Source organism: Artibeus jamaicensis, unplaced genomic scaffold (genome assembly GCF_021234435.1).
Source record: "Artibeus jamaicensis isolate MK-2021 breed Jamaican fruit bat unplaced genomic scaffold, CSHL_Jam_final contig_944, whole genome shotgun sequence".
Classification (NCBI taxonomy): Eukaryota; Metazoa; Chordata; class Mammalia; order Chiroptera; family Phyllostomidae; genus Artibeus; species Artibeus jamaicensis.
Window position 1 is genome coordinate 1,357,762 of NW_026522020.1, and position 1,125,690 is coordinate 2,483,451.

Consider the following 1,125,690-nt stretch of genomic DNA (forward strand, 5'->3'; position numbering starts at 1 on the left):
CAGCACCTGCTCCCGTGTGGCTGCCCTCCCCGAGCATCTAACCCACCCAAAGGCAACATTTAAAAGAATTCCAGAAGGGGGCCGCCAGCCATGGTTTCCACTGCCTTCTAACAGAATTACAGATCCATGCCTCCATCCATGAAGGTGCGGGAAGTGACCTGGCTCTCAGGGGACAGGCTGGTAGGACTGAGCCTGCCTCCTCTTTGACTGGTGTCTCAACTGAAGGGCAAACGTCACCTTGAAGGCCTGGCCCTCAGGGCAGCGGACTCCAAGCCTGGGTTTCAGGGGCTGTCACGGAAATGTGGGTGCATGGTGGAAGGAGGGCATCGTCAACCAGGCTCGCTGAGTCGCCACCCTGGCAACTCCGGCACCAACCGCAAAGTCCCGAGTTGGAATACAGCTATTATTTCTGTTCCCTCGGGGTCAGTCCATTGGCCTTACCGACCGGTGGGAGGTGCCACGTGTGTGGTCCGCGGGTGAACCCAAAACCAACGGTAACCCTACATTTTAAAACTGCACAGGTTTTATACCTGGCGGTATGGCCCAATGGATTGAGTGCTGGCCTGTGAACCAAAGGGTCACCGTTCAGGGCACATGCCTGGGTTTCGGGCCAGTTCCCCTGGGGGGGGGGGATGTGACAGGCAACCACACATGGATGTTTCTCTCCCTCTCTTTCTCCTTCCCTTTCCCTTTCTCTGTAAATAAACAAATAAATCTTAAAAAATAAAACTCCACAGGTCTTAGAGACAAATTATTCTAGAGTTAATGCTGATGGCCACACAACTTCAAACATTCTAAAAATCATTGAACTGTACACACTTTAAAGGTTTTACGTATTTTCTTTTAGAGAGAGGGGGACGGACATGGGGGGACACGCCTACCGGCTGCCTCTCACGCGCCCCCAGTGGGGGAGCCGGCCCACCACACCAGCCAGGCCATGAACCGCATACACTTCAGAAGGGTGGATTTCATGGTATGTAAATTATACCTAAATTTTATAACACACTTTCTACTCCCAGGTGTTTTAACATGAGGTACGACAAGCTTCACTGTCAAAGGCAGGTTGGCTGCAAGGTCTCAAGTCCATGGAAACATTCCTCTGCTCCACGGGGCGGACCCACGAGAAGCACAGTAACTTTTTCATTGGGTGCCCAAGACAGACTGGCAGCTCTTGTCACCTCAGGACATGACGGGGCATTGTAGATCTTGAGATGGGAAGGTTAGGAAGAGCAAAGAAAACACGACAGCCTGGTTCTTGGTCATCTGGAAAGTGTCCGTGGTCACAGACGTCCTTGTAACTGTGGGCAGGACCCCTCACCGGCTGGGCCCCTCCCCAGAGCTGCTCGGTAGAAGGATCCTGGGACCCCTTGCGTGAGCCAGCAGACAGGGCAGCTCTCGCCAAGTCTGACCCCTGGGTCTCCCCCTGCAGAGTGCACAGGGGCCGGGTGGTGAGTGTCCCGTTCTCAACTTAGACAAGGAGAGAAAACACCTGTGGAACTAGCTCTGCGGACGCAGTGACTATTAGTTATTTGGAATGAGTACTCTTAGTTTGGGGTTGTTTTTTTTTACCCTTTCCTCCTGGGGTCCCAAGGGCTTGGCATGTCTGTCTGTCTGCCTGAGACAAGCAGGCTGTCAGTTCTTTCTTTTCACCATCAGTGGGAATGTTCTGGAAGATAATAACCTCCGCAGTGGTCTAAAGGCCATCGAATGATATGATACTGCCAGAAATATTCACTGTTTGCCCTGGTTGATGTCTGACGAGACACGTGAGAGTATTTTGTAACTGGGATCAGAAATTTGGCCAAACTGGAAGCTGAGATTCAGAGCCCGACAGGATTTTATTTTTAATTTGGACCTCCTCCTTCAGGTTAAACTGAGACTGTGTAGTCAGAAGGAAAGAAGACCATCAGAGATAATGTAGTTGGACAGGTCGGTCAGCCTACGAAGCCACTTAAGTTACCCAGCTCTGTGGGAAACTGGGCCCTCCCTCCTACCCGACATTTCTTCGTGACACCGTGGATGCCCTAGAACCCATTCAGAGCCCGCCCGCCTTTCCCGTTCTCAGTTCCTAAGACTGAAGCAAAGAAGAGTGAGGGGGCAGTTAAACAAGGAAAAACACAGCTATAGACGCACCCTCGCCGAAAATGCAGGCCACAGCTTCTGTAAGAGTAAGTGTCTTCCCACCGGCATTAAAGAGAACAAGCCTCAGCCCTGAGTGAATACCTTTATTAGCCGTCTTACGGGTAAAATTGTAAAAGGAAGCTGGGGGTGTGTTTCTGCCTGGCTCTGTCTGTACGTCCACGTGTGTTGTGTGGTATTTTCTACCTCTGGATGATAGGGCTAATTTGTAAAAGAGCTCTTATAAACGTCTTAAATCAACAAGTGCTTGTACAGAAATGTTCAAAATATAACAGAAACAAACCCCAATGCTTTTCGTGATCATGTGACTGGGAAAATGTTTGATATTCAAACTAGTTTGAGTCTGGTTTGGTTAAATAGGTGTGTCTTCAGAAATTATAAGCATTGGCCTGGCTGGTGTGGCCCAGTATATTGACCGCTGGCCCGTGAATCAAAATATCACCAGTTCGATTCCCAGGCGGGGCACATGCCTGGGTTTCGAGCTAGATCCCCAGTAGGGGGCGCATGAGAGGCAACCACACATGGATGTTTCTCTCCCTCTCTTTCTCCCTCCCTTCCTTTCTCTCTAAAAAAAATAAATAAATAAGATCTTTAAAAAAAGAAAACCTACATACAAGCTTTTCCTTCTTCTTTTAGTTATTTATTTACTTATTTTGGTGGCTACAAGATGAAAGCTATCCCCATGCCGCTTGGCAGGTGCCAAAGAATTCTATAAGATCAAAGATGGGGAAGGCACTAGTCATGAACACCAGCATGTGAGAACTTCCAGGAACGGAAATCACCTACATGCTCGGCCAGGCGAGGACAACGACCTGTCGCAGGGAGCGCCTGCAGGGGCAGGTGGCGGAGGGACGTTTGACTTACTGCAGAATGACCAGACCGTCCAGAAGGCCGGCGTGCGGTGAGCAGTCTGCGCCTTCTGGCCCAGGTCCAGCAGCGGCCGCCCCCCCCCCGACCGCCTCCCACAGTCACCTGTGCCCCATCTTCAAAAGGTGTCCCGAGTGGTCCGTGGGGGGCTTTAGGAGTGTGGAGGTAGCTCGCACAGCTGCCGACGGGCCCCACCGGAGACTCAGTCCACAGCAATGGTACAGCCACGTATAAGAAAAGAGGCGGGTAGAAGCGGTCGGGCATCAGGGCCGGTGTTCTCACCGTGCCCGCCCAGGCCCTGAACCAGACTCGGGACCGGGTTATTTAGGGCCTATGTGTTATCACGTGTGCTGACAAAGAAGCAACATTAGCAGGTGCATCTGGCATCAACGCATAACATTTGGTTTGGATGACGGCACAGGTGCGCCCCTGACCGGAAGCCACAGGAGCAGCAGAAAGAGAGAGTCAGAAAGACGGGCAGCTGGTGGGCACTTGGACCAGGAGGCCTCCTGCTACAGGACGGACAGGTGCGGCCCGATCCTGAGACGTCGGCATGGCCGCACTTGGGGAATTTGACCAGGCCGTATAAACCACAGCTGCGGGCCAGGGGCGGCGGTGCTCCCTGGTGTGCAGACGCGAGTGGGAGGGGCACTGGGCCAGACCAGGACCCCCACTTCTCCCCTCTGTCCATCGTGCCCATCTCTGCATCGCGAGTTCCCACGGGTTCCTGTTGTGTTCGGGCAGCAGGATCCCACCAGAGACTGAACAGCCCCTCCCCCAGCCCCCGGGGGTGCGGAGGGACTGGCCCCTCCTAGTCGGAAGTCCCATTGCGGATGCCGGCAAACTGTCCCCGTTCCAGAGGAAAAGGGCTTTGCGCCCTCGTCACCGTGGCCCACTGGTCCGTGGCAAGCACCAGCCCTATTGCTGCGTCCTCTGTTTCCAGTGCCTGTACTGTCTTGGGCGCCGCAGTCTGAGTGCCCAGCCTGGCGAACAGGTCAATAGGCGCTCGTGCCCGTCATCAAACTGTGTCGGGAAAGCACCTTCGTCCCTCCAGCCAAAGTAGGCTGGCCAGTTAGTAGCTCTGTCTGTTGCTGCAGGAAGCCGACTCCCGTCCCAGCGACCACCTGTGCACTCTGGGGGAGGCAGGGCCTCTATTCAATGTCCCTTTCTTTCGCCCATTTCCAGGAGTGCCCACTGACATGTGGCCCCCGTCGCTCTCTCTTCACCGGGTGTGCCATCTGCAGTGCCCACACAGGGCTCAGTCGCTCAGGTCACACTCATGCCCAAGCACCTGCTCCCTGGTCAGCTGGATGCGTGGACATCTGACAGTTGGGATCATGGAAGACAAATCTGCATCAGGCTCTTGTAAATGAGCCCAACTACCTTGTCATATCTGCGGCCACCGTGAAGGTTTGCTCAGAATTGCTCACCCCTCTGTTTCCCACTGTCCAAGCCACAGAGTCCATTCTTGTAAAACAGCCCGACTTTCCGTACATAGCATCAGCAGTCAAGGTTCGAGTGTGATTGCCACCCAGGCGGCTCTCAACTCAGTCCATTGGCTACTGTGACTTGTTCCTGTTTCCATCCACATGGCATCAGGGGACGGTGTGGTGACCAGTGCCGTCCGGGTAGACAGATACCTAGGGCGGTGGGTGTCCCAGGCTCCAGTCAGAATCCCCTCCTCCTTCTCCGATGTGCCATTTACCCAGCAGAGGCGTCTGGGCAGGACACGCTGCGCACCTGCCCCTTGACTGGAAGGGGGTTTCTCACGGAGACTGGCTATGCCATTGCCGCGTATGATGACCTCCGCCCCCTTCCCGCTGGGATCAAAGTGCAAGGGGCACTCTCTTCCTTTGTGGTTTTTGTTCTTTTTCCCCTAAGATCTTATTTACTTATTTTTAGAGAGAGAGGGGGGAAAGGGAGAGAAACATCAATGTGCAAGAGAGACATCAGAAACATCCATCAGCTGCCTCTCCCTCCCCCACACCTGGGGACCCGCCTGCGACCCAGCCTGTGCCCTGACCAGAAACTGAACCAACAACCTTTCTGTTCGCAGGCTGGGGCTCAGTCCACGGAGCCACACCAGCCAGGGCGCTGCTTTTCTTCTGATGCCCAGCCTCCGCCTTCCAGGGTCACGGACACGTCTAATTCAAATGGCAGCCCCGCCTGTGAGACTCCAGTATTTTTGCTTTCTCAGACGCGGCCTGGTGTCCAGCACCCCCCACCCCCACCCCACCTCACACATGGCCCTTCCTCACGGGGCATTGCACTAAATGGGGGACGAAAGTTCACCAGTACTCCCTGTAGAAGCCTGGACCTCTTTCACATTTTTTGATGTGGGACAGGAGTGCACTTTGCCCATGACTGTCTCAGGGACACGTGGTTCTTACCCGACCACATGCCTCCCAAAAACTTTACTCTGGTGCCTGGACCTTGAATAGCCTGTGGATTCGCTGCCCATTCTCCCTGCGGTAGGGGGTCCGGCAAAGCCCGTGAGGCTTCCGTAGCAGAGGCGGATCTTCGCCGGTCAGCGCCATCGCCAGTATCATTTCACAGGGGTCGTCGGGAAGGACAACAGAGGCAAGTCCTGGGCCACCGTGCCAGGACAGGCGGGGGGCCGTGGAAGTATTTGGAAGTATTTGGAAGGTCCAACGTTGCCCTTCCTGGGTAAGTGAAGGTGAGTGGTCTCAGGGCTCGGGGAGCCCGGTGCGTGCCGGAGCAGGCAGGTCTGGCACTAGCAGGGTGGGCTCCACCGCCCAGCAGTGGGTCGGAGGGCGGCGTAGGTGCCGCTGCGTCTGCAGGAGGCGCCGCCTTATTCAGCTTCTGTAGACCCTGCCATTCTCCAAGGCTGTCTGGCTTTTCCACGGGCCTCACCGGGCTGTTGAAGGCGCTGTGTCGGGGCCCACAAGGCCCATTCAGGGGAGCTCCTCACGGCCACTTCCTTGTCTCCTCACGGCCACCGGCATCACCTGACCATCGCCACTGTCTGGCGGGGAGGCGAACTGACTGGCTCTCAGCGGGCATCGCCTCTCAGCACTGATCCCATCACTCACACTCGGGGGCGGGATCTCCCCCCGGAGGTTTGTAGGGTCTGGCCCTGCAAAATGTCAATGCCCAGTGTGTCCTCCAGGACTGGGGAGCTAAAGGCGCGCGGTCCCGAAGGGGACAGCGCCTGGTCTGCCGAAGCAGCGGGACCCTCCTCATCACTCTGGTCTGGCTTCTGTAGTCATTCACGACACCCGAGGAGGGCAGAGCACGTTTCTTAGGATGACCGTGTATTAGGGTCCATTCAGCACCGGTACCAGCCAAAGCAGTTACTCTGTGTGTGTTTCTGGGGAACCAGTGACTGGTGAGCTCCACGGCACCTCCCATCACCGCCGTGGCCCCCAGCTGCCCATGACGCCACCTTTCATCCTGCACTCGGGGTGGGGGGATGAGACCCCAGAGGGCTCCTCCTGTCTGGGGTGTGGCCTCCAGCAGCAACACTTTGAATCAAAGGCAGGGGGCGTCCTCCGTCTCACAGCTCCTGGTTTCCCTGGAGAGAAAGGAGGGTGGATGAACCTGGACCGTAAATGCAACGGAAGGGCAGTGGCAAACCGGGAAAAGGTAGAGGCACCTGCTTCTTCCCCGCTCCCCAGAAAACCCCATTTCCAGGTTCATGCGCCCCTTCATCCGCCATGGTGCATTTAAGCCGGAATCCGTTAATCCACCACTCAGTTTGGGTTATCAGCACGCTCTCGTCGCCACAGGCCTGCTTTCCCAATGGGCGGGAGCCTTGCTCTGCCACAGGCGGGGGCCTCACGGTGACAAAGAAACTGGCGGAGGATGCGTTTCCCACACGGGGGTGTGCCTTCCGCCGTCCAGGTGGTCAAGGCACTCACTGCACAGACCAAGTCAAGGGAGCCCCGACGTGCAGCAGCCCTGCAAACTTCTGGGGACTGTCACCAACCCTGCCACCCTCAGCTGCCAGGCAAGGTTGAGAGAAGTAATAATAAAATAAAAAAAAACTGGGTTAGAGTGGAGTCTCAATTTCATGGGACTGAATGAGCTGAAGGGGGTGATTTCAATTTTATGACTTTTTGTTTGAAACATGCTGGTTCTTTCTTTCTTTTTTTTCCAGGTACAAGGAAACCTTTTTCCCCATGACAGAAATTTGGTAAATTACACTTTTGTATGCAGCACCGAAGCCCTCCTCTTTCCCTTTCTACTTAATTTCTCCAGGAGGCAGAATCCGTGTGTTTGTTTTCATTGAAGTATTGCTACCTGCACGGGCTCAGTAAGAACGCGCTCTCCTGGGGGTGGGAGACGATCGGAAACCAGCTCCATTGCCAAGGCTGCGACTGGAATGTCACATTTGAGAGAGACCACGGGTAGACGCAGACACGACCAGACAGCTAGAAGGAATAGAGAGACTGGCTTGGGGAAGCTGATAAAACCCCTGGACACAGTGGCCTGGTACCTCGCTCAGGGTTCTTAGCAGCCTAATCAGGTGAGTAAAGATGGTCGCTTCTTGGCAGGTGCAGGAGTCTCGAGATATTTGGGGGACCCAGAGAAAAGGGGAACTCGTCCAAATCTGTAGGTATCACAGGTGAAGTCTGAGGCAACTGCCCACCACTGGAGGCTTTTTAAAGTCCAGTCTGGAGATTCATCATGAAAAATTCTGGCAAAGCAGATTCCAAAGAGCCTATATGATCAATTGCTATTCTTTTATTTGTACAAGTAATAGACCAGGATTATTGAAACTGTACTTTTTTGCCCTGGCCGGTGTGGCTCAGTGGACTTAGTGCCAGTCTGTGAAGCAAAGGGTCACCAGTTCAATTCCCAGTCAGGGCACATGCCTGGGTAGTAGGCCTGGTCCCCAGCAGGGGGCATGCAAGAGGCAACCACACAGTGTTGTTTCCCTCTCTTTCTCCCTCTCTTCCCCTCTCTTTAAAAATAAATAAATAAATTCTTTTTTTTTAAACAGTACCATTTTAAACAAATTAGTCTTATTTGGCTACTTGTGGTAAAAACAGTGGTGATTTCAGAGAAAAAATTATGGTGCAGTAATGCACTTGTGTGGCTATTAGATTCTGTTGCTGTTCATTGTCTTTTTTTTTATCCACACCCAACACTTTTTCATTGCTTTTAGAAAGAGAGGAAGGGAGAGAGAGAACATCGATTAGCTGCCCCCGTACGTGCCCGGACCGGGGTCCTATGTACTCAGACCAGGGTTCAAATCCATGACCCAGGTGTGTGGGCTGACCAGCAATGGAACCCGCAACCTTCCGGCTTGGGGACAACACTCCAACCAACTGAGCCACACTGGCCAGGGCCTGCTCATTGTCCTTTGGGGGTTTGTTTTTGTCTGTAAACTAGACCAGATCCTACTCTCCCCCAGTGTCTAGTGATGACTCCCCACGCTAACCTGTCCAGCTCTTCTCCCCCCCCGCCTTGGAATCACTGAGGACCAAAACCACCTTTTCAAAACCATGCGAGCCAGAGTGGACAACTTGAGAGGGCTGCAGAGAAATCACGGAAGCTCGACTATGGACAGTTTCCATGCCTGTGGCAGATCAGCAGAGACCTCAAAACCGTGAACCAGGAGACTGGCAGACGGCCCCGCCTGCCTTCACGCCGTCGTGGGGTGATCCCCTCTGGACATCCGGAAATCTCCCACCCACAGCCTCCGGAACTCACAACCAGGGGTGCAGTCAGCTCCAACCAGCAGCCGGTGTTCCCCTGCTGTTGCCAGAGAGATGCCTCTTACTAGGTACCTGACTGCTGCTACCTCAGGGCCTGACTCTGGGGGTCGCCGGCATCGGACCACCGAAAATGAGACAAAACCGTTTAACTGAACTGCAAGACAGGCTGGTTGATGAGCTGTGGAACAATTCAGCAGCACGGCTTCTGGAAGGTGAGACTCTAAGGGAGCTTCAAAGGCAGGACCGCAGGGGTGCAGAACAGGCGTCCGGAGCAGCGCCTCTGCCATGTGTGTTATCTCAGGCCGAACCCAATGGTGACCTTTCAGGTTCATGAGAAGCTCACCTCTCTCCCTGGAAGAATCCTAATTAGAGGCCTCGCCCGTAATAAGAGTTATCAGAAGTAGTGTTTCATGGCCTATAGACAGGGCAGGGCAAATTTCTAATTACCAAGTATCTGTTCTTCTTATCGCCCTGCAACGGCCCTCCTTCCACACTGAGGCACCAGGCGCTGGCCCTTGTCCCTCGCTCAGAAGGCCAAGTGCACCCTGTTTCCCCTTTCTGTGTCTGAACCTCTCCTTTGGGGGGAAGGGTCTCAGGCTCCTCTGTGTGGGGGGGTCGTCCCCTATGTACGTATGTAACTAAATTTGGTCATTTTCTCCTGTTAATCTGTCTCATGTCTATTTGATGATTAGACCATCCAGAAGAGTCTAGAAGGGAAAGTTCCCTCCTCCCCCACACCACCAAGTATAATGAGGCTTCTACTCTGCTAGGACAACCTTGTTTTATCAAGTTCATGCCACGGAGGCTCCCACGGCATTTTATGGGCCGTCAAGGCTTCCAGCCCTTTCCCGAGGCAGTTTGACCGTGCATGTGCTGCTGGGCGAGTTCTGCGGGTGCTGCTGCCTCTGCACCTTGTCCTCCTGCAGAATCCCTTACAACAAAAATCCTTCTGAGTAACCGTTCCGTCAGCGGGTACGCCTTCCCTGTTTCCCCCCACGACACTGTTTTTATGAAACAAGACATTTACGGTTGGGAATGTATCTTCTCTGCTGTTTCTTTCCATTAGTAGCTCAGGGGGAAAAAGCGGTTTGTGTGTTTCATTATTGGAACAGAATTCAGCAAACACCTTCAGCTGAGACACGGTAGAAGCAGCAGCACTTTCAGCCGACTGTGCAGCAAACCTCCCACACTGGGTAATTTGCTTTAACATTTTCTTTCTAATCTATAGCAGTGTTTTCTCTGCATCTTCCCACCGTATTTGCTGACAAAGAAATGCCTTTCGGTTTGTCGACAGATCATTTTTTGTTCATTGTTTCTGTCATTTTTACTGCAGCAGGGAGAATAAGTGGTTGTTTTTTTGTCTTCTGCTATTATGCAAAATATTTAGAAGAGCTTTCCAAATATTTATCACCACTGAGGTAAATGGCCAGAAGGACTCATTGGACAGCCCACAACTGCACCCATCCCTGGGAGAGGCTGCAGGGCGTTTTCTCCCGGGGGTTTGTCTCTGCGTTCTCAAACCTTCCTCTTTTTTTATTGAATTTTGGAGAGAGAGAAACACTGATTTGCTGTCCCACTCATTCATGCATTCATTGGTTGATTCCTGCATGGTCCCTCACTGGGGCTTGAACCCACAACCTGGCACATTGAGGATGACACTGCTTTTCTTAATGACACCAACTGAGCCACCCGGTCACAGCTCCTCCCAGTCACGGCTCCTGAAAGCTTTTTATTTTTAAATAGTAAATCACTTCAGGTTGTCCTCTTCTGAATTTTTTAAAAAGATTTTATTGATTTATCTTTACAGGGGAAGGGAAGGAGAGAGGGAGAGAAATATCAATGTATGGTTGCCTCTCGTCCGTCCCCTGCTGGGAACTGGCCTGCAACCCAGGCATGTGCCCTGACTGGGAATTGAACCAAGATCCTTTGGTTCGCAAGCCTGCACTCAATCCACTGAGCCACACCAGCCAGGCTGAAAGCTTATTTTTTTAAATGTCTTGCTGACCACGAGGATCCTATGTTGTCACTGACAAATATGTCTAGGCATGAGGCACCGAGGCAAGATTCACCAGGGGTGACGGGTGGGATGCGGTACTTGAAACAGTTTGGTTTTACTCACCGTTTTTATTTTTAAGGTTTTATTTATTTCTTTTTAGAGAGAGTTGAAGGGAGGGAGAAAGAGGAGGAGAGAACCATGAGTGTGTGGTTGCCCCTCGCACGCCCCTTACTGGGGACCTGGCCAGCAACCCAGCCATACGCCCTGTCTGGGAAGTGACCCTTTGGCTTGCAGACCAACACTCAATTCACTGAGCCACACTAGCTGGGGCTATTTACAGTTTTTAAACAATAAATTTTATTGATTATGGGACTGTAATAACAGTTGTCCCATTTCCCCCCTTTATTCCCCTCCGCCCTTCACCCCCCTCCCACCCACATTCCCCTCCCTTAGTTCATGTCCATGGGTCATACAGATAACTTCTTTGGCTTCCTCATTATATACTAGTCTTAACCTCCCCCTATTTTCTACCTACCATGTACGCTACTTATTCCCTATACCTTTTCCCCTAATCTCCCCTCCCCACCCCCACTGATAACCGTCCATGTGATCTCTGTTTCTGTGATTCTGTTCCTGTTCTAGTTGTTTGCTTAATTCGTTTTTGTTTTTGTTTAGGTTTAGTTGCTAACAACTGTGAGTTTGTTGTCATTTTACTGTTCATATTTTTATCTCCTTTTTCTTAGATAAGTCCCTTTAATATTTCATATAACAAGGGCTTGATGATGATGAATTCCTTTAACTTGACTTCATCTGGGAAGCACTTTATCTGCCCTTCCATTCTAAATGAAAGCTTTGCTGGATAGATCAATCTTGGATGTAGGTCCTTGCGTTTCATAACTTGGAATACTTCTTCCCAGCCCCTTCTTGCCTGCAGGGTCTCTTTTGAGAAATCAGCTGACAGTCTTACGGGCACTCCCTTGTAGGTAACTCTCTCCTTTTGTCTTGCTGCTTTTAAGATTCTCTCCTTCTCTTTCATCTTGGGAAATTTAATGATGATGTGCCTTGGTGTGTGCTTCCTTGGGTTCAGCTTCTTTGGGACCCTCTGAGCTTCCTGGACATTGTGGAAGTCTATTTCCTTTGCCAGATTGGGGAAGTTCTCCTTCATTATTTTTTCAAGTAAGTTTTCAATTTCTTGCTGTTGTTCTTCTCTTTCTGGCACCCCTGTGATTCAGATGTTGGAATGTTTAAAGTTGTCCTGGGGGTTCCTAATCCTCTCCTCATTTTTTTGAATTCTTATTTCTTCATTCTGTTCTGGTTGAATGTTTTTTTCTTCCTTCTTGTCCAAACTGTTGATTTGAGTACTAGTTTCCTTCCCATCACTGTTGGTTTCCTGTACATTTTTCTTTATTTCACTCTTTATAGCCTTTACTTTTTTCTCTATTTTGCGACCATACTCCACCATTTCTGTGAGCATCCTGATTACCAGTGTTTTTAACTCTGCATCTGATGGTTGGCTATCTCTTCATTGCTTAGTTGTATTTTTTCTGTAGCTTTGATCTGTTCTTTCATTTGAGCCCATTTTTTCTTTTTTTCTTTTTTTTTTTTTTTGTCTTGGTGCACCTGTTAAGTAGTGAGGGGCGGAGCCTTAGGTTTTCACCAGGGTGGGGCAACTCACATCACTGCGTTGTGACACTGTCTGTGGGGGAGGGGTACGAGAGGAAACAGTGCCGCTTGCTCTTCTGTCTGCTGGTTTTCAGTCACCTCCCACAATTTCCACAATCAAAGTGGACCCTTCTGGTGCTGATTCTCGGGTGGGTGGGCTTGTGTACATTCTAGGACCCTGTGGAGCTCTCCAACAAACTCCTGTGAGGCTGGGAGTCTTCCACCACCACCTCAACCCCCACAGGTGTTTTCAATCAAAGGTTTTGAGGCGTTATTTCCCCTTTTGGAACCCTGGGTGTGCAGTCTGTCCGGCTCCCCAGTTGTTCCTCCCAGTTTATCTGCATGCAAATGTGGGACTGCCCTTCCACCAGCCACTGCCTTGCTGAGTCCCCTCCACCCCGGCTACCTGTCTCCAGCTCGCCTAACAGTCTGGGTGAGTGTTTCTTCTTTAACTCCTTGGTTGTCGGACTTCCATACAGTTCAATTTTCTGTCAGTTCTTGTTTTTTGTTTTTAAATTGTTGTTGTCCTTCTTTTGGTTGTGTGAAGAGGCACAGTGTATCTACCTGTGCCTCCATCTTGGCCGGAAGTCTTATTGACAGGAATGTTCTGTGAGCCACTTGATTGTTTTGGAGGGTCGTTTTGTTTAAAATTAGATCATATAACCCATAAATGCACACCGGCAGACACACTAAAGTCTAATACATAGCAACTCACTAAAAGTGAGAGAATGGGGAAGGGGTACAGAGTCGACCTCCTGCCTGTGGCACCCACGTCCTCCTTCCCAGGACACCTGACAACATGCCGGGTGGGTGCCAGGAAGACGAGGCAAAGCTGCTGGCCTGGAGCTGGACTTTATGCCCCAACAGTGCTGCTTCCCTGCCATCTCAGCGCGCCCCCAGCCCGGGGTTGAGGTGAGGCTGCAGAGGGGGAGGCCCCAGGACATACTAGGCCCTCAGGAAGACCTGCTGTATCTTTCACCAAAACCCTAGAGGTCCGGGTGGCCAGAGGTGCTCAGCCCCGAACCAGACTCTCAGGCCAAACAACTCCCTGCAGAGCTCAGACTGGCCTCCAGAGGGCGCCATAGGTCCAGTCACAGCTATACCAGGAGCCCCTGCTTACCCAGCCCTTTTGAGCCCTTGCCTGCCCTGCGCCCAGCCCGCATGGCTCTGGTGGATGACCAGGAAGCATCCTGATAGGTAAAAACAGGCCCACTGCCTCACGGACTCTAGGAACAAGGGGATGCTAGATGTGCCATGTCCTGACCTTGGGGCTGACATTACCACCTCACTCCATCATCTCCACTGGAACCACCTCCCCACCCCATTCCAGAAACAGGTCTCTCCACCTGGTCCCTTAGAAGATGCCTCCCAGGGTCCCTGCCTCCCTGCTCGCAGCTGCTCAGCACCCTTCATTGCACCCTCTGAACTCACTGTCGTCAGGACCAGCTTACCCCAGCGGGGCAGAGCTTCCGCGCTTGCTCCCAGTGCACAGACCAGGAGGCAGCCCCTGCAAAGCCACTGGCATTCTCCGGACGTAACCTTGCCATGGGCAATGCACCGTCGGCCTGGACACCCTTGGCACAGGCTGGGAACCAGTCGCTTTCTCCCCAGCTGCCCCTCGGGGAGGCAACTGCTGCCCCCTGTCCCAAAGTGTCCCACAGGGGAAGGGAAGCGGGACTCCCAAGCCCTGCCCGCTGCCTGTCCTGCTGCAGGGCGGCCTGAAGGGACAGCCAGCAGAGCACAGACAGTGCTCAGGCCCCGGGCCAGGCTGGGGCAGGCAGGAGAAGGGCAAATGCTCTTTTAATAAACCAAGAAAAGGGGGCCTTCTCAAGCTTATTTAGGGGAGGGGTGAGGAGCCCAGAAAGGGGAGAAAGGAGAGAGGGGAGCAGGGAAAGGGGCCACGCCCCCTCCAGCAGCCTAGCCCCCCAGCAAAGCCTGTGCCTTCACCAGCCTGTGCAGCAGCCCCTGGGGAGGGGAGTAAGCTGGGTGCTGCCCCCACAGGGAGCGTGGGGTAGGAAAGGGCAGCCCACCCAGGGGAGCCTGAGGAGAAAGCTGAGCCCCCTGAAAACCCACCGCTGAAGGCACTCACATCTGGGGACCTTGGGCTTTCCAGCACATTTGGAACAAAGGCTCAAGCCATTTAAAAATATTGCATCTGGGGGACCTCACCAGCTGGGCACTTGGGACCCCCAGGGTGCCGGACATCTGGTCAGCAGAGAAGCAACCACACAGTGACAGAAACTTGACTCCGGGCTCCCCAGTCCTGGGGAGGCTAGAAAGTCCTGGGCTCTCAGCCGCTCAGGGGCACCGGACACTCTGAGCCCCTTCCTGGGGGCCCAGAAACCCCAGGTTGCCATGCTCGCATCTCCTCTGAGACTGGAGGCAGGGACACCTGGGCACAAGCTCCCCTCTCCGGTTGGCCTCCAAGGCTTCTCATGTCTGTGCAGAGCTGGCACTCACGGGGGCCTGGGCCCGAGGGAGACCCCAGCAGCCTTGGCCCTAAGGACGTGGTGGGGCTGGGCAGGGGTGAGGGAGGGCGGGCTCCACTGCACGTGAATTAAGCCCAGGCCCGCACCCCCAGCTCTGCTGTGATCCTCCTGGGGAGCGAGGCAGTGAGTCATTTGCCGAGGTCACCCAGCCATGATCCCCGGGCTCCTGGCTGCTGATGGGCTCAGCAGGGCCCCAAGTGGAGGTGGGGAACCTGGAGACCCCTCCCCCCCCTTCCCGCCCACGACAGGCACACAGGTGCCACCTGGGAGCAGCAGGCGGCTGTAAACCATCCCATTGCCGGTTCAGTGCTTAGCTGGAGTTGCCTTCTCTCACCCCTGCGGGCTGCGCTCTGAAGATGCCGGCTGCTCGGGCAGCCCACCCTCTGGGAGACGGTGCAGCCAGCCCTGCGTGGGCGCCCGGGCAGGGACCAGGCTCACTGCATTGCTGCTGGCAGGGCCTTCACCACTGTGCTCACACTCCCCCTCCACAAAAGGGAAACTGAGGCCCTGAGGGCAGCTGTGCTGTTTGCTCACCTCCTCCACCCCAGCAGAGCCAGTCAATCCAGTGTGGCTGCCGGGACCCATTTCCTAACAGACACACTGAAAGCCGATGCAGAACATGGTGTGGACACCCGGGGCTGGAGGACTGGGCGGCCTGGTCACACCCATCAGCTGACACAGTCAGGGACCCCTCAGTCCCCATCTGTTAAAGAGGCTGTGCCTGCCACCACCCACCTCCCCAAGTTGCAGTGAGGAGGCTCTTGGTGGTCTGTCTGGGCAAACACTTTGGGAACCCCTTGGAGACACAGAGTGTCACGGCCTCACCCCTTGCGCTGCCCCGCCCCATGGCTCTGCATTCCACAGCTGTGTCTGAAGGTCATGGACTGTGTCTATGCATCAGGACTCTGTCCCCCAGATGTCCTGGGCTTGGTTTCCTTGGACCCACTGTCTCCCTCTGTCCCCCCAAAGGAATGTGGGGAGCCCCAGAGCCCTGGGCGGCAGCGCATGGACACAGCAGGCAGGCCGGGACCCGTCAGGCTGAGGAGTCTCTGGGGGCCTCATGGCCTGTTGGACACAACCCTGCCAGCAGAGTGGACATCCCGACTGGGATACACACTGGGCATCAGGCCCCCCCCCCTGCAGTCTGGACCAGCCTCCAGCCCAGGAGCCTGGTGTCCTCCTCTCCCAGGGCCCCTGGGCCCACTGTCTGCCACATGTCCACCCCCAGGGGCCCTCCACTGGGCACAGATTGGGGGGGAGTATCCAGACTTTGCTGTACTTCTCACTGTAGAGAAGTGACCTTACAGGCCCCCCAACCTTGAGCCACCCCCCCCCCAAGCCAACAGGGAGACAGGAGAGATGGATCTTGGCCGGATCCGGAGAACTTGGAGAGCCCTGGGTGGGGCAAGGCTGGGCCTGGAGATTCCGGTTCCAGCCAGGTCCCAGGCCAGAGGGTCCCAGACACCAGGCCCCACGCAGGTGGGTGGTAGATGGAGGAAGGGAGAGAAGAACTGTCCTTTTACCCAGCTGCCCAAGAGCAGTGACATGTATGCGACCAGCCCAGGGAAAAGGGGGCTTCGAGGGGAAACCAAGGCAGGCTCCTGTCAGCGCCCCCACAAGGTTGACCCCTGTGGGTTTCACCTCAGCCCTGGACAGGCGCTCTGAGCGGGCTCCCTGCCCGGACTGATTAATGAGGGTGGCCGCTGCAGTCTTCCCCAGGAAGAGGCCCGCCCCTCGGGGAACTCGGCGGCTCCTGTGGGGTCCTGTCTCTTGTCTGGGGAGCCTGCCCGCCCCACTCCCCCGGCTCCACTGTGGCTCGGTCGGCTGGCTGGTCTCTCGCTCTCCAGCTTCATGCAGCCGAGGCTCAGACAACAGGCTTTTTCAACCTCACTCAAGCCTGGGAGGGGATCAGACACCCTCTGACCATTGTGACAGGGACTGGCTGGCAGGGAATCCCCACTTCAGCGGGAGATGGGGACAAGCACCATCTCCCTCAAGGTCACCCCTGAAAAAACAGACCCCAGGAGGAGGGGCAGGTGGCCCGCAGGCCCCCCTCACGACCCTGCAGGGCTGCCCCCCACGGGTGACAGGCTGCACTCCCTCCACCCCACCACCCCAGGCTGGAGGGACGGCCTCCAGGTCACATGTGAGGCCCCCACCTCTGGATAAGTGACAGTCAGGGTCCCCCCAGGCCAGGGATTGCTGCCTGGCTGAGGGGCCCTGCGGACACTCCCCCTGGGGGGAGGGGAGGTGCCGTTCTGCACTTCCAGGGGAAGTGAGTCCAGCAACACACTGGGGTGCAGTCACTAAGCAGGGAACCCCCAGAACTGGGCAGGAGCCCAGGCAAGGCTTGGGGGAGGGAAAGAACGGGGGACTGGTGGGAAAGACAGAAGAGCCTGGGGAGGCAGGACAGAGGCAGCTCAGCCAAAGTCCCCAGGAGGGTGACAGGAACGTCCCTAGGCTCCTGGTGGTGCTCAGGGCCAGAGCCTCCTCCCGGAGGGGTCCCTCCAGCCCCACCTTCTCGGGGGCCCCTGAAGAGGCCGAGGTGACAGTGCAGCAGCTTTATTGACCGGACACAGCAGCAGAAACACGGCAGAAGTGGGGCCTGGGCAGCCCAGCCTGGCCAAGGGCTCCGGCCGCCTGGAGCCAAGTCCTGGGACCTCGGCAACTCTCCCGGCGCCGACCTGGAGCCCAGCCTCATCCCTGCTCTGGGTCCCCGCCTGAAATAAGGGGGCCCTCAGCGGGCCAGGTCCCGGAGGGGTTGGGAAGGCGTGTGGCACCCAGATCGGGACCAGCACCGGGTCCAGCGGCTGGCAGGAGGCAATCCGTGCAGGGTGGTGGGGGCGTGCGGGTGGGTGGGCGGGCGAGCGGTGGCTCACCACACAGAGCACTTGTGAGCAGGGTTCATGGGCGAGTCTTTGGAGCAATGGAAGGCCCGGCCAAACTCCTCGAACTGGGACACGCTGCCCAGCACCCTGGGTGGGAGGACAGACCTGCAAGTGTGGGTCCCAGCACCCCCAGCTGTCCCTTCCCACCAGCACCTGCTCCCATCGCGGACACAGGGAGGGGTGCGGCCCAGGCAGCCGGGGGGCGCACCTGTAGTGCTCAGGGGCGTGCTTGTCGGTCAGCACCTGCAGGTAGATGGACTGCGACCGCCGTTTGATGCACCAGTTCTGGGTCGGGACGATGTGCAGGGCAGGAGAGTGAGGGTGAGGCCAGGCGCCTACTGCCCGAGCCCTGCAACCTCCCCCCCACAAACCCCAGCACACTAGGTCTGAAACTCCCACCAGAACCCACAGGGCCATTCCCCACCCCGACCCCCTACCACCCTCACATGGCCCACCTGAGCAAAGGCAATGAAGAAGAGCTGGTTGTGTGTGTACTTGAGCCGGTGCAGGGGGTGCTCCGGGCCATGCTCCCGCACCCACTTCTGATAGGCCTGGGGGTGCAGAGGGCAGAGCTGCGGTGCCCACAGTGGGGCAGCCTGACTCACCCTCCACCCAGTCAGCCCCGGCTGCACACATCTACTGCACTGAACCCCCATCTCCAAGCTGTGTTCCCTCCCATGAAGGTTAACCCCAGGCAGGTGCCACCGCCTCCAGGCAGCCCTCCCTTCTCTCCGAACCAGGGTCTGGGAGTCCTTCAGAGGACCTCTTGCTTGGCACAGGCCCCAGCCCCTAAGGCAGAGGGCAGCAAGATAGGGAGAAGAGGTGCCTTCAGCCCCCAGCCCTCCCCCCAAAGAGTCAGAGGCCCAGCCCCTGCAGCTCACATAATAGGCCAGCTTGAGACCCCCCATGTCTGCGATGTTCTCGCCAAGTGTGTGCTTCCCATTCACCTGTGAGAAAGGAAAGGGCGGGGGGGGGGGCTGTGTGGGGCCTCACTGACCTCCCTCAGACCTCGTACCGGGGTCCCCTGCCCACCTGGCCCCTTTCCCAGAGCATTCGGGACTGCAGTCCCTCTGTGCCTTGGGACCCTGGGGAGCCTGTGTGAGCACATTCACCCTGAGCGTGTGCGCACAGACCTGCACAGGGTTTGCTCAGGCGCGTCCCTGTGTGCAGCCAGGCCCGAGGGGCCGAGCAAGGGCGGGGGGCTCACCCGCTGGCTGTAGACGGTGAAGTTGTCGTAGAGACGCACGATGCACTGGGCCTTGCGCAGGAAGCGGCTGTAGGAGGCCTCCGTCCACCAGTGCAGCAGGTTGCCCGAGCGGTCGTACTGGCCCCCTGTGCAACCGGGCGGGGTGCGGTGAGCCTGGCCCTCACCCCCAGAGCCTGAGCTGGTGCTAAGTCAGTCCCCCACCCCCACCAGCCAATGGACATGGAGGGGCCACCCGGGGGGCCTCAGTCAGCCCATCAGCACCCTGCCCCCACTGCCTGTCTTCCCCTCCCCCGCCATCCCCTCAACCCTCGGGCCTCACCCCAGTCATCGTAGCCGTGGGTCAGCTCGTGCCCGATGATGGTGCCGATGCCCCCGAAGTTCAGAGACCTGGGCCCACGGCAGCAGCGTCAGGCCCCACCCGCCTTCTGAAAGCGCCTGGCTGCTGCCCAGGCCCCACGAGGCCCTGACGGGGCTAGGGGGTGACCCAGGGAGGCCCTAGGGGTGTCCGTGGGTCCCAGGGCTCTCCCGCCTCAGCTTCCTCGTGGGACATGTGAAAGGGACCGCTGGTAACTGAGCACCTGCCTTTTAGGAAATAACATCTCCCAGAGCGGGGGATGGGGGCAGAGACCAGGATGGAGGGAGGCAGGAGGGGAACTGAGGTGCCCCACTTGGGATTTGGCCTTTTTCTTCGTCACTAGCATCGCTCCACTTTTAAAACACTTAATGACACCTCAAATGAGGTAAGGGGGGACTCAGGACATTCGAAAGAAAAAATCCCTACACATTTCCCTAAATTACCAAGGATGAAGTAGAACTATGGGGACCTGGGGTCTGCAGATGCCATGACTCCCAGGCCCAGCTCCAGGTTGGGGGCAGGGTGAGCAGCCCCACCCACCGTGGGGACAAGGCCGGGTTCAGTACTCACTGTGGAAAGTCGGGATCATACAGCGTGGGCTGCAGGATACCAGCGGGGAAGACTGCAGGAAGAGGGTGTGGTCAGCAGGAGACCTGCCCACCTCCAAGCCCCGCCCCTTTCAGGACCCACCCCTTACCCATCTGGTTCTTGTTGGGTAGGTAGTAGGCGTTAAGGGCTTGTGGGGGAAGCAGCCACCTGTGGAGGGAGGCTGAGGTCAGCTGGGGGGGCCACACTCCCGCACTACCCTCACCTCCCAGCCAACTTCTCCTTGAGGGCTGCTTTTGCAGCCCAGCCTACAGCCATGTCCTGGGCCTCCCTCAGCCTGATCCCCAATGATCCCCAGCCCTGACAGCACCCACTCATGACCTGCACAGGCCTTGTGCCCCCTGCACCAGCACAGCACGAGGCAGTTTGCCGCACCAACCTCCTGGCTGCAGTACGGTGCCCTCTCCCCATGGCACCTCCCACGCCCCCCCCAGCTCTGGGCCAGGCACCCACGTGGACTTGTCCACCTCCTGCCGGATCTTCTTGACTGAGAGTTGGATGCTGAAGCGGATGCTATTTAAGATGTTCTTGAAGTAGGTCTTCTCGTGGACCTCAAACTGCACAGGGGACAGGCAGCGCTCAGCGGCAGGCCGGGGCAGGGCAAGACCAGCGCCTACCAGGCCACGTGCCCGCTCCCACGCATCCGCTGAGGCCTGGCTCTGGCTCCTTCTCTGCAGTGGCGGTGGGCTCCCTGGGGGTCATGGCAACAGCCCTGGCAAAGCCCAGCTGCTCAGGCTGGGCAGGAACAGGCTTGGGGGCAGGCCCACCTCATACTCCTTGTCCACGGCCTCGGGTTTGAGCAGGAAGTCTGGGTAGCCCACCATCACCATCATGTGCTGGAGCTGCAGACGGGGCAAGGGCAGTGAGCGCAGGCCAGGCCTCGGGTGACAGCCCCCACCCACCCAGGAGCAAGCTCTAGCTCCAGCCTAGGGGTGCCGCTCAAAGATCAAGAAGAGGAGGAGGGTGATGCCAACTCCACCAAAGGCGCCTTGGTCTCTGCTGTTGTCCCAGAGCTAAGCACACAGTAGGTACTCATACTCAGTAAGTATGATCCAACAGACGGGAATGGGGTCCCACGTCACCTTGGCCCGAGCTGCTGCCTTGGTCTCGGCGTCCATCCAGTCCAGTTCCTCCAGGCGCTGGCCCAGGATATACTTGATGTCCTCCACCAGCTGTTGCACCTGCAGGGTCCAGGCTCGTGGCTCACAGACTGGCCAGGAGGGGCTCAGCCTGGGGCCCCCAGCACCTGGCATCAGGGGTCCCCCAATCCGTCAGCACCACTTCATAAGTTCAGGACTGGTGTTGAGCATCAAGGGAGACCTTGGTGGTGGGGACCCAGGCCCTGCACCCTAGACAAAAAGCTCCCAGTATGGAAGGGGGCAAGCTGCCCCAGCAACGGTCACACACACCCCTGAGGCCATGCCTACCGAGCACGTTACAGAGGGTGAGAAGGGCTCAGTGGGGAGGACCTCCTGTGGCCAACAGACCAGGTAGGCTTCCTGGGGGAGGAGGTCTAGGGAAAGCAGCGCGGAGCCTCAGAGAGGGCAGAATCCTAAGCTGGGTACAGGGGCATGTGCGGGGCTCTCCACCCGCAGGCCGAGGCCATGCAAGGACTCCATGCCCGTCAGCACCCATACTCCCACCCCCAAGCCCAGGGCAGCCTGACCTTGGCCTTGCTGGCGGCTGAGAAGTGCTCGTGTACAAAGAGAGCACCTAGAGCCATGCCAAAGTGGCGGTTGGCCTGGCCCAGGCAGACACGGGCCAGCTCCTGGGGCTTGTCGCTGCCCTCCATCTCTCGTGCCAGCTCATGCAGTGCCTCTCGAAAGGGCGGTGACAGATGCTCACTCAGGACCACCACCACGCGCCACACCAGGTAGTTGTGCAGGATCCTGAGGGCCAGGTGAAGCAGCTGGGTGTCCAGACAGGCTTGCCTACTGGGGCCACCCCAGCGCACCCCCTGCCCTCATCCATACTCCACAGCCTGGGGTGGAGCCTATCACCCCCAGGAATGAGGGTCATTCCAGGCACACAGAGGCAGAACCTGGAGTGGGCTAGTCAGGGAAAAGGGTGGGGCCCACACACAGCAAGACACACCTCCGGCCACTGTGCAGAGCCCCTGACGCTGCCAGGTCACAGGCCAGCATCGTTTTCTGACTTGCTATGGGGAGGGACAGTGGGCACTTTTGGTGACCGCCTGCCGCAGAGCTGACCTTGAGAGGCCTCTGCTTCTCTTTCAGGCAGGCAGAGAACAGGCTTTCCCCTCAGTGTCCCTGGGGTGGCGGAGCTGTGGCCACACTAGCCCTTCCCAATGTGCAGACCCACTCAGGCCTCACCGTCCCCAGATGCAGCTCAGGAAGCCCACAGCCCTGCTCAGGGTGCCGCAGAGCAGGTGGCACAGCCATGTCTGAACCTGGGGACAGGACCCCCACTCCAGTGCTCCTCACTCGCCCCCCAGTGCGGCTCCCCAACCGAGGAGAAGGTGGGGGGTCAGGCTGGGTACGGGGCGGCAGCCGCACCTCCGGGGTGTGGAGCGGATGAGCTGCGACACCTGCTGCATGTAGTCCGTGGCCAGCAGCACTACCTCCTCGTCCTCGGAGAAATCCTCCTGGAAGATCTGGTCCAGCAGCCACTTCCACCGCAGCTGTGGGGCCGTGGGCGGGAACGGTGGGCTGGGGTGCCAGGGGCCACGGGCAACAGGGAACGGAACGGGGACATACAGCAGGACACCGGAGCCCTGGGGAGGGGAGGCCTCGGGGCTCTGGCCAGCACCTCCCGGACCACGGCCTGGCCGCACTCACGTGGGGGGTGATCTTCTGCAGCTGTCCCAGTGTCACCTTGTTGTACATGGAGCTGACGTCACGACGAAGGTCATCGTACTCTGACACCGTGATCTGCGGCGGAGCAGGTTGAGCCAGCCCTGCCCGAGGGTCCCGGTCCCCCAGCCCTGGGCAGTCCCCCTGCTCACGTTGGCCAGCCGCTGCTCCAGCTGCAGGATCTCCTGGGCCTTCTGCTCCACGGCGTCAGCACCCAGCAGGCTGAGCAGGCGCTCCATGAACACCCGGTACGCTGCCAGGATCTGCACCGGGTGGGCCGTCAAGGGCGGGGGTCGGCGCTAGGCCCTGGTTCACCCTGGCGGAGCCCCACACCTTCCCTGCACCCGGCCCCCAGGCCCCCGCACCTTCTCACTCTCCTCGTCCTGAGCCAAGTACAGGGTCCTCTCCGGCAGGGTGAGCCCATCTTGGTCAATCTGGGGAGACAGGTGGGTCAGAGGTCAGAGGTCAACAGGCCACGTTTAGACAGACAGACTGAATTCCCACTCCGATGCTCAGACAGACAAGGCATCCATTGTCATAGCCCCTCCCTCTATGCAGAGAAAGGGAGTGGAAGCTCCCGGCCCCTACCATCCACTGGGGATGCGCGAGGGGAGGTCCCCGCCCCCCAAGTCTTTCCTCCCGTCAGCTTTTGCCCTGCCCACCTGTGAGCGACCTGCCCCACCGGTGAGGGGCACTCACACCGACATTTGGGGCCCGGTATGCAGCCTGCGGCGGCGGCGCAGGGCTCAGGGGCGCACAGCCCCCTCCGTGCTCCCAGTCTGCCACGGGGCCGCGACACTGCCGCCCCCGCGGCGCCCTGAACACCCCGACCGCTCGCTCGGGGAAAATTACTTGCGCCCTCCTCCTGCGCTCTGCCAGCGCACACCCCTCTCCTCCCCTTCTGCACAGGTCCCTGGGATGCCGGGCCGTGCGCCCCGAGTCCCTGGCCGCTGGCGGGGGTGCCTGGGGAGCGGGGGACACTCACGCGGATGACGTAGCGTGAGGAGTTCCTGTCGTCCAGGCTCACGGTGAGTGAGAAGAGCGCGGCGGCGCTGTACACACCCTGCGCCTTGTACAGCAGCCGGTTGAGGTCCCAGCGCGCCGCGGACCCCGGGCCCTCGGCGGCGCCCCCCAGGTCCCAGCCACCGCAGTCCTCGATGACCTCGAGCATGGGCCTCGGGCCGAGCCTCTCGATCTCACGCATGTCCAGGCAGGAGCGGAAGAAGGCGCGCACCTTGCGCTGGGCCGCGCCGCCGGGCCCACCCCCCGGTCGCGCCAGCAGGCGCCGCAGACGCTCCTCGTTCTGTTCGCCGATGGCCGCGATGGTGCCGTAGGTGAGCTTGTCGTCGGGGATGGCGTGGCGCCGCAGCCAGCCACCGCATGCGAAGGAATAGAAGTCCTGACACGGGTCTATGCTGGCGTCCAGGTTGGCGGCCAGGAAGCGGGCGGCGCGCGCGAAGGCCTTGCGCTCCGGACAGCCCTCGGAGCAGGCGCCACCGCCCGCCGCACCCGGGCCCAGGTACTTGAGGGCCAGCATGGCGGCCAGGATGGCGCAGAGGCCGGCAGCGAACACCAGCCCCGACAGCAGGCACACCTCGCGCCGGTTCCAGCGCGGCAGCCCAGCCCGGGCTCCGGCGGTGCTGCGCCCAGCGCTCAACGGGAAGCCTGGGGGCAGCGAGGTCCCGCGCGCGCCCCCCGTGCCGCACCGGCTCACGTACTTGACCTCCTGGAACTCGTCATAGTGCGCAGTCATCGAATACGGGGCCTCCATGGCGCTGCCGACACCACCCCGCAGCCCTTGGCGATCTTGGCTACAGGATCCACCGGGCTGCGGGCCTCCCGTCTGGCCCCCACATGGCCCCCCAGGCCGCAGCTGCAGGAAGGGTAGACACAGGCTTAGAGGGGCACTACCTCTGAGGCCCTCAAGCACCGTGGGAAGGGGTGCAGGCGTAGGTCCAGAGACAGGAGGTCACCCTTGTCCCCACCAACGAGCAGGCCTGGCGCTTCACCTGCCTGCGCCGCTGGGACAATGAGGAAAGGGGAAGAAGGCTCGGTTTGGCCGCCACCTCCCCGTTTGCGCAATGGCATCCTTTGACCTGTCTCCTCCCTCCCTGAATGCCTGTCACAGATTTTGGAGTCCCCTGGTGGAAAGCTAGGGGCACGAGGCCTGGCACATAGTAGGCCTTCAGTGAAAGGCTGTTTCTCTTCCCTTTGCCTTTCTTGTCCACGTCCTGCTACAGAGAATGCCAGGTGGGGAGGGGAGAGCGGAGGCTGGAAAAAGGAGGCGCGGTCAGTGTCGCGTCTATGCGGACCCTGAAGCCGCCTTCAGCTCTGCGAGCCGGAGCTGGATGTTCAGGAAAGAGGCTAAAAAACCAAACTTTGCCCTGGCGGATGTCAGCAGGCAGACTCGCCCTGTCCTCCTTCTTTCTGTCCATGAGCTAGAATGTCCACCAGCGCCTTTCCCAAGCGTCGCCTGCCGTCGGGGCCCAAGAAGGGGGAGAACCCCCGACGGCCCTAAAATCCTGGACCCATTACTGTCCTCACCCTCCCCGTCCCCACCCTGGGCTACTCCCGGCTTCAACAGGTTCTCCCTGGAACCCAAACTTGGGCGAAGTTTCACCCCTGGCGCGGAGAGAGTCGGCCCCGCGCGCCCGGAGCCTGGGCGCTGAGCCACGCAGTCCGCGGAGCCGGAGAGCCCAGCCGGGAAGTCGCAGGCGCAGCCGGAGCCGGAGCTGCGAGGACGCAGACAAAGCCCAGAGGCTCGCGGCGGTGGAGGTGGCTGCGGTGCTGGCCGCGGCAGCGGAAGACAAGGGTGCCACTTACCCATCAGGTGCGCGTCCGGGCCAAGCGGGATCAGAGCGGGTAGAGCCCGAGCCCGAGCCCGAGCCCGAGCCCAAGCCCGAACCGAAGCCGGAGCCAGAGCTGGGCCGGCGGCCGCTCCCTCCGAGCGCCCGCCGCTCCTTTGCTGCCGCGCCGCGCCGCGCAGCCCTCCGGCCCCGAGGGAGGGGGCGCGCAGGCTGCTCCACCCTCCTCCGCCCGCCCCCCTCACCCCCTCCTTCCGCTCGCCTCCATCCAGGCTACCTGGCAGCCCGTGGAAGCTCGGGGGCGGTGGTGACGGCTGTGGGGACACGCTCTCCAGGGTCTCGCACCGACTCCGGGCTCGGGGCTTCCAGTTCCAACCGCGTCCCGAGAAGAGTGAGGGCGCCGGCTAATCCCGGGAAGGGGTCCCTCCGATCTCATGCCCCGGCTCGACACTGCCCACCAGCCCGCCGATAAGGGGCTCAGGCGGGAGGTGCAGCTCACGGGCGGTGCCAGCACAGCCCACAGGCCTGGAGCCCCGAGCGCCCAAGGAGGACTCCCCGAAACGCTGCGGAACGCGTCTTCACAGCGCCGGCGGAGAGCGGGCTTCAGTTAGGGGACTTCCCTGGCCTCCGCTTCAGCCCCGGCCCACCCAGGCCTCCCCTGGGGACGTCTGGGGCTGCGGTCGCCCTCGCAAACCCTCCCCCAGCCCCTGCTGCAGGAAGGGGGCCCCCGGGATGAGACTGCACCCCTCCCTCCGCACCCTGACTGGCCTTGGCACCCACTGCTCGGGAAGCCCCTGACCAGGGGGGAGAAAAGGACTGGAGGGTAGAGAGCAAGCCCGCCCTGCGGGAGTCAGGGAGCTGCCTGGCAGGCCCTGGGCCTCAGGACCCGGGCATGCGACCTGGTGGGAGGACTCCGAATTTATCTGCCCGCTACCTTCTTCCCCTACAACTTGCTTCTTAAAGAGGGAGCCCCCTCCCACCGCGCCAGCCTCTCAGGCAGAGCCCACTTCTGCCTGGCTCGCCAGCGTATCCACCGCAACTCGGAGCTACTGTTTCTGGGGTCTCAGCTTTCTTTGCCCTGCCCGGCGGGCCCCTCTGCTCTCGCAGTCCTGAGAGGGGGCCCCCGCAAAGCACCAGCTCTTCCAGGCCTGCAGGACTGGCCTGGTCAATATTGGAGAGCTTCAGGCTGCTACGAAGCCCCATCTGATTAGAAGCATGCAGAGCCAGGACGTAAAGGATCTATTATCTTGTCCCCTCCCCACGGCTTCTCATCAACCCAGCCCCTGGGCCCCTACCCTGAGTGGTCACCTCTGTCCACTTTCTGCCTGTCCCGTGTCTGGCCACCTGTCTGTCCATCTCTAAGCCCCCGATCTGGATACTCTCTGCCTCCACCTCTGGTCAGCTCCAGTCCTCCTCTGCCCATTATGCTCTTCTTGGGTCTAATTAATTCCACAGAAGAGAGGTGGAATTATGTAAAATGTGGCGATTCCACGGAGTGGGGGGGCGGGGAGGGCAGGGCGGTGGCAAAGTGGCTCTTTGTGCTTTTCATCTGCGTTTTTCCCTCAACGACGCGTCTCCAGAAGGTAATTTCCCAGCCTTTTCAGGCCCTGATTGGTATCATTTCTCCAGCAATGACAGCTTTTATTTTCCCCGAAATGAATGCCGTGAAATTTCCAAGAAATATAAAAATGGATATTGTCTCAGGGAGCCGACACTCTTTCGACCAAAAGGCAGAGAGGCGCAAAGGCAAACCCGCTTGCCCGAGACCTGAGTGTCCAGCTTCGAGGTGCAGGGGGAGAGACCCTCAGCTCCTCCTGTGCCCTGCCCTCCCTGGTCAGCTGTCTGAACCTCCTTCTGGCCACCCCTCTCCCAGACTCAGCCGCCATTGATCTGTCCCCTCCCCGCCAGGCCGCCCAGCCTGCAGGCCTCACTGGCCTGCTCTGTGAGGCACCTCACCCCCCACACCCAGCCCTGGGCTCAGCGGCCAGCACCACCCCCAGCCCTGGGATTGGGCCTGCGACCACTCAGTCCTGGTGGCCCTGCCTGCCCACCAATGACAGCAACGCGGCCGTGCCTCCTTCGCTCCGCTCCCCGACCCTGCTACGGAGGGGAGGGGAGTAGAGGTGCCTGCAGCTCCCTCACTTTCTTTTTGAGGCTTCCCAAGCTCTTCTCCCTCATGGTCAAGGAGACCCCCGAAGAGCAACACAATGACTGGACGTGGCAGCAGCGTCCTGCCAAGCCCCAGTGAGGCCAATGGATGTCCCAGCTTGGGGGGTGCGGCAACGGGAGTGAGGGGGTGCGGCCAGAGCTGCCTTGGAAGAAGCCCTGAGCTATGTGAAGGGCAGAGAGGTTAGGGGTTCTGGTCAGCTCCCAAACGCCTCCCCCCTTCCCCTTCCCCGACCCTAGCCCCAGCCCAGCCCACCCCTGCCAGCATCGTGTTCTGGGGCAGGGGTGCAGAGCAGCCCCAGCAGCCTGGGGCAGCTCCCCTCACCCTGACGGCTCCCCTCTATCCAGGGGCGGGCAGGGCATGGCAAAGTGGTGCTTGGTGCTTTTTTTGGTAGATGTACAGGGTAATGTGTAGTTGCAGAAACACCACATTTTTTTCAACTACATTCAGTGTAACGATTCATGACTCGTGTCCTCCATCCCTGTCCCTCAAACTCCTCTGCTTTGTGCCTTTATTTCGCACTTGGCAGCAAGTGAGGTGCTCAGTGCTTCACTCCAAAGGGGCGCTGATGACCGGAAGCCAGGCCTGTGTCGATCAGAAACAGTTTTGTGTCCCTCCGGGATGCCCGCGTTGGGGGGATGGACTGGGCCCCCTCTGCCTGCCGCTCCAGCCCCTCGGGAGCTGAGCCCCAGCGCTGCCCCTGCTCCGCCCAGCCCCCCCCTCTCCACACTGTCTTCTGTGCCCTGGAAGTCATCCCCCAACCAGCATCCTGTCCTCCGCCCCGCCTCCCGGGGCTCATCCTATCTATTATTCACAGCACAAAATGGATTTTTAATTTGAGAAATGAAATGACTCTCCCAAGTGGCCTGAGTGGCAGGGAGGGGGTGGGGAAGGCTGGAGACACAAGGCAGCCACCACGGTGCTGACTCAGCCTCCTCCTGGAAACCTGGGTGCCCAGGGCAGACGTGGGGGACTGCAGAGGGACACCCCACCACCCAGCCTGCTCCCTCGTTGGGCCCGGTCGCTGTGCTCCCTACTGCTTTGACCAGAGTAGGCAAGTGGGTGCCCGTCGGTCCTGCCTGAGCAGTGGGCTCTGCTCCGAGGGCCGACCCTGTGCTCCACCTACTTCAGAGTCTGGGCCTCCAGGGCAGGCTTGGGCTCCCTGGCCTGGTCCTCCTTTCCCCCAAACTTCCCGGACCTCATTGGGCTGGGCTCAAGAGTCAGCTAAGCCACTCTGCTGGGTCCCAGTGCCATGGGATACCCACTCCGGCCCGGACAGCTGCCCCGTTTCCCAGGGTCCCCTCCTCACTCCTCATGATAGAATTCGCACACTGAACAAGGCCCGCGTGGCAGTGGCCTCTTCCCTGTCCTCTGCCCACCCCCTGCCTCCCTCTCTGCTGGTCACTCTGACCTAGTTTCGTTTCCCAGAACTTAGCTGGCTCGCACAGCTCAGGGGCTTAGCACCTGCTCTTCCAGCTGCCTGGAACACCTCGTCCCATCACCTCTTCCGCTGGCTTATTGCCACTCACCCTTCTGGGCATGTCAGCCTCCTCGAGCTGCGGACTTGCCCTCCCTGGGCTCCTGCGACACTCACGGCATCTTAATCAGCTGTGTGGCCCAGAGCCCGGCAAAGACAATAGACAGCCGTTCTCACACTGCAGGGTCAGCTCAGGGACCTCCTGCATGTCGGGTCCCCCAGGCCGGCCTGACACCGGGCGCAGCACCCCCACCCACACACCGGCCCAGACTCCCAGATCGACGCACACCTTCCCTTGGCTCTGGGACCCATCAGACGACAAGGGGGCCACTTCTCACCTCCTCTGTCCCCCTCACTTCCACCCTCCTGCCCTGTGGCAGGTTCCATCCCCGCTGGGCACACACTCCTCTGGAGTCACCCACTAACCTCTAGATCCGGTTTTTATTTCATACAAGAAATAGAGAAATATGCCCTGGCTGGTGTAGCTCCGTGGATTGAGCACGGGCCTGAAAACCAAAGGGTCACGGGTTCGGTTCTCTCTCCAGGACACATGCCTGGGTTGCTGGCCAAGTCCCCAGTAGGGGGCATGTGAGAGGCGACCACACACTGATGTTTTTCCCTCCTCTTTCTCCTCCCTTCCCCTCTCTCTAGAAATAAATAAATAAAATCTTTTTAAGAAGAAGAAAGAGAAATACAATCTCCATTGAAATACAATCTCCAGTGAATCCAGGGTGTGTGGAGGGCAGGCATGAAGGTCCTTCCGCCCACACGCCCCCCCCACGGGCTCCCCTGGGAAGGGAGGGAGGCTCTGCCACCACTTCAGGCGAGCACCCCCACCTTGCTGGCCTCTCTGTGTGTTAAAAAAATAAATACAGTTTCGTGCCTGGTGCCCACAGGCCTATACCAGCATCTCCCACACAGAAGTCCTCAGCATTACTGTCCCTAACTAAGGGACACTTTGGTTGCCTTGTCACACCTGTCTGGTCTCCAATTCTGAGGCCATACCTGGTGTCCTGCTGCTCCTCTCACTCTGGGCCCACCCCCACCCCACCTCTCCACCCCCTGGAGGCTGCGCCCAGGTGAGGGCCACGGCTCCAGAGTCCCCCCCCCGCCCCGCCCCTGCCCGCACCAGGAGCTCGCTGCACCCCCATCTCACCTTCCACTTTTCCTCGTCTTCCTCCCTTCAGTACATCAGGGCCGAGCCCTGGGTTCTCGCCCGAGAAAGGCTCCCGCTTCCTCCCCTCCATCCCCTCTCCGTTCTGGTCCTCGGACAGGCCCCTCAGGCATCGCTGCATCCTGCCCATTCCTGTCCCACACCCGCTGTGATCCCACCACCTGGCTTACTGTCCCCTGAGTGTCCCTCCTCCTCAAGGGGACTGCGTCCCCACCTCTTTCCTTTGCTCAAGCCGTCCCCTTTGCCTAAATGCCTCATCCCCACCCCGCCTGCCCTCCTTTAGGCCCGTGTCCAGCTCCCAGAATCCCTGGATAGTCAGTCCCACAGCTGCACAGGGCCGCCCCCAAGGAGCCCTCCTGAGGGTCCCTCCCTAGGGGAGAGAGGCGCGTCCCTGTGGGGCCCAGCAGAGCCTGCTTCGGGAGGCCTGGGCTGGATGGAGCAGGCCCCACTCCGACCTAGATGGGCCTCCCCCAGCTCGGCCGGGACCCCCACGGTGACCTATGAGGCACCTGCTAAGGGCCACTCTCTCCACCTGCTTCACCGTGGTGAGCTTCCCAGTCACCCCCGCCCCCCAGTCTACACAGGAGGACACCGAGGCCTGAGAAGGAAAGAAAGGTGCCCAAGTCCACCCGGCTCACTGGCACTGAGCTGAGATGGGACCCGCGTCTGCTGCCTTCAGGGGCTCGGGGACAAGCACGCCGTGGGCCAGGAGCTGAAACCACTGCTCTGCAGGAGGACAGGCGGGACAGTCAGAGCCACTGTGGAAGCAACACAGGAGCCCAGCTGTGCCCTCAGCACAGAAACTGTGTTGGGGATGAGGAGTGGGGGATGGGGAGGCATGCAAGTACCAAGGCTGGCCCTGCCCAGGTACCTCAGGGGGAACCCGGGGGCCTGCAGCTGGGCCTCGACCTCCCCACCCCGGGGGTCCTGCCTGGATCCTCTTCTGAAGTGCCCACACATTTTCTATCTGTTGCTCGGGGCACATCGTCCCTCACCGCCCTCATCCCTACCCGACGTTGGCTTGTAACTTGGTGTTCTCATGGTCTCCCTTTCTCAGCTCTTTTCGGACCCCTGATTTCCATGCCCCACCCACCCTGTCCCTTCTACCCCAGCCTGAGGGAGCAGGCTTCAACCACAAAGCAGCTGGGGACGGGCCGGATTGGCAGAGACAAGCAGGGTGGCGGTCATGGAAGTAGGGAGGTAAGGGGGAGGAGAGTCTGAGGTCCGCTGGGCTCCCTGTTTGATGGACAGGCCACAGCAGGCCTCTCGGCTTCTAATGCAAGCCGCGCATCAGGCCACAGGGGCTGGGGGCACATAGGAAGGTGGGCCCCTTTCTGTCAGAGTCACCAGTGGCCTTTGCTGGGGACTAGCAAAGGGAGGAGGGAGGCTCGGGATGGGCAGGGCCCAGGGAGGGCAGTGGGACCTAAAGGGCCTCTTCGTGGTCTCCCAGGGTCACCGGAGGTCCCCTCCCCCAGCACTCCGTCATCATTTTAAGTGACTGGAGCTGAGGGGGATCGTTAGCTAATGAATGAGGCCACTAATTGTCCCCTATAGGAGACAGAACAGGGCTGCAGAGGGGAGGGGACAGAGGGTCCAGAGGGATACAGGGGCCCCTGGCCCTGGGTGGGGCCTCCTCCCTGTGTTCTGTACCTGAGCGTTGTCAGAGAGTCCTCGGAGTGGAACTGTGGGACAAAGGACAGAACACCAGGTTTGGGGGGCGCCCTCTGACACTGTCTGCCCACCTCTGCCTACTGCCAGCCCGCCCTGGGGCTGGAAGGGGGGACTTGGGTGGTGGGCGGCAAGGGTCCCACAGACATCCTGTGGAGCTGGCAACTGGTCAGATTTGAGACCCACAGAAGGAGGCCAAGGCCCTAGCCCCGGGCTGGCCCCAGCAGGAAGCCTGGCTGCCAAGTCTGTGGCCTCCCCCGGCCCCCCTAGCAGCCCTGGCCCCTCGTAGCAGAACCAGCTGGGGCTGTCCACAGGCCAGCCCCAAGAGCCCCTCCGGTCAGAGCGTCTCAGGGCCTTCCATCAGAACGACCGAGAGGGTTATCAGTTTTCTGTGTCTGTGTACCAAATCTCCACAAACCGGGCAACTTAAAACAAGGCAACTTTATTATCTCAGCTTTGTAGGTCAGAGTGCAGGCGCAGTGGGGCTGGAGTCTCCGCTCAGGTCTCACTGGGCTGACGTCGGGATTGGCGAGGGCTGGGCCCTCCCCCCAGCGCTTAGGCTGCCCTTCCACGTTCACCAGAGGCAGCAGAATTCAGCTCCTCCCGTTGCAGAACCAACCTGTCCGTTCCCTGGGGGCTGTCAACCTAGGGCTGCTCCCAGCTCCTAGAGGCCACCCACTTTGCTGGTCTCGTGGCTTCTCCATCTTCAAAGTCACCCTTGGGAAATCTACCCCAAAACCGATTCCCTGTCATGCTCGGAGTCTGTCTTCCTCTCACCAACCAGCTAGAGCAACTCGGCTTTTAAAGGGCCTGAGGAATCACACCCGTGAAATGCCCAGGTTTGTGTCTGACTGGGAAACAGGGGGGCGTGTGTACCTGCTCCCACAGGGGCCGGAACCTCGGGGCCCCTGAGAGTCCTGCCTACCACGGGGGCCGTGAGCCAAAGAGCAAAGACCACTCTAAGAATGCAAGTGCCTGAGCTCGGGCTGGCCCTGAGCTTTGAGGGCTCAGCTGTCTCCTTGGTCCTCACGACCACCCCAGGAGGGGTCCTCCCATTGCCCCCACCTTACAGAGGCAGCAACGGAGGCCCCGGGAGGGTTTCCCAGGTCGCTGGGCCGGTGAGCGGCCAAGCTCGGGTCCCAGGGCAGCGGTTTCCGACCTTTCCCCTCTCCTGCGTGGCACCGAGAAACGACTGACTAAAATGCTGGGGCGCACCAAACAGTGTATCTTTTGCCGATCTGACCAAAAACATAGATATAATTTTGAGTCATTCACACCAGACGGCTGTTGTGTTGGCTGTTTTCATTTTTTTATTGGACATTTTTTATTGTCATTTTTTAAGGGGAAAGGGGCCGTGCCTGCCTGAATAGTCAGTACAGCGTGTTTCAAAAATTCCCCGCGGCGCTGCTGCGTTCCCGCCGTGGCACACGGGCAGAAAATTGCTGTCCCAGGTCAGCGCAAAGTCTGACTCAGCGTGGCTGTGTGTTCTTGGGAAAGCTGTGTGAGCTCTCTGGGCCTCTGCGAAGTGAGGGGCGCTGAGGCCTGTTTCCCATGGACAGGTAGGCCACACTCCTGGGCCCAGGTCGGAGATCGGCAGGCCACCCACGGCTAGTGGGCGGGAGGGGTATGTGATTGGCACCTATGACGCCCAGTTAGATGAGGTGGGGTCAGGGTCCCTGCTGTCAGCTCATTGCATTTCCTGGCCTCTGCAGTTCACGGTGCCTCTGGTCCCAAGGCTAATGGTCAGGAAACGGCTCCTCACCGGAGGGGCTGGGCCCCTTGGAGAAGCGAAGGAGGCTTTTAGACCTTTGCCCGGAGGTGGGTGTGTTTGTTGGGAGTCACCCCTCCCACTTCAAGCTCCGCTCTCCCCACTCCGCTGGGCAGGCTCCTGTTGGCTACAGCTCCGGGGGTGCAGGGGACCGCAGAGGTGGCCGTGGCTGCCCGCTCCCCTCCCCACGAGAAAGGCTGTCAGCCAGCCCCTGTGCAGCTCCCCGCCCCCACCACAGCCGGCCTCCCCTGTCCCCACCCCCACCCCCACGCTTGAGCTGCCTCCCTCTGTAATGGGGCTTAATCATAACAGGCATTAGCTAGAGCCTGCTGCCTGCAATTACCGCTTCAATCAGCCACCCACCACCTGCCGCCCCCAGCCTCAGGCCACCTGTGGGGACAGCCAGGCCCTGCACTCTCTGGCCCCCTCCCCCAGGGCAGCACAGGTGCCCAGGCTGTGCGGAGGGACAGAGAAGGGACCGAGAAGGGACCCTGGCAGCCGGGGGCCTGGGGTGGGGCAGGCAGTGGACAGGGAGCTACTACTCAGGGTCACAGGCAATTATTGTAAAAGCCTGTGGGAAACGGCAGCTTTCCCAGCCTGCGGCCCTTCCTGGGGGTGGCACTGCCCCAGCTGCCGACGCGCGTGTGCACACACGGTGCTCGCACGTGCTCTCCACACACTCACACGGGACAGTGGATTCCAGGGCACAGCAGCCATGGCTACTGGCTGTCTGTGAGGTGTGCGCGCCCCTGAGCGACCAGCCCCCAGGCCTGTCCCCTGCACAGACGCCTCCTGCCCTTTGTCCTCTGCACCTCAGGCCTCGGGCACAGGGAGGTTGAGCTGATCTGGGGGCTCCCTCAGAGCTGGACGGGGGCTGGAGCTAAGGGGAAGAAGGCAGACCTGGCGGGGCCGGGGGGAGGGGTGGAGGGAACTGCTGTTTTGCTGTGATTTTCTCTAATTGCTGTTTTGCTGAGAGGTAATTAAAATCCCTTTTTATTTCACACGTCAGAGCCCTCGCCAGCCTGTAGAGAGGGCGCAGGGGGAGGCCAGGATATGGGGGCCTTGGAGGGCCAGGCAGCCTGGCGCGGGGAGGGGACGGGAGGGTGGGGCAGCCAAGCCCAGCCTGCCCTGCCGGCCCAGCCCGGCTGCCGAGGGCCCAATGCAGGAGTCCCCGCCCGGCCCCGGGCCCAGCTCAGGAGTACCTGGACCCAGGCCAGGGTATGTGCAGGCCACCAGAGTCACCCAAAGCCAGAAGAATGAAGGCAGGGACATTTCCAAGTGCCTCCTCCATGCCAGGTGTTTTCCTGGCTCCCAACTTATGGTAGTTGCAAAAATAATGACTGTCAGGTAGATGCCATCATTGTCCCACATGTGGAGACAGCGACAAAGCTGAGACTCCGAGAGACGAAGACACAGCCAAGGCCACCCAGCCTGTCAATGGTGGAAGTGGGTTTGAACTGGCGACCCCAAATTCAGAGCACTGGGCCCACCATCCCCCTCCAGTCCACAGAGCTGCCCCTCCTGCAGAGCCTGTCGGACTTCCACAGCCTGACCCTCACCCCCTCCGAGCCCTGAGAGAGGGACCACAGGCTTGGGACACCTGCCCAAGGCCGCCGCAGCAGTGCCATGGCTGTCCCCATGGTGGACTGCTGATCAGGTCATCGGGCCAGGACGCGTGGGGCCCACCCTGTCCATTGGGAACTATGGGTGTTCCCTAGAGGCCTGGATGTAGCCACAAGGCCATGGCCAGACCACAGCCCGGACTCACACCCTGCCAGAGTCAGGCCAGTGAGAGTCCCTGAGTGGCACCTCTGTGCTTTTCACTCCCCCCCCTTTCTCTCTGTTTTCCCCCTTTCTTTGGTCCAGGAGTTGCATCTCTACCCTTTTCATCATCCTCACCCCCCCACCGCCACCACTGCCACCCACCATGTCACCATCATCATCATCACGACCACTGTCAGCTTGGTCATCACCACTGAATTCCAGTCACCATCACCACCACCTTCTCTACTGTCATTTTGCCACATTCAGCATGGTCATCATCTCCACTCACCACGACCATGATAAGATTATGACCATCACTTTCTTAGTTATCATCACCCTCATTTTCACCAAAATCACCAGCAGCAGCAGCACCATCACCGCCATTGCCATCGGGACTCAACGCACCAGGCACTGTTCTGAGACCACAGGCAGTTCGTCTCAGTGAATCCTCACCATCCCCGAGAAGTGGCTGCCAGAGCGATCCTCCCATTTCACAGAGCGGGAAACCAAGGCTTACCGTGAAGGAGTTTGCCCAAAGTCACAGAGCCGGGAGGTGGCAGAGGAGGACTTGAACCTGAACAAGAACCCGAAGGACTTCTGGGCTACTAGAGCCCAAAGTCATGACCACTACGCTCACCACCTCTCCGTCGAGGAGCCTGGGGACAAAGCCAGAGGACACGAAGAGAGACGCTTGGTCGGAGTCAGCAATCCAAGGCGCCCGTCCTCCTGGCCTGGCCGACTTTGCCAGGCGGCAGTAGGAAAAGGGTCCCAGCAGCCGTTAGTCTCTAGCCGCACGGAGGTCACTGTCCCGCTGCCCCGAGAGTTCCCTCCTTTTCTGGCTGTGGCTTGCCCCAGGTACTCGTTGGCCTCTGGTGGATGAGCAGTCAGGTCGGAGTAGAGGGTGGGGAAGTGGCAGCCCCGCGGGGCCTCAGCGATGTCTGGGGACACAGGACCAGATGGTGGCCAGGAGAGGAGAATCCTCACAGCTGCCGGCCACCCTCTCTTCAGCTCAGGGTCTTGGCCTTGATGTCTTGGTCACTGGACTCCCTGGGTCCATGGGAAGGAGGCGGAGCCGACTTGGCCAACTGCAGCAGCTGGGGCAGGGCAGGGTCTTCTTCCTTATGTGTTTCCAGGGCACAGAGCTGGCACCACGAGGTACTTAATGTATTTATGGAATAAAAGAATGAAAACACTTTTGAGATGAAACTGCCCCCAAAGGACACCAGCAGCGAGGTAGGTCCCCGTCCCTGGAGCCCCAGGAGCCAAACCTCAGGCTCTGCAGTCTGGATTGGGGGCCACACCGCACTTCCCTGCCTGTGAGCAGGTCACGTGGCCTCGTTAAACCTCAGTTTCCTCATCCAAAAAAGGAACTAATGAGCCCTGACCAGCCTGGCTCAGTGGGTTGGGCTCCATCCCACAAACCAAAATGTCACCTGTTCGATTCCCAGTCAGGGCACACACCCGGGTTTCGGGCCAAGTTCCCAGTTTGGGATGTGCAAGAGGCACCTGATGATGTTTCTCTCCCTCTCCTTCTCCCTCCTTTCCCCTGTCTCTAAAAATAAATATATGTATATTTAAAGTGGGGATAATGAGGTCTGCCTGAATCAGCACAAGGAGAGCCAGGTAGCCTGGTCCCATGACCAGGCCTCTAGGCTGGGGAATGACCTGGTGGGCAGCGCCCATCTGAGCGACCCCGGCGGGGGGTGGGGGCCAGCCAGAGATCCTGAGCCACCCCTCCCATCCCCTTTGGGCACCCCATGACCTGCTTCCCACACCCCATTTGTGTCCACTGAGGGGCTCCTGGACACAGCTGATCTGAACCAGACAAACTCCCTGGCCAGCTGTCCCTGTGCAGCGAGAAACCCCCTTGGGGCAGGGCCAGGGGGCTGGAGGCTGGAGGCTGGACAGAGAGCAGAAAGGTAGGAACTCCACCCCTGGGGTGTTTGGGGTCTGGGGATACCTGGGAAGGGGCTCCAGGGAAGCCAGTGGAATCTCAGGCCAGGGGTTGAGTCCTCTCCCCAACCCACGGGGCGACCTTGCTCAAGCCCTCCTTGTCCCGGAGCCTCTGTCTCCTGTGACACTTGCGTCACAGGAGTAGTCACAGGGCCAACCTTTCAGGGCTGTCGGTGGGTTTGTACGAGGTGCTGCTGGGAAAGCCCCCAGCAACAGGTCTGGCAGTGGCACCCTCGTCACACCCCACAGCCCCCCCCCCACCACATCCCGGCTGCTGGCCCAGGGCATGGCTGCCCCCCTGGGACCCCGGATCCCCACCCTCTGGTCCCCCTCCCCCACACGTCTGTGGCAGAAATGCACACTGCTCTTCCCTCCTGTCCATGTTTCCTGCCAGCTAATGGGCCAATTTTTTAGCATTACGGAGATTTGGCCAATTTGGCCGCCCTGACAGAAAGGCGGCGTGAACAATCGCCTGGGGGCGGGGAGAGGCCGGTAAGCAAGGATGGCGGAGGAGGAGGAGAAAGAGAAGGGCACAGTGGGCAGCCACCTCTCTCAGGTTGCTCCCAGCTGCCCCTCCAAGTCCTGGGCAAGGGGGGTGCAGCAGTGGGGACATTACAGAGATAATTAGCCGCACTTACGCACCCCCTCCCCACCGTGCACAGACTCTGTGCTAAGCACTTTGCATATATTTTCTATTTTAATCCTCCAATAACCCTCTGAGACCAGTCCTGTTATTTGCTCCATCTTTCCCGGTGTGGAACTCAGGCACAGGAGCTGGGAGCGGGCCCAAGGTCACAGCCAGGAAGTGATGGAGCTGGAATGTGAGCTGAAGCAGAAAGCTGGCCTTTTAGCCATAACTGCGCTCAGTTTTTAACTACAGGCTGAGAATTAGGCCAGGACCACCCTGACCCCTCTGCCCTCTAGCCCCTGCCCCCCACGCACAGGGTCTGGAAGAGCCTCATCCTCCCAGCACCTGGGGTCCCTGCGCAGCACACATGCCCCTCCCCTCCTGCTCCAAGGGGGCTCGACGGGAAGGCATCTCTGCAGGGAGATCCCAGGGCAGCACAGCTGCCAGGCGTGGGCGGGGGTTCCAGCCTGGAGCTGGGTTCTCCCCTCCTGGCCAGACTGTGGGCTGGGGACCCCGTGCCCACTGTGGTTTCTGGAGCCCCCTACCTGGCACCAGTGCCCTCCACCACCCACCCTGGGCCCTCTGGGAGCAGAGAGGCAGCTCTGCCAGGGAAACCGGGAAAGGAGGGGAGAGGGAGGGAACTGCCTCTGGGTTGGGGGAGGGGGCTGCGGAACTCTGTGCATTAAGCGATCAGAGAGCACAATATTTCATTGCCGGCAATCGCAGCCAAGACATCAACTACTTGGGGAGAGCAGCCTTAAAAGCCTTTTGATTTTATTTCTTCCACTTCATTTTTTTTCCTTTCCTTGCTGGTGTCCTTGACAAGGCCTCCCTTCCCCCTCTGCTGCCCCTTCCTCAACCCCCTCCGGAGGCCCGGGAGCCTAAGGAGGGGCCAAAATGGGGGGCGTTGGGGGAGCAGCTGCATGTATGTGCACCCGAGAGTGCCTGTCGGTGCACGCGAGGCTGGAAGGCGCGTCCCTGTGCACCTGTGTGTGCTCCTGGCTCCACTGTGCGCATCTGAAGTGTGCATCCTGTGGGCACATATCTGGGTGCCCTGGTAGGCCCTGAGTGCACACTCGTGTGTGCATGCTTGAGTGCGTATGCACACGCGAGGACCTCACTGTGCACGCACCCACCACAAAGCTTCACCAAGGTGAGAGACCCGAGGCCAGGGCCACGGAGCATGGCACATCCGGAGGGCTGAGAGGGCAGAGCAGGGCTCGGACGAGAGTATGGGGGGTCGCACTCTTAGGAGTCAGCCTAATTGGGCCAAACCGCGGACCCAGCGGAAGCCTTTCGAGGCCCGGGACGACCCCGAGAGGTGCGGACCCACACGCACACCCTGGAGCCCGCACTCCCTGCAGAGGGCGGGCACTGGCCTGCTCGCTGCGGGACTCCTGGCTCCGCGCCCAGGACGTCAGCGGCCAGGCCGTGACGTCACCGCCGCCCCCGCCCGCGGGCCTCTCACCACCGCCTGGCGGCAGGCGACGCGGAATTGCACGTCTGTCTTATCGGGAATTAGTTAATTGGATCCAGCGGCTCGAGCTGCCGTAGCGACCTCCGCGGCGCAGGCCCGGGCTGGGGGCTGGGCGGGGGGTGGGCGCTGGGCCCGAGGGCGGCGGGGGCCGGGGCCCACCGGGAAAGGCGCGGCGAGGCCCAGCTCTCCCCGGAATGCGGGTCGGGGTCGCGCTCGGCTCCCCGGCCCCAGCCCAGAGAGGACGCGGACCGAGGGCCTGGCGCCCACCGGGGGACTGCGGGCTGGCCGCGGCCCTGGCCCTGCGGACGCGGCGCGGGGGCTGCCCTCCCGGAGCCCGCCCTGCCCCGGAGCGCTCGCGCCGCCGGCCCCGCCTGTCTCGCACCTGCTCTCTCTGTTCTCGCCTCCGCCCGACGGTGCCGAAAAAAGCGGCTAGTTCCCGAGCTCCCCCCTCTCCCACGGCGGGCCCCCCTCGCCTTCTCCCTCCAGAGAGCGTTCCCGGGGTGCCCCGACCTGAGGAGCCGCCGCCAGGAGATTTGTCAGAACCGGCTAGGCGCCCCGGAGACGTCCTCCCACCCTGGTGCTTTGGCTGGCCCTGCATCCTGTCCCCTACACCTGCGTCGCTTACCTCGGGTGCTCCCAGGCCTGTCCTGCAGGGCCGTCTTCTGATCTCCCTTCCTCCTGCCTCCTTCACCTCCCTCCTTGGGTCCCCCCTCCCTCCCCACTCTTTCTATCCCAACTCCTCGGACACAGCAGGGATAGATGGGGTCAGGCTTTCAGAGACACCCAGGTTCCAGGCCTGGCTCTTCTCCCCGGAGCTGCGAGACCTTGGCCTGCAACTTAACCTCACTGAGCCCGTTTCCACATCTGACGCTGGGAAATAACGAGGGGAACCTATTGTGCTGGATACAATCCAATTCGGGGAGCTGATGCATTACAGAGAGTGAGGGGAGGCAGAGCTGTCATGGGTGTGGTTTGTCCGGAAAAATCCATGGGCTCTGGATGACGGGAAGCACCACACTGAGGACTGGAGATCTGAAGGGCCAAGGAGTCTGGATGGGAAAGCCTGGTGGGCCAGGCTGGGGTCCCTCCTGAGGAGGCCCGCCCACACCAGGCTCCCACCTGGAAGCCAGGGCCACCTTCCTCTGCTCCCGCCCAGGCTCAGCAGTGTCCCACTGGCCTCTGTCGTTAAGCCCACACTTTTGCATAGCCCCTCATGTTTCACTGATTGCCATGTAACCCAAAATGCTTAGTTTGTGCACATCATCATCCCCATTAAACAGATGGGAGAGCAGAGTCTCAGAGAGGTTAAGTGACTTGCCTAACACCTCACAGCTATGGCAGAGCATAGCTAGGCTTGGAACCCAAGATCTCTGCCCTCAAATGTCAGCCACTCCACTGCTCTGCCTTCCCCTCTGAGGACCACTCAGTTGCTAGGAGACAGCAAGCCAGTGGTTACTATGGGAACCGAGCTGATGTGGAAAGCGAAAAGAGCTGGTGTCCAGGCAGCAGTGGGCAGGCTCCAGGTGGGTTCCACAGCCTCTTTCCTGCTCCTACCATGGGGTAGCACCCAGATTTTAGCTCTAGGGCCTGGGTTTAGATGGCAAGATGCCCAGTGACAAGGCCCAAAAGAGGTGTGACGATGGTGGGTAACCCTGCAAACCTAGAGCCCTGGTAGAGTATGTGACCCCAGGGCTCGGGGCACACAGGCCAGGCCAGGGAGCCTCATGCTCCTGCTTCCCCCAAACTGGCTGCAACCATCCCTGCTCTGCAAACAGCAGTGTAGAGCTGAGCCTGTTCTTAGGAAACGAGAGGGAGGGGGCTAGACCTGGGCGAAGCCCCGGTTTTCTCATCCATACACAGGGGCAGATACTAGCCCCTCTCCCACAGATACAGCGTTGAAAAGACCAACAAGGAAACAAAGCACTATGCCTGACACCAATTCCACTAGCTGTGTGACCTTGGGCAAGTCACTGAGCCTCTCTGAGCCCCTGTAAAATGAGGATAAAAATAGTGCTTACCTCACAGGGTTGTGGTGAGGATTACATGAGGGAATTCAGGTAAAGGGCTTCAAACAGGGTCTGGCAGGCTTTAAGGACTAGATATGATCATATGTTGGCTGTTCTGTTTTTATAGTAAATCCTCAACAGCCTCCAAGGGCCCGAGTCACTCTGGACCCAGCTTCTTTTCTCTCTTCCACAGAAATTGCTCCTGCTGTCCCTCAGCCCTGCCTGGACTCTGAGGCAGAACAGAAATGAGCAACTGCGCTCTAAGGCCTCACACCTCCCGACTGAAAGTTCGGGGCCTGGTGCCTGGGAGGCTGGGGTGAGGGGGCGGGGAGCGAAGAGGCGGTGTCGTTGGCGGCTACATTTGTTCATCGGGCCTGTCAGTCCCTTAATCTGATCCCCAAGGAACAAAGCAGAGGTTTCACTCCGGATGACAAACGAGAAGGGGAGAGGCCTGCCCTGCCTGGGCTCCGGGTGAGTAATGGCCTTGCATTAAGATATTAGGCCTGGACAACACGAAATGTGCTCGGGCTCCCCCTCTGCCCCCACCAAGGCCGGGAAGAGAGCTTGGGGAGAGGAGGAGGGGCTGGGGCTTGGGCAGCAGCGGGGAGAGCACAGAGAGAGAGAACAAGAGACACAGAGAGACACAGAGGGAGGGAGGATGCGGAGGGAGAGAGAGACCGGAGATGAGGGTGTCAGAGGGAGACAGAGAGAGGGGAGGGGGTGGCAGGAGGAGAGGCACAAAGGGAGAGAAGAGAGGGGCAGAGAGACGAACCAGGACTCTGAGAGAGAGAGGATGGAGAGAGAAAAGCCGCCTGCACTCACACAGGGTAGGGCGGCCTGGGGGAGTCAGCCTTCAGGGAGGGCCAGGCTGGAGGCCCGGGGTCAAGGCAGGCCCTGGTCTGTGATGTTCCCCTGCTCGATCCCCAGCCTCCTGGGCCGGGAGGGCACTGGGCAGAGATGGTGGCCCTGTCAAAACTGGCTGAGGTCCACAGGCAGGGCCTCCAGCACAGGGGCAGCACCCTTTCCTAGGCAGCTTGTTGCTCGGAGGAGAGGGGACCAGACCTCCCAGGGGCCATCAGGACAGCGGCCAGTCCAGAGAGTACAATCCGGCGGCAGGCTGCTGCACTGCTCACGGAGCCCCTCCCTCACGGAGCCCCAGGTGTGCCATCACCGGGGGGCCCTGTGATGCAGCAATTCGGGGTGGGGGCTCTGGAGGGAGAGGAGACAGGCTGGGCCCAGGGCAGGACTTAGGACTTAGAGACAGTGCAGCTCAGAGACGATGGGCCCAGAGAGAGCACAGGGGGGTGGAGGTGACACCCAGACAGGCCGAGGGACAGCCTGTCCCCCTGTCACTGGGGTCAGCCTCCCCTGGCACCCTCAGATGTACACTGCGTGCTGGCTCAGACAGCAGGCCTTTGCCATCAGGGATTCACGTCCTGGCCCCTCCTTTCTGTTGTGTGACCCTGAGCGGGTCCTCACTGGGCCTCCTCTGTCCCCATCTGTACAGTGGAGTGATCGTGGTCCCTCCTGCGTGATGCTTCCGGGAGGGACCCCTGGGTCAGTCCCTGCAGGGAGCCTGCAACAGGCCTGGCCGGTGCTAACGGTTCAGGAGCTTCCCAAACCAGTCCTACTGTCTCCTCCAGGCACCAGCCGTGGGCTGGAAGCAAGGAGACCCAGAGCAAATCGCTGCTCTAGGGGTCTGCAAGTCTCCCCAGTGGTTCATGCTCAGACGTGGATCCCCTGCTCACCTTGGTAAGCCATCAACCTCTCCATGCCTCGGCTTCCCCATCTGCAAGGCGGACATACCATGAGGCTCGGTGGAGCTGGTCCATATAATCACTGAGCAGAGCTTACAGTGTGGCCTGTGCCGATGCCCCAGCCCTCTGCCCTGAGGACCCACCTCTCCCACCAGGCGTGTGTGTGTGTGTGTGTGTGCGTGTGTGTATGTGTGTGTGTGCGCACGCACACGCACAGGCGGCGTGGCGCAGGGCAGGTCTGGGGGTCCCCAGAGCACACATGCACAGACGTGGGGGAGGCGAGTCCCAGGCCCAGAGCCTCCTGTGCAGGGGCAGAGGTCAGGAGCCCAGTTACCCAGACCCTGGGCACCCCCCTCTCCAGCACCCCCTTGGCCTGTGACCCTGGCCTCTGGTTCCGCTCAGGTTCTTGGATGCCTGGCTCCAAGGCCCTGCTTTGTTTAACTCGCTACTGTGCTGTCCTGAAATTCTTCATGGTGGTCAAGCAAGGGGCCCTGCAAATTATGCAGCTGGCCCTCCACCTTTCTCAGTCAGGGTTACACAGGTGCCAAAGCTAAGGGGGGGCTGTGGTTTGAGTGGGGGGAGGGGGGCATGTCAAAAAAGGAAGGGGCAGCCTTGGGGAAGAGGGGGCAGGGTGGGACCATCATGGGAGGGGCAGAAAAGACAAAAGACTCACTCCCAGGGCCCCAGAAGAACAGAGGGTAGAGGCTGTGCCCTTCCACTGGGGAACAAGGCCCTATCACCCTCTGGGCGGTGCTTCCGAAAGACACTCCCACAGCCCATCGTCTGGGGAGTCACTGGGCGGAGCCACGATCACCGAGATCTTCTGTCCACGGCCCTAAAATCTCCCTCTGAATCGCCCAGGTTCAAATCCCTTGTCCCAGTTGCGCGACCATGTGTTTTACAATACTTAGTCCCCTATGCCTCCATGGGGTGCTGGGACTTGGTCCATGGGTTCCGGTCCTTCAGGGCCTGCAGGTCTCACAGAACGCCACCAGGAGGCGCCCCACGCCTGCTCTACCCTCGTGGCCCAGGAGGGACTGCCAAGCTGGACAGTTGGGGAGGAGGAGTCTCCTCTGGGTCCTGGTGGGAAGGTCTGACCTGCTGCCCCAGAACGAGCGCGCGCTGCGTAAAGCCGCGCACCTTCCTGTCCCCTGATCCCTCTGCGGCAGCGGCGGCGGCGGGCGTCCCACCAGGCCCTTTCCACGGTGCTGGTCCAGCTCCGTCTGCCGAGGTCGGCTCGGCCACTCCTCCAGGCCCCACCCGCGGAACCCTCGGCCATCCAGCGCAGCGAGACAGAGCTCCAAGTCCGGTTGAGTCCGGGGTCAGGACCACTCCTGGGGCAGGTCACTAGCCCTGACACTCTGATCTTTGAAGGTTCGTGGATGAAATGTTTCCAAATCTGGTTTGTTTAGAATATTATTCCTGAACCACCCCAGCTTGAGGATGGGCCTGGAAACTAAATTTAACCAACTCCCTCCCCACTCCACGCTCCCTCACTGCCCCCACCCCTTGCTTTGTCCTCCAGGAGAAAAACATCACTTAAATATTAGTTTTTTATATTTTGGTAGAAAATACATCCTAGTGATTCAAAAATAAAAAGCCTTCCTGCTACCCTGTCCCCATCCCCCTGATTCCTGCCCCCTCCACACACCCCCAAGGCCACTTGTAGTAATTTCCTGTGTTGTTTTCTAAAGAAAATAAAAAATCGGTGCCCCTTCATTTCTCCTTTCTTATGTAAATAGCAGCATACCGTGTGCACTGCTCCGCATTTTGTTTTCACTCAATCTATCTGACACTTGTTTCATAAACAAAGCCCATGGTCCTTTTTCCTGGCTGCATAGTATTCCAGTCTGTGGTTGTACAGTTTGTTGAGTTCAGCCCTTTCTCAGCCCCCCATCCTGTTCCTCTGGCACTGACAATGTCGCAGTGAACATCTTTGCATGTCCGTCATTTCACCGGCGTGTTTTTGCACAGACTAGTAGGATGAAGTATCCTGGGGGGCAGCGCTGGTCACAGAATGGGAGCCTTTGTAATTCGTGCAGGTGTTGCCTATTGCCCTACGTGGGGCTTGAACTCCGGGGCACGCCCCCAGCAGTGATTAGACTCAGCAGCCGTGGCAGCAGAGTGTAGCACTCAGCTTCTGGGTTTTCCCACAAATCCGATTGTAATCTGTGCTCCCAGGAGGTCCACCTTGACCTGTGGACTGGAACACACTGCCTGTGTCACCCCAGAACTAATAATGATTTATATGTTATGTCATTATTATTTCTTCAGCATTTGCCTGCTCTGGCCTACACACTTTATGCAGGCAGGGACTGCCCCCAGGGGCTGCATGGGCACATCAGAGATCGTGAATGCCCTCTGTTTAGCTCAGACAGCCCCCTGGGTGCCCCCCACCCTTGCAGGTGCTTTGCCGGGGCGGCCCAGCTGTGCCTCACCACCCTCTTAAGAGGGAGGCCCTGGAGCTAGCTCTCTGAACAGAGGAGGAGGCTGAGGATCAGAGGTGGGAGGTGATTTGCTCAAGCACTCACAGCTGGCCAAGAGGGAAATCCTTTCTCCTTATCCCCTGTCACTCTTCCTGAGACCCTGGCCTTGCATCCCTATCTGGCTCTTGGGGACCCCCAATATCCAGAAGCAGGGAGGCCCAGGTCAGGGGCACTCCCAGTTCAAGATCGGCCCCCTCTGCACCACCTGCCGTGATGGGGAGCCAAGCTGGGGACTGGCCCTGAGTCCCCCGGGGGCCTGGTTGGCTTGTAGGCTCAGACCCCCTCTTTGGTGGCAATGCCAGGGCCACAGTGACCCCCGCAGCTGTGCAGTGGCCAGAGCTCTTTCCAGAGGCCCCACGGCTGTGCTGGCTTTGTGCCCGGCTGTCACTCTGTTCCCCAGAGACTCTGTGTGGCGGCTGCCTGCCTCCCTGTCTCCCGTTAATCACGTCTGTGCAGGATTTATTTTCTCCAGCAATTTATTTCAGCAAATGCAATCGGGGTGTGCCCGCAGGTGGGCAGGGCGCTCTGCTGCTGCCAGAGTCACGGAGCCTGGCTTCATTGTCAGGCTGACAGGCACGACTTCCCTGCGACCCCACGACAGAAAGCAGGCCTGGCAGAGCCCTGGGAGCCCAGGGATCAGCCCCCTTCCTGAATCACCACGACCTCAGGGTCCCAGCAGCCTGGGGGGCCCGTTTTGCCCCACTTTCTTTTGGAGGCTTTGCTGCCCCCACCCAAGCTAGCTGACTAAGGGGGTGGGGGGGCGTCCTCAGCCAGCAGCAGGCACTCAGAGGCCTTTTCCAAAGACCAGGCGGTGGCCCTGTTTAATGTTGTCTGGTCTGGGGGTGTCTGAGCTCCCTCCCGCACCCCCTCCTGCCTGGCACTGCTGTGCAACCCAGCCCTCATTCCCACACAGGGAAACCATCGACTAATTCCAACTCTTCCACCTACGTCACCACCCCCACAACATGTGTCCTCCTCCCTGGGGTTCCCTTTGGTCCCTTTGTCACCCTGGGCCCCTGTCTCCAGGCTGGAAGCAAGACACAGCCCCGGGGCCGGAACAGGAGCAGGGAGCTGCTCGGCCGAGATTTCAGGGCCTGAGTCGGTGCCCCTGGTTATCTGTCCACCTCTAGGCCTTGGAAGCAGGAAGGAAAGGGCTGTGGGCACTGGAGGGCGGGGGCTGTCCATGTGGCCCTACCACTCCTCTGAGCCCCTCGAAGTCTTTCCGCTGCCTCCCACCCCTACAGCATCCCCAGGGGCCCAGGTTCCAGCCCATGGGCACCTACTTCCTCTTTTAGAGAACTCAGCCTGTGCCCTCCCCACCCAGCCTGACTGCCTCTAATGCTGCAGATAATTTCTGCTGTCGCAAAGCCATTACCCTGAAAACAGGCTGCGTGTGTGCGTGTGTGTAGGGGAGGGGGTGGCTGCTGGCAGGCCAAGCGCCTTGTTTATGCCTCGCTCAGCGCCATGGTTGCCTTGGGGGATATAGTGGCTGCCTGCTCCACTCCCCTGCCTCTTGTTCCCACTGTCCTCTGCCCCGTCTTTGGCCTCTTCTGCCCACAACCCCCCCTCCCTGGTGATGGGTCCTGGAGTGTGGGGCAGGGAGCAGAATGCCCAGCCGAGCAATCCCTGGGGGTCTGTGCACTCCCCCTTCTACTCCATGCTTGGCAGCTGGGCTCCAAAAGGGTGGCTGAGGTGTCCCCAGACGGCCTCCCAGCCCTCAGGGGTCCTGGGAGGTAAAGCTGCCTGGGGGTGCGGCATGGAGGCTGGAGAAACTCAGGTGGCATCCACATCCCCTGTTGCTCCTCTTCCCCCTCGCTCCATCCCCTCAGGGCCCCGGTCTCCCACCCTCTGCTTTGTTTGACATTGCAAACCCCCACCTCCAGCCCCAGGTGCCTTCATAGCCCTTGCTCCTCAACCCTCCTGCCTTGGCACAGCCGTTCTCCCCCAGGGCAAGGTAAACCTTTCTAGAAGAAACTTTGACCTTGTGTTCCTGAAAACCCAGGCAGGCTGCACAATCCGGGAGCATCTGTGGACTCAGGAGGTGGGGGCTGGGCAGAGGTCAAAGGTGTGCTTCCACACAGGCAGCATTGCTTTTAATCTCTGCTCCGCCAGGTTCTAGTGACGCAGTCTCGGGCCTCACTCAGCTTCTCTGGCCTCAACAGCCTCGTCTGCAAAGTGGGTCTAACACCTGTCTTCAGTGGTTACCGTAAAGGTTTATAATACATGGGATTGTAATGCATGGAGCCACGCAAAATTGCCTGTATTTAACCAGTTTTTGACATTAATATTCATCGGGTGACATATTGAGTCAACAGGCTTCGTGTCGCTGATTTGGTTTCTTGTCGAGGCAACTGAACGTTTCTTTCATCCTCTTCAGGTTTTGCACTTGTACAAGTGCTACCTGCTGGCTTTAAAGAATTCGAGCAACATGCAAAAGCACAAAGAAGACAGTAAAAAGTGAAACAAAATGACATTAAATCTCCCTATGGGAAGTAGCCCTGATGAATGCAAAACCAGCACGTCCAGAAATCTCTTCTGCACTGATGCAGAGAGAAGCTTAGAGAGATAAATTGATAGAAATATTGCTATAAGGAGAGATCCGATTGAATGTTTTAACCATAATTTCTTAAACCTGATTTTATTTTAGCAAAAGGAAATAAAGGGGAGGAGCACCAGTGGAAACCACAGCCCCCGTGAGTGTCTCTTCGCTAGGACGACACTGTCTGCTGGAAAGGTCATTTCGTGCTAACAGAAAGGTCGGGAAGCAATAAGCATAAAACATATTGCTGAGGGAGGACCTAGCATGTAGAAGGAGGAGCAATCTGAATATTACGGTAAAAATGGAAGGCGTCACATTGGCAGGTCTCAGAGAAACACAGCTGACAGCGAGACGACAAGGGGAGGGAAGACCAGGGAGAGGATCACGAGCCGGACGGACAAAGACGCGCGGAGAGGGGCAGAGACCGGCCGAGTCCCGAGGTGGTTTGTTTGCCTTCTCGAGATCACAAGGTCAGACAGCGATATTCAAATTTGGTGCGTGTTCAGCTTAAAAGGTTTTGCCTGGACACACCCTCCTTCCCTAAAGGTGTCCATCATGCTTAGATAGGAAGAGGGACAGAACTTCCTGTGTGTTGTAAATATTGTAAATACTGATATATATTTATATAAAGCTGTTTCAGTGCTCTTTGGAATCATTTTGAGGGAAAGAATGTCCATTTCCTGTGGTTCAACCTAAGGAATGAAACACCCAGCCCGGGGCTCACCCTGGCAGCTCTTGGGCGGGTCTTCCTTCCATTGGCCTTGGCCCATCCTCTGGGGGCAGCTGGGAGGTCAGGGTGGTGTGGGATGAAGGGGGGACAAACACAGCCATGACTTGGAGGGGTCTGAGGAAGAAAAAGAGAAAGGTCCTTGCCCGGAGGACAGTACAGAGGCCTGGAAGGCAGTTTCTGTCTCCAGCTGACAAGTGCCTGGGCATGCCCTCCCCATTTCCAGAGGCTGGGGGTGTGCCACCCTGCTCCTCGAATCCTGGAGAATGCTTGTGTTGGCAGGGAGGCCGAGGGCCGGCTCCCCCACGGGTGCCTCCTGACCTGAGTCCGCTGGGCGAAGAAGTCCAAGGTGCTTTCCCTTCCTCCTCCCTGAAGTGGGAGGTTGCAGCTGAGACTTGGCCTCCACCTACAGGAGCGATCAAGGTGCAGCCGATGAGTCCTCGGAGGACCAGGGCAGAAAAGTCAGCCGATGGCAGAGAGGGCCGGCTTCCCTCCCAGCAGGAGCCTGGAGCCTGGAGGGGCAGCGGAGCATCCAGAGGCTGCCGATGTCACTACCGGTCCCTGGAGCCCCTTCTGCCTCCTTCCAGCACTCTGACAGCCACCCTGACAGCCATCCACACACCCTGAAAACTGGGGAGGCCAAGAGGAAAGAACATGGGAACGGCAGAGGACTGGAGGCCCCAGCTCTGCAGCCTGAGACTGGGTGGCCGCATTCCAAGCAGAGTGCTGGGACCTAAAGCCTCCTGCCCCCCCCAATGTCGCCTCTCCCCGGGCTGCTGTAGGCGGACTGAGGTTGACTGCAGGAAGCAGGGACTCTGCCCTGAAGCAGGAAGATGGCTGCTCCTAGTGCTGATCACTGCTGTCTTCATTTGTTCGATAGTGTGTCAGGCTCTGTCCCCGGTGCTGGGGACACACAGGGGGGGACAGAAAGCCCTGCTCCATTACAGCCGGCACAGGACACATGTCCAAGCTCACACTGCCAAGGGCTCTCGTCCCCTTACTGGGGACTCTCCACATGTCGGGATGTAGATTTAAGATGATGTGATTTTTCCAGGCACTGCCCAACCAGCTGGGCGAGGCTTCTCTCCCACCGGAAGGGGCAGCTTTCTTCCCAATACGTGGCCAGATCTGAGCCTTCCCCACCCACCAGGTTGGAACCTTCTCCTGACCAGTGTCCATTGAAACTCCGGTCTCTTGCTTGCTGCAAAGCCCCCTTCCTTCCCTGGGCCCAGCTCGAGTTTAAGAAGCTGTAGTGGTGGGCAGGGCATGGGGGGAGGGTCTCCCCTGACCCTCCGTTCTTTGGTAGGGAAAGAGGAAAGGGCACCTGCCCTTGGCTTGCCTGGGCCAGGGGGTCCCAGAACCTCAGCCACAGCCCTGTCCCTGCTCCAGCTCCTTTTCTGTGACCAGAAGAAATGCCAGGGGGCCAACCTGCCCCCCAAGAAAGGGTCCTTTGGGCCAGCTGCCAGGGCACAGGGCCCTTACATGCTCAGAAAGACCCTACACTCAGTTTAATGTTCTGCTGCCGCTGTCTTTAAATTCATAATTGTCGAACAAGGGGCCCTGCATTTTCGTTTGCACTGGGAACCCGGAAAATTACGTGGCCGGTCCTGCAGGCCAGACGGGTGCAAGGCGTCCCCTCCACCTTCTCTGCTTTCTGGGTCCCCGGCCTTGGTGGCTCGTGAAGCCACAGATGGCTGTGCTTTGGACACTGCCTCACACCTCCGTTGGTGCTTCACAGACAGGCCTGTTGAGCTAACACCCTCCCTGGCTGGGATTTGCAGATTATAGAGAGAAAGTTACACCCTATCTAGGGACGCTCTGTATCTAGGAGAGATACTCTGATGAACACAGTATTATCTGACTCCACAAGGTGCACTCACAAGGGTCCGTGCCCAGGCAGTAGTCCTGTGGGGTCCCGGATCAGAGGTACTATCTCTATGAAGTGCGATGTCGCCCGGGGCGGGGACCACCACGCCTCCTCCCTGGGGAGGGTGTGTGTGACGTGTGCTGATGAAGCCTGAGACCTGGCTGTCCAGGGAACAGAGCACTGGTCTGTGGTGTTTGCTGATCTCCATGCTGTCAATTCATGGCTGAGTTCGAGCTACCAACATGATGTCACCGAACACAAACTTGGGAAGAGACGCCAATAATTGTCTTGCAGTAGGAGCTGACTCCAGCGAAGCATGGGATGAATGGCAACCTCCAGGGGAGTTCTGAGGGGCGGGCAGTGCCCAGAGAGCTGGAGAACCAAAACGATGGGCATCTGGGCGATTGTGGGGGAAGAAAGTTTCGGGGGGGAGGGGCCGGGCCCATTCTCCGCTGCCCAGCGGCATGGAGGGGAGAGGCTGGACAAGCCGCTGGGTCTGGCTGACCCATCTGCACTGCTCACCCGTCACCTCTGCAGGTTGGGGCTCTGACTTATAAAGTGGGGCGGGTTCCCATTCCAGGCTCGTCTGCCTGTGCAGAAGGAGCAAGGGCTGGAGAGGAAAGGATGCTGCCGAGGAGATGCCGTGACAGAATGGACTCCGGGGAAGGGCCAGGCCTGCCAAAGCCACCCCGGAGTCGCCAGCAGGAACTGGGTTCAGGATTCCCTTCTTGGTCCCACGACATTTTGTGGGGCAGAGGGTATCTTCCCTCTGTCCCCAGGTGGGGCCTCGTCCCAGAAAAGCTGTCCATTTGTGACCCTTCCAGGGAGACACCAGAAGACTCCCTCCGCCCAGTCAGGGTCGCGGCAATGGAGGACAAGGCCGGGCAGGAGGAGCAGGCCCCACCGGGGCGGGGGGTCTGGGAGAGCGTCAGAAGCCGCTGGGGCCTCTCCTCCCCAAACTGGGCCACCGGCGGGACTTTCATCTCCCGCCTTCCTCTCTGGGCCACTCCTCTTCCCACCCCACTGCCCCCAGTACGGCAATTACGGCACTAATTGGGGCGCTTTGATCATCGTTAGAAACAGCCACGTTGGGGAGGGGCTCTGCCAAGCAATTAGGGGCAGAGGAGCTTGGAGCTCCGGCACCTAGTCAGGGGCTGGGGCTGCCGGGGACCCTCAGACACTCCCTGCCCTTCTCCCTCCGAGAGTGTCTGCCCCCAGCATAGCTGTGGACTCTTCAGGGACTTCAGGCAAATGGGAACCCCCCTCCCCTCTCTGAGCCTGGAGACAGAGCCAGCCCCTGCCCATCAGTGCCCCTTCTTCTGGCCCCCAGCCCAACTGTCAGCTCTTCTGGGCTGGCCGGGCCCCTTTGATGGAGCCGCAGAAACAAGGGCTCCTTTGACAGAAGGGGGGGCCTCAGAGCTGGGGGCTGAGGCTTCAAAGGTGAGGGTCGAGCCCACTACCCCGTGCCCTCTCTCAGCCCCGGCCCCTCCTGGTTCCCCGCCAGTCTGCCCTCTATATAGCCCCCCAAGGCCCATTCCCCTGTGGGCTCTGGGAGCTACGGGCCAGGTGAGGGATGACCACGGGAAGCGTTAACTTTGATTAAGAGGATCAGGTGGTTCAGGAACAAGAATTCAGCGCCCAGGGACAGAAAGGCAAGCACCACAGCATAAGCACCTGGAGGGTGGACCCCCAGGGGGAAACAGGACAGGGTCAGGTCGGTGCCCGGCTTCCGGTCACCATGCTGCTGGCTGTGCTGCTGCTGCTGTCCCTTCCAGGCCCCCCGTCTGCCCACGGGTACCCACCGTACATGCGCCTGCCCCCCAGCACCCTGCAAGGTGAGCCGGGCTGGTTTGAGGGAGCAGCCAGGGAGGGAGGGGCAGAGAGGAAGTGGGTCCCGGGCAGAGGAACGTGAGTTTACCACCTGCATTCACAAGGGCCTTTGGCTTCTTCCTTCCACACTGCCGGGAGAAGGGGCCAGGGACACAGAGAGGAAGGGAGGAGATGCGGGTGGAAGGAGACAGGAGCCAGCCAGGGCTGCACTAGGGCCCAGAGCATCCCCTTGGTTTTCGGGACCCAAAGGCGGGTGATCCAACCACAGTCATTTGTATCAGTGAGTCTTCTGAGTTCCGCGGTGTCTGCACCTTCAGGGAGCTGTTTTTCCTTCAAGGTTTTTAAGGAAAGACCCTAATCGAAGCTTCCGGCCCAGCTCGGTTGAATTACAGAGATGTCTTGGGCTGGGAATCCGGAACCATCAGCTCTGAGTGCGGGGCCCTGGGGCCCTGGGCCTCTGTCTCCCCCCATTCCGCCACAGTGCTCCAAGAGTCTGGCCTGTTCCCCTGCTGTTCTCCCAAGGCAGGGCTCGGGGCTGGGGCTAAGAGGACAAGCCTTCCACTCTTCCCCAGCCATTCATGGCTGTTCCCCACGTCCCAGCAGCTTTGTCGGCCCAAGGGACAAAGGCATTGCAGGCGGCCCAGAGGAGCGCCCGGCGGGCAGTGAATCTCCTCGCGACGGAGATCCAGCACAGATTGCAGGAGTGCCGGGGCTGCGCCGACCACACGACCCCCTGCGCGGGTGAGCTTGCCCGTACTGCTCGGCCCGTTCTCCGGCTGCCCCTTCCCCTCCATTCAGACTTGACTCCCTCTTGGAGACAGACTGGGCGGGGCTAAAACCGGGACAATGCTTGTGGATGTCTCTCCAAGTGGAAAGGGCGTCACACTCGCGGCGCAACTAGTGCAAGGGCAGGAGCAGTCTGGGCTCATCTGCGGCTGCTGAAACAGGTGCTGGCTGCTAGGGGCCGGGCAAGAGAACGGGAGCCCAGGCAGAGACTGTGGGCCCAGCCCGGGGTGGAGGAAGGTGGGAGGGTGGCAGTGAAGCTCAAAAGGTCTGTTTCTCAGCAGGACCTGGGGGCCCCAGGCCTCAAGCCCCCCTGCTCCAGGATCCACCTGAGCCAGGTGAGGCTGAAAAAGTTTCAAGGGGACGGGCTGGGAGGAGGTGGACCCTGGAGGGGGCTGGATGGTGAGAACCGCCAGGACTCGTCTCTCGTGACAGCGGTTCCACCTTTCTAGGGCAGTGTGGCGAGAGGCGTCGGGACACAGTCAATGTGACGCTGGCCCGGGGACGCATTGTGGGCGGCAGAGCGGCGCCGCCTGGGGCCTGGCCCTGGCTGGTGAGGCTGCAGCTCAACGGGCAGCCTCTGTGTGGCGGTGTCCTGGTGGCAGCGTCCTGGGTGCTCACAGCTGCGCACTGCTTCGCGGGGTAGGTCCGACCCCCAGGCTCCTGCCCAGTCGGGTTCCCACCGCAGGGTCCGACTCCTCCCCGATCTCTGCAGGGGGGGGCGACTCGCGCGAGGGCCGGTCTCTGCTGCCCCCTGGCGGCGGCGGCCCGCTCCTCGGCTCCTCGGCTCCCCGGCGCCCGGGCTCCTATTCGGTCCCCGGGCTGCAGCGGCCTCTCCCAGGCCCGCCTTCCCTCCCGCAAGGCGGAGAAACAGCTCGGCGGGAGGCCTCGCTGGATGGTGACCCTGGGCGGAGCCCCTGGGCGGAGAGCAGGGTCTCCCGGGTACTTCGCGGCACCCTTGTCCCGAGTTACCTCCCAACTTTCCGCCCGCAGCGCCCCGAACGAGCTTCTGTGGACGGTGATGCTGGCCGAGGGGCCCCGGGGCGAGCAACGGGAGGAAGTGCAGGTGAACCGCATATTGCCCCACCCTGAGGTGAGAAGGCGGTCCCTAGGACCCCAGAGCTGGGAACAGCATCTTCACCCCACACCTCGCTGACACTGCGTCGCCACTCCCATCCTAGTTTGACCCGCGGACCTTCCGCAACGACCTTGCCCTGGTGCAACTGTGGACGCCGGTGAGCCCCGCAGGGGCGGCGCGCCCCGTGTGCCTGCCCCCGGGACCCCGGGAGCCCCCCGCCGGCACCGCCTGCGCCATCGCAGGCTGGGGGGCTCTCTTCGAAGGTACCGGCAGGACCCGACCTAGGCAAGCCGAGCATGTGCCTGGGAAGAATGGGGGCTGGGGTGGTGGAGTTTGGGGAGGCTGGCGAGCAAGGAACAGGACCTACGCCTAGCTGTCTTCGCAAAATGCTGCCAGATCTCGCAAAAGGGAGGGACTCAGGGGACACAGTAGGAAAGGGGACCCTCGGAGCGGAGCCCTTGCCCCCCCAGCCCTGAGCTCCCTCCACTGCTTCCCTGTAGACGGGCCCGAGGCAGAGGCGGTCAGGGAGGCCCACGTGCCCCTGCTCAGCGCCGATACCTGCAGGAGGGCCCTGGGGCCCGGGCTGCACCCCAGCACCATGCTTTGTGCCGGCTATCTGGCCGGGGGCATCGACTCATGCCAGGTATGAGCCCCAGTTGACCGTGGGGCACTGGATGGGCCACTCTACAGGCACGGACAGCCTACTTTCCTTCTAAGTCAGGTCGTCACTCAGCTTCTCTGAGACTAAAATGGGTACAAAACCGGTGACCCCAGTAGAGCTCAGAGCTGCCTTATCCTGCCAGGTGTGAGGCTGACATATGGGGGGCAGGTGGATGCAGTGCCCTCTCTCTGGGCTCATCTCCTGCAGGGTGACTCTGGAGGCCCCCTCACCTGTTCTGAGCCTGACCCCCACCCCAGGGAGGTCCTGTATGGAGTCACCTCGTGGGGGGATGGATGTGGGGAGCCAGGGAAGCCTGGGGTCTACACCCGTGTGGCCGTTTTCAAGGACTGGCTCCAGGAGCAGATGAGTGGTGAGTGCTGGATTTCCATTGCCCCCTCGGCAGAGTGTCCCGCTGTGGAACGAGCCCAATCTTGTTTCCGTCCCGCCTACCCTCAGCCCCCTTCGGCATTCCGGTAAACCCGACTCTCTCCAGGTCAGGGCTTCCGGGGCTAGGGCTCAAACCGGGGGTGGAGGGAGCGGGTGAATTGGACCCTGGCGCTCTCCGCAGCGGCCTCCTCCAGCCGAGAGCCCAGCTGCAGGGAGGTTCTGGCCTGGGAAGCTCCCGAGGAGCCGCTAGCAGACGCGGGGCCTCCCTGCACCTTCTACGCCCACCTGTGCAAGGGACCCAAGAGTGTGTGTGCGCCCCTAGCGCATCAGCAGTGCCTGCAGCGCCGACAACGATGCGGTCAGTTTAGTTCCTGGGGCTGGGCCTAGGAGCCAGACGGGGGCCTGGCCCACGTCTGACCTCCAACCGCACCCTTGTCCGGCCCACAGAACTGAGCTCGCTGGCCCACACGCTGCTGGAGCTGCTGCGGGGTGCCCAGGAGCTGCTCGGCCCGCGCCCGGGGATATCACACCTGGCACCGGCCCTGACTCGCCCCGCTCGTTCACTCCAGGAGCTTCCTAGGCACCCTGCCCGAGAGCAGCGGCTGCACCCAGGTACCCCAAGCCCTCACGGCCCAGCTTCTTCCCACCCCTGTGCGAGCAAGGCTTTCCCCTAATCCTGTGATTCCCCAGGGTCGCTGGCTGCAGGTGCCCGTTTGCCAAAGCGGAAGCCAGAGCAGCGCGGAGAAGCGCCTGGTAACTACGCCGCCTGTCGGTCACCGCTAGAGGAATAGGCTGAAAGCTGGCAGAGGCCTGGAGAGTCTGCGATCTGCACTGGGAAGCAGTTACCCGATGGGGCAAGGGGCAGACCCCACCCCCTCTTCCCCGAAGCAAGGGGATGATTCTGGCGCTACTGTGGCTTTGGGCCTCATTAGTGTCAGGAAATGCTCGGCTCTGTGTTACCACTTCACCTCTCCGAGCCTCAGTTTCTCCATCCGGAGCTTGAGAAGCTGCCCCCTGGGAGGTGGTCCTGAGGTTCTGATGGGAACCTCTCCACTCCCCTCACTCCCTGCTGGCGTCTCTCCTTCCCTGCAGATTGCCCTGGCCTGGAGCCCCTGCGGCAGAGGCTGGCCACCCTCCAGGACACCCATGCCTGGATCCTGCAGGTCCCCTCTGAGCGCCTGGCCATGGACTTTCAGGAGGTAGTTGACCAGGCTTCTCCGGCTCCTTCACAGGGGCCTCTGAAGGCGGACCTGGGTCAGCCCTGACTGGTAGGGGACAGAGGGGCACCCTTCCCACCAAGAAGGAGGACCTTCCCCTGCAGCCTGGGGGGTGGGAGCAGAGTCCAAGTGGAAGGGGCAGCTGGCCGCGAGCTGGGGCGCTGGGTGGTTGTGAAGGTGTGCTGGGGAGGGGGTGGGGGGAGAAGAGGGGCTTGTGGGGGTAAACAAGTGAGCAGGGAGTGTGCAGGGGTAAGGAAGGGGGTGGGTGTGGGTGAGAGCTTGGAGGGCCGGGAGGCGGTGACCAAGAGCAGGGTTGTGGGCCCCTGAGCCTCCTCCTCCGTCCACAGGTCCTGGCGGATCTGGGCTCCAAGACCATAACGGGGCTCTTCCAAGCCTGGGTTCGGGCAGGCTTGGGGGGCCAGCATGTGGTCTTCGGTGGCCTGGTGGGCCTGGAGCCGGCCACCCTGGCTCAAAGTCTTCCCCGATTGCTGGTGCAGGCCCTGCAGGCCTTCCGCTTGGCTGCTCAGGCCAAGGAGCCCAGGAGCTCAGCCCGAGGAGGCCAGACAGGGGTGGGGCAGAGCTGGGGGCTGGTGGGGAAGGACGGCCACCTGCCTGGCCCTCAGCTTCCGGAAGCCAGGCAGCCACAAGCCACGTCCGAGCCCCCAGCCTCTGGTCAGTACCTACTGCTGCCAGGGGCTGGGCATGTTCAGGGAGCATGATGACCAACTGCCACAGCTGGCCCCGTGTGGGGGGCGGGGTGGAGGTCCGGGCCCCATGTGTCTTACCAGATGTGTCAGCAGAAAACCACAGCTGCTTTAATAAATGTTATTTATGATGTAAACAGAGACAACTCTGGAGCTTTCTTAGGGTGGGAACTGGGTGAGGGAGTATTAGCCCTCTAGGAGCAGGGCCATGCGGGGGCCCGGCCTCAAGAAGCAGTTGGCAGCGGCCAGGACCACACAGGAGAGGGCCTCCAAGCTCCCGTCTGAGCAGCCCTGTCTTTCTCCCTGGAAACGGCAGCTGACTTGCCTGTCGCCACCTCCGACCCGTGGCCGACCAGCACTGCCCCGGTGTCTACTGCTCCCCCCCCCCCCGGAAGCCAGCGCTCACCAAGCTGCTAGCTGTGGGAACTCGTAGCCTGGGAAATTCACCTCATGTCCTTGGGCTCCGGCCCTGCCAGCCAGTCCCTGTCCCCACCCCAGCCAGTCCCCGTCCCCACCCCCTCGTCACCTGCCCAGCGTCTTCTACCCGGCAGCAGAGCCTAGAAGTATCAGATTGCATTTCCGGATGCCTCTTCCCTCGGACTCTCCAACCCCCCCTGCACCTGTCCCCTCTGCCACTCACCCACATTCCTCAGCCCAGTAGACAGGAGGAGCAGACGCAACACCTAGCTGGAGGGGCAGGATGGAGGGGCCTGTGTTAGCGCTGGGGCTGCTGGCCGCCCTGGTGGTGTGCGGTAAGACTGGGCATCATCCCACCCACCCAAGCCCCCACAGCATGGTCCCCTCCTACCCTTCCTACAGGGTGCTCCCTACCCCCTAGACTCAGGCCCCTCCCCCTCCCGCTACCAAGCCTCCCTGGGGGGCTGACCACTCCAGGGGGTGGATGGGTACCCCTGCAGGACCCCAGGGCAGCTTCCTTCCCAGGCCCCTGCCCAGCACCCCGTCCCTGTCTCCATCCGTCTCCAGGCAGCTGGGGTCTCAATGAGGAGGAGCGGCTGATCCAGCACCTGTTTAAGGAGAAGGGCTACAACAAGGAGCTCCGGCCGGTGGCTCGCCCAGAGGACAGTGTGGAGATCACACTGGCCCTGACCCTATCCAACCTCATCTCCCTGGTGAGCGGCCCCCCTGGGGCTGGGCTGGAGACCAGGGGCAGGCACAGCTTCCTCGAGGCCTGCCTTGCTCCCAGACAGGGATGGCCGTGGAGGAAGCTCAAGGCCACAGGCTGGCCTATGGCAGCTTGTCTGTCCATACCCTGGGCTGCCCGAGAGCCCTCAGGCTGATGCCCCTCCCCTGAAGCTGCCACTCTGGGGTGCCCCACCCCCATATCACACTTCAGAGGCCATGTGTCCTCCCCGCTCCGTGATCTGCCTACCCACTCCAGGGTGCTTGGGCCATTGCCATGGTTTCCCTGAGGGAGGGTCGTGGCAGCAGGAGGAGGTGCCTGGGGAATGCCTGCAGGCGAGAGCATGACGCTGGCCCCTGGGGACGGCCTCCTGTCTGATTACAGAAGGAAGTCGAGGAGACCCTCACCACGAATGTGTGGATTGAGCACGTAAGGAGAGCACCCCACTCGGAGCCGGGGGCGGGGTACAGGGAGGGTGCAGGGCCTAGACTCCCCCGCGCCCACTTCTGCTTGGGGACCCCCAGCCTGCCTGAGACAGGGTGGGGCTCCTGCTGGCAGAGAAACCTCCCCCCCACCTAGTGGAGCCCCCCAGCCCAGACAGCCCTGAGGGGGGTTAGGGTTCTTCAGTCTGGGAAGATTGTGGCAGTATCCTGATCCTATTAGAAGACACCCTCTGTCAGCTGTCAGTTCTACGACGACTACGGAAGTAAGGTTCCCTAGCTGTGTGCGTGTGTGTCCTACAAGGCCACGCTGACCCACCCGAGTCCTCGCTCTCTACCCACCTCCCCAGACCCCTTTGGTCCCAGCCCTGGACCCTGTCCTGTCTCCCTCAGGGAAGTCACAGGGAGCTAGGGGCAGGGATGGCAGCAGAATCCACTGCTAACATCCCCGTCGGTTTCCAGGGCTGGATGGACAGCCGGCTGCAGTGGGACGCCGAAGACTTCGGGAACATCAGCGTGCTGCGCCTGCCGCCTCACATGCTGTGGCTCCCGGAGATCGTGCTGGAGAACAAGTTGAGCCTGGCTCCCCCTCCCCCCTCCCCCCTGCGCCCCACCTCGCCCCTCCTCTCCCCACTCGGCCTCCCCTCCCTCCGGCCCCAGCTTCCGGCTGCCCTCTCTCTTCTGCTTTCCCCGGCCCTGCCAGTGTGAAGCTGGCCCTTACTCACTGTGGCCCTTGTCCCTGCCCCCAGCAATGACGGCTCCTTCGAGATTTCCTACTCCTGCAACACGCTGATCTATCCTTCGGGCTCCGTGTACTGGCTGCCGCCCGCCATCTTCCGCTCTTCTTGCCCCATCTCTGTCACTTACTTCCCCTTCGACTGGCAGAACTGCTCGCTCAAGTTCAGGTGCACCCACTGCTCCAGCCACCCCTCCCCTGAGGGCCCTCTGCCAGGGGCCACCTTCAGAGCTCCCCTCCCCCTCAACGGCCCCTCTGACCTTGGGCCTTTCCCATGAGTGGCCCCAGCCAGTGGCTGAGGACCACCCTCTGCCCACTGCCCACCCCAGTTCCCTCAAGTACACGGCCAAGGAGATCACCCTGAGCCTGAAGCAGGAGGAAGAAGGGAACCACTCGTACCCCGTGGAGTGGATCATCATCGACCCCGAGGGCTTCACAGGTGCTGGCAGCGCAGCAGGAGGGTGGGCAGGTGGCCAGGCCCCTCGGGACCTCCCCCAGGGATACACATAGGGTCACACTGCCATCTCTGCACACACACATTTGCACTTACGGATGGATGCAAACCCAGCATGTTGAAAGGAAAAGAAGCCCAACTTGGGGGGACTGTGTCCCAGAGGCAGAGACAGAGGGGCACTGTGCCCACCCCCACCTCTGCCCAGGCTGGAAGACCCTCTGGGTCTCAGCAGGGCCCTTGGGAGGGGTGTGGCTGACAGGTGAGGTGGGTGTTAGTCTTCCCGTCCCCGGAGCACCCAGAGGTGTGGCTGGGGCTGTAGTTATCCTGATAGTGTGCATGTCACCACCTGCCCTCTGTTTGGGACCAGGCTCAGACCCTTTACAGGCCCCCACCGCTTGCCCCTGTCCATCAGAGGAGACCCACATCCTGCTGACCCACCACAGGCTGGGGGAGGGGTCTTACTCTCCCGCCTGTTACTCTCAAGACTCCTTGTTTGAGCCACCTACAGCCTCTGCTTTTATTTTTCCCAAGGAGAAAAAAATCAATCCTAGAGGCACATTTCTCCCTTGCAGATGGAACCCTCCATCCCCGTCCCTGGGAAAAGACCCACAGATAGAACCTGAACCCTCCTTGAGTGCCCCCCCCCACCCAGGGCCTTGCAGACAGGCCTGGCTGTGCCTTGGGGTGGCTCACTCCACCACCCCCTCGTCCTGCCCTGAGGCCCCCGGGACCCCCTTGCCCGGCCTGACCCCGAGACGTCTGCGTGCTGCCCTCAGAGAACGGGGAGTGGGAGATAGTGCACCGGCCGGCCAGGGTCAACGTGGACCCCAGCACCCCTCTGGACAGTCCCAGCCACCAGGATGTCACCTTCTACCTCATCATCCGCCGCAAGCCCCTCTTCTACATCATCAACATCCTGGTGCCCTGCGTGCTCATCTCCTTCATGATCAACCTGGTCTTCTACCTGCCGGCCGACTGTGAGCCTCCGCGCCCAGCCCGGGGCTGCCTGGGCAGCCTCTCCTGTCCTCGGGGTCCCCGGGGCACTGCCCCCCTCCGCCCAGACTCACCTCCTCCTGGGGGCCACCTAGGCGTGACCACCACCCAGGCTCCAGGCATGAGGGGCATGTGGCCAGCCAGGGGGAGGGCTCTTTGGCCCCAGCCCACATCCCCCAGGTGGTCAGGGCCGAGGACCCTAGACTGGCTCTCTGCCAGGGCAGAAGTCAGGTCTGTCGTGGCCGCCTGGTGTGACTGTGGACCTGGCACACAGGGGCTGTCAACAGTTACGGGGTGGGGGTGCATAAGGACGGCGCCTCCGGGACACCAGGCGGTGGAGACAGGCGCCCACCCTCTCTCCCCTGGTTCTGGAAGGGCACGCGCCATCACCTGGGCTCACCTGGCTGCAGAATGTTCGCTGCGAGCAGGGCACAGCGAGTCCCAGAGACGAGTGCCAGCCAGCCCCGGCCCCCGGCGGGGACAGGCACACTGCGCACGGGTAGAGGACGATGGGGCAGAGCCACCGGCGGCCACCACACTGGCTCAGGAGGTTGGGCGGGCAGGAAGGGCAGGGCACCCAGGGCCAGGAGGAGCGGCCAGCGTGTACCGCACCCTCTCACCTGGCCCTCACGACATTTAACGGTTGAGAGACCTGAGACATGGAGAGGTGAGGCTATAGCCCAGGGGCCCCACCCTGCCAGGAAGCGTCAGGGCTGGGATTTGAACCCAGTCACTTTCTCGCCATAGCCTATTGTGTTAAAGAGGGCACCGTGGCACTTTGAACAGGGGTGCAGGGTCCCCAGCAGAAGTCACAGCTAAGTGCAGGCTCCCCCAGGTGGCGAGAAGACGTCAGTGGCGATCTCAGTGCTCCTGGCGCAGTCTGTCTTCCTGCTGCTCATCTCCAAGCGGCTGCCCCCGACGTCCATAGCCATCCCCCTCATCGGCAAGTAAGGGCCCCTTCCTCCTGCTCCACGCCGCCCGCCCCGCCCTCTGCACCCTGGAGGCTGCCCCCGAACGTGTGCCCGCAGGTTCCTGCTCTTCGGCATGGTGCTGGTGACCATCGTGGTCGTGGTCTGCGTCGTGGTGCTCAACATCCACTTCCGCACCCCCAGCACCCACGTGCTGTCCGAGGGCGTCAAGAAGGTGAGGCTTGTCCTGGTCCAAGGCTGGACACTGTCCTCTGGCGCCCCTGGAGGAGTCTGGGTAAAAACACTGTGCGGCGCCACACAGGGGAGCGCCCTGAGCCTCACCAACACGCTGCCCACTGCTACACCCCCACCCTCGAGTACGACTCTGCCACGGGTGGGGGGGGGTCGCATGAGAGAAGCCCCACACAAAAGAGCAGACTTCGCAGTTTCCTTTGTCTGAAGTTCAAGGGCAGGCAAAACCAGTCATTAGTGATTGAAGTCAGGGTGCTGGTTACCTCTGGGGGTGAGAAGGGCTTGACGTGGGAGGCGTGAGGGGGCCTCTTGGGGGTCGTGCTCCATAGCCATGCTGGGCGGTGTGCCCAGGCTGAATGCGTCTGTGAAACTGCTACTCTGTAGCAGCCAGAAACGGAGCCACAGGTGTTCGCATGTGTGAAGGCAACCCATGTTGGTTCAGTGGCCTTCCCGTGTCCCCCTGGCCTGCCACAGCTTTTCCTGGAGACCCTGCCCAAAATCCTGCACATGTCCCTCCCGGAGGAGGGCTCGCCCGGCCCCGGGGCCCTGGTGCGCCGCAGCAGCTCCCTGGGCTACATCTCCAAGGCCGAGGAGTACTTCTCCCTCAAGTCCCGGAGCGACCTCATGTTCGAGAAGCAGTCGGAGCGGCACGGGCTGGCCCGGCGCCTCACCGTGGCCCGTGGGTGCCCGGTGGCTTGGGGTGCGGGCTGGTCATGGGGGGCAGGGTGGGGGCGGCCGTGCCCACCTCTGGCCTGTGTCTGCAGGCCAGCCCCCAGGGGGCTCTGAGCAGGCCCAGCAGGAGCTGTACAGTGAGCTGAGGCCAGCTGTGGAGGGCGCCAACTTCATCGTGGGCCACGTGAGGGACCAGAACAACTACAGCGAGGTGAGTGGCCACCGGGCTGCCGTGGACAGGGGTTCCCATGGTGACTGAGCCAGTGTGTCCTACCTTAAGGGGACACAGTTCCCCTTGGAGACACATGCCAACCTAGATAAAGGGTTCCCAGGGGGTGCAGAATCCGCCCACCCCACCCCCTTCTGCAGCCAGGGAGCCCCTGCCCAGAGCCCAGAGCAGGACCCGGGGCCGGGCACACGCTCGGGGGCAGGCACAGCCTCACGTCTGGGCAGCCCCCAGGCCCCTTCTCGCTCTTGAGTGCCGGTCATTTTCTGCCCCTGCTCACCCTCCAAGTCGGGTGACCCGGGCACAGCCACACCTTTAAAAGGTGGCCTCATAGGGTTGTTTGATAGTACACAACTTTCTGAAATTTCCTCCGGAGGAAGGGGCGCCTTTTTCCAGTTCACCCAGGAGGAGAGCCTGGGCCCTTGCTGGGGACAGGCAGCATGTCCCCTGTGCCGTAGACCCAAGGTGGCCCACGCAGACACACCAAGGCTATGCCTGTCACTGGGCCCCAGCCTGGGGCAGAAGCCTGTGGTCCCGGGGCCTCCTCACCCCACCGCCTCCACACCGTCCACAGGAGAAGGACTGCTGGAACCGGGTGGCCCGCACGGTGGACCGACTCTGCCTGTCTGTGGTGACGCCCATCATGGTGGTGGGCACGGCCTGGATCTTCCTGCAGGGTGCCTACAACACCCCCCCACCGCAGCCCTTCCCCGGGGACGCCTTCTCCTACCGGGAGCAGGACAAGCGCTTCCTTTAGAGCAGGCCGCCCTGCCCGCCTGGCCCCGCCCCCAGGGCAGCTTCCGTGGGGCTGTGGGCCTGAAGGGGATGGGCCTCCAGGGGTGGCAGGGATGCCTAAGGAGGGGCGAGCTCTTCAGGGAGGTGCCCCCAGCCCTGAGACTTGACCCCTTTGGTCCTGCAAGGCCGGCATGAGATTCACTCCTGAGACCCAGAAGAGGCAGGAGAAGGCCCAGTCTCAGTGAGTGAAGACAGGAGCCAGCAAAAGTCTGAGAGTGGGCACCAGCTGGGGGGTGGGCAAGCAGGGGCCTCGTCCAGTGCCACTCAGGCTGGTCTTTTGGGGCCCCTCTGTGAGAAAGACAGAGGCCTCTTCTTGCCTCCCCTCCCGCACATGGGGGTAACGGTGGTGGGCCCTCACTTCCTGGCTCCTCAAGCTTCCCTGCTCCTGCCTCCCCTGCAGCCTTGAGGTCCCGCCCCCCGGAGGCAAGGTTGGGGGCACCTCCCTCTCCAGACCCTTTAGAAAAGCAGGTTTGGGGCAGGAGCTGCAGAATGGCCTTTCTGCCATGGCCTCTCTGGCTGGGTCCCTGTGGGAAGCTAGGGGCTGGGGTGGAAGGCTGGTCCAGCAGCCACGGAGGCCAAAGGTCAGCCTAGAGCCTCAGGACTCAGCCCCTCCCCCACCAGTGGTGTCCCCTCTTTGTCATCTATTCTCCTCCAAAGTAGGGTTGCCAGGCAAGATTTGAGATTACTTATACTAAAAAATGTATTCCTATTCATCCGAAATTCAAATTTAACCGGGCATTTCATGTATTTATTTGCCAAAACTAGCAACTCTACCCCAAAGGGATCTCCCACCAGTCTTATCCCAAGGGCCAGAGGCCGAGGCTGGAGGAGCTGGGAGATGCGGCTGTGAGAGGCAGCCCACCTCCAGGGCGGCCCCAGTGGTCCCTGCCTCCTGGACAGCGCCCTCTGCACCCGCACCATCGGGGTTGGTCTGTGTGACAACAGAATGAGGGGGGAGTGACGGTGTGTCACTCCCGAGGTCAGGTTGTAGAAGACATGGTGGCACCCCCTTCTCGCTGTCCTTCCTTCCCTCTCGCTTTCACCTGGGGAGCCAGGAGGCCCCTGGTGCACGCTCTGCCAACAGCCCTGTGGGGTGAACTGGGACCTGGGCCTCCAGCCCCCGAGGACCCTTGGAGAAGGTCTCGCCCATGACCGCCCCAAGCTGCAACTGCCCAGCTGTGATGCTCCTGGGATCCTGGCCCCCACACACCGTGGGAGATAATAAATGTTTGTTGCTTTATGAGACAAAGTGTTGAGTGGTTGGGAGCAGCGTGACCTTGAGCAAGCTACACCTTGTCTCCCAGCTTTAGTTTCCTCATCTGCAAAATGTGCGTAAATAGGTCCCTCCCGAGGGGCGTTGTGGAAACGGAACTCGTTAGAAAGCGTGAGGGCACTTACATGTGTCCTGCCAATGAAGGGGTGGCTTTTTGTCTCATTCCTCATCAAGACAGACAACCCCTCACACAGGCGGGGCCCTGGGGGCTCTTGTGGGGGCCTCCTGCCTCCAAGGCCTGCACAGTGGGGGCTGAGAGGGCTGGAGTGGGGGCAGCAGCCCCACCGCTCACCTCCTGGGCCCAGGATTAAGGCCGCGCAGCTCACCGGTTCCCTTCAGAGGGCGTCCCTGAGCTCAGAAGCACAGCCACACAGATGGTGACATGCTTGGTCTTTCAGTGGAACTCGGGGGAAAGAACAAAACTGACCTTACTTCTGCTTTCCAACAGGAATCATCCATAAGTTTCGGGTATACATTTTTTCAAAGACTGTATTTATTTACTTAGAAAGGGGGGAAAGGAGGGAGAAAGAGAGGGAGTAAGAGGGGGAGAAACACTGATGTATGAGAGATACATTGATTGGCTGCCTCTCGCTTGCCCTTAACGGGGAGCCTGGTTGGCATCCCAGGCCTGTGCCCTGACTGGGAATAGAACCAGCGACCTTTTGGTTCGCAGGTCTGCAAGCAGTCCACTGAGCCAGGGATCGAGGTACACTTTTTTGTGTGTCTTCTCTTTGAATAGGAAAACTAGCGGGCACTTAGACTTGTCAGGTGATCAGGAAGGCCCCGCCTTCCCCGGAATCTTCCACCAACTCCATCCTCTGTCGTCACTTCTCTCTGCCACACGGTGGCGCTGCAGGCAGGTGAATCCTCAGTTGCTTTAGGCCCAGCTCAGGTAGCTGTGAGCCTTGCGGAAGAGACAACCCCAGATGCCACGCCCAGCCGAAACTACTGGTTGTGCAGGTTCCCAGAGTCACAGCGGGTCCCCCAGCAGGCGCCCATTCCCCCCGGCACTCCAGCTCCACAGTGCCGTTGGGACAGTCCACTCTCTGGGCGACATGGAACTCTCTCATCTTCCCTCCATAGGAAGCCACAGCCACGGCCAGCTCCCCACGAAGCCAGGGCTGTCCCTACACAAGTAAGCTTTCCTCTTTCTCCCGTAATAAGAATCACGGGGCAATGGTGGCAACATGGCTTCAGCCATCCCACAGAGCTATTAGGGACCCAGGTTTGTTGCCCTGCGGGGCAAGCTGGCTGCCACAGCTCCGCTCTTCACACCCATGTTTGGGGCAGGAAAAGGGCCAGCCATTTCGGACCCCTCTTATCAGGAAGCAGAAGCTTCCCCGGAAGACCCTGAGCCCCCTTCTGCAGACACACCATCATCCATCCAGACATTCTCCCACGGCCAGTACTATCTGCAAGGGAGCCTGGGAAATGAGCATTTCGCTTCTCCAGCCTCCAGAGTAGAAGGTGCTGGTGGGGGACTTGTTAGACAAGAAGTGATGCCTACGAAAGATTTTCTCTTGATGGGTCCCATACCTCCCCCTTAACCCCACTGGGCAGAAACTCCACTCCTCAGAGGCAATGCCCCCACCTGAGAACCAAGGAGATGCTTCGGCCTCTCTCCCTGAGTGGCAGGAAGGGGGAAGGCAGGAGTTTGAATCTTCATACAATGGGAGGCGGCATAATTCAAACCAGAGGGCAATCGGTCTCCAGCATCTCCCTTTTCCCTCCCTCCCAGACACTTGCAGGGACGGAGAACGGCACAATCAGGACCGTGAAAGCATTGGCTGGGCCACCTAGGCCTGGCATGGTGCCGGGGGACGGAGTAGGCAGCCTATTATTGAGCAGAAGCCCTTAACAGTCTTTGACAAAGTGTGGTTTTAGAAGGGAGTGGAGAGGGGGGGAGAGATCGCTCTGCAAAATGGGTGAGGGAGTGGGGCCTGGGGGCACCAGAGGGCAGAGTGGGGAGAAGGGGCCGTTGGCCTTGTGAACTCCAGAGGAAGTGGCCTAGATACATGGAGAGGTCAAAGCTTGGGGGTGGGGGGGGATGTCAGGGAAATCTGAGCGTGGGGCCCAGAGGACCGAATGTAAGAAGGGCAGATGAACCACCCACAGCACAAGGAAGCAGATGACCAGGGAGGCCACTGCCACTCCCACCCCCTGCTCCCCCACTTCTAGTCCTGGTGAGGACAGGAGGAGCTCGTGGCCCCGCTGCAAGGGGCTGGGGTCCGAGCCAACCTCACTGGGATCTGCAAGGACAGGGCATGTCAGCTGACTTCCAGTTTATTGAAACACGTTGAAATGCCCAGGTATGGTCATTTGTGGGGTGGGGCACATGTTCTCAAATGGTGTTTTCTGCCCTGGAGAGGCAGCCACACATTGATGTTTCTCTCCCGCTCTCCTTTCCTTCCCCTCTAAAGATAAATAACTAAAATCTTAAAAAAAAAAAAAAAACCAGTGTTATCTTCCAGACTTCAGAGGCATCTGCCTCCCTGTCCCCCGGGGTGCAGAAGGGTGGGGGGCATGAGCGGGAACCTGTGTTTTCCAAATTACCCATGAACTAGGACACGCTGACCTGTCTGCTTGGAATGGACGGTCAGGGGACAGGTGGCCTGAGCCCGTGGTCACGGCCATCAGCTCCCAGATCAGCCTCAGCCCCGCCCTGCCCCTGACCACATCTGACGCTCAGGGGGCCATGACTTCCATCTTGTTCACCTGCCCCACTGGACTGTGGGTTCTCGTGAGCAGCTCAGGTGTTTCCTGGGTCCCCCCGGCCTAGCACTGTGCCTGCCATGTGCTAGGGACTCCCTAAGCCTATGGGTGACTTAGTAACTACTGAGACCTCACAGAGGAGCCCCTATTCAGGGGCTGTGCTATTCACGACAGCCCCAGGCTCTAGATCTTTCTCGGCTCTCCCTCCTAAAAGCTCGCCAGGCTGGGACCCAGGCCTCAGAGGCACAGAGGATCCTGATCTGACACCCTAATTTGCGTTAAGGTGTGAAAGCCTGGGGGACATGGCGCATCTTTCTCATGGGCATATTTTACCTGCCACTGGTGCCCAGTGGCCCACGGAGTTGTCAGGCTGGTGGAAGAGGTTCAGGGTCCTCAACCACGTCCCAGAGAAGCGCAGGTACAAACCACACCTAGCCAAAAGCCTTCCCACCGCCCCAAATCCTGACACGCTGGAAGCAGCGGGCGGAGGGAGCCTGCCTGAGCAAGCACTCTGCCTTCTCTCTGATACCCACACAGCCCTGGCTGCCCCCTCAGCTCCACAGCTGGGCCATGAATTGGGGACAGCTGAGTCTGAGTGGGGATGGAGGCTGGCCCATTTCTATTGGGGCAGCCAGGGGCCCCTCTGTCCCCTCCCCAGCCCAGGTAATCTGAGCCCGGCATTTTGTCCACCCTGGAGCAGCTGACGGTGTTGAGGTTGGACAGCTGGTGGGGCTGGGCTGGCCTGGCTGGGGTGGGAGCGTGGGCTGCTACACGAGACCCGGAGTCTGCATCTCTTGGCCTCAGACCCAGGGAGCTGTCGTCCCACCCCTGGCACTGCGGAGAACTGGGCACCATGCACGGGAGTCAGGGGCCACTGTTCCTCCTGGCGCTGCTGGCTGTCTGCCTGGGTGTGGACCGAGGGGCCCGGGGGAGACCGGAGCTGGGGTCCAAGGCCTCGGGAGGCAGAGGGACTGGAGGGCTACTGGAGCCTGTCCCACCCCAGCTCCTCATCTTCCCATGTCACCTCTGCCCACAGCCTCCCCCTTTTTCTGCCCCAAGTCCCCCCGTCCCGGCTCACCGCTGTCTGTTGCAGGAGCCCAGGGCCGGAACCAGGAGGAACGGCTGCTGGCGGACTTGATGCACAGCTACAACCCCCACCTGCGGCCCGCCGAGCGTGACACGGACGTGGTCAACGTCAGCCTGAAGCTCACCCTCACTAACCTCATCTCCCTGGTGAGCCGCAGGCCTGCGGGATGACGAGGGAGGGAGGGAGGGCCAGGGCACTGGGCCTCGGGCCCCGTTGGGGAGAGGAAGGGGCTGCTCCAGCAGCCACAAGGGGCGGGAGGAAGGCCCTACGGGGGAGAGAGAGGCCAGGATGCCGTAACCACCTGTGGAGGCTGCTAGGGAGGCTGGGGTCCTCTGGGACCCCACTGTGGCCTGTGGGAACTAACATCTGGGGAGGCAAGTGATGGGAGCTTACACTTGGGTCTGCACCCCCAGAATGAGCGAGAGGAGGCCCTCACCACCAACGTTTGGATAGAGATGGTAAGAGATCACTTCGTCACCCTCTTTCCCTCTATCAATCCCAACTCAGGCCCCAGGTCCTCGGAGCTGCCTGTAACCCTGCTCCCTGCCCCTTCTGTGCCTCCTGGGCTGGGCTCCTGTTCCTGATATGGCACAACAAACGGGGGGGGGGGGTCCAGTGACACTTCTCTCCCTGCAGCAGTGGTGTGACTATCGCCTTCGCTGGGACCCACAAGACTACGAGGGCCTGTGGGTGCTGAGGGTGCCATCCACCATGGTGTGGCGGCCGGACGTCGTGCTGGAGAACAAGTGAGAGGAGGCATGAGCAGGGTGGGGTACAAAAGGACACAAGGGCAGGGCCTAGCAGAATAGGGAGGGGTGCATCTAAAGAAAGGGAAGCGAACAGAGGGTGCCAGCCCGGGGTCCTTCAGGGCATGGACTACCAGGCAGAGCAGGTGCTGAGGGCCCGCCGGGCTGCCCCACTGATTGTAGGCCTGGCTGCTGGGCTGGGCCGCCTGTGTGGGCACCCCCCTCCTCTAACTTGGGGGTGAGGGCAGCTCCTACGGAAGCTGTCAAGAGTTGAGGGTCAGCAAGACATGAAAAATGCTGCACTCAGCCCTGGCCCTTCGCAAGACGTGAACAGGTGACAGTGGCCATTCTGAAGGGAGCTACTGAAGGAAGCCGGGATCGCAGCAGGGCTTAGGAGACGGCTGGGGAGCCTGGAGGGGTGGGCGAGGCAGGGCAGTGCTGGGGAAGGTGGTGGGCCGTGCGGCCAGTGGGGATCGGGCGGGGGCGTGGCCCTGGGAGGGGTTGCTGTCCCCAGGCCCGGTCCAGGCAGGGCAGGCAGAGGGCTGGTGCTGGTGAGGTTCCGACAGCCGTGTGGCCTGTCCCGTCCACAGCGTGGACGGCGTGTTCGAGGTGGCCCTCTACTGCAACGTGCTCGTGTCTCCGGACGGCTGCGTCTACTGGCTGCCACCCGCCATCTTCCGCTCCTCCTGCCCCGTCTCCGTCACCTACTTCCCCTTCGACTGGCAGAACTGCTCCCTCATCTTCCAGTGAGGCCATGCATTTGCGATGAGGGCATCGTAGGCAGCTGCCCTAAGAGGGGCCCTGGCGGGGTGGGGGACACAAGAGGCCTCTGGCCAGGGGCCTGGCTCCATCTTCCTGGGGCCTCTGTGCCCATCTCAGGTCCAGACGCCCAGAGTCACCCAAGTCCCTCCCTGCTACGCCCCTGTCCCCTCACTCCTTCACTGCCTCAGTTTCCCTGCCTGTGCCCCAAGGGGAGAAAAGAATGGGTTGGTGGTGAATGGGGGTCAGTGTATACAACATATGTGGTCCACACACATGTGCCAGGGCACACATGAGGCCGCCACCCCTGCAGCCCAGTGGAGAGGCCGGGCTGTTTCCTCACCCATCGGTGCGGAAGGGGGTCCGGGTGAGCCTCTTCCGGAGTCCAGAGGAGCAGCCTTCTCACAAGGAGACCCTGCAGGGAACCAGCCTCAGTGGACAGACCTGAGCGGTGCAGGCAGGCGCTGCTTTGACCTCTGGTCCCTCCCGCCCGGGAGGCAGCGGAAGAGCAGAGCACAGTGACCCCAGGCCCTTGGGCACCGGGTGACCACACTGAGCCGCAGTCTCCTGGCCCTTTAATTTAAACTCCCTCGGGGGCCCGAAGAACCCAACCCCCCTCATCTCGCCACCAGGGTTTTGTGGAGGACTGAGAATTATTGGCTGTACTTTTTTAGGCAAAACTGCCTGCAGTGGCCCCTGGTGACTCTACCACACACCTCACAGGTCGGTCCATGCGCATCCGCCCTCTCCCTGTCCCGTCCCCAGGTCCCAGACCTATAGCACCAACGAGATCAGCCTGCAGCTGAGCCAGGAGGATGGTCAGACCATCGAGTGGATTTTCATCGACCCCGAGGCCTTCACAGGTAACCCCCCCCCCAGGACCCCTGCTGGGCCTGACTGTGGGGACAAGGCTAGACCAAGGTCACACCACCTCCCACGAAACTCAAGATGAAACTGAGCAAACCATAAAATGGGCTTTTTAACCGCCCTACAAACCTCTGACTTCCCCAGTGATAACGACTCCCAGTTTGGAGGGCAGGGCATCGAGGGTCCCACTTCCCTCACTGTTCCTGTCCCTGTTCTTCGGGCACACATGGGCTGCGGGGGTCTGCCCGGCCCACTTCCTGTGCCCACAGAGAACGGGGAGTGGGCTATCCGGCACCGGCCGGCCAAGATGCTACTGGACGCTGCGGCCCCGGCGGAGGAGGCGGGCCACCAGAAGGTGGCCTTCTACCTGCTCATCCAGCGCAAGCCCCTCTTCTATGTCATCAACATCATCGCGCCCTGTGTGCTCATCTCCTCCGTCGCCATCCTCATCTACTTCCTTCCGGCCAAGGGTACCTGCCGCCGAGGGAGGGGAGCCAGCAGCCCGGGCCAGGGGCACAGGGGACAGCTGGCAGGGCGGAGTGGGCTGGAGCAGCGGGCTCCTTGGGGGGGGAGGGGCCCCACAGCAGGGAGGTTGAGACCTGCTCTGAGAGCCTCTGGGTCCCCGGCAGCGGGTGGCCAGAAGTGCACTGTCGCCATCAACGTGCTCCTGGCACAGACAGTCTTCCTCTTCCTCGTGGCAAAGAAGGTGCCCGAGACCTCCCAGGCTGTGCCCCTCATCAGCAAGTAAGGCCAGTCCTCAGGTCTGCCGCCCACCTCCTCCCCCACGTTCTCAGCACTGCCCTCCCTCCAAGCCCCCTGCCAATGTCAGCCTCTCACCCATGGGACCTGGGGGGAACAGCTGCTAAGGGCAGGGTTGGCATCTGGAGATGCGGTGTCAACGGGCTGGCCCCGCCTCCTGCCCCCCTCCCCAGGTACTTGACCTTCCTCCTGGTGGTGACCATCCTCATTGTTGTGAATGCCGTGGTCGTGCTCAACGTGTCCTTGAGGTCCCCCCACACACACTCCATGGCACGCGGGGTCCGCAAGGCAAGGCCTCTCCCTGCCCGTCCCAGCACCACCCCCAGTCCACTGACACGCCCTTTCCTAGGCACCCTGTCCCTGTGCCCACACCTCCCCTGCCACATTCAGCAGCAAATCTGCTCTGTGTGTATGCTGAAGCATGTACCCGAAGGAGTTAGTAACACTGAGTGCTTACCACGTGGCAGGTACATTACACATACTAGCTTATTTAATGTTCATAAAACCCCTCTGTAGTGGGTATTAGTATCATCTCTACTTTAAAAAATATTTTTATTTACTTATTTTTAGAGAGCGGGGAAGAGAGAGAGAAAGAGAGGGAGAGAAACATCAATGTGTGATTGTCTCTTGTGTGCCCAGTGCCAGGGACCCAGCCCGAAACCCAGGCATGTGCCCTGACTGGGAATTGAATCGGCAACCCTTCGGTTCATAGGCCACTGCTCAATCCACTGAGCCACACCAGCCAGGGCTCATCTCCATTTTTTAGATGATAAAATGAAGCTCAGAGAGGTTAAGTAGCTCACCTAAGGTCACACAAGTAGAAAGTGGAGGAGGCGAGATTCTGACGCGGCAGTCTGGCCCCAGAGCCTGCATAACCTGCAACCCGCCTGCAGCCCTCAGCTGAAGCCGTCACAAATGCAGATTCCCAGGACCCCCCCACCACACCCTGGGCCAGAATATTGGGATGGGACCCAGGGGCCTGTGTTTGGAACCTGGTGCTTGCGATGTGCACGGAACTGTGGACACCGGCCCCAGTGTCTGGCACAGAATACCCAAGCTGCACAGAGCCCTGCCCCGCCCCCACTGTGCTGCCTCCAGACCCCGGGCCACGCGAGCCCTTCGTGTTGGCCTCTGTCTTCTGCTCGGACGCGGAGCCACCCAGAACATCCCCTCTGCAGGTGTTCCTGCGGCTCCTGCCCCAGCTGCTGCGGATGCACGTGCGCCCGCTGGCCCCAGCGGCTCTGCTGGATGCCCGGCCCCGGCTGCAGAATGGCTCCTCCTCAGGGTGGTCAGTGTCCGGTGGGGAAGAGGCAGCCCTCCGCCTGCCTCGCAGTGAACTCCTCTTCCGGCAACAGCAGCGCAATGGGCTGGTGAGGGCAGCGCTGGAGAGACTAGGTGAGGCAGAGGGTGTGGCACTGGGGGCACTCGTCTGGGCTCCCCGGGCAGGGAGGGACGTCTCTCGGCCAAAGCAGCAGGCACCGCAGGCGAGTGTTGGGCAAATGTCCAGGCTGGGGACTTGGGTCCCTCAGGAGAGGCCACCTCCTCTGCCTGTTTCTCCTCCATTCTTCTCACCGTCCTGACCCTCTCACCTTGTCAGAGAAAGGCCCGGAGCCAGGGCAGAGCCAGGACCTGTGTGGCAGCCTGAAGCAAGCCGCCCCGGCCATCCGGGCCTGCGTGGAGGCCTGCAACTGTGTCGCCCGGGCCCGGCGCCAGCAGAGGCACTTCGACAGTGTAAGCCCGTCTGGGGGCGGGAGCGGCTGTGAGCACCTGGTGAGGGGCTGGGCCCTGACATGTGGGGGCAGCATAAGGGGGTGACCATGGAAGGGCAATGGGAGGGGAAAAGTAGACTTGGGAGTGGGGAACATGGGGGACATCAGTGCCAGGGGACCCTGGAAGAAGCCAGGTCAAGGGCTGGAAGTAGGTAAGAAAGGCCCAAGGAAATGGAGACAGAGGCCGGAAGGCCGAGGAGTGTCCTGGGACTCGGGGCAGGCTCTGTGTCACTGCTGGCCGTCCCACGCCCTGCCCCCTGCCCTCAGGGGAACGAGGAGTGGTTCCTGGTGGGCCGTGTGCTGGACCGTGTCTGCTTCCTGGCCATGCTCTCGCTCTTCGTCTGCGGCACCGCCGGCATCTTCCTCATGGCGCACTACCACCGGGTGCCTGCCCTGCCGTTCCCTGGGGACCCTCGCCCCTACCTGCCCTCTCCTGACTGAGCCAGCTAACGGCTGTTAGCCATGCAGAGTCTTGTCAGCTGCGTTCTTCTGCCGAGACCACGAGTGTGCTCTCTGGGAAGCAGCCTTCAGGGCCATGGAAGCCAAACGGCCCTGAGAAAAGCTGGAGAAATAAAGAGACAGAGCTGGAGTCATGGAGTGTGGTTGGGGGTGGGCTGTGGCCAGGGCGTGCCATGCGGGTCAGCCTCTGGGTGCCAGTGGCTTGCTCCTCCTGGCACTTGCCTCACTTCAGCAAAGCTTTATAAACTCCCATCATTTTTGAAGCCCTAACGACTGCTTTGCAGGATGCCCCCAACTAGGTAAGGTCCTATCCTTCCAGACCTGGGCCTTTCTTCTTTTTGATGAGTTCCCTGCAGGCCCCTGAAAGAGGAAAGTCAAGAGAAATGTGAAGAGTAGCAACCAGTGCTCTCTTAAAAGATGGTAGCCATGGCCAGTATGGCAGAGTTGGTTGGAGTATCGTCCTGTAATCAGAAGATTGCAAGTTCGATTCCTGGTTAGGGTACATGCCTGGGTTGTGGGTTCAGTGCCCAGTGCAGGCTTGTGCAATCCCTGGTCTGGGAACATATGGGAGGCAACTAATCGATGCTTCTCTCTCTCTCTTCCTCTCTCTCTAAAAAGCAATAAAAAATAGTCTTCAGATGAGGATAAAATAATAAATAAAAACTTAAAAACGAGGATGGCAGTCCACTCTAGCTGCCATCTCCCTCCCATGCCTTTGGGCGCAGTAAGCACCCAGTACTCACCTGCACCAATGATCTATCCATAAGCATTTATGCCACTGATTACAATTTCATGAGTCTTAGTATCTTTTTCCATCATTAAGAGCTCCTCACAACATCATGAAAAGCAAGAGTTGCTATATGCCTACGTTTTAGATGGTCAAATTGAGGCTGAGTCAGAAGGACTTCCCAGAACACTGGTGGCTTTATGGTTTGGAGCCCAGAGTCCCCAACTCTTACCTAACCTTAGACACTCCAAGACCCCACAGAGAATCTGTACTGGTCCCACCGGATGGTCAGGGAAGAGTGAGGTAGGGAGGCTGAGAGGTAACAGGGAACCTGCTGGGCTTTGCCTCCTGGGGGAAGATCCCGCCTGGCCTCCCTGGACCCCACTTAGGAGACAAGATGGCTAGCTGACATCTTCCTGGGGAGAAGCAAGACTCTGCTTTGAGAGTACAGATGGGGCCTGAGTTCTGTTGGTGACAAGAGGGAAATTTTGGGCAAATCATTTGTGCTCCTTGAGCCTCTGTTTCCTCATCTGTAACTATGGGCACAGATATCAGTTCATATCTACCCTCATCACGGGATCAAAGGTGTGGGTGAAGGTGATTCAAAAATGTGAAGCTCCCATACGAAGACCTGACAATGGAACATTGTTGCGGGGAGGGAAGAGGATTCCAAAAATACCCCCCTTTCCTAAGTACAGGGATACTGGCTTTGGTGCTCAATCACCAGCAGCTTCATAGCTTCGTTTCCTTTACTCGGGGGCGGGGGGGGAGGAGGAGGGTTGGTGATGGTGATGGGGTATGTGTGTGTCTGTGTCTGTGTGTGTGTTGTAGCAGACTTAAATCCAGGAGGCAATTTGATGGCGAAACCAGGTCTGGTTCCTGTGTCTCTTACTAGTTTTGTCACCTGGGATGAGTCTCTCAACCTTTCTGAATGCGGACGTTAGCTCTTGCAGCTCCTGGCCCAAGTAAGCAATGACTAACAATAGCTACCACTTAATGTATCTAGCGCCCCAAATGGATTATTTCCTTGGATCCACACGGCAACCCGAAGAGGCAGGTACTACAGTATAGTATCGCGAGTATCAAAGAGGAGGAAACTGCTGGGGCGGGGAGTGTTAAGAGTGAGGATCGGTCAGCCCGCTCCGGGGCTGGAGTTGGGATCTGTACCAAGCTCTGAGTCCAGAGCCCGCACCTTCGCCGTGAGCGCCTTTCTCCGAGGCTGCCCAGCACGCGCTGTCTCGGGCGGGGAGTGATTCCTTGGAGGCACAGGGCGGGCGCCCGGGCAGCTGGCCGGCCCGCTGACTGGAACCGACCTGACGCCAGCGGCTACTGCGGCCGGCAAGCTCAAGCGCCTCGGCGCAGCCGTCTTAGGCTGGCGTCCCGGGATATCCGCCCCCCACTAGGCCCGCGCGCCTACGTTCCGCTGAGCCCCGCGCAACCGGAAGTGGCCGGGCCCTAGCTGGAGGGACCGGGCGAAGCGGAAATCATTCCGTGAGGCAGTGGCGACGGCAAGAGGATGAACAACAAGTTCGACGCGTGAGTGGCGTGCGGCCGCCTCCAGGGGCCCCTTCCTTCAACCGTTCCCTGCGCCTGCCCTCGTCGCGGCTGGCGGCAGCGCCAACTCCACGGCGCTGGCCTCCGTCCCTGGCTCGGGCTGCGGGCTGGACCCGGCCCAGGAGGCCGGCTGGGAGGAGGGAGCTGGGAGAGCGGGGTGCAAGTGTCCCGGGGACCCCAGGGCAGCCCGGACCGAGGGCGAGACGCCGGGACCGGGGAAGGGGCGGTTGTGCCGCCCGGAAGGAGATTTTCGGACGCCCCGCCCCGGCAGGCGCGGGGTGCGCGGCGGCGTGGAGGGCTTTGGGTGTTTCCGCAGCCTGGCCGCTTCTGAATTTCTGAAACCAGCTTCCCCACACGCTCATTCTGGCCTGCGCTGGTCACCTCTCCTCGCCGAGTCTGTTTTCTCATCTGCAGAGTGGGGACGGTAAAGAGCCCAGGTCGTAGAGTTGTGAAGATGCAGTGAGGTAATGCGGCCGGCGGCCGCTCTGTTGGACGGAGTTCTCCCCGTCTTCCTGAGACTCCTTCCTATTTCCTTTCTCCTCCCCCTCCTTTTCCCTTCAACACACTCCGGGAGTTGCTCGCCGCTGGCCCGGCGGGTGTACTTGTGGCCCCGTTCCGGACTTCTCTAGGTACCCTGAGTCCTAGTTCCAGCAACACTGTGGAGATGCAGAAAAGAAATGCGGAGTAATTTCGCATATTTCCCTCCAGCGATTGTTATCTCGAGGTAGATTATGTCTTAGCTGTCTTATAGGAATCTTGTAAATCTGTCCAGCAGCAGAAAAGTTGCCCAGTCTCTGAGACATCGTTACCCGAGCCACCTCAGTGCTCCGTTGTCCCTATAAGGGGCTTTATAAGGGTCACACCGCATACAATATGGTTTAATGCGTAAATCGCTAGAGCGATGTACAAATGTAAAGTGGAATGATTTAGTTCAGGTTGCGACCCACTGTTGCTGATGGGGAGTTAACTTCCCAGTGCAGTGAGCGCTGGTGTGCATATTCCCAGGTCCTGATCCTAGGGCTCCCGGTCTCTGGCAAGCGCCCTGCATCGGCCCCTCCCCATCACAAACCCCGCAACACCCAGCTCCAGACCAAAGTTCTGCTTCAGTGGAGCTGCCTGCCAGGCCTGCACCCTTTCCTCCACTAAACTGAACAAATCCAAATTTTATCTTAGGACACTTTATGGGTCATCTGGCCCAGTCCTACCCGAATTATTTGGAGCTCTGCAGTCAGCTAATTTAGGAATGGTAATCAAGGTTTCCAAGGGCAGCTTTCTAGGTACTTTTCATACAGTCTTTAAGAAAAAAAGATTTTATTTATTTTTAGAGAGAGAGGAAGGGAAGGAGAAAGGGAAAGAAACATCAATCAGTTGCCTTTCATGCTTCCCTGACCTGGCCTGCAACCCAGGCATGTGTCCTGACAGGGAATCAAACTCGTGACCATCTGGTTCTCAGTCCGCTGAGCCACACCAGCCAGGGCTCACATATTATTTCTAGCACTAACAATCCTGCAAAAGGGACCCTTGCCTCCTTTCACAGGTGAGGCAGATGAGGTGCTCTCAGCCCAGGTAGCTTGCCCCCAACAGCAGGAAGGACCATGTGGTGGGATTCAAACCCAGGTTTGTTGTTTAACCTTGGTTCAAGCACCTCTTGACAAAGATTAACCTGGGTCATTTATAATTGGTTCTGATTATTAACTATAACTTATACAGGGCCAGAGTTTTTTAATGTCCATCTTCCAGCTGTGCAGGGAAAAACCCAGCTTTCTTTCATTTGAAATTAGCAATTGAAGATAGCATTCTTGCCCCTAGTTTTTCTGTTGTTTTTGTTTTTCGTGCAAAAAGTCTGCATTCCCACACCATTGTGACATACTTGGCATACTTCTGCACCCTGCACCAGTGGTTCTGAAGGGTTTGGTTCAATTTTTAAAAGCCCTGTGCCTGGAGGTGAGTGCTGTAGCCTGATCAGGTGGGCTCAGATTAATGAAAAACTTGAGCCTCCTTCACTGCGTGGGCTCCACTTCCACAGACGTAACTGAAGACTGTAATTGCATCCTGCCCCTTTCGTCTGTCAGCTTGTCAGCTGCCATTGCCATTGATCCTGTTCGTGTGAAAGCCCTCAGGTCCTTTCCCCTGTGCTGCAGTCCCAGCTGGAGAAGCTGAGTTTTCAGATCCAGATGCCAGACCTTGATTGGTCCCTCCTCCATCTTTGTTAGCTTTTGGTTCATTCCTAACTGTTGTCTGAACCCATGATTTGGCACTCCTCTTACTCTGCTGGGTATTGCGTTGATTATAGAGATCCATTCACTAAGCATGTATTTTTTTTCTCCCACTGTCTGATGATAGACATAGAAAGATGAATTAGACTAAGTTCTTACCACAAGGAATCTGTCTAGTCCAAAAGTGTGAGGATGTACCTGGGCAGGAGCAAGTAATAGGTGCAAGTAATTTGCCTTAAGTGTAGGCTCCAGAGGGTAGGGGGGGTCGGTTAGCTCCACCCTCAAGAAATAACTGCACAAGGTGAAGGTCATTAGGGTTTCCCATTACTGTCTTAGAAGGGAGTCGGAAAGTATGGTGGAGTTGTGTTGTTTTTTTGCGACATAATTGTTTTTGTTGTCATTTTTTTCTTTTCTAGTAGTGATTAGCAGCAAAACCACTAAAAAGAAAGGACGTCCACGCTCTGTGTGGAATAGCACAAGGAGGGATGCTGGGTGACTGCCCCTCTTCAAACAAGACTTCAGGGAAGGGCACCCAGAGGATATAGTGGGGGCGGGGGCTGAGGAGAGAGGGAAATGGCTTATGCCCTAAGGAGGAGAGAGAGCCTGGGCGTGAGCAGTAGAAAAATCCACGACATGTTCTCAGTCAAGAGACAAAAAAACTGGCCATGCCAAGTATCCCTGGGACAAGCACAAACATTTATTTGGGGCTGTCCAGAAGAGAGGAGCTAGGCTCAGCCTAGGGAGAGACTAGGAAATATCTCCAGGAGAAAGTGGCCCTCAGTCACAGCTCTGAAGGACACTTTAAGAAGGGAAAGAGGGCTGACTCCGTAACAGGGCAAGGGGAGGTTGGGGAGCTGCAGATGGTGCACACTGCAGTGAGTGGAGCTTGCGGGACCAGGCAGGAGATGGTGTTGGCACTCGCAGGAGAGCTGGGCCTCTGTACCATGTGAGGCCCGAGTGCCTGTCCCCCACAGGCACTTGTGGTGTCTGATACTGACAGTAGGTGCTCAGTAAATGTCCTGGCACTTGGGTGCTAAACAGGCTCCTTTCGGAAAGGAAACCAAACCAACCCAAGTGTCACAAGGGGAAGGGACACAAGCACAGATTAGGTCTCCCAGAAGTGCAGGGAGGCCAGACCAAGCTAGTGAAATGACAGCATCACAGATACAGCCAGTCTCATCCCTGCTCTCTCCGCTGTCTGTTCCGTCCCCTTCCCCAGCTAGCTCCCTCTGCTTTCGCTCATTGTCTTTATTCCTTTGTGGCTTTTCTTGTGTGTTACCTACATGCCTGCTCCAGCTCTGGCTGTGTGCAGTTGTTCATCTTTTGGATGAAAAACTGAGAAGGAATCTGCTCATAACTTTGGGCGAGGCCCTGAAGTGTATGTATCGTCGGGGTAGACTGTCCTTTTGTCAGATGCCCTTCGTAGTCATGTCGTGTCTGGGGGTGGGGGCATGAACAGCAGTGCACGATCACCTGCGTGTATATCCTACAGCTGGGCCTGTGGAGTGGGCGGAGCAGGGGCCCCGACACGGGGCTGGCTCTTGAGTTCTGACACTGACAACGCTTTTCTGCACGCTAGGCAGTGAGGATTCGCAGGCCCAAAAAATAAAGTGCCTGACAGCAGGCTTCTGTTTCCGCATAGAGTAACATCTGAATTGTAATCTGAGTGTGTCTAGCACTTTCCTTGAGAATTACCTAATTCCACTCGACTAGGTAGTTATTAGGGCCAGGAAGGTGATTTCAAAGAATATCCTTGATAAGTTAATGGTCCAGCTCTAAGCAGCATTCTTATCAAATCACCTTCTGCTTCTCTTTCTGTCTGAATCTAGTGAACTTTGGGTGTGCCTGAAAGCTGTGGGGTAGTTTCACTCTTCAAAAAAGTGACCACTTGAAGGACATTTGACTGCTTATAAGGTGGAAAGGCATTCATTTCTTCTTTCAGTCATTTTCTCCCATTTATCATTAATGCAGCATCTTCCTGTCCTAGGTGCTGGAGATACAAAGATTCAAAGACACTGTTCTAGGGGATCCCTCCATCTAGGAAAAACAGGTGTGGGAGGCTGTGGGGGGAGTGGCGCCGGAGGTGGAGGGGTAGTATCTGCACAGAGCACAGACGTGGGTTGTAGATTGCTCCAGGGGGGCGGGGTGGAGGCCGGTAGGCAGGAGTCAGGTTCCAGAGTATCTTACATTTCATTGTACTTTGTCCTGCAGGGTGGGCATCAAAAGGAAAGGAACAGTTGAGAGTTTTGGGGTTTTTTAGCCTTTTTTTTTTAATCCTCACCTGAGGATATGTTTATTGATTTTAGAGAGAGAGGAAGGGAGAGACAGAGACACTGACATGAGAGAGAAACATCGATTGGTTGCCTCCGGTACACACCCCAACCGGGGATCGAACCCGCAACTTAGGTATGTGCCCTGATCGGGAATCTAGCCCGCAACCTTCTAGTGTACAGGATGATCCTCCAACCAACCGAGCAACCCGGTCAGAGCAGAGCGACAATGGAGTTTTGAGCATGGAAGTTAAATGGTCAGTTTGCATTTAGAAAGACCATGCTCGTGGCTGTGTGGAGGATGGGTAGAGGGCAGAGATGACTTGTGTTGGGGACTTACTGCAATAATTGAGGTGATGGGAAGCAGGCCTGAACTGAGGCAGCAGCAGTGGGGGAAGGTAGGAGAGGTGGTTAGAAGATGTGGCGAGAAGGATAGGTAAGTTTTTAAACTTCATTTGAAATGCCAAAGCAGTTGTTTAATTCGGAAACTCTTCTGATTATGGACTCTTTATTTTTGAACAAGAAAACAATCCTTAAACTGTTTACCTCTTTAAAAAATTTTTTTACATGTTTATCTTTAGAGAGATGGGAAGGGAGGAAGAGAGGGAGAGAAACATAGATCCATTGCCTCTCGCATGCCCCCAGCTGGGGACCTGGCCTGCAACCCAGGCACATGCCCTGACCAGGAGTTGAGCCTGTGACGTTTGGTTCACAGGCTGGCGCTCGATCCACAGAACAGCACCAACCAGGGCTAAAATGTTTACCTCTTGCTTCTTTGTGCAGCCTGTTAGGAAACTGGAAGATGATGCTTGCTGGAATTCACACATTAGCCGATGGGCATTTCATTTTTGTTTAACCCTCCTAATTGATTCTCTGCATCCCCTGGCCCTTCTCTGGTTTCATGGCCATATTTTGAGTGACTTCCGGCTGGTTACATGGTAGCGCATTTGACCTGGTAGCTGTGTGAGGTGAGTAGGAGTCAGTTCAGTCATGAGATAACATTGTTTTGCCTTTCCACATAGATTAAAAGATGATGACAGTGGGGACCATGACCAGAATGAAGAAAACAGCACACAGAAAGATGGTGAGAAGGAAAAAACAGAACGAGACAAAAGTCAGAGCAGCAGCAAGAGGAAGGTGAGTTCCGTGCTGGGCAGAGATAGTTGCCTTGGGACTCAGGCTCAACTGTCTCGCGGAACCTGTTTATCTGGAAGAGTCCAGATTAACGCGACTACTCGCTGTTGTGTAATAGCCGATTCTGTTCTCAGGAAAAGGTTACGGAGCCACTTGAGTGCATTCTGGGATGCAGAGTATTGGGGGGGGGGGCTCTGTGCACAGGGTGCCTCCCACCCCCACCCCTGGCCACCGCTGATGAGAATAAGTCAAGACCTGATCTGCTTGGGGAGGAAAGGTGGCAGATCTTGCAAAGGAGAAAGGTCAAGAGCCTTTTCCTCAGTGGGCTTTTATTAGGTTCATTTTACACAGGAATACAGGGAAAGCTCAGTAGTCATTGTCAGTCAGTGAGGATCAAACAATAAATAGCATACAAAGGACAACTAGGGCTTATTCTGAGTCAGGGTCTGTTAGCTAAAGGGCTACAAAACTTTGGGAAACAAACTCATTTCCTGCTCGGACCCTTATTAGAAAACAACATTCTTAGCAAAGCACGTTTCACAGGATTTTATGTATTCTTTCTTAGGCCTGATCGCCCCTGGAGAACCCGCCCTTTGCAGCACAGGGCTGCACCCACCTTCAGCGTTGTTTCAGGTTTAAGTCAGGCAGGGGAAGTAAGGCAGCCAAGAGATTAGGAGACTTCTCACAGGCAGAATGAGGACTCAGGCTGTGTCAAAGCCAAGGGGTGAGGGTCCATCACCCCCTTTTGCTATAGCCCCCCAAGTCCTTCTCTGGGGCTCCCTGTGATTGTGCCTGTCTTAGGTTGTTACTTCCTTGAGGAATCTTACCCATCCTTGGCTAACGGATTATGCACTGGGGGCCAGGCAGGGTGAAATAAAAGGGGCTGAGGGGGAGTCCCTGCCAGGGAGATAAGCTTTGTCTCCTTAGTGGCTTATGGTTGCTCACTCAGCCTTAGCCACGGGGCAGCGTGGTTCCCAACATCGTGGAGCTCCTCCCTTAGCATAGGACCCAGAGGTGCTGCCTTGCTTTCCAGTGCCCTCCTGGCCTGAGGTAGGGGAGGATAACCCTGGGGTTAACACAGCTGTTTGCTTCATAAGCTGCTGCTGAGTGTTTCAGATCCTGCACATCCCTTGAAATTAGTGACTTAGAAAAGAGACAATTTGGAGAATTAGCTGGGCCAACTTCTTGAAGAATCAAAGCAGCCCTAGCCTGTGTGTCTTGGTTGGAGTGTCATCTGGTAACCAGGGGTGTCCACCCTTTTTGGTGTCTCTGGGCCACACATTAAGTACATTGTGACACATAATCACAAGAAAAATCCTGTAATGTTTTAAATGTATTTACAGTTTTGTGTTGGACTTCATTCACAGCCATCTTGGGTGGCCTGTGGACTCCAGGTTCGATACTCCTGTGCCCCAAAAGATTGCAGGTTCATTTCTGGATCGTGTCCCAGGCCTCAGTTGCAAGTTCGGTCCCTAGTTGGGGTGGGTATGAGAGGCAACCATTTGATTTTTCTCCTCCTCCCTTTTCTTCTTTCTAAAAAAGAAAAATCAAATAAACATGTCCTTGGATGAGGATTTTTTTAAAAATCAAAGCAATCATTATTGCTTTATTCAACAATATTGAGCCCTGGCTGGTGTGGCTCAGTGGATTGAGTGCTGGCCTGCAAACCAAATAGTCACAGGTTCGATTCCCAGACAGGGCACATGCCTGAGCTGCAGGCCAGGTCCCCAGTGGGGGGCACATCATCGACAATGACATATTGATGGTTCTCTCCCTCTCTTTCTCCCTCTCTAAAAATAAATAAATAAAGTCTTTAAAAGAACCCCAATATGGAATATCCTATAGATACAAGCATTTTAGGTGCTAAGGGGACACAGAGATGAATGAAACTGGATCAAGGAGATGACATTTAATAGTGGTGATAACAGTAGCTGACATTTATCGCATGCCTACTATGTGCCAGTCACTGTGCTCAGCACTTCATTTCTGTTCATTTCTTTGATCCTCTCAGCACCTCTATGAGATGATTATTATTATTTTCCTCGTTTTTCAGATAAGTAGCTGAGGCACAAACAGGTTAAACAGCTCGCCCTAGGTCACTAGCTAGTAAATGAGAGAGTGTCATAGAGGAGGAGGTGCTGGACCTAGGACTCTGTTGAGATAAGGCATAAGCACAAACACTTGCGAAGGAGAAAGTTACAGAAGCCGTCAGAACAGAGATAGACTGTTATAGGGGCTTGGAGTCAGGTAACCAGCCGCTGCAGCAGGTCACTGTGTGAGCAGCACCTGGGGCGCACGGTGGGCCACAGACCAGGGAGGTGGTCGGGGCGGTGCCAAAGTACGTCCTCCCCGTCCCAGAGCACGTGAAGAAGGGCCAGTTCTAACACGCCTCCTTCAATTCCCAGGCTGTTGTCCCTGGACCAGCAGAGCACCCCCTGCAGTACAACTACACGTTCTGGTACTCCAGGAGGACCCCCGGCCGGCCCACCAGCTCCCAGAGCTACGAGCAGAACATCAAACAGATCGGCACCTTTGCCTCAGTGAGTATTTAGTGAGCCTGTGGTGCATCCATGCCTGTCGCTGTGTTTCCTCACCCTCCCGCCACCTCTCTGGGGTTCTGGGTTCCTTATGTCTCAGGTCAGATTTGGTCATTCTCAGGTTTCCCAGTATACACCCATAGGCAACCAGTATGTGAATTGTGGGGTTGATTAGCAGGGGACCACACGAAAATGCAGGTTTGTTTAAGTAGATCTTTATTGAGTCCTAACTGTGTGTAGTGTTTGGGGTAGGGGAGCTATAAAATTTTATAGTACATGATATACTCACAAGGCTTGATGATTAAGTAAAGAGTAAACTTCAGAAGGTTCTTTTGTATTTTTTAAAATATATTTCTCTAAGATTTCATTTATTTGTGAAGGGGAAGGAAGGGAGAAAGAGAGGGAGAGAAACAGTGACCCCCAGCCTGGGACCTGGCCTGCAGTGCAGTCATGTGCCCCGACTGGGAATCGAACTGGCAACCTTTCAGTTTGCCGGACAATGCTCAATTCACTGTGCCACACCAGTCATGGCGATTCTTTTGTGTTTTATATAACCTCCCGCCAGGGTTTTGGATCTGTTAGTGATGTGTGTATAGAGTAGCATCTTCCTTTCTGTCTTCAGAAAGAAAATGAAATCTCTTAAAAATATTTCTGTGGGTCCCGACGGCACAGGGAGCCCAGCTGTCTTGTCTCCCTCCCAGGTGGGTAGCTGGATTTGCATTCCCTGAGACGCTGTCTGCAGCTCGTCGTGTGCTTCCTGTGTGCTGCACCTTCCACGTCTGGGCAGAGTCAGATGCGGAGTTTGTTGCTTTCTTGAAATTATTGGGGTATTTGCCCTGTTTGAAATGCAGACATAGAAGAGGCACTGATAGACAATGAGTGTTAGAGTAGAATAGTGAAGAGGGAGTACACAGTAGCAGCCACTCTGTGTAACTGCCATTAAGCGTTGGGGTGGCCCTGTGAGGTCGGCGGTGGTGTCCAGACCGTACAGATGAGGACGTGAGATTGGACTAAGTGCTCTAGGTCTCAGCGGTAATGTACTCGACCAGGTGGGGCGGCTGCGAGAGCCAGGCTGCAGAACCCGTACACTCTCCCCATGCACCAGGATTTGATGGGAGGCGCCAGTTTTCAGATACGGGCTTGCTAGACAAGCTCTACTTATTTGTCCGTTTACTATTGGGTATAACTGGTAGGTAGTTCATCTTATTACTGAGAGAAGAGATACATGCTCTGTCATCACTGGTAAATGTAGGCTCTTTTTTAGCTTCTTTTTTTTTTTCTTTTAAGGTTTTATTTATTTATTTATTTATTTTTGAGGAGAAGGGAAGGAGAGAGGGAGAGAAATATCAGTGTATGGCCGCCTCTCATGTGTCCCCTGCTGGGAACTGGCCTGCAATTCAGGCATGTGCCCTGACCGGGAATCGAACCGCCATCATGTGGTTCACAAGCCCATGCTCAATCCACTGAGCTACACCAGCCAGGGCAAATGTAGCCTCTTTTGAAAATTAAAGACAGCTTGTGCACTAGAGCATATTTGGTTCAAGGAACGTTTGTTGAGTTAATTCAAGGCACGAGTGGGGTTCTAAAATGATCCAAGACCTTGCGCTTAGGGAAGCAGGACCTGGCCAGGAATTTCCAACACAGGAGACAGCCGTGCTGTTGAGAAGAGCTGCAGGGCCACTTCCACGCACTGTGTTTCTGAATGGCCCGGGCAGTCACTCCTGCAGTGTTCAAGGTCAGCTCCGTTCTGGCTCTTCTGAACTGGTCACAGCCGTGTTGTGGCCTTTTGTGCAGGAGTGCTAGCCGTCACAGTGCCGTGGCAGCCTCGGGGCTGTGGACAGCTGGTTGAGCATGTGCGGGTCAGAGAAGACGCTGAACTGGAGAGGGAGCTCTCACCGGGGTCCTGTTGGTGCCCTTTGTGGGAACCATAGATACTTCTCGCCGTTTTCTTCCTCTTTTAAGGAAAGCCTAGTTCACCCACCTTGGGAAAGGAGGGTTTTTGTTTTCTTTGGTGCACATATCAGGTTGAGTAGATATTCTCGTTGGTGCCGTCTTGGGTTAATTCTTTCATACTTGCTGGATGGGTGATGTTGTTCAAGTTCACTGCTGTGTAATTCAAGGCAGTAAGAGATGGCCCCCTATATTAAATTCCTTGCAGGGAAGTAATTACATTGTGAAACCCTTTAGTAAATCCAAAGTGGTATTTCCCCTTTGTCCTTAATCATAGTATTTAACAACATGTAAAAGTTCTCGAAATCAGGTGACTCAGAAGGCAGTGGTTTAACATGGAAAGAGCAGTGGGCTTGAGGGGGTCACAGGGCATGTTCTCTGGTGCCTGACTCCATGGGTGGGGCAGGTTCTGACACCCTGTTCTCTACTCTGTGCAGAGGAAGGTTGTTCTGAAGTCTTTTCTACACCTCATTAATTGAGTCTGAATACTTTTAAAACATTTTTTTCAATTAAGAGTTTCAGAAACCATAATTGCCTGGACAGAAGGGGGGGAAAGTCTCTCAAAGTTAGTTCACGTTTTTGAGCTGCCTGCCCCACCTCCCATGGCTCAGATGTGAGGTCGTGATTGAGACCAAAGTCTGGCCTGAGTGCAGAGCAGGGCTGAACTGGCCGTGCAGCGGTGCTCATCGAGGAACTGGGGTGGCTTGTGCGCCTTCCCTCCACAGCCCTCCCCAGTCCCTAATCGCAGCGAGCCGCAGGGCCTGGGGGCGCGCTTCCTTCCTTTCCGCTCTGTCTGGGTGGAGAAAGGTGACTGCTTGTGCACCCTTGACCACTCAGCGTCCCAGATCACCTTAAACAGGTGTGCACAGCAGCTGCCAAGATGAGATGCTGCCAGTGGCATTCATTCCTGACTTGGCTGTCACATGAGGCACTGCCTGGGTCCTTGTCCTGTAGAGGAGCTGAAGGGACCTTGGTTTCACACAGCGGGTGGTCCCCTTCTCCTCAGTTGCCATCCAGGTCTAGAAACATGGCCTGAACCTCTGTTTCTCTCCAGACTGGTCCACATTTTTTTTCTTTCCTCCTCTAAAATGTGCCCCCTTCCTGGCCAGCACTTAGTAGGTGTACATGTGAATCACAGAGGAATCGGGAATCAGCCTCTCCTCTCAGCACCCCGCTAAGGAACGGGACCAGCTGCACCAGACAGAGAAGCGTTTCTGCTTTCCCCGCAGGGCTGTGGAGGAGGGTCAGGGAGCCCCAAGAGTGTTCCAGTGTAAAAGGGGCTTCCTGGGGACAGGCTGGTGATCTCCGGGGCAGGTGCAGGTCGAGGGCTGGCTGGAACAGGTGAAGGATCAGTCATGGGGACATTGACTGTTTTTGCACACTCATTCACATAGTAATAACTGTGCCGGTGCCCAATGGGTACTGGGACCACTGGGGGTTACTTTGTAAGGGGTGCAACTGACCACTGTGCTATGTACCTGAAATGAAACAGTACTGAACGCCTGCTGTGACTGAAGTGAGTGAAGAGGGACTTTAGCCCTAAGTGTGAGAGGCTGAGTCCTGCTCGGTTCCGGACTGTCCTGGCCTTACCTGAGGCACCGTGGGTGCTCCTATCATCAGGCTTAGTAACTAACAGGACTGAAGTGCATCTCATCGTTGCTGATGCTGGATTTGAGTGAACAGTCTGTGATCAAGGGGACGAAAGGGTTTCCCTTGCATGGAACAAGGTCCCCATAGCAGGTCATGGGTGTCCTGCCGCCTCTGCAGGAGGGAGGGCGTGTTGATGGATAGACTCTGCAGGAGGGAGGGCGTGTTGACGGATAGACTCTGCAGGAGGGAGGGCGTGTTGACGGATAGACTCTGCCAGCAGAGGCCCTGGCTGAGGCTGGCATTTCTCACCAAGAGGGGTTGTTCTTGGGTCAACAGTGTTAGGTTTTTCTTTCATCCAGCTTACCACACAAGCCTCCAAATGAAAATGTACCCTTCAGAAGTGTAGCCTGAAACTGTGTCTTCTGTGTTTATTCTCTCTTAGGTAGGGCTTGTGTTCATTCATTCATAGGAAAAAGTCCCATCTGTTGCATCCCGGGCCTTCTCTCCACAGGTGGAGCAGTTCTGGCGGTTTTACAGCCACATGGTGCGTCCCGGGGACCTGACTGGCCACAGTGACTTCCATCTCTTCAAAGAAGGAATTAAGCCCATGTGGGAGGTGAGGATTGAGGGCCTCACACTGTTTTTCTGAGCAAGTTGTTTTTTGTTTGGGGTTTTTGTTTTGTTTTTTCAGCCTAGCCAAGGCTTAAAGTGTTTTAAAGTCTTCTCTCAAAGTTGCATCGCTGTTTGGCACCTCCTTCGGACAGGGACCTCCAGGGAAAGGCACGGTGCCATCGCGTGTTGGGGCTTGGCGCTGGGTGGTCTGAGAGGGTGTTGCAGTGACATTTGGGGGTGTTTTTTATATTACCCTTATTCCCATAGAGCTGGCAGTGTGTGTGTTATATTACCATGGCATATGTAAGATTAAAGTGGGTAAAAAATAAGCTCATAGGCAAGAACGGGAGCCCTAGAGCTGAGCTTTGTGATCTCGTTGCTTTGCTGAAATCCATCTCTAGTTTGGTGCCATGGTGTTTTTCTAGAAGACAAGTGCGATCACACCCCACACCCTGCCCTGACCGAAATTTAAAATGTCACACGGCTCTCCCTTGCTCACATGCTCTTGCAGCTGGTTGGCCTTTCAGGCCCCATCCCCCATCCTCTCTGAATCATCCCTTCCCTCGTCCCCATCCCCGTCCCCATTCAGGCAGAGTCTGCGCTGGACGCGCCCCGCAGTGCCTCCAGGCCCTCCGCCTGCTCTGCCTGGCTGACTCCTGGGTCCCTGGAGGCCCAGCTGCTACATGCTTCCTCCTTTTTATTTTTATTTTTTATTTATTTATCTTTAGAGAGGAAGGGAACGAGAGAAGGAGAGAAATACCAATGTATGGTTGCCTCTGGTGAGTCCCCTGCTGGGAACTGGCCTGCAACCCAGACATGTGCCCTGACTGGGAATCGAACCGCGATTGTGTGGTTCGCAGGCCCACGCTCAATCCACCGAGCCACACCAGCCAGGGCTGCTTCCTCCTTTTGAGTCTTTCTTTCTTTTTTCTTTTTCTTTTTCTTTTTAAGAATATGGTTTGTTTTTGTTTTTTTTTGTAGATTTTATTTGATACAGCAGTGCTGGTCAGACTATACTGCTATAGTTAACGTTCTCGTCCGTCTGTCTCCTCAGCTAGACTGTGTCTGGGAGAGACTGGCTTCCTGTCTGTGTATTTGTGACATGGTGACACTGGCACACTTGTGGCACACTCGTGGCAAATGAAGTGAGGAGTGATCTGTGTTTGGAATCTGACATCATTTCGATTCCTAGTTGCAAAAAAGAGGGTCCTTTTTAAAGTGTCTGTTGAGCCGTTGTTTGAACTGGCTTGTATCAAGACCCCCACCCACCTTGTTTTTCTCTCCTCTCCCTACCACCATTTTTCCTATAAAGTTGGATAACTGGAAAGTGACAAGACCTCTGAGGGATCACACCAAAGAAAAAAGAGCTGTGAAACTATATTTTAATTTTTTGCTTTCTGTCTTTTGATAGGATGATGCAAATAAAAATGGTGGCAAGTGGATTATTCGGCTACGGAAGGGCTTGGCATCCCGCTGCTGGGAGAATCTCATCCTGGCCATGTTGGGGGAACAGTTCATGGTTGGGGAGGAGATCTGTGGGGCTGTGGTCTCTGTCCGGTTCCAGGTAAGCCCCCCGTGGGCAGGTCTGGTTTCACGTGCTGCCTCTCCTCGCCCCCTGCTCCGGCTTGCTTTGATGAGCCCTCTTGTCCTCCTGCAGGAGGACATCATTTCGATATGGAACAAGACCGCCAGCGACCAGGCAACCACAGCCCGAATCCGGGACACGCTTCGGCGAGTGCTTAACCTACCTCCCAACACCATTATGGAATACAAAACCCACACCGACAGCATCAAGTACGTGTTGGGGAGGGTTGGGGGGACGTGTCCCTGAGCTTAGCAGAGGTCCAGAGGAGTGTGGTGGAACAGGGGACTGCCTTATGGAGAAGGGACAGACCAGTCTTCCCCTCTAGTGCTTCTGGCCACTGGTAGCAGCTCTTTACTGGTGAGGCTCCTGCACCGCAGCAGAGAGCGCCCCCTGCAGGACCCCAGCTGCAGTGTCTGGGCTGGCTTTCCTCACACGTCTTTCATGGGCTGGCTGCCATCTTCAAGCGAAGATGTCTTCAAGGGCTCTTCCTTTTCCTGCCATTTTTTAAGGTCACTTCACTGAACAAGAAAGTCCTCCCAGTCCACTCCCGCCCCCACTTTTGCATGTCTTTTTAACCTGTTAGCTCCTGTCTGTCTCTGTGCCCCGTGGAATTACCTTCTTATCAGGAATGTGACTCCATTTCCTGGTGTGCAGAGCTGAAGTCCTAGAGGAAGCAGAATAGTGTGTTTGTGCGGGTGGAATCCCAGGAAGCACGAATGCCAGTGGGGAGATGAGCTGGGCTTTGTTCTCTGCCGAGGGCTCTGGGCAGTGGAGCGGGCGTCCACACACGGCAGTCACTGGCCAGGGCAGTGAGCGAGTCTTAACTGCGGCCAGGCCCTCTGAAGGAGTTGGGGGCGTGGCCATCAGACTTCTCAAGGCCGTGGGGAGCCGGCGATGGGGAGTCAGGACGTGTAGGTCCAGGTGCTCTCCTTTGACTCCAGCATCAGCATGTGTCTTTGGCAAGTCTCTGCCACTCGGCCTCAGTTTCCCCCTCTGAAATGGGGCTGACACTACTCCACCTGACAGGGTTGTTGGGAGGCTCACTGAATCTTTGTCCTGCGAGGTCCTCAGGAGACTGCGCTCACAGGGCCAAGTATTAGTATCGCTGTCATCGTCATCATCATCAGACATGATACCATCATGACGTTCCGGTTAAAGATGAGTGTCAGCCCAGTAGTGGTGTTCAGCAGACAGCCCATTTGGGAGTGTTCCGCATGCATTCACAGATGGCGGCGTTAGCTGGAAGTAGCCAAGGGCCTGTTTTTAACCCTAACCCTGCCACAGGAGTTGGTCCGTAGGCAGAGGGTTGGGTGTGACTCATCGCAGTCCCCAGGAGCTGGACTGAGCGGTCCTCTGTTAGCATTGTTTCCTCTGAGGAGGTTTTTCCTATTCGTTATTCTGAGGGTGGAAATAGTGTCTGCCCTCCTGGCCAGGTTTAGTGCAGGATGGCGGCATCCACACCTGCCTTTTCTAGGACTCTGTGTTCAAGGTTCCCAAACTGCCCCCCAGTTCGGCCCCCACCAAAGCAAGCTTTTCACTGGGATAGGAAAGGGAAAGAGGTATTTTCCAGCTCTCCCCTCTCCACTGGTCTCCCTCTCTCATACCCTGAGGCAGTTCTTCCTGACTTCTGCAGCAATGTGTTCAAGTCCTTAAAGAGGCTGGGGGAGCCTGCGGGCTTTTGCCTTAGTCTGCTGCGCTGCTTTATCCAGCCTCTGCCTAGCACTCCAGCCCTGCAGCAACAGGGACCGGAAAACCCTCCTTGACACCCAGATGCTACTTTCCACGCGTCTCCCTCCCTTTCCTCCCCCAATGTGCCGACCTTTTGCACTCCCACTAGAATGCCAGGCAGGCTGGGCCCCCCAAGGCTCCTTTTTCAAAACCTCTGGAAGCCGCGGTTGAATGGGCCATGACCCTCTCCCTGTGTGGATGGCACCGTCATTGAAGCTGGCATCATCGGAGCCCCTTGTTCTGTTGGCGTGCTACCTGGAAGACCCTTCTGTCCTGGACAAGAGGAATCGGAGGAGCACTTTATGTTTTAAGAACAGGCTGACACAGCAGCTACCACAACAGCTGAGATCACTTAATAAATGGTGCTAAACTAGCTTGTCTCATGCTCTTGCTCTTTGTGGCGCATCAAAGGAGTGGCCTTTCAGACTGACTGTCACCATGTTAAGGAACGGCACAGACTTCTCCCTGAGGGCCATTGGGGGAATGCAGCCTCATTTCCATAAGCCCACCGCACAGTGTCCCGTGGTGTTTCGTTCCACTTCCGCTGAGGGCTCACATAATGAGGTGACATCTAACCCAACATGAGACCCTGTTTTCTGGTACTTGAACTTTAGTTTCCATCTGGCCACACTGATGAACGAGAACCGAGTGGTTTCTGAGGTAGAGTTCAGCTGGAAGGTCGTTAAGGTTGGAAAGGGGGGTCCTTGGCTTTCGCTTCGCTGGCTTTGTTTGCCTTTACTTCAGAGACAGCTCTTGCTTGGAGGTGAAGTCCTGCTTCCATCTGTGCGTGTCTGTACGTATGTAGCTTCCTTGCTTGGTGCTGACGGGGTCTTCTCACTGCCAGAGCTGCCTAAGCCCCAAGCTCTCTGCCAGCCTCTCCCTTGCGCTTTCCCTGTAGAGCCAGGTCGTCATCCTCTTTGAGCCCCCTCTGCCGGCAGGGCCTCCGGGGCCCAGCCCTTCCCTTTCTCCCAGGCGGTTGTGCCTCGGGAGCCGGGCTGGGGTGACTTCTTCTTCCTCTGTGAGTCTGCTCCTTAGGGTTGCTGACTGCAGCGCGTGCCAGCCCCTCACGTGCTTTGTGGCTTGGCTTGTGTGGCCCACAGGCCCTGACCTGCATGCACAGATTGCAGTGAGCCTCATGTTACTTTCGGCTTTCTTGAGAGCTACCAACTAAACCAAAAATAAACGTTTTTGCAGACCCTGGGTCAGGTTGCCTAACAGCATCTGTGAAGGTGGCCGTGGGCAGATATGGGGGTTTCCAAAGTGGCTGTTCCATTTGGCAGCGCCACCCTGGGCTTGTGCCATCCTGATGGACCATCGGGCTCCATGTGGCCTGGCGTCCCACAGGACACAGTTGGGAGCAGTGTCCTTGGCTCTGCCCTCAGGAGCAGTTTGTGTCATTGCTGCTTTCCTGGGAAATGGGAGGTGTGTTGGTTCGTGGAGGTGCCTGTTCTCTGATCTCAGCATTTGTGATTACCACTTAGGGCCTTTCTCCTCTTGCCTCCATTAGTGTGTCATGTGTACCGGCCTTCATTTCAGCTCGTGTAACCGGTCCAGGGGATAAGTGTAACGTCACCTTCCTGAGCCAGGGTTCATCACAAAGCACCAAACTGAGCTTGAGACCCCTCTGGTCCTTGCCACATGTGAGCAGACATCAGAACCTGCTTCGTGCCCTTCCTCATGGCTCTCGCACAGGGATGGCTTTGTTTAAGCCAAGGGACAGCAGCTGCTGGGACTTGAGAATCAAGGAAATGAAGGAAGAAGCACTCTGGAGAACAGTCCCAAGTATTTTGGAAATGGTGAGGGGACTCTTAAGAGTAGCCTAGATTCTCAGGCAGATGGACCTCTACCTTGCTACATTTCTGTCCAATTTCCATTGTCCTTTTTTCAACTGCTCAGTTTCTCCAGCCTGCCCCTCACACTGCTTGTGGCCTTTTCTTGCTGTGCTTGCGCTCCTAGGAGAGCTGAGGGGCAGTCACTGCCACGCTCAGCACCCAGGCTGCTTAGCTGTGGAGGGGTCGCCTGCCTGCTGCCTCCTGCTCTTGTGTTGCCAGCAGTGGGCCCCATAAGAGTGAGCAGGTCCCAGTGAGAAATGGGAGACCAGTTAGACCGAGTGTTCACCCAGGTGCATGGCTCCTGTTAATGAGGCCAGTCACAGCTGAGGCTCTGTAGGTTTGGGTCCTTGTAGGCATGAGGTGACTCGCTGCATCCTTCATTTTGAAAAGCAGTCTCCTAACACAGACTTGCAACCCAGAATCATGGGCACACCGGGCTAACACTGGGCAGAGAGCCCACACAGCAGCAGTCTTCTGTGCTGCCTCTTTGGAATAGGCCCATGATCCCTTTGTGCGTCTGGCCTGGAACGGAAGCGGGGAAGACAGGGCCATCTTCACGCAGGGGCCACCGTGGTGGGGAGACTGACAGCTCCCTCTGCAGAGAGAGTTGAGGGTAGGTGAGTTCTCTTTATTTCTTTATCCTAGAGGAGAAACGGATCAAGTCATGGGGAATTTCCTTAGCCTTGTCCAGATTTCATTGTACTGAAACATCAGCCTTTGTGGGCCAGGGCCAACCCTCCCCTCCGTTGTGGCTAAATCATAGCCCGATGGTTCTGGGCCATACTGGTGCAACTGCTGGCCTGGCTTAGGAAATGTGTCCCTGCTGATGTTCCAAGTAAAGGAAGCCCAGGCTAGCAGGAGGCTGAGCTTGTCCTGTGGGTGTGGAGGGCCAGCTGAGTGCGAGGCTGTGAACCAGGCCTTGGGGGTGGGGGGTGGGGTGGGTGAAAGTTCAGGGCAGCACAGAAATGAGCTCTCTGCTCCCAGAGTTTGCTTTCCAGTAAGTGAGCTGAAACAAGAGTGGTCTTCAAAGGACTCTGCTAACCTGTTATTTGAGTTTGTTCAGAATTCCCTGTGGGCTATATTCACCTCAGCAATTTTTTTAGAAGCTTCATTCATATGACACTTTTTTGACATTTAACTTTTTTCTTTCACCTTTAAAAGAAGCACATTTTAGTATTACCTAATATGCCTGTGACACCACGTGGAAAATAGGCCGTTTTTCCTCGCTTTAGCTTGTTGGTTTGCTCGTAGCCAGAGTGATGGATGGTCCCAGTGAACGTGACCAGCTGCTTTGTTTCCACCGAGCCCGTGTGAGGGACGTCCTTTACCTGGGTTCTTCAGGCCAAGGTTTAACATGAGGACGAAACTTGTGAAGGAAGAGGGAGGGCGGTTCTCTGCGGGAACGGGTCAGAGGGCGTCTGAGGTCCATGTGTCTGCAGGTTCTGGACACACAGCTGCTCTGTCGGGACTAGTGTAGGCCTTCCGAGAAACAAAGGAATAAATGAGAGTAAGCTTCCACATAACCATGTCATTTCTTGTGGACACTGAAGTTGCTTAAAACAGAATTTAAAGCTCACTGTTAAGACGAGAGGGGTTTCCTGGGTCATTGCCCCAGCGTCGGATTTGCCTTTGCCTTATGTGCCTTCCTTAATTGGGAATGAAGAGCGAAGTGGCCTTCTAACGTCACACATGGACTCACAGAGCTCCTCCCTGCACGGCCATCACCAGAGCGGGCTGTGGGACAGATGTCTCGCTGTGGAAGCTGCACTGACGGACTGGTGCGCCTGCCAGGCAGGCCTGTGCTTCTCTCAGCTCAGTCCGTGTGTGTGCGCAGCTTCGGTGATGCCGGCTGAAGAAACCGTCTCCGCGCGCTGCCCCTTGTGTGAGAGGCGGTGGGGCGCTGGCTTGTGAGGACACCGACAGAACCGCGTCGGTGTTGCCCGGGAGAGTGGGTTTGCACTGCCAGGTCTCTGTACTCAACCCCTCCCCCGTTTAAAAAGAAGAACAAAAGCTTCCTGTAGGAGTCCTGGTAAGAAAGTGTGCTTCAGTGGCTGTAGCCTAAACCTGTCGAGAGTGACAGTACGTTGTCACTCCTTTAAACTAAGGGTGCAATGATTCACAAACGGGAATCTTCTAAATTTAGATTTAGAAGCCCCAAACGACCCATTATGTGCATAATTGCCAGGAAACTTAGCAGACATCTCATCCATAATGGGGCCGAAAAGTGGCCAGGATATTTTCTCGTAGCTCTCTGACAAAATTTGAGGTGTATCAGGGCTCCAGATGCCTGAGGACTCTGCTGTCTTTGCGGCCGGCAGTCACCAAGGACCTCTCTGGGGCACCGGCCTGAGGGGCTGTGCCCCTCGGTCACACTCCTACCCCTCCCTGACCCCAGTTTCTGCATGAGTTCATCAGCCTGGAAGTTGTCATGGGCCTCGTTCCCTGGAGATCGAGAACTGCTGTGGCCTACACCGCTTGAACTTTAAGATGATCACACGGGTATATTCAGAAATGACCGGTATAAATTTGGGGTCTGATGTTAGAGGGTCAGAAAGTTGGAAATGTGAGAGCAAAGGAATGCAGAGCAGTGTCCCCCTCGCACCTCTAGACGTGATGCCGTTGGGCACCTGCCTCTGCCTTCAAGGTGAGGCCTGGCGCAGCAGAGCCGTTCCTGCCACCCGCCCCGCCTCCCTGCTGCCCTTTGCCCCAGTGAGTGGGAGGTGTTGCCCGTGATGGTGGAGCTTAGCTCTGCCCTCATTGGCCTCCCTGGTGGACTCGTGGGAGGATGGGTTACAAAACCTCGAGGGAACAGTGAGCGAGGGCCGGAGTTCACCAGTGGAGCAGCCAGGACAAGTGCCAACTGTCCCTGAAAGGCACTGCCCTCCCTGCAAATCTGAGGGCGAGTCCAGGTGGGAAACCTCACAGCTGTGCTTCCGGGTATCGGATGGGCTGCACTCGACCTTGAGGGTATCTGAAGCGGGGTGTGGGGTGATGTGTCTTCTCTTTGTTGTTAAAAAGCTTTTGATCTGAATGTGCTATTGTGTTTTTTTGTCTCTGGTTTGCCAGGGCCTGGGAGGAGTTTCATGGCCTGGTGAACAGCAGCGGCCGCTGATCGGACGCTCCCCTCTGTCTCTCACACTCAGGGTAGGGCCTCGTCTATTCTCTGTAACCCCGTGACGTACCTCTCAGCTGTAGGGCCCCTCTTCCCAAGGGGCTGTGCTCTCCCCATGTACCCCCCAGCCTTGATCTGCCCACATTATTGAGTCAGCTCCAGCCCCTCCTCTGGCTGATGCTCACGGTCTCAGTCCAGACCCACTGGACTGCGATGCTCCCTGGGCCGCATGTCTCCCGGTGAACGCCTGGGCAGGTTGCTCAGCCTCACCCTACCTCCCTTCTCTCGTTTGGGAGGGAGGGTCCACGGACTAACACCTCTCTGGCCTCCTCCGATGCCAGCATTTCATGGTGATGAATGTGCCACAAATCCTTTTTCTTTGGCTCAGACGTGGCCATTTGTAAGCTATCTGGCAGTATCCTGTGACTAACATGGGGCAGGTGAGACTTTTGTCTCTTGTCTGCTGGGGGTTTGTCAGTTGTGAGGGGACAGGGGTAGAAGGGTGGGTTTGCACAGTGAAAGGCTGGGGCGGATGCAGGGCTCTGTGGGAGATAGAGAGCTCTGGGTCACACTGTGACTGTACCATCGCATGCTGGCAGGCAGGGAGAGACCCTGGGACAGCAGCATGGGGTCAGCTGGAGCGTTCACGGACATTTGCATTCCAGTGAAGGGCATGCCAGGTTCAGGTCCGCCGCTTTAGAGAGGACACTGGGAGCACTTACTCTGGATGAGGAGTGGACGGAGAGACAGTGTCTGTGTGTGCTGACCCAGGAGCGTCTTCCTGGACCGGACCAGCCCCTACTCTCCACCATCCCTGAGAAACGGAATTTCTTAGGGTGGAGCAGAACATGTCGACTGTAGTAGCTGCTTCAGAATTCTGCCTTCACAGGGAGGAAATGAGACTTTTCCAAGAGAAGGAGACCTGCATTCCTCAGGTGGGCTGGACGAGCGGATGACACAGGGATAGAAGCAGGTGGCCAGGGGTCTGAGGACTGTGTGGATAAACAGTCCCAGAGTTGCCGCACACAGGATGATGCCACTCACACCTCCTATTGTACTAGTTTAATTCCCCTATGATAAATTCCATTTTAGATGATAATGCTAGATTTTTTAAGTTTTTTAAAAAAAAACGTTTATTGATTTAGACCCTGGCTGGTGTAGCTCAGTGGATTGAGCCCAGGCCTGCAAACCAAAGGGTCGAAGTTCCATTCCCGGTCACGGCACGTGCCTGGGTTGTGGGCCAGGTTCCCCAGGAGGGGGCGCACGAGAGGCAACCACACATTGATGTTTCTCTCCCTGTCTCTCCTTCCCTTCCCCTCTCTCTAAAAATAAATAAATAAACTCTTTAAAAATGTTAATTATTGATTTTAGAGAGAGGAAGGGGAGAGAGGGAGTGAGACAAACATTGATGTGAGAGAAACATCCGTTAGTTGCCTCCCACATGTGCCCCAACTGGGGATTGAACCCACATACCTAGGTAGATGCCCTGACCAGGGATTGAACCTGCAGCCTTTTGGAGTACAGGCTGATGTTCCAACCAATTGAGCCACACTGGTATGGGCTAGATGATAATACTAGGTTTTTTAAAGTTGAAATGTAAAAGGTTTCTCTGCCATTTGTGGTCAACATGGAATTCTGGGATGGCTGCTAATATGCCAGAAAGGATGGAAATGACATCAGCTGTGCAGTTACATATACTGATTTGCAAGCTGCAGAGCAGGCGTTTGAGGTACATTAAGTTTAATTTCCAGAGGCCTGCGTCTATGATGGAACTGTTTTAATTATGTTACCATATTTAATTATGTGTAAGTTTTTTTGCTTTTAATATCCCTATAATTGGAATGCTTACAGTGAAAGTGATAAGAAAGATTTTTGTCCCAGTTTAATTAGCAATATTTACTTCTTAAAGTACATAAAATGACACCTTAGAAGTCAATAGCATTAATAACATCTTAGGTTCCATGCAAAAACACTTTAAAATGAAATTGGAATAGTCAGAAAGAGAGAAAACTTATTCCCTCTCCCCTTAGTTACAACTAAATCCCCCAGATAAAATATCGAATTGCTTTGGAAAGTCCTATCTTTGCGTGATTGCCATTTTATAGTCTCTGTGTTCTCCCCTTCCCCCGTTTTTTTTTTTTAAAGATTTTATTTATTTTTAGAGAGAGGGAAAGGGAGGAAGGCAGGGGGAAAGAAACATAGATGTGTGAGAGAGACATCAATCAGTTGCCTCTCACACGCCCCCAACTGAGGACCTGGCCTGTAACCCAGGTGTGTGTCCTGACTGGGAATTGAACCGGTAACCTTTTGGTTTGCAGGCTGGTGCTCAGCCCACTGAGCCACACCAGCCAGGGGCTCCCCACCCTGTCTTTTTTATGGGCAGATGAAGGGGGTACTTATGCTTCGTGATGTACAGACTTGGAGGTCTGAGAGAAGTATTAGAGTCCAAACAAAAACCCAGCTCACTCCATTGTCTTGTTAGACTTGAAAGGGCCTTCTTCCTATTTCATGTATAGATTTAACCTTGGATTTGGTGCTCGGAGAAGCTGCACGTGTCCAGCTCATGTTGCCTGAGCAGCCGTTTCAGATGCCCCTGACATTTGGCCTCTCATCCTCTCTTTGTGTTTTCCCCTTCCAAGGAGGTCATGATCTGTGATGAAATAAAAACTATTTAAATAATTCTTATTGAACCACGAGTGGTTCCTCAGTTTATTGGATATTTTTTGCCATTATATATGGCTGCTAATACTGGAGGATCATTTCATTTGGCTCCCATTGTAAGTGAGAATTGACCTTCCCAGCACGGTGTCCCTAGAAGCCCCCGGTAGCTGCTGAGAGAGGGTTCTGGTCTCTTCTGTGTCTGGGCTGGCATGCACAGAGCAGTGGTCTGTACTGGGGAATGAAGTTGGTGTGGCCACTCAGTGGGAACTCAGGCATTGACATGGCCCCGCTGCACCTAGGGGGTTGGCTTTTTAGTTAGCATGTGCTCAGGAGCGTGGAGGAAGCCAGAACTGGCTGGGGCTGCACAGCTGAGAGCCAGAGAATGTTCCTGTGGAGAACATGGGCACTTAAGCCTGCAGCCTCTCTGTGGCTACACTCTCAGAGGCCCTGGCAGGGCTGATGCTCAGGGAGGGCTCCTCCTGGCCGGCGCCCAGCTTTCCCCAGGGGACCCAGAGTCACTTTGGTGCCCAGCTCAGGGGCAGGTTTCCATAAGAACAGGAGGCATTCTGAGGGACCGGCCACTCTGCTCCTCCGCCATCCACTCTCAGGAGCTAACTCTGCCCTAGCTCATTCTTTCTAGAGTCTGTTGTACTCTTCCATTCCTCTGAAAGGACAAGAAGGTGATCATTTTGAGGCAGAGCAGATTAGAAAGTGGTTTGAGATATTTGGGCAACACTTTGTTGCACGTTGCCTGGAAGTGTGAAGTTAGGAGCCAGTTTTGATGGAGCTCTGCTGTTCCTGAGGCTCTGTCATCCCGACAGAGGGTCATCCAGGGGGGAGAGAGTTCCTGTGGCATTGTGGGTCCTGCAGCCCCGTGTCCTGTACCCTGGCATGTAAACGTCTGCTGGGAGAAGTTAAGATGCAGTGGGAATCTCCATGTCTGAGGCTCAGTCCCAGTAGCTCATGTTACATACATTCGCAGGTGAGGACGTAAAGTTTCCCTCACTTCCTTCTAAAATGTCTTCCAAATCAAGAACAGCAAGAACCTTCCCGGTAGCCTGTGCACCATCCCAGCCTGGCTGGGTGGCTGGGTGGTTGGGTGGCTGGGGGCTAGCTTTCAGGAGTTCTCTCCAGATTTCTGAAATGTTAGTTTGCTTTTAAAGGAACAGAAGCCCTTCTTTTTGCACAAAAACAAAAGTCACCTGTGCCTCTGCCACTCCTGACCCCACTCGCCCTTTCCCTGTCTCCTAATCTCTTGCAGCCTGGGAGGGCGAGGGTCGGTTCCCAGCTGGTTTGAGGTGAACACATTCCGCAGACCGAATGGGCCCCAGGCTGCTCTCAGCCCACTTCTTTTTTAGAAAGGCTGGACCAAAGCCACCAACTGTCACCAGCCTGTCATTGCAGGAGCCTGTCACCCACCCTGTTGCTCTTTCTCTTCCTTGACGACAGACTCTGGAGGAACAGCTGATTGTCCTGGCCCCCTGTTTTACACACAGGCTGAGTTAGGGTGTTGGTGGCCTCTCCCGTTTTCTGACTCTGTGGGGTTAGCAGCAGCAGTAACACCAAGAAGTATGTAGAGCTCTCCAGCTCCCCCGCCACAGGAGGAATTTGTTTCTGGCCAACCCCAGCACAGGGCAGGAATTCTTCCCAAGAAGGACGCTTAGGGTGAAGATGTCCTGGAAAGGCTCTTCCTTACATCACAGAACAGCGGCCAGGGCTGCTCCAGACCCTGGTCTGCCCTCTCCTCCAAGGCCGATGGGTCTCCCGAAGGCAGACCTTTCCCTGGCTCTCCTTCCTGCACCCCCGCCTGCCTATCACCTGCCTCATTTCTCCCTGCTGGTTTGTGACCCAGTTGCTCAGTGGGAGTAGAGGTGGCATGGGAAGGAAAGAGGTGGAACAGAACAAGCCACCCCTTCCTCACGCTTCTTTGTTGTTAGGCTCGTGCTCTGTCCTGCGGATTCGGTGGTAGCACACCGTCCCTCAAGGGACTGCGAAGTAGTGCACACGCCAGTTCCGCTTATTGCTGTCTGCCTTAGGGTCGTGTCTATGCCTTGTCCCATGCTAGCTACTTGGTGGCATCTCAGTGGGGTCTGTCCTTTTGAAAGGCTTTTTAAAAAAGATGCACACCTTGTTGAATTCCCTTTGTATTTGGCCTTTAGCTCCTTAGATCGTTGGAGCGCCCGGGAGCCATTGATAAATGAGCTACTTGGGCACGCACGACAGTTACGGAAAATGCCGGTGGGCTTTTGGATACTGTCGGTTTCTTCTGTGGGCAGAGGTCGCGCACCCAGCCGCAGCTCCTGGTCGGTCTGTGTCTCACACTCACTGCAGCCTGTCTCTGCGTCAGAGGGGCCATTAGTCCCTGCCAGCCTGCCCCCGGCATGGAGGAGAGCCCACGGCCTGTGGCAGGAGGACACTGCTGCCTGGCTGGGCTGAGCGTACCTGTTCGTGTGGACCCGTTGCCCTGTGCTCAGTCAGGGCCATTGAAGCCAAGTTTCTAGAATGTTCCATTAAAAATCAAAGGGAAATAATGGCTTCAGAATCAGGTTAATGAGACTTTCTGTTTTGGAATTCAGACAAATTGAAGACATAAGCACTGGGCTAGAGCAGTAAATAAGGTGACCTTTAGAGCCCCTTCCAGCCCTTAGATCTCAGTACTCAAATGGCAATGTGAATGGCTGAGGTGTCGCTGGGTCCTAGTGGGGGCAGGAGTGGGCGCTAGTAGGTGGCCAGACTTGTCTGCACACTAAGAAGGCCACTGGCAGGACACATCCTATAGTTCGTTCCACACACGTGCTCAGGCACTCACGCTTCTCTTTCAAGAACTAGAACTAAGTTTCTCAAGTGAAGGGTACCCAGGTTTCACCTCTGGGGATATCCCTTTTAAGCTGCTGTAAGTTTGAAGCCCAGGGTTGTTTGGTTGATCTTTTTGAGTATGTAACACAAATTCAGTTTGTATGTAACAAACTGAATGTGGTTCAGTTTGTTTTTAAAGTGTGTGTGTGTGTGTGTGTGTGTGTCTGTGTGTGTGTGTGTGTGTGTGTGTGTGAGAGAGAGAGAGAGAGAGAGAGAGCGTGAGAGGCCTCCCCTCCCACCTGACAGCCTCCGGGCAGCCTCTGCCCTGCCCCCTTCCCCTGTTTGGGGAACTGGCACTGCTGGTTTCTTGTGGAGCCTATAGCCTTGCTTCACGTGCCGTGAGCAGGTGCGGACTATGACCCTTCTTCCCCCGCCCCTGCTTGCACAAAAGGTAGCATCCTATGTGTACACAGTGTTCTGCACCTTAACTTACCGATTTCTCTCAGAGATGTTTCCTTATTAGCAGAGAGTTTCCTTTTAGTTTTTAAGCTAAACAGTGTCCCATTGTATGAATGTGCCATTGCATTAATATTTAACTAGTCCCCTATTGCTGTGTGTTCAGGTGGTTTGTAATCTTTTGCTATTGCGGACAGTCGAGTTGCAGTGTTTGAAGGGACTTGGGGGGGCCAGTCACAATGCCGGCAGTAGGACAGCGCAGTGGGGGGTGTCCCGGGCTGTGTCCCAGGCAGGCGGGCACCAGGGCTGCTGAGTTCAGGCCTCCCCTGTGTGTGTGTGTGTGGTCTGCAGACGGCCTGTGAACTGAATGCTGTTTTCTCCATTTTTTTCTTCCAGGGACAATTCCAGCTTTCGAAACACAAAAATCACATTGTGAACGTGCACAGCTGGCAATAATCCTCTCCTGTGTGTGTGTTGCCCGAGAGGACAGGAGGTCTCCGGCTGGCCCGCCCCTCTGCTCATGGAGGGCACCCCCGGGCGGCCTGCTCCCTTTTGCACTCACCCCTGGAGGACGGACCCCGCTAGACACCCTCCAGCAGGGCTGACTTTATAAAGCGGAAGAATGGCAAATGTGACTTTGTGACAGACACACTTTTTTAATGGTTTCTGTGGGGGGAGTCTAGCCTTTCATTTTGCCGCGTGCTGTCTGGGTGCCTCTCGGGCCCCCTGCTGTGCTCCTGTCTGCTGTACGAGGGCGCCGTGGCCGAGGGCACCAGCCTGAGCTGCGGACTGGGAGCTGTCAGTGTTAGGGACGCCCGTGCGCCCAGGAAGCCCTGTTTGTTGGAGAGTCCCAGGGTAACTGTAAATGCTGTCTTCTAGCTTTGCCATTAAATTATTGGGACGTTTTGTTTATTTTGCTCCCCTTTCCCCCAAGCCCACCACCCTCTGACAGTGTGTTGCTGACTGTGTGGTCTCCTGCCTCACGCCCACCAGTCTTCCCTGGGGTGGGACTCTCCTGCTCAGGTGCTGCTGCACTCAGAACTGTGCCCCAGAGGTCCACCACCTTCCCTGAGGCACCTTAGAGGTGCGACTCTGTACATTAAACTAGAGCAGAATCCAGCTGGGTCAGGAGCAAAATGGCAGCAGAGGTTCTGAGCAAGACTGGGAGCCGAGGGCAGCATCTGAAAGAGCCTGTTTACACAGAGGGCTGGGGCCTGTGTGTCCAGCCAGTGTCTGTGGGTTCTCGCCTGGCCCTCACCCAGGGACAGGAGCAAAGGCTGGTCACAGCCAGGTGCTCACCCTTCCTGTGATGAAAATTCTGTGGTTCTGAAACTGGGGCATCCAAAGAAAAGGTGACTGTGGCAGATGGCTTTGAGTGGCTGTGCCTCTCTGGGGATGTCGGAGACCTGGTCAGTCTTCATCACCTGGTACCTATGTGGCAAGCATGTGCCGATCCAGGATGCCCACAAACTTATGGCAGGCTCCTGCAGGCATGCCCTAGAGAGGTCTCAGAGCACGTGGGATTGACCTAAGTACTGAGGACCAGTCCCCTCACAGCCTGGAAGGAGCTCTGTCTTACTAGGCTCTCGTGAGCAGAGATCCAAGTACCTTAAATTAAGGTCCCTCCTGAAATCTTGCAGGCCAAAGGGCCTCAGCCACCTGGCCTCAGAGAAATTGCGTGCGCATGCGCATGACGGGCATTTTCTCACTGCTCCCGTCACTCCCACTTCCCATCCCCTCGACACCCTCCGATTGCCACTGGCTGGGATGCTTTCTGCTGAAAGAACAGAAGTACAGGGGCCACAGGGAGGTGCTGCTTCTGTTATGGGTGAGTTAGTTCAGATAAGAAGATCCAGCAGTGATTTAAACCACAGGAACATGAAGGATGAATTCTAGTGCCCAGGCCTTTGCTGAGCACCCAGGCAAACAAGCGCAGGACTGACTGCCTGGGGGGCCAGGCTGCCTCCAGAGACCTGCTCAGCTGCGCGGGGGTGGGGGGCGGCCTCCCCCTTGCCGGAACTCGGATTTGCCTGGGAATCCCGGAGAGAGCGGGCACTGGGGCTGCCCTCCTGTGGGCATCTCCCGGGCTGGTGTGTGTGTGCACAGCGTGTTCATGAGTGAGGGTTTTGTCATGCCTGTGCTCAGGTGTTTTGTCCACATTCATATTGTTGCTTTCTATTTTGGTCTCGTTTGTTCAGATTTTTTACTCTCCCATGTTCCTGGAGCTGCTCGTGTTTCCCCTTCCTCTTTGTCATCGCAGTATTTGATAGTGGTTTTTCCCTATCTAAAACAGGCTGGCCCTGTGCTGGGTAGGCCCCGAGCGGCTTCTGTCTGACAGCGTCTCCCCCGCCAAGTGCTCCAGACACTGCCCGCAGCTTTCAGCTGGCAGGGAGCTGGCAGGGTCGGCTGGTCCCACCCACTCTCCAGCCTCGCCCGGAGGCCTCTTCACCTCTGCCCTCGGAGGCCTCTGCTGTGCCGAGGTGGGACCCAGTTGGCCATGGCACCACCTGTTCTGGGTGGCCGTGCACCTGACAAACAGGGATGTCGCTGCCCGGGCCGAGGACCTACTTTCCACTTCACGCAGGCGCGCTGTTTTCCCGGGCCCCTCCGCCGAGTGTCCGGAACCGGCCCCTCCCCGCTCCAGTGCCGTGCTCCTCTCGACTGGTCTCTGTGTGCTTCCGCTTCCCCTGCCAATGTTCCCTATTGGCAGTGGCAATAACTTTCCACCCAGAGATGCTTGTGGTGCGCGATGCTCCAGGGATGAGTCTCCAGGCGTCCACCAGCGGAGGAGGAAGGCGGACAGGAGGGACCCAGTGTCGCACTTTCAGAGCCATTTCTGCTCAATAATAAACGGAAAGTATCAGCAACAACGGGCTGCAGACTCTTCAATAGAGGGCGACGGGGTGTGGTGCTTTGTTGCTGCCAATGCTGCCCTCGCAGGTCTCCGCTGGAGTGTGGATTGGACAGCACCAGGGGCGTCCAGACTGCCCCGGGATGGTGGGCATAAACGCGCGTGGGAGTGTTCTCTGATTGGCAGGCATCACTGCCAAAACTCAGTTTACATTTTTAATACCACAGTGTCGCCGTTAACTCTTCTCAACTTGGGGAAAGGAATATTGATTGGAATGGAAGGCAGCTCCACGAATTAGACTGAAGTAAGACAGCCCTGCAGACCTAGGCTTAGAGTGTCAATTTAGATTAAATAGCTCAGCCCAAAGGCGGGTGTGTGGGTGGGCGGGCGTCCTGCTGCCCGGTGCCCATGGGAGCACCCAGAGGGGCGAGACCCGCGGAGCCTCAGTTACTATGCATGAGGGTTTAAAACAATGCGTCGTGAGGCCCTGTTTCAGCAGATGGAAATTTTCCTTCTGTGTGTATCAGCCATGGTGCAAATAGGGGACAGAAAGCCCTGGAAGTTACTTTTATAGTGCGACAGGCAGCCGACTCAATAACTGAAAAAGGCAAGAAGGGAACAACTCAGGGAGGCAGCAACTCCAGGAGCTGCTGCCCGAGGCGGGAGGCTGCCCCCTGGTGCCAGTGCCCAGTATGAAGTGAGGCTGGCTCGGAGCCTGGACGGCAGCGGGGCGGCTGTGGGGACACCGCGGCTGCGGAGGTGCAGGAGCAAGCCCTTATCTCCAGCATCAAGGCTTCCCTTGGGGCACCTGGTGGGGTGGGCTGAGTCCTCGGCCCAGTACCCCCAGAACAGAGGAAGCCGAGAGAATGAAAGAGCTTAGTGACTGATTGCACGGTTCTCCTCTTTTTCCACTCAGCACCTAGACACACCCTTCCACACATCCCAGAACTTGAAGAGTATCTCAGGAGCAGCCCTGTTTCTGCCCAGGGTAGAATGAATTGTAGGACATTCTTACCCTCTCCCCAAACTGAGGATGGGTAAAGCCCAGCCTCCCGTGGATGCCTCTGATTCCGTCCCAGCCTCATCTGGCTGGAAGGGAGAATAACAGGACGGTACCTAAAGATGAAAGAGACATGTCTGCCAGTCTTGGGCCCAAGAAGGCAGACGGAGCTGTCAGGTGTCTCTGGGCCAGCAAGCCTTCCTCCTGTCACTGACCAGAGGGACTGCTCACGTTGATGCCCGAGCACCAGAGGCCCGTCCCAGCCTTGGCCTCGGCCTGCTCCCCCAGGTCCCCCCTTGGACAGTTCCTGGAAGGGGCTGAGAGTCCTACAAAGGCTGCAGCCCATCTGTTGCCAGGCCACCCTGGCCCTGCCCAGCATGCGGTTCCTAGGGGGCCTGCCTCCCTCAATGCTCCGCTTTCTCAGGTCTATTTTTCATGCCCACTGATTCACCATGCCCACCACACCCCCAGCCCTGGGCACCCTGGCTGGGGTCCTGGCTAACTCAGTGCTAGGCTGCTTTGCAGTTGCTAATCTAGCCAAATATTTGCCCCAGCTCATCCCCACCCACTGTCTCCTGCCAGTTTCCACTTTCCTCCTTGCCTTCTAAGACTCCTCACAAAGGGCAGGGGTCTCATCCCTCCAACTGATAAAATGGCCCAGGCCAGAGGCAGAGAGACCCCACCTCTCCTTAACACAGTGGGTGCCCCTTGGGAGGTCATAGGGGCAGATGGGACCATGGCCTTTGCCTGGGTTCCTGGCTCACACAGCTCCCCAAACCCACGGGATTTCCCGAGCTGTGAGGACAGGGGAACATCTTTTGTTCTGAGTTCCTGAAATCGCCTAAGAGCTAGGGGCTGACTCGGGTGTGTTGTTATTGGTAACCAGCCCCTTTCCAGCACAGCTGGGTTTATGTTTATCGAGTGACTTTTGTTTTTGTTTTTTAAATTTGTATTTATTTTTTAGAGAGAGAGGAAGGGAGAGCAAAGGAGAGGGAGAGAAACAGCCAACCACCTGAGCCACAGGGTCAGGGCGATCAGGGGACTTTTGGAAGCACCTGAGGATAGGGCTAGTTGCCAGGGCAACCATCTTGGAATAGAGGGGTGCAACTTTCAGTCCCACCCCCTGACCTCTGGGGAGAGGAGAGGGGCTGGAGGTTGAATCAGTCACGGATGGCCAAGGATCGAATCAACCCTGCCCACATGATGAGGCCTCCATGAAACCCAAGAGAGAGGTGAGGAGAGCTTCCACGTTGCCACTGCGTCAGGCTGAAGTCTCCACAGGGAGAGAAGCCCCTCGGTGTAAAATCTTGCCATGGGCATCTCTTCTCTGGCTGTGAGCTGCTCAGGCAAGTTGGTGGAGCCCGAGGAGGGGGTTGGTCAGAACTGCAGGTGACAGCCTGCCCTTGTGATTGGCATCCTGGACGGGGCCATGGGAACCTCCAGTTGGCGGCTGCTCAGTCAGAAGTGCAGGTGGCAACTTGAACTTTGTGATTGGAGTGTGCATGGAAGACACAGTCTTCTTGACTGAGCCCTTCACCTGGGGGATCTGGATGCTATCCCCAGGCAGGCAGTCAGAATCAAGTTGAAGTCTAGGTGCCGGTGGCATCACGGCATCACTTATGGGTGCGGGGAAGCCTCCACTCACTAGAATCGGGAGCCATTTGCAGACGCTCACCGAGAAGAGATCACAGAAAACTTTCCAATTTTTGCTAATTCTGATAGCAAAAATCTCTGATCTCAAATCATACACGTGTAGTTGAGTTTTCTTTCATGTATTTAAGAACAATTTATATTTGCTGTTATCATCTGACCATTTGATGGTCTTTCTCATGTTGGTTTCTAGGAGATCTTTCTGTATGAGGAAGGCTGTCCCTTTGTAGACTGAGCTTGGCCGGTTCAGGGGCCAGCGCGGAGCCCAGGGCAGCTGCCCACGCTGTGGTGCACGGGGCCTCCATTCTGCCAGTGGCCAAGGACGGGCTGTGTCCTGCCAAGAAGTGTGCAGACAAGCTGGGCTCTAAGGCAGGTGTCAGTACGACTTACCTGGGACCTCAGGGTGCAAGGAGCCCAGGTGCCTTGACAGTGGTGGGAGCATTCATCCCTTCCTCTAGGTGTTTGCATGACCCAAGCCTTGTTGCCGTGTATCTGAATGGGTCTGTCTGTCCCTGCATGGCTTCCAGAGTTTGAGTCATATTTGAAAAGCCTGCCCTGGGTCTTCAAGGCAAAGGCAGAAAGGCAGAGAGGATCACAGGCAGGGGTGAGGGGTGGGCTGACCGCAGAGCAGCAGGGAGGGCTGCAGGCCCGCTGAGGCTGCTTGGAAGACTGGCAGGAAAGGCTGCAGGCACCTGATTCCAGAAAGAGGGTGATTCCAGGCGATGGCAGAGACCAGAGGGCAAGTGTGGGGCCAGCAGCTCAGAGAGAGGATCAGGGAGGCCGAGAAACCATGAGGGAGGGGAGATGGGCGTGGGCCGTGTCATCCAGGTGGTGACATGTGCTGCAGCCCAAATTGAGCCCAAAGCCAGGGGTCTCTGCACCAGCACATCACAGCCCACTCCCCACCTCCTCACGGTGCATTGTGCTCAGACAGGTCAGTATCTATTCTGACTTCAGTCCCTGTTTAACTTCCTTCACACAGACTCTGGGGTGGTGCGGGGGGAATGCGTGGCTCAAATCAAAGGACTGAGAGCACGGAGAGGTCCCATTGGTGCATCTTAGGCCTGACCCCAGGGACTTGTCAGCCTTTGCCTCGAGCCTCAGCCATGCCAGGGCTCACAGCCCCAGTGCAGGCTCAGGCCCGACTCCCTAGCCCTTAGCTGAGGTCCTGGGCCGCCACAGCAGGGATCCGGGCGTGAGTTCAGGCTCTGGTGTCGTTCTGGCAGCATGTCACCTCGTCCTGATGAGTCCACTGTCAGGGAACAGAGCGTCTGCCAGGTAGAGGGTGTGTGGAGGAGGAAGACTCGGCGGCCCGGGGGACAACTGCCGTTCACTGTCGCCTTCCTGCGGCATCTGACCCTGAGTGCTGCTGTAGAACAGCCTCTTGAAGTCACAGGCAGTGCAAGGGTTAGACCCTGACCCCTGTGCTCTGGGGTAGAGGAGGAGGCGTTGGTGTGAGGTTGCGTTTACTTCCATACAAGCGCACACCTACTCCGGGAGACAGCGAAATAACCACAGCTGTGGGTGCGCATGCGCATTGGTACACACAGACACAACACGGGGCCCGGCACCAAGAACGCCCGTTTTATTGTAAAATCTTTTACTACAAAATCATAAGCGTGTCATTTTCTAACATACCAATGTCACACTCATGCACACCATATGACATTTTAGGTGACATGTTCACATTAAAACTCTTAAGTCATTACACCCGTGTTATTACCCTACCAGCCACATTCAAGCAGGCCGGCCCCCTCTGTCTGCCCCAGCTCTCTCCTCTGAGGGGGCCTGGAAGCGACGACACCCCAGGGGCAGCGAGCGCCCTGCACCCAGACCTTAATGTCTACACGCCACTCTCCAGGAGGGCCACCTGCTGGGGGACTGACCACGGAGGGTACAGCAAGGGTAGACCAATGGCCCTTTAGGCCCCCGGGACCATGGAGGGTACACCAAGGGTAGACCAGAGGGCCCTTTAGGCCCCTGGGATCTAGGCTCTCAGGATGAGGGCGAGGGAACTAACTTCTGCCGCCTTCCACAGCTACTCAGGCCCTGGGGACACTGTGCTGTCAGACAGACTCTCAGCTGTCGGTGGCTGATGAATTATGCCCTAGCTGCCGTGATGACCCGGCAGCCTGCCAGTTTGGCCACAATGGTGCTAAATGTCCGAGCTCTGAGCCCCTGGCGCCTGGGAAGTGCTCCGCAGTGAGTTTTCCAGACCGCAGCTGCCAGGAAGGCGTGGTGGGAGCGTTGGAACCCACCATGAGCCGGACAGGAAATTCCTCAAGGCATAGGTCAACATGAAGTGACACGAGATGCCAACCGCTCCTGCACCTGTCGTGCCTCCGCCGCCAGTGCCAAGACCCAGAGGCCCAGAGCCCCAAATAACTACCTGCTGCTGCTGCTGCTGCTGCTGCGCCCGCCTCCCGCAGCCCCTCTCCCTCCCAGCGCCGCCCCGCCCCTCGCACTGCCCCGCTGCTCCGGTCTCCCCCGACCATTCACACACCTTTCCTTCTGCCCCCTCTCCCCCAAATACGCTTTACTCCCCTTGCTAAGGGAGGGGGGTTCTTTCCTGATTTTAACCGTGCTCATTAGGTAGACAAACTGGTGCATTCAAACAACGAGATACGAGATACGATTCAATGGTAAAAAGAAATGAGCTTTCAAGCCATAAGAAGACATGCAGGAAACTTGAACGCACGTGACTAAGTGACAAGAACCAATCCGAAAGGCTACACGCTGAGTGACTCCGACTACATGACGCTCTAGAAAAGTCAACTCTGCCCACAGTGGAAAGATCCGCGGCGGCCGCGGGTCGGGAGCGGGGCGCACGGGCGGAGCGCAGAGGACGGACGTGCAGGGCGGCGAGACCCCTCTGTGTGATCCTCACAGGTGGGCGCCTGGCATTTGACACGTGTCAAAACCCACAGAGGGCACAGCGGCCAGGTGGACCCCACTGTGCACGACGGGCTTTAGTTCATAGTCCCGTGTCGGCACTGGCTTCTCAGTGGTAGCAAGTGAGCCGCGCGGAGGAAGATGCTGACAACAAAGAAACTGGGGAGGGGATATGCTGACCCTGTACTCAAAATCTCCTGTGAACCTAAAACTGTTGTTTTCACGTTTTGTTCAGAAGTAATTTTAGTCTCACCGGGAGCTGCAGAAGTAGTGCAGAGGCCGGGATCTCCCTCCCGCAGCCGTTCCCCTCCCACCAGGACACAGTTGATGCCATGACGGGACAAGACGAAATCCGGTGCCCTCCGTCTGGCGGCGGCTTCGGGTGTGTGACAGTGCGCCGGGGGCATCTTTCTGCGTCAGTGGCTACATTCCTGTAGGGTTGCGGGGTTGCCATGGCCACGTGCTGGCTCGTCCTATGAATTGCTATAATATATTCAACAGTCCCTTTGGCTGGACCTTAGTTTATTTCCAACTTTTTGCTGTTACAAAGGTCATTAATTTTTTTTTAATATTTTATTATTTATTTATCTTTAGAGGGGAAGTGGGAGAAGGAGAGAGGGAGAGAAACATCAATGTATGGTTGCCTTTTGTGCGTCCCCTGCTGGGAACTGGCCTGCAGGGAACCGGCCTGCAACCCAGGCATGTGCCCTGACTGGGAATCGAACCGCGATCGTGTGGTTCGCAGGCCCGCGCTCAATCCACTGAGCTACACCAGCCAGGGCCAAAGGTCATTAATTTTAATGTCAGTTAACAGGAAAGGGTATTTAGTCCGTGCGTGTCCCCATAGAAGCCCTTCACGCACAGAGACCCATTTAATCCTCCGACCACGCCCCCGCCCCCGGCCGGCAGGCGCAGGACCTGAGGCGCAGGAAAATGAAACACTGGCCGCCAGAGCCCGGGCTCTTGCCCACAGAGCCTCTGCCCCGAGAAGACTCCCTGCGCTTCCTTAGGGTAAACGCCCATCAGTGGGAGCGCCCGGCCGCGGGGGACACATCTTGTCTCTGCCGCCAGCAGCACAACCAGCTCAAGCCATGCTGGTGCCCGCAGCGCCCGGGCCTCTGCGTCTGAGAAGGCACGTATCTCTGCGCTGGGAGGTTTCTTCCTGGCTGTGCCAGCCCATCAGCCCAGGTCACAGGCAAACTGGAAGTCCTGGCAAGTGGATGCCCCGGAGGCGGCCTCCGTCTAATGGACCTGGAGCTGCTTAGTTGCCTCTTGGTTGGTATAGCGGGGAGGTGAGGTCTGCGCTGTACCCCAGAGCTGCAGGGTGGGACGGGGCTCCTGTTGCCCCCAGTGGCAAGTGATTTCATAATGCGCACTGCCCTCCCCTGTCTCTCTTCCACACTCTCCTGCGGGTGTTGCCCCGAATCACTTCTCAGGAAGCCATTTGCACGGAACCCTTGTCTCAAAGCTGCCTGCTTCTACGGAGGCCCAAACCAAACCACACAGAGGACGGGCGCACAAAACCAGAAGGCCCAGAGGCAGAGAAGGCTCTGGGGCTGCTGTGATTCAGGGGTCCCACACTACCATCAAGAGCGCAGTCCTGCCGTGGCTGGTGTGGTTCAGTGGATTGAGCACTGGGCAGGTGGAAAGGTCGCCAGTTTGATTCCCAGTCGGGTCACAAGCCTGGGTTGTGGGCCAGGTCCCCGTGTGAGGCTGTGAAAGAGGCAAACCATGTTTCTCTCCCTTTCCCCTCTCTCTAAAAATAAACTCTTAAAAACAACAACAACAACCAATCCTTTTCTTCTCTCTCCTCTGCCTCTCTCAGGAGAGCTTCTTCCTTGGCACCAACCCTCATGGTGGCAAAAAGGCTGCAGCACTTCCAGGGTTCTCAGTGCATTCCAGTTTTCCCAGAAAAAAAGGGAGAACAGGAATCTGGGTGCTCTTGCCAAATGGGCATGGAATACTCCTTCCCTGGAGCCCCAGCAAAGCTCCCTGTGAGTTTCTTTGGCTTGAATAGGGAGAAGTGGCCAAACCTCTGCCAGTCATCTGGCCGGGGGAAGGCATCTGAGTTACCCTGCCCATCTCCATGGCAGGAGGGTGCTTTGAGATGCTCACCCCTGCTCTCTCCACAGTGCAAGGCAGGGAGGCCAGGGACATTAGGAATCATAGGATGAACCACACCCCCTTGGAAGGTGTTTGACATGTCCTGGCAAACTGCTGTCTTCCTGCACATTCTCCTACTCTGGGTTTTATTAATATTTTTAAATCTCTGCCTATTTGATATGTAAGACATGTCTTTGGGTCCTGGCTGGTGGGGCTCAGTGGATTGAGCACCGTCCTGAGAACCTAAGGGTCATGGGTTCGATGCCCAGTCAGGGCACTTGCCTGGGTTGCAGGCCAGGTCCCCAGCAGGGGATGAGTGAGAGGCAACCACACACTGATGCTTCTCTCCCTCTCTTTCTTCCTCCCCTCCCCTCTCTCTGAAAATAAATAAATAAATTTAAAAAAGAAATGGCATTGGTCTATTGTCTATTTTGAACATTGTGTCTGCTGGGTATTCATACTGTTTTTCTTTTGTAAATTTCCTACATATGCCCAGAGACAATATTTCTATTATAAACATCTTTTAGATTAATTTTTGAAGAGCTCTTTAGCAGTTAAAAGTATTATTCTCCTGCTTATCTGTCACAAATGTTTTTCCAGGTTGTCATTTGCTTTCGAATTTCATTATGGCATTAAAATTTTTGCTTGATTAAGTTCATCCAATATTTCTTTCTGATATTTGCTTTTATTTAGTTCCCCTAAAGTTCTGTAAACATTAACCTGTAGGGTACTATCTTCCAGTAAATCTGGTGCTTTTTGTTGGTTTGTTTTTGCATTTAAATCCTTAATAAATTTGGCTTATGATAATAGATAAGTATCTACCCCTGTTTTCATTCTGCGATGTTGGTCAGGTTTTTAAAAAACACCACTTGTTCAAGCTCCTTCTCCCTGAGAGTGTCACAGGCTCCCTACCACATATTCGATGATCACACTTGCGTGAGCTCGCCTGTGGGCTCACCATTCAGCTCTGAGTCCCAGCCGCTACTTCCACAATGATGACCCACAGTTTGAAAGTCCTCTGCTGCGACTTCTTTTTTCAAAAACGTCTTGGCCGTTCTCATATAAGTATCAGAATTCATTTTAATATAGTGATTAAACTGAGTATAGAATTAAAATCTGCATATTTTTATGACATTGTAAATTATTTTCGGGGCCACACTGTGGATTTCTAAGTAAGTCTGTTAAATCTCTCTGCAAAGCTGCGTTGTTTACTTTTATTTCTGTTTATTTAAAAATGAAGTTCCTCCACATTTTGTTACATTCGTTCCAAGGTACGTTATATTTCTTCTTGTTATTGTGAATACATATTTTCATTATATTTTAACTGAAATTGTGGTAGAGAGAATAAGTAGTGTTCCTGTATATTTTTCTAGAATCACTTTTTACTGAAAACCAACTTATTATTCAGATGTTTATGGTTTTGCAGGATGTGGGTGTGTAGGGTAATTGATTCTCTAGAGTTTTCCTGGCAGTTAACCAGTAGCATCTTCAAAGCACAGTAATGGCTGGCTCGCTGTCCCTTCCCCAGTATTTACTCTGCTTTATTATTTCTTGTGTTGTTATGCTGACCACAACGTCTGGAAAAATTGCTGAATGATGGCGCTGGTTCCAAGCTTCCCCCCTGTTCTGACTCAAGGGACTGCTTCTGGGGTTTCCTACACGTTTCCTAGAAGTAAATTCTTTTCCCACACAATCAAGGAACCATCTATTGCTGATCTACTGTGAGTTTCTGTCAGAACCAGTTTGACTTTCACACACTGCTTCTCCATAGGAATCCAGTGATGTTATCTTTTCCTCTTCTCTACCCGTGTGACGGATCCATGGGCGGGCCGTCCAGAGAGGAACTGTCTTTGCAGTCCTGGACCAGCCTCCTCAGTTGGGAAGTTTCACTGTTGGAGTTCCGTGGAGGAGTTGGTTCACATCCCCACCCCTTGGCCCCCTGCTGGGACCGGCTGCCTCAATTTCCCTCCTCTTCACCAAGTAGTCATCTTCACTGGTTTTTCCCTTCTCCTAGCTAAACATAACTCACCAGACACCCCCTCCTTCCTCCTCTTTCCTCCTCCCAGCCTCAGAGGCCAGCAGGTACCACTTCTTTGCTACCCGCTGTGTCCTGGACCCTGTAACCCACCCCGAACCCTTCTGCACGCTCGCTGGTCTCAGAAATACTCTTCTCCCTGGGCTCCGGGGAATGTTTCCTGCCCTAGTTTCCCTGTCTCCTCCCACAGCCCTGAGCCAAGCCTCCCCGTCCTGCTCCTGTCTCTCCGCCCAGCTCAGGTTGGGGCCACCTGGGGTGGCCGGGCCTTGCTTCCTCTCCCCTCCCCACCTGCCCACTGGACATAAGATTTCGCTGTCACTCCAGAGTCCGCAGGTCTTCTGTAGAGTCACCCTGTTTCGTCTTCTGGGACAGGAATAGCTCCTCTATCCAAGCCCCGGGAGTGAGATTATTGCCGTCCCACTTCACAGATGAGGAAGCTGAGGCTCCAGGGAGGCAGCCGTGTATCAGACTGGGCATCTGGTAAGTGCAGAGTCTAGGGAGAGGTGGGGATTGCCAGGCACTGGTCCTCAGCAGGCCCTCCCTCCAGGGTCTATCCTGGCCCCCCGATGTCTCTCTGTCCTCCTTTGTCTCCTGCTCCATTCTCTTCCTCAGCGGGTGCTGGAGTCAGACACCCAAACACTAGGCTGCAGGGCCCACCCCGTCCCTGAGCCTTGGCAGGGCGTTAAAGAATTAGGGAGCAACTTGTCAAGACTCTGTGGACCCTGAAGTCCCCCACCCTCCTTCATCACAGGGATATGGCTCATGTGCCCCTGACTCCCCAGTATCTAGAAAAACACCTTCCACAGGGACGCTGAACACCTGGGAGCCAGCAGGGTGGGGCAGCGGGGGAGGGCACGGGCTTGGGGTCAGGCTAGCTCTGTTGCCCTCCAGCTGTGTGAACTTAGGCAAGTCACCAGACAGCTCCAAGCCTCAAGCCCTCATCTGGGCAGGTAATGATTTCCTACCCCGTGAGGGTCCGTGAGCATCGAGTGAACTAAAGTCCGGAGGAGCACAGCGCAGTGTCTGAAACGTTCTAGGGATCGAGGAACGACATGGTAACCAATAAATGTTAGTGCCAAGGGGGACAGACGATCTTGGCAACAAGTTTTGGAGCGGAATGTATGTGCTCGGTGGCGCCATCTGGTGGTGGCTTGGCTTTGCTACCTCTTGGCCTCCTCTAGGCAAAGGAATAGAAGGAAAGTTGAGGGTCTGAGACACCAAGGGACCCTTTACCCAGAGGCCTCAAACTCTGGGAGCTGCTGTGAGGGGACAGGCAGGGCTTGGGCTATATGGGTGTCACCTGGGACAGGGTACAGGCTCCGGTCTTCTCTTCCCACCCTCATGCTAGACACGAGATTCCATTGTCACCCCCAATTCAACAGGTCCACAAAGAGCTTGCCCTGGGCCTCCCATTCGCCCTCCACCACTTGTTAGCAGGAGAGGGATTAACTGACTAACTGCACATCAATTCTTTCACTTTTAAATGACTCTTCAAGTAGCAAACCTCTTAAACAGACCTTAACGTATTATGCATATCTTACTTTAGTGTATGATATGGTGGTGTTTCAAACCACTGAAGAAGTATTACTCAATAAAGGGGCTGGGGTGACTCATTTAATTAACTGTTAAAAATGAAATAATCTTATCCTCTTCTCCTTTCCTTTTATTAAATATTAATTATTGGCATTGTTCTCTCCTTTGTCAAAAAGTCACGAGGCAGGTCCACGTGAAGTCTTTGGCCTGGGGTGGGGCATTTTGAACCGGGGAAGGTGCCACAAATTTGGGGGGCCCCGCATGTGGAGGGGTAGCATCCCGGAGGGGTAGGGAGGGCGCTTGTACAGGGAAGCGTGAGCAGGGGGCAGCCGTGTCGAGGGCACTGGAATCAGGTTCTCGTGGTCGGAAAGGAACTACGACCTGGCAGGGGAGCTGTGTGCAGCGGTGAGTGTGAGTGTGTGTCTGTGAGTCCCTGTGCTTGTGTGCGTGCATGTGTTTCCCAGCTCTGCCTGCTGGCAAGGCCTGGGAACATGACACACCTGTGACGGCGGCCACACCCACCGTCCGGGCCTTGGTTACTGAATGGCACACTCCACTAGTGGGAGCCAGGCTCTTGGGACACATGGAGAAAAGGGAACTCGGATGAACCGGGAACACCCCCAGGGCCAGAGTAGCAGGAAGTGCCCGCAAGTGTCAGGACATTAAGAAAAAAGTCAGAAAAGCTACCTTAAAGGGGCTACCAGCAGCCAAACCTGGGACAATTGGAGCATCCAAATAACTAATGACAGTAACAGATTATAATCCACTAAATAAAATAAGAATTCAGGAGCCCATGCTGATAGAAATGAATGAACGAATGGGTGAGTGATGTGAGAATGGAAAGCTATTTCTCACCAAAGAAGGGCAGCCAACCGCTGCAGGAGCGGCGACGTCAGAACATCACTGTTGGGCAGACACCACTGTGAGGATTCATTCTGTTCTGGCAGGAAGCAGTAAGATGCCGAAAGGAGTGGTGATGGGCAGGGGGCGGGGTGTGTGTGTGAGGGGCGGGGTTTTACACAGCCTTGAAGAACAGTGCGAAGACCTGGCGTGTGCTGTCCTCGTCATCGGGACAAAGGTACCACCATCGTCGTGGGACAGAGACAGCAGGTGGCATTTTTTAAAATAACTTTTTAGTTTTCCAATTACCGTTGACTACAGTGTTACATCAGCCCAGCATTTGTGATAGGCACCACCTGCCTCCGATCATGAGGAATATGGGACAATCCAAGTTGAGGGACGTTCTACAGAGTGACCGGCCTATACTCTCCCAAGGTGTTGAAGTCCTGAGAGTCAGAGAGACCGAGCGGCTGCTTCTGACGGGAAGTGACTAGGGAGGTGAGAGGACAGGGCGCAGCGCAGGGCCCTGACCTGGAACCTTTGCCCCCGTGACGCCCCTGGGACACCTGGGGCAACTGAGATAGTGTCCTCTGCTGAAGGGTGTGTGAAAGATCTTTGTACTATTCTTGCGACTTTTCTGTAACTTTAAAGCTGTTAACACTTTAACTTTATTTTTAAAAGACTTTATTTATTATATTCTTTAAATTTTATCTTTTTACGTCTCACCCAAGGTTATGTTCATTGATTTTAGGGAGGAAGAGAGAGAGAGAAACATTGATGTGAGAGAGAAGCATGGATTGGTCGTCTCCCATACGTACCTCAACTGGGGACCCAACCCGAAACCCAGGTATGTGCCCTGACCAGGGTTGTACAGGATAATGCTCCAACCAACTGAGCTACCTGGCCAGAGCCCTATTTATTTATTTTTTTTAGAGAGAGGGGAAGGGAGGGAGGAAGAGAGGAAGAGAAACATCAACTGTTTCCTCCAGCATGCCCACAACTTGAGCACCTGGCCCGCAACCCAGGCATGTGCCCTCACAGGGAATTGAACAGGAGACCTTTGGGTTTGCAGGCCGTAGCTCGATCCACTGAGCCACACCAGCCAGGGCAACCTTTCAACTTTCAAATGTTAAAAACAGTCACAGGACTGACCTGCCTGCTCTGGTCAAGAATAGAATCTTCGGCTTCCTGTCCAGAGCGTCAGGTGACTCGCCCACAGGCTCCTACCAGAAACTAGACAACTGGACGAAACACCCACTGGCGCTGGGAAGCAGGCGGCCCAGGAGAAGAGGGGAGAACACGAGGTGAGTCCTACTCTCTCCCAGGCTTCCCACCTGAGGTGAAATCCAGACTGGGCACCAAGAAGGGAGACCCAAGCAGAGCCCAGTGATCTCGCAGAGAGCAGAGTGTGGGGCAGCCAAGACAGCAGGAACTGACTGGACAGAGGAGGTGGGGTAAGCAGATAGAGAGTTCCAGAAATCTGCATAGGGTCCCTGGCGTCTTTGCATGAAGACTAGACTTTCTATACACCAGGCCCTACTGCCTGGCATTTTGGTTAATTCCAAACTTCCATTTCAGGAGCAATGACACCTCCTACAGGAAGCCTTCCCTGACTGCCTAGGGCAGGTCCTCTCCAATATGTTCTCATTGCTCTGTTCTTTTATCCCGGACATTTATTACAGTTGGTGTTAATTTATGTGAATGCTTTATTAATATCTGCCTCCCCCATGAATGCTCAGAGCCCAAGAACTGGGGCCAGGTGTATTCCCTAAAGCTCCAGCATGAGGCGCAGTGCCTGGCACAGGGGGTCATCCATAAACATCTGCTGAATGAATGAAGAGCAAATGCTGTGGGCATTATTATTCAGTCTTTGAACCGGTGGCGTCCAGAAGGGGGCGCTCCAAACTTGTGATGAAGTGGAACTGGCTGGTTTAGCCCTAAATCAGCTTCAGAAAGCACACTTGGAGCAGGGAACATGTTCGAGCTCCGGTCTGACTCCCTTTGGACGATTCAGTCTTAACAGGACTTTCTCACAGTGTCTTCGGGTCACAACCTGTCACGCTGACAGCACTGTCCTCATGGGCGAGAGAGCCTGCCCCTGGACGTAAAATGGGACGGGTGCAGCGGATGGTCTTTAAAAGCCCTTTCAACTTTCAAAGTCTATGATTTTGACGTTAACCAGTTAATTTTTGTATTTTTTTAAAAATCAGCTTTAATGAGGTATAACTGACATTAAAAATTATAAAATATTTCAAGTATACTTCGTGGTGATTTGATATATGTACATACTGTGAAAGGATTCCCCCAATCTAGTTCGTTAGCACATACATCACATTATAATTATTATTACTGTTACTACTGCTGCTGCTGCTGCTGCTGATTCTGCTGTTGTTATTTTGCAAGACATTCGTTTATATTCTACTCTTGAAGCAAATTTCCATTTCAATTATTTAACCATCCAGGTTGGTTCTAGTCCAGCGTAAGGATGCAGTAATTCTTCACTGCCGCCACTAGGTCGCACCTCCCTTTTAAATTCTCTGCCTGGCGGGAGGTTTAAAATCCTTTTTGATTTAAACCTGTACTGGGGCTTGTCTTTGTAGAAGAGAGAATCGGGTAACTAAAAACTTGTGGGGCCGTGCAGCCTCCAGCAATCCAGGGAGGGGTGGGGTGGGGTGGGGTGTTGGGGGAGTCCACCGTGGGACTCACCTGGAGCGTCGGCGAGTTGCACTCTCTCCCTCCTGCCCACCTGACTCACTTGCGTCTCTCTGCGGCCAGGCCACCACGTACGCGCTCGGAGAGGCCTGTCGGGGCTGGAGGGGCCGTGAGCAAGTTCCTTGTCCGCACCGACCCTCGTCTTTAAAGGTAGGTTAGACTGGGGACATCCCAGAACATCTTGTTTCTAAAATAGATTCTGATGCATGGGGGAGGGGCGCGGGTGGAGGTGGAAGAGGGTATAAGGGGGTTAAATGGTAATGGGAAAAAATACAATAAAAGGAAAATTAAAATAAAATAGATTCCCAAGCTTCGCCCCCCGAGATACTGATTGGGCCTGGCTGAGGTTACGTCCCAGGGTCACTGGCGAGGTTAAAGAAGACAAACGCAGCCTGCAGGATTTATGGGAAATTAAGTGAGGCCGCGTGGGGAAAGCTCATAGCACCGTGTGTAGTGCATAGTGAGTGTGGCTTAATGAGAGCTTTTATTGGTTTTGCTGTTAGCAGTTCGCAGCCCGAGTGCTTGTACACGGACGCCCAGGAGATGCTGTTGAACTTCTGGGAGAAAATAGGAAGAGAACATAAGTGTGCCAGATCTCTCACTATTCCAGGGGACAGTCACGAAAACTGTTAATTAAAAATATATAGGTTCAGATGTATTTTTCTTTCTTCTTTTTTAGTTGAGGGTAACCACCAATACCATACCATTGCACTTGTTTGTGGGAAAACAGAAAAGATATTTGACCTGAATAGGAGAGAAAAGGAAAAGCCAGGGAATGAATGCAGGGTAGTGCCAGGAAAAAAATCTCCAACACCCATTATCACAACACGTTGATAGGCTTGGCTCTTCTATCACAGGACAAAGCTGTTGTCTTTTAAAGCATGAGAAGCATAAACTCTTTAATGAAAATGCAGGTAAACATGTCATCTGCAGACATATTCTGCTCAGAGAAGGCAAGGTTAGGTGAAATATAAAACGTCTCTTTATTCATCAATTCCTTCCTCCCTTCCATCACCTCCTGTGATGTTTCAGTGTGCCAGGCACTGACTTGGGGACCAGGGGTCACAGGAGGAGGGTGCTTTCACCCGTCCCCCCAGGGGAACTCGGTCCGTCCCGGACACCCCTCACAGGGGTTCTGCGTGTGGGAAGGCTACTGGCGTGGGGGAAGCTGGCTCCTGGACCCGGAGTCCTGCCCAGAGGTGCCCTTTCCAGGGGAAGTCCAGGAATCCCAGGGCCAGGTGTGTGGAATGAGCCTGGCGCTGCTGAGGTTTGCAGCGAACCCTCAGGCTGTGTGCCCCCCCCCCCCCCCCCCCCCCCCCCAGTCAGGGCTGCATTCTCCCTGCCCTTTGTGCCAGAGTCTCTCTACCTGGGGTCCCTGGACCCCCGAGGCGACTGTGGACAGAGTGAAATGGGTCTGTAAAAGTGGATGGGGAAGAATTCTGCCTCTGTCTCTACTGACCCCCAGTGGAATCTGGCATTTTCTTAAGCATGGACACTGGCAGCCTCGTGGGATTTTGTGTCACAGCTCACGGTGGCGGGCATCTGGCAATACCGCAGACATTATTCTACTTCCAGACAGCTGGCACTTTGAGGCCTGCTGCTAGAATGTTCCCCAAGAGGCACCACAGAGCACACGTTTTCCAAAGCTTTGGTCACTGTATCTCACCACACTTGGTTTCCTTTGTTCCCCTATGTGTGCTGTTTTCACACTGGATAACATTCTGGACGAGTCCATAGGTGAAGAGGCCAGCAGAGTCCAGGGCCGGGGCAAGGTCAAGTCCCCAGAACTCCATCTTCTTTTATTGTTTTCAAGTCCAGGTGAGTCTGGCTGCAGCTTGCAGGGCCCAGCCAACAAGTCCCAGTTGGGCCCAGAAGGCAGAGAGGCTCCAGACCCTGGCTGTCCAGGCAAGGGAACTCCATGGCCCCTGTCCCCGCCCCCTGTTCCCCCCCTGCCCTTGCCCACTCAGTCTTCAGGGACCTCTGGGCCCCACAGGCATCCTGGGCAGGGGATCCATTCTGAGATGAAGGCGCCCCTGTGATTCAGTCTGAAGCCCTACAGCCTGGTGAGTTCTCCAGCTTTGCAGCCCCATCCACAGTGGCATCATGGGAGGGGGTGGCCGTCTACCCCCACGTCACACATAATATCTTTGTGCTAAAGGCCTTCCATTGCTAGAAGGTTCTGGTCACCTCGGGCCCCCAAATAGGACGAGTGTCAGATCAGTTGTGGTCATGTTTTAACCCTCCCACAAACATAATACCAAAAAGTACACAAACCATGAGGGTCTTGCTTGATGAAATTGGCAGTGACCAGCTCAAGCCAGAAACGTGCCTCCAGCCGATCACTCCCCCTTCCCTGCCCCCCCCACCTCCAACACTGAAGGTTACTTTTGCTTGAACTTCGCATAAATATGCAGGATGCATCCTTTTGTGTTCACCTTCTTTCTTTCCACCTTGCGTTTTTGAGATTCACCGTGTTTTCATGTGTTCAAGCTGTTCATTTTCACTGCTGAATACAATTGCACTGTATGAATTTGGCACAATTGTATGTGTCTCTTTAACTATCAACAGACGTTTGTGATGTTTTCAGTTCGGGCTTTTATGAATGAAGTCACCATGAACGTATTATACACGTCTCGAGGTGCACAGGTGCGTGCATTTCTGTTTGGTATGTATGGTATTGTTTTGCAAACTTTTGAAAAAGATTTTATTTATTTATTTATTTTCAGAGAGGGGGAAGGGAAGAAGAAAGAGAGGGAGAGAAACTCAGTGTGAGAGAGAAACATCTATTGGCTGCCTCTCACGCCTGACAGGGGACTTGGCTGGTGACCCAGGCAAGTGCCCTGACCTGGAATCGAACTTGTGACCTTTCCCTTTGCAGGACGATGCCCAACCCACTGAGCCACAGCAGTCAGGGCTGAAAACTTTTTACTCCACATTAGTTTTGTCAGTCACTCAAATGCCCGTCATTTATTCACTGAGGTTGATTCTGTGTCGTGCCTCCTGCAACAATATGATGCAGAGAAGGAAAAAATTACTTTTTTCCTTTTACTCTTCTAGATTCTCAGCGGGGTCCCGTAATAAAAGGCAGATTAAGAAGAAAAGCATGCATTCTTAATGAAAGTCCTATGCGGCAGGGACCTCGTAAGGACAGGGAGACTCGAAGCTACTCTGGGGAGTTTGTCCGCTGGGTGTGATGAGGAGCAGACACCATGGAAGACGGGATGGAAAGGGGTGCGAGCTGAGTGTTGTAAACCGGGGGACAGCGAGGCCCACTCCTTCCGATCCCTCTCCGCCCCCTCTGTTGTGGACGTGAGGTTGCTCCTTCCCTCCGGTGTAGAGAGGGCGCCCCTCGCACGAGGGTTCTGTGACCTGCTTCGGGGGAAGGTCAGAAAGTCCTCCTGGCACCTGCCGCTTCTTAAGTTCCTTCAGCTGGAAATATTCAGTGTTCCAAGGGGCCCTGTATGGAGGCAGTGTGTCCTGAACTCCACCAGTAGCTATAAATACTTTTAAACATGTCTCCTTGGGTTCACAGCTCGGAACCCGTGTACCTTTCTCTAAGATGTGCCTGGGCCCGACCGGCATGGCTCAGAGGGTTGGGTGCTGTCCTGCAAAATGAAAGGTCACCAGTTTGGCTCCCGGTCAGGGCGCACGCTGGGGTGACCGCCCGGTCCCTGGTTGGGGTGAGTGTTGGAGGCAGCCGATCCGTGCTTCTCTCCTTCCCTTCACCCCTCTCTCTAAAATTAAATGAAACAAAGAAAGACACACCTAGAGTAATGGGCCACGTGGATATTCACAGGGGCGTGCCCATTTGCACACATAGCAGTAGCAGATGAGCGTGCCTATCGTCCACACCCAGCAGCCTGGGCTCTGTCAGATCTTTCACCGTGCGTGACCCGCTGACGAGGACACGCCCTTTCCCGTGGCTGTGACATGCGTCTTCATCCCCTTTCTGTGAGGCAGAGCACCTTTTCTTGGTTGGGGCCACTCAGGTGGCCTCTTCTGCAAGCTGCGTGTCCCTGCCAACGTCTGTGCTTTGCTCTGACCCCCTTCAGCACAGCAATGAGTGCAGCGTCGGGAGGCGCCAGGTGCTGCTGCTTGGCTCCGTGTTCAGAATGTGCAGCCCAGGGGTGCGGAGAAACTGGGACCGTCACACACGGCTGGCGGGGACGTGGAATGGTGTGGCCCCCGTGGGAAGCAGTCTGGCAGCTCCTCGGGACGGGTAAACGAGGTGTTTCTGCAGACCCAGCAGTTCCACTCCCGGGTACACACTGGAGCAAAGTAAACTCAGACATCCTCGCGGAAGCAGAGACATGCCTGTGTGTGTCTGCAGCAGCACGGGGACAGTGGGAAATGGCCACAGGGAGTGGGAACCCACCCGCCGTTCCTTTCACGTGGTTTCGTTAACTGCAGACTCCGACTAACATGTAGCTTGCAGATCAACGGCGTGTTTGTACAAGAATCCTAGGAACTAACTCCAAAAGATACAGACCCCGACCTTCAGGCATCCCAGCTCCCGGAGATGTGCTGACCTTCAACAGTGGACACAGGGTGACGTGCAGCCGGATGACTAAACCCGGCCGACATGCACCGGACTGTCCCTGTCCTCATCGGAATGGGCCGGGCTCGTCTGTGTGCACGTGGAGAACTTCACAACCCCCTCCCTCCTTACAAACACCTCTATCTCCACTGAGGGGGGAGGTGGGCTCTGAGACCTGAGTCCCCCGTGTTCCAGGTGGCCGGCACCTGCAGGGGCAGGTGTCTGAAGGGAAGAGCGGGAATAGTTTATTATTATTAGAGCATCAAAGGTTCTCTTATCCTGGGCTTTGTGTAGCGACTCTCAGAGAAGGTGGGGGATTCAATGAAGTGTAATATCTTGTCAAGATAATAAACTTGTCAAGACACACTCCCACCTGCAGGGGCCGGGAGGGGGGTGGTTCAGACCAGAAGGAGTCGGGCGGGAGGATGGGATACCGGCCAGGTGGCAGCTTCTCGGCAGCAGAGCCTCTATCCCAGCCGAGGGTCCCAGCGAGGCAGCAGCGACCACCTGAACTGCCCCTTAGCCCAGTTATCCGAGAGGACGGCCACCGGCCACGCGGTGGCTGCAGATGTGGCTCGGTTTGCATTGTGATGAGCTGCGAGTATGAAGTGTGCCCGTGTTTTGAAGGTTTGGTATGAAATACGTGAATGCAAAGTATGTCATGAATGTTTCCATATTGATTACATGTCAAGGTGATAATATCTGGCATGTAATGGGCTAAAGACAATACATTAAAATGAATTTCACTTGTTTTTCTTTCTTTTACTTTTAAAAATGTGACTACTAGAATATTTCAAATACAAAATTACAGGTAAAATCACACACTTTCTAGTTCTGTAGGCTAGCAGTCTTTTGGACCAACTCCTCCTGCCTGGGTGAGTGAATGAAGGACAGATGGACAGAGGCTGGGATTCCTGAAGAGAAGGGCCCTGATTGCCAACTACAGCTGACCTTGAACTGGGGGGGGGGGGCTAGGGTGCCAACCCCCTTGCAATTGAAAATCCGTGTGTAACTTTTGACTCTTCCAAACTTAGTTACTGTTGACCAGAAGCTTTGCTGACAACATACCCAGGCAATTTAGCATGTATTACATGTACTGCATGTTATATGCTTTATAGTAAAGGAAGCTAGAGAACCGAAACTTATCGAGAAAGTCATAAGGAAAATACATGGACTGCATTTATTGGAAAAAAATCCCCCCACAAGTGGGCTGTGCAGTTTGAACGTGCGTCGGTCAGGGGTCAGCTGTACTGCCCTTCGTGGAACAAACTCAGTGTGCGGAACCGAGAGTTGACCGACTTAGCATTGGGGGGAAGGACTCCCAAGAGTGGGAAGAAAATGGAATGGGGATTATTTTCTTCAGGCCAGGCCGTGGGACCCTGGGGTGGTGGGAGGGTCTGGCTTGCCCCCGCTGTACCTGCTAAAAGGGAAAGGTGAAAAGACCCATTTAGAGAATGCCCCAGGACTCCCCTGCAGGGTTTCCCAAACAGGAACCCGAAAAAGATCTGAAATTTGCCCTCCAGAGGATGTCCCTGGAGAAAAGGAAGAAGTCATGGAGGGCCTTCTGGAAACATCTGTAGGGGAAGAGTGGGAAGAGAGGAAGGTGGATGCTGATAACAAGGGGGGAACTTCTCCAGCCTCCCTGTAGGTCTGCTCTGAGCCCCGTGTTTGACACCCTCACGTCCTGCTGGTCATCGTTTTGGTGTCTCGGCCCCAACGAGGCTGTGTCCTCGCCCGGCTACCCATCCAATCCAATTGTTCAGTAGGGATGTTAAAAAGATCGTATTTGATACCTTTCTTTCTAAACTTAATATTTTTACTAATACCTTAAAAAAATAGCCCTCCCCTCCCCCACCAGACCCTTACAGGTGCTCACAGCCGCTGCAGGACCCGCCTCTGCGCGTCCTACGCAGACGCGCCCGCAGCGGGGCGCCCCCAGCCGAGCCGGCTCGCAGGCGCCCGCGGTCAGCCGCCCCAGAGGCCCTCGGAGCGGAGTCGCTCCGGGCAGGGGCGGGTCTGTGTCTACGAGACCTTTCTCAGCGCTCGGCTGACGCAACGGCCACCCGCATTAGCCTTCCTTAGGGAGCATGACGGCGGTTCTTGTTTTCACCCTCTGGTTGAGAATGCCGAATGGCTTCTTCAAGTTAAAGCTTCTTTTTCTTTTCCTTCCGTGTGTTTCACAGAAAAAGCCGGAACGGAACCCCTGAAGCTGCGCGGGGGTCTCTTCCGGGACAGCCACAAGTTTCATCGCGCTCCTGGCCCTCTTTGCTTATTTGTTTCTAATATTTTCGGTATGTTGTGCAAACATTTCTTTCCGAGCGTGTTTGAAAAGCATCTCCCCCGCCCCGCGCTCCCTGCGAGCGCCTCCCACCCCCAAACCTCGGAACCCGTGGGAGCCACCGTGTTCCACGCTCGGAATCGGAGTGGCGGGGGCACGCGGGTGACACCGGGGCGCTTGGCTCCCCCCACCCCTGGCCTGTCCGGGCCGCGAGCGCCTCCAGTCAGGGCATTTCTGGGGGAAGAGAAAGGAACCGCCCGAACGGCCGAGAAAGTTTGCCCCGCTGCGGCGCCCCCGGAGCGGGGCTTGGCGGTGAGCTCCGAGTTGGTCAGAGGTCCGGAGCCTCCGGGAGGGGCGAGCCGGACGAGGTCCGGGACAGGCAGACACCTGTGGCCTCCGGCGAGGCGGGCGGTCCCCGAGCCTTGGCGCCTCCTTAAAGCCTCGGCTCCGCCCCGCCCTCCCCCGTCCCCAGCCGGCGGTTCCACCCAACCGCCGGGTCCCCGCCGCCCGGGCAGAGCGTCGCAGAGCCGCGAGCCCGTGAGGAGCGCGCCGCCCGCCCAGTCCCCGCGCCGGGTCCCGAGTTTCCGCGTCCCCGACCCGCCGCTATGGCCAGCGAGGAGCTGGCACGCAAGCTGCAGCGGAGACTGCAGCGGGGGCCAGCGCAGGAGGGCGACCCGGAGCCCGCGTCCGCCGCCGCTTGCGCGCTGGAGCCCGCGCCGGAGCCGGAGCTGCCCGCCGGCGCGCCCACCGCGAGCCCCGACGCGGAGCTGAGCGCCCAGCTGAGCAGACGGCTGGACATCAACGAGGGCGCGGCGCGGCCCCGCCGCTGCAAGGTCTTCAACCCCTACACGGAGTTCCCGGAGTTCAGCCGCGGCCTCATCAAGGACCTGGAGAGCATGTTCAAACTGTGAGCGCCGCCCTGCGCCGTGCGCCCCGAGTACCTTGCGCCCGGGACCTGGGAGGGAGAGAAGAGGGAGGTGGCAGTGGGTCGGTCTTTCGGGCCGGGGGTCCCACGCCCGGGTCTGGGGGAACAGGGCAGGGTAGTGCAAGGGTGCCGGGGGCGCCCTTGGCATTTGACGCAATGCTCCCGACCCTGCGCGTCCGGAGTCTATGGCAGCGCGCGTGGGGACCCGACCGTACTAGGGGCACCCGACAGAGCAGGACTCGCAGACCCAGCTCGGCAGTCCCCTGGGGCAGCCGAGCCCGAGTCCGGGGTCCTGCGTTCCCGGGCTCCCGGGCGGCCACCGCGGCTCCCGCCCCCTCCTCGGGCTGGTTCCGAGATTTGCTCAGAGCACAACTTCTAGGAAACCGAGACGCGCCGCGCCGCGCCGCACCTGCCAGCTTTTACCTCCCCAGGGAGAAATTAGCCCCGTTGTCCTTTATCTTTTAAAATAAAAGGGGAAAGTTATCCTTGGCTGTCCCTCGGGGTCCGATGGACCAACAGAGGCTGAGAACTGGGAGTTGGTTAAATTCTTTGCGGAAGATCAGGACGTTCCTGGATCGAGCGGGTCCCGGGAGCCTTCCAGGGCGTCGCCTTGTCTGTTGGCGCGCGTCGGAACCAGATTGGGCCGCTGGCAGCCGGTCCCTTGGGGGCTCATTCCTGCCCAGCTGAGTAGGCCCCACCAGGCGGGAAGTCCGTGTAGAGAGCCCCCACTAGTCCGGCCTTGGAGACTGGGGGCCCCTGGGGCTTCTGTTTCCTCATCTGAAGAGTGGGAACAGTAGTCGTTCCTGCCTTTCAAGGCCACACATTATTTTGCACACCGTAAGCTCCTAACCAAGCTATTAATATTATTTCCAGAATATAGCTGAGACCAAAAAAATGCCTGGGGGAGCAGAGGCTGCCGGCCAGGTCATGCTTGGGGCATTTTAAAAAGTGCTTGGAATGTTTGTCCTCGGCATGAAGGTTCTATTTAAGGGTGCTGTGTGGCGGGCGCTCTGTGCCAGGGCCTCAGCCCCTGCTTGGGGCTGGGCTGTTGTCCAGACCAGCCACTGTGGGGAGGTCAGCAGAGACTGGCACCCGGAGGCCACCATGCCTCCCCCACTCCCCTGACACTCCGACTTCCCAGTCCCTGGCTTCTAGGCACTGTCCTCTGGTGCTCACACCTGGCGGCGGAGGGGGGGCTAGTTTGGGCCATTAAGGGAGGCTGAGTTGGGGCACAAGGGTGCAGGCGACTGGGGCAGAGGTGGGAGAACAATGGGGTGGGTGGTCTGTCACAGCCCCTTGGATTTGTTTGGGATTGCACCTTCCCTGGGAGGACCAGCAGGTCCCCCGTCCAGCTGAATTTGGGGACGACATCTGGGGACCTTCAGGTTGCTTTGCAGTGCTTTGGGTTTCATTTATTTATTCGTATTACTGTGTTTTTCTTCCTGCAGAAAGGTCTTTGAGAGGATTATTTGTTAGTTGGCTACCTAAGAGTAACAAAGGGAATCCCCACAGTACTGAGGAATTGGGGTCAGGTATGGCTGGATCTAGGTGCTCAGATGATGCCAGCTGTACTTAGTTTCTCTTTTTCTTAAGCCAACTACCTCTTTTTCTGTCCATGTCCAAGACCACCCCCCAATTCTGCCACACCCCTAAGCTTGCAAACACTCAGCATCCTTTAATTGAGCTCGTCGGTTTTCCCTGCTGGTGTTTCTCCCAGTTTCCCACACCTGGGAGGCGGCCGAAACCCCGCCTTCCCCACCCAACCAGTGTTGGGGGCTCCTCTGGCTGGGAGATGTTGTCACTTGGATGCCTCTAGTTTTAATTTTCATCCACCCTCAGTGCCAGGATCATGGCAGTGGCTCTAGTGGAAGGACACACCCCTTGTCTTATGCTGCAGGCAAATCCCCAAATGCCAAGCTCCACAGCATTCTTCCCAGGTGGGAGGGGGCCTGCAGCCTGCCCCAGCCCCGGCAAGGGCAGCATGGTTCAGGCCGCCCCTCTGGGCCAACAGGCTGAGGCAGAGAAGGTCCAGAAGATACCAGAGCTGGCTGGCCACTCAGAGGGGCCTCGAGGGGGCAGGAAATCAGGGGGTGGCAGCGGGTGCAGCTCTGACCGCTGCTCTGACCTACTGATCACAGGCATGTCAGGGCTCTGGGCTCTGCCTTGATAGGCACGTGGTCACGTGGTCACTAGTCATCCTCACCCACTGTGACTTCATCTTAACTTATTCCCTGCAAGGACTCAGTGAAGGTCACATTTGGAGGAGGTTCTGGGTGGCCATGAATTTTGGGGAACCCTGTTCAACCCATCCTGGGGGTGAGCAGAGATGCCTAGACTTTGGGGCATCACGACTGTCTCCTCTCCCCCTCTGGGGGGGTTAGGGGCAGGTCCTTCCAAGGAGGCTCTTGGAAGGCTGTCAGATTTAGAGATGTCAGACTGAGAGAGAGGGAAGGGAGGGAGAGAGAGGAACATCAGTGTGTGGTTGCCTTCTACACACACTCCCTACTGGGGACCTGGCCTGAAACCCAAGGATGTGCCCCAGCTGAAAATTGAACCCAAGACTCTTGGGTTTGCAGGCCAGGGCTCAATCCACTGAGCCACACCAGCCAGGGCAGGAACATCAGACTCTTAACCAGTGTAGGTTATCTAAGTGAGTTAGGCACATCAGAGACCTAACCAAAGCCAGAAGGGTCCCACCCCCAACAGAAGGGGCATCGGGCTTTCCAAAGCCCAATCCCAACTCAGATGGAGTCACCATCTAAGTACAAGGACAAAGCCAGGCTCGCAGATCCCCCACCCCCACTGGTGCCCACGGTGCAATTACTTTCAGCAAGAATTTCACTTTTACTCAGTTTCTAGATCCAGATTCTGATGTCGCCTCGGAGTTCGCTTAGAACCTGACTTGACCGGCATGGAGCGTGCTCACTCTTTCGTTTGGGGCCAGATGGATTTGGGCAGATACTGCCAGACGTGCTTTGATCTCGAAATGTGATTTCTCGTATTGAAAAGGATTTTGCCTGGGGATTTCTTACATTTTCAAGATTAAAAAAAAACACCCCAAACCTGGATCCTTCCCAGACTGTGAGCACGTTCGGTCTGGGGGTGGGGGAGGTCCTTGGCTTTGTATCCTGGCTCCTCAATGGCGAGTTGTAGGAGAGAGAATTTTCTAATGAGTGTGGGAAGCCGGAGGCCACGACAGCCCCGCCAGAGAAAGTTCCCTCTCCGTGTCCAAGTGTGTTACTGGATAGCCTGCGCCAACAGAATAGTGGCCTGATTTTCAGCGCAGGGTGAGAAGGCCCAGCAGAAACTGACTCTGCGGTGCGTGTCCAGAGCTGTAATGCGAGCTGGCAGAGTGGTCAAGGTTAGGCAGGAATTTCAATTACCCCGGAGCTTATCCAGGGGCCTCTTTCAAAGGGGGAGGTAATGAGGGCAGCCACTTCAGGGCAGGACCCAAACGCAAAGTCTCAAAACGCAGCTGTGATGTGTTTGCAGCATTTTAAAAGCGTCCGTTTCAATTCCCCAAAGAGAGGGTGGGGAGAGGAAAGCTGGGCGGCGGGAAAGCTGTCTTTTTTATGAAGAATCCGAAGCGATGATGTCATGGAGCCCTGCCAACACCCCACAGCCACGTCACCAGGGAACCCCAGAAAGACGAGGTTGTCCTGGAGCTCTTCACTTCTCGTCTCTGTCCTCCTCCCAGTCCCCTCCGGTTTCTTTTTCTCCTCCCCAGGCTGCTCTCTGAGGGTGGAAAAAAGGGGCTGAGAAATCTGCTAAAGATGGGCTGGAAGGGAGGTGCCCGCCCATTCTCACTAGTATCTCTTGAGTGAATTGACTTTAAACGGGGGAAAGGAGACACAAATAGAAGTTGTGCTTTTTCCTCCAGTCTGTGGGGGTCGCCTTAGACCTGAAATTCCCTCACCTCCCTCGCCTGCGCTGCAGCTGCACACTGGGCTGTTCTGGACCGAGGGTGGGACAAGGGGCCCTGGGGCCTGTCCGATGCCCTCGGGGTGCCCCAGCAGGACCCAGGCTGGCGCGGTCTCTGGCAGGAAGGCGGCGTGACTTGGAACTCTCTTCACCCGGTGGCAGCACTGGTCGTTTCTCTTTGCCAGCAGGTGTGGTGCCCGCCATGTGGGAGGAGCTCATGAGGTTGGCAGAGCCTGGCGCTTTTTTAATAAAAAAGATTTTATTTTTTTACTTTTTTAGAGAGAGGGGAAGGGAGAGGGTAAGAGTGGGAGAGAAACATTGATTGGTTGCTTCTCACAAGCCCCCAACTGGGGAACCTAGGCTGCAACCCAGGTATGTGCCCGGACTGGGAATGGAACCGTTGACCTTTCGGTTTGCAGGTTGGCACTCAGGCCACTGAGCCAGACCCGCCAGGGCGAGCCTGGCACTTTTATCTTTGCAGGAGTTTTCTCCTTCCTCATCTCTCTCTCTCTCTCTCAGAAGTCTCCTCCACCCTCCTTGTTACAGAGCCATCTCATTCTGTGAGAATCTGAAATCAAATTATTAAAGCCTTCCATTATGTTAAAAAAGAAAGTCCTTTACCCCTTCTTCCTTAACAAGTGCCTGGTTTCAAGGCTGTGTGGGCCAGGGGACTCTAACTGCGCTTACATTCTGGGGCCTGTGGTTCCCCCCAGCCCCCGCCCCAGTCTAATGAGGAAAGAGCTATACCTTCCCCACTGAACTTGGGAGGGTCTGGTGCATGAGCCGGTGGGTCTGTGAAGACCTGCCAAATGCATCAGGTCTTGGGAGCTGGCGATTGCCAGGCCGGTCTGACTCAGGGAAGAGATGCTGGGGTTAGGAGCACACCCCCTAGGCTTTGCACACGCTGGCTCTCCCGCCCTGTCTCGTGCTTGTGCACGGCGTGCACCCTTGCACTGGTGCCTGCAGGCCTGCTGACACCATGTGCTCTCTCATACGTGTGTCACACACTCCCAGGTGCTTGGCCCGCACCACAGCTTGCAGTCCTCCTGGGAGAAGCTTCTGTAGCCTCTTCGCGCTGCTGTGTCCCCTGAGGGTCGATGGTGATCCAGGGCACTGCTGGTCCTAGACCCTAGGCACTCCTCGGGAGGCCTGCACACAGCGTCATCCGAGTGTTGGAGCGTAGTCTGTACCATCCTGCAGGGTGGAACCCGATCCGTGCTCTGTGACCTGCCAAGACATGGATCTGAGGCCCCTGAGTGACCCGGTGCCAAGGCTACGTGACCTTCTGTGGCCCCTCCCTAGTCCCTGTGTGCTCCCAAGGCCAGTGCCACCCACACTCCTTCGATACAGTGAAGATGACGATGATGCTCCTCCTGCTTTCTCACCTGCTCTCTACGAGCTAGTCTTTCATTCATTCAGCTAAGCATCTGTCAAGGTCTGGGATTATACAGGTTTGTCCAAAGGGGGCTCTGCCCTTGAGAAACTCAACAGACTCTTAACAGTGACTTGGATTTAGCATGATGCTGCTGCTTAACAAGGGGGAGAGCAAGTCCTGGAAAAGCCACCCAGTACCCTTGGACAAGGCGCCCGTGCACCTCAGCAGACCCTGTGAGGGCGCTGGGGGACTGGGACGTCAGGCCGCGACATTCCGCCGCCTCCGTGGCAGCGGGTCCCGGTATTTCTGGACACAGCTGGAGAAGAGCAGCCGGCCAGGACCGGGAGGGGATTCGGTCCCTCGGTGAATTGCTGGCGTGGGAGCCAGAGGAGGGGGGCTGAGGACTTGAAGTGTGGCGGGGCCCATGCGACCTCAGAGGGTGGAGGTGGGGGATGAGGGTGCAGTGGAAGGGAGCTACAGTGCTGGTTCAGTGGAGAGAAAAAAGAGCTTTCTTACAGCTGGAGCTGTTGAGAAGTGGAAAGAACGACTTCTTGGAGCGAGGGGTTTGCAGCCAGAAAGGGGTGAAAGCCCGTGGGAGGCTGAGGGGTGGTTATGTGACCTTCAAGGTTCCTCCTGGGCCAGGTGTGGGCAAGCGTGGTCCGTCAAGACCACATGGTAAGTGTGTTTGACCTTGTGGGGTCTCTGTTGCCACCACTCAGCTCTGCCATGGTGATGGAGAGGAGCCACAGACAGCCCCTAAACGAGCTGGCGTGGCTGTGTCCCCATAACTCTTGTGGAGTGAGACGTGGCCTCGGGCCGTGGTTTGCTGCCATGTTCTAGGCAGTGATTTGGGAGCCGTGCGATTCCGTAGTAGTCTCACGACCCCTCCCTCGCTGGGGTTTCTCTGTCCGGGGCCGACCTGCCACACCCTGTGGGGGAGAAGGAGCAGAAGCCGGAGTCCCTGGTGGGACATTCTGCACCCTCGGGAGGGTTGCCTTGGTGTTACTTCCCCTGAGATGTGGTCCAAGGTGTGTTTGAGCCGGGAAAACTTGGCAGCCCAGAGGCCTTGGCCTTGGGTGTCTGCCCCCTCCAGCCCCGTGGTTAGAGCCGGGGTCCCTCCCTTCAAGTCTTTAGACCCTCTGAAATCACCTTCTCCCCAAAGTTGAGATCCATTGATTTGGAGAAAAGCAGGAAATTCTCACAGCTGAAAGAAAACACTTTTTTTTTTCATTGTAAAAGTATGATGTGTCCTGTTTCCGTTTTCTGGTAAAATAGTAAAGATATTTTTATACGACTTGGAGATGGAAGCCTCGTGCTGCTCTGTTCTGTGGGGTCACTGCCAGCAGGCAAGGCGCCTGCCCTGTGCTGTTGGTGGGAGGCTTTGGCCCCAGGGATGGAGAACCCCGCCCTGAGCTCACTCAGGAGGAGAGAAATGCACCGTCTCACGTTGCAGGGAACCCGGAGGACAGGGAGGGCCCTGGGTCGAGGGCTCAGGTCAGGTCCTCCCCTGCCACCTGCCACGCTCCCTGTTGGCTTCGTCCATGGGCTGGCAGCGAGGTGGGGAGGTTCTCCAAGTCACCGATATTATCCAGTCGTGAAAATCAGGGGCAGGAAAGACCTGCGCTTCCTCTGAACAATGAGGAAACCTTCCCCAGCTCTCTCCAAAGCCAGCCTCTGGCAGCCCACGGCCGGTGCCAGCTCATGTGCCCACCCAGGCCAGCGACCGTCCAGAGGAAGGTGATGACCACGGTGGGACCACGGCTGGGTCCCCTTCCCTGAGGGGCTGGTACCTGGCCCAAACGGGAGTGCAGTTACTGAGGAAGGTGAGGGGCCCTTTGGGGGCCTTTCCTGAGAGTGCACTGCGGCTCTCTTCCGTCCCTCTGTGCTCTCCTGCACACAGGAGGGGCTTTTAGGCAGACAGCAGGGAGCCAGCTGCCCTGCTGGGGCTCCTGGGTGCCGGAGAGCGGGGAGCGGAGGCCTTTCCTCTGGAGACTCGCCGCCTCCCTCTTCATCCTGCTGCGCGTTCTCTCTGCCCGTGCCTGTGGGTCCCGGGCGGTGTGAGTACTGGGGGTGGGGGTGTCTGTGTCGGCCGCTCCCCGGGCCTACTCTCGGCAGAACGACTTTTGTCCCCAGCAGCTCTTCTACCTTAGAGAGCCTGGCGTTGCTGAGGCCGCCACCGCCTCTGCGCATTGGCGGTTACACCCCTCACCCGCTGTGTCTCCGGAACCCCTGCCGTCGCTGTCCCTTCTCCTTAGCCTCTCTCCCCAAACCCCCCTCACCCTTTTTTATCATCATGAGTCTCAGGCCTCTGAGTTCCTCCTTTTAAAAAAGTATATATAGTTTTAACCCTCACCTGACGGTGTTTATTGTTGAGAGAGAGGAAGGGGTGTGTGTGCACGAGGGAGAGAAACGTCAGTGTGAGACAAACGTTGACTAGTTGCTTGCTTCCCATACACACCCCGATCGGGATCGAACCCACGACGTTCTGGTGTACAGGACGGTGCTCCCACCAACTGAGCCGCCTGGCCCGGGTGAGTTCCTCTCAGAAGCGGCTGCGGATGGGGAGGCAGTGAACTTGTGGGGCCGCCTCTCTGCCTGGGGGTCACATGCGTTGGTGGCCCTCCCGCCTTTCAGGGCCCGCCTGGGGTTCTGTTGCCAGGGCCCCTCTCTGGGCACGGAGGCCTTTGAACAGGCGTGGGTGAACGGTGTGTGTAGGCGCCTACACCTGCTTTCATTTTCTCTCTGCCGCAGCCCGGCAGCCACCCCCCCCCCCCCCCGCTGTTCTTGGACTTGGAGAGGAAGACTGCGTGGCCGAGCCTGCAGCAGCCTCCTCGGTCAGTTCCCAGTTACAGGCCCCTGCAAGTGGTGGGGGAGCCGGGACTCCTGCCTCACTGGGGTCTGATTCCGAAGGGATGACGCCCCCATCTGCTGGGGGGTGTACCTGCCCGGTCTCTTGGGATGCAAGGCTGCTGGTGGGTCGACAGCAGCCCTTTAGCCCTCTGCCAGCGTGGCTCAGCTCTGAAATAGAAGGGTGTGCTTCGGGGCTTACAAACTGCCCCAGGCCCAGGGCTGGCCCCTGCTCCTGCCCGAGTCTGCCGGGCTTGGTCTCTGCCCCCCCACACTCCTACCACCCAACCTCACTGCCCTACAATGACCAACTTTGCTGAGCTCCGGGCTCCCCAGCAGCGGCTAACAGCTGCACTTACAGAGCACCTACTGTGTGCTGGCACTGTTCTTAGTGTTTACACATCAGAATTGCTATGAGGTGGATGCTGTTATCACCCCCCCCCATGTTACCGCTGAGGAAACTGAGGCACAACGTTGCTGGGTAACCTGCACACAGTCCCGCAGTGCAGCCGGTGTGGTTTGGACCCCGGGGGCCTGCGCTCTCGTCCCCTGTGCCGAGGAGCTTCTCTCGTTGACGTTGTCCCACCGCCCAGCTTGTCGGGCTCCGGACCTCAGCCATCTCGACACCCTCCCTGCCCCACGGCCACGCGTGGCACAGCCGCGGCAGGCCACCTGACCTCCGGCCCCACTGGCCGCCCCACCCCAGGCCTGGGCAGCTGCCTCCTGAACTGCCGGCCTCGTCCGTCCTGCATGTCGGACCGCTGCCAGAGCCCGGATCTCGTTACGCTGCTCTCCTCTCCAGAAGCCTCTGTGGGTTGGGGACACACGCAACACTTGGTGGCTCCCGATATAGTGCCCGTGGAACAAAGGCCAGCCTCCTCGTGGTGACCCTTAAGGCCAGCCCCAGCTGGCTATGGCGTTCTTCTCTCTCGCTGGCTCCCCCAGCCAGCCCCCCGCCTCCCTCCTGTGCCCCGCACTGTCTGGTCCGTTACACTGAGTTATTATATCTGCCCGTTATTGCCCATTATTGCCCGTTTTGTGTGGCTCCCCGCCTCCCCCGCCGCAGTGTGTGCCCTGGGAAGGCAGGGGCGGTTCTTTATGGCGTGTGGCCAACTTCTTCCTCCGGTTCCCCTTCGCCCAAGGCCGTGGGCGGGCAGGGGTCCCTTGACCCCTGTCGAGGGTCTGAACTCAGCCTCAGGAGCTGCACGGGGTGCCCGTTCAGTGCTCCAGGGGAGCCCACAGCTCAAGGGGCTGTCGGAGCCCTCGATGGAGTGGCACAGTTCCTCCGAGCAGTGTCACTGACCACATGCCACCTGGGCACACGCCTGTAAGTGAGATGTGGAAAAAGGTAAGTGACCACCTTCTCAGGTTGTCCCCAAGATCGCGTGACTACTTGGTGTGCAGTCACAGCCTTAATTAGGTCACTGCAGGTCCAGCCCCACGTTCTGTCCCCTGAGTGAGCTGCAGGTCCCTCGGCGCCCCCAGCAAGCAGGGCCGCTGGACTTAAGGTGGCACCAGCTGGAGCAGGGGCACAGGAAAGGACTGGCTGGCAGGGAAGCGGGGCCAGAGGGGCAGCCCTGGTGCTCTTCCTTCCCCTTTGGAGGGATGGCCTCATCCCCCACTGTCCACTCCAGCTGGACCTGCGGCCCTGACCTCCCCCGACACCTGTGCCTCCCCCTGGCCACTTCCCTCCCAGACTCCTCCTGGTCTTGAGGGTCAGGGAGGGTGAGGGTTTGGGCCCTGCCCCAGGCCTGACCCCAGGTTGTTTGGGGGTGCCCAAGACTCTCAGGGCTTCTGGGAATTCTCAGAGCTATGTTTCCAGGGCCCCCTCTGCCTGGTGTTCTGGCCCCTCAGTACTTTAGTGGGGAGAGTTAGGAGCTCAGGAGAGTTAGCATGTGCAGAGCAAAGAACCGACCCTTGTGCACTTCCACAACCCGGATCGGACGGGCCCTCCCCACCATCAGTAACTGCTCAGGGAGGCTTCGCTGGCTCCGTGTCCTGCCCTCACCACCTCAGCCCTTCTTGACCTCCTTTCTGGATGGATGGCCTGGAACTCAGAATCCCCAGATCCTCTCACTCCCTTTCCCTGTTCCCAAAGTGAGTCCCCAGCCACCTGTACCTGCCCGAACGCAGCAACGGTGCCTTGGTTTCCAAAGGACCAAAGGGGGACCCCAGGATTAGGGTCTCTCTCTTTCTCTTTGAAGATTTTACTAATTTATTTTTAGAGGAGAAGGGAGAGAAAAAGAGTGGGAAAGAAATACCAATGTGTGAAACATCGATCAGTTGACTCTCACGCATCCCCAACTGGGGACCTGGCCCACAACCCAGGCATGTGCCCTGACTGGGAATTGAACCAGTGACCCTTTGGTTTGCAGGCTGGTGCTCAATCCACTGAGCCACACCAGTTAGGGCTGGTGTTTTCTCTCTCTCTCATGTTTATTGACTTTAGAGCAAGAGGAAAAGGGGGAGAGAAAGAGAGAGAAACAATGATTCAAGAGAAAAACATTGGCTAGCTGCCCCTAAATGTGCCATGACTGAGGACTGAACCTGCCACCTAGGTATGTGTCCCGATGGGGAAACGAACCTGAAACCGGTGCACGGGACGATGCTCCAGTCAACTAAGCCAAACTGGCGAGGGCTGGGGTCTTTCTCTTAATGAGATGATATCAACCAAAACTAAATGCGAGCCTTCATTGATAAGCTGAGAGTTTATCTGCCTCCTTTAATTTTGTCAAAAACTGGACAGAGGAGGAACTGGGAGCCCAGAGAGTTCGAGTAACTCACCCGAGGACGCACAGTACGTGACGTCAGCAGGGCTTTGAACCATGGGAGTCTGCCCCAGCAGCCCACCCCCAGCCACTGCCATCTCCCACCTTCCTGGGGGGGGGGGCATTTGGCCTCCAGCAGAAGGATTGGTTACTGTTACGTTCGCACTGCTGAGTCAGAAGCTTTCCAAGGCTTATCCCTCCCCACGCCATTGCTGGTGGTCAGAGGGTTCTGGGTATTTGTGCCTTCAGTGCGGCTGAAACCCTTTGCACCACTGACCTGTTATCACACTATCTCTGGTGTGTTCCTCTGGTGATGGCCATGGGGACTGGTGTGCTGTATTTCCACTCTGGGTTGCTGGCATCAGCGGGAGGATTTGCATGGCGCTAAGCCTCCTTGACTGAGGTCTTCCCGCATCCAGTTGGAGAGCATGAGGTGGGGGGCGGTGGGGGTGCGGAAGCTCGGCTCAGTCCTGCGTGCTCACCCCTTGCCATCTCTTCTGAATCCACGCGGCAGCCCCTAGTCGGGGCACTCCCAGACGTGCGTTTGGGGCAAAGCAGAGTCCCCTGGTTGTGCAGCTGCCCCCCGGCTCTGCCTCCCCTGTTTTCTTGTGAGGCGCTGAACACACAGTGGGTGTTCCATGGTGGGGGGTGCCCTCGGCTGTGCCCCCGCTTTTCTTTATGAACTCAGACGTGTGCGGTGTATGGAACTGCAGGGCCTGTGGTTGAGCGTCGGGTGGGACCCAAACTCCCCTGGTCTCTGCAGCCTGCCAAGAGGTTGGCCTTTTACCAGAAAAGGAAGGAACTGGCCGGAAGTGAGCCCCCACGGCTCTGGCTGCTACAGAACAGGTGAGGCTGGGGTTCACCTGCGCCCGGGGCCAGCCCCACCTCACCATTGCCCCCCAAGTCCCTCGGTGTCTAGGACTGTGCGCACTCCCCACCTGGGTCCCTGCCTTAGTCTGTTCACCCGCCACCGCCCAGAAAAATCCATCCTGCACACTGCGCTGAGTGGTCTTTCCGAAACAGCTATCTGATTCACATCGCTGCCCTGGACTCTTTGGGGGTCGCCCCCTGTTGCTTTTCGGCAGACACCACTCTTCTAGAATGCTTTGTGGGAGCAGGCCCGCCACCCTTTATGAGACACCCGGCCCCTCTGGACCGGACTGGCCATGGGCTCCCTCTCAGCACGTTTGCTCATCTGCCCCAGACGCCTCCTTCCACTCTGGCTCTGCCCGAGTTCCGGCCTTATCACAGCTCAACGGTCTCTTTGTACCCCTGCCTCCCCGCTGGGACTGGCCTTTGTGCTTCCCTTCTGCTCCCGAGAGGAGAGGCGGTGCAGGTAGCTGGGAGCCAGGTGGTGAGTGAGAGGGTGAATGGAGCTCATCCCAGCAGCCTGATTGGAAATCAAAGACTTTGGGCTCAGGCTTTTGTACTTAACTCCTCAGACTCCCCCAACCCTCCCCCGCTCCCCAGCCCAGCCCTTCTCAGAGCCTGCCTGCTCTCACTTTGCTGCAGTCCTAACACACTTGGAGACCTGGATTCCCAGCCTGCAGCAGACAGGGAGGGCTGGAGGAGGGAAGGAGCAGAGGACTTGACAGCTGGGGAGGGTCCGCACAAAGGCAAGGAAACCAGAACCTCAGAGAATGGGCAGCCAGCGGGGTCTGGAGGAGGAAGGGCAGTCCTGTGACCTTGGGGAGTCCTGAGGCTCCTGTAGATAGGTCCCGTTAGGGACACTCACAGGAAGAAGGGGGAGGACCCGGGAAAAGGCCGCCTGCTCTGGGGATAGCCTGGCACAGTGCCTTCCTCCTGCTTGAAAGAGCCTGGGCCCACAGAGGACCTTATACAAGTGCAGCTGTGATCCAGCAGGTCTGGGGCAGGGCCTGGAAGGCTGCACTTCTAACCACCTCTGGCTGGGCTGGTCCGGGGACCACAGTCTGAATGGCCAGCCCCTGCCTGTTTGAAATGCATGACTCCCTTACCGGGCCTTCTAAAGAAAAGCAGGGTATTCCGGTGCCCCAGTGGGGCCTGAGGTGGGGGCAGTCCCCCAGCACTGAGGCATTTTCTGGGGCACTGCCGTCCTCCTGAGAGCCCCACTCTAGGGATACCTGGGGAGTTTCTGATGGCCCAGCCACAGGCAGACAGAGGCTGGCGCCTTCTTTTTTCCTTTAAGGCAACAGCATTCTGGTGCAGTGAAAACAAGAAAACCCAGGGGCTCGGTCCAGTGGAAGCCGAGAGGGAAGTGGTTCATGGGAAGAGGAGGGACCAGCTCCGGGCAGACCCTGGAGACCGGCCCTTGCCCCCTCGCTAGTGGGCCTTCCGTGGGGTGAGGAATAGGTGCCAGTGGGGCCCCTCTGGCCAGGGCTTTCCCACGTCGTGAGCACCCACAGCTGTGGGCCCTGTGTTCAGAGACCTCAGCCTGTCCCCGCTCACCCCACCCCACCCCACCAGCCAGTGCTGGCCCCAGCAAGGAGCCCTCAGAAGCAGACCTGCCCCGCTCACACTGGCCGGGCTGGGCTTGTGGGGATTCAGCACCATCAGCCACAGCAAGCTGTGGATGTGGGCCCCCTCCAGCATGCCGAGGCAGTGGAACCGGAGGCCCAGCTGCGTGTGGGCAGCTGTTCAGAGCAGGAGCCCTGGAAGCTGTCTGCGTCCTGTTCATGGCTGCAGTCAGGTGCTGCTTTTAGAAACAGCCCCCTCTGCTCCTTGGCTGGGCTGCGGGCTTCCCGGGTGCGGGACCGTGCAGGCGTGCTGTCTCCCGTGCCGCCCTCCCACCTTGCAGGCGAGGCTGGCCTCTCAGTGCCCCCCAGCCCAGGCCTCTCCCCAGTGAGTGGCAGGGCTGGGCTCAAACCCCGGACTGTGTCTGCAGGGACAGCTCCAGGGGTCCCATGGGGGCCTAAGTCTCCCTGACAAGTCCTGGGGAGTACAAATATGACAGGGACCGAGGACATTTTAAAGCAAAAACGTGGGAAAGATCACCAACCCAGAGGAGGGCTGGAGGAAAGCAACAGGAAACAAACAAGGGCAGGGGGTCTTGGGATTGCACCTGGTTTTTCCTTAATATCCTGGGTTGTCTTAATGTGAGAAATCTGGGTTAAATTTAAATTCTCAGAACGAAGGCGCTGTTCGTTGTGAGCAGGCAAGGGCTTAAGGGCACTCCAGTATGCCTGCAGGCAGTTGAAAGATGTAAATAAACTACAGGGAGGAAAAGAACATGCAGGGTCTGTAAATAATGCCCCCTTTTTACTGCAGAATCTTTTATTACAAAGACATAAGAGTGTAATTCTGTAACATACCAATATCACACTCAAGCATACCATATGACATTTTAGGTGAAATATTCAAATTAAAACTATAAATTATTATACACATATTATTACTCTACGGACCACACTCAAGCAGGCCTCGCTTTTGCTGGACCCTGTAGTTTGACATGGGGGTGGGGGGGTTGGTGTGAATGCAGGTTGAGGCCAGGCTTGCAGAGAGAGAGAGAGAGCCCCAGACAGACTGAGGACTGGGACCCTGCGGGGTCTCACTGGGCGGGCCCCCTCCCTCTCCAGACCTTCCCCTTCCAGGCTCCCCTGGGACCTGGTGGCATATCCCAGTGCTGGGAAGTGCCGTCTGTCTCCAGGGGGAGATGCCTGGCAGGTGGCCCTGCCAGCTGGGCAGTGCAGGTGGGTGCGACCTGGGCAGGCTCTTCTAGGTGCTGGTCCTTTTTCTCAGGGCTGGATTCCAAGTTGCAGGGAAGGTGATAGTGTTTCCTTGGGGGCAGGCAGCAGAAGGGTTTTCTAGAATAAATCCAACATATCCGATGGTGTTCACCTTTCCCACGGGCCCAGAAGTTTGGAGTAAGATCTGCGGTTTGGAGACAGCCCCTTGTCTGAAGGGGCTTCCACTCTGCAGTTGCTTGGGGAGAGGAGCTCTGAGCACCTTGAAGAAGATGATCGTTTACCAGGCCAGCCCCTGGCGCCTCTGCTCCGGGACCTGCAGCCGCGCCCACGACGGGATGTGGTTCTGACGTAGGAAGTCTTACAACCTTCAGAAAGGCCTTTACCTTTTTGACCCCTGACTTCCCAGCAAATTTCTCTCTGCCTTAGCTTTGGCTAACTCGTCTCCATCTTGGTTAACTGTCACTGGGGCAGAGGGGGCGGGGGTGGCAACCTGGTAGTGAATCTTCCTTCCCCAGAACCTACCTCTGGGGGCCGTGTCTCCCAGCCTCGGGGTCGGGCTGCAGGCTCGGGCCTCCTGATGGAGGTTCTCCCAGTTCACCACACTCCTCCTCAGGACCTGGGGCTGGCTGACCTTGATGTGCCCGGTTTCTTCGTCAGCCAAATGGTACTACATCTCTCAGAGGAGTGTTGGGGGTTTAAATCAGTTACAGTTTATGTGAAGAGCTTGGCTGGTGAGACTTTGTCCAGATGTTTGCAAGATGGCAGCACCAGTAACATCTTGGCCATAAATGAGTGACTTGGCACGTTTGGGCGGTCCAGAGCGGGATGCTCTAAGACCAAAATCGGCATCTTTCACGTTCAGAACTGAGCAGCATGGCTCCCAGAGTGTCTGCCGAAGGCCCCAGAGATAAATTGTAGAGGGTGTAAATCTCACAGAGATAGCAGTGGTCTGTTCATTGGCGTGTCCAGGATGCCCTGCCCCCCCAGCCTCCCTCTGCATTGAGGGGCGCGTGGTGGAAACCCAGTCAGTGACCGTTCTTGCGTCCCCTGCACCCGTGGAAAGCCACGCTCCTGCTTGGAAATTCCCAGGTTCATCCTGGCCCACAGGAGCTGGCTTTGCTGCCTGCCTCAGCGGTCGCGTCTGCCCACCGGGGTGAGTGACCGACCACCACTATGCAGCACTGTGGAGCCAAGGGAGGTGAGTTAGCACAGGGCTGGGCCCTCAGTGGGCTCCCAATAAAATGATGCATGCAGACGGCCATCACGAAGTCTTCACAGGGCTTGTCAGGATGAAGAGGACCAGTATACGAGACGGGGTTGTGAACTGCAGAGCAGGCTGGTTTGGGGAACTGGGCGCTGTGAATCCCGCTGTACGCACCTCACACGTCTGTAGTCCCCGATGCTTTCAGAAGAGCAGAGCGCGCAGGGAGGTGGCCACGGGGGAGGCTCTCCTGCCTCTTACAAATGCTGGCCCTGAAGGAAGAAGGGGCTACACACAGACCCTGATAGACGGTTCGAATTCTCAATCCAAGCTCCACAGGGAGGGGTGCAGATGCCACCGATGTGACCGCTTTATAGTCCTGCCAGGACTCACAGAGATGGCACTTGGCCCGGGCTTCCCGCAGGGGCACGAGAAGGCTGCCTCTGCTGAGTCCCTGGGAGTGAAGGCGGTGGCTGGCTCGTGACCCCGTTCTTCCCTGTCTTTCTTGGCCTCGGAGATGTCCCCTCTTTGTGTATACACCGTCTATTCCTGTGCCAAGCTGGTGGCTCCCAGCAGGACACCATGGGGCCGCCCCAGCTGCAGCTTTGGCCCCTTTCTCTGTCTGGGACCTGCCCCCAGGGTGGTAGGCTTCTGCATCCAGGCGGGAAGCAGGCGTCCAGCCAGACTTTCCTGCCCAGTTAAAGAAATTGCGTTTCTTTTAACCTGTTCCCAGGCTTGGCCAAGGCCCTTTCTGACAGAAAGGCTTGAGGACCTAAGGGAAACATTTCCTAAACCTTCTGGGCTCCTCTCAGTTAGAAACCCAGATGAGAAATACAAGAAGTCACGTCTCCCTCCCCGCACATGGCCTCCGACCCACAGCCCCTCTGTGCTGGGGCGGCCTTGTCCCTGCAGGCGAGGTGATGGGAACCCTTGGTCCCCCTACCCGCCCCCACGAGGACAGATTCCTGCCTTGTTCCCTGACCTTTCTTATCTCCACCCTCGCCCCAGTTTACCTGCTCTTCCCGGGCCCTCCCCAGTCTTTTCACCTGAGCTTTGTGGCTGCCCCCTTCCTGCCTTCTCTTTCCTTCCTTTCTTTTCTGCGTTCAGACCGTAGTCCTCTTGGCGTCTGTGCCGCGCACCCCTCCGCCCCCGCCCCTGGCTTGAACGCACCATCCTTCATCGCTCAGTCCCCTCCACGGCAGAGGTTGCCCGGCCAGGCACTGTGCACTGAGCAGTGCGTGGAGGACGTTTCATCCCAATTTCCGCACGGAGCCGGCTGTCGCGGTCGCTTAACCGGCCACCCTTCTGGAGTGGCCCAGGGACGTGTTTCCCCGAGTGTTCTCCGTGGAACACCGGGTTGCCGGGTGCCCTTCCTCGGGTGGAAATTCCCCAGACGCGCAGAACTGTGTGGTCAGGCGAGTCCGTGTGCTGTTTCTCTCTGGTGCGTCTCAGACACATGACCGCATGGAAGGCTCTGGAAAGTTCCACACTGAAGAAGCCTGTTTACCTTGACTGAGACCGACTCCCTGTAATGGAGACTGTCCCTGCGGCCTATTTGTAAGAGCTCTCCTTTCTCAGGTCTCCTTCTAGTTGCCTGTTTTTGCCAGAAGCTCTTCCTCGTAGTGGCTGGAGCTGTCCCTGTGCTGACCACACGCAGCCCCCGAGCTGGCCGGCCTCTGGGAGGGCTCCCGGGAAGTGGAAGCACGCAGTGTAAACAGCTCCCTGCTTCCCGGGGCCGAATACTTCCTTCTACTGTAATCCTGGCAGGGGCCTGGGAGGCCATTCACCTTCCTGGATGCTCTCCACGGACCAGGCCCATGTCCCCCAGTGTGTGGGGTCAGCCCGGAGGGGAACAGACTGTCGGGGGTGTGGACTGTGAACCCCCTCTGTCCAGGATTCGGAACTTTTTTGCCCTTGCTGTCGCGATTTCCCCCTGAGGGTTTTCGGGCCGCCCCACACTGCCTGCAGTCCCGCAGATCCCCACGTGCCCTCACAGGTCCCCGACCTCTGGCCCTTAAAGCTGCGGTGGAGAAGCCGGTTCGGGGGACCTAGTTTCGGACCTTGCCTTTCTTAAAAGACGGTGATAAGGTCTACACTTTACTGTCTTACCCACTTTGAAGTAAGTGTCCAGTTCGCCGGCATTAGATGCGTTCACGTCACTGTGCAGCCATCGCCGCCTCCGTCCCCAGGGCTCTTTCATCCTGGGACTCAAACTGGGACTCAGATAACAGTCAGGCCGAAATAATGACGCCCCCTCCCCTTGCCCTCCCCCCACCCCGTTCCACTCTGTCTCTGTGAGCGAGACTCTCCCGGGCACCTGCGTAAGTGGGATCCCACAGTATCTGTCCGTGTGCCCGAGTTTTCTCTCTTCCTAAAGCTGAATCGTGTTCCACTACACGAACACAGAGGCAGGGAGACCGTGGGTGATGTCGGAGGGCCGGGGAGGAAGGGGGCAGCTCCCCAAGCTCTGGTGTGTAGAAAGGCCACCACGGAGAGTCAGGGGTGTGCAGGTGGTGTGTTCTGGGTGGGCGCATGGCATCGGTCGGCCACGCTGGCTGGAACGGAGCACGCTGGGGAGGACGGGCCCCATCTCCGGGCCAACCATGTGAGCCTCACAGCGCCACCAGCCCGCAGAGACAGATTTCCGGTGCCTGCAGGCTGTATCTCCCCATGGGCGGTGGTGCAGCTCCCAACAGTGGTGGGCATTTATTGCCAGGTCGGGGGAAGAGTGAGCTAGATAGTGAAGAAACGGACTTGATTACTTATTTAATTGCTTAAGCAGAAAAATAAATGTAGAATTGACCATCTTAATTATGAGCTGCACCTTCACATTCTCGTGCAACCATCACAGCCACCCATCTCCTGAACCCTTTTCTCCTCCCAGACCGAAGCTCCAGCTCATGGACCAGTAACTCCCCTGCCCCCCTCGCCCACACTCCCTAATAAGCGCCGTTCCATTTTCTGTGCCTGTCAATGCTGGATGCCTCTGTAAATGGAATGGTGCAGGGTTCGTATTCGTGCCTTAGTTTAACTTTAACATACTGTTGTCAGGGCTCATCGGTATCATAGCCTGTATCAGAATTTCACTCCTTTTCATCGCAGATAACATTCTACCGTATAAACACGCCACTTCCCATTGTGTGGATGTACCACGTTCTGCTTCTCCGTTCATTCATCAGTGGGCACGTGGGTTGTTTCCGCTGTTTGGCAATTATGAACGGACTTGTGTTTTCAAGGCAAGGGGTTCCTACCTGAGCAACAAGGGGACTCTGGGTAGCAGGAAATCAGACGGACTGGAAGGAGGCCACAGAGTCTGTAAGAAGAGGCTGTAGCGGCCCAAGTGCGTGCAGAAGGGGAGTGGAGTGGTCAGGAGAAAGCAGAGGACAGAAGGCTGAAGAAGGTCCTGTTGGGCCATGACTGGTGTGGCTTATGGGTTGGGGGGTCATCTATAAACCAAAAGGTCGCCAGTTCGATTCCCCATCAGGGCACATGCCTGGGTTGCAGGGCCAAGTCCCTAGTTGGGGCACGTGAGAGGGATCCAATTGATGTTTCTTTCCCTCTCTTTATCTCTCCCTTCCCCTTTCTCTAGAAAGAAAGGGGAAAAAGAGAGAAATGAAAGAAAAAGAAAGAAAGACCTACTGTGCGGACCCAGACATTCAGGAGTGGAGAGCAGGGCTGGACCCCCACATGGGCGGCTGGGGGCGGAGGGGCAGCCAGCAAAGGTGCTGGCTCTGTGGTTAAAACTTGGCCAAGAGGGCAGAGCCTCTCTGCTGTCACTCACACAGAAGTGACCATTCAGACCCAGAGACTGGACGGGTGAGCCAGAAGGCAAAGCATGAAACCAGAGCGCCGGGGCCGGGCCTGAGTCACAGCCTGGCGCAGGGGCAGGAAGCAGGAGCAGGAGACAGGGGGATGGGAGGAGGGGTTGGGGGGATGGGGGCGCGGACCCCCCAGGAGAGGCTTTGGTTGCTGCGCGTAGACAGTGGGTGTGTGGGGTGTGTTCCTGCAGTTCCTCTGCGTCCGGCATCGGGAGGATCGGTTGATGTGTATTGACTGAAATGGGGCGGCGGGTAAACAGGAATATTTCTCATCCTCAAGAAACTATGGCCCAGTTGTGGAGCGGAGACGTGGAAACAAACACATAGTACAAGACCCGCTTGGAATCGCAGCATGCAGTACCCGAAGGGATTTTGAGGAGAGGGGGGCAGGTCCCTTCGGATGTGGTGGTCAGGATGCTGCAAAGCAGGAGGTATTTGAGTCGTCTTTCAATAAATGAGGCCAAGGACTCACCGTGTAGCAGAGTGACAAGTGTTCCCTTGCCCTGGCCACCCCTCATCGATGACCTTCCTTTGACTCCACAGGTATGACTCCGGGCGGGACGGCTTCATTGACCTGATGGAGCTGAAGCTGATGATGGAGAAGCTGGGGGCCCCCCAGACCCACCTGGGCCTGAAGAGCATGATCAAGGAGGTGGACGAGGACTTCGATGGCAAGCTCAGCTTCCGTGAGGTACCTGTGTCCTGCCATCCGAGCCCTCAGGGGGGCAGTGTCCCCGAGAAGACCCTCAAATTTACAATCCCCTGGAGCACAAATGGTTTTGGCCTCTCTAGAGTGCTGTTTGGATATTTAACCTACAGTTCTGTTTTTCTAAATAATGTAAGGGGCTGGTGAGCCTCAGCTTTGCTGGGGGAGATGCCCAGAAAGCAGACCAAAAGCCAGTGTGGGTCGGACAGCCCCATTTAGGTAAAGCCGTGCATGTACTGAGGAATCCGGAAGGATGGTCCCCAAAGTATTCAGAGTAGATATTTGTGGGTGCAAAGTTTTGGTGGTCTTATAATTTTATACTTTTTTATATGAAAACATTTCATTTTTATAGTAAGTATTTAAAAATAGTAACCCCCCCAAAAAAACCTGAACAATTAAACACCAGGTCTTACCCTGTGCCTGTGGACAACTCTTCCCAAGCAGTCCAAAAATGGGTCTTTTGGCCTTTGAACCTTGAAACCACAGGCAGAATTTTGTAAATACAAATATATCCCTGAAAGCGGGCCCATAGATTCACCCTTTTTCAGCCCATAGGATCCCCCATGGGTGATGAGACCATTTCTGTTTTGGGAGAAGAGTCTCAAGGCCAGGTGGTTTCTTCCGTGGTGAAGATGCAGCCCCAGAAGAAAGGGAACGCCATGCCTCACGTGTCCGAGTTTATCGACCAGCCTCTAGACGCATCAGTGTGGCTAGTGTTAGAGTAACTTGCGGACAACTTTCGGGCTGAAGGCGTGGGGCGTTAGCCCAGCTTCTGTGATCTGCTCTTAGGTGCATCTCAGCTGGTCCCACAGGAGTGGTGGGTGGAGAGGACTGTCATTCTTCTTGGTGTCTGCCCTTGGCTATTCCAGAAACAGGGAAGTGCTGGTGCCCTGTTTTCTGATGGTGAGGCTTCAGCCAAGTCCTGTCTTCTGTCCAGGCTAGACAGGGCTTTGGGTGCTCTTCCCGGGGTCTCTGCAGCTGCCCGGCAGCCACGAGTCCCTGCCCAGCTGCAGTGAAACTGGCCTCGTCTCTCACTGACCACAGATCCCCTCCAGATTCTCCCATCTCTTTCTCTCCTGAACTGGCAGACGTGGAGACCATGGTCACGGAACACTTGTGTTGGGCGTGACCCTGGCGACTAGGATAATCTAGTCTAGGCTCTCATTTCAGAGCTGGGGGCCAAAGGACCACAAAGGTCAGACTGTCCTGGAATCAGGCCCCGGCTCAGGGCTGGGCCTGGGTTGCAATCTTTGTGCCACACAGCCTCCCGTTGTCACTTGCTGAGGTCACCTCCCTCTGGCACCCTCACCCATCATTTGGTTCCTGCAGATCATGTGTGCTTGGGGCTGAGCCCTGGCTCTTCCCAACTTGCAGGCCCCTGGGGTGTAGAAGGTAAAAGCTTTGGCCTTGGTGAAACTTTGGAGGCAGCGAGCGCTGGGGAAGGAACATCCGTGGCAAAGCTGTGATCTCAGGAACAGAAATCGAGAGGGTGATGAGAGGTCTGTGCAAGTCACCAGCTGAGTAAACACAGTCCCTCTCCTGCGTTTGACCCAGGGGCTCCCCAAACGTGTTCCTCCCCAGAGCCCGCGATGCTTGGTTAGCTTCTGGGAGCTGCCGGCTTGGCTGTTGCCCCCAAATGGTGGACAGCAGAGGCCTGGACAGCTCCAAGGGTTCCGTGGTGGGTCTTCAGCCCACCTGCAGAGCTCAGTGACCTTCATATTCAGAGCCCTGTGTGGTCCCACCTCCAGCGGTTGTACCCAGCAGAGTAGGCACGTCCGCCATCACCACGCTGTGCCCATGTAAGGGAAGGGAGCTTGTAGTCAGACCTTGGGCTCACACAAGTTGCTGAATTTTTGCACATTATTTTCCTTCTGAGCCTCAGGTTTTCTGTCTTAAAATGTGGATGCTAACAGCTTTCCCTTGGGACTGTTGGGAGGACCATGTTCTCTTTCTGTGCCCGTGTCAGTTAGAACTCTTGGTTGTAAGTGATGGAAAGCGGATGCCCATTAATGTTGATGAGAAAAATCAAGTAACCGTTGGCTCACACACCTGGGAGATGAGGAAGAAGAAGTGCTTTAGGCACAAGAAAGCCAGGGTCTTTCTCTTGCCATGTCTTGACATCTTGGCTGTGCTTTTCCTCTGTGTCCCCCTCCTTCCACACATGGGGTTGTCACAAGGCCTGCCTGATGGCTAATAGCTGCTCCAGATCCAGTGTCCCAGGTTAGTAACCCCAGCAAAGAGAGGGCCTCTTTATCCCAGAGTCCATACCAGTCCTGGAGGAAGGCCTGTGATGGACCTAACTAGGGATGCGCACCCACCTCCTGGACCAATCAGTGCATTCAGGGGACTGTGATTGGCTAAGTCCAGGTCATGTGCTGCAGGACACCATGGTCAACAGCCCCACCATCATCACATGGGATAGGGATTGCCATGGAGACAAAATTGCTCACTTCTACAGTTCCTCTCTCACAACCTGGCACTTAGTAGGAGCTTCATAAACGTTCCCTTTTTCCTTGAATGAATTCTACCAGGCAAGTCACACCCAAATAAAGCTTTTAATACAGAAGGTAGGTCTGTACTCAGTACTGTTTTGCTGCTTTTCCCCAGCATACAAGGAAATTGGGCTTTCTCTTAAACCATTTCTTTTCCTACTGTGAGAAATAATGCATGTGCACTAGCAGTGTTTTAGAAGACGGTATAGGTGGAACCATGTGAAGTGATGATGCACCGCAGTGTTTCACGGCCAGGAAACAGTTGTTGACAACGTGAAAAGTGCGGACAAAAGGAGATGACTCGGCTGTATGTAAAACATGATTATTTGCACGTATGGTGTATGTGTGTGCACAGACAGGTAGAGGAAGTCCTGCAGATGGACCAGCGCTAGCTAGCAGGTCCACCTCCGTAGCTCTAGTGACGAGGAACCCGATTGCAGGCATGCCCCACCTTGTTCGGACCACAGAGCCTTCCCCTCCTGCTCTCTTCTTCTTGTACCCCTCCCGAGTTCCATCACATCTGTCTCAGAGCAGAACTGCTCGGCCAGCCATGCAGTGCTTTTATGCAAAGGTTGGGTAATGGGTAATGTATTCCTGGGAACTGGGGGTTCCGTCCCCTCCTCTCACCGAGGTCTCCCTGAGGTGTGTCCTGGCAGCTCTGGCTCTGCTAGGCTGGCCGCCTGACCACGGCTGGACGCCTGGCAGGTCTAGGTTCACTGGCTCGGCAGGTGGCTGTTCCTGGAAGAACAACTCAGTGCGGGGTGGCTGTTGCTACCACATGGACCAGAGGAGAGCTGGAGAGGGAACATCTCCGCCAGTTGCGAGAGCATTTCCTCTCCCAAGGCCCGCCCTCTCCCAGGTGACTGTGCATTGACCTTGGGTTCGTTCAAAACATCCTTTTATATAATGACTACCTCCTTTTTGCTTAAGCCAAGGTTGTTTCTGTTACTTACAATCTAAGGGCTCTGACTAATAATACACGGGACATGTTTGCATCTCTTGTTAAAACCATGAAGTTAAACATTTCCTAAATTTATCAGAAGCATTGACAGCTGGTTTCTGAAATTGCATTTAGCTTTGTCGGTTTTCACTCGGTTTCTTTTTTTCAGCTTCTCATTCGCTCTCTGCTCTTTGCCCACAGTCACGGCTAGGACACGTTCTAATTCCCCACAATGCACCAGTCTCAGTGGACCATAAATAGGAAGACACAGCTGGGCAGTTGGAGAAATTATCATTCAGGGGTTGGTGATGGTAATAAAACTAAATGGGAATGGCTGGTATGCTTTGTGGAAGGCTGAACACATTCAGGTTGAGCTGGACGTTCTTCCTTTTTTAACTGGCTGGGGCAGTGGGCCCTGGAGTTAAAGTGACAGAGCTCCTGCTGGTCACCTGCTGAGCTGGCAGAGTGAACACAGGAGGCCAGGCCTGGATCTTCTCCGGGAAAAGTTCCACGAGGGACCCTTGAAGCCATTCTGTAAACACAGAGGAACATTGTCATCTCCACTATGGGCGTGACAGACCCCCCCCAGTCACCTGGGTTGGGTTGTTGCTAGGCTGGGGGCCATGGTCTCTCTTTCCTGGGCTGCCTGCCTCCCTGGGCCCCCCAGGAATGGTGGCTGTGGAGGGGCGACCGGCTTTTGTGTTTGCCTTACAGAGCAACACGTGTGTGGGAGTGGGGGGCGACTTCTGTAGCTAAATGCTAGAAGGACAGGCAGGGCACTGAGGATGGCACTTCACTCTGCCCCTCTTCTCGGGGCTCCCGGTCGCAGCACCGAGTCTTCGCTGCTTCCGTCTCTTCTGTGACAGCCCGACCACAGTTGTCCCTATGTGCCCCTTGGGGGTCCCACCTCCTTCAACAGCTCGTTTCCTTTTATGTTTCAAAGCGAATATGTATGTATTTATTTTAAAAAATAGTTAAATACATTCCTTTCATACAAGGTGGGGCAAAAGCAGGAATACAGTTACTCATAGGAAAAATAATACAGTCATTGATACAAAAGTAAACTGTTTCGTGTACTCACAACTAAAAACCCACTTTTGCCCCACCCTGTACCTGAACTTGATTCTCAGACATAGAAAGTGAAACACTGAAGTGTCTTTATGTCCAGCATTTGATGAAGCCAATGGCATATATACCTTTAAAAGAACTATGCTTCACGTTTTCTGAGACGTCTCTGGAGCAGTGTTCTGGCTCCGACAGTCTGCAGCGAGCGGAGTCTCTGCCGGCCCCTAGTGAGAGAGCGTGAAGCTGCAGCTGGACGAACGGGGCATTGCTACCCAGCCCACCAGTGGCCTCCACAGGCGCAGGCCAATGCTACGCGTCCTTGAGCATCTTGCTTCATCCCTTTCTTTGCATCCAGCAATGCCCACAGGGGAGTTGGAACCCCCAAACAAGAATTACAAAGAAAGCTTTATTAGTGAGGTTTTGGAGGGCTGGTTGGGGCTCAGACTTGGGCTGGATGAGGCCCACTTCCCTCCAGAGATTGAGAGTCTTGGGAGTAAAAGCTTCCCCGGGTTGGAATGTGGAGAACTTGTCGAAGGCGTTTTACCTCTCACTCTGCTTTCGGTGATTAACGTTTTTTTCTCTTGGGAAGCCGTTCTCTAGAGACGATGGTCATGAAAAAAGCCCCAAACCCAGAAACCTCCCTGTGTTTTCGGGAGCACCTGAAAACCCGGGAAAGTCTCTTACTGGGTTGACTCGGAATGCATGATTCACACTCCTTCCAAGTGGAAACATAAATTCTTGAGGTTGGACAGCAGTTATTCGACCAATAAATTCACAAAAATTCTTTCAAGGAGAGAAGCAAAAAGCCATGAAACTGACTTGGGGGGAGGAAGATGGAGAGACAGGAGGACTGACCTTCTCAGCTGGGCCTGGTCACTCGTTTTGAAATGTGGTCTGCGGAGGCCTCAGTATGCGTTGGCTTTGAAGGTCAACTCACTCAGGTCACACTTGAATCCAGGGGAAGGAGATGGATTATTCAGTAATGACGTGGGGATTACTAACTAACCGTGTGGAGGAAAAGAAGGTTAATGATCAACATCACATGACCGAGCAGAATAAATTTCAGAGATTAAATATTTACAGATTAAAAAAAAAAAAGAAGTCCTAAAAACAGTAGACAAAACCATAGGCAATTGTTTCTCTAACCTTGGTGGCAAGGAAGGTTTTTCTAAGCGTAGCACTGATGAGAAAAAAAGAAGAAGATTGATAGATTTTATGTAAAAATTTTCAAAGTCAAAAAGTACCATAAGCAAAGGAAGAGAGACAGAGTTAAAGTACTTGAAACATATCCATAAAGGTTTCGTAAAAACCACTCAGGAGGGTAAACAATTAATGGAAAATGGGACACAAACAGAAACTAGAAATGCTTGAAAACATCCAAAGATGAAATTATTTGATTTAAAAAAATAGTACATACAGGCCCTGTTGAACTTTTTCTTCATGGCTCTAAACTATGGCATTGCCAATGTTTTGCTTTAATAGATAATGCGTCGGAAAGGATTGTGTGCATTTTTTTGAAGAACAGATTCCCAGCGGTGGAGTTGATGGGCGGAAGGGTGAAAGCATTGCATTGTGGGTAAATGTTTCCAAAGGGTCCTCCCAAGAATTGGAAGTAAAGTTTATACTCTCATCCCCCAGATATCAGGGTGCCCGCTCCCCTACCTCCTTGTGAGAAAGGGCATGTGTGCCTTTTTGACAATGAAATAAGGAAGAAAATAGTGGGCACGTGCACACGTCTCCACGCTTTTTTATAGGCTTGGCAATAATGACACTAGTGTGGGCCAGGGGATGGCTGTCAGTCTCTCAGCAATGTTGACCTTGCCCCACAGTTCCTGCTCATATTCCACAAGGCCGCCGCCGGGGAGCTGCAGGAGGAGAGCGGGCTGCTGGCCCTGGCAAAGCTGTCCGAGATCGATGTTGCCCTGGAGGGCGTCAGAGGTGCCAAGGACTTCTTTGAAGCCAAGGTAGGTGGCTCCTTCCTGTGGCGGACAGTTGCCCCCTCCCTCCACCCTGCCCAACAGGAGGTCCCAGTTAGTGACTATCTCATCCACTCCCTCAGGGCAAGATCACGTGTGACTGCAGGGGCTGAGGGTGTGTCTGTGCACAGAGTGCAAATTAAAAACCAAGCAGGAAAACAGCCAAATGGTAGATGCGCTGAACCCTGGTTTCAGATTCAAACGGGTTTGGTAGTACAACACTTCCCAACTGACTCTTTAAAAAAAATGTGTTGTTTTTTTTAAACATCCTCATCCAAGCATACATTTATTGATTTTTGGTGCAGGACAGAATAGGAGTGAGAGGGAGGGAAAAAGAAAGGAGGAGAGAGAAAAACATATGTGAGAGAGAGAAACATCGGTCAGTTGTCTCCAATAAGTTTCCCAACCAGGGATTGAACCTGCAACCTAGATATGTGCCCAGACCGGGAATTGAACCTGAACCTTTGGTGCATAGGACAATGTTCCAACCAACTGGGCCACCCAGCTGGGGCCCAGACCAACTCTTGCTCCAGACTTCCTTGAAGAATTCCCCCAACCCCAAAACACAGCTGAGTCACTTGCACGGCCACCTCCATATTTGCATCGTACACACCCCTGTGTAACCAAGTGAGTAACGGGGCCAGAGGAGGGAGCCTGGGCAGCTTGCCCCAGATTCGCTCCTTGGACAGGGGCTGGGCGTTGGGGCACAATCTGCAGGGCGTGGTCTCAGGTCTCTTCTGAGTGCTTCCGCCCATTCACACGTTCACCCAGCCCCCGAGCGTCTGTCGAGAGCCTCCCCTCGCTGGGTGCTGTCACCTTCGCCCCTGTGGAGCCGGCCTGCAGACAGATCAGGAGAGCCCTCCCAGCCCCGTCCACCACAGCACTGGGGTGCAGTGGGTGAGGCTGCCTGGTTTCAGAGTCTGCCTCCTCCTGTTACCGCCGGTGCCTCAGTTTCCTCATCTGTACAATGGGGGCTATAATGGGGTTGCCATGAGGATTACGTGAGATCACATCTACAGAAAGTGTTGTGCGAGCACCTGGCTCACCGTGACACCCCATCGGTGAGTGCGCACGGTGATGAGACTCCCTCCCACTCCCGCAGGGGCCGGCCTCTCGTGTGGTTTTGGGCTATTCCTGTAGTCTGCCCAGAGAGGAAGTGTCCCGAGGGACACATTCCAACCTGCTCGGGCCCCTGAGCCCGACTCTGTTCTTACTTCTCTGTGATGGTGCTTGGGGAGGTGGCCAGTCGTCCTTGTGCCAACACGGAGTCTGAGTCCCGGTCCCCAAGGCCCGATTCCGGCCCTGTCCTCCGACGGCTCCAGTGGCAGCCGACCGCTCTCTGCACCCCCAACACCAGCCTTGTGCGGCCATCCCTGGAGGTGGTTTGGCCCTCCCTTCGTGGGGCTCCATCGACTAACCCAGTTCCCCCGGCCATGCCAGCACCACATCAGCTCAGCAGACACAGGGGTGGCAGACAAAACTCTTGCTCTCCCCCGAACACACACAGGCTACTGAGGACAGCAAACTGTCAGCCTGGGTATGGGGAGTGGAGAGGAGGCAGGGCTCATTCCGGTGGGATGGGTCCTTCCCAGTCATTGATGTCTTATGATGATGCCTCAGGCAGGGGCCCCGGGACTGAGACCCAGCCTAGCAGGACGCTGTTTCCCCCTCCCAGCCCAGCACTTTCGTCAAAGTCGTGTGAAGTCTCTGGGAGCGTTTTATCTGGGCAGTCAGACCTTTTATAAACCTGTTCTGGTCCCTTCTCCAGCCTCGTCCAGCCCTGTGCACGTTTCTTCAAATCCTGCCGTGCTTCTCACAGTGGGGCCCCGGCCGGCCGCCCCCTCTGCCTGGGAGGCCCCATCTGAACACCTCTTCCTAGAAAACTCATCTCAGTCTCTAAGGCCCACGGCAGAGGGTTGCCTCCTCTCGGCTGCTTTCCCTGATTATGCTGGTCAGGAAAGTCTGTCCCCTGCCGTGCGCCTCTGGCATGAGTGGAAATGGTATTACAGCTTGTTCAAGGCTTGTTGGACACGTACTTTTGGTAAGTGTGTAAAGTGACCTAACTCTCTGGAGAGTGCTTTGGGCCTGGCTGTTCACGTTTCCCATCCTTCGCCTCTGGAGGTCTGCCCCGGGATGAGCTTCTAGAGACGCTCATGCTGATGCACGTGGGGACAGACAAGGAGTGTGTGCAGCTCTGTTGGCGACAGAGAAAAATCGGAAGCAATGGAAACTTCCAGCACCAGGGAGTTGAATCCGTCTGTCACACCTCGTATTTGTACACCCCACAGCCACATATGTGCATGGACAGACGTCCAAAATGAAGGAAGCAAAAACTTTGTTTGAAGCCCTAGTTTGTGAATATGAAATACACCCTGGGTAATTATACACCAAAGGATGAATCACACTTACGTCTGAGGGAACCTTTAAAATACGTTTGTAACGTCTGACCATTGTGTAGGTTATTTTTGTAACCGGGAGAAAAGATGAAAAGAAAATGAGAAAATTTTGGACTTGTTATGTTTATATGTCTGCTTCCGCACCTAGACTCAAAGGCAGAGTAGGTGTTTTATCTTCGTAATTACAGTGCCTGGCATATAATGGCCCTCAATAAACGTTTCATGAGTGACAAATGGAGGGAATCGTCACTTGAATTTGGGAGAGGGCCGTAAAGGAGCTGACGTTTGCAACAGATGTCCAGAGATGAATGGGTACTCACCTTGTAATCAAGGAAGGGAAGGTGTTCCTGCCATGAGAACCGTGGGAACCACGGCAGAAGCAAAGGCTCTCAGGCACGGAGGCAAGGAGTGTTTGGAGGCTGGCCCTTGTCCACACTGGACACAACCAGACAGGGCATTCTGGGTCCTCCTAGAGGTCAGGGCTTCCCCAGCTTGCTGACCCCCAGAACCATCTGCAGGCCAGCCTTTTAGGTCCCACTTGGATCTACCAAGTATGTCTCCGGGGTGGGGCCTAGGAAGCGGGGACCTGAATGAGCTCCTCAGCTGGTTCAGTGCGGCTCAGAAAGTGCAGCTGCAGGTGCAGGCGCAGGCGCAGGTGCGGGTGTAGGCTTGGGCAGGGGAAGCCCCCAGAGGGGTCTGAGTGGGGCTCTGATATGATCGGGTGGGCACTATGGGGACCAGATTGTGCAGAAGGAAGGAATCAGAGGTACAAGGAGGCCCTGGAGAAGATGCAGTTCTGGAGGACAGGGGCGTTTTCAAGAAGAGATTAAACCATCTGAGGCCAGACCAGAGGTTCTGAGACTAGTGAGTGGTCAGTGGAGATTTTTGAGAGACCAGGTTACTGTGGAGGGCAGGTTGCTACAGGGTAAGAGGTGAGCGGGAACTGGGAGGAAGAGCTCTGGCAGCTGATGCTTCTCTCTAGAAGGTTGGCCGAGGAGGCCCGGACGGAGTGGGGATGGCAGGGAAGAACTTGGTGGTTTTTTTTAGCCTAGACATGATAGATGTGGGTGTGTTTTGAAGGGTCCAGGGAGAAGGGAACCCGAAAACGGTGTCAGCCCGTCATCGTTTAGGATTTCCACTCTACAGACAGGATGAGGACTGGGAGGCTGAGGAATCAGGAGAAGAGGTGACGGTAGAAAAGAGGAGGATCCCAAGTGAAGGAGTTGCAAGCGCCCCGGCCCTCCGCCGGCCGGCTGGGAATGGAGGGGAGGTGGGGCGGCTCACAAACTGTGGGTGTGGCCGATGGGCCAGACCCGCTTTCTGCTGAGCCACCCCTCCCCAGGGAGGGGGTGGGGTCTCCCTTTGCAGATGAGGAAAGTGAGGCTTACACAGGAGTTTGTTGGTCAACGTTTAGCATTTGGCTCTCTGAACAAATGCCTAAGTTTATTATGAATTTTACTGATCCAAAGAATCTGTAGCGCACAATTTAGAAATAGTAAAATGCTCCTACACACCACTTTGATTGTCAATTCCATGTAGCCTGCTGACGGCTCCTCGCCCTCTGCGAGATTTTCGAACCTGCAGCCAGCCTGTGGTGACAGCTGACAAAACAACAGAGTTCCAAGGGGAGCTCGGCAGATGCTCTGTGTTCAAGTTGATTTACAAGAAGAAAGGGAAAGGGCACATCTCAGAACTTCACTCGTTTGTCAGCAATGTGAACAACTTCTTTGCTGAATTTGATAATAGTTTTCAAATACCGGCAGAACATTCTCTTCATTTTCGGGGGGTGGGGGGGTGGGGAGCTATCCATACATAACATAAAGGCTAAAGACACTACCCATTTTTAAAATTTAATATGCATTTTTAACATTTCCCCATTGCTTTCTTTTTTTTTTAATTTATTTATTTTTTGAATTGATTATGCTGTTACAGTTGTTCTATTCCCCCCTTCATTCCCCTCCACCCTGCCCCCCCAACCCCACCATTACCCCCCTTTAGTTTATGTCCATGTGTCTCAAGTCCTTTAGATTCTATATTTCCCATACTATTCTTGCCCCCCCATCTATTTTCTATCTACTGTCTATGCTACTTGTTTTCTGTACCTTCTCCCCCCATCTCCTCCTCCCACTCCCCTGTTGCTAACCCTCCTTGAGATCTTCATTTCTATGTTTCCACTCCTGATCTAGCTGTCCTTTTAGTTTGCTTTTGTTTTAGGTGTGGTTGTTCATAACTGTGAGTTTGTTGTCCTTTCACTGTTCATGTTTCTTTAACTTCTTTTTCTTCGATAAGTCCCTTTAACATTTCATATAATAAGGGCTTGGTGATGATGAACTCCTTGAATTTGGTCTTATCTGAGAAGCACCTTATCTGTCCTTCCGTTCTAAATGAAAGTTTTGCTGGGTAGAGCAATCTTGGTTGTAGGTCTTTAGATTTCATGACTTGGAATATTTCTTTCCAGCCCCTTCTTGCCTGTAAGGTCTCTTTTGAGAAATCTGCTGGCAGCCTGATGGGGACTCCTTTGTAGGTGACTGTCCCCTTAGCTCTTGCTGCTTCCAGGATTCTCTCCTTCATTTTAATTTTGGCTAATGTAATGATGATATGCCTTGGTGTGTTTCTTCTTGAGTCCAACTTTTTTGGTACTCTCTGGGCTTCTTGGATTTCTTGGAAGTCTATTTCCTTTGCCAGATTGGGGAAATTTTCTTTTATTATTTGTTCAAATAGTTTTTCCACTGGTGGTTGTGTCTTTCCCCCTTCTGGTACCCCTATAATTCAGATATTGGAGCGTTTAAAGATGTCCTGGAGGTTCCTAAGACGCTCCTCATTTCTTTGAATTCTTGCTCCTTGACTCTTTTCTGTTTGGCCATTATTTGGTTTCTTCTGGTCCACTCCATTGATTTGAGTCCCAGTTTCCTTTTCATCTCTGTGGGTTTCCTGTGGAATTCCATTCATTTCCCTTAATTTAGCCTTCATATGTTTCTCTAATTTGTGGCTATAATCCACCAGATCTGTGAGGAAGCTGATGACCAGTGTTTTAAACTGTGCGTCTGAGAGTTTTGCTATTTCTTCGTCACTTAGATTTATCTCTGGGGCTTTGAGTTCTCCCTGCGACATTTTTGGTCTGTTCTGGCCCTTTAAGTGGGAGAAGCGGCGCCTTGGAGTCCCAGGTCGCTGGGTTGTGACGCTGTATGTGGGGGCGTGGTCAGAGCGGGGAAATGGCGGCGCCCTCTATCGTCGCCGCAGCCGCTGTCTATCGCTGCCGCCGGTCCAACCGCTCACTCCCTCACTCGCGCGCAACCAGGCAACCACAGTCAACACGCTGCACCGCCTCCCCACTGTCTCCTCTGCAGTCGCTCACCCAGTGGGTTGCTCGGTCGCTCACTAGGTCCAATCCTGGGTTTGGAACCCGTGCGACTGGATTCGCGTCTGGATTCCGCGCCCGGGTCCAACCGAGCCCTCCTTTGTAACTCCTCACCCGACGCCGGTTTCGCCCCTTACCGGTCGGGCTGAAGAATTTGTTGTTAGCGGACTTCCGAAAAGTTCAGTTTTCCGTGTTCTGGTTGTGTTTTCTGATGCTAATATTTAGTTGTCCCTAAACTTGGTTGTGTGAGGAGGCAGGCACATCCACCTAAACCTCCATCTTGGCGGAAATCTCCCCCATTGCTTTCTTAAGAAAAGTTTGTCTGGACAGTCAGTGAAGCGCTAAACCAAGCCCTGACTTGAAGGGCTTGGCAGTTTCCCGGTGCCAATGCTCCCACAAGCGGCACCTGTCGGGTGAATCGGGGAACATTCCCAGTAGCCCATCGTCACTGCGGGTTTCCGCCTTAGGGACAGAACACTGGCCATAACCTCAGAAGCACCGCTCATAGTAAAATGTTGTACAAGAATCAAGAAGTAACAACTTTTTAAGTATCTATTACCTTTTGCTTTTAATATAATTTATTGTAAATTCCTATGACTTTATTTTTAATAATTGCTATCATTCACAACCAGCCCATTAAACTCCCGCAAATCGAACAATTGGCTTGCCAGCCAGAGCAGATTGTTCCAGAATGTGTCTGGGCCCAGAGGTGTGCAGACCCTGCCCAGGGTCTCGCACCCTGCCTACCCTGAAGCACAAGGAAAGGGAAGAAGGATAGAACTGGTGGGAGAGGAGTCCAGAGAGGAAGGGCTGCATTTCCCTGTGTTTCCTAAATGGGGGGGGGGGTGGCGGGAGCAGCTGAGAGTGTCAGGTCCATCAGTGAGAGGAGACATGGGAGGGGCCGAGCCCTATCAGAGGACCAGACCAAGCCAGAAATCTTCCCCTCCCAGTGGATCCAGACACCATCCTTGTGAGACTTCTAAAGATGGATTGTGTTTTCAGCCTTGCTGGCAGCAACAGACAGAATCGGTGACCCCAGGGTGGGACCCGGCAGGATGAGAAGAGAGGCAATAGGTGAGTGAGGGCAGAAGTGCAGGTCCTGGGAATTCAAGGTCCAGTGACCGGTGTTGCTCGGAGACTGGCCGAGTGTCCATGCCAGGCTGGAACATAAACCTAGGTGAGGCCATGCACCCGGGATGGGGGGTTCTGCAAGCACTGAGCCCTGGGCAGGCCTGGTAAATAGCAAACTCCAACTTGGACTTGTTGCTGTAGTCTAGGAAGAGCAGGCAAGGAGGAGAGGTGTAAGGACTAGAGGAGGGGAGCCGGCGGTGCGAAGTTTCAGCCAGGCCGTGAGAAGGGTTGAGGGCGAGCAGGTCCTGAGCTGGTGTCGGGGGACTTGGACTTGGGAGCCAGCGGTGTGAACCTGGGGGCTGGAGGGGAGAAGTTGGGAAGCGGGGGCAGAGGCTCCAGTGCCTCAGAAATTCCTGGGAAATTTGGAAAATACAACTTCCCGGTCTCTCCCCCAGGGCTTCTGATTCTGAAAGGGCAAACACACGCTTCCTGGTAACGTTTTCAGAGTCCCATGTCTTCAGAACCAGACCCCTGAGAAGTGTAGAGAGAATGTAGAAAAAGGACAATGACTTCTCACTGTGTGGCGAGAATCTGCACTGGGCTACAAAGGATGTAACGGAATGAAAACCTGAGTAGGCTGAACAGCATTGCAGGAAATGGTAACTCTCCGTGGCAGAAGTACCACAGAGTCTGGACCAGGAACGATACTGACGAGACACTGAGCACAGAGAGCTAGTGACAGAGAAACGAGAGAGGCTGCGGGATGATGGGTACAGCACCAGGGCAGTTAGTTAAAAAGGAGAGATCGGGATACGTCAACTTAAAGTCGTCAAAAAACTTAATGAAGGGGATGCTTTTCTACAAAGTTAAGACAGTAAGTAGAAAATGCGATGAATTATAAAGACGTTGAAAACGATTACATATCCCATTTACTCTCTGAAGCCAGTGTGATCCCGATAACAAAGTGAAAAATAACAGATCAGAACTTTTTTCTATCAATCTAATAAATATTGCTGCATCTGAAAACATTAACAAATGGAATGCAAGTATAACATTGGAAATTGATGTTGAGACCTACAGGGATAACTTTTCAAATATCAGTGTCATAGCTGAAGCAGACGAGAAAAATGCGACCATTTCAGGCAGATTGCTCAGAGACATTTGGTGAAATTCGACATCCGTATAACACACTTTAAAGTGAAACAACGTTCTTCTTCAACATGATAAAAGAATATTTACTCTCCTTATAAATATCAAGGAATCCTGTAAAGCAGTAATATTAAATCATCTAGTCCAGGTCCAGGAAATAAACAAACCAGTTAGTAGAACAGGGGAGACAATAATGAAAACATCCCCTTCATGTGGGAATTTAATACATGAAAAATATCATTTTCAAATTGGTGGAAAATAATGGGTTTTAAGACAATTGGCTACCCACTTAGGAAAATGAAGTAAAGTCCTCACTAAATATTTCCTTACTGAAGTAAGTTGCAGGTGAGTTCAACAGCTGAAAGTGTGAATAAAACCACAGAAGTACGAGGAGAGCCCTGGCTGGTGTGGCTCAGTTGGTTGGACATCATCCCACAAAAAAAGCCTTGGGTTTGGTTCACGGTCCGGGCTCACACTTGGGTTCCAGGTTTGGTCCAGGTTGGGCGCAGATGAGAGGTAACTGGTTGATGTTTCTCACATCGATGTTTCTCTCCCTCTTTCTCACCCTTCCTTCCCTTCTCTCTCTTAACAAAAAAATAGTATGTCCTCAGGTGAGGGTGAAAAAAACTATTAGGAGAAAATACAGAAAAAATGGGTTTAGAAGCTTGGGTGTATAGAAGACCTTAAACATGACAAAATCCAAAAACCAGAAAGGAAATGTCTGGAAAATTGATTGCATCAAAATTTAAGAATATTTGTATGGCTTAAGCTACCTTGAAGTTAAAAGACAAAAAACTGGGAGAAAGTAACTGAAAAATATAATCAGGGATTAATACCTAAATTCTGTAAGGTAAAACAAGAGCAGAATAGAAAAATGGGCGAAGGATACAAATGAGTAATTCACTAAAGAGGAAATAGAAGGTGCCAATTTTTTTTTTGCCTATCAGATTGGCAAGTAGGGAAAAGGTTCATTATAAGCATCATCAGCAAGGCTGTGGGGAAGGGAGACCTGGTGTTCCATGATGGTGGGAGAGTAAATGGGAACAGCTGCTTGGCGGAGCGATTTAGCAGCCTTAATTAAATGAGGCACGCACCCACGTGTTTGCAGAGTTTTCCAAATTGACCAGACACAGAAAAAAAAATCAGTTCTAGAATAGAGGATTTAAGATGAATTTATCTGCTATGGTATTATCAAAGATAATTTTTTTTTAAATGGCACCAAATCCCATTCGCAAAAACCAACAAAACTAAAAGTGTAATATTTGGCAGTAAGTTTAAAATGGTCTGCTTAGAGAAAAACTAAAAATTTTAGTGGGTGCCATAAAAGCCGTTTTGAACAAAAAAACTGAGGCATTCCGTGGAAACTTACATTGTAAAGAAATCCCTTTGCCACAGGAGGTGGATGCAGTCCCAATCAAAAGCCCAGCAGGGAGGTAATTTTGTTTCTGTTTCCCCTAGAACTAAACAATGCTGTTGTGAAATAAAGGAGGAGAAAGTAGAAGTGGGTATAATAGGTGGGGATGTTGAGCAGTATCCTGGAAAAGGCGAGACACGTGGGAAGACCGACCCAGGACAGCCAATAGAGCGATCGTGTCCTTGCTGCTACAAGGCAAACCTGGGGAGACCCCCCGGGAAGGAGCGGTTGCTGGGGGCCCCAGTCTCCGCGGTTCCCTTCCTGTCTCTCACTCTATCCGCTGCTTTTGGCTCTTTCCCTGCAGGTCTACGCCCTGGCCTCTGCCAGTAAATTTGAAGCTGAGCTGAAAGCCGAGCAAGAAGAGCGGAAGCGGGAGGAGGAGAAGAGGAGACTCCGCCAGGCAGCCTTCAGGGAGCTCAAGGCCACGTTCAGCACATAGTCGGGAGACCTGAACCTCTGTCCACAGCTGTGCCTCACGGATGCCCGGGGGAGAGCTGGCCGGGCATCCTCACCCCACCCCAACCAGCCTCCATACCCACTGATATACAAACTCCTTAGCCTCATTGGGGCAGCAGGGGGCGCTCTCCCGATGGGAGTCCCTCCGGGAGGGGGGTCCTGGCACAGGCCAGTGGCTCTCCTTGCCTCTCTCTCCTGCCCACCTTCCTCTGCCCATCTCTACTTGGCCACTTGTACCTTCTCTTTGCTCCTTTACCTTCCGCATCAAAAAGTGGAAGTTAATGGTCCGATACTTCTTTCTTGGGTGGTCCTTATAGCAGACAGTCCCTGGGGGCTGTGAGGTTAATGCGGCCTATTTTCTTGGGAAATGCTCCCTCCTGCCCTGTTTCTCATCCAGCCACCCCGTTCTCCTCAGCTGAATTCTTTCAGTCGCCTGTGCATCTTTGCCCGCCCTTGCTGGTGGTCAGGTTTAAGGCAGGCCAGGCTGGGCCAGTGCCCATCCCCTCTCCAAGAGGAGCGTGGCATGCTACCAAGATGACACAAAACAGGGAAAAGATAAGTTCTGTTCCTTCCCATCGCCCTTCCGCTGTCCCCTAGCACTCCCCCCAGGCCCACCCTCTTCACCCCCTTTACTCACGTCTCCCCATTTCAGCCCTTTTCCTACTCTTAAATGCTGTGCTTCTTCACTGTAATAGTGAAAGAATAGTCAGAAGTCATATTGAGTAGAAGAATTCCTGTTAATGCTGACTCTATGCAAATTATATTACAGTAGACCCCTGACATTCCCAGGTGACAAACCTAGAGCCTTTTCAAATCCTCAAGGTCATGTCCATCCATCCTCACCATGTAGAAAGTGTCTAACATCTGCTGCAAGGTGGTGAAGCTGTTCTTACTTCCAGCACAAACTTTTGTATGTTGTGAGCTCTTGGGCTTGCGCACAAATGCCAGGGGTTTATTGTCTTTTTAAAAAATAATTCCTAGTATCGTATTTATTCTCTGTCACAACTGCTGTCTTTACAATTAAGAAAACATCTGCATTTCTATCTTGTAGTGATTTCTTTTTAAATAAACTGTGCAAGTAGACTTTGGCATCACGTCCTTGTGTGTCTAGTCTTCTTTCAGGGCCACGTCCAGCCCAGGCTCCTGTTGGCCGTCGAGTCCCTGAAGTCGAGTTGGAAGTGGTAACCAGAGGGTTGGTTTTCACTCCAGGGCAGCTGAGAACTGAGGTTGTCTGTCAGCTGCTCTTTCGCTGCAAGTAAAACCTGTTGCTTACTTTCTCTTGCTTCCTAGAACCTTGAAACTCTGATGAGGGCCGATGACCCCTCCTTCCCAGGTATAATTCTGGAGTATCTGGGGGACCCCTGTCCTCTGAGAACACCCTGGGTTCCCCAGTGAGGATCATTTCTGTTTTTGCACAAACCCAAGACCTATTTAATTCTTCCAGGACAGGTCACCCTCTAACCTCCTTACCAGAGACAGTGGACATGAAAAAGGAATCGAGAGACTTATTGTATGACCTGGTGATTGTGCGTGTTGGTATTTATCCAAATAAACTGTGGACCTTTGTCCACACAAACACCCTGTACCCAAATATTCATAAGCAACTTTATTCATAATTGCCAAAACTTGGAAGCAACCAAGATCTTCTTTGGTCCATGAAAGGGTAAACAGACTGTGACATCCACCCGACAGAGTATTAGTTTTGTGATGAAAGAAATATTATTCGATAACTAAAAGAAATGAGCTATCAAGTCACAAAATTCTATGGAGGAAACAAATGTGTTTTGTTAAATGAAAGGAGCCAGTCTGGAAAGGTTGCATCTGTGTGATTCTAACTATGTGACATTCTGGAAAAAGCAAACCTATGAAGACAGTAAAAAGACCAGCAGTTGCAGGGTGGGGAGAATTCTCTATACGGAGAATTTTAGGTAATGAAACTGTATGATACTGTCATGGTAGATACACTCATTATAAAGTTGTCAAAAACCATAGAATGCACAACACTGGGAGTGAATCCTTATGTAAACTATGGACTTCAGTTAATAATAACCTATCAATATAGGCACGTCAATTGTAATGAGTGTACCACAGTAATGCAACATGTTAAAAATAGGAAAAACGAGGGGGAGCGGGGAGAGAGGTTTATGGAAACTCGGTATTCCCTGCTAAGTTCTTCTTTAAACCTGAAACTGCTCTTAAACAATAAAGTCTGTTAAAGAAGAAGAAAAAGAAGAAGAAGAAGAAGAGGAAGAAGAAGGAGGAGGAGGAAGGAGTGGAGACAACAGTATAATTACTTCAAATATTCATTTGCTTCTCTGTACAGTGAGGCCCATGTGAAATTGAAAACTCTTGATTGCAATGACAGAGAATGTAACGCAAGAGGACTTCAGGCAAAAAGGACAAATCCTGGGCCCTGTAACTTTACAGACCAGGGACAGGGCTTCTGGGCCCCGTCTTGGTCATGAAGTCCCGCAGATGTTGTGCCTTCCACGCCTCTCACTCACCATTTCCACCCTCCATCTCCCTGACCTTCACCGGTTCTCCCCTGGGTCTCTGCTGTACTTTCCTCGCCCTTGTTTGCCCTGAAGGTCCACCCTGTGGCTAGAATAGTTCTTATAAGCTGCAAATTCTTCTTCACAGCTCCCTTCAACTTATTGGCCCCCCATTTTGGGGATATGGTCCCTGCTCTCCTTTCCTGCCCCATCTTTTGACCCACCTCCTCCCCTCTCTCCTTCCGTATGGTCCAGTCCAGGTGGACATAACACCAAGCAGTTCCTAGGAAGTACGTCTGCCCCAGTTTCTGCCCCTGCTGTTTTCTCTGCCTGGCGCTTCCTCCCTCCCTCCCTTCCCCTGGCAAACTACTTCTCATTGTTTGTGGCTCAGCTCAGTGATTATCTTCAGGAAGGTTTTTTTAGAATTAAACTTATTGGGGTGACATTGACTCAAGTGAACAGTTCTGTGATATTTATACACCACCTGTGTATACATTGTAGGCCTGTTGCCCAAAGTTTAGTCATCCTTCATCACCATATACTGGACCCCTTCTACCCTCCTCAACTTTCTCCCCTCTTCCCTCTGGCAACCACCATACTGTTATCTGTGTCCACGAATTTTTGCTCGTTTGTTGCTTTCTATTGTACATCAATAGATGTACCATATTTCACCTATGAGTGAAATCATATGGTTTTTGTCTTTTTCCATCTGAAATATTTTGCTTAGCGTGATAGTCTCAAGATCCATCCACGCTGTTGCAAACCGCAGCATCTCATCCCTCCCCGCGGCTGAGCAGGGTTCCTCCGGGTGCCTGGACCGCATCCGCTTTCTCCAATCACCCACCAAAACACTCGGGCGGCCTCCGTGTCTTGGCTGTTGTGAATAATACTGCAAGCAACACAGGCGTGCATACATCTCCACAAATAAGTGTTTTCAAAGTTTTCAGTTAGATACTCAGAAAAGGGATTGCTGTCACGTGGTAGCTCTATGCTTCATTTTTTTTGAGAAAACTCCATACTGTTTTCAGGAAGCTTCCTTTTTTATTTTTTTAAGATTTTATTTTTAGAAAAATGGGAAGGAAGGGAGAAGGAGAGGGAGAGAAATATCGAGGTGAAAAATAACAATCGGTTGCCTCTCCGATGCGCCTTGACTGGGGACCGAACTTGCATCCCAGGCACCTGCCCTGACTGGGAATCAAACCGGCAGCCTTTCGCTTTGCGGGATGACGCCCACCCGACTGAGCCACCCTGGTCAGGGCAGGAAGCTTTCTTGACGCTTCCAGTCTGGGGAGGAGCCCCTTCTCAGGGTCCCAGTTTCACCTGGAGTGTTTCTCTGTTGTCTCCCTCCTGGCATTGCTCAGCAAGCACCCTTCTCCTTACTTCCTCCTCCTCCTCCTCCAGACTGAACTCTCTGAGGGGCAGGAAGTCTTTCTCGGCCACTGTAGTAGGGTGGGCATGCTGCCCAGCGGGTGGCAGGGACCTTCTGGCTGTTCGTTGCACAAGGGCTTGTTGGAGCAGAGCCACTGAGCCAGGGGCCTTCTAAGTGCCCTGGCACCTGGGAGTCTCACCTGAGGGGACAGCTCTGAAAGTGAGCACAGCGGAGGTTGTGGTGACATCATTCTCATTGGGGAAGTGTTGAGTCCACTGCCCAGAGGCCACCAAGCAACAGGGAAAACAAACATACAAACAAACAAACAAACAAACCAGTCTGCCTCTGCCCTCGAGTCTGTGGGTGTAATGGGATTTGGAGCCAGACACAAAGCTAGTAACTAGTCTCCCTGAGCCTCAGTTTCCTCACCTGTCCAATGGGGATAATGATTGTCTTTCTGGCAGATTCCATGCCTGGCCCATACTGTGTTTGGGACATACTGGTCCCCTCTGTGTCTTCCACCTTCCATGGCTGCAATTCTGTTTCCTCCTGAGGCCTGGGTCTCTAAAGTCACTTGCTGGGGATGCAAAGCCAAGGCGGCTCAGAAATGCTCAGTCCTGGCTGCTGCCTTGGCCTCAAGCCCAGATGCCCACTTGCTCAGCTTCTCAGTTCTTTGGAGGCCCCTTTCCCAACCAGCCTGGGGAGATTTCCGCCAGCCCACCTAGCCCCCTGGCATGCCCCCCGAAGCTGGCACTTGCTGAGCCTTCCCGGCCTGCTCATGTGACCTGATGCCTGGGGGCCTTGCCCCCAGTCAGATTGCTCCTTGCTCACCCGGCCCACAGACCAGGCCCGATTCTGACCACTTGCTGGGAGTGGCAGCCGGCAGTATCTGGACTACGTGTCCTCTGTAAAGAGAGGTGGGTTCCATCTCCCACCAAGATTTTAATTTTCCCCACGTGAAAAGTATTTCGGATGCAAAACTGTCATGTAAGAGTACCAGCTGTCCACTGCTGAGATACTTAGGAGCTTCGACCCAGGGATTTATGTATCCTATAGATAAATATAAATATGAACAAGGATATATTTAAAGGGCTACTCTCCACTGCACTGTCAGGAATGGCAAAAACCTGGAAACAACCAGCATGTCTATAAGCAGGGTATTGATTAAGTACAATATGGTGCATCCCTGCAAATGAACTCTGGTACACAGCCAGTTACAAAGGATGTAGAGGACGCCAAGACGGATTGTTTTTCAGAGAAGGGCCAGGGGCAGAGCGGCGTGCATAACAATGCCCAGCCTTTGTTTTATATGAGGTAGGAAGCCATGTCAATCGGGCCTTGTAGACTGAGCTGTGTGAGGCCAGTGACCAAGTGGATTTGGGGACAACCATAGTGTGCTCAGCCCTTGGAGGCGCTGAGGGTGAAGAAGCACATCATCCTTGTTTCTGCACACAACGTTTTGTAGAAAACCACACCAGAATCTGTCAGCGGCAGGCTACCTGGGAGGTGGAGAATCTGAGGGTCCTGGCTAGGTCTGAGGGCAATTTCAAGTTTTTCCTTCCTGTGTTTTGAACTCAAAAATATTTTAAGCCCGACCTGATGGGTGTGGCTCAGCGGGTTGGGCATTGTGTCACCAAGCAAAAGGTCTCTGGTTTGATTCCTGGTTGGGGCACATGCCTGTGTTGCTGGTTCAGTCCCCAGTTGGGGGTGTGCAAGAGGGAATCAATAGATGGTTCTTCTGCACATGGTGGCTTCTCTCCTTTTTCTCCCTCCCTTTCCCTCTCTCTAAAAATAAATAAATAAAATATATAAAATCATGAACACGTATTGTTTTACTACGGATGCTAATAGCTAATAAAAAAGAGAGGGGACACCCTGGTCACAAAGAAAGTGAGAAGAGCAGTTGAACGTGCATGTGGTCCCCCCCCCAGGGGACAGCCGAAATACAGAACCCTAAATCTGCACAGGCTCAGGAAAAAATGAGTAACATTTTGGGAACACAGTGTGGTGTGTTCATGTGAAATGATATGTTTACTCCAAGACAGTTTTTACAATTTGTCTTATTATATATCCAGAGGTTGTAAATAAGAAAATAGTTTAAAACATGCAAGTACTTTTATAATAAAAAAATGTTTTCAACCGTGAACATGGATCTCCCTCTAGGGTCAGCATCTCAGCAGCCTTTCCCTGACATTTGCTCCGCTCTCTGGCTTGGCACCTTTCCTCGCTTATTGTGCTTTCTCTTCAGGGTTCCGCTGCATGCCCAACACTCTCAGTTAGGGTCCCGACTGGAGTGGCACTGCCCTCTGCCGTAACAATTCTGTCCTGCTTTGTCATCCTCCTTCAGATGTCTGCGCCTCCCCTTCTTCATCACCCACCCTGTCCTAGCCCCCTGTTCTCCCTGCTCTGTGGATGCTCCCATCACCGAGTCAGCAGCCTTTTCCCAGACCAAGCCCCCTTGACGACCCTGCAGATTTGTCATCGCTAAGCACTGCTTCCTCTCTCTGTTCCGAGACTGGCTCCTGCCTCTCGCCTCATCTCACCTGTACCTTCTGTCTGTCCACCAGCTGCCCCTGGTCTTGCTAAGGGCCTGCCGTAGTCCCACTTCCCCTCTCCAAGGGTGTTGGGAGATCCCCCACTATTTCAAAGGTCTCAGATTTGTAGCTCTGACCCACGCTTCATTCCAGCTCTGACCCATCTCCTTCATTTCAAATGGCCTCTTCGGACTTTTAGGCGATTGTATCAGTTTGCTAGGGATGCTATAACAAAGTACCACTGACAGGTGGCTCACTGGAAATGGATCGTCTCGCAGGTCCAGAGGACAGAAGCCTGAGAACAAGGAAACTGGCAGGGTTGGTTCCCTCAGGGAGCTGAGAGAGAGATTGGATCCCAGCCCTCCTCCTAGCCTCTGCTGGTTCTTGGGCTCCATAGTGCTCTCACCAGGATTACAAGAGAGAACACAAGTGAAGTGCTTAGTAAAGTGCTGAATTCCATAACAAGCATCAGCATTGCTTTTTTTCCTTCAAAACAACAGTTTAAGGAATACGTTCTTTGATCTGCAGAAGAGGATTAAAGAAGCCTTTGAGCCCTGGCCAGGCAGACTGTTGGTGAGAGCATCCTGATATGCCAAAGCGGCATCAATAAGTGGAACAACAAATTGATGTTTCTCTCTCTCTGTCCTTCCTCTCTCTCGAATTAATTAATAAAACATAAAGTAGGTTTCGGAGAGTCACACGACTTAAACTTTTAAAGATGAGCAGGCATTAAGCAGGTTGGCACGAAATGTGGTGTCGGGAATGGCATTGTAACGAGAAGGAAGAGCCGGTTCAAAGGTTAGGTCAGGATGACGTATTTGAAGACCTTCAGCCGTGGGTATATCCGATTCTATGTTGGGGGGGTAGAAAAAGGGGAGGGAGAATGGTTAAGGGTCCATTTGAGATTCTGCGTTTCTAACAAACTTCCAAGTGATGCTGATGCTGATGGTCTGTTGATCTCACTGTGAGTAGCAAGGGCATAAAGGTCAAGGGAAGGAAGTATTTCAGGAAGTAGAAAGTGATCAATCACATAAAAGACTCGGAAGCATGAAATTAAGATGAGGGCTGAAAAACTCCATTTATCAACCTGTATATGTTGAGGTGTCCTTAGAGCGAGTAATAGGTGGATGGGTCAGGATAGAAGTCACATTGAGGTTAATGATTGCTTGCCGGGGTGTGGGAATTGGAAAAGTACTCATAAATAACTCTTTTGTGTATAGTTTGACTTTGAAAGGGAATGGAGAGATAGGAGGTGTTTGGCGGAGGAATTGTAGTTGGTAACATTAACTTTTAAGAGGGAAGAACATTTGAGTATTAAAAACTGATGGGGAGGATCCCGGAAAAAATAGGTTGGAGATACTAGGAAATAATGGAATGACCTGAGTAAGGTAGACTTGCCAGATTTAGGAAATAAATACAATACACCCAGTTAAATCTGAATTTCACCGAAACAATGAATGCTTTTTTATTGCATGTCCCCAATATTGCCAGAGTCCTGTATTTTATCTGCCAACTCCCATCCCAAACAGGAGATTTTTAGGTAAAGGGATTGTAGCCCCCGATGCAGTAGGAGGGGGTCAGAGCTCTAAAGTCTTTCCAAGCTGTCACACTGCAAGACTCTAGAATGAATTCCCAGTTCTATCAGCACCGTTAATAACTAGAGAAACTGCTTGGAACATTAGCTTTTGCCGCTTCCTCATTTTCTCTAGGAGGGCAAGCGGGGCAGAAACATGCTGGATGAAACTCTGGAAAAGTTCTAGTTTGGAAGCTCAGCTCGTAAATGATGCAGAGCTTTTTGAACTGCGAACCAGCTCTGGATTGGGCACACAGGACGGTGAGTCACAGGGTGCTTGGCCCGGGCCCAACTCTGGGCACCAAGTCTACTCAACTCAAGGGCAGGAAGTAAGCCCCGGCCCCAAGTCCCGCTGGCGCCTGCGCCCTGCTGTTGCCCCGCCCCCCTCCAGCCCGACATCCGGGGCTCAGTCGGGGGCGTGTGTGGGGAAGAGCAGCAAGAGGCAGCGGAAAGGAATAATGTCGTGGGAGGCTGGGGATGAGCCGGGAGGGAGGCCAGGCGGGGCAGGAGCGGAGCAGGGGGCGTGGCGGAGCGAGCGCGCTGTCACGTGACGTGCGTGGCGACGTGTCGGCCATCTTGTGTTGTTGAGGCTGTGGACTGACTTTGGTTCTGAGAGACTCCTGTCCCGGACCGCAGGTAACCAGCGGCTCCGTCTCGCTCCCCAGCTTGGCTCCGCTCCGTGCCCTGGCTCCGTCACTTTCGCGGGTCGTCTGGGCCTGACGCCCGCGCTCGCGTCCCCGCCGCTCCGGTAGACTTGGTGCCGCCGCATGGACACCCGCAGGCCGCCGGGGCTGCGGCCGCGGCTGGCTCGGGCGTCAGGCGAGGGGACAAGTCAGGTGCGGGGCCGGAGCGACCCTCCTCCCCGGCGGGGGGCACGCCAAGCCCGGGCGTGTCTTGTCCTCGGAGCCGGGGAGCCCCCTCCTCCCGGGCCTCTTGGTGCCGCGGTGGGGAGAGAGGAAGGGAAGGGGGCGGTAGGGTGGGCAGTGTCAGGCCGGCTTGCTCGGGGCCAGAGGTCTCGCCATCCGCTACCTGCTCCCCGGAGCCAGCCACCCGCCCAGCCTCCAGGTGCCGGGGTAACAGCTGCTGCGGCCAGACAGCTGCTCCTGCCGGCCTTCCTCCCCACACCTGGCCTCTGCGAGGTGCTCCCTCGCCTTCCTCAGCAAGCATCTACCCTGGGAGACCCTTTCCGTGGCGAGAGGACTGGGTCTGGACCAGGCCTGAGGCCAGGTGGAGCCATGATTGGACGGAACCTGGGACAGAGATTGGGAAAGTAGAGCTCGTGGCAGCTTTGGGACCCGAACGTGCACATCAGGTTAACATGGGCATTAGCGTTCAAATGTCAGCAGTATCCCACGAAGCATTCGGAACACTTCAGTTTTGAGGCGGAAACGTAAGTCAGGCGACCAGGGAAGGAGGTCTGAAAGAAGCAGGTTGTATGACGGTGTTTGGGAAGAAGTAACGTTGCTTTGCATTTACTTATCACTGTTTTTTAAATTCCTCCCCTCCCTGAAAGTCAAAGCACTTAAGCACACCTAGTGTCTGTGTAGGAAAGGTAAGTATTTCAGTTTAATTTGCAAGAAACTGAGGAAGGGGCCAAAACCTGAGAACAGTTTCTTACCCAGCGTTACCCAGCCTTGATGTAGGCAGTCTTCGTTGCCACTGTTAGGTGCAGGGAAGACAGTGTTTGCCTGTGTGGTAATTTCCTTTTAGACTTTGAGGTTAAAAAAAGAGTTTTCATGCCATCCTTTCTGTACATTGACTGTCATCTTTCTAATATTTGCAGCTCTGGCTTTACAGAGTGTTGTCCACTTTGGTTAGAGCGTAAATGCATTCTGTCACTTAGGTTTCACTGTGTTTTAGCAGTTAGTGTGGCAGCTTTCAGAGTGCTGCAGCTGGAATGTGTGCTTTTCTGTTACATCAGATGTTGACATCAATGGGAGGCACTAGAAAAAAAATTAAGTGGCACGTATCTGAAAAAATGTCACAGTTCTTCCTTTGACATTTAACAGGGAAGGATACACGGATGGTGGTAGGGATTCACCAGAAATGAAAGGGCCTCACAGCTTTTCTATCCTTGATGAAGCACTTAAAAATTCTGAGACTGAGGAGGGAGAAGGGACCATGTGTCTTTGTCCATTTATTCATTCATTCATGCATTCATTTATTTGACAAATATTGAGGCCTTGCTGCACTGTTGGGTGCTGGGAGCAAAACAGACCAAAAATTCCTGTCTCCATGGAGCTCATTTCCAGACAGATACATGAACACTGAGCTAAAATATACATTGCAGTGGTAGTGATTTGGAAAAAAAAGAGACAGGGAAATAGGATAATAGGGAGTTGGGGGAAGAATTAATTTTGAGTAGAGTACCCTGGGAAGGCCTCATGGAAAAGCTCATACTTGAGGAAAGACCTGATCCAGGTAGAGGAGCTATTCCTGTAGCTCTGTGGGGGAGGGATGCTCCTGGCTAGGGACGCCAGGGCAGAGACCCTGAGGCAGGAGCTGAAGTGGGGCAGATCTGGGGTGGCTAGTCCAGCCAGAGAGGCGCAGGTGAGAAGTAGGCTGGTGGGAGACGTGTACCCAGGTCCTCTCTCCTAAGGTGAGGGGCGTAATTCAGTGTCCTGGAATCTTTCGCCACTTCTCTTTGCCTCTTGGAAAGGGAAATCAGATTCTGGAAATTCGGGCACCTGTGCCCAACCCCGGTGCTGCACATGACCCCCTCGTGCCCCACGCTACCAATTTGGAAAAATTCAGGATGCTCAGAGAACATATTTCAGGAAGTTCTCATGAAATAACTTTCTCTAAAGTAAGTTTTTAAAATGAGGTTGATAAACTGCCTAAAGTGATTTTTCAGAATGAATTGCTTTCTAAGAAGGGGACTTTTGCAGTACTTCAGAATATTTGAACATGTGAAGAAACGAATTTCTTTTGAAGTTTAGATACAGATCGGTTATGAAGGGATAGGACCTGAAAGAAAGGTGAAGTCAGTGTGTTAATGCGTGTTGTCCTTGATGTGGTTAGTAAGGAATTCTTAGTTATTTCTCTGTCCAGCCTATTTCCAATTACTGGACTCTTCCACTAATTTGTTTGTGTACCTTTTATAGCATTTTACAGTGTGGAACTTCTTGTGCTGGGTTTTTTATTCCTCCCCTTTCACCTTTCAGATTAGTTCTCCAATTCGATAATAGACTTTTTCATTGGAAAAAAATTTTTCTGATTTTTTTTAGCTTATCTCCATATTCCTATTACTGAGCTTTCATAAATGCCCTTTCATTTTAATTCACCTTATGAATTTAATATCTTGGTTTTGAAATATTTTTGCTTGTGAATTGCATGTATGAAAGATAATGTGATACGGGCTTGCCTGAATATCATAAGACAGGAATTACAAGTTCAAGGTGTGAGTGGACCTCCTTGGCTCAAAAGAGACATAGTGATGATAGTGACAAGGGTAGTATTTTCCATGAATCACTTTTCTCTCTTTTTGTTCCTTTGTGGAATTTGAAATGACATTTCTAAATTACAATGTCTTTGATGTCATACCAGCTCATTTGTTCTCATGACTGTGCATTTTAATATTTCATGTGTCTGTTCTCTTTTTGTTGACCTTCACGTTGGAAAATGACACTATTGATAATGATTGCTATCCAGGGGAATCCTTTTGGATGAAAAGGTGATGACTGTCCCTTTTACTCTTGTCTTCCTAAGGGATCTTAGATTTGTGCCGTTTTGAAAGACTGACTTCATTTGCAGTTACCCATTAGCCCCAGCTGAGTCAGTTTCCAGTACTTTCTTTTTTTTTTTATAATAAATTTTATTTAGTTACTTTTCAAGTACATTTTTTATCTATTTCTCCCATCCCACCCCCCGCTCTGTCTCCCCCCTCCCTCCAATTTCCCCTCCCCCAGTCTTCAGTTTCCAGTACTTTCTGTGTTACTGTGTTCCTCATAGATTACAGCGGGGGTGGGGTGGGGGGGGTGGGCTCTGCAGCCTATGTTGGTGTTAACCCGGGTATTTTAGAGGCAGGTTAAATATCCATTTTTCTTCAACAATTTGAATTGCCTTACGTTATTTGATTTTAGCTAAGAAGCCACTTGAAGCTATTGTGGTTCATTTCATTCCTTGTCACTAGAAGTATCACCATCTTTGGATTTTTAAGATACTATCTCAACAGGGCATTTAAATTTTGCAACTGAAAGCACACCTGGAGCTTTGCTCTTGGATATTTTGACAGTGGACATACTTCTTTGGGGCTCACTGATTATTTGTGTGGTGTACGTGTTGTATTGCTGCCTGTCATTTTTCTGTCATATATGTTTAAAAAGTTAATACCAAGTCTCAGCAATGCAAATCCTCAATAATCACTTTATGGAAACCTTATAGTGGTGCTCATTTGTGAGCTTCGTCAGATTCACTAAGAACTTTCGGTAAAAATATGTACTTTTTGATCTCCCTTTAGAGCTACTGAGAGACATGCTCTAGATATTAGGACAGAGAATCTGGTTTATAAGTATACCAGGCAGTTATGATATTTTAACCAGGTTTGGGATTCATTTTCTGTAAAACATTCATGATTTAAAAAAATGTTTTTAAAGTTTCATAAGAGATTGCTGGATCATTTACTGTAATACTTTTATTATTTACAGTGTTAAAGGGGCCTGAACAAAGTCTGCTCAAATTGCCTGCTGTGAACCAGCAGAAATTTTGAACAGGTAAGTGTTGAAGGAAAGTATGAAGCTGAAGAGGGTTAATGCAAATAGATGATTTTCGCTTTTAAGATTTTGGTTATTTTTATCCTATTATTTCTTCTACGGTTATAGACAATGAATAAACAACTTCTCTAGTACTAAGATCCTTATGAATCATAAGAATAATCATACCCTTTCTGCATTGATTCTGGTATAAATTTGTGTCTTAAACCATCATTAATGACTTTTGATGGCATGAAACAGAAAGAGGAATGCTTTGGGGGCAGGGATAAGGAGGTATCTTAACCCACCAGCAGTTGGCTTCATGAAGGATTTAATCGAGAAACTGGGAAACATTCAGGGACTAAGGCTGTCCAGGTAGCACTTTTTTCCCCTCTTGCTAGTCACTGCCCTCTCTTGTCTCTTTTTGTCCCGCTTTGCTTGTCTTTCCACACTCTGGCCTTTTATGTTTTGACAAACACGTGGAAGAAAACTGCCACTTCATTCCTGGAGCCACATGTGAGCTCAGGCTCCAGTGCCACTAGCTAGCTGGTTACAGTTGTGTCCACATTTCAGGTTCCTGAGAAGGAAAGTTTGTTTGGTTTAACTTGGTTTAGTTCTCTAGCATTGGTCCATTTAGTATAGCCATGGGGTTGGGGTCCAAAGTGCAAACTAGTAGTTAGTTGAAAGGTTCCATTCCAAAGAGTGGGGTCAGGTCTCAGAGAAGGTGGTGTGTTGGCTGTTCTAATCAGAGATCCATCAGAGAGCCACAGAAGCTTCTCAACATTTTTCCCTTCCTAGAAAAATTTCCTGTATATAGCTCAGCAGTTTAAATTTGTGTGTCCTGAAGAGTTAAAATATATGCATATCTTCTGGTGAATGAGGGCCAGTAGCTCTCATGAAGTATCTTTGTTGAAACTTCTTAGTGCAGGGTTTTAACAAAAGTTCTTGACTGGAGCAGGGAAAGGATAGGAGCTTCAAATGAGCATCTGAGATAAAGGTTTAACAAAAGAACATAAGCAAATGAGCAGCTTGGTGGAGAAATTCAATGGTTACTTATTTTTCAGTGATTAGTTTTGTAAGTTTTCATTTCTAGGTACTTTTTACATTACTAAGCAACACAAGCATTAGAAGCGGTACAGAATTGAAAGGTGGGACTTCTATAAGTGAACCTGTATTCACAGTATTTGAGTGGTAGAGGGACTTTTCATTGTTGGTAAAGGGTCAGTGAGACAGTATATACTTTTGTATTTACATGTTTTTGTAGCCTATAGTTATTAGGCAATACAGAAGCAAACTTTTTAAATGGACATTTTGAAGTCCTATTTTTATTTGTAACTTGTATGTCCTTGGTAACATCTAATTGCTTAAGTAATTTTTATTCCTTAAATCATGTTAGTATATTAGCATATTGAGATTTTTGATGGAAAGCCTAAGGATTGCTAATAAAAGTGAACTATTATAGAGTGATATATCGAATGACAGGCCATAGATGGGACTTCCTATGATACTGTTTTTCAGCCAGTGTTTCTTTAGTAAATCAATGGCAGCTGAATTCATTTTTAAGGTAGAAGAGTCTTATCCTGTATGTTTCCTTTAATCTGGATGTTGAGGTAAGGCTTATTCAGGACTTTGTGAGGGTTAAAAAGATTTCCACATAATCTGTATAAAACTATCACAGACTCTGGCCAGCCCGCTCTGTAAAACATTGGCTTGTGGTGAGATTATCAAATGACATGGTAATATTTATGACACTGTCTTTTTCTAGAATAGTTCAGTTGTTAGTTTTGTTCTTGTCCTTTCACCAAAAGGGTAAAAAAGAGAAACATTTACGTACTGTTCAGAAGCAGTGGGGAGAATGATAGTAATAGCTTTTCTTCTAATAGTGATATCGTGGCCCGTATGTTCCTGGGAACAAAGCTCCTTTTATTCCAGTTGTCCTGGGCCTGGAGGAAGTCTTGGGAGCTCTGGACCCTTCAGTGCTGGTCCTATGGTTGTGGAACCTGGCAAGGAATTGGCAGAAGCCCTGATACTTTCTAAATGGTCAGTCATGGCTCAGGTCTTGAAGACATGGCCACATGCAGGGGCTGCTCATGACGAACCCCTGGGGAATTGAGTGGTGCTGCCCAAACCAGAGCCAGGTGAGTTCTGGCTGGGTGTAAGGCCATCCTGCCAGATCCGTAGGACAGAGAGCCTTAATTCGTGTTCTGGAATCTGATCTTCTCCTTTAATCTTTTATATTACTCCACCATAGTTAATGAGGTTTCTGATAGTGTGCTATGAGAATACATAGTCTTCCCTTACCAAAGGGCTCACTGCATCGCTTGCTTCAAGTGATGCAAAAGGGTAGAAGTTGGAGGATAGTGGAACAGAATGGGAAATTGTTAAGAGGAGAAAAAGGACTTCCACAAGATGAATTCCTCTGGAAATTGGAAGGAAATAAGGAGAAAAGGTAACCAAGCAGTACTGAGCACTATATCAGTATGTAGTGAAAAGCTTGTGGCTTTTTAAGCAGAGAAATGTGGATTTAATTTTCTGTCACTTGTTACCTATAACTTTAGGTAAATAAGTTAACCACTTGGAGCCTCATTTTCCTTACTTGTAAAGTCTGTCCCATGGTGATTGTGGGAATTAGAAATCTGAAATGCCCAGTACCATGCCCAACACACAGTAAATAGGCTCAGTGAATGGTAGCTTGTGTGATTATTATTATTATATAGGTAGGTAAGTTTTGATTGTAAAATTTCATATTTATAATTTGAATAGAGACATCATTGGGTTCTGTTTGTAAGCCTTTTTGTTTTGTTTTCAATCCAACAAATATTTGATTGAATACCTCCTTTGTGCCAGGTGTTGGTCTAGTGGTGAGACATCAACGGGTATGTCTTCATGGGGCCGTAGCCTAGTGACAGAGACACTTAAAAAATACTGAAGTAAACTTCAGAATGTGAGAAGTCTCTCTTTCCTTGGCAAAGGTATATTTTTAAAATGCTAGATACTTTTAGAACAAGCGTCATGCTTGGATCATGGTGCTTTTGTGGTTGGTATATTGTGCTCCATAGTGTGCTTTCCAGGGCATGTATGTTCGTTCTGAGTTAATGGTATTTCCTTTGTCATTTTCCCCTCTTTCTTTGAGATAGATGTTCTCAACTTTTTGATCTTAGGACTCCTTTTCCCCTCTTAAAAGTTAGAGAACCCCAAAGAACTTTTGGCTTTTTAACTACATCTATCTATATTTATCACATTGAGTAATTTAAAATGATTTATTAACTCACTTTAAAATAATATTCTTATTACATGTTGACAGATGCATTTTTGAGGAAAAATACCCATTTTCTAAAACATTTCTAAATTTATAGAAGGCAGGTGGATTCTCTTACCTGCTTCTCTGTTCAGTCCATTGTTTATTACTTTGGTTGAAGTGTGTGAAGAACACTTATCTCCACAAAGATATGTATGTAGTTGGAAAAGGGAGGAGTATTCTAAGAGCTTTTTTCAAAAAATTGCAGCTGTTCTTTGATACTACACTGAAATTCAACAAGTAATGGTTTTTAAAGGTCAGTTGCAATGTGAAATCTGAATTATGTCAATGCACCTTTGTATTCTTATATTAAAATCCATTGGTGTTGCACATTTAATGGATATTTTATCTTTTACAACGGGTATTCAAAAAACCCATTTATTAATATCAACACCCATCAAAAAAGCCTTCAGCTACTGAGAAAGTCTGAGTACCAGAAAACGTGTCAAGCTCATGGTGGTGAAGAGAAGTTTCCTAAAATTTTAAGTTTTGCTCAAAAGTTCAAATTTTATCATTGGCAACAAGTACTGTCAATTGTTTTCCTTGAAGTGACAGTTTCATTTAGTTCATTTTTTTCATCCTCACCTGAGGACATGCTTATTGATTTTAGAGAAAGGGGAAAGGAGGGAGAGAGAAAGGAAGAGAAACATGGATTAGTCACCTGACTGGGTGACTGTCCACGCCCTGAACCGAATCTGCAGCCTAGGCACACGCCCTAACCGGGAACGAACCTGCAGTCGATCCTTTGCTTTACAAGACAGTGCTCCAGCTGAGTCACACTGGCTGGGGCTCACTTTGTTCATTTTTGAAAAAAGTTTGCTAAGTATGCAGGTCTGGATAATCATATTTGTGTATCAGCTCATTTTTTTTAAGTCAAAGCGATGTTCCATGGAAAACAGAAAGCAGCTAGTTGAGTTTGCAACTCAAAATTGTCTCTTACGGCCCTGGCTGGTATAGCTCAGTGGATTGAGCGTGGGCCTGCGAACCAGAGTATTGTGGTTCGATTCCCAGTCAGGGCACATGCCTGGGTTGCAGGACAGTTCCCGGCATAGGACACACGAAAGGCAACCATACATTGATGTTTCTCTCCCTCTCTCCTTCCCTTCCCCTCTAAAGATAAATGAATAAAATCTTAAAAAAAAACACCCCCCCCCCAACAACGGTCTCCCACGTGCCTTTCTCTGAGTCAGCGGTTTGCAGCAGAAGCACATTATGCGCATTTCATCACGTGGAATATTAAAAAGATGTTTACACAGGGGCCAGCATTAAAAAATCAGTAGTTTCTACTGCTTTGTCAAGGGCATTCTTAAGTAAAACAGGCGTTTCCCCCTCCTGTGAGTATGCGGCAGAGGCTGTGAAGAGTGTGGTAACTGCTGGTCACGTTTGGTGCTGTTCACTTGAATGGTGCTGAGGAGACAGCAGCTTTATTCATCACTGCTTTGCGTGATTAGCACAGTGAAAAGTGCAATTAAACTTTAGTATTATTGTGAAGGTTGTTTTGACATCATGGATACCTTGGAGTTTTGGAAGACTGGGAGACCTTGTTTTGAGAATTGCTGCTCTGGGGAACAGGCAGTTTTCAATGGTTATGTTTACATATGCTATGTTGATTAAAAAAAATATATATATATATACACATTTATTTATTTATTTATTTATTTATTTATTTATTTATTTATTTATTTTGAGAGAGAGAGAGAAACAATGTGTGGTTGCCTCTCAAGTGGCTCCCCACTGGGGACCCAGCCTCCAACTCAGGCTTGTGCCCTGACTGGGAATCGAACCAGAGAGAGAGAGAGAGAAACAATGTGTGGTTGCCTCTCAAGTGGCTCCCCACTGGGGACCCAGCCTCCAACTCAGGCTTGTGCCCTGACTGGGAATCGAACCAGAGAGAGAGAGAGAGAAACAATGTGTGGTTGCCTCTCAAGTGGCTCCCCACTGGGGACCCAGCCTCCAACTCAGGCTTGTGCCCTGACTGGGAATCGAACCAGTGACCTTTCGGTTTGTGGGACAACGCCCAACAAGCCGAGCCACACTGGCCAGGGCTTGATGTTTTTTCAGGATTAGTTTCAGTTCATGCATTATTGTCAGGAGTTCAGCATAAGTGATGCTGTGTCCTCAGTGCATCATATCAGGAGGCACATGGTGTCAGTTCCTCTTACTATTATTTTTTAAACATTTTATTTACTTATTTTTAGAGAGAGGAAAAGAGGGAGAGAAACATTGATGTGAGAGAAATATTATTCAGTTGCCTCTCATACTTGCGCTCAAACCGGGGACAGGACTTGCAGCCCAAGCACATGCCCTGACTGGGAACTGAACTAGCGACCCTTCGTGTTGCAGAACCATGTCCAACCAACTGAACCACACCAGTCAGGGCAGTTTGTCTCATTATTAATTATGTTTCCTAATTCAGTAGCAACCAGATAGAAGAGATGCAGAGAGCAAGGTATGTAGGAAGGGTTTGGAGCTTTAGTGCACTCTCTGGCGTGCCACCCTTCCTCCACCTTGAAGCTTCACTACAGTTTGTTTCATCATTCACTTTTCGATGGACATTTGTGTTGATGAGCACAACTGCCAAATTTCAGTTAATTATGAATAAGCTACTATGAATATCTTACATGTACTTGCCTTTTAATAGAGATTTCCCTCAAGAATGTCTAGCAGTGGATTATGGGATCATGGGTTAGACATATATTTAGATTTAATAATGCCAGACTGCTTTCTGAAGTGGTTAAACTAATTTGCAGTAATGCAGCTATTAATCCCCTGTTACCTTAATCCAGATGTGGCCAAGGTAAAAATGGCAGCTTCTGGAATGGAGGTGGGCCGGTTCATTTACTTGGTGTATGTGAAGGAGTGCTAGGGGAGTAGCTCTTTCTTCTGCTTTTGGGAGAACGGGGGAGAGGAGATGCGGGGGCAGATTGGGTTCCGTGGCACTCGCGCTGTGTTAGTCTGTTGGCAGATTGTGCTACCGGCTGGACTTAATCCCAGATTTGCCATCGTTTTTTTCTGGGTGAATTTTACATACCCAGGTTAGTGGAGATTTGTAGTACCAGGTAATTTTCTTTCAGAAAGATTTAGGGGGTTTTCAAGAGTGTATGTGTTTTGAATTGTCAGTAGAGTAGGGGTACTCTACTTAGTAGACTCATCAGTCTACTAAGACTGCTCCTGGGAAGCGGCACTGGAGACACGGCCAGTGTCGGGCTGTCAGCCACCGTGCGGGATTCCCATGCCGCTTTGGCTTCTTGCTGTGTTCGGGCAGGACTTGTCACATAGATCTGCAGCTCCTGTGTGTTTGATAACGACCGCACGAGCCCAGAAGTCATCAGGTTCCTCGACACTCTTGTGGGGGGTAAAAGGGTAGATTTTAGAGCTGAGAGGCCAGGGTCTCCCTTTCCTTTGTTTCAAACCCAAGAGTGAGAAAGAGCCAGGTTGATCTCTTCTACCTTGAACACGCGCTCACGTGTGCACAGTGATGGGTGAGGTCCCAAAGAGGAGTCGAGGAAGCCAGGAAAGTAGAAGAACACATAGAAAAAGAAATATAATTATAGTAGTACTAGAGATAAAATAAGTTAGTGAGGGCTAATTTAGCTCATAGTTTTTAGGAAGTTGACAGAAGGCCAGGCCAGATTTTACCACATTCTTTGTCAGGCACAGGAGGCAGTTTATTGAAGACCAGCTTCCTGGTGTCAGTTACCGAAGGAGTGTATTACTTGAATTCACTCAAGGAATTTTGAATAATGAATGGTCCTGAAGTGGTGGTTGTGTAGAGAGAGATTCTCTTAGCTATTTTTAAGTTGACTTTTAAACTCCGAGGGTGGACTTTTGAGGTCTCTATCCCTAAATTGGAGCAGCCAGAGAAGAAGACTCGGTCAGAGGAGGGAGGTGAGCACCTTATCATCTGCCCCGTCACCTGCTCTGGGGCAGTTGCTTTTGGCGTGAGGAAGATGTGCCGATGGGGTGAATCAGAGCTGACGGGACATTGTGCTCACGGTGTCTCAGAGGCACTGCCTGCCGGCACGTCCACCTGATGACCTTTGGGACTGCCTCCTCGCGTTCGAGTGCTCCTCTGCTTCCGAGCTGCTAGGCTAGGGCTGGCTCTCCCAGAATCCTTGAGGCCTGCTAATTCTACCGTGCCACGTGTCACTGTCATCTTCAGGAACTGAATGAAGGTCCATCTGTTTATTCATCTTTTTTGTAGTCCCATCTTCATACCACCCTGAGTTTCTGCTTTTGACTCAGTTTTAGGTTCATTCCTTTCCAAGACCTTTCTACTGAGGACTCTGAAATGTCACCTTTGTGCTCAGTCTTTCCTTGCGTGAAACTGACCACAGAATTTTCTGGCATTGTTAAGGTAGCTGCAGGCCATCTTGCCCTGACAGCTTTGCCTCTTCTTTGGCTCTCTGAGTCTACCAGCACATTTCCTGCCCAGTGGCAGTAGCTCTGTCAGCAGGCAGGGTCAGTGTCTTCCTCCTTTCCCATGCACATGCCTGTCCTGTGCCTTTCCTGGGTGACCACCTGGCCTGCTTGCTGCTGTTATCTCTGTATAATTACTGATACCCTTTCACAGTAACATTTTCTGGGTTAGCCAATAGGTTATGTGTAGTCTCCCTAGCCATTGTCCCTCCATTTTTGTGTGGAGTCTTTTTCTCTGGGGTCCATGCAGACAATACAACCATCTGTTCTTTTCATTATCATCAGATATAGATCCTGTGGGCTTACCCTTTGATTCATTGTCTTTCTGGTCTGTTTGTCATTATCCTGAGGTGACTTCAGAGTCCTTCCAGGCTCTTGGTTCCCTGCCTTATTTCCATCTTTAATTCTTCTAGTGCTTTCACTTTTATCCCTACTACATCAGCTTTTTGATACCATCAACATTTCAAATTTGTAAACTCTCCTGTTTTTATTTGGTAAATTAAGGAAAATCCAACCTGAAGATATGCTTAGTGATTTTAGAGAGAGCAGAGAGGGGAGAGAGAGAAACATTGATCCCGTGTGTGCCCCGACCAGGGATTGAACCCACACCTAGGTACACAGTATGTGCCCTGACCGGGGATGGTACCCGCAACATTTAGGTGCATGGGATGATGCTCCCTCCGACTGAGCCATCTGGCCAGGGCAGCTCTCCTGTTCTTACTTCCTTTCCTGCTGTGTGTAAAACACACTTTTGCTGGAGGCTGTGTAAAAGCACCCTCTAATTGTTCTCTTACTCTTCCATTCACTGTTAACAAACCTGTAACCTTGGTTCAGTCCTGTGGTCAGCTCACTCTGCCCTAGACCTAGGCTGCCGAGTCAGGGAAAGAAAATCACAACCATGCAGATAGGTGTCATCTCCATCTTGATTTGGCCTTCAGTGCTGCTATCACTGCCTCCAGGGGAGTTCTGGGTGAGAACCTGGAACAGCACAAGGACTGTTGGGAAAACTGGTGAATTCTTAATAATCAGCTCTGGAGATTAGTTAATAGTGAAGTACCATCAAATTGGAATTCCCCTGAACCCCCTATCACCCCCTGCCCCCCCAAAAAAAACACCACAAAATAAGTTTGGAGGGATCCTAAGTCTTTTGGCTCTACTGCCCCCTTATTACAAGTAGATGGGAATACAGTCATTTTTTTCCTTTCTTGTTCTCTGAAACCCCATTCGTACTGCCTTCTTAGAGACTTCACGTCCATTATATTTTTTGATAGATTGTTTTCTTCACTTTTTAATTCTACTAGTACTTTTCTATTAAGATACTTTTATCTAAAATTTTAAAAAATGGAAAATTTCTTTCCCCTGGCTTTCATCTCTCTTTGCCGTTTCACAGCTAGGGTTCTGTAGAGTTGACTGCATCTGTAGTTTTCCCCTACTCCCTTTCCAGCCATTTCTCATTCCCCAAAATTGGGCTCTGTCCCCTGCCAGCATTCTGTACCGCATTCAGCCAGTCACCAGGGATTTCACTGTGGAAGCTAGTGAAGACTTTCCAGTCTTTCTCTCTTTTGACTTAAGTATCTGAGACTTGTGAATTTTTCCATTGAAAAAAATTGTGCCAGAACTACATTTGTTGTATACACAACAAATCTTCAAATTAGAAACTTACTAGGAAAGAATTACCCATAATTCCACTACTCAGAGGTAAAAATACTGACTTGTCCTTCTTGAGTTCCGCTTTGGGAGAGTTTCAATCAAGTTTTGGTTGCAGTTATGCAGATTTACTTAAAAACTTCTGTCTCCCATCCCTATTCTACACTGGAGTTCAAGTTCTATATGATAGTCTTTTAGATGTTTTTTCAGACACCTCATTTTTGTCCAAAACTGTTGTGTCCTTCCTCTCAAAAGTGTTTCTTTTCTATTTTATTCTTCCTTTTGAGCTTTAATATATACATTCAAAAGGTACATCATCTAAATTTTGAATTCTGTATATTCTATTAAAAAAGATTTTATTTATTTATTTTTAGAGAGAGGGGAAGGGAGGGAGAAAGAAAGGGAGCGAAACATCAGTGTGTGGTTGCTTCTGGCATGCTCCTCACTGGGACCTGGCCTGCAACCCCGGCATGTCCCCTGACTGGGAATTGAACGAACGACCCTTTGGTTCACAGGCCTGTGCTCAGTCCACTGAGCTATACCAGCAAGGGCCTGTAGATTTCATTTTATTTTTGCATTCTCTGTTCAGATTTTCTTTCTAGACAGAGCAGTACTTTCTCTAGTTTGGGAAATATGCTATGGAGTAGGTTATTTGAATAGAATCTTGGTTTTGTACAGGCCATTGTAAAGGAAAGAGGGAGAGCATTTTGGGCAAAGGGCAGGGCATAAGTAGAACCACAGAAAAGGGGAATGCAGTAGAGAGTAGAAAGTTCTTGTTAAGTTTCGAGTTTGGAAGTGAAACAGTAAGAGATTAGTTGAGGAGGTATGAGTTGTTAGATTGGTGTGAACCTGAAATACCAGGAGTTCTGGTGATACACAGTAGGTTTAATTGACTGTTTTAAAGAGGGGCAGGCATGACTAGAGCAGTGCTTTAGGAAGATTGATCTTTTTGCACGTGAATAGTTAGAGGCTGAGTCAGGGAGGCCAAGCAGAAATTTTATTCTAATAATGCAGACATGGGTTTACGAAGGTTTGACTCTTATGAAAGAATGCAGGAGGAATCTTGAAGGAGGAATTGACCATATTTGAGACAAGATGATTGGATGTGAGGGATAGAGAAACAGAAGGAGTTTGAGATAACTTTGGGCTTGTGAGCCTGGCTGGATGGTGAACAGTGGTGCCTTGCTCAGTTGTTGATGAGATGGATTTCCAGGGGGATCAGACCTCTTGGCATGCCACACAGGCCGTGGAGAAAAGAATCAAATCTGTAATTTACAGTAGCAGCGGGGCGCCTCCCCAGGGGTGGAGACAATTCAGAAATTCGTAGGATATTCGCTGTTGTTATAACAACACCCCCACTCCCTGCAGGCCACCTGTTACTCTCCCGTGATTTAGTAGGCAGAGTTCTGCCTAAAGTGTTAGTTGAGAAATAACAAAAGGTTAGAAAAGAAGAGAAACTTTTGGGGGATACTGACTAAATAGGAAAGAAGTTATATTGTGCTGGTTTTAGAGGATAAAAGAGGAAATGGTTTCAAGAAAATGCAGTCTAGAGAGGCAGAAGAGTATGGTGGGAACACAGCATCCAGAGTCTGGGTCAAATACCCACTTCTGTAAAAATCCAGAGCTGTTTTCTAATGGTCACAAGTCTCCTAGGGCTTTGAGTTGTCAACATTTGGCTGGAGGTCTATGCTAGTACTAATACCTCACTGCATCCTCAGAAAGGACAGTGGAGAAAAAAGGCCCAGCTTCCATTCTACTTTGTAATTCAGAGGTGTCATGTAAGAAAATCCCTCCAGTATGTATAAATACATTAGAACTGGGCTCATTTAAACTGATTTAGAAGGAGCAGTCTGGGGTGGGGAATTTGGAATTACTAGTTACAGTACTTCAAACATTTAAATTAGATTTCAACAGTCACAACTCTTATATTTCCTGCTATAATTCATAAAGGAGAATGAGCAGAACACCACTCAGAGTAATACAGGTCTTTTAAGTTGTTAATTAAATCGTTTGGATTATTATTCTTAGGTTTTTAAGAGTTCAAGAGAAATCTTTACATGTTACAAAAACCATGTTGTAAATAGTAGTTAGGTCCCTAGATCAGGGCATTAAACTTTTGAACTTTGAATGTTGGCTCAGTATGACAGTTTGTAGGTGGAATGATAAAGACCACTGGAACAGGATTTCCTTTTTTTGTTTATTTGTTTGTTTTGTGCTGAGAGCATTTAAGACCTACTCTCAGCAACTTTCAAATGTATAATGCTTTATTATTAGCTATAATCACCATGCTGTACAATATGTGCCTAGAATTTGTTACTTTTTGTCTTTTAAAGATTTTTATTTAGCCCTGGCTGGCGTAGCTCAGTGGATTGAGCATGGGCCTGCGAACCAGAGTGTTGCGGTTCGATTCCCAGTCAGGGCACATGCCTGGGTTGTAGGCCAGTTCCCAGCAGGGGACGCATGAGAGGCAACCATACATTAATATTTCTCTCCCACTCTTTCTCCTTCCCTTCCCCTCTCTTGAAAAATAGATAAATAAAATATTTAAAAAAAAACATTGTTAAAAAAAGGTTTTTATTTATTTCTGTATTTGTTTATTTATTTATTTTAGAGAGAGGGGAAGGGAGGGAGAAAGAGAGGGAGAGAAATATCAGTGTGTGAGAGATACATGGATTGGTTGCCTCCTGCACACCCCCAGCTAGGGACCTGGTCCACAACCCAGGCCTGTGCCCTGACTGGAAGTTGAACTGGCGACCGTTTGGTTCGCAGGTTGTGCTCCATCCATGGAGCCACACCAGCCAAGGGCTGTTCATCTTATAACTGAAGTTGATACCTTTTGGCCAACATCTCTCCATTTTCCTTACCTCCAAGCCCTTGGTAACCACTACTCTACTTACTGAGTTTGGCTTTTTGTATTCTATGTATAAGGAATATCATACAGTATTTGTATTAGCCTGTCTGACTTATTTCATTTTAAGCTCTGATATCTTAAAATTGTTTTTGAAAGGTTACTTCTGAAATTCACTAGCTTGTTACTTTAACTTGATGGTCCAAGATATTTTAAAGAATCACTAGAGTGTAAAGTGCTAAGCAGAAAGTGGAGAGAGCTGTGGTGGAAGCTGTGAGACAGGAATGGAGTGGGGTCTGATATATACCTCATAGTGATGGGAGAACCATTTCAAGAGACTAAATATAAATTAAAATGGAAATCTGTTACCCTTCATTCTCCCCATTGCTCTAAGGCAAAAAAAGAAAATCTTCAGTTCCCACTGCCCTGCATGATCTATTCTCACTAGCTTCATCTAATACTATGCCTCCTTTCTGTAGATAAACATGAAAAGATGGTGCATTGGGTGTCTTAAGCAGTAAGACACAGTAAGGGTGGATATATTCATTTTACTTTGCTTGCTGGACTCTCGTTGAGAGGGGCATAAATAAAACACACTCCCTATCTACACTTTCTGGGCTGGGATTCTGCATTCAACGTTAATTAATTATATGGAGAAATTTTTCTCTTTAACAGGTTTCTCCAATACATAGACTCTTGTAAACATAAGGAAAAGAATGGCAGCGGAAACACAGACATTGAACTTTGGGCCTGAATGGTGAGTTTTCAGATGTCATCTCTTTTGTTATTGGATGACTAATACAGTAGTAAGGTATTTTTATGGGTGTTGGATGGTTTACTTTATGTGCCTAGTTGAAAACAGTGTAGCTAGTCCAGGAATAAAATTACATTTGGTTAATGACTGTATTTATACTTTAAAAAGTTTCTTGGTTTGCTTATGTTACTATAGTGGAATTAAAACTCCTCACAGTTCCAGTACCCCATCAAATTATGTATTCTTTGTTTGACCCTTTGTCTGGGTGCACATGTAGTTTTATGTGGTCGAAACATTCATACATGTATATGTTTTCTGCTATAATGTTTTGTGAGTGCTGCTCAAAGACTCAATTGAAAAGTAGTTTTTATTGAATTATTATTTGAATTTTATCTTATTGATGGGGTAGGCAGGTGATTTAGAATTGTATTGGCTAACAGTAGCCCATCTAGGATTGGGTTAGCATTTGCCATAATAATAACTGACCTTCGAGTCTCTTACAGATATGTTTTTGGACCTCAAATAATGGAATTCTTACAGGATTTTGAGATCTATCATATTGTAGTGTGACTTTTATCTAGAAATGTTGATACAAGTACTGCTGCACCTGTTTTAGTTCTTGTTTATATTTTAAAAATAATTTTCTTACTACCAAAGCTGTATAGGTTTTCCCACTATCTCAAAGTGGAGTGTTCCTAAATGAAGAAGCAGTTACTTTGGGGATACACGTTGCTAACAGATGCACAAAGTAAACAGCGATAAAGCCCAGATGCTCACAGACACAGTGCAGAGCCATGGTGGCGGCTGCCAGGATGCGAGTGTAGTTCCTGGGGAAGGAGCTCAGGGCCACTCTCACTGCTCATTAACTACTCATTGCAAAACAAATGCTGAATGCTGTTTTACTTTTTGCCTTTTTTCATAAAAGGGAAAATCCTCTTCAGATTTTTTTTTTAGTTGGTGAAAACAGGTACTAATGTAGGTCTTAAGTAAAAGTGAAGTGGCATAAAGTAAACTTTTTGAAAAGTGGGGAATATCTGTATGTTTCTAGGAAAATTAGAAATTAGAAGTAAGCCAGAAGATATAATCACCATAATTTCACCATCCATGAAAACCACTATTAATAGGTTGATATATCTTTCCAGGTGGTTTTATGTATTCTTGTGTATATGTACATTTATTTTCATAAAAAGTGGGATCATACTGTACATTCAATTTTGTAACCTGCTTTAAAAAAAATAGCCACATCAGAAAATCTTTTTATCAGTATTTCCTGTTGCCATAAATGGTGTCGTTGTATGGATGTAGCATTTATTTAGCCCTGGCTGGTATGGCTCAGTGGATTGAGTGCCAGCCTCTGAACCAAAAGCTTGCCAGTTTGATTCCCCGTCAGGGCACATGTCTGGGTTGTGGGCCAGGTCCCCAGTTGGGTGTGTGTGAGAGGCAACCAATTGATGTTTCTTTCCCTCTTTCTCCCTCCCTTCCCCTCTCTAAAAATAAATCAATAAAATCTTGTCCTGAATTTTGTATTTGTCAGTTCATTTTGTTTATATGCTTTTGCTATGCTTTATATGTGTTCTTAAGCAGTATAAACCTATTTGCAAGTTTATATGTTTATAAGCTTCTGTATTTTGCCTTTTCTTTTGTGTAGCATACTTTGTTTCATATTTTATTAAATATTAATATTCGCATATTATTCTTTGAAGTAGTTGTTCCAATTGATAATACCACCAGTACACGGGAATTATTTTACATCCCTTCCAACAACTGGTATTATAAGATTTATTCATTTTCATTAATGGGGTAGATTAGTTAATGAGTGAAGCGAGACCTCCCTTTGGTTTTAATCATATGTTACTTTTATAATTTGGCGGAAATTGTCCCCTCCTCACTTGCGAAGGTTCTGAAGGACATGCCGTGATACCTATTAGGTTAAATAATTGCCATGTGGTTGTCTAGTTATGTCTCAATGAACTGCTCTCTTAGCTGTGACAGCAGGTTTTATTAAAGATAAAAATCTTGGACACCTTGAAAGAATGGTATTTCACCATAGAATTTATGATTTAACAAAGCAGGATAATGGGTTCAAAAACATTTGTTGTATTCTTTTTTTGTATTCTTTATACCTTTCTGTTTGATCAAAATAGTCTATTAAAAACACAACTAGAAGGGTATCAGTGTGTCCTTGGTTCCACCAAAAAAAAAAAGAAATGAAGGGATTTCTTTGTTTTTTTAAAAAGCTAAAATGAGAAATTGTACAATACATTATATAAAAATAAAAAGCTTGTAGTGCCAGAGTGTTTGACATTTTGTTTTCTGTGTCTCTTTTTCTGTAGGCTCCGAGCTCTGTCCAGTGGCGGGAGTATTACGTCCCCTCCTCTTTCTCCAGCATTGCCGAAATATAAATTAGCAGACTATCGTTATGGCAGAGAAGAAATGTTAGCACTTTTCCTTAAAGACAACAAGGTAAGAAAGTAGGAAGTAATTCAGAATTATTCGGAGTGAGTTGTTCGTGTATATACGGTCATATTCTGATGGACGAGATACCATGGTTTTCCTCTCTCCTTACCTTTTGAAGTTGTGCTTTGAGATCTTCAGTATTTCACAGAGGCTCTTCTAAGTGTAATACACTCTTTGTTTTTAAAGAGAAGGCCTAAAATTTCATTATAGGAGTAGAAAGCTTCATGGAAATAGGAAGAATAGTCAGCATTTAATGCTTTGTCTAAGTAGTTTCTTCTTAACCCTCTTTCCATGTCTGTTTCTATTGCAGTTTAGTTTGATGGCTGAGAAAGGAAGAATTTTTTTTTTTTTTTTAATCTTCACCCAGGGACACACTCATTGATTTTAGAGAGAAGGGAAGGGAGGGAAAGAGAAACATTGATATGAGAGAGAAACATTGACTGGTTGCTTCTTGCATGCTCTGCAACTGGGGATCGAACCCACAACCTAGGCATGTGCCCTGACCTGGAATTGGACCCATGACACTTCAGTGCACTGGACAACACTCTAACCAGTCAGCCACACTGGCCAGGGCCTCTCTTCTTTTTGTTACACCTCTTAGTCCTCTTTCCAGTTAGAAGTTAGGGGAGAGAAAAATAATTATTTCTCTTTCTTTTCCCTTTTATGCTAAATAGTGGAGAGAAAATCTTAAAAAGGTCATGTCACATTTGTCTCACTTGTAAATGATCAAAACTCAAGCAGTATAAAGTATAGTGTTCTTATCTGACTAGTGAGAAATAATATTTTTATTTTAAAGGTATGCTTTGTTTTAAATTTTATCAATGGGTTGAATTTCAGATTTTAATGATGGTTGCTAAGGTTACAGTTGCTTATAAAACTTTTCTTACCACCTGTGCTTTGAGTTAAATGGGGAGATTTTTACTTTCTTACTGTGCACTCCGGAATACCCGAGTTAGTGCTATATCAGATCTGAAAATGGTGTCTGATGGGATGATCGCGGGGAGGTGACTGGGGTTTTTCACCTTCATCACCGAGAATGCCTAAGTATCACCAGTGTTAATTGTGGCTGTATAAGCTTTTTTCCATATTTATAATGATAACATAAAACAGGAGAGTTTTTTCTTGTTTCATCTTCTTGAATTTGAGGGATAGCATTGATCTTACATGGTCATGTGTCTCATCTAACAGATCCCTGCAGATCTTCTGGAGAAAGAATTTCTGCCTATCCTGCAGGAGGAGCCCCTGCCGCCGTTGGCTCTTGTACCATTTACAGAAGAAGAACAGGTTTGTGCCAGCTTTGAGCCTCAGTTCAGATCCTTGTTCCTTCCCAATGAGGCATGAAAATACGAGGGCACTGCTTAGGCCCTGTAGAGTATACTTCGTCCCCGCAGGTCTGCTTCCTTCTTACTGTTTTCTTGGTATGTGGGTGTTTGTCTTAGTTTGCTGGATTCTGCTTAGATCTGAATCTGGTGAGTATTATGTAGAGACAAGGAGATGGCTCTAGACCTTTAAGGACTGTGGGAACCATCCTTTAGAACTTACTCGAGTAGAGAGAGGGTGTTATTTTCTAGGGCAAAGGGGTCCTGCTTTTCAGAAAAATACAGTTTTTCAGAAGTAATTGGCATCCTAAATTTTTACCAGTGTACTCAACCGTTAAAGAAAGATGTAGATCGTCAGCTTAAAATGTGTTTAAAAATACTCTTTTGTCACCAGTTTTTTAAATGATATTAAGAGAAAATTAGATGTTTAGGCTGGAAAGTAACATTTTGTGTTGTCCTATTATCGTATACTATGTCTAAAGATACATAAAAGAATTTCTGATTTCAAGGAACTTATGTGATTGTGGTAAAGTAGAGAAGTAAGAGCTTTGTTGGAACGCTGCAATGCCACCTGAATGAAGAGTCATTACTGTTAAAAGAAAAAGCTCTATTGAAACATAATTTACATGCCATAAAGTGTACCCTTTAAGGTATACAAGTCAGTGGTTTTTAGTATGTTAACAGAGCTGTATAACCAGCACAACTCTCTAATTCTAGAACATTTTCTTAATTACTTTTGTGACAATCCAAACTCCAAACTCTTGCCATATTTTGTATGAGGAAGTTACTCTGTTATGAAAGAAAAGCTTATTAAAAGAACTCTATTCCAACTGTGTTAAGTTCTAAGAAAGATGTGATAGTCATCTTTGGCGGTTTTCAGCTTCATACTTTCATAAGCAATTTATGGTTTCTTCTAAATTGGTCTAGTTCCATGTTTATTCATGAAACCCAGTATTGTCATCTAGGGTCGTCAGCAGGTATTTTTATTGACCAAATGATATTTATTCTTGTAAAGAGAACACAGGGAAGAAAGGGTCCTAGGAAACATTGCTGGAATGTTCTTTTTCAAAAATTGACATTTGGCTATACAGGGTGGGGCAGAAGTAGGTTTACAGGTGTGGGTCTTCGAAACACAGAGTTTATTCTTTTACAGTTTATTAATTATTATTTCTCATACAAACAACTATAAACCTGCTTTTGCCCCAGCCTGTATTTTGGGTTTTATTTTTAATTTTTAAAAAAGATTTTATTTATTTTTTAGAGAGAGGGGAAGGGAAGGAAAAAGAAGGGGAGAGAAACATCCATGTGGGAGAGAAATATCGGTCACGTCTTGTGTTTGCCCCCAGCAAGGAACCTGGCCTGCAACCCAGGCATGTGTCCTGACCTGGAATCAAACCTGTGACCCTTCACTTTGTGGGACAGTACCTAACCCACCAAGCCACACCAGTCAGGGCAGTTTTTATTTTTCTTAAAAATATTTTTATTATGAAGTATTTCAAATAGACAAGTATAGAGCATATTATTATAAACACCAGTATGTTATAATTCATTTATATCAAATCTTAAAATTATGACATATTTGTGCCTTTTATTTTAAGAAATAAGATTTCTCATGTAATTGAGATTGCCTGAGGTATAACTGTCCCTTTCTTTCCAGAGATTACTGTGAGTTGGGTTACTTTTCTCACTTGTTTAAATACTTCATTACATATTTGTATATCCATATGCCATCCTAGTTTCATTTTGTAGGGTTATAAATTTTGCACTTGATCTTAGACAAAAGGCCAAGAAGCAATAGGGTTATAAATTTTATGTTGAAGATAGCACACTGTAGTTTTTATTCTTCAGCTTTTTTCCTTTCAGTAATGATTTTTAGATTTATCTGTGTTGATGCACATGGTGTTAGTTCATTCATCTCTGCTGTATAGTATTTCATATGTGAGAAAATTCATAGTTTTTAAAGTCTCCTCTGGTTGAATATTTAGGTTGTTTTGAATTTTTGCTATTATAAATTATGTTGCCATAAGTGTTCTTAAAACATGGTGTAAAAATGAAATCTCTGGGTTTTGGCTCTTTGCGTTTTTTGAAACTTTACTGCTATTGCCATGTTACTTTACAGTTGTTTAAGCCAAGTTGCATTCTTGCCAGCAGTGTAGAAGACATTTTATTTTTTTATGCAGCCCTTCAGTTCTTGGTTTTTAAATTTTGGCCAAAATGATGGCTGTGACAGTTGTTTTTAATTTGTATTTTACTAGTTACTAGTGAGGTTGAGCATCTTTTCATGTGCTCATGGGCTCTTAGGGTCTTTGATTATCTGTGTCCTTTGCCCATTGTTTACTGAATTTATGATTTCTTTATATTCTTAAAAACCAATAAAATACTTTTATTATAAAATTACTTTATTGTAGAAAATACAGAAAGATATAAAGAAGAAAATCTCACTCATAAACTTACCACATAGAGATAATTATTTGTTAACATTTAGTATGTCTTATTACAGTCTGTTATCTTTGTATATCTTTAGTTGTCAAAGTATACCAATGCAGTCAGAATCCAACTGCATAGTTTTAGAATTATACATCATGATCAAGTAGGATTTATCTCCCAAATGAAAGGGTGGTGCAACATAAGAAAATCGGTGTAAGATATCACATTATTAGAACGAAGGGAAAAAAACCCACTTGATCATCTCAATGGACGCAGAAAAAGCATTTGACAAAATTCAACACCCTTTCACAATAAAACACTTATCTAGGAATGGAAGGGAACTTCATCAATATGATTAAGGGTATTTATGAAAAACCTATAGCTAACATCATACAGTTAAGTATCATTTAGTTATGAGGACATGTTCTGGGAAGTGTGTTGTTAGGTGATTTTGTCGTGGGAACCTCATGGAGTGCACCTAACACAACGTAGGTGGTGAGCCTACTGCACACGTGGGCCGTGTGGTACAGCTTGTTGCTCCTGAGTCACACAAGCCTGTACAGCATGGTGCTGTGTGAGAACTGCAGGCACTTCTAACACAATGGTATTTGTGTATCTAAACATAGAGAAGTTAGAGTAAAAATCCATAAACCAGTAGCATAGTAATTATTACTATTATCAAGTATTACGTATTGCACGTAATTGTATGTGCTGTACTTTTATATGACTAGCAAGTCAGTAAGTTTGTTTACACCATTATTAATACAAATATGTGAGTAATGCTTTGCACCACAGCATTACGACTGCTAGGACCTCACTAGGTGAAAAGGATTTTTCAGCTCCATTATAATCTTACGGTACCAAATATATGCTTTCTGTTTTTGACTGAAACATGGTTATGTGGTCCATGACTGTACTTATTGGTGAAAGACTGAAAGCTTTCCGCTTAAGATTGGAAATAAGATATGGGGACCCACTCTACTGCGGATATCCAACATTATGTGGAAGTTCTACCCAGAGCAGTTTGGTGAGAAAAAGAGATAAGAAGCAATCAAATTGGAAGAGAAGTAAAATTTATCTCTATTTGCAGATGATACTCTACTACATAGAGAAAATCCTAAAGCATCCACAAGAAAACTGTTAGAACTAATAAATGCATTCAGTACAGTTGTAGAGTACAGGATCAACACAAAGAAATCAGTTGTATTCCTGTACACGAGCAATGGACAATTTGCAGAGGAGATTAGCATCAGAAACAATAGAATACTTAGGAATAGATTTAACCAAGGAAGTGTGAGATTTTTATATTTAAGAACCACAAACCGCTGTTGAAAGGAACTAAACAAGACCTAAATAAATGGAAAGGTTCCAGTACTTGTTGAACATTCTAAGATTTAATAATAATCTATTGATTGCCAGTGCAATCTCCATCAAAATCCCCATGGCTTTTTGGATAGAAATTGAAAAGCTGATTCTAAAATGCACGTGGAATTGCAAGGGACCTGAAATAGTCAAAAATAGTTTTGGAAAGAACAAAGTGGGAGGGCACAGACTTTCTGATTTCAGAACTTACTACAAACTACAATAATCAAAACTGTGGCATAAAGATAGGCATATAGGTCAATAGAGTAGCCCTGAAAGTCCGAAGGAAAGCCCAGTTACTCCATACTGCTGAATTGCTTTTCAGAAGCTTTGTATAAGGTTTTGTGTCATTGCTGCCATAACTATAGTATTTTACTATTTTTGTCATGTTCAGTATTTTTATTCTTGAAATTTATTTATTTTTTGACTAAGTATAAGTCACATGGTTTAAAAGTCAATATTTACGGTATCGTATGTAATAGAAAATCTATTTTGTTTCTCAGCCACCTGTCTCCCTTTGCCAAGGGCAGGCAGTGTTAGCAGTTTCTTGTGTATTTTTCTGAGAAAATATTATATATTTCCCCCTTTTGTACAAGTGGCGGTGTATACTAAGTGTTCTTTTGCACTTCTAACTTTGAGTATTTCTATTGTAAAGATTTTTTGTATATTTGGAAATTTTTTTTCTATTTATATTTCTCCACTTCAGTGCAAAGTTATCAATTGTTTGTATTTATATTTCTTTTATTTCTTTATTTTTTTGCTCTATGCCAATTTTTCTTTTGGATATTAATCTTTTTCTCCTTGATTTATACTGTTTGTATGAGCCAACCCTAACTTGTTTCCTAAATTTTTAAATGGCACTTAATTGTATGATTATTTTTAAATACAGAAGCTGCCCTTGCTGGTGTAGCTCAGTGGACTGAGCGCGGGCCTGCGAACCAAAGGATCGAGGTTCAGTTCCCAGTCAGGGAACATGCCTGGGTTGCAGGCCAGTTCCCAGCAGGGGGCGCAGGAGAGGCAACCATCCATTGATATTTCTCTCCCTCTCTCCTTCCCTTCCCCTCTAAAGATAAATAAATAAAATCTTATACAGAAGCTAATTTTTATATAGTGCAGTATACTAGTTTTAATCTTCTGTGATTATTCTTCTAAAATTTTTAGCTGTTCATACCTATATTTAATAATTTCTTTGTATTTTTTCTTATATGATTTTCTAGATTTCTAGAGATTTCCATGATTTTTTAGAGATTAAATGGGCCAGAAAAGCTTTTTAATAAGCAGGGAGACTCGTTGAACGTGAGTGCAACTCTTTGTATCCTGGTCTTCACCTGCCGTGCATATGCTCAAGCAACAGTGTCTCAGGAACTTGCATTTGGCATTGATCTTGACAGTACCTACTCTAATGTGAGTGTCTTCCAGCATGGAAAAGTGGAATTAATTGCCAATGATGAGAGAAACTGAACCATCCCAAGTTATGTTGCCTTTATTGATACTGACACATTGATTGCTGATGCTGCAAAGAATCAAACTGCAATGAACCCTACCCACGTGGTGTTTGATATCAAACACTTGACTGGACGTAGTTTTGATGGTGCTGTTGTCTGATCTGATATGAAGCATTGGCCCTTTATGGTGGTGAATGGTGGTGGCAGAATTCCAATTCACTTGTATCCAAATAGAATACAGGTGAGAGAGGAAAAGTTATTATCCAGAAGAAGAGGTGTCATTTAATGGTTTTGTCATAAATGAAGGAAATTGCAGAAGCCCACCTTGGGAAGATTGTTACCAGTGCTATTGTCACAACACCTGCTTACTTTGATTGGCTACCAAAGATGCTGGAACTATTGCTAGTCTCAGTGTACTTCGATTTATCAGTGAGCCAATGCCTGCCATTACTGGCTTATATTTTAGACAAAAAGGCAGGAGCTGAAAGAAATGTGCTGATATTTGACTTGGGTGGTGGCACTGTTGGTGTGTCAATTCTCACAATTCAGTTTGGACTCTTTGAGGTCAAGTCTACAGCTGGGGCTGCCCACTTAGGTGCAGAACATTTTGACAACTGAATGATCAACCATTTTATCGCAGAATTCAAGCAAGCATAAGAAGGACATCAGTGAGAATAAGAGGGCTGTTTGTCACCTGTGTACTGCTTACAAATGTGCTAAGAGCACTCTCTTTTGTACCCAGGCCAGTGTTGAGATTGATTTGCTCAGTGAAGGAATCTACTTCTTTACCTCTCACCTGTGCCTGATTTGAAGCATTGAATACTGACCTTTTTTGTGGTACCCTGGACTCTGTAGAGAAAGCCATTTGGGATGCCAAGCTCTACAAGTCCCAGGTCAGTGACACTGTCCTGGTTGGTGGTTTACTCATATCTCCAAGATTCAAAAACTCCTGTAGGACTTCTTCCTACAGGAGTGGAAGAGTTGAATTAAGGGTATTGACCCTGATGAGGCTGTTCTTAGGGCACAGCTGTCCAGGTAGCCATACTGTTTGGAGGCAAATTAAAAAACATTCAAGATTTGCTGCTATTGGATGTCAGTCCTCTTTCCCTTGGCATTAAAACTGCTGGTGGAGTCATGGCTGTTCTCATGAAGTACAATACTACCATTTCTACCAAGCAGATCTGCTCTGACAACCAGCCTGGTGTGCTCATCCAGGTTTATGAAGGTGAACGTGCCATGGCCAGGGATAACAACCTGCTGGGTAAATTTGAACTCAGGCATACCTCCTGCACCTTGTGGTGTTTCTTAAAATGGAGTTCCTTTTGATATTAGTGCCAGTGGCACCCTCAGTCTCTGCTGTGGATAAGAGTGTGGGAAAAGAGAGTAAGATTTTACCATCACTGACAACAAGGGTCATTCAAGCAAGGAAGACATTAAGCATATGGTTCATGAAGCTGAGAAGTATGGAGCTGAAGATGAGGAGGAGCAGGACAAGGTGTCTTCCAAGAATTTACTTGAATCCTATGTTTTCAACATGAACCAACTATTGAAGATGAAAAACTTTAAGGCAAGATCAATGTTGAGGACAAACAGAAGATTCTTCACAAGTATGATGAAGTTTACTGGCTTAATGAGCAGACTACGGAGAAGGAAGAATTTGAACATCAGCAGAAAGCTGGAAAAAGTCTGCACCGCATCATTACCAAGCTCTTCCAGAGTGCAGGAGACCTGCCAGGAGGAATGCCTGGGAGCTTCCCTGGTGGTGGAGCCCCGCCATCTGGAGGTGTCCCCTGGGCCCACCATCGAAGAGGTTGATTAAGCCAACTTTGACCTTAGATTTAGCATTGTTCTACACAAAATATTGAAGGGACCCAAATTGGTAGCAAATTCCATAGCAGTTTTAAAAGCTGAGCTGCTCTATAGTAAATAACTGGGCATTCTTGGTACTTGGACATGGAACATGTGCACTGGGAAAGGAAATAACAATGCACTTATAGGCAGTGTATTGTCAAGTGGAAAATGTGATCTTAGAGAAAACTATTTAAAATTGGCACCTCTCCTCCCGAGAGAGATAGATACAGAGACAGAGACAGAGAGAGAAGCACAGAGCGCTTGATACCAAAACATAATCAATAGAACGAGTGATCAAATCATTCAGAAGTTTCCAAGAAATTAGTAATTATTAAGTAGCTACACAAATTATTTGGAAAAACCTAAGACTATTCAACAGATGCTATTAGGAACTGTTGGTTAAGAATTTGAAAAAAGAATAAAGTTAGGTATGCAGTATACCTATACATACATATCAAAACTGGTTCTGGCATGACTAAAGAAGCAAATCCTCATTTTGTTTTTGTAATTGGAAAAGTTTTATCTTAAGATGTGCAGGTCTGGATGCTGTAACGACTGTGCTGCCTATGAGAGTGGGAAGCTTTCAGGCCATCACAGAAGACCATCAGGGCCTGTTCTAGAGGCATTTGCAGTGCATCATTTAGATTCCCGACACTTATTTGTGGCATTTATTATTTTAAAAATATGATAGAGGAAGACATTGATTAAAGCTGGCAAGGGATTAGTGAACATTTTGATGTTTGTGCTGTGGATGGTCAGGCTCACTTTAGGGATTATTTAGATCAGGAGTGTCAAACTCATTTTCACTGAGGGCCACATCAGCCTTGTGGTTACCTTCAAAGGGCCGAATGTAATTTTAGGGCTGTGTAGATGTAACTACTCCTTAACAGTTAAGCAAGAGATTGGCACTGCTTCTGGGTAGAAACAAGGTGCCTGGCCGGATAGAACAGCTGGAGGGCCGGATTCAGCCTGCAGGCCTTGCTTGCGTTTGCCCCCTGTGATTTAGATCTTTGTAGACTAGAGTTTCATTACTTTTTTACCCATCACCCCTATGAGTGATACTTCTAACCTGAGTAGCTTCCTGCTGCCTATCTTAAGCTTCCTGAAGTCACCTGAAATAGGCATTTTATCTTTAAAATGAAAGTTAATTTTGTGCGTGTGCTCTCTCTCTCTATGTATGTATGAATGTATGTAGGTATGCATATATGTATAAAATATAACTAGGGACAAAATTGTTGCTCAAAGATCTTCTACTGTTGCTCCTTTGATATTTCCCTTCAAATGTATGATCTCATTTTGGAAAGCATGACTGTACTTCACACTTATAATTTAGGCAGTTGTTACCAGATTGATACATTTTGTTTATTTTTCATTAAAGAAAAGTATTTCATGTATGTGTTTTTGACTAGGTAATTACCTCATGCATCTGGTTTTGAATAGATAATACATGTATATACATACATACATACATACATACATACATACAAATTTCAGAAAGCACATGCAGTGAGAGGTAAGTCTGTGAGTCACCCAGACTCTGCCAGTTATTCCTCCTCAGGAGTAACCACTGTTTCCATGTTCTTGTTCCCTTCCAGGGATATTTAGCACATCTGTAACTATTCATACAGTTGACCAAGGCAGGGGTTGGGGGTGCTAACTCCCATGCAGTCAAATCCATGTATAATTTTTGACTCTCCAAAGACTTAATTACTAATAGTCTTTTGTTGACCAGAGCCTTACTGATAATCTACACAGTTGGTTAACACATATTTTGTGTACGTGTGATGTACTGTATCCTTAAAATAAAGTGAGCTTGAGGAAAAATGTTACTAAGAAAATCATGATGAGGAAAAACTACATTTACTACATCTATTGAAAAAAATCCACCTATAAGTAAGCCTGTGCAATTCAAACTGTGCTGTTCAGGGATCACTTGTATATTGGTTCCTTTAAATACACACACATGCACACACAAATGGTGGTGTGCTCTGCACACTTTCCTACACTTCATTGTTTTCACTTAAGCATCTGTTAAGGAGGTAATGGCAAGTATTTATTTAGCATTTAATAAGTGTCAGAACTGTTCTAAGCATTCATTTAATGTAAGTGCTTGCAATAACCCAGGAAGTAGATAACGAATGTTATTCCTGTCCACATTATATATACAGTTGAGGAAGGTGAGGCACAGAGAAGTTGAGTAGAGGAGCCAAAATTCATTCTTGGGCACTGTGGCTTCTCCATGTTCCTAACTACAACTATGCTTTATATCTTCATAAGCTAGGTTGACCATATGAAATTGCAGATTTGTGGATCAGAAATGTGGTAGCAGTTTCATGTGGTTCAACCTAATAGAGTTGCCTCATGTATTAAAACAACTGCATAGAATTCCATGTGTAGATGACCATGATTTTTCAGTTAGCTTCTATTGTCTGATCCTAAGCTGGCTTCCATATTTTGCTTCTACAAAAATGCAGTACTGTATTGAAAGATCTTTCTGCTTAATGTTATTTTTCACAAATGTAAGAAGAGCAATTGTTTCAAAGGTTATGGACCTTTAAATACACTTTGAGAAATTGCTTTGCAGCAATTTCTCAAAGGTTGTAGCAGTTTGCACTTCAGTGGCAGTGTGTGAGGGTGTGTGTAAACATATGAGAGTTTTCCCTGCACCTAATAGATGGGTGCATTTGAGCTTCATACATGTGACAGTTAGGTGGCCAGGCATTCATCTGCATGGGGTCCTGCCATACATAATGCAGTGAGCCCTGACCTCTGTTTTTCCAGTTGTGGAATATATTAATTTAGATTTCGAGACTTCATAGTCTTGCTTAATTGTGTCGTCAGAGGCATTATTCAGTAATTCCACTGGTTTCTCTGAACTGAAAGGTAAGTTAATGCATTGTTTTAACTCTTCACATATAGTTTAAAAATAGCTTTTTAAAAATACAGTTTGAAATAACTGTTTTTGGGTTGGTATCTGCCTCTAATTTTTAGTTATTGGTTACATCTTAAATCTTCAGTTTTGAAGTTGCATGACTATGTGTTTATATATCTATGAAACTCAAGTAAAAAACCTAATTACATAAATAAGTTTCTAAAATTTACCTGAACAAATTATATTGAATACAAGTCCGAAAGAGACAGGTAATGAGGTGATGAAAAAGGTTATTAAAATAAGAAATTTAATGAGAGATGACTTTTACCAACTACACATTAATTTCTTCAAAAGAGGTATAGACATCACATGTCAATTGATTTTTGAATCAGAACAGCAAATTAGGAGTTTTACATCCAAACAATTTGAATGTAAAATATTAGTTGGAAAAGAAATTTTTCAACCCATTTCTTAAGTCTTACTTCTTTCCATTTTCCCAGGAGGGTCCCTTGGTATAGCCATGCTTAAGTTGCATTTTCCTCAGACACTTGTGCTCAAGTGTTTGTTAGGTTTTATGTGTATAGGAAGTATGCAGGTGAGGATATATTCCAACATTTTCTGTGTTTAGAACTCCAGTGAGCCCTGGCTGGTGTGGCTCAGTGGACTGGTTGCCAACCTGTGAACTGAAAGGCTGCTGGTTTGATTCCCAGTCAGGGCACATGCCTGGGTTGTGGGCCAGGTTGTCACTTGGGCGCATGTGAGAGACAACTGATTGATGTATGTCTCACACATCCACATTTCTCTCCTCATTCTCCCTCTCTTCCCCTCTCTCTCTAAAAGTAAATAAATAGTCTTAAAAAAAACCCTGAAATTCTCCTTCGAATTAAAGTTGAGCTCTGAACAATGCAGGGGTTAGGGGTGCCAGTGCCCGGTGTGCACTCTAAAATCCGCTTATAACTGCTGTATTTTATAGATCATTTTTAAAGATTTTTATAATTACTCTTGCTTTACTTTTTCCTAACCCTACAAACATTCTTGACTCCCAGGCCTCTTGTCTTTCTCTTCATGTTTGAAGGATGCCTACCCATTATTATCTCATTGTACTTGACCCTGTTCCAGATTGGCTGTGGGTGTAAGTGCAGCCCAAAGACCGAGTGATTGGGTTTTTTTTTTTCCAAGCACTTTTTCCCCTCCCCATGAAGATAATTGATCTTATATAGATTTTTATTTGGCCCTTCCTCAATTCACTTCTGATTTCTGTCATTCTAATAAATACTACTTGGAGTGGCTAATTTACAGTGGTGAGCAAAATGAGTCAAAAATGGTCATTCATTTTCCTCTTTATTATGCTACTCTTGAGCCAGACCTTTTTGTGACTCCTCATTTCTACCTGTCACTAATTAAAGGACCCTTTCAACTCAGGTCTCTTACCAAGTTTTATGTACTACGATGTATATTTAACGTGTACTTTGGAGTATTTACAGCATTTAGAGTTTGTTTAATATTTCCTCACAGAACCTAGCATACATAGTATGAGGCATTGGTTGCCAGTGTTTGTTGATTTGAGATGTTTATTTAAAATTTTCAGCTAAAATCAGGTTTTGAACCATCCTGGTATATTGTGTAGTTATGGTTTCCCATTGCTATTAGTAATTAGATGCCATTTTGTAGATGCAATGGGAGACGGGGAGAAACATGATGCAGTCTTATCTATTTTATCCATTTTTTTCTTTCTTTTTAATTTTTTTTGGCAGAGAAACTTTTCCATGTCTGTAAATAGTGCTGCTGTCCTGCGATTGACAGGACGAGGAGGAGGAACAGTGGTGGGGGCTCCTAGAGGTCGAAGTTCTTCAAGAGGGCGAGGTGAGCTTCCGTGTGGGACAGTCACAAGGGCGGAGGCGGTGGCGGACAGGAAATCACCTTACAGATATTTCAGTACCTGCTCTTTAAAAACTGCTCTTTGACATTAACTGCATACTAAATATCATAAACATTTGTTTTCTGAACCGTTTCTCAATATATCTGCTTTATACCCCTGATTGGGAGCAGAGGAGTGTGATTCTAGCTTAGAAATTTGAGTGTGAAGGATTCTAGATGGTCCTACTTAACTTTTGAAAATGTTTGTCCCCAGGGAGCTTTGCAGTTGGACAACCAGAGCTCTCTGAAATGCCTTGGCTGCTGGAGCAGCATCAAGTCCCACAGGCCTCTGTGACACAGGGTGTCTATATAAGGCCATGTGCCAAGGGTGTCCCCAGCTAGAGAGAGACTTCATGAAAGCTGTCTCATCAATACTAGGGCTGTTTTAGGGGGTAGAACATGAAATAATTATGCAGCAGTTATTTAACCTAAGTTTAATAGATTTGTGTCTTTTCTTCGAAGAACAATTCTTATTTGGATATTGCTTGTTTCTTTGATATCTATTCTCTATTTTGGGTTCATTGATTTTCTGCTGCATAAGGGCATTCTTGATGTTTGTCATGTAAATATTTACTTCAGCACTTACCTCTGAGTTGATTAAATCATAGTAGTAGACCGAACATCCCTAGTCATTCTATTTGCGGTGCTTTAGAAACAGAAGAATTGGATATCTGCAACAACAGAGGCCATTGTGTCCACATACCGCACCACCTGGATTGGCATGAGTGTGAGTGTGGAGTATCTAAATTCTTTTTCCTTCAAGTTGTGCCTTATGAATAGAGTAAGTTATAATCAGTCTTTATAGAGAACAAAGTAAATTGTACATGCCTGTGAAGGGGTTTCTTTCAGTAGTCCATTCAGAATGTGGGAATGCAGGTGCTAGGAATAACGGAAAGGTTAACTAAAATTCTCCACTTGTAGGCCAGTTCCTGTAACCAAGTCATACATGTCGTACATGTTTTCCTCTTCTGAATTTATTTGTCAGTCTTTGTAATGGTGGTTTTTAACCTGGGGAGCTATTAGAATCATCTATAAAATCTACCTCTGAGAAATACCTCTGAGAAATACCTCTGAGAATACTTGGATGGTGAAATTTAGGCATCTGTGTTCTTCAAAATTCAAAAGTTCCACTGGCCATTGAGATTTCCAAGTGCAGGTAGGTTCCACGGGTCTGGAATTCGACTCAAGGTGCGTGCATCTCATTGGTGCGATGGTGTTTGAGCATACAGTGGGGTGTTTCCTGCATTTCTCTGTCGTGGGCTGGCAGCTAGGAGAGGTTGCATGCACTCAGCTTTGTCTCCAGTGATTTTCAGGGCGAGTCAGAGAGAGATCTTATTGATCAAGAAGTGTGGCCCACCTTCAGCTGCTCTGTGTTCCTCCAGTGGCTCTCACCTTTGTGTGCTGTGAATACCAGCCTTTCCAAACAGGCTTACACAAAACTCCATATCGAGAAACGGATGAAGAATCGATAAATTTCTCCCTGCTTTCTGGTTTCTTTGAGGTATTAGGGATATCACACAGGACAGAAGTCATACATTCAGAAGTTAAATGGGGCATGTAAAAAGATAGATATCATGATGAAAGCAATGACGTTTTAACATTGATGTGAAAGAATTGGCTTGAAATAGTCAAGTGAGTGTACTGACTTTGAAACGTAATTCTAACACAGTTGTCCTCAACTGTGATTCTTTTTATTGGCCTTATGAAACTACTAATCTGTGGTTATTTTGTCTCTACTCATTACTGAATTTTAATTTGTTGGTTAAATAATGATGATTGTGGCTTTTGGGGGAGACAGAAGCGTGGACAGAGCTGCTAACATTAGATAACAATCCTGGCTCTTTCCACACTGAGGAAACTTTGATATGAAAATTGACTGACTTCCAGACTTTTAAATATCATTAACTAATATAATGTAAACAAACAGATGGAGGGGGAGACAACATAATTGTCATCTTTCTCTTTTATCTGGTTAAGATATTTAGCAGCAAAGCAGATTCACACAGCTGTCAACTACTGTGTTTATTAAAAGGAAGTATATTTTAATCCCCTGAAAGAATAGGGTGAAATCTCAGAAACAGGACAGTCCTTTAAATTGCGCCTTTGAGTCATCATAGTATATTTACTTGCTCCTTCTTCTTTGGGAATTACACTTACAAACGATGATGGGCCTTGTGTTTTTCGAAGATTGTTTCTGTATTCTACAAGCTGGAAAGCTCTAGAATCTCATTTATGTGCCCACTTAATAAAGCTTTGGTCTCATAAGGAGGTCCAGTGCACTAATGAGAGCCATACCTGGCAGAAAATCTTTTACCTGTGTTTTGCTTGTTTTCCTGGCAACCTGGAGGCTATTTTTCATGTTCATATATTTTCAGAATAAAACACTTTTTCAAGGTGATCTGTACTTAAGGGTTTTTCCAGAGAAAATTGTTCTCTAAAAGGACAGGGTACTTTTTTCTTTCACTCTAAAAATTATCATTGTAGGGATCACCCCAGTGTTGTATAATAATTTTTATTACACTGTTTTAGCATCTTAAATAAAATGTATTCATTTTCTAAGGAGAGAGGTACTGAAACTGGGAGTTGACTTTCATTTGACTTAAAAAGTTGGCAACTAGAAGATAAGTTTAAGATTATTACAGTTCAGCCTTAGCCCTCACCTACATTTTACAGATAAAGAAGTGAATGTTTGGGCTATTAAGAAGGTACACATTGTTCCTGAGATTACATACAACCCTGTCTGTTATATTTGAATTTCCTAGTAATACGTTAAACTACAACTGTATTTCGAGTTAGTTCTTGAGAAATTATAACTTAGATGTAGAAATACTGTGTGGATATTTGAAATAATTCTTGAACTCATTGTATTTAGTTCTGGAATGCATCCATGCTTTTATTCAAGATTCAGCATCAGTTTTGTTTGGGTGGTGTACCCTGTTGGAGAAGTTGAGCTAGGGATGATGGCTTAGACTTCATCTAGGTTAAGTACATCCCTAGATCCCTCCACTCTCTTGCAGTTTCCACGCTGTGTGTTGGAAACATGGCACATATCAGTTGGGAAATCCTCATGCTGTACAGAAAGTATAAAGCTGAAAATTCATAACTGTCTTTTGCCCCCAGACTCAGCAAGTGGGTACATAACCTCCCTGACCCAAAGTACACAACCATGTCATTTATATAAGCGGAATTATTTTCATATGTATTTTTCTTTGGCATGTTTTTGTCATTCAACAGAATAATGTAGATTTTAAAAAAATGGCAGTACTTTATCTTTTGTGGCTTCATAGTGTTCTACTGAAGTGTTTTATCAGAATTTATTTAGCCAATCCTTTATTGATTAGGTTATACTTTTCTTTGATTACAATGAACACCTTTATATATATGCAGTTGTATATCTGTGAGAGTATTTATATCTATTAGGATGAATTCTAGTTAGAGTTGTCGGTCAGATTTTGATCTAACCAGTGACCTTTAGGAAGGACCAGTTTACACTTGAACCACTAGAGCCTCTAAACCCCTCCACCCACACACTTGTCAGGCCTGTGGGTTGGTTTTGCGGTGGTACTTGTCGAGGTTCTAGCAGTGGGGAGAGAGCACCTGCAGTTGCTGAGGGATTTGCTCCTACCTTTAGGGGGTTCGTTCATAAAATTGATAGTTTAGAGTCGACCCTGTTAAATTATTCTTTATCTGAGTTAGGTAAATTATTTTAACACTTGTGCTTGGCTTTTGTGCTTTATCTGTTCTCAAACTCTCCACATCTTCCATTTTTGTTGCAAGTAATTTAATAAAAGGTTTACCTTGTAATTTTTTAGTGATCACCTTAGAATTTCGCTATTGAACTTTTTATTAAAGATCTTAATATTAACACTGTTTCTTGTTCAGGACTGGGACTGGGACTCTTAACATCAGTTTACTAACTTGTTTCTTTCAACCTCCTGTGGTCTAGCTACTTCGGTGCTGTCATTGGTCTAACAGGTAAAGATCCATTGGGCCTCGCTAAATATTAATGTACACGTCTTGCTTTGTATAGAGACAGAACTTCAAAAAATAATCTTTGGTGTTGAATGTGTGCCAAATGTTGACATGTAACTGATTTTTTCTGTTTCTGTTTTTTTCTTAAATTTCATTTTATTTTATTTTCAGGCAGAGGCAGAGGTGAATGTGGTTTTTACCAAAGAAGCTTTGATGAAGTAGAGGGTGTGTTTGGTCGAGGAGGTGGCAGGGAAATGCATAGGTCGCAGAGCTGGGAGGAAAGGTAACTACTTAAGGATCCACGTCTTGGTATAAAGGTTTCTTAGTGTAAAAACTTCTTTTCTGCTTTCTGTAGAGGAGAAGCTGTTATGTACTGTTACAAGTTTTCATTTTTTAAAAATGCTGTTAATAGTTGAATGTCAAGTTCTATATTAGAAATTTAAAAGTGACCTGTATTTAAAGGAAGAAGCATTTCAGATAAATAGGTTAATATGTTAGTGCCTGCTTGAATATTTAATAGTTAGATTTACTATTTGATGAGGATTCAGTGGGAAGCATTGACATTATTTCATTTATTGCTGTTAATCAAAGCATCTGTATATTGTTTATGAGATTATACGAGGTCGATGAAGATGAGCAAGGACAGTTGTACAAAGATGTATGTGCAGAGATGTCCACTCTGATATTTATAATCTAAAATAATTGGAAGCAAGCCAAACAGCTTAATGTCAGCCATTAAAGTTAGGGTGATTTTAAAAATATTTAATGATGTAAGAAAACACATCATTAAACACATTTAAAAACTGTGTGCAGCATGTATTTAAAATAAGTATCGTATTTGTTGGACCAGAAGATGTACCTAGGTTTTAGAGGAAAATAGAAAAAAAATTCTTGAAGCAAAAAATGTAAATATTTAATAACATAAATAACAAAATATTTCACCAATGTAAATGTAAACAGAACTCAACAGCAGCATTAACAACCATTATTCTTCCCAAATTTGAGGGCAGGATGTGCGTCTTATAGTCTGAAAAATATGGTCTGTGCCTAATTTAAAAATGTATCTAGTTAAAAAAATAACATTTCTGGGTCAGAAGCTAGCTTTTGGTGTGTGAGATGGTACACATTTTTGTTTTCATATTTGCTTTTCTGTATTTGTAAAATATTAGATAATAACCATTTATTTGTTTTATAATTTGAAAAAGAAATGCTGTTAAGGAAAGATAGGAAAGTGTGTCATGGGTGGGAAATCTGTATATTACTCTCAAGTCTTGTTTGAAACTTGTTTTTTTTCTAGGGGTGACAGACGTTTTGAAAAACCAGGACGGAAAGATGTAGGTAAGGCTTTCTTACTGTTTTGAAGTATTTTTATCTGGACTCCCACGATACTAGTTTTTAACAAGGCTTCCACATAAGGATACACTTACTGAGAATTGACTCAGTTACTTGCTCCTCTCCAGTAGATGGGGATATAGTGTTGTTGCATTGGGAATTCCATGGCTGTTTGAGGGCTCTGTTGCATGAAACCAGGACTTAAGCATACCGCCCTGAAGACTTACTTGATTTTACTTTTTGGGTCTGTGTGTTCTCTGCAAGGCATGCATTCTTTATGAAGGTTGTCTTATGAACTGAAGTTTCAAGTTAGGAACCAGGCTGTTAACTTCTTTTCCAGGGTAAATAGCATCTTATAGGTGAGAAGAAATAGAATGCTAGAATGTTGGCTTTTGTATTTGAGAGCAAAGCCAACACTTTGAATGTTCTTTCTTTGGTCATTTATTTGGTCTTTTTGATGTATAACCTTTTTTCCTTGTTTTTAAATGAGAGCAGTCAAAATAAGCTATAGTTAATGTAGCCACTGAATTAAAACATAGCAGGAGAACAGAATTTCAGTGTTTATGGTGAATCAGTCATACTTTATGTTAATGATCTGTAATGTTAAGACAGATTCTCTGTCTGAAGGTGCTACCTTACAGACTGCTGCAGGTATTATTGATATCTGAGAGAAATTTTAGCTCAGAGCAATATTGCAGTTATGAAAATTACTATACAAATCCCAAATTCCTATAAGTACCAGGCAGAGTCTCCAGAGCATGATTCTGATAAAGCTAAACATTTCTCAAAAATGTATGTTAAATACATAAATACTCACAGATTGATTTGCAGATTGTTTTTTAAAAACTAAGTAGTTATAATGTCATAATGTCACTTTTGTATCATTGTTTCCATATCAAACTCATTGTAACATATCAGTTACTGAAATTTCTCGTTAGTCATGGCATCAGGACTATAAATAAAAAAGTCATTAAATGAATGTAGCATGAATTTTTGAACAGACTGGGTGCATAATTTATTGCTAGTTAAATGGCTTTACTCATATTGTAGACCATTGCAGAAGTACTGTCTTGGGGGATCTGTGCTTCTGTCTTTGTTTGATTCAGCACTTTTCTCAGTGAAGACCGAGTTAATGAGTAAAGAGCACAGCCTTTGGAATCACAAGGTCACCAGCAGTCTAAGCTCTCCGGTGTTCAAGAGTCTCACAATAAATGGAGGTGATAATGCTTTACAGAATTTTTAGGATGGAATAAGAATATGTGAGCTCATTTATTCATTCAATGATTATTGAAATCCTACTCATCTGATAGGCCTTGTGCTAGGTGCTAACTAATTATTCCTTTTCATTGGATGACAATGTTGGTGTGTGATCATTTTTAAGTGATTTCTGTCTAGAGGGATAGCTGCAGAAAGGAACATGATCGGAATTAAGGGGGAACAAGAGACCAGATTTAATCAGACAGAAGTTTAACAACAGAAAATGCAGTCTCACCTAAATAAACTCTCTAGTTTAACATATAGAATGATTGTATGACAGCAGCCTTCTGGGGGAAAGGCATAGCCCCTCAACTGACTCTGCTTAATGTTTAGCAGCAGCTCCAGTTCAGTGTCCAAGTGCAGCATTTACTAGAACTCCTGTCCTCAGGGAGTCAGGTGGTAGAGAGGCCCACTCTTATGTTGTCACAGAGAACTTAAGTGCTGTGTTCAGTATTGGAGTCACACTTTGAAAGGATCCATACATTGGAGCAGGGTGGTTGGGCATGTGAAGCCCCGTGGTGTGGAATGCATGAGGGAAGTGGGTCTGTTTGCATAGGAGACTAGATTGTGGATGGGGCAGAGTAGAGGAGAGTTTATAGGGTCATTCTCTGCAAATATTTGCGTAACAGTCATGTGAAAGAGGAATTTGACTTGATCTTTATGAGTCCTAAGGACAAGTTTAAGGAGGCAGATATTCGACCCAATCTTTAAAAGATCTAATAATCAGAGTTATCTGAAAGTGACTTGGGCTGCCCAGTAGCGAGTTCCCTGTCATGGGACTAGCCTGATTTTAACTGTCGTTACACTCCAGTGGTTTGGGTGAGATATGAGTATTAAGTTCCTTTTTACCATTATTTGCCTTTCTCATATTTTAACTCTCATTAATGCAATAGAGTAATTTTCCCAGTCACCTTCTGTTAAGAATATAGGTTTTTTTCTTTGTAAAAGCAAAGCAGAGGTGTATATATATATATTTTTTAAATTTATTTATTTATTATTGATTATGCCATTACAGTTGTTCTATCCCCCCCTTCATTCCCCTCCACCCTACCCCCCCGTTCCCACCATTACCCCCCCTTTAGTTTATGACCATGTGCCTCAAGTTCTTTAGATTCTATATTTCCCATACTATTCATGCCCCCCCCCATCTATTTTCTGTCTACTGTCTATGCTACTTATTTTCTGTACCTTCTCCCCCCTTCTCCTCCTCCCACTCTCCTGTTGCTAACCCTCCTTGAGATCTTCATTTCTATGTTTCCACTCCTGATCTAACTGTCTTTTTAGTTTGCTTTTGTTTTAGGTGTGGTTGTTAATAACTGTGAGTTTGCTGTCCTTTCACTGTTCATGTTTTTTTAACTTCTTTTTCTTAGATAAGTCCCTTTAACATTTCATATAATAAGGGCTTGGTGATGATGAACTCCCTTAAATTTGATCTTATCTGAGAAGCACTTTATCTGTCCTTCCATTCTAAATGAAAGTTTTGCTGGATAGAGCAGTCTTGGTTGTAGGTCTTTGGATTTCATGACTTGGAATACCTCTTTCCAACCCCTTCTTGCCTGTAAGGTCTCTTTTGAAAAATCCACTGACAGTCTGATGGGGACTCCTTTGTAGGTGACTGTCCCCTTAGCTCTTGCTGCTTCTAGGATTCTCTCCTTCATTTTAATCTTGGCTAATGTAATGATGATGTGCTTTGGTGTGTTCCTCTTTGGGTCCACCTTCTTTGGGACTCTCTGAGCTTCCTGGATTTCCTGGAAGTCTATTTCCTTTGCCAGATTGGGGAAATTCTCCTTTATTATTTGTTCAAATAAGTTTTCCACTGGTGGCTGTTCCTTTCCCCCTTCTGGTACCCTTATAATTTGGATGTTGGAGTGTTTAAAGATGTCCTGGAGGTTCCTAAGCCTCTCCTCATTTTTTTTGAATTCTTGCTTCTTGACTCTTTTCTGTTTGGCCATTATTTGCTTTCTTCTGGTCCACTCCATTGATTTGAGTCCCAGTTTCCTTTTCATCGCTATTGGTTTCCTGTGCAATTCCATTCATTTCAATTAGTTTCGCCTTCATATATTTGTCTAATTTGTGGCTATAATCAACCAGTTCTGTGAGGATCCTGATCACCAGTGTTTTAAACTGTGCTTCTGAGAGTTTTGCTATTTCTTCATCGCTTAGATTTATAGGCTCTGGGGCTTTGAGATCTTCTTGAGCCATTTTTGGTCTGTTTTCGCCCGTTAAGTCTGAGGAGTGGAGCCTTGGACTCCCAGGTCGCTGGGTTGTGACTCTGTATGTGGAGGCGGGGTCAGAGCGGGGAAATGGCGGCCCCCTCTGCTGTTTCTCGCAGCTGGGTGAAGAGCAGAGCCTTAGGTTGTTCACCGGGGCAGGGCCACTCAAGTGGCTGGATTATGACGCTGTATGTGGAGGTGGGGTCAGAGCAGGGAAATGGCTGCGCCCTCCACCTCTGCTTGCCGCTGGGGCTGCTGGCTCTCGTCCAATCGCCCACTCCCTCGCTTGTCTATCCACACACTAATGCGAGACCACAGTCAACCCGCAGCCCTGCTCCCTCGCTGTTTCCCCGAGGTCGCTGGGTCTCTCACTAGGTCCAACCCTGCGCCTGGGTTCTGTGCGCCCAAGTCCATCTGACCGAGTTTTGCTGTGCAACCCTGCTCCGCCAGCTGCTGGTTTCACCCCTCTTACTGGTCAGGCTGAAGACTTTGTTGTTATCAGACTTCTGAAAAGTTCAATTTTCTGTGTTCTGGCTGTGTTTTCTGTTGCTAATATTTAGTTGTTTCTAAACTTGGTTGTGTGAGAAAGCACGGCGTCTCCACCCATGCCTCCATCTTGGCAGAAGTCCCAGAGGTATATTTTTTAAAGGCAAGTTCCATAAAACTAAATCAATGCAAGGTAGTTAAAAATATTAAGAAAGTTTTTCCTACAGAAGTATCAGGGCAAGTGCTACTCATGTATATTCAGATGTATCATAGTGGCTTTTATTGAATGCTTTTTGATAAGATACTCACTTTTGGGTTATTCATTGTGCTAATGATTCTGAGCTGTTTTTGTAAGTAATCCACTTGAAAATATTATAGGTTTTTTTTTAAAACGCTTATAATTGTGTCTTACGCTGTTCAGGAACAGCAGTACTAACACTAGTTTGTTGGGATACTGATGTCGTGATCAATTGTGAAATGTCCTGCGATGTTGAATTAAGATAATTTGAGTACAGAAGATTTGTTCTTTTTGAAATTGGAGGTGTTTCTCATTTTGTATTTGCTTCTTCCATGGAGAGAAATATATGCAATATCTGGGTAAAATCAGGCATAAGCCCTGTGAAAACACATGGGAGAATGTGGAAAGAGGTCTGTGATAATGAAATTCCTATTCATTGGGAATTGATTGCACCATAGGGGGAGATCAGTTCCAGTGATCATCTTATAGTACTATGATTCTGTGAGGATGAAATTAAAAGATTATTAAAAAATAAGGAATGGTTTGCCCTGGCTAGTGTAGCTCAATGGATTGAGCACAGGCCTGTGAAGCAAAAGGTTGCCGGTTAGATTCCCAGTCAGGGCACATGCCTGGGTTGCAGGCCAGGTCCCTAACAGAGGACACATGAGAGGCAACCACACATTGATGTTTCTCTCCCACTCTTTCTCCTTCCCGTCCCCTCTTTCTAAAAATAAATAAATAAAATGTTTAAAAAAATAAGGAATGGTTCAGATGATACGAGGCCTGTGTGACACCAGTTAGTGTGTTTGGTATGAAATTTGTTGAAGCAGACAAAAAAGTAGTTTTTGGTTATTAGGCTGCTGCTGGCAGTTGGTAATATGGGCTTGTATGGAAATAAAACTAGGCCTTACAGTTTTTTGTAACTACTTGTCATCAGTTGGTGGGCACTGTCTCAGTATCTGTATCGGTTTGCAGAAGCACTTCTTAAGTTCGGTCTGACAGGGTCTTCCTGGCGATGTGTCTGAGGCTCGTCACTGAGGTGTGGGGTGGCCTGGGCTGGTGAGCTGCATAGCCAGGAAAAGGGGTTGTCGTTTCCACCTCTCGATTAATTTCCTCCATCTTTCTCTTTGCACTCCATTCTCCTGAAAGGGTAATGGTGTCTTTGCAGAAAACTTAATTCCTAACGTAGAAACTGTGATTCTGTGAAGGGAAAGACTTGTGAACAGTGCTTTTGGACGCTTTCAGTGCCCTAGACCAGTGACATGTGTAGGTTTCCTCTGTGCGCCCCAGCCAGGGACTGAACCTGTCTCCTAGGCATGTGCCCTGACTGCAAACCAAACCTGCGACCTTTTGGTTTATGGGATGACGTGCCAACCAACTGAGCCGCATCAGCCAGGGTGTGCTGCAAGAGTTTTTAAAACATACAGAACCTGACTATTTATTTAGTCAGGGGCACTGACCTCTTTTCCCTCAGATTGTCAAACAAAAAAATGACAAAAGTCAACACAACAGTAGCCATTTCTGTGAACGAATCGAAATTATACCTATTTTTTTGGTCAGATCAGCAAAAAATTATATTTTTTGGTGTGCTGCAGAATTTTAGTAATTAGTTTATGTGTGCCATGAGAAAGGTTGAAAATCACTGCCCTAGCCAAAAGTTTTTATTGCATTTCTTAGTTGTCTGTTTTTGAAACATTTTAAAAATAGCATTAGCATACCAATAGAGTGTTTGAGGGGTGTGTGCAAAGTGAAGTCACATCTACTTGTCAGATGTGAAATTAGCATGTGAACAGTGCACTCATGTGGAGAACATGCTGCATTTGTGGGGCAGCTGAGACCCCAGGGCTTGCTCAGTCCTGTGCTGTGTCAGTTTGGGCCACTTCACTTAACTGTCGGATTGTGATCTCTGGAAGGGACAGAGAGCTCTTAGGAAAAAACATGCCATGTAAATCTTGAGACAACTTTTATTTTCACAGGTTAGGTGAATCTCATTACTTTATTGTAGAAATGAGAATTATTGCTGTCCACGTGTTACAACAACAGTTTTGGGTCAGAAATACCTGTTGGTCTGGCTAGTACTTAAAGTAAGAAGACTTTCAAAAAGCAGGTTCACAGTAATTGAGTTTCTGTGTCCTTGACATTCTTCTGCTATTAGACAACTCGAGAATTCTTCTTAATTTCTTTTCCTTTTGGTCAAAGAGTAGAAAAATATGATCACTGCTGTGCCCTGCTCTTCACAACTGCTTGTTTTTACTCAGCTAGTGTTTATTTCAAGCAATGGTTCCTGCGTGGGTCATCATCAGTGGGGAGGGTCAATCTTTCACTTTTCCCATGTAAACCTAAATACAGGAAATTTCAGAAAAAGAGCAGCCACAAATCCAATTGAAAATTGACAGGGTGACTTACTTGGTTCTTGTTTTGTTTGAGGACAGTTTTACTTTTTTATTGGAATAGAACGTTTTACAAAGGATAGTCTTAAACTGTCTTAAACTGGATGTGTAAGGAAAAGGGTTCATCTTAGTATACATAAAGTAAAAATTGGAGTGGAAAAAGCAGAATTTTCAGCAGATACTAGATTTGGAAAGAAATAGTAGATTCATGTAATCCAGCCTCCTACTGGTGAATAAACACTCATTTTGTGTTTATAGAAAAAACTATTTGAAGTTGGAAACAGGAATTTGGGTTTGAAAATATTTCATTCCTTAATTATTTTTTGCTTCATCTATTGGAGATTTTTTCTTTGTTGAATTACATCTGACTAAACCTTTACATCTGTAAAAACTTAAATATATTTGCATTTATAACTTGTAGGTATTTTTTTTTTTTAGTACCATTGAATGGCTTGTCGGTAGGAAGGGAATGGTTTTACTTAGGTTGCAAGCCATTTAATGAGCAGTCGATACGTTTTAAATTACTGTTTGATTATCGTGCAGGGTAGCTTTAATGTAGATATAACTTGGTATCTCTTTGCCCAGAGTACTACCATGGGTTCCATCAGGCTGGAGCTTTTCTTATTTGCTCTGATCACGTTCTGCCACAAATACATGAACATGTGTTTGGGTGTCATGTTGAAATGCTTTTGAAGTTATGTATAAATCTATACTTTGTTGTTTTTCTTGCAAAGTATTGTTCTTAGCTGTTAAAAATTAAAGGGATATTACTTACCCCAGTTTTGTAGTATAAAGAACCAAAGGAATGATTTTTGTTGTCTTGGAAAAAATAACAGTTTTAAAAGGATGTTCACTAAATATTGTGAAATCATTATCTACCTAGGGAGCTAGGTTTGAAACTAAACTCTTGCTTTAACTTGCAGATGAAAATGAGAGATTTATGGTTAATTTTCTTAGAGTTCAGCTGTGTTAAATTTCACTGTTCATTTTACCTTCATTGGTAGTCTCAAACCACATCTTCATAAATTCACCAGCATTTCTGCTATGTTGAGAGGCACTGACTTCGGCAGATAACCACAGGTACAAACTCTGTAAAGTGGAATGTTATATTTCCATAATGTGTATTGTTAGCTCAGCCATTTTTTATGGGCATAGGCATGATGTAATCAGAGAGATGTAATCCGTGTTGGGAAAAAAGAAAATATGAGATATGATGAAGGAAAAGTAGCTGTATAAGTCGCTGGATATATTTAATACATTAAAAAATAGGGTGCTGTGGATACATCTTACTCTGTCAGCCCTGTTTCAGAGATCTGAAAATTGTCAATGCTTCGTCCATTGATACGGATGTCCAGGTCAGTCCTGTTTGGGCTCTTAGAGACCAGGGGAGTGGGAAGTTCAGGAATAGTCTTGTCAAAATTTTCCATCTTGATTTGATATTCACCTTTGGAACCTCGGGTCAGCAGAGATGCAAAACAGTGGTGTAACATGATCTCAGAGGGTAGGTAGGATGTCCTCCTTTGGCATATTTCTCCAGTGCCTTCTTGCATTGCTGAGAGGAACACAACTAATTCAAAGTGGGGAGGATTTTCATGCTGGAGCAGAGTGGCCAGAGGACTCGAAGGTGTAATGGAGTGGTAGTAGGTTAGTGGAAAGATAAAGAATGGACATTCCTCAGAACTGATGCCATCAAGGTGGAAGTCCACACTGGTTTGGTAGAGCTCCCCGTTTTCTCTCTCCTGATAGAGGATAGCTGAGACCCGCACACTGGTTAGAGGGCTAGGTCGAGTGTTGGCCACTTGGAAAATGAGATTAGGTTTGCCATCTACGTGAGTCACAACTGCCAAGTCAGTGAAGCGAATTGAGAATGCTCGATTTTTTGGCCGGGCAATCTTCGCCACAAAGGCACCTAAATTAGAAACCAGTAAGTTGTTTTAGTATGAACACTTGGCATGTCAGTACCTTTTCTGAATAAGGAAGTTATATCAGATAGTTATACATTTCTTGGTACCGTGCTTTAGAAATGAATCAGGAATTGAACTTGTTAATTGGGATAGTCTCATTTGTCTGAAGAATTTTTGAAGGTGTACATACACTCTTATTTAAATATTATGAATTCAGAAGTAGGTAAGCAAAATTTGTTGTTACACAGAAATGTAAAACTTTATCCTCTAGTATGTTTTAAGGTCAAGCAATGGTTATTTTCTGTATCCTGGCCCCATTTTTTTAAAAAGTAACAAAATAAATGCAGTTTGGCTGCAAGCAGACTACATGCCTAAATAGAGATGAGATTCGAAGTAGAATGATTTGGGGTAGGGGAAGGACCCCAAGTCTTCATTGGGGTCAATACAATGAAGAATTTCTTAACTTTGAAACTCATCTTCCTCACGCCTCACCCTGCCCTTTCTCTGAACAGGATGACTCTGGCTCTAAGGGTCTCAGCGCACCTTTTGCCTGAGTCATTGTTCCCAGGGACTCTGGGTTGGGGCTTCCTAACCGCTTTTGTGCCACAGATCTTTTTGGCCTGCAGGTCTATGGAATTGTGCTTTAAATACATAAAAATAAAATATGTAGAAGGAAACCAAGTATATTGAAATCCAGTTGAATATTCTTAAAAGTTGTGTTAATAGGACTGTATGTGCTCCACTAACACATGAACAGAAGGTCGCGGTGTGTTGAGTACTGCCGTGTGAAGGGCTGTGGTGCGCCACGGAGATACGGGATTTCTGTTTGTGTTAAACGGTTGCTGACACTGCTGGGTTTTGTTGCCTACATTTATAATAAAAGGGAACACCACATTTTAGTTAACAGTTAGTGAAAAAAGATGCAAGTTTTTCCTGTCCAAGCCCACAGATCCCCTAAATTTCATCTAACGATGAATCCAGGGAAAGAACTCTTGTTGTAGAAGTTTCATGGTTTGTTGCAGGTTGTGGAGCCACTTGTATATGTCACTTACGTAAAACACGTCAGTGCCTACTTGTGTGCTACTGCTTTATAAGTAAAATTTCATCATCTTTTTGGCAATATTTTGCTAAGAATGTGTAAGCTTATATGTGTACATATAGAGCTGACTTTGGTGCTCTTGTCTCACTCCTATTGAGTAAATGTTGAAAGGTAAACTCAGGAAAAAATTCTAGCTGAGCTAAAAAAATAAAATTCTTCTGTTAGATAAAATATGAATATGTGTGCTGATATTTATTCATTTAACAAACTATTTAGCTTTTCTGAAAAATTATTTTAGACCTTAAAAAATTTGTTTTGGCATTAAGATGTTGCTAAAAGTTAGTGTCATAATGATCCTTTTTTCTTAAGAAGTTCCATTAGGTATAATTTAAGTACAGAGTCATGTTTCTTATCATCTCTCCTATCATTTGTTCTTAGCTCTCTTTTTCAGTCTCTGGCATTACCTGCGAATAATGCAAAGACATGATTTTATAACACAGTTGCTTATAACTGACCATACCCTTTCCAAAACATTCATAATATTTTTAAAGAACAAAAACAATTACCTGTGATGAAAGCCTCCAGCATGAGGCCTAGGAGCATTTGTATGGCAAGTAGGGCGATTGCACTTGGACAGTCACCACTGGGGAACATGGTACCATAACCAATTGTGAGTTGTGTCTCCAGGGAGAAGGAGAATGCAGCTGTGAAACTGGTGATGTACTTGACACAGATAGTGTGGTTTTCAGGTGGGACGTCATGATCTAGTTCCAGATCACCATTCATCTCAGCTAGCACATACCAGAGCACTGCAAAGACAAGCCAGTGGACAACAAAAGAAGCAGAAAAGACCAACATCATCCAGCGCCAGCGCATGTCCATCAGGATTCCCCAGGCGTCTCGTAGATATACAAGACCTCTTTGCGCACCATCCATCTGAAGTGTGCTGTGGCCATCCTTGGTGACCATCCTCCGGTATCTCTGAGTTAGGAGAGGAGCAATAACTTTGCAATTACTGCCATCCATCTCAGGCTGTAAATCTCTGCAATCAAGAGATTTACAGTTAATGTGAATAAATTCCGAGACCTTACTCACTTTGTAGTTTCTTTGGAATGCTTTCCTGACTGCTGGACAGGCTTTTCCAGTTTCTCTGTCTCTCTACTCTGGTTACAGAAGACATCATTTTCTAAGTCATTCACTTGATAGCTAATCTTGGCATATCACTTATTGTTTCGTAGAATGACTGTTAAAATATTGTTTGGCATTTTAACATTTCAAATATGTGTAAAAAATTCCTGAGGGTTGAGATTATGGTTCATGGCTTACTGACATCCCTGTATCTTTTTGCAGAGATCCAGGGACTAAACATTATGTATAAATAAAGACTTTTCATTGTTAATGATTTATAATTATGAAAACTGATAATTAAAAGGAGTGTGTAAATAAGCAGAAATCATTTGGAAGTGTAGTGTTAAACTAAATGTTTTGATACCAAAGTTAGTACTGGGACAAGACTAAGCTTTTAGAGCATCGTAGTCTAATACATGTTTTCTAGTTAGCGTGTTGAAAGTTTTATGATTAGGTTTTATTTGTTCTTGTCACTTGGTGGTCTTTTTCATGGATTCTTTTCTTCCATGGTTGATGGATTGCTACCCTTCTTAAATATTCTAGATGCTGATTAGATTGTGGGGTAGATAATTATTTTCTTGGCAAAATAAAGTCTAAGTAGAGATTCCTAGATAATATTAATTTTGAAAGTAGATAAACTGGAAGATAAAGATTCAAGGTTAATGAGCTAAAATAATCATTATATCAAGTGGCAGTTTTTAAAAGGTAATTAATTAGTTTTTAACTGTAAACAGTTTTTTTTTAATCAGTGATTACCCTTTTCTCTGTGAGTAGAAATAATACTGTGTGTTTTCTTTGTGACCATCCTCACATATAACAGAGGAGTCTTGAGACCTGTGTAGAGGCCACCAGGAACTGAATGGGAAATGCTGCTTTGCTCCTTCTTTGCCATAATTCAGTAAAAAGAATTACAGTTAACTCTTTTCTTTGCTGCTTCCTTTAGAAGCAAATGCCCTTAGAAGTAGTGCATATCCCGTCCTGCCATTTGAAGGACAGTGCTGCACTAGTGGGCTGGGGCATGCAGAGTCAGCTTGTTGCTTGGGTTTGCTGGACCCTGCCTATGTCTGGGGACTTGGGAGACTGCCTTCCTGTGCTGTTGGAATTGAACATTGGCCAGCTGGGCATACCCTTTCTCTTTTGTTAGGAGGCTAATTTTTTATTATTGGTGATAGTAGAGAAATTCTCTCTTTTTTTTTTTTTTTTTTTCAGATTTGAGTTACTAATGGGACGCTGAAATGATTGATAATTTATTTCGATTAGATGGCCATTTAAGTTTCATATTATAAACTTAAAAAAAACTTAGGGCCCTGGCTGGTTAGCTCAGTTAGTTAGAGTCTAGTCCCAATAAGCCAAGGTTGCAGATTCAATCCCCAATTAGGACACATACAAGAACCAGCTGATGAACACATAAGTAAGTGGAACAGCAAGTCAGTGTTTCCCTTTCTCTCTCTCACAAAACAATTAATAACCTGGCCATTAATGTTTTATAATTTGCTATGCTTAACAAGTTGTTTTACTTAGTGTATTTTTCTTGGCACAGTTATTTAATAACTCATTTTGCTAGATTCTTTAAATGTTTACAAGACTTGATCTGTCTCCTTTTGGAAATAACAACAACAACGAGGAAGTATTCACAGGCACTGTGCTAAGTGCATTTATATTGCATTATCTCTAACTAGTACAGAGTGAGATGGACATACTATCCCATTTTTCAGATGAAGTCACAGAGGATCAGGCAGATAAAAAAAATTTACACAAGGCAGTAAGTAGAGGCTTTGGATTATTTGAATTATTAACCAAGTCTGGCTAACTTCACAGCTGGTAAAAATTTTTCTTTTTTCTTTTTCCTACAGGAAGGTGTTTGTTTAGAGTTTGGTGAAGTAATCTTTCAAAAGACAATTGGTACTGCATTCACAAAATAATTTTTAATAGCAGATATTTTTAGCACCTTTAATAGATGCTCTTCTTTCCCCCTAGTTGTCTCAAGTATCTGTTTTAAACCATTGTTAACTTATGACTCTTATGACAGTCACAATTAATAACATTAGTTAATACATGTTATGTGTTCTGTGCCAGGGATCATACTTACACTTCACATGTATTAATTGAGTGCCTGGCCAGAGCAACCTCAGTAAGCATTGCTTGACTGTTACTAATAATGGTTTTTTCCTTTTAAATCTCACTGTAAAGGCACCATTATTATGCCCACTTTACAGATAATGAAACTGAGGCACAGTGAGTTTCCTAAGATCACAAAGGTGTAGTAAGTAGTGGTGAATCCTGGGATGAGTCTGTGGTTCAGAGTTAGTGCTGTATTGCCCCTTTGACACTGGTTAGCCTTCATGAGTAACAGTTTTATTTGACAAATTTTGTTCAAGAGCCACTACAGAATATTTGTTCTTCAGTTCAGGAATGCTTGCTTAGGTTCAGACCTATGATTTGTAGGCAAGAAATAGATTTTCAGTTAAGGAAGACATCTTGCAAGATTTGAAGATTAGTACAATCAGAATTATTACATAGTCAATCTAGGATTCTGCAGACCAGTCATTAAAACAAAATATGGAGAGGAGAATTCTTAAATAGCCTTGCCAAATTTGTATTTTGCTAGGTGAGAAAATAATTTTTAAAATGCAATACTATCATCATAATTTTAAAAAAGACATGTAGGCACTTGAAGAGGAAGAAGGGTGTAAGAATAAAAGGATAGTTGGCTGTAAACCACACGTGGTTCCGCATCCTCCATGACATTCATTGTTTCCTCCTGCCTGTGTGGAAGTGCCCACCAGGGACCTCCATGCCAATGCTTATTTCACCTGAGGAACCACTGATTGCTTATTGTTTCACAGTAATTTTCAGGGGAAAGCTACATGATAATTTTTAATTTTCAACCTGCTTCATTAAGTTCTAAGATGCATTACCTGGGAGGTAGCCTTTCTCTACAACACAGGTAGGGAAATACAAGGCCCTCGGGCTGAATGCAGCCCTCCACCTTGTTTTGTCTCTATCCTGGGGGGCAGCTCCGAGCTCTCACTTAACTGTTTAAGGAGCAGTTACATTTATACAGTCCTAGATAACATTCAGCCCTTTGAAGGCAACAGCAAGGCTGAAGTGGCCCCCAGTGAAAATGAGTTTGACAGCCTTGCTCTACAACTATAGCTAACAAAATTAGTTATTATTATTTGTTTCTTTTCGGGATTGTTAATTGTAGCACCCATGCTCTAGGCTTTTGCAAGTTCATTCTTTTTCTCTTGCTGCTAAATAATTTAGTTAGAAGGCTAATACCAGCACAGCAAGGCAGTAGTATCTTTTTATGTATAAAACCTTGCTAGATCTTGTTCAAATTGTGTTGGGGAGGGGAGTAGTTGAGAGAAGATAAGATTCTGATCCCCACCTGTATGACTCCTTTCTTTGGACTCAGTGGTTGGTTTAGTGTGAGGAAGACACACTGGGGAATCTAGCTGGCCAGGCTCTGGCTCTGCTGATCACATAGCTTTGTCAGTGTGGGCAAGCCACCGAATCCCCTTCTAGGCTTCTCCCCCCCCCCCAAGATTTTATTTATTTATCTTTAGAGGGGAAGGGAAGGAGAGAGGGAGAGAAATATCAATGTATGGTTGCCTCTCCTGCACCCCCTACTGGGAACTGGCCTGCAACCCAGGCATGTGCCCTGACTGGGAATCGAACTGTGATCCTCTGGTTCGCAGGCCTGCGCTCAATCCACTGAGCTACGCCAGCCAGGGCCCCTTCTGGGCTTCTTTGTATCAAAAAAGGAAAGAGAAGAAGGAATTAAGTGATACCTTAAAACCGTACATGTTTGTAAACTTATTGCCATGTTCCTCAACCGGAAGGTTCCTCAACTGGAAGGTTTTTCTATATAATATGTTTGCTTATATGGCGTTTAAAAGATTATTGTTGCCTGGTACATGTAGATTTCCTTTCCACCCAATTTAGAAGTACCTGATGGGGCCCCTGGCTGGTGTGGCTTGGTTGGGACCTCATCCTGTGGGCTGAAACATCACAGATTTGACTCTTGGTCGGAGCAGTATGAGAAGGCAACCAAGTTGATACCTCTTTCTCACATCAGTGTTCTCTCTCTTCCTCTCCCTGCACCTTTCCCTCTCTCTACTCCCCTTCCTCTCTCTCAAAGCAATGAAAAAATGTCCTTGTATGAGGATAAAAAATAAAAGTGTCTGATGTGTAGATACTATGTTTATGCTATTATGTTCCCAAGTAATTTTCATATCACTGTAGGCACAGAAGTATATTTTTTTAAATTAAAGTTGACATACAATATTACAGTTTCAGTTGCATAGCATAGTGATCAGATGTTTTTAAACCTGATGACATGATAACCACAATAGGTGTAACTATCTGTCACCTACTACACGTCGTTATTACAACATTATTAACTATATTCCCCATGCTGTAATATATCCCCATGAATAATTTTGTCACTGGCGTTTGTACTTCTTCATCTCCTTTACCTTTTTTGCCCATTTCCCCCACCTGCCTCCCATCTGGTAACCATCAGTTTGTTCTCTATATCTGTGAATTTGTTTCTGTTTGTTTTTATTGTATTTATCTTGGTTTGTATTTATATGATTCTCATCAACTGATTCCAAAAGAAAGTAGACTTAAAGCTTGGGAAGGTTTGCTTGTATCTCTCTGTGTGTGGGCTGTAAAATTTTCCCCATTTCTAAACTGTTTGGTGGAAGAAACTACTTTATACAAATGATAGTTTGGCTGCTTCATTGGTCATCACAGTAATGGATTCATTCTACTCATTGGATTGTAGCTCTAAAAACCGTCTCTTACTGCCATGTAATGTAGCAGTGCAGTTCACACTGAACAGTTCAGATACGGACTGTAACAACAAATACTAAAGGATTACAGTGTTACTGTGTATTTGTCAACATCTGATATAAACACTTTAAGATCAGATAGAGTTTTAATAATCATCTCTCCTGTCCCTCCATAATTAGGGCAAACAGTGTGAGTTCTAACTGTATTACATAAGCTCAGAGATTCTTTTAAATCCTTATTTGCAGAAGCATCTAATTTCAGTAATCCACGCTTAAAACACAATTTAAAATTAGGATACTCATCACTTCTTTTTGTGGATTAAAAAAATACAATTTTTTTTGTAATTTGTATGCTCATTTGGGGTTCTTTAAATCCCTTTAGAAAGAAAACGGTACATTTTTGTTAAAAGTTACTGACCTTTTTAGGGTTTTTCTCTTTACTCATTTCTATATTATAATGGAGAATTAGTATACATTCAATAAAACAAGAAGAAAATTTTCAGTAATGCTTTCAGTAGGACTGTTATTCCATTTCTAAAATTTAAGGAAAAAAATAAAGAACATTAAGGTATGACCCTGAAGGTAATTATCTTTGTTTTAAAGCTCTATTGGCAATATCTAGCTCTGTCCCTATTTGCCAGTCATTTTCTTTCTCTGTTCCCCTTTAAGGAAAGAAATAAGAATGAATATTATTTCATGTACTCACCAGTTTTTTGTTTTTTTTTTTTTGCTGGGTCAGCCTGTATGCACAGGTAGGTCTTGAGGAAACTCTCAAAGCTGGCCTTTTTGATGAGGTAATTTTACTCTACAAGTCTGGTTTGTAGGTTCTCTTCTTGGACTGGTTTTACAGTTCACATTCCTCTGTTTATAATGTTGTGGGGGCTGGTTTCAGCTGAAGCTGATGTGATTGGTCACTTAGTCTGCAGGGGGGCCAATTAGCTCTGATCATGTGGAAAAGAATGCTGGTTTGTTAGGAGGTCTTTCTTTACCCAACACAAACCTTAACAACTCTGGAGAAAGCCTCCAGAACTGACTTGGAGAAGGGTTGCATTTTTTTCCCTCTAATCTGGACCGGTCTTTAGTAAGTTTGCATAATCTTACTTAAGAGTTTATTTAAAAGTTCAAAGGGATAAAATTCCCTGCAAGATTTCTTTTCAGCAGTCGTTCCTCGTATAGCATGTTGAAGTATAAGGTATTTCCTTTACTAATCTTTTTTTCCCTCCATTTCTTTGGGGATGATATCCTGGAATAAGGACTTTATAGGTATGAATTAATGAATTAATTTTTACCAGTTTTCTTTTCATATCCCATCTCATCAGAATGGCTGTCACTAGTTGTAGAACTAGTAATACAGGTAATTTAGTTACCTGAAATCTTTTGGAGGTGGGGCGTAAGGAGGCAGACTCTTTTTTAGAGGTTGTGTACAGAGACTTTGAATAAGAATAAACTTGTTTGGTACCTTGTACTTATCTTCAAGAAACACACCTATGTGAAAAACGGAAGAATTGTCTTAAGGCATGCTTCAGTGCTGTCGAGGAGCCGCTTCCCTCAGAGGTATGATGACATGCAGTAAATCAAGTGTTCAGAGCTCAGGAAATTTAGCTTCATATCTAAATAGTGTTTGGCTGGAAAACATGTGTGATCCAGCTTGTAGCAACCTTGAAACGAACTGTGAGATGACTTTGTGTAATATGCCTTAGTGAGCAACACTTTTCTCCACGTCCATTAGCTGCTGATTTTAAAACTTTGATCAAATGTCTCAAGTAAGAGGATCTTAGGAACAAAGGCTGCGATTATTCAAAGTAAAGTCATGGAAGGCCTGCTGGGAAATTTATTAATGTAGACCAATATAATGCTACTTAGAAAGTGAAATCCGTCTTTGTAGATTCCTTCCCTGCCCCCTACAATTAAAAAGTATATTAATTCCTTCTTTGTTTTATTAATGCCAAACATTTCAATACAAGTGCAGACACAGCATTGGAAACTTTGACCTTCAGAACTAGAGTAGGTAACAGCATAAAGGAGGGACTTGGGATGTGGTGCTGGTTGCCTGCCTGTGCTGGTAGGAATTATACTTGATATATGTCAGTTGCCATTTTTCTGTTTGTGGGGAAGAAGCCAGAGTAAATAACAGTGTAACACTGCCTTTCAAAAGGCAGAAGTACTGGAGTTTTACCTTCCTTGTGTCTTGAAGAGACATAGCAAGTAAGATAGTAAAGAATTTTACCAAACTTAGAAGCCTCTTTCTATAATACACTCCATTTCAGAATATATTGAGGCAAGAATTATTTGGCAAAAAGATCATCAAGAAATGTCTCAAGTGAAAATGTGTTCTGATTTCTAGATTTCTATTATTTGAAAACTTGCTATGGTCTGTACACAGGGATTCCTAGTTGTTGACTTCTAATTGCTAATGGTATGGATAATGTAGACCAGCTTTGGAGTGCTACCAAGGAGCATAGCACTTTCATTATAATAGCCTGAGCAGTTACATCCATTTCTATTTGAAGTTGCCAGGCTAGCTGAGATTAAACTGATTTTGGAACAGATGATATGCCAATTTCATTCTGAAACACACAGGCCCTCCCATCTAAACAGAATTAATGACTTCAGTTGGAGATGCCTCTGAAGCATCTCCTCTGTGAATGAACATAAATGCTAGATATGTTTATTGATGAGTTTTTTATTCGAAATTATAATGACTAAGCAAGGTGCCAGAACCAGGTAGGTTATTTATTAAATTAAATTCTCTATAACTGAAGGTGTTTGATTTTCTTTTTGGCTGAAGTAATTTAGTATATAATACAAAACTGTACTGCTTTGTACTTGAAAACAGCAAAGCCTTTGGTGGGAGTGTGATGGCCTGCCTGTGTACGTAGATCATCTCCCAACTTCAGGACTTCAGCCGTGGCTCCAGTGTTCTTTTTCTTTTTTTAAATTGTATTTTTCCCCCATTACCATTTATCCTCTTACACCCCACAACCACCACACTGTTGTCTGTGTCCATGAGTCCACCCCCATAGCCTAATCATCCTCCAGTGTTCCTGCTTACACAGTGCACTTAGCTTTCTTTAGAAGGTGCCTGAGGTCTTCTCAGCCCTGCATTCAGTCTCACCCACTGATAGTCTTCCCCGGGGGATTTCAGGCGCCGACTGGGTGTGTACCAGCAGGTGACGGAGCAAGAGAATTTTAGAGATACAGAGCACACTCAAACCATATGCCTTTTCCAAAGAGGTTCTGGTAATGCTTGCTGCAGCCCCTCCAGTTTCTCCCAGCCAGCCAGGAGCTGATCTGTTTTCTGGACCCATGTTAACCAATGGGGCAGACTGTTGCCCTGAGGAGAAAAGTTGGAGTCTCTGGATATAGAATTTAAACTATACCCTAGCGTTCATGAGTTTTGTTTACAAGTAATTGTGGGCAGCAGGGAGGGGGGAATACCAACATCTGGATGGGATTCCCTTTTACCCTTTTCTCTGGCATGAGAAAACATTTTTAGTGTTGATCAGAGAATATATACCTGCATAGAGCAATACAAAATTACTTGCTGGAAGAATTTGCACATAAACAAGCTTCAAAGTCTGTCCCATAATTCCACTTTTGCTTTTGGAGTTCGGGCACTTGTAAGTTCCAAGTCTCACAGCTGTAGATTGTGTTGGCTGAGCGCCTCCGTGCTCCATCTGAAGTTTTCCATAAACACCGTGTTTGGCGGCATGTCAAACACGCACACAGGTGCCCTTTCGCTGCTCTTTCTCCTTAGGAAGTCCACTCAATTAGACCAGAGTAAAACCAATGCTGTGTTTTAATTTTGTTTTATTTTTGGAAGGATCCTATTCAGACTTAATACTTTAAGACAGAAACAAGTATTTATTGCCATTGGGGAAACTGTTAAAACATGTAGTACCTGTGCATTTTAGCATCTTTTAACATCTTAAGTTACTGTGATGTAAGAACAAATGTATTACACAGTATGGGTTGCTCACAAAGTGGTCGTGTTTGTTATAGTGAATAGGAAAAAATACACTCTAAATTTGTGTTTACCTTTCAGGGGCCTTAGACATCTTTAAGACTGACAGAAACCTTCGGCCCTTTTCCTTGAAGAGAACCAGATGCTGGCTGTCAGTGCAAGGGCTCACACCCCATGCGCCTCCTGACCCCGAGCTAGAGACACATGCTGGGTTCAGGCATTTTTTCCAATTATATATTCAGTTGCGTTAACTTTTAAATCATCGTGTTACAAGTTAATTTGTTAAGATTTTTAAAAGCCAACTAAAATATCTGGTTGCTCAACTTTGTCATGGTGCCGATGTTACAGAAGGAGGAAGACTTTGGTTTTAAATGTTAAAAAAAGCATGTGGCTGTCCCTCACTCATTTTAGCTCTGGTCACTTTGGAATCCTAGAATATTTTAGACATGAAAGTAACTTTAGATATTCAAAGTAGCTCATGAATGACTTTAATATTATTTTAAATTATATCAGTAATATATAGGGGTGGGCAAAAGTAGGTTTATAGTTGTGAGAACATAAAACACCAAGTTAATAAAGCTGTTAGGTCTTTTACCAACCCTTCCTTAGCCCATTCCTGTACAAATATATCCTTTTTTAAACTCAAACTATACAGGTGAAATTTTCTTTAATACCCTCACTCCCCGCTCAAATTTATGTAGATATGAATCTCTTTTAATCATCTGGGGTATAAAAGGTTGAATATTTTAGAGCAGTTTGTGCATATAGTGTAAATTTTAGCTGCATTGGTAGTAATTGGAAAGTTTATTTTGTTAGATGATGCTTGAAGTTACTTTCCTCCCTCAAAGTAATTTCTAGAGGTAAATTTTTATATTGAATAAATTGGTCTTGATATTTAATATCATTTCTGCTGGAAGATTTAACAAATTTAGTTTCATCTCCCCTTTTAAAGATGTTGTCAGTCCCTGTCCCTAAGTTCCTTTTTTTTTTTTTTTTAGATTTTATTCATTTATTTTTAGAGGGGAAGGGAAGGAGAGAGGGAGAGAATATCAATGTATGGTTGCCTCTCATGTGTCCCCTGCTGGGAACTGGCCTGCAATTCAGGCATGTGCCCTGAGAATCGAACTGCGATCCTTTGGTTCGCAGGCCCTTGCTCAATCCACTGAGCTACACCAGCCAGGGCTCCTAAGTTCCTTTTTAGAGCTTATTAAATTTAGATCCCAGATCTTTCTCTTTCTCCTTTAGTTTTTCTAGAATTTCTGGTTGCTTCTGGTGGGCTTAATTTGTTAGCAAACCCTGGATTAGGAGTTTAAACACCTATGTTCTATTTCCGATTTGCTCACTGCTCAGCTATGTGACCTGGGGAGACTCCCTGCAGGCATCCTTTCCTCCCAGGAACAGGAGAGACCAGATGTTTGACTTCACTCTGTTTACTATGAGGGCTAGATGAGATATATCAATGTATTTTGTCAACTGTAGTGTATTGAGTCATTTATTTACTGTGTGTCCCTGGACTGTGGACCAGAGGCTAGGTGCGGTGTGTAAGTCTCCTGATTTTCAGTTCTGTGTCTTCAGTTTGTCCATAGAGGAGGAGGGTACTCATGTTAATGTTTACTGGAGGGCTGAGTGCGAGTAAAACAAACAGGCAAAAAATGGTAAAGTAGTACTATTTCTCCAGGAAAATAGTACTATTTACTAAAGTTGAGTGTATCTATGATGTAGCAATTTCACTTCTAGGTAAATGCCAAGGGAATGCAAACATGCTCATCAAATAATCATATCCAACCAAGAATGTTCATAGCAGCACAATTCATAACAGCAAGAAAAAATCAGAAACAACCTAATCAGCGGGAGAGAAGGGAAATATGTTGTGGTTTATTCATACAGTGAAACCGTTCCTGTGCATTATTGCAAAAGAACAAGCTAAGCTACTGTTTGTAACAATGTGGATGAATCTCCCTTAATGTCCAGTGAAAGAAGCTAGACAAAAGTGAATCTTCCATTTTTATTTTAAAAAAAAGTTTAAAAGCAGGCAAAACTAATCTTTGGAGATTGAAATAAAAATAGGGCTTACTTTGGAAAGAGCTGATTTAGAGGATGTGAAGGCTTTTGAGGGTTCCTGATATTCTTTTGCTTTTTGAAAGTCTTAAAAGTGGTAGTTATGTGGATATATTTACTTTACGAAAACTCTTTGAATTGTACATTAGTGATTTGTGTACTTATAAGAATTTTACACTTCAATAAGTTCTTTTAAAGGTAGTGGGAGGACATAATTAGAATTCATTTAACAGTTTTTGAATCTTTTTGTACTTTTCCCTTATGAAAATGACAATGATATCCCTAAAGATAGAAGTCCACCTACCATGCATTTACACATGGAATAGGCTTGGCATGTGAGAATTATGTTATTCAGGTTTTCCTTGGTTTACCAGAAAAGTTGTCACCTAGAGCTTTCCATTTCCATTATTCACTGTGCAATAATGATACACCAGGAAAATGCACTGCAATTTTTAGGGAGTATTTTGTAGAAATAGGCATTTATTGATAAAATCTGAACTCCTTTGTAATAGAATTTTTAAACTAGCGTGGGCACTAGAGTGTCCATGTAAAATCAGGTGGTTTCACTGAAATGCATGTGCATGTAACACCTGCTTTCAGGTTAGAGATTGGATCTTCTCTAGTCAAGATGTGTACATCAGAATTAGAGCCAGAATTTAAAATCAGGTCTGGTGACTCCCAAGATTTTTTGGGGGGAGGGGTACTATCCTCTTCTTTATTTTAACAATTTCTCTCAAATCCTTTTTGGAACAAGAAATACTGTAAGTAGTTACTCAAAAGTATGTGGTGCAGGTTTCCCAGCAGGTTGAGAATTATGAAATAGTTTACAGTGAGTAGAAAAGTCCCCAATTTTTTTTCTGTAGTCTCCCTATTTTATTAGCCGATTTTGTCTTTAATTTTCTTATTCCTGGATACTAATATGAGAAGTATATGTATGACTTGACAGTTACAAAGGTAAAGAAGATGCTAGTTTAGAAAAAAATGCAAACAATTCACCTAAAGGGAAATAATGTCAGTAAACATAGGAAATATCTTTGATATGAAAATTTCATATTTGAGCCAAGTTAGTATACTATTTTTCAACTAATAAAGTAGTAAATGTTAAAAGGTTTGACCCTTTTTGTGGGGGAAATAATCTGGTGGCTTATGCTATGGCAGCAAGGTTTATTTTGTACCCATTCGTATCTTAGGAAGATGTTTAATCACAGAAGAATTTGCTGTCATCAATGAAGGTAGATTACAAGATAATAGGTATACTGATTGCAACTACATAAAAATACAAAGTTACATAAAAGCTAACCACAGGTAGAGTTCTATTTCTAGATTTAGGGATTACTAATATTCTTAGTAACTTAATTTTTGCAGTTTATTTGTTGGAAAAAATTATAATTTCAGTTCTTGATAAGTTAAGCCTTTTGCCATTAATGTGATTTTGCTTATTTGGTACCTCCATTACAATTTCAAAGACTCAGTGTAAAAGGAGGTGAAAGTGAGTGTGATTGCCGCTGTGTTCCCAAATCAGTGTACAGTGCTAGGCACACACTTGTGACTGAATCGTTACGTGGGTTTACAGTTCATTTCCCATCGTTTGTCAGTTTATACACATTAGGGGTTTCTTTGTTTTAGATTTGTTCCTCTTTTGTAAGTGTACCTACTACATTTTTAATCAAGTTATATAATGAATGTGGTACTTTATAAAATGGATTGTCCTCTCTTAATTCTGAGCAAGAGAGCCTGCAAGGTCTTCTAGCCCTTCTAACACAAGGGCAGATGTATAGAATATGTATGTACTCAAATCCATAAAACTTGGTATTTTCAGTGCACTAAGTATGTGTTGAATGGAGCCAGAAGATTAACTTTTGAACCCTGGCATTTAAACAGCAGCGTGTGGCTTTAGACAGTTTTCATGGGTTATCTTTTTGAGCCTCACTATTCTCAGCTATAAAATGGGAAAAATGTCTAATATTGAAAATTGTTATAAAGATTAAGTCAGTTTAAATGAGTTTTTATTATCTATGGCTATGTAACAAGTTAGTGGCTGAAAACAGCAAACATTTATTATCTCAGTTTCTGTGGGCCAAGAAGGAGCTGCTTGGCTAGGTGGTCCTGGCCTGGGTCTGCAGTCACAGAGTCTGCCAGGGTTTCAGTCAGCTTAAGGTTCAAGGGGGCTAGCCACTTCCCATCTTACTCATGTGGCTGTTGGCAGGCCGTAGTTCCTTGCCAGTGGGCTTCTCATGGCGTGGTAGCTGGGATCCCTCAGAGAGTGTCCTAGGTGGAAGGCCACAGTCGTTTTTAACTTAGTATTGGGAGTGACGTCTCATCACTTCTGGAGTATTCCGTTTGTCGGGAATGAGTCATTCAGCCCAGCCCATGCCTCAGGTGAGGGGCAGAGGGTATTATTGGGGGCTGTGTTGGAGGTGGCCCCCAGAATGAAAAAGCAGACAGTGTTTGCCCAGCAAAGAATGGCATCCCACATTCTAAATTATTTTATTCTTTAAAATAATTTTAATTCTTTAAGATCTGATAAAAACCTAACATCCATTTGGGCAAACAGGATTTTGAATCTTAATAAGAATGGACTGTAAGAGGATTACCAAAAATTAAATTTCCTCAGTTTCAGAGGCCACTGTATGGTTTCATTCTTCACTTTTAGTTCGGTTTCATGGAAAGAATGAGGTTGTCACTGAGAGAATATGTAACTTCTGTTGTTATGAACTGAGGACATTGGTTATATGTTCTGGGTTTTCAACTACTTCAGAGATTTTATTGAAGTAGTTGAAATTTTATTTATGTAATTTGTTTTATTTATATATGTTAGCACATGTGGTTTATATATGTTAGCACATGCGGGGTGGTGGCTAAAGAATTTGCATAATTTAGAACTGTGGTGTCCTTTAGAAGTACCAGTTTGGGTTACTTGATATACCAGGTTATCTTTTACCGTTAATGTAGCTCTTGAGTTGCATCAGGTTTTAGATATAGCTTAGCTTTGAATTCTGTTCAAAAGCAATTTGCTGTATGCCTTTAATATACTAGGTGTTAGAGTAAATGAAATTTTATAGCTCACAGTCTCTACTTTTGAGTTGACAATCTGTTTTTGGAATAAAAGAGAAATTGAAATGTACAGATATCCTGTTAGGGCAGAATTACCAGTCAAAGTTGATTAAATTAGGTTATAGCATATAATTAAAAATATTGTATGCCTTAAGAAAAAAAAAACTATGGCTGATTAAGGAAGGCTTACCAGGATACACAGTTAAATGCAAACAGCAAGCATATAAAGCCAGTGTAATATTTGGAGGGGATGCAGTGGGAGTGTGAGGGAGGGAGCTGTGCATGTGCGTGCACACGTACAGCTGTGGACAGTTTGGGCTCTGAGAAGTTGCTGCTGGGGGTTACTTCCAGAGAAAAAGATAGGGTCTTGTGGAGGAGGAAGTTGGTTCTCTTTTCATTGCATGCCTTTTTTTGAATGCACATATTATTTTTGTTTTAAAAATAACCAGTCTGTGAACATTGTGCTTTAAGAAATATGTCTAATAATCTCTGCATATATCCATGGTTTACTTATACTGCCTGAACACTGAAGTGGACACATTTGCAGAAAAGCCGGATTTGTGGAGTCAAGTCTCTTTTCAAATTCTTCACTGGCTGAGGCTTATGCTTTTTTTTTTTTTATTTACAGGAAGACCAAATTTTGAGGAAGGTGGACCAACATCAGTGGGAAGAAAGCATGAATTTATACGATCAGAAAGTGACAATTGGCGTATTTTTAGAGAGGAACAAAATGGAGAAGATGAAGATGGAGGATGGCGACTAGCGGGATCACGAAGGGATGGAGAGAGGTGGCGTCCTCACAGTCCCGGTAAGGGTTCTGTTGAGGCTTTGGTGGAAATCGTTGGGGAATAAGTGAAAAGATAAACTGTTGTTTTCTTTTAAATGTGGAGTCATTATTTATGTCATCACAGTTAGTGTTATTACTACAAAAAATTTCAACATAAAAACTTCCAGACCTATTCAGTTGATTAAATCACTTTTATTTTTCTGGGGCAAATAGTGTGGTTTCACAGGAGGTGCCTGCCCTTAACTGCGCAACGGAGGAAGGGTTTCATTTGGTTCTAACTCTTACAAAGTCTTTTTTCATCACGCTTTCAAACTTGTAAGTGTATAATTACATGCTCATTTAGGGACATGCGGTCCACCTAAAATGTTTTTTTCCCCCTGTATAAGAAAGGATTTATTCTCTCCTTTCCTTTTTTTTTTTTTTGGTCCTGAAAATGTGATTAATGCCTCTTTGAAGAATAAACTTTAAACCCAGGTCAAAAACATAATCACAAGTTCATTCTTTTGTACCTCTAAGTTTAAAAAAAGGAGAGAGAATAGTAGCGATTAGTGGTTTTGTAAGTTCCTCTATTTGACTCTTTAAGATGCTTCCAACTGTTCTTCCCTGACATTAGATATGCTGGTAACTGAAGACACTGGTGCTTTGTGTCAAAGTTCATCCCCTGCCAAAGTGCTGATTCCACGCTCATGATAATCAGATGCCACCGTAGTTTGAATCATGGGGTCACGCAGAAATGAAGCATACAAGAGGGTGTACATGTCTTTTGAATTTCTTGTGCATCACATTTTATCTACCAACTGTATGCCAAGGGAGCTTACCTTTAATACAGGACATTATAATAATGTAAACTGTTTTCATTTACTTTTTAAAGTCAAGTTAGTAGCAAAACCACCAGCCTTGGTCAGCATAAACATTCTAACAGGCATTTAGAGGTAGAAACTTTGTGAAATCAGTCCTTGGATAAAGTTAGGATGGCTTTGCTCCAACTCTTCCTGACTGCCTCTTGGGCGAGTTTTCTGTCATTAGTGGGCATTGTTTACATCACAGTTTTCTAGGCAGTTCTCATCAATCTGTGTCCTGGGCAACCAGATGTTATCGTTCTCTTCAAGGCATAATGGCATTTTGTACTGAGCTTGCCTGTAAGCAGAGGGTTTGTAGACTTGTGTTCCCAACAAGCGTTCAGTGAGAATGGACAGGATCTGGGCCGAGCGAGAAGAAAAATTCCAGCTGATCAAAAACAAACAAGGTGAATGTTTTGGAAGATAAACAGTGTTTCTAAGCCCAAATGTCTGACGTTGATTCTCTTAAAGGGAGTTGAACAAAGTAAAATTTTAGTATTATATTCTACCAGTGAATCTCTTCAACCAACAACTTAGATTTTGGATATATATTGTCTTTTTCTAAGTCTGTCTCCTAATATTTGACTTTTATGTCAGTTTTGCCATCAATTTGATAATTTTTTCAAAAATTTTTATTTATATTTACAAATAAAATATTTACATATTTTAAAAGATAGTTTAGGGCATACAGAGATATATGGGGCTGAACAACACTGTAAATTTATGCATTTTAAAGATGTATACTGTCACCCTGGCTGGTGCAGCTCAGTGGATTGAGCACCGGCCTGCAAACCAAAGGGTCACTGTTTCACTTCCCAGTCAGGGCACATGCCTGGGTTGTGGGCCAGGTCCCTAGTAGGGGGTGTGCAAGAGGCAACCACACATTGATGTTTCCCTCCCTCTCTTTCTCCTTCCCTTCCCCTCTCTCTAAAAATAAATACATAAATCTTTTATCTACCCTTTCAATCCAACCTATTAAAAGTTGGTCCTGATTTGACCAGTTGTTTTTAAGTTACTCTTAACATTTCTTAGATTTCAGTTAATCTTTTATTAGGATTTGATTACAATTTTAAATATAATGACTTTGACTGATTTTTATCTTTTGATAACAGTATCAAACTAGTTCTGATGTAATGTCTTTAAAGCAGTGGTCAATCTTAATAAGCTGTAGATATGTTTTATCTGCTACATTTACTTTCATGAATAAATTTTTTTTTTTACTGTTGGTAAGACAACAAAAATACGGAATCTAGTTCTGTTAAAGTAGGGTGCATATTTGGGTATGTCTAGAGATGAATACATTAGGACTGCTAAGCACCCACTCTGGGGGCTGAACTTATGGCACTCAGCACGAGGGAGCCAGGAGCCAGCCGCCCTTATAGGCAATTTAGAAATTACTGTAGACGGAGCACTCTGGGATTCAGCATTTGATTGTGAATACTTTTGAGACTCCAGGTTTATGTTCAAGCAATCTGGGCATAAAATTCCTTTGTTTTCATAGACAGTAGTAAATAGTGTTTTGTTGTTGTAAGTGCTAATGGTGGGAGATGTGGAAATAATGTTTTCCTTACCGTTTTGTGAGTGGCTTATAAGATGCTACCTGTATTTGGCATTTTAACATTTTGTCCTTGGGTTTTCAGTTTAAGTTTTAGATTGCTAATTTTAGCAAATTGAGCCTCAGTAGTAAGAATACTTTACCTTGGTCTCATTTCTTTGTGTACCTCCCACAGAGAAAGCAGTCAAGGATAGAAAATTCTAATATGTTAAAACCTGCCTCTTTTTTTTTTTTTTTTTTAATTAACTCTCTTGGATTCGGGCTTCTCAGATTTTACCAAGTTTCCCTGTTCTTTTTTAGAAAAAAGTACTTTAACCTAGGATCTTCTAATCTTAGGCAGTCTCTTTCTGCGGGACAGTGGATATAATAGCATGCTAGGGTTGATTTAGGAATGTCCCTGGGGTGTTATACGGAAATAACTCCCTAGGGGAGAGATCGGGAAGGGAAGTAATGAGCTTGTTACTGTGGGAAAAGCAGTAGAGGGTGCAGAATTGAGTTTTAGTTCTACTTTGCCATTTGCAAGTTAATTCTGTCAGAAGTTTTGTTTTTTAAGTTATAAAATTAGGATAATGGGCCATGTAGAATCTCTGACATCTCTCAGTACTATAATTCCATGACTTTTTGGGAATCAGAATCACAAATAGGATCTTGCCTCTTAGCAGTTGGGCATTATGAGTCTGATATAAAGTAACACAGGGAGCTGGGCTTATCCATAAAGAACGGTATTTTCCGAAGGAGAAAGAAAATGCTTTGAAGACATGCCAGAAGGAAGGCACCAACTTCAGTATGGAAAGATAGCCAGGGCTAAGTCTGAGCTAGGAGTGGGCTAATCAGCATTTCAGTTAGATGCCTGAAGCTTATTTAAGGTATATACTTTGAATAAAGTACCCTTTAAAAGTGATTTGTTTTCAGTGTGTATTTAAAAGCTTTAGAGTCTGTGTGGCTCAGTACTTAGTGAAGATACCCAATGAAGATACCCACAGCAGTGGTACACATATGCCAGCTTTGGAGCTTCATGTAATTGGGCCAGTTTTCTGTGTAGTGGGTCAATCCATTTGAATTTGCTTTCTATTGTAGTTTTCTCCTTATATCCTGTCCATCATTTTCTTTTTCCAATGCTGTCACAAAGCTTTTCTAAGGTCTGTGTCCTCCTCCTGACCCCAGATGGCCCTCGTTCTGCAGGCTGGCGGGAGCACATGGAACGGCGGCGAAGGTTTGAGTTTGATTTTCGAGATCGGGATGATGAACGGGGCTACCGAAGGGTGCGCACGGGCAGTGGCAGCATTGATGATGACAGGGACAGCTTGCCCGAGTGGTGCTTAGAGGATGCTGAGGAAGAAATGGGCACATTTGACTCTTCTGGAGCGTTCCTCTCTCTAAAGGTAAGAAGTTGATTTTAAACATCGTGACAGGCACTGACTTACTAAATCCAAATTTCTGTTAACCTTTGGCTTTTTTTTTTCCCCTGCAGAAAGTACAGAAAGAGCCTATTCCAGAAGAGCAGGAGATGGACTTCCGGCCTGTGGAGGAAGGAGAGGGGTGCTCTGACTCGGAGTGTAGCCATAATGAAGAAGCCAAAGAACCTGATAAGACATATAAGAAAGAGGGAGAAAAGATGGATAGAATAGGAGTTGGTATGGTGCAATTTTGTCTTTGCCTTTTTTTCTGTCGAACCAAAATTTTCCTAAATTGTTAATTAAAGATTACTTATGTTACAGAAGCTAGTGAGGAAACACCTCAAACCTTAACATCATCTGCTAGACCAGGTACTCCTTCAGACCATCTGCCTCAAGAAACACCACAGTTTGAGAGGAAAGAGGAGCCCAAAACTGAGCAAGCCGAAAAAGTTGAAGAAGAGAGTAGGATGGAAAATAGTTTGCCAACCAAAGTGCCCAGCAGAGTGGATGGTATGTATGAGAGTCTTCAAGCTAAAGCAGGGCTCTGCTGGGGTCGTGATCACTGACTGATAAGATAGGCTTCTGTTTACACCTCCTAGAACTGCTTCTAAGGGTATGTCATTAGAAAAGGCTATTTTACTGGTAAACCTAATCAAACTTTGCTTCCCATATGTGTGTCCATCCCAGAGTTCAATACAATAGAGTCAGAGGCAGCAAGGTGGAGCTCAGGAGTCTCACTTCCTAGGATGTTAAGACGTACCCACCCTAGGGTCAGTCAAGCAACTGGGTCTGTGATCCTCTGCAGTAGTTTGATTTTTATATCAGACATGTACCTTCCTTTCTATGCCCAGAGGACACACCAAAATGCCATTGTTCAGAAGAGGCCACAAAGAATGTGGATGAATCCTTGGAATCCTCATCACCTTTGCTGTACTATAAGCTTAAAGTGTATCTGCTTCTTCAGTGCTGCTCTACTGATTTTAAACTGCTCATATACCTTAGTAGGAAATACCAATGTTTATTTCCATGTTTCTTATACACATTAAAAAATGACATTGTAAGGCCTGGTGTTGAAGGATTGATTCATTCACCATAAAAATTCACACCTTTTAACATGGCCTATGATACCTCGTGTGATTGGGCTTCTTCCTCCCCCTGTGCAGTTGTGGCACTAGTCTTTCTCCCCTTCGTTCTCTCCCCTACGGTCCTGAAATGTGCCTGGTTCTCTTGCCTTTGTGTCTTGTTGGCACACTGTGTTCTCTGCACCTGACACTCTCTCCCACCCCACGTTCCCAAGCTAGGTTAGGTGTCTTGTTTCTTAAATAGCATTTCCAAAATAGTGATGTAATAATACAAAGGTCTGTTTATCTTTTTTGCCGAAAAAACTAATATTTTGAGGTCTCGAACCAAGGATTTTGTTTTTCTTTTTAGTGTTTAGAACAAAGCTGAATGAATGAATTCAGCAAGTATTTGAATCTCCACTGTGTATATCAGGTACTATGAGACTTGTACATTTTGAAATTTTAGGATGGGATCAAAATGTATATTTTTGAGAAAGCTATCTCAAAATACATGTGCATTTTTGAGATAGATGTGCATTAAAGATTAAAACTCTGGATTTAGGGGATAAAGCATGTGTATATCAATAATCAGAGGCAAAAAGGAACTGTGTGAATTTATGATTGGCAGACTCCTGGAGTGCTTCAGGAAGTGAGTGTCTTTGAGTTTGTCTTGGAATAATAAATAGAACATGGAGGTGAGTAGCTAGATGAATTGGGAGAGGGCATGCTCGTACTAGGCAGCTGAAGTGAGCAGGTGGGACTGGGCATGGGCAGGAATCAGCTTCTGTTTTTATTTAGCTGAAGCGTGCGTGTGAAAGGAGAATGGTGGGAAGCATGGTTGGAATGTAGATTTGACCCCTATATGTAGGGTGGGTTGTTGTGATGACAGCTTGGTGCATGTGGCCTGCTGGGCTCCCAAGTTGTCATTGTGATGGAGGCAGTGCACCTGTAAAAGGAGGTGGTAGCAGATGAGATGTCAGAGTGGAAATTGGCCAGACACAGTCATTGCTTGCGTATCAGGACGAAGAAAAGGGAAGAGTCAGAGGTGAGTGAAGTGCCTGGAGAAGGTTATGCTGCCATTAGTAGAAAAATAGTAGAAGTTGAGGAGCACATTGGGAAGAGGAGTAAATAGAGTTCGTCTTGAAAATTGATTCTGAGGCACTGATGAGAAATTAGGTGGAGATTGCCAGAGAGCTGTCATGAGTAAGGAACTGAAGATGAGAAGAGGTTGGGGCCAGAGAGTGGATGAAAATGTAACATTTACATGCACTTGTTAGGGGTGAAAAGAAAAGTGGAGTGAGAACAGATACTTGGGTGATTTCGATTTTTCGATAGGTAAAAGGAGCCGGAAAAAAGTCTTCAGAGACGAGTGTAGAATGCAGGAAAATGAAGCAAGGAGGATGTTTTCAGCTTGGAAAAGGGTAGATAATATCAGGTGCTACTTCAGAGGTTGGAGGATCAGGACAGTATTGGATTTGGGGACTTTAGGTCACTGTTATCTTTGGGAGACAAACTTTACCGGTGGGTGGGAGTGGAAGGCACAGTGTAGCAGGTGTGTGGATGGTGGTAAAGTGGACACAGCTTATATAGACTGTTCTTTTAAAAAGTTTGGTGTGGGAGGAAGTGAGAGGAACAGGAATTTAGAGAAGCTGTCTATAATTGAACAAACAAGGTTTCAAAGGGAAACTGCGATTCTATCTAATTAGTTTGCCCCCCTTTCCTTCTTAGGAGTATGCATAGTGGTAGGGTAGAAATAGGAACCAACACAGAGCCTCTTTTCAGTCTTTATTCTCACAGAGAGGAACCTGCACTGTACAGGTAGACTCCAAGTGTTCTTCGTTATCCTGCAAAATGTAATGTATTATTTATGTTAATTATGACTTGAAAAGGTACTCATCCAGATAATTACAGGTATTTTTAGTAAAGGTTTTGGTGATGAGATATGCCATCTCTGAGAAGATTTGCAGTGCTTTGTTAACTGTCTCTGCTATTCGGAGACGTGACGTAAAGAAGGGATGAGACTGACTCCGTTTGTTTTCAAGAGGTGGACCCATAACAAACAGAGATGGGTAGATGCTCTAGTGACACAGGGAGGCACCATAGAAGGCCCTTCTGGAAACCTGTTAATCCTTCCATTTTGCCACTCTGGAGGTACCTTTGTCACTAGGGAGAAGTCCTGTACTTCTCCAGAAGTAGCTACAGTGTTCATGACACAGCTCACATTTCTGCCCTGCCCAGTTAGCAGGCTGCTCACCTTGACAGTTCAGACTTCTCCCTCGTGAGGCTCCCTGTATTGAAAGGGTTTTCATCTGTCTCCATCTTTTTCCCTTCTAGAAATGGTTTCTGACGTCCAGCAGCCCCTGTCTCAGATTCCTTCAGATACAGCCTCTCCCCTCCTCATACTCCCATCTCCTCTTCCCAGTCCTAGTCCTGCCCTCCGGCCAGTTGAAGCGCCGGCTGTGGGTGCTCCTGGTATGGGCGGTGTCTCTGTGGAGCCAGATGATGAAGAGGGCCTCAAACATTTGGAGCAGGTAAAGATCATGTAATTCTTTTTTATCCTCTCAGACTGCCATAAAAATTGGGAAGTGTTAAATAATATTCAAAAACAGGGCCTTCGTGCTCCAGATTTTATGTACTGGAAAAGTTATTTGTATGTCTGATATTTATTTGTATGAGTAATTGTCTTTTAAATCAGTTCATGCTTATAAGTTTCTGCTATGTAGTAGTTATTATGTCAGGTTATTTTTTGCTCTTCTGAGGTTGCCTTTAGCTGTTTGCTTTTCTTTTTTCTTTTTTCTTTGGAAATTAATGGAATGCCAAAAATGGCTAAAACAAGCAGCTGTGGATAGGTACTGTGTGTGTCTGTGTATTTTGCCTAAAGTATAACAGGGAAAATAGTCAAACTCCCAGGATATTAGCACACTAGATGTGCCATTAGTATGGCACACTAGATTTTCCTAAGATTGTATATACCGTTGTTTATGTGCAAAGTAAATGATAGCTTGCTTTCTGAAGAATTTCTCTTCAGGGTGGGAAATGCTGAATAAAGGAAGGAAGGGGATAGTGTCTTAGTACAGCTTGCAAAAGATTTTATTGGTAATTGTACTCATTGAGCCTTTTGTTCTGTTAACACACATGCTTTTACAGGTTTAGTTTATACACTTTAGGGATTGACCGATTGCTTATCAATTTTAAAAAGTACTCTTACTAGTTTGTTGATTAGAAGCCTGGGCTTTGATCCATACTAGTTTGTGTTGTAATTTTAGTTCGATTTGCTTAGTAATTTTCATTTCTCTGTAACATGGGAGTGGTGCCTGTTCCATGGTGTTGTTGGGAAAATTAAGTCATTGCATGCTGTGTTCCTTGCATGTCTTTTACAGATCAAATAGTCCCCAAAAGGCAGGCATATTTATGTGTACAAGTGTTAATTTAGGATCATATGTTTCCATTTTTTGTTTTTCTGTTAGCAAGCTGAGAAGATGGTGGCTTATCTCCAAGACAGTGCACTGGATGATGAGAGACTGGCGTCGAAACTGCAAGAGCACAGAGCTAAGGGAGTCTCAGTTCCATCGATGCACGAAGCCATGCAGAAGTGGTATTACAAAGATCCTCAGGGAGAAATTCAAGGTAGGCTGTTCTGTTCTAGTCTAAGGGCAGAAGTGTCTGTCATTACCTCCAGGTTCTGTAAGGTGGAAATTAGTGTTGATTTTCATAGTTGGGCAAAAGAGTCAATGCTATAGGCTTTATATATATATATACATAAAGGCATTTTATAGGCTCCTCCCATGTCACTGTGTGGTTTCAGTGTGGGGTGGGGACTCCAGTGAAAAGAATTTGAATATAGGATACAATATCATGCTAATATGATAGTGATGTAAGCAAGATTCCTAAGAACCGCCTCATTCTGGCATCCCAGCTGCTTAGCTATGCAGGTGTACTTAACTTCTCTATACTTTAGTCTTCTTTCCATAAGCAGGTAGGAGATGGCAGCAATCTTGGAAGACTGTGCTTTAATGTTTTGCTAAAGTGGACTTGATATAAATGATAAAAAAAAAACTATTAAAGATGCCTGAGAAGAGTTAACTACCATGTTATAAATTTCTTAAAACATTTGTATGGCACATAAGTTAAATTAGAATGGGGAGAGAAGGTCATTTGTTGATTCTTCATTTCTGCTTTCGAAATCTTTGCTAATAACCTGAAATTGGTTGTTGAAGGTCTTAGTTTCAGTTTCATGACCGTGTTTAACCAAGTGACCTCTCTCCAGTGTGATGAGTCCTTTTCCTCTCTCAGCGCCTTTACCCTGCTTCATTCTTCTTCACAGCGTCTGTCTCTGCCTGGCACTATATGTATTTGTTCTATCAAACGTAAAGTGTATAAGAGCAGGGTTTTAATTAAAGTACATACAGATGTGTATTTTAATTAAATTAGAGAATAATTGTTGCTTCACATGCACTTGTTAGAAATAATACAGATTCCACATACCCTTTACCCAGTTTCCCCCAGGGATAACCTCTTGCAGAACTATGGTACAATATCACAATCAGAATATTGACGTAGTCAAGATTCAGAGTGTTTCCATCTCAACAGGGATCCCTCAGGGTGCCCTTTTATAGACCAGTCATTTCCCTCCCATCCACCCCCCCCCCTTCCTTAACCCCTGGCAACCACTAATCTGTTCCCTATTTCTGTATTTTGTCATTATGTGGCCCTGGCTGCTGTGGCTCGGTTGGGCGTCATCTTGCTGTTAAGATTGCTGGTTTGATTCCAGGTCAGGGCACATGCCTGGGTTGTGGATTCAGCCCCAGCTGGGACATGTGCAGGAGGCAACCCATTGAAATTTCTCTCCCTTTTCCCCTTCTCCCCTTCTCCCCTTCTCTCTTTAGAATCAGTAAAATAAAAAAAATTCAGGAGAGTAGCCTGAATATTTAAAGAATGTTATATAAATTGAATCATACAATATGTTATTTTGGGGGCTGATGTTTTCACTCAGCATGAGTCTCTGGAGATTCATTCAGGTTGTTTCATATATCAATAGTTTGTTTCTTTTACTTTAGTATTTCATGGTACAGACATGTCATGGTTTAACTTCACTCATAAACAGCATCTGGTGCGTTCCCAGATTTTGGCTATTACAACACAGCTATTAAACATTCACGGATAGGTTTTTATGTGAACAGTGTTTCAGTCTTCTGAGATAAATATGTTTATTTCAGAAGTACAACTGCTGGATTAAAGGGTGATTATATGTTTAGTTTTTTAAAGAAAATCACTAAACTGGTTTCCAGAGGGCTGTACTATTTTATATTTCCACCAGCAGTGTGTTAAAGATCCAGATTTTCTACACCCAGTTTTAATAATTTTGATGCTATTTTTAATTTTGTCATTCTGACAAGTGTGTCATATCTCATTGTAGTTTTTAACTGCATTTTTCTAATGGCTAAAGCTGTTGAACACCTTTTTATGTGCCTTTTGCCTGTTTATACTCTTCATTAAACGTCTCCATTTTTTTTAGGATTGTATTTATTTTTAGAGAAAGGGGAAGAGGAGGAGAAAGAGAGGGAGAGAAACATCAATGTGTGGTTGTCTCTTGAGCAGCCCCTACTGGGGACCTGGCCTGCAACCCAGGCACGTGCCCTAACTGGGAATCGAACCAATGACCATTTGGTTCGCAGGCCTTCACTCAATCCACTGAGCCACACCAGCCAGGGCTCTTCATGTTTTTTGCCCATGTTCTAGTTGGATTGTTTTTTATTTTTGAGAGTTCTTTGTATAGTCTAGACACCAGTCCTTTGTTAGATACGTGGATTACAAATGCTTTCTCCCAATCAGTACCTTTATTCTCAACAGCCTTTCCCAGAGCAAAAGTATTTTAATGATGTCCATTGATTAGTTTTATTAATTAATGGATTGTGGTTTTGGTATTAAGTCTAAGAAGAACTCTTTGCCTTTGCCTAGCTTCAGATTCCAAGAATTTTTTTCATACCTTCCCCAGTTTATATTTTTGTTGAAAAGGTATCTTTCCTTCTTTGATGGCTTTTGCAACTTTGTGAAAATGCCCTTGAGCATATTGTGTTGGCCGATTCCAGGTTCACTTACCGTGCGCCAGTCATCTCTGCTTTTCTCTCTCTGTCCGCAACACCGCTGCCTTGATTGCTGTGGGTGCAGAAGTCTTGAAATTGAGTAGGCAGATTTCTCCCAGTTTTTCTTTTCAAAGAAGTTTTTAGCTTGTCTGGTTCCTTTGCCTTTTCATTTAAATTTCAGAATAATCTTGTCTATATTTACCAAAAATCTTGCTGAGGTTTAGTAGGAGTTTTCTTAAGCCTCTATACTGTTTAGAAGAGAATCAACATCTTTTCCATATTGAGTCTTCTAATCAATAAATTTGCTATGTCTTTCGATTTATTTTGATATTTGATTTCTTTTATTGGCTCTGTAGTTTTCAGCATAGATTCTGTACATGTTTTATTAGATTTATACCTAAGTCTTTGATTTTTTTTGGAGCAGTTATAAATTTTATAATATTTCAGTGTCTGTGTTTTATTGCTCCTAAATAGAATTGAACTTTGGATGATAACCTTTACTCTGTGACCTTGCTGCGTTTATTCATTAGTCCTAGGAGTTCTTTTTTACTATTGTTAGATTTCATAGGATTTTCTCTGTAGATATTTGTCATCTGCAAATAAGGACAGTTTTACTTTTCATTTCTAATTCATATGCCTTACTTATGTTGCACTGTTGTACCATATATTTCAACACTGTTGGTGAGAGGAGTGAGAGCAGGCATATTGCCCCTGTTTTTCCTGTGTTTCTATCTCAGGGGCAGCACTTTAATAATTAGGTGCAATGTTAGCTGCTGGGAGTTCGTAGATGCTATCAAGTTGAAGTTGAAGTACCCAATATTTTTGGCATTCTTATCATGTTTTGGTGTTGGATTTTGTCAAATGCTTTTTTAAATCTGTTGACTGATCATGTGATTTTTCTTACTTATATATAGTTAATATGGTAGATTACATTGATTGAATCCGTTTCGCATCCTTGGAGTAAACTCTGGTCATGATGTGTACTCTCTCTCTTTTTTTTTTTTTTATATGTTATTTATTTATTTTTAGAGAGAGGGGAAGGGAAGGAGAAAGAGTGGGAGAGAAACATCAATGTGTGGTTGCCTCTCATGTGTCCCCTAATGGGGACCTGGCCTGCAACCCAGGCATGTGCCCTGACTGGGAATTGAACCAGCAACCCTTTGCTTCAGAGGCCCGTGCTCCATCCACTGAGCTACACCAGCCAGGGCTCTCTCTTTTTTTTTTAAAGATTTTATTTATTTATCTTCAGAGGGGAAGGGAGAGAAACATCAATGTATGGTTGCTTCTCATGCGTTCCTTGCTGGGAACTGGCCTGCAACCCAGGCATGTGCCTTGACTGGGAATTGAACTGAGCTCCTTTGGTTCCACTGAGCCACACCAGCCGGGGCATGATGTGTACTCTTTTTATGTATTGCTCAATCCCATTGGATAATACTTTGTTGATGATTTTTTGATCTGTGTTAATAAGATTTGTTGCTTTGTAGGTTGTGTTTTTGGTTTTTTTTTAACTCTTATTTTCTGGTTTTGATATCAGTGTAATATTAGCGTCATACAGGGAGTGGAGAATTATGTCCTCCCCTATTTTCTCCTAATTTGTTTAGAATTGGTGTTAATGTTTCTTTAAATGTTTGACATAATTCTCCAGGGAAACTATCTGGAGACTTTTTTAAGAATCTAACAATTTACAAATTCAATATCCTTAATAGTTACAGGCCTATTTAAATTATCTATTTAATATGGGTGAAATGAGATAGTTTGTTTTCTGATGAGTTGGTCCATTTATCTAATATGCCAACTTCTTATGTTTAGATCACTCCTTTATTTTCTTACTATGACTATTGTTTTGATGTCTGCAGGTTCTCTAGTGATAGCCTCTGTTTTAATCCTGATATTGGTAATTTGTTCAGTTCTCTTTTTCTCTGTCAGTCTTGCTAGAGGTTTGCTAATGTTACTGATCCTTTCAGAGAATCAGCTTTGTTCCATTGATTGTAACTGCTTTTTTTTCTTTTCAATTTTATTGATTTCTGCTCTTAATGATTTCTTTACTTTTGCATCTTAGGGTGTATTTTGCTCTTTTTTTGGTCTTGAGGTAAAAGCTTATATTATTCATTGGAGGTTTTTAATGTAAGCATTTATTTATTTTTTCTGGTTTTATTTATTTATTTATTTTTCCACATTAAAAAAAATTTTTTTTAATTTTATTGATTATGCTGTTACAGTTGTTCTATTCCCCCCTTCATTCCCCTCCACCCTACCCCCCATCCCCACCATTACCCCCCCTTTAGTTTATGACCAAGTGTCTCAAGTCCTTTAGATTCTATATTTCCCATGCTATCCTTGCCCCCCCTTCTATTTTCTATCTACTGTCTATGCTACTTATTTTCTGTACCTTCTCCCCCTTTCTCCTCCTCCCACTCCCCTGTTGCTAACCCTCCTTGAGATCTTCATTTCTATGTTTCCACTCCTGATCTAGCTGTCCTTTTAGTTTGCTTTTGTTTTAGGTGTGGTTGTTAATAACTGTGAGTTTGTTGTCCTTTCACTGTTCATGTTTCTTTAACTTCTTTTTCTTCGATAAGTCCCTTTAACATTTCATATAATAAGGGCTTGGTGATGATGAACTCCTTGAATTTGATCTTATCTGAGAAGCACTTTATCTGTCCTTCCATTCTAAATGAAAGTTTTGCTGGATAGAGCAATCTTGGTTGTAGGTCTTTGGATTTCATGACTTGGAATACCTCTTTCCAACCCCTTCTTGCCTGTAAGGTCTCTTTTGAGAAATCCGCTGACAGTCTGATGGGGACTCCTTTGTAGGTGACTGTCCCCTTAGCTCTTGCTGCTTCTAGGATTCTCTCCTTCATTTTAATTTTGGCTAATGTAATGATGATGTGCCTTGGTGTGTTCCTTCTTGGGTCCAACTTCTTTGGGACTCTCTGAGCTTCCTGGATTTCCTGGAAGTCTATTTCCCTTTGCCAGATTGGGGAAATTCTCCTTTATTATTTGTTCAAATAAGTTTTCCACTGGTGGCTGTGCCTTTCCCCCCTCTGGTACCCCCTATAATTCGGATGTTGGAACGTTTAAAGATGTCCTGGAGGTTCCTAAGACTCTCCTCATTTCTTTGAATTCTTGCTTCTTGACTCTTTTCTGTTTGGCCATTATTTGCTTTCTTCTGGTCCACTCCATTGATTTGAGTCCCAGTTTCCTTTTCATTGCTATTGGTGTCCTGTGCAATTCCATTCATTTCAATTAGTTTCACCTTCATATATTTGTCTAATTTGTGGCTATAATCAACCAGTTCTGTGAGGATCCTGATGACCAGTGTTTTAAACTGTGCATCTGAGAGTTTGGCTATTTCTTCATTGCTTAGATCTATGGGCTCTGGGGCTTTGAGATCTTCTTGCTATATTTTTGGTATGTTCGCGTCCTTTAAGTGTGAGAAGCGGCGCCTTGGACTCCCAGGTCACTGGGTTGTGACGCTATATGTGGGGTCGTGGTCAGAGTGGGGAAATGGCGACCCCCTCTGCTGTTTCTCACAGCTGGGTGAGGAGCAGCGCCTTACGTGGTTCACCTGGGCCGGGACACTCAGAGTTGCTGGGTTATGATGCTGTATGTGGAGGTGGGGTCAGAGCAGGGAAATGGCGGCGCCCTCCACTGCTGCTTGCTGCAGGGACCCGCTGGGCCTGGTCCAACCGCCCACTCCCTTGCCTGTCCACCTGCGCACAAATGCCCGATCACAGTCAACACGCAGCACCCCTCCCCTGCTGTTCCCCCGCTGTCTCCCCCACTGTCGCTTGCCTGGTGGCTCGCTCGGTCGCTCACTAGGTCCAACCCTGCGCCTGAATTCCGCTCGTCTGGATTCCGCGCGCCTGAGTCAGTCTGACCGAGTCCTCCTGTGCAACCCCGCTTCACCAGCCGCTGGTTTTGCCCCTTACCGGTCAGGCTGAAGAATTTGTTGTTAATGGACTTTCGAAAAGTTCAATTTTCCGTGTTCTGGCTGTGTTTTCTGTTGCTAATATTTAGTTGTCTCTAAACTTGGTTGTGTGAGAAGGCACGGCACATCCACCTATGCCTCCATCTTGGCGGAAGTCTCTAATGTAAGCATTTAATATTATAAACTTCTCTTTCAGCACTTCTTTAACTGTGTACCACAAAATTGGATGTACGTATTTTTATTTAGTTCAGTGTTTTTTTTGTATTTGTTATTTTCCTTGAGACTTCCACTTTTACCCATGGATTATTTAGGAGTGTTGTTTAGTTTCCAAGTGTTCTCCTGTTACCTTTCTGTGTATTATTTCCGGTTTGATTCTGTTGTGATTGAGGAACACACTATATATGGTTGTAATGTTTAAAAACTTAACTGAAATTTATGGCCCAGAATATAGTTTATTTTGCTATATGTTCTGTGGTTACTTGAATGTGTGTTTTGCTCTCTTTGGAATATGCTGTCAGTTAAATCCTCTTGGTTAGTGGTGGTGTTGAGTTGTATAATCTTGTTGATTTTCTGTCTAGTAGTTTGGTCAGTTGTTGAGAGAGAGGTGTTTGAAGTCTTCATCCATGCCTGCGACTTCTCTGTTTCTCTTTTCCCCACCAGGTTTTTGCTTCACACAGTTTGCAGCTTTGTTGTTTGGTGCTCATACTTCCCTGAGGGCTGTGTGTTTTGACCCTTTATTATTATATAATGTCTGTGTCTCCGTAATTTTCTTTGCTTTGACATCTAGTTTGTCAAATATTAATATAGCCACTCCAACTTTCTTTTGATTGTTTGTATGATATGTCTTTCTGTATTTGTGTATTTGAAATAACTTTCTTGTAGACAGCATATAATTGGGTGATGCTTTTAATTGTGTGTATTGGGTCGTGTTTCTTGTTGCCAAGTTCTGGGATATATGGGGTTGATGAAAATCTAACACCTCTTGTCAATTTGCCTTCTTTACTCCACCTTTCAGAGTCTTCCTTTGTTTTTTTTTTTTTTTATACATAATCAGAATTTTTAGTCGTATTTAGCAGGAGAGGCAGAAAAGAAATGCATCTTCCGGGAAGTGTATCTTCCTGGAAGTGGAGGCCCAAGACTTTGTTTTGTTTACTGCTGTATTCCCACTGTCTGGACTTACGTAATTGGTGTTCAGTATATATTTGCTGAATGAATGAACTAATGATCACTGAGCAGAACTAATGATCACTGAGCAGAGTATATTAGTTAGTTTTTTTGTATACAGTATTTGATTATTTCTTACTGTATAGACCATCTAGAATAGTTATGATTAAGTGATACAAAGTTTAAAACACTCCTATCCATTTTATTTACTTTTCTGACAAATGAATTGTAGAGATTTGATGAGTTGGACTTATGCTCCTTAAAATAAAGCACTGCTGAGAATTTGGGATGTGTAGACATGAAGATTATTTTTAAATCTTTTATTGTATTTTTATTAGTTAGAAGCCTGTTTATCACCCTTGGAGAAGAATTAGGTTATCTTACAAATTATTATTTTTTAAAATATTTTACTTATTGCCCTGGCTGGTGTGGCTCAGTGGATTGAGCACCAGCCTGTGAACCAAAGGGTTGTGGATTTGGTTCCCAGTCAGGGCACATGCCTGGGTTTTGGGCCACTGTTTCTCTTCCTTTCTTTCTCCCTCCCCTTCTCTCTAAAAATAAGTAAATAAAATCTTGTAAGAAAAGAACACAAAATATTTTATTTATTCTTAGAGGGAAAGGGAAGGGGGAAAGAGGGAGAGAAATACCATTGTGTGGTTGCCTCTCATGTGTCCCCTACTAGGATCCTGGCCTACAACCCAGGCAAGTGCCCTGACAGCCCTTTGGCTTGCAGACCAGCAGTCAATCCACTCAGCTACACCAGCCAGGGATATCTTACAAAGTATTTGACAGATGCCATCTGAAACAAGTTGTTACCTCTGGATAAGGAGCAAACCCAGAAAATACTTTTTCCTCTTTAGCCTTAAAGGATTCTTATTGCTCTTCTGTTTTAATTGGTGTTGTTATAGGTCCTTTCAATAATCAGGAGATGGCAGAATGGTTTCAGGCGGGCTATTTCACTATGTCTTTATTGGTGAAGAGAGCATGCGATGAAAGCTTCCAGCCTCTTGGTGATATCATGAAAATGTGGGGAAGGGTTCCCTTCTCTCCTGGTCCGGCGCCACCACCTCATCTGGTAAGTACCTTCAGCTCATCTAGAACATGTTGGACTCAGAAGCACTTGCTTCTCTTTGTAAAAACAAATCACATGTTGTATCTAATGGGGAAAAACTGTTATTTGTTTGAAAGTAATTGAAAGGCAATGGAAAGTCTTAATTGGAGACCACATACCTATCTCTAATGATCTTTTCAAAACTCAAATACCTATGCCCATTTCCACACACACATGCACACACTTCTCTCTCCCCGTCCCTCTCCCCCTGTCTCTCTCCCCCTCCCCCGTCCCTCCCCCTCCCTCCCCCCTCCCTCCCTCTCCCCCTCCCTCCCTCTCCCCTCTTCTTTCTCCTTTCTCCTCTCTCCTCTCTCTCCAATAACTCTCCAGCAGGTATAGAATGAAGAACATTCTTAGCCTGGCCCACCTACTAGGTCCTGCATGCTCTGGCTCCTTGCCTTCTGAGCTCATTTCAGAGCTTTTACCTTAGTCTTCTGTGGTTCAACGTTCTTTCACGTTCTTTCTTGCTTCTAGTTAGAATGCACATTCTCCTTCCTTCCCCTTCAATTGCTTCTTGCTTTCTGATTCATACAATTCCTAAATTTGAGGTTTACCTTCAAGCAAATGTTCCTAATAAAGAAGTTCTCAGTGCTTTGGGATGTATTTTGAAGACTTTCTCCTTTTTAATATTAGTTACTGCTATTGTAACTAAAAACTGGATCATAATGTAACTCCCTCCCCCTTGTATAGTGGCCTTGGAGTACCTTTGAACGGGAAATCGTACTCCTTTGCAGCTGCTCCTGAGCCTCTCCCCATAGAGTTCCTCTTGGAGGGCTGTGGAGCTGTGCCTTACTTTTCCTTCTCCAGGTAGGAGTGTCTGGTTGCTGGCTGTGGTCAAAAGCATCCATAGTCAAAAAACCTTGAGTGTGGACATGGACTTCTATAGTGAAAATACCATGGATGTAGTTATTCACCAGCTGTAGGAGTGAGGACCAGCCAGGTCTTGGGGTAGGTTCTTAGGAGATAAGGCTGAGTAAGATACAGCCTCTGAGGTCGGGGGAGTCCATTGACGAAAATAGTGCCTGTCCGACTTTTAGGACCATGGCTCCTAGTAAAAAAAAAAAAAAGAAAAGAAATTTATGGGACTTTTTCTGTGTGTATATATGTGAAACATTTCGCAAAACATTTTGTCATGCACATACTTTCTGTTCTTTTTTTTTTAATATATAAATGCTGATCTTGACCCAGTAATTGATTTCCTAATTCACCGATGGGTTGAGACTACCTGTAGTTTGGAGAGCAGGGGATATTTCTGGCTGAAGAGAATTATATCTTGACATTTTTGTTGTTGTAAAGCCAAAGAATATTATACTGTACATTACTTTATGTAAATTTAAGTTGTACACCAAGTTTGAGCTTTATTTTTTTCTCTGAAAATGGGATGCATCTTTTTATCTTGTGCCTTTCAGAGCTGAAACTTCCTTACTTGGAGCTTAGTATACTTTCTCCAGTCTGTCTCCTGACTTCAGCTGTGGGGCTGAGCTTCAGTCAGACTTGCCCAAAGAGAAAAGCCTTGGAAGCTTTGCTTCCTGTCACCTGTAGCCTTTGCCCAAAATACCACTGATAAGAGAATTTGCCTTGCTGTTGAATATACCTTGAAACCTGTTTTCATGTAGAAATTAAAATTACCCTATTATAGGTTTTATCTAGCTTCAGTAGTTAATGAGAAAGAAAAATGTCCCTGAATTTCAGATGATTCCTAGCCCAAGAAATTGTATATCAGATGTTTTATTCCAAACTGTACTCTGTGTATGCTAAAGATACAAACATTGACTAAGGATTTGCCTCTGTGTCTGTGCCACCGTTACACTTTCGCAGTAGTCCCTCCTCCTCATCTGCAGGGGATATGTTCCAAGACCTCCAGTGGATGCCTGAAACTTTAGAAAGTACCAAATCCTATATATACTATTGTTTTTTTCCTATACATACACACTGATAATAAAGCTTAATTTATAAATTAGGCACAGTAAGAGATTAACAACTAATAATCAAATAGAACAGTTGTAACAATATACTATAATAAAGTTATGTAAAATGGCCCCCCAATTGATCTGATAACTAAGACACTACTGAGTGACTGTACTGGAGGGTGGTGTCTTCAGTGTGGGCATGCGGAACAGTGGGGCTCTGCACGTCCCAGGTGCGATGGAGGGGCCTGCTGCGAGGTTGCATTAGACTGCTTGGAATGGTGCACAGTTTAAAACTTGGGAATTGTTTATTTCTGGAGTTTTTTATTTAACATTTTTGGTCCACAGTTGACCACAGGTAACCGAAGCTGCGGAAAGTCAGGCTGTGGATGGGGGGGACTACTGTATTTTCGTTGTTTTATACTGTCTATTATTCCCCACTTTTTGCTTTTCAGATTTCAGTTTCTGCCACATTCTTTGAAATACAAGTTGAAAAAACCAGGGCTTTATTACAGCTTTTTTTTTTTTTAACTTATTAATGGCAGTAGAAAACCTAATTTTTGGTTGGGAGTTAACAGTTTTCTGCTTAATCAAAAATTTCTCATCATCTTAATACATACTTATATATTGGCTCCCTATATTTATCATGAGCCATTTTAAATTCCCACCATAACATTTCTTTTAACCTTTAGATGAGTTTACTCCTTTCTTTTTGCCCCATTTCTATAGCTTCTAATGATTAAAAAATTTATAAATTACTTCTAATATTTGGAGAATTATACACATTTTAGTTACAGGAGTAACTGGAGTATACAGTACAGCATTCAATTTCAAGGGCAAGAGTGGGGAGAGGAGGCAACTGCAATGAGGACCCTTCCTCTGCCTTGGGAAATCTCACGTAATGCAGACACACTTTATTCCACTAGATGGCACTGTTTCGTTTTTACAGATGCCTGAGGTTTTTATAGTTAATCATTTTGGTTGTAAAGATGGAGTGGGAAGTGAAGGTCTGAGATTTATTTTGCTTTCAGATATATGTACTAAATGGCTTTTAGGCTCTTTGCAATGTATTCAAGGGTACTTCTTACCCCATCTCTTCACTCCCAGGGAGAGTTGGACCAGGAGCGACTGACCAGGCAGCAGGAACTCACGGCCTTATACCAGATGCAGCACCTCCAGTACCAGCAGTTCTTAATACAGTAAGAGCAGAAGTGTGGAGGGGTGTGCTGCAGCATCAGAAGGGCCTTTTGGTGTCATCTGCCTACAAGTTTCACCGTCTATAGCGGAAAACGAGAAGTTTTAGGATACTTCAGTCACCCAGCTAGTGGCATGTTATCATTAAGTTTGGCTTTCTTACATACCAGAAATTTGCAGATAACACATAATTTTAATTTTGTAAGTTCTTTAGCTCCTAAGCAAGAAGCAGTAGACATTTTGAGAACTAAGTGCCTTATACATGACTCAGCTTTGAATGCTGCAGAGGAAAAACATGGATGAGAGGACAGGAAAGAAAGGAAGTTTATACTGTTAGACGTGATGCGGAATGGTGGCAGAATCACTTAGGTTGTGTGTTCCCTTTTGTAGAAAGGGGTAATGTTGGCTGTCATCTGGGCAGAGGTTGGCAGCCTGCTGCCTGTTTTTATAAGCAGAGTTTTACTGGCCCACAGCCATACTCGTTTGTGTATTGTCTGTGGCTCCTTTTTGAACAAAGGTGACAGGATCGAGCAGTTGTATATGGTCTGCAAAGCTAAAGACATTTACTCACTGGCTCTTTACAGAAAAAAAAATGTCTACCTCTGATTTAGTGGAAGATAATCAAACCTAAAATTTTCTAAGGTAAAACAAATTGGAGAATTTTTATGTAGGTGATTTTATTTTTGCAAAGGGTGCTTCATGTAGAAATAGCTATTTAAATCTTTTAAAAGTATTTCTTTTTAGAGGGGAAGGGAGAGAGAAAGGGAGAGAAACATCATCGATTGGCTGCCTCTTGGCTGCTTCTAGCGTGTTCCCAACTGGACACCAGGCCCTCAACCCAGGCATCAGCCCAGCAGCTCCTCAGTTCGCAGGCTGGCATTCAGTCCATGGAGCCACACCAGTCAGAGCTGAATCTATTTGAGTTTTAACTGTTTTCTGTTATGAGGCTATTTATTGATCTTGAAGGAATTTGCCAATATTTGATATTTTACATTTTTCCTTGTTAGAAGCATGTCATTTATAGATTTAGTTCTTTATAGAATGAAGTACGTGTGACTTTTATTCTCATGAAAAATTATAAAATATATTTGATAGCTATTTCCAGTGGTATTTGGGGGGAATGGTAGATTGAACCACTTCCCTCCTTGTCAATGTGAATAGACAGGTTACACTTTATTTTACTTTCTGAAGACAACAGTATGCACAGGTTTTGGCTCAGCAGCAGAAAGCAGCCCTGTCTTCCCAGCAGCAGCAGCAGTTGACACTCCTTCTGCAGCAATTCCAGGCGCTGAAGATGAGGTTGGTGGTCATTCCATGATGCCTGGGAGGGAGGGAGAGAGAGGGAGAGAGAAGAAAGGAAATATTGGTGTGTGTGAACTTGGGTATCACAATACCCACACACAACAGAAAACTGTGGTGTTGTGTGTAAAAACAGAATACGTTTTAAAAAATAATTAGGCTGGAGGTAAAATGCTTATTTGGTCTTTTTACTCAGAGGATAAATTTGGAATGATAACCAAAGAGTAACAACTTGAGAACCAATGTAGTCTTGTGGAGCCAGAAACCAAAAGAGTTGTAGTCTAGAAGTTTAATCTCATTTTCACCTGTGCTATCTCAAGAAAGATAGTAACAATGCCACACGAAGTTATAATTTTCCAGAATCCAGAAGCTATTCAGATAGCTCAGAGGGAAAGAAGATTACACTAGAAGTGTTCAATTTCTGCTGTTTCAGATTATCATTCAGGGTAATATTTATTTTATCTTTTGCAAAGATATCAGTCACTGCTCTAAAAATTTTATTGTCCAGTTTAACTAGAACCTTTTACATTTCTCTTTTGAGCCATAACCCATCCTGCTAGATGGTAATGTCTCCATTTTACAGATGGGCAAACCAGGAATCTGAAGGCTAAGAGCTAAAATGCTGACCTTTTGACTTAGTCCATGGGGTTTTTTCTTTGTAATGTGCATCTGTGATTTATGGAGATGTTCCGGATTTTTTAAGACCCAGAACATCTGGGTCTTCATATTTGGAAGTCAGTGTTTGCCAATACTTTGAAGAGCTCAGAGTGGGATTATTGTGCCTCTCTGCTCCTCTCCTAAATGCTTTGGCAGTGCTGCAATTCAGTTATAACAGTGGAGCTTTCTCGCTAAGTGACCTGGAAAACCTACAGATATTCTAAACGTTCCTTTTTACTTTTGCAAATGGCAGGAACAAATTAATTTTTTGTTATTTTCCTTTTGCAGACTATCTGATCAGAACGTCATTTCCTCAGTAACTAGACCTGTGTCAGTGCCAGACACTGGGTCCATCTGGGAGCCGCAGCCAGCAGCCACACAGCCTGCAGGTGTGGACCTCAACTGGCCCTTTGACAAAGATAGGCCCCAGCAAAGGGTTGACAGTATTGAAAATAGACCATTATGGATTTGCTAGAAGTTATTTAATAGATAAAGTTCTTGAATTTGAAGTCAGCCTCTTATTTTTTATGTTGCTCTGTCCAGTGTGGAAAGGTCTTTTAAATTTTTTTCCCCTCTTCTGCCAGAGTGAAAAATACATTCAGCAAAACATAAGTAATGATGGTCTATTTCTCTGCATCAAGGGTTGACGTATAGCCTAACCCTGCAGGTACCCAGAAATTTTGGGAAGAAAAAAGCCTGCTTTGAAGTGAACATCTTACCTCATTCTCTAATTTCTGTTTTCATTATATTAGAACATTTGGGGCTGGGTTTTTTAGCCTTTGTTGGTGGAGCACTTGTTTCTGAAAGTCTGATACTTGCAGAGGTGGGTGGTTTAAACCACGGGCAGTCCTTATAAGAGGTTACAGTGTGTATGTTAAAAATGCTCAGGAACCATGCATATTGATGGAGTTTTCCTTTTCCTTTTTTTTAAATCGCTGAATTGTACATTTTTAAGATTTGTTTACTTTCAGAGGGATACAAAGAGCAGTGTATAAGAGATACATTGATCGGTTGCCTCTCACTCGCTCCCAACTAGGGACCTGGCCTGCAGCCCAGGCTGTACCCTGACTGGGAATCAAACCGGCAACTTCTCGGTTCACAGGCTGGCACTCAGTCCACTGAGCCACAGTAGCCAGGGCAGATGGATTTTTCTTAGGGCCATTGAGCTATTCTGGCTGTAGTTCTCTGACTAACATTGACCCTGGGGACTGGAAGGAGAAGGACTGGTTGTCCTCTCTCATCTACTTCCCACACTGTATTTTTTTTTAGTAGCCATTTATAGGGTGTTATACTATTCTCTGGTTTGGGGGAGACTGTAAGTACCTTATTAAACAGTTTCTTTTGTTGTGCATGATGCACTCAGGGTTCTTTATAAAAACTCCATGGTTTTATATAGACTGTAATGTATAGTCCATAGATAGACTAGCATAGGAATATAGGCAGTAAAGAATGCAGAAAAATGGTGTTAGCAAACCTTGCTGGCAACAGGAAAACGAACTCAAAAGCCTTTTCCTGTTTGTTGACTTCTGCATCTGACCGTCTCAGGTTGGCAGGACCCAGTGTCCTTTGTGAGACCTGTTCACCCTTTCCAGAGGCTTCCTCAGCTCCAGCGCACCTCTTTCTTCTCTCTCTCCCTTTTATCAAAGTGAAATTCATATGATACAGAATGAACTATTCTTAAATGAACAATTTGGTGGCATTTAATATATTCACAATATTGTGCAACCACTGAGTTTTCTCTGGTTCCACAGCTATGCCTCTCTTAAATCCCATTCTCCATTTGGTGCAGTAAGAGGTGGTGAGGCTACTGGAAATACCGTGGACTTTGGGGTCTGGTGCAATGGCTAGGGTTTAGGTCCTAGCATGGCCACATGCTTGCCCCATGTCTTTGGGAATGTTACAGAAACATCTCTGACTCTTAGCTTGCTCATGTGTAAAAATGGAGGATGCGAACAGGTATCTTACAGGGTTTTTGGAAGGTGAGATTAGTTCCTCAATAAATGTCTGGTACTTACTTTCCCTCTAGGTGTGTTGAAGGATATTGATGTAAATTAAAGCCCACGGGCAGTTCAGGTGACTTCAAAACAGAACAGACATATACGATGGAGCTCATTTGGGGATAGATAGACAGCTGTCTTTGTTATGCTCATGGATATATGACCATGTGTGTGACCTCTGACAGCCCTCATTTTTTGTTGTTGTTGTCTTACAGTTTGGGAAGGTGGTAGCGTGTGGGATCTTCCCCTGGATACCACGACTCCAGGACCTGCCCTGGAGCAGCTTCAGCAGATGGAGAAGGCCAAAGCTGCAAAGGTCTGAAAGTCATTCTTCCCTAGCCTGCATCTTTTCCAGCTGTAGGACACTTAGGCATCTGGTTGTTGATGTCTGTATCTCTAGCTAGCTATACTTTCCCTCCTTTTAGTTTACTGCTACTTAGGTGGTATAAGCACATTCATATTCTATGAATATATCCCTAAAAGACCTTGAACAGAATTAAAACTCCAAGTTGAAGTGAAATCAAATTAAAAGTGATTGGTTGGCTGACACATTAATGATCATGGTCACATGTATATTTTAGTTACTTTATGGTAGAAACACTTGTTAACTCATACTAAGACTATAAAAAAATATCCGCTACACGGCTTATTAAACCCTTGATTTGCAGCTTGAGTTGCCATCTGGAATCTTCATAGTGGTGTTGCTTTACATTTCCTAGTGTTCCCAGGTACACAGCTGAAAAGCTCAGCATTCACTTCAGGGCCCGAGTTCCATTTCAGTCTTCTGCAGGAGCTGGAGCCTTGAGTTTTGGTTTTAGTACTTGACAGAAGAGGATGTCTGCCAACACTTGGTGCCACTGAACAATTTCTTGGTTCTCATGCCCCTGAGAGACTTGTTCCTATTTTATACTTAATGCAGTCTTCTCCTCTGAGGTTGTGACCGTCTCCATTAGAAAGCCCAGAGTGGAAAAGATTCATTGTCAGGGTCTCTCTTCAGAGGAGAGAGACCAAAGTTCAAACAATTTTTGAACGTGTTCTAGTTCCCCAGTCCTTCATGCTGGGAACCACAGGTGATGAAATGTAGGAGGTTGCAATCACACACACGTGTGTGCGTGTTGGGGGTTGGGGGATGACACGCAAACAAGTAGGACAAGAAAGCACATGGGCTGGCTGCCTAGTTGGAGAGGTGTGAATCAGGAATTGGTGGCACTTTCTATGGACAGTAATATTTAAGTTAAGGACAGTAGGATTTAATCCAGTTGAAGGGCTTTGGGTTGACAGATTAGGAAGAAGTAAAATTTAAATTGCAGCTGAAGGAAACATGTATAAAGACTCAGAAATGCAGGAGAACGTACTGGCAGAGGTAACAGCTAAGGGCTTTGGTCTGGCCTGCATCCTCGGTGCAAGTGAAGAATAAATGATGCAAGAGGATACTCAGGGAGGGGAGGCAGGTCCATCCTGAGCATCCTGTTCGTGCCGAGTTAAAGCGAGGGTTCATTTTCTGGGTGAGGGGTGGTGTAAATGTAAGCCAGGGTGTGATTTTTTTCTTGGTGGAGGTTAGATGTTGAGCTGGGGAATGTGGGCATGACTGGATTATTCTGGGGAACTGGATAAGACATTCGCAGGAATGTGGGTGAGAAAACGAAAGCCTCAGCTTTGCTCACGGCAGTGGTACTGGAGACTGGGTGCTGGATTTGCCTGGTATTTCGGAACTTCAAATGATAGAATTTGTCAGGTGGTTCGTCTTCAAAATTAAAGAATTATACAATTTTTCACACCACTGGCTTTACGAAATTGCTATTGTAGCAAAATACTGTAGTCATGTTGCTAGATTTTTGATCAGAAAATCTTTTCGTGGGAATGAGCAAAGGAATGGCCACCCCCAGCCCCCCAAAATTCTGGTGTTATTCTTCCTCATGGCTGCTTTCTCTTCTGCCTCTAGGAAATATGGTGCAGTGGCAGCTTAGAGCAGGGGGGTAGGGAAAAGTGGGGTGAGAGTGCACTCAGAAGAGCATGAAACAGTTGTGATCACTGGCACGGATTAGAGCTGAGAGCTCTCACAGAGTGGGTTTCATTGGCCACGTACAGTGGAGGGGACTGAGCGCATTCCAGCTCCTCCCCACAGTGCTGGTCAGGGAAGCTGGAGTGCTCCCGTGCGTGGCCACAAGTTTCTAAGAGTACTCTTGTGTAATCACAGCTAGAGCAGGAGAGACGGGAAGCAGAAATGAGAGCGAAACGGGAAGAGGAAGAGCGAAAGAGGCAAGAAGAACTCCGGAGACAGCAGGAGGAAATTCTTCGGAGACAACAGGAGGAAGAAAGGAAAAGGCTGGAGGAAGAAGAGCTTGCCCGAAGGAAACAGGTACCCTACCTCTGAGAACTCGGGCTGCGGGATTAATGCCGAAGGCGGGCCTCAGGGTAGCTTCTCACTCCCCATCATCTCACGGGCCATCGTTTTCCATGAGGTGATTTATCTGAGGTCAGCTAAATATTGGGAGTGGGACCTTAGAAGACTCATGAGCCTTTTAGGGAGAGTGTCTTGACTATTAACACCCACTGGAGGAATAGTCTTCAGTCCTGGTGAAACATTGGAATTGATTTCTTTTGCATATTTCCTAGGGTTTTATAAAGCAATTAGATTTCAGAAGTAACTGAGTCTTTTCCAAAAGTATTTGTCATCAGTGATGTTGAAGTTTTTAATGAATTTTGGCCATTTGTATTTTTGGGGATAGGGGGCATGTCCTTGGGGCTTTTTTTACTGGGATTTTAAAAGATCCCAGTGGAAAGACCCGTTTTTGTAATAGCCCCAAAGTCTGGCCTTTGCATCACATTTCCTGCTCTGTGTCCCCCACAGGAGTTGGTCTGTGAAAAATGAAAGGGTCCATGCCAGGTTTAGGACTGCTGTTATTTCTTAGAGCCACACTGTCATGCATTATGATGTCAGGGCTCTAACAAGTCTTGCACTAAGGAAACCTGTTTAATTCTCTGTTCAGTATTTCTTAAATTATTTTGACAACATGACCCTTTTCTGTATACTTAGTGTCTGGGGGACTTTTGTCCTGGGACACATAGCTTGACTCCATTCTTCTGACTGGAGAGCTCATTTCTACCTCATCAGACATTTTTGGAAGCTGTGTTGATGTGGCCTGTCTACACCTCAGGTTATCAGCTGAGTAAAAAGTAGGGCTGATGATACCAGTGGAGAAAACAAAGCCTGAGTCCTAATGTGGCCTTTCTAGGAGTAATCAGTAAAGGTAGCTCACATGGGAACCAGGGTAGACTTCGCAGTACAGTGCTGTTTATATTTTAAATACAAATTATTTTAACTTGTAATGCGTCTACTCAGCTTACATATATACTTTTAATTCTGTGTACGTTTTACTGTTAACAGAGTCTTATTGGCATATAGCCTATTCCTTTTCAAATTATGATGTAATATAGTAATTGAGACCCAGAGTTTCTCTCTCTCACATGTACCCACACACACCCCCCTTTTTTAACATAGGAGGAGGCCCTGCGACGCCAAAGGGAGCAGGAGATTGCATTAAGACGACAGCGAGAAGAGGAAGAAAGGCAGCAGCAGGAAGAAGCTCTCAGGAGACTGGAGGAGAGGAGAAGGGAAGAGGAGGAAAGGCGGAAGCAGGAAGAATTGTTACGCAAGCAGGTGACCAGATGGTTTACTCTTCTAATTGCTATTTGAAGCTGGGAATTAGAGATGAAGAAAGTGTTCGAGAGCCTGTCTTTTTCAGGTTGCTGTAAATTACCAAAAGAGACCTAAATTACCAAGAGACACTGGCTCTTCTTTTGTGAAAACTGTCCCACATGTAATTATAAAAGCTGGAGAAAATACAAAAAAAAATGAAAGAAACAAAACAGACCATCAGTGAGAAATCTGAAGAAAACATACCCTTAAAAACCCAACTATGAGATCTGCAAGGTGACAGCTTTTGCCTGAGGGCACTCTCCAGTCCACTCTTCTAACGTGTGCCATTCAGACCCTGGCCAGTGTGGCTCAGTTGGTTGATACATCATTCCATAAACCGAAAGGTTGCAGGGTCCAATTTTGATATGCCTAGGTCTGGGTTCAGTTCCTGGTTGGGGTGTGTACGAGAGGCAACCGATTGATATTTCTCTCATGCGTTGATATTTCTCCCCCCTCTCTCAACCTCCCTTCCCTTCTCTCTAAAATCAATATGCATGGCCTCAGGTGAGAATTTAAACAAATTAAAATATACAATTCAGTGGTGTTTAATATAGTCACAACATTATGCAATAATAAGCACTAATTCTAGTCCAGCTGTGCCATTCTGCCATGACAGGCAGCCAGAAAGGCGGAGGGTGGGTTGAGGAGAGTTCTTCTCAGGGACCCTTGGGCCACCAGGGGTGCAAGCCAGGGACTAAATAAAGTGATCTTGTAAAGTTGCTGCGTTTCCGCCCTGACTGAGGCTTTCTTGGTAATCAGCATCCCTGCAGGCCCTGGGAGACTTTCCTGCTGTTGGCGGGGGTCCCCTAGAGATCAGTGCTTACACACATATTCAAAGTGACATTCTTTTTATGTAGAAATGAATAAATCAGTGACAGTTCTATCCTGTAAGCATGTCAGGCCTTTGTGGCTTCTGTAAATACATTATAAAAGGAAATTGGCCTCTACCTCATAGCATCATCAACAAAGTTTTGCCTTTTCTCTGTCACTTCAGTAGTGATTCAAATTTGAAAAAAAAACACACAGTTGAGGTTCATATATATTCTTCTTTATTTTTCCTTCTGGGAAGGAAGAGGAGGCTGCAAAATGGGCCCGGGAAGAAGAAGAAGCCCAGCGTCGAATAGAGGAGAACCGGCTGCGAATGGAAGAGGAGGCAGCTAGACTCCGGCATGAGGAGGAAGAGCGGAAGAGAAAGGAGCTGGAGCTCCAGCGGCACAAGGAGCTGATGCGCCAGCGGCAGCAGCAGCAGGAGGCTCTGCGGAGGCTGCAGCAGCAGCAGCAGCAGCAGCAGCTGGCACAGATGAAGGTAAAGCCTGGACACGGGCCAAGGAGTTGCCGAGGAGTTGCGTGTTAACGTGTTAGGTAGATGCTGGCAGTCAAGTAGTGTGCTTCCTTCAGTGTTGCTATTACTACTGTGGCTTTTTGATCAATAAAACATAATATGGTGCATGTAATTGCATTAGGCCTTTAAACAAGAGAGGAATAAGTAAAAGGATAGGACATGAGCAGTGGTGCAGGCAGAATGAAGGAACTCTCTTTGGTTCATAAATTGAATGCAGCTCAGTAAACACGGGAGTGCCTACTCTAGCGCTCAACAATGCTGAGACAAAGGCAAGTGAGAGAAGGCACCTGTCTTTGGGGAGCCCAGCCTTATTCAGGCAAGAGACAAACATTTGGGTGTATAGATAGGAGCAGTCACACAGGGCTTGAAACACAGCTGACTGTGGGAATGGGGGGTGCACTGTAAGTTAGATTGAAGTGCCATATGTGAAGTGTTTTATGAGCATTCAGAGCATTATTTGAAATAGAAAGTAAAGACAGGGAGACCAATCTGGAGTGTGGTGGTGGTGGTGAGAATGCCTAGGAGTAGCCAGCAGGACAAGGATTGTTGGTAGTGGTCAGTAGGCCTTGGTGACTAGACCTGAGGGGCCAGTGCAGAAGTCAGGGTGGCTGGTGGGTAGTAAGTCCTCAGTGACTGGGAAAGCAGTGGAACTGTTGAGGAAGCTGCTTGGAGTTAATTGGGAAGGGATGAACAGATTTATGGAAGGTCTGCAGCGCTGTACATGGGGTCCCCTGTCTTTACAGGGCTCACAGGTTAAAGACATATAACAGGAGATTAGAATGCAGCGTGGTAGAGACAGGTGGCCTTAGGCATTATTTGTTTTGTGACTGGCTGGATTAGTTTAGTGAAGTCCCACTCCTGCTCTCTCCAGTGTGAAACCTTTGCTGCTGCCCTTCTGGGGGCACTGCACTGGGTGTGCCCACTCTCGCTCTGGGGTGGCGCTGTGCAGACAAGCTGCTCTTTGATTACATCCCCTCCCCTCTGCAGCTGTTCACCTCCACTCAGTGCTAGTGGAATTGCTCTGTTTTCATAAGTGCCCCGGGCATAAATTGCTTGTTCAAATAAGTTTTGCACTGGTGTCTTTGCACTGGTGTCTCTGCCTTTCCCCCTTCTGGTACCCCTATAATTCGGATGTTGGAGCGTTTAAAGATGTCCTGGAGGTTCCTAAGACTCTCCTCACTTGTTTGAATTCTTGCTTCTTGACTCTTTTCTGTTTGGCCATTATTTGCTTTCTTCTGGTCCACTCCATTGATTTGAGTCCCAGTTTCCTTTTCATCGCTATTGATTTCCTGTGCAATTCCATTCATTTCAATTAGTTTCGCCTTCATATGTGTGTCTAATTTGTGGCTATAGTCAACCAGTTCTGTGAGGATCCTGATGACCAGTGTTTTAAACTGTGCATCTGAGAGTTTGGCTATTTCTTCATCGCTTAGATTTATAGGCTCTGGGGCTTTGAGATCTTCTTGAGCCATTTTTGGTCTGTTTTCGCCCGTTAAGTCTGAGGAGTGGAGCCTTGGACTCCCAGGTCGCTGGGTTGTGACTCTGTATGTGGAGGCGGGGTCAGAGCGGGAAATGGCGGCCCCCTCTGCTGTTTCTCGCAGCTGGGTGAAGAGCAGAGCCTTAGGTTGTTCACCGGGGCAGGGCCACTCAAGTGGCTGGATTATGACGCTGTATGTGGAGGTGGGGTCAGAGCAGGGAAATGGCTGCGCCCTCCGCCTCTGCTTGCCTCTGGGGCTGCTGGCTCTCGTCCAATCGCCCACTCCCTCGCTTGTCTATCCACACACTAATGCGAGACCACAGTCAACCCGCAGCCCTGCTCCCTCGCTGTTTCCCTGCGGTCGCTCGCTGAGTTGCCCACCAGGTCCAACCCTGCGCCTGGATTCGCGCGCCTGAGTCCGTCTGACCAAGTTTTTTTGTGCAACCCTGCTCCAACAGCTGCTGGTTTCGCCCCTCTTACCGGTCAGCCTGAAGACTTTGTTGTTATCAGACTTCTGAAAAGTTCAATTTTCTGTGTTCTGGCTGTGTTTTCTGTTGCTAATATTTAGTTGTCTCTAAACTTGGTTGTGTGAGGAAGCACGGCGTCTCCAGCTATGCCTCCATCTTGGCGGAAGTCTTGAAGAGCTGCTTCTTGAGGTCGGTATCTGAGGTTTGTTCTGACCCCCAGGAGGACTTCTTCAGCTCTTTTCCTTGATTTTCTGAGACCAAGTCTTAGCCAACAGTTACTGTTCAGCCTGTGTCTCCAGTGAATCTGCCCATCTCCCAGTTGACATTCATGCTGCCCTTCACTGTTTATTTTTTCATTGAAAGTGCTCTTGGGTTCGAACTAATCTTTGTCCACACTACTGCAAATGAAGTCAGTTCCTTTGGGAAGAGTTCTCCCTATTCCAGTGTGTTCCTCCCACCTCCACTCCCAATCAGAAATCTGAGTCACAGCTCCAGAGCTGGGAACAGTGGTGTGCTTTTCTCTGAGTAGTGATGTGCTTTAGGAGTTGAGCCCTGGAGCGAGGGGCAATAGCCTCAGGTCTTTAGGCTTGCCTTTCCTGGTGGCTTGGTGGCCTTTCAAGCTATGGCAGAGGCAGTCATTCAGTAGTTTCCATTTCACAAGGAGAGGTGGACAGAAGAAGGAATCCCCCACCTCTTAGCTGTATTCTCTTGTAACTTGGCCTTGGCATCAGGTGGCTAGAGTCAGGTGCGAAGTGCTGATGTGCTTTTTTGGAAACTAGCCTGTGAACTGGCCACCAAGGGGCAGAGGGAGGCCTGTGTTCCTGGCTTTGCTCAGCGGGAATGGAGTTGCTATCTGGCTGAGCCTGGGTGTTGGGAGAGAGTGGTCTTGGTACAGGTACCACAGACTCTGTTCTTACCAAGTTTTAGCAGATTTTTTGAAAGAATGTTTCATTAGCTGTATTCCTTTGGGAGCATTTCTAGAATCTTTCAATGTACTTATTTTAAGATGTATAAAAAATGTAATTATTTTAAAAAGTAATTTTCAAGGGAATTCTGCCAAGATGGAGGCGTAGGTGGAAGCCCTGTGCCTCCTCACACAACCAAGTTTAAAAACAACAAAGTTTTAGCAACAAAAACGCAGCCAAACCACAGAAAATTGAACTATACGGAAGTCTGACAACAATGAACCCTTCAGCCAAACTGGTAAGAGGGGCAGAGCCAGCAGCAGAGCGGGGTTGGGCAGGAAAGATCCACCAGACCGACCCGGGCAAGCGATCCAGGCACACCAGCAGCCATGGGTGGATCCCAGGTGTGGAGTAGCGGGCAGACCCACTGAGGGTGCAAGACAGTGGACCCACTGAGGGCTGACCATGGTCACACATTCGCATGCAGATAAACCGGTGAAGGAGCAAGCGGTGAGACAGACCATGCAGGCCCCAGCGGCAGGAAGCGACAGAGGGGACCGCCGTTGTCCCTCTCTGACCCCGCCCCCATATACAGTGTCACAAACCAGCAACCTGGGTGGCCTCTCTCTGACCTGCCCCCACATACAGTGTCACAAACCAGTTACCTGGGTGGCCCTGCCCTGGTGAGCAACTAAGGCTTCGCTCCTCATACTTAACAGGCACGAATAGATCAAAACATGGCTCAGGAACAACTCAGAGCCCCAGAGCCGATAAATCTAAGCGACCAAGAGATAGCCAACCTATCAGATGTACAGTTCAAAACACTGGTGGTCAGGATGCTCACAGAACTGGTTGATTTTAGTCACAAATTAGAGGAACATATGAAGGCTAAACTAATTAAAATGAAGCAAAATGCACAGGAAACCAATAGCAATGGAAAGGAAACTGGGACTCAAATCAAGAGAGTGGACCAGAAAGAAGAAAAAAATGACAAAACAGAAAACAGTGAAGAAACAAGAATTTAACAAAATGAGGAGAGGCTTAGAAACCTCCAGGACATCTTTAAACGTTCCAACATCCGAATTATAGGGGTACCAGAAGGGGAAGAGGAACAGCCACAAATGGAAAACTTATTTGAACAAATAATAAAGGAGAATTTCCCCAATCTGGTAAAGGAAATAGACTTCCAGGAAATCCAGGAAGCTCAGAGAGTCCCAAAGAAGTTGGACCCAAGAAGGAACACACCAAGGCACATCGTCATTACATTAACCAAGATTAAAATGAAAGAGGGAATCCTAGAAGCAGCAAGAGATAAGGGGACAGTCACCTACAGAGGAGTTCCCATCAGACTGTCAGCTGATTTCTCAAAAGAGACCTTACAGGCAAGAAGGGGCTGGAAAGAAGTATTCCAAGTCATGAAATCCAAAGACCTACAACCAAGATTGTTCTATCCAGCTAAGCTTTCATTTAGAATTGAAGGACAGATAAAGTGCTTCTCAGATAAGATCAAGTTCAAGGAGTTCATCATCACCAAGCCCTTATTATATGAAATGTTAAAGGGACTTAACCTGAGAAAAAGAAGATAAGAAAGATGAATAGTGAAAGGACAGCAAACTCACAGTTATTAAGAACCACACCTAAAACAAAAGCAATCGAAGGGGACAGCTAGATCAGGAGCAGAACCACAGAAATGGAGATCACATGGAGGGTTAGCAACAGGAGAGTGGGAGAAGGAGAAGGGGGGAGAAGGTACAGAAAATAAGTAGCATAGACAGTAGATAGAAAATAGATAGGGGGGAGGGCAAGAATAGTATGGCAAATATAGAATCTAAAGAACTTGACACACATGGTCATAAACTAAAGGGAGGAATGGGGAGAGGGGGTGTGCAGGGGGGGAGGGGAATGAAGGGGGGAATAGAACAACTGTAATGGCATAATCAATAAAATATATTAAAAATAATAATAATGATTTCCAGCCCTGGTTGGTGAAGCTCAGTAGGTTGAGTGCTGGTCTTCTAGATGAGGGGTCATGGGTTTGATTCCCAGTCAGGGCATATGCCTGGGTTGTGGGTGTATCTCTTGCATGTTGATGTTTCCTTTCCCTCTCTTTCTCCCTCCCTTACTCTGTTTCTAAAAAATAAATAAATAAATATTTTAAAAATGATTTTCACTAGTTTTGCTGGAGAGTGGGTCCAAGTGCTCCTCGTTCTGCCATACTAGACATGAACACAATCATTTTTTATATTAAAAATAGTGTGGAGGCCCCGGCTGGTGTAGCCCAGTGGATTGAGGGCCTGTGAACTAAAGGGTCACTGGTTTGATTCCCAGTCAGGGCACATGCCTGGGTCATAGGCCAGGTCCCCAGTTCAGGGCATGAGAGAGGTTAACCACACATTGATTTTCCTCTTCGTCTCTTTTTCCGTCCCTTTCCCTCTCTCAAAACAAATAAATAAAATATCTTAACAAATAATGTTGAGGCCCTGGCTGGTGTGGCTCAGTGGATTGAGTGCGGGCCTGCGAACCAAAGGATTGTGGTTCGATTCCCAGTCAGGGCACATGCCTGGGTTGCAGGCCGGTTCCTAGCGGGGGATGCACGAGAGGCAACCACACATTGATGTTTCTTTCCCTCTCTCCTTTCCTTCCCCTCTAAAGATAAATAAATAAAATTAAAAAAAAAATAATGTTGAAAGTTAGATAGCAGTGTCAGGGCAGAAAAATAAGTTAAAATATCAATGATGTTTTACGTGTCACAAAATGTGCCAAATTCCCCACTGTTTGCTGCCAATTGGGGAGGGGATTGTTCTGAAAAGCGTGGTTGATGAACGCATTCCTGAGGGCTGTACAGATGCCAGTTGGACTGGAAAATGTGCTGAAGTTGTGGCTGGAGTCATGGGATGCGACTTCCTGTGCACAGATGAGATGCAAGGAAACTGGTAGCTATCTGCAGACGTTTGTCAGAAGACTCAGATTTGTTCTGCTTGACTCCAGAGAGCAGACCTGGGAATCGGGAGTGTCAACTGCCGCAGGGTGTATTTGGACTCTGCAGTGGGAAGGGGCTCAGAGGTGCCTGACAGGGAAATGGGCTACTTCAGGGGGCTGTGCATCTCTTCCTGGCCTAGGTCCTCTGGAAGACGACGGGGTTTTGGCCGACACATGCACTGGGTTTTATTGTATTCTGTTTATTCACTTTAATTTTTATTTATCGATTTGAGAGAGGGAAGGAGGAAGGGGGGAGACAGAGACAGCACATTGTTCCACTTATTTATGTGTTCACTGTTTGATTTTTGTGTGTGCCCCAACAGGAGATTGAACGTGCCGTCTTGGCGTGTAGTGTTGGGATGATGCTCTAATCAACTGAGCCATCCCACCAGGGCCTCCACTGGAATTTGAGACATCAGTGGTTACTGGCTGATTGTCCGCATCAGAATTGCATAAGTATGCAAATTCTCTGGCCTCACTTTTGGCTCTTCTGACTCTTCAAGTGTGGGGCCAGGGCATCCACATTTTTACAAGTCCTCCCAGGCAATGCTGCCAGGTTTGAGATGTGCCTAATTTGATCTTGATTAAAAAAAAAAAAAAGTGTGTTTGTGCTCAACTTTGCCTACCTATTCTCCCATCTTTCTCTCTTAGTTTTTCTCTGTACCCCTCCCCACTAGCACAGGTGCTTTTTTTCTTTTAAATCATCACCTGAGGATATGCGTATTGATTTTAGAGAGAGAGGAAGGGAGAATGAGAGAGAGAGAAAAAAACATGGATAGGTTGTCTCCAGTATTGCCCTGCCCCCTATCTATTTTCTACCTACCATCTATGCTACTTAGTCTCTGTACCTTCTCCCCCCTTCTCCTTCTCCCATTTTCCTGTTGCTAACCCTCCATGTGATCTCCATTTCTGTGGTTCTGCTCCTGATCTAGCTGTCCCCTTCGATTGCTTTTGTTTTAGGTGTGGTTCTTAATAACTGAGTTTGCTGTCCTTTCACTGTTCATCTTTCTTATCTTCTTTTTCTCAGGTTAAGTCCCTTTAACATTTCATATAATAAGGGCTTGGTGATGATGAACTCCTTGAACTTGATCTTATCTGAGAAGCACTTTATCTGTCCTTCCATTCTAAATGAAAGCTTAGCTGGATAGAACAATCTTGAATGTAGGTGTTTGGTTTTCATGACTTGGAATACTTCTTTCCAGCCCCTTCTTGCCTGTAAGGTCTCTTTTGAGAAATCTGTTGACAGTCTGATGGGAACTCCTTGGTAGGTGACTGTCCCCTTATCTCTTGCTGCTTCTAGGATTCCCTCTTTCATTTTAATCTTGGTTAATGTAATGACGATGTGCCTTGGTGTGTTCCTTCTTGGGTCCAACTTCTTTGGGACTCTCTGAGCTTCCTGGATTTCCTGGAAGTCTATTTCCTTTACCAGATTGGGGAAATTCTCCTTTATTATTTGTTCAAATAAGTTTTCCATTTGTGGCTGTTCCTCTTCCCCTTCTGGTACCCCTATAATTCGGATGTTGGAACGTTTAAAGATGTCCTGGAAGTTTCTAAGCCTCTCCTCATTTTGTTAAATTCTTGTTTCTTCACTGTTTTCTGTTTTGTCATTTTTATCTTCTTTCTGGTCCACTCTCTTGATTTGAGTCCCAGTTTCCTTTCCATTGCTATTGGTTTCCTGTGCATCTTGCTTCATTTTAATTAGTTTAGCCTTCATATGTTCCTCTAATTTGTGACTAAAATCAACCAGTTCTGTGAGCATCCTGACCACCAGTGTTTTGAACTGTACATCTGATAGGTTGGCTGTCTCTTTCTTGGTCGCTTAGAAGTATTGGCTTTGGGGCTTTGATTTGTTCTTTTTCTTGAGCCATAATGTTTTGGTCTGTTCGTGCCTGTTAAGTATGAGGGGCAGAGCCTTAGGTGTTCACCAGGGTGGGGTGACCTAGTTGCAGGGTTTTGACCTTGTATGTGGGGGCGGGGTCAGAGGGGGCAGTGGCGTTTGTTCTGCTCTCTCTCGAATTTTGGTCCCCTCTGCTGCTTCCCACAAGGAACCTGGCCCCCCAGATGCTGGCTCCTGGGTGTATGGGCCTGTGCACCCTCCAGGACCCTGTGGGTCTCTCCAGCAAACTCTCTGTGAGCCTGGGAGCATCTCCCGGCACTCCGACCCTGAAAGTTTTTCCAGTTGGTGCTTTTAGGCTTTAATTTTGTCGCTGGGGCCCTAGCCTGTGCAGTCTGTCTCACTGCTCTCTCCTTTGCCTGGTTTATCTGAGTGTGAATGTGTGACCGAGGTCAGCCAGCCACCTTGCACCCTCACTGGGTCTGCCCATTGCCACCTTATGCTTGGGATCTGCCAACCACCGCCTGCGCTCCTGGGTTGGTGGGTCAGTCTGGCCGCTTTTTCCTGCCCAACCCTGCTCTGCCGTTGACTCTGCACTCCGCACAGACCCTCTTACCGGTCTGGCTGAACGGTTCGTTGTTGTTGGACTTCCGTACAGTTCAATTTTCTGTGTTTTGGTTGTGTTTTTGTTACTAAAACTTTGTTGTCTTTAAACTTGGTTGTGTGAGGAGGCACAGTGTTTCTACCTATGCCTCCATCTTGGCCAGAAATTGTTTAAGTTGTTTTAAAATAATCTTAGGTTTGGAGTGGTGACTGAAAATTTAAGTGAAAGGAAGCCAGCTGACTGGGAGACTGGTATGTAAAAGGTTACAGGAGGAGTCCTGGCTGGTGTGGCTGAGTGGATTTAGTGCCAGCCTGTGAACCAAAGAGCCGCTGGTTCGATTCCCAGTCAGGGCAGATGCCTGGGTTATGGGTTAGGTCCACAGCAAGGAGAGCACAAGGGGCAACCACACATTGATGCTTCTCTCCCTGTCTTTCTTTTTATCTTCCCCTCTCTAAAAATAAATAAGTAAAATCTTAAAAAATTCAAAAACAAAAAGGATTGCAGGAGGAAACTTAAATGTTCTGCTTGTACATTATACAGTATTGCCTTTCTTTCTCGTCCACACCATTTCCTCATGCATTCTTCTGTCTTCCTTTTCTCTTAGCTTCCCTCTTCTTCAACGTGGGGCCAGCAGTCCAATACAACAGCCTGTCAATCCCAGGCAACGCTGTCATTGGCTGAAATCCAAAAACTGGAAGAGGAACGAGAACGGCAGCTTCGGGAAGAGGTAAATTTCAGAAGTAAACGTGGTCCAGTCCAACAGAATAGCTAGTGTGTGTTCTGGGTTAGTGGTTAGTGAAGGTCATTATTATTGTCAGATTGCTGTGTGTCTGAATTGCACGTTCACTATTAAATTCTGTAGCTTGTAATTTGGTCATTCTAGCCAGTAAGAGGTCTCTAACAGGAATAACATTAAGATTGAATAACATCAATATCCAGTTAGCTTAAACATTTCACTGTAAGAAAATAGTCATGGATGTTTCAGAATTGTGGGTGAGTTTTATGCAAATAGCCTTTTGTAAATTTGATTTTTAGAATGCAGAATACATTTTTCTCTAAGGGAGTTGGGTTTTCTGACTGGCCTGCAAAATCGTAAAATATGCCAGTATGAGAAATTAGCCTTTGCTTGTGAAGCCGTGTCTTGTGGTAGTTGTGAGTTGACATCTCTATTATAGGAATGGTACAGAGAGTGAAAGAAATGGGGGGTGGGGTGGAGGAAGAATGCAGTTCTTGACAGAAGAGAAAATGAGTACGTGAAATCATTGGGTTCAGTATGCCGTTAGGGGTCACATTCTTCCAGCCGTCCGTCCCTGCCACATTTGCTGAGTACTCGGTTATAGTTATAGTCTAGGAATATAGTGGAGTCTGAAACAGACAAGTCTCTGCTTCATAAAGCTTAACTTCTAGTTGAGGGGTGATGGACAAAGAAAATTGTCGGTGGTAGTGACTGTCTCACTGTAGCCAGTGCGGTGTGGGAGGGCTCTGAAAGGTCACACAGGGCCGCAGAGTCTGGAAGAAAATGCCGCATGTGGATACGGTTGGAGGCAGAGTGGGCAGCTTGTTAGAGAATGCAAGTTGTCATTTTTGGATCTGGGTGATGGTCCCTGAAGGCTCTTGGGTACACAGCGAAGTGGGAATTGTCTGTACTCATTCACCATGTGGTGTGCTTGACATCATCAATTAGGTTAAAATAGTTCTTGCCCTGGCTCATGTAGCTCAGTGGATTCAGCACGGGTCTGTGAACCACACGATCGTGGTTCAATTCCCAGTCAGGGCACATGCCTTGGTTGCAGGCCAGTTCCCAGCAGGGGATGCACAAGAGGCAACCATACATTGATATTTCTCTCCCTCTCTCCTTCCCTTCCCCTCTAAAGATAAATGAAGTCTTTAAAAAAATGGTTCTTGTCTGTAAAATTACCTTATTTCTCATCACCCTCTTCAAAAAGAAAAAGACTGAACTTAATCCTGAAGTAATTTCTTGTTTTGAAACTCTCTCAACAAATAAATGCACAGCAGAATATATCATCTCCTTTTGAGGCTAGAAATTGCTCCATACTTTTGGTCTCTGTTCAATGAAAATTGTTAAGTGGTCATCAGAGTTAGAATTATAGCTCTTGTTCATCTTTTTGTCTTACAGAAATTAATTGTCTCATTTGTATTTTTATTTGGTTACATTTTTTGAACCATTAAGTCTTTGTACACTCTGTAAAAGGTATGAAATGTCACTCAATAGATATCTCTCACACAGAGCAACCAGTGTGAGAGGTGTCCTCTCCGGAACCCTGTCGCCTGGTCAGATCCAGATGCCCTGGTGCGTCCTGTGTCTCTTCTGTGTTTCTGGAGTTCTCGTCAGCTGTGCTGCTCTCCAGACTGACTTTGGTTTTCACAACTTGGTTTTTCATTTCTCTTGTATTTGGGCGTTTTTTGATGGGCTTTTTCTCTGTATTCTCTTTTAGTCCTCCTATTGAACTTTATTTTTTTAAAGATTTTATTTATTTATCTTTAGAGGGGAAGCGAAGGGGAGAGGGAGAGAAATATCAATGGATGGTTGCCTCTCCTGCGTCCCCTTCTGGGAACTGGCCTGCAACCCAGGCATGTGCCCTGACTGGGAATCGAACCACGATCCTCTGGTTCGCAGGCCTGCACTCAAGCCACTGAGCTACACCAGCCAGGGTCCTCCTATTAAACTTTTAATGTGTGCTCTCTTATTTTAAATTTTTTTGAGTCCTATTTGGTTCTAGTTTTTTTTCATAGCCTTTTATTCTTGTTTCATTGATATTCTTAGAGAGGTTTCGTGTTACCCCTCTAAGAATATCACTTAGTGGTGACAGCTTTTTAAAAAGCTGGCTCCTATTTGCCCGTATCTGGTTTCTATTTCCATCACATTTTTGTTTGCTTTGGTCTTGGCTTTCATTTAGAAGCTCATGTCAGATGTTTGTTGATCTCGTTTGCTCATAAGGCACTAGAAAAGCTGGTTGGAGGTTCTGGTATGTACAACACCTGGGTGAGCCTTGCCACCTCGGGCTGAGCTCTTAGCGAGTCCTCCATCTGTGGTATCTGTAGGTGTATTCTCTTACTGGGTCCGATTCCCCGTGGAATAATCCATCTGTCTGGCTCAGCCTCTGCAAAGAGGAAAGTTTCCGTTTTCTGCTGTAGTCCAACTACTGCAGACTTTCACCATCTTCCTCCCTTTGAGAGACCCATACCTCTTTCCCAAGCTTTCTGTGTGATTTGGCATGTTTCTGAGGTTCCCACTCACTGAGTGTTACATTGGCTATCATTGTTTGCCTGTTTTCCAGCTTTAAAATTTTTTATTCTGTTCTCTTTGTCCTTATGGGTTTCTGCTCTCTAAAAATATTTTTTATGCCCACTTGTGTGGCTCAGTTTGTTGGGTGTCATCCCACAAAGCAAAAAGGCTGTTGGTCCTGTTCTGCTCCAGGCACGTGCGTGAGTTGGGGGCCTGGCCCCGGTTGGGGACAGATTGATGTTACCACACATGGATGTTTCTCTCCCTCCCTTCCCTTCCAGGTAGGTAGATTCTTTTAAAAAATTTTTTTCCTGCCCTGGTGTGGCTCAGTGGATTGAGTGCAGGCTTGCGAACCAGAGTGTTGCAGTTTGATTCCCAGTCAGGGCACATGCCGAGGTTGCAGGCCAGTTCCCAGCAGGGGAGCCACGAGAGGCAACCATACATTGATATTCTCTCCCTCTCTCCTTCCCTTCCCCTCTAAAGATAAAGAAATAAAATCTTAAAAAAAATTTTTTTCCTATCATTTTGGAAGGGCTTTAGGAAGTAAACATGTATTTCATTTCTATGCTTAACCAGAAGCCCTATTTAATTTGTAAGAAGTAATCTGCATTTGATCTTTTTATTTCCTCTAAGTAGCTTTAACAGTTTGTCTTTATTTGCAGCAAAGGATCTGATTGTCAGGTGTTTAATTTGGTATAGCTACTATGAATTTGCATTCCATTTAGTATACTGGACATTGGTAACTTATTTTTAAAACTGGAATCCAGAGCTCGCTTCAATTTTTGTGCAACAGCAAAGGCGCCAGCAGAGGGAATTGATGAAAGCTATTCAGCAGCAGCAGCAGCAGCAGCAGCAGAAACTGTCAGGTTGGGGGAATGTCAGCAAACCCGCAGGCACCGCGAAGTCGCTTCTGGAGATACAACAGGAAGAAGCCAGGCAAATGCAGAAGCAGCAGCAGCAGCAACAGCAGCACCAGCAACCAAATAGAACCCGGAATAATACGGTGGGTTCGTTTTCCTAAGCAGTCTTTCTATAGATGGGCATTATAAGTATCTCTTCTGACTTCTGTGGACTCTCTTTTTACCTTTTTAATACTTACTGTAATCATTTGTCTCTTTTTTGTTAACAGCATTCCAACCTGCACACCAGCATTGGGAATTCCGTTTGGGGCTCTATAAATACTGGTCCCCCTAACCAGTGGGCATCCGACCTAGTCAGTAGTATCTGGAGTAATGCAGACAGCAAAAACTCCAACATGGGATTCTGGGATGATGCGGTGAAAGAGGTGGGACCCAGGAATTCATCCAATAAGAATAAAAATGCCAGTCTCAGGTAGGGCTCACAGTGATCAAATCTGTGCTCCTTGGTGGGTTGGGGAAAGGGCGTGTAGGGATTAGGATAGTGGGTGGGCAGGGAGGGTAGTTATTTTCTACTTATTTTCATCTGTGTCTAAGCACATGAGGTCATAGTTGGGCAGTTGGTTTCTTGCCCGTGGAAGCAGATCTGTATTATTACTAGGGGGCTTCTTCATTGCCTGTCTTGTGGTAACCACTTAGTAAATGTTAGAAGTAGTATATTTTTGTTGTTGTTGAACGTTTCTCTAAGGTATTCTGTACATGTTAGCATTTTTCTTCTAAATGTATATTTTTCTTACACTAAAACAAGTATTATAAACACCTGTAATGGCCTTAGTCCCGTTTATTTTTATGATGTGAGTTAACCTTTCACCTCCCACGGTCCCTTCCTCAACATACAATGTTGATGACTGAGCCTGGGTTTAGTGTTAACTCTGTGAACTGAAACCCAGCACTACCACTTACTAGCTGTGTGACCGTGGGCAAGAGGGAGCCTCTTTGAACCTCAGTTCCCTCGTCTGTAACATGAAGGTAATAAGAACAACTTCATGGGTGTAGTTCTAAGATAAAACGAATATACGTGAAGTAGTTAGTAAGGTGCCTGGCACATTGCAGCTACTTAATAAATGGTAGTGTTGTCAGATTGTTTCTTCTCAGCTGAAGGTCTGAGATGTTATAAATAGGATGCTAAATATCTGCCAGTTTGTAGAGAGCCCTGTGCTTTATGCCTCTTGCACACAATATTTTTATTCCTTATAATAACTGAGGAGAGTATTAGTATTATTTTACACATGAGAAAGCTAAGGCTTAGCAAAATTTAAAAACTTAACAAGCACACACAGGAAGAATTTAACCACTTCTCTGAAAAGAAGTCCTATATTCACAAACTAGAATGTATTCAGTGAGGCTAGATTTTAAGGGGATATTGAGTAACCCTGACCTCACCACAAATCCAAGTATTTGAAGTTTTGGAGCTAAGTATTGGGTCACTCACAACCATCCAGTGTTGCCAAGACATTATTTATGATGTTGTAGTATAATTATATAGTAACAGTTCTTGGGAATATAATATTGCCCTATTGTTTTGCTTTAGTAAATCTGTAGGTGTGTCTAACCGGCAAAATAAGAAAGTAGAAGAAGAAGAAAAGTTGCTGAAGCTCTTTCAGGGAGTAAATAAAGCCCAAGATGGATTTACCCAGTGGTGTGAACAGATGCTTCATGCCCTTAATACGGCAAATAACTTGGATGGTAAGAATTGGGAAGGGAAACCTAGCATGTGGGATGGCAGTGCAGGACCCACAAAGAGGTTGACAAACCAGACTGATCTAATGGAGGTGAAGCCTTGCACCTACTGTAAGAACTTGGCCCTTTAATCGTATTATATATAGTATTGCTTTTGACAGAAGGCCTGTAATAATATGCTCAAATAGGTCATCAGGTAGCTAAAAGTAGAAGCTATCTCAGGCTATCTCAAGAGGCACAGGACAGAGGCGGACATAGTTTCATGCCCCTCATTTTATGAGGGACATTGCCAGCTGGGCCAAGTCCAGAGGAAGGTAACCCAGCCTGGGCAAGAGAAGGCCGAGGTAATGTGGAGGCTCTTCCCTTCCTGACTTTGGGGGCGGGGCGGGGATTGTGTGACAGAGTAAATAGACTTAATTTTGTATAGGATAACACTAGGACCAGTGCATGGAAGGGAAAAGATTTCAGCACAATTTGAAGAAAAACTGGCTAATTGTTAGCTGTTCACAAAGAGAATGTCTTGCCTTAGGTAGGAGTGAGTCCCCCCTCATCCCCAAATGTTTGAACAAAGACTGGTCAGCCCGATGCAGGAGATTCCTGTGGCATGTACACTGTGGCGAACCAGTCCGCCTCTGATGTCTTCTCTAAAACCAAGGGTCTTTAAAAACATAGCATTAAAAAGGGATTGAACAGTTCTTTCCAATATTGTAATAATATCTAATGTCCAAAGAACCAGAGAAAACAATAGTAAATAACAGTAATGGCTACCATCTATTAAGCACCTACCACGTGCTAGGCACTTTCTAGGGGTTAACATATGTTATCCCAGTTATGTAATTTTCGCAGCAGTATTATAAGCTACTTTTACAATGTAGATGATGTTTTTCTCATTTATAAATTAGGAAACAGAGGCTCAGAATGGTTTAGTAACTCATCCAGGTCACACAGCCAGCAGATTACAGGGTCGGGTTTTTAAACCCATGTCTGTCTAACTCTGAGACTTGTACTTTTCTCCTACATCACACGCCTTAATTCCTCTCTAAATATATGGTGTCTCAGTGATGAGAAAGGAGGTCATGGCTGTAGCTGTGACATCTGTCCTGGTCCCTGGTGCTCATTGAAGCACCTAATAATATTGTTTGAATTTAAGGAAAAAACGAATTCCCAAATGACTTCAGTCTTAGGTAAGCAATTGCTTTAGTCGACATTTAGTGAAACTAAGGTATGATATGTCTCTGTTTGACTTTAGTCTGTTTCACGCAATTTGAGGCATTGCAATGCCTTTGAGGATAGTAGGCTTTTTAAATTTTCCGAAGTAGATTAAAGAATATTTAACACAGTAGCTATGTACCTTTTAAGTTTCTGTCATCAATGTGAGTGTGACAATATATTAAAAACTGAGACGGATTTTTTTGTACGTGATATTTTAGTATTACTCTTTCTGTCTTCTCCCCTCTCCTGTTGCAGTTCCCACATTTGTTTCTTTCCTAAAAGAAGTAGAATCCCCTTATGAGGTCCATGATTATATCAGGGCCTATTTAGGAGATACCTCTGAGGCCAAGGAGTTTGCCAAGCAGTTCCTCGAGCGTCGTGCCAAACAGAAAGCCAGCCAGCGGCAGCAGCAGCAGCAGCCAGCACCGCCGCAGCCTCAGCCGCCGCAGCAGCAGGTATGTAGCGGCAGTGAGTGTGGTGCCCTGGGCATGAGCGTTTGCCTGCTGGGTCTGGGTAGCCAGGGAGATGAGAAAGAAAACAGACAGCATTTTTGTATGTCAAGTGACCAAACCTTTTTTAAATGTGATAGACATTATATTTAAAGTGCCTATCCAGAGTGCTTGGTAAATTTCTCAAATAGCAGATCTAACCATTCCTTCTCTGTTAGGCATACCACCAGCCCCATTATTCTTGGTTCACTCGGTGCCTCAGTCAGATTGCAAATTCCACCCTGTCACAGACCTGTAAGTTTGTTTTTGAGTAGTTAAAACCTACAGATGTTAAATCTCCAGTGCTCAGTGTATACTTTCCCTGGCGCTGACAGTTTCCTACGTTTTTGATGGGAATGTTACAGGTATAGTGAGTCCTCATTATGCGTGGTAGTTGTGTTCTGTAAAGTTGCTGCCGGCACTGAATTAGCACTGAACTACTGCTTCGAGGGGAAATAGGGGGTTCGCTTTCTGCAAACCTCTGGTCCCATCATTTTTGTCAGCCAATCAGTATGTAATCTTGTTTTATGTGTTTCTGCTTCAAGATGCTTTATTAAATCTATAGGGATAGGAAAAGTAGGTTTATAGTTGTGAATACACAAGACACAGTTTATTCTCGTGTCGTTATAATTTTATCATTTATCTGTACAACTGCATACTCACTGTGGCCCACCCCTGTGTCGTTGATTCCTTAATACTGAGCTTAGAGCCAGCAGCACTGTGACTCACGCCTCCATGAGGCTTAGCCCACCCCCGCGTGCTGTCCAGAGGACACTTCCCGGCCTTCCTGTGCTTAGGAACACTAGCCAGCACTAACGCTTGGCTATTTTAAACAGTGAAATACTGACAAAAAGGACCAAAAATGTGGAAAACCTGACACTGAATAGGCTGGAAAAGGTGGTTGTTTACTGGAGGAAAGTTGAGACAAGAAGGCAGAACATTGCTCTGGACTTCCTCAACTGGGACGTGTGCCTGGGCAGCTCAGACTTCTCACTGTCCCGTATGTGTGCGTGTCTAACCACAAAAGCACTCACTGCTGGCAAATAAATTATAGCAAATACAGTAGGACTCCCCCCCCCCCATCCACGGGGGATATGTTGTAAGAACCCTGGTGAACGCCTGAAGCTGTGGATTAGTACTGAACTCTAAGTAAACTGTTTTTTCCTGTACATACGTGCCTTTGATCAAGTTTATCAGTCAGGCACAATAAGAGGTTAGCAACAGTAATAAAGCAGAACAGGTGTAACAGTGCACTGTGATACAAGTTCCGTGAATGCAGACCGGATTGCTGAGGCGGCTCCTAAGTGACTCATGGGCGGGCAGCACGAGCACAGCACGGGTGTTCGGGACACGGGTGATTTGTGCCAGGGCAGACCGAGTGAGAGCACAGGGTTTCTTCCTGCTGCTCTGAACACTGTGTGTGATTTGCAACTTACGAATTGCTTATTTCTTGAATTTTCCATCCCATGTTTTTGAACTGGAAAAAGTGGTTGACTGCTGAAACCGTAGAAAACAAAACCTTGGACAAGGGTGGGCTAGTGTAGCAAATTCACAGATGTGAAATCTGAATAACGCAGATTGCTTGTACAAGTTTTCTGAAAGAGGAATTGGCAAAGCTCAGGGAGAGGCTTAAGAATAGTCATATCCTTAAAAACAGAATATTATTCTTCCCAAAAGCTCAGATGAGGATATCTACTTGTAACAAGCAGAGAGAAGCCTCTACTTCACAGGGAGAGGATGGGCATGGTTCCTTATCTATAACTAGTGCTATAGGGAAAAAATTTTTTTAATTTTTAAAAATTTAATTATTGTTCAAGTACAGTTCTCTTTTACTCCCATCCCAGTCCACCCCCCGCCCCCAGTGCTCCCTACCTTCCTCCCATTTCCACCCCCCTTAGTTGTTGTCCATTATATTAGTTCCTGTAAATCCTTCCCCTTTTCCCCCTGAAATTCTCTCCCCTCTCCCCTCTGGTCACTGTCCCCATGTTCTCTATTTCAGTGTTTATTTTGCTTGCTTGCTTGTTTTGTTGCTAGCTTCCTGGTAATGGTGGATGTGAAGGAGCATCCTTCCCTGCTTTAATGGGGTCCTGCCCTCTGTGCTGTGGCTGATGATATTTGGGGATAAACATTAGATTCTTAAGGAACTGTGGAGTTGGGATTACAAAGTTTGAGTCAGACTGTTGAGTCATGAGCATACAGAAATTGGTTAGCAGGAAAATAATAAGACAAATATATAGAGCAATGGAGATGAGACCACATATCTGGGGGAGAGAGAGAGAGAGAGATAGAAGCTGCCTTTTGACTTTCTAGTACCTATGAGGTCAAATGCTTCTTACAGTGGAATTTTATAAGAATGTCCTGTATTTATAACATCTGTAAAATAATTTTTTTTTCTTAAAAAAAAAGAATAGTCATATCCTTTAAATCACATAATTTTAGAGATGGTGTTTGTTTTATAGGTCACTTCCAGGGATGTGTAAGATACAGAGACCTACAGGGCATTTAAAATCCATTGGGGTAGGTGGGCGAACAGGGATTAACAGAAGGGAATCGGAAGACGTACACATGGGTGGCACTAGGAAAACCATCTGGGGAACGAAGGGAAGAATCACGTAGCCGTCCCGAAGGTGCTCTGCGTTTGCACAGTGGCTGGCTGTGTGCTGCAGTGGGCAAGTGAAGGTCCAGGGTGCTGCACGGCCCGGCGCGTCCTCCCACAGGACCTCGCCTTCAGCTAGCTCACTGCGTCTAGATCGCTGTCGTGAATAAATTGCTCTGATGAGAGCAAAAAGTAAGCGTGAACACCTGGTAGACCATTTCATCGTTTAACCAGTTGGTAGAATGTATGTGGGTAATTTCTTTTAAGACCAGGTTCCTTTGGGGAATGCTGATAGAAGTAAAGTACCTAGCAGGGACTTTGATAGTGTGCGATGGTCTGCAGCCTGTTCCCTCTGGCCCAGGGCCCAGAGAACAGAGGGCCCTTCCGCTTGGAGTAGGTGAGGAGTACAAATCGCCAGGGTGCAGAGGTCTATTGGTGGTTTCATTTGCTGAATACTGAACTTCCAAGTGGGTGGTGTGGACTCTGTGTACCTGAGAGGTTTGGGCAGCTGTGCTGTCATGGCAGGGGACACATAGAGTAGCCAGGACAGGCCTCGCGGAGGCATGGTGCTTCAGTGCGGATGCCCGAGTCCTTAAGTGAAGAAAAAGGGTGGCCGGGTGGGCTGCCCTGTGTTCATTATTACCAGAGTCCGTGGTGGGCTTGCTCTTTGAAACTCGTAGTTGATAGGTGAGGGCAAATCAACTATTTTCTTAGGGTGAGCCAAGCCTGTGTGCACTGTGTGACCTCGCTGTCCCGTCTTGTTTCACAGGACTCTGTGTGGGGGATGAACCACAGTGCACTCCATTCAGTATTTCAGACCAATCAAAGCAACAACCAACCGTCCAATTTTGAGGCCGTACAGAGTGGCAAGAAGAAGAAAAAACAGAAGATGGTCCGTGCAGACCCCAGTTTATTAGGTGAGCACAGACCTGCAGTCTCAGCTGGGGAAGCGTGGGCTCTGGCAGCTACCACGCGAGTGCTGTGGTGGGTGTTTTTCATGAAGAGAAACAATTCTTACACAAAATTAAAATTTTAACCAGTTCAGAGTGAGAATCAATTTACTGAGCATCTCAGTGTGAGAGCTGTCCCTCATGCACTGTAGGGACTTGGATTGTCTGGTACTTTCAACTTGAAAGCTGCTGGTTTTACATTTAACATGAATTTCCCTAGAAGACCTTTCAGTTTAATTGGAAAGTAATACTGATGGAGATGGAGACAGTGTGAGTTATTTACAGACTTAAATGCTGATTTATGTGGAAATTGACCATAAATCCAATCAGGTGTTCAGAGAAAAGAACTGGTGTTTGTTGTGACCCACTCAGAATGACTGCTGCATGAGATGCTGTTTGAGTTTTAAAGAGTGTAAACCACAGCCTGGAGGGCTTAGGACAGTCCCCAGAGCCACACAGCTGTCAGCACTGGGGCTGGAGCTTCAGAGTGGTTCTGTTTGCTTCCCACTTTTCTGTGTCACAACAGCTGATCTTATCTTGCATTGAGGACCAACGTCTTCATACAGGGCAGCTTCATGGAAAAAGTGACGCCTGAATTGGGCTTTGAAAGACTGGCAGGAAGGATGGGGCATAGTGTTTCTGGAATAAACAGGATAGGTAGAGCTGGTGGGCTGCCTATATTCCTTAAATTAGCCTAGCAACTTATATACAGTGATAAAATTAAAATTATTCTTCATTCATAAATGTAAAATAACTATTATAAAAACGTGGTTGGGATGGTGGCCCAGTTAGGCTGCAGTACAGACCAGGTGAAAAACATTGGTGGCCTGGAATAGGATTTTGGTATTGGAATTGGAGAGGAGTTTGATGGATTTGAGGAGTTTGGGCGATAGTCTTGGCTGGCCAAGGAGACTGGACAGGTTTGGGCAGCAGGAAGAGTAGTGTTGGCTTTGTTGCTACGAGGAGCACTGCAAAGTGGAGAAAGCTTCTGGGGAAATGATGGGTGTTCAGTGGCAAGTGAGCTGAGTGTGGAAGCTGGCTGGGAGTCCTCCACTGGAGGGATCTGCAGGAAGGAGCAGGCAGCGCAGCCAGTGGGAGGCAGCGACCCCCCTTAGTGCTGGGTAGAATCCATACTTTGCTTCAGAGGTTTCTTTCCCTGGAGAAAAGAAAATGTCAGCAATGAAAACTCATTCCCAGAAGGTAATAATTTGAACATTGCCCTTTGGAATGCATACCTGAAAGCTGGCTTTAGGAATGAAGAGGCCTGGTGAAATTCTGTTTTTCTTTGCCTGTCTTGAAAGTTTATGTTAAGGACAGATGGAGTAGTCTAAAACTTTTATCAAGTTTTGACAGAAATAGGTGACTATAGATTTAAAAATGTTTTTAAAAGTCTGATGAAGACTCTGGCCAGGTGGCTCAGTTGGTTGGAGCATCCCATACACCGAAAGGGTGTAGGTTTGATCCTTGGTCGGGGTGCATACAGGAGGCAACCAGTAGATGTTTATCTCTGTTCCCCGCCCCCTCTTCTTTCTCTAAAATCAATACATATATTCTCAGGTGTGGATTAAAAGAAAGTCTGGTTGTGTTTTAGCTAAGAATTCCTTGCTACTTAGCTGTGGCACTTAAGGGCTAGGCTGTCAGGGAAAAGATTCCTTTGAAAATCAGGTAAAGCCTTAGATGGTGTGGCTCAGTGGACTGAGTGCTGGCCTGCAGACCAAAGGGTTGCGGGTTTAATTACCAGTCAGGGCACATGCCTGGGTTGCAGGGCAGGTCAGTTCCCCAGTAGGGGGAGCGCAAGAGGCAGCCACACATTGATGTTTCTCTCCCTGTTTTTCCCCCTTCCTTCCCTTCTGTCTAAAATAAGTAAATAAATAAAAATCTCTAAAAATGCTTTTTAAAAAAAATTAAAGGGAAAGAAAATAAGGGTAAAGCTCTTCGGATTAAATTTTTGATCTGACCCCATCTCCTATTACAGACCTAAAAAAGAAAGGGACTTAAAATCTTCCTTCAGGGGAATTAAAGACCATTTTAGGAACAGAGTTTAAGGAATCCATATATGTTAAGAGAAGAAAAAAAAATTAAACAAAGTATTAAGGAAATCACTTGGGTAGTCTCCTGGACTGTTTTATGAAAATTTCTGTTCAACTAAGCTTCCTTCTTAGAAAGTTTTCTGATAATTACTAACTTCTGCCCCCTACCTGCTCACTTCACATATTACTGTTTTTAGTTTATATATGCCTTATTGATTTACAGGTTAAGAAAGTAAGTATCCCTCAGTTACAAATTCCCCATGCACAGAGGGGACAAACAGGTTTTAATTTGATCCAAAAATATCCACTGAAAAAGAACAAACCGTCAGAAGGGAGCCCAGTCTCGTTTTAACATCTTCCATTGCGTTTGTGTCTTCCTCCAGGTCTGAGAGCTGCTGGGCGCCATTGTGCACCAGCACCCACACTTGGGTGTGACTAATACAGGCGACCCGTACACAACACAGGGGTTAGGGGCGCAGACCTTCTGCACAGGCAGAGATTTGCATATAACATTTGACTTTCCCAAAACTTAACTGTAGTCGTCCCTCACCGTCTGGGGGATTATCTCAGTGCCGGCATGGATACCGCCATCCAAGTCAGTGCATTCGGTCAGCCCTCTGCATCCACTGACTCTCCATGGGTCAGGGGTGTGGGGTCAGCTGAATTCACAGATGTGCAGCCTTGGGTTTCAAAGAGCCGGCTGCATGTTTATTGGGAAAAAAATCCTCGTGGAAATTAACCCATGTTGTTTAGAGTCAGCTGTATACGCACACAATACCATTTGCCCACAGTCAACTCTGCTTCTGAGAACAGGCTGTCAAACCTTAAAGAAACAAGACTGGGAACCTAAGAGAGTGTAATCTTTGGGTTTTATGGTGTCTCAGAGCTTTCCTTTCTGTCAGATGGGGAGGAGTGCCCACCTCACTGGTTGTATATTGAGAGACATATCTTGATCAGTTCTCTCTCATACAGTTGATGAGAGACCTGCTGGGGGACCTGGCCCAGAACCCAGGCATGTGCCCTGATGGAAGGGAACTGGTGACCTTTCGATCTGTGGGCCAAAGCTCAGTCCCTGAGCCCCACCAGCCGTGGCTGGTTTTTTATTGACAGATAAATGAGACCATGTCTGTGAAAAGCCTACCGATGTACATATTAGAGCAGCGAATAATTAACTTCTCTTTGGCTCAAGGTTTCTCCCCTTCTTCCTGTCTTTTCACAATTAAAAATAATTTAGTTTGTATTTTTATTACATTTCTACTTACATTGCATGTAGTTCATTGTTTTTATCACATTCATCTGTTTTTGAGATACATGTGAAGTCAAAGAAAAACCCACTTCAGAATAGGGTAATAGCTCATTTCATAGATTGCTTGGTGTTCATGTTTTTATACTTACCTAATTAAACCGTTATTTTAAAATATGAACACTAAGCCTTTCATTATTTTTCAGGAAAAAAACATCTTGTGGGTTATGGAAACACAGTTGATGGGCAGAGCTCAGGTTGGGGTTTGGAGCCCCAGCCTCTCCCAGTATTAGGTTGTGAGAGCAGCTTGTCCCACAGCGTCCTTGGTTAGTACATAGGCTTATGTTTGCAATTCGTGATGTTTTTGAGTCAAGAAGGTGATAGAATTAAGCTGTTTTTATTTTGTAAAGCATTTTTTATTATTGGTACATTTAAAATGCGTATTTGTTTGAAAAACTTGAACATTGGGAATAAAAAGGAGGGGGCAGAAAACTCCAAAAATATAAACAGAACTGCTTTTAGACTGGAGAGCGTAGCTTGTTTACTTTTTGATACTCAAATAACAGCTGAAACAGTTTGGGATTTCAGTTACAGTGGACATACTGAAAGCTTTTTGTGAATCACTTCTTCTAGAGAGGGCCTGTGAATCACTCTCTCTATTGATCTCTGATTGTGGAGTTGGTGGGAAAATTACACGCGTGTGCTGGTAGCATTAGGTTTTCTGTGTCAGTAGTGCTTGGGAGACTGCCTGTTGCTTTCGCGCTAGTACTGCTTTTCTAACCAGATTCCGTTTTGGTTCATCAGTATTGCTAACCAGAATCCTTTCCTTTGCAGGCCTACTTACATTGATTGAGCTGAATACAGTACTTGAATCTTTTTGTGACTTCATGACAGAAAGAACATGTGAGGGCGCTAGGGTCTTATAGTGGGTCTCCCCTGAGCCTCTTTACCTCTGAATAGCAAAAGTTCTTGGCCAGAACTTTGATAGAGGTTTTTGAATAAATGGGCATGGTTCCCAGTAGTGAGTGGAGCTGAAGCAGTATTATTCTCACTCAGAATGTGTTACTCCTGCCTCCCCCCCGTCCACTTTCTTCAAGGTGCATCTCCTGAATGAACTCCAACCCCCCCCCCCCGACACCTGGGCCAGCTTTGCCTGGCCTGAATATATACTTCCACCCCAGGTTCCTCTGCGGGTTCTCCTGAGGCAGTGGCATGCAGTTCTGTTTAAGCAGTGATGCTAGTTTTTCTTTTTCTTTCTTAAAAAAGAAAAAAGATTTATTTATTTATTTTAGAGAGGGGGAAGAAGAAAGAGAGGGAGAGAAATACTAGTGTGTGGTTACCTCTCACACACCCCCAACTGGGGACCTGGCCCGCAACCCAGGCATGTGCCCTGGCGACCCTTTGGTCCGCAGGCCAGCACTCAGTCCACTGAGCCGCACCAGCCGGGGCTCTTTTCCTTTCTTTTCCCTTTGCCCAGTTAAATTTTATTAGACGCCTAAGAAATTAAACAGAATGAGTGTGTCATTGGAAGGACAGAAAACAAAAGCTCTGCTCTGATCTTATTCCTCCTTTCCCCTCCTTGTGTCGACTGACCTCTGCTGTTCTTGAAACAGGAGACTGGGGTCGCAGCCCGGCACCCTGGAGACCCGTGGTTGCCTGGGTGTGGCCACTCACTGCCACCTTTTTCCTGCAGGGTTTTCAGTCAACGCTTCGTCGGAGCGACTCAATATGGGTGAAATCGAGACTTTGGATGACTACTGAGCCCCTGCCAGTGGACTGGCCTCCCCTGTCCTCTCTGCCGACCATGGATTCTTCACCTTTGGACACAACACTCACCATTTACTCTCTGTCACTCTGCAACAAGTCACAGAGCCGATCATCTCAGGCTTTTTCTTCTAGCCCTTTGTGTCCAAGATTCTTTAAACTGTTTTTGTTGGTGAGCATCTCAGACTGTAGCTAAGCGGACCGAGCCCTGCGTCTCCGGGTGGCAGTTGGGGTGACTCTCCAATGAGACTGATTTTGGGCAGCACATGTTTACCGGGCCGTGATTTCACCTGCTGTCTCCCAGAACGTGTGTTGGGATGTGCCAATAGCAATTTACTTTCCTTTGTCGCTTTTTTCTTTTGTTTTTCTTCATTTTATTCCCCCAGTAAGGGCATGGGGTCTAACTGGTGCGGTCGTGAAGAGAGTTAATGGTGACAGACATGGGCCAGCTACAGGACATCCACGGCCCAGGACCGGGCGTCTGGCAGAGACAGCTGGCACGCCCTAGTGTGAAGGCCTCGGTGCCAACTCTGGGATCGCATCCAGCAGGCCCTGAGACGGGTGGGGTTTCGATTGGATTGGTTTGATGTTGCACACCCCTCACTGTTCTTTCTGAGCGTCCTTTCAGAGAAAGGATTCGAGTTTTCTTCATTAGATAGTGACTTCTAAGCAAGCTGACTTCTCCCCTGGCATACTCCAACCTGATTGGACAGAGGAGACCCTGTGTGTGGCCTGGGAGAGGGACTTACTCTTAATTTTTCTTTCTTAAAAAACTGATTTTTTCCCATAAATACTTTTACTTCAGAGGACTAGGACCAGTTTGTTTTTGGGCCTTTCTGCTGAAAATTTGTCTCGTTTAAGAGGCAGCTAGGATCTTTACCATATGTATGAATTTGTATAATTTCATTTTGGATAGGGATAAACTTCTGCATCAGATAAAAACCCGGAATTTCATCTGGTTCCTCAGAGCATTGCCTGTGTGTCTTGCTGTGGCCCCAAAAAGGTTTTGTGTAAGGATTCTGGAATGGCAAGTGGCTTGCTGTTCTTGAAAAGAGAACGTTCAAAACCTGACCATCTTTAAGATCTTCATTCGTGGAAACCACTATATAGGAGAATGTGGTGGGGTGGAGGGGATGGGAGAGAGCGGGAGAGAAGCCTGGTGCTGGCTTCTGGTCATGGCCTTCTAATACCCCTTCCCTTCACATAGAAATGTAGTCAAGCCCTATTTATAAACAAGTACTCTTCCCGCCTCCACCAGTCCCCCAGAGAACACCGCCTGGAATTGCCAATCACACTGTGGTCTGGAGCCACTGGACCGTCCGTCCCTGTGCGAGAAGTGCTGTTGGGGCGGCTCCTGGCAGAGCGCCTCTCCTGTCGTCACTGCCTGCGGAGGGCTGGATTCGCTCTGAGAGCAGTTTGGTTCGGGTGATGACGTTGGTTTCTGTTTTGTTCTTTTGGATCACCATTCTCCCTACTCCTCCTTGCCTCCCCCCAACATGTACAATAACTATACAGAGACTGCTATAAACTTGTATATAGTTTTTGGATCAAACAGCATGAGGAGATGGGGACCATTTAAAATTGGGACTCCTGCTCTCCTTTGCTTTGTAAATTCAAAAATGGGGGGTGGGGAAGAGGAATAGTTAAAATGTTTACAAAACTTTAAGCTCCCTCGGAACTTTTGCCAGTGTGGAGGAAAATAAAAAAGAACTTAAATAAAACCCGGTGGTGGTGTTCTCTCTGAGCTCACCTCTTGCACTCACCTTGTCGAGGCTGCATGTAGCACAAAACCGTTCTCTTGGTGCCATGGAACTTCAGCCGTGGGAGCCCCCGAGACCTGGAGGCAGTGGGAGCTTTCTCCGCCAGGCTGTGCGGCATGGGCTGGCTTATTTGAGAGCGTAGCAGTCAAGGTAAACGTGGGTAAGTTTGCCCAGATGGCTCCACCCTTTCAACTCTCCCCTTCTGTTGCCCTGTGGACATCTTCTGCTCTCCCCCCACAGACACATCTCTTTGAACGTGCCCCCGCACACCCTGCCCACACCTTCTGAATAGATTGCTGTGCGCTTGTTCGAGGACCATAGGAGGGGCAGGGTGGGCAGATTAGAGGGAGCAAAGTCCTTTTAGTCATGGAACATTCCACCAGGAGCCTTGTTCCTCCCTGTAGAATTTCCCACTTGGTGGAGAGAAACTGCTCAGCCTCAGGAGTCTGTCTTACGTTGTTCTCTCGTTCACATTCTGATTTGCTTCCTCCCTGCCTGCGGCCACGCTCTTACTCCTTCTGTGAACGTGTAAATGATCTGAACACTCCCCGAGTTTTGAAGGACTTACTTTGTACATTGTTTGCTTCTCGTGGTTTTAACTGAGAGATTTTTAAAATGTAACCCAGACAAAATAGTTTAATTATGGAGGCTTCCTCTCAGATAGTGCTCTGGTTACTGTTGCTGAATAACAGATCACCCCCAGACTGGCTCACAACACGCCTTTTGTTGGTAGGTTGTGAGTCGGGACTCTGGGAAGGGCTCGGCAGGGCAGTTCTTCACATCGCCTCCTGGTGCGCTCGGGCGTCTGCAGGCTCAGGGAGGGTGGCCAGCTGCATGGCTCTCCATGTGACAGGCGTTTGGTGCTGGCTGTAGGGTGGGAGCTCACCTGGGTTGATGGCTGAAGGAACTATATGTGTCCTCTCCAGGGTGGCAGCTTCAGGGCAGGTGGCCGAGTTTTGTGGCAGTTGGCCTTCCCAGAGAGAACCAGGCAGAAGTCACATAGTACCCCTTCTGGGACGCTGTTCTGTCACAGGAGTCACAAGCTCACGCTGATTTAAGGGGCCGGGGGTGGGTGGAGAGACTGTCGTGGCGCGGGGGGGGGGGGGGCATAACTGCGTAGGGTGAGTTCATGCCTGTGTGTCAAGGGACCTGAACACTCTTCATCAGCTTGAAGTTGAGAGGTTAATTTTTCTTTGTAATATCAGGGTAGATAGTGGTAGCTCTAGCTTTATTTTAGTAAAGACTTGCTTGTAGGGCAACCATTTTATAAATATGTGTATTATATAGTGGGTATTATATTTAATACATTTTTTTCAAAGTTGATCAGGCAGAGAAATGGAAATTTATTTCATACAAAAATGCCCCTTTCTACACGATTAATAAAAATGGGAAGTCAGTACAACTCCAACGAAATGGAAGTGCTACTGTGAAATGAACCTCTTTCTCCTGGGCGTCCATCGTGGGAAGTGGACTTCACCAGAAGAGCAGCGGGACGCGCATTCTGAACGGGACAGCACCGCCACTGGCACACTGCCCTTGGAAGCTGACCTTGTCGCTGTTGAGTTTCTTAGAATGAAAAGGAGAAGGCTCATCTCTGGAGGATGGCGGTGGTCCTGCCTGAGTGCAGGCCGTCCCTGATGAGGAAGCTGCAGGCCTGCCGGAGCCATGGGAGCTGGGCTCCTCGAAGCAGCCAGGTGTGCGCCGTCTTCCAGTGTCACCAGCCTCCCTGGGCAGGACAGGCCTGCGCAGCTTGTGGTAGTGTCAGTTCTGGCCTGGGAACCTGAGCCTTCAAGAGGCGTTTCCCCCAGGGAGTAACGTGGGAATGTTTTGCAACTAAAGAAAACCACAGCTGTGGTTCGCTGCATGGGAGAAACGCACCTCAATGCAGGGAAGCAAGAGACGTGGGCTCTTGCCCTGACGGCTGGTATGTGGCCCAGGGGTGATGTTGTGGGGGTGAACTTAACCGTCACCTCAGTACTCAGTTCAGTCCAGCTGGTCTTACAGCGCAGTGTCTTAAAGGGCACTTACTTGTACCCCCAAATGATGGTGTGGTGGGTTAGTTTCCCTTGACGGCAAATTGGTTTTTCCTTTGAATTCCCTTTTTTAGCATGAGAAACAGTCCTGAAAATGGTCGGTGGGTCGGTAATAGGTTTTGGTTGCATGTGACAGAAGACTAAGTAGCAACGACTTAACCAAGGTAGTTCATTTCTTAAGTGAAAATCTGGAGGTCGTTAGTCCCAGGCTGGTGTGGTGGCTCAGGGACCCAAGTTCTTTCTGTTCACCATCCTGATTGTGGCATCCTCGAGGTCACTCATGGTCCAGGCTGCCGCTAGAGCACCACATCATGCCCAGATTCTGGGCAAGAGGAAGGAGCGGGTCAGGTGGAAGGAGCACTTCTCTGCTCAGCCAGCCCTTTCTAGGAGCTGTGCTGGTGGCCTTCCCTGACTCCTCCATCAGCCAGAAGCAAGTACATGGCTACAGTTATCTGTAGCAAAGGTGGGAAGTTTGGGGGCTCTGGCTGAGTGCTTTAGCACCCAAATTCCACTGCAGTTCTGGTTTTGTCCACACAGTCATTCCCGTCAGTCTTCTGTCCTGAAATGGGAGACATCTGGGAGGGTGCGTTTGGGCACACGGACTACAGGAAAGGCCTCCTGGCAGACACCCCAGTTTGGTCTGTGGACTGAGGACCTCTGGCTTTTCCATTGAGGGGGCTCGGAATAGGCTCTGCTTTCCTTTTTGTTTGTTTTTTTCAAGGTTTAAAAAATTTTTTTATGCCCTGGCTGGTGTGGCTCAGTGGATTGAATGCTATTCTGTGAACTAAAGGGTTGCCGGTTCAATTCCAGTCTAGGGCACCTTCCTGGGTTGGGGGCTGGGTACCCAGTAGGGGGCGCAAGAGAGGCAACCACACATTTATGCTTCTCTCCCTCTTCCTTCTCTAAAAATATAAATTATTTTTAGAGAGGATAAATGAGGGAGAGAAACATCCATCGGTTGCCGAACCTGCAACCCAGGCGTGTGTCCTGACTGGGAATCCAACCAGTAGCCTTTTGCTTTGCAGCAAGATGCCTAGCCATTGAGCCACAGCAGTCAAGGCTGGCTTCCATTCTTATGCAAAGCCAGGGACTCAGATCCATTTCCGAGGGCCCAGCCTTCCTGTGTCTAGCATTTCCCAGTTCTGTACAGAATCTGGGTTTTGGGGGGTGTGTGTGTCTGTGTGTATGTACAGAATCTGGGTTTTGGGGTGTGTGTGTGTGTGTGTGTGTGTGTGTGTGTGTGTAAGGTTCCCTGTGGATGACCCTGTGGGTAGTGTCATGAATGGAGGTCCTGGAGTCTAGCTGTCAGATGTGAGCGTTGGTCCTACCACCTACTTTAGGGGAACACTTGTTTGCCCATCTGTGAAATGGGAACCACCAAGTAGCTGTGATCAATAACTTAAAATACAGTTGCCTAGGGCAGTGCCCAGCACATAAATGCTTGACAAATTTCATTTGTAGACTACTCTGCAAGGGAGAAGGGAGCCTGTGAACTCACATGTAGGGCATATTAAATAGGGGTACGCTTCTTCTCAGGTGTCTTAATAAATTAGTGTAAAGAAGTATCCCTCAGGAAGGCAATGTGGCGCGGGTCCCAGGAGGCAGGATCGTGCTGCCAGCCTCGTCGTTCGTTAACCAGCCCTTCCTGTCTGTCTCTGGGCCTCAGTCTCCTCGCCTGTCAGGTGAGGGGCTTGGCCCAGATCACTGTGAAACTTGAAACAGAAGTCAGTCCCTGAGCTCCACATCCTGGAATCTCTAGTTTGGGGTCGATTCCAGCACGGGACGTTATTTTTAAAGGCCCAGGTGAATACACGGAGGACCGGCCCCCAAGGTCTGGCTGGCCCGGAGTCCTTTCTCACCTGCTGAGTGCTGGCAGGCTGTACCTGTGTCCTGCGTCCTGCCCACCCTTGCAGGCTCCTGCTGACACTGGCTGTCTCGGTGTGGATCCTTTTGAATGCCTCGCAAGCAGTCTCTGAAGTTTTCCCTCGGAAGAGAAGATGCGGAGCTCCTGGGGGTCAGAGACACTTCCATGGGTTTTCTGACTTCGGTAATGAGGAAGGAAGCCTTCAGCAGGTTGGGCCCATCCGGAAACACTGCCAGTTACCCCTCTAAAGAGAAAGAGTTGAGAAAACTGAGTCATCTGTCCACAGAACATCCCATGTTCTGGATTCAGCAGGGAGCATCCTATGGTGTTGGCTTGTTCGATTGCCCACATGTGCCGTAATGAGCAGTCAGATGGAGAGGCCCGACTCCGTAGGTCAGAACACTTAGTTGGTGACACGGTGTGCACTCCGCTGTGCACATCAGCCCCACTGGCTGGCAGCTTGGTCTGGCTGCCCTGTGACTACTTCCGTCAGCATTTGTTAGCAGTTCCGTTAGCTGTTTCATCCCGTTAGGAAAGTGATCTTGATGTAGCATTTTTAGCATTCATCCATGAGCATCACCTAAGTCTCACTTCCTTAGTCATTAAAAAGTTGTGACTGTCATTGAGGAGGGGGGTGGTTTTATTTTGGATCATTTCAGACTTAGAACTTGCCAGCACGATAGCGAGAGCTTCCACAGGACTTCACCCAAGTCCCTCATTGCACACACTTTGCCACACAGCTTTGCTTTTTCTCGACGGCTACACTGTCCGTGACATACTGAAACTTTTTAATAAACTGTTTGAGGGTTAGCTGCAGACATCATGTCCCTTATCCCTAAATATCTCAGGGTGTACACCTGGAAACAGGGACACTTCTTATGGAACCGCAGTACAGTGACGAAAGTTGGGAAGCAGGTGACACCGAGCTATCCATCAATATCCGGGCTTTGCTCTACTCATCGGTCACTCTGCTGGCGTCTGTTATAAGTCCGCTGGCATCTGTTATAAGGGGAAGCGGAGGCAGGGCGCCGTCCACGATCGCCTGCTGTGTCCAGTTGTCATGCTGCTTGGGTCTCCTCTAATCTGGAGCAGTTTCTCTGTCTTTGCCTTTCATGTCTTGCCTTTTTTTAATGGGGCAGGACAGTCATTCTGTAGAATGCCGTGGCTACCTGGTGTTTTCTCATGATTTGGATGAGTTTATGCACTTCAGACAGGAATGTTACCGAGGATGTGGCGTCCTCGGTGCACGTGGGGGTCGAGCCCTCCCAGGTGAGGCTCACTTGAATCATGTGGTTACCGTGTCGTCTGCAGGTGTCTGCACCACCACCATTTCTCTCTAGGGGACACCTGGCTGTTACGTGAATACCCAGTTCCTCACCAGACTTCACCCGCTAGTTTGAGCAGCCGTTGGTGACTCCCCAACACTTCCTACAGCGGTTTGCAGGGTGTTCTGTCACCCTTGTCGGTGTTCTGCTGCAGGGTGAACTTGCCACACGCACGCTCGCGAACACACTGCTCAGGCTATGGTCTGACCCTTCTTCATGTGCAGTTTGGCCGTGCGTGAGCCCTTCCAGTCTGGCTTCTGTGTTCGGCAGGCCCCCGTCCTTGGGGCGCTTCCTTCCTCTGGTGTGAGACGTGCTAGGCTCCTCACCACTTGGCCTTTCCCGGAGTTGGAGACCGTCCCTCCGAGGGGCTGTCATTCCCTTTTGTGGGGAATGGTGTCCAGAAACCAAAATCTGGCGCTGCTCATGTGTATTGCTCCCAGGGTGTCTCCACAGAGAGTGTGTGCGTGTGCGTGTAGATATGCGTACATGTGTGTGCACATATCACAACCGCTCATCTCTGCTTCTCTTGAGTTCTTACTGGGACCTGCAGTTCCAACATGTAGGGTCTGTGCTGACCTTTCTCCTTCCCATGCTGGCGACCCTGCCTCCAGCAGTGAGCTACTGGGTCCTGTTATCCTCCGTGTATTTCCTCTTCACTCAGTCCTGAAACGCACCGGGGGGTCTCATGAGTGCTGGCTCGTACTAGTGTGGAAGGCAGCTTCTTTCTAACTAGAATTACGTGTTTAAAGGTGCACCTCCAACAGCACCAGAGTATTAGCGTGGGGCAGAAGTAGGTTTGCAGTTGTAAGTCTGTGAAAAAGTGTGTTCAGTGCCATTTATTGATTACCGTGTCATTTTCTACGGGAACACCTGGAAAGCTGCTTCTGCCCCGCCCCGCGTGTGCAAGGTTAGTCGTGCAGCAGCCCCTGTGGTTCAGTTGTGTCAGCCATTTTTAAGGGTGTGTTGCCGTTTTTCACCCTTTCGTGTGGCTTGTTCGTGATTTCAAATCCAGCTTTATTGCTGTGAAATCCTTAACAGTTGTACTTTAGATTTGTCTTTTTCAAGCACAATCTGATGGAATAATGGAACGTGTGCTGTGTGTGGTGCCTGGGCTTGTGCATGCCTCCGCCTCCCCAGGCTGGGTCCTGCCCTTGGCAGCCTCCCCCGAGCCCCCTAGTCCTCATCTGCCAAGGTGTATTCAGGCCAAAACTCCATCTCCCCCTCGATTCCATGCGCTCTCACTTTGGTGAGCATAGTGGCAGTTTGGGTAGCTAGCGACTACTGTCAACACAGAGCCAGTGTCCAGGGACCCCTGATGACGTGTCTCTCCCTTCCCCGGGGCACAGCTGCCTGGCCCGAGGCTGCTGGTGCCTTTGTGCAAAGGCTGCTGTTCACACTTGGGCTCTCTCTTCTCGAAAGAATATCCGCCAAGGTGTGCTGGGTCTGAGAACCAGGCGAGAGGCTGGGTGCTCCACTGCAGGCTCGTACACTTCTGCCCACCTACCTGCCCGAGCTTGCACAGCCGGTCATCCACCCACAGGCCGCCCAGCTGGTTTACTCCTGGGAGTCAAATCATTCCCGTGGCCCCTCTGTCTTTGATGCTCACTGCCATGTTCGCACCCATCGGACCCCGACCGAAATCAGTTGTCCCACCCCGTCACCCCGGCCTGCAGAGCACACAGCCCAGAGCTTTTTGGAGAGGCGGGTCTTTTTACCAGCGCGTCTCAGCGCCTCAGTGGGGTGCACGCTGGGACTCACCGAGCACGTGTCACTTAGGTGAAAGTGTGAGTCACCTGTGATGAATCCGGTCCCACGTCCCTTCTGTCCCAAGCCCTTGGCCTCCTGCCTCTTGAACCCAGGGCACTCGCTGAGTCTGGGTCACGGCCGACCCACCAAGCATGAGAGCTGCTTCGAGAGCAGTGGCTTCCAACCTTTCTCGTCTCCCGGCCACAGGAACTCATCACCAGAATTCCACGGCACTCCAAAAAAATTTCACTGCTCTGCCAGAAACAGGTATGACTGTGATTCATCCACACCAGCGGCTATTGTTGTGTTGGCTGTTGTCCTTATTTTACTTGACAATAGAAAGGAAAGAGGTCCATGCCCCTGACTGAGTAGGTTGTGCCTGTTCAGAGCTTCTCTCAGCACGCTGCTGCCGCTCTAGATGCCTGAGCTAAACGCTGAGCTCAGAGTCTGCCCAGTAGGTCCCTGCCGATACGTGTGCCCTGATCTGAGGTCACTCACGTCCTGCTCATTAACCCCTCGGAATTCATTCCCACACAGGTTCCCCAGGTTTCTGTTCATATAAATTAGTAACATCTTACCAAGTATTCACACATTCATTTCTTGCTAGAATAGTTAGCAGTTGTTTTCGTGTGTACTTAACGTTCTTCTGCCTCCTTGCTTGCCTTGCTTCTAGTTATGGGTATGGAGACAGCGAGGGGTTGTCAGGTGGGTGTGGGGAACAGGCACTTAACAGATGAGGTTGTTTATTATTCAGAGGAGAAAAGGCTGTTGTATTCAGACCAGAGCAGAGCTGGCTGCTGAGGCTGGGGAGGTAGGGGATTTGTGAGTGGAAGAGTCTGTGACTTGTTTGCATCAAACCTCCTCAGTCCACGCCCCAGGTCTCCTTCCCAATCAGTGCCCTAAATGTCCTCTAAGAGAGTCGTTACGACTATGAATTCAACGTAAGGCTGTAATTCTGCAACCCCGGCAAGTCTGAGGCCTGAGTTTATGCCTTGTAGCTATGAGAAATGGGAGATTTTTTAAATGACTGACATACAAGTGCTCTAGTTCTCCGGATACACCCTGACCTTAAAATTTAAGTCCTCGAAATTGTCCTTCCCTGTGAGTAACCAGCACAGCGAAAAGCAGCCGTCGACTTCACTGTTCTGATCATCATCGTGTTCTGTGAATGTCAAGTGCAGCATTTACCTGGTCCTATAAGCCTTGTTTTCAATGGGCACAACCCAGTCCTAACACAGGGCACAACCCAGTCCTAACACAGGGTATGTTAGCGGATCTCATTTTCCACGGCAGCACCGTCTGCATTCAACCAAGGGGCGGCAAACCAAGCTCGGAACACACTTCCTGAGACCGTTCTGGGGGGCCGTGCACCAGGACCTAGAGTCCCCTGCAGGCATTTCGAGCAGAAGAGATTTAATACAGGAGTGTGTCATGGTGTCCGAAGGGGTGGCGGAGTGAAAGACGGAAAGCAAGGCTCCTCGTAAATCAGCAGCTGCAGCGCGGGAGCTGATAGCAGCCTGGACAGGGAGCAGGAAGGTCACTCCAAGGCCAGAGCCCTGTCCACCAAGGTGGCTGGGGTTGGGGACCCTTCCAGCCTTCTGTCCTGGCAGTCCCCTCGCCCTGGCACTTTGTTACTGTTCCTGTAGCCAACACTGCTGCCCCTGCCAGAGGTGCTGTCAGAAATCTGAAGCATCAGGAAGGCACTTCTCCGTCCCCACCCTCCGTCTCCCAGCAGAGCCCCCCACTGGCAGACTTGGACAGGAAGTCAGCTGGCAGGACCCTCCGGAGTGTGACTTTGGGGTCTGACTGTACTTCTGTGCCACGTTACCTTGCAGGGCGCAGAAGATGAAGGTAGGGTACTGAGCCATCCAGCAGCACAAACGAGTGAACAGTGAGAAAAGGCTCATGGTTAAATCTCTCCCTCCAGTCCCAGCCGACCGCGTCCCAGTGCCAATGCCTGCAGTGTGCTGGGCATGAGGCTCTGTCCTGGGTATGCCCTGGAAAACACGCCATCGTCCCCGCTCTGCTGGAACTTACGTGGCAGAGACAGGCTGTCAGCCAAAGGACACGTCATCCAGAGGCACTGGGACGTGTGTGGCGAAGGGTTCTTACCTGGGACGCACAACTCCTGGGAAGTAGGCACCCTGATGAATATGTGGGCAAAAGCAGCCGCACAGGCCCTTCCTGAAAGAGGGTGCTCCTGTGGTCAGCAGACACGGAAGAGTCTCAGCATCATCACTCGTGGGAACTCCCCCACAGTGAGACACCGCTACAGACTAGGGCTCTGGAGGGAGGGCAGCGCTGATGGTGCCACGAACGCTTGGGGAAGGTGTCCGGCAGCGTCTACAGAACCTGAGCACTATCCGCCCTCGGACCCAGCAGCTTGGTCCTTAGATACAGGACCCAAGAGGGTTAGTGTGCACCTTCACCAAAGGCCACGTACAAGAGCATTCGTAGAGCTGTGTTCATGTTGTGAAAGTTCACACCTGGAAACGACCCATGTAAACAAACGTAGTTAACAAACAAACTGGAAACAAGGGTGGATGGGCTGCGGCACATGCAGACATCCGAGTGCTACTTGGCGATGAGCTTCACAACGTCGGGCCAGAGAGAGTCCATGTCACGTGATTTCATTTATGTGAAGTCCCCGTGTTGACAGAACTGATGCGTGGTGACAGAAGGCAGAATGGCACTTCTGGGGGTTGGTGGGGATCCCACCAGTCAACTGGGAATGTTCTCTCTGGATTTGGGTGCTGTTTACACGTACATCTCACAGTGTGTATGTTAGTCCTCAAAAAGATGGGAAACAACCAAAAATGAGTTTCATGTAAATGTAAGTGCTCAGAAGAAGTTAAAAGTGATGTGGTGTAAGTTGATGGGCACTGACAGGTCAGAACCGAGGCCTGAGTGGGGATGAGAAGGGAGCCCCTCAAGGAAGGACCCAAAGGGCTGCTTCGTGGGAGAGGGGAGGCAGGTGCACAGGCCCTGAGACGGTCGCGACTGAGCAGGGCGGGGAGGCGAGCAGGGCCAAGGCAAGCCCTCAGGTGGCTTCTTGTTCAGAGAGCAGCGGGGAACCGTGAAGGGTGGGAGGTGGGCGTGGTGGCGACATTTTCTGAGCTGTGGGGGCGTGCGGGGAGTAAGGCGCATGGAGAGGGACATCTGCCGACTTGATTGTGTGGCTCTTTGCCAGGTGGGACTGGGAGGCAGGCAGGCAGGGCTCTGTAGGATGTGGTGTTGGAGATGCCCGCCAGACACCCACGGAGCTGTCGGCGAGGCGATGGGCACCGTGGCCCTGAAGTTCTGGGCCAGACTCAGGCTGGGACACATGTCCCTGGCATACAGATGGCATTTCAAGTCTCAGTCACCTGGGAGAACAGCAAGAGGAGAGGACACAGCATTTAATGACATGAGCTTTTCTGGAAAGAGACAAGAGGGTTTGGACCGAAACTGCTGTAAAGCGCTCCCTGCCTGGCATCTGGAGCCCAGAAGTGTTAACGGCCTGGGGCCGAATCTCCCAGGCCTGAGCCCAGGGCCCTGGATGCTGAGGTGCAGATTCCTGGGCCCAACCATGACCCTTTGAAACTGCCCACGGCGTCTGCGTTTTCCAGTTCCCTGGGCAAGTCTTACACGTTGGGGTGAGGGGGGGTGCAATTTCCTTTGCTCTCTGAGGGTGGGGCTGCTCCAGAAGTCAGGAAAGCGGTCTGCTCTGTTAGCTCTGCTGTGTGTGTGTGTGTGTGTGTGTGTGTGTGTGTGTGTGTGTGTGTGTGTGTGAGAGAGAGAGAGAGAGAGAGAGAGAGAGTCAGTGTTGGCAAGCCTGGGGGGCGGGCACGGTGTCCCAGGAGGACAGAGTTTGCATTGATGAAAACCCTTCCAGCCCTTTGATACCTCTCTCCCGCTGCCCTGAAGCTAACCAGCTCAGTCCTCGGTGCCTCCCGCTCGCCACCACACGCTCTCGGTCCAGGATGGCGTTCTGTCTGGCCTTGCGCGTGGCACTGCTGCTCCTCGCTGGGGTCCTGGCCCCTGCGGTGCTCACAGGTAAGGCTGCGCCCTGGGCCCTGCTGCCAAAGCCTCCTGGGGTCAAGGAGCACCTTGGCCAGATTCTCAAATGCCCTGGGGGCAGAGGTCCTTCACAGCAGAGGGGTGGCCATGGGGTGATGCAGCTGAGGGCTCCCTGGAGACAGATGGCAGCAGTCGGGGACTGGTAGCCACAGGGACAACGGCCTCCAAAGCAGGGCCAGGGATGTAGCTACCTGGGGACGAGGGGACTATCCCAGCACCCTAAAATCTGAAGCTTTCCAGGTCTGAGAGTCGGGAGGGGACTCCTGGCCCAGAGCAAGGGGCTGAGGGGCTGGAGACCTCTTTAAACTCTGCTGGCCTTCTCTGTTGGTTTTCTGAAAAGCCTTAAGTGAAGCCCCAGGCCCTCTCCCCACACCAGGAAAACGGCCAGGTCGGGCACTCAGGCCCTGCCCAGAGACGGGATGGTGGGCCTGGGGTCCAGCAAGGGCGGCAGGCTCCGAGGACCTCAGCCCCTGAGCCCCAGCCCTGGGCATGGCTGTGCAGCCCAGGTGGGAGAGGCTGACCCCCAGGCTGGCTTCAAAGCCTGAGAGAATAAAAGGCCCAGAGGGGTGACGGCTGGTCTTTCTCCTGGGAGAGAGCAGTCTCTGTTGGCCGTGATGTGGCCAAAGGACAGTGTTTCAGGACCAGGGGGGGGGTGCCCCATGGCAGGAGCGCCTCCCCGCAGCATGGGCTTTGGGGAGGCACCTGGGTAGCAGGTGAGTGTGGCCACGAGAGTTGCTGGGGGGTATGTGTGCAGCCCCTACTGCAGGCACAGGCAGGGAGGCTTGAGACGCCCTACAAAGAACTGGCAGCCTGGCTTGGCTTCGGGCCCCTCCTGGCCGTTCTCAGCGTCTCAGTCCCTTCTTATCTGTAGGATGGTGACCTCCCTGGTGTCTCCACCTCCCCCACGGGAGTGCAGGCCAACTGAGTCCAGACCCCAGCTTTCAGGGTGGGCCAGGCATCGGGTGGTACTCAGTTGATGTCTGGGCCGTGTAATGTCCCTGTTCCTCCGAGGGGCGCAGGGTGGTCTCAGGGCAGGCCTGTCAGGCAGGCTGAGAGAGCACCACCTAGCTCCCTTTTGGGGGGAGAGGTGCCCAGGAATTGGAGAAGTGGCTGGAAGTGTGAGGTGGCATCTTCCATGGCCTGGATCTGCGACTGTGGTGCTCGCAGCCCCTGCCGCACCTCACTGAGACACTTCTCCCGCTGGCCTGGCGGGTCTGCGCTACCCGGGGAGCCCCTGTCCGTGTCCTGTGCCCTGAGCAGCCAGCTCGCCCAGCCCAGGCCGCTGGCCAGAGGTGCTGAACCGCACTGGGCACCCACAGCCTGGGTGGGTGGGCTCTGTCCTCCACCACAGGAATGCTTGGGTGGGGGAACAGCCTCGTGTTTGGCGTCACCAGGGATCTCAGCTGGCCTCACCTCTTTCCATGTGTCCTACCAAAAGGGACAGGCCAACTCCTCCCCGAGTCTTCAGGGTTCTGGCTGTCCTCCTTCCTGCCGTTGCAGAAGGGGTGTAGCAGGCCCGGCATCCCCCTGCCCGCTGATCAGTGGGTGGGGGTCCCGTAGCTGACAGGCCATAAAGGAGCGGTCCCATGGCTGCCGTCCAGGCCAGCCTGCTGTCCTCCCCACTGGTCGCCTGTGGCCACAGCTCCTGGGGCAGGGGGAGCAGGCCAGGTTGAACAGGCGGGAGGCCAGGGCGGGGATGAAAAGGCCCTTCATGGCCCGTACAAAGGCCGTCTGTGAGCACGGGCGCCTGGCCTCAGGGCCCTGTGGTCAGAGAGAGCGCTGAACAAACGTATTTACCTACAGGCAGGGCAGCTGGGGGCGCAGGGCAGGGAAGACCCTGGAGTGCCCAGGACTGTGTCACCGGCCCCCACTCCCGCTGCCTTCCTCGGTCGGAACACGGAGTCCAGGGCCTTGTTTACTCTGGTCCTTGGAGCCCGCCCCTCCTCCTAGGTCCTCCGCCTTCTCTGTCCCCACGTAACGTCACTGCGGCTGACTCGCAGCTCGCCTCACCTGCCTGTGGGTTCATCCTTCACGCCCGGGCTTCCCTCGCCCCTCTGCAGACGTGGCCAGTCCAGCTGCTGGCAGCGTGGGGTGACCGGCTGCCTCGGGGAGGGTGGGCCGTGGCCTTGAAACTTTGTTTCCCCTCACGGAGACAGCTAGAGGGGGTTGAGAGGGTGATTCGGCCCCTCCCTGGCAGCTGAGCCTCCCATGCTGGGGGCTGGGGTGCCCGCCTGGGTGGCCAGGGAGCTGGCTGGCCAGGGAGCTGGCTGGCCCCCGGGCCCTGCTGCTTGGGCACAGATGAGCCCTGGGCCAGCCTGTGGGGGTCTCCCGCCAGAGTCAGCTGCAGTAGGCACACAGCACATGGGGGGCCTGGCCTGTGTCCAGCCAGGTAGCTGATGCCGGAGGGGCTCTAGGACGGGGGCAGCCCCGATGATGGTGATGGCGGCGTCATGACTGCCGTATGTGGCTGTGAGAGGCCTGGTCCGTCTCCTTCACAGGTCGGGAAAGTGAGGGTAGAGGGGCCCGATGAGAGTGTGCCGGAACCAGGATCTGGACCCAGTGCACTGGGTTTAGAAGCCCACCGGCTTAGTCCCCAGAGCCTTAGGGACCAACTGGTTGGGTGTTGGAGGAGGGGCGGGAGGAGGGTGCACTCATCAGGGATGAGGAGCCTGGGCCTGTGTGACCAGCAGGGAGGAGCTGGGCCTGGTGGGAGCAGCAGTGAGGCTGGCTGGTCACAGGGCAGGGAAGGGGGGAGGGCCTGGGTGTGCTGCCCGCGGCCCTGCTCAGGGGCCCTGCTCTCTGCAGAGACAGCCCCTGGGCTCCAGCAAAGGGCAGGGGTGGCCAGCTCCAGAGTGTGAGCCCATGGCCACCTGAGGGCCACTTGCCTTCTAAGCTCAGAGCTGGCTTCCCAGATGCCTCCCAGGTCAGCTGGGCAGGGTCCCCAGGAGCCTCGGGGCAGCTGCCCTGGCCAGGTGCCCAGCATTCGGAGGTGAGCTTGGGCCGGCAGTGGTGGGTCAGGGTGGTGCCCGCCTGCCGCCCTGTCTCGGGTGTGTGGGGAGCAGGTGGGGGCCAGTGGTTTCTCCGTGTTTGTGGGGAGACAGACAGTCTGCGGGCCCTAGACCTCCGGGCCTGCCAAGCAGTGGGTGCACTCAGGCCTTTTCTCTGCCCAGCTACAAAGAGCCTGAGTTCAGCCTGAGTAGGGCCAGAGCCTCCCTGGCAGCTCCCGGGCTGTGACCACTGAGGCCTGATGGGGCCACTTTGCCCTCCCCACAGGGACAACTTCACAGTTGGTGGGGGCCAGGGTGGCCCCCACATGAGCCTTCGGCCCCAGGACAGGGAAGCTCTCCCACCCCTACACCACTGGGTGCTGGCGCCCTTCCACCCCCACCCTCCCCCCACTGAGGCTTCCTTGTCAGGGGCATTTTCTGAAAAGGGGCACCAACTCGGGTAAGTCTTGGCCGAGCCTCCAAACCGAGCCAGCCAGGGCCGGGGGAGCCGTAAACATTTGTATTGGGAAAAGATCTTAAGTGTATAAAAGTGTTACAAGAATAATCCAGTGAGCAGTAGATTCTTCACACAGATTGACCAGTTTCCAGCATTTTACCGCATTTGCTGTCTGTCCTGTCCACCTCCCCGCCTGCCTGCCGGTCTGGATGCCGGTCCACTTGAGAGTGAGGTGCGGCTGTGCCCCTCTGCCCTGACACGTGCCCGAGGACAAGGCTGTTCTTCGCCCAGCCAGTCCCCTGTGCACAGCGGGGCGTGGGCCAGCGTGCGGCACCGTCCCCTGAACCGCGGGCCCCCTTGGCTCTTGCCAGTGGCCCAGACCATCTTCCGCAGGGGCCCTCTGCCCTGTCCAGACTCACGCTGCATTTAGTTGTCACGCCTTCGGGCTCTCATCTGGCACCACTCCTCAACCCCCGTTCGTCTTTTGACCTGACATTTTTGAAAGCCCAGTTACGTGGAGACTGACCCCAAATTTGGGCTTGGTTGGTATTTCCTTGTGACCTGCCCCAGGTGGGCTCTGGGGGCAGGAAAGCCCTGAAAGCACCTTTGCCTCCTCCCAGAACATCCCTGGGTCCCGTCAAGACCAGGCGTGGGCGGGCCCTGACCTCTGCCAGAGCTGGTAGGCTGGTGAGCCTTAGCTTGTGTGGGAGGGCAGGGGGCACCCACCTTCTCCTGGGGCTCCCCTCACAGACCCCAGACACCCCTCTGGCTCATTTGGAGACTGTTATGGGCAGGCTCAGTCCCTTAGGGTACAGAGGGCCAGTGGGCTTTAAGCCTCAACACCCAGAGGCATGTGTGGGTGCGGGGCCCTGTGTCCTGGCTTTACCCAGGCGGGGGCCACGGAGAAGCAGAATGACAGCCCTGGGCGTGGTGGCTTCTGCTGTCCAGCCCCTGCAGCAGGGACACTCTCCAGCCCTGTGGGGCAGCGTTCCCGGTTCCTGGAGAGGGCCCTGCTCCACCGTCCTGGCCTCTTCTCCCGGGTGAAGGCTGACCTGTGTCTGCCTCGTGGGGGCCCCTTGCAAGTGTCACCCCACCCAGGCCTACAGAGCCCACAGGTTCAGATGGGGGACCCCCGGCTCCGCTGGGAGAGAGGAGGTGCCATGTCCCCGGTTCCCTAATCTGCTGCCAGTTCAGGGCTCTCGCAGCTGTTTCCTCAGGCTCTTGGTCCTTTTACCCCAACCCCTGCCCCCAAAAACCTGTTTTCGTGTCGGCCTGGGGACTGTGGGGCTCCAGGGCCCCATGGGGCCTCTCAGCCTTGGTCATCTCACCCATGAGACGGGAAGGCTGGAGTAGAGCTGAGCTCCAGGAGCCCCAAACATAGTGCCACCTCCCCAGGGGTGGGGACACTTCCCTGTGGGCCTGCAGCCTGGGCCGCAGAGCCTGTCCTTGGCCTTGCAGCCGAGGGCCCGCAGGAGCCCGCGCCCACGCTGTGGAACGAGCCTGCTGAGCTGCCCTCCGGAGAAGGTCCCATGGAAAGCACCAGCCCAGCCCGGGAGCCTGAGGCCTCGGTTCCCCCCGGCGCCACCGCCCCGCCGAGCCCGGAGGACAGCACTGCACATGAGCATCTGGACCACAGCGGGGGTATGCAGTGGGTGGGCGAGGGCGGGGTGCAGGGGCGAAGGCGGAAGGCAGAGGGCGGAAGGGAAGGCGGAGGGCGGGTTGGACCCGGGCTGATGCGGCTCCCCGTACTTGCAGGCTCGCTGGGGCCCGGCGCCATCGCAGCGATAGTCATCGCCGCCCTGCTGGCCACCTGCGTGGTGCTGGCGCTCGTGGTCGTTGCGCTGAGAAAGTTTTCTGCCTCCTGAAGCGAATAAAGGGGCCACATTCTCGCCGGAAGCGCCTGGGTCTCAAGTGTGTACACCTGAGCGTGTGGTGAGTGGGGGAGGGTGACACCTCGTGACCTGTTGTGCACGTGGCCTGGGTGCCCGCAGGAGCCACACGTGTGTGCGCAGGGCCGGGCCGCCGGGTGCGGATCCTGGTGCCCTTTGTTCCGCCTCGGGGACCCCTCCACCCCAGGAAGCCCCGGAGCTGGTCAGCCTGGAGCCGTCGCCTAGCCTGGTACCCGCAATCCCAGGCAGGCCCCCAAGGCTGGGCTTCACAGGAGCCTAGGGCCTCGCAGCCCCACCCAGGGCAGCTGATTGGATGTAGGGAGGGTGGCCCATCTCGCCCCCAGCCACCCAGTTGCCCACAGCGCCCAGCTCGGCCCCGGCTCTACTGATTCTGATCAGGCCCTGTCTCCCACACTTCTCCAGGATCCTAGCATTTTCAATGCAGAGATTTAAATTATTTCCTGGCCACTCTGGGCACAGCAGGGAAGAAGCCATACTATGTCCTTCCAACGGAAGGGTCTTTCAGAGTGAGGACACCTGGAGGCGAGACTTCCGGCAAACACCTCGGGCCCAGGAGGGCCCAGGAGGTCCCTAGCATGGGCGGTGGGCACAGGCAGCTGCTCCTCCTCCTCTTCCCACCACTGTTGCAGCAGCTGCCTGGCCCCTTCCGTTCCCTGACCTCCCGGCCACACCTGTTCCTGCGAAGACCAGTTTTCCCCTGGATACTCCAGATGATGGCAGGTGGTGGCCACACACACACTCTGCCCAAAGCACATCACTGGCCACACTTTTCTGCTGATAAAGGACTGTCATGAACCTGGCCAGTTTTCATGAAACTGTTTCAAACACTTCATTTCACAAAGAACCTCCAGTGGCCAAAACCCTGCTTTGCACACACATGACCCAAGGCAGCAAGCTGTCTCCCAGCTTCAAAAGGAAGGCTGGGCGGGGCTGCCACTATCCCCGCCCCCCTCCGCCTGCAGCAGAGGGCTCCGAATTGGCCCCTCTCCCACTTCCCTCAGTCCTGGGAACCCAGGTGGGGCTGCCGGGCGCTCCGTCAGGCACAGGGCTTCGGTCCCTCCCCAGGGCCAGGGGCAGCCCCCGGGCGTGAACCAGCGTGTTTCGGGTGTGCGCATCTTGCAGGACTCCTGTGGTTCTCAGAGGACCTGGGGCCTCAGGGACACCAAGGGCCATGCCATGGCCTGTGGGAAGGACCCACAAAGTCCCACTGAATCTCAACCACGGGCTTCTAACAGGAGGCCTGTCCAGGCGCAGAGCAAAGGGAGTCCTGGCCGAGAGAGCAGGCTCCCAGTGGGGTGGGGCTGGGCGGGGACAGAACGGGGTGACGGTGGGGTGGCTGAGGGTTGGGGGAGGAGCTGCAGCCTCTGGGTAACTGGTCACTGTCCCTGCAGGTGGGGAGGAGTGTCTCAGCTCAGTGACTGGCCAGGTGGGAAGCCCCGGCCCCTGCCTGGGTCCGACTCCCTGTAGGACCACTACTCACTGACACCTCAGTCCCCCTGTGGCCTTCCAAACCCGTGTTCTCACAGGGCATCCCCAGCTCCCTCAAACACCCTGGCATTTCCGAAGTCCTGGAACAAGCGGAGGCCCCGACCCCAGAGGCCCCCTTCCCGCCTGGAGGCCGCCTAACCCCTCCTTCGGGATCTGCCTCTTCCACTGACCCGGGAGGGGGCTCCCCGTCCGGAACCAAACGCCTCATTCCTGTGTGCGGCTGGGCAATAAAGAATAGAACTTCACCTCCTTTATTTCATACATGATGCTTCTTTTAATGCAGCCAAAAATGGTATTTGCTTTCCTTGGAACCATAACCAATACAGGATGCAGTGACCAGTTCATTCCTTACAATACCCGAGCCCCCTAAAGGGCCAGAAGACATAAGGTACAGCCGGCCCATCAGGGAGCCAGAGGCAGCAGGACCCTCAGCCAGGCTCTGGGAGGCCGGCCTGCCATGAGGCAGGGCCTGGCCGCACAGCCAGGGGATGGCGGGGGGGACAGAGGCAGTTGGTCTCTCGGTCTCATAAACTGGGGACTGAGGGCCACTTGGCAAGCTCACCAGGTGACAGCAGTGAGCCTGGTGGATTCAAACGGCTTCTGGGTGGAGAAGGGTGCGTGCAGGGGGTCATGGCAGTCACCGCCCTCGCACCTGCCCTGGGCCAGGGACGCCCGGCCCGGGCCTCTTCCAGTGCCTGGCCAGGCCCCTGGAGCAGGCCAATCCTCGTCTACCCCCTCTAAGAGAAGAGAGGGAGGGACGGTGTAATACTGTTTAAAATACACTTTCTCGTTTGCAAATGCCTCAGAGGAAGGGCGTGGGCACCGCTTCTCCAGTTTGCAAGCAAGGGGCCAAGACGCATGAGCATTCACACGTGCCAGGGATGCAGGCGAGAGTGACCCCCGCACAAAGTCACCTGTCCCCAGAGCCCCTCCATGGTCCACGGGTTGGCCCACCAGGCCCTGCTCCCACCCACCCACACCCTAGCCCGGCTGGGAGCAGGGGGTCATTGCCGGTTCCGGCTGCCCAGCTTCCTGCGGTCCTTGTTCTGGCTGCGCTGAGGGTCCTCCATCTTGTGTACCCGGAAACATTCCTTGAGGTTCTGCGATCGGATCTTGGGATTCAGGATCTCCTCGGTCATGTTGCTGGGGAACCAGCCTCTCTCCTGGTCGTGCAGACGCTCGCCAAAGACCCACCCTGTTTGGGGAGGGGAGGGGAGGCTCAGGGGGGGCCCAGCGGGGCCTCCCCCACCCCAACCCCTGCACAGGGGCCAGAGAGACAGGAGTCTGGAGGGCCTGTCCAGAGGCACCTGCTCTGAAACCCCCACTGGAGACCCTCAGATGTGGTTGGCCCCCCACTCACTGGGGAGGCAAAGCCCTGACACCACCCCAGGGAGCACGGTGTGTGCGTGTGCGTGTGGCTGTGATGCGACCAGCTGCTCTGTGTGCCACAGTGTGTTCCAAGCATATTGACTTTGGGACCTGCTCCCAAGCCCTCAGCCCCAGGCTGTCCCACAGGATGTCGGGAGACCCCCAGGGCCACCCCTAAAAGCAAGAGATACTGAATCATCCTGTGGGGGGTGGGGGTTTGCTGATTGGTGGCACCGGGCTCAGAGGGTCACATCGCTCTTGTTGGGCCACCCCCCCCAGCCTCTCAGCCTCCAAGGGGCAGGTGGTCGGCACGGTGCCCTGGGTCCCCCCCCAGCACCCACAGGCTGCCCGGCAGTACAGGTCCCATTGCAGTTCCCAGCACACACTCTGCAGGCCACGGGGGACGGGTGCGCGCTGGTTTATTCTGGGGGAGGGGGGTTATGGACTCTGCTCTTCCAATGCCAGGTGAGCCCCTGGAGTTTGGAACCAGTGCAAGTGGCCTCCCTTGGACGTCACCAGCCAGAGGCCTTCCAGCCAGGACCTCAAAGGGGAGGAGGATTCTGGGAAGGGGGGTGCTCTGTGCAGTTTCAGGGATTCTGTTGTAGAAATAAGGGGTCAGTGTTTTGAGGAAGGGATATGAACCTCACTTGGCCCTGGGTAGGAGCTCGGTGGGCAGCTCCCTGGCCCACATGGGGCTCTAAGCCTGGTGGTCACAGGGTCACCTGGAAGCTTGTTGCAAATACAGGGGCTGGGGTCAGGGTGAGGGTGTTCCTGGCTGTCCTTCCTTCCGCCTGATAGGTGGGCCAAGCCCGTGGCCATCGGAGGGGACGGCACAGAGCCGGTGCTGGGCAGGGCCTGGGGCGAAGGTGGAGACAGCCCCCACTGGTCTGGGGAGGAGGCCCTGGGAGAAGCTGGGGAAGTCAGGGCGGGCGGGGTGGTCTGGGGGAGCATGACGTGCCAGGGCCTGGGCTTGCCTGCCCGGCAGCCAGCTTTTCCACCCGGGGGGCACTGCATCCTCGGGCTGGTGCAGGCCAGCAGCACAGTCCTGAGGCACCGGTGGGCGCCGCACCCAGCCCCTGCCTTACCGTCTTCCGTCTTGTCCAGGATGTTAAGGATGTCGGCCAGCTCCAGCGTCAGCTCGTCGGGCTGCTGGGCCACATACGGGTGAACACACTGGACCTGGGGGCAATCTGGAGGGAAGGGAGGGAGGCAGCCTGTCTGCATTGCAGCGTCACAGCGTCACCACCCTGCCCCCTACCCAGCCACCCCTGGACGCTGCTTGTCTTGCAGCAACTGAAAAGGAGTCATTTGAGGGAGGAGCCTTGGCTCCAGAAAAAATGAAGTTGGGCTGGCCGGGGACCCGGAGACAACATGCACAAAGGGTGGGTGGGCTGGGTGGGCTCTTATTCGAGGCTTCCTTCCAAGGGGACTTCAAGAATGTGCACGGGCCCTGGGAGGAAGTATGAGGTGCCCAGGGTACAGCGAGCAGCCGGGCATGGCAGCTTCCCGGCAGGCAGCTGGACTAGCGCCCTTCCATGTTTTCTGAGGTTTTCAGACACCCGTGACCCCAAAGAACACCACGTCTGCCTTCTGGGCCCAGGCTCCTCGCGGCTTCCTTGCAGTGCCTGTCACTTCGACCCAGGGACTTACCCCTTCAGTAACCGCGCGAGCAGGGGCCAAGCTCAGCACACTGAGCACCTCCATCAGGCACTAAGCTAGCAGCTGGCACCTGGGGCTCCCCCCGGCAGTGGAAGCGGGTACCCCGGAGGCCACGCGGGCCTCTGGGAAGACGGGCTCAGGAAGCACCTGAGGCTGATGCTATGGAGGCCTCACTGTCCCACCCAGAGGTGTCCTCATCCCAGAGGCCACTTACCTAGCAGCCTGGATGTGAAGGAAACAAACTTGGTTCTCCGGTTGGGGGCCAGCGAGGTCATCCAGCGCTTCATCTCACTCCTGGGACAGGGAAGAGGACAAATGCCCCAACCGCAGAGCCACAGCCCCACTGAGGGATAGTCCAGCCAACTGGCTACTCAGTCCTGAGCCTTGCTCAGGGCTACAGCAGGACCAGGTGCGCAATTCTCCCCTGCAGAATCTCCCCGGTGCGCTTTAAAAAGTCAGCTGATGAAGGCAAGCACTCTGCCACGTCCCACGGTCACCCCTAGTCACAGCCAAATAGGCTCGCCAGCTGCCGAGAAGTAACATCCCTGCCCCAGGCTGTAGGGGGCGGGGCCTAGATGGGCAGGGCGGGGCCCTGGGGGGAGGGCGTCTCCCACACTGATCTTGGCTGCAGGGCAGGTCGCCTGGCTGCTCAGGGAGGTGCAGAGATGGTGGCTCCCTGGTCAGCCTGGCCCTAGGGTCCTACAACACCTCATGAGAAAGGAGGGCCTGCCCAGTGTCTGAGGCCATGAGGGAGCACATGTGTATGTGTGCACGCACACGCACGCACACAGCAACATGCTACACCTGGACGCGGACCCCGGAGAGAAACCCTCCCCACAGGTCCAGGGCAGGGAGAACAGGAGCTGGGCGGCCAGGGACGGCAGCGAGGCAGGAGCAGCGCGGCACTCACTGCGAGGACGCCTTCAGCATGTAGGTGGCCTCCCGGTCGTCGGAGTTCTCGAGCAGCCGCAGGATGAACACATTGGCCAGCGTCTGGCCCTGGTCCTCCAGCTCCTCCACGCGGAGCAGGCCCCGCGGTGCCGAGTCGAACACCTGGTACTTGTCTCTGGGGACCGAGGGTGGGGGGACAGGGGCACGTCAGTCTTGGGGAAGCCCTGGGGTCCCAGGGGACCTCACCCTGGCCGGCAGCAGAACCAGCCACTGCCACTCCCGGGACGCCTGTCCCCCATCCTGGAACCGCCCCTCACACCGTGTGACCCAGGGGGTTTGAGTAAACTTGACCGAAGGCCCAAGGCTGGGCGAGAACGGAGCTGACCTCAAACCTGACTGAAAGCCGGAGCTCCAGCTAGCCATCCCGCCAGGCCCCGGGAAGCCTGGCTCCTACACGCCTGCCCCCAGCGCTCACCCCGGGATCTGCCGGCAGATCACCAGCAGGTCGTTGAAGAGGAAGAGGTAAATTTCCTGGAAGAGTTTCTTGGTCCGCAGCGTGCGGGAGGTCTTGGGGCCCGACATCTGCTGCAGCTCGCCCTGCTTCAGCAGCCAGCGGGAGTGGGAGATGATGGGCACTGACTGGGAGGGGCGGGGGAGGCGTCAGAGTGGCTGTGCCCGGGCGCCGCTCCCCACTGCTCCCCCGGGCCCTTGCTGGGGTCGTGAGCGGCAGGCACACTGGGCATGTGAGGGCTGCACTGGGCCTGGGGCACACTCAGCACTGGTGGGGGAAGGGGTGCGTCCTGGACAAAGCAGGGAGGGCAGGTGTGTCTGTGTGTGAGTGCAGCTGTGTGTGTGCCTGGGTGCAGCTGTGTATCGACCGTTGCCTGTGTATCCATGTGCGCTTCTATGTAATGTGTTTGTGTCTAGGTGTGTCCCTGTGCACAGCATATGTCTGTACACATGTAACTATGTGTTCACACAGGCACCTCTGTGTGTGTGTGTCTGCACCCCCAAGTGAGGCAGAATCAGAGGGAGCCAGGGTCCCAGGGGGTGGGGACAGTGGGCTGTGCGAGGCCCCCACTGCATGGCTCAGGGGCGGCCCTGCACCCGGCCGTCAGCTGGCAGGTGGAGTACCGTGACGCACAGGCCGCATCTGCGTCCTTGACTGGGGCCCACTCTCCCAACCAGCATGACCTTGGTGACCTTGGAGGGCACTGTGAGTCCACATGTCCGCATGACCGGAAACCCAGGCTCTCAGGCTCACTGAAGCCTGAAGCTTTGCGTAAAGTTTCAGGAGGAGGTTGGTAACTTCTGGCAGGATCTCAGATCCCAGCTCTGAGAGCCCCAGGCCGGTCCCTCTCGGGCACTTCACGTAAACTCGCCACCCATCTGATGGTGGGTGGCTGTGGGGGCCCACACGCCTCTCAGAACAGAGCCCAAGCCAAGGTGAGGGTCTGCCAGGCACAAGGCAGAAGGGCACCCCCCGCCCAGGGGTCAGGGACAGTCTCTGGGGGAGGTGACACTGCACTGAGACTCAAGGGTGCCTGGCTGGTGACCAACTGGGCCACTGGGTTGGGTTGGCAAGCAGGTGGGGGTGGGCTCACCTTGATCTTAAACTCCATCTTCTTCTGAATGCTGATCATCTGCTCGGTGCGGCTCATCTTCCTGACGCCCTCGTTGCATGCTTTCACCACCTGGGGTGAAAAGGAGGTCGAGTCAGGCCGCCTGCAGTCAGCTGTCCCTGGTCACTTCCTCCTGCCCATGGCTGAGACCCACCGGCCCACCTTGTGCGGGCTAGAGCTCCCTTCTCTAAGTGGGAGAAATTGTCAGGCTGTTAGGAAGCAAGTTTAAACAGTAAGATGTCCTCAGTCATCTGTCAGACTGGAAAAGACAGGTGAGCTGGGGGGGGGGGGTGCTGAGCCCTGCCACCCACTGAGGGGGAACGAGGGTCCCCCAACCTTCCTTAGAGGCAATCCAGGCACCAAGAGGCCTAATAAAACCGCGTCTCCGGGGACTTCTGGGGGCTCCTTACGAAGAAACGATATTCCACACCGGGTCACAGGTGCCTGGGACAGAGCCCAGTAGCCCCCAGCAGGCACTCAAGTGTGTGTGCATGAGGATGGTGCCCAAAGTCCAGTGGGCTGAACAGTCCCTGCAGCAATGGAGAAAAACTGTCATCGACCTACGTGTCCATCAGCCGGGATGAGGAGCACTGACAGAGCCACGTAAGGAAGTACTCCGAAATCATAAAAATTGTTAACAACTCTACGTGCTCTAAACTGGAGAGCAGAGCTGGTTCTGAGCCAGCTCCTCTTTTGCAGAGAATGTGACCTCACGAGGGTGCCCTGGTGTGGAGGGAGGCCTGGAGGGGTGGGTGCCGGCTCAGCCCAGGGGGTGGGGACTGGTGCGGTCTCTACCTTCTTCTTTCTGGCATACAAGCACAGTCTGGAATTTTTTGCAATGAGTGGCAACTGCTTTTATAAATTTAAAAAAAAAAAAACCTTTGTAAAAGAAAGTAATGTGTGAGAAATAGGAGCATACCTAAAGACAAGAAAGGGAGCAGCCTGCAGAAGACCTGAAGCCACAGAACACGCTTTCTGGCCGCATGGGGACCCCTTGGGGCACGTGGGCCTCTCTCAGGCCCTGGTGGTCACTGGAATCACCTCTGTGTGTGACCCAGGGTGGTCAGCTGCCCGGTGGGGGCTGTCATGAACTCCCACCTGACCAGGTATGGACGCTCTAGGGGTGAGTGGAAGGCGCCCTGAAAGCTGCTACTTGGCCCACGTGTCCCTGACCCGCCCCGACCGGCCCGCTGAAGGCTGCAGCCTCTCCCCCAGAAGCCTGGGAGGGGAGTGCTGTTTTCCATAACCAGTGAAGGGTGCAATGGCCAACTGGTCCGAGTAGGGGACAGGAGGAGAGGCCAGGGGACACTGCTGCATTAAGTACAGAAGTCCTGGTGGCTCGGAGCTTCAGAACCACCACCAGCTGCTCAAGGAGCGAGGCTCATCCTTTTACTGAGCTGCTCTCCCCGGTACAAGGAATGGGAAGGACCTCCCAGCACCCATGCTTGTCCTCTGTGGGGTCCCTAGCATGTCAGCGTGCCTCTGCCACAGCTGCCGCTGACACACACGGGACAGTGCTTTAGACCAGAAGGAGCCATGTGAGCCTGCGCACCAGAAAGCACGCACTGCTTGACCCCTCCTGCACCAAACTCTGCCAGTAGCTTCCAGCCTCAGGAGGCGGTTGCTCCACTCCTAAAAGGAAAAGCCCAGCCCTTGGCAGGGCCCCTGCGTCCTCTCGCAGAGACTGGACCACTGCAGCTCCAGGGACAGGGATGCTGTGGATGCACGGGCTTGGGGCGAGGCTACACAGACCCAAGGGGAGAGAGCCAGACCAGCCTCTGACAGTCACGGGAGGGAAGATGCGCAGGCAAGGACACCAGAGAGGCATCTAAGGGCCTAGACGTCTGCAGGAGGCAGCTGCAGACACATGCTGGGCCTCTAGGGGGCAGCAGAGGTCAGCAGGTGGAGCGGGCTGGGCTGCTGCCTGTCCACCCCGCACGGATCCCCGGTCCCGGGTGGGGAAGGAAGACCTGCTGCTCTGTTCAGGCCACACCTGACCTACTGTTAGACCCAGCGACTTCCCTGGACTGCAAAAGCAAATGCTAAAATTAATCTGTGTTTTCCAAAGACACGCTCACCTGCGGGGGCGCCTGACGAGGAAGGCAGGTCTACAGGAGGGGAGGTTTATGGGAAAACGCGGGGCGGGGGAGGAAGCCCACTCACCAGTTCCAGCTCCTTGTGGGCGTCCAAGGCGGTGCACTCCCGCTCCGACCTTTCCTCCACTCTCTTCAGGATGTTCTGCGCACAGGCAGGGGCCGCATTAACCTTCACGGTGGCCCTTCAGCCCCTCTCCGCTCCCCCCCACCTCGCAAGGATGGCTTCCTGTTGCTGCGACACCCACGCACAGCCCTACTAGGTGACAACAGAGAGCAGGAGAACCCTCCGCGGGGCTGAGGGCTGAGCATCCTGACCAGCTCTGAACTGGCAGCCCCGAGTCCGTGTCCCATGAGGACTAACGCTGAGGGCGAACCCAGAGCCCGATGCCTCACTGCACCACGGACAGCAAAGCAAAGGAAGTGACCAGGGGCCGGCGCGGAGGGCAGGGTCCAGCGATGAGGGACCGGAGCGCGGATGGAGACACGAGGGGAGCTCGGTGCTCGGGATGGCGGCAGGGGCTTCGCCTCGCCCTCTTCTGGGATCGTCATTTGAAACCCAGCCTCAAGCCGAGAGTCGGCCGGGGTGCACGTGACCCTCACACTAGCCTTCTCTCTGGTCCTTCCTTGGGCATGGAGAGTCCCAGCGCTGGGTCTTGGTACCCTTTTCTGTCCTTCCTTGCTGGTCTCATTGTTGAATGGCATCTCAGTGCTGACAGCTGCGACCCCTACTTTTCCCTTCAACTCTGAACTTGGATGTTTAACTGCTCAGCCATCTCAGACTTGGCTAGTTCAGCACCGAACCTGGGCTGCTCCCCACCCTGTCTCTCCACCTCGGGAAGCTTCTCAAACCGTAAGATTCTTTTCTTCCTTCTTACTCCACAGTAGCAAGTTCAAGGCTCACATCGCTGGCTTCCCTTCGGGATCCCCTCCACGCCCTCTTACTTTCTTGAGTCACTGCCAACCCTTTCTCCCATTTTCCCTCTTGCCTTCCTGCCCAGTGCTCTCCACGTGGTGGCCTCTGTGGTCACAGGACAGAACTCGGTGTCTTACCTGGCCCCTTAGGGCCCCAGTTGGCCTCAGTCCACATCTCCACACTCACACCTGTCACTTCCCCCAGCTCATTACTGGCCTTCCTGTCTGTGCACCCGGTGCCCCAGGGCCTTTGCATGAGCTGTTCCATCACCTGCCAGTCAGCCAGGTTTCTGCTGAAATGTCACTCGTCTGAGACCCTTTCTGGACCCCCAACTGGTAGTGCTTCCCCCCATCTCATGACCCTGTTTCACTGTCCTTAAAGCCATGGCCACTTCCTGGTTGTGTGTTTGTTGGTCTCTCCCCAGCCAAGGGCGTAGGTGCCTGGGAGAAGGGAGTCCCCCACTGCTTGGCACCCAGTAGGGATTTAATGGATTTGTGGAGCAGACAGACTTCCTAGAAAGCCGGCTGAGGCCTGGGTGCCGCAGGGAATAGCTCTGCAGCAGGAGCACGAGCAAGCCCGGGCTGCCTGTTGGGGGCGGTCGAGGGGGCAGGAGGCCGTACCTGGACCAACAGCTTGAGGCGCGTGATCCTCTGGAAAGGCAGGATGAGGAAGGAGGAGAGGGGCAGCCCCCGGCACTTGGGGTCGAGCTCCAGCTGCGAGATCAGCTCCCGAAAGGCCGCCTTCTCCTGACTGGGGACGCGGACGAGGGAGTGAGCAGGCTTCTGGCTCGCCTGGGGAGGCACAGCTTGGCGGCGCTTCCTCCCCACCCACAGCCCCCCAGGAACCAGACAGCCCACGGACACAGAACAGGTGTCCATTTACTTATTTACTTTAGTGGAAAGCAAGCTGTTCAAGGTGGCTTCACATGCCAGGCCCCTGAAGACTTAGCCAAATACGCTGTGTGTGGCAGGCAGGCCGGCCTCACGTGGCCAAGTCTGTGAATCAGACACACAGCCCAGTGGTTTACCTGCAGGAACCAGGGCGAGGTGAGCCCACAGAGTGACAGGAATGGGCGGCAGCTGGAGCCGACTGCTGGGAACCTGCGCTCTTCCTGCCAGGTGCGGGCCCCGTGTCCGCAGACAACTGGGTGGTGGGTCAGGTGCAGGACTGCCAGGGCGTTAGAGGCAGGCCCTGGAGTTGGCGGGGACACGGACACCCTGCCTGGTCCTCGGGCCCAGGCGGTCTGCACTCTCGGCCACACCAGTGTCCCCACGGGCGCCATGATAGCTAGACTCCTGTTCTGCCGCGTGCTCGTCTTCTCCATGTCTGCCCTCAAAACCGGCTTCCTGGGCCCCTCCAATTCCAAGTCCAAACCCCAATCAAGAGACCTGCCCCCCATGCCCCTGCCGTACTCCAGCTTTAAAGCGTCACAGTGGATGACCCGGTCGGATGGCACGGCCCAATGGGTCAGTGTGAGGGTCACAGGCCAGCACTCAAAGTTCCCGCAGGCTCCCCTGTCAATGCGTCACAGGTTGTGCTGTCGTCACAGCTGGCACAGTGGCGCAGAGAAGCCGGGGAAGGCACACTGAAAGATTATCTCAGCAACTAGGACCCCCAGCAAGTTCACTAAATGGGCAGATTAGCAAGAACTTCGAGGGGTGGCTGGGTAGCCACCAGAGGGACCTGCTCCCGCCCACCCTTGTTTTGTCTCTGGTTCCGGTCCCTTTCCTGCCATCTTGGGCCTCGAGCTGCCCTCTGGGCCTCAAACTCCCTTTTCTAACCCGCACAGAGTCTGCACAGCCGTTCAGGACAGAGGTCCCGTGGGCACCGTGGCCGACCGTGCTGGGCTCAGTGTCTCTCTGGTGACGTGGGCTGAGCAGGAGCAAGGACCCGGCTCGGGGTCAGCAGCGGAGGGGCCCCGCGGCCCAGCGCACTCACAGCAGCTGCTTGTAGGTCCTCTCCTGGTAGGTCTGGTTGCTGACGTAGGTGATGTAGACCGAGAAGTGGTTGGCCGCGTAGTGGTGCACGATGTCACACACGTCGGAGATGACGACATTCTCCTCCATCCGGCGCTCCAGCTCCAGGAGGAACCTGCAGGAGGCAGTGGCCAGGAGCCTCAAGACACAGCTCCCCCGGCAGGCTCTCCCCGGGGACAGACTGACAGACCCAAGGACCAGCCCCCAGTGCCGGTGATGCATTTGGTCACATCCAGCAATTCTCATTTGAGCCCTGGCTGGTGTGGCTCAGTGGATTGAGCGCGGGCCTGTGAACCAAAGGGTCACTGGTTTGATTCCCGGTCAGGGCACATGTCTGGGTTGCAGGCCAGGTCCCCAGTAGGGGCTGTGCAAGAGGTGACCACACTTTGATGCTTCTCTCCCTGTCTTTCTCCTTCCCTTCCCTTCCCCTCCCTCCAAAAATAAATAAATAAAATCTTAAAGGAAAAAAAGCAATTCCTGTTTGGTTTTTTAGGTAGAAATGGCATTAGGGCTATTTTTAAAAGTGAGAGAGAGACTTTATCTTTTAGATACACACGGGTGGGTTCACAGATAAAATGAAATGATGAGGATTTGCTTCAGACAGACGCCCATGGAGGCCAGGAGGCGTGGGGACGTGGCTGAACCTAGACGCTGCAGCGTGGGCGTGTTTGGGGGGTTCCCTAAGGAAACATAAATGGGTGCTTAACTACAAAGACCCTCTCCTTCCAGAGAGGGGCAGCGGCAGAGGCTGAGGGGGTCTCTGGGCCTCCTGAGCCCATGGCAGACAGAGAGATGAGGTGTCAGCGTGGGGGGCAGGGCGGGGCCCACGCAGTGGGGGCCAGCAGAGCTAGCAGCTCTGCCGCACTGGGCTTCACCAGGGAACCCTCGGGGCTGGGCCAGAGGCTCGCAAAGCTGAGTTTTGCACTGTTAGCTGGTAATGATACGGTTGGGGTTCACTTCTCAGTGAACAGATGTTGGCTCCTCCTCCACTAAGCGCACCCCTTCCTTCCAATGGGCTCAGACAGAGGCGCAGTTCTGAGAGGCGCAGTTCCGACTGCCACTGCCTCACACAGGCAGACGCCGCCCAGCCAAGGGGAGAAGGCGCCGTGCACCCCGGCCAGGGCTTTAGGGCTCGAATGGGGTAAGGACAGTTTATACGGACGCCTCTGGACTGTCACGACACCAGCCGCACACCCCCCTGACTGTGTGGGACCCTCGTACACCTGTGCCCCCCGCTGCCCTGTGGGGAGGGAGGCGCGTCTTTGGGTTTCCGTGTCTGTTCCTATCTCGTCACAGAAAATGCCCACCCCACAGGGGTAGAGAAGCCCATGTCTCGAGCCCACGCCACCTGCTGCAGCTGTGCCCGGGCGAGAAGGGGCAGGAAGCCGGGTCCCATGGGACACCAGACATGAACACAGGCCAGAGGGGCGGGGTGGGGGGAGAGGGCGGGGGGCTCACCGCTCACTGACGGCCATGACGTCCAGGACGTTGGAGAAGAGGATGTGGGCCTCGGACGGGTGCAGCAGCTTCTTCAGCCGCTCGTTCTCCATGAAGTGGGACACGAGCAGGCTCAGGCTCTTGTAGTAGGAGGCCTCGGAGGTGACCAGCTCGAACATGGCCTGCGCCACGGACCCGGCGGAGGGAGGAGAGGGGACAGTGGTGACTCCCGAGGACTGGCCCCGAGGGTGCCCACCCACTCTCAGACAGAGATGCAAAAAGGCTGTGGGGGGGGCCTCCAAGGTAAAGAAAAGCCTGTTCCCGTGCTGCGGGGGGGGGGGAGCGGGGGAGGGAGCAGGAGAGCCCCCCTCTTCTGTGGGGAAGGCCCCAGGGCCACACCCTTCTCCAGGACACTCTCATGGCCACCGGTAGTGAAAACTGCAGATAACCAAGTGTCCCAAATACGGAACACTGTCAGTGCCCGAGGCCAGCCACTAAGGGTGACCGGTCTGGTTCCCGGTGTGGAAAGGGCAGGGCAGTCAGCACTAGAGGGGCCCGCACTTGCACCCTGAATGGTGTCTGGAAGGACAAAGGCCATCACGCCAACGGCAGCTGTGTGCAGGGAGGGGAAGAGGGGCGACGGGAGGGAGGAGTTGGGGAGGGAGCGATGGGCCTGTCCCCCAACACACTGGGCTCTGTCTCCTTTAACCCCCACAGGTCCCAGAAGGACAGGGGAAGCTCCCAGGCGCAGAGGTCCAGCAGTGCCCCGAAGGTGGACTGCTGGCCAGTGGAAGAGCGGAGATTCACCCCAGGTCTCCCTGGGCTCGCACCACCAGCCCCCGAGTGTGAGACCCACAGATGGGGGCTGGTCACACGGCATCTGTGGGCAGCCTGCCCAGCAGCCACTCTGTGGCGTCCAAGCAAAGCTGGACGAACAGCTGACGTGGCAAGGCACTTGACAGCAGGTGACGTCTTGGTAAGTGGAGGCACTCAGTAGCATGATGGACCAACAACAGTGAGAAAGCCCAGGGGACCAATCACAGATGCCAGGCCACTGGCAGCAGTGAGAGCCGCCCTGTCCCCACCCCCACCCCCACCCCCAGGTCCCCGGTGTCTGCAGCTGACACCTGGCAGTGACTGAGATGAGGCGCGCTGGATGGGCCCTGGCCTCCCTGTGATTGTCCGTGGGTCACAGCTGCTTGGCCTCCCGACAGGCACGAAGCCACAGACAGCACACACACCGCCAGAGGCGACCCAGCACGGAGCACCCGCCCACCTCGGCTCCGCCCACCTCGGCTCCGCCCACGCTGGCGTCTCGCCCGTCCCAGGTCTCAGTCCCTCCAGCCCCGCCTGGCAAGACCGAGGCTGCGATGGGCAGCAGGTTCCCTGGAAGCTTCTCTGTTACTGATGCAGAAATGAAGTCACTTTCCTGCTGCTAAATTTAAGTTTCTTTCGAAAACGTCAAGGCATTATAGCTCACAAGTTCCAAACAAATGCAATAATAAACAGCAACAACCGCCGCAAAGTTGATTCGTAGTGTTGGAGAAGACGCAACACCAGGCCCCAAATTCGGCACCAGAGATGGCATCTGTCTTGATCGCTGGAGGACAAGGAGTCTGGGGGCAAGTGGCTGGTCGGCCACTGACGCACAGCGGGGGTGGGGGGGTGCGGGGGTGGGGGGGCCTGGACCCCGCTAATCTGTGCTGGCTGAGCCCCATTCGCCACAAGGCTCACCCCCTCTTTCTCTGTGTATCGGTGGTTAGTCATCTGGAATTTTAGGTTTCCAGGCTGTTTGTCCTCATTTTAATGTCAAATTATTTGCCGCATCAGTAAGATTGTCTTTTTCTGATCAGTCTTATTTTTACTCTTACTCACTTAAGCCCTTGCTTGGTAGTGTGGAGCTGACAGAGGCCCAGGCTATTTTTCATTCACTCATTCATTCATTTCCTCACTCCCTCAGTCACTCATCCACCCCTCTGTTCCACAAAGGTTTACTGGGCACCGCTGGGCTAGGCCCCCGCACCAGTGGTGAACAGGGCAAACGCCCTGCGGCCACTGAGCCCACTCCTGAGTGGATTCCCAGCGAAGGGCAAAATCCTCAGTGTTCAAGGGTCATGGTGAACTCTGGCCATTTCTTCAGCCGGGTCAGCCCGGGTGGCTGGCAGTCGGCAAGGGCCTGGCGTGCACCACGGGCCGTGGAGCTGCAGGGTATTGGCCAGACCTCTGCTGGGAGTGGGAACTGCTTCTTCCTCTGCTGAGCCTGTTTCCTTACGTGCAAAATGGGAACAGCCCTCAGTGGGAAGTGCTGAACCTGGAGCCGGCCCCTCTCAAAGCACCTGCAGAGCTGTGGGCTCACCATCGACCCGGCCTCTGGGCATTGCCTTTGCAGGACCACGTGTCCCAGGGGGCACTCTGGCCAGAGGGGTCAGGGAGGGCCAGTCCCAACAGGTGACCCTGGGGCTGTGTCCCACACACTGCAGCAAGGAAGCCCCTTCTGGGGGTGCCCGTGCAGGGGAGGGAGAAGGCTGCCGGTAGGGATGGTGGGGGGGCTGGCCCCAGCCCACCGCTGGGGGTGAGTAGGGGCTGTGGTTACACGTAGGGTCCACCCCTGGGACGGCCGGTCATGTGGGCCAGAACCCGCGGCCTTCTTTTCACGAGGCTGTGGTGGGCAGCTGCGCCTGGGCTCCGAGTGTGTTCACACAGCTCCCCAGCCGCCTGTGGACCAGAAGCTGCGCCCAGCTGCCCATGGGCCTCCCCCGCCGAGCTCGGGAGGCACTGGAACATATTTTTCTCAGTAAATTTAGATTTTTCTCCAAAGGAGGAAACAACGCATCGGAGAAAGGGCTGGCGGCCCAGCTGGGACCGTCAGTCTCAGAGGAGCTGCGGGTCTGGCTTTGGCTGGTGTGCTCCTGTCGCCTGTCCTGGGGGCACCAGAATTCCGAGAAGGCAGACCCCAGCTGGCACCACATGGGAGACACCCCACAGACGTGCGGGGCCAGGACCCCCCAATGCAGCGCAGGCCCCTGGGGCCGGTCAGGGGTCAGTGACCCCCTGAGGCCAGTGGATTACAGCGCCTTCGACACCACCACTCCTGCTTTATCCCGCGGCCGTGGTTCGGCCTGCGCCAGCAGGGGGCGCTGTCTGGGGATGGAGGAAGATGGTGGGTCGACCGAGGACCAAAGGTCCACATCGCCTGCCTCCTGATCCTTGTGTCTGGTGTGTCGTCAGCACAGCCAGGGAGCAAAACCGCCCACCACCTCCCCCCGAGTCCAGGCTCTCCTGGGACCGACCGTGGAGGTGGCTGGTCCGAGTGCCTGTCTCAGCGGATGAATGGGTCAGATCTCTGGTGGCCACCTTCTGCCTCCGAGCCACCCTGGGGTGGGGGGTCCCACTGGCTCCATCGGACCTTGCTTCCCCGGGGCCTGACTCTGAAGGCACAAGGCTTCCCTCACTTAGGTGGCCAATACAGGGGCGTCCAGGCGGGCAGAAACGCCTCCACAGAGGCTTGTGGTCGAGAAGCCCCGCGAGCGTCCCTTTCTTCTGCAAATAACAACTGATTAAGTCCGGCTCCTCGACCTGCGCCCTGACCCTCTGCAGTGAGATCCAGTCCCCGAAGGGAGCGCAAGGAGGTCAAGACTGAGTGAGTTCGGGGGGCCTCGGCTGTCACCTGGGGGGACAACTAACCCCTGGGATTGTGGTGCGACTAGGGGTCACAGAGTGACCGCAAGCCATCCACGCAGGCATCGGGCGCCCAGGGCCCGCCCCACGCGGCCAGCAGCCCAGACTTGAGCTGATACAGAGATCCAACCAGATGACAGGGGAGGAGCAGGGAGGGGCCTAGGAGGGGCTGCCCGCGGCCACCGTAAACAGCCTAGGACGGGATTGGCTGACAAGCTGAACGCCTCCACAGCGCAGAGAGTTATGGGCCAGAAGATTTGAAATAAAAGAGGGGCTCTTGGGCAGGCTCTTCTCCCTGGAAAATGTCTGGGTGAAGGTGCAGCTGCCGTACGCGCTTCCCAGTGGATGGTAATTTGGATGGGTTTGGCATGCGCAGGAACTCCGGGCACGGATGAGGGCCAGGCTGGCCTGGCGGTGGGTGGCAGGGTTGTTCTCCTTTGGGTGTCGTAGAGGGGACGATAGAGACGGCAGAAGCCTGCCATTCTTCTAACACTGTGTAGCTTTTGTATTTCATGTTGTTTTAGTGTGTAAACTAACTCTATAGAAGTAAGATAATTAAAAACTAACGGGGAAATGATAGGAGAACCTGGGTGTTAAAGATTTTAGCCTTAATTGACAGGATTAAGTGGTTTAAGCTGTAACTAGAGAGTTAAAGAGTTTTGCCTTAATTGATAGGCTGATGTAACTAATGCACATGGAAAGCCATTATTCCAAAATTGTGAAGTTTTTGAATAAAGATTCCTTTCCTTTATCTCCAAACCTTTGCCTCTGGAACTTTGCCCGGAGGGTGGTGGCACAGGGGGGGCCCCCACTGGCTGCCGGGCACCAAAGCCTCAGCAAGCTCTCTCGCCTCTCCTGCATGCCAATTGTTATGTTTTCTCAAGATGATCTAGTTAATAAGTTACAAAAAATATACAGAATAAGAAAGTTTACATTTTGAAAGACATGTGCTTGCAACGAGACATCATTTGCCACCTAGTGCCCTGGTCAAGATAACCTCCAGAGATGAAGGTGACAGGAAGCCAGCACCCTCATCCTTGGCCAAAGTGTGAAGATAATCTGGCAACATCTTCTCAAGATTTAAAAAGCATGCATCTTTAACCCAGCAATGCCGCTTAGCAATTCCCAGAGTAGTCCACTGCATACCTCTTAGTCTTTCATTACTGTAAATAATGCTGCAATGAACATCCTTAATACACAGCATTTCTGACTGCAAATGTCCAGCAACAGGGGACTGGTTAGATAAATGACGAAAAATCACAGACCATGGAGCTCCATAAAGCTACCAAAAAGAGGAAGAGAGGGAGAGAAAAGAGAGAAGAAAAACAGTGGGGTACTCCAGCCTGATATGGAAAGATTTATAACAACATACATGGTATCTTACATTTGTGTAACACACACACACAATGACTCTGACGGTGGAGGGGTGGTGGAGAAACCCCTTCTACACTATAGATCTGTTTCCTCTTTTTGAATTTTATATCAGGTGCATAAATGACTTATCCAAAGGTTTCATCTTAAAACAATAAAAGCTACCACTGTCATGTTGTTAGATTGTCCCCTCTGCCTGGGCAAAGTTATTTTTTAGGAGTCTGCTCTCTCAATCAATACAGCAGGAGCTGCCTGGGGTTTGGGGTGATGGCTATCAACCCCCTTAGGCCACAGCACAAACATCCCTGTGCCGCCCCAACTTGGGACTGATCTTTGGAATTGGCAATGTGTATCCTAAAGAGACAAACATGTGATACATGAAAGTTCTGCGTTGTGAAAACAGGTTGAAAAACAAAAGCACAGCCCTGAGGTCAGAGGCTGGGCAGACGGAGACTGTGAGTTGTACGTAACCGTGAATGCAGCCCGCCACTGGGTCTCCTCCCCTCTGGGTCCCAGCAGGGCGAGGCTGGCAGTGCTGTCTGGGCTCGCCAGCCAGGCAGGGCACCCCGCCTGAGTGTATGTGTGTATCCCTGTTTCCTAGGAGATATTCAAAATATCATTCCCTGCTCATTTTTCAAGATCTGCACACCCAGCTCCCCACGACTGGGACCCGGGCGAGCCCACCTTTTCCCATCTCTTTCACCTGGACAGCTTCCTGGTGCATGCTGGGGACGAAACTCACGCCAGCCACAGAACAATTGCACCAGGTACCATGCTGGGGGGCTGAAGGGGCGGCACCTCCGGGTTCTCCTGTATTTCTCATGACACCAGTGTCACGCGGGACGAGAACCAGGGACTGGCTGAGGTTCCGCTCCTGGCGGGGACTGTCCCCACCCCTCCACAGTTGCAGGCCCTCCTCCTTGCTTTCTGTTCTCCTGGTGGGACAATGTCGTGTTCCACCACTTTCCAGAGGAGCTGCCTGCCTTCCCCCCTGTGCACACCTGACCCTTCCACAGTCGCCCCTTCCGAACTTAGCAGTTTGAACAGAGACCTGATTATTTTCTCCACCCCTGCTCGTGCTCCACCGGTCATCCTCCCTCCCCAAAGGCAGACAGGCCAAGGAGATTCAGAATAAGTTTGCAAACAAAAACTGACCCACGAATATCACACCTTCCAATCTCAGCAACCCAGCCTTTACTTAAAAGAGGAGGAAAACAAACAATTTTGTTCTTACAACTGATTCTTCAACAGCCGATTAAGAGTCCGGCCCACCAGAAAGCCATCGTGTGGGGGTCTTCCCTTGTGTGAACCTTAGTCACCGGGGCCTGCTGCTCCCACAGCTGAGGGAAAAGATATTCCAACCACAGACCGAGTGGGCAGGACAAGCCTCCCGACTCGCCCAGGCAGACGGAACCACGGCCAATGCCAGAGTCACCGATGCGGGAGGCAGCGTCTGAGGCTCTCCAGGCTGTGCCCAGGGCCAGGTGGAAACTAAACAAACACGAGCAGTAAGCGCTTTAAAATAAATATGAGAAGTCACGAGCCCAGGTGCCCAGGTGACTGACCACTGCCTGTGAACACGTGTACTGTGAGGTCACCCTAATTTATTAAATATTTTGTGTGATCCACGGGAACAACAAAAGGTGTAATTTATCATTTTCTTCTGTGCCCAGTCTACTACAGATGTATGTCCTGCCTTTTAAAAACTTAATGTGTTGTGCCCTGGCTGATGTAGCTCAGTGGATTGAGCTCGGGCCTGCGAACCAGACAACTGTGGTTCGATTCCCAGTCAGGGCACATACTGGGGTTGCAGACAGGTTCCCTGCAGGCCAGTTCCCAGCAGGGGATGCATGAAAGGCAACCATACATTGATGTTTCTCTTCCTCTCTCCTTCCCTTCCCCTCTAAAGATAAATAAAATCTTAAAAAAAATATGTTGTGAATAGTCACCTATTTCATTCTTTGGAAACATGTTTTTTTGAGGATTGTGACTTTGCATAACTGTACAGTTCTTACTAAACAGTCCTTCCATCACTGGGTATTTAGTTTTCTTCCCAGATTCTTCCCTTGATTGTTGCTGACATGAACATCCTAGTAAATATTTGTGCACATTTCTGGTTTTTTCAAGATAAGTTTCTAAAAATAGAAACACCAGACAGTATACAAACGTATTCTTGTGAGGCTTTGGATTCAAATACGGCTCTACGCTTCCTATCAGCGGCGCTGAGTGCTCATTAAAAACCTCCCACACTGGGTTTTAGTATATTTACGTTTAGAAGTTTCTGCCATGTTGAAATGCCTGTGCTGCAGGCTGCTTTAACTTTACCTCTTTGATTACCAGTGAGTTTGATTTTTGTTATTTACTATCTGCATTCAATCACTGGCCATTTGCATTTTTTTTCTACAAGAAATGTTTTCCCCGTTTCCTTCTGTGTTTATTGATAGAGATTTCTAATTAATTAAAACCTGGTATCTACAAAGCCGACTAACTTTTGCACGTTTATCTCATAATCAGCCGCCTCCCTGAACGCCTCACTGGATCCAGGCAGGAAGCTAACGTCCGCCCCTGTCTCACGCAGTCAGGGTGGCCCTGACCTCCCCGCCTTACGGCCCCCCCTTCTCTTGTCCTTGCCTCGCTGCATGGCCCAGCAGGGGTGTTCAGCCCTTTGGTGTCTCTGGGCCACACATTAAATACATCGCAACACGTAATCACAAAAAAGCTCATAATGTTTTAAGTAGATTTCCGATTCTGTGTTGGGTGGCATTCATGGCCATCCTGAGCCTCATGTGGTCAGTGGGCCGCAGGATGGACGCCCTGGTAGAGCCTCCAGGGCCGTGTCCCGGTTGGCACCGCCACCGCCACTTCTCGGTAAGTCTGATTCGGGACATGGCTGCCCCTCTGAGCTGAGGTGCTTGTGGTGACTGCGCCTGGGCTGCTCCTTGTGAGCTTCAGGGAGCAGCCGTCCGAGCCGGCTGCACAGGCCAATGGACGCACTGTTCCCCTGGCCCACCTCTTTCAGGTATTTTTCTCCCTGGCCTACTGAGAGGATAAATTTGGGTCCCAAACAATATACCATTTTTGTACGTTATTCTTTTTCTTTTTCTGTTTTTAAGATTTTATTTATTTATTTTTAGAGAGAGGGGAAGAAAGGGGAAAAGAGGGAGAGAAACATAGATGTGAGAGAGAAACAGTGACTGGTTGCCTCCCCCCCACACACACAAACTGGGACCGGGCCCACAACCCAGGCAAGTGCCCTGAGGGGGAATCGAACCAGTGACCTTTCGGCTCACAGGCTGGCACTCAGCCCACTGAGCCACACCAGCCAGGGCTGCATGTTCTTCTTTTAATGTATCTCCAGATTTGATTTTCTTACGTCTTATGTCCATTTTTCCCTTAATTCACAATGAGATAGATCTATGTTTTACTTTTGGTGGCGGGGGTAGGAAGGAGAGTACTTATTTTGTTGGGCTGAACAAAACAAGGACATTCAACCCTTTTTACAGTGTGTTGGTTTTTGAATGAACAGACGGTAAATCGAACTCTTTGGGGTGTGTGATTCTCTAAATTTTAACCCGTGCATAGGTTCTCCTGACTCTACAGCCGGGACACACAGCGGCGTCTCTCCCTGAAACTCCCTGCACAGTCGCCTCATCTGTCCCACCTGCAGCCCCGGCGACCACGCCTCTGCTCTCGGTCACTGTAGCTGTGTCTTGCTCAGAATGTGTGTAAATGGGACCCTGTAGTATGTAACTCCTGCGATTTCTTTCACTGAGCAAAACGCCTTTGAGATTCATCTAAGTTGCGTTTCTCAATAGAGCCCTTCTTTTCATTACTGAGCAGAGCACCCGGGATGAATGTTCCGGGCTTTGATGAGAGAACTCCAGTGTTGTTCCAGTTTGGGGCCATTATGAATGCAGCTGCTTTCTGTGGGACCCTGAGTTTTTCTTTCTCCAGGGTGGTGGCTCTCCACCAGGAACTGCTTTGCTCCCCAGGGAACATGTAGGCATCCAGCCAGGCCTACAGATGGTTTGGTTGTCACTGCCGGGGGCAGGGATGCTGCTAACCCTCTTACGGTGCACAGGCGAGCCCCGACTACGAAGAGTGACTCGGGCCCCAAGGACGACGGTGCTGCTTTTGAGACCCAGCGCCAGGCAAACACCTAGGCCTGGGGTCGCCGGGCTGGGGGGTTTGCATACGTTTCACTTGGTGAGAAACCCCCCGCACTCCTCTCCACATGCTAAGCATTCCGCAGCCCCACGTGGCCAGGGGTTCTGTGCTGGGCAGCACGGCCTTAGGGAGCACAAGGATCAGCAAAAATAATTTACGGCCTCATTGGGTTTTTTTTCCGGATTTCTTATATCCCCATTGTGCCCCAGTCCATAGAAACAGTACAGAGTGCATGGCATTTCTGCCCGTGTGTCTGACGGATCCTGCTCTGTGTGCCTGCTACCTCCTAACGGTTTATAATCGTCACCTCGTGGGAATGGCCTTTCTAATCAAGACACAATATCCAGGGCCCTGGCTGGGTGTCTCAGCTGGTGGGAGCGCCATACCGATGCCCAAGGTTGTGGGTTCGATCCTCGGTCAGGGCACATACAAGAATCAACCAATGAATGCATCAATAAGTGGACCAGGAATTGATGTCTCTCTCTCTCTCAAATCAATACATTTTTTTTAATTGAAAGAAAATGACACAGTATCCAGAAGAACAGGTTAAATAAATCAAAAGACTGAGAGATTCCCTATAAAAACGGAGAAAGATGTTTACGGGACAAAGGATACCAGGGGCAAAGCGAGAAGGTGAGTACACACTGGGTCAGCCGTCAGCCCGTGGCCAGCTCTTCGTGCGCTCACTCGCTTAATCTTCCCGGGGCCGTGATTACCCCGATTTACAGATAAGGAACCAGACAGAGGTTCAGTGACCGGCTCAAGCCCACAGAGCTAAGCAGCAGCAGAACTGAGACAAGCTCCGGCAGTCAGCGCCCCCGCGCCCGTGTGCCTAGACACTGCCACCTCCCCTCCTTTCTGCCATACTGCAGGAGAAATCATTGGAAACGTATGAAAAACTTAATATCCAGAATGCATAAAAAGCTGCTGCCATCAATCAAGAAGACCAATGTAAATAGCCCAAGAGAAAAGAGCAAAGGACAGGTCAGCAATTCACAGACAGAGAGACTGAAACAGCCAACAAACATAGGAAAAGGTGGTCGATTTCCAGCTCCTGAGGACAGGCAAGTTAAAACAAGACAGGATTTTTCAACCAATGAATTCGAGCGAAAATCGGGACATCTGCTCTTGGAGCGGGGATGCTGTGTGAAAACGACCTGTTACTGCGTGGGCCTGTGACGTGTGCCCTTGTGAGTGGCAGCTTGGCAGGACCCCCACCACAGACAAAGCACTTCACCCTGGACCCAACAATGCCACACCCTGGCCATGGGCTTGCAGGAGCCCAAGGAGGCACACACAGAGGCCCCAACTGAGCTCCAAAGCGATATTCAAGTTCAACTGCACTGTTTTCCTGCAAAGCTGTGGGGGAACCCGCTGGGTGCTGGGGCGGCAGGCCCCTGTCAGGGTCATCTGCACACCTCCCTCCCCACCTGAGTGCCCTGTGTCCGTCCTCAAACTGATGCAGGTCAGTGATACTTGCCCTGCACTTGTGTCCTTTAATGATGACAACGAAAGGGTTTTCAGGGCAAAGGGAGCTGTTTTCATGAAAACAAAGGTGGAAGCTGTACGAGCCCCATAGAGGCAGCCTGCACAAACCAAAACCGACATCAAACTGCTGCTGAATCGCACAGCTGTGACCGCAGGAGAGAGCAGCATAAAGACCCGCAAGGATTTTGCACACAGGAACCTTCCGGAGCGTCTGGACTGCGCAGCCCTTCGGTGCCTTCTGGCTGCACCGGACGGGGATGCAGCCGGCCCTCCAATGAGAAGCCAGCAGCCAAGAAAAGGCCCGCGTTGGCAACATTCGCCCAGTTCGTTTTTTCAACAATTCGAAAAGCGTAATAATCAGTTGCTCACTTAATTTCAAAACATTTAAAAATGAAGTGGCACCTTTAACAACACAAAATGACTCATTCAGTTTTCTAACCAATTGGAGAACGTCTGTCCTTCAATGAAGCATTTAAGGGACTCACATTTATTGCTGTGAGCCCCGTGTTCGCCGTGAGCTCCGCCCCCTTATTCGCCGTGAGCTCCGCCCCCTTATTCGCCGCAGTTTCTTTGCCTGCTTCCCCAATGTGCGCGCCTTCACTCCAAGGGTCCGGCTTTCTCTGCCTTTCGCTTTGTTGATACGGTGGAAGGTTAATGTCAGGTTTTAAGTCCTACTGGCGTTTATCTCTATGCTTCCCAAAGTATTTAAAACCTTCATTTCTCTGATTAGATAAAAAATAAGTACCCTATTTTGCCGTGTATAATGCACCCCCACGTTTTTGACCCAAACTTTCAGAGAAAAAAATCTTTCATTTTAATTTTTAAATTCAATTATTTATTTATATTTAGAAACAAAACTGATTATCATATTCTGGGGTGTTATTTTGCACACGGATATCATTATTGCTTTCTAGAGTTACGCTTTTAACCCATAGGCATAACTAAAAGAATTAAAAACAGTTATATTGGTACAGAATTAGTACTAACCATGTATAGTGCGCATCCTTATTTTTCCCTCAAAAATTTGGGCAAAAAGTGCACATTATACACTGCAAAATATGTTATTCCCCTCAACTGGTCTCTTTTCTTTGTTCTGAGGACTAGAAGGAAAAAATAAACCCAGCCCCAGGGCGGTAATATGGCATGAAAGAAGCCGAAAGCAAAATGGTGTTGTAGAATTCCTTTTACAGGAAAGTCAGAGGCCCTGGCTGGGTGGCCCAGTTGGCAGGAGCGTTGTCCCCATGCACAAAAAGGTTGCAGGTTCGATTCCCAGTCAGGGCACATAGTTAGGTCACTGGAGGAGACCCAACATTGTTTTTCTCTCACATCGATGCTTCCCTCTCTCTCCTTTCCTTTCTTTCTAAAATCAATAAAAACATAGCCCAAAGACTAAAGAAGAAAAGAAATGAAAGGAAAAGAAAAAAAAGAGTTAGGGATGGTGGCCCTGCCTGTGGCTGGGGGGGCCCCTGAGTATCTCAGGTAGGAGGTATGGCCACCACAGGGGATGTCCCCATGTGTTCCGGCACCTTCCAGGGCTGCTTTCCATGGGCAAAGCCTGGTGGGCTCCCCTCTGTCCAACTCCACCTGCCTCCATGGAGACGGGGAACTAACGACCACACATCATTTACATCAGAAGTTTCATATAAAACTCTCTATGCAGCCATTTGCAAATCACTGCTCACGGCCCCCAGGATGTCCAAGTTGAAACCAATTGCTCCTGATTCTACTGGGCAGGACACAGGTGAACCATGGGTGGCCCTTCACACGTTGCTTTAATCAAGCTTTCCCAGGGAGCAAATGCATGGAGCGGCCCGGTGAGTTAGAGGACCCCAGTCAGGAAGTAGCCTCAGTCCTGGCTGCTAACTGCGCCCAGTGAGCAGAGTGCCTTTCACGTAAACGAGAAGAGCTAATGTGTCTGTAGAACCTGGCGCAGGAGTCAGTAACAGGAGTGAGTCCAACCAGCAACAGGTTCAAGTGCAGCTTCAAGGAGCTGGTGAGTGGGGGGAGGGAGAAAGGAGGCAAGAGGGGTTGAGAGAACAGAGACAGCAGGATGTGGACTAAATGAGTTGGAAAAGCCCAACCTCTTCATTCCCTGCCCCCCACCCCCGTACCCACTTTTTAAATTTCACAGCGAACACACACCCGCACGCTCTCCATGTCTCTCGCCCTGTCTCCCTCCTTACTGCGACCCGACCACACTCTTGCCTCCTATCCACAGATTTTCCCGCTGTGCCCAAACGCCCTTTGTGCAGCTCACATAAATGCTGACATTCCTTAGCTACGCATCACCGCTACTGCTCATTTGTAATCAGCTGTCTCTGCGTGGTAGCCACAAGCCAGGGGGCACCTCCGCGATGCCTAAGCCTAACAGACGGACGGGCAAAGTCCACTTGCACCGTCAAATGAGAGGGAAGAGACGCAAGCCCCAAATTTCTGCACCAGTTCCAGGAGCGTGGGCATGCCCAGGGGAGCGTGACTTCCTGCCGGGCTCCCAAGTCACCCGAGGTTCAAGCGACTGCACAATAAAGTTGTGGGCCAAGACTGAGTGAGAAGCAAGCACTGACGGCAGTGACTTCACAGTCACCGTTTGCTCCGCATCACCTCACACATCAGCGGTCACAGGCGCCAGGAAACACCCAGCAACAGCAGCGGGTTTGAGGAACGCAGTCTTGCTGTTTCGAGAAGGCACTACGTGTTCTCAGGAACACGCAGCATGGGGATTGCCATCCCAGAAGGTAACGCGATGTTTTTTGTTGCCTGTACAACCACCAGTGAATTTCCCTGCACGTTCTGCACCGATGGGCCCTGCCAGTGATTCTCAGGGTGAACCTGCCGGGCTGCCTCCTGCCGCATGCGTTCAGCCGCCCCCGAGCGCCCACCCAGGTGCTGTTACCTCCTGCAGCTTGATCTCCTCGGGCTGGAGGATGTCCAGCACTCCGCTGCTCTGAATCTCTGGGAGATCCTGCCAGAGATTAAACCGCGAGTGCGGGTTGCTGAGCAAGCAGATCTGGGGCAGCGCCTTCCTCTCGGGTGGGCTGGCCGGCTCCTCCTCCTCCTCCTCCTCCTCGTCCTCCTCTGGAGCCTCCTCGCTGGCCTGGGAGCCATGGTCATTGGCTTGTGCCTCTGCATCTTGTTGCCTCCGGGTCTCAATTTCCTGGAGAGTTGACTTGTCTCGGTATTCCTGATACAGGAGCCCTGAAACCAGATAGGATGGGAACAGAGAACAGGAAAAGTTTCAGACGCAGACCTTTCGGAATCACCAGGTCAAGGCTCTGTCTGCTTCTTGGGGCATGGGGTCTAGGAAGACACCCAGCCAGCAGAGGGTGGTGCCCAGAATCCACCGCCATTCCTCCCCCTCCCTGGAAGGACCAGCTCGTGATCCCTCTTCAGCGAGGAATCAGGAAATCCCTGCAAAGATTTAAAATTCAGTCACACAGGGAAATACACACTCTCCCTGTGCATACTTGTCAAAGAACAAGAATCCACAACTTGACGTGTTAATAACCAGCGTGTGCGGACTGGACGAAGACATCCCAGTTACATTTCAGTGTCCCAGCAGGAGGCTGCTGTGGCCTGGAGTGTGTCCGCACTGAAACACCAGTGCGTTCGTCTGGGAGCGGGGAGGGCTGGTCAATTCTTCATTTGAGGGAAAGACAGTATTTCACCAGCCTTAGGACTCAAAAGGGAAACATTCCTTTTTTTGCTTTTACAGTTTTAGGCAACTTCCCAGACCAATTGTACTAGAAATAAATGTGTTTTCAGTCTCCAAGGAGATTTAGGGCCTGCAGATCAGCCCAGCAGTGGCACCTCCACCTCAGCACATCCTGGCCTCAGGCTGGGTGGGCGGATGTCCGTTCACACAGGAGCAGCAGAAAGCTCAGTGGTGAGGGGGGGTCCCAGCCCAGGGAGAGGGGTTGGGGTCTAGGGAGGGGGAGTGAGAGGTCTGAGAGGCCTCAGGCAAGCAACTCTGGTCTCCGCTGTAGGGGGCCTGTGATGGGCAGAAAGAGGCTGTGGCGGTTCTCCTGGCCGGTGGTGGCCAGCGGACGCAGGTGGGAGCTGCGGTGGGGTGGAGGGATGCAGGTGGGCCTGACTCAGGGGGCAGGGACAAGGGGAAGGTGGGTCCTGGTGACACGGTTCATATCCAGGTGATCAGTGTGGCAACAAGCTCAGTTGGCCATGTCCAAGGAGACGAGGACCACAGGAGGAGGGTCTGGCTGAGGAAGCGGGTGGTGGAGAGGTCCAATGGGCAGCTGGGCACACTGGTCTGGAGAGTGGTGGGGACCCTGGACATGTCTGAGGGACAAAGATGACTCTCCCGGAAAGCTCTTGTGCAAGCCAGTGTGTGGTTTGGGCAGGTCTCTCTCTTACAGCACAGGGCAGACGCTGGCTGTTGTGCCTTCTGTATCCCATGGTTAAACGTGTCTAAGCAGGAGGGAAAGGCAGGAGGGAAAACAAGCTAACTCCGAAACCCTGAATGTGGATGGATACACTGTATTTATAAACGGGAGCCTAACAAACCCACCCTTTGGGTTAACCCAGCTGGCCTCCTGCACTCCATGAGGCTAAATTATAAAGCCTTCCCGGGAAGTGTAGAACTTACTTAGAAGAGTAAGATCCCAGGATTCCTCCACAGGGTTACAACCCAGCAGAAGACAACACAGACTTAATCTGACAAAGGGATGAAAGAGAAAGCCGAGTCGGCACGAAACCCAATCCAGACTGAAGATCTATGAAGACAGAGGTTTAAAGTCGCTGCAGGAGCTGGGCCAGTGTGAGCATAAGGCCTCTATTGTCACCGCGCTAAACCAATTACTCCGCAGGTCTGATACTGCGTTTACGGAGGTTTAAAGAAACCAGGTTCCCACCACTGACTTGGAGTCGGTTTTCTGCACTTAGCAAGTGGTGGGTACATACGTATGTGTTGAATTGAGCACTTTTTAAAAATGCAGCTTCCAAGCTTCACAAAAACATCTAATTTAGCATTGTTTTGAAGGTTCAAAAAACGTCTTGTGTAGGCTACAGGGGGCAAATCATGGGTGAAAACTATCCGAAATATCATATGCTGGAAAAAAGACAGAAATATCAGCAGTGTGGGTAGTTGGATTGAAAATGTTTCTGAAATCACACTGTGGCCACACACTCCTCACTGTCCCTCCTTTGCTCCCTCACACCCCTTCTTCCCAGCTGACCCATTCTGTGCTCAGGGATGCGGGTGAATGTCCGCTGATCAAACCTTTCTGTGACAGTTCCCTCGTCAGTGACAGGTTTAGACTTACACATGCGTCACGATTGGGCTGCGGAGAGCAAGTGCATAGCTTCTTAAGAAGATGTCTCTCCCTAACAGACACTTGGAGAAGACTGCCTTTTTTTGCTTTTACACATGGCTGCTTGAGGATGTGATGCCTGGAGCTGTGGCAGCCATTTTGTGACATGAAGCCCCAATGCTGAGAATGGTGAAGGAAAAGGAGCCAGGGAATTGCTTAGCTGAATTAACCAACGGCAGAACCTCCTACCCCTGAACTCATTGACTGAGAATACTTCCACTGTTTTTTTTAAAGATTTTATTTACTTACTCTTAGAGAGAGGAGAACAGAGAAAGAGAAGGAGAGAAACATCAATATGTGAGAGAAACATCAATCAGTTGCCTCTCAAACTCACCCCGACTGGGGACTGGCCCACAACCCAGGCATATGGCCTGACCAGGAATTGAACCAGCGACTTCTCACTTTGTGGGACGACGCCCAACCAACGGAGCCACACCAGTCCAGGCTACTTCCATTGTTTAAGGTCATTTTTTTTGCTGGCTATTCTATTACTTTCAACCAGACACTCCCAATGCAAGTAATTTTAGAATTTTCTTAAAACTTCATATTTTTGAAATATTTAAAATACAGATTTAAACACCAATTTTCCTAGAGTTCCTGTGATGGCACAGAGTTATCTGGCACGCTGTGTACCCGTTTTTCAAAACCCGTTTATTTTTATTAGCTTTAAAACTCATGTTACCCAAGGAACTGTGTCGTCTGATTACATTTCTGTACTCCATACACTGTTAATATACTATGTTTTCCTATTTATGTTTTGCACATGCAGCAAGCACAACTTCACGTGAAAATTCACTTTGCCTACCATACCCCGAGCCTGGCCCCAGCTCCCTGCAGAGTGAGAAGGCTCAGTCCTCGTCCCTCCAAACTCAGGGGATCTGCGGGCAGGCAGACGGTGCTGCCCTTGAACGAGGGTGGGCCCCCAGCCCTTCTCGTCAAGGCCTGGGGGGGATCACTTGACATCTCACTTTCTGAACACAGCAATTTTACTCTTTGAATCTTTTGAATAGAAACTTCTTAAGGACAGGGAATTCTTGTACTGTATTTACTTATGTCTATGGAGTGCTGTGACTTCCATGTGCCAGGCGCGTGTTAGGTGTCAGAGGAAACGAGGGACGCACAGGTGTGTGTGTGCATACCCGTGCAAGTGCCTGCGAGGTCTCAGGGTCCACCACCTGTAATGAGTGTTGGGGACCGCATCATGCATGACCCCCACACAGTTCTGCTCTGGCCTCCATGGGAGCCGCTGCAGAATCCAGCACAGTAGTTATTCTGCTTTCTTCCCCTGCCAGTCACAGTGTGTTTTTAGGGACCTGTCATCCTTTCCTGACACCTGGCAAAGAATTCCCTTCACTTGCAGGGCTAAAAGCAAGTAGGGCTGGTGCAGAATCTGCTCGACACAGCCTCCAGCCTGTGAGGAAGGGTGCAGGACGAGGGCAGCAACAGCTCTGGGCTGCCGTCCAGCCTGGGAACCAGAAAAAGACAGTTGTATCACGCCAGCAGACACAGGCAGCGGCCTGAATGTCAGTCTCTACTGTCAAGCACTTGAGGAAGCTGAGGGCCAGGATGGGCAGGCCCCAGAGCTCAGGGGCCCAGACCCCCGGCTTTGGGCTTATGACACCGGTCCAGCAGGTCCAGCTGCCTCCAGGACAGAGGAGTCTCCACAGGCCCAGAGGGCAGACCGGAGCCTCTCTCTCAAAGAGGGGTCACAGGGCTCCCCAGCCCCACCCCAACTTCCTTTCTAATCATGGCACTGATCTTAGCCAAAGAGGACCCTTTTCAAGAGCGTGGAAGTCTAGACCTGCAGTGTTGGCCGAGGCAGAGGCGGCCCTCCGCACTGGGGAGGAGGGAGAAAGGCGTTTTCCGGAGTCTCTCCTCAGGTCAGCCCCTCTCCATTCCCGCAGCAAACAAAGGGAAAAGCCGCCACTCCACGGCCACCTGCCTGACACCCAGGGGCTGCTGGAAACCAACTCCCGGAGTCAGCAGCTTCTTAGCAGGCGCCGTTGGCTCCGCCCCCTCAGCTTGGCCCGGGCTCCTGGGGACTCACTTTGGAAAAACCCCCGCAAGGGGACAGTGAGCCGCCCACCACCTCTCGGCCAGGCCGGGGCCTGTGGGCAATGGGTGTTCCGCGTCCCCTCGAGACACTCTGTGTCTGAGCGTTTGAGATGGGGACAATGGTGACATCTGGGGAAGAAATCTTCCAAACCTAGAATTTCAACTTAACAAACGGGCTGTCTGCCGACGACGCCGAAGGACAAAAAGATTTTCTAAGCAGCCGGTACCATTTTCTGAATCACGGGACCCACAGCACGAGCACTAGTTTGATGTCATTAGCAATTTCTGACTTTTAAATCCAAGTGCTTGCGTTCGTGGGATGATTCCCCGTCTACTTTCTGCATTCACAGGGCCTCAGCTGCCGCGGAGCGGGGCGCACACCGGCTGCACCCCACACCTCCCACCTCGCAGCCAGGCTGCTGCCGCTTCCTCACCCAGGGGCCTGGGAGGGGGTCCCCAGAGGGGGTCCCACTTTCTACTCCACTTCACCCTTCGTGCCTACCCCTTTCAAAGTCCACCACTGACCACTGCCTCCTCTTTCTGAATCGCAGGGGAGAGCGTGGCTCTCTCCAGAAGCCCCTTTCCGCGGATTCCCTCTCTTTCCAGATCTTCCCCAGACCCTTTCCTGGGGTCCCCCCTGCATGACCTGGAAGCACCTCACTCCTGGTCCTCTGGGCAGAAGTGACCGGGGCTGGGCGGGTAGACCCCACCGGAGCGAGCAGGACAGAAATGCATTTGCTAAAGCCCACTGATGCAGCACCATCCAAATCTAGCAGTTTTGGAAACATTTAGAACCGAATATGTCAAAAAAAAACAAAAAAACAAACACGTTCCTTCGCCACGTCACATACTTCCACTCACAGAAACACAAGGGCCTCTCAGAAGCAGGGGACCCTCAGAGTCCACGATCGCCCCGAGAGACCCGGCTACCGCCGGACACCCACCTATTTGTTCGATGAGGTTCCTCCAGGAGTCGGTGGGAATGGGGCGGATCATCTGCAGGGCCTCGGTGAGCGTGGTGGGGCTGTCCGCCAGCATCGGGCACTCCTCGGGCGTGGCCCCATTTCCCGGGGTGGAGGACGACTCGCTGCCAGAGAGAAGCAGGGACAGGGCGGTTATTTTTAAGCAACGACACACACCTAGGCCAGCTGGAGAGAGGCGTCCGCACACGCGGCCCTGGCCGGCCGGGTCCTCCCTGGTCCGTCCAGGCGGAGCGGCCGCAGCCCCTCCCGGCCAGGCGGGCCCCACTGGCACTTTCTGTCGCCGCACCAGGGCGCGACCGAGTGATTCACTCCCACGGCAGCCCGCCCAAACCTTCATGTTTTGGGAGCTCGCGGGCAGGCATCGGAAACTTGGCGCGCCCTGCTCGCTCCGCGGCGCCGCCCGGCTGCCCCGACGGGTCCCGCGGCCAAGAGCCCGACCCGTGCGCCGTACCCTGTGCCGCCCGCAGTCACCTGGCCCCAGCCCCGCTCGGGCTCGGGTCCTCCCGTCCCAGGGCCCCAAGGCTCGGAGACGGGGTTGCTGAGAGGGACGAGCTGGCCCAGGGCGCTCCTAAGAGGGCGCGGGAGGCGCCCCGGGGCGGGGACGGGCGCGTTGGCGGCTCAGGCTGGAACTCACCCCCAATCCCGGGCGGGCGCCGGAGCCACTAGGGTCGGGGGTGGAGTGAGGGGCGACGGGCCCGCGGGCATAGGCCTCGGGGGTCGGCGTCCGCGGCCGGGGACGCGACCTGGGGCCCTAGGCGCGCTGGGGCGGCGTGCGGGGTCCAGACGCCCGCTGGTCCTCACCTGCCCGGCAGGTGTCCCGCCGAGTCGCGCGCGTCGCTCTCCGAGGTGGAGCTGTCGTGGTCCACAGCGCAAGCCGCGCTGAAGGCTGCGGCCAGCAGCTCCATGGGGGCCGGGGCCGGACGGGCTCTGGGGACGAGTCGAGGGGACGCGCTGGGGCCGGGAGCGGGGCGCGGGGCGACGAACGGACTCGGGATCGGGGTCGCAGCGCGCGCGCGGCTCCAGCCGGAGCTGCCGCCGCCGCCGCTGCAGCCGCCGCCGCCGCTGCCGAGCGCCCGCGCGGGCGGGCCGACGGGCGCGCGCCTGGAGGATCCCGGGGTTGCCACGGCAACGGGGAGGCGGGAGGGGCGCGCGGCGGGGCGAGGCCGGGCCGCCACTGGGCTGGGGAGCAGGGGCTGGGCGCGGACCCGGGCTCGCGGGCGCCGACTGGGGCTCCGGCCCTCCCGGCGGCTCTCACCTCCCTCCCCAGCGGCGACCGCGCGGGGCCTGCGGAGAGGGGAGGGCGGGATGCGTGGGGGGCGGCGGGCTGCGCCCTCCGCTTCTGCCCGCGCCTCGCTGCCTGGCTGGACCCCACCGGCTCTCGAGGCGAACTTGGAAAGTACGGGCCAGGTGACCCTCAGCCCTGCGCATCCTCGAACTTCCCCCTGGCAGGTCCCGAGTCTTCTCTGCGGTCCCCTCAGGGACCGGCCTGGGGACCCTGCTTCTGCCTCTCCAGACTCAGCCTCGGGGGGAGCGTGTTCTTGCTGAAGGTACCTCCGTCTATGAGGGAGGCCGAGGCAAAGACGGCGGTCTAAGAGAGCCCCTGCACACCTGCTCTTGACCTCGACCCGGGAGAGGGGGCCGCCTTCAGCCACCCGCAGGCCCTGGAGTCCCGGGAGGGGTGCGAGGAGGAGAAACAAAGCCCCCCCGAACCCCCACCCGATGTTCCTGCCCCGTCGCACTGACTCGGAGTCCGCACTTCCGTGGTAACTAGTTGAATCCGCTTATGGATACAGAGAGCAAGCAAAACCTGGAGTGTGAGTGATCCCGTGTGACGTGGAAATCCGGAGGGGTTGTCCCCCAGCAGGACAGCCGGCACGCTCCCCGGTTCTTTCTGAGGCCAGACCGCCACTCCCTTCCGTGGGCGCCGCAACAGCCGCCAGCACCCAAGGACACCTGGGGGTAGAGACCCAGTTCAGAGCACGCATTCCACCCGTGGACATTTGTTTAAATGAGCAAATTGCTTGTATTTTGGAGGCAGATACTCCTGGGGGTGGGAGGGGTCTGGTTAGCAGTTCGAAGCTGGCTTTAGCAGGTTCCTCAGCCAGCTGTCTAGAACAGGTGTTGTAAAACAGTTCCCTTCAGGGCCCAGAATGGACAGGTCCCAGCTCCTCTTGTCCTTAAGGCCTTGATAATCTTCGTGACAATCATCTGGTCTCCTCTTTTTCCAAGACAAGCCTCTCTCTTCCTTGATTCTTTCCTGGTAGCTTCAGAGGTTCTCTCTCCAGTGCTGCATTTCCTCTGCTCACTGGCCGTCCCCTCCTGATGTCCCCTAAACACTCTCCCAGCCACTGCCAACCCTCCCACCCAGGCCGGCAGCCAGGCTGTTCCTCCTGTTGCCCTGGGACCCCCAGTCCTTTAAAGCAGGGCCCCGCTCCTGGGCATCCGGTCCTGCCCACACCCAATTCACCCTCTTTCTGTCCGCCTTCTCAGCTATGGGTCTGCTTTAGTCCCTCCCCTGCCGAAAAACATGCACCACAGTGCCGCCACCCGAGGGGGAAGGTCACGGGCTCCCCACCGGGTGCACCCTCAGGAGATTCCTTGGCAGCGTCCTCAGGCCCCTGTCCTCTGAGGCTTTGGTTTCACACTGGGCTCCCTCGGCTAGGACTCTGCTCTTGCACATCAAGGCGCACTTGGACGTCCCGCCCCGTCCCTTCCTTCTGTGTGACCAGCAGCATTGCCGGACACTGTCATTCTCTGTGAACAGGCTGTCCTTACACCGAGCCACGGGCCCCTCCAGGATGGGCACCGTGGTGTCCTGCTCCTGTCACCAGGGCCCGGGGACGGGCAGCGTGCGGGTGATCACCAGGCCCTGCTGGTCCCGCTGCCCCTTAAATCGGCTGCAACACTCGTTGATCTATTATTTTCCATTACGCTGCCTCAAGGGGAAAAGATTAAATTTTTTTTAAATCAGAAAATATTCAAGTGGAATTACATACAGGGTTGGGCAGAAGTTGGTTTATGGTTGTTCACATGGACAATAATACAATAATCAATGAATAATAATGCAGGAATTAACTCTGTTTCGCATACTCACAACTGCTAGCCAGCTGTGAGCGTGAGGGTGGGCATAATAAAAACCTTCCTATTGGAAAATAAGCTACAAATACCTTCCTATTTATAAAATCAGGTTAGAAAGTCACTAAGCTTTGAAGGCATGTAAACTTCAGCTAAATCCTGCATGTTCTACTTTATATTCTCTTAGTGCTTCCTAGGCAGGAAATTACCAACCTCTCCACCTCACTGACATTTGGCTCACAATATATTTTATTCTAGATAAAATTTTCAAATATACCTGGTTTGCACATGGTATGTGCTCTGTATTAATGGTACGTTTTAAAAAATATTTAGTGTTAAGAAAAAGAATCAACAGGCCAAAAGTCACTTTTGCTAAGCAACATCACCAAAACAAAACTCAATAACTAACCTAATTGCGGTCTCAGACTTGCCCAGGAGGGACATTTTAGACCAGTCGGTATTGAACTTCCTGGTCGGCTCTTGAGGCATCTGCTGCTTGGTAGGAGCCCCCGCCTCCCCTGGGGGAAGGTGTCCTCGTCTGAAATAACCCACTCCTCTGACTTCTTAGTCCCACCCTCTCTTCCCCGTAAAAATCCTTTGGTACAACTCAGAAGAGCAGCTTCCAGTCGCTGTATGGGATGTTGCCTGATTCATGCATTCACTTAATGAAGCCAATTAGATCTGCCAATTTACTCTGTCGAGTTAGTTCTTGAGAATTAGTTTTTTTATATAATGTATCTAAAGGTTATTTTTTCCTTTGGGGTTTAAATGGTAAATATTGGGGGAAAAGTAGATTATTATTTATATAACTACCTCAGCTTTTAGAAGTCTTCATTTTTGTTTGTAAAATGTGACCTTATTCTGAGGGAGAATTGCCAGAACCAGAAGGAGGTTTAGAAATGCCCTGTTCCGACGTTTAGTTTTTATTTATTTTTTAGAGAGAAGGGAAGGCAAGGAGACAGAGAGGGAGAGAAACATCAATGTGTGGTTGCCCTTCACGTGCCTCCACCTGGGGACCCAGCCTGCAACCTGGGCATGTGCCCCTACTGGGAATCAAACCGGCGACCCTTTGGTTTGCAGGCCTGTGCTCAATCCACTGACCCACACCAGCCAGGGCTGGAATTTTTTTACAATGAGGAAATTATCCTCAAATATATATTAAAAGCATCCAGAAACATGTGCTTGGTAACTTTTAATTGACTGTGTCTTTCAAAACCATAAACAGTTTGTTTTTGCCACTCTCAAAAGACTTTTTCAGTTGCTTTGAAAATCAACAAATTTAAACCACATAGACAGCACCAGTAGTAAATTCATGGAAGGCTATAGCCTTAAGAGATAAATTGACCCCCCCCACCCGCAAAAAAAAAAAAAAATCAAAGGAGACAGTTAGGGGAAAGCCCAGTTCTGGTTAGGACATCGTCTCTCTCACCAAAGCTCCAAGAGACCCGCATTGGATGGATGCAAAGATTTCTCCACAAGGAGGCTTTTCAAAAGTAGACTGTCCTGTTGTGTGGCTGGAAGTGTTTTTTTGAGAGGTGGAGGTAGAAATCTTCCCTTAGTTTTGATCATAAACAGAATTTGTAAATGTGGATTGTAACTTGTTATGGAAATAAGTTCAAGGCACAGTCAGTTCAGCCCTGTGTAATAAAGCATTGATTGGACCCAGAGAGAGGTCTGGCCTTTGTCCTGGGCTCCTGGAGGTGACCTCTAAGTCATCTGAAAATGCCATGTCTGTTAAGAGTGTCTTTGCTTATCTGGGGTCCTGGGGCCACACCAAAAAAGGGAGGGCTTTGGGGCCATGTGATGATACCCTCCCAAGGGGCTGAGGGCTGAGGTCGGCCGCCAGGGTGGCCAATCAGATCTCTGGACCCTGAGGCTCAAGTGCGTTCCCCTGGTTGGCAATGTCACTGCACGTTGTTGCCAGGTGAACGGAGGCCCCGGCCGCAGTACCACAGGGACAAGGCAGTGGGAAGCTCCGAGCGGAGCACCTCTGGCCGCCGCCCTGTGCATCTCTTCCCCCGGCTGATTCCACTGTGTTGCCGTTCACGCTAATCAACGGTAACCATGAGTGTAACAGCTCTCAGGGAGTTCTGAGTTCTTCTAGTCAACTGTGAACTTGAGGGTGGCCTTGGAGACACCCCCCCACCCGAACGCTATACTTGGTGTCAGAGCTGAGAGTGGTCTGGAGACCTGTCCCCTAACTTCACCAGCCTCCGGGCTGAAGCAGAGCACAGCAGCCATGTCCCTCTAACTGCCTTCCTGTCCTTCACGTCTTGGTCTCTCCTTCAGTCTGTCCCACACGCAGCTGCCAGTCAGTTTTCCTCAAACCTGTCTGATTCCACCCAGCTGTTACCTTCAGTGACTCCCCAGAACCTCGCTGGTAATTCATTGCTAACGGGGTTGAAGTGCAGCCCAGGCTGGAGCTGCCCAGATGAAGGCGGGGCCCACCCCAAGAGCTCCCGTGGGCCTGCCCTTGACTCTGTGGTACTTACTCCCTGCTCTATGGCCTCTGTCCCCAGGGCACCTGGCAATGGGGAAGGCAGCTGGGCAGAGGTCGTTGACCTCTGCCTCCCCAGCATCCAGCACATCCCCAAGGCACCCGGAGCAGGTGGTGGCTAAGCAAACACATGGGAGTTTGTGGGTGTGATGTCCACCGGTCCTTGGCTTCAGTCTTTCTTCTACGGTTACTGAGTGCCGCGTCGGCACGGCCTGGGTGTTACATCGTGCCCTTCCTTGGCCCATGAAGGTGTTTCTCAAAGTGTCTCCTTTGGAAACGAGCGGACTTTTAGGGTTGGTGCCTCAGGCTCGGGGGCGGTAACTGCGCCCCATCAGGATGAGCTAAGAAACCCACTACCACTCGATTCGCCGTTTTGGTGTAGTGAGGAGTGTGGTTTTTGTTTGTGTTCTTTTTCTGACGTGGTTGCTGTGGCGGACGTTGTTCTAGTTTTGGTTAAACAGGGAAAACCCAGAGGGATGCGGAGATGCACACGAATCTTTGTCTGGTTCAAGGGCATGTGCTAGCCGCTGGGTGGGCGTCAATGGTACGGGAAGGAGGCAGCGAGATCCTGGGGCTTAGATGCCAAAGACTTGATAACACCAAGCTGAACACATTTTCAGAACCAAAAACAGGTGGCCCAGCTTGGCCTCCCTGCTGGGCCCGAGAAGCAGCTGGGGGATGTTGCTTGGTGAGTGAAACACTGGAATTTCCGGAGCTTCCTCATGTGCCCTTAGCAATGGCACTGAAAGACTGGGACAAAGGGTAGCCATATCTTCAGTCGTGAGATGCAGACAATTGAATGATCTTGATAGAAACGTATAATTAAAACAGGCTGAGGCACTGTAATGCTGGGGTGTGTGTCGGAAACCGTGGGAGATGAGTGTGAGGCCACGCGTGGGTTTTCTCGGGATACCCCTCCCTGAGCAAGGAGCCTGCGACAGAGAGGGTCGGAGGACTTTGCCTGTGCCAGGTGTCATGGGCGTCTGATTAAGAAGCATCCTGAAACAAGGGGGACCTAAGGAAAGATACTGTTTTTCCCCAAGATACGCTGAGGATGAAATGTGGAGGAAATGGGATGAGGCGCTGCCCGGGCACACGGTTTAGGCTGCGACCCGGAGTTCATGGGTCATGCACTCCAACTGCAGGGGACAAGAGCCGCCTCCTCCCACTGAGCCTCATTCACTTAGAGTCACCCCGTGAACTATGCAGTTAGAGCTAATTCGGTCCTTCAGGTAGTGGGTCCTATAAAGCCATATACGAACAGGAAATGATATGATGCTTATTTAGGAAGCAGGCCTTTAGCACTTAAATCCACTATTGTCATGGGGCGTGCATTGCCTTAATAATTAACCAAATACAGCAAAACTCTTTAAGGTTCTAGTGAGAAAGAAAAAGATGCCCATTCATAAACAAAGTAGACTTGAAGGAAGAGTTAAAATTAATAACTAGACATACATTATTCATACATTGTTCCATGAAAACAGCAAACAACTGTCTTTTAGAGAAGTATTTTTGCAAAACAATAATAGTATGATAACTTCATTTCTTATTCAAACAAATCCTTCACCCTTAGCATCCACTGGCAAGAGTATTCTTTGTTGAGACACCAGGATGGGCTGTTCAAGGACTGAGAGTCCTGTAAAAAGACCAGTGTGTCTTTGGTAGACACCAGTCACTTTACGGGAGCTACTGGGAGCGAGAACAAGGTGCACCGCCAGGCACAGGGCCCGCCGAGCTGCGGCCTGGACCGCCCGCCATCACCTTGACGAAAAGGCCTGTCCTCCCAGGAGTTCAGAGCTCCTGACTGCTACTGATGTTTATTTTTTTGAAGAGTCTAATACGGGAACCGGGGACCACAGTGTAGAAATTGGCACCAAACAAATAAACGTTCTCCTAGAGAAAGCACGACATCTCAAAACCATCCGACACACAGCTGTCAAAGAGGTTTAAACAGTTAGCAAGGCTCGGACCGGCCTCTGGCCTCCGGGATGGACGTGGCGAGAAATACAGCCTGTGAGGAGCACGGGACCACCTAAGGTGTAAATCCACAAACACTTCCTCCATGAGCTCGGGATGCTGCTTCCAGGAACAGGTCCTAACCAACTGTAAGAATCCGTGTGAAAATAATTAGCAATGAGATTATTTCTTATAGTGTTATTTATAATAGTGAAGTATTAGGGGCAACTTGCGTGTCCCATATCATACTATTTAATTGACTACTTAAATTATGATATATCTCTAAAGTGAAATATCATTAAAATGATTTTTAACATATTTAATGATCTAGAAATATGTCCATAACACATTGAATAACCAGAAGATTCCCAAACTCAATGGTAGTATGATCTGATTTCGTTCATAAATGATCGAATTTTGCTTTTCCACCTGGGCCCGGCATGATGGCTCCCACGAGGAAAGACGGCTAGAAGAGGCAGGGCCGTTCTGCCGTCAGCGAGGTGGTGACCAGAGTGCACCACCACCATCCCCAAACGCATCCATGGGGTGGGCTCCGAGAAGCGTGGCCCTCATGCACTCGGCGAGATCTGGAAATTTGTCGTGCAGGAGATGGGAACGGCAGAAGTTCGCATGGACACCAGGCTCAGGAAAGCCGCCTGGGCCACGGGGGTCAGGAACGTGCCAGTCCGTGCCCAGGCGCGGCTGTCCGGAAAACGCAAGGACGAAGATTCACCAAGGAAGCTCTGTACGTGGGTCACCGTTGTACCTGTCATCACTTTTCAAAATCTGCAAACGATTAATGCGGGTGAGAACGAACGGCTGGCTGTCGAACAAAGTTATAAAACCGCCAAAAATAAAAAAGGTCAAATTTTCTTTATAAATAGACTTGTTGAAATGAAGTTCAAGCACATATATATTTGAAAAAGGACCGGAAGAATGATAGGCAAAACATTTCTTGGTACTTGCTGTTGATTAGTCAGAATCTCAGGGAATTTTCTTCTTTTTACTCAAAAGTGTTTAACATTTTTTTCTACACTAAATGTGTCACTTATGTAATAAGGGGGTGGGGGGAGTCGCTTCGAAAAACATCGTTCCCTTGCTGCGCACAAATTTAGAGCTGAGCTAACGCGCTCACGCACCCAGAGGGCGTCCTGGTGAACTGGGCAAACTGGGCCCAGCTGTTTCGTAGTCTGTAGATTTACTGGCGGGGAAGCACCTCGGCGCATTGCATAAATCCGTCTTGTCCAAAGCACTTCAGTTTCCAAAGAATCACGAATTCAAGTTTCACAGTAGACTACTTCCTGGCACCTCTAAAACTAAAGCACGTAGGTGATATTCTAAGTTGCCCGGTTTATCCAAACAGTCCTTTCCTTCTGCAGATCCACACGCACGACTTCTAACCAGAAGGCTTCCTGTTCTTGGGAAGTCGCGGCGGCATCAAAGGAGCTGTCGCAGAAATCGCTGCCTCCCATCAAAGGCCGGTCTCCCTCTCACCCGGCACCCCCTGCGAGGCTCCACCCACCTGCACTGACTCCAGCGCCACCTCCTCTGTGAAGCCCACCCCCTCCTGCCATCCCATCGCCGGCTGAGTTCGCTCACTCTTGGGACTTCCTGTAGCCTCCACCTTCGGGCTTCCCTTCAGGCTTGGTCACTTCCTGGAGAATATTTCTCTGCCCTCCCGGACTGTGCAAGGAGACAGGACCCAGCCTGGTGGAGGAGGTTGCCCCCTCGCTGTGCAGGCAGGAGCCTTGCACATCCTGGAGGCTGGAGACACATTTGCCACGTGGAGGCGGAGTTGAAGAAGGCTTGACAGCGCAGACATGCCTTTGGTGTCACCGGCATCTCTGAGTGAATCACAGCCCCAGAAAGCTCTCCCACACCCTTTCCTTTCACCCACTAAACACAAGCCTTCTCTCCTCGCCACTCCCTTCCAGGGAGCGGGCCTCCAGCTAAAGTATCAATAGCATCATTATGGCAGTGGGGGCGGGGGGGAGGAATCAGGCTGCCCCCAAAGAAGATTAATTACACTTTCGTTTCTGTACCTTTTTACTGTTCGGCCCTCCCCAGAGCTGACCAGCTGAGGTTTCTTTTTTTAATTTGAAACCTGTGTCTCATTTTTTCCAAGCAGCGAAGATCGCATGTTAAATGATTGCTATTTCTAAACCGTTGCCCAGCCTTCAGAGTGGCTTTTGTCACAGTCAGCGGGATCCCGGTCCTGTTTTTCTCTGAGGCTCAGGGTAAAACAAGGACCTGTCATAGGTCTCTCTTTTCAGCCTAACCACAAGGGGCTTCCGTAGGGCCTCAGAGGAGAGTCTCAAGCGCCCCAGAAACAGATTCCTCCATTTGAAATTAGCATCTGTTCTCAAAAAAAAAAAAAGAAAAGAAAAGAAAAGAAAAGAAAAGAAAAGAAAAGAAAAGAAAAGAAAAGAAAAGAAAAGAAAAGAAAAGAAAAGAAAAAGACCCTAACCCGTCATCGGCTGGGTGTTTTCTCTGAGGAGCGATGGGTTCTCACCAGGAGAGCGGAGCACGTTCCGACTCCGTGAGTCAGAGAACTGAGCGGAAAAACTCCTTCCTGTTGAGCGCACCTCAGCAGAACACACGCTGCCCCCCCCCCCCACTGCCTCCCACTTCAGCTCTTGGCTTCGGCACTGCGCGGTGAATCGCCACCGACTGTGCGCCGGTCTCAAGGGTGCAGCACTTCTGGACTGAAATACACTGTTGTCGCCACACTGAAAACCTTGAGGGGAAGTGGGTACTGGCATGCATGGCTCACGGGAGAGCAAAGTTGTCCATCGCCACATGGAAGGGAACTTGACCGTAACCGACAGAGCCACAGCCCTGCAGTGGGCTGCGTGTTCGTCTCCCCAGATTCTCATGCTGAAGTCCTGTGCCCTCTGGGAGGTGGTACGGTCGTGAGGGTGGAGCCCCCATGGACGGGATGAGTGCCCTCATAAAGGAAGCCCCAGAGAGTTCCCTCACTTCGGTCTTGGATTTCCCAGCCTCTGGAACTGTGAGAAATACAAGCGCTGTTTCTAGGCCACCTAGTCTATGGTGTTCTCGTTAGAGCCACCTGGTCCGACTAAGCCAACATGCATGTACCCTCTGACCCAGCAATTCCGTTTCTCAGAATTTACCCTGAAGACACACCCTGAAATATGAAACAAGCTGTGTGCAAGGCCCTTCACTGTGGCATTATTTTTGACAGCAACATATTGGAAGCAGCCTCCGTACCCCCCAAAGACTGGTGGCGTAGATGATGGGATCGCCACATGATAAAATGTGGTGCAGCTGGGGACCCACGTGAGGGCAGCGCCCCCGCACTGATGCTCGGCAGTGGCAAGCCCCGGCCACGAATCCACAGCGATACGCACAAACCCAACAAATCAAAAGACAAGGAGGGGCCTTCCGCACAGGAGAAAGTCAACTAATAAAAGTAGGAGGAATAACAGAACACTCCCGTGTTGCAATTCCCAGCATCATGGTTGTTTCTGGAAGGACCATCCATCAGTGGATGTTAAAATTTACATGGTCTCACATGATCACTTGTTAGGTTCAAAATGGAAAATTGTAACTTGACTTTGGAGCAACCTGGCAGTTTCCAAATTAACCATCAAGAGTACTGGGCCAGCTGACGCTAATGCCAGCTGATGGGACTCCGTTCGCAGTACGAGTCACCTGAGTGGGACCCAGCTGCTCGCTTAACGCCCAGCTTCCAGGGAGCACAGAGAGCAAGGGAACACGCCGCGAGAGGAAGCAGACACCCTGCACGGCAGTCACTTCGCAGTGGATAAGCGTGGACTTTCAAATAGTAAGTCCTGCCCTGGCTGGTGTGGCTCAGTGGAGTGAGTGCTGGCCTGGGAACCAAGGGGTCGGTCGATTCCCAGTCAGGGCACATGCCTGGGTTGTGGGCCAGGTCCCCAGTTGGGAGCATGTGACAGGCAACCACACACTGGTGTTTCTCTCCTTCTCTTTCTCTCTCATTCCCTGAATGAGAGAGAATTCCCTCTCTCTGAAAATAAATAAATAAAATCCTTAAAAAAAAAAGTAAGTCCTGGAAAAAAAAAGGGTGAGAGAGACTGTTTCTATTATAGGAAACACAGTGTTTGAACTTTATTAGGTTTTGATTCACAAACCTCAGCTATAAGAGGCATTTTGAAGACAATTGGGGGAAATTCAAATACAGACTTAGCTTATGGAATGATTCATTCCATATGGAATCATTCCATAGCTTATGGAATGATTGTGAATTTTCTTAGGTGTGATAATGGCCTTGTGGTTTTGTGGAAGAACATCCTTACTCTTAGAATTTCTAGGCTGGATACTTAGGGGTGAGTTGTGACGATGCCTGCAATGTACTTTCAGGTAGCTTTAGTGGAAATGGGGGAGGGAGGAGTGGGGGAAGGTGTTTCTTTAATTAATGTTTTTTTTATTTTTAAATTAAAGTTGAGATATATTAAAGTCATTTCAGGTGGATAACCCTGAGATAAGACATTTATATAACTTAATGAAGCGATCACCCCCCAAAATCTAGTACCCATCTGACACCATGTGCAGTAATTACAATATCATTGACTGGATTTTCTGTGCTGTACTTCACAGCCCTGTGACTGTTCCTACCTGCCGATTAGTGCCACCTTAGTGCCGCCTTACTACCCTCACCTCCTCCATCTCTGTCCACAACCCTCCTCCCTCTGGCAACAATGAAAATGTTCTCTATACCTATGAGTTGGTTTCTGTTCTTCTGTTTGTTTATTTTGTTTTTTTAGATTGCACATATAAATGAAATTTGTCTTTTCCTGTCTGACTCTGTTCACTTAGCATAATCGGTCAAGCCATGTGGTTGCAGGCGGCAAGATTTCATTCCTTTTTATGGCTGAGTCATGTCCCACTGTGTATGTGCATCACGTCTCCTTTACCCACTCATCTACTGCTGGACACGGGCTGCTTCCGTATCTCAGCTGCGGTAAATAACGCTGCAGCGCTCACAGCAGTGCATATGTCTTTTCATCATTGGCCTTGCTTTTCATCACTGACCATGTCGTGCAAATGCCTTGTGGCCTGCAAAGTTTCTTATGAGAAATCACCTGACAGTCTTATGGGAGCTCCATTATAAGTAACTAACTGCTTTTCTGTCGCTGCTTTTAAAAGTCTCTCTGTGTTTAACCTTTGGCTTTTTAATTATGATGTGCCTTGGTGTGGGCCTCTTTGGGTTCATCTTGTTTGGGACTCTCTGTGCTTCCTGGACTTATATGTCCATTCCCTTCACCGGGTTAGGGAAGTTTTTGGAGACTAGTTTTTCAAATGTGGTCTCAGTTCCTTGTTCTCTGTCTTCTCTTCCTGAGAAACCTGTGATTCGGATGTTAGTATGCCTGAAGTTGTCCCAGAGGCTCCTTACACTATCCCCATTTCTTTGGATTCTTGTTTCTTTTTGCTGTTCCACTGGGGTGTTTTTTGCTTCCTTATGTTTCAAATCGCTGATTTGGTACTTTGCTTTATCTACTGTACTGCTGATTCCCTGTAAATTATTCTTTATTTCAATTAGTGTGTCCTTCATTTCTGATGGGTTCTTTTTTATGGATTCCATGTCCCTATTTCATGCTGTTGAAGTTCTCTCTGAGTTTATCTCCTCTTCCCCTAAGTTAACTGAGCATCCTTGTAAACAGGGTTTTCAGCTGTGTACCTGGTAGTTTTCTTGACACCGTTTCATTTAGTTCTTTTTCTGGAGATTTCTCCTGTTCTTTCATTTGGGACGTGTTTCTTTGTCTCCTCATTTTGGCTGCCTCCCTGTGTTTGTTTCTCTGTATCAGGTAGAACTGCTATGTCTCAGTCTTGGCAGAGTGGCTGCGTGTAGTAGGTGTCCTGTAGGGCCCAGTGGCGCAGACTTCCCCATCACCTGAGATAAGATGGAGCCTCCAGGTGTGCCCCCATGGGGGCTGTGTGCACCCTCCCATTGCGGTTCAGCCTTGATTGCTGTAGGCACATCAGTGGGAGGGACTGACCCCCAAGCTGATTGTCCATGAGCACAGGCTGTGACTGCAATGGAGAAGCTGCTGGGCGGGGGCCCACCCCACGGAGCAGGACTTGCTTCAGCGGGGCGTTGGTGCCCTCCAAGTCTGCCCCTTGAGTGTGTTGCTCATGCAGGTGGGTGAGTTGCGATCTGGTGTGGTCTGAAGCTGTTCACCAGGTGTACTGGCTCTGGGGCCTCCTGGTAAGTTCAGGCCAAGGTCAGCTTCTGCCTGTGCCCTGCCTGGGGCCACCTGGCATGAGCTGCACAGTGATCTGCAGGTGGCTGCTACTTGTGTTGGGCTCGGAGTTGCCCAGGAGAGGCCAGGCTGCAAACTGAGGCCAGCTGCCACTAGTGCTGGGCCTGGGGCCACTTAGGGAGAAGTACAGGGTAGCAAAGGCTAAATGCTGCTTGTTTGGGAGACTTTATAAAAATCCGAAGCATGAGCCAAGACAGGCCATTTGTAGGCAAAAGCCACTGGAAATGATTTGGGTAGGCCTACAAGCGAGGTGGGGTGGGGTCTCAGGAAATCACCCAGGTGGGGCCAGCAACTTAGCCAGGTTGGTGGAGACTCAGACAGGGCTCCCGCTTGCCAGCTCTGAGGGAGGGGGTTCAGCAAAAGGAACAATGGCCTCTGCCAGTACTTTGGTCTGGGAGAAACCTGCCCCTCCAGCCTGTGTCTTAAAGGCAAACAATTCGCTTCCTCCCTGTATGTCTCCAGTGCCCTTCAAGCTGCTGCCCAGCACTAAAGCTCAGGGGGAGTGAGTCTGAGTAAATTTGTGTGTGAGCCCTTTAAGAGGCACTGCGTGGGATGCCAGCAGCCCTCTGTCTCACTCCGCCTGCCACAGTCCCTGTGGTTTTTACAGCCAGAAGTTATGGGCACTTCTCGTCCTGGTGCTGGAACCCTGGGCTGGGGGCCCTGGTTTGTAGCTGGGACACCTTGCTCCTCAGGGGGGGCCTTTGCAGTCCAGAAAATCCTCCCAATTTTTATCTACCCCTGGTGGCTGCGTGACCAGCCCGCTCTGCACCTCTGTTCCTCCTGTCTGTCTTTATTGCTTCTTCTTTACACCCTTAGCTGCAGGGCTTCCGTTCAGCCAGATTTCAGGTGGTTCTGAATGGCGGTTGTTCTGCAGTTCAGCTGTAATTTTACGTGGTTGTGGGCGGATACGCGCCGCATTTTCCTCTGCCACCATCTTGACCAAAGCCTCAAGGTGTTTTAATAATTAACTGAATCTAGGTCCAGAATGCAGGGGAGGTTATTGTACTACTCTTTCTACTTTTCTGAATGTCTAAATTTTATCTTTATAAAAAGTTGGTGGGCCTGCTGTTACCAGGGATACAGAGGGAAAAAAAGGACCATACGTTTCCTCCTCTCTCCTTCCCTTCCCCTCTAAAGATAAATAAATAAATAAAATCTTTAAAATGTAAAAAATAAAAAAAATTAAAAGTTGGTGGGAAGGGGAAATGGTATGCAGAGAAATACCACGTCTGATTTAAAGAAATGTAGTGACAACCCAGTTGAAATGTAGGCAGATGTAAGGTATAGAATATTGAGTTTGGCCAGGTTTGCCAGGCACCTTGCTAAGCCCGGGGTCCCTGGAGGTCATGGGAATGTGGTCCCTGGGAAGGCGGAGCTCCGACTCCCCCGTGTCTGCTGCTAAATCCCCCGGACCCGGGGCGAAGCCCGATCGTAGTTGGTGCTCAACAGGCATCCATCTGATGCAGTGATGCATAAATAGCTCAGTGATAAACATTTTTGCCTGATTTTTAAAATTATTTTTTCAGGATAGACTCTTGGTCAGAGATTAAGAGCATTATTACTGCTTTGCACAAATGTTAAGAAATTACAAAAGGTGGTACTGGTTACACCCAACCGGTGTCTCTGAGCTCTTTCTGGTAGTAGCATCTGAAGCAATGTGCCAATTTAACACACAAAAAGTATCTTGTTCTATTTTGCGTTTCTTTACTAGTGACATCGTCATAGTTTATGACTGCTGTCATAATCTTATTTATGAAAGCTTTGTATTCTTCTCTTGTGAATAGTCTTTTCATGCCTCTTGCTTGTTTTAATTTTAGAATGTGTGTGTTTTTCTAACCGATTTGTAAATACAGTGTGCGATGTTGTTTGCAGGAATATATTTTTTTTAGAACATGGCTCACTTCGAAGGTTTTCCTTTGAAAATAGGAGCCCTAAAATCAGCTATTTTAGCTTGTGTCTGAGGGATGTGTGACTCACAGCAGTGGGGAGTGCCGCCCAGAGCTCAGTGATGGGGTCAGCTTTGCAGCCGTTCTCACCTGGGCCCCCGGAGTCCGGGGGCCAGCTGCCCACTGGAGTGTGGGGCAGTGTGCTGGGCTGGAAGATGAGGGTCTGGGGGTCAGAGAGGGGCCTCGCTGGGTCTTTTGGTCCAGCTCCTTGCCTCCAGGCAGGCAAGACAGTTGTACCGCAATTTTACAGAATGAACAAGCAAGGGGAGGGACCTCTCTCCTGGGACACACCCCGTTCCAGGTCCATGTGGGCGGGGTGGGAATTGGGGGCGGCTCTTCAGTCCTGCAGTAACAATGATCCCAGGTCCTTCTCAGGCGATCCCCCGTCGCTGCCCGTCCTGACCCCTGTCTGAGACAGTGTGACCCAAACCTGACACTGTCAAAAGCAGCCTTGCCTCGTCTGCTGGTTCTATCTCTTTTTCACTAACATGTGATGGACTCCACAATGTGCTCTGGGAACACGTGGCAGGCAGAGCAGCCGACAGATGCATAGCAGCTGCCCACTGTTCGGTCATTAACTTGTCCCATGAGCGACTATTGAGCATCCACTACCCACAAAGCCCTGATGGACGATCTGGTCTCAGTGCCCGCTGTGGCCTCCGACACAAGGCTGGCTGCTGCTAACTCCCAGTGACCGCAATGTGGAAATCCCGGGGGCCAAACGATGGGATGCTTATGTTAGTAGGCCCACAGTGTCTGCAAAGGCCACAGCCTTTGGAGGGGACGTGACTTCTTCTTTCTAGTCCCCAAAGGATTTATTTTATTGCCTTCCAGGTCATAGAGGTCTAATGAATAATGTCCAAAAAAAATTACTGGATAAACTACATATTTAAAGTCATAAACCTATGTTTTCTTGGCTTAAAAGTTATCTTCATGGGTTACAGAAATGGAATAATTTCTCTAAGAATTTGATAACTTGAAGGGGATGTTTCAGTAAGACAAAGGGGAGTGGTTTTGGTCTCGGCCGCCCCCATGGGATGGGGGCTCTGGAGCAGAAACCACCCCTTGGAGTTGCCCCTACTGGTGGTGACTAGGAAGCTGGAATTGTATACTCTGGTGAGAGTCCACACTGCTTACGGGCTGTGTGGAGTGTGGGTGGGAGGTAGGCAAATGCCCAGGTGGGGGAACAAGGGAAAGGCAAGGTGGGGGAAGAGGGGCCGGATGTCAAACATCCTGCCCAGCATTTGATGTGTGTATAAGTTTCTAGAATGTTCCCAATGTTCTGGTCATCTACCAATGTGCAACAAGCGACCCCAAGACTTTGCAGCTTAGAGACACCTATTCTCCCATGTGGCTTCCGAGGGCCAGGAAGCCTGTCTGGCACCGGGTCTCCCAGGAGGCGGCAGGAGTTCACTGGTGTGGCTGCTGGCAGGAACCCTCAGCTGCTCGCCCTGCGGAGGTTTCCTTAGGCTGCTTGCCACGTGTCCTCAAATGGCTCCTCCAGAGCCACAGGTCGGAGGGACTGGTGCCCACCACCTTCTATGGCCGCAACTCCGATGCGGGCACCATTAGTGCACTGTTCAGTAAGAAGTGGTCATGAAGACCAGCTGCGCTCCACAGGGCAGGAAAGGGGGTGTGGACCGGCAGCGGGGTCACTGGAGGCCGCCTTGGAGGTGGACGGCCACACGCTTGTTCCTCTTCCTTGTTCGAAACTTTCTGAGGCCAGTCAGTGCTCTGTCCCCACGGAGGGGGCGTTGACACTCACCAAAGTGAAGACTTCTACATGTGCAGAGACACTGGACCCTTTGGGGGTCCTTCTGCTGCCCCTTCAGCCCTCTCTGGGGGGCTGCACCAGCCCAGCCACTTCCGGTAGCCTCTTTAGCACAGCAGACTCCTTCTGGAAAAGGAGGCAGCTGTGCTGGGACGTCCCACCCTCGCCGACTCCAGCCCTCCCCTCCCTCCGCGCTCTGTCCCCAGGCCACGCACGGCAGCCTTCTCTGGGCGCACACATGACTTCGCAACCTGCAGAGACCCAGCTCCTGGAGCGGTAACTAAACTTGGCCAAAACAGAGCGTGCTGTTACCCACTGGGTCTGAACTCGGAGGTTTTTAGTGGCAGGACTGGCAGCGTCCGGCTCCGACGGCACCGATTACCCGGGTCAGAGAGGAAAAGGAACAGGGGAAGTCTGGCACTGCCTCTCAGGCTGCTGTACGCTGGCAGCTTTGCTGTGCCGCTGTGAAGGCGCCAGGGCCACCGCGCCCCCTCCGCTGTCTCTGTAGCCTGCACCCCCCCTCCCGCACCATCTACGTGCAGTGGGAACCCCAGCACACTGTTCATCGGCGAAACAAACCCTTCCTCTTGTGGAGGCCAGGCGCAGTGGTGTGGCCCTAGTCAGTGCCACAGGAAGAGACGGGGGTGTTTCATGGAAGGACCCGGGAGGGAGCTCTGTGAGTGGAAGGCGGAGGGAGAGCATGACATGGTAAGGTCCAAGCATGGAGGGGGACAGGCTGGGGCAGACCAGAGGAGAAACCCCAGGGCCTCAAAGCCTTGAACTGAGCTTCAGAGGGCTCTGCCAGGGACGGGCGGGCCTGAGCCCAGGCTCCCCACAGGACACAGGCAGGTGTTCAAGGCCAGAGCACTCATGGAACTGAAATACGAATACAAACTCTGAGCACCATACATCAGAACCATGCGATACAGGAACTGCCGGGGAATTCAAGCTGTTCAAACTCCAACAGACGGCACCGTTTGAGATGTTTTCTGTGTGTGGTTTCATAGACTTCGCACAAGGCTGTGGAGCAGCATGGTACCCATTTCGGGAACTTTCTTTGCTCCTTGGCAATCACTCGACTCTCCCCCACGCTGCTCTCACCACACGGACGGAAAGGCATTCTTAAATTCCCGAAGGGGCAGGTCCTGAGGGTAGTCATGCCCCAGGTCTGTAACCCCCAGGAAAAGGTTTATCTTTGCTCTAAGCAAGCCCTATGAGGCTTCTGTGCTTCTAAGTTAACACACCTTCCCAGTGACCACCGTGGAGTGAGAACATCATCTTGGTAACAGCCCCTCCTTGCTTTCTCCCACCTCCAACGTCCGCTTCCTCAGGTTTCCCCCGTAACTGCAAATGCTTAAAGGAGACCGTGAAATTGTGGTCATAATTATAAAGGTAAAGCAAAAAAGGGAAAATAAGAAGAAAGGCAAAAAGGCAAAGTGAGGAAGCTCAAACAGTAAAGGAATGATGGGTCAACTGAACTAGCACAACCAAAATAAGGCAAACTGAGCCTAAAGGGACAATTCAGCAGGTGAGACGACGTCAGCAGTGCGAGATGCTGCAGACGCAATAACAAGTAGGTAAGATCCCAGGGTCAAGGTCAGCCCAGTGCCCGTTACTATTACTGTTATTGTTATTGTTCTTAGTCTTTCAGATGTTAGAGTGAGCAGGTCTCCTCTTTGACCCCATAAGATCTGGGTTCCTTGCAACTTCCTGAGCTTCTGTCTGGTCACCTCTGGGGCAGTGGCTGGGGGTGGGGAGGGGGTGTAGCTCGACCATCTCAAGGCCAGGCCCTCAGCCCATATCAACAGGGACTTAATGGGGACAGGAGGGAAAAACTTCCCAAACAGGAAAAAGTTTAGAACTGCTGAAAATCAGATACAGCTGTCAAAATTATATGTCATTAGCGGCATCAACTGTAAAACCTAAGTCACAGTTATTTTTGTCTGGAGACGGTGTAAGAATAGAAGCAATGTTAGAGATAGAAAATCCAGACCTTTCTAGTCACCGTGTCCCAGTGGCCCAGGGTCCTTTGAATTCTCTGGGGTCCTTTGCTCATGGTCCACGGGCTGGACTGGCCTTGCCAGGTGGAAGGACCCAGAGAGGAAACTGATTAACATTGCCATGTGCGTTTTTATTGCTGCGGGTGTTGGGTCTCCTGTCCTCTGGTGGGGGGAGGTGGGGAAGTGAGTTATCTCCAAAAGGCAGCTGGGCCGGCTAGCCCCTCCAAGTCAGAGACGCTGCACTCCTGCCAGGGCCGTGGAGATTCACCTGCCTCCTGACCTGGCTTTGCTGGAGCCTTGTTCTGCACAGTCCTGGGCCACTATTGGACTAGTCTGTACACGGTGCCTGCAAGAGGTTTTCAAGTTCCCAGGTTGCAACCTTTGCCCAGGGACTCTGTATCTGTTCATCCATCCATCCGTCTATCCACCCGCCCATCCATTCATCAATCATTTGCAAATAGTGCTTCCAGGGTGTAAGCTACGTGCTAAGTGCTCAGGGGAGGATGCAGTGTGGCATGGGCCTGCCTGCAAGGAGCCCACAGTGACGCCCCCTCGGCCTCAGGGGCGGGAACTGGTGATTCTGCTCAACTTCCTAGAAAAGGAGACACGGGCAGGGGGTGCGGAGTGGGGGGTCTGGGGGTCTCTCTGCTTCAGCCCTGCCTTTTCATTTTTTAAAATAATGACTTTCAATGCCCTAGCCAGTGTAGCTCAGTGGATTGAGTGCGGGCCTGCAAACCAGACGATCGAGGTTTGATTCCCAGTCAGGGCACATGCCTGGGTTGCAGGCCAGTTCCCAGCAGGGGACACACGAGAGGCAACCATACATTGATATTTCTCTCCCTCTCTCCTTCCCTTCTCTTCTAAAAGCTAAATAAATAAAATCTTTTTTAAAAAATTAGAATAATGACTTTCAAAAAAACATAAAAATTAAACTTTTCTTGTGGAAAATTTCAAACATGCTCTAAAGTAGACAGAAAAGTATCGTGTGGTCCCGGGAGACCCTTCCCAGGCCGCAGTTGAAGACCGCCGGCTTGTCTCCTTCCATCTGTGTCCCCGGCCTCCTTCCCGGGCCTGACATCGTCCCATTTCATTCCTAATATTTCAGAATGTGTCTCTAAAAGATACGGACTTAAACGGTAACCGTCATACAGTTAATACCTCTAAAAACTAATCGTTTTTAACACCATCAACTACCGGATCTGTGTTCAAATTCCCCTGACCAGCACCCTCGGCCAGAGGGGAGATTTAAGGAAGGTCTCCACGGAGTGGGGTGCACGTGGTGGGTGTTGCTTTGAGCCACCCACTCCCTTTCCTGCACTTGGAGGAGAAACTGGGCCACCGTCTTGTCTGGACTGTGCTGATGGCACCTGCGTGGTGTGGTTGTACTTGTTCCTCCCTCCCTGGTGGTTTCTTGTAGATCGGGGGGTCTGGAGGCTGGCTGGGGTGCAGCTGCATTCGCTCCGCCCCCCCCCCCCAGGGCCCCCAGTGACCGAGTGAGGGCAGAACCTGGAGCAGCTTCCCTGTGTGAAGAGGCAGCCCCTAACCCACAGTGAAGCTCCTTGCAGTTCCAGAGCGTAAAGTCCGTGAGACTCCTGGTAACAACTCACTTCAGCTTTTACAAGCTGCTCCCAAGGTTACAGTACATGGAACTGGTCTATCTCCATGGAAACATGTATAGTTTCTCACATCAAAACTGGTTCTTGCCTGGAATCAGTTGTCAGAGACACAGCGCATGCATGGGTCTTTGGTGACTGTGAGGGATTTCATGGCCATGACCCTTTTGGAGATGGATCTCAGGATAATAGTTGCAATAGTTAATAGCCAGGAAGGTCTGGCTGGACCAGCAGGAGCAGAGCTGATCACACTTTGTGAAGCTGTCTGTTCCTGGGTGCTCCTCCCATTCAAAGCAGGCTGCCCACCCTTGGAACAGCGAAGTGTTCCTGCAAGTCCTTCAGGGCCTGGCCAGCAGAAGATGAAGGTATTTGCAGTTGGAACATCAGTGGAAAAATAGACCAGGAAGCATCAGGCTGCTTAATTTATGCAGAAAAACTGCCCCTTGTGAAATTTTATAATTCAGTTTAATTTTAGATAGCAATGTCCATTTATAGAAACACATATTTGAGTTCTATTCTTTTTTATGTATATCTACTTGGCACTTTTGTAATAGGGAATGATTTCTGGGATTAGAACCTTGGTTTGTGACTTTGCATCTGTAGTAAAAACCCAACCTAGAAGGCTCAACCTGAGAGGACCTGTAAGGGACTGATGGGGCGATGGACCGGGGTGGGGCCCCCTGTGAGCAGGTTAACAGGAGCACCCTCCTTCTCATGGCCAAGGGCACCCTGGATTGCCTCCACCTGGGCTGCCTGGGGGGCAGGAGGCCGTGAGGTATGGGGTCCAAGCCTCAGGGTTCATGGTGCAACCTCTGACTACCATATTTTGTTGTGTATAATGCACACCCACATTTTGACCCAAACTTTCAGGAAAAAAATTTTCATTTTAATTTATAATTCATTTTTTTATTTATGTATACTTAGAAACCAAATCAATTATTGTATGCCAGGACATGGTTATTGCTTTCTACAGTTTCACTTTTAACACATAAGCCCCGTTAATCCTGCCTCCTGTTCTTTTAGCTGATTGGCCCAGAGATAAACACCTGACCCAAGGATAGCCAACCAGATTCTTCTCCTTAGAATTTTTCTTTCTCCAAGAAGTACAGAAGGAAGTCCCTGCTGGCTGTGGTGAGCCAAGCTGAAAGGTCATTCTGGCCATGGCTGCCATTCTGGGTCAGGTGCATGGGAACAGACAGACAGAAGTGCTGGTCTGGGAGAGCACGGGACTAGAGCCATCCACTAGGAGCACCCCACTGCCCCGAGAAAACAACAGTGGCTCTGGTTCCTGATGGCCTTCCAGTTCTTGTAAAGCAGGGTTCCACCTCGTATACGGGGGTTCCAGCATTCTTATAGTACCTCCCCTTCACCGATCAAGTTTCAGTGAGTTTCTGATCTTCATGATCAAAGCAGCTGTGACCAAGGATATCTACTCTTATCACTTCTCTTCAGTGTTATAACAGACGCCTTCACCAGTGCAATAAGGTAAGAAAAAATAAATAGAAGGCATGAAGATCAGAAAGGACTAGTACTGCTTTTATTCTCAGATGGCAGGATAGTGTGCATAGTAAATCCAAAGGAATAAACAGCCCTGGCTGGTGTAGTCAGTGATGAGCACGGGGAAGCGGACGCAGGGGCTGGGGGCAGGCCACTCCGCACGGGAAAAAAGAAACCCCCCATTCCCTTTCTTTTTTCCCTAAAAAAAAAAAAAAAAAAAACAAAGGAATAAACAGTTAGAACTAATAAGTGAATTCATCAAGGTCATGGGGTATGAGGTGACCATGCAAACATGAATTTTTTACAACATACTACTAACAAACAATTGAAAAATGAAATTAATACACATTGGCTTTCAAAATAGAATCAAAAGAATTAAATGCCTAGAAACAAATGTAATTAAAATGTGTGTAAATTCTCTAAACTGAAAACTACAGATAACTGCTAGATTAATTTAAGGAATATCCAAATAAATGGCAAGTTAGGACATATTCATAGATTGAACAGCTTAAGGTGCCAATATTCAGATGTCATATCTCCAAATTCATCTGCAGTGACGATACAGCCTTAACCAAAATCCTAACAAACTTTTTTTGGAGTAGACATTGACGAACTGATTTTAAAATTTGCATGGAAATGCAAGGACTTAAAGTAGCCAAGACCACCTTAAAAAAGAACAAACTAGGAAGGCCCACACTAGCAGATTGTAAGACTTAGCACAGAGCTACAGTTATTTAAGACAGTGTGATTAGACATAAGGGGAAACAATGAGATCAATGAAACAATGAAAGTCTGGAAAAGACCCACGTGTTTGCAGCCAGTAGATTAAAACAAAACAAAACAAAACAAAACGCCAGGGCCATTTATTGGGGAAACAGGAGTTCTTTTTCATGACACCAGAGCGGCTTCTGTGCATGTGGACTGCAGACCTAAGTGGGAAAAGCAAAGTGCAAAACTTCTACAAGAAAGACACAGGGGAGTATCTCTCTGACCTTGAAGTAATCATATATTTCTTAGATAGGATGATAAAGGACTAACAATCAAGGAAAAACACTGATAGATTAGCCTTCACCAAAATAAAAACTTTCTGCTCATTAAAAGACAAGACAAAAAAACCTAAGAGCGAATCCACAGGCTGGTAGGAGGCATTTGAGATACATACATCTGACCAAGAACTTGTATTCAAGACACACGAGAAACCCCGCAAACTAAAGTAAATAAATAATAGGCAAAAGACTTAACCAGGAACCTCACAGAAGACAACAAATGACCCTTAAACATGTGAGACGGCGCTCAGCATCATTAGTCAGCAGGGAAACGCAAGTTCAAACCGCTGTGAGAAACCACCGTGTCCTCGAATGGAGAGGGCTGCACAGACTGACGACCCCGAGCACTGGCCAGGCAGATGTGTGACTGCGCAGCCGTCTGAGAAACTGTGTGGTCGTCTCTGGTAACGTCAAATCCGCACCTGCCCTGAGACCCAGAGTGGGGTCTTCCACTCCTGTGCGCGCACCCCAGAGAAACGGGGGCGTACCCCCACAAAAAGATTTGTTCTCAGTATGTTCACAGCAATTATTGAGAAGAGTCAAAAAGTGAAGACGGCCCAAATATTTCTCAACAGAAGGATGGATAAGTGAAGTGTGGTAACACTTCTCAGCCATGAAAAGGATAATCTGATACACAGACACGAATGAACCATGAGCATAGTGTGTTGAGCAAAATAAGTGAGACACCATAGAGTTCGCACTATATGGTCCCATCGATATGAAGTTCAAGAACCAGCCAAACTAATCTAATGGTGATAAAAATCAGAAGAAGGCGATATATGAGATGGTTGGACATTGACTGAAGAAATGGGCCTTAGGGAGCCTCTTGGCACAATGGAAATGTCCCGTACCTTGGTCTGGTCGATGGTAGGGTGGGTGTATACAAGTATGGATGTGCAAGTTCATTGCCAGGGACTGAATTGTGTCCCTACTCACAGACTCATATGTCAAAGTCCCAGCCCTCAATGTCTAAAGGTATTTAGATATGGGACCTTTGGAAGACAGTGAGGTTTAGTAAGGCCGTGAGGGTGAAGAGGAGAAGACCAGAGCCGCCTTCCTTCTCCATCTGCCCTGTGAAGGCGCAGCACAAAGGGGCCGTCTGTGCGGGGAATAGAGAACCCTCCCTGAGCACTGCCACGCTGGCAGCCCGCCTTAGGCATTTCATTCTCCGGGACTGTGGGAAAACTAATGTCTGTGAATTTGTTACGGCCGCAGAGGACCAAGGCATCCATCCAGCTGTGTGCCCACGATTTGTACAGGGAAGCAAAAGCGTGCCTTTCCACCCGTTCTGGGACAGGACGCCGGGTCTGCGTTTCCCCAGTGCAGGTATGAGAATGCGGTTTCCCCGTAACTATCCAGGGATTTGTGGAGAGGGTGAAGTTTGTAGAGTTCAGCTAAAGGAAATAATGAGGGATGGGTGAGAGGATTTTGCCACCACAATTTTTGTCATAGTGTAACTTACAAAACAGCCAAGAATTTGAAGCTCCCTTGGATCAGAGATTGCTGCCGCCTCCCCTGTATCTTCCTCCTTTCTTCCTTACCATGCAACCAATTTACTGGGGGAAAGGAGTGGACACAGACCCTGTTTAAATAAGACATCCATTTCCCAGCTTCCCTTGCTGGTGGAGGTGGCCATGTGACCCAGTTTTGGCCAGTGAGATATGAGCACTGATTGTTGGGTGGGCTTCAGGGAAGCTCCTGAAAGGGTCAGACTAAGCTAGCATATGCCCTCCCTCCTTCTCCCCCGTCCCCCCCCACCGCCCTGGCTTTCCATTTTCCCTCCACTTGAACATGGCTGTGATGGCTGGGACTTTGGCCATCACCTTGGCACATGTCAGAGTAGAAGGTAGAAGGCCCCTGAAGGCGGGAGGGAGCTGCTCTCACCACAGCCCTCCAGGTGTCTGTCACTCAAGTTGTGTTATATGGGGGCTTGTTTGGTTGGTTGGTGTCTGGTTACAGACAGCTCAGTTCAACCCTAACTGATACAATATCCAAACACCTACCGCAGGAGCACAATTAATGACCCCCAGTCCAATCGTACTATAGATTGTTTCATAAAATACTTAGAAACATGGAGAAGCGTTTGTGACAGACAGTTAAGCAGTTTACAGGACCGGATGCAGAGTAAGGCCCTGTGTTAGGAAGAGAAAATACGTGTAAGGAATATAGGAAAAAGACTCGAGACAGGCACCAAGTAGCAAACCTCTCTGGGTGGCGGCAACACAGTGATTTCTCTTTTTTCGTTTTCCCCTACATCTGTGTATACAATCCCTGCAACTTCCTAGTCTTGTGACAGAGGAGTAATGATGAGATTACACTTTTTAAAGGAAAATGTGGCGATGTTAAAAACATAAGCAACTAAAAGTTACCCCCCTTGTTATTTTAACACAAGACACCCCCGACTCCCCATCGAGACTCTGCACAAAGGCTCCTGCCGCCTTGTCCCGGACCAGTCCCTGCCCGACCACTGTCTCTCTCTCACCTTGTTCTCTCGGCTCCTGGGTCCGTCCGGGTCTGTCTTGGCCAAAGAGGCCTTTTGTTCTGGGAGGAACGCAAGGTCAGGGGCTCCTTTACAGGTTTTCCATTTTCCAGGGAATCTGGAACATTTAAAAAATGTAGCAAGTTAGAAAATGTGTCCCCTTTTCAGACAAGGAGCAACTGTCCCCTGGGGTGGGGGGAAGGAGGGGATGGAAGAAGGGGGTTCTTTACTGTCCCGCCCCCGGGGGAATGGGGCGCAACCGGTGCTGTATTTGGGGACCTTGGATGCCACCTCTGTGGGAATTAGAATTACGCTACAAGAGAGTTCACACAGACACATACATGCCTACATACATGTGTACACACATGGAAGGAGGAACACTGGAAACAGCTGTTGGTGTCATTGTTTCTGGGGGACAAAAATCACATGTGACATACCGACCCATAAACATGAACTGTACAACGCCCACATCCTAATCAATATTAAATAAGTCATTTCCCACAGAGCGTCAGATCACCCCTGTGTGGGGGGGGTTCGTCAAACCCCCAGTGTGACTTTCAAAGGGCACCCGTTCAGCAGGTGACAGGAAATGTTGTCACCTCTGGCCCAGAGAGCAGGCCTGCTTTATTGTTAGGGAATTAGTGAGTGAACTCCTTTCTTTTCTTTTTCTTTTTTTTTGTAAATAAGAATCAAAACTGCTTCATGTGTTTTCTTTTCTCACGCGTTCTTTTGGAGCTGGGTTCATTTTTCCAGTTTCGTGGAAAAATAGATGTTCCATCCACCTTTCATTGTGCTTCAGTGCCCAGCGTTATGGCCAGCCGATCCAGATGGGCCCGGAAGGTGACTAAGTCCCATGACTAACTCATATTCCTAAAATTATTTAAGACAAAGACTTCACTATTTTTTTTTAGTCCCCAAGCCCAGGATTTCAGCAGCAGGCTGATGCCGGGAGGCCTGTCTGTCTGCTCCTCACAGGCCGGGCCCAGCAAAGGACTCTGGGTCAGGAAGCACAGGGCCATCCGGGGACTTACCTCCGGGGAGTGGAGTGGGGGTGTCACTTTAAAAATGAAACTGAGGGTCTGATGAAAACACTCCTGGTCTGGACACAAACCACGCCTTCGGGGGTGCTGCCCTCTACCCACATGTTCTCCGCCAGCCTGAAGGCTCGGCCTGGCGGCCCCTCCCTGGTGACCCCATGCCCTCTCCAGCCTCACCTCACTCACAGCCCCCGCCCACTCCTCCTCTCAGGAAGACCCCCACCCCGGCCCTGAGTCACTCTTGTCTTGATTTCAGCTCTCTAACCCCCTCCCCGTGCTGCGCTGTCCACTGCTAGCCACGTGTGGTGTGGCCGGTGTGACTAGGAGGGGAATGCTTGTTTATTTTTTTAACTTAGTTTAAATATAAAAACTGGTACTCGAGTCAGTTATTGGGAACCTTTTGAGGATATTTGGAACAATCTGAGCATGTAAATCTACTTTTCTGACTGGCTATTTTAAGACATCTAAATCCGGTCTAAGTCTTTCCAATGGAAATGTAGCGTGTAAACTGAGGGGCTATAAATATACACTATTCAATAGATTTCAAAAGCTTAGTGCAAAAAATTGCAAAATATCTCATTGCTGATTTTTATTCTATTTGTTATTTATTTATTTTAGAGGAGGGGGGAGAGAGAGAGAGGCATCAATTTGTTGTTCCACTTACTCACTCTTTCATTGGTTGATTCTTGTATGTGTCCTGACCAGGCTCGAACCCGCAACCTGGGAGAATTGGGACAACTTTCTAACCCGCTGAGCTGCCCAGCCAGAGCTCATAACTAATTTTTGTATCGATTATTGACTACATGTTGAGATGACAATGTTCTGAATGTATTGCACTGTGTTAAGTAAAATGCCTTGTGAATGTGAATTTTACCCATTTCTTTTCACTTTGGCAATGCGGTCACCAGAAAGTCTGAAATGACGTGTGGCCCGAGTTACATTTCCGTGGGCCAGAGCCGCCCCAGCCGGCTTCCCCATCTGCACAGGCTCTGGGGCCGGAGGGGTCTGAGCCCCAGCTGAACTGCACCACCCACTAGCTGCATGCTTCGGGGTGGGCGACTCAATCTCTCGGGGCCTCAGTCCTTTTTTAAAAAAACTGTAAAATGGGTACAGTAAGGTCACCCTGAAATGCCTGCTGTATTCTGCTTGACAAATAGACTTGGAGCAGAAAACACGTGCTGGGAACAGGGTTTAAAGACTAAGGGATCCTGCTGCAAGCTCTTCCTAGGGTGTCGATCTCATGTATCTTCAGAGCCGCAGAAACTCCGGCTGTCATGGTAACAGGGAGAGGGCAAGTAGAGCCCCGTGTTCCCAGATGTCCCTAAACGTGGACAGCTCCAAGCCTCCTTCCTAGGATGCAAGTACGCCTGGGGATGTTTTGTTGAGTCCTAAAACCAAACATCTTTTACAAAGAAAAGCCAGTTTTACTGTGTAACTTGGGTCAACGCTTTCTGCTGGAGTATCTGCATCATCACATGGGGAGAATTCGTGTTCGTTAGATACCGGCCTCGGAATGTCCCACCGAGTGGGACCTGTCCTGGGTCGTTTCATGGCCTCGTGTGCTCCTTCCATTTAATGAGGGCCTGTCCGCCCTGGTGGTTCTGGGTGCATGGAAAGAGCAGCCGGGACAGCTGTCCCTGGTACTGACCTGCCAGCTGCCCGGTGCCTGGCTCAGAAGTGTCACTGGCTTTGTCTTTGCTTCTGCGTTTCACGGTGCGGTTGAAGATGGACTTTCTGTGAACTGGGTTGGAGTGCTGGGGTTCTTTGTCTTGGGTCTTGTCAGGGAGGGGCATCTTTTCTCCCTCAGAGACCAGCTCAGGTCTCACCCTGGCCGGTTCATCGGCAATTTCCCGTGAACCCCCTGCCAGTTCCTTCCGGGGCTTTTGCAAATGGTCGCCATCCCTGGTCTCCATGCAAACAGGGCTGATTTCTTCTCAACAGAATGACTGGAGGTCCGTAAGCTCCCCGAACTTCACCAGCTCGGAGTGCTTTAGACTAGAAAAGAGAACAATTTTCCGTTAGGATCATTGGGCTAAATGTCCCATTCAGAGTGTGTTTTCTACTCCCATTCAGATTTGATGAAATTTGGGATAATTTGCACATCCTGGCGACCCATCTTTATCAACAAAAATTAGTTTAACTACTGCAATTTGGATGCATTCATGAACACTACATAGTTGAGGTTTGTTTATTCTATTCATAGGGTACACTTTTGGAGAAAAGGCTTAGAGCGGCTTGTATAACTAACTTTTAAGCGAACGCTTTCTGAATAATTTCAGAGAAAAGGAGGGGACCACGGGAGATGGCAGGCGTCAGCTTCGACCTCAGAGCTGTCTGAAGGCAGAGCAGCTGCTCTGGGGGCAAGAAATTTGCTCTTGCTGGAAGGGTAGAGGCAGGGGCTGTGGGGAGTTTAGGATTCGGTTCTTCCCGCATCTCCTTGTCTCTCCTTTCCTCGCGCCCTATGCCTCCCGCCTGGGGTGACTCTGACTCACGCAGTGAGGCTGTGCTCAGTGAGAGCTGATGTGGGGACAGCAAGTGGACAGGGGTCCCGTGCAGGGAGAGCGGGAATTGCAGGAGTTCATCTGAGTCGGGGCTGGTCTGTGGGGGTCTCTGAACAGGGTCAGGGAGTTCCTGCTGCATCTTTGATGATCCTGAATGAGGAGGAGGAGACCCTGGAACTCTGGGAAGGCTGGGCTGAGGGGCGGAGGGCAGGTATCACACCGGTGTCACCCAGGTGTGGCAGGTGAGTGCCTCAGCCGGGGTGGAGGCTGGGGTGGGGACATTGTGCCAGAGGGATGACAGGATTGGTGACTCATAGTCACCAATGTGGAAGAGCAAGGAAGGGAAGTCCCAACTCGGGGTTTCGGGGGCCCAGGGTGACTGGGCAGGCCACTGCCACTCACTGCCAGTGGGAGATGTGGGAGCAGAGCCAGCGTGGGGTTGGAGCCCCCGGGTTTCGGGGACGTGCGGGGGAGGGGCCTCCCAGGAAAGCCTGCCGTCGGAAACGCTCGGCCGAGGCTGACTGTTGAGAACAGGACGTCTTCCTGCGCTGAGGCCTTCCTTGGGCACCTGGAAAGCCTCCCTGAAGTGGGCATGAACTTGACTGCCTTTTGGCATTCACGGTTATCATTATTATCATTCTCATTATCCTCACCACTATGACCCGAGGCTGCTTGTTTCAAAACAACCGAGGTACAACTTGCATCCAGGAGAACTTGCCCCGTTTGTGTCCGGTTCTGAGAGTTGCGACGGGCACATACAGCCCTCGGAACCAGCACCACGGTGGAAATACAGGACCTCCCTCCCCCCCAGAGCGCCCTGGTGCCCCACTGCACGCAGCCCCTCCCGCCGCCCCTCCCGCTGACCCAGCCCTGGAGACCACCCATCTTGTATCTGTTCCTCTAGCCTGCCTTCTCCCGACTGGCGTGTAGACGGAGCTCCCTGTGTGCAGCCTTTGGCGTCTGGTACACTTTGGTTGGCGTGGTGCCTTTCCGATTCAGCCCGGTACATCTATGCCCACCGCCAGTGTTCCTAGCCTGGGACCTGGGTTCGAATCCCCATTCTTTGCTGCCTGTAATCACCTACTTCACTTGGGTAGTGGGGGCCTCGGTTTTTCTCCCAGGAGACATGGGGTGGGTGGGTGCTCTCTGGGGCCCCTCAGCTGGCTCTCAAATTCTGTGATGGCAGGAGGCTCGGGGAACCCTCAGTGGGAATGTTGGGGTCCTGAGGGAGTTTTCTCAACCATCCCTCTCCTGTTCACACGAGCAGGCTCTCAAACTGTGAGGAAATGTGTTCCAGATCATACCATTTTTAAGACCATCACACACACACCACACACACACACCAAATTTGTGAAACTCTCTGAAAAACAGCTCTAATTATGCCTCAATTATTGCCTATTTCAGGCACATGCATTCTAAACCTGAAATATTTTTATAATCACTCCATTTCTTCCACATCCATTAGCTGCTGGAAGCCCAAGGCCCCACCCCCATCCTTCCTCGTTGGTCTGAAACGCCTCGGGAGATTTCAGCCCCAGAGTGGCTGTTCCAGGGGCTTCAGGGTGGAAGTCCACAGAGGCAGCTTTGTGATTGGAGGAAGGGGGGGCTGATGGTGGAGCTGCATTTGCATAATTCATTCATTAACTCACTCACTCACACATGCAACAGCCTGGCTGGTACTCTGCTTGCATCTTTGTTCCCCCTCTGCCCACATCCCCTTGTTAGGAGACTTGGGAAGGGCAGGCAGGGCTTAGTCTGTTTTGCTCACTGCTGTCCCTGGTGCCAGGCACACACAGCTCTCTGTAAACAGTTCCCCTCCACGAGGACAGTCACCCCCACCTCACGGATGACAGAGCTGCAGGGCAGGGAGCTCTGGTCCCTTGCCCAGGTTCAGGCAGCAGGTGAATGGTACGGCGAGTATCACCCCTCCTTGGTCTGACTTGTTTGTGGGGGGACCCGAGACTCATGGGATGTGGTCAAGACGTGCTGAAGGCTGCCCAGATGACTCGGGCAGAGGTGGGGAGTCTAGTCTGCTCTCTCAGGGCTAGTAGCTGTGTGGCTCCGGGCACAGGAGTCAGGAGTGACTCAACCCTCCCAGCGGGACCTCCCGTGTGTGTCAGCAGCTGCTTGGGAGGTCACAACACATGCGAGAAGGTGGTGGGGACAGGGGGCTGCCACAAACCCAGCCATGGCTGCCTCAGCCAGCTGCTCGGGGCGGAGGTCGATGGCACGGTGGACACAGGACGGCACATGCCCTGGAGCAGACCTCCCAGAAGTTCAAGGCGGGAGCCACCCGGGCTCGTGTTGAGGCCCAGATTCTGACTCACGGGGTCTGAGGTGGGGCCAAGGGCTCCTGCCTCTGCTGTGAGTCCACAGACCAGCCTTGAGCCAGGTCCTGGGGGAATAGACCCCTAGTGCCCTTGACAGTATGGGTGTGGGGTCACCGGGGGCCCAGGTGCCACCCCACACTTGGCCTGATCTGGGAAGCATCACCCCCGGTCAGAGGCAGAAGGATGAGGAGCAGCGGTGAGGCAGGCAACGGGAGAGGTGTCAGGACAGGGGTTGTTAAGCAGGTGCTGTCCCCTTGAACCTCTTACCAGGGAATGGAGTGCGGACAGGAGGGGAGGTGGAAAATGAGAGACGCACAGGGCTGACGGTGGGTAGGAACCTGGACGAAGGAGCTGAGCACCTGCCCACGGCAGGACCCTCTGGGTGCAGGACGGCCCTGTAAAAGCCAGGCCTGGCCTGTGGGTCAGGGTTGTGGTGGGAGGGGTGGGGGCAGACACTAAGGGAGAGGCAAGTTGTGAACGGGGAGTTTGTTCCACAGGGCGGCACAGAAGACTCGCCTCTCGGGGACCCAGGCGGCCATGGGGGTCTTAGCTGGCCAGGAGGGTGGGGAGGGGAGGGGCAGGGCCTGGAAATGTGGCCTGAATGTCACCTTAGCTGTGAATGTGACAACAGGAAGGGCTGGAATGCTGGCGGGCCGGTCTCCTCGGAAAGATGGGGCCCCTGAGAGGGAGACAGGCCTGGCTGATCCCAAGTTACCTGCATCGTTTCAACTTTCATTCCCGGTCCTAGCCTTGGAGCAGTGGCCCCCTCTCAGGAAACGTGGTGTCTGCTTAGGGCTATAAATGACAGAGGCATTTTTTTTAAAGCAAAGAGGGATAGCTATAGTGGAGGATTTTAGGCGGCAGAGGGGAAAGCAGATGAAGTTTCTGGTTTGGGAGAAAAAGCCCCGATGAGGGGAGGGGATGAGCCGGGAAAGCTGCCCCGGAAGGTGCTCTGCTGTGTGCTGAGGATCACGTGACCACAGTAGACAAGGTGGAGGCACAAGGGCCGCAGCCAATGCCCTGCCCTGGGGGTTGCACTGGGAACAGACTGGTGTTCTCAGTGAGAACCAAGGAGAGGAAGGGATATAATGCTCAAAGAGAGGAGAGAGGATTCCAGATGAGTGTGAAGTGCAAACTCAGAAACTGGGGAGTGAGGGTGGGGAGGGGCAGGATCCCAGAGGCAGGGCCCCGGCGCCCAGCTGGCCTGAACACTGCCAGGAAAGACCCACCTACATTGCCGGGGGCAGCATCGGCTGCTGGAGGTTGGGAGGATGGTTCTGGGGGCTGAGGGAAGAGGTGGGGGTCCTTGCAGAGAGCAACATGTTTGGTGCTTCATGGATAGAGATTCTCTCCCCAGGGAGCAGGAAAGATCTGCCCAGAAATAACTGCGGGGTGGTGGTGGGGTGGGGGACAGAGGAACTGAAGGGGGCGGGGCCTGGGCTGAGGCCTGGCTCCTGGCTCCAGAGGAAGAACAATAAAGGTGCCCCTGTTTTCCTTCAGGGCTGTTGTGGCACTGGGGAAGGGGCAGGAATCTGAGTGGGGAGTCAAGCCTGAGGCCAGAGGGAGATGGTGAGTTTGGTGGGAAGCTGGCCTTGAACGTGGCCTGTCTGGGCCGAACTCACCAGAATGCAACCTGGAAGGCTACATACTAATTTCAGCAACGACTCATTGAGCACAGATGGAATGATAACAGCTTTTGATCCAAACAGCGTCTCTCTAGAGGCGAGAGCACTGCAGGATAAAGAACATTCTCGAGGCCACGTGGTTGCCGCATTCCAGCTGGACAATTCCAGGCCTCTCGACGCTGGAGCCGGTGGTGCCACCAGCAGTCGGGACACACACCAAAGACAGGAGGTGGGTCAGACACAGACGAGACAGACTGCAATCAATCGAGTGTGAACGGCACCCCTTTCCCGATGATGCTGCAGAAATCAGAAATAACTTTAAACCAGGGAACTAGACAGTTGCTGGGCACTTTTCTTTTTTGCAGGAAGGTGTCCAAATGCCAGAGAGCAGAGGCTTATATGTCTACATTTATCTGTGTCTACATATAACTTACAACAGGAAGAAAGCCCGTGAGGGAAGAAGAAAACCAGAGGCTCAAAAAACAAACGAGACGCTTCCATCGGCACCACAATCAGTGACAGGCACAGGGAGAAGAGGGACCATGACAGGGGCCTCAATCTCAGGAGGCAGAGCACGATCCAACCATGCCATCACCGGCGATGGAGGAAGGACAAGGTCACCTGCAGGGACCCTGGCGACGGCAGGCACAATGCGGGCTGAGGAACTTCAGATAGGGCGGCTCCTTCCAGGAGCCTCATGTCTCCTAAGAGGAGTGAAAATCCAAACCACACGGAGATCCTTTTCTCGCTGAGTGTGCTGGCAAACACTCAGAAGTTTGAGAAGGGATTGGTGGAGCTGAGGGGCGGCAGGCAGCCTCCCATCACTGATTTCATCCCCATGGGGGCAGTTTGGCAACATCTGTCAAAGTAGAAGGCAAACCTGCTGTAGCCCAGCAGTCTCGTCTGCAGGAACGTGGCCCAGGGATTGGCCTGCCCGAGTGGGGCGTGGCCTGGCAGCAAGCACCTGGGGACACCAGGATGTGTCTCCAGCAGAACTCATCCCACCAATTGGAAAATTCTAAACATTCCACAAGTGGAATAAGATGCAGATATAAAAGCAAGAAGAGAAAGCTCTACCTACTGATTAAGAAGGGATACTAGGAGACCTCAAGGTTAAAAACAACAAGGACAGAAAGTTACACAGTATGCTTCGATGAGGATACGAGGAGGAAATATATTCAAATTTATTTGGATGTGCCTAAAAATTGTGGAAGGAGTTAAAAGAAATTAGCCTCAATGGTTACACACATACATAGTTTTTTAGACTATAGAATAAAACCTGGGCAGATGGGGAATGAGACTGGGAGGAAAAAAGACTTTAAATTACGTATCTATTAACATATTTTTTATTTTTTAAAGGCTATATCATGCATTAACCTATTCAAAAATTGAATAGGTAAATCTCTTGGGGAAAAAAACTGAGTAGGACTGAATCTTAAATAAGGAAATGAATCACTTCTAAAAACTGAAAGTGAGAGAGAAGTGGGAAATGACCAAGAAGCCGCTGAGAGTCCTATTAGGCCACAGGGAAGGGGGTGTAGGCAGGGGAAACGGGAGCCCTGATGGGGAAAAAGAAAGCTATTTTATGGTTATATCGTCAAAAAATGCCCCCTTCCAAATGCATCAAGGTGCCCCCTTCCAAAATCAGATGGAGAACAAGAATGAGCTGTTAAATGAGGTGTTTTAATTCCCTGATTAAAATGTTCTCAGAGTGACTTAACTAAAACGGAGGCAATCTTACAATAATGAGGTGGTCTTAACATAATATAACATACCAGTGGGCTAGTGACAAAGTTTAATGCCAGTCTCAGGAAAGACCTTTAGAAGAGCAGCCGGAAGAACATCCGCCGTGTTAAAGAGCCCTGTGCTTGTCACGAATACAGCGAGGCTGAAGATCAGAGCCTCGCCCTGCTCTCATTATCACCAACCCATTTCCTGGGCTTCGGCCAGCGTAATGAGACATAAAACAAGTATTACCAGAGAGAGAGGTGAAATAATCATAATTTTAGCTGCTATGATTTGTATGCCTAGAAAATCCAAAGGAACCAATCAAGATGCTTGGAATTAAAAGGAGTTCAACCCAGAGCCAGAATAGGATAGACTCACTACCCGTCAACAATAGCAGGAGGGCAGGAAGTAGAAGCAACAAAGCTGGGAAACCGGGATACCCGTGTTGATAAATACGAACACCCTATATAACAAGGAGACTTGAAAGATAGAAAGAGACTTGCATGTGTAGAGAAGCCTGGGTTTTTCTTGGATGGAAAAATGAAAAATTAAATATATGTCAATTTTCATGAATACATAGCTTTAGTGCTATTTCAATAAAAAACCCTCCAATTTGGCCCTGGCTGGTGTGGCTCAGTGGATTGAGTGCTAGCCTGCGAACCAAAGGGTTGCAGGTTCAATTCCCAGTCAAGGCACATGCCTGGGTTGTGGGCCAGGTTCCCCAGCAGGGGGCATGTAAGAGGCAACCACACATTGATGTTTCTCTCTTTCTCTTTCCCCTCCCTTCTGTCTAAAAATAAATAAATAAAATCTTAAAAATAAAAACTCCAATTTAAAAAACTCATTAGAAGGTTTTGATAAAATGATTGTGAAGTTTATTTGTAGGACAGAGAGGCAAGATGAGCCCAGACTTTTTGGGAAACACAGGGAAAGAAGAGAGTCTACTTCTCCTAAATATCACAGTAACAAAGGAATGTGGTACTGGGACAAGGTTGTCAATCTGTACAACAGAATGGCCAGCCCAGAAATTCTTATCTATAAAAATATTATTTTATAGCCCTGGCTGGTGTAGCTCAGTGGATTGAGTGAGGGCCTATGAACCAATGGATTGCAGTTTGATTCCTAGTCAGGGCACATGCCTGGGTTGCAGGCCACTTCCCAGCAGGGGACACATGAGAGGCACCATACATTGATATTTCTCTCCCTCTCTCCTTCCCTTCCCCTCTAAAGATAAATAAATAAAATATCTTTAAAAAAGATTTTAAAATATATTATTTTATAGATGAGGCATCACAAATATTAAAAAATGGAGGAATCACAAAGTCAAAGAAAAACATTACTGGGAAAGAAAACTTTAGACCAATATTCCTTATTGATGCAGATTTTTTAAAAAAGTGCTACCAAATGAATCTAGGAACATATGAGCAGAATGAATTCACCATGAACAAGTAGATTTTATCTCAGGAATGCAAGGTAGGTTTAACATGCAAAAATCAATTACTGTAATACACCAAGTCAACAGACCAAAGGACAAAAACCACTTGATCATCTCAATTGAATTTGACAAAATTTAACACCCCTTTATAATAAAAATCATCAGAGAAAGGGAGAGAAACATCGATCAGCTGCCCCTTGCATGTGCCCACAACCCAGGCAGGTGCCCCAGCTGGAAGTGAACCATATCCCTTTACTTTGCAGGACAATGTTCCCACAATCTGAGTCATACCAGCCAGGGCACCTGATCCCATTCTTAATTGTGAAAGACTGAATGTGTTCCTGTAAGGTCGGTAAGATGGCAAGGATGCCCATGCTCACCACTGCTATTCAATGTTATAGTGGAGGTGTTAGCCAGGGCAATTAGTCAAGAAAAAGAAATAAGAGATATTCAAATTACAAAGAAAGAAGTTAAACTCTGCAAAAGACATGATCTTGTATGTATAAAATCTCAAGGAATCTCCTAAAAAACTGTTGGAACTAATATGTTCAGCAAGGTTGCAAGATATGAGATCGACATTCAAAAATCAATTGTATTTCTACACAGTAGGGATAAACAAACCAGAAATAAAATCCAGAAAAGAATTCTACTTACAATATCTTCAAAAAGAATAAAATACGTAGGAATATATTTAGCAAAAGAGTGTAAAACATATTCTGAAAACTACATGTTATTGAAAGAAATTAAAGAAGACCTAAATAAATGGAAAGACATGCATTTTCATTGATCAGATAAATTAATATTGTTAAGATGGTAATACTCCCCAAATTGATCTACAGATTCAACACAATCCAAATCAAAATGCCAGCTGACTTCTTGGCAGAAATCGATAAACTAATGATAAAATTCATGCCAAAAATTTCTTGAAAAAAAAGAATAAAGCTGGTCTCATACTTCCTGGTTTCAAAACCTTCTACAAAGCAGCAACAATCAAAACGGTATGGTACTGACACAAGGTACACATAGGTCAACAGAACAGAATTAAGAATCCAGAAATAAATCCATATCTTTGTGGTCAAGTGACTCTTATCAAGGGTGCCAAGACCATTCAATGAGAAAAGAACAGTCTTGTAAACCAACGGCACTGGGACAACTTAACGAGCTCGCAAAGAGTGCATTTGGATCTCTCCCTCACATCATATACAAAATTAATTCAAAGTGGATAAGAAACCTAAGCGTAAGAGCTAGAGCTATAAAAACCGTTACCAGAAAACATGAATCTTCTTGACATTGGACTAGGCAATGGTTTCTTTGCTATGACAGCAGAAGCACAAGCGACAAAAGAAAAAAACAGTCGGATATCATCAGAATATTTGAAAGCTGTGCTTCGAAGAGCACCATCAAGAAAGTGAAAAGACAACTTACAAACTAGGACAAAATTTTTTCAGATCACATGTCTGATAAGGAATTTATATCTAGACTATATAAAGAACCCTTACGACTCAATTAAAAAATAAATAGCCTAATTAAAATATGGGCAAAGGATCCAAACATACATGTCTCCAGAGTAAATATGCAAATGGCCAATAAGTATGTGAAAATGCACTCGACATCCACAGTTGTCAGGGAAACAAAAATCAAAACCGCAGTGAGATGCCTGCCACTGCACACACACTAGAATGACCATAATCAAAAAGACAAACAACAAGAGATGTCAGTGAGGACGTGGGGAAATCGGAGCCCCGTGCACTGCTGGCGGGAATGTGAAACGGTGCAGCTGCTTTGGAAAGAGTCTGGCAGTTGCTCGGCAGTCTACATATGGAATTGCCATATGACCCAGCAAACCCGTTCCTGAGTATACTCCCGAGAGACATGAAAATATGCATCCGCACAAAAAGTGGAAATGAATATTCATAGTGGCATCACTCACAACAGACAAAAAGTGTAAACAGCCCCACTGTCTAACTACCGATGAATGAATAAACAGAATGGGGTGTGCCACGCAGTGGAATATCGTTGTCATCGAGAGGAATGAGGCGCCACAACATGAATGGGCCTCAGGAGCACTTCGCTGAGTGGAAAGGGCCAGTCGCCGAGGACCACAGGCTGTAAGCCTTTTTTTACATAAACTGCAGAGAACAGGCAAAGCCATAGAGGCAGGTAGTAGATTAGCAGCTGCCTGGGGCCAAAAGGGCTGTGGGGCGTGGGCAGGGAGTGTCTGCTAATGCGGAGGAGATTTCCTTGTGGTGAGGTGTCGAAAATGTTCTAAAACTGATAGTGCTGTTGGTCGCCTGATTCTGTGAACATACTAAAGACCACTGCATTGTACACCTAAGAGGGCAAATTGTGTGGCGTGTGAATTGTGTCTCCATAAAGTTGTTACTAAGAAAGAGAGGGGCAGCGATAACACTTTGGGACATTGCTAAGCAGCTGGGGGAAAATATCAGTTTAGATCCTTAAAATAAATTCCCTCAGTAAAGTCCAATGGAATTAAAGCATTAAATATTTTCTTCAAATGATGGAGCATTCTAAAAAAAAATTTTGTATGGTTCTGTTACTTTTTTCTCCCATCAAACAATGTGTTTTGGGAATGTTCTAGTTCAATAAAGTGGAGTATGTACATTTATTTTTAACATTTTCATGATAGTCTACAGCATGCCACATAGGTTTCAATTATTTTATGATTATTTAATTTGTTTGCCATGTCTCTTTTCATGTGCGTTTAAGTTGGGCTCATTTTTGGTTGTAAGAAAGAGATGGTCATTCAAGTTACTTGAAGGAAAAGGAGGTAAAAAGACACACATGAGGTCGAGACTGGACCAAGGCATTGTGGGGACCAGCCCCTCCACCTCCGTCGGGGGCTGGAAAACAGAACATTTTGAAAAGGAATTAAATGGTTCCCGAATCTCGCCTGAGGACACTGGGGGAAGGGTGTTTAGAGCCACGCAAGCGTGGGTGCTAAGGCCCCTCCTCACATGTTACGTGAGCTGGGCGTGCAGCTTTCTGTTGGGACCCCCAGTCCCTCAACTGTCATGCAGGGTGGACGACATTACCGAAGTCCTGGGACTAACTGAAGGATGCAGTGCTGGCACTCAATATGTGGTGGCTGCTGGTGCATTATTATGCAAATTAATACACGGTGATAGCATGTCCATCTATAAGTATCACGCATAGTTATGCTTGTATCTCCCTTACTCAACACAGCACAAACTGAAAAAGCAGACAAAAGAAAGAAGAATACAAGGTGGGGACACAAAACTCAATGGAGAATAAAGTTAAAAAATTCCTATTACAAGGGCTCCTGCTATGGATGGGCCCGAAATACCCCTACACTTCCTAGCAGCCACCATGAGGACGGCCATGGCCATGCGTCCGTGACTTGTTCTGCTGCGCTCAGAGATAAAAATGGCCAGTCTCTCAGGAGGAAGTGTGTTAGCAGTTAGTGCCAAGGTCAGCTGAGGAATTTCTCTCAAGGGGTTTTACAGAAGTACAATGTGGCGATTTTCAAAGTTTAAGATCATGAAGGTTATTAAAGAGATGGGTTTCTGGGCCCCGTGCCTGGAATTTGGACTGAGTCAGGCTGAAGTGGGTCCCCACAATGTGTATTTTAGAGAGCGTCCCGGGTGATGCGCGGACCCGTCTCTTTGCTCCAGCGGTGGTCTTTCTCCTGAGCTCACAGGGCTCACGCACACAGGTGTCTGAGATTCTTCCTCTCATCCTTTGGTGGAGGCCGATGGCTTCCCACAATCCAGCAGGGTCATTCTGCAGGTGATACCATACAAGATTTTGCCTGATGGGGGAGACTTGAGAGAGGACAAGGACTCCCCACCTTCCTCTGTGTGGAGGGTTGGAGAGACGTCTGGGAGAACTCCCCCCAGCTCGAGCTCCTCTGTGAGCCTACAGATGTGTCTCGCCCGCGTTGCCTGGGAACTCTGCCCTTGGAGTAGAGTAGGGAGTTGGGCAGGGTGGACATCTTCAGGGAAGATGGGGGGCCTCCAGGAGGACCAAGATGACCTCATAAAGAACATTGTTCTGATGCTAGTCTAGACACCAGGCTGATAAGGGCTGGAGCCACAGAGCTCAGTTCTAGGGTGTCGAGGCCCTGAGATGTCTAGCCTGGAAAATTCCTTGGCAGGGGAAGCGAGATTCTTTTTTTGGCCTTCAACTCACCCCCCGCGCACCAACACCAGAGTAAAACATTCACAGAGTGTCACCTTGTGCAACATTACTTCCTGATGTCCCCTCCAAGATAAACGGTCTGTGAAATATGCACCAAGGGAATTGAACAAGGCCTCTTGTTCTCTACAAATAGTATCTACAGACCAGGGAAGAGATGGGAGCCACAGCCTTTACCAAAAATGCCAGGGTTTGCTCTGGCTTCAATTAGCCATCGTCTGATAGAACCTCATTTAGGTTGAGTTCATAAACACTTCTTGACCACGGGTAAGAGGATGCCTCATTTTTCACTCTCTGGAGCAGGACGACAGGCCCCGCCCCGCCCAGGTCATCCCCAAGTGATTCCAACCAATTATTAGGCTACGCAATGAAGAGGATGCTGGCACTCTAGTTTACCCTTTCATGTAATTCAGTACTTTTTAAAAAAAAGAGTTTATTTTATTTATTTTTAGAGAGAGGGGAAGGGAAGGAGAGAGAGGGAGAGAAACACCAATGTGTGCTTGCCTCTCGCACGGCCCCTGCTGGGGACCTGGCTTGCAACCCAGGCCTGTGCCCTGACTGAGAATTGAACCAAAGCCCTTTGGTTGACAGGCCCATGCTCAATCCACTGAGCTACACCAGCCAGGGCCAATACTTGTTTAAATTTAAGTATATAGAATACAGAAGGTGTCCATATCTTAAGGGCTGAAGGTGGACACCTCGTGTCACAGCACCAGCTCCAGAAGGAGAATGTCACCAGCGTTCCAGAAAGGCTCTGTGCACCTTCCCAGCCCCAAGGGGAACCAGCAACTTCTAAAAGCAGGGGTTAATTTTGCCTGTGCTGATATTTGATGCTAATGGAGTCCTTAAGAGTGTTCTCATGTCTGACTTCTTTTTATGAATCAGGCTTATAAGATCCATCCATGCTCTTTCTTCCACACTGTTCCACATTGTGCCATGCTGTTCCACGTTGTTCCACACTATTCCATGCTGTGCCATGCTGTTCCACGTTGTTCCACACTATTCCATGCTGTGCCATGCTGTTCCACGTTGTTCCACACTATTCCATGCTGTTCCATGCTGTCCCACGTTGTTCCACACTATTCCATGCTGTGCCATGCTGTCCCACGTTGTTCCACACTATTCCATGCTGTGCCATGCTGTCCCACGTTGTTCCACACTATTCCATGCTGTGCCATGCTGTCCCACGTTGTTCCACACTATTCCATGCTGTGCCATGCTGTCCCACGTTGTTCCACCCTGCTCCATGCTCTTGCAGAATCTGTCCTCATTGCTCTGAAGCAGGGGCTCTCACACTGGACCGAGCCTCGGGATCACGTGGAGAGTTTGAAACACAGACTGCTGGGTCCCACCCTCAGCAGTTTCTGAAGTAGGAGGTCTGGGTGGGCCTGAGAATTTGTATTTCTAAAAATTTTCTCAGCTGTAGCTGTGGCTGAAGGCCTGGGGGCCACACCAGGCCGACCACCTCTTTAACCTGGCAGATCCCCTGTCCTCTGGCAAAGGCCTCTGGGCTTGTCATCACTGTTGCTTCCAGAGCCACTCAGGGGCAGCACTGCCCTGCAGGCCTGGGGGAGGGGCGGGGCAGTGAGGAGGCTGGTGCTCCCTGGTGGGGGGGGGGGGGACCAGACCAGTGTCCTGCTGACTCCGGCCTCCACTGTTTGCCAGCCGGGGTTGGAGAGCAGGTTCCACTTCTCTGCTGTCCAGCTCCTGGCAGGAATTTTGGGGTTATGAACTGGACACGTCTGAGTCCAGGAATGGGCAGGATACGGCGGAAATTTTCAGACCATCACTGGTTCTCAGAGTCCCGCTGCACACAAGACCAATTGGCCCTTCCCTCCCCTGCCCCTGTACGCTCACCCCCTGGACACCAGGCCATTCCCAGCCCACAGATGGGTCTTAGGTGAGGGGGTCTCTCTCTTCCTCTTTCCAATGTTTGTTACCTACCTCCCCACACTTCAGGTGCGTGTGGGCACGCTCCCAGCCCCTGGCCCTTCTATGGCCTCCTGTGTCCCAACTAATGTATCTCTCCCGGCCCCTCCTTGCTCAGCATTGCCCTCCACCCTTTTCCAACCACCCTCCCCTAGCCCTGGGTCTCTGCTGCTGGGGCTTCCACTGGCTGTTCTTTCCGGGAGGCCTTGCCCTCCCTCCGAGCTGCAGATGGCGGTCCAAGTCCCTGCCTGGCACCGCTGTGTGACGGTCCACTGCCCGCCACTGTTGTCGGGTCAGAGTGTCCTGAGAGGACAGGCGGAGGCCCTGGCCACCCACGGCCACCCTGCCCGGGGTTTCTGAAGAGTATAGGATGTGGGCTGCAGGGTGGGTCAGCTCGCAGTGCTGAGGAAGACAGCAGGGACCTGGGCCAGAGGCGGGGACTGAGGCCGCCCTGCCAGAGAGCAGTGGTGCCAAGCTGTAGACACAGTTCTGGCTGCCAGTCAGTGGGGGCTCCGTTTCAGGCCCTTGTCCTTGAAATCACCCGATCCTCAGACAACCCTCAGGGAGGAGGGAAGGAAGGAACTGTTACTAGTCATGTTTCAGAGATGAAAAAGCTGAGGGAAACTCAGTCCCTTGCTCGAGATCACGCAGCTGGTAAATGGCTGGGGCAGAATTCGAACCTGGGTTTTGCAGGTCCCCGAGCCCTGCCTTTCCACTGGGCAGACAGGATGGGCCAGCATCGCAGGGAGGTAGAGGAGGCTCAGGGAGCCATGCAGCCCTTATCAAAGAGCAACATGAGGCTTGGAGCATGCCCAGGGGACCAAGCCAGGGCACACCAGCCCTGCTCTCGCTGGGGGCTGAGCCGTCAGCTCCCTGGGGACTCACCCTGGGCTGCAAACCCCCCTCCACGCTGTGTGAAGGCTCCTTTATGGGGGGCCCTGGGTGGTTTGGGGACAGGAGCTCAAACCAGGTGCAGAAGCGTCCTCCCCAAAGTGACTATGGCCCACGGTTACTCGAGAACGGCAGCCACTCCCAGGATTCTTAGGGAGTGGGGTGGGCAGTGTGGGTGCTGTGGGTGCCTCCCACCCGCCCCCTTCCTCTGAGGCCTAAGTCAGGCTAAAACTGTGGGACCCCTGGAGCAGAGGGGAAGCCAAGCTGTCCCTCCCCCAGCACCTCCTGGCGGGACTCTGGGGGTGGGTATCCCCTGGTCCTGGACACACCCTTGGTCCTCAGCTCCCCCTCTGTAGGGTGACGGCACCCACCACGCTCACCTGTGCCGGCTGTGTCCATCCCGTGCTAGACACAGCGTCACAGGACAGATGTGACCCCTGGCGCAGGAGTCCAGGGAGCAGACTGGAGGGAATGTCATGATATCCCCGTCACCCCATTTTGAGGTGACAACCAGGATTAAACGCCCACGTGCCTGGCCCCTGTCATCACACCATAAACAGTACTGCCGGCTGCCCTTTTCACTCTGCAACTAAGTAAGCTATCAGCGCATTTAAATTGTTTTCACTTTTTGGTGTAAAAAGAATCCAAGATGGTAAAAAGTCTGTGATGTTCAATATACAAAGTAGGTATGGATATTTGAAAAAAACGCACAGATGGTCCATTGGAGCCTCGGCTCTGTCCCAGTGAGCGAATCTGTGCCTTGCCTCCAGGGAGCGGCTGGTGGCACCCCCGAGAGCCCCATCCCTTTTGGTCACATCTCAGCCACTCTCAGCTGCGTGGGGGAGGAGAGGGCTCAACCTACTTTTGCAAAGTGAAGCCAGAGCTGCTGCTGCTCTGTCTTCCCGTAATTAAGAGAACTTCCACCTAATTAATGGAAGCTGACCCTCTTTCATGTCCTGGCCATCACACGGGCTGGGAGCCATGGCAGGGAGTGAGCTGGGGACAAGGACCGCTCCTTCAGGGTGAGCCACCGCCCTTGGCCAGCTCCCTCCCCTCCCGCAGCCAGAGGCAGGCCAGCCAGTGCTACCGGCAGGCAGCCGGCAGCTGGGCGGTCACAGCGCAGAGCAGACACTGCACAGGAGCAGGTGATGCCACATCCACAGCCAAACGGGTCTTTGAGGGCAGGACGCTGCACACCGATTCGGGGTGTATGTGGGGCTGCCGCGGATGCGTCCATCACCCTGTCCCCAGAGGGCTGGCGCAAGCCCCACGACAGTGGCCAGCCCCGATGGTGTCTGAGCTCAGGCCACAGGGCAAAGTGCCACAGACGGTGGCTTGAACAAGACATCCATTTTTTCTCCTTTCTGGAGACTGGAAGTCGGAGATGGGGGGGCAGGGGGAGTGTGGTCAGGTTCCGATGAGGGCCCTCTTCCCAGCTGCCTTCTTGGCATGTCCTCACCTGGCCTTTCCTGAGTGTGTGCGTGAGAGAGAGAGGGAGTCGGGGGAGGGGAAGAGCGAGAGGGGGAGGGGGAGGAAGGATAAAGAGAGGGAAGGAGGGCATGGTCTTCCTCTTCTTCTATGGCCACCAGTCCCTTCATGAGGACCCCACCCTCAAGACCTCATCTACCCTAATTACCACCCAAAGGCCCCACTTCAAATGCATTACATTGGGGGCTTGGGGGCTTTAACATATGAGTTTGGGGAGAACATGAGCATTCAGGTCATAATATTGGCAAAGGGATGAAGGGGTCCTTGCCTTTCTAGTTGGGAAAACCTGAATCCCACCCTGGTGTCTCAGGAGGGCCCTGGGCAATGGGCAACCGGATCTGCACCAGCAGGCAGCCAGCCTTCCTCCTGCTCCAGAACCTTCCTGGGGGTCTGCTCCACTGTCCGCTGCACAAGAGGAAGACCCTGAGAGCCACGGCCCCCAGCCCCTCAGTCGTAGCTGACGAGAACAGAGTGGACCTGTGACCCAGGAGGACTCAGCCCAGAGGTGGCCCGAGCTCATCAGCTTCTGTCCTCGGGAGAGGACTGAGGCACCGGGCCGGTGGACCGGGGTTCTGGGCTGGATGGCCGTGGGGCCGGGGGAGGGATTGAACTGGCCAGGACGGGCCAGATGTCCGTGTAGCAGGGCCAGCTGTGGGTGGGGCAGGGGGAGCAGAGCAGAGCTGGAGAACGGGAGGAAAGGACAGCTGCGGAATGCTCATGTTCCCGTCCTGCGTTTTGCTGCCAGCAGGCTGAGGTGTTCACGGTGCACTTCAGTCCTTGTATTTTCTCCAATAATCTCTCTTAAACTTTTCTCTTATCCTGGCTTGAAAGGATCGTATGTGTTACTTCCCAGCGGTCTCTGTGGTGTATCTAGTACCGGGTTGACCTGGTCCGTCACGGCCTTGTGTCCCTGGTGGGTCCCGTCCAGTCACATGCCCAGTGCCCAGCATGGCTGTCTGCCCTGCGCTAGGCCCTGGTCACGAGACAGATGTGGCCGCCTTGCTCGGTGCAGGCAAAAGGGAATTTCCTGACACTCCCCATCATCCCAAACGTGAGTACCCTTCCTCTGGCTTCTGGTTTTCTTCTGGAAACTTCTGCTGTCTGTGCAGTGCTGGAGGCGTTCCAAGTGCCTTTGCCGAGGAAGGTTTACCGAGGCAGGCGGTAAACTGAGGCAGGCTGTCGGGATTGAGACCCGAGGAGCGTGCCTGGGCCCAGCGGTGGGCCGAGAGGGGAGTAGCAACAACCGAAGGGAACGGACAGAACGCTGGTGAAAGGCGGGAAGTGACAGAGCCGTGGGTGCCCGGGGACAGGAAGGCTGGGACTCTGCTTGGTGTGGGTGAGCGAGTTATGCCAGGGGGAGACACGGCCTTGTACAAAAACAAGCAGTAGTGGCAGAGACATGGAGGGGCTGTGGTTTCTTAAAATATTCATAGGATTTGGATGAATCCAGAGAGTCCCCTGCTCCCCCGCCAGCTGTGTGGGATGCGAGCCTGTGGCTGGGAGCTGAGTTTCAGAGGTACATCAGACATTCGAAAAATTAATATTATGTGTTTTAGAAAAATCCAATTAGCACATCAAACCTGCAGCTTCACAGACATTAATGCTTGGGATGAAAATAGAGACTTGAACGAAAGCCCATCTGTAGGAAGTATTAATAGCACTGGTGGCGCATGGCCGCGTGAAAGGGGGCACACATGGCAAGTCAACAGTCGACCTTGAAGTCACCTTCTGGACGAGCCAGCCACCAGAGCTCCGCTCTCTTCTGAACGGAGAACGGAGGCGGCCTTCCCACCCTGCGTGCCAGGGCTCCCTTGGGCCTGGGGGCGGGGGCAGGGACACCTTGTCACAGCCCAGCAGGGGTTTTGAGGGCCCACAGTGCCACTCAACTTCTGAAACTGAACCTCAGCCAGGCTGACATCTCCCGGAACCGCGTGCAGGGGAGTGTGTTCGCTGTCACCCAGCCCCAAGAGGGCAAAGGTGCCTGACTCGTGTTCCTGCCACTTCTCCAACACTCACGTTCTTGGATCCATGTGCTTTTGATGATAAATAACCCCAACCTTGCAGGGGGTTGGCAGGGGACATTCAGGGGGCACAAGACCGCTGTGGCAGCTGTTTGAGGCTGCCCGTGCTGAGGAGACCCCCCAGGAGGCAGCTGGGGCGGTCTCCGTGAGGGCTGCCCACCCCCGCAGCCCACAACAGCACTGGGTGCTCTCTCCCCAGGGCCTGGATCTCCGCCTCTTTCTGATCCTTTCTGATTCCAGCAGTTCCCACCCCCCACCCCCTTGAGAATTCTCCTTTAGTCCCTGTTGACCAGCTCTGGCCATGGCTTTCAGCTTAGACCAACCCCGGGGCTGCTGCTCGTGACCCCGCCTGCTGCCAGCCCCCCTCATCCTCTGCTCCTTGGTGCTCTACCTTCCAGGGCACCACCCGTTCCACGCACAGCCTGCACCCCGAGGTCCACAGAGCCTTCCATTCATTCATTGACCCCTTTCTCTCGCCAGCATCTGGCTAGGCTGCCGGCTTTGAAGACAGAGGAGGAGGCTGCGAGGCCAGGAATGTGGGCCATGCAGCTGAAGAAAGCAAAGAAACTAACTCCCCCGGAGCCTCCAAAAGGAGCGCAGTCCTGCCCACACGTAGGTTTTCCCCAGCAAGACCTGCAGTGATTTGTGCCTTCTGGAGCTGTAAGGCAATCGTCTGTGTTGTTGTAAGCCACTCGGTGCCCGGTCCTTCATCACAGCAGCCGTGGAAAGCTAACCCACACCTCTACAGATGGGGCCCGAGGTCTGTGAGCTTGGCCCACTGCTGATTTCCTCAAATTGTTTCCATACCAGCATTAAAAAAAAAATTGAAGCGGCATCTGCACTTGCCAGGAAACCGTGCCTTCACTTCTTCACCGGAGGGCAGTCGTGATTCCGGGGCCCTGTGCCCACACTCCGAGGGAAACCTGGGGGTGCGCAGTCTCCCCTGCGAACAGCAGGCCGGACAGGCCCCATCGGGAGGAGGCGTTCTCACTGGGCCCCCTCAGGGTGCTTGGGGCAGGTGGGGTGTGCTCTTCAAAGGACCCCAGTTCTCTCTGTATTTGAGAGCTCACTGCACACGTTCTGTTCAGTGCTCACTGTCCACTTTTCTATGGAAAAGAAGGATTCCTCTTCTTTCCCCAGGACTATCACAATAACGATAGCTTAAATGGTGGGTGCCGAGGGCTTTCTCCCCATCACCTCACTGGATTTCAGCGCAATCCTGTGTGATTGTCACAGTCCTGTCCCGTTCCGCCCATTTGTACAGAGGAGGGCCTGGAGATTCAGAGAGGTTGACTGCCTCAGCCAAGGCCACACAGCAGCAGGCAGTAGAGGCGGCCTGGCCACGCGGAGGGGTGCTTGCTCAACTAGCGCTCTCTGCCCTTCTTCCGAGCACTCGGACCTACAACCGGCAGCCTTTCCTGAGGACACAGCGTGAGAGGGTGAGAGAGGTTCGGGGAACAATAGAAGTAGACAAAGGCCCAGCCTCGGGCTGGGCAGTAACAGGAGGGCCACTGCAGCTTCCAGACCTGGTGCTCCTAACTTTATTCTGGCAACTTCTGTGGTATTTCTCCAGCGAATGAATCTGTGACCAGCAATAACATTTCTCCAAACAGGGCCTGGAGGGTCTGTGTATCCTAGACTGAACCCCAAGATGGCTTCATGTTGATCCCGAGTTAGAATCTCTCCATGTCTTAACCTTGACTTGGAACCCAAGTTAGCCGACTGCAAGTGCCTTTGATCTTGACTCTGAACTGGTTCCAAAAAGGCCAGAAAGCTGTGGAAGGAAAGTTCCAGATAACCGCTCCAGTATCCCAGGCACTAGAAAAAATTGTCTATGTGCCAGATGACTTTACAATTTTTTTTTTATTAATTTGAGAAAGAATAAGAAGGTGGAGGGGAAGAGAGAAACATCGGTTTTGTTCTTCCACTCATTTATACATTCATTGATTGGTTCTTGATATGCCCTGACTGGAGATCGAACCCACAACCTCGGCCTGTCAGGATGATGCTCTAACCAACTGAGCTACTAAGAACCTTAACATCATTTCCAAAACCAGAGCTAGTTCCTAAAAATGGTTCTCTGTGGGAAAGAAGTCTTTCCCTCAGCATTCAAGAACTGGAGCTGGGCTTCAAGGCCTGCGGTCAACCGAGGCAAAGAGTGCAGCTCCCCTGGGCACTTCCAGAGGCAGAGCCCCGCCCCCTGGGTGGCGTGGGGAAAGGCGAGCTCCAGGTGACCAGAAAGAAAGTCCCTTCTAGGCACAAGCTGAATAGAGATGATCCAAAGGCTCAGAAATGTACCCCCTGGCTCACCTGGCAAAGTGCCTCTCAGTCCTGTGACCCCATACTTGTTTCTGGACCAGGGGGTGTTCTGGGTCCCCTTGCAGAGGAAGGGCCTCTAACTTGGCCTCTGGCTTCTGACTCCCCCTCTGTGCCCCTAGTGCCCCTTTAAAGCCTCACCTGCCAAGGCACTCTGCAATGATTTGATGGAGGAATTTTTACCATTTTAGGGTGGTGCTGGGGGTAACCTCAGAAAATCAGAGCTGACCCCTTTGAGGGGAGGCACTGGGCTCAGGAAGAGGCGAAAGAGCCCTCTTGGGAGTTGGGGTGTCTGATCTAGGGCTGATGGGATCGCTGGCTGTTGAGACACTCAGTGGCTCCAGGGCCTGGTGGAGCCAGCACGCGGGCCGCAGAATTGGCCTCCCCTCACCTCCCGACTCTCCGGGCTGGTCTGTCGCCCGGGGCAGGTGTCCTGGGCTGCCCTGGCCTGGGCCAGAGAGGTCCTCCACAGGCAAACAGTGGTTCCCCTACGTCTGTGGCCCCTGGGGTCACCCAGACTCTCCTGTGGGGAACCCCTTCAAGGGTGGGGTTTTTAAGACAATTTGGACTTCGGGAAGAGGTCAAGTGGTTATTGTCAGCTGTCATGGACTGGAAAGTTTAAGTCACCCACAGGGACACTGGTGTCTGCTGCGCAATCTAAACGATGCCAAAGGCGGCAGGAGGTGTGGCCGGAGTGAAAAGGAAAGGAAAAATCGGGCAGAGAAGTGGGGAGGGAGAAGCAGAGGGGAGGACGGAGACATGACAAGGTGTGATCGGCGTGTCCCCACCGGCGGTCTTACTGCAGTAACACAAGCGTTTTTCCAAAAGTCAGAAATGTGTTGCCGTCCGAACGCGGCACAGCTGGCTGAAGGATGGGAGCCGCATACCCAGTTCTCTTTAGCCAGTGACTGTGAGCGCCCCAAACTTCGAATCCAGACAGATAAGAAGAACCCGCCCCCACCCCATCTAAGACAGCGGCGTCCACAGACATATGAGTCACACCTTGCTCTGGCTCAATGCCAGTCAGGTCCCCAGTCCAGAAGGTTCAGAGGGGTGGGGCCCTCTGTCCTTCGGAGATGGGGCCTTGAGCAGCAGGGGGCGATGTAGAGGGGTGGCCCTGTGGGGAACTGTTACTTCCTGGCTGTGGCTCCCAGATGAGCTCGCTGAGCTGAGATTGGAGCCACCGGCTCAGAGCAATCACGGTTTGTCTGACACCTCGCAGTTTGCATACACAAGTGTCTGTCATTAGGGCTGGAGCCTGGGGCAGTGGCTCCTGCGGCCAAACAGGAACCTGCTCTCAGAAGGGCCACGCCCTTAGTTTGAGGTGCTGCTGCTGCCATTCTTAATAATTTTCCAGTTCTTAATTCTCAAAATTTGTAATAAGTTTTAAATAAGGGGTCCCGCATATTCCCTTTGCATGGGACCCCACAAATTCTGTTGCCAGCCCTGTGTTTTTAAGATTTTACTTATTTATTTTTAGACAGAGGGGAAGGGAAGGAGAGAGACACATCAATGTGTGGTCGCCTCTTGAGCGCCCCCTACTGGGCACCTGGCCTGCAACCCAGGCGTGTGCCCTGATTGGGAATTAGACCCATGAGGGATCGATTCCCACACCAGCCAGGGCACCAGTCCCGTTTATTATCCCACTTGGCCCCATAGCCACCCCAGGAGAGGCGCCTGGAAGGAAACATCAACCCAGGTCAAAGCTGGTCAATCTGAGTCCTGGCTGGAAGCATAGTGCCTGAGCCGAGATTAGCCTGGATTTGGGCAGCAAAATACAGGCAGCTTCTTGGAGCTGCCTCTCCATGAGCAGGTGGACGGTGGTCTCCTCTCCCTCACACACCTGCCTGGGCTCTCCCCCATCCTGTTCCGGCTGCAACCTCCATTCCATTTCTTGCTTCACCTCAGTGGATAAAAAAATACCAAAACTTTGCTCACCTGCCAGCGAGGAGCTCCTGGAGTTGGGTCTCTTGGACAGTTCTTCCTCTCCTGTCCTCCGTCCTGTCCAGGGCCTCAGAGCAGGCTGGCCTGACCTGTCCCCAGCAAGGTCCACACAGCCTCTGGGGGCCCGCAGGTGGACGTTTCGTCCTTGCTGGAAAAGGGATCCCTGCGAGGCATTCCTGACCTTCAGACCTGCCTCGGCCTTGAGCTGGCCCCATGCCCGTGACAATCACTTCCTGTCTGGGTGTTTACCTTCCTGGGCCCTGTGGGTCCAGAGAGGGTGGCAGCCACATACCTGCCCCAGCGGCTGTGTGGGAGGGAAGGTGCCACCCATGCTGAAGGCCGGCAACACCTGGAACTGGTCCCTGGTGAGTGGTAGGTAGCCCTGATGGTCCCTCACACCCTGATCCCTTGCCCTTGGCCTTGGCTGGGGCAACAAAGCTCTCGAATCTGAGGCTGGGGGAAGGGCTCAGAGTCTTCTAGGGGTCCATTCACTTCCTGCATGTGGCTATCACACCTCAGCTTGACCACTTTGGGAAATGGGGCACTCGCTGCTTTGGGAGGGAACGTGCTCTATTATTACTTATTACTTATTATTATTATTATTATTATTATTGTTTTGTAATGGCTACCTTCTATTCGATGACAGGTCCTGGGCTCAGTATTTTACATACTCACTTCATGTGATCCTTGTGTGACTTCTGTGAGCAGAGAATTGTGCTCACTGTAAAGATGCAGAAACAGAGGATCAGAGAGTTGACCAAAGCCACACAGCTAGTGAGTTGGGGACCCGGAATTCAATCTCAGGCCACCTGGTTCCAAGACCTAGGCTCTTAACCACTCTAGTCATTTGCCAATGTCCATTTTTATGTTAAACTCAAATCAGCCACTGTATTAGCTACGGATCAATGGCAGCAAAGTAACACAAAACTCGGTGGCTACAAACAACACACATTTGTTTCCCACAGTCCCTGGGACCAACTTAGATGGGGCCCCACCCAGGTCCCTCACAGGCCGAGGCGAATGTGCCCAGAGGACTCGGATGCATCTGAAATCTCCGTGGGGGAGGACCTCCTTCCGCACGCACAGGGCAGGGTCATTGGTGACATTCCACTCTGTGTGAGCTCTTAGACTGAGGGCCCCGGCTCCTCACTGGCCGTCGGCCTGAGGCCACCACAGAGGCCTCTCCACTGTGGCAGCCCGTCACCAACGTGTGCTGCAGAGACAGCGTCCAGGAAGACGGAAGTCACCATCTGTAACATCCTATCACTTTGCTGTATTCTACTCACAAGGTACAGTCAACAGGTACAGCCAACTCGCAGAGGTAGAGGCTTGCACAGGAGGTGCAACTACCAGGAGGAAGGGTTGCCGAGGGCTGTCTCTGAGCTGTCCATCACAGCTGCCCGGTTGCCATACAACACTGGTTTCAGTTTTGCCTTTGAAAGCCAGACAGAAGTAGTCTCTCATCCATCCCTCTACCCTCCATCCATCCTTCCACCCACCTACCCATCCTGCCATCCATCCACCCATCCATCCGCCCATGTTAACAAACATTTGAACAGGAAACTATAAGCCAGACCCCATGTCAGGCTCAGAAGAGGGCAGGATGATACATCATTCCCGCTTCCCTGTCACTGTGCCCACCACGGGAGGCTCCCAGCTGAGCCTTCACATACCGGGGTTTGGGGGGAGTTCCACCGGATGCTCCGTTCTTCAGGAACATGGGTTCTGTTTCAACTGGTCCTCGTATGCCACACCCTTGAGATTCCTTCTCCTCCTACTCACTCTTCTTTCTTTGTCTTGCTCAGTTAAAAAAAAAAACAAACCTATTTTAAGCACCTCCTAAGTGCAACCAGTGATGGTAGCTGGGCATGTGTGTGTGTGTGTGTGCGTGCGTGTGTGTAGGGTTAGATCTGGTTTTCTTGGCTGATGGTCCTTCTTTCTCGCCAGTAATTTTCCTTTCTCCTCAGCTCCTGAGGACAGCAGGGCCCCCCAGCTCTCTGGAGACCCCCTCTCCTGCCACGTGTGCACAGGGCCCAGCTCTGAGCTGCGCTTGCGATTCCCACTCCCAGGCCTTGCCTGCCTGTGGACCCTACCTCCTGACCCCTCGGAGGTCCAGGGCCGGGTGAGTGAGCTCCGGGAAGGGGGGACAGGGTCTGCGGGGTTTGCCTCCTGAGGCACACGGACAGATGCCTTTGGGAGCTGGAACTGTGCGTTTTTACATGGGAGACCATCCATTTTGCACATTTGTGGGGTGCCTGGCAGGTGTGGATAGTGTGCTAGGCCCTGGGGGTACCACTGGGAACACCGTGAACATGAATGTTGTTTTGTTGTCCCTCCTGTACACCCTCTCTGCCTCCGAGCCGGCCCAGGCAGCCCTGACCCGGGCCGCGGTCTCCTGGGTTCTCTCTCTACTGGCTGTTCCCAGTACTTCCCACCCCATCCCACCCCATCCCACCCCATCCGCCACGTGAGGGTGCCGGCACCGCCCTGAGCTCGTCACTTTCTTCTCAAAAACATTTTACATAACCTCTGTTCACAGTTTCGTGAACATCCTAGAAATGTTCTCTCTACAAAATCTCATAATCTCTCTCTCTCTCTCACACACGACGCACGCAAGCACACACCCATGCCTGTGTTTTATTTAGGCTGGACCACAACGTATAGGTCCTCCTCCGTCTCCATTGCCTTGGCAGTGTTTCAATGCAGCACACCTTAAACACTTCACTCTTTTACTGATCATTTGTCATTCTGCTGTAGGGATATTCTGGGGTGATCCTGACGGCCACAGACTGAATGTTTGTGTCCCCTCAAAATTGATGTGTTGAAACCGAACTCCCAAGGTGATGGCATTAGGAGGCGGGACCTGTGGGAGGTGCTCAGGGGGCCTGAGGAGGGAGCCCTACTGGATGTGGCTAGTGCCCCTCTAAGGGACAGCCCGGGGAGCCCCTGTGCCCCTTCCGCTGGAGGGAGGAGACCAGCTCTGCACCAGGAAGTGGGCTCTCCCCAGAAACAGAATCTGCCAGGGCTTGATCTTGGACCTCCCAGTCTCCCGAATTGCGAGAAGTTAATTTCTGTCATTTAGAAGCCCCCCCGCCTCCCCATCCTCGCCCCCTGCCTCTGCTCTGTGGCACTTTGATAGCAGCCTGACTGGCTAAGACGGGAGCAACCCTTCTCAAGACCTGAGATGCTCTTGACCAGAACCTTTTGTAATGTTTTCTGGGTAATAACTTATGATAGATCATTAGTGAACTTAATAATGGTAAGCCCATTATTTAAAGGTGATTATGATAATTGGGCACTAATGGGAATTGAACATTCGAGTGTAATAAGTTTAATTCATTGTAAGAGAATTTTTTTGAAAGATTATCTACTAACTTCCTGTGTGAAGTTTGCTGTTGGGACTCTGCAGAGGAGAGAAATTTAAATGTTTGAACTTTTTAAAAATTGTGCTGTTATTTTAAAAACACATTTGACATATGTAAGGGCGTAGGACTAGGCCTGGTCAAGAAGAAGAACAGAGCAGAAGTGCATGAACAGTTGCCGTATCGCCGGTGCCCACCCTTGGGTCAGGGTTCATTCTGCACACTTCACGTGAACTAACTTGTCCGGTCACCGCTGCAGTCTTCTGATGCGAAAGCCAGACAGGTAGGAGTTAAATAGCCTGCCCAAGGCCACAAGAAATTTCCTGAGCACACAGACATGCTGAATCTATTAGAGATAGATTTATCGCATATACGTATATACCATATGTATGTCATGTGACTACATATTTGCTATCGAGGTCAAGAAAGTGAAGTCTCTAGGTGCCATAAACGGACAGGCAATTCTCAGGTAGCTCTCCATCTACCCTGGGGAGCGGGTGCTTTTGGGGCCCTCGCACACGCAGCCGGGGTGTACTGAATTTGACAGTTATGGGAGAGCGGGAATCACAGCCTTTGGACCTGAAGGCAGCAGGAAGCCAGGAGAGAAGTTACAGCTTGTGAGTTAAAAAATGTCCTAGGCCATGAGCAGAAACCAGATCACCTTCAAGAAAACAGAGAACAAGCTGGGCTTGCACGTGGGCCTTGCACGTGGGGCTTACACTTCACCACTCATGAAGTATAGCAACTGTAAGATAGACACCAAGACAGATAGCTGAGGAAGTGTGAGTCCCAAAGAAGCAGGAAGAGACAGAGTGGGGAGGTGTCCACGACCCGGGGCGCGGGTGGGACTACCTGGGGAGCGCCTCCACCGCCACACCCGGAAGATGATTCCCACGGAGGGTGAGCTCGCACACGGCAATTATAAAACATGTGGGGAAGACCAATATGAAGAACGTAAAAGAATATGAATCATTAAGGAAGGGGAAGGGTCAAGTCAAGGAAAAAGGACCCATGGACACAGACAACGCGGGGGGAGGATGGAATGTGAGAGGTGAGGGTTGGGCAGGGCCGGGGAGAGTAATGGGGAAAAATGGGGAAAAGTGTAAGTGAACAACAATAAAATACACACAAAAATAAAAACATTAAAAATAGTATTGTAATACACTATAAAGCATTTGAGGAAGTCTGATATGAACAAAAGCCTCCCACAAACATGGAGTTCACACATGAGGAAAGAGAAACAAAAACTAATATAAAAAGAGTAAAAAAAATAGTATGTTTAAGGTGCTTAAAGAGATGAATGAGTAAAATCTGTAAAACAAAAATAGCTAGTCATTTTTTTAAAATTTAAGACTTTCATTTTTCAGTGCAGTCTTAGGTTCACGGCCAGATTGAGGGGCAGGCACAGAGATTCCCTGTATAGCAGGGAATATACCACGTTTTATACACCAGGTTTTGCTGTGTATGACGTGTGCCCACGCTTTTGTGCACAGGATTCATTCTACCCACGGTGGGTAATCGTTACACCCGTGTATACGTGCATCCTCATTTTTCCCTCAAGAATGTGGGGAAAAAGTGTGCATTATACACAGCAAAATACGGTACTCCCTGCCCCCACACGTGCCCGGCCTCCCCCATCACCAGCCTCCCCACCACAGCGGTGCAGTTGTTGTAACTGATGGGCCTCCCCCAACACATCACCACCACCCACGTCCGTTGTTCACAGCAGGGTTCACTCGGTGTTGTGTGTTTGGACACACGCACGGTGCCATGTCCATTAGGGTGGTATGCGAGGAGTATTTTCACTGCCCTAAAAATTGCTTGCACGGCTCCTACTCAGCCCCGCCCCCAACCCCGGAAGTCACTGATCTGTTCAGCATCCGCAGCTCTGCCTTTTCCAGAAGGTCGCAGAGCTGGAACCACGCGGCTGCAGCCCTGTCGGATTGGCTTCTTCCGCTGAGTCACACGCATGTAGGGTTTTCATGGCTTCCTAGCTCATTGCTTTTTAATGCTGAGGAAATTAGTCTATTAAAAAGGAAATTCAAAGAAGGACGAGCTAGAGATTATGGAAATAAAAAGCATTGCATTAATAAAAAACCTCTTAGCTAGACACACTAGATTTAACGATTCAGAAGGTCTATCTGAGAAAATTACCCTGAATGGAGCACCAGGAAGCAAAGAGGTGGAAAATGTGAAAAATTAGTCAAAAGGCATCTGGAGAACATAGCACAAAAACCAAATACACATTTAATAGGCTATCCTGAAGGAGCGAGAGGAGGGGAGGCAACGTACAAGCTTCAACGACAGAGAGACTTCCAAAATTGAAGAGGGGCGTGCACTCTGAGTCTGGAAAGCATGTGGACTCCTAGACGAGCTGGATAAAATGAATCCCATCCGGTGACCCAGACAGTGGGACGACAGAACACTGAAGGTAAGGGAAAGCCCCCAAAGCCCCAGAGATTCCAAAAGTACTGGTGACCCCAGCCAGCCGTGGCGCACCGCCTTGCTTCCTCACACGCCAACTGAGCACCCACTGTGCGCTGGCCTGTGCTCTCCTGCTGGAACATTCTAGCTCTGTTTCTGTGAATTTGACTTCTCTTCCTGGTCTAGCCCAGGTCATACCCTTTCCTCCAGGGAGTCCTCCTGACTACCCCTGTTCTCAGTGCTTCTTCCTCTTTATCACTATCCCCACCACAGTCCACCCCTCCACCTCTGGGTGCCCACCGTCACTGGCTTCCATCCCCTGGGTGTTCGTCTTCGTCCCCCATGTAGGCAAGAAGCATGGGGAGCTCTGGGGCCTCATCCTTGATCTTTCTCTTCTCCCCGAGCGTGGTGTTGGCTGACTACATGCACATGTGGAATATTCTGGAACTCTTAATCGATCGATCCTTTGGAGTCAGACATGAGTTATGTTCTCACACTGAGTCAAGCCCATTTTTACGGGCTCTTTGAGCCCCTTTGAAAGCACTTGATGGCCCGGCCAGGGTAGAGTTAATAGGCATCTTAAGCTGAGTTTCAAAGCCTGTCATTATATTCCTTATGATTGTTTTTAAAATAATGCCTTTTTAAACTAATAATCAAATCATCTGTGCCTGGAAGAGTAGAGGAAGTAAAGAAACATCCTTTGTAATCCCACTGGTAGAAATGGGTGATGATACTTATTTATTCATTCTGTGCTCACTAGATACCTCTTCTGTTCCAGGCAGCGTGCTACATTTTGGGAGTGCAGTAATACATGTTTCGATATAAGTTTTGTTGATTTTTTTTGTACAGATTTTTGAGTATATAATACACAAATTTATAGAAGTGTGACTGTAGCTGATACACCGTCACGTACCTGCTTTTATATTACAGTTCACACGTTCCCGGCATTTTCTCATGCATTATCTTTAACACATGCTTTTAATTCACCAGCTGCCTAAAATTCACTTTATGGATGAGTTATGATTCAAGAAACCAACTACACTTACCTCACTTTTGAAACCCCCCTTCTGGGCCCAGGGAATCAGTGGGAGAGCAATCGGAATGCATGTAACAGCGTCAACTTCAAGGCCATTCTTGGACCTCCAGTGGGGGTAGGGGGTGGGGAGTGCTGGGGTCTGGGCTTATCAGGGCGTTCACACGGGCCAGCCTTTGGGTGGGGCTCTCAAACATAATTCCAAGGTCAGCCCATGGCTGTGAGAAAGAAGGTTAGACCAGAGCAGGAACAAGGGGGCCCAGAACTGGCATCACATTGGCCTCCCAGGAAAGAGTCCCCGAGTTGTTGCTGCTCTAGGCTCCGAACCACAGGAACCGTCCAGAGCTGAAGAAGCTGGGAAAGATCTTTGTCCAGCAGAGAAGGGGAATAGGTTAGGGGGGACCTCCCTCATCCCTCCGTTCTTGACTAAGAAGCGCCCTTTGAACGGAATGGACTGCCTTCTGATTTTTCCAGCTCCCGCAGCCTCCTCCACCCTGGCAGTGGACTGGGGTGAGGTGGGCCATCTTACTTTCTGACTGTGTGCCAGCCACGGACTCTGCTCCTGGGAGTGAGCTCGGGCCGTGGTGGGTCTGGTTAGGCACGATGCGGGGGGCCCAGAAACACATGGCTCGTTGCCGTGTCTGTCCACGTGCTGGTGCTGGGTGAGGGTTTTGGGTGGGCCATGTGAATGCTCACCCGTTGGGGTGGCCCCGCCGGCAAAGGCAGCCTCGCTCCTCCATTCGCTCAGCTGGCGAGTGTGGGTTGAGCACCAGTGACATGTCCCAGACACTGCAGGTGCTGGGCTGTAGTAGCAGGCGAGTCACACCGTCTGCTCCCAGGCGGCTTGGCGTCTCCCGTGACATTGTTGCTCCCATTTTTCAGAGGAGGAAACTGAGGTCACAAGAGAGCAAGAAAGCTGCCCTGCTCACCCAGCTGGCCCGGGCAGACCAGAAGAGAAGCTGGGGGAGGCCTGGGTGGCCCCAGCCCCTGCTGCACCTGCCGACCCTCCCAGGCCCTGGAAGTCGGAGGTCCCTGATGCGCACACACTTGGCCCGCCGCATCCATCCAAGAGGTAAGCTTGACTCGGGCGGCCTGTGGCTCATTCTGATTCAGCATGACTACGTACAGGGCTCCTTCCAGGTTCGTGAGAGGCAGCATCCCAACTGGGCCAGGGCTGGGTCTGTACGCTGACATCACCCTGGAACTGGGCGGCAGTTGAGTGGGTGGCAAAAGTCGGGGCCTCCCTCAGGTGTTTATAGGCCTGGACTCAGTGGTGGAGGCTGTGAGACTCGGGGTGAAGCCAGGGGAGCTGGGGAACTGCCCTGACCTTCTAGAAGCTGGGTTCCCACCGCCTCTGCTCACGCACGCTGATCTCCAAGCCGGGCCCCAGGATCCGATCTGGGACCCTCTCTCCCAGAAGTCCAGCTTCCCTCGGAATCCACCCACCTGTCCCCTTGTTGATATAAACAGGACTCTTCTGTACCAGGTAATTACGGGGTGATCGCACCATACTCGGGGGTGCCTCCGATGGCGGTAATTTTTAAGTGTGCCAGTGTACGGCCCCTCAACCCCTGAGATGTCACCCACTTTTTGGGGGGTGTCCAGAGGACGCACTGGATGGAAAATGTGGGGTGGAGGCTCAGATCAGCCAGTTCGGGAAAACGTCTCGCTTTACCTTCATGTTATTGCGGGTCTGACCTTCAGGAAGGGTGCTCAGTGGTCCTGGCCCGGGAGCCGCGAGAGCCCCTCTTGCCTGGGAATCCCCGCAGAGCCCTGGGCCCAAGTACAGTTGTTTGGGTGTTTGTTTGTGTTTTTTAAATTTTTATTTATTAATTAGAGAGAGAGAGAAACACCAAATTGTTCCACTTACTTACGCATGCATCGGTTGCTTCTTGTTTATGCCCTGACCAGGGCTCCAACCTGCAACCTCGGTGCATCGGGAAGGCGCTCTAACTCACTGAGCGATCCGGCCAGGGACCAAGCTGAGTTGTCCAGCCTGGTGGAGTTGTGGTTTTCTTGGGGGAAAGAGGCTGCCCCACTCGCTTGCTTTGCTGGAGCTGAGGCAGAGCACATGCAGGCTCCGTCCGCTCTTCGGAGAAATGGTGTTATTTCAACATGGCAGCCAACAGGCCAGCCTTCCTCCCGAAACCGGCCCCGAGGACGAGGGCCCTTCCTCTGGGAAACGCAGCAGAGCCGCCTCTGTCCTGCTCCCCAGAAGCATTGCCTCCCACTTATCGCTGAGGGCTCCTGGCAGGCTGGCCCAGGGCTCAGGTGTTTACCTGTCTCCCGGCCCATGGAGCGTGTTCAGCATGGATTTGTGAATTGGCAGAGTCCTCCTGAAGGAGGCGAGGGAATGCCAGCCGCCACGGTGCTCCCGGGAGGAGAGACAAGGCAATCAGGGCCCCTCCACCGCTAACCTTTGGTTAGGAGACTTCAGAGTCCCAGCTGGGGGTCTGTGGCAGGAGAGGCCGGTGGTTAGGGGCGTCTGTTCTGAAATAAGGCAGATCCAGGCTCAAATCCGCCACATTCGCCAGCTCCAGGAAGTCGTCCGCCACCTCCGTGACCCGCTCTTCAGCTTCCCCACTCTGAGCTGGGAGTGCGGGAGCAGGCCTTGCGGGCTGAGTGGGGAGAAGTGAGCTTCCCAGTGTGAGATGCTTCGCCCTGAGCTGGGGGCCCACGAGGCTACGAGCCACTGCGGCCGCTGGTAGCCTTAGATGGGACTGTCTGAAATTGCCACTGTTCAACTATTTTTGACCTACAAAATGGCAGTGTCTCAGGGTGAAGGCTGGCATTGTTGACTCTCTGATCGTCTGTCTGCTGAGGCCCCGCCCAGCCTCCCCCGGGGGTCAGGTCCTCAGGGTCGCCTCCTCCAGCCCTCTTCCTGCCAGGCAAGAAGATAGACCCCAGGGAGAAGGTCCCTGCCCAGAGATACACAACCTGATGGGCACGAACCGAGGCCCAGAATCCAATTCCTAACAGTTCTCTTTCCACTACCTCGGCCTGAAGCAGCTGCCATGTTTGAGCCAGAGCTGGGGCCGATTGTAGCCACCTACACAGGGGGCCGATGCATCCCTGGAAGTAATGAAGTGCAGGAAGGTGACATTTTCCAGATTCCCTATACCCCCAACCCAGCTTCAGAGGAGGACTGGGTTAGAAGTGTCTCTAGACCCAGCTTTGATGCCCAAGGGCTGGGCAAGCTCTGTCTGCTCAGCCGTACAATGGAGATGACAGAGAGCATTGCCTTCATGGGGACGTCGTGGGGACTGAGTGAGGACCATTTGTCAGCTGTATTGTAAATAGTACAGTTTGTAAATACAACTTCCAATTAAAAAAATATTACACAGTACTTGAAGAGTACCCAGCACTTGGCCAGGGCCACTTACGTGTTTGGTATCATCACCATGAAGACATTTGGGGACTGGTATTACCCACACATGTGTGAGTTTGGGCTGGTGCTGAGCAACTGAGAGTGGAGAAGAACCCTCCAGAATGGACCCAAAGGTTCCCTTTTCCTCCACCCCACTCCCTCCTGTGCCAGCTGTGGCTCTAAACACACCAGGACTAGCAGACTAGGGGCATGGGGTTCGCTTGTTTTATTCACGCAGCTTCCTCAGTTCCCAGAACAACGCAGGGCTCGAGGCTGGAGCACAGTTAGGCAGAAGGATAACCTTGTTTCTACCCTGGAGGATCTGAGTGTAAAGGAGGAATGCAGGAAACAGTCAGAGGTGCTGTGCAAATCCACCTAGAACACTCGGGCATTCCCAGATTCTCCCTAATTCCCTCCAAATCATGTGAATTCTGCTGTTTTTGCTCTACGAGGCAGGCTCCCCTCTCTGTTGTCACGGAGTCTGCTTCTCCAGGCTTTTGTCTTATCTCTCCGGGAAAATTGCAACAGAATCACCCTCTGCCCCCTGTCCCCTGAAGCTAGAAGAGCGACTTCCTAAAAACTCATTAGTCAGGTGAGATCACTCCCTTGCCTAAACACGTTCCAAATCTTCCCATTGCCTCCAGGTTAAATCCCACTCCTGCTAGCCAAGGAGCACAGGCAAAGATGCTTGACATCACTAGTCCTGGGGATCACAGCTTCACACCCACTGGGAGAGCAATTTTCAAAAGCCAGAGTCTCCCACTGGGAGGGCAATTTTCAAGGAGGAGGTGGAGATCCTGGAACCCTGGCAGGGTGTGAGCTGGGCCAGGCGCCGTGGGAAGCAGCCTGGCAGAATTCTCACACAGAATTCCCACACGGCCCGGCAATTCCCACTCCCCAGCAAACACCCCGGAGCCCAAGTAAATCCCAATCCATCTTCTAGGGGACATTACTGCTATGCTGAATCTTTCCTCCATTTTCATTTTCATTTTGAATCACATTGGTTTTCTTCTCACTTACATTTCGTAACAAAGTTTCCCCAGCCACCATTCTGGCTGCCGGACCCCCTTTGCTCAGACTCCAATTTTTCAGGTCGAGATTTTGTCACAAAGACTAAGTCCTTTTCCCCACAGTTGGACAGCCCTGCGTTTTGACCTTGGCGGCCTTTGCCCTTGCTACTTTTACTTTGTGACACTGTCCTAACAATGCTGCTCGCCTCGGGTTGGCTGCAGTACTGATGGTTTGCATGTGTTTCTCGGACGTGTTAAATAAGTTGTCAATAGATAATAACATACCCAGCAGGAGAAAATGCAAGCAGTGGGGAAGGGCACGCAGAGGAGGGGCCGGCCCTCCGGAGCCCTGTGCCTGGGTCCGCAGCAGAGCATCCAGTGAGGTCAAGGGGCCGGGTCTTCGAGTTCTGGGCAGGCCAGCGGCAGCTGTGGTCCTCCCGGGGATGACCAGCAGGGGGGTCTCTTCAGCTGAGGGACCCTGCTCAGCAGCCTGCACTAACTCCACTGGAGTCCCAGGTGGCCCAACAAGGAAGCCACTGTCACACAAGGTCACCAAGTTATCTCTGCCCACCTCCTACCCCTTTTGGCCAAATGCTTGTTTTTTAATGTTTATTCTTTTTGTACCTCTGGAGGACCCTCCCAGCCCAGGCGAGTTGTCAGGAGCCTCCGTCTCTCATTCCAGACGCGCCTCCCTGGCCCTGGGTTGAGCCCACACGCTGGGGGTGGCGGGGAACACAGCCTCGGGCGGCAGCAAGCCCGGGGAGGCAAGGTTTTCCCCTGCTTTTTCCTTTTTCTCTAAGGTGACTTTCCAGGGCTCTGCAGTTATAAAAAGCACATATGTGTCATTCTCTGGCAGTCTGACAGCTGCAGAATGTCACTTGGCAAGGCCTCCTGTCCAACCCAAGGCTTAGCATTTGATTGGCAAAAGCACTTGAAGGTTATCACAGACTCGTCCTAATGAGGTTTGTTAACTTAGAATAAAAACTCAGCACAAAATATACTTTCCCAAATCCCCTTCCCCCAAACGGATGGCTCTGTTCTCATGGACAGAGCTCCGCCAGACTCCAAGGCAGACATGTGCAGAGCCGGTAGACAGGACCTTGGAAGGTGATAAGGGGGACAAATCCCGTGGGGAAGGAGGACAGGCCTGCAGCCTCGGACGGCTTGCCCATGGCATGGGCACCCCCTGCCTGGAAGGATGGCTTGGGCCCACCTCAGGATGCGACTGCAGGGGACCCTTTCTGTTCCTCCCCAGGCCCCATGGCACCCTGCCCCGTCCTGCAGAAGGAGAGAGTGTTCAGGTCGGGAACCCACGCCTACAGAATCCCTGCTCTGCTCTACCTGCCGCAGCAGAAGACCCTCCTGGCCTTCGCGGAAAAGCGTGTGAGCAAGAAGGACGAGCACGCTGAGCTGATCGTCCTGCGCAGGGGGAGCTACAGTGCGCCCACCCACCAGGTGCAGGTACGGCGGGATGAGGCTTCAATAGTCCCACTGGAAATACGGGGACCATGCCCCCCTTAGATGGCTGGGATCTGGGGACAGAGTGGAAAGGGACATGGAAACCCATCCTTATCGTGAATGAGGCAGAGCAAGTGGCCCCAAAGGGTCGCCCAGAAAACCTGGGTTCACCAGGACCAAGTCCTGGTGGCCCAGCAGCATCGGCTTCAGGTCGTGGCCAGACCAGTCCTGGGAAGCCGATGTTCAGAAAGGTTTTCCTTTGTTACTGAGAACCTGAGGGAGGGCTAGTTTATCACGTAACTGGGGTTGTGTCCTTTGAGTGAAATTAACCTGGGGAGTGAGGGCTGGGAAGGGTGGGAGTGATTGCTGTGTCCCCAAGTTCCAGCACGCAGAGCAAGTCATTGATTTTGACAAAGACCCAAGGCTGGTGTATCACGTACACAGGGTTTAATATCAATATCGTCGTTACTCTGTGGTCCTTGTGGCATAGCAGCAGTTCAGAGCATGGGGTTGGAAGCAGATGGACCTGGGTTCAAGTCCTAGTTCTGTCATTTCCCAGAGGTATGGCCTTGGACAACACCTGTATCCTATCTAAGCTTCTCATTGTCCAGACGTAAGATGGGGCTCCCCTGACCCAGCCCCCAGGAGTGGGGGTTAGGGTAGAAGAGATGATGTAAGGCTCCCGACAGAATCTGCCTTCAGAATCACTCTCTAGGGACAGCTGTGACTGGATGCGATAGATGGCAGAGGGGCCACACGGATGGCATAGACTCGGGAATCACAGAAGCTCTGCGTGACCCTTAGTGTCATGGAGATGCCCCCAGACCAGGCTGCGTGACCAGAGTGTGATATGTAGAGGACGGGAGGTGACTGTCACAGTCGGCCCCACGCAAGTCAGACGATCGCAGTCAATGCCCGGTCTTCGCTTTCCCGGGATGGACATTGGCTGGGGCGGCTCGGTTAGGGAACCATGCAAAGCTGGGAATGGCTCATGCCCAAATGGCCTCTGTGACCATTGTTAACTTAGAATAAAAGTTCTTCTAAGCCCAGTGTTGGTTCCCTGTGACCCGTGTCAGTGGGAACAGGCAACGGCCATTCGGGGGCTGCGTTGGAGCGAGTGAGGGGAGCTCTGGGAGGCAGTGTGGGGGTGCTGGGTGAACGCTTTTCCTCGAGGACCTGGGACCGAACCCCATGAGATGTCCCCACCCAGAGTCAGCTCCGGTCATTGTCACCGGTCACGTTAAAGCAGCGCTTCTCTTCTCTCCTCTCCTCACATTCAGTGGCACGCTCAGGAGGTGGTGGCCCAAGCCCAGCTGGAGGGCCACCGGTCCATGAACCCAAGCCCCTTGTATGACGAGAAGACAGGGATCCTCTTCCTCTTCTTCATTGCCGTCCCCGGGCAGGTCTCTGAGCACCACCAGCTCCACACCAAGGTCAACAGGACACGGCTGTGCCAAGTCACCAGCACGGACCACGGGAGGTCCTGGAGCCCAGCCAGAGACCTCACGGGCTCTGCCATCGGCCCCGCCCACAAGGAGTGGGCCACGTTCGCGGTGGGCCCGGGGCACTGTCTGCAGCTGCAGAACGGGGAGCAGAGCCTGCTGGTGCCCGCCTACGCCTACCGGAACCTGCATGCCCACCTGCAGCCCAGCCCCTTCGCCTTCTGCTTCATCAGCCACGACCACGGGCTCACGTGGGAAAGAGGCAACTTTGTGGCCCCGGACACCCTGGAGTGCCAGGTGGCCGAGGTCGGGGGTGCGAAACAGAGGGTGGTGTATCTGAATGCTAGAAGCCTCCTCCACGCCAGGGTTCAGGCCGAGAGCACCAACGACGGGCTCGATTTCAGCGGCATCCAGCCGGTGCAGAAGCTGGTGGAGCCCCCCCACGGCTGCCACGGCAGCATCGTCAGCTTCCCCAGCCCCAGAGCAGGGTCAGGCTCCTCGGACAAGTGGCTGCTATACACTCACCCGACCGACCCCCAGCAGAGGTCCGACCTGGGCGCCTACCTCAACACGCGGCCTCCGGCCCCCGAGGCCTGGTCCCAGCCCGCGCTGCTGGCCCACGGCAGCTGCGCCTACTCAGACCTGCAGAGCCTGGGTGTCGGCCCCGATGGCTCACCCCAGTTTGGGTGTCTGTACGAATCTGATAACTATGAGGAGATCATCTTCCTCCTGTTCACCCTGAAACAAGCCTTCCCAGCTGAATTTTCACCTCAGTGAGCCTGCCCGGTGCTGCCCCCCCACCCCAATTCTTGTTCCCCCCGACCGAGAGACCGATGGGTCTGCCTCTGACCTCGCAGGTGCTCTTGGTTCCCATCGTCGAAAGTGTGAGGTCTGTCTTTGGCCCCGTCCTCCTTGGCTGTTTCACCTTCTCAGAAGATTCTGTTTTCAACCCAGAAACCAAAGGAGCCTGGCTTCCCAGGGCATCTCGCTGGGGCAGGCGCAGAGAGCTCCGTGTGCTCTCAGCCCCGGCTCCTGTGCACATCTCAATAAAGTATCCAGCGCATCCCACTTCTTCTTGGGGAGAGACGTGTCTGGGGAAAGGCCGAGACAATGCCGTCAGTGAGCAGAGACGTGCGGCTGTGGGTGTACTGGAGTGTGTCTGTGTGCGTCTGCTCAGGCAGACGGGTGGGGACAGCTTGAAAGGGAGGAAAGCCAGCGTCTAGAGAAATTGAGCTCACTGAAGCCATCGGACCAGTTTCCCAGGGCTGCCGCGAAGTCACCACAAAGCTGCCGGCTAAAACAACAGAAATGTGCTCTCTCACAGGTCTGGAGGCTGCATGTCCACAGTCTGGGTGTCCGAAAGGCTGTACTCCACACTTCCTCCCCCCCCACCAAGTCTCTAGGGCAGGATCCTTCCGGGCCTCTTCTGGCTTCCGTGGCCCCAGGCCTTCCCGGCTCACGGCTCCGTCACTTTAATGCCTCTGTCTTCTGATGCCTTTCTCCTCTTCCCACGGCACCTCTTCTGTCCCTTGCCAGCACACCTGTCATTGGACGTAGGGAGCACCTGGACAATCCAGGGTAAGCCTTCACTTAATTACATCGGCAAAGACTCTTTTCCAAATAAGGCCACACTCACTGATTCTGAGAGTTAGGACCTGGGCGTGTCTTTGGGGGCCGCTGTTCAGTCCACTGCAGTTATAAGAAGTTATTTTTGTGCAGGTGACGAGGCTAAAGGTACAGATGAAATTCTGATCAATCAGATGACTCCGAAGTGTGGAGGGGGCGGCAGGGATTGAGCTGTTGAATGCACGTCTGTGACACAGAGCTGCTCTGGGGCACGCAGTCTTCATGGTGACAGCTATGTCACCAGGTGGAGGTGGAGACAGAGGAGAAAGGGTGACGCTGACACCTATCTGAGCTCCGGGGTCTTCAGGGACTTCGGTCACGTGTCCCTGTGGAAGAGTTGGCTCTCTTACCTATTGAATCAGCCAGGCAATCTGGTGACAGAGGGGTCAATGACAAAGGCACAAAGGCGGTGGTTGGTGCAGTTGAGCAGTGTCCCATGTGGCCAGGCAGTGGGTAGGTAGAATTTTCACAGTGAGTGGAACTGGAGCTGTGGCTTTGGTGCTGGGTGTGGCTCCCGGGACTAGCCTCTTGCCTGGAGGCTGCTTCTCCTTGTGGGGTTTTAATAAATCCAGCTGGAAAGATGGGGAATTAGGGCCTGGCTGTTGCTGGGACAGGCCCCTCTGCTTCGGAGATGCCCACCTGGTATCCTGCACACCTGCCAGGGCAGCTGGTGGGGGCGGAGTGAGGGGTCTGAGGCGGAGTGAGGAAGGCGAGTGAAGGGCGTGCAGGTGAGAGGCCACACACCCTCAAGGGTGAGCAGTCCCACTGTGCACTATCCAAATCAGGTCACTTCTGCGAGAGCAGTGCTATTAATTATCACACCAACACAATGGGCATTAACCAAGCTCGTCCCAGGCAAGCAGAGAGGTTTAAGAGAGAAAGACCCACTGAGGATCTTACTGGGGACTGGCCACCTCTAACCACTCTGGAAGAGTTTATTTCCTGTCCAGGGTCATGAGTGAGGCAGACTAGGAGAGGGTATCTGGCCAAGCAGAACATTCCTGTGTTAGACCCCCACCCATCACAGAGGCTGGTGCGTCTCAATTCCAACTGCTTGTTTGAATTCCCTGGGGAGCTTTTAAACCAGGCTGATTCTGGGACTCCAGCCCTGACCCACTGATTCATAATCTCTTGGTGTGGGGACCCAGGCATCAGTATTTTTTTCCAAAAGCTCCTCAAGTTATTCTAGTGGCCACAAGACTTAAGAACCATTGGCACAGATGATCTCTAGTTTTCCTAGTTCCAAACGTATACAAACGCCAGAGTCTTCTGATGTGAATTTTTAAAAAGCTAGAGTTGGTTTGGTTAAAGCTAAACTGATCTACTCTTTGAAACATACCACTCGGGCCCTGGCTGGCGTAGCTCAGTGGATTGAGCGCGGGCCTTCAAACAAAAAGATTGTGGTTCGATTCCCAGTCAGGGCACATGCCTGGGTTGCAGGCCAGTTCCCAGCAGGGGATGCAGAGAAGCAACCATACATTGATATTTCTCTCCCTCTCTCCTTCCCTTCCCCTCTAAAAGATAAATAAGTAAAAATTAAAAAAGAAAAAAGAAACATACCACTCGGGGTGAAACAAAAAGCTGTAGATGGGAAAATGCATTTGTTATACGTACATCTGACAAAGGACTTGTATCCAGAATCTAGAGAGAGCAACTACAATAAAAAAAAGAAAAACTGAAATAAAAATGGGCAAAAGGCTTGAACAGGCACTTCACAAAAGAGGATATCCTGAAGGCAGCCACACACGCGGTCGTCAGGAAACTGCACGTTACAACCTGAGACATGTACACACTTGAATGACTAGAACTAGAAACACTGGCAGCAGCGAGCAGTGGCAAGAATGCAAAGCAACCAGAACTCTGCTGCATTTCTGGAGGAAGTGTAACTAGTGTGAGAGAGGCTCGGTAGTTTTTACTAAAACTGAACAGACAAGCGCACTACATACGACCGAGCAATGCCACGCTGAAGCACACATCCAGGAAAAGGGCCTAAGCACACAAGTGAAAACATTTACAGCAGCTTCATTCATGCGAGTCCCAACCTGGAAACAGCCCAGTCGTCCCTGAAACACGATGGTAACTGCACTGGGCAGCCTGATGCAATGGAATATTACCCAGTAATCGGAGAGTGAACTGCTGCTGTGTGCAATGACATGGCTGGTTTTTAGACAGTATCTCGAGTGAAAGAAGGCAGATTCAAAAGAGTGCATACTTTAAGATCTCCTTATTGGAAGTTCAAGAGCAGAGAAACCACCCTGTGGTATGTAAGTCCAGAGAGTGGCTGGGTCTGGTGGAGGGGAACTGTTCGTGGGAAGGGCTGGAGGATGGCTCCCGGGGGCTGGGAACTTTCCTGTGTGTGGCCTGGAGCTGGTCAGGAGGGTGTGCAGTGATCAGCTCACATGAGACTTGCGCCCCTTGCTGTGTGGTTATATCTCAACAAAATGTAAAAGTTGAACAGCATAGTAGGTTTGTTCGTTAAACCTCCAAGTCAATAGGTTATATTGGACTGTAAAACTTTGGAACTGAGTTTTTTAGATAAACTGTTTGGGGGGAATCATTTTAGATTGACAGAGAAGTCACGAAGATGGTGTGGAGTGTCCCCGAACGCCTCACCCCGTTCCTCCCAGTGCGAGCATCTCCCACCACCGCGGTGCAGTGGTCAGCACCACGAGACAAACACAGGGGCTTACGACTAACCGAACTCTGCACTTCCTTCAGGTTCCACCCGGTTTTCCACTCCTGTCCTTTTTCTGTTCCAGGATACCATTGGGGATGTACTCAGAGCACTTTGTGAAACTGAATTTTTAAAAAGATTTTATTTATTTGTAGAGAGGAGAGAAGGGAAGGAGGAAGAGAGGGGGAGAAGCATCGAGGTGTGGCTGTCTCACATGCATCCCCTCCTGCACTGGGGGGACCTGGCCTGTAACCCAGGCATGTGCCCTGACTGGGAATCAAACTGGTGACCCTTCGGTTGGCAGGCCTGCACTCAATCCGCTGAGCCATATCAATCAGGGCTGAAGCTGAACTTTTACTACAGCTTGTGTCCATAGACAGGCCCGCAGCTCCAGCAGGCCCCTTCCCTCTCCCCACCTTCCCCTAAAAATCACTTGTCAAACAAATGAATGAACAAGCAAATGCCAAGAACACACACTCGGGCCCGGACTGCTGGACCGAAAATGTCGGAAGTAGTTCAGCCTCCGAAGGCTCGGGAAGGTGGCCCCCAAAGTCACTTACACCAGAGCTCCAGGCTGTTGCCTGTGGTGGGGGGCACTGCCTGGGACATCCGTGGGCTTGGTGGCGTGTGTGTGTGTGTGTGTATGAGTGTGTGTGTGAGTGTGTCTGGTACATGGTTGCTATTCCTGCACTGCCAGCCCCGAGCTGGACCGAGTCTGGTAGAGAAGCTCCACTTGATACTCCGCCTGGTGCCCCGAGAAGCAGGATGCAGGGAGCCTGACTTCACAGCACACCCCACTCGGGGCAGACCTGGGAGGCCTGAAGCTCCGGGTTCGGGGAGGCCTGTTGGTCCTGGTCTGTGCAGATGTTTGACTCAGGGCTGTTATCGGCACGGAGGCGTCGGAGCCCTTGGCACCACTAGGGAACCCTGGGACGAGGCCCCGCATTGCCATCACGTCCCCATCCACGTCCCTGCTTTGTTCAGTCAAGGCATCTGACGGCTCCCGCAATGACAGTGGGGTATTGAGAGCCACAAACTGTGGTCTCGCTGCAGCCTTACGCATCGCAAAGACTTTGCTGAGCTGGTCCATACAGGATCAGGGGACTAGATCAGGGTCAGGGACATGGCCAAGGCCACCTTTCCCACACCACTCACTCCAGGCGCCCAGAGTTCAGTTTGCTTTCCCAGGGATGGCTGTGGCCACTGTTACACAACAGCAAGAGAGGATGTGTTGCTCTGGGCGACGGGGCTTCAACAGTGACAAGGCAGAGCCACTGTCCTCAAGAAACCCTTATCCTGTGGGATAAAGTGGATGAGAAGCACATAGAAAGTAAGTAGGAGCCACAACTCCGCCGGCGTGTGATAACGAGAGCATAGAAGGGAGCGACTCGGCTGAGGGAGAGTGGTGGCTGCTGCACCCGGGTCATCAGAGACCGCATCTCTGAGGAGGTGACATCGTCACAGAGGCCCAGGGGTCCTCCTTGCAAAACCACAGCCACAACCGAGGACCTGACCAGCGTCCAGCTGCCTGTCGGGCCCAGGGACCTTCGTCTCCCTCTTTCCCTAGAGCTGCGCTCGGAGCCCGGCCCCGGCTGCCTGCCTGCCTGTGGAGCCGCGTTCCCGGTGCAGCCCTGGGAAGTTGTGGGGAACACAGATCCTCGGGCCTCCCAAACCCTACAGCCCTTGTGCATCGGAAGCCCCAGAATCTGTTGTAACAAGCCCGCCAGATGATCTGGTGTGTGCAGAAGTTTCAGAACTTGGAGAAACCCTGATGTGGACCCTGATCTGGCCAGGGCTTTGTTTGAGATGCAGGAAGCTCCCCCCAGTTCTGCAAGACCACGCTGGTGGTCTCATCGGTACAATGGCTGCCTGCCCTGCGGGACTCAAGGCCTGGAAACCCTGGGGGGGTGTGGTCTGGGTGGGAATGAGAGGCAGACAAAGTTCTGTGTGTGCCAGAACTGGAGTACAGGCCTGGGGACACTTGCCTTGTGCTTGTGGCCCTCTTGTTTCCGCTGGTGTCTTACTGCCTTGCCCGCCAGCTGAGGTCCACCCCTGACCCGGGCCCTTTCTCTGTCGCCCCATGCAGTGAACCACGACCTCAGGGGGCCCTTGGAAAGTAAGCCTGGTCCCTTCGTGGCCATTTTGTAACTTAAATATAGTTTCTAATTGGCACAGCCCAGGAGAAAGGCTGGTGACGACTTTTTCCATGATTCTAAAGTCATGGAGCTACTCGGAGGACGGCTGCAGCCTTTGTGTGTGGGGGGGGCCCTCCATCTGGGTCCCACTGCCTGCCTTCGTTCTGTTGAGAAATGACCGTGGGACACATGCTCGCACGGAGTCAGCACTGGACACACTGCCCCATGATGGCGGAAACCGTCTGAAATTTGTCGATCGAAATTGAAAAAGCAGCCCTGGCTGGTGTGGCTCAGTGGATTGAGCACTGACCTATGAACTAAAGAGTCACTGGTTCAATTCCCAGTCAGGGCACATGCCTGGGTTGTGGGCCAGGTCCCCGGTAGGGGGCGTGCAAGAGGCAACCACACATTGATGTTTCTCCCTCCCTCTTTCTCCCTTTTTTCGCCTCTCTCTAAAAATAAATAAGTAAAGTCTTTTTTTAAACAAGGATAGAAAGAAAATGAAAAAGCTCCAAGAGTCGTCTTCAGACCAGGTGCACCGCAGCCATGCCGACTCTGCCTCCTCCCCGGAGAACTGGAGTCACGCCAAAGCCACACACGTGTGCACACACACGCACACCTGTGCCGGTGCTCATGCCGTGTTTCTGCTCCTCCCCTTTCCTCCCCCAGGGACCGGCATGTCATGATGATTTATGCCACGGAAGACCAATCCCCCTGAACAGACCCCCAGCTGAATCTCGAGGACCCCCTGTTCCTCCTGGGGGAGACCATTCTGAGTTGGGCGATGAGGTGCGGCGATGGCAGAGGTCCAGAAGGCCTAGGAGAGGAGAGTGGGCTTGGGCCACGCCCAGAGTGGTGCCTTGGAAGGAGGGCCCGGAGCCTGGCCCTGCAGAGAGGCTGGGGTGGGGGGTGCTGCCGAACCCAGTGGTGCCAATAGAGAGGATCTGTCTCTCTCAGGAGAGACCCTCTCTCTGCACAGCGGAGATTAACTGGAGACAACACGTGGCCACAAAGACTAGCTGCAACTTGCCCTTCTTAAAGGTAAAGCCACACACAGAGCAAGACACAAGAGGCAGGAGTGGCCTCATTGTATGCAGGGGACTAAAACGGGCCCCCTGCAGTTTGGTGACTTCCTCAAGACCACATAGCCCGGAGGAAGCAGGGCCAGGGGAACAGCCGGGCTTTCTGAGCCAAGACCAGTGTTCCCGCCTCTGTTCCGAGTTGTCTCCCTTGTCTGTGTCTGAACATCCGGGAAGGGCAGAGGGGTTCACGCGTCCAGGTTCTGAGATGCGGAGTTCTGTCTCAGACGGAGCCTGTGCCCTCAGTCCCTGGGCACGGGGCCACCTTCCTTCCCTGGCATGCCTTCCCGGCCTCGCCAGAGTGGGCGGGGACATGGCAGCTCCCACGTCAGCCCTGGTCTGAGGACTCGCCAGCCCAGCACATCTAAGGGGGCTGTGGTTCAGGCACAGCCAGGAGCAGCAGAGAGCTTGTGCTCAGAGGCCCCGTTCAGCATCGTGAGATCTCAGACACCCCCCATCCCCACCACGTGAAGGAGGAAGGAAGGAAGGAATCCAGTATTTAAATGGGAGACTTTCATCACACCGTTCAAAGAGGTGAGAAAGCTGACTGTACTTTTGGCAAAGTGTTACTTTCTCAAATTCCATTTTTGTACTGCTTTTAAGGGAGGGTTTCAAAGTCCTCGATGCCGAACATTTGGAAGTGCAAAGAAGCAGGAAAAAAGTCACCCGAATCCCACTAACCAGAGGCACATTTTCATCTGGTCTTTTATCTGCAAACTTTTTTTTTTTTTCCTAAAACAGACCATGCAGCAAAGCCATTGCAGGATGGTGATTTTTCTCCCCACTTGACCTTACATTGTACACATTTCCTCTGTGTTATTTTCTTGCAAAAGAAAAGGTAACATATCAAAGAGACATACTGTGAATTATCTAACCATTCCTTGACGATTAGAAATTGAAGCTACTTTCCTTGTTTTATTATAAATACACTGAGATCAATATCTTTGTGAGCAAACCAGGGGCAGTCCTCTGTGATTGCTTCTGTCCCGTGAATCCTCTGGAAGGAATGATTGAGTCAGAGACGAACATTTGAAATCTACTGAAACGTGTCATTTGCAAATGCGAAGTGCAACTCCTCACAAGTTCAGCTGTCCTGAAATGGCTTTTCTTCCTTCCTACTTTTATTTTTTTCCTTTCATTCTTTTAGACACCTGAGCTCCCAGGAAATTGGCCACACTTGTTCTTTCATTCATGAGTCATGGCCCCTGCTTTCTCCTCGGTGTGGTTTGTAATTTAAGATTGTCACGCAGAAAGTTCTAGAATCTCAGAGGTCAGAAAGGCCCTGAATATTCTTTAGTCTGATTTTGTCCATTTGGTGCAGGTGGGACACAGGCCTGGGGAGGCAGGCACCTTGGTCAAGGTCACACAGTCCCGGTCTGGATGGTGTTAGCCCCTGAGGGCACCCCCCACCTCTGCCTGGGACCAGAGCTCAAGGGTCCCAGCAAACACAGATGGAACCCTGACCACTGTCACCGCCTTTCCTTTGCCTTCACACCTAAAGGGTGACTGGCTGAGCTGTCAGGCCCTCCCTCTGCAAGGGGCTCAGGTCCGAGGGTGCGCAGCTGGCTGCTGGTGTCCAGACCAGGTGACTCCATGTACACAGCATGTCCCTTCTTTCCAGGTCTTTCGGCGGCCTTCTGAGTGCGGGTTTATGGCAGCGGGGCCGCCTGGTTTTTAGGGAGAACGTAATTCTAATGTGTAACTACTCATCCTTTTTAATTCTTTAATCCCACCAAAAAACATCGATCGAGCACTCAGTATGCATAAGCACGGGGCTGAGGGAATAAAACGAAAGTATTGAGACCTGACTGTGGACCAGGTGTTCTTCTCAGCCCTCTGCAGATGTTCACTCCTTCAGTCCCCGCGACAGCCCCACAAGGCAGGTTACTAGTGCTGGCATTTTGCAGAGGAAGAAACCGAGGCAGAGAATGACCAAGCTATACTTGACCATGATTTTACCAGCTGGTAAACGCCTGAGCCAGGAGGCCGGGTTCCCGAGAGTGTCCTTGCCCACCTGGCTGCAGAGCGGTTAGACTGGAGACAACCGTCACGGCACAGGGTGGGCGGAAGTCCCCGCGGGAGTGGAAGCTCCGGGAGGGCGGGGGCGTTCGTTCCCTGGCACCTCCCTGTACAGCGTCTGGGCGCAGGGGAGGCTCTCGGACAGTGCTTGTGGAATGAACGAATGACGCGGGCAGGGTGCTGGTGTGGGCGGTGTGGGGGCCCAGAGTGAGCGCGGGAGGGGAAGCAGGTCAGGAAAGGCGGGTGAGGCGAAGGGCTTGGCGTGGCCTGCCAAGGAGCTTGCATCTCGTCCTGCCACGGAGGGAGGGAGCGGCAGACTCAGATTTGCATTTCAGACAGAGAGCCCTGGTGCAAACGGGCGGACAGAGGTGTGAATGGGAGGGAGGTCCCCTTGGAACGTCTGGGGGGACCAGCAACGCAGGGGCGGAACAGAGCCAGGGCCGGCGCAGTTGCACCACACGGGGTGGGCCCGCAGAGCGCCACCGCCCGGATCGGCCCACCCGATGCGGGTGGGGGGTGTGGGGGAGGATGCATCTGGGCTCTGGCGTGGGAGGCCGGGTGGATCGAGATTGGAATCCAGATGGGCAGTGCGTGTAGGAGAACAGGTTTTCCCTGCAGATGCTGCACACGGAGGAGGTGTCCACCGGGTGTTCACAGAGGCAGCAGGAAGCGAGGAGGGCGCTCTGGAAGGCCAAGGCTAGAAATGTGGATGTGGGAACCATGGGGGAGGGCGCCCCGGGGGAGAGCGAGGGGAGGACGGAAGGGAGGCCGAGAACAAAGCAGGGGAGATGCATGGGGCCGGGGCTGCGGGGGAGACTGGCTGCTCAGGAGGAAGCCGGGGGCCCAGGGGTGCAATCAGCAGAATGTCGGGGAGCAGGAGCGCGCAGGGTGACTTTAGGAGAAGGAAGTTGGGAGAAGGTTTCAATGGGGAAGGGACAGGGTAGAGCCAGCTGCAGGGAGAGGCAGCACTGTGACAATGAGTGAGGGCAGTGTACCCAAAGGTCATCGGTCACGGTGAAGGGACAGGACAATCCCGAGGCAAGAAGGAAGCCAGGGAGGGCCTGGGCCTCAGTCTCGGCCACCGTCTGGGACGTGCAAGATTTCTGTTTGATTGACCTGGTGTGAGGCCTTTCAAATAGACAGCTGAGGCCCAGAGCTATCGGCAGGAGGGTGGTTGTTGTTTTGGTTGTTTGTTTTTAAGATAGAAAAATCTCGAGCTCGCTTCTACGGTGAGGGGACAGGGCAGGAGGCACCCCAGGAGGGTCTGGGTGGCGCTGGGCACGGTCCCAGCGGCAGAAGCAGGCAAACAGTGGGGAATGCATTTGAAGGTGACTTCTTTGTCACCCGAGAGACTTTTTTTTGTTTCTCCCGGATGAAAACAGTGGTCCTCAAAGGGAAACACTTTGCAGATCCGTTAGAGGCGAAACCAAAAAACCGGCGGAAGCACTAAAAGGCACTGAAATCGACGAGTTCAAAAAGTGCTCTGAGCAGTGGAAAAAAATGTCTCCATAGGTGGAGTGCACCAAATGGAGAGGATTTGAAGGTGACTGAAGTTTGAAGATGGAAGAATAAATATTCAATTTTTTATAAATAAATTCCATTTGGGGGAGTCCCCCTCGTATGCATCAAAGTACAGGCTGTGCCTGGCGGTCACGAGGTCAAGCACACATGAGGAGAATCTCAGCTCAGCCACTAACGTGCAGGCGAAGTGCTTACTCTCCCTGGTTCTCAGTGTCTCTGCCGGTAAAACGGAGGTTATCAGACGGCTCCCTTTTGAGATGTCAGGATGACCGCACGAGGCAATTCCTGCTGAGAGCGTCACAGCCTGTCTTGCACGTAGGAGCTGACAGACAGGTGTGAGCTGCTGATGTTCCACTCCAGCAGTTGTGGAGTGGGCACCTCGATGCCCTGAGCTGACTCCCTTCCAAATGCAGGTGTGGAAGCCCCAACCCTAACATGGCTGTATTTGCAGGCAGGATGTTTGGGAGGTAACAGAATGAGTGCATAAGGATGGGGTCCTAATCCTGTAGGGTCGGTGGCCTGAGAGAAAGGGAGAGAGAGATCGCTCTCTCTTGTTCCTCATACGGGTGCTGAGGACAGGCCCCTCCCAGCCTGCAGAGCTGTGGGAAACCGGTGTGTGTTGGCGAAGCACCCCGCTGTGCCTGCCGCCCCAGCTGACTGCGGTACCTGTTCTGCGGCCGTGCGGGTGGAGGCTGCAGCCCTGGTGAGACAATTGTCGATTCAGAGAGGTGCATGAGAGATGATGCCAGTGGTGCTGGGAAGTGCTCTGTGTGCAGAGCGGCCTCGTCGGGCACGCCAGGGTCCCAGAGGACATGGCTGTCAGCAGGAGTGGAGTTGGAAGGCAACCGGGCTTCTGGCAGCCTGCCAGGCAGGGACCTTCCGGGGGGAGAGGTGGTACAGCGGGGCGGGGCGGCAGGTGGAGGGCAGCACAGAGCTGGCTTTCATGTGGCTTTGAGAGCTGAGCAATGGGCGTGGAAGCAGTCGGAAAACCCAGGGCTTCCTGGGGCTTGGGGAGGCCACACAGAGACGACACTGGACAGAAGGTTCTGATGGGAACGTGCCAGGTACCAGCAGGGCAGGCCTGTCTCTGGCTCTGCACATCAGCCTGGAGCCCTGCTGTGTCTGGGGCACGAGGAAGGGGAATAGAGTACGAAGCTGGGAAGGAGCTAACACATAATCACCATGGAGAGTGTGTGATTGCTGGCAGAAAGCACATTTAGGAAATGCAGCCCTAGGGCCTGCCAAAGGGGGGTCATGTGATCCGGGCTTGGGAAGTGCTAGGGACTGGAACAGAGAGTGGGGAGGCCGCCCAGGGGGCTGGGGACAGTGGCGGGCGGGCAGGCTGACAAGTGCTGGCTGATGATGGCTTGTCTCAGGGCCAGACAGTTGCTGCCTCCAGAGTTTGGCCTCTCTGACCCTGGAAGCAGAGAACCAGGAGGGGGTGGTTGCTACGGCAACATAATTACCTTGGGGAGATTGCTGGGGTGTCTTGCTTTTTACCCCAGATGCAAAGCTACTGGGGCCTTCAAGGCCATTGGGCCCGTCCCTTCATGTTTTTTTTAAATAAGTTTATTGATTTGAGAGAGAGAAACACTGATGTCTGAGGCCCACCTGCAGCCCAGGTGTGTACCCTGACCGGAAGTGGAACCCCCAACCTTTCCGTGTACAGGCCGAAACCCCAACCACGTAGAGCGCACCTGCCAGGGCCCCCAGCACGTTCCCATGTTCGGCCAGGAAGCAGCCAGGCAGCTTTCTGGGAAAGGAAATGTATACATTCTATTAAAATCCAAATCATACTGTGAATACCAGAGCACAGCTCCTTTCCAAATGAACACTGCGATGAAGGTCAAGAACCCTTTCGAACATGTCACCAAGGTCTGATCCTTAAAATTTCTTTCATAAGTGGGATTTTCATTCATGGCACTTTCTGGAAGTGGGATGCTCCAGACCCGCCGTCTGGGATGATTCCCACCGACGGCAGGGATGACAATTGGTGCAGCCACTTCAGAAGACGATACGGCATCATCAGCAGGAATGGAAAATGCGCAGCGCCGTTTGCCTGGGTTGCTCTTTGGGGATTTACCTGGCAGGTGCCCTGACCGCACAGTGAGCAGAGGCCTGGCCGCGGGTGTGCACTGCGGCACGGTCTGTAGGAGTGAACACTGGCAGCCGTGCCGGCGCCCATGTCCAGACTGGCTCTGCGTTATGCTATGGCATGGGGTGGCATGCCGGATTTTAAAGGAGCGTGGTGGACACAAACCTGCCTCAAAGTGTTCAGAAATAGTGTCCGGTGGGAAAAGCAAGGCGCGCAACAGAAAAGAGGCTTTGCGAAAGTATGTTCGTACACGCAGAGAGTTCCGCAAGCACACTCAAGGTGCTGGCCTCGGGACGAAGGAGCTGGGGCGTCTGGCTCAGCAGGAAACCTTGCTTTCCACTGTGTTACTTTTTAATTTAAAAAAAGACGTCACCCTGGCTGATGTGGCTCAGTGGATTGAGTGCAGGCCTGTGAACCGAAAGGTTGACGGTTCAATTCCGTCTCAGGGCACATACCTGGGTTGCGGGCTGGTTCCCCATTTGGGGGCAAATAAGAGGCAACCAATCAATATTTCTCTCACACATCAATGTTTTTCTCTCTCTTTCTCCCTCCCTCTCTGAAAATAAATAAAGTCTTTAACCTAAAAAATAAAAATAATTTTTAAAAAAAGGTTAAAGCAAGAAGTCAGTTTCTTCCTTAGGAATCTTGAGGGACATTTTGTCTCTGGCAATGCCACCAGCCCCTAAATAAAGCCAAGCTGTCCGGAAGGACTTCATACACACCTTCCAGAACCAGAGTTATCATTTAATGTATTTAATTTTATTATTATAAAAGTGGTGTGTAGTCATAAAGGAAACCTGGAAGAGTAGAAGGAAGGAAAAAAATTGCTCATAGAATTGCCACCTAACTGAGCACTCTTCAAAATCAGAGATTTCCTGAGAAAGTTTTTTCCATAGTCGGAATCAATATCTTCTATTGGTTTCCTGATTTTTTTTTTACTTACCATTGTATTGTTACAAATTCTTTCCTGTATCCTTAACAACATTGGCAAAAGACCCGTTATTCTTGTGAATATGATTCTCCCTCAGCTGATTCTTTCCAAACTATTTCTTGTCACTGTTCACCAATTTGATTTTCCAGCATCTTCGGTGAAAAGGCAGAGCAGCCTGCTGCTGGGACTTGGGTGTTCACAGACGTCCTCTAGCACAATCAGGACCTCTTGGGAAATCGGCTCCATCCCTGTTGGCACTGTTGCTATGGGAACATGAGAGTTAGGGCTCTGCCCACCTGAACTCTTGGATGGGGCTACAGTTCAAGGCTCCCCCTGGTGGCGGGAGTCCCCAGGCTCAGAACCTGACCCAGTTAGGTTATTTTTAGTTGCAGATAAAGAGCATCTTAGACAATCCCTTCCTCTTTCAAACCTGGGTTGATAAGCTATCAAGGATGCTGGTTGCAGGCTGGAGCCCCCCCAGGCTCTGCCCTCTAAGTACTGGACTTATCAGAAGGGTCACCGGGAGACTGGCCTGGTCCGAGCACCACCTTGGCACCGGGCACCTTCCATAACTCCACAGAGATGCAACTGAGATCTGGCTGCTGGGTATTTGCGGCAGAGCCGGGATGCAGACCCGGGCCCCTCACCTGTGTCTGATTCCCGGGTCTGACTTACTGCTCCGAAGCAGAGTTATTGGAGCTGTGGGGGGACGGGGGTGGGAGGGCAGGGGCTGTGAACAGAGACCTTGCCTGCCTGCTCGTCAGGATGCTCAGGGGTGGTTTCACAGAATTAGAACCAAATTTGCATCTTCAGAGGTCCAGGAGAGGGTCTGGCCAGGCCAACTCGAAGATGCCAGGAGCAGACGTGGCACTGAGACTCCTTGTGAGGAGAAGGCAGGCAGGGGGAGCTGCCACAGAAGCTCATTTCTTCAACACTGAGGTTTTGCCTCTTCTTCCCAGAGCTTCTAGAGACATCCATGTGCCTGTGACCTGGTACCTGCCAGACTACCCTGCCGCTGCTCACTGACCTGACTTCCTAGAAATTTTCCAAGTCCCCTCCAGTGCCTGGCACTGGCCACGGCTGGCAGTGCTGCTGGGCCAAGTGCTCCAGTCTGCACCCAGACCTGCATAAGCCAAGGCCATGTTTTCTCTTCAGCTCCCTTCCAGCCCTGTCCCTTACCAGTGGGGTTGACCGGCTGTCCCGCAGAGCTCTGCCACTCAAGCCAACTGGGTCTCTCTGGAGTCCCATGGCTGGGTGTGGTTTAAGAGCAGAGCCTGGGAGTAGGTCACCCTAAGCAGGGTGGTGTTTCTTTGGCACAATGACACAAGCTTGGGTGACTAGAATGGTGCTGAGATGCTGATTTGGGGTGACTCTTATATCAGATACCAGACAAGTTCAGGGCTCCGGACCGCTAAGGGCTCATGGCCACCCCTTGGCCTTGAACTGTATGCAGGCCCCAGGTCACCTCTCACTTAATGGTGTTCCCCCCCACGGCACCGCCTCCATCCAGTAGCACTGAGGATGGCAGGGGCGGTGGCAGGCGTTCTCTGCCCTCTATACACCTGCCAACAGCACTGGGTGGTCACTCCAGCCCCTCTGGAGGTTGCTGTCCAGGTGTCGGGCAGCAGCCTCTCCTCCAAAGGCTTTTGGGACTGTCCCTCTACAATTGCTAGGGGCTCCTCCAGTCAGCTGACACCGAACTCTCCAGGTAAATCTTACTTGTGCCTGGTGAAGACGGACATCCCTCAAGAACGGGATGGCTCCCTGTGTGCAAGGCTGGGCGTGGTCAGCAGTGGCAGAGACCCCCGTCTAGCAATGCAGTGACCATGGCCCCAAAGTGCAAGAGAGGCTGGTGAGAAGATGTGCTGTTCTATGTTTAACCTGCAAAATTCAGAACAGAAGTTTTCATGTGACCAGAAAAGGAATAATTGTTAACATTTTCCCACGTGCTCTAGGCAAGACATGCATCTGTGTTTATCCACAGCCACGGAGGGAATTGCTGGAAGCTGGTATTCACGGTCATCAGCAGCAATGAGCACCCAGTGACAGAGAAACGTGCTGGGGACTGCAGAGCAGGAAGATGGATGTCGTCTGGGAAGGAACAGGGCCACACTGCCACCCCCGCCTCTCGGGGCCAGAGGCAGGGTCAGCCAGGGACAGGGCATTTGCTAGCAGAAAGCTGGACCTAAGCAGGAAGAGAGGACCTGGCATCCGGAGGACGTTGCGTGCCCTGATTAGACGTCGAACGTGCACGTGCTGACCTCTTCTCTGTCTGCTGTTCTAAGTCTTCTTTGATGCCCGTTAATTTCCTTGTTGCTATAGATAGGGGACCACCCACCGTCAGAGCAGCCCTGCCTGGGCGTTGGGGTTTCCTGCACGTGGGGACCATCGGGCAGGGGGACAACAAAGCTTACCGTTCAGATGGCTCAGGCAGTTGGGTTGGGACAAAATGGTGATGGGACGGGCCTTACAAATCAGGGAAACGTGTGTCATGCATGTGTCAAGCATGAGTCATGTGTGTGTCACAGGGAAATTACACCGGAGTCAAGTGGCAAGGGCAGGCTCACTGGCCACCCCAGACTGCTGAGATGTGGGGCTCAGTGGGAACAGAGGTGTGAGAGAGGGACAGGGGGGAGCTGGAAGGCGGGGTGGGGGCGGTGGTTACAGGCAAAGCCTGGGGGAGGGGCTCTGAGATACATTGGCCCGGGCACTAAGGGGCCGCAGTTTTGGATGGAGCCTTCTGATGGACCCTGGGCTGACCTGGGGCCTGGAGCCGAGAGCAGGGCAGAAGTTGGTGCAGGTCAGCAGGGAGGGAAGGTCATGATGGCCGCATCAGGGTCGGGGAGGGCTGAGGTGACAGAGGAGAGGCCTCATCAGGGGCTCTGGGGAGTTGGCAGCCCCAGGGCCCAGCAGGCTGCGGGAAGGCCAGAGCTTGAAGGTCACCTTTTCCCCCCACCTTGTCCCCATGCCCACTCTGGGCCTGCCCAGAGGGCCCCTGCTATGGAGAGTTTAGTCCCTGGGTTCAGTGGGAGGAGCGAGGGAGGGGCCTGAGGGGAGGGGTGGGCACGCTGGCTCTGGGCGCAGAATCAGGGCGAGGTCAGGCCACCTGGGCAAGAGCACCTGGCTCCCTCTCAATCACCTGCGGCAGGGGCAGCTGCGGGTTGGAGGTGCTGGGGCCTCCCTGGCACGCAGGCGCTCCTTCCGGGGCTGCTTTCCTCAAGGCGGAGGCCTGGCCCAGAGGCCGGAGGGGATTCTGTCGACGTGTCCTAGGGAGCAAGGTCTGGGTGTGGGATTGGGGGGCTGGCCCCCTTGTGCAAAAGGTCAGCACTTGCCTCTTGGTGCAGGTAGGTCTGACCCAAGGACTGAGGGCACCCGGTCTGGGGCCCAGTTTGGGAGGATGCCCAGTTTGGAGCCCTCGAATCCACTGGTCCTGGGTGGTGGCCCCGCCGAGGCAGCTTCTCTTCCAGCCCTGGGCAAGGGCAGCCATGCCTGGCCACCCTGAGTCTGCTGAGGTGAACTCAGGAAGGAGCTTGCCCCCGGGGGACGTGTGGGTGCGCTGGGTGTTTTGGAAAGATCCACAGGTGAAAACCCAGCCTGTATTTGTGTTGCCATGAAGGTCAAGTCGCCCCAGGTCCTGAGGATGGGAGTAAAGGTGTCACAGAGCTGACACCTGGGCCCTTGGGGCTGACCTGACACCCCAGGTCCCCCAGTGCCCAGGGCTGTATGGTGTCTGAATGACCGTGAGTCTCCAGTACCGGGAGGAGGGCTGGACTGTGTCCCTCCCCCTCGCTTTTGCTTAGCCCCAGGGCAGGCTTAGCCCCAGGGCAGACTCCGTTCCTGAGGTGTGGGGCGGGGGAGAGGGACGAGAACCGAAAAGCCCTGGGGAAGGGAAAGAGGCTGTGGATCTGTCCAGGGTGTGGCCACCCCACGTGGCCATGCACACGCCTGTCAGAAGCCTGCTATGAGCCTCCTGACCCCAAAGGAGCTGCCAGTTCTCCCAGGACTTGAGCTGGCAGTTGACCCTTCAGGGATGGGGGCCCATCAGAAGACAGAGAAAGGGCGGGCGGGTGGGAGGCGGGGGCAGCGGGCCTCGGCGGGTGGGGTGGGAAGGTGGAGGACCGGGCTCCTGCTTGGGCTCTGCAATGAGGAAGTTCGCTGCAGCTCTCGTTTCCTTTCCCTCGCGAAGCCTCTGAAACAGGAAGTCGTCGGTCAGCGAGCTGGTGGCAGCAGCCCGGGCAGCAGAGAGGGGACAGGCGGCGGGTGGCAGCGTCTCAGGGGCCTCAGCTCCCCCTCAGTGGCCTGTCGATCCTGGCGGTGGCCACCGGCCTGGCCCACGCCCGCCATGGTCCCCTGCTGGAACCACGGCAACATCACCCGCTCCAAAGCTGAGGAGCTGCTCTCCAGGACTGGCAAGGACGGGAGCTTCCTCGTGCGCGCCAGCGAGTCCATCTCCCGGGCCTACGCGCTCTGTGTGCTGTGAGTACAGTGTTTGCCCGGCCGGCGCCCTCCGTCCCAGCCTGGCCTCCACTGCCCGGGCCCAGAGGTGCAGAGGTGCCGCTCAGAGTGGGGACACCAGCTCGAGGCTGAGCCAGGGGCCCAGCACTGAGATGGGGGGGGGTCTCTATGTCCAGGCATGGAGTGACCGAACTTACACACCGTCCTGGTGTAGCAGGGGCCCAGTGGAGGCCGTGGTGGACCAGCTGGCCAGGGAGTTCAGGTTCGGCAGCACTGGAACCCCCAGAGCCATTCTGAGGCCGGGTCACATACTGCAGCTGCCCATGAACTGTGGTGCAGGGAGTGCTCAGGGTCCTAAGGGCCAGGAGAAGGGGTACGGGCTCTTCGGGACAGGCGGAAGCTCGGGGCCCCACAGTGGTGGGTGTGTCGGAGAGCAGCCCCGTCAGCTCCGCCGTTAGTCAGGGACACCCAGGAGCCCTCACGGAGAGCAGATGTGGCACGGGGACCCTCCCATACCCAGGCTCTAGGCCCCAGGGGAAGTCGTTACTGGGGGAGCCATGACTGTGGGGTGGTTTCACTCAAGAACGGACTTTCAGTTCACCCAGAAGTAGCGTTTGGGGCCCTGAGCACAGAGGAAGTCCCCATCCGGGGCAGCGAGAGCCTCTTTTCTCCTGTCCCCACACTCCGCTGTGCCCCCACCCATGTGGGCCCCTCTGCGTTGGCAAACTGCCCCTGGCCCCACTCCCTGGCTCTGGACATTGCCGAGTGTGCTAGCTGTCCTCACGGCTGAGGAACCAGCCTCTTGCCGAAGGTTCCTCTTTAAAACACCCTTCTAGACCCATGTCTCATGGAGGCCCTCGCCCCCGCAGGCCTGTGGTCCAGCCCTCCAGCTGGAGCCTTGGGAGGCTCCGGGGGCTCAGTGGGTGAAGGGTGTGTCCACCACATGCACCTCCCAGTAATGGCCGTGAGCTTGCAGAAGGCCCTCCTGAGCTGCCAGGAGCAACAGTGGGTCGTTGAGCACGGGCATGTTTTGAGCACTAGGTCTAAGGCCTGGTGTGTCATCCTGTTGTACCCTTGCAGCGATCTGGAGTGTGGGGCCTGTTCTCGCCCCACTTTGCAGATAAGAAAACTGAGGCTCAGGCAGGTTAAACAAGTGACCACAGTCAAAGCCAAGGTCATCTGCGCCCAGAGGTTGCCCCAGATCCTTAGACTCCTGGCCCTGTGAAGTGGGTGTGAGGATAGGCTCCAGGTGACAGCGAGAGAGGCCAGAGTGCTCTCAGGGCTGGCTGGGAGTATTTAAAACTCAGCAGGCTCACAGCTGGCCCCGCGTCTGTGCTCTGACTCAAAGCGGCTGCAACTCCCCAGGCTGGCTTTCTGCACCCCTACTCTCGCATTCCAGGGAAGGGACACAGGCCCGGCTTCCCCGTGGACACTGACTCCATGGGGACCCTCCACCGGGCCTTGGAACCGGTAAGGAGCCTCCCCAGGACCCATGTGGATTCCCCCTGCCCTGGCAGGACCCAGGCCCGGGGCCGATTCCTTGGGTGTTGGTGGATGTGGGCGTCCTGCAGAAAAAGGGCCCTGGACCCCTGTCTGCCAGGTGGCCCTCTGAGCAGGCACTGGGCTGGTGCTCAGCCCACAGGTGGGGAACGGGTTTTCTCTGATGCCAAACAGGGTGTCGTGGCCTTCCAGGGACACTGAGTTACTCAGACCCGCTGCAGATGTTTGGGGGCCTCTTAGGGAGGGGGCCCATGGTGCCCATGCCCCCAGATGTCCACCACCCCTTAGCCCAGGCCTGGACTTCTCATCAGCCTCCCATCTCCAAGGCCCCAAACGCCAGGCTGAAGCCCTCGCCCCGGGCCCGGGGCTCCCCTTTCACCTCCGTCTGTGGGGGATGCCACCCTGCCTTTTGGGGTGGGAGCCAGCAGAAGCTGAGGGATGCCCCGGACCATCAAACCCACCGAAACCCAGGAGACCTGATTTGGCTGCTACCCCTCATTTTGCCAATTAAAGAGATTTAAAAACTAACTAAATGAATGACAACTAATTGGCACCTCCCAACAGCTGATTTCATGAAACAAAGCATCTTTTAACATCAAAAAGACCAAAAAAAAAACCACACTTAAAAAAAAAAGCCAGTCCTTTCCATCAAATCAATTTAACAAGCCACCATCCCCATTAGCAGAGCAACAGAGAACCGGCCTGGCGTTGGGAACCCTGGGGGCAGAGGGGCAGAAGCAGCTGGGCTTCTCTCAGCTTCACCCCTCTGCTGCCCCTGGGAGTCACGAGGGTGCAGGGACCCGCCGTGGGGCAGGCGTGAAGTCAGGGCCTCCGGATAAGCCTGCTCAGAAGGGAGCCAGGGCTGCAGGAAGGAGCCCCAAAGCCTCAGCTCCCGCCTTAGAAGCAGCCACAGGGAGGAGGCCTGACCGCCCGGGGCGCCCACGCCTCGTCCTGCCTGGGCCTCGGGGCCAGAGCTTCTGCCCTGTCCCCTCTGGCGTGGGGACAGCCAGGGTCCACATACTGGTTTAGGCAGCGTGTGGGAAGCTCCAGGAACTGAATATAGCTTCCTCCTCAGTGACCTTCGTGCTCAGAGAAGAGGACAGGATTTGACTATTGAAATGGACTGGGCTGGGGCAGGGGGTGGGGGGAGTAGGGGACACACCAAAGGACAAGGCTGCAACTCAGTGCCGCCCGCTCAGCTGGACAGTCATAGTTACCCCAGCCTGCCCAACACGCCCCGCCTCTGGAGAGGCTGGCCTGCCACTGGCCACCAGCCACCTGCCACTGGGCAGGAAAGCCCACCTCTCTCCTTCGCAACTCAGAAAGCCCTGCTTTTGGGCGGGGGGCGGGCATCTGGAGGCCTGTCTCAGGGTCCAGGGAGCTGGAGGGGGAAGGCCCCAGGAAGCTGGCCACCTGGTTTGGGTCCAGCTCCGAGTCTGTGGTAGGGGAGTCGAGGAAACAAGGGAGGGTGGGCTCCCCCGGGGGAGGTCTATGTCGCCTGCACCGGGGCCCCCTCAGAGCCACCCGCAGAGCCGGCCCTGCTTAGGGAGTCTGCAGGGCACTCGGCGACGGGTCAGCGAGGTGGCGCCCTCCTCCGCTGCCAGGGCTGCACTTCCACACAGGGTGCAGCGCCCATCCCTTGTTTTGTGCTGCCGCAAAGAGATGAGCCTTTGGGGGTGGGGCTTCGTGGACACAAGGGGCATGAGCTGGTGGGGACAGCCCCCCCACCCCTGCCCAGACTGCACAGGTAGAATCAGAACAATGGCCCGGCCCTGCTGGGGTTGCAGCCTGCCCTCTCTGCGACAGCATTTGCTTGGGCAGGTGGTGTTCCCACAAACCACACTAGAGAGAACTGGCTCCCCTGCTGGGGAGGGGCACGCGTGGGGCATGCCTTTGGCTCGGAAGCCACCATGGGCCAGCAGCTGTGACAGGGACCCAGTCTCGGTTCCCCTCAGCACGCAGCCTGCCCAGGGACACATGGTCTCCTTCCGGGGACAGTGTGCCAGGCCACCTGGACTCGGTGGCTTTATTGTTAGGGCCAGAAAGATGAAGAGTCACAAGGAGGACATTTAGTCCCCGAGTCTGTGCAGAGAAGGTGTTCTACTTGTCCTGGGAAGGAGGAGTAAGACGGTCGCCTTCAGGTGGGTGGGGTCTCACCCTGGCTCTGCTAACAAAACGTGGTTGCTAACCTGTCCTGCCTAAAAATAACCGCAAAGGACTTAAAAGTATGTGCTGCGTGCCAGGCTCTGTCCTAAGCTCTTTTCGTGTCTCACCTCGCAGTGGCTTTTGGGCAAAGTGCTATTATTATTCCCACTATACAGATGAGGAAACTGAGGCCCAGGGAGGCTAGGGGATGGGCCACATTTACAGGACTAAGAAATGGCAGGATCAGGACTCGAACCCATGCTGTTCTTGGGAGGGAGGCAGAGGGAGGAGTCGATGGGTGTGACAGAATCCTCGTTCCTTGGTTCCCTTTCAAAGTTGCAGTCACGTTGACACCGTCGGTGACAGACTTTGGTGCAAATGCAGAGGAAAATGCTGTTTTTCATAGCTGGTGTGGACAGAAAGGGGGGAAACGCTGGCACAGAGCCAGCTGGAGGGTCACGGGCTCTGAAGTTTGCACCAGAGTCTGCCCGGGGCGACTCCCCTGAGTTTCCTCTGTGTGAGCAAGTCCAGCAGAAAGCGGAGGCCGCAAGGCCTGGGATGGCTGGTATCTTCGATGCGAAGTGACTCGGAACAACCGTGGGAGAGCCGAGGTTTTCTGTGCGCGTGTCCAGCAGCTCAGAGCAAGCCTTCCGTCCATCCAGAGCGAGCTCTGGCTGCGGGGCTGTCCACAAGCTTGCCTACCTGACAGGTTAAACTCACCTGTGCTCAGAGATCAGTGCTTCTCCACTAAAGTGGGGGGGGGGGGGCGGGACGACGAGACCTGCCCCTCCCAGCTGGGCCCCCTCCCTGCTGCAGTGGCGGAGGCCGGCTCCCCCTAACCTTGGCCCTGAGGCCCAGACCACGGGAGGAAGCCCCTGTGGGGGCGTTGATCTGATGTGAGTTCTAGTCTTAGCTGGACCCCCGCCCCCGGGGCCCTCCCAGCTTCCCGAGGGGTGGGAATGCCCACTCGCTGCCTCATCTCTTTTTTACTGGGGTAGGACTCACATCCCATAAAGTCACCCTTTCACTGTACAGTGTGCAATTCTGTGCTGTTTAGTCCCGTTCATAATGTTGTGAGCCGTCACCACTGTCTACTTCCAGGACATTTTCACATTACCGTCCCCCAAAGACACCTGTGCCCACTTGCGGTTGTTCCCTACTCCCCCTCCTCCCGGCCCCGGCAATGCTAGTCCGCTCTCTGTCTTTGACCCACCTGCCTCTTCTGGGTGTTCCACAGAAATGCAGTCCTACAATGTGTGACCTCTGGGTCTGGCTTTTCTCACTTAGCGTGAGCTCCTCCAAGGTTCGCCCCTGGTGCGGCACGAATCCTTCCTCTTTATGGCTAAGTCATACCCCATTGTTTGGGTAGACCCCATTTTATCGATCTGTTCATCCACCAAAGGACTTCGGGCAGTTTCCACACCGCGGCTGCTGTGAATAATGCTGCGGTGAGCGCCGTGCACAGGTCTCCGTGGGGACGGATGGTTCCTGCTGTCTGCGGTAGAACTGCCAGGTGCGCTCTGTTGAGCCTCTGCAGAGCTGGCACGCCGTTCCCACGGCAGCTGCCCTGCTCGCTTCCCCAGCACCTGGCAGGAAGGTTCTTATGTCTGCTCGGCGTCACCGGCGCTGTCATTGTCTCTTTGAGAATGACCATTCTGGTGGTCTGAAGTGGCATCTGACTGTGACTTCAAGGTGCATTTCCCTAGTGGCATTTTTTAAGATTTCATTTATCATAGAGAGAGGGGCAGGGAGGGAGAAAGAGAGGGAGAGAAACATTGATGCAGGAGTGAAATGCTGATCTGTTGCCTCTCGCGTGCCCCCAGTCGGGGACCGAACCCCCAACCCAGACATGTGCCCTGACTGGGAATCGAACTGGCTGCCTTGCAGTTTGCAGGAGGGCATCGAACCCGCTGAGCCACACTAGTCAGGGCGCATTTCCCTCATGATTAATGATGCTGAGTGACTTCGTGTGCTTCTCAGTTATTTGTGTATCTTCTTTGGAGAAATGTCTGTTCATATTCTTTGCCCATTTAAACAGTTGGGCTAGTTCTCCTTCTCTTGTTGTCACTGGATCACTGAGAGGACAACATAGGGGAATGTGGGTGACATGCACCCCCCACGGCCAGCATGCGGTGGCCACCTGCTGAGCCCTGGCCAGCATTGTTTGTGAGCTATACAGGGAGCGAGCCGAGATGTCTCGGCAGCCCAGGGCCCGTCTGGGAAGAGAGACCACTGAAAGGGAAGAGGAGGGCAGAGGCAGAGTCACTTCTGTAACTTCCTGGAGGCCGGGGAGAGCCTCCGGGAGACACTGAGCTGACTGTGCGGCCTCCTCAGAGGAAGTGCTCAGAGCGGCGGGGCAGGAAGAGCACTCGAGTGACGCACGAGTGGCCCGTGGCTGCTGGGACTGGGGCTGAGTGCCTGGAAACCTGAGGGAGAAGGGGACCTGGGGCCTACATGGCTGGAAGACCACCCAGTGAAGCCAGATGGAGTGAAGATAAAGTCGAGAGGAAAGGGAGGCCGTCTGCAGAGTAACTCATTCCAATGTGGAGGGAGACACTGGGAGGACTGAGGCCCTGGTCTCTGAGCGAGCGGGAAAGGGCGCGGCCCGTTCAGGAGCTGGGTCAGTGCTCCAGCCTGTGGGGCATGGGGAGCAGAAGCCTCGGGGGACAGGGTCGTTCCTCCCTGACTGCTCATTTCACACCCCCTTGTCCACTAATTAGGAAAACATCGTATTCCCAAATACCAGGACTCAAATGGTTTAGGTCCAATTACTTATTACAAATAACGCCAGACAGGGCTGGCGCCTTCCCTCGCCGACCAGGACCGCGCCCTCTGGAGAGGAGAGGCTGGCCGAGGCACGGCAGTGCCCGTGCAATATAGAAACAGATCTCCTGGGACACACTGCAGCGTTCGTTCCAGAAATGTAAATCTGTGCGGCACTCAGCACAACACACAAAGTGCGCAGTGTAAAGAAGGGGAGCAGTCACCCCCTCCCTGAGAGACTGACATAAACACTGTGGACTTGTTGGTGTATCTTCTCGTTCTCTCCCCCACCAGATATACATATGCACATATATATATATATAATCTTCATAAATATCTAAACCCATATAATTTTAGCCTGCATTTTCTATAATTGAACTGCATTAACATGTTCCCATTTCATTAAACTTTCTTCCTAAATATCACATCCAAGGGATGCACAAAGTTCTATGACATGATGGGCCACGTCATAGATAACTGTCAGGCATTTAAGTGATCAGCAGTGTTCTGTTATTATAAATATGATAGCAGGAAGGTCTTTGTGCAGAAATATGACATTTCTGGCAGAGATTCCCAGGGGCGGGGCTATTGGATCAAAGAATAGAAACCTTTTCAAGGCTCTTGATACAGAATGACAAACTGCTCTCCAGAAATTTTGCTCCAACCTATGCTTCGGTAAGAAGTACAAACAGGGAGACTTCATTCCAGCCTCCCTATTCTGAATATTTTTATTTAGAAAAACATTATTAGGTTGCAAGGTGAAAGATGATCATGTTCTATTCAGTTTGATTGACATTTCTACTTTCCCAATACTTATAACTCTTATTCAGATGTCATAACTTATTACATTGGCCAGTATTTCTAAAATACTACAGTGGAGGGTTTGGAGAAAAGGAAATGGCTCCCTCAGGGAGAAGGCATGTGAGAATCAAACAGGATTCTTCCTGGAAAGGATGTAAGGGAGGTAGGCATGGGGATGGTGATGCAGCCTGGGGCCAGCGACCACGAGAGGCCATTCCCAAGCCTGGGCCCACAGAGGCAGGGGACAGGGCTGTGTCACTAGGCCATCTGTCTTAAGCCATGGTCTCCCAGGAAGGAATCCAGTTACTGTGGACCTGCAGCAGGCAGGGCTGTGTTAGGGGGACAAACATCTTTGTCCCTTCCTCCTCTCACACTGCCCATGCCTCCCCTTGGCCACACCTGGGTGGCACAGCCCAGAGCAGCCTCTGGACACAGGGCTGGAGGAGGCTAGAAAGTGGGTCTAGTGGGGGAGGGGGGGAGGGCAAAAGGAGAATGTCTTGTTCACCTGTGTTTTTTTGTCTCCTTCATTCTATTTGTCAGAGGGCTGTTTATTTAATTTCCCATGTTTCAAGCAATATGCTCTTTTTTATTTTTATATTAAAAAATGTTTGTGCTTTCAGGAACCTCTCTGTTATATATCAGTTTGCGGACCGCCTTTCATAGTTCTGCATTTCTCTTCTTTCCTTTCATTCAAAGCTCATCCTTTCCTTCTGTGCTTTCTCGAGTTTGTCTCCTTCCTCATTACCTTTCTCCGGAACATCCCCTGATGTCCACGGACTATTTTGTGGATATCACAAAATGCAGACTCCAGACCTGCGGGCACGACCCTTCTAATCAGTTCTCCTTCTCTTGTGTCGCTCAGTCTTCACAATGGCTTTTTCCAGTTTTAGAGACGCAGTGAGTCTTCCCGAGTTCACGGATCAGACCCTGCCCCCCAGCGTGTCCTGTTTTCTTTTTGCTGTGACTCTGTGTAACATAGGGGTAACACCTTTGAGTCCTTGGCAAATGGCACCCCTTCTTTTGGGTGGCAGCATGTTTCCATAGGTCAGTTAATTTTTCTTTTCTGGCAAAGAACTGTCAGGGAAGACTACATCACATTGTTTTAGAGACCAAAGTGAGTCTTGGCCCAGATTCTCTTTCCAGAGAGAAAGAGGACCATCAGGAATGGGGGTGTGCTTTCCCAATCCAAGACCAAGCTGACGGGGTGAGTGGTGAGGAGGTGATGTGCCACGTGAAAAGGTGGGCTTTCTTCCCCCTGCTGGCCCCCGAGGCTGCAGGGCCAGGGCGCTCTGCAGACCCCCACCAGCGCTCTGGCTGCCCCACCTCCACCTCCCACCTGGCCACTGCCTCCTGCTTTCTCTGTTGATGCGTCTCTTTCCTACTGTCTTCCGCTTGGATTCTTTGGGGGTTTCAGTGGTGAGTAGTGAACACCCTTGGCCTGGGGCGTCTCATTTTCTCTTGCTACCACATGGTCCGAGGTTTTGTTTGAATGCAAACTTTCCAGACCCCATCTGTCTAGAACTTTGCAGCACTTGAGCAAGAAAACAACATTGTAAACATGTAAAACAACATGAGAGATTAGAAATTATATATAACGAATTACTAAGGGGGTTATAAATAATTATCGGAGCGCATTAAAGTGATAAGCAGAGCTAGAGAGAGACAAGAAGGATGTTCTCGAGGTTTAGAATGTGATCGCTCTCTCTCCCGCTCACCCGTCTGCCATGGTAAAGGATGTTCCTGGACACGCTCGTCAGTGTTTATTATGTAGAAATAGTCATTCAGAATAATGGCTCGTTGAGGTGCAGGTGACGTAGATCACTATGTCAGCTTCAGGTGCCCAGTATAATGATTCCATACCTGTCCAGGCTGTGAAATGACCCCACAGTGAGTCCAGTAAACACCCACCCCCTCACATGGTCACAAAACTTTTCTTCTTGTGGGGAGAACTTTTACGATCAGTTCTCTTAGCACCTTTCAAACACACAGTACCGCGCTGTTAGCCACAGGCTCCACGCTGTACGTTGCCTTCCAGGATGTACCGTGTTTATCTGAGAGGATAAGTAAAACGCCACCATGTTGCTCCCTCCTTCTCTTTGCTTGCGCTCTCGCCTCGCAGTCCAGCTCCCCGAACCGCGTCAGGGTCGGTCTGGAAACGCCCCTGCCTGGGGAGGCATCGTCCCGCCTCTTTTCCTCCCCGCTGACAGAGTGGAGGGCCCTGCCACCACCAGTGGTGGTCCCGTGTCCCATGGGAAATTTGCTCTACGCCCCATTCTGCTGGAGAATGGAGCAACCTCGTCCAACAGCAGATGCGCACACGCTGCCGACCCCAGGCCCTCCCAACCTGGGTGTCCAATGGGATGTTCCCAGCACAGGTGCCCTGACGGGCGACCCGGCCACTGGAAGGAGTAGCAGCAGAGGGCCGTGTTGGTGCCCTTCACTGTTACCAGACCACTACAGAGAGCTGGGCGAGGGCTGGGTGGGAGCCGTGGCTCCAGACAGCCGTGAGCGTGTTGTCTGGATTACGTTCTAGTGCAGAAGTGGCAGAAGACAGCTCAGTTGGGGAATCTTCACTCTGAACATTTTACACCTAGTGGGACTGGGTGTGTGTCTGTGTGGGTGCATGTATGTGTATGCACCTGTGTGCACAGGTACGTACATGTGTATGCAGTTAGGACCAGACTGAAGTACAGCTGCAGGTGGGGAGTGCCCGCCTCCACCGCCCCCAGCACCCCATGGAATGCAATTTGGAATGACTGCTCCCCAGGGCGAGTGGGGGAGGAGGCCAGGGGAGGGCAGTTTCCCTGGAAGGTCTGATGGATTCAGCCCCAGGGGTGCTGTGTCTGCCCCATGCACTGCAGATGCTGAGGGCAAAGCGTCCTCTCTTCCTATGATTGCAACTGCCTTGAGTTCTGACCTACAGAGTCCCGTGGGGCTGCTGCTCGGTTTCAGTGTTTCTAGAACATCCTCGAGAAAGTCATAAATGGCCTTCCTGTTCTGCATGCCCGCCTCTCCCTGGGACTTGGTGCTCTTTCCGTCGGCAGGGCCCTGCTCAACCCCCTTCCACAAATCAGCCGCCCTCAGCCAAATAAGAGGCAGTTTGTGCCCGGCCTCCATTTGCATATCTGTAAAAGGAAGCGTCACTAAGACTAGCAGTGACAGATAAGAGCACAGCAGGGTTCCAGCGATTTGGCTTGTGTTAGTCAGGCTCTGGAAAAGAGAGTGGAGGCTGGAGGTGGGGGGCTGGGGAGCTGGGCTGGAGTCCTGGGGTGGCTCTCTGTCTCCTAGGACTTCCCCATGGGGTTAGGTGGCAATAGAGTCACTCCTGCCACCTCTGATGAAAAGCCAACTGTGATGTCAATTCAGTCTCTGAAGACAAGACAGGGAACGGAAAGGTGGGAATTAAAGAGAAACCCGACCTGCAACATTCTCCAAAACTGTCTTTAAACATCCATTCATTCAAAAGCCGTTCAAGATCATAGAATTGCCCACATAAAACTGTAAAACTTCCACACCGCTGAAAAAGCCAACAATGCTTCCCAAAGCAGTCAATAAACACTATTACAAATAAATGACTCCAAAATATATTGTAGTAGGTATTGGTCTTACAAATAAATAAGCAAAAGATTTTTTTAAAGTACCCAAGGCATGAAAAGAAATACACAGAAAAAAGAAATACGACCTTTGTCATACAATAAGCTGCTGTTGGTCACTCGTCTCTCTGACTGAAACCTCTGATAAAGGCGGGCAGGCGGGGTGTGGAGAAAGACACTTTTGAGTCTGGTCAGCTGACTCCACCCCCCAGGAGCAGGCAGTCGTTGGTCTGTACCAGAATCCAGTCCCGTCCCTCAGCCCAGCTGCTCTCTGTCCAGTGTTCAGTGTGTTCAGGAAGGAGGGGGAGGGGCTATTCTAAATGCTTTTCATACATTAGTGTACTTAAGGCGGCACTGGGGTAGATGGAGTGTGGTATCGTCCCCCCTGGCTCACCAACAGGAAACTGAGACTCTGAACCCAGCAACGCACATGTGTTCCGGGAAGAGGTGCTCGCCGCTCCACTAGTTATAATAGCAAAAATCTAGAAATAGCTGCCGCCTGTCCATCCTCAGGGTCTAGACAAGTAAAAGACGGCACAGCCACCCGGTGGCCGGTGACTTGGGAACCCTTCCGCTGCACACTGGGCACAGCATGATGCTATTTGCATTTAGAAAGTCGTGTGCATGGCTTTCTAAAGTGTTCCTTCTAAGTGGAAGGAACACTATCCCCAGTTCTGAGTGTGAAGAGGGTGATGCGTTTTGTGCGGGGTTGAATTTGAGTGCACGTTTCAAGGGTCTGCAGTGACGTACGAAAAGGAGCAGTAAATCGATGAAGCAGGACTCGCAGAAAAAGGGGAAGAAGACGTTCGTCTCTATTGTCTATCTTTCTGGACACTCTTAAAATTTTAAAACTAGTGCATAGCTTTGAAATCTAGTTCGACAATAACACGGACACGTGCTCAGTGACTTGCTGGGCGTGTGAGAAAGCCTAACACTAGTGAGGTGGTCGTGATGAAGTATCGGTTGCCTTGATCACAGAAATAAAAGCAGCGTCTGCCAGTCTGAGTGTGGGCCTGCCTAGGGCCTCAGCAGGGATGGAGTTTCGAGGTGCATGAGGATCTCACGTGGGGGAAAGAGGGGGAGACTGTGGGGAGGGAGAACAGACCAGCAGTTTCAACTCAGGGCCTGAAGCCCAAACCCGGAAACCCCTGCGGCCTCCGGGCCCAGCCGGACCAATCCACCACTGTGCTCCTGCCCCAGGGGCTCCCACTTGCCTCACCCCTGACTCTCAAAGGTTTCAGGAAAGTAAAAAGTAGTTCCACAGGAAGGTGGAGTCTCTAGAAAAAGAAGAGAACCCAGGGCCCAGAAGCTAGGAGCCTTCGTCCCTGGGAGAAGCCAGCCTGAGGCTTACTCTCTAGCTGCTGGGGAAAACCCAGGCCCCTGGCGGGTTGGGGGCCGACCTGGGGGAGAATGAACCATGGGGCCAAGTGTCTGGGGAGGAGGTCGCAGGGCATGAGGCAGACTCAGCCAGAGGGAGGTGCTCCAGCGGAGCTGAGCAAGCCTTTCCTTGGCCTGGGGTGGCCCCTCTCTGGGACTGTGCATGACACCCATTCGGCGGCTTGTCTCCGCCTTGGTCAGCCGCATTGAGCAAGGAGCCTTATTTCTATTTGAAGCACCCCCTCGGGCTCTGTTCTCTGGCCAGCGCACCAGCTCGGAGGTGGAGGAAGCCCTCCCTGTGGGCCGACTGCTTTAGCTCAGACCACAGGGCCTTCAAACGCCAAGGTCAGTCCTGCCTGGGAGACCTTCCTGCCTTTCCCTGAAGCTCCTATGTGCTGAGGGGTGGCCCGGGGGCTCACTGAGCCCCAGGCCGCGACACCCAGATGTCAGGACAGATCTTCCCCTCGTCACAGCTGGCTCCAAAGTCCAGAGACTTCATGCTCCAACTCCTGGAGCCGTGTCAGGAATTGTCACTTGGGTTACCTGAAAAATGTTCCCATGTGGGTTCTGACAACGTCTTCCTTCTGTTCCAGGTATCGGAACTGCGTTTACACCTACCGGATCCTGCCCAATGAAGAGGACAAATTCACTGTCCAGGTAAGCCTTTGGTGCTTCTCCTGACCTCACCTGGCGGGAGCCCATGGTGGCAGAGACAGTGACAAAGAGGAAGAGGACAAGTGGCATGGGCTGCCCATGTAGCCTGGACAGGAAGTTCCGGCTAAGCCTGTCTCTCTCCTAGAAGCTCCTGGTGGGGGTGGCTCAGCAGGGAAGCTGGTGCCGCCAAGGGCACCTGCTCCGGGACCTGGTGGAGCAGGTAGAACGGACGTTTTTTGGGTTCATGGGTATGAAAGGGAGGCTGTGGTAAAGGACCCGGAGGCAGAGAAAAGGGAGCCACTGTGGCATGTCGGTCACTTCCTTCCATGGCTGCAAGGGCTGAGGGTCAGTGGACCCGGAAGGAGAGAAGGAGGGGAACTTGCGGGAGGATAGACCGGACTTTCCAAGGGGCGAGACGGCTGCCTGGTGAGCACGAGACAGGACCTTTCCGTTGGTACAGACCTGTTTGTCACACCACGTGAAGGGCGCATGTGGGGAACCTGCTGTTAAACGTTAGGGAACAGCCAGCTGCGCCACTCCAAGTCGGGAAGACCACCCTACGCCCAGCTAGTGTGACAAACACTAGGGCTTTGTGTGACCACAGTGCATGACAGCTAAGTGACGTGGCGGCCGGGGGAACTATTTTTATCGGCTGCGTTAAGAGAGCAGGGGGTTGGGCAGAGGGAGGAGGGGACACTCTCAGTGGGGGCAGAGGGGGCACATGCAGATCGCTGGGCTGTGAGGACAGGCACCCACGTGGCGACCAGGGCAGCCAGGCGAGCCCAAGGTGGGGACACCATGTCATGGAGGAGCAGCAATGGGGGGCCGTGGGGGTTAGTTGAAAAGAAAGTGGGGGTGGAAGGGGCACTATCCCTGTTCTGCGTGTGAAGAGGGTGATGCGTTTTGTGCAGAAGAGGCAGTGGTGGAAGCAGAGCCGAACTCGAGGGCAGGACCAGGGAGAAGCTCCAGGCCCCTGAAAACATAATACCTACAACAGGATCTCCACAAGGTGCCGCCCCAGCGGGGTCGCTCCGCCCGATCAAGGGTGGGCTGAGCACTGCTTCTGGCTTCTCTGTGCCTCCCGTCCAGGCAGCTGCTCCAGCGTCTGAAGCGTGTCCATTTCAGTGTCCTCGGCCAGTCTGGTCACCAGAAACAAGCGTTGGCACACCAGGTGCACGGCTGTCCTTTTGTCGTGGCTGCTCACCACGCAAATAGGGGTCTCTGAGTGGGCTCCTCACCATGCCAGAGACGTGGCCGCTGGGGTGGGGGTGGGGCACTGCGTGGGGCAGGCCGTGGGCCCCGAGGGCCTCCGTGCTCCCTCCCACGTCTAGGGCTGCGTGGGCTTTCTTGGGGTGGCATCCTCGACAGGCGCTTTTTGCTGAAAGGAGTCTAAACTCTCTCAAGTTGAAAGTTGGCCGATGTGTTTGATCTTTTTCCCCTTGTGGTTTGTTCTATTCCTTCAAAGTGAAGCAGACTTGAGGTATGACTTGGCCTTAAGCTGGAAAAGACATGACTTTGCGGCTTCCTGTATAGAGTTTGCACCTGGGGCTGGCGAATGTTAGACCGTGTCTACCGCCCGTCTCCTCTTACGTCCACACATCGTGTGTTCCTGGGGATGGCAGCCAGTCCTGCAGCAGCTGCAGAATCAGGGGCATCCCTGAGTTACGGGGGATCGCAAAGAACAGAGACTCCCTAACTCCTGGAAGGGGTGGGCGGCCTTTGCGGAGGAGATGCACAGGGCAAGCAGGGAGAAGGCCCGGGACCCTGAGGGCACGGCTCAGGTGCCACCACTGCTCAGCCCTGCTCTGTGAGCTCCTCTCGGTTCCCAGTCCCAAGAGGGAAGCTGGTTGGCAAACCCCCACCGGCTTTTTCTGCGTGGCCCGTGTGGAGGCCACGGGTCTTCGAACAAACCAGCTGTCTCGAAGCAGGTGCTGCCCACCCCCTGGACCTGGGGGTCGAGCTGTGCGGGTACAGAGTGCTGCTCCCTGAGGCCCACGCTCAGCCAGGGTGACAGGCAGGCAAGAGCTGTGGCCCTGTGGGACACGTCTGCCCTCACCCCAGCACTGGGTCTGTGACTGCCGTGGTGGCCGACACCGAGTAACCAGGGACAGGGAGCTGTGGGGCCTTCGGCTGCCCGAGGAAGGGTCCCCCTGAGATACACCGTCCTGTAAGAATACAGCACCTCACTAGAGTAGTAAGAGTAGACTCCTCCCCGAAGCAGACCGAAGCAGGTGCACAGTGAGACGGAGGCCTGAGGCGCTTCGACAGGGCCGCCGGGGGTTTCAACCCGAGTTCCTCTTTTCTTGTTGAGACAAAACCTCGTACCATTTTCTGAGCTGAGCCAGTTTCTAAATAACTCATTCCTCACATCTGAGTCTGTGAGGGCCACCAAAGAAAACTCGGCTCCCCAGATAAGAACCCAGCGGCCTGAACCGCTGCCAATTGAAGCACCCAAGGCTTTCGTCGCTGTCTTATGTTAATTACCTCCGCTCTTCTCACGGGGGCTTCCCAGCGAGGACCAAAGAGCCGCCGCATCCTGTATCCTTGTGCTTTACAGGGTGGCCTGTGCACGAGGGGGGTTCCCCCATTTCGGTCAGGAAGAGGAAGGTCCTGACACTTGGTGTCTTTATTCTCATTCCACAGATTTACGAAAAAAATCAGAGGTGGGTGGGGAAGCTATAAACTAACTTCAGGCAAGCCCTGTTTTAAGGATGGATGGACTGAGGCCTGCAGAAGGTGGAGCCCACCACACCCCTCCCCGAGGGGGTGTCCGTGCTTGGCTGGGTGTTGGGCCCCCTGGGGAAGGGCGCACTCTGCCCCAGGAGTGCAGGGAGGCAGGACGACGTAGCCTCTCAAGGGGAGGGACTCCCTGTCCTAACCACGGTGAAGGTGACACTCGATCACGGGGATATTGGACCTTGTTGTAAGCTGGTGAGGGACCCGGACCCGAGGCAGACCCCTCTGCGCCCAGCTGGTGCAGTTCCAGTTGTTGCCAGCTGTGTGGCCTTGGTGAGGCCGCGACTCCACTGGAAAGTGGCAGTCACCACTCACCTCCCTGAGCCCGCGTAAAGGCCCAGCGCAGGTGGGCGGTCGGCATGCACGGCTGCTGCCACCACCAGGGCTGTCTTGATTGTGACAAGGAGCAGGCGTCAAACCATCGTGTCTGCTAACCCGTGTACGTCAGGTCTGCTGCGTGTGCAGGTGAGGGGGAAGGGCAACGGAGGAACCTGTGATGGAGAGAGAGGGAGAGAACAAGGAAAAATAAAAAGGAGAGAAGGGGCAAAAGAAAAGTCAGAGAGGAAGAAGAAGTGAAGGGAGACGAGGGCAGAGTGGAGTGGATGAGGGTCGGGGGCAGCAGAACTGCCCCACTGGGCTGTGGGGTGGATGAGGGTTGACAGCAGAGATGGAAAGAGATGTGGGGTGAGGAGATCGCAGAGGAGGGGGAGGTGGGGTGGGGGAAGGGAGGCAGGCGGTGTTCTGGAGTGTTCTAGGCCGCACCTGGGTGGCAGACTCTGTGGCCGTCATGCTTCCGTGCACCTCGCCCTAGACATTTCTGTGTCTTGGTGGCCTCAGCAGCATGTGGCATTGTTAAGTTGTTGTTCAGCTGTGATCCTCAGGCCTGGAGAACCTTCTAGACTGGAGGTCTAGACTGGATATGAGTGGCCAATCCTCAGGGGTGTCAGTGCTCTGAAGGCTGGGTGGGGCCAGAAAGGCAGGTCCGCCAGCCCCGCAGGCCTGAGTTTCCCGCACCGGAGACAGGGCTTCTTGTAGAACCCCGACTCCTTCCCTGACTTGGAACAGGGAAGTGACCCTGCATAGGAGCGCTGAGTCCAGAATAAGCTGTGAGCTCCTGCTGCCTGTTAAAACAACATTCTTCCCTGGGAGACTGAGGACCAGTTTGCAGTCCTGATGGGCCAGCTTGAGGGTGATGGAAGGGAGGCCTCGGGGCTCCCCTCAGACCAGTCCCGTAACTGGCTGCCCCAAACCCCGTGTCTCAGTCCAAGTGAGTGGGCCCCTTTGAGAAATGGGGCCCCCAAGTCACGAGGCCCCATCCTACCACCCTTCCCCCTGGTTTTTTCTCTTGACATCCTTCCTACCAAGAAGAATAAAGCAGCAGAAAATAAAAACCAGCCGCAGTCCCCAGCCACGCTGATATTCTCTGTGAACTTCCTGTCTTTTCTCCTGGTTGACACTGCGTCCAGGGCTCTGACTGCTGAAGTGAAGACAGGACCCCCCCCCCGCACAGGCTTCACTGCAAGTGGAGGCTTGGGGGGCGGGGGGGGGGTGACGCTTTCAGCATTCCTGCCCTCCTCCCCGACTTAGAAACCCTCCCGGCAGTGCGAGCCGCTCGGGTGAGCCACTCATGACTCAGTTCCTGGCCTCTGACGGCGGCTGTTACATAGCTCTGGGCAGTGTGGCTTTCGGAGAGAGACGAGAAAACAACTTTCTACAAGCCGCTCCGTCACAAGTGTCTGGGTGGGTCAACGGCTCAGCCGTTGTCGTGAAGCTCAGGAAGAACATGTGTGGCAGCTGCTGTTGTTCGGAGCGGTCACCGAGGGAGACACGGGCCCGACTGACCTGCCGGGTGAAGGATGTGGTGCCCAGGCACACTCCCTAACGTTGCACAAGAGGAGCGGGAAAGGCTCCGGCGACAGATGCCACGCAGGGCCAGGGCGGCCACGTGGCACGCCAGGGCGGAGCGAGGGCAGTGGGTCTTGGCAGGGGTCCCTGGAGGCGTGACCGCCATTTCCGGGGTCTGCACTTTAATTTAATTTTATTTTATCCTGTGGCCTGCTGTAAACCACAGACAGGTCTGTTGTCCAAGCTTCTGGGTATCGCCAAACAGCTTCCAGTCACCCTCATATTCAAAAGGGAATTGGGCGGAGATAAGCTTCTTGGGAACCAGGTTGTCCCTCAGAATTCCACCCAGGTGTCGAGGACTTGAGTGACGTGAACAACCCCAGATGGAAGTGCCAGGGCCAGGCTGGTGCCGTTTCCACAATAGGGAACCGGTTTTTCCCTTTTCTGCTCTGGAGCCCAGGGGGCGGGGTGGGATTCTTTTCTGCCCCTGCCATTCCTGGAAGGTGTTCAACGTGTTTGCTTTGCAAACTTGGGTCTTTCTTCAGCTCAAACGGCTTTCCTTCCCTCTGTCTGTGTGCATGTGACCTTCTGGTCCCCAGGTGCCACCTCTGCCTCCCAATGGCCGTCTTTACTTTCTCCCCTCCCCTCGGTCATCTCGCCCCTGGTCCACCTCGCCTCAGGACCTGAGCCCATTTCCTCTCTGTTGCCCAAAGCAGATCTCACTGGCGTCCGCACCAGCTGTGGCTGGTGGGTTTAGGTAGGGGAAGGAGGCGAATGTAATCTGTGAGATGTGAAGGGGAAATTCTGCGGAGCGCCAGGTAAAGGTCTATTGGTCTTAGATGAAATGGTCCCTTTTCTGTCTTTGGAAGCTGTCCCGAGATGAGATCGCTGGGGCTGCTGCCACCACCTTGCAGTCAGGAGGGTGGGTAGCTGGAGAGTGAGGCCAACACACAGAGGGCAGAGCAGGAAGACGGAGTGAACCTGCATCCTCAGCGATGCCACTGAATGAACCGAACAGAAGATCCAGCCTGGTCACGGCGCTGCCTCCAGACTCCCTGTGTGTGAAGGAACTGATTTCTTTTCTGTTCAAGTAGCTGAATTGGGGTTTTCTATTACCCGCAGTTCAAAATATCCTACTGTGCAAAGGTTTGGACTATCCCGTGGGGATTCATCCTTAACCACCCGACTTTACGTACTTGACACTAGCGTTGACTTCCTGTCCCGGAATGGCTCTGGGTACGTGGTGGGCACTCGGCAAACATTTCCTGAAGGATTTAATTCCGCTGCCCCCGTGAGAAGTTTTTGGGTTGGGTAAAAAGTCCATTATGTTTTTTTCCATAAGATGGCTCTAGTGGTGCTTAGTTGTCTTTAACTTCATTCAAAACAGTTTTGTTAGATTGTATTGTGACAGCTGTCCTATCAGTGGGCATTTAAAAAAGGATCAAAATTGGTAAATTTTTTGTGCAGCCACTTTAACATTGAAGATGGAAGATATACAACATTTTTGGTGTGTTATGCCTTGTTATTTCACGAAGAGTAAAAATGTAACTGAAACACACAAAAAAGATTTGTGCAGTGTATGGAGAAGGTGCTGTGACTGATCAAACGTGTCAAAAGCGGTTTGCAAAAGTTTCTTGGTACTACTGACATTTTGGCCGAATAATTCTGTGCCGTGGGGCTGCCTCCTGTGTTGGAAGATGTTTAGCAGCCCCCACCCCGCGCCCCCCCCGCCTCTCCCCACTGGAAGCCAATAGCGAGAGACAGCTGACAACTCAAAGTAGCCAAATCAATAAAATTACTCGTGAAAATGAAAAATGTGCCTTGTCTTACAGAAAAAAAGTAACAGACATGTCGGCCAGCCCAGTAGAAAGCACCGCCTGTCTCCTTTGAAAGCACGGCTCACTCTCCTTTGCCGCAGTTTGCGTTCTCACCGGGCCTCCCCTGTCCGCCGTGTCTCTGGGCTCGCTGCTCTCGCTTCTCACACTTTGGTCAACTTCGCCCGCGTTCCTTGCCTGGTGCTCCGGCCCACGGTCTCGGTGTTGCTGTCACTCTGTCCACTGTGGGCTTTGATTCCGACATTGCCTTTTTCCTCTGTAACTGGCCCCGAGTCTGCCGTCTTCCTTGTGGGCTTTGCTCCCGGGTTGTGGAGGCCTTTTCACACCCCCGTGAGGATGTCCGCTGCTCCCCAGCGTGTTTCACGTGTTCCTGCAGCAGCATTTTCAGGGACTCCTTTCCCCTCTGAAACATCGGGACAGCGGAGTCCTTCTCACGTCGGGAGGTACCCGGGACCAAAGTGGTAGTTGATGTGACGTGCACACAGTACCTGACATGTGGCTCAGTGCAGAGCTGCCTCACGGTTGACGCATGTGCCTGCTCATCGGGCCCAGGTCCCCCGACTCTGAAGGACTGGGGAAGGCAGAGAGGCGGGCGTCAGGGTGGGGCTGGTGCCCAGGGTCCCAGAAGAGGGCCCTGAGAGAGGCCTTGAGGGTGCGAGGGGCCTGAGGGAGGGCCCCGGACCTCTACCCACCTCATCATCTCTTCTCTTCACTGCTCTCACGGACTGAGCCCTATTAGCAGCCAGACCCTGGCTCTACTCGCTTTAATCGAGTCCTGCGAGGGAAGCGTTGTCATTATTCCCACTTTAAATACAAAAAAGCTCGGGCTCAGATGGGATCACATTGTTTGCTGGGTTCATACAACTAGTCAGTGACCAACGACAGATGTCACTTGATCGGCTGTGCTGTGGCTTAAGGGTCAGACAACACTTCTCCTTCTTGGCTTGGCCATCGATGTGCCCAGCAGCCTGGGTCCCCTGGACAGACAGTGAACGCCATGTTGAGTCATGCTGCCGTCATGTTTGGCTACTGGCCTTCCGCTGGCCACAGAAGGGTGGGCCCAGCTCACCTTTGGACCATTAGCCTCCACGAACGAGGCTGCACTGGCCCTACTCTTAAGCCAAGTCCAGCCAGGTCATGGCTGTGTCTGCTGGCCATGCTCCCTGTGGGTCGGCACAACTTAGCTCAGAGGTTGCCACAGCCACCTGTTCAGTCACTCAGCAAACGTCAGCTGGGCACTGGTGGTACAATCGTCAACCTCGTAGATGCAGTCCTTGCCCTGAGGGACACTCAGTTGGGACACTGAAGACAAGCACTTATCACCGTGATCCCCTGAGCCCCAGATCTGTAGAGCTTGAAGGAGAGGCGATCAGCTGTTCATTTATACAAAGAGATTCACCGTAAGAGAGCAGGGTGTTCCCAAAGTCCTGGCGGTTCCCTGGGAGGCTGACGGCCCATCTGAGGGTCTGCCTGTCTCTCGGTCATAAGTGACTTGGGAGAAAGGGTCCTGAAATCCGGAAATAGGCCCTGGCTGGTGTAGCTCAGTGGATTGAGCACGGGCCTGCAAACCACACGATCACAGTTCGATTCCCAGTCAGGGCACATGCCTGGGTTGCAGGTCAGTTCCCTGCAGGCCAGTTCCCAGCAGGGGACGCACGAAAGGCAACCATACATTGATGTTTCTCTCCCTCTCTCCTTCCCTTCCCCTCTAAAGATAAATAAATAAAATCTTTAATAAAAAAAAAAACTTAACACACACACACAGAAATCCTGAAATAAAGAAATATGTTTTCTAAAATCCAGGGTCTCAGCCTGACCAGAGTGCCTCAGTGGGTTGGGCATCATTCACACAAAGTGGAAGGAAGGTCGCCGGGTTGACTCCTGGTCAGGGCACAAGCCTGGCTTGCAGGCTTGGTCCGCGGTTGGGACGGTAACGAGAGGCGGTAGATCAAGGTTTCTCTCCCTCCCTTCTCCTTACTCTAAAAATAAATAAGTAAATAAATAACAAAATCTTAAAAAGAATAAAATCCAACGTCCCTGACAAATGTATACTCTTAAAGACTCTAGGAAGAGGTCTGAGCCCCTCATACTAGGACCAGGACAGAACGTGAGGACATAGTCCCCGGCTTTAAGGAGGGAAACCAGACATTCAAACAAGTTGATTTAAGGGTTACTCAGAAATCTGCAAGAAAGGCGGTCGGCGGCAGGGGAACCAGACAGTAGAATGGCTCTCTCTTCCTGAGAAGGCATTGACGAGATAGTTACCCCCATGAACTTGAAACTGCCCTCTGCCCCAGGATCTTTGCACTTGCTCTGACCTCTGCCAAGGACCCTGACCCCCAGATCGCCACGTGGCTGACTTCCCTGACGTTACTCCCAGGTCTCCCCATCGAAAGTCACGCCCTGCCCTGCCCCATAGTCATTCTCCATTATATGCCTGTTTCTTTTTCTTCGTAGCCATTAACGCCGTCTGCAATGATATTTAGTTTCCTGTTGCCCCCGTAGCAAATTACCATACATACAGTGATTTAAAAACAACACAGCCCTGACTGGTGCAGCTCAGATGGGTGGGCATTCTATTGCAAGGCAGAAGGTTGTTTGTTCAATTCCCGGTCAGGACACACGCCTAGGTTGTGGGTTCGGTCCCCAGTCCGGTGAGAGGAAGCGGATGGATGTTTCTCTCGTACACCAGTGTTTCTCTCCCCTTTTCTTCTTCCCTTCCCCTCTCTCTAAAAATAAATATATAAAATCTTTAAAACATTTTTAAAATAAAAACAACACAAATATATCATCTTACAATGCTGGGGGTCGAGAGTCCCCAGTAGGTTGCCCCGGTTAAATCAGGTGTTGGCAGGACTGTGATCCTTTCTGGAGGCTCAGGGCAAATTTGTTTTCTTGCCTTTTCTGGCGTCTAGGGCCCACCTGCATTCCTTGGCTCCTGCGGGACCCCTGTCTCCGTCTTCAAAGCCCTGGTGGTCAGAGCTTCTCACCGGGCCACCTCCGAGGCCTGACCCTCCCACCTCCCGCTCTCCCTTGCAAGGGACCCTCAGGGTTAGAGTGCGCCCACCTACATAATTCAGGATGCTCTCCCTATCTCAAGGCCCACACGTCAGCACCTTTAATTCCCCCCGCACCTCGGTTCCCTCACTCCTTGTAACCATGTAGAAAAGTTCCAGGGACCAGGTTACAATTATCTCTGAGGTGGGTCATTGCTCCACCAGCCGCGGTGACTCTTGTTATTTACTGACTCAGTCTGTTGCCATCTGTCTCCACCGTGGGCATGTAAGACCCCAGGGAGCTAAGACCATGTCAGTTTTGCTCACCACTGTATCTGCATCTCCTACAAGAGCACCTGGGACATAGTAGGTGCTCAATAAACATTGGCTAAATGGCAGAATGATGAGGTAAATTTGTAATATGAGCAAGGGGGGAAAGGCCTCCATTTCTTTGCCTCTGAATAGAGGGCAGTGGACTGGAGCCCTCCAAACGCCTTGCTGCTCCAAGATGCTAGGACTCCTTCTGGAACAGTGACATCAGCCAAGGCTTAGGAGCGGGGCTGTCCAGGGTGGCAGTGTTAGCTCGGTCCCGCAGTGTCGGGCACAGTGACTGCAGCGGGGACGGGGCAGGGGTGAAGTGAGGGCAGCGGGAGAGTTTGGGGGCGAGCTGCACTGTTCCTCATCGGGGGGCCACCCCAGGCTTCCTCGCCCCCGAGGCTGCTTCCCCCACGCGGAGGACTCAGAGCTTGTCTGCCAGCTGTCACTTCTGAGTCTGCCAGACGACCTCGGGAGTTTCAAGGAAAGAAAAGAAGCAAGCTGCTGGCAGGCATCAAGGGGATATGTAATTAAGGATAAAAATACCCCTGCAGGCTCCTGCAGACGGGCATGAAGGCGGCTCCTGTTCCAGCCGCTGGACCTGTGTGGGCTTCCGAAAGCCGATCCGTGCAGGCCTTGGGCGTGGGGGAACCTGAGCGGCAGTCAGCACGGTCTGCGCCCCGCCGCGCCCCACGGTCTGCGGGTCCGACCCGGAAGGGAAGGCACCGCTATTGCCTTTGTCTGGGGAGAGAGAAAAGGAGAAATGGAAACAGCAAAGGAGAAGACGAGCTTCCCTCCTTGCATGTGTCAGAGGGAAACGGCGCTGTTATTTATTTTATTTATTAGGTTTTTCGTGTCGTAATGTTCTTTGGCTGATCTCTTCCCCTTCTTTCATCCAGTCCCCCTCCCCTTTCCTCCCCTCCCACAGCTGTCAGTCTGCCTCTGTTTCTATTTTGTTCATCGGTTTAGGGAAATGGCTCTTTCAGAAAGCAAGTGCTGAGTGTTGGAGGGGGAGGAGGATTTAGAGACTCCCAGCAGCACCCGTCCTGCCACCTCCCCTTCGGTCTGGGTTGAGCCAGGCCCCGGAGCCTCAGGGCCACGACTGCCTCTGGCCCCCAGGCACCCAAGGCAGCCTCTCCCCACCCCTCCCTGCACCCACCCCTCCGCATCCCTCAGGCCTGCCCCCGGCTTTGCACCTAAAAGGGTGTATTCCTGCCTGCCCCGTGAACAAATTTCGACCCCGTGATGAAAATGGTTACACAGGAAGAAGCAGAAAGATCAAACAGCGAGTCCTGAGAGAAATGGGGAAACAGACTCACTTCCGATCTGAGCTCGGCCAAGGTCCTGCTCTGTACACAGCTCGGCTTGGCCCGCAAAACTGCTCTCCTAGCTAACTTGTCTTTCTTTCTTCAAAAATATATTAAGGATTACTGCAGATCTGTCTTTGTCATTTCTGCTCTTTCTCTCAGCAAAGTAGTAAGTAAGGGTGAGGAACTTCAAATTGAAAATATGAAACAGAACTGAACCTTCCACCCCCCGCTACTGAAACATGCCTCGCTTCTGGGGGCCTTGTCGGCGTGCATTTAACTTTAGAACCAGACAGGTTTTCATCATCTTAAAAATAGTCTGGAAGACGTTGTGTTAAGCACTTGAGTGCTGGCTGAGGCATCTTCACCAGTCAGCAGTCCCCTGACATCTGGGGCAGAAAAGACTTGCCGAGACTCGGCAGACACAGCACCGTGCTGGTCAGCTAGCGCGAACTGGACACGGTTTCAAGTGCTCTGTGATTCCCTTTTGAAGTTTAGTGGCCCGCAGAGTCGGACCTCCGGCAGTGAAAGAAATTGTCCTGGGGTGTGACGTGCGGCATGGTGACTGTCGTTAACTACACCATATCGTGTATCTGATAGTCACGGAGAGAGGAGGTCTTACCTGTTCTCATCACAACAAAAGGTACCGTGTAACGGCGTGGTGACTGATGTCAACTACACTTACGGTGGCGATTGTGCTGACTACCCCATTGTACATAACCATCAAATCATCAGGCTGTACACCTGGAGCTGACGTAATATTATGTGGCAGTTGGATCTCAACATTTTTAATGTGAAAAAACCTTATTGGAAACGTTGCCTAGAAACAGATAATAGTAATAATATTAACAACAGCATCATTGCCCGGAGTCCTAGGCTGCCCAGAGCTCTCTCTACCGTTAGTGCGTGGTGACTTCAGGCCTCGTGCCCCGGCAGAGCTGGGCGAGGCGGCGGCCGCTGGCCCTTCGGCCACTGAGCACTCGGAGCACAGCGAGTGTGACCTGGGGTGTGCAAAGTGTAAGAAATGCACCAGATTGCAAAGACTTAGTCCAAAAGAAGAGGAGGAGGGGAAAGAATAAAGATGATAATACAGCTTCATTTTTATTGCATATTAAAATCCTAATATTTCAGATCTATTGGATTCAATAAAATATATTCATCAAATTAATTTCACCTGACTTTTGAAAACTTTAAAAAATGTGGCTCCTAGAACATTTTCACCCACATATGAAGCTCCTGTCATTTTTCTGCTGCATGGCGTTGCCCTGGGGTCTTGGGACGCAGAGTGTGGCCCACGGCTGGTGGGGGGGCCTGTCAGGTACGCAGAGAATCGGCACACACACAAGATCTCCCAGTGATCTGTGTGCTCGTTCAAGTCTGATGACCACATGGAGGTGGGGTGAGAGGCAGCGAGTCTCAGCGAGGAGGGAGGGAGCACCCTTGGGGGCGGCCACTCCAGACGGCAAACTGCCCATACCCATGAACATCTGTAGCGCCTGGGCCCTGAGCCGGGTGCCCCCAAGGAATGTATCTAACGGGTCACATGGGCTGAGATCATCTGTACAGGAACATTCTCTGTGGCCGTCCTCCAAACAGGCACCAGCCAGAACCAATGAGAAGCCTAAACATGATCAATAGGAAACTGTTACATCGACTGCAGTCCTGCCAGAGGAAGCCGCAGCAACTGTGGCAAAAATCAGGGCAAAGCTGCGTGTCATAAGCTGGAAACATCTCCGAGTATTGGAGGAAAAGCTGTCACGGGGAGAACACTCTGTGAAGAGTGTGTTTGTCTAACCACAGTGCCCCACGCCTGAAACCAAGACCAAGGGATATTGGATGTTAGCTGTAATTGAACACGAAAATGTGAGAAATAAATACATGTCCACCAAAATATGCACTGCGTTAAAACCGGGCGAAGCGGTGGGATGACAGTGTAGCCCGAGAGTGTGGGGTTTCGTCTGTTAGGGGCAAGTGTGGACACAAGGTTGCCCAGGCGTCAGGGAGAAGCCGGTAACTGTGGGGCGAGAGTGGGGATTACGGGGGGGGGGGGGGGCTTCTGCTTTCCAATGCACACCCTTTCTTGACCGTTGGGACTTTTTTAAGTCATGGCTGAGCTATAAATTTATACAATAACTTCTTCTGTTTCACATTTCACCCCTTGTCTTTCTTTAAGAATTATTATAACAGGAAATGGGATCGTTCAGACATTGTAGGGATAAGATTGCTGTAGTCTGAGGTCCCAGCTGGGAGCCCCAGCAGACAAGACTGGGAATGTGCCTTTGACCTTGACCCAGTTTGAAAAGGGCTCCAGTGCGGGGCTGTGAGTCTGGACTCCACGCTGCGGAGGGCAGGGAGCCTTGCTTGCATTGGGATGGTTTTTAATGGAGGCGGAGTTCACACAGCATCAAAGTGACCACTTTAGAGTGAAGGTTCCATGGCATTTAGTGCTTCTGAACATCTTCGTCTCTCCAGAATAAAAGGCCATACCCACATCATAATAACTTAAAATCAGTTTTGTAAAAAATTGCCTTTTATTCCCCATGGCCCTTGGGGAAAAACATATGTGTTAAATTTAAATCCCCCAAGGCAAAGACTGAGTGTTGTGGGTGATTTCTCTTTTGTCTGTTTTTTAAAAATTTGTTGTTATTTAAAGCCCTGGTTGGGGAGCGGGCAGCACAACCACATGAGTAGGGTACCACCCCCCCCAAGGCAGGCCAGCTGGGAGTGCTCCCTGCGGGGCAGAGTGACCTCCTGGGGGGCCCGCAGCTCTGCTCCCTGCAGTTTCGCCTGTTTACTTTCTTTCTCTTTTCCTCTTTTATTTTTGGCTTTTCAGCCAAAGCGAGAGACGAATTTGCTTTTTAAAAGCATTCACACAACACAGGAGCACAGAGAGTAGAAAGTGAAAGCCTACCCTTCTGCCTGACCAGCCCACACCCCCCGCCTCCCCGGGGCAAATCTCTGTTTCTTGTGCATTTGCACAGAGATGCGAACCTGTACAAATATACTTGTTTTAAAGAATAAGCGGGATGAGCCTGCGCATAGTGCCCTGCAACTTCCTCTCTTCCCACACGACCTGACTTTCAGGTCTTTCCGAGTGAGGTCACGTTCCTCTGTGCTTTCCTGGAGGGGCGGGCCGGCCGTTTTATTCTATTTTTTAATCGAGGTGTAATTGACACACACTGCACTGGTGTTACGTGTACAACGTGATGATTTGTTGTGTGGATCTGCGGCGAACCGATCAGCACAGTAAGTCTGGTTAACACCCTGCACCACCTAGTCACCCGTGTTTTGTGACGAGAACTTTTAAAACCTACTCTTTTAGCGACTTCCAAATACGCAACAGAATATCGTCAACCATAGATTTGTAACGGTCACGTTTTAACTTTGTGCTTAACTGTCACACGCGCAGGTCATCGTCCTGCTCCGGGTGGACATCTAGACAATTTTCCCTCTTTGCCCCCCTCGTCACTACAATAAGCAAGGTTCGTGTGCTCTGTTGCCTTCCAGACGACCTGTCAGGAGGCTGTGCAGGTGCAGGTGTTTACCGCAGACGCTGTCCCGCCGCCCCACCCAAGCCCCTCCAATGACTCGTCACCCACCTGGTGTCCCTCGACACCCACCAGGTCCCCACATCGGCTCCTTACCGACACGACTGGTGTGATTTTCACCCAACGGGGCACGGAACGCGGGGCCCAGTGCTCGACGCTGTGTGCCCCTCGGGAGAAACGAGGATGAGCATGCCGTCACGCGGGCACTGGCCTCTGGTGCCTCTTTACCTGTGAATTGCCACCTCGCCTTCTTTGTCAGCTGGTTTCCCCTGTTAAAAATCTGATTTTTTAAAGAAGCTCTTCATATGTTGTGGCACATTAATTTTTTAGTTACTTATCCTATAAATATTTTCTCCCAGTCTGTCACTTTTAAGATTTGTTTATGGTTCATTTGACATGTGGAAGTTTACAACTTTTCTATAGTCAAGTGTTATTATTTACTGGTTCTGGGTTTTGTGAGTCACTCATCTCAATACCATTTATCCAGGGAAAATATCCTTTTTCCTAGCCATGCCGGATATTCCACATTAAACAGCTCCTCCTTTTCCTACTGATTCAAAACGCCATCGTACCGCATGCTAGGCTCCCACACAGTCCCAGTCCGGTTTTGGACGTATTCTGTTCCACTGACCAGAGACCCTTTCTTGCCCCAGTTCAGTCCTGTTGCCTTCCTGGGGCATTCCCGCGTCTGCTCCCACCCCGCAGACCTGACTCTTTTTTAGATTTTATTTATTTATTTTTAGAGAGAGGGGAAGAGGGAATAAAGAGAGGGAGAGAAACATCCGTCTGCGGCCCCTCACACCCACTCCGACTGGGTATCGACCCCACAACCCAGGCATGTGCCCTGACCCGGAATCAAAACAGCGACCTTTCGCTTTGCGGGATGACGGCCAACCCACTGAGCCACACCGGTCAGGGCCACGGTGGAATTGTTATGTAATTACATGGAGTTTGTGGATTAATTAGAAGATCACTCATATCCTTATAGTATTGATCCCCATAGTATTGGAGAATATGGCATTGCTCTCAATTTATTGAGGCGTTCTTTTGTGTCTTAAATACGTTCTTCTATTTTCTTCAACTTTCTATTGTTTGTTTTAAAATTTTTATTTTTAAAGAGAGAAGGGGGTGGGAAGAAAGAGAGAGACATTGATTTGTTGTTCACTTATTTATGTGTGTGCCCTGACCGGGGATCGAACCTGCAACCTTGGTGTACAAGGACAGCACTCTAACCAACCGAACTGCCCGGCCAGGGCCCCACATGGTACTTGCATCCACCCTGCTCCTGGGTGTGGAGTACTTTTAGTGACTTCAGAAAACAGAATTCACCATTTTCTAGTTGCCTTGTGTTGGTGTCTAAGAAAGTCGTGGTTTTAGGAGGTGCTTTTACCTATCTTTCTGAGTTATCTCACCAGTTTTCATTGTTTTTTTTTAATGTATTCTGGCTCCTCTAGGTAAATAACCTTGTAGTCTGCAAACAATGATAGATTTGTTTCTTCTCAACACAACTGATTTGGGGAGAGGGGGTTGTGTGGGTTTGTTCCGCGCCCCACCCCCCACCTTCGGTGCGGTGATGCGGTCCGTGGCGCTGGCGCTTGTTGCCTGGTTTCTGATGCCCAGGAGGCTTCTGCTCTGCGAGGCGGATGCACACGCGAAGCAAGGCGTGAGATGAGTGCGCCAGGAGGCGCATGTCAACTAAACAGCGCCCTCCCTGGAACTGCGCAGTGGCCGGGATGCAGAGAGCCAGGGAGTGCCTTCTCTCTGAGCTAGTGGGTCACTCCAGGTCATAGGGCTGTTTCACTTGGGCTCTGTGCCTGTTGCCCAGCGTCTTTGAGATGCCCCTAGCTTGTGGCCGACACACGTAGGTGAGCCTGCCTCCTGGATCCTAAGCTGAGTCACAGATGTGAGAGGGGGACCCATCAACGCCAGAAACCTACATCCAGGCTGGCCTGAGGCGTGCTCATCCCAGCCCATGTTCGGCCATGTGGCTCCCCGCAAAAATCCCAGAAATGCCTGCGATATTCACAGACAGTGAATATCACAAAAACGCATTATTGAAATCTTTGTGTTTTATAGAAAAGATCACAAACATGTACCCCCTGTGTTGGATTTGGTGTTCTGTTTGCCTGACATATGTTTTTTAAAAATTATGAACCAGTTAAAAGCATTTCTTAAAATTCAGAGATTCTTACATAATGTTCTGAATTTTCAGCTGCCCTGGAGAAAGTTGAACATCTGGTGACCTATATGACCCCTTGGTGATGTGCCAGAGTTGGGTGGAAGCCTCCTTGTTTCAATGAGGCATTTGTCTTCCGTGTGCCACAGTCCCCACATCCCCCTACTGCCTCACTCCCATCTCATTCAACTGGTTTACATCAGCTGCCTGGTCTCTATAGGCAACTGAGCTGTAATTTCAATCGTGTGCCACAAACTCTCCAATTCACCAGGCTAGCAAACATACATTGACTTTCTACTGTGTAAATAATAATTAAACAAACAAACAGGTTCACCTGATTTGGTCTGTGCCCAGTGAACTCCTGCGTGTTCCTAGGATGGTTATTTTCTTTGGCACATCTTACAAACCACACTCAGTAACCTGATCTAGAATCCTGCCTGGGCTGGGCACAGTGCCCCCTAAACTGTAAACTGCAGAAGAACCAGCATACCCATTGTGAAAACCACAGCTTCCCTGGCACCCTCAGCCGGCCGGCCCCCTCCCTCTCTGCTCTCTGCCCAGTTGTGAGCACCCCCGGCTGAGCTCCCTCACCTAGACTTCTCCTCTCGGGGGGGCTGAGACAGGGAACCTTAGAGCAGGTGTAGGTGTTCCCCTTTGCTGTCCGGGGTTTTGGTCCCATGAGAGCAGCGCCTTTATCACTTCCTCCAAGCAGCAGGAGCCTGCAAACGGTGACTCTCGGTTCCTCTGCAGGGCACGTGTTTACCAGAAGCCGCCTGGCCACCACTGATAACCTGGCCTGCACCTCTCTCCCCTGGAGGTCGAGGGGGAGCCCTGCTGGGGAGCTGGGCCACTCGCCTTTGTCACACCATCTTGCCAACCAGAACACTTGGCTATCGTCCCCTTTCAGCTTCTCAAAGTCTTAGCCAATGCCACCTGCCCACGCAGGCAGGCTGGGAGCTTCCCATTTCGATCTTGGATTTTGTGATCTCTTCGTGAAAAAGTGTTTTTCCTAACTGAACAGCAACCCTCTCCACACTCCCCACAATGAATCATTAACCATCTTGCATCAATGGAATTTTTTCCTGACCAGTGTTGCTTCTGGAGACTGGGGCCATGCAGAGAGAAAGGCGTGGGGACAGGAGCAGGCCCATAGGAACTGGAGGAACAATTTCGCCTGGGGGGGGGGGTACGTGTTTTGACAACCAGTTTCCTAGGGAAGAGAACAAGCCCGATGTGCTGTGGTTGCCACTTTCTGTGTTATAAATACTCTTGCCATGGCCCCACCATGGTGGCCACATTGAAGAACCAGCACTTGGTGTTCCGGAAAAGTCGGGTTTAGGGCCAGGACAGGTTGGCAGAAGCTGGCAGGAGCCGGCGCAGCAGCAGGTCCCGCTGGCCTGGGTGTTATAGACTCACACGTGCTGCTGCCCTGGGGGGTGGGCCGGGGGGTCTGCATGCTGTGGGGACTGTCAGTGTCTTTATTAGAGACTCTGGTGGCTCGTTAGCAGTCAGGCAGATTAATAATCACTTCTGTTTGACTTAGAGGCTTTTAAATCCTCAAACCCTTCCTTGTAAGTTGTTTCAGTTCCATTTTTCCTATTCCTTTTATCACATTTGGAGAGGATTTTTTTTCATACCTAAATCTTATACCTAATTTTCCACTCCTCTGAGCATCAATGTTTTTAATGTTGGTAATACATTAGCATATTCAACACACAGCAGGAGCTCCGCAATAACAGTGACCCTTCCTGACTGAAAGCCATGCCCTGGACTTGAATCAACTCATTTAAACTCTGGGCAGAGCTGGTCTTAGAATCTGCGTTCATAGACAAGGAAATTGGCTTAGCCTGAGAGAGTCAAATGCCATACTCCAAGTCACACATCTCTTTGGTGGTGGAGCTCACATTTGAATTTGTAGCTGACGTGGGCTTTTAAAAAGTTAGTTGCAAGCACCAAAAAATCTGAGATGTTATCTGAGCATCTGGCTTTTACCTTCCTTTGAATATTCTGAAATTATGACAATTCTAGGCCTATGTTATCCCATGGGGATAAAACTGGAGCTAAGTGGGAGCTGACCCCTTTAAAGGGACATTTCTCCAGTATGCCACAGTCCCCACCTCTCCCTAGTGCTCACACCCTGCCTGCTTTGCTCACGCCAGCCTCAGGTTTTATGCTCATATTTATGGACAGCGCTGCTTTCCAAGTAAATGTTACTTCCCCTTGCCCAGTCTTTCTTCCATCTTGACCAAGGAAGAAACTGGGACACAGAAGATTTTGGTAAATCAAATCAAATCAGACAGGTCAGAACAAAGTAAAGAACCCATCTTCTGCAACTGGGCCACACGAGCAAAACCACAATGCGTTCTCACTACAAAGCAGGGTCTTTACAAACGGGTTTAACAACTCTGACCCGCAGCACACTTGCATAGCCCTCCCTGTACTGGCAAGTGATGTCTTTTTATCTGAATATGTTCTTTTAAAATGCTTATTATTATTTTTTGTACCTGCATTTTTAATTCACTGAAGCAATCTCATGGCTTTCATTCCGTTTTGTACTTTCTGCATCAAAGGGTCTTTTAAAGATCCTTCCATGGGGCTGTGCAGACTTCAAGACTTTTTTTTCTGGCTGCTGCATAAACACCCCAGTACGCCTTGAGCACACCACACCTGTCCACTGTCCTACCTGCCCACTGTCCAGTCATGGGCACCCAGCCTCCCTCCAGACCTCTGCCACCACAAATCTGTGATGGCCATCCATATAGATGGCCCAACGAGGCACGTGCCTACGGGGGAAATTCCTGGGTCATAAGGATAAATTGCGTCTGATTGCTCAGCAGAATGAATATACTGGTCAGCACTCCTGGAATTCTTTGTAAAACACAGACATTAAGGGGGAAATGGAAGGAGAGAAGGCTTTTATGTATATAATGTCCATTACTAAATAAGGTCCTTTGGATGGAGTTCAAAGTAGGTGCTTGCCTCATACTCAGGTGCCGGAACACAGGCAGAGAAGTTGGAAGGCAGCCTCCTTCAGAGTCCAGGGGCACGGAACTGACAGTGAAGGACCCAGAGTCCTGCAGCTGCTCCGTCCAGGGCAAGGCATCTGGGCCTTCTGAGCCTCAGTTTCCTTATTTGTGAAACGAGAGGACCAACTGAAGCTTGGGTCAGGTTGTTTGAATATTCAGAAAACATTCGTCTTTTCATCCATTCATTCTCAACAGGTAGGGAAATACATGATTCTTGTCGACACCTAAATGTGGGTTTTGTGTGTAGCCAGTCTCATTTGGGGCTTCTGTTATCCCCTCTCACAGGCTCAGGGACTCACTGGGCCAGAGGCTCAGCTATCCAGTAGGGTTATGAACTGGTGCGTGCAGAAGCTGAGGCAGGGTGTGTGCTGAGCCCGGGGCAGGGGGCAGGGGCGGGACGGAGAAGGGTCGGGTGGTAGTGCCTCCTGTGCAGCCGTGTTTGGGGAGGAAGAGGGAGAGAAAGCTAAGGACTTCAACTGATCAAATCTGATTAATTTCTCCGTAAAGTAGGGGTCTGGATTCTTTGCTATCGGCGAAGGACCTGGTTTCAGGGCTTGCAGGTAAATCCTTAGAACAGCCATTAAGGGAAACTTGAGGTGCACAAGTAAAAGGACTGATCTGGAAATTGAGTATCACAGGTCAAGTCCTTCTGGAAGCAGACCCTGGACTCGGGTACCAATAATTCACTGCAGAGAGGTTTCCAGGAGAACCAGTCAGACAGAGCGGGGCACAGGATAGGGATGGGGAGAGGTCGAGCAAATGTGCCTTTTTGGATGAAATCTCAGAGCCAGCCTGATCCTCCAAGGAGCCCTCTAGGATACAGCCCTGTGACTGTACCTTAGGATTTGTCCTGCATCGAGGCAAAGAGCTGGTTTTTTGCACCTACACTCCAGGCACAAGTGGGCTACGTGGCTGGGCCCAGAACTCCCCAGTTTCTCCTGGGTCTCCTTGTGAATGCGGTTGCTCCAGGGCCCAAGGGGGTCACCCTGGGTTACCGGTCGAAGCCTTCAGCAGCAAAGCACAAGGCTCCCGGAAGAGGCAGGATTAGGACCGCAGGGCAGTAAAGGGACCTAGAGGAACTGGGCGTGACAACAGCAGCATTCCATATAAGGACCTAACTGTAACCACACACTTACATTAACACCCACGCTTTGCATGAGCTGCTCCCTCTGCCTGCAGAGATATTTCCCTTGCTCTTTGTTTGCCCAACTGCCACCTTCCTTTGCATCTCAGCTTAACTGTTGCCTCTTTGAGGAATAATCCCCTGACCCACCAGGCGAAGTCCCCGGTACAATAACCTCCAAGGCCTTGTCTTCCCCACGCGGCGTCTGCACTGTGTAATTCTTGACTTCACTGTTTATGGTCTCATGTCTTGTTTCTCTGCTAGGCCGTGAACAAGGCCTGGGTCTGTGTGGGTCCCTGCTGAGTGCTTGTGGCCGAGCCCCGGGTGCAGCATGTCATGGGAGGTTAGTACTAGTAACTGCATGGGGGGGGGGGGGAGCCCGCTGGCTCAGTGAGCCCCCCGCTCTGGTTTCCTCCAGCCCTGCTCGGGTGCAGAAGGCAGACTGAGGAGCTGGTCCTTGGTCACGGTTTTGACAGCCAGGGCCAGGGAGTGGAGGGTGCCATGGGGACAGGATCTCCAGGGGCCACAGTGGGGTTTGGGCTTGTCAGAAAGATGACAGGGCCCAGAGGAGCCTGCAGGCCCACGCAGAGGAAGAGACAGAAGATGGGTGGCCTCTACGACATTAGAGAGCAGGCTGGCTGGGAGGGAGGACACGGGGCTTGAAGCTTTGTCCTTTGTGGCAAGTCCTGGTGATAAAACCAGCTGTAGGGCACTGAACGAGTTGCCTAATCTCTTGAAGCTTCAGCTTGCTCGCTCGTGGATGGAGATAATTATGTCATGAAGTTCAGTTGAGGAAGACTAGGGGAAAGTCCATTCTTCCCTTGAGATTTGTGTTTGTCAGTGTTTGCTGTGTAACAAGCACACGAAAGTCTCAGTAGTTTACAACAAATGTTCATTTTCTTCTCCTGGGTCTGCGGGTCAGCTGCGGCTGGCTGATCTGGGCTGGGCTGTCCTGGACCCCAGGTCTCCATCAAGTCCAGGTCTGCTCCTCATGCCTTTACTCTAGACTGCACTGAAGGGCCAGAGGGTCCTGGAGCAGGTCACAGGGGCCCAGGAGGGGCAAGCAGAAACCACAGTGCCCACTAAGCCAGGATTTTAGAACTAGCACTTTCACCCACATCGCATTGGTCAAAGCAAGTCTCACGGTCAAGGCCGTGAGAACAAACGATGTGAATCAGGGGAACAAAGAGGTGAATTCTTCACACTTGAGGGCAGGATGTCACGAGGTGCCATGATGAGGGTGGTGTGGCTGCATATTCTGGAGCAGGGCGGACCCCGCTGCCACAGCCCCCTCTCTGGGCTTCTGTGCATGCTTGCTCTTGGAGAAGGTGCGGGAACCTTTTCTGTGGTCAGCTAACAGGCGCGCTCTGCCGCTGGGGGTGCTGCACAGATTCCAGCTGTCAGCTGTGACCCTCACAAAGCCTCCATCCTCTTCCGGGGTCTTCACCGTGGGCTTGAGGTCCCCAGGTGAGGGTTCCACCGTCTAAACACCCAGACCACAGGCTGGCGGCCAGGCATGGTCATGCCCTGCCCCCTGGCAGTGACGGTGTGACACCCCCAGCAACCTCAGACAAGCCTCTCAGCCTGTCATTTCAGTACCAGCCTGAGGTGTGAGTCTCCCAGCCTCCAGCCTGCAGCTCCTTTGATGTCAGAGGTTCAAAGCCCTTCGTAAACTTCTCAATCTTTGAGGAAATCTCAGGACTCACTCCCACCTCACAGGTATCGGGGAGTGAAAGGCACAGATTTGGGGCTTCACCAGCTCAGCATCCTCGGGGATCCCTGCTGACAGGTGGTAAAGCGAACAAGTCCACGGGAGCCGGCCTGGCGTCTCGATTTCCCCAGTGGGGAGTGCAGCTGGCAGGGCTGCTGGGGACGAAGTGAGGCGAGGAAGGGGCTTCAGCTCCGAGAATCTGGGAAGGATATGGATTTAGAAATGAGTGTGAAGCCCACGCCAAGCCGTCCTGGGAAGTCTGCCCAAAACAGACAAGCAAGAAGCTGAAGAACTGAGTTTCCAGAAGTGGGGGCTGAGGCGGGACACGGCTGGTGGGAGACCCCAGTCTGCTGGCAGAGTGTACGACAGAACCCACCCCGCCGGTGCCAGGCCCACCGGACCTCAGTGGAAAGGGCCCCGTGGGCAGCGGCAGGGGGCTCAGGGCACAGACGCCCCCTGGCGACGGTAGGTGGGCGGGGCGCTGGGCAGGCTCGGCAGTCCCCCTTCCCTTCCTCTAAGTCCCATGCTTCCTCCCAGGGCTGCCACCTCGCTCCCTGACACACAAGTGAGGCTCTGAACGAGCCCAGTGTCCTCTTTTACCCTCTTCAAGCTCTCCGACATGTGGTTTTGGGGACCCTGCCCAGGGGCAGGCCAACAGAGACAGGACAGTGTCCACAGACAGCAAACGCCAGCTGTCACCACCGGCCCCCACGGCTCAGAGGGCAGGCCGGCTGCCTCCCAGGAAATGAGCTGCTCCCACGTGCCAGGTTTCACACCACCCCGTGAGCCGCTGGGGGCCCGAGTCTTCAGGAGGATCTCTAACCCCCTGGCTCCATCCGAGCTGGCAGCTGCCCTGCCTGGAGCACCGCCCGCCGCCCCCACCCCCCCACCGTCTGGCTGGAAAGTCTTGGTCCCCACCCACATCCTCTTTCTTATCTTGAAACATCCCCTGAATTTCTGCTCTTCTGGAGAAGTCCCTGACCAGCCAGGCCCGTCGCTCTGTGTCACTGAGACTCAGTTTCCTCGGCTGTGCACGGGGGCTACAGCACTCACCAGTGATGTCAGACGCAATTTAGGTTAGATTCCGTACCTGGCAGAGCTGGCGCAGCTCCAGTTTCATCCATCTGGGGCATGGAGTCCCCATCGGGGAAGAGTAGAGACCTTCCAGGAGACCCCTGAGAGAGAACCGCCCCCCCCCCCCCCCTGCACAGGACACAGTGGGAGCTGGGTTCTTGCCACCATGACCTGTCTAGTGTCCTGAGGGGTGGATTCACAGGACCGGTCACTGCTTTACAACAAGGTCTGAGGAACGGTGGAGGCCCCTGTCCCCTGCCCCTGGACAGGCCTCCTCCCCACCCCATTCACAGCTCCCAGCGCTTGGCCCAAGAACCTGCGACACCAGGCCATTTACCAGACACGGCAGCTCCAGCACCCTGCAGCCTGGCTGCCAGAGAGCGGCACCTTCAAAGGGTCCCTCGAATAGTTCTGGGACATCGTGGGAGACCCCTCTGTGTGCCCTCCACCGGCAGGCCAGCTGCAGGAGCCACACAGAGCGCCATTCTTTTCTCCTTTGTCACCTGCTGCTGGTGAGGGGCTGTGGCAGGCAAGACCCTGGAAGAAACTTGACACTGCCCCTGTGCACCATGACAGCACCAGGGTCCCTGCCTCTGCCCCTGCCTGGGGCTCTGTGCCAGGTGCCAAAAGCCCTGTCCAGCGGGCCTGCGAATCAGAGTATCACAGTCAGGGCACATGCCTGGGCTGCAGGCCAGTTCCCAGCAGGGGAGCCACGAGAGGCAACCACACATTGATATTTCTCTCCCTCTCTCCTTCCTTCCCCTCTAAAGATAAATAAATAAATAAATCTTTAAAAAACCAAAAAGCCCTGTCCACTAGTCTGCCAGGTTCTGCTCCCCCAAAGTCCCTGCCATTGGTCTCTATCTGTCTCTCATTCACCCCAGAACCTATATCAAGTTCAGGGGTCCTGGCAGAGAACAGAAGCTATGTCAACATCTACCCCAGTCCCCAGGCCACCGCCACCCTCCCAGGCTTCTCCTAGTCACAAAGCAAAGCCTGCCCTCTCATCGTGGTGGCACCTCTGCGGAGCCCGGCTCCACCATGCCAGTTCCCGGGGGCACCTTACTGCCTCCCCAGCTCAAGTGGTCACAGCGGGTGCTGCCCCCCTTCTGGTCAGTCTCCAGAGTGCTCACATCCACCCAGAGGCTGTACCCAGCTTGTGGCTGTTGTGCGGCTGCGGGCGCTCCCTCTAGGGTAGTCTTTCTGTTCTCCACACACGAGTGTCGTTACGGTGATCTGAGCAGCGCAGACGCTTCCAGGATGTTATTTTGTGCAGAAACCCCCAGCAGGCTATAGACCAGGACGACTTTTGTACAATTAAAAAAACAAACAAAACTGGATGCTTTTACACAAGCTGCCTGTGAAACCCCTCTCCCCTCTGGGCACACGTGTGTGCACTCACACATATTCACTCAACAAGCTTGGCTTCACGAGCCAATTTTTTAAAAACCATTTCTATGACAATGTCCAGCTCAGAAAAGTGTTTACATGTCACCACCATGCAGGTTAAGACCTGACTGTCTTTTTCTTTCTAACTCTTTATCTTGGAAATCATTTCAGAATTACGAAACATTTTCAAAACTGACACAAAGACCCCTGTGCCCCTCCCCCCGCGTCCCGCAGTCCGTGTGTCAGCGCACTGACCATGTCGCTCTCTCAAACACAGCCTTGCTCTTTGTGTGTGTGTGGACTGTGGGAGAGTTAGCCGCTGACAATATGCCCCACTACTCCTAAGTATTTCAATGCTTTTCTCCTAAACGGTAAGCAGTCTTTCCTACACAACCCCAGTTGGAGGGACCACCAAAATCAGCCGTCAGAGCAGGGCATCAACACTGACGAAACGCCGTCGTCTGGCGCCTCGGCCGTGTGCGTCTTTCCCCGGTTGTCTCAGTAACACCTTCGTAGCGGCACATAAGCATGGCCCGGGGCCGGCGGAAGCAGCACGCTGAGCGTGGTTCATTGGGGACATGAATGCCTCGCATGAGATGGACAGCCGTGTGAACACTTCACCTAAAACGCCGTAAGGTGTGCATGAGTGTGATATTGTTATGTTACCAAATTACACGCCTATGATTTTGTCATAAGAGCTCTGGTATAGATTACCAGCTTATTAAAAAGGGGTGTTATTTGTGCCGGACTCTGCATTTGTATATTATATGTAACCTCCTTGCTCTGGCCCCGAAGTTCAAGCCAGGGTCCCACCTTACGTGTGACTGTCACATCCCTTTAGTGGGGCTCAGCTCCTTGCCTTTCCTGACCTTGGCATGTTTGAAGAGAATAGGCTGGTACACTTGTAGACTGTCCCTCAGTCGGGGGCTTCCAGGGATTTCCGCAGGACTGTGCCGATACCCCGTCCTCAGAGGTTTTGGCGTCTGCGGGCTCCTGCCTGAGCCAGTCACTAACGTGACAGTGCCAGCGGTGACTACTGCCATCAATCACTCAGTGACAGTTGCCGCTGGCCTTTACTGCGAGGAGGAGTTTCCCTTCCCACTTACCGACATCAGTGCAGACTCACCAGTCTGTATTTTATTCAGTGGATTGTAAGTATTTTTACTGTTCATGCCGATGCTCACATTGTGCCGATGGTCCCTTCAACTGTCTCTGCTGCTGTCTCCTGGCTCCTGTATCCGTTTCACACATCCTCATCATTTTGGGGGGCTTCCTTACTTTCTGGGGCAACAGATGTTCCAGATCCACGTCATCCCTCTCCTGCCCGGACCCTGGAGGCGCCGCGTCTCCAAGGAGGCCGGCTCTTTTGGCGGAGAGTGGTGTGTAGGTGTGCTCCTCACTGCGGCCGGGCCAGGGCAGACGGAGCCGAAGACGTGTACACACGCACACACACACTCACTCTCACATGTCAGTGTTACCTACAGAGAGTGAAACCCTGAGTTCCCTCTGGAGCTTCCCCTGCTGCCCTGACTCTGCAGACACTTCATCGTGGCCCAAGTCCCTTCTCTGACCCCCAGAAACCTGTGGCCCCAAGGGTTTTATCACTGGACCAGTCTCCCACCCTGCTGCTCCAGGGCTGGCCACTGGCTGCTAAGCCCCCCCCCCCCGAGACCGCCTCATGCCCCAGCCATACCCTCTGCCTGCTGACCCCCTCCTTGGCCCCAGCCACACAGCCCCATAGGCCCCGGTCACTTAAGGCCGAGCAGGGGAAGGAAGCAAACCAATAAGTGTGTTTTAGAGAAAAAGAAGGGAACGGGAAGAGCTGGTTCTAAGGAGACATGTCCTGGGGTCCATTCTAGGTCACGTGGCTTAAGAGGGATTTCTGGTTCTGAGGTGGCCTTCCTGTCACTATCGCTCATCAAAGCCAGAGGCCTGGAATCCACCTCCCTGGCTCTGTCACTCACTGCCTCTCCCGGTGCATCAGCACATCTGGCCAGCTGCCCCAACTCCAGCTCCATCCTGGCCCCTCTCCCTGTGCCTCCCCAAATCAAGCCCCAGAGTGGGGTTTCCAGGGGCCCCAGTGTCCACCTAAGTTGCTCAGCACAAAATCCAAACTCTCCGAGGTCCAAGAGGCCCGTGAGCCCATCTCCCAGCGCCCCCCTTCCTCACTCAGGTTGGGGTCTGCAATTTTAAGGAAGTGGTTAGGGGGAGAGGAGGTAGTTAAGGATTGAGAACTGTTCTGAGGGCAGAAGAAAAACCAAGGAAACCATTCAGGAGCTGGCAGAGATGGGGGAGGGGTGGGCAGGGCCCGGAGCAGGTTGGGAGAGGCTGCGGGAGAGGCTCTGGGCTCTGCCAGCCCAGAGCCCCTGGGGGCAGGAGGTGTGGCCCAGAGTCCCGGCTGGGCTGCCTTCCACTCCATCAGTGCTGAGTCTAGGTGCGGGTGGGAGTCCTGTGCCTAAGGGCTCCAGGGCGGCCTGAACCCAGCTCTGCCCTCACTGCTGCTTCTGGGGCCTCCGACACCTCTCCTACCTCTACAGAGAAACAGAAAAGAATGACACCAGCCACCCCACCACTGTCGCTGCTGTTTTGGTCACAGAGACCACAGGGTATTGCCGCCCCCGCTTCAGACCTCTCTGGGGACGTTCTGGTTGAACAGGACGAAGTGCTTTGCTGCAGTGGGATGGATAATGAGGAGGGATTCCCCCCACTCCTCAGTGCTGGCCCATCATTTAAAAAGTGTCCACGCTGATTGTACATGCCCTTTAATGTACAGTGAAGGCTGGCAGAGCACTGTGGGGGGTGGTGTGGGGGGGCTGGTGTTGCAGGACTCCTGGGCTCATGCTGCACCCTGTGCCGGCTTCCTCCTGCGAGGAACCACTTTCGGTTCCCATTTAGAGACGGCAGACAGTGCTGTAGTTAAAATTACCCCCTGGGAAACTAGCCTGCCCCATAGCCCAGTGCCCCAGCCTCCTGCCCCCCTCCCCCGCCTTTGGAGGGTATCTGAAAGTCACTGTTTCCAGAAATACCACTTGCCAGAGGGCACAGCCCTGGGCCTCTGAAGAAGACTGGACCTTCAGCTGCCCTTTGCCCTAAAGATCCCGGTGGCGGTGTCTTCCCACCCCTGGGACTGGAGGCAGCCCTCACCCCATGCTCTGTGTCTTCCCTAGAAGTATGGTACCTGGGTCAGCTTAGGTGCTGAGCCACAAGGAGAAGGGGCCCCTCCCCACAGGGCCCACCTTGGACATCCATGTTTCCCTCCTGCAGCTTGTCCACTGCAAGGTCCGTTTCCGGCAAAGTGCCCGTGCACCCAAACAGCAGTAGGGCCTGCGGGTACCCCTGCAAGGGGCTCGGGGGACTAGACGAAGGTGGGCCAAGCAGGGTCCCTTTCCTTCCAGGGTTTGTAAGCTTGTGGGGATGCAGACACACCTGGGCTGGGCGGGAGGCTGTCTGCTGGGCCTCCCTGGAAACCACCGTGCTGGAAAGCATCTGGAACCTTCCATAGACCTGGAGATTTTAATGGGAGGCAGGAGAAGAGATGGGTATTTGTTTTGCAACCTGAACTTACCTGCCACGTTGTTCTCTGCCTGACTCTTGGTGATGAACATAAGTTCATGTCCGTTCTGCAGATCTCATGAACCCCAAAGGGGCGTCTGCTCTGTGCTGGCACGTTGTGAGCGGTGAACAGGCCAACGTAACTAGGAAATGCCACTCTTCCTTTGTTTGGAGTCACACTGTCTGCTATGCACTCTGGGCACCTGCTGGGGACAAGGGGTTCGTCCCAGGTTGGGAGAGCTATTCCAGAGCAGTCGCTGGCTGGGGAGCAGGTGCCTGCCCCTGGGCTGGGCTCACGTTCTCGGTGAATGGCTAAGGTTTCAGGGTTTCCTTTTCTGTTTCAAAATCACTTGATAAATCTCTTCAGGAAGCCAGAGGCAGAGGAATGAGGAACTAAGTCTGCAGGCCTCGACTTCCTAAGGGTCAAGGGCATCCCCTCCCTGGGAGCACGCATGGTCCCCCTCCTGGTGTGCACACAGGCCGCACTCGCAGAACAAACAGGTCCCTTTCCGAGGACGTGATGGGCTTTCCAGCTGGGCTGGGCAGTCAGAGGCATGGCCAGGTGAGAGGGAGGTGCCCCGGCTTCCGGAGGGGAGGGCACAGGTCCCACTGGGCAGGCTTCCCTGTGAGCAGACTGCCTGTCCAGACTACGCTCCTCCCCGCACCGCACGCCCCAGCTCACTGTTCTGGGCAGCTCGGGAGCTTCTACAGTCCCGACCACTCTGAGCTTTTTCTCTTCCTGTCGTTTTCGAGAATGTGCCTTGCACATAGGTTCCCAAAGGAGTCCCTGTGAGCCCCTTCGAGTCTTAGTGACCAGAGCAAAGACTACTGGGAACACTCTTGGGAACAATTTCCTCCAAGGAGACCCTACCTCTGGCCTAGGAGGCTCCCCGCCTTCAGCATTCCTGGGCGTCTCCATGTCTGTGTGTCCGTCTGCGTTCCCCATTCAGGCAGGCAGCTGCCTGCTGACCCACCTCTGCCCACGGAGTCTTCCCTTCAGGAGGGATCCACCACCACAGACCTGTCTCCTGCACAACGTTCTTGCTTTTCCTGGGCACTTCCTCGCCTGAGCTGTGGGGGAGGGGCAGGCAGGTACCCCTCCCCTAGCAATGCCTGCGAACGGCCATTCATTGGCTTGCCTACCTGTAGCCAGAGAGGCTGCTCTACCACCTGTGAGGTCTGGACTTGACCCTCATTCTCTACCTTCCTGGGAACCTGAGCCACCTGGCTGTCCAGCAGCCTTGGTTTGCCAGGCGCTGGCTCCCAGCCTCTGTGAACAGTTCAAGGGCAAGCGATCCCTGCACACTGGTCTGCCAGCAGCACTCGGCACCCAGCACCGGCCTCCCGTCTCCTGCCTGAGTAGATCTGTAGGGACTACTAGGTTAGTTTAATTTTATTTATTTTGGGGTGATTCGATTAATTTTAGAGCATCCTGTTGTACTGTGTGCTTTGTGCATGGCGTTTTTCACCAGTTCTAGGGCCCTTATTTCTTTTCGTTTCTGAAATCAAATGTGTCCGCGGCTGATGGTACATGGCAGTCTCCATGTGGGCTTTCCAGCAGCCTGCAAAGCCGCGTGTCTCAGCGCCAGCGGCCGCAACCCCCACACCCGACGCGTGCTCTCGGACACACATCCCCAGGCGTCCCCCAGCTGGGGGGTCCTTCTCCAGACCTGGGCACCGTCATTCCCCAGGGACCTTCTGTGATGTCTTCAGACCCTTTCCCCAATCAACGGCGTGTCGCCTCTGGCTGCGCATTCGGGCGGGGCAACGCTTTTGTCACGGCTGCTTTCGCTGACTCAGGTTTGTTGATCTTGTGTCATTTGAAGTGACTTTTGTCATTCTGCTCACTTTTGGTTTTGAAACTGTCCGAGTCACCTATTAGGCGGCCCAGCCGCACCCGCTCAGGTGTTTCCAGGTCGGTGTGCCTGCGTCACGTGGGCTCTGTGGAAACAAGGGGACTTATTTTTTTTTAATGCTCTTAAAAACCTTTTTATTAAACTCTACAAATTTTCTGAGTGGCTTAGGCCCACACTTGAGCACACACATACGCGCCCTCACGCACAGGTTTACACACACGGGCTGTGCGCATGAACATGCAAGGACACTTGGGGGGAAGAGAGGCTGCGAGGGAAGCCCCTGGGGTCAAGCTGAGGGGCTGGGGTGGTTCTCATTGAAGGTAAAAGTGCCCTCGCTACCACTGGGGGTTAGCCGCCGGGAGCAAGGGCCCAGGGGCAGGACCGAGTCCTGGTCCTCCTCCAGACACCTGGGTCTGTCCCAGTCTGGGTCAGCCTGCCTCGTCTGCCCTCCGCCACGTCTGCCTCAGCCACGTGTCCGCAGCCCCGAGACCAGGCGAGGACACGGCGCCACCCTGCCACGTCGGGCCCAGCCGTGCCGGAGCAGACGGCACCTGCCCCGACGGGGAGTGAGTCCAGACGGCCCAGCCGCACTCAGCCCTGGAGCCGGGGCTGCGCCAGTCCGGGTGGGCTTTCGGACAGCCACCCTCTCTGCCCTTGGCCCCCTTTTCCACGTGCGGCGGGCAAGACGGCACTGGCAGCCTGCAGGGGAGCAGTTGGACCCCCGACCTCCAACTTTAAAATGGCACTTTCTCAACTCAGGAAAAAAAAATTTATTGATTGATTTTGAGAGAGAGAGAGAGAAATTGATTTGTTGTTCCAGTCATTTATGCATCCACGGGTTAACTCTTATGTGTGCCCTGACCCGGGATCGAACCCACAATTTTGGTGCATTGGGACAACACTCTAACCAACTGAACTACCCAGCCAGGGCCTCTCAACTCATTTAAAAATCACCTGTCACTGCCCAGGTAGTGGTTACGATAACGGGGGAATCGCGGGCACAGAGAGCTAAGACCCACTGCGCTCCCACGAGGCCAAGGAAGCCCCACCCAGGGGGGAGCCTCTCGGGTGCTCACCCGTGTCCACTAGCAGCCTGACTGGTCCCTTGCTCCTCGTGCCCCAGCTGCCCCAGGCCCACTGTGTCCCCTGGAGCCTGGCTGCCCCTTCCTCCTCCACTCAAGGCGGCCGCCCTGCTCAGCATCTTCTTCGGCTGAATCAGGGACACCCTGCCTCACTGTGTCTCCCTTTGCCCTCTGTGCCAGTGGGCAGATGTCAGTGCCATTCCTTGTGACAGGGAACACCAGGCAGTGGCAGAGCAGGACACTGGACTGACCGGAGGAGAGAGGAGATGCTGGGACACGTGGGGTCAGGAGCTGCCAGGCACAGCACTGATGCCAAGATGAAACTCCTGGTGGTTCTCCCGCCTTCCCTGCTGCCTGACAGCCCTCAGGGGGAGCCAACAGGGGCGGGGCCTCAAGCAGGATGAGACAGTGGGTGGGGGCTCCCCTAAACAGAGCTTCTCCAGAAGGGGCTGGCTGCCCAGGGACATGCTGGAACTTCCTGCTAAAGTCACAGGAGAATAACCCGCCCCAGGGAATTATCATTATCTCCCGGCTCCTCTGTCACCGGCAACAGAGATACAAACCAGGGAAACTTCTTGTGCTGACTCCTTTTCTAAGCTTTGAAAAGACAAAATTGTAGGAGACTTCCGCCAAGATGGAGGCGTAGGTGGACACACTGTGCCTTCTCGCACAACCAAATTTAAAAACAACAAAGTTTTAGCAACAAAAATGCAGCCAAACCATAGAAAATTGAACTATATGGAAGTCTGATAACAACGAACCCTTCAGCCAAACCGGTAAGAGGGGCAGAGCCAGCAGTGGAGCGGGGTCAGGCAGGAAAGATCCACTGGACCGACCAGGGTGTGCGACCCAGGTGCACCAGCAGCTGTGGGCGGATCCCAGGTGTGGAGAAGCGGGTGGACTCACTGAGGGCTGACCACGGTCACACATTATTGAGCAGATAAACCAGTGAAGGAGCGAGCAGTGAGACTGAGACAGACCTCGCAGGCCCCAGTGGCAGGAAGCAGCAGAGGGGACCGCTATTGTCCCTCTCTGACCTGCCCCAACATACAGCATTCCAACTCAGTGACCTGGGTGGCCCTGCCCTGGTGAACACTTAATGCTCCGCTCCTCATACGTAACAGGCACGAACAGATCAAAACATGGCTCAAGAACAACTCAGAGCCCCAGAGCCAATAAATCTAAGCCACGAAGAAATAGCCAAACTTTCAGATGCATAGTTCAAAACAATGGTGATCAGGATGCTCACAGAACTGGTTGATTTTAGTCACAAATTAGAGGAACATATGAAGGCTAAACTAATTGAAATGAAGGGAAATGCACAGGAAACCAATAGTAATGTAAAGGAAACTGGGACTCAAATCAAGGGAGTGGACCAGAAGGAGGAAAAAAACCAACCAAACAAAAATATGGAGAAACAAGAATTCAAAAAAAGGAAAAGAGGCTTAGGAACCTTCAGGACATCTTTAAATGTTCCAACATCTGAAATTATAGGGGTACCAGAAGGGGAAGAGGAACAACAACAAGTGGAAAACTTATTTGAACAAATAATAAAGGAGAACTTCCCCAACCTGGCAAAGGAAATAGACTTCCAGAAATATTACATTAGCCAAGATTCAAATGATGGAGAGAATTCTAGAAGCAGCAAGAGATAAGGGGACAGTCACCTACAAAGGAGTTCCCATCAGACTGTCAACAGATTTCTCAAAAGAGACCTTACAGGCAAGTGGCTGGAAAGAAGTATTCCAAGTCATGAAATCCAAAGACCTACATCCAAGATTGTTCTATCCAGCAAAGCTTTCATTTAAAATGGAAGGGCAGATAAAGTGCTTCTCAGATAAGATCAAATTCAAGGAGTTCATCATCACCAAGCCTTTATTATATGAAATGTTAAAGGGACTTATCTAAGAAAAAGAAGATAAAAAAGATGAACAGTGAAAGGACAGCAAACTCAGTTATTAAGAACCACACCTAAAACAAAAGCAAACTAAAAGGACAGCTAGATCAGGAGTGGAACCATAGAAATGAAGATCACATGGAGGGTTAGCAACAGGGGAGTGGGAGAAGGAAAAGGGGGGAGAAGGTACAGAGAATAAGTAGCATAGACGGTAGGTAGAAAATAGACAGGGGGAGGGCAAGAATAGTAGGGGAAATATAGAATCTAAAGAACTTGAGACACGTGGTCATAAACTAAAGGGGGGGAATGGGGTGGAGGGGGTGTGCAGGGTGGAGGGGAATGAAGGGGGGAAACAGAACAACTGTAATGGCATAATCAATAAAATATATTTTTTAAAAAAGACAGAATTGTAGCAAATGAAAACATATATAAAATAAAAGCAAAACAATTGCTAGGATAGACTTATCCTGTATTTAAAAATAAGCAATTTTTTTGAAGAAGGTGTCTTCCCCCACCACACACACACACACACACACACACACACACACACACACACACACACAGAGTCTAGAAAAACATTCTGAATTATTGAAAATAGGCATCTCAAGGTTGTGGGTGACAATTTATTTTTTTTAATTCTGTATTTTCTAGTTTTGCCATAATGAAAATATATGTTACTTGTATTAAAAATATGTTTTTTAACTGAAAGAAAAAAAACCTTTCAAATGGTCCCACTTGTGCCTCTCGGGGCCACTGGTTACGGGGTGTGAGGTGTGGGCTGACCGGCCCCGGGCTTTTTCTGGACGGGGTCATTCCCGCAGCCCCCTGGGTCTCCACTGCAGGTGGCCTCTGCAGCTGGGTGATGTCCCCGCCCGTCCAACTTGCCTCTGTTGGGGGTTCTGTCTGCAGGCGTCTGAAGGTGTCCCCATGAGGTTCTTCACCAAGCTGGACCAGCTCATCGAGTTTTACAAGAAGGAGAACATGGGCCTGGTGACCCACCTGCAGTACCCAGTGCCGCTGGAGGAGGAGGACCCCGGGGACGAGCCAGAGGAGGAGACCGGTAGGTGGGGGCGGGGGGCAGGCAGCTGCCTGCTGTGGGAAGCGCCTTCGGGACCCTGGTCTCGAAGCAGTAGGTGGTGAAGAGACCTTGTAGGGTCCTCTCATGACAGGTGCTCGTAGACTAGGTGGGTCCGATGACCGGAGGGAGCGAGCGTGATACAGTGGCTAAGGACAAGTTAGGACACAGCTCTGGAGTCAGATGGGCCTGAGTTGGCCACTCAGCATGTCAGCTGAGTGGCCTTGGGTGAATCACTTAGCCCCTCCGGTCCGCAGACTTCTCTTACAGAGACAGTAAAAACAGCGTCTCCCTCGCAGGCTGTCATGAAATGAGTCAGTAGATACGAGCCCAGAGCCTAGTGTACACAGTAAGCGCTCAATCAATGCTGCCATCATCTTCAGAATAATTAGCCGCATTTCACTGGGGAGAGAGTGAAGGAGCAAGAAATCCTTGCAGCTAACTGGAAGGGTGAGGAAGGAGTTTCTTTATATCCTCATTCAAAGAAAATGCAAGGGCCCTGGCTGGGGTGCCTCAGTGGATTGAGTATCGGCCTGCGAGCAGAAAGGCTGCTGGCTCGATTCCCAGTCAGGGCACATGCCTGGGTTGCAGGCCAGGTCTCGAGTAGGGAGCACACGAGAGGCAACAACACATTGATGTTTCTCTCCCTCTCTTCCCCCTTTCTAAAATAAATAAATAAAGTCTTTTTTAAAAAGAAAGAAAATGAAAGGTACAGACCCTAAAAAGGCCTGTGTGAGGCGGCCCCACTGGGTAAGCCACGGAGGGACTTGGACCAACAGAACAGGACCCCTCGGGGCAGATGGTACAAGCAAGAACTCACGGGGCGGGGGTTGGCGGATGCCCCCTGGGGGAGCCCTTCTTTGCCCCTTTAAAGTTCCCTTCCTAAAGGAAAAGCCCGAGACACAGAGTGAGCCCTTCCGTTGAAAAGGTCAGGACCCCCCCAAACTCCAGGGCCTGGAAACAGCCCGGTCCCCAGGGTCGCCTCTGAGGGGGGGCAGATTACAGCAGAGACGGTGGACAGTATAGGGGGGCTCCTGGCCTGTCTCCCCACCCGACGCTGACAGCTACGTGCCTGGCGCCCCATTCATCCTGCTCCCTTGGGCTGGCTTGTGGACCACAGCCCTTCCTCTGCCCTTCCCGGCCACCCACTTGGAGCTATTGCTCAGCTGGCTCTTCGCTGCCTCAGGTGCCTGGTCAGCTCGGTGGAGAGGGCTGGGGCCAGGCGGAGGGCTTCCAGAGGACCCCAGCTCCGGGGGCTGAGGGGGACTCAGGGAGGTCATGTCTCCCTCCAGCTGTGAAAGAGCCACAGCTGATACATCCATATGTGAGTCCAGGGTCACTCACTGGTACTGTGCCACAGCCACACACCCCCGAGTTGTCCCCAGGCAGCCAGTCTTGGCCTTGACGCCGAGAGGCCATCCTGCAGAAATGTCCTCCCCACACTCGGTCCTCGCCAGCCATACGGCCCCAGCCCACTTTTCTGCCCCTCTGCGGCGGCCACCTGGACAGACCTTCCGTAAGGGCCGGACGGAGAAAGAGCCTGCTGACCACAGGCTTCCCTTCCCCACACGAAGCCCAGGTGTTCTCGAGGCACCTCTGTCCCCGTCCCCATGGGGCTCACAACAGACGCCACCACCTCAAGAAGCAAAGAGCCCCACCCGGAGAGGAAGTGAGGGGCTGAGCCTTTAAAGAAGTAGCTCCTGGGCAAGGCCGTGGGCAGCCATTTAGTGTGGGAAGAGGCTCAAGCAGAAGGTCCTAGACCCTCGGGGCTCAGGACCCTGGTGGGCTTGTGGTGCATGGAGAATGGGAGTTCTCCGAAGGGTGAATGGGCAGGAGTTTTACTTCCCAGACCGACTTCGAGTCTTGTGTCCTGTTTCAGTTCTCTTGGCGAAGGAAGACCCCTCCATTTCTTTGTCTCTGAGGGTCTGGGGGTGGGGCAGGGGAGAAGGAGGGCAGAGGCCGGAGGGAAAGCAGAGACAGGGGAGCAAGGCAGGAGAGGGCAGGCTGTGAGTCCGGGTCTGCCTGCTCCCCGTCCTGCCCCTCCTGTTCTGTGACCTGGTCCCTGGTCCCTGGTCTGGGGCCCCTGCTGCGGCCCTGAAGCCTGGCTGTCCTGCTGAGCTGCCCAGGGCTACCGGCTCCACCTATCCAAGGCCAGGAGCTCTGCCCAGCATGGCCGTCAGACCCAAACATCAGGTGTTTGCAGAGTGCCTCGGTGGGACAAGCTGTGCTAGGTCCCTAAGGCCCAAGACCACTGAGACGAGTTCTCTGGCCTCAGTGGGACCCCGCCTTGTCAGGGAAGAAGGGAGGACAGGGGCGGGGGGTGGCAGGGATAGTGTGGGCACAGGTGGGGTCTGTAGCTAGGTGCCATGGCCTGGACCTTGTATGTGGGGCGGGGTCACTGCACAGAGGACCCAGATGGCCCTCTCTGTAGGCGAGTGACCCGGAGAGAAGCTCACGCTTGCCCACATGGCACGCCTGCTCTTGTCTTGGGTAGAAGGTGTCCCATCTCCGCCTGAGCTGCCGCCAAGAAACATCCCTCTATCCACCGGGCCATGTGAGACCAAGGAGGTTCCTGTCTTGATCGAGAACCCAAGAGGCACCGAGGTCAGCCGACCCAGCCTCTCCGAGACACTGTTTCAGCGGCTGCAGAGCATGGATACCAGCGGGTGAGTGCCTACGTGGTGGGTCCCCTCAGAGACCCACCCCAGGGCCACAGCACCCAGGCAGCATCCTCAGGGTTCACTCCTGGAGGTGCCCCTTCCACCCAGGACAGGTTGCGGTGGAGCCCACCTGCCGCCTGATGGGACACCCGAGGGAGCCCAGCTCACCCTGCGGCTCCACTGCACGGGCTCCCGATGGCCCCGCTCAGAGGCTCCGCCCCTGCCAGGCTCCACTGTGGTGGGAGCTGCTTCTGGAACGACGTGCAAGCCTCTCCTGCCTGTGGCCCGGTCCAGACACGAGGGGCCTGTGCTGCGACTCCCTTTCTGGGGCTCACTGCAGGCGGCATCTCCTCCCATCACCCTCCCTCAACAACCGCCCCATCTACTGAGTCCGAAGGCCCAGGCTGGGGAGCTGCCTGCCCTGCCGCCCGGACCAGCCACATAGCCCTTTCCTGCTCTGGGCCCCGCTCAGATGGGGACGCCCTCCTTGTCACCAGTAAATAGGTCAGAGCAATCACTTCTTGTGTGGCAGGAACTGAAGTCTGCACAGCATGGTGCTCTCCCTTGGCAATGGGAGGGGGTGGGTGCATTCACCCTAATATTTTAAGTCTCCCTTGCTCTGATGCGGGGTTCCCAGCACATGGTCCTTCGCGTGCCCCCATGCTGGCTCCAGCTGGTCCAGGTTGACGGGGTCTGGCAGCTTTTTTTTGCCTCATGGTCCATTTCTATCTCAGGCCCAGGACTTGCAGACCAGAGGCCCTGACTTCAAGACAGGCCAGGGGGCCCTGACCTGCGTGGCTCAGTTGGCTGGGCTTCGTCCAGCTTAAGCGAAAAGTCACTGGTTGGATTCCCAGTCAGGGCACATGCCTGGGTTGAGGGTTTTGTGCCTGGTTGGGGAGCATGTGAAAGGCAACCGATCGATGTCCCTTTCTCTCACCTTGATGTTTCTTTTCCTGTCTTTCTCCCTCCCTCTCCCTCTCTCTAAAAATAAATAAACAAAATGTTTTTTAAAAAGGCCAGGAAGCTCCGTGAGAGGAACTTGCCCCAGCGCCCCCGCACCCAGTGTGTCCTCCCCCAGAACAGAGCAGGCACTAACTATTTATGTGCTGAATGAATTCGGAAGTTAGTGCTCGGTAACTTCCCTGCGTTCATAATTTAGAAACATTTTTGTTTCTTTGTGAGAAAAGGGCCCCCTAAATGTTCGACTAGGGCAACATCTCCAACTTGGAAGATCAATTTGAGGGCCACTCACCCACCACCTGATCTGGCAGAATACAAAGGAACTGCCTGCAGGTGAACGCAAGCCTCCTGGTTGCTAGGATACCTGGTGTCTCACATTTCCGCCCCAGCACGTCCTCTGATTCTCCCCCAGTCCCGCCGGGCTATATGCCCTGCCCACTCTGAGTCTCCTGTGCTGTTTATCAATTGGCTAAGTACCCAGTGCTTCTGAGTCATTGTCCTGATTACCCTGATACATGTATCTAAATGGCAAACGCCTGTGGACCTGCTCCCTGCAGAGAGCCCTTGGCTTGTTCCCTTGAGTCTGCCTTTCTCTCCAGGTTTAGTTGCAAGTGCAGTGACCTCCTGTGGGAAACTGGCAGGGAGCCTGGTGGTGCCAGCACCTCCTGACTTCATCTCCTCTCCTGTCCCTCCTCTGCAGGGACAGCTGTTCTTGAGGGCCCAGGGCCCAGTGGGGCGGGACGGTGTATGCAGCCAGGTCCCTGTGCAGTGTCTTTGAGAGGCGTGGGGGGCAGCTGAGGGTGTATGAGCAGGGGAGGCCTGCTCGCTCTGTCAGCTGACATACCTTCCTGAAACTTCTGCTCGGAGTTGGGGATGAGTGAGTGGCGTGTGGCGGAGGGATCGTGGTGGCGCAGTCCTGCCCTGTGTTCTCTTCTGGGTCATGAATCACCGCGAGACCCCTCCTTGTGTTCCGCAGTTCGTCTATTTTGCCTGTGAAACAGCTTTGCGCACAGAGGACCACCTTCAGGTCCTCCTCGATGCGAGTCGGCCTCTGCACAGCAGGACCACACTTTTCTACCGCAGACAGCTGGACAGACGTACCTTCCGACGACAAGCATTCTTGGTCTCATGGTCATGTCGGTGGTCACTGCGATGGGTCCTATACGTGTCTTAACACTGCAGGGGAGATTTTGCCCCTTTTAGGAAGACGGACTTGGGCAGAAACCAGACTTTTATGATGCCGGGACTCAGAATAAGTATAGATTAAACGTAAATGGTTTGACACCTGCTATGTAACTGGTCGCTGACTTCTCCAACTAGAGGAGCCAGAGTTCGTTCCTTTCTAATCTTAAGAGCAAAAGCTTTTCAAATGTTCAAGGACTCTAACAAACAAACAAGTTAAAAAAAAATAAATAAACCCAGCCTGTGCCCACCAGTTCCAACTCGATTATCTATCTGCCAAGGCTGGAACAAAGACTTTTCAGGCTTGCGATGAATGTTTTTTCACACAGGCAGATAAACACCCTTGAAGCTCAGCCTCCTCGTTTGTGGAACAGGAACGACTCTGCCAGCCTCACAACAATGGTCTGGGGAGAGAAGGAGCAGGGAGTTCTTAGGAGGTGGAGCTCAGGAAATATTTGCTGTGGTTAATTTTTATTATTAGAGGAACCAAGATTCAAAAGTTACCTAGCAAAAAAAGTGCGGGGACACAGAATGTCGAGGTGTGATTGGAGCAGGGGGACAGCCTGGGTGCCGTGTGGCCTGGGCTGCCGTCGGCAGGGCTGTCGTGTGAGGTGCGCAGGTGGGCGCGACCTGCAGTCCATCGAGGCGCTGGACCAGACCCTGGATGTGGGGAGGCCAAGGGCAGGGCACCCCACCGCCACATCCCCAGCCCCCATTGCTCATCCCAGAGACTTCCTTCCCCCGAGGAGCCCAGACCACTCGGAATCCAATGCAGGGCTGCAGGTGGCCTCCGGCTGTGACTTTGCAGTTGGCATGTGAGCAGGAGCCACGTGCCATCTGCAGACGAGAGCCTCCCTCGCCCGCAGATCCCGTGCTTAGGGACAGGTGAGGCGGGGACACAACTCACAGGACATTTTCCAGCCTTTATGGGTGGGCCGCGAGGCCCCCTCCCTCATGCGACCCTTTAATCCTGCTGCCGCCCGCTTCTCACCCCCTGGTGAGACCCAGGGGACTGTGCAGCTGCGCCGATGTCCCCTGAAGGACCTTGTCTCAGCAAGAGACCCTGAGAATGCGGGTTTCTTCTCCTTACTTCCCCACGTTTGTGGCCAAAGGAACGGGACAAGCGTGCTTTCTTTTCTATGTCTTCAGGCTTCCAGAAGAGCACCTGAAAGCCATCCAGGACTATTTAAGCACTCAGCTCGCCCTGGACGCCGAGTTTGTGAAGACGGGCTCCTGCAGCCTCCCTCACCTGAAGAAACTGACAGTGTTCTTGTGCAAGGAGGTCTATGGGTAAGGGTGCCCGTGGGGGCGGGGCGGGGGGCAAGAGAAACTGCCCAGCGGGGTGGCCCAGTGCTCCCTGTGGCTGCTGAATCCGCTGCTGTGCTCCGAGTAACGGGGCACTCTGCAGGGCTCAGAAATCTCCGTGGTTGTTTCCAGGTTTTGTTTTCACGCCATTTGAACTACAACACTTCTTCTTTTTTAAACCAGAAGTTAGTTTGAGGCCAGTTGCTGTGGGAAGGGGTGGGCAGGATCTGGCATTTGAGATGTTTGGGGCTGGTTTCCCTTCTCGAGCAGCCGGCACCTTCGACAAGCTCACCGGACACTCAAAGGGAGTGAACTGAAGTCGCCCTATTTTCTGTGTGGCTGGTGCTGGCCCAAGGGGGTCAGTGACAGTCATTTTCCAAGTGAGCTTATTCGCCACCATTTCCATTTTCTAACACGGAATCAATTCACTGAATGAGCAATTGGTAAAATTCCAATTTCGCTAAGACTTTTTCTTTAATTTTACATTTTAATTTTGTTCACAAAAAATTAATTTGATGTTTAATTAATTTTCACTGTTGGACGTACAAAATTTAGGCTGATCTGTCATCTGAAAAAAATCAGCAGAAGATTTTTTTTAATGCTCTCTTTAAAAGCTTGAAAAATAGAAGGAACATTCAAAACCATCTGAAAGAAATCACCAAAAGGAGCCAAAGGGACCCCCATCATAACTAAAAGGTCAACATTTTTGTTGGAAAAGGTTGCATTTCATCTGGGGGAGGGTTTTTTTTTGGCCTGTACCGGTTTGTGTTTTATTACGGATTCAACAGTTTCAAAACTCTCTTCTCAATTTCTCTGGTGCCATACCCATCTTAGCTTAGTAAATATGCAAAAAAAAGAAAAAAAGAATCTATCATCAGTAATCAAATTGACCTTTTTTCAAAATTTACCATGAGTAAATGTAACAATTTTTTTTGACAAATCCAGCACTCATGGAACTGGCCTGTCAGGCTTAATTTCAATAAATTGCCTTTCCACTAATCCAGTTTTGGTCCACTGGGCCTAGAATCATTATTTATAAATTCCCACGAGAGGTGTTTTTCCATTGATGATGCTGTTGTAATTCGTTTATCACTAGGGAAACATACGCACACACCACGCTTTCTTTGTAACTAACAGTTTCATGATGACTGGTAACAAGCTTTCGTCTCTGCCCCAGTGGAGATGGTGTTTGCTGCTTCCATGTCCAGAAGCAAATGTACTTTTAAGTCTCTGCACTAAAGCTGCTCTGCATGTGCCCGAGTTCCTTCCCCGACACCTCATGGCTACCTGGGCTGCCCTGGGGTCCGGGCCACCTCACCTCCCAGGGTGGCAGCTTCCCCAGAGCGCCCGCCTTTGGCTTCTAGCTGTTCCATGTCTTTATTTACAGAGCAGTTAGAATTAGAGACGCCATGATGTTCCCCCCACATACTTGCTTGTGTTCAGCTTCACGGAAAAAGTGATAGCAGACTTAGAGTCTTGCATAACTGAGAGGGGGAACTTTAGAAAATCTGAGGAACAAAATTATGTTTTCCAGCCCCCTCCCCTTACCCACTGCTGCTGGGGCTGTTCCATGAAACTAACCATAAACTTGTAGTTCCCAAGGTGCTTTGGTTGGAACCGTTCTTCAGTTTACTGAACTCGTTCATTCATTCACTCGTTGAGGCTGTTTGGAAGGCATCCCCTGATCTCGGTGCTGGGTGCTGGGTGCCAGCAATGACCACAACACAAAAGGTTCCTGCTCTTTAGACCTTGTGGGAGCTGACGTCTTAGTGAGGGGCACGAGAGTAGCCTAAGTCTGTCAGTCAGAGAATAATTTTGTAAGCATCGTGACAAAGTACAGCAGGAAAAGGTGGTGGAGAGGCACTGGGTGGGGGCGGTGCCAGTGCCCTGTGGGGAAAAGAGAGCTCTCTGAGGCAGTGACGGAGCTAGCCGTCCGGCGATTTGGCAGAGGGATGTCCGGTGTGAGGGTTCCGAGGTGGGAATGAGGCATCCCTGCAAGGAACAGGAGGAAGAGCCAAATGGCTGGAGCGTAAGGAGAGAAGGAAGGGGTTCAGAGCGGAGGTTGGGAGAGGCAGGCGTGGGGTGGCCAGATTCAGCCAGGAAGCCCCAGATGCCCAGCTCGCTTTGGATTCCAGATAAACCACAAACGCTCTATTCGTAGAAGTGCACACCGTGCAGTGTTGGGAGATGCTTATGCAGGAAGACTATCTGTCATTTGTCCGTAATTCACATTTGACTGGACATCCTGCGCTTCACCGGCCACCGCTGGCAGAGCCACAGCGTGTCCATAGCACAGGGCCCTGCAGAGGTTTTAGGGGACTGGGGTGTGAGCTGGTTGGGGCTATGGCACGTGGACCCAGGAGGCAGACCCAAGGTGGGAGACCAGAGCGCAGTGGCATGGCTGTGACGTGGCTGTGACGTGGCTGTGATGTGGCAGTGGCCCATGAGAAGGAAGCTGCAGAGGCAGACACCTCTGTCTGCCTTGCTTCCCGCCGAGTCCCAGGGTGGGGACACTGCCTGCACATAGGAGCAGCTGGTGGATGTTAGTGAAGTGACCTGAGGGCTGGGGGCTGTGCAGGCGCTGAGAGCTTGTGTGACCTGGAGGATGCAGGGACAGTAGAGTTGCCTGACTGGATGTGGCGTGAGGAGCGGACACGCAAGGTGACCTTTAGATTTTTAGTGAGCAGCAGCAAGGGGCAGCAAGGGGCAGCGAGGGACTGATGCCAGCCACTGAAGAGTGAAAGTCAGGGGTTGAGGTGGGGGGATCTTTCTCTGGGCTGCTGTTGGCTCAGGGTGCAGTCAGACATGCCACCAGCCGGGCCGTCCACCCAGGACTCATGCTAGAAGTCAGAGTCCACGAGACCTCAAGGCTGGGGGATATGCTGAGACTCACCGGCATCCAGCTGGGAGACGGGGACCCGGCCTGGTTGTTAAGAGATAAGGTACAGGAGGAGGAGCTGGAACCGGGGTCTGAGGGTGACACTGAAGGGGCCCCAGGTTCACCCACTCATACCACTTGGCACAGCACCGCCACCCTGAATGGGAAGGTGGCAGGGAGCTGAGGCGGGAGCCCAGGGTGAGAGCCTCTGCCACAGAAGGCCATGGGGGGGGGGTCTGGTCCTGTGTTGGAAATGGAGACCTTCAGCCGCTCAAGGAAGATGTGTGACCACAAGTGAAGTTATCCAGAACCAGGCAGGGGCTGTGCCAGAGAGAAAAGAGAAATAAAGAAAATGAAGTCACCAGGGTCTGGACAGACTTGGAGACCCCTGGAAGGGAGAACGAGGACAGTGGGATTCTAAAACAAGATGGCACCATATGAGGTGGTGAGGGAGGAGAGGGGGAAGGTCTTACTCAGTGAACAGACAGTTCCCAGACAGAAGTGCTTCACCGTCACTGTAACTGCTTCATTGGAGGCCGTAAATATAAAGCCACAGTTTTCTAATCAGATTTGAAAATCAAATCACAGAACAGAGCTGAGTGTCAAGGGAACATGCTCAGAAAGTTCGGGGTGGGCGCGGGGGTGAGGGGGGCTGAGTAAGCAGGCGTGGAGGATGTGCGATAGAAATCGGCAGTCTTTGCAGAGGGAGTGGGGCACCGGCGGCAAACACAAGGCCCGGGCGCCGAATCCGGCCTCCACCCTGTTTCACCTGGCCGGGCACCTTGTTTCTACCCGGCAGCAGGGCCGAGCTCCTTGCCCCAAATGAAGGCGTAGTTACATTTATGCAGCCCTAAAATGACATCCGGCCCTTCAGAGGAAACCACAAGGCTGATGTGGCCCCAGGTGAAAACGAGTTTGACACCCCGGGTGTAGAGGTTCAACTTATTGCGGGTAGGATGGGCTCTGAAAGAAGCAGGAAAATATGGAGCGTAATTGATGACTATGTGTGTAAGAGGAAAAAATGTCCGGTCTCCTAAAGGAGCTAAATCCAGGATTTAAAAAACCTCCCCGAGATGCGATGAACAGAAGAACCAACAGCAGCGCCCAAACCTCTTCTCATCACGTCTCTAAACCCCGAGGGAAGAGGCGTGCAGCAGCACGGTTACTTTAAAAAATGCAGTATTTGGTAGTATCCACACTTTCTGACGAGGCAATACAAATTCTGACACAGTGTCCCCAAGGAGGAGGCTTCTGACCGAGGCCAACCTTGGACGTCCTTTGAGGGCCCAGGGAGTCTTTGCAAATTAAAAAAAAAAAAAAAAAGTTGTGAAAATGTGTGAGTCCCATGCCTCTGCTTCAAAAAGGATCCAAGAGGACTTCCGCCAAGATGGAGGTATAGGTGGATGTGCCGTGCCTTCTCACACAACCAAGTTTAGGGACAACTAAATATTAGCATCAGAAAACACAACCAGAACACGGAAAATTGAACTTTTCGGAAGTCCGTTAACAACAAATTCTTCAACCCGACCGGTAAGGGGCAAAACTGGCGTCTCGTGAGGGGTTGCACAGAAGGACTGGGTCAGACCCGGGCGCGGAATCCAGACGCGAAACCAGACGCACGGGTTCCAAACGCAGGTTTGGACCTAGTGAGTGACCGAGCAACCCACCGGGTGAGCGACTGCAGAGGAGACAGTGGGGAGGCGGTGCTGCGTGTTGACTGCGGTCGCCTATCTGCGCGCGAGCAGACAGGCGAGGGAGTGGGTGGTTGGACCGGGGCCCCGGCGTCCCCGGGGCAAGCGGCAGTAGAGGGCGCCGCCATTTCCCCGCTCTGACCACGCCCCCACATACAGCGTCACAACCCAGCGACCTGGGAGTCCAAGGCACCGCTTCTCACATTTAAAGGGCCAGAACAGACCAAAGATGTCGCAGGAAGACCTCAAAGCCCCAGAGATAAATCTAAGCGACGAAGAAATAGCAAAACTCTCAGACGCACAGTTTAAAACACTGGTCATCAGGATCCTCATAGATCTGGTTGATTATACCGACAAATTAGACAAATATATGAAGGCGAAACTAATTGAAATGAATGGAATTGCACAGAAAACCCATAGCGATGAAAAGGAAACTGGGACTCAAATCAATGGAGTGGACCAGAAGAAAGCAAATAATGGCCAAACAGAAGAGTCAAGGAGCAAGAATTCAAAGAAATGAGGAGAGTCTTAGGAACCTCCAGGACATCTTTAAACGCTCCAATATCCGAATTATAGGGGTACCAGAAGGGGGGAAAGGCACAGCCACCAGTGGAAAAATTATTTGAACAAATAATAAAAGAAAATTTCCCCAATCTGGCAAAGGAAATAGACTTCCAAGAAATCCAAGAAGCTCAGAGAGTACCAAATAAGTTGGACTCAAGAAGAAACACACCAAGGCATATCATCATTACATTAGCCAAAATTAAAATGAAGGAGAGAATCCTAGAAGCAGCAAGAGCTAAGGGGACAATCACCTACAAAGGAGTCCCCATCAGACTGTCAGCAGATTTCTCAAAAGAGACCTTACAGGCAAGAAGGGGCTGGAAAGAAATATTCCAAGTCATGAAATCTAAAGACCTACAACCAAGATTGCTCTATCCAGCAAAACTTTCATTTAGAATGGAAGGACAGATAAGGTGCTTCTCAGATAAGATCAAATTCAAGGAGTTCATCATCACCAAGCCCTTATTATATGAAATGTTAAAGGGACTTATCTAAGAAAAAGAAGTTAAAGAAACATGAACAGTGAAAGAACAACAAGCTCACAGTTATTAACAACCACACCTAAAACGAAAGCAAACTAAAAGAACAGCTAGATCAGGAGTGGAAACATAGAAATGAAGATCTCAAGGAGGGTTAGCAACAGGGGAGTGGGAGGAGGAGATGGGGGGAGAAGGTACAGAAAATAAGTAGCATAGACAGTAGATAGAAAATAGATGGGGGGGGCAAGAATAGCATGGGAAATATAGAACCTAAAGGACTTGAGACACATGGACATAAACTAAAGGGGGGTAATGGTGGGGATGGGGGGGCAGGGTGGAGGGGAATGAAGGGGGGAATAGAACAACTGCAACAGCATAATCAATTTTAAAAAATAAATTTTAAAATAAAAGGATCCAAGAATTATTTCCTCCAAAAATGTTTGGGAGCTGGTGATCCTAAAAATAACCCAGGTGCTCGGCGGAGCAGCTGGATGTGGACACACAAAGTGAAAGGTCCCCTCCCTGCCCCCAGAACACCAGGAGGTGGAAATGGAGAGAAGTCACAGCGCTGGCCACAGCCGTTAGGTACTTGTGATTAGCTCCTAAATTACGGCCGAATTCAAGAGGAAACTGACAGGATGACGGCCTACCTGGGGCAGGTATGGGGGCGCAGAGAACGGCAGGTCCGAAAGCACCCCTCTGACACATTTTTTAAAAGAAAGAAGCCAAAGTAACATGAGCAAAGAATTGCTCACCAGTAGATCTTGGTGACAATTTGTTGACTAAGGTAAGCCAAAAATTACCCAAGAAAGGATGAAAAATGGAACAATAAAAAGAATTACAAATCACTTTATAATGAAATCCAGCCCACCTGTGACAGCAAATAACAGAATGGGGGAAAAAATAGACAAACCCTAGATTAAATACAAAGAAAAGCAATTTATTAAGAATTTACGTCAATGTATAAAAGTACTAACAAAATTCCCCACAGAAAACTGACAAGGCGAAGAGTTTGCACAAAGAGAAATACAGTTGCAACCAATCGTGTAAAAAAGTACTTAATGACATTAGGAATGAAAGATATGCAAATCAACTAATCGGTATTGAAATGCAGTGTTGAGGGAGGCAGGAAGGAACACAATGGAAGGAATGAAGACGGCACCCCTCCCCCCCCCCACCGGGCTGGGACAGTGCTGATGACCCGTCCTTGGAACGCCCCTCAGAGGCGTGGCAACACTGCCTGAGCCATAATCTCTGCTTGTCCTTAAACTGTGGCTGAAAATGAGAAAGCAGAAGCCATGTGAACAGAGCTTTGCAGGGCAGCCTTTACTGATGATCCCCAAGACCTCAATCCAAACATCTAAGACCCATCTAAGACCCACCTTCACTCCATAGATTATCTGGAAGCCAACGGGAATGTTAACTATGGAAAAACATTTAATGGTTTTGGTGACGTAAGTGAAAAGTGGAGCTCAAAATGACCCCCCCACTCCTAAAACAGTGAGAAAGCCACTGAGCAGGACAAGAAGGGGCAGAGACCCCACAAAGCCCTGGTACTGGCACTGTTGGTGGGTCAGACGCGGGGAAACCTCTCTGGGCCCACCTGAGTGGAGGAGGGGACTGGAACCAGGAAGCACAGACCTCCGGTGCCAGAAGCCCCTGGGGCAGGCGTTTAAAATGCAGATTCCAGCCAAACCCCGTTGGGGCTCAGACATTTGCATTTTTAACAGTGGGGGTGGGGGGCAGTCGTGGTTTATCAACAGTGCATGTTGGAAGCATGGATTACTGAGGTCCTTCAAAGTAGCTCTGTGATTCTAGATGCAAGTCTTTTACAGGCCGTGGGGGAGGAAACAGAGGTAGATCAGCTCTCAGCTGGATGATTCCCATGTGGTCCGGGGTGCAGGAAGGAGTGGGCTCTCCCGGAGGGCAGGCCTGGGTCTTTGCCGGGGCTGGTTCTTCTGGGAAGGACTTTTGCCTTCGCCAGATGTGGCTCCAGAGGAAGCCAGAGATGCCTCAGCTGGCTCCTCACTAACCCTCAACCTTCCCCTTTTCCCCTGTGCCCAGAGAAGTCATCCGGACCCTCCCCTCCCTGGAGTCTCTGCAGAGGTTGTTTGACCAGCAGCTCTCCCCGGGCCTCCGCCCGCGGCCTCAGGTAAAGGGTTGGCGGTTGGAAGGATGAGTTTGATGAACTGGGGGTGGGGATGGGGCTTGGAGGTAGCCAGTGTCCTGAGTGCTCCGAAGGGAGCCCCACCTCACCCTGGTTTTGCTGGACCACGAGAGTGTGCTTTGGGGTGACGGGTGAGAGCCCTATCACCCCACGCCACCTCGCCCTCCCCCATAAAGCATTTCCCACTGCCTGATTTCGATTTCAGAAGTAAAGATTTCAAGTTATGCATCCATCAGCGAAACTACTATTAGTGCTGACTAAGGCAGCGAGGCAGGGCCTCTCCCTTCATTTCTCTTCAGAAACTGAAAGAAACACACACACACACACACACACACACACACACACACACACACACACACACGAGGTGCCTAAAACCTTGCTCCTGCCTCTGCTTCAGGAAGTCCAGGGTGTAGGTGTATCTCCCCCTTCCACCACAGACACCTGCTCACGCCCCAAGGGGGCCAAAGCCAAGTTCTCCACTGAACAAAGACCTGTGTAACAAGGTGTCATCAGCAGAATTTAAAACAAGGAAAGAAATAGAGGAAGTACTTGCAGCCAAGATAAGGGACAAAGAGTTAACATGTTTTTTTAAAAGTCTACAAATAAATAACTAAGTAAAAAACCCCAATTTGTAAAATGGGGAAAGGCTATAAAGAAGACTGGTTTACTGAAGAACTGGGTATGGCCAACATTGTCCCCAGGAAGAGATGCTTAACCTCACCTCGTTAGTAACCAGAAAATGGCCTTCAGAACGAGGAGGTACCTTCTTGTACATCAGACAGGCCTGAAGCTGGGGGTGGGGTGGAGCTGAGCAGGGACTCCCGAGGGCTCATTTCCTTGCTGGAGTGAAATGGGTTTTCTGAAAAGCAACATGACCATTTGCATTATCAGGGAGAGGGGATAAATCACCCCCTTCTACCCTTTAGTTTGTACAGCTGGACTAAGTAATAAAATAATAAAATCGAAACAAGATTAGATGAACAGGAGAAAAACCGGTTTAATGCGTGCGCATGGGAGAATCAGTGTGATTGATGCTCCGACGGGGAAATGAAGCACATAGAAGTAACCGTGCCCAGCATCTCTGCGTAGGTTGTGGAGGAACACGCTGGGGAGAGACATGATGCAGAGCCGCTGCTCGCTGGGACGGCCCTGAGCAGGGCTGTGAGCAGGGCTTGGGCTGAGCACTAAGTCAGCAACGGGGGCTGAGACGGTCAGGCAGCTTTTTCCCTGCGGCCCCTTCGGACTTGAGAGAAGGCTGTGTCTCAGCCCTTGGGTGCAGGGAGGGCGCCCGGCTTGGGGACAGTTCTGTCCTGCTCTTAGGGACACAGAGGAAAGTTGGGGCTTCTCCTGCTCCTGCGTCCTCCTGGGCCACCGTGGTTGGAGACAATCGACAGGCCGTTGTGGGACATCATGACCTGGCCGCCCTGAGCCTTGAGAGCATGAAAATGTTCAATGCACGCATCCTCCAAGGAAGCAGTCCTGTATGTATGCAGTTGTCTTGGGGACAAAGAGGTGTTGACAAAGCTCTTTAGTGTGGCCTTGTCTCTAAAAGCAAAAACACTGGAAACCACACAAAGGTAGAGGGTTGTTAAACTGCTGTGGAATTTGCTACCTTGGATGCACTGATGCGGGAGGATCTCCAACGCATACCACTGGGTAAAAAAAAAAAAAAGCAAATGTCAGGACAGTATTTAGAGTGTGGTGCGAAATTGTGCCAGAAGGATTTATACGCAAAGGGCAACCCTGGTTACCATGGCAGTGGGGGGGAGGGCGTGAAACTGGGGAGAAGGGTCCCAGCCAAGGGGGCCTAGGTTTTGATGATATTATTTGAGTTTTTTAGTGAGAAATTAATACGTGTTGTGTTCTACTTGTACAACTTAAAAATTCTTCAGAAAAGAAAAAGATAATTTTGCTTTCCTCCAGGTGAATAATGGATAAATTTACAGGACAGTCAGAACAAATCTAGACAAAATAAGGATGGTACCAGATACTAAAATTTACAGTTTGACTAGAAGACCACACACCTAGATCTTTGAAGTCGGTTAGATGAGGGAAAAGCTCCGGGGAGGCACGCTGGCAGTGGTCACACCGTACGTGCTGGTCAGCTGAGGCCAAAGTTTGTAATTGGTGGCAGGGCAGAGCATCAGGAAAGGGTTTTCACTCCTACTCACCTGTGAGACCCTGACTCAGAGAGAACAGTCTTCAGAAGTTCACACCTAGAGGAGGGAGTTCAAGGTTCCCCCAGGTAAAGAATTCCAGCCCTGGACCGGAAATGGTCTGGTCCAGTCTTGGACTCACCTGCAGCGCGCCTCGGTGTTCTCTTTTGTGAAATGGGGACAGTCATGTCTGACACTGCAGGTTCCTCTAAGCAGGAAGTGACATTGCATGTGTGAGCCACCTGGCTGGGCTAGACTCTTACCAATGTTAGACTCTGGCCCAGAGGTGGGTGGGACAAGAAGGGGACCCTGGAGCCCTGTGTCTGTCCTGTGTGAGGAAGGAGAGTCATTAATAACCTTGGGCCCACATCCTTCTTTGAAAAGTCAGCTTCATAGTGAAGTGAGATACCTTGTCAGCTTGTGTAAACCCACAGACCCAGCCACGCGATGCTTCCAGGCTGAGCCAGGAACTGTGGCCTCCGCTCCAGGCTGCTTGGTTGTTAACAACCTGGCCTCTTCCCACTACACACCATTAGCATGTTCCAGCCGTGACAGCCCCTAACACCAATGGGCTTGTCAAGAGTCCCCTGGAGGGCAAAATCGCCACCAGCTGAGAAGCACTGGGCCAGATTTGCATTCAGATCTGGGGTGGAGGGTCCCCTAGTTGTGACCCTGGACGAGTTGACTTGCCACTTTGACCCCACCTCCCCGTCTGCAGAACAAGGATTATTAGAATCAACTCGCGTGTGGATTAAATGAGTGGATACGCTCCTACGTTTGCCGGAGCGCGAGAGCCCATCCAGCCCCCAGGTGCGCTCTGCCGAGTCAGAGACAGACAGGCAGACGGGTCGCAGCGTTGTTCTCGTGCCCTCTGTTCCCAGTACTCACCCGGGTTTCTCAGCAACTCCATTCTCACTATGTTAAGTTTTTGCCAAACCTGCTCCAAAAGAGATTCAGCGAGGGGGGTGCGGGGAGTGGAGGCACCAGCCTAAACCTGCCAGGCGACTGTCCCAGGTAGTAAGCCGGTAATTCCGAGTGTCCTCAAGGGAGGATGAGGGGGTTGAAATTGGCTACCTTTTCAATCCTTTAGGAGAAAAATAACCTTAAAACGAGGAGAGCCTGGGCTGTCCCATCTCCTGACCAGCTTTTCTGTTCTGCCCCTGCCGTGGTCTGTGTTCCCCCTGCAAGGCTTTCCCCTGGTCGTCATGACCAAAGACGGCAGCTTTTAAAAGCAAAGTAGTAAGAGAAAGTGCTGATGGATGTGCTGATGTCGGTGACAGTCGTGGGGTGGGGGTTGATGGCCAGTGGCTGACGAAGGTGACAGTGGTTGTGCTGGGCAGGGCCGTGGTGACGGTGTTGCTGTTGGTGGTGACGGGTGGCTGGGTAGAAAACAGGTCAAAAGCAAGCGCAGCCTGGCTGACTTGACAAACAAGGACGAGGGGATAGGATAAAGGGACATCACTTGGTTAGAGATGAGGTAACATCTCGTTCCGTTCCGTTCCGGTTAGTATTCAGGTTAATTATACACCTGTCTGCTTTTCTCATCCTGCCTCTGGAGGACAAGGGTCGTATCTTATTAACTCTATGTACCTCCAGCACCTGGCAGTGTGCTTGGCACAGGATAGATGCTTTATATTATTTATTCTGGGAATAAACACTTGAGATGGTGGACGTGGTGCCGGGCCAACAGGATTCAAGACCTGCTCCGCTATTCGCTAGCTGCGTGATTTCCGGCATGTAACTTCAGCTCTCCGGGCCTCGTGTGTGCATCGAATGACCTCACCAAGTGTCTTTGCTGGCTGGGGGACCGTTCCCAGCACCCAGGCTGCAGCACTGGACAGAGTGCATTGTCTCAGTTCTCACAGAGCTTGCATTCCAGCAGGGGAAATGCACAGTGAAGAAATCAAGGCCCGTGGGGATCGATAGGCAACAAAGCAGGGCCATGTGAGAGCGATGCCCAGGTGGCTACTTGAGCATGCTCAGGAAGACCTCTTCGTGGATCTGAGACCTGAGGACAAGGGGTGGCCTTCCTGGGTGAAATCCATGTCTCTGGGGATTTCTCAGAAAGGACAGATAGCTCAAGGCCGTGGGCAGATGAGAAGTGAGGCCGAGTGGCTGGGGGCGGAGCATTTGCTCATGTGGTCTTAGAGGGCAGGGTATGGAGTTTGGATAAGCTTCTCTAGCCAGTGGCGGGAAGCACTGTGGTGTCGGGCAGCGGGTGCGCTACACTGGGGCTGCAGCAAGCAGCAAGGCTGTGGGTGTGGGAGGAGTAAGAAGGTAATAATCAAGTCCAGTCCGAGAGCTTTGTTTAAGCAAATGAGTGGATGAGGTGCAAAGCTCTGGGGGAGAAGCAGATTTAGAGGGAAGAAAAAATGACTTGTTTTTCAGCCATGACACATCGGCAAAGGACATTAATGACAGTACTTCCGTGTTGTTGGTGGGATGAGGTGCAATGAAGTGTGGAAAGCACTTGGGGTCATCCCTCTTGGTGGCTTCCTTGCAGTGATTGTGCCCTGATCTGCTCGCTCCCTCATCTCCCAGGGGCCTGGTGAGGCCAGTCCAATCAACATGGTGACCAAGCTCAGCCAACTGACAAGTCTGCTGTCCTCGATTGAAGATAAGGTACCTGGGGCTCCTGCAGCTTCTCTTGGCTCCCCTTCCGTCTCCTCTTGGCTCAGAGGATGCCCAGGCGCGCAGACTCTGCGCCCTTTGTCTCTGTCCCCAAGGAGGCTGCCCCCTTCACCTCCCAACATCAGGCGTGTGTGTGTGTGTGCCCGCAGGTCAAAGCCTTGCTGCACGAGGGCCCCGAGGCTCCCAACCGGCGGTCTGTCATCCCTCCAGTCACCTTTGAGGTAAGTGGCTGCGCCCTTGCTCTTCGCAGCTGGAGGCTGGGGAACATTCTGGTGCCTGCAGAAGGAGAGCTTTTGGCCCACCTGTACAAGGTCAAGGAGCCCAGTGACTGAGAATGGCAGTCAGTGGGACCACCTGTGAGGATGCTTAGACATTGGAATGGGTGTCCAGGTGGGTGTGTGAGCCTGGCTTCATGGGGACACTCCCTGGGAAAGGGCTTCTCAGCCCAAGATGACTTAAATGTTGTTCATCTCAGCGTGGGGAGAGTGGTGAGTGACACCCAGTGGGGGCCCTCGAACTGTCTGCATGGTGCCTGGGGGGGTAGGAAAAAATGTACATGCCATGATTTCCCCAGGAGTGACCAAGGTAGAACCCCTGGGCTCTGGTCCGGAAGTTTGCTTTCCTTGTTTGTCCCCACAGATTCCAGTACATCCATCTCAGCCCTGGGCCCACATTCAGAAACAAAATGAAATGTCCCCCCATGTCCCCCTTCCAGAAAGCCCTTCCTAGCCCTGATGATAATTCTGTATTAGCATAAACTTCTACCTTCCGAGTGTGGCAATTGTCTTTTTCCTTATTAGTATCTGTCAGTATGCCATTATTGGTTAGAACAAGGCTCAGAAGCTTAAGTCTATCACCAAAGCGCTCTCTGGAAGTAGATGACATCAGATTAATGGGTGTTGTCCAGAGAGGCAGTGAATGGACAGCTTTCCAGCAGTTCACCTGTCTCCTGCAGCACACCTGTGGGCAGAGCAGCTCACGTGCACCCAGCGGCCTCGCTGGGCTCCCCCCCCAACATGTTAGCAGTTGTCAGGAGCTGCCCAGGGAAACCTGGGTGTGTGGCCCTGGGCGAGCGGGGCTTACGGGTAGAAGCCAGATGGCTGCCCAGGGGACACAGAGGTTGGACTTGGCCGAGGGAGGGAGGGGATCGCAGGTTGGCACCGTGATGAAAGCCTGGACAAAGAAGAGATGACCGACATCTTTCCCTCTTCCTCCTCCTCCTCTTCCTCCTCCTCTTCACAGGTGAAGTCAGAGTCTCTGGGGATTCCTCAGAAACTGCAGCTGAAAGTCGATGTTGAATCTGGGAAACTGATCATTAAGAAGTCCAAGGACGGCTCTGAGGACAAGTTCTACAGCCACAAGAAAAGTAAGGCCCTCGCGCCCATCACACTCCTGTTCTGCTAGTGCCCTCACTGATGACCGCTCAGCAGCAGGCCCACGCTCCCCTGCGCCGGGACACCCAGTGCCCCCACCCTGCCCGTGGGAAACCCTGCCCGGCTCCAGGGTCCACCTCTCACACCCCCTCGTCTCCGAGGCCTTCCCTATCCATTCCACCTCCTTCCTCGGAGTCCGGGAGATGTGGCAGTTCTGTGACACAATCCTCCCAGCTGGGGCCAGGTTGACACCTGCGGTCGCCTCCTAGTGCCTGGTGCAGGGCCTTGCATGAATAAGGGCTGTGGCCGGAATCAGGTAGCACCTTCAGCATAGCAGCGACTGAGAGGCAGGTCCAAGGGCATGGGCTCTGGAGCCAGACTGTGTAAATTCACAGCCCGGCTCTGCCCCTCAGCAGCTGTGTGACTGTGGACCCCCGAGCCGCCCTGGGCCTCGGTGTCCTTATCTGTAAAAGGGGGTGACAAGGATGAAGTGAATAATCTGCACGTAAGGCTTCTTAGGAAAGAGCCGGGCATGGCGGAGCCACTCACAACACCTGAGGCTTTGCATCATCGAGTGAATCATGAGTGAATCAGGAATATTCACACACCACATCCTTGGGGGCAAGTCCCCGGGGGCACGGTGGGGGGTGAGGGCACGAGGGGCTCTGGTGCCGATTTGGACTCTGCCACTGGGCTGGCTATATCACAGCCTAGTCACTCAAGCTCTCTCTGGGCCTCTGTTTTCTCATCTGTAAAATGGGAGTAGTGATGATAATAACAGATTCCATAATAGGTTTGCCCTGAGAGTAGATGAGCCAGTGCACGTGAGAGTACCTTGCACCGATCTGCAGCAGCGTGGGCCTGAGACCCGGTATCCAGGCGGGGGGCCAGGAGAGGGGCTCTGCCCACACGGGCTTGCCCATCCTGCAACCTCCTGTTGCTGAGTCCCACCTGGGAGCAATGCCGAGGCCCAAGGGGTGTTCTCTGGGCAGTGGGGGATGGGAGCGTGAGGACCAGTTCTGTGTGGGAGTGGGACGCAGCAAGGGGAAGGATGCAGACAGCACAGAACGAGATTCAAGTCCCAGCTCAGTCACTTGTGACCCTGTTCTAGTGGCCTGTCTCTCTCTGCTCCTCAGTGTGCTCTGCTCTCAGATAGGTATACAGCATCCTGCAGGGCCGCACGAGTCTCAAACATCAAAGTGCGTAGTGCCTGGGATCTAATAGGTGCTCAATAAAACGGGCTGCCGCCACCACCACCATAATCGTCATAATTATCCTTCCAAGTCCAAGGTAGCTGTGAGGAAGGCAGAACAGGACAGCGAGGATGGATCGGGAACAAAGTCCCTGGACGCTGGTGCATGACAGGGTGTCATATTCACACAGAGCTGAGGTCCAGTGGTGGGCAGGGGTGCTCTGTCCACGGCCAGGTTAGGCAGGAGAGATGGGTGACTCACTGAGACCCTGAGCTGGAGAGGGCTGTGTTGAAAGCCGTGAGCCTAGAGCCACACTTTTCCTCTTTATCTGTGACAGAGAGCGAGTTACAGCTGAAAGGGGGCGGGGTTCCAGCTTTGACAAGAGGAAACGGAAACCAAGATGAGTGAAGAGATTATCAAAGAATACCTGGTTGCTCTAAAAAAACTTGAGGTTTCTGGGCTGAAAGAAATACCTCCCCGGATTCTGAAAAGCACTGTGAGCTCTTGCCAGCTTCATTCAATGGACATTTTCTTCCCTGAACACCTTGCATGGGCCAGCTCTGGGTTGTAGACCTCCCTCAAAGAATGAGCAATTTAGAGAGAGACGCTGGCCTGCAAGCCTGTGTTAGCATGTGGGTCAGAGGCAAGGTCCACCCTAGGGGAGGACCAATGAACTCTGCTGTGGGGTGGTGCAAAGAGGCTTCCTGCCACAGAGATGGCTCTGTCCGGGACTTTAAAGAATGAATAGGAGTTCACCAAGCTTGAGGCAGGGGAAGGCACTTGGATGGAGACAATGGCATGTTCAAGGAATAGAGCAGACTGTTAGGGAGATTGCATGCTGTTTGTTGTGGCCGGAAAGAGAGGAGCAGTGGGGCATCGGGTCCCGGATGTGGGCAGGGCTGTGAATGCCAAAGTCAGGGTCAGAGCTGTTGTCCTGTAGCTGGAGAGAACCGGCGTGGTTAGCACCAGAAGGGTGAATATATACCTTCGTGGGATTGTGAATGGTGGGCAAGCGGGCCAGGGATGGGTGAAAGAGCCCAGCTGGAAATGAGGGGCCCTGAGGAATCCCAGCTCCAGTCTCCAGTGGACAATTGCACCGCAGGCTTCTGAGCCCTTAAAGGAGAAGCATAAGTGCCTGGTGCCTGCCAGCCCAGACTCTCCAGGGAATGCACCTGCCTGGCTCCTGGCCTCCCTCTGGGCTTGTGGGGCCCGGCTCACCTTTCACAGCACCTGTCACATCAGAACACAATTCCCTGTTCACAAGTTCCCTCGCCCAAAGTGGGCAGGGTCTTCCTTTGACGCAGGCCCACCCCAGCACAGGACCTGGGACTTGGCAGGTGCACACTCGGGATTGCCAGGTGACTGAGACCCCTGTAATAGTTATGCTCAGGTGTCCCCTCCCCCCTCCATGAATGCAGGTTCCCCCGAGGCCAGGAAGTGGGTCTTTCTCCCTGCTAAATCTCCAGAGTGTAGGTCAGTGTCAGGCACAGAGTAGGGCATCAATAGCTACGTACTGACTGAATGAATGAAGGAATAAGTGGGTTCCGGACCAGCGCAATAACAGTCCATGTGGCTGCGTGTTTCTGGGGCTTCCGTGACTGATGTCAGGAGGCACTGTACTTCACGGTGAGGGCTCTGGCTGAACCGGGTCCACGCCCTCACTTCAGGGCTCGATAGGGGTGTGACCTGGAGACAGTTACTTAACTACTCACAGCCACCTCCGTGTCCCCGCAAAAGAGGGATCCCTATAGGCTCTGGCAGTGCCAGTGGGACAGAGCCAGTCCTGGCCCGAGGTCCGTGTCCAGGTGTGGTGGCCCTGCCTCGGGCTGCCCTCTAGGAGCAACTCTTTGGCGGCAGTGGCTGGAGCGTTCCTGCCCGTTCCAATCACCGCGTCCACAGCAGCTCTGGCACCGAGCCGAGCAGGCATAGGAGAAGCCAGTGTCCACAGGAAGAAGTCATAATGTGTTCACTCACTGAGCAGCCACTGTGTGCCAGGCCCTGGGGAGATGGGCGTGAACAAGCCAGGGAGGTCGAGGTCAAGTCTAGGAGAAAAGACGTACACAGACGTGCACATCAGGACAGTGTCAGGGTGAATTCCAGGCTGGGATTTCAGTGGGACGATGTGACAGTGATGGAGGAGGGCCATCTGAGCTGACAGCCCTGAGTATCCAGGAGGTGCTGGCCATGGGGGAACCTGGGAAAGGGGCCCAGGAACAGAGGCTCCAGGGCAGGAGCATGTTAGCCTTGGGAGAAGGCGCCTGGAGGGTCTGGAGCCGGGGTGACTCTTGACATCAGGTGCCAGTCTTGGGGGCTGGGTGAGCTGAGTCCTCGTGAGGAGGTGGCAGGCAGTGGAGTGACAGGTTCCCACTTAAAAAAACTGTGGCTGCTGTGCTGGGAGACTGATTCGGAGGCCCTGACAGCAAGCAGGCGAGAGGTGGCGGTGCCTGGAGACGGACAGGTCAGGGGTGTCTGAGGTAGACTGCTCATACCTGCCGATGAGTGACAGGAGGAGGGCCGCGGGAGGGAGGGACCCAAAGAGTTTCTATCCATTAACTAGGTGTGCAGCCAGGAGGGCCTCTGACTGGCCCTGCTCGAGTGTTAATCCTGATCCAGCAAGAGGTCACACCTGGGCAGCCACACAGCTCTGCAAGCAGATGGCAAGGGAAGCCAGACATTCAGAAGGAGGGAGATACAGAGAAACACCAGCAGATTTAGAGGCGTCTGGGCATCCGGGCTGGCGCACGGAGCACACAGAACACACCTGGTGTCCCTTGGTTGAAACTTCAAATCACAGTGGCCTCTGAACGCACGTACTATTGTCCGCTCCCTTCCTTAAGGCAGCACTCACAAGGTCAAAGACAAGAGCAAATGATGGTGACGACATTCTACACACTGAAAAACAGGCGGACCGTGACAACCAACTTGCCGGAACCAAAAAATGTTAAATTTTAAGCAAGTAGTAGGAAAAACTGAGACACCTGAGTTACACCGCAGAACCCACAAAGGGCGTGGGAATCGATAGCATCAGCAGCCCCAGGAGTGGGTCTGAGCTTGGGGTTATAAACAGCAGAATTGGAGGGAGATCTGTTTAAAAAGAGTCAGACCCACCAAATGCCCCCACTCCTCACAGGCAGGAGGCAGGCTGTCTGTCCTCAGCAGATCGTAAAGGGCTGGGGGACACTGGCCACGGTGAGGCCAGAGGAAGCTGCTGGAAACATACTACTGTCCACTCTGCAGGCTGAGACCCATCCCCGTCTAACCCAGGATGCTGCCAGGGAGGCCCACGCCCTGCAGGCAGGAAGTGGGAAGTGTCTTTGGAGCATGTGACCAGCACACAAAGATCTAAATATGCTTCCACAGCAAGGTTTCCCCGTGAATCAGCCCGTGAGCACCCAGTGCAGAAGCCCTGCTCAGCAGGCCCCTCTGTCTCTTGGAACACAGACAGCCAGGGATCCCCAGGCCCTGGCGGGGAGGTGGGGGATTCAAGGCCAGAAAGCAGAAGACTTGAAGGGAACAAATCATGAAGGTTAAAGGAAATTGGACCATGAGACAAGAAGAGTGCTATTTCAAAAGGAAAATTCAGAGAAGAAAATAGGGAGGGAGTGAGGAATCAAAAAATGATGGCAGATATTTAAAAAAATTAAAACTGCCCTGGCTAGTGTGGTTCAGTGGATTGAGCACTGGACTGTGAACCAAAGGGTCACCTGTTTGATTCCCAGTCAGGGCACATGGCCGGGTTGCAGGCCAGGTCCCCAGTAGGGAGCGTGAGAAGCAACCACACATTGATGATGTTCTCCCTCTCTTCCTCTCTAAAAATCAATAAGCTATTTTTTAAAAAATAAAGACTCAAGGGAAAAGTGAGAATATAACATCAAGGAAAGCTCCCAAAAGATAGAACAAATGTCCTACCTTTCCCTACTGAGTGAGGGAAAATCGGGGATTTTTAAAAAGTGGGAGGCCAGTTATGAGGTTCCACACCAAAATAAGTGCCAATAAGGGAAAGTGGAGACAGAAGATTTGTTCAAGAACATTCTCAGTGCACTGAACAACACTGGTTTCCAGTGGGGACCTGGTCCATCTAGTGCCCCGAACAACAGGAAAACCGTCCTGCCCTGCGACACGGCATTGGGAGGCCTTACAACACTGCATTTGAGGGAAAGATCCAAAAGCTAAAGCAAACAATAGAATTGGAGACTGTTGGGGGTCCCCAAGATCCCCTCCAGGTTCAGTGGTTCACCAGGGGAGCTCACGGGACCCAGCAGAGTCATGCAGCTGTGGGTTGTCACAGGGAAAGGGCATGTGGATAAAGGCCAGGGGCACCAGCCACACATCTACGAACAAGGCGTGAATATGTGCGTGAAGAGCCATCCACCAGGGAAACTCCAGGGTGTTTGCAGTCACAGAGCCACCCTCCGCCTGGCCCCTGTAGGCATCCCCAACTCCCAGGTGGAGGGCAGGGGGTCAGCTGACACCATGTTTGTCCAGGTTAGGCACAGCAAGCAGTTGGGAGAGTGCTGGGAACTGCCCTCCACAACCTGAGTTCCAGGTGCTGGCCCAGGGCCTCCAGGCCTGTTGTGTGCACACTTCTGGACACAGGTGGATCGGGACAATGCTGCAGCCTTGCCAGGAGCTACAGGTGGTGAAGAAAGGTCTCCGAGTCTGGGGGAGATCCTTCTCAACTTAGGGTTCTGTGAGTAAAGTGGAGAGTAGTGTTTTCAGACATCCAAGACTTCCAAACATCACCCTGTCCCCCTTTCTTGGAAAGCTGCTAGAGATGCTGCTCTACCAAAATGTACCTGGACGCAAGTCTTCCCACGGCTGCGAAGGCCAATATTAAAGAGGCAGGTGCTGAAGTAAAGGAAAGTGGTTTATTTTCAGGTGCAGGCCACCTGGAAGACGGGGGACTCAGGTCTCAAAACCCATCTCCCCTCTCAGGATGCAGAAGTGTTTATAAGGAGGGAGGGGGTTGCCAAGTTCACATGCAGACAAGCACAGCCCATCCCGATAAGGACAGGAATGGTCCAGTGTGTGTTGTCCAGTTGTAGTCATCTGGCTTCATGTCATCCTGTCTCCATGGTTGAAGGTCAGCAAACCTCCAGGAGCTGGGATACCTGAAGGTTGGAATCTGTATCTTTGGAAGTTAGTTCCTAGGATTCTTTTTTTTCTTTAATATAATTTATTTTATTTTATTCATTACGCCATTACAGTACTATTTCCCCCCTTCATTCCCCTCCACCCTGCACCCCCCTCCCCCACCAATCTCCCCCCCTTTAGTTTATGACCATGTGTCTCAAGTTCTTTAGATTCTATATTTCCCATACTATTCTTGCCCTCCCCCCTATCTATTTTCTACATACCGTCTATGCTACTTATTTTCTGTACCTTCTCCCCCCTTCTCCTCCTCCCACTCCCCTGTTGCTAACCCTCCATGTGATCTTCATTTCTATGGTTCCACTCCTGATCTAGATGTCCACTTAGTTTGCTTTTGTTTTAGGTGTGGTTGTTAATAACTGTGAGTTTGCTGTCCTTTCACTGTTTATATTTATCTTCTCTTTCTTAGATAAGTCCCTTTAACATTTCATATAATAAAGGCTTGGTGATGATGAACTTCTTGAACTTGATCTTATCTGAGAAGCACTTTATCTGTCCTTCCATTCTAAAAGAAAGGTTTGCTGGATAGACCAATCTTGGATGTAGGTCTTTGAATTTCATGACTTGGCATACTTCTTTCCAGCCACTTACCTGTAAGGTCTCTTTTGAGAAATCCGCTGACAGTGTGATGGGAACTCCTTTGTAGGTGACTGTCCCCTTATCTCTTGCTGCTTCTAGAATTCTCCTTCATTTGAATCTTGGCTGATGTAATGATGATGTACCTTGGTGTGTTCCTTCTTGGGTCCAAGTTCTTTGGGACTCTCTGAGCTTCCTGGATTTCCTGGAAGTCTATTTTCTTTGCCAGGTTGGAAAAGTTCTCTTTTATTATTTGTTCAAATAAGTTTTCCACTTGCTCTTTCTCTTTCCCTTCTGGTACCCCTATAATTTGAATTTTGGAGCAATTAAAGATGTCCTGAAGGTTCCTAAGCCTCTCCTCCTTTTTTTGAATTCTTGTTTCTCCATATTTTTGTTTGGCTGTTTCTTTCTTCCTTCTGGTCCACTCCCCTGATTTGAGTCCCAGTTTTCTTTCCATCACTATTGGTTTCCTGTGCATTTCCATTCATTTCAATTAGTTTAGCCTTCATATGTTCCTCTAATTTGTGACTAAATCAACCAGTTCTGTGAGCATCCTGATCACCAGTGTTTTGAACTGTGCATCTGAAAGTTTGGCTATTTCTTGATTGCTTAAAGTTATGGGCTCGGGGGCTTTGAGTTCTTCTTGAACCATGTTTTGGTCTGTTCGTGCCTTTTACCTATGAGGGGCAGAGCCTTAGGTGTTCACCAGGGCGGGGTGTATTACTGTGTATACAAATCTTACGGAACAACTTGAGTCTTTTCTTCATTGATAAAAAAAAAATTAATTTAGATGTAAATTAAAAGCAAAGCAAAAGTAGGAAAGGGGGTAGGGAGGAGGAGGATGAGAAGGGAAGAGGGAGAAAGATGAAAAGACGGGGTCACACTTCCTCCGCCCGACCAGGCCACCCCTTGCTCGTTGCAGACACCACTCTATCTCCACGTGAGGTTCTCCCCGCAAGAGCAGCCAGGAGCAAGGGGGTCTGGGAGACTCAGCACGAAGATGGTGCTCTGCCTGAGGAGGGGAGGGTCGGGGCTGTCAGTCAGGTGCCAGAACACAGTGGGCACTGTGCCTGTTAGGGGACGAGTGGGCGAATGAGTAAGTGAACTTCCATTTCTCCTAAGTCCTGCAGCTCATCAAGTCTCAGAAGTTTCTGAACAAATTGGTGATTTTGGTGGAAACAGAGAAGGAGAAGACCCTGAGGAAGGAATATGTCTTTGCCGACTCCAAAGTAAGTGACAGGAGATGGTTAAGTCTACGCACAGCCTTCGTGTTTGTCCTCTGGTGCACAGTGCGTATGAGGCAGGACACAAGGGGTCCCCAGCACCTCAGGTGTCGGTTGGTCACAGCTTGGCACCGTGGTAAGGCAGGGGGACAAAGGCTCCTAGTACAGGTTTACAGGGATGGGGCCCCCTGTGGGTGAAGTTGAAGGTGGGGCCGGCGGGAGACAAGTGGGAGGTCCCGGGTGCCCAGAACTGCTGAGAGGGTGGGGAGAACTGGGAACAGTGATCGGAAGGGGCTGGGAGAAACAGGGACATGGGGGGCAGATAGGTGATGGAAGGCCGGGCTGGGCATTGTGCTGGGCACAGGGACACACGCCAGTGCCACCCACTGCCGCAGGCTCTGCAGGCTGGAGACCCCCAGTAACCCGAGGCACTGCGTTTTGCGCCATCTCTAACTAAAGGCGGGTTTCCAGGAAAAGTAAATGAGGACTATTAGGAAGGCTATGGCAACAGCCTGCCTTTGTTCCTTTCAATTAGCTCCTTTAATTTAAATTTCCTTTCATTACACAAGCAATCTAGTCTCCTCGGTGGAAAATTTGCAGAGGCAGAAAGTGAAAAACAGCAGTACCCGCGCACCACCGGTAAACCTTCCTACACCGCATCTTTCCTGGTGGTTTTTGTGTTTTTTGATAAAAGTGCAGTGGTGCCGTGCATGCTGTTTCATCACCAGGCTTTTTGTGTTTAATATATTTTGGCCACCTAGTCTTGTTGATAAAAAGTGTTTCTGCACCGTGGCTTTTGAACCCTGTGGTATTCCAGCATATGGATGACCCCGAAAACCATTGTGAATTCATCTCCTAAGGTTGGACCTTACAGTTGTGTCTATTTTTTTCTGCACTGAAATGCACGCTGCAGTTCCCGTGATATGGTTGGGCCTATGTCCAGTTCTAGACCATTTTCCTGGAGGGCAGTCCTTGCTGCCACCCAGCCTGGTCACAGAGCGGCCACTCTCTTCTCCTCGGTCCCATTTCCTGACCGGCATCCGGGAAGCGTGCCCTGACTAGTACTCCTCTCAGTTTTTGTGAGACTGACCAAGTGCTGTGAAGGTGCAGTGTGCGTGGGGCAGAGGCCTTTCTGAGACTGTCTGCCTTCACTCCCTAGAAGAGAGAAGGCTTCTGCCAGCTCCTGCAGCAGATGAAGAACAAGCACTCGGAGCAGCCGGAGCCCGACATGATCACCATCTTCATCGGCACCTGGAACATGGGTAGGTCTGGCAGCCCCCCTCCCTCCCCTCCCTCCCCTCCTTCCCTTTGGGTTCTGCTTCCTGCCTCAGGCACCCTCAAAGGGGCGGAGGGAACATGTCTCCCCCGTCCCAGGCCCCCTGTATAGCCTCCCTTCTAGGGAATCCCAACCTTTTCCCTGAGCCCTGGGACTCTTGTTCCCCAGTAGCCGCTCGGTGGCTTATGGCGCGTGTCGGAGTTGGAGAGTACTGGGGGAAGAAACTGCGCATCTAGGCTGGGGCTCTTGGGCACCCGCCCGTCTTAGGCAGCTCCCCAGGGGCCCCGGCTTGAAGAAAGAACTCCTTCCTGGAGTAGCAGCATTGCCAGGGACAGACAGACAGAGACAGACGAACAGAGAGGGATGGTGCCCAATTAAATCTGAATTTCATATAAATGACAAGTAATTTTTAGTATAGGTATTTACCTAGAAATACATACATAGATACTAAGTATATATTACATTAAATGTACATATTATATGTTTATATACTAATATGTGTTATATACCAAAAATATAAGTGAATATAAATGTACTGAATATAAATTTTACTAACTACTTAGTATAACTATGCAGCTAGAAATAAGTACTAGATATATACCAAATGTATGTTATACTAAAAATTATACTCATATAGTAATATATATTTGTATATTAACTATAAATTATGCTGAGTAATTATCTAGTGTAAGTATTCATTAGGACATGAAACATAAATAGATATAGGATGTCCATTTAAATTTGCATTTCAGATAAACAGATACTGCATGGGACAAACTTGTTCTAAAGACCATCTATTGTTTACCTGAAACGCAAATGTAATTGGGCATCTGTCTCCCCAGCTTGGTCCTGGGCAGAGCGAGGCCCGCCCCCTCCCGATGCAGCAGATAGGTGCCCAGCAGCCCGGGAAGGAGGGGCTGAGCCTCAGCAGGGGCAGGGGAGACCTGGGAGTGAGAACTCAGTGTGGGGCTCCTGGCCCACCCACGGGGTGGAGGATGGGCCAGTCTTCCAGGATGGAAGTCAGGAGAGCTCCGGACTAGCTCAATTCCATGAGCTGCCAGCCCCCAACCAGGCCTTCACCCCTGGATATTCCAGGGGCCCATGCCCCGGGGCCTTGCACCCTGACACGTCCTCTCCCATGTTTCTTACTGACACTCATGCGCAGGTGCGTGCATGTGGGCTCACAGCCCTCGCCCATTTTTCCCTCTGTGAGCATGGAGGTCCAGATTTGGCTGGGCACGGTGTAGGCCGCCCTGTTGTACAACTCCAGGCGGTGCCCTTCACACAGGAGACAGTGCAGAGGAACTGGCTACACCAGGGTGGGGTGGGAGGGTCTCCCTTAGCAGAGACCACCGGCCCCCAGCATTCACACTCCCGCCATGAGACGTAGTCGGGAGCAGAGCTCCGTAGCAGTCAAGTTACTTCATGTCTTGCCTTTTTGGGACTTGGTAGCCAAGAAGTTGAATCTCAGGGAAAAGCTTACTTAACCTTTGAGGTCTTTGAGAGGAGAAATACATCATCTGTTGTATCTTTATTGAGCTACTTCAGTGCATTTTTCGGAGTGGGCATGGAGTAGTTCTCCTCACCCTTCCTTCCCCCATCTCAGTTGTGAGGTCAGACCTCACATCTGACCTTGGCTGAGGTCTCTCATTTGCAAGGAAGCCATGGAAGCCATGGTCTCCCGGCGGTGGGCCAGAGGCCCCATCCCAAACCTGTCTGCCCACTGGGTCGCCTTGACCATGGACTCTGTGCTCCTGGAGGGCTGTGTCTCAGTTACCAGTGTAGCTGCAGAGACTAGGCAGTGTTTGCCCTCATGTATACCTAGTGCCAGACACCACGTGGGCCTTCCAGTGTTGCGAGTCTTTGACACTTCACACGATCTTCACAAAGACACTTAACTGACCTGACATCCGGGGGACAGCAGTACCTGGCTCTGCATCTGAGGCAGTGGGAGGGGGGGCAGCCTGAAAGGTTTTCGTGTCTGTGATGTGCCACCCCCAGTGCCTCCCCCAGCTCTGTTTGAATTCTGCTCATGCACCTGTGACTCACTCGGTGTTGGGTTTTGCTGTTGAAGGTAACGCCCCCCCTCCCAAGAAGATCACGTCCTGGTTTCTCTCCAAGGGGCAGGGAAAGACACGGGATGACTCTGCTGATTACATCCCCCACGACATCTACGTGATCGGCACCCAGGAGGACCCCCTGGGCGAGAAGGAGTGGCTGGAGATACTCAGAAACTCCCTGCAAGAAATCACCAGCATAACTTTTAAAACGGTGAACAGCGGGTACCGCCCCGGCTGGGACTTCAGGGCAGCAGGATTTGCAAGGCTGGCCAGGGGCACCTCAGAGGCACGGGTTGGCTTGGCATATTGGCACTCGGTTCCTTAAAATGCCTGAGTGCTCAGTGGTCCACCCCTCCCTTCCAGGGCCAAAAAGGGGGACCTGTATTCAGAAACCTAGAGGGCCTATGAGTGCCCCTGAAAGTGACTGGGGCTCCCCTCTGCCCTGCCTGTGCTTGTAGATTATCTTGAAATTACTGAAACCTCATCAGGGTCAGCTCTCATCTTTAAGATACATTGTCCCATCTGTGGGACATCGTTAGGAGTCCCCCCAAGTCTAAGGGTTACAGACAGGGGGCCCCACACCCAGGAGGCGAGGGCTAGGTGGGCATCTCTATCTCTAGGGCCAGGCAGCACACTCTAGCGAGGGTCACAGCGCTGTCCTCCCCACCAGATCGCCATCCACACGCTCTGGAACATTCGAATCGTGGTGCTGGCCAAGCCGGAGCACGAGAACCGCATCAGCCACATCTGCACCGACAATGTGAAGACGGGCATCGCCAACACCCTGGGTGAGCAGGGAGGGGCCGGGACATCCCCAGGTTAAAAACCGAGTCTCACATCCTGGGATCCCCTCGGTCCTGGGCAGACCAAGGTGGTCGGTCCCCCAGCCGACACTCACCCGGGTCAACACCAGGACCTGAGGGCTCTGGCTGAAATGCAGGTTCTGACTCTGCTGGTCTCTGGGGCCCGACTTTCTGTGTTTCTGACAAGTCCACGGGCCCCACCTTGCACGTTGGGGACCTAGGATGGGGTTCACGGACTTATGAAGGGCGAGAGAGGAAATTCTTGAGCTTTGCAGGCTATGTGCCACTCCTCGTCCCTACTGCTGTCACACAAAAGCAGACACAGTTGCATGAGGTGCATGGAAGGGGCTGTTCTGTAAAACTTGGCTCCCCACCCAGGCGGTGGCCTTGAGCTGGCCCCAGGTTGTGGATTGCTGAGCCCCCGTGTGGGCCTGGACTGATTCAGGTGGGATGCAGAAAGGCTGGCTTCCAGCTGTAAGCCAGTGGGACCAATTGGGTTGCTTCAGAGAGTCGAAATGAGGGCAGAGGACTCTGATTGTGTGAGTGTGCGTCTGTGTGTGGGTGTGTGAGCCTGTCTGTGAGTGTGTGTGGCAGGCGCCCCACATGGGCCGTGAGCGGAGGTGAGGGTGAGGCCAGCGGTTTCTGGGGGTTGGAGTCGGGACAGGAGAGTCCCAGAGAGAACAGGAAGTAGCAGAATTGCCGCAGGCAAACGTGAAAAGCTGTCTCAGCTTTTCTGCTGACAAACCTCCCACTGCCGCGTCCACACCCCCGGTCCCTCCTTCCTTCCTGTCGCAGCGGCTGTCCCGTTGTGAAACCCACCCTCTGCTGCCTAGGAACCTCCTGGAGTCCTCGTTTGGTCTCTGCCTGTGCTGCCCGCCACCCTCCACACACCCCCCACCCCTCCCAAGGAGGTGGAGCTGGCTCATCCCCAAGGCCTTTTTTTTTTTGTTCTAAAGATTTTATTTATTTACTTTCAGAGAGAGGGAAAGGTGGGGAGGGAGAGAGGGAGAGAAACATTGACGTACCAGAGAAACATCAATAGTCTGTTTCTCTCGTCCCCTAACGGGATACCTGGCCCACAACCCAGGCATGTGCCCCAACCAGAAATCAAATTGGCAACCTTTTGGTTCTCAGGACAAGGCCCGTCCCACTGAGCCATACCAGCCACAACTGGATCAGCCACGTTTGAGTGTTAGTACATAAGCTCATCGCTGCTGCACTGGGACAGACTGGGCTCTCAGGCGGAATCGCATGGGGCAGACTCTAAAAGGCCAGACAGTGCAGCTTTGAGGCTTTGCGGGTCATGCAGCCTCTTACAACTAGTTACTCAACCCTGCGGCTGTGGCTGTGCACCAGTAACATGCTATTCGTGGGTTCCGAAACTTAAATTTCATGTCATTTTAATATGTCACAAAATATCAAAAAACCATTTGGGCTGGTGGTGGACCCCTGTTTGCCCACCCTGACCTAGAGGTCTTGGCAAACCCAGATTGCGGGGCCTAACCCCGGAATTTCTGATTCAGCAGCTCCAGGGTGGGGCCTGAGAATGTGCACTTCCCACATGACCCTGATACCGGAACAGACTTTGAGAACCACTGGTCTAGAAGTGAGCAAAACTGGTAGAAAAAGGGGGTCCCCGTGCGGGACCACCAGGTTTGGTTTCCCCAGGGACCTGGAGTCAGCCAGGTGCAAGGTCAGCCGCCCGGCCCTGGCTCCCTGTTCTGTATCTTCTTCCCAAGGCTTCTGGCTGCTTTTTCACTGTCCAGCCTGCCTGGCATGTGGGGGGACTGAGCACCCCTTAGGGGGAGGTGCCAGGATGGGTTACCCTGGCAGCCTCCTCCCTGGGCCCTGCTGAGAACCCGAGGCTGCTGGCCATTCTCGTTTTCTTCTCCTGAAGGGGTCTCAGCCTCCTAGGTCTGAGGAGGCTGAGACCTCAGTCCCTCCTTCTCCTCAGTCCCTGTCTCCTGTTCCATCTCTTCTCCCAGATGAAGCTGTGTCGCTTGCTTCCTTTCCCCACACCTGCTTCTCTCCGTCTTTCCTCACGTTGACTTCTGCCACATGACAAGTCCGCCCCTTTGGCATTGTGACTTCTTTCTCCCCTCCCTCTAGGGAACAAGGGAGCTGTGGGGGTGTCATTCATGTTCAATGGAACCTCCTTGGGGTTTGTCAACAGCCACTTGACTTCCGGAAGTGAAAAGAAACTCAGGTAACAGCATTTGTTCCACAAGAGCCTCTGTTGGGGTTTTGTGCCCAGACAGACCTCACGCCCTGGTCACACTGTCCTGGTGGCGGCTGGGACCCCATCCTCTCGGCGTCTGGGGGCTTTTCCCACTGTATCTTCACAGTTGTAACTTTCCGAGTGGCTGGATCTCATCGGGAGGGCAGAATGGACATTTTTTGTGTCATTAACCTAGTACATAGACACTTGAACGTCACTTCTTTCTAGAGTTACAACCCCCGCCCCCCCCCAGCGTACCCTCACAGGGGCCTGTCGGTGGCCCAGTGGTGAAGACAGCCTTCTAGAACGTTCACAATTCTGGTTCCCACTGAGCACGTGCTCCCGGGGCTCTGGTGCGTGGTCTGTTACAGCAGGGGCCAGAAATCTGAGTCTCAGTACCCCCCCCACCCCGCCTGCTGCCCCTCCGAACTCCGCCACGGTGCAGTAGGGGCCCTGCACCGAGGCGGCTGCTCTGTCGGTTCATTAGGCGAAACCAAAACTACATGAACATTCTTCGGTTTCTGGCTCTGGGAGACAAGAAGCTGAGTCCCTTCAACATCACTCACCGCTTCACCCACCTCTTCTGGCTCGGGGACCTCAACTACCGCGTGGAGCTGCCCACCTGGGTAAGGAGCTGCCCACCCAGGGCCGGGGCTGCCTGTCTGCGCAGGCATGAGAAACAGCAATGGGGACGTACGTGCCTGCCTCCCGAGTGAGGTGTCAATACAATGATATTAAAAGACAGCGCAAAGAAATACAGTGTCCTTCGGCAAATCTGGAATAGCCAGGAACTTAGGTTATCGGGTTGGGCTTCACCATTGCAGGGTTTTCTCTGTAAAACAGTGGTGCCAAGAAGCACCAACCCAGCAACCCCAGGCGGGGACCGGTCTGATGCAGCATCGGGGGCTCTGGGACCTGGGGTGGCAGCAGCGGGCGGGGACATGTGCCCCCACCTGTTGGAGGAGACGGGAGTCTCACAGCGGCCCTGTCCTCGCCCCAGGAGGCGGAAGCCATCATCCAGAAGATCAGGCAGCAGCAGTACGCAGACCTCCTGTCTCATGACCAGCTGCTCATGGAGAGGAGGGAGCAGAAGGTCTTCCTGCACTTCGGTGAGCGCTGCCCTCATTTTCCCTGGGACCCTCTCCAGCTTCTGTCTGCCTCCCCTTGTCTCCCAAACATCCTCACCGTGGGTGGGGGCAGGATCATGTACCGGGAGGTGAAGGGAACTTGGGGTCTCCCGGTGTGAAACGCTGCGCAGGGAAGCTGACGCCAGGGCTTCGTTTGGTTTCAGAGGAGGAAGAAATCACGTTCGCGCCCACCTACCGTTTTGAAAGACTGACTCGGGACAAATACGCCTACACTAAGCAGAAGGCCACGGGGGTGAGTGCTCCCCGCCCACTGTCTCCACCCCTGGCTTTTGGGTCTGTTTCCATAAAGGCAGACAGACTGGGAGGAGCATCCTTGTCCACCAAGCAACAACAAAAAAGAGAGAGGAAACTAGAAATCACATTGTGTCACAGAGCAAGAATCCGGTTCGATTCCCGGTCAGGGCTCATGCCTGGGTTGTGGGCCCTGACCCCAGTTGGGGGTGTGTGAGAGGCAACTGTTGGATGATTCCCTTTGTTCTCTTTCTCCCTCCCCCCTCTCTAAAAATAAATAAATAAAATCTTTTAAATTAAAAGAAGAGGAGAGGCTGGACAACCAGGCTTACACACTATAAGGAGTTGGACTCATGACTTCTATGCTATTTACCTTCTGTCCATGTATTCAAGGACTCTGAGAGGATTAAAAGTGTTGTTTCCTTAACTGGGTTCTGGAGCTCATTTAAAAGAAATCCTGTGATCTGCCAGATCTGCCAAGTGAGTCCTCACGAAGCTAGCGTCTCTGCCGCCTTGTCAGAGCCATTGCAGACGTACAAACACAGTAGTTCCCACCGGACAATGCAGGTGCCAACTCTGGTCGGCCCCGGAGTGCCAGTGAACACCCCATGGGGCCACTGGGGTTCCCAGGAACCATGAGTGGGGACACTGCAATAAAACGTTCATTCTTGTCCAACAGATACCGACTGGTACCCTGGGGTGGGCTGGGTGCTCTGCTGGGCGACGGCAGATCAAAGGGGAGTGGGCTGTGGGCCCCCCACCCTCCCCAGAGTTGATAATAAAAAGCACAAGACAAGACAGATGCACCAGAAGAATTTGATGATGCCAAATGCAGAGAGGAGCAATCAGGGAAGGAAGTGATCATCTAGGGCGGGAAGAATCAGGAAAGGTTGTTTTGGGTTTTTTTTTTTTTGAAGGTTTTATTTATTTTTAGAGGGGAAGGGAGAAAAGAAAGAGGGAGAGAAACATCGATGTTCAAGGGAAGCATTGATCACCGGCCTCTAGCACACCACCAACTGGGGACCTGGCCTGCAGCCCAGGAAGGTGACCTAGACTAGGAATTGAACCAGTGACCTTTAGATTTGCAGGCTGGTGCTCAACCCACTGAGCTACACCAGCCAGGGTGAGGGAGGCTTCTTAAAGAAGAGCATGTGTGGTGCCTTAAAGAACAGCTTGGGTTTCAACAAGAAGCCATGACAGGGTTCAGGGGACTGATCCGTTTCTGGTTGAAAGAATCGCTGGCGCAGATGCTGAGGCAAGAAACATGTCCACTGTCTTCCGGGGGACCCAACCCAGGGAAGCCAGGCCTGCAGCGGGGTCCTGAGGCCAGACTGCTGCAGTGGCGAGCTTCCTGGGCCACGAGAGGCCTAGGGGAATGGGGGATGATCCAAACACTGCCCGTGAGCACCCCCGGGCTTCCCCGGGGCTCAGGGGCACGTGGAGGACTGGAGCAGGAGAGGAAGGCCAAGGGTAGGGAAGATGCCAGAACAGAGACGTTACCGAGGAAGAAAAGATCCAGGACTGCTGCCCCTTGAGTGAGGCTGAGGCCTCCCCAGAGCAGGACACCCGCTCAGGACAGCACCCCTTCTTGTGAGGTGTCCGCTTGTGACTGTGTGGCAGGTTCAGGGGGACACGTTTGGGGCTGGTGAGGGGGTGGTCTGGTTGGCTTGAGGTGGAGAGGGGGAAGCCCCAGATGCCAGATTAAGGTTTTTTGTTTGTTCGCTTTGTTTTGTGTTTGAACGTTTATAAGAGTTTATTTGAGTGAGGCAAAACCGATGACACAGGCTGGAGAGCAAGGTCTCAGATGTCCCAGGTTAAGGTTTACATTTTCGATGGGTACCAGGGAGCCAGCGACCGTTCTGCCTGGGGGTGAGGCCAGGGGCAGGGCAGCTGGCAGTGTCACAGATGCACAGAGCACCCCAGTCTGCTTCGGTGGGAGGGGCGAGAGCGGCGCAGGGCCCAGTGCGGAGGCCCTGGGGTGGGTCCAGCTGAGAAATAACTGGGGTCTGCCTCGGTGAAGAGAACAATGAAAGTGGAAGAAAAGAAGAAAAGCAGGATATGTTGATGGGTCTGATGGCCATTGATTAAAAACTGGGAAATCAGAAGGCAGAGCTGACTTGGAGGAGAAAGAATAGAGCTTATTTTCAGACTTCTGTAATGGGAAATCTCAGACAACATCCAGAAGCAGTTCAAATACTAGGCTGATGCTAATGAGAGAGGCCAGGCTGAGCCATAGACCAGTTGCCAGCCCAGAGAAGACAGGACTGAGTGGAGGGTGAGGGGAGAAGAGCCGGGCAGATCTGGGGGCAGATCTGGGGGCATCTACGTTAGGAGATGAGAGGGCGAGGTAGAGACGACAAAGGAGACGAAACACATTTGCTCGCGTGGGTGGCGGGAAGACCAACCAGGCAGTTTGCATCATGGAAGCTGGGGTGACAGACTTGGTGGTGATAACCGGTGTGACATGTGGGTGGAGAGCGCATGTCATTCAGGTGAACCTGGCATGGGGAGCTGAACTTGCTGCTGAGAGGTTTTGGTGGGTCTTAAAGGAACCGGGTGTGCAGGGTCTTGGAGGTGGGATCCCGGCTGCAGGAGGCTGGCTCATTACCAGGGTCGTGCGGGTGAGTCATTGGCGCAGATTTTCAGAAACGCAGGCATCTGGGGCTCATCCCGCAGGTTCCGAAGCAATAGATCGGGGGTAGAGCCCTGCTTTCCTCATCTCTGTCATTCTCAGGGGAGGCCAGGGCTGCGAAGTTCAAGGTCAAGAAGTGACAGTTTGGCGGCACCTGTGAAACTACACCTACCCCATGATTCAGCCGTTCCACTTTGGTGTAGACCCGAGAGAAATTAGTCCATTTGTTCCCTAAAAGGCAAATACAAGAATGGTTTAACAACTTTGTTTACAATGTCCAAAAGCAGAACAATCCTACTTCCACCCACAGTCGAACAGACAGATGTGGTACGTACGTACAATGCAACGCAACCCGGCAGTAGCATGAAAGACCTTCCATAAGCAAGAGCGTGAGTGAAAGAAGCCGGACACAGAGAATGTACAATTGACCTTCGAACCACACATGCAATAGAAAATCTACACATAACCTTTGACTCCCCCAAAACTTAATCAGTAGTAACCTGCTGTTGACCAGAATCCGTACAAGTAACATAAACAATTGATTAACACATATTTTCTATGTTCTATACTGTATTCTTGCAACAAACTAAGCTAGAGAAAAGAAAATGTTATCAAGAAAGTCAAAAGGAAAAGAAAATACATTTATGGTACTGTACATACTTATTGAAAAGAATCTGCTTGTAAGTTGACCCGCACAGAATCTGCATCATGGAAGGGTCAACTGTACACCATTTATAAGTTCGAGAGCAGGCAAAATGAATCATTGGAGCCATTAGTCACAATAGTGTTCGCCTTGAAGACGGGATAGTGTTGACATGGAAGGGACAGGGGACCTTTTGTGATGGTGGAAATTTTCTAAATCTTGATCTGGGTAGTGGTTAAATGGGTGTATACTACCTTAAAACCTCCTCAAGCTCTGCATTTAAGACGAGTACACTTCATTCTATGTAAGTTGTACTTCAAGTTAAAAAAAGGAGTGGGCAGTCCAGTCGTAGAGGCAAAAACAACATTCTTGAACGAAAATTGCTAAAAAGGAGAAGGGAGAAAAATAGTTGAAGGAGATGGAAGAGGCAGGGTCTTTTAGGGTGAGCACCTTTACGTTTGGAGGCAGAGGAGAGAGCTAGAACTTAAGGAGGAATCAATAGGGATATTGATGAAGGGAGAGCAGTATCATTGCCAGGGTGTTTTGTTTATTACACCCAGTGCAAGTGCTGCTCACAAGTGAAGCCCAGAGAGGGCTCGACTTAGTACATATTGTTTGAATGATTGGATGGGGAGATGGATGTGTGGATGGACAGATGGACAGATGGATAGATGAGTAGGTGGGTGGATAGATGGATCAATGGATGAGTGGGTAGATGTGTAGATAGATGGGTAGATAGGTGGAAAGATAAGTAATTGGGAAGGTGGGTGGGTGGATGAATGAGTTGATGGGTGGTTGGATAGATGGATGGATAAGTAGACAGGATAGATGTGTGAATAGATGGGTCAGCTGTGATAGCTGGAGTTTGTTATTGAAGTAAGTAGCTGGAGAAGATAAACAGAGCCTGAGTTGAAAACACAGGTAGAGAGTTTCATCTGAGTTAGAAAAAAAGTAAAAGAATGTAAAAATACATGAGATTCTGAACTGGAGAGGAGGGTGGGTGAGGGAGCACAGCGGTGGGCCAGGCTGGTTCCAAAGCAGGGGGCCAGGAGTCTGAGAGTATGGGGGCACAAGGCAAGTGAAGGGGTGTGAAGCCGTCTTGGGGGAAATTCAGTAAAGAACCAACAGCAGACGAATTCAAGGATTGCCAAGGCCACGCCTTCATATTTTCTCATATTTCTTCATATTTACTCATATTCATGCTTGAGAAGTCACAGACATTTCACGAAACTTGTGACTTTGATTTGCAGATGAAGTACAACCTGCCCTCCTGGTGTGACCGCGTCCTCTGGAAGTCCTACCCCCTGGTGCACGTGGTGTGTCAGTCCTACGGTGAGTGGCCTGGGGGAGGTCTAGCTGCCCTAAACTGCAGGGCTCTGGTCTGTCCATCTGTGACACGGGAGAGCCCCCTGCAGCCCTGGCTGGGCCGCCCGAAGAAGTGGCTATACCCTCTCCCGTCTTGGGCAGCGACATGGCATCTTCCAGTTTGGGTAACATTTGAATTATGGAGCACTTTTTAAGAGAAACACAGATGTATTTCTTTTGAAAAGGGTGTATTAGGTTTGCACTATGTGGAAGTGGTGATTCTCATGGATCAAAAATAGTCAAATATTGGAAATTTGTGTGGCTCCTCCTAATACATAGTAAACACACATGTATCTGGGGAGATTTAAAGATAAGTTGAGTTAAATGGAAGAAAAGGGCATGATGTGCAATTTTAAATTAAACAAGCATGGGAAAATGATCAGAATGATTCAATAATTATTGACCCTGGAAGTTTATGATCTGAAGGAATTCTTAATTGCTTGAGTGCTTATTCTGAGAAGTGACTTGTTATTTCCTATCATTAGACCTACTGTGCTCTGCATCCTTAAAAATTCACAGAGTAGAGTTCCTTGGGACACTTTTTCCCAGACAGCAACATCCAAGGAGGGCCGTGGTTGGCCCGGTGTGTACCTCATGAGACCATGTCACAGGCCAAGGACCCCTAACATGCTGCTGTGACCCCAGGCCTATCTCACAGCTGAGGCCTCCTACCCTTCCCCATGTACTGCTGTCCAAGGCCCACCCTCTTGGCTCCCACCCTCTCTCAGGGAATCAGTAAATCCTCATGAGAACTCAGGTCCCGTAAAGTGGAACTGATTTTCATTGCTTCCTGTTATGCCTGCTTCCTGCTGTCTGGAGGGACCAGAGCGACTACCCTGGAGTCGTTGGAGGCATGCAGGAACAGGAAGGAGAAGTTGACGGTGTAGGGAATTGTGCTAATGTTATTTCACTGAAGGCTGGAGGGCACAGCAGAAGGGTTTAAGGAATTATAGGTGAGTGGGAAATTGTGGGGGCAAAGGAAAGAATGTCCAGAGCTGAGAAAATGGGAGTCTACTGAGAAAATGGGAGTCTACTGAGAAAATGGGAGTCTTATGAAGATGATATAACAGAATGTATCTGTTAGTTACTGCTATGTAACAAACTACCCCAAAACCTGGCAGTGGCTTACCATGCTCAGGGCAGAACTCGGGGGCCTCAGCTCTGCTCTGCTTGGTGCTGTCCAGCTGCACCCAGGCCCAGAGCGCACTCGGATCTGGGACTGGCTGGCCGTCGGCAGGGGCAGTGGTGGCCACTCAGTCATGAGACACTTTGCCTCCAGCAGGCTAGTCCAGGCTGCTGCTTCCCGGTCTTAGGGTTCCCTCTTGCACGTCCCCGACGTGGAAGTGCTCTCTTCTAAGTCTCTGCTCATCTCACACTTGCTAACGTCCTTATGACCGAAGTAAGTCAGTCCCGTGGCCAAGCACAGGCTCACTGTGCGGGGAAACACACAGGGTGTGGCTGCGGGGGTCTACCTACGCTCCAGGGCACCGTTAGTGCCGTTATGTTCAATACCTACCGAAAGTATTTTATTTATTTTTAAAATAGTTTATTTATTTGTTTGTTTATTATTTTGAGAGGTCGAGAGAAAGAGTGGAAAAGAAACAACAGTGTGTGGTTGCCTCTCATGTGTCCTCTACTGGGAACCTGGCCTGCAACCCAGGCATGTGCCCTGACTGGGAATCAAACCAGTGACCCTTTGGTTCATAGGCTGGTGCTCAGTCCACTGAGCCTCACCAGCCAGGGCCCTATCTAAAAAATTTTAAAGAACATATTTTAAACTGCTGCTTGTCCACCCCGTAACTTCTTGCCAGGACACCCCCTCTTCTTGGCTGCCACACACCTGCAGCCCTGCACACAGCCGACTCCCCTCCTGCCACCCTCTGCCGCTTCACGCAGCACCTGACCCTCCCTGACCTCCTCCTGTCTGTGTCCAAACGTGTTCTAGGCTGGAGCGCCTTCTGCCCCCTTCCCTCCTGTCTCAGAGAGGTGTGGGCTCCTCTGCCCCCTTTCTGGGATGACTTTTCCCCCTGGGCCCCTGACTTTATGCCCTCCTTCTCCCCTGTACCAGTGACCCCACTTGCTTCTCTTTTTCTGGCCTATCTCATTGTCGCCAGTCGATCCGATTGTTGCTTCAATTTGTCTTTCTGTTGGTCGTTACTGAGCAAGCATTTTTTTCCATGCTTATTAGCCATCTGTATCATTTTGTGATTTTTCTGCCCATATCCTTTGCATGGTTGAGGGATAAAATGTTTCTCTTTTTCTTGCTGATTTGCTTTGTAGAAAAAAACAGGAATCTGTTTCACTGCCTTCTGGGTCTCCAGCACTGTATCTCCTTTGCCCATCAATGGTTGGCATGTCCTGGAGTTTCCCCTTTGTCTCCTCTCAGCTCCTTCTGGTCTTTCCGATGGAGCCCAAACATCCTCTTCTGGTTCTGCTTCCACCGAACCACATGACTCCCATTTGAAAGATAAGTCCGCTGCCCTGAGTCCGCAGCCAGGCACCTCCACGTGGCTCCATCAAAAGCACTTAGAACTCTAGAACTGTGTTCTATCTTCTTACCTGCTCCAAACACGCCCTGCTGCCTTCCCTTCCCTCCAAGCCCCAAGCTCCTTGAAAGAGTTGGGCGCCCTCATTGTCTACACTCTGTCACCTCCCCTCCTCTCTGGTCCTGCAAGTCACCATGAGCCAGGGGAAAGTGCCATCTTTCTTACTGATGAGCTCGGTGACCTTAAATGCCCACCCTGCTCTCCAGTGCAACAGGGGGCTCAGACCCTGAGACTCTCCGCAGCTTGCACTCTGAGATCTGTGTTAGAAGTTGTGAGTCTTTAGGGAAAATGAGCGTAGGCACATCTGGGCCACAGAGGGGACAGTGTCACACACTGTTACTGGGGCCTTTGGGTGTGGTTGTGGGAGGTCAGCGGAAACACAAGTGCAAAACTTCTGGAGGCTTCCATAAGTGTGAATGATTTCTGCTGCGGGTTTGTCATCCCGGGGTTGACCAGAAGGCTTCCTCCTTCCCTGCTCAGAAACAGCTTCCCTTCCCCACAGGCAGCACCAGCGACATCATGACAAGTGACCACAGCCCTGTTTTTGCCACATTTGAGGCAGGCGTCACCTCCCAGTTTGTCTCCAAAAATGGTAAGTGGTGGGCAGTGTCCATCCCTCCATTGTCCACAAAGACAGGGCCGTTGGGCACCGCACTGTGGTGGCAGCAGCCAGCTCTCTGCACGCACACCCCTCCTTCCGACACCCGTGGCCCAGCCACTTCAGGGTTTCGGGCCAAGCACTTTCCTGTCCTCTGCAGCAAATACGTCACTTTTTAAGCCTCACTTATAATATAGCCTTTAAAATGGGGTAAGTGAGCGTATTCTACAGTGGGGCACATTTGCCACCAAAGACACTTCCGGGTGGGGCCCGGGTGACCAGTTATTGGTACTGCATTTATCTTAGTATGTTTTGAGTTTGTCTCTTCTGTGCAAGGCAAGCAATACTGGTTTCCCACTTAGTCTTGTGGTAGGCCTTCTTATTTAAATGCAGTTGTTAAAGTTTAAAAAGTGAGTCTGAAGAAAACGTAAGTCACTGTTGGTGCAGGCGTGCAGTAGAGAAGGTGCACATGTGAAGACGGGATTCGGTGACTGAGTTTGGGAAACGCTCGAGTGAGCGATACTCAGATTTACAGGTGATTTTCGAATGACCCAGCTCAGCCCTGGTCACTGGGCCACCCTCATCCCAACAGGGACCTGGCGTTCTCTCCAGCGTGTCCAGTCCTGGGTCTGGGTGACTGGGGGGCACCGTTGTCACTTTCTCTGCCAAACCCCCGCTTCTGTGGTCAGCAGACAGCCCAGACTCGTTCAGAAGGCCGAGCCAGCCCTGCACAGGCTGGGACAGGCTGGGACAGCCTGTGCCACAGTGTCCTTCGTGCTGTGAGGAATGTGGGCAAGGCTGGAACAGCCATCTGGGGACATCCCTCTGTGCCGTTGGTCCCCAGCAATGGGACCTACCCTCCTTAAGCGGCCATGACCCACCATCCTCTCTCCTCCATAGCTCTGGCCACTCTGGCTTTCCAGAACCTTCCGCCTCTTCCCCAGCTCCCATCCATCTCCCCTTTCTCTGAGTTCCTGCCGCACCGATGGGGAGGACCCTGCTGTCACACCCTTGATGAGGACCCTCATTGCATCCTCAGGGTCTGGCCTGCCTCCCCTGGGGGGGACTCAGCACGGAGCAGAGGCCCACAAACACCCACGACCTGGAACGTCTACCGAAGCAGAGCCTGGCCTGGGTGCCGTGGTGCTTTAAAAAGGAGGGAAAAGCAAAGTGAAACAAGCCAGGCAGAAAAATAAGTACTGTGTGGAATCACTCAGTGTGGGAACTTAAAAAAACAATAGCCGATTTCACAGACAGTAGAAACAGACTAGGGTGGTGATTCCCAGGGACGGGTGTGGGAGGCGGTGAGGGAAGTGGGGAGATGTAGGTCCGGGGTGCAGGCTTCCAGCTCTGAGATGAGGAGGCTCTGGGGGTCTGCGCCTCAGCCCGGTGGCTGCTGTAGGTAATCACACAGTGTCATCTTACCGCGCGCAGGGAATGTGCTGAGAGTAGGCCTCGAGCGTTCTCACCCCACCCCAAGTCCCCACAAAAACAGGTGATGATGGAAGGTGATGGGTGTGTGAATTGTCCTGATCTTTGTAATCATTTCACAATGGGCACGTGTGTCAAAGCTTCACTGTATTGTATACGTACACGCCTTACGTACATACCATTGTATTTGTCAGAGGTTCCTCAGCAAAGCTGGGGACGAGAAAAGGACAGGAGAGATAGAGGGGGTGTCTGTCCTTGTTCCCCGGTGGCTCGGGGTTTACATGAGCGGACTGAACACCTGCTCACAGGCAGCCTAGGGACACTTGCAGAAGTGTCGTCTCCAAATAGCCCTGAGTACAAGTTACCTGAGCACCAGTGAGTGGCAGGGGCTCGGAGTCAGGAGGGGCGGTGGCTGTGCCTGAGGAAGGAAGGGCAGGGGTTCCGACTGGCCTGATCCGCCGAGACCAGTGGCTCTGCCGCACCAGCTCTCTCTGCTGGAACTAACAGGGAGACTGAGGCAGCGAGCTTAAGGACATGGCCTGGGACCACATAGCTCTGATCTGGGAACATTTGGCTCATCCCACTCTGTCTCCACCAGTTTGTGACTCGTCACAGTGACTGTTGCCACCTTGGGGATGCTCCATGTGGGTGGTGGGGCTTCAGGAAAACCTCTCCCCCCCGGACTCTCACCGTCCCTGGCCCTGGGGGGCAGCGCCGTGCTGGGGGGCCAATTTGAAGCTCCCTGTCTCAGGCACACCGTGGGCCCAATCTCCATTGTCACCTGTTCCAGGCCCCGGGACTGTCGACAGCCAAGGGCAGATCGAGTTTCTCAGATGCTTCGCCACCCTGAAGACCAAGTCCCAGACCAAATTCTACCTGGAGTTCCACTCGAGCTGCTTGGAGAGTAAGGGCTTGTGGGACTTCCTTCTGCTCAAGTTGCCTTTCCATGGGTGGTCCTTTGCCCCATTGCTCCTCTCAGGGAAGGACTCATGGATGCATTTCAGGGGGTCAGAGAAGTGGGCGTGCAGGCAGAGGGTACAAGGGGACACCAGTGGTGTGGGGGAGTCTGCGATGCTCCATTCCAGAGACAGGGCAGTCACTGAGGTCACAACCCCTCAACCCCTTGCAGGTGACTAGGCAGCTGGATCCTTTCCTTGCCCCTCAGAGCAGAGTATAGACCACTCGAGGGTCCCTCCAGGCCCAGCTCTGATGGAACCAGAGGGTCCTGGGCGAAGGTACAGAGCCCCTGGGGTCAGCACCAGGCCCCGAGCCGCCTGCTCTTCCCCGGAGTCCTCTGCTCTTTCCTGCGCCACGGACAGCTTTCCCAGGGCGTCTGGAGCCTCCCCTCAGCCAGCAGCAGTTAGCACAAAACTCCCCTCTCGGTGACACTTCCGGGCATGTTGTCTGAGGCCGTTCCATGTGGGCAGACCTGTGGGGTTCCCAGGTCTTCTCTCTGAGATGGTCCGGGCAGTGTTGGTGGTAGTGGTGGGGTGGGGGACAGGAGGTGAGGGGGTGGTGGAGAGTTCCAGAAATCAGGAAGAAGACCCGCACCCCTGGCTGCAGTGCTGCCCCACCCCCTCCCTTCTCGGACGCCCCTGGGCCCAAGAGACCCACCTTCTCCACGTCCTGTGAGGTCTCCAGGTCCCAGTTCACCAAGCAGGGGCAAAGTACTTCCAAAAAGGATGAGGACTTTTGTGTGGGTGTTTTTAATAAATTATTGAGACATTTGCATACATCTCTATGGAAACAGCATATTAGGAGGCTTAAATTAGCCTTTCAAAGGCTGCCATCTTGAGCGGCGTGGGAGAGCTGTCGGTTCCTAGTCTCCTTGCCTGCGAAGCTGCGATTTCTTTGTTGCCTGGTTTGTCACACAAAGGAGCCCTTAAGGAGAAAAATCTGATTTTCCTAAAAATAAGTAGACCCCGTTGGCAAATGACCATCCCCTGTGCCGAGACAGAATCCCCAGCAAGCCCGACCCCCAAACGATGCCGTGGGCCCTGCACCCCCAGGAGGCAGGTGGCACTTCCACTGGCCCAGGTGGGGCGGCCCTGGGAGCCTGTTCTCTGAAAACCGGCCTCCTTGTCCTCCGACAGGTTTCGTCAAGAGTCAGGAAGGGGAAAATGAAGAAGGGAGTGAAGGGGAGCTGGTGGTGAAGTTTGGCGAGACCCTTCCAAAGGTAACTCAAGAACAGGACACCCCCAGGGCCGGTCTCCCAGCCACGCAGCACTGGACAGTGACGGCGCTCCATCTGGTGCCGAACTTGGACAAGGCCACTGCAGACCTGCCCGCCCTCAGCCCCCGGCTCTCTGTTCTCAGTAGTGGTTAAACTCGGTCCTGTGGCTAGTGGCCCCAATGTTTCTAAATGGATTTCAATTCCTATAAGGGGTTGTGGGAGGGATGCAGAGGTTGCCTTGGCTGACCACATGACTTGACAAAGAAGGAAACTGAGGCAGATCTTAGAGAGGTTTGTTCATGGTCACCCGACTTCAGTGACAGACCAAGGACCCATGCCCCGAGGCCCCCACAGTGAGTGAGTGCTCCTTTGCCTGGTCAGCCCTGACTTGGCTCGGAGGGTCAAGTGCAGATGTGGAGAGGAGGCCATTGGCTCCTATGTGGACGTGAACGCAGAACTTGAGGTGACTGTGGCCCGTGCGAGCAGAGGGCTACAATTTAAAACACGTAGGCAAACCTTAGTGGGAACACATTGGTCTTTACTGCAGAAAAGCCCAGTTTTCTCCCTGGAACCCAGGACGGTTTGGGGATGTTCAGTTGATGGTGAACACATCTGGGTGTGCATGCTGGGCGTCACACAATAAGGAGGTGGCACAGGGGCAGTGTGCAAGGCTGGGATGATCTGTCACATGGGGCGGGGTCTCGGCCTCTCCCAGAGGGTCCCCTCAGAGGTGACACCCGAGATGAGTTTTGGAGGATGGTTTCATGGCTGGAGGGACCTGTCCTCTCCCAAGGCTGCGGGGGTGTATAGGCAGGTTTTGAGGGGCTGGGCTGCCCGCGCTGGCACTCACTGGTGACTGGAACCAGCTCTCGGGCCACGCTCACGAAGGCCCTGTCGTCTCAGAAGCAGAGGCCACGCCCAAACCCCAGTATGCTAGTCCAGGTGCACTCTGACTGGGGGTGTAGCTGTCAGGCATCCTGGGCTGTTTTCAGGTTCACCTGCATCCAGGTGGATTTGGGCTCCCACCCACCCTCCTGCTTCTCCCAGCTGCCCCCACGCAGCACCCAAATGCTTGTTTCCTCCTGTGTTCAAGTCAGGAAGGAGGCCCGTGTCCCCGTCCCTGCCACACCCTATCCACTTCAGGGACCCCTAGGTACTCCTGTCCCCACATTCTGACCACCGCCAAGACCCAGTGCTCCGTCCCTGTTCCCTCCTCTCCCCCACCGCCACCTCCCACCTGTCTCCATCCTTCCGTCTTCTTGCCCAGGCATCTGGAAGCCTAATGGAATTTGCTGTGGTGCCCGTCTCATCCTGGCACACCCTTCTTTATCCGAGAGCTCCCTGGTGGCTCATGGGATGAGCCCAAACTCCTTGGCTCCCAGCCCCCTTCATCTTCAGCCTCATCTGCTCTTGCAGCCCCTCAGGAACCTCACGGCCTCCTGCTCCCCGAGCCCCTCCTCTCACTTCACCCTCTCAACCCCTTCGAGACGCCCAACACTCTCCTGCCACCTGCGCCATGGTGAGGTGCACACCCAGACATTCCCCGTCTAATGGCAGCCCCCTGCTCCCGCTGCTTCCCTGGGAGGGCGGGGCCTCCTGCTTCTGCAGCACCCAGCCCCGGGTCTAACTGAGGCAGCCACCAGGCCATGAACAGAAGTCAGTGAACAGAATGGTTGGTGCATCTCTGGAACCCCAAGATGCCTCAGAGCTCCCACTGCAATGTCCAGTCATTTGTTCTGGAACTTTCTGTCACTCGACATGACACCAGACCCACACCAAGGGTCTCTATCTGGGTCTCTCTGTGCCTCTCAGCCACTGAGCCACCTACCCACAGGATACTCCAGACCCACCGGGCATCCGCACGGGCAGACACATAGACCTCGGGGTGCCACCGTCACCGCAGCCTCCATCCTGGGAGAAGCCAGGGCTAGAGCAGCCCCCTGCTCGGGGGCCTGAGGTGGGGTGGGTGCACTCGGAACTGGTTTCTGGTCCTGTCCCTTTTGGCTTGCCTGCCTGGCCCCTGGGGATGGCAAAGGAGGGCAAGGGAGACAGTGAAGGTGTGGCATGTTTGGGGCCTGGGGGGCAGTGTGATGGGGGGGACGGGAAAGGAAGTTAAGCCCACCATCACCTCGCTGGGTATGGAGCACCTATGGCTTCCTTCCTGCTCTCTGGGCACGAACAGCAGATTCAAATGTGCTTCATCACAACACCTACAGGCCTGCTTTCTCCAGCATTCCCCTCCTCTGGGCCGGCGACCCTCACCTGCCTGTCCCTGACCTGTCTCCTCTAAGCTCATGCCCTTCTCTTTGCAGCTGAAGCCCATTATTTCCGACCCCGAGTACCTGCTGGACCAGCACATCCTGATTAGCATTAAGTCATCCGACAGTGACGAGTCCTACGGTAAGGGTCCCGTGGTCCCTCAGATGCCTTATCTGCTGTTCACTGGTGGCCTCTGATGTCAGGGAGGCGGCGGCATCTCCGTCACAGGAAGCCCACCTGCCACTCCTTGCCCTAGGCCAGGGCTGCCAGGGAACAGTCACTGGTCAGTCGCCCCTTCTGCTGCAGCAGCCACTCCCCCCACATCCCGAGACTGCTGTGTCCGATTCAGTGCCGGATGCTTCGCAGGCATTTTAAAATTTTATTCTGACAAGACTGTATGAAGCAGACACTATTCTCCCAGTTCATAGATAAGAAAACCGAGGCTCGGCGAGGGTGAGGGACTTGCCCAAGTCACAGAGGTAGGAGCTGGCTGAGCCCTTATCTGAACCCAGGTCTGCCCAGCATTGCACAGCGGCCCGGCCAGTGGACCCACCAACTGTGCTATGCTACTAGGGAGACATCATCCTCTGTTAACATCGTCGGCCTGTCCACGGCTCCAGCCCAGGGTCAGGCACTTGGCACACTCAGTGTGTCTACAGCATGGAGTGAGAGGGTAGGTGGCCAGAGGGAGGCTGGAGGCAAGAGCCTGATCAAGGAGCCTCGTATAAACCTAGGGATAAACACCTGGTCCTCGGAGCACACAAACGTGTGATCAGCCCTCCCTCTTACAGACGTGTTGGCAAGGATCCAGGTGAGAGGCAGGTCCTAGTGAAAGTAATGGCGGTAAAGATGGAGAGGCTGGGTGAGTCTGAGAGGTGGTGCGCAGGGACACGGTCTGGCTTTGGGAACTGGGGACAGCGGGGTGAGGACGGCCCTGCACTCCTGGTTCGAGGAGCTGGGCTTTCCGTTTCCTGACCCCGGTCCGCTGTGGTGAGGGACCGGCCCAGGGGGCTGACAAGCACAGCCAGAGGCTGTGGCGTTGGGGACGAGGTCAGAGCTGGTCTGAGAAGGCGGCAGGGTCATGATGGCAGATGTGCCCGAGAGACCCAACAAAATAACTCATCGTGGCCCTCGGAGTGACTCGGGGACCATCGTGGCTGTGGTGAGATGGCATTTGCAGGTGGTTAGGGAGTGAATGGGGGAGAGGAAGAGGGGGGTCTGAGGCAGGCGAGAATGCGAACCCGGTCTGGGGAGGGCATTTGCTTTCAGCGGAAGGAATTTGAAGGTGCTCAGTGCTGACGGTGGAAGGCTGGAGACAGGCGTGGTCACAAAAGGTACCCCTGGGTGCTGGTCACCCGCTGTACAGACTCGGCCAAAGCCCTGGGATGGAAGGACAGTCACTGCCCTTGTTGCAGAGGTGAGGACATGAAGTGACTTGTTCAAGGTCATGGAGCTACTTTGACAAACTACTGTCAGAGTGACTTTGACAAGCTACAGTGTGGTCTTAGACTCGAACCCAGGCAGCCCAGCTCCAGAATCATGCCTTTAACCCCCTCCCAGTACAGCACTGGAAAGAGGGTCCCTGAGCCGGGGCAGGGGCAGACAGAGCCTGGGGTATCGGGGCTCTGGAGCTGAATCTCCTGTCTGTCACGACGGGGAAAAGAGAAAGGCTCCGTGTGGATGCAGAATCCACAGGTTCGGTGGCAGGAACCAGGAACTCGGGTCTTGTGGGTCCTATTTCCTTGATCAGTACAGTTTGCCTCCTTTGTTGCCTCTTCTCGGAATGCGTGCTTGCAAAGAGCACGCTGTAATAGTAACAGAGAAAGACCCCCCGGCAGTCTCCCCCCACCCCACCCCGCTGCACCAGTCCTTTCTGTTGTGGCTTCATGCTTGCATCTTTACGCATGTGTACACAGATTTCTACCTTTCTAGTCGTCCGGAGATGCCATTTATATTCTACTTTCCTTGCCTTGTATTCAGTAAGACCCACTTTCCGTGATTCTCCCCCACGGTCCTCGTGATTGTTGCCTCGTGAAGCCTTTTTCCTGGCTTCATAATATTCCCTGGGTGTGCTGTCTTCTCATTCTTTAAAGTCGCCTTTATTACTATTACTGCCAGTGATATTTGTTAGTATGATCAATGAAGCTGAGATGGATCTATTTGGGGGCATTTTTGTTCTCCTGAAGCTACATTTTTTTTAAAATTATTTGGGGTCATCTCTTTAGGATGAGTTCCCCTGTTTGCTGGTCAGAGCATAAGAACACGTTCATGATCGTTGGCCCTTGTTATCAAGCTGATGGCCCATGCTGACCCTGCCACATCCCGGGGCATGGGTTTGCCCGATCCTGGCTGGCACTGGGCATCTCCTTCCTTCTATTTGGGGCAGAGTTCACATCCGTGAGAGCCCCTTGGTGCTGCCTTCATGTGCGTGGCTGACGGCTCCCGAGGCTGGATGGGTTTCCATTTATTGAAATTAACCAGCTACAGTTCTTTTGTGTGAAATGACTGTTTGGGTGACCTGCCTATTTAACAGCTGGGGATTCAATTTTGAGGAGTTCCTCGTGAGTTCAGATAAAGTCCCGCTTTGTGAAGCTGACTTCAGTGAATGGTTCCAGTCAATCATCTCATTCTCTTCCCCCCCACCCCCCACCCCCGTATAAAACTTTTAAACTTTTATATCCTCTTACCTGTCAGTCTTATTTTGTCATTTCCGACAGCTTCAAACCTTGGAAAGTTGTCATTCCTTCCAGCCGCCAGATTAGGATTTAATTCTGTTTTTCCTCTGGATTCTCTCTGATTTCCTGTATTTTTCACACCAACCAGTCTACATGGAGTTGGCCTGCTGTAACTTCTGAGACTTCTCCCCAGGTTGCTGGGGCCTTCGTCGGTCTGCGGGTTTATTCGATGGTCCCCGCCTTGGCCATTGCTTCAAAGGCCCATCTTTGTTTGCAGAGCTAACTCTCCGGGGCAGGTTCTCCATGTTTCTCCTGTGAAACGGTGGGGTCTCGACCTGACTCTTGTCCCTGCCATGCCCCCAGGTGAGGGCTGCATTGCTCTACGGTTAGAGGCCACGGAAACTGAGCTCCCCATCTACACGCCTCTCACCCACCACGGAGAGATGACCGGTCACTTCCGGGGGGAGATCAAGCTGCAGACCTCCCAGGGCAAGATGAGGGAGAAGCTGTACGGTAAGCAGGCGCCACCGCCCCCACCATCCCCACACCCCCTGCAATGCTGCAGGGTTAGGGACAGGAGTGAGGCTCCTCTCGGCAAAGCCGTTGACTGTGCTGCCTGAGAGCCAGGCATCACCCTTGTGTGGTAGGCAGGGAAACGGAGGCACAAAGTGCTTGGCTGAAGGTCATACGCTGAGGAAGCAGCCAGACCCAGTGAAGGCACAGGTGCACCCGGTGCTGGGCAGAATTTGTAAACGTGATGGGGTCCTGTCTCATGTGACAGCAAGGCAACAGGGCTCCCCGCCTGGGGACTGTCTGGCACCCAGTGCTCCTTGCGGGGCGCTGGGCCATCGGGGTGCTGCCTCGCATGGACGGGGGAGCTCCTTTCTCTAGCAGTACCTTGGGTTGGAGTGAGGGGACCTCTACAACCATACACTAGACTTGGGAATGAAGACACGTCCCATCTGTCCTTTAAGCCCATGAAGGGGGGGGCTTTGGTACCAGAAGTTCCGGGGTAGTCACCTTGTTATGTATGTATTTTTTAATTAGAGAGGGGGAAGGGAGAGAAAGAGAGAACAGCAATGGGTGCCTCTCGAGTGCCCCCTCCCGAGAACCTGGCTCGCTACATAGGCATGTGCCCTGACGGGGACTCGAACTGGTGACTCTGGTTCGCAGGCCAGCACTCAGTCCACTGAGCCACACCAGTCAGGGCTGTATATTTGTTTTATTAGGATCTGCCAAGAATAATTTGCCTGCTTTGTCCCTTGCCAACAAGGGACAAAATTTGGAAGTGTCACATGAAATGACCTGTCTGGGTCCCATGTACCAATTCTCCTCCCTCTGGAGCCATGGCAGACAGAACTAATCAATCACTGAACTCTGGTGAGGCGTCCAAATCTAGCTGAGCCCACCTTCCCAGGCAGCCAGCATCCACCACGCACTCCGGCAGGTCCGTAGAAACCTCTGCTCTCCTGGTCCGGACTCCGCACGCTGGGCCCTCACTCGCTGTCTTTCCTGGCCCTCTCCCTGCAGACTTCGTGAAGACCGAGCGGGATGAGGCCAGCGGGCCCAGGTGTCTGAAGAGCTTCACCAGCCACGACCCCATGAAGCAGTGGGAACCTGCCAACAGGTAGAGCAGGGGGGTCGCCAGGGTTTCACTGCAGACGAGCTGGCCTTGCAAACTCAGGACCCAGGGGAGGGTAGGTGGAGCAGAGAAACCAACGACCCGGAGGGGAAGAGGCGCTGTCCTGCTTCCGGCTCCAAGGTGTCGGTCCACTAACCTGCAGCCTTGTGGGGATTAGTGTGACTTGGGTTGACACCTACTGTGTGACGGGTTCTGGAGAAACCAAGGCAGAAAAGTGCTGTCCCTGACTTAGGCACTCATCGCCCAGACCGAGGCCCCATCCAGGAGAAAACACGTGTGGAGACGGCTGATGCCAAGTCTCCTGTGGATGGGCAACATGGGCAGTTTTGGCCCTGTAGACAGCCAACGCTGTCCTGTTACTAAGGGGAGAAATCACCGGAAGCAGGGTGAGGGGGCACACGCAGGCTGCTCTTGCCGGAACCAGGACTGGCAATAACGGGCCATTGTAAGTGTCTCCTCAGCTCTGATGGGGCCTCAAGTCCCAGAACGAAGCCGGTGAAGGCTACCACAGTCTCTGTGTCTGTTTACCTGCTGATGGGACGTCCAAAAGCCACTGCAGAGCCCAGTGTGCTGGCCCCTTTGGTCCTGACACCACCTGTCCATCCATCCAGCTCCCACACACGCCAACCCCCCCCCCACCAGGAACACGGGAACTCACATCTCCAGACCATTCCTTTGTCTGCTTCCAACTTCTGGTGGCTGTAGCCATGGATGCTAAGTATCTCCTTCCGATCCTTTTCTCCACTATTATCCCATTGATGAAAACATTGTGGCTCTCGCACGTGAGCTCGGCTCCAGAGTCGGGGTCAGTGCAGGCCTGCAAGCCATCGTTCTTTCTACTGGTAAGCGTGTGAATAGCAGGCACGAAACCAGGCTGGCTGAGAGCATGGGCGCTGGGAGGGTCCATTTTAACCTGGATCCTCAGAATCTGGTAGTTTGTTCTCATGATGGCGCTGTCTTACGAAGAGGGACAACAGTTCTGTCCCCAAGAGGCAGCACGGTGCTAGTGTCTCAGGCCACCTTGCCCGAGCCTGGGCCATCTGCTCAGACTGCCCCATATGTGAGGCTCTAGCCTTGACCTTTGTGCCCTCATCTTCAAATGCCCACGTGGCCACTTCCATTCTCACGCTCACACGCCGATGTGCACGTTGAAACGTCTTGGGAGAGACGCCCCACGTGCCTCCACCCCAGCCTGCCCTCCTGCACGGCCACTTGGCCCCGCCCTCCTCGACAGCCCTCACTCCCTTCTCCCCGCTGGCTTGTGGGCCCTCGGACCGCCCCCGGAGCAGTTAAGCCCCTCATCCCTCAGGGCCATGGCAATAACTTGTCTCTTCCTCATCCTTCCTGCCAGCCCCGCTCTGCCTCTTTGGTGACTCAGTCAGACTTCAGCACCGTGGAAACGCCAGGTGCCCCGGTCCCTGAGTGGGTTTGGTTTGTCTCCTCCTCCACCAGACCTGAGCTCCAGCGGGGCAGGGACTGTACTGCCTCCTTCCCAGCCGTGCTCCTGCTGCCTGGCCCAGGGCCCGGCACTCCTGGGCGTGCAGAAACTGCTGTGCCTTGCGAATGAATGAACGGGTGGGTGGGTGGATGAGTCCACCCCCCCCCATAGCGAGGGAGTGGAGGACATCCTGAGGGGTGCTGAGGAACATCGGAGACACTGTCTGCAAGAGGTCAGACACCTGACCCACAGGAGGGAGGGGAGACCTGATACGGGGCTTTGTGTGTGTCACCCACAGGGTCCCTCTCTGCACGGGCTCCAGCATCACTGAAATCATCAACCCCAATTATATCGGCATGGGGTCCTTGGGGCACATGAAACAGGCCCTGTCCCCCGACCAGCAGCCCACAGCCTGGAGCTACGACCAGCCGCTCAAGGACTCCGCCCTGGGACCTGGGAGGGGGGAGAGCCCTCCGACACCCCCCTCCCAACCGCCCATATCACCCAAGAAGTTTTCGTCCTCCACAGCCACCCGGGGCCCCGGCCCCAGGATGCAGGAGTCCAGGTGAGCGCACCCTCCGCTGAGGCCTCCCCGGTCCCCGGGGCCTCGCTGCTGGGGACCCAGCCCCGATAGCAGCTGCAGGAGGGCAGGGGCGGATGTCCGCCTCGGTCCCTGACTCATCCTCGGGGCCTGGAACGAGATGGGCACCGGAGAAGGACATGTCGTCCTAGCCTGTGGGTGTGACTTGAAAGATTTTTTAAATAGAACATTTTAAAGATACCGTCAAGAAAAAGACTGTATTTTGCCGTGCATAATGCACACCCACGTTTTTGTGTACATTATACACGGGGTTATTATACCCAGGATGTGTGATCATTATACCCATGCAGGATGTGCAGCTTATTTTTCCCTAAAAAATTTGGGCAGAAGACTGCGCATTATACACAGCATCGTCCAGCGCCCTTGTACTAAAATTACATGTATTGGAAAATACATTTCTAGAACCAGTGAACCCTTGGGCCGCTTGCCACTCCCTGGAGGCCCCCGAGGAACAGGGGTGGGGGACTTTCCACGTAGAAGTCCCTCTCTGCTCCCGGCCACACGCTGCCTGCTCCCCCATGTAGCTTTCCTGTCTCTGCTGGTAAGAACAGTCGGGGAAAGAAGCGGCTGAGGCCAGGAGGGAGCAGCTGGCTTGCGGAGGGAGGGGCTTGGGCCCGGAAATTTCAGGAAAGGCCTGGAGGTCAGAGAACGCTGACCTGTGTCTAGAACTACAGGGGTCAGGGGGAGAGAGCCAGGGAGGAGCCCAGGCCAGGCAGCCACCGCCACAGCCGCCCTTCACGAAGCCACGGGAACCAAGCAGACTCACTCATCAGCATTGTGTGGAACCCGGCGAGTTGCTAGTAGCCGTGCGTGACAGATGGACACGAAAAGTGCAGAGCCCTGTGAAGATGTGCAATATAGCACTGGCATCGTCTTTCCACGGTGGCTCTCTTCGCTGTTCGTGATGGCTTCGGGGGGGCCACCCTCCCCCCTTTCCGGGCTGTTCTGTGTCTCTGTCGTGCTTTCTGTCACTAGAACCCAGGGACAGGAGTGCTGTCTGACAGCATCTCCCTCTTTCCGCTTCTGTCCTTGTCGAGAGGCAGTGTATAGTTTTATTCCTTAAGCTTTTTCTCTAAAAAAAAAAAAATTAAAAATGGGTAGATGAATGGAAAGGGAGGAGGGTGGCCAGCAGGAGGGCCAGAGAGGATCAGCGAATGGACCTGCCCCGAGCCCACCATAGCCCTCTCTGTACCTCAGTTTTCCGAATGTGTTGATGATGTTTAGAAGGAAGAAAAAATGAAACTGAGGTTGGAGGCTGCCTTGCTGGGTGCCGAGGTGCCTTTTTAGCAAAGTCCTCTCTCCACCAGCCCAGGAAACCGATCTGTGGACCACCACATAGAACAAGGAGATGACTTAAGTAGAGCATTTCTCAGTTCCTGAAGTTAGTGTATCTTTGTGCTTAACCAGTTGAACACAGCGCACAGTTTGGAACGGAGTGGGGAGTGTACTCCCTCCAGCTTCACAGGAGACAGCTTAGAACGGGGACATCTGTGGGCAGGGCCCCCCCAGGTGGCATTTTAAGCTCACCACTCACCTAGGAGGGGTTGGAGGTCAGAGGTCAGCAGCCCTCTTAACTGCTCAGGCCTTGGCTCAGCCTGAGCAAAGGCTGCGGAAAAGGGGGTGTCACTGGCTTCCTCCGTGTCACCCCACTGTTTCCCTACACCCTAGTAGGATGACCAGCCACCCCAGTTTGCCCCAAACTGTCCCCTTCTTTGAACTGAGAATCCCACATCCTGGGAAACCCAGGAGTCCTGGGCACACCTGAACAGCTGCTGGCCCTGGACCAAAGCCGTGCGGTTAGTTGGATAGACGGCTCTTGTCAGGCCCTGCCGAGCGCTTGGCTGCTTCAGACCCAAATGACTCCGACGTCTCAGAGGTGGAGTCCTTCTGCCGTGGGAGGGAACTCTGTGCCCTGGATGCTGGCTCACTCACTCCACAGCCGAGGCCTGCAATGGGAGTTGGTTTCCTTTCACCTTGGGCCATGGAAATAAGGCTTTTTCCATCTTTTTGTGGTTTTCCCAGTCTCCCCAGACCCAACCAAGCTTTCCCCTCTGGCAGAGTGACAGCAGCCCCTCCCAGAGTGGGGCCATTGCTGCTCTTGTCGCAGGGGCTGAGCTTTGGGACCACCCGAAGGATGACCCCCAGGGCCTGGTTCCCAGGCCTGCCCCTAACTCTCAGGTGAACCCGCTCCTCCCAGCTCAGTCGCTGAGAGTGGCTGTCAGGGGTCAGATCGTACATTGTGCTTTTCTCCTTCTTACCTCTTCAGTAGAAGCTTCTGGTCAGTGCTGTTTATGCGTCCCTACCCCTTCCTCCCTGGGCTAACTCCCAGCACAGGTCTTTGAGGGTCCAGACCGGTGACAGGATGTCCTGAGGTAGAGGGGTGGCTTTCCAAAGTTTTCTTTCAAGGCTCCAACATTCCTCATTACACGACTGCTTCCGGGTCTTTCCAAAGGGGAATGAGCTGGGCTGGCTTTAGCTCAGTGGGTACTTCGATTTACAAAGGGGAATGAGCCAAAAAACTAAGTCCACAGTCAAGCCCCCATTGGCATGTCCCTGAGGCTCGCCTCCCCGACGCCCCATGTCATGCTGTCTCCTTGGCACCTGCGCAAGGATGCCATCTTTCCCTGTCCCTGCAGCCCCCATCTTACCCCCCAAAGAGCCCGTTTGCCTTGGCTGCTCAGCACCTTTGAGCCGGTGTCAGGACACCTTCTGTTGGTAAGAGGCCACATGGCCTGCAGTCAGTGGGTTCCCAGGGACCCACATTTTCTCCACAGCAGCCTCTTTCTTGCAGAGAGCAGAACCCAGAAGACTCTCCTGGGACATTATGCCACTGGCCAGAAAGTTAAATGGGTTCCCGTTCCTGGCTCTCATTGGCTCAGCAGAAACACCTTTGTCTAGTAAGAGCCATAAGAAATCAGGAGACAGAAAAACGGGGGTATTGTTCACCTCCTTTGGCCCACCACGAGGCGCTCCCTCTGGCCATTCGTCAGCAGCAGGCCCACTTTCTCGCTGCAGGCTTCTTCCCCTGCTGCAGCTTCCCTGCAGTTGCCCGTGGGACCACAGATTTTTTTCCCCCACTTGGGGAGGCCAGGGAGGAACTGTGGTCACCAGGATCCCGCCTGGGAGAGCACTGTGTCCGCCAGGGTTGTCAGCCTCCCGAGCCCAGATTTTGTCCCATTCATGGCTGACTCCTTTGTCTGAGGCACATGGCGGATCTCACGGGTCTGTTAAATGAGACTCCTTGAACTGGGACCCTCAGGTAGCACAGATGGGGACCGAGGACCTCTGGTCACCTGTAAGGCTTCCATTCCCCAGGGGTCAGAGCAGCATTTGCTAGAGACATCAGAGAGGCTGCGGGATTCGAAGGGGCCGGGAGCCAGGAAGACAGGCCTGCAGCAGCAGTGAGGGGCAGGGCTGGTGAGGAGGGGCTTGTCTGACGAGGGCCAGGGGGCAGGTTTTGAGATTGGTGCCGTGAGCCCACGCTTCCCTGTGAACAGGTTTTTTTGTTTTGTCTTAAAAATTTTATTTATTTATATTTAGAGAGGGCAAGGGAGGGAGAAAAACATCAACGTGTGCTTGCCTCTTGTGTGCCCCCTACTGGAGACCCGGCCTGCAACCCAGGCATGCGCCTTGACTGGGAGTTGAACTGGCGACCCTTTGCTTCACAGCCCGGCAGTCGGTCCACTGAGCCACACCAGCCAGGGCCCTGTGAACAGTTTTTAGAGTGGAAAAGGTCCAAGCGATAACGGAGGTTACCTACGTGATCATCAACACACGAGTCACACAGTTTCTCTTCCTTTCATGTTTAATTTTGTTTTTAATTGAGAGGAAACTCACGTAACATAGATTAATCATTTGAAAGTGAGCAGCTCAGCGCTTCGCATCGTTGTGCAACTGCCGCCTCCCTCCGCGGCCAGACATTCCGCCAGCTGCCGAAGAAAACCCCACAGGCATCAAGCTGTCATTCCCATGGGTTTCCCGCCTCCTCTTTCTCTTGCTGCAGGCCTGGCGACCCAGAACCTTTGCCTCAGGAGGAGCCCACGCTGGCCAAGCCCGAGATGTTCGAGAACCCGCTGTACGGGTCTGTGAGCTCTTTCCCTAAGCCGGCTCCCAGGAGAGAGCAGGAGTCTCCCAAAATGCTGAGGAAGGAGCCCCCGCCAGGCCCGGACACAGGTTCCTTGTCGCCCAGCATCTTGCTCTCCAAAGCCCAGGAGGCCGAGGGTAGCAAGGGGACGGGCAAGCCGGTGCCCACGCCCACACCCACACCCTTCCTCAGTCCCACACCCCGGCTCCGCTCCTTCACTTGCTCGACCTCTGCTGAGGGCTGGCCCGCCACCGGGGACAAGAGCCAGGGAAAGGCCAAGCCCCCCGCCGGCGTCCAAGTCCCAGTGCCGGCCAAGAGGCCCGTCAAGCCTTCCAGGTCGGAGCAGAGCCAGCAGGCCCTGCCCACCCCGGCCCCACGGCCACCCCTCCCGGTCAAGAGCCCGGCAGTCCTGCACCTGCAGTACTCCAAGGGCCGCGACTACCGAGAGAACACCGAGCTCCCCTACCAGGGCAAGCACCGGCCGCCCGAGGACTCGCCGCTCAGCAGGGCTGCCACGCAGGTGCGCTGGGGTGCATGTGGGGGTGGGTGTGTGTATGCGTGTGTACACGTGCAAGTGACACAACCACCGTGCTGAGGAGTGCATGCACGTAGGCTCATGTTTATGCATCGCACATGCATGACAACCACTGTGCCAAGGACCTGTGTGCATGGGAGCTCCTGTGCTTGCACAGACCTGTGTGTGTGGATATGCGTGATAACAGCCCGTCAGCCGAGGAGTGGATTCCAGTTAACAGTGGTTCTGGGCTGTTCCACGAGGAGGGGGTGGGGTCGGGATTTGAACCCAGGGCTCTCATGAAGGTCCCTGCTCCAAGAGCAAAAGGGTTATAGGAGGGACTGTGGATAAACTCTGAGCCCTCCCGGGTCAGGCCCATGGGAGTAAGACTGCATCAGTACAAAGAGCCCAGATCATGCACACGTCATTACTGTTGGTATTGAAAAATCCCCAGTATTGCAGACACCTCAGGTGCAGTGTCCCCCCTCCTTTTTATAAAATGGATTTCTTTTCACGCAGAACTGACACTGCTAATAACCGACTGTGGAGCCCAACTGTGTTGCGTGTGAGTCCCTCTTCTCCCACCTCCTGACTCTGTGCCTTGAGCCTCAGTTTACTCATCTACGTAAGGGGGTTCTTAGGGGAGCCTGTCTCATAGCTTTGTGAGGAGGCTTAAATTTTTTTGTATATCGTTACTCTGCTACAATTGACGTTAAGTTGTGTATTTGTAAGCCATGCGTACATACAACATGATATATATATATATATATATACTCGGTATCAGCTCTCTTTGGCACTCCGATAAAGGGACCCCTACCCAGCACACCACACGCAGGGACGTGGGGACCTTTAGTTAGACCTGGCCTGGCGAGAATGTGGCACTGACCTTCTGTCCTTGGCCCGCAGTGAAGACCTGGTGAGCTGCCAGCGAGCCCGGAGCCCGGAGGAGCAGCACCAACCCACTGGGAATCTCTCCCGGGACTTTGTCGGCCCCTCCTACCCAGCTTCTGTGCAATCAGCAGAGCGTGCCGGCTTTGAGACTCGGCCTGACGTGCGGAGGTTGGAAGGAAAAGCACGCCGAAGGGCAACGAGCTCCCCGCGCACCTGGGCCCCCAGCTTGATCTTGGTACTTAGGACCCAAGAGCCTTGTTCCGGTCACTGTTTTGAAGAAAGGAACTAAAATGCTGATTTCCGGGTGGAAATATAAATAATAATAATATTAATAATAATAATGGCTGCATGTATCGAGCACTCACCATGTGCCAGGTACCTGCTAAGTGCTTCACAAACATTATGAGTTGAGTCTTCAGCCAACCAAAACCACGTTCCCAGACCCCCTAGTTCAAAACCACGTGTCCTGAGGGGTTTGGGCAAAGCATTAAAAATTAAGGCCAGTGCCCTGCTTGAGTGACAACAGGGCTTGGCCTGCAGGTAGCTGAAGGGTAAGTGTTAATTTAGGTACAAGGAACCTCACCTTGTAGCTTCAGTGACAAAAACTGCTTTAGCTAAAGCCCCAGGGGTTCGGGCAAAACCGGTGTCGAGAGCAGGAATCTGTCTGAGTCCTCTCAGCTCTTATTTTGAAGGAGGAAAAGCGACTCTGACTCTTCGGTGGGGAGGTCCAGCTTCAGCCCCGGCCTCCACCAGGAAGGACCCCCCCCCCCAGCCGCCATGCCCTCCCTGCTGTGGGCCGCCTCCACCAGGCCACAGGGCGAGCCAAGTCCCCCAATGCTTGTCCCATCATGCTGATAGCAGAGTCTTCACTGCTGCCCCTGCACCTGGCTGCCCGGAGGGTGGGCGTCTCAGTGCCCAGCTCTTGGACTGCAGCCCTTTCTTTGAGCTCTCGTGGCTTTGGGCCATGCTTCCTTGGTGACTAGGATAGATCGGTGATGTCTTTCCATGTGTTGCTTTTCCACATAACAGAATTAATGTAGGAAACCAAACCCAGGAGTGTGTGTGTGTGAGTGCTGGAGACTGGATACGCACCCCACATCCCCTCATGTGTCAGTCTGTGCGACCAATAAAGTGCCTTTCTCACCCAGCTTCCATCAGCGTGGCAGTTTTTCTTGATGCTTGACCAGTGCTTCTAGGCTGTCCGGTCTCTGGGGTGGCAGTGAGGGCAGGCGAGGGTGTTGAGGTTAACTGGCGATGGGCGAGCATTGCACTGAGCAGAGGGGACTCCTTGGGCCCAGTCTTAAGTTCTGCCTGGATCCAGAACAGCTGCAGATGTCACCCGTGTTTGCATGACTCGGCACCTGCAGCCACCCCACTTCTACCAGTGTCATCCCCTCGCTCACCACCTGCTGTCCTGCACTCCCAAGTTCCTCACGGCTTGTGGAAGTGTCTGTGGCCAAGCTCCAAAGACAATCAACATGTATTAACTGCTCAGGTCAGGGGCCTCCAGCTCCCAGCGTTCTCAGGCAGCTTGCACTGTCCATGGGTTAGGGAGAGGTTCCCAGCCCAAGGGGCCAGTGTGGGTGCTGCTTGGCTTCCCCCGATGTGCCTTGGGTGCCTTGGCCTGGGCCACCGACCCTGCACCTCCAGCTCCTCAGCCCCTGCTCTGGCTGAGACGTCACACAGAGCTCAAGGGAGCGGTGCTCTTGGCAGCCATGGAGCAACCTGCTTGCTGCCCTTCAGCCATGGCCCCTGGACTGGCAGACACTGACTGGGCACCCACTGTGACCTTGGCTTCTCCCCTGCTCAGATGGGATGCCCACACCCGCAGGATCCCTCCTTGGTCCCCACACAGAGCCTGACCAATGTCCCTTGGCACCAGCTTTCTGACTCCATAGGCCAAGGGCCAAGGTGGAGGGACAGCTTGAGATACCCTAACATCCGTAAGCCAGGCCCCCCTGCATCCATCATCTACCCAGTGGCTGCCAGGGTGGGCTGGCACGCTGCACGCTGAGGGCGAGAACAGAGAGCTCGAGCTCCCGCCCCCACCCAAAATGCACCTCCCGGCCTCTGTGCCCTTTCCGAGGGTCCCCAGGGGAAGCAGGGTGAGCGGCAGAGTGGGGTGCACGTTGGGTTCCCCGTCCGTCACCTTTGGTCCTGAGCTCCAGTGGCCTGAGTGAGCTCAGGGCCCCTCATGCCTCTTGCTGAAGCTCCAACACAGGTACCACCACAAAGGACCCTTAATTTCTCTAATTGACCCTTTATTTTGATTTTTTTCTTCACTTTGACTCAAACTGGCTTCACCCAGCACCCTGACTCACAACCTAGGCACGTGCACGGACCAGGAAATGAACCAGCAATTTTTCACTTTTCAGGACAACTCCCAACCGACAGCCACACTGGCCAGGGCTTGACTTGTGATGTTTTCAATTTGCAAAGGATTTATGGGGATACAACCCCACTGTGGCTCGAGGAGCATCACTCTTTTGTGTCAGCTTTTGCTCACCAGCTTCCTAACCAAGCGGGCTGATGGCTGAACGAGCTCTCCTCACCAAAGGGCCCCCTACCCCTGAGATCGCAGAGGCTGCTTCAATTATTTGTTTTAAGAAGCAAAAATTTTTCTTCTCTGCATGATTCTCTGAATGCAGATTTTGTGCCAACAGGAAGGTGTTGTTTTGTAGAGGATATTCTCTAACAGCAGCTGGCTGGGCCTGGGCATCTCCACCCTCCCCAGCACCCCCACTGGCCTGAAGGGCCAGTCCACAGGGTCAATCAGCCTGCGGCTGCCCCTCCTTTCTGGGTTCCAGTTCTTTTCCCACCCTGATAGGGGGCACTTAGGGAGCCTTTCAGAAAAGCTCTCTCCCTCAGCTACCTTCCCGAAGCCCAGCCTACAGGTTCTCCCTTCGCAGGTCCTTAAAATAGCTCCTTTCTCTCGGCAAAACAATTTCCATGGAGACCCAGCTATCTGGGGGCAGAGCCTTCTCCAGGCTGCGAGCCCGGGCCCCGGGCTTCACTCCAACCGGAAGGGAGCTTCTGGAAAGCAAACGCCCGGTCTCATCAGAGACCCCCCCAGCCCCCAAGGTCCCTTGTGGGGGCATCTGCTTGGTGCCAGAGCAGCACTGGCGGGGAGAGCCCGGGACGGCTACCGCCCTGTTCTGTCCTGTCTGGGCGGCCGTCTGCGCCCGTCAGCTCTCTCACAGGCCACAGCCCAGGATTGTCTGTCCCTTTATCCTGGGCATGTGCAGTGGGGGGCACCCCTCGTCCCCTCAGCATGTGCGTGTTGATGGCTTGTTCTGGGCCTCGGGAGTCCGCACGGTTAGGAAGGAGGCCACAGGCGTGGCAGGGGTGGCGCAGCCTGGGCTGTGGGGTCAGACAGAGTGGGGTTTAGATGTCTTGTTTTTCATTTCCTAAAAGTATGAACTCACTCGGGGCACTTAGGTTTTCTGAGCCTTTGCACCCTCATCTCTAAAGTGGGGAGCAGGGTGCTGTGCGTGGGGTGTGGTTGTGTGGCCCCGTGAGCCCTGCAGAGACTCGGGTGGGCTGGCCTGGCCTGTGGTGGGCCCTCGGTGGCACTGCAGCCCCTCCCTCCCCCTGGAACTCTGCCGCGGGTGGAGGTGGGCCCTGGGAGAGGCGGAGGTGGGAGGCACCTGAGCAGGGCCTTCGGGCTCTGTGGGAAGGTCCTGGAAGGAGGCAGGTAGAGGGCCCTCCCAGGTGTGGGTGAAGGCCTGAAATGAGCAAGGCCAGAAATCAAGGGGCGGGTTAAGTCTGGGAAAGCCTTCAGGACACGGGCATTGAGGGGCTAGTTGAGGCCAGGTGAACTAGCTGAAGCCAAGGAGAAGCTAGCTGAGGCCAGAGAAACTAGCTGAGTTTAGGAGCACTAGTTAAGGCCAGGGGACCAGCTGAAGAGGGTAGCTAAGATGGGGCAGGGACGGGGGGCTAGTTGGATGGCTTTAGTCACACAGATCAGAGCTGCTCAGATAGCCTGAGCCAATGGCAGTGAACTCTGGGGGACAGATAGGAAGTGCTTGCACAGGGACCCAGCTGTGCTTCACAGTGGACGGAGTGGCAGTGGTGGCCAGCACTCCTCGCCATTCCGGCTGGTAGCGATCTGGGGACCCAAGCTGCGGCTCTGGGCCCGCGGCAGTTCTGGGCCAGCCTGTCCCCGTGGGACTCAGCACCAGCACTCCTGTCTCTCCCTCCGCTGGCTTTTTCCATCTTCCCTCACGGAGTAAGTGACTCATGGCCCACGTGTCATCCTGCAGGACTCGGGTGGACAGTGACAGGCTGCTCCTGTGCTCAGGAAGGTGGACATTAGGATGAGGCAAGGGGGGTTCCGGGTACGACAGGAGGGGGCACTCACTCTCAGGTGCCCACCCGAGCCTGCACCATCTTTCATGTGGCACCCCGATGCCTCACTCGCCTCACCCCAGCCCCGGCCTGCAGAGCAGGTTGGCAGGGGCAGCCCTGGATGCCAGGAGGTGCTGAATTCCCGTGAATGGCAAGATGCCATGCACCGCAGCCTTGGCAAGGGGCGGAGCGGCAGACAGGGGGCACCCTCCTTTGCATTATGAGGAACTGAGTTTTTGTGCCTGGGATGTGAACTGAATTTGCATGCCAATTTCCAGCTTATCCCCAGAAATGGTCCGCTTCAGTTATTTTTTAAAGACTTATTCATTCATTTTAGAGAGAAAGAGAGGAAGGGAGAGACACATACACGTCTAAGAAGAAAAGATAAACAACAGACATTGGACAGAGATACAATAGCAGCTGTTATAACCACGGCCAACGACACGAATGAGAACACTCCTGAGATAAATAAAAAGGCAGGAAATCAAGTAGACAAATAGACATTTTTTAAAAACCCAACTCAGAATGCTAGTCCCTGTGAAAATACTCTTCAAAAACAAAGCTGAAATAAAGACATTTTTGAGATGAAAGAAAACTGAGAGGATTTGTTTGTACTGGACCTGCTACAAAAATGCTAAAGGGACATTTTTATGCTGGGGGGCTATGATAATAGGCAGAAACTCAGCTGTTTGGGAAGAAATGGTAAATTTGCGGACAAATATAAAAGACTTTGTCTCTTGATAAACTGTGATTGTATAAAGCGATAAGGGTAACATTCTGCTGTAGTATTTATAATGCATGCGGTGGGAAAGGGAGTATATGATTACACATTTGTCCTGAAGTGGGGCAATATTGACTCTGAATAGACTTGCTGTGTCAAAGACGCATATTTTAATCCCTGCAGCAACCGCAGCAGGAGGGGGTTCTTGGGGACCTGTGCTCCTTCCAGTGGCCTCTGCTTCCACATTTGTGTTTCCTGCTTCTGGCCTTTGACCCTCGTCTGCCCCAAGCTGAGCCCCGCCCAGTGCCTTCGCCCCACACACCGTCACCAGCGAGTCCCTGCATAAGAGAGACTTCAGTGAACACTGGGGCAATGGATCGTTACTGCAGAATATCACAGCCACAGCTGACAACTAACCGTTAGACATCTTTATTCTTAAAGGTCTTCTTTCACCTGGCCACCCGCAGTTCCTCTCTTGGGGGCCGCACCGGCCCTCGCTCTGTGAGGACCCTTCACAGCCTCACCACTGTGTCCCATAGAGCAGCCCAGGGCAGCCCTCTGTCCTGTTCAGAACCCATCTCAGAGTTTCTCTCTGAGAAGCTCCACTCCCAGCTCTTTCACCACTTTCCCTTGCTCCTACATGTGAACAAACTTTCGAGCTGTCTGCTGGCCCCCTTCTCTGTTCAACAGAGCTGCGAGCTCCCACCCAGACTTGCCGCAACCGCTCCTCAGGCGCAGAGCCCAGCATGTGCCTTGGAGGCCCCAACGGCTACTGTACTGTGGTACCCGCCTGGCACCTCCCCCTTCGTGGCTTATTTGCTCACCCAAAATATAAATGTATCAAGCCCTCCTATGTGCTGGGCGCACAGTGTCTGTCATATTACACATAGAACTCGTCCTGAGACTTTTTCGGAAGACTGCTAAGAGGGTAAAAAGTCTTCTCTCCGGGCTGTCTTCTCGTTACTGAGAAACACCCAGCCACCCCAAGGCCCGCTCACGAAACCCAAGTCTGGTAGGAAAAGATGCTCAACATCATGCAAATCTGAAATGCAAAATTACAACTGCAACGAGACAGGGCCTCAAACCTGTCAGAAAGGCTGCTGTCAATAATTCAACAAATGAATGTTGGCGAGGAAGTGGAGAAAAGGAAGTCTCGTGCACTGTTGGTGGGGATGCAAATTGATAAAGCCACTGTGGAAAAGAGTGCGGAGGTTCCTCAAAAAAAATCAAAAATAGAACTACCACATGACTCAGCAATTCCACTTCTGGTTATTTATCTGAAGAAATCCAAAACATTAATTCAAAAAATATATGCACCCCTCTGTTCATTGAATCAGTATTTGCAATAGGCAGGGTATGGAAGCAACCTCAGTGCCCATCGATAGGTGAATGGACAAAGAAGATGCAGTACATTTGTACAATGGAATGTTACTCGGCCATAAAGAAGAATGGAATCACGCCATTTGTGGCAGCATGGAGGGACCTAGAGGGTGTTATGCCGAGTGAAGTAAGTCAGCCAGAGCAAGACAAATACCATATGATTTCACTTATATGTTGCATCTGAAAATCAAAATAAATGAAAAAACAAAACAAACTCCTAGGTACAGAGAACACAGTGATGGTTGCCAGATGGGAAGGGGACTGGCGAGTGGCTGAAAAAGGTGAGGGGACTAAGAAGTACAAATTGTGGCTACAAAATAGTCACGGGGATGTAAAGCACAGCAGAGGGGACATAGTCAGTAATCCTGTAATAACCGAAAAATGGAAAAAGAAAAGAAACCCAAGTCTGAATGCAAAAGCATTGTCCAGTTGTCTTTTGATACATAACAAACCATCCAAGAAGTTAGTGGCTTAAAACAACGGTGATCCTCTCTTTGCTCACAAATCCGCAGCTCCGGCAGGGCTTGGCCCAGCTCCACCCTCGATCGCTGAGTGGGCTTGAACCGCAGGAGGTCCGTTCATTCCCAGGTCTGGCGGTGGGTGTTGGCTTTCAGCTGGAGCACTGGTGGCCGCACTTCTGCAGTCACACAGAGTCACGTCTGCTGTCTTCTGCCTGAAGGAAGCCCAGGGGAACAGAGGTATACTCCACCTTCTGATGGGAGGTGGGTCAAAGACCTCGCAGGCATGTTTTAAAACCCCAGTCAGTGAAGAGAAATGGTGATCGTAACTGATGGGCAGCCAGGAGAGGAGTTGCACCGCCTGACCCACAGAAAGCTCCTGGAAACTCCTATCACCTCTCTCCCCCGAATCCATGCGTCCACCCTGTGCTGCAGCCCTAGGCTCCCCTGCTTCTCCATCTCCTCCCCTCCCCTCCCCTCCCACCTCTATTTCCCTCTCTGTCCTGCCTCCTACAATTCCACCCCCAGTTTTTTATCAAGTTGAATTTAGGCTTTCACGCTTTCCCTTTCTCCAGGGCCCACCTCCATCAGTTTCCTCAGTGGAACCAGCAGTCAGTCTTTTCTGCTAAGGAAAGTAGGAGGGGTAGGTCATCGCCTTTAATATTTTCATGTGTACGTGTGTGTATGGATTTGCGTATGGATACGAGGTCTGTCTGGAAAAAGCCCCGTCGTTGTTAACATGATGAGAACTGTTTGCATGACATCAATGTCACCTGGCAGCCTGGGAGAGCGGACTGGAATGCCCATGTGTGAACAATGACGACTTCACTGTACAAGTCAGTGGGGGCGGTACATGCCACTGTGTGAGGATATGGTTGTCATATTCAAAATGACTGAGTGAGTTCAGCAACAAATCTGCATCAAGTTTTGCATTAACTTAAACATTTCTCCATGGAAATTATTTCGATGATTGAGAAGTTCACAGCTGCCCTGGCTGGTGTAGCTCAGTGGATTGAGTGCGGGCCTGCGAACCAGACAATCGCGGTTCGATTCCCAGTCAGGGCACATGCCTGGGTTGCAGACCAGTTCCCTGCAGGCCAGTTCCCAGCAGGGGACGCACGAAAGGCAACCATACATTGATGTTTCTCTCCCTCTCTCCTTCCCTTCCCCTCTAAAGATAAATAAATAAAATCTTAAAAAAGAAAAAGAAGAAAGCCACAGCTACGGGCAACTGGTGATTGGCAGCTTCATCACAACAATGTGCCCACTCATGCATCACATCTTGTGCAATTTTTTGGTGAAACATCAAATCACTCAAGTGACTCAGTCCCAGTACAGCCCAGATTTGGGGCCCTGTGACTTCTGGCTTTTCACGAAACTAAAATCACCTTTGAAAGGGGTGGGATTTTGGACCGTCTATGGCACAGGTGGCAAACACAAGGCCCGCAGGCTGAATCCAGCCTCCACCCTGTTTTATCCAGCCCAGGACATGTTTCTACCCGGCAGCAGCGCTGAGCTCCTTGTCCCTAGTTAAGGAGGAGTTATACTTCTCCAGTCCCAAAATCACATTCGGCCCTTTGAAGGCAACTGTAAGGCTGATGTGGCCCCTGGTGAAAATACGTTTGACACTCCTGGTGTGAGATTCAGGAAAATACGACGGGGCAGCTGGTGGCAATTGGGAGAACTCTGTGAAGTCCCCAGGTGCCTACTTTGAAGGTGACTGAGGCATCATTGTTCTCTGTACAGTGTTTCTTGTATCTTGCAGCTTCTTTAATCTCTGTTTTTCTTATTACATGGCAGGATACCTTCTGGACAGACCATCATATATTTGCAAATTAACCCGGTAATTTAGATAGACTAGACATCTTTGTGTGCATGTAACCTATCAATATAAATGGCTGCACCTGCATGTATAGGAAACAGACACACTCAAGGGAGGACCTAATGAAAACATTATTACAGAGGCGCAGGCAGACATGGGAGAATCACCCAGCGGGAAGCCATCGGCTCCCTTAGATCTGAGAGGGCGAGGTGGTGCTGCCTAAGGCGGTGGGAGCTGGAGCCGGAAAGAGGGGCCTCTGCCAGAAGCTGCAGCCATAAAGGAAATCAAGAAGAGTCGGGAGGCAGAAAGGTGTGCATTGGAGATACCTTGACCTCCCTGTCCTCCTGTCCCTTTATTCCCCTCTGGTTCTTCCCATTGGTCAAACCCAACCAGAGGCCAGAGAGCAAGGGAGCCCAGGAGGTGATACTCTCCCTAGGGGTCAGCCTCTGGGTGCAGACACACTGGGGGGGGGGGCAGAGAATGGGTTGGGAGGCCAGTGGGTGAATGGAGAAAAACGAAAACAGCTTGTTATGGTTGATAGCACTCTTTCAAACTACACATATCGGGAGGAAAAGATGTTGGGGGTCCACATGTCCAAACAATTAGGAAAAACACACACTGACAGCAATTGGCATGACAGCCATTCTTAATTACACGAGCTAATGAAGTGGGATTCTTGGCATGACTTACTCCAGGGTAATTTGTACTTGGCTTAGAAAGCAGGATGGTTTTTATGACAGATTTTTCTAATTATGTCTCGCTTATGTTAGTACAAGGCTTCGGTACCTCGAGTAAACAGCACCTGATCCTCCAGCAGGATGGTAACAGCGTGCACAGAGTGCCAGGTGGAAGCCGGCTTGGGTTCGCACTTCACTGCAGACCACGCAGAAGTACAGGGAAGCCTTTGCTTCGGCTTCATGGGTCCCAATGTCTGCCGCTGGTTTGGAAAGGCATCAAGGGCAGCTGCTGTGATCCCTCGAAAATAACGGCACTGGCCCCTCGCTGTGTGCCAGCATCACCTGGAGAACCGACGAGAGTGCAGATTCCCGGGCCTGCCAGAGTGGTGGATCCCCTGGGTCTGGGTGGTGCCTAGGAATCTGAATTTCAGCAAGCCTTCCAGTTCATTCAGCTGGAGGTCGGTGGATTACATTTGGGGGAAATGTTTTTCAAGAAGCTGGCCACGCGACTCACATACAAAGGCGACAAAGCAAGTTTAATGGATGGAGTGGAGAACAGATTGGGGGCCAGAGTTGGGTTCAAATGCCAACTTTATCACGGGTGAGTTGAGGTCACTTACCTTCTCTGTCCTGTGCAAGAAGGTCACAATGCAATTAACAGCACACTCAGAGGTAATCCCTGAAGAGTGAAAACCATGATTGACACAGAGTGGCACTTCAGTTTGTACCCAGAGGCTTCATAAGCAAGTCTTTCTTGGGGTGACAGGGCTCTGGCCCTGCCTTTGAAGACTGGTGAACACCATCCTGAGATACTGCATTTCACACATTTCAGAAAATTACTATTCGTCCAGCAGCGTACGAGCCACAGGCTTCTCACCTGTTCTGTCTTGTTGTTGGCATCATACCCTTGGACGATACGGTAGTAACAAAAAATATTAAAACTAGCCATCTTAAGTTTTTGGTTCTGGTTCACCGTGTGGCATCCCGAGAAGGCAGATCTTGTGCATAGCCTTTAGTGGGGCAGAAACATTCAGAGTTGACGCCAAATATAGATTCCCGAGACGGAGGGATTGTTCTATGTCATTCTCTGGTTTCTTCTGCACAGCATGTTCTGTGTGCTGGAATAGAATTTTTTAATGAAGTCAGAAGGGCTAAATTTAAGTGAACCTTTGCTCTCTGTTCACTGCAAAATGCATTCGTTACATTTAATCGGCTGTGCCTCTTGGCATCAGACCTCCGAGCAGCAAGACAAAAATCAGACTTCGTAATGCAACTGTCTTGGTGATGTCCAGAATCTTCCATGGTGATTTCTTCCTAATCTACTTAACAGACTATCAGTGAATACAGGGGAAAGGGGTTTCTAATTGTTCATCTTAAATCACCCTAACTGGACATGAGTACGTGATAATATGTGACTTGAGGGATATTTTACATAATGTAATTACTAATCCTAGATGACATATAATAAGCTTCCAGGGTTTGGGGTTTTGGGGTTGTTTTTTTTTTGCCAATAAATAGCCTACAAATCTGCTTGTTATGGGAAATAAATTTGAACTGCAAGCTGTTCAAGCAAGCCGTTCAAAACATTTACTTAAAACTTAGGGATGAAGTCTAGTGACCAGCTGGAGACTGTAAAATCTGAACCAGCTCTAGGCGTCTGCTCCTCATACTTATGTGTCCGTGGACCCACCGAAGGAGCCCACTTAGAAATGCAGGTTTGGGGCCACCCACGGAGAACCTGATGCATTAGTTCTGAGGGTGGTACGAGGTGACACCTGGGACAGGCATTTTAAAGAACTCCCCAGAAGTCGCTGAGGAAGCTAGCTGGGGACCAGCTGGTCCCCTTTTCCCGCAGGAGTCCCTTCTCCCGTGTTTGTACCTGCCCATCCCCTTACCTGGGAGCAGACTCCCCACCCCGGCACCCTCCTCAGTACTGGCCTAGAGGAAGGTGCTTGTCGAATTGTTGAGTCTCAGAGAAGCCCTGACCCACAAAAGGGAGGGGGCAAGACCCTGAAGAAATGATTGTCATCCTTTCCCTTTATGAGGGCACTAGCCAATCCATTGGGCTGTCCTGGGGCCTACAGGAGGGGTCCCCACACCCCCAGGGACACACAAATAATGTCATGCCACGGTCCAAACAAGTGCAGTGTGGCCAGTGCGCCTCGTGCTGCTGCTCAACACTGCCCCGCCCAGTGCGGCTGCTGTGCTGAGGGCTTGTTAGGCACTCGCCCGTCCAGAATTGCTTTGTCTTTGCTCTCCCTCCGGAGGCTCAGGCTGGGAAAACTGTGGCCACCCAGTGGTGATGCCTCACGTAGCAGCAGTTTTCAAATATACAGAGACACGCTAAGTCATGGAAGCACTCAGATGTGACAATGCTTCACGAACGCTAAGTGAGGAATTTCCGCAGCATCGAGAGGGCTCGCTCACGTGTGCACACCCAGAGGTTAGTGCCCATGTCAGTATCTACATCCTGACTGCCTTACAGAGAAGGGATCAAGTCCTGAAAAAAGTATTTTTAATCATCTCTTCCTAGCCTTCTCCCCAGACAATTCACAGGGAACTGTAGATTCTTGGCTCAGACCAGATGGACAAAGGATTTAGGCAGATATTACCCAGAAGAGACTGAGTATGAGTGAAAAATAAACAAACTGACGGAAAACTGTTTAATTTTATTTTTTATTTATTATATTTTTAGATTTTATTTATTTAGTTTTAGAGAGAGGGGAAGAGAGGGAGAAAGAGAGGGAGAGAAACATCCATTGGTTGCCTCTCTTGCACATCTAGCCAGGGACCTGGCCCACAACCCAGGCATGTGCCCTGACTAGGAATTGGACCGGAGAACCTTTGGTTTGCAGACTGGCGCTCAGTCCACTGAGCCACACCAGCCAGGGCAAAACTGTTCAGTTTTACAGAAGAAATGCAAATTTAAACAATAATCAGATAGGATTGTCATGTGTGAAGCTGGGAAAAAAAAAAACGGATCTTACTGTACTACTCAAACTGTAGAACAGCTGGAAATGAGTGGGAATGTCAATGTGGGGGCAGGGGTGCCCACAGAAAGCTACATGGCTGGATGCATTTGGAGACTTTGCTGTCTTCCTAGTCTTTCACCTGCAACAGTCAGAGCCCTGCTGGAACCCTGTTCTGCCGAAAAATAATCCAAAACTGAGGGGAAAGCCTTCGGAAACCAGCCACAGGGGTTTGCGGCAGGACTACACGGCAGGAGGGGGGGCGGGGAAGACGGAGATCACATGGGCAGGCTGGTGACAGACTTTTCTTTGGCTTAACTCTCTCTCACAAGGACCGCCTTTGTAAAACAAGTCTAGTAAGAAATTGTCCCCCTTGAGGACAAATGTGTTTTCAGACCCTAAGACATGTTACAAGTCCCCAGATAATTGTGTGATGGAAGGCCATTTCCTTTGTCAAAAATATTTCATTAACTCAGGCCGAAACGCCATTTGCACGGGTTTTCTTTATTTAACCTGACTTTGCCCATGAGTCAGATAATGAACCTGAATGCAGAATCAAAATATGCAAACTATTCTGGCTGGGACACCAAAGCAGAATGTGGCAGGGGCAGATTTCAGAAAACGCTGTGCGTGCGTGTGTGAGTGTGTGCGCACACAAGGTTGACTTTTGTCACACGGACCCTGTGCACCAACAAAGAGAGCACTGGCATTTAGTGTCTCAGCTGGGACGGCTGGTTCCGCATACTGTTGACATGGATTCATATTTTCAATAATTTCTACAACTTCCCCCTGTACGTGACTGTTAACCTGGAGTCACGTTAATAACTCTTTTATTTTCAAAATTCAAAAATTTAAAACGACCTATTAAAAAATTTCTCTGTCTCCTTATGATACTCTCTCCCTTTGAACTTCACTCAGTAAAAATCAACCAAGAGTACGCATTGTTCCTGTGTCAGCCAGAATGGAAGTATCAATAACAAATGCTTTATTTTTCACAGAAGGCATTCACTGTGTTTTTTTTATATCAGCTTTAACCATGAAACAAGTCTCACCAGAAATGGAATTTAAGGTATTTTTTCCTTTTTTTTTAATGGAGAAGCTGCTTTAAAGGTTGCCGGCAGTTTCAGTGTCTGGGGCTGGCAACTCCGTAGCAGAGGTTTTTCCCCGATCACCCCACAGAAATACCTGCCCCGACTTCACTTCCCTTAGGGAAATTCACAGAATTGGGCTGTTTAGTTGCCCAGAGTGAAGCGAATTGCCACCCACTGCTCTGGGAGATGCTGTGTAATCACAACCGGGAATGCAGGGCCGCTGAGGAGGAGTAGGGACGTGGATGTCATCTGTCCCCTTGGCCCTCGGTCTAGCACAGGGGACAGGCAGGCCGACCCCCGCCCTGCAGCATGAGGGACTGTCACCTCCCCAGTGGTGACAGGGCACAGCAAGACCCTTTCCCTCCACTCTGAGAAGACCCTACTCCCAACCTAGAACCTGGGTTGCACTTGGCGTCAACTGGATACTCCAGCAAACAACCATATCTCACGCCATGTGAGATATTTATCTGTTCACAATCCCGTCCCACGCGCTTTCTCCGTGGTCCTGGGGCAGAGCATGTAGTGTTGGTTAGACGCCCTGCAGAGCTATTAATACCTCGTGAGTCATTTGAACAGCACTGCTGGAAATGGTGTTCCTCCGCTTTCTGTTTAGGGGGAAAGAGAAAATACTTCTAACATATGGCAGCAGTATTTTCTAATATCTCAGGTCTAATTCTAATACTTCTATTTGTTACTTTGGGGTTGTTAAAATTTTCTCTACCAACAGATACTATTATTCAGAAGAGATTTTAACTTACACAGAAGTTCATGAGCCCTGGCTGGTGTAGCTCAGTGGACTGAGCTCAGGCCTGTGAACCAGAGGATTGCGGTTTGATTCCCAGTCAGGGCACATGCCTGGGTTGCAGGCCGGTTCCCATCAGGGGACACACTAGAGGCAACCACACATTGATATTTCTCTCCCTCTCTCCTTCCCTTCCCCTCTAAAGATAAATAAATGAAATCTTAAAAAAAAAAAAAAAAGAAGTTCATGAGATCTCAGATCCAGAAATTTTTCCAAGATGTTTGGAAATGTGTTGCTGGTTAACATGCAAAATGCTTGGTGAGAAGAGCGGAGGGCTGAGGTTCCCCCTCTTGCTGAGATATTAAAGTGGAAGACTCTGACTGAGTGACCACCAGGGGGATATGATCATTCTGTCTGGCCAGCCCCAGTCTTATCCTGGGCTTGCCTACTGTATTAGTCAGGATTGTTGGGTGGCCGGTGAAAATAAAAACCCAATGCAAACCAGCTTCAGTAACACACAGGGATGTGCTAGCCCATGTAACCAGACTAGGGAGAGAATAGGGGTGTGTTACCTTCAGGAATGGCTGGATCCAGGGACTCTAACACTACCAGGATTCTTAGTTTCTTGTCTCCTCTACTTACAGTATGTTTTCTCAGACTAACTTCATGAGACATGGGAGGGGACGTGAATACTAGTGGATCCTGATGCACAGCCTCAGGTTTCTTAACCAAAGGAGGAAAAGGGCTCCTCCCTCCCAGATTCAGTTTCGACATTCCTGTGGAGGACAGTGATGAGCGAGGCTTCCTATGACCACTCTTGGGACCAATTTGTTGCTCGAAGGGGTGGGAAACACCATCATTGTAGCCAGGAGCATGGAATCTGTTAACAAAAGTTAGAGGGGTGGGAGCTGGGCAGTCTGAACAAAAGATAGGTCCTACATAGCCCTTCTTCTGGGAACTGTCCCTTCCCCTCCATCCAGAAGGAATCACCCTGGAAGACTGACCCTTCCCCTTTGCTGTGACGGTTAGTCATGGGTGCTTGCGGGTCCATCAGAATCTCTCCCAGGAACTCGGAACTGAGGCTTGGAGAAGCCCGCGTGATTGGTGGCTTGCTTGTACTGAGGAGCTGCTGGAGGAACCATTTTTTTTTTACCATCAGGGTGGGAATCAGAAAGTGCAGGGCAGCAAGACAAGAGGAAGCAGCAATACCGAGGGAAGCAGGTGCAAAGGGCTGAGCACTCTGACGGGACCCATGTTCCGGTTCCCCAGTTCCTGGTGCCCAGCCACAGCCCTGCTGTGAGCTCTGTGCAGCAGCCCACACCCTCATCACCCCCCTTGCCTTTCGGGAAGCTCAAACTGCATTTATGTAGTTTGTAATCAAAGCCTTCTGTTACTATTATTCCAGAAAAACAGCCACGCCCTGATACTTCGACATGCAGTGCAGGGCATGGTGGAACGGGCGGGTTCCCGCACCTGTCTTCCTCTGCCAAACCCGAGCTCTCTTACTCTGTGACATCCCGCAAGTTACTTGACCTCTGCGTGTCAGTTTCCTCACCTGTAAGGGGAACCATCAAGAGTAGCTACATGGTTGTGCTGTGAGAATTAAACGAGTCAATCCACGAAGATCAGTGCCTGGCACGTGGAACTCACTCAATAAACATTAGCTGTTATTCACAGTAAGAGAGGGCAGTAGTGTCTGGGAGATGGGCCAGCCAGGGATCAGGTCCCAGCTTGCTAGGTGTCGAACCCTCTGGTGGCGACTGTTCCAGCCACTTAGCTGCCAATATGTAGAGGGGATATCAAGGACTTTCTCTATAAAAAGGTGAATTTCACTCTAATGCTTGTATTGCTCTTCACCAGGATGCCCTCCCTATTGACTACCTTAGGAATAAGTATGTCTCTTTACAAGTCATTGTGCTGCACATGCTCTGGTTGAACCAAACTGCACTGTTGGCTGGAACAGATACCGGACAATGGGGGGCAGTGGTCAAGGGCACAGATGCTAGAGTCAAATGACCTGTATTTGAGACCAGGTCTTGCCACTAACTGGCCTGGTGTCCTCAGACAATCCGCTGAACCTCTGTGAACTCACCGTGCCTTGAATTCCTCGGCTGTAAATGAGGGTGAAGCGGCTAACAGTAGTTAACAACGACCCTCCTGAAAACAGCCGTTGGGAGGATCGAAATGGCTACAGTAAGTGGAACACTCAGAAGGTTTGCGCTTATTAGTCATCTCCTGCAAAGCCTAGCACCCTGCTGTATAAATGGTTTTATCAATAAACACATGTTCATTTCTATGACCTTTTCATGCAGACATAGTACATGAATAATGTATGACAAGTACATTATTCATGCACTTGTCATATATATATATAAAAGAAAATATACCTAAGGTAGGGAAAATACATATTCATGTACTTGTCATATATATATATAATAAGGTAGAGAAAATACATATAATAAACAACACCACTAGCAATGTCACTGCTCAGAGACAATACTATTAGTATTTTTCTATATTCCATTCATTAATTAAACAGCATTTACTGAGCATTTAATATGCGGAAGGCTTTATGCTCTTGCTAAAGCTATCACAGTGAGCAAAAATAGAACTAGTTCTTGCCTCATGGAGTTTACGGTCGAGTGGGTGGAAACACAGCTTCATCAAGTAACGATATACACACATGTGAAGGTGCCACTGTGGTATGTGCTGTAAAGGGAAGGATGTGGATGGCAGGGAGATCTGACCAAGTTGTGGGGGTCCATTTTCTAAAGGTTATGAGGAAGTGATTCCTGAGCTGAGAATTAACTTGTAGAAAGTAAGTCGGTGAAGGCAGAGGGGAGAGTGTGCCCAGAAGGACTGCAGTAACCCCAAAGGCCCTGCTGTGGGAGAGAACACAGTGGGGAGAGGGGAGTCGGGGTCCAACGATGCTGCCGTGCACACCAGCCCAAGCTGCTGATTTAGGGAGAGGGCAGATGTAGCATAGCGCAGTGTGCTTCGTTTAGAAATTACATCCTCTAGTCATTAACCTTTTTATCTTCTCGCCAGGGACACATTTATTTTACATAAATTGGATTTAGAATACATATTGCTTTTATTATGAACTTTTTTTGAACAATAACTATATGGCAATTTACCTCTTATTGTTGAAAATATATAGGTTGTTTTCAGCCTTTCCACTTTTTCTATGGTTTTCTCTACGTGGACATCAGTCCAAATATTTCTTGGCATTGGTTTCTGCAAATGTAATTGCTGGTTCTGCAAATTTGTTAACATATCTTCATCATAATAGTGTCTGGAAAATTAGCATATTCAACTATCAAGATCTGATGCTATGTGATGCTCTGGGTTTTTTTTTTTTTTTTTTTTTTTTAATCTTTAGAGGGGAAGGGCAGGAGAGAGGGAGAGAAATATCAATGTATGGTTGCCTGTCATGGGTCTCCTGCTGGGAACTGACTGGAGCCCAGGCATGTGCCCTGACTGGGAATCGAACTGCGATCGTGTGCTTTGCAGGCCTGCGCTCAATCCACTGAGCTACACCAGCCAGGGCTGCTCTGGGCTTTTGAGGTTGGTGTGAGTCTTACATTCCGACCTACAGAACCTGCTTCTTTATTTTCTTTGGTGTGTGAGGAAGTCCCATTTATTTCTGATCTCCATGGGACCTTCCCTCAAGTTCAGATCACGCAGTACGAGCTGCCAACAGAGTATCTTTTGCGACAGCTCTAGAAGCCTGACTGCCCTACTCTTGGGCTCCGTGGAAGAGGAAGGCCTTCGTATCTGTTGCTGACGGATCTTCCTCTGGACTGCAGATACACTGGAAGCTCAGCCAGTCCTTCCCTCTCCTCTGGCCTCCTGCTTCGTCTGTTCTGTTTCCATGCACTGAGGTCACTCACTTGGGGTGAGGTTCAGATGATTCTTTGACAGACTGAGGTGTTCCGTGCTAGCTAACAGACACCATTTCCTCCAGAGCCTGTGTCTTCCATCTCACCTTTCAACATCTGGCAAAGTGTCCTTTTCCTTGTTCAAAGTCCTGTTTGTATCTTGACCTTTAGATTACTTTCTAAGGACCCACAGACCATTAGGCCACAATGTCTAGTCTTCTAATGATTAACATAGCCAATTGATTCACACCTTCTCAAAATGTTCTTTGCATTTGCTTTCTTCGTTGTAAAAAAAAAAAAAAAAAATCCTGTTTCCAAGGTCTGGGGTGCAGGGATGCTCTCCCTGAAGTAGCCAGATGGTGGGCAGGCCTTGCAAGGATATTGGGTTTCTAGGTCGAGTGAGGTTTGCACTGTGCCAGGCACAGTGCTAACTGCATTCTATAGGTCATTTCTTTTAATCCCCATGACAACCCTGTAGGGTAGGTATCACTGAGGTCCCCAATTTGCAGGTTAGAGGCTTTGGGAGGTTGTCACTCGTCCACAGTCACGCAGCTACTATTTGGGGAGCAGCCCCCACTTCTGCTCGTAAACTAAGGAGATGAAGCACAGGGAGGCAGACCGAGAAACAAAACGTAAAACGCGGTCAAGAAGCAAAGGAAATGTAGGCAGGCAGGCGGATGAAGCCTCTTTCCTGCCTCCTTTCCAACCACCGCTGAAACCTCCGTGAAGCCCCAACGCCTCCCAGCGGCCGCCTGGTGCCCGCAGCGTTTCCGGTCGCTGGAGGGTGTCATTAACCTGCGCCCGGCACCGGCGCTGACCACGTGCGTGCGTGTGGTGTAAGACGTCGGGGAGGAGGCGGGTCTTCCGGCCTTGGCCAAAACCATTTCCGACAGGAGCCGGAAGATGGTGCCGGATGGCGGTGGGGGCGGCCTGCTGCTGTAGGTGAGCGGTGCGGCTGCCCGCCTTCCCGCGCCCCTTGATCGCCCCATGCTGCGGGCCGCAGGCGCCATCCCCCGCTCGGACCGGCGGCGCTGAGGCGCGGGGCAGCGTGCACCATGTCGTCGGCCCTCCGCGCAGCCGACTTCCCTCGCTGGAAGCGCCACATTTCGGAGGAGCTGAGGCGCCGGGACCGGTTGCAGAGGCAGGCATTCGAAGAGATCATCCTGCAGTGTGAGCGGCGGGCGGGCCCCGGGAGCGGGCGGGTAGACAGGCCCTGCAGAGGCACGTGGGGCGCCAGTGGGCATCGGCGGTCGGGGCATCGGCGCCGCGCGCCACTCTGAGCCCCGAACCTTTTGTTTAGAATAAAGCGTTCTCTTTCTTTCACGTTACTCTTGGGTGTGACCGTGTAGGGTTTCCCTTACTGAGTCATGTTTTCTTCATAGACGGGCACGGTTCACGTTTTGTTTGGAAATCCCAGCAGCTCGCACAGTGCTCGTGCCCTTAAATAGGCAGGGTCCAGAAACGGACGCGGACTCGCATTGACTCGCTCAGTTAACATCGTCTTCTGAGTGTCATGGAATCATGAAATGTTTGGCCTTTGATTCTGCACGCTTCCTGCCCTTATTCCACGTTGGTATTCTGTGACTACTGCACATTTCGAGTCTTCACATACGTTAAAGTTGGGACATCATAGTGCTTACTGTTAGTGAAAACTTTGATATGAAAGAGGTGGTTTTCTTTCGCCCCCGCTGCAATTCGAGCACAAAAATGTTTGTATTCTTAAATGCGTTTTAATGAGCGTTTCCTGGCTTCCCCTTTCCCCAATTTTACCTTAACTGGTGACGCATTTGGGGTGAGAAATGGGCACACTTCAGTCCTATGGTTTCATCCAGCCCTTGAGTTCAGCCTGACATGTCCCTCCCGCTATGTTACTTGATGAGGTTCAAAGTAATAGTAGTTGCCCTTTGCTGCATTATGCATTGTGCCTATTCTCAAACCCACCTGTACATTAGAATCACCTGGGGAGCTTTTAAAAAATTACACAGTTCAGGCCACACCCCAGACCAACTGAACAGCAGTATAGAGGGGTAGGACATGGCATCAATATGTTTTTTAATGCTCCGCAAGTAATTCTTACGTTTGAGTACTGTGGTGAACATTTGGCAGGTACTGTTTTACTTAATCATCCCGAAAATTTTATGAAGCAGGCCCTGTTGTCCTTTTTACCCTTGAGGCGTCTCTCTGGGGTGGCAGTTCCTCGGATTAATGGTGGGGCCTAGATTTGAACACAATTTGATGACTTCTAACTTGCATTTGCTTTTCTCATTTGGTCCCCTAAAAAGTGGTGCTTTCTCCCTGAGCCCATCTTAAAAAAGACAGGAAGGAAGAGAGATGGCAGCCCCCTGACAGATGCCATTTGTTACCAGGATCACAGACAGTCCTCTTATTTGAATGTGATTTCTTCTCTGGTTAAGTAAATTCAGGCCGTCAGGTGGTTATTGAATGTTCTTTAAAAGCTCGTACATGTTGAAAATCAAAATGAGTTGGAGATCTGACTCCACCCCTTACTGACCATTTTTTCCACTGGGCTTTCTGAGTCTGGTTTGCTGTTGCATCTATAAAATGGGGGTGAAGCTTGCTCTTCCTGCTTCATAAAAATCAAAGCTGTGAGTGTGCTTTGGAAGCCATGTGCATAATAGTCCATAAATGGAAGGTGCCTGTAATCACGTTGGCACAATGAATGTTCTTCTGCACTTTAAAATAGACATCTTGGGGGGTACAAGGATGTAAAAGGTCAGGAGAGGTCAGTCCTGGGTATACCTGAAGGGCTGGGAGGGGCATGAGAGCAAGGACTGCCGACACTCCTCAATCCAGCCTTCTCTGTCAATCCTCACTGTCCATCAGCCCGGCGTCTCCTGTCCAGGTCCTGCCCCTGAGCCTGAAGAAAAAGATGAAAAGAAGCTGGGGCACAGGCGGCGTGGTTCTGCCCCCTCCGTCCTTCTCTGTAGTGGGGAGAACTTTGAGGGAGGATGCCTCCTGAATACCTGCCTTGCCTTTGAAAGACCTGATGTGATCACAGGGCGCCCAGCTCTGGTGTAACCTGTGGAAGGTCTTTGACGCTGGTGAACATCTGGGTGGGAAGCACGTTCCTGTTCTGCCCAGCTGGTTCATTAAATTAACGTGGAAGAGGAGAGTTTTCCTTTCTGCCCAGGAACTCCATTTTCAGATGTAAGGGAGCAGTGCAACTCAAGACTCTTTAAGAGAAGAAAAAAGCTCTTCCTTTGTGAACAGTCACTAGCACAAGCCCTACCGATTTTTGGTTTTGAGCAGTTACAATCTCTGACTTGTAGCGTTTGCGACAGTGCCCATCAAATGTAGCTCTTCCTCGAGTTTCCCATGGCCACTTTTCTGGTTCAGGTCGGTGTACCCCACCCCCATCTGATCTTGCCAGTCCCCTGTGTGCCTGGCATTCCTAACTGCGTGTCATTTCTAGCCCTGGTCCCTGTCTCGTTTGTGACGTCCAGAAAGAGAACTAGTTTTCTCCCTTGATCTCTTCTTGCCACAGCAGGAAGGCGCTCCCTGCCACAGCAGCATCTTCCACCCGCTGCCTGAGCAAGCGACCTCAGGGTGATCTTTGACCTCCTGCTAATATCTGTTCCTGTCACTGACCCTTCATCATTGCCACTTAAGAAAGGTCTGAATTTCTCATCCCGCCCTTTCTTGTGCTGGCTTCAGCCTTCGTTTCCAGCCACTTCGCAGACAGTGCTGCTGGTCCTCCCTCCCAAACTGTCATCTTCCCCTGTGACACTGTCGGAGTAAAACATCACTCTTCTCTTCCTTTTATGCTTGGCCGCCCCCACACCCACCCCAGGACACTTGAGCTCTCATTCATGTCTGTATCCCCAGTGCTCTGATCTGAAAATCCAATTGCCCAAGTGTAGTACCAAGGTCAGGTTCTCCTGTGCTACTGAGCGGTGCGCAGCGTTTTGTCCTTCCCTTCTGTTTCGGTGTGTTATTTTCTACTCCCAAGGTAGAATCAGGTAACTGTGGGAGCAGGCTGCCTTTATGAGGGGGAACATTCTCGCAGGATTGTTTGCAGAGGTTCCTTTGGCTGGCTGCCCTTGCTGAGGCCGAGCAGCATCTGAAGAGTGTGTATTTCTGGATTTTGGGTAATTGATGTAATTGGTGACAAAGTACGGTACTTAGTACTTTGATACCTAATAAAAGTGAAACCTACCCGGGCTTCTGGAGTTTCTTTTTGTCCAAATCTTGATAAGACAGTAGTAAAAAAAAATGTGTTTGAGGTTATAACAAATAACCTGATTTTCCATCTCCCCCCCCCCCTCTTTTTTCTTATAGATAACAAGTTGCTGGAAAAGTCAGATCTTCATTCAGTGCTGGCCCAGAAGCTACAGGCAGAGAAGCCGGACCTTCCCAACAGGCATGAGATAAGGTGTTTTGAAATTGTCCTGTGTCACCTGTACGTCCTCCCTAGTTGAAGTGAGTCTCAGTTCAGTTGTCACCTCTCAGATTCAGAAGCAAACCAAGCACTGCTCCTGCGCTCCCGTTTTGTCAGCTCCTTTCAGACGAGAACTTTGGAAGACAGGTGCCTTATTTTGCTGTGTATAATGCACACTTTTTGCCCAAAGTTTTTAGGGAAAAATAAGGACATGTATTGTGCATGGGTAGTACTAATTCTGCATCTATACAAATGTTTTTAATTCTTTTATTTATGCTTATGTGCTAAAAGTATAACTTTAGAAAGCAGTAGTGGTATCCATATGCAAAAAAAAAATACCCTGGAATATGATAATACAAAAAACAAGTATCTAAATGTAAAACAAAAATTTGAATTAAAAAATTTAAACAAAAGATTCTTTTTTCCCCTGAAATTTTGGGCCCAAATCATGGGTGCACATTATACATGGCAAAACACGGTAAATAAAATCTTTTTTTTTTTTTTTTAATTTTTTTTAAGGTAGGGACCTACCCTAGCCCTTAAAGGGCTAGCATAGTAAGATGCTGTAATCTAGAGGAATTGCTCAAGGCCAGTCACCTGGCCAGCTTCTCCAGCCAGCGGGGTCACATTTTCTAAATGATCGGGCAAGCATTCTTGAGCAGATTTACATGGATCTTGTTAACACAGTATTGCCATAAGTTGCTTTTTCTACAAGACAGGTCTATTTGATCCTTTTTAGTTCAGTGCTTTTCAACATGTTTTAGTAGATTGTGAAATTAAACTAGCTGGTTGCAACAAACCCTTGTTTTGAAAAAGGATTAGGAAAAAGGTCTGTTTTTATAGGAAGGTGAGTATTGTCTCGTTAGATATGCGCATGTGTGTTCACCAGGGGGGTTTGATGTGTTTCCGTGGGTCATCTGAGGGCCATAGTCCAAAAACCTGAAAGCCTTTCTTCGTCAAAGTAGCATAAACGGAATCATTCTAGAGTCTTCTGTCTTCTTTTTCCATACATTTGTGTTGGCACATTAAACTTGATGGTTTGTATGGAAACAGTACCCATTATTGCTGCAGAATGTGTTCTTATTTTCACATTTAGCATTTTTAAAAACAAGGTTGACAATAATTTGGGGTTTAAAAAAGAACCAGAAATGTTAGGTGTGGCTCCGCGTCTTTACTCCCAAGGTTGAGTGGGTCGTGGAACTGTCTGCCCCCTGTGTTTGCATGGAGGGCGGGCAGGCAGGTTTCCTGGCGCACCAGCGTGGGGGAGATGAACAGATGGCCCCGGGTCCATGCTGGCTTGGTAACAGTACAGCAGAGTGTGTCTGGCTGGGCCCTGGGCGGCCCTCTGTAGTATGGAGAATACTTGCTTCAGTGTCCTGGTGAGTTTTAGGGGTAGAGGGTGCCATGTGACCCTTTCATCTGAATCAGTCAGTGGAAAACTCAGAACAATTTATTTCTACCAGGTTAGACTCTTGGTGATTATATTATCTGTCCCTCAAAGTAAACTCACTTGGTTATAAAGGTTCTGTAAGTTCATGTAAAACAGTTCTTTTTACTGAATATCACGGGGGCGAGAATTCCATGGGAGGGAGAATTCCATGGGAGCGCCTTCTTTCCCTCACACACTTGTGTTCATGATCAGGCCTCTCCTGTTATTTTCCACACGGCGTCTGGCGTTCCCTTTTCCCTGGTGGGTCCCGTGCCTCCCCGTGTACATTCAGATCTCTCCTCTGTGCATCTGTCCCTTAGTTTACATTTATTTAGCTGCTGCATCAAGCCCCCCTCCCTTGCCCATCCATCCCTCTTTCGGTTGTTCACTGTCCTTTCCCTCCGGCACTGTGGCTGCAGGCCTCTGCCCCCGGTGATGGTGGTGCTGGCCCTGCGTGGTGGGTGCACAGACAGCTGAGTCTAGTAGGGCGGGCCTCTCCAGGCTGTACTTGCTAGTGTGGAGTGTGTGCACAGAGGATGGCTGCCTGATGGGTTTGTTAAGAAAAATTCAGCTGAGCAATTTCGAAGATCTAATTGGATAGAGGACACATCAGATATCTCGAAGATCTAATTGGATACAGTGAGATCTAACTTGTGAATCTGGAGCATCCTATCCAGCAACTAGAGGGCCCTTCAGGGAGTTGTACAAAACGGGAGGTTTTCTAGGGAAAAGGGTGGGGCAAGGGCCTTACTAACAACAGAAGAGAAAGGGTTCTTGCCCCTCCCAAGAGTTTTTATCTTGCAGATTGTCTCTTTCTTTGGGGAGGGAGGAAATGAGAGGCCCCTGTGACAGTTTACCTTTTAGGTGTTAGCCAGAATTTCTAGACCGTTGGATTAATCTGGAAAAGGTTGAAACTGCAGTTTGATCAGGTGTTAAATCTTGGTGTGAGATTGTAGCCTTTTAGCATGATTGACACCATTTAAATTTCCTTCTCCCTGTCTCCTTAAGTCCTGCCTGTCTTGTCCTAATGATACTTAATAGCATTGTACACTTGAAACGTATATAATTTTATTAACCAGTATCACCCTAATACATTTAATGAAAAAAATTGTAAAGATTTTGTTTATTTATTTATAGACAGAGGGGAAGGGAGGGAGAAAGAGAGAACATCAACGTGTGCTTGCCTCCTATGTGCCCCCCAACAGGGTCCCATACCCACAACCCAGGCATGTGCCCTGACTGGGAATTGAACCAGCAACCTTCCGTTCTCAGGCTGGCACTTGATACACTGAGTTACACCAGCCAGGGCAAATTTAATGAAATTTTAAAAACTCTTTTGAAAGCTTTATTTACATCAGTTGACTTCCCTTTTAAGTATTTTAATCCCTTTGCTCACTAAAAAGATTAAAATTACACTCTGCAGCCTGGAAATAGTGGATTCCAGTGGTTTTTTAAGTAGGCTTCCTGGGCATTTCTTTCCAGTCTCTGATCGTGCACAGGGACCTCAGAGAACCTTCTTCAACTGTCCTGCATAGAACAGGACCCCTGCTGCTCTGTCTCCCATCCAGGCACTGACCAGGCCCAACCCTACTTAGCTTCCAAGACCAGACGAGGTCGGGTGCGTCCAGGGTGGTAGGGCCGTAGACAGGACCCCTGTTGCTCTGTTCCCCTCTGTTCCGACTTAGTTTCTCAGCACATCTGACCACCCACTTTCGTGGGACTGTGTGTTGTCCCTGCCCTCAGCCACCTGTCAGCTGCAGGAGCTCAGTGTGCCCTGCCCTGGAGCCGTGCCTGGCACAGCACTGGCCCTCGTGTGCTAGACCTGAGAGCAGCCCTCTTGTCTCCCCCAGAGTTTCCTAACCTTCGTTCCCGACACACCTGGTGGTCGGGGCGGTGGCTGGTGTCCGTTCTACGTCAGGTTTGCAGTGGCTTGTCGCTACACTTGCCTGGAGACACTAGCGGCTGTGTCCTCGTGTTCAGGGTTGAAGTTCTGGAGTTAATTGTTCAACTGTCCGATTGAGGGGGCTTGGGGTCTGACTTTTCCCCCTTTCCTTTTTGCACGTTCTCTTCGTCTGCCCGTTTCGGGGAGTCAGTCCTGGACATGACAGCGCATGGAGTGACGGCCAGCTGCAGGAAGTGGCCCAGTTGAGGATGAGACACCAGGAAGAACTGACGGAACTGCACAAGAAGCGCGGGGAGGTGAGGGTGGCTGCTGTCCTCTCCTGTCTTCTGCTCTGCGTGGGTCTTGTGGTGGGAAGGGTGGGCGGCCGCCCTGGCTCTGGTGGCATCTGTCCACAGAGCTGGGCCAACCCCACGGGCCCCCTTTCCCCTCTAAAAATGAAGCAGCCCGCTGTTCCTTAGTTTTCATCCGAGGCCCTGACATCTGCGTTCACGAGAGTGTTCTTCCTACCCACAGTTAGCACAGTTGGTGATCGATCTGAATAACCAAATGCAGCAGAAGGACAGGGAGATGCAGGTGAATGAAGCAAAGTGAGTAGAGATAACACCTTCCTCGGGACTGGTCGTGGGATCGTGCCCCTGCTTTCTGTACTCTGTGGGCAGGGCCGGTGGTGGGCAGTGACAGGTGGCAGCCGTGTTGGCTTCACCGGGAGTGCCGTTTAGTGCGTGCAGAGCCAGGGATCTCTTTCTGCCTGCTGGAGACAGGGCGAGGGGAGGCGAGGACAGTTCCTGCAGTCTTCCAGGTCCCTAGCATACTCCTTGGGAGCACCTCTGGCCCTTGCAGGCGTCTCTGCGGCATTTGCATTTCTCCCCACGGCCACCGGGTGTGGCAGTTGGTGTCTGCTGTGGTGGAGATGGGGCCAGGATAGTGAGTGTGTGGTTCTCGAGAGCAGAGATGAGTTTGTGGGCAGGATTATTCTTGATGCAGGAGAAGCCTGGCAGACATGATAAACAGGGAATCCAGCCTTAGTTTCATCGGTGCCTTTTTCCTTAATATGCAGAGAGAGGCATCTAGAGGCCTAGAAAGGTGGAGAACCTTTTCAGGTGTTCTTGCTCCGTGAATGACGGAGCTGGTGGAGTACGTAGGCTTTCCAGCCTCTTAAGCCTCCATTGACCACTAGGTTAAGCAAAGGCTCCCTCCTTCAAACCCCGCTTTTCTGAAAGGTGCTCTAATAGTCCTTCATAGTCCGGATGAATCTGACTGCAGATGCTTCCCCTCCTAGTGGGGTGTCCCAGTGGTTGGGGCCGGGCTAAGCCGAGGGAGGCGTGGTCAAGAGGCAGTCTCCTGCATGGTGCCTGGCGTGATGGCTGAGGCGCCTGAGTGAGTACCACCGAGCACCGGTCCAGGTCCTCTGGCCCCGGTGCAGGGCTCCCACGTGGCGCCATCCCTTCCCTGCGTGTCTGCTTTCAGAATCGCAGAGTGCTTGCAGACGATCTCCGACCTGGAGACGGAGTGCCAGGAGCTGCGCAGTAAGCTGCAGGACCTGGAGAGGGCCAACCAGACCCTGAAGGACGAGTACGACGCCCTGCAGATCACGTTCACTGCTCTGGAGGAGAAGCTGAGGAGAACGTCGGAGGAGAACCAGGAGCTGGTCACCAGGTGGATGGCCGAGAAAGCCCAGGAGGCCAACCGCCTCAACGCGGAGAATGAGAAGGATTCGAGGTGGGAAGCGAATCCACGAGTGGGCTCCTGGTTTTGTGCAGCTGCACCTAGGTCTTTGAAAACAAGGAAGCAAATCTGGCAGCTCCAACCGCAGGGTGGGGGGATGCCAGAAAACACTAACGAAACTAGAAGTAGCAAGGGTGGATTTAAAGAGATTTACATTTATAAGAACACTGAGCAAAGGATTACCTCTCCACAGGGCTTTGGCCCATGCTGATTTTGCCAGTGAATTCTTTGAGTGGTTTTATTTATTTATTTATTTTTAGAGAGAGGGGAAGGGAAGGAGAAAAAGGGGGAGAGAAGCATCAATGTGTGGTTGCCTCTCATGTGTCCCCTACTGGGACCTGGCCTGCAACCCAGGCATGTGCCCTGACTGGGAATGGAACTGGTGACCCTTGGCTTCACAGGCCTGCGCTCAATCCACTGAGCTACGCCAGCCAGGTCTTTTAGTGTTTTGTAGAGAAAAGCTAATTTTTGAGTAATAAAAATACTAAACCAGAATTAGAAAAGATTGAAATCCCTCCGAGTTTTGTAAGACTATTTAGGCCCATACCAAAAAATCTGATTTTGCTCGTGTACAACCTCACATGAACTTAGATGTGAAATTCCTAAGTCAAACTCATTGGTACGTTTTTTAAAAAATCCTGTGCAACTCTGCTAGGATTTATCCCCAAAATTAAGAGATGGTTTATTGGGAAAGCAATTAAATATTCCTTGTTGGAGAATAAACGATGTGACCACTTTACTAGATCCGGAAATGGCCATTTGCTCAGATTCAGTTCCCGATCCTGAAAAAAAACCCCTTAAACTGGGAACAGAAAGTTTTAATAAAAACAGCCAATAGTGTGTGTAACAGAGGCAATAGGAGTTAGTGCCTTCAGGGAAATCTGTGAAAATTCCCGCAGAGAGACTCCTGCGTGTGTGACAAAGGTCCATCATCCTGCGTGCATCCCCATCCAAACCAGAAAGGGGGGGGGGGGCTGGCTGGTCTTGAGAGATGTTTTGGCCATCCAGCTGGAGAGGAGGCCAAACCCAGAGCGGGTGGGCAGGATGGGGGTGGCCATGGTGACCCACTAGGAAACCCAGGAAAGAGTCGTCTTAGACACCGAAGGTACGACTTCACCAGAGGCTGGAACCCAGGGCTTTAGGTCCGGTGTCAGTAGTTGAGCATCTGAAAAGATTATTGCAGTTACTCTAAAACAATGAATGAAGATAAGAGTCTTAGTAATAGCACTAACCCTACCAAATAATGTACTGAACCCTAAGGTAGAAATAGAAAATGTGACCGTTTATTTACTTTGTAAAAAGTTCCTAAATCAAGTGTTGGAGGACTTTCTAAAGGTTAGAAGAAATGGAAATAAAGAGTAGACTGGGTAAAATTTTTAGGCTACTGAGAAAGAACATAGACAGGACATGCTGTTATAAAATAGGTATCTTTAACAGCATCAGTAAGGAATGGTGGGTGCTGTGACAGGTCATGAGAGTAACCATGGTCAGTAAACCCATCAGCAAGGGCTTTTGGGAGGCAGGTGAAAGGGCGGTGACTGGCAGCCCATTTGTACAGCCTGGAGGACAGTGGGGTGACTGGGAGGGATCCCGAAAAGGGTCCCCGCTTGTTGGGCTTCTATCTGAGGAGGTAATGAGACGGGTTCCCAAGTGCTGAGATTGCTTGCCATTCATCGTGGTGAGTAAGTAGAAGCAGCGTGTCCCTCGGGAGATAAATCAGTGGTGATATTTTCATACAGTGGGTTTTTTTCTTTTTTAGTTTTCTGTATTTTCTAACTCTTTTCAGTTTCTACCATATTATGAACAAGTATTTTACATTGTCTCTGCCTGGTGTTTACTGTGAGTGGAATAGCTTGGCCTAGGCCTCGGAGCTCGGAGGCAGCCGGAGAGCGGGGAAGGCTAAAGGGCTGCCTGAGAGCGTTTCGCTGCCTGCTGGAGGGGCGATGTGGGAGCGAGTGGCTGCTGAGGAGGAGCCCTGCAGCCTCCGTGCATGGGGAGGACAGTGCAGGCTCTCTGATGAAAGTGGTCTTCGGGAATGTTCTCTGGGGGGTGTGCACATGGACGCGCCATCATCTGCTTGCCTGTGTGGGGCCTCGGGTGCTCTTCATTACATTTCTCAGGTAGTTCCTTCTTAGAAGCTTTCCCCTTCCTGCCCCCCTCCCACACACACACACGCACAAGATTACTGTCCTTCCCCTTCTAGCAGCTTCTGTTCACCTGGCTCAGCATGGCACACGGCTCTGAAATGGCCGGTCATGCCCTCCTCCCTCACTAGGCTGCGGCATGTGCCACAGTCCATCACTGCGGCTGCTGCGGAGCTGAAGGAGTGGGAAAGCTGTCTTCTTTCATCTGTTCTAGAAGGGCGGGGGCAGGTGTTTCCCTCCTCTGAGACCTTAGGGCTGGCTGCCCTTGACCCCCTTGCGGACGGGGGCCTTCCGCGTGGAGGAGTGTGGCCCCCGCGCCGCGCACCGACATGCTGCCTCTTCCTCAGAGACTGCTCTGAGGGCGCGTGTTCCGACTGGGGAAATTCGTTAAACTGGTCTTTGGGTCACTTGTAAAACTTTTCATCTTCCAGGTGTAACATTAAGGTTGTAATGTACTTTTTCAAACTATAATAATCTCGTTCCGTCCCAAGATTCTGGGATGTCACCTGGAGGACTTACCCCCATTTCGGGAATTAATCTTTCTGCTGGAAGCTTAAAAAGAATTGTAGCAGAATTCTCGACTGGAGCTCAATAGCAGGCTGGGGGTGAACCCCAGAGGGAGGCCCAGGCAAGAAAGTGGGTAGCGCCCGCATTTGGGACTTGGGAAGGAGAGCAAGAGTGGTTTTTACGAGAGTGGATGTGACCGCTGGCAGCATTAAAACCCTGCCGCAGCCGAGACCTCCGGGTCCAGCCCCACGAGCTAAAGTCTTATGCCTTCTGGTGACTGAAGACTCGGTGTACCTCCATGTCCGTGTCTATAAAGTGGGAATGTTGTCACTCAGCCTCGGAGCATGGTTACAAGGACTGAACGAGTTAATACATGTAAAATAATAGAACTGAGCCAGGCGCAAGCGTGATAAATTCCAAGTAAATCTTAACTTATTCTTCAGGCCCCTGGTGTGCTGGTGGAGACTGTTGCTGCAGAAAGCGAACCGAGTCTAACCCTGGTTACGCCCGACACGCCTTCCGTCCCGTGCAGCCCTCGGTGCCATCAGGCTGGCTCTGCGTGCTGGTTCACTGCCTTCTCTAGTAACAGTCCTTCCTCCAGGTTTTGCTCTGAAGTCCTCCATAATGAGATCTTCACTGCTGTTACCAGTGTGGCTTTGGGGCTTTGGTGTCTTTGCCTAGGGCAGTTGTTACTTCGAGTGCAGTGAATATTTGGCTGTGTTCTTAGAGCTAGTTGATTAAGAGCCAAAGCCCCGTGCTGTCTCTGAGCAAACATAAATAGTGGGCTTTATTTATTTATTTATTTATTTATTTATTTATTTATGAAATAGGAGGCGGCAAGCCCGGCTGCAAAAAGAGCTCGCAGAAGCAGCGAAGGAACCTCTACCAGTGGAACAGTAAGTAGAGATATGAGAATCAAAACTGTGCTCTTATTAATGTGATTTACTCCTTTTAAATAGTTTGTTTTTAAATGTCTGTGAAACTGTTTTATAGATAGTCAAAAGAGGGGTAAAAGATTTCAGGGAGAAAATTAACGCTCATTACCTTCCAGAAAGTCTTTCCCGCTTGTTGTGGGCTGTGAGCGTGAGTTCTGACTTCCTGCACGCCGACAGCCTCGCTGTTTTCCTGTTGGCACCGACCAGGTTCTGCCCCGAGTGGGGCTCGGGCAGCTCGATGCTGGGCTGGGTTCTTCTCCTGCTCTCTTCCTGTGTGACTTTAAGTGGACATTTGGGCAAATCTTAGAAGCATAAGAGAAGGCGGGGTTAGTTGGAGCCTCTCCTAGTCTGGGGCTGGGGTGGAGGGTCTGCCTGCCCGAGAACCGAAGCTTTATTTTGAGGTGGTGGGTGTTCTAACGGCTGAACTTTTTTGCCTCTAGTTTTTTAATAGTTGCTTCCACATAGGTGGAGAGGAGTGGTTTAAATTCAATTAGTAGCCGTCTACCAGGCAGAGAGGTCTTTATTGGTAAGAAAACAAGACCGTCCTCACACCGAGCCTTCACTTTAGGTGTAGCCTGTGCATTTCTTCTGCGTGCTTCAGTTGTGCAAAAGGAACTTCATGTGCCTGTTCCCCAAACTGCCAAGTAGATAAATAATTGACCTGGAAATGAGATTTGATTTAGAAATAACAGCGTACGAAGCCTCGTTTGCCTGCCTCCTGTTTGCTAGCATGAACAGGTGACTGGGTGTCACACAGTTCGGGTGGTTGAACGCACAGAAAGGGGCTGAGCTAGGATGCAGACCGGGGCTCTGACGTGCAAGGCCTGTGCCTAATCTCCGTGCTTCCCTGAGAGAGGTGTTTCTGGGGGAAAAGACACTTCTGTCTTTGAAGGGTTTGGTAATCGGCTGCCAGACCCTGGTGTTTGCTCGTGGCCCTGGGCATTTGCAGAGTTCTGATACTTTTATGGCTGTGAAATTCTACCTGAGAGCATTTACATGGGCTCAGCTCACGTTTGCTACTCCTGCCCTCTCTGCTGGTCTGTCCTCGCCCTGTGTGTACACGGCCGACTCCCCAAACCACGGCCAGAAGAAAAGGAAGCCTGGCCTTGGCCTCTTTCTTCAGGCCTGCCTTTGTCCCCTCTGCACCCTGGCCCGACTGGGCTCAGTGGCATGGAATCCTAGAATCAATAGCCTAGGAAAATAAGTTTACTTTGATTTGGTTTAACTTGCTTGGTAACAGGTTCTTAAGTATATATTTACTTTATCCAGACAATCAATCATGAAAAAAATCTTGCTTTCAAGTTCTTATGAATCGAAAAGTTAGGGGATATAGCCTTGGGTTATTACATCTTATTATTTTACTTCTCCCTGAAGATTGCAACTTGGTAGGAGGTCACTAAGACCAAAATAATTACTTGCTCTCCCCCCTTCCAGGAAGAGGGGGGAGGAAGGAGAATTCCAGAGGCACTTTGTGTCCCGTGGGTAAACAAAGCAGATGCAGTGGGCTCCCCAGATGTCAGGGGCCCTGAGTACGTCGACTGTACAGTACCCGAGTCAAAAGGGGTTGTGTTTAGATTTTAACAGAGCTTTTAAAAACTTTCCTGTTTTTTATATTATTAAAGTAATATTTAAAATGGTTGTTAAGGCAACTGCTGATTTCATTGCACTTTTATCGGTTCCATTTCTTATTCACTGGGACCTTCCCCCTATACTCGATTTCCTGTGCTTCATATCTGCCCCTTCCTGTCCTCTGAGCCCCTCCACTGTCTCACGGGAACTGTGCACTGGTGAGTATAGTCCAGTTGTCCGAGGGTAGGAGCCTGTCAGCTGCAAACCAGACTTCTGATGGAAAGACTGCCTTGGTTCTGGTTAGGTGGTTTTGGACATAATAAACTGTTATTTAATTGCTTTCTAAGTGGAATTTAAAGGATCAAAAGCTCACTTTTAAGGTTATTTTCTGCTGCAATTCTGGATTTGGATGGAACAGGTCGAGTGTTTAGAGCATGGCAGTTCCTTTTCCTCCAGCGAACCTTTAACCATCTCTGTCACCGCAAAGTCACATAGATAGTGCGTGACTAGGAAGTGGTGTTAGCGTCTGCAGAACAGACTCATCACAGTGTGCCTGTTGAGCAGAGTCAGAGACTCGGCCTCCTGCCCTTCTTTCCAGGGACGATGACATTGAAGTCATTGTGGACGAAACCTCTGATCACACCGAGGACACCTCTCCCATGCGAGCCATCAGCAGAGCGGCCTCGTAAGTAGCTGGGTCCGGCCGAGGAAGGAGGGCCGGGGTGCAGGTGGGCAGCACGTGGTGGCCCGACAGAGCAGTCCAGCGCACCCAGCCCTCTCCCCGGCACTGCGGCCCCTCTCGCACAACCGTAGAGACCAGTGGGCTCCCCGTATTCCCATCTTGCACTTAACAGGAGGCGGGCGTCCCTTAGTGCTGCCGCCAGCTGAGAAGGGGAGCAGGGAAAGGTTCAGCAGCCTCCCCAGGGGGACAGTTCAAACCTTGTCGGGCAGGGTGACTATTTAGATCATACTGTTTATCTTACTTGGGCTCCGTGGTTCTTTTGATTTGGTAAAGCAGGACTGAAAGAATGGGGATTGGTTATTAACAGCCAGTTAGGCGGTTTCATTGTCAAAAACATTGTTTTGGGGGAAGCTAATTAATGCTAGGGAACCTTGTCTCCTCTTAAAACTTCGAGGCTGGGTTTTCCTCCCTCCGGCCCACTGTTGTCTGGTGGCTTGTACTGCGGTGGGCTTCTCGGCTGGGGTTTGGGAACTCGGGAAACGTTCTTAGGTGCCTGTTTTCATGGACTGTTTTTATTGATTGATTATGTGGGGAAAATGTTTCTAAGGTTTAAACCTATCCTCCCCCTCCTCTTTAGTAAGCGACTCTCGCAGCCTGCTGGAGGCCTTCTGGATTCTATCACTAATATCTTTGGGTAGGTTAGAAATCCTTCACCTTCCCTTGTCGATAATGTGTGTGAATACACCTAAGTCTGTGTACGTGATTTATTATAATTTCTGTAAGCACACACCAGAATTTCAGTGGTGCAGACTGTACAGGTGCCTTCATGTCAGCTTTTCATTTGGCTTCTTCCTTTTTCCTCAACTCCCTTTCTCTTACTCCTGCTGCGTGGTGATCTCGGCCTTACCCTCTAGTCTGTCCGAGTCTCCCCTGGCGGGACATCACTCTTCCGACGCTGCCAGGTGAAACCATTATCCACTCTTACTACCCCGGCATGCAGGTGCGGGTCATTGATAATCACGCTGATCGCTGCTTCGCTGCCCCCGATCATCCGTGTCAGTGTGCTAACTGAGACGCTTTGCATGTTCCCAGGGCTGCTGCAGCCTCTGAGCGGGGCGATGGGGTAAGCGCTTTGTCCGGCAGCCACACTCTCTCCGCCCTTTCTTCCCGTGCGTTCAACTTCACCCTGACCGCAGTGTACGCTGAGGATGATTGTGACTGGGTGTCGAACGTCTTTACACTGTTTTACAAAACCACCAGCGAGCTCCTCCTGAGCCGGCAGTTCCATTACGTTGGGAACGTTCTCCGGGAGTCTGCTGACTGGGAAGCGGTTGTTCTGTATTGCTTCTCGGTGTTGAGTTTTGGAGCCCGTGAGTGGGCAAGCAGAGAATGCAAGTGTGTGCCGCCTGTCTTCCCAGTTGTCGTTGCAGTGAGGATGCTTCTCATTTGGCTGGTCATTCTGTAAAGGGTCCAGGAGGGAAGAGAAGCTGTTGGTTAATAAAGGTCTTTGAATCCCTTCTGGGTTTGGTGGACCATTAGCCTTGCGCAATCTCGTCTGACCTTCTCCTTTATGTTATTCTTAGGAGGCGCTCCGTCTCTTCCCTCCCAGCCCCCCAGGACAATGTGGATACTCATCCTGGTTCTACTAAAGAAGTGAGGGTCCCAACGACTGCAGTGTGTGTCTTTGTAAGTACGACAGACCCCCCCCCTCCGCCCCAGCCTCGTGTGGTAGCAGCAGCACGGCAATGAACACTTGGGTCCTTTCTCCGGCTGCAGCCGAGCTTTCCCATGCTGTCTTTATAGCGGGCCATTACACCCGTCGGCTCTGTCCGATGGGACGGAGTCATGTATTTTGCTGAGTGTAAGATGACAGAATTTCCGACAGCCATCCTCCGCAATACAGGACTGGCTGAGAGGATTGGAAGCAGGAGGGATGGGGCAAAGGAAGACTAATCAGGGTGGTAAGAAATTAATAATTCACGGAGTTGCTGTCACCAGTTGGCTCCAGTTCAGAGAGTCAGAGTCTAGTCAGTGGCCTGTGGTGAAGGATCAGTAGGGTGGCTGTTGGCTTTGTGATTTTTCTGCGTACCTGTGAGACTTCAACCTCTAGGAGCTTGTGGTTGGTAGGAGGAGTCAGTTCCTGGCAGGAGCCAGTGTGCCATTAGGGCTGTCAGCTGGAGCTCAGAGCTGTGTCCCAGTACAAAAGGATAACATGGTCCCTGCTGGGGAGGGGGGGGGGGGCGCAGACACGGCCAGCTGGGGAAGTGGAGAGCGCCTGGCTCGGGGCCCTCGAGTGCAGAGGTGGACAGGCAGACAGGAGGAGCCGGGCCCAGACCGCTGGGCTGACTCTCGGCTTGTGTGCGGTGCCTCGGAGGAGCCAGCTTTCAGGGGAGAGAAGGACTTGCTATAAAAACGGGGTGGGATTTATATGGGGGAGTTTTCAGTTCCAGGTGTAAGGGGGGACTTGCATAACTAGATATGTGCACACCGTGACCTGGCTGAGCCATGGACTGCCTTGGACGTTGTCAAGGGAGCCCCGCCGCGCAGGCCCGGGCGCCTCCCAGAGGTCGATGATGATTGGTAAAAGGTCTGATCGCACCCGATGTCACAGCCCTTCCTTGCCCTCAGCTCCCAGCAGCCCATTTTCCCCCCGTCACATTTAAGTTGTGTGCACGGGGCAGTGGAGCGGCTGACACCCGGGAATTCTGTCAGAGCGTGTTCCGAGAGTGGACGGTTCACAGCTGGCAGCCTTCCAACAGAACCAGCGATCAGGAGGCTGATGAGCGGCAGCCGTGGGTGTGGCGGTGCGTGATCTCAAGTTTTCAATCTGAGACCTCTGTGGTGGGGTGTTTTTAAACAAAGACAAGGCAGAGGATTGCATGGAGCAAAGAGGCTTGGTCCCCTGTCATACAGCTTTTCAGCAGTGGGACATGGAGGAGGGGTGGGGACTGAGATCACCAAGCAAAGGAAGAGGAAAGTGCCGTTTGCATCAGGTCAGATACTAGAGTCATGCTCGCAATGACAGTTTAGCATCTGGTTCAGCCCCGAGCAAAGGTGCTGATTGGGAAAACGATTGATGACCTGTTTAATAGTCTAATATTTTTTCAATTTTTTAAATTTAATTATTTTTCAACTACAGTATTCTGTCTTTTACTCCCATCCCAGCCCACCCCCCAGTGCTCCCTACTTCCCTCCCATTTCTACCCCCTTAGTTGTTGTCCATGTGTCCTTTATACTGGTTCCTGTAAATCCTCCCCCTTTTCCCCTGAAATAAATGGTCTAATATTTATAGTCCATGTTTTCCATGGTCTTTTTGTTTCTTTTTGTTACGGAAATTTTCAAACAGAAGTGGGGAGTAAAAGAACCTTATTCATTTTCAAGTTTCAATCATAGGTAACATCCAGTAGTACGTTTTAGTCAGTGCCTATGCTCAAAGAGAGGAGTTATATGGACAGCTTCTAGTTTTCTCACTTCCCATTCTCAGATGGGTTGCTTTTTACTTGGTTTCCCTTATCCTGCACACAGATGCCCCTTGTCACATCACGTGTTTGTGTGTGGAAGCCAGACTCAGTGATTTCCCTCTGGTGACTTCGAACTCACCCCAAGTAGCACCTGTTTAGTTCTCTTGATGGTCCCGTGGTCAGGCACAGGTCCGGGCCGCAAGACCTTTTTGTAGGTGAGCAAACGGAGGCTCCGGGACAGGGAGAGGCTTGGCGGGGGCCGCGTGCTAATGCACACGAGGGCCTCCACGGGTCCCACTCGAGCTCTGCTGCATGGCTCTGGCACTGGCATCCACCCGTATCCGGGCCCCGAACCAGAACTAGAACTAGAACATGTTCATGTTTGCGAAGCCATGGCAGCTTGCTTTGTTGGGGAACCGTGCTGTCTAGTGCACAGTGAGACAGGCATTCATTCAGTCTGGACCAGAGAGGCAGGTATTCCCAATCTTACATTAAAGCTATTAAGATCATCCAAGAATATATATATTGAAATTTTCTATTCTTAGAAGAATTAAAATTTCATTGATGTGGAAACAAACTTTAAGCAGTTAGTTAACACAGATTTTTGAATCCTTTCCAAGAAGCTTGCACTGTATTTAAATAAATGGAACTGGGAGCTACCAGAACAGAGTGACAGTGGAGTCTTAGGAAAGCCTGGGCTAGGAGCCCAAGTTAGTTTGTGCTGGGATCCCCTCCCTTTAGGTATGACTGTTCAGCCTTGGGTGAGACGTCCCGGGGGGCTGGCTCTTCCTCCGTGGGAATGACAGTGCTGGGTCTGAGAGGGCGCTTGTCTTGCAGGATGCACATGATGGGGAAGTGAACGCCGTGCAGTTCAGTCCTGGCTCCCGGCTGCTGGCCACAGGAGGCATGGACCGGAGGGTCAAGCTCTGGGAAGCATGTGGAGGTGAGATCCCACGGGAGGTGCAGAAGGGAGCTGTGTTGGTGGCATTGGTTGACCTGGATTCAGGCAGCCTTCGCGTGGTTCATCTCAGAACGCAGCACATAGTTTCAGGGGCCTGACCAGAGCATCGCTGCCATCTTGGTTACAATCCAGAGCCAAGGAGGGCTGCTCTGAGTTTCTAGGAGGTGGTGGGAGATGCGGTGAGGTTATGGGTGTGGGTGTGTGTTTGAAATAGGTACAATCAGGACATCATCTGAGATAGTAGAGGTTTTAGAAGGAAAACGAAAAATCAAACAGCCATGGACTCTAATTAAACTACACATAAAACTGGCTTACGAACTTAATAATACCAGTGGGCATGACCTTGAAAAACCATGTTTAACAACAGCTTACCAGAAAAGGTAAGCTGTCTGTACTACCATACAAGGGCCCTGAGATCCGAACTTTGTCCTTGATTAGGCCTGTTTCGGAAACAAGTGGGGAATGGGACGCACCGCAACAGGGAGGTCTGGAGCTGGGGCATGGCCCAGTTTCGACACGTTGAGATTCGGTTAAATGCACATGCATGCACTTTAATAAAGCAAGGTCAGAGGTTAGGCTGAAGAGGTTTTTATAGGAACCACGTCAAGTCCCCACAGTTACAACACATACACGCTCATTGCCCCACGGTTAGCGGTTCCCGTGGGCCTGTGTTGGTTATTCCCTGTGCTTCTCACAGTAGCCCCGTGCAGCTAGAGGTGGGTGTCACCCACATTCTGAACTCAGGGAGACAGGTTTACATAGGTGATTCACACGACTGGTAGGTGATTCTGGGGGAAAGGAGAGGTGGAACCTAGTAGCCAAGCTGGGTCTTCTGGCTGCAGATTCCTTTTTTCCACGACAGCCTCCCCTAAGCGATGGAGCTGCTGAAGACCCCTGCAGGGGGCAGTCTGTCAGTCCTGTGGGCCAGAGTGGGCAGTCACGGCAGCCCCAGCCCGTCCGCCCTGGAACACCAGGGCAGGGTCACAGGATAGGGACTTCCTAGGTAAATCCCTGGCTGTCACAGCTGGTTGAAGCTGTTAGAACTTGTGCTGTTTCACCCTGGAACAACTTATGAGTGACAACTGCTGAGACTGTTACAAAATAATAGTAAAGCTGTAAGAAGAGAAATTTTAGGAGGTTTGGTTTTTAAAATCTAAGCAGATGGTCTGTCTTGACTGTGCCTTGTGAGTAATTAGAAGTAACACTAGAAGTATATTGGTTTTACTTCTTGGTCGGTAAAAACGACTATAAGGAAATTAGAAGACCAACATTTGCTGTTTGTGCTGCAGGAGAGGAAGTAAACACTCATCGAAATTAATGCTGACGTTGTAGGTGCCAGCATCAATTAGTGTTCATAAAGTAAAAGTTTCTCCCAGGTCTACAGAAGAACACTAAACGTTTGGCAGCATTTTAATAGTTTTCAGGAACAAATAATCTGTCCTGTCGTGTTCTAGCTGATTGTAGGGCCTCATCCCTCGGCCCGTCCGGGCCACAGTTCTGTCCCTCGGAAGAAGGGCACATCCCACCTAGTGCATTCCCTCCCCATCCTTGCTCATTCCCTCCGGGGCAGGGGTCACAGACCCTCCCCCGGGGGCCTTCTAGATAAATGGGCTCGAGTAAGATATTTGGTCTTTTGAGATGACTCTCCTGTGTGGGATTGCATTTATTGATCATTTCTTACATTTTGGCTGCCAAACAAATAGACTAATTTTGGGGGCATAAGCCAGAGAGATATATCTTAGAGTTTGCAGTAAAAATTTTGTCTGTGAAAGTACAATCAAAATAAAGACCTTAATCAGTGGGTGTTAGCCTTTTTGGCTCTTGAAAATCGAATGAAAGCTAGGATCAGGAAAGAGACATTTAAATGTGTTAGGTTTTGCGAATAAATTTAGAGGTGGAGTGCACTGACCGGGTTAATAGTCCCGGCCCTAATGTATTCGACAGCTCTGTACCTGTATCCATGTTACTGTTATTTAGAAATGTTACTGAGAGGTTCGTGGAAATGTTTTCTCCTGTGCTGTTTTATGAATTTGGTTAGAACGGTCCCCTAATTGTTTTTCTCGCTTGTCGACATAGCTCATCCTTACGCTGCCTTTTAAAAAGGGGCGTCATCACGTCATCACGGAGACTTGTACTCCTCTAGCTCGTGTCTGTCTGCATCAGTGGGGTTGCCGTGTGTGGGGCCAGCGCTGCCTGGCAGCAGCGCCCAGGAGAGTGGCCGGCTCTGTTGGTGAAGGGGAGCACTGGCAGGCAGCTGGATGGCCAGACTCTCGGGGTTCACGGGCATAGAGCGAGCTCAAGGACAAGTCACAGAAATGCCAAAGTAGTGTAACCAGCATTCTTACAACTAGACACTTACACGTGTCTAAAATGAAAACTCCTTTTTCGACCTCAAATGAGAATCATCACACCTGGACTTTGAAAATTTGATGGTCTGTTTCTACAAAACTGATAGTTAAATTGGCACAAACACTGGTCAGACCCAAAGATGTATTTATGTAAATTAGAAAACTGCACTGAGATGTAACAGAACTGAATGAAACTCTTAAGTTGATTGGCATATTTATGCTATATTTCGTCAAAAGAACTCACATGCAGAATGCGGGGCTCTGCATCCACCCACGCTTTCCTGGCTCTCAGAAACCGGCTGCGGGGGGTCATGGTGTCACACCGATAGTCCTCCTGGTGACTGCTGGCACAGGAGTGCTGCTACCCTGACCGTGGAGGAGGCTCCTGTTGGGTTTCGGGCGCCCTATTTTACCTCGCGTCGTGGCCTGAGCTTTTCCCGTCTTTCCATCCAGACAAATGCGAGTTCAAGGGCTCTCTCTCCGGCAGCAACGCGGGCATCACAAGCATTGAATTTGATAGTGCTGTAAGTATCAGCTATCTAGGGAAATGGGTGAGTTTAGAGGTGCTTAGGAGCAGTTTAAGACACCTGGGTTTCAAAATTTAAAAATAATCTGCCTGCTGTTCATCTTGAGTAAAATCAGTGTTAGAGGTGGTGCAGGTAGATCACACATTCTGGGCTGGCCATGTTGAAGACTGTTGGGGAGGTAGCTCAGTGTTTACCCAGTCAGTAAGCATCTTTGCAGACTGGATCAAGGCCCCGGTTTGGGCCAAGGCCTTGTGCACGGAGACGAGGGTGTCCAGCTAGGCCTGTGCCAGAGATGAGCAGATCTCCAAGTGGGTAGTGGGAGGGGAGGCATGGGAAAGTCGCTTCCTCTGGGGCACCCTGGCTTAAACGGCGTATGGCAGGGGTACCAAACTCATTTTCACCAGGGGCCACATCAGCTTCACGGTTCTCTTCAAAGGGCTGAAATAATTTTAGGACTGTATAAATGTAACTTCTTAACTGTTAAGGAGTTGAAATTACATTTGGCCCCTTGAAGGCAGCTGGGAGGCTGCCGTGGCCCCCAGTGAAAATGAGTTTGACACCCCTGCTGTAGAGAATTAGCACTTGCCATTACCAAAGGCAGGTGGAGGGATGTGAACGCAGGCGGCCGGGTTCCGTCTTGAGCTGGAGGGTCTGCAGCATTCGGGCAAGATTGGGCAAGTTTGGGGGAAGGTCTGAATGTGACAGACGGGTGAGTTGACGGGACGTTGGTGGTAATGATTGGTATTTGGGTCGGGTGTGTGGTTTCAGACATCTAGACCTTCTTGGACTTGATACTGGGGTGTTTTACTGTGGAAACCAAATTCCTCTCTTCTGGCTGAAATTTGTCTCCCCCTTTATTCCTATAGGGATCTTACCTCTTAGCAGCTTCAAATGACTTTGCAAGCCGAATCTGGACGGTGGACGACTATCGATTACGGGTAAGGCCCGGTTAGGAAGTTCAGTAAAATCTCCAGACTTCCGTGGTTCTCGAGGTGCAACATGCTGGCAGCGGCAGGGCCATTCGTTTAGGAGAACTGGGTGTGTTTTCCTGAAAATCGTACTTGGTTCCCCTGCCCCTCTCTGTCCTCCTTGGGAAAATTCGTTTCCACTTCACACTGTCACTCTGTCCAAGGTTCAGGGTCGGACATCTGCAGTAGGAACCCCCCCGATTTCTGTGAAAGATGTGGGACGCGCCTCTTCATAAGAACGAGGTGCTTTCTTAGATACCCGCCTTAGCCCAGCTCCCGTGATCTAAGTGCCAGCTTGCACTGGGTCGGCCGAAAAGTTCGGTGGTTGTTTCCATACTGTGGCTCTAGTAGTGCTTAGTTGTGCTCTAATTTCATTTGAAACCATTTTGTTAGATTGTATTGTGACAGCTGTCATATCAGTGTGCGTTTAAAAAAGAAAATTATCAAAACTGGTCAATTTTTGTGCAGCCAGTTTAGTATCGAAGATGGAAGAAAATATGCAACATTTTCAGTGTATTATGCTTTATTACTTCAAGAAAGGTAAAAACACAACTGAAATGCAAAAAAAAAAAAGGATTTGCTCCATGTATGGCAAAGGTTCTGTGACTGATCAGATGTAACAAAAGTGGTTTGCGAAGGTTCTTGGTACTGTTGACATTTTGGCCAAATAGCTCTGTGCTGCGGGCTGTCTCAGGCACTGGAAGGTGTTGAACAGCACCCCTGGCCTCCCCCCGCTATAAGGCAATAGTGGGAGATAGTCAACGTACTCAAAAAGGAGTATGTTGGACACTCATGTATCCTTTATTTTACAGGGGAAAAAACGGACTTTGTGGCCAACCCAATAACTTGTGTTTTTTCCAGCCTCCAGGATTGGTCACAGTTGCAGAGTGTGGCTGGAAAGCAGGCTGCAGACATGCCCGTGGGCGCGCTTACGATCGAGGGGCAGCAGCTCTGAGACAGCTAATTCGAGGAGTCGGGCGGGACAGGGAGGGGCCGGGGGGCCGGTGTGGAGGGAACCTGCGTCTGAACCTGACTCATTGAGAAGTCTGTTGGATTCCGCCACAGACCAAAATGTGAGGGCTGTGTCGCCTGTGTTACAGTGAAAGACATAGCTTCAGTTGGAGACTGGTTTTTCTCCTTAAGCTTGAAGGAGTTGTCACGTGAGCTCATTGAATAAGGGCTGCTGAAAGATAAGGTGGAGGATGAACCCGACCTTGGTAGGTGTTTTACCAGCAACCTTTGACAGCAGCTCTGTGTCGACCCAGACGGGAAACGGCGTTTCCTTGAAGGATCTGTGCGGGAAATGACCAGTATTAGAAGCTGGCAGACACAAAGAGGCGGGAAATCCCTTATTCCTAGTTGAAAGAAGATCCAGGGCTACACCTTCCAAGTCTGAGACATGAAGACGACAGAGATTGTGTCCTCTTGTGACAGCTAAAGTGGCCACCTGTGTTGTCATCTGAGTGAAGCAAGCGGAGTGGGCTGCCAGGGGCCCACGGGCAGGGCTGGACTCACCTCGGGCAACGGTTCACGTCTCTGTAGGTGCCGGCACGAAGTTTCAGTTGAAGCGTGATAGCTCTGCACCCCACACTTGGAAAAGATGGCCCAGCCTGTCCTCACGGCAGCCTCGTGCCCCGTCCCATGGTCTGTCATACTCCCATGACAGCTGAGCCCCTGCACCATCTCGTGAGTCCTTGCTGAAAAAATGGACGTAAAACCTGAAAGGAGCCTTAAGATTAAATACTAGAAATATCAAAAACACTAGATAAAAGGATTTTTAATCTGATCCACTTAAAATGAGGACTTTTTTATTGATAAAAGTGAACACTTGTAGGAGGCTCAGTTCCCCACCATCGAGAACATGGAGGCCTGAGGCAGGTCCAGCAGGGTCTCCACCAAGGCCAAGATGGGCAGAGGTCCAGACCTTGTAAGAAGCAGCTGACGATGCATCTGAAGATGCAACGAAGATGTCCCTTTTGTGTGCCCGGAGGTGTTCTCTGCAGCGTCATTCGTTACCATGAAACTTAGTGGCTTGCGTGTCTGCTGGCCGGGGGTTTCAGTGGCATTGATCCTCACCACATGAAGGTTATTTGCGATTACAGTCTTTATATGAAGGCTCCTGAGAGTGAGGGCGAGAGAAGGAAGGGTGGGTGCTGTCCCCCGAGTGCCGGCTTCATCCTCCCGAACCAGCAAGGGGAAGAGGCTCATCTGCTCAGATTAAGTTAGAGACCCCAGCTGTGCAGGGCCAAGTCCGTGTGACCCCAAGGCCTGGGCAGTTTCAGCTGTCACCTGAAAAACTGCTCATACCATGGTGGTAAAAAAGCTGTAGGCACATTCTTAGGAATATATTCACATGAAATACATGGAAATATTAGTGTGCACGTTTGTGTACAAGTGAGTGCAATCACATAGCCTGTCTGTGGGCCCTGTCTCCTCCCTGTTTGTGAAATGTGCCTTTCCTTGTGTAGGAAGGAAGAAGGCAGACGGTGCATGTGCACAGAACTCTAACTTTTTTATCTTCACCTGAGGACATGCTTATTGATCCTAGAAAGGGAGGGAACCATCGATGTGACAGAAACATCGATTGATTGATTGATTGGGTTGCCTTTTGTATCCGAACGAGTAACCTTTGCTTTGCAGGATGATGTCCAGCCAAGCCATGCAGACTTCTCAGAAAGGAGACACACTGTGGCTGGGTCTTCTGTCCCTGCACCCAGTGGGGCTGCTCCCCTTGGCTCAGAGGACAGCCAAGGCCCTAACTCCTTGACTGGACTGGGGCACTCTGAGGCCTCAGCTTTAGGAGTGGGGTTAGAACCCGTCGTTGCCAGTGAAGGGGGTCTGCTAGGGTCTTCTCCAAGGCTTTTTTTTTTTTTTTAATTAGAAAACATCAGTGAGTGCCTTCTGAGCCTCTGAGGTTCTGCAAAGATAACAGAGGTCAATGATGAGCAGTAAAAGGGCTGACCCCCAGGTCCCCACCCTGCACTCGCAGCATCCCCAGCCGCCTCACTCCCGTCTGGCCCCAGCAGTGCTCTGATGGGCACAAGGGTGGCTGACACACTGCGATGCCCCCGGTCTGTGCTCCTTGGCGAGCCCAGGGAGGGCACGTGGTTGGCATCCCACAGCCAGTCTGTCCAGGGATGTGATTGCAGGAGAGTGGTACCTGGTTCTGATCTGACTTTCACGCTGAGACCTCTGCTTGCAGACCCCCTGGGGCTTCCAGTTGTGTATTGAAGAGGCCTGATGTTTCCTTCTGTAAGGGCTTGGTGGGCCTGCTGGGAGCCAGTCTGTTCTGGCTTTAAGTAGGGAGCTGACTTTCAGAGGCACTGGCCGAAACCCAGGCTCTTAAAGTTTAGTGATTTCCTATCATCCAGACTCACAAAGAAGGTGCAGGAACAGTACAGGGAAAGCTCTGTAATGGGGCCTGTTTCAGAAAGGTCCTCTGGCTGCACCTCCTTTTTGAGAATGGGGGCACGTGTGGGGTTTTGGTTTTTATGGGTTTTTTTGTGTATGTTATTTGTGATGGGAGATTTATCCTCTTCCTCTTTGCATACCTCACCTCTGGGCAGCAGCCATAGTTAGATAGGCTTTCTGGGCGCCTCGCCGGCTGCTGGCCAGGGTTTGGAGAAACTGGGTCCCCAGCAGTTTGCTGTTCCCTGGCTCATCCGACTGTGTTTTCTCTCTCCTAGCACACACTCACCGGGCACAGCGGCAAAGTGCTCTCTGCCAAGTTCCTGCTGGACAATGCGCGTATCGTTTCTGGAAGTCATGACCGGACCCTCAAACTCTGGGATCTGCGCAGCAAAGTCTGTGAGGAAGCCCAGTCTTGCTGTCTGTGTGTGCGATTGGACGTGACAGCAGGGGTGTTAGTTTCCATGTCAAAGTGTTCACTTAGTGTGATGTGGTCAGAACACGGGTCCACTTGCATGTTCGGGGTAGTACAGAGGTTTTGACGGTTTCTCATGTTTGAGGCTTCATTGAAATGAGTCGTTCCAATGACTCAGGGTCAGAGGGCAGCGAGGTTGTGAGGACAGCCATGCGGGGGGGCGTCTGCTTCATTGCTGATGTTTGGTTTTCTTTCAGGCATAAAGACAGTGTTCGCAGGGTCCAGCTGCAATGATATCGTCTGCACAGAGCAGTGTGTAATGAGTGGACATTTCGACAAGAAGATTCGTTTCTGGGACATCCGGTATAATATCCAGGGGCTGGGTGGGGAGGCAGATGAGAAGGTCTGGCCGTGGTAGAGCTGTCATGATTTGTGTGGGGTTGTGTTTTTAAAGTCCCTGAAAATGCAGAATTAAGCTCCAGTCCACATTTATTTTAACAGCCTGCTCTTCTTTACCCTGAAGTAGACAGTTGTGAACAAAGATGAACAGCCAGGCAGGTGGGCTGGCAGGAGACACAGGTGCGCCCGTGTGCCAAAGCAGATGGGGTGGGCACCTTTGTCTGGGGACGGTAGAGAATGCCTTGGTGCTCACCGTGAAGGGCGAGCATCTTCACATCAGAGAAAAGCCCCTGGCAGACTGGACCAGAGTAGCAGGGCAGCTGGGTCTGGCTGGAACAGTGCAAGTTGGGGCGTGGGCAGAAGAGACTGACCCAGTGGGCTGGTACCTGGTGGCCATGGGCTTCATACATCATTTTTTAAAAGACCTGTCCATAGAAGCTTTTGGGTGTTCGGCAACGGATCGCTCCCTGGGAGGCTCACGGGCAGCATGGGTGGCGGTCTAGAGGGTGTATTGGGCAGCAGGGTAATCAGAAGAGTTTTTGCAGATCTGAACTCCAAGCAGTGGAGGCAGGTGTGGGGGGTCCACTGGAGGGAGAATTCAGACAGGACTTGGCGACAAGTCAGATGTGAAGGATGAGAAAGACAATTACGGCAAGAAAGTTTTAAAGGACAGATTTAGGAAGAGGGGGCAGAGATTGTGTTCAGAGGACCTCAGTTTGTAATCTAACAGACAACGGGAAATACGAGGGCAGGATTTTCGAGACAGGTTGGAAGTTCTTGGGAGGGCTGTGACAGTGTCAGAACAAGCTGGTCAGGGGCACGTGAAGCAGCGAGAGGCCAGACGGCATTTCAGGAGCTGTGTGACGAGGAGGGACCGGTGCGGACAGGGAGGCCAGGGGCCCCCTGCTGCTTGGGCAGCAGTGGGGTCAGGTGACAGGAGTCATCCAGTGGGATGAGGCCAGATGTCAAGATGTGGCTGGTGATCTGGCTGAGTGGGGCACAGCTGGGGCAGAAGCCCAGTGGCTGAGCAGTTGTGTGGAGTGGGAAGTGGGAAGTGTGGTGACAGAAGAGGCTTTGAGAGGCCTGACATGAAGCTCGTGGCTTATTCATGGCCTTCGGTTACCTTTAAAACTGAAGCACGGGATTTGAGAGTTAAACCGGTCAGAGTCTCTGGCTCCACTCCCTGATTTGACAGGCAACGGTCCTGGGTCCTGAAGCAGTGGAGAGACTTGCTTCCGGCTGCACACTCCCGACACTGAGATAAACACTCTTACCTGTCTGTGGTTTGCAGTGGGAAATTGTGTCCTTGGAAACTCACAACAAAATGCACACGGAAGGGCCCAGGCCTCTTGTGGTCGTCTCGGCAACAAGGCCCTGAGATTGCTGTTCCTGGACCTGGGACCCATGGGAGGATCAGGGCAATAAAAGGAAGAAGGGGGACCTGCGAAGTGTGGTGACTCTGCCCCAAGGTCCCAGGTTCATGTTTAGCATCACCAAGGACATGGGGGGCCCTGAGCTGGGCTTTGTGTGGCAGGAAGCCAGAGAGAAGCCCCAGCTCTCTCTGTATTCAGATAGAGCCCTGGTTGGTGCGTGCTGCATCGTTGGAAACCAGAATTAGAGCCCTAGCACTCAGAACAGTGACCGTAGACTCGGTTGACAGAAGGACAGTAAAAGCAGGCACTGAGCTTGTTTGTAAGGTCAAGGACACATTTGTGCCCCTGGACGAGTTCTGCCCCCCTCTCCATGGCACGACGTCCTGGTCACGATGAGGCAGTTCTGACGCTCCCGGGTACATTTCTCAGACTTCTGTTTCTCTGGTAGATCGGAGACTGTGGTCCGAGAGCTGGAGCTGCTGGGGAGGATCACTTCCCTGGACTTAAACCCGGAGAGAACTGAGCTCCTGAGCTGCTCCCGTGATGACCTGCTGAAAATCATCGACCTCCGAGTAAATGCCGTCAGGCAGACGTTCAGGTAACTGGAGACATGCCGGTCTGCGTGTGCGCGGGTTGCTGGTTTCCTGAGGGCCGCGTGAAGACCAGAGGCCCAGCCCTCCGGTCAGACCCTGAGTGCGGCGAGCTGTCTGGGTGACGGTGCTCTCTGTCTGTTTCAGTGCATCGGGGTTCAAGTGCGGCTCCGACTGGACGAGGGTCGTGTTCAGGTTAGTCTGGCTGCTCCTTCTGCCTGTCTTACCCGCCAGCTTGGGTCATTGCAAAGGTTAGAACGTGGGCGCTTTCCCATTGGACAGATGAGCCAGAGTTAGTGTCCCAGCCTGAGTGTCCTGATGACCCAGCGAGTTCAGCAAACAGATCGCCATCGGTTGCTGTCTCCGTCTTTCCCAGTGTCCCTCTGTGGTTGTACCGAAATGGGATGGTTGGCTGCTTGGCTCGTGTGTGCCCAGCGGGTTCGCCTCTGCATTTACAGGAGGACTGAGAGGTTTTAGGAAGGGGTGCGACAGTCCCCCGGGACGGCTGGGCAGGCTCTCCAGAGAGAGGCGGCTTCCTCTCCCCGTTCTGCCTGCTTCCGTGCACGGCGCTTCTCCCGCACACCCCGATGGTCGGGTCCCACACTGAGGAGAAGCTTCTCCAGGGTTGGCGCTTCCTTCCTCCTTCCTTTCCTACGTCACTGAGCCATGTGACCAGGCAAGCCGTCCGCTGAAACAAGCCCCTGCCATTTGGGGGTTGCCTCGGTCTCCCTGTGCTGTGTGTGAATCTGAGAGAGAGTCAGGGACTGGGGCCCCCATTCTTCATGGGGCGAGGCCAAGGTAACAGGTATGAATAGCACAGTTGCACTTCTGGGTGAGGACTGGTGCTGTGTTTGACTCAGAAATGAAGAACGAGCATTACTTCCTGTGAGGAGGCCCGCGAGGATGCTGAGTCGGGGGTGGGAGGTTGACGCTGTGTCTTGTCTCTGTGTTCTCTAGCCCTGATGGCGGTTACGTGGCGGCCGGCTCAGCCGAGGGCTCTCTCTACGTCTGGGGTGTGCTGTCCGGGAAAGTGGAGAAGGTGCTCTCCAAGCACCATGGGTAAGATGGGCCCTGGGGGCCCCTCTGAGGTCGTGGCCCCTCTGAGGTCGTGGGCGGGTCCTGTGACTCGGTCCCTGGGGTCACACTCTCTTTGGGCGTGGACTGTCAGCCCCACGAGGGCGGTGTCCGCTGGCGGTGTGCCACTGGTTTGCTTATCTTACAGTCTTCCCGGTCGAGCAGTTAGAATAGTGGCCATTGGAGGAAAAGCTAGAGAAACGTTCTCTCGTCGTCCCAGAGGCTCCTTCTTTCCTTAGTTCCGTCCACTCAAGCCCACCCGCTGGTCAGAATGCTGACCGGGTTCCTCCATAAGCCCACTCTCTGTGCCCCGAGAGCCATGAGGAGGCTTCTGCCCCAGCCACTGTCCCCTCACTTAGTTCCCTCAGGGACGCCAGGTGAGGCCTGGCCCTTCGTCCCCGAGCTGCCGCCTCAAGCGCAGCGCTGGGCTTGTCCACGTGCCCTGCTCCATCCGAGTGCCAGCGGGGCAGGCCGTGGAGAAGTCCTGACCCCCCCAAACTCGAGGGTGCCGGTATCAAGTTCACCAAGACCTCACCAGTGCTCCTGCCTCTCCCTTTGAAGCTCCTCGATCAACGCGGTGGCCTGGTCCCCCTCCGGCGCCCACGTCATCAGTGTGGACAAGGGGAGCAAAGCGGTGCTGTGGTCGGATTACTGACGCCTCCCAGAGAGAGCAGATCTCGGCCGGCCAGCGGGCACTCAGCCGAAGGTGGTGCATCGGGCGTGGCTCTGGCCTCTGGAGAGGAGCAGGGGCCAGCCAGGTGGAACTGGGGCCTTCTTTTGAAGGGGACTGCGAGGGTTGGGGCGGGCTCTCTAACGGCCTGGAAGGACAACGCTGCAAAGGCCCTGCCGCTGCCTCACTGAGCAGAGGCTCCAGTGGCCGCCGCCATTCCGTGGGAAACACTACTCGCTCCGATCCTCATACCTCAGCGGGGCGCCAGCCGCACAGGCCGCCCTGCCGGCAGTGCCAACGCAGCCCGCCCTGCACCTCGGGCGTCACCTCTGCATTCTCCCTCCGGAGCCAGCTCTGGCCGAACGCGCGTCCTGTCGCCTTGGGGTCGCTTTCCCAGCCAGCTTGCTTTAATCATCGGTTTCGGGGAAACCGAACAGGATCACCCCTGTCCTCAGGGAGCCCCGGGACTGCCCTGGTTTCCGAGGAGACACGGGGCTGCAGTGCTCCCGCTGTGCATCCAATGCGAAGCTCCCGTGCGGAGCTCACCTGATCACGGTTGCAGGTTTCTTGATCTCTGAGTCTGCTCTGGGAGAGCAGCTGTCCTTTCAGGCTCCTGGTCTGCCAGTCTGTTTCCTGGTCAAGACATCAACCTCAATTATGTTAGGAAAGTTTCTTTTTTAGAGGAAGTGCAGAAGCCCTTTTCCTGAGAAGTAGGGGTGCTGCAGGAGGAGGTGTCTTCCTGGACCTGCCTGCCTGTCCCTTCCCAGGAGGTGCACACCGCGGTCTGAGATCACAGCTGCTAGGGACCCGGATGTGAGGGCCCGAGTGTGGCTCTGGAGCGCGGAGCTCGGGGTCACTGCCCCTTGGCCAAGCCCAGGTGTGAAGCCCCCTCGGTGCTGGAGTGCAGGGAGCCAGTTCCCAGAGGCAGGGAGTGGGTGTCGCCCTCCCAGTGCCAGAGCCATGATTGAGGCCAGGGGACAACAGGCCTGTGGCGCTTTTTTTGTAAGCATTTCCCCGTGCCACCGGCCCCCCCCCCCCCCCCCCCCCCCCCCCATTTTACCAGTGTAGAAAATTTTGGTTCCTTAAGTGAGAAACACCAACATTTTTTATCACTTTCTAATTTGCACTTTATTTGTTTCCTCCCATGCTTATTCTCTGGACAGCTGTGGGTGTGAGCGCCGGAGCCTGGTGAGGGGTGGGGGGCGCCTCTTCTCCCACAGGGTGGGGCTCCCCCTTCCTCGTGCCTGCCCTGGTCTCCCCTTTTCTGTTAGCCATTCAGGGAGCGCCAGCGGAAGGGAGTGGAGGTTCACAGGCCAGGCATGTCTTTTATTTATTTAATTGTGTTGCCCAGCAGAACTTGATTGTAAATAAAGAAGAAATCTGTTATATACTTTTCAAACTTCACATCCGTTGGTGTGGGGTTTTTTTTTTAATTATCCTTGGTGCTCTAGCGGGGAAAACACTCTGACTTGTTTTCCTAGTATTCGTTCATTGTAAGTAATGGTAACACTGTCCTAGTGCCTTTCCTCCTCGACATGGTGTCCCTGCCTGTAAAGATCAGCGTGGCAGTCCCTTGTCATAAGCCTTAACTGCAGCGGAAAAGCGGTGTCACCAGCACCTGGGCCCCTGTACCTGCAGAGCCCCACGTGCTGCTGTGACCCCCGCAGCAGCAGGCTCCGCCAACCGCAGGCACCGGCCCCTGGGCCTGCCCTGGAGACTGTCCACGGGACTGACCGTGAGCTCCGCCTGTCTCCTTCTGGCCTCCAGGCCTTCGCTCTCCTGAAGGGGTGTCAGTTACCTCCCTGAGAGGTGATTTATTCCTGGCAGCGCAGATACCTAGCAAAGCTTTGTGCTGTTAACAAATGAGTATCTCCCGAGAAGCCCCAGAAAGTTCCATGACCATGCTGTGCTCACAGTGACGTTGGGCAGGTGTCTGCTCAGCCCAGCAGCATGCACCCACATTCCATCAGGATCTGAGGTCTCGGCACTCTCCAGAAAGCCAAAGGGGCCCTTTGCAAGTCCCCTTCAAGGAAGGGGACACTTGTGAAGGAGGCCTGAAGTTGGCATCTCTTTAGTCTTGAGTACCGTTAGCTTTGGCCTTGGAGGAATGCCCCCCCTGCTTTTGACAAAGAGGGTATTTCGGTTTGAGGTCAATCCTCACTGGACACTTCAGGTCAGCTGACTGCCGAGCATGAGCTGACTCGAACTCGCCACGGAGGAGTATGCCTTCAATGCACAGTGTCCCCTCCTGCTGGGGGAGGTGCTGCTGGCTCCACTAGGGGGCGGGCAAAGGAGTGCTTTGCTTTTCCGGATAATTTCTAGGTGGCTACAGCAGGTGTGCTCCCTCGGAAATGCCAGTTTTGATGCAGGCGTTAACCTGTCTCAGGAGAGTGCCCACAGGACAGGAGGCGGCCATTCACCAAGTTCGCATGGCTCTGCCCGGGTCTTCGGAGAAGGTACGTGCCGGCTGGACCAGAGGCTCAAAGGAAAAGAACCAACATGAAAGGAGCAGTGGATGAGACCCGGAGTCACGATGAGAAGACCCCCTGGGGAGGGTCGTGTGACTCGGGGTCAGATTCAGAGGAGGATCCCCAGGCGACTTGCTGACTGGCACAGCCCTTCGGGGACATTGAGCATACGCCTTCCATCAGTGTTGAGCCAGGGGTCGAGGTGGAAGTCTCGATTGGAGAGGCTTAAATCAGCCTTTTTAATAAATCGATTATCAGTTTAAAAAAATTAATATCTCAAGTTGAGAATTTAAAAGCATCATTTTAATGAACTTACATTTCCTAGGTCAGTTCCCAAAAATAGTGTAATAGATCAATTCGACACGTTACGCTTCAAGCACAACTGCACACACCAGCCTTTATCCTGTGTCTCTAGAGCCCCTCTGGCCTTCCACACCATGGCACCTGGGACGTTTTCTGTGGGCACGGGGGGGGGGGGTGCGGGGCCGGCCCCAGCCCAGGGTGGGTGGTGGGCGGGCAGGCCCCAGGTTTCGGGGTGTGCCGGTGTGTGCAGAGCTGCCTGTGTGGCTTCACAAGGAGATCTGGGGACACTAGACATTTGGAAGCATGGACTCCGGACTCCACACCTGTGCGGGGCAGCAGGCGAGAATATACTCTGCATGGGAGTGTGCTGGGCTGCAGAAACCAAGCATCGCAAACTGCAAGATCTGAGTTGTACCCCATTTTACAGCCCGGCAAAGCCTCACAGCTCAGCAAGAAGCTGAGTGGGATCCTGAGCCCTCCGGGTGACAGGACCGGCATCCTTGGGCCTGCCTGCCTGCCAGCCACCAGACACACGAGGAAGCCCCAGCTTGCCAAGCCAGTGAACTTCAGAAGAGTAAAGTGAAATATGTGTTTGTGTAGATTCTGTAGGAGCACATAGGCTATGTGGTACGTGCCAGCAGAAGATGGAACTCTGAGCCAGAAAACGATTCTTAACCCGCCTCGCCTCGGCGGCATTTGTTTCTCTTACCGCAGGGAGCGCTGGCTTCCGCAGCTCAGCCCCGAACCCTTCCTGCCTTCGTCCTCTGCGCCCTCAAGCCACACTGCACTCCCCAAGCACCCGCTCGCTGTAGTGAGTGCTGCCCAGGACTACGCTGCCCTCTGAGCGGACTCCCCGGGCTGCACACGGGGGACGTCACCTCAGGGGGGGGTCAGGAGCCTCAGGGGGCAGCAGACATGTGCAGTGAGCCCCAACACCCCTACCTGTGCTCAGCAATTTCACCAGAGCACTTTACAGCAAACTTCAGGCATGCCATTTTCTCCTTTTTAAAAAATGTATGTATTAAATCTATTGGCTCACATTGGTTAACAAAATTATACAGGTGTCAGGCATGTCATTTCCCCGCACAGCAGTGTGTGTCCCAAACTGGTAAGGACACCAAGCCGTAACTACACCCCGTGGGCTTACCAGTAACTGAGCTGCACTGTCCATCTGGGTGCATTCACGTTCTCCCGAGGGTCCTGCCAGTGTGTTGTGACTGGCTTGTTCGAGCCGGGATCCAGGTAGCTGTTGCTGCAGAACCAACTCCCTGAAAATGCAACGGCTTCAAACAACCATTCTTACAAGTCTGAGTGGGCGGGGCCGGCCTCGCTCACGTCTGCCCGCCCACTTGCCGTCAGCTGGGGGAACACAGGTGATGCTGCCAGAAAGCAAGCGTCACAGCGCAAGCCCTCGTCACTGCTTGGGTCACCTTTGTCCCACCCACTGGGACTGGAGCAGACGCCACAGGCACCAGCCGTGTGGGGGCAGGGGCAGGAACCCCGGCAGCGGGCCTGGCAACTGTCCACACAAAGGCCTGCGCTCCGTTCTCTATCTCCGGAGTCTCATTCTGGAATGGTGTCTCTTGCTGAATGTTTGTAATGGTCCATATGAGGCTGGTGGTCTTGTCTCGTGTAAGTAGTGCGTTTGTGTCCCACGTGGGAACGTCAGCCCTGCACGTCGATGTGGGTCTGCTCTGACCCCGTGAGTGGAGCAGAGTGTGGGGATTCAGGCTTCAATTTTTAGCGAGATGGATTTAGGAGACAATAGATAGGTTTGCCTGTGCGCCAGGCCGGTGAAAAGACAGGCCGTGAACAGGCCTGCTGTTCCCTGGAGCACGTGCCCAGATGTCCTAAGGGGCTTCTCGAAGTCTCCGGAGCAAGCACAACCTTGACACCCACTGTGCACGGGGCACGGAGTGGGTACTCAGAGTTTTTACTTAGTAGAATGGAATCAGCAAAAGCAAACCAAACAGCCCCAGGATAGGGAGTCATAACTGGCTGGAAGGAAGACTGAGGAAAAGGGGGTTAGTCAGAAAGGAGGGAAGAAGCCACACAGAAAGGGTAAATAATTGTGGAAATTTTGTTCTGTACATTTATGTGTATGTACTGGGTCCCCATGTTAAAAAATGCATTTGTAAGTGTATTGAGTTGGAAATCACATAATCACTTTATATTTTTTATTTTTTAAAAAAGATTTATTTATTTTAGAGAGAGGAAGGGAGAGAGAAAGAGAGGGAGAAAAACATCAATGTGTGGTTGCCTCTCACACGCCCCCTGTTGGAGTCTGCAACTCAGGCATGTGCCGTGACTGGGAATCGAACTGGCAACCCCTTGATTCCCAGGCTGGCACTCAAGCCACTGAGCCACACCAGCCAGGGCTCACAGAGCCACTTTAAAGGGAAGAATTCAGTGGCATTTAGAGCACTCACAGCATTGTACAACCACTGCCTCTATTCGGTGCCAATGAAAAATGGAATTTCTTAACTGGATTATTGTCTGTTTTTTCCAGACTTTTTTGATCTATAGCAATTCGTTGATCTGAAGAAAAGCATGGGACCATGTCTCAGCTCGGGCTGCCGTGACAAAGTATCACTGGCTGAGTTGTTATAACAACAGAAAGTTATTTTTCACATTTCTGGAGGCCAGAGGTCTGAGAGCAAGGTGCCCGCAGCGTGGGTTCCAGGTCGAGGCCTTTGGCTGCCAGGTGCTGCCACTGCACCATGTGTTCACGTGGGGGAGGACCAGGGGGAGTCATGATCGGGACCCTCTGCCCCAGCTCTGCACAGTACTTCATCTTTTCTCCCCAGCCCTGCAGGTGAAGGGAAGGAAATGGTGGTGAGGCTCAGCTCCTTCCCATGGGCCACAGTGGATTCATCGGTGACCCTCGGGTCCCAGCACTGCAGTCGGGGGCCGTCTGACCAACCTGCCCGTTGCAGGGAAACCTGGACCGTTACTGTGCCGTTCCCAGCACAAAGCCTCAAGGTGGGCATTTGAAACCTGTCTCGGGGTTAGGACCCCACGGTGCCCAGAGGGTTTCAGTGCCTGCAAGGAGTGAGTGCCTGTGTTCTGATTACGAGAGCCACACGTGGAAGAGATCAGATTAACTTGGGGCATCAGAGGGGCGTACGAGATTGGTTCCATTCTAACAAAGAATTTTTTCACTCTTCGTCCCGTTTCAAAGAAAGGTGGCAGTGATTTCACCATCCCAAGCATTCACCAACTTCCTGTGGCCGTTGCAGAAGAGATCAAAGCAGGGGGTGGGGTGTGGCCTAAGGGTCTCTGGCCACCTTGAGACCCCACGGGATTCCATTGACGATTTCAGTATAAGCCGGCCCAACCCATAACAGCCCTCTCTCCTCCAGGTCAGTGGACGAAGAGGTACCTGTTGTGGCTTTTAAAAGCTCCCATTCCCTGGCACTCTTCGTAAATACAGTCACCTCAAAATTCTCAAGCGCTCTCTGCTCCCAGACACCAGGGTGCTGGGGAACAAGGTTTCCTTCTGTTGCTGATGGTCAGCAGAGTGCACCAGCGCACCTCAGGCCTGTGCCCTTGTAAACCCCTGAGCCGATCATCTTACCCCAAAGCCCGGAGTCTTCTTAGCTGAGCATCCCCGGAAGCTGGGGCTGGGTTTGGCATCAGGGGCGGACACACACGGCCAGTTGGCTCCATCTCATGGGACGCTGACAACACAGAAGCAGACTCGGAGAATTCGCAGACCAGTACATTTCCAAAAGAATTGTAGGGGAAGGCCGGCAACTTTTTTATTTGGCCGAGTAAGGATGTTTTGTCCTGAGCTACTGTCTATGATTATCTTTATTTTCTAAAAGGAAGGACATTTTGTGCTTCTGCGTCACAACCGCATCCTGAAATAGTCACAGGTCAAGTGTCACAGTGTCTCCATACTTTCGAATGGTTCCAAAGGGAAAAAGCGATAGAGGTCCATGCCCTTGGGCAGCAAGGGGTTCATTGTCGAGTCTCAGTGTCGACTATGGGTGTTTGCTGTGCTGTTCTGTTCCAATTTTTGTTCTAAACGACTATGGTCCTGAAGTTCATAATGTGTTGGAGAAAGTGTAAGACTGATGATGGGCAAATCTGAGTTTCCCTGGAGTTGGGGGGGTCGGCGGAGAGGTTGACTGACCTGGGGGCCGAGGGAGTTTGGGGGTGATGGAGGTGTTCTACGTCTTCATCCCAGTGGCAGGTAAACTCATCAGACCACGCTGAAAAGGAGTAGATATGGTTGTAGGTCAAGTACACCTCAGGAAAGGTGGGGAGGGAGAGACAGGACATCCGATGCCGAACATGTGTGGTCCCGTTGAGAACACTCACAACAGTGCCTTGTTTTTCTCATCCCCTCCGAGCAGAGACCAGGGCTTGGGAGTGACTACTAGGAACCATGTTTCCAAAAAACCAGTGTCAGCTCCTTGGTGTGCGTCTTTGCTGATGGTACATGCAATGGACGTGAGAACATGTGTCCATGTGTGTGCACATATAAACGTACATGTATATGCACATGTAGGCTATGTTTGCTAAGTCTGATCATACTTCACATTTCATCCTAAGACCTCTGGCTCAGTCACAATCTCTGTTTTACTCTTCTAGGTATTTCCGTCTCACCTGTCACGTAGATTATATTCAGATTTTCCCAGCGGACCCAAAATATCTTCTACATCCTGTTCGCCCATTTGGGCATCTCACTGGGGCCAAACATGGCATCTGCTACTGAGTCCCCTCAGCATCTTCTAGTCCAGTCCATTGCTTTTCTAGGACATCGACTTATGAAAGACACCAGCTGCTCTCTGGAGCCCCCTGGTAGCTCTCTTGCATTGTCATTTACCTTGTTCCTCTGTTCTTTGCATTTCCCATAAACTAGATGTCACTTCTAAACACCCGACGGGGTCAGTCGCCCCCCGGGGACACGTCACAACTGGCTGGCAGCACGGGCGGTGGGCACGCCTGTCTCTCTATTGTGCTGTCGGGCTTGCCCCTTCGATGAGCCCAGAGTCCATATGGAGTCGCCTTGGTTCTACGGGGACAACCATTTTCCTGTCACATTTTTCGGTTTTGACACCAGTGCATAATTTTTGTCTGAGCCAGTAACTTCATCAGTGTTCTAGAATGCTGGTTTTGGTATTATTTGGGTATGGTGAGGCCAACAGACCAGGAGACAAGTGCCATGAAATGATAGTCTGTTAGAGTTCCCCGAGGAGGGGCAGGCCAAGCCACGCAGGGTCACCCGAAGAGGCACCAGGGTTGGTCAGGGGGCAGCCGGATTGAGGGGAAAACCTGGGCAAGGGTCTTTCCATGGTTTCCAGGCCAGAACTGGCAAGCCAAGGTAAACAGGCTCGAGACAGATGGGTTGAGTGTCTTGAGAGGCTCTGGGGTGTGGGGGGCTGACTCCAGGCGTCTGCCCCCCAGGCCTGGATGGCGAGGGCAGGGCCACAGCGGCTCCCAGAGCAGGAGACAAAAAGAGGCTGAGGCGTGTGGGGTGTGGGTCGGTGGGTTTGCCTTTACCCCAGGGCAGCAAGGCCCCGGAGAGCAAAGCATCAGCAATACAGAAAATCAAAAGGCATTCACACAGTCCGTAGCTCAAATGATGTTTTTCTGATTTAATCATTTGTTTTACATTTCTTAGCTGGCATTACTTTATTTAAAAAACAGTTTTCTTCCTTAGAAATGTTTTTAAACCCCCCACCTTTGGCTCTTGCCAGCTCTTACGCTGTTGCAATCCAGTGGCTCATTGGTTCGCTCAGAGTGTACTGAGGCCTCTATTCTAGATGCCGGCAACGGGGCCAGTAAAAGCAGACGGAAGCCACTGCGTGCCAGAGACTTATATTCCCAGCGAAGGGGCAGTATGGGGACGGACAATAAACAAGCTAAAAAAGTGAATTATCCTGTGTGTTAGATGATGGCAAATGATACGGAGAAAAGTGGTGCAGAGATGGAGGATAACAGCGTCAGGGGAGGGGTGCCGTAGGGTGACACTGATGTCTAGACCCAGAGGAATGAGGGGAGTGAGCCAGTGGCTGGCTGCGGGAAGAGCTTTCCAGGAGGGGAAACGGGTCCAAGGGCCCTGTGGCAGATTTGGAGAAGAGCAAAGGGGCCCGAGGACTGGAGCTAAGTGGGCGAGGTGGTGAGATGTGGGGTCACAGGCAGCGGGGGAGCCAGGTCACTCAGGGCCCTGCAGGCACATCCAGGCTCGCGGGGGGGGGGGGGGGGCGGGGCACTGGTGTGTTCTGACAGGTGCTGGCACCCCAAACAGACTTCCTGCTCAGACTTGCTTCCTCCCCAGACACCAGGTCCAGTCCAACGTGTGGGTCAGTGGCCACAGTGTGCCCTCCAGTCACTCACTCCCTGGGTGTTCGTGGGAGCAGCTGTTGTTCTGGGCGCTGCAATCCAAAGGTGAGGGAAACACAGTGGCCTGGTTCCCTGGCCTTGTACAGCCCAGAGTCAAGTGCAGAAGAGAGACGTGAAGTAACCTTCCACACAAGTGTCTGGGGCGCTCTGCTGGAGGGTGGCGCAGCCTCCCCTGCGGAAGAGACTGCTGAGCCGGAACTGGAAGGATGGCGGAGCCAGCGAGGCGAGGAGATGGGAGGACTGTTTGGACACAGACAGCATGGGGACCAGGTGCAGGGCCGTGAAGAGGGGCAGGGAGAGTTTTAAAGATGTGCCTGTGTCCCCAGGGCAATGGAACTCCATGAGCAGTGTAGTGCAGAGCGGGGCCCGGGAGGGCCTGGAGGTGCGGTTAGACAGACGGCGCCGTCAGACCCTCGGGAGGCCTTCTGGTCCAGGAAAGCGGGGCAGCAGCTGTGGACTCACGGGGAGGTGCTGGGCCCAGAGCGCGGGGAAAGATTCTAGACACTGGGAAAACGGACAGGACTCGGGACCCCACCAAGAGGACGGACGATGGGCTGGAGGAGAGAGGCCTGTCTGGTTTGGCTTGCCTGGCACGAGGGTTCATGTTGAGGTTGATGTATGTCCTTGACCTTTTCATATTCCTGCTTTGGCTGCCTGCCGAGGTTCATCAAGTGTTTTGAGGACTCAAATCCCTGTCCTTCGAAGAGATGACCAGTCTATTTCCAGAACCTAAAGAGGGTTAGGCTGAGAAGTAGCTTTCCTTGAGCCACTGCCCACCCCCCACGCCTTCCCCAGTCGAGAGGGGTGGCTCCCACATCTGAGTCCTCCCGCCCCAGAAGGAGGCCCTGGCCTAATGCCTGGAACTGCTGAAGTGACATGTTCACCCATCTTGACACTAATCCAATGTCCACTCTGCTTCTTAGAGGGGATTTGGATTTGAGGCCTTGAGAGCTGAGTGCAGGCCCCCTCTCCAGATCCCTTACAAATTCTCCACGCACGTCCGCCAGGGGCCTCGCTGGGGTCATCAGGGTGGACAGCAAGGGCTGGCTGCCACCACAGAGGGCACAGAGCCCTTCTCCTCCTGGGCCCATCCGGCTGGTTGCACAAGGTATGTGACCGCCTGGCACAAGACTTCTCGGGCACGGGACAGGATGGGGCAGAGCCAGGCTCAGGATGACGGGCGTTGTCATGGAGTCCATCTGTCCCTGTTTCACCCGCTCTGTGTTATTCCCATGGACTTTGCTTGTTAAGGAAACTGGAGTGTGTTGAGAAGCCAAGAAGACCCTCGCTGTCTGTAGGCCTGGGAGGGGGCAGGGAGCAGAAGCAGGCCAGCACCGCAGACCACGCATTGCTGAGCATACCTTTTGGGGATTTAATACATTTTGAAGGTGCTGTTTGTCGTGAAGGAGTGACGCTATGCCTTTCAGGACCCTTCCCATTGTAACTGTCATAAGACATCACCTTGACCTGATTTTAAAGTCACCCTGCCCCAGCGTGTGATACCCAAGGTTAGCGAATAAAACCTTCCCACCAGCATCTGGCTAGACGCCCTGGTGAGGTGTGCCAACAAATGTTTGGGTCTTATCAGTAAAAATAAAAACACAGCTTTTCAAAAGTGGTGCACAAACCAGGCAGAGACCTTATTTAATCAAACGTGGACACTGAGGCCAGTAGGGGGAGAAGTATTGGACAGATGCGCAGCATCTCACAAGTGGGTTTTACGCCCGGGATGTACTTGACTTTACATTTAGGACTGATTTTGCCTCCCCCAGCCCTCTGACCCCTGACGCGTGTCCCACGGTGGAAGGCACTGCTGGGGACAGATAACATGGCGGCCAACATGAAGACCGCTAAAACGGCACCAAACCATGTCATCTTCAAGAAGGTCTCCAGGGACAAATCGGTAGGTGGCATGGAAGTGAGTGCTTGATGGAAATGTTTGCTTGCTTGCTTGCTTGTCTTTCAAAGGAGCCTTTTTGAGAATAGATGCGCTCAACCCCAAGACCTCGTGAAGTTTGAGAAATGCTCTCTATTTTCTGTCTGCCTGAGATGGATGCCAGACGAGATATGTATGAATAAGTGAACTGCAGAAATACAACTTCTTTTTAAAAATCATTTATTTATTTATTTTTAGACAGAGGGGAAAAGAGGGAGAAAGAGAGGGGAGGAAACATCAATGTGTGGCTGCCTCTCAGGAGCCCCCTACTGGGGACCTGGCCCGCAACCCTGGCATGTGTCCTGGCTGGGAATCGAACTGGTGACCCTTTGCTTCACAGGCCCATGCTCAATCCACTGAGCCACACCAGCCAGGGCAGAGATACAACTTCTCTTCAACTGCACCAAGACTTAATCTCTCAATCCCCTTCTCCGCACCCCCAATTTTACTTCTTTTCTGAGCCAGCCTTTAACCCACAACCTCCCATTGCAAACACTGTTTTGTCTCTACCTGGAACTCACTTGCCGTTTGTCTGTCATCTCCCCTCCCCGCCTGGGGAAAGCCCTAAAGCGACGTTGACAGGACTCTCTACCTCCTGCACACCTGCGCCAGTGCCGTGCTCTCGGCCTTGCTGGGCCTTCAGGGCCTGGGGACAGGAGGGTGCGCCCCTCCACCATGCTGCCCTGCAGCCACGTGACTGCCCGCACCCTGGCAACTGCATCCTCGGCAGGGAAAACGCCGCTGTTGGCTCCACCAGGGGCACATTAGATGATGTGACCATGAACTTCCCAGCATGGGAGACTGGGGAAGGTCCACCCCAAAGTCTCCGGGGATGGGGTCTCCTCGCTCCATTCGACAGCTGCTTAGGGGCCAGCCATCTAGCTCAACACCACTGAGACAAGTCGCTCCGTATGTAATTTCAAACTTTCTAATAGCTGCTTTTAAACAAGGGGCATTCTTTAAGAAGAAAAAGGTGGCATTCGCTTTAATATTATCTTTCTTTAACCCAAGGTATCCAGAAAACTATCATTTTAACCTGTAAAGGATACAAACATTATTGGTGACACATTTTACATTCATTTTCTGGTGTGTATTTTACATCTACAGCACCTGTCACTTTGGAATGGCCATATTTCATGTGTCCGGTCATCCCCTGTGACTAATAGCCACTGGACCGCGTGGATGAAGGCCATTCTCCTCGCTGACTTCCGAAGCCCATACAGGGCCCCAAACCCGCTCTCAGCCTTCCGGCGTCACACACGAGACTCAGGCTTTGCACGGCCCCCCTCCCCGCTCCCCTCTCCTAGCAGAGGAGCGCCCTGGTTTCCATCACATATTCCAATCCTCTGGGGTGACAGTTGGGCGCCCCTCACCCTTTCACTCTCCAAACTCTTCTCTGACATGTGTCTTTCTGTTGCACTTCCGGCGGCAGGAGGAGAGAGGAGCTGCAGCTGGGCCTTGTCATTTTCCACTTTTTTCTTCCTCACAGCCAGATCTGCATCCTCTGCAGCAAGAAATTTAGACCCTTTTGTATTATGGGGTAAAACATAATTTATCCATCAATGTCTCATAGATTAGGGTCGTTCCAACTGCAACCTCCATGTGGGTCCCGGCATGGAGTGCCAGGGCTCAGGGGCCAACTCTCGGGGCATCTCTCTGCTCTGCCCTCTCTCATGAGCTTCATCCTCCTGCTGGTGACAAGGTGGCTGCCCCAGCTCCGGGCGTCTCACCCTCACTTTCTCCTAGAAGAAGGAAGAGGCTGTTGCTTCCTGGGGTCTCTTTTTTTTAAGAGTGAGGACAAAATTTCTCTCATATCTCATTGGTCAAAACTGGGTCACATGCCCTATTTTTTTTTAATCCCCCCTGAGGACACTTTTTCTTTGCTTTCAGAGAGACAGAGAGAGAGAGATTGATTAGTTGCCTTCTCATATGCACCCTGACTGAGATCAAACCTGCAACCTGGGTATGTGCCCTGACTGGGAATCAAACTGCACTCCTTTGGTCTAAGGGACAGTGCTCCAAGCAACCGAGCCGCACCAGTCAGAGTCACACACCCACTTTAAACCAATCCTGAGCCAGAGGAATTGGATGATCATGATTGGATCTGGCCAATCCAGAATCATCCTCTGGGGCTGGCCTCCTCTTAGCTCAGAACCACAGGGGGACGGTGACCCAGCGATAGTGGGTGACATATGCAGGCAGGAGTGTGTGGCTATTGTTGGGTGGGCGAGCGTCAGGCGGCTACAGTCGCACATTCGGCCCCTCTTCACCGCCTGCCCCATCCTTGCCCGCCCCCCCATCTGCACGGAAGCGGTGCCTGTGCTCCCACCCGAGGTCCATGCTGCCTCGGGGTCCTTCACCATCAGCCTCCTCCCGCCTGGGCTGTGTCTGCAGCCTCTCCCTCTCCACCAGGACTGTGCCTGAGCATCAAAACAAGTACTGACCTCAGTACCTCAAAAACACCACCAGCAAACCCCAACTCGGTACCTTTCTAGCTCGCCTTCCTTCACAGCCAAAGCATGAAAAAGAAGAAAACTCTCGCTCTGGTCACCTGCCTTCTTCCCTCCCCCTCACGGCAGTCCTCAGCATACCAGCTCCCCGACTGGCCCTCTTTCCGAACTTGCCTCTCTGTTCTCCACTCTGCTGCTAATGTGGCTACAGTCTTGGGGGTCCCCTCGGTGAAACAGGCCGGTTCCTATCTCATAGGGCTGCTGGCACGATAAACCTGCTACATGCTGTTTAACTGCAGGCTTTTCATCCAGTTTAAAATGCCTGAATGTCTTCCTAGATTCTTTGGGGTCAGGTCTCCTAAGACGCTTTCTGTTCTCACCCTGCATCCCCATTTGGTGGCCAGTCATCTGCAGATGAAGCATTAGCAGTTCCAGAAGCATCCTGTCGGCTTCGGGCTTTGTACACAGGGAACTGTTTGGCCCAGCAAACACCCCCCAACCATCCAACCTCCTGTCCTCTGTCCAGTCACCTGGCTATGCTGTTCTTAAGGTGCTTCAACGTCACTCATACAGATACCATGAGGCACGGGAATTCAGTCCAGGACCTCTGAGGGGCGGGGGTGGACCTAGGAGAGAATATAATGCCAACAAAAATGATTTGGGGTATTCATGAAAATAAAAAGAATATAAGAGGCTTAGGGAAGAAGGGGCTGGCCAGGTGCACACACACTTGCTGGCACACTTAGCAAATGTCTATGGAGACTAGAGATTCTTTTAACAAGATGGGGAAACCTTTCATTCACAGCTAGAAACTAAAGGCTTAACATGTGAATGGGTGGGAGAAGCCTCATTTGCATAAGGCTAACTTTCCTCTAAAGAACTATCAGTTAATTTAACTAGTTTAAGTGGTTGATATCAGACCCAGTCCTGGTGGGTACAAGTGGAGAGAACAGGGTCCATCCAAAGGGGTAGGAAGAATTCTGTGGAGCTGACTCACGAGGCAGAGGAAAGAGCACACCTTGCCTGCAATCCATCCTCTCTGCCCTCTGCCAAGCAAGGGGCAGGGAGGTGATGGACTGGCTGCAGACCCACGGGCTCCTCTTCCCAAACTCATCAAAAGGTTTTTGGTTGTTGCTGATTTTTAAGATGAATGCCTTAGGTTAGTGTTCTCTGGCCATTTAGAATCCATATCTGTTCTGCCCACAGGTGACCATCTACCTGGGGAAGAGAGACTACGTGGACCATGTTGACCAAGTAGAGCCTGTGGGTAAGTTGAGTTTGGAGTCAAGTTTTCCCGCTGGCTTTCCTTTAAGTCATCAGACAACTGCTCATTTTGTATTTTTAAAATGGGCTTTGCTGATAGTCTAATCAAAGAAATGCAAATGAAAACATCCGTGAGAGGCTACTGTCTGGTTGGAAACAATTTTAAAGAGTGTGGGCTGGGGACACAGGACTTGCTCTGGAGTACACAAAGAACACGCAAAACTCATCAGTAAAAGGAAATCAAAATCCACTCAGAAAACAGATAAGAGACGTTAGGAGGCATTTCATCAAAGAAGACGAATGGGTGGTAAACACGCGCACATGGAGAATTGTGTGACATCGTCGGTCATCAGAGGAATGCGGATGGAACCCACGCCAAAGTGCCATTCTCCGGCTGTTCTAACACCTACCGTTGAAAACACTCAGAATACGAAATGCTGGTGCGGATGCAGAGAAACCGGTCACCCATGCAGGGCTGGTGGGGATGCAAAATGGCACAGCCCGTCTAGAAAACCGCCGGGTGGTTTCTTAGAAAACTGAGCACAGACCTACCCTTGTGACCCAGTGGCCGCACCCGTGGGTGTTGATTTATCGCAGAGAAATGGAAACCACATCCACGCGAAAACCCGGGCGTGTTGGCTCCTGGCAGCATTGTCTGCAATGGCTCCAACCTGGAAAGAGTGGAAACGCCGCTCCCTGGGTGAATGGGGTTAAACACTCTGCGGCTCACTTGTACCACGAAACTGTCAAACGAAGGAGTGGCCGACACGCCCACAGCCTCTGGGTCTCCTGGGCGTTACGCCGAGTGGGGACGCCAGGCTCTGGAGGCCATGGACTGTGCAGCTCCATTTCTGTAACACTCTCCAGATGAGAAAATGATAGAAATGGGAAACAGATCAGCAGTTACCACCGGGAGGGGGCGGAGGGGGCTGGGGGGGTGTGACTCGAAAGGGCGTCCTGGGAAAGAGCTCCACGGGACGGCTGTCCCCAGCACTGCTGTCCCCAGACTGCGCAGTGGTCACAGAGATCCCCACATGAGAGGAAATGACTTGGAACTATGCACATGCTGTGCCCATGTCAGCTTCCTGGTGTTGACATTGTACTGTAATTACCTACGATGTAACCACCGGGACGCACAGGGACCTCTCTGTACCATCTCGGCCACTTCCTGTGACTCTATAATTATTTCTGCTCAAATAGTTACTATTTTTTAAAAGAGTGTACAAAGCTGGCATTTTTGGGCACTGATGATGAGAGTGCCTCTCAGCCAGGAGAGCTGTGTGGCAGCAGGCTTAGCTGTGAGGATGTTCCTCGCAATACTAGTGACAATGGAGAAAGGTGGAAACAACCTAACCCCCCAACAGGAGGAGGGCATTTGCAGAAGTTGTGCTACATTCATTCTTTGGAGCAATGTGTAGCCATTGAAATGATGAGTGCATGGTGTGTGTGTGTGTGTGTGTGAGAGAGAGAGAGAGAGAATAGATGTTTTCAGTGTACTTGAGTGAGGGAAGCAGTGCAGTGAATGGTGGGTAAAGTAGGATCTCTCTCTCTCGTAAAGACATGCATGGGTGCATATACATCTGGGAACAAATTCTGTGTCAATATCTTGGCAGTGGGACTCTCTGGGGAGCAGAAGTGTAGATGCCTTTGTTTTCTCTTTGCTCAATTTTCCTATAACGAACGCAGTTGGAATGTGCAATGAAAAACCTCTACCTATAGGGAAGGCCTCTGGTCTCTTTGGTCTCCGGAGCCTCACGGTCTCTGTCTTTCGTGCAGATGGTGTTGTGCTGGTGGACCCTGAGCTTGTGAAGGGAAAGAAAGGTGAGGCAGGGCTGGGCTGGCACGGGGAGGGGGCTTGGGAAGGGAAGGGGGCCTGTGTGTGTGGCGGGAGGCCAGGGAGAAGTGGGACCATCATCCCTGGTACCATCCTCAGGACACTGGTCCTACTCCCAGCACAGCTCCCTGTCCCCATCTCTCAGATGGAGGTGAGGACTCAGGGTAGCCAGGTGACTGAGGTGGCAGGAGAAGTAACTGGTGGCAGAGCCCCGGGCCCAGGTCTATTGGCTCCGTCAGCTGCACATGTAGTGCTATGCCACGGCCAACCACAGGGGGCTCTCCGGTGGGTTTTCGGAAGAGGGGGACCTGGAGCCTGCCCAGAGGCAGGACTTGCCTTGTTGCTTACTGTGGTGGCTCCGAGCCGAGGTGTCACTGCACTTGTGAAGGCCTCTGGCATCTGGGGCGTAGGTGGCAGGTTAATTTGGTGCTAATAACAGTTCATGAACTAAATGAGAGAAGATTCGAGTTATCTTTACGATCATGCCACAGGCCATTCCATGCTAAAGATGCCTTTTTGAGTGGCTGCCACTGGCAATCACGAGGCACTGTTCCTAACCCTGGACGTGCCCAGGGGACTGTGTCAGACGTGGGGCCATCAGGATTGAGGGGGCCGGGCAGAAATGGGGCCGAACATCGCCCCTCTGCTGTGTCCTCCCTCCTGGTAGCACCCTCAGCAGAGGAGGGCACTTGCTCAGAGGGGAAGCACCACCTGGCAGGGAGACGCACTGCCAGGTCACCTCTGGCACCTTCCTCTTGCAGACCTCAGATGAGGGACAGGCAAGCTGCCGGTGTCTCTTCTGAGCTTAGCCACGGGGGGCAGTTATCCTTGGGACAGACGGACAGAATCCTCAACTGACAACTGCAGAGGTGGGGGACCGCTTCCGTGGGCTTATGTTCTGGACTAGCGTGTGCTTTTGTTTCCCACATTAAAGACTGTGCTAACGTGTGTGGGTTCATACACTTCTTCCATCCACTGGGGGCACAATTACATCTTTTTAATCAAGCTGAGTCTTTGGAAGTGGTGATTCTGAGAAGGCTGGTTTCGCAGCAGTGTGGAGAGAAGGGTTCCTCCCTGATCTGGTTCCATCTCTCTGCTGATCCAGATGCCCCCGGCACCTTGCACAGACCATGTTTCCCCCTGCTTCTTACCCCCACCCTCCGCTCCATCCAGACGTCCTGCCCTCAGAACCCAAGCGACCTGCACCAGTGAAAAGTCTCCTGAGCTCTGGCCAGGCGGCTCAGTTGGTTGGAGTGTCATCCATACACCAACGAGGTTGTGGGTTCGATCCACAGTCAGGGCGCAGAAGGGAGGCAACTGATCAATGTTTCTCTCTCTCATGGCCATCTCTCTGTCTCTCCCCTCCCCTCTGCTCCCTCTAAAATCAATAAATATTCTTCAGTAAGGATTAAAAAAAAAAACTTTTATAAAACCTCTTGAGGGTCTAGAGGAGGGGGTGGAGGGAGAGAGGGAACACTGTAAGTAGGTGGCCACAGGATGGGGTTCCTGGGCGAGGCCCCCGGTCTCCTAACACGCCCTGTGGAGTAGTTTCCACAGCCCTGGGGAGAGGAGTGTGGCCCAGCTGGGGGTTGTGCTTCTCAAACCCCATCCCCTCCAGAAGCCACAGGCCGGACACCGTGACCGACGGTGTCAGGTCGCCCCGTGCTCGCTCCGCCACAGGCCAAGCCCGCCCTTCTCTTGCCTGCCTTCCAGTGTACGTCTCCTTGACGTGCGCCTTCCGCTACGGCCAGGAAGACATCGACGTGATCGGCCTGAGCTTCCGCCGGGACCTGTACTTCTCTCGGGCCCAGGTGTTCCCGCCCGCGGGGGCTGCAGGCGCCCTCACAAAACTGCAGGAGAGCCTGGTCAAGAAGCTGGGGGCCAACACGTACCCCTTCGTCCTCACGGTAGGTGACCCCGCTCCCGTGCGCTCCCCTGCCCTGGTTCCTCCACCCAGAGCACCTTGTGATGTGACCGGGAGCGAAGGAAAGGGGACAGAGGCATGACTTCACATTTGTGGGCCTTCAAATTGCACCCTTGGAGGAAATGCTAGATTGTACGGGCTGTGATTGTCTTTTTTTAAGCCCTTGAAAATAGCCTCTCAGCCTTTGAAGACACCGTTGGAACGATGGTTTAAATGTTCCCCTTCAGCAGAGCACCTAATTACACGCGTGTTCTTCCTTAACTTGCCCATCTATAAAAAGAAGGAAGTGCCCCTGCGCTGGCCCCAGGAGCTCTGAACAGAAGAGCTTCTTACGGGACAGGGATCTTAGTGAAATAAGAAGCCTTGTCTATAACTCCGTGGGTCGCCATAGATAAATTGCTTCATCTCTCAGGGCCTCATCTCCCCTGGGGACACCTGGCCCCCCCAGGGCCAGGCTGCTTGTCCTCTGAGGCTTGGCGTGAACTCTTTGCTAGCACGTCTTAAGATGATAGACTCCTCTAAAGTTACCTGGTTCAGCCTAAAAGGGAAGGACATTCTGATGCACGTTACAATATGGAGGAACCTTGAGGACATTGTGCTTTGTGAAAGGAGCCAGTCACAGAAAAACAAACACTGTCTGAGCCTATTCACGGGAGGTCCCTGCAGTGGCCACAGCCCTAGACACAGGAGGCAGAATGGAGGCTGCCAGGGGCGGGGTGGGGGGAGGCGGAGGGGAGCTAGTGTGGGTGATGCCGCAGTTCCCGCGGTGATGGGAGGGATTTATGCAGGACAGTGTGGAGGCACCTCGCTCAGCCGCGTACCTGGAACGGTAAGTTTTCAGTTACATACATTGTATCACAACACCTTTCTAAAAAAATCACTTGAAACACATTTCACAGTTCTGGGTGCGCCATGCACTGGTCCTGGGAATCTGAGATGACGTAAGCTTTTGGAGACAACAGGTCAGTGTGTATCGAACCTTAAAAATGTGATTGTCACCTGGCAGCTCCCTGCCAGCAGCGCAGCCTCTGGCGCTGACTGAGTGGAACTGTGCCGAGTGGCTGAAGGAGGGCGTTTACTGCAGCGTGCCGATCGGTCCAGACCCGCCAGCAGAGGAGCTGGCGAATGAAATGTGGGGTTTCTGGCGGCGCCGGCCGTGATGCATGGTGGGAACTCGGTTGTAGCACGTCCCGAGAAGTAGGGTCAAGGTCAGGGGTGTGAGCAAGCAAGATGCAGAGCACGTGCTTCACCTGGTGCCACGTCTGAGAAGGACGGCCACCTCCATGCCTGCCTGTGTGTCCAGGTGTACAAGACACTCTGGGTCGGCTCTGTTCACGGTGTCTGTCATTCGGGTGCTGGGCGCACGTGCGAGCGAGCGTTTCCTGTTGCTTGCGCCTCGCCCGCATTTTCCAGGTTTTGCACAGTGAGGATGCCTTCCATGTGGAGTCATGTCTGAAAGAAGTGACCGCTTGTTTCTCTCCGCAGTTCCCGGACTACTTGCCCTGCTCAGTGATGCTGCAGCCAGCACCTCAGGACACGGGCAAGGTTGGTTCCCAAAACCGTGCCCTGGATTCCTTCCTTCCTTCCAAAGACTTTATCACAGGAAGTTTCAAACATACATAGAGAGACAGCTTAATGAGCCTGTGGCTGGTCTTCAGCTGGTGATGACCGTGAGCGACCCTGTGAACAAAATGCTAGAGTTCCCCCGTCGTGGGTCTCACGGGTCGTTGGAGAGCAACAGGCGGGAAGCAGATCACAAGCCCCCATGGGCACCTCCAAGGGTGCTGGGCACTCTGGAGAGCAAGAGGCTATGAGAGGCAAGAGGAGTCGAGGAGGGAGGCTTGGCTGGGATGCTGAAGGACGGCTTGTCTGAGAGGGTAAAGGAGATGCAGTCCCCTCCTAGGAGACAGCCTCCCAGATGGAGGGGACACCCTGCCTGCGTGGTGTGTAGAGGAGCGGGGGGTGGGGAGGGGAGAGGAGGAGGTACAGCCAGATCAGTAAGGACCTCAGTGAACGCCTGCTGTGCAACTTGGACTTTTCCTGGGTGACACAGGAGCCACTGGCGGGCTCTGCATGATGGGTCCTGACTTAGTTTCCAAAGGGTTGCTTGGCCACGGTGCTGAGGGCGGCTTGGGGTGGCCAACGGAGAGGCACAGGGACTGAGTCTGTGCGGGAGGCAGGGACTGTGCTGGAGGGACCAGGGAGGAAGGAGGACCGTGGGTGCAGGCGGGGAGAAGGAAAAGTGCTGGGATTACCGCCAGAGGGTCAGGGTCACTGGCATCTGGGGTTCATGGGGAGGGAGCAAAAAACATGCCCGAGAGGAGGACAGGAGTGGCAGGTCCACACAGGGGGGCGGGGCGGCTGCAGTGACAGGCAGGGGCAGAGGCTGAGGCAGCGGTCTCCAAGGTGGGGGACCAGCCTCCACGGGAGAGGTTTGTGAAACCAGGGCAGGGCGTCAGCCATGGTGTTGCAGAACACGGGGGCCGTGAGGACATGGAAGAGAACAGGACAGCTCAGAGTGCCCCACACGCGCCAAGCAAGGGCCAGTGCACAGGTGGGAGCTGTTTCCCCCAATTGCCTCTGTCTACTGGGCCACGTTAGAAGCGTCACTTCTCATCACGGGCGGTGAGACCTCTGAAAGCCACTGGTCCAGAAATCAGCTGAGACGGAGGAAGACAAGGGCACTAAATGGGCGTGGGGGTACCGTGCCAGCCAAACAAAGGCCCACCCTTCGGTCCATCCCAGAGAGGAGGCTACCAGAGCTCAGTGTGAACTGAGGCCTGGGACGCCTGGGCAGGGGCGTCTGTGCAGCTGAGGGGACCTTGGAGCCGGGGCTCGGAGAACACATAGGGGTGTGTTGAATGCGAAGAAAGAGAGAGAGAGCCACGGGCTATTTCAGAAGCAGGACCGCGTGTGCCCAGTGTAGACCAGAGCAGGGAGCCCACGCGGTGGCAGGCGGGGGGACCAGGAGCAGGGGGCTGCGTGGCTAAGGATGCCGGGTGGTGGCGGGTCACAGCGTTTTAACAGAGAACCTTGAGGAGCATGAGACTGAGACAAAAAGACCGGGTGCTGGGTGACACCCCCTCAGGAGGCAGGGCCGTTCTGAAGTCTCCTCTGCTCTTTGTCCCTGCAGTGCTGCGGGGTCGACTTCGAGGTCAAAGCATTCGCCACAGACAGCACGGACGAGGAAGTGGACAAAGTTCCCAAGAAGTAAGAATGTCGTTGTGGGACTAGATGACGGGCTGCGGGCAGGGGGCGGGAAGGGGGGTGATAGGAAACCCTCCTCATCTGTGCCTGTGGCAGGACTGTCCCCAGGGGGCCCAGCCTGGGGCCGTGGGGACAACCTCCACCCAGGGCTGGGGGTCAATGGTTGATCATTTGGGGGGAAAAACACCAAAGAGAATGACCGGAGCGCTAGTGACCTCCAGGGCTCACCCAAGCCCCTGGGAACCTCCAGATTCCTGCTTTCTTTACTTTTCTTTTTCTTCTTCCATCCTATCTTTATGGTGCTAAGACATCACAACACAAAGTTTACCATGTTAACCACTTGCAAGCGTGCAATTCAGTGCCATTAAGTGCATTCGCTATATTGTATAACCATAGTTACACACGAAGCCCCTCATCACCCCAACAGCAGCCCTCTGTCCCCCCAGCAATGCCCGCTTCCCCCCCGTCCTCCCAGGCCTGGCCTCCCACATTCTTCTTGTCCCCGAACACAGTTTCTAACTGTGCCCCCAGTACCTTCCCCTCGTACTCAACGTGTACCTACCGATGCCGCAATAAGTGACAACAATGGTGTACACGCTTGAAGCATGTCACATGCAGCACACGGTGCACTCCCACATCAGCTTCCCCCTAGAGGAGGTGGTCCAGGGTCCTACCCGAGGGTGCGAGCCATCCTTGGGAGAGCAGATGGCCCCCACGCCCCCCAGCTGTGGAGATCCCAGACAGCCTGGACACCAGTCTGCGGCCCCTCCTCCACACCAGCCCCCAGCCTCGGGGTCCACCCCGAGTCGTTTGTTGGGTCCCGGCGTGAGTGCAGGAGAGAGGCCCGGGGCCACCCCCCCCCAGGAGGCTCAGCCCCCCCTGCAGGACCGCCTGTGACTCTCGGTCCGCAGGAGCTCCGTGCGCTTACTCATCCGGAAGGTGCAGCATGCGCCGGCCAAGATGGGGCCCCAGCCCCGGGCCGAGGCCAGCTGGCAGTTCTTCAGGTCCGACAAGCCCCTGCACCTCGAAGTCTCCCTGAGCAAAGAGGTAACCCACCGGCGTCACTGTGCCCCGTGTGGGGACAGGCCTGGGGGACGGGCCCAGCCTCCGTGCCCTAACTGCTGCTCAGTGTCTCTAGGGACAGTTTCCACACCAGTGCTGGAGGACAATGGGCCCTTTTCCATCTTTCGGACCCGGGAAATGTGGCCATAGAACAGGGTCACGCTGACTGGGATTCCACTGGTCGTCTTCAGTCCTAACCAACTGGGGGGGCGTGGAGTTCATGTACCCCAACCCCAGGCCATCTTTGCCCCCCGCCCCATCCTGTGGGCTTCATGTGCCGGTGTGGCACCAAGGGGTGTGGTATCATATACCGCATATCCCTAGAAAATTCAAGCTTTACTATAGTGGTGGGCAGGTGGCCGTGACACAGGTGAATGTCATCTGTGAAGTGTGTCACAGTGAAAAAGGTGACGAGCCACTGGCTGGGGCTGTCTCTGGCCCCTCTGGTCACCACGAGTCACACACACATGTCAACCAGAGCCTAAATCCTCTGTGTACTCGTGGGCGTGTGCCTGTGTGTGCATGGGCGCACAAGCAAACGTGCATGCACGCATGTACAAGGGCTCCCCTCCCAGGCCCAGGCCCCGGACACCACTGCTGAGGAGGGCTTCGCCCCAGGCCCCCCACTGGCTTCCTCCCATTTCGCTCCTTCTGCCCCAAACAGCCTGTGGTTCCACCGAAGGCCCCGGGGCTGACTCAGCGGTGACCCTCAGGACGAGGGCATTCTGGGCTGGAGCACCCTGGCTCCAGCCCCCATGGGTCCCCGCTTCCTCCCCAGCACCCACCAGACCGGGTGGGGGCAGCGCATTTCAGGCCCCCCTCTGAGGCGGCACGAGGTGCAGGAACCCAGCCCCGCGTGCTCTGTCACGGGACTGAGGTGAACTTGGAAAAGCCGTGAGATGAGAGATGCCATTAGGCCCTGTTCCCCTTTTCTGACTTGTCTGCTAATCTTTCAGATCTACTTCCACGGGGAACCCATTCCTGTGACCATGACCGTGACCAACAACACAGAGAAGACCGTGAAGAAGATTAGAGCATTGGGTAGGACCTCCTGCTCCCAGCTGGAGGGCGGAGTCTCCTAGAATTTCTCAGTCGGGTCCTGTTTCCCGAGGGTCTGTCCTCTGGTTGGGAAAGGCCCTCCTGGGTCCTCAGAGCCACCCGTTGGTCTCTGTTGTCACGGACAGCGGGACCTCCCAGCAAGGAAAGCCCTTCGGTGTCATCACATACAAGGGCGCGCCCAGCTGAGGGCTGCCTTTGGTCTGGGGGCAGCATCCTGACAGGTGACCTTCCATCTTCCGTGTCAAGCCTCCCCAGAGGGGTCCGGGCCGGGTCTCAGGCAGCCCGGAGAGGAGTTTCCTCTGCGAATCAGTGCAGAGCCAGGGAAGCGCGGCCCGAGAACATGGGGCTTCCTCGTGGGCTCTGTGGGGTGCTGAGGGTCGGTCACCCATGGGAGTGCTTTGTAAATGGTAAGGCTGGTCCCTTTGAGTCCCCATAAGGTGATGGCCGAGTCCTGCCGAATCCTGTAGGGGAGGTGCCACCTGCTTGCTGTTTCTCCGCTCCCTCAGCTCAAAGGGCATCCATGGGCAGCGGATGGCCTCTGTCATGGTCTTTTTTAAAAAATTTAATTTATTTATCTTTAGAAGGGAAGGGAAGGAGAGAAATATCAATGTATGGTTGCTTCTGGTGCTTCCCGTGCTGGGAACTGGCCCCTGCTAGGAACTGGCCTGCAACCAGGCATGTGCCCTGATGGGGAATCAAACCTCGATCTTTTGGTTCGCAGGCCCGTGCTCAATCCACTGAGCTACAGCAGCCAGGGCTGTCATGGTCTTATATGGCCTACATGAAAAAGACATGACAGAATGGCCTGGGAGGGACGCGTCCTGGTTCACTTCCAACTCAAACGTTTGGTGACTAAGACAAAGGTAGACTCACTGTGTCAGGGTGACCAACCACAACGTGTTGCTCAGGACCTTCAGGGCTGGAACGGGACCGGTCCCAGGCAGAGCAGGGTGTTCGGTGACCCCGAGTGTCGTACATCACTCTTCTCTCTCTCCGTGTGTCCCTTATAGATAAGGATCAGGAATTTTGACGCGTGCACACTAAAGAATTCTAGACTTTTCCAGATGCTAATATGGATGCTTAATTTACAGCTTTGTTTTACATTGGTTTAGTTCACATGCCTTTCAGTCCTCATAGGACATAGTTTATTTATTTAGCATGAGGTATATACGGTGTTCACCACTGGGTTCCACAGAGTAGCAGGGTTGCGGAAGTATCATTCGATACTTCAGTTTAACATTGTTCCTCAAAGTTTTATCAACCCTAGCATCAATGCCACTAAGTTTTGAAAGAAGCTGTTCCATTTTCTGAAGCAAGACGTTAATAGCTTTCTCTAGGCTGAGCTCAGCTGAGGGCTTCAAACAGATCTTCTCTTAATCCTCACATTTGATTTTCGTGGAGGTAAAAGTTATTATGTTGATCCTCACAACGCCCATTTGAGTTAGAAGCAGTTATCACTCCCATTTTGCTGATGGGCAAACTGAGGCTTAGAGGAGCCAAGTAACTCACAGCTGAGGGATCAGAGCCCAAGTCGTGTGGCTCCAGAGCCCACCTCCCTGTCCACCCTGTGTGGCCTCCGAATGGTCTCTGGCTCGGACACCCTGAGGGAGATGCTTGTTCTGTGAGACAGAGGAGGTTGGAAGGGGGTGGGTTTGGAGGAAGTGAGCCAGCAGTGAGTTCTGGGGTGCTGGAAGATCGTGCGCCTTGGGGGGGCCACCCAGGGGCATCCCAGGGGCTCCCTGGAGGTGCAGTTTTAAGAGGCTGGCTCATGGGTGGGAGCTGTCACAGAGCAAGTTATTGGTGAACAGAAGTAGCCTCAGAAATCCCAGCCTTTGAGCTTTGAGCTGAGAAAGCCAAGCCTGAGAAGCATTAGGGAGGGAAGACCAAACACGTCCCCAGAAGGCCAGGCAGCACCAGGCGCATGCGTGGAGAGCCCCACGTGACAAGCCCACCCCTGTCCTTTCTCTGCAGTGGAACAAGTGGCCAACGTAGTTCTCTACTCAAGTGACTATTATGTCAAGCCAGTGGCCGAGGAGGAAGCACAGTGAGTAACCGTTGGGTTCCTACTTCCTGGGTGGCCCAGGCTACTTCCCCAAGTTCTCCTTTTGTGCATCCTGCTGAGGGAAGTGAACGCTCAGCTAGCTCGCCAGCGCTCCGCTTCCTTCCCCTTTTCCCACTTCAAGTGCTGCAGGGAGGGTTAGCATCGCCGTTGCAGCCTCCCTTCCAAGGGCCCCGAGAGACTGGTCAAACTGGGACACAATGGAAGCAGGGAAATAAGGTCAGAAACGTCACAGTGGGGACACCTGCAATCCATCGCTAGGAACTTGGTACTATTCCTCCCTGCAAGAGGATAATTAAATGATCCGTCAGCCCAGGGAGAGCCCTCTGTCTTTTGATCTTCTCAACTCAAAATCTCACACCAATAACTGCTTAGCCTGTTGTGGTGAATGACTTTTCTCCCTGTGCTAGAATCAACACTGAACAGGAATCCTGAGATGGCTTCTTCCTGGGGCAGGGAGGGCAAGTTTTTGCCCATTTTCGCTTTGTGCTAGACGGGCAGAGCCATAAAAAATGCAGGCTTCTGGGGGTCAGCCCCCTGCAGCCCCTGAGAGGACCCACTGGGGAGGTCTCTGCCTAGCTGGCACGTTCTAAGCACCGATGTATGTGGAAAATATTACCTCAGTTAGAGGAAGGGGTTGATGAGGAAAGACACACTGATTCAGCAAGATAATATTATCGAGTGTTTGAAAGACAACTTGGGGATAAACTATTATTACCCAAAGCAGATCCTGAGGGAGGCAAGAAAGAAGCGTAACACGCCTCGGCCTCCTGGGTGCCAGGCCTTGGCCTCTCCGCTGCCTCCTGGCACGTGGCCTGTCCCGGCGGTGTCCCCGGCTCATTTTTGGCAGGTGCTCAGTAATGGCAGCAGAGAATGGTCCTTGGCCGAGTTTTGCCCAATACACCCCATAATCTGGTTCTCTTGTCAGCTCCTGGGTACATTTTGGACCAGATGATTCCCAGGAAACTGGGAGCCAATCTGGGCCCCCAAGGGTGGCAGGCAGATTGACAACTGGGTGGGATCATGCTGGTGGGTCTCAGCCCAGGAGCCACTCAGAAGGCTGCCGAGCATGGCGATTGTCCTTCAACCCTGGGGGTCCCTGGGCCCTGGTGGGCCCCCATCAATCCAGGTCAGACCCGACTCCAGGGCTGTTGCCCACTCTCATCCAGTCCCAGATCCTGAAGGTCCTGGGAAGGGGCCTTGCGGGCTGCAGGAAAGGCCATCCCCCTTCCTGTTACTGCCCCTTTAGAATATAATGCTCACTCTTGTCATTCTGCTGCCCAAGCCAGCTTGTTAAGAGAGGTCCCCATGGGGCCTGGATGGGAGGGCATGGGCCATCTGGTGCTCCGGCAGAATTCTGTCATGGACACTCCCAGGGGCCTCCTGTACACGCTGCAGGTGGCGGGAGCCACAGCTGCCTAGAACTCCACAGGGGGCTCAAACAGGGAATCTGTTCCGCAGGTGGCAGTTCAGACTCACAGCCCGCACGGGGCAGGTGGAGGGAAGGGCCCAGGGCTGCTCCAGGCCTTGCCCATTCTCAGTAATCCACCACCGTGGGCACACACAGACCCCCCTCACAATTTTTGGTGACAGGCAACTTCCAGTCGGGGCCTGTTGTGGCACTGGCCAGATGGCCCTGCAGCCAACTGCATGGTTCACAGTCTCAGGAGGAGATGGGGGTGGTCCCTGACCCTTGGGCCAGATGGCCTCATTCAGACCCACAGAACATGCTAGAAATTCAGTGATTACAGCAGGCAAAGGGACTTGAGAAACTGTCACAATCTTGCTGGCAGTCTAGTTTGAGATGTCAGTGATACTCGCCTGCCCCTGGTTAGGCAAGTGCATGGACACCTGAACTACCTTTCCGGTGAGTCACAGGGAACACGGATCCCGGACACGCTTGATGGCAGATGGGGGCTCCTGGGATGGACGGCGGCTTCGTGGCCGTGAGAGCCATTCACCAAATCTCCTCTGATTTTCTTCCTGCAGAGAGAAAGTGCCCCCGAATAGCACTCTGACCACAACGCTGACGCTGGTGCCCTTGCTGGCCAACAACCGTGAGCGGAGGGGCATCGCCCTGGACGGGAAGATCAAGCATGAGGACACGAACCTGGCCTCCAGCACCATGTGGGTCCTCCTAGCTCAGGAGATGAGCCCCCGAGACTCGGTGCTGCTGTGGCACTGGTCTGCTCCCCCTCTCATCTCACCCCCGGGGCTCGCAGGGGACCCCACTTCCACCCCTGGTGTGACGTGGCGGGTACAGCTGCAGGCCCTGAGCCAGCCTGGTGCCGAACCCCAGCTCCACTGGGCCACCGGGCGAATCTCTCGAGCTGTCTGAGAACCTCAGTGTCCTCATCTGTGATAAGCAGGTGCCAACAGTGCCTTCTCTTGAAGAGGTCACAGGATTACGGAGAAGGTCCATGTAAAATGGGGTGGAGGATGGACAGCGGGGGGGCAGGAACAGGATCATGCAAATTAAGGGGTTACCCGAGGATAATTGGCCGTGTTGGGGTATGAGATTCGAAAGCACATTTGGGGTGATCTTTGAGAGAGGAGACGAGGGAGATTGGCCCCTGAGGTCAGCTCATTCAAGGGCAAAACAATCGACCATAGCTTGCTGCATCTGTAAAAGACATTTTCTGGTTTCTGGAGTATTTTACACACACGTGAGTCTCGCCATACTTTTGTGAGAAAGGTAGATTTGCACTCATTTGATGGCTAAAGAAACTGAGGTTCAGCCAGAATGAGAGGCTTGTCCAGGGTCACCTGGCCAGTTAATGGCAAAGTCCACTCCTAACCCTGGGCCCTGGTTTCACCCTTGACTTCAGGGCTGCCGTCCAGGGCCCTGGGATGTGACAACTGCAGCAGAACGTGTACTAACCAATCTGTGTGTGTGTTGCACGCACGTGTGTGTGAGAGAGAGCGACACTCCCATTCGAGGGAGATGGAGGGGAGGAAGCTCGCAGGCTGTTCCCAGGCTTGTTGTCTGCCCCGGCCCTTTGGCCCCATTCTCTCCAAGGTGGAGAGTCAATCTCTGCAAAGGGAGGGGTCTCAGGCTTGCATCCCCCCTCTTCCCCTGTGGGGGCAAAGTCTCTCCACTGAGTGCTTGGCCGCATGCCTGATTCCAGATAAGGTACTTTGTCTTCTTCAGGGACCTCTGGGCCCCGATGAGCTGATGAAGTTATTTGGGGGCATCGTGGTCCTGGAAGCAATGTCTCGGGGCCCCCATCAGAAGGATGCCTGGGCTGGGTGCCTCCCGCAGGCCCAGAACCTCCCTCCCGCCCCCAGCCCACTTCTCAGACTGCAGCGCAGCCGCGTCCTCCACCTCAAGCCTCCAGGTCTCTCAGCCACGTTCTCGATCGTCAGTCACATCGTCTTAACTAGTATTTCATAATATTTTTATGCCTCAGTCCTTGTTGTCAGACCTCTTGAAACACTTCTGTCCCCAACTCCCTGCACTGGATCCTATGAGATAGCGACCAGCCTGGTGCCTGTCAGGCGGCAGGAGCCCAGTGCACGTTCTCGGGACCTGGGGTGGAGCTTCTGTCGAGGGCGGTGAGGCTGCACTCTCTTGGGGGCACGTGTCATGGCCTCACACAGCACAGTCATTCACTGCAGCTCGATGCTGGGTGCTGGGGACACAGAGCTGGAGTGCTCAGGCCAGAGACTCCTGCTGCCTGGCAGCTGGCCAGGAGGCTTTGCGGGGGAGGGGCAGCTGCAACGTGAGGTCTTACAGGCAGAGGAAGAGGACATTCAGGGGCAGGCTTGTATGTGTCCAGGCTGGCCCATGGGGGACCCTAGGGCACAGAAAGCTATGGGGTGGCAAAGGCAGACAAAGACAGCTCACAGATTACTGCCTGGCCATGCTTGGGCTGGACCCCGGAAGATCGGTCTGGCCACAGATCAGCAGAGAGCTCAGGGAAGGGACTTGGCACATGGGGTGTAAGTTACTGAGATTATCCAGGCAGGAAAAGCCTGTGGAGGACACAGGGCCCAGCCAGGGATGGCAGGTGGGACAGCAGGTGGAGCAGAGGAGAAAAGGGTTTCTGGCTGATAAGCAGGCGGATGAGCACCTACAGTGGCAGAGCAGGGAGCACCTGGAAGGACCCCCTGTCCCTGGTCTTCCAGGGGGAAAAACACCAACCTACAAGCAGGAAAGGCACCCCCTGCCCCGAGTAGGGCAAGTTCTAGGACTTGGACAGCTTGGCTGGGTTCACCAGCTCCTTGAGAAGACGCCCTTTTTTTTTTTTTTAAAAAAAGATTTTATTTATTTATCTTTAGAGGGGAAAGGAAGGAGAGAGGGAGAGAAATATCAATGTATGGTTGCCTCTCGTGTGTCCCCTGCTGGGAACTGGCCTGCAACCCAGGCATATGCCCTGACTGGGAATCGAACCGTGGTTGCTTGGTTCCCAGGCCCTAGCTCAATCCACTGAGCTATACCAGCCAGGGCGAGAAGATGCCCTTTTGATCTTGCATTTGCATGAGGATGAGGGGCTGGTTCACCCAGGCCTCTCTTCCCACGAGCCCCCTACATCCCTTTGCTTTTCCTCTCTGTGCAGCATCAAGGAGGGCATAGACCGGACTGTGCTGGGCATCCTGGTGTCTTACCAGCTCAAGGTGAAGCTCACGGTGACAGGGTGAGTGTCCGAGGCCCGCTGCTCTGTCTGGCCTGTCTTGGCCTTTGGCTGAGTTGTTTCCTTCCTGGATGACAAGGGGGCAGAAAGCTTGGGAAGGGCCACTAATTTCACCCACCACCAAGTAGAGTTTGACAGACGCTATTGGTCTGCTTTTGTAACTCCGTCTGATAGGACAGCACATGGGAAGAGGTGGCAGAGCAGGTGACGGAATGTGTGCCGGGCAGGCGCCACAGGACAGGAGTGGGTGCGCCTGTGCTCAGGTGGGGGAAGCTGACTTGCAGGAAAGGACAGTCAGTTCCGAGTGGCGCTGAGCTTCAGAAAAGAATGGCGGCTCTTGGGGGAGGCCCCACCCACAGGGAGCAACCACCCCTCCTTTTCCCAACGTGAAACCACAGGGTGGGGCATCTGCTTTTCCCACAAGGGCCCAGGTATCTCAGAGTTCTGAAGAAATGATTTTCCACTTATTTATTTTTTAGAGAGAGGGGAAAGGAGGGAGAGAAACATCAATGTGTAGTTGCCTCTCGAGGGCCCCCTACTGGAGACCTGGCCTGCACTGACTGGGAATTGAACCTGCAACCCTTTGGTTCACAGGCCAGTGCTCAGTCCACTGAGCCACACCAGCCAGGGCACCCAGTTTTTAATAAATTCCTTCCATCTGAAGGGAAACATTTGGATTCTCATTTTCCTTCTCAAATTCCACTGGCCGTGGCTCTGGTCGCTGACCTGGATGAGCCTCAGGTGGTGCAACCATCAGGTGTGTCATCTGTGATTCTCGGCAGATAAACAGTTGCCCAAAGTTTGGCTGAGGCAACAAAGTAGAACTTGGGTTGATTTTGCAAATTTTGTTCACAGTGTTTGTGTTTGCTGTGTGTTTTCAAAGTGTGCTGTGTCTACTTTCCTTTTCTGGAGGAGGATGTAAAGCAAGGTAGAGTTTCTCTTAGCCGCGAAGATGAGTGAGTAACAGGCATTTCAGGATTGTGGCCAGGAGAGAAACTCAGCTCTGTGGTTCATTCTTGGACAGTGGGGCTTGAACCTACATGACCCTCCTTCTAACTAATCCACGTGAGAGAGACATGAAATCGCATGCAGAGAGGAGCAGTGGAGTTGACTAGGAAGGAAGTCGTGAGTGAGGGACAGGGCTGGGGTATGTCCCGCCTCCGAGCGGTGGGAAACAAGGCCACGCTGCCACGGGTGCAGTCACTACAGCCCTGTCTGCTTTTGTTTCCTAGCTTTCTGGGAGAGCTCACCTCCAGGTAAGCCGCCTGGCCTGCCCCCTCAGCTTGATTCCCAGGGCAGCAAAGGAAGGACCCGGGGCTCAGACCGATAGCAGGGCAGCCTGGGTTCCTGGCAGCTTGGCTCTGAGCCGCTGTGAAACGGTGCCCACTGACGCTTGGATGTATCTCGCAAACCCTGGCGGAGAGGTGTGAGGCTGGGGCTGTTTCTGTGAGACCAGAGCTGGGCCACCCCCGGGCAAGGACACAACACACACACAAACACACTCACTCGGGCAATGGCACACTCCATGCAGCGCCTTTGTGTGCATGTTCGGTAAAATCGACTACATCCATGACACCAGCTGTCTTTACAGTGTTGTGTCATTGTCACCCCTGTCGAGCTCTGGAACATTTTTACCGCCCCCAAAGAAAACCCTGTACCTATGAGCACTCTCTCCCATTCTCCCTTTCCCCCAGTCCCTGGCAACCACGAATCTGCTTCCCATTTCTATAGATTCGCCTTTTCTGGATGTTTCATTCACATGGAATTAGACAGCATCTGCCCTTTAGTGTCTGGCTTCCTTTGCCCGGCACAGTTTTCAAGGCCCACCCAGGTCGCAGCGTGGGTCAGCAGCGCTGCATTCCTTTTTGGATGAATATTATTCATCCCGTTGTACGGACAGACCCCTTCCATTTATGCGCTCACCTGCTGGTGGACGCTTGTCTGGTTTCCTTCCGTCGGCTATTGAGTGTAGTGACCCTGCCTCTCGCTTCCTGCGCAGAGGAAGCAGGTGAGATGGGTTGGAGCCAGGCACCAAACTGCATGCTGCTCTTACCACCTCCTGCCCTCACATAGAACCCCGGGTACCCCTCTTCTCCTAGGCCCCTTCTGTGCGCCTCTACTGGGGTCTGATCACAATAGCCTTGTAAACGTGCATGTTGACCAAAGCGGTAACCACGGGGCTGGGGATGGTGGATCCCAGTGAAACAAGGAGTAACACACACGTGCACACACATGTGCACCCTGCCTCTCCAATCTCCCTTTGCCCAGACTTCCCTTCTGCTTTCCTTCCTCCCTTTTGTATAAATTCCAAGTTGCCCCAAAGCCCTTTAGCTTCTGGAATTTGGTGGACTCTGCTTACTTCTACCAAGAGACTGCGCTTCCGGTCCCCAAAGCACCAGCCTGCCATCGCTTTAACACATAAAAATTGTGTGCAGTTTTGCAAAGGGTATCTTTCAAAACTATCCTCTCCCGACCCCTCCTCCACCACAACATCATGTCACTGAAACTCACAAGCAGGAGGAAAGGAACCTGAGAACCGCAGCCTCCTCTGCCCACCAGGTGTCTGGACTGCCTGCTGGGACACATTTGAAATTCCTGTGTGCTGCCCTCCTGATTTCTGGTGTGTTTGGTTCTGAATCTCACTGAGTCCTGTGCGATTTGTAATTGTGTGTGTGTCCTCACTGATCCGAATGCTTCCTTTTTGTAGTGAAGTGGCCACCGAGGTGCCGTTCCGCCTCATGCACCCCCAGCCCGAGGACCCAGGTCAGTCCTCCCTTGTCCCGGCTTCTCTAGTCACTCGCTGTTTGCAGGTTGGTTACATAGTCCCTGCTAGTCTTTCCTGACCACCTCCCTGAGCAATGGGTGTGGCCACATCACCTTCAAGGTGCCCTGGGGGCCCTGGAAGGGGTGCTCCCCTGCTCAGTCCGGAGCCCCCAGGCACTGGCCTACCCTCAGTGAGCACAGGCAGGACGCAGCAGCCCTGGGCTCAGACACAGACGATCTCACTAGGTTTTCTGAGGAATGATTTAGAAGCAGAGGTTTCTCCTGTGAACAGGCCTGGATTTAAATGTTAAGAAAGTTTAGGTGAAAAATAAATGTGGTGCCTGAGCCTTTTGCATTTCATTTGGAAACATTAGCAGGCCTTGAGAAGAGTGTTTTTGACGGTGGAGACTGGGATGAGAAGGTAGAAAATACTAGACCAGAGGGTCAGGCTGGGGCCCCGTCACTGCGGCTCCTTTGAATTGTAAATCCTCTGGCTCTTGGGTGGAGTTGAGGGTAAAGGAAGCAAAGGTTCTGCAACCGAGTGCTCTCAACACCCTTGGGCCAGACCGGGGCCCTGTGAGCTGTGTGCAGTGCAAGTTCCATCTCGACGGGACCCTTTTAAAGGTTCGTGAAGCAGCAAAGATAATCCAGGTGCTGTCCGGAAATTCTGGGAAAAATCCTCCACTGTGCGTGAAGTGGCTTAGTCGTTAGGAGCTCTCAGAGTCACAGCAATAAAGCATATTTCAAGTAAATGTCATGCAAACAAGCAGGGTCCCTTTTTTTCGTACTTTATGTCTAGCTTTTTTTTAATACTGATAATGAAATGGCATGTGAACAGTAGAACGGGCCCCAGATTTATTTGGGTTTGTCTCAAAAATATTTTGTCTCCAAGTATCTTTTCCAAATAGTTTGGATTCAGATGCTCAGTGTACTTTGCCAAAACCTTCCCCTGGGGGAAAAATATGGTCTTGCCATGTTTACTTTATTCTCTTATGCTGGTGTCATTAAAACACTATTTTTGAGCTGTGTGTGAGTGAGATGCATTCTGGTCTCTTTCAAGGACGTTTTCAAAGCTTATTTTAAAACTATGATCTCAGGAGATGGCACGGTTTATGCAGGATTTTTTCCTGCAGCTGTGAACCGACTCCAGGGCTGAACGGGGGGAAGTGGCGTTATTCCCGTCCTGGGCATGACATTGCTGCGTTCCGGGCACCCTGGCCCTCGCATCGAACCTCCCACACATCCAGACTCTGCAGTGATCTTTTGTACTGCAAGGCTTCAGGGAGGAAGGACAAGTCCCCCCATGGCTTCACAATTCAGATCTCCAGGGACTGATGAGCCACCCAATTTTGTTCATAGATGTGTGCTCACACCTTACATGTCTAGGTCCCGGCTCCCTGGTTTGGATGGTAGACTCCAAGCAGAGGAAGCGCTGTGGCTGAGAAGCTCTGCCAGGGCCAGGGGCCAAATAATTTGCCTGTAGTAAGTGCTGCACAAATGCTACCGAGGTTTTATTGTCCCCTGTCGAAAGGAACCCGGGGTGTTGATTGGTGCCGGTTAGTATAATTTTATGCCTAGCACTGCGGGGGGCCCAGGAAGCTTCTTGCCCAGGGGATGTTTCAACGCGTGTCAGCCTCTCCGTAGTTCCTGCGGTGAGCAGCCCACACAGACACTCCCTCCCGGGGCTGGCCTCCAGGTGGGCACGAGAGACAAGGGCGGTGGCATGCCATTGGCATCGTGCTCCCAAGGAACCAGCTGGCGCCGTTTGGCATCCCTTAGCTCTTTCTGGCTCACCGCCATGGGTTACAGCAGCACTTTGCTAGGGAGATTGGAAGCTAAAAAAGAACAAAGAAAAACCCCCACTCAAATTAATAGCAATTAATCTGGGCTGCAAAACATACATGGAAAGACAACCCAACAAAATACAGATCAGTATGCTAACAGAGAAATGGAACCTGAGGGGCTGGGGCTGCTGGGTAGGCTTGAGTCCTAGACTCATCCTTTGAGAGTGGACGTGGAGAGTCTTGGAGGGCAAGCCTGGGTCCTGACGGTGCCTGCGGGACTCTGGTCTAGACGGGGGTCCAGGTACATGCAGGCAGAGATGCTCTAAGAGAGAAGTGTGACATCAGAGAGAGTGAGGTGGACCAGGGAAAGAGTCCTGGAGGTGAGGCTGTGGCTTGTCCCCTTGAGCAGGCGAGGGAGTGGCACTTTAGAAAGAAACCGTGGTGGAAAATACAGGGAGAAAGGCTCTCCGAGGGGGGAAGGCAGAGAAGCAGGAACCCTGATATCATGAGATGTACGAGCCTGGGCCTTTTATCCCTCCAACTATAAATCACTAAACCAGGAAGACGTTTTTCAAGTTGAGGTGTTATACGGAATTTCTGCTAATCTCTCTCTCTCTCTCTCTTTCTGTCATTCCACGCCACAGCTATGGCCAAGGAAAGGTGAGCTGCTGCCCCGCGTCACCCTGGATTGTTTCTCATTGACACAGACCCCTTTTGGGGTCATTTTATACACACCCCATGCTCTTGATACAGGGTTGAACCCTGGTTTCCCTTTTATTTCCTAGTACTAAGGCACACAGGCACATGTGTGCACGCACATACTCATCCATGTGCACATACATCCACGTGCACACATACATGTGTGCGTGTGCGTGCACCCGTGGATGTACTGGGTGTGTGTGTCTGCTCTGTGGGGCTTCTCTCTTGTCTGTTTGTTAAAGAGATTGTCTACCAACAGCCACGAGGAGAAGGGCATGGTCCCATGTCCCATCACACGGGAAACTCTCTGTGGGTTCCTTTGTTGCAAAAGGAAGATCTAGGGTCTCGTTTCACTGGAGAGTTCATTGCACGCTTCAGAATGTGCCATGATCATTATGTTCTCTGTTTACTTTTAGTTTTCAGGATGAAGATTTGGTTTTTGAGGATTTTGCTCGCCAGAATCTAAAGGACTCGGGAGACCCTGAGGAAGGGAAGAAGGACCCAGAGGCACCTGCGGATGAGTGAAGAGGTCGCTGAGGGTGTGGGAAAGGGGCCTGAGCAGCGTGGCAGGCAAAGCTCCACGGTTAGCCCTTTAGTGATGCTGAACACCGAAGTGGGAGTCTCTTCACATAAATAAAGTTGGTCTGTCCTGCTCCAGCCGCGTCTGGCCTGCTTGCTGGGGAGGCTGCTCGGCACACTGACATGGGCGTGGCTGCAGCTGGGGTGCAGGGAGGGCAGCACCTAGAGGGGAGGGCAGCCCGCCACAAAGGGCACGGCGCTGCCCCTTCACAGTGAGAAAGCAATGCTCACCTTGGGGCCTGCTGTGTCCTGGCCTTTCTCCTGGGGCTCCTGTGCCTGCCATTTCCCTAGAAATATATAGGGGGTAGCGGAGAGGTAGTGTTTCTGAAGATGTGACCAATCCTAGCTCAGGACCCCCAAAAGAGCCTCCAGAGATCTACTAGACAGAGAAGTCAACGGTGGGCCAAACACACTCCATCGCTGATTCAACTCTTGGGGCCAACTCCCTGCTGGAGCCCTGGGTTGTTGGTTGAGTTTGCAATGAGTGCAGGGGATGAAAATCAGATTCGGCTGGTTTCAGGGGGAAGGAATGCACTGAAAGGTCCCCAGAGAATGGAATTAAAGGGAGAACCCGAGCTGCCATGCCTGGGTTGGGCAGACATTGGAGAGGCTTCTGGGGTCCCCGCCATTTACCCAGAGCGGGGGCTCAGCACCAGACGCTCTGGGTCTCGGTTGGGTGGATCAGTGCCCTGTGGCCACCAGAGGCAGAGCCCAGCCCTAAGAACAGGCCGTCCCAGGAGAGGGGAGTGGTTGTGAGACTGACAGGCTTCTTGGTTTGAGCATCTCCATGGAGACTGGGCAGAGACTGGGGGGGTGCGGGAGAGGGTGCTCTGTGTCAGGGAGGAAGGAGGTCTGCAGAGGGAGGAGGGGTAACCGAGGTGATGCCAGGGCCCTGTCCTCCATGGGGCTCCCCTTCCGGCCCATGGTGCACCAGCCTGGGGACCTGCTACGGAGACAGAGAGGCCAAACAGCTCTCTTGGTGGCCCAGAGGGGCTTGGGGGATATGTAGGCTCTGGCCCAGGCTCCAGGGGCAGGATGAAAGGGGTTTAGAGAGTTCTGCACAGTTCCGCCCACTCAGGGGAAGTTAGAGGGTGAACTGGAAAGGTCGTGTGAGGTGTGGACACTTGGGGCCAGGTCTCCAGCACCAAGAGCAGTGGCAGAGGGCTGGACAGCAGGGTGGGTTCCAGGCAAATGAGGGCGTCCCACAGCTGGGGTTGTTCTGCAGGAGGCCAGGCTGGTCTGTGTCCTGGGGACTGGGGTTTAGACCAGAGGCTCCACTAGGGCACGTTGGACAGGCATCCACACGCACATAGCAAGGCTGAGTGTGAGGCGTTCGGATATGGATGGCCAGGGATGAATCTTCTTTCTAGAGATCAACAATAATGATGATAATGCAGGCAGAAGGCTGGGCATGTGGGCTGTGGGTCTGGAGTTGGACACAACTTCTTCGTTGTTTTTTTTTTTCCTGTGCTAAGGGAAGGGCAAGCCACCCCTCCAGCCCTCTGTCAGTGTACGCAGGAAAGGGATGACCTGGGCAGCATGCTCCTCCGGGGATGTGAGCCCTGCCCCTGCCCTCTGCCCCCTCCCCGCAAAAGCCCAGAAGATCCTGGGCCAGTCAGGGAACTGGAGTCTGCCTGGGAGTGCCTGCTGGTTCCTGCATTGCTTGACCCCAGGACATCCTAAGTCAGGGTGGATGTTAATAGGCCTGACCTTTGGACCTACGTGGGTGGGAGAGCTGGATAGGAGAGCTGGCAGGCTAATCCCTGGAGACCAGAGGTCAGAACAGCCCTCGCCCTCCAGGTTATTTTGGTACCAGAATGTCTGACTTGTGGATTTCCAGGTGCTGGCTAGTTTATGGCCTGCAGTTGGCCTCCCTGGGAGGGCATGGGGGTGGGAGCAGGAAGTGAGTGCTGGCCAGCCCAGCGGGATGTGGAACTTGGCCTTGGCCGGGCCTGTGCACACATGGCGTTGTGTCTGCTGGTGTGCTCCCTGGCGTCAGCAGGCAGGATGTCTATGTGTGGGTTGGAGGTGTGGCCCAGGGCTTTCCAGGTAGGTGCGGTGAAGGAAGCGGGGCACAAAGGAGGTGAGGGTGCTGCATGAAGAAAGCGGTGGCTGAGACTTGGGACAAGGTTCTGCAATGACAGCCAAAGGCTGGAGAAGTAGGGATCCCTGCTAGTTACCGAGCACTTGCCTTGCGCTGGGCACTTTTTGTATTCCATCTCATCATCCCAGCAATGCTTGTAAGTGCAGTGTCCGCCCGTTTACTGGATGAGGAAACTGCAGTTCAAATAGCTTGTGTGCCTACCCAAGGTCACACAGCTAGTGAGAGTCCGAGTCGAGATTTGAACTCTGGATTTCCTGAGTCTGTAACCAGACCTTTGCCCACCTTCTGACGCTGAACAAGTGGATGAGAGTTTGGAGGGTCAGAGGGAGAGATCAGCATTTATGATTCACCTGCAGTTGTTCCCCAAGGGGATCAACTCTGCAGAGAGTTGTTGTCCCCACCAGGATACTGACACTGGGCCAGCCCACCCATCCTAGACGTCCCGTTTACTTGTCTCGTGTGTGTGTTCAGTCCTCTCCGGGTTTAGCACACAGGCAGTCACTTCTCTGTAGAGAGTCTGTTCGTCTACTCCTTCAACCCTTTTCACTGCTCTCCTCCCAACCTATTGCCTCAGCCTTAGCAGTTTATTCTACTGACCTTGCTTGCGAGTGGGGTAGATGGGGAGTCGGCATGCTTGGAAATGGGTGGTGGGGGTCAGGCTGCCACTGTGCCTGGGGGCCAGGGAACCACATGTCACACACAGTGAAGAAACGTCGCCTTCCACACGTCAATCATAACCCCAGTACAGGGGAGAATAAGATCATCTCCCTGTCTCCAAGCGAATTTTCTCCTCCAACGGGAAGCGGTTCTCTTTGACAGGAGCACTTCTATGTTGACAAGTCGCGAAGAAAGATTAGGTTGGATGTGAAGTGTGTTATTACTTCCACCTTGATATGCCCGTAAGGGGGGGGTGAAGTCAGGGAGCAGCACATTGTTAGAGATGATTCACAGCATGACTCACACCCCGAAGCGGCACCGCAGAGAATGCGCCCTTACCGGCTGGCCGCTCCGGGGAGGTCTCCCAGGGAACGGCGCCGTATCTGCGGCACAGAAAGGCTCCCTCACTCATCAGCGATGTATTCCAAACTTACGTGTCTCTGACTTAAGAACACACCATCATTCTTACCAAGCCTAATGAACTTTCAAGAATTACCCATTTGATTTTCAAATAGTTTTAGATTTTTAGAAAATTTGCCAAATGGTACAGAGAGTTCCCCCACCCCGTTTCCCCCATTGTTAGCATCTTACTTGCAGAGGCCGCCTTCGCGTCACGTCATGGATCCACACCGCCATAGCGTTAGACGGCAGTCCACTCTGTGCCCTGATTTCTTCAGTTTTACCCAATGCCCTTTCCTTTGTTATAGGACCCCGCACGACATTTAGTTGAGACATTTAGTCTTCTTAGGCTCCCCCTGGCTGTGGCAATTTTTAGTACTTTTTCATTAATGCAAATCTATTCCCATTCGGCCTCAGGATCTACCTCCCAACTCTGACTTTCATTCACGGTCGTGCCTGTGTTTTTTTTGCCTCTAAAATGATGGATTCTAGAGCCTGAGCTTCTGACAGGTATAGGCAACAGCACACTCAGGAACCTCAAATGCAGTTTGTTCAAAACCAAGTTCATCTCCTCTAAGCCTGCTTGTACTCAGTGGGGCATCATGCCCTCGAAGGCCCCTGCCCCGCATCTGGGAGGCATCCCAACTGGTCCTGCTCCCTAACCTTCTGACTAGGAGCCGCTGATGGCTTTTTTCCCTCCTCTGCCATGTCTCCTCCCGTCCTCAGCTCCATGACCACCACTGTGGTTCTGGCCAAAATCAGCCTTGTCTAGATTGGTAAGTCACTCTTCAATGCCCTCTCTGCTTCTAGTCTTTTCTCCTCTGGATCATTCTCTGCCCAGACACACAGGCATGCTTTTCAAATCCGCTTTTTCAGTGGTTCCGTGCTTGGGGTGATGTCCTTGCCCCTGAGGACAGCACAGAGGCTGCTCTGGGTCCTTCGGCAGCTGCTTAGCATGTCTCCCCACCCCGCCCCCCAACTCCACCCGGCTCACCAGCAATCCCAAATCCCCTGAATCCCTTGTCATCCTTGCCACTTGCCTAATAGTCTCCTGCCTTTTTTGGGTCTTCCTGGAAAATTCTCTCCATCCCCTCGTGTTTCTGTTCAGATCTCCAAACCCTGCTGGGGTCGCCCCTCCTCTGGAGAGGGTCGCATGAATTAACTCTTTCTCTCCCCTCAGTCCCCCCCAACCCCAACCTTTTGCATTCAGTGGTCATAACACATGCTAAGTAATTGGTACAAAATGACCAACTTCTGTGGGGGTCAGGACACCCTTCCCTTTGCACCTGTAGAAATCCCCTCCAGCTGCCGCAATGAAGTGTCAGGGGCAGGGGGCTTAAATGACAGAAATGTATTTCCTCACAGTCCTGGACACAGAGTCTGGGATCGGGGTGTTGGGAGAGTCAGCTTCTCCCGAGACATTTCTCCCTGGCTTGTAGTGGGCCACCTTCTCCCTGTCTTCACGGGTCTTCCCGCTGAGGCTGCCTGCATCCAAACTTACTCTTTTTATAAAGACACCAGCCGTCTTGGATGAGGGCCCATCCTAATGGCCTCCTTAATCCTAAAGGCCTAACCTCGGGGTTAGGGCTCCAATATATAAATGTGGGGGGCCACAGTCAGTGCATAACAGGGCTCTTCTCTTCTCTTTCTTCTTACAAGCTCCTGGGGCCTCACATGGTCCAGGTTCAAGCCCTGCCTGTCTCACTCCTTTGGAGAGGCATCTGAGCCTTGGGTTGCAGTCTTTTTTTTTTTAAATTTTATTTATTTATTTTTAGAGAAGGGAACAGAGAGAGAAAGAGAGGGAAAGAAACATCGATGTGTGGTTGCCTCTCACGTGCTCCCAACCAGGGACCTGGCCCTACAACCCAGGCACGTGCCCTGACTGGGAATCAAACCAGTGACCTTTTGGTTTGCAGGCTGGCACCCAACCCACTGAGCTACACTGTTCAGGGAGAGGTTGCAGAGTCTTCATCTCCAAAATGAGACTATCGAGCTTGCTCCGTGGGGCTTGTGTGAGGACTAGACTTGCTGGGCAAGTGTCTGGCATGAGTCTGGTGGTCAGCACATGGGAGCCGTCACTGACCTCATGCATTGCGGAACTTTTTGCGATGACAGAAATGTCCTATGTGTGTGCCGTGTGGTAGCTTCAAAGCCACAAGTGGCTACCGAGCACTCGAAATGTGGCTAGTGTGACTGAGGAACTAGAAATTTAATTTTCTTCTTTTTTGGCAGAATTTTATGTTTTTATTAAATAGGATGTGTACATCATCTGTCTGTTCACTTTCTGCACTGTGCAGCCTGGCATCAGGATTGGCACCTGTGATGGCCAGCGGGGCTGCTCTGTCCACAGGGGCTTTGCGGTTCTCTGAGGAGATGTGAGTGACCTCACAGTAAGATTCATTGCACATTAGCAGTACTTCAAGCTCCTTGACGCTGTGGACCAGGAGTTTTCAAAAGCCACTGGGCATGGGGGAATGGTGGGGAGAAAATGCAGACAACCGTACTTGAACAACAATAATAAATAAAGAAAGAAAGAAAAATAAAGAAAGCCACCGGGCAGCATGTGCTTTGTGTTCTTGTCGCTCCTATAACCCAGGCCAGGCAGCAAGATCTGGCCCTTGAATCCTCTGCACACCCTATTGTCAATCCCTCTGGGATTCTGCCAGTTCCATTTAATTTTGACACATCAGTCTGACTGGGGCTGGATGAACTTTTGGCCTTCTCTTTGACAATCTTGGGTTTCATTGAGGAGTCCAAAGGTAGCCATGGTGCCAAGTAAGAGACAGTTGCCACCTCTCTAGGCAGGGCTGAGGAAGAGCTGGAAATTTAATTTTAATTGAAATTGAGGTAGCTACATGTAGCCAGCTAATGATTACAGTATTGGGCAGGGCAGACTGGTACACCAAGGGCCCTTGGCTTGTCCCAGAGTGTCCCTGCATTAACCCCTGACATGCTCTGCCATGGCTATGAGTCCCTTCCCTGGCCATGTGCCCATGTTGGATGCTACTCAGTGGCCCCTGGGGGTCTTGCTTTGCCTCTGGAAAGCATTGCCAAGTGCAGTGAGGGCCAGAGAATGCTGACGGGCAGACCAGGGGCCTCTGAGTCTCTAGCAGTTCTTTGAAAGGGTAGGGGGACACTTACTTGTGTAGCCCCCTGATGATTTTCCCCTCTCAGGTGGCTTGAAGCCCTTGTCCACCTGAATTTCTCCAGTGAAGGACTCCACCCACCCACCCTGTGGTTCAGCCTAGGGCCTCTGCTTCCACCTACAGATCCCTGTCCTCCTGAGTCCACTTTTCTACCTTCGCAGCCCCTCTCAATAATCCAGGGCGGCTACCTACCCTGGTTACTGCAAAGCCGGATCACAAGCCCCAGCTTTGTGACCTAGCCCCGCCCTGGGCTTCCAGTGGTTCTCAGGACTCAGAGACCAACCGCCTTATAACTTTCACAAAGTCTTATCTGACTCCCTGACCCAGGCTTATCTCTCTTCCCTTTATAGGCTACAGCAACTTCTTTTTTCCCCCCCGGAGGCTTGTTCTTTCTGTCTCCAGGCCTTTGTGCAATATGGTCTCTCTGCCTAGAGCACTGATCCCCAGGACGCCTGTAGCTTGTTAGGGATACTTCCTGCTGGCATTCTCCTTAAACACCACTTTCTCCAGGAGCCTTCCCAGATGGAATCATGTATCCCTGACATCCCAAAGGTCCATCCAGGTAGCTTCTTCTTTCTCTCTTGCATTCATCCACTGCCCAATTGTTTAACATGCAGCTAACTGCTAAATGCCAGACGCCTTGTTTAGATGCTGGTGACACGATGCACAACAGGACACAGTCCCAGGCGTCCTGAAGGTCATTTACATTCTTAAGGAGGAAGGTTAAAGACTAAAAAAAAAGTGAACACAGAAACCAAAAAAACCACAAATTGTGTCCCAGGAAAACAAACAGATGCTAAGTCAGGGCCAGGACACCACCAGTGGGGGGCGACCCGGCTAGTGCACAGCCAGCAGGGGACACCGTGGGGCGGAGCTGAAGGGCGCCCAGGCCTGGCCCGGCCCCTCGCCAGGACAGGCCCCGCCCCTCTAGGCCCCTCCTTCGGCCCCGCCCCCATGCTGTGCGCGCGCTGGCCCGGCAGCATGGCGGCGGCGGTGGGCGTCCCTCAGCCGGGTCCACCGCAGCCGCCTCCGCCGCCGCCGCCCGAGGAGTCGTCGGACAGCGAGCCGGAGGCGGAGCCCGGCTCCCCTCAGAAGCTCATCCGCAAAGTGTCCACTTCGGGTCAGATTCGTCAGAAGGTGAGACGCGGCAGCGGCCCGGGCGCGCGCCCCTCACGCCGTAGCGAGCCCCGTGAGGCCCGCGGCTCGGCCGGAGCAGCCTCCCAGGCCCGGCCCAGCGTTTAGCTGCCTGGGCGGAGCGCGCTCCGGAGGTAACGGGCCGGACTCCCGGCCCCGCGCCCGCCGAGCGCCCTTCCTGGCGGGGCGGCGGCGGGGATTCCGGGCCGGGGGCGCAGATGGGGGCCGGGCGGGCGGTGCGCGGGGCCCGGGCTCCCGCCGCGGTGGACTGAGAGGAAGCCCCACGCCGCCAGGAACGGGAGGAAACTGAGGCCTAGAGGCGGGGGGTGCGAGCTCACCAGATAGGGGACTCCTGGCTGCGCCCCGCAGGCTTGCGCTCCCGGAGCCCGAGCTCTGCCCGTTTCTGAGCCCCGCTCAGGTCCTGTCCCGCTGGGCGCTCCGCAGACTCACCTGTGGTCTCCCTAGAAACCAAGCTGGACCCGGGGTGCGGGCCGGTCCCTTGACTCGCGTGCGTTTTCGTACCCGAAAGGAGAGGGATGCGCGTGTGGTGACCGGCTCTCCCTCCCTCCCTCCCTCCGCGGGGACGCGGGGAGAGGGGGCTTCCCCTGGCCGGGCAACAGCGTGGCACCTCGCTCTCCGTGGAGAACACGAGACCCCAAACACTAGCTGCGGAGAGACGCGTTTCCTTTGTGCAGGAGAAAGTTGCCCTTTGTCTTCCCATCGCGGCTGCCGTTGCAATCCGCCTCTGGCGTTGGCTGTAGGGGAGCGCTTCTGTTGGCACCGGGCTTCCTCGGGCCGGGGCCGCGCAGGTGGCCGCGGGCTGGCGGCCCCGGGCGGGCGCAGGCTCGCTCACCCTGCTGCAGTGCGCTGTTCCTCCGGGCCGGTTAGGTTAGGTTCGGCTGCTGCTTTTGCCGCCGAAGTAATTTCTTTCCCCTAACTTTCAGCCGGCTTTTGAGACTCGTGGTAGGGTGGTCTTTTGTCCTCGCACGCCCCAAACCAGGCTAATTGTGAAGTGGTCCAAGTATTCAGCAAAGAGATCTCGAGTGCCTCTCTTGTTCCAGGTAGAATAGTCGCGATGATAGCGATGGCAGTTCTTCAGTGCTTGCTGTGTGCCCGCACTTTCGTTGGGGTAGCTTTATAGCACTTGACATAGGTCACAGCTCATCTCGTACTGGTGCTAACTCATCGAGTCCGGTGTTCTCGGTCGTCCCCATCTTACGGAACTGGAAATGGAGGGAGGCAAGTGACGGGACTTACCCAGGGCATCTCAGGTAGTAAATGTGGGTGTGGATCTGAACCGCGGTCCGGATCCCGAGAGGGAAGGCCATTCCTCAGTCTGGGGTTCCAGTCGGGAGGGGATGGACACCTACGTGGGCGACTGTGGGAAAGCTCAGAGCACTTTGGGGACCAGGGCAGGCAGGGATAAAGAGGCCCCCTGTACGGCTGGATTGGAGGGGTAGAGTTTGCTGGTCTAAGTGAGGGAGGAAGGGCTCTCCACAGAGTTCACTGTTGGCTGTCCAACCTTTTGGCATCTCCAGGGCACACTGGAAGAAGAGTTGCCTTGGGCCACACATTAAATACACAAATACTAACAAAAACTGATGAGCAAAAAAAAGGTTAAGTAAATTTATGATTTGGTGTTGGGCCACATTCATAGCCATCGTGGGCTGCATGTGTCACAGGTTGGACACCCCTGGCCCACCTGGGATTGAGCAGAAGGTGAGTGCAGCAGGTTGACAGCAATTAGGGAGAGGCTGGGAAGGTAGGTTTTGAAGGGCTGGCCTGGGATTGGCTTTTGGCCTTGGGGAAGAGGGAGCCACCGTTATTCATAGCATAGTAGCGACCAGGTTGGATGTGCTTTCAGGAAGATCTCCAAGTGACCTAATCAGGAGCCACGAAGATGTCCTCCCCCGTGGATTGATCCTCCAGCATGTTATGTGCCTAGTGTGGGGTAGATCCTGTGATTTACCAGTGTGATTAAGGTTTGATCTCTTAGAGATTCCAGTGTTTGTCCAGAATCCTGTTCTTTAGGATGTGGGTTACTCCCCCAAACCAAACCAAACCAAACCAAACCAAACCAAACCAAACCAAACAATGGTGGCTGCTCCACCAGCTGTTCTGCTTGAGGGGGAGTGATGGGTAGAGTGTTAAAAATATACCTTGAGGACTCAAGGTTCTGAATACAGTTACATCTGCTGTACAAATAGCCTAAGGCTGACTTTTCTTTCTGGTTGTTGGTGGCTGTCAGCATGTGGGAAATAGGAGGTTTCCTGTATGTGAAATACCCCTCCCCCCTCTTTAAGCAGATAAGCCATTCAGAAAATTTCTCTGATAGATGTGGTGTGTAAGAGAAATGTCCAAAATGGTACCAGGTATCATTCTGGGTCCAAAAAGGAAAACCAAACCCACTTTACGTATTTAAAACTGGGGATTTAAGTAGGGGCATGTGCACGTAAGTGATGAAGAACTGAGAATGCAAATGGCAGTGAGGCAACCCTGAGATGAGGCAACTAACTGGAAACCACTGCCACCCCTAAGCTGGAGGACAAAGTGAGGAGGTGGCATGTCTGACTCCAGGAGCGACTGCCACCCTTCGGGGGCTGGAACTACCCTGCGTTGTCTGTTCGGGGGCTGGAGCCTTGGGGAGGGCACAGCTGCTGCTGGAGGCTCACCCACACCCCTTCTGCTTGGGAAACCCAGTCTGCAGGGTCCAGCCCCACCACCGCTTGGAACAGAGCAGTAGAGGAATGGAGCTGAGGACAAGGTGGCCCAGGACCCAAGCTGTATGTATGTCAAGTTTTGAAATATTAGTCCAGTAAACTAGAGCAGTCCTAAGGAAAAAGAAAAGGAAGTATCTTATGACAGTACTTCCCAAATCTGAATGTGCAGCAGACACATCCCTGGGGAGCTTGTTAAAATGAAAATTTTGGTTGAGTAGGTCTGGGGTATGGCCTGAGATTCTGCATTTTTTAAAGATTATTTATTTATTATTCTTTAGAGGGGAAGGGAAAAAAAGAGGGAGAGAAATATCAGTGTGTGGTTGCTTGTCGTGCGTCCCCTGCAACCCAGGCATGTGTCCTGACTGGGAATCGAACCACGATCCTCTGGTTTGCAGGCCTGCGCTCGATCCACTGAGCTACATCAGTCAGGGCAGATTCTGCATTTCTGATCAGCTCCCAGGAGATGCTGCTGCTGGTCCAGGGACCAGACTTTGAGAAACAAGACCTTACCACATGTGCAGAGGAGGCTTACCGAACTCCAGGTCTTTAGTATATGAGGTTTTTTAAAACTCTTCCTCAAGACTCCAGCATTCTGAAAATGTATTGTGTGATTTGGGAAGTTGTTAGTTAGTTTAGCATTTCATGCAGCTCTGGTATTGTTACACGTTCCAGTTTCCCCAGCAAACCATTTGTATATCCAGACTGTAGCACACAGCAGTGATTCTCTAAGCTGCATAGCTGCAGTGGAGACGAGTGAGGTGTTCATGCACTGGGAAATTAATCCACCTTACATTGTAAGGTATCATGAAATTGCAGTTTATCAGTTAAGGTAGAGTTTTAATTTATTTAAAAGTTTTTAAAAGTTAACATTTTTGGCTTTGTGCGTAAAAATGCTTCTAGTCCTGAGTTCAGATTTAAACAAAGCATTTTCCCATTGTGAAATGAAAATTAGTAGAAATTAGGTAAAAGTTTCAAGTTTTACAAGACTTAAAAAATGACAGCTTTATTAAGATATAATTCACATACCAAATGCCACTCATTTCAAGTGTATAGTTCAGTGATTCTTCGTATCTTTGTAGTAATGCAGTCACCACCAGTCAATTTTAAAACATTTTCATCACCCCGGAGAGAAACCCTGTAACCATTGGCATTCACCCCCCATTCCTCCCAACTCTCAGCTGTAGGCACCTGCTAACCCACTTTCATGAAAGGCGCCGTGTGCCTTTCATGTTTGGCTTCTCGCACTTGGCAGAATGCGTTTGAAGTGCATCCCTGTTGTAGCACGTGTCAGTACTTTTCCCTTTTTATTGCTGAATAATACTACATTGTGTGGATATACTACATTTTATTTACACTTATCAGTTGATGGGCACTTGGGTTGTTTCCACTTTTTGTCTGTTCTGGATAATGCTGCTGTGAACTTTTGTGTGCAAGGTTTTTTAAAAACTCTTCCTCAAGTCTCTAGCATTCTGAAAATGTATTGTGTGATTTGGGAAGGTTGTTAGTTACTTTAGCATTTCATGCAGCTCTGGTATTGTTACACGTTCCAGTTTCATTTCTCTTGAGCATATACACCAATGGGTGGACTTACTGGGTCACATGGTAACTCTATACTTAATCTTTGAGAAACTATCAGACTGTTTTCCAAAGTGGCTGCAGCATTTTACATTCCCACTAGCAATGTATGAGAGTTCCAGTTTCTTCATGTCCTTAGTTACTGTCTTTTTGATGAGAGCCGTCCTAGTGGGTGCAAAGTGGTGTGAAAGGTTTCAGTGCGAGTGTGTAGTAGTATTTAATAGCTTTGGTGCCAAATGAAGTCGATCCACCTCCTGCCTCACTGCTTATGAGACATGTGATCACAGACAAGTTTCTAAACTTCTTAAGATTTGGTTTCCTTATCTGTAAACAGGGAAAATATTAGTTCTTGGGTTGGCAGTAGTGACAATAGATGTTAGGTGTGTGCTCCTTAGCCTCAATTTACATATCTGCAAAGCAGAAATGATAATAGTTCTCAGATCCGTAAAACAAATGATAACTCATAGAACTAAATATGATAATGCATGCACAACACAGCATAGTGCTTCACCCACCTCAAGCATTCAGTAAATGGTTGCTCTTATGATTAGTTCCGTCTTTCTGATTGTTCATTTTTTGTATTTTAAATAGTAGCCATCTTCCTGAACCTGTCCTTCCCCACCTCATGCTGATCTGGGTGAATCTTCATGTCTGTCAGCTAGAAGAACAAATAAAAATGAGTCTGGTAGACAATTAGTAATGAAAGGCTTTTAAAAATTGCTCATTTGTCCCTGGTCAGGTGGCCTAACTGGTTGGATATTGTCCCGTACACCCTAAGGTTGTGGGTTCAGTTTCCAGTTGGGCCATATGCCCAGGTTGTAGGGTTTTTCATTTTTTATTTTTTATATATTTTATTGGTTATGCCATCAGTTGTCCCATTTCCCCCCTTTTAATTCCCCTCTACCCTGCATACCCCCTCCCACCCACCTTCCCTTGCTTTAGTTCATGTCCATGTGTCGTAAGTTCTTTAGTTTCTATGTTTCCCACACTACTCTTGCCCTCCCCCTATTTTCTTCCCACCGTCTATGCTACTTATTCTCTGTACCTTTTCCCCCCTCTCCTCCTCTCACTCCCCTGTTGCTGACCTTCCATATGATCTTCATTTCTGTGGCTCCGCTCCTGTTTTAGGAGTCTGCGTAGTTTGCTTTTGCTTTAGGTGTAGTTGTTAATAACTGAGTTTGCTGTTCATTCACTGTTCATATTTTTATCTTCTTTTTCTTAGATAAGTCCCTTTAACATTTCATATAGTAACGGCTTGGTAGTGATGAACTCCTTGAACTTGACTTTATCTGAGATGCGCTTTATTAGCCCTTCCATTCTAAATGAAAGCTTTGCTGGATAGAGCAATCTTGGATGTAGTTCCTTGCCTTTCATGACTTGGAATACTTCTTTCTAGCCCCTTCTTACCTGCAAGGTCTCTTGAGAAATCAGCTGACAGTCCGATGGGAACTCCTTTGTAGGTGACTGTCCCCTTATCTGTTGCTGCTTCTAGAATTCTCTCATTTTAATCTTGGCTAATGTAATTATGATGTGCCTTGGTGTGTTCCTCTTTGGGTCTACCTTCTTTGGGTCTCTCTGAGCTTCCTTTGCCAGATTGGGAAAGTTCTCCTTTATTATTTGTTCAGTTAAGTTTTCCACTTGTTGCTGTTCCTCTTCCCCTTCTAGTAACCCTGTAATTCGGATCTTGGAATGTTTAAAGATGTCCTGGAGGTTCCTAAGCCTCTCCTAATTTTTTTGAATTCTTATTTCTTTATTCTTTTCTGTTTGGTTGTTTCTTTCTTTGTTCTGGTCCACACTGTTGATTTGAGTCCCAGTTTTCTTTCCATCACTACTGGATTCCTGTGCATTTTCCTTCATTTCACCTAGTGTAGCCTTCATTTTTTTTTGCCTAATTTGCAACCAAAATCAACCAGTTTTGTGAGCATCCTGATCACCAGTGTTTTGAACTGTGCATCTGATAGGTTGGCTATCTTTTGGTCACTTAAAAGTATTGGCTCTGGGGCTTTGATTTGTTCTTCTGATTGAGCCATTTTTGGTCAGGTCGTGCCTCTTACGTATGAGGGGCAGAGCCTTAGGTGTTCACCAGGGCGGGTGAAGCCTTAGGTGTTCACCAGGGTGGGTCAAGTCAGTTACTGGGTTGTGATGCTATATGTGGGGGCGGGGTCAGAGAGGGAGCAATGGTGCTTGTTCTGTGGTCTCTCTCGGATTTCAGTCCCCTCTGCCCTTTCCACTAGCCGGCACCTTTTCAATTGGTGCTTTTAGGCTTTATTTCCCATTGCTGGGGCCCTGGGTTGCGTGATTTGTCTCATTGCCCATTTTTTGTCTTATTTATCTGTACATGAATGTGTATCCACTGTCAGCCAACTGCCTTGTGCACCTTACTGGGTTTGCTGGTTTCCTCCCTGCGCCCAGGTCACCAACCACTGCCTTTTCCTGCTGGGACCCCTCTCCGCTGGCCGCTCACTCGACCCTCTTACCAGTCTGGATGAATGGTTCGTTGTTGTTGGACTTTGGTACAGTTCAATGTCTGTTCTGGTTGTGTTTTTGTTTCTAAATCTCTGTTGTCCTTAAACCTGGTTGTGTGAGGAGGTACAGTGTTTACCCCTATGCCTCCATCTTGGCTGGAAGTCCCCCCAGGTTGTGGGTTTGATACTAGGTTGGGGCACCTACAGTGGCAACCAACAGATGTTTCCCTCTCTGTCTTTGCCTTTCTCTTTCTCTCTCTCTACAATAAATAAAAATATCCTCAGGTGAGGATTTAAAAAAATAGCCTTGGCGGGGTGGCTTAGTTGGTGTGCCATCCCATACACCGAAAGGTCGTGGGTTCGATTTTGGGTCAGGGCACATACCTAGGTTCCGGGTTTGACCCCTGCTCCAGGTGCTGACGGAGGCAACTGATTGATGTTTCTCACATTGATGCTTCCCTGTCTCTCAAATCAATAAACATATCCTTGAGTGAGGATTTTAAAAAAGCTGTTATTGAATACTAATAATACACTAGCAAGGCATTATTTTCCTTATTTCACAGATCCCGTTTAACTCAGCAAACATTGGAGAACTTAAAGTCGTTAAGTGTGCTAGGCTCTTGGGGTACCTTCCTGAACAAAAACAAAAGTAGTCCTGGAGCTAATAGTCTGAAGACAGGACAGACGTTAGTGAAACAGTCACACATGTTTGGGCAGTTGTGACAGGAGAGGACCAGAGTGCTTTGGGAGGCTTTAGTAGGTGAGTTTGACTCGATGCTGAGGGAGGTGTGAAAGGCCCTTCTTGAGGAAGGGACTGTTTGGCTTGATCTGAAAGGTGGGCAGGAAGTCCTGGCTGGTGTAGCTTAGTGGATTGAGCACGGGCCTGCGAACCAGACAATCGCGGTTCGATTCCCAGTCAGGGCACATGCCAGGGTTGCAGGCAGGTTCCCTGAAGGCCAATTCCCAGCAGGGGACGCACGAAAGGCAACCATACATTGATGTTTCTCTCCTTCTCTCCTTCCCTTCCCCTCTAAAGATAAATAAATAAAATTTTTAAAAAAAAAAAGAGAAAGGTGGGCAGGAAAAGTAACTTCTGGTGATGGGGGGCGGAGCGGCGAACTGACTGGCTTTTTGAACTGACTTGACTAGGTTGACTAGGCACCATCGGTTAGTAGCAGAGAGCTAATAAGACCATACAGATTTATGAGGCCAGGATCTGGGGAGGATGTGGGTCTGAGGCAGTGAGCATGGCATTTGGGGCTGCTTTTCACCTTGGGGTTAGTAGAGGGCCTATAGTGGCCATAGTGTTCCCCTCAAAATTTATCCAGAACTGCAGAGTGTGACCTTATTTGGAAATAGGGTCTTTGCTTTCTAAAATAAGATATAATTGGATTTAGGGTGGACTCTAATTTAATGTCTGGTGTCTTTATAAGAGAAAGGGGAGGGAGAGATGAACATAGAGAGACATAAGAGAAAAAGGCCCTGTAAAAACATGGCCAAAGATTAGAGTTAGGTTTTCACAAGCCAAGGCCAGGTGGGAGCCACTAGGAGGTAATGGACGGAATCTTCCCTGGCTCCTTTAGGCCCTGCTGACACCTTGATTTGAGACTTCCAGCCTCCTGAATCATGAGACAAACATTTCTGTTGGTTAGTTGTCCTAGCCTGTGGTGCTTGGTTATGGGGCAGCCACACGCAGTTGATATGGGGCCATATACTGACTCTGAAGGGAAGCTCTGAGGCTGTTAGAAATGTCTTGGCGGGGTGGGGAGTGGTGGTGGGTGAAGCTGAAGTGTCAGGGTGTGCCAAAGGGCAGTGGTCCTGGGTGAACTCCCTTATTTGGGTTGGGATCCCAGAAGCCACTTCCAAGGAATGAGGACGAACTAAAAGTTCTACTTCAAGTTGTGTCCCATCTCTGAAATTAGATAAAGCTAATCTCAGAATGCTGCTGTCTCCGGGTTTCTAACAGACACAAATTTAATCCTCTGTAGAAGGAGATAACATCATCCAGTCCTCTAGTTATTTTTACAAGCCCTGTTGTAAATTCATTGTTCTGCATACAATAAAAAATATGCACATGGGGAGGTAAGGCTACTGAGTGAAAACCAATAGAAACAACAGAATATGAAGACAGATTAATGAGGCTCCAGATATCAGATGGAGACTTCAAAACATCAATGTATCTCAAAATCCTTAACTAGTTATAATTGCAGAGACCTTATTTCCAAATAAAGAGATGAAAGACCAGATTGAGAATTTTGGCAGAGAATTAGAAACTAAAAAACAAATTAAAATTAAAAAAATTTTTAAAGATTTTATTTATTTATTTTTAGAGAGAGGAAGAGGGGGGCGAGAAAGATAGGGAAAGAAACATTGATGGGGTAGAGAAGCATTGATCGCTTGTTACATGTCCCCAGATGGCAACCTGGCCTGCAGTCCAAGGCATGTACCTTGACTGGGAATCAAACCAATGACACTTCTGTTTGTGAAACAACCCACTGAGCCATACCAGTCAGGGCCCAAATGAAAATTTTCAAATCGAAAAATAAATAAAAAACTAAATTCTTATTTTAATATATTTTATTGATTATGCCATTACAGTTCTATTTCCCCCCTTCATTCCCCTCCACTCTGCACACCCCCTCCCCCACCATCCCCCCTTTAGTTTATGACCACGTGTCTCAAGTTCTTTAGATTCTGTATTTCCCCTACTATTCTTACCCTCCCCCTATCTATTTTCTACCTACCGTCTATGCTACTTATTCTCTGTACCTTCTCCCCCCTTCTCCTCCTCCCACTCCCCTGTTACTAACCCTCCATGTGATCTTCATTTCTAAGGTTCCACTCCTGATCTAGCTGTCCTCTTAGTTTGCTTTTGTTTTAGGTGTGGTTGTTAATAACTGTGAGTTTGCTGTCCTTGCACTGTTCATCTTTTTTATCTTCTTTTTCTTAGGTAAGTTCCTTTAACATTTCATATAATAAGGGCTTGGTGATGATGAACTCTTTGAATTTGATCTTATGTGAGAAGCACTTTATCTGCCCTTCCATTCTAAATGAAAGCTTTGCTGGATAGAGCAATCTTGGATGTAGGTCCTTGCATTTCATGACTTGGAATACTTCTTTCCAGCCCCTTCTTGCCTGTAAGGTCTCTTTTGAGAAATCCGCTGACAGTCTGATGGGAACTCCTTTGCAGGTGACTGTCCCCTTATCTCTTGCTGCTTCTAGGATTCTCTCCTTCATTTTAATCTTGGCTAATGTAATGATGATGTGCCTTGGTGTGTTCCTTCATGGGTCCAAGTTCTTTGGGACTCTCTGAGCTTCCTGGATTTCCTGGAAGTCTATTTCCTTTGCCAGATTGGGGAAATTCTCTTTTATTATTTGTTCAAATAAGTTTTCCACTCGTGGGTGTTCCTCTTCCCCTTTTGGTACCCCTATAATTCGGATGTTGGAACGTTTAAAGATGTCCTAGAGGTTCCTAAGCCTCTCCTCATTTTTTTGAATTCTTGTTTCTTCATCCTTTTCTGTTTGGTCATTTTTTTTCCTCTTTCTGGTCCACTCCTTTGATTTGAGTCCCAGTTTCCTTTCCATTACTATTGGTTTCCTGGGTATTTCCCTTCATTTCAATTAGTTTAACTTCCATATGTTTCTCTAATTTGTGACTACAATCAACCAGTTCTGTGAGCATCCTGATCACCAGTTTTGAACTGTGCATCTGAAAGTTTGGCTATTTCTTCGTGGCTTAGATTTATTGGCTCTGGGGCTCTGAGTTGTTCTTGAGCCATGTTTTGATGTGTTCGTGCCTATTATGTATGAGGAGCGGAGCCTTAGTTGTTCACCAGCGTGGGGGTGCCCCCCTAGGTCGCTGAGTTGTGATGCTGTATGTGGGGGCGGGGTCAGAGAGGGACAATAGCGGTTCTCTCTGCTGCTTTCCACTGCTGGGGCCTGCGTGGTCCGTCTCACCACCACTAGCAACTTCACCCGTTTATCTGCGCGCGAAAGTGTGACCACGTTCCGCCTTCAGTGGGTCCAATGCCTTGCGCCCTCAAGCGCAAGAAGTGGGTCCACCCACTTCTCCACACCAGAAAGACCAAACAAGTGTTAGAAATGTGAACTTTCAGCCTTACCCCCATCTTCCTAGTAGCAAAGGGGGGCTGGAAAATTGAGTTATAAAACCCCTCAGACTGGGGATTCGGGGAGTTTCTGGGTCGGTGAGCAAGTTAATGGTCTGGGAGGGTGGCGTACCCAGAGAGGGTGAGGAAGCTTGGCCCCCAGGGCCCAGTGCTTTGCCCTGTGCAGCTCTTTTATCTGGGTGTTGGGAAGAGTAGATGTGGAGCACGGGACCGCTCCTCTGTTGGTGGGGGATTAAATTGGCAACACCACTTTGGAAGACATTTTGGCAGTGTCTGTTAAGTTGAAGGGATGTGTACTCTGTTTCTGCAGTTCTGCTTATAGGTGTACATCTAACGGCGTACGTAAGCAAATGTACTCCAATGGGCATGTACAAGAATATTACTAGTGTTAGTATTTGCAATAGCTCAGAAGTGGAAGCAACCCAGTCGTCTACCTATAGTAGACTGGGTAAATGATGATACGTACTTATGAGAGAATGCTCTACATCAGTGGAAAGAAATTGCTACCTGCTGGTTTAAGGATTAATCACAGCATTAAAGTTGTCTGGCCAAAAAAAGCCAGACGTGAAAGGATACATTTTGTATGATTTCATTTACATCCAGGTCAGAACAGAGAGGACACTTGGGGGTTAAGCTTACGTACAAAGAAATGATTATCAGGGAAGTCTGGGTGGTGGGTGGGTGGTCTGTGAGAAGTGTTCTGTTTCCCAACCTATGTGGGAGTTAGTTGGGCTCTCAGTTTGTGATAACTGTACCTTTTTGTTTTATGGACTTTAAGTGTGCTATTTTATAATGAAAAAAAAAAGTGTGTTAAAGGATTAAGAAAGAATGAAGAGGTGGTAGCTGGTCAAAGAGGTGTGCAAAGGCCCTGTGGCCAGAGGGACCTTGGGGAAATCAAGGGGCCGAAAGAAAGCTGGTGTGGACAGAGTGAGCAAGAGTCCAGGAGACCTTGATTGTGCCGTGAGGCTGGGACCCGGGTAGGAGCTAGTGAGGGAACTCTGTAGTAGTGGACCGCTATTGTTTTGAGAGTTTAAGAAGTGACACCTGACCTGATCCAGGTTGAAAAGGTCACTCTTCCAGGTTGAAAATGTCACTCTGTCTGTGTTGTGGCTGCTTGAGTGGGTGCTGGCTGGCTCACATGGTAAAAGACAATGGCAGCCTGGGCCAGGGTTGTGGTGGAGAGACTTTGTTGGATTTGACATGAGAACTCAGTGATAGTCTTGGTGTGGGTGTTGGGGGAGAGGATGCTTGTGGTTCTAATGAGGAGCTGGGTAATGGAGCTCTTCTCTGAGACGATGAGCTGTGGTTGAGGACCACTGAGGACCACCTCAGGGGGGTTGCTCTCACGGAGCTCCGCTGCCTGGTGTCCTGGATCCTGTTATGCTCAACTACCCCAGCTTTACAGATGAGGGACATAAGCTTGGAGCAGGGAGGCACCTTGCCAGTGTGCCGTGAAGTTGCCCAAGTCTTGTAGATAGATTCCAGGTGGCACCTCTTCCTAGTGTATCCTACCCAGTCGCTGCCCAGTTGTGTGTGGTTCCGCTGAATCTGAGTGAGAGCAATGGGACTGGAAGAGGGCCTGGTCAGGCTCTGGGGTAGAAGGGGCTCAGGAAGTGGGCAGAGGAGGAGCCATCAGAGAAGGAGGGAGGAGAGGGAGGGATGGGAGGAAGGTGAGCTGCCTGATCCCAGCACCCAGAGCTCCATCCTTACTTTTGTATTTCCTTCTGGACTCTTTCTAGATGTGTTTAATTTAGTTGAAATGAAACTATGCAAGTTTTCACTATTATGTTATAAGCATTCCTCCATGTTATCAAAACCTCTTTATTCTTATTCTTTATAATGTTTGCACCAGTCTGTGAAGACTGTCTTTGCAAGGAAAGCTCTTTTTCAATTTTTATTATGAAAAATGTTAAAATAACAGTGCAGTGTACACCTGATATACCCACTACCAAAGAGATTCAGTAATTAATGTGTTGCCAACTATACCTTATCTATATGTATTGAATGTAATAATGTTCAACTATAATAATTTGCTAAACTTTTTGAAGGTGATTTGTAAGTATCGCGACAATGTACTTCTAAATAGCTCAGCATGCATCTCCCAAAAATGACATTTTCCTGTATGCCATTACTACAACTAAACTCTGAAAATTAAGGACTCTTAAAAATAAGGACATTTCCTATATAGTATTATTATACCTAAAATGTTAATTGTAATTTTCTAATTCCTAATATCCACATCATTTTTAGATTTCCCCAGCGGAACCAAAAATGCTTTTTATAGCTTCCCTTTCAGGAACCTCGTACCTATCAGGTTTCATGCATTGTAATTGGTGGTTGTATCTCTTTAGTCTCAACCCGGTACTGCTCCCCGCCCCCCAACTTTCTCCCTGTCCTCCCCACTAGGGCACTGACTTTCTGAAGAGACAGGCGAGTTGTCTTGTAAAATCTGTTTCTGGATTTGTCTGATTATTTCATCTATGTTTGCTGTAAACTTAAAGTGAGAGGTTTGAAGACTTGGTTATATTTGAAGACTACCTAGACTTGGGAGTTCTCTGTCCTGTCCCCTATACTGTGCTACCATTTGGTAATGTGGAGATCTTTCCGTTGGAAGTGTGCATTTCCAATCTCTTTGAATTAGGAAGTAATCTGTGCGGTGATTCCTGGGCACTGTGAAAATCCCCTTTTCTCCAACATTCACACATGGCATTTGCCCAAATCCATTTTACTGAGAGAGCTGGCAAAATGGAGGTCCCCACCATCTCCTTTCTTTCTTTTTTTCCACATTTATCTGTTAGTATTTTTCTGGAAATCCTTCCATTTCACCTAGGGAAGGACTACATTTCTTCCTAAAAAGGGAGGGTAATTGCCAGTTTTCCGGTTAACTGCCAATTTTTCAAAGCAAGGATTTGGTAAAATAGTCATTCCAGTGGAGGCAAATCAATCAATCTCTCTCTCTCTCTCTCTCTCTCTCTCTCTCTCTCTCTCTCGGAAGGGAGGGTGCCATTGTGGACTCATGACTGGTTTTATTCAGTGGTTTACTCTCAGTAACAGTCATTCTTTTTGATGCTCACATTGTCCCCATTTCCCCAGAAGAGCCCCCTCAATCTCGCTCTTTGGTCTTTGAGCGCTTGCTCATTGTGACAGTCTGTTTTTTAATCTCTGGGTGGAGACCAGAGGGGGGGTTGTGAGGCAGAGGGGACAGTTTGCGTCCTGTGTGGCTGAGGTGGCTGGCCCGGGCTCACGTGGGACGCAGCCCTTCTCTCTCCTGTGCCCTGGACAAGCAGTGCCCTGTGAGTTCAGCACATCCAACTTGCAGCTCTTCACTTTCCTTTTTTGGTTTGTATTAAAGTGAGTTGGAAAGCTTCTGTCTTCTCTATCTCTGATTTTTGCATCTCCATTTATTTTATATTCCTTTGAGGTTGCTCTTAGCACTATTGGTTGGACAGCCTCTCCCTTCACTTCCAGCTTTTCTCTGTGTTTCCTCCTCCCGGCCCTAGTCTCTATCCTGTGAGCATCTCTGTTTGGCTTGGCTTTGTACACCCCCAAAGACGTTTTCCACAGTGCACATTCTCTCCATTAGCAACCCCCCCCCCCCAGATTCTAATTCAGCTTTAGTGTGGTGGCTTTTGCTCCTTTTCTAATCATGGCCTGTATCTTAGCTTTTATCTTGTAATTTCACCTGGTCTCATTTTGGTTGTCCCTGTACTTTAAAATATATAAATTAAAACTTTTTAAAGATTATGTATTTATTTCTAGAGAGAGGGGAAGGGAGAGAGAAAGAGAGGGAGAGAAACATCAGTGTGTGGTTGCGTCTTACACGCCTCTTACGGGAAACCCTTTGGTTCTCAGGGCAGCACTCAGTCCGCTGAGTCACACCAGCCAGGGTAATTTTTTAATGGAAGCAGTAATCTTCCTGTAATCTTACAAGAAGCACTTGTTTTCTAAAATGATCTTCTGTTTTCTGTAATAATTCATTTCAGATTTCTGTATGTGCTTTATGGTGTGTCTCCAACCTCTCACTTTTTTGTTTTGATTTATTGATCCTTGAATGGTGTTTGCTAGTCTGTGGGTTTGAACTGCCATTAGCTGGACCGCCCCTGCTATGGGCAGGTTTCCCTGCTTCTTTGGTCTGAATGGTGGGGTTGTTTTGGGTCATCTGCCACCCACTTATGGCTGTCTCTGTTCTTCTGCATCTAAAGGTAAAGGGTACATGGGTTGGTGGATTTCCTCAGCCCAGTTCTTCTGGCTCCATGAAGGTAAGGTACACACACCCCAGGCTCTAGGATGAACAGGGATTTGTCCTCGTGGCAAGTTGGGAGGGCCACTCTCTTTTTCTTTTTTTTAAATTTACCATTTTAACCATTGTAATTGTTCAGTGCCATTTTAGCAATATGTGCAACCATCACCACCACTGTTTAGTTCCAGATCTTTTTATTCCCCACCTGGAAACCTCTTCCCCATTCAGCAGTCACTCCCCACTCCCTACTCTGCCCCAGTCCCTGGCAACCACCAATCTGCTTTCAGTCTCTGTGGATTTGTCTGTCCTGGACATTTCATAGAAATGGAGTCATACAATATGTGTCCTTTTGTGTCTGGCATCTTTTGTTAGCATACTGTTTTCAAGGTCCATCTATGTTGTAGCATGGGTCAGTGCTTCATTCCTTTTTTATGGTCAAATAATATTCTACTGTATAGGTATAATAATATTCCACTGTTTTTTTTGTTTTGTTTTGTTTTTTTATCTTTAGAGGGGAAGGGAAGGAGAGAGGGAGAGAAACATCAGTGTATGGTTGCCTTTCATGCATCCCCTGCTGGGAACTGTCCTGCAGGGACCCAGCCTGCAACCCCGGTATGTGCCCTGACTGGGAATCGAACCGCGATTGTCCGGTTCGCAGGCCCGCGCTCAATCCACTGAGCTATACCAGCCAGGGCTCCACTGTATTTTATCTGTTCATTTGTTGATGTATCTAAAGTGCTTCTGTTCTTTGGCTCTTGTGAATAGGGCTGCTGTGAACAAGTTATTTGAATATCTGCTTTGAGTTCTCTTGGGTATATGCCCAGGGAGTAGAATTACTGGGTAATTCTGTGTTTAACTTATTGAGGAAGTTCCAACTGTTTCCCGCAGTGGCTGCACCACATTACAGCAGTGTTCGAGTGTTCCAGTTTCTCCACACTTTGCTAACACTCGTCTTCTGTTACTGTTATTATATCATTAATATTATTATTACTGTCCCGATGGGTGTGAAGTGGTATCTCATGCTATTTATTGATTTGCATTTCCTTAATGACTAATGGTGATGAGCATCTGTTCATGTGCTCATTGGCCATTTGTATGTTGTCTTTGCAGCAATGTCTATTCTAGTCCGTTGCCCATTTTTACAGTGGGTTATTTTTTTTGTTGAGTTGTAAGAATTCTTTATATATTCTAGATACTAGACCCTTAGCATATATATCACTTGCAAATATTTTCTTTTATTCTGTGGGTTGTCTTTCACTCTCTTGATAAACAAAAGTTTTAAATTTTGATGAAGTCCAGTTTATATACTTTCTTTCTTTTTTTTAAAATTGTGCTTTTGGTATCATATTTAAGAAATCATTGCCACATCCTTCAAGATTTACACCTATGTTTCTTTTAAGAGTTTTATTGTTATAGCACTTACTTATACTTTGTCTTTGATCCATTTTGAGTTAATTTTTGTATTTTGCATGTGAATACCCTCTTTGTTGAAGAGGGCCACTTTTTTTTCAGCTGGGTTCTGTCTCTCAGACCAGCTAATGAGGTTCAGGGTTGGTTGATAATCTTGACCGTTTTGGAGTGGACTCAATAGAGTTCATAAAGTGATTTTCAATACAATCAGTCTTGTGTATGGTTATGAGACATTTACATATTAAATAGTCTAAAAGAAAATACCTGCATTTCAGAATTTTTACTGCCTTAGGCATTTCACATTTGAGAGTGTGGACTTGATTCAGTTCTTCATGTTTTGGAAAAATTTGAAATAAATACCACATTAAACCCATTTCCATGTGATAGTTTTTGGTTTTGATTTCCTTGATAAACGTGAACTGGTACTCAAGAAGCTGAGCAAAAAGCAAGTCTGGGAAATGGGTCTTTATCCTCTTTCTGTGGTGGCTGAAAGTTTGCAAATGCTTGTACTTTAGGAAGGCAAGTAAAACCCAGGTTTGTCAAGACTGAGGTATGCATCTTTTTGTCTAAGTGTTTTTTTTTAAATATTTTATTTATTTATCTTTAGAGGGAAAGGGAAGGAGAGAGGGAGAGAAACATCAATGTATGGTTGCCTTTCGTGCATCCCCTGCTGGGAACTGGCCTGCAACCCAGGAATGTGCCCTGACTGGGAATCGAACCGCGATTGTCTGGTTCGCAGGCCCCCGCTCAATCCACTGAGCTACACCAGCCAGGGCTGTCTAAGTGTATTTGTGTATTTTTATCTAACCAGTATTGCATGAGCTTGAATTTTGCTGCTTATAGAAATTCTTTGCCTTCTTCAGCCTGAGGCAGCACATATGGGTATAACCATTTGTGAAAGTGATTTGATGACGTGGATGAAAAAATTCCAAGGAAGTACTTACTCTTGACCCAGTAATTCCTCCAATGGGATCCAATCCTGAGGAAATAATCTTAAATGTGAAAAGCATAATGGACACTAGGTTTATTGCAACATTAAATATAAAAAGTCACAAACCTGGGAATACTCCAGGTGAAGGCCCAGTGAGGCAGTGACAATAGGCTGACTGACCCCTGTCGTGTCCTGGTCCTGCACTGACACCAGGCAGGGTGGTCTGACTCCACCTTCGAGACTGCGTGAGGCCACGTGACAGTTGCCATGACGAGGTAGGTGGCTGAGGCTCCCAGCAGCCCCAGGCCGCACAGCTGGGGAGTGGTGGAGTGAGATGCCCGCTCTTGTGCCTAATGCAGCGTGCAGGTGACTGAGGAAGGTAGTAACGGGGACAGCACTTTGAGACGTTGGGCAAACAGAGTGGCACTGTGTTACGGAATGCCGTTAGGTTGTGGGCAAAGCACGGTGTGCGGGGAGGAAGACAGAAGAAATGTCCAACTGATATCACGGGTTGTGCTGGTGGTGCAGTTTAGATTATTTTTATTTCTGTTTTCCTACATTTTCTAAAGTGGGCATTGCTATTTTATACAAAACAAAAACATGGCCTGCTGCCCTCGAATTGAAGATCACTGATGGTAAGAGTGGCGTGGTGATGTGATGGTTTAGGATGCTGGGCTCTAGTAGCAGAAGACGGAGAGGAGCCCCCCTCAGTCTCTTCTCTGGAATGCCCTAAGCCCCGGTTGAAACGGTCCCAAATGTCCGATCAAAACAGTAAGTTCGAGGAGCCAGATACAAAAGGGCGTGACATTGGCTTTAATTTCATAGCATCCTAATATATGTGTACGTTCTATGGCATATCTTAGCTATGTTCTCCTTTGTCCCAACTTTTTACTCCCATTTTGAAAATAAATTTATTTAAGCACAGGATTCAAGGTTTGGTATAAATAAAGATATATTTTAAACTGACACTGAAGCTATTCGATGTGTGAAGCATTGTCAGTTTCTTAGATATGTACGTAATTATTCAGGGTACTTAAGCATTTCAATAGATGAAGTAGAAATAGGTTATAGAGCAACAAAACACAAAAATGCTGATCTGGTCACAACATACTGTTTGTAAAAGAAGCTAATTAAATAATTTGTATGTTCTATAACCCATTTTTTAAAAGATTTTATTTATTTATCTTTAGAGGGGAAGGGAAGGAGAGAGGGAGAGAATATCAGTGTATGGTTGATAGTCCCCTGCTGGGAACTGGCCTGCAACCCAGGCATGTGCCCTGACTGGAAATTGAACTGCGATCGTGTGGTTTGCAGACCCATGCTCAATCTACTGAGCTACACCAGCCAGGGCTATAACCCATTTTTTTTATACACTAAAAACACACTGGAAGGATCTTGAGTGTTCTCAAGCAGAGAACAGGGGCCTGGACTTGGGCTGCTTAATGATGGACTTGTTCCTGTTTCCACCTACTGTCTGAAAATGGGCAGGAGACCCTGGGCCGAGTGGGTGCCCAGGGTGGCAGACGATGATGGCTACGGTTCTGCCTCACATTTGTGCATCACTCTGCTGTGTGTGAGCCGTTCCTCCCTCTGTACAGCACCCCCTTGGGTGGGATGGAGCTCAGGGAACTGGGGTGAAGGCAGCAGCTGCTTCCAGCCCAAGTAGTTACAGCTTTAGGACTTGCATTCAAGTCGTGGTGTGTGTCATTCACTTCTGAGTTACCCACGCACCCTGTCTGTACCTTGTAATGGAAATTTCCCAACTTACTCAAAGGTAGGGAGAGGAGTCGAATTATTCACCCAGGCTAAACAGTCATCAGTGCATCGTGCCTTTCTTGTTTTATCTGACCCCACTCCCAGCCCTACTTTTTTCTGGTATTTAAAGAAAATTCTTATGGTACTTTTTGCTTTGTAAAAGTATTCCTCTACCAGCGTGCAATTTCCTTAAAGGTCAAGGGTCCTGTCTCTTTCATCATCATATTCCCAGCAGTGCTGGCACTTAAGTGTTCCATAAATATTTGTTGAAACAAAGAGCGCATTTCATCCCACCATCCGTAGGGAGGTAGATTTTACTGTGCAGGCTCACAGAAGCCCGGAGACTTTGGTGCTTTAACCAAACCACTGTGTGTGTACTTGCGACATTGCTTCCACTGCTGGTGGCCTGGGTTGGCCTACTTTGTGTGCAGTGGACATTGGTTGTGTCTTGACCCACGCACACTTGTCTGTATGTTCACCCCAGGAAAGTGGGAGGGTTAGTTATGACTGTAGTTAGTCTTGTTTAACTTGTAAAAACCAAAACAATTAAAAATTTCCCTCAAGTGTACGTTTGTTTTTCTTTTTTTTTCACTTGATCATGAAGCTTAGAGAGAGTTGAAACCAGACAGACCTGGGTTTGAAGCCCATCTCTATCCCTTCTCTATTGCTATAGGTCCTTTCTGGTCCTCAGTTTCTTCATACGTGAAGTGGGGTGGCCACTCTTCTCAGGATGGTGAAGATTAAATGAAGTACTGATGGTAATGAAGTTCCTGGTACAGTGTAGGCCCTCCACGAATGTGGACCCAGTCTTTCCTCTCCTTGCCCATGTTTCTGTGACGTGGGAATGCTTACCATGCCTCCCTCAGGAAGGGTGTGTGTGGGTGAAGTGGGGTCCTCTGTGGAAAGCCCTTAAGCCCTGGGAGAGCAGCATCAGTGATCAGAGTGGCCATTGATGGTGACTGAGCTGAGCTAACTCAGCCAACCCCCCTTTATTGGACAGGAATGCATTTAACAGGTCGATGACACCAGTAGAGCCCAGATTGTTTCTGCTTTGCTACCCTGTGGCTTCAGCATGGCTGCCACAGCTTGAGAACAGCAACTACATTCAAGGCAAGAAGGAAGGAGGAGTTGAAGCCATGTGATTCCACAAGTTAGTGAAGCAACTCCCCTACCTCCTAGTCCCAGCAAGGTCCAGGCTCCTTGACCAAGACTGAATCGTGTGGCCAGGATGGGGACAGTGGGATTGGGATGGTGATGGCTGGTTACATTTGGTACAACCAGCCCACTCAGAATTGAGACCCTGGTAGCCAAGAGGAGAGAGAGGCAGTTGGCCTTTCCACAGTGAAAGAAGTGCCCCCTGGTTTGGGGAAGGTGGCTGTGGACTCTGAATGAAGGGCAGATCTAGGAGCAGCTCTTTGGGGGATTACATTTTGGGCTATTTTTAAGCTTTTTGCTTGTCCTTCCTCATACAGTGGGGACAGGAATTGAGACATCTCCCTTCCTCTCAGTGACAGAGGGGCTTTGGGATATGGTAGCTTTAATCTTGGTGGCACTGCATTGAAGGAGGTGAACCAATTGGGAGAACGGAAACTGCGTTCATGTGATTGACAAGACAGAAAGGCAGTCCTTTTCCTATGGGTTATTGTTTGGGTCTTCAGGAAAAACCTCACATGGATGAGTCAGATGGGCAGCACCTGCTGTAGGGCCTGGCTCTGCCCCTCGGTGGTTACCCAGGTGCTGTGGTCTGCGCTCTCCTGCTGGTCGTTGGTGCCATGAAGACACTAATATGTGCAACATTCGCTTGTGGCCCTAGGTGTGCAACCTTCCTCAGCTTTTGGTAGGCTGTGATGAGACCAGGGGCAGGGAGGTTGTCAGTAAGTTGCAGCAGTGTGAATCAGGACGAACTAGTGGGGTGGTGTTTTGAGTAGATGAAGGAAGTTACCTTTGCTTAATTGAATTAAATCACATTTATCAGTGGACCTTTATGCTGGTTTCTTTTGCCAGCAAATATTTTTGATCTGGCTGTCCAGGTCTTCTGTTACTGGCCATGTGGCCTTGCACCAGTTAGTTAATTCTTCTGCCACTCTGAGCCCTGTCCCCCTTTCCTAATCTGAAAATTGAGAATATTACTAAAAATTTCCAAAGTTGGTATGAGGATTAAAAGGTAAAAATGGCTGATATGAATATAGTAGGTGTAATGGGTACTCAGTGTTTAAAATAACCTGTAGTTCTTTGAATGTGTTGTAGCTGCTTTGTGAACACATTATTTTTTATTCTCTCTTTATGAATTATGGTATTCATAAACCATAAACCATAGCAGAAGGTTTGAGATAAGAGTAAGGAGGCCTGACATTTCTTTTGTGGTCTGTTATTAGCTCTTTAACCTTGAACACATTACTCAGTCCCTTGGTAACCCGTTTTCTTATTTGTGAATTGGAATAATAGTGTCTATCTTGTAGACCACAAGTGTGTGTTTTATTAAGACGGCAAATAGATCTGAAAATGCTCATGAAAAGTGCAATGCAAATTTAAGGTAATAAGTTTTTCTAGCTTCTTTCCACTGAAACATTTTAGTAGTCCTTTTGTATATTAACTTTTTTATGCTAATATCCCTGCTTGTTAAAAATTTGTGAAAAGGATTTTATGTATTCATTTTTAGAGAGAGAAGGGAAAGGAGGGAGAAAGACAGGGAAAGAAACAGCTATTAATTGCCTCTCTCATGCCCTCGATTGGGGGCCCAGCCCACAACCCAGGCATGTGCCCTGACTGGGAATCGAAGCGACCTTATGGTTAGAAAGCCAGCACTCAATCCACTGAGCCACACCAGCCAGGCTGTTTTTTAAATCCTTTTTGAGAAACTTTTCCGAGACCCAAAGTCTTAAAGAAATTCTTCTGTATCATTTGCTGAAACTTAACTTTTGCTCTTCGCATTGGGTCTCTCATGTGCCTGGAAGCAGCTTTTGTCTGTGGTGTGTGAGGAAAGGGACCCTTGCATTTTCTTCTTGCATGGCTGTGTTTCAGCCCTGTTCATGGACTTGGCTGGCTCTCTGCTGCCCTAGCCTGCAACACTACTGCTGTTACATGTCTTGGTTTCAGATCTGTTTCCGGGCTATCTTTGATCCCCAAATTCTACTCGTAGTGACCTGCCCCAAGGAGCAGCCCAGGGCTCGTGCAGGTGTGTGGCTGCGATGCTGGTAGTGCTGAGCGAGGAGCCCTCCCAGGGTCCCCCAGTGGGGTTGATGTCTGCACCTCAGTACAGGGGATACTCTGCAGCCGACAAAAACATGTTTACCAATATGGAAGGGTGCTGACAGCACAGCATGGCAGAAGAAATAGGAAGTTAAAAGTACAGTGCGTACAGCCTGGCCCCGTGTTTATGAAAAGTTAACATGCCAGTGGAGAAAAACAACTCCTTCAGTGCACTTCAACCTGGCTTTCCCCTGGGCCAGGCTGAGAGTCTGCGCTGGCAGGTCCTCCTGGCTCTGCCCAGTTCCACTCACAACCTCGCAGCTGTGTTTGACACCCTCCGGGTCTTCCCAGTGCTTTGATCTGCTCCCTGCTTTTCTGCTCACTCTCATCCTCCTCTTCGACTCCCGCCTCCTCTGTACGTTGATGTTGGTATCCTTGGGCTCCTGGTTGGGTCCCTAGGCCTCCTCCCATTCTCTCCTTTCTTTGTAAGGGACTACCTTGAAGCCTCTCCCCAGTTAAACTTTCACTTATTCCCCTCCAGTGTGTGTCTGCAGCTTGCTCTCCACTCAGCTCACCCAGTGTCCTCAAGGCCCTCAGAGCCAGGATGTCCAGAACGAAGCTGACTCCTCCCCCTTGAGGCCCCATGGAGTCATCCTTGGTTCCGGGCCTGCCTCCTGGCTTCTGTCAGTGTTGTCTTCCCTGACACGAAGGCCTGTGTCATGTCCCCTTCCTCTCGGGTACTCATCGTTGCTGGCTGCCCTTTTGTAAGAGCTTTTGGAGTGTTCTTCCTGCCTCCAGGTTTCACCCCCTCCCTCTTTGCTCCACACTGCAGCCAAAATCATTTCTGAAGTGTACATTGGAGACACCACCCCTTGACCTGTGACTCACAGGCCTGGCTGTCAGTGCTCTGGGCCGGGCCCCCACCTTGCTGGCCCTCTCGGGCTCTCTTTAGGCTCTGATGGTTTCATGCCCTCCGCCTGGTCTGCTCAGACCCCTGCTTACCTTCTGAGACCTGCTCTCTGATGCCTTCCCTCTCGGGAAGGTGGAGGGATGGCTCCCTTCTTGATGCCCATGTCCTCCACCCTCCCCTGGTCTGAGCTGTCCCCATAGTCCTCAGAGTCAGTGCTGGGGCTATACTGTAACTAAAGGGGGACTGATGAGGGAAGGGGCTCCTATTGCCTTTCCCAAGAGGGGCATCTGCACCCCATGACTGGGCCCCTACAGCCCCTTGGAGACAGGGCCTTGTGGGCAGGTGGGTTTGACCAGGGCTCACAGGGCCTGTTTTCGCCTTTCTCTGTCCCTTTGTTGACTCCTCTTTTCAGGGCATTTCCAGAGGTGCCTTCCTCAGTTCTTTGTTCCTGAGATTCCTCTGCAGCAGATGACTCTGAGGTCTCTCTTGTGGCTGGGCCCACATCTTTCTGCGTAGTGGGTGGCTGTGGCACCCAGGGCCACACTTAGACTCAGGCCGAGCACTCTAGTGCCTTTCACCCCTGGACCCAGCTGGAGGATTTGCTTCCTCTCTGGAGGTTTGCCAGTGCTCACATTCTCACTTGCTGTTATTCTCAGTGCCTGTGTGTGTTGCAAATCTACTCTTTCTTGTCCCTGGTGGTAATAAAGGTGCCCTCTTTGACAGCGTTGGCCCTCTTGTTTGTGCAAAGAATGTGATAGGTCGATTCTGAGAGCCTGGCCGCCCAGCGTGCACTGAGTGAGCTGCGCTTGAGATCTGGGTGTCTGACTCTGGCTCTCTGCTCTGCAGGTTGTAAGGAGGAGGCTCGCCAGCCGAGCAGTGTTTCCTGTGGGTGCTGGTTACAGGCTGCCTGATGCAAAACATAGCACATTATTCAGATGTGTTTTTTTCTTGACCACTTTTAGTTCATGGCTTTTGACTGAGTGTTTAAAAATATTCTGCAACATATCTATAGTATTTCATGAGCAGTGAATCAGAAGAAATGCTGTTTCTGAGAAAGCTTCAAAGAAATGCTGCCTTTATCTCTTCTCCAGCCTTTTCCGCTGAAACCCGCCAGTCTTTTTTCTGGGCGTGCGTGTTCTATAAATAGAACAGCAGCTCCCCTTGGGTAGCCCACGATCAGCTGTCATCCGCCTTACGAAAGATGTGTGTGTGTGTGGTGGATCGTGTTTTAATTTTGCTTTTTTAATGTGTGACATGTGGAGCAGGAGACGCAAGGGAAAATGCTCCTAGCATTTATCCTTTAAAGATAAGTTATAACTTTTCTGGGTCTGTGCTTGTTGGTTTTGTTGCCTTTTTTAAAAAAAAATTGCATTTGGGGAAGAGATGGAAGCAATTCCTTCCCCTGCAGAGGTAAGGAAGACACATGGGTGAGGAGAAGTACCTGCGTGGGTGAGGAGAGGTGCCTGCGCCTGAGAGCGGGTTCTGTGGGTCAAGAAAAAAGGCTCTCCTGCGGTGGGGTGCAGGCACCTGGGGCCCTGTGCTGCTGTGTGCAGACAGGCCAGCCTGCGTCTTTGAAGGGCACACTGAAATGAGCATCACCATGTACACCTGGGTCTGCAGAGAAGGCTGGGAGGCAGCCCGGGAGTTTCTCCCGAGTACAGACTTGTTTCTCTCTGGAGCTCCTGGGATCGCCCTGGGTCTGGTTCAGCACATTTCCCCACACTTTGGAAAGCCAGGCCTTTGTTCAGTAAGGATGTAGGTTTCAGGCTCTCTGACTGTAGTTCGGTGTGTCTTTTCTCTTGACCACTGGGTGATGTTGTGTTCCTCTCTTCTGGCGCCATTACTTGGGAGAGCAGGTGGGCAACCTCCTCATGCGTGAAGGTACAGGTGTACATCACTGAGTGAGTAGGTGGGGCCCTCAGTAATTTCTTCCTGGGTCAGTTCTCTCGGGGGTCGGACAGCACTGCTGTTTGTACTGCTAGGCTGGCCCCACAGCCCAGCTTCCATCACCCCTGGCCTGTGGTGGGAGCCAGCATGTGCTGAGGGGGCTCACAGAGGGGCGTTGGAGTGGGGGGTTGGAGAGGAGCATGCTGTCTGCATTCCCAGGACACCCTGGACTGCCGTGCCACTGAGGTGAGGGCTCTGTTGCACGGCAACTGTGGGTGGTGTGTGGGGGGCAGGGGCTTTCTTTGGCATCCTTCTGTGGGGGCAGGTAACAACACTGCTCCCTCTCTGGTAAGGAAGGACCAGATGACCGGTGTTCTGCCCTTGCCTTCTGGTGCATTTGGGTGATGGGAGAGATCTGTGTCTGGTTTTGTCTTATGTCATCTCAAGTGGTCACTGATACCCAAGTGCTTCGTATAGATACTTTGAAGAAAAGTCACTTAAGGTGCAAAGCTATATGGGATTGGATAACTAAATAGAAGCATCTCTGAACCAATATTCCTGTCCTTTAACAGAATTTTTATACATTCTGCCTCCATTCTGTGATGAGACGCTGTGTATAACAGATGTTTCTCTTAGGTGGGATAAAATATACTCTGCAGATGCTGAGAACAGGCTCTTGTTTCGTGCATCTTGCCTATTAGTTTTGACTATGTTAGTGGCTCCAAGTGGCTCCACGTGTCAATGACCAAGCCCTGTTCCTGGAGCATGTAACTTCGAGGTGGTCCACGGGGCTCCCTCGGCCTGTTAGGTGGCCAGCACACCGGATGCAGTGTGAGGGGAAACAGCTCTAGGAAAGGCCATGCCCCACTTTTTCATTGAGACCACCTGAGTGGACAGCTGTCCACCCCTTGCTTCTCTTACCACAACTTCTGTTTTGCGGTGGACTGATCAGATTTACTAGATGAGATGAGTTTTGGTGACTGTGGCTATCCTCTTCTCTCTCACAGTGTGGACAGACGCATGTCCCTGTGAATGGGGTGAGGGCTGAGTGGGGTGCAGGCCCGGAGCTGTGCTGAACCCCACAGCAACCTACGTTGACAGTTTTGGCATTAGGATCCTGAGAAATGGCAGGAGGCCTGAGAATATGGAGACGGGGCCAAGAATAGCTGAAAAATACCAAATGCTGAAGTTGGAGAATGTACTGGCCCTGGGCCGCTTGCTGTGGTCCTTCTAGCCTGTCCCTTTCTGCTGCTCCCCTGGGCATCCAGGGCACACCTTGGCCTCTGAAACCCCCACCACTCAGGCATGCCATTGCCCCGCAGAGAATTGTGTTAGCCCTCCCTTGGCAGCGTGCTTGGCCTGTCCATAGGTCAAGGTCTGGGGAGAGTGTGAGAAATATTTCTGTTAGGCTGTTACTAGTGAGAGATGTGAATGCACCAGACCGTCAGTGCAGTTTGGGTGGACGAACACAGGGGTCTGTGGAAACATGTGCTCATGAGTTCATTTCTGTGCTTTCAGACCGTCATCAAAGAGGGGATGCTGACCAAACAGAACAATTCATTCCAGAGGTCCAAAAGGAGATACTTTAAGCTGCGAGGGCGAACACTGTACTATGCAAAGACCGCAAAGGTGAGGTGCAGTGCTGGGAACTTCATGGGAGGAGAGACATCTGGGGTCCTGCCAGGGAGATTTGGGTGCTGGGTCCTCATCTGGGGGACACCTTTGATTCTTAAAGCTGTTTTTTCTAGAGTCTCCTGATACTCCAGGGTAGTAGGTTTTATCTGTCTCAAGGCACGTTTTAGTGCTTATAAACATTTATTTTAATCAATTTTTTAAATGTAGTGTGTCACCAGTGGAAAAGGAGAGAACGTCCCAGAAATAGCCATATTATATAGCTGGATATCTTTCTCGTAGAAAGATCAGGGGTTACAGGCTTATACATCTCTTATTATGGAGTACAGTGTCTTTTTAAAAACCATTTTATTGAGGTTTAATTGGCATACAAAAAGCTATAGATATTTAATATATATAACCTGATGAGTTTGGAAATAAGTATACCTCTGTGAAACTAATGAAAAGTATTTTTGAAAACTGGGCTTATTGGTGTGTGAACAGCAGTTCTTCATCACTGGGCTTTCTGGCCGGGACCCTTCCTTCTGGGTGCCATCTTGCCCGGGAGACAGAAGCTGGAATCACCAGGCACACGTTTCGTGAGAGAGGAGGGAGGAGCCTGTGGCAGGCACGAAGTTACCGCTGCGTTTAAACGAACGTGGTCTTCCACATCTCAAACACCTGTGTGCTCGCAAAGCTAGTTTTTGGTATTCTCAACACCAGTATTTTTGTATCAGTATTGCTGTCAATACTTCTATTTTGGTGTTAAGAAAAATCTGGAATCTGAATCATTTGCATTTTGAGATGTATCCCTAGAGAGGCAGTGGGTTAAACTTTGAAACTGAACAGAGCAACTTGTTTAGAAAGGGCTGTGACCATATTCCTCACTTAAAAACCCCCCACAAACCCTTATAGTTATTTTAGTTCTATGGGGGTTGGAGAGGTTACTCAAAAGGCTGAGTCTCTTTTCTGAGTTACTAGTATTTCCTCCAGCGGTTCCCTATGGAGTCCTCCCAGAGGGTCCAGTAAGGTTCACAGGAGGAGGGGAATGTGAGGGGGGACTTCGGGGAGAGGAAGGAAAATGGTGGGAATTCCCAAGCCTAATTTCCAGCCCTTCATACGGAGCCTCTCTTTCTCCAGGACTAGATTCCTTTACTTTGCTCCCTCATTTTCTTTCACAGCCAGATTTCTTCTCTGTGGATTGGTCTCTCTTCCCCTAAAATCACTTATTTTAGTGGGGACCTTTCTTCCAAATGTGCTTCTTGGAGAAGCTGAAGCCAGGACAGAGGGTCTTCAGTCCTGACCCCTGTTCTCCCAGGTGGACCTCATCTGAGGGCATATTTCACATTTGAAAGTGAGACACTGGTGTTGCGGAAAATAAATACAGAATCGCAGTATTATTATTATTATTTATTTTCTCTACCAGTGCAATCACTCATGACCTCCCTGGATTAAAAAAAAATCACAGAGCCCTACCTCTGGCTTGTTGGGGGGGGTGCAGCCAGTGTTTGTTTTGTCCCCAAGCCTCCACTTTCAGGGCCTGGGCCTCTGTGGGCACTGCCTGGGGTTGAGGACAGTGGTGAGCAGCATTGGGCCAGGGCCTGGGAACATGTCTGCCTAGGGGGTTCTGGAGCCTCACCCTGGCTGTGGCCCCTGTGTCTCTCCCCAGTCAATCATATTTGATGAGGTGGACCTGACAGATGCCAGCGTGGCTGAATCCAGCACCAAAAACGTCAACAACAGTTTTACGGTAAGACTCTGGGCGCACACTTTTTGTGGTTCTTCATCATATCTGGTTTTCCTTTTTAATTTGAACAAGCATGTGAGCAGTTTGGACTTCTTTGTCCTTTTTGCTCTGATGGAAATGATTCCTGGTAGATTTAGAATTTAATGCTGAAAATAATACTGCGGTTGGAGAATAACTGAGAATTTGGCACATGTAAGCACAAAAAGAACAGGAGGGTCCAAATGAAATGTATTAACATGTTGTTTACATTTCTGTACAGTCTTTCACAGAGGTTTGTTTTTTTTATGATTTTAGTACAAAATTTGGAAAATACAGAAACGTATGTTGAAGCAATTAAAAAATAGCCATAATTAGGCCACCTCAAAACATATAATTGATATTTTGATGTATTTCTTTTCCTTTTAAACTGGCCGCACCCCCATTTATAAAAGCGCTGTGCTTTCTGCAGAAGTTCTAAGTGCATACAATCATGCGACCTCCCTACCCAGAGGTAGCAACTGTGCGCTTCAGTGTTTTCTGTATTTCTAAGTAACTGTCTCTTTACCCACATCTACCATGAGATCATAGTGATCCTTTTGTGTTGACAATTTTTTTCCTCTTAACAGTTTATGGTGATCATTTTCCCATGTTGATTGATCTGAATTTCCTTCATATTTTTTAATGGCTATATAGCATTTCTTGTATGACTTTAATTTTGGCTTCAGGGGCTGACTTTAGAACCTACTTGTGTAAGGTGTGACTCCAGTATTAGGAATGGAGTATTTAAATATTGTTTTCTTTATATTATTCAGCTATCTCATCTAGGAATAAAATATCCCTGTTTTAAAAAAATTCTTTTGTAACAGTCAAGGTGGGTAATTTTCTTTGTGTTTAGGATCTGACATTTTTGGGTTAGTATTAGTTCCAGATACTTTCAGTTTTTGTTTTATTTACTTAATGATGGTTCGATTATTGGTGTTGCTGATACTAATAGGATTTCCCTTCCTCCATTTAAATTTTTACTTTATGTTGATGTAACTAACTGCTCTTGGTTTTGCTTTGTGGCTTATCAAATTAGCTTTTCTTGATGGTTTCTCTTATTTTACTCTTCATTTACGTGGAATATTTTCAACTTTTTTTGCATGAATTTTATTGTTTTTGTAGTGGCTGGGAGAGACATGCAAATGATTATTCTTTGATTTGTGGCTTTTAGTGGTTTTAATAAGAATGGGTGTTGAATTTCACAGGAGTGTTTTGAGCATTAACTTAGATGACCAATTTGGTTTTGGGTATTTGTATTTTGTATTTAGAATTTTCTGGTCCATGTGTATGGTTTTCTTTAGTGTGGAAAAGAAGCCTTGGTTGTGTTTTGATTTCAGGTGAAATAGCCCCATAAAATTCATTTAGTAACTTGTTATGATTTTGTATGTCCTGGAACATTTGATGTAGCTTTAGAATTGTTTGTTTTGGAAAGTTTGAGAGAACTTACTTTAAATTATCTGTCACAAAGACTTTTTGGGGAGGTAAGTCTATGGATAAGCCTGAAAGATTTATTTTTGTTTTTTTGACTTGAGCTTTTTCACTTTTTGAGTCTGTTTTTGTAACTCCTTTCCCACTTGTTTCACACCTGCACATTTAGTAGCATGTATTGTTTGTACTTTAAGCATTTAGACCCACCTTTGTTTGCATTTCTAATTTTATTTATGTAGCATTTCTAATTTTATTTGTGTAGCTTTGTTTTTCTTGTCTTTTTTTTTTTTAAAGATTTTATTTATTTATCTTTAGAGGGGAAGGGAAGGAGAGAGGGAGAGAAATATCAATGTATGGTTGCCTCTTGTGAGTCCCCTGATGGGAACTGGCCTACAACCCAGGCATGTGCCCTGACTGGGAATCGAACCGTGATCCTTTGCTTCACAGGCCCGTGCTCAATCCACTGAGCTGCACCAGCCAGGGCTCTTGTCAAACTTCTTAAGCATCCCTTTAAAAGAGAGAGAGAGAGAGAGAGAGAGAGAGAGAACCAGTTCTTGGATTATTGATCTATTCCATTTATTTGCTACTAACTCAGTTTTTGCTTTATATTTGTTGTCATTTTTCTGTTTTTCATAACTTTTCTTTTGAAAGATTTATTTATTTATTTTTAGAGAGAGGGGAAGGGAACAAGAGAGAAACATCACTGTGTGGTTGCCTCTCATGTGGCCCCTACTAGGGACCTGACCCGCAACCCAGGCGTGTGCCCTGACTGGGAATCAAATTGGCGACCCTTTGGTTTGCAGGCTGGTGCTCAGTCCACTGAGTCACACCAGCCAGGGCCCACCAAATACGTTTTATAAAATACAATTTTTAACTTTCTTTAAGAATGAGCTTTTTCTCATATCTTATAATATCCTTCAAAATCTTACTTATATTACATAGTATTCCATCACATAATGTATAAGTTTATGCAGTCTCTTCATTACACCTTTGATTATTTTCTATCATAAATAATATTGTAATGTATACTTGCACACAGATGCTTTTACGCATTTCTGAGTATTTCTATAGTATAAATTCTTAGAATGGGATTTTAAAATTTTGGGTATTTTATTTATTTATTTTTAGAGAGAGGGGAAGGGAAAGAGAAAGAGTAGGAGAGAAACATCAGTGTATGGTTGCCTCTCATGTGTCCCCCACTGGGGACCCGGCCCGTGACCCAGGCATGTGTCCTGACCGGGAATCAAACTGGCAACCCTTTGCTTCACAGGTCTGTGCTCAATCCACTGAGCCACCCCAGCCAGGACAGAATGGGATTTTATTTGAGGTAGAAAATAGAAACTTTTAAAAGTCTTTTGAAAAATAATCTAGGTACTGATACATGGTAAACCTTGGATGAGACTTGAAACTATTATGCTGAGTGAAAGAAGCCATGCGCGAATGGCCACATAGTTTATGATTGCATTTATATGAAATGTTCACAGTGGGCAAATCTGTAAAGACAGGAAGTAGATTAGTGGTTTTGAGGGGCTGAGAAGGAAGAAGGCGTGCCTGCTAAACTGTGCAGGTTTTTTTGTTTTGGGGGTTTTTTTTGAGGGCGACAAAATGTTCTAAAATTAGATATGGGTGATGGTTGTACAACTTTGTGAATGTGATAAAAACCACTGAATTGTATACTTTAAAGGGGTGAATTGTATAGGAATTCTGCCTCAATAAAAATATGGAAAAATAGTGTGGGCCTTTGGGACTACACAAGTTACTACGGAGCCTTGTCAGCCTGACCTGAGTGAACCCTGACTTGTGTCTCAACTCTGTGGGAAAACGTGTTCCGAGGGCCCAGCACTTGGCTTCCAGGTGTAGGGCCTGTTCTGTACTGGGGAAGCCTCTGCACCTCCAGGCCTGTCGCTAGTCCTGCATGATGCCCAGCCCTTGGGGCAGAGGCACCGCTTCTTCCCTGCTTATTTTCTATTTTGCCAGTGCTCTAAAACCACCGTTTCTTTTGAGGGTGTGATGAAAGGACAAGGGAAAGATTGACACTGAGGCTCCCCGAAACATTCAAGATAAGGAGGCTCCTTGCCTGAGTAATCTGTGATGGCGTCGGGGACAGGACATGAGTGGGGAGTACTTGGTGCCCTGACCCCCAGTCATGCTTCTGTAGAGTCAGGAAGTTTCAGGCCCTGGGGCTGTCGGTGATAGAGATATTTTCTTTGCTTAAAATTCACACTCACTGATCTGTCCCATTTCCCTTCCCCTGAGGCATTTACCGTCTGACCTCTGGACCTGTCACCACACAGCCAACTGTAGGAGTCTCAGTGTAGGTGGCTGTCTCTTCACTCAGGTCTGCCTGCCCTCCTGGAAGGTGGCGCCCTGCTCAGGGAGTGAGTGCTGAATGAATGAATGAATGAATTTACCCAGAAGCTTCTGCACTCCCAGGAATATCTCATTTGGTTTTCCAGCTATTCCTTTAGTGATTTCTCAACTCTTCAACTTCTACTAATGTTGCATACCTGATACAGCCAGTCAGTGGAAGCTGCTGTTACCATGGATCAGCCAACAGATGGGAACCTTTTATAGCTGTAGAAGCATGAGTACATTTGCTCCACGTTAGAAGAGACTCCATTTTTATTCCTTTCCAAAATGGCCAGAGAACTGTGCCATGAAGAAGTAAATAAGGAGCCTTGGGACAAGAAACTTCTAAGGGAGATAGATAGCTGGGTGGAGCTCCTTGGGGAAGAGGAGAGGTTTTGAGACAGGCTTGATGGAAGAAGTGGCATAGCGGATCTCCTGTAACTGGACAGGGTCCACCTACCTCCCTGCCATTTAAGAACAGAGTGAGCTGTGCCAAAGCTAAAGACACAAATGGTCTTTAGATCCCTGATGGGCAGGGCAGTGGCAGCAGGTGCCTTTGGGAGGTAGGAGTAGAGCCTGGAGTAGAGCCGACAGTGGGGCCACCCCCTTCCAGGGCCAAAACCACAGCAGAGTGCCCAGAAAAGGGCGACTTGCCAGCTTCATGTCCCTGCCTCTACAGTTATGTGGAGTTGTATGCTTCCGATGATTAAACATGTTAACATGAATCTGTGAAAACTGAAAGACTTTTGGTATGTTATTGCCAAATTGCCCTTAGAAATATCAGCAAGGCTTCATGAAAGTGCTTTTTTCCTGTCCTTTAACAAACCATGTGTTCACATTTTAGAATAGCTTTGCCACTTCGTTAGTCTAAAAGTGGTAATTTGTTTCTTCAGCAATCAAAGTGAGGTCAGACATTTCTCAGAGTCCACTGCATTTGTGTTTCTCTTTATGAATTGGTTTTTTCATGTGTTTTCAGGTAGTTAAGCGCTGTACTTGTGGGGCTCAAAGTTACCTCTCACTGCCCTCGTGGGCTGTAATGTTTTAGTGCTTTGTCTTTGTCTTCTTTTTAGATGAGATTTCCCAGACTAATAAGTGGGCTGAAGTTACTAGGTAAAATGTTTTTCATTATTTCACACTTTTTAAAATTATTTTCAGCTTTAGGATCACAATATTTACAGTTTGTGCTGAAGGTATATTTTTACTACCATAACTTTTTAAAGGAGTTTGTTTTCCTGAAACTATATATTTTAAATAAATTTTGAAATTGAAATATGACCTCCATACCAAAAAGTACGTAAGTAGGAGTGCAGACAGGCTTGTTGTGTAACCAGCATGCCCAGAACCTCTCCGACGCATCACCGCTGTCCTGACTTCTGCTGCTGTGGGTGAGTGTCAACTAGTCTAGGTACTTCATGTCCATAGACTCCTAATGTATATTATTTTGTGTCTGTTTCTGATGTATTTCCTGATCTAATGTCACTTGGGGGATCTTTCTAGTTGTGTGGTTACTCATTTCTAGCTTAATTCTACTGTGATTAGAGAACATAACTCTGTGATTCTAATCTTTTGAGATTATCAAGACTTTATGACCTGTTGGTTTTTATAAATGTTCCATGTGCATTCGAGCAGAACTTGGATTAGATAGTTCTTTATGCAGTTGATTAGGACACAGTGAGGTCATTTTTCTTAAATCTTTTATAATCTGCTGATTTATTTTCTGCTTGTCCTATTAGTTATTGAGTGAGATTTATTTAAACTGTGAATCTCCTACTGTGATTGTGAACTTAACCTATTTTTTGTTTTCAGTTTGTTAATTTTGCTTTATATATTTGGAGGGTTTTATTCAGTCCATACAGATTTAGAATTATTTTATATTCTTACTACATTCACCCTTTTATTATGCAGTAACTTTCATTATCAACCTTCGTGTTTTTTGCTTTAGAGTTTATTTTGATGTTATTATAGCTACAATAGCTTTATTTTGGCTAGTAATTACATTATAAGTAATGATATATTAGTAAGTAAATAGAAAGTAAAATTTTCTATTTTACTTTCAACACTTTTGTTGTTTTTGTTTAAAGTGTGATTCTTTTAAACATGGTTTTAATATTATCTGTTGTATGTTTAATTGGATTATGTCTTCAACTGGATTATATTTAAACCTATACTTAGTTTATTTTTTCTGTTTTTTTAAAAAATATTTTATTGATTATGTTATTATAGTTGTCCCATTTTTTCCCCTTTATTCCCCTCTACCCTTGCACCTGGCCTCCTACCAACACTCCACTATCTTAGATCATGACCATGGGTCATACATATAAGTCCTTTGGCTTCTACATTTCCCATTCTATTCTTAACTTCCCCTGTCTATTTTGTACCTACTGTTTATGCTTCTTATTTCCTGTACCTTTTCTCCCATTCTTCCCCCACCCCGATAACCCTCCATGTGATCTCCATTTCTGTGATTCTATTCCTGTTCTAGTAGTTTGCTTAGTTTGTTTTTGTAGTTGTTTTTGTTTTTAGGTTCAGTTTATGATAGTTGTGAGTTAATTGTCATTTTACTGTTCACATTTTTTAAACTGTTCACATTTTAATTATTTTTTAAAAATATTTTATTTATTTATTTTTTAGAGAGAAGGGAAGGGGGAGAGAGAGGGAGAGAAACATCACTGTGTGGTTGCCTCTCACGTATCCCCTACTGGGGACCTGGCCTGCAACCCAGGCTTGTGCCCTGACTGGGAATTGAACTGGTGATCCTTTGGTTCACAGGCTGGTGCTCAATCAATCCACTGAGCTACAACAGCCAGGGCTACTCTTCACATTTTTCGTCATCTTGTTTTCTTAGATAAGTCCCTTTAACATTTAATATAATAAAGGCTGGGTGATGATGAACTCCTTTAACTTGACCTTATTTGAGAAGCACTTTATCTGCTCTTCCATTCTAAATGATAGCTTTGCTGGATAAAGTAATCTTGGATGTAGGTCCTTGCCTTTCATGACTCGGAATACTTCTTCCCAGCCCCTTCTTGCCTGCAGGGATTCTTTTGAGAAATCACCTGACAGTCTTATGGGAACTCCTTTGTAGGCAACTGTCTCCTTTTCTCTTGCTGCTTTTAAGATTCTCTCCGTATGTTTCATCTTGGCTAATGTAATTGTTATGTGCTTTGGTGTGTACTTCCTTGGGTCCAACTTCTTTGGGACTCTCTGAGCTTCCTGGACTTCCTGGAAGTCTATTTCTGTTGCTAGATTGGGGAAGTTCTCCATAATTTTTTCAAATAAGTTTTCCATTTCTTACTCTTCCTCTTCTCCTTCTGGTACCTTTATGATTGGATGTTGGAACATTTAAAGTTGTCCCGGAGGTTCCTAATCCTCTCCTCATTTTTTTGAATTCTTGTTCCTTCATTCTGTTCCTGTTGAATGTTTATTTCTTCCTTCTGGTCCAAGTCATTGATTTGAGACTCAGTTTCGTTCCCTTCATTGTTGGTTCCCTGTACATTTTCCTTTATTTCACTTTTCACAACCATCACTTTCCTCCATTTTGCGACCATACTCAACCATTTCTATGAGCATTGTGATTACCTGTGTTTTGAACTGTGTACGTGTTAGGTTGGCTGTCCCTTCATTGCTTAATTGTATTTTTTCTGTAGCTTTGATCTGTTCTTTTGGTTGGGCCATTTTTTTTTTTTTTTTTTTTGTCTCAGTACACCTGTTACACAGTAAGGGGCTGAGCCTTAGGTGTTCACCAGGGCAGGGCAACCCACGTCACTGTGTTGTGACACTGTCTGTCGGGGAGGGGTCTGAGAGGGAAGCCTCTTGATGAAAGTATCTTTATTTCACCTTTTTGAAGGGTATTTTTGCATGTACAATTCTACCTTGGCAATTATTGTCTTTTAGCTGTTTAACACTGTCACTCCGTGGCATCCCTTATTTCTTTTCTTTTTTTATTTTATTTTTTTAAGATTTTATTTATTTATCTTCAGAGGGGAAGGGAAGGAGAGAGGGAGAGAAACATCAATATATGGTTGCCTTTATTCATCTCCTGCTGGGAACTGGCCTACAGGAAACAGGTCTGCAACCCAGGCATGTGCCCTGACTGGGAATCGAACCGTGATTGTGTGGTTCGCAGGCATGCGCTCAATCCACTGAGCTACACCAGCCAGGGCTCCCTTATTCCTATTAAAGGTAATTTGTCATTCTTATTGTTGTTCTTTGGATGGTAATCCCTCAGACTACACTTAAGATTTCTTTTTGTTGTTTTTCTTTAGCATTGAGCTGTTTTACTCTAATTTTTCCAGGCCTGGTTCTCTGTGTTTATCTTGCTTAGTGTCCTAGCACTTCTTAAATCTGTGCATTTGTACATCTCTTCTGTTGTTGGTTTTGGAAGGTCTTGGTCATTATTTGGTCAAGTATTGCTTCTACCCCTTAATTTTTTTCCCCTCCTATTCTGGGACTTGTATGTTAGATCTTGTCACTGTCTTCCATATGTTTCCTGTACTCTCTAAAGAGTATTTTCTCTTCTCTTTACTCAGGATATTTTATTACTACCATCTTTATTTGGATGTTCTTCAGGTCTTTCTTATCTGTGGTTAAGTCCATCTGCTGTGTTTTATGGGTCCATTATTTTATCTTTCAGCTCTACAGTTTTTATTTGAGTTTTATAAAAAGGTTTCTAGTTTCCTGCTAAAGTTCTCATATTAAGCACATTTATTTTATAGTCTATGTCTGAAAACTCAAATATTTGGTTCTTCTGTGGGTCTTTTTCTATTGTCTGGTTTTCCTTTTGGTTCTTGTTACTTTAGTCTTTTCCTTCGGACATGCCTGTTAATTCTGGTTGGCAGACATCGTCAGAAACGTTGTCAGGATCATTTTAAGCTCAGGATGATGATGCCTTTCCTCAGAAAGGATTTGCTTTTGCCTCTGGCTGGTAGGCAAGGTAGCAGCAGATCTTGTTAAATCCAGTCTGTGATAGAGCTGATGTGAATGTAGGTTTATTTTTTTCTGATTGGCTGGCCTATTTTCACTTCCTCTTCTTCCACTGGGAGGGGTGGCGGGGGGAGGAAGGGGGGTTACTGCTCAGGACTTTTAGCTGTATGTTTCTTGGGCTCTGAAATCCAGTGGTTACCCCCACCCCCACTAGTCCTGTAGTGTTCTCAAAAGCTCTGTTGAGACTCTTTGGCTTCCACTTACGAGTCAGCAGTTGTCACCTGTTTAATTTTTCTAAAATTTTGTCACTCTATAATATTTATAAGTATCTGACATTGAGATCACCCATATGTAATGTAGGATATGTTAGCTACCATTTACTTGAAAGATAGTATGTTTACCATAGGGAATAAAGTTTGGTCTTCATCACAGTTTACAAAATTTGTTGCTCAGGTTTTTTTCTTTTCTTTTTTAACTTTATATATTTATTTTTTAGAGAGAGGAGAAAGGAGGGAGAAATAGACGGAAACATCAGTGTGTGGTTGTCTCTCGTGTGCCGCTACTGGGGACCTGGCCTGCAACCTAGGCATGTGCCCTGACTGGAATTGAACTGGTGACCCTTTGGTTCACAGGTCGACACTCAATTCACTGAGCCACACCAGCCAGAGTTCAGGATTTTCTTACGGTCTTATTTTTTATGTACTTGATCTTCCACAGACTGATAATGAGAAGTTAATCTCTTTTAGAATAGTTATATTTGTTATTTTATTCTTGTATTTCTAACAGTTTTTACCTTCCTCATTTTTGAAGCTTTTAAAGCACATAAATGTTAATACCCTGATTATCCAGTAATTATTTATTAATTACATTGAATTTTTTGCCACTAACTGTACTCTGTCTGATATTACTGGTAATATCGCCATACTTTCCTTCCTCGGTTCAGAATTTAATTGATATTTGTACTTCCCTCTTCCACCCTCATTTTTATCTGTAGTTTTTCCTCGTTATTTCAGATTTCATCCTTCTAAGCAGTGTATTAGTAGAATTTGTTTTACTTCAGTCTGGAACACTTTGCTTGTAATAGTGAATCTCAGACACTTTCTGCTACTCGGGGTTTTTGCACCCCCGACTCCTGTGTTTCATGGTGGGCTGTATTGTTCTTTCTTTATTTTATGCTGCCTTGGTGCCTGTCTTCTGTCTTGCATTTCTGTGAGCGGTATCTGCACTGTTTACATGTGTATTTGTTAATGATTTGAATGGAAATTTTCCTTTTTTACAGTTACAGTTTTACTATCCATTTACAGTTCACAACTCTTTTTATACTGTATCTCTTACAGCTGGCCCAAACACGATGTCTCGTTTCTGGGCAGGCTTTGCAGCAGACAGACTGTTTAGTTGTTCATGTCAAACTAATGAAAATGGGAAAAAACTGATGAACAAGGAAGATAAATCATGTAAAATGTTCTGCTTTCCACAAAGGGATAGAAATGTGGTATTTTCCCTCAGATAGCTCCAACTACATCCTGCTTTTTTCCACATTGCTGTTGCAGGGGAGGCATCTGAAGCCAGCCTTAATGTTGTTAACGTTTCTGAGGAAACCTGCACCTTTCCGCTTGAAACCTTGTAGGCTTCTCTTTTTCTCAGGTCCAATACTGGTTTCTGCTTACTGGTTTGTCTGGTACATTGTGAACCTGTTGTCTCCCGGCGCTGGTTTTGGTTTTCCAAATTTGAAAGAGGTGTTTTTTCTTCCCTTCTCTCTGTAATTCCGATTCGAGTGCTTTGTCTTGTTCTTTGGGAACTTTACTTGTTCATTCACTCATTGATTCGGCATGCACCTATTGTGGGCCTACCTGGGGCCAAGCGCATGCTCATTGCTGAAGTTTCAGTGGAGGGAGGTTGTTGTTCTCTGAGCTTGGACACTAGTGGGGGCTCAATAAAGCACACAGAGAAGATGTATAATTACAGGCTGAGATAGGCAACAGGGAAGGAAGGCTGCAGGGGCCATATAATAAGGAGGACCTGCTCCTCCTTACCACTACTGGTCTTGGGGAGGGGTAGAGAGAGTGTCCCAGAGGAAGTGGTGTTTTAACAGAGACGTGTGGAGGGGTTAGTGGTAAGTCCGCTCAAGGACATGTGTGTAAGCATACTTCTGTGTGTGTGTCTGTGTCCATAGGCACTTTTGAATGGGGCAGGTGTAGGGCCCGGCATGTACAAAGGCCTTGTGATGGGGGACCTTGAGAAGAAGTGAAACAACGGCCATGTGGCTGGCTGAGGCCAGAGGGAGAGGAAGACCACAGGAGGCCATGAAGGGGCCTTAGGACTTAGCCCTTCGACCTGGAATGCCACGGATTAGTTCCATTTGGTGAGAGTCCCAGACTTGCAGTGGTGGCGCGTTTTACTCTGGCTGCAGCGTGGAGGGTGCACTGGCGGAGGACGGGCAGGGTGTGCAGGATGTGGTAGGAGAGGGTGGCTTCTGGCTCTAGGCGAGGTGTGGCGGAGGCTGGGCAGGGACCGGTGGTGGCATCAACTCGGCCCGGGGTGAGGCGGGTGAAGATGCCAAGACTTCTGCCTTAGAGCAGCTGGCTGGTTAAGGGAGTTACAGAGGGTGCTAGGGACCAGGGGCTGTGGGGTCATGGGTGTAGGGTTTTGTCATGTTCTCCTGTGCTATTTTCATTTGTTGGTTTTCTCTAATTCTATTTGCTAAAATGTTAATTTTGTTTTTTATTGCATTGACTTGCAATTTTTTTACTCCCTATTTCAGCATAGTTTTCATGTTCTTTTTATTTTGTTTTTATCCTGGCTTATTCTCATTTGATGGAGAAATTATTTTTTAAATGTTTTTTGTTTAATGTAGTCATTTTCTTGCCTCAGAGAAAAATTTTCCTTTGAGCACCTTTATTTTCTTTTGGGTTTCTGAATGTTTTCATGGACTTTGGATATCCCCCCTCCCCTGTCTGTTCATCTTTGAGCTTTCTTAGTGGTTTGATTTGTTGTCTTCAAGTCCTGCCCTGGCTTCTTTTGTAATATTCCCATAGCAGCCTAGAGCTGTGGAGTGTCAGGAATGGTAGGGCCATTAGAGTTCAGCGCTTTTATTTACTTATTTCTCCAAGTCAGTGTTTTCATCATTTTTAACTTACGTCCTATTTTAATAAAGACTTGATGAAATGTCATCACCTCCTTTAATGTTATTTAAAGTTTCAAAATGCAGCAAAAATAAAAGCAGTGACGCACAGCATAGCTCTGTTCTCACACTGCCCCCCTCCTCTCCCCGCCGCCGTCCCTCCCTGAGAGTCACTCTGAGTCCACTTGGCTTTGTTTATTTTGTTATGATGCTGTAATAAATGTGTGCTGCATGAGAGCAAGGAGTTTTGTTTTGTTCACTGCCTTCCCCAAGTGCCGGCACAGAGTAGGTGCTCATGACTACTTGTTGAAGAGTGACGTGGTCACCAACCACTGTTCCGGGATGATTTGGACCTTGTTCCTGTCACTGATGGCAGCCAGCGGAACTCGTTCAGTGGACTGGACCTTCTTTGATGCAGCATCCAGTGGCATGGGGTGTCAGGTGGCGCAGACACAGGGACAGCAGGCCCTGAAGGGGGCAGCTCTGGTGAAGTGTTGGAGGGGATCAGTGAAGGCCTTCCCGGGGCCAAGAAGGATCGGGGCCAGCGATGACAAGTGTCCAGGTGCAGGTGGTTCCTGCCAGGGGGAGCAGGTGTGAGGGTGATGAGACAGGCAGAAGTCAGGATGAAGTGCTTTCCAGGCTCTGGGGGTTAAGACTTTTTTTTGCCAAATGTACTGGGAAGCCATTAAGATTTTTAAAGCTAGGTGTGATATCAGTGTTTTTTTGTTCTGAGTCTGGAGACTAGTTCTGCAGGGAACAGGTGGCTAGAATACATGTGAGGGGGTCAGATGGGCCCTTTGCTGTGGCTAGGCGAGGGGTTTGAAAGCCCTCGGTGGGGACAGCAAGGGCTGGGCACACAGAGGGGTGCTGCAGGCAGTTAGTTAAACTGTTCTAGTTACCGCTGCCGTTTGTTTTAAATGACTTGGGAATCCAGTAACAGTACTGAAGAACCCTGGGGACTTGAGCCGTCCATGGTAGATGTTTCTTGGAGAGCAGCCCACAGGGTGACCTGGTCACAGTGCACAGGTCGAGATCAAATGGCTCCGCATTTCCCCTTTCCCAGGACCCTGTTGCTGGCCCCTTTCAGTTTTAGAAACTGCACCTCTTTGCCTCGGAGACTCACCTTGTGGCAGGTGTCTGGGGCTCTGTCCCTTTGGAGGAGGCAGAATCAATGGAATTCAAGTTAGTGAAGATTTTCTAACCCTAGGAGGACAAGGAGCTTGTCACCTGAGGTGGGCACAGGCGCTCCTGATGGATGGTGGGAAGCAGATCAGGGGCTGAGGGTGGACAGTTGTGTCTTGTGCCCTGGCCTGTGTGCCTTGAAGGCAAGGAGCCTGGAGCACTCAGAGATTGGGAGACATCCACACCCACATTTCCTGGCAGAGGATGGTGGCTCTTGGAAGTTTCACTCCCTGGACCCCTTCACTGCAGTCAGGGTGCCCCTGGCCACCTGCCGTCCCACGACCTCCCACTCGTTGCTCTGTGTCCTTGGTCCCTTGCCTGAGCCTTCCGCCTTGGATCCCTCAGGTGGTGGTGCTGGTATTGGGCGGCACGTTGGCACTGGGACAAGCAGTGGCTGTGGTTTGGCAGAGACGTGTGTTCCTCAGGGACTGGACACCCTCCCTCAGGGGGACTCTGGGCCCCTACACAGTCAGGGCTGGCTGAGCAGCCAGAGGGCAGGGAGTCAGAAAGCCAGCACTGCTGTGAAAGGCGCCTGAGGAAAGGTGGTGTGTTTTTGACTCCTGCTGTGACATGTTCAATTACCTTTTATTTCATTTATGGGGAAAATTGGGTGCTATGTGGTATTTCCAAATTTTGGGTTTCCCAGAGGAGTAAGGGACTCCCTACCTTTGAATGTTCAGGATCCGGATGTCCTGTCACATGTCAGAGCCTAGACAGCTGGGCCAGGTCATAGTCCTTTGTCTCTGAAAGGACCCACACAGGGCCTTGCACAGCCCTGGTGCTCAGAGGCCAGGCCTCTCACTAGCCAAGTGACCTTGGACAGACACTTAATGAGCCTGAGCCTCAGTTTCCTCACCTGAGAAATGGTGATAATAATTTAAGTACCCATTTGGGGGGGGGTTCATGAAGATTTAAATGAGCTAATACAACACAGGCATGATGTGTTTGCTGTTAACATGATTGTAGGCACTCTGTTTATCTTTTCAGTGAGTCAGTTGAAAGCAGTGAAACACATTTATTTATTATGTCATTTGCTACTTAATTAGAACTTTTTTTTAGTTTGGTTTACTTGTATTACTTAAATGAAATGTTGCATACTTTTTCTCTTTGTTGAGTAGTAACTTCTAATTAAACAAATCACCATGGACTATCTCAGGTTTCACGGGCCACATGCGGTCTGACCGCTTCACTCTTCCTCTGGGTCATAGCGGCAACCGCAATTGAGTTGGACCTTGAAGAGGAAAGACAAGTTTTACTGGTATATTCCCGAAATAGAAAACCATTAAAAAGATTCATTCCGCCCATTTTTAGAAGCACTGTAAATCACTGGATAGCTCCTCATTTTGTACCTAATACTGTCCAGGGAATCTGCCCAGCTAGGCCCTCCCAGTGTTCACCCAGCACGACCTACACCAGCCAAGCCTGCTCTTTGTAGGGAATGGGAGCCCTGTGTACAGGTCGCCCCTCAATCTGGAGCCCTCTCGCCAGTTCTCTCCATAAACCTGTTTATTCTTCAAAGGTAGGGTAAAATGCGCTTCTGTAAGGTCTTCCTGTTCATGCCGTGGCCTTCTGCTCCTTTGGGATGGTGGCTTCCCCACTTGGCTGTGTCCAAGCACCATCCATCCCAGAGATTCTGGTGCTGTTTTACTAATGGATGATTTTTTTAAGTTTTCTGTGATTTTGAGGTGCAGCTGCATTTGGGAAACTGATGTGACAGTAAATGAGCACAGGCTCCTAAGTAATTTGTGCACTTGGTCACACACACCTCCTTGCATCTCGCCTTTCATACTTGTCTGCACTGTAAGATACACCAGGCTGCAAGAGTCAGGGGGAGTTTGGAAGTTGGATCCTTGCTCCTTTCTACTCAGAGAGGATGTTGAACCATTTCTTTCTTGCAGAGCCCTGCAGGACAGACGTTCATCACTGTGGCAGTCCTGTCTGTGGGTCCACCGGTAGGTTAGCCTTGCCCACTTCCTGGGGCCTTGCATGCTGCTGTGAGCAGAACTGAGGAGCAACTGTGGGAGGGGCTGGCTCCGTTCCTCTGTGAGTGAGCACCCGTGTGTTTCCAGCAAGTTTGACAGCCTGAAAACTTCTTCACCCCTGGGGAATATAGGAATAACATGATAACAAGTACGGCTTTGCTTTACGGCTTTACCTCAGCACCCTACTCATTGAAATCAAACAGAAACCAATTGGAAACAATTTGTGGTGTAGAAAGACTTGTTTTTCCTTCTTTCAGCAATCCTGTGTTGCAGCAAACCCTCTAGCCGGTGCCCGAGGGCGAGGGCGGACAGAGGTGACTTCCCACAGCCCGTTGGACATGAAAAGAAATAATTATAGTCCCTGTGCCAAGTATAATAGAAGGTGCAGCATGCTGTGAGAGTGGGGAGAAAGGGCCTGGGGAGTGGAATCTTCTGAGAAGGGAGTGTGCGAGCTGGACCAGGGGGAGAGAACAGCGTGGGAAGAGCCAGCAGGAGCATTGCGTTCAGGGACAGGACAGAGCAGCAGTGCGTCCCAGGTACCAGCGCTAGCTGGGGGCTGTGTATTTATTTCCTGAAGTGTTTAAATTGCAATCATGATTTTAGAGGAGATTTGAAATAGGAAAAAAAAGATCCCACAGTAGCTCAGCAGCTGTTTCCTTTTTTCAGGTCCCCTTAAGACTCTTTTTTTGTAGGCCAACATTAAATGTTATGTGTATAACACACACATCACTGCGTGTGTACTTTATATTTTGGCTTTATTATTTCATCATGAATGTTCTGCATCATGAGTCTGTACTGATCAGACTCATGGTCATCACAGCCGCAGATAGTTCATTGTGTAGGTAGATGTGCCATACATAATCAGTTAAACTTGACTCCTCTCATACTTAGGGACTTAGGATGGTTTTCGTGTTTCCTGTTGGAACTATTGCTAGAACAAGCACTTGAGCTTGCAGGAGGGACATGTGGGAAGAGGCATGTGGTCTGCCTGCAGAGCTGCTCCGGTGCTGCGCCCCCGTGCCCAGGAGAGGGCGGCGTCTCTTGCATCCCTTTTCACCTGTTGCCTGCCCTTGAGGTTGAGAAGATGAAACTTCCTTCTGCTCTATTTGATTTGGGTTTAGTTGTGGTTTACAGCTTCATTTTTGAGCATGAGTACTTCTGTATTCCTGCCTCTGCTTACATTCTTTTAGATGATTCATGATTGGATCTTCACTGTATCCTGAATCCCCAGAATCTCTGGTGAGCATGTCACCTGTAATAAAGGAATGAAGGAAACTGGGCTGGGTTTGATGATGAGGAAGGGGACAGACAAATCAAGGGGGCCTGGAATAAGTGACTAAGCTGGTGGAGGAAGAAACATGAGCAGAAAGCTTGGCAGAACGTCTGCTTATCTGAATGGCCTGACCTGGAAAAGGGCAGTGGAGGCAGCAGAATGCCCTGGGGTGAGGGGCGAGGGCCTGGTTGGGGGAACAGAAGGAGCCTGGGCAGAGGGCAGAAAGCAAGGACTGAATACTTGTTTGGTGTCACAGAAGAACAAAATAGATGGAAGGATGGGCCCTGGCTTTATTTATGAACTTCAGGAAAATGGATTGGCTACCTAATGGGGGTATTGAAAATAAGAGGGTTTTCTGTATAAACCGAATGAGAATTAAGTTTAAGATATACATGTAGATGGTTGCTTCTACATAATCCCATATTCAACACTGCATACACAGAAGGGGGGTTTATATTTAATTCTTTGTAGTTAATGTTTAGAAAATCATGAAGATGTATCTATTAGAAATAGGTTCTGCTGCCCTTTTAATTCCCTGGGGCTGCCACGACAAATTACCCTGTGGCTCATGTGACAGAAATGTGTTCTCTTGTACCGCTGGCTGCTCGAAGTCTGAAAGCCAGGTGTTGCGCCCCCTCCCAAGGTCCTAGGGGAGGTCCTGCCCCTCGTCTCCTCCAGCAGCTGCCGGCTCCAAGTGTTCCTGCGGCTGCATCACTGCCGTCTGTCTTCCGTCTTCACGTAGCTGTCTCCTCTTCCCCACCCCGTGTCTTCTCTTATCACTGACACTTGTCATTGACTTATGGCCCACTCAGATAATCCAGGATGATTTCATCTCAAGATCCTTAATTAAATGCGCTCCTGGGCACAGGTTCTGGAAATTGAAACACAAGCATATCTTTTGGGAACCTGCCATTCAACCCTGTCAGAGTGACCCTCAGATCCTCTTTTGGGGGATGGGGGACGAGGAAGAGAGAAGACAGTGTGTTGCCTGGCAGGGGGGGTTTAGCTTAGGCTCGTGGATTCCTCTACTTTCTAATAAGTCTGTGGATGTGATTGTATTTTATTAAAGTTTGTTTCCATTGCAATTCTAAATATTTCATTTTCTACATTTAGAGACATTCTGAGATGGAGTGTATAGGCTTTACCAGACTGCCAAAAAGGGTCCGAGGCAAAAAAAAACACAAAAGATGTTTTTTGTGTGTGTGTGTGTACATATATACACGTATATAAATTTCAGTGCAAATTGAATTAGAGTTATACTCTCATGTAAGATATGTGTGTATAGAGAGCTGCTTTTGCAAAGCACCTGAAATCTTATGTGACTTAGTCCTATGGCTGTGGGGACAGAACTCAAGGAGGCTTCACTCCTGGCATCATCCCAATGACAGCCCTAAAATGACCAGGTCAGAGGAGCCGTGCCCTGCAAGGAGTGGAGTGCTTTTTAATGCCTGTATTAGAATTTCCTTTTCCCCAAGTGATGTTGAAATACTTTATGGTACCCAGAAGTCCCATGAGGTGTATAAAGGTGGTCTTTGTTTGCTATATGATTTAGGGCAAGATGCTTTATCTTTCCAAGACTTGGTTTTCTTACCTGTGAACTGGGGATAATACCGATCCATCTTACTGATCATTTCCCCGGGTTTGCAGAGAGTGCCCTCTAAATGCTTCTGGGTTTTTGCCTCTGCTGCCACTCATCACTGCAGTGGGATGGTACTGGGGTTCACCTTGCTAACACTCAGCAGTCCTTCTGTTTATGGGGATTCCAATGGGTTTCAGATGAGCTCAGTTTTATAGACATTGCTCAGAAAACAGCATCTGTAGCTGCAGAGTAGATATCTGGAATGAGCTGTTACCCTTACAAGTTCTTGGGCTATGTTACTAGAAATAGGAAGAATAAAATGTAAAGAAAACCAAGTGTGATTAAAAAATATCAGATGCCTTTGTTTAATTATCTTATGTTTTATTTACATTTGGTTTTCCTTTTCATATATTTTTTGTTTTTATTTCTCTAAATAAAAAGGAAGCTATGTAATGGTTTAAGTAATATATCTAGTTGTTTTAAGTTTTAACTACTTACTTAGCCCTAGTGTTTGTTGAATGAATGAAATTTCCTTAGCAGACCAGCACAGGGTGAAACCGTGGGCCTGAGTTTCACCCTATCTCAGCTGTTTCTTCCGGCTGACCTCAGCCTATGGGGTGCTCAGGGCTGCTCCTTCTGTGGGGAGCCATGACCTTTATCCAGACTTCAACATCAGTTTTCCCTCTCAGCTTCTTTGCAGCTCAGACACTTCCTGGGCAAAACCTTCTTCATGCTTGTCACTTTGGCTCGGAGAGAGGAAAAGCTATATATATAATTGGCAAATTTACTTGTGTGGAAAAACTTCCTAGTTTTTGTGACTGCCGGCCTGGATCTGGAACGGGGAGAGAGTCAGACTCATGGGTTGGGCTGTCCTGTAACTCCTCGGAGGCCAGACGCCCTGCCAGATGGGAAGCCTCATGTGAGGAGAGCAGCACCTGCTGCCTGGGCACCCTGCCATGAGTGAGCCCACCCGGTTCCAGGTCATGCGCGGGGCTCCGGGAGCACCTGATCCCACATCCTGGCTCTGCCAGCTGTCCACTGTGGGATCTCAGGCCTTAACACCTGGGGCTTCTTTCTTCCATTGGCACAGTGCGGGCAGTATTACCCCTTACATGGTAGTGAGGCAAGCACCTGACACATAGTAGGTGTTCAGTGAATTAAATGCAGTGATTGTCAGTGGACAGTGGAGTGGGACTAGAAGGGCAACTGCAGAAGGAAGTTGATTCAGTGAATTCCATGCTTTCTAATCCACTTTGTTCTCAATTTCAAGAAGCAGGAGGAAGTGGGCATTGAGCCCAGTCGTTGGCTGTGTGTTTGCTAAGTGTGGGGTTTTGCTGAAGGCAGCACCTGCTTCTGTGGCACAGATGGTCCAAAGAGCCAGCAGCTCCACGTGAGTGCTTGGGGTTTGGTTCTTACAGTTGTTCTGAGCAGGCCAAGAGAGAAGATGCTGTCTTCTGCTGACAGCCTGGCTGGTGAGCAGTGGAACCAAACGTGGTGTCTGTTTGGTGGCTTTAAGAGTTAGGATGGGAGAAGTCGCTGTTACTTGTCTGGGCTGTGTGTTCTTAGCGAGTAGGGAAATCTGTGAAATCAGATTTGTGAAAATAGTGCTTATTTTCACAGCACTGTTGGGGTGTGTGTGTGTTACATGTTTGCGTATATGTGTGTGTATTGACTGTCAATACTTCTACTTATTTGTATTTACAACGGAGAGAAAACAGACCCTCAGCAATGGAAAGTTGAAAGATTATAGTTTCATTATAGTGCTTATGCAGAGCAGTGAGTCTCTGAGGAAAGAAACAGTGGTGAAAGCACATGGATTAGGTTGAATTTTTTTTTCTTTGGGTGTCTACAAAATGAATAATTTTAGTCATTCTTTACTCAGTGTTCTTTGACACATGCTCCAGGGATATGATTGAGCCAAGTTCTGTTTGTCTTTTTTTTTCCTTGAAAGTTGTGAGGATGGTATTCTGTCCCAGAATTGGCTGGTATTTCAAGAGTATGTAGAGTGATGGGATCTTTTTGATTTCTTGCAACAATTTATCAAATTTAAATAATTCTCTGCTCCATGGTGGGGAGGCTGTACTATTATTTATTGACTCAGTAATCCCTCCCTGTCATAATTTGAGTACCTAGTTCGAAATGTAAATTTAAAAATGAAACATGTGTGCCTCCCCCCCCCCCCCCCCCCGACTTTTTCTCCAGACGGGGCAGGACTGCAGGAGCTGCTGTGCAAGGTCTGCACAGGATGTTTAGCTGAAACCTCAAGACCTCAGCCCAGTGTGGAGGCGCTCACATAAGGCCAGAGTGCCCTGCTGGGAGCGACTGTGGCTGCTCCCAGGTCCCCTCCATCCCTGCTGAACATGTGTTAAGGAGCCTGTAGGTGTCAGGGTGCCACTTTCTCTGCAGACTGCTCTGGCCGCAGGGGTCTGAAGACAGCCGATCCCAGTAATTAGGCATTTGGGAGTGGGGGTGGGGACCATCTGTGGAAAGGCTGAAGGGTCACGGACCTTGGGGCAGGAGCTCTGGCCTCTGTCCTGCCCCTGACACCAAAAACTAAGACCACTTCCTTGACTGGGGCCCAGGGGCCCAGGCACAGCTGATCAAGGAGGCTGCTTCCTGCTCTATTGCAGCTCTGGCTGTCCTCTGAGGAATGAACTTTGTGGTTCGCTTTATCAAGAAGTATCTAATCACACCGAGGAACAGGTTGGGTGTTTGTTGTTCCCAGGTCCATAGGTGGTTTGTTCAGGGCACTGCGAGTGCACAGGCCCTGTTGTAGAGCAGTTAACACCCGTTAGTGATTCTTAGCACCCACTGTGACCTGCAGAGGTGTCCCGGCTTGGGTGATAAATTACTCAGTCCCTTTAGTCATTCAGAAAGGTTCATTCTGTCTTTTAAGGAATATTCCAGTGCACTAAGTTATAAATATTTTTATAACTTAGTTGAGGCACTGTTGCTGTCCAGTGAGCTGCCCTATTTAAAGCAGACAGCTTGATGAATTTACAGCCCCTGCCCCCTCCCCAACCTGTGGAAACTGTCACTGCAGTTCAATCCCCTGGAAGTCTCCTTGTGGTCAGTCTCTATCTACATGACTGTCCCTGCACACATTTCTTTTCTTTTTTTTTTTTTTTTTAATTTTTATTTATCTTTACAGGGGAAGGGAAGGAGAGAGGGAGGGAAATACCAATGTATGGTTGCCTCTTGTGCGTCCCCTGCCAGGAACTGGCCTGCAACCCAGGCATGTGCCCTGACTGGGAATCGAACCTCGATCCTCTGGTTCGCAGGCCCATGCTACATTTCTATTTTTTGTAGATAGTTTGCATTCTTAAGAATTCTGTGTAAATTGAATGATGATAGTATATCCTTTTTTTCTTTTTTTAAAAATAAATGTCTGGCTGCTTTGGCTCAGCATAATGATGTTGAAATTTTCCAGGTTGGCGATATCAATAATATGTTCCTCCTCCACGATTAGTTGATCCGTGTACTGGTTGGTGGGCATTTGAGCTGTTCCTAGTTTGGACTCTTGCAGACAGAACTGCCATGAGCATTCGTACTCGAGTCTGTGTGTGGACATATGTTTTCATTTCCCTTGGGAAAATATTGGGTTGTCCAAAAAGTCTGTTTAGTTTTTTTCTGTAAAATAAAAGTCATGTTTTTCATTTTCACCAATAACTTGACTGATTTGGATATTTTGAGTATGTTGGCTTCTTTGATGTGTTACAGCATTGATCGTTCTCACTTAATGTCTTGATTTGATCGTTACCAACTTCAACTAGTTTACTGACCTTGGAGAATCGTCCATCAAGGGATCTCCAGCACGAAACTCACAAACCACTTCTGACACGTTCTGTCAGTCACAGCACCTTCTTCACACATTGCACAAATCTTTTTTTGCATTTCACTTGTGTTTTTACTTGGTTGAAATAATAAAGCATGCTGAAAATGTTGTGTATTTTCTTCTATCTTTAGTATTAAAATGGCTACACAGAAATTCACCAATTTTGATTTTTTAAAAAAATGCACACTGATATGACAGCTGCCACAATACAATCTAACGAAATTGTTTCAAATGAAGTTAAAGACGACTAAGCTCTACTAGGAACCATCACATGGAAAAAAACCGGTGAACTTTTTGGCCAGCTCACTACCTAACAGCAGAATTGCTGGGTCATATAGTAGGTATATGTTGAACTTTTTAAGGAACTGCTCAACTGTTTTCCAAAGTGCTCGGAACTTAACATTCCCACCAGCAATGCATAAGAGTTCCATTTGCTCCATCTCCTCACCAGCACTTGGTGTGGTCAGTCTTTTTATTTTACATGACCTAATAGACATGTTAGTGCTATTTCATTGAGGTTTCACTTTCTTGATTATTCTAAGTAACCTTATAGTCAGTGTTGAAATCACATAGGGCAAGTCTGCTAACTCTGTTTTCCTCCCTCCCTCGCTCCCTGCCTTCTTTCCTTTCTTCCTTTCTATTAGCTCTCTCCCTTTTTAAATTTTGTTCTTTCTTAAGCTTGCTTTGGTTATTCTAAGTCCTTTGCATTTTCGTATGACTTAAAATTAACTTTTTGGTTTGTACAAGAAAGGCTTCCTGGAATCTTGATTGAGATTGCATTGAATCTATAAATCAGTTTGTGGAGAATTGATGTATTTTTTTATTTTTTAAGATTTTATTTACTTTTAGAGAGGGGAGGGGAGGGAGATAGGGAGAGAAACATCATTGTGTGGTTGTCTCTCGAGTGCCCCCTAATGGAGAACCTGGCCCACAACCCAGGCATGTGCCCCAGGTTGGAATTGAACCAGCAATCCTTTGGTTCAAAGGCCGGTTGGTACTCAGTCTACTGAGCCACACCAGCCAGGACGAGAATTGATATCTTAATAAAATTGAGTTTTCCCATGAACATAATATGTGATATAGCTCTTTTAAAATTTCAGCAAAGTTTTGTAATTTTCAGTGCAGACATCTTTAATGTCTTTTGTTAGATTCGTTCCTGCATTTGTTTTTTGTGTCTAGTAAATGAAATTTTAAAAATTATTTTCCATGTATTTCCTGCAAACATATAAGAATATAATGGATTTTGTGACCTTGGGAAAAAACTTATTAGTTCTAGTAGTTGTTTTGTAGATTCCTCAGAAATTTCTACATGACAGTCATAAATCACCTTTACCTGGATGCCTTCTCTGTGACCCAGATGCCTTTTATTTCTTTTTCTTGCCTTATTGCTAGGACTGCCAGTACAAGGTTGAATGGAAGTAGTGAAAGCAGTAATGTTTTCCTTTCCTCCATCTTAACGGGACCGTTCAGCTTCTCAGTGTTAGGTGTCATGTTAGTCGAAGGCTCTTTATAGGTACCGTTTATCAATTTGGGCATTTTCTTATTTGCTGAGAATTTTTATTGTGAATATATGTTGAATTTTGTCAAGTACTTTATTGCATGTTTTGAAGTGATCATGTTTTTTTTCTCCTATATTTTTTTAAAAGAGCAAATTTAGTTGGTTGATTTTCAAATGTTAAGCCAAACCATATTTTCTCATAATGCATATTCCTTGCCTTTGTCTGGTTTTGGTACATAGGTTAAGCTGATGTTATAAAACATATAAACTAGCATCAGAAAATGAGGGACATTGTTCTGATAAAGTTGGGCGTTATTTCCTTGTCAAAGTTTTGCTAGAATTTGCCAGTGGAACTGAATGTGGAGTTTTTTGTGGGGTAGGGGGAAGGTTTTTGACAGTACCTTTGAAATTTTGTGATAATGCATTAAAATTTGTAATGGATATAGCTTCTTCCAGTTCTTTGTTCCTATTGTCTATATAGACATCTTACACACTGATGTCTGTTTGTTGAAGGAAGAGATATAAACTTCATGAGAGAAGGGATGTCCTGGGACTTCTTAACTCTTCTCTAGTGCCCCAGAGCCATGTCTGGCACAGAGTAGGCATTCTGTAAATATTTGTTGAGGTAATTGGCTTGTTGTTGCTGTGTCTCTATCCCTTGGCATCTCTGGGAAGCTTTTCTGTCTCCTCCATCCACATGGGGCTGTCACAGCCGTGCCATGACAAAGACAGGTGACTCCTAAGTCAGGCCAGCTGGCCCCAGCTGACTGCATGCCATGGCTTCCCTTTGTGGATGTTCAGATATCTGGTGATTTGTCCAAAGCCCTGGGAGACAGACCCTCTGGGTCAGGGCTTACCAAGAAAAAAATAAATTATAACCTTTTTTTCTGTTTTAGTTTTTTAAAAGGTCAAATCCTGTGGTTGGAATGACTTCTTTTCATTTTTGAAATATACTTGACATACCAGGGGAATATAGAAAGCTTGGTCAAAGGAAAGGGGTAAACTGAAGCTTGGAAGGGGGCTTATAGATGAGAAGGGTTATCCTTCCTGAAAGGCAGTGACCTTGAGTGTGACCTACCTACCTGACTGGGAATGTACCCTGAGATCCCCTTTCCTGGATCACGTACAAATGGCAGCCCCCAACTGAGGACATCAGTCTTTTGGGCAGTTAGAAGACAGGCTGATGACTGCAGATCATTTAGAAAATAACAGAAAACCAGAAGCAAAGGGAAAAAATTCTCCAATTCCACCACGTGAAAGACCAGCTTCCAGTTTTCCAGGCCACGTGTCCAACCCTTTAAATCAGCCTCCCTCCCTCCGTCTGTCCCTCTGTCCTTTGTTACGCAGTACTGCAATATAAACAGGCCCTTTCGTAAATTGTTTGTAAACCTTGTTTTCCCCTTAGTTGGTTTGTCTGTTTTCTGGCTGTATAGCATGCTACTTGGTAGCTTGTCAGTGGGTTGCTTAGCTCATCAGTAAAGGCACACACCAGACTTTGTCTCAAGGTGTCAGCCACCTGGCGAGTCAGCAGATGTTGGTGTTCTTACCTTGGACCACTTTGTTCTGGGATATCTTAGTGCCTAATCAGCCTGACCTTCAGTGGTCAGTAAAGTGCTTGGCCGACCTTGGGCTGCAGAGGTTGCTTATAAACCCTTCCCCTGACCCCCGCCCCTTGGTACTTGTTACTGTAACGTTACTATAGATGCTCTTGGGTATAAGATGATTTAACATCAAGCCATCCCAGAGGAAAATGGATACATTATGATAGCGTGATGGCAGCCAGATTTAAGACTGCCAAAGCATTTCTAACCCTCCTCCCTCCATCTCCACAATCCACTGCCAGGGTACTTTGAATTAGATTTCGTGATCACTGGGATAATATTAGTGTGAGCTAATGACTTGAAGTTTATTGTTTCTTCCCTCTGTGCAGTAGCCAAGAAAGATGCAATTAGTCCTTTTTGCTGTGGTGTGTTTCTCTAACAAAAAGTGTGCTGGTCCAGCCAAGATCACTAGCAGGGGCAGGAGGAGGCCAGCGGAGGGGGAGCACAGCCCTGGGCTGGAGCCTGCAGGCTCTGCCTTGGAATTGCTTATTGTGTCTCAGATCTCTGTGCATTTTGCGTAAAACTTGCAACTCAGTTGCAGCAACTCTCACCCTTCATGCTCCTTAACTTGACTTTTTAGACAGTCAAGTCCTATATTTACTGTAGCATTTCCTTATATACTATGTTTTTATTAGGATTGCTGGTTTTTTTTTTTTAAAGATTTTATGTATTTATTTTTAGAGAGGGGAAGGGAGGGAGAGAAACATCTGTTGCCTCTTGTGCCTCCCCTGCTGGGGACCTGGCCTGCGCCTGCAACCCAGGCAAGTCCCCTGACTGGGAGTTGAACCGGCGACCCTTTGGCTCACAGGCCTATACTCAATCCACAGAGCCACACCAGCCAGGGCAGATTGCTGTTGTTTCTTAATGCTTGGTTACAAACTTGCATAGGTTTTGAGTGGTCTGGCCCAGCTCATCCTTTCCCATGAGACTTATTATTTTTATTGTGTCCTTTTATAGAATGTGAAGGTTTGCTGCATTTCCTTATAGCAAAAACACTTGTAATGTTTTACCCAAGCTAAGATCGTTTTTTGTTCACTTTTAAGACAAATAACATGTTCGGTTGAATAAGCACCATAACCCAAACAAACAAAAAATACTCAAAAGTCTGAGATCCTACATATACGCACTATTACAGAGACCTGTAATAGTGGTTCTCAAACAGTGGTGGGGTGTGGGGGTGGGGAGGTGAGATTGGCCCACCGAGGACTTTGGCAGTGGAGACATTTGGGGTTGTGACAGCGGAGGTCAGGGACCGGGAGGTGGGGAACATGTGCTACCGCTGTGGCCAGGGTTGCTGCTCAGCATCCCTCAATGTTGTGGGGGACCGCAAATAATTATTTTGCCCCAGATGTCAATAGTGCCAAGGTTAAAAAACTCTGCTATAGACAAATAGTTTTTTTAGGTGTTTCCTATGAATATCAGTACATATACTTAAGTTTTACAAAGAGTGGGGTCAGTGTTACACATCCTAATTTGTAATCTGCTTTTTAAATTTACCACATTATGAACATCTGTGACCATAATGGGCAGTCTTATCATCCTTTTCAAAGTCAGCTATAAGGTATATTGTTATATGATCAAGTCATCATTTATTTCACCACTCCCCAGTTTTTGGAGATTTAGGTTATTTCTAGTGTTCTGTTGGCAACACCATAGGTTTTGTTTGTTTGTTTTTATTTTGCCTTCTTTGGGCCCGGTTCCTATTTTTCACCTGCTGTTGCAGAAATCCCTTCTGGGACACCATCTCCACACCTGGTGCCCTCCCTGGCGGTGGCACCCCTCTGCCTCCCAAACCCTGCTCAGGGTGGGTGCTGATCTGTCAGAAGGTTTCCCACCCGTTGAAGGAAGCTCTGCTGAAATGTGAAATAGACAAGTAACCTCAAGTGTGGTTTTCATGATTCAGTTTTTGCTACTACTTTTGGCTTCATCTTACTTTTTGTTCCCTTTTAAAAATCTGTTGTCTGATAGATTACATGTGATTTTAACCTCTGACCCAGTTGGCTTTGCTCCCTGCCTGGGCGTCCTGTGTTCCTGGTGGCTGGTGTCCTCAGGAGGACTGGGAGGTGGAGCAGAGCCCGGTGGAGGCTGCTTGGCTTTGACTGTCTGCTGTGTGCCCCTGAGTAAGTCAGTAGCTATAATGGTGACCCCCTGTCCCCTTTGGCCCCAAAGCTGCCCGGAGAGGAGGAGAGGTGTGGATTCCGGGAGGAGAGAATCCCATCAGCAGCTCACGCCTGGCCCTCTTCAGGGGTGGGGCAGCAGGCAGGGCTGAATGCCTGGAGGTCTGACCTGCATCCTGGGGCTGCTTTTGCACAGGGACCTCCAGAGGCTTGTTTGTGTGTGTCTGTTTTTGTGTTTTGTATAGCTCTCTGTGAGGAAGTGTGTTGTGTACGCACATCCAGCTGTTTTGAATAGCCTGGGTCTCAGGGGGCTTCAAGGTAGGGATTCATCCAGCATTTTGGGCAGCATCTGAACAGCAGGATGTGAGTAACAGGAAGTGACAGAAATTACTGAGCTTGCCAGATGCTTATTCTCAGCCACCTTTCCAGGCCCTGGGGGCCAAGGAGCTATGTTTGGGAGAATATTTCCAGGTTCCCGATCCTGTCCCAGTACTATCCCTGTCTACTCGTGGTCAGTGGCTGACCTGTGAGGGGCTCATTTGTCACTCTGGCTTCTCTGGTGTGCTTTGGTGGCCCACAGATTCTTGTCTATCGATTTTAAAACTCAGTTTTCATTTTTGCTGGGTCCCCAGTTCTGGTCCATTTTGAGCAGTTGGACAATGTCCTGAAAGAGAGAAGAACAGCAGGTAAGAGCTCCAGGTGATGGTAGGTGACATGGGAAGTACGCGGGAAAGAAGTTAAACTGTAGGGATTTTAAAATGAAGGGAGTGGAAAGAATGGTAGATTATCGGGTGCGCCTCCAGAGGGTTGGCTTTTGTATTTCTTACAAGGGGAAGGCTGGGGTTTTTTAAGCTATTTGCTTGGTATATGACTTCACCCACATGCAAGAAACATGCTTTAGTCTCTGCCTGGCCTGACAGAAAGCCCACAGGCCAGGTAAGCTTCTCTGATGAATTTCTGTTGTCTGAGCTTTGTCACAGGACAAATTTCACACTAGATCCCCAAAACAAGCACTGTGGAGTCTGGAAGTCAGCTGCCCAGGTAGAGCACTTGCTCCTTGTTCTTACTGCTGTAGATAGAGGTGATCTGCATCCTTAGTGTTGGGGCAGTGCCTTAGGCAGGTGCTGACCAGATGCTCACATGGGCTGCTCAGTGTCCCCCAAGTCCGGGTGTCTGCGCTGGCCCTGTCATCCCACTGCAGGAACAGTTGGGGAGCCATCCGTTTGCTCTCATGTGTCGTCTCATGTGCCCTGACCTGTGCTGGGCCTGGGGACAGCGGGTTACAGCTCCTGTTGCTAGCAGCAAGAACAGCCTGTCTCCTTCACCCTCTGAGTGACCCAAGGGGCAGGCGCTGTCAATTAGCTGAGGCCTAGAGAGACTAGTCATTTGCACCAGCGGCTCAGTCTGTTCTAATCGTTGTGCAGTACTGCCCCCTGTGCCACACAAGTACAGCCAAGCTTGTCCTTTGGGCTGTACGACATGCATCACTGTGTGCTTTGAGGGTCCTCAAAAGCTTTCAGAGTTTCAGATGTCAGCTTCCAGTGGCCGCCACCTCAATGATTCATGGGAGAGGGGTTGTGTTCGGAGAGGGTTTTTGTTGGTCTCTGAAGCTTCCCTGTGAGCAGTCCCGTCAGTACCTCCCTCCTCTTCTTCTCAAAAGGCAGCCCCCTTAGTTTCACACCCTCAGCCAGCTCTCCAGGGTGAAGGACTCTACTCCAGGGTGACATTTTAGAGGCAGATTAGGCACAGTTGTGTCTGCCTGAACCACGGGCCCCGAAGGGCGGCCCGTGGAGCCTCCGGGTGTTTAGTGGTCACGGGAGTGCCTGGAGGGGGTGCGTGTGCAGGCGCAAGACCCAGCTGTGCCCTGAGATGTCCCCTGCCAGCAGCCTCTGTCTGCAGGCATGGCCTCGGGCTGGCCCTTTCCCTTTCGGAAGGCTGGACTCTAAAGGCAAGGCGAGCTATAAATTTGTACGGCACAGTAAACTATCTGTACTCCTTGTGTGTATACATAAATACAATAAACTATAAATACAAGACATGCTGTGTGTGTCTCCAGCTCCGTCTCCAGCTCTGGCTTCGGTATTTTAGCATATATTTATGCCAAGACACTTACAGTTTTATTTATTTATTATCCTCTCCTGAGGACATTTTTCTTTTCATTGCTTTCAGAGGGAGAGGAAGGGGGAGGTAGGGAGCTAGGTTGGGGGTGGGGGGAAAGAGAAAAATGAATCCTTAGTGTGAGAGAGAAACATCAGTTGCCCTAACGGGGGAGGGGGATCTCACCTGTGATCTGGGGTCCTGCCTCAACTGGGAATTGAACCGTGACCCTTCAGACTACAGGATGATGCTCCAGCTAATTGAACTACACTGGCCAGGGCTAAAACATTAAAACATTTAGAAACCATTAACTATTTCAGGCATTCAAAAAGTAACATAACAAACAACTATGCACACTTCCCAGCGAGAAGGAAACATTCTGGATGTGCTTGGAGTCCTTCGTCTTCCCTTTCCTGCCTCGGCGCCCGCCCTCCCTGCCCAGTGGCCATCCCTGTGCTGAATTGTCTTTTATTTCACTGCATGTTTTTAGTACTTTTTTTACTCACATGTAGGTAGAAACAATGTGTAGTATTATTTAGCCAGTTTTAAATTTTTGAATAAATGGTGCAACTTCCTCTTTTTATCCAGCATTGTGTTTCTGAGACTTAGCCATTTGGCTATATCTACCTTTAGTTAAGTGTTCAAGGTTTAAAACAACTGATTCCTGATTCCTAGATGAAATCAGAGTTTCTGGGGAGTGGGATGTAAACCTCAGGACCCTGTAAGTGCAGCCCAAGTTGAGAACCACAGCACTCAACAGTTAGTGTTTGTGGCGTATGTGTAAAGGGTGCCACTGTCAATGTATGTTTCCCAGGTTCCGCCCCCACAAACACGTAGGGACATGGGCACTAGAGTGTCTTTCTGAGGGCGCACCTGCCAGGTGTGCACATCCTTAGCTTCACGAGAGAGCCAGACTGCTCTTCAGAGCCTGACTTTAGAAACCATTTGTAGCAGTGGGAACTTGGCTGTGACCTCGTTTCTTGTTTGAGTGCAGCCAAGCTGGATGGCAAGGTGAGGCCCTCATGGGTGAGATAAGGCATGTGGTCATGAGGCCCTGGATGGCGTGGCTCAGTTGGTCGGAGCATTGCCTCTACACTGAAAGGTTGCCTGTTCGATTCCTAGTCAGGGCACATACATGAATTGCAGTTTCGATTCCCAGATGGGTGGCAGCTGATCAGTGTTTCTTGCACATTGATGTTTCTTTCTCTCCCTCCCTCCCTCCCTCTCTCCCTCCCTCCCTCCCTCCCTCCCTCCCTCCCTCCCTCCCTCCCTCCCTCCCTCTCTCCCCTTTCTGCTCTGTAAAAACAAAAGTCAATGAACATATCCTTGAATGAAAATTTTAAAAAAAGACGTTGGACATGGGCATGATTCAGACAGACACCTCAGACTCAACATGTCCAAAGTTGAACCACCGATCCCCACTCACCACTGCTGAGCCTGTTCCCAGCCTGCCTGTCTCAGGTCCCAGGTCCCAGGTCCCAGGTCCCAGGTCCCAGGAAGGCAGCCTCTTCTCCAGCTGTTCAGGGAGGGTCAGTCTGTCAGGAGACCCTGCTGCTCTTGGGATATTTTAGAGTACACCCCCCTTTCATCTCTGGATAGGATCCCGGAGCTCCTTCCTTAAGGGTTTCCTGACTTCCATCCTGGCCCCTATACTGTTTTCAAGAAAGCGCCCAACGTGGATGTTTGTAAACGTAAGTCAGACAGCAGCCATGTGCTCTCGAGCTCCGTGGTTCTCACCCCGCTCAGAGTAAGAGCCCCCACCCCTGTGGGTGCTGCACCCCGTGGCTGCCCGAGGCTCGCTCCCGCCTCAGGCCCTTGCCCAGCTCTTCCCTGCTGAGCCCTTCCAACCCTTTCCAGGGCGTCTACCTTGGCCCTGACCTCCTTTTTTCTGATATTTTTTTTCAGGCTTTGTACCAGCTACTACTCTCCATGCTATGTAACTTACTTCTTCGTTATGTTATTTATTTCCTGTCTGTATTTGAGCAGAGATCTTGTATGTCTGTTGAAATGAAATTTTTCCTGAGAAGACAGGAGGACTTTGGAGCCTGAAGGTGGTGAGGGTTGAGTGTGGGAGAGGAGGTGAGATTGAGGGTTTGGTCTCCCAGCCGGGGCTGGGCTACCAGCATGAAGACATGTCTAGGTGTGTAAGCAGGACCTCAGAGAGGTCTCTTGGGTGGGCAGTGGGATCTGTGGGTCTGAAGCTGATGGCAGTGGGGGCGGCTCTTGTCTTGGCGGCAGTTCTGGTTGCTCCCAAAGCGTATTGGCTGTTGGAGGGGCGCTCGGGCCCACCCACCGAGGAAACGCAGTACAGTGCGCGGGTGGACCTGGGGTTCACAGCTGCCGTGGAGCACAGCTTTGCCGGTTTCTCAGGCACTGTTGTGTGTAGAAATGAGTCCTGCCATTTCTGGGCTCTCTGTCCTGTGCAGGCTCGAGCACCAGGCCACATGTCGCGGAGGGACAGCGCCCTGGCCCTCCGTGTACTCACTCGGACTCGGGCCTGTGGAGAGGATTTGGGTTTCTGTAAGAATGTGTGCCAAAGGCGTGTCACAGACTGTTTTCTTGGCAAGTCAGATGTTTCATGAGCTTGCACTGCCTATTTAATGAGATAAGATTACACTTTTAATTTGTGCTGAGACCACAGATGCCCTTGTCCTTAAGAAATAGAACATTGTTCTATTTCTTACAGGGAATTACTCCCTGTTTTCCCCATCTAAACGTTAGGCGTGGGAAAATGTTTTGTGTCAATGTGGTTACTTACTTTGAATTAAACCTTTTATTTGGAGAGCATTGTAGATTTACACAGACTTGCAATAATGCAAAGATCTTTGGGGCCCTTTGCTCAGTCCCCCTAGTGGTCATACCTTGTAGAACTTGGCACAGCACCCCCTGGGGTGTCGGCACACATGCAGTCGAGATCCAATGGTTTCGTTTCCACCGGGGTCCTCTGGTTTCCTGTCACAGCCACACCTGGTCCCTCCTCAACCCCTGGCAACCACTAACCCATCATTTCTGTAATTTTGTCATCTCAGGGGTGTTCATGGGATGGCAACATATGTAACCTCTAGGGATCTCAGGGCCTGTCACTCAGCGTGGCTGCCAGGAGGGCCCTCCGGGTTGTGTGTATTGCAGCTCGCTCTGTTCCTGAGTCGTAGTCCGTGGGGAGGGCATACCGCCGAGTGTTTTAATCATTTACCCTGAAGGACACCTGGGTTGCTTCCAGTTTGGGGTGATGATGGATGAAGCTGTTATAGACATACATGGAGAGGCTTCTGTGAGAACGTAAGTCTTCATTTCTTTGAGATAAATGCCCAAGTCCGTTTTTGCTGGGTTGTCCGTTTTTCATAGTTGCATGTTTGTTTTTTAAAGAAATTGCCAAACTGTTTTTGCAGAGTGGCTGTGCCATTTTACATTCTAGCCAATGGTGCGAGCCAATTTCTCCTCACGCTTTTTATTTTAAACATCTAGTAGGTGTAGAGTAATGTCGCATTGTGATTTTACTTTAATCAGCATTCCCTTAATGGCTAATTATGTTGAATATCTTTTCTTGTGCTTATTTGCCTCAGCATATCCTCTGACGCCACAGAGGCTGGCTGGCAGGGCTGCTGGCTGGCTGTACTTGGCCTGCTGTGGACAGCACCTCGGGTGCTGGAGCTCCTGGCTACCGTCTGGCAGGGTGGGTGCGGGGGCTGCTGTGCTATCGTGCTGTTTGGCTGGAGCAGAGTGCTTATTGGCTGTCATACTGCTACTGATTTCTGTCTTGCTAGCTTGCTCCTGTCCTGGTCCTCTGGCTAGAGAGAGAGCAGGTTTTTGGAGGGTTTTAATTTTTTTTCTGTGTCCATTGATGTTTCTGGCTGTGGCTTTTTCAGCTCTACATCTGGGATGTCTGGGACAAACAGAGAACCCAGGAAGCTCAGCACTGGGTCATTCCTTGGCCCCAAGGTCCCTAGTCTGTCTGCCCTCTTTCTGGGCCCTTCAGTCTGCTCATATTTGTTTCAAATCTAATCCCCAGGGTTTTAGTTGTGCTTAGCCAGAGAAGTATGGGAAAGTGCCTCTAACCGTCTTCCTAGAAGCAGAAGTCTGCTGTTTTGGACCCATGAAATCTGACAAGTGTCTGAGCATCTCTTGTCCGGGCTGTACGTCTGCCCTGCTCAGTGTGGCCTTTGTCGCCTCCCAGGCTCAGGGCCTCACAGTTATTACTGCTGAGGCTGTTTGGTTTGGCTGTGGCTCCCACATGACAGAGTTTGCAGGGTCTTGGTCTTCTGTCATTTAAGGTCTCATTTACACATGAAGGGTGCATCCAGTTCTGTGGTTAGGAAGCTCTGGACAGGGGCACGTTGCTGGTGAGTCATGAACTGCCCCCATCATCGTCCTTCAGGTCTGATTCCAGCAACCTCTGGAACTCTTGGGAAACCTGGCCCAAGTGGGAGGGGCAGCGGTCAGATGACTCAGTGAGATATCCACATCGTCCTTGTGCTCATCCTCCAAGCCCGTAGTCCTGCCAGAAAGGAAATGGCTCATTCCGAGTGAACCTAGGAGAGCTCTTGCCGGCCCCTCCCCTACCGTTGGCCCCGCTTTCCTGGCATTATTCGCACAGCAGTCTTTTGGGAATCCAGGTGGGAAGCTCATGTGGGTGGGTGTAGTGGGAGGGGTCAGGAGCCGGGCCTGGAGCCTACCTGCCTGGTGCCTGGTCCCCTACTTTATTGGCTGTGGGGCTTCGGTCAAGGCACTTGGTGGGCCTCAGTTTCCTCTCAATATCCACTTCAGTAGGTTGCAGAGAAGACGAAACAAGCAAATGCATGGAAATACCTGGAAATTTCCCAGGACCACTGAGTGCCTCACCATGGTGACTGCCACCATTGTCTGACACCGTCTGGTTGCTGACCCTGTCCTGTTAGCTAGTGTGTTTGTAATTCAGGAGTCCACCTTCTCGTCCACCTAAATGTCACATCTGTGTCTCCAGCAGGGCTCCTTTTTCTCCTCGATTTCTCAAAGATCAGTGGCTGATTGACCCTCTTGCTAATTCTTTTCAAAGATTTAATTTATTTATTTTTAGAGGGGAAGGGGGAGAGAGAGGGAGAGAAATATCCATGTATGGTTGACCTCTCATGCGTCCCCCGCTGGGTACTGGCCTGCAACCCAGGCATGTGCCCTTACTGGGAATCGAACCACGATCTTTTGGTTCTCAGGCCTGTGCTCAATCCACTGAGCTATGTCAGCCAGGGCCCTCTTGCTAATTCGTCCCATGGCATTGGAAGGTCTGGCTTGGGTCTCAGAGATTCATGTGGGGTATCTAGGTATCTAGGTATTTTCTTATATTTCTTAGAAGGTCATTTTTTTGAAAGTACGGAGGCAAAAGTTCTTACTTAAAATAGAACTTTTAAAGCCCCCTTTTTGGTCTTTGGCATATATTCTAAACCTAAGACTTAAAAAATTATTATTTCTTGAATAGGTAATTCATGTGCATGGCACAGAATACAAAAGGATAAAAAGGTATGAGTACATTTTTTCCAGCCCCTTAGAGGTGACCAGGACTCCTTTCACGCCCCCATACTGTCCCTGCAGGTTGCTGTGGACACGTAGCCACGTATCTTAGAGGGCATCCCTAAGAGCATGTGAGCACGGAGTGGCTTATCTGCCTGGTGGCCGTGCGGTGCTCCACTGTGGGCACGCGCTGTAATTTGTGCAGCCTGTTACCTACCAGTCTTATCTCCATCAGTATTTCAGTCGTTTCCAGTTCTTTGTCTTTAGAGTGAGTGTTGCTGTAAAAGCCTTGTGTGTGCTGCATGTCACTTCTCAGGGGAAACGTTGGTGGGTGAATTCATAGAAGGACTGACACAAAGACGGAGATTTGTCGTTTAAAGTGTGCTAGGCCTCACCCCATGTTCCACAGGGGTTGGATTAATTCACAACCCCGCTGTACACTAGCATGTTACCAAACTATTGATCTCTACTTGGGAGGGCAAAAGGTGTCTCATAACTTTAATTTGCATTTATTTTGTGAGTAAGTGTGAATACTTTTCATAGGTTTAGGATCCATTTCTAACACTTTAATATTTCATTTCTAACACTTTTTAAAAACAGAGCTCTGCCAGTCTCCCAGAGTCTCCATTCGCTTCCATCGTCCTAGGTCTAGGCATTCATTGTAAAAGTCATCACCTGCCACTGTCACCAGGGGTGGGAGGCTCCTTCTCATCGCCCTGGAGTGCCCTGCTGTGCCACTGTACTCCACTCGGCTGTCGGACCGGTGCTGGGCGTTTGGGCTGTGTGCCTGCAGGCCTGTGAAGAGCAGGGCTGCTGTCCTGGTGCTCGCAGCATGTTTGCTTTTCATCGGGGGTGTGGTGGGGGATCCTGAGCCACGGAGGGCACAGCATCACCTTTACTTGCTTCCCCAGCAGTTGTACCAAGCTGCCTCCTGCCAGCAGCACAGGAGGGTGCAAGCTGTGCCGCACGCTTGCCAGCACTGGGCACCCTCTGTCCTTTGAGTTCCGGGGTTCAGTTTCCGCTTCCCAGTTGCCTCCTGAAGTTGAGCACCTTACTGGCCATTGTGAAATAACACAGTGTTCAAGTCTCTTGTTCATGTTTCTTAGTTCTGTTTTTTTTCTTACTGATTTTTAAGGTCCTTTAACCTCAGAAAATTCCAGCAAGAGTCTAAGAATTTAGTCTGTTTACTGCTCCTCTGGCTTGTCTCAGCTTCCACCATTTCTTTGTTTTCCCTTCATTTCCGCTTCATTCTGTCTCGGTCCTCCCAGCTGCACGGCTGGGCGTGTGCTTTCTCTAAGTTTGTGGATTTGCACACAGCAGTCTTGCTCAGGGTGCAGCTCTGCCCCTTCCTCTGATACCAAGTTTGCGTGTCGCAGCCCTGGCCCCTTCCCCACTGAGCCTGACGCAGCTGACCTGTCTTGTCCTGTTCATGCTGTTCCCTGCTTTTCATTTGCATTTGATTTTTAAATTGATTTATTTATGTGAGCTGTTTCTTACCTTACAAATTCACTTGAAAAATATAGACCAAAAATATTTTCTGGTCTCCAAAGCTTTTTCTGTGTGAAGGCTTGATTTTGGTATAGTTCTAGATTGTTTCTTCATTCTTGCTTCCTAGCAGTGGCAGTCCAAACAGAGACACACTCTTATTACTGTAGTTTGCCGTGTGTAGTGCGCACCCATGTTTTGAGTGCATTGTACACGGATTATTATACCCGTGGTGTGTAATTGTTATACATGGCAAAATAACACTGTTCCTGAGAGCGTCCCTTCTGAACCCTGCTTTCTTTTTGCTTTGTGAACTTGATGAGTGGCCACGAGGGAGTAACCTGAAGGTGTCCTGTAGCACCTGCTTCTCTCCTCCGTTTTTTCCTGGCCCCTCTGTCTCCAAAATAAAGGGACTGAATAGGGAGCCCCATCCAGGACATCTCTCTTAGAAAGTCTCCCGCTTTCATCCTGAGAAGGCCCCCTGGCTTCACAGTCTTACCCATGGCCCCGGGGTGCGGGACTGCCGCTGTGTCCGGGAGGCTTTCCCTGGGTTGGAAGGCTGCTGGGGAGCCCCCAGGGAAGGGGAAGCCATCCAAGGTGATGGAGTCATGTCCAGCCTGTGGGCAGCTAAGAAACATGGATTCTGTCTTGGGTGGCAGAATGTGGTCGGAGAGAGGCAGAGACTGGTTTTTATTTGGTGGGTGGGAGTCTTCTGGGATGATTCTTATGCTCTGAGAGGTGGCCTCTTGGCACCAGTAGAGTCTCAGGAAGGTGACGTCCACAGGGAAGAGCCTGTGCTAGACCTGAGAGTGGCAGGGACAGGCGGTGGGGGGGAGCGGTGCATGCGAGGCACTGTTCTCAGTACCTCCCAGGGCCCCTGTTGTAACCTGCCGCCACCCTGAGATGGGGCATCACCGATAGTAGTAGCCCCTGTTCTCAGATGAGCAAATGGAGGCACAGGGAGGGGAGGTCACTATGGCAGCTCGCACAGCTTGGCAGGGCCCTGGACCCAGGGGCGTCTCCTGAACACTATGTTGGGCCCTGGGCTTCGTTCTGTCCACATTTGGTTCCATTCAGTCTCATAACGTCTCTGCCAGGTGGCTTTGTCATCCCTCTTTCCCAGCAGAGAAACGAAGATGGTCCACCCACCTCTCCCAGCCAGTCAGTGGGGCTCAGACCTGAGTCTGTCTAAGGCTTCAAATAGGCCCCTGTGTTTCTTTAAAAAGCTGAATACCAGGTTCTTAAACATTTTTCTGTTGGTCAGTGTTTTACTCCCTGTAAATTACTGCACAGAGTGAGGAAATGACAACATTTATCAATAGTTTCAGGAACTCATCTTCTTTAAACATAACAGTTTTGTCTATAGCTTGCTGTCCGGTGGTGCCCAGTGCCCACGAAGCTATCCGGTAACCCCTCCTTCCTTCAGCACGTGGAGAGGTCGGGCCCAGAGCTCCATCGGCTGAGCTCTGGAATGATGTGGACTCTTCATCTTGTACAGGTTGTCACGGGAGTAGTAGAAACAAGACCTAAAATAGAACAGGACATGAAGAATCACAGTGTTCTCTTCTGTAAGTGTCTTATTGCTTAACGCCTAAAATAATCCCCAGGTTATGCAGAATAAAGTATATAGTATCTTTCTGAAACTATTATGCTGATAAAAATGCTCAAATATTAACACTCACCCCAGAGTGAATAAACAGAAGTGGTTGTTGAGAGTCTGTACTGATGAGATGTCCTGTAGCACCAACCCAGCCGTTGTCCGCTGCCCAGCCCTCCCGTGGCCTGCCCTGGCCGCACTCCAGAGCACCCAGCAGCCCCGCTCGCGTGACCCACTCTGTCCTCACAGCACATGTCAGTGTCTGAAGCTTCTTGTTCGCCTGTCTCCCCAGTGAAAGAGAGCTCTGTGCGAGCAGGAGCCCTGTCCTGTCGTCGTCTTTGAGCGACTGACACTCAGCACTTGCTGGGTGGAAGGGTGGGTGTGTTCGGTGCTGGGGTGTCGGCTTTTTACGGTGCTCTTGGGACACCTGAGAGTGGCTCTTACCTCCCACTCTCCCTCTGGAGGGCCCCCGCTTCCCCAGGCTTCTGTTTTCTGTTTTTCAGTCTCCCCTCACCTTACACTCTCTTTGCCTCTTTCTACAACCCAGCCTGGCCCCCCGCATGTAGTTATCCCAGTTACCCTGGTTACGTGAAAGAGTGAACAGCCCCGTGGTTTGTGACCCAGTTCTAATTATCCCCTTCCATGATGAAGTTCTGTAGGCAGTTTATGAAAACCACAGAAGAGGCCATCCATAAAACACTGTTTTTATATTTTCTGAGCCAGAAACATAATCACCTTGTCATTAAATTGGGTATTCCTAAATTGAGTCTTTCTAATATAAATTAAAGCTGCCCTGGCTGGTGCAGCTCAGTGGATTGAGCGCGGGCCTGCGAACCAGACAATCACGGTTCGATTCCCAGTCAGGGCACATGCCAGGGTTGCAGGCAGGTTCCCTGCAGGCCAGTTCCCAGCAGGGGATGCACGAAAGGCAACCATACATTGATGTTTCTCTCCCTCTCTCCTTCCCTTCCCCTCTAAAGATAAATAAATAAAATCTTTTTTTAAAAAAAAGCTGTAAGATGGGCAGAAATACGAAATTAAATAACAAACTTTATTGCTGAATCCCTGGGGAAGCTTCATTTTCCTGACGCTGTTGGCGGGAACGTAAAAGGGCATAGCCCCTGCGGGGTGCCAATGACAGCAACAGAGTTACACGTGCATTTACACTGTGGGCCGTCCTGGGAATTTATCCCCCAAACACGTGGTAAAGGCAAAGACCCAGGTGAAGGCGGTAACACTGCCCCGCCACTTGCAGCACCACAGGCTTTTCGACAACGTAATGTCTGTTAGCAGGGAGCGGCTGCCTACCCTCTGTGCCTCCCCAGCTGGGGCCCCGTGTGCTGTGAGGAAGCTCCAGGGACCGGCGCCCGCTGCTGGGGGCGAGGGCAGGACATGGTTTGAGGGAGGAGACAGGTGGCGGAGGTGTCCATGGAGTGCTCCTGCTTCGAAGGGGGGCTAGGAAAATGTACTTACATTAGCTAACATCTTAAATATGGAAGGGCGACTGTAGTTTTAGGTATTTTTTTAGGGCTGCCTTCGGGGGAGCCAGAGACTGGGATGGAGGGGACAGACCCAGAGCAGACTTTCTCATGCACCCTGCTTTGTAGCTTTGACTTTGGGACTGTGTAGATGCTTTCCATCGTCATAAAACAAAGTTGAGTAAGCGGCCATAACCTAAAAATGTTGATAGACATGGTCAGTTTTTCCTAAAACGTTTGTATCCTCTTTGCCTCCTGTCAGCACCGGAGGGAGCTTTCTTCTCCTGTGTCTTCGTCAACGCTGAGTCACCGCCTTTTAACACTTCGCCTGCTGTTAGGTGGAAAATGATTTATTTTCATTTGTGTCCCTGATGACTAGTGTGGTCAGGCATCTTCTTATTTACACATTAGCCACTTTGTATTTTCTCTCAAATGTAAATTTATAGCCTTTTTTCTAGAGGAAAAATATCTTCTACTGATTTATAAGAACATTTTATGCCGTGGATGTAGTTTTGATTTGTTGATTATTGCGAGGTTCACGACCTCATTTCCAGTTAAGTTAGTTTTTCAGGCCCCGCATGCAGTAGGTGGTTCCTGTTCTTGTCGGACATTAGAAGGTTCTCCCACTAACCTCGACGTGTGGTACCTATGAAGTGCTCACGGTGTCCTTAGGGGAACGTGGACCAGACTTTCCCTAACCTGCGTCGGTGCTTGATGGCCGTTTGCGAGCGTGTCGGAGCAGTCACAGCTGCCTTCTGTCCTTTAGAAGTTTTTCCCATGGCTCACGGCTGCTTCCGAGCAGTCCGCGGTTCGCAAGTGTCCACGGGAATTGTTTCTGGTGAACGTGCAAACCGCATTTGATTGTCTTTTTGGTTTGAGATTGTTCTTGGTTTTTAGTGTTCTGTTCAGTAAAATACCTGAATTAAACAGTTATTTCTCATTAAAATATATACAGTGAAAGTGGTTTTAGAGGCGACTTTAGTGTTTGTGCTTGGGTCATGGATGTGTTGAATACGCTCCTCTTTCTAGGTCATCACTCCATGCAGGAAACTCATCTTATGTGCAGATAACAGGAAAGAAATGGAAGATTGGATTGCAGCTCTGAAGACTGTCCAGAATCGGGAACATTTTGAGGTAGGAAAGAAAAGTCTTCTTGTTGCACTTTTCTTACTGTTCTGCCCTCTGAGTATCTCTGTGTGCGGGTCGGGCAGTTCTAGGACTCACTTTCTCAGCATGGTCCTTGTAAGTTAAGGTTGCCCCATCCTGCCATGACCCTGCCTTTTGTAAACCTGCGTCCTCTCCTCCCCTGGGCCCTTGATTGAACCCTGCTCTCAAGTTACCATATTTAAGAACGTCAGAGGTTCCCTTACTTTTGCTATCTTTACGTCCTCCCTGCAGCCGACCCAGTACAGCATGGACCACTTCTCAGGGATGCACAACTGGTACGCCTGCTCCCACGCGAGGCCGACCTACTGCAACGTGTGTCGTGAGGCCCTGTCTGGGGTCACGTCCCATGGACTGTCCTGTGAAGGTACAGACCGTGTGTTATTCTGTGGGGGAGAGCGTCCTGACCTGGATGTTCAAACGTAGTCACCTCAAATCAGTCAGGGGTAAAGTGATTTCCCTGTGTTATTTATTGTACCTACTGAGGAGTCCTTGATAAATTATTCTCTGTGGCAATGGAGCCAAGGGGAGAGGGGCAGTGATAATAAGGAGACACGGAGAGGAAATGTGAGGACACAGAGGGAGGAGGGGGGGAACCATCGGGCAGCTGCACCCCCTGCAGGTGATGCGGGCTGTGGACAGATGCACTGACTGTCGTCCTCCAGAGCGAGAGGGCGGGGTTGGAGAGGGGCAAACAGTGGCGCTTGGGCCAGATCCCACCTGTTGCTCGTGTTTATGTGGCCTGTGAAGTTAAAAATGGCTTTACTCTTTTACACGGTAAAAAAATCAAGATGACTATTTTGTGACACAGAAAATCATGTGAAATGGACATTTTGGTTTCCATACATGAAGTGTGGTCCTTGGTGACCCTTGGGCTGCCGGGCAGGCTGAGCAGTTGGGATGGAGACAGAGTGTGGCCCATGACACCTGAGCTGGTCACTCTCTGGCCCTTCTCCGAAAGTTTGCTGGTCCTGGCTGTCCTGGGTGCCCAGTGCCACCGAGATTAGCCTCCACGTGTGTCCCAGTGGTCAGTCTCCAACATGGGGGGTGCTGTGTGCCGTTCCGACTGCCCCACAGGCCCGGGAGTCCCACCGGGCTGTCTCCTCAAGCATGGGAAGCAGTTGCCACAAGCAGGGCTTGAGGGTGCATGTGTTCATTTTCTCACAGTGTGCAAGTTCAAGGCCCACAAACGGTGTGCTGTGCGTGCAACCAATAACTGCAAGTGGACCACGCTGGCCTCCATTGGGAAGGACATCATCGAGGACGAGGATGGGGTACGTGTGGGGCACTGGCCGACCTGGCGTGGTCCCCCTCCCCAGGAGGACTGGCCCTCTTCCTTGGTTCTCTTCCTCATGGTTCTGAGTCGTTCCCGCTGTGCATCTGGGGACTCTGTGTGGGTCTCTGTGCCTCCAGTGTTGTCCAGTCCCCGTGCGTCATGCTGTGCTGGAGCAGCTGCGGCGGATGGGGCTGCTCTGTCCTTCCTCTGCCTGTGTCGAGAAGAGCGTCTTGGTTGAGTTTGTTGTGGAGCATCTTTGGCCCGGGTCTTGTGGCGCCTCGTGTGTGGGGCACTGGGAAGTGTCCCCAGTGCGTGTCTCTGCTTGGTCTGCAGATTGCCATGCCTCACCAGTGGCTGGAAGGAAACCTGCCTGTGAGTGCCAAGTGCACGGTGTGTGATAAGACCTGCGGCAGCGTGCTGCGCCTGCAAGACTGGCGCTGCCTGTGGTGCAAGGCCATGGTGAGTGAGCTCCGCCCACTCCTGGGTCCTGTCAGGGCCCTGATGGGGACAGCAGGCCAGCCCATGCCTCCCATAGCTGTAGGCCATGTGTGAAGCAGGCTGTGACCCCTTATGATGTGTGGATTCTTGTTCCAGGTGCACACAGCTTGTAAGGAATCCTTAGTGACCAAGTGCCCACTGGGCCTGTGCAAAGTGTCGGTCATCCCTCCCACGGCTCTCAACAGCATTGATTCTGATGGTGGGTACCACGCACTTGCGCTTCCTGTGTGTTCCCCTTCCCTTCTCTGGAGTGGCTGTGTTATGATTTTGAGATGTGGTTGGGAGGAGAGCAGGCCCAGCATCTTGGGAGAGCACTCCTGTGCAAAGGTGGCCGCTGGGGAGGCTCAGGACTTGAGTCCGGCACGTCTGTTGAAGGTGTGAGTAGAAACCGGTCGAAGGCTCTTACGCATTTCTGATGGGAGCTGTTGGGGTCGTGTCTCCATCAACTGGTCCCCACCTAGTGGCAGATACTAATTTGCACACCGTCCATGGCTGCTGTCCCTTGTCCAGGTGGTATGGAATGATGAGCATTAATAAGCGTGGGTGGAAAGGCGGGAAACCAGGGCACGTGTCTCACAGGAAACCAGCTCTTCAGGTTTGGAGTGAGAGGAAAGGTCGGAGCCTTCAGGTGCCCGGTCCTTCCGAGCTTTCGAATCCCTGTGCACTCGATGGCAGACTGGTGCGCCCTCGCTTTCTTCTTCATGGGGAGGGCAGCGTGGAAGTGTGCTTACTACTGGCTTCCTGGGAGTTCCGGGGCCCTGGAAGGATTTCTCCCCCCATGATCAAGAGTACCTTCTGTCTTTCATGGCTTCCAATGTCCTTCTGTCCTTTTCCATCCTCACATCCAGGCTTCTGGAAGGCCACGTGTCCTCCGTCCTGCACCAGCCCCCTGTTGGTCTTTGTCAATTCAAAAAGTGGGGACAACCAGGGCGTGAAGTTCCTCAGAAGGTTCAAACAGCTGCTGAACCCTGCCCAGGTCTTTGACCTGATGAACGGGGGACCACACCTCGGGTAAGCTTGTAGGATATATCTTCCCTGGAGTTGAAAAAAAATTTGAAGATAATACATGTTTATTTAAGATTTCAACATTTTTTAAAGAAAGATTTATTTAATTTTAGAGAGAAGGTAAGGGGGGGAGCAAGAGAAGGGAGACAGACATCAATATGTGAGAGATGTATCAATTGGTTTCCTCTCACACGCTCCCAACTGGGGACCTGGCTCATAACCCAGGCATGTGCCCTGACTGGGAATTGAACCGGCGGCCTTTTGGTTTGTGGGACCATGTCCAGCCCACTGAGGCATGCCAATCAGGGCTTAAACATACATTTTAGAATAGGAAATAAAGACTGTGTTTCTTGAACCACACCTCCTCAGATTTCACCTGCAGAGGTGCCCCCTCTTAATAGTTAGTACAGTTGACTGTCCCTTCAGCCTTCAGTGTGAGTCTCAGCTGTGCGTGGACTTCTGACCCGAATGCGGCCTGGCCTGTTGCCTGGCGTGGCACACACGCTGTTTAGGTGTGGCAGCGGACAATGGCATGGGCATTTCCAGGTCAGGGTCACAGACCTGACTCATTGCTTCCCTGGCTGCTTAGTATTGAGGAGGCTTTCCTTCAGGGAAGCCAGACGATAGGTTTTTTATTTTGGAGGCTCACGTTGCAGGCGCAGTGACACAGAAGTCCGTCACTTACAGGGAGATGTGTGGATTTTGTGGGAACTCAGGGAAGGGGCTTATAAGTCAAGCTTGGGGGGCTTTGAATTTCTCCCCAAGCTGGCGTTTGAAGGGAGCTGGCGATGGCATGGCGGGGAGTGAGGTTTGGAGCCTGCCTGGCAGAAGGTGCTGTGTGTGCAGAGGCAAGAAGACTGGGGGCATCTGGAGGAGCGGCAGCTGCTCTCCAGGGAGGGTCACAGGCACTGGCCCAGAGGCTTGACCCTGTCCTAGAAACAAGGGGCAACTTCTTAAAGTGAGATACTTGACGAGACTTGTTTTGGGAAGATCACACTGTAGCAGGGATTGGAGGTGTCCATAGGGGATGTGAGGTTGGGAGAGGGCTCTGGTAGGGGTTGTGACAGAAGCGACGGTGGCTGGGACAGTGGGGTCTGGCCCAGTGACAGTTTGATGGTGGCTCTGCTGTTTCCAAGGATGGGAACCTAGGACAAGGAGGTGCCTACCCATGCAACACCCTAGTGGCCCATTGGGCAGGCTTATCCTTCAGTAAAGCCTGGAGGTCATGGTTTAGGGTCATTCAGGTCATTCATAGTCATCAGCATTTGTGTCATCTCTGAAGTCAAAATGTAGATGAGGCCACTCAAGAAGTGGGTGAGGAGTGAGCAGAGGAGGCTGTGGGTGTCCGAAAGGGGACACTGCATGTAAGGGGTTGAGTGACCACGAGGAGCACAGAAGGGAGATGGAGATAGAATTAGGAGGGGGAGAGGGATGGGTCATATCATCTGGGAGAACACAGTGGCCCAGAGGGAAGGTAAAGGATGGACAGAATCCTGCAGCCTGAGCTCCTGTGCCCTGTGTGTGGGTGCTGGCTGAGCACGGGGCCGGCCGAGTAGGGGGTAGGCTCAGAGGCCATGGTGGGAGCCCTTTGCTCTCAGGTGCCGAGTGGCCCCTGCAGGCTGAACACCTGGGAGAGGCTTCTTCATGGGAGGGGGTGCAGGGTCTGCATGAGAAGCACAGATGGGGCCCCTCAGCCCAGGGCCGACTGGCTGTCATTTGTCACTTAGAATGTACCTCATTTCATTGACACTCTCTTTCCTTTGCAGCTTACGCTTATTCCAGAAGTTTGACACATTCCGGATCCTGGTGTGTGGTGGGGATGGCAGTGTGGGCTGGGTCCTCTCCGAAATCGACAGCCTCAACCTCCACAAACAGGTACCTGACCACGGGGGAGTCCAGACCTGGGGGTGTGGTGCGAGAGTGGCTGGGTGGTCTCAGGTCCACAGTGGGGACCCATGGAGGTCTGGCAGGGGTGGGGGGGGCAGGTAGCGTGGTAGCATCCTGGGGCTTGGGGCTGTTACACGGGAACAGGAACCTCACAGTTAGAAGGAGACCAAGGTGCAAAAAGAACTTTCCTCTGCAAGACGAGTCCCAGGTGGGAGCAGGTCTGGGTGGCGCTGCCATCCTGCCTTGTGCCCACCTGCCCCTTATTGGGTCGTAGAATAACTTACTGCCTGATGCCTCTTGTTGTCCAGGAAGAGAGGGAAGCAGACTTGAACTCAAAGTCACAGTTGGGGCCCCTTGGACTTAATTATTCTGATTGTAAAAGTCAAGTGCTCATTGTTTCTACCCCCCACTCCCCCACGGTCACCCCCCTCCATCGTTGCTCACTGCTAACACTGGTCACTGTCTTCCAAGACCCCTCGGTGACACCCTCGTAGTGTAGTGTGGCTTCGAGTCCAGCGCACTCCCGTCGCCTGTGCTGCTCCGTAGGGCACTTCATAGACCAGCACGTGGCGGACCCCACACCCACTCTGTAGCCGCGAGTGGAGGCCCATGTGTGGTTCTCCGAGGGCAGAGCCCTGCAGTCCTGGACTGGCTCACGCCCCGCGCTGTCCGCCCGGGCCGCTCGTGAAGACGACTGGCGAGGAACACGTGCACCCTGGCCCCGTCAGCCCCTTCAGAGAGCACCCACACTCCGCTCTCCCTTGGGGCTGCGCCAGCCTTGTTTCCCGGGGCCACAAAAAGCTGCCCCCCTTCCTCTGCTGCCTATCGTCCATCCTTTTTGTTTTTGCCCAGTAAGCAGGCAAAAAAGGAATGTATTTTTTTTCTTTCTTTAGTACTAGTGAAGTCAAACATCTCAGACATGAATTTTTAAATGAATCACCTGTTTATGTTTCTTGACTAGATTTCTATTGGGGTAGTTACCTTTTAAAATTGATTTCTTTGAGGATTATTGTCATATTAGGGATATAAAATCCTTGTCAGTCATATTTTTCCTAGTTTGTCATTTGCTTAGAACATGCTTTTCTCAAGTCTTGGGCTTGACTCTCCCTGTTGGCAGGCCTGGGAGCTGGGGTGGATTTAGCCCTGGGCACTGGAGTGATGTTGGAAGGTGGACTGTGAACTGCTCAGCTCCAGCGAGGCCACTTGCTCAGAGAAGAGAATGCTTCCCCCTAGTGGTGAAGTTGGGGCACTACACTTAGGTCCTGTGTTGTGTTGACTTCCAGGATGACCTACCTACAAGTTCATTGTCACTAGTCAGGAAGGTGGGTTTCATCTAATCAGGGTAACTCAGTGAGCACTTACCTTCTCCGGCCTCCCTGTGGCATGTTATCCTTACCCTCTGTCCCCTGGCTTCCCCTGGACCCCAGTCCTTGGTGTTCTTCATCTTCCGGCTGCCCCACCCCACCTCAAGCCCTGCATTTCCTGCCCTGAGTCCCCACCCCGCCCAGCCTCCCCCAGCCCACATTTCTTTTCCTTAGAGTCTCGAAATGATCATCCATCCAATGTCTGAGCTAGAGATCTGATAGCTGTTCTTAATTTTTCCCTCTCCCTCCCTCCTCATTTCTGAGTAGCTGCTGGGCTCAATTCTGCCACCCCTGTATACTGCTGACCCTGGCCCTCAGTCCATCCGCCCTCCCCAGGGACCTTCCCCACAGCAGTTCTGCCCATGAGCCCCTGAGCATCTCTTGGTGACCCCTTGGCTTTAGGAGGCAGTCCAGACTCCCTAACGCAGTTTCCCAGGGCCCAGTGTGGCTCCTTGCTCCTCTGTGTCTCCACCTTCCTCCTCAGCGCCCTCCTCTTGATGGAGTCTCATGTGGCAGGAGGGCCGCCTCTCCAGCAGGGTGGCCCGCTGCGGTGCCTTCATGCCCCTACTCCTGTCTTTTCTTTCAGGCTCTGAGGACCCAGTGCCAGGTCCTCTCCTCCTAGTGCCTACATGTCCTGGTCCTCACCTTCCAGCTTGCTGTCCCCAGCAGGGTGGCGGGCCTCCCTCATGGCCGGGGTGGGTGACCGTGGTCTGGCAGGGCCTAGGGAGGACCGACGACCCTCCCTGCACACTGCGTGTTGCAGTTGAAGCTTCCTGAGTGCTGTCCTGGCCTGGTGGGAGCTCTGGGCGAGGCATGAGCAATGGAAGGGGTCTCTCTGGGGAGTGGCAGATAGAGGGATGTTGGCTGAGCACTGAGACATTGTCAAGTTTGGTGACCACACTGGGTGTCCTGGTACCTGTTTGGAAGGGACTCAGAAGCCCTTGAAGGTGTTTTTAGAGGGGGAAGCGACACTAGTGATGTCTTTGGAAGATGGGCTTGGCCTCAGTGAATCAGATGGCATGGATAGAGGGAGAGATGGGGAGTGGGGAGCCACAGAAGGGTTCTTCAGGATTCACATGCCCAGCAGTCAGGGACAGGACTAAGGCCATCGCCATGCGAGTCGGAGGGAAGGGGATTTAGGACATGATTTGATGAATGAGGTCCTAGAGGGCGGTCCCCACAGGGTAGCAGGTGAGGTGCAGCCTGTGGCAGAGGAGGACTTTGCCGTGGGACCTGAAAGGCCGTCTGTCCTATCCCGTGGCTCTGCCTGGAGTGGCAGTGCCGCACTACTGGAAGCGACTCTCTCTAGTTCAGCCACTGTGGTCAGCAACGAAGAGGCTCAAGGCCATGTTCCCCCCTGTGTCTGTCAGTGTCAGCTGGGCGTGCTTCCCCTGGGCACAGGGAATGACCTGGCGCGCGTGTTAGGCTGGGGCTCAGCCTGTGACGACGACACTCAGCTCCCTCAGATCCTGGAGAAGCTGGAGAGAGCCAGCACCAAGATGCTGGACAGGTGAGTGGGAGCGTGGCAGTGCTGCCTGCCAGGAGGGAGCTGGAGACAGGTCACCTTGACCAGGGGTTCTTATCCAGGGTCCCTGGAAACCGTAGGCCCTCTGCAATTAGTTATAAAAATTACTTTCACGGTAGTCTTTAACTTTCGACTAAGATTATGAAAAAGATAACAGATAGGTGAGGTACTGAGTGATCAGATCTTCTCTCAAGGCCAAGCCTGACCCACTGGGGCCACTGGGGAAGGTGGCCCTATCCCCTTCCGCCTATGCAGCCCTCATCTGACACCTGGGAGCAGAATGCCCCTTCTCTGTATTCTGTTCCCGGAAGAATCCAAAGTGTTGGACATGTAGTCTCTGTGTTTTCAAAAACCTGTTGGCATCCTTGGGGGTGAACTGCCTTTAGTTCTGAGCTCATGTCTGAAATCCCACCAGCTGGAGTCTGTGGTGACTTGGTGGTGTTGAGACACTGCACGTCCCCTCACAGGACCCTGTGGTTGTCGTTAGTGGGTGTGATCCCAGTGTCCCCGCCATTCCTTCTCTACTTACGGGAGGGGTCTGTGCACTTTGTGCATGTGAAGAGCTGGCTGCTGGCTGAGGGCTTATGGCTCTCTGGTTAGGGTCCCTTTCCTCTCTGTCCTGTAGGGACAATTGTTCTTAGTTCTGGGAGGAGCCCAGATAAAGGACGTACAGACACAGTTAGAACTGGTGGGAGGTCAGACCCGGGTCCTAAGGCGGGAGGTGTGGGGCCTGTCCTGGGAGGCGGAGCTGCTGCTGGGAGCCGTCTCTGTGTGTGCAGGTGGAGCGTCATGGCCTACGAGACCAAGCTGCCCCGGCAGGCCTCCTCCTCTGCTGCTGGCACGGGCACCGAGGACCTCAGTGAGGGCTCTGAGGTTTGTATCTCCTGCCTCTTGCGCCCCCCCCCCCCCCGCCCAGTGCTGTCACTCCCCACCCCAGTTTGACCCGCAGAGGCTCAGGGTCAGCTCAAGACTGAGCTGGAGCCACGTGGACTCCGACCTCCCCGGGCTTTGAGGTCGTTGGAGGCTTCCCGGTTGTCATCAGGATGTGGGTCCTTTGTGGTGGCAGTCTCGTAGGACTTCCCACTCTCCTCGCACCTGCTGCTGCCCATTGTCCTCCACGTCGCCTCCTGTGCAGTTAGCTAGGTCACCTGGACGTTTAGCGCTTCTTTCGTTTTCTGGTGGTGGTTGTGGTTTACCGGTTCCATAGGGCGCAGCCTTTGCCTTCCTGACTTCCTGCCCTGCAGCAGCACAGTCCTGGGCACGTCGCTGTGCTCATGCCCACCGGGCGAGCCGGCTGCTGGCTGAGCAGGAGAAGGAGAGCTGTGCCCGGGACCGCCTGCAGTCTGCAGGGTGGAGCACAGTGGGCTGGGGCAGCTGTGGGCAGACTGGGTCTGCTGCGGCCTGGCCTGCGAGCAGAGGATGGCCGCACCTTTCAGGAGAGGAAGAATATGTGTGCGAAGCCTCATATATGTACTGTCAGCCAACAGTGCAGTTTGTTGACCACTGGGATAAGGCCTGGAGTGGGTTAACCACACAGGGTCAGCTCTCCTGTTTCACCAGGCAGACGTGTATGGGGAAGGGAGTTCACATCTTGAGAAGGGGAGGGGCTGGGCCACGAACCCGCCAGGTGGACAGATGTGTCGTCTGCTGTGAGGGGGCCTAAGCGAAGGAGCGTTGCCTATGTCGGCAGGGCAGGAGGTTCTCGTTCCTGGCACGGGCTGTTGGTGGTGAACCTCAGGCTGAATAGTAAAGGAGCCTGAGGTGTTTTCAAGTTTTTACGGACTTTTTTTGTTTCATTAAGGCCCATCTGTGCACATCTTCAGGAAGCCTTTGTGATCCTTCAGATAGTGCTAGTGGGACTAGCTGGGGCAGTAAACTGAAGCGGGGCTGGGGGCGCAGTGGGTGAGAAGGTCACTGGCTGGACTGAGTCGCCCCTCCCTGTTCTGGGGTGATTGTAGGTGCAGCAAATTCTCTTCTATGAAGACTCGGTTGCAGCCCATCTTTCTAAAATCCTGACCTCCGACCAGCACTCGGTGGTGATCTCATCGGCCAAGTGAGTACCGATGGCCTCACGGAACCAGGGTCCACCATGCAGGGCACTGGGTTCCCAGCCAGAACTGTCTGTCTAGAAGCACCTTCCCGTGTTTCCTCCCACAGAGTGCTCTGTGAGACGGTGAAGGACTTTGTGGCTCGAGTGGGAAAGGCCTACGAGAAGACGACCGAGAGCTCAGAGGAGTCGGAGGTCATGGCCAAGAAGGTCTGTCCCCTGGCTCCCTGGCTGGGAGGGTATCAGGACAGAGAGGAGCTCCACTCCACTCTATTCCACTCTGCTTGTTCCCCGTCCAGTGCTCTGTCCTGAAAGAGAAGCTGGACTCTCTCCTGAAGACCCTGGATGACGAGTCCCAGGCCTCATCCTCTCTGCCCACCCCGCCGCCCACCATTGCCGAGGAGGCGGAAGATGGGGATGGGCTGGGCAGCGGCTGTGGCTTGACCGCGGACCGCGCAGTGGGGTCAGCGTGCCCAGCCCGGCCGCAGATATTCCGGCCTCGGGAACAGCTCATGCTGCGGGCCAACAGCCTGAAGAAGGCGATCCGTCAGATCATAGAGCACACCGAGAAAGGTAGCTGGTCTCTTCATGACAAGGGCACTTTCTTCAGGTGGGCACTGGGCTCACCGCCCAGTTTCCTCCAAGCACGGTGACGGAAAGGCCTCCATTGCTCCCTGGAAGGGACCTAACCTGTAGGGACTCTACCCAACCTCGGGTGCAGCCCTGAGGGACAGGCCTCGTCCCCCAGGTCGAGGCCGCCTGGGGATTGTGCTTCAAGGAGAGCCTTTGTGCTCACACCTGAGAGGCTCCTAGGACACCAGGAGGGGTGGCCCTGCTTGGAGGCAGCGGGTGGACAAAGAGGCTGGACCTGGGGACAGCGGCAGCAGGGGGCAGGAGGGATTGGAGAGGTGGGGGGACCATGTGCTCCGTGGGGTCTGAAGCAGGGCTGGCTGCTGTGCAGAGGGCACCCGGGCCTAGTGTCCCTGGTCAGCCTGGGGGAGGCAGGTAGACCTACGTAGGGTGAGAGGTCTGCCTGGCCTATCGCTCCCTTTTGCTAGACTCGGTTTGCTAAGCTTTGATGAGGTCACTGAAAAACCATGTTGATCTGTGAGCTTCATTGCCTCCAATCTCAGCAGGACCTGTCCACTCCCTCCTCAGCAAGTTTTTCCTTGTCCTGGGTTGTCTGTTTTCTCTTTACCTTCAGAAACCATTTCACGTTTTCCACTTGCTTTTGACACATTCCCAGCCCTCACCTCTTTACTCTGAGTAGATTGACCTGCTTTTAGCCTCAGTGAGAATAATAAGGTCATGACCTCCCAGCTACACACTGGTGGGTACAGGAGGTGGGGCCCCTTGTCAGTCCCCCGGGGTGCTCTGGGCTCTCGAGCCTTCACTCACCTTCTCTGCGCATCCTCCAGCCTCTGGCCCTCCTCCTCAGGCTGCTGGCGCGGATGCCCAGTGCCCCTGCTACTTGCAGGGTACTGGGCCCGGGGGACAGTGATGATGGGGTGGGAGCTTCAGGGTCTCAGCTGCAGCCAAGAGGACACTTGAGGAAAAAGAAGACTGGGAGACGCGTGGGGGAGTCTGTTCAGCAGGCCCTCTGTCAGCCTGGCGTTGTCTGTGGCCGATGCCCACGGGCTGAGCAGTGCACATTCTTGCCCTGTGCAGCTGTCGATGAGCAGAACGCCCAGACCCAGGAACAGGAGAGGGTCGTCTTAGGCCTCCCCGAGGCGGAGGAGAAAAAGGACCTGAGGTCGGACGACAGGCTATGCCACAGCGAGAGCTTCGGGGTTGCCAAGCACAGGAGCCTCCGCAAAGGTACGGCCCTCGGTGCTGCGGCCAGGCCAGTGTGGTGCCCATGCAGCTGGCCGGGCGAAGTTTCAGGGAGCTTTCTCGTGGCTGCTCTGGCCCCTTGGCAGTAGAAAAGTCAGGAACACACGGCGTTTCTGTGCACCACCTGCTGTGTGCAGTTTGTCTGAATGTGGGGGGTTTGGGGGGAGCCCTGCTGCTGAGAAGTATGCTTTCCCCAGAACCTCCCTGTGTACCCCAGATCCAGTGGGGCTCAGGGCCTCCCAGCTGTAGCCAGTCGGGCACCATGCATGTTCGAAATTTGCTCCCTTAGCTGGCCTTGCCTGGCATGGTGGCCAGGACACCACCCAGCCCCACGAGCCATTTGTCCAGGGACCCTTAGCCCTCCTAGCAGAGCCCCCAGTGCGGGCTCCTGATGTGGAGAATCGTCCCTTCCCTCCGGCTATGCATGGCCCCTCCCTTGCAGCCCAACAAGACACTAGGAGGTGTAGCTGCCTTCGAGGTCACTCCGTGGTCATTCTTACTCGGAACTCAGCTTGGCCTCTTTAACCCTTCGTATGATTAGGGCTTAGCCCCTCCGTGCCCTGCCCCAGCGTCACCCTTGGTGGCCTTTGTCACTCTTTAAAGGGCGTTGAAACCCACCTGCCTCTCCTTGTGCCCCCCTCATCTCTCTTTCTCTGGGCTCCTGTCTCCATCTCACCCATTCCACTTGGGCTGACCAGTGGCTTGTTAGGTGCTGCCCTTCCCCTGGCCCTCTGCCTGGCATTTCTCCAGTGAACTCTCCCAGTGTCAGTCATGGTCTCTGCTGGACAGTCTGATGGCTCTGTGTTCTGTTTTTATAGTGTCCAAGTCCCCGTGTGAGAAGCTGATAAGCAAAGGAAGTTTGTCACTGGGCAGTTCTGCCTCTCTCCCCACCCAGTCAGGAACCCGGGATGGCCTGCCCGTGCTGAGCACGAAGATCCTGTTCCCGAGTGAGTGTCCCCACCCCCAGGTGGGCCAGGCACAATGGCCAAGGGCGTCTACAGAGGGCCTCGGGGACACACTAACCTTCCAGCCAGCCCGGTCTGGGGCCTTTGGCAATGAATAAGACCAGGTCCCTGTCCTCCTCAGGAATGAGGACGGGCTCTCAGAGTCAGGGCACGGTATGAAAGTATCCTTATCAATGACAAAGGACAGACGGCACCCACATTGCTGCCTGGGGGCCCCAGGAAGGTGCCTGGAGCAGGCGATTCTCCAGCTGGGTAGGCGGGAGTTATCCTGAAGGGAAGGAGCGGGGCGGGCAGGTGTGCGGGACCGGGCGTTGCGCCACTGTTTCTAGCACGAGCACAGCAGGAGCACAGCTAGCCGCCGGGAGGGCTGGCCCCGACTTCTTTCCTTTCCTTGCTCTGGTGTTGCCCAGATTAAGTGGAGGCAACTCCCATGGCTGCTTCCCTCGGGGAGCTGGGACAGGACTTGGCCTCTTCAGAGGAAGCAGTGCCACGATGGGGCCCATCAGACTCCCTGAACCAGCCTCAGGCAGAGTCCTGAGCCCTTCTAGCCACACCGTCTGCTCCTTTGAGCGCTTTGGTGATATTTAGTGACTCACCTGTTAGATAGAAAATTCCAGAGGCCCTTGGGAAGTGAGCTCTTGCACTGCTTGTGAGGCATTTGGTTAGCCAGTGACAGAGACCTCACTGGGAGGCTGAATGAGTAGATCATTCAAACGCAGGGCTTCATCTCTGCCTTAATGGTTGGTTTAAAGACTTTAAATGGATGTGGGTGGCTTGGAGGCTCTCGTCACTGGGAGTGTCCCTGAGGTTTCTCTCTCGTGAAAGTAGCCTCCTTGGGTTGGACGCCTGGACGCCTGGAGATCACTGTGCATGAACTCGAGCTGGCTGCACAGGCCACGTCCATGTCCCTCAGGTGGTGGGTTCTACCACCCGGTGTGCTAATTTTATTCCATGGGTAAGGGTTGGTGATGGTAGCTTTTGACCCCAAACTCGTCATTGTCGGTATGTGGACCCGCTCACATGCTGTTTTAGAAATGTTTAATTACAGCGTTCTGCCAGATGCGTCCATCAGCTTCGGGGGCTCCTGACCAGGTCTGCCCTTGCTGTTGTGTCCCTCACAGATGTTCGTGCCGGGATGTCTGGTTCCTTGCCTGGTGGCTCGGTCATCAGTCGCTTGTTAATAAATGCTGACCCCTTCAACTCTGAGCCAGAAAACCTGTGAGTATGGTGTGAGCAGAGGCTGGCACACTGGGGACAGAGTGCTGGGTCACAGGAAACTGCTTCGGAATTGCCCAGAGGACTTGGGGAGCAGTTGCCTAGGGGATCCTCTGCAGCCAGTGCCGGCTGATGAGGGAAACCGGAAGCATCAGCGGGAGAGTGGGCGAGAGTTCCTGCAACGGCTCGGTGGCGTGGAGCCTGTCCTGGCTCACTCCCAGGTCCCCGGTGGTTTCGAGTCAGCATCTTCCGAACAAACGTAGTGTTTGAGGTTCAGACACTTCTCTTGGTAGCTGGCTTTGCACTTGTCCTTCACTGTCACTCTTCAGTGCGCTTGGCTGGTCCCACGTTGGTGTCTCTTCCTGATCACCTTCTTTCTCCCTGTTATTGCCCCACTGCTCTGCCCCCTCCTGCCCCACTTGGTGCCATAGTCCCTGGGGCGGGTCCTCCTCCTGGTGGTCTCCAGGAAGACACTGTCCTGGGCTTAGATATGTGGGGAGGAAAGTTCCAGGCTACACTGCACCTCCTGCCCTGTGCCCTGCCAGGTCCCGAGGTGGAGAGGCTATAAATAGCCATTGAGTTGAATCTGTCCGGTGTGGATACCTGCCGTTTCAGACACGGAGGGGTGTGAAAACCTGTCCTTCTAGGTTTTCCTTTTGGCTGGCTGAGAGCAAGTTTCGGGCAGCTAGCGGCAGGTGGCAGTTGGTTAAAAGTTGCCAAGTGTGTGTCTGGTGTGGTGGGGAGAGCAACTGAGACAGGTGCAGGTGACGGGAACTCTGAGTTTGAGGAGGGCGGGGCCGGAAGTGTGCTGCGCAGCAGCCTCATCAAGTCAGTGGGCCAGGGAGGGGTCTCAGTTTAGACTCCTGCTGCCATGTGCTGGCCTGCCTGATGCCTGGCACCCTTCCTGGACCTGACGCCACCACCTACTGTCTGCTCTTCACCATAAGCCCCTCACAGGGCTGCTGGGACTCTGGTCTTGACCCTTCCTAATGTTTCCTCAAAAAGACCAGAGCTGTTGTCCTCTAGGATCAGTGCCCCAGGGCCCCTGAACTCAGCATTTCATTTGTCACTTGTTCCCTCACCTGAGGTCCCTGAGGGTCCACTTCTGGCAGCCGCAGTCATTGGCTCCTCTTGTCCTGTTCTCTTCGAACCGGGAAGACTTCTCCTTCATGTGGAAAGACTGTGCTTCCCCTCCTGCACCCTCTCCGGGCTGCGGAACCAGAGGTCTCCCGCCCTCCCAGACCTCGGTCATCCTGCCTTTGCCTGCACTGGCCTCCTGGACCATCCCTGAGTACTTCCCAGGTTCCTGCTGCCCGCCTCCTCCGGGTACTGGGCCCTGTCTCGCCACCCTCGTCCTCCCGTCCCAGGCCGCTTCTCTGGCTTGGCTCCCTCTCGTTTCCAGGACCTGTAAGCACTGGAGGGCATGTGGTCTCACTTTTGTCCAGAGCTTTGCTTCCACCCAGCTCTTAGGCACTTGGGTTGAATGTGTCATAAAACCACAGGCATGCGGTCATCACTTGTGAGATCAGGCTGCAGACGCCTGTTCACCGGAAATGTGCCAGGACCGTGCCATGATCTCAGGCCCACCCACCCCATTGCATTTTCTTGGGAACTTCTGCTGGGGTGTCAGGAACAGGCTCTTCTCCTTGCTGCTTCCTCTGGGTGCAGGGTCAGGGCTGCTCTCTTCGCACACCTGCCCTGGAGGGAATCGGGGCCTAGGACTCCAGATGTGATGCCCGTGGACAGATGGGACAAGAAGCTGGGGTATTTCTTGCCACAGTGGAAGTGGGGAAGGAGGGGTTGCTGCAGGGCTGGGAGGGACGTTTTCGGATCAGGGGACCTGCTTTAACTGGGTCCGGGGATGACGGAGGGATGTGCTGAGGTACAGAGTTTATGTGCCATAGAATCATCAGGTGTGACATTGCAGGTGGGAATGCTGGCCAAGGCAGCCACTTCGGAAGGCAGTCTGGCGGGTCCTCAGAACCTAGTTTCCACGTGGCCCTGCAGTGCTACTCCTGGGGATGTGTCCAAGAGAGAAGAGACTTGCCCACACTAAGGCGTGTGCATGAGTGCAGGCAAATACTGGCCCCAAGGGAACAGCCCAGGTGTCCAAGGACTGATGAGTGTCATCCCCACAGAGGGGTGGTGTTTGGCCAGTAAAGGGGATGAAACAGAGCTGGACAAACCCTGAAAACATTGTTCACTGAAGGGAGCCAGGTGCAAGGGCCCCCTGTCGTGGGGTCCCATTTATAGGAAATGTCCAGTGGGGGCAGATCCATGGAGACAGAAGGCGGATTAGTGGTTGCCAGGGACTGGGGAGGGGTTGTTACTGCTGGCTAAAGGGTACGATATACCCCTTCTTTCTGCGGTGATACAACAATTCTAAACTGGTTGTAGTGATGGTTACATGCCTCTGTGAGTGCATTAAAAATCATATTATACATTGTAGCCCTGGCTGGTGTGGCTTAGTGGATTGAGTGCTGGTCTGTGAACCAAAGGGTTGCTGGTTCGATTCCCAGGCAGGGCACATGCCTGAGTTGTGGGCCAGGTCCCCAAGTTGGGGGAGTGCAAGAAGGAACCACACATTGATGATTTTTCCTCTTTCTTTCTCCCTCATTTCTAATCTCTAAAAATAAGTAAAGTCTTTTAAAAAATCATTGTACATTTTAAATGAGAAAATTATATGGCATATGAATAAAACCATTACCAAAAAAAAAAGTTCTGAGTTTTGCCCTCAGGAAGAGATGCTTGGAGGCTGGGAGGTGAAAGCGTCGGGCAGGTTGTCGGAACCGCTCTGAACCCCCTTTGCAGGGAGTATTACACGGAGAAGTGTGTCATGAACAATTACTTTGGCATCGGCCTGGATGCGAAGATATCCCTGGATTTCAACAACAAGCGGGACGAGCACCCCGAGAAGTGCAGGTGGGTGGTGCTGTGTGCACGTGTCCTTCGAGTCTTCCTCATTTCTCCTCTGGTCCATACGGTCGTGTCTGGAGTCAGCAGGTACACGGTACACTGCGTCCTGAGGCGGGTCACACACTCGGAGCCTGAATGCCTGGGTGGAAGCAGGTGGGAGTCCAAGAGGCCAGCCTGGAGAAGGGTTCCCCTAGGCTTGGCCAGGCTGGGGCAAATTCAGTGAGAGAAAACGAGTGACCCTACTTGAAGAGAGTGGGGGCTGAGTCTCTTAGGAGAGTCACGAGTCTCTCGTACAGGAGCATAACATAGGGTGTGCTCAGAGTTTACTGTGGGAGAGACCCTGGCACCTTCGGCAGGTGCATCTGCGCATCCTGGGCCCAGCTGGGCAGCTCGGCCTCTTGCTTGGGCGGGGATCAGGGCCCAGAGCTTGAGCTCCCGGAGGGCTTTTGCTGGGGATGGCACTGAAGAAGTGACAGGAAGCCGGCCGGGGGCGCTGCCATGTGGTCAGAGCTTGGGAGCAGGAGCGTGCTGAGCCCAGCCAGAGGGTCCATTCAGTGTGGGGTGTGGGAGCGTGCCCACGGGGGTGTGCCCACGGGGGGTGTGCCTGTGGGGACCGGCCACACCTCAGGACGCACGAGGCCTGCTCCACGCGGGGAGCTGGGGCGGGGGCAGGAGGCTCCGTAGGCCGGCTGTTGCACCTGTAGCTCACACACCCAGGAGAGACCAAAGACACACGGAAGGGCTTGTCATCAGCACATACAGATGTGGGGGCAACAGGGATTTTTTATCCTTTTCATTTTCCTGTATTTTTTAAAGTTTGTGCGGCAAGCGTAATTTTATAGTCAGAAAAGCTCATGACTTACACACTTCGGGTGAGTGTGTAAAGGTCCACACACTGGACCTTTTTGCCTTTCAAGGTACGATTCCTTTTATGGGAAATGCCGCTTTTCCTGCAATAGTCTCTCTCTGCTCACTTCTCATAGACACCTGGCAGGAACACGTCCTTCCTGAAGGTGTCACTGCCATAGGGGACTGCTGAATCTGACCGGTTCGCGAGCAGGTGCCGCCCCCACACCTTGCAGCAATGACTGCAGTTGACTATACAGAGAAGGCCATGGCCACGGCCCTTCTTTGCTTTTCCTGTCTAGGAGTCGGACCAAGAACATGATGTGGTATGGCGTTCTCGGGACCAAAGAGTTGCTGCACAGAACCTACAAGAACCTGGAGCAGAAGGTCCTGCTGGAGGTGAGCCGGGGGCTCACTGTAATGCAGGCCGCCAGGGGCCCGTCGGACTCCTGTTGGCCCTTCTGCCTCGTGGGGGGAGCCAGCTGTGGCCGCCTCAGCCCGGGGCAGGTTGCAGATGAAGAGGACTAACGGATGCCCTGCATCTCTCCTCTCTCCTTGTCCTGCGTGCCCCCTGCTCAGTGTGACGGGAGGCCCATCCCGCTCCCCAGTCTGCAGGGTATTGCTGTCCTCAACATTCCCAGCTATGCCGGAGGGACCAACTTCTGGGGGGGCACCAAGGAAGATGATGTACGTACAGGGGTGCTGGGTGGCATGGGCCTGGCTCGGGGGCAGGGGGGTGGTGACCAGAGGGGCGGTCCCTTCAAGGAGTGTCAGCCACCTGGGGCCCTGATGGAGCCTCAGCAGGCACTCGGGGTGCTCTGTCGGTGCTGCAGAGGGATGGATGCACAGCCCCTGCCGGGTACCGCCTGTGGGCTGGAGTGGAGAGCAAGGCAGATGGGGACCCCACTCACGAGAAGAGGGGCTGAGCAGAACAGGTGTGGTCAGAGGCACAGGGGAGATGCAGAAGCCAGCCCAACCCCGACTTGGGGTGATCTGGGAATGCTTCTGGGAGGAGGGGACATCTGTGTTGAGACCTGAAGCACATGACTTGGGGTCAGCCAGGTCAGGTTGCGGGGTGGGGTGAGGCTGTTCTAGGCAGAGGGAGCCGCTGATGGAAGGCACAGTGGCCAGATGGCAAGGCAGGGAGAGGGTTCTCGGATGGCACCGTGCGGCAGGCGGGCACAGGGGAGCTAGAGCTTGGCGGGGTTGTGTGAGCCAGGGGACAGCTTTGGAGTTTGTGCTGAGAACTCCAGGAGGCATTAACAGGTTTTTTGAGGGTGCGGCTTCCTTTGTCCGTAAGAGCTAGAACAGGTAGTTAACACTGGACATTTCAGATGTGCCGGTCGCTGTTCTGAGAGTGCACGTGCTAACTCAGTCCTCATAACGGCCCGTGAGGCACACACCAGCCTGCATAGCGGTGTTGTCCCACCGTGCAGACGACACTTGGGACAGGGAGATGAAGTGACTTGCCCAAGGTCATGAGGCCAGGAAGTGGCAGATCTGGGACTTGATCCCAGGCAGCTGGTTTCAGGATGCCAATCACGGGCTCACCCCGCAGCGCCTGCCTCAGCTGGGATGCCAATGGGCAGCCCCAGCAGGGAGAAGAGTGTGCAGCAGCGCGTTCGGGGTGGGGTGGGAGCGCAGGTCAGCCCTGACTTGGGCCTTTCAGACTTTTGCAGCCCCGTCGTTCGATGACAAGATCTTGGAGGTGGTCGCCGTGTTTGGCAGTATGCAGATGGCTGTCTCTCGGGTCATTAAGCTGCAGCATCACCGAATCGCCCAGGTACCGGCCATGGTCCTGGAGGCAGGGTGGGCCTGGGAGCCTGTCTGGTTCACACACGTGTGGTGAGGCAGCACTTGGCCCAGAACTGCAGTCTCTCACCACGCCCGGTCCAATAGATGTGTCCTGGCACAGAGCCTGGGAGAGTGAGTGGGTGCTCAGATTGGGGCCAGCTCACACCCCCCTGAGCCCCCGCCCTGCCCTTTCCTGTGCATGCCACCTGTACCCTAGCCCCTCTCACTGAGGTGGGACTGGATGAGGCAGGCCAGCCTACGTAGCCATGGAGAAAGTGTGGCCTCGGCCCAGCTGGTGGGGGGCTGGAGGGCTGGGTGCCTCCATTACTTGTTTCTGGTCCTGGCCCAGGAAGGGTCTGTCTGTGGGGGTGGGGAGGGCGGTGCTCCCAGGCACAAGGACGTTGGGCGGAGCTGACGCAGCAGCTGCCGGGACCCCCAGGCTATGCTGTCTAGTCTGTCCCCACCTCAGGATGCTGGCACTTCACAGTTATAACTCCTTAGCTGCATTGTTTTTGTTGAAAAGAGGGGCGGTACACCCTTACCTACTTGTTGGCAGTTTGCTCAGTTCTGTGCATGTTCACATGTGCCTGGGGACTCAGCGGCTCTTGGAAGCCGTGAGTCCTGCTGTGGGCTGGTGCTGGTATCTGGTCACCAAGACCTCCTCACTGGGGTCACAGATGCAGTGCTGGCTCAGGGGACACTGGGGGTGGGGGGCGCAGACACTTGGCTCCATGACCTTCAAATAGGAAGGGGTGCTCTGACCACAGGGCCGGCTGTAGGTGTGGGGTCTGTCTCCCCAGGGGTCAGCTGGCGTGTGCATGTGTGCGGGGGCCGGATGGTACTGTAAGGCTTCTTGGCTGAGTTCGGTGCACAGGTAACCACCGTGATGTTTGCTCAGTGTCGCACAGTGAAGATCTCCATCCTGGGGGACGAGGGTGTACCAGTGCAGGTGGACGGAGAGGCCTGGATCCAGCCTCCAGGATACATCCGCATCATCCACAAGAACCGGGCGCAGATGCTCACCCGAGACCGGGTGAGAGGGCTGCCCGCGGGGCTGGGGCTCCCCTGCCAGCACACCTGTGCCGCTTCTGTAAGAAGATTCAGGGTTTTTCACGTTTAGTTCTAGGAATTTTTAGCTGTAAGAATTAAGCCAGTGAGACAGTTCCCAGGACCAGTTTCCTTCCCTGGTGTGAGAAAGTCCCGCCTTTGGCTCCGTCAGCCCATTAGTATGCTGGGCATGTTTGGGCTTGGTAGATGCGTGCCCGCCTCCGGAGAGCAGTAGAAAGTGTAACACTGGGTTCTCGTGCTCCAGGCATTTGAGAACACGCTGAAGTCCTGGGAAGACAAGCAGAAGTGTGAACTGCCTCGCCCGCCATCCTTCTCCCTGCACCCGGAGATCCTGTCCGAGGAAGAGGCCACCCAGATGGACCAGTTTGGGCAGGCAGCGGGGGCCCTCATCCACAGGTCAGCTGCCTCCCCACTGCCGTGCCAGGGCTTTGCTCCATGGCTGGGGCGCAGGCATGGCTTTTCTCCTCCCAGGCCCTTCATGAGGCTGAGCGGGATTTCCGCTTGCCCTTGGCTTTGGTTTATGTCCACTAACCGTCTTTCAGAGATTGCTCAGAGTTTATGTAGATGGAAACCTACAACCCATGGGTGTCTTCAGAGCCAGCTCCTGGATTCCTAGGAACAGTCCACTTACTGTCTCCTCTTGATGCCCAAGAGTGAGGTGACGTCCAGGCCACCCCTTTGTCTGGCCTGATAAGGATGTGCTTCTCGTTCTCTCTAGCATCCGGGAGATAGCTCAGTCCCACCGAGACATGGAGCAGGAGCTCGCCCACGCCGTCAACGCCAGCTCCAAGTCCATGGACCGCGTGTACAGCAAGCCCAGAACTGCGGAGGTGCCTGCCCTCTCCCGCTGCGTCTCCCCTGGGCACGTGCAGCCCTCGGGCCACCTCCACGGTGTGAATTCTGTTCTTCTCAGGGGCTGACTTGCGGCTTTGTCCTGGAGATGGTCAGTAACATGAAGGCCCTGCGCAGCGAGACGGAGCTGCTGCTGGCTGGGAAGATGGCCCTGGTGAGCTGGGGGGCCAGGCTCTCGCTGTGTCACGTGGCCACTGTTGCACAGAAGGACAGCACATTTTAGTCCAGATTTCCTGGCCTTCAGAATCTAGATTCATTGTTGGGAGGAGCCTTAGAGGTCATGTGATCTGACCACGTGGTAGGTGCACACACCCTGTGGCCACATCTCAGCCACATCATCTCTGGTACGTCAGATCCTGTGGGGGGGACGCCATTGTCACTGTAGACAGAATTCTCCCTTGGACATCTGTACACTGGCCACTGTTCTCGTCCAGTGCTCGTGACCCGTCCTCCCTGACCCCTGCAGACCTGGCTGAGGCGGCAGCTCCGAGAAGCCCTGGGGTTGGGGGCAGGAGCGGAGGGTTTACTGAGTCACAGGAGCCAGAGCAGAGAGAGGGCCTGGCCACCTTTTACCAAGTGAGGATGTGGAAGGCCGGGGAGGTGAAGGGACTTGCGAACAATCACACGCTGGAGAATGGTCCCAAAAGCCCGGTCTTTGTACCCTCTCCTCCTCCCCCTGAAGCACCCCGCTTCTGGGAGTGGGCAGCACCTCCTGCAGGTGTCCCCTTTCCCACGGGGATCCCAGGCACCCAGAGCATCAACCCTGCAAATGTGATTATCTGACAGGTTTGGTTTGCTTTACTGTATGGAAGGAGACTTTAGTTCTCCCACCGACACTCCTTGCGAGGGAAGGTTCTGAGTTTGACCCCTTAGCCAGTGCTCTGTGACTCAGTTTCCAGAAGCCTTTATAGGAACTTTCCCAAAGGAGCCCAGCACCTGGGGACTTGGCTGTGGCCCCAGCTCCTCACAGCTAATAACCAGCTATGTCTCTTTCCTCCTTGCGGGAGCAGCAGTTGGACCCCCCCCAAAAGGAGAGGCTGGGGACTGCTCTCGCAGAGATGGACCAACAGCTCAGGAAGCTGGCGGACACCCCCTGGCTGTGCCAGCTCATGGAGCCCAGCGATGAAGAGGTATGTGGGCTGTGGGGCTCAGCTTGGGCACCGCTGGGTGCGGTGGCTCTCCCTTGGGTGCCCGTATTCAGTGTGCCCTGTGTGGCCTCAGGGTTAACATGGTGTCAGTCTTGCAGCCCCTGATGTGGCTTCTCAAGACTTCTTGAGTAAAATGCCTTCAAGGCATGGAGAGAGACTGGCAGAAGGAAGGAGCTAGTGTCAGGACTGACCCTGATGCCTGGGCACAGGCTGCCCTTGGAAGCGGAACAGTGTGACTACCCAGGAACTAGGCAGAAGGCAGGCTGTGCCTTGCCCCACTGTTTGCCCGGCTGGGGAGACACATTGGTCAGTTAAATAGCAGCTTCCTAGAAGTTTGTTTTGACAGGGAAAGAGTTGGTGTACTTGGCTCACACCCTCGCTTTTCTTTTACATGTATTTGAAGATCTCCTGGGGATCTTCAAATCCCCCGTCTGCTGGGCATACAGGACCCCGGGCGTACTGTGACCCAGGGTGCAGTGCCCTCCGACAGCAGGAGGGTCGGCAGGAAGAGCCCCAGCAAGGGGCTTGTCGGACGGGCAGTTTTCATGGGCAGCGTCTGGACAAAGGCCCTAGACTTTCGGAGATAGGGAAAGGAGTGGGCCAGCAGACAAGCTCCCCTCAGGGTGCACATCCCACGGGTGCCTGGACACTAGACACTGGGGCGCCCTGCCTGCGGTCAACGTGGCCGGTTCCACCTGCTGGCAGCCACAGGGCGAGGGGGCAGGGATGGGCTGGGCAGCAGCCCGGCGCGCCCTTCTCCGAGTTCACAGATGTTTGTGGACACACCCTAAGTGGAAATGCACTCAGACCTCCCAGTCAGGCAGCAGGACTCAGCAACCTAAGAACGAGGACATTTTGGTGTAAGGACAGGCTGTGCTTGTTGCAATTGGTTAAATAGTTAGTTATAGATATAATAAATCTTTAACGAAAAGGAAAGTACTCAAATGACAACATACAGAACATGCAGCAGGTGTAACGTAGCATAGCTGTGTGGTCCCAGATGAAATCATCAGAGCCCGAGAGGTGGACGGCGCGGGGAGGCCGGGAAGAGAACTCGGACAGAGGAGCGAAGGCACGTTCGGTTCCTCCTGGAAGGGCGCAGAAGGTTAAACCAAGGTCCTGGCTTCTGTAATTTAGGAAATGTAGAGTCAGGCATGTTTTTAAAAAACTTAAAGGTAGCTTCTAGTAAAATTAAAGAGATTTCGTCTTTCCAAACCAGTATAAAGGACAAAAGCAAAATATATTATAAAAGACAATTCGGGATCTAGTATGTAGCTGATAACAAAAAAATAAGATACAGAAAATGACACAGATTGTACTCTTAGAAACAAACTATTCTCAGGCTGTGTTAAAAAAAGAAATCTAACCATATATTGGTCATAGAGCCGAATTTTCTCTCCCATACCCCCAATAAAAACTTAGGACACAGAAAGATTAAATAAACAATTTTAAGAAAACACAGTAAGAAAATTCCAGAATAACAGTGTTAATGTAAAAACAGAAGTTCAAAGCTAGAGCAATACATGATCAAAGGGATCACTTTATATCGGTAAAATACAACAACTTCATAAAATTTGTATTTTTGTCTTGGTCTGTTGATTACTGTTGAACTCCGCACGGACACAGATGTCTCAGTCGGTCTCGGTGACTCTGTGTGACTGGGTGCGTGCGGGCTCATCCTTACGCGAAGACCTTGTGTTGCTCTTTTTCGTTCGGGTCCACCGGTTCGGTGTGTTCTTTTCCGTGGGTTAATTTTCAAGCCGTACGTGGAGTGTCTCTCTCAACTGCACATCACTGAACGCTGGGCTTTACCAGCCTGGTCCTCTGCATTTCCTGGAGAGGTCAATCTGTTTTCATTTATTTATATTATTTGTGGTTACTGATATACTTAGATACATTTCTGTTAGATTTTGTGCTGTTTGTCCCAATTTTTCTGTTTTTTTATTTTCTCCTTTTTGATGAGGCCCTGCTTCTTCCCACCCAATTCTCCATGCCCTCTACTAGTATGGGAGTATATACTTTCTGGCTGTTCTTTTAGCAATGCCCCCGTTTTAATTTTAATTCATGTGCACAAATATGTAAAGCAAACACTTCTTGAGATGAAGGTGATGAAACGCAGCCGGTGTGAGCCGTCACTGCCAGTCCGACCGATCAGACCAAACTGCATCGCTGATTCCGACCAGAAGGGAGTTGAGAGTAAGTGTGTGTGGCACTTTCACAGACCTCACACCTCCTTTCTCTGTGGAGAGGGCTGCACACGCTGTGAAGTGGGAACATGCCCACGGGACACTTTCACAATCTGATCGCATTCTAGATCAGCTCTGCTGACGGCAGGGCAATTGTCATCAGTACAGAAACTGAGAGGGAGAGTTTAGAAATTTCTTAAAATATATTTTATTGATTATGCCATTACAGTTGTCCCATTCCCCCCCTGCACATACCCTCCCACCCACATTCCCCGCTTAAGTTCATGTCCATGTGTCATAAGTTCTTTAGCTTCTACTTTTCCCACACTACTCTTGCCCTCCTCTATTTTCTTCCCACCATCTATGCTACTTATTCTCTGTACCTTCTCCCCCCTTCTCCTCCTCCCACTCCCCTGTTGCTGACCTTCCATGTGATCTCCATTTCTGTGGCTCTACTCCTGACCTAGTTATCTGCTTCATTTGCTTTTGTTTTAGGTGTGGTTGTTAATAACTGAGTTTGCTGTCCTTTCACTGTTTATATTTTTTACCTCTTTTTCTTAGATAAGTCCCTTGAACATTTCATATAGTAAGGACTTGGTGTTGATGAACTCCTTGAAGTTGACCTTATCTGAGAAGCGCTTTATCTGCCCTTCTATTCTAAATAAAAGTGTTGCTGGATAGAACAATCTTGAATGTAGGTCCTTGCCTTTCATGACTTGGAATACTTCTTTCCAGCCCTTTCTTACCTACAAGGTCTCTTTTGAGAAATCTGCTGACAGTCTGATGGGGACTCCTTTATAGGTGAGTGTCCCCTTATCTCATGATGCTTCTAGAATTCTCTCTCATTTTAATCTTGGCTAATATAATTATGATGTACCTTGGTGTGTTCCTCTTTGAGTCCACCTTCTTTGGGACTCTCTGAGCTTCCTGGACTTCCTGGAAGTCTATTACCTTTGCCAGATTGGGGAAGTTCTACTTATTTGTTCAAATAAGTTTCCCACTTGTTGCTCCTCCCCTTCCCCTTCTGGTACCCCTGTAATTCGGATGTTGGAACATTTAAAGATGTCCTGGAGGTTCCTAAGCCTCTCCTCATACTTTTGAATTCTTGTTTCTTCATTCTTTTCTGTTTGGTTGTTCCTTTCTTCCTTCTGGTCCAGTCAGTTGACTTGAGTCCCAGTTTTCTTTTCATCATTATTGGTTCCCTGTGCATTTTGCTTCATTTCATTTAGTGTAGCCTTCATTTTTTCACCTAATTTGCAACTAAAATCAACTAGTTCTGTGAGCATCCTGATCACCATTGTTTTGAACTGCACACCTGATAAGTTGTCTATCTCTTGGTCACTTAAAAGTATTGGCTCTGGGTCTTTGATTTGTTCTTCTGCTTGAACCATAATTTTTTGGTCTGGTTGTGCCTGTTAACGTATGAGTGGCAGAGCCTTAGGTGTTCAGTAGGGTGGGGCAACCCACGTTGCTGGGTTGTGATGCTGTATGTTGGGGCGGGGTCAGAGAGGGAACAATGGGGTTTGCTCTGCTCTCTCTCGGATTTCAGTCCTCTCTGCCTCTTCCCACAAGCCAGTTGGGCCCTTCCGGTCCTGGTTCCCGGGTGCGTGGGCTTGTGTATGTTCTAGGACCGTGTGGGTCTCTCCAACAAAACTCTCCTGTGAGGCTGGGAATCTCTCCCGGCCCCTTTTCAATTGGTGCTTTTAGGCTTTATTTCCCGGTGCTGGGGCCCTGGGTTGCGCGGTGTGTCTTGCTGCCCGTTTTTGCCTGGTTTATCTGTGTGTGAATGTGTGACCTCGGCCCACCCCACACCGCCTGCGCTCCCGGGTCTGGCTGCCACTGCCTTTTCCTGCCACGATCCCTCTCCCTCGGTCGCTGACTCGGCCCCTGACTCGGCCCCTTCTACCAGTCTGGTTGAATGGTTGTTGGACTCCCGTACAGTTCTGTTTTCTGTCTGTTCTGGTTGTGGTTTTGTTTCTAAATCTTTGTTGCCCTTAATTTTGGTTGTGCGAGGAGGTGCAGTGTTTCCACCTACGCCTCCATCTTGGCCGGAAGTCTGAGTTTAGAAATTTTAAAGCAATTGACAGTTTGTGTTTTATGTTCCTTTTTGTTTCATTTTTCTGGTAACGTAGTGTGTGGCATTAAAGCGCTGGTCTGCCATGGGTCGGAAACTTCTGAAGTTTCTTTGTCAGGGACAGTTTGAGCAGCAGCTAGAGCACAAGGGAGCCTGGGGCGCTGGCCGGCTCAGAGTGGAAACTGCCCGCCACTCAGCTGCAGTGCCAGGCTCCCGGGCCCTGCCCTGCCCTGCCTGTGGGTTGGCTTCTCCCTCCACGTGGGTCTCTGCAGCAGGCAGGTGCAGGGCGAGGACTCTTCACTTCATGGGTAGATCAGCGGCTGCCACAGTGGGAGGCTCACAGCCTGGTGCCTGCTGGCAAGGTGACCAGCAACTCGGTTTGTCTGGGACTGTCGGTCTTTAGAGTGAAAGTGTATGTCACAGGGACTGTGGCTCCAATGCTTTAAACCCCAAAATGTCTCCCAAACAAACATCACCAAGCGCTCAGCCACTGCAGAAACAAACACACAGGCCCACGAGTTTGATCCGATAGCACCTCCGAGCCGTGTGTGGAGGGTCCTGGCTTCCAGGGTGTGGGTCGGACGGATGGGGGGCGGGTTTCAGTCCTGGGGGGGGGGGGTAGGTGGGAACTACTGTGGGTGACTAAACCCGAGGACAGTTTAGTCACAGAACCAGAAGCGCTCTGCAGGGCGCTGCTGGGGTAGCACAGGGAGGGGCCGGGCCTCCTCTGCTGACCACCTCACCGCGTGGCGCTGCTGCCCACGCGAGGGAGGGTGTGGGGGTGAAGTGCAAGGGGCCAGGGGAGCCCGGGGGTCGGGGAGGGTTACCCACATAAAAATGAGGGGATCAGAGGTGATACATCTGTGAGCTGGGTTTTTGAAAGTGAAGTATAATAAGTCAAACCTCCCTCTGGCAAATATAATCAAACAAAAAATAAACAAAATGCAGTGATAAAAGGATGCAACAAAACATGAGAAAAATGAATCGTTATATTCCAAGAAATAATAATAAATTAAAAAATATTGATGAAACTTGATTTTTCAGGAAAAATTTAAACTACACCAATTGAAATCTTAAGATATTTCTCAAAAAAGCCACAGAACAACTTGAAAAAATTATCTAAATACTGCCTCCGAAGGAAAAACGTCAAGGAATAAGTAATTTCCATATTGTAAGAAGCACTACTAACGCTAGACAAAGACACATTGTCTCAGTTCATTTTTTAAATTATGGGGAAAACGCAGAGTTTAGCGTCTTTGTCGTTTTTGACTGTGCAGCGAAGCGGTCCGCGCGTGCTCAGTACTGGGAAACAGGTGTCCGGATGTCCACAGTGTATGTTTAAAACTAGTCTGTTCATTCTAAAATAAATGCTGGGATAAAGTCAGTATTTCAGTAGATCCATACCGATTAGTTCTTGTAGTTGATGAGCAAAACTATTTTAAAAGAATTCAAGCCTGGCTGGTGTGGCTCAGGCCATTGAGTGCCGGCCTGCGAGCCGAAAGGTCACCAGTTTGGGTTCGGTTCCCAGGCAGGGCATGTGCCGGGGTTGCCGGCCAGGCCCCCAGTTGGGGGCGTGTGAGAGGCAGCTGGTTGGTGTATCTCTTGTACATCTGTGTTTCTCTTCCTCTCTCTCTCTCTCTCTCCTTTCTCCTCTCTCTTAAAAACATAAAAATATTTTTAAAGAAAGAATTCCAGCTGGAAAGAGATTACAAGGCTGTTTCCGTCCCCTGGACAAACATGGGTCACAGGCGGGTTGTTGGTGGATGGGGGGCATCTGTGTGGGGAAGGAAGGGGTGGGCTCACCCAGGGACACCCTCAGGCCTGCAGGTGGGGAGCCGGGGCCGGGGGGCCTCCTGGCCATGCCCTCGGCGCCACGGGGAGCCCCTGGTCTCCTCACCAGAGCCAGCGCCTGGCGCCTGGGAGCTGAAGGTGTTGAACAGAGCAGCTGGTGTTAGAATTGATGACTGACAATTTTGCCAAGTATCAGAAATTTATAAAAATAAGTTTCTTGAGTACTCACAATGGTTGGTGAGAAACTATTTTTGTGAGCGGTCTCTTTTGTAGTAGAAAACTTGAACACAAATGCCTTCCGTAAGAGGCCCACGAAGGCAACCCAAACGGGGGAGGGGAGTGTGGGGTGGGGGGGTGGTCCCCGCAGCACATCCCCAGCTCGAAGGTGCTCCTTGTTTCCAAACTCTCAGGTCCGTGCAACCCCAGTCTGCATGCCTCTGGAGCTTTCTTCAGGGGACCAAATGTCCCTGTTGTAAAGCTGTGAGGTTGAACCATGCAGGTCAGTGTGGAGACGAGGGGGGCAGCGTCCTGGGGCGGATTCCTACCCAGTGAGGGCAGAAGGAAGCTGCATACCTGGAACAGACGGGAGCTCTGCTTTACCTGCGAGCGCAACAGGCCGTCCTGCACGCAGGGGTCTGTGTGTGCACAGAGGAGGGGCCTCTGGCCCCGGGGCAGTCCAGGGAAGGGGTGCTGGGTGGTGTCAGCTCTGCCCGACCCCTGGAGTGCAGTGGCCACCAAGTAGGGGCCACACTGCTCCCGTCCTTCTGAGGCTCTGCCGTGGGGAGTCAGCCCGGGCGGAAAGGGTATGCGGGACGCGTGGGGCCTGCCCGTGCAGCCCTGGCAGGTTGGCCAGACAGCTCGTTCAGTGCTCTGTCCTGGGGCTGATGTTTACGTAGCCTTGCAGTTGTGCGGGAAATGCACATTATAAAATGAAAAACATTATAGAATTTCAAAAAACAGTGGTCATTGCGAATCCACTTTTAAAAGGCATTAAAAATCAACAATAACACAAGACTAACAGAAAGGAAAACCACGAGGACAAGTGAATCGGGAACAGGTGTCTTCTTCTGGCCTCTGACTCAGGCGGGACTCAGTCCTGGGGAGCTGGGTCTGACTCTCCGTGTCTCTCACTTTGCACCGCAGAATGTGACCTCGGATCTTGCCAAACGCAGCCGCAGTGGGAAGTTCCGCCTGGTGACCAAGTTCAAGAAGGAGAAGAACAGCAAGAACAGAGATGCCCACAGCAGCCTGGGAGCACCGGGTACCTGCCCTCCTCTTGGCCGCGCGCTCCCAGCCTCCGTCTCCTCCCGTGGTCGGAGGCTCTCCCCACAGCCGCCTCGGCCTGTGCAGAGTGTCTTGCTTTCTGGCTTGCTCTGGGCACTGACCGTTGTAGGTCCCTGCCCCCAAATTTGTTTCCCATGCAGACTGTGGGTGACTGGCCACCAGCCCCTGCCTGCCCTGACCTGGGATGTGAGGTAGGGAGGACAGCAGAAGTGACGGGACAGAGACACGAGCTCGTGCTCAGGCCTGCTTCCTCAGAGGGGCTGCTGGTCGCCTTCTACCAACTGGCTGCTGATCAAGGCCCCCGCGCCTCCGGGAACCTGGGCCACTGGCCATCGTGGGCAGTGGAGTCAGTAGGAAATTATTCTAAAGGACATTTCCTTTGTGTCAGTAAATTGGAGCTTCAGATTTCCGTCTGGAGGGTTGGCCCTGAGGACAGCTGTCCCCAGCGCTCTCCGTGCCAGTGGCCCCGCCTGGATTTGGGCAGTGATGGCAGTAGCCAGGGCAGCGCCCTGTGCTTTTTCCTCTCCTCACATTTGTCCACAAGTGGGGTTTCTGTCCGTGACAGTGGCTCTGAGTCCGTGAGACCTCTGCGTGTCTCCCTTCCTGCTGCGGCCCAAACTGAGACGAGCCGTTCAGAGCAGCGGTTTTCGGCCGCGACGTGCAGCCGTGCAGCCGTGCAGACGTGCACTGCCGGCTGCTTGGCCAGGCCGCGGGTCTCTCCCCTTAGAGTGTCGGGTGAAAGACGACAGCAGCCAGCACAGCAGTAGCTGTCTGGCGTGAACGAGTCGAAACTACACTCATTTCTTCTCGGATCAACAAACAATACACGTTTTGATTGGAACTTTAGTGGTTCCTTCCTGTGGGCCGTGCAGGGAGAAGGGCGGAGAGCTGCTGCTCTGGGTGGTGGGCAGGCAGGCCCACGCCTCCCTCGGGCCTGGGGCTCTCTGTGGGCACGGGCCGCCTGCTGCCGCGGGGCGTCCGGGTGCTGGTGCCGGTGTTGCGGGCCACCTGCTGCCGCGGGGCGTCCGGGTGCTGGTGCCGGTGTTGCGGGCCACCTGCTGCCGCGGGGCGTCCGGGTGCTGGTGCCGGTGTTGCGGGCCGCCTGCTGCCGCGGGGCACCTGGACTGTCTGGGGTGCCGGCCACTGCCTGTCCGGTGCTGGGCGCTGGGCTCACTGCGCTCCTGCTTTTCCGTCTCTGACAGTGCACCTCTGGGGGACAGAGGAGGTTGCTGCCTGGCTGGAGCACCTCAGTCTCTGTGAGTATAAGGACATCTTCACCCGGCACGACATCCGGGGCTCTGAGCTCCTACACCTGGAGCGGAGGGACCTCAAGGTACTACCACAGCTGGGCTTTTCCACGGTCCCTTCCTGGTCCCCTCCCTCTGACCTGGCCGTTTCCCAGCACCAGGATTCCCTTCAGGGTTCCCAGGCCTTGTCCACCGCTCGGGGTGGTGGGTGGCAGGTGGCAGTGATGTCTCCACCCGGGTCCGAGGCTAGGCCCAGCCAGAGCAGACATGCTGGGGGAGTCTCGCTTTGCTCAGCACAGGTGGACAGTGAGTGGGGTCACCGAAGAGCGCTTTGGTGAGGGAGCCGGCGCACGGGGTCCCTCTGTTGCTGATATGGGTGGTTAGAGCCAGGGCGACCTGGTGGCTGCCAGGCACGTGGCAGCCCCCCAGTGCAGTCCCGCTCACCCATGTCCAGCACCTGCAGTGCGGGCACTTCCCCTCGTTCGGTGGGAGGGAGGGGAGGGGCAGCGCCGGGCCTGCCTCAAGTGCCACGGTCTTTGGGCCCTGTCCTGGGCACTGGCACTTGGGGGCACTGGTGGCACTTGCCGCTGGCCTGCGTGTGGTCTTTGTGTTGTGGGGTGTCCCCTCAACAGTGTCAGTGACGGGACCACGGGAGGTGTGTCTGTGTGCTTGTCATTTCTCCCATTTCTTTCCTCCTGGTGTCAGTGTCCCACTCCCATTCGTGTGCAGAGTCCTGGGTGGTCTGTGGCCGGTGGCCCAGCATCAGGGGGCTTTGCTCTCGTTGCAGGACCTCGGCGTGACGAAGGTGGGCCATGTGAAGAGGATCCTGTGTGGCATCAAGGAGCTGAGCCGAGGCCCCCCGGCCGCCGAGGCCTAGCCTCCGCCCTCTCAGCCTGCGTCCTCCACGCGTGCGACTAAGGGCATGAGCGTGTGGCCCGGGGCCCTTCACATGGTGCTACTTCTTTGCCCTGCGCTCGGGACAGGAAGCCTCTCAGCCCCCCTGCCCGGCCAGCTCCGGGGTCTGGGACTCACCAACACAGCTACCTTTGGACACGCGGCTTCCCAGCCCGGCGGCGTGCGGGTGACTGGGCCGACACCGCCGTGCCCTGGGCTCCGGTCTGTGTGCCCTCCGTGTGCGCCTCCAGTCCTGTCCGGTTCAGTCCGACGGGAAGGGAAGGGGGACTCGCTCCTCCTGGAGCCCGTGAAGTGGCAGCCGCGTCCCCGGGCTGGGGAGCACCGCCCACGTGTCTCAGTCCTTCCTGAGCAGCAGGCATAGGGTGCGGTGCCTCTGAGTGCGGCCCGGGGCCAGTGGCCCCCTGTGACAAAGGCCGTGTTTGCGCTGGGCCAGGATTGCCTTGGAGACGGTGTCCATTCTGCTGGACAACAAGCTGCTGCCCCAGCAGAGTGGCCATGGGTGGGCAGCCTGGGTTGGCCCGAGGGCCCCAGGTCCCTGGAGGTGTCGGCACACCTCTCGCCAAGTTGTCACTGCCTTTGACTGTGCCCTTTGCTGCCCTTCCAGAGTCAGCCAGGCCTCACAGGGCTCTTGTCCAGCCTGGAAAGGGGGTTTTGTAACCCCACCCCAACCCTTGGGTGAACCCCCAAGGGGAGGGCTGACCGAGTGAGGGGCTGGGCAGGAAGCGTTGGGGCGGTGTCACCCGCAGGGCCTCCTGGGGACTTAGAGCTGAACAGCGTTTACCTGCCATTAGCTTTGCAGATACCGCCCACCATCAGCTCCTCTGCCCAGCGTGCCTCCGTGGGTCCCCTCCTGGGGCCTGGCTGGGCGCTTCCCGGGTGGTCCTTCTGGGTGGCCATGTGGGGGGACCCGCACTGCGCACATGCCCTCGGCTGCCTGCTGGAGGGGAGACCGGGCAGCTGTGAGTGACCTTCCTTGCCTGGGACTCTCTTCCCACCAGAAGAGCTGTCGTAGGCGGGGGAGGTGAAGAGAGAGTCTGGCCCCCGGGAGTCACCGACTTCAAAGGAGAGGTCACAGGGTCCCAGAGGGCGGCTGCCCTGTTGGAGGTGGGGCGCCTGGGCCCTGAGGTCCCCAGGGCCTCCAGACGGGACAGGCCGGAGCTCCGTGAGCAGGTGCAGGGGAGCTGCCCTGGGGCCTCCTGGGGCCTCAGCGCCTGCCCTTGGCAGAGGCTGAAGTTTGGGTCAAGCCTGGGGTTGACATCAGTGTGCTGTCAGTGACTGAGGCAGCACTGTTTACGTGTAAAAGCCATTTTCTAATTCTCCTTAGTTAGAAGCAAGAGAAGTGGACGTGACTTGATGAAAGTGCACTGGTGAGGGGCCGGCGCCCCCGCCTCGTGGTGTCTTTGTTGCTGCACCTGGGGCTGCTCCCCCGCCCGCCCCAGCACCGCTGCTGTGTCCGGAGGGTGGGGGGGGGGGCACCTCACGGTCCTGTCAGTGTGTCAGAGGGAGGAAGGCTCCCCGGAGAGTCTTGGAGAAAGGTGTGTACCCTCGGGTGGGGCTCACCCTCGTATTTATGACCCTAATTTATACCGTGCCCACCGTGGAAGCAAACGCCTCCCGCGTTGCTGTGTACATAGTGCGCCTGGGGCTGCACAGAGGCCGTGTAAATAAAACGGGCCGTTTTGGATCCCCCGTCGGGCTCTTGTCCTCATTCGTGTGCTTCGACATGAAGTGTGGGTCACCCACGTCCTCCCAAACTGGACTCAGAATCATGTTTCTCAGTTGCTCTAAAAATAAGTTGAATTGTGGTGGCTGAAAAGCAGAAGAGAATGCCGCCGTAGTTCTTAGGGCCTGGGTCCTAAAATCTGCTGGGCGAGAAGCTCAGCGAGGAGGTGGGGCCCCGGGAGAGAGGAGGTCCGTCCCCCGGTTAGTCCCGGCAGCCTCAGCCCAGCCGCTCTCCGAGGGAAGGTCATTTTAGCCAATATTCTAACCTAAATCTGTATAAAACTGCAGGCTGGCGGCCCTCCTCTCTCTGTTTACTCGTAGTACCTTTATTCCAAGGTCACTTGAACTGTCACCCCCCAGTTCCTTGGGGTGAGCAGTGAGGACGGGGACTGTGGGCCCGAAAATCGGGCTGGCTGGGTGCAGGAGGGCTGTGTGCTTCGGATGTGGAGGTTGCCTCCCCAGCAGGTCTTTGTCGCCTTCCTTGCTTAGCAGAGCCCAGTTTCACCCTGATGTACGTCTTCCTCCCAGGTGGCCACCCAGGAGTGGGCCTCACGGCTATCAGGTGGCTGCCACCAATCCGGGCATCACATTCAAACTTCACCATGCCCAGTATAAGGTGTGTGTGAGCAGGTGATTGTCTATTCTGTGTGTCTCTGTTTTTCAGTTCTCACCTGAGGACACGCTTATTGATTTCAGAGGGCAGGGAAGGGGGAGAGAGAGGAGAAACGTCCATCAGTCCTTGTATGGGCCTCGACCCAGGACCAGACTCACAACCTTTGTTTACAGGATGATGCTCCAGCCCAATGAGCTGCAGCAGCCTGGGCTTCTGCATCCCTTTTTAAGATCAGAGGAACCTTGTCAGAAGCCCTGGCCTTTGCAGACCTCCCCTCACTTCTCAGTGTCAAGAATGGGGTCACATACCCATGACCGAGTCACGGGAGGGGATGGGGCCTTGCCGACAGTGGCCAACGGTGGTGCTGGTGGCGAGCATGTTTATAAGTGGTTAATGTACTAATCCCGCCTCCAGGTGGGCATCTGCACCTTGCAGGTGAGGACATGGTGCAGAGGTTCTCCGCTTGCCCTGTGTTGTACAGTCAGCACGTGCGGAGGTGGGGTCACAGGGCAGCTGGGCACCCACCTCGTGCCTTAGAGTGCTGTGACCCAGGCCTGACACCATGCCCAGGCCACACGACAGGTGGGGCCACAGGAGCCCGGGCTTCCAGGGAGTGCAGTGTGGGCTCAGGCAGCCACCAGCCTCCACACCTGCCGGGGAGGCCAGCTGCCAGCCCGAGAGGGGAGGGTCCGTGCTTGGGGTGATTGCAGGGGTCATGGTGCCGTTTCCTGCGGAGAACCCATCCGCCCCGCACACAGGTAAGTTCTCCGAGCACTTCACACTGGGTCTGGTCTGGTGACAGGGGTGGTCATGACTTGGCACAGACGAGGCTGCTTTAATAAGGAGACCCCCAGTGTCATGGCTCCCACAGAATAAGGCGTATGTTTGTCCCAGAACAACCCAGGGCTGTTGTGTGTCAGGCGCTGAGGGACTCTCTGTGTGGCCAAGGGGGCTTGGGTCGCCCCTTCCTGCTGGGTCGGCTGGTGGCCTGGAGCAGCGAGTAGAGGTTTCCTGAGTCTGCCGGGGGCAGCAGGGCTGGAAACAAAAACTCACCGGAAGGACCTGGCCTCACCTGGCTGAAAAGGAGGCTGGGAGATGCCACCTGGCCCCAAGTAAGGAGGGGACAGCCAGGGGCTGTCCCTGCTGTAGTCCCCAGGGGTTTGAAGTCCCCTTATGGGAAAATGGTGGGTTAGCCAAAAAGTCCCTTCCTTTTTTTCATAAAATAAAGACATTTTCATTTTCATCAGTGACGTGATTTGGGCATTTTGAGTATGTTGAATATCTCCCGCTATTGGCTTCTAGTGGGTAGCGGTCAGGGGGGCTGCTAAACATCTTCTGCTTGAGACAGCCCCACAGCACAGAACTATTCGGCCACAATGTCAGTGGTACCAGAAGCTTGCAAAGCCACTTTCGACACATTCAGTCACAGCACCTTCTCCATACCCTGCACAAATCGTCTTTTGCATTTCAGTTGCATTTTTACCTTTCTTGAAATAAAAATATGCTGAAAATGTTGATTATTTTCTTCCATCTTCAATATTAAAATGGCTACACAAAAGTTGATTTTTTAAATGCATATTGATATGACAGCTGTCATAGTACAATGTAACAATTGTTTTGAAGGACGTTGAAGACAAGCACTACTGAGCAGGAGACAGCAGAGGACGAACTGAGACTGCACTGCTGTTACTGGCCAGCATCCAGCATCCTAGTTGCCAGGAAACACCTCTTACCACTTGGGTAGAATGAACAGCAAACCGAGGCAGGGAGGAGGAGGGAGACACGTCTCACCCACTGACTCAGGAGTCCTGGGACTGGTCCGATAATATTGCCAGGTGTCCCAACATCACAGGAAACACCATGTTAGCACGAGAGGAGGGAGTCCTTGAAATTCTGTGCATTGTTCCACTGTCTGGGAAAGCAAGCCTTGAAACTGTACTTTCATCCCAAGGCCTGGAATGCTGGAGGGTCCACGGAGCCCAAAGAAAGAGCCCACAGAACAAGTCTGGTGCATCGCCTACCTCTGGCCACTGTCTGTTTTAGGAGGGAGTCCCCGATGCTTACAGAAGGAGCCCATAAACAACTTTGGGAAGTGCCCCAACTTTTTATTAACTGCCTCTTGTCACATGCCTGTTTTACAACAAGATGAACAAGTGGAGTCTGGAGCAAGATCAGGGTTTGGGCTAACAGACCCCCCACCACCACACACACGTAAGTTTACGTAGTCACATTCCCCCAGGAGAGCAGGCACCACATTTACCTGTTAATCAATATGGAACTCTTTCCTCCTGTCCCACCAACTAAGTCCTCAGGCCACCCTGGTCTTCATCTACTCTTGCTGCCCCACTTTGCCCTGAAACTTTGCCCCCCTCCCCGCCCCCCAAGCTAGGCCCCTTCTCTTCCATGGAAACGGATCACTAATAAAGTGACTGCACACTAATAGATTTGCTGATCTGTAACTCCTCACATGCATCGGCAAGAAGAACCAGGTCTCTCCCATCAGCATATTGGTGCCAAAACCGGGGACCCTGACTTGGACCCCGCCCTCTGTCTCCAGCCGTGAGTATGGTCTCCCCAGCTCGGCTGTCCTTCCTGTCTCCCTTTCTGGATGGACAAGCTGCGCTGTGGGGGTGGGGCACCCCGACGCGCTAGGCCTAGTTCGGAGGTAGAAATGAGATGTGACCTGAGTGCTCGGGTTCTGCCGGGCTCGGAAGACGTACTACTTCCCTCTGGCCCAGGTTCTCGGGTGTCCTTGCAGGAGTGGGGCTTTGCAGAGGTGTCAGGTGAGTCCCTAAGACACGCAGGGGCCTCATAGGGAACTCCCATCACGGTAATGTAATTATGGCTTGTCTGGGGACGTGCAAAATAAGGGCCGGTCACCCAGCAGTCTGAGCCCCCCTGGCTGTTTCAGACGGGAGGAACCGACACGTGAGAGGTGGGGATGACCGAAGGGGTAAGGACGGCCTTCGGGAGCCCTGCTCCTCAACAGCGCTCCGACCCACCAGTCTCAGTCCTTAGCCGCTCCTGCCTCCAAACCTGGCTGGGAGAAAAGCCAGTTTGAATCCTTGGCCTGGAGTGAGCGTGCAGCATCTCCCTCCGTTCCGGGTGTTTTCCAGCAACTCGTTTGCATCCGAATACCCCTGGTAGGAACTGGGGGAGGGGCAAGGATACCTCTGCTGGGTAAATGTCTTGCTTTCTCTCCTTCAAGAAATCGCTGCACCCCCGTGGGCACGGGTCAATCATTTAAAAGCCACAGGGTGCTCGCCAAAGATACCCGTGAGAGAAAAGTTGGGACGTGAGCCGGGACAGAAGGCCAGGCAGAGGCCTAGTGACGGGAGGCTGTCAAGCAGTCTCGTCCCCTCCTTGGGGCACTTTCCCACTTGGGTGTAGTCTCCGAGGAGGGAGAGCAAGCTCAGCCTGTAGTGGGACGTCCAGGTGTTTCTAGGTGCTGTTCTCCTGACAAGGCCTTTCTGTTCAAAGCGGCCTCGCTCCTGAGTCTTTCCCTCCTTTCTCTGACCACTCCCACGTCTATCTGCCTTACAAAGTGGCTGCTGTGCTGTTTTCCTGCCCAGCAGCCGTCAAACCCCCCAAACCATGCCTTTGATCACTGCTATCCAGCAGGAGGCGCTGCTGTTCCTCACCTGCCTAACCCGAGCCTTGCGTTTTAGCTTCAAACTGGGCGTGGCCCCACGATGCCCACGGAGGGAAAGTCTCACCCCCTCCTAGATCGTAGAACTCGGGAAGAAAAGTGAGGAAATAAGTCCTTGGAACACTGTAACCTTCCAGATCTAGAAGGGACTAGGCTCTGAGAACAACAGGGTAGTTAACTTGTCACTCCACTGTGTCTCCAACGCTGCGGGGAAGTGAGACTTTTTTAAACAGTTAATTTATGTATTTTGGGAGAGGGAAAGGGAAGGAGAGAGGGAGAGACGTCAGTGTGTGGTTGCCTCTCACGCGCCCCCTGCTGGGGACCTGGCCTGCCATTTAATTCAGGTGCTTTTTTTCAGCTGCACCTGAGGCCTGAGCCCGACATCTCCGCCATTTTTTCCAGCCTCTGCCCCGAGCAAAGCAGGGGCGGGGCACCCCGAGGGCAGTCCTGCTGCTAGCACCCCAGCACTTGGGGGGGGGGTTCCGAGATGCCGAGAAACCGCCATTGACGGCGGCTTTCCCCTTGTCTAGGTGGCGCCATTTTCCAGCCCAGCTGCCAAGCGAGTCCAGGGCCTGTGATCTCAGCCTCCTTTCCAGCTCACTTCCGAGCCTCTGGTGTTTTCTCAGAGGCAGGCTTGCCTTTCCCCCTTAGGCGAAATACACCCTCTATCCCCCCAGGGTCCCCTTTGGGGTGCATCCTTAGGGACTGGGGTAAGTGTGACCCTGAGTGTCTCAAGCAAAAGAGACTGATTTTCTTGTGTAACCAACTCGGCCTCAGTACAAGTTGGGAGAGAGGGAGACACGGCCCGGAAACGGGAGCAGCAATTACACCTACTCCAGTGGCATCTGTCAGAGGCCAGGCAAGCAGTCGGAACGTCCCGACATACAGGTTTTTTTTGTTAACCTCACACTCCCTCGCTCTGTCCCAGGTCAAAGGAAGCTACCCTGGGGTCTCCCAGTGGCATTCTAGATGACCCCTCTTGAGTTCCACCCCTGCCTCAGAGGGAAGCGAGGAAGACTCTCCCATCTGTCTCCCGTGGGGGGAGAGGGGACTTCCTCGCCTGTCTCTCGGGGAACCTAGCAGGCCTCAGAGCCCCGAGACCTTAGCCCCTGAGTCGACGACTACAACTCCTCCGCCCAACCCACCCACACACCCGAAGTGACCGAAGGAGGAGAAGCCCCGTCCAGCGGGGTGCACCAGGAGTGGAGCCTCAGGTCTCTCTGCGCCCCCCGGCCTCCTGCCCAAGAGAAGTAGCGGGTGCAGAAGGCCCTGCTCAGGTACACGCGCCTTTCTCAATAGCTGACCTGCAGCAGTGCAAGGAAAGGCTAGGAAACTTTTCTGAGAACCCCACACGCTCCATTAACAGCTTTGTATCTTAGCCCTTGCCTTCGGTATGGCCTGGAGGGACCTTTACATAGTTCTAACTACGTGTTGCTCTCCAGAAGAAAAACAGCTGATTTGGGAAGGGGCCTGCAAACACGCAGATCAATTATGTACTGAAGACCCTGGCAATGCAAGACCTGCAGCCCAGGCTGTCTCAGAGCATGAGGCCCCCCCCCGCCCCCCGGGACCATAATACACCAGGAGGGAGCAGAAGTAAATCCGTCATGATCCAGTGCCTATTGGCTGGAACAGGGCCTGTATCAAAAACCCAGTGAATTATGACAAGGTCGAGGAAGTAACACAGGAAGGGAAGAGAACCCTGCCCTCCTCCTCAACAGGCAGGTGGAGGCCTTTCACAGGTACACTGATGTGGACCCATCGTCTCCGGAGGGGGCAGGTGTCAGAAATTACAAATGGGGCCCCAAACCCCTTTGGCACAGCTGATGGATGTTACCTCCTCGGTCTGTATCAAATGAGACTTAGAGGAAAAGAGGCCAAGCTACTTGCACTGGCTCTCAGTGGCAACACTGGCCGGGGCCAGGCACCTCACGGTGACCCAGGAAAGCCGCAAAGGTGTGGAGGGCACAAGCATCAGGCGTGTTTTAGGTGCAAATGCCCTGGATATTGTGTGAAAGAATGCACTAAGCCACCCCCAGGGTCATGTCCCAAGAAGGTGGACCGCCCCATTCCCAGAGTGGAAAGGGGATATTCCTGTGGCCATGGCAGCACTGGATGACTGAGGGGGCCCGGGGAGCAGGGGGCCCGGGGAGCAGGGTGGCCCCAGCCCGCACCAGCATCTCGATCTCCACCAAAGATCCCCGGGTGACTCCTGACATGGCAGGTAAGGGAATTTTCTTGTTGCTACCGGGGCCACTTACTCTGTCAACTCTCATGCTGGGAAGTCCTTGAAATTCTATGTATCGTTTCCACTGTGTGGGAAACACAGCCTTTGAAACTGTGCTTTTATCTCAAGGCCTGGAATGCGGGAGGGGGTCTACAGTGCCCCAAGTAGCCTATTAAGTAACTTGGGAAAGTGCCCCAACTTTGATCAACTGCCTCCTGTCACGTACCTATTTTACAAGATGAATGAAGGAGTCAGGAGCAAGATCAAGGTTCCAGCTAACAGACTCCCCCCACACACAAAGTTTACGTGGTCACATTCCCCAGGAGAGCGGGCACCACATATACCCATTAATCAACATGGAACTCTTTCCTCCCATCCCACCAACTGTGCAAATCCTCGGAACAAAGGACTTGGTCTCTCTCGGGGGTTCAGGGTGCCCTTGGCCCTCTAGCCACCCAGCCTCAGGCCACCCTGGGGCTTGCTGCCCTGCTTTCTCCCAGCCGCCCTGGGAGTGGGCCGGCCGAGGGTGGTGTGGGTAGGCTTGCGGAAGTAGAAGGGGCTTTAGGCCGCCTTTTCCAAATACCCAGGCTGGCATGACTGGGTGTATTGCTACTTTTGTTCATTATAGACTTTTCTGCATTCATTCCGACTTCTAAAAATGCTGTACTGAAAAATGACCTAGCTCGCTTACTGAGTTTTTGGGCTTACTGGGCCCAGCCAGGGCGTCGGCCTCAGGACAGGCATCTGCACCAGGCAGGAGCCGGGGCACAGCCTTCATGGTTGTGATCGAGGAAGCGTGAACAGACCGTGGACCCTTGGGTGGCGAGTGGCTGGCTGGCTGGGGAAGGACCTCAGCCTCACGCCGCCGGCAGAGGCGCACCCAGCAGGGAGTCTCCTGAGCTCGGAAGGAGATCATGGGGACAGCCAGCCCTGAGCTGAAGAAAAGCCTGTGCTCACTTGACTCCAAGCAGGTGGGTCCCCAGGCCAGTAGGACACATGTGTCAGTTGTGCGCACAGGGACAGTGGATGTATGAGATGTCCTGGAGCGGGGCTGGGCAGCCAACAGGGAGTTGGTGCGACCAGGCCGCCACTTGGGCTCGTGGCTGCCAAGTTTCCCAGGAGAGAGGGCTCACTGCCGCCGTTCCCACCCCTGCTGTGCTGGTTCCAGGCTGGCTGTGTGTTGTGTCACTTAGCCACAGGTTGAATGAGGTGGTACATTCCCCGAGACCTGGGACCCCGGCAAGGGCAGGGCCTGGGGGGACCCTGGAGGGGGACCCCACCAAGGGGGGCCTTGGTGATGGTGCCCTTGGAGAGGAACATGGACGGCCGGTGGACCAGCTGTGTTACCGAGATTCTTGTCCCCTCTGCCCTCCACAGAAAAGTGTCGCTGTTGAGTAGCGGTGACCTGTGCTGCCCCGCGGCTGGTTCCAATTCCCCAGAAGGAAGGGCTGGAGCCCGCCTAGCTTCTCCCAGCGCAGGTTTCCCCAGGGGTCTGAGCTTCCTTAAAACCAAACCTGCTTCTGTTTCTGAAGCGGTCCCAAGCCACGGTTTCTAAACCGAACCTGTGTGTGTTCAGGAGCTGACATGCGCTTGGGGAAAAGGCCAGGTGGGACGGGGAGCAGTCGCCGGTGGAGACAGGCAGGAAGAACGGTTTATTTCCTCTCTGACGGACAGGCCAGCCCTCTCCGTTGCCCCCGCCCACCCCCGAGGTCAGCAAAGGAGCGAGCACAGCAGCACCGACCACCAGGAGGCCCGGCCCTGGAGCCCAGGCCCTGGAGCCCACTGTGGACACTGAGGCCCGCCAGCCTTGGTAAGTCCTCTGCGGCACAGCTTTTGACTTCTGCAAAGCAAGGCTTTTCAGTTAGTGCATTAATATTTTATTACCTTACAATGAAAGAGGGGCCCGGCAAAGGGGCGTGTCAGCTACCGTCACAGGAACAGAAGTTTGTGCAGAGGGCTGGGCTTCCAGACACGCCCAGTGCCCATGTGCAGTGTCCTGAGACGGCCGAGCGCTGGAGGACGTGAGGGCAGCGTGCCCAAGTCCCGCTCCTTCCAGCACACTGCATTGGCACAAATGAACGCAGGGCCTGAGACCCGCGACCTCACACAGATGCTGCCTGGTTCCTAACGGGCTGGAAGAGCCGCACCTAGTGCCCCAGTCTGTGGAAAGGCCACGTGGGTGCAGCATAACTCCCTCCTGGCAGCTGAGACCTAGCCCCGGTCTGCCCACGCTTCCTGTCCATCCCTTAACATGGAAGGGCCAGCTGAACCCCAGTGAGAAAGGGCTGCCGAGGAGTCTGTGTGAGGCCAGAACTGTGCAAAGCCTGGCTGGGGGGAGAAAGTGGAGGGCTTGCTCTCTGAGGAATCCCGCTTTGGACGAGTTTAAGTGGCTCATCTGAGTCCCACATCTGATTCAGTAAGAGACTCTGTATTTGTCACAAATATTGGTTAAAGCTTTTAAATCCCATGGTTAGCCACTCATGCCGAACGAGTAGGAAAAGCATCTTTGTTCACATTTCCTTTTCCTGTTTTAAGCACAGCTTCTTAGGACTGGCAGCTCAGCGCCCACGCCTCGTGGGTCCCGAGCAGCGTCCCAGCTGGGCTTCCAACTGCGGCAGTGGGAATGTTCTGACTGCAGACCTGAGGGTCACCGTGCACTGTGTGGGGGCCAGGACACAGCTGAGCCTGGCCCGGCGCCCCTCAGGGAGTGGAGCTGCCAGCACGTCTGGAGTGCGGGCACCGATGCGGGGGCAGGGTAGCCGTGTGCACTAAAGCGCACACTGCTCAGCGGTCAGCACGGGCCATTTTATCCAGGCTGCCTGCAGCTGATGCAGAACTCGGACCTCTTCTTACAACGATGGCAGCTGGGGTCAGTGTGGTGTGGGGACAGCGTCTGACTAGCACCTGTAGACATGGCTTGGTCTCCGCGGGCCCCCCACAGGTGGACGTGCTGTGTAGCGTGGTGGTGAAGTGAGCCTGCCTGGCCTGAGACTGTCCCCTGGGTGGCAACAACGCAGTGGCTTGGCACCTGTGTGCGTACCAGGCGGCAGCCGACAAGCCTGCACTCGCAGAGCAGAGGAGCGAGGGCTCCGCCCTGCGCCTGCTGCCAACCCAGCCCAGGCGCCAGCTGCTCCGGTACCAGCTTTGACTGGGTGCGGTGCCCACGGCACATCTGCAGGGGCCGGGGCTATCTGAAACTCCCGACGTGGATGGAGAGAGAAGCTTCCGGTCTATGGGGCGGGCCAGGCGTCTCTGCACTGGAGAAAATGTCACTGCTCCGCACATGAAGAGCTTCCTGGCTGCAGGAGACAGGGCAGTCACCCATTCCCAGGCAGGGACACAGGGTCACCCAGGTCAGGAGAAGGAAATGGGGGGCAGGCAAGGAGGACACAGCGCCCCTGGTGTGGCCTGTGGCAGTGATGCTGTGGACCACGGTGGTGAGAGCGGGTCTGGACATTGGGGACGGAAGCGCGGGCGCTTGGGGACTGGGCACTTCAGAGCACGGGCCAGGAGATCTGGGGGCCGGGAGAGCAAACCGACTACAGAAGAGGACGGAGCGAGTCTGCCCAGGGCTAGGGACGCAGGTGGTATGTGCAGAGTGGCCGAGAGCGGGCCCCAATCTGGATGGTGGCGGGGTAGGGGTTAGGAGGGTCTGAGCCTCCTGTAGGGGAGGTGAGACGGCCCAGGGTGCGGCGCGTGGGAGTGGGGCCGCTCTGCTTTCAGGCCTGTGTCTGAAGGAAAGGCCCAGAAAGTGAGTCTTCAACCAGGAGCGACTACTCTTCAGTGTGAGGAGGAAGACGGTGGGGAGAGGTCCCCGGGGCAGAACGAGGCTCTCGGGTCCAGGTCAGGAACTGAAGGATGAGAACTCCGCCGCTCCTCCGGGCGACCAGCCCTGTGGCGAGTGACCAGCGTGCCGCGGCCTGGAGGGGCGGCTGTGACAGTGAGAACCCTGTTACCTCGTCCTTGTCCCCAGAGTGAGCCGTGTCTGGTTCTCTTTTCCAACGTCATCTCTGACTGTTCCGAAGTCGTCATCATCTTCAACCAGGAGATTCTACATTTCAAAGTAAGGAATGTTCAGACATCTTTTTAGCCTATGTTTAGTAAGAGTGTGTAAATTCATATAAAAATTTAGGTGATTTATATAAAAAATTAGCTAAATCAACATAAGGAGACATCTATGTTCACATAAACTAGATGAACAATGGAGACAAAACTCTCGGTGTCTGATGACAAACTGAGCGAGTGGCAGGCAGAACAGAAGGGACTTTGCAGTCACCTGACCTTGGCCTGTGGCTGCCGATGCTTCCCCTGGGAGGGGCGTCAAAGCGTCTACAGGGTGAGGCCGGCGCGGCCACTGGAGCCTTCCTCCCAGAACAAACGCAGGGCTCTCCCCTCACGGTCTCGGGGGCTCTGGGGAGGCTGGGTGTTGGGTGCGGTCCTAGTTACTGTAATTTTAGGACCACTGATCTTGTAATCTTTTGAATCTTAATACATCTAATGGTTTACTTGTACTCTCTTGAATCTCCTTTCTAGCATGTAAAAAAAAAGTTTTATATTTTTGTTTTAGAATTTTTCTTAACTGTCTTTCAATTTTTTATTTACTTTTATTTTTGGGGGGAGGAGGGTCGTATGTCGGTCACTCGTCCAGTCCACTGTCCACTAGAAGTGACCAGGGAATCCTCACCCCTTAATATAATAATTACCCCTTAAATCAATAATTACAGTAAATCGGTAATTTGTTATCAGTAGATTAACAGTTAATTTAAGGACTAAAATTACATATTTACCTTAATAAAAATTTTGCTACATGACAGGAACCCAGGTCTGCCCGTGGGGTGTGAGGACAGCCCATACCGAGCACACATGTCTGCGGCGGCGTGTCTGTGCCGAGCACACATGTACGTGGCGGTGTGTCTGTCGAGCACACATGTACATGGCGTGTCTGTGCCGAGCACGCATGTACGTGGCGGCGTGTCGGTCGAGCACACAGGTCTGTGGCAGGGCCACGGCCCAATTCAAGGACACAAACCACCTGGCTGATTCCGCAGGGGCAGAAAATACGCAGAGTAAATTTAGTATTAAGAACTCAGAGTCCACGCATGATTCCAAGAGGAACACAGCGCAAACTGGGAAAGAAGGCAGTGTCCTTGTCTGACACAGGCGCCTCCTCGAGCCACGGTGCCAGCGCGGCGCCGGAGCCCCAGGGCGCCCCGTCCGAGTCAGACTGGACCTCACGGCCTTGGCGCCGAGGCCCCACTGGCCTCCCTGCCTGGCTCTCCCTTTTCCACCCTGACACGGTCTGTGAGTGGGACCGTCTGCGTGTGCGGGAAGATCTGCCGAGTCACCTGACCTGTGTTGTCGGGGGGTGAATGTGCCGCTACCAACTGACCTTGACACCGACAGTGTCCCCGTCCTTCAGGTAATAGGGTGCCCCCAGCAAATTATCTTGCTTTTTCTTCTTTTTCCTCTTGGTCATTTGCTGATTCTATGGAAAAGCAAGCATCTTGGATAAAGAAAACAAACTCAAGTTCTCCCTCGGTCCCCTACCCGTGAACAACCGAGAGAAGCTGCTCCCCGACCAGGGAGCCCCACAACCTCACCCAGCTGGAGACTGGAAGCCACTCAAACTTGTCCGGAAAGTACTTGGCAATTTCGATTTTTTCCACGGGAAGCGAGTAGAAATCAGCCACGCGCTGCCGCAAGGAGCCGGCCGTGCCCTGGGTGGCGTCCCACACCACGTCCACGGGTGGGGCGTAGGCCCGCTGGCCGGGGAGGCGCATCCTCGTCCTCAGCAGCATGTCCCGGGGGCTGCGCCAGAGAGCAGGCGCGTGTCGGGTTTCAAACAAACACGAGAGCTACCTGACACCTAGGAGGGGCATGAGGGCCGAAGCTTCCCCTCCAACTCGTCTCATTTTTCTAAGGCGAGCTTTCCCTTGAACCCTGCACGCTAGTGGGGAACCCTCCTTACTTCTGTCCCCTTCCGTCCTGGCCCAGATGGAGGGGACGCTCCCCTTGGGAGTCCACGGAAGAGCCCTCGGAGAGGCAGCCGGGTAGCTGGGAGAGCGTTCCCGGCGTGGCAAGGGCCGAAGCCAGAGTGGCGATGCTGGCATGGGGAGAGGGGCTTTGCCGGGGGTGGGGGTTGGAGAGTGGCTGCGGGGTGGTGGGGGCAGGGGCCGAGGGCTCCCAGCTGGGAGGAGGGAGCGGGGGAGACGGGCGGAGCTGCGGCAGCCGCAACAGCAAAGGGAACCTCCGCGGCAGTGGGATGAGGAGAGGGTCTGCGAGGCCGCTGTGGGTTCGGTGTGCACTTGGGACACCCTCAACAATGAGTTCTCGTGGTCACACAGACACGCAAACACATTTCTAGAACAGCCACCCACGGCAATACGAGGTGACATCGTACGACTTACCCTAAGAACTCTTCTTCCTGCAGGGGCTCCAAGCAGACCTTGGCTTTCCTTCCCAGTTTATGCTCCCTGATAAGAAATGACACAAAATATTAGTGAGGTACATCCTTTAAGTTTTTAAAACATTTTTTGGTCAAATTTAAGCTTCTTCAGAAAAATATCATACATAACACTCAAAATTTAGAGACCATAAACAACTGCACTCTAATCAACTAGGCAGCTTACAAGAAATGGGTGAACCCCTAGGAACAGGCAACCTACCACGGGTGGATTACGAAGAAACAAAATGTGAACAGACCAATCATGAGTGAGGAGACTGAATCGGAAATCAAAAACCTCCCAGCAAAGGAAGCCTAGGACCAGACGGTTCTCACTACTGAACCCCACCCAACGTTTAAAGAGAGCACCAGTCCTCCTCGGACTCTCCCAAACGACAGAAGTTGTGAGGACACTTCTGAACCGCCTGTATGGGGCCAGCGTCACCCTGGCATCCAAGCAGACAGGGATGCTCTAGGAAGAGAAAACCACGGGCCCTGAGGAGCACACAGACAAAGCCCTTGACAAAACATCCGCAAGTTGCCTTTAACAATACAAAGGATCACACAACACGGTCAAGTGGGATTCATAGCAGGGATGCAAGGCTGTGTCAAGTAGCTGTAAATCGATCAGTGTGATACCCCACGCTACCAGAATGAGGGGAAAAAATCATGATCATCTCGACAGATGCAGAAAAAACCCCGGACAAGATTCGACGTCTCTCGTGTTGGAAATACACGACATAGAGGAAGTGTCCGTGGAAAAGGTCACGCATGACAAAGCCACGGCTCACATCACGCTCGATGGAGAAGAGCTGGGAGCTTGTCCTCCGAGGTCAAGGACCACACCAGGGTGCCCACTGCTGCCACGTGTGGCAGTAGCACTGGGGCTGCTGGTCGGAGCAATCGGGTAAGAGAGGGAAAGAAAAGGCACTGGGAGCAGATGGGAAGAAGTAAAAGTGTTTCTATTTGCAGATGACATGATGTTATATTTAGAAAACCTTAAAGATTACACCAAAAAACTGCCCTGGCTGGTGTGGCTCAGAGGACTGAATGCCGGCCTGCAAACCACAGGGTTGCTGGTTCGACTCCCAGTTCAGGGCACATGCCTGGGTTGCAGGCCAGGTCCCCAGAAGGGGTGCATGTGAGGCAACCACATATTGACGCCTCTCTCCCTCTCTTTCTCTTTCCCTTCTCTCTAAAATAAATAAGTAAAACCTTAAAAAAAAGATTACACCAAAAACTATTAAAACCAATAAATGTATCCAGCAAACTTTTAGGATACAAAATCAATACACAGAAATCAGCTGCACTCTATACACTAACAGCTCTCTATCAGAAAACGAAAGTAAAAACACCCTATTTACAACAGTATCCAAAAGAACAAAGTACTGAGGAACACGTTTAACCAAGAAGGTGACAGGTGTGCTCACTGAAAACTGTTAGAAACTGATGAAGAATGTCGACCAAGACAAATAAACGTACAGATATTCCATGTTTGTGGACTAGAAGAATACTGTTAAAATGCTCATACTGCCCAAAGCGATCTACAGGTAAAATGCAAACCCAACTAAAATGTCTGGCATTTTTCAGAGAAACACACAGCAGTCCTAAAGTCTGCGTGGAGCCGCAGTAACGGAAGCCATCTCGGGGACACAGCTGGAGGCGTCACGCTCCCTGACTTCCAGTTAGGTTATAAAGCTGTAGTAATCAGTCAGTCTGGGATTGGCATACAAACAAACCCCTAGATCAGTAATAGAACACAACAGAGACCCCAGAAATAAGCCTACATGTATATGGCCGATTAACTTAGACAAAGGCACCAAGTAGACACCGTGAGGAAAGGGCAGCGTCTGTAATAAACGGTGCCGGGAAGGGGGCCAGCCTCAGGCAGACAAATGCAACCGGCCCACTGCCGCAGTGTGCTGCACACCCGACGGACCAGAGACGCAGAGCTGTGAAAGTCCTGGAAAAAAACACGGGCGAGCCCTAAGCCCCTGGACATGGGTCTTGGCAATTACTCCTTGGGTTTGACGCCATAAGCAAAGGCAACAAAAACCGAGTAAACAAGCAGGACCACATCAAACTACACAGCTTCTGCACAGCAAAGGAAACGAAAAGGCAGCCTGTGGAATGGGAGCAAGTGTCTGCCAGTCACACGCCTGGTAAGGGGTCAACACCCAAAGTGTATGAAGAACTCAGACAAGTCAACAGCAGAAACCCCAAACAATCTGATTAAAAAATGGACAGAGGAAATGAACAGACGTTTTCCTGAGAAGACAAACAGCCAGCAGGTGCACAAGCAGGTGCTCACCATCGCTAGCCGTCGGGGCAATGCACACTAAGACCCCGAGTTCCCACCTTGCACCGGTCAGAATGGCCGTCATCAGTGGACGACAAGTGACAAGTGACGGTTGGACGTGGAGGAAGGGGAGCCCGTGTATATTGCCGGTGGGAACGTAAGTTGGTGCAGTCACCATGAAAATGAGTGTGGAGGCTTTTCAGAAAACCACAAACAGAACCACCAAATGGCCCAGCAACCCCACCCTCCGGGCCTCAGAGAACCTCCTGCACTCCCACGTCCAGCTGCAGCACACTCATGACGCCACGGCAGGGGCACGACACCGTGTCCCTCAGCGGGAGCACACTCACACACTCACACACGCAGACAGGACTTATCCAGCTGCCAGAAGGGAGGACACCCGGCTGCTGGCAACCACACGATGGACCCGAGGGCGATGTGATGACGAAGACAAACACCGTGTGACCCTTACTTAAATGTAGACGCTAAAAAAGTCATACACTGAGCGGAACGGGGGGCACCAGGGGCTGGCAGCAGGGGAGGGGAGAGGCTGCAGCAGGGAAAGAGTGAGTTCTGGGGGCTGATGTACAGCACGGTGATGGCAGCCGATAATACCGTCTCATACACTTCAAAGTTGCTCGGAGAGGAGATATTGAATGTCCTCCCCACGAAAAAGAAATGGCAACTATGCAACGTGAGGCAGGTGTCCGCTGACACTGCAGTGGTGACCATCTGCAGTGACACACGAGTGCTGAATGAATGGGCTGTATGTCAACCTCACACCGCCATGCTGTGCGAGCTACGGGTCAACAAAGTCAGGGAAAAAGAGCGCCCGCAACCTTGTCCGGTCTCCGCAGCACGGTGAAAACACACGAAGCTACATTTAACCCAATACGGAAACGGAGGCTGTCTCGGGGTTGACTTACGGCGACAGGCACTACCCCGCTGACCTGTGCGATTTCCAGGACCCTTCCTGTTCCTGAGCGCCCCACCTACCTGAGCTGCTGCTGGCCGTCCCGCAAGAGCCTGCCGGGGCGCTGGCCGTCCACTGTCCAGGCTCTGAGGAAAGCCGGGGACGGGGTGCAGAGCTCCGACAGCGAGGGCAGGGTCAGGGCCTAGGGGAGAAAGACACCTGTCCGCGGGTTCGAACAGGCCCTCGTAAAGCACGTGGCTTTGGGGAAATGCAGCACTGCAGAGGACCTCTGAGGGAGGCCACCCGCCTGATGTGGGCCTGTGCAGCAGCCACAGGACTGTCTCAAATTAGTCACGAGGAATTCCGGTGTTTCTTTGTACTGGAATCAGCTTGAGAGATAAGTCAGTTTTCAATGTCTAAATCTGAGCCAAAAGCTTCTGTTCCGTCCCTGCTTTAGAAAACGACACTGTAAAGCTGGCTTCTGTGAGTGTCCCCTGCCCGAGCAGAGGCCTCTCGGGGAGAAGCGGGCCCGACCTCAGCTCCCGCCGCGCAGCTCTCCAACGGTGTCTGCTCAGCCGAGGAAACGGCTTTGCATTTTGAAATGTTTCAAAATCTGTGGATCCTACTGCTAAACCTGAATGGCGGAACTAATTGTGGAGTAGATAACTTTTATATTAGATTGTAGTGTGTAAAATAGCCAATATTCATCCATTTTTTACCTAAAGACAGCAATTTTGTGTCTTTCAACCCAATACAAAAAATAAGTCTCTTGCCATTTGTTCTCATGAGAATAAACCCCTTTTGTTTTGAGGAAGGTGCTTCCTACATCACGGACCCACAGGTCAAGTGCCAGGAACCGGCGGCGTTCGCACTACCTGTGCCCACATTTTCCCTTTGAGAGGACGATGGGTGCCCACTCAGCCCCACAGCAGTAAGAGGCTCCCGAGGCACCTGACGTGCACTCGACCTGGCCCTTCCACGGGACCAGCACTCTCTCCGTGTGCTGGAGACACCCACCGTCTGGTCTAACACCGCAGCAGGCCGCTGCTGCTCTGACCGCCTGGGAAACTAACACTCCTTTAACTGACGACACATAACACATGGATCGCAGTGACATAAAAACAATGTAAATAAAGGGATAAACTGAAGCTTTACAAATATTTCAATAAATCATGTTTCCCTAGAAACTAAAAATAAATGTAAGCAGCAGGTCACCGAGGATATACTCAGATGAAAGCACAGCAGGCCTGTCCGAGGGAGAAACGAGAGCCGCCAGGGCAACCGCAGAGAGGACACTACCGGGAGCTTTTGGAGCCGCGTGCCTGTGGCCTGCTGGGCCCTCACGCCTGAGCGTGGCGTGAGACACGTGCCACGCCAGAGCAGACTGGGAGTGAGGGCTCGGAGAACGGAAGGACAGGTTACCATCTCCCGGGAAGAAACCAGACGGCACTCAGGTGCACTGCAGGAGGAGGTCTCACCTGAGCCTTGAGCTCCGCTAGAGTGGCATCTTCTGAGATTTCCAGGTCTCCCAGGTAGCGGAGGGAAGTGTCCTTGCACACATCACCAGGAGCACCTACAAAAGACACAGCCACATGTGTGAAAGGGCTTGAAATGCATTTAGTTGATATTTCTGAGACACAGGCAGCGTTTCAATGTCATGAACACTTTCAGTGCAGTTGCAGTCACAAAACTCAGGTTCCAAGTTCCTTGAACTCTCGCCTCCCAATTTTGGATGGAAGCCCCGCCTCCTCACTCAGCAGCCAGGGGGCGCCTGGGGCACAAGGAGACAGTTTTCAGTTTCCTCCCCGTAAGGGGTGGAGGAGTCTCACACTTGTGCTGCCTGCTGGATGCTCTCCTTCCTCAAGAGGACTGTGCTGGTGGTCTAGCCTGCCCTGTTCCCTAGACCACTTCCCCCTTCCCTTCCCCCTCACTCAGCCCAACTCGTCTTGCTGTTTCTGTTTCCTTGGGTGCACATGAGAGAATACAATTGTCAGGAGAGGACAGGCCATTATTCTTGTCTGTCTGGTGCCTGGTCACCTATGTAAAGGTTTAGTGACTGACAGAATCCCTGACAGTACAAAGGCTTTCTGCATTTGTTTTAAAAAGGGGAAAAATATGCCCTGGTTGCTGTGGTTCAGTGGATCGAGTGCTGGCCTGCAAACCAAAGGGTTGCCAGTTTGATTCCCAGTCAGGGCACATGCCTGGGTTGCAGGCCAGGTGCCCAGTAGGGGGAGCACGAGAGGCAACCACAGATTGATGTTTCTCTCCCTCTTTCTCCCTCCCTTCCCTTCAAAAATAAATAAATAAAATATTTTTTTAAAGGAAATATAAAATGCTCTCTCATCTAAAATTCTGGATGTAAAAATTGGCAACTAAATTTAAAATTCATAATAATTTAACTCATTTTTTGCTTTGATTAAATGTTTATTTTGGGGCACACTGTTAGTATATAATAAAATTAGATTATAAATAAATTAAGCAAAAATATTGCATGTTGTTATAAAGAAGGACTATGAAAAAATGAACCTGTGTCTTCCCTTTTATGAAGAAACACACTGATTAAACGTGCTTTTTAAATTTGTGGCTAACTCTGTATGTAATTATTCTATTACTAAAGCATTTTTAGAATTAGTTAACATATCTCTATAACCCAACCAAAGATACTGCCAATTTCATAACTAATTCAACCTGAAAATATTTTATTGCTCTAAACATACATATATTCCTAACTTTAATGAATAACGAGATAAGAATTTGATTTATTTTCAGTAATTTCAGTACTGAGGCTTTAAAACATAGAATACTTTAAGCCCCCCCTAAGCTAAATAATTAAGACACGATTAAAAAATAGAGAGAGAGTTGGTCCTCCTACAGTTTTATCTACAAAGGAGATTGGCTGGTGTTTTCTTTGTAACCAAGTAGCAACCAACTTTTCACAATGGAAGTTTGCACACTCTCCTAGTGACTTCCTGGCTAATGTGGCATAGGCATTGGACGTGGTCCGGAGACAAGTGACAAGCGACTCGGAAGCACAGTCGGGTGCCCACCCCGCCTCTATTACTCTCAGAGGGCAATGGGGGGGGGGCAGTGCCCAGGGAGCAGCAGGAAGAGCGGGAGCGGGCCGGGTGGGGTGGGGGAGGGTGACGTCTGCGACTCTGGCTCCGCCCCAGGGCTGCGGTGCTGGTGCCGTGAGGGGAGCCTCGGTGACCTAGTCCAGCGTGACAGATGAGGCCACTATTCACACTGCCGTGAGAACCTTGGGAGATGACATGCACAGATTCCTTGAAAAACCTGAATACCCTTCTACAACAAAGATTTCAACAGGCTGGACCTGACGGTTTCAAAGCGTTGTATACAGCAGGATGGCGCTACTGTTATGGAGCGGCTTCTGGACTAAATAGGTTCTGATTTTCAGTCATACATTTTTCAAAAGTAACTATGTCATTCGCCCCTCAGTCATTTCACTTTGTGACACCCTGGCTGCTGCGGTGTGTGTCCTCACCTGGGGCGGAAGCAGCTCTCCAGACCGCACCCGGAGAAGGGGTGCAGGTCGTCTGGTCCCGAAGGCTCTTCCCCTGGGCTGCAGGCCCCCGAGGCTGGTACCACCACACGGGCACCTGCAGGAAACCCTGAAGGATGGAGGATTTCTAAATGCTGTGCTGTACACAGCGAGCTTCCACTCTTACTCTCACAGAAAGAAACATAGTAACAACGTGTTCCTAAATTCACTGGTTTTCCTTTGACATGTAAAACTGCCACACAAGGTCTGTCCAGGAAAATGTTCAGCCATTGTTCACGTAATGACGATGACTTGTGCAAAGTCGATGTCACCCAGCAGCCAAGGAGAGTGGACTGGACTGCACATGCGTGAACAATGACAACTTCACTGTACTGGTCAGTGGGGGCGGTAGACGCCGTTGACTGAGCATGTGTACTGTGTGGCCTTCACATTCAAAATGACTGAGCGAGTACAGCAACAAATCTGCATCAAATTGTGCCTTAAGCTTGAACATTCTTCCACAGAAACTATTCTGGGATGGTTCAGAAGGCTGCAGCTATGGGCAACTGGTGATCAGCAGCTTCATTAAGACAATGCGCCTGCTCTTGCATCACGTCTTACGCAGTTTTTTTGTGTGAAACATCAAATCCCCCAGGCGACTCAGCCCCCCCTACAGCCCAGATCTGGCAACCTGTGACTTCAGGCTTTTCCCAAAACTAAAATCACCTTTGAAAGGGAAGAGATTTCAGACTGCCGATGAGATTCAGGAAAATAAAACAGGGCAGCTGATAGCGACTGGGAGAGCTGTGTGAGGTCCCAAGGTGCCCACTTGGAGCACAGAGGGCTCTGGCCCCTACGGAGGGACTCACCGTGTGGCTGGGGGCCAGGGGAATGCACACCTACTTTTCTTTCCCAGCTTTTTATATACTTTGAATTTTGTATCATGAGTATTATCAATTTGAAAAATGAAGAGTATGGTTTAAAGCACCACAGAACTCCCGGAAGTGGTGGGAAAGAGCAGGCCAGGTGCTGGTGTGAGGCGACCCTGAGACACATCGAGTGAATGAAACACAGAGCAGCAGGTGTAACAGCTGCTCCGGACGTGACCCTCTACGGCACCTTTAAAGAGGACTCCTGTATATTTACACCTGGCATAAAAGCAGGCACCCCTGCCTTGGAAGGACGCGTGAAGACGAAGTCGTTAGTTGTGGCCCTTTCCGGGGAGAAGGAGGTGGGAGACTTGTTTTTCACGTACGGCCTTCTGTGCTGCGTGAAGTCTCCAGTCATAAGCAAATGGTCACCCGAGTGCTGGGATATTGGGTCACTTAAAAAAATTTTTTACGTGCATCCACATTTAAAACCCCAATAAATAAAGGTTAAAAAGTGGTAAGGAGCAGTGTTTATAAAGGAGCAGGGAGCCGAGCCCTCTTACACCCTGCTGACAGGGCTGTACATTTGGTACAACTCTTTGAGAAGATAATTTGGCAACATGTATTATGGAGTTTTTAAAAAGTTTTGACTTATTGATTCCATCTTCAGAACTACCTTAAAAAGGATTTGTTCTTAAGTATTACTAAAAGAAAAAAAACAAGCTAAGTTTCCAACAATGGATTTAAAGTAAATTAAGCCGTGATAAGTCATACATCAGATACAATAACAGGTTTTGGATTTTATGGCCAGGTCGAAAAATCAAATCTTAAAGTAGAGAATAAAACTCCACACAGTTGACTGCACAGGAAGGGACACGTGAGGTGCCTCTCGGATGGGCTCTGGGTGAGCGCCGCGCTCTCTCTGACCGCCACCTGCTTCCCCACAGCCAGAACCCACCGCCTTTGCAATCGGACGACAGCGACAATGGCTGCTGTTCACCAAGTGTCTACTGAGGACAGAGTCTTACCGGAGGAAGAAGTTTTCCTTCAACTAAAAGCAAAGTGTCTCCAGAACGTATCATAAGCTCTCTCAGTGTTGCATCCTGGGAACACAGAAGTGCTTTTTCGTCACATGTAACTTCTGCTGGGCACAAACAGATCACTGGGCCTTTTCCCCCCTGGAACCCTCTGCCTCTATTACCCTTGAAATAAATAAATGAATGCATAATAAAGCAGATGTCGAAGAGTAGCAAATAAGCTAGGCTGACAAAGCAGTCTATCATTATATATTAAACTACGGGTGTGAACTGTAAGTGCCCTAGAAGACACAGAGGGAGGGAGAGGCATGAAGCAAGAAGTGACGAGAGACTGATTTACAGGAGATGAGTGGTACTTAAGTCTAAAAAGATGGGTCGCATCTAGAAAGCTGGGTGAAACAGGAGAAGGAATTTCTCATGAAAAGGCCAACAGAGCAAAGTGAAGCTTATGTCAAAAATACGTAGGGCCTGTTCCGGGGAAGAGCTTAGGGACCAGATGATTAGAGTGGGCAGTACCAGCTGGAGAGACAGAAAAAAACCCTGGTTGAAAGGGTGGTCACAGGTGGAAGGGATGTGGAATAGGAAAAAAAAAAAGGAATTTTTAGTTCCTTTGAAAAAAGCAACTCAAGACTTTGGAGGAGTTTTCAGAAAGCAGTCTGGCTGCTACCGGTGCAGCACGTGGAGGGGGCGCACCTGCTGCAGGGAAGCCTGCGGCAGTAACTTATGTAGGAGGGAAAGAAGGGAGAACTAGGCTGAACTGCACGGGGCCGGGCGGAGGAGGGCAGCGGGCATGGTCAGGAAGGCATGGGGAAGTGACAGGACTCTGGAGACTGCCCCCCCCCGCCAACACCAGAGCAGGGTGAGCCACATTTCAGGCAGAAGACACCTGGGCGGGACGGACGGCAACTCTGGGAAGAGGAACCAGTGGTGAAGGTCGTGAGTTTGCTCTACACAGCGCTAGAACGATTTGCTACCAACATGGGGCGTGACAGAGACGACCACACAGAAACTGGGCCACTCTCCTGACGCCGAACTGCAGGTCCTGAGGACCCTCCAAGGTCTGTTTCTTCTGGCCCAGACTCAAGAGTGTCACCTCAGTACTGGCACTGCCGCTCAGCAGTGCTCCAGGGGACGACCCCAGCACGCAGGCTCTAAACAGCCGTGGTGGATGTTCAATGCCACAGTCGGTCGCTGAGCAGGAGCAGGCAGACAGAACTAGGGAGGGCGGCTGTGCTCACCAAGCTTCATTTTGGGTCTCCTTCCAAGGCTGTGGGCTTGGATGGGCAGCCTGGTGCCATCTGGACCAACGTGAGACACACCAGGTTCAGCCTGTCCTGTGATCCAGCTGCCCCTGAGGCTGCCCGGGAGCCTGGCAGGATCTAGAGGAACAGTCTGGACCACAGCAAAGTGACTGGCAGGCGGCAGAACTGCCCCCAACCGACAGAGAAATACTGAGACTAAAATAGTGAGGGTCACAATTCAGAGTGTATCTTCAAATTCTTCCACTAGTTAAAATGTCTTTTGTTCTCTCAAGTTTCCTGCCTCCTAATGAAGAACTTCTACTCCTGGGGATGCCCGCTCTGGTCAAAGGGGACTGGACACAGAGGTCAGAAGTGTGCCCCGTGGGCTGAGACTTGCCCTCCTACTGCTCTCAAGTAACTGTGGGAGGAGAAAGTGAAGGCAGACTCAAGTATAAATTTTTATATGCTAAAAAAATTAAGGCTTTCTTTAGAATTATGAGTAAGGTGAATGTCCTGTATGAAAATACCAAATAGAGACGTCTGGCCAAGATGGAGGCATAGGTAGACACACTGTGCCTCCTTGCACAACCAAAATTAAGGACAACAAAAATTTAGAAATAAAAAACCAACCAGAACTGACAGAAAACTGAACTGTATGGAAATCCGACAACCATTCATCCAGACCAGTAAGATGGGTGGAGTCGGAGGCTGGAGGAGAAGGGTTGCGGCAGGAAAAAGCGGCAGCTGCTGGACCAACCCAGGGGCACAGGCGGCGGCTGGCAGATCCCAGGCACAGGGTGGCAAGGGGCAGACCCAGTGAGGTGTGTAAGGTGGGTCTGACTGGGTCCCCTGTGGTCACACATTCGTGCAGAGATAAACCAGGTGAAAACGGGCAGCAAGACAGACCCTGCAACCCAGGGCCCCAGGGCCCCAGCGCCGGGAAATAAAGCCTAAAAGCACTGACTGAAAACACTTGTGGGGGTTGAGGTGCTGGGAGACACTCCAAGCCCCACCCGAGAGTTCACTGGAGAGACCCACAGGGTCCTAGAATGTACACAAGCCCACCCACCTGGGAAGCAGCACCAGAAGGGCCCAGTTTGCTCGTGGGAAGCGACAGAAGGAACTGAAATCCGAGAGAGAGCAGGTCTCTGACCCCGCCCCCAGATACAGCATCACAACCCAACCACACTGGGTTGCCCCACACTGGTGAACACCTAAGGCTCTACCTTTCATACATAATAGGCATTACCAGACCAAAAAAAAAAAGAAAGAAAGAAAAAGGAAAAAAAAAAGGCTCAAACGGAAGAACGGATCAAAACCCCAGAGCCAATACATCGAAGCAACCAAGAGTTAGCCAACCTATCAGATGCACAGTTCAAAGCACTGGTGATCAGGATGCTGACAGAATTGGTTGAATTTGGTCACAAATTAGATGAACAAATGAAGGCTTCACTAAGTGAAATGAAGGAAAATGCACAAAGAACCAATAGTGATGGAAAGAAAACTGAGACTCAAACCAATGGAGTGGACCAGAAGGAAGAAAGGAACAACCAAACAGAAAAGAATGAAGAATTTAAAAAAATGAGGAGAAGCTTAGGAACCTCTAGGACATCTTTAAACGCTCCAACATCCGAATCATAGGGGTACCAGAAGGGGAAGAGGAACAGCCACGAGTGGAAAACTCATTTGAACAAATAATAAAAGAGAACTCCCCCAATCTGGCAAAGGAAATAGACTTCCAGGAAGTCCAGGAAGCTCAGAGAGTCCCAAAGAAGGTGGACCCAAGAAGGAACGCACCAAGGCACATCATCATTACATTAGCCAAGATTATAATGAAGGAGAGAATCCTAGAAGTAGCAAGAGAAAAGGAGACAGTCACCTACAAAGGAGTTCCCATCAGACTGTCAGCTGATTTCTCAAAACAAACCTTACAGGCAAGAAGGGACTGGAAAGAGAGTATTCCAAGTCATGAAATCCAAAGACCTACATCCAAGATTGCTCTATCAAGCAAAGCTTTCATTTAGAATGGAAGGGCAGATAAAGTGCTTCCCAGATAAGGTCAAATTCAAGGGGTTCATCATCACCAAGCCCTTATTATATGAAATGTTAAAGGAACTTATCTAAGAAAAATAAAATAAAAAATATGAACAGTGAATGGACAGCAAACTGTTATTAACAACCACCCCTAGAACAAAGGCAAACTAAGCAAACAACTAGAACAGGAACAGAACCACAGAAATGGAGATCACATGGAGGGTTAGCAACAGGGGAATGGGAGGAGGAGAGAAGGAGAAAAGGTACAGAGAATAAGCAGCACAGACAGTAGGTATAAAATAGACAGGGGGAGGGCAAGAATAGCATGGGAAATGTAGAAAATAAAGAACTTACGACACACGGACATGAACTAAAGGGGGGGGGCAATGTGGGTGGGAGGGGGTGTCCAAGGTGGAGGGGAATGAAGGGGAGGAAATGGGACGACTGTAATGGCATAATCAATAAAATATATTTTTAAAAGACTAAGAAAAAAACAGAAAAAGAAAATACCAAATAAACACATCATTTTAAAGAATGAAGTGTATACAAATAAGCTTACTTCCTCGCACAAAGGCTCCCCAGCTTCATAGCACCAATCCATTTTTCGTAAATGCCATGTGTCCCCTAAGAAAGAACCAAAATCACAATTAAAAGAACTCAGAAGAGTATGTTTTCAGAGTTTGTCTGGAATAACAGTTCTGGGTAAATAAATACCAAGTAGATTTGATCTAATAATTATTAACTAATTTTCCTTAAAAATTTCCACTTCCAAAGCATGAAAAAAACTGTTTTCCCAATTTGCTTAATTTTCTCTCTATTCCATCAAGAGAAGTGTAATTGTATATAATTAATGTATACTTGCAAATAAAAGTATCACTTGCTATTATAGGACAGTGCGTTATGCCTTTGGTATTTACACGTACACATCACACGAGTATATGCCATGTATGTGTATATATGCAAGTGTGGACTTTCTGCTAAGACCATGAGGTTGTGTTTCATTTCACCGTCTTAGCTGAAAGCACATGCGAGCCCCGCCCAGCGCCCGAGGAAGCGCATAGCAGCGTGGTCGGCGTGAATGGACACTGGTAAGTGGCAACCGGTCTTCATGAGACTCCTGTTCCTCACGCGCCTGGGGCACTGAGGAGACGGGGCGGGGACTTCTGGAGGAGAGGGTCCGAGTGGAGCCGGGTCGGGACGCTGGCTGCTGAGGAAGACATTGATATCCCTTGCAGTCAGTGCCCCTCCCTGCTCAGAGAGGCCGCAGCCTGGGGAATGAGCAGGAGTCTCCTATTTGTGCTGCGGCCACAGCCAAACCAAATCCCAGTGCTCTGCTCTGCAGACCCTTTTTGTCACTAGTCCTCGTTTTAAATAGTGATACTTATATGAGTATTTAACTCATTCTAAATATGTTTTTTGAAAGACCACCAGTGAGTTAAAGGCGAACAGCACTTTTTCACAGCGCATGAGGTGGAGAGAATCAGGCTCTGGAACGGGAAGGGCCATACACGTGCAGCTGCCCTGGGCCAGCCTGGCATCCGTGAAAGGGAGGACTGACTGGTACCAAGAGGCAATGGCCTCTGCATGGAGCTCCAGGGCTCGTCCCCGCCCCTTCCAGTGAGTGGGGCCCAGGACACAGCCTCCAGAGCAGGTGCTGCACGGCCTCACGCACTGTCCACACTGCTCACTGGGCAGCTCCTTCGGACACTCTGCGCTGGTCTCATCGCTGTCCCTAGTCTGCACCTCAACTACTGGTGCGAACCACAGTCCCGAAACTCTGAACCAGTGAGGGTTACAAAGTAATCAGTGGAAGACTAGGGGATTCCAGAGGCTACAGACCCTAACTTCCTCCCTCCCGGGCCTTTGCTGGACCCCACTCAGGCTTCCTTCCTCAGTGGCAGGCTAACTCGCAACTGTGTCCTCTCAGCTGCTGATGAGAACTGGGAGAATTCAGTGTGTATATGCAAATGTAGAGCGCAACAGACACCCCTGGGGGGAAGTGTGAAGCGTTTCCATTAGGCTTGTTAATCAATACTTATAAGTAGATGTGGATAAGATTATATATCTTGCATGGCCTGTAACTTACCTGATAGGCCAAATTTCTCCAGCATTATCTTTAAACACTGTAAAAAAAAAAGTATGTCCATTAGTTTTCTGTTTCTGAGTGACAGTATTGAGAGAAACAACCTTTTTGGACCCTGGGCCTATTTAAGTCCGATCCTCTTTAATGATTAATAGATAAAGATGACTTAGTTAAGACGATTAAGCAAGCCTTCCTTCTGAAGAGCTAGGTGGGGCCGGCTCAGGAGGGAAAAACACTGCCTGGGATTATTCGCAGGACTTAATTCCAAGTCCTGCTCGCCCACCTCCGGGGCTGCCCCTGACTTCCCTCCCAGGCAGACGAGCGTTCCAGTTGGCCAGGCTGGCTGCACAGCAGCACTGTGGACGCTGAAGCCCATTCGAGGGCACTAGCCACTCTGTGGCACCCAGGCCGCCACGGCTCGCAGCTCACAAGAAGAGGTGTGTACACCACGGCCTTGAGGAGCAAGGCGATCAATATGGTGCCATATCAAGCTTAAGTAAAACAAAGATAATTAAGCACTCCGCTTCCCGAGAGCAACAACACTCTAAAGCCTGGGGAAGAACAAATCGTGTCTGGCTCACGTGTGCTGGGGTCGGTGAGAGCCAGACGGACGGCTCTGTGCTGCGCCGCCAAGAGCAGGAAGAAAGGCAAAGGAAGTGTCCTTCACTGGGGACGCTTCAGTAAACTACCGGGAGTCTTAAAACAAAGGACAAAATAGGTTTATATGTGCTTGTCTGAAAGATCTTTCAAATGTTTCCAGTGAAACCAAGTTCCAGTGCACTTCATGCAGCATGATCCCATTATGATATTAAATTCCACTCTCCTGTGTGAACACACATGTCCACGTGGTACACGTGAGGCAAAGTCATGGAAAGGTGCACACTCCACTGAGGTGGATGCGACTGTCACTTGATGACATCAGTGATTTCTGGGGAAGGGAAGGGACAAGAACAGGATGGTGACCGAGGGAGATTTTTTAACCACTTTCTGAAGGTTAAAAAAGAATAAATCCACAATTACTTGTATGATCAACAATAAAAGACTTTAAAAGCCTTTTTATAATATGAAGGTATAACTGAAAGCTGTTGGCATGATGGCAATGAGGACACAATAGATTAACACAGGAATCTTCCTGTGAGCTAGGTGGGGCCGGCTCAGGAGGGAAAAACACTGCCTGGGATTATTCGCAGGACTTAATTCCAAGTCCTGCTGCCCACTTCCAGGGCTGCACCTGACTTCCCTCCCAGGGACCAAAGCTGCATTCAAAGAAGACCACTCCCATTACTGAAGGAGACAACCACTGAGCACCCAACTGAACTGTGTCTCAGGTGGGGCCAACAGCCAGGGCCCAGGCCTGCCTGAGGGGCGGGACAGATGCCAGGGTAGCCGGAGTAGAGGGAGTGAGACAGGCGAGCAGGGGAGGCCCCAGCTGCACAGGGCGCTGCGCAGTCATGTGGGGACCTGGGCTCTTGCCCTGCATGTGCTGAGCAAGCGCAGGAGGATCGGGAGTCCAGGAGGGACTGAGCAGACTCACACCTTCGAGGGTCCTCAATGTCTTTGTAAGGACAGACCCCAGGAGGTGCAAGGGTGGAATGAAGATCAGGCAGGAAGCTGCGGGAATAGACCAGATGAGAGACGACCAGGGTGACAGCAGAGGAGGGAACGAGGTGAATCTTGATGCTACAACCAAAAGGACTTCCTGAAAAACTGGATGTGAAGTAGAAAGAGGAGCATCAAGGACGGCTTCTGGTTCTGGCTTAAGCAAGCAAAACACCAGAGCCGCGTGGGGGAGAAGAGGAAAGTGGAGGGAAGGTCTGCCGTGAGACCAGCAGTGCCCCCAGGGGAACACGTGACTCGGGGTGATGATCGGACCACAGGAGGCAGCTGGGTATGTAAGTGTGGAGCTTGGGGGAGAGGCCCAGTCTCCGACTTGAGCACCAAGGTCAAGAGAAGAGGAGACAGCCAACCGAGGAGGGGCAGGGGGCAGGGGGGAGACGTGAAGACGGGAAGAGCTGCGGTCCCCCGGAAGCTAGTGACCATGGTGACTCAGGAGTGGCCAGCGAGCCTGCACAGCTGAGAGGTGCAGCCTGAGAACGCTCACTGCTCTCACTGAGCGCATGTTTTGGCGGTGTGGTGGGGAGGTCTACCCCCAGCGGGCCCAGAGAAATCAGAAAGATAGGCTACATGTCACTCCTTTGCAAAGTTTTGTGGTTTTCTTTCTCTGAAATTAAAACAACAACACTAAAGTTCTAAGGCAAATGGAAAACTCCAAAAATATTTGCACATGCAACAAAGGGCAAAAAAACCCCAACCTAGTAGAAAAGTGTTTTCTCATGGAAAACGTCAAACACATGCAGGGTACGGCACCGCTCAGGTCTCCGTCCCCGAATCCCAGTTCCTGCTGCGGCCGGTCCCGCGGTCGGCGCCGCAGCCCACTTCCCATCTTGTGCCCCTGATGTCCCACCATTTTACTTACTAATCCTTACAGAAGGAGAAAGACTCTTTTAAAAAACATACGACATGTTTTAAAATTAGGAATTCTTTAATAATAAATACCCAGTCAGCATTCCAATTTCGCTACTTTCTCCCCTGAACTATCACTGAAGTTCTTGTGGATTGAACTAAGGGCCAAATGAAGGCCACACCCTGTCCCTGCCCACTGGTTCTCCTGACTCCGTCCCCGGCAACAGTCTCTTGAGGAGCTTCACACTTGGGGACAGCATTGTGTGTGGGCCTGTGTCGCATTTAACACGACCTCCTCTCCCCTATACTTCTTATAAACTGGTACTCAGACCTAAGGCTTGACTGGACTCAGGTTTTTTCCCTGGAATTTTGTGGGGACAAAAAAAACATGGATGTTGTTTTAAACGTCTCTAATGCTTGGGTGTTGCTATTTTTGAGTGCCTCGCATAGCCTCCCATGAAATCATTTGGAGTTGAAAAACTGTGACAGTCCAATTCTTTGTTCATGTTCTTAGCTGGATCTTCTGTATAAAACCCTGTTATCTATTTGGTTGCCCTGAAACATAGTCTGCAAAAGGAAAACAGGATAAACACTTGGTTCTTCCTTTTGTGGTTCCCAAGCATCCACTTGGCTACCTACATGTAACCGGTGAATGCGGCAAGCTCTAGGATCACATGAACTCGCAGCTTTTATGTCTGTGTGCCCATCAACTGTCCTTATTCCTCCCACCAAGGTTCACTGTGCTTCGTCTTTAACCAGTGGGAGCCTCTTCAAGTTGCCTCTAATCTTTGCCGGCCTCCTTGCTCTCTTTATCTCACACACAGGATGCATGAGCACACACACACAATACTCACACCTGTGTATGTGACTGTGTGTGTGTGTGTGTAAAAAGCAAGAACACAAAGGAAGTATGTCAAAACATTGATACTAGAGGGATAAGGGATAATGAGGGGTTTTAATTTTTCTTTAAATCCATTTCTCCATATCCCAAATGTCTACAATCAACAGTTGTTATTGATAATAAATAAAAAATAATGATCTAACTTAAAAATTCCAGTTGGTGCACCAATTTTCAAGCTCCCAAAACTACTCCTTTAGTGACACATGGGATTCTTTAAAGAAAGAGGGAGGACCCAAAAAACATCGGAATTATCTTCTGGCAGGTGGGCCCCTTGTAGGACAGGCTTCCCCCACTAGGAGAGCATTCTAGGAACCCATCTGTATGAGTGCAGCAGCTGGCGTTGTCGTGAGAGGCTGGTTCGGCTTTACTGACTTTTTTTAAAGACTTCCAACACATTCCGTCATTGCATGACGGGTGATTTACGAGCGCACTTGCCCACACCTGACTGAGTGTTCAGCAGTTTTTGACCAGAAACCACATGACCCCCACGTCCAACCCTTCCTGTTCTCATGATCTCACCCTGAGCGACTTTTTTTTTGTTTGCCCAGATGAAAAAAAGTCTTCAAAGGGGAACGTTTTGCCCATGTGGAAGAGGTGAAACAAGGACTGGCAGAAGCACTAAAAGGTGTCAAAATCAACAAGTTCAAAAACTGTTTGGAGCAATGGAAAACATGTCTCGATAGGTGTATCACTTCAAATGGAGAGAACTTTGAAGGTGACTGAAGTTTAAAAATGTAAGAATAAAAACACAATTTCCATAAATAAATTCCCAGCTTTTTGGGCACCCCCTGTATATTAGGTAAACTCCAGCCTTAGGGTCTGAAACCCCTGCTGCTGGTTAGCACCGCCCCCTGGCAAACAGCCCAGACCCCAAAAGGAAAATGACGCACGTCTCTCACAGACACTGTCTCTTCTACAACGACCTCCATCTCAGTCCCAGGCTGAGTGCCGCTTCCCACAGCAAAGAACAGGAACAGCTAAAGTCAAGACAGAAAAAAATTTTTAAATTCTACAAATACATTGGACAATTTAATATTATATTTTTATCCTTTAAAATATTTTTTAAATTTATTTTTAGAGAAAGGAGAAGGGAGAAAGAGCAGAGAAAGATCAATGTGTGGTTGCCTCTCATGCACTCCCTGTTGGGGACCTGGCCTGCAACCCGGGCAAGTGCCCTGACTGGGAATAGAACTAGCGACCCTTTGCTTTCCAGTCCAACGCTCATTCCATTGAGCCACACCAGCCAGGGCTTAATGTTACAATTTAAACAGTAGTCTCAACTACTACCTAGAAGCACATCCTCTCTTGGAAGAGGCGTCGCCACTGGTGTCGTGCCCCGGCACGCCCCGCTCCCAGACTGGCCACCCCTCACAGTCTGCAGTCTCTACACACTGTAAGCACCGGCTACACTGTTCCTGAGTCATCTGGCTGTGACCTGATTTTCTGCCCACGGACTCCAATTCCAGAGGCCCCACGGGAGAGAGGTAGGGCTGCTCTCTGGTCAGTGTGGTTCCTGCAGCCCCGCTCCTCTTCCCACTTGGTGTCACGTGCCACATTTCCCTGCTCTCAGCCCACCATGCACCATTGGCTTGAAGCCAGGGAAGAACAACTGAAAGGAGAGCCGGCTGGGAAACTAATGCGGTGGAACCAGAACCAGGGGGTCCTGAGATGAGCCCCGTTTACCTTGAGAAGGTAACAGTAAGGACATAAACATGACTTTGGGACTGTAATAAAAGTTTACTAAGTAGTTGGGGCTTCTGGCGAAGCTTAACCAGATGGAATTTACACAGGAAATGAATACCGATAAAGACAAAGCTGCTGTGAGGCTATTATGTTCTTGCAGAGTAATTAAGTTCCCAATTAATATACTGTCTTTTATTATGTCTACATGCTGCTGGCTATTGCCAATTGCTTTATGTACCAGGAAGAAAGAAAACAACTACAACAGCAGCCAGCTACAACTGCCAGATACTGAGGACGGAGAGGTGCAGCCCAGCGCACAGAGGCAGATGGTGGGGAAGGTGCATCTCAGCGTTGCTGAGATACGGTGACGCTGGCAGCCACTCCACTTTGAAGATCCCCTTTAATCACAAAATTTTCACAGAAAAAGAACCTTGTGAGTATGCTGTGAAATAACCTTTTTTATTCAAACACAGAGAACTAAATGAATCTGTTCTTAAAGTGAAAGGTACCACTGAAGGAAAAGAAGACACTTAAGAGTCACGCGTCACCGCAGCAGGCAAGGCTTGGCTCGGGAAAGGGACTGGCCAGGGAAGGTGGCCTCGCGTTACCTGAGAGGAGGTCGGTGCTTTTCCAGGACAGAGCCCCAGTGAGCTCCCCATCTTCAGTTCTGCTTCCCTCAAAGTGTAATTGTCTGGCACTGTAAGTAATTTTGATAAAATAATGAATGTTATCAATTCCTACCTGTCTAGGCAAAAGCATACCAAATCAGTTTTCCTCTGAAAATCAAGAATGTCAGGAAAGAAAAGGCTGCATTCCATGCAAACGGACTGCATATCATCACTGTGCGTGATTCTCAATCTCCACACTCTAGAATACATAGTTCCCATTATCTGAGCAAACATGAAGACACAGAGGCAGCTGTGGATATTTTCAAGTCATGTTTATAAACATCAAAAAGCTGCTGTTTACACAGATTAAAACCTAGATATTCTGAACCCATTCATGATGGACTAGGCTGTTCCAAGTTTAAAGATGCTTTGGTGACAAGCATCAATAATTAGACTCAATCACGTCTAATGACAAGATGTGCTCCAGAGGTGAGAACAAAGATTCTGTTCCATAACAGACGCCTCAATACGACTGGCAAATAAAATGCTGACAATAAATTTAGAAAGATAAAACTGGATCACAATCATGACTAAAATGAGGGTCAGCTTGTCAGAAACACAGTGTTACACTTTAGAAAATTGAAAGGTTTGAATTTTTGGTTAAGATATTCTGTAATACAAGAGGAAGACACCTGGATGACAATAGTCCTGTAAATCAATTCTAAAAGGTAACTTCAGAATATTAGGTACTGGGAGCCAATATTTGAAAATGTAAAAAAAAAAAAAAAAAAAAAAAAGGCCAGAGGGCAGGTGTAAGAGTCAGATTTCAAGGGCTACCAAAAACAGACTAACCTGGACAAAGAAGCCTCCCGTCCCGGTCGACAGGCCTCAAACAGCTGCAGTCGGCTACAAGTGAAAAGAGGCCGGTCAGCGCAGCAAACGAAGAGACAGGAGAGACCCTCTGCCGTGCTGACCAGCAGGAAGCTGCGGTGAGCTACGATGAGCGTGCACAGGCTTCCCGCTGCACAGGAGGGCGGCCGGGAGGAAGGCCCCGCAACCTGCAAAGCGGTCTGAACAGCCACCAGAAAATGACTGTTTTTCTTGACCTTTAAAAATTTTTGTCAAAACATTTAAAACTGTCAGTTATACATGTATAGTGAAATGGGAAAAAACCCCAATAAAAGTAATATTTACACTGTAATTTAAACAACTAGCTAGTATTTTACGCTGTGAACAACTGGAAATGCTGGTGATTACTTCTTAGTAAAAAATCTACACAACAGTGTGAATGGGGCTCGCTTCCCTTGTCTCATCGTGCAGCTCACGACTGGAGTGAGCACCTTTCCGTCCCCCAGCGACTGTCACACTCAGATTTCCACGTCTGGGTCAGCTTCCAATATCCGACCTGTTGTGCCTTCCACCTCGTGGAGTCTCTCCAAGAGCTCCTGTATGGTGAAGCTTTTTGCCAGTGTCACTTCTCCTGGGAGAGCCGCCACCCTTTGTCACAACCACTGTCCTTACTTCTGTGGCTAAGCTCATGTTCTCATCAGATGTCGCGTGGGTTTACCACTGGGAGGAGAGGAGGCAATGAACGGCACGCTGCGCTGTCTGTGCGGAGAACCCATGATCAGATCCTGCTACTTCCGTAGTGGTCTGTGCGTCGGGGCTGGCACAGCCAAGCTTGTGCTTTATGTGGTTACTCACTTACATCCAGTGGGAGCTGAAATTTGGGCTGTGTTGCTGGGTAACTAATGGAATATAATAAACCATGATAACTGAAATTCATGCACATTGGAACTATATAGAGACTGCCTATATTTAAAATGGTAAGTCATTTTTATGCCCATTGTATCCTATTTTTGAGGATGCGAGGATTCCTATTTTGTGGGAAGGGTTAGTCTGAACAGAATTCTTACAAAGTAGGCTATGAAGTGGGGCAGGTGGGAGCACAGGGGCCTTCTGAGAGGACAAGAATAGCTTGGGTCTTAAGAGTTGTGACTTTGTTAGACCGTGGCAGAATCTCTGAGATTCCTGAGTTCTCTATCTTACATTATAGTCGTATGAAACTAGCATGTAATTCTAATACAAAGTTCTGGACAATTCAATCAGCTGATAAAAGAATTCTCCAATTAAAAAGAACATTTTAAATACTGTCTCCCTGCATTTCTGTTCACTTTCCTTCAGAAACCACGGTAGGTCTCCTAGGTGCCAGGTGCACAGTAATGAGCAAATAGCTATGGACTTGACACTCAGCGCCTTGGCTAAAGGGGAGGTGGGTGTTCATCACATAAACACGGGTGCTTACAGCATAAGCGTGGCGGAGAAAAGCACAGGACATCATAAGAGTAAAGAGAGATTAAGTGAGATTGTGTGGGTGGGGATGGTAGAAGTCAAATTTCTGCTGAGACCTGAGGGATGACAGAAGTCAGTGGAGGAAGGGGGGGCTGTAGTTCAAGGAGAGATGACAGCGCTACGAGCCCTGGGGGTGGAAGAGAGCCTGTGCGCTAGAAACTCACGGAAGGTGAGCCTGCAGTGTAGACGCCCAGGAGGGGACTGCAGCGGGGTGGGGGCAGGGGTGGGGGCAGCGGTTGGAGGAAGGAGGCTCGTGTGGGCTGGGCTGGGGAGGCAGCCTGCGTGCCCTGGAAAAGCAGGACTGGGCTGTGAGCAGAGGGCCCGCGGGGCCCCACTGGCACATGTTTAAGATCACCTGCCACAAGAACCATTTGGAGGGGAGACCAGTACACGGGAACACAAACTATTCATTTTAATACACCATGTACTTTTAATCAACTTTTTTGAGGTATAATTTACTTATAATAAAACATACCCATTTTAACTGTACGGTGCAGTGTTTGATATAAACACTCAGCAACCACTAACAAATCAAGATAAACTAGCAACTCCACCCTGATTCAGATTTGCCTCTGAAACTAGAGCTTAGGTATGCTGTTTAAAAATGTCAGGCAGACAGAACAGTAAGAGCGTGCTCTGTTGTGTTTAGCTTCTTTTGCTTGGCATAAAGTCTCAGAGTCACGGTTTTGCAGGTGGTGGTAGTTCACTGCTGTCAATGATCAGTGGTGTCTCACTGGATGGACGCACTACAATTTGGTCACTCATTCACCTACTCGTGGACATTCGGATCGCTTCCAGTTTTTACACAAGCAGTGTACAGTATGTGCAAGGATGTATGTTTTAATTTTCCTTGGGTAGGTGTCTAGGAGAAGTGGTGAGTAGAAACAGGCCGACCCCCCAGTGACCACCGTTTCCACTGCCCGCGGCGCGTCCTCGCTGCCCTCTGTGAGCCAGCGGCCAAACTGTTAGCCGTGCTGTGGAGTGCGCAGCAGGCGTCATTATGGGTTGAGTTTGGTGGCTAATGACAACTGACCATCCTTCCCTACACATGGGTCACTTACAGGTTGGTCTTCTTTTTATATAACTTGATACAAATCTATTGCCAATTATGTCATAATTTTTTCCTCTCAGTTTGTGGCTTGCCTTTTCAAATGCCTTTTGAAGAACAAATGTTTTAAATTTTGAGGTAGTCCAATTTATTAGTTTTTTCTTTCATGCTTTATACTTTTTGAGTGTTGTCTAAAAAAATCTTTTCCTGCTCTGGCTGGTGTGGTTCAGTGAACTGGGTGCTGGCCTGCAAACCAGAGGGTCACTGGTTTGATTACCACCAGTCAGGCACATGCCTGGGATGCAGGCCAGGTACCGAGTGGGGGTGTGTAAGAGACAACCACATATTGAGGTTTCTCTCCCTGCCTTCTCCCTCCCTTCTCCTCTGTCTAAAAAAACAATAAAATCTTAAAAAATATATTTTCCTTATGATAAAAGTAACAGATTTTTTTCATGTTTTCTCCTAGAAATTTTAGTTTTAGGCTTTAACATTTAGAACTATGATCCATTTTAAATCAGTTTTTTACATGGTGTAAGGCAAAGCTGGAGATTCATTTTTGCACCTATGGGCATCTAATTGGTCCAGCACTTATGCTGAAAATATACTCTTTCATAGAAGAAATACCTTGGTGCTTTTGTTGAAAGTAAACTGATTAAATATGTGTGCATGTATTTTTGGATTCTTAACCTAGTTCTGCTGTACAGAATTTCAGGCTTCAAAAATGAGCTGTGATCTCTGCTGCACACTCTTCTCACTAGAGCCCTCTTAAAAACCATCCTCCGCTCACTGGCCGGACAGAAGCAGGCTGCAGGCTGTGCCTGCTGACGCTGCCGTGTGTCCACTCCGATGCCTGTCCTGACCATGACAGCTTTGGAGCAAGTCTTGAAATCAGACAGCGCTCCTCTCCCAGCTTTATTTTTCTTCCCCAAACTGGGCTGGATGCTTAGGTCCTTTGGATTTGCATACAAAGAACCAGCCTGTCAGTTTCTCTCTCACTTACACACACACACACACACACACATACACACCTGCTAGGGTTTTGAGTGAGACTGCAATGATCTACAAATTAATTTGGAGAGAATCAGCCTCTTAACAACACTGTGTCTTCTGACCCAAGAATATGGTACATTGCTTGCTCCCTTTATTCAGGTCTTTTAAGTTTGCACAGCCATGTTCTCTAGTTTTCAGGGCATACATTTTGTTAAATTTATCCCCGAGTATTTCATGATACCTTATTCTGAATGTTTTCTTAATTTCTAGTAGATAAACATACAATGGGTTTTTGTGTATTGATTTGAGTTCTGTTAAACTCATTTATGTTTCCAGTGGCTTTTTAATAGACTCCTTAGGATATACAGACAGACCATAAGCATGTCAGCAGTGCTCACCATCACTGCATGAGGAAAATGCATCAACACACCATAATACCAGTTCCCCCTCACTAGAATGGCCACAGTAAAAAATACAATTACAGCTCCTGCCAAGAATGGGGTGAAACTGTAACCCTGACATAGTTAGTTCAGCTGCCTTGGAAAGTAGCAGGGCAGTTTCCTATAAAGCTAAGCATAAATGTGCTATTTGACCCAGCAGTTCCAATCCTGTGTATCTACCCAAGAGAACAAAACACATGTCCACACAAAGACAATGTTTACAGCACACTATTCATAAAAGTCAAAAAGTGAAAGACTCAATCAACTGGTGAATGAATAAATGAAATGTGATACATTTATACAGTGGAAGACTAGTCAGCATAATAGAAAAGAAGAAATTACTGATAACATGCTATCATGGACGAACCCCCAAATGAAATGCTAAGTGAAAGAAGCCAGACACAAAAGACAACATAGTACATGGTTCCATATACATGAAATTCCCAGAAAAGCAAATCCAGGCAGAAAGTAGAGGAGAGGTCACTGGGGGCTCAGAATGCAAATATGAATGACAGACCATTTTGGAGTGATAGAAATGTTCTAAAACTCAATTACAGTGATGGCTGTACAATTCTTTAACTAATAATCACTGAACTATACCTTCAGATGGGTATTCGATGGTGTGTAAATTATACCTCAAATGATTATTAAAGGAAACCCAGTGCTGAGTGAGCAGCGCATCTGCAGAATGCTCTATGCCGTGTGACAGTCTATGTGAATGTGAACTACAACGTGTGCATAAACACTTAAAAGGAAGCATGATGAATACACCACCACATGCAGACGCAGACCAGACACCCCCCCAACCAGACACACTGGCTGCGTCTGGCGGGGGGGGCGGGGGGGGACTTTGCAATATTTCACACAAAAACAAGCGCGTGGTAAAACGTTAACGTCTGTCCATTTTGGGTGGTAGGTCATGAGTTTTCCCTAAATTACTTTTTGTACTGTCCCGTAATTTTTCAATTAAAAATCAAAACTGAATTGAACCAAAAAGCCAAAAGCAAACATAAATGATTACCTAGTTCCTTCATTAATTTTAATTCCTTTATGGCTTTAATTCGAATATCAAACACCACCTAAAATAGAGAAATAAACTAATGACTGTGTATAAGTTGAAACAATGGGAGGAGAAGAAAATGGAGATCGCCAGCGTGCACACGTGCAGACTGAGCTATTAATTACCTAACAGCTGGTACTTTTGCCTACTTGAAAACAGTTTTTTCATCACTGAAATTCATTTTCTCTCTTCTACAAAGTCAAAATCAAAACCTAGACCTTAATAGTTAAGTTTTTACCAAAATGATGTTAACTGGGACAGAAAGGACTCCTACAGAAAACCAAAGAAACAATTCTAGGTAGAAAAAACAAAAATTGGCTACTGCTAACCTTTTTGATGAGAGAAAACAAAAGAAATTTCAGGTAATCATATTTTTCTATGCTAAAAATAATGAATTCAGTGCCAAAATGTACAATACTGGTTCAAGGGTACTATTTTAAATGGCTGTTTCAATTACTTTATTTTAAAACTGTTTTTCTTTTGTTTAGGCTAATTGCCTCTAGGGCATAAAACTGCAGAAGTTTAGGGCAGAAGTGAAGTCAGAGACCCACTCCGCCCTCCCCCGGGGCCCATGCCGTGCTAAGAAGGGTGAGGGACCTCACCCAAGCCCCATCGCAAGGTAGGGGGTCTCCTGAGCATTAGCACAACGGTCTCACACCCTCCCCCTTACTCTACCAGCAAATATGAATGCGCCTTAAGAAATTACAATACTTCCTTCGGCTTTGTCCATGTGTCCTTTATACACGTTCCTGACAACCCTTCCCCTGTACCCCATAGGATGGAAGGTAGGAAGAGGGGATGGCTGGGGTAGGACAGAGTGGTGGCGGGGGAAAATGGCGACAACTGCACTTGAACAACAATAAAACAAATAAATAAATAACAAATAAAAAAGATATTACAATATTCATAGAGAAGAAATCATTCTAATGTTTCTTTTAATGTTATAGAAGAAACTTACTGAATTGAGACTACATAACATAAAAGGATGTTCTCTAAAATAATGCCTCGGGAAACCAGCATCACAGTTTTCAAAGGGAGGACTGAAGGAAAGTACCCCTTTTCAAGAGAAGCTGGCTTTATATACAGCGCAGGGCATAATGTAGAACAACTTCAGTTAAACTTAAAAAACAAAACCAACACAATACAAAACCAAAACATAAATACCTTGTTTAGAAAACACCAAAAAAACCCAAGAAAATAGTATTTTATATTGGTGTATTTTGATAAGTATAAATATATACTTGTACTTTGAGATAGCATTATGTATTTGACAATGAAGCTAGAGGATTTCATGTACTAACTGAACAGCTAACTCCTGCTTTCTCTTCTCGGGTTTGGAGGGGAGACAGGAACATTGTCTTGAGACATGTTAAGGACACGTTGAGATAGGTAAATATGCAATAATCAAATACTAAAAATAAAGAGTTTTTCTCTTAAGATTTAGAAGTCTACTGAGACTTCCCTGAGTATTGGCTTCTAAGTACAATTCTGTTAAACACTGTCAACTAAACTTCAATTATTATCTACTCACTGTGTTCATAGTTGCTGATATTGTAATTTGCTCCTCTTCTGATCCTAATTGACATAAATTTTTGACTTGGACCCAGTCGACCTCATTTACACTAGTGATCCACTTCCTTTGTTTGGCCAACAAACTGTTAGGTAAAAAAAATGTGTCTTGTAAAAGGCAGAAAACTGTACTCGAACAACAATTAAAATAAAAATTTTAGAAAATGTGTCTTTATACAGCACTTTTATGAATCAGGAAAGATCAGAAAAGCAGTATTTTTCCTGAGGCACCACTTCTAAAATTCTGCATTTGCCCCTTATTGTGACGAATGAAAGGTGACCAACTTCTGCTGAGCTAGTGTAGGGCAGTACTCCACGGAATCCATATATTCATGACCCAAACATTCTTTGACTTAGAGAAATAATTTGCTGCCACACTTCAGAGAGAACTGTTACAAGGGAACAACCAGGCGCTGATCTGCCTGCGGACCGCAATCACAGGGGCTGGGTGCAAGCAGCCATGCCCAGAGCCACCACAGGGTCACCAATTCCACAGCAGGACAGCCACATCCAAACTGACATGGCACCAACGTGCCACAGCTGAGGGGTATCATGCACATCACACACTGTGCGTCTGTACTTTATCACAGAGGGCTAGTGCACGTGCAGATGGCAGTTGAGGGTCTGGCTCAAGGCAGCTTTCCTTCCCTAGGGGCAGTGATAGACGACTTTCTATTCACGCAGAGGCACTGAATGGACCAGCAGAAGTCCTCTTTGGGAGAGAGTATTGGAGCCCTGAAACACAGTTCTACCCTCTATTTCAGTTGTTCCTACCTGGGACCCCAATGAAGTTCGCAACCCTAGACACAGCAAAGCTTTAAGCATAAAGATGCTCTCTGAAGACAGCCTTAAAGTGGTAAAAAGCTGGATGATAGACCAGCAACTTACTCCATACACCAGAGTAAAGTCGAAATGGATAAAAGATTTAAATGTAAGTCGTGACACCATAAAAGTCCTAGAGTAAAACATAGGCAGGAAAATTTCAGATAGCCCATGTAGCAATAATTTTTGCCAATATATCTCCTAGAGCAAGGGATATAAAGGAAAAAAACAAACAAATGGGACTATACCAAACTAAAAAGCTTCTGCATGGCTAAAAAAACCATCATCAGAATGAAAAGGGAGCCGACTGTATGGGAGACCATATTTGCCAATGACACATCAGACAAGGGTTTGATTTGCAAAATATACAAAGAATTCATACAACTCAATACCAGGAAGACAATCCAATTAAAAAATGGGCATAGGATCTGAATAGACACTTCTCCAAAGAGGACATATGGGTGGCCCACAGACATATGAAAGGATGCTCAGCATCACTAACCATCAGAAAGATGCAAATTAAAACCACAATGAGATGCCACTTCACACCTGTCAGAATGGCCATCGCTAACAAATGGACAAAAAAGAGCTGGCAAGGATGTGGAGAAAAGGGACCCTAGTGCACCATTTGTAGGAATGCAGACTGGTACAGCCACTGCGGAAAACGGTACGGAATTTCCTTAACTGAAAATGGAACTGCTGCCCTGGCTGGTGTAGCTCAGTGGATTGAATGCGGGCCTGCGAATCAGTCGATCACGGTTCGATTCCCAGTCAGGGAACATGCCTGGGTTGCAGGCCAGTTCCCAGCAGGGCCCAGTTCCCAGCAGGGGATGCACCAGAAGCAACCATACATTGATATTTCTCTCCTTCTCTCCTTCCCTTCCCTTCTAAAGATAAATAAATAAAAAATTAAAAAACAAAACAAAACAAAAACTGTGGTACATCTACACAATGGAATACCACCCAGCAGAAGGAAAGAAGGAGCTCCTACCTTATGTGACAGCATGGATGAAACTACAGAATATTATACTAAGTGAAATGAGCCAATTGGTAAAAGACATATACCATAAGATCTCACCTATCAGAAGAATCTAATGAACAAAATAAACTAACGAGCAAAACAAAACCACAGGTGTGGAAACATGGAACAGACTGACAGTGACCAGAGGGGAGGGGAGAGAGAAGGGGGAGGGCCTAACAAAGAACATGTATGAATGACCCACCGGCATGGACAGCAATGTGGGAACTGACCGTGGGAGTGGGGGGGTAGGCTGGGCGAAGGAAGGCAAAGGGGGAAAACCGGGACCACTGTAATGGAATAACAATAAAAAAGATTTGATAATTAAAAAAGAAAAGCTGGATAAGATGGAAGATGACAACGATGATGATGGTGCTAAACTATTCAGCACCATGTACACTTAAGTCTTTCAACCCTCGCACTCTGTGAAGCAGGTCCTCATTATTATCCCTTTGGCAGGAGCAGCTGGGCAGAGAGAGGGGAAGCCCATGCTCCCACTCTTAGGAAGCGAGAGAGCTGGAGACAAACCCAGGCAGCTGGCGCCAGAGCCCCTGCCCTCGGCCGGCACGTGCACTGCCTCCCACCGAGCACGGTCGGCTGAGCTGTAACGTCACCACTGGTGAGTAAGCAGCCATAAAACGAGGTTCATGAAGAGCCTACAAACGTGGGAAAAGCTGCATGTAGCTAACTGCGAAACAGGCATGTGTTCAAAAAGAGAACGCCTTCCAACGAAGACCTGGGACCAGAGAGCAGACAGACAGGAGCACTAGCAGGGACTGGCACTACCAGGGAGGCACAGCGACGCTGTTCTCAGTCTCCTGTCTTCACTCCGCATGTCCCAAGTCCTAACTGCATGCGTGTTACTTTTAAAAAGAAACACACTGCACTTTTAAACTAAATACACATGGTGGGGAAATAAATGTCTGGAAAACACCTGTCTGAAGGAGTAACAGTGACAACTGTGATACAAAACGAACACGGTTCACAGATGCTCTGCCCCTGTGCGCCATGGCCACTGTGAATAATGACACGGGGACTCTGCAATCTAGGGGCGTTCACAGCACTGAGAAGGCAGGGCTCTTGTCCGTAACCTAAAGTCTCCAACACACGGACATTTGGGGGAGTGACACAGTGCGTGACGCACTGACCGCAGAAACCGACACCGCACTGTCGAGACCAGATAACAAACCGAAGACAGGAGGCGTTTCTGGGCTCCAACGTGACTTCAGGGAACGTGCTGCCGCCCTGTGTGGGCAGCTGGGAGAATCTCAGGAGCCCACCTAAAAAGGGCCGTGAGGAAAGCGGATTTGCCTGTGGGATTCTTGTGACACAACAGTCAGATAAACTTGGCTGTGACCTTAGTGCCCCCTTCATAAAAAATGTGAGGACATTTCTCTGTGAGAACGGGTCGTCAGTATGCTGGTGAGCGCTAATCAGAATTCCTCACACAGGCTTCTGCTTATCGTCGACTAATCTAGACTGTATCTCATCTACCCCTGCCTGTCACATTTACAAAAAAAATCCTATTACAGCATCATTTCTCTCCAACTTGCCTAAGCTAGAACATTCTTCCTTACAATATACAGGACACAATGTCTAGAATAAAAAGAAACATTTAACTCTCATTAAAATAAAGGTTTAGAGTTCTAAGAGATACTACGCTAATTTAAGTAACTTAAAAATTTCTCTTTTAAGTGAGTTACCTATTTTTCTCATCACTGGAATCCTGGATCAAAATTGAACTTCCGTTTCCCAGACCCTGTTCTCGGAATGTCTTCGCCAGGTCCTCCTTGGGAATGGCCGTCCAGCGCTCCTCGCCTGCAGACTCAGGCTTGTGGATGAAGGCCACGCCGACTGGAACTGCTAAGGCTGGGAAGACACTGCCTACTTCTGCATTAGCTGGAAAGACGTGCGGAGACTCCGTCACCCGAGGACACCCTTCGCTGCTTGTTGCTAGGTGCACAACATTTAAAAGCAGAGGTTCACAGTCACTACCAGTTGGAATCTGGATTCCACCAACCTACAAAAATATTGAGATAATCATTAGTACAGTTTACATTTGCCAAAATAAAGTCAACGTAATAATGTAGTAAAAGATAACTCCTGTAGAGTAGTTCTCACTTTTCGCTTTTTAAATATATTTTATTGATTATACTATCGCAGCTGTCGGACTTCCACACCGCTTGCCTTTCTGGTGATTCTGGGTGGCAACTGTTTGTACTCTGGGTGTCATTTTCCCTGTGGCTGTGTGAGGAGGCAGGCCATGTTTGCCCACACCTCCAGGCAACTGTCACCTCCTTGACCAGATGTCTCATTTTTTTTCTTTTCAAGTGAAACAAACTTTTTGCAATGTCAATTTTAAGTATCAGGAAAAGAACTTCAGACTTTTCTTTTGAAACTTCCTTAGCCACGTTTTTTAGAAGTCTGGAGCAGGGACGGATACCCCGGGAAGTACAGAAGATGGACCTGGGACAGCGCACTGTCCCTCGCCCCTTTCCGACTCAGGACATGCACTCTCCTCCCGTGACCCCCCACCCCTCACCCTGCACAGCTCCGAGTGCCCACAGGGAGCCCGCACAGACCCCGGCCGGGGCGGCGCGCTCTCTCAGCAGGGCCATCACACCGGTCGCCTCGTCTCCATATCCAGCTTCTGACACACCGCCCGGCACGGTGCAGGTGTTCAATAAATGTCTTGCTCACACATAAGTACTTCTGACTGTGCCTAAAATTTATTGAATATTTCCATAGCTTTCTGATATCCTTCACATATGCTGAATAACATTTCATTATCACGACTTACAAAATCCAAAACTATCATGGATATTTCCTCACTACTTTTTTACCTCCACTCCACCCCACACAAGGATGTCTTCCTCGTCAGTGACGTCCAGTTCGCACAGTGTCAGGCCATCTCCTGGGAAGAAGAGAGCAGGTCGTCAGTGAGACCGCTCACCAGGATGTCATAAACCCAACTGAAGAAAGGGCCAGGACACTTAAATACTTTTTTGAAAAAGCATCCCCATTAAGAAAAATTAAGGACAAGGCAGTAATTATGCATATTATACTGATATTATTTTAATCTTCATTCCTTCCATCACACATCTTAGTTTTTTTCTTTAATTTTTGTAAGCATTTCCCCATGCTGCTACACAAGCTTTGCGAGCAGGATAACAGGAAAACAGTCTACTCCCAAGGCCAACTGCACTTGACACTGACCAGGAGTAAGGCTTGGGCACCAAATGGTCTCAGACTCACCACGAATGAGCTGTTGTGTAACAATCAGATGGATAACTTACATAAAACACTCCTCTCAGTAACTGGCGCAGTGAAGTCCAACATAGGCATTACCACTGCAACTGCCATTCTTACTGTCTTGCTGATATTTAGGGCAGTAAATACCTTTAACCTCTCGAAGTACATTTGTTTAGCTACAGGAGTGCATTTGTTTGTGAAGCTAAGAGTTGGGTAAAAAAATCAAATTATGTAAGTAATTTGTGGTCTCAAATATATAAGTAGTCTCAAATGATTTTGCTCAAAAATTTGTGGCAATATAAAACAAATTTCAAAGCCTTTCAGAAAATTAATTTGGTAGACAGGCTGAATTAATTTGAGAAAATATGTACCATTTCCATGTTAGCAAAATTTCCCATGTTACATAAATTGACACCTTATCAATTGGGTAAGTTACATAGTTAAGAAAGTAGTGGGTACGGGAAAGACTGGCCAGGAGTAGAAAGTCCCGGACGAGCCCCATGAAAATACAAGTATGTAAAAGGAGGTGCTGGTCCTAACGTTCGCCTCACCGTCAAGTGTCCGGCAGACGTGAAGGCCCGCTGGCAGGAGCTTCGCCACACTCAGAACCATGTCTCCTTCCCAAGATCCTAACAGCTACAGAGTGTTTACAGAAGAAAAGAGAACAAGGAAGAACAATACATATATCACACTTCCCAGTTAAATAAGACAAGCAGCGTCCAACTTACATATGTGGAGGGCACAGAGCGCAAACGAACGAATGTTCCCACCCCAACCTGACGACTGGAGGAAAGACGGCCCATCTCCTCCACCAGTGACGGGAGAACCTCGGCACAGACCAAGAGCACTACGCCCATCTCCCCAATTCTACGTGATTCACGGGAACGCACTTTCATCAGAGGCTCACTGCTCAGCATGCCAGCCCAGAAGCTGTCTGGAAGGGCAAAGGCGACTTGTTTAGTCAGTGCTTTTCAGGATGAAGCAGCACGAAGCCACCACACACTCACATCCAGTTCGTTACCTGAAAGGAAAGTTTCCCACTGACAAAGTGTGACAGGTTGCGTGGGGCTTGTGTTGGGTTTCCAGATCCTAGACTCTGGAGACCGTGGAAACCTCGCCAAAATACGGTCCCCATAAAGATGAGCCCTACTCAGGCTCTCCCCCACAACACACGAGGCGGTCCTCGTACGAAGAAGCCTCATGTTTACAAGGGGCTGGTCGGCCGTGTCAGCCCCCCAGCGTCTTGTCAGCGGCTCACTTCTAAGGTGAGAGATGTGCACGTCCACGTCTTTTCCATTTGTCACCCAATGTCACCTCAGACAGGGTCAGACCCCCATCTCCGCCTGTATCAACACTGCCGGGTCCGGCTCATAAATGAACCTTCAGTGTAGACGTTCAGAAATATTAGACCGATTTAGAAATCCTGATGCTGATCCAACATTTAAATATTATTCAAATCAACTGAAGTTGAAAATTCACTTGTTTCTGGAAAAAAAACAAACCCCAAACCAACCACCTTATATTTTGTATTTCTCTTTTCCTTGATCAGGAAGCAGTGTGGGGTACAGACATATGGTTAAAAGGAAAGGAAGAGTATGGAGGCTCCCAAGAATGGATTAAATCACAACTTCTTCATCTTTAAGAGGAGTTCGTTAGTGTGTCCCCGTGAGGTTCCGGGACCAAAAGATGCAATTAATATGAAAGCAGTGAATGGAAGTAAAATAAAGAGCACCACTGTTGTTACTGTCATTAACACAACTGGATAAATTATTTGGAAACAATGACTGCAACGACATTTGCTTTCACTATAACCAGTGTGTCTTCCTGCATTTGGTGATCTTATTGATGCACGCTACTGTGTACTGAAAGGTAGAGAAGTCAGCTGCTTATTTGTTTAGTAGTTCTTGGTTTTAAACAACATGCTTATCTTGATCTCTTTTCTTTTTAGATCCTATTTATTTATCTCTAGAGGGGAAGGGAAGGAGAGAGGGAGAGAAACATCAGTGTATGGTTGCCTCTTGTGCGTCCCCTGCTGGGAACTGGCCTGCAACCCAGGCATGTGCCCTGACTGGGAATTGAACCTCGACCCTTTGATTCGCAGGCCTGTGCTCAATCCACTGAACTACACCAGCCAGGGCTCTTTATCTCTTCATTTCTTCTAAAAACAAGTCTCTTACATTTATTTTTCCAAAAAGAGAAAACTTTGTATTCTCTCTCTCCCCCAAATAAAATATACCAGCTTTGATTCTGCCTGCAGGCCTGCCTCTTGCCTGTGCAGAGAAGCCTCCAGACTTCCCAGCGAGGGGCAAACATCTGGGCCACCCCTCTCTGAAACTGGCAGCTGTGGGGTTTGCCTAAGAAGCTTTGAAACATGAGTAGTTGTATCTCAGGATTTTTGAAAAGAAGAATCCAGCTTGAAGTGGACCTTAATATCTAAATTGAGTGCAGCTGAATTACCTGAAATATGGATTGTCGAAGATCTCCTAAAGTCTTCCTTTTATCAAAGGTTAAATCCCACACGCTTTCCGTTTGAGAGACTACGGGGTGCAGGGCCCCATTGAAGAAATGGTAGTGAGGGCCCAGGTGGAGATGTAATTCGATATTATTGTTTGTAGAATCATATTCTGCCCTTTAAAGAGGCATAAAAATATATATATAAATGCTATGTTTTTATAACAAACACGGTTTCATCTCAAACCACAAGTATTTGATTTGCATTATAAGTAAGTTCTCCATTCCACCTAAGTATCATTAACACCATTTTCTTCCATGCTCCAAAATGACTCATTTCAGGGTCTCAACAACGGCACGACTGCAGCTCCGCCACTGTGAAAGGCGAGGACAGAGAATTTTAATGGACACTGTGTGATGCTACCCTGAACGCCACACTCGCAATCCTCCACTCCTGAGACTGTAGTTGCGAACAAAATGCTAGAAGCCTGCTTCTCACAACTGCTCTAGGTGTCAGATTTACCAACTTCTAACTCATCCTTACTTCCTGAGAGATCCACACCATCCCCCAAAACATCTGAAGTCGACCTCATGGCCTTCCTGAGCCTCCTCTCCCCAGGGCCCCGGGCCTCGGCAGCAGCCTCGAGGCAGGCTGCGCACACTGCACTCCGCAGTCCGGCCAATGGCGAGCTGGATGCAGCGGCCACCATTCGGGTACCTCTGACACAGTCTAGGAGTGTGGTCAAAGACAGCACTAGCTTTTCTGATGACCACATGACTAAAATCTCTTAGGGTATATATATATATATATTTTAAATACCAACTGCTAAGCCACACTTCTCATGCAGGCTCTTTTTCATGCTTAAGATATTTTACTCTTTCAAGTTTTTGTATTTTTAGTGTCTTGACTTCTGTTAACATTTCCTTTAATCCTGGTTTGCCATTCAATCTGCCTGCCATTTTCCCAGCTTCAAGTCAATGACGAGTGCTGAACACATCCTTGCTACACAGCCGGCCTCCTGGGCCCATGGACCCTGGGCCCATGGGACATCCACTTTCTCCAACCCGGTCCCCCACCGACTGGCAGAGGGTGAAGAAAGAGCCAGTTCTTCAGGGTCCAAGGCTAGACCTCAAAGGAGAACGCTGAGATAACCAAGGGCTCACAGAGCATCCCTCTATGACCTACTACAGGCTTGCGCCCAAGACCTCCACTGATCCCACTGGCATGAGAGCCCCCATTTCCGTCCCCTGCCCACCTCTTCTGTCCCCATCCTCACATGCCAGTTCTCCACATCTGCTTACACATGAGGGGTGACCTTCAGAGCAGGCTCTCTGTACCGAGGGAGAAACTGGACAGGCCAGGATACAATTCGTTTCGTTCCACTATGTGCTCACAGATTTCTCTAGTCTTCTTCGGCTTCAGTTCCTACTCAGTGATGGTCACGTATATGTCATTATTTCCCTCACTCTCACAGATGGAGATAATTTCAAAGTAAAAGATACACTACAAAAATTCAGCTGCTAAACAGACACTGCATTACCTAGATTGACTTGTTTCCTTTTTAATTTTCATTGTGGAATACCTAAGATCTAAATTTAAATTAGATCTTCTCTCTCCAGAGAAACCACTCAATCTCTCAAAGTCAGCTAAAATTACCTTTTTGTCTGAAGTTCAGTGTTGGCCGCATCCATCTCATCCAGTAAATGACACGGAACCTTGTGTCGGGGATTAGCACGAGCTGTGAACAGAATTTTTCATCACCTGTGCGAACTAAATGAAGTCTGGCTGCCGCAAAGGCAGCAGGGAAAATGGAAAAGGAAGCCCTGGCCATCTGTGTGAACACCCATGTTCTCCAGATCTCAATTTTCCACTCAAAAAATGAAAACATGAGAACAAACGGAAGGTGAACAGTTTTTCAAGCCAAGCTAGAAGAATCCCACTTTTTCAGCTCTCTTTAAACATACTTTTAAAAAAGAACATCAACTATTTTCTTCCTAACAACGGTAATAATTTGTCCCTGTAAAAATTCTAAAAACTATCTTCATAAATGTAACACAAATTGTATTACCTATAATCCCACGCTCAAGAGATACTGGTAAAATTTGGTATACACACCCCTGGCCTTTTTTTATGCTACACTATATGTCTTGTGTGCACACGCGCACGCACACACACACACACACACACACACACACACTTATTTAAAGCAACTAAATTTGATTCAAAATGGAATTGTATTCAATAAATTTGTAACTTGCTTTTTCATTGCATACACTGCCGAGTATTTTTCCAAAGCTTTAAATGATTGCATAGTCGTCCATTCTTTAAACAGCACAATCAATCAAGCCAGGCTTTTTTTGTTAGACATTTAGGTGACATCCATTAGTCATTATTATAAAATAATGGGGTTAACGAATGTCTTTGAACATAACTATGTACATACAGCTCTAATTATTTCAAGAAAAATTTGTGGCAGTGGCATTAATCTAATGGTTCTAAACACACACGACTACACGGGCGGTACCGCTTCCCAGGCCTGCCAGCTGCGGAGGAAGCGCCAGCTGCTGAACGCCGGACTCTCAGAAACATTTGACTTGGTGGGAAAAGTGTCATCTCAATGCTGTTCTGACCCACATTTAAAAAAAATACATTTATTTATTTATTTTTAGAGAGAGGAAAAGGGAAGGAGAAAGAGCAGGAGAGAAACATCAATGTGTGGTTACCTCTCGTGTGTCCCCTACTGGGGACCTGGCCTGCAACCCAGGCATGTGCCCTGACTGGGAATCGAACTGGTGACCACCTGCTTCACAGGCTCAACCTACTGAGTTCCACCAGCCAGGGTTGATCTACATTTTTGATTATGGGTCAGGATGAGATTTTTTTTTTTTTTGCAGTTTACTGGTTGTTCCTCCTTTTTTTCTGTGTATTACTTATTTATGTCCTTTTTCCAACTTACTACTGAGGACAATATATATAAGAGCCCTCTACAAGAGGGGAATTATACTTGTCTTATATTTTGCTATTTTCCACTAGCTTATCATCTGTTTCTTAATATTAAGGTTTACATCATTTTTTCTTCCTTTACTTTTAAGCTTAGAAAGGCCTTCTTTATCTTAAGACCAGACAAATATTTATATATCTTAAGGGTTTTTTTTACATAAACATTAAAAGGGCTACAATTTCATTCAACGGAGGAGTATAATTAAAGATAGTAATTGGGATAGTTACAGCTTCACGAGTGCGTTTCCCTGAGGGAGCGGCCTCGTTCAGTAGTCCCTTCTTCACTTTCCATCAGTTCGCCTCCCTATGTAATGTTTCGAGTCACTTGCCAAGTTCCATTCCTTCATCCTCCCAAAAAGTCCATCAAAATCTTGGCTGGACCTTTATTCAATTCCCAAGCTAATTAGAAAACTGTCATTTAGTATATATTCCAATTATGTACACACTGAAATTCAATTTAGTGAAAAAGACAATAGTCTATCTGAAGACATTCTTTTTTCTGTTAATACACAGTTTACAACTGTGAACTCTGCTCCACAATATATTTATCAGGACCACTGCCACATCTTTTTCCCCCTTAGAAAAATACAAAGCCCTTCCTGGTTAACAGAATAGTTATGCAACCATTCAGATCCAGAAAGTTAATCTTCTTTGATGGACACACACAGTATTAACTGCTTTACTCTTTCTTGTTCTTTATAAAAATGACCGCTCTTCCCATTCTCTGACGACAGCATCTGCATCTCTAATCACAGATATGTCTCGATCTAAGAAGCTTTCCAAGTTAGGAGTTTCCACTTCCAAGTGGACTTGGGAAGTGATCAGAGTCTCCCAGACCGACTCATGACAGTGGCCTCAGTTAAACAGGTGACATTGTTGGTCTCAGTGTTTAACTTCCTCGGTATGAGCTCTCTTAGAGGTTCAACAAAGAGTGTTTCAAAGATATTTCAACTGCTCAGAGAACACATTACCTGTGGAAGGAGAGGAAACCGGAAATGAAAATAAAAGGGACAACATGAAAATAAGACCAAGGCTGCTCACAACTTACAGGTATCACATGACCAAATGACAGGGCCAAGCCTGAGGGTGGGCCATCACCCTCAGGTCTGCCCACACAGTCAGATCCATTCGCCCACAGTGTGTGATCCAAGAAAATCCAATTTTCAAAATCTGACTATGGCCTCATATTATTAGAGGAAAAAAATTAAATAGAAATATATGATCTTAAAAAATGACTATTGAATTTCTTTTGGTATCATATATTCTTACTGTTATGTATAAACATACTTTTTAAATGTCCCAAGAGTAAACCTCCTTTTGAAAGGGTAACAATGCAAATGGTATGTATCTTCTAAAGACATCAACTTAAAGCAGCAGGCACACTCCTCTCCGTACCTTCAGCAGGTCTCTGCAGCTGGGACTGCCGGTAAAACAGCATGTAGGCACTCTCCTTGCCCTGAAATTGCTGCTCAATAGCCTTTTCCTCAATGGGTTGGACCTTGGAATCATTTATATCAAACCAGTGCGGACGAGAGGTTCTACCATCTAATCCTGCGGAGTCTGAAGTGAGTGTCTGGACAGTGTGCTGGTCCTTTCTCAGGGAGTCTGCCTCCGCCTCCGGAGAGCAGTTCAGCAGACCGACTGCGCTTTCACCCGAACTGAGCAGAAACACCTGAGGATGAAGCTGTACGAACTAGGCAGAGACAAAAAACAAATACTAGGTTAACAAAAAGATTTTTTTAATTAGAAATGATTAAAAAATCTCTTCATCTTCCTTTCTGTTACCAGACATTTTAGCTTCACCTTTATTTTTGGCCTGGACAGCTAGGAGGGAAAAAAGCCATTTGGACCATAATGCAACATTTAATAAAAATCAGTGAGTTCTCTGTGAAATGGTCTAATAGTTATACCAAGAAAGTTATCATGCCACATCCTAAAAAACATTTTCATTGCACCCTAATAACAGTCCTACAAAGTGTTCACAGAAACAGATTAGGTAGAACCAAGGCTTGAACATTTTAAAGCGATCTAAACGAAGCACAAAGCAAAGGCAACCACACAGTCACGTCCTGGGGAGGGTAATCCCAAAACCAGTGACTCAGATCAACTCTGCCGGGATAAACTAGTAATTATAAGCCTAAATTATTGTTTAACATCAACTAAATTCCATGTTTTCCATCCTGGAAGCTGACAGGCTAGCTCAGGAAACCAGGGCATAGGAAGGCTGAAGAGGCCTAAGTCATACTCCCCAAGGCCACTCCTCAGGTTCTGCTGCTAAAGTACAGGGAGAGGAACCATGTCCTCTGCCCACCGCCTCTCCCATCTCTCCCTCCTCTCTTCTCCTCGCCTCGTTCCGTCATCTCCGTGCGGCCTTGCATCTCCCCCCTTCACTCAGCACAAAGTTACTTTATATAGGACATCACTAGGCAGGTCCACGTGACATTTGCTGAGCTCATCAATTATTATGAAAAGGTGAACATTTCTCTTGGAAAGAAAGAATCTGTGGCAATGCCAGGTCTCTAATCTGAAGTATGATTCTATCACTAATAAGAAGGGCATAGGGCATGCGGCATAAAGACAACATTGTTAACACTGTGTATAACAGACAGTAAAATAGCTACTTGTTTCAGGAACAGTAAAAACCCAACGACTTGAAAAGGCTGAGTGAGTGGCGCCCTTTCTGAATGGCCAGTCTGTGGTCTGTTCTACGGGTGGCGGCTGAGGACTCTTCAGCCTTGAACACCAGTGCCATTTGCCCCCAGCAGTGGCAGAAAACTTTCCCTGAACTCACCTTCCTAATAAAAAACCCAATAAACTCTAAGCAAAATAATGAGAACAACTGTCGGCAGAGCAGCCAAAAGCAGGCACAATGTGGAAGAAACACAGTCCTTCCAAACAGAGAGGCAAAGTAGGTGAGTTCTCCATTACACACCATTTTGCAGTTTGTATTAGTGTATAGCAGATGAGAGTTTAAGCAAAGTCTCAGTAAATTCAAAAGAACGAAAATCATAAAGAGCATACCCTCAAAGCATAAAGGAATTAATTAGAAATTGACTTACACATATAACCAAGAATACTAGGCATCCCCAAATATTTGGAAATTAAGCAACACTTCCAATACTCATGGGTAAAGGAAAGAATCACAAGGAAATCACAAAATATTTTGAATTAAATGATAATGAAAACCTCAAATCTAGCCGCAGCTAAATTAATGATCAGAAGGAAATGTAAAGCTTTAAGGGTATGTGCTGAACCACGAACACCCACTGTTCTAAAGCCTGAGTTGAGAGGTCGAACCACAGGTGAAGCCTACTTTTCTTAAGAATATAAAGCTCTGTTCTTCGCGAAGGTGTTCTCCCCAACTCAATTTGCTTTGTGTGTAAAACCCAGAAATGAAGACAGGCCTTAAAGTACTGCACCTGATGGATGACTAAGGAGTCTATATTCCTTTAGCTTCGCGGGGTCTGCACAGAGTACTACATGATGGGAAACAAAAGGCAGGTCACTGAGTAAGTGCCAGATGTGCAGACCCGGCTTCCTGGGTTCTCCTGGTACCATCGCCATCCACCCCCAATCCGCACCATCTACTCTTCCTGAGCACTGATCAAGAACACAACTTTCATAAAAATTTTATCAACACACTTTAATGAAAACAAGAATTACTGTAACTGTAGCAATGACATTTATATCATGTGTTTTATTTTGAATATTCCACATTGCATATAATATTGAACATATCAATAAACATTACTTCACACACATAAAAAAGCACGTATTTAGGGCCAAGATGGAGGCGTAGGTGGAAACACTGTGCCTCCTTGCACAACCAAGTTTAAAGACAACAAAGTTTTAGTAACAAAAATGCAACCAAAACACAGAAAATTGAACTATCCGAAAGTCCGACAACAACGAACCATTCAGCCAGACTGGTAAGAGGGGTGGAGCCAGCGTCTGGGGAGCGGGGTGCGCAGGAAAACTCGACCCAGGTGCGTGCACGGGCAGTGGTTGGCAGATCCCAGGTGTGGGGTTGCGAAGGGCAGACCCAGTGAGGGCACAAGGCAGCAGGCTGACCATGGTCACACATTCGCACACAGATAAACCAGGCGAAGGAGCGAGCAGTGAGACTGACCGTGCAGGCCCCAGCCGCGGGAAGCAGTAGAGGGGACTGCCATTGCCCCTCTTTGACCCCACCCCCACATACAGCGTCACAACCTAGCGACTGAATTGCCCCGCCCTGGTGAACACCTAAGGCTCCGCCCCTCATACAACAGGCACAAACAGACCAAAACATTATGGCTCAAGAACAACTCAAAGCCCCAGAGCCAATAACTCTAAGCGACCAAGAAATAGCCAACCTATCAGATGCACAGTTCAAAACACAGGTGATCAGGATACTCACAGAACTGGTTGATTTTAGTCACAAATTAGAGGAAGATATGAAGGCTAAACTAATTGAAATGAAGGGAAATACACAGGAAACCAATAGTAATAGAAAAAAAACTGGGACTCAAATCAAAGGAGTGGACCAGAAGGAGGAAAAAAACGACCAACCAGAAAAGGATGAAGAAACAAGAATTCAAAAAAAGGAGCAGAGGCTTAGGAACCTTCAGGACATTTTTAAACGCTCCAACATCCGAATTATAGGGGTACCAGAAGGTGGAGAGGAACAGCCACGAGTGGAAAACTTATTTGAACAAATAATAAAGGAGAACTTCCCCAATCTGGCAGCGGCAATAGACTTCCAGGAAATCCAGGAAGCTCAGAGAGTCCCAAAGAAGGTGGACCCAAGAAGGAACACACCAAGGCACATCATCATTACATTAGCCATGGTTAAAATCAAGGAGAGAATCCTAGAAGCAGCAAGAGAAAAGGAGACAGTCACCTACAAAGGAGCTCCCACCAGACTGTCAGCTGATTTCTCCAAAGAGACCTTACAGGCAAGAAGGGGCTGGAAAGACAAATTCCAAGTCATGAAATCCAAAGACCTACATCCAAGATTGCTCTACCCAGCAAAGCTTTCATTTAGAATGGAAGGGCAGATAAAGTGCTTCTCAGATAAGATCAAATTGAAGAAGTTCAACATCACCAAGCCCTTATTATATGAAATAGTAAAGGGACTTATCTAAGAAAAAGAAGATAAAAAAGATGAACAGTGCAAGGACAGCAAACTCACAGTTATTAACAACCACACCTAAAACAAAAGCAAACTAAGAGGACAGCTAGATCAGGAGTGGAACCTTAGAAATGAAGATCACATGGAGGGTTAGTAACAGGGGAGTGGGAGGAGGAGAAGGGGGGAGAAGGTACAGAGAATAAGTAGCATAGATGGTAGGTAGAAAGTAGATAGGGGGAGGGCAAGAATAGTAGGGGAAATATAGAATCTAAAGGACTTGAGACACGTGGTCATAAACTAAAGGGGGGAATGGTGGGGGAGGGGGTGTGGAGGGGAATGAAGGGGGGGAATAGAACAACTGTAATGGCATAATCAATAAAATATATTAAAAAAATAAAAAAATAAAATGCCATCAATAGTAAAAAAAAAAAAAAAAGCATGTATTTAAAGGTTAAAAACAAGCCCTAGCCGGTGTGGCTCAGTTGGCTGGAGTATCGTCCCACAAACGAAAAGGTTGCCGATTTGATCCCAAACAAGGCACATGCCAGAATGGTGGAGTTGGTCCCCTGTGGGTATGGAAGGCACCCAATCAATACTTCTCTCACAGCATTCTTTCCGCCCTCTCTTTCTTCCTCCCTTCCCCCTTTCTAAAATTAAAAAAATAAAATAAAATAAAAGGGTTAAGAACAACTGAGATACCAACTCAAGAAGCTAGAAAAAAAGATGATTAAGTTAAATCTCAGAGGTAAAAGGGAGGAATAATTAAAAAGAAGTCAGTGATACAGAAAACAGATGAGCAACAGAGATAATCAAAGGCAAAAATTTGTTTCTGGAAAAGTGTAATACACTTGATGAGCCCCTAGCAAGATTGATTTTTTAGAAAAGTGAGAAAACACAAGTCACTAATATCAGGTATGAAAAAGGAAATAACTTCAGGTCCTACAGACACTAAAAAGTAATGTGAGATGTTTTGAATAATTTTATGCCAATAAATTTGACACTATAGATAAAAAGACAAATTCCTTTTAAAATATATACTGTGACAAGTAGTAGAAAACTTAAGTAACTCTACAATCAAGGATAATAAAAATATAATTTAAATATCCATACTACAAAAAATGTCCCAGGTCTAATCAGCTTCACCAAACAGTTAAGAAATAACAATCAATCTTAGCTAAGTTCTTTTCAAGAATATAAAAGAGGAAAATATTTCCCAACTTGTTTTATGAGTCCTGCATAAACTGATGCTAAAATCTGACATGCGTTACAAAACTAAAGATGAATATTTCTTATAAACATAGGTACAAATGTCCTTAATATGAGCCAAATGAACATAGCAACACATAAAATATATCATAAACAAGTGACTTAACCCAGAAATGTAAGATTTGATTTAAATTAAAACAATCAGTTAATAGAATTCACCATATTAACAGAATAAAAGAGACCATGTGATCATATCAACAGATACAAAACAAACAGCATTTGATAAAAATCTAACAGTAAGATGAAACTTCAGTCAAGTATGAATAAAAGCTAACTTAAACTTATAAAAGTATTTATAGTTAAAAAAAATCCCTACATAGCTAATATACTTAAAAATAAATACTGAAATAGTGACCCAATCATTTTAAATGAAACCTTAAAACCTTCTATGAACTAACATTTATTTATGAACTGTGATCTAATTAGAAGCTGTACTTAAACACATCTAATTGCAATGTGTACGCCCTTGCTCCTATAAGAAACAGCACCAAAATATTTACTGTGTTCTGTTGCTTTGCTTGTTTTCAATTGAGTTATCTCTTATTTCTGGCAGTACCATTTCTCAGAACTGCACATAAAAGAAAGATCAAGGAAAATTTGGGTGAATACCTGAAGATGTTTCTATATGTAAAATAAGTTTTAGGTTATAAACTTTGTGAAATTTTTGCTGTTGTGATTAAAAGCCCCTTCCATCTTCTGCTTATTTCTTGATTCTACAATAAATCACTTAATACAATACTTAATAAGTAACTTAACTGAATACTAACCATTAAACACAAATATTGGCCTTATTTTCACTTAATTTAAATTTCCTTCTGCATAGGAATTCCTGTTGCTCAGCTCATACTCAACATTTTTTGGGAAAGGACTTTACATGAGAATGTCATTGCCCTGGCTGCTGTGCCTCAGTGGCTGCAATGTTGTCCTGTACATCAAAAGGTCCTGGGTTCAATTCCCGGCCAGGACACACACCTAGGCTGTGGGTTTGGTCCCCAGTTGGGGTACATATGCGAGGAAACCAATCAAAGTTTCTCTCTCACACTGATGTTTCTCTCTCTTTCTCTCATCAATGACTATATCGTCAGGTGAAGATTTAAAGAAAAAAAAAAGAAAGAAAATATCATGTATTACCTTTCGTAGTGGTCCATACTGTTTTCTGTACTTCTTGTTCCAAGATATTCCTATCTTTTTCAAAAGTTTCTGGCCAAGCTGATCAACAGGAATTAGATTATTCGCCTCCTTATGCAAGAAACACAAAATAATTTAAGAAAACCTGATGAGCCCTGGCTGGTGTGGCTCAGTGGACTGAGCGCCAGCCTGTAAACCAAAAGGTTGCTGGTTCGATTCCCAGTCAAGGGCATGTGCCTGGGTTGTTGGCCAGGTCTCCAGGAGGGGGCGTGTGAGAAGCAACCACATGTTGATGGATCTCTTCCTCTCTTTCTCCCTCTCTTACCCTTTCTCTAAAAATAAATAAATAAAATCTTAAATAAAACTTGTAAAAAGATAAATGAAGGGAGGAAATCTGGTGAGATATAATGGCAACACTACTGGGTTCGAAGGAACCAGCAGGATTATATCTGACAGTAAACATGTAAGTGGATTAGCCATAATTACTTCAAAATAAAAAAAAAAACGTTTGACGGTAGATTAAGCACCAGTTTAAAGAACCTGAATTTTTCTACTTTCCATGTGCCAAAGCTTAAATATTTAAAGAAGAAGATCCAAAGAATATTCTAAGGTTTAGTAGATTTCTGACATTATGTGGGATTTTTAGAAGAAATATTTAAGTGCTAAAAAGAATTATTAATGTCTTTCCCATATGTTTCAGAGTATAAACAAGTTCTAACAGGGGGTAAAAACTGACCATTACAAGCAGTGGTTCCCAACTTTTTTGGCACCAGGACCAGTTCCGTGGAAGACAATTTTTCCACGGACAAGTGGGGGCAGGGGTTGGACGCTGGAGACAGAGCTCAGACAGCAATTCGGCGAAGCTGTGCTCTCCCACTGCTCACCCGCCACTGTGCAGCCCCACAGACCAGTCAGTGGCCTGGGGATGCCTGCAATACAGGGTAGAAAGCGACGCTTCCACCAAAATTGCTATGTTGAATCCCTGACCCTCTAAACTCCAGCTGCGACTGTTTTTGGGTCGGGCCTGTAAAGAAGTTAGTGAGGCTATTGGGGTGGCCCTAACGCAGTCTGACTGGTGTGCACCGAGTAAGGGCCTGTGAGGACACCAGCCGAAGGCAGCCCTCCACAGGTCAAGGAGAGGGGCCTCAGAAGAAACCAAACCTGCTGACACCCTGATCTTGGACTCCCAGCCTCACGAACTGCGAGGAACGAATTTCTGTTGCTTCGAGCCACCCACTCTGTGGTATTTTGTTATGACAATCCTAGTGGACTAACACAGTGACCACAGACCAATATTATTGTAGTTAAAGGAGTCAGCCTACATCCCCAGCAAAGAATTATAAAAATCTACTTATTAAGAATGAATGAATAAATAAAAGGAGACCTACCATCATTACAACAGGGTACTAAGCAAACGTTAAAAGTCATCTAGATGATGTATTACCAATATTAGGAATGAGAAAGGAAGCATAACTGCAGGCCCTACAAGGCATTAAATTAAAGGACACTGTAAGAAACAGTAGATTGTAAAATAGTATGTAAAGTAAATTCCAATTCTATTTAAGATGACAATAACAATATTGAAGAACCCATAACCCAATTCCAATACATGTGTATAAACAGAAAGAAAACAGAATGCAAAGAATATGTCAAAGTATTAACAATGACTTGAGCATTTGGTTTATTTATACTTTTCATTTTCTTTATATATTTTCTAGTTCTTTTCTCTCTCAAGTTTTCTACCATGAACACCTATTTCTTTAGAACTTGAAAATTTCCAATTAAAAAAATGTTTAAAGATAGACATAATGTCCAAAAGAAAAAGAGGGCATCAGATCTACCAAATCGATCTCCTTCCCACGTCTCTGACGCACGCAGCCACACAAACGTAAACACGCTCTCTACCTGGGACAAGACCGCTTTCAGAATCCTCAGCGGGTCATCAATCTCCTCTTCATTCTGATGCTCTTCCAGATTCACTCCCGGTTTACTTTTTTCCTTCTAGGAAAGAAAACAAAAAAGTTTCTATCACGGGGGCACCATGTGGTAAAGTGTGTGACTAAGCGCCACACGACATACCTGAAACTAATGGACAATGATACTGAATGTAAATTGAAATTGAAAAAATAAAAATTGTTAAAAGCTTTCTATCACCAATCCCTTAAAAGGAATTAACAAAATAGAAGTGTTTATGCTACGGAGGTTCCAAGATGGAGAAATAACGATAAAAACAACATAATCTGCCCATGGCTTTGAATTCCAGCTTGGCTGCATCATCCTGGGCAAGCCGTTTTAACTTCTCTGGCCTCCTCCGTAAATCGAGAGGGCGCCGTCAGGGAAGCTGCCTACCCAGACAGCGAGTCGCGGCACTGTCCCGCTCAGCACTATGTCATCTGCGTTCTACAAATTCGGATGTGCTGTGCTCTCAATATCACAGAGTTAGAATATTTTCTGGTCTTCATCCAATTCATCCTCTTGTGTTGGCCTAATAAAAATCCTACCCATCTTTGTGAACTCAGTTTAAATACTCCCTTCCATTTCCTGATCATCCAAGTTTTTGCTCCAGTCTATAAAGTTATTTGGGAACATGTTTAAATTCCTGACACAGTATTTTTTACTGACTTATTTTTCACATATGCCATCTTGCAAAAGTACTTTAAATGGGCTTAAAACCATATATTCAAATAGACCTAAACAATTAACACAAGGCAAAACTAATGGGTAAATAGTAGAATATGGCAGATTAAATACAACCATTCTGCTATAAAATTACTAAAAATGCTAGATAAAGTAAAACATTAAAAAAAAAACCCAAAAAGATCTTTTTAAACACATGCTGAGCTGGTCAGGAAAACCCTCAGCGAACAAGAGAAGTGGGAACCGAGGGAGGAACTCCAGAGCTGAGGCCTCCATCTGCCCAGCCATGCTGGGCTGGAGCTCCCCCCTTGCGCTCATACAGGGCAGGGTTTGGGAGAAAAAGCCCAAAGACCTGCCTGCAGTAGGGAGTTGCATGCCTGATTTTCCAAACCAATTCTCCCAATTCCCTGACACCACGGGGGTGTCCTACAACTCAGCGCACTTCGTGCCCAAGCTTCACTAGGTCCCATGGGACTGCCTCCACTCAGCAGCCACAGACGGGGTCCCCAGGCTGTCCGCACTTCTGCCTGGCTGATTAAAAATTCCAGGGTTCCTAGAATCCCCACACTTCAGGTCTGATAATTTCCTGAGGCAGTCCAGAAACCAGGAACTTATACTTAGGACCATTCGAGCAAAGCTTTGCTCAGTCCCCTGCTCCCCTCCTGCTGTGCAGCCCGGGTCCTAGCAGGCCACGGACCAGCCTATTACAGAGGCCACACATGAACACCGAGATGAAGAAGTCCCTAAGGGAGGTTGAGAAGGATCCTGAGTGCAGAAGGCTCTGTCCCCGTGGGGTCCGTGTGGCCACCCTCTGCACACAGATGTGTTCACCAACCTGGCAGCTCCCTTGTCTCCTTATTTCAGAGTTTTTACCCAAGTCTCACTCTGCAGACATGACCAGCTACATCACTGGCTCTCAGTGACAGCGCCTCCAGCCTCTCTCCCCTCCCAGGTCGGGGGCGGTGCTGAAACTGCCAACCCTCTCACCATGGGGTCGGGTCCTCTAGTGACCAGCCCTCCCCCTGGAGCTATCTAGGTCCCTACTAAGAGTCGCCTCCTTAGCACAAAGTCAGGTAAGGTTGAAAAGAGTTCATCATGGACAACAAAAGATACGCCTATCACTCAACAAATTCCAAGGCGCTCCATGCCACATGCCTGGGAAAAAGGAAAAATAATATATTTTTATTATACCATAGAGAGAGGCTTCAGCAAAATGCTGAAAACCTGAAAGGGCCACGCTCCCAGTAAAAGCATGAACTAGAAAAAACCCACCCCACAAATGACCACCAGAAACCAGTTTGCTTTGACCATGAAGGCGGAAAATCATTTCCTCCAATAATTTATCATCACAAGGAGGTCCCCATGTGGGTCAGGTGTCCAAATTCACACTAGCTGCAAGGATCTGAAACCACTGAGTCAAGACCCTATTTTAAAGTTGTGATGGGTTGGAAGTGGTAGGCATGGAGTAGAGACAAACACATACCTTTCCTGGAGGACAATGCTCTCAACAAAGGCTTCGCATTACTTGTGTAAATCATGTTCTTAAAAAAAAAATCAACCAACCAACCCAGCAAGCTTATAGTCTAAAATTATAAAATCACAAAGAAACAGAATCAGCAGATATCCAAATCAGATACATAAAGTCTTTAGATGCTGCAGTTATCAAACACAGAATATAATAAAAAAAGCATGTTTAATATGTTTAAAGACATTTATGACTAAGGAACAAGAGATTTTCCCTTCCCCCACAAGGAAGGCAGGGAAAGGCAGGCTGGCATTGCCCAGTATTGGACACGCTGGTGCAGGGGACCCACAGGCTGGGCTCAGTCCTCCTCCGCTCTTCGAGTGTCCAACCTTGGTCTTGTGGGGACAGGCTGGTGCCGCAGTGGCACCTTCTCGGTCTCACTTCCTCAATGTACGAGACAGTACGGAAGTGAGGTGACCATCAGTGAAGAAAGCGGAAGGTGCGGATCAGGCTCTTGGAGAGACTGAAGCGCCGACATTACCAGGGGACTCACGAGAGGATGGTTGCCAGACGGCCCTGACTAGAGAACTCCACAAATGCAGGAAATCACTCCTTGACAGGAAGAAACTGCCCAACTAAGAGCAGAGAGGACAACACCTGGCTATGATAAGAACACCCAGAGCCAGTTGTCTCCAGGCACAGAGATCTCTCAGTGAGATCTGTGGATTCCTGAGATCTCAGGATTCTGGCAGTAAGAGACGCACAGTGTCCAGGGGCACTAATCACTGTTGAACACCACACAGCTCTGGATGAAAAACTAGTGACTGTTAAAGAACAAATAAGGAAAGAGGTAACAAATGGGATGCTTCCTTAGAAGCCACAAATAAGGAAATACACTAAACACAAAAGGAAAGCAATCTTCTGCTTGTTCTCTGAGGCCTAAGGAAGAGCAAGTGGGAGTAACAGGCTTCAAGAACAAAAGAGCAGTGCAGAGGGCAGAACCAAGTGCAAGAATGCCCGCATGCCCTCCCGAGTCCCGTAACACGACCAGGAGGAGAGCCGGGCCCGGCCACTCAAGGCTGAAGAGGGCACCACGGAACTGCAGAGATGTCCAAGGAAGCACAGCCCAGAGGAAGACAGGACTCTTGAGACCTGCTGACTCACCATGGTGTGAAGCTACCTCTGTGCACAACAGAAAATTTGAAAATGAAACTGCAAATACATATTTTATGCATTGAAAGACTGAGGATAAGTCCCTCCAGCTAGAAAAGTGCCTGACATGTGACCCTGGCTGAGGAAAAGCCACAGCAGACACTGAGGGAAACATACACATGCCCGGAGGTGGAGGCTGAACTGGTAGAGGCAGGGAGCCCTTTCTAAGACTGCAGACGGGCAGCACTGGAAAAAAGGTGACAGCAGATGGAGACCTAACTACAGTGGGCACGGCAGACAGAAGATAAACATCAGACCAGTTCACGAGCTTCTATCAGAATGTAACGGGAGGCTTCAAGTTCATCTTTCAGACAGAATGAAACAAAGCCAATATAATGGGGAAGGTGGGAGAGAGTGCTCTATGGAGTGAGAACACTGCTACGGGAAGGGTCCCGTGGGGAAGTGCAGGACAGCAGAGGGAAGGCAGGTGCACAAGAAGATCAGCCTGAACTAAGCATAGAAACACCAAGGGCCACGTTAGACCAGAGAGGGGTAAGAGCCTCCCCCCATCTGACGGGGAACGTGCCCGACACACTGGTGTCTTGGCAGATGCCGCACACGCCTCTGAGAGTGGTGCTTGTACAGCTTTCTTAACCCAGAACTGGACATCTAGCAATAAAAGAAATAGACATTAAAGGATGGGAAGAGGTGAAACAATATTGTCTTTTTCCAAAGATATCTATAACATAATGGGGTTTAGCAAGATGACTGGTTACAAAATCAATATGCTAGAGATAACTACATTTCAATATGCCAGCCAAAAACAGTCTAAAAAACACAAAGTACAGATCTAGCCACACAGAACATCACCCTGGTAAACATTTTCCTAATAAAACAGTTTGGCTTTTTAAATATCCAATCTATGTAAAACTGCCCTGGCTGGCATGGCTCGGTGGATTGAGCAATGGCCTATGAACCCAAGGGTCGCAGTTCAAGTCCCAGTCAGGGCACATGCCTGGGTTGCAGGCCAGCTCCCCAGTAGGGGGCATGTGACAGGCAACCGCACAGTGATGTTTCCCTCTCTTTTTTCCTCCCTTCCTCTGTCTAAAAATAAAGTCTTAAAAAAAAAAAAAGAAAAACAGGAAAATCTCTAAGAGATATCATATACATCTCTCAATACGTTCCATGAATAACAACAGAGCACCAGAAATACAGAGGTTGTGAAAAGCAAACTGAAAGTCAGGAAAAGGCACGTGCATCTTGAAGATGCTCGGCACCAAGAGAAGCCCAATTACTGCGCGCTCAGCAGCAGCTGTTCATTAACAACACTATTAACCATCTGACAGTCAGGAAGACATGCTTTAATTATTCGACACCCTAACATAATGGTTTGTAGCTTAGGTTTTGACATTTTCCTGTGTTTCAGTTCCATTTTAAAAACTGGCTAAAAGTTTAGGGTTGGTGGGTAATACATGACAATTTTTCCCATTGCCAATAATTGGAACTGGATTCTCAGTCCAGGCTTTTCTTCCAAATATCTGCAAGTTCTTTTCTTGAGAATATTACAAAACTTTTTCAAAAAATATTTGAAAAAGATCTAAAAAATAAAAACACACACTGTTTTCACATGTATATGAACAACTGCACTAAGCACGCGCGCGAGAGAGCACTGAGAGTACTGACACGCCGCTGACTCCAGAAACGCCCCGAAGCCCGGACACGCTGCACGGCCCGACACCCCTGCAGAAGGGCCGCCCACGGCGAGAGCCTGACCGGCCAGACTGTGACTCTCTCACAGCCACGAGCTAACATTGCGGTACCCGCCTGGGAACAGAGAAGAAGAACAATGCAGCTGAAAAGAGAACCCAGAAGTGGACTCGCACATAAATACACGACTGGTATAACAGCGCTGGCACTGTAAACTGGGGGTAAACAGTGGGTTACTCACTAATGGTGATGGGCAGGTGGGCACATTTTAAATGGGAAAAAAACCCTCACACCAATGGTGTCCTCAGAGGAAACCACTCCAGGAAGAGTGACATTTTCAATGTAAATGAAAAGGAAATTTTTAACTTGGGGTGGTGAACACAGAACCCAATGTACAGATGATATATTACAGAAATGTACATCTGGAACCTATATAATTTTATTAACCAGTGTCACCCTAATAGATTAAAAAATAGAAAATTAAAATAAATAAAGATAAAAACAAAACACCCCCCCCCCATCAAACTTTTAGGAGATAACATGGGAGGAAAAGCTCCATTGTTTTTGGTTGGTGCCATGAAAGACAACAGAAAAGTGAAGGAGCGACTCCTTATTAAAGAGACTTAGGCAATACGCAAGCTGAATGTGGCATGAGCCGCACTCCGGTGGGGAAGACCGCGTGCTACACGGGGTCTGGGTCAGACACCCGGTGCGACCCAGATATGAGTTGTATGTTGGATGCCGCCGCTCTATCAATGCTGAAGTTCCTGATTCTGACCTCCACTGATGTAAGGGAACATCCTTGCTTTCACAAGGTAAGCACTGGAGTATTCAGGGGTAAAACTAATTTCAAATGGTTCAGCTCTAAAAATGTTAACTGTGTGTGTGTGTTTACAAAAACTGTATACTTGCACAATGTGGCAAAATGTTAACAACTGGAGAATCTAGGTGAGGAGTATACAGGAGGTGTTTGTCCTACGCTGGTTATGTTTCGGTAAGTGTGAAATTATCTAGAAATAAAAATTTTTAATTTTTACCTATACTAACTTTCAGTGCCTATAACAATATTCTACAGAGTGAATATATAATAAATGGCAAAAGATTACACGGAAAGGAAAAAAATTCAAAGATACTTCTAAACCAATGTCTGTGCTCACGTGAAACTGCCAGTTCCCCAAGTGATCGACATCTTTAATATACACATGGTAATGGCCTCCATAGCAGCCACCCTTGTGTATGATGACCGAGAAGAGGTCGTACGTGCACTCCAAGTCGTCCAGGTCACTCTGTGAGAGAAGGGAACACGTCACTGATGTGGCTTACACAAACTGGAAGATACATAACCATACAGTTAAAAAGAACTTTAACTACTGAAATTAATAAAAACTTCACTGTTTATTTTTGTTACTTAAGGGTAAATTAAGATAAATTTGAATAACTGACTTTAAATTTTAAAGTTCTTAATTCTTAGATAGAAAATTGTCTTAGCATTGATCCAACACTAAACACACTACACCAACCAAATGCTGCGTCGTAGTTAAATATGAAAACATACGCCCAAACGAGAAGCCATTTTTACAAACTTTGGCTGGGATAATGGAAGCCACTGAGGTAACAAAGCCCAGCCGACTGTTGGTGAGTCTGTAAGTGTCAGCCTACTTATCTTTGTATGATACCTATTTTGCTGCTTTATAAATGTGCTCTTTAGCTGTTGAATTTTTCCTATATACCAACTAGATTCGTCACCTGTCTCAAAGTCAAAGCCACACCTGCTATTTGTCACAGCTCCCTGACATGCTAGTCCTCTGTACCCTAGAGGAACTTAAAAATCATGAATACTATCTGGTTTTGTTTAGAAGCAGTTTAGTGGAATAAAAAGTTTTTTTCTTGATTTCTTAATTCTATGATCAAGTTTTTCTATAATTAACATGTTCTATAATTATGACTGACCCAACAGATGAACACCTATATTGGCATTTAAAAGAAAAATCTACTTTAGGTTAAGGTGTTACTTGGAGGGATGAAAGTTATTTAAGGATCTTATTTGCTTAAAAAATTGTACTTTTAGAACAAGCAGCATTTAAAAAAAATGTCTGGTTCAGGCAAAAGACAGAGATATAAATGAAGATGTGAAATGACACATTTTTCATTAATGTATCCTCATACAGGTATCGAATGATACATTTTTCATTTCCTCATACAGATATCGAAAAGAAGTATCATTTGTGAGTTTCTCAGAGGAGTGCTCAATGCTCTGCGAGTTTCAGTTTTGTTACTCCACAGGACGCTACAGCCATCGGGCACACTGCCCTTCATGCAGCAACTACAGGCTCCCCGAAGACGGGGGCGGGGCTCACAGAACCCCTGCAGTGACTGTCTCCCAGCACACAGGAGCCGAGCCCTCCTGCTGCCCATCTCAAACTCCACCAGTGAGGTGTGCCAAATACTCCTCACTGGGAAAAACAGCGCAATTACCCTAAAAAATGTTTTTCAGTAAACAGAGGGAGGATTGACTCACTCTGGAAAAACTATCTGTTCCATGTGTGCCAATAACAAGCTTAGGGCCAAAACCAAATTACAACCTTTGAATGGTATTTAATATAAAGAAACAATATCCAAAAAGCTCAGTCATTAGGACTGAAGTAGAGGAAGGCCCATTTAAATTTAAGGTTATTTTTAAAAACAGTACTTTTATATAAAGATATTCAATAGCTAGCTAATAAATGCTCTGATATTAATAAACACATAAGGAATGATTTATAATAAGAAAAACACCAGTCTCATCATTGTAATCCTGGTATGTGTAGTAATTATACGGAAAATAATTTGTTGTTGTTGTTTTAAAGTGTTGTTGTTTTGTTTATTTATTTTTAGAGAGAAGGGAAGGGAAGGAGAAAAGAGAGGGAGAGAAACATCAATGTGTGGCTGCCTCTTGCGTGCCCCCTACTGGGGACCTGGCCCGCAACCCAGGCATGTGCCCTGACTGGGAATCGAACTAGTGACCCTTTGGTTCCCAGCCGGCGCTCAATCCACTAAGCTACACCAGCCAGGGCTAGAAAATATTTTTAAATGGCTTAAAAAGTAGGTTGGTATGTAATTAATTAGTTTTCCAGTTTGTTCTTGCCAGTATCTTCAGTATCACACCTCCCAGGGTTGTGAAATTCCAATAACCTGTTCACTTTCTAGATGTGTAATTCATTATTGTATCTCAAGTAAACTAAATTCAAATAGCAAAGTACCAATTAATGGTAACTTTTCCTAATGCAAGGTTATCTCTAATTTTGCTCCTAAATTTTCATTACAAAGATTTTCAAGGAGATTTAACAAAAACTGAAGACAGATCCACACTTCTAAAACTCAGGAGGACTGTGATAAACCAGTGGTTCTTGGCTGGGAGTGAGTTTACCCACTCCCCTTCCCCAAGAAGACACGGACATCTGGCCGCTCTAAAGACACTCTGTCACTACTAGGGAGGAGGGGGAGCATGCTACTGTCACCCAGCAGGTAGAAGCCAGGAAAGCTGCTTCACGTCCCAGTGCAGGGGACAGCACAGTGCCAAGGCCGAGATTCTGCAGTAGGCCAACTGAAACCAGGTCCATTAAGAACTCGATCTTGAGAGTGGAAAAACAAAGAATTTCAAAATGAAAGAGTTCAAACCTGTTCACAAAAAGGCTTGAGATTGATCCGGAGAGGGAATGTGTAACGGCTAGTTTCCTTGTATCGTTCACACTTCACAAAATCAAAATTAAATCTTAATAATGAAACAGTAAGAAAGGGAGGCAGCTTACGTAATTTGGCCGACTGTTAAAAGAAAAATGTTAGAAGTTTTTAAAAAGCAGTTACATACAAGAATACATAATGTTTCTTAACATGTGAAAAAGCGAGTCATGACAACTATAGGAGTCACAAACTTACCGCGCTGGTCGCACAGAGCCCCTGATGTAAACTCATCTCTTATGGGACAGAAGGGGACATCCCTCATTTGCACTTGCAACTCAGAACTCGGCCCGATTTCACTCTGTCAGTGTTCACACCCTGAACTCAAAGCTACCTGATAAGCACGTCTTAACTGCACATCCCCCCAACGGTGTCTCTTTTGTGCCTGAGCCCTGACCTTTCACCTTCTCCCTTTTACTGACTGAAGAACTGGGACTTCTGGATCTGTCAATGGATCCGGACCCTTGAAATTCTACGAAAATTGAACGTGTACATGTATTTTTCTGACAAGATCCATAGGTTTAATTAGACTTAAGATCAGCTGTTTGGGGTTTTACGGTTACTGTTCTTAAAAGCAGGCAAGAAGATATGTTTTGTTTTAATTCCTTACTTTAAAACAAAGTACGAAATTAAGCTACTCTTTATTTAAAAGTCATCAGTTTCTCCCAAGCCCCCTGCACTAAACAGCATGTCAGGGGGGCAAGAACAATCCTTCCCGGGACACAAAGTTACCCAAAATCGTAAGTACCTAATATTCCTAAAATATACTTAAAACAATAACCCTAGAAATTGAGTGTATAATAAAAAGAGTTTAAATGATAAAACGGCACTTTAACCACATGGCACATTTTCGAATAGGCTCAAAAATATGTCTAAGAAACTGAGTGACTCAACGACAATGTGGCTCAGAACAAAATAATCTGCACTGACCTAAATTTAGAATGCAACAAATCTAATACAACTAGAATATAGTGTAATTTTTTAAGCCTGAGGATATATGTATTGATTTTAGAAAGGGGGGGGGAGAGAAAGAGACATCCAGGTGAGAAACGCTGGTCAGCTGCTTTGCGTATGCGCCCTGACCAGGGATCAGGCCCGCAACCTTTTGGTGTGCAGGACAACGCTCCAACCAACTGAACCACCCGGCCAGGGCTACAACATAATTTTAATAGAATCAAGATCAAACACTTCCACTGAAAAAAAAGTAAACCAATGATATAAAAGTCTCATTGAAGAACTGCTTTTGTTTAGCTGGTTGTTTCACTAATGCGCGAATTAAGTCCAACTAAACTAAGAAAGCATTTAAGTAACTTTCTCAGGCTTTTTAATCCTCTGAATTTCATATATTTTTTATTAGATTGTAGTTGTTAACACCAAAGGTGAGATACAAACTAAATAAGCAAAAAATAAACCTCTTTGTTTGGGTTTCATAAAGGGGCAAAGGCTGGATGGAAATACGGACTAAACAATAAAATATTCATGCTGGTTTCTAATCCTACAGAAAAAGCTAAGGGCACGGGGTTTATTGTTTTTATTACACTTTCACCTATAGTCTCCAGGACCCAAAACAATCCCATGTGCTATCTAAATCACCCTTCACTTTCTCTGTTAGAAAACCCAGGAACCCTTGTCGGCTGCAGGAGTGGTGCTATCTCTCTGTCGTAACAGAGTGAGCACAAAGAGATGCCTTCTGCAGAGGTCTTCAGGAGAGCTCGCAGTAACCACTAACCCAGTAACCACTAAGCAAACCGCTCTGAGTTTGTCAGGCTGGAAGAGCCTGTGAGCCCACCCGCCAGTACAGGAACAGTGGCCCCTGCAGGTCAGAATGGTGGCAGCAGGGCTGGAGCCACACCCTGGCTGCTCACACGGTGCCCGCCCCTCATCCTGTTTTGCTTCCTTGTCTGTCCAAAAGAAACCCAGCAGTGCTCTGTCAAGCCCTTGATCAGCAAGTTAAGCACTGCTTGCTCCAACTGTGGGAAGAAGAGAGGCGCATTACATCTGTGAGAATCAGGGAGGAGACACACACGTGGCTTGGTACTGTACATACAGTAACTACACGTGCAGAAAATGAGGAGAGCCATCTCTTTTCACAATGGTGGGCAAAGAAAGGAAAGCTCAACAAGCTTCCTGATTGGCAGAAATAAAAACATATTGCCTTCTTCATAATGGTAACTTGCAAAAAAGCTGGGATGGTGGGGAGTTTACCAACAAAAGGTATATTCAAGAAATGCTAAGGTATAAACAACTTTTTCCAGGGAAAGAAAGTTCAGAGAACTACTGGACTAAAAGCTTAAGGAAATTCTTCACTATAAAAATTAAAATACAGATATGTATAATGTAAATGTGTTTTTGATTTTTAGTATTAACTAAGGGTTTCATGTATGAGGGGTCATCCCCCCAAAAAAACACCTTGAATTATCTTCTGGAGGGCGGGCCCCTTGTAGGACAGGTTCCCTTCCTTAGGGGCATGTTCTAGGAACCCATCTCTATCAGTGCGCCAGCTGACGTTGTGAGAGGCTGCGTTTGGCTACAGTACTTTTTTTTGAAGACCCTTTCAATGCGTTTGCCCATTTCACGATGGGTGAATGATGAGTGCAGCTGCCTACAACGTGATGAGTGTTCAGCAGTTTTTAACCAAGAACAGCACGGGCCCCATGCCCCACCCTCGCTGTTCACCTGATCTTGTCCCGAGCAACTTGTTTGTTTCCCTGAATGAAAAAAGTCCTCAAAAGGAAACACTTTGTGGATGTGGAAGAAGTGGAAACAAAAAACGGCAGAAGCACCGAAAGGCATCAAAATCGATGAGCTCAAAAACTGTTCTGAGCAGTGGAAAAACATGCCAATTGGTGTAGTGCACCAAATGGAGAGCACTTTGAGGGTGACTAAAGTTTAAACATGTAAGAATAAACACACTATTTAAAAAAAATAAATTCCCAGCATTTTTAGGTCCCTGCCCGTGTACCCTGCAGACTGTTTCAAACAAGCTGACTGCACTTGACAGACCTGCCTGCTCCCAGGAACTGGTGGGGTCCCCGAAGAAAGGCGGTGAGCACGTCTTTACCTTCGCTGCTTCCACCAGCCTGTCACAAGCTCCGCAGTGGTACAAGTTGTCGGAGTCAAAAACCTCCTCTTCTACATACATGTTCCAGAGAGCATCTTCCAAACCTGCCACATTTTTGACTGCTACTGTTAGATCTAAGAAGTCTTCCTGGAATACACATAAATAATGCTAAAAAACAATTTCAGAGGTTACAACTTCACATAATACCACAAACTCATCTACATATTGGGAATAATCAGACATATTTCTCCTAAAACACTGTACCTACAAAAGTAATCTCCTGATCTATATTCGTAATACCAAATTATCTTCCCTAAAACAAGCTGTAATTGAGCTTGAAATGCATCAGGAACTAGCGTAGGAGTCCCCTGCTGACAGACCTGGACATGCGTGTGAACTGAGAAGCGAGCAGTGCAGGGCTCATCCGTGCTGTCGGGGTCTCTAGGCCAGAACAGCACGCGCAGGGCTAAAGACTCTAATGGACACTCTGCTTCCCCTGCTGCTGCTGCTGCCGGGCTGGTTCAAAACACACCAAGCAAGGCAGGAGGAAAAATCAGTGTGAGCCAGGATAGAAAGGGTTCTTATGAAGGTTAAGAGGAGGGTACTTTGCAAAACGGGGATCTATTAAATTCTATAACTACATTTGAATTACAACATGTTTCTAGTAATAAACACTTAAAATCTGACAAATTTAAAGAATATTTAGTTTTAATAGCATCAAAGGGATTACAGACTGAAAAATGACAGCACTAATCAGTCCATGGTGGAAATCTAAAGTAATAAAAGTAACATTTATATATAGTTTATAATATATATGTGAAAAATTAATGTCTGTAACTTATGTGCTTTAATATACAACATGGTTTAAAATTAGTTTGTGAATTACTGTTATAGTTAAATCAACTGTACAGTAATTCAAAGACACACATCATCTTAATATTTCCAAATCAGCTGGCCAAACCTATTAGCAAAGGCAATAAGAGACAAAAATTATGTTTTATCACCAATGCTCATGAAAAATGGAAAGAGACAAAAATATATATTCCCAAAAAGCAATTACTGCGACACTCAGACAATGACATTTAACTTTTCCTCATACAACACAGAGACCCCCGTAAGTCCTGCACTAACAAGGAGATATGTATCAAAGGATAACCGCTCTGAGGAAGCCACCCGCCCGCCTCTGAGACTGGAAGGGCAGGTGGGGGTTGCTACAGTCCCATGAGTAAATTTCCAAGTCTCCTTTCCAATTAGTCTAAATGGGCAATTTGTGCCATGACAAAGAACTATAATGGTGTGCCCTCTCTCTCTCTCCCTCTCTCTATATATATATGTATTTTATACATATAATAAACATTTATAATATTTAAACAGAAGCACACACACAAATGAACTTTCTCAAAGACATTAATAAACTAAACCCAATATTTAATTATAGATGTTTGTCAGCTCTCTATATTTTTCTGGTTTCCCTAATTAACTTTGTAACAATCCAACCACCAACCAGATGAAATTGCTCTTCTTGTGAGGCTACAGGTCCATACCTGTAACACCCCCCAACCCTACTTTCTAAACATTAGGGTGCTGAAGCAAGCATCACAGCTGTGTTTTAAGAGATCTGCTTCTTTTGGTTTACATGGAGAAATCCGGATATAAACTTATGACTCAGGTGGAGCTGGAGTTAAAACACCCATACAATGATTTCTAGTAATAAACACTTTACTCACGAGGTATTGTAGGCCACATGTTGAATGACATCAACTATACTTAATGATATCACTTACTACTAAAATGCTCTTGCACACTCACCTGCTTTTCACTGACATTCTTACATTCTTTACAGACAATCTGGTTAACAATGGTTCCGTGATAGAGGCGATTGATGAGGTCATGGCCTGAGGTCCCAACTAAAGAAGTTTCTAAAGCGCTAAAGAGAATGCGATTCAGTTCCTGCACATCATGTTGCCTCATTTCCTGTAAAACAGGTAACTTTTAAATGTGATTTTGAGCTTCAGATTTTTTAAAACAGATTTTTAAAGTACTATTAGTTAAAAAAAACAAAACACAAAATTTATCAAGAAATCCAAAGGTAAACCTCAAATACAAGGATGACTAATCTAAAGGGGCTGAGACAGGTTAGAAGATCACCACCTACTTTTTATTTTTATCACAAAACAAAAACACGCACCGGCCGCAGTCAGTGTGTGCGCGTAACTCGACCGGACAACAGGAGAGCGCATTTATTCCCGTGGGAACCATGTGCAGGGCCATAGCATAGGCACCAAGCGCCCACTACGAAATCTCACTCAGATCAGAGGGACTGGTGAACAGTCCGAGTATCAGCGTTTGAAAAAGAGCTGAAATTTACTGCTTTGACCCACAGACCAACTAGAGCAACGCTAACACAGGGCTACTGAGAAAATTCCACTGGAGCTTGCTTTAATCTGTGTATGAGTAGACTGAACCACTCCTTCAAGACAATGCGTAAACCAAAGCCAAGGGGTCCACCGACACCTGAAGTGGAGGAGAGGGAAAGGTCAGCAAGAGGCGGCCCCAGAGCCAGAGGGCGGCAGCTGGCGCTTTGAGAAGGAGCAGGAGCGGCTGAGTGCGACTAAGAGCCCGCTGGGAGCAGAGCACCTGGCATGTGGACCTGGCGCGTGGATGTCATGAGTGACTCTGACACGAAAGGGAGAAAGGAGGTGGAGGAATAAGGGGAAGTAGAGGCAGTGAAGGAAGACAATTTTAAAGGTAAGTTTCATGTAAAGAGAAGCTGACGAAGTGGATAAAAGTGGGGCAAGATGGAGGACTCAGGATCTCTTCCTTCCTTCCTCTTTTCATTTCAAACACACACGACCCTGGAGGATGTACACTTCTTCAGCATCACTGGCTCTGATGGGGAGGGCAGTGCAGAAGTTTTCAAGCTCTGTTTCTGAATAATCCTAAGTTTGCCCAAAGTGTCTCAGAGACCCTGTCTGCCACTGCAAGTCCAGTCCAAAAGGGTTCCCTGCAAGATTTTATTTAGAAATAAAGAAGGTTTTCACAGCTTTAACTAGTATGAAATAAAAAAAAAAATTAGTGGGAGCTCATTATCCAAAACAAAGGGAAATCCATCAACCGATGACTAGATTTAAAAAAAACATGTGGAATATCCATCCAATAGACCATTACTTGGCAATAAAAAGGAATGAAATGCTCATATGTACCCCTAGAGTCCATGTCTGCGAATGTGCAGAACGGCAAGCCCACAGAGATAGAAAGCAGATTAGTGGTTGCCAGGGGCTTGGGGGGAAAAGACTGGGGGAGGGACACTGCTAATGGGTGTGGAGTGGGGAAAAGGTTCTAAAATTGATAGTGGTGATCGTTACACAACTCTGCAAATACAGTAAAAGCCCACTGAATAGAACCCTCTAAAAGAGGAAATCTTAGGACATGTGAGTTATGTCTCAGTATTAAGTGGCTATTTTTAAAACAAGGAAAGAAAGAGGAATTAAGCCTAAGCACTGCCCCCCCCCCACCAGAACTTGAACATTCTGTTTGGGGAATGTACTATTAACCCATTGACATCAAAGCCCAGGCCCTACCTCTTCAACCACACAGCGCTGCCTAGTTAAAGGAGTGTTCTGTTCGAAGAAGACCATAGTTTGGAGTTGAGTGGTGAAGGCAACATAACACCATTCTGATCCCTGCCTCTTTAAATTCTGTGATAGTCTCCCAGACCTGTGTCTTACAAGAGCACACCTATTCTGTAAAAAAAAAATCACAGACTTGGTTTTATTTGATTTAATACAGCTAACAGCTATTGACAACGAGCACCTTTACTTGTTGCTGACAAATGTTCTGTGTATGTATACAGTGAAATAGCCTTCAGGGATGCAAACAGAAAAATGAGACAAAGTCTTACAACAGAAGGTGGGCAGACAATGAGGAGAGTCGGGGGGCAAAGGCAGGGCAGGAGAGTGCAAAGGCTTGCCAAGGACAGTTTCACAGTTTCACCTGAAGCACATGTTCAAATCCGAACACACCAGCGCATGCTACAAAGGCAGACGGAATTATTGCCAGTCAGCTTCTGAGCTTTTGGAGCAGTTTGCTACGTAAATGGTAATTTCCATGTAATAGGTACAGACCATATAAATATTCTCAGGGTGTAAATTGCATAAAACAGCTCTCATACTTTCCTTGCATCCACAACCCTCTTACTGCTCCCAAATCACAACCGTTCATAAATCTTTCAAACAGCAAATGTTCGTAAATATATTTCTGACTTGTAAGTATTTAAAATGAGAGAAGCAAATATTTAAAAAATACCTTGAGCCCCTAAAACAAAACTGAAGAAGTCAGATAACACATTAACCCCGTGTTTACTCTTTATTGCTGGTAGCTTTTCCTGGGGAGGTGGACCTTCATACCTCGTCGCCGGTCCACCCAAAGCTGTCCGTGAGGTCCGCCGTGGAGGCAGCTTCCTGGTCTAGGAGCAGGAGCTGCGCAAACAACCGCTGCAGCTGCAAAGGTATGATGCGAACCTGTGGGAGAACGAATGCTTCTCTAAACGAGCCTCTTCGGTGCTGGTTGGGGCTATTTAAAAGAACTGCACACTAGTTTTCTTATATACCTCCTAGTTCATTCAGTTCACCCGGGAGAGAATTTATAAATATCTTAGTACAAAGAGTGAACTATCTCTAGCTAAGATTCATTTTTCTTTGAAAATTCAATCCAAAATGTTTTAGGTATTTGGAGTTTTCTACCTTGATATAGTTCAGATTAATGTTAAAACCCAGAGGCCTTAATAGACTACTCAAATGACTACAGACTAACAGTAATTTAAGTCTCTAATACTGACTCGTCACACTCATTTTCACCAGGGGCCACATCAGCTTCACGGTTCCCTTCAAAGGGCTGAGCGTAGTTAGGACTGTATGAATGTAAATACTCCTTAATTAGGGACAAAAAGCCTGGCGTTGCTGCTGGGTAGAGACAAGGTGCCGGCTGGATAAAACAAGGTAGAGGGCTGGATTCAGCCTGCGGGCCTTGTTTGACACCTGTGCTCTAACAGTTCATTCTCGAAAATACCTCCGAAAAGACATACTCCCCAGCGGAGTTTCCCAGTCACGGGCTGGCTGCACCCTGCCTCACTTTCTTCCTGTAGGCTCCAAGCCCAGTCCTGCCTTATTGGGGGTGGTGAGGGCTGGGCTGGCAAAGGGCGCTGCTCAGAGCCTGGTCTGCACCACATTTAAGTGTCTAAAGGGGGAATCCACCTTTAGGAACATCTATGGCAATTTGACATTGCCACAACATCTTTACTGCATCCCATAGAAGTATGACCCGCAGCAGGCTAGGAATTACACACACACACAGAAACTGGCCCTTTGAGGCACAGGGGTTCTGAGACGCATTGGGCTGGGTCATGGAAGGCTGATTCCTCATAAGAAGTACCGAGTTTAGCCAGAAAGCAACAAACTTCTGAACAATGTTTAAGCAGGGGAGGAACATGATTAGATCTGCACTTATGATAAAGCAATTCCTCACTCAATTTACTTCCAGAATACCAAACTGAAAGAATACTGGTCTCTATTTGTTGTTACAAATAAGTGCATTAAGTAGAGTTCTCGGCTGGCTAGTGTGGATGATTTGCAAATACTCCCTTCACCCAAAGAGAGAATACACAGAGTAGAAGTGAGGTATGTCTATCAAGCTGCAGCAACGTTCCATTTGGAAAAGTAATGGCTTTTTGGAAGGAAAATTCCATTACAAGTAGGGAATGAGCCAAGTCACTCTCTGAAAATAAGAATCATATTTGGTAATTAATAAAATTACTGATTTCTATAAGAAACTTAATTCCTTCCTTGTGAAACATCCCCTTGATAGTGCAAAAAAACATGTAAATCATAAATTTAGTACCTTTGCATCAGGATTATCCTTTTCCTCTAAAGAACCAAGCTCTTCTGGGCCAAGAGAAAATAAAGCTTCTAAATAAAAGTAGAATCAGAGATGTAAATGATATTATTTCATGTTAGAAAAATAAGACCACCAGTAAGTAAAATCAGTTAACAATTCAGAAATGTGACTGTGGCGATATTTCTACCCTTACTGTACACATTTTACTTTCTGGTAACGTTATTTTTAACCACTGACTATAAAGAGCATGCTAGGGTTTCAGTACAAAAGATCTATAAAAGGGAAATTATGCATATAAAACTAAAAACAGTAACGTCAGAAATCTGTGATGGCTTCCTACTGCCTAAGGCAGTGGGTCCCTACAGCCACATAAGGAATATTAGGAAATGTAACAAATATATAGCAATGTTCCATGTGATCAATAACAAGCTACACGTGAGGTTTCTGGCCATCCTCTTCTGAGAAGGACCACCTCTGAGTCTGTGGCCATGTTCTTCCTCTTTTGGGTGTGTACATGTCCTTCCTGTGTTGAGGGTGGTAACAGGCAGCGGCGGTCTTAGCTGGAAAAATAAGTTGGTGACCCAGTGCCAGTCTCCAGGATTTTTTTTGCAGTCCAACATCTATCTACTTCATCCAACAGAGAGACATCTGAACTTTTGGGAAGTCTATATTCAAGCCGGGAGAGGAGCTCCTACTAGGAAACTCTGATACACTCCACGGAGAGAAGGTAGGATGGGTGTTGTCTCCTACTGCTGGCCACCATGGCCTAGTGATCACTGTTATAAGGTCTCTACCCCTCCTGAGTTCCTGGGAGGAGCTGGGCTACATGAACCACAGACATAAAGGTGAAGGCACAAAAATTACACCAGGACTTTAACAGTCACCTCCCGCTGCTCTCAGCTACACTGCCCTGGGAGTGCAGTGGACCCCATCTAGCCCTACTCCATACAATATGGTTGCAAAAAGCTACAAGATTTCTCTCCCCCAGTTCTTACTCTAAATTGTGCCTCCCCTCCCAGGAACATCAGGATTCATGCCAGGCCTCACGAGTGCAGGATCTGCACCACGATGCCAACCCATGCACTGGGCCTGTCACCTCTGCTAGGGAACAATGTCCTGGGATTCTCAGCCCTGTTCTTGCTCAGTGGTATCTCCATGACCACCCCAACCTGAACACCGACCTCAGTCTCTTTTTAAGGCTACTTTTTTACTTCAAGTTGCCCTTAAACTTCAATTACACTGAAACTTGGAAAAGTTCTCACTCCCCTAGGAATCTGCTTATTCATGCTGAAAAGTTCTAATGGTGGGATTACTGAATACGTCAGGGAGATACTTTTTACAGAGGGGATGGAGTCAAGGACAAGAGGCCCCACTCTCAAGTCCCACTTTCAGCCCAATCCATTAGAATAGCCCTGGGAAGGGGTAAGGGTAAATGTTTACTAAATCTCTGGAGTCAGAAGGTCTTTCTAAGCTTAAAAGCAACAGAACATGTCACAAAGATTTGATAAGTGTGCAGTGGTGGGAAGGGGCATTTGGCAAAGTCGATACAGGATGACCCAGGCTGTCCGTCCTCGGAATATAGACACTGTGGAGAGCTGAGCTACAGGGCCAAGCAGAGCCGGGAACCCCCTTCAGGGCCACGTGAAGGCAGAGTGGTGTTCACAATGAAATCCAGGCAACAGGGAGTAAGACTCCTGCGGAGGAAGTGAGTGTGCAGAGATGGGAATGGGACGAACAGGTGGAGAGAAACAGGCGCAAGAAATGAAAGGTCCACTATGGTTGGCCTTACTTCCCGTAAGTCTTTCCTGGGAGCCCCCTATGTTCTGACAATAAATGTCCTTCCAAACTGAGCAGATGTGAGTGAGTTTCTGTTCCTTGCACGGGATCCCTTGGTCTGACTTCTTGGGTCTTTGGAATTTACTACTTCCAGAGTTTAGAAAGGTACTATGAAGAAACTACTTAGAAAGGTACTATGAAGGTATTATGGTAACATTACACCTCCCCCCTTGCCCCACCCTCAGGGTCTGGGACAAACAGTATTGGCTAATCAAAGAGATTAGCATTATTGCAACAAATTAATGACTATTCACCCAAGGGAGAGAACTGAGCTATAGGAGGCCTCACACCAGATGAGGCTGTCAGTTTCCTCCGTTTCAAAAGTGCAGATGAAGGACTATGGACTGTATTAAGTAATGTGACGCCCCTCCCCATTCCAAAAGGCAAGATATAACTGCTTTGGGTGCCTGTGGCTTACGTGTTTATCACTCTGGAGAAATTTTACAACTCAAAATGCAAATAGTGCAACAATAATGAAGGCCAGCGCTTACAACAAAATTGTCTCGATGTCGTCCTTTAAATTAGAATGAGAAATACTGCCTTCATTTCTTATTTTGTTACTAAACATTACTGTCATTACATAATGTTTAAGATAATTAAAATTCATACTCAGATCATGTGTTTTCTTAGTAAACGCACGCTGCAGAATACACCTTTAAGATACTGTCTTGTTTTTGTCTCTTTCTGCTCTTGCAAAATTAATTATGTACGCAGAAGAGGGTACATATTACTAATCAAGTGCATGTAACGTAGCATACCTCTGAATTCAGGTGTGAAATGAAGAGTCTGAAGGAGGGAATTGAGGTAACAAGTTCCACCCTGATTTCTGATTCCGCTTAAATTGGTGAATTCTCTAGGAGCAGGGGGCTCCAATGCTTTGGTCTTTAATTTCTTCCTTTTTCCATACTTATTTGATACACCGGAACAATCCTCTTCAAATAGGTCCCCAAACATTGTGAAAACTAAATGCTATCCGAAAAAATATGACTTGTTATAAAATGCTTTTATTTTTGTAGCAAACTTCCCCCACATCTCCCTAACTGGGAGATGGATTTTAAGTCGTTCCTTGGAAAGCACACGGGTTGTTTGGGCTTTGGAGGCGTCAAGCCCTGGATTTTTTCACCCCTGTGGCACACGACCCCGGGGACCCCGGGCAAGTTACTTAACCCGGAGTCCTCATTCCTAAAAGGGGACTCCACCTGTCACGCATGGCCACTTAGACTATCACAGGACAGAACTACGGAAAGGCACTTAGCGCACAGGGTCTGGCTCACCCACGGTGAAGGCAGCTCTTTTTAAAAGGTGCATCGGCAAAGAAAAAAGAAAGAAAACCCATCATCACACCTAGTCTGCCGGGGTGGCAAAGGCAATCTTAGACTCAGAGCGCGGACAAGGGCCGGGGACCGCCAATCACGTCCTACAATCTCTGCTGCTCACACTCCTCGTACCAGATTACGGCCCTGAAATGAATCCAGTGGAACAAATTGACCTTCACTGCAGCTACGCGCAAGCTGGAGAGCCGGAGGAGGGTCGCTGGGCGGGAAACGCTGCGGCAAAAATTACTGAGCAAAAGGCCCTCTCATCATCCCTGTCCAGCGATGCCAACGTGAGCTCCGGGGACCTAAGCCACCCGCTGAAGTGGCGGAGGGACCCCTGGAGAGGAGACAGGCAAAGCTCCCAGCGCAGTTCCCGGACGACACGAAATGCTGGAATGCTAATGTTTTCCAGTCCAACCCTTTCCTCGGAAGCGCACAAAATGGAAGGGTGACCTCCAGGTCATTGTCTGGACGCCTGTCTCTCCCACTCCCGGCCAAGGCCAGGCCCTCAAGCCCTCCAAGCCACCGCGGGGCCCAGGGTCGCGAGGAGGCCGACCTCCGGCCGAGCCGCAGGAACTCAGGGGTCCGAGGCCGCCACGTCTCCCCCTCCTCAGGCCGTGCCGCCCACAGGGTCCCCTTAGGCCTCCCGCGTCCCTCCCGAAAACCGCGGCCGCTAGCTCCACTTACTGCCTAAAGCCCAGACCCCCGCCCCGGCCAAAACTCGAAGAGAACCGTCGCACCCCACAAAAAGTGCCACCGTATAGGCGTAGGCGTGTCTCCCGCAGCCCCGAGCGTGAGCGTTTTCTGGAACGCGCGGACTACTCCTCCCAGAATGCCTTGCGCGAGCACCGCCTGTTGCGCGCGGCCTTCTGGGCAACGTAGTTCTTTTGCCCGGAAAGTTCGGGCGTCTTGGTGGGAGGGCAGCGCTTGCTCCTTGTCAGATCATGGGTTCCCAGGTCCGTGGGCTCTCTAGGTCAGCCGACCACTCATTCAGTCACATTTAAAATGTGTACTTATTAGTTGCAGTGGAGTACGCAAAGATCACTTGTCTTGGTAATGGCTAATTCCCAGGTTACCTAAACCTCGGCAACATTTGTGTTAAGGGCTTCAACTTTGCCATGCACATTCAAAGACGTTTTCCAGTTATCTCTAGTGAAACACTTCCCCCGTAACCTTGACTCCTTATAATACCTGTCAATGTTTATTTTGTCTGCACAAGCTCTAAGTGGCATGCCATGCACACGAGTACACTAAAAATGTGTCAAAATCACTTCCTCTTGCAGACTTGAATACCTCCGGTGGACTGTTTCAGTCGCTTATGTAAGTAGGCTCTGCTTCTGGCCTCTCCCGGACCCAGTCCAGCCTCCACCCCAGAATGAATGAGGGAGACAGGGAGAAGATCGCCTGGGCTTGAGCTAGAGGTGGGAGAGAAGAACAGCTGTCTCGCAGAAGTCCAAGTGAATGCCAGCCCCAGGGAGTTGGCAGGGCAAGAACCAAGGGCAGTTAAAAGGCCAAAGGTCTAGAGGGAGGAACAGAGTGGGACTAGCCAGTCCTCACTCTTAGTCCCCTTCACTCCTCACGTCACCCTCCGCAGCCTCCTCTTCATGACTCCTCCTGGCCCCACTGCACTCTCTCTTGCTGCTTCTCTTTCTGCCCTTTGCTTCTTCTCCATTGTCAGCCATGCTTCATCCCCCTCATCCAAATAGTAGATACTCCTCAAACTTCCATTCCCTGATTAGGAATGAGCACTGGAAGGTTGGCTCCACCAGGACTCAGGCTGTTCAAACCAGAACAATTGTGGGCAGGGAGGCTGAGACGTCTCCAAACTAAGGGCATCAGCCCTGGAAACTCCAGAGTGTGACTGTGGCAGGGATTAGGAGAAGCCAGACAGATCTGTGGGTGGTGCAAAAGCTGCTCTGTAGAAGAAAAAGGCCCAGAGAAGGGCTGGATCAGTTACTCAGGCTGAGGTTCGGTCATTCCCTGGTAAGGAGCGATGAGTTGCTTTTTATTTTTCACTCATGTATTCATTCATTCTTTAGCAAATATCCAGTAAACATCTGTATTTATTTAATAAGCATCTACTAAGTGGCAGGCACAGAACTAGATGCTTGAGACAATATTAATCAGACTAACATGGGTCCCTAAGTTCATGGCGCTCACTTTCTAGTGGAGGAAAGTAAGAAAAAGCCAGATGATAGCGACAGCGGTAAGTAACTTGAGGGAAATAACAGAGCAATGTCACAGTAAATGCAAGGATAGAGGCAGGGCTGCCCCTGATGCTGACTTAGAGGATAACTAACCAATGAGGAGGCATATGAAGAGTCCAGGAAAGACCCTTTTAGGCTGACAAAACAGCAGATAAAAAGTCCTGAAATGGGGAAGAAACTGTCCCATTCAAGATTCAGGAAGGAGGCCTTGAATGAGTGGAAAAAGCAAATGGAAGCTGGCTAAAGAGGTGGAGGGAAGTTGGACTCACCCACCTTGTGGCCAAGGCGAGGATATTTTGCAGTTGCAGTGGGCAGCCATTCAGTGGTCTTATGCAAAAGACAGCATTGTGACTGTTGTTTGAAGACACCACTCTGCTCCTGTCTGCAGGGCAAGCGTAAAGCGAGAAGACCAGTTTAGGAAGCTGTTCTTGGAGTCCAAGCAAGAGATGATAGAGAAGTGATGTCCCAGCAGTAGAGAGAGGGGCAGACCTGACAGGGGTTTTGGAGATAGGACAGGACTTGGTCATGTGGTGGCTTTGTAATGTGTCAACTGGGCTGAGCTGAGTTTTGCTTCCCAGATTTCCTTCCCTGGATGTTTCTAATTAGGGTTAGTCAGAGACATTTTTGCCTGAAATTGCAAGAGCCAGTTTTGTTTTCTTACATGTAGCAGTTTGAGATGGACACTTTTGTAGCCTGCAGGCATCTTCGCCTATCTGCAGACTCACCTCCTTGGCATAAAGCAGCAGTTGGACCTGCAACCGCCCTTCCTTTCCCTGGCTCTTCCTTCAGCTCCTCCCACACCTGGGACAGGTGTGCATTTAGCTCTGTGAGGAAGAGCACAGAGTTTTCCTGCGGGGACACTCACGTCATCAAGGTTGGAGGCAATAAGAACAGTCCAAGGTTCTAGTCCCTTCTTGTGGATTCCAGTTCATCCTTGGGGGTCCGAGCTCCTCGTCTCTTCCCTACAGCACACCCATCCGCCCTTCCAGAACACCCACCCTGCTGTCCTGAAGCTCCAGCATCAGAGGTAAAGACTGTTTACAGAGACTCCTTCAACCAGCTCCTACAGGGGTCAAAACCCTAGGACAAATCCCTGACGGTTTGTGTCTTTGGGGGTTCCACCTCTCTGATGGGGCCCTGACTGATAGAGATGGAATGGAGGGGCTGTGGGAAGTGATAGCTTGTACATTTTTACTTAGAACTCTAGGTAGATGAACATGGCATTTACTGAACCAGATTGGGAAAGGAAAAAGAGCCCAGCTAGAGTGGGAGTTCTTAGATTCTAGGAGCTGGTGAGGTAACATTTGAATGCTATCAGAGTGTATGGTCCGAACAAATAAATTAGGACCAGGGGAGCAGCTTTTGACTTGTTATTATAAGAAAGAGCTTCCCCTAAGTCTGGGATGTCTGCAGATAAAACAGGTTGCTTCAGACGTGGGTTCAAGAAGGGACATGTTGGTAAGAGGGGAGGTCCAGGCAATGAATGGGGTTCAAAACCATACTTAATTTTAGGTGGTCTTCTAAAAAATCATTTTCACTAAAAGTTTATATAGTCGTGGGGCCTCCTGCCGTTCAGTGGAATGGCAGCAAACCCACAGGCCCCACTCTCTCCAGGAATCCCACGGGGACCCCCCACGTCTGTGGGTCCCACCCCTGCTGCACTAATCCGGGCCCAGCTCCTTCAGGGCTCGTGATTACTTTGGCAAAAATTGGGATTTTGATGCAAGGGGTTGGTGTAAGGTAAAAAACAAAACAAAAAAACACCACGGCCCTGGCCTGAAAAACTTGCAATGTCATTCATTGGTGGTTTTTGATTCTTTACCTATGCTGTGTTACTTAATCTATTTGTTAGGCAATCTGTACCCAATGCTATAAACAAGAATCTTTCAAGCCAAAAGTCATACCCTTATTAGTAGATTAACAAATTGGGAGGGGTAGTAATCAGCATTTAAAAAGAGAGGAAAAAGGGAAAAGAACAATAATAAAGCACAAGTGGGTACAAAAGTCAGGGTCCTTAGGAGGAACGCAGCAACGTGGAAATTTTGTTTCAGATACACAGACCCCCACTTGTGGACCCACTTCCGTGTGGTTTGTAAACAAAGGACGACAAACTGGTGGGGGGCTTCAACCCCCAGAATACTGTGGTCTCACAGCTCTGGGGCCGAAGTCTGACATCAGGAGGCTGGCGGGGCCTCGCTCCCTCTGAGCACTGAGGGGAGAATCCTCCCTGCCTCTTCCCAGCTTCATGTGGTTCTCTGGCTCCTGCTGCTTCTGGTCTCTCGGATCGCTTGGCCTTCTCCTGCTTGCTCCTGTCTTCCTGGGGCCTTCTTCCTGCAAGGACATGGCTCACACTGGAATGGGGGCCCCCCACTCTGCTCCAGTGTGTCCTCGTCTTAACTAATTCTATCTGCAATGACCTTATTTCCGTGTCAGGTTATATCCTGATCTAGGGGGTTAGGACTGCAACATACCTTTTCTATGGGGTGTGGGGAGGGACACAATGTAACTCCTAACAGCCTGGAAAAGTTCCCCCACACCCACGTGTAACCCTTCCACCTTTGCTCTTCCATGCCCCGTTCTCCTCTGCACCCCTCCCTGCCTTTCCAGCACCCCACCACTGATCTGCCGTTTGTCACTATGGATCAGTTTGCATTTTCTAGAATTCTGTATGCAAGGAATTACACAGTATGGACTTTCTTTCTTTTTGGTCTGGCATATTTTATTCTACAGAATTATTTTGGAATTCATCATTGCTGTTCACATTCACTCTTTTTGTTCTATTTTTTTTTTCTCTTTTTCCATTGCCCAGAAGTGTTCCATCGTGCAGACAAAACCCATCTTGTCTGTCCATTCGCCTGTGGGTGGATGTCTGGACCGTTTCCAGTTTTTCATGTGACAAACACAGTTGCGATGGATGCTCACATACAAGCGTCTGTATAGAGATAGTCTGTGTTTGTTTATGTGCTGGTCCGTTAGGCGTGGCTACACGAGGAGACACAGGAGAGGCTCAGAAAAACGAAGTTTATTATCATCACAGGTCCTCGAGACACGAGGGCAGACACCATGCAGGGCCACAAGGGCAGCACCAGGGCTGGTCAGGAGGCAGAAGGAGCAAGATACAAGGGGTAGGGCGGGGTGGTGGCCTAGGCTGGGGCCTTCACTGGGGTTTTGTGCAAGGAGAGGCAGAGCGGGAGGACAGGTTGGGGCTGGCTAGTTGGAAGGCTTTACCAGGCTCTCAGTGATAGGGGTGCCTGGCCTGCGGTGCGGGGGCCTTCGCTATGCCTACTTCTGGGTGGCCGGGTGTGCGCTGGGTGCCGGTTTACCTTTCTAAGTCATTGCCACAGCACTGTGCAGTCCCCCAGCGCCACACAAGGGCTCCCGCTCCTCCACATGGCACGAGTCATCTTTTTATCTCTAGTCATTCTAATGGGTGTGTAAAGTAAATTGTGTCCAATTTAATTTCCTTAATGACTTAAAAACATTGAGCATCTTTTTATGTGTGGGCCATCTCTATGTTTTCTTATTCTTTGTTGTTTTTCTTTTTTTTTTAGTAAAATGTCTGCTCAGATTGTGGCTGATTTTTAAAAATTCTTTTTCTTTTGTTTTCATAATCTTTAATTTTGAGAATTCTTTCTGTATTTTACACATCATAGATGCACCGCAAATATTTTTTCCTAGTCGCTGAATTTTTTTAAATAAAAATTTAATTTTAGAAAAACCTCAGATTTATAACAAATTTGCCAACAACAATTTAAAATTTTTTCCCAAAACCTGCAACATTGGATAGTCAATCCCGTCTCACCATTTCGGATGCTTTGGAGTGTTCGGAAATGGACCGGGAGCAGCCGGGCCAGGCACCACAGAGCCCCTGTGCCACGTGGCTCCCCTGCCAGGGGGAGTCAGCGGTCGGGGGCGTCCAGTCAGTCCTTGAAACTGGGGATGTCAGTCTCTAGGCAGAGACTTTGGTGGTCTGAGGGTAATATCCAGATTTTCCTTTCAGACATGCTCCCGAAACACAGCTTTATTGAACTTGACTTTCCTTTTTGTCTCTCTGAGTACTCAGGGTCCAAAAATTGTTGCTTAATAACTCTTTTTGCGAACCGGCATTGCAGTGCAGGGCACGATTTCCACCCAGGCAAAGATCAGAACTATTCTTATCTGGGAAACAACCCAGGAAAACATATTATTCACTAAGTTCCTATGAGTAAACCATTGGCAATGAGTGGTTTGGGAATTTTTGTTCGTTTGTTTTTTGTTATGAACATACACCCTGCCCTGGGGCAGGTTTTGTGCCTGTGCTTCTTCCGCCCACAGTATCTGTCACGGAACTTCGAATCCAGGCGGCTGGCTGGCTCGGGGCTGCCACTACCCCATGGCTCGTGCGGTGTGGACAGGACTCCTTCCTCTATGTGCGTGTCTCCTGCTGGCACCTGGCTGTGCCCAGGCTGGCAAGCTGCTGGTGATACCCATGGACGGAAGCCACTGGTTTACCATGCGCCCTGCCGTGGAGAGCCTTGCCCTCAGAGGGCATGAGGTGGTCCTGGTCAGGCCAGAGGTGAACTGGCGCCTGGAAGTCTCGTCCAAATACACAGTGAAGACTTACTCCACATCTTACTCTCTGGAGGACCTGAACCGTCAGTTCAAGGTTTTCGCTGACTCCCGCTGGAAGACTCGGGAAAGCCGTGTATCTTCTCTGCTAATGCCTCGGTCTAACCGTAGTCTTGACTACTTTTTTTCACGTTGTAGGAGCTTGTTTAATGACAGAAAATTGGTGAAATACATAGAAGACAGTTCTTTTGATGCAGTGTTTCTAGATCCCTTTGATCTGTGTGGCTTAATTGTAGCCAAGTACTTCTCACTGCCATCTGTGGTCTTCACCAGGGGCATGTTCTGCCACCATGTGGAGGAAGGCTCCCAGTGCCCCAGTCCTCTCTCCTACGTCCCTCGAAGCCTTCTGGGCTTCTCAGACACCATGACCTTCTGGGAGAGGGTGCGGAACCACATCACCCACTTGGAGGAACGATTACTTTGTCACTATTTTGTCAAAACCGGGTTAGAGGTCGCCTCCGAGATTCTGCAGACCACCGTCACAGCATATGACCTGGTCAGCCCTGTGTCCATCTGGTTGCTGCGCACTGACTTCGTGCTGCAATATCCCAAACCCGTGATGCCCAACATGGTCTTCATTGGCGGCATCAACTGCCTCCCGGGAAAGCCCCTGTCTCTGGTGAGTTGCCTGAGCTTCAGCACGGTCACCATGGTTACCACAGTCTGGCCCAGGTGGGGAAGAGAAACAGCTTCTGAACAGAGCCATGCGTGGCTTGTAGTTTACATTAGCAACGTTTTCAATTCCTGGGTGGTTCAATGAATTCCTTTGTGTCAATTCATTTCATTGTGTTGGCAAATTTTATGAGCTGTCCCCTCTGATATTCATTTGTATACAATTACGAAAGTTGTTTACAATTTCCAGGCTGCATTTTAAAATACTGTTTGGGGAAAAAAGGATTGAAAAACACAATAAGAAATGAAACTTTCCTTTTATTAATGCAGTGCTAACACATTAGGATCCTGTTCCTAGAAGTTTTGTGTACATCTCTTCCAATTTTTATGAAATTATTTCACATATATATGCATCTAGCTAATGGAAATTCCAGTCACTTATGAAAATGAAATCCACTATCAGACTGGACACGTCGTCCCTTATCTTCCTATTTTCGCTCGCTCGTATTCCATGGACTTTCTATAGCCAATGCAGGCAATTGCGTGGCATTCCTTTTAAGAGTTGCATAAAATTCTTCATTTTGGATTCACTGTAGTTCATTCAACTAACTAATGTGGATAGATAGTTAATCTTTTAAAAATGTTTTAGAAGACGGCGTTAATCACTTTATTTTTTTAAAGATTTTATTTATTTTTAGAGAGAGGGGAAGGGAGGAAGAAAGAGAGAAAGAGAAGCATTGATGTGTGGTTGCCTCTTAAGCACCCACTACTGGCTCACAACCCAGGCATGTGTTCTGACTGGGAATTGAACCCGTGGCCTTTAGTTCAGAGGCCAACACTCAATCCACTGAGCCACACCAACCAGGGCTATTTCCAGGTTTTCAAATGATAAACACAGTTGCAATGGATGCTCACAAACAAGCGTCTGTATAGAGATATTCTGTGTTTGTTTATGTGCTGGTTCGTTAGGCTTGGCTACAAGGGGAGACACCGGAGAGGCTCAGGAAAACGAAATTTATTATCATCACAGGTCCTTGAGACATGAAGGGCACAAGCTACACAGGGCCACAAGGGCAGGTCAGGAGGCAGAAGGAGCAGGAGCCAGGGGGAGCCTAGGCGGGACGTGCACTGGGGTTTTGTGGAAGAAGAGGCAGGGCGGAGAGACGGGTCAGGACTGCTGGTTGGAACGCTTTAGCAGGCTCTCAATGATAGGGGTGTCCCCTACTTGCTTGTTCCCCAATTCTGGAATGATCAAGGCTGAGGAATATTGTTCCCAGTGGCTCCAGACTGCTTAGTTCACATGTCAAAGGCACGCACGGTGCGGGGCCCTTCGTTATGCTTAATTCTGGGTGGCCGGGTGTGCGATGGGTGCCTGTTTGCCTCTCTAAGTCACGGCCACACCACTGTTCAGTCCCCCAGAGGCACACAGGACTTCCCTGTTTTGTTAAGACAGCCTTGGGTTTCTGGAAGAACCCCACTTGGTTGCAATGTATTATCCTTTTACATTTTATATATTACATGTGTTTTATATGTGCATGTACATTTACATTATTGAATTTGATTTGCTAAGATTTCTTTTTGAAGTTTTGCGTCTATGTTCATGAGAGGCATTGGTCTGCAGTTTTATCTTCTTGCAACAGCTTTATCTGGTTTTGGTAGGTGGCGGTGCTGGTTTTGAGGTCCAGTTCTGTTGTGCCATCGACTGAATCAAAATGTTCTTTGTGCTTTCGTGGTTGTGGCATCCACCAACGCGAGCGACAAATGGTCGGAAGCTTTCAGGAGTTTAAGACGGAACTTTATTGGCCAAAGCTTTACCTGAGCAGGGGCGAACTCTCGGGGTGTCCGGAGACACGGTGCCAAGAGGCTGCAAATGAGAGTCGCGCCTGGCGCTTACAGCCTAGGGTTTTTATTGGGGTGAGCAAGCAAGCAAATACAGAAGCAGACGTAGCTGTTAGCAATTGGCTATCTCGAGAGAACACACATGGCTATGTTCTCTGCTTGCAACAATGGATACTTTTCTGCAAAGACAAGGTCATGCACAAGGCGGTTATCTTGTTCAGCACTCTTTGTACTTTCTGTACTTTCTATCTTCCTTGCTGAGACAGTCTGGAGCCTGCCTCAGGTTCCTCTTGGCTACTTTTATCTAATTCCGGGCCTAACAGTGGTCTCGGTATTCCAGAGTGCATTCTGAAAGGATAATCTGTATTATCTCTTGCCCTAATGTTTGGTGGCATTCATCAGTGAAACCATCTGGGATTGAAGTTTCATTTGTGGGAAAGTTTGCATTGCAAATTAAATTTCATTTTAAAGACACAGATGTTATTTCCATTCAGCTTATTTATTTCTTCTTCATTAAACTCTCATAGATAAGAATTTGTCCCTTTGGTCTGAGCCGCAGAATATATTGGCATAAATTGGTTCATGATATTTTTTTATTATGCTTCTAATAGCTACAGGACCTCTGATGATGACATCCCTCTCATTCTCAATGTTGGTCATTTTTTCCCTTCTCCCCTTTTTTCTGACCAGTTTGGCTGAAGTTTTATCGCATTTACTCACTTTCTCAAAGAAGCAGCTTTGAGGTTCACTGATAATTTCTATTGTTTTTCTGTTTTTTGTTTTACTGATGCAGTAAAGCCTCCCAGGAGAGTAGATTACTGGCCCCCATTTTCATTTTTCAGACATTCCCGAGAAAGTCCCCTGTCACTAAGGTAAATGTTGACCCAGCAAATTTCCAGCAGTAGCCGGGGAATTTGGGAAAGAGCCCGACGCGGCTCCTCCTTCCCCATGAGCTCACCCACAAAGTTCCCTCCGACACTTGCAAAATGGAAGTCAGTCCCAGGCAACAGATGTTCCTCGCATGCTCCCCGGGTGAGGCATGGCCCGGGAACTGTCGGAGGAGGGGGCAGACAGAAAGAGAGATGCCCCTGCCCTCCAGGCCTGCCTGGTGGGATGTGGAGGGCCCCAGACTGCGGGGGCGAGCCCGCAGCAGAGGTCTAAGCAGAAGGTCGTGGGAGGAAGGAGTCAAGAGTCCCAGCAGAGGGCTCCTGGGAAGCAGTGGGCAGGTGACCACCTACTACAGGGGACGAATCCAGGGGTATCGATGCAAAATGGGTGACTCTCATACCCACCTCAGCCCTGGAACGGTACACGGAGACTGGGCTCATCAGCAGGGTTGTCAATCCCGTCTCACCATTTCGGATGCTTTGGAGTGTTCGGAAATGGACCGAGAGCAGCCGGGCCAGGCACCACGGAGCCCCTGTGCCACGTGGCTCCCCTGCCAGGGGGAGTCAGCGGTCGGGGGCGTCCAGTCAGTCCTTGAAACTGGGGATGTCAGTCTCTAGGCAGAGACTTCGGTGGTCTGAGGGTAATATCCAGATTTTCCTTTCAGACATGCTCCCGAAACACAGCTTTATTGAACTTGACTTTCCTTTTTGTCTCTCTGAGTACTCAGGGTCCAAAAATTGTTGCTTAATAACTCTTTTTGCAAACCGGCATTGCAGTGCAGGGCACGATTTCCACCCAGGCAAAGATCAGAACTATTCTTATCTGCGAAAGACGTCAGAAGGTAGCTGGGTAAATGCTATCACTCATTATATTGTGCTGAGTAAATCATTGGCAATGAGTGCGTGTGTGTGTGTGTGTGTGTGTGTGTTCATGAGTATATATGCCCTGCCCTGGGGCAGGTTTTGTGCCCGTGCTTCTTCCGCCCACAGTATCTGTCACGGAACTTCGAATCCAGGCGGCTGGCTGGCTCGGGGCAGCCGCTACCCCATGGCTCGTGCGGTGTGGACAGGACTCCTTCCTCTATGTGCGTGTCTCCTGCTGGCACCTGGCTGCGCCCAGGCTGGCAAGCTGCTGGTGATACCCATGGACGGGAGCCACTGGTTTACCATGCGCCCTGCCGTGGAGAGCCTTGCCCTCAGAGGGCATGAGGTGGTCCTGGTCAGGCCAGAGGTGAACTGGCGCCTGGAAGTCTCGTCCAAATACACAGTGAAGACTTACTCCACATCATACTCTCTGGAGGACCTGAACCGTCAGTTCAAGGTTTTCGCTGACTCCCGCTGGAAGACTCAGGGAAGCAGTATATATTCTCTGCTAACGAATCCAGCCAACCTTGTTTTTGACTACTTTTTTTCACACTGTAGGAGCTTGTTTAATGACCGAAAATTGGTGAAATACATAGAAGACAGTTCTTTTGATGCAGTGTTTCTAGATCCCTTTGATCTGTGTGGCTTAATTGTAGCCAAGTACTTCTCACTGCCATCTGTGGTCTTCACCAGTGGCATGTTCTGCCACCATCTGGAGGAAGGCTCCCAGTGCCCCAGTCCCCTCTCCTACGTCCCTCGAGGCCTTCTGGGCTTCTCAGACACCATGACCTTCTGGGAGAGGGTGCGGAACCACATCACCCACTTGGAGGAACGATTACTTTGTCACTATTTTGTCAAAACCGGGTTAGAGGTCGCCTCCGAGATTCTGCAGACCACCGTCACAGCATATGACCTGGTCAGCCCTGTGTCCATCTGGTTGCTGCGCACTGACTTCGTGCTGCAATATCCCAAACCCGTGATGCCCAACATGGTCTTCATTGGCGGCATCAACTGCCTCCGGAGAAAGCCCCTGTCTCTGGTGAGTTGCCTGAGCTTCAGCACGGTCACCATGGTTACCACAGTCTGGCCCAGGTGGGGAAGAGAAACAGCTTCTGAACAGAGCCATGCGTGGCTTGTAGTTTACATTAGCAACGTTTTCCATTCCTGGGTGGTTCAATGAGTTCCTTTGTGTCAATTCATTTCATTGTGTTGGCAAATTTTATGAGCTGTCCCCTCTGATATTCATTTGGAAAAAATATTGAAAAACAGTAAGAAATCAAACTTTTCTTTGTTAGTCCAGTGCAAGCCCCTCAGAAAAAAAATGCTCTTAGCACTTTTGTTTGCATCTTATCCAAATTTTTGTGAAATTATTTTACGTACATGCCATAGCTCTTGTAAATCCTTACACTCATGTTTATAAAAATGAAATCTACTATCAGACTGAACATACTGTGTTTTACCTTACCTTGGGTTTTTTTTTTCACCTGTTGATAAATCATGGAGTTTTTAGAGCCAAGACATGTGAATGTGTGACATTCTTTTTAAGAATTGGTTAACTTTCTTCATTTTGAGTGCACCGTAGTTTATTCTAGTAACCAATATTGATTGATAATTAAGCTTTTTTCTTCTTTTAAACAAGTATGACTGTACTAATCATTTTAAAATAAGCTCTTTACATTCATCCTTTTTCTATAATCTGAGAAGTGTAGGTAAAGGAGAGAAGGAGGCTGGTGTGGAAGGAATCGTGTGACAGGTGAGAGACTGCTAGTGGCTGAGAAGACTTTAGGAATCAGAGGTGGATCGTGTGGTTTTGAGTTTTCTTTGTGCTGTGCTGAGACAGCTCCTACCTTAGGAACCCTTGACCTTCATAAAAGTTTTGTTGTGTGAAGCAGCCTGACCTTTGGAGCTGCTGCATGGGTGAGGTATCAAGGGGATGAGTCTTATGTTCGATTTGAAGTAAAAGAATATCCTAGCGTGGCTGGTGTAGCTCAGTGGATTGAGCACGGGCCTTCGAACCAAAAGATCGCGGTTCGATTCCCAGTCAGGGCACATGCCTGGGTTGCAGGACAGTTCCCAGCAGGGGACGCAGAGAGGCAACCATACATTGATATTTCTCTCCCTCTCTCCTTCCCTTCCCCTCTAAAGATAAATAAATAAAATCTTGAAAAAAAAAGAATATCCTAAAGACATGGAAGAGGAGACCAGGATTCAGTAGAAGATGCAAATTAAAGTTCGAAGGGGACAGTGACCTGATCTGTGGACAGGATATTGCATGGACATACCACTCAATCTTACCTAGATCTTAAGGAGCTAGATGACCCCAGTTGGTATAGACCCGGCTCTGGATTTCACCAAATCCTGTTGCAGGCTCCTCTCCATTCCCGGGTCCTCCATCCCTCTTCCTTGCCCTTCCTCCATTACTTCCCTCTATTCCACTTTACTTCTCCGTCTCCTTTCTTACCTGTGTTTTCCTTTCTATGCCACTTCCTCACCATGAACTCTGTCACCCAGGGGGCAACCAGGGAGGGCATCCCACTGGCTGGCTCAGGCCCAGTCGGGGGCAGTGAAGTTGTGCCCCGAGGCATGCTCTAAACACTGGAGGGTCAGGAGGCGGTGCCACAGGGCGTTTGAGAGCATGGACCCTGGACCATCCCGACCTCCTCCACAGCAGACCTCCTCCAGCTCTGAGACTAGCGGCTACATAGCCTTTGATGAAGAAGCTCAGGGACCAAGCTAAGTTAAATAGGGCAAAGTAGTACCACCAGACAGAACTTTTTTTCAGATTAAGAACCATGATGTGTGCCGGAGTGCCTGGGAGCACGGACTCCGTGATGGCCGGAAGTGGGTGGGCGATGTGCATCTTCCAATCTCCACAATATTAACATTAACCATAGGATCAGGCTCTTAAAAAAAAATAGAGCCTGGCCAGGTAGCTCAGTTGGTTAGAGAATCGTCCCAATATGCCAAGGCTGTGAATTCAGTCCTTGGTCAGGGCTCATGCAAGAGTCAACCACTGAGTGCATCAATAAGTGGGACATCAGAAATCAGTACTTCTCTCTCCCTTGCCTCTCTCAAATGAATAAATAATTTTTTTAAATGTTTAAAAAGTGATCAGATATCCATATTGTCCTCTTTGGGGGAGCCTCCATGAATTGTCTAACCCTCAGATGGCTGGACCATCCCCTAGGGGGGAATGGGTAAATTCAGTGTAACAAAGGCTGGCATGGGTTGGTATTGCTCCAAGCCCCCTTTGCAGATAAAGGAACCGAGGCACAGAGAGGTTGAGTGACTTGCCCTTGGTCATGCCTCTGGGATGTGGGAAGACAGAATTTGAACCCAGGCATTCTTTTTTTTTTTTAACATTTTATTTATTCATCTTTAGAGGGGAAGAGAAGGAAAGAAGGAGAGAAATATCAATGTATGGTTGCCTCTAGTGGGTCCCCTACTGGGAACTGGCCTGCAACCCAGGCATATGCCCTGACTGGGAATTGAACGGCCATTTTTCATAGGCCCGTGCTCAATCCACTGAGCTACACCAGCCAGGGCTCCTTTTTTTTTTTAAATTGAGATATGATTCATATCACAACTTTCACCCTTTATAAATATACTATTCAGTGGTCTTAAGTATACTCATGAATACAAGCAACATCACCTCTCTCTAAGTCCAGTGCATCTCCCACCCCCTACACACAGTCCAAAATGGAAGCCCATGCCCACTGGCTGTCACCCGCCCACCCCACCCCGACATCCACAAGTCTACTTCCTGTCTCTACGTATTTGCCTATTCTGGACATTTCGCACAGATGGGATCCTGTGCTGCGTGGCCCTTAGTGACAGACTTCTTGCACTTGGTGTTTGAAGTCTATAGGCTTTGTAATGTGTAGGGTCTTCATTATTTTCATGGCTGAATAATATTTCATTGCATGGCTAGATTGTATGTTGCTTATCCATCCATCAGTCGGAGCACCCTGGGCTGTTTTTACAAGCCGGCTCTGGCAAATATGCTGCTGTGACCATTCCTGCTTAACAAACCCAACATTCTTACTTCAGAGTCCTTGGCCCTAACCTTGCACTTGGCTGCCTTCCTCTGTTGACTGGAGACTTTTCAGGCAGTGTCCTGCCTGTGGCTTTTTGGGAAGTTATGTGCTGTGAAATTTGCCAAGGGTGTGTTTGACTTACATCACATGGCTCCTGATCACTCAGGGGATACGACGTTTGTTGGTTGTGTGGTAGTTATGGAATAACATTTAGTGGAATCTCCTTTGTTAGTTAACATCTAAGGTCCTTTACTGAACAAATATCTATCAAGAGACTTCTGTGCGTGTGACTTGCCAGGCAACAGGGAGACAGACATTAACCGGTTACAAATTAGGAAACACACTTTGGAAGAAAAGTCAAGGAAGTGAAGAAATTGGTACCAGGCCGCCTGGTTGGGTGAGGAGGAGAGGCCAGGAGGAGCTGGGGGAAGAGCGTGCTGAGCAGAGAAGACAGCGACAGGGTGCAGCATGAAGCCAAGTACCACGAGGACTTTAGTCTGTGTAACCTAGACACGGTCTTTGCCCTCCACCCCTGTGTCCTAGGGTTACTTTGCCATCGTAAATGCAGATGAGTGGAAGTCCTATATTATGTCTCTTCTGAGTTGTTTTTTTGTTATGGCTACTGAGTGGCCCCCGCCCCGCCCCACTTCTCCTGGCCGCTGGAACCACCACTCATGTGGATGGAATCCCCCCAGATGCAATGTTCTTGGAAAGAGCCTGCTGGGCTGTGCCTGCCCTGGAGGGGCGGACCTGCACTGTGCTCCCCCTGTGACCATTTTGGGTCTTCTTGTTGTCTAGACAGACCCAAACCAGGGTACAGCCCCCTTCCTGGCTCTGATCATTGTAGGGAGAAAATCCTGCTGGCGCCTCTCCTCGTTCTGGGGAGGCTGAGATGAATTTGCATCTTGGCTGCATTCTGGGGACCAGCCCTGTGCTTAGCCTGGTCCCTTCCATCCTGTCCCTCAGGCTTCTTCATGTTTCCTGGGGCCCAGCATGCCTCCGAGCCAGCAGGCATGGGTCAGGACAGGACTCTGTGTGCCAGTTCACTGTGCGTGACTAGCAGTGGGCAAGTCTGTTCTAGCCGCGCTGGGACCTGCCTTGCACTTGGACAGCCTGGTTCCCACATCCCTTGCCCTTTTGAACCTCCCTCAGCAATGTGGTAGATGCAGCAGGATTGACGTGACCCTCTCTCCCTGGGTTTCGTTTGAGACGCCTGCAGACTGGGAGCTGGGGCAAGCCCCTGGCTGGGTGGCAGGGCCAGAAGCAGACACCTGGCCTTCGGACTCCCACTTCAGGCTCTCCCTGACTGCTGTTTGGGCTGGTACTTCTCAGCTCCTGTTTCTGAAGGACAAGGGAAAGATTCCATGCTCACAGTGGCACTGACTGGCTTCTCTCAAAAAAGAACACATGGTTCTGTTATATCCACCGGACGCGAGAATAATTTTCGAAGACCTTTCAGGGTTTTGATCTTATTTTATTGGCCAAGCTTAACCTGCGCAGGGGTCGAACTCTCGGGGTGTCCGGAGACACGGTGCCCAAAAGGGCTGCAGATGAGAGACGCGCCGAGCGCTTACAGCTAAGCCCTTATATAGGGATGAGCAAGCAAGCGTTGAACAGAAGCAGACGTGGCAGTTAGCTATTTGCTGACAGAGACCGCGCATGGGAACGGGATGTAGTTTCGAAATTCAAAACTAAACAGATTACAATCTGCCTATCTTGCTCTAAGTAGGGCACTCACGTGCTGCAGGCTGTCTGCTCAGCCTTTGTTTGCATGCTGTTCCTTGTTCCTGTTTTGCTGTGGTCAGGCTATGTTCTCAATTTCCCAGATCTCAACAGTTCTTTATTTTTTTTATTTTTTTGCTGTTTAATATTTATGTATTTATTTATATTGATAATGCAATTACAGTTGTCCCAATTTTTCCTCCTTTCCTCACCTCCACCCAGCATCCCCCCACTCCCTCCAGTGAGTCCCCCTCCTTAGTTCATGTCCATGGGTCATGCACATAAATTCTTTGTCTACTCCATTGCCTATGCTTGCTCTTAACACCCTCCTGCCTATTCTATACCTGCCAATTCGTACCTCCTCATACCTTCTCCTTCCCCCTTTTTCCCCCCAGACTTCCATTCCCACTGGCCCCCACCCCAATAGCCTCCATATCTATGATTCAGTTTCTGTTTTGCTTATTCGCGTAGTTTGTTTTTTAGATTCAATTGTCGATAGTTATTTATTATTGTCTTTTTAATGTTCATAGTTTTGGTCCTCTTCTTTTTCTCAAATGAGTCCCTTTAACATTTCCTATCATAAGGGCTTGGTGAGGATGAACTCCTTTAGCTTTACTTTGTCTGGGAAGCACTTCATCTGTCCTTCGATTCTAAATAACAGCTTTGCTGGATACAGTAACCTAGGCTGTAGGTCCTTATTTTTTATCACTTTGAATACTTTTTGCCAATCCCTTCTAGCCTGCCAAGTTTCTTTTAAGAAATCATCTGACAGTCTTAGGGGAACTCCCCTGTAGGTAACTAATTACTTCTTTCTTGCTGCTTTTAAGATTCTCTTTACCTTTAACCTTTGGCATTTCAATCACAATGTGCCTTGGTGTGGCCCTCTTTGTGTCTGTATTGTTTGAGACTTTCTGTGCTTCTTGGACTTGCATGTCTATTCCCTTCACCAAATTAGGGAAGTTTTCTTACATTATTTTTTCAAATAGGTTTCCAACTTCTTGCTCTCTCTTTTCTCCTTCTGGCACCCCTATGATACAAATGTTGGAACATTTGAAGTTGTCCTAGAGGCTCCTCACACTATTCTTGATTTTTTTGGATTCTTTTTCTTCTTGCTGTAGTGATTAGATGTCTTTTTCTTCTTTATGTTCCAAATCATTGATTTGATTCTTGGCTTCATACACTCCCCTGTTGATTCCCTGTAAATTGTTCTTTATTTCAGTTAATATATCCTTCATTTCTGCCTGGGCATTTTTTATACTGTTGAAGTGCCCAGTGAGTTCCTTGAGCATCTTAATAACCAGTGTTTTGAACTCTGCATCTGATAGGTTGTTTATCTCCATTTTGTTTAGCTCTCTTTCTGGAGTTTTGATCTGTTCTTTCATTTGGGCCGTGTTGTCTCCTCGTGTTGGCAGCCTCCCTGTGTTTGTTTCCCTGTACTAGGTAGAGCTGCTAGGAATCCCTGCCTTGGTAGAGTGGCCTAATGGAGTAGGTGTCCTGCAGGGTCCAGTGGCACAGCCTCCTCTGTCTTCCAGACTAGGTACTCAAGGTGTGCCCTCTGTGTGGGCGGAGTACGTCCTCTTGTAGATGAGTTTTGATTGTTGTCAGCAGGTCAATCGAAGGGATTTACCCAGGCCGGACAGCTGGTGGGAATGGCCGTGGCCCCTGGCCAGCACCCACCTTCTTCCGTGGCTTATGGAGGTGGTTGGGTGGTGCTCCAATGTGGCCTATAACCGTCTCCTGGTGCACAGGCTCTGGGGTTCCCAAGGTGGTGCAAGCCAAGGTCAGTCTCCACCTGTGTTCTGTCTGGGGCCCCTCGAACTAAGTTGTAAAGTGATCTGCAGATGGCCGTTCCTTGTGTCAGGCCTGGGGCCACTCGGTGAGAGGTATGGGACTGGGCTCAGCTGTTGCTTGTTGGAGCAGATTTAGGACGGTCTGAAGCCTGTGCCCAGCTCCACCCTTCTCGTGGAAAAGCCACTGTTATCAGGGCGTTGCCTGGGTGGGGCCTTAGGTGATCGTCAGGGCGGGGCCTACTGTGTGATCTGGGTGGATGGTGACTCAGATATGGTGCCTGAGAATGCTGCTGTTTCTTCCACCCTCCCAATCCCCACCGGATCTTTACAGCCAGAAGTTGTGGGGACTTACCTTCCGGGCACTAGAACCCTGGGCTGGGTAGTCTGATGTGGGGCTGGGATCACTTGCTCCCAAGATATCCCTCTGTTTTATAACCACCACACGTGGGTTTGGGACCAGCTCGCTCAGCGTCTCCACGTCTCCATGTCTCCAAGTCTCTGCCCTTCCTACCCATCCAGACGAATGTGGTTTCTTTAATTCCTTAGTTGTCATTCTTCCATACGGCTTGATTTCCTGACAGTTCCGAGTGACGTTTGTTTTATATTTTAGTTGTAATTTTGCCGTGGTTGTGCCAAGAGGCAAGCTGCATTTCCCTACGCCTCCATTTCAACCGGAAGTTCTAGCACATGGTCTTTAAATATTCTATTTGATGTGTGAACCCTGACAATCAAAAAAAAAAGAACAAAGAAGAAAATGAAATGTGAGAATAAAACCAATAGGCAAATCAAAAGCGCATTCATTCATTCATTTGGCAAACTTGTGCCAAGTGTCCACCATGTGCCAGGCATTGCTCTGGACCCTGAGCACACAGCCGAGAATGAAAGGAATCACCCCTGCCCTCGAAGTTTGAGGACCGCTGATCTAGAAAGAGCCAATTTTATTTTTCCTTCCGAAGCTGGGTGAGGTTGCCAAAACAGTCCTTTCCTGGGCAGCAGGCCTCGGTTGCCCAACTGCAGAAGGGTGGTCAGCTGGGGGTTAGTATTGCCTGAGATGATGGCTAAGGGTTAGGGTTGGGCTGTGCTCCCCCCCAAAATATGTTGAAGTCCTGACACCTGGAACCTCACAACACGACCCTATTTGGAAATACGATCTTTGCCGATGCAATTAGTTCATGGAAATGAGGTCAGTAGGGCGTGCCCTGGTCCAGTAGGACCTGTGTCTTTATCTGAAGGGGAAATCTGGACACAGGCAGGCACACAGGGAGGACACCATGTGATGGTGGAGGCAGAGGAAGGGCGATGCTCTGCAAAGCCAGGGCCTCCAAAGACGACCAGCGAGACACCAGGAGCCAGAAGCAAGCCTGGCACAGGTTTCCCCTCAGAGTCCTCAGGAGGAACGGGCCCAAATGACACCTGGATCTCAGCCTCCAGAGCTGCGGGCATCAACCTGTTTTCCAGGCCACCCAGAGCGTGGCCCTTTGTTACAGTGGCCCTAGGAAAAGAAGACGACAGGAAATTGTTTCAGAAGCCAAGCGCGTCGTTGGGGTCCTGCTGGGGGAACCGCGTTCCTGGGCGATGCTGGCTGGTCGAGTCACCTCCATCAACTGCTCTGTCCGCGGACGCCTTCCCATTGTTTCCTGTTTCTGCATTTTCTTCTCTTCTTCATTTCCACTTCCTCTTCTATCCCCTTCATCCTTCCTGTAGTTCTTGCATTCACAGGGCAGGGCCATGAGATGTTTTAGGGGTGCTTTCAACCCCCGAGTGCCTCTCCGTTCAGGCCACGTAGAACCTGGCTGTGCGGCCAGACCCAGAGGGAGCCCCTCCCAGGGACCTGTGCTCAGCTCATGCTCACAGCCCCTGGGGGAAGGTCCTGATGCCACCCCACGCACGACAGGCGCAGCAGTGCGGGTGAAGGGCGGTGGGGCCACGCAGGGCTCAGAAGGGGCAGGAGGCTCCAGAGTGCATGTTCTTCACTGCCTAGTGGGAACTGTGGTGTCAGAGCAGCTCTGTTAGGATTCCATTCTGTCTTTGATGTAACAGAGACTCCCAGTAACAGCAGCGCAACCAGGTGGGTGGGAGGGCTGGAAAGGTCTATCAGACTCCTCTCTGCCTGCCTTTTAATCCGGCTGCCGCTGTGCCAACTGGGGCTCTGTTTATGCTTGCTTGCCACTGTGAGCCAAGTTGCTAAGGAAGTGGAAGGACACTGACACCACATGTTCGTTTGTGAACATGCCCATCACTGATGCTGCGGTGCCCTGGTGCTTAGGAGAGAGGGCTGCTCCGGGCTCCAGGGGCCTCTCCAAGTTTTCCTCAAACCAGAGAGACAGGCATTTTGGTGCAGACCAAGAGAAGAAACCCAGAAGCTCAGGCAGAAACTAAGATGCACAGTTGGTTCAAGTTACCTGTGTGCTTAAAGACAGTTAAATATTAATTTGGGTTGTTGCAAAATTCAGAGTGTGGAGAGGTGGGTGGGGCAGGGTAGGGAACAGAGCCAGAAGTCCTGTGGTTTAGGGCGCATAAATTTTTCATTCTTGTTGGGCCCGCAGTCGCCGTCAGGATGGCCTGCACCCTGCATGCGGTTCTGGGCATTTCTGCAGGGGTGTTCCTCTTCGCACTTTGGGGTGTGGTTCTGGGTGGCAAGCTGCTGGTGGTCCCTCAGGATGGAAGCCACTGGCTCAGCATGAAGAACATAGTGGAGGTGCTCGGTGACAGGGGCCATGACGTTGTGGTGCTGGTGCCCGAAACCAATATGCTCCTGAAGGAGTCCACGCACTACACCAGGAAAACCTTTGCGGTGCCGTTCGATCAGGAGGAGCTGCAGCAGAAGCTCCTCGCCTTTGGGTACCAGCAGTTTGCTGAGAGGTCGCTCCTGAATGCCAGCCTGGTGGAGTACAGGAACATGGAGATCATCAGACACATGATCTTTGTCGGCTGCCAGAGCCTCTTGAAAGACTCGGCCACCTTGCGTTTCCTCAGGGACAGCAAGTTCGACGCCCTTTTCACAGACCCAGCCATGCCCTGCGGGGTGATCCTGGCCGAGTACCTGGGCCTGCCCTCCGTGTACCTGTTCAGGGGCTTCCCGTGTTCCCTGGAGCACACGTTCAGCCGCAGCCCGAACCCCGTGTCCTATATTCCCAGGTGCTACACCCAGTTCTCAGACCGGATGACTTTCTTCCAACGGGTGGCCAACTTCCTCGTTAACTACTTGGAGAGCTTTCTGTTTCACTGTCTGTATTCAAAGTACGAAGAACTGGCCTCAGATATCCTCAAGAGAGAAGTGCACTTGCCTGCCTTGTATCGGAAGGTTTCTATTTGGCTGTTAAGATATGACTTTGTGTTGGAGTATCCCAGGCCGGTCCTACCCAACATGGTCTTCATTGGGGGAACCAACTGTAAGAAGAAGGGAGTCCTGTCTCAGGTTGGTGGCTTTATTTCTTTGCAATGGTGCTGTTTCGCCACCCTCTGCTCACACTCCTTTGGCTCCTCCAGCAGCTGTCAGCCGGGAGGGCTACCTGGAATGGGGTGCCCAGCTCGGAGTAGGGGGGAGGGAGCCCTGAGGCCGAGCTTTTGAGCTATGCAGAAGCTTCGAATGAAGACAGGGCTGCACCTGGCAAGAGCAGGAGATAGCCTTGGCTAGGTAATCTGGGGACATCGGTAGATGAGCCTGAGAAGTCTCCAGGCCAAACCCTACCCTTACCTGCTGAAGAAGCAGGTGAGGGCTTGCGCAGGAGGATGCAGAGCTAAGAGATCAGTCCAGGCCAAAACCAGATCTCCCAACTCTGTGTCCTGCTCTTTGCTCCAGCCCTTAACCAGGGCTCAGCAAACTACAGCCATTGAACCACATCAACCCAGTGAGGCCTGTGGCTGTATGGCCCAGAGCTAGGAATGGTTTTCATGTTTTTGAATGGATGTTAAAAACAACAATAAGAAATATGGGGCAGAGGTGTACGTGGCCTGCTACGTCTACAGAGTTAGGGTGTAACCCTTTACAGAGAAGGTATGTTGACCTCTGACCCGAGGCAGGTGTCTGTGGACGCCCTCAGACACTGGGGGAAGAAGGCCAGGCACTGCTGTGGAAAATAAAACTTGTGAGGCTCCAGGCGTCCCACCCTGGTCCCCACTGTATCAGCAGAGTAAGAGCTCTAAGGCTTGGAATGAACCCGCCTGTGTGGCCAAGGTAGGTGGCTTAACCCTGAGCATTTGTCTCTCCCTGTGTGGCGTGGGAAGCCTCAGGACATGGTGGTGGGTGGGCAGGGAAGGCCAAGTTCCCAGGACACTTAATGTGATGCAGATAGGACAGGGCCACTTTAGGCCACGATCGTGGGATGGAGGCCCGCAGACGGGGCCGTCCAACTCTGTCTCCTAAAGGGGCAAACCGGTGCTGCTCTCTGAGCGTGTTGCCCAAGGCCACGGCCGAAGCGGGTGCAGGGGCAAGACAAGTCCCCTCTCCCTGACACTCTCCCACCGGTGGTCACCCGCTGGCCTGCAAGTAGCAGCCTCACGCAGGGAAGAAAGAAGGCTGATTGGCCTGTCAGCGGGTCTGGCCAGCCTCCTCCTGGCCTCGTAGACTTGGACTTCTGCTTCCTCATCTGGAAATGGGACCAGCACCGTCTGCTTGTCCTCGCCAGGGTTGTGTGAGGGTCAGGTGGCAGCATGTAAAAGTGTATGAGTGAGAGAGAGAGGACGAGAGAGAGAGAGCACAGGTGTGGGCTGTCAGAGGAAACCGCACCCTCCCCTCCCCTCTGCCCCTTAGCTCAATCTAGGCTGACACTTTCTCCCTGTGAGGTGATGAACACAGGTTTTTTAAAAATAGATTTCATTTATTTATTTTTAGAGAGGGAAAGAGAGTGAGAAAGAGAGAGAAAAACAGCAATGTGTGGTTGCCTCTTGCTCGCCCCCTACTGGGGACCTGGCTCTCAACCCAGGCACCTACTTTGACTGGGAATTGAACCAGCAACCCTTTGGTTCACAGGAGCTCAATCCCCTGAGCCGCATCAACCAGGGTGACAACGTGGTTTTCTTGCGACAGTTGGGGGGAGCATTTCCCCAGAAAAAGAGGTTTCAGTTCCTCAGCAGTACCTCTTCTGTTCCAGAGTTTCCTCCTCTGGTGTTCCAGAATCATCTAGAGAGTGGTTCTCAAGTAGGGGCAATTTTGCCCCTCGAGGGGTAAATCCCTGAGGACATTTTTGCTGCTGCATTTGGGAGGTGACACTGTCATCTAGTAAGTAAAGTCCAGGGATGCTGTTAAGAACCCTACAAAGCACAAGAAACGCCCACCCACTCAGTCCCAACAGAGAATGACCTGACCCCAAATGGCAATAGCACTGAATTTGAGAAATGCTGATGTGAATAAATTCCAAGTGGGTATCAGTGACTTCTACACAGCAAGGCAGGATCGGGGTGCTGAGGGGGCGGCAAGCACCCTTTGCCCACCCCTGAGTCACCTCCTCCCCCTATCGGGTGTCTCCGAGAATAGCACATTCAGGTTAAAATTTCAGTACTGTTGGTTGACCTGAGGACTGAATTATAAGCAAGTTAGGGAGCCAAACCCCAAAAGTGCCAAGTCATTCTTAACAGGCACTTTCAGGAACACGTGACCAAAGCCAGTGGCTACGATTCTTCTAGCGGTTCCCTTCTCTTTCCCAACCCTGTGTTTTTCTTTGTGACTGGTTGTCTTGGAGATGAACAGACGTGTGCAACACTTACACAGCGTTGCTTTTGTTACAAAACACTTGTGTATAGAGTGGCAAAGTGCCAGCGTGAGTCAAGGTTGAAAAGTAAAAAGGATTCAACACAAGTGTCTGAAACATTAGAAACTAGGTTGGCTAATAATTTGGATAATTTGAGGAGAATGAAATTTAGTAGGGTATTTTATTTTATATTAAGGTATAACTCACATACCGTGCAATTCATTTAAAGTTCACGATGTGATGCTTGTTCATGCCGTCACGGAGTTGTGCAACCGTCTCCACAGTCAGTTTTAGAAGATTTTCAGTCCCCCCCCAACACACACACAGAAGTACCAATTAGCAGTTACTCCCGATTCCCTCTTCTCTTCACCCTCTGGCCACCACCAGTCAACTTCCTGTCTTTATGGATTTGCCTATGCTGATCGTTTCATACAAATCGAATCAAATAATAAAGGGACTGACTTTTTCCCACTCAGCATGATGTTTCCAAGGTTCACCCATGTCGTAGCATCACTTTTTATTCCCAAATGGTATTTTGTGCCATGGATATTCCACACTTTGTGTATCTGCTCAGCAGCCGATGGACAATGGCGTTATTTCCACTCCCCCCAGGGCCTCTGCAGCTCTGGTTCAGGTCCTCGCCTCTCAGGAGCAGGCTCCCAGTGGGACTCCTGGGTCCAGCCTGACTTTACTAAGTCATCCTGTACTTTTGCGTGAGCGGAACATTTCAGAAACGCAAAGCCAAACCTGCCGCGCCCACCTCAGTGGCTGCCCCAGTCTTTAGGAGAGAGCTGGGGCCCCCAGCTTAGCCCATGAGGCTCGTGGAATTGGGACCCCCTCAGAAGAGTCCTGAGCCCCCAGCACCTGAGAATGTGACCTTCTTTGGAAACAATCCTTGCGGAGGTAATCCAGTTAGTACGAGGTCATGAGGGGGTCCCTGATCCGATACAACTAGTGTCCTTATAAAAGGGAATTCGGACACAGAAAGAGACACACCAGAGGAACAGCGCGAATGCACAGGGAGAAGGTGGGCTCGCGCCTGGAGTGGTGCGTCCTCACTCGGGGGAGGACCAAGACCTGCAGGCAAACGCCAGGAGCTGGGAACGGCAGAGAAAGACCCCCCACCCCGCCAGAGCCCTCAAGGGACCATCCCCGATTTGGGCTCTGCCCTCCGGAGTATGAGGCCACTCACTCTCTGCTGTCCTCAGTGCCCCAGTCCGGGCGCTCTGCATCAGCAGCCCTAGGAGGTGAGAGCACGGTCTACGTGCAGCCTCCTGCTGCCTGCACTGGCCTGCTTGGGAGTTTCCCATCGTTTACTCTCTCACTGCTCAGCATGCTTCCTGCCCTTTCTGTGCCTCTGTGCAGGGGTCGGTGGGGACATCAGTGCATCTGAGAGTGAGTTTCAGCGGTGTGACGTGGCACCAGCTGTGGCTTGCCTGCATGCAAAGAGCCACTGGAGTGGGTGCTGGGAAAGGCAGTCTCCCCAGGGCCACCTTTTGGCCTCACCCGCCACATACAATGGGCCCTGGGCACGCGAGTCTTCCCCACCAGGAGCCCCCACTGCCTTATCGCCTGGTGCGGGAATGTCTTTCCTGTTTCAGGCTGGAAGAAAGATCACGTGGCACCTGGCAACCCAACTGTTGAATCTCCCCTCCAAGGGGAGGGGCCAGGGCCTTCCCACTGCATTACAGTGGTGTGGGTGGGGGGAGAAGCTCTGTGTCGGCTGGGGTAGACACCTGGTGCCACAGGGGGCGCTGCTGGAGCTGACTCATTGTCTCCCGTGTAAGAAGAGTGTGTTGCATCCAGTGCGAGATCATGTTGAGTTCTCTCTGGCGACTGCAGTGGCAAGATGCAGTGGGCAGAGGTGTTGGGCCTTCTTCCCCTGGTGGCTGGCATAGTGGTGGTCTCCACTATCTTCGGTGCAGCTGGAGTTCTCCCCTGGCATTGGTACCCGGTACCCTGAGGTCTGCTCTGACAGTTTGGTGCAGTGAGCAGGGTTGCCAAGGAAACCTGCCACAGCATGGAGGACACGCGAATGCCTCTCAGCCTCACTGCCCCACGGTGGTGCTGGCCACCTGGGGAGATAAACTGACTGAGGTGCCGGCCACCCTCTGGCTACATGGAGACGCAGGAGCTGTAGATAACCTCCCTGTTAACAGGGAGGAGCTGGTGCAATGGGTGAGGGCAGACCTAGGGGTATGGGAGGTGAGGGCTGGGAAGAGAGCAGAGACTTCCCAGGCCTTTGGCCACCGTCCTGTTCCCATGCCATTTGGTGTCCACTTGTTCCCCTTCAGTTTCTGCCTATTATTCCTTTCTGTCTAGTGCCTTGAGACAGCTTAAACATTTTGGGGGGGGGCGTGGTAAAAATTATAATGATTACCTGGCAGAGCGCTGGTATGATAAGGACTACTGTTGCATTACCAGAGGACGGAAATGCTTGTGCGTGAAGTAAACATTATTTGCCATGTTAAAAATCCCAGTGAGATTTTGTTTGGCATTTTGTTAAATCTACAACTTACTCTGGTTCAAAATCAAGAGCCTTCCCATGTTAGATCTTCCCGTCCAGGTCACCACATGCCTCCTCATCTATTCTCTCTAGATTTATTTAGATCTCCCATCGGAGCAGAGCAAACACCACCACCGTCACCAGATCCCTAGGTGCCCCCTGTGTTCTTACTTGGCTCACAGCCTCTTGTCAGGTTGGGCTGTGACCACAGAGCTGGTGGTCACAGTGACAAAAGCTAGAAAGATGGCCCTGGGATACGTGCCCTGCAACAGTGTCCGGTGCAGTGACAGCCGTGCAAGGGACGGGGCCTACCGAGTTCTTTACAGAAAGAAGGTGATCCTGCTCCAGTGACTTGCTGCTTCTGCCAGTGACAAGGTGGTGGTGAGAATCCTGGAGGGCAGCTTCTCTCACTGATAATAATAACAGCGGCTGTTGCACCAGTAACAAGCTGAGGTTGCAGCTTCCCAGCTATTGGCTCTGTGGCCCTCAGGATTTTAATGTGGGGTGTGAGCAGCCTGGGGCCTGCACACTCGGGTTAGGTTGCATGGCTTTTTGTAGAAGTGAGTGTGTGTATGTGTCTGTGGGGGGGGGGTGTGGACAGAAATGGTAGGATTCCACCTGTGAGTGAGGGACAGAAATGGAGCCTTGGGGAAAACATACAGTTGTGTCCCAGACAGAAAGAGTATCAGAAAAAGAGAGCAGAGCCGTTGCTGTCAAGAGAGGCTGGATCCTGGATTCAGAGCCTACCAGACGGGGCTGGACCTCGCCCTGCCTGAGTTGTGGCGGCTGGTGCCACACGGGCAGTGTCTTGGTGTGCGTGCATATGCCCAGGGTGGACTCTGTTATGGGGTCATTTCCTTCCAAAGGGAAGCTGCAGCCTCACTGGTCATGGCCGCCTGAGCCTGGATGTCCGTGTGGCAGAAACCAAGGATGGGCAGGAACCCACTTACACCGTCCCCAGGGCGTGCGGCCCACCCTGCTCTGGAGGAATCCATTCTCATGAGGACTCAGGGCTGCAAGATGTACAAAAGGCCTGGATTAAGGCACATCTTACTCCCTGAAACTAAGTAGTGAAAGACTGCTACCCACAGCAGCACAGAGGAGAGGAATTCAGACAGAGCCTGCCTGGCCCAAGGCGAGGTGGCAGCTCCCTGCTGTCCCGGGGAGCACAGACCCTGGGAGGAGGGTGAGTTCCGGCCCCACTGCATCACTGCCCACTTGTGCTGCAGAGAACCCCAACTCCTATTCCCGGAGGTGGGTGAAGAAACCTTAAGAAACCCGGGGCTGTCTTTACCAAGGCTCGGGCTCAGGGTTTCTCCAGATGTTTCCGTTGTTGACAGCTGCTCAAGCAGGCTCGTCCCTGCACATGGCAGAGACGAACTCGTGTGGAAGAAGGACAAAACCAGAGAGCCAGGCTCCCCTTTCCCATCGCAGGAAGCTGTCTTGGCCATGTAACATATGCTTGCTGAGGGTGTTCTGTGTTACCCACCAATGGAAGGAAAGAGTTTTAAGAGTTCTCAAATAAGGGCACATCCAGCAGCAAGGTTCTGGTTGGGGACTGGGCACTGGGGACCCCTGGGAGCTCAGTCACAACCCTGCAGAACCCGGTTCACAGAGGAGCGGGCGTGGTGGAAAGTTGATGTGGGCACCCACAACCTTGTTGGGGAATTGAATGAGAAATAAGGAGAGTGAACTAGAAAGTCCCCTGGAGAAAGCAGCAAAACTCAGATGAACTTCTCTGAGTTCTCTTCTCAAAGAGAAGGGGGGATTCCCAAAATAAGTTGGATTGTTATCTCCTTAGGAAACGTAGAAGGGTGAAGGACAAGGGCACATCGATTCTGTAATGATTAACATAAGTGGGGCACCCAGCCCTGCAGTGACGTGCCCTTCTGTTAATTGGCTCGATGACAGCATAAGACAAAGGAATCCCACGTAGGAGACTCAGTCGGAGCCGAAAAGTCAGCTGCTCCTACATCTGCGGAGATGGCTGCGGGGCCCCTGCTTCCCCTCCCGGCACTCACGGGGCTGCTGCTCTGCCTGTGTGCTGGGCTCTGGGCTGAGGGCGGGAAGGTGCTGGTGGTCCCCATGGAGGGCAGCCACTGGCTCAGCATGCGGGAGGTCGTGGAGGAGCTCCACGCCAGGGGCCACCAAATAGTGGTCCTTTCACCGGAGGTGACTTTGCACATCAAGGAGGAAGACTTTTTCACCCTGAAAACCTACGCCACTTCGTACACCCAGGAAGAATTTCAGGACATCATGCTGGGACAGAGCTACCTGATTTTTGAAAGAATGCATTATCTAAGAACATTTTGGAAAACTGTGGAAATTATGAAAAATATGTCTCTCATGTTTCAAAAGTCTTGTGAGGAGCTGGTGCATAACAAGGACCTGATCAGGCAATTGAATGCCAACGCCTTTGACGTGGTCTTGACGGACCCCCTCTACCCCTGCGGGGCAGTGCTGGCTCAGTACCTGTCCGTTCCTGCTGTGTTTTTTTTGCGTGCCCTTCCATGTGACTTTGATTCTGAGGGCACACAGTGCCCAAACCCTTCCTCATATATTCCTAGGCTACTAACGAGGCTTTCAGACCACATGACATTCCTGCAAAGGGTCAAGAACATGCTCTACCCTCTGGTCATGAAGTATGTTTGCCACATTTCTTTATCTCCTTATGCAAGCCTGGCCTCTGAGCTTTTTCAGAGAGAGGTGTCACTGGTGGATGTTTTCAGCTACGCATCCCTGTGGCTGTTCAGAGGGGACTTTGTGTTTGACTACCCCAGGCCGGTCATGCCCAACATGGTCTTCATTGGGGGCATTAACTGCGCCCACAGGAAGCCACTGTCTCAGGTCTGTATCTGTGCTTATATGCAATCCATGTGTCGGGCAGGGCGCGTTTTAATTTTTAAACTGGTTCCAGGTGCTGCCGTACCTTCCCATCTTCTCTGTGGGTTTCTTCCTCTCATTCTTCGTCTAAGCCTTTGGTGAGATAGATTGTTCCAGTGGCGTCAGTCGTGCGGTGAAGGTCTGTGATGGTCAGTAAGAGGAATGAGAGGTGGGGGTGAAGTTCCGGGATAGGGTTCACACACGGCGGTGTGGTTCCCGTGATTGTCCTTTGGTGAAGGCACCCTCTTTACGTTTGTGCAATTTTCGCTGGCTGGGTAGGAGCGGAGACACTGAGTCACGAACTGAGTCCCAGTAGGGGCCCTGGTCCGCCACCCAGGCATCTGCCCTGACTGGTAATCGAACTTGCGACCCTTGGATTCATAGGCTGGTACTCAATCTGCTGAGCCACACCAGGCAGGGCTACTGTTTTAAAAAATTTGGTGTGTATTTTATACTCAGAGCACATTTCGGTCTGCACTAGGAACGTTTCAAATGGTCCCTAGGTACCACTGACAGCTCCTGTATCAGGCAGCACACAGGCAGTTCTTGTGGATGTTCCACTGATGCTCTTAAAATGCATATTTTTAATGTTTGTATTAAAAAACCTCAATGTGCCCAATTCTGCAAAAGATGTCTTAAATGACACCCTATTTAAATGTAGCTCAATTTATATTTGGAATTTTAATAGTTTTTGCTTATATGTATAGCTGCGTGATTGGTGCACATAGTTTTATTACTGTGGTACTTTCTTGATAGTCCAACTTTTAACATTTTAAAAATTGTGGTAAAATACACTGAACGTAAGGTTTACCATCTTAACCATGGTAAAGTATACACTTCACTAACGTTTACTATTTCACGTAGCTGTGCAACTAATTTCTAGAACTCCTTTAATTTCGAGAATTTGAAACTCTATTCCTGTTCAACACCGACTCCCCACCCCCCGCCCACCCCCCACCCTGCCTGCCCCTGGCAACGGTCAGTCTTCTACTTCATGTCTCTGTGAACTTGACTCCTCTGGGTACCCCATAAATTTGTCTTTTATTGTATTATAGTATTTGTCTTTTTGTGATTGGCTTATTTCATTGAGTATCATGTCCTCAAGTTGCATTCACATTATGCTGTATCTTGGAATTTCCAATCTGGTTAAGGCTGCCTGATACTCCAGTGTATAATTTATGGCGTCTGCTTATCTATTCACCCTTTGAGAGGCACTGGGATGACTCTCACCTTTGAGCTGCTGTGAATAATGCGGCTGTGCACGTGGGGTTCAGATATCTCTTTACGACCTTGCTTTAAGTGATTTGGGGTTTACACACACAGCAGTGGAATTGCTGAATCATGGGGTAGTTTTCTTTTTAATTCTTAGAGGAACTGTCCTATTATTTTCCATTGTTGGCACAGTCTTACTTTTCTACCAGTAGAGCACGAGGGTTTCAATTTCTTCACATCTTCTCCATCACTTGTTTTCTTTTTTTTTTTTAAGTAATCGTTCTAGTAAATGTGATGTGGCATCTCACTGTGGTTTTGATTTGCATTTGTATTTGTGATGTTGAGCATGTCTTCATGTGCTTGTTGGCCATCTGTGTATCTGCCTCCAAGAAATGTTCTTCCAAGTCTTTTGCCCATTTATGAATGTGTTTTTCTTGTTGTTGTTGAGTTTTTAAAGTTGTCTGTGTATTCTGCATATTAATTGTTCAGCAGATAAATGATTAGCAAATATTTTCTCTCATTTTGTGGGGTTTTTTTTTACTCTGTTGATAGTATCATTTGATGTACAAATTTAAAAATGTTCATAAAGTCCAATTTGTCTATTTTTTATTACCTGTCTTTGGTGTCATATCCGAAAATCATTGCCAAATCTAATGTCGAAATTTGTCCTGCAGTTTCTTCTAGGAGCTTTAGTGTGCATCAGGCTTTGCGTGTGTGTGCTTTATTTACGTTGAGTTGGTTTTTGCGTGAGGTGTGAGCTCAGGGCCCAGTTTCATTCTCTAGTATGTGGGTGTCCAGTTTCCCCAGAAATCCATGCTGTGAAGACTGTCTTCCCCCATTGGATGCTCTTGCCACCTTTGCCAAAACTCATTTGGCCATTTATGTAAAGTCATGTCTATTTCAACTTAAAAACTTCATTAAAAAACTTGCTTAAAGAGTTTTTAATAACATTTTTAAAATGCCTCTCATGATTGTTTCTTCTGCTGTAAGAATTCTGTAAACTCACATAATATATATACTTGATTTTATTCCTTCCATTTGGTATAGACTCGTTCTTTTTGCTCTTTCTTTCTTTCTTTCTTTCTTTCTTTCTTTCTTTCTTTCTTTCTTTCATTTTTAACAAGTTTTTTCTTGTGCTGTTGTTACTGTGGAAATTCTCTGGCACTTTCCCATGTCTGTCAATGCAGGGTAGCAGGTGTTCAACCCTCTGCTCTCCTGCCGCCCTCGTCCGCGGACGCCTTTCACGTGGAAAAGCCACTGTTATCAGGGCGTTGCCTGGGTGGGGCCTTAGGTGATCGTCAGGGCGGGGCCTACTGTGTGATCTGGGTGGATGGTGACTCAGATATGGTGCCTGAGAATGCTGCTGTTTCTTCCACCCTCCCAATCCCCACCGGATCTTTACAGCCAGAAGTTGTGGGGACTTACCTTCCGGGCACTAGAACCCTGGGCTGGGTAGTCTGATGTGGGGCTGGGATCACTTGCTCCCAAGATATCCCTCTGTTTTATAACCACCACACGTGGGTTTGGGACCAGCTCGCTCAGCGTCTCCACGTCTCCATGTCTCCAAGTCTCTGCCCTTCCTACCCATCCAGACGAATGTGATTTCTTTAATTCCTTAGTTGTCATTCTTCCATACGGCTTGATTTCCTGACAGTTCCAAGTGACGTTTGTTTTATATTTTAGTTGTAATTTTGCCGTGGTTGTGCCAAGAGGCAAGCTGCGTTTCCCTACGCCTCCATCTCAACTGGAAGTTCTAGCACATGGTCTTTAAATATTCTATTTGATGTGTGAACCCTGACAATTTAAAAAAAAAAACAAAGAAGAAAATGAAATGTGAGAATAAAACCAATAGGCAAATCAAAAGCGCATTCATTCATTCATTTGGCAAACTTGTGCCAAGTGTCCACCATGTGCCAGGCATTGCTCTGGACCCTGAGCACACAGCCGAGAATGAAAGGAATCACCCCTGCCCTCGAAGTTTGAGGACCGCTGATCTAGAAAGAGCCAATTTTATTTTTCCTTCCGAAGCTGGGTGAGGTTGCCAAAACAGTCCTTTCCTGGGCAGCAGGCCTCGGTTGCTCAACTGCAGAAGGGTGGTCAGCTGGGGGTTAGTATTGCCTGAGCTGATGGCTAAGGGTTAGGGTTGGGCTGTGCTCCCCCCCAAAATATGTTGAAGTCCTGACACCTGGAACCTCACAACACGACCCTATTTGGAAATATAATCTTTGCCGATGCCATTAGTTCATTGAAATGAGGTCAGTAGGACGTGCCCTGGTCCAGTAGGACCTGTGTCTTTATCTGAAGGGGAAATCTGGACACAGGCAGGCACACAGGGAGGACACCATGTGATGATGGAGGCAGAGGAAGGGCGATGCTCTGCAAAGCCAGGGCCTCCAAAGACGACCAGCGAGACACCAGGAGCCAGAAGCAAGCCTGGCACAGGTTTCCCCTCAGAGTCCTCAGGAGGAACGGGCCCAAATGACACCTGGATCTCAGCCTCCAGAGCTGCGGGCATCAACCTGTTTTCCAGGCCACCCAGAGCGTGGCCCTTTGTTACAGTGGCCCTAGGAAAAGAAGACAACAGGAAATTGTTTCAGAAGCCAAGCGCGTCGTCGGGGTCCTGCTGGGGGAACCGCCTTCCTGGGCGATGCTGGCTGGTCCAGTCACCTCCATCAAATGCTCTGTCCGCGGACGCCTTCCCATTGTTTCCTGTTTCTGCATTTTCTTCTCTTCTTCATTTCCACTTCCTCTTCCGTCCCCTTCATCCTTCCTGTAGTTCTTGCATTCACAGGGCAGGGCCATGAGATGTTTTAGGGGTGCTTTCAACCCCCGAGTGCCTCTCAGTTCAGGCCACGTAGAACCTGGCTGTGGGGCCAGACCCAGAGGGAGCCCCTCCCAGGGACCTGTGCTCAGCTCATGCTCACAGCCCCTGGGGGAAGGTCCTGATGCCACCCCACGCACGACAGGCGCAGCAGTGCGGGTGAAGGGCGGTGGGGCCACGCAGGGCTCAGAAGGGGCAGGAGGCTCCAGAGTGCATGTTCTTCACTGCCTAGTGGGAACTGCAGTGTCAGAGCAGCTCTGTTAGGATTCGATTCTGTCTTTGATGTAACAGAGACTCCCAGTAACAGCAGCGCAACCAGGTGGGTGGGAGGGCTGGAAAGGTCTATCAGACTCCTCTCTGCCTGCCTTTTAATCCGGCTGCCGCTGTGCCAACCGGGGCTCTGTTTATGCTTGCTTGCCCCTGTGAGCCAAATTGCTAAGGAAGTGGAAGGACACCGACACCACATGTTCCTTTGTGAACATGCCCATCACTGATGCTGCGGTGCCCTGGTGCTTAGGAGAGAGGGCTGCTCTGGCTCCAGGGGCCTCTCCAAGTTTTCCTCAAACCAGAGAGACAGGCATTTTGGTGCAGACCAAGAGAAGAAACCCAGAAGCTCAGGCAGAAACTACGATGCACAGTTGGTTCGAGTTACCTGTGTGCTTAAAGACAGTTAAATATTAATTTGGGTTTTTGCAAAATTCAGAGTGTGGAGAGGTGGGTGGGGCAGGGTAGAAAACAGAACCAGAAGTCCTGTGGTTTAGGGCGCATAAATTTTTCATTCTTGTTGGGCCCGCAGTCGCCGTCAGGATGGCCTGCACCCTGCATGCGTTTCAGGGCATTTCTTCAGGGGTGTTCCTCTTCGCACTTTGGGGTGTGGTTCTGGGTGGCAAGCTGCTGGTGGTCCCTCAGGATGGAAGCCACTGGCTCAGCATGAAGAACATAGTGGAGGTGCTCGGTGACAGGGGCCATGACGTTGTGGTGCTGGTGCCCGAAACCAATTTGCTCCTGAAGGAGTCCACGCACTACACCAGGAAAACCTTTGCGGTGCCGTACGATCAGGAGGAGCTGCAGCGGAGGCTCCTCGCCTTTGGGTACCAGCAGTTCGCTGAGAGGTCGCTCCTGAATGCCAGCCTGGTGGAGTACAGGAACATTGAGATGATCACACACATGATCTTTGTCGGCTGCCAGAGCCTCTTGAAAGACTCGGCCACCTTGCGTTTCCTCAGGGACAGCAAGTTCGACGCCCTTTTCACAGACCCGGACACGCCCTGCGGGGTGATCCTGGCCGAGTACCTGGGCCTGCCCTCCGTGTACCTGTTCAGGGGCTTCCCGTGTTCCCTGGAGCACACGTTCAGCCGCAGCCCGAACCCCGTGTCCTACATTCCCAGGTGCTACACCCAGTTCTCAGACCGGATGACTTTCTTCCAACGGGTGGCCAACTTCCTCGTTAACTACTTGGAGAGCTTTCTATTTCACTGTCTGTATTCAAAGTACGAAGAACTGGCCTCAGATATCCTCAAGAGAGAAGTGCACTTGCCTGCCTTGTATCGGAAGGTTTCCATTTGGCTGTTAAGATATGACTTTGTGTTGGAGTATCCCAGGCCGGTCCTACCCAACATGGTCTTCATTGGGGGAACCAACTGTAAGAAGAAGGGAGTCCTGTCTCAGGTTGGTGGCTTTATTTCTTTGCAGTGGCGCTGTTTCGTCACCCTCTGCTCATACTCCTTTGGCTCCTCCAGCAGCTGTCAGCCAGGAGGGCTACCTGGAATGGGGTGCCCAGCTCGGAGTAGGGGGGAGGGAGCCCTGGGCCGAGCTTTTGAGCTATGCAGAAGCTTCGAATGAAGACAGGGCTGCACCTGGCAAGAGCAGGAGATAGCCTTGACTAGGTAATCTGAGGACATCGGTAGATGAGCCTGAGAAGTCTCCAGGCCAAACCCTACCCTTACCTGCTGAAGAAGCAGGTGAGGGCTTGCGCAGGGGGATGCAGAGCTAAGAGATCAGTCCAGGCCAAAACCAGATCTCCCGACTCTGTGTCCTGCTCTTTGCTCCAGCCCTTAACCAGGGCTCAGCAAACTACAGCCATTGAACCGCATCAGCCCAGATGAGGCCTGTGGCTGTATGGCCCAGAGCTAGGAATGGTTTTCATGTTTTTGAATGGATGTTAAAAACAACAATAAGAAATATGGGGCAGAGGTGTACGTGGCCTGCTACGTCTACAGAGTTAGGGTGTAACCCTTTACAGAGAAGGTATGTTGACCTCTGACCCGAGGCAGGTGTCTGTGGACGCCCTCAGACACTGGGGGAAGAAGGCCAGGCACTGCTGTGGAAAATAAAACTTGTGAAGCTCCAGGTGTCCCGCCTTGGTCCCCACTGTATCAGCAGAGTAAGAGCTCTAAGGCTTGGAATGAACCCGCCTGTGTGGCCGAGGTAGGTGGCTTACCTCTGAGCATTTGTCTCTCCCTGTGTGGCACGGGAAGCCTCAGGACATGGTGGTGGGTGGGCAGGGAAGGCCAAGTTCCCAGGACACTTAATGTGATGCAGATAGGACAGGGCCACTTTAGGCCACGATCGTGGGATGGAGGCCCGCAGACGGGGCCGTCCAACTCCGTCTCGTAAAGGGGCAAACCGGTGCTGCTCTCTGAGCGTGTTGCCCAAGGCCACGGCCGAAGTGGGTGCAGGGGCAAGACAAGTCCCCTCTCCCTGACACTCTCCCACCGGTGGTCACCCGCTGGCCTGCAAGTAGCAGCCTCACGCAGGGAAGAAAGAAGGCTGATTGGCCTGTCAGCGGGTCTGGCCAGCCTCCTCCTGGCCTCGTAGACTTGGACTTCTGCTTCCTCATCTGGAAATGGGACCAGCACCGTCTGCTTGTCCTCGCCAGGGTTGTGTGAGGGTCAGGTGGCAGCATGTAAATGTGTATGAGTGAGAGAGAGAGGACGAGAGAGAGAGAGCACAGGTGTGGGCTGTCAGAGGAAACCGCACCCTCCCCTCCCCTCTGCCCCTTAGCTCAATCCAGGCTGACACTTTCTCTCTGTGAGGTGATGAACACAGGTTTTTTTAAAAATAGATTTCATTTATTTATTTTTAGAGAGGGAAAGAGAGTGAGAAAGAGAGAGAGAGAAAAACAGCAATGTGTGGTTGCCTCTTGCTCGCCCCCTACTGGGGACCTGGCTCTCAACCCAGGCACCTACTTTGACTGGGAATTGAACCAGCAACCCTTTGGTTCACAGGTGCTCAGTCCACTGAGCCACATCAACCAGGGTGACAACGTGGTTTTCTTGCGACAGTTGGGGGGAGCATTTCCCCAGAAAACTAGGTTTCAGTTCCTCAGCAGTAGCTCTTCTGTTCCAGAGTTTCCTCCTGTGGTGTTCCAGAATCATCCAGAGAGTGGTTCTCAAGTAGGGGCACTTTTGCCCCTCGAGGGGTAATCCCTGAGGACATTTTTGCTGCTGCATTTGGGAGGTGACACTGTCATCTAGTAAGTAAAGTCCAGGGATGCTGTTAAGAACCCTACAAAGCACAAGAAACGCCCGCCCACTCAGTCCCAACAGAGAATGACCTGACCCCCAATGGCAATAGCACTGAATTTGAGAAATGCTGATGTGAATAAATTCCAAGTGGGTATCAGTGACTTCTACACAGCAAGGCAGGATCGGGGTGCTGAGGGGGCGGCAAGCACCCTTTGCCCACCCCTGAGTCACCTCCTCCCCCTATCGGGTGTCTCCGAGAATAGCACATTCAGGTTAAAATTTCAGTACTGTTGGTTGACCTGAGGACTGAATTATAAGCAAGTTAGGGAGCCAAACCCCAAAAGTGCCAAGTCATTCTTAATAGGCACTTTCAGGAACACGTGACCAAAGCCAGTGGCTACGATTCTTCTAGCGGTTCCCTTCTCTTTCCCAACCCTGTGTTTTTCTTTGTGACTGGTTGTCTTGGAGATGAACAGACGTGTGCAACACTTACACAGCGTTGCTTTTGTTACAAAACACTTGTGTATAGAGTGGCAAAGTGCCAGCGTGAGTCAAGGTTGAAAAGTAAAAAGGATTCAACACAAGTGTCTGAAACATTAGAAACTAGGTTGGCTAATAATTTGGATAATTTGAGGAGAATGAAATTTAGTAGGGTATTTTATTTTATATTAAGGTATAACTCACATACTGTGCAATTCATTTAAAGTTCACGATGCGATGCTTCATGCCGTCACGGAGTTGTGCAACCGTCTCCACAGTCAGTTTTAGAAGATTTTCAGTCCCCCCCCAACACACACACAGAAGTACCAATTAGCAGTTACTCCCGATTCCCTCTTCTCTTCACCCTCTGGCCACCACCAGTCAACTTCCTGTCTTTATGGATTTGCCTATGCTGATCGTTTCATACAAATCGAATCAAATAATAAAGGGACTGACTTTTTCCCACTCAGCATGATGTTTCCAAGGTTCACCCGTGTCGTAGCATCACTTTTTATTCCCAAATGGTATTTTGTGCCATGGATATTCCACACTTTGTGTATCTGCTCAGCAGCCGATGGACAACGGCGTTATTTCCACTCCCCCCAGGGCCTCTGCAGCTCTGGTTCAGGTCCTCGCCTCTCAGGAGCAGGCTCCCAGTGGGACTCCTGGGTCCAGCCTGACTTACTAAGTCATCCTGTACTTTTGCGTGAGCGGAACATTTCAGAAACGCAAAGCCAAACCTGCCGCGCCCACCTCAGTGGCTGCCCCAGTCTTTAGGAGAGAGCTGGGGCCCCCAGCTTAGCCCATGAGGCTCGTGGAATTGGGACCCCCTCAGAAGAGTCCTGAGCCCCCAGCACCTGAGAATGTGACCTTCTTTGGAAACAATCCTTGCGGAGGTAATCCAGTTAGTACGAGGTCCTGAGGGGGGTCCCTGATCCGATACAACTAGTGTCCTTATAAAAGGGAATTCGGACACAGAAAGAGACACACCAGAGGAACAGCGCGAATGCACAGGGAGAAGGTGGGCTCGCGCCTGGAGTGGTGCGTCCTCACTCGGAGGGAGGACCAAGACCTGCAGGCAAACGCCAGGAGCTGGGAACGGCAGAGAAAGACCCCCCACCCCGCCAGAGCCCTCAAGGGACCATCCCCGATTTGGGCTCTGCCCTCCGGAGTATGAGGCCACTCACTCTCTGCTGTCCTCAGTGCCCCAGTCCGGGCGCTCTGCATCAGCAGCCCTAGGAGGTGAGAGCACGGTCTACGTGCAGCCTCCTGCTGCCTGCACTGGCCTGCTTGGGAGTTTCCCATCGTTTACTCACTCACTGCTCAGCATGCTTCCTGCCCTTTCTGTGCCTCTGTGCAGGGGTCGGTGGGGACATCAGTGCATCTGAGAGTGAGTTTCAGGGGTGTGACGTGGCACCAGCTGTGGCTTGCCTGCATGCAAAGAGCCACTGGAGTGGGTGCTGGGAAAGGCAGTCTCCCCAGGGCCACCTTTTGGCCTCACCCGCCACATACAATGGGCCCTGGGCACGCGAGTCTTCCCCACCAGGAGCCCCCACTGCCTTATCGCCTGGTGCGGGAATGTCTTTCCTGTTTCAGGCTGGAAGAAAGATCACGTGGCACCTGGCAACCCAACTGTTGAATCTCCCCTCCAAGGGGAGGGGCCAGGGCCTTCCCACTGCATTACAGTGGTGTGGGTGGGGGGAGAAGCTCTGTGTCGGCTGGGGTAGACACCTGCTGGCCACAGGGGGCGCTGCTGGAGCTGACTCATTGTCTCCCGTGTAAGAAGAGTGTGTTGCATCCAGTGCGAGATCATGTTGAGTTCTCTCTGGCGACTGCAGTGGCAAGATGCAGTGGGCAGAGGTGTTGGGCCTTCTTCCCCTGGTGGCTGGCATAGTGGTGGTCTCCACTATCCTCGGTGCAGCTGGAGTTCTCCCCTGGCATTGGTACCCGGTACCCTGAGGTCTGCTCTGACAGTTTGGTGCAGTGAGCAGGGTTGCCAAGGAAACCTGCCACAGCATGGAGGACACGCGAATGCCTCTCAGCCTCACTGCCCCACGGTGGTGCTGGCCACCTGGGGAGATAAACTGACTGAGGTGCCGGCCACCCTCTGGCTACATGGAGACGCAGGAGCTGTAGATAACCTCCCTGTTAACAGGGAGGAGCTGGTGCAATGGGTGAGGGCAGACCTAGGGGTATGGGAGGTGAGGGCTGGGAAGAGAGCAGAGACTTCCCAGGCCTTTGGCCACTGTCCTGTTCCCATGCCATTTGGTGTCCACTTGTTCCCCTTCAGTTTCTGCCTATTATTCCTTTCTGTCTAGTGCCTTGAGACAGCTTAAACATTTTGGGGGGGGGCGTGGTAAAAATTATAATGATTACCTGGCAGAGTGCTGGTATGATAAGGACTACTGTTGCATTACCAGAGGACGGAAATGCTTGTGCGTGAAGTAAACATTATTTGCCATGTTAAAAATCCCAGTGAGATTTTGTTTGGCATTTTGTTAAATCTACAGCTTACTCTGGTTCAAAATCAAGAGCCTTCCCATGTTAGATCTTCCCGTCCAGGTCACCACATGCCTCCTCATCTATTCTCTCTAGATTTATTTAGATCTCCCATCGGAGCAGAGCAAACACCACCACCGTCACCAGATCCCTAGGTGCCCCCTGTGTTCTTACTTGGCTCACAGCCTCTTGTCAGGTTGGGCTGTGACCACAGAGCTGGTGGTCACAGTGACAAAAGCTAGAAAGATGGCCCTGGGATACGTGCCCTGCAACAGTGTCCGGTGCAGTGACAGCTGTGCAAGGGACGGGGCCTACCGAGTTCTTTACAGAAAGAAGGTGATCCTGCTCCAGTGACTTGCTGCTTCTGCCAGTGACAAGGTGGTGGTGAGAATCCTGGAGGGCAGCTTCTCTCACTGATAATAATAACAGCGGCTGTTGCACCAGTAACAAGCTGAGGTTGCAGCTTCCCAGCTATTGGCTCTGTGGCCCTCAGGATTTTAATGTGGGGTGTGAGCAGCCTGGGGCCTGCACACTCGGGTTAGGTTGCATGGCTTTTTGTAGAAGTGAGTGTGTGTATGTGTCTGTGTGGGGGGGTGTGGACAGAAATGGTAGGATTCCACCTGTGAGTGAGGGACAGAAATGGAGCCTTGGGGAAAACATACAGTTGTGTCCCAGACAGAAAGAGTATCAGAAAAAGAGAGCAGAGCCGTTGCTGTCAAGAGAGGCTGGATCCTGGATTCAGAGCCTACCAGACGGGGCTGGACCTCACCCTGCCTGAGTTGTGGCGGCTGGTGCCACACGGGCAGTGTCTTGGTGTGCGTGCATATGCCCAGGGTGGACTCTGTTATGGGGTCATTTCCTTCCAAAGGGAAGCCGCAGCCTCACTGGTCATGGCCGCCTGAGCCTGGATGTCCGTGTGGCAGAAACCAAGGATGGGCAGGAGCCCACTTACACCATCCCCAGGGCGTGCGGTCCACCCTGCTCTGCTCTGGAGGAATCCATTCTCATGAGGACTCAGGGCTGCAAGATGTACAAAAGGCCTGGATTAAGGCACATCTTACTCCCTGAAACTAAGTAGTGAAAGACTGCTACCCACAGCAGCACAGAGGAGAGGAATTCAGACAGAGCCTGCCTGGCCCAAGGCGAGGTGGCAGCTCCCTGCTGTCCCGGGGAGCACAGACCCTGGGAGGAGGGTGAGTTCCAGCCCCACTGCATCACTGCCCACTTGTGCTGCAGAGAACCCCAACTCCTATTCCCGGAGGTGGGTGAAGAAACCTTAAGAAACCCGGGGCTGTCTTTACCAAGGCTCGGGCTCAGGGTTTCTCCAGATGTTCCCGTTGTTGACAGCTGCTCAAGCAGGCTCGTCCCTGCACATGGCAGAGACGAGCTCGTGTGGAAGAAGGACAAAACCAGAGAGCCAGGCTCCCCTTTCCCATCGCAGGAAGCTGTCTTGGCCATGTAACATATGCTTGCTGAGGGTGTTCTGTGTTACCCACCAATGGAAGGAAAGAGTTTTAAGAGTTCTCAAATAAGGGCACATCCAGCAGCAAGGTTCTGGTTGGGGACTGGGCACTGGGGACCCCTGGGAGCTCAGTCACAACCCTGCAGAACCCGGTTCACAGAGGAGCGGGCGTGGTGGAAAGTTGATGTGGGCACCCACAACCTTGTTGGGGAATTGAATGAGAAATAAGGAGAGTGAACTAGAAAGTCCCCTGGAGAAAGCAGCAAAACTCAGATGAACTTCTCTGAGTTCTCTTCTCAAAGAGAAGGGGGGATTCCCAAAATAAGGGGGATTGTTATCTCCTTAGGAAACGTAGAAGGGTGAAGGACAAGGGCAGATCGATTCTGTAATGATTAACATAAGTGGGGCACCCAGCCCTGCAGTGACGTGCCCTTCTGTTAATTGGCTCGATGACAGCATAAGACAAAGGAATCCCACGTAGGAGACTCAGTCGGAGCCGAAAAGTCAGCTGCTCCTACATCTGCGGAGATGGCTGCGGGGCCACTGCTTCCCCTCCCGGCACTCACGGGGCTGCTGCTCTGCCTGTGTGCTGGGCTCTGGGCTGAGGGCGGGAAGGTGCTGGTGGTCCCCATGGACGGCAGCCACTGGCTCAGCATGCGGGAGGTTGTGGAGGAGCTCCACGCCAGGGGCCACCAAATAGTGGTCCTTTCACCAGAGGTGACTTTGCACATCAAGGAGGAAGACTTTTTCACCCTGAAAACCTACGCCACTTTGTACACCCAGGAAGAATTTCAGGACATCATGCTGGGACAGAGCTACCTGATTTTTGAAAGAATGCATTATCTAAGAACATTTTGGAAAACTGTGGAAATGATAAAAAATATGTCTCTCATGTTTCAAAAGTCTTGTGAGGAGCTGGTGCATAACAAGGACCTGATCAGGCAATTGAATGCCAACGCCTTTGACGTGGTCTTGACGGACCCCCTCTACCCCTGCGGGGCAGTGCTGGCTCAGTACCTGTCCGTTCCTGCTGTGTTTTTTTTGCGTGCCCTTCCATGTGACTTTGATTCTGAGGGCACACAGTGCCCAAACCCTTCCTCATATATTCCTAGGCTACTAACGAGGCTTTCAGACCACATGACATTCCTGCAAAGGGTCAAGAACATGCTCTACCCTCTGGTCATGAAGTATGTTTGCCACATTTCTTTATCTCCTTATGCAAGCCTGGCCTCTGAGCTTTTTCAGAGAGAGGTGTCACTGGTGGATGTTTTCAGCTACGCATCCCTGTGGCTGTTCAGAGGGGACTTTGTGTTTGACTACCCCAGGCCGGTCATGCCCAACATGGTCTTCATTGGGGGCATTAACTGCGCCCACAGGAAGCCACTGTCTCAGGTCTGTATCTGTGCTTATATGCAATCCATGTGTCGGGCAGGGCGCGTTTTAATTTTTAAACTGGTTCCAGGTGCTGCCGTACCTACCCATCTTCTCTGTGGGTTTCTTCCTCTCATTCTTCGTCTAAGCCTTTGGTGAGATAGATTGTTCCAGTGGCGTCAGTCGTGCGGTGAAGGTCTGTGATGGTCAGTAAGAGGAATGAGAGGTGGGGGTGAAGTTCCGGGATAGGGTTCACACACGGCGGTGTGGTTCCCGTGATTGTCCTTTGGTGAAGGCACCCTCTTTACGTTTGTGCAATTTTCGCTGGCTGGGTAGGAGCGGAGACACTGAGTCACGAACTGAGTCCCAGTAGGGGCCCTGGTCCGCCACCCAGGCATCTGCCCTGACTGGTAATCGAACTTGCGACCCTTGGATTCATAGGCTGGTACTCAATCTGCTGAGCCACACCAGGCAGGGCTACTGGTTTAAAAAAATTGGTGTGTATTTTATACTGAGAGCACATTTCGGTCTGCACTAGGAACGTTTGAAATGGTCCCTAGGTACCACTGACAGCTCCTGTATCAGGCAGCACACAGGCAGTTCTTGTGGATGTTCCACTGATGCTCTTAAAATGCATATTTTTAATGTTTGTATTAAAAAACCTCAATGTGCCCAATTCTGCAAAAGATGTCTTAAATGACACCCTATTTAAATGTAGCTCAATTTATATTTGGAATTTTAATAGTTTTTGCTTATATGTATAGCTGCGTGATTGGTGCACATAGTTTTATTACTGTGGTACTTTCTTGATAGTCCAACTTTTAACATTTTAAAAATTGTGGTAAAATACACTGAACGTAAGGTTTACCATCTTAACCATGGTAAAGTATACACTTCACTAACGTTTACTATTTCACGTAGCTGTGCAACTAATTTCTAGAACTCCTTTAATTTTGAGAATTTGAAACTCTATTCCTGTTCAACACCGACTCCCCACCCCCCGCCCACCCTCCACCCTGCCTGCCCCTGGCAACGGTCACTCTTCTACTTCACGTCTCTGTGAACTTGACTCCTCTGGGTACCCCATAAATTTGTCTTTTATTGTATTATAGTATTTGTCTTTTTGTGATTGGCTTATTTCATTGAGTATCATGTCCTCAAGTTGCATTCACGTTATGCTGTATGTTGGAATTTCCAATCTGGTTAAGGCTGCCTGATACTCCAGTGTATAATTTACGGCGTCTGCTTATCTATTCACCCTTTGAGAGGCACTGGGATGACTCTCACCTTTGAGCTGCTGTGAATAATGCGGCTGTGCACGTGGGGTTCAGATATCTCTTTACGACCTTGCTTGAAGTGATTTGGGGTTTACACACACAGCAGTGGAATTGCTGAATCATGGGGTAGTTTTCTTTTTAATTCTTAGAGGAACTGTCCTATTATTTTCCATTGTTGGCACAGTCTTACTTTTCTACCAGTAGACCACGAGGGTTTCAATTTCTTCACATCTTCTCCATCACTTGTTTTCTTTTTTTTTTTAAGTAATCGTTCTAGTAAATGTGATGTGGCATCTCACTGTGGTTTTGATTTGCATTTGTATTTGTGATGTTGAGCATGTCTTCATGTGCTTGTTGGCCATCTGTGTATCTGCCTCCGAGAAATGTTCTTCCAAGTCTTTTGCCCATTTATGAATGTGTTTTTCTTGTTGTTGTTGGGTTTTTTAAGTTGTCTGTGTATTCTGCATATTAATTGTTCAGCAGATAAATGATTAGCAAATATTTTCTCTCATTTTGTGGGATTTTTTTTTACTCTGTTGATAGTATCATTTGATGTACAAATTTAGAAATGTTCATAAAGTCCAATTTGTGTATTTTTTTATTACCTGGCTTTGGTGTCATATCCGAAAATCATTGCCAAATCTAATGTCGAAATTTGTCCTGCAGTTTCTTCTAGGAGCTTTAGTGTGCATCAGGCTTTGCGTGTATGTGCTTTATTTACATTGAGTTGGTTTTTGTGTGAGGTGTGAGCTCAGAGCCCAGTTTCATTCTCTAGTATGTGGGTGTCCAGTTTCCCCAGAAATCCATGCTGTGAAGACTGTCTTCCCCCATTGGATGCTCTTGCCACCTTTGCCAAAACTCATTTGGCCATTTATGTAAAGTCATGTCTATTTCAACTTAAAAACTTCATTAAAAAACTTGCTTAAAGAGTTTTTAATAACATTTTTAAAATGCCTCTCATGATTGTTTCTTCTGCTGTAAGAATTCTGTAAACTCACATAATATATATACTTGATTTTATTCCTTCCATTTGGTATAGACTCGTTCTTTTTGCTCTTTCTTTCTTTCTTTCTTTCTTTCTTTCTTTCTTTCATTTTTAACAAGTTTTTTCTTGTGCTGTTGTTACTGTGGAAATTCTCTGGCACTTTCCCATGTCTGTCAATGCGGGGTAGCAGGTGTTCAACCCTCTGCTCTCCTGCTGTCCTCGTTCATTTATAAGACCCTTGCTATTACCTTGACTTTCCCCAGATGATCTAAGATAATCTCTTTATCTCAAGATCCATAATCAGACCTGCGAAGTCCCTTTTGCTGGGTCAGGTTCTAGGCATTAGACTGTGAACAAACGTACGGGGCTGTTTTTGTGCCTACCACGCACAGTGGGTCTACAGTTAATGCCAGATGTTATTGAACATTTTCAAGTTCTCCTCTAAATTGTTAAGTTTTTCTTCTGGTTCCTTTGGGAAGGTGTGTCATCCATAGATTTCTGTTTTCCAGTGTCTGTCGCTGTCATCTTAGTCTCCAAATTTATCTTCTGTATTTTTCCATTTCATCATGGGAGAGTGTCTCTAAAGAGTATATTTGTATTACTGATTTTACTTTCTGTGTCATCCACTGTGATCTTTTTTGCTTTTTATGTGCATTTAAAAAAATTAATGATCTTGCTTACTTCAAGTCAGTTACTATTCCCCCTTAGTGAGGTGATATAAATTTATTTTCAATCAATTATTTTGTTTTCATAAAGTTCCTAGGAAAGAACCCTTCTTAATTTTATCCAGCACAGACAAGTCAAATGAAGCACCTCCCTGGCCCACAAACATTCTTATCCCCTAAGTGGAAGCAGAGTGAGATTCCCCTAGAGAACACCTTCACAAAGCTGATTTCTGGTTGGGTATACAACAAGTTGCTTTTGAGTAGGAGGAAGAGTTCTCTAAGTTACTAAAAAGTCCAAAATTCAACTGAGTGGGATAAAGATGGACAGGCTATTTCAGGAATGAGGCCAGTGACGACCACCCAGAGTGCAGTTACACCAAACTGCTGATCAGCAGTGTCATGCTGAAGGGGATATGGAAGCGTTCGTGGGAGCCAAGGCGGTGGAAGGACGATGTTTATGGACAAAGATGGATAGGTAGAATTAGAAACTTCTAGAAAGGTAGGCAGTCGAGGGAATGATTTCCTAAGGTGAGGGAGGTCTCTCTTCCCCTTGTACGTGGTAAGTGGATCTAAACCAGGTATGTGTGGCGCACCAGCCCAGGGAAGTGTTTGGCTGCTGGGATTCTGCTGAGATGGCCACAGGTCTCCAGGCCTCTCGGGTGTTGCAGGAATGACTCTCCCTGTCGGCTGTGCTCCGTGGGAAGATGTGATTTCAGGGAGTTCCTCACCACAGGGGACTGACTCGAGGTGGTCCGGTTTGCAACAGAGGAAATGCCTTTTATTTTTTTGATCCGAAAGCCCAGACTTTTAAGAGATTTTCAATTTTGAAAATTCTTTAAATAGTGCTTTAGATTTTTTTTAAATGTAAACCTATCTTATCTTTTATTTTTTACAATGACCACGTAGATTTCCATTATGTGATTGTAGCATTATATATTTATGCCATATTCTATTACTGGACATTTAGATTTCTTTTTTTTTTAAATTTTATTTATTTATTTTTCAAGTACAGTTTTTTGTCTAGATTTCTGTTAAGGAGAAACTTCCCACCTAGGAGCAGTAATCCAGGGTATTTCAAAACTCAGTGCTGTGTATGTCCTCCACTATTAGAATGAGCCAGAGCTGTTAAAGATCTGTGACCTCTAAGACTTCTGCTGGACCCAAGTGAAGACTTTCCTGGCTGCTGAACGATGGGGGCTTATTTTAACCCGTTGTGTAGATACAAATGCTCTTATCTTGTCCTCTCAAGAGTGGCATTTTTCAACTCTTACTTGGCACATCTACCATGAAAGTGTGGACCCTTCTTCATATCACATCAAAACTCCCAACCCCCTGTTTTCGCCTGCTCCCCAAAATGCTCTCTTCCAGCAAATTACTCCGGGAACGTCTTTGCTGGTGTGAGTTCCTTTGCTTGGCAAGCAAATGATCTTGTTTTTTCAAAAGCTCTGTTTCATTCTGGTATGGTAGCTCTTTGATGTGATTTTAATAGACCCCTCATGCCCCTGTGGGACAGGTGTGGCTGGATCCTAGCTTCCTGCTGTGTAGTTTGCGCGTTATCTCATGAGGATTGGACTTGAAGGGCACCAAACTCTCATACAGGCTGCACGGTCAGTTGGTCTAGTTCGGTTGTCTCTTTGCTCTTATGCAAGCCTTCCCCTGGAGATGACTGGGGAAGTGGCACAGTGTGTGACAGATGACCCCAAGGCAACCGTACTCCAAAAGGGTTTCTCCGGGGCACAGACTGGTCCACTCCCTCAGATGTGTGTGTGTCGCCTCACCCGATCAATATTCCAAGCAACACCCGGCTTTGTCACCCTGACTCGATAGGAAACACAACCTGAGCATGGCAATGCGATAGTTTTACACAGCCTTCATAAAACTGCTTTTCCCATTTCCGTCGATGATGGACGTAGAACAACCCCTGAGTTGGGTCAAGGCTTGGAGTCAGATTTGCATGAATGTAAATACTTGAATCATCACTACCACTGTTTTATTAAGTGATCTGAATATGGTCCTAATATTATTAACCAACCATGTGATGGTGAGAAACTCACTTAGCCCACAGCCTTTGGAAGGAGCATGTTCCTGCCCACACTTTTAGTTCAGTGAAGCTGACTTCAGACTGTGACCTGCAGACCTTTTAGAGAATAAACGTGGATATTTTCAAAGCCACCAAGTCTGTGGTGGCTTGTTACAGCACCCATGGGAAACTCTTACCTCCACTTTACCACGTTTATCTGCTTTTCAGAAACCTAGGCTCAACATCATGTTTAAACAAGTTAACTTTTACTATGTCACCAGCAGGTATACAGAACTACAACCATCTTTAGGTATTAATATACTCATATCTTTTCCCACTGTGTGCTAGAAAAGTGAAGTAAACTGTTTCATCTCGACCATGTTAACTTTAGAACCAGCTGCTTGGCTGCTGCTGCGAACACTCCCCCCCCCCATCCTGCCACCCCCTCCCCACTGTGAGATTCACACCGTCTGCCTCAGGGTTATATTCGATAAACAGCAATGGGTATGCGGACATTTTCAACAGACGGTCCTATTCGTGTGGTCCCAACAATAAGAACTACTACGCATTGATTGGCATGAGCTGTTTATAAATTGTTGAGTAGTTATTCGTAGAGTCCACTTGGAATCTTCACACACACACAAAAAATGTCCTGCTGGCGCTCCTGTTGTGTTTTCAGTCAGACGAGCTCGGGTGTTACTTGGTGTTGATGCGCAGCAGCTGCTGTTTGCCCTTGACGATCAGGGACTTTACTCCCGGTCCTCTTCCACTTCCACCCTTTCTTGGCCATTCTCAATGATTCTCTTGGTGGTGATTTTCTTGCCATTAATGATTTTGGTGGAAGTTGACACGGACCTGAAGTTCCCCATCCCACCGTTGCCGCAAGCCATGGAGAAGGAAGAAGAGCCCCCATTCCTCTCAACAGCAAAGGAACTAAATCCTGTATTTAAAGAAGAAAAAACATCGAACACTGGGAATTTACTGAAGGTGGAGTAAGGGGGTGCGGATCCTCTGCTTCTGCTTCTCCGGGAGCTCCTCCGACCCCCCCAAATTAGCGGGTCTCTGAACAAGTCAAATGAAAATGGGTGCCGGCCACCAAAAAACTCCCTAAACACCTCGGCCGGGTCGCGGAAGGTAAAGACGGACTGGAACGGGTCTTGGAAGGGCCCACCACTGCCCATGTCGCCATCCTGCACCGCCCCCTCGCCGTACTGGTCGTACACTTCCCTCTTGTTGGCGTCCGACAGCACCTCGTACGCCTGGGCCACTTGTTTGAATCGCCTCTCGGCCTCCTCCTTGCTCTCAGGGTTTTTGTCAGGGTGCCACTTGAGCGCCAGTTTGCGGTAGGCCTTCCTGATGGCATTGGCGGAGGCCCGGCGGGGCACGCCCAGCACCTCGTAGTAGTCCACCATGTTGGCCGGCCGGCCACGGCCACGGGGAACAGAAACACTGAGCGGAGCAGCAGGCAGCCCCAGGGCACGAGAGCCAAGACCGCCCAGGAGGCGGCTGCTTGTGACGTTGCCCGCATCTCATTGGTCCAGGCGGCATCCCAGGATACAGGGCACAGAAACACTCCCCTTGCAGTACCAGGCTCTCTGTGATGTACTTTCTGCCAGTGGCGAGGCCCCTCCCACCTAATGCCCCGCCCGCCACCTGGCTCCTCCCACCCGGCCTTCAGGCCGGCTGAGATCTCCAAATAGGGTACAAGAGAGAGGAATTTAACCTGTGTAGAGTAATTTTCTTAAAGTTGGCTTTACTTCCCCCTGGCCACAGGTACAGATGGAGTGAATGTATCCACCCTGGGCTGAGGGACAGTCCTAGATTTTGTCTAGGACAAGAGTTCTCCCAACTTTTTGGCCTCAGGACCTGTTTGCTTTTGTTTAGGTGGATTATGTCTATTGATACTTGCTCTGTCAGAGAGTAAAACAATCAGAAAAATTAATCAACTCAATTACAAAAAACCCATTACATGCTATCACACATCGTATTTTTGTGGAAGAAAATTACTTTTTCAAAACAAAAAGATTTAGTGAAGAGTGGCATCATTTTTATACTTTTTCTTCTCACTGGCTTAGCCAAAGAGAACTGGATTTTTATATCTTCTGCATTCAATCTTTTGTTACATCGAGTGTCCTCAGGCCACTGGGAGACTCCCCTGTGCGCTTGGGGGAGAATGAGAGCGGAAAAAGTCCAATATCGTAACTATGGAAATCGTTTTGACTTTGCAAATGTCCCTCCTGAAAAATTCTTGGGGGTTGCCCAGAGTGCCCTGGTGCAAACCAATATGAAAAGGATCGAAACTTGGTGGCTGCATTTATAGTGATGGGGCTGAACTTGGGAGGCAGGGATTATTTCCACTAAAACTGTTATACCACAATCGCAGTTTTATTTTGGGCATTTATTGACATCTATTTCTCTCATTCTCTCTCTGACCCTATTTTCTTTGCTTTGATAAATGGTGAGGCAATACCAATAAAGGTCATATAAGTTCCAAGAGGGAAATGATTAACCTATGAAATCTCTAACATTTTATCCTAGTGGATTCAAAAGGGTGTGTATGCTGTGTCATCGGAACACACTGCCACCTTTATATGACCTTGAGAGACTGAATATAAAACTCTGGGCCTGGCACTTGGTAAACACGTAGTAAACAAGAATAAAAAGCTGGCTAGGAGTAGAATCCTGTGTGAACAAAGCAAAGTGGGAAATTAGAGAGCGTATTTGTAGAAGAGCAAGAGATTCAATATGCCGGGAGGAAAAGAGTCAGAGGGCTTGGAAGGAGACATACTCTCGGGCAGGTGGGCTGTGTCCCTCCCTAGTTCTGAGGGTGAGGCTGAGGAGAATTGGTTTTATTTGGGGCCCTCAAGAAGCTGCTGACCAAGGTTTCAGGGGTGGTGGTGGGGTGGGGCCATGCAGGGGCAGCTGATGCCAGGAGTCAGAAGTCACAGATAGTGGTTGGGGTCATTGGCGACTGAAGTCCTCAAATAGGGCCATGTCAGCGGGGTCTGACGGGCGGTGGTAGAATTACCTGGACTCAGAACTTCCTTGCTTGGATATGGGACCCAGAGCAAAGAGAGGAGGGAAGTCACATTTATACAGAAACATTTGCTGAGTGCTTAGGGACTAAAAAACCATGGACTGACACCTGGGTATCATCAAAATGACACCAAAGCTGACACTGAAACCCTGCCCGTGAGGAACCTAGGTAGATGAATAGGTAGGCACACATCAGTAGCAGGGGCAGGTATGCAAACTGCTAAAGAATGCGAGGCAGAATAAAACAACACTGCGGAGATCCCAGGAAGCCCCCTTCGCTTCCCCCGGCAGGTCTTAGAGATCATTCGAGGGCAGTAGACTTGTTCATGCAGCTTCTTTACTTCAGGAGCGCCAAGAAGCAGCTCCAGTCTGGTCGAAGGAGCGAGGAGTGAGCGGAAGGCTGGATCTTCTAACTATCGGCTTCAGCCTTAAAAAAGAAATGACCTTAAAAGGGGTTCCAGGAACTCCCTCACAGACAACCCCACTCTGCAGTTGCTGCCACCCCTCGCCCCCAGCAAGACCACATCTCTGCCCTGCTCTGTGTTTGGCCCCCCATGCTCCCCACCTGGCCCGTCTCACCGGCCCTTTAACTGCCTGGTTGAGAGCCCTCCTGATGGATACGAGCTACGTCTAACCTGGCTTTCTGGCGCCAGTTCCCAGCATAGCACCAACACTCCGCATAAATACTCGGTGGGTAGGAGCCATGGATTTTGCGTGTTGGGTCTGCTCAGGTCCTAGGGTAGAAGCTTTATTGGGTTGCTCAGTAGTGGTTCATGGTCGTAATGCTCGAGAGTGAATGTGGATTGCTTGCTCTTCATATTAGTAAACAGCGTCCCCCAGTCTGAGGTAGAGTTGGGACCGAAACCATCTAGGCGCACAGAAGCCCCCAAAAGTTCTGAGGGGCTGCGTGATGCGGGAAACTCATAAAATCACTGCAGTGTTGACCGTGTTTACGACCTTTGGCTCCGTATGATCTACAGATGCCCTCCATGAGATTGCAACTTCAGGAGGATTATTGCCCTTGATGTTGAACTGAAGCAATGATTTCAGAATTTCAGATAAGGGCACACCAATGAGCCAAGATGTGGCCCCCCTTTTCTCCTCACCCAGAATCTTGGTCCTGGAGAATGGAGCGTGCGGGGGGGCGGGGCGGAGGAGCTTCAGGGTGCGCGTGCATGTGGGCCCACGGGTGCACTCATGCACATGCGAGGCTGGAGGTCTGTGGAGGAAGGATGGTGGTACAAGGAAAGGGGGCGTGAAGTACCTACTACTCAAAGTGCCAGGAAGAACAGGGCCCTGCGACTGTGTCCCATGAGTCACACTTCCTAACAGATCCCCTGAGTATGGGTGGCCACTGTTGTTCATGGTCAGAATACTGCACTGTCATCCTTGGATTGTCTAGAACAGCAGTGGGCCCCAAAAGGAGAGAGTGGGGACACTCAGTTCTGCCTGCTCTCCGGTTTGCCCATTTCTGTTAGGCAACTACTGAATATGTTCCCTGACCCTTCGCCTGATCTGCTGCGGTGCCAGCTGGTGCTGGGGGAGCACATTGCCCTGTGAGCACATTCTACTTGGTTGCAAAGTCCTGTCCCCTGCCTTCTCTCTGCTTGTCTCCATTGGTTGCTGACGGGGATCATTACCTCTGAGGCCTGGTGTGTTGTAGATGTCAGTCGTGACCTTATGTACTATTATTTGGGAATTGCTGGAAGCCAGTGAGTGTGGTGGCAGAGAGCAAGGTCTCTAGGCTCTGACAGTCACAGCCTGGGTCTCAGCTCTACCACTTAGTAAATATGGGACTTCGGCAAATCACTTTGCCTCTCTGAGCCTCAGTGCCCTTGACTGTAAAATGGGAGTAACAGCACCTGCCTTGGCAGGATAATTCTAGGGGTTACGTAAGAGGCGTTGTAAAGTGCTTGGCACCATACTTGGCACATGGTACATGCTCCATAAAGGCATATTATTTTCGTTCACCTCTGCCCTTTGCTTCCACAAAGTCATCGGAATTTCCCAAAGTGTCTTCCTTTCCCTGGCCCTTGGGCTGGTGTGATGAGTATAATTTTAAAGTTGTTTCTCATTACCGATTTTAGTCTTTTATACACAGAAAGCTTCTCATCGCCTTTTGGAATGAATGCAGATCAGTCCCACAGAAGGCCTCCTGTGCGCCCATCCTCCGGTGGGCTACCCCTTCCCGTCGCTCTGTACCCTGTCAGCCCTCGAGTCCTTCTTAGCCTTTCCACAACCTCTGATGGGCCTGTTTATCTGTTTAAATTGTCTGTCTGTCTCCCCTGATGGAGGATGAGTTCTGGGGAGGAAAGAGACCCACCTGTGGGGGTCTGCACCGGAGCCCCCGGGCCCAGCACTGCACTGGACTCCACCAGTACTTCTTGGATGAATGAGTCAAAGATGCCTGGGCTGCAGAGAAGGACATTCTTAAAGGTTTCCATGGGCCAAACCTGGGCTCGTGATGTCACCTTCTTTTCTTTCTGCAAGGTATAGTCAGCTCTTTCTCTCATCTCTGGAAAGGACGTGTAGTTTTCACCACATTGCATTTTGCCCTTAGGTAACACTCTCTTGGTCTATGGAAATACGAATTGAATGGAGTAAAAAGCGCTGGACAGGCTTTGCCTTCTCTGTCCACTCAAGCATGTGACCCGAGTGGCTGACAAAGAATTCTAACCAGTCAAACCTCTTGTTGCCTTTTTTTTACTTCTAGAAGTTAGCTTTTTGCTGCCTTTAGTTGACGAACAGCTGTAGTCATTGACACCATCAAACATTAACTCGGGGTATAGATCCGTTCTTGGAAAATATAAGTGGTGGAGGACAAAACTCTGGCAGATGGTACTCTTGGTGGCAAAGGCAGGGGCACTGTGATGGCAGGGCCCCAGGGTCCACGTCCGTTTGTCCTGGGCCTGCTGCTGTGCGCACTTGGCCCGGCCGTGTCCCAGGGCGGGAAGCTGCTGCTGGTCCCCATAGACGGCAGCCACTGGCTAAGCTTGCGAGGGGTCATCCAGCAGTTGCAGCAGAGGGGACACGACATAGTGGTCTTAGCGCCTGAGGCCTCCATGCGCATTACAGAAGGAGCATTTTACACCCTGAAGAGGTACCCCGTGCCGTTCCAGAGGGAGGACCTGGAAGCAGCTTTTATCAGACTGGGGCATAACGTGTTTGAGAAGCAGTCTTTCCTGCAGCGAGTGGTCAAAACATACCAGAAGATCAAGGAGAACTCGGCTCTGCTTTTGTCCGGGTGCTCCCACTTACTGCACAACAAGGAGCTGATGGCCTCCCTGGCCAGAGGCGGCTTCGATGCTTTGTTGACAGACCCTGTCCTCCCCTGCGGCTCCATCGTGGCCCAGTACCTGGCTCTGCCTGCTGTGTTCTTCTCGAATGTACTGCCGTGCAGCCTGGACTCTCAGGGCACTCAGTGCCCCAGCCCACCGTCCTATGTGCCCAGGGCTCTGTCATTCAACTCGGACCGCATGACCTTCCCGCAGCGGGTGAAGAACATGCTCATTGCCTTGTCAGAGAGCTTTCTGTGCAGTGTGGTGTATTCCCCATACGAGCCACTTGCCTCGGAAGTCCTTCAGAAAGATGTGACTGTCCGGGACCTTATGAGCTATTCCTCTGTGTGGCTTCTCAGAAGTGACTTTGTGCTGAATTATGCCAGGCCCACCATGCCCAACGTTGTTCTCATTGGTGGGATCAACTGCGCCCACCAAAAACCATTGTCCCAGGTTTGTAGTGCGAGTGAGAACTCCATAGGCCTGTACTTGAGGGAGGTGACCTTGCACGGAAACCTCCTGGGTGAGCATGCCTAGTTTCAAACGCCCTTCTGATGTTAACTTCTCTCTTGCAAGTTTCCTAGGTTGAGTTGTCACTTGTAGCTGTCTTTGGGATCATCTTCTGGGTTGGTTGTTTGGCTTGGAGGCTTTAGGAAGGCCTGTTTTGGGCATTTCATTCTGTGGGCTCCAGTGGATAGTCATCCGTTAGAGGCAGTAAGGGTTCAATGCCGTGTGCGTTCAGGGTTTTTTTCAGAGAACAAAAGTGTGCAGGGTGTGCCTCGTCTTTGACTGTGTCAGGCACTTGAGTTCAGAATTGCTGAAATAAGGTTTTGGCATTTGTAGATCCCTGCAGGGAAAGCTGACTTCATGTTCCTGGTTAAACCTCCGGTTTCCAGATATTCCAGCTTCCTCAACCGGATCCCATAGTCCTATCTTCTCTAATAAGGTAATGAACTTTCTGCCAGGTTCTGACATTGGACAGAAAGGTCTTGAGTCTCATTCTCGGCCACGCTCATCTGTTCTTTTTTCCACTACAGAATCTGAGGTATGCAAAACAGGAGCACATACATCCTCTTCCTGGAGTGGGCGGAGGGCGCAGCAGGAGAGGGCCCTCCAGAAGGAGCCGGCGGGGGTGGGGGCAGGGGAAGGGTTCTCTCTGGGAGGTGCATCTCAGTGGGCTTTACTTCATTTGTTCTTTGCGTATTGGCTGAGGGCCTGCCAGGAGTCCAGGTACTTTCCAGGGGCTGAGTTATCACCTTGGAGAACAGGGAACCTCATGTCCAGTGTGCCTTCAATGTGATTCACACTTTAAACAATCACGCAATTGTCATTGTGAGTGACACTTTGGGTGGTGGGAGAAACACCGAGTGGGACATTAGGGCTGGGCTGGTGCCATCCCACTGCCGCAGACCAGGGCCCTTCTGTGGGGCCCTGACCGCTCCCCTGGGACGTGGAGCCAGAGCCGATGGCCCCTGGGAGGTGTCCTGGCAATAAGATTCTGGTGTTCTGTAGCCCATTGGACAAGCTTGTGTTTGGTGGCGGGCTCTGTGTAAGAAAGAAGGAGGTACTATTATTTTCAGAAAGCAAAAGGAGAAATCCTAGCAGTATAGAAAACCATGAATTACTTTCCTTTTAAAAATTTAATTATATTTTTCCATTACCATTTAGTCCCCTTACACTCCCCCCCCAATTATTCTCTTTCAAACAGAGGAAAAGGAAGAGATGAAATATGACCAGGCACACCTCAGGTCAAAAGAAAGAAAGCTATCAGCACGTCCAAGTTAGAGAGGTATGAAAGAGAGATACTTTTGGTGTCATTATGCAGGATCCAAGAGAAAACGATTGTGTCTCACATTCGCTTTGAAACTGAAAAGGTTTCACGTTGGAAGGCATGCATAGTGAAAATTCCATAGACGAGAAGGGCTTGTCTGTGAACCTGACTGGATATTCCTGGTTATGCCGGCCTTCTCTTAATTCCTGGAACCTTCCAAAACACTTCCACACGTAAGACCGTTGAACATGCTGTTCCCGCTTCCTGGGATGTTGTTCCCTGTGTCTGTTAGGTGGCCGTCTTCTCGTTTTTCAGGTCAGCTTCAATGTCACTTCCCCAGGGAGTCCTTTCTAAGACAGCATGCTGCTTTTCCCTTTATAACACATCAAATTCCATGATTATTTCACTTAGAGAATTATTTATTGACTGTCTCCTCTTTATATATGCGGCAGGGGCCACTCCTGCCATGTCCTGCACCCTCAACATCTGGCAATGGGTGTGCACGTGACCGGTGTCCCTAAGCATATAATAGGCAGTCATGCGATATGTTATATAAGTGACTGAAAACAGGAGGGGGCTGGGCCCAGACTGAAGACCAGTCCTTGGTGGGTAGTAATCCCCACAGTCACACATAAGCCTATGCACGTGTATAGAATTTTTGGTTGCTCATTCAGCACAGTCTGCTCAGTTATCAATATGTCATGGACATAGTTCTAGTTCTAAATACTGTGTCTGGTTTTAACTGCTACCTAGTTTCTCATGGTATTTATGTGCCACGGGTTATTCTGTTAGCTGTCCCCTCTGGTTCCCTGGGGGAGGGGGGGACACTGGCATTTGCATTCCAGGGTGTTTTTTTTTGTTCTTGTTGCTTCAAACATTACATTAACAAAGATAAAATATTTTATAGTTTTCTTCATATTTGTTCTGTTACTTTCTTATTCATTTTTTTCTTAAGTGGTTTATACTTTTGGGGGGTCACTACCTTGAAGGTGATGTTGTTACAGAACAGACCCATGGAGGAGGGGGAACTATAGACTATTACTGAATGGACCCCTCCCCCTTCTCCTAGGGTCCCCTGTACTAGGTTCGCCTTGCTGGCCACCAGGAAATTACGTCTCTCAATGCCAGAGATTGGTGAAAAGGAAAGGACTTATTTATTCAAAAGTTATACAAACTTAAGAGTAATGACTTAATGTCTTCATTGAGATTCCGAAGTCACTTAGAATACCCACAAATGCACACAGTCCTTCCTTCCCCCTTTGCCCAGTCCATAGTACCGTATCTCAGGAAAAGAAATAGAGGTCTGTGGCTCAGGTAGCCCCTCGGTTCCCAGCCATCCCCACAGGCTGGCCAGCCTCCTGTGGTTCCGGTACCATCATCTGAGTCACTGACCCTATTTCCAGTTAATCCAAGACCACGTGGCACCTTCTTAGGGCCCACCAACAAGAGTCCTTTCACTCCTTTTCTTCCCAGCAAGGTCTCTGCTGCTTCCTAAGCCACATGGCAAAAAGGAGCACCCCAAAGCCATATGGTCCCCCCCAGCATGGCTGCCATGCCTGGGTTTAAATCCTAGTGCCAATTTCCTCTGTAGTCCCATTTCTGACTCCTCCCACAATCAGCTATACCTGCCAGCATTCCCATATTTTTCCAGCTTTTCTGGGCTGCCATAGTAAGTCCAGGCAGGCGTGGCCCTGTGTCGTGGAGCCAATCAACTTCAAGCTCTCACACAGGTGCTGTAACCAGGGGGAGTTGCCTGGTCACTCCCATCTCCCTAGTTCAAACCTGGCCACAGCTATTTAACATATCCATGAAACCAGTTAAAGGTTACAGATGTGTTAAATGACCACGACAGAGATTATTTGCAAAACTGTTGCTATGCAAAAGAACTCTCAATGGCCCTGCTCCATGTGTCCCATCTCCCAGTTTAGACTTGTTTGGGTCAGGACATCCTTTATATATTTTTTTAATATTTCCCGGACACCCTGAGTTCTGGACGCCATTACAAATCCCTATCTGGGGGCCTCCTGGCTGCACCCTGTATCAATATTTTTTCCATTTCTGCCTCTAGCTGGTTATCTACTCACTGTTCAACCATCTCATCTCCATTTTAAAAACTAGCATGCAATTATTTGCCAAAAAAGAAATTTGAGTTTTTCTGTTCTAAATTCCATGCGAACTATCAGTCTTATTGAATTAACCAGAATCTCTAAAAATAATTGAATCAATTTGGCAATAGCAAGGATTCCTGTCTTGCTCCAGATATTAATGGAAATCACGTTTCAATTCACCACTTTGCATTGTGTTCGCCATTGTTTGTTTTGGCAATTGGTCTTTATTTAAATGATTTCCTTTTTCACTGTAGGATGAATAATGGAAGAGGCTGTTGAAATTTATCAATTGCACTTTTACATTACATTTGAATTATTATTTACCAACAAATATTTTCCCCATAAATTTGTCTAAGTGGTGAATTGTATTGGCTAGCTGATTCGTTTGGTGCAAGCGAGCTCATATGTGAGAATGTCATTGTACTGTAAATTGTACCTGACAGTAACCCTCTTTGTCTTATTCAATGCTTTAATTTGAAATTCCACTTTTTTGGTGAAATATTAATATCACCATCCCTGAATTATTCTTATGTATATTTCCCTAGTACCTCTTCAGTTCTCCTTTGTCTCCAAGCTTTCTTCTAAAACACACACACACACAACTGATATTTTTTAATTGGTCATACAGATTCCTTTAATGGGTGAACTTTTCCTGTTTGCACTTAATTTAACAATGAATGGAGTTGATTATAATCCTTCCATTTGACATCTTTTCATTTTACTTCATTATTTCCCCTCTTCCTGATGTGTCGAGTTGCTATTTATTTACTCCCCCCCACCCCATTAGTTAAAGAATGCTGCTTGTTGACTGATGGTAATTGGTGCTAATTTGATGCCAACAAGAACCCCTGACTGAGGGTGTGGTGAAGAGGGAAACTTTATTCAGTGCAAACAGCTCCCTTGTGACATAGCGCAAGCTGTGGAGCAGCTCACTAGTGTTATGGCCCAATTCCGAAAGAGCAGGGCTGCAAGAAGGACCTCAGGGAAGGCCTCTGTCCAGCTAGAGAGCTCTCCTCTGTTCTGGTGAAAAGTCTGCTGGCAAAATGCAACTTACGGTTTTCAGTCTTTGGTGGAAAGTAAAAGTGCACTCCCAGAGGTTGGGGGGAGCTGAGTTATGGAGAGAAAATCCCTGCCTGATTCCTGATAGGTTCATCCTCATGCAAATGAGGAATCCAAATCTTTGCAGTTTGAATGGTCCAGAAAGCACACTGATTAGAATGGAGCCCCCTGATTGGTTGGTGATGATGGTGATGGGAAGGGAGAGGGAATATAGCTAAGCAGCTCCAGTGGGATGGGGAAGCCTCAGTCTTGTTGGTTGAAATAGTATTCCAGAAGCTCCTTTGTGAGGCTCAGGAAGGCAGGCAGCCTGGTGCAAGCTTCCTCCTGAAGCAAGGTCTGCATGAGAGGGCCTTGTTTAGAAATAGCTGCTGGGCTCTTTGTAAATTTGAGCCCAGTTAGCCACCAGGGGTTCTCCTCGGTAGGTATCTTCTGTCTTGGGGTCAACACACTCTGTACTTTCACTCCTTTACTGGAGATTATCTTATTCCCAGTGCTCTTGGTTCAAGTCCTGAACTTCGAGATTAAAGATAAAATCTTTATTTGATCAAGAGAGTCTGCAGCGAAAGCACAGCCTGGCATTGGGCATCCCTGGGGCCTGAAAGGCAAAAGATGGCAGAACAGCAATGAGAGCAAAGGAAGGGGACTTGAGAATTCCAGGATGTCATCTCCCTCTCAGGGTGAGGGACCATCTCTGTGGACAGGTAGAGATGCCGAGGTGAAATCCATCCATACGTAGTGGGTGCAGGGAAAACAGCTGAACAGAGGATCAGAGAGAACAGAGACCTGAAGATGGCGAGATGAAGGCAGACTGGTGACTGGGGACGCCTGCAGTGTGTGTAGGTGACTCTCAGTGTGCAATGATAAAGTGACATGCTTCCAACATGTTAAGTGCTTAATAAGGGTTCTTGCAAAACGAAAAACATTTTGGAGGGGAAACTGTAATGAGAGCCTGGAACTACAATGACTAAACTCTGAGTGAAAGTAAGGAACTGTTTTGAAGGCCTCATGGGAGTGGGTGAGTGCTTTCACTCCCGCAGGAGCCTCATTTCTCTGGAAGGTGGTGAGCGGCGGGGGAATCCAGGGTTATTTTCAGTTGATAAACACGTCGTTCCACTCTTTGGCCATCCTGGAGTCTGTGAAGCTGCAGCAAGGTGGATGGGAGGTTTTGCCCAGTCGGGAGGGGGACACTGTACCGTTATTGACTTTCATGGGTCTGCCCAGCGTAACTGCCCAGACTGCCTTTGGGAGCTGTAGGGAAGTTCATGAGGTTTAAGCTTTAGCCAAGTGCTGACATTTAACTTTGGGTGTTTCTGGCCTTTGGGTTCCGTTCGTGTTATCGCACCCTGCTGGCTGCCAAGTGGGTGTGGGAGCAAGGGGACTTTGATTTGTCCTTTTCTAGATGAGGCTGAACGCGAGGGCAGTTTCACTCAGGAGGGAAGGGATTGTTTGCTTGGAGCTGAGACGTCCCTCCCAGGAACAAGGGCTGTAGTGCAGACCTTAACTTCAGAAAAAGTCTCTGTAACATGTCTTTGCCACAAACCCAAAATACAGCACGGTGGGGAGAGGATGATGCTGGCCTCCGGGGCCTCTCAGGTGAACCAGGCGGGAAAGGCGGAGACAGCCGCCAGGAGCCAGAGGCCTGGGACAGAGTCTGGGGCTGGGAGGGTGGGCCAGACAGTGGGCTCCCCTCCGAGGACGCTGGTCAGTGTTCTTACTTGTCACGCTCTGAATCGAACCTGGCAGAGTCTGAAAACCGTGTGTGCTGAGCCCTGTCGGAAGTCTCCTACGTCTCGCATCCGGGGTGACCAATCTCCGGGTCTGTTCAGGACTGTTCGGGTTTTAACACCGGAAGTCCCCATGCTCCAGGAAACCTCTCTGTTCTGGGCACACCTGGCCACGTTGCAAAATCTCGCTAATGCCCTTGGCATTCTTTGGAGCCTCTTGGGGAGTTGATTAGATCTTCAGTAACCTACAGTTGGGGGAAGTTGCCTTACTTATTTCTTGCTCTGTTTCCTGTAAGTGAATTACCACTGGGTGTGCGTGTGTTCCCTTGCACATATGTGTGTGCAGGTGTGCGCCTATATATGTATGTGTGCGTGTGTATGTTTCCTGTAAATTGGAGTTGGCTTTGAAGGTTGCAGGCAGTTTGAGCTAAGATCATTGCCAAGGGTCGAATCTAGGGGGTTCCTTACTGTCTGCCTGGAGACAGGCCCGGCACTCTCCCCTCCAGGTTCCCATTTCCACGCCGTAGTTAATTTGCCGACTGCCACAGGCTCTCGGAGCTTTCATCTGACGCTCACCTCCAACGTCTATGCCGTGTTATTTCAGGGTAGGTCTTCCATAGGCCGTAACCCATAATCAGCTCCTGAGCTGGCCTCCCTGACATCCCTGTTTCTCACCCCCTGTGCATGAACTATTTCTAAAATCCCATGGGGCTTCCTCCAAGGGACCGAAGCTCACTGTGTAACAGTCATTGTTCACTAGAAAATTGCTCACTGTTCACAGTTCAAATGCACCCAAACCCCTCTGGTCAGAAAGCAATCACTCTTTGATTAAGAAAAAGATGACCTCATGGTAACGGGAACGCCATCGGCACCAGGAAGGACTTTGAATCAAGTTAGCCCCCGCTTCCCGCTCCCCGGTTTTTAAATGATGCCGCTTTGCTTGCAGCAGGGAAACCAGCTGGTGTGATTGGCAGAGGCCTTGGCACATAGCCTGTGTCTGTCCTTCACTCCTTCCTCCTTGGATCATCTGTCTCAGAAGCAAAAAAGCTTCTTCAGGAGCAAGTCCCATCATTTTGGGTCCAGGCCATAAAGAGCCGAGGCTGTCACACCCGAGGGAACTCTTTGCTGGGGACAGTGGAGTGGCCTTCTAGGTGTGGCCTTCCTCGAATGACAGTGATGGACATGTTGCCATGAGGAATCAGCCTCCGGACCAGGACAGGAGCGGTCGGTAAAGGTCATATGCTGAGTGGGTGGGGAGTCCTGCCTGTCCATCTTGCCCACAGCCGCTTTGCTAACCGAGGTTTCCCTCTAGGCCTTGCCGTTTTCTGAACTCCACCGAAGGGGCCCAGGTCGCTGGTGCACACTCAGCCGGGGCTTCTGTCCCTGACTTTGTGTCTCTCAGACTCAGGGAGGAGCATTTTGCTTTTTATGATCCGTCATGGAACCAGCAAAGGAAGAGTCAAATATACTCCTGCGTATCCTTCTTCCTAAGGCAGGAAAGTGGATTCATGCTCTTTAGAAAGCTCTTCTCCAGAAAAGCCGGAAAGTTTCCTCGCGGGTTAAGTTTCCACACTGAGTCAATTTGACTGTGCTCTTGCATCAGCCACAGGATCGCAGCCACAGGGCAGTTGGCTGCAGGCTGCGGGCAGCGAACCCTGCTCTTCTATCTGAGGGTTTTCCTTAACTGTGAGCCTGATCCTTACGCTCAGCAGCCTAGTGCTGTGACTCTGCTCGCTCCTTCCACAGAAAAGGAGTACTGCAGAAGCCTCAACAAGGGATGCAGACCTTTACTATAGCCGTCCTTAAAGGGGAAGTGTGGGAGTTTTAGAGTCTGTAGGAAGTGTTCTGAAATCCTCTCTGACCAGCTTTCCTCCCTGACCCCGTGCTTCCATCCCAGCTAAAGGCTCTCTCCGCTTCCTCAGAGGCTCACCTTGTTCACCTCTCCCCCTCCCTCCCCACTGCCCTCTGCTGTCTGCTGCTCCTTCCCTGAAGCCTGCTCTCCCCCAGAACCTCCCCAGCTGCCCAGAGCCCTGGGGACCTGGGCCTGGCCTCACCTCGGACTGCTATCCTCTGGAAAAATGAGCCCATTACCTGGACCCTGCCTCTCACCCCAAGAGGGAGCTCCGCACTGAGCCTGTGAGCAAGAAGCCTATCTCCTGTGACCGGGAGTGAGGCTGGTAGAAGCGCTGTAACACACACTGATTCACAGTGTCTCTATCACACATGCACGTGCACGTACATCCCTTACGCCACATTGTTTTTGTTAAATCCTCACCCAAGGATATGTTTTTATTGATGAGAGAGAGAGAGAATCATCGATCGGTTGTCTTCCACACGCACCCCTACTGGGAACTAAACCTTTTGGTGTACAGGATGATGCACCAACCGACCGAGCTACCGGGCCAAGGCTAAATTACGTTCTTTGGAGAAAGATGCCTGAGTCGTAGATTAATGTGTGCAGTCACCCAATGACTATGAGAAGAATTAACTGGAAATTTCTCTTCTGCCTCTAGGAATTCGAAGCCTACGTTAATGCCTCTGGCGAACACGGAATTGTGGTTTTCTCTTTGGGCTCCATGATCTCGGAGATTCCAGAGAAGCAAGCTAAGGAAATTGCTGATGCTTTGGGCAAGATACCTCAGACCGTAAGAAGATGTTGTCGTGAGAGTTGCAACCCCCCATTTCCACTTATGAATTAATTCTATTAGTTGGACCTTAGACACGGGTTCCCTGCCTCTTCTCAGTCATTAATCCCAAGCTCTTCTTTTTGCAATTCCACTCTCAGCTGCTCTGTGAAACGCGGTTCCGCGTTGCCCAAATGGCTCATCTTCTCTAAGAGACTCAGGCATGTGTGAAGGAGAACTTAACTTAAAAGTAAAATAAATAAGATATAGTGTCTTCATATCAGGTAGAACTATTTCCCCAGAAAGCTGTTGGTTAGGACAATGAAGGTACATAGTTATAGTCCTGCATGTGCTCATTTTATTAAGGGGACACTCCCCTGAAATGCAGAAAGTGCAAAAATCATAAACGTATAGCTTGGTAAATTTTTACAAACTCACAAAATGTTACCAGCCCCCAGAGCCTTCTTAGTCACTACCCCCCACAGGGTATATTCATTCAGAAGACTCCAGTTTCTAGCCCCTATAGCTAATTTTTTTTTAAAATCACATTAAGTTCTTTAAACTCTCCTCTCCCCCGTAAGGTCCTATGGCGGTACACTGGAACCCGGCCACCCAACCTTTCGAAGAATACAATCCTGGTCAAGTGGCTGCCCCAAAATGACCTGCTTGGTACGTGGGTAGTATTTGATGTGTAGATCCAACCAAGGTCAAATTAAGAAAGGGGCTTAAGCATGGCTGAGCTGAAGGGTTGTCTAGCTGGAAAATATTATGGCTGATATAGCCCGCTTTGCTTTTTACCCGGTGCAGCCGGATGGGGCGTGAGGGGCGAGGCATCCCCACCGCATTTTCTTCTGCAAACATCTGCAAGGCCCACGAAAGGACAGCACTGAGTGCTTAGAGCGCTTTCAGAACCCAGGCCATGCCACAACATGGCACCTGGTGGCCTGACCACCGTGTCCCTCCCTGTTGCCTCCCAGGCCACCCGAAGACGCGAGCCTTCATCACACACTCTGGCTCCCATGGTATCTACGAAGGAATATGCAACGGCGTTCCGATGGTGATGCTGCCCTTGTTCGGGGACCAGATGGACAATGCGAAGCGCATGGAGACCCGGGGGGCAGGTGTGACCTTGAACGTCCTGGAAATGACCTCCGAAGATTTAGCCAATGCCCTCAAAACTGTCATCAATGACAAAAGGTGAGAGAGAACGTGTCAGGAATACTACTTGTGTTCTGCCCACCACACTCACAGCCGATACTCAAACTAATACATGAAGACCTGTTTGTAAGGGCACTGAGCGCCGGGACGGATTTGGATGTTCTGATTCAGCCGTCAGCACTGTGCCAAGTAAACACCAGTTCATTGCTTTGACAGGCTACGTGGACATGGCCTCCTGCACAATTTAGATCAATTACATCGATTGTCTTGGAGATGGACTTAAATATGGCTTTTAATTTTGACTAGCTGTGACTGTTTACAAATTCAAATGAGCAATTGTTTATAATTTCTAATACCTTTTTCTTTATTTCTTTATGTACCTATAAAGTATCATTTAGTTTCCTACAAAGATATTACTAAAAAGAAAAGAAGTAATAATTTTTCAAATAATATAAAATAATAATTTTGGCTTCCAGTTTCCTCTCTTGCCTTCTTTCTCTCTTTCCTCCTTCCTTCCTTCTCTTTCTTTATTTTCACCTCCCCTTCCTTCCTTCCCATCCTCCCTCCTTCCTTCCCTCCTGGGAGATAAAGAACATGGTATGTATTGCATGTGCTCTTTGTTACTTATAATAGCCACATTTCTCTAGTGAGTGTGGAAGAATCCGGTAGCTTGGTCTTGTCATGCACGTACATAGGGAGGGGAGCTGCCTGACACCCATGTTCCCAGCACTCACGTAACTTTCTCTGTGTGCAGCTACAAGGAAAACATCATGCAACTCTCCAGCCTTCACAAGGACCGCCCCATCGAGCCCCTGGATCTGGCTGTGTTCTGGGTGGAATTCGTGATGAGGCACAAGGGAGCGCCGCACCTGCGCCCTGCGGCCCACGACCTCACCTGGTACCAGTACCATTCTTTGGACGTGATTGGCTTCCTCTTGGCCATTGTGCTAGGGGTGGTCTTCATTGTCTACAAATGTTGTGCCTTTGGCTGCAGCAAATGTTTTGGGAAAAAACGGGTAGTTAAGAAATCTCAGAAATCCAAGGCGAACTGAGGAATGCGCAGGGCGGGGGTGGGGGCCGGGGGGGGAAATGAAGGGGCCGAATCTGCAGAGTCTGTGTTAAATTCATGTTATGCCCATCGAAGAAGTACTTTGATTCATTATGTTAGACACCCCAGAGTGTTTTTAATAAAAATAATTTAATTGATAGTCACACCTGGAGGTAGAAATGTTTGAAAATGTTTTCTGCTCCACGCCCCCAGTACCTTTAATTGGACCACACTTGCTACCTCTCAAATGACTTGCCACCAGGGTGGGCGGGGCCCCGGTCACTCCGCCTCACTTCTCTCACTCAGAAGGGGGCCAGTTTGAGGGCCAAGGCTGCCCCTGCCACCGGTGACGGTCCTGACACCATCTGCCCCTAAACACTGTTGTAATCAATTCCTTCAGTAAGAATGGCCGCTCCCGATTTATTTCCATGCTTCACAGATGTCACTCTGTGTATGTCACGAAGGAAACGTGTGTTCCTTTAACACCTGGTGCCGTGTACTTGAGTGAGTGACCGATACAGCATCCTTTGAGAGCAGTGCACGATTTCTCTCTTTGGGGGAAAAGTACAATGTCTAAATGGGTGGGCAGTGTGTTTGAGAGGGTGCTTATTGCTTGTGCCAAATGCATCTGACTTTGATAAAAGCCCAAAGTATATTTTTCTCTGGTGTAAGTCTTCTACAATTAAAAACAGATCAATAAATTTGTATGTCACATTTCTTAAATGTTCTTCTCTTCACTGGTGTGGCCTTTATTTATTGCTAAATTGCATGTGCTAATTATAAAAGTCATGCATCGTTACGGCAGAAATGTTGAAAAATACAGACTCGTGCACACACACCCACAGGAAAATAAAAACCGTCTGTAGTTGTGTCCCTCAGAAATAATCACGGTGACTCTTTGGCAAATGCACAGGAAAGCTTGCAACTGTGTGAAATATTCCCCTTTGTCTCACATTCTTTCTCTGCTTCACTATAGCGCAAGTGTTCTTTGAACATTTGTTTTTAGTGACCAAGGATTATTCTCTTGTATGGATTTAGCCACAACTTCTGGGTGGATCCACTTTTATTTTCTTCTATTTAAAAAAAAAAGAGCAAAGTTTTTGCACCTTTTCCTGACTGTTTCCGTGGAAAGAGCTTTATAACAAATCAACAGCTGTCTCAGTTTGGGTTCCTTTGTCATGAGGATTCGGGGGCAAGAGGTTTGTTTGGGAATTGAAGGCAACCCAGAAAAGGGTGTGGGGACTGGGATGGGGGGTGATAGCCGCCAGGATGCTGTGGGTGACAGAGCTGAGCCCCCCCCAGTAGACTCCGGCTGCGGTGCACGAAACACATCAAACTTCTCCTACCAAGAAGCAACTGACTGAGCCCTGACTGAGCCCTTGCCTTGTCAGTAATTGGCTGGTCCCAAGTGGTATTAACTCCCTGCACTCCCAGTCAGCGCGGGGGCCCTGGGGGCCAGAGAGCCCCTGGGAGAGCGAGGCAGGCGTGGTGTTGGATGTGGGCTTGTGCACTAACGAGAAAAGGACACAGGATATCTGGGGCGGGGCACTGCCACATCTCAGTGCAAGGGGCTTGAACTGTTCCCGAACTGCATCCCAAGATGGTGTGAGAAAGCCTGGTTCCCACGCCCTCTGCAGTATAAAGCAGTACATATCTTGGGGGGGAAAAGCATCAATGTGTTTGAAGAAACATGGGATCCTGTTTTAAATTGGCTTTTATTTTATCATTAGCATGAAGAACTGAATTTTTACAACTGTGTGAACCTCATATTGGTTTTTCCGTTCCTTTTCCCACGGGGGCGGAGTGTTACCCCAAGGATTCACTGAGTGCTCACGCCCCAGTGAGAAGATCCTCTGCCATGTGCCGGAATTATACTTTCTTCACGTGTTCTTTGCCTTTAATTTTGTTCACACCTCTGTTGGGTGCTTTGTGTTACTTGCAGACATTTTAAACACATGGGCTCCGCCTCGGAGCCGGGTGGCACACGGATACCCAGGACCACCCCTGTCCCCAGCGCCACCCGCTCCTTCCCCCCCCCCCCCGGCTGCTTTTGGAACGCAAGCTGTTCACACCAGTTCCTTCCCCACACCTGGGGGCCCCATGGTGACTCCTGGACTACGTCTACCCTCCTTCCGGGCCCTTGCCACCCACCCAGCGACTGTCTCCCGGGCTCCTGCCCACGTCCCCTGCCACCTGTGGGCCACTTCAGGGCCACCTGTCTTGGGGGGCCCTGAGCTGTTCTGGCTTCCCACAGGCTCCTCTGCACCTTCGTGTTTCTAGCCCTTATGGCCTCTTGTTTACAAGTAAGAGAACACAACTCGGGATTGTAAGGAGATGGGTTTCCTAAGGATGCAAGGCTCACAGCCAAGCCTCCATAGGGGCCGGGAGGAGCGAAGCCCCTCTTGTCCTCCCCCGCCCCTGCATACTATGGAGGGACCACTTTACTCTTCTCTCTTGTCCCTCTCTGCTCCTCAGTCCCCAGATCCCTCAGCCCCAAGATCCCTCAGCCCCAAGATCCCATAGGACACTGCCTGGGTTCTCTCTTGCCCAGAGTTCTGAAATCCTGGGACAAAGAATCTGATTGGTACAGCTGGATCAGGTGTTCACTTCTTGTCCAATCAGAATTGTTGGGGGAGGGATTTAGAGTGGAAAATATGGCCATTGAGAGCTTGTAACTGTGACCCCAAGGGTCAGAGGAGAGGGGACCTGTTAGCTGGGGAGATGCCACCAAATGTGCTCACTACCTACGTACCTTTTCCCATTTTCTGCCTTGGTCCTTCCATGCATTTAAGCTCACAGGTTTCTACAAATACAATGTTTTTTCTTTTTTTTTACTTTCAAGTTAGTTCCCATGGCAGTGGAGGTGGGGAGCTCTGTAGAGTGACAGTTCATGAGTGTCTGGTTTTGTGAATGGATTGTATGTGAGTCAGGTAATAGCACCGTGATCTGAAAAGTAAAAAGCGTTTTTGTTGTGGGAAGCCCAGCAGGGCCGGTTGTTTTCCCTCAGCCTCACGGTCTTCGTGTCTTCTCCGGATGACGTATGGAGAGGCATCTCACTCTTTGCCGGGCGTACACACTCACTGCGTGTGTTAGAGGAAAGTGGCCCTTACCCACCACTCCCGATAGCCACGTCCTTCACAGCGGGACTGGGCAGCTCCTCTCACTGACAGGAGAGGTCTCCCTCCCCGGTCCTTGCATCTGGGCTGGCCTGTGACCTGCGTTGGCTGACAGGAGAGGTGATGGGTGTCGGTTCCAAGTCTGGGCTCCGACAGGCCTTCCAGTTTCTCCTTACCACTGTCTTGGAACCCCACCCAGCTGCTGCGAGACACAGGGGGGCCCGGTCATCCTAGTCTCGCCAGCTGACAGCCGGCCAACTGCCAGACCCCCATGTGTGAGGCCATCCCAGAGCCGCCAGCCTTCACCCCACCCTCTGTCTCCTGAAGATGCGTAAGCGGCCCCAGCAGTGCTGGGCTGGACATGGCCCAGAACCACCCAGCTGACCGCCTGTAGACTTGTGAACAACAGGAAGTGGTTCTTGCCAGCCATTACGGTGGAGGCGGCTTGTCACACGGCAGTGGCTAACTGACACAGTGACTTCTGGCTCTACGTCCATGACACTTCCTGTGTTGGGTCGCTAGACCCTCAGAGGACAAAGATGTGGCCTACCTACCTCCGGAACCACCACAGCACGGACGGCCACACTTAGCTGCTGTGAACTCGCATCCTTGTCACTTGACTAATCTTTGGAAGCGAGAAGGCGGCCCTGGGGGAAAAAGAGGAGGGACGGCAGAGGGGGCTGTGAGGGAAGAGGCCTGTGATAACTGTCTTCTTGAGTCTATTCCATGGTCGTCAATATGTCTCCCAAGGGCAGGCCAAGGAACAATGTTTACATTTTGTGGGGTTCGGCACTATTCAGGGGGAGCTCATCTTCTAGCCATCCAGAGTCCGTGAAGTAGAAACGGATTAATGAGGGTAATGGGCTTCCCGATACCAGAGGTGCCCAAACATAGCTGAGAGCTCCCCACTCTCCTCAGGGCGGGCGAACTTCAAGTGCAAGTTTAACTAAGCAGTCAGGCCGCGGGCGGCTCCGAGTCTTGTTCCGCTGCCCTGTAACGCGTGGAATGAAAGCCTGCCAAAGGCCAGTGCTTCACGGCTCTAACTGGCCATCTGGACTCGCTCGCAGCTGTGAGCGACAGGGGACTCCTGGGCACCTGCCTCTTGGTTTAAGAAAGCGAGGTCCCCGCCTTCTTTGAGGTTCTTTGCCTTCTTGGCATGCTGCCAGGAGAAAGCCCCTCCCTGTCCCGCAGGTCGTCCGGCCCTTGGGCAGGAGGCGTCCTCTTCCCAGAACCTTTCTGCCGCCTCCTCCTCTCCACCCGCCCTGACCACACCCCCCCCGGAGCCCTAGGACAGCATCCCCATGGGTCTCGGTTGTGAAGCAACCCCCTCCCACCACTTTCCTTTCCCAAAGAGGCCTCCGCACTTCACCGGACCTGGGACTAGCAGAAGTGCTTCCCCAGCATTGCTGGGGGGCTTTCTGAGGGGCATTTTCCGAGGGGCGTCGTGGGCTCCTCACAGCCCTCAGCTGGCGGAGGCCCAGGGAGGCAGTTGGAGCTCGACGTTCCAAGGGCCCGGAACCCAACGGATGGTTCTAAGGAAGCCCCCGCCCTGCCAGGGGAGCCGGCCCCCGTCTGCACGCCCACCGAGGAGCCCAGCTGCCTCTTGTTTGGACAGCTGGCCTGCCGTGGTCCGCTTCACCCTTGATGTGTCTTTGGCCGACGGCAGGGCTGCTTCTTGCGCTGCACTTTGGTTCCGTCCGGGAGAGAACTCAGAGAAACGGTCAGCGCGTGGGTCCCAGAGCAGCTCTTTCCAGGACTCGCGGGAGGAAAGGGCCGGGATGGGGAGAGGCTCTGGGCGGGGGTCGGAGACCAGGGAGCTTGGGAGCAGGAGGAGAGAGGATGCGGGAGCCTCGCCTTCCACCCTGACGTGTGCGTTGGGCTTAGTCGACCCTTAAGAAGCTGCTAACATAGTGGGGGCCCCTGTCAAGGACTATGAGACTGGCCAAGGTGGTTTCTAATTAATCCTTCATTTTCAGCATCTAGAAAAGAGGGGGGAGGGCCCACTCAACCAAGGGGAAGATTTCTTTACTGCCGAGTGACAAGCGACGGTAAGCTGGGCGGCATTTATTATCTGATGGTTTCTGTGGGTGAGAACCTGGGGACGACTCTGCAGGGCCCTCTGCTCGGGGCCCAAGGCTGCAGTCCAGGTGGTCAGATGGCCACCTTCCTTCTGGAGCTCCGTCCCCTCCCGAGCTCACGTGGCCGTGGAAAAATCCAGGTCCTCGTGGCTGGAGGAGTGGGGCCCTCAGTTCCCTGACACGAGGCCTCCTCCCCCAGCTGCCACGTCACGGAGGTTCCCTTTCAAGGCCAGAGGGGGAACCTCTGTCCAGTCTGTTAGGACGGAGTCTGATACGACATCATCTGACCAGGGGTGGGGCTTCCCATCACTTTTGCCATATTCTTTTTTTAAAAAAAGATTTTATTTATGTATTTTTGGAAACAGGGGAAGGGAGAGAGAAAGATAGGGAGAGAAACATCCATGCGTGAGAGATACATCAATTGGTTGCCTCTAGCACGCCCCCCACTGGGGAATCTGGCCCACAACCCAGGCCTGTGCGCTGACTGGGAATCGAACCAGCAACCTTTCGGTTCAAAGGCCTGCGCTCAGTCCACTGAGCCACATTGGCTAGGGCACCTTTGCCATATTCTTATCGGTTAAAAACAGATAAGCCATGGGTTCTGCCCGCCCTCAAGGGGAGGGGGTGGTGCAGGGTGAGCCCCACTGGAGGCCGTCTGAGACTGTGTCCACACAGCATGTATCTTGCAAATCTCGTTTATGTCAAAAGAGCCAGAGGAAGAGATGGCAGAATCAGCAACAGACTCGAATGAGCGCCCGTCTGAGGAAACAGAGGGGCTGGACCCTCTGCAACCAGACGACGGTGGTGAGGGAGTCACCTGCACCCTTGCATTCCTGACCCCTCTTGTTCCCAGGAGGGCAGGTTGCGGCTGCGGTCTCAGTTTCTCCACCTGCACTGGGGACAGGAAGGTCCCCGCCCGATCCCCCCAGAGGCGGAGCTGAGGCTGGGCAGGAGTCGGGGAGGCCTGGGCACTGGGAGCATCTCCTGGACCATCTCTGTCTCAGGGACTTTCCAACAAGTCACAAACCTGCTTGACATCATGGACAGCGAGTCAGCCACGGCGGACGCTTCTGGGGTGGGTCCTAGCCTGCGGAAGGCGCTGGCCTCGGCGATCATCGCGGAGAAGGCCGCCAGCCAGCCCTGCGTGGTGATGAGCTCCCTCATCCGCTGCCTGCAGGTGCCGCAGGTAGGGCCGCCTCCCCTCGGCCGCGCCCCTGAGGCCGGGGCCGGCGGCTGCTTATATCCACCCACTGCTCCACGCACGGACGCCGGCCCTCGAGGGTGCAGGGCTGGGTGCTGCTGGGTGCAGGACATGGGCAGGACTGTGAGGCTCTCGCTCCTTGAGGACCCAGTGTGGCCTGGGGCTTTGACAATTTTCAAGACTCCTCTGCATTGAGACACAGTGGGTTGGGGAGCCATCGTTCTGCAGCAAGACAAAGCCGGCGGGTGTAGGGGAGCCAAGACTCAGCCAACCCAGGGCGCAGGGACGCTGGGCCAGTGGGGAGGCTGGTGGGTGGGGCAGGAGGCTGGAGGACAGGATGCTGAAGGGACGATGGGAAGTGTAATGGGAGATCGCAGTGGGCCCAGGACGACAGGGCTTCGTGGGGCGGGGTTCAGACCAGATCAGAGCATCAGAATGGCCTTGTGAAAACCCGGATGGCCGGGCCCGCCCCCCCCCTGTGGCTGCTGGTCTGGAGGCCACACTGGGAGGGCTTCTGGAGTGTGGACTGTCCTGTGGCCTTTGGGAGTGGGTGGCAATGGGGTTCTTTACAGAAAGTTTTATTTTATAGAACAGTGTGTGCCAGCCCTGGAGGAGGGGTGCCAGGGTCCAGGAGCACAGGTGGGGGGCTCTCGTCCCCGTCTTTTAAAATGCAGGTTTTAGTGCCATTCAGGTGTGGCGAGGCCAACACCTCAGGAGGCAAATGCCCTCAGGGAGATGGTGCTTCGGGCACTGATCCCACGGGGCCAGGGGAGGCTATGCCACGCCGGCCGCAGCAGTGAGGGGATCGCATGGCCAACGGTTGCCGTTGTGGCTTCCGTGGGAGCGGATTGGGCGAGGCCAGGGAGCGGGCTCGGGGTCGGCTGGTGTGAGTGAGTTCCATGGGCCCTGGCTGACGGCTGCCCCAGGCTGGCTGGCGCCTGGTCCTGGGCGGTCAGGACAGGTGGGCAATGGCCTGGAGCCTGCGTCCGGTGCCTGGGGCGTGGGCCCTGAATCAGTTGGTTGGCATCTGAGACCTGTGCTCCCGAGTGGGTTGTTCACTCTCTGCAGGAACCGGCCAGCCTGCGAGTGACAGTCTCTGCAGGGTCAGCAAGACCCCAGGATGTCAAGGCCTCAGAAATAGACAAAATTAAAAAACAAAACAAAACATGATGAATACTCAGGCCATAATCAGTAATTGGTAGTGTAAACAAAAAACTCACAAGTAGGCATATTTTTAAAATTAACACGGGTCAAAGAGTTTAGTTGTTTGCTAGTTAGTGAAGGAACCAGGAAGATGTTAAAATCTGTTAAAATAAGAATTCTAGTTATAGAGATTTACATTCTTTGCCAGATAAAATTCAATTGCATTGTCACAGCAGGAATTGTTTTCATTGCGATGGAAGAAACGTTGTTTTCTTTTCCATTTATTTATTTAATTTGAGAGAAAGAGAAACACTGATTCATTGTTCCACTTATTGCCGCAGTCATTCGTTGATTCTTGCATGTGCCCTGACTGAGGATCGAACCCGAGACCTTGGCATATCGGGATGACGCTCTAACCAACTGAGCTACCCAGCCAGGGCTACTGTCATCAGTTTTCTACAACTTAGCTTCCATCCCCATGGGGCCATGCGGTCGCCTAGACCACCCCAGGATAGAGGTGCCCACGCCCACAGGCCCCAGAACCCCCTGCACAGACCAGCAGCTCCACGCGCCCCTTCTGGACGGCCACCCAGCACCTGTTTGACACCAGCTCCCCAGCCTTGGCCGGTGTTTCTCTTGTGACCATAAATATTCTCCAGGGACTGGTCTCGATCCCAGAAAAGGCTGGTTCTATTACAATTTGGCCGCTTACGTGGGTGCAGCAGGAGTGCTTGCTAATTGAGCACATAGACCGCCTTGAGTTATGGGGGTGGGGGAGGCAGCGATACCGCCCCAAAGCAGGTAAAACCAGTTCTTGGATGTGGAGGCGCCACAAAGAAAACCTTAGTTTTTTACGTATAAAGCACAGACACACGTATAGCCCATAAAGAGGGACATAAAATGTTTGTGGTGTTAAGGTTTCATGGTGGACGATTAGGGAAAAAATGTCCAAGAAGGGTCCTTAGGGAGTAATAGAAAAAAGAAATGGTTGACAATCACTAGCCTCCAAAGGCCCCAGGACTCTCTTTGGCCCAGGGGCCTCTGTGAGGGGTCTCTGGTTGGCTTCTACAACCCTCTGGGACTCGCAATACCGACACTAGCAAAACAAGGCCAGGACACTCTGTACCAGATTTCTCTGGGACACATACATGTATCCTAGAAAAATTTCTCTCTTTTTGAGGTCCCCAAATTTGGCAAGGTGTCTGGACTCATGGAAAGTGACCTTCTTACTGCCAAGGGGAGGAAGACTTCTTCTCAGAGTGCTTTGCAGGCAGTGGCTCGTGTACAGAGTCAGCCCTCCTTCCTTAGGAGTGGCTGAGTCCCTTTGAATCAGGACTCTGTGGGTGTGGTCCAGGTGGGGCTGTTCCTTTGTGCAGTGCTCTTGTTTATAATACTGATAAGTGCTATCTGGGAATCCAAATAGTGTCAGAGGAACACTCCCTGGTCCCCAGTACTCCCTTACTCCACCGAAGGGCGGGGCAAACGCCCCTCCCAGGACTCACAATTGGGCGGGTGCCAACTTCGTGGCAGACCTTGCCTGCTGACCTTCTGACACCCGCCTTGCTATGTTTGCTGGACTGAAAACAAGGAGAGAAAAGAGATTTGCAGGCCACCCCAACAGGGCCAGAGAGAGGAGCCAATGGGAGGATAACAGGAGGGGAGGTGGTAGAGATGGAGGAGCTTGGGTCTGAGGCTGGGGCAGTTGGACAGTGTGGGGCATGTCCCCAGCAGGGGGCACAGGGAAGACCGGTGAAAGGAGAAGACGGTGGACCGTGCACTCGGCCAGGGCTGGCTCTGTCCCGGCCCCACCGCCGGGCCCAGGACCCTCCCGCCCGCCATACTTGTTTCCCAGATCTCCACCCGGCGGAAGGTCAACATTTACAGCATCCTCCAGGAGGTCATCCAGCAGGAGGGGGAGCTGGAGGAGCGGTGTGTCCAGAGGCTGGTGGCCATCGCCTCCAAGGAGATGAGGGAGATCCTGGAGGTAGTGGGACTCCGGGCTCCATCCGTGCCCTGTCCCCAACCAACCCAGGGGCTGGGCTGGTAGGAGGCAGGGCCCTCGTTGCCCAAGGCCCTTGTCCAGTCACCTCACAAGAATAGGCTGAGGCCCAGGGGCCCACGGAGGCTGGAGGGGCCCTGGGGCAGGAGGGTCTTTGTGAGGGCCCAGAGGGTGATGGCGTCACATGATGCTTCTCTGCCCCCTCAGATGGAGGGATACTTGCGGGCAGAGGTGGCCAGTGACACCCTGGTGGCTCTGTCCCGAAACCACTTCAGCATGGTCATGTATGAGATGCAGCACCACCTCAGGCCCCTGGACCTCGCGGATGAGTTTGTCATCATCACCCTGGCCAAGCTGGCCAACGGCAACGGTAGGTCCCTCCGCCGCAGGGCGCCCCCTTCAGGCTGGACCGGGGCCCCCTCCTGGTCTCCATCTCTTTCCGGGTCTGTCCTTGTCTCCGACCCCCACCCCTTCCATCTCGCCCTCTTCTCATCCTTCTCTGGCGTCCCTTCTTTTCATCTCCAGGGGTCTCTCTCCGCTGTGAAGATCTTCCCTCCATGTCTGGGCCTCACACTTCAGTCCCTCCCCGTTACTCCCCCTCCTCCAGATCCCTCCCCTCTCTCCCTCCCAGGCTCAGCTCCCTCTCTGTCTTCTCATCTCCCTTCCCGGTTTTACTTCCTTTCTCTCTCGCTCTTTCCTGTCATGCTCCCAGCAGGCACTGAGCTCCCTGTGGCCTTGTGGTGGGTGCTGGGCCACAGCAGTGAATGAGATGGGCATGCCCTGCCTTCATAAAGGACCGTAAACAAGCAAACAAAAACACCTGGCTGGAGTGGCTCTGTGGATTGGGCATCAGCCTGTGAACCAAAGGTCACCGGATCGATTCCCGGTCAGGACACATGCCTGGGTTGCAGGCCAGGTCCCCAGTGGGGGTGTGCGTGAGAGGAGCCAGTTGATGCTTCTCTGGCACATCGATATTTCTCTCCCTCTTTATCCTTCCCTCCCCACTCTCTAAAATAAATAAATAAAACTTAAAAAGAGGAAAATAAGTGGTCACCGTATGAGATGAAGAGGTCAGCCCAGTGGCTGCTTGAAATCAGGATGGGGGAGAGGACCCCATCTCCGTCGGGTCCGGGTCCTGACTGAGGTAGTGATATTCGGCTGTGGCCTCAAGGATGAGAAGACGCCCTGTGTGCGGAGAATGGGATGGGCGGGAACATCCTGTGCAAAGGCCCTGTGGCAGGACGAAGCTCGGCCCCTCTGAAGAGTTGAGGGGTCGCCGTGGCCGGAGTTAGACAGTGGGGGGAGGTGGTGCAAGGCGAGGCTGGGCAGTCCGGCTGGCCGGTGGTCACAGGGCCTGGGCTGTGTTGGAGGGCACACGAGAGCTCCAGGGGGTTTTAGGCTGCAGCTGCCTGGAGACCCGCGGCTGCTGTGTGGAGGCACGCGGGGCAGGATATGTGGAGGTACAGAGATGGTGGCTCGGGCTGGAGCGCGTTTGGTGAGGGACAGTGGTAAGGATGGGGCTTGGCAGGTGGGACTGTGCCGAGTTGTGCGTGGGAGGTGAAGAGGAAGTGAGAGACTCCCACGGGTCAGGCTTGAGCAACAGCGTGCATGGGTGGTCGTGTCCTGGGACGGGAAACAGGGAGAGACGACTGGGGAGCCCGGAAGGAGCCTCGTTTGTGTGCACCGAGTTCCCACTCCTGTGAGGTGCCCAGGTGGGGAGGCCATGCGGGGGGCTGCTGTGTGGATGTCGGGTGCAGAGGGCAGGTCTGGGCTTGGCCTTCCCGCCTGGGAACCTCGGGTGTAGGTGGAGTTCAAAGCCACTGACCTCCAGGGCATGAGAGTGGAGAGAAAAGAGAAGGGAGAAGCCCCGACCCTGAGAAGACTTGGTGGGGGAGGGGGAGGTTGTAAGAACAGGGTGGGAGGTGAGGACAGTGAGGTGTCCTGGGGCCTACGAGGGGGGCAGTGATTCAGAAAGGGCCCAGAAGCCGGTCGTGTCCCTTCTTGCGGAGGGGACCGGGAGGATGAGGTTGGAGAAGGCCGCTTGGCAGGGAAGAGTTCTGTTGGTCTGCGGGGGCTGGGGTCCGGGTGGGCTGCAGGGGGATGGGGCGGGCCACTTGCTGTGAGAGGCTCAGAGGCGAGGGAGGGCAAGGCCAGAGAACCGGACCACGGAGGGACTGGAGCATGGGCGGGAGGCAGGGGCCCAGCCAGGAAGGAAAAACCAAAGAGGGCGTGTTGCGGAGGTGGCTCCCAGCACCACGGGCTCCAAGAGCAGGCCTGTCACCGCTACTCTGTTCCCATCTCGGCATCCTTTCTCTCTCCGCCCCGTCTTCTTTCCGCCTCTCTTCCTCACTCACTGAGCCCCTGTTTCTTCATTTACTCAAGGACACTTGTGACACCCCGAGGAGCCAGACATCGTTCCCGGGGGTGGACGTGTTCTGAGAGCCCAGTCTCCTGTCTTCCCTGTCCTGCCTCTTCCCCTCTCCCACGGGGCTGTCTCCTTTCCTTCTGTCCTTCTCCCCCTCTCCCTCCCGGCGTCCTTTCCCTCCACAAGCTTCGAGATGGCCCCTCACGGGGTTCTGACTTTCCTCTGGGGCCTCGGGGTCACGAAGGTGCTCCTCGACTTGGCCCTGAGGGACTGTGTGGGATTGGGGGGCAGGGACTGGAGGTGAGGGCTTGGGGTCGTCATCTCTGCCTTCTCTCTGCTGACGCCCTCCTGGCAACCTCTCCTCCACCCGCAGTGTTCGAGTTCATGCCCTACATGGGCATCACCCTGGCCACAATTTTCACGATGCTCAGACTTGTCAATGAAGCCAAGATGCGCCAGGTGATCTGTAGTGGTACGTGCCCCACGGGGCCTCAGGTGTGGCCCGGTGAAGGTGTGGAGGGGGCCGTGGGGTAAGGTGCAGGTGGAAGGGCTGCTGAGCCAGAGGCGGGTCGTCCATTTGTTCCCAAAGGTTTGCTGGAGCTGCTACTTGGTGTGGCCTGTGAGGTGGAGGCGGCAGGTGGCTCAGGGGGAGGAGCTGTCCCTGCGGTCAGTTTAGCTTGTTCTGCAGCCAAGCCTTTCGGGAGAAGACCAGAGAAGGCTGGTGGGAGTCCCAGGGCAGGGGACCAGGGCCCGACACAGCAGGTCTTGGATGCCGTTTCCGCCTCTTCTTCTTGCCCCAGGGTCTGATTACATAATGTTGTCTTGGTCCCCAAATCCCTGTTTGGGGACCAAAAAAAAAAGGGCAAACTGGGTTTGCTTTCCTCTGCGCTGGGGTTCCAGGATGGGTAAGAGGTATTTCCAGGCCCCACCCTTGACCCCAGCAGGTCAGTCTCAATGGCTGGGGCCTGGGCACAACTGAGTGCTCGCCGCCGCCCTGGGGGAGCCTTTCACACACAGGTCTCAGGGATGAAAGTTAGGGAGCCGTGAGGGGGGGGAAGGGCGAAGGGCAGGGACGCTCAGGGGACTGTTCTGGGCTGTCTCGGGCCACCTCAGCAGCCCGCTGGCCCGGAGGTGTGTGAATACTCCCTCTTGGAGAAGGTGGTCTCGGGCACTGTGTCCCGCTTCCTGCCCCTCTGTGCCCCTAAACAGCCATGGAGACCTTCTGCGAGACGGTGCAGTTCTACCTGAAGCACTTGGAGGACAGTGTGTACCCGGTGATGACCGAGGAGCAGTTTGCCGTCAAGCTGTTCCCGATGTACCGCTACTTCGTGACCGTGTGGCTCAGGAGCCACAACCCAGAGGTGAGATGCGCCCTTCTCGGATGGGCCTGCCGTCCCCCCAGGTAATGGCTCCGCAGCCTGTGGGTCCGGCCTCATTCCCGGAACCCCTGAGGGACGAGGGCCTGACCCATGGCAGAGCTGGGAGCTGGAAGGTGGGACGCGGGTGCCGGGGCCTCGGGAGGCCCCTCGGGCTTCTAGACGAGGGTTGAGTTTGGGGCTTGTGGGTGCCGTCCGGGCATTTTGCCCCTGGGAGCGGTTTCCACGCTGACTCTGTGCTGTGGGACTGTTTTACAAAGGAGGAAAGGGAGACACAGAGAGGGGACGGACCTGTCCAAGGAACTCTGCTTCCAAGGTCCCCTCGTCACGCGTCCTTGATTCTGCGGACGGGGCTGCGGTCCCTGGGCCCTGCTGGGGGTCCTGGGCGGAGGAGGGCTGAGAGCCGCTCCCGTGGCAGGTGAAGCTGGGGGTCATCAAGGCCCTGAAGCCCATGCTGAGCCTCCTCCTGCCCAACGACGACCTGCGGGAGCAGGTCTACGACTATGTCCCCCTGCTGCTGGCGGAGTACCAGGGCAACCTAGAGGCCCTCTTCATCACACAGGTGGGTGCGGCGTGGGCGGTCCCCCAGAGCACTGGTGCGGGGTGTACCATCCGGGCGGGGGGCAGGGGGGTGTCAGAGTGTTTGACATCTGGCAGCAGACCCAACATGCGTGCCCTACGAGGGGCTGTGGAGCCTGCTACTTTTAGGGTTTTCTGGAAATAAATGCTTCCATTCCAGCGGGGGGACAGAATCCCAAAGGGTCTTGGAGGTCACATGAGGCTGTGATGGGTATCAGTTTTTTGGGGCTGCACAAGGCAGGTGGCTGAAAACAGCAGAATTCTCTCCCAGTTCCGGAGACCAGAAGTCCTGAATCAGGGCGTCGGCAAGGCTGCCTCCCTCTGCAGGCTCCGGGGCACGTCCCTCCTGCCCCCTCCGCTCCTGGGGCCCCCAGCATTGCTTGGCCTGCGGCCGCACCTCCCCTGTGGACCCTTCTCTGTGCCTCTCTCTGCCCTCAACTCCACTTCTAAGGACGCCAGTCACTGGACTTGAGGCCGATGCTATCTATCTATGGGACCCATCTCACCTCCAGGTCCTTAGCTAATTCCTTCTGCAAAGTCCCTATTTCCAGATCAGGTCACATTCTGAGGGTCCAGGTGGACATGAATTCTGGGGCACACCCTTCCACCCATGGCAGCTTTGGACCCGTGCCAGTGGAGGTGTGACCCAGGCCGGCTGACACAGATTGTAAAGTGGCTGCCCGTCTACGGACGAGGCAAGTTCCTTAGCTGCAAAAGCAAGAGGCGGAAATGGGAGTTCGGGTAAAAGAACAGGATTTACCTCCAGGTGACTGGGAGAAAAAGGTGAAGATGGCCTTGAACTTCACGCCCGGTGTCCCAGCGCAGGGCTCCCAGCCTCACTGAGCACGGAAATGGCCCTGGGGCCTGGCTGAAATGCAGGGTCAGTTCAGCCAGTTTGTGGCAGTGGCCCAAGAGGCTGCCTTGGCCACCGTGCTGAGCGGCCAGGGTGTCCAGTGTGACCCCTGAGTTGGTAGAATGTCGCCTGCCCGTTCGTTGCAGGTCTTGAGGCAGATCCTGGAAGTGTCGGTTGCCACGAGGACCCCTGTCCCCCAAATGCAGCTACACACCATTTTCACCGAACTGCACATCCAGGTGAGGCTCACAGCTCAATGGGCAGGGCCTTCTCCGGGCCGACCTGCAGGACGTGGGCTGCGGCAGGCAGCTGGCTGGGGCAAAGGGGCGGTGATGGCGGAGCCTCACCTTGTTCCGGGCCCCTGGTTCTCTGCTCTCTGTGGCCTCACCTCCCGCTGTCTCGCCCCCTCCTCAGGTGTGCGTCAGGGCCCCTGCCCAGCAGCAGTACGTCGGCCAGAATGTGGGGGAGATCGAGCACTGCTTCATAGCCCTCGGTGAGGCTCCAGCACGGCCTGGGGTGCCTCCCCTACACCCCGACTCTGGCCCTGGCCCGGAGTGATGCGGACGGCCCTTCCCCTGCAGCTCGCTCCTATCCGAAGGAGCTGATGAAGTTCTTCCTCAGCCAAATGGAGACGAGCAAGGAGGCCATCCGCGTGGGGACCCTGACCCTGATCAGGGCAGTGGTGGGTGCAAATGGTGAGCAGGGGCTGGAAGGTGGGCGGGGCCAGGGAGGTGGGTCTCCCCCAAGCCTGGACCTTCCATCATTTCCAGTTTTGTAGGCCCCGCTGGGTGGACTAAGGAGCCAGCACATGCATCTGCTTTACATTTTCTACCCCAGAGCCCAGCCAGCTCTGTGACCCACCTTCCCACCTCTAAGCATGGCCTTAAACCCAGAGTCCCAGCTTCCGCCTGAGTCTGGATGTCAGACCATTCACCTTAATCCCTGTTCTAACCCCAAAGCTAAATCAGAGGTGAATAGAAAGCCTCATTATAGCGCGTGGGGAGAGCCCTGTAGCCTCACTGACGCAATGACCAACCTTGGTCTCAGCCCCTGATTCTAAATCCTTCAGCCCAAACTCTGACCTTGAAAACAAAAGGGAAATACTGTGCTAGCTCAGGACCTCACCTCTGGACAAGGCGCCACCTGTTGGCGGCATGCAGCCCTGCAGGTACATGCTTTCAACTGAGCGTTCCTGAGCCTTTTGCAAATTGGGCAGCTGTAGAGCCCTCTCTTCAAGAAATGCGACTTTCAGCATCAAGAAGACTCTTTCCACCCACCCAGTGGGCAGAGATGATGTGACTAGAGCTGGCCTAGCCATTTCTCTGTGAATGGTGATAGTGACAATCTTTTCAGCTCTGCCACGTGGTCTTTGGAACAATTACTCACCTCCGCCACTGCAGAGAGAAGCAGTCAGAGGCTGCCCAGTGTGGTCGTGCCCCAGTAAAACTTTATTTACAAAAACAGTCTTGGGGCTGCATTAGGCTACGGGGCACACTCTGCTAATCCCCCATCTGGAGTAACAAGACACCAGCGTCTTATACTCCATCAACGGGGCTGTAAATTCATGCATAAGTTTGCATGCTCAGTTGGGTAGGGACCGGAACCTGGGCTCAGCACTGCAACTTGTTTTTTTTTATGGTTTTTAAAAAAACTTTATCGATTATGCCATTACAGTTGTTCTATTCCCCCCTTCATTCCCCTCCACCCCGCCCCCATGATTCCCCCCTTTAGTTTATGACCATGTATCTCAAGTTCTTTAGATTCTATATTTCCCATACTATTCTTGCCCCCCATCTATTTTCCATCTACCGTCTATGCTACTTATTTTCTGTAGCTTCTCCCCCCTTTCTTGTCAGTTGTCTGAATGAGAAAATTGCCCAAAGGTAATTGGAGGACAATGTTCATTAGCACATGGCGCATGAAAGCAAAGCAGCAGAAACAAACCAAATTTTTTTCTATAGAGAATTTGTGGGGAAAATGAGAGTATATCCATCTAATGGAGTGTTACACGACCATTGAGGGTGTAGTCAGTCTACTCTTTTCCGTGGGGAAGCTGCTGTTTATACATTAAGTTAGCAATACGGTATGAAGCAGCATATATTGCAAAACCTCGGTTATTTGAAAGAAATGTATTTATTTATGCATAAACGGGTTTAGAAGGACACAGCGGTTCAGTGGTTATTTTTAATTTTAGTTTTGCAATGAACGCACGCTGTTTTTACCATCAGACAGAAAAGCAACGCCCCCCGCAGGGCCCGGTTACCTGCCTCCCTTCCCTGCCCTTCCTCCACCAGCATTCACTTCCAGTGCCACCTGCCCTCAGCCCTCAACCCCAACTCTGCCCACACACCATCTCTCCAGAACCTTATCTCGGGGGTGCGTTCTCACCTCCCTTCACTCCCCTCCTGCTTTAACTGGGGGTGTTGTCATCAGTTTCAAAACACAAAGCAGCACGTCCCGTGTGCCCGGGCGGGCTGTGGTGGCTCCTCCCTGCCCAGCGGCTCTGTGAGGGAGGTGCGACCACCACCTCCATTTTCCAGGTAAGGGAGCTGAGGCACAGAGGGACCAAGTGATTCACCTGAAGTAACACAGCGGGGGCGTCCCAGAGCCAGGACTGGGACCCAGGCAGCCCAGGCCTGGAACCCAGTCTCTCCACAACTGCGCTTTGCAGCCTCTCGTGCCCACTGCCCAGCACTGCCTGCCCAGCTCCGGGACTAAAAGACTTTTAGGTGGAGACCCTGCTTTAAGGAGAGTCCAACTAGTTTAGAAAGAGACACACGCCAAGCAGAGGCCAAGGGAGTGAGGCACACACATATGGCCCCGGGGCTGGGCCAGGTGCACCGGGCTGAGCGTCAGAGGCTTCTGAGGGAGGTGCCCTTCGGCTCCTGGTGGAGGAGGCTCAGGAGGCTGTGACGTGGATGAGCCACCTGCCGCCTGGCTCTCTGTGGAAGGGCTGGGCAGGCCTGGCCAGGCAGGTGGGCCCCTGCTGTGGCGGAGGCTGCTGGCCCTCCAGGCTGGTTTTCCTCTTTCAGAGCCCAGAATGAACATCAGGACCATCTGCCTGGCCATCCGGGTGGTCAAGAGCTCCATCTCTGACACCCGCCCCAAGGTAACAGGGCTGAGGCCCACAGCGGGCGGCGCTCAGCGGTCTCCTCTGAGAGGCACAGATGGGGAGGGGGCCCATCCCAGTCTGGCTGTCCCCGGTGCGTCAGTGAGGCACCCTGGACAAGGGCGGGCAGCTCTGGCCAGACCCTTGAGGCTGCTGAGAGGTGCTGTAGGGTCATTACTGCATGTGTGAAAAGCACCTGAGGGACTCGCCCTCCACCCTTCAAATAGGAGAGCTGCCGCAGGCTTGGTCACCGCGGAGGGCAGCTTCGGTTCTGGTCTGGGGTCCTGAGGCTGTTGCCTGTCCCCAGGCAGCGGGTTGCAGGGAGTCCAGGATGGGAGAGTTTGGGTTGGAGATCCAGGTAAAGCTGTCTGCAACACCTGGAGGCTGGAGAGGGAAGGGAGGGCAGGCTTATTCTGTGCTGCCCCACGGACACCCCAGGGAGCCGGGAGTATGATTCAGGCGGTCCCCTGAAGATGGCACCATCTATGTAACAGGGGGCATCCTCCCTGTCTCTGGTTTGTCCAGATGAGGCTCCTGGGTGGGCGTGTTCCAGAGCGGGACCCTCTGGATGAGGCAGGGGCAGTGGACAGAGTGGGCGGTGGCCAGGAGGCCCCCGAGGTCCTGTGCAGCCCAGAGCTCCCCTAATTCTGTCTTGTGTCCCGGGATTGGGTGTTAGAGGCCGAGCCTTCCACCCTGGAGCCCACCCAACGCCCAGCGTGTCCGCACTGCCTTGTGCTCTCAGGTGAGGATGGCCATTCTCCGAATCATGAGCCAGCTGGCCATGTCCGGCTTCCAGGACAGGATCAAAGGCTGGGGCCTGAAGTTCGTGTCCATGCAGCTGACCCTGTCCACCTACAAACTGGTGAGTGGCCCTGGCACGCTGACCAGGGAGCAGCCAGGCTTTGGAAGTGGTTCCCGAAGGGTTGAAGACAGAATGTGCCTGAGCATGACCCTGCAGGCGTGTTCGTCCATGACACACGAACGCAGGAAAACTGCAGGTAAAGGTGGGTGCAGCCACACAGGCAGGAGTCTGGAAAACAGAGAGACAGTCACAGCTCTGAGCACCCCAAGACTCAGTACTGGGGCACCAAGCCCTGTGGGGTCGAGGAGACCACGTCCAAGGCCACAGCAAGCCCCTTGCCAGCCCCTGGTAAGGGACCTCTTGGTTTTGCATTCCAGACGAATCGCCGGGACAGCCTCCACCAGAGGGACCTGGAGGAAAAGATGGTGCACAAAGTCACCATGGACACCGTGAAGATCATCACCTCCGTGGTCAGTGGGATGACCCATGTGAGTGAGCCCCGGCCCACCCCCGCCACCTGCCCACTGGGCTGGTGCGCTGGCGCCGATGGCTCACGTCGGCACGGCTCAGGCTCGGAGGACTGGTGCACGCCCAGAGTTCTGCCACTTTGCTTCTCCTGTTCCCGCTGCCTGGGATGCCTGGGAGCCTTGATCTTCCACTTGCATGAGCTCTAGTTCTTCAAGATCCATTTCCAGAGCTGGGTGCTTGACGGGAACTTAGAGCCCCCAGGTGCTGGGGCAGTGCCTGGCACGCAGTAGGCCTCAACGCATATCAGTTGACTTATTGCCTAAAATGTGTTTGTTACCTTAAACCCCCTTCAGTCTAGGGTGTGTGTGTGGGTGTGTGTAGAGGTGATTTTAGTGGTTGAATTCCACAAACATTTGGTAAGTTCCTACTGTGTGAAAGACATGAGGCCGTACACCAAAAGCTCTCAGTATGACCCCAAGGAGTTCGCAGGCTTAAGGGGAAACAGACATGTCAACTTTTAATTGCAAGATACTGTGACGTAGCAACGTGACAAGAGAAACTTCCCAGGGCAGATCATGGAGGGCGTCACTGTCCATCCACTGAAGCCACGGGCTAGATGCCCTGTGCAGGGTGGCTTCTCTCAGTGAGAGACACAAAGAGAAGGATAACGATCTCAGTGACTCGTTAAACCCCGGCCCAGCACAGAGCAGGTGCTCCGCTGGGTGTGTGACAACCAGACTTTCGTTCCATTATCCCCACGAACCAATGAGCCAGGGTCACTCAGTATCACCCTCCTTTTGTAGGTGGGGAAGTTGAGGACCAGAGAGGCCATAACTGGCTCCAGGCTTTGCAGGTGGCGAACAGGGCAGCTAGGAGTAAAACCCTGTTTCCAGCTCACCAGGGTACCCTCCGGAGTCTTGTCCTGGCAGCTAGAACTACAGCTCACGTGACCGCACTGGGCCGTTGGTAGCACAGGACGCTCACCACAAACTCCCCGGGGCATGGGGTGAGGCTGAGGGGCACTATGATTAGCTGGGGCGATTGACGGTCATCCATGGAGAAGGGAGATGGCAGGCGACGCTGGAGGGCTAGAGACACAAGAACGTGTATCAGTCAGCGTTCCCCAGAGAAGCAGAACCAGCGGGACATGGACACACACACACACGCTACTCATTCCAAGGCCTTGGTTTCCGCAGTCGCGGGGGCTGGAACGTCTGAAATTCGTAGAGCGGTCAGGCTGGACCCCCGGGTAGGAGCGAATGCTGCTGCCTGGCAGCAGGATGTCGTCTTGCTCAAGGAGACCTCAGGTTTTTGTGCTCAAGGCCCCTTAACTGATGGGATGAGGTCCGCCCCCGTTATTGAGGGCAATCTCTTTTTATCGCATCTACAAAAACCTTCCATCCGCAGCTGGATTAGGGTTTGGTTGCATCCCTGGGTACCCTTGCCTAGGCACAAGGACACACAGCCCTGCCCATCACAGTTGGCCAGTGAGGCTGAATCTACCCGGGGTGCACCTCTGCAGGACTGGGGTCGGAGGGCCAGCGCCGGTGGAAGGGGGGGGGTTGGTGGGAGGTCAGCAGGGGCAGGAGTTGGGCTCCCAGGACTGGCTTACTCCCTCCGCCATATCGGGGGTGGGAATAGCGCCACTCAGGTGGCCCTGACAATGACCTGGGTTGACGGCAGAGCCAGCTGGGGTGGAGGCTGCCGTGGGAGGGAGTGCAGTTCTGGAAAACTGAGGTGAGGCCCTCACTGTGGGGGAGCCGTGGGACGCCCCGGCTAACCCCGGCCCCCTCCCCCCGCCCCAGGAGTTCTGGGTGAGGCTCCTGTGCTACGTCATGGAGACGGATAACGTGGAGGTCTTGACCCCCATCTGCATCAGCCTCACGAACCTGGCGGAGCGCCAGTTCCACACCGCGGACGCAGAGTCCAGAGCGGCTGGCGGGAGCAGGCACGGTGGGCAGCACCCCTGAGCCAGCTGGGGGGTCCGGCAGGTGGGCCGCTCCGTGTCCCCAAACACGCCCCCTCCTCCAGGAAGTCTGCTGGAGCCCCGACCACCAGGCTGAGGGCCTGCCCTTTGTTCATCGGACAGACTCCTGCGGCAGCTCCCTCCTCCGGTCCCCACAGCCCCGCATCCCAGTCCCCACCCCGCCCCATGGACGTCCTGGCTCGGCCTTGCCCTGGTGTGAGCCGGGGGAATGCTGACTCCCGACTCCCGTCTTCGTCCTGGATAAACTGCCTCATTGCGGTCCCGTGACTGAGCACCGCTGACATCAAACTCTCCACAAAGTGACAGGGCCCCTCTGTGCAAGGTGACACTGCAGTCCCTGGGGGCTGATCTCAGGGCCTGGGGCTCTGCTGATGGGCATGGCTGATAGAGGAGGTGACTCTGGTCACCCTGTAGGACACAGGGACAGCAAAAGGTGGGGCCTGCTCTGAGCAGCCAGCGAGGCCACCCCCTGAGGTCTTCCTCATGCCCCCACCCCCAACTGGGGGACTGGCCGTGTCCTCTCCGGAGGGGGGGGCCCTGGACCCTTGCTGCTTCTCAGTAGGCCTGGCCCTCCCCCACCCCCTGGTCCAAGTGCTTCTTCCAGCCTCACTGCCTCCAAAGCCAGCAGCTGGGGGCAGAGGGGGCGGGCGTCTGACCCCTGCTGGCTCAGGGGAAGCCACAGCTTGGCTCGCAGAAGAGACGGCACTCTCGTAATGCTCTTGTGGGAGGGCCTGGGGTCCTCCACAGAGGGGCTCCTCCTACAAGTGCCATCTTCCCAGCCCCCGCCCCTGGTGTGGTTCCGGGCTCTTCCAGGATCAGCCCATTGAAATGATGGTCTTTATAGACACTCTGTCCCCACCGTGCCAACACATTCACCACCCCGGGGACAATGGGATGGCGTTGGGGGAGCGCCTTCCATGCCAAAGCCCCCCTTGGGGACACCAGGGGAGGGCACATCCTGGTTTGGGCCGAGCACTCCAGCGACGGTCGCATCTCCTCCTTCCTTAGTGGACCTGCCTGTGCCGCAGAGGCTGCTGGCCCGTCTCCTGGTGAGTGGCTCACCTGGGTGGTGCTCGGTGTGGCCGAGGCTGTGTCCTGTGGTGCCTCTCCCTTGAGCCCCTAATTCCCGGAGCCCCCAGTGGGAGGCAGGAGCTGGATGCTTGGCACAGCAGAGCCTTCCTGGTCCCCGGTGTCCCTCTCGTGTCAGGGATCGCGGGCTCGGATCTGCCCACAGGTTCCCCTGCTCAGGCCTTGAGCAGCCTGGAAGCATCCCCAGGACAATGGCCTGTGTGCCCCGGGAGGTGTGGGCTCTGGATGCCCCCACGCTCCGTGGAGGTCTGGGGTGGGGAGGCCACGCGCTCTCGTCCCTGGCTTCCCTGCCGGATGGCAGTGCCCGGGGCTGCCTGGAGCAGGTGGAGCCCCACTGCAGGTGGTCCCCCCAGGTGCTGATGTCGTCCCCCTACGAAGGGGAGGGCAGGGGGATAGCCATGCTCAACCTTCTGAGGACCCTGAGCCACAGCATTGCGCCCTCCATGGCTGACATGTGGGAGCTGGAGATCCCACTGCTGGTCAAGTACCTGGAAGGTGAGGGGCTTGGGGGGCCCACCCCCAGCCGACCGCCCTCTCCACGTGCAGGCTGGGGCACTACTACTCGTGGTGCTTGAGCACCAGAAGCTGAGGCTCGGGTGGGCTGGTACCTCTGGGTTTGGTCCTGGGGAGGATGGGGAGGAAATGCAGCAGGTGGCAGGCCGACCCATGGAAGGCTTTGCAGGCCAGCTAAGGAAGTGGCCCAGAGGGGAGCCGCTGAAGACAGTGGCACAGGTGACCCTTCTTTCTGCAGAACATACTAAGTTCACCTGGAATCAGAAGACCTGGGAGGACAAGCTGATTCAGGTAGAGAGGTGACCCTGCCTGCTGGGCCGGGGGTGGGGAGGAGGGGGTGGGAGGGGTGGAGGGCACCTGGTGCAACTGGCAGTGGGGAGCTTAGGAGCCCTGGCAGGACATGTTCTCCTTCTGTTAGAGGATTCGGGAGGCCCAAGCACACCCACTTCGGTGTCTCCCAGCAGGGGAGCACACGGGGCCTTCTATTCTGGGACAGCAAGTGCTCAGGAAATCAGCACAGCGGTTACACATTCCCAGCAGCCCAAGCCGGGGCTGTTGCCCAGACCCACAGGCCCACAGGACGTTCCCACTGGGCCCAGGGTCTGTGGGTCGGTGATGGGTCCAGAGGCTGAGGCAGGTGGGTCACTGCTCAGTGTCACCCAGCCCTCCAGAAGCACCACTGCAGACGTTTTCTGCCTCCCCAGTTTCTGAGACACTCCCTCAAGAAGACTCGGGGCTCCAACTGGAGCCTGCGCCTGGGCAAAGAGCTGAACAACCAGATCGAGAGCTTTGACAGCCCCTCCCTGGAGAAGGTTGGTCCCCACGGCAGGTGCGGAGGGGCCCCGGGGGAGAGGCTGCACTGTGTGTGAGAGAGCAGCTGTGCCCTGCAGGCTCCAGCGGGGAGGGGTGGTCTAGGCCAGGGGTGGGGAGTAGTTTTTGTTTTGCTTACCTTTAAGCACCTGTTGCATTGGAGCTGGGGCTCTGTCCTCCAGTCCACCAGCTTCCCATCCCTCTCACCTCCCCTTCCACCTGAAGTTGTCTCCGAGCCGAGTCCCACAGGCACGGGCTGAAATGTCTGGACAGGTTTCCGTAAACGGGGAAAGGTGAGGATGACACTGAAGCACAGGCCTCCTGGTTGTAGGGGGCAGGCTGGGGTTGGAGCTGGGCTCCCAGTGGTCCTTACCCGCCCCGACCCCCGCAGTCCGCTGGCCATAGTTCCCTGCGCCCGATCCGTCCGGGTCCTGGCCTACCACCGCATGTGTGTGTTTCACCACGGGAAAGCCTTTCCAAAACTATAAACACTGTTGAGAGGAGTCAGAGGAGGCTGCAATCAGTGGGAAGCATCCTGTGCTCACGGACTGGAAGACAGTGCAGTTAACGATGATGACACCCCCAGAATTTATCTATAGATTCAACAGGGCCTCTGTCACAATTCCACCCAGACTTCTTTTTTTCAGCGATTGATTAGCTGAACTTAAAATTTACGTGGAAATGCAAGGGGACCAGAATAGTCAGCATAATTATGGTTTAAAAAAGAGAGAGTCGGAGGACTCACACTTTGGAATCTCTCACACACAACCGCAGGCGCAGGGAACAAGACGAGTGGCACTGGCGTGAGGGTTAGACGTAAAGACTGAGCAGCAGAACTGAGAGTCCAGGAAGAAGCCTCATGGTCACTGTCAGCTGATTTTTGACAAAGGTGCCAAGATGGCTCCACAGGGAACAGACAGCTTTTTCAACAAATGGAGCTGGGACAACGGCATCTGCCCCTGTGAAAGGGTGAAGCTGGTCTGCCTGCTCACCGCATGCACAGAGATGAGCTCGAGGCAGACCACAGACATGCATACAAAAGCTAAAGCTGCAAAACTCAGAAGAAAACATAGCTGTGAATCTTTGTGACCGTGGCTTGGGCACAGCCATCTTAGCAGTGACACTAAAAGCACAAGTGATGAAAGAAAAAATAAACAAACGGGACACAGTCAAAACCATACCTTCTTCTGCTGAAAATAGTGCCATCGAGGAAGTGAGAAGATACTCCATAGAACAATAGAAAATATTTGCAAATCAAGTTCCTGAGAGGATGCTTGTATCCAAAATGCATAAAGAACTCTTATAACTCAATAATGAAATGACAAATGAGCCAGTTAAAAACGAGCAAAGGATCCAAATAGACATTTCTTTAAAAAAGATGCACAAATGGCAAGTAAGTGCTCAGGATCGTCACCATCAGGGAAATGCAGGTCAAAACCCCAGAGAGATGCCACCCCATACACACAAGGATGGCTACAGTAAATGAGATAATAACAAGAGTTGGCAGGTGCGGGGACATTGGAACCCTGGTATGTTGCTGGTGTGAATATGAAATGGTGCCATGGCTTTGCACAGTAGTTTGGTGCTTCCTTGAAATGTTCAATACAGAGTTAACATACAACTTAGCAATTCCCAGGGGAAAGAGGATGATACGCCCCCGCAAAATACTGTACATAAATGTCCATAGAAGCATCATTCTTAAAGCCAAAAAGTGGGAACAACCAGAATGCCAGTCAGTGGGTGAATTCTTAAGGGAATGAGGAATGAGGCTGCTTTACTCACACAGCAAAATGCTACTGAGCCATGAAAGGGCTGATGTACTGACACACGGAACAAAAAGAATGATCCTTGAAAACCTGCCGAATGAAAGAAGCCAGGTGCAAAAGGTACACGAGGCCACAAACCATCTGACTTCACTTATGTGAAGTGTCCATGACCGGCATCTCCATAGAGACAAAAAGTAGGTTAGTGGTTGCCAGAGGCTGGGGAATGAAGGGTGACTGCCGATAGGTACGGGTTTCCTTCTGGGGGACAGAGAATTCCAGACATGGACTGTGATGGTGGTTACGCCTACTGGTCTGTGAAGATACCATTGAATTTGTAAATTCGAAATGGGTTAATTTTATGGAATGTGAATTACGTCTCCATAAAGATGTTTTTTAAAAGGTTTTGATAGGTGTCAACCGAAAACTGTGTTTGTTCGGATATGTACCCTTACAGGTGAGTATGTCAAATAACAATTGGTAAAGTGTACCTTACAGATATGTTCTGTGGCCAAATGCCGTAGATCTGCAGATATAAGGTCTAATCAGATGTCAGTTTAAGGCCAGATGCCATTTGATAGACAGTTGCATCCAGTATGTGACAAGAAAATGCATACACACTTCCGGCCAAGATGGAGGCATAGGTGGACACACTGTGCCTCTTCACACAACCAAAAGAAGGACAATAAGAAATTTAAAAACAAAAGAAACCAGAACTGTCAGAAAAATCAAACGGTTTGGAAGCCTGATAACCAAGGAGTTGAAGAAGAAACACCCACCCAGACCGGTAGGAGGGGCGGAGATGGGCAGCTGGAGAGGACTCGCAAGGCTGCGTGGCTGGTGGGGTGGATGCTCCCATGTTCGAGTGCAGATAAACTGGGAGGAACACCTGGGGAGCAAGACAGACTGCACAACCCAGGGCTACAGCTCTGGGAAATAAAGCCTCAAAACCTCTGACTGAAAACACCTGTGGGGGTGCAGCAGCGGGAGAAACTCCCATCCTCACAGGGAAGTTTGTTGGAGAGACCCACAGGGTCCTAGAAGGTCCACAAGCCTGCCCACCCTGGAATCAGCACCAGAAGGGCCCCCTTTGATTGTGGGAAGCAGGGGAAGTGACGGAAATCCGGCAGAGAGCGGAGCAAGCACCATTGTTCCCTCTCAGACCCCTCTCCACAGACAGCATCACAACGCAGTGATGCGGGTCGCCCCGCCTTGGTGAACACCTAAGGTCTGCTTCTTACTATGTAACAGGCACTCTGAGACAAAAAAGGGAAATGGCCCAAATGAAAGAACAGATCAAAGCTCCAGAAAAAAATACAACAAAGTGATGAAGAGATTGCCAACCTATCAGATGCACAGTTCAAAACTCTGGTGATCAGGATGCTCACAAAATTGGTTGAATATGGCCATAAATTAGAAGAAAAAATGAAGGCTATGAAAAGTGAAATAAAGGAAAATGTACAGGGAACCAACAGTGAAGGGAAGGAAACTGGGACTCAGATCAATGGTTTGAACCAAAAGGAAGAAATAAACATTCAACCAGAACAGAATGAAGAAACAAGAATTGAAAAGAATGAGGAGAAGCTTAGGAACCTCCAGGACATCTTTAAACGTTCCAGCATCTGAATCCTAGGGGTGCCAGAAGGAGAAGAGGAAGAGCAAGAAATTGAAAACTTATTTGAAAGCATAATGAAGGAGAACTTCCCCAATCTATCAAAGAAAATATACTTCCAGGAAGTCCAGGAAGCTCAGAGGGTCCCAAAGAAGTTGAACCCAAGGAAGCACACACCAAGGCACATCATAATTACATTAGCCAAGATTAAAGATAAGGAGAGAATCTTAAAAGCAGCAAGAGAAAGGGAGACAGTTACCTACAAAGAAGTTCCCATAAGACCTTCAGCTGACTTCTCAAAAGACACCTTGCAGGCAAGAAGGGGCTGGAAAGAAGTATTGGAAAGGAAAGGACCTACATCTAAGATGACTCTATCCAGCAAAGTTTTTATTTAGAATGGAAGGGCAGATAAAGTGCTTCACAAATAAAGTTAGATTAAAGGACTTCATCATCACCCTGCCCTTATTGTATGAAATGTTAAAGGGATTTATCTAAGAAAATGAAGATAAAAATATAAATAGTAAAATGACAACAAACTCACAGATATCAACAACCAAATCTAAAACTAACTAACTAACTAACTAACTAACTAACTAAGCAAACAACTAGAACAGGAAGAGAATCGCAGAAATGAAGATTAGTGGGGGACTATGAAGGGGAGAGAAGGGAAAAAGGTACAGAGAGTTAAGTAGCATAAATGGTAGGTACAAAATAGACAGGGGAGGTTAAGAATAGTATAGGAAATGTAGAAGCCAAAGAACTTATATGTATGACCCATGGACATGAACTAAATGGGGGAATGCAGGTGGGAGGGGGTGTGCAGGGCAGAGGGGAATAAAGAGAAAATGGGACAAATGTAATAGCCTAATCAATAAAATGTATTTTTTAAAAAAGAAAATGCATACGATTTAACCACATTGCAATAACTCACCTAGCTTAAGGATGGTAAATAAATAAATGGAGTTGTATGGGCTCAGATAACATTTGGACAAGGCAGCTTAAGAAGCTTCATCCGGATCCCCCTGAACTCTTTGCTGCTGGACTGGCCCGCTCTAGGTGAGGCCAGGCGGGTGCCAGCAGCCTCCAGACCTGTCACCCTGCAGACGGAGCTGGTCTTGTTCCAACATTAACACGCCAAAACCATTATTTTCCTGCATACAAATAAAACAACAACACAGTGAAGTGGAAACAGATCCTACTCGAAGGACCAATGTGATGTACGGTATATTGTCGATATACATTTGGTCGTAAATGTTAACTCTGTGACATGACGTGGGACCAATGCGAAGGACACAAAGTTACAAGGAGGGCAGGGGAGCTGAGAGAAGCCTTGCGTGTGCAGATCCGAGCTCGCGTGCGCAAACAGGGGGTCTCGGTGTTGTGACCGTGTCCGCTGTTGTCCAGCTAATCTGCAATATAATTTAGATGAGTTTGACAAGTTTATGAACTTTGACAACATTATTTCTAAGTTCATCTGAATGAAGCAAATGTGGGAGAATAGCTGAGAGGGCCTTGGAAACGAAGCACAGCGAGGGAGGGCTTGCTGTCCCCAGACAGCGGAAGGCGGAGGGTCCTCATCACCATGCAGCCGCCGAGAGAATGTGCGGATGAGTGTTTCCATCACCGTGGCGTGGAATAGGCCTTCCTGTGCACGAACAGAAACCAAGGAAAAGAAAGACGCTTGCCTCCATGGAAATTTCCTGAGTGACAAAACAAACTTGTCACGAAAAGACGAGAACGGTACTCCAGACGAACTGCCAGTTGAGTCTTCTGATTCGGGATTATTGGGATGCGAGTCAGACCGTGCTGGGTTTCGAACGCTGGTCCTTCCGCTTCCTTCCTGCTTTCTCACCTCCAAATACAAGTCACAGTTACCTTCTAGAGTTTCATGGAGCAAGTGAGATAACATACGTTTGTTTGTTGTTTTTTCAAGGACACACACCAAGTTCTTTTATTTTTCACACCAAGTTCTTAAAAATAAAAACCAGGTAAGACAATAACTGAACAGAAAGTGGGGGAAAGGATGCACACAGAAATTCAAAGAACAGAGATGGGAATATGCCAAGAGGAGCAACATGACTAACAGAGAAACACAGGAAAGGGGACGTCCCCGTTCTGGCTGACAGTGTTCCGTGTGCCAGAACGTGGTCAGGAGGTCCTCCACGATCGGCTGGTGGGAGTGGAAACTGGTTCAGTTCACAGAGGAGCGAAATGTGGCCCCCGGTGTTGATTTCATGCTCGCCCTTGTGCAGACCGTCCAACTGGCCCTGAACATTTATTTTAAAGAACGTGCACCAGGAGAAGATATCTGCATGTTAAATGTTTGGAGGTCCCTGCCCCGAGACCCCTGGAGGGCAGAGGGCGGAGCCTGAAGCCTCCTTTGTCCTCTGCCCTGCAGAGCTTCCTGTACAGGGCCTTGGGCTTCACCTTGGCCACAGGCCTGGAGGCCAACAAGGTGGAGTTGCTGCTGCTGGAGCTGCTGTACAAGACGGACTACGGCAAGGACTTCGACAGGGAGGTGAGGTGCCCTGCAGCCCCCCGACCCGCCAGAGCTCTCTGGGCCCTCGGGGGATATGAGGTGTGCATGTGTGTGTGCCTGCGTGCGTACGGGTGCCTGCGTGTGTGCCTGTGTACAGGTGTGCTGGTGTATGTGCACGTGTGTGCACACTTATGTGTGTGCCTGGGGGCCTCTCCTCTGCCCCCACCAACCCCGTCCCCCTGACTGGGCCTCCCTGCAGGGTGTGATTCTGTGCTTCGGCCTGTGCGCCCGGGGCCAGGTGAAGACGGTGCTGAATGTACTCCACGACTTCGAGGAGAGGATCCAGGAGTCGGAGCAGTCCTGGCAGATCGGCGCTTGGCGGGTGAGGCTCCCTCGGGTCTCTGGGGGGGGAGTCTCTTAGAACAACAGGTTCTTACTCGATGGCAGTAAGAACCCCCCTCCTGTCTCCTATTGCCCAGTGGTGAACTGGAGCCACCTCCAATGGAGCTTGGGCTGTTGGGTGACTTAGAGAACATGGGGTGGGCCTTTCCAGGCCCAGTTATTGCAGAGGCCTCCTGGCCCCTTGCTGCTGACGATGGGGGCGCCTGGGCGCCAGCTGGCCTGCAGGGGCCCAGGCCTTGCCCAGACCACTGGGTCTGAGGAAGTGAAGGGGCTGTCTCAGTGAGTCAGTGGGGCTGGGACGGAGAGGGGGTAATGGCCACTGTCGTGTAGATGAGGGCTCTGAAGCTTGTCAGAAGACCTGCAGCTGGCCAGTGGTGAAGCCAGGAGCTGGCCCCAAGCAGCCCACGCCCAGCCCCTGCTCCAACTCCCTGCTTCAGGGCATGGTGCCACCAGTTGGCTGAGTCCCCGGTGGGCAACCTGGAGTCACTGATGCCTCAATGCTTGGCCTTGACCCTTGCCCTGGAGCAGGGCTGGAGACCTGGATTTCTACTTGAAGCCTGGTGGGACTCAAAAGCCCCCCACCTCACCTCCACAGTGGGCTGAGGCTTTCTGTTCCCACTGGACCCCCAGTATCCTGAGAGCCCCTGGCCCAGAGCAGGTGCCTGGCAGTGGAGGTACGGAGGCATGCACAGCCAGCCTCTGCTGAAGGGTATACACACAGCTAACCGCTCACAGCTGATGCGCAGTCTGGCCCTGCTCTGACTTGCTCACCTCGCTACACTCAGGGCCTGGCATGTTGTAGGTGCTCAATAAAATGGTACTGAATGAATGAATAAATGAGTAGAGTGTTTTAGGTGCCTTCAGCCAACTCAGTGGCTCTCTTGGTCTTGTGACCAGAGACGGTCCTTGAGCAGCTGTGCAGATCCTGTCCCCTCCCAGTGGGCGGTTGACAGCACTGTCCCGCCAGCGTTCCTTCCCCTTCTCGTGGGCTTGCAGAAGGACCACCCCTGGAGGCGGGAGACAGTGAAGAGTGCCCTCATGGTGATGTACAGCTGTGTGGCCCTGCACTGCCACTGGCAGATGCTGCGCACCCACGTGGACACCCCCATCACCTCGAAGATCATTCACCACTACACCAGCAGCTCCCAGGTAACTCTGGGAAGCCACAGACCCACCTTTGGTGCCTGAGAGACACCCTCCTTGAGCCTGGCTGTCGGAGCCACCCTGTACCCCTTTCTGGGTTGGGGGTGGCCAGGTGCTGGACCCACGCAGCCCACATGGAGCCACCCGGGAGTCCCATCTGACTCCCAGCGTTTGGGAGGCCCATTGTCCCGGCCACTGGGCCTGCTCTCTGCTGCAGCAGGAGATGCTGGGGTGAGCATGAGTCCCCAGAAGTCACAAGACAACCCCCCACTTTTCAGTCTCCATCTCTCCCTCCACCCTGGCCTCTGCACCCCTACCCCAAACACCTGGCCCTAGACCTTTTCATAAGGGAGGAGATGAGGGCCTGTCTTCAGAAATGCAAAGGGACTAGCTACTGTCTTGGAAAAGCAAGGAGAAAACACAGAGATTAAAGCAAACACTATTCTATTACTTTAAAAAAATGCGATAAAACACATGTCACATGCAGTTTGTCATTGTGACCATTTTTAAGTGGTGGTACACGCCTTCATGCAGCTGTGTGACCGTCACGGCCATCCACTGCCAGACTCTCTGTGTTGCACAGCCAACACACTGAACCCTACAAATGACTGCCCCTCTCCCGGGTACCCCTCTCTCCCCTTCCTGTCTCTGTGAATCTACCGACTGCAGGGAACTCGGACCAGCAGGATCCCACAGTTTTTGTCCTTTCGTGTCTGGCTTAGTTCACTTTGCATAATGCCCTCAGGATTCATCCACATCATAAAAGCAACTAGGATCTTATCTCATTGGCTCACTCTGCCTCTCTGGCAACAGACGGGGCTCAATGCCCAGGGTCCCAAAGGTGCTGCCAGCCCTGCTGCCCAGGGGCTGTCAGTGGCTGAAGGACAGAAGGAGGCTGGCCATCTCTCTGTGCAAGGAGAAAGGCGTGCCCCTAGGTGGCTGTGGCTCGGGAACCTTGGGTTCACTCATGACAGGCTTCTTCCTTCCCCTTGGTGTTGGTCTGGGCACAGGACGTTGGCCTCAAAATGGCCTTCATGAAGAGCGTGGTGCAGGTCACCAAGGCTGTTGAAAACCTCAAGGACACAGAGGACTTTCAGTTTGCCCAAAAGACGACTCTTACTGCCATTCTTGTGGTAAGCCCGGGGTCCTCAGTGCTGGGCGCAGGGGTCTATACCTCTGCTGAGTCCCTGAGGGCATCTGAGGGGCGAGGGGTTACAGAGATCTCCGAAGACCCTTCCTGTCTTCGTTCTGCTTTGATCCAACCGAATGAGTCCTGAGATGACGTCCCTGTATCTGGCCACAAGACAGCCGGGCTCTGGGTGCCCCTGAGGTGACTGGTTCAGGGCTGGGTCAGCCCCTCAGTAGCCCAGTGTTTCTCCATAGGAGGGACCTAGAGGGCAGGTATCAGCCACAGGCAGGGCTTAGAGCTACTTTTGCACAGAACTTTGGTAAGATCTAGAAAATACCAATTGCCCAAGAGCAAGGAACGGTGACACGTGCTGACGGAGTTTGTGGGGCAGCCATTGTCCCTGGCCCAGACCTCCCCGCCCCCTTACAACGCCTCTGCCCTGCACCCTGCTGCCGCTGGGTGGAGGGATGGGAGAGGAGGCTGGGACTGGAGGGATGGAGAAGGAAGCGCTCATGCGTCTAGCTTCTGCCTGGACCAGGAGTTGTGTGAGTGTAGTTTCACACCAGCCTGGTGCAGCCCTGGGGAAGAGGCTGCCAGACCCTCATTTTACATGTAAGGGAAGCTGGGCTCAGGCAGGGGGAACAGTTTGCCCAAGGGGACATCCCCATAAAGCAGACCTGAGTGGGGCACACATACCCATCTTGAACCCCTTGCCTTCCATTAGATTTTGCCCCCCTGCCCTTGAAAATGTCAAAGGTCAAGTGGCCCTAAAAATGTCAGCTCTTCAGGGCACTAACACTGGGAGTGGTGCCCCCTTTGAGGTCACTGTGCCTGAAGGGCCCCTGTCATAGCTGCCCCGGGGATCTGGGGGGCCAGGCTGGTCACTGCCCCGCTCTGCCGGGCAGGCGATCATCAAGGCAGAGCCGCCGGATAGCCTGGCTTCTCCAGTGCGCACCATGGCTATGGACGCCCTCTGGCACCTCAGGTGAGCTGGGCCTACCCCCAGGGGCTCCCATTCAGGAGCTCTGAGGTGGGGCTGTGGAGATGCCCCCGCTGCTGGTCCTGGAATCACCCCCGAGCCCTGGGCGTGGGCCAGCCTGGAGAGCAGCATCCGTGGTGGGGTCAAGGGGGATCCATGCAATGTTTCCAAGCAGTAGATGGACACGGTCAGAGCAGGCACCAAGGAGGAGAGGTGGCCTTGACCCCTGAGTCTGCCCCTCAGTCCCAGACCCAGTCAGTGGGCACGGATGGTTGGGTAAAGCCAGGGCCCAGGGTACGTGCCAACCAGGGAATCGGGTCCTTCTCTTGATGTGTGACGTGCCTCCACTCCCTAGACTGGGCCATGGGTCTCAACTCCCTACTGACCACTCCTGTCACTTTCTCTCTGTCCCTAGCAAAGTGAAGCCTTTCTACTCCACAGAGGAGAACAGCGAGCTGATGGATATCAGTATGCATTCTGTAATTTCTCTCCTGCCCCCAGGAGAGGACAACGAGTCCATCATGGTAGGTCCCTCTGAGCCACCTCCTTTTCTGGGTCAGGACTGGGAAGTTTCCTTTAACATGAGTCCCGAACCACCCGAACCACCCTGGTGTGTGTGGTTGGGGGCGGCAGGGGGCGGCAGAGGGCGGCAGGCTGTGCCGGTCAGTGCGAGGTGGTGCTTGCTGCTGCAACAAATAAACTCTGAAATCTCTGTGGTTTAACAAGACGGAACTGAGATTGAAGAGGTGGTGGGGGTGGGGACGGAGCTGCTTCCCACGGTCATTCGGGAGCTCTGCTGTCTTCAGTGAGTGGTTCCGAAGGTCCCTACCGGTACTGAAAAGAAGCGGGGAAAGGAAGAGGAGAGTGTGGATTTCTGAGCCGCTCTACCCACCGTCCATTGGCCAGATTTCAGTCACATGGTACCACCTTGATGCAGGGGATCCTGGGAAATGTAGTCCCAGACCAGAGCTATTTTCCAGGAACACTGTTGGAAAGGGGGGACAAGTCTTTTGAGGCCAGGCAGCCATCTGTGCCTCCAGAACTGGGTTCCGGGAGTTCCGCTCCCTCCCCGTGAAATGGGTCCCTCTTAAGAGGTTGTCATGTATGTCACATGAGAAGATGAGGGCAAAGAGCTGCACCTGGGCAGAGGGAAAAGGGGCATCTATCAGGCCTTGCCCTGTGCACCCCTCACTGCTGCCTTTCTCGCAGGCCCTATATGAGAACGCCCTGCGTGCCCTGGAGCAGCTGATGGGAGGCCTCATGTGCAGGCAGCTGGACCCCTGGGGACTGCAGGAGGTGGTGCAGGTGAGCGGCCACCCCTCCTGGGGTGCTGGCTTGGGGGCCAGGCTCCCTGTGGGAAACCGGGCTAGGAGTTAAACATCGTTTTGGTCATTTTCTTTAGATAAAATGTCAAATTTGCTGAAAAGGTGCAAGTATAGTAAAAAGAGCTCTTGTATACCTTTCTCCCAGTTTTGCAGTTCTTAATATTTTGCCAGAGTTTTCGTCTGTCTTGTCTTTCTCTCTCTCACACACACCCCTTTTAGATCACAGGGAGTTAGTGGCAGACACTCAGAACAAGAACAGTGTTTTCTATAACAATACACTGATCGAAACGAAACATTTCACATTGATGAGGTGCTGCCCGCTAATCCATGGTCGACAGTGGGTTTCACTCTTGGTTCCGGTGACGTTCTGTGGGTTCCCCCCGATTCTGGACCCAGTCGGGGTTGTTGTCGGGTGGAATTGTCCTGGCCCTTCGGTGTCCTGTAATGGACACCGTAGTTCCTCGGTCTTTGTCATTTACAGTCCTGGCGTTTTTGAAGGGTGCCGGTGGTTTGTTTTTTTTTTAATTAGGTTGTTTTTTTTTTCTTGTTACTGTTTTCAGAGTTTTTATATTTTCTAGATACAAGTCCTTTATCAGTTATGTAATTTGCAATTTTTTTCTCAGTCTGTGACTTGTCCATGAATTTCTCAGTCTCTTTTGAAGAGCAGACCTTTTAAATTTCAAGGAAGTGTAATTTATTATTATTTTCTCTTTTACGGGTCATGGTTTTGCTGTCCCATCTAAGAAACCTTCGCCTAACCCAAGACCACAAGCGTTTTCTTCTAAAACTCTGCAGTTTCGGGTTCTGCAGCGAGGTCTATGAGCTCATCTAGCTCACCATTGCACACGGTGGGAGGTGCAGGTCAGCGTTTACTTAACTTTCGTATTGCTACACGCAGGCAACCAATTGCTCCTTCATCATTTGTTGAAAAGACAGTCTTTTCTCCATTGAGTTAATTACCTTTGCACCTTTGTCAAAAGTCCCCTGCCCACGTACATGTGGCTCCATCGCTGAACACTGTTCCCGCCCCCTGACGCAGTTGCCTCTGTTGGCACCAGTGCCATCCTGTCTCGGCTGCTGCCGTGTGACAATGCGTCTTCACATCAGCGTCAGACTGTGTGGGGCCGCTGGCTCCGTTCTCCGCGGCCGCACCCCACAAACACGGACGGGTGGTCCTCACTTTATTCCGGTCCAAAATATGTAATAATTTCTCTTTCGATCTCCTCTTTGACCCATGGGTTTCCTAGAAATTTCCAAACATTTGAGGATTTTTCCCCGGCGGTCATTCTGGTTTCGACTCCTACTTTAACACTATTGTAGTTGGAGGACATACTTTGTGTGATTCGGATCCTCCTAAATCCACAGAGACTTGTTCTGTTGTCCAGGTGTGGCCCATCTTTGGTGACGGCTCTGCGGTCACTTGGAAAGACTTCGGCCATGTTGTGGTCCTAGATGTCACTTAGGCCAGGCTGGGTGGCAGGGTTGTCCAAGTTTTCCAGATCCTTCCTGGTTTTCTATCCTCTGGGTCTTTCAGTTTCGGAGAAAGAGGTACTGAAACCTCCGTCGTGGATTATTTATTTTCCCTCTCGGTCCTGCCAGGTTTTCCTCCGTGTGTACTACGAAGCTCTGTAATTGGATGTGTCCATGATGGTGGGAACCCAGGGCAGGCTGAGCTTCTGGCCCTCCTGAGGGTGGGCAGACATTTGGAACAAGGCCCAACACATTCATTAGTCAAGAGCCGCCTCGGGGAGGTCGCTGAGAGAGCTCCCTCCTCGCCCCTCACCCCACCAACCTCATTGCTCTAGTGGTACGGACTGGGAAGAAAACCAGAAGTGTCTAGAACCACCCAGAATCATTGGAAGTCAGATTCTGAGCAGGCAGGGTGATGAAGGCAGTGGTTGGCCAGGGAAGGTCTGGCCCTGGGGTTTTAACACCCCCTCTGTTCTCGGCTCTGTCCGTAGCTCCTGGAGAAGTGGATCTTGTCGGAGAAAGAATGGGAGCGGGAGAAAGCTGTGCACCTCCATCTCCGGCTCATGCAGGCCTATGTCCAAAGCATCGGCGTCTGCGTGAGTGCCTGAGTGCCCAGTCCCCCAGCCTGGGTTCTGCCCCCCAAAGAGTCCCTTGGAAGGAGGCCACCTCATTTGGGAATGGCAACGAGACCCCTCGGAGGGCCACCCTGGGACTCTGGGTGGGAGCGAGGGTGAGGATGGGCTGTAGCTTGTGCGGATCTAGGTTTCATGGGACCTGAGCCTTGTACTGTGGTGCCGACCTTGTCTAAGAAAAAGGACCCAATTATGGCAACCACATGGGTGAGAAAATCAAATGCTTACTTAAAGGGAGAAAATAAATCACTAAACAATGACAAATTTTACAAAGCTTGACAAGCACCACAAACCTCTACAACAGTGATGAGCTGTTTTTGTTGGTTAATCATCTGGCACCACTTGATGGGACCTCTCTTCCTGCCTTTGTTCGCTCCATCATCTTGGTCGTCCTGGTCTTCGGGGACGGTGGGCGCAGGCAGGGTGGTGTCCTGGGGCTGGGGTGTGGGGACGAGCCTCAGGTCTCAGGACTGGGACGCGGTGAGAACGAGGTGGGCGGGACGACTGCTGCATAAGTGTTGCGGCCAGATGCTGGGTCTTCTGATGCCATGCTCCTGCTGCTGCCTGAACGAGGAGGAGCCATTCTCACCAAATGAGGAAGACAGGGGCCCAGGTCACACAGCTAGTGAGTGGGGAGGCCCAAAATTGAACCCGGGCTCACTTACAGGAACAAGACAGGTGCCTGGATGTGGCCCCTGGGTCCGAGGCCAGCCCGGCTCCCCGGGTCCTGGGGGGCAGATGCTCGGGCAGCGGAGGGACGGCAGCAGCCTCTCCCGTCCCAGACCGGGTAGTGTCTTCAGAGCAGAGGTCCCCCTCTCTGGCCACCCACGACCCTGCCCCTGGGCAGCACCTGGTGTGCAGGAGGGGACAGAGGGTGTGACCCTTGAGGCCTCCCGTCCCTCAGATCCCCCTGAAGCTGGGACAGTTTGGCACGCTGGTTGGACTCATCGCCCCAAGCACCTGTGACTCCCATGAAAGAACGCGCGTGGCCTCAGCAGACGTCCTGTCCTGCCTGCTGGACCTTCACGGTACGTGGACAGCGGGACCAGCCTCTCTGGGCCAGGAGGAAGGGGGAGAGGCCACGGAAGCTTCTGCAAGGAGAGGCTTATTGGTCAGTGTCACTCCCTGCTTGTGCTGCACACTCAGGGGCCCCAGCGCGACAAGGCCAGCTAACAGGTGCCAGGGGCACAGCAAAATCGGCCAGAGATGAGCCGAGGGGAGGCCATCAGAGGCGGCGAGTGGGCCTTTGGCTTGGTGGCTGGTGGGGTCTGCGGCGGAGCAGGCGTTTGGGCCGAATGTGGAGGTGGTATGGGACCCAGTGAGGGCAAAGGCAGGAAGGGCCCGGATGCCAGGTGCTGCGGTGCGGTCCGGTCCGCAGAGCCCAGGTGCCCTGAGCAGGGAGGCAGGAGGCCGCCGTGACGCAGCCTGTGGCTGCGCCTTCTATCAGTGCTGATCACGCCGGAAACTATGCTCCCAGCAGCAAGCCAGACCTGCTCTTCCTGGGACGATTCCGCAGAGCAGGAGCTGGCGCGGTGTAAGGAGGACCTCCGGGACGCGGTGGTGGAGACGGTCTTCAGTGTGTCCTCCAGGATCGCCGAGGTGATGAGCGGGGAGGGCTGGTCTCCAGGTGCCTGAGCCATCGCTGGGGGCAGGGCCTGGCTCAGCCTGGCCTCACAGTCCCCACTCTCTTCTGGGAGTCACAGCTCCCAGTGCCTTTGGGCCAGCTTCTGACATCAGTCCTTAAACGGCCTGCATTATGTAAGGTCCCCATGGGGACCTGGCACACGGGAGGTGCTGAACCGTCCCTGGCTAGCCTCTCCCCATCCTTATGATGTGCTGCACTGAGGCTGGAGGGGCCCCAGAGAGACAGGAACACGAGGCCTTGGCGCATGGGCAGGCTGGTGGCGGAAGGTGCCCGGTGCCACCCAAACTCTCGGGGCTGTAGAGGGGCGAGGTCATGTCTGCTCAGGGGGCAGAGGGGCTTCCCAGAGGAGTGGTCCCTCTCCCCCGGGAGTGGCAGGACAGATCAGGGGTGGTGGGGGTAGCTGTAGGGCACAGAGCACACCCCGAGGGAAGGCTGTAGGGAGTAAAAGCAGGATGGGGAGGGTTCGGGGTGAGGCTGCCTGTGGGGGCAGTTCAGGGAGGCTGGGGCAGGCGATGGGGAGTGGGAGGGGGAGGTGCATCCGGGAGGCTTTGGAAAGAGTGACAGACACCCTGAGCAGGCCCAGGATAGCACTGAGAGACACTGGGAGGCAGGAAGGCAGGTGAGGAGGAAGGAAGGGACCTGGGTGTGGGGGCCATGCTGTCCAGCAGGAGAGGAGGCTCCATCCGTGGTGACTGGAGGGCCTGGGACTCAGCTGTCGGACCCCAGGAATGGCCCGCTCTGGTCCTAGGTGGCTTGCAAGCAGTTTACTTGTGATGACGTGGTCTCGCTCATCCAGAAGCTCTGCGAGAACATTGGGGCGGTGGGCCTCCAGCATGACCGGGCCTCTGTCACCTGGATAGACGCCTTCCTCCAGAGGCGGGTCAAGGATCTGGAGGACAAGGTAGCAGAACTGGGCTGGGCCACCTGCGGCTGGGGCTGCCTGGCGCACCCAGGAGGGACTGGCCGGGCCAGCTGCCCTCGCTGACAGTGCCTCCCAGACCCCTGGCTGTATGGAGCAGGAGGCAGGAGAGTTCTAGAGTGAGAAAGAAAGGGTTGAAGGTCCGTGGGTGGATGGCGGACTAGGGCCTGAGGCTCTCTCTGTCCAGGCACTCTGCCTCCCACACCAAAAACCTGATAAAGCTCAGGAAAAGGCCAAAGGCTCCGCTGGAGGGGTGCTGGCGATCCATCTGCCCCAGCTTCCCCTCAGGCCAGAGTCCCTGGAGGAGGGGTGTGTGGCAGAACGAGGGCAAGAGGCCCATGGGGGCCAGGCAACCCTGGTGATGCCCCGCCCCTGCAGGTGGCTGAGATCCTGGGCGCCATCCTGGTCCACCTGCCCGTGGTGGAGCCCCCGGAGGTGCGGCGGCACCTCGTTGAGGGTGTCCTGCTGCTGGCTCACCACCACCGGGAGACGGTGCTCACGTCGCTCCTGAGGCAGCCCCTGCCCTTGCAGAGGTGGGTGCCCCGACTCACCCTCGCTGCCTCGTCTCTGCGCCTCCCTTGAGAGGCCCAGCCTTTGGGGGATCGCGCGCCCAGTTTTGTGAATTCTGAAAGGCATTTAATGCATCTCCTTGTTCCATTGGATCTTGCTGGACTTGTCTCTTCAGAACCCACCAGGAGGCCACCTCCCTGTACCCAGGTCCCTCCTGTGCAGGGGCCCCTTCCCTTCTCAGCTAGGCCACAGGCTGTGAAGTGGGGATGGGGGAAGCCCATTAAGACTGTAGTCTGGCCAGCCACCTGACCCCTGCAGGCCTCGCTCCCTCTTTCTCAAAGATGTGCCGGGGGGCGGAAGGGCAAAGGCCCCAGCCAGCGCCTAGGGCCAGCCTGACACAGGTCAGGCACTTGGAGGCTTTCAACTCATGTGTCCGTAGGTCATCAAACAGGGGGCCCAGGGGGACCTCTGAGGTCACCTAGCTGTGGAGCTGCAGCTTTGCAGGGGACCATGGCTTTCTCTGGGGTTCTGTGAGCCAGAGCACAGAGCAGTGGCTGAGCGAGGAGCCAGGGACCTGGGTTCTGGTTACAAACTTCTAGCAGCTCACTTGAGCTCCCTGAGATTCAGCCTCTGGAGTCTGCTATTCAGGGTGCTGCTGGGGGTCCAAAGAGGCTCCTGCCTGGCAGGGCACGTGGCAGGTAACCCACGGTTCTTGTTCTCTGTCTTTGGCTAGCCACCTGAAGGAGGTGTGGCTGGCTGTGGCGGAGAATGTGCCCTTTGCCCGGTTGATGCTCCATGGGCTGATGGGCCGGCTGCAGTCGAGGTTCACCCCCAGGGCCACCGCCACCTCGAAGGCCGACGTCTGGCGCCTGGCTGCGGTGGACCCCCTGATGGTGAGACGCCGCGGGGACCGGCCCCGGGGCTCCACGGGGTCCCAGTAGGAACCGGGTGCCCACTGGTCCTCTCTCCGCAGATCGTATGCACCATCCAGCTTCTCATCGAGAAGGTGGACAAGGATGATGCGCTCCTGGACCTCTTCCCGGACCTTGTCTACACCCTCCTAATGCAGCTCGGCAGCATCCAGGGGCCCGAGGCTGTGTCTCCCGTCCTGAAGACGTGGAGACTCGTCCACACAGGGGCCCTGCCGGGGGACATCAACCCGCAGAGGTGCTCTTGAGGGCCCTGGTGGGGCGTGGCCTCAGGCAGCCCCCACCGAGAGGCCCTCCTCACCAGCTCCTGGTGGGGAGGGGGAGTCTCTGGAGGCCGACCTTACTGACAACCCTCCCTCCCCGTGTCCAGCACAGGGCAGACCAGTCGTAGCCCCTCGAGCAAGGCCCAGCAGGTGTTGGGAGCCCGATTCACAGACCCGGGTGGCATGCTTGCCCCTCTGAGGTACTGTGGGTGCTGCCACATGGTGACATGGTCCCACCTCCTTCCAGGGTCACAGTCAAATCCATGCAGCTTTTGTTTGAGAGACTCAGCAGTGAGCAACTGGCCCACACCCTGGAAGAGCAGGGCGTGTGGGCCCTGCTGGGGAGCAGCTCGACCTTCCTGCAAGGAGCGGGCTTGCTGGCCAGGTGGGCGCCCTGGCTCCCACGGGGATGGGCAGAGCGACTTGCAGAAGGTCTGGGCGATGGTGAAACGCCTTCGGGATGGTGGGAGCAAGCCGAGAGGCACAGGGAATCCTTTCTCCCACCCCTTCATGCTCTAGAGCAGGAGATGTGAGGCTGGAGGCTAGTTGGGCTTGGCCAAGGCCGCACAGGGCTTCTGAGCGGGGCTGGGATGGGAGAGTCCCAGGTCCTGATAGCCCACGAGCAGCCCTCGTTAGAACTCTTTATAAAAAGATAATAGAGAGTAAGTGCTTCAGTGATGCCCCCTGGTGAGGAGGGCAAGGCCCAGAGGTGTCAGCCCCGCCCACAGGTACCCAGCTCCCCTGTGGCTCAGGTTGGCTGGAGCTGAGATACCCTCCCTGCCCGGTGGGCTGTGGTCCCCCCACAGGCTGTGCATCCAGAACGCGGAGGGCTCCTGGCAGAGGCTGTCGGAGCTGATGCTCAGAGGCATGGCCTCGGAGGTCCTCAGCTGCCGCATCAGCAGCACAGCCATCTGCGTGGAAGTGAGGCGCAGGGCTGGCTGCTGGGGGGGGGTGCTGGGGAGGAGGGGTGGGCGGCCCCCCAGCTCTCGTGGGGGACTGATTTCAGGGGCAGGCACTCAGGCGCTGAGGGGCGTCTGAGTGTCGGGGCTCCAAATCCCACCCGTCATGGGAGGCCATTCTGTGCACTGGATAGAGTCTCACACCCTGCTGGTGGCTGGGAATCGGGCCTCTCTTGGGGGGGTAACGGCAATGAGTTCTCCTTTCCAGTTCATGAGAGACCCAATTCTGTACCAGGAGAAGCTGCTGAAGCCGGCTGTGCTGCTGCTGGAGCAGGGCGTGGGCCAGAGGGACGAGGCCCTGCGGGTGCTGTCCCTGCGTGCCCTCGGCAACATGGCCCTGGGCGCCCCCAGGAAGGTGCTGTGCCCCTGAACCCCTGGGCCCAGGATGCAGAGCCCCGTGGGCTGAGGGCCCAGTGCCGAGTGTTCTGATTACACGGAGGTCAGCCCTGGCGCTGAAGGCTGGCGGTGCCCCGCTCTCGCCCCCCAGGTGAGGCAGTACCGGAAGCTGCTCCTGGAGACCTGTCTGTGCGCCCTGCGGGGTGTGGGTGGCACCCGCGTGCCTTGCGCGGGCATGGAGGCCCTGGCCAAGATCCTGGCCGAGCTCCGCGAAGGGGATGTGGGGTCCTCCTTCGACGCCATCTCGGAGCAGTGCAGGTCCTTCTTTGACGACGTGAGTTGGACCAGAGACTCCCTGGGCCCAGGCCCTCAGGGGGCTCCGCCGATGCCTCTCTGGAGCTGACAGGGTGGCAGGTCCTGCTTGATGCTGATGGGTTGATTGGCCGATTGTGGGATCTTGTAAAAAACAAACACACAAGCATCTCCTTACAGCGCCCATGGGACCCTTCTCCCTGCTACTAGGGGATGAGCCTCCCTTCCAATCCCTGTAGCCCACAGGTGCAGCTCTTGGGGCCCTGTGACCAGCGGGGTGGGAACCCTGAGGGGCAGCCTTCCTCTGGGAAGCAGAGGTCACACGTACGTGAGTGAGGCCCAGCCCGGGAGCCCTGCCAGAGAGCCTCCGTCCTGACGGGGTTGATCCAGAAAGCTTCGCAGGGGTCCAGGCACTTGGAAGGGCTTTGTCTGGGGGCATGGCTGGGGTTTTGCTGGGCTTGCAGCTCCCCGAATTTCAGAGACACCCCCTATGTCTCGGCCGCAGGAGAGCGAGCTACTACGCTTGCAGGCCTTCCGCCTCTTCGGGGCGCTGGCCAAGGTGGTCAGGGTCTCCAAGAAGCACTTCTTCAAGGAGGAAGTGAGGAGAGCCTGGGTCCCCCTCCTGCTACACTGCCAGGACCCCTGCCCCGACGCAGCTCAAGTAAGACCCCAGAGTTGGCGCCCGCTCTCCCCAAAAGGGAAAATGTTTTCTGAGCCCACTGGCTCAGCCACCTGTAGGCTCCCCCACCAACCCCGGGTCTGTCTCCCCTTTCCCATCCGTCCCCACTCATGAGCCCAGAGGCCACATGCCAGGCTGGCGAAAGGGACCATTCAAGGTGACCCACAAACCAACTTATGGAGGAGTCTCAGCTTTGTGGGGGCTCAGTTTCCTTCCTCCCCAGTTACCTTCACTGGTTGCCCTTCTGCCAGTCTCACTGTTGGGTGTTCACGTTCAGTCACGTTGGAAACTCACCCAAACCTCCCCTCACCCGCTCCCCGAGGGGCAGGCTTGGCGGAGGAGAGGTGGGCTGTGCCTGGCTCTGCACACGGTTTCTCCTTCCTCCCAAGTCCCAGCTCCTCTGATGCTTTGGGTGGGAGGAGGGAGGGACCTGTCTTCCAGTCTAACTGCTGCCTCTCAAGCCAGCGCCAGCTGGCTGGGGACACCTGTGTCAGGGTCATGCACAGCCCATGGCCCTGACCTCTGTCTTCTCCCTCCCTGTCCTCCTATACAGACTGGGGACAAGGTGGTGGACCGGTGGCGGGGATGAGGGCTGGTCTGCAAAAAACAAGGGACAGATACAGTTGTGGGAATACAGCTGGCTGTGAAGGGGGGGTCCTCAACCGCTCATTTTGAACTGGGTCCTTAGTCCCCAGATCTGGGGTCACAAGGCCCCTCAGTCCTGCTGCCGTGAGGGCTGCATGTGGGGCGGGGTAGCCGAGAGGCATCCTTGGGGAGGTGAGGGGAGTACCACTGTGCCCCTCCCTACCCCGGCTGCTGGCATGGCACTCAGCCCTGCCTGGGCCGTGCCCTGAGGACACTGGTGGCCCAGGGCACAAAGGTCACCTCTTGGAGACAGCTTTCATCTCCCTCTGTCAAGGGCTCCCACTGTGATTTCAGCTTTATCAGCAGCTGCCCAGTCAGGTGACGGAGAGGCTTTGATGAAGGAGCCACAAAGAGGCCAGGCACTGGTCCCCAGGGACAGGGAGGGCCAGACTAGCCCAGCCAAGGCTGCTGTCCCTGCTACCCATCGGGGGGCAGATGCCCAGCCTCTCTCCACCTGCCCTCCAGTCTCCTCTGGGCATTGTCCTGGGACCTGCCCCACCGGTGGCCAGGCCCCAAAGCCCAGCTGGTGCCGCATTCAGGGGTGGGAGGAGCTGAGTGCAGGGTGTCTGGGGGGTCACCCAGGTCCTGCCAACCCCAGCCAGGCCCCAGGCCAATGCCCTGGAAAGACAGATCCCTGGCAGGGCTGCTGAGGGGGCAAGTGGGCCACATCTGCCCCAGAGGGGCTTTTGGGGAATGTGCACACAACCATCGCCTGGTGGGGGCGGGGCTCTGGTCCCAGGGGCCCACTCAGGGATCCACCCACTTGCCACCCTCCAGCTTCCTGAGGCTTTTCCAGGCCGCCCTCGGGCCAGCCCTGCTCCCCCTGGGAACCCTGCCTATGGCCCGATATGGCCCCGCTGTCCTGCCCTGTGTCCCCACAGGCTTGTCTGGAGGCCACGTGTCAGTGTGTGCGCTTCTGGGGCTGCAAGGCCCTGGCAGACTCCTGGGTGCGACGGGACGGCTGCGGGGCAGACGAGACGGCGGCCGTTCTCCAGACGACCCTGTGCTCTGTCCTGGTGAGGACACTGAGGGTGGCCATCCCGCTGGAGGCGGCTGCCCAGCGGCCTGGGGCTTAAGGTCTTGGTGGCCATGGAGGCCTATCTCATGACCCTGTGTCCACCCTCTAGATGGGATGTGTTGAGGCCAGCACCGTCCGACAAAAATGAACACCGGCCACACACCCATTTTTAATTTTTCTAATACCCGTGTTAAGAAAAGTGAAAAAAGATAACACCAAATTTAATCATAGGTTTTATTTAACCTAGAAGACCAAAATCGTTCTCATTTCAACAAGTAATCAACATAATAGCTGTTAATTCAGGCTGGTCCCATTTCTAGTGCTTAAGGACCACATGTGGCCATTGGCTTCTGTATGGGACCGCGTGGGACAGACACGGCCCTTCTCTGGGTCAGACAAGGACGTGACGGGGGCTGCAGGTCGCCCGGTTTCTGACCTGCTGCGTGATGCTGGAGCAGGCACCTGCCCTCTCTGGGCAGGGCCTCCACAGCAGGCAGGTGGGGACACTGCTGCCGGAGCAGCCTGGCCCCGTGTCCCGTTTTCATGCAGACGCAGAAAAAGCCTGCTGTTCTCTATGGTTTCTTGCTGGAAACAATGACCTACATTAAAAGTAACTTGTCCAGGATCAGAATGGCTTCCTGCAACTTGGCAGGTGAGGGGACAGTTGTCTCCTGATGCGGGAGGGCCCTTGACGGCTATAGGCTTAGGCTCGGGGCTGGTGGGGACGGGTGTCAGGGCCAGAGCTGGGGTGGAAGTCCCCTCTGGGCCTGCTGTCTCACTGTGCCACGTACCTGCCTGTCAATTAGGCGTCCTGAGTGGCCGCCACATAAGGTAGAGCCAGGCCTCTGGACGACCTGCCCTGTGTGGTGAGCCCTCCTCTGGCCACCACTTAGGGATCATTATGAAGCAGATGTCTGAGCATTACCTGAAGAAGCTGGACTTCGCGGCGTTGCGGGATTGTAAGTGGTGGAGACTCAACGGTACCTGCGGAGCTCAGGGGGACGCTGAGGGAACTGCCCGCTCACCCCTGCTTGGGGCTTTGTGGGGGGAGTCGAGGCTGTAACCAGGGCACAGAGAGATGGATGGCCCTGCAGAGGGCTTTCCGAGGAAGACAACCCTCTTTGGCGGGGCAGTGAGAGTGGGGGGTGTCCCTTTGTTCCCTGGCCTGTGTCCTCTTCCCCTTCACAAACATTTATAAAATGCTTCTGCCCCGGTTCCTTCAGCTGATCCAGGTGGCAACCAGGTTCTGGAGGACCCCTCTGTCCGTTTCACAAGGGGAGCCCCGGGCGATGGGAGATGTGTGTGAAGACACGGCTCCACAGGCCACCTGCTGACTTTGAACCGGGGGCTCCCCGTCTGCAGCCCCTTGCCTGTCACTGGCTCCCGGGCCCTGGCGGGCAGAGGTGCGGGCTGGGGGGCGAGGCCAGCCTGCCAGGGCACTGATCCTCCCATTCCTCTCACCCGCAGCCCTCCAGGAGCTCCAGCTGGACTCGGACCCCGGGGTCCGGAGGGCCGCGCTGGACACCCTCCAAATCTTGGACACCTGTAGTCAGCAGCGGCCTTCCACTCCCCTGGAGGGCGTCTCCTAGGTGGCCGGAATGGAAGCCACCCACTGCGAGCCCTGCCCACAGCTGGCGGACCGCGGGGATTCACATTAGTTTGTAAGGAAAGCATTGTTGAGAAAATTGGTGTCGCTTCTTTCCCACTGAAATAAACCTCCATTGCCACGTGGACCGCAGGTTCTGGGCCGTGAGGCGACGGCACCCCATGGCCAACACGGTGCCAGGGGTTGTCCTCGCTTCCCTGAGGACGTGCTGTCTGACAGCCCCTCCCAGCCCGAAGCTCGGAGCCCGCCTTGGTGTCTTCCCTTGCATCTCTGCCTCGTCTGTCCATGCTGATGGCGCCCACTGCTCGAGGCCGTGCCAGGCAGCGGGGAGCAGGTTTCAGGGCAGCCTCTGCACCCAGGGGCCCCACTCCAACAGGGGAAGGAGGCGTCCCCCAGCCAAACATCACACCCACTAGACGGCAGCATCCCGTGGCTTACTGGACATGACAGGCACAGCCTACAGGCTGGCTCCCAGTCCCTTCCGCCTCACCGCCCTCTGCTGGACGATTGAGGGCATTGAAACCCCGAATTTCCAGGCTCCCTGGCAGCGAGGGTGGTCAGAGGTGACCTTAGCACAGGCGGGCTGGGCCAGGGATTGGGGGCGAGGCAAGGTGCAGGCGGTTTTGGGCAGGAATGATAGTCCTTCCTGATAAAGAGAGAAGGTCCAGAGCTGCAGCCTTGGCCAAGCCTGAGCCAGCAGCCTCCGCCAGCCTCCTCACCTACTCACAGGCTCGGACGGGCCATGCCCGCCCCCACCCGCGCCCTGATCCTCGCACGGAACTCTCACCGCAGTGTGAGGGGAGCTGAGATGGGTCTTTAAGGCGGGATTAGTGCCCTTATCATAGGAGCCACCAGCACCGGCCGCCTGAGGGCAGCGAGGAGGCCCGTCTGCAAGCCAGGAAGAGTCCTCGCCAGAACTGGGCCACGCCGGCAGCCGGGCCTCCAGCCCTTGGCCTCCAGAACTGGGAGAAATAAACATCTGTCGTCTGAGCCCCCAGCCTTTGTGACGTAGCCTGAGCCAACACACACGGGTCACGTGGCCCCGGCACAGGAGACGTGGCTGGGAGAGGAACATGACTCTCGGGACAGTGACAGCCGGGGGGAGGGATGGGGAGGGAGCCGTGTCATCTTATCTGGAATCTTTTATTTAAAATAAAAAAGTCCGTAACACGTGGCAATGAAACAATCACTCGGCGTGGGCCTGCTCACAGTGCCCCGAACACCTGAAACATTTTACTGCACGAGAGGCTCTGCCAGCGGCGCCAGGGGGGTCCCTGCGGTGGCTCAGGCGCCGTGCGGCTGCCGGGGTGCCCAGGGGTGTCACAGGCTGTTTAAACGCAGCATGCTTGCCTCTAAAAACGCGGAACATTACTTTTTATGGGTGAATTACATTTCCGTGTGCTACCTCCTGATCTGGAATGTGCCAGTCCGGTGGGTCTGGATTTAAAAGACTAAGCAGCTATATCTTTCAGGGCTTAAACTTAGGCTTCATAGCAAACAGTTTCTCCAGGGAGATGGAAAATCCACTCATGTCTAGACTTAGCACAGAACACACGAGCAAAACAGACCTATAAAGCATAACATTAATACTTCTAACCATGCAACTTTATTCCAATAATTTCTACACCAAGAACTCAGATTCATCTCAACAAAACCGATTTCACTGAGATTTGAAGATCAGAAAACTGAAGCAAGTTCTAACATTCTTGAGAATTACACACACAGAGAATAAGGAAGAGGGAAAATACTCTTTAACTCTATAGATTATTAGCTTCGCATTTTCTAACACAAAAGCCCTGATCATCCATCCCAAAAGACGTGCTCTTCTTTCCTCTAGAAAAAAAAAGACAATGAAAATGATTTCAGTAAAATGATTTCGACGGGAATTCCCAATGCTAGCCACTAAGAGCTTAAATGCTTTACATTTATTCGGTGTCTATGTAAACGCCCGTGTGTCCTCTACAGAAAATGCCACCATGCTTTACAATACCCCAAGGAATGAAAAAATACCCCCAAACCAAAAACACCCCTGAAGACATCAAAACTGACAGTAACTGCCAAGCCAGGAGTATACACTGTCGGGTCAGTGGGCGGGCCCTCCTGTCCCGTCCGGCCACGGGTCCACCCTGTGTAGGTTCAGGGGCTGAACGTCTTCATTTACACAAAGGGGCAGAGCCCGCCAAGTCAAAGAGTTTGGGGGGGGGAGTCAAAAAAGGAAGGGGAACAAAGGGTTGCAGTGCCTGATTGGCAGAGCACGCACGCAGGTGCCAGCCATAAAAATGCCCCCTGGAGTCACAGCTCACAAGGATTTGGTCCTTTTCCTCGAGAAATGTACAATTTAGGAAAAGAAGAAAAAAAAAGAAAGAAAAGAAAAACGATTAAACGTGTTTAATGGTGGTTGAAGATGAAACTGCGGTGGAGCTTGTCAAATTCCAGGGATGCTGGGAGGGCCCAGGCGGCCACGGGCCGGGCTCTACTCTCGGTCCCCCCACAGCCAGGCCCCGGCACTGCTTGTGGCGCAGCCTCCACGCCGGGCGTCCAGAGGAGGCGCAGAGGCAGGAGGGCAGTGACCTGCTGTGCTCCGGGGCTGCGCCGGCAGGCGCCTGAGAGGTAAGTGGCGTGAGCAGGTCAGGAGAGCTGGTGGGCAAGGCCGAGAAGAGGGAAGAGATCAGGAGGGCAGCAGCTTTAGGAAGAGGTTTAGGTTCAGACAAGTAGAGACAGCAGGACAGGGGCCCTGATGTGTCAGGGGCTAGGAGAGGCCTCAGGCACCATCTTCGGTGAGATGTGCCCTTTCAGCTGAGAAAGCTGTTCCTGGGGGATGAGAGGTGACCTGGGAGAGCCCACAGGGTGGACAGGCAATGCACTGTGTTGGCCGTGGGCACGTGGCTGGACTATGGAAGCCTCAGCCTCGCAGGACACAGTCACCCTGCCGGCAGCCTGGTCTGAAAGTCCAGGGTGGGCTTGGGGGCGGGGATAAACTTCCTGGGGTCCCGACACAAGGGAAGATGCAGACAGTGGGGGAGAAAGCCACTGAGTCCTGCTGAGGACTGGCCCCAGCTGTGCCGTCTGGGATGCAGCCGCTCCCTGGACCTGGCCGTCCCTGGCCAGGTCTGCTCCTCACCGGGTCTCCCGGAAGGTCCCTAACCTGGGAGGTGTCCTGCGTGGGAAACCATCCACGTAATCTCAGCACCCAGGTCACACCCCTCGCTGAGAAGACAAGTCACAGCACAGGTCTGTTCAATCTGCTTCTCGTTCGCTCACATGTGATTTTATACACAGAAAAGGATCTCATAAATAAAACACACAGGAGTTTCTAGAACTGAGCCAAGGAGTCTGAGCCACCAACCTAGAGGGTGTGCCTGTGTCCAGACAGCTCCCCGCAGAGGGGGTGCCGTAGAGCATGGGTGGGGGGCAAGCTAGGGCAGCGGGTTCGGGGGCAGGAGGAAAGCACTGGAGCTCCACTGGGGGGGCAGGGAGCTGTCATCAGGCAGGACCGGGCAGGGCGGTCCTGGAGGAGCCCAGGCCGGGTGGGGCACTGGTCACTGGTCACTGGTCACTGGTCACTGGCAGATCAGGCTGCAGGGACGGCGTGAGGGGGCTGGTGTGTTGGCAGCAGGCACCAGCTGGCCGCAGGCTGAGAAGCCGGGGCCCCGGAAGGAAGCGGAAACAGGAGGGGAAGGAAGCCCAGCCCCCAGTGCTGAGCTGGACGGACAGAAGGAGCAGGGCCAGGCCCCCGGGCTCCGTCTGGGAGGGGCGGTCGTTCCCACATCCACAGCACCCAGTCCCATCGGGAGCCGAAGCACCCAGGCTTTTGAAACATGTCCTGGGAGGGGAGGCCACTCGGTGTGGACGCTGAGAAGCACTAGTGGGCCAGGGCAGGGATGGGCCCGTGGGGGCCCATGGGGACCCAGGGGTTATGATGGTAACCACTCAGGTGGAGGGAGGGCGCACCTTCCGGAGGAAACGCACAGTCCCCTGCGAGGGGTCACAGGACCGACAGGCAGACGTGGGGAAACCGAAAATGAGATATTCAGGGCGAGGTGGGGTCCACTGGAGTGACCGCTGAGGGGTCACCCACGTGGGTAAGAACGGAAGAGGAAGTTTTACCTGGGCATTCCCTGCCCCCACCCCCCAACACACGAAATCCCAAACCACCAGGTGAGACGCAAGTCCAGCCCTGGCGACTGGTGGAGTGGTGGCCACAGGCAGAACAGCAACGGGGTCCACATGGAAACCAGGCCTGGTGTGGCCGCTCTCAGTGGCACATTGACCTGTCCCCACTCCTGTGTCTGTCTCCGGAGAAAACGAGATGGTGCTGGCACATTCAACTTTAGCTTAAGTGGCTGCACAGATGAAACCAGATGGGGGGACACTGAGATGATGGGCCCGGCCGGGAAACCCAGAAGTGGACAGACGGCCATGGCTCCGGACCAGCTTCACTGCACAACAGTGACCTCCTGAGGGCGCAGTGAAGAGCTGGACACAACGGCCTGACAGGGAGGGACGAGGCGGAAGTGCTGTGTCTCCGGGAACCGTGCGAAACCTCTCCACTGAGTGCGCTCTCAGCCCAACCACCGTGGGACTGACCTTGGATGTGGGCTCCATGCAAAGGAACAGTTTGAGGGAGAGTTTTGAAAACATGAACAGGACACTGCTATAAAAGACGCATTCAGAAAAAACTCACCTTTTTTCCCTGTGGACCTCCTCCTCGGGCCCCGGGACGGCCCTGCTGACCGTGTGACAGGGACCCCGGCCGTCGGCCCTGCTCCCACACAGCCCGGGGTCGGACAGTCGCAGTCTTTTTGTCTCCGGGGACGAGCTGCATCTGGCCACCAGGGCCAACCATGGGTCCGGGTGAACCTCAACTGTGCTGGAGTCCAGTGGACTTCTTAGCCTGCGCTGGGGCGTCGATGGCAACTTTGGGGGCCCCTGGTGGCCAGAGTCTGGATTTAATTTTTCTAAGAAGTCTTTTGGATTCTGAACTTGCACACTGGCTATACCTGGAGATGCTCCAGGACAGAAGGGCACCTCTGTCCCCTGAGCCGATATTCCACAAGACTTCCGGTGGAGCTCGTCAAATTTCTCTTTAATTTCCTCGTAATGGTCTCTTGAAGTGCCTAGGGGCTGGACCCCGGGTACTGAAAAAGCTTTGGTGAGTGATGCTGACTTCCTAAATTTTCCAAGGTGATTTCCTTGAAAAAGATCAGTGGTTGGCTTCCAGTGTCCTGACAACTCAGCCTTGGAAAGGGCTAGAGAGGAATCACCTTTTGGCAGCCACCTTCCTGCTTCAAGAGCTCGTTTGCCCAGGTTTTCAAAAGCCTCATTCAGACTCTTAGCTTTTGCTTTGCTGAAAGGTCTACTTGGCCGGTGGGTTTCTAATTCCTGGGGGCCACCTGGACTCACGGAAGCCCCTCTGTGCACATGGACCCCAGAGGAGCTGAGCGGGAAGGTCGGACTCTGCTGCTTCCTGGGGCTTAGACAATATTCCTGATAGAGTTTATCAAATCTGCTTTTGAGATCCCCGTGATGACCTCCCCTCTCGCCCTGCAGCATTCTTGGTCTGGGAATGATTTTTACAGGAGAAATTAACCACTTTAATGTCATTAATCGCTTTTCCTGATTAAGACGATACACCCCACTGCAGTCTCCGTGAGCCCATGAAGACAGCTTCCGGGGTGTTCCCTTAAGCTCCTTCCAGAATTGGAGTTTGTTTACTTCAAAAGAAGCTTTTTCCAATTTTAATCCCGCCTCCTGGCCAGAAAGGCTTCGGAAGTTCTGGCACTCTCTCAGGGCGCCCCCCCCTCTCACAGGCTCAGGTTGTGGCCTGGGCCTCTCCTGGGGCCCCCTGCACGTGGGCCTGCTGCCCCGGCAGAAAGTCCTGTTTGCCCTGCTCCTGCCCCCGGGCCTCCGCCGGGAGCCCCGGCCCTGAATGATGAAGGTCTTGGTGGAGATGACGCACGAGGGCCTGGCGCTCAGCAGCCGGCTCATGGAGTGCAGCATGCCCGCGTACAGGTCGCTGACGGTCACGTTGCAGAGGTCGTCGGCAGCTGCAAAGGACTGGCTGCTGGTGACACTGTGACCACTGGTCTCTCGCCAGGAGACACTGTCATCTCTGAGCACCACGGTCATGTCTGTGGAGAGAAGGCGTGAAGACACAGTTGGTTCATGAGGACGCTCTTCAGAGACACGGCCACAGCAGCCTGGGGAAGAGCATGGGGACTGTGCGTCAGCACTTCAGCCAGGCCGCACACAGAGCTTGCGGGACTGGAGGGCAGGGCCTGAAGGGCAGGGCCTGAGCGTGGCGGCTTTCTCAGAGGGTCACAGGAGACAAAGACAAATTTCCCAAATGTTTGGGAAATCTCTTCTCAGAGATTTCTTTCTAGCTATAAAAATGAAATTTCTACTCTGCACAAAACTTCCCCCCAGAGAGTCTTCCTTTCCCATGGGATGGTTTAGAACTTGGTTGCCTTCTCAAAGACTAAAAGGGCCCAGAAGGTGGAGGTGTTGTTCACCCACAGGACGGCGGGACCAACAAGAGACCTGGACATACCCCTCAGACGGCTTTGACTTTTGCATCATGTCCCATGTTTTATACATAAAAAAAGTTAAAGCATCGAGATGGGGATCACTCTCAAATACAGACAGGAAAAAAATGACTCTAAACGTACACCAAACTGACAACGAATGAGAAAAACAAAACCCAAATAACTTTGCATGCACACAGTTCCCTGAACCTGCTCCCTCGGTGGGGCTGGCGAAGGGTGAAAACTGCCTGTTGCTTGGAGATCTGGAAACTTCTCCAGCAGATTGCGGCGCGGAGCACTAAAAGGGGCCCCAATTCTGAAGTTTTTTTTGTGCCTCACTGCTGACCAAATAAATACACATACGTCATTCAGGGGGAGGGGGACTGTGACATCAGGGCTGTGGAACAAAGTGTTCAGAAACCGGTGGGGACAGGCCAGAGGACACGAGGCAGAAAGGGGCTGCTCCCAGCTAAACACAGGACAAGGTGAGCATCAAACCAAGTACTGGGCGTGGATTCTAACATGGAATTAAAAAAGAAAAAAAGCTGGTGAGTCCTTACTGACTGTAGAAGAGCTTAAAAAATGGCGGAGCAGATAGCTCTTCCGTACAGAGGGGGCCAGCAAGGGCCTGTGGAGAGAGGGCGGAACCGGGAGAGGCCTGGCTGCGGACGCCCACTCAGGCCACAGCGGTGCCCAGAGGCCAGGCCGTGGAAGAGGAAAAGGCGCCTGGGCAATGTCCAGGATGTGCACACAGATGCCTCTGAGGAAAAGGCACAGTCGCAGCCAGACCTCCGTGGGCCCTTCCGAAGCTATGCGGCCAGACTCGAGTCACCGACAATGGGACAGACTGACAAGACGTCCCCAGCAGACACAGGTCACCCACGTAGTTTGTCTGCCAAAATTGTTCAACGCGGACCTCACCACGAGGAAACAACCAGACAAGCCCACACCGAGGAACATTCCGCAAAACTGCCGGCAGCCAGGACCGCTGAGAGTCAGTGACGGGAGAGAGACGGCACCAGTGACAGGAAGGCTGGGGACACCAACGCAAAGGGCGAGGTCCCAGGGGCGCCGGGCTGGTGGGGCCGGACTGTGTCGGTGTCCTGCGTCTGGCACGCGCCGTTTGCTGCTGTTGTGCAGGGTCACCCTCTCTTTAGGAGGCACTTGTGGAGCACGTGGGGACTTCTGAACACGTACGAGCTGCCTGCGCCATGTAGGTGATTCTCACGGCGCACGCTGCTGGTCTGTGCCATAGGCAGGGGCACCGAGTGTAAGGGGCTGCACCGCAGGGGGGGGGGGGGCCTCCGCTCACATAGGGAGTCACACTCACCGTGGGCGGGCCTGGGAGGCGGGGCCAGGGTCCCATGCGTGTCATTTCCACCTCCACAGTCGGTGTACTGAAATCAAAGCAAGTGGTTTTAAGGAGGCGATGCCAGAGGCCAGCTCCGGGCACAGCAGGATGGTTGCCCCAAAGCCGCCCCGCAGGCTGCGGGAGGGGACCGCACGTCTGAGCTTGGCAGCAGCAGGGACAAGTGTGTGTGAGGACAGTGGACAACAGTGGTGAAAAGGAGTGTCTTAGGAAAACCAGGGACTTTGTCCAGCTGGCCTCCAGGACACCCTCCAGAGGGCCACACCTGCTGCTTTAGGATAAAGGCAAAGGGCACTTCCGGCCCACACCAGCGCCCCGGGCTCAGACACGGCACACAGAACACGCACACGCCCCTGCGAAGCTGGCTGCCTTCGAGACGAACTACCCACCGCAGCCTGGAACACCACAGCTGGGCCTGCCTGTACCTTTAGCACGTTCGCCCTTCTTCGGGCGAAGCTCCAGGATACAGGCTGCAGTGGAACTTGGGGGCGTGAACCCTGGGAAGAGGGGCCACCTCTCACAGGGCTCAGAACCCCTCCATCCGAGGGCGGGGCCCTCCTGGATTCCCGGGCCACCCCAGGGCATAGCGGGCAACAGCAGGCACAGCTGCCAGCTTTCCCACCACCAGGCCCCAGGGGAGCTGGAGCGGTCACTTGAGAGGAGCAGTCTGGGGGCTCGCACATGAAGGGGCCCGGGGACAACTGCTCAGCATGATCTTCACAGGCTCCGCAGGGACAGGGCGAACTCGGGGCTGCGCTGCGCCTCGGCGCGTCCCTAGCCCGTGGCCAGCGACACGGAGACACACATGGGGAGACACGCACTCGGGTTACCTCCAAGCCCTGCAGCAGCGGGTCCGCCTGGCTCAAGTACTTCCTTCTCAGCTCGTCTTTCAGAGGGCTCCACGGTCCTGCGGCCTGGTATGAGAGGTCGGCATGCTTAAGCTTCTGGGGGTGGGTGCACGCTTGGATTCTGGAATAATCTGGCAATCTCATTAACGTGCAGCTCTTTAAATGAAGTTCCCGAAAGTCACCTTTTCACTTCCCACCAGCACCAGTGCAAAGAGGTCACCTCTGAAAGTCCACCCGACCAGGCCTCTGACCGCGGAGAATTTACCCGCGGTAACAAGCCAAGAGAGAGGAACAAGACAAGAAATGCAAGTCTGCAGAGGCTTATGGCAGCATTACTAGAGCAGAAAAAGAAGCAAAATAGCCCGAACGTGCTTAGGTGTGCCTGGGACTCGGACGCTAACACCGGCCCCAGTCCGCATGTTTTGGGAGGAAGGGGCGCAGTGCTCCATCCCGGGTGGCAGGAACGCCGCCTGTCTGCCGCTGCACCTCCCACTCTCTCAGCTGAGTGGGGCCAGGCCAGGCCTGGGGACAGGCCCTGTTCGGTGCGTCCCGACCGTGGGGCTGCCTACTTCCCCACACCGCCACCATCCCTCCATATCCCCAGGTACCCCCTCTCTACCCCCAGGTCACCACCTTATCTAGTAGTTAGACACCCAGCATTCGGAGCACACCTGTGCATAGAAAGAGTGATTTTGGAGAAAAGCCACACGCTAGCTATTCTGCTACCTGACCCGGGCCCAGGAAGAGGCTCCGAGGTCTGTGTGTGTTCCCCTCCATCCCAGCTGGAAGGGAAGGTGAGAAGCAGGTGTTCCACTGAGACCGGTGGTGCCCAGGGCACAGGGGCTGCCGGGAGACAGCACGACCTGCTCGAGTTCTGTGACCACATGGCTCAGCGGGCTTTCCAGGCTCACCTGGAATGATGCCCTACCACGGCGCCGCCCTGTAACGTGGGCTCCACAGAGGCCGACTCAGAGCCCAGCTCTCAGGACTGCAGGCTCGGCTGCGGCGAGTGGCAGCTGCAGTTTTCCTCTGTGTAGAGGGGACCTCACCTGGCACCTGCACCAGCTCAGTCAGGCCCAAGCTTGGGGCGTGAGGGCTGCTGAGAGCTAGGTGGAGGGGGGGGGAGGAGGACAGATGCTTGCAGCATAGGGGGCCTGAAGAGGGGACCAAAGACTTGGGGGGAGCGATTAGCACAGCACGAGCCTCAGAAGAGGAAGGTGCTGGTAAGGGGATGTGGGCCCGCACCTCGACCCCAACCGCCCCTCACAGCAGAGGTCTTACCGGCGAGGCCGAGGCAGACAGACCCTGCTGGTGTAAAGTGACATCGGCATCACCGCTTCTCCAATCTAAAAGCGAAAAAAGGAAGTTTCGATCAGAACTTCCGAGAAAGCTTGCGTTTTTCTGTCCGGGGTGTCTTCTGCATCACCCGCAGGTGCTGTCATAAGTCGCTTCCGGATGCTCCCTCTAATAGTGACACGGCCCCGTCAGTGCACCGAGCACCACGGCGCAGAGGCCCCATCAGCAGGGGAACGGCCTCTTGTGGTGGACAAGGGGAGAGCAGCGTTCATGTCATTTCTAGCTCTTTCCACGACCTCAAGTCCTAGAAGCGGAGCCAGAGCCCAGCAGCGCCCATGGAAAGTTTCCCATCTGCTGGCCAAGGCGTCAGCCCCGAGCCACACGTGGCCGTTGAACACTTGGAACATGGCCAGTGTGGCTGGGAGCTGAATTTTAAGTTTTATTTAGTTTTCAATTAATTTGAACAGCCACAGGTAGCTAGCACTACCAGTGAGACAGCACGGCTCTGGAAGAGTTAGTTCTAATTATTTTAAGCAATCCAGGCAACTCACGGACCTAAGGATTTATGGAGTTGAACATCTGGGTTAACACTGGGAAGCAAATGACACCCACGAGTGCACATCCTCAGTGAGGCCCCTCTGCCCGTTTTTCCTCGAGGACTTGGCTGTGTTCCCGCCTGCCCGGAGCTGGCTCGGGGCTGGGAGGGCTGTGCAGGGCGGACGGAGGCTGCAGGCAGGCCAGGAGGTGGGTGTGCCAGACCGATGACGGGTCTGTCCCTGCAGAGTTAGTTACTCTACTGCTCCAAGTGGGGGGCCGGGGCTCTGACCCGATCCACACCACTGGCCTCACTGACCATTGTACTGAACACCACCAAAGGCCTCTCATCGGGGAAGTTCAGGAATTCAGGCCCGGCGTGCTGGGGGCTCTGCTTTTAAGCAGGGAAGCCACGTGACCAGATCTGCCTGATCAAAGGTGCCAGTGGGGCGCAGGGAGCCTGGGCCCGTACCGTGAGCGTGTGCGGGGCTCGGGCTGAGGGGCAGGAGATGGCGGGAGGCAACAGGCGCAGGGCAGTCCTGGGTGTGAGGAGGAGGAGCAGGAAGGGGCTAAGACAAAGGGGACACTGGGCTTCTGGCTCCGTCACAGGGACGGTGGTGCGGGCCTTGTACTGAGGGCCAGTCTGGGTGTTACCTTTCTCAATTGAGACACTCGGGAGTTCGGACACAGTATTTAAGAAGAGAGGCCACTAAACACACCAGACAGGGTCTGGGCGGGGGGCATGTCCCAGGGAGGGGCTCAGACCCGCTCTCGAGAGGGCACCCTGTGCAGACAAGGGGGCGGCTGAGAGGGAGGGCAGTGCCACCAAGGCCCAGGCCAGGCTCTCCAGAAGCTTCAGAACCAGGAGGCCCCCATGGAAACATGAATGAGAAAGGAAGTGAGCAGTTCATGCCACCACCTTATAAGGGCAAATCTTAGGTCTTATTAAATTCTTAAAATTAAATTTTCTTTCTTACAAAAAGTTAAAAATGGGTGGGGTTGAGGGGTGTGTTTTTATTATTTTAGAACATCCGAGTACTGCTTATGCGTCCAGGGTCCCAGTGAGAGTGACCCAGCTCCCGTGGGGCACTCAGGAGGAAGTGACAGGACACGTCGGGATGTTCCCTTTCTTAAAACAGCACTCGGCGGGATCTAGACTTTAAATGCTGTCCCAGAAACACGGCAGGCCCAGTGCCCCGCGATCTCGACGTCTGGCCCAGGGCACACTCACCCAGTCCCAGGTCCTGAGCGCCGGGCGTGGGCGGCCCGTCCCCTCCAGCCACGGACTGCACGGGGCCATCACTCCTGCCGGCCGTCTCCTCGGGGGAGCCCTATCGTGCAGAAGGTGACACAGTCCTTTCAGACACAAGACGTTTCAAAGCCCCCGTGAAGTACCAAACCTCCTATGGGATGACAGGGAGCCTCACGAGGCTTCTCTTCTAGTACATTCTGGGGGGAAAGGCTTCGAAACTTGTAGAGCATGGCCAGGCTCCCCTTGGAAAGGAGCCGAGCTCGCTTCCTCTGGCTGCACCCAGGGCTGCTACTATGAGATCCACGTGGAGGGTGGAGGGTGAGGGGCAGGGCCAGCAAAGCGAGGGGCCTGACCCTGCCCTCACGTGACGGCAAATGAAGTAGGACAGATGGCCACATGGCCAGCAAAGCCTAAACTGTTGACTACATGGCCCCTTGCAGGAAAAGCGGGCTGATCCTGGTTTACAGTTAAGAAAGGTGCAAATAGCTAAACTCCTGTCAACGAGAGAGCAGTTTTAAAGGAAGAGGAGTGTTCACAATACATACTCAGTGGAATAAAAGAGGGTAAAAATATGTGCACTTGTGAACGTGTGTATTATAAGGAGGAATCACCTTATACTAAAACGTCATTAGTGAGTATCTAGAGAAGTCAGGTCAAGTCTAAGCATGCAGTTACGTATTTCTAACACTCCTACAATTAAATGTATTGTGAGTGTTACTAACGTAATTAACCAGGAGGAAATTTGACTTCCGAATTGCTGTTAATTGCTTTGGGACCCTAACCCCAGGTTCTCATTCTGCAGTGTCCTCAGCTGAGAAGCTGTGACAAAGAGACACCAGACACCCTTGCGAAGGTGACTATCTCGAAAGGCTGCGTGGTAGGGCAGCAGCGGTACCGGCACCCCCCGTGGACGCACCAGACCGTGGAGCTCCGGCATCCACGGGCAAACCCAGGGCAAAAGGCTGTGGGGGGCAGCGCCACGTGGAAGGAAAGAGCCGCACAGGAGAGGCCAGTCGCCCTCTCCCTGACCTCTTCCCCCCTTTCCCAGAAGGACCTGGATTTGGTCTTTTCTGTAAGAACCCAACTAGGAGAGCTTGCAGCTGTCAGTCCCGCAGACTATGGCAGAGGGGACATGGGGGAGAGAAAGGGCTTAAGCATTGCACAGCTCCTCCTTGCACTTGACAGACAACAGAAGACATGCTTCTCAGTAAATCCTTCAAAGCAGACAACAGGGTGGCTACGGCGAGAACGCCGTGGAAGAAGGCCCCGCAGTGGCCTCAGAGGCGACTGGGACTGTCACTCGTCACCCACACCTTCACCGGCAGCACGGGGCACGCTGGCAGTCATGTGTGATGTCAGATACCTGGATTTGGCCTTCATCCCTTTTCTTTACTAGCCCTCCACCCCACACTCGAGATCCTGGAGAAAAGAAACAAAATAAGAACAATTACTGGAGTGACCCTCAGCACTGGGTTCCTGTGTCATCTGCATGCGAAGAAAATCCAAATGACAGGCAAAAGGAAATTCTACTATTAAAACCAGGCCATATTTCTGATCTCCTGTTGTTTCTCATCTTCGTGAGGCTGAAGAGGTTTTCTTTTTCTAAATCAAGATTAGACAAACATCCATCATTGATGACTATCTCTAGCTAATGGGCAGCAGCTGGTCAACTTTTGTCATTAAAGCCACAGAGTTAAACGGAAACAAGGAGCCTATGAACACCAAGCACTGTCCTCCTCCGAACAGATACAGAGGGCGCCCCACGCTCCCACAGAGGGCGAGGGCGAGCACTTGTGGGCCCCCCCCGCCCGGTGTGCAGAGGCCGTACATCACACAGACAGAGCAAGCACTGAGCGCCGGGGGAACGATGAGTTCTAGAGTCCTGCCCCCTGCGGGTTGACAGAACCCGAGCGAGATACTTCATCTCTTCTAAAAGAGATGAAGCATCTCTTCATTTGCTTTCAAGTCAATTCAAGTTGATCAGGAGGGGTCGTGGGGATTCAAGGCTTGAAACCGTCATTAAAGGCAATAGCAGTGAAAACTTCCACAGCGCCTCTAGGCTCTGTTCTGAACCCTGTCCAAGTGCGCCTCTGTTAGTCTTCGCAAACACTAACATATTAACTGGAATAGGACTCCTGCCCCCAATGGCACAGGCGCTCACCAAGTTCATTGTACAGGTGGACACACAGCGAGGTCAGGGAACCGGCCCAGGCCACTGGCCCATGTGCTGGGACCCAGCTGAGAACCCAGGACAGCGACTGCGCTCCTGTCCCACTGCACTGTGCGGCCCTTCCAGGACAGGCGAGGGTTGAGCAAGTGCGCTTGGACTCAAATCCAGCCTTTGCCTCCTTGTGGCAAGTTCATCAAACTCTCTCTACCTTTTCTCCCCTGCTAGGAAGCAAGGATGATTCTAAAACAGTGCCTACCTCGCAGGATTGTTGAGAATCAAAGATACGAGACTCTCAGAAACACATGCTTAGCTCTCAACACAGGTGAACTACTATAATAATAGTAGTTCCTGCGGCCTTTAGCCTTTATCCTATCAGCGTGGGAGGGTTAGTTCCAGAACAGTCCCTATGGCATTGCCTGAAACTGGGAATCACGCCTCGGGGATGTTCCGCTAGCATGCAATCAGACAGGCCGCTCCCTGACTGAGTGCCTCTCCAGGGTAAGCAGCGGCACCACCAGGGCACCTGCGCTGTATGTACCATCAGCGGGCACCTCGTTAGACCGCAGACCCCCTGAACCTGCACGTAGGACCCTGTGCCTCACCAAGCCCTCTGGGTGGTCTCCCACACACTAAGTATGACCACCATCAAGGCGTTTAGGTGCTTCAACTGCTGTTCTCGTCAAAATGGAGTCAGGCATGAATTGTCACTGGTGAAACTAGTGGTTTTCGAGACACACATACTGGCAAGCTATTCCAGACACTGCCCGTTCTTAGTGAGGCCCACAGGAATGACTCGTACAGAGCCCTGTGTCCTGCCCCCGGGTGAGAGTTGTCACCAGCTGCTGCAGACACCTGCAGCTGGCACACCTGAATCCGGCCTGTATAAACTTTCCCCTCAAGGTATGGCTGGGTTAGCCAAGAGGCGAAGAGCTAGGACTTTATTTAAGCAGCAGGTCTCATGAACCTTTTGGTGCCTGTCTTATCCAACCCAACACAGAACTGGACCCGAGCCTGGCTTTCACTAGTAATAACACGTTGGTTATAAGGCTGAATGGGAGGAACTTTCCTCGGCTATTTACCAAAGAGAAGCCATGAAGTTTAAGTCAGTTTGCAACATCAAACATTAAGCAGATATCCGTAAATATTCAGAAAGGGCGGGGGGATGATTCCATACCTTGGGGCGTTTCGTAGGTCAGCGTGGACATTTGCACCACCGGAGCATCCTCGAAGGCTTGGTTGTACTACATACAGGAGAGAAAGGGGCGTGAAGCCGAGTCCGAAGGGGCAAAGCCCCTGACCCGAGCTGAGGAGAGACCCCCTCCCCAACTCCTCCCCTTTCCCCAGACAGCCAAGCCGGCCTCCCTGCTCCCTGTACCTCCAAGACCACCTTCACCATCCTCTCTCCTTACCCCCGGACCCAAACTCCACCTCCGCTTCCCGCCGCTTTCCTCCTCACCCCAGCCCCCACCCTGCCTTCCCTGTTTCGCTGGCATCGCGCCCTTGCCAGCGGGCCGGTGGGGACCGCACCTTCTTGAGAAGCTGTTGCATGTGCCTCTGGAAGCGGCGGCGGCTGTCCCTGAGCTTCTGCAGCAGCTCGTCGTCCCCCAAGACCCCGTTTTCCATGGCGCGCTCTTCCGCACCTTGTCTCCCGCAGGAAAGGAGGACTGGGAGCTTTAGAACCGCGCCTTGTTCAAATAGTGACTCCGCCCTTCCGGGCCAACCCTCGGGTTTCCCATTGGCTGGCGTGGAGAATCTGGGCTCTGAGTGGGCCTTTCAAACACAGTATTGAGTTTTTCTCCCGGTCAATCCCGCTGGAGTTTCCGCACCGGCCCTGCCGGGACTTCTTGGGGCCGGGTGCGCCGCCGCGCGTGCGTAAAGCCATCGGGCTCCGGCGATCGATAATCCAAGGGGCCGCGCGAGAAGCCTGGGGAGCACGTACAGTTCCCCTCGGTGTGCACAGGGCAGGCAGGGAACCGTAGGTCTTCCTGAGCCCTTGGGGGCGCCACCCTGCCTTCCTCCGCTCCTGGAGCTGTCACAAGAGCTGGGTCCTAGAAAGAGCCCCCCCAAATTACGAATACAAAGGAACAATTTGGATGAATATAAAGGACACATGTGTTGGAGGAAATCGGCAGCCATTCGTGGCTTCCCGCTACTGTAAGCTGCTTGCCGCTTTCGCGCCAGAAGTAACAGTCCGCCGCTTTGGCAAGTATGTCCCGCCCAGCACCCTATATAAGCAATCACTCCCCACAGCTATGGGGTCCAGAATTTGAAGACTGCCTCTTCGGGGTCCGTATGCGTAAATAAAGGGTCCACTTCGCTTCCTCCAGTGTTCGGCCTGAGTTCTTCCCGCAACATTTTGGTTCCCTAACGGGGAAACGACTCACTGGAGCAGGCGATTGCCTCCGGTGAAGTGGCGGGGGGCGCTTCGCGGAGCCCTGAGACGGAGGGGAAGCGCGCGCCCCGGCTGTTTCGGGTCCTACCCCTCCCGGCTCGCTGCCAGCGAGGCCCATGCTCTACCCAGGCTAGAAAGGGAGCGAACGGGTCCAGATTGGGGAGCTGCGCAGCCACAGGACATGCTAAGTGCCCCCGGGGACCAGGAGCCCGAGACTGGGCCCATCCTTGTGGTGGGAGAGACTGATCACCTTTCAGGCAGGTCAGTTGGCCATCAGGTAGGGGAAACCCAGCAGGAAGACCTATGGGCCGAGACTGCATTAAACTCTCGGATGTTTGTGTGTATTTGTGTGAGTGACTCAATTTGTGGTTCCACCGATGAAAACCTACAGAGTCTGAGTGGGCCCCAACCTGCGGTTCCTCGGTTATATAGCATAATGGCTGGGAGTTTAACCCGGATTCTATGCAGGCACCCTTAGATAAGACAGACCCAGGTCCCTCTGGAGAGGAGAGGCCAGGCCAGACGGGGGAAACTCAAAACCCCATTCCTTCGTTTGTCTGCGCCGTTGAGGGAGGAACATCATGGGAGGAGGCCCCTCAAGAATACTTGACTGCATGTTGCAGAACTTTGATCTGTTTTGGGGTCAGGACCCAAGCATGACTCGAGACCAATTAGAAACTTTGTGTACATCGGAATGGCCAACATTTGGGGTAGGCTGCCCCCCCCCCCCCAGGGAAACCTAAATTTAGGGATAATCCGAGCAGTTCACTTAATAGTCACAGGCAAGCCAAGACACCCAAATCAGTACATTTACATAGACAGATGGCAGGTCAGAAGCCTAAGGCAGTAGGAATGATATGGGAAGCTTTGAAGAACCTTTGTTTACCTAAACCCCAAGCACCCTCGGAAGAGGATAGGGCCCTTTGAGAAAGCAAATAGCAGGATCTTCACAAGGGCTAGGACTAGCACCCCTGCAGTTAGAACTAATTTCCGCATTTAGCCTTTGTACTCTGCTTCTGCCATGTAGGTATAGGGAGCCTTATAGCTAGAACTAACTTCCTCATTCCGCTTCTGTATCCCGCTTTCCTACATAGACAGGAAGACCCCGTAGACTATATAAACCCCAAGAATCCTTTGTTCGGGGCTCAGAATTTGGAGACTGATTGACTCCTCTAGGCCCGTGCACATTAATAAACCTCGTACTCCAGAATCCCTCAGTGTCTAGTTGCTTCAATTTCCTGTAACAGGAATGGCTAGTGGTAGGTGAAAAGCGGTGTGATCTTGCTGCCACTGGCCCTCCTAACAAGAGCTTCTGGCCCGAATTTTGGTTGCCCAGTCAAGAGAAATACGTTCCTCGCCCCTGCCCCCCATTTTCAAAGGAGAGCCAGAAGAGGAGCTGCCTATCAGTCTACCTCCTCCATATGGTCCAGGGGCCCTCCCACAGGCCCTGGAGATGGAGACTCCACTGCCCTCTGTCTCTCCTGCACCAGCCCCAGCTGAGTCACATGTCTCCTTGATTACGACAAGACTCCGGCATTGTCCCAATCTCCAGATGCCCTTGAGGGAAACTCAGGCCCTGCCGCAGATTGAGCCAGATGGCACTGAACAGCTAGGGTGAACCACTATTACCAGCCCTTCACCATCACCGATCTCCTCAATTGGAAACGTCACATCCTGTCCTACTCGGAGAAACCCCAGGCCCCCGTCAACCTCATGGAATCCATCACGCAGACCCACCGCCCCACCTGGTATGACTGCCAGCAACTGCCCCTCACCCTGTTCAACACAGAGGAGCGGAGGCATATCCTCCAGGAAACCCACCGGTACTTAGAGACTGGTGCCAGTAGGCACCCTTGATCTAGTCCAGTGGGCCAGGGCAGCAGCCCCTGAGGCCCAGCCTGACTGGAACCGCAATGCAGAAGGAGGGAGGGCCGCGCCCCAGCGCCCCTGGGATGCCCTCCTCCAAAGGATCTGAGCGGGGGCCCGACGAACATGTCCAAAGTGGCCAACCACCCAGCGCCTTGACGAGTGCCCTGGGGACTTTCACGAGCGCCTGTGTGAGGCCTGTCGGATCCGCACCCCTTTCGACCTGAAAGGGCCAGACAACCAGAGGATGGTCCACATGGCCTTTGTCTCCCAGTCAGCCTTAGACACCCGGAAGAAACTCCAGAAACTTGAAGGATTTGCTGGCATGAATATAAGCCAGCTAACAGAGGTCGCTAATAAGGTCTACGACAGCAGGGAGGAGGCAGCAGGGCCCAGAAGAGGATGAAACAGAAGGCGGCTGTCCTGGCAGCCGCCCTTGGTAACTCCCTACGGACCAAAGGAGGGGGAAAACAGCCGTCTGAGAAAGAAAATAGGCCGGCAGCCCGGAGCATAGACCTGGACCAGTGCACCTACTGCAGAAAGAAGGGGCAGTGGAAGAGAGAGTGCCCCGGCAGGACACCGGGGCAAAAGTTTCCACGATCGGGGCCACAGTAGCCCCAAACAATTCTGCCAGGCCTGAACAGTCGAACTCGGGCGTCACCAAATAGGCAGTCCGGGCCCCTCGAGAGGAGGCTGTACACTGTCAGGGTCACCAGGAAGAGAAAACAGAAACAGCTGGGGAAACCGGAGGGCTGACCAGGCAGCCGAAGTGGCGGCGACAGGCCCGGAAGTGGCAGCCCTGCTGCCGACTCTGCAAGGACCACTCCTGGTACAAACCAGCCAGGCTACACTCCAGGCGAACACAAGTGGGCGATACAGGAGGGCGGCTCACAGGCAGCCTCAGAGGTGGAGCCAGCAAAGCATATAAGTACCTCCTTGCGATGGTCTGTACACTTTCCGGATGGGCAGAGGTGTACCCCGCCCGGACAGAAAAGAGCAGGGAAGTGGTAAAGGCCCTGCTCAGAGAGAGAATCCGAGGTTCGGACTGCCCACCACCATAGGGAGTGATAATGGACCCGCCTTTATAGCCAAAGTGATCCAGGAACTCGCAACTCAGTTAAAAATTAATTGGGCCTTTGAACCAAAGGATTGTGTTCGATTCCCAGTCAGGGCACATGCCTGGGTTGCAGGTCAGTTCCCAGCAGGGGACACACAAGAGGCAACCATACATAGATATTTCTCTCCTTCTCTCCTTCCCTTCCCCTCTAAAGATAAATAAATTTAAAAAAATTAATTGGAAATGGCACACTGCCTACTGCCCCCAGAGTTCAGGGAAAGTAGAATGTGTGAACCGGACTCTGAAATAGATCAATCTACCCTGGCCTGACCTGTTGCCCTTAGTGCTGTTCAGAGTTCAGAATGCCCCAAACCCCACTGGGTACACACTGTTCAAACTAGGCTATGGCAGGCTGCTGGCTATCCTAACCCTGCCCAGGGGAGAGCTTAAAGTTCTTGGAGAAGCAGGGGAGACTAGGTATCTCCAGGACCTAGGGGAAACAGCCAGATAACACCAGGCTGGATTGGGCCAGGGACCCTGTCCACCAGGGGGGCCAGCCCACTCACATAAGTCAGGGAACTATGTGTGGGTAAAAGACTGGGGAAAAGAACCCCGCCAGCCCACACGGACAGGGCCCCACTGAGTCATACTAACTACCCCAACCGCCCTTGAAGTTGCAGGGATCACGCCTTGGATCCACTACAGCCGAGCCCAGGCAGCAGCAGATCCCGAGGACTGGAGGGCTGACAATGATCCAGAACCACCGTCGCCGAGGCCACCCACCCTGAGGTTAAGAAGGACACCAGCCACCGACGAGGACCCTGGGGAATAGACCGTTGTTCCGGAGGATACCTGACCATCGTGGGCAGCTCTGCAGTCATCCTGGGAATTGGACTAGTAACTGTAACTCCTCCAGAATGGGATACCAAGGAGCAGGTTGCACTGGGAGGCATATGCCCCTGTCTTATCTGTATCTTTGTATATTTGGTATGTTTTGCTTAGCTTGCTCAGCCTCTGTCACGCCCCAGTATGTAAATGCAGTACGCCAGGAGGAAGAATGAGGATAGGAGGTGGCATAGTAACCTCCCACATGGCTGGGAGAGGTTTCATTGTAGCACCGCTATGGCCCCAGAGTGTATACAGTCAGGGACAACTACGACTTGCAGCTGGGGAGGGAAGCTCTATTGGACAGGCATTGTGGCCAGAACTACAGGGTATCAGAGCCAGAAGTGTCAGCCTCATGGGCCTCCAGGTAGACAGGTCTGCTGGAGCTGCTACCCACGACTGAGTAGTCTAAACCAGAAAGAATTTGAAACACTCCGGAAAGAGGCGGTAAAAGAAATAATAAACCGCCTCAAACAAGGAGAAGTAGCAGACTGAGGCGCCAACCTCACTGCTCTTCAAGAAGTACTGCGAAACATAAGCCCAGCAGTACAGGTTCGGCAGCCAGTGCAGGCTGTTTACTCAGCCTATCAGGACCCCAGCAGCGCCACCCAAGAATGTTGGATATGCCTGCCCATTCAAGAGGGGGGATTCCTCGGGACTGCAGTCCTTCGAGGTTGGAACTATACCGGGCGGCCCCTCCAGCCCCACCAGACCATAACTCAGGGCCCAGTAGCTATCAGAGTCTTTCTAGATACAAAAGGAATGAATGTCACCTGTCTAGTAGCTAACAAAGCCTCCCCTAAAGACAATGAAGTAGGTTCCCTCAACTGCCAGATTTACTCCAGCCAGCTCAGCATCCTCAATAACAGCAACCTCTGCATGGAACCGGGGTCGGTTCCTCCTATGTGGGCAGGCCGCTTACAAATGCCTCCCTACAAACTGCACTGGGAGGTGCCCAGAAGTCTTCCTGACCCCCAGCATAAGCATTCGACCCTGCGAGAGATGCTGAACCTCCTCCAGCCCGGGCAGGAGAAGCCTGCCCGGACTAAAAGAGGGGCAGCCATGGCCGCCATAGCTGGAGTAGGAATAGCCGTAGGGGTTGGAGCAGGCGCCGGAGCCCTAGGGCTGTCAGCATCCGCCTATTGTAATCTCTCAGCCCAACTTAGTGATATGGACAAAGTAGCAGACTTGCTGACTACAGTCCAACAGCAGATTAACTCCCTAGCAGAAGTCACCCTCCAGAACAGATGGGCACTAGACCTTGCTGCTAAGAAAGGGGGACCTGTATGTTCCTGGGAGAAGAATGTTGCTATTTCATAAACCAATCAGGGATTATAGCCAGAAAGGTCAAAGAAATCAGAGAAAATATAAAACACCAAGCCAAAGAGATAGAAAATTGGAATTGGGGAATAAATACTCAAGCCTGGTTCCGGCAGCTGCTTCCCTTAGTAGGGCCACTAGTCATCATCTTCCTGGGAATAAGCTCTGGGCCCTGCATATTGCAGACCATAGTCCAGACTCTAGAGGCCACAGTGACTAGACGAGCCACAGCCGAAGTCCTCATCCTCCAACAATACTGATATAGGTACCAGACTTACTGAAATCCAGAAGCCAAGACTGTAGCCAGCATTATGGTGATGCCGAAAGCAGCCAACGATGGCATATAGCATCAAAAGGGGGGAGCATCAGAGGAAATCAGCAGCCACTTCAAGAAAAAGATACATAGCGCAGCACTCGGCGACTAACTCGGCTTCTTGGCTTCCTGCTTCTGTAAGTTTGCTTGCTGCTTTCACGCCAGGAAGTAACGGTCCCCTGCGTGTGCAAGTATGTCCCACCCAGCACCCTATATAAGCAATTGCTCCCCATGGTTCGGGGCCCAGAATTTGGAGACTGCCTTCTCTGGGTCTGCATGTGTAAATAAAGGGTCCACGTTGCTTCCTCCAGTGTTTGGCCTGAGTTCTTCCCACAACACATGGACAGAACCAAGGGCGGGTTGGAATCAGGCGAGGGAGGTGGGGATGGCTGGGGTGGGGTGGGGAGTGGTAGGGGCGGGTAGATGCAGACAACTGTACTTGAACAATAATAAAATAATTTTAATAAAAATGAGAGCCAAAACAAAAGGAGATGGTAAAGTGAATATATATTTAGAGAGAAGTACCATAAATGTCACAGAATCCAGAAAAACATTTTTTTAACCTCCTGGGACACCTTTTTCATACATATTTTTTATTGGGTAGTTGGTCTCTTTGTGGATACTAATTTTGTAGCATTTTAAAGAGCATAACTTTGAACAGCACTAGGTTCCTAGAGGGGGCTGTGGACCTCCTGGTAGCCTGCTCCCCGGTCCTGTCATGCCACCCAGCAGAAATGAGGGGAGCAGAGGGCAGGGAGGAGAACTTCAGGGCGCCTGTGGAGTAAGCATCCAGGAAATGGACAGTGATGGACTCAGATGTGCTGCTCAGATCCGCCTTGGAGGGGGCCAGCGGTTGGGAGGGCCGGCTGCAGGTGCCTTCTCAGGTGCAGGAGCCCCTCACCCAGTCCCAGGACCGGGGGCCGCCAAATCCAAAAGCAGATGCAGGTGGGAGTTTGGAGTCTGGGCTGTTTCAGTCTGGGGGCCTTGGGGGCTGGTGCAGGGACAACCCCGATGCTCCTGAGCTGTCAGTAGAAGCCACCGCAGCAGCCTGCTTGATCTCGATTCTCTCGAGAATCAAGAGATCTGTTTGCACAGTCAAGTTAGTTTTCAAACATTTACCTGATTTGTCTGATTTGGAGACGTGAGGCCTTGTATAACATTTTTCTTATTCTTTTAAGACTTGGACAACTGTCTCTCTTATGACTAAAAAGTGTGGTTGTGGCACTTCTCCAAATTGGCCTCTCTTAGGTTCTGGTCCTTACTCCTAGGAAACCACCCCAGGTTCCAGGGCTTCACTGACTTCAGGGATCTGCCTCTATTCCAGGGCTCATAGGCAAATTTGGGAGGAAGATTTCTCATTGTCAAGCCTTTCATTGAAGGTTGAAACACATGCACACTTTGGCTAAACCTCTCTGAGCCAGTCAAAGCTGGTGCATCGGTCCTTGTCCTTCAGGTTTACTAGTGTCCCAGTCTTCTCTGGCTTTCCCCAACCCATGGTCCAAAGTGGTGGCCTAGTGAAGGAAGGAGCCCTGCACGATGCTCCTAGCTTGACCCCATTCTCTACAACCCCTCCCCTCCCTCACACATGCCTTAGCAACCTAAGCACGTGACCCAGACTCCCTACCAAACTCCCTTACCACTCCCACCCCCATGCAACAGGGAAGGATCCCAAGTCAGCTCCTTCCCTGGCAGTGGACTTGGAAGGTGCAGCACCTGGGGTCTCATAGGTTTGCATAACCTGCAGGGATGAGAGGGTGCTCAGTGCTGCTTCTGGATCTCCGCTTCTGGCTGTGCCTGAACAGCACCCTCTGCTGGCCTGGCCAGAGTTTCCAACCATCAAAGGGCTCTTTAAAATTGTGCGCATAGGAACTACTTCTCCCTGGAATGATTGTATGTCTGTTCTCATGAAATATACCTGGATTTTGTACAATTTTGTCTAGTAAGTGGGGATTTATTCTGCGTAGAGTTGCCATGCCTGTAATTTTATGTTGGAAAGATGTGGCTACATGGTCCCCTGGCCGGGTGGAGAAGCGCAGCTTTTGGCTGGTCCCAGCAATGACCTAGAAACCGCTATGTGAGAGCAGAAATGTCACTCTGGGGTGATCAGCCACCAGCAGCAAGCCCACCAGGAAAAGGGTTCGCTCTTTTCCGTCCCTCCAGGACCGATGGAAATGGAGGGGTTGGGAGACAGCCGACAAGTGAACTTCCCAAAAGGTGTCCGTCAAAGCTCACAAAACATGTTTATTTGTTATTTAAGGAGTCTGCTTTGTGAGATCTACCCTAAGTAGTCCAGGATGTTGGCAAGGATTCAGGCATGAGATCTGCAGCGAAGCTCGTCTATACAGTCCTCGGTGAGAAGGAAGGTTGAGTCAGTCAGTGGTGGTGCCCGTCTACGTTCCATTGACAACACTTTTGAAGAACTGTATTTTATTTATTGTCATTAGGTATTTTCTTAGTATCACGGAGGTTACAGACGTGTATTATGTATTTGCCATTCGAAAGTATCCATGGGATGCTGTAAACATCTGAGCGTGTGCCTGTCAAGGTGTTCCCAGTATCCTGGGTGACTTTTCCCAGCCGCATTTCCTGGAATGAGCACTTGTTCTGCAACCGTCAGTGTGCGTCGCTCATGCAATGAAACCACAGCAGAACCGGTCGTGTGTGTTTTCACCTTGGCTCCACAAAATCAAAGGCCATTTCCCCAAATAAGACATGCAGGGCTCAAACACTCTAGAAGTCTGTCATGCACGTTTTATCATAAGGACACCGCACCTCCCAGCTTTTACCCAGAAACAGTTCTTCCTGGGAAAGCAGGGTTCCAACTCCGCTGCCTCATGTTCCCACCTCAGTATCGTGCGGTGGGAAATTGCTTTCTATTCTTCACCTTAGGCTTTCTGCGATGCGACTATACCCTTCGGGTCATGATTAATGTGTTTTAATGGGCAATCCATTAAAAAAATCAATCGAAAGGATTTACATTAAAAATAGAAGGCAATTAGATTGATTTGGATGACCTATTTTTAATCAATCCCATTATTTATGGCTCTGAAAACTGTCCGGAGCGCTTTCTCTGGCACAGTCAAGGACTGACTCTTCTGTTATTATATGTGGATGATTTTAAAACAGGGAAATTGATAATTTTGCTAAATACTTTTTAAAAGAAATCCACCTGCCGTAGAACCGTCTGCAGACTGTCTCTCCCCTTTCTCTGTCCCTCAGTCTGTTTCTGGGTCTGCCCAGGGCTGACCCAACTGAGTTGGAAAAATACAGAAGAAACTGTGTTCTGGTCTTCAAAAGTTTTGCTATATCCAGTCCTTACTTAAAATTAGATTTTATGGAAATAGCGTTATACCTCCTGACCACCTTTATTCTTTTACGTTCAACCACTGTTTCTATTGCTTCTAATGTTCTTATTTCTTGTGAGAAATAAGAATTTCTGTGTCTCATCACTATTATTTTTTATCATTGTTGTAAAGTGTGTAGAATTTAGGTTGTTGTTTTTTCCAGGACTTGTCACTTGTTTTCTTATTTTAAATGTCTTGCTTATAATCTGGATTTTTTTCTTCTATTGCTGAATGGAATGTATACTTTAGAACTCTGAATGTTCTTCAGAGCGTGAGCAGGGAGTGAAGCGGATTCATAGCAGACCTTAGGGCCACGGGCAGATCCGAGTAACGTTTGAGAGACATGGACACAAGATGCCCAGCTTACAGGGGTGGGGGGCAGGGGGCGGGTCTACCTACTGACAGTCCTACAAGCAAGTCCGCCTCAATCCCCTGTGCGGTCAGTGTCGCTGACCTGTGCCAATCTCAGAGGTGGACTCTCATCCCCTTCTGTTCCTTCCTACTGCATTGAGCACATTGTCCCAGGTTTAATGGCCATTCCTTTGCCCCTTTTCTGCAAAGTGTCCTTTTTTGACCCACTCCACGCTCTGCTCAGGGCATCGGTGGGGCTGGCAGGTGGTCCCAATGGGACGCCTCTGGGTTAGGAAATGTGAGGGAACCGGGTGGGGGGTGGTGTGTGGAGCCGTCTCCTGCAGTGGGTAACACAGGGCCTAAGAACAGTGGCACTGTCTGTCTGTTGAGCAGAAACTGCTACACAGTTTTCCTGTATTGTATCCGCCAGTCATCTCAACCAAGGATGGGGCGTCCTGTGTCGCTATCTCAGTTCTGCACTTTTTTAGCCAAGGCCACCTTGGGCCCTTGACCTGGGCCTCAGTTGTGTCATCCAGAAAACGAGAACAGTATCTGTTCATAGAGTCACAGAGATGAAATGAAACCAGCCAGGTAAGAGTACCTGGCCCTGCAGTTGGAGGGAAGTATCCTGGTTGCTAAGCAGTGTAACCTAACCACCCAGGTGTGGGGCTGGAGAACAGGTGGGGCGGGCGGGGAGGTGCTTCCAGGTCACATCCCAGTGCTGTGAGTGGCAGTGACAGAAGGTCCATCCGAGGTGCCTAGTCAGGCAAGAAAGGTGGGTGGAGGCGTCCTTTTCCATTTAAATTCCCCCAAATTGTGGTTTTTCTGAGGCCTGGAAAAAATGGCCAACTTATTTCAGAGAATAACTTCTGGATCTAGCTTTAGAGTTTTAAAAGCCAAATGGAAACCAGTAAGTGTTAGTGCCAGTTGGAATGCAGAGCTTTCTAATGGCTCTGGCCCAGGGACTCCAGCTCAATCCCTCTCCTTCGCTGGGAGGGTGGCACGGTCTCCCACTTCCCAGGTGGCTGCTTTGCGCTCTCTTGCTTGGCTCCTTTCGGGACACCTGTCACATTGCGGATGGAGCCTGATGGACTATCCAGCCCCGGGGGGTCTGGCAACATCTCACTTCTTTGCCGCATCTTTGAACGGTGGCCTCTCAGCCTGGGGTTTTCCTCCTTCCCCAACTGTAAGGCCTTCGCTAACCTTTCTGGTGGCTTCAAGGGTGACAGGAAGGACATTTCAAAGAGGCAGTGGTGCTGTGAGCCCCATTCCCTCATGTGACTCATCTTCCAGGACGGGAGGGCCGGCTCCTACTCCATTTACGGGAGATCGTATACCCGTCTTGATGTCCACTTGCTGTTTACTTGAAGACAAGTCTCAGGAAGGGGTGTGTGTCCATTACCGTCACAGAGAGGGTCACTGGCTGTGACACCAGCATCCTGGGAGCACGGGTAAAAGGGGCCTGATTTCATTACTCGTGGGAACAGTTAGACCTTCTGTAGACTGAGCGGAGTCAGGCCCGTCAGCCCACCGCCACCCACGCACCTCGCTCTGACCCCAAAGCCAATCCACAGAGAAATGCCGGCGGGGGCCGCTGGGAGCACCGTCGTCACCCAGCAGAGGCAAAGCCTTTCCTTCTTCCCGCCTCTTGGAGGGGCAGAACCCTGGGCAGTACAGCCATGGAAGTCATTGCAGCAGTGGTGGTGGCAATGCGTATGCTTTTTTGCTAAATCTTTTCCTTATTTAATGTGAGATTTATCATCACAGAGCACCAGGCAAACCATCCATGGACTGTTGAAAAACTACTCACAAGCAGAAGCCCGGGAACCCCACCAACCTCAAGGAGTAGGACACTGGTTGCCCCCCAGAGACACCCTGGGTACCCCACCCACTCTCCTGACTGTGCTGACAGCATCCTCACGCTGCTGCCATCCTGCACCTGCAACTCCATCCCTAAACCTCGGGGGCGCGTTGGCCTGTTTCTGAGCTGCGTGGACATGGGTGTGCTCTGCAGGTCTCCTGGTGCTGAGTGGCCGTCTCAGGCTGGTTTCCCAGGAAGAGGACTCTAGAATGGAGCTTGAAGCTGAAGTTCAATTTGGAGGTGCCTTTGGGATTTTACCCTTGTGGAAGGGAAGGGATGGAAAGGAAGTGGACGGAGGAGGAAGTCTGCGGTGGTGCAGACCCCAGGGCAGTCTCTGCCCCCTGCACAGGGCACTGTGCTGGATGGTTCTTCCAACTGCCCCACACTGGGCCAGCGTGGCCACGCCTTTAGATGCCCACGCTGATGAGTCCCTGGATCTGGACAAGCCTAGGAAGGGATGACCTTGGGCCAAGTGGCTCCCTGCAGCGAGGGTGATGGGAAGGGGCTGTGCCTGGAGCCCCCTGATGCCCAGCAGCTCTGGGCTGACTTCCCCATCGGCACGGGAGGACCGTGTTAGGGCCACCGTACTGTGGAAGGTCACTAAAATGTTTTACTTTTTTTTAATCAGAGGGAAAATATGGATCCAGCCCAGCCCGGATTATATTAGTCTGTACAGCAACATAGTCATAAAAATACAACTATGCATATAACAGAAAGGAGGTCGTATGCATTTCCCAGGGCTGCTGTCACAACAAAGGAATCGAATTGGGTGGCTTAAAAGAAGAGACATGTGCCCTGGCTGGCGTAGCTCAGTGGATTGGGCAACGGGCTGCGAACCAGAGGATCGCGGTTCAATTCCCAGTCAGGGCACATTCCTGGGTTGCAGGCCAGTTCCCGGCAGGGGACGCATGAGAGGCAACCACACGACGCATGAGAGGCAACCACACGTTGATGTTTCTCTCCCACTCTTTCTCCTTCCCTTCCCCTCTCTCGAAAAATAAATAAAGAAAATATTTTTTTAAAAAAAAGAAGAAACATGTATCCCCTCACGGTTCAGGGGCTAGAACTCTGAATTCAAGGTGTCGACCCCTCCCAGTGGCTCCGGGGGAATCGGCCAGGCCTGTGTGGGATTATAGGAGACTTACGCGTTTTTGCACACTTCTCTTTTCCGATTTCTGACTGGGCGTGTCAGTTAAAAGCACTGAGAGAAAGAGTGCAGGATCACAAGCAGCACATTTTCAGAAGCTTTTCCACAAGTACAGCTAAAATAGCAGGAAAGTCAGTAATTCCAGGGGAAGGTCAAGGGCGTCCTGAAGCCCCAGACCACGGCGCCGCACTTGGAGCACAACCGTCCTGTGCCCTGACCCTGATCGGACGGTGCCTGGCACCCAGCTGGGAGGTCTCAGTCCGTTCACTCACGGTAGGTCCACCTGGGGAACTTGGAAGACGGTGGCGTCCAGGGGGGTGGGGCCTCACCCCAGGCCTGTGGCTGGTCCGGAGTGGTCTGGGTGTTCGTGCTTTTTAAAAGCCCCCTCTTCCCCACCCCCAGTGGCTCTAACATGCCACCCAGGTTTAAAACCACAGCGTGAACTCATTTTATGTCTCACAACAACCCCAGAAGAGAGATTCGGTTGTCATCTCTGTTTTACAGGTGAGGGAAATGAGACAGAGAGGTTAAGCAACGTGCCTCGGGTCACACAGCTGGTCAGGAATTGGAATGCAGGTGGCCTGGCTTTCAAGCTGCCCCCTTTAAGCCAGAGCTCCATGGGGGCCTGCGTGCTATGTGGAAATGCCAGTAAAAGGACATGAATTGTTCAGAAATAATGTACAACTGATAAGGAACTCTATTTAAATGAGAGATTATTATGTCTGCTCCTAGTAGTTCCATTTATAGTCTTTTACTGAATGGAATCGATGATTTGACCAAGACCAGCTTCTTCATCCTTTTTTTATGAATAGGGTCTTCAAACCTACTCTCCTTTTACTAGGTTACTTTTTTACCCACCACCCAAATTGGAAACGAAACTGCAGTCGTTGCCACGTGTGGGGAAGGGATCCAGTGTCTACATGTTCAGAAGAACAGACTTTGAATCTGAGCTTGGGAGCCAGTGAGGCGTTTCTAGGCCACCAGCAGGGGGGCCTCGCTGTCAGCACACCTGGGGTGGGCTGGTTTCTGGTGAGGTCGTCAGCCACGTGGCACGTACCCTGCACGCCCCGCCTGCGGGCTCTGGGAACAAGAGAACGCCCCGAGAATCCCAGAACGCAGAAGACGTCCTTCAAAGTCATAACACGGGGAGGGGAGGCTGATGAATGAAGAGAGAGTCATGGTCACATGTGACTCAGAGAAACAAAGGGCAGAAGTGGCTGGTGCCACCTGAGAAAGGCTCTTGATCCGCAAGGAGCTGGAATCGCCACTTCTTGGCCGGGAGTGGGAGTTAGGCAGGCAGAGAGGCCAGCCAGCACGCAAGGCCCGGAGGGGAGGGACAGCACCAGGTGACGGGGAACTGTGCCAACACAAGGTCCAGGGCTGCTGTGAAGAGAGAAGAGACACGGTGGCCAGCCCTCTCGCTGGAGTTCAGGTATTGCATTCTGGTACAGCCGGGAGGAAGGAAGTCCGCAAGGTAGGCAGGAATCCCGCAGGTTGAGCCAGTCTGGCGAAGAGCTTTCCCCTGCACTTGAGCTCACCTTGAAGTCAAGGCGCCTTCCCTGACGTTGCCTGTGTTACTCCTTCTGCCTCTGGGCCACCCTCAGCAGCTTTTCCTCCTCCTTTTTCCCTGACACGCAGGAGGCCCCCATTCTGCATGCAGCTGGCATCGGAGAGTGAAAAACGGAAAACAGCCCAAAAGCACAAAGAGAAGATAATAAAATGGTTGTATGTTCACAACCATCACCAGCTGGACCTGAGTCTGGAGTTCATGTGGAGCGGAACCATGAAGAAACCAGGGACAGATCTGCTCTTGTGATTGTGGGCGGGGCCAGGACACCCGATGAGTCATCCGCCCAGGACCAGCTCTGAGCTGGGGCAATTCCTGAAATGCCCATCACGTCGAACCTCCAGGGAAGGTCTTAGGGTTGACATCATCTCTGGAAGCAGGGAAGATAATGGCAAAATACAAAAAAAAAAACAGTTGCAAAAATTCTCGCCCTACGTTTAGGGGATGGAGGTCAGAGAGGGGACGTTGTTATAAGGATCAGGTCGATTTTTGATCCTAAATAGCTTGTTCTTTCCTCCCATGTCGGTCACAGGAGAGAAGAGAAACTCTCGAGGCAGAGTCTGCCACCCACCTCTTCAAAGAGCACATTAAAGCACCAGCCCTAAGTGGTTTTCAGCATCACAGCACCACAGGGCTCCATCAATAATTGATATAAATTAATGGCCAATGAAAGAAACATATCCTCACTGATCTATAATTACTGGAAGCGTCCTCATGTATTTTTCATAGAAGCATTGTTTCATTGCAGTTTTTTTCTCTAAAATTCAGTGTATTTAGGATTTAAATTGCTTTCAATAATTGCTTTCAATTGCTTTCGATGGCGGGGCTCCTGTGTCGGGACAGGCCTCAGAGGAGCCTGTGATGGGGGCGCTCCTTCCCGATCTGGTTCTGCCTGACTCTGGACCCGGCCTGGTGACAGCACAGCAGGAGACCGTGATGAGCTGGGACTTGCAGCTCTCCGAGCGTGGCTCTCCCCACGCCTCGGGGAGCGGCCCTGCTGCAGGAGTTGGTGGGAGCGGAAGCTGGGTCCAGGGCTGGCAGGAGAGGGGTTCTCGGCCCAGCCAACCGAGGGGTTACTCCACTTCCGTGGAGAAGGAAGAGCCATGCCGCGAGGGCAGGCGTTTCCGTGCCTCCTTGCAGCGTGAATGGCGTGGGGCCTGTTGCTGGTCCAGGTCTGATGACTTCCTGTTACTCGATCCCAGAAACGGAATTGTCTGGGAGAAGAGTCTCCTGATCAAGGAGACTTCCTCTTGTCAAGATGAGGAGGGAACTCAAGTTCGGGGAGCTGGAAGCCCGGGCAGGGGGCCCATGTTTGACCTTAGTCCTGCACCACGCCTGCAGCGCGGCCCTTTGAAGCAGGCCTCACGGCGCGCAGGTGATCAACTGGCCGGCACGTATTTCCTGGCACCGGCTGTGCCAGGAGCCTTGGAAGGCCCAGACGTTGTGCCGGTCACCACCCTCTCGGGCCAAGGCCGTTTCCACCTGAGATGTCCCATCACACAGGGACTTCTGATTTTCCATTTGTTTCTGGTCTGTGGGAAAACCAACAAGAGGCATTGAACGTAGTTCAGCGAGAACTGGTTGTCCCACCCCGAGATTAGAAAACAGCTAGTCAGGGGCCACGAGCGTAAGCGCACACACCAATGCTCCTGCGTTACCAGGACCCTGAGATGGTGCGCGCCCAGTCTCGGTGGAGGTCCGCTACGGCACTTTCACTGGAGCTGGTCTGTAACCCACAGCCTGCAGTTGGTCAAGACGGTGTATTCAGATGAACCTTCAGGGCCAGCGTGGGCCTCACGGAACTAAGATCCAGGCGCCCCTGCTCCTCGGCTCCCGGCCTCTTCTGTAGTGCCCAGCTGCCGCCCCTGTCACAGCTTTTTGGCACTGGCCTCCCTCCCCCTCTCCCCCTTAAACAGGCCCTTGTGATCACACGGATGCCCTTGGATGATCCAGGAAAATCTCCCTGTTTTAAGGCCTGCTGTTCGGCAGCCTTAATTCCTTTGCCACATCCCCTGACATGTTCACAGGGTCTGGGCATTAGGAGTCAGGCATCTTGGGGGGCCATGGGCTCTGTTCCCCACAGCAATCGGAACTGAATGCTCCTCAAGACTCTTCACGTTTCTGCTGCTCTTCAAAGAAACGAACACCCTGCCCGTTCTGCGGCTGTTGGGAAGAGGGTTTCTCTGCACAAAGATGGTGAGTGGGAGGTAACGGCAGGCGTGCCATCCCTCACTCCAGGGCTGGAGGGCCCGGTCGGTTCCTCCTCTTCCTTCGTATCCTGTCGCCCAGGTTTGCTGATGTTGGAAATGTACCCCTCCTCTCTGTCGTCCTTGTTGGGATTGAATTTCTCCATTTTGAACCTGATGACTGGGGAGCCCCAAGGATCACTTTCCTAAAACACACATCTTACAACGATGCTGACGTAAAGCCCTTCAGTGCCTCCATGCTTGGCAGGTGAATGCCAAACCCCTTGGCCAGGCTCCTGAAAGCCCCCGCCCACGTGCTCTCTCCTGCTCCCCCACTCCCAGGCCCCACCTTCCCCATGAGTTCCAGCTGCTCCCCTCTGTTTGCTGATTTGCGTCCTGTCCTCCTGTGTTTGGTTCCCGGGAACGTGGTGGAAGGGCGGCTTTTCCTCACTCCCCCTGGGCCATCTCCATGCTCACAAGTAGGAACTTGTGCTTGGTCACATAGCCCTGGTGACCTCAGTGTCCAGCCTTGGGCCAGGACGTGGTTGGCACTGTGTCCGTGTTAGGCTGACACACGAATCAAGTGATGAGTAAAGGAATGAATCCACGAGCAAAGAGGGAAGGTAAAGTTGAGAGGCTGTGTCTGCGCCCACGCGCCAGGGAAGAAAGCTCCTGAGTGGCTCACCCTCTGCAGTGAGAGCCACCCCGAGGGCAGCCACCGAGCAGCAGCGAAGTGTCCTCAGAATGAAAGACCTTCCATTAAGGTGTGGTGTGCAGGGATGACTGGCCACGAACTTGGGTAGCAGAATAACAACCTCAGGGAACAAAGAGACACCTCACGCTGACGGGGCACTCCCACGCATGAAAAACTGACTTTGGTGGCACTTGTTCCTTTGGCTTTTATTGAGCCCCACCACATGCCAGGCTCTGCTCTGGGCCTGGGGAGACCCCGGTGAGCTTACAGGCTGGAGGGGAGAGCAGAGGATCGATATCACGGCCCACCGCACAGGGCGTGACCAATGTGACGATGAGAACCAGACGGATGGTATGACAGAGTGACCAGGGCAGGGGAGCCGGGAGAACGTCTCGAATGAGGGGACAGTTCAGAAGGGAATGGTATTGGGAATAGAATAACAACAATGATAAACGTTTCTGAATACTTACCGTGTGCCAACTACCATGTTGAGTGTCTTATGTGTATTTACTAAGGAAGTCCTCACAAAGGGTCCATGGGGATGGGGTCGTTCTCATCTTCATTTCACACATGGGAAAACTGAGCGCAGAGACAACGCCAGCCTGTCAAAGCTCACACGGCCAGTGGTGAGCATCAGCTGGACCTAGAGTCCAAGCTCAAGGTCGACTCTCTGTGGGCGGCAATAGTGACAACAGTAATAGTAATAATAATATTAGTAATAATAATAATAGCAGCAGCAAGCATTGCTTGAGAAAGGGCCTGCTCTAAGAGCTCTATTTGATTACTCATTTAGTCGTCATCACGAGAACCCTGGGTAGAATCTGTGACTGTCCTCACCATTGTCTAGAAGAAGAAATAGGCACAGAGAGGTTAGAAAACTTGCCCAAGGCCACACAGGTGAAAAGGCGGAGCTGGGGTTTTCACCCAGACAGTCCACTTCTGGTGCCTGAGCTCTTGACCTCATTTCTGCAACATGTCTTCAAAGCAGCTGCATACTGGACGGTCTCGGGGGAGCTGTCGCCAAGGCCCGTGGAAAGGGTGAGGAGCCTGAGGAGGGGCGGGGGGAGATGAGCTGTCGGCGGGCTGCTCCTGACCCCTGTACAGTGGTGGGCTGTGTTCTGGCCACACCGGGAAGCCACCAGCAGGCCATAGAAAGTGGTCTGATGCGTGCTTGACGCGTGCTTTGGAAGACATTGGGGCAAAAGTAGAGTGGATGGGCCAGCTTGGTGCTGTGGCCGGTTTCCAGGAAAGGGACAGTGGTGCCCTGGCCAAAGGAAGTGGTGACCAGAGAGATGGGCAGATCGGGGCACACCAAACCAGAATGGGAGGCAGTGCCAGCAGGAAGGAGTGACGGGCTGGGTCGTGGGGGAGGGAGGAGGACTGCGATGACTCCGGCATGTGGCCACGGCGTCTCCAGCTGCTGGGGGAAGGCGCCAGTTCAGGGCTGTGGGCGGCGAGGACTCAGACACTCTGAGGGACCTTTCAGGTCTGAGATGCTTGTTGCATGTGTACTTGGCCACATCGAGGACAAGCCTGAAATCCCTGAAAACATAACATCTAACAAAGTTAGGCAAGCCCTGCCCGGTGTGGCTCAGTTGGTTGGGTGTCGTCCCGTAAACGGTTTAATTCCTGGTTGGGTCATATGCCTGGGTTGTAGGTTCTGTCCTGGTTGGGGCACGTGTGAGAGGCAACCAATTTTCTTCCTCACATTGATGTTCTCTCTCTCTCCTTCCCCTCCCTAAATAAGCATGACCTCGGGTGAGGATTAAATAAAAAAGGTTTACGTGAAAAGGCCTCTGAAACAGCCTTGACCTTTGCATTTCATTGGGGCCACCCTGCCTCGCTGTGTTGCTTATCTGAGGGACTCTGAGTGTGCACGCCCATGTGTCTGTGTATATGTGTCCGTGTGTACACCTGTGTGTAGTGTGTGCACGTCTGTGTGCCTGTATGTATATGCCCACTCGGGGGGCCATAGCAAAGTTTAGCAAAGAGGTTAAGCCAAGGCCCCTGGAACTGGATGGTTCCCCACCTGTTGGCTATGGGACTTGGCGCACGAAGCTTAACCTGCCTGTGCCGCCCCGTGTCACCTGGGCAATGGGGCAGGTGGCACCTGGCTCCAGGTGGTCGGGGCTTCAGCGGGCCGGCATGTGGGGGGCCCTGGGAGCCGTGCCCAGAGCAGGTCGGGCGGCAGCGAGTGTTGGCTGTTGTCACGCGCGCGCATCATCGTGCTGGGTTTCTGGGCACCCACCACACGCCTTTTTCCTTGTTAAAAATAGGACGTCTGCATTGGGTGACGGGGCCGATACTTTTCTCCTGTGACGTCACCCTGACAGAGTGGATGTGAAGGGAAAGCTTAACAGAGAGCCGGTCCTCAGTCACCGGACAGAATGCCTCACCTGGAGAGACCAGGTTCCTGTCACCTCGGGCACCGACCCGCGTCTTCATTGCCCAGAGGGGTTGTCAATCACTGCACCGAATCCCACGTGTTAGGGGGAAGGGAGGGGGGACTCGGCCTTGTCCTGTGTCTGAATTTGCGGCCTGGCCCAGGCCCTGGCGGCCAGCATAGCTCACTCTGATGGACAGACAGAGCTGCTAGGTGTCATCATGCTGTGGTACCCACCCTTGCCTTGGGAAACGTCCTTCCCGTCAGCTTACTTTAGGGGCAAATATTCAGCTATCATCTAGGGTCGCTTGGCTATTTTCGTCTCTGACTTTTAAGCCCTTTCCCACTCAGGGGCCACTCTGTGGGCTGATAATATTTCTAATAACCCTAATTGTCCACCGCTTTCCCTGTTCTCTGTCCATCACACGCCGCCGCCCGGAGCCCCCATGCTTTTAGGCAGTGTTCGAGCGTCCCACCGGCCTCGGGGTGGGCTCCTCACCCCCCGAATGGGGGCAGATGGAGAAGTTCTTCGAACCCAAGTGGGCCTGCAGCCTGTGTTTCTTCCCACCCCATTACCACGTAAGAGCGGTCACTCAGAACTGATCTGTCTCCTTGAGCAGCGTTTCGGTAATTTGGATAAAAGGGAAGAAATGGGTTCTTAGCGCCCGGAGCTCTAAAATGGGACCGAGCAGGGTCATATAGGGCAAATTGACTGCTGTGTGAAAAGAGTCCCATTTCCTCTCTCGCTCAGGAGCCGAAGCACTCCTGGGCTGGAGGCAGGGCAAGACATTTCCTCCAAAGACCCCTTCCACCCCACCCTCACGGCCGGTTTGCTTTGTCCATTCGACTTGCAGATTTTTAAGTGCAGTTTCCTCTGAGGGTCTTTGAAAGGATCTACTTTAAGTCTCAAACCCTGTGTCTAACTCCCGTCCATAGACTTGGCTGACAAACTTCTCTTGTTGTCAAGGAATGTTCGTGCGTTGCAGTGAGCAGGTGGCCGCGGACAAGGAGCCCGACCCGCGGCAGGTCAGGTGCACCTGTCCTTCTTCACTCCGCCCCGGCACCTGAGCAGAGCGCCGCACAGCCGGTGTTGTGGCTCCAGGTGCGAACACCGGGGGCAGAGAGGTGGCGGGCCTGGCTCAGAGTGCCCCAGAGGCTGGGCTGTAATCCAGACCCACCTTCCGGAGATGGAGCGCTTAATGATTGCAGCATTCTGCCTGATTCTGGGCGATGTACTGGAGACGAGTAAGGCACATGCCATTGTTTACATTATGTTGGTGAACGGCAAAAACTTGACCTGTGACTGAGTTCCTCTTGGTCCTTGTTACTTTGGTAGCTCTATCATCTCCATCTCTATCTCTGTCTCGCTCTCTCTCTACTCCCATTCCCATCCCATCCCCATCCACATCCTTGTCTGTCATCCCTAACTCCATCACCCCCTCCATCATCTCCATCTTCATCATTTCTATCCTCTCCATTAACTCCACCATCTCCATCATCTCCACCATCTCCATCATCTCCACCATCTCCATCCTCTCCATCATCTCCACCATCTCCATCCTCTCCATCATCTCCACCATCTCCATCCTCTCCATCATCTCCACCATCTCCATCCTCTCCATCATCTCCACCATCTCCACCATCTCCATCATCTCCACCCTCTCCATCATCTCCATCTCCATCATGCCCATCTCTATGTCTCTACCTCGATTTCTGTCTCCATCTCCATCTCTGATCAACTCCTGTTCATCCTTATTTTCAGTCCCCGTGTGGGTTCTCATGTGCATAGAAATGTGGAGGCCTGCCCCGGAAAAACCACTGAGGAGCTGCATTTAGCCCTTCGTGTCTGGCATAACTGAGGAAGGCCCCCCACAAGCATGAATGAGTTTCAAGCTCCTACTTCTTTTTTTTAAAGATTTTGTTTATTTATCTTTAGAGGGGAAGGGAAGGAGAGAGGGAGAGAAGTATCCATGTGTGGTTGCCTCTCATGCGTCCCCTGCTGGGAACTGGCCTGCAACCCAGGCATGTGCTCTGACTGGGAATAGAACCGTGATCGTGTGGTTCTCAGGCCTGCGCTCAATCCACTGAGCTACGCCAGCCAGGGATCAAGCTCCTACTTCTGATCAAATCACTCAGTAAAACCTTGATCTCTAAAGAAGTGTCAAGCCCTACAGTTCTCTGCTGAGGTTGGTGTCTGTGGATTTGGGGAGGTGTGACGTTTAAACCAGAGGCCTAGGGAAGCCAGGCCGAGGCTGCCGATGGCGAGATCCCCCCGCATGAAGGGACAGTCAGGAGCTTCTCACTTGAGACCAGAGGAGAGGCATGTGCCCCAAGGGACTGGCTGTGTCTGACTCTGTCGCGGGGGCAGAGGCCCAGGGGCTGGGAGACTTCTGAAGAGACCGCCCTGGGCTCGCCAGCCAGGCCACAACCAGGTGGGCCGCATGTTCTCTAGGCCACTTCCTGCTCCTCCTTTTCTCCTGGCTGCCGTCCTGGGAGCTGACCTCGGTGCTGGCAGGAATCTGGTTCTTCCTGCGCCCTTGCCGTGTGAAGAGTGACGGCGGACCAGCAGCATCGGCTCACGGGGAACAGATGTAGCATTGTAGGTCCCGCCCCATGTCTGCTGAATCAAAATCTGCATTGAACACGACCCTCTGATGATTTGTGTGTACACAAAACTCTGAGACGTGAACTTTCTGTCATTCCACTGCAGAGTGCCTGAGATACGAAGTGAAAGGCTGAAGGCAGAAGGAGCTGGGGAAAACGGTGCAGACGCGCGGATGTGGTTCGTGTTAGGATTCATACCTGAGTGGCCTGAGAAGGTTCCGTGTTTCTGCAAGGGTGGGTGATCCAAGTAAAGTGTGTGCATGCCAGGAGCTCCTGGTCCAATGATTGCTCCTGGGCCTGCAAATGCATCCTTCGTCCTGGTCACCTGTGTGCTGGAGGTGCTGTGCATCCCCGTGTTGGTCCAAAATTCCTCTGGGGCAAAAACGCTGTGGTTCAGAGGAGTCGGGGTGGAAGCCCCAGTCGGCATGGAGTGTGATGGAGGAGTTGCCTACATCGTGGGCAGTTCTGAGCTGGTGAGAGAGTGGATCAGGCTGATGTGGGCATGTAGCTGAGGACTCCATTTCTTCCTCACTGTCAGTGTATCGGTCACGTAGATCATGGTTATGTAGTGGTGAAGAGCTTTCTGGAACCTGGCTGGTGAACTGTGGGATGTGGTCAGAGAGCAGTGGCTAGGTTTCTGGGATTAGTCTAAAATTTTGATGAAGGCCATGAAGGAGTTGATGGAGCTTCAGTGCAGAGGGTAAAACAAGCAAGAAATGAGAGACACAGCCGCCAAGAGACCGAGGAGGTGCTCAACTGCGGATGGAGCAGCTCGGAGCTCGGACACAGGCGGCCTCGGGCTGTGCACCTGTGCTCCAGAGCTCAGGCTGTTGTCCCAGGGGCAGTGCCGCCAGCCTCCTCCTGGGTCATGGTCTTGTTTGGGGGCCCATCTGAGTTGCCCACCAACACAAAGGGCTCGCCCTCCAGTGCCCAGGCCCTCGCCCATCTTCACTGGCAGAGCAGACGTCTTGCCCTCGCTGCCCTCAGCGCTTTTCTGGGGTGACTGGGAAGCCAGGAGCAGGTGTGCGAGTCAGCCCACAGGTTTGGAGAGAACACACCTGATGGGAAGGACTCGGGTCCTGGCACCACCTCAATTGCACATGCTCAGGTCTGGTGCCATGGCAACCTTTCTCCTTGGTGGGCTTTGGTACTTCAGAGTTTGTAAAGGACCAGTGGTGGGATGGCTGGAGGATGCAGGTGAGTAGAAGGAAGCCATGGGGCTTGCAGTGGAGAATAAGCTGTTAGTTCCCCCAGAGAAGGCAGATCTCGGGTCTCCTACCAGCAGACACCGGGAGATGGGGTACAGGTAACACTCCCTCCACCCTCGTGCTGGGGGTGGAGGATCTGTGAGTCTTCTGCAACTTCTAGTTTGTGTGTTCGCCAGCTGCACCAATCCTCTCACCTCTGCCACTCAGGGTCGGGTGAGTGCCTGTGCCTCTTGTCAAGGCCTAACTGAAAAGATGCCCAGTGCCATTGAGCAACCAGAGTTCTAACTGGGGGGCGGGTATCCACCTCCATCAGCTGCTACCAGTATGCAGAACTCTCTCCTCTGATTGGCCAGGGCTAGATGCACTGGGAGGAGCTGGCCTTCCCTCTAGCTGCTAGATTTTTGCCCTGGGTCATGCCCCCACTCAACTAGTACTGGAGCCTTCTCTCCTTATGCAAGCCTTGGGGGAAGCCCGGACTACTGGTCAGGTGGCAGGGCCAGCTTCATGCAGATAGCCCCAGGAAAAGGCAAGTTCATGGACAACTGGGCATTCCCACCCTGCACCAGAGGTTGAGTCCTTCCAGCAAGTGCCAGTGGAGCAAACTTGGCCACAGGGCAGGGCTGCCATGCACGGCTGCGCCCAGTCCCCAGGGGTGGGGAGAGCCTGCCCGAGTGCCTAGAGAGGAGGTGGCCCCCAGTGGCCCAGGAGGCCGGGAGTTTAGAGAGGGAAGATGCAGTCAGAGGGAGCATGTTGGAGAGCTGGAAGGAAGTTGGCGTGAGTGCCTTGCCCACCTGCTGATGTCCTGGCTCCTATTCATGCCTATGTGTGCCTTGCAAAGTCAGGGGTGTGGCGGGCACTTGGCTCTGGGATTGGGCAGGACAGTGCTGCTTTCAAGAGGAGTTCTCTGGGGCCACAGGGGACCATGGAATCTCTCCCATGACCCATGGGTCTATGGTAGGTCCAAGCGACTGTACACATATAATGTAATTCGGCTCTCCACTCTGTGCTGAGCCAGTGTAGCAGAGGGAGCCCGAGCCTGGGTGAGAGGCACTAGTGTTGGCTTCTCCTTCCCCTGCAGACAACGCACCTCGGGCTGAACTCAGGGCGCCACCGAGGAGAGCGACCACTTCTCTTGCTGTTGTCCAGCTCCTGCCAGCTGTCCTTGGCTCCAGGGCGGGTGTCATCTGCCACCACTGAGCAGGCTGTTTTTTCCCTGTTCCTGCTGAGGGACAGCATTTCTTCTGATGGCACAGAAGTCTCTGGTGGGGGCTGGAGTGCCATTTTCAACCTGTGCCGATGTGGGGGGTCATGGGCCACCCACTCTGTGGAAGCACGTGGGGCTCCGTATTGATGGGCAATGGGCTCCTGCATCTTTCAGTGGGGGCTGGGCAACAGGGGGAAAGGCCCCCTTTCCCTGAGGGAGCCCGAGCACACGGACCCTGACTTAGAGGAAGAAAAGAAATTGGGGGGAGGAAGGACACTAATATGGCTGATGCCTCTGCTGTGGCGGGTCCTTTCAGGAGTCCCCCTGCCCCCAGAATCCTGAGACGCAATGATCCCATCTGACTGGGGAGGAGCTGGCGTGGGGTGGTTCGTCCCAGCTCTCACGGTGCTCCAACCCACAGTGGTTTCATCCAACATTTGAAAAATTACTTTCTTTTAAAAACAGATTTTATTTATTTTATAGAGAGAGGGGAAGGGAAGGAGAGATATCAATGTGTGGTTGCCTCTCACACGCCCCCTACTGGGGACCTGGCCCACAATCCATGCATGTGCCCTGACTGGGAATTGAACAGTCGACCTTTTGATTCTCAGCCCGTGCTCAATCCACTGAGTTAGACCAGCCAGGGCTAAAAATTATTTTCTTTTAAAAATATTTATTTATTTTTAGAGAGAGGGAAAGGGAGGGAGAAAAAGAAGGAGAGGAACATCAATGTGTGGTTGCCTCTTGTGTGCCCCCAACCCGGGACCAGGAATCCACAGCCCAGGCATGTGCCGGGACTGGGAATCCAACCAGCGACTGGCTGGTTTGTAGGTCACAAACCCACTGAGCCACACTAGCCAGAGCTACAAATATTTTCACTGTGACAAAATACACACGACATAAAACCTACCACCTCGCCCATTGTTACATGTGCGCATTTGCACGGTTGCCCACTTATCACCACCATCCACCTCCAGTTCCAGCAGCTGTGAGATGTTTTCTCAAGGCCCAGAAAACAGGGAGGCGGAGCTGAGAACCAGGTCTGCGGCTGCAGCAGGGAGCGTGCTGACAGGTTCTGCCTCTCCTAGTGGGGCAAAGAGGGCTTCGGAGAAACACGCAGGGCCGTGATTCACCTGAGAAACCTGCCTTGGGGGTGTAAGGGGCTTGGAATGTCTCTGCGGCAGCCACCGAATTTGCTCAGACACGCCACCTTTTGGCACTAAAAGGAAGTGCAACAGTAATTTGCATTTACAAAAATCTAGCAGTTACAAAAATCTTAAAAAAAAAATTCATGTTTGCCTGAGTAGAGGAATTTGGGCATTTTGTTACGTCTTGGGAAAATGGCAAATCTGCAGGTTGTACACGTATACCTATGCATCTGTACCTTCACCTGTACATCTCTGCCGGTGCCTGCATGTCTCCGCTCCCTGTGCCCTGCCCCCCCGCTCGCCCCAACCCCACCCAGGCCAGAGGGTGCTTATTCACAGCAGAGGTCCACTCACATGAGACTCCAAGGACGTACTGTACACATTTGGAGAGATCTTGTTTAGGCCTGATGATGATTTGATACCGTGAGTTTGGGATTAAGATGAACATTGGGCTTGAGCACAGAGCGTGATGGCTTTGTCATCGGAAACTGAAGGGAAGTCCGCACTAGCTAATGAACCTCACTTGGAGAGCGGCACGGGGTGCCTTTGCTCCCGCAGCTTCCGACAGTCCCTGCGAGAGCCCATTTTGCTGCTTCTCCCAGGGACCCGTGCGGCTGTGCGTTGCTGAAGATGGGGGGGCGGGGTCAAAGGCTTCACAGGGGTCCTCCGCTCTTCTGGGTATCTAGGGTGGTCCTGGCTCTCCCAAGGGAGGGGTTGACAGCTACCTGTCTGCTCGGGCTGCCATAACCAATGCCACAGACGGCGGGGGGGGGGGGCTTAATCAACGGAAATGTATTTTCTCCTAGTCTGGAGGCTGGAAGCCCAAGGTCAAGTCAGCAGGCTGGTTCCTCTGAGGCCTCACTCCTCGGTGTGTGGACTGCCATCTCCTCCCTGGGTCTGCTCAGGGCCCTTTGCGTCCGGGTCTTCCCTCCCGAGTGCCAGTTCCAAGGGAGGAGGGCCCGCCCTCGATCTGCCCAGTGACTGAATGGCCTCTCTAAAGACCCCACCTCCGAATGCAGTCCCGTTCTGGGACACTGGGAGCAGGCGTTCGCCATATGAATGCGGGGGGCGGGGCGGACCCAGCCTTCTGGGGGGGAGGTAGCAAGGTTGAGCGGTGGTCACAGGAAGCATACAGTAGGAGCTCAGAAGCCCCGGCTTTCCAGAGGCCTCCAGGGACTGACTTCGCCTGGAGATTCTGCCCTCCTCACTGCCGACCACTGCACTTCCAGCTACGAGTCACTTCCGGTGTACGTGTTACTCTTGTGGTCACTATCAAGGCCGTACAGAAGACGGCCATCAAATCAGACCAGGGGCCCCCTCCCCAGTGCTCAGAGCACCACCGTTCTATTCCGCAGGGCCCTGCTCAGAGGCTCTCGGACTCTGTCCGGATGCTACAGCCCCAGAGCCAGTCTCCTGGTCCTCCTCCAGGTCTTCCTCTCTGGGTCCACGTTAAACCCAAGCTGAAATCGTAGGCTGTGTTCCGCAGCCTCCACCAATCACTGGGCAACATGTGTGCTGGGGCTGCCCCTGTCAATACAGCTCCAAGTCAAGAAGAATCGAATGTTTCCACCACACTGCATCCGAGGGAGGTGGCGTTTTACCCCCAGTTCTCTCACTGCCCGCCCCAAGCTCACTCCTCTTCTGCCACCAGCTTCCTTGTGCTGGCTGGGGGTCACTGCTCGGTCACCTGCCACCTTCCGTAAGGGGGCTCCTTCCTCATGCACGGTGTTCTTCAGTCTCTGTAGTTGTCCAGCTTTCTAGTCTTTTTCACTTCCTTCCTTCCTATCTATCTGTCTATCATCTATCTGGTTTTTCAAGCTAGATTTTAGGTTCTGTTTTGCAATTCTACTTTTCTGAAAGTACTTAGGATGAAGCCGTGTGGACTGCCGGTTTAGGAGAGAGTGGACTCATGGCTCTGTCTGCGTGCCTGCGCCTGGAGGCGGAGGGGGAGTCACAGGGGTGCGGTAGGTTTTAGGCCTGGGATCTGTGTTAAGGGCAATTTTGAGATTTCTCCGATTTTCTCGTTTTTTCCCCCCTCTGATTCTATTTTGATTATTTTTTTAAAGTTTCTGGCTAGATGTCTTTGAACATGGGTCCTCATTCAGATCAAGCACCCGCCATTTTCACTTTTTCACAGTCTCTACCCTTCCCAATTGCCTTATACTCCAGTCATTCTCACTGCCTCTCTGGCCCTTGGAATACTTGAGCTCGTGATCCTACTTTATGTTTTTTGTTTCTCTTTGTCAAAAGCGTTTCCTCCCCGAATTGAAAATGCTCTCTGTGGGAGTTGCCACTGCCACTCATGGCCTCTCCCCTCCCCTTTCAGATCTTGCGCCTCTGATCTGCCTTTGCACAATTCCCCTTGCACTCGTTAGGTTTAATCTCCAACCCCTGGACCTTTGTTTGTGCTGCATAATCAATTTTTACATGATGCCATCTTATTTCTATTTGTCTGGATGTATACTTTATACATAAATACCTAATAGGAACAACAGCCGTCACTCAAGAAGCATTAACCATAACCAAACTACTTAGATGGTGTCTGTGAACATCAGTGCAGTGAAAGGACTTGAAGTTGCTCCCCGGCAGCCATTCCTTCACCACTCGGTGCAGTTTTCCCAGAGACCAGGCGCAGTTCCACGGGGGCGTGGGAATTGCTCTGAATCAGTGACGCCAGCCTCGCTGAGCCTTCCTGCCCGGCTCGCCCAGGCCTGAACACAGAATGGCGTGGGGACCGTGAACGAGATCTATGAACCATCCAGCCAACCCCCGAGGCTCGTTAAATTTCCTCTCTTCAGGATTTCCTCCCCCCGCCTTAATTAGAAGCCTCAAATCTAACTAATTATTCTTGTCATTACCTTCCATCATGACCATTTCCTATCTTATCTGTGGTTTTAAAACTATGCCACTAATTGCAGAAATTAAGTTTTAGTACGTTTTAACACTGTGATACTATTGGCAAGCCAAGCGCGGGACTTTCGGGTCCTTACTAGACGAGCATTGAAAATACCGGGCTTTCCAGTCATGCTCGCCTCTCTCTATCCATTTGCTGAAGTGCTCCGCCGGTCCTCTTTCTGCGGCTGAAGTTTCTTCTGCTCCTCCTCTTCAAAGAACCTCAGGAGGAAGGCGGGGCCCAGGGAGCTCCAGTTATAAAAGCCTGAGTCGCCTGCAAGAAGCAGGACCCCCGGAGTGAAGGCGAGCCCTGCTGAGGACCCTCCACTGGTATGTTACCCTCTGGTGTTTTTGTCTCTTCCGTAAGTGCTCCCCTTGCTGTAACGTGTAGAACCGGTGCGCGTCCAGTGTCTCTTGGAAGGGCATCCTTTAGTTTTTCTGTGAAGATGGGAAGCGAAAGGAAGACGAGATTTGGAATTTCTCCAAGAGCAGTGGGGAGATGAAAATGCTAGTTCACAGACACCCCCCCACACGCGCCTCGATGTGTTTAGAAATGCAGAAGTCTTTGCTAGATTTTGGGATGATTTAGAATAGAATGACGGCTCTTTTGCTCTCTCTGTTTTTTTCCCCAATTGACAAAGTCACAAATTTCCTCAAAGGCACGTTACCAGAAAATCACATCTGAAAGCCGCAGCTGACCATCAACCCATTCTATGTCCTGAAACCTATCAGGGACATAACAAAAGAGGCTTTCCTGAAACCAAGACTATGTTGAAACACAAGTTCACACCAAGAAAGAATGCAGTCAAATAGTCAGCATTCTTTGATAATAAAAGGGGAAAGGTATATTTGATGTATTTTTACATACTGAGGTTTCTTTCCTTTTTTCTGCCTCTGAAACGCACAGGCTCATCACTTGTATTATTTAGAAGCAAGAAACACTGAGGAGACGGATGAATAATTAAAGGTTTTATTTGTATTTAATTTTGAATCCATTATGGCCAGCACTGATTGTAGTGTGAGGATTCTTAAGCTGAAAGTAAGAAAGTGGCTATTTTTTTATGCTGTTATTTGTGTGCTGATACAACTATACTTACCAACATGGAAGTGTTAGCTCACCAGTGTCCTGAGCGTGTAAGGAACTTTCTTTTAAAGTTGTGACTTTGGATTTATAATTCTTTAACATTTGAAACAGTTATCATCTGTTGTTATTATTTTTGTCTTGCTTAAAAACTGGTGTTATCCATGGTACCTGTGAGGACGGGGGGTCCCAGGGGCCATAGGGACTCCCCCTCTTCCTCCTATTCCAGGGGAGTCTCAGAAAATAGCACCTGCAAGCGTCATCTCTTGCCGGTCCCACCACTTGTCCCTCCCATCCACTCTTTGGTGTGGGAGACACTGGGATCGCTGACTTCAGAAGCCTTCATTGGCTTTCACCACTTTCTCAGTTTTTACCTATGTATTCAAACTTCAAAAGTGTGGCGATAAGCAGCAGAATAATGCCCGTGGCGCCCACCTCTCGGCACCATGGAGGCGAGCGCGATGTGGGGGGCAGGTGCACATCAGCCGGCCCCGGTCACCGCCACTCCCACGCGCTGTGGCAGTGTGTGCCAACAGGGGCGTTGGGAAGGTCCCTCTGGACGGCGTCCCTTACATTTGAAGCTTCTTCAAGTGTCACACTCAGCATTATAGTGAATAATTAATTGATGGGAGGCAGGAGAGGAGAAGGCTGGGGCCGGGAGGGGCCTTTGGGTGCTTTCTCTCCTATTCAGGTCTCCCCTTCGGTGTTGCATGACAGGGATCCTTGCTTATCCTTTGTCTTTTTTTCTGGGAAGAGACAGAACTACACGCCCTGCTCAAAAATGGCATCATCCTAGGGCTGGTGTGAGCGCACGATCGGCTGCTCAAACGCAGATTCTAAATCCGCCACACGCCACTCTTGTGACAGGACAGGGTCACAGCAGATTGATGGCTGGTTTCCTTTCTGCACTGGGCTGAGGATGCAAGACTATTCTGCTGTGAATGGGTGACTTCTGGAGTATTTACAATTATTTGTGAAATCAATAACAGAAATAACATTAGGCCCCTTTCTCCCCCAACAGACAGAATGAGGTTTCTAGCCGTTTGTCCACATTTTGATAGTGTGTTAGTGCAGTGAAGACGGCCGTTGACCCCTCATGCAGAGGTGTTTGGATTAAAGTAGCACAAAGCAGCTTGCGTGTAAGGGCTGTGCTCTCTGGCCAGCCAGTGCGGGTTTGAATCTTCTTGTCTTCTACTTATCAGATGTGTGACTTGGGAGAAGTTACTTGGCCCCTCTGGGCCTGGATTTCCTCATTTGTTGAAGTGGGAAAATAATAATCCTGATAACTTGTGGGAGGATTGTGAGTGGAGATGTAAGAGTGTAGCTGTTGTTTACTCCTGGCGTTGAGACGCTGTCCCCAGCCTGGTGAGATGTGTGTTTCATGGGCTAGCAGGACACACTGTCTTGTTCACCGAGTCCAGTTGTGACTGCAGAATAATACTAAGCCAGAAGGGACATAGCACTGCCTCTTCAGCACCAGTCAATTCCATGCCTGAGTTTTAAAAAGCTCCAATTCCAAGTTCTGAAAAAATCGGCCTCCTCACATGGGGAGCCACTGGCGTCACTTGCGGCATCCCAGTGCCCCCCTGGCCAGCAGTACCAGCGGCCCCCGGGTCTGTCGGAGGAGCAGAGTCTGGGGCCAGCGAGCTGAGTTTAACGAGGCCCCTGGGAACATCCAGGGGAGGGCTCATCCAGGGAACACGTGCTGGTCTGGACGGAAACCTGAGAGGACGCCGTCTGGCGTTTGGAACTGGAATTGCAGTCCTCTGGTATGCGCGGCAGGCAATCGGCTCCTGCCCGCTCTTGTGAGGGCTGGAGAAACGTGGGTGGCGTTTCAGAGGTGACCTCTGCAGGGGGGATTAGCCCCCCTCAACTCAGTCAGACCCACCTGCACTCTCTGAGAGGAAGGACCCTAAATAAAGACAATGAAGATGCTGACAAAGATATGAAAGCAAAGACTTTACAGAGTCAAACAAGTTAGGCCCTGAATCTGGCCTGACTCTCAGGCTTCTCTGCACCGGGGACCCATCCCTGGGGGCTGCCGCAGACATGTTGCTGCTCCTGCTGCATTTTACACGTGGGACTGACCTTCACCTTGTGCTCAGGACTCTGGGGACGAGCCACAGTCTGGTGCTGTAGGTTTTCAGGGTCACGTCAACCATGGCTCCCACCGTGTGGCCCAGTGTGGGTTTTTTTGAGCAGGAGTTTTATTTTTTTCCTTTTAACTTGTTATTTTGAAATAATGATAGATTCACTGGGAGTTGAAAAAACAGCATCCCGGGGTCCCCGCCCCCCGAGCCAGGCAGCCCCAGTGACAGCGCCGACCACAACCCACCGACCTTGGAGTGGGGTGTGATTTCACTGCCGGGAGCAGCGGCCACACCACAGACTCGGATTTCACCTGGTTCGCTTGTGCTCGTGGCATGGGCATCATCTCACGCAATTTTAGCACGAGGGGATTTGTGTGAAGAGCACCCCAGTCAAGGGGTGCAATCCTCCCATCGCTGCCAAGATGGCTGCTGCGGCCCTTTTATGTGCTCACCCCTCTCCGCCCTCGGAAAAGGGGGACGTGGTGCCCAGCTCTCTGCAGGCTGTCCTCTCAGTCCCTCACGTGGGGACGCTTTTACCTTAGGGACGCAGTGAACTTGAGATTTCACCCCTTTGCTTTGGCCCCGAGCAAGACGAGGGTGTGTTTGTGGCAACCCACTCCCCGCCCCAACTCCCAGAAGTGGCTTCTCAGGTGCCAGGAGGGAGCCCCTCGCTTCTCCAATTCTTCCTCCTTTGACCCTCTCCTCACAACCATCTTTGATTCCTTTGTTTGCATTCAGTAAAATTTTAGAAAGTCTTCTTGAATCTTTCTATTCCAGGGTCAAATATAGACATTTAAACTGTAGAAAGAGAAAAGTTTGGCCACGCCTCCTGTTTGTTCTTTGGGGTCGTCACGGCCCCACCCTCTTTCCGAACTGCTGGCAGTCGGGTGGGTTTTTCTCCCTCCCCCGGCCCCCCAAGTCCCCCGAGTTCCTGAGTGTCTTCCTGCTGCACTCCCAGTGGAACTGGCCGAGGACACACTTTCCACGTGACGAGCTCTTCCCTCCAAACACAAGTGCTGCTCCCCAACCCCTGAGAGAGTGTTGGAGAGGAGCGGCTGGAGGCCAGCCTGGTTTCCCGCTCGACAGCCTATTTCTCTGCTGTGTTGCTGGTGTGGTTTTATGCTCGTTCGTGTCCTGAAACAGTTTCACCAGGATGTCACTGCCCCGAGGAGCCCCGGCTCCATCGCACAGGTGCCGGTGGGTGGGCCAAGCCCTGTGACCTCTGGGTCTGTGTCATCCGTGCTCCGTGCGCAGCCTGTGTGAGGGTCGCTCGCTGCACAGGACCACCTGGCCAGCATGACCTGCACGTCCTCTGGTTTGACGTTGGGTCGCACGCTGGTGCCCGTCTTCGCCACCTCGGAGCAGGGGGCCAGCCCCACACAGAAATGGGGGCGGGAGCCAGCCCCGGAAGGCACTTCACTGATGGGCCACCAGGCGTCCTTTCCGAGTGTCTTCGCTCTTTCTGTCTTTGTCACAACTGCCTGCCTTGCCACTTCTGGGACTGGGGGAGGCAGCACACTGTCTGGGTGCTGGACATGCCCAGGGGTGTCTGTCATCGGAGAACAGTAAGGCGACAAGCTTTTTGCAAGCTGGAAAACAAAAGCACAGACCTCAGCCAGATGTGAGTTTGCATGTAAAAAGAGCGTATGCTCCGGGTAAGGATCTGAGGCCAATATCTAGTCAGAGGCAACAAAATAGAAGCGTTTATGGATCAGGCGGGAGAGCATGGAGGTGTGGGACGCAAGGAGTAAGAGTGAGGCGGCCCCCAGGGTGTCTCTTCACAAGATTGAAAATCCAGCAGGAATGGACCTGTTCGCGGGCTGTTGGGGGAACAGTGCAGACAGCTGTCCGTGTGCGAATGTAACACAAAGACCTTTGTGTGGACCCTCACCTGCCCGCAGTGTCCCCTCTGCCTTGTAAGTGGGTGGAAGGTCCCTCCACCTCCTTTGAGTGAACACACACTTGGCAGTCCTGGCCCACAGGGAGCGGTCCCGTCCCAGAGGCGGTTCTGGTGAGGGTTCGGGCCATCGGCCGAGTGCGTGGCGGGCCCAGCCTGCTGTGTCCTGCTGTGGAGGCGTGTTGGAGCTACGCGATCCCATTTTCCAAGTTGTGTGCGGCACTCCAAACCCCAGTTGGCGGGGTCACGTGAATTAGTTCGTCCCCTTTGACCTCTGCAGCTTGGCAAACCGTCTGCGAACTTGCCTTTCTCCCAGAGGCTCCCTTATTTGTCCCCGGGACGGAAGCTGCAGCAACGCCTGGCGGCCTGTGCCGCTGGGCGGTGGGGGGACGACGTGATGAGCAGCCCGAGCCCCTCAGCAAATGCTCTCCCACAGCAGACCCCTTGCTTCCGAGGGAACCTTCTAGGACCTCCTGTTGGTGTGGGGAGGGGGTCCTGAGCCCCTCACAGCAGGGAGGCCCTGGAGACCCCATTTTAAGTCACCACTCTAGACTTGGCTGTTGAGAGAAGCCTCCAAACCCAAGCCATGGCCCCAGGAAGCCTCCGCTCTGGGACACCCTGCCATTTCTTCTCGGGAGTAAGTCATACTCCAGGGAACACCCGTCGCTAGGACAGGAAATCAACTTCACATCCAGGAATTGACGTGAAATTCCTAGGACTGTGGCAGGAGACAAGAAAGACCAGAGGTTTTCGTCCGTATTTGTTACCTTCTCGTGGACTTTTCTTTTGTCTTTCATTTATCCTGCCCACCCCACCGCATCCTGCTAAGCCAGGCTGTTACTGTGCTGTTCTACTCGCCTGTGCTCTGGTCTCTCCCCTGCCCTCTCCCCCCTCTGTTGGAGCCTGTGGAGGGAGCCGTCTCAACTCCCATGTACTGGAACTGGTCACTCTTGCCCTGCCCAGCCTCTAGACACTTTTCCTGTCATTAGATATAGTTTCCAGATTACATAAACACTACATTTGATTTTGGTCAATATAAAAAGTAAAGGAGTGAAAGAGAACTGACTCTTGGTTCCACCCCCCACGTACAGCAGTGCCTACCATTCGGGGGGTGCGAACGCGTGGGCCGCATGCTCTGTACACACTGCGTCCACACTGCCCGCAGCTCCGGCAGCCGGTCCTGGGGGCGCCTCCTGTGCCGGCAGCTGAGCCTCCTTTCTCAGGAAGTGAGAGGGTCAAGGCCTCACTCAAGGTTGCGGGTTAGTGGCTGAACCCGAACTCACTGTCTTTCAAGGCAGAGCTCTTGACCCCTAGGATTTCTTATTTCTTGCTTCCTAATCCCCCACCCCATTCACTATGAATCAGAGTAACCTCTTTGTGTCGCTAAAGCACACCCCCTTCCTGGCACCATCCTCAGACGTCTTCTGGGTGGAATGTTCCCCTGTGGATGGACATTTCAATTCTTTCCAAGTAACCCCATTATAAATAGCCCCGGGTCTCCTGAGGACCCTCTCCTGTCTCTCCAGCCCCCCACCCCCGGCTTCTCTGACCTTTCCCCTCTGTCCTTGGTCCCACATCTTTCCTTGGAATGCCCCAGCCTCTTTCCCACTGAAGCCTTAACCCCTGGGTGTGTTCAGCTGATGGTAACGGCTCGCCTGGAACACCTGTTGTGTAAGACGCTGTGAAGGATCTCGTGGGGGACGTGGACACCGACTGGCCTCCGAGAACCAGCTAGAAGCCAATACCAGCAAAGGCATCTGAGACGCCAGGACGGAGCGGCTCCCCTCACCCCGAGTCTTGCTTGATTGGACTGCGATCAAAAAGCAAAACTGCCCTTTTTTCCGTTGGGATGAAATAAGCAGTTTCTTCCTTGCGAGGCAAATGAAATCATTTCCTACTTAGAGGCAATTTGCTGTATGGGATCCTGGTAAAGGCCCTGCAGCGTTGGTTTGCGGTTTTGCAACAATGTATGTAGAGCGCCAATTAATGCTCAGAGCCTGTCTTCGCAGTGCCTGGGGAGAGGAGTAAAGGAAGCTCTCGGTGTTTAAACAGCCTGGACCGGCCTTTCCCAGAGGCGTAAAGAAGCTTCCCGGGCCCCAAGGGCGAGGAGTCGGAGGCTGGCCTGGGACAGTGACCTGGACGCAGGATCTGGCCCGTGTGGCTGGGCGTGGGTCTCAGCCCTCTCCACCTCGGGTGTGTGGGCCGCGATGTGGAAGTGGCCTACAAATGGAAGGAGGATTTGCAGGGTGTGGGGGTGCCACCTATTGGTTCAAATGATTCACTCAGGACATATTTGTACAGGTCTCCTGTCGCACTGTGCAGCCCTCAGGAAGATAGCGGGGGACGAGAGACCTGGTCGCTGACCAGCAAGCCTAGGGCACAGGGGTCATGACCCCAGCCAGGAAGTCAGGGCAGGGCAGTGGGTAGGGGCTCACAGGGCACCTCCCTGAGGGAGTGCCTTGTGAGGGGGAGGATGAGCAACAGCTGACCAGGAGGAGAGGGTCTGGGAAGAGGGTGCAGACCCAGGGTGGGGCTGCAGGTGCGAAGGGCGGGGTCCGCATGAGGAGCAGGCCCATGGGACAGGGAGCTAGTGGCCCGGGGTTGGGGGGAGCTTGGTGCCAGGAAAGGGGGAGGGGGAGGGCAGGGTGTGCAGGAAGGATGACGGTTTTCTAGAAACAGTGTCTCACTGTGTCCGTGGACAGCACCGGTTCTGCCTGCAGTCTGGTTTGCAGCCTTCGGGCAACGGGGACAGAGGGCTCCTGCCACGTGGGGGGTCTGAGCTGCAGAGGAGTGGGAGGGTGGCCCGGAGGCATCTCCACGGCAGCGGATGCTCCCCCCGACGCCCCAGCAGACAGCCTGCGAGAGTCTGGGCTGTACTGCCAGCGTCCCCACGGGTCCTCCGAGTCTCAGGGGGACCAGGAGGCGCACGCTGACCCCCAGGCCCTCCCACCGCCCCTGCCAAGGCCCTTCTTCCCCTTCACCTGCCAGGGTCAGGCCCGCATTCCTCCCTCTGCCCCCTCCCCCACAGCCTGGTCCTCCAGCCGATATAGGCTGCCGGACACCACAGGTGCTGAGGCCGCAGAGTGCGGTGGTCTGTGATGGGGAGGGGCACCCAGGTGGGGCCTGGCCCTTGCAGGAGAGACTAGAGACACACTGCAGGATGAAGGATGAAGGGCCAAGGCTCAAGCTGAGTCTCCAGGAGGAAGGGGAGGGAGGCGAGAGCAGCAGGGCCATGGTCAGAGCCTGGTGGCCTGCAGACCTCGGAGGACGAGCTTGGGGGAGGAGCAAGGCTTTGTGATGGCGCCTCCAGTGGAGCCCCTTTCCTGCCTGGAGCCCCACTGACCCCTCACGCCCCCATTCTCCACAGGCCAGCATGTCCATCAAGGGCGCCAGGCTCAGCATGTGGAGCAGACGGAATGGCACGCTGGACAGCACGCGGACCCTGTACTCCAGCGTGTCGCGGAGCATGGACGTGTCCTACAGCGAGAGTGTGAGTCCGGGCGCCCAGCCCGCGCCGCCTTCACGCCAGAAGGCCGCACTCGGCAGTTAGGGTTCTCTGGGGACGCCCCCCCAATACTCCTTCTTTAAAGAGATGATGGCACAGCCCGTGGTGTTTTGCCCTGTGGGCTGTTTTGGTGGAAGGCAGAAGCGTTTTCTTCTCTGTGTGGTTTTTCCAGCCGTCCCTTTTAAGGGCGGTGACTGCAACCCAAGTAAGCTGTGTGGATAATGCGTTTCTTGTCCGGCCTTCATGGAGACCTGAACACGGCACTTTGGACAATCATGTTAGTATTCGGCCTCCGTGGTCTTCCTTGCAGCCCCCTCCGCTCGCCGCAGAGACGCCTCTTGATTCTGAGTCCTTGTCTTTGACTTGAAGGTCAGCGTTCTTGCCACGGCGTCTCACCTGTTCCAGGCCGGCGGCCACGCTGCCTTTGGGACGCAGAGACACGCCGTCCTTGCCGGTGGTGGGTGAGCCGGGCCCAGGTTGGGTGCCCGCCAAAGGCGGTCTCCTCGGTGCCGGGCACTCAGCATTTTTGCCCGGCCGGTGGTCGAGTGGCTGACTGTGTGATGCGCCCATGACCTGCAGGAAACTCCCTACCCCTCGCTCCCATCCCGGGTCTTCAAGGAGACGCTGGCTCTCAGGCATGGCCCCTGTGCTTGTCCACTCTCCACACCCTGGCCCTGGCCCTGTGAGAAGCACGCAGGGGACGAGGGACAGTGGTGACCTACGCAGTCCCCTCCTCCAGCCCGTCTGGATCGCACGCTGGCTCAGGCAGCTGTGCCTTGGGGAGACGGGCCAGGCTGGGTCTTTCTCTTGCGGCTCCTGCGGGCTCCCACTGCATTCCTGAGTGGACTTCCCACCCCCCAACCCTGCACCCCTGCTGGTTGCCCCCTTAGAGATGTGGGCGCCTGTGGGTAGAGCTTCGAGGCCGCCCCGGCACGTCTTGGGTCTGGAGGATCCCGTGTGGCCCCTGAGAACACACGGCTGTGCAAAGTGAGTGCTCAGAGGGAACTTTCAGGTACGCCTCAAGCACACAGCTTGGGTGACAGCAGAGGCTGTGCCACCGGGCCCTGCAGGACACTTACTGCCTTACGCCACACTGCCAAGACACGGAGTCAAAGTAGCTCTGCCCGACACATAGAAACAGGCACAGGGAGGCCACGAAGAAGCCATTTTTCCCACCAGCCCTCCTCCACGGTGATGGGGGGCCCAGTTGCAGATTCGCTGCCCCACCCCTTGTGCCCACCCCTTGTGTGCGTGTGTGTGCACGCGCACATCCCGGTTTCCAGGTTTGCTCTCTGGAGCAACGCCACTCTGGACCTTCTGGAGCGAGTGAGCCGCGGCTCCTGGAAGTCCCCTGGGTTGAGGCTGGTGGGGCAAACACCTCGCTCCCAGGGCGTTGGGTTTAACATGCAGGATTATTGGGGGAACTTTTGTTCCAAAGGCAGGGAGCAGGAGGCCGGACGGGCATGCTCTCCGATGTCCTGGGGGCACAGAGTGGGGAGTGGCCAAGCGGGAGACTGATGGATGCACCGGGACTTTGTGCCGGGGGGGACTGTCCCACTCCATTTTGGGGGTGCAGTCTGGGGATGGCCTCCCTTTTGGGGGGGGTAAGGAGTTGGGGCCGACTCTGGGGCCAGCAGCCTGACCTGGAAAGACAAGCTTGTGTGCGGCTGTCTGACAACTTCAGCTGCCAGTGCCTGGTGGCCAGAGGGAGGTGGCTTTGGGCTGCCAGCCCCAGCTCCCCAGGGCCTGACAGCCCAGGACCGGACCACCCACAGCCGGGCATTCTGGGCTTGCCAGTCATTCCCAGGACAGCCATCCCTCTCCACAAGGGACCCTTTCTCGGGTGTGACTGTGCAGGCAGCAGTGGACAGTGGTCCAGAGTGGTGCCACCAGGTTGCTCAGCCACCTGCCCACCCTGGGCACGAGGCCCCCGCCTTACCCTTCACCCACATTCTGGGTCACTTGCTTGTCAATCCTTCCGACCTGGTGGGTGCGCGTGGGGCCGTTGCTGTGGCTTCGTTTCAGATTTGCCTCGTTACTGGTGGGGTTGAGTTTCTTTCTGCACACTGATGGGGCATTCGTGTGTCTTCTTTTACTCTATGCCTGCTCAGGTCTTTGCCATTTTTCTGCTGGGTCGCCTGTCCTATTCTTAGTGATTTATAGTTTTTTATGTATTCTGTTTACCAATCCCATGATTAGTGTGTTTCACAGTATCTTCTCCCATTTTGAGGAGTGTAGGTATTTTTGAAGTATTTTTCGTCTGTTTCCAAATAGTTGCTTCTGCCAATTAAAGAGATGTTTTTGGCTTATAGCAGTCTCCCGATTGCTTCTCAGAGTTAGGTTCCAGGTATAGAGCACCACCCTGCCCCCAGGGAGAATACGGCTACCGACAGAGGTTTCAGAATCTGTCTTCTTTTGAAAAGCAAGCATAAGAGGAATAGAATCTGCAATAATGCATTATTTATTTATGCTAAACTACCAACAAATGCTTAAATTCCCCCATAGCCTTAGTGATGGAAAAACATAATTTATGCATATAATGACATTTATTATAACTCTAAGTAATTTTTAGAAAAATTTGCACTTAGTTATAAAAAATGTAAACATATGCCTCTTTTTAAAAACATCGTGTTCTCTGAAGACTATGAATGGATGTTGGCCGCTATGAATATGTAGTACATTCCTGAAGCCTTCGAAGTAGACTCAGGCCATACTTAGTGTTTTAGTCACCGCACGGCGAGGGAATTGATCAGTAACGTGTGGTCCAATGTTCTCTTCCTCCAAAGGACCTGGTGGACTTTATTCAAGCAAATTTTAAGAAACGAGAATGTGTCTTCTTCACCAAAGATTCCAAAGCCGGGTAAGCAGTTATTTTCCCTCTGTTCTTGCTTCCGCATTCGAACATGATTAATGATTAACATAATAAATGATTAATAGTCATTTCAACAAACAAGCACATGCTCCTAGTTCACCATCAAGGTCACCTCCACCCTGCAGTTCTCAGCAGTGGTGCAAGAAGAATTCGGCAAGTAGATTGAAGTTGGCCCCAGAGCGAGATCATTTTGTCTTCTATTTGTACCTTTGGCAACCGTTGGTAAAGTCTCCAGGAGAGGCTGTTGCCCCATTCAGCATCCCCACAAGCCTGTGAGCCCACCCAGGTGGCCGTGGCAATGCATGTTGCTGTTTTACAGTGGCTGGCAGGCAACACCACGTATGTGCATGCATGGAATCTGATAGGCTCCCTGTCAGGCTGTTGACCTTGGGCCTTCCCATTGGATCAGGTGCTCGTCTACTGTGAGTCTCCCTGGTGCTGGAACACCGGGGCGGGGCTACAGAGGTGGTGGGAGTGGCCCCAGCAGCTTGGCCCCAGGAAGGCCCTGCGTGGGTGCTACCTAGTGAGTGCAAGATCGAATGGACAGATGGACAGACTGCTGGTCTGTCCCACAGAAGATGCCCTTGGGTCCTAACAGACAATTTAGTCCCACCTCCCTCTCCTCTTGGTCCTCTCTGCCTTTTTTCCTTTGCTGCTGATAGAAGGGAGGGAGAGTTTATAATTAAAGCGCTGACCCTCTGTTGAGTGGATGTAGGAACAGAGCAAGGTGTGAGGACAAGAGCAGGGGCGTTAGAAATCAGCCCAAGGCCAACCTCGGCCTGGCTGCCTGCTCCCCGAGTGACCTTGAGCCAGTTATTGTCTTTTCTGAACCAGTTCTCTCACCCTAGAGTGCTGGCCAAGCGTTCCTCGTGGGCCTGGTTCCGATGCAATGAGGTGACCCATGAATACCCGCCACAGTGCCCCGGAGTAGAACAGATTCTCAATACATGGGTTTTCTCATTTTGTGTGGATTAGAAAATGGGCGTCAGAAAAACAAAGACTTTCTTTCGTCATTGGTACGAATCTCCTCAACACGAGTCATGTGACAGAGTTAAATTCCCCAAGTGTTTCCCTGCAGGTTTTGCTATTAACCCATTTGCGGAACCGGGACAAAACACAGTTTGGACGCACACATTCATTCAACACACACTCACTGGGCCTCCACCACGTCACGGGGACTTTCCGTCCTCGATGGCCAGTTCTCCAGCTCCCCCTGCGGGGCAGCTGCTAATGGCACTGGACAGACAAGGTGCACGAGGTCCCGGGGGTTCGGCATGTTACCCAAGGGCACGTGGCTCGTGGGAGACCACCGACCAGGGATGGACCCACGCTTTCTGATTCCCAGGGTGTGCGTTCTTGTGTCCCCAGCCCCCGCCCTTTGCGCTGCCTTGGGCAGACATATTCACCTTAGTTGCAGAGACCCCTCTAACTGGCTTAGGTGAGGGAGGGGAGGACAGGCCTCCTGGCTAAAAGCACAGTGAGATCCAGGGCTCAAGGCCACCAAGACCCTGTGTCTTTCCACCCGTTGTTTATGCTGTTCTCTTGGCCGGCAGTGGTGGCAAAATGGTCACCGTATCTTTGGCTTCTGTGTCCCCAAGTTACCATGGGGAGCAGAGGGCCTTGTCCCCTAGTGATTCCACCAATAGGTCATGGCTCTCATTGGCCAGGATTGGGCCGTGTGTCCATCTGTACGTGGATCCCCGGCTAGAGGATGGACCGTGTTGGTTGGCCAGGCTTGGGTATTGTGTCCACATGGATCCAGTGTGCAAAGGGATGATTCCCCGAAGCAGAATCCGGGGGCTCCTGCTGGCAGAGGAGGCGGTGGGTGTGAGAACTGGAAACCCAGAGCCAGCCCCTCACAGGCTCGATGACAGCTCGTGTCTGGCCTCCCGTGAAGGGAGCTGGGGTGAGCAGCCCCCACCGGGACAACACAGGCAGAGGACAGGGACCTCTCGGCGCCTTCCAGTTCCCATCTCAGAGGGGGCATGAGGTTGGAGACCAAGGTCAAGCTCTACACTCTCCGAACTTCCCGTAGTTGTAATTTTTATCTCTCCAAAGGTGGTGGAGAACTCCTCTGCTAATCTAAATCACCCATCAGACCAGGGAATCCAGACTATTCACAGGGAGACTGATTTTGAGGCTGCTTGCCACACTTACTGACATATGGCTGTCCAAGAGTCCTCAAGAGTCCCTGGGGTCGCCTCGTGGGCTGAGCCCAGCCACTCATGTGTCTCCACTCTAGCCCTTGGTTGATGCCTGTTTGTGGAGAGCGATGCCCGCCCATTGCCCCTGCCGATGATGCCCCTGAGACACTGCCACCTGGCTGGGGCCGTAGCCCCTGACCTGGCCTTGTCCTCTCCTCTGCTGTGGCCAGGCCGGGTGTCAGGCGGAAACAGGAAGAATGCTGCTTTCCCCACAGGTGCTCTGTGCCGTGGGACTTCCTGCCGTGACAGAAGTATCCCACAGGCACACTGTCCTCTATGGCAGTCACTGGCCGTGTGCAGCTGTTGAGCGTTCCCACTGTGGCTAGTACAGCCACGGAATCAAGTTTATGTAATTTTAATTAAATTCAAATGTAAAATCAGATAGTCACACGTGGCGAGGGGCTACCTTATTGACAGTACACGCTCAGATTCAGACTTGGTCTGGGAGTCAGGACTGGGGTCCTGAGGTTGTCCTCTCGCTCCATCTCCCCTGTCGTCACCCCACCCCTCCCCCAGATGCCTGGCTCCGATGCCTCTCTGGCCACTCCGGTTTGTAAATGAGCGTTAGACTCCCGCTGGGGCCCACGCCAACGCACCATTCACAGCAGAGCAAGCTGCCCTGCAGATTCCTGCCCAGTGCGCTTGTCCTCATTAGGAACTCTCTCTGTGGGGCGACTTCCATAGTCACCCCAGGCCTCAGAAGGTCGGCAGAGGAGCTCATTTCTTGAGACACAGCGAAGCCACTTCTTCCAGGCGGTAGACTCTTGGCCACAGTTGGAGCCCGTCTGCAGCAGCTAGTTCCTGCCCTTGTCCCATTTTTAGAAGCAGTTGCAGAAAATCATATCACTGTCATCATTTTGCAAACTGCAAACGAGATCTACCGCTACGGAGTGTTTTTAGAAGTCAATCTACATTTTTGCAGTCTTCCCAGTAAGCTTGTCACTGAAGGAGGAGGTGAGAATACAGGCCGTCCCGTGGTCGAGGCAGCCACAAGCTCGCCTTTTGGAAGGCCAAACCCCTACTCTGCACACACCGCTGAGGATGGACGAGGGTGCAGGCCGTTCGCACACAGGCCAGTCAGGGTGTTCATCGCTTGTTCATTCCTTCCTCGTCCCGACGGTGTTTGCTGAATGCCCTCACGTGCTGGGCACAGAGGGTATGCGATAAACAGAGGCCAGCCGGGGGCTGACCCCAGCAGATCTCCTCCGCTTCTCTGCCCCTCGAACCTGCCCTATGCAGGGGGTCCTTGTTCCAGGTCAGCAGCTATAGCCATTCAGGCAGTGTGCTGTCCAGGGGTCAGTGGGGTTGAACCCTGTGCTGTCCCTGCATCCTGGCCAGGCCCATGTCTGCCAGAGGGGCTGCCTTTCCTAGTAGGTTTGTGGCCAGAGTGACCCCATACTTTCCTGGGGGCCCTGGGGCCCTGTTGACAGTGGTGGGGGCACTGATCCCACTAGGGCTTGGGCAACGGGGTAAACGGGCAGATCGGGACATGCTCACTGACCAAGTGAGGGGCTCTGCTGGCTCCGTTATTTCTGTGCTGTTTTGGACAAAGGAGAGCTCTGCCTCTCTGCCTGGTGACAGTGGCCAAGCAGGGCTCTCACTTTGCTGTGGAACAGGACTCTGTTCTTCTTGTCCACCGGCTACAGCCCCCTTGAGTCCTTAGCACCCTTCTGAATCTTGTGTGAAGGTTGACAGGAGAGGGACCCAGGAGAACTGAGTGGGTGGAACAGGCAGAAGGAACCCGGGAGGGGGAGCAGCGCCTCCCGAGGGGTGGCTTTGGCCATGGTACCATTTTTGTGTGGTTGTTCATCCCCGTGGACACCACAGCCCTCCGGATGCAGCACAGGCCTGGCAGAGGGGCCAAGTAGTCACAGATGTGGTTTTAGATTTTTTTTACTGCATTTTTGCTTCTTTTCTGTTGCCACTGCTTTCGTTACTCCCCAGTTTGCACGCACAGCACCAGCACAACCTAGAGACACTGGCTAGAGTGTGCGCCGTGTGCCAGCATGGTGATGCTTTGCTCAGCTCCAGCCCCCTCAGCAAGCCCAAGAGAGAGGGGATTGTGCGGAACAAAAGCAGGTACTGGTTTGCTTCTCACCGAATGCCGCCAGGTGCTGTGCTTGGCTATTCCCGAGAGGACACCGGCAACCTGAGGCCGGAATCCCACACAGCTAATGTGTGGACGCCATGGAGCTCCGCCCAGGTCTGCCTCCTGGTGGATTTTTACTCCATGTTTGCTGAATGACTGCCGTTCGTTGGCAGGAAGAGGGGGAAGAGGTGTTACCACTTACTGACTATCTTTTCATCCTCTTCCACTCTATCCTGCATATGTATCACTTAACAATGAACTTAGTTCTACTGCACTTCTCATGCGAAGAGCTGGTGTTTGTTTACTGTCCGGTTTGACCTTGTCTAGCCCAGATGATCAAAAGTCTCCCAGGCGGCCGATGTACAGTATGGAAAGGATGATCCCTTTAAACTCCGGAATGCTTTGGGCCCCTGCCAGGGAACCCCCTATCTCCAGTGAGTACAGCCCAAGAGAAGGAGGGCCCGCCTAGATTCAGAAGAGGGTTAGTGGCTGGGCAAACTGGCAGGGCTGGCACTGTGTCACCGAGAGTGGCCCAGGGCTCCTGGGCATTATGACCCTTTTGTGGGAAGCCGAATAAGTAGCATCCACATTTGTAAGGCCCGTTCCCAGGATAACGTCACCGCTCCTTACGTACGAGCCAGACTCCAGGCAGCAGGGTCTGCCCTCCACCCTGCTCTCAACACAGAGCCTCCTTTGGTGGGTAGACGGGTAGACAACAGACATGAAACACCAAGACGGTTTCTCAACAACCAACTGAGATGACGACAATAGTCTAAACAAAGCTGGATGGCCAACTGTCTTTTTGTGCTAACTTAAGCTGGTACTGTGTGGTTTATTTGAAAAATGTGGTGAGCCTGTTTAAGTCGGTTGATGAAATGCGTTCTCCGCATCCACGCCATTCCTCGCAGGGAAAATGTGTGTAAGTGTGGCTACGCGCAGAGCCAGCACATTGAAGGCACCCAGGTCAACCAGAACGAGAAATGGAATTATAAGAAACACACCAAGGAGTTTCCCACTGATGCCTTCGGGGATATTCAGTTTGAGAGTCTGGGCAAGAAAGGGAAGGTGAGTGATGGTTTTCTACTCTCACTAGCTAATACATGTACTAACACCACTTGGGGCTAGCTCGAGTTATCTTGAACTGTCTTAACAGTACGGAGGCGGGAGAGATGGGTGCTCCATCCAAAAACTATGGCAACAAAAGACAAACCTTGTAAAAGTATAAAAGCTGAGATTTGATTATGTGCAATGGGGAAACTCAGGTGACGACTGGCCCCTCACCTGGTGGCCTGTGTCCCACCCTACAGACAGCTGTGGAGGGCCCACATAGGCTCTCATTGGTGCCAGAGGCCTGGCCAACACTTTCTAAGCTGTCCTGTTTAGTGTGGCGTGTGACATTCTTGAGAATGCATATGGCCCTCAATAATGGCTACACACACCCACTGCACACCCACGTTGCAGGCCCTTACATGGAGTTTTACAACAACCTGTAATGACAGTTAACAGCGAGTCCTTAAGCCAACCCCACCCCAACCCCGTCTCAGGGACAGAACCATTCACAGGCAGCTGGAAGCCAGGGCCCTGATCCCCCCCCCTGACCCAGCGCTGTCGTGGAAGCCCCGGGAGGTGACCTGGCTCCCTGAACTGCCCTCTCCTCCCGGGTACCCGGCCCCTGGACGCCGGCCAATGTCTCTAGTTCCGCAGCGCTCCCTGCATCGCGCACGCCCCCCGCCCCCGCCTCAATATGTTGTCACCTGGATCACTGGGGGGCGCCCTAAAACACGCCGTAGACCCCACTCTGCCTGCTGCAATGAGCACACCTCCCAGGTGTCCGTGCCTTTCCGATGAAGTCCCAAGTTCTCCGGCTGGCTTGGAGCGACCCTTGGTGGCCCTCCCACATGCCCCCAGTCCACTGCTGTCCTTCCACTTTCCCACGGGGACCTTCCTTCCTGGTCCCGTGGGAGCAGGTAAACCTACCAAGCGAGCCCCGTGATCGGGAGGGCACGCGCCGACCCCGACGCCTCCCCTCTTCCCCACAGTATATCCGACTGTCCTGCGACACGGACGCCGAAATCCTCTACGAGCTGCTGACCCAGCATTGGCACCTGAAAACGCCCAACCTGGTCATTTCTGTGACCGGCGGCGCCAAGAACTTCGCGCTGAAGCCGCGCATGCGCAAGATCTTCAGCCGCCTGATCTACATCGCGCAGTCCAAAGGTGCGCGGTCCCGCCGCGGGGCGTGCCCAGGGGCGTGTCCAGCCCGCGGGCCCGCCCAGAACCGCCCTCGTGGGCGGTGCCTGGGCTTCGTGGGCAGAGCGGGATTCTCCTAAGCAGCTTCTGCGCAGAACCCGGGTGCTCCAGAACTAGATGGTTCATCATTGTCTTAGAAAAAGCGAGGTCCTCAAATGAGTGGACCGGGAGCTCTGGCGGGTGCTGGTGGTGGTGGGGGGGTGGTCACAAACTAACTTTAAAGTCAGCGTTAAGGTGACTTCATGTTAAAGTGGGGGTGCTTCCAGCTGTGAGCGCAGGACAAGAGCCCTACTCAGAGCCAGCTGAGCCCTTGCTCTCCCTCGGTGACAGGCGCTTGGATTCTAACGGGTGGCACCCATTACGGCCTGATGAAGTTCATCGGGGAGGTGGTGCGAGACAACACCATCAGCAGGAGCTCAGAGGAGAACATCGCGGCCATCGGCATAGCGGCCTGGGGCATGGTCTCCAACAGGGACACTCTCATCCGGAACAGCGACGTTGAGGTGAAGGCGGGCGGGAGGAGGTCGGCCAGGTCATGTGGGGGGAGACCGCTGCGGGAGTCAACTCCCCAGAAAGTCGGATTTTGCAGGGAAGGCCTTTGGGACCTCAGAAACTCAAAGGAAGGCTGACATAATAATCCAAGAACTCCAGGGAGGAGTTGCCAGTGGCTGTTTTTGGTTCTTTGAAATCTCTTCCCAGCAAATCCGGGTAGAGTAGGAGTCTTTATTCTTTGTACCCATGACCTGAACCCATCACAAGAGGCTCAGGCCTGGCTGCCATATCCCATTTCTTGGTCACACCCAGGAATTGAGGTCAGCCATGTGGCCCCGGTTCATTTGGCCTGAAGAGGCTGCGAGGCAGCCCCTGTTAGTCATGTCTGCGATGCAAGACAGACAATGGGGTTTGTCTGAAGTGTGGAATCTTGGACACAGCGGTGAGCTGGGCACCTCCTTAAGCTACAGGTGTTTCTGACTCGGAAACTGTGAGCTCAGAAATTCCAGTTTAATCTTTCATCTGGGATCCTGAGAAAGGTGCTACATGTGTAGGATCTGGAGAATTACTTTGTTTTACTTTTATGTTTAAAAGATTTTCTTTCTTTATTTGTAGACAGGGGGAGGGAAGGAGGAGAGTGGGAGAGGAACATCCATGTGTGGTTGCCTCTCATGCGTCCCCTGCTGGGGACCTGGCCCGCAACCCAGGCATGTGCCCTGATTGGAAATCGAACCAGTGACCCTTTGGTTCCCAGGCCAGCACTCAGTCCACTGAGGCACACCAGCCAAGCCTGTTTCTTTTTTATTTTTAAAAATTATTTTTCTTTTGTGTCTGTTGGCATCTTTGAGGTTACTAAGGGGCAGAAGAGAAAGGGGAGGCATTTCCTGAGCGCCTGCTAGGAGGCACATGGCAGGGAGGGTGGGGGTGGGTTTTGGGGATGGGGAAGTCTGGGTGACAGTCACCACTCCTTTTCCACCTGCATCGCCTTAAGAGCAATTCCTTCTCTGGAGTTTTATAATAATAACAAGCTCGTATTGTTATGGGATAAAGTAACTGAATGGTAGCTTTTATGGTTATGACTAGGTACTCAGCCAGGGATGGAAAAATGACTTCACATCGAATGCCAGCTTTAGGGGGACTGTGGCAGGCTGGGTGGGAAAGAGCATGTTATCTGTTGGTGACGTCTGTCCTGGGCTTGGGAGTCAGCTTATTCATGGTGGATGCATTGCACTTATTCATTCATAGAATCATGGAATGACCCTGTAAAGTAGATATTTTTACTGCTGAATTGGAACAACAGCAACAAAAGAATTCAATGTTTCCCTGGTGGCAGTGTGTAGGGCCCGTTCTCTGCCAGCATGCACAACTTGAAACGAATATATCTAGATTAAACAGAGTGCTCCAATCACTAAAAAATTAAGAACCAAACAGGCAGCTTTCTTGTCAAATAACTATTGAGTCAAAAAAACTTTCAAAAATATAATCGCAGATCACTTAGCAATGAAAATGAAAATATTATATATTGAGACTAATGATAGAAGTCCAAAGCTGCACTCAGAGTGAAATGCGTAGCCATATATCTTTATTGCTCAAAAAATAAAATAGTTCAGTAATAATAATAATAATAATAATATCTAACATTTATTTAACAGCACTTACTATGTGTTAGGCTTCATTCTAAATACTTTACATATATTAACTGTTTAATCTTCCCCACGGTCCCAGGAGTTCAGTAGTACTCACTATGGTGAGGAAACTGAGGCACAGAAGTGAGAAACATCCTTAACTTAAACGGCTAGTAAGTGGGAGAGCCATGGTTCATGATCTTTTAACCACTATAGTCTTCAAGTTAATGGTCTTGAAAACTAATAACACCCACTAACTTAGGAAGAGTAGGAGGAAAACACTAATATTTAATCAGAAATAAATTAGAAAAGACAAGAATAGAAATAGTCTTTATTATCTGAAATAACATTAACAATTTAAGTAGTAAATAGAACCAATAACCAGATATGGTAATGCACATTGAGAGAAGCTGTGGTCGCTGCGTGCATGTGTCGAGACATGGATGTGCACGCATGTGCGCCGTGCTGTCCTGAATGGTGTCAGTTTCAGCGAATTCATGGAGAAGAAAGAGCACAGGCGATGGAACAGGAACTGGGTCACCAGTCACTTATGTGACCACAGGGAGGTGACTCGGCCATCCTGAACCTTCATCTCTTCGAGCTGAAATGAAGGCGTGTGCTGTGACATCTCTGGGATGTTCTGCACTTAGGACAGGTCAGCCTTCACAGGGGCGATGGCCATGGCATCAGGCATCTTGGCCAGCACGTGGAAGGCCAAAGTCCAGTCTCTGTGTGCCTTCCAGGGCTGCTTTTCAGCACAGTACATTATGGACGACTTCAAGAGAGACCCTCTGCACATCCTGGACAACAACCACACCCACCTGCTGCTGGTGGACAACGGCGGCCACGGACACCCCACGGTGGAGGCGAAGCTCCGGAACCAGCTGGAGAAGTACCTCTCTGAGCGCACCATTCAAGGTCAGGACTTCGGGAGTTCGGGGTCGGGACTTAGGGGAAGGGATGCTGGACGCATATAATAACCAGAGCAGCAGCGGAGGCACCAACAATAGTGACCTGTCACTGAGTGAAGCGTGGCGAACCCCCCTAGTTAGGTGCTCCATTGCCAGAGGAGAGCGGTTACGTCTCCTCCTGCCTCGGCACACTGGCAGTACTTTGCCGGGGTCCCTGTGACAGGTGTCCTTCAACGCGCTGGAGCGACGAGGAGGCTGCCTCGTCCCGCTCTGGTCCATCAGATAGACAGCCTGCTGTCTCTTCTGCTAGACAGCGCTTCAGAACAGATGAAAATCCCCGACAGCAAACGTGAGCTGACGGAGCAATGCCATCAGCTAGCGTGGAAATGACAAAGACCAACCCACTAGCTCAATGGTTGAATGGTTTACCTCTTTGAATCTTGGCTACTTCTAAATACTAGAGCCACCGGTGAGGGGAGAACGCACCCTGAATGAAGGCCTGTGTTGGCGTGTGTTGGCCATGGGAAGTGACAGGCTCTTCCTGTGGTTGAGACGTGTCCTGGGGTGGACCCAGGTTGCTCGTGATGTGGGGACGGATGTCACCGCTGGGGCCTGTCGGGGGCGTTCTTGCTCTCACGCTTGCGTGAGTGTGACACGCTTGCGTGAGTGTGACAGGCAGGGAGGGAAGGCATTTGCACCCCCAGTGCTCTTCGCTGAGAGGATGCAGAGTCACGGATTTTTCACTCGTGGCAGGAAGGCACAGGATTATACAAACAAGTGAGATGTTGTGAGGATAAACTCCAACCCTGCCTAACATATGTTATCGAAAGTACATTCTTCACCGACTTTAGCATTTCAAACACCACTAGCAAATTGCAGCATGGCCTGTGCCAGGCGGGGAGTGGTTTGGGACCCCAAACACACCGCTAGTGATGCAGGAGTGGGGGGTCCCATCCGTCCGTGAGGCCCACACGCTGAGCTCCCAATGCAGGAGCTCGCGGCCCCGCTCTTCCTTGAGGTAGGTGTCTTTTTTTTTCTTGAAATAAGGAATCGATGTAGTTTATTTGGTCAAAAGTATTTCTATATGTGTATTTTCAAGTGTGGGGGCTGTGACCGAAATGTAGATGGTCATTCATCAAATGGTTATTCTACGCTGAGTAAGTGTTTCCAATGAGCCCGACATCAGTGGCCTTTTGTGTCTTACAGATTCCAACTATGGCGGCAAGATCCCCATCGTGTGCTTTGCCCAGGGAGGTGGGAAGGAGACTTTGAAAGTGAGTCTTGGTTTGGTTTTTGAGAAGATTGGTGAACAAGCTCACTCGTCAGGTTTGCATTTTCAGGGTTGTGGGGCTCACCCAGCCTAGCCCACCCGAACAGTTTAACTCCGGCAAGCTGGTAGCGTTTCCCCAGCACACAGACTTTCCCTAGCAGGCCGAGGTGCGTCCCCAGCTAGGATTAAGGGAGAGAGCTTGAAGCGACATGAGTAGCCTGACCACTCGTTGGCTTTGGCCATCCACCTGCTAAAGAGAAGGGTTGGTGTCCTGGGGAGCCTCCCACCCCACCTCGTAGACTCGATGCCACTGAGTTCGTCTTACCTGCAACCAGGCTTCCGTTTGAGTTCTTGGAAGCTGCTAGTGAGACTGCAGGTGAGTCAGTACTTGAAGGCATGATCGTCATTCCCATGGGCTCATCTTTCCAGGAATAGGACATGCTAAGAAAGTAATTCTAACTCCCTCTCTTAGTTAGTTTTCATGTTGACTTGCCTATCACCCTATTTCCCCCTAACTGCCTTTACCTCTAAGACAGGGATAGATGATGGGCATCTGGCTTGCTTGACCTTGGCCCTCTTCCCTCTCTTTCCCACACTACACCCTCTGAGTTACAAGTGTCCGGCAAAGTTATTTGGAATCTTATAATCTAGCACTTCTCTTTGTTTATTCTTTTACCTAACAATGATATTTTTCATTCATTCATTCATGCATGCATGCATTTGTCCATCAGCAGGTATTTACCGAGCACCTGTTATGAGATGTACTACTGAGACCATGGTTAAATTAGAGTAGAGATTCCTTTTCAGTGGGAGATTGGCAGTATGTGAATGCTTGAAGAAGAGCAGCCACAGAAAAGAGGAAGAGAAGTGGAGAGAAAGTCCCTGAAAGACAGTTACGTTTATTATTGCTCTCTGAGATTTTTGATTTGGAATCCAGAGTTTCAGAGGGCTGCTGCAGGCCTGGGGTGTGGCCTTCCTACAGCCTTTCCCAGAAGTGTCAGCTCAGCCAGTACACGGCCCAGGACTCGGAGCACAGGAGAGAGGAGAGGAAGAGGGACCGTGCCAGCTGAGCGTCCCTTCAGCCCTCCGTCCCCTCCCCTTCAGTGCCTCTGCATCACCCCCTCCCACCCCCGCACGGCCCTTAGTGCAGGCAGTGGGGTGCGGACGGCTCCCTGGCCGGTCGGGGGTTGCCCCTCTGCTTGCTCGGTTGCAGGGACCACACCCTGCAGTGGCGGCATCTCCTGGAAGGTGCTCCACCGAGTGCTTCTCTGTACCCAAATGTGGGCGCTTGTCTTGCTGTGAGGGACTGACATTCGCACCCCTGACCCCCCTGTGCTGGCCTCTGCGGTCTTTGTACAGGACGGGTGTCCACCCAGGAGGCAGAGATGTTTCTTTTCTCTGTTAATTAAAGGGGCAAAGGCAACTATTGGTGGGGGGGGGAGATGAGTCCACATAGCACACACAATGTGGCTGCTGCTCTGAAGGCCTTTTCACACCCCAGGGGGTGACCGTGGTGAACCTCCGTGGGAGAAGCCGGCAATGACGTTGTCGGACGCTCTCTCAGGCGCTGCCACTCAGCTCTGTGGTGTCAGCATTTGGGATGACCGGTGCTGTACTCGGGGGTATTTTCCAGCCATTATTTATGGAGAAGGTCAGTGAGTCACACGTGTCCCTGTTACGGGATTTGGTGCCAGCACCGGGTGGGATGCCTCTGGCTCCCATTTCTCATTCATGAAGCCATGGCAAGCATTTGGTTCGCTCCTGACGAAAATCGAAACCCCAAAGGGACACGTGCAGGGATGCTGTGTCCATGTGTTTGGTGACCCACCTTGACTCAGAACCTTGGTCTCGGGCCGGATCCCGGCCATCCTAAGGGTCTCTCCCATCCACGGCTCTGTCTCCCCTCCCCCAGGCCATCAACACCTCCATCAAGAGTAAAATCCCCTGTGTGGTGGTGGAAGGCTCGGGGCAGATCGCCGACGTGATCGCCAGCCTGGTGGAGCTGGAGGACGCCCCCACATCCTCCGTGGTCAAGGAGAAGCTGGTGCGCTTCCTGCCGCGCACACTGTCCCGGCTGCCTGAGGAGGAGATCGAGAGCTGGATCCGATGGGTGAGTCTCAGGGGAGACTTGAGGGGGCAAAGAAAAGGGAAGCCAAGGTAGTGGGGAGGGAGGACGCATCCAGTGCCTGCCTGCACTGGCAGCTTCTGTCCTTTCTCAGTGACTTTGAACCTGTGCTCTGACCCAAACCAGTTTCTTGGTGGAAATGGAAGCTCCCGTAAGATAAATGGCTCGCTGAGTTCCTGACCTCGTAAGGGGTAGCGTATGGGGTTTTACACATCAGTCTGTCTGCAAAGCTGGGAATCCTTCTGGTAGGCCATGATGTCAACAAATGCCACGCCGCATTTTGGCTGTGGCTGTGGTGGGGAAGAAAGGAATCCCCAGTAACGGCGTTTCAGAAATGCAGATTCCAAACCGAGTCGGGGTGGACGCAGGTTGGAGAAGCTGCAACTGCAGAATAACTGTCTTTCTGAATTAAGTGGCCCGTGATTCAGCTCAGAGTCTCTCCCCTTTCCCATTAGGTCAGGTAAGAAGCATGTTGCTGTTGCAGTTTCTGGGGAGTATTTTAATATAGTGCCTCGCCTTTCTTGTTTTCCTCTCTGTCTTACAATTGCTGTGGACTTGAAACGACTTTCGCTTTTGGGGCTGCTCCTGTTCATGAGAAAGCCCACAGGAGCATCAGCTCGCTCCGAGGCGGGCTTCGGCGTTTGGGTATTTGCAGGACCCCGAGCCCGCCTTTGAGATTTTCCCACAAAGGAAATGACAGGCGCTACCCAACGAGAGTTGTTTCCATCATGGAGCCCATTCCATCGCGAGAGTCGAAGGTTGGATTTACTATAAATAATAAGAAAATATTCTTGAGTTAGATGGGCATTTCTGCTTCAAGGCAGAAATCATCTGACTCAGGCTAAAACTCAGACACCTTCCACTTTCTGTGATTATATTGCCCTTTCTGGGATTCGCATCTAATCATACTCATCGGATATACTAAATACATAGTGATTGTAACCATGTCGGGCATCAGACATACACCGACAATGAAAACTGCCTGGACTTTTAATCGCGTACTCATGGGGCTTTTGCAGTTGGTGCAGATTCCCCAGAAGACCGTGCCCAAGGGTGGAATTATTCACTAGTGGATGTATGCATTCAGTCAGCTATCCATCGAGCAGCTTCCCTGGTGGGTTGTGGGCGATGCCAGTGATCAAGTGCAGAACCAGCCCCAGAATCCAGAGTCAGGGTCCCTCCATCTCTCCAGGAGACCCAGAATTTCCCGGGGCCACGCCCTCCCCTCCTGCCAGTTCTCTAAGACATTCCCTGCCACCTCCCCCTGACTTCTCAAGAACTTGACCCCTCATGGTCCCCCAGTCTATCAGCCACCCCAGCTACCAGCCATTCCTGCATTTCCAACCCTGGTTTATTGAACTGGTGCTAGATAAACACATGCTCTCGGACGGGAGCTGGAGCAGGTCCTTGAGAAAGAACAGTGCACGCACCAGATGGAGTCCCGTCCTCAGAGAGAAACACACTGAGACGCTCGTGGCGAGTGATCACAGCGGAACACATTGTACACTTTCAAACGAATGAGTGTTCTGAGGACAGGTTGCCTGGGTTTGGAGGAGCCTGAGCCCGGGGCGGGGGGCCTGGCCAGGCGGGGAAAGCCTTTCGGGGTCTCCCCGAGGAGCAGGAAGACGGCAGTGGGTGTAGAAGCAGTGAGCAGAAGCTGGCGCACTCATTGGGGGGGTTGGGTGTTGCTCAGGTGGGACAGGCAGTCACCCAGAGGTTTGAAGCAGGGCGAGGGTGTGGGCCGCAGTGGGAGGGGGGACAGGATGGAGGAGGCAGCAGTGCGTGGGGGAGCAGAGACCGCCCCCCTGTGGCCATCTCTGGGTCCCCGGGTTTGCTGAGGGTTCATATGCCCCTCTCCTTCCTCCTTTTCATCTCACAGGAAAAGGTGTCTGAGCCCCTCCATGCTGCCCACTCCCGCACGCGCCCCAGAATTGTGCGGCCTGGGCCCCGTGCCCCGTGGCATTTCTAGTCGGACCCCTTTCCCTCTGTGGGAACACAGGCCTTCCCTGCATGCTTCCACCCTCCCCCCTGAGACTCCCCACGGAGTGTGTTGTCCTTTATCTGCTGGACGCGACCTCTTCTGAACCAAAACCTCCAGCATGAGGAGGCTGTGGCCTCAAAGGTCACCTCCCCAAACCCAGGGCTCCCTCTCAGTGCGCTAATTTTGCCCCCCCAACCTGACTGGAGACGCCCGTCCACGGTCCAGCCCGCGCTCTGTCACTCCAGGTCCTCATCTAGAAAACCCACCACCGCCTCCAACTCAGTGTAACCGAATCCAGACCCGCTTCCTCCTCAGAAGCAGCGCTTTCTCGCCAAGCTGCCGCCGAGCTCGCCCATCCCGAAACCTCGGAATTTGGGGCTCTGCCTCTCTTCCAGTTCTTTGATTTTTAACAAATGTTTTACAATTAAACATTACAGAAAAATCACACAGGATGTCAGAGCAAATCTCTCGTCTCTTTATCCGATCGCTGAGTCCTCGCCTCCTGTTCACGTTGAACCTTCCCCTCCGATAGCTAAAGCCCTTATTGGCGATTTCGGTGATTTTCCGTTGCCCTTTCCTCCTTTATTTACTCATTCAACACTTGAGCCCCATGTGCCAGGCTTGGCCGCACACAAACACATGAACGCACACGTCTGTGGATGTGCACACACACTCACACCCCACGGTTAGCGGGTCCTTCAGCTTTTTGATATGTGTGTCCCTGTTTGGCCTGTGTTCTCATGGTGGCCACGGACTTCCTATCCCCATTTGGAAATCAGACTGGGTTGCAGGAGCTCCGGGCGCGGGAAGGAGGTCCGGGGCTTCCTTGTAGATGGTATTTTTTTTAAAAGTGTAATCAAAGGTTTCTCACCCAGAGGGTGGCCTTGATGCTCCTGATGTCTCTGACAACTGCTCTTTAAATGTCACCAGCTCAAAGAAATCCTCGAAAGTTCTCACCTGTTAACAGTCATTAAAATGGAAGAAGCTGGGGACGAAATTGTGAGCAACGCCCTCTCCTACGCTCTGTACAAAGGTGGGTGGAAGCCGCCGCTCTGGGGGCTTCGGCTCTCTGTTGCTTTCTGCGACGTGCCTTTACTTTTTAAATGGCTTTGTTGAAATACAATCTCATACTTAATGTTGATTATTACAGATTAGAAGTCAGACTTAACTACCATTGACTTGCTGAGTTAAAACTCCTTGGTTATATGTTTTTAATAGAGCAAAGTTTTTTTGTCGTTAAAATACTAGTCCAATTCGATCCCAGTACTCTTAGAAGGCCTGTCTCTAATGCAGGAATCAACAGCTTTTTCTGTCCTCTCTAGGATGTGATAGAACCGTAGGTGTTGGTCCTGTATAAACACAGGCACATAGGTCACGCATATCACTGATTCTGCACTGGTTTCGGGGGTCACAGATCTCCTGAGGCTTAGCAGTGAAGCTCAGGTTAAAACTCCCCACCTGTGACCTCTGGTGACTTAGAGTTTCATCAGGGCGGATGTCTCCTGAAGGAGACAGAACCTTGGCGAAGGCCGTCGGGAGCCGAGCTGCCTGGTTGTAGATGGAGGGCGTGCAGAGCAGGGCAGGTGCGTGGGAAGCGCCACGAGACGTCTGCTGTTTATTAGGATCATGCTTATTGTGCTTGCCAGAAACTGGGCTGTAAGAATATTTGTTAAAATGGGATCGTATCTGTAGACGAACAGGTCAGAACACATCAGCTGTGGAAAAGACAAGTAGAACATCTTTGTAAACGTGGTCATTATGCCATAGATGTAGGTGTAGCACGTCAGATACGGTTCTTGAAATAGAATGTTTATGGAATCTGTGGAAAAAATATCAATGTACCATAGTTACATGGTTAGGCTCTGAAGTGGAATGATGTTATCATCTCCTGAACTGACCTCATAGTACACGCTGGAACATACAGAATATTGGGGAGAATGAGTGAAACGAAAGCAAAGTTACAGGGTCTGCTCCCAGGAGAGCATGCTCAGAACCCCTGTGACAGGTGGCTCTGTCAAGGGGCCCCGCTGACCCGGGTGGTGCTGACCCTCTTCAGCTGCAGTGAGCTGCCCCTTTCCCGCCCCTTGCAGCCTTCAGCACCAACGAGCAGGACAAAGACAACTGGAACGGGCAGCTGAAGCTGCTGCTGGAGTGGAACCAGCTGGACCTGGCCAGCGAGGAGATCTTCACCAACGACCGCCGCTGGGAGGCGAGTACGCCCCCCCCACCCGGGGCCACCCCAGCGTCAGGTCTGCCCACTTCTCACAAGCTCCTCAGGACCGAATCTTGTAAGGGGCTGGTGCGTCCTGGTCCACTCCGGCCCGTCTGTGCTGCCGAGCCTCCCTGCCCCCTGCGGCAGTGGTGGGGCTGGTCACGCTGACTTAGGAGGTGTGCTGTGCGGGGATCATACCGCAAGCCCTCGTGGAAGAATGTGTCATTGCACTCGGGCAGACCCACAATGCGGGGGCTGCTGGGGCCCCTGGGGGTGGAGGCGCGGAGCTCCTGGGAGCCGGTGGGCGGAGAGTGGGGGGACCTCTGCCGGGTGGCTGACACGGCATCCGAAGTAGACCAACTAGAAGTGAAGGTAGCGGCACTCCTGCGCGCTGCCCGTCTGCCCAGCTGTGCTCTGGTGGAGAATCGCCAGCCGCGAGGTGCTCTGGGGAGAAAGGCGCCACGGGATCCGATGCGCAGTGAGTGTCTCAGAGCTGCGAGGCTGCACTCCCAGCCACCACGGACGCTTCACGCCCACTGGGAACTGCTCCCTCCAGGAGAGCGCCATTTCTTCTGGCTTTCAGTTTAATCAGAGTTAGAACACCGCCCTTGCCAGCAATGTCCTCTCGTGGGCCACTGACCTCAAATCAGCCCGGGAGCTCTGTTCCACAGGGACAGTCGCCGACTGTCCTGCTGGGACCTGCAAGGCCGTGCGGGTCTTTGTTTTCAGCTCTCCTGAATTAACCTGAGTCATCAGTGAGCAGCGAGAACTGGCTTAATTTCATACTCGTATGCAGAGCCGGGAAGGCGTGTGTGTTCGCAGCCAGGTTCAGAAAGCACTTTTAGGCCTACTCTTGTATCGCCAGTGACCAAGACTTGATTTATATCAACATGTGGTCAATTTTAATAATAGAACGCAAGCAGAGTCGTGGCTTGGGATTTGTAAATTATTTATTCCTGCAGCGCACATCCTCTCGTGTTTGGCCTTTGCATTTAATGAATCTCGTTGCGCACGGCAAAGCTTTTGCTCGTCGAGGGGAAGTAGAATTGTAAGACGATGCAGTTAACTGGTTCATAAACGGATGCCTGTGTGTGAAATGCTCTACTTAAGTCAGGTCAGAAGGTGCAAATAAACACAAGCTCAGGCGCATATTGAACGGCACATTCAATTTTATTAACTTGGCCTCAGACAGTGAAGGGTGAAGGGCACAAAGGTTAAGCGTAGGGATGGGCTCCAGAGGCAGCCGGTGGGCGCCACCCTGGCCCTCTCTGAGCCTCTGTCCTCTGGTACCAAGGCCTGTCCGAGCCCTGTTTCGTCCCCACAGGCACCTGTCTCCCAGGAGAGTGGACCACAGCTCAGAGATGGTCTGGATCCGGATCGCACATCTGGGTGATGGGAGCAGTGGGTCTGGAGACACAGATGTGTCTGACTGTGAACCTTCCCTCTTCCCTGCGGGCCCGTGGCTCGAACAGCGTGGTTCCCGGGCCTGTGTCAGCTTGGGTGCTGCCTGGGAACCCAGTAGCAAGGCAAACGGTCCAACTGGATCTCAGGCTCGTTAAAGGACAGTGTCAGAGGTGGGCTCCAGCACCCCGTGTTTTAGTGCCTGTGGGTGCCTCTGATGGACATCCATGCTGTCACGTGTGTGACCAACAGAAAGGCAGATGGATTTAGGACACGTGAAACTCTGGGCACAAGGAACACTTGCCCTGAGGACAGAGGAGAAAAGGACGCTGCCCTCAGGACAGCCACCTCTTCCCCCCCACCTGGAGCCCCACCTGGAGCCTTCTCGTGGGGACCCCCAGGATCCTGGACAGTTGTATCTCTAGGCAAGTGTGTGGTCCCCAGGAGTCCAGCACTGGACAGGCACAGCGGCCACAAAGGCTGCCCTTGGGAGGGGATGCCAGGGGCAGGAGAGTCACATGGTCAAAGTGGGCAGGCAGACGGCAGTGAGGGTGCTGGGCTCCTTGGGGCCCAGAGGACTCGGGTTCCGGAGGCAGTTGCCGCTCGGCCCCAGCTCATGGCTCTCCCCGTTGTCTGAGCTTCTGGATTTTAAGGCTGGAAATGTGGATTTTTATGAGCCTTCTCATTTTTAACTTTGGCGACTGAACAGAACTGTAGCAAACGCTACGGGGGACAGACGGAACATGTCGGGGAGCTGTTGCAGCTCGTAGACCACGGGCTTCTGTCTGAAGTAAACAGGACTGTCCCTCTATTAAGGAAAATTTCTGTGGGGTAGGTTTTCTCGGCAGCCCAGAAAGTGACATAAAGACAAATGATAACTGTTAGGTGTTTCGGTGATTCATTGTTATATAACATGATCGGCTTGGTGGCATGTGGCCTGAGGGGCCCCATGGCCCAGAGCGAGGCGTTGGCTCTGGTGGCTCAGGATCCGTGTCTGCTGTAGATTTCAGAGACGGTGTGAGCTGCGTGTTCCCCACCCTGTAACCAGCTGCTCCCTCTGTGCCGGGCGCTGGGGTGAGGCCTTGACCAGCCCCATCTCCCACGGGTGTCTGTATTTCCACTTCATGCCAGTGAGAGGTCAGGCCACGCCCAGGCCCACGTCTGGCTGATGTCAGGACCCCGCTGGCCCCTCCCCCATCTAGATGTTTGAGCTACAATCCAACCTCGCACTACAATCGCAAAGATACATTTTATTCTTGAAACAGGAGCTCAAGGGAAGTTGAAGATACTATTACTCTGTGGCTGGAAAAATTGGGTTGGCCAAAGAGTTCGCTCGTTTTATTCCCATAAGACGGCTCGGCTCCAGTAGCGAGTAACGCTTAGTGGTCTCGAACTTCATTCGAAACAATGTTGTTAGATTGTGTTGTGACAGCTGTCACAGCAGCGTGAATTTTTGTGTAGCCATTTTAATTGAAGATGGAAGAAAATATGCAACATTTTGGGCATATTATGCTTTATTATTTTGAGAAAAGTAAAAATGCAACTGAAACACACAAAAAAGATTCGTGCAGTGTACGGAGAAGGTGCTGTGCCTGATGGAGAGTGGTTTGCGAAGTTTTGTGCCAGAGATTTCTTGCTGGATGCTCCAAGGTCAGGTAGACCAGCTGAAGTCGAGAGCGATCAAATGTGGACCTTAACCGAGAGCAATCAATGTTCTGTCATGAGGGAGACAGCCGGCAGCACACTCAGAATATCCAAATCAATAAAGTTATTGGTGAAAATAAAACGTGTGTCTTTTATTTTATGGAAACAAACCGCACGGACGTTGTGGCCAGGCCACCACGATGTGGTGGAGAAAGAAGAGCCTGGTGTCCGGTTAGCGGGCCCCGGGCTGAGCCCTCTCTCCGCCGCTCTCTCTCCTCAGTCCGAGGACCTGCGGGAAGTCATGTTTATGGCTCTCGTGAAGGACAGACCCAAGTTCGTCCGCCTGTTCCTGGAGAACGGCTTGAACCTGCGGAGGTTCCTCACCAGCGACATCCTCACTGAGCTCTTCTCCAACCACTTCAGCACCCTGGTCTATCGGAACCTGCAGATCGCCAAGAACTCCTACAACGACGCCCTCCTCACGTTCGTCTGGAAACTGGTGGCCAACTTCCGAAGAGGCTTCCGGAAGGAAGACAGAAATAGCCGGGACGAGACAGACGTAGAACTGCAGGTAGGTCCCGGGAGAGCTGTCTGCCTTGCCCCTCTGATCTTCTGAGTCTCCCTTTAAAAGTGTTTCTCCGCCTCCACCTCTCCCACTCCCTGCCTCGTTGCCACAAAGTAGCAAAGGCGTCAGCCTTCTAATGTTCTTCTGCTGCCTTTACTTAAGACGAGTCTCTCCGGGGAGTTTTCTGATGTCCGCTTTCTGCTCTGCGGCCTGCCTTGCTTGCCAGCCTGGTGTGCTGCATGCCCTTTCGGAAGCATCTGTGGGGGCGTGGGGGTGCGCGGACGGCTGCCTGCTCAGGTCTTAGCCTTCTGGACGCGCCCTGCCTAAAACTGCTCTCTGCTGCCCATGTGAAGGACTGAAGAATGTCCACCTTTTCTCTTGTGGATAAAAGGGCAGCAGACAGTCCCAAAAGGACAACCCGGGTCCCCTGGAAGAGGATGTTGTGAATGCGGCACCCGTATTCTCTAGGCCTTCCTGCCTTAAGTACATCCCTGCCCAGGTCCCAACCGCTGGCACCTGTGGCTCTTTGCTGACACTTGGCTCTGCTCTGAGCCCAATGCCCCCTCCCTGTGTGGACAGGTAATTCTGAGGCATGTATTCTACTCGGATTCCTAGGGCTGCGTAGTGGGACTGATGTCTGGCTAACCACCGTGACAGCTTGTTGACAATGCACTTTAACTGGTTCTTTCTTTTCGGCTTTCCTTTCCTCAGTCTCCTATCAGTTTTTCTGGGATCACCTCTCAAATAAACTACTTGTCTCAGGATTGCTTCTGGGAAAACTGGATTCCCTTTGTGATTCCTTTGTGATTCTAGGATTTTAATCTGTGTGTGTGTATCACAAAAACCAAAATGACTTGGTGCTTGGAAAAATTGGAAGTGTTTAGATAGAAAGCTTCTCTTTGTCACTATTTCTGTTAAAACCTTCTGCTGTGCCCACAACTGTGCCTGAACCAATTTGGACCTTGGCAGAACCTAGATATAGACAAACGGACATTTAGTGGTTCCCACTGGAAGGTATGAGGTGCTGAATAGGGACTGGGATTCTAATGAATGTATTAGGAATGGAAGCCCCAAGAGGTAAACCATAGCTTCATGTGGTGATAATTGAACATGAACTACAACAAAGTTAGAATGTGGTTGGAACGTGTTTCTCGATGCGAAATCAGTCTCTATGAGGGAATTGCTTTCTCTTCGGCTGTCAGAACTGGCTCAGTTTTTAAATTGCTCTTAGCACCGTTTCCCCTCGATCCCTCTCCGTCCAGTTTTACGTTGTCTGTTATGATGGATACAAGGTTTTGTGTCAAATCAGCACCGGGGGAGCCTCGGAGCTGAGACATCCCGGTGCTGTTGGGACCGGGCCTCATCCACCCAGTTCCGGAGCCTCTGCACGTGTAGGGCTGTCTCCCCAACCCCATTTTCGCTCTGGGAGCTTCGCAGCCAAAGTGACGCCCGCCTTGCCCTGGCTGACCGCACGCTCTCACCCTCCCAGGACGTGTCTCCTATTACTCGGCACCCGCTACAGGCGCTCTTCATCTGGGCCGTTCTGCAGAACAAGAAGGAACTCTCCAAAGTCATCTGGGAGCAGGTGAGCGTGCACGCCCACGCCGAACATGCGAGCTCTGCTGTGGTTGGTCCGACCTTCTCTAGCCGCTTATGCCCACTCTAACATGTCCTCCGTGGGCCGGACGGCTGCTGTCTGGCGAATGCATGTGGACAAAGGTGGGAGGGGGTGGGGGGGAATACCCAGGAGGCGCCTCTTCCCAGTGGGTGTGTGGGGGTGTGACTGTCGTCCAAGTGGATGAGCTTCTGGTTTAATTTCTGACATCAACCTCCAACTTTATTGCACAGTGGACAGGAAGGAGGGCCTGGACACAGTCTGCTTTGGGAAACTGAGATTTTTCTTTGCGGTTAGGCACATAAGGATGTTTTGTAAATGATTTATGGGGGTTGAAAAGAAGTTACACTCCGGTTGTAGAGCATCAAATCGGGCACTGACTATCGAGTTCACACACAGTCTTGCTTCACACACGTCGGGTTTCCCAGGGCCCGAGATGTACGTGCCCCCTTTGAGCTGTGAGAGCTGAGGCTGGGTAGTGGGCCCCCCACCATGTCACAGTCTTGATGTCGTTTTGGGTGGCACTCACCTCGCTGTTTCCCTTGGATACGCTGGTTTCATGTCCCAGTCTGTTTCATGCACGTTGCACATTTTGCTCTGAATCGTGATCAACAGTTCAGATTTCACCATTTCTGCCTTTGCCACGAGTTTGCCCCTGTCTGACATTAGTGTTGACCTGACCACCTCCAAGAACTGCTCAAGTTAGCCCTGATGCTCTCCTGTTCTCCCGCCAGACCAGGGGCTGCACTCTGGCGGCCCTGGGGGCCAGCAAGCTCCTGAAGACCCTGGCCAAGGTGAAGAACGACATCAATGCCGCCGGGGAGTCCGAGGAGCTGGCCAACGAGTACGAGACCCGCGCGGTGGGTAAGCCTCCTGGACGGGGTGTCCCGCGGGCACAGGCATGCCAGGGGCCCGAGGGACGGTCTGTGGCACTCACGTGCCAGGTGGCAGATGTCAGTGTCATGTCCGTGTGCCTTGATCTGATGCGTGGGCTGCAGACCACACAGTTGGGGCCCGTGTGTCGTGGCAGACCCACAGGCCCCCGATCCTGGTGCTTGCTGACGTTTCCCAGAATGCAAGTGGGCACTCTCGGATTCTCTCACCCTCTCTCACTCCCCTGGTCCAGGTCTAAGTAGCTCAGCACCACAGGGAGGGGTGATGTGTATTGTTTTGGGGGCTATTAAGAAACTGTGACAGGTCTGAGGATTTACCGTCTTGCAAGTCATCCAGTTAGCTTGCCAGTTTCATTCATATCTATGAATGAATATATATATGATGATAGGGCCCCAGCCCCCTGGTTTATCATTCAGGGCAAAGGCAGCAGCCAGAGAAGCATCTTGGCTCAGTCCCCCAGGCCCTGACTCCCCTTCAGTGATGTGAGTAAAGGCTGCCGCCTGCCCTGCAGCTCCCCGAAGTCAGGGGGTGCAGACCTCCTTGTGGGGCTGCAGGGGGCCAACTCATACTTCCCTCTGGGGCGAGATTTCGAGGTGTCTGGAATAAGTTGGGGGGGATGGTGCTGAGCACGCTCTCCCAGGACGTCTGTCCTCTGTTTGCTAGTCAGTGTCCCCAGGCAGAGCTTGTCCATGACCTCGGCTCGGAAGGCCCTGAGTAAGGCGGGAATGCAAGAAGCCCAGGGCCCCCAGGTGGGAGCTCCAGACCTGCCCAGCTGGTCCCTTTTTCAGCAGGGAGTTTTCAATTTGCTGAACGCAGTAGGTCTGTCTATTGCTGCAGCTAATGAAAACAGGCCTAAATTGGTTAAAAAAAAGTGATGATTTCTTTTAAGACACTAAATTATGTTAATTTCTGGCCAACATCCACTAGGCAATGGCTTCCAATACAGGATCTGCATGCTAGTCTCTGCCATTAGGTCTCCAAACACAGACACACTCCTAGCGATAGGTCAGTGTTTTTTTTAGATCTTCTTGGCTTTTCTGTATTGTGCCTTGTCTGCAGAGAAACCTCTCCAGAGGAAAGCCCAGAATGTACATGAGATGGAGGTTGCCCGGGGAAGGGGGCAGAGGGCCTGGGTCCCCTCCCCGGCGGCCGAGCCCCACCAAAGCGGGGGCTCCTGGTGCTCAGCCCAGCCCGTTCCGTGTTGGCAGCTGGGCCGGGGATGGTGTGCGATGGGTGAAGAATTACGTGGTGCCAGTATTTGCTAGGCTTTTTGCAAAGTGGGTGCTCACACCCGGGTTTTCTCGAAGTCAGGCGTGGCTGGGGGCGGGGGAGGCTGGGTCCTGGCCGGCAGCCTCAGCTCCGCTCTCTCCGGTGCCCGTGGTGGTGGCAGAGCTGTTCACCGAGTGCTACAGCAGCGACGAAGAGCTGGCCGAGCAGCTGCTGGTCTACTCCTGTGAGGCCTGGGGCGGAAGCAACTGTCTGGAGCTGGCGGTGGAGGCGACGGACCAGCATTTCATCGCCCAGCCCGGGGTCCAGGTAGACAGCGTGTGCTCACCCCCAGAAATGTGCCTTTTACACTTTACGTCAGATGCTGTTAGTGACTTAGAAACCGTGGTGGTGACAGTGAAGCTCACCTGCAGCGTGAAAGCCGTGGCAGGAGAAGGCGGGGATGGTACGGGGAGGGCAATGCGCAGGCTTCGGGGGAGGCCTTCGCATCGGAGGTGGTATTGGAAAGAGAATGTCCGCAAAGCAGTCAGTGTGGCCCTGGCACTGTGGGCTGGGTCTGCAGCCCCCGGACCCCTAGCCAGGTGCGTGGGCCAGGCCTGTTCCATGGGCCCCTGGGCCCTGGTTCCTTACCTGTGAAATGGGAACAGGTCAGGTGACAGGGAAGGGGTGCGGTGAGGGCTCTGTGTGGTGATGAGTGGAAGGGACTGGCCCTCGGTCAGCTGTCGCTGTCACCGTAGTGTCCCCATTCCTGGTACAAAGTGGGGAAAGCCAGTAGGGAGCTTTTCTGTGCTGAGTCACTGCAGGTGTGCCCAGGTGCCTCAGGTCGCTGCGGGGGGAATGTTCCTCCCCAAATCCCAGTGGGAGGAGCCTGGCTGTGAGTGGGGGTCCAGAAGAGATGGATGGGCCACCACTTGTCTGCCCCACGCAGGCTCACGTTCACCTCCACAGTGCTCTTCCAGGTGACCATCACTGCATGGTGCTGATGAGGGGTCAGGAGCTCAGAGAGGTTCTGGAACATTCTCTGGCTTGCACTGCTAGGAAGTAGCAGAACTGGGGTTTCATTCCACGTCCGTCGTCTGCATGTTCATGCAGCCAATATTTAGCACCGAGTTTGTGAAAACGACCATTGGTGACTGCAGCTAAGCTGGACTGAATGGCAGCCGCTGTAAGGTGAATCTCACTGTGGAGGGCCCGAGTCAGGGGTGGACTGAGAGTCAGACAGAGTTTTAGATCGTCTCAGGCCCTTCAAGTCCAGCGGCTAATGCAGACGGAGAGGGACCTGGCTCACTGTGGGGCGGTGCAGGGGCCGGGAGGGGGGTTCGTGAGCCATCCTGCACGTCGCTGCGTTAGTGAGGCCCCTGTGCTTTGTCTCTGTCCCTGTAGAACTTCCTTTCCAAGCAGTGGTACGGGGAGATCTCCCGAGACACCAAGAACTGGAAGATCATCCTGTGTTTGTTCGTCATACCCTTGGTTGGCTGTGGCTTTGTATCCTTTAGGTACGAAACTAGCGTACATCATCGCGCGTGCATGTGTGTGCATGTGAGTACATGTGTGTATGTGTGTACAGGTGTGTGTGCGTGTGCGTACATGCTCCTGTGCACAGGGCGAAGGCCCGGAACTTAGGGAGTTTGCTCCACCGCCTGCAATTAGGTCCGGGATCCTCTCTGGCTTTCCTTGGGCTTGATTTCAAACAGGCAGAGGTGGGGCCGTGTCTCCACTCTGGTGGGCAGAACTTGGATTTGCCAACCACCGAACGCCAAGGGCTGACCTCTGGCGGGTCGGTCCCCCCGCCCTGGCCGTGGGGCCGAGTCCCCCTGTACCCAGAGGGAGGGCTGCCTCCTTCGCCTCGGTGTTTGCCGGGACAGTGAGGAGGCTCTCGCCCCGTCCAGGAAGAAGCCGGGCGACAGGCCCAGGTCGCTGCTGTGGCACTACGTGGCCTTCTTCACGTCCCCCTTCGTGGTCTTCTCCTGGAACGTGGTCTTCTACATCGCCTTCCTGCTGCTCTTCGCCTACGTGCTGCTCATGGACTTCCACCCGGCGCCGCGCCCGCCCGAGCTGGTCCTCTACGGGCTGGTCTTCGTCCTGTTCTGCGACGAAGTGAGGCAGGTAGGACGGCCGCCCTGGGTGGCGTCCTCCTTGCACCCCGAGGAGCAGAGGCTGCTCCCAAAGGTCCCAAGTGGTGGTTTCCCCAGATACCTGTTCTCATGAGGGGGAAGCCCACCCACTTTCAGCATCTCGGCGCTCCTGGCGCGTCTCTTAGCAACTGGTGCTCTCTTTGGTCTCTGACTCGTGTTCACAGAGGAAGAACGATTCCTTGGCATCCTGAGCAGGCTCAGAGAGCACCTTGACCTTGGACTGTGAACCCGGTCCCTCCTCAGGAGGCGGCAGGGTGAACGGCAGGGGGTGGGAGGACTTCCTAACTCAGTGCCCAGCATGTGGCAGTGACCGTGTTGGAAGGTCATGTAAGTCCCTGTGGATTTCAGCAAGTTTGTGTGAATTATCCATGGTACGTTCCTGAAGTTTCTTGGGATCTGCTTTTTTTGTGTATGTGTCCTTCACCATGTGGTAGGTGCTCGGCTCCTAATTGAATACGTGAATTTCAGCGGTGAAGGGCGGTGCTGTCCCTAAACTGTCAGAAAACGTGACCCCAGAAAATCCTTTCAGACCCAGCAGTTTTCAGATTATGGGAACTGCTGGTGCTGTTGCTTCCCGCGTCCATTCTGAGCCCAAACCCAGTGTCTCATCCGCTGGACACCTGGTGCCACGGTGCTCACGGCTCACAGAGCTCACAGCACTGTGCCCGGTGCTGCAGGAGTCTGGAGGGAGGAACGGCACTGGTCTCGACCTCACGGAGTCGCTGCCTAGGAAAGGGTCTTACACTGGTTTCCAGGACCATGTCAGCTCTGACTGCGTTTTCTCCTGACGGCTTTGTCCAAGTGCTGCTGCTCTTTCCTTTTGGAAGTTGCTTTTGAATGGGCAGTTGCTACTCGGCAATGTCGCGGATTAAGGCGAGGGTGTGGGTTCAGGGTGAGGGTTTGGAGCCTCGTATGCAGGGCAGCCCTGCCCTTTGAGCAAAAGACAGCCTTGAAGAGCCTTGTCATGCCAGGAACACGACACTCGGGGGCGCTGTTTCTCTACTTGTCTGCAGGCTCCTGCGTGTGGAATCCTCGGTCTGGTTGGGGCCCTCCAACCGTTCTGCACGCAGGGTGCTGTCCTGATGAACCTCATTCACACTTGTTAGAAAAACCCAAACCCAGGATGTTACTGTTTTAGATTGTGTCTGGGTATCAAAAAAATATGCTCTTTATTCCCATGTCCCCGGGCCCGGGAGCAGACGCTGATTTGCTAAACGGGAGTTTTAAACCAAGGCAGACAGTAAGCTCAAAAGTCGTTGTTAAATAACTCCTGGGTCCACTGAATGGATGGTGGATGGTTATTTAAAATAAGTTCTGCCATTTCTTTGTGCAGAGCACTGTGCAATCTTGGGGCCCTTTGACCCCCCAAAATCCCGACAGATGTGGTGAAACAGGGTCCTGGCACTTTATGAAAATAGCCCACATCTAGCATTTTGTCCAGAAAAGAGGCCTCTTTTCAGTTTTTTTTTTTTCCTGAATGTTTTCTCACTGCAGCGGTGCTCTGAGCCCCAGAACTGATCTACTTAGCGGTTCTCTCATTGCGAGGGCCAGCTTCTGAGGGCTCTAGTACCTGGTGGTCTGGGGACCCCACAGTCTGTCCCCGGGGACCCTGCAATCTGTCCCCACAGGCTGTACTTACTCCCTGTGGGCTCAGCAGGAAGGATACTCGAGTCCCCGCTGCTGACTTCGTCAGCCACACGGGAAGGACAGAACAGCCAGCGTGCGCGTCCCAGGCCCCCAGGGCATCGTGAGCCGTGTGTCAGGGCTCCGCGGGCCCATCGCTGGCTCCGAATGGATCTGGAAAAACACGCGCCAACGTGAGCAACCCTGGAGGCGGCTGGCGGTGCCACGCGGCTCACGTCCTCTCTCCGTCCCTTTCGTGCTGCAGTGGTACATGAACGGGGTCAACTACTTCACCAACCTGTGGAACGTCATGGACACGCTTGGCCTCTTCTACTTCCTCGCGGGAATCGCGTTTCGGTAAGCAGTCCCCCCCCCCCCCACCGCTCTCCCCGGTGGCGGGTGGTTTGGCTTCTCCTGGAAGGAAAGGTGAAGGAGAGGCCTCTGACGTTCAAGGCCGAGAGAAGCCAGTCCCCAACCCCCGCCCCCCATCACAGGTTGTGAGCGAAGACTGCCATTGCCGCCTGTGCTGTGTGGAGACACGGTGTGGCAGCGGACCCTCGTCCCCTCTCCTTCCCTCCCTCCCAGTGATCTGTCATTGAAGAGGGACCCTTCACGGTGTTTCATCTGTGCTCACGGAACTCGGGGAGAGAGCACTGGACACTGGGGAGAGTAGAGAACGAAGAGGAGGTTAAACACTGCCTGGCGTCTTCATTCTGGGCTGTACCAGCCTCAGAAAGGTCCTCAACGTCAACTTGAAGGCTGGTTACAGAGCCTGCCCCCCTTCCTTACAAGCATATTTCCAATCAGAAAGCGATCTCATGAGAAAAACCACTCTAAAGTTACGGTCAAGGGCAGAAAGCAACGTGCAAACCTCAGGATGGAGAGACTGGAGTCCGCCCAACCCCACGGCTCATGGTGCCTGTGCCCCTCCAGCCCTGCCTTCCCCACATACGACGGGGTGCCCCCAACCCGGAATGTATCTATAAAAATTGTGTGTTTATTCTTACATGTTTAAACTTCAGTCACCTCCGAAGTACTCTCCGTTTGATGTAATACACCTATCGAGATTTTTTTTCCATTGCTCTAAACAGTTTTTGAACTTGTTGATTTGGGTGGCTTCTGGCATTTTTTGTTTTCCCTCTTCCACATTGGCAAAACGTTTCCTTTGAGGACATTTTTCATCTGTGGAAACAAAAAAGAAGTTGCTTGGGGCGAGATAGGGTGAATAGGGAGGGTGGGGCAGGAAGGTCAAGCCATTTTTGGTCAAAAACTGCTGAACACTCAGCACAGTGTGGGCAGGTGCCTTTGTAAATCAACCATCATGAAATGGGCAGACACATTGAAAAGGTCTTCAAAAAAAATTCACTGAAACCAAACACAGCCTCTCACAGCAGTGCCAGCTGGCGCACGGATAGAGATGGGTTCCTAGAACATGCGCCCAAGGAAGGGAGCCTGTCCTACAAGGGGGTCTGCCCTCCAGAAGATCATTCCGGTTTTGGGGTTCCCCCTTGTAGCTCCAAGGTAAAGCTCAGGGTTCCTTGTGAGCAGCACACAGACGTCCCTTTGCGGAGAAGCCTGCCACTCCACGTTACACCTCCCCAGAGGGCGCCCACTTTGCAATTTTGAGGGCGTAAAAACTCCATTTCCTCCTCCAGCAACCTCCTTTTCTGCTTGGGTTAAGGGCCCAGCATTTGAATCACGGTTGGTTGGTTAGAGCATCCCAGTTAAGAAAGTACAGGTGGTTTTCAATTCGCACCTCAGCAGGTGGCGAGCTAATGACACAGTCTGGTGGGAATGAGGTAAATTCCATTAGGGGAAGCCTGGGCTGGGGGTGGGGTGGGGAGAGTCATCAGAGCCCCAAGAGCCAGGAGGGTGGCGATGATGTCACGGATGATGTCACGGGGTCCGACGACAGTATTGGAGGATGAAGGACTGAAGTGGCCGGAACCTCTGCAAACTGTTTTCTGGGACATTCTGGCCTCTGCTGGAGCCCGTGAGCACGGAAGCCGGTGGCCTTTGGTCTTGGGCGTGAGGGCGGGAGGCGTGCGAGGCTTCGACTCACTCTCGGACGCCCGGCTCTTGGCTGTTTCTTCACCTTTGGTCGTTTTTAAAAAACAAAACTTTGAAATGTCCCGTCGGCACATGGCACATGCTGCTCCCCTTCTTTCCCCAGGCTCCACCCTTCTAACAAAACCGCTTTGTATTCCGGACGAGTCATTTTTTGCCTGGATTATATTATATTCACACTGAGGCTGATCCACATTTTCACGGTTAGCAGGAATCTGGGGCCCAAGATTATAATGCTGCAGAGGATGGTAAGCACGAGGAACACCACACCCGCAGTTCTGTCAGACAGGAAGGTCCTCTCCAAGGGTGACAGCTGCATTTCCCGTCCGCGAGGTTGGCTCGCCCTGTGCGCTGGCATCTGGGACCCTTCCCAGGCTGAAACTGAACCTGAAGTGACCGTTAGGAGCAAAACAGCATAATTTGGTGCATTGCTCATGAAGTACTGACTCAGGTTTGACACTGCACCAAGTGCCTTCATTTAAGTCTTAATAATTCACTAAGAGCAATGGCAGGATGGGGACTCCTGCACCCATTTCACAGATGGGGACAGTGGGTCCTGGGAGGTCTTGGCATTTGCCTGGGGACATGCAGGGAGCGAGAGCCCAGTGCAGGCTGGGACTTCACTCTCGCAGCCGTGCAGCATAGGTGGAGGGAAAGCACCTGTGGCCCCTCCCACCGCATAGCTTTGAGAGAACCACCCACGGGCAACGTGGCTTTGCTGAGCTTGTTTTGCAGATGCCCTGATCTCCTCTGCTTCTCTGTCTGTGAGTCAGATGGGCGTTTGGATGGGCTCCTCTGGAGCTTCCTTTCCAATACTGGGGCTCTTTGAGGCTGTGGTTTTTATTCAAAGCATATCTGAGGCCTCATGTCACCATGAAGTCATGTTATGGGTGCAAAAAATTTCAAAAAAAAATTAAAGCGTGCAATTCTTGTTTAATAAGGATGGCTTTGATTTTTCTCCAAAACACAACTAAGGGAATAATTTGGGGGTTTAGAGGGTGTGAAGGTCCCTCCTCTGCTCTTAGGCTGGTCCCTTGTTCAGAAAGCTCCTATCACTGAGCTGGTTTGGAGACCAGCAAACTGAAATGTGTCAGTCCGTTTTAATTCTGGAAAATAGAGTCCCCAGACCCAAAGGTGAGGATGGCCATGTTTTTAGATCAGAGAGCAAATGCTGGGTGGCTTAGCTTCCCCGGGCCCTGGAACCTCTGCTCTCTCGGTGGTCAGCTGAGTGGACCTGGCACCGCCCTGACTCAGTTCTGGCGTCTTCTCTTGACAGCTGATTGACGTGTTCTTCTTCCTGTTCCTCTTCGCCGTGTGGATGATGGCCTTTGGCGTGGCCAGGCAAGGAATCCTCCGGCATAATGAGCATCGCTGGAGGTGGATATTCCGCTCGGTCATCTACGAGCCCTACCTGGCCATGTTCGGCCAGGTGCCCAGTGACGTGGACGGTGAGCCCGGCGCGGCCTGGGTGGAGACAGCTGGGCGGAGGCTGTTGCTTCCAGAGCCAGCCTCCAGGGCTCCCCTTGATGACCCTCGGGGCTGTCTTGGAAGCCTGTGGCCTGAGCTGGGCCAGCACCAGGGAGGGAACACTAACCCTCGGAACTTTTCTTTGCTCCTGAACAGAATTTTATGTCCGCTTTGCAGGCGTGTGCCCACCATTTCAGCCCGTCATCTTTAAATGTTAAAAAAAAACAATAGTTTCTCTATATTCAGCGGCAATGTGGATGTTGAGAGTGACAAGCCTCGTTAAGTTCAGAAATGAGTATTGTACTCTCTGATATAACTGGGCACCCACTTATTTAAAGATGAGCAATATTGAAAAGTTTGCATTGGAACCTGGACGTTAAACCTCCAACATCCTCCCGCTGCCAGCTGTTTTTTGGAGGCAGGCTTCCGGTGGCACAGATGGCATGGGCCGCCACCCCCAGGTCCCATCAGGGGAGGGTGGGGCACGTGCAGACTGGCGTGAGCCACGGGGAGCTAAGGCCTCTCTGTGATGCTCACAGTAGTCTGGATTTGTCGCATCCCGATCGGCCATGGAAGAAGCACTGTGGAGTTTTCCTTGCTCTGTGGGCCACATTGCCCAGCTCCCTGCTGTTCTCTCCCTTGTCCTGGAGCCCTCATGCAGTCTTCTGGCTTCTCCTGCTGAGCCTCTTTCAAGATCTGAGAAGCAGCCCTCTTTCCACTCAGCTGCGGACAAGCACCCTGTTGTCATTACCCCCATCCGCCCACTGTGCTAACGTTCTCCTCAGTGAGCGCCATTGGTCCTCGGGAGAGCCCTTGCACTTGGGTTAGTGCCTCCTAGGGGTGGCCGCTCACTGTAACTTAAAGGGCCAGTAGTTCGGCGGGTGCCTGGGAAGCCACACACCTTCTCCATGTCTCTCCGTTCCGTATGGCAAAGCCAGCCCCGCCCCATCCTCCCTCAGCGCCCCTCACTCACACACAGACAAGGCCTCCAGCCCAGGGCGACTCTCAGTGGGCCAGGCGCTTCACCCCCTGCCTAACCTGCAATTTCTCAGGGCGTCCCAATGAAAGCTCTCCCTCCTCCCCTCCAGACTTGGACCTCCTCCGAGGCCCCCTTTCTAGGCTCTGTCGCTGCCGTTCACACAGTTGTGCACGTCAGTGTCCTGTCCTGGACGCCTCCTGGGACTTCACCCCCTGTGTCCAATTCACCAGCCAGTGTTGTTTTTTTCTGCTGTCTTTGAGATCCAGCCATGTTTACCTACCCCACCGCCTCATTGACTGCCTGCTTGGATCTCAGTGGCACCCGTCCCTCTGCTCCGCCCCACCCCACCCCATTCCCTTCAGGTCCTTGTCCCCTGTGCCGCAGCCAGAATGATGCTCTGACGGAGTCTGTCCTGCATCATTCCTCCATGTAAGGCAGACTGATGGCTGCCCGTTGTTTTCAGTGGGCAGAGGGGAGACCTCCCTCCAGGGGGCGCTGTTCCAGGGGAGCTGCCTCCACTCCACCCGCCGAGCTCACGAGCATGTCCTTCTCCCTTCTCGCGGGCTGAGCCTTGGGGCTTGGGTGGCTGCTTTTCCGCCTGTCCAAAGAGGCGGGCAGCTCCCCCAGGGCCAGGACCACATCCACCTTGCCTTTCTTGTACCTCCTGTCCTTGTGGAGTCCCCGGCTCTCACTAGCTGCTCAATAAACACTCGAGTGGGTGAACGTGGGACGCTAAGGCTTCACCTTGGGTGGATAAAGTGCCTTAGAACAGTGCTCGACATATCGCGCGGTCGCCGTCATGTGTGTGGCCCCCCCCCCAGTGTCCCGGCACTTCCCCTGCAGGGGTCCTCACACAGCCTCTCGGTCCGCCCCCGCTCAGGTACCACGTACGACTTTGCGCACTGCACGTTCACGGGGAACGAGTCCAAGCCGCTGTGCGTGGAGCTGGACGAGCACAACCTGCCGCGCTTCCCCGAGTGGATCACCATTCCCCTGGTGTGCATCTACATGTTATCCACCAACATCCTGCTGGTGAACCTGCTGGTCGCCATGTTCGGGTGCGTGCTCCATCAGCCTTGCGCCGGCCTCCGCCTGGGGCGCAGGGGCGGGGCTGGAGGGACCAGGAGCAGAGCCGCGGAGGCCACCCTAGGGGAGCTTCCTCCAGAGCTCTGGGGGACAGGTGATCTGAAGTGGGTGAGGCCTTAAACGGTCTATATTGAAAATACAATGCGTCTCTCTGAGCTGTGCTGGAAGTTAATTTGACACCGGAGACTGGACCACCCTCGGATGCATCCAGACTCTGGGTGTTTAACATCCATTTAGTAATGTCCCGGATCGCCGTGAGGTCGGCGTGACCTTTCCTCCAACGGTCTTGTTTTCCACGGAACGCAGAGGCTCAGAGAACTTGGCCTTTATGTACTTGCTGTTTTAAGATTTTTAGTTTAAGTCCAAATAGAAAGAGTCAGGCGAGTGACTCCCCTTTGGGGCTCATGTCTACCTAGGATGAGGGAGAGCCTGAGCGAGCGATGGTCCGAAATATGTTCATTGCCTTTGGCAATTCTTACTACATTTGGAAAATTGTGGTTTTCATGTCCCCTCACCCTCCTTAGGAGTGTTTCAGCGGGAACACCTTCGTTTTATGCTGTGCCTATAAGGCAGGTAGTCATTTTGAGTAGTGAATCCTGGCACAGACAGACACTTTGGCAACAGAAGGCAACTTAAAAATTATCTGTTAAACTTTGAGGAGGAATAGAAACCCTTGGATGGGGCCGAGTGGGGCACGTGCCTCTGGAGATGTCGTCGGTCAGAGGGGCTGGGCAGGGAGTGGTCACCGGGCTTTTCCGGGTGCAGAGTAAGTCCTCACACTGCAGCCACGGGGACATTTCTGACAGGTCACTGCTCTGCTGAGACCTGTAAAAGGGTTTCAGTCTTTCCCGCAGCGTCCGGGAGCCCGGCGCTGGGTTGGGGGAGTGGTGGTGGAGACGTGGGAGATTAAGGTGGTCTGGGGAGGAGGCCCAGCGAGATAGGCGGGCAGGGCTCAGGTATTGGGCTATGGGGAACCTTTCATGTCATGTAACGGGTTTGCACATTTTCCTGTAGGTAGATTTCTCAGTCCTGACACAGGCCTGTGGCGCCCCCTTGGCTGTGTTGCTCTGAGCACAGTAAAGGAAATCAAGTCAGCACTTTGAAAATCAGTGTGGGAGGCCTCTGCTTGTCTCCTACTGGTGGCTTGAACCTCCTTTTTTTTCATGCTGCAAAATGAGAGGGGGCCCAGGATGCAGGGGGGAACACATTAACCGGCCTGCAGGGATGTTGGGAGGGTGCAGAGAAGTCAGCGTCACAGGGTCAGGGCAGGGCTGGCTGGAGACAGCCAGCCTGTGGGCGAGGAGTAACAGGCAGCAAATGCCTGAAATCCGAGCTTCAGGAGGGGTTCACCTGATTGCATTCTAGCCTCCGAGTCTCTTGTATTTCAGTTTATTCTCAATTCTGCCATTGTTTTGGCACCTACTTTCTCTTTGTGAGTTTTCTGCAGACTTTTCATTCTGGTCTGTTGATCAAACTTTCTATTTTGGTTTTTACTACCAAATGGCTTTAATTGCTGCTTAAAAAATATCGTTCTAACATCTGTTGTACCAGTCCCCTCGTTATTCTTATTCAAACTTTCCTGGCTTGTCTTGTGTATTTAATCATATGGAGGCGCCTAAGCCTCATCTTCTGACATCCTTTTTCTTCCTCCTTCAAAAAAAAAACCCCAACCATTTGTGAATTTTATGATGATGATGTTATCTTTGTAGGAACATTTAGGGGAAGCTGGCGTTTTTAAAAACAATCCAGGAAAAATGGTGTGACTCCCCATTTGTTCACACATGTGCAGTTTCTCAGCGAAGTTTTATGGTTGCATTCATATGAATCTGGTAGATTTTTGTTACATTTTTTCTAGCCATTTTTGTTGTGAATTAGATATTTTTCTAATATTATAAATATTTTTCAATAACCACTTTTTGATGTGTAGGAAGGCTATTAAAGTTTTGCTCATTTATTTTGGAATAAGTCTCCTTACTGAATTCTTTTTATTCTTGTTTCTTTTTTATCATGTCACGGGAGTTTCCTCCTACTTCTTATTTATTAAGCTCTTCTCTTCTTCTTTTTGCCCCTAATCAGAAATGGATGTTGAATGTTGCCAGAAGGCTCTCCAGCAACTATTGAAATGATATTTTTCCTTTTGATCGGGGCTGGGTTGTGAAAATGATGCATTATGTAAATGTTCTCACTACTCAGTCATTCTCTGTTCATCCTTTTCACATCCTGCTGCATCTCATTTAAGCACAGCTATCTGAACCCTAAACATTTGTTATCTCTCCATAACATTTTCAAGGTCAGCGAATTTCTGGAAGCTTGTGTCTCTGCGGGGACCCTGCTTCCTCCTCTCCTGCTCCCAGTCGGGCGCTCACGTGGTTGTAGGCGACTGAACTGTTATTGCCACCAATCTCCCGCCAGCCAGCGGAGGGGGGGCGGAGCTGAGGACACCAGCTGTCACGGGGGATGCAGAGCAGGGGCCAGAGCAGGACCTCTCCCAGGGAAGACACGTCGGTGGGCAGGGAGACTGAGGAGCATGGGTGTTGGTGGGGGCAGGCCCCAGCCTGGGTGGAGGGGTGGCCTCCGAGCTGCTCCGGCTGTCGGGCTTGCCGAGGAGGGTGCGTAGGCCAGATGGTGAGCCAGCCTCTCCTTTTCAGAAAGGGAAAGAGTGTCTAAAGAACATAAACATTGCTTCGGAAGCGCTCAATTTCAGCCAGAACCCTCATGTCACTTTGGCTCAGTTGGGAACTGACTTGAGAGACGAAGAACCTTCTGGAAGCTGCTGCTATGTGGGAAGGTGGACCTCAGTGCGTAAACAAACCTCACACCACCAATCTGGAAATGTACTATTTATGCCAAGTAGCTTTTGGGTATTAATGTCCAGTAATCAGCCAGCTCACCCACACCCCCTGGGACGTGCAGGAGGGTGTGTACGTTCACCCAGGAAAGGAACGTGGCTCTCTGGGTCCACCCCACCCTGGGGTGCAGAGGAAAGCTCTTTGCAGCCAATTGGGTCATCCTGAGGAGCAAAGGACACAGCAGTACGAGGCAGAGTGCTTCTAAGTGGTGAATTGCACCAATGGGAAGCCTTTTCCTGGGCCCTGGCCTGAATCCATTGTGGACCAGGGATGGATGACTTTTGTCTAAGGTCCAGGAAGGGCCTTCACTTTGACCAGATGTGATTTATGTAGTGAGGTTACATTGTCAGTACAAGTTTGAGCCTAATTGTCATGTAGGTTGGCCTGGAAACACTCCAGCCATTGTTAACATGAGAACAGTTTGTGTGATGTCACCATCAATGCAACCTGGCAGCCAAGGAGAGTGGACTGGAATGCACATGTGTGAACAATGACGACTTCACTGTGCTAGTCAGTGGGGGTGGTAGACACCATTGAGTGAGCATGTGTACTGTGTGGCCATCACATTCAAAATGACTGAGTAGAGCAACAAATTTGCATCAAATTTTATGTTAAGCCTGAACATTCCTGTGCAGAAACTATTCAGATGGTTCAGAGGCTGCAGCTGGGGGAACTGGTGATTAGCAGCTCCATCACAACAATGCACCTGCTCATGCATCATGTCTCATGCAGAGTTTTTGGCAAAACATCAAGTCACCCAGGTGACTCAGTCCCCCTACAGCCCGGATCTGGCACCCTGTGACCTCTGGTTTTTCCCCAAACTGAAATCACCTTTGAAAGGGAAGAGACTTCAGACCATTGATGAGATTCAGGAAAATAGGACAGAGTAGCTGATGGTGACTGGGAGAACTGTGTGAGGTCCCAAGGTGCCTACTTTGAAGGGGACTCAGGTGTCATTGTCCTGGGTACTATGTTTCTTGTATCTTGCATCTTCTTCAATACATGTCTCTGTTTTTCATATTATATGACTGGATACCTTCTGGACAGACCTTGCATGTGTTTTCCCAAAATATAAAAATTAGCCATGAACACAATTTTTCATGGCTGCCTAACAGGATCACGTTGATTAAACATAACGTGCGAAGCATGTGGTTAGTGCCGACCCTTTGTGTTGTCCCCTTCTGTTGTGCAGCGGCAAACGGCCCTGTGCGTGTGCCCACTCACACACTGTCTGTTCTCAGTGCCTCCTCAGTCTTGGGGGAAGTTTCCAGAAGAAAAGTCACTGGGTCAGAGGGATGAACCTTTTTAAGGCCCTTGGCAAATGGGAGGGCGTTCTATTCCCGAGAGAGTCAGTCCTTTGGGCCTCTTTGTATCTCACTTAACAATAGACTAACGAAAAAACAGACCCTTTGAAAAGTCCTGAAATAAAAATAAGTTTAGAGTTTTGACATTTTTTTGTGTGTGTGATCGAAGAGAAAACACAAAACAAAAACCACAAGCCAGAAACCATTCCGACCCCTCCTGAAATAGAGGGCTCAGCCCCGTGCTGAGTGGTTCTGGCCGCCCCCCCAGCAGGGACCTTCTGTCCCATCCAGACCCAAACTGTCTGGGTTGGAGCTTAAAATCACTAGAGCTGTGTTTGGTGGTGAAGCAATGGGCACGGGAAGGCCCAAACCTGACCTTGTCTCCCGCTTCCGCCCCGCCAGCTACACCGTGGGCATCGTCCAGGAGAACAACGACCAGGTCTGGAAGTTCCAGAGGTACTTCCTGGTGCAGGAGTACTGCAGCCGCCTCAACGTCCCCTTCCCCTTCGTGGTCTTCGCCTACCTCTACATGGTGGTGAGGAGCTGCTTCCAGGGCTGCTGCCAGGAGGGACCCGCCCAGCCCTCCGCCTGCTGTGAGTGGCATGCCCGCGGGCGCTGGGGTCGGGGGCAGAGATGAACTTCGGGGGTGCAGGCCGGGGCCGTCGCCGGCTCAGCTGCCTGCTGCTCACACCTGTCTGTCTGTCTGTCTGTCCATAAAGCTTGGGCATCAGGCCAGTCAAGGAATTAATCACCATATTTTGCCATGTATAATGTGCACTTTTTTTGCCCAAACTTTTGAGGGAAAAATAAGGGTGTGCATTACATGTGGGTAGTACTAATTCCATATCGGATATAAATGTTTTTAATTCTCTTATGTATGCTTATGTGTTAAAAGTGTAGCTCTAGAAAGCAGTGAACGACATCTGCGTGCAAAACAATACCCTGGAATATGATAATGAGTTTTGTTTCTAAGTATAAATAAGTAAATAATTGAATTTAAAAAATTAAAACAAAGTATTTTTTTTCCTGAACATTTGGGCCCAAAATGGGTGCACAGTATACACGGCAAAATGCAGTCCTCCAGAGAAAGAGGAGAGGCAGACCTGGTCCGTCTGCGGGGGCGGCCCTCTATGGTGTGGTGGCTGTGGACGGACAGATTGATGATGTGAATAGGGTGTTGATTAAGCATGACTTACGGGATGTTGTCACACATGACTTCGCTTCCGCCGCCCTTGGCTGCTGTGAAATTTATTCTCCGGGAGACTTTGGCCTTCCCTCCAGCAGGGCTCTCGACTCTTCCGGTCGCCCTGATGGAATTAGAAAGCTTACAATGACTTGACTTGGTGAAACAGTGTCACCTTAGGAATCAGGACGCACAGCCCAGTATGCTCGCCGGCCCACGCACTGCCGGTTGGGGGGTCTCCCCCGGAGGGCTCGCCTCCTCTCGGCTGGTGGAGTTGTCAGGAAGGGGGGCCGGTGCTTGTCCCTGTTTCTGTGACTCCCTCTCCCCCACGCAGCACTGCCGTTGCTGACCCTCAGCCCAGGGAGGGTGGAGGGTGAAGAGCAGACAGTCCTTTATGGGGACGGGGACCCTGTCCCAGGCTGGCTCTGTGCCCTCTGGCCTGGCACGGGTTGATGTGTGGGCGCTGGGGGGGGTCCTTCAGCAGTTGCCCCGTCACGGCAGTCCCCCGTGGGCAGTACTTTCCCTGGAGGCTGCTCCCTGAGAGCCTCTGGTTTCCAGGGGCCCATTTAGCACACGCTCCATGTGGGGGACCCACCTCCTTCTGGAAGGTGGCGGTCATTGTTTTAGCAGGCCAGTCTGTCCTCTCTCTCCTGTGGTCACCCATCTCCTCAGCCCGACCCCCTTGGGGCTGCAGGCGAGTCTCTCCCCAGGCCCCTCCCCTCCCTGTACCAGGGCCAGGGTCTCTCACCCTCGGATTTCTGGTCGCACCCTGGCCACGGACTCCCTTGGCTTCAGGGAGCACCTGTGCAGCTCTCCTAGCCACAGGTGTCTTCTCGACACCCAATCTGAGAGCCGCAAAGCCGGACAAGTCTCCCCGGTCTGCAGACACGTGTCAGCCATGTTAAGCACAAAAGGAGGAGAGGGCGCTTTTTATTCATCAGAGGTCAGGGAACAAAAGAGGAGATGGAGCGGCATGTTCTCCTGGCCCTCTGACCTCCAACTTGGGCGAGACGATGCGTCTCAGGGGGGTGCAGGGGCGAGGGGTGGGGGTGAGGGCTGGTGGCGGGGCCACCACCCCATCAGGCACAGCACCAGGAACCATGTGCTCAGGGCCCATGAAAATCTTTTACTTTCTCTTAAAGATCAGAAGAAAACTAATGAACTTCTAGTTCACAGAAAGCATGTGGGAATATATTTGCCTTTATACTGATTCAGTCATCATATATTTTAATAGACATTGTTTTAACCCAGGAAGGGGCGAGTAAGGGCAAAAGTGCGAGGGCCTAAGGCGACCGACCCACTTGGGCCCGTTCGTCCAGAGCATCCCCAACTTAATACTAAATGTTCTGCACCCCAGACATCCAGTCGGGTGCCAACTCGTCCCAGTTTGTTGGGGACTGTCCCGATTGTGAAACTGTAAGTCTAGCATCCCAGGAGCCCTATCACTTCGAGGGGCTGCGGGTCACCCTTCTGGGGCCACTGAAGTCTTAAAGGGGCTGGTGTGCTGCCAGAGAACGTCAGCCAGTAGTTCAGGTCGGCCCCAGCCCTGGTGCCCGCGGGGTTTGCCTTCTCTGCCTCCTGTGGGGAAAGCAGAGAAGGGCGGCGTTAGGTCTCTGAGCAGGTGGGTTGTGGGTGATTGTTTAACAGACCATCCCAAAGCCCAGTGGCCGGAAACGACCAGCACTTCTTTTGCTCATGGTCCCGCGGGTTCCCCCCTGGTCCGGGCTCAGCTGGGACGGCTGGCCTCAGTTGCCCCCTGCTTTGGTCACTGGACAGGTGGGCTGTGCCCTGGCTGGGCCTGATGGCCCTGTGCACGCTTGTGTGTGGGGGGAGCCTCCACGTGTCCCAGCTCACGCTCCCTACACCGAGGCTGGGTTCCCATATCAAGCCGTGGCTGCATAGTCGCATGACATCATTTCTGCTGCATTCTATTGGTCAAGGGACATCACAGGCCCGCCCAGTTGGAGGAACGAGCTGGATGCATGGGTCCCCTGGGAGGGCCTCCTTCACCCGGCACTGGCCAGTCCAGGAAAAGTGAGCTTGCCGCTGCCCTACCTGCCCGCCACCCACAGCTAATGTGGGCTGTGCTGGGGGCAGCCTGCGAGGGGCTTCCTTCCCACTAACCGACCTGCCACAGTAATCAGCTTCGACACACCAGAAATGGAAGTGCTTCGCTACCCAGTCCATTCTGAGCAGTCCAAAATGACCTGCGACGTCTTGAACAATTGAAAACAAAATTCCCCACACGTAGGCTGACCCTGCAGACGCATCTGACCCCGTTTGCTGTGCTTGTCGGGGCCTCTCCAAGCTCAGGAAAGTGGAGGCAGGTCTTTGAGAAACAAACTCTTCATGGCTCTCAGTTCTGGGCGGAGTCCCCTTTGCCAGCCTCCCACAATGGGTGCATTTCATGAGAAATCGGAAGATCCATGTCTTCCTCCCTTGAAAAGCACCTGTGCCGAGCCCGTGCTCTCCGAGCCGCATCTGCGGTAGGCGTGGGTGTTAGATGCACAAGCGTGCTTCCAGAACGTGACCTTTAGCAATTTGGGGTAGAAAGGGGTGCCTGGATGTGTATGAATTATTCACTTAGTCTTATCACCAAAAATGAAAGAGCTTTAATTGAGAAGTGTGGGACACACTCATTTCACAGAACGCATAGGGCACCAGGAGAGCTACACGGTGGACGCCTAAACCCCAGACTAGAGTGAAGCAGGGAGGGCTTCCTGGAAGAAGGAAGTACCTAAGTTGAGACCCAGAGGATGAGCTGGAATTTAGCCAGGCAAAGGGGCAGAGGCTGGGAGGGGGCCACAGAGGGAGGCGTGGTCAGGAAGAGGAGGAAGTTAGGGCTGCAGAGGGACAAATAAAAACCCCTGGGCCATGTCCCACAGCCAGGTTCTAGCTCCACCCCCTGGTCCCCCCCACCCCCCGCCTCCTGTCCCCAGCCCACCCTGTCACAATGTGTCATCCTTAATCCCAGGGGAGGGAAAATGTAGACGGGAGACACGATAGTGCAAGAGATGGTGACGTAAGTCCTGAAGCGCGTATCACAATAGTGTACCCCTTTGCTAATGAACTTGTCTCCCTCGACCAGAAGTGAACAAGGCGTCCCCAGATCAAAGAGATGCCCCGCAGGTGCTGGCGCTCCGTCACGTGACATGGCAAGGAGTAGTCGCTTTGGAGTTTGGGGGAGGGTCTTGAGGTGGGTCCCCCACCCCGCACTGGAGCACTGATGGTAAAAAAAAAGTCTCTGTTCCAGCAGAAAAAGTACAGGGTGTGGCACAAACAACACCTAATTTTTACCACATAAAAATCTTTCACTACGAAACCATAAGCGTGTAGTTTGGTAACATACAATATATGACACTCAAGCACACCACGTGAAGTTTCAGGTGAGGTGTTCATGTGGCCGTCCATCTCGCACGAGACACGCACGTGCCAGACCAGCCACCCTCAGCGGCGGTACTGCTGCCGGCCCTGCAGGCGGTGAGGGCGATGCGGGAAGAGGCTGATCTGGGTGGGACCCAGCACCCCTCACTGGAGGTTTACGGGCCGGCCGTGCGCGTCTTCACGTTGGTTTGCAGGGCGAGGCGGAGATTTTCTGCTCTGTCCACGCCTCGCACCCACTGCTCCCCGGTGTCCGGTGGCCCAGGGGCTGCTGGCCCGGGGGTGTGTGTCTCCCTCTGGGCTTCTCTCTGTCGTAGCCGATGAAACAGCCCCCGACCACCCTGCGTGGGGTCACGTTTAATGTCGGGAGCATCATTCCCGTCACGTCAGTGTAGCCCACATGCCGAGACAATTTGGGACACAAAAGATCAATTTTACTAACCTAGGCAATTAAGAAAAATTTACCTTGCTATGAAACATCATTTTTTTTTTTTTTTTGTGGAGTTCCTTAACTACATAGAAACAGAGGCAAGCTGCTCACGAACATGACCTTGGATACTGGCCCTTACCCACTTGCCTGCTGTCCCAGGACCTCGATGTCCTGAAGTCTGGCTTTCAGGATGTAAATGCGCCGGCGACATCATGTCACAGGTTCAAAACTCCTCATCGTCACCTCTTCTAACGGCATTATTTCAAGACACAAGTGTCACCTTTGGGACGTCATTAGACATCACAGCTATGTAACTGCCTTTCTTGATGAAGAAAGGCGTTGTGACGGTTCGGACGAGGTACTGTCTTTCTGCCCATCATTTCACCGCAGAGGACAAAGGGAGTCATTTCGGGCTGAGAGAACGGATGGTCTTCACATCAGAGGCGGGGGTTGGAGGTGCAGGTCTGGAGTCTGTGCTCCAAGACCGTGCCCGAGGTCAGAGGCACGTGAGGACGGGCCTCAGAGGTGTCTTCGGCTGACGTCCTGAAGCCATGTCGTGGAGGACGAGTGTCTATGGGACCTGGGGGGAGCCCCAGGGGGCCACGGAGACCTTCAGATTTGGAGGCAAATGCAAAGCAAGTTTAGGAGATGAATTGCCAACCAGAGACTCTGACAACAGGTTTTGTACTTTTTTTTGTCCTGAATCATTCTAGAGAAAAAAACAAATGCAGATAAAGGTGCAGGGAGGAAGATGAGCAGCTGAGGGAGGTGGTGAAGGTCTCTCCGTGGTGGGTCACCGGGTGGGGTGGGCAGTGGGGGGCTGAGTGCGGGGAAGGCCCACTCTCCAGAGAGGCGGGTGCACAGTCCAGGGTCAGCGGAGCCGGGACGCTGCTGTGTAAGTGAAGACAAGCCCGTCCCCTGGGCTCGGCTGCGGCAGGAAAGGCAGGACGACATTTGTCACGTGTCCTCAGAACTTCATGGTTCAGCACAATGTGAACAGAAAGACGGAAACAAACCCCCCATGTGGCCAGCAGACGGATGGGGGCTTCAGCCTGAGGAAGCAGACAGAGAGGCCAGAGGGACTCGCGGAGCCTGCCTCTGTCTCCCTCATGCCCCAGGTGGGCCGTGATCTTACAGATGGAGAGACACTCGTGCGAGCCCTGCACCTCCTCCCTCCTCACAGGCTCCTCACTCCCAGGAAGGAGCAGGGAGGGGGATGGGAGGCCACCAGAGGATGGGAGCCTTCCCCGCTCTCCTGGTGGTGACTGCAGAAGCCGGGGGCGGGGCCAGGACTCAGCACAGACCAGCCAGGGGTCCTCCTGGGAGACTCCTGTGGCAGAAGCTGCAGCACCGTGGGCGCCACAGCCTCTCCTGGCAACCCGTGCCCTGAATCCACTTCGAGTTTGCCTCCGGTGATGGGGAATTTAAGCTGGAAATTGCTCTTCTTTGGAGAAAAATGCCGGGTTTTTCAAAGAACTTTCAGAAAAGATAAGGTCCAGGCTTCTGTTTTTGGTGACATCTTCAAGCAATTAAAAAAATATGCTACCCAGTAATTGTATTTTTATAAAAGATGAAAAAGTGATTCATATTTATTAATAGAACATTAGAAAAATGCAAGAAAGTACAAATGAGGAAGAGCAAAGGTGAATGTAACCACCACCCACAGATACATAGCAACATGCTGGTATTTATTCTCTTATTCCCCTGTGGTTGTATAATAATTTGATCTGCGCATGCACATTCACAATTGGATTTGTTCATTTAACTAATAACACATCACAACCATTTCCCAAATCCATAAATACCGATCTGCATGACAATTTTTAACTGGAATATTCCAACATCTCAATGCACCATAATTAATTTTACCATCCTCTTGTTAAATGTGTAGATTTTCAGCTCCTTTGTTATCATAGAGTACTGTGATAAACAGTTTTACACATTAATTTTTGAGCACATCCTCTGAGCTATTTCCAGAAGAGATGATTCTAGACCAGGAGCATGTATACGTTCAAGTCTTCTGATCTCGTCTGGCGCCCTGCCGGTCCCCATTCCCTGGGGCCGTGACAGTTCACGTGGGGAGTCTGTTCGCCCACATCTTTGCCAACGCAGGATACGGTTGTCAGGGCAGAACCTGCTACTTCCTGGCTGGGTTGGTGGAAGGGCTCCGTGGTCATTTCCGCCAGCGTTGCCTTGACTAAGTTGGGCGGTTTTTCTTGGTCATTTCTTGGCCATTCCTGCTCTCTGCCGCTTGTGTCCAGGATGGTCTCCCCCTTGCTCTGCTCCGCCTGGGCTTGCACATGCATTTGAATGACAGGAAAAGACATTGGAAACGGCACTGCTAGGAAAAATACAAGAGAAAGACATTCAGTTGTGGATTATTTTCTAAAGTGAATGAGCACCATTTAAAAATGCATCTGAAAAAAATTAAAAAATGAGAAAAATAAAGAAAAGAAGTAAATCTGTGTTTGCTATAATAGCATTTGCTTTGAACCTGCCACCTGCTTTCTGGCTACGTTTGATGCCCAATTAATTCTTCTGAAATCCAGCAGGATGGTGTAATTCTCCCTAAACTCGAACGTGTCCAGGACAAATAAGTAAAAACTAAATGCATTTGTTCCAAGCGGACATCTGCAGGAACGTGTGAGGGTGGCTGTCCCTTGCCTGAAATCCAGGTGAGCTGTCGCTCAGTTTCTTCACTTGCTAGGCCCCTGAAAGGTGAGGCTCGGCAGGAAGCTGGACCGAGACTCTGGCCAGAACGTGCCCCAGGCCCCCTGCGCAGCACAGGGTGCCCCGGGAGGAAAAGAGGAGAGAAGTTTCCCGGAGGTCTGCGCTCAGACTCTCCATCTCGGGGTGGGGTGGTGGCAGGCCTTATGTGCCAAAGTTGCTGCCCTGTTAGGTTGAGGCCGGGCAACCTATCACCAATTATTTAACGGCACATTCAGGGTAGCGTGATAATGGGATCACGGTAGAAGAGGACACAAGGAAATGAGAACCAAAGTCACTCGTGAAATGGTTGTGCTGAGTCACAAAACCAGAGTCAGGCTCCGGGCTGCTCAATGTAGAATAAAGACTGCGTTCCTGGCTCACGCTGCCAGCACTTTCCTTAATGTCCCCTCTTGCTGCTGCCGTCACGAGTGAGTAGCATTAGTCAGGTGAGTGGCTGGGTGAATCGGATTCTCCCAGTCCCAGAATGGCCAAATGCACTGTGGGTGTTGCTTCAGGAGCGAGGGGCAGGTAACAATGTGCATGTTTTTCTCTGTCTCGTTATTCAAGGTTTCACAAATGAAGACAACGAGACTCTGGCATGGGAGGGCGTCATGAAAGAAAATTACCTGGTCAAGATCAACACGAAGGCCAACGACGCCTCAGAGGAGTATGTCAGCCCTTCATTCCCACTCTGCAAGGTGCCCCCGTGTACCAGCCCGCAGGGCTGGGCGAGCTCTGTAAGGAGGGGGCACAGCACCGAGCAGGAGCACAGGCAGATGCTACCCGGGCTGTTGGAGACAGACGGCGAATGTGGGCCAGCCCTTCGGACAGGGCACAGCCACCAGCCTGCCTTCCGCAGGGTCCTGCAAGGCCCTGGGGGAGACGGTGGTGTTTGGAGCCTGCAGGGCAGGGCCTTGGGGCCAGGTGACCAGAGTGTATGTCCCTCTGCAGTGGTTGCAGAGGCTGGTCCGGAAGAGTCCCTCAGGGGATGGGCAGTGGGCCTGCCCTGGCAGGGGCCACCCGTGTGTCTCTGTGAGGAGGGGTAGGGATATTAGAAGATGGAAAAACCATTTGGTTGATGGGTTAGACCATCCCTGAGACGGTCCGGACCGTCCTTTATGGGACCTGTGGAGCTGTTTATAAACATCACGCAGAACTGGATGGGCCCCCAGTCCACAGATGGGCCCCCAGTCCACGGATGGGCCCACGTGACGTTTATGTGGGGCCTCCAGGAGCATTGCTCTTCTTACCATGCGGGTGACACGGTTACTGGGCAGAGTCTCAGATATCGGGACCTCTGGACACCTCCAAATGCACTCGAACAGGAACGAGTAGAGAGAAGCACCGCAATCCGTCAGTGAGCTTCACACAGCCACCAGGGAGCAGGGGACTCTCTCTCTCCGAGTGACAGAGCAGGCGCCCCAGCTTCCTCCACTTCTAGACTCTGAGGCCCTGGTTTTGGAAGGGAGGACAGGCCCTGCAGGTCCCCTCCCACCGCCCCCTCAGCACAGTGGCTTCTGCTTGGGGCACCTCTAACTCGGGCAGCAGTGGGGTTCTGTTCCTGGGGCTCAGGGAGAAAGTACGACAGGTAAATGCAGTGAATGCTGATTTAGCTGGACGTGGAAATGATCTGAATTTTGTTTTTTAAAAGACTGGAAAATGGAGTTTAATAGCTCTCTCTCTCTTTCTCTCTCTCTCCCCCTTGAAGAATGAGGCATCGGTTTAGACAGCTGGATACAAAGGTACAGTTTTGTTTATAGTTTAAGAAATAATATTTTCATCTCTATTAGAGCTTTCAACTGGAAGCCAGTGGTTATGGTCTAAAATTGAAGAAGTTTATTATTAAAAAATAGATGTGGTGTTGACCGTATTCAGCTTTCTTTATTCACTGGGTAGGGTCTGGGTGCCGGAGCGGAATTGTTTCTTGGGTGATCAGCCCAGTGGGGATAGTCCTGAAGTCCCATTTCTATGATCTCCAAAACCTCATCTCTCTAACCCAGGATGGCCTACTTTTCTCTCACCTGCAGAGGCGGGTGGGAGATGCTGGCAATTATGGGAGCACCGGAGAGGCCCAGGGAAGGGTTTTGGGGGTCTGGGAGCCCCTGTGCTCAGCTTTGAGGCCACTGTGTTTTGTTGCCTATTAAACTGCAGGGCGTGGCAGGTGCACGGATATGCACATGAGCATTAGGCATAGGGCGGTTACACCTGGACCTGGCACGGTGTCCCTTCCACCAGGCTCTGTTGGACAAAGCGGTCCCAGGCCGGCCCGGGTCCAGGTGGGGAGCGGGGGGAGCAGCCACTGCTCGGCGTGGGAGCAGCACATGCGTACGGGGAGCGAGGACGTGGTGGAGGCCCCTTTGGAGACATGCCACCCCACGGTGGTGGGTCTTGTCACGGCCGCTCTCGTTCTGCCGTTGTGCTGTTGCTGATTTTCAGCTGTGGGGCCGGGAGGACCCCTGTGTCACATTGGACGTAGCTCGTGATCCTAGCGGCGCGAGAGAAAGGAATGATGCCGGACATGTTTAAAGATCAGGAACAGTTTACAGACTATTAAGAGAATGTAGGAAAGGAGCAATAGGGGACCATGTTCTAAGATGATTTCTATGAGACCCAGGCAATATGTAACATGTGGAAAGCCTCACGTGATATATTCACCTTTTCACATTATGTATTTGCATTCAAACACGTGCTCGCACTGTCTGCTGCTTCTGGGCCTAGACCACATAACACGTAACGTTTATGCTTATGTGTTAGGTCATAACACGGGCCAGCATCGGGCTCAGTGCGGTCACGGCAGACATGGCCCCTGGACTTCGTGAGGGCCCCTCTATTCCGAGGTTCGGGGGGAGGAGCATTTGCAGGCTGAACTGTGCAGAATTAGATGCAGCAGCGGTTCCTCTGCGCATCACCAGGCCTTCCAGGTCGTCTGCTCGGGGAATCGGGAGCTGGGCATTTGTGCGTTTGGGTGTTGTATTTGGGTGTTTGTTCCAGTGTGTTGTGTCATTCCTGGGCTCCCTGGGGTGGCCCTGCAGGGAGCTGGTGGGAAGTAAGACTGAGGGTGGGCTGATGCTGCAGAAGCCACGCTTCGGTGCTGGCCGTGCCCTGGACATGCAGAGGATGGACGGGACGGAGACCGCTGTGGACGGGCAGAGAGCAGCAGGCAGGAGCCTCGGGCCGCCTGGATGCCTGCTGGGTCTGTGCAGAGGTCATGGGGAGCCCGGGGCACTGACTGACTCCTAGGGACCAGGGAGACCTCCCGACCGAAGGAGGGAGACACTGTCAATGGGGGCAGTGGACCTGAACAGTGGGGGTCATGGGAGATGGGGGCTGAGGGGGTCACGTATCATGGAATCATACCAAAGGCTGTCTACATGCACGTGCAAGCCGGGGTCTCCGGGACCTCCGAGAGTACCTGCGGGTTCGGGCTTCTTCACATGCCCCTGGCTGTGGACCTCAGCCCCTTTGCTGGTTCCCGAAAGAAGCCCACCTCCACCATCATCCTGTAGGTCTGGGGAGACGTTGGCGGGTCCCAGGGAAGACCCCAGGTTCATAACAGAGAGCCCGGGGGTCACCCACGGGGTTTCACTACCTCTCCCCCTCTCATCCTGCTCCCTGCTCCTTCTCCGGGTTTTTCCACCCTCCATCCTCTGTGCCTCCTCTTCTGAGCAACAAGAGATAGACTTTCCACCCAGAGAAAATGTAGGGATCATCACTCGTTTCGTGAGCAAGTTCTTGGAATCTTACTCCCACTTCAAACAGCGTATCAAAGCCACTCTGCCACCAGTTAGCACAGAGCGCGTCCAGTGCCCAGAAATCACACGTCTGGGGGTGGGGATCTCACTGCACCTTGCTTATGTTAGGCAGGCTCTAACCCCGAGGGCTGCTTTTTGTTCTTAAGAAAAAGAAAGTTAAGCCCTGGCTGGTGTAGCTCAGTGGATTGAGTGCGGGCTGTGACCCAAAGGGTCGCTGGTTCAATTCCCAGTCAAGGCACATACCTGGGTTGTAGGCCAAATCCCCAGTGGGGGCCACATGAGAGGCAACCACACATCGAGGTTTCTCTCCCTCTCTTTATCCCTCCTTTCCCCTCTCTAAAAAATAAGTAAATAAAATCTTAAAAAAAAAGAAAGTTAAATGAAGAGGTTATTAATGAAATGAAGCCTAAGTTAAACACAGCTCTTTCCTGAGTGAGGGACATAGCAAGTTAGAAACCAAGGTATAGAAATTGTGTTGTGTCTACAGTTTTGATCAAGTGTGCAGCCATGGTGTGTGATTTCGAACGAGCTTCATGCACCTTGTGAAATAAACTTGTGAAATATGCATGTATCAAAAATAATTTTATTAGGCCTTTTTCCCACATTACTCTACCACGTATACTGTTTTGTGGTGAGGGGAGAGACTTGGCAAAAACTTGACTTATTAATATTATATATTATTTTCATAGCATTATTATCAAAGCATAACTTTATTGTATCGTAGCTCATAACTTATATTAGTATTTGTTATGTGGAACATTATTTCTAGATAGTGTTTCTCTCTCGTGAAAAATCTATGCTTTCTATGTAGGAATCACTAGTAACGTGCATTTGAGTAAAGCCAATACTAGTTGATGGGAATGGTCCCCTGCTCGAGATGTGATTCCGGAAAGGAAGCAGGGGACAGGGGCCGGAGTGTCCCGTCACTCATTCTGTGCTGCACAGCATGTGCTACACTCCCCGTCTGACGCACAAGCACGTTCGCATTTCGTGGGAAAACTAGAGAGCTATCATTTACACTCCAAAGTTGGCAAATCGGACTTAAGACCAGTTCTTTCCCCCCAGCTGAATGATCTCAAGTGTCTTCTGAAGGAGATCGCGAATAAAATCAAATGAAACTCATGGACGGCGATGGAGAAAAAGTCTCATTCCAACAAGGTGAGTCATCTCAATGGATTTTTTTTCTCTGAAAATGTACATATTTTGAGACTGGTTTCAAAATTGTGATATTATTCTCAGGTCTTTTATTTCACACATTATTGGATTGGAAATGACATGCTGTGTAAAACACGTGAGCACTGTCGGGTTGTAGGGAGGAACGAGGGGAAGCCGCGCCCCTGGTCACACTCCATTCCGCACCAACTTTGCTCCCAGCCCTGCACAGCCGGCCCGAAGTCCCCCGTCTGTCTGGCTATTCTAAAAGCGCTTGCAGCCTGTGCAGCTATTTTGGCAATAACTGAATCAAGGTCACACTGCTCAGCGGCTCCCCTTTTTCCCCCCTTAACTCTATGTCCCTGATGTCTTTATATGTTAGTGCCTAAAAACTGTACCTCGTTCTCACGACACGTCATTGATGCTTTTTGCTATGGGACGTAGATACGCGTGCTCTCTTGCTCGTTTCGTTGGCAGCAGATATGTATCGATCCCCTTTGATTACCAAACACGTTTCAGTAAAGCATTCGAGGTTTTTAGCAACAGCTCATTTGCACAATAAAAATGGAATTCAATTAAGTGGCAAAGCTGAACCCAACGCTTGGCCCCACATGTTACCATTTGCTTTAATTATGTTTTCCCATTACCTGTCCAAATTCTGAAACCAAAGCTAAAAATGTTGTTAGGGACACAGAGAGCCAGGGGGGAAACAATGGGCATTCCATCTGAGTAGATTTTTTTTTTGAGAAAGGGAATTGCAAGGAATGAAAACACATTAAGGAATGAAAACCCTCTCTCCCTCCCTCCTCCTGCTGAGGGCCTACTAAGTGCTGAGAGGCTCATGCCAGACCGTGCTGAGGCTCAGGCACCGAGTCCTGCTGTGCATTAGGTGCATTGTGGCATTTGTCTTCCCTGAGTGACTGTGTTCCAGGGAGACTGTGGTCACTGGTTCCTTCCAGTGCACCTGGGCCCTCGGTGCTGCCCGACGACCACAGCTCACACTGACAGGCCCTCACTGAGGGCTTTGTTAGGGTGCGGTAACTGCATGTTCTATGTAGCTGCAAGGGCAGGGGTAGCCTCCCGAGTTGCTCAAGAAAATAAACTTGGCATGTTTAGGGAGGATGCATTTCCACTCCTTCATAATGGTAAATGAAAATAGTATTTCACCTTATAGTAAACTGTAATTTCAGTTTTAGAACATTTGCCATTTTGTTTTAAGTTATGAGCTCAAATACTTTTAAAAATCAGGAAGAGATAAAACAGTTATAATGATTTTTAAAAACCATACTGGGATAGTAATCAAAAAAGATAGTGAGGAGATGTGTGTACAAGGTCTTTCCAGAAAGTACTCAGTCATGTGATATGAAAAATAGAGACTTTTACTGAAGAAGATATAAAATACAAGAAACACTGTACACAGGACAGTGACGCCTCAGTCCCCTTCAAAGTAGGCACCGTTGGAACGTAGGTACAGTTCTCCCAGCATCTCTTCTGCTGTTCAAAACACCTGCAAAGTCCTTTGTTGGAATTGCCCTCAACTGCACTGTTGTATTTTCCTGAATCTCATTGATGGTCTGAAATCTCTTCCCTTTCAAAGGTGATTTTAGTTTTGGAAAAAAACAGAAGTTACAGGACACAAAATCTGGGCTGTAGTGGGGCTGGGGGGCTTGATGTCACACAAAGAAACTCTGTATAAGCCCTGGCTGGCATAGCTCAGTGGATTGAGGGCCGACCTGTGAACCAAACAACTGTGGTTCGATTCCCAGTCAGGGCACATGTCTGGGTTGCAGGCCAGTTCCCAGCAGGGGACCCAAGAGAGGCATCTATACATTGATGTTTCTCTCCTTCTCTCCTTCCCTTCCCATCTAAAGATAAATAAATAAATAAATAAACACAAAAAACCCCTCCAAAAAACTCTGTATGAGACGTGATGCATGAGAAGGCACGTGGTCATGATGAAGCTGCCAATCACCAGTTCCCACAGCGGCAGCCTCTGAACCATCTGAATAGTTTCTGCACAGGAATGTTCAAGCTTAACACAAAATTCGATGCAGATTCATTGCTCTACTCGCTCAGTAGTTTTGAATGCAACGGCCACACAGTACACAGGTTCACTCAATGGCGTCTACCGCCCCAGTGACTCGTACAGTGAAGTCGTCATTGTTCATGCATGTGCAGTCCAGGCTGTTCTCCTTGGCTGCCGGGTTGCACTGATGTCATGCAAGCCGTTCTCGTTGTGTTAACAGTGGCTGGACTCTTTCTGGACAGACCTTGTACATTCGTACACCTCCCACAGCCTCATTTCCACATCCCTCCTTCTTTTCCAAATGTGTTGACTCTGAGTGAGATGAGAAAACAGACTGGCTTCTTGTCAACTGGCCCTTTGCTTAAATATAAATTTTTACTAAAACACGAGAGATCACTCATTGCTGAGTGACAGTGAACTGGAGAAGGTCACCATTTCCGTGTGACCCTCCGTGAGAGGCTGGGGACGAGGAGAGGAGCGTGTGAGGAGACAGAGGCCCCGTGAGTCCTCACCGCTCGTGACTATAGACACCACGAACTGCACCTGACCCGTCAGTGGGTGCACTTTTGTCTTCTGGGTATAAGATCCATTTCTTTTGGGGATGGTTTCTGCCTGGCATAGCCTTAAGAAGTTCACTGAAAATGCAATTTTCTAGGTAGCCAGCTACACGCTGCTAAAATGTGGTTCTTCCTGTGCCCCCGGATACTTCTCTCTCTAGGGGGGTGATGGCGACCTCTCCTTGGTCAGGGACAAGGGAAGAGAATGCCAACCCAGGTGTGAGAGACCTGACCCCAGGGGAGGGAGGGCAGCAGTGGACACCTGGCGGCAGGTCTTTGCCCATCAGCCCATCTGGGATCTTCTCTGCTGCCCCAGCCTCAGACCCAGTGACTCGGGGTGAAATCAGCAGGTGGTTGTAGGTGTATTTCTTTCTCCTGCACTAAGGTTGAAAGGAAGGAAGACCCAGGGTGAGAGTAGAGCCATTAGTTTTCTTGTAGCTTCATCCTTGGAACCCAAGGATCCCCAGGGAGGGACGGTCCTTGGAAATTGATTAATCCTCACACAATAATCCATTGATTCTTGCATTCGCTGCACTGAAGTTCTAGTTCAGTGAGAGGGCTTGAAGTTCCTCTGGGACCCATCATAAAACATCGTTTCAATAATCAACCGCACTTCTAATCTCTTATCAACTCTCCCTTTTACTTACGCAGAAACTGCCTAGCAGATGAAGCACTTGGAGACCTTCTGGGTCTTCACCTGGATGGACGGAGTGAGCCGTGGCCATTCGGCTGTGGTCATGCTGTGCCCACTGGCAAAGTGGCCAGAACTCATAAAACGGTCTTGTGGCCACTTCCGTCCTGAGAGAAAAATCTCTCTGCGTTGGGTAGTGCATCTGTACCCACTCCCAGGCCATTGCCGGTGTATTTGGAAGTAAGTTGTATCCTGAGAACAGAAGTGGGAACTCCATTCTTCACATGGCGCTCTTTCTCTGCCCCCGCAGGCAGCGTCAGACCTCTGAGAGGGAGGCGCACAGCGGGACGATGCCCAGCTTTGTTTCCAGATGTGAACTGCCCGGCGGTCGTCTCCATCCCCCTGCTGCGCTCAGACCTGCCAACAGGACGTGTGACTGACTTCACCGGAGAAGATGGAGATGGAGGGAGGGCACCCTGCATCTGCTCCGCTGAAGCTCCCGGCCCCTCTGGGTCTCCGTGACCAGCACGTGCTGTAGACAGTTTCAAAGTCTGTTCCCTCCTTTTGCCTTTTCTGCTCCCCCTTCGGCCCACGCCAGTGGTAGGAGCCCACCTCCCCGGGAAAAGGGGCCTGGCCAGGCTTCCCTCTGTTGCCGCCGGGCTCCTCTGCTTGCCTCGAGTCCACTCTCCCTTGTTTTCTTCTTTGTATCGTGCAACTCATTAGCTGGCCTGCACTTAACAATCCCCCAGATCAGGCCAGATTTTACAACGTGCTGTGCAGGAGGACCCTACCCTTTTCGGGAGGAACTGTTTTCACTGTGCTTTTTGTCTCAAAGGAGGACCCCAGCACTCACTCATCCTTCCCCCTCACTTGCCAGGAGCTCCGGCTGACGGGAGCACCCCGTTCCTGGCGGTTTGAGAAGCACCCCAGAGTGGAACCTTGGGAGGCTGCTCTTGTTTCCACTGCGTGCTCCTCTGACTCCTCTTACTTATTAGTTTCCCGTTAAAAATGATTCGCGGGCATTACAGGAAATTTAGACTGAAGAAGTGGGAGGAATGTGAGTGGTCCCGCTACCCAGAGAGGGTCACTGCTCACGCTTCAGGGCGTTTTTCCAAGTCTGCTTTTTCCTGTGGACATTTTATTTCTCTTTTAGAAAGTTACATAGTGTTTTCACACTCCGTGTACAATTTCGTATAAGCTTTTTCACTCAACATTTCATCAGAGACATTTTCTGTAGAGTCGTGGTCTTCTAGACATTCTATTTGTAAGTGCATAATATTCAGCCTCTGACGAGTTCCACAGTGCTGGTCACTGAAGGCTGTGTCCAGTTGGTCAGTGGGCGGGGCGCCTTCGCCCAGGAACCTTCCCATCTTTGGGACATTGGCCTGGGGCTGGATTCCCACGCGTTGTGTTGGGGATCAGACCACTCGCAAGGCTTTCTCTCATCAATATATAGCCAATAAGAATTCTTAACTTGAGTATAAGACATGAGATCTTAGATCTGTGAATCTAGAACTCTTAACACAAAGTACTATATTTAATCCCTAGTGTAGGAAGTACCCGGTATGCCTGTGTAAATATTACGGATGGTGAAGGCGCCGGTGGAGGGTTGGAGAGACTGTCCTACTAGACACGCATCCGGTCCCCGCTGGCTCTGGGAGGTGGCATCGTCCCCCCAGAGAGCGGGGCCGGCTGTCTGTAAGGCAATTGCAATCTTCGCAATTAGTTTTCTTCAGCTTGGAATAGACTATAAACTCAGCGGCTAAAGTAGAAAATCTTAGGAGGAAGCTGTTAAAAGGATCATCTAATTAGAAAAACCACAAAAGCATGAACCAAAGTTTCTTAAAAAAGCCTTTTCGTTTTGTCGGGGCAGCGGAGTTAAGTGACTGCTCACAACAGTCCTGCCGTTTGCAGGGGACAAGCCCAAAGACGCGCTCTCTTCGTGCCTGGACCCCGTTCACGGCCTCAAAGGGAACCTTGGCCCACAGGGTCCCCCAGCTCCTGGCTCGGGTGCTGAAGATAGATGGGGTCAAATTTACATGACAAAAATTGTCAATGAATGCCGTTTTCAAAATTTCTCTGCCAGCGAGGGAATATCACTTTCATGTCACCATGGCAACTGGCATGTCTGCCTTTTCTGAAGCCACTGAGAAGAGGCACATGTCGTCTCCACACTCCCTGGAAAAGCAAAGCGTGTGGTGCTGCACGAGGCTGTGCAGAGAGAGATGGCGGTCCTGGGGTCTCACCCACAATTCAAGTAGGAAATTCGAACAGTCGGTACGTTACAGTGAAAATCTCCCAGAAGACAGGCGCTAGCATAGCCATCGGCTGATGCCCTTAAATTGTTTGTCTCTCTCTCTCTCTCCGTACTCCCACCAACTGCTGTTCTGTTCTTTTGAGACACGGTCTCCGTGCAAATCAGTATCAGCAGCTAAGGATTTTCTCTGTCGACACTAAAAGCAACGCTCAGAATTCATTTGTTCTGGGCAGAGGCGTGTTCGGGGTGTTCACTCAGCCTGTTGGGGGGTGTCTCTGCGTGGCTACCCTGTGATTTTTGCATAAAAAGCCATTTCAGGTGTCAGCCATGAAGGCAGTGCAGGTACTGGAGTCCATCCAGGCCCAGGTGCCGCGTGTGTGGGTGGCGCCGACGGCATCCGCGACGTTGGGGAATCCTGTGACATGGTTTCAATGAGTGTGTCATCAAATTAAACAACGGAGGGAGTGTCACGTGTTGTTCTTGTCATTCTTCTGAGAGGGAACAAAAGAGAAGACTTGGTTCTCGGTTTCGTGAGCCGGTTTCTCCAGCAGAGGACCGGAACATTCTGGCTGCGTGCAAGCCGACAAGGCCCCGGTGGTTCTGGTTCTGGGCAGCGAGGCCAGGTTTGCCCACAGGCCACCTCCCCTGCCCTCCGGTTAGACCTCCATCCGTAGCCCGAGGGGCTCCAGCTTCACTGCACAGAGCCACCCCTGTCTCCCCCACCCCTCTAGGATGCTGAGCTATTGCTGAGAATACAGGCCCTCCTGCGGGCTCACCAGCCCTTGCCCACCGGCGTCTGGAGCCCGACTTACAACCTTGACCGCAGCCCTTGCAGCCCGTCTAGGGGACAGCATGGTCCTGGGATGGGGCTCTGTCCTCCACTGCAGGAGGGACTCTTGCAGGACGCGGCCCCGGCCTTTTTCATCATTCCGCTCTTTCACACACTTGGACTTCGCCGTCTGCAGGGAGAGGCGAGTGCAAGGCGTTGGCAGGCCCGGGTCCCTGTGGGCTGTGACGGGGCTGTGGCAGGACTCCCGGGGAGGGGAAGGACCTTCGTGCAGGACTCCCGGGGAGGGGCTCCCACCAGGCTCCGGGGGAGGGGCAGGTAGGCACCCAGGAACCAGAGAGCCGTACACTTGTGTGTGTGTGTGTGTGCATGCGTGTATGTGTGTGTGTGTGGGGGGGCACTGAGGCACATCACCACCACCATCTTCCTCCCACCGTCAATGCCCAAGTATATTCTCCACACTGTAGAGGGTTTTTTATTTTAAAAAATAAGCAAAAAAGCTGCCCAATGAAGAGTGTTAGCAGTGATTTTGTGGGTGAGGGGGAGTTGCATGCACCCATTGTGCCTTATTGTTTTTATATACGTGTGGAGGACTCCCTGGGATGTGGCCACCCCAGCCCCCGGGCCATTACGAGGGAGGCGTCTGTCCCTTTGTCCTCTACCCTCGCTCTGCCCGCAGGCTTCCTGGGGGATCCCTCCCCTCGCTGTCTCCCTTCTTTCACTCTAGCCCTGGCCAATGGCTCTGATGTCTCATCAGTTTTTTTCAGAGATGAGTGAAGACTACAAGGGAAACTGCCCTTCTGGGTGGGTGGAGAGAGCTTCCCCTCCAATCTCACCTCTCGTGTCCTCTGGGCAGACCGTCTGATACAGGGAACGCCCCTGCCGGCTGGAAATGCCCCTGGGGCTCCCTCTGCCGGAATGGGCGGCCGGAATGGGCGGCCTTCTGGGATTATTCTAGAACTGAGTTTCTTTTCAAGTCCGGCTGACGGGCGGATCAGGTGGTTTGGGGTTGCTTCGCTCTGCGTTGCGTGCCTACAGTGACCCAGAACTGAAGACACCAGGGAGTTCCTGGCTCGGGGGGCCAGGAAGCTTGGCTCCAGCACCCCCGACGGTTTCCCTGGCAGTCCCCTCCCCAGGGAGGCCCAGGCCCTGCCCGTCAGCATCCTCTGCTCCCCGCAGACCACCCATCTCTACCCATCAGCCACAGGCCCATCTAAATCCCTGGCTTTGACCCACCTCCCCTCCCCCACTGTCCTTGGGGTGTCAGGAAGCAGAGGAAGCTCCTTCCACGTGAGGGATGTTTCCAGGTCCGAGGACATTTCCTTCCACTGCTGGGGGCGAGGTCTCTGTGTTCCAGCCCCAGAATCTGGGGTGTAGGTCCCCACTTCTTTATGAGGCTCCCTCTTCGGGTCCTTCCGTCATTGAGTGACCCGGTTTCTCCCCCTGTTAAAACCAGAGGAGGCTTTCCTGTTCTGACCTGGGCTCGGGTGCAGCCCTTTGCGCGCAGAGAAGGGAAGATAAATTCGCCTTCATCAAGTGCCTGCTGCCTGCCACCGTGTCCAACGGGCCTGAATTAATTCCCAGTTCTTTACAAACACGTGTGGGGGGAGACAGATCCCTCAGCCCCCTCCTCGCTGAGAGGACCCGTGGGATGAAGCCACTGCCCTAGCTGTCCCCTCCGAGTGCTTGGATTCTGCCACCTCCGAGGAAAGGAAGGCCGAGCTCACCCCTGGCCAGCTCACTGAGGGACCTTCTCTTCCTGGCCATTTGGGTCACGTTGAGTGTATTTCTGTGGCTATGACAGGGATGCAGGGATGGCAGGACCTGATGGTGGCAGGGATTTTCCTCTCCCTGCCCGACCCAACCCTAATTCTAACCCACTAACCCTGAGTCCCGGACAACAGTCATGAAAGGGGAGTGTCTCGGGAGCACTGTGTGATCCCCCTTTCAGGGGTGACCTTGCCCCTCCTGCCCCGGGCCTTGGCTCGTTCCATCCCACCTGCCTGAACCCTCACAGCCTTGGAAGGCAGAGACGTCTCCCTTCAAAACACAGGGCGGGCGTGCTGACTTCCGGCCTAATACTCTTCCTCCGGAGAGAAGGGCAGCCATGCCTCCTGCCCATTAGAAAGGGTGGGGGTCCCCCAGACCAGGGTTCTTCTTTCGCAGCAGAGCTGCCTGCGGGTGCAGGTGTAACCCAGCTCCTCTCGGGCTGCCCTGCGGGAACTGGGGCCCAGGTGACCCAGAGACAGAAGCGGGCACCTGGCCACTGGGAGAGTCATACATGTCCCTCAGCTCTGGCACAGGAGCTCGGGCCCTCCCAGCACCCACGCCAGGCGTACCCGTGTTGGGCAAAATCACAGACCTTCATAGTGCTTGACGCTAATTGGAGCAGTAATTATGTTTTATTCATTCTGCGTATTCCTTGTATTTTGGTATCAAGATACGAAGAAATGAAACCAATGAACATCCCCAGGAGCAGACCCGTGTCTGCTTCCCGGCCGCAGGCCGCAGCCCGGGCCACCCCCGGGGCCACCCCGCTGTGACAGGCCGCCCAGTCTCTCTCTTTTCTCTCCTTGTTTGTTCTCTTTGTTCCCTCCTCATTTTGGGATGTTTCCCCTCCCTGCTCTTTAACCTGTGTTCTAGTCCCTTGCAAGGGGTCACACAAATTTTCTTCTGAATCCCTCAGGGGACCCTTAAAGAGGAGAGCCCTCCAGGTTCAGGCCGTGAGGGCCCTGGGGGCGAGGCTGGGGGACAGCTTGCGGATGCTGCAGCCCCGGTGCGAGAGGCAGCAGGCATTTCTGCGCCTGGACTCGCTCCCTCCCCCACTCGGCAGTCACCCAGTTACTTGAAATAAATGGCATCGCTGCTGCCTTCGAAGGACCCACACTCCGAGACAGATGTGGGGCCCCCAGACCCCACGGCAGCCGGAGAGGCATGTTAACAGAGGACTCGGCGGAGAGTCCTGCAGACGCCTGGGTAGGCAGCGCTGGCCGTGCTGGCCGCTGGGGCCTGAGCTGAGTCTAGTAGGGCAGCCGACTGGCCTGGCAGAAGGCCGGGAAAGGGGTTTAGTCGTAGGAAGGAGGGGGTCCCGACAGTTCCCGCCGAGCCTTCTTCTTACCAACCTCTGGTGGAGGGATCTTTACCACCCCCAGGGCCACAGCACGTGTCCCTGGTGGGACACAGTGTAACGACGGGAGCGTCCAGCGACCCACCTCCACAGTGAGTTCTCCAGTCTGGGCAGCCTGTCTGCCAAAAGGGGGTCCCGTTAGTGTCCCCCATAGGGAGGTTGCGGTGATTTGAGTGCTCAGCACAGCCCTCGGCACATGGCGGACACCCAAATGACCTTGAAAACCATTCATGCACTTTGCTTTCGCCTCCCTGAGGCCATGGCCTTCTCCCCAGGTGTCCCCAGAGCCCTCTGCCCTGGCTGGGAGGAGGGGACAGAGACCAGAGGTGTCTCAGAGCCGTACAGAGACGCAGGGGGCACGCTCGGTTCCTGACGTGCGTGACAGGACTGGGCGTTGGAAGGCAGGGCCTCGTCTGGGCGTTTCATTACAAATTCCTTATCCCTCCCTCTCTCTGAGTCCTCCCCACCTACGCCTCCATCGCAGCCTGCGGAAGGAAGACAAGGGCAGTTCGGGGCCTCTGGGGAGAAGGTGCATGGCTGTCACCGTTACTTACGTCTGCGAGACTCAGTAGACTGGGCGTAACGGCCCTGTTCCTGGGCCTCGGCCGCCCCATCCGGAAGCCTGCGGAAGGCAGCTGTGCGGACCCCCGAGCAGCCTCACCGCCTGGTGTTCTTCAAAGAAGCACATGCTGGAAAACGCTGTCTGAAAATAGCCATGTATTACCAGGTAGAAAAATATCTAGTATCTCATTAGATACTAGTCTAGATAGCTAACGTCACAGACGTGCAAAGCCATCCCAAGAATTTGGAAGGATCGCAGAAGATTTTATATACTGTGTTTTTCAGATCATAAGACGCACCCAGGTTTTACAGGAGGAAAATAGGAAAATAATTTTTGAAGCAAAAAATGTGGTGAAATATTTAATGACATAAATAACATAGTATTTCACCAATGTAAATGTAAAGCTACATTTAAATTGTAAGACACACCCCCATTTTCCTCTCGAATTGTGAGGAAATCTCAAATTGGGCTCAGCAGCTGAGCCCACAAACCTGTCTATTGGTTTACACTTTTAAAAAGAAAGTATGTTGTTTTAAAATTAATTTCCTGATTATGCCTCCAAGGGGTTAGCACAGGGTTGAAGATGGGCTTTAGAAGTGTGAGTGCCGATTACCTTTCCACTGGGGTTATTGAGTTCTTCAGTTTTCCTTGCTCTTAAATGATGTCCATTTGCTGGTGGTAAAGATGGACAGCAACCCAGGACTGGCCCCAGGTCTGAGCACCCGGAGTTGAATGGCAAAGACCCCATAAGGTGCCTCACTGTATCCGGCCTTTTTCTGGTAAGAGGACGACATGGGGTGATGTCATGCATTCCAAAGATAAGCAGATGCTCACCACTAAATTTGGGAGACCTTTTCTGCTAGCCTTGAGAATACAAATTTAATATCTTTTCTTTCCATAATGATATTTGACGTATTTTTAAAAGCTGAAAAACACCACAGGCTTACACTGAAGAACAAGTCTTGCCCCACCCGCCCCTAAGAACCAAGGCCAACACTTAAGAGTCGACTCTTCCCTGGCTTTCCATCATGCAGGTCCTCCCTGCAGATTTTGGATTTTCTCTTTCTCTATGTGTATATATGATCTCAAAATAGATATTTATATGTAAACAACTGTAACATATATCTATAACATCTATAAGCCAAATATATACATATATATAAACATCCTGTTTGGCCAGTTTCTCTGGAAAACACCTACTGAAATATATCTCACATCTGCACATTTCTGCCCATTTCATGGATGAGGAAGTTGAGGCTTAGAGGGGTTGCAAACCATGACCAAGGCTACACTCCTGACAAGTGCAGAGCCCGGAAAGTCCAGGCTTTTCCGAGCCACGGCGCAACACGGCTTCTTACGTGTGAATCCCAGAATACGAACGTGAGGCCTGCATGTCACACACTCTGTACTTACTAGGAAGTGTCTCTTCTTTTCAATGGTTCGCACATGACCTTGGGCTTTTACGGTTCGTGAGAACCGTCAATATGCAAACACCTCACTGGCCCGGGGAAGTGCAAACACGCCCGTGTGCAGAGCAGGTGGTCCCTGCTTGGCAGAGTGAAGTCCTATAGGGTAAATAGTCTTCTTTGTAGTTTTAATTACCAGAAAGATCTTGAAATAACCACACACTTTTCATAAATAGTCAACTGCAAGATTTTGAGGAACATGAGAGGAAACTAAACAGACAATTTAAAGTGAAGTTTTGTTGAAAATAAGATGCACCCTTCCCTCCAAAAAAAATGGAAAAGGAAATAAGCTGTGTATGAGCATGCAGTTAAAGCAGAGAAAAGCAAACAGGGCACAGCCGTCCCTGGGCCTCTCGGTGTCTTTGCCGTGGGCTAAAGTCCCACATTCCATTCGCATCTTCAAAAGTGGCCTCGCACTGGCGCCTCTCCACAGAAAAAGGTGGTGGTAAATATTCACCCGGATCGATGGTTTCTGGGCAAGCCGCGGACTGCCCCAGTCAGGGCAAGCGAGCCGGTCACCTCTGATCAGCAGAGCGCTGCTCCGGGAGACGTGTCACCCCTAAACTTTCAGAGACAATCTCGCTGGCTCTAAAGGACAGTCCTGCCAGAATGCAGAAGATGGTGCTGGAAATATTGGCCATGTTTGTCCTCGGGATGAACAATGGGCCCTGTGCAGGTAAGGGGCTCAGCTCCGTGGGACCCAAGGCGTGTCCTGGCCTGGGCACCGGGTCTCACGGTGCCCCGTGTGCTTGCGCGTCCAGGTTTCCCGGTGTATGACTACGACTTGCCCTCCCTGCGGCAGGCCCTGAGCGCCTCGGTGGCAGACGTGAACTCTCGGTCCCTGAGCCCGTACCTGTTCAGGGCGTTCAGAAGCTCCGTGAAAAGAGTGAGTGCACAGGCTGGCTCCCCACGCCTCTCTCTACCGCGTTCTGGCTTCTTTTGTCGGTGCGTTGGGTACACTTTGCTTTTATTTTTTCCAGTTTAAATGGTAATAGCTAATCACCTCTTCCAGCCATTCCGAGTGCACCAGGAGGCCCCGGAGCTCTCCGGAAGCCTGCGTCCTCTGCAGGGCACTTCCCCACTCTGGCCCCTTTCCCGTTCCAGACCTTCCTGCTACACAGCGCATGTCCCCGGGTGCCTCATGAGGCTCTTTATTAAGAACTGCTCATTTATTAGAACAAGGCTCCTTCGGGTTCAGCAGTTCTGCTTCTCACATTTACAGGAAATAAACTCTGGCTTTCGAGCTATAGTCCCCCCCTTCCTTTGTCAATGCAGTAGTGAGTGGTCTGTTTCCTGTTCACGCTGGAGACAGGGGAAGAGGAATCTTCTCGGGCGCCCTGTGATGAAGTCTGTGATAGGCAAAGAAGCAGTTAGTTTATGTGAAGCTGGGAGGTGGGACGGCTTCTGTAAATCACAGGCCACGTGGGAAGGAGTGGACGTGCTCTGTCCGCCTGCCCGTGTCTCCCATCCTGGCTGGGGGCCACCTTCGCTCCCTCTCTGGCTGTGAGGAGCACAGGGCTCCTGTGTCTCCAAGGACAACACATTCACCTTGACCCTTCCTCTTCAGAAAGTGGCTCGGTGTCCCATTTCCAGAGTCCCAGGAAATCAACTGAATTGTCCCAGCTGTCTTTCTAATGGGCCATAAGTCATGAAGACGATGGACTATGGCTTAGTTGGGTGTCGGCCTGGAACCAGGCCGTCGTGGCCAGAGTGGTGTGGAAGTGATGAGAGACGTGTGTGCTCAGCTGCCAGGCCAAAGGGTGATTCATTCTGGAAGGCCACGGAGCCAGAATCAAGGACCTCACTCCTCCCCCTCACCCCCATTGGACTGGCTTCTCTCTTTGGCACATCATGAAACCTGCTGGCAGTGTGGGGAAATCAATGTCTTCTTGCCAGGCCTGCTTGTGATTTAGCTGTGCTCACTACAGAGGACAGCGAATACTTAGATGAATAAGAACATGAGGATGAGTCCTGAGAGAGCAGGTTACGGGCACCGTGGACCTCTGGCCCGGGGAGATGAGCTGTGGTGGGTGTGGCCCCCTGCCCTGGGCCCAATCCAGTGCATGGGCCACCCTGTTTAGACCTGACCCCAGACACACGTACCCTGGCAAATAAAAACACTTCTGTGTGCGTGTGCATGATCCTTAATGGTACGTGATGGAGAGATGCCCCTCTGTGTCCTGTGTGCCGCAGTCCCATCTGGAAGCCTGCCTGCTCTTGCCTCTCTCTCTGGCCTTTTCCAAGTATTCAGATTCATCGGTCAGGCAACATTCATATTCCCCTTCTGTGAAATCCTCACGTTTCCACAGATGACCGTAAAAGGACACTGAGCACTGAAATTTGGAGTTACAAGTAGATTTTAGCGAGTAGGCAAATCTGCAAGTATGGAGCCTGTGAACAGCGAGGACCGGTTGTAAAGCTCGGTCATTAGGCGCGACACTGGCCTTGGAGGTAGGGCACGGAGGGGGTTCTGGTTCCTGTGTCCCCTAGAGCATCGTACGCCTTCGGTGAAGCATGTTTCCCTCTGGTGTCCGGACGAGGGCTTGGGGCTGTGGTGTTCTGACATGACTGATAGCTTTTTATTTTTATTGGGGGTTGATTCTGTAACGTGTTCTCGCTGTGCAGGGAGACACGTTTCTAACGAGGTGAATTTCAGAAACACCGGTGGCCCACTGACGCTCTGTTTCCGTGCAGGTCAACATGCTGGCTGAGAACAGCTTGAGCATGGATATAGAATTCAGCATCCGAGAGACGACCTGTCGGAGGGGCTCCGGCGAGGATCCCGCCACCTGTGACTTCCAAAGGGGCTACTACGTGGTAAGTGGGCTGGGTAGGGCCCATCCCCACCCACCACCCGAAACTAACATGAGGAAGCGCCTGGTCTTCTCCCCTGACCTGGAGCTGCTTTGGTGGCCCACGGGGAGCTGGGCCCCTGCCTGCTGTCTGACCACACGGGGAGGCACGCGCTGTGCCGCAGTGGGGGTGGCGCGGCCCAGTGTTGAGGACATGAGCTCTGGAGTCCGTGGTCCTGAAGGATCCGGGCAGGTCACTGAACCCCTGTTGCCTCAGTTTCCTGTTCTCTAAAATGGGTATGTCGATGGTTCCCAGTAAAGTGAATATGAAAAGGTGAAATATCCCACAGATGTTTCAAATTCCACTTAAAATAACTTCAAAATACTAATGGCGGGAGTTGCAGTTGACTGTCCGGTGACAACGTCTTTCTCCCCAACCAGCTGGGGCTCCTCTGGGAATGAACGGCAGCACCATGGGGCGTTCAGTTGCATATCCGCAGGGACCAGACCTCGGGCCCACACTTCGGCCTCAACCCTGGGCTGCACCGTCAACCCAACCTTCCCTTTCCCAGGCCTTTATGTTGAGACGTACACATTCCTGGGGCTTTGCCGCGGTATCAGTGCGCGTCCGCGCCGCTCCGAATGGTGTGACTTCCGAACGGGAACCCTGTGGTGTTTGCTATGACTCTGTTTTACGAAGGACCCACACCCAGGGCCACAAGCACCTGTTTCTAATGAGATCTGAGGCCAAAGCAGAGCCTTTGGGTCCCCGCTGCCACTTCCTGGTGCCCGAGTGGGAAAGGATACGGGGAAGCCCCTCTGTGCTCACGAGGGGGTGTCTCCCTCCCGGGACTCAGGACGTACCAAACGCCTGAGAGATGTTTCGTTTGTTTCTCCTTAGATCTTGAGAAATTTTCGTTTCTGAGAAACGAAAGGCCTCTGTGAATTTTCTGTGCTGTCTGCCTCACTGTCTGGCCCTGCAGCGTGGCCTGGCCCCTAGCCCTCCTAGGAGCCGCTGCCGACACCGCTCACTGTCTTGCCTTTTCCAGCCAGCAGCCGCCTGCAGGAGCACCGTACAGATGTCCGCCGGGCAAGTGCAGGACGTGTGGGTGCGCTGCCGCTGGTCCTCCAGCTCCGAGTCCGACAGCAGCGAGGAGGTATGGGCGGGGCTCGGCGGCCTCGGGGCGGCGCCTCTCTGGGTCCGGGAGGCTCTGGGTGGCGGAGCGCTGTCGCAGCCCAGTGGAAATATCACCCAGACCTGGCCCGCACCGCCCTGCTGCTCAACTGGATTCTCTCTCTTTTACCTACAACCTCATTTTCAATATCCCTTACTTCCTTCAGCCTACTCTCTCTCGTTCTGTCTGTCTGTCTATATGTATCTATCCATCTGTCTACCTCTGTTTCTATTTCTCCATTTCCCCGAGATCTGTGAAACTGGGAGCTTAAGTCACAACGAGCAAATCTGCAAAGTTTTAGGTTTCAGGAAGATGCTCACTGGTCCGGGGTTTAGTGAAACAAAGAGTTTTTGTGAAACAAAGAGGGGCGTGTTCGGTGGACCCACGTCCAAACTATCCTTCCAGCTCTGCAGTTAGATCGGGGTACGTAGCCTTCATGCCCTGCAGCTCCTCCCTCTTACGTGAAGGAATAAATGCCAGGAATAAAGACCACCCAGCAGGCTGTGGACCGAACCAAGGAAGTTGCTGGGCACGGATCTGGCCTGGCGTCTGGCACAGAGCGGATGCGCGGGGAGCGGCAGGACACGCTTCTTCCTTCATTCACACTGACACTGATTTGCAGTAATGCTGTGAAATTAATAGTATATACTTTCTTTAACCTCACCTGAGGATACTTCTTCATGGCTTCTAGAGAGGAAGGGAGAGAGAGAAGCATCAATGGATGCCCTCATAGGTGCCCAGACTGGGGACCAGACCCACAACCTCTGGGTTATGGGACGACAGTCCAACCAACATCAGCCAGGGTTACATAAATTTCTGACTTGAAATATATTACACATTTATTCGTCTGTTCACTGACTACTTTCCTTAGTAGACTGTCTGTCTCATGAGGTCAGAAATGTTTACTTTTGTCAGCCAAGGGCAATGTTTGATTTAGGGTAAGTAGTCCGTGAGCATTCACTGAATGAATTTTCAAAAACTGAGGGACAGCCCCAACCAGCGTGGCTCCGTTGGCTGGGTGTCGTCCGGCAAACTGAAATGTGTGTAGTTCAGAGGTTTAGCATATTCATAACAGTGTGCAGCCCTCACCAGTCTCTAAATTCAGAACATACTCATCGTTCCAAAAAGAAACTTCTTGCCCATCAGCTGTCATTCGCTGTCCCCCGCCCCTCCCCGGGCGACAACCACCAATCCCCTTCCTGCGTCTGTAGGTCCACCTGGGCTGCAGCTGGCCTGTGAGTGGGATTGCGTGACATGTGTTCTTCTGCGACCGCTTCTTTCCTGTAGAATCCTGTCGGGGAGCCCCATGCCTGCTGTGGCACACGCCAGCACTTAATTCCCTGATATCGCTGAGTAACTTTGCATTGTGTGAATACATCACATTTGATTTCTCTGTTTATTGGTCGGTCACCATTTGGGTTATTTCCCCTTTTGAAGTGTCATGAATTATGACGTGATGAGCTTCCGAGTGCAGCTGTGGACATGTTTTTAAACAGACTTTCATCGGCCTCGTGAGGGCTGCTAACACACAGCTCGCTGAACGCGTGTGGCGGCTTCACGGGGAGACCGAACACAGGCCGTCGGCCAGTCCGTACAACGGGCTTCCTCCTTCTGGTCCACAACGTTCGGGAGTAATTCTGCGTCTAAGGGAAAGCGCCCTTGTCAATTTGAACTGCATGTAACTGGCGTTTCCCACATATTTTCTTAGACGCCCATACTTAATACCTTATAAACTTATTTAACATAATGTACCATCTTATTTAATTGATCAGAGTCTCCAGATAAGATTTGCCTTTTTTGAAGTGCTTTGTTGATGATGCTATTACAGTTGTCCCTTTTTTTTCCTCCCCTTCTCCCCCTCCACCCTGTCTTGCTCTTTTCTCTTTTTCCTGTGCTGATATGAACCGACGCCTGAACTTATGAAGCTGGGTTTTGGGTTTGTGCTGGAATCTTCCAGATGGAGAAGCAGTGATCTCTTTGGTAAGTTCAGATCTTTTCTTTCTAATGTTTTTTTTTTCCCTTGAAACCACCTCATATTAAAGCTTCCTGTGAGCAGGTCAGTTAAAACTAGACATATCTACACATCACTTTTGAATAAGCACAGTCATCACAGAAAATAGACACTTCCTTTCTTTGGTTTCTTTCTTCACTCCAGGCAATAGTGACACTCGGTTCATTTTGGTGTCCCTTTGTGTTTACATGGAGCTGTTCCTTACACGGCTTCATTCGATGGCCCCCTCATCTCTGTCCAGGAGGCAGGCAGATGTGGGTTTTCACCCTGAACATGGGTCTGTCTCTGAACTTGAACATGCTTGCTCACCCCTCCTGGGTATAGGACTAAGCTGCAGGGCCCAGTATTCGATAGCGTGTAGCTGGGGGCGGGAGGGTCTGGGCCGAACTGGGGCTGCACCGGGTCAGCCTCCTGCCACGTGACCAGAACTGACTGACCCTTACCCATCTTGGATGGCAGAGTGGCCGGGGGACAGGCTCTCCTTTCCTTCCTTCCTGTGTGGCCTCTCATGGGAGTGGGGTGGCTTGGGGCTCCGGTGCTCCGGGGACATTCTTATGTTTCCGAGGCCTTTGTCGGTTGGTGCTGCTGGTGGCCGAGCTCTTTGCTGATCTCCCACTCCCTCCTGTTTAAGAGGCCCGTCTGGGGCATCAATGATGAAATCACAGAACATTCTGGAAGCAGCAAGGCCTCATGGTTGCTGTTGTGTTGCAGATCTCGTTCCTGACAGACCCACGAGGGAACAGTTTTTTGGAAGGTCGCTCGGTAAGTAGCCCGCTTTTCCTCCTCCGGTCTGCAGACCGGTTCTCGTCAGGGCGGACCCTGCTGAGGTCATTTCATAGGAGGCGAGCCCCTGGGCTACCAGTTATTTGGAGTGGAGGTGGAAAGGCAGTGCGGTGCTGCTCACATGTGCTGTGCCCATCGCTGAAAAGGGAAACCGAGGCATTAAAATGCACTTCAACGCACCAGGGATCAACACGCCAAATCTGCCTTGGGAAATAAGCACCATCCTTTGCTCCTGCCCCACTTTGGGGTGTTTTCTGAATAACACACATTCTTTTGATCTTCTCTTGCCCCTCCACGCTCAGCTGCACTTCATGGTAAGCAGACATAATCACCAGTATTTATTTTCCCCTGTTCACAGGTCAGTCTCTGATTTAGTCTTTTTGATAGCTCTGTAAACCAGGTTATTACCTGCTTACATAGAAGACATGAGTAATCACGCCTGGCGTTAATTGCACACACACCATCCTCTGTCCTGATCACTCGACACCCATTTCTCCTGCAGCCGTCACAACCGCCCCGAAAGGCAGCACTGTGTTCCTTCCCACTGTGTGGATGGGCACACGGAGGCCGAACGAGTTTCCGCAGCTGGCCCCAGGCTCCGCTGCCCACGGGGAGCTTCGACCCAGTTAGTGAGTGGCAGAGACAGGACTTCGGTGCAGGTCTGCCGGACCCAGAGCCTCTGTTGTTCTCCATGCTGCTTTCCAAAAGAGTTGTGAAATTCCCTCTGTGTACACAGTGCTCCACTGCAGTGAATCAAACAGATACGGCTGTCGCGCTGACTTCGACGTCTGGTCCTCACTAGGCATGCTCCAATTTATTGGAAGTGCTATGGCTTACAATCTGCGGCTTGATTTTTTAAAAATTGCAAAGCTCAGTTTTGGACCTTCTCCAGATGGTCACGTTGAAAGACCGTGCAGTTCTCCCCCAGTGGGACTGCTGCTGAGACGTTTTTTGAGCACTTCTTTTGGAAGGGCCTTCAGCATCTCTGGCCCATTCTTTTGAATCCCTGTAGCAGTAAGGAAACACTTGCCATTAGGTTTGACTTTAGAAGGAGCCAAAAGACCTTTAGAAATAAATCTGATCAACCAGATTACTAACCGATTGCTGTGTGACGAGTTGCTCTAAAACTTAGCTGTTTAAAGCAACAGTAGGTTATTATCGCAGTTTTCGGGGGTCAGAAGCCCAGACGCAGCTCAGTGGGGTGTGCCTGGCTCAGCGTGTCTAACAAGGTCACAGACAAAGAGTTGACGGGGCTGTCACGGTTCCTGAAGGCTTGCTTGCCTGGGGCCGAAGGGTTCACTTCCAAGTTGCCCACGTGCTTGCTGGCAGGCCCAGATCTTCATGGGCTGGAGGACGAGGGCTTTGGTTTCCCACTGAGGGGGCCTTTCCACATGACTGTCTGAGCGTCTCCAAAACAGGGCAGCTGGCCTCCCCAAGGAAACCAGAGAGATGAGCAGGCGACAGAGCACCCGGGACAGAGGCACAGTCTTTTATAACCTAGTCCCGGAAGCGACACGCTATCCCTTCTGTGTATTTGTTTGTTCATCATGCAGACCAGCCCTGGTTCAGTTGGGGGAGGGAACTGCCCAAGCCCGCGAGCACCCAGGAGGCCAGCTTGGAGGTCGGCTACTACATTGGGGAAAGGCCATTTGGGACAAATATACACATGGACAGAAAGTATTGTGACCAGTACTTTTTGTACATCTCAGAAAGTAATTCCAGAGCTGAATTCTACAGCCATTCTGGGCTTTGGGAGCATCGCTGACATAGATGAACAATCAGAGATGGCCTTGAATGTGACGATTTAGTTCAATGCACCAAACCTGTGTGGCAAACACGGGGCAGAGCCATGGAGGACTCTGAACGAGCTATGTGACAGTATGTGCCCTTGAGGGCTTGCAGCTGTGACAGAGGCAGATCACACTCGGTGGAGCGACAGAAGCACGTTCGGAGTTCGGCTGTGACACCACGCAGGACAGAGCGTGGGAGAGCTTGATCCGGAAGGCGAAGCCGTCGTTTTCTCCTGGCAGGATGGGCTCTGGTTATGCTAGTCAGGAACCTGCTGCTCAGTTCATTGTCACCTGGCCCAGGTTGTCTTAGGTCTCGATGTGAGTGACAGAGCCTATCGTTCCTCTTCTGTTTTCAGAGGCCATGAGGAGGGTCTTTCCTCCTGGAAATAGAAGGTCCCCGGGCCTGTGGCACAGAGCGAGAGTCGATACGGGCTTTGAGTAGAGCGTTGAGGTAAGAAAACACGGGTCAAACCCGTGTCTTTAGAAGTGGGGGCTCTCTCGCTGAGTGCCTTCACAGGGCAGCTCCCGCCCCTTAAAACGTCTGTACGTCCGTTCACCTCTGGTCCCCGCCTTCCTGCCGCCTCTTCCCCTCCCAGGTACTGAATACTCCTCCATCGGCTCCTCACTCCTGTGCCATCCATCTCTTTCCCACCGAAATGATCAAGTTTTTTCACTTTAAGAGCAAAAACACAACAAATAAACGAGAGAACAGCCCCTTCCCTGGGCCCAGGGTCCCTCCTGCCGTCTCCATTAGGCTTCTTGACACAGTTTTGTCGACGGCTCCTGCTCAACCGCTTCGCCCCCCATTCACTTTTCTGCTTTTCACAAACTGGATTTTAATCCTTCAAATCGTGGACTGTGATCTGCCTTCCTTTCCTCCATGGATAATTTAAATCCTGGCCACCATCTGTATTATCTCTGTAACCCAGTTCCTTTCTTCTTTTGTCATCTCTTCCACTCGCCCGACTTGATCTTCATTATGCAATTATTTCCGAGCCCGCATCTCCTGCCCGCTCCATCTGGGATCCAGGCCCACTAGATGCTGTTGCCATGGATACCCCGCGAGTGAATGAAACTCAACCAGCTTCCTCTCCAGCTCCCATTCTCAATGAAAGACATCACCAGCCACCTCATTTTCACAAGTGCAAAATTTTAGAGCATCTGCAACTCCTCTTTACTCTCTGTCTTCTCCCAACATGGCACACTGTTGATTTTGTCCACACTGTCTCTCTGGCCTTGGCCCAGGCCCTGGTCCCATGATGTCCAGCTTGCACGCTGTCCTCAGGGGTATCTGGAAACCCAGAGGAGACTCTGGTCCTTCTCCACTTAAACCCCTAATGCTTGCTTCATTCACTTAAGGGATTCAGCAGAGGTGTGCAAAAGTCAGACCCTGAGCTGAGAGAAAAGGTGGGGAGCTAGAGTTTGAGCCCTGGTTCTCCAAACCCACCCCAAGCATTGAGTCTCATGGGTTTATGAGTTCCCAGTACTGGGGATTGGAGCAAAGGCAGCCATGCATTTGTGAAGCCATGTAGTAAAGGGGCATCGTGAAGGGTGCATTTACCAGGACTCTTGGGTGCAGTCACAGGGGTCGATTCTGTGTGCGTTTGCTTTTACATACACACAGGCAAGTTAATAACAAAGCTCAGGCCTTCACAAGCTGATAGTTTACATAGCACTGTATGCCTTCAGGGTAAAGTCCGAAGTCCCTAGCTTGGCCCACTTAGGCCTTGGTGGCCTGGCCCCGCCCACTTCTCTAGCCTCATCCTTCCCAAGTCCACCCAGCCCCTAAGCTCCTACAAATCTCAGATACTTGCAATTTCTCCTGCTGTGCCCTCTACCTGGAACACCCACCTGGCTGATTCCTCCTTCCCACTCGGGGTCCAGCTCAGGGGCCCTGCCCAAGTCAGAGATACATTTCTCTGTGGGCCTCACAAAAGTCCTTGTCCCAGGGCACTGCTGGGCTCCTCTCTGCCCGGTCTCTCCCCCCTCCCTGGAATCCAAGGCACAGGGCTCAGGGGACTGGACAACTGTCTCCCAGGCCCTCGGCAGAGCCTGGCACACAGCAGGCATCCGGGAAGTGTGTTCCTGAGTGAATGATGGGGTGCTTTATTTTGAGTTCTTGAGATTCTTTTATTCTTAAAAAGTGAAGAAGATCCAGCTAAGTATAGTATAATTAATTTTTAATCACTGGAATTTGAAAGAAGTCAACTGACTTTTTACTAAAACAGAAGAAAAATCTGCCAGTGAGGTGGTATTGAACGAAAGATGCCAATGGTAGGTTTCGTTTTTCATCTATGTGCGCCCTAAAAATAAAAACCCGCTTTGGACTGAGAGCAAGAAACTACTCATTATGAAGTAACAGCCTCATCGTATTCCTTTTTCATAAACTGAAGTCGCTTCTTTGGGCTTTACAACACATCCTCCTGTGTGAAAGAATTCCGAACGACTTGGCTGTGTTTTATTATTAATAATATGCTTATATTGGGCAGGCATACATATGCATTTCTGCATAAATTCATGACCTGATTTCTTTAAAGAAACCGATCCCTTCAAAAACATCTCTTTAAAGACAGCACAAAAGAACAGCCAAAGGCAACCACCCTGGCCCGGGGCATTGACTTTGACTGGAGTCCTGGTTGTGTCTCTGCCCTCCCGTGACCTTCTGCAGGGCAGGTGTCCACCCTATGCCCAAAGTTCCCTAGAATCATAAGTGAGGTTGGGAGGGCTGGCCCAGAGCACCCAGTGGGAGGCTGACTCTCCAGGTCTGGAACCAGCGGCCTGGCTCCAGCCCAGTCTGCCCTTTCCCAGCTGGTGCGGTGACCCGCTGCCTTAACCTCTAGGACTCAGGTCCTTCAACCATTTATCATGGTTATTATTTACTTGTTTCTGTCCCTACTGGACCATGATCTCCTTGGGGATGTCTTAGCTTGTTCCCCTTATTAATTATTTTAGTTTAACAATAAGAAAAAGATGATCGAGGAGGATTTCTATCTTAAATCACTCGTAACAGTGTCCTTTGTTTTGTAATGCTGAGAAACGGCGTCTAGAGTAAGGGTTCGATCACGCTGGGGGGAAGGAATGGATGAATCAAAGCCAGATGGCTCCTTTTACTCCATGAAGGTCGCCTTCCCCGTGGGGACCTTACTGAAGGCAGAGACTTTGGCTCGTACGGCACAGACGCCCCAGAGCCGGGCTCAGTGTCTGGACCAAAATAGGAGCTGCGTCAGGGTTTCTGCAGTGTAGCTAACGCTGCTCTAGGCTCCTGCTAGGGAGCTAGAAAACCCGCATGTCGGAGTGGCTAGCGAAAGGTGTGATTTCAACAGAGCTCTGACCCTCTTCCCCATGTTGGCTGCTCTAAAAGAGGTCCCCACTCTCCCGTGGAAAGGACTTGATGTGAGGGTCTCATGTTTTCTTGGTCTTTATAGCCAAGAACACCGGGGGTCCCCAGAACACCAGGGCAGACTCCCGCGGTCCTCCAGGCTCTCTGTACGCGTATTTCTGTTTAAAGATGCCTTCTTTCACGCGCACTGTTGATGTGTTCACGTGGAACTCACCACCGGCTGTGCTCCAGCTCAGGCCTGAACGGGGCTCATCGAACACGGTGTGCCCCCGAGAGGCCCCCGGGAGCCTCCTGGGGCCCAGGATCACCTGGCAGCACTCGGCCCGCCCGGGGGGCCGCTGCAAACAGCGAAAGCACCCACAGCGAGGACAAAAGTGGGAAACACGTGGCACCAAAATGACCCTCGTTCGCGGCACAAGAGCCGGACCCCGAGGCAGAGCAGCCTTGTTTCGAGGCTGCAGGTTGAAAGCCTGGTTTTCGTCACTTGGAGAGTGTCCTGGAATGCGTGGGAAAGCTCTAGGAGTTGTGACTCGGGGGCTGCCAGTGAATATCGGTGAGCGGCAAATTTCTGGGAATAGCGAAAATCGGCTGCAGAATGGGTCCCCTCCCTCATTTATCCCCAGCTTCTCTTCCCTCTCACCAGGGTGTGAAGACAAGCCATCAGCTCTCACTGCCTCCAGCACCACCCTCCCGCTCCTCTCGGGACGCTGCCCCCACCTCCTACTCTGTAGCCACCCCTCTCTGCTTCCCGGGCCCCGTCCATCCCTGTTTCCACCGAACATCAGCCACATTTGATGCTGATGAAAACTCCCTTCCTTCCCGAAACCCTCTGGTCTCTGAGCCTGTGCCTCCCTGGTTCTCCTCTCAGCCGAGAGTTCTCTCTCTTCTTTGAGGGTCTCTCCTCTTCCTCCTGCTCCTGAAATAGTGATGGCCCCCAGGGCTCTGCACTCCGTGTCCTCTCCCCCAGGTGAGCCCGGGCACACCCTGGGTTGCCCACCGGTCCGTGAGTTATTCCGACTCCTACTTCCACGATGTGCCTCGGGCTGAACACCAGGTTTAACAGCACCATGCCAACCCGGCCGTCGCCTGTGGGACCACAGCCCACGCTCAGAATGGAAGCCTTTCCTGTTGGTCTTCCCTTCCTCCTGGGCCAGCTCACCTTCCCGGTTACTCAGACCCAAAAGGAATCCATCCTCTACCCCCCGTGCACCCCCATCCAGCCAGTCACCAAGTTTGTCCTTCCTCTCTGATGTTTCCCAGCTCTGTCCCCTCCTCTCCGTGTTCTGGCCTTCTAGGCTGGTGTGGTATCATCTTGTTCCTCTCAAAGTCACCTCTGCATGGTCACCAGCGTTATGGTAATACCAGTGCTCCCCTGGAGGGAGGAGCCCACCCTCCCTTGTGATGAGGGGCCTGAGGAATCGGGCCCTCCCCCCAGGGCTGTGGCTCCTCTTTGGGTCCCCTGCTTCTCTCCGTCTCTGTTCCACGTGGAGAAGTCACGCGGCAGACTCTCCCTCCAGTCCCCAGTCTGGGTCTGGCCTCCGTGCCCAAGCCCCTGCTGCTGGACTGCAGCTCCCCCGCCCCCAGCTTCTCCCTGGGGTCTGGCTGACACGTCTTCTCCAGACACCTCTTTCCTCGGGGTTCCCTGCCCACCGGCATCTCTGGAACTGCATTCGCTGCGCCGTGCTCTGCTTCTGTCTCCCCCACTGGTAGGCAATCCCTCCCTCCTTCCTTCATACTGCAGATCAGGCTGAATCTTATTGGTCGTTGTGACCCCCAGTCGATACTCAAAGCACATGTCTGCTGGATGGACGGATGAATGAGTGAATGAACAAATGACCCTTGCTGCCTGTCTCCAGCCGCATCCCCTCGGATGGCGCAGCTGGAGCCAGCCCACCCCTTTCCTGGCTTGGCTGTCCCCTCCCTCCCACCACCAGCTCTGCCTCAGGCTGCCAGGGTCCCAGCACCAGGTGGGAGACTTTCCTCAGGCCCCTCTGGACTTCCCCTTTATGAGACTTGAACTTCCCACCTGGGGCCCGTCCTGTACTGGGCACCTCCTCTCCTCCCCGAAGGCGACTTCCACCCTCTTCTTCGCTCAGGCAGCTGGCTGCCCCGCCTCGCTGCGCTGGTCTCATGTGCCCTCTGGGGTCCCTGTTGAACAGCGCCCAGGACTTCTGGCCCCGCACCGCCCCTGCACGCATGTGACGCGCACGCAGCAGAGCCTAATCCTCTCGTCCTTCCTTTAACAGCAGAAACGCTTTGGAAGGAAACATGCCGGTGAGGACACCTGAGGACGTGTGTCGTTTCCTTCTGATGGGCTATTGTCCTTAATAAAGGTCTTACTTTTTTTCTCTTTCACTGTCTGGTTTTGAAGCAGCAAAATCGGAGTCACTGTCAAATTCTTAGATAAGCTAACCCCACAAGGGGATGAACATCAGCTAAGCGTTTTAGGAGTGGAGACTCACCAAGTGGCCGTGTCGGACACGGGTTCGAGATCGACATACCATGGTCGTGAATCCCTAGTTCTTACAAAGACGAGCAGAACCAGGTGGCTCAGCGCCAAAGAGTGTCTTCCCTTTGGTGACTAATTTTAACTTTTAAAGAGAAACCATCTGGCGATTCAGGGACGAGAGGCAACCTCCTCCGCCACCGAAAGGCCAGCGTAGCACCTTCTCCTGCAGGCCTCTTTGTCCGCGGAATCCACGGCAGAGCCGGCTTTCTAGGTGTCGCCAGAAACGTACTCAAGGCCTCTGTCCCCAAGTCACTTGCTTAGAAACCCGCCCCAGTGTGCAGCCAGGTTTTCTGTGGCCAGCCCGCTGCAGGGCTGGCCAGGCAGTGAGAGGACCCGAAGATTCGAGAACCCCCAAGCTGGAATGCGGCCCGTCGCCAGGGAGGCTGAAACCCAGGTCGTTCCCTGTGGCCCTCCACGAAGACGGCAGGAGGCCCGGGACACTGCACTGTGGGCAGGCGGCACACTGGGGCGCTGCCCGGTGTCTGCACCCCGATGTAGACGAGGTGGTTCATTCCTCTCCGGAGCCAACTGCTCCGCTCACCACAGCTTCCAGATGCTCGACAAGCCTGGTGTGCACCCCACCACCCCGTCTTCTCTATTTTTTCCAGAGCCTCCCTGGGCCTTCCGAGGTACTTTTTTTGTATTTTGACTTTGAGGTCAGCCTGTTGACTTAGGAACAAAAGTTGTGTTGATGTTTTCAATCAAATTAACTTCGCCAAATGTGTAGACTAGGTTGGGAAACACAGACATCCTTAGACTTTTGAGCTTTGCTTCATCAGAATAAGGTACACATTTCCGTTCACTGAAGGCTCCTTCCCTGTCCCGTCATAGAGTTGAAGAGTGTGCGTGTGTACTTCTTTTATAGTTCACTTATTGGTGGTATTCTTTCTGTTGCTGCTATAAATGAAATCTTCTGTCATCATATCTCGGGATATAAAACTGAATCGGATGCATTAGGTTTTTGGCCTGTCTTCCTACTGAAGTCTCGTATAGTTTTTAACAGGTTTTCAGGTGATACTCTAGGGTACTCTATGTATACAATATAACTTCTGCAAATAATATTAATTTCGCCTCCTCTTCATCTTCGGAAGGCCACGTCCCTCCTTCCCCTGTGTTCTTTGAGTGTATCCACCGGGGCTGGAGAGCAGAGAGGGGAGAAACACGCTTGTCTGTGCCTGACTTGGCGTCCAAAGGGCACGTTTGTGTGTCTCCATGTAGCACACCACTCGTTCCTGGTTTGTGGGTATTGATTTGTTTAATCGTGTTAAGGTCGTATCTCCGCTTTCACTGTTAAGAGTTTAGAATGTAAGTGTATCTTGAACTTGATCAAACACCATGTGAAATTTGTCTTGTTTGAATTTCAAAATTGGAATTTGTCTTTCTTCTTGGATAAAAAAAATCTGGTGAATTATGCTAGCATGTTGCCAATGTCGAACCGCCTTTGCATTTCTGGAGCCCCCCGATGGGGTCAGGGGTTCTCTAGTCTTTAAATTTGCTGCCGGGTATTTAATCAGGCATCGCTGCTCCATTTCGGATACTGGTACCCACCCGCACGAGCGGGAGCGACCTGCTTTCTGCACTGTCTTCATCCGCCTCTCTTCTGCATGTTGTGGAACCCGCCCACCTGCCCACTGGCCCCCGCACAGGTGAAGGAACACCTGTGGAGGGCAGCGTGGTTTCCTTAGTGGTCAGGATAGGATGGCCACCGCATGGAAAGCAACGGACACATTTCTGGAATTTGCCGATCTCTGCATTCGCCTGTCTTTCTCAAACATTTTTGCTGGCACGTTTCATCCACTTCTTTTGGAGGGAAAGATGAGGGATAAACAAACTCTAGGCCTGAAGTGTGAGCCCTTGTTTAGCAACCTTGGACGTGTGGGTCTGCCCAAGGACCTGTCTGACGGGCCGTGTGAGTGAGCACGTTGGGACCATGTGAGCTGTTCCCACACCACGCACGGCCGCCATGCCCTAGCTCGGCCCGTGCCCTCCCAGAACTGACTTCCCCTGGGCGTTGGCACATCGCACGTCACGGGAAGACTCCTAGTGGGGTCGTGGGCTCACAGGTGACGGGCAGCCAGGGAGCCCTCGCGAAAGATGCAGATTGAGGGTCTGGGACCACAGGCTCTGTGTGCTCTGGGGTGTCAGTTTTAAGAGCGAACGTGGTCCAATTCCCTCAGGCCAGAATTCGGGGGGGTAGTTTCCTGTTGAAAAGAAACCTCGTGGTTTTCTTATGACTGTGCACCTGTCTGCCTCTACGGAAATCCCGTGCAAGACAAACATCGATAAACCGCCCCGCGAAAACGTCACCGTGCCCCTTTGAAATTTGCAGCAGAGCAGTTCGGGCCCCTCTCCAGAGGCAGATGTGACCAGAGTCACCCTGCCAGAGTGACTTTTTACGTGGGAATCTTCGGCAGCCTCGAAAGTGTAATGACGGCGGGTGACTGGGCTTGGCGTCCCGGAACCAACACGCACGTCTGCAGATGGCCCACATTTACCCTCCTTGTCCCTTCACGGCTTGGATTAAAAATTGCCCCGAGTTCAAATATGTAATGTTCTTCCTCATTTGCCATTCCTGGAATGTCTCGGCGTGGCTTGTGGCCAACAGGCCGTGCCCCCCCTCAGCCCAGTACCGGGGTGAGGGCTCAGCTTTGGGGCCGCCTCAGTCCCAACGCCCACCCGTGGCCTGGGCACGTCCGGGGCAGCTGCCCGGGTGTTCTGTCTGCGTTACTTCCTTTTCTGGATCTCAGCAGGAGATTTAATTTTGATGATGAGATCGATTTTCTACACGTTCCGCCGCATGGGTTCTGGTTTGTTTTGTAACTCTGGAGCGTTGATGGCTCGGCGGCAGCGAGGTAAGAAGCAACCCACAGAAAGTCCCACGGTGTCGCCACGCTGCCGCCTTTTTAAAGTGGAGTCAGACGGATCGGCTCTGAGTTGCCAGGTTGCCTCTTTCCTTCTTGCTCCCTTTTCTTTCCGCAACACCCGTCTTCTCCTTCCAGGGCTCTGATCCGCTCAGTCTTCAGCAGCCCAAGGGTTTTCCATCTTGTCCAGCCAGTTGCGTGAGGAGCAATGTTTTGTGGGACTAGAGCTCGTATCTCAGCTCTGCGAGTCCTGCCCTCCGGTCCCTAAAAAGAAATCATAATAATCAAATCTTTAGAAAGGTGATCAATGAGTCTGGAGTTCTCTCCGAAAGGATGGTGGCCAAACTGTCAGCTCGATGGGTCTCTGTGGCCATCTGATGTCATCATGGTGCCTCTTACAAAACCACAGTGAGCCCCCCCGTGTCCCACATGCTCCGACACACGTGCACGAAAGTGACTCCATCAGCGTGGTTCTCTGAACCTGCCATGGGGCCAGTGGGGAAGCATCTTACCCCGCAACACCCTGTTAAACACGCCGCTCCCCACTACCTTCTTCTTCCCTAGACTTCCCAGCTCACGGAGCAGGATGAAAAGCCGGAGCTCCCGCCCAGAGTTCCTTTGCCCACGACGCTGTCATTCGTGCTTTTTGTATCCAAACAGACACTCCCTTGGCTACCAGTCAGCAGAAAACTGGTGTTCCTGAAAGTCCTTCAGAACCACCTCCCAGAGCCAGTGAGGTGAGCAGATAAGACATCGGAGTCTTTTTCCTCTGAGGTGAGAAGAAGATCCTCCTACATCCTGACACTCAGGAAGGCTGATTCTTCCCGCTTCTGCAGAAGTGTCCTCTGCTCTCCCTGCTGTCGTTTCTTTGGCCTGGGCCCTAAGTGGACACAGTGGCATGCGGCAGAGTCCCTGAGACTCCTCGCCTAGCCCCAGGGCACCCTGCATCACCCCCACCTGCCCTCTCTGGGTCCCCCGCTCCACACAGCCACACGAGACAGACCAAAGAGGACCCTGAGCCAGCGGCCCTGGGTTGAATACTGTCCCCCAAATTCATGTCTCCCCAGAATCTCAGAATGTATCTTATTTGGACACATAAGTTCTTCGCAGATGGAATTAGGGAGCATGGTCATACTGAATCAGTGTGGCCCTAACCCAGTGACGAGTGTCCTTACAAGAAAACAGAGACACGAAGACAGAGGGAGTAAGTACATGTGTTGATGTAGAGACTGGAGTGATGCGTCTACAAGCCGGGGAAGCCAAGGATCCCAGGAAGAGACCGCAGCTGGGAGTGAGGCCGGACCAGAGTCCCCATCGGAGCCTCCGGAGGAGCCAGCCCGCTGACAGCTGCAGACCTGGGAGAGAGTAAATGCCTGGGGCTTCAAGGCGCCCAGCGTGGGGCCCTCCCTTCTCAGAGCCCTTTGCTATGGGGCCTTGCGCAGAGACCCTGGGGTGGGCTACGGGCCCTCCATCGTTCCCTTAGAAGCTCTGCGTGGGGTCCGGGGTAGTGGCAGAGTCTTTCACACTCCATTTTGTTCCCCAGTTCCGCCCTAACACCCTGTTACGTGTGGTGTGTGCACAAACACGGTTTTTCCTTGTTGAGGGAGGTAGGGGTGTGCAAAGTCTACACAGACACATTTCCGACCGCCTGTAGGGGGCGCATGGCGCCTTCGCCCCCCCTAAACACATGTCCTCCCAGAACCCATGAGGGTGAGCACGTTTGGGAAAGGGGTCTTTGCTGATGTAATTCGTTTAAGGCTCTCGACATGGGGTCTTCTTGAATTTAGAGCCGGTCCTAAACCCATTGACGGGCGTCCTTATACTAGGAGAGGAAGACGCGGAGAACCACAGAAGATGGGGCGGGACTCCCGCGGTCCCAGGCCGCCGGGTACCTGGAGGCTTCTGCAGCTGCAGGAGGCAAAGGGGGGGCCTCCCCCGGAGCCTCGGGTGGGAGCGGCCTGCCCACACCTCGGCGGACACCTGGATTTCAGACTTCTCACCCTCCCACGTGTGAGGAAATAAGATTTTTGTGGTTTGAAGCCACCCAGTTGTAGTAATTTGTTTTGACAGCTCTAGAAAATAACATACTAAGTATATTACACACATTTCCCATGTTATTAGACATTGCGGTAATTATTTTTAATGATAGGACACTAGTGTGCGGTACAATGAACACTCTGTTGTAAAACGTTTAATACTGGGAAATCGAACTGACTGAACGCTGAGGAGTGAACTGCACTTGGACTTGCACTGGGGGCATCTGGTCACCCCCCGCGAAGGTCTCCCAGCGGTGGCACTGCTGGGTCAAAGCCCACCCTCTCGGCTCCGCCTGGGCCTCCCCCGCGGGAAACCTGCTGCTCCAGGCCTGTAATTTCTGTAAATGTTATTTCATGCTGGTTGGTACGAGACACGTAATAACCCTGTGAGTCATTTCTTCAGCAATTCTTACAGACGCTGTCCCCGTGAGCATTAAAAACGACCTTCTGAAAAATAGGCCCCACCCGGTACTTAGCCTGTCTGGGTCACTCATCTGATGTATTTCAGTCACAATGAGCTCACGTCCCTCAATTTGGTGCCACTGGTGTATTAAAAATGTGTTGCTTTGTGCTTTTTCTATTGTTGGTCTCCACTCTTAAAGCAAGCCCTGAACTATATAGCACAAGCCACGAACAAAGGTGCCTTGGGTGGGCCCCTCCTCCGTCTCCAGCCCATAACCACATACATGTCACAGCATCTGGAAGTGACATTGCCCCGGGAAGCCTGTGGGCATCTTTGTCCAGAAGAAGTCAGCATGGACCACAACACCAAAAACTGTGTTTGTCTGGAGGCCGAGGACCCGGGCTCAGCTTGTAGTTTGCTAACATCTGATTATTTTTACTTTGAGGATGTTGGTGTCACTTAACCTTGGTAACAGAATCTGGGCTAAAGGAACCCTAACGTTTCTGAGATTCTGTCCCCCTGCTCGTGTTTCCCACGGCCCCTTGCACGTTCAGGTCTGTGCGTTGGGCAACCGTGTCTGCACCAAATCGGCCTTCCCATGGGCACCCCTCGAACATGGTGTCTGAACTGAACCCAGGCCAAGAGAGCAATCTCAGAATTATGACCCTGTTAGAGCAATGTCCTTGCACTGAGAGCTGCCGCCTGTGCACAGTGGGGTAAGACAATTAATTGATGGTGCGTGAACTGCCCCCTGGAGGGGCAGGACTGGATGGAATTAGAGACAAACGAAATCACGGAATTGCCACTCGGCTCGCTGCTGTATCTCAGGTGTGGGTTGATAAAAGACGGTGACCTCCCGTCAGCATGTCCGTACCCTGTCTCCAGCATGCGGGCCCGGAGTCTAAAGATGACTAACAATTTAGACTAGAAAGAAGCTGACTCGTGCAATCAAATAGGAGACTCGGCGTCAGCCTGGCCAACAGCTGTTGAATAACACTCCTCCTTGATCCTAAGAGAGAAACACAGAACCATGCACACGCGCGTGTACATGCAATGCCTAAGCACACACGGGCACATATGCGCACACACCGTAACTAGCACACACAGACCCGGGGGGCGCCTGCACCTGCCTCCGCTCAGCCCCTTTCTGCCTCTGCTCTCCTTTGGGAGGGGCCTGCACCACCAGACACCAGGGCAAGGCCTGTGGTAGCAACGCCGTCACAAAGAACGGCGGCGTCTCTACACAGCGCCCTCCCAAAACTAATGGGGACCCATCGGCGTTGGTCCTCAAGTTGTACATGGTGTCCGTTGGAAACCCAGGAACAGCTGAGTTAAATTATAAGGAAGTATTTCTCCTTTGTATCCCCGGTCAGAGCCCCCTGTGCTGGTCACGGGAGGACGGCTCCTCCGGGCAGCTGGTCCAGAAATGGGCATGGGGACCCACTCAGGCCACGCCGGAGGCTGCGGGCCATGTCTTCTGGTCTTACAGGTCTTTCTTGTACAAATATGAAGTTGACATGTTGCCGAGGGCAGAGCGGAAGGAATCTGAGACATGAGACGGAATCTGGGTTCTGTAAAACCCCAATTCTGTCCCATCCCTGGACTTCCAAAGCAGATCCACTGTTTATGGATGGAGTCTTTGGGGGCTGGCCGTTAGCAAGGGCCATTCATGAGGAACCGGTGTACTCTCGGGTTCACGTCATCTCATTTTTACGAGAAACTGGAGCCCATCGGGCATGGCTACAGGGCTTGCCCAAGGTCATCAGCCACATAGAGAAGGACCAGAAGGCAGGGCCCAGCTGCAGGTGGTGTGAGAGAACAGGAACGCAGCCTGTCCTCTACGCCAGCCCCCAGATGCCGAGCCAATTCTGGGCTCTGTACTCGTGTCCTGGTTCCTCAGTCCACCCCAAACGAGGTGGACTAAGTGGCCCAGCCAATCAGCCCTTCTCCACCTCTCTTCCCCTCATCTCTAATTCTCTGTTCTATAAACGCTCCCTTCCTTCTGCCCCACCGGGCAGTTCTGCAAACGGACACCGTCCCATCCTGGAATGTCCGTGTTTGCTTGCGTCACCCAGGTTGTCCTTTTAGTCAGCCTTCAACAGGATGACGTGAACTGAAGTTTCCTAAGACAGCATGTGGGCACGGCGCATTTTGAAGGGGAGCAGGGTGTGCCATCCCAAAATATGCTCTTCGTTTTCCTCTAGTTAATCCATCTTTTATTACAGGGGTCTCAGCTAAGAACTCAGAGGGGCAGAGGAAAAGTCACTTTTCCTCCTTACAGTTTCCCAAGTTTATTTAGTCAGGCTTCGTCTCCCTCCATTTCACCCTCTCCCTCTGTTTTGGTTGGGAAGCTTCCCGAGGGGTGCTTTGGAAAGTGCTAACTAGAGGTATATTTTACTAAGTAAAATTTAAACCCACTACTGATATCTGGCTCTTGGGCTGAGAGAAGATGTTCTTGGCATTGCAACTTGGAATTCAGAATTCACTTTCTGTAAGACAATGGCGCTAGATGTAGTTGAAATACCGCAATTAGAGCTGTCATGTGGGTATAGGTGGGTAAAACGAGTTTTGTGGACTTGTCTGGAACCCCAGCCACCAGTGACACAGCTGTCACTCGAGGAGAATCCACAAGGGTGGCAGGAAGATCAGAAACATGTGTGTGGAACTCAACCCAGGCTTAACTGGGGAGCTGTCTTTGGCGGAATTCTCAAAGCAACACTCTTGTTAGGCTTGCAACGCGTGCCCACTGTTTGAATGACCAAACCTACCGTGAATGGCTCCTACAGATGCCAACTCCGTGCGCTTTAAAATTCTGGGATGCTCTTTCACATCACATCTTTTTAAGAATTTTTAAAAACCCTGAGTAAATGTCTTAGTTATAACCAACTTGAATTACTTGTTGCTATGAAGTTTTGCTTGGTTATAAATTCTTCATCTGTTGCTCCTGTTTTAAAAAAAGTTTGACTGAGTAAATTTTAAAGATCTGATTAGCTTTATTCAAGGATTCATGAATCAGGCAGCATCCTACCCACCTAACAGATGGGCAGGAGGGGGCAGGACGGGGAGATTTTAGCACACGGTGGATTAGTTCCAGTAAGGTCACCTTCTTCTGGGGGACCTCGGGGGTCTTTTGTATGGCCGACCTCACTAGTGCTGACCAGGTGATGCCAGACTGACTGGTCTAGGATCCCAGCCCCGGGAGAGGTTGCAACTGAAATACAGCCAGGCATTAGGTCTAGGTTTGGTGATGTGGAGCTTAGCACGAGTGACTCCATTTTGGGCCTGTTGTCTCTTTGTAACACTCCTAATTCAGTTCAAGTCTCAACAGCTGAGCAAGTATTCTGACCATAATGACAGACAATACATGACATTTGTGATGGTTTTAGTCTTTACTGCAGCAATGTCTACCCACGGAGCGCCAAGGAAAGAAAACGAAACCGGGGAGATGTTTCGTAAGGGCTCCGATGCAGATCTTCAAGAAGAAAGATTTGGAACGTTTCCTCTTTTTAGGATGGGGATTTTGTAAAAACAGCTTGAGCATGAGAGAGGCCATTTGTCAAAAGACTCATTTTAGAACACTCGAAACTCAAGCTGGTAGCTGAGAAGCAGGTTCCCCATCAGAAACTTTAGAGCAACTTGCTTTCCAGAATAAAACAAGTTGATATTTGTCAAAATGATTTTGATGATCCGACTCTGCAGTTGGCAGAACAAGATAGCAATTGAGGCTATAGCAGGCCAGATAAATTTAACATAAATTTTTTAAAAAAGAAGATACCATATTAAACAGGAATAAAATTAAACTGCAACCGTGTATGGGCCTTGTTCTGAAAACTTAAATCCATGGCAGCAAAGAATCTGCCTTTCTCTGTGCCTCAGATGGCTGTTTTCTTCCGCCATTTATGAGTGGAAACTCGAGGTGAAAGCTGAAGCGGTTAGAGGTACCAGGGCAGCATTTTTGAAGCTTAATTCAAAGTGCTGATTTTGTACATAATACGTCACCTTGGCCATGCTGAGCTGTGTTTCCCGGAATTCCCTTTCCTGTGTGTTTCTGGTTAGGATGGGTCCTGAGAGGCATTCTTGAGAGGTTTTGAGGGTGGAAAGGATGCGGCTGCCATTTCTGTGGGCCTTGCACATCACTACTGAGCTGCGGGCTCACCCCTCGCCTCGCTGGCAGAACAAACAGCTGGGTCTGCAACCAGGGCGCCCCCCTGAAACCTCCTTCCAGCTTCTCCGACCGCCGGGCCAGGGGTGTGTGCTTCGCTCTAGGAGTAGGGCTCCAGCTTCTGCAGGACACCTGCCTCATTGAAGTCGGTGGTGGCAAGAATGACCCTTCTGTCAACTGTGGGCTGCTGCTGCTTCCTGAAGACTGGCCATCTGTCCCTCCCTGTGGGGCCCCAGCCCGGACCTTTTACGTTTTATGTTGCTCTTCCTTTCCGGTTCCTGCCCTGTGGACTTCCTCCACAGCACCAGACACCGAGACAGCAGCCGTACAGGTGCCTGGAAACAAATGCAGAGCCCGGCAGGTGTGCGGCGGACCTGCCTCTCTGCGCTCCGATACTCGTGACTGCCTACGGAATGACTACCTGTGTGACCGTGAAAGAGATACATTCAATACAATGAGCCGGTGGGAATTATCGAACTTAGACAGCAGGCATATGAAGTGTATTTTACTATCCTTTCAGCTATTTTGTATGTTTGAACTTTTCCATGTAGTCGATTTGGGGGAAGAAAGAATGGATCTTGGCAATGAGTAGAGTTCACAGATGCTCCGCCCAAAGAGCTGTGGGAATGCCCCAGCACATACTTTTTTTTTAGCTGAATTAAGTAGAAGGGGGGCCAAAGGGATGAACTCCCAGACGAACCGTGTTGAGAACAAGATCTTCTCCCCACCAGAAGGCAGAGTCAGGACCTGGCACCACGGAGTTCGGGAATGGCGCACCCCTGGGAACATGTAACACCCCAAGAACGGACTGACCAAGTGCACGAGCGCGTGGACCCGTGCTCCACAACTTCCACAGCGGCGCATCCCAGCCTCCCCGTCGCCACCTGAACACAGCTTACCTCTGCTGTCAGGGGGACTCTGCTGTTGGCCTCGTTCTGAATTGTTTCCTGTGCGAGTCAGGAGCCCGGAGGTCCCAGCCTGCGCTGGGGCAGGGCCAGTCCCCACCCACAGGCCTGGGCCAGAAATAGCCCTGCCAGTGCACGCTCCCTAAGGATTTTACCCCACAACCATGTGTCACAGGGGGACACAAGCTCTTCCCCACCCTGCGTGAGCTCGGGGAATCCTTCTGCCTGCTGTTTTCTGGAGATTCTTTTCCTGGACTCGGATAGTTTCTTCTCAAATATCCCCAAGTCGGCACTCAGCCGGAGACCCGAGGGCTCTTCCCTGGCAGTCTCCAGAATTCTCGCTCTCTTTCTGTAGCTCTTTCTCTTCCCACATTTCCCCCTGAATGTTCTAGCTGAGTGGGCCTCCCCAGACGTCAGCCTTTTTTTTTGTCAACCCCGGGAGACCCCCGGGCCCTGTGTGGGTTCCCTTTTCAGTCCCGCAGCCTGGCAGCGGCTTCTGGTCCGCGAACTGGGGCAGTCTGAGGGCTTCCCTGTTCGTTTTCCTCCTCTTGGGGGTCATGCATTTTTAGTTATCCGCTTTCTACCAAACATGTTTCACACAATGTGACCGTCCTCTAGTTGTCTAAATCGGGAGGGTCTTTGTGAATCCATCTTGTCCAGAAACATGCAGTTATTTGTTATGTATAATATGGAATATGTTCACGAAATGATCTGTTAATTTTTTTTTAACATTTCACTCATAGGAGATAGGAAGGAGACACAGTTATTAGCACAGAATCAACCTCGGATTCCAGTTGGCATCTCTAACTTTAATACACAGCAGCTGAAATATGAAATTCTCGTGGGGCAATTAAGGTAACGATCCCTTACCTTTCCTCAGTTTCCGAGGCCAAGGTGTGCCCACCGACGCGTCCTTCGGGCTCCATGAGTTTGGTTATCATTTCTGCTCGGCAGGAACCTGTGCCCGGCCACTGAGCCTCTGGCCTTTGTCCCCCACTGAGCTCTGAGAAGATACTTTTAGGCAACTTAGAATTGGAAATGAGCCCTCTGCTCTCACTGGCGTGACCGCCTCGGCCGACCCAGACTCTCATTGCGCTGACAACCCAGTAGCTTTGTTTTGGAGTCCACAGAACAAAGAGCCCAGGTTGCTTAGACGGACAACGGCAGAGAAGCGATGTGAGAGTTCTAGGTGTGTTGAGTTTCTGGGACTGGACTTGACACTTGTTCTTGCCACACTCGGCAAGGCCCCGGATCTGGGATTCCGGGGCCTGCGTCACAGAGAGGCGGGCCAGGGACCAGCGGGAGGAGCGCTGTCCTGACGCTTGAGCCATTCACCAGGTCACTCAGAAACAGAGAAGGGCGCAGGGGCCACAGGGACAAGGTTGAGGTTTCCCTGATGCAGTCGGTGGTGGGGGGGAGGACGGGGGTCACGGTACCAGAGGGTCTCCTGGCAAGACGCCCAGGCCCTTCCCGGGAGAAGTGTGAGAACTCAGATGGCAAGAGCTAAACCTGCCAATCACACTGCAGGGAGTCAAACTGGAAGCTCCGGAGCAGTCGCCGGGCCTCGGGGACGGAGGCCAAGGCTTGGGTGACAGTGACAGAGACTTGTCTTTGCCTTCATCAGTGAAAGGCCTCTCCGGGCGGCGGTAAATCAATTCCTGAGTATTGTGTGCCGCATAATACATAAATAAATAAAGGGCCCAGAAATGAAATTCTAATAGACTTGGGAAGTAATTTGCGAAGAAATTTTTCTGCTGCTTGGGATGCAAATGGCGTCTCTGGGAGAGGTCATCTGGGTCTCCAGGGCATGTTCTAATTACCGATGCTAATTATCTGCACCATCATTTGCATACCATTATGAGACAGGAGCCGCAGCGGGCGGGGGCTCTCCAGTGTTTCCTTTCTGCTGTTCATTCAGGACCAGGCGTCTTCCACGTGGGATGCACTGGCCAACAGGATGAGTAAAGCGGGGTCCTGCCCTTGTACGTCCTCGAACGGCGGCAGCTCCCAGCTCTCAGATCCAAAGGAGGACACAGCTTTATCTGCCTCTATACCTACACCTGTGCCTGTACCCGAACCTCCGTCTGTACCTTACCTGGACCTAAATCTGTATCTAATCTGTATCATCTATTTACATCTACCTGTTACCATAGGCAGCTAACTAATTATTAACCAGGGGAGAAAATGGGATTCGACACTGAGCTTAACGAACTAGGCAAAGGAGCCCATCTGCTTCACGAGGAAGCTGTAGGTTCACTCCCCGGGGACCACAGCGCTGCTCCCCCCCCTCTGGTACCGGACAGTTGGGAGGCACAGGGAGCACTGACCCCACAGGTCCATTGGTCTAAATAGGGGGCGGACCCATCAAAAAGCCCACAAAAGCTTGGGAAGTTCACTGGTTATTTTGAAAAAGCACCTGGTCCCTCCCAAACCCACGTTGTTTAATCCCGAGAGAATAAAGAAGCCCTCTGTCTGTCTGTCTGTCTCTCTCTCATTCATGACCCCCACTCACCCATTTGTTTGTGAGCTCTCTCACCCAGGAGCACACGGCCATGCAGGTCTAGCAGCTACCAGGGCCCGTGGCAGACGGCGTGGGTTCTGAAGGGCTCGGCCTTACCAGGAAGCAGAAACTCTGGACACTGGCTCTGCTTTGGCCGCGTGGAGGACACAGTTGAACTTTTTTCACGGTGGGAGGGAAGAAGCTGGGACGCTGGAAACCCAGGGCAGATTCCCGCCTGGATAAACCCTCAGGCTCATCACCATCTCCTTGGAGTGCGTTCCACAGGGTCCTGTGGAAGAGCCTGTTCTGCACCAACAAGGTATCTATCTCTATCTCAGCCAATCAATCAATCTATCTATCTAAGCCCATGCCAATTTGCAAAATTTTATAGGCACTCCCAATTCTGTGAGGGGTCAGAGGTAAAAAAAAAACATCATACTTTTCCTCTCCCCTTCAAAGTTCCTCTGGCTGGGCCAATAACCAAATCACTGAGACAGATCAACAGGAGAGACTCAAACGTTTAATGTGTGTACAGGGAATTCATGTAAGAATGGAAGTCAGAAAGACAGCAGGCAGGATTGGGTGTAGGTGTCATTTTGGACAAAGGAGAAATAGGCGGTATGCGTCTGAGGTTTCAAAGGAGGGAGGCCATTCCCGGGTAGCTGAGGAAGAGCGGAACATGCGTGGCAGGTCCGTTTCTACTAGAAAACCCAGAAAACAGTAGGACACCGCGGCTGATCCAGTGAGCAGGGCCCTGCTCGGCACCTTCCTACCTACCACACTCAATTCAAATGAACTGGGCTGAGGAGAATAGCTAAAATCTCCTTCCTGACGTAGGTCTTTCTGTCTGCCTCTCCTGGCAGGAAAAGGGGGATCAACCATTTTTAGGAGTTTTTGTTCCTTAGTAACCAGCTGACAACCAATATTCTAAAGGGCAAGACTTCGGACCTGTCAGAGGCCATGTTGCCCAGTGGTTAGGAGCACAGGCTGTGGCGTTAGACCGCACTTCAGCCAGCTGAGCGAATCTGGCTAACGGCGACACAGAAGGGACCAGAATTCTGCCACCTTAAAGCTGCCTTTTGGGATCCTGAGTTTCAGACATTTGTAAAGAGACAAAAGACTCAGAAAGAACCTCTGACCTGCCCCCTTTCCTGCCCGAGGGACGCAGAGGAACCTGCTTCAGGAAGGAGACTGCAGCCCCCTGAGCCTGACATGAGGTCAGGTGGGGAACAGGGGTTGCCGGGCAGGGGCCTGTGAGCTAGAAACCGGGTCCCCCGCTCTCGGAGTGGCCCGGCGAGGTTCACCTGCCATGTGTGTTCACGCTTCCCCAACCTCCTGCGCCTCACCCACTCCCACTGCTGAGATTCACTCCCTGCCCCCTCTCTCCTGTGTCCCAAACATCACATATACCCAGTGTTGCCTCACTGTCTTAGGAATTTTCATGCCTGTGTGAGTTCCCCAGGTGCATGAATTAAAGCTCTGATTCTCTCCTGTTCATCTGTGTCTGTTCACCTGGCTAGAAGCCCAGCCGGGAGAACTGAGAAGGTGGGAGAAAAAGTATTAATCTTTTTAGCCCCCACCGTTCTATCGGTCACCGTACTTTTCCCAAAGAGACTGTTAGGGGGAAGGGGGAAGTGAAGGGCGTGGTTGTGTGGCTACTACAGTGGGTGTCAGGCTGCAGGAAATTATAAAGAATCGCCTATCTTCTGCCCTGGATGGTGTAGCTCAGTGGACTGAGTGCGGGCCTGCCAACCAAAGGATCATGGTTCGATTCCCAGTCAGGGCACATGCCTGGGTTGCAGGCCAGTTCCCAGCAGAGAATGCATGAGAGGCAACCACACATTGATATTTCTTCCCCTCTCTCCTTCCCTTCCCCCTCTAAAGATAAATAAATGAAATATTAGAAAAAAGAATCACCTATTTTCTTTTTAAATTCAGAAGATAGAATGTGTATTTCTTAATCCATTTACAAAGTCTATATGCCATGGCAGAAATCTCACCTTGAAATTGACCTCTAGCTTTTCCTCTCCATATTTGACTATCTTTATGGGTTTTTAAAATGAGAAATAGGATGCAGCCTTTAAAAATATAGCTAGTCTACCTTTGTTATTCTAACCTTGAGGTTTAAGTGTTAGTTCTTTAAAATAAATAGAGAAACTTCTTACTGCAAAAATACGGAGCCACTATAATTATGTTATAGATAATAGAGAGCAATTATTTGAGACGTGAAAGGTGGAATTTTATTAACAAATCAGAGAATCGAAATGTCTCTGCAGCCTGCTGAATTAGGGTTCATTGTGTGCTAATGTGCTTGAAACGACACGGATGGAGCCGTGCAAAGGGCCCCCAGCCGGATCTCGCTGCATGTAATTAGTGTTGTTTAGTGATGACCTCACGGCGCACTCCCCCACAGCCCCCTCGCTCCTCTCCCCGCAGTTCTAATAGTAGCCCCTGCATTTCTGAAGTACATTTAAGCACGTCAGTCACCCCGTGACTCACAAAGTCAGTGCATTACTCCATGTTGCTCTGTACTGGGTCTCTCTTGCTGTCTCTCAACTCATCACAAACGTAGCAGCTTAAAGCAACAAACACTGACCATCTTGTGGTTCCTGTGAGTCAGGGGTCTGGGCGTGGCTGGGCCCCTTACTCCGCTCAGGGCCCCCAGGGCTGCATTCCAGGTGCTGGTTGGGCTGTGTTCTCTCCTGGAGGTTTGACTGGGGAAGAATCTGCTGCTGAGCTCCATCCGCGATGCTGGCAGGGTGATGCTGTGACCGAAGCTCTGGGCTTCTGCTTTCCCCCACTGACTCTCAGCGGGCACTGCTCCCTGCGGCTCTCAGAGGTCTTGCCCCACTCGCCCTCTGTGGCCACGCACCACGTGGCTGTCTTTGTCTTCCCTCAGGGAAGGGGACCACTCAGGCATCATGTCAGGGGTGGGACCATGGGCTGGCTGAGGATGCTGAGGACCGCTGGCCTCTTCTTTGTGACTTCAGCCTGGTGCTTAAGGAGGACCTGAGGGGATTGCAGATTTGCACTGAGAAGCAGGGAAGAAAGGCATGTTACTGCCTAGCTTAGATTTAGAGGATTTGAGAAATCTCACTGCTTGTTTGCTTAATTATTTATGTATTTTTGGAGTAGTGAAGTCTGCTAGACTTTGCTTAGTGCTGGGGCATCCATCCCCCAGCTCTTCTGAGTGCTGACGGATGCAGGCAGTCCAGAGCCTGCTTCCCTAGTCTCTGGGAGTGGAGGGCAATTCTAGAGAGCATTTCAGATTTAGAGACCCCACCCCCACCCCACCCCCACACACAAACTCTGTGAATGAAGCCAAGGCTAGACTTTCTCTGAGGCCACATTCTTGCTGCGCTCCTTCCCTCTCCCTCTCCTGCTTCCTGCACCTGCCAACCCATCACCTGCACTCGTGTCCCTGACTGAGGCTCTGCTTCTCCGGAGCCCAACCTGAGACATGCGCTCTGTTTCGAGAGGCCAGGTGCTCTAGCACAGCCGTCACCTTGCCTGGGGGTTTGCTTTCTGGTTCTGCCGCTTACTAGCCCCGCACACTTACCACTCCACCTCTGTAAGCCTCCATTTCCCCACCTGTAAGATGGGCGTAGGGAGGGGGGAAAGTGAGAGGGTGTGTAAAATGCACATCATGTGGTAAGCGCCCTAGATCCTTTTATGATTTCCAAAGGAAAAGGGGAGTCTACAGACAAACTTCTCCAGAAAGCATGTTTATTAGATGTGCCTTCCTTACATTCATTTAACATAATGACGCAGCGGCTTTGGTTTATTCTTTGATACTCTGGGAACCGGCCCCCACTGGAATGTGACTTCTTTCAAGGACTGCCCGGGGACCCAAGGCCATGTGTGAGACAAGTTTGGCAGAGGTGCAGAGTCTGGCTTCCCTTTGGGGACCAGGAGCCATGCCTTTGAGTTCTTTGTGACTTGCTCTTATTCATTTTTAAAGTGAATCAATCCAGGTGTCTGGGTTTCCCCGGGGTCTTCGGCCCACGCCCTGCCCTGAGCCATGGTTGAAGCTCAGACCCAGGGGGCCTTCCTCAGCCGCAAGCCTGCCTGTGTGGAGGGCACTGGGCGGGCTCCGAGGGGCGAGGAGTGAGAACACTCGAGTGGTAGGTTTCCTTTTATCCCTGTTCCATTATGAAAGACCTTATGATCCATGGTCAACAATTTACATTTTACTCTAAGCCATGGGAGTCATTAAAGTGTTTGAAGCAGAGAAATGACACTGTCGGATTTGCATTTTAGAAATCTCCGGCCGGCAGGGAATAGATGGTGGGGGGCCAGGAGAGACAGGGGGAGTGGTCACCGAGCTGCTGCAGTCCCCGGTGAGTACACAGGGGATGGATGGGACGCTGAATTGGTACAGCGATGGTGGGATGGAGAGAACAGGGCAAGGACTCGAGAGGTCTCTGGGAGCAGAGCTGGCGGGTCTGACGATCGGTGGGTTGCACGTGGGGGGAAGGGAGTAGTTGAGAACAGGGCTTCGGCTTCTGCGTCTGGCAGCTGGGTGGACAGAGAACCACGCACTGATGGAGACTGCGTGGAAGGGGCAGGAGTGGGGGGACCACGAGTGGGGGGGACCACATGAGTTAAGTTTGGGTTGAGTTGAGATAGGACATCCAGGTGGGGGGTCAGGTAGGCAGTTGGCTGTGAAGAGGAAGGAGTAAGAGCCTCGCTGTAGCAGAGAGCAGAGAGTATGGGGTGCAGCAGAGCGCCGTCTCTGTCTAGTGGCTATTGGGGCGCGCCGCCCAGGGGCGAGACCAGGCTTCTGTCACATCAGGGAGAGAGAAGTATCTCATCCTACAGGCTGGAGTATGGACCATGAATGTTTTCTCTCCCTCCGGAGGTTGGGGGACTGTTTGGGGGACAGAGGAAGAGAGAGGGTTCAGTGAGGGAAGAGGAAGAACGGAGACCACAGGAGTGAGCGTGTGACAAACAGAATGACAAGAGGCACCTCTGCTCCCCTGGGACCAGTGAGAGGAGGGTGCCAAGCCTGAGGGTCAGATGTCTTTTCAAACAGAATTTCTGCTTCTACTTCTTTTTTCATTTCTTTCTGACCATCTGTGCTTTCATAAGTATCCTTGGACTTCCCTTCTGTGACCCCAGTCTTTGTCATGGTGCCGCAGCTCCCTCGAGGTGGCCTGGCTTGCTGGGGTTTGCACAGGCCTCTGCACCACTTAGCATCTCTCCGCTCTCCTGCAGAGAGCCGGCCACTTGCAGCGCCATGGGCCTGCTTCTTCATCCGCAGGAACACGGGGTCCAAGGGGAACTTGGGTGCGGGCACTTGCTCACAGCTTCTGCAACCCCGGCACCTCCGTGGCCAGAACCACACACATCCTCAGCTCTTCTCGGTGGTGTGTCTCCCGAGTCATTTCGTGTTTTCCTTTTCTGTTTGGGGAGCTCATAGTTTCCTGTCAACCACTCTGCTTTTCCTTCTTCTTGTCAACAACTGTTGAGTGGACAGCTCTTTTGGTGGCTTTGGGCGGACCTGATAGTCACTGAGAGGGAGGGGCCACTCAGACTTTAACAGGGCAGTGGAGGGAGGAGGTGCCGGCAGGGTCCTGTGGTTTGAGGGGTACCAGCAAGACAGGGACTCTGTTCCACAGGTCCGGGCATCTCCAGTCATGGTTCCAGTAAACAGGGAGCGTCTGGAAACCGGAGCAAAGGGAGTCCCAACAGCTGGCAGACCAGGCAGGGAGGAACTCTGGGTGTCCAGAAGGAAGCCGGTGGGCAGCTCTGAGGAGTGAGACAGGACTTTGGGGGCACTCCCACCTCCTGGGAGCAGAGCACAGCAAAAGCAAGCTGGAAAGGGCAATTTTGGGGAAGGGGATTCAGCATCGGGAACCCAAGCTGGAGTCCACTCTGTTCCCAGGCCTTTGCCCGACTTCCTGCCGTCCATGTGTCCCGGAGACACATCCCCAGCCTTGGTTCTGCCACATAACAGGCCATTGGTCAATGGGAGTGTCTCCCTGTTTGAGCTATGGTGAACCACGCTATGGACGTGTGTGTTCAAGGCTGCACAGACATGTATCTCATTTCTCTGGCGTGGATACTGAGGAGTGGAATTTCTGAGTCACATGATAAATGTGTGCATCACTTTTTAAGAGACAGCCGAACTATTTTCAGAAGCAGCTGCACCAACCCAGCAAGGTCTGGATGTTTTTGGAATATGAAACGTGCCCTGGTTTTTATTTTCCAGTCACTGCTCCCTCCGCACAGTGCCCCCAGACCACCGGGCCCCCATTCACCAGGAACTCCCCACCCGATCAACGGGCTCCTTAGACACACGTGGCCTTCACCCTGAGCCGGCACAGTGCAGGAGCAGTGTGTGCAGCCACCTGAGGTGGTCTACCTGAGGAGCGGCTGAATTCCAGGGGTCAGTCCTCCAACTCCAATGGGTCCCTCACGTTCCCCGGGCTGGGGAGCACCCCCGGGTGGAGCGCAGGTTTACCAGCCTGCTCCCTGGGCAGAGTCACTCCGTGGGGCTGGGTTGGGGTTTGCAGACTGTGTGTCCACAAGGCAATTCTTTGCAGAAGGTTGGGAAACGCTGGTCTCCTCTCCCGGTGGCCCAGCCCTGGCTGTCCCGGGGAATGCCATCAAGAGGAAAACTCCACTCCTGATCTTTGACCTCTGACAGCTCTTGGCCCCCACCTCTTGCTCCCCTTCTGCTCCAGGGTGAGCAAGCTGAGTAGGCTGATGGCCCCTCCCACGGTGGCAGGGCGGGAAGTTCAAGTCTTGACGCACGTGCCGGGAGCCCTACGCCAGCTTGCTCCTTCCTAACCACCCTGGAAACCAAGGCACCGCCACCCCACTTTGCTCCAGCTCCGGCCTGGCTTGCTCCCACTTGGTCTCCCCCAAAGCCCCACCCTGTGAGTAGTAAACCTTCTCACGTCCTCTCGGGGCCCAGGCTCGTCGCCCTAATCCATCTGGGATGGGCCGTCCACATGACCTCCGTGGAGCAATTACCAGGGCGCCCGGCCTGGAAGAGCCGGGTCTGGCTGTGAGGTGGCCGGGCCGGCTTTAGGGCCTCCCAGGAGGTTGCGCTGTGTGACTGGGACGAGGACCTGGTCTATCCCTCCTCACTTCCCCAGGAACAGACGGAGTGTGACTCTCTCTGGGCCTTGGGGACATGGGTGGGGCTACATAACCAGGGAGCAAAATGAAAATGAACCGGAAGCTTGGACACTGGTTCCACACGGCGACGTATATGCCAGGAGTCAGGCCCACCCCGGCCCCAGCCTTTCCATGGATGTCTGTTTCTGGAAACTTTGGGGTAAAGCGACAGGTTAAAAAAGTGAGGAACGGGGCCCCAGCTAAGCGCTAGGGTTCTAGCTTTTGGAATTGTCCAAAAATTGCAACAAGGAGTCCCGGTCTGGGGAGTTTAAGCAGAGGCTGCATCTGGGTTCTTTAGATGAGAGCACTAAAGCGCAATGTCCTCCAGGTCCAACCCCTTCCATGGGGTTCTCTAGTCCTCCATTCCAGGGGTTCCCCGCCCTTGGTGATGGGGGAGGCGCAGCCTGTCCTCTTGGGCACTAGATGGTGACCAGGAACCAACACAGCTGAACAAGGAGGCCAGGGCTTGGCTGGTCCGCCCCCAGCCCAGGGACCCTGAGAGGTGGGCATGGTCATGCTGAGGGCTGCAGGCAGGAGACCCACGGAACACACACCTTTCCACTGGCCGCAGCTGAGGCTGGGGGAGCAGGCGGCTTGTCAAGGCGCTTAATGGTGACACCACCTATTCAGCTCTCAGTGATGGCCAGGTGCTGTCTTAAACACTTTCCATATACTGACCTGCTTAATCCCTCCCACTGACACCGAGGCTGAGACTGTCCTCCCTGTCATGTAACAGATGGGGAAACTGAGGTGGGTTGAGGGGGTCCCATGGAGGGATGAGGAGGAACGTACAGTTTTTGACTCATCGAATCAGTGTTGCCTGCACAAAAGTCTCGACCCTCCCGGTCCCAGTCCTGGGAGCGGAAGCCTCTCACAGTCTGGCCTCTCGCTGTCACGGAGCTGATGCTGAGCACTGATCTGCTCCATGGACGCCCGGAGACTTGAAACCACGCCCCGGAGTGTACCGCCTTCGGGGCCACCTCCCAGCACCCCGGCTAATTCACATGGTGGTCCGCTCCGTGGCTTTCTCTGCCTCGATCAAACTTCTAGAACGTCCTTCCACGAACAGGGCTGATGACTGTCGTCTTTCTCACCAGTGACTCGGGGGTAACACGGATTATTCGATTAAGTCGGGGCTACAGAACTCGGCTGAGACTAAAAGCATTTCCTCGGAAGCTCTGGATATTACATTTCAAAAGGCCAGAAATGAACGTGACCGTGGCCCATTTCCATAGTGTCGAGCGCCGTAGAAGAGGTCACATGCAGCCAGAGTTTACCTGCCGGGCAGCAGAACAGCAACCCTGCAATTAATTATTTAAGCAACAGCATTGCCAAGAGTTGCTTAAGTGGTGTGTATGGTGCTTTGCCATGGCAACCACTCTTATTCTGAATATCATTAAGGATCTATTGCACTGCAGGCGTGGACTTCTGGTTTGAAGCTGAGCCGGGCCAGCAACCTCTGAGACAGCCTCTCCCGACCTGCTGCCAGAATTCCTGTGGGCACTGAGGGAGCTGTGAGCACAGCAGTGTGGGTGGGCTGGCAGATGCGGGCACCCTTGGGCAGAGCGACTGCGCCACCACGAGAGCCAGCTGTGTGTGTCCAGGGATGGATGAGATGCTGCTTACACAGTGTATATGAGTTTCTGGAGGCTGCTGTAACAAGTGACACAGACAGAGTAGCTTAAAACAGCAGGAATGTGTCGTGTTGCGGCCCTGGGGGACAGAAGTCTAAACTAGGCCCGTAGACCTGCTTCCTTCTGGAGTCTGGAAGCTTCCTCCTTCTCTGGCTGCCTCCCTCTTATGATTCCACTGACCCACCCTAATAATCCACGTTAATCTCTCCAGCTCAAAATCCTTAATGCAGTCTCATTGGCAAAGTCCCTTTTTGCTATTTAAGGTTCCATATTCACAGCTTTCAGGGATTAGGATGTGGGCATCTCCTGGACGGGGCACTAATCAGCCAGCCCACAACAGACAGGTTCACATCTCCTGCTCTAGCACGGGGCTCTATGGAGCTCAGCCCCATGGGGGGGCACTAACAGCCCCCGCCACTGGTCCAGTCCCCCACCTCTGGTTCTTCCTCCTTCTCCCACACCCCTGACACTGTCTGGTGCCTCTGTACCCTTGTAGATGCTGCCCCCACACTCCTCCCACACTGGGGGACCCATACGGCACCGCAGGATCCTCTGGCTCTGGGCCCCAGCCCTGCCCAAGCCCAGCTGAATGGGGACCCAAGGTCACGGCACAAAAAGGAGAGTCCAAGCGTCTTCTCAGCCTAATGAATCGGCCTCCGTCCCTTCAAAGTCACCTGTAAACTGTGTGTGACCGTCTCATGCTAAACAGGACACTCTCTGTGACTTCTCAGGAGTCATTTTGGCCTCTGCTATCTTATTTTGATTTCAAAGGCATAATCGATTTAATTGAGAGCTCAAGGGGTTGCCTGCCGCTAGGGCACAGACGCCTCCAGGGGACAGAGTTCTGACTGTGAACAGCAATCAGAGGCCTCCTTGCTGATTATTAAATCGGCGTTTATCAAAGCATTTCTAAATGGCCCCGCCCCTCAAAGACCCTCAGAGGACACTGGGTTACAGAAGGGCAAAGCGCTGGTGCTCCTGTGGTCTGGCTTCAGGCTGTAACAGAGCGTGAGCTTCTGCACAGGACGCAGCAACAGAACTGGGAGGGAGCCAGCAGCCCGAGTGGTCATTGGGCCGACTTCTCCATTGGGCACAAGGGGTCTCACAGTACTTTGAGGGGCTCACCAGAATATTCTCATTGCTTTTCAACTCAGAAGAACAAAACGGGCTTTCTCACATCAAAACTAAATAAAAAATTGTAAGGCCTGTATTAGTTTGCTGGGGGTGTCATAATTAAATACCGCAGTCTGGGTGGTTTCAACAACGGAAGTGTATTTTCTCACAGTCTTCCAGGCTGGGAGGCCAAGATCAAGGTGCTGGCAGAGCTCGCTTTCTTGGAGGCCTCTCCCCTTGGCTCCGGGGTAGCTGTCTTCTTGCTGGCTCTTCCGGTGGCGTTCGCTCTGTTTGTACACCCCAGTGTTCCTTGCTGAGTCCTACTTTCTTCATGTAAAGACACCTGTTAGATTGGATTAGGGGCGCCCTCCAGACCTTGTCGTAACTGAACTGTCTTCTTAACGGCCCTGCCTCCAAATACAGGTGCATTCTGGGGATCGGGGGCATGGGACTTCAACATGGGAATTTTGGGGGGTTGCAATTCAGCCACGATGGAGCCCACAGAAACCTGTGAGGATGGGAGAGACTTAAGGCAAAGACGCCCACAGAAGTCGTGGCCACAGGCTGAATGGACTTCCCGCGAGGCGGGGAGGGAGAGAGGAGCGGCGGCCGGCCGTCTGCAGGAATTCCAGAACGGTACTGCCGACCCGCTGCCGTGGTCCCCACGGGTCTTCCCCCCAAGCCGCTCCTCTGGCTGAGGCTCAAATGCAGAATCGGCAAGGCAGGTCACAGCATTTCATATTTAACTTTCTTTTTAAGAGACCTTACTGTTTGCCAGGTCTTCTATAAAAAGAATTTTTATGCACTGGATTCTTTTCTATGAAACTACAAAGAGCCGTGCTCGACCCTTTGCTGAACTTACAAGAAAACGGTCAATGCGCTTTCCCTGGCTGTGGCTGGCGAGAATGTGGCGGGGAGCGGCGCAGGGACGTGGTGGAGGCGGGGAGACCCCAGGCCTCGAGGCTGACTCACTCGGGATGGGGAGACCACATCCTGTCTCTGATTTCCGTTTCCCATTAACAGGCGGCCGTGTGTGTCACAGAGCTGTGCAAACACCGATCACACCCACAAACACCGAGGAAGACTTTCTAACGTGGAGGAGTGGGCGCTGTTCCCGAGGTCAGCGAAGGACATCCAGAAGGTCAATGTGAGAGGAAGACCTGACCACTCTGTCTGGGGGATGACGCTACCACGTGGCTCAGGTGTTCACGTGGGCACAGGGAAGTCACTTGTCCCCACCTTCCAGGCAGGATGTGCAGGGAGTGTCCATGCCAAGCCAAAGCTTCTCAGAGGACTGTTGGGGGCAAGAAAGGAGGCTTGGGAGAAAATTCTCTTGCTACATATCAAGTGTCCTGTTTGTTATTGATAATGCTGCCTTTTCATATCCTAATGTGTTTTCTCCTTTCGGACACAGGCCCTGCTGCAGGGAATGGGTGGGGTCTGGCTGGACGTCTCCAGGTCCCACCAGGCTCAGCTGTCACTGTGGCTGGGTGGGACCCGGGGGACTGGGAATCCTGCTGCGGTCCGGTGACCAAACCAACTCCATGAAGCCGCAGGCCATCGACCAGCATCGCTGAGGCATTTGCGGTTCCTTCTTCCCGGGTCAGCTCTGTGGGAAAAGGCAGCATCACCCAGACCCGGGGGCTCCTGGTTGGCAAGGACCTCTAACAAACACACTGTTAAGGAGAAACCTCTTAAGACTAGTGAATAATTAACTCGGGTTCACCAACCTGCTCAGCGAAGCCCTTCCAGAGCATCAGACCGCTAACAGTAAATGTTAATCACCACCTTGTGATTATAGACTCAGATAAGGAGCTTGAACAGACAGGAAGTCGTAACTCATGCTATTGCTTTTCGGATGCACGGAGTTGGGAGAGTCCTGCCCGTCCCCAATGGGTCGGGTGGTGCGTCTGCGGAGATCGGGAGGGAGAAGTCAATCCCGGAGAGCCCAGCATGTGGGTACGCGTCAGCCCTCTAACCAGACCTGGAAAATTGTGTGTGCTGACTTTGTGTAGAAGAAGCCTGCTTACTCTCTTTCTCCCTGGAAGCTGAAGTTCAACGCCATTGCCAGATTAATCATTAAGCCTGGCATTTTTGAGACTGACTCAGTTCCAGTGTCGGAGTTTGGGTGCACTAACAGGAAGCTGTTAAGGGAGAGCCCGATATGAAATCCAACCCCAGTACTAAGGTCAAGCCCAAGTCCTTTGAAGTGGCTGGTAATGGGGTTGGGGGCCCTGTCGTCTGCTTCCCTTGCTCTCAGGCCTCCCTGCCTTCTCCCGTCTGGTTCTGGGAGTGGCCTCACCGACTCACGAGGAGGGTGGGGAGGCCAGGCTGAGATTCCGGTCCCGCAAGCTCCGGGCCTCCCACGCGGCACCCACCTGCTTCCTTCTCTGCGGATTTTCATATTCTGGACAGTTTGTGTGCATGCGATCATGCAGTAGGTCTGCACGGTCTGGCTTCCTTGGCTTAGCCTGAAGGTTTCAAGTTCATCTCCATGGTAACATTATCTCCTTGGTCCGCTGCCTTGGCCAAGATCTACCTACCCTGTTTGTTCCTCACCACAACAAGCAGGTGCCACCGAGGACCCCTGCCCCTGTCCCTGCCCCCTGCTGGGGGGTTGTAAATGCTCTCATAGGCCCATAAAAGCTCCCATAGTTTCTTGTTGTGGTCACACTTCCGTGACAATTAGTGTCCAGGGCTGTAGACAGACCGCTGGGTCTACCGTCCTCTGTGCTCTCTTTAATGGCCGTCGGGGGTGATCTGGGCTCCCACCAGTTTTCTGGTCGGGGGTCAGACTCTGCCAGGAGCCAGCCTGGTCGGAGGGAGCCTGCTCTGCATGTGTGCGGTGGCCGTGGGCCCAGGGAGTACGGTTCTCCCCACTGCTGGGCAGCGGTGCCTTCCCTAAACTCGGGTCTGCGGCCCCCTCCTGCTCTGCCTTTTGAAGAATGTTGACAAGACAAGGCTGATTTGTCCTGGATTTGTACTCCGGGGGGGGTCTCCACCACACCAGGACCTGTGCTTGACCTTGAAAGATTTAGACATTTTGTGGTTTCAGTTGCCCCGAGATTGATGAGACCTTGGGGAACCGCGTTATGCTAACTGCGTTTATGAGAGATTGATTTACAGCCTGGGTTGAAATCTGGTTCGTTTACGTCGGGGTTTGTGTCAGACAGAGCAGGTTGGCTGGGCTGCCACAATCACCCCAAAACTCAGGCTCAGCCACAGAGATTTCCTTCCTGCAGGGCAAAGGCCACTTTGGGCCCAGCCACGTCCAGGGCGGGTGGCCTCTGCCCAGAGGCGGTACCTCCCCGAACCACACTCACGGGACAGGAAAAAGCACTCTGAGGGTCTCCCTGCTGCTGTTTCAACGCTTCCCCAAAGTAACACACGCCACTCCACTCACAGCTCATTGGCTGAAGAAAGTCACGCAACCACGTTCCATCTCCAGGGGACGGGAAAGACAGTTCCCAGAGAGCCTGGAACGATGAGAACGGGACCACTGAACAGGAGCACGGATGCCCACCGGGGACCCGCCCCCTCTAGCAATGAGCACCCCCATGTCAATTCCCTCTAGGTGCTAAAGCCCCTGAGAGATACAATCACCAGGCTGAGGTCGGGGGCCCCACCACCCGGCAGGATCTGAGCATGCAACTGCTTTTATAACAGTAACCAAAACCCGTTAATGCCACTAATGTTATTTGCTTACTTTATACATTATGTCGTGTGACGTGGACTGTTTGAATGGGTCTGGTGAGCTTTCTTTGCACCTGCGCTGATCCAGTTTGAAGGTCAGGTTATTTGTGGCCCTCGGAAAGGGGTCTCCTTCAACCTTTCATTTCTACGCATCTTACTACGCAGGTTACTTCCTAGCAAACATTTTGTAGTAGATTTAATGATTACCTGTCTGTCATGTGGATGGCTGGATAAATAAGCAGACTGATACAAATATAGATACAGTTTACATGTGTATGTAGGTATGTATATATGTGTGTTTATTATATTTGTAACTATCTGTACTCATCAATGATTAATTCCACAGTGAATTTCAGCGAGGCTTCTCCTTATTTTTGGAAGCACATCAATTCCCCTGATAACACTTGAGAGACGTCCCAGCAGCACCAGGAGACACTTCTCCCCGCTTACCCCCAGATTCCGAAGGACACCCAGTGGCAGGGAGGCTGGCGCGAGTCACCGCTGCCAGCACCAGGGGGCCTCAGGTGCCTTAGCTACAGCATCATCTAGGGACACGCTGCGGCTCCCTCGAACTACGGAACACAGTAGTTTCAATTTATTTATCTAGTCTATTAATAACTATCTCAACAGATGGTACTCGTGAAACTTTCTTCATTGATGATTCTTTGTGGGTAAATGAAGAGAATCACTTCCCTTTCAGTTAGCTTACATTACCATATATTTTCCTTAATTGCATTTAATTAATCTCTTTAATGCCTGATTGTACCACAGTGGGCTACTCCTCCTCACTTTGATATTTACACATTTTAAAAGTTTTTGACGTTCGTTGACTCTGCTTGGGGCCTTCCCTTTGCCACACAGAGCACCATTAAGGGTAAATTAACATGCACACACTCAGAGACACAGGCAATCCCAGACGCCCATCTTTTATTTGAATTGATGTTAGATGAAAGGTCCCTATAAATAAGTGACCATTTTCTTCATAATCTGTGCTCCGGCCTCAGTCTTTTTATCGGGAATCCAAAGGTTGGCTGAAGTTCAAACCTTGGTAGCTGATCAGAACATTTACCCCCAAAGTTTGGATCTTCACACTCAACAGATTTCCATGGCAAATCACTTATTTTTCTTCAGAGTGAGAATTATAATGTGAGAACATTTCTTGCTTCCCCTGGATGCCAAGGGTGGGTTTCGGTGGGGCAGTGGGAGACGCCCTCTTCTCCCAGGGGTGGTTTTCTTTGGCCATGGCTGGTGACAGTGGTTTCTCGCAGCAGCCCTTGCCATCATCACCTTTTATGGCAGCCGGCTCACAGTGTGGGTGTGAGAGCCGACTTTCTGTCAATCAGTGGTGAGTCCTCCTGGCAACTGCACCAATAGCTGTGGCGCCCCCAGGCGTTCAGGGCAGGTGGGGTCCTCGGTGGTTCTGGGAGGTGCAGGTGCTCTTGGCAACGGAAAGGGAAGCTTTCCGCCTGTGGGACATCCTTCTCCTAATGAGCGTTACATCTCCCTTAACGTGGACACGTGGACGGGCTTAAAAATAGCGTCCGCAGGGCCTCCTGCCTTCATCATTCCCACTTTCACACCCCGAATGAGCGCCGCTGAATTGGGAGCTGACGAACAGAGGAGGCTTCCTTTCAGAAATAACGGGCCCAGTGGGCCTTGTGACAAGTGGCGGCAGCTTCATTTTCCGCTGCCCTGTAGTTCCAGCTATTTTCAATTGTCTTCTGGAGGAGCCGTGACATTGTTGTTTTCAATCGCTGGACCTGATTGAAAGGAAAAGCCTGCAGGAAATGAGTTTCCTGGGAACGTCGGAGCGCCCCCTTCTTAAATAAAACTGCGGGAGGGGGCTGTACAGTTTAAATAGTCTCGCTGTGCAAGGATCACCTGCTACTGACCGCTGTCCCAAAGGTGGGGAGACGGTCCCTCCAGGGAGTGGGAGAGGGGAGCCCTCATGTCTAAGGGGAGCAGCGGCTTGGGCCCTGGCTCCTTCCCATGACTCAGCGTGGAAGCACCGGCCCCTTGGAGCCCGTGCCCTTGGCCCCCACTGAGCCTCCCCGTGGAAACACGCGTGTGCTACCTCTACCAGGGTTCGCTCTACCTTTAGCAAGAAAGAAGACTCCCTTTCGGTAGAACGCTATGAATGTTTCAGTTAAAATAGGGAACAAGCATAGGCAATGAACCGCCCCCTCATCCCCAGCTTTAAATCAAGAAGGTAATCCCAAAGCAAGGAAAATGCTTTGGCCCTGAAAACCAGGCCTGGGGCACTTCACCAGCGTGCCGGAAGCAGACCCCTTGCCAAATGCCGCGCACTGGAAATCAGAGGGAGGGTGTGGGGCGAGGCGCCTGACGTGCGGGCATCGCTCTTCCTGGGAAGGCAAGCTCAGGGCCCATCTGTAAATGGCCCGGGATCAGGAGATAAGAGATGGTTGGGGTGGGAGGAAGGGGTGCAGACTGATGGGAAGCCACCCTCTCTCCTAGCGAGCGCCCGAGAGCAGGCCGGCAGGGCTCGGGGCCCCTGGAGGCCCTTGTCACAACAGTGTCTCCATGTGTAGGCAGGGACACCTGATGCTGTGGCCCTGTCCCCTCCAGGTGCCAATGACAGGTTCCACAGCAGCTGGAGACGTGGCCAGCGACATGGCCTTCCTCAGCAAAGACACTCTGGGGCGCCGCCACTCGGTCCCTCCCAGAGACGTGACCTCTGACCTACCTACGCAGAAAGGCTGGTAGGTCAAGGCCTCCTTCCCCTTATCTGGGCTTCAGCACTTTCAACCTGTCCCCCATCTCTTCCAGAAGCCAGCTGCACTGCCAGCAGGACCCCTCTGAGTGAGAAGGAAGCTGAGAAAAACAACAGGACATTCGAAGAGAGAGGGTGGTCCCAAATGGGATCAATAACGGGATCAATCACGGGATCAATCGAGGGGCTCAGAGCCAACCGCATCCTCACTAGGACTCCTAATTCCTGAGCACGAAAAGGCTCCTGCAGCCTGAGAGGGCTCCGGGGACGCCCCAGCCAGTATTCTCCGCAGGCGCAGGACCCGTGAGTACAGAACGATGGAGAGCTGGGAGCGAGCTAAAGAGAAAGAAGAGTCAGCAGGAGCAGGAAACTTTGTATCCAACGACCCGAAATTCTCAGAAGAGAAGTTTGCTAAGATGAACGAGAAAAGCGAAGCTCACTCACTAAATAAATGACAGGGAATGTATAGGGACAAATTAGGGACAGGGAGGACAGATTGGAAGCTTCGTCACGTCCATCACCAGCATGCAAATAACTACAAAGGCCAGAGTCCTGATAGGATTTTCCTGTAATAGAGGACATTTCGTTCTTTCATACTTTTAAAGTCTTTTCCATAAATGTGGTTCTGAGTTCTCTTTCATTCATTATGAATTTTTTCTTTTTACTGAGTTTATTGGGGTGACATCGGTTAATAAATTGATATAGGTTTCAAGTGTACAATTCGATACATCATCTGCTTACTGTGCTGTGTGCTCACCACCCCAAGTCATGTCTCCTCCCATCACCTTACCTCCCCCACCCTCTTCTACCTGCCCCGCCCCCTTCCCCTCTGGTCGCCACCGCACTATTGACTGTGTCTATGAGGGGTTTTTTGTGTGTGTGTTTTGCTTAATCTTTTCACCTATAGTTTGTCCTTCTCCCCTCTTTTTTTTTTTTTTTTTTTGATCAGCCCAGTGAAAGACCAGCTGCTTGCAGGCTTTCCTGAAGTTGCCCCTTACGAAAACTACCTGGAACACTTGCCAAGAACACAGGTGTCAGGACCTGTCCTTAAAAATCTGGATCTGAGTCTGGGGAGGCAGGAGACCTGGACATTTCATTTTATCAAGCACCAGAGAGTCTCTCAGGGCCACGTAAGTTCAGGGAACTGGCATATTGCCACGGCCTTTTCAAATCATTAATTTTTGGATTTATTTAACACTTTGTGTTTTGAAATTCATAAATTTCTAGTTTTGCCTTTATTATTTTCCCCTCAGGTTTTGCTTCTCCTCCCTTTATCTAGAGTCTTAACACAAATTCTTACTTTGTTCATATTTTTCTCTTTTCTTTGCCATGTGATAAAAGCTTTTTAAAACACAGACTTCGATTCTATGATTTTTGATAAACAGTATTTGAATGGGTATTATTCCCTTAACAGGTTATAATGCAAGCTGATTCCTTTTATTAGCCAAAACATTATCTAATTTTTTTCACTTAGTTTTTGTTTATCTTCCAAAATTTAAAAAAACATTTCAGTGATACTAAAGACCTTCAGTGCTATAACCAATTAGAAAAAAATACAGTCGATCTTGACATCTAATCAAAACTGTGAAGTTACTGATATGGGTGTACAAACACCGATTTAGAACAGGGCTCCTCACTCTGGACGCTACTGACAGTTTAGATGAGACAGTTCTCTGCGGTGACATCCATCCTGTGTGTTGTAGCGTGGTCGACAACGTCCCTGGCCTCTACCTGGGTGCCAACATAAATTTCACCGACCCCAACTTTCCCAAGACAGTCCCCTTGGAGATAAAATCATCCCAGTTGGGAACCGCTGCTTCAGAGAAAGGGACTTCTCCCCCTGCTCAAGGGTGACCTTGAATCCTGCACGTCTTTAATGCACCGTCTTCACCCCTTTGGATATCCTCTCCTGGCCAGGGCCACTCCGCTGGGCTTTGGAAGGGGGAGGAAGGGGGCTGCTCCGAAAAGCACACAGTCACATGCTTTTATCAATTCCTCGGCCCCATCTTGCGTCCAGCAGGGTTCACAGCCCCTGTTCCTCTCCAGCCCTGACAATGTGTCCATAAGCCAATGTTGTTAAAGCACCAACAAAAGCAGCTGGAACGGTGGCTGTCAGTTAGGCAGCAGGTCCTTAGTACATCTCAGTATTTATTTTATGTCACTGAGTGGTCGGCGTTCTCATCTCCCTTGGTAGTCAATAAACTGAGGCCACAGAGGTTAAGTAAATGGCCCATCGTTGGCAATGTACTTAAGACACGGTGGCATGGCAACAGGACCTCGGGGACCTGGTTCTCACATGACTGCTCGGGTTCCTTACTTGGGGTGGGGGCCAGTTGACTGTCTAATTTGCCCTCTCCCCAGTTCCCGTAAAAGTGTCCACAGAATTTATAGAACTACCCTGCTCTGTGAAATGAGAACATCAACCAGTACATTGCCAAAGAGAAATTTTTCCAGATATCACTGTTCTCTGTGTCATTTTTCCTTTTATTTCATGCAGTTTACATTTTGTTGGATGAAAGATAAGAAAATAAGGTGAATGAGAAAATGTTCACACTATTTGCTCCACTAATTTTTTCAGATAACAAGCTATTCTGATGAAATGCAAGGAAAGCCATTTTGCAGTAAAATGTTTACTGCAGTGTTACGCGTAACAGCAAAACCTTTAGAAAAAACAAATCTCCCAGATAAGGTAGTGGGTTGCTAATTATGATTCAGCCACACAATGAATTATTACAAAATACATTTAGCCCTGGCAGGGTAGCTCGGTTAGAGCATTGTGCTGACACACCAAGGTTGCAGGTTTGATCCTGAGTTGGGGAGCAAATAAGAAGCAACCCATGAATGCATAAATAAGGAGAACAACACATTGATGCTTCTCTCTCTCTCTAAAAGTCAGTAAACTTAAAACATTCTAAAAACTATTTAGAATTATGCTTATAAAGCTATTTCACCAGCTTTTAAAGATATATGTCAATTGTAAACATATAACAACAGTACTAAATATGAACAAATGTGAAAATAAAAATCCAGGAGCTATTCCAGTGCTCGGCATGGCCGCCATTCCGGCGGTTGATTTATTTGCTGGCCTTCTCCCGTTCTGGGCCTAGGAGGACTGAACTTGCCACCCCCTTACAGGTGGCTTCGGCCAGTGGACCGAGAGCAGAGACGAATGAGCTGCCCGTTTGCCGACACTCCCGTCAACAGTGAGTTTAACCAGCTATTACCAACCACTGCCAGCCTGGTAGCAAGTGAGCATCTGTACCTCTTTAGCCAATTTTCTTTGATTATTAATGAAGTTGAACCACTTCAGATGGCCCATTTGTGGTGAATCTGCTGTGAAGTGGCTTCCTAAATCATTTAAGTAATATTTTTGTAAGTCTTCTTTGCATATTAACCCATTACCTGCCTGGCCAGTTACAAAAATTTTATTTCTCTTTGTGGTTTTTTTACTTTCAGCTTGACTCTTGATCACTTACCCTTGACCTTAGCCAAAAGGCCAAGAAGCAACAACTCATGATTTCTTTTTTAAAAATATTATTTTATTCTAGTTCAGGCCCTGGCTGGTGTAGCTCAGTGGATTGAGCGCGGGCCTGCGAACCACACGATCGCAGTTCGATTCCCAGTCAGGGCACATGCCTGGGTTGCAGGCCGGTTCCCTGCAGGCCAGTTCCCAGCAGGGGACGCACAAAAGGCAACCATACATTGATGTTTCTCTCCCTCTCTCCTTCCCCCCCTTCCCCTCTAAAGATAAATAAATAATAAAATTAAAAAATATATATATTATTTTATTCTAGTTCAATTACAGTTGTCTGCATTTTCTCCCCACCTCTCCCTCTACCCCCTCCAAACCCCCTCCCTCCCTTGCTTCCACCCTCCCTCTTGGTTTTGTCCATGTGTCTTTTACAGAAGTTCGTGGAAACCCTTCTCCCCACTATCCCCTCCCCTCCTGGCTGTTGTTAGATTGTTCTTAATTTCAATGTATCTGGTTATATTTTGTTTGCTTTTTTCTTTTGTTGATTATGTTCCAGTTGAAGGTGAGATCCAATGGTATTTGTCCCTCACCACCTGGCTTATTTCACTTAGCATCATGTTCTCCAGTTCCAATGTTTATATAGTCAAATTTCACTTTTTTATGTAAAGATTTTGCTCTTATGACATGCTTAGAAAATGAAAAAATTCACAAAAATTAAAAATTATAAATATTTCTCTAAAGTTGTATGCCAGGGCTTTTATATTTTTATTTAATACTTAAATTTTTATGGCTTAGAATTTATTTTGGAGTAAGGAGAGAATTCTAGTGATCAAATTTTCTTTTCTTTTCCAGCTACCTAATAAATGGTCTCAGTTTCACCGATGAGGCCATTTCTCTTTATTCTTGTTTGTTTATAAGTGTCTGATGCTTTTGATGATGTGGGAACCTATTCAGTTCTGGAAAGATCTGGAAAGAGCTCAGTTACACAAAACTGGGCCAGATAGAATGAGGCCCTCTCTCAAGCAAATGCGTTTATAGACAAATTTTGGAAACAATTGTTTAATGCTGTTTTTTTGGAGAGTATTTTACATCCTAATAATTTGGTGTGTTTTCTAAATTTCCTACAGTGTGTCGTGTTATTTTATAATCAGAATAAAATGCGTATCATTTTAAACTGCTGCGCTCTTGAGCAGAGGAAGGAGAGAAGGGTTTGGTCTCCTCACGCGGAGCGACTGTCCTTGCCTCAGTTGTACCGTTCAAGGTCCTTTGACGTCTGGCAGCGTGACTGGTTTCCTGCTCTACCGGGCCGCCCAGTCTCAAATTCAGCACCCCATAAACTTTCTGAACAGTGAGGATAAATAGGAATTTTCCTGACTGAAGAATTAGGGTGCGTTTTTAGTGAAGTGGTAAAACATTTGAAATGCTGCCGAGTTGCGCCGGAACTCGCTTTTCCATAAGCAGGAAACGCTTTTCCTCTTCCCTTTGCTCCTCGTTCCGTAAGTTTCGGGAACACCACACCTTTCTATGTCTTTACTGCTGTGAGCAGCCGCTTCCCTCGCACAGCCTCATGGGAATCTCACTGTTTACAATTCTCAGTGAGATTCTGGGCAGCAGGGAAAATAGAGCAACTAGAGCTGCCCTTGCCGATGTGTCCCTGTGAATGTTTCCATCTACGGTCGTACGCACATGATAGGTTTCGTGAACATAATTTATGCAATCACCTAAAACAACAATGCATGCAAAGAGGCAGCGAATTAGTAGTGTATCTAGTGTCCAAGATATTGTTTACATCATCATCACTTTGTATGATGCTCTGTACTGCTCAAGTGTGACATGGGAACGAGGCGAAGACACGGGTGAGGAGGGTCAGGCTCGTCCGTCCACCCGGTCAGCTCTGGTGTGGGGCCCCCCGGGAATATGGGAAACCAGGACAGCCTTGACTCTGCGTCAGAGCTGAACCGGCCTAGGAAGAGGGAGAGGGAGAGGAGGAGACCAAGGTGACTCCAGGTTGGGGGATGGTGGAGCCATTCCCCAGGTGCAGAAGGTCGGAGAAGGCTGGATCTCCGCTCTGATCTTTCCCTTCCGCTCTGTGCCCAGCAGGGATGATGCCCACGAATGTTTCAGCTGGGCTCCCTTGTCCTGTGGCTTCTGGGGGGACATGGCCTTGGGCTGCACCAGCCAAGATGAGAGGGTGGGAGCAGGGGACAGAGATGTTCTCCATTCCCTGCAGCCTGACCGGGCTGTGGGCCCTTTCCTGCCACACCATCGGGTGCCCCAAATCACCCTTTGCCCCCCAGTCCAGCAGAGTAATGGCTGCGCTGCTGTGCACGCAGGGGTGCACCACCTTGCTTCGTTGGTTTTCTCCAACCAAACCCGCATCTTGGAAATGGCTCCTTTATAGAACAACTGTCCTCTCTGACCCTTGAGGAATGAGTCACCTGCTTCCCGCAGACTTTCTGGGTCACAGAAAGAGGATGACAGATGCATTTGTTTTCTACAGCTGTTGTAAAAAATGACCCATGACCTCGGTGGCTTCAGGTGGCACGCATTTATCTTCATACTGTGCCAGAGGTCAGGAGTCTAAACTGGGATGGAGGGGGTGTGTTCCTTCTGGAGGTGCCAGAGAATCTAGTGGCTGCTACCTTCCTTGGATGCTGGCTCTCTGTCGCTCTAATCTTTGCTTCTGTGTCCCCTTCTTCTGTGACTCTGACTCTCATCCACCTTTGAAGGGCCCTGTGATGACATCTGTCCCACCCCAATTGTCCAGGATAATCTCTCCATCTCAAGATCCTTAACTCAGTCACACCTGCAAAGTCCCTTCTGCCAAATAAGGCAACATTCTCAGGTTCTGGGGGCGGAGATTAGGGTGTGTACACATTTTGGAAGGCCACTGTTCTGCCTTTCATAAGAGGTTTTTTCAGGAAAGATGGTAAAAATTTGATTTTATGTTTAAGATGCCTTTGAGAATCAGAGGGAATAGAAAAATGGGTTGTAACTATCCCATCTGGAAGCCAATTTTGTGTTCCCCTGTGCTGGAACCAGAACGGGACTCATCTTCCCAGAGTTGGTTTTGCTAAGTCTTGTGTAGGAAGGTGTCCATAACCCAATACCACCTATTATGATGGCCTTCGGGACAGCCCTGTCCCCACCCTCCTTAGGCTGCCTTTGCTGTTGTACTGAGGGGATCATGTCAACTCTATGCCTTATAGGTATAGACTCTAAATTAGTTCAGGTGCGCTGCAACATTTTATTATCCTGGTGCCCTTGAATTTATACTTTGCCTCGTTTTTGTTTTGTATTGTGTAATGCAGTGAGGGACTCATTTACTGGCTGCTGTCGGGTTAGACCTGGTAAAGACTCAGAGGCCTGCTGCCGTCTCCTAACACAGAAAGCTGCATTTGCACTTGACCCTCGTGTATTGCAATAATACTCCACCAGCAAAATACTCACTCTTAGTAAAATTCTATTCAAGAATCACGCCTTGCATGTATATATCAAGTAGGGCCCTGAAACATACGCAGAGGTGAGTGAGGGTTACAGTCATGTGAGAAAGGCTGGCGAGGAGAAAGGCCTCCAAGAGAACACACACGTGTAAACATCCCTCTCTACCCGGCACAAGGCGACAGCTTTCTCACTTGACATTCGCTATAAATCATGGCCATTTTGATCACAGCTGGCCGGAACTCGGGGTGCCACCTGTGGCCCTGGAACAGAAGCCTGCTGTTAATGAAGATCAAGGTCTTGTCCACAGAGTTCTACCCGCTAACTCATTGACCAGAGACATACAGATCTGCCCTGGCAAGTGGAGTGTGGGTTATAATCTTCCAAAGAACAGAGTGATTATTACAATGAGAGATCAATAATGGTGACTGGATTCTGCAAGGGACTGTTTCAAAATCCAATTCAACAAATAAGGAGCATCTTTTATGTGCAAGGCACCAGGCTTGGGGTGAGCATGTTATACAGTGAGTGTGTTGGGAGGAAACAGCCCTACCTTCAAGACGCTGGCAGCTGAGTGGGGCGGGAAGAGCCTGGAGCGCAGTCCAGGTGGAATGAGCAGGGACTGTGGGGGCAAAGCCGAGCTGCGGGGTGGGAAGGAGAGAGACCGGGTTTGGCTGAGTGGGGCGTTCGAGACAGACCTGGAGGAAGGACCATGTAAACACACTCCAGGTACCTCATGTGCTTTATAATTTATTTATTCAATGTTGCTTAGAGCTTTCTTGCTTTTCTGAAATTGTGTTCCTAAGTTAACCAACCAGCACCTCCTTACATTGCCATAAAACACAAACACAAAGTCCCAAATCCTTTTCACTGTTTTATTAATTTCCAGAAATTAATTAAGGTGTGTTATTTCAGGACAGTTTCTCTGTGTTTAATTACATATGTTTGTACTTAGGCACACATTTGGAAGAATCGAGCTATGCTACGTACAAGGTCAACTTCCACAGTGTTGTATGCCAACTGTATCTCAGTAAAGCCGAAATAACGTAGGGCGTCAATGTTACGAAAGATTGGAAGAACGTGCTCTAGAGTGTTGGTGACTTCTAGTTGGCAAAATTGGGAATAAGCTCAGAATTCTGGTATTTTTCTCTGCTTTCCACAATAAACATGCATTTCAAAAAAAAAATGAAGAGCATTGTTGAAAAATCAAACCCAAGGGAAAAACAGGGGAGAAAAAAGACTTCTCTCTCCTCAACCACGACCACGGAAGGTGAATTCCAGCTTCCCTTTCAAGGGTCTGACTGGGCTCGTTGGTTTACCCCCAACCCACTCAGGCACAGAGGCGTGTGCCTTCCTGGTTCCTGAACCAATCGCTGCGGCACAGAGGCTGGGCCGAGAGCCCACTGGACATGGGAATGGCACCATTTCCCCATGGCCACGCCCCGGCGGCGGCGCGGGCAGGGGGAGGGAATGAGTGTTTGAGTAGCGGCATAATTACGTCCTCTCAAGTCCTCCTTCAGTTGGTAGGTACTGGGATGTACAGTGTCCCTGCCTCCCGGACACCGCTGCCCCGCCCCCAGCCCCGTGCTTGGAAATAGGTAGATGTAATCAAGTTAAAATGAGATTATACTGGATTAGGGTGGATCCTTCTCCAATGACAGGTGTCCTTATTAGAGGGAAATTTGGAGACAGACCCACAGGGAGAGCCCTGTGTGGAGACTGGAGGCAGAGATGGGGGGATGCAGCCACAAGCCAAGGGCTGCTGGCAGCCGCTCAGTGCAGAACAGGCTCTTCCTTGGTGCCTCCGGAACTGTCAACAAAGATGTTCAACTGATGTTCGAAGCACCCAGTCTGCGGTACCTCATCACAGTGACGGTAGGGAGGCAGCACTTGGCACGGTGCGAAGAGGAGCTCTGTGCCCTGCACAGCCCTCCGGGTCCCCACACAGAGGCGCTGACCTTGGTTGTCAACGAGAACGCAGTTGTCTCCTCTTTACTGTTCTGGTGGTCCTGGTAGCTTTGGGAGGGGCAGAGCTGGGAGCAAATTTTGATCCTATGTTCTTTACTTCCATGAGTCTTTTTGCTCTGGGAATATGCATTGAATAAAAAGAAAATGAGGATGGAAAATGTTCCTGAAATGCTCAGAGGTAGACTTGAAGTTGTGGTGTGCTTTCTGTGTGTGCGTCTGTGCTTGTGTGCTTGTGTGACTTTGTGAGAAAGAGGGAGGCCGGTGGCTGGAGGAAGGGTGTGAGGGAGATGCACTGAGAGAGGAGAGAGAGAGAGAGGAGGAATGGAAAGACATTTTCTCTAAGCAATTCACTCAGTGGCCATGCAGATGGCATGGATCCTGTCCCAAGCTGTGTAATCAATTCTTTGCTGTGTTACATAGAATACAGATTTAAGCATCTCCTTCTCACACGAAGCCTAATTTATGTCAAGAGCTACTATAGATAGAAACTCTTACACCATATTTTCCTTTAGCGATGGCTAGGAAAGTCATTCTTGAAATTTTTGACAAATAAAGCACTTTAGCTTTAAGCTGATAATGAAGTTTGTCAGCTGATCAAAGGAATTCACAGAGGCAGGATGTAAATTTCAGAAATATCTTACAAGAAATAGTCTTTTTTGACTGATTTCTGCTGGACAACAAATACCACTTTCAATGTGGTTCCAGCCAGATTTACACATAATTTCACTCTGACAGCAAATCAAGGGACACAGGAACTTCCTGATGGTCGTATGTGGGGGAAGGTACGATACATGGTTGCTCCAAATGGAAGACTGATTAATGGAGCCGCGGTCTCTGTGGCACATGAATCACAGCCACTATTCTTGAATGACATGCCTTGCCAGAGAAGAGGCAAAAATAGATCCATTGTTGTATATAGAAAACTACTAATTAGTTGGGCAGAAGAATTCTAGCCAGTTTTTTAAGTGTGCTATACTTATAAAGGCCTGGGCAGGTCGTGTTAAAAAAATTATTCATGACATTTGTTAAAGAAGAGTCAGGCGAACTTTTTTCAGGAGACAAGGAGAAGGTGGGTCAAAGCATGAAAATCTACTGGGAGGAAGTGGTGGGGGGAGTCAGAGGGCATTCTGGCCAAACCAGCTTGGCGACAGTCTGGCAGAGGGCAGGCCAGGATGACGAGAGACCAGAATTTGATCAAATACAGTGGTCAGATGCCAAGGAAGGAAAAAACACCCTCTTTTACTTTGCGGACCACCTGTCTGTCGCTGAAAGCGTGGGCTTCCCCACATGACTTCTCCAGATCCCAGGCACCAACTGTGTGTCCTACATTCAGGTCTGACACCAACCACCTGGGGGCAGAGCAGACCCGCACGTTCAGGTCTCAGTTCCACTTGACTGCTGCCATGCCAGGTGCCAGTCAAGAGTCCCACGGTGTCACCTGTACTTGGACCAAGTGGCTACAAGTCAGGACTCCTCCCTGGAGTTTGATAATTTGCTAGAATGGCTCACAAAACTCTGGAAAGTGCTTTACTGACTATTTTTGTTGGTGGAAATCGGGCTCTTCTACAGAATGGTGTGGAAGGCATTCTAAAGCTCCATGTGTGGGAGACTGTGGTGTGGCAAAATGGTTTGTTTGGGTAGAGATACACCCCTGGGTTTCCAAAGTCCCAGCTCCCTCCATCCCACCTTGGAAAAAGTCCAACCGTGGCCTCAGCGAGGCCAAAGCCAAAGCCGGTGTCCAGAGTCCCTGCTTCGTATTGGAGCGGGGTCCTTTGGAACCCATGCAGTCTGCCGTGGGCCCCGGTAGCTGCGAGACCCCCACGGCCGCTGAGAGAGAGAGAATGCCGTACGAATGAGGTGAGTGCATTACCAGGTGGGCAAGAGAGCTTCTATGTGCCCCTGGATTATATTAGCCTGCATTTAGAATGGACCAGGTGCCTTTTCAAAGAACCAATCGACTCCCCAAGCTTTTGTGAGCTTTTAGGAGGTTTATACCCCTGACTTAGTCTGACAGTCCTCTCTGGTCCAGCGCCTCCCCATGCAACCCCCCAACAGTCCAGTTCAGGAGTGGGGAAGGGAGGTGCTAATCCCCTTGCTGGAGCAGTGCTGAGGTCCCCAGAAGTGTGCAGCTGCAGCCTCCCGGTGAAGCAAACGAGCTCATGCTCCCCCGTTTATTAAGCTCGATGCCTCATTCCCTTTGCTCTCTTTCCTTTATTAATGTCTAGCTACCTACCTATGGCAACACTATCCCCCATTTATTAGAAAGGAGACAACTCAGGAGTGGCCAAGTGGAAGGGATGCATAGGACCGGGTGTGGGGAAGGAACCTGGAGCTTCCGCGCCACCTCCAGGTGCTCCGCCCTCCCAGCAGCTCTGTGGGAGCTCCCACCCAGAAGTTCTCCCAACACCCCCACAGAAGGCTTCCTATGGAGGCTTCATTACCTAGGCACGGTTGATTAAACCACTGGCCACTCGAGATGAGCTCAACCTCCAGCACCTCACTTCCTCTGGGGGTGGGGGCAGCTGAAAGCTCCAGCCGTCTAATCACATGGTTGGTTCCCCTAGCAACCAGTCCTCAACTTGAGGCTGTGCAGGAGCCCCCGGTCATCTCATGAGCATACAGAAAGACATTTGTCACTTCAGAGACGCTCCGAGAATTTTAGGAACCGTATGCCAGGAAATGGGGAGAGAGACACGATATGTATTTTTATTACGTCATATCAATAGCAGGGAATTTTTGCTAAACTGATCCAGCAGGTTTCTTGCTAAAACTGTACTAAATGGGCAAAGGCCAGAGCCCCAGGGCGAGACCCGGGCACAGACAAGACTCAGGAGAGCATGAGTGACGTTGGGCCCGGGACAGAGCCTCCCACACAATGGAGAAGAATCGCATCATCCACGAGAGAGGGGCAGGGGCGGGGCAAACCACCGCCATGTGCCCCGCATGAGGCCCTGGCCCCAGCGCACAGCGGGCGCTCCGTAAACATTTATTCAGTGAACCAATACACTTATTTTTTTAAAATGGTCCTTGTCTATTGGATGTAAGAGTCTGGCAGGCAAGTTATAAATGTGGATTCCACATTTCTACCATCAGTCTGGTTAATCGGTCAGGAAGTCTTTGCGGAGTCCCTCCTTTCTGGCAGTCTCCTCGACAGGTCCTGGGTTGAGAGTTGAGTGGAAACCCATGGCCTCCCTTCGTGGGTGTGCAGGCAGGAATCAATCGCACCATTCCGCACACCTGTGAAATCAGCCGCTCAGGAGAGACAGGCAAGGCCACGGAAGCTTGTGTGAGGGGGGACAGCCTGGTTGGCGGGGTCTGAGGCATCTTCTCAGCAGGGCTGGCCCACCTCTTCTACGACGGCAGTGAGGAAAACAAACCGGCTTACAGAGCAAAGCTTGGGGGAGGAATGCTGGGAGGTGCCCAGCGCACGCTGGCCCGGCCGTGGCCAAATCCTTTGAGCCATGCACAGTAATGGTGTGGATAGTAAGGTCCCAACGTGGCCTTGCTAAAAATATCTGCTTTCCCCTTGCATTTCCTGTAATATTTCTAGTACATTTAGAAAGTCTCTGCGATTTTTAGTAGCTCATCTAAGTGCCTCTGATTTATTTGAAGTAGGATATTCTATTGCTAAAAAAAGAAATTGGCCATTGCAATTTGTTGAATTATAGTAGTGCAGGTGCCGCTGATTCTTACACTGAATCTCCGCATACCCTGGAAAACCACAGAACAGGAAGGATGGGTAGACTTGTGGTGCACTGCACCCTGGGAGTTGTAGTTCACACAGGGAGTTGTTGTCTCCCAGGTGGGATTTGTTGCTTTTCCTGCATTGTATCCTTTTACAACATCAGAGGCAGTAGTGTGCTCATAAGCGATGAACAAATCAGCCTATTGGAGTAGGGGGAAAAAAGCCTGATTTGTAGCATTTGCCAGTTTCAGTGGTATGAATACTACCACTGTGTCCAGTTTTAATCCACCAACGTAGATTCAGTGAACGAGCAGCTGGGAAGATCTGGGCACAGTCTGGTCTCAAAATCTGTACCAGCCACCTCCAACGCATCACTGACAAAGTGCAGGTACCCCAGCGTCTTGCGAAATTTTATGTGGCTTATGTGTTCATAGTGGGTATGACTGTCCCTCCAGACACATGGCTGCGTTCTGTGATTTTACCCGGTTGGAAAGGACAACTGCTCTCTGCCTGTGTCTCCCATCCCCCTTCTCGGGGTCTTGGCCAGGATGTTACCCAGTGCCAAGATGTCGGGGCTGCCTCAGGTTCCCGGGGCGAAGGAAACGTGAGGGACTGCACATCTGGTTGTCCTGTCTCTCAGATGCAATCTCTTTGCAGCCTTGGCATCTGCATAAAATAATAACCGTGCCTCTCCGTTCTGGTGTGTGAGAATTATGGCCCGGCTCTGCGTGGTTGTGATGTGAGAAGCTAAAGCAAAGCACTTTTCTCCCACCTCCACCCAAAGCAGAGCTGCAGAGAACAGCGTAATGGCCATTTTCAGTGCTGAGAACCAGGGTGGTGATTTTCCGTATCTTCAAAACTCATAATGATGGGCCCCACTGACTCTTCAGGTTTAGACGGGGAACAGCCACTGAACCCCCGAGAAGCAGCTTTTCTGTGATGAGCATGCAGTTCCTTTACAAACAGGGGAAAATAGGCTTCAGGGCCATTGTGCGTAATTTAGAATATACCACATGATCTTAGTCACTACAAGACAAATATGAATAGAAAAATTATATGAAGGAAATGTACCCAACCGTTAACACTGTTTGTCTTTGGCTGTGAACATATTTGCAATTCTTTCTTATACTTTTTTAGTGTGCAAACTTAAAAAAGTAAAACGCAAGCATTATTTTGATAGTAGGGGAAAATGATTCAACTCGCAAAAGCAAGATAACAAACAAAGAAACAAACCACATTCCCAAAGCCATTTGTGGAAGCCACAGGAGGTCCCGGGAGGTAGCTGCTGCCTGGAACCCACGTCTGGGGGTTGGGGAAGCCTCTGCCGGGGCAGGGGATGGTCAGAGGCAGCAGCAAGGAGACAGCTTAGAGGACGGCTTTCTAAGTTCTGCTGGCCTTGTCCTGGCGGTCACCATCTGCCACTCTGCTGCAGAAACTGGCAGCTGCTGTCTGGACCATCGGTCCCAGTGTCAGCCAGAGTAGGGGTTCCAGAACTTGGGACTGAATGATAGGACCGAGAGGTGGCAGTAGCATACACATGCTTTATCCTGGATGCTTTGACAGGCTGGCACGTGGGGAAAGTCCCTGGGGCTGGATTTTGTGGGGTTGCTTCTCAGAAGCGGGCAGGGGGCGGGTAGGAAAACTCTGTGAGGGGGGCTTGCAGATCTAGGTGGGAATGGAGCATCTCAAGGTCGGAGTAGTGTGAAGGTTGGTGGGGGCTTAGCATCTTTAACTATTGACCCTATCTTACCAACGGCTAACAGGCTGGGGTGAGGTTTCACAGGATATGCAAAGAAGGCAGGTTCTATTTGGCTAAGAGTTTGCTGGTCTGGACTATTTTAAAAATAATTTCAGTCTGTCCGCTGTGAGTTTTTGCGCTAGGGGTTCTCAGCCCTGTACAGGGAAGCCATGTACATCTTGGAGCTGGTACACAGAGGTCATCTTTGGCTCATTGTATACATGTGGGTCCCATCACCCCAGCAAAAGCAAGCCCTGCTGGGCAGGGGTGATGAGGACAGGTGTATGGAGGCCACCTGGCCTCTCCCACGCAGCACGTCGCCATTGTCACCTCCGAGCCACCAGTGAGGATAGATTTCAACCTAAACGCCTGTCTTTTCCAGTGCCGCTTCTCTGTGACCAGAGGAGCAGACTGAAGTCCTGGTGGCACTAGAAGTGACCCTTGTAGCCTGTGGTGCTCAAGATCATCCACTCTGAACTCAGGCCTCTGTAAATCAACCAGGTCCCCTCCCGAGTGGGTTTCTGCTTGTATTAGCCACCAACGAACGCTAAGGGTAAAGGTCAAAGTACAGGATACTAACAGAGTCCTAAGGAAGTGACCCCTTGCATTGCAACTACAGTCCCAGTGTTGGATGTCCCGGAGTCCAGCACGGGGCAGCCTGGAGCTGTCTGGGGGGTGGTAATGGCCTTGGCACCCTCATGCACACGCTCCGTGGAGCGCCCAGGCAGGGGATGACACACTTGTTTTGTCTGGAACGCACATCCGAAGCACACGAGTACATCTTCTGTTCACACACGTTTGAATAGGTTGTGTTTTATTTTGTTGGCACCTCATTTAAACACTCGCACCACCTTCACAGTCAGTGATTAATTCCTGGTTCCTCCTGGCCTGGGGATTACTCAGAGCCGCTCCCGCTGTGCCGCGTTCGGCGTTCACCGGTGTGACTCACCGTCTTACAGATCCGGAGCAGGCAACCCAGGCCACGCTGCTCCCGCAGGAACTGAGTGAGAGGGTGGGGAGCAGCCAGCCTCCTGCACTGCTCTGCTCTTGACTTTGAGAGGGAAGTTTTCTCAGAAGAGGGCTTTTCTGGCAGTGGAGGATTACTATATTTATATTTCTTTTTTAATCTTTCCAATGAAACATAATTACATATAGAAATAAACACATACAACAAGTACCTGGCTTGATAGATCTGAGCGCTGTGCGCCCACGTTCCTATCCAGCACCGAGAATAGGAATCAGCTTTCTCCGCACCCTAGGAGCCCTCCTCCCCAATCTCTTTTTCAGCCAGCTTCGGGGAGGTATGATTGGTAGAGACCTTGTAGGTATTTGCAGGGCACAACCTGATGCTCTTAAAGGTGTGGACGTGGCGAAATGGTCACACCATCAAACTGCGGACCACGTGTACCCCCTCACATGGTTATCTCTTTCTGTGTGTATGAGAGCATTTACGATCTACTTTCTTAGCCAGCAGCAGACACACAATATCATTAACTAGGCCCACCTGCTCTACGCCAGGGGTCGAGAATCCCTTCATCCTGCGTAACTGAAACCGGTGCCCTTTGGGCAGCCCTTCCCTGGGTCCCACCCCTGCAGCCCCGGCAACCACCACCTCTGCCAGCGAGACTTGTTAAGATCCCGTGGGTGACTGAGATCACTTAGCATAATGCCCTCCAGGATCATCCATGTTGTTAAAATCGACAGGGTCTTTTTTAAGGCTGAATAACATTTCATTGCATGTGCATGTGGTACATTTTCTGTGTTCATTCACCCACTGATGGACGCTTAGGCTGCTGGCACATGGCTGCCATGATTAACGCTGCCCTGAGCCGGGAACTGCAGATGTCTTTGCAAGACACTGATTTCACTTTTCGGTTATACACCCAGATGTGCAATTGCTGGATCGTGCACTCCCGCTTTTGAACTGCCTGCCTCTGAAGTTTATATAAATGGACTGTAGCAGGGGTCCCCAGCATCTGGGCTGCAGACTGGTACTGGTCCGGGCCTCTTAGGAACTGGGCCGTACAGCAGGAGGTGAGCTTGAATGTAATGTGCTTAAATCATCCCAAATACCCCACCCCGAGTACGTGGAAAAATCGTCTTCCATGAAACCCGTCCCCGGTGCCCAAAAGGTTGGGGACCCTGAACTATAGACTGTATACTCTATATACTATATAGTCATAGACTCACACCCAATACTCTGTGCACTACACACTCATTGACTGTGTACACTTCTGTCTTTTTTTTCTTACTGTTAGGTGTGGAGATTCACTCATATTACTAAGTTTAGCAATTCTTTGTCTGTTTCATTGCTATATAATATTCCAGAATAAGCCACAGCTTGTTTATTCATTCTGCCCTCACTTCTGTCCCCGCGGGCTAGTGATGCAGTCTCTCACGGTCAATATTTATCAGCCAACTGTCCAATAGCTTTTGTCCACTTCTCTATTGAATCCGATTTCTTTGGGTTTTGAAAACATTTTAGTTGACTTTTAAAATGCTTTTAAATTTTTTGTTTTAAAAGCCTTTTACTCTACAAGAAAGATGGAGGAATTGTGGGGTGAATATCCATGTGTCTCTTCATCTAGATTCACAAGCTGTTAACAGCTTCCCACATTTGCTCCATCTGAGCATCTACCTGTCTGTCTGTCTGTGCATATATGTGGCCGTGCACATGTGTGTCTGTCTACCATCTGTCTACATGTCTACCCATCCATCTTTTTTGTGACTCATCTGAGAGGAAGTTATAGACACCATACCCTTCATCTCCAAATACTTGGGAGTTCCTTAGCACAGGACATTTCCCCCAAAACCACAATCCTATTACCAAGTTTGAGGGATTTCACACTTTTATGTTGCCGTTGCGGAACCTACACTCCATACCGAAGGTCGCCGATTGCCCGGTACTGTCTGCAGCGGCGTTTTCTCTCGGGTGGGGCCACACCTGGCACTGAGCTGTCAGACGCCCTTGGGCTCTTCCCACCTGAGTAGGCTCCTGGTCTTTGCTTTTCACAGCACTGGCCATTTTGAAGGCGACAGACTGTGGTCCCTTTGTAGAATGCATTCTGGCGTGGCTATCCTCTGGTTGCGTCTTCTGGATTGAAGCCAGTGTGTTTATTTTTCTCAGAATGTTCCACAGTTGATGCGGTGTCCCTCTGCAGGCACCCCTGCAGAAGGCTGCCCATCACTTCGGTCCCTCAGATAACGGGGTGTCTGCCTGGTTTCTCCACCACAAGACACCTTCGCCTCCCGTGCAGCTGGCACGTAATCTGTGGGGAGGTGCTGCCATGTTGCTGGGTTATCATGTTCCCCAATAGACATTCGCCCAGATTCTGGCCTGAAAGAATTATAACTATGGCGGTTGCAAAAGTGGTGATTTTCTGACTCTAATATGCCTTTTACATTTATTAGCTTGTATTCCACCATTTAAAAAAGGAGCTTTTCCTTCTTTTCTTTGTTCATTCATTTGTATGTATTTTTAGTATAGTATGGACTCTTGTGTTCATTTTATCTGTCCTTGGTGACTAGGCTTCTCCCTACCCAGTGTTCCCTTGGTTATTCAGGATGATTTCTCTACAATTTAGCTGAGATTCCAGACTAGTCCTGGGAGGAGGAGGTTGGTGCAGCTTCCACTTACTTCTCCGCCATCTTGGATCTCCTTATTTTGTATCCGTTTTGCATTCAATGTGTTATTTTTCATTTTTGCCATTATTCCTTTGGAGAATGGAACTGTCCTAAATTTAGCCAGTGGGAGGTCCTTAATGCCAGTTTGGACACATCATATTGGGGATCAGTCTTTGAACACCTCCTTGCTTTTTGTGGCACAAGATATTCCAGGAGACTTTGAATGAACGGCACATCCGTGGAAGTCCAAGCCCCTGACTCGTCCCTACAGGGCCCCAGCCTCCTGTATCCTGGTGGGGAGGTCCTGGCCTAACCCAAGGTCGGGAGGTTTTGTCCCTGTGAGTTCTTCCATGGGCGTTAACACAACATTTCCCTCTCGTGTGGAGGGCAATCCCGTCCACACTGAGCTCTGTTCGTAGAGCCATAGCAGACTCTATGAGGAGAAGCAGCAGAACCTAAGACTGAAAGGACGTTTCATTAATTATGTGGGGCCAACAGGTGGAAACCAGAACTGTCTTGGGGGAGCTGGGACAATGCCCACCAGGACCACCAATGTCCTACTGATACACATTGTTCCCTGGCACCTCCAGACCTCATTTCCTAAAGATGTCCCCATCACCCTGATGTCCTTGAGTCCCTCGAACCCACCAAGCAGCCCCTCACCCTTGGCCACCCCTCCCACCTGAACTCAACTCTCCCAGGCTCCCACTGGGCTCCCTTTGACCTTCACTGAGGCCTTTGCTCCAAGCTCACCTCCACAGACACCCAGTCCGTACTAGCTGTGCCCTGTACCCAGGTCCCTCCTACACCCCGGTCTCCATGGAATCACCAACCCCCTGACAGAGTCTGACACACTGGTCACCAGCTCCTCTCACCGTCCTGACAGGTCATTTTGACATTTTCAAGTTGATTATCGCGCAATTACGCTGAGCAGACTCATCCTTAAGACAGAATGTCTTACCTTTTTTATAGCGACTTTTGCAGTTTCCATTCCATTTCTTTCTATTTAGGTTTTTAACAGTTTGACTTGACACAGATTTGTCTAGTTTACTGATTTACTGAAAAGGGAAGTGACTCTTGGTTCTATTTATGGATTCCATCTGTGTTCCAATTAATTAATTTCTGTCACTTTTGAAATTTCCCTTCTCCAGGTTTTCTCAGGACTAATTTCGCTGAAAAGCAGAATGAGAAGAGGAACCGGGGGGCATTTTTAGTACATGTCCTTCCCGTCGCTCCCTTTTTCAAAAGGTGCCTTCCGATGACCCGTCACAGAGGCTCCGGCGCTCACGGACCGGCGTGGTCCCCGCTTCCACTCTCACCAAGGTCGCCCGCCATCGTGGTTTTCATTTACTTCTTAATCCGGCAGCTTTTTAGGCAAGTGACTTTCATCTTCGTTTATTTTCAAATTTCTGAGTGGTTTTGGTGCTTTCTCTTGAGCCTATGCTATTAATTTGTGAGTTTATTGTATTATAGTAAAAAAATGTGTTTTATGCACAACTTCAAGGAAGCGTGCGACTGTGAAGGTGAGCACGTGACCATTTCCCAAATTTTCATGGGTGGTTAGAGCAAGAAAGGAAGCTTGTTTATTTGTAAAAAAAAAAAATACATGTCTATACATTCCCCCTTACAAATTCCATGGGTCAGGTTGCTCATGTCAACATTTATTTGTGTTTAATTTCTCCTGGACTGACAGACGGTTTGAAAATCTTACCGTCGCTTCTCTGTAAAATGTCCTTTGCAATTCTAATGCTTTACTGAGTCTAAGCCCGACTCTAACACCGTCCTCCTCTGACATTGAACCAGGTGTTGTGTGTCTTAAAAATTGTTCTGTTTGCCCCATTAAATAACATTTGCGTGGAATTCAGTTTCTCCCAATTCCATTTCTCCTTTATGTGTGCTAACATTTGCATGTCGTACACTGGCTCAGCCTTTAATTTTTCTCCTCTCCACCTTCCCCCCTTTGGGTATATTTCATTAGTAGCAGGTCAGGGAGAATCTTGGCATTTCAGTGAACACGTTTAATCCTTTTCTCATCCTGCTCCGCCTTTGGGTGCCGTGCTCTCGGCTTTTTGCGCCTCGCTGCCCCTTTTCTGGGCCGCCCTTTGCCTTAGAGAAATGTGTTTAGCTTGCTCTTATCTTCCGAAATGGTCTTGAACTCCGACATTCTGCATTCAACCCTATCAGAGCAGGGCTTTTTCCGAGCGAGTTCAGCAGGGCACTGTAGGGTGGCGTGTGGAACAAAAGACACGCCTGGTGGAACGTCACAAAGAAGGCGGCACGCCCCCCCCTCCCCAGAGAGTCCCAGGGGACAACAGCAGGGGAAAGGTCTTGACAAGTCCTGCAGAGGACGGGCGGGGCACCTGCCTTTCCTCGTCCCCCGCCCCCAGGTGCCTTCAGATGGGCGTACAGCGCCACTCTAGCCTGAAGTCCTCAGGAAGATATTGAGTTGGCCGAAAAGTTCCTTTGGTTTGGAACAAAATATGAAATCTTTTCAGCATATATTATTTTAAGGAAGGTAAAAAATACAACTGAAATGCAAAGAAAAAAGATTCGTGCAGTGAATGGAGAAGGTGCTGTGACTGATGGAACGTGTCGGAAGTGGTTGGCGAAGTCTCGTGCTGGGCATCTCTCTCTGGGTGGTGCTCCCCAGTCACTGGACCGGTTGGAGCTGATAGCGATCGAACTGAGACACTGAGGACAAGCAATGTGCTATCCTGCAGGAGAGCCAACCTACTCAAGACATCCAAATCAATAAAGTTACTGGTGAAAATGAAAAATGTGCCTCTGATTTTACAGAAAAGTCTAAATGGACTTCTTGGCCAACCCAGTACTTCCCAAATGTTAGTCCAGTAAGAATTTCTGAGCCCATGTTGGTATGGGGTGGGGGGAGGCAGATCCCAGGACTGAACAACTCTCTCCCTGTAAACCCATCTGCTCTTAAGACCCAGCTATGTGGCTTGGTGTCCTAGGTGATGGTGGGCTCCTGGAGCAGAGGTTCACAGGGCAGGGCAGGGGACGCATCTGACCTGGGACACGTCCCCCTGGGGCCTGAAGGGGAGCGGAGGCCTGCAGAAAGGGAGGGAGGACGAGGGGGAAGGAGGAGGAGGGGGAAGGAGGAGGGAGGGGGAGGAGGAGGAGGAGGGGGGGGGAGGCAGAAACGGTGCAGCTCGAAGTCCACAGGGATCCAGAGAAGGAAGCAGGGAGTGTGGGCCCACACCATGGCCAAGGCTGTGGCTGAGACGGTGGGGTTCCCCGGCTCCAGAGGGAACTAGTGGGGGGTCCTGGGGCACCTCAGGCACTTGCAGCAGGGCCAGATGGGCATGAGTAGAGTTGGGGTGTCACTCAGAGGCCCGGGAGAGCCCGAATCTTGGGTCAGGATTGCATACATGAGCAGAGGGCACACCTGAGTTGGGACCCTGGGAGCAGAGGTGGTAAAGGAACCACCTCCGCAGAGGGTCCATGCGTGCACAGGCCTGGCCTGGGGGAAGGGGGAGAGTCCGTGTGCCTCAGGGAAACCCTAACCTGCAGCCCTTCCTCGGACTGGACCTTCTGGTGACCAGCAGGGGCCTGTGTGTCACCTGAGAATGGACAGAAAAGCCAACGGTCCTCCCAGATCTTCATGGGGTCTGGGAAAACCCAGTGCCTCGGAATTCATTGGGCGGGACCTCGGAGGACACAGCTGAGTGACCCTCGCAGACACTGAGCCCCCCGGCTCCGTGTGCTGGGTCTGCGTGGAATCCTGGAGAGAGGCGGGCGCCAGCTAGCACCGCACTCACCCCCTGCAGGCTCGCTGAGGGCTTCCGCCCGCATTTCAGTCTCACCGCCTGCCCGGGAGTTATTTTAGGACGAGGAGCCTGAGGATAGCGAGCTTAAGGGATCTGCCAAAGGTTATCCAGGGAGGAATGCCGCGTCTGCGGTGAGTTAAAATTCCGAACACAGCCCGGTTGAGGAAGGAGGTCGGGTGTGCAGACAAACACATCCGGCCACGGGGCGATAACCGCTGGGGACGGGTGGCGGCAGGTGGCGCTCGCTCGTTATGCTATTTTCTCTGCTCTTTGTGTGTTTGGAAGTCCTCATAATAAAAAGGGAAAAATGTGTCGAGTGTGTGGTTTGGGGAGGACGCCGCACAATGGGAAGAGGCGCAGCTGGTCACTAACCAGAGGGCCCACCCGGTGTGTCCTGGCCGAGGACCAGCTCTCGGCGCAGTAGGGACTTGAACCCACAGTCCACTCCACAGCCCAGAGCACCACCATCCACCCTGGCTGCCCACCTTGCTGCAATGGCCAGAGGAGAAGTGCCTCTGGGTACAGACCCTCTCTTGTCCCCTGTCCCTGTGACCTACTCCTCCCGATATTCTCCCCTCTCCTCTTTCTCGGGCGGCTGGTTCATTGGAACAAGAAGAAGGGTCCCCCTGGGGACCCGACAGGCGGGAAAACCAGGTCTGTCCCCCGAAGAGTTAAACGCACTGCGTGACCTCGGAGGAAAGATTCGCTGAGCCGCCCCTCACAGGCCATTTGGGGCCATCAACCAAGGCCCGTTCGTCTAAGGAGCAGGTTTCCAGCCACACGGCTTTCTTCTCCACGAGAGCATATCCCTTTGAAAGTCCTTGGGAGATTTCAGGGCGAAGGGCTCCCTCTCGGACCCTGAGCAGCTTGAACCTCACGGGATTCAGGCACCAGAGTACGTGAGTTTTATTTTTAGTGGCGAGAACCAGAATGCACTTCACATTATCCTTGTAACATTGTCACAATCATTCTTTGCACTTCGACACGCACTTCTGCATGGGAGGTGAAGAGGCGAAATCGGGGTCGTCCCCGGTCACTCGGGGGGAGGTTTTCTGCCCGCCCACCCATGGACTTCCCGTGCGAAATGAAAAGGTTGGGACCCACGGTCTGGATGCCCCATCGGTGCCCGTGGAATCGGACACGGAACCACGCAGTTGCTGTTCCGAACAGGAGTACAGAGGTGACAGCATGAGCTCCTCTGAACAAAAGCCTCTCGGGGCGCGGGGGTGGGCGGCGTGTGAGAACAGGAGACGGATCACTCTCCCCGCTCAGAGGCTTTTCCAGGAAAATCACCACCAAGGCTCTTCTCAGCGGCGCATCAAACGCTCCGGTTGTTAAAAGGTGTTGATCATGATAAACTGACCTTGGATGAAAGGTTTATGGTTGGGCTGAATTTATTGATTCGGGTCTGGCCAGTCTCTTGCAAGTACAACATTATTTTCAGTGAATCGATTGTGTCTGGTTCGGGAGGCCTTTGCACGCTGTTTGCCTTAAAGTACATTTGAATAATTGATCACGATTTGTATTTGTTAACGACCTTTAACTGAACTGTCATGGACCTGGGGTGAGCCACAGAGATCGATTTTGTGGACGGCTCATTCGTCTCTGTGTCTTTCCTAAAATACTCGGTGTTTTTCTCCATTCAGATCCTCTGCGAGGTACCTACTTCAGGAATCAAGGATTCTGGCTCACTTTTCATACATTAAAGTGGACTTTGGGTGGGACATCCCACACGCACGGGCATGGCATCTTCCCCTCGGGGGTCGGTGCTGCAACTGGAGGACAGGGAGCACCGCATGTCCCAAACGTGGCTCACCCCCCTTCCCCTCAGATCCGGTCCTCTGATTTCTGGTAGAACACCTGTCACTGCTGTTTCCCCCACCACCTGCATCGGTGACCCAGGTGCGGGAAGGCATGTCATGGTGCTGCCAGGCCTCCGAGGCTGGTGGCTGCAGAGGGGCTCCATCCCCAGAGACGCCCATGACGGAGGCACGCGGGCTGTGGGTGCGGTGGGGGCCCGAGGGGCGTGCTCTCCCGGAGGCAGGCAGTGAGGGCCTGGGCTGTGGGGCGGAGCCGTGACAGCAGGTGGTCCTACAGCCCCGGCAACCTCTACGTCCCGGAGTGAGTCCTGGGGTGGGGTGGTTAGGACTCAGTCCCCGCAGCACCGCCCCCACCCCCTCAGCAGACTCACACTGGTGCTCGCATCATGCCCTGTCCACCGATAAACATGACCGCAGCCTCTAAAACAACAGCCGAAAACGAAAGCCTCACACCCCCTCTGTCTCCTTGTTCTCGCTGACCCCACCTTTAACGTGCTCACTCGTGAAGAAAAGACCCCATTTCTCAATAGGCTCGCATTCTGAGGTCCTTGACAGTCCAGAGACCACCGAGAAGTGCTAGGGACTGCGGAGCAGAGCGTGTCCTCAGCCCTGAGTAAACTGGAGCTGGACCGGTGGGAAAGAACGCTGAGTCGTCAGAAGATGAGAGTTTCGACTTCTCCACTGACTGCATGACCTTGAACTGACTCACCTCACTGGTCGGCAAGGTCGTTTTGAGGATTAAATGAGAACTACATATAAAAGTACTTTAGAATTGGAGGGTCCCAAGACCTAGTAAACAAGTGTCATGGAAAGAGGTGGCCTGCTAGCAAGCACCCTGCCTCCTGTCTGGGAGCCGGGCCTTGGACAGAATTGCCGTGGCAGACAAGAGGCCTCTTTGGCAAGCACCTGCAGAGTCCCTTGGGGACACTGGAGGAAGAGAGCCACAGTCCTGCCTCCCACAGAACCGACCCTCGCTGCTCAGCCCTGTGCTGGCCGGTTTCTGTGTTCTGCCTATGCCGGAGGGCTGGGGTCTTGGGCTCATTGTCTCCGACAGGGGCCTTCTCTGGAAGCTCCTGAGGGACCTGCTGGTCACAGAGCAGATGTGTCACGGAGGGACTCTCTCTCTCCGTCACTTTCTTCCGTGGAGCCACAAAGGGTCACCTGGTGGTCTCCTGCCCAGCAGAGCCCACGCAGGGCCAGACGCCCCAGAAGCGGGACCGCGTCTCCTCTGACTGTGTCTCCTGCATTCGAGCTGGGGAGGGGCCCCACGGGCGCAGGCCCTTCCCCGGTTCCCCCGACAGTCCCAGGGCTGTTCACGGGGTCTTTCCGGGATCCAGGTGGAAGAAGCTCTACCACCCACAGCACACGGCTTCCAGAGCCACAGCGGCTATTTCTGTCCCTGTCACCTGGAGGGCAGGAAGGGAACAGAGGAAGATATTTACAAAGACTTAAGGGCCAGACCCGAGGACAGGTGCACACTTCCCGTTGGCTGGGACCAGTCACAGCAGGGGCACTGGGAAACGCGGTCTGTTGATGGGCCTGGGAAGAGGGGGGGATGGCCTTTGATGAACACCTGTTTGTTGTGTCCGGGAAGAACAAGGTCTAGTGGAGAGTTAAGTGCTCAAAAAAAAAAAAAAAAAGCTTGTGAAATGGATGGGCCCAGTTAAGAGTTTAAGAAGTTCCTGTCGTCGTGAGGAAAATCCCATGATTACGGTCTTTCGAGAACCTGTCAAAGTCACTGATCTTTCTGCCCACGTCACCTGTGTATTTCACAGGCACAAAAGCACGACATTTTGCCCTACTGTGTCCTCACTGTGTCCTGGGCACTAAACTACATGCCAGCGACCCCTTCTGATTGACACCGGGCCCCGGCCTCAGCCTACGCATCTGAGGGCGCTGGTGTCTTCGTAGTCAACCGGCTACATTCACAGGGGGTGGGGTCCGGGCCACATCGTCTTTGTAACCAGAGTGGCATCCTCAATGGATTTATCTGAAATCCTTGGAACACAGAACCATACGCCGAAGCCCTTGATGGAATATTAATGAACATTTTTTTCCTGGGCTCTGGAGCGCTGATGGAAATGCATCTGCATGAGCAGCCTTTTTAGGAAAATTACACATCTCACAATGAAACTAGCAATCAAGTCTTCCCCACCCCTGCACAATAGAAACGCAGAGCTGACAGCTTTTCCAGATGAAAAACAGAACGATTTCTCTCCTAATGAGAGCGCAGGGCTGGATCGCTCGTAGACAAGTGCACGGAGTCACGGAGGCTTTCTCTCGTCTGCCTTGGAGGATAGTTCTGTGAAAGCACCCGGAAGCCTTCTTGCTGCCTCGCGAGCATAAGCCATGGCTGTGCGGATGCATTTGACTGTGATGGCGGGTCCGTGTGAGAGAGGAGGCCTGTTCTCAGGGGCAGTGAAGACGTGAAGTCCGAGAGTCCAGAGAAGAGCAGCGTGTGGCTGACACCAGGGACGGCCCAGGCTGAGATCCTCCAGGACACACGCCCCTTCACGGTGGGAACGGAACTGAATGGAGCCAAGAACTTGAAGGGTGGTGGAGGGCGAGAACTCCAGGATCCCAGCTCCTCCCAGGGAGAGGACCCTGAGTGCCCCGAGCACGCTCAGGTGGCCACAACCAGGTAGCAGAAGTTTGGATGTGGGACCACAACACAAATCATCCACTAGGAAGATGAGGGCAGGAACAGAAGGGGAGAATCAGCCGAGAGGCCTAACGACCTGGGGCAGGAGTTGCTTTCCTGGCAGCTTTGTTTTTGCTGAAGGTCTCATCGCAGGTGGGAGGGTCGGTTCCCCCTGAACGGCAGGGCGGGCAGGCAGACAGCACTGCCTCCTGCCAGCCTCCTCCCCAACTCCCCGGGCTGTGGAGCAAGTGAGCAATGCAAACGAGACAAGCATTCCTACTACAACTTAGGTCTTAAGAGGCCCAGTGTGATCTTACCTGCCCCTTGTGCCAGGAGGGGGACCTACCTTAGCCAGATTGGGGGGCGGAGGCGGATGAGAGAGACCTGTGGAACAGGGCCAGACTCGGGGTGCAGCTTATGGCGGCCCAACCAAGCCCAGCCCTGCTCAGCAGAGCGGGGTCATTGTCTTTGTGAGTCAGCAGGGCCCCAGATGCCTGCAGAACCCAGGGCCGGAGCCCACACACACGCTCTCCCGTCCGCGGCTCACCCTTCGCCTCGTTCAGACCCGCATCCAGCACCATCGCACTGGGGTGCATTCAATCACTCACCTCCATCACTGATGGTTTCCGCAGGTCCGCGTGTTCACTAACGGCAGAAGCTATCACGGGGAGGCTGGCATATCTCTGAAAACAGATACCCGCTTCTCCGCTGCCCGGAGTGTGTGAGCGCTGATAATAGACGTTATTCGCCGGGGTTGCTTTGCTGGTAGAAATCATTTCCACCAGAGTAAGCAACTAAGTCAGATATTGGCGTTTTCACACCAGGAGCTCATCATTCACACTTTGAAGTTCTAGCAGCAACCCTTTGTAATAATATCGAAGTGAGTTATTTTCAGGCAAATGGCACTGTGGGTCCCTTTCTTCGGCACTTTCAGAAATAGCCGGATCTACTGAGGCACGATCATTGCTTCACCACCAGGGTCGTTCAAAGGCACAAAATCCAGGTCAGGAAATAAATATGGGTTATTCATGCTCATTTTTATACATACAGTTACATCACTGTTTTACTGCGCATCTCTTTGATGGGTTTATAAATTATGTAAACTATAAAATTTATATCTTTCAACTGGAAACATTCCTAAGGTAGAATCATCAACAAAATGTGCGAACAGACACTTTGCCTCTCAAGTCAGGTGAGATGTGAAACCGGAGGCTGGGGCTGGCGAGAACACGGGGAAGAGAGGAGCGTCCTGGCATCACGCACCATGTGGGTGGGTTCGCTTTCAGAGACCTTCCGAGGGGAGTTTCACTCACTCTACAAAAAAACTTTGAAACGTGTAGCATTTGAACAATTCTACTTCTAAGAATTGGCTGTAAGTGAGGCGCATGGTCACGCACGAACATCGAGCTGGGTTGCACCCAACGGTGAAAGATTTAAAACACAAAACACCGAACAGGCGGAGGGTTGGGTTAAATTATGGTAATCCACGGAATGGAACCAAGGATCCATAAGAAGTAACTAAAATATATATAATGTCATGAACATTTAGCAGAAAAATAAGTTCCAAACCCCATGACCTTGCTCTTGAGACAGCCGTGAAAAGGTTAACAGCATTGGAGCCTATAGGATTCTAGAAGAGTTTGATTACTGACACTGGTTTTTCTGAACTTCCTTTAAAAAGAGGTATTATTTATGTCATTGAAACAAATCTCAGTTGCATGATTTACTCAAAAATACGTGTTCACAATGGAAGTGGCAGGGTGGGTGAATGAAGGCGGAGCAGGTCTAGAGGCCGGCGGGGAACACCCTGGAGGCCAGAATGGCAACGGAGACTGTCTCCCGGTGCTTTAGACTTTGAACCTGTCCCTGTGGCTCTGTTGGTCTCTCTGAGCTTAAAAGTTTCCACTGAAAAGTGTCTGATAGTTGGAGGAGTGTGTGTGTGTGTGTGTGTGTGTGTGTGTGTGTGTGTGTGAATGCTCATGCCCCAGAGTTGCCATTAATATTTTAATTGTGTAAGGCCTTAATTTATTTTAAAAGCGTTTTCTTCCCTGGGCATGTATGTGCTGGCTAAGTGGCAGATAATTCACACCGGAAGACAACCAGCCCCCTGGGGACAGGGGCAGACATGCCCAAATCTTCAAAGGTGTAAACTTCCCAACATAAAGGCCGTAGGACGTTGGGATGGCAAAGGCTTCGCTGATTTAGTTTATCTGAAAGTATTTGATTTGCATTTCAGTTTAACTAAGAGATCCCTATGTCTTCTTCCACTTCCATTTCTTCTATTGATGGCCAAGGACCAGAACTTCCCACCCCCACCCCCAACCCCACCCCTAACCCCGCCAATATTCCAAAGACAGAGAGAAAAGAGAGAAATTTGTTTACTATAAATCTTTCAACTACAGGGGAAAAGGAGGTTTAGCTGTGCTTGGAGACATAACAAGAGCAGAGATGCCCACACATTGATGGAGGGCCTCAGGCAAGTCACAGGGACATAAGACACGTGCATTGCACCTGTTCACACTCCTGCTGCCTCACAGGGCCACGCCCACCCCAGCCCTGGACTCTTCAATGGCTGGGCACAAATGTAAGGGACCTGCTGGGTCAGCGCCTACAATGCAGTGGAAAGGGGGGCAGAGGCGGGGCTCATGAGGCTGCTTTGCAGCGAAAACAAGGCCCCTGCTGCTGAGGGAAGTGGGGGGAGCCCCCGCTGGCGGAAGCATCACTCCAGGCACCTGGTGAAGAACTGCTCTTGCTGCTACAAAGGATATGCAGACTTAACACTCTGGTACATGTTGTTAAGTTACCTGGTAGCAAGCTGGAACCAATTATCCTTTGAGCTGCTAAGTGTGTGGCCATTTGTTATAGTGGGAGCAGGGGCTGAAACCGTATACTTTGAGTTCCTCTGTATCTGACCATTTCTACATTATCCACACACACATATAAGCCTGATAAGTTATAGAATTCTTGGGCTACAATAATTTGTTCTCAACCTTGTAGAGCTATTGATGTGTTGATTTTTAATACTTAGTCTACAGAAGATAAATTTGATGCTAATCTGACTATGAGTTCACCTTTCCAATGCTTTTCCTAGATGCTAAAAAGAAATTCTTGCCCTGGCTGGTGTGGCTCAGTGGACTGAGTGCCAGCCTGCAAACCGAAAGCTTGCCAGTCTGATGCCCAGTCAGGGCACGGGCTTGGGTTTTAGGCCAGGTCTCCAGCTGAGGGTGTACGAGAGGTGACTGATAGATGAATCTCTCACACATCGATGTTTCTCTCCCTCTCTTTCTCCCTCCCTCTCCCCTCTCTAAAAATAAATAAACAAAATCTTTTAAAAGAAGGAAGAAATTCCCTTTCTCCTGAAAATACATCATCACTGACTGTGAGTCTCCTCGCGTGTAGTCTCCTTGGTTTGGGCGGGCCTTTCAGTTTGCGAACTTGTATCTGTCTTCAGCTAAGAGAAATCTTCCTGCGTTCTATGTCTGTTGCTCATGCTTCTGCTGCAACATTTCCTGCTTTTTTATAGAGTTGGGTTCTTGTCTCTGTTGTCTAAAGCTCATGCTTTTTTTAAAAAAACTGCCCTAGTACTGTACTCTATTAAATTTAATAAGTGAAACAAGATAGCACAGAAGTACAAAAGGGCACTCAGGTCATAACCGAGGGTCCGTGGCTACAATCTGAGAGATACCCTTCCGTCTATACCACCGAAAATTCACTCCATACTTACTTTGTTCTGCACAAACTTATTTCTTGTGTTGCTGGGAAACTAGCGACAGTTTATTGGGAAACTTAGCTCATGATTTGCCTTTGAATGGCTGTGTTTAAAACAAAAATATGCACAGAAGCAGGCCCACCACATTTTACGCGTCCTGCCTGGGAAGCTTCCACCCACAAGAATGTAGGGTCCTGTGTTCAAATGCTCTCAAGTGAAGGGAGGGAGTAGGAAGTGGGAGACCCACCATGACTTCCCTAGAAATGACTCAGAACACCAGTGAAGAGGGTGTTGTCACGACTCCGTCCTGAGACACAGCTCATTAGAGAACCAGGCATGAACGGACCTGGCCCAGGAGTTCAGGGTCGGCCGAGAGGTGGGTGTACTCTGCCCGAAAGTCAGCCCCCCGAGCATCCTGCAGCCAACTCCAAGAAAACGCCGCTTACGTGTGTTTCGAGTGCACAGCGAGTGGTGTTCTGGGGCAGGACTGCGTAGGGATTGGGTACCAAAATCCAAACCAAATTAAACATGGGGATTGGTGGGCATAAATATCACACAAAGTTTAGGTTAGCATTCTGTTAACGTCGAAAACTTCATACCATTCTTTCAAAAGAAATCTCCCACAGAGACCTCCTAGAAATTTCTGAACCAGTGAAGCCTTTAAGCTACTTTAAATCAATGGGAATGTCTAAGCTTACAATTTAACGCAGTTGTTTTAGCTCAATATGTTTCCTAGTTTGCAGCTTAATGGGGTTGTTTTATTTCCCCAGAGGGAGCCAGGTGTGGGAGTGACGTAGACAGTGGTGGTTGAGGCTGGCTGCTGGGGGCAGCGGGGAAGCATACCCTGGGGGCCGGGTTATGAACGAGTCTTGTCCCCAGTGCCCCTCTTCCCCGGTTTCTGCTGAGTCACGTTGGGAGTGTTCCCAAGACTAGGGCCATAACCCCCGTCCGAATGGACCCACTATTGCCACTGCCCACTCGCGGGAGAAGTCTGGTGGCGAGGAGAGCCTACGCGATGCCCTCTCTTTCCTTCACGTCACTCAGCTAGTTTTACTTCCTAAATATCTCCTGAATGTACCTTCTCCTCGTCACGACCGTGGCGGCTACTTCTGCCCAGGTCTTCGTAAGTTCTCACCCGGCTGGTCGTGGAAAGTGGGACGTGAACTGAACAGACACTGCACCCAGGGAGACAGACAGTGGCCCACGAGCAGAAGAAAGGATGCTCCACGTCACCAGTGTTTGGGAAAAAAAAATGAAAACCACAGAGAGACACCACTGCACACCCCGGTGCCGATAAGAGACATGGCGGCACCCACCGGTGACGAGGGCGCGGAGCACCCGGAACACAGACACGTGGCGGTGAGTGTGACACAGGGGACCCTTTGTACAGCTGTCAGTTCCTCGTGAAGTGGAATGTCACCGGGCCCCATCTCGGCAAATCCTCTCCTAAGTATTTATTTCCCCGAGGGACGTGAAAATGCATGTCTGCAAGAAGCCTTCCATAGGAACGCTCAGAGCAACTTTATTTATTACGGCCCAAACCGGAAAGAAATCCAGATGTTCATCAGCAAGAGCAATGACGAACAGATTGTCGTTTGTTCGTACGATGAAATATCTCTCGGCAACGGGGAGAAACGAACTACTAATGGGTCGTGGAGACGTCTGGTGAGCAAAGGATCCTGGCGGCAGTGCATCACGTGGTTCCAGTACATGAAGTTCAAGTACAGACGGAACGAACCGGTGGCGAGAAGCATCTCTATCTTATCTGTGTGTCAAAACGCAGAGACCCAGACACACAGGGTCTGTGCATCTCTGTATATTTCACCAAAAATAAAAACACTTACACAGAACACGTACATCGTTCGCACGTTTTCGATAATTTCACTCAGTCTTCCCTGAACTGGAGGAATTTTTGTTTTATCATGTGTCATCACTTCTTTTCCATGGATTCTGTTCCCTTCCACTGAAATTCCCAGTGCCCTTGTATTTTCACAGGTCCCGGGGTTTGATGTCTGTCCTTCCCACCCGCACGCTGGGAGGACTTCTCGGTCGGGGCTCCCCATAGGGGTGCCGGGTCTGCCCCGGGGAGATTTTAACTCTGACGTTTTAGCGTCTCTAGTGATTTTCTCCCCGCGGAGGCGGCTCCCTTCCTGTTTCTCCTGCTGACTCGGGATTTAAAAACTCAAACTCTGGAATCTGACACATCGGCTTGTCAGCAGGCTGCTACGGTGTCACTTCGGGCTTATTCAGTGAGCTACTTCTCATCTGTGAGACGGGGGTCTTAGTTGTGACAGCTCCATGGTGCTGTGGGTGTGCAGTGTGGAGGGACGCCAGCCTCGTCACCGTGGCCACCAGCGAACCGTCATCTTTACCGCTGCTGAGGTGCCCTCCTTTTGACAAACCTGTTTTGGGCTGAAGCCAGCAACTATTCACTTTCTCAGTACTGTGTACACTGGCCAGCGCGGTAGACGTCCAGTAAAGATCAGAGACCAGTTCGTTCCTTCGTTTTGCCGCGTGCTCTGATGTTGAGCTGTGGAAGTCAGTCACGTGCTGCAAAATCCACTCTCAGATCCGGTTTTAAAATAATGGGTCGGTAACTTTACCCAGAAGCATAGCGTCCCTTCCCTGTCTGGAAAGGGAGGCTTTTTGGGTGAGGGTCAAACCTGGGAGCGTCCCAGCTGTCCCGCCAGGTCGGAGAAGCCGTGAGAGGACTCACAGAACTCGACCCAGAGCTTTGACGGGGATGGGAGCCGCTCGAGGGGCTTTGAAACGCGAGGGCGATGAACAAAATCCAGCACTCCGGTCTTCGTGTGCCTCCTCCCTGCGGCTCTTGGGGTAGCTAGCCCTGCACCTCCGACCCAGAGAATCCGGGACAGGGAGCAGCTGGCCTGGCCTGGACCAGAGGGCCACCCCCCCCTCGAGTGCTGGCGAGCTGCCAGGGCTGCCGTTGAGCCATGTTTCCCAAGTGCGTTGGCTCCCACTCCACAGGGTACGGGGTGGGATGACCGTCCCCATAAAAGCTACAGGAACTGTAGCTGTCAAAAAGGAAGTAAGGTCACCCCCGTCTCACCACCACCAGATTTACGGTTTAAAACCAGTGGAAACTGGCTCAATCCAGCGACGTGACTGATTGCACCTAAGGGTGACCCCTAGCCTCATTATGATACATCATCAGCGTGGGGAACAAATCCTGCTCTCCCGAGATCAGACACAAGGAGCCCCATCTAAGGACGCAGACTAGAACTCCCCTGAGCAGTCTCTACCCCTTTCCCCGGAAGATCCTAAACACTCCTCCCTCTCATTGAATACCGGACCCACCCCTCTACCCCCAGTAAATGCACCTGTGTAAGAGAAGCAAATTCCACTAAAGGGGGGGCTGCTCTGTCTCACTGTTTCCCTAACAAACTTGCTTTCACTTGAAACCTGATGCCGGCTCGTCTTGCAGTTCTTTCCTGTGGGAAGCCAAAAACCCCCAGCAGGTGCGGACCCTCAGTCCTGGGCCCACAGGTACCCATGTCGCCGTGAGTCACTCTGTGGACAGAAGATGGTGCAGTAAAATAGACGTACCACTGCCACATAAAACACCTTCACTTAGAGGCACATGGCATGCATTAGCACATCAGGCACAGGAGAAGTACTGCAACAAAAATTCTTCCTCTCCTCCTCTTCCTCCTAGTTTTACCCTCTTCCAATTTGAAAGTGACACTTTTTTTGACGTGTTTTTTATTTTTTAGTGGCTATATTTGGAATCTCTGCTTACTGAGCCTTACAGCTGAAGCTAAGATGTCACCCACTCCCCTGTTGTCCCGCCTCCAGACTCACCTGCTGTTGTCCAGTGTTTCCTTTGTTTGTTAAATTGTTATTATTATTTTATATAGACTTCTAAAATGCATCTGCTTGTTTGAAAGTTATTTTACTCACTGTTTCTTCAACATCAGAACTTCCTTCTGGGACCCTTTCTTCTTCCTGGAGAACATTTTTTGGAGTCCTTGGGGCTAAAGTCTTTTAGTGGCAAAGCCATTGTTTGTCCATCAAATGCTCATCAACTTGCGTTGGATCTAAGCGTTAGTTTACAGGGTTGACCATCCAGAGTCAGCAGTTTAAAGGTCACTGTGCTCTCTCTGGCTTCCATCGCAGCTGTCGACATGAGAAACGTCCAAACCTGTGGAGGATTTTTAAGAGTTTACTGGAGCCAAACTGACACTTGCCAGGAAGCGAAATCCTAATGGACTGAGCAAATGCTCTGGAAAATGGTGATTTTGAAGCATATTTTATGCATTAGAATCAAAGGAGGAGAATTAAGGAGGGTTACATGGAATTCCTTGGCGGTAGACAAGCGGGGAGCGAAGCAGGGGAATCTCCGGGATCAGATGAGAAGCAGCGTGGAGAGGCACGCGCTTCCTTCACAGGGCGGGTGTGGCAGAGGGGACACAGCACAAAATTCAGAGAACAAGACCAGAACAAGGGCTCTGGGGCAGGGGCTGTGCCCTGAGGGGTCCTACAAAGGAAGACCACTCTGACGTTTCAAAGGTGTGCTGTCCGAGAGGCAAAATGACAAAAGGCAGGCAACTCAAGGGGAAGACTGGCCTTGGTCAGGGAAGCCGCAGGCCCAGGATGACTTCCTGCCATGACCTGCTTTTAGGTAGGAGTTTTAATGTTCGGAACATCCTTTGTAGCTGCTCTTGGTCTCTGAGTTTGGAAGGCCACCCTGCAGGTCTCCGCTGAACTTGTCGCATTTAGGATGTGGCCCCTTTGTGTCCATACAACTAACCACAAGTCTCCTGCAAATCTAATTTCCACCTGTAGGCAAAGTACTTCTTCTCGTTGGCTGCTTTTAGGAACTTTTATTTTTCACTTGATTTTCTGTAACTTCACTATTATCTGACATGGCTTTGATTTCTTTTTATTTAACTAGCTTGGGATTCATATCCGCAGTAATTTTAGAAAGTTCTGATCCATCGTCTCTTCAGATAATTCTCCTCCCCCGTTCTCTCTGTTCCGGAGTTGAGATCGTAGCCCGAACACATTTACACTTTCTCACTCCCTACTTTGCATTTATCCACCTCTTTCATATTTTCTATATTCTTGTTCCTCTGTGTTACATATTGGCTTATGTCTTAAAATCTGATTTTCAGTTCCTTCTTCAACTGTATTTAATCTACTTCTCATCCATCTACTGAGTTTTTATTTTACTACTAATAATTTTACTTATAAAATTCAATTATTTAAAAATATTTGAAATATCCTAGAAATTTCAATCATCCCATGTCAGTGGTCATTTTTATTCTTTAGCCTCTTCAAATAAAAATGGTCATTTTCTGGTCTGTATATGATAATTCCATAGTGAGGTGCTTGGAGAACTAATTCTGTTGTTTTGCTTTCACTGACAACGGCTTACTTCTTTGCGTGTTTTATAATTAAGTTTGAATCCGTGTCCCTTCGCTGTGACCCGAGGCAACCCCAGGGAGTAGTGCTGAGCACGCTTCTGTCCAGGGAGGACCTGCTTCCACCGGGAGCCGGGCGCGGCCACCCCCGGACTTCCCACCCTCCCGCCGGCGCCCACAGCAGCCTCCTCCCGGTCGGGCTCCCTCCCTCACCTGGCAGAGCGATTTCACTGACAAGAGGCTGCGAACATGGAAAAAAAGCCAGCTGCTCTTGAACGAACTTCCCCCTGAGTGTTCGGTGGTTTTGAGTGGGTTTTCCAAGACTCTGCTGGATTTGGTGGTCAGATGACTCTGAGTCTTGGCGAAGGCAGCCCGATGAGCGAGTTGCTGGTTTCCTGAGAAAGCCACACTCTCAGATGAGCCCGAGAGAAAGGGGGGAAGTGCCAGATGTGAGCAATGCGCACAGAAATTCTCTGCAGATGACGACCCGCTGATGGGTGACTCACTCCTCTCCCAGAGAGGTTGCCGAAAGCAGCCAGTATCCAGTGGAAAGCCTTAAACATTTCAGTGTTGATTTACAGGAAAGATGTTAAACTCTACATTCTCTCAGCTCTCAAGGGGATCTCAAAAACGTATTATAAATCCTTTTCATCTGGGAGACAGTGTGATGACCCGTGTGTGTTTAAGTCCCGTTGCGTCAGCGCTGGCAACAGGACGACAGATGAGATGACCTGATGTCGTCACTGTTGATGCCAAGTAACTGGATCCAAAGTAACTTTTTTTCTGTTTGAACAATGAAAACAGTAGAGGTGAGAAATTTTAATAACAACTTCAATTTAATTGTTATTAAAATCAAGCGTGTGATTCTTTCAACGAGTCCTGTCTAGGACATACTACTGGCAAAATGAAATCCTCGTTGGCTGATTGAACCTGTGTTCTGACCTCAACTCTGCCGCGGGCTTCTCGTGGGACTTTGGAGCATGACTTCTGCTCCCTGGACCCCGTTTGCTCAAACATCAGGAACTTCTATCCAGGGCTTTGCTCAGACCTAGAATGGCAAGATTTTTATAACATATATACTTTGATTGTTGCAATATAAGGAGAAGTAATGATTGGTCCAAAACTTTTCATTTTAGAACCGATGAAATCCAGGCTTTGAAAGGTGTGGTGAGTGACTTGCTTGAAGTTATTCAGCTCATTGTTAACTGAGTAGCTTCATTAACAACTTTTTCAACAATAAAGGTTGAAATTATTTTGCTAGGAAGGGAAAAAGGGAGGAAGGAAGGAAGAGGAGAGAGAGAAAAAGAGGGAGAGAGAGGTCTAACTGTACAAAGTTGGCTTTCAAATAGCAGCGAACTTTAACCCCAATTGGTAGCTATTAATACACATTATAAATATGCAATACTTCTCAACCTTCAGGTCTGTTTTGGGTCTATAATACAAACTTCCATTTCTATAAAAACAGTTAAAAAAACTCTGTGAGGTTCTATTTAAGGGTGAGGTGTAAAGTCTCTTGCAGACGACTGGTTTTAAACTCTTTTAAGTGCCTAGGTAAGGTGATACAATTTCTCAGAACATTTTGAGAAATGCTGATCCAGAGAGAATGAGAGTAAAGCGTGCAGTGGAGGGAGGGTTTTAGAGAAGCAAAGGCGCCCAGAGCAGAGAGAACATGCAGCAACAGAGGCAGGGTTGTGGGGACAGTACACGGGCAACCTTTGTCCCAAGACTCATGGTTCCTTCCAGCTGGGCCTTAACATCTCTCTCTACCTGTTCCCACAATATTTCCTCTATTTTTTTCAGAAATCTCCTCCTGCCTCCAAAAAGCCTTGATGTCTGACTTCCTCAAAGCTGGCTCTTTCCCCCTAACGACGGCTGTATTGTTAGATAGATTATCCAACACGTCTACAAAGCCTTCACATTTCTCTCTAGTTGACTGGATTTGGAAAAGAAAATGTGTTGGAGCTTTTCATACAATACATTCTGTGTGTGACCCACAGGTGGTGTCCGCCTACTGTGCGTCCCCCTCCTCTGCCACCCTGGCAGGTTCTGTTCTGACACCAAAGTGCTCACTCACCTTCTCGGCTTCCTTTGCAGCTAAGAGTGTCCAGGCAGCACGGCTCGGGCCATGCAGTAGAAGCAGAAGCCCCTGGGGAGGGCTTCCTCTGTGTGATAAGCAAAGCTTTGTGAGATGGGTTCCTCTGTCTTCAACCTGCCCTTCATCCTGCCTGGAATGAACCATGACTAGGGAGTCACAGCAGCCATTTTGTGATGATGAGACTGGAAGGCATAAGTTAACAATGAGAAAGATGACAAAGCAGGACAATAAGAGTAGCCTGTGTCCCTAGTGACTTTGTAGAGCTGCCTTAATGTCCTTGGACCTTCTACCCACCATCTCATTTCCTGACACAAATGAACTCTGCCAACGACAATTAAACACTTTCCTTTACTGAGTCGGAACAGAACTTCTGACGTGAAAACGCTGCTTCATGTCATCCTACTCTGAAATGCTTCAGGAGTTACTGTGAATGGTCAATCGAGATTTCATTTACAGTGGGGAGCAGTGGCCAGCAGGGCATTGGCGCTCCCATGGTAAGATGAGTGAATGATCTCACAATACTTTATAGCCTGTGGCTCTTCCTGGGGCTTTTTTTCAAGGACACAATCCTTATTATAGATAAAACACACAAATATGTTTATTACGAAACTGCTTAAGTGACTAAATTTTTGGAAATGACTTAAATGTTCAACGTTATGTAATGATAAGACAATTCGGTGCTCAGTAGAGTGAAATAGTCTGTAGCCATTAAGAATTGTGTTTTTCGGAGATATTTTAATGGCAAAGAAAAATACACACATTATAGTATTAAGCAAAATGTGCAAGATCCAAGCTATAGATTTCATATGACGATAACTATGTTAAAACTCACTGGACACAGGCTGAAAAATATAAAGTTCATTGCCATCAGTTGATGTATGTATGCTTGCTTTATATTTCTTTAAAGTTTCCAAAGTTTCTACAATGAGAAAAAACAGACAGAAAAAAGATGTTTTTTTTCCCCTTTAAGGCACCTTTCTATTTTTTTCATTTTTTTCCTTCAGACTTGCATCTTTAACAAAAACCCTTAAGGCTAGTCTTAAAGAGGGAAAAATAGTCTAGTTTACAACATGTGCAAGACTTCATAAAGGCACAAAATCTAAGAAGGGCGCAGTTCAAGCCATGCAAAATGTTTGCTACGCAGCCACACTTAAAACACGTCGAACCAGGGAGCTCCCCCGAGCCCAGGTCTCTCACCTGGCTCCTTGGGAGGCCTGCATCCTGGCTGGCTCCACCTGCTCCATCTCTCTCCCTCAACTTCCACTCCCTGGCCAAGCAGCTCTCAGGAACCCACCCCCACCCTGGGTCCCTTACACACCTGGGTTCTTGTCCCATTGGCCTGTCTCCTGACTTTGGAAGCCGTAACTCTCCTCCCTACGCCAAGTTCTTGGTCAACTGCTTTGAGCAACTCCAGCCTCTCTCTCCTTTAAGGGTGTCTCTCTCCCTCCCTGGGACACACGTTAGCTGTTCATTTATTTTCCACCAGCAGGAGGGCTTAGGGCTTGTGGTCCTTCCCGGGACTCCCGGGACCATGTCTAGGAAGCAGTTCCACACAGACACACAGCCACTGTCACCGTGGGCAGCAGGGGCTGGTGGCTATGGCTGGGAAAGGGTTTGCTGAGGCACAGTGCACCTCAGCATGTGCACACAGGGACCCCGACTTGGCCTGACAAGAGTGTCCACGTGCCACACTCTCCCCGTCCTGTTCGCATGTGGAAACTACCAAGGCCTTCCTCCTGTGCCTGTCATTAGAGGTGCCACCATTTTAAATATGAGAGGCCAGGCCCCCACCCTTTCCCTCATTAAGCATTTTTTTAAAACTGGCAACTCATTCCCTCACTATTCAGACAAAAGGGCTCAGTCCTGACAAGCAAAAGGTATTCAACAGGAGAAAGCTCTGGCGACAGGGAACAGACTGACTCAGACGCCAGTGCCCGGGTCGGTCGGCCCCGGGAGCGTGTTGTGACTTTGTGACTCACTTCCAACAGTCACTCTCACTCCCTCCCTGTTGTGCCAACTCCAACTCTTACTTTTTGGCTCCATTGTTCTGATGCAGTGAGTTGACCGGGACGCACCTTGGGCCTGACGTGGGACCCGCAGGCCGACCCTGGCTGTCCCTGAGCTTGGCACTTCCCTGGGCTCGTTCACAAGGCACAGGAGCTGAGTGGGTCGGGTTGGTGGAGAAGCACCCACTCTGTGTCTGAGGACCACCGGCTGCCAGAATCAGCTGGTCTCAGCAGACGGCCAACCAACAGTGTTGCCAGGACACTCTCAACATTTAAAAAGGTGGGGCGATGCGAGCATGCCCAGTTTCCCCGGTAGCTGCCTTCTGGCACGTCCCCTGTCCTGGCAATGCTGGAGGCGAGAGGGGCTTCTGCAAGGACACGGGCACGGGGACCGTGGGGGCTCTGAGACCACAGGGCCCCCAAGACGGGGGGCGGAGCCAACGCAGCAGTCCCTCAGAGCACGGCTGCTTCTTGTGGGGAGCTGTACCCCTCTTCTCTTAACTCTCTCCACCTCTGCGCCTCAGAGTCTTCTGATCTAAGACGGAGGAGCACACGCCTGTCACCAAGGAGATGGTGGCAGAATGAATTAAACTGCTACTAGAGGAAGCTTTGGCAAATGTCTGTCCACAGTTACAAAACAAGGGCAGGGTCCGTTTTTTAAAAAGTCCTCCCCCAAGGTTGTGCTTTACTGATTTGAGAGGAAGAGGAAGGAGAGAGAGAGAGAAACATCAATCGGTTGCCTCCCATGGGCACTGATCCATTTTTGTTTAGAGAATAAAGACAGATGAGTGACAGAAAACACTAAGCACTACAATCTTGAGTGGGCAGCTTCAGGTGATGGTTTACGTATGAGGTCTGTCTGGAAAATATCTAGTCATTGTTAACATAATGACAACTGTGTGCACAACTTCAATGTCACCTGGCAGCCGAGGAGAGTGGACTGGAATGTGTGGGTGTGAACAGTGACGACTTCACTGTACTGGTCAGTGGCACATGCCAGTGAGTGAGCATGTGGACTGTGTGGCCGTTGCATTCAAAATGACTGAGCAAGCAGAGCAACGAATCTGCATGAAATTTGCATTAAGCCTGAACATTCCTCTACAGAAACTTGTTCAGATGATTCGGAAGGCTTCTGGGGACGATGCAATGAGTGCAGAGCAAATCAGAATGTGGCACAAACACTACAAAGGTGGTCAGAGTCTGTTGAAAGTGACCCCCATTCTGGAAGGCCCGTGACAAGCAGAACCCCTGGGAACATTGAATGGGTACGGGCTGCAGTCAGCAAAGATCGGCGACTGGCAGTGTGAGAACCAGAGCCGATCTGGGGACCCATCTGCCTTTTCCCAAAACTAAATGCACCTCCAAAAGGGAGGAGATTGCAGACCCTCAATGAGATTCAGAAAATATGACAGGACAGCTGATGGTGGTTGGGAGAACTGTGGGAGGTCCCAGGTGCCTACTTTGAAGGGGACAGAGGCGTCCCATATTGTCCCATGGACAATATTTCTTGTATCTTGCTTCTTCTGCAATAAATGACTCTATTTTTCACAGTACATGGCTGGATACCTCTGGACAGACCTCATGTGATTTTTTAAAATGGATCTCTGTTTGCTAATGTGTGTAGCATACATTTCAAACACATCTTTTAAAAAGAGTGTCTTCAGACCACCACACTCCATTTCTGTGCCAATGCACACCCCACTTTCCAGCAGCTGGCTGGACACCCCGAACTCTTTATAGTCCTCGCAGTTCCAGAATCGCAGCATTTGTCCAGAAGGACAAAGGCGGCCTCATTTCAACCTGTGACCGGACTGGCCCCAACACTATTTCTACTTCTGAGCAACAGA

At 51.4% G+C, this 1,125,690-nt stretch overlaps 24 protein-coding genes, 2 long non-coding RNA genes, 2 other non-coding genes and 1 pseudogene across 67 annotated transcripts; 22 read left to right on the forward strand and 7 right to left on the reverse strand.

The window, feature by feature from the left end:
• Positions 1–17,712: 17,712 nt before the first annotated feature.
• Positions 17,713–25,590, reverse strand: ECEL1 (endothelin converting enzyme like 1). Its single transcript, XM_053655252.1, has 18 exons — positions 25,530–25,590; positions 23,692–24,579; positions 23,072–23,140; positions 22,859–22,969; positions 22,692–22,784; positions 22,410–22,534; positions 21,560–21,782; positions 20,976–21,074; positions 20,661–20,735; positions 20,347–20,450; positions 19,985–20,043; positions 19,858–19,909; positions 19,252–19,319; positions 18,933–19,057; positions 18,607–18,672; positions 18,181–18,276; positions 17,934–18,010; positions 17,713–17,812 (listed from the first exon to the last, which is right to left on the reverse strand). The coding sequence occupies exons 2-18, from the start codon at positions 24,475–24,477 to the stop codon at positions 17,713–17,715; spliced, it is 2,328 nt and encodes a 775-aa protein (XP_053511227.1). The 5' UTR covers positions 24,478–24,579; positions 25,530–25,590.
• Positions 25,591–52,556: 26,966 nt separating this feature from the next.
• Positions 52,557–57,726, forward strand: PRSS56 (serine protease 56). Its single transcript, XM_053655273.1, has 13 exons — positions 52,557–52,803; positions 53,402–53,539; positions 53,863–53,919; positions 54,034–54,223; positions 54,575–54,674; positions 54,763–54,922; positions 55,160–55,302; positions 55,528–55,690; positions 55,889–56,065; positions 56,155–56,319; positions 56,398–56,460; positions 56,800–56,906; positions 57,272–57,726. The coding sequence occupies exons 1-13, from the start codon at positions 52,707–52,709 to the stop codon at positions 57,641–57,643; spliced, it is 1,932 nt and encodes a 643-aa protein (XP_053511248.1). The 5' UTR covers positions 52,557–52,706; the 3' UTR covers positions 57,644–57,726.
• A 527-nt stretch (positions 57,727–58,253) lies between these two features.
• CHRND (cholinergic receptor nicotinic delta subunit) lies at positions 58,254–65,316 on the forward strand. The gene is made up of 12 exons (XM_037152171.2): positions 58,254–58,380; positions 58,613–58,758; positions 59,154–59,198; positions 59,672–59,781; positions 59,959–60,114; positions 60,275–60,384; positions 61,176–61,376; positions 62,228–62,339; positions 62,421–62,535; positions 63,027–63,231; positions 63,317–63,435; positions 64,025–65,316. Exons 1-12 carry the CDS (start codon positions 58,329–58,331, stop codon positions 64,205–64,207), a joined length of 1,554 nt encoding a protein of 517 aa, XP_037008066.2. The 5' UTR covers positions 58,254–58,328; the 3' UTR covers positions 64,208–65,316.
• Positions 65,317–69,083: 3,767 nt separating this feature from the next.
• Positions 69,084–74,658, forward strand: CHRNG (cholinergic receptor nicotinic gamma subunit). The gene is made up of 12 exons (XM_037152201.2): positions 69,084–69,138; positions 69,324–69,463; positions 69,731–69,775; positions 69,954–70,063; positions 70,654–70,809; positions 71,588–71,685; positions 71,959–72,159; positions 72,319–72,433; positions 72,622–72,736; positions 73,627–73,843; positions 74,046–74,179; positions 74,485–74,658. Exons 1-12 carry the CDS (start codon positions 69,084–69,086, stop codon positions 74,656–74,658), a joined length of 1,560 nt encoding a protein of 519 aa, XP_037008096.2.
• A 2,173-nt stretch (positions 74,659–76,831) lies between these two features.
• On the forward strand, positions 76,832–106,300 carry EIF4E2 (eukaryotic translation initiation factor 4E family member 2). 7 transcript variants are annotated; one of them, XM_053655220.1, is made up of 9 exons: positions 76,836–76,939; positions 81,480–81,579; positions 82,466–82,580; positions 84,983–85,117; positions 89,166–89,270; positions 90,678–90,830; positions 90,924–91,060; positions 97,478–97,555; positions 103,833–106,300. In XM_053655220.1, exons 2-8 carry the CDS (start codon positions 81,512–81,514, stop codon positions 97,521–97,523), a joined length of 759 nt encoding a protein of 252 aa, XP_053511195.1. In that variant the 5' UTR covers positions 76,836–76,939; positions 81,480–81,511; the 3' UTR covers positions 97,524–97,555; positions 103,833–106,300. The 7 variants fall into 7 exon arrangements, with proteins under 7 accessions (XP_037008081.1, XP_037008080.1, XP_053511195.1 ...); XM_053655219.1 differs by lacking the exons at positions 97,478–97,555; positions 103,833–106,300 and adding exons at positions 81,161–81,223; positions 92,689–92,952 and having other exon boundaries at positions 76,850–76,939; XM_037152186.2 differs by lacking the exon at positions 81,480–81,579 and having other exon boundaries at positions 76,832–76,939.
• Positions 106,301–128,333: 22,033 nt separating this feature from the next.
• EFHD1 (EF-hand domain family member D1) lies at positions 128,334–166,504 on the forward strand. The gene is made up of 4 exons (XM_037144067.2): positions 128,334–128,774; positions 148,931–149,078; positions 155,420–155,554; positions 165,259–166,504. The coding sequence occupies exons 1-4, from the start codon at positions 128,473–128,475 to the stop codon at positions 165,391–165,393; spliced, it is 720 nt and encodes a 239-aa protein (XP_036999962.2). The 5' UTR covers positions 128,334–128,472; the 3' UTR covers positions 165,394–166,504.
• LOC119048422 (uncharacterized) lies at positions 149,077–154,575 on the reverse strand. The gene is made up of 3 exons (XR_005082332.2): positions 154,446–154,575; positions 153,722–153,814; positions 149,077–153,057 (listed from the first exon to the last, which is right to left on the reverse strand). It is a non-coding gene; the product is annotated as an uncharacterized LOC119048422 (long non-coding RNA).
• A 7,409-nt stretch (positions 166,505–173,913) lies between the features above and the next one.
• GIGYF2 (GRB10 interacting GYF protein 2) lies at positions 173,914–291,901 on the forward strand. 3 transcript variants are annotated; one of them, XM_037144031.2, is made up of 29 exons: positions 173,914–174,014; positions 178,025–178,090; positions 190,957–191,038; positions 193,369–193,498; positions 194,681–194,776; positions 206,523–206,631; positions 210,829–210,940; positions 211,955–211,995; positions 237,148–237,327; positions 240,865–241,082; positions 241,172–241,334; positions 241,419–241,607; positions 244,493–244,689; positions 245,626–245,785; positions 254,242–254,408; positions 257,459–257,550; positions 258,737–258,844; positions 259,790–259,890; positions 261,714–261,814; positions 263,696–263,857; positions 265,001–265,159; positions 266,268–266,504; positions 275,411–275,533; positions 278,847–279,056; positions 279,183–279,385; positions 280,502–280,656; positions 282,118–282,317; positions 285,716–285,863; positions 290,863–291,901. In XM_037144031.2, exons 3-29 carry the CDS (start codon positions 190,998–191,000, stop codon positions 290,928–290,930), a joined length of 3,870 nt encoding a protein of 1,289 aa, XP_036999926.2. In that variant the 5' UTR covers positions 173,914–174,014; positions 178,025–178,090; positions 190,957–190,997; the 3' UTR covers positions 290,931–291,901. The 3 variants fall into 3 exon arrangements, with proteins under 3 accessions (XP_036999926.2, XP_036999931.2, XP_036999934.2); XM_037144036.2 differs by having other exon boundaries at positions 240,883–241,082; XM_037144039.2 differs by lacking the exons at positions 173,914–174,014; positions 178,025–178,090; positions 190,957–191,038; positions 193,369–193,498; positions 206,523–206,631 and having other exon boundaries at positions 194,696–194,776.
• LOC119048381 (heat shock cognate 71 kDa protein-like) lies at positions 194,696–204,869 on the forward strand (annotated as a pseudogene).
• On the reverse strand, positions 217,642–228,293 carry KCNJ13 (potassium inwardly rectifying channel subfamily J member 13). 2 transcript variants are annotated; one of them, XM_053655297.1, is made up of 3 exons: positions 228,150–228,293; positions 222,083–222,558; positions 217,642–220,482 (listed from the first exon to the last, which is right to left on the reverse strand). In XM_053655297.1, the coding sequence occupies exons 2-3, from the start codon at positions 222,540–222,542 to the stop codon at positions 219,860–219,862; spliced, it is 1,083 nt and encodes a 360-aa protein (XP_053511272.1). In that variant the 5' UTR covers positions 222,543–222,558; positions 228,150–228,293; the 3' UTR covers positions 217,642–219,859. The 2 variants fall into 2 exon arrangements, with proteins under 2 accessions (XP_053511272.1, XP_036999958.1); XM_037144063.2 differs by lacking the exon at positions 228,150–228,293 and adding an exon at positions 227,862–227,971.
• An 11,722-nt stretch (positions 291,902–303,623) lies between the features above and the next one.
• SNORC (secondary ossification center associated regulator of chondrocyte maturation) lies at positions 303,624–309,029 on the forward strand. The gene is made up of 3 exons (XM_037143851.2): positions 303,624–303,696; positions 308,623–308,805; positions 308,920–309,029. Exons 1-3 carry the CDS (start codon positions 303,624–303,626, stop codon positions 309,027–309,029), a joined length of 366 nt encoding a protein of 121 aa, XP_036999746.2.
• A 1,768-nt stretch (positions 309,030–310,797) lies between these two features.
• On the reverse strand, positions 310,798–393,364 carry NGEF (neuronal guanine nucleotide exchange factor). Of its 2 annotated transcripts, XM_037143996.2 has the most exons (15): positions 393,149–393,364; positions 370,419–370,765; positions 367,737–367,851; positions 341,552–341,694; positions 336,122–336,423; positions 322,546–322,706; positions 321,050–321,202; positions 319,732–319,861; positions 318,266–318,340; positions 316,085–316,174; positions 314,956–315,119; positions 314,500–314,655; positions 313,804–313,883; positions 313,016–313,120; positions 310,799–311,757 (listed from the first exon to the last, which is right to left on the reverse strand). In XM_037143996.2, exons 2-15 carry the CDS (start codon positions 370,681–370,683, stop codon positions 311,567–311,569), a joined length of 2,130 nt encoding a protein of 709 aa, XP_036999891.2. In that variant the 5' UTR covers positions 370,684–370,765; positions 393,149–393,364; the 3' UTR covers positions 310,799–311,566. The 2 variants fall into 2 exon arrangements, with proteins under 2 accessions (XP_036999901.2, XP_036999891.2); XM_037144006.2 differs by lacking the exons at positions 367,737–367,851; positions 370,419–370,765; positions 393,149–393,364 and adding an exon at positions 342,392–342,652 and having other exon boundaries at positions 310,798–311,757.
• Positions 393,365–393,421: 57 nt separating this feature from the next.
• NEU2 (neuraminidase 2) lies at positions 393,422–411,699 on the forward strand. 2 transcript variants are annotated; one of them, XM_053655251.1, is made up of 5 exons: positions 393,422–393,519; positions 398,771–398,947; positions 400,856–401,045; positions 405,606–405,811; positions 407,089–411,699. In XM_053655251.1, exons 3-5 carry the CDS (start codon positions 401,009–401,011, stop codon positions 408,025–408,027), a joined length of 1,182 nt encoding a protein of 393 aa, XP_053511226.1. In that variant the 5' UTR covers positions 393,422–393,519; positions 398,771–398,947; positions 400,856–401,008; the 3' UTR covers positions 408,028–411,699. The 2 variants fall into 2 exon arrangements, with proteins under 2 accessions (XP_053511226.1, XP_053511225.1); XM_053655250.1 differs by lacking the exon at positions 393,422–393,519 and adding an exon at positions 396,150–396,799.
• Positions 411,700–425,517: 13,818 nt separating this feature from the next.
• Positions 425,518–535,732, forward strand: INPP5D (inositol polyphosphate-5-phosphatase D). 2 transcript variants are annotated; one of them, XM_053655249.1, is made up of 28 exons: positions 425,518–425,806; positions 438,558–438,621; positions 472,996–473,146; positions 475,656–475,827; positions 479,113–479,253; positions 486,945–487,032; positions 491,745–491,825; positions 491,984–492,055; positions 493,077–493,200; positions 501,250–501,356; positions 502,510–502,612; positions 504,701–504,897; positions 505,357–505,474; positions 507,599–507,695; positions 508,195–508,333; positions 508,708–508,816; positions 508,999–509,087; positions 513,612–513,693; positions 516,775–516,864; positions 519,092–519,205; positions 520,395–520,477; positions 522,787–522,874; positions 525,772–525,921; positions 526,939–527,035; positions 528,787–529,053; positions 533,093–533,693; positions 534,207–534,252; positions 534,594–535,732. In XM_053655249.1, exons 1-27 carry the CDS (start codon positions 425,673–425,675, stop codon positions 534,210–534,212), a joined length of 3,564 nt encoding a protein of 1,187 aa, XP_053511224.1. In that variant the 5' UTR covers positions 425,518–425,672; the 3' UTR covers positions 534,213–534,252; positions 534,594–535,732. The 2 variants fall into 2 exon arrangements, with proteins under 2 accessions (XP_053511224.1, XP_036999860.2); XM_037143965.2 differs by lacking the exon at positions 534,207–534,252 and having other exon boundaries at positions 425,588–425,806.
• A 17,825-nt stretch (positions 535,733–553,557) lies between these two features.
• Positions 553,558–585,557, forward strand: ATG16L1 (autophagy related 16 like 1). 3 transcript variants are annotated; one of them, XM_037143953.2, is made up of 19 exons: positions 553,558–553,836; positions 556,966–557,059; positions 560,588–560,693; positions 560,911–560,984; positions 561,865–562,116; positions 565,604–565,669; positions 567,876–567,962; positions 568,597–568,653; positions 568,874–568,921; positions 569,543–569,645; positions 572,258–572,363; positions 575,183–575,253; positions 576,123–576,194; positions 579,911–580,031; positions 580,305–580,410; positions 582,268–582,417; positions 582,557–582,604; positions 583,367–583,468; positions 584,045–585,557. In XM_037143953.2, exons 1-19 carry the CDS (start codon positions 553,722–553,724, stop codon positions 584,136–584,138), a joined length of 1,872 nt encoding a protein of 623 aa, XP_036999848.1. In that variant the 5' UTR covers positions 553,558–553,721; the 3' UTR covers positions 584,139–585,557. The 3 variants fall into 3 exon arrangements, with proteins under 3 accessions (XP_036999848.1, XP_036999830.1, XP_036999840.1); XM_037143935.2 differs by lacking the exon at positions 568,874–568,921; XM_037143945.2 differs by lacking the exons at positions 568,597–568,653; positions 568,874–568,921.
• On the forward strand, positions 570,525–570,794 carry LOC119048457 (small Cajal body-specific RNA 6). Its single transcript, XR_005082350.1, has one exon. It is a non-coding gene; the product is annotated as a small Cajal body-specific RNA 6 (non-coding RNA).
• LOC119048448 (small Cajal body-specific RNA 6) lies at positions 579,158–579,415 on the forward strand. The gene has a single exon (XR_005082347.2). It is a non-coding gene; the product is annotated as a small Cajal body-specific RNA 6 (non-coding RNA).
• Positions 585,558–594,226: 8,669 nt separating the features above from the next.
• Positions 594,227–620,609, forward strand: SAG (S-antigen visual arrestin). Its single transcript, XM_037143921.2, has 16 exons — positions 594,227–594,386; positions 595,051–595,181; positions 598,871–598,931; positions 600,704–600,748; positions 602,475–602,668; positions 604,171–604,230; positions 605,819–605,895; positions 606,804–606,939; positions 607,911–607,995; positions 609,985–610,057; positions 612,062–612,199; positions 614,632–614,709; positions 615,939–615,962; positions 617,414–617,469; positions 619,898–619,913; positions 620,369–620,609. The coding sequence occupies exons 2-16, from the start codon at positions 595,107–595,109 to the stop codon at positions 620,475–620,477; spliced, it is 1,227 nt and encodes a 408-aa protein (XP_036999816.2). The 5' UTR covers positions 594,227–594,386; positions 595,051–595,106; the 3' UTR covers positions 620,478–620,609.
• A 7,174-nt stretch (positions 620,610–627,783) lies between these two features.
• Positions 627,784–732,070, forward strand: DGKD (diacylglycerol kinase delta). 7 transcript variants are annotated; one of them, XM_037143906.2, is made up of 30 exons: positions 627,784–627,974; positions 654,699–654,809; positions 656,461–656,541; positions 696,615–696,719; positions 696,984–697,116; positions 697,917–698,023; positions 698,359–698,484; positions 698,620–698,722; positions 699,372–699,534; positions 701,295–701,403; positions 704,150–704,289; positions 705,084–705,177; positions 706,263–706,357; positions 706,462–706,561; positions 706,651–706,924; positions 708,020–708,169; positions 709,003–709,131; positions 710,271–710,367; positions 713,176–713,286; positions 714,429–714,525; positions 714,706–714,813; positions 715,796–715,909; positions 716,819–716,953; positions 717,233–717,384; positions 717,707–717,818; positions 717,902–717,994; positions 718,851–718,970; positions 726,183–726,300; positions 727,526–727,656; positions 728,358–732,070. In XM_037143906.2, exons 1-30 carry the CDS (start codon positions 627,792–627,794, stop codon positions 728,445–728,447), a joined length of 3,681 nt encoding a protein of 1,226 aa, XP_036999801.2. In that variant the 5' UTR covers positions 627,784–627,791; the 3' UTR covers positions 728,448–732,070. The 7 variants fall into 7 exon arrangements, with proteins under 7 accessions (XP_036999801.2, XP_053511171.1, XP_053511176.1 ...); XM_053655196.1 differs by lacking the exon at positions 627,784–627,974 and adding an exon at positions 652,578–652,703; XM_053655198.1 differs by lacking the exons at positions 627,784–627,974; positions 654,699–654,809; positions 656,461–656,541 and adding exons at positions 683,434–683,450; positions 684,080–684,133.
• Positions 732,071–738,557: 6,487 nt separating this feature from the next.
• On the reverse strand, positions 738,558–812,338 carry USP40 (ubiquitin specific peptidase 40). Of its 10 annotated transcripts, none has more exons than XM_053655204.1 (32): positions 812,253–812,338; positions 810,504–810,714; positions 807,913–807,980; positions 806,424–806,537; positions 803,827–803,991; positions 802,018–802,164; positions 798,897–799,040; positions 796,397–796,525; positions 790,184–790,279; positions 788,282–788,389; positions 782,167–782,464; positions 779,428–779,509; positions 777,777–777,948; positions 775,871–775,955; positions 774,911–774,981; positions 773,771–774,087; positions 770,190–770,313; positions 768,620–768,677; positions 763,621–763,674; positions 762,769–762,857; positions 761,368–761,454; positions 757,117–757,153; positions 755,590–755,654; positions 751,747–751,821; positions 749,853–749,979; positions 747,829–747,923; positions 746,434–746,552; positions 743,104–743,169; positions 742,297–742,504; positions 742,086–742,181; positions 740,653–740,747; positions 738,558–739,995 (listed from the first exon to the last, which is right to left on the reverse strand). In XM_053655204.1, the coding sequence occupies exons 2-32, from the start codon at positions 810,697–810,699 to the stop codon at positions 739,884–739,886; spliced, it is 3,699 nt and encodes a 1,232-aa protein (XP_053511179.1). In that variant the 5' UTR covers positions 810,700–810,714; positions 812,253–812,338; the 3' UTR covers positions 738,558–739,883. The 10 variants fall into 10 exon arrangements, with proteins under 10 accessions (XP_053511179.1, XP_053511178.1, XP_053511180.1 ...); XM_053655203.1 differs by lacking the exon at positions 812,253–812,338 and adding an exon at positions 811,802–811,876; XM_053655205.1 differs by lacking the exon at positions 812,253–812,338 and adding an exon at positions 811,749–811,874 and having other exon boundaries at positions 806,424–806,516.
• On the forward strand, positions 808,429–814,297 carry LOC128625843 (uncharacterized). 2 transcript variants are annotated; one of them, XR_008389672.1, is made up of 3 exons: positions 808,429–808,636; positions 812,345–812,381; positions 814,237–814,297. It is a non-coding gene; the product is annotated as an uncharacterized LOC128625843 (long non-coding RNA). The 2 variants fall into 2 exon arrangements; XR_008389671.1 differs by having other exon boundaries at positions 814,058–814,270.
• A 3,319-nt stretch (positions 814,298–817,616) lies between these two features.
• On the forward strand, positions 817,617–877,494 carry LOC119061001 (UDP-glucuronosyltransferase 1-6). Of its 5 annotated transcripts, none has more exons than XM_053655211.1 (5): positions 817,617–818,495; positions 874,455–874,586; positions 875,147–875,234; positions 875,543–875,762; positions 876,478–877,494. In XM_053655211.1, the coding sequence occupies exons 1-5, from the start codon at positions 817,641–817,643 to the stop codon at positions 876,773–876,775; spliced, it is 1,593 nt and encodes a 530-aa protein (XP_053511186.1). In that variant the 5' UTR covers positions 817,617–817,640; the 3' UTR covers positions 876,776–877,494. The 5 variants fall into 5 exon arrangements, with proteins under 5 accessions (XP_053511186.1, XP_053511185.1, XP_053511184.1 ...); XM_053655210.1 differs by lacking the exon at positions 817,617–818,495 and adding an exon at positions 822,230–823,117; XM_053655209.1 differs by lacking the exon at positions 817,617–818,495 and adding an exon at positions 845,520–846,407.
• LOC128625841 (UDP-glucuronosyltransferase 1-6-like) lies at positions 832,133–833,413 on the forward strand. Its single transcript, XM_053655212.1, has one exon. It carries the CDS (start codon positions 832,185–832,187, stop codon positions 833,196–833,198), a length of 1,014 nt encoding a protein of 337 aa, XP_053511187.1. The 5' UTR covers positions 832,133–832,184; the 3' UTR covers positions 833,199–833,413.
• On the forward strand, positions 838,644–843,750 carry LOC128625842 (UDP-glucuronosyltransferase 1A3-like). Its single transcript, XM_053655213.1, has one exon. The coding sequence runs from the start codon at positions 839,807–839,809 to the stop codon at positions 840,806–840,808; it is 1,002 nt and encodes a 333-aa protein (XP_053511188.1). The 5' UTR covers positions 838,644–839,806; the 3' UTR covers positions 840,809–843,750.
• LOC119061002 (dnaJ homolog subfamily B member 3) lies at positions 859,622–860,449 on the reverse strand. Its single transcript, XM_037161375.2, has one exon. The coding sequence runs from the start codon at positions 860,375–860,377 to the stop codon at positions 859,715–859,717; it is 663 nt and encodes a 220-aa protein (XP_037017270.1). The 5' UTR covers positions 860,378–860,449; the 3' UTR covers positions 859,622–859,714.
• Positions 877,495–882,687: 5,193 nt separating the features above from the next.
• On the forward strand, positions 882,688–923,128 carry MROH2A (maestro heat like repeat family member 2A). Its single transcript, XM_037161284.2, has 41 exons — positions 882,688–882,769; positions 882,970–883,151; positions 886,162–886,293; positions 886,516–886,678; positions 889,047–889,145; positions 889,883–890,034; positions 890,468–890,611; positions 891,628–891,720; positions 891,896–891,974; positions 892,063–892,176; positions 894,514–894,590; positions 895,333–895,452; positions 895,770–895,880; positions 897,666–897,813; positions 898,856–898,896; positions 899,290–899,431; positions 899,688–899,740; positions 900,154–900,261; positions 906,033–906,152; positions 906,373–906,495; positions 907,512–907,664; positions 908,669–908,791; positions 909,693–909,772; positions 910,182–910,290; positions 910,976–911,071; positions 913,053–913,157; positions 914,098–914,221; positions 914,674–914,792; positions 915,587–915,739; positions 916,136–916,290; positions 917,001–917,160; positions 917,241–917,434; positions 917,707–917,844; positions 918,266–918,380; positions 918,627–918,773; positions 918,906–919,088; positions 919,572–919,727; positions 921,272–921,406; positions 921,958–922,060; positions 922,302–922,367; positions 922,876–923,128. The coding sequence occupies exons 1-41, from the start codon at positions 882,688–882,690 to the stop codon at positions 922,995–922,997; spliced, it is 5,019 nt and encodes a 1,672-aa protein (XP_037017179.2). The 3' UTR covers positions 922,998–923,128.
• Positions 923,129–924,181: 1,053 nt separating this feature from the next.
• HJURP (Holliday junction recognition protein) lies at positions 924,182–938,697 on the reverse strand. 3 transcript variants are annotated; one of them, XM_037161482.2, is made up of 9 exons: positions 938,535–938,697; positions 938,182–938,248; positions 936,201–936,256; positions 934,817–934,916; positions 933,037–933,101; positions 931,738–931,821; positions 930,869–930,935; positions 927,699–929,145; positions 924,182–924,847 (listed from the first exon to the last, which is right to left on the reverse strand). In XM_037161482.2, exons 1-9 carry the CDS (start codon positions 938,628–938,630, stop codon positions 924,772–924,774), a joined length of 2,058 nt encoding a protein of 685 aa, XP_037017377.2. In that variant the 5' UTR covers positions 938,631–938,697; the 3' UTR covers positions 924,182–924,771. The 3 variants fall into 3 exon arrangements, with proteins under 3 accessions (XP_037017377.2, XP_037017376.2, XP_053511282.1); XM_037161481.2 differs by having other exon boundaries at positions 931,729–931,821; XM_053655307.1 differs by lacking the exon at positions 924,182–924,847 and having other exon boundaries at positions 927,695–929,145.
• A 37,173-nt stretch (positions 938,698–975,870) lies between these two features.
• On the forward strand, positions 975,871–1,029,460 carry TRPM8 (transient receptor potential cation channel subfamily M member 8). Its single transcript, XM_037161456.2, has 24 exons — positions 975,871–975,987; positions 978,789–978,862; positions 984,076–984,232; positions 985,207–985,384; positions 985,748–985,920; positions 988,278–988,452; positions 989,652–989,719; positions 991,628–991,825; positions 994,752–994,854; positions 995,912–996,030; positions 999,359–999,649; positions 1,001,133–1,001,228; positions 1,001,993–1,002,122; positions 1,003,543–1,003,688; positions 1,004,763–1,004,875; positions 1,005,269–1,005,485; positions 1,007,403–1,007,494; positions 1,009,311–1,009,452; positions 1,010,481–1,010,652; positions 1,012,531–1,012,708; positions 1,017,292–1,017,482; positions 1,025,160–1,025,259; positions 1,026,301–1,026,334; positions 1,029,410–1,029,460. Exons 1-24 carry the CDS (start codon positions 975,871–975,873, stop codon positions 1,029,458–1,029,460), a joined length of 3,315 nt encoding a protein of 1,104 aa, XP_037017351.2.
• An 11,880-nt stretch (positions 1,029,461–1,041,340) lies between these two features.
• Positions 1,041,341–1,055,190, forward strand: SPP2 (secreted phosphoprotein 2). Of its 4 annotated transcripts, none has more exons than XM_037161436.2 (8): positions 1,041,349–1,041,585; positions 1,041,671–1,041,795; positions 1,043,604–1,043,726; positions 1,044,751–1,044,858; positions 1,046,802–1,046,856; positions 1,047,599–1,047,649; positions 1,049,817–1,049,911; positions 1,055,050–1,055,190. In XM_037161436.2, the coding sequence occupies exons 1-7, from the start codon at positions 1,041,519–1,041,521 to the stop codon at positions 1,049,900–1,049,902; spliced, it is 615 nt and encodes a 204-aa protein (XP_037017331.2). In that variant the 5' UTR covers positions 1,041,349–1,041,518; the 3' UTR covers positions 1,049,903–1,049,911; positions 1,055,050–1,055,190. The 4 variants fall into 4 exon arrangements, with proteins under 4 accessions (XP_037017329.2, XP_037017331.2, XP_037017332.2 ...); XM_037161437.2 differs by lacking the exon at positions 1,055,050–1,055,190 and adding an exon at positions 1,050,057–1,050,075; XM_037161435.2 differs by having other exon boundaries at positions 1,041,351–1,041,585; positions 1,055,047–1,055,182.
• The last annotated feature ends 70,500 nt before the right edge of the window (positions 1,055,191–1,125,690 follow it).

Excerpts from the sequence above, each read along its gene's own strand:
- ATG16L1 (XM_037143953.2), top strand. The coding sequence starts at position 553,722 with ATGTCGTCGGCCCTCCGCGCAGCCGACTTCCCTCGCTGGAAGCGCCAC. Across the intron at positions 568,922-569,542 it reads CACTCTTCCGACGCTGCCAG|GAGGCGCTCCGTCTCTTCCC; the intron begins GTGAAACCATTA and ends TGTTATTCTTAG. Across the intron at positions 582,418-582,556 it reads GCCGTCAGGCAGACGTTCAG|TGCATCGGGGTTCAAGTGCG; the intron begins GTAACTGGAGAC and ends TGTCTGTTTCAG.
- PRSS56 (XM_053655273.1), top strand. The coding sequence starts at position 52,707 with ATGCTGCTGGCTGTGCTGCTGCTGCTGTCCCTTCCAGGCCCCCCGTCT. Across the intron at positions 54,675-54,762 it reads GCATATTGCCCCACCCTGAG|TTTGACCCGCGGACCTTCCG; the intron begins GTGAGAAGGCGG and ends CTCCCATCCTAG. Across the intron at positions 56,066-56,154 it reads GCAGCGCCGACAACGATGCG|AACTGAGCTCGCTGGCCCAC; the intron begins GTCAGTTTAGTT and ends TCCGGCCCACAG.
- SNORC (XM_037143851.2), top strand. The coding sequence starts at position 303,624 with ATGGCGTTCTGTCTGGCCTTGCGCGTGGCACTGCTGCTCCTCGCTGGG. Across the intron at positions 303,697-308,622 it reads GGCCCCTGCGGTGCTCACAG|CCGAGGGCCCGCAGGAGCCC; the intron begins GTAAGGCTGCGC and ends TTGGCCTTGCAG. Across the intron at positions 308,806-308,919 it reads GCATCTGGACCACAGCGGGG|GCTCGCTGGGGCCCGGCGCC; the intron begins GTATGCAGTGGG and ends CCGTACTTGCAG.
- NEU2 (XM_053655251.1), top strand. The coding sequence starts at position 401,009 with ATGCGCACACACTTGGCCCGCCGCATCCATCCAAGAG. Across the intron at positions 401,046-405,605 it reads CCGCCGCATCCATCCAAGAG|GCCCCATGGCACCCTGCCCC; the intron begins GTAAGCTTGACT and ends GTTCCTCCCCAG. Across the intron at positions 405,812-407,088 it reads CGCCCACCCACCAGGTGCAG|TGGCACGCTCAGGAGGTGGT; the intron begins GTACGGCGGGAT and ends CCTCACATTCAG.
- ECEL1 (XM_053655252.1), bottom strand. The coding sequence starts at position 24,477 with ATGGAGGCCCCGTATTCGATGACTGCGCACTATGACGAGTTCCAGGAG. Across the intron at positions 20,451-20,660 it reads CCGTGGACAAGGAGTATGAG|TTTGAGGTCCACGAGAAGAC; the intron begins GTGGGCCTGCCC and ends TCCCCTGTGCAG. Across the intron at positions 18,011-18,180 it reads TCTTCATTGCCTTTGCTCAG|AACTGGTGCATCAAACGGCG; the intron begins GTGGGCCATGTG and ends GTCCCGACCCAG.
- SAG (XM_037143921.2), top strand. The coding sequence starts at position 595,107 with ATGGCGGCCAACATGAAGACCGCTAAAACGGCACCAAACCATGTCATC. Across the intron at positions 606,940-607,910 it reads AAGTCTCCCTGAGCAAAGAG|ATCTACTTCCACGGGGAACC; the intron begins GTAACCCACCGG and ends CTAATCTTTCAG. Across the intron at positions 610,058-612,061 it reads GTGGCCGAGGAGGAAGCACA|AGAGAAAGTGCCCCCGAATA; the intron begins GTGAGTAACCGT and ends TTCTTCCTGCAG.
- TRPM8 (XM_037161456.2), top strand. The coding sequence starts at position 975,871 with ATGTCCATCAAGGGCGCCAGGCTCAGCATGTGGAGCAGACGGAATGGC. Across the intron at positions 994,855-995,911 it reads CTCCTACGCTCTGTACAAAG|CCTTCAGCACCAACGAGCAG; the intron begins GTGGGTGGAAGC and ends CGCCCCTTGCAG. Across the intron at positions 1,025,260-1,026,300 it reads GCCAACGACGCCTCAGAGGA|AATGAGGCATCGGTTTAGAC; the intron begins GTATGTCAGCCC and ends TCCCCCTTGAAG.
- DGKD (XM_037143906.2), top strand. The coding sequence starts at position 627,792 with ATGCTGTGCGCGCGCTGGCCCGGCAGCATGGCGGCGGCGGTGGGCGTC. Across the intron at positions 709,132-710,270 it reads CACGAAGATCCTGTTCCCGA|ATGTTCGTGCCGGGATGTCT; the intron begins GTGAGTGTCCCC and ends TGTCCCTCACAG. Across the intron at positions 717,995-718,850 it reads TGGCTGGGAAGATGGCCCTG|CAGTTGGACCCCCCCCAAAA; the intron begins GTGAGCTGGGGG and ends TTGCGGGAGCAG.
- EFHD1 (XM_037144067.2), top strand. The coding sequence starts at position 128,473 with ATGGCCAGCGAGGAGCTGGCACGCAAGCTGCAGCGGAGACTGCAGCGG. Across the intron at positions 128,775-148,930 it reads CTGGAGAGCATGTTCAAACT|GTATGACTCCGGGCGGGACG; the intron begins GTGAGCGCCGCC and ends TTGACTCCACAG. Across the intron at positions 149,079-155,419 it reads GCAAGCTCAGCTTCCGTGAG|TTCCTGCTCATATTCCACAA; the intron begins GTACCTGTGTCC and ends CTTGCCCCACAG.
- EIF4E2 (XM_053655217.1), top strand. The coding sequence starts at position 81,512 with ATGAGAGAGAAACATCGATTGGTTGCCTCCGGTACACACCCCAACCGG. Across the intron at positions 81,580-82,465 it reads GGATCGAACCCGCAACTTAG|ATTAAAAGATGATGACAGTG; the intron begins GTATGTGCCCTG and ends CTTTCCACATAG. Across the intron at positions 82,581-84,982 it reads AGAGCAGCAGCAAGAGGAAG|GCTGTTGTCCCTGGACCAGC; the intron begins GTGAGTTCCGTG and ends TTCAATTCCCAG.
- USP40 (XM_053655204.1), bottom strand. The coding sequence starts at position 810,699 with ATGTTTGGGGACCTATTTGAAGAGGATTGTTCCGGTGTATCAAATAAG. Across the intron at positions 768,678-770,189 it reads TATCAGCAACTATGAACACA|GTGGTGTTTGATATTCGAAT; the intron begins GTGAGTAGATAA and ends TCTCTATTTTAG. Across the intron at positions 763,675-768,619 it reads AAAATTAATGAAGGAACTAG|CCGACTGCAGCTGTTTGAGG; the intron begins GTAATCATTTAT and ends TTTCACTTGTAG.
- LOC119061002 (XM_037161375.2), bottom strand. The coding sequence starts at position 860,377 with ATGGTGGACTACTACGAGGTGCTGGGCGTGCCCCGCCGGGCCTCCGCC.
- LOC128625841 (XM_053655212.1), top strand. The coding sequence starts at position 832,185 with ATGGCCTGCACCCTGCATGCGGTTCTGGGCATTTCTGCAGGGGTGTTC.
- KCNJ13 (XM_053655297.1), bottom strand. The coding sequence starts at position 222,542 with ATGGATGGCAGTAATTGCAAAGTTATTGCTCCTCTCCTAACTCAGAGA. Across the intron at positions 220,483-222,082 it reads GCTGGAGGCTTTCATCACAG|GTGCCTTTGTGGCGAAGATT; the intron begins GTAATTGTTTTT and ends TTTCTAATTTAG.
- CHRNG (XM_037152201.2), top strand. The coding sequence starts at position 69,084 with ATGCACGGGAGTCAGGGGCCACTGTTCCTCCTGGCGCTGCTGGCTGTC. Across the intron at positions 70,810-71,587 it reads AACTGCTCCCTCATCTTCCA|GTCCCAGACCTATAGCACCA; the intron begins GTGAGGCCATGC and ends TCCCGTCCCCAG. Across the intron at positions 72,737-73,626 it reads TGGCACGCGGGGTCCGCAAG|GTGTTCCTGCGGCTCCTGCC; the intron begins GCAAGGCCTCTC and ends TCCCCTCTGCAG.
- HJURP (XM_037161481.2), bottom strand. The coding sequence starts at position 938,630 with ATGGAAAACGGGGTCTTGGGGGACGACGAGCTGCTGCAGAAGCTCAGG. Across the intron at positions 938,249-938,534 it reads TGCAACAGCTTCTCAAGAAG|TACAACCAAGCCTTCGAGGA; the intron begins GTGCGGTCCCCA and ends TCCTGTATGTAG. Across the intron at positions 929,146-930,868 it reads GCCTCCCAGGCCCGCCCACG|ACATGACCGTGGTGCTCAGA; the intron begins GTGAGTGTGACT and ends TTCTCTCCACAG.
- LOC119061001 (XM_053655208.1), top strand. The coding sequence starts at position 853,176 with ATGGCTGCGGGGCCACTGCTTCCCCTCCCGGCACTCACGGGGCTGCTG. Across the intron at positions 854,040-874,454 it reads ACAGGAAGCCACTGTCTCAG|GAATTCGAAGCCTACGTTAA; the intron begins GTCTGTATCTGT and ends TTCTGCCTCTAG. Across the intron at positions 874,587-875,146 it reads TGGGCAAGATACCTCAGACC|GTCCTATGGCGGTACACTGG; the intron begins GTAAGAAGATGT and ends CTCCCCCGTAAG.
- NGEF (XM_037143996.2), bottom strand. The coding sequence starts at position 370,683 with ATGGAGACCAGGGATGGCGACCATTTGCAAAAGCCCCGGAAGGAACTG. Across the intron at positions 367,852-370,418 it reads AGGCACCGGGCAGCTGGCAG|ATTCCCTGGAAAATGGAAAA; the intron begins GTCAGTACCAGG and ends TAAATGTTCCAG. Across the intron at positions 313,884-314,499 it reads ATGCTGAAGGCGTCCTCGCA|GAGTGAGATGAAGCGCTGGA; the intron begins GTGAGTGCCGCG and ends TCCCTGTCCCAG.
- CHRND (XM_037152171.2), top strand. The coding sequence starts at position 58,329 with ATGGAGGGGCCTGTGTTAGCGCTGGGGCTGCTGGCCGCCCTGGTGGTG. Across the intron at positions 58,759-59,153 it reads TATCCAACCTCATCTCCCTG|AAGGAAGTCGAGGAGACCCT; the intron begins GTGAGCGGCCCC and ends GTCTGATTACAG. Across the intron at positions 63,436-64,024 it reads ACCAGAACAACTACAGCGAG|GAGAAGGACTGCTGGAACCG; the intron begins GTGAGTGGCCAC and ends CACCGTCCACAG.
- GIGYF2 (XM_037144031.2), top strand. The coding sequence starts at position 190,998 with ATGGCAGCGGAAACACAGACATTGAACTTTGGGCCTGAATG. Across the intron at positions 257,551-258,736 it reads TACCAGCAGTTCTTAATACA|ACAACAGTATGCACAGGTTT; the intron begins GTAAGAGCAGAA and ends TACTTTCTGAAG. Across the intron at positions 259,891-261,713 it reads AGCAGCCACACAGCCTGCAG|TTTGGGAAGGTGGTAGCGTG; the intron begins GTGTGGACCTCA and ends GTTGTCTTACAG.
- SPP2 (XM_037161434.2), top strand. The coding sequence starts at position 1,041,519 with ATGCAGAAGATGGTGCTGGAAATATTGGCCATGTTTGTCCTCGGGATG. Across the intron at positions 1,043,727-1,044,750 it reads TCCAAAGGGGCTACTACGTG|CCAGCAGCCGCCTGCAGGAG; the intron begins GTAAGTGGGCTG and ends TGCCTTTTCCAG. Across the intron at positions 1,044,859-1,046,801 it reads AGTCCGACAGCAGCGAGGAG|CTGGGTTTTGGGTTTGTGCT; the intron begins GTATGGGCGGGG and ends GAACTTATGAAG.
- INPP5D (XM_053655249.1), top strand. The coding sequence starts at position 425,673 with ATGGTCCCCTGCTGGAACCACGGCAACATCACCCGCTCCAAAGCTGAG. Across the intron at positions 475,828-479,112 it reads CAGAGCATGGATACCAGCGG|GCTTCCAGAAGAGCACCTGA; the intron begins GTGAGTGCCTAC and ends CTATGTCTTCAG. Across the intron at positions 520,478-522,786 it reads TTGGCGAGACCCTTCCAAAG|CTGAAGCCCATTATTTCCGA; the intron begins GTAACTCAAGAA and ends TTCTCTTTGCAG.
- LOC128625842 (XM_053655213.1), top strand. The coding sequence starts at position 839,807 with ATGGCTGCGGGGCCCCTGCTTCCCCTCCCGGCACTCACGGGGCTGCTG.
- MROH2A (XM_037161284.2), top strand. The coding sequence starts at position 882,688 with ATGGCAGAATCAGCAACAGACTCGAATGAGCGCCCGTCTGAGGAAACA. Across the intron at positions 914,793-915,586 it reads TGTCCTCCAGGATCGCCGAG|GTGGCTTGCAAGCAGTTTAC; the intron begins GTGATGAGCGGG and ends CTCTGGTCCTAG. Across the intron at positions 919,089-919,571 it reads GCAGGTCCTTCTTTGACGAC|GAGAGCGAGCTACTACGCTT; the intron begins GTGAGTTGGACC and ends TCTCGGCCGCAG.